The sequence below is a fragment of the Schistocerca serialis genome, chromosome 9, assembly GCF_023864345.2.
Source record: "Schistocerca serialis cubense isolate TAMUIC-IGC-003099 chromosome 9, iqSchSeri2.2, whole genome shotgun sequence".
Classification (NCBI taxonomy): domain Eukaryota; kingdom Metazoa; phylum Arthropoda; class Insecta; order Orthoptera; family Acrididae; genus Schistocerca; species Schistocerca serialis.
In genome coordinates this window covers 501,778,259-502,931,691 of record NC_064646.1, presented here as the reverse complement: position 1 = coordinate 502,931,691, position 1,153,433 = coordinate 501,778,259, and the positions used below count along the sequence as shown (strand labels likewise).

The 1,153,433-nt window shown below is 43.2% G+C and overlaps 5 protein-coding genes across 11 annotated transcripts; 3 read left to right on the top strand and 2 right to left on the bottom strand.

Moving 5' to 3' along the window:
- Positions 1 to 269,940: 269,940 nt before the first annotated feature.
- On the top strand, positions 269,941 to 879,173 carry LOC126419906 (tau-tubulin kinase homolog Asator). Of its 4 annotated transcripts, XM_050087186.1 has the most exons (21): positions 627,059 to 627,157; positions 627,237 to 627,361; positions 750,215 to 750,338; positions 763,596 to 763,743; positions 770,954 to 771,168; positions 772,365 to 772,535; positions 776,941 to 777,039; positions 780,324 to 780,443; positions 784,911 to 785,165; positions 793,479 to 793,662; positions 795,949 to 796,380; positions 799,151 to 799,357; positions 809,975 to 810,096; positions 811,335 to 811,577; positions 823,697 to 823,944; positions 835,988 to 836,141; positions 841,252 to 841,833; positions 842,747 to 842,922; positions 859,596 to 859,838; positions 868,858 to 869,064; positions 876,408 to 879,173. In XM_050087186.1, exons 3-21 carry the CDS (start codon positions 750,282 to 750,284, stop codon positions 876,457 to 876,459), a joined length of 3,915 nt encoding a protein of 1,304 aa, XP_049943143.1. In that variant the 5' UTR covers positions 627,059 to 627,157; positions 627,237 to 627,361; positions 750,215 to 750,281; the 3' UTR covers positions 876,460 to 879,173. The 4 variants fall into 4 exon arrangements, with proteins under 4 accessions (XP_049943144.1, XP_049943142.1, XP_049943145.1 ...); XM_050087185.1 differs by lacking the exons at positions 627,059 to 627,157; positions 627,237 to 627,361 and adding an exon at positions 269,944 to 270,195; XM_050087187.1 differs by lacking the exons at positions 627,059 to 627,157; positions 627,237 to 627,361; positions 868,858 to 869,064 and adding an exon at positions 269,941 to 270,195.
- Positions 879,174 to 925,057: 45,884 nt separating this feature from the next.
- Positions 925,058 to 1,010,742, bottom strand: LOC126418780 (alanine--tRNA ligase, mitochondrial). 2 transcript variants are annotated; one of them, XM_050085711.1, is made up of 13 exons: positions 1,010,271 to 1,010,740; positions 1,005,249 to 1,005,422; positions 1,005,019 to 1,005,164; positions 998,672 to 998,866; positions 992,719 to 992,863; positions 992,468 to 992,604; positions 985,002 to 985,149; positions 984,175 to 984,907; positions 971,434 to 971,824; positions 960,439 to 960,625; positions 947,411 to 947,559; positions 937,166 to 937,379; positions 925,058 to 925,402 (listed from the first exon to the last, which is right to left on the bottom strand). In XM_050085711.1, exons 1-13 carry the CDS (start codon positions 1,010,436 to 1,010,438, stop codon positions 925,172 to 925,174), a joined length of 3,018 nt encoding a protein of 1,005 aa, XP_049941668.1. In that variant the 5' UTR covers positions 1,010,439 to 1,010,740; the 3' UTR covers positions 925,058 to 925,171. The 2 variants fall into 2 exon arrangements, with proteins under 2 accessions (XP_049941668.1, XP_049941669.1); XM_050085712.1 differs by lacking the exons at positions 925,058 to 925,402; positions 947,411 to 947,559 and having other exon boundaries at positions 937,196 to 937,379; positions 1,010,271 to 1,010,742.
- A 90,929-nt stretch (positions 1,010,743 to 1,101,671) lies between these two features.
- Positions 1,101,672 to 1,142,101, bottom strand: LOC126418514 (ubiquitin-fold modifier-conjugating enzyme 1). Its single transcript, XM_050085315.1, has 4 exons — positions 1,141,928 to 1,142,101; positions 1,141,703 to 1,141,834; positions 1,141,458 to 1,141,625; positions 1,101,672 to 1,102,055 (listed from the first exon to the last, which is right to left on the bottom strand). The coding sequence occupies exons 1-4, from the start codon at positions 1,142,048 to 1,142,050 to the stop codon at positions 1,101,975 to 1,101,977; spliced, it is 504 nt and encodes a 167-aa protein (XP_049941272.1). The 5' UTR covers positions 1,142,051 to 1,142,101; the 3' UTR covers positions 1,101,672 to 1,101,974.
- A 204-nt stretch (positions 1,142,102 to 1,142,305) lies between these two features.
- On the top strand, positions 1,142,306 to 1,152,326 carry LOC126418513 (sphingolipid delta(4)-desaturase DES1). Of its 3 annotated transcripts, none has more exons than XM_050085312.1 (6): positions 1,142,306 to 1,142,517; positions 1,144,348 to 1,144,524; positions 1,146,360 to 1,146,499; positions 1,146,782 to 1,146,995; positions 1,147,234 to 1,147,445; positions 1,151,019 to 1,152,326. In XM_050085312.1, exons 1-6 carry the CDS (start codon positions 1,142,436 to 1,142,438, stop codon positions 1,151,157 to 1,151,159), a joined length of 966 nt encoding a protein of 321 aa, XP_049941269.1. In that variant the 5' UTR covers positions 1,142,306 to 1,142,435; the 3' UTR covers positions 1,151,160 to 1,152,326. The 3 variants fall into 3 exon arrangements, with proteins under 3 accessions (XP_049941269.1, XP_049941271.1, XP_049941270.1); XM_050085314.1 differs by lacking the exon at positions 1,142,306 to 1,142,517 and adding an exon at positions 1,142,604 to 1,142,877; XM_050085313.1 differs by lacking the exon at positions 1,142,306 to 1,142,517 and adding an exon at positions 1,143,817 to 1,143,968.
- Positions 1,143,072 to 1,143,914, top strand: LOC126418515 (autophagy-related protein 101-like). Its single transcript, XM_050085316.1, has one exon. The coding sequence runs from the start codon at positions 1,143,114 to 1,143,116 to the stop codon at positions 1,143,768 to 1,143,770; it is 657 nt and encodes a 218-aa protein (XP_049941273.1). The 5' UTR covers positions 1,143,072 to 1,143,113; the 3' UTR covers positions 1,143,771 to 1,143,914.
- Positions 1,152,327 to 1,153,433: the final 1,107 nt, after the last annotated feature.

Here is a 1,153,433-nt window from a genome sequence, read left to right as displayed (position 1 = left end):
AGCTACACCAAATCGGCAACAGGTGAACAAAAACACGTCTTATTCGACCCGACGTCGTGTTCGATACAGCCCGCCCAACGGGAATCATAATGGCGGATCCTGTCACTGAACTGCAGACAACTGATGAACCCCGAAAATGACTAATTATGGTGTAACACCATAGCCACACCTCTCTTTGTTCTGCAGATGTTATATGAGATGTGCCAGACTTAAAGCTACACTCCTAGTGGCGAAAGGACATGCAAAATACCTGATGATGTTGTTCTGGAGAGCAGTTTAATTTTATCTACACAGGTTATGGTATTCTCCCTACTTTTATACTACTTCATTAAATACTTTACTCATTATTAGTGTGTGGTAGAGACCCATTCTTATCATCTACACACGGCCGATCGAAGTGATCGCCAGTTAATGAATATTGATCCCAAGAAAATTAGCGTAATTTCACACGCCGCAGGTGCATCCCAATAGAGAGATGTACCCCCTTCTTACAGACTACACACGTGTTGGTAGTAGAGCACTGCTCATATACATTCCATTTTAGATTATATTTATGAAAATATGCTATAAATTAACACACGCTTTCCTAACGCGTTAATTAGTACTGAAACTTAAGAAACACATCGCTGTGAACTAGCTCCAAAGTAAGATCACAACCGACGTATCTTCATGGTCAGTCGATAACGAAGTACGTGCATAAGGCCCTTCGAAATTTACTTAAAATAAACCAACGAATGACATTCAACACTATTACGTGGATAAAATCACCGATCCCATTATTCGCGATGTAGTCTAGGTACTCAAGATCCCTCTGTGAAGTGATTTTTCACAAGTGCAGCATACGACACTCAGCTTGAGCACCGTGTCCGCCGTTACTCCCCCGCCACGCTTCCCGATGGGGAGGGGAGGAAATCCGTACCGGTTACCAACGCTGATCTTCACCATCTGCTTCTGCGATGTCGCAGATTCCTCCTGCTGTAGTGAAGCTAGTAAGTTGGTAGCTCAACCCAACACCTTTCTGTCTGTGAGACTTTAACAATTACACAGGATCTACCACAAGATAAGGAAAGGGGACGGATCTGCATTATAATTAAATAAATAACACCCCATTTACGTTCTCCCTTACCCGAGGCTCTGAGTATTGAGTGAAAAAAATGGATGGAAACCCAATTTGTTGACACTCAACAAAGCTACGATCCCCCTTGAAAATATCCTCCGCAGATGGGGACGAAACGTCGGATTATGAAGTGAAATCCCTTAGACCAAGGAATAATAGCCTGGAAACCCAATTATGAAAGGTACTGGACGCCACTCACGGCTATACATTACTTTATTTAAACAAGATGTGAGGCGTGGCTAGCCTTACTGCCTCTGGATCACGAGGCCCCGAGTTCGATTCCCGGCCGGGTTGGGGATTTTCTCCGCCCGGGGACTGTGTGTTCGTGTTGTCCTCATCATTTCATCACCATTTGTGAAGGTGGCGGGATTGGACTGAGTAAAGAATGGGAATTTGTACGGGCGCTGATAACCGTGGAGTTGAGCGCCCCAACAAACGAAACACCATCGAGATGCGAGGCGTTAAAACCTACAATTGAGCGAAAATATGTCCACAGAGATACAGCCGAGAAGGAAAACACAAGAAACAATAAGAGAAGAGTGACACAAAAATGACCAAAAATTCTAATTCCTAATTTATTAGTCATGGCGATACGAATTAAATCAGCGAGACTGCGATTCGAGCCCGCATCTCGTGGTCGTGCGGTAGCGTTCTCGCTTCCCACGCCCGGGTTCCCGGGTTCGATTCCCGGCGGGGTCAGGGATTTTCTCTACCTCGTGATGGCTGGGTGTTGTGTGCTGTCCTTAGGTTAGTTAGGTTTAAGTAGTTCTAAGTTCTAGGGGACTTATGACCACAGCAGTTGAGTCCCATAGTGCTCAGAGCCATTTGAGGGACATGTTCCCGCATGCTGGCGCGAGTCTATCGTTGTCCCGATTCCTAAGCCGGGGAAGGACAAGCACTTGCCTTCCAGTTATCGACCTATCTCGCTTACCAGCTGTGTCTGTAAAGTGATGGAGCGAATGGTTAACTCTCGATTGGTTTGGCTGCTCGAATCTCGACGCCTACTTACCAATGTACAATGTGGATTTCGTAGGCGCCGCTCTGCTGTTGACCATCTGGTTACCTTGTCGACCTTCATTATGAATAACTTCTTGCGGAAGCGCCCGACCGCGGCTGTGTTCTTTGATTTGGAGAAGGCTTATGACACCTGTTGGAGGGCGGGCATTCTCCGCACCATGCATACATGGGGCCTTCGCGGTCGCCTCCCTCTTTTTATTCGTTCCTTTTTACTGGATCGACAGTTTCGGGTACGTGTGGGATCTGTCCTGTCCGACACCTTTCGCCAGGAGAATGGGGTGCCACAGGGCTCAGTTTTGAGCGTCGCTCTCTTCGCCATCGCGATCAATCCAATAATGGATTGCCTCCCAGCTGATGTATCAGGCTCCCTTTTCGTGGACGATTTTACCATCTACTGCAGCGCGCAGTGTACACGTGTCCTGGAGCGCTGTCTTCAGCGTTCTCTTGACCGTCTTTACTCCTGGAGTGTCGCCAATGGCTTCCGTTTTTCTGCCGAGAAGACGGTCTGTATTAACTTCTGGCGCTACAAAGAGTTTCTCCCACCGTCCTTAAGACTCGGTCCCGTTGCTCTCCCAATCGTGGAGACAATCAAATTTTTAGGCCTTACCTTTGACAGGAAACTTAGCTGGTCTCCACATGTGTCATATTTGGCCGCCCGTTGTACCCGTTCTTTAAATGTCCTCCGTGTTCTCAGTGGTATGTCGTGGGGAGCGGATCGAACCGTCCTACTTCGTCTATATCGGTCGATCGTCCGCTCCAAGCTGGATTATGGGAGCTTCGTATACTCCTCTGCACGGCCATCCATCTTACGCCGCCTCAACTCCATACAACATCGGGGTTTACGACTTGCGATCGGAGCATTTTATACCAGTCCCGTAGAGAGTCTTCATGCTGACGCTGGCGAATTGCCACTCACCTACCGGCGCGATATACTGCTTTGTCGGTATGCCTGTCGGCTACTGTCAATGCCCGACCATCCGTCTTATCGTTCCTTTTTTGACGACTCTCTTGACCTTCAATACGGGTTGTATGTCTCTGCCTTGCTACCCCCTGGAGTTCGCTTTCGTCGCCTCCTTCAACACCTTCATTTTTCACTCCCTGCAACCTTTCGAGTGGGCGAGAGCCGCACGCCACCTTGGCTCCAGGCTCAGGTCCGCGTTCACCTCGACCTCAGCTCGCTCCCAAAAGAGGTCACCCCCGGTTCGGTCTACCACTCCCGTTTTTTGGAACTTCGTTCGAAGTTCATCGACATGACTTTCATTTATACAGATGGCTCTAAGACCAATGACGGGGTCGGGTGTTCCTTTATTGTTGGGGCACAAAGTTTCCAATACCGGCTCCATGGCCATTGTTCGGTCTTCACAGCTGAGCTCTTTGCCCTCTACCAGGCTGTTCTTTACATCTGCCGCCACCGACATTCATCTGCTCAGATTCCCTGAGCGCCATCCAGAGCCTCAGTGATCCGTACCCGGTTCACCCTTTCGTACACCGGATCCAACGCTCTCTTCAGCAGCTGGTGGACGTCGGTACGCCGGTTAGCTTTATGTGGGTTCCTGGCCATGTCGGTATCCCTGGGAACGAAGCTGCAGATGCCGCGGCCAAGGCTGCGGTCCTCCAGCCTCGGACAGCTTCTTGTTGTGTCCCTTCGTCCGATTTTAGCAGGGTCATTTGTCGGCGCGTTGTGTCGCTGTGGCATGCCGATTGGGCTGCACTTACCGACAACAAGCTTCGGGCCTTAAAACCTCTTCCCGTGGCTTGGACGTCCTCCTCACGCCCTTCTCGGCGGGAGGAGGTCGTTTTAGCAAGGTTACGAATTGGACACTGCCGGTTCAGCCATCGCCATCTGCTGACGGCTGCGCCGGCGCCGTTCTGCCCATGTGGGCACTTGCTGACGGTTAGACACATTTTAATGTCCTGTCCAGATCTTAACACACTGCGCCTCGATCTTAACCTGCCTAATACTTTAGATGCCATTTTAGCGGATGACCCACGAGCAGCTGCTCGTGTTCTTTGTTTTATCAATTTGACAAACCTCGCTAAGGACATTTGATGATGTTTTTTAGTCCTATGCCTGTCAGTCTGTCTTTTATTGTGTTTTCCCTTTTAGTTGTTGTTGTCAACTTGTGCCTCGCGGTGCATTCTTAGAGTAGTCAGGGCGCTAATGACCGCTGAAGTTGTGCGCCCGAAAACCACAAAAAAAAAGAAAAAAAAAGAGCCATTTGAACCATTTTTTGAACTGCGATTCGAGTCCAAAGACTATGCGAGTCCTTTTCTCGTGATAACAGGGTTATTTCCCATTCAATAAAACCTCACTGTCTTTTCAAATTAAGTTTTGGAGGCTCAGAAAGAAGAGAAACACCTCACCGAAACTTTGCAGCAGCTCGTGTTTAGACCAGAGATTCCTCGCAGTGTTGCTGGCACTCGGCTAACGCTACGAGGCGAAGCTGCTGCGCAGCACTCTGGCAGTACGGGGCGATTATCAGATTAGGCGGCCGCCTGGCAGCCTCTTGTGTTTACTCACAAAACTCGAGTCTCCCCGCTGCATACGGAGCGTTTCTATTTCGAAGCCGCCCTAACTCAGCGACACCCGCCCGGAAGCTGGCGGCGGCCCTGCCGTCGCGTCCATCAGACACGTTATCGCCGCCAAACAGCTGGACCTATCCGCGTGGGCGCTCACTTTCTGCGCAGACTGACTGGTGTACGCTGGCGCTGCAGGCGCGGCGTGTCTGGCTGGCTAAATGCGCTGCGGTCCGCGCGGGTCGCAGCGGAGCTTCGCCTCCCAGCTGCGCCTGCCTGCCGGCTCGTCCTCGTCTCCTCCTCCCGTCTCTTTTAGTGTCTCGTCAAGTTAATCGGTAGCATCATTGTTACCGTCTGTTCGACAGCGTGTCGGTCAATTTGCATCACAGCAAAACAGCGATCAAACGAGACATAGAAACGACGAACCCTCGGTAAGTTTCCGGAGGTGTGAGGCGCTGGGCGTCACGCAATTCCCGTAAATTACACGCCTGTATGAGATTTTCACTCTGCAGCGGAGATTAAAACTGTGTGCCGGACTCGGGATCTTTGCCTTTCGCGGGGAAGTGCTCTACCAACTGAGCTACCCATGCACGACTCACGCCCCGCCCTCACAGCTTCACTTCTGCCAATACCTCGTCTCCTACCTAAACAGAAGCTCTCCTGCGAACCTTGCAGAGCTTGCACTCCTGAAAGAAAGGATATTGCGGAGACATGGCTTAGCCACAGCCTGGGGATGTTTCCAGAATGCGATTTTTCACTCTGCAGCGGAATGTGTACTGATATGAAACTTTCTGGCAGATTAAAACTGTGTGCGGGACCGAGACTTGAACTCGGGACCTTTACCTTTCAGGGGTGCCAGTTCTGCAAGGTTCGCAGGACAGCTTCTGCTAAGTTTGGAAGGTAGGAGACGAGGTACTGGCAGAAGTGAAGGTGTGAGGGCGGGGCGTGAGTCGAGCTTGGGTAGCTCAGTTGGTAGAGCACATGCCCGCGAAAGGCAAAGGTCTCGAGTTCGAGTCCCGGTCCGGCACACAGTTTTAATTTGGCAGGAAGTTTTACAGGCCTGTAGTTTGTGGATGCGGAGTTGGCGCCGAATAGCGTCACACGTGCGTCCGATCGAGGACACTGTCACACCTCTCCAACCACTGGAGCTCGATTATGCCCTTGTAACACAAACAGTTAAGCTGCTCAAAGATACCGTTGCTGTCGGGGAGACATCAACCTTGAAGAGATGCAAGTGGTCGGCAGTAATGTTCGCGTAGTTTGCAGCTGTCATGGTGTCTGATTAAAAAAAAATATCCTTATTGCGCATACAATACAATACTCATACATCATAGCCCACTACCTAAGCTAATTAGTGGGTCTTATAATTACTACATTAACAATTGGAGCTACATACTTTCTTAAGAGGCTTTTCCTATGGACAAGGTTAGTAATTAACTATTCTACTATTCTACTAATCTACTCTAAAAGTACACAAAAAGCTGTAATCACTGCAGAGTTACAGGTGTGCCAGAACCTACGGTTACTGGACTGCCCGCCGAGCCAATCCCACTGGGAGTGCCCCTGGCACTGGGTAGGCCCAAATTACTTTAACTCGCAGCAGTCCCTACCATGTTAATGGTTGCTAATTGATATCTACATTCTGTTCTAAAAGTAACAGATCCTAATAACTATTAAGTAAGTGCCTGTTGTCACTTCAGGGTTGGTGACTCACCTGCCTCCCTTGTCCAGGAGCGTGGCGAATCTCGACCCTTATGGCGATCGGCAATTTCGCTCCCGGCCGTGCTGGGCAGGTATACCTCAGTCTCGGTCAGTTTTTATCATTCAGCGACCATTGTGGTCCCTTAAAAACGCCCTCGGCTTGTTTTGTGATACCTCGTTTTCCAATGTGTTAATTATCTGAGTCCTCATCGCGTCTTAGTAGAGAAAAGGTCCGATGATTGGGTAGATGTCGCCTTAGTTCGCTTGCCACATCACCCTATGTTGGGCACTCGCAGATCACGTGATCAGGCGTGCCTTCCTCAGCGCCACAGTCACACGCGGGTGCAGCCTGCTTCCCTAAACGACATAAATATGTCGGACTTAACATATGATGTCACCAGTACCCTAGAGCCTAGAAGTACTTAAACCTAACTAACCTAGGGACATCACACACATCCATGCCCGAGGCAGGATTCGAACCTGCGACCGCAGCGGTCGCGCGCTTCTAGACTGAAGCTCTTACAACCGCTCGGCCACTCCGGCCGGCGATTGGTCCATGTCCTGTAAGGAAGCGCAGCAGACCCCTACTCAGCTTGAAGTACCCCAACTGTAATCCTTCTCTAAACTCAGCCAACAGTTGCAAAGCCCTCCGCCCCTTTCCCCCATTTTCCCGTGTCTCTTGAAGATGCTCCTCCCCTCTTCTTCTCATTGCAAATTTGTCTCCCACTCGCGCCCCATAATCTCCATGTTATTTCAATTTTTCCCTTCGTTACCCAATATCATGCTGCCCGTTCACGGATTCTAATGTCTAAAGGACGCAGCCCCATCAGTACCAGCGAAGCGCCCCCTCTCCCCCCCCCCCCCCTCCCCGAGTTATTCCGTACGCTCCAACAGAGCGTAATACCGTATTCCGCTGCACCGTCCTCACAGCCATAGCATCCATCACCCTCGTGAGCCTATGCGCCCAGACTCCCGCTTCGTATCCTACTATTGAGGCTACTATGCTACTGTGGTAAGTCGGGTGGCAAATGGAATCCTTTGAGCCCGATGTTAATTAGATTATTTACGGCTTCTGAAGATCGTTGGGCTACGGCATCTATATGGGCTGTCATTAGTACTGCTAGGAAGCCTGGGTCAACCTCCCTTTCCCCCTCCCCCTCCCCCCTCCCGCCACCCGCCCATAGCGTACTAGTGCGCCCACCGACCTGCACCCGTGGCACGGCCAAGTTCTGAGCCGCCATTCGTCTAGATTGTAAGTATCTGGACGCTACGATCGATGTGGTGTAGTAACCCATCTAGTGACGGACTCCGAAAGCTCCATCTCACACCCTCGATGATCCCGTGTGCCCTGCAATCCTAACTGATCAAGTCACTGCTTGAAAGTTGAAAAACGTAGGGGGCGTCTGTATTTGGTTTTCGATGTCAACAGTGCGCGGTGGACGGTGTGCTCGGAAACACTGCTGGTGCCTGCACCGGGCATTGCTCAGAATCATCACGTCTGTTTTGATTTACAGAGCGGGCAGTCCTCCGACGTTGAGGATCTGCGATGAGGAGTGGACGTCCATCACCTTGGCGCCTGCTCGTACTGTCACCGTCCTTCACCCAGTTTCCGTAGATGCTCACGGCAGTAGCCAGGGAACAGCCGAGCAACCTCGCCGTAGCTCGCAGGGCCGGAATCAGAACAATCTTCGCTTCTGTCAGTGTTGCTTACGTCATTGTATTCACCAGCCGTACCATTGCTAGAACTATCCCCCATCAGGTCTGAGCCTCTTACACGATTTAATTGCTTCGTCACGTGCCCTCCACACTACGAGGCAACATTCAGTCTCGCTATGGGGATTATTACTTCCCTCCGAAAATAATGAACACGCACAACAGCAACTAGTGACACACACGAACTGAGCCGCGCTGGTCCCGGCTTATGCGCTGGTTTCAACCTTGAGTGTTACTCTGCGTTGGGTTTCCCGCGGTTATTGCGGTTATGGTGCGGTTCTTCCTCTTTCTACGTGTGACAGCAGCGGTGTGAATCGATATTCGCACCTTGTACTATCTTTGGTCTGGAGCTTATAGCTTTTTTTTAAATGTCTTTATTCAATCCAATAATATCATACATAATAACCCACCACCTTATACATTAGTGGGTCTTAATATTTACAATTAAATGATGTTAGCAGCATTTTCTAATTCTAGTTTTAGTCTACTTACATGCTACAGGAAATGATGCGTCAGTTACTTAATGGGTAAGATCTAGTCTCCAATCTAACTATTCTAAAAGCTACTACCTGCAGCGTTACAGGCGTGCCAGTTGTTGTGTAAACCTACTGTGCGGCCGCGCCCACCGAGCTAACCCCAATGGGCATGCCCCTGGCTCCGAGCTGGCCCTTAGAAAATCGCTGCAGGTTCTGTTTGGAGATGTCCTTTCTACTTCCTACTGAGTATTATCTATCTACTAGGTCGCCATCGGTGTGCAATTGTCAAGTTCGGGTGTTAGCGCACCTTCCCCCTGTTCCAGGACGTGGCGGATTCCTACGTCGCAGCGATTGGCCAATCCGCGCCCTGGCGGAATGGGATAGGTCGCATTGAGTCATGTCGTGATCAATAGTTCATGTGTTTCCCCTACGATATTCTCGCAGGACTCTTGCCGATACCTCGCTGGCAAGGCGGTTTATGATGTCAAATGTGGTCGGGTTTCTGATTAAGTTATAGGTGTCATTGTTTGGTAGCTGGTTTCTTAGGTCGCTGGCTACGTCACCGAAGGTAGGGCACTCGTAGATTACGTTATCCGGAGTACCATGTTCGGCTCCGCAGTCACACGAGAGGGTAGCCCTTTTCCCGAACCGGCAAAGAAATGCCGGATACGGTCCGTGACCTGTGAGGAAGTGCGGCAGTCCCTTACTTGGTTGGAAATGCGAGAGTCGGAGACGTTCTTTGATGTTTTGGAGCAATTGGTAAGTCATTCTGCCTGTTTCCTCTCTGTCCCAGAGTTCTTGCCATAGCTCTTCTCCTCTTATTTTAATTGCAAACTTATCCCCCACTCGCATCCCCAAAATGCTTTCGGTTTTTTCTATATCTCCCCTTTTTACGCAATACCAGGCCGCCTGTTCCCGAATTTTGATGTCCAGGGGACACACCCCAGTGAGTATTAGTAGTGCCCCTCCCAGAGATGTTCTGTATGCTCCGATAGAACGTAGACGCATGTTGCGCTGCACACTCCTCACGGCCATAGCGGGCACGACCCTCGTGAGCCTGTGTGCCCAGACTTCGGATGCGTAACCCACGATGGAACCAAGAATGGTGTTATGGTATAGCTTTATTAGTTCTGGTGGAAGGTGAAATCTGCTGTGTCCTATCATGATGAGGCTGTTCAGAGCTTCTAGTGATCTTTGAGTTGCCGTTTCAATGTGCTTGGCAAAACTCCATCTTTCATCAATTATCACTCCCAGATACCGGGCCTCGCGACACCGAATTACTGGTGAGCCCTCGATCCTCACTGTTGGATTTTAGGCCGATTGGCCTTTCAGTAGTAGGTATGTCGACTTGTTAGGCGATATGGTCATTTTCGTTTTGTGGCACCATTGTGTGAGAATAGTTAATGCCCTGTTGATCCTGGGTTCGAGGTCTTCACGACTCCGGGCGCCAACCAGCAGAAGGAGGTCGTCCGTGTAGGCAATCGCCTCTAGCTCATCCGCACTGTTCTCCAAGCTCTCCAGGAGAGGCTCCATGTTTATATCCCAGAAGAGCGGTCCCAGGACAGACCCCTGTAGACACTCCTTCGTAGTTTTCTTGCCAATTCGCCCGCTAGGTGACGATAGCCAGACCTCTCTTTCCACACAATAGCTCCTAAGACAGCCATATAGCGGCCCTGGACACTCCTTCTCCCGCAAGCAGGAGAAGAGCGAAGGCCACCACAGGTTGTCGAAGGCGCCACTGATATCCACCATGATGCCAACTATGTGCTTGTGAGGAGACGACCTGCAGACCTCGGCCGCCAGCGCAATTGCGTCAGACACAGATCGCCCCTGCCGAAAACCGAATTGCCTGTCGCTCATCCCGCACAGCACTCGGTGTGCTGTCAGTCTGTCAGCTAGTAAACTCTCCAACAATTTGCCTAACAGGTCCAGCAGACAGATTGGTCTATAGGACGTCGGATCTTTGTCCTGCCCTTTTTTGATGATTACTACATTGGCCTGTTTCCAGATAGTGGGAAACGTTCCGAGGCGCAGGGCCTCATTGTAAATTCTTGTTAAAGGTGTTACTAGTTGAGGAGCGAGGTATTGCACCACTTCCGCGACGATGCCGTCTGGTCCTGGGGCCTTTCCTTTCTTTTATGATTTTATGTGCGTCGCCACTTCCTCTTCTGACAATGGGTATACCATGGTATTATTCCTGTATTCTTCCTGCATAGCCTGCATAATTAGGCGTTGCTCTTCAGTGTCTTCTTCAGTTCTGTCATCAGGGATGAGGACCTCAGCAGTTTCATGCCAAGACCCAGTCATTCGGTTTCCATCCCTGACTGTGGAGAGCACCATTGGCGACCTGATTTTTCTCCCTTACTATTTTGTAAGGAGTGCCCCAAGGATCCATAGCCAATTGGCTGTGCACGTATTTTTCCCAGCTTTGCTGCCTGACTGCTCGTAGTTCCTTCTGGAACTGCTCTTTGGCTTCTCTGTATGTTTGTAGCCATCTTTGTTTTTCCTCCCAGACGACACTTCGCTGGTAATACCTCCTCGCCCTCCTGACAAACTGACGCATCAGCCCAAGTTCTGCAGACCATGGTGATGGAGAGGCCGCTACGGCTCTCCTCCTGGTTGGTGCGCCAACTAGCCCTTCGGCGTGTTTGTTGACATCTTCGTCACCATCTGGCCATGTCGGGGCGCCAAACTCTCTTGCAAGGCGCTCCCAGTTAGTCTTGTTGTAATTTAATTGTACTTCCCACCCTATGTCCCAGTGGCACTCCCGATCTGAAATTGTGAATGTGATTAGGTTATGATCGCTGGTTGTGTTTCTGTCTGTAACTACCCAGTTTTTTTACATTGGCAGCGATGTTGGCTGTCATCATCGTAATATCAGTGTTGGTTCCCTCGCCTCCCCCGCCCGTATAGGTGGGGGAGGGGGGGGGGGGGGGGAAGGTTTCCTGGTCTATTGGCAATGAGAAGCTCTAGAGACATAATAGTCTCTTCCAGCTTGCCACCTCTCTCATCTCGAGTGCCACTGTGCCACAGGGGGGATTTGGCATTCACATCCGCCACCACAACAACCTTTCTTCCTCTCAGCACCGCTGCCAGCTGCGTAAGTTGGTCTAGGTACACTTCAATATCTGTGCCGTACTGAAAATACATATTTACTAGGTATATGATGCCGATTGGTGGCTGAAGTTCTATGACGTTACAGTGATCGTCAGAGAAGTGTGAGAGCACTGTCAACTGCAGTGCCCTACTGGTTACTATGATGGTGTCTTTCGGGTCGTCTCCGAAACTCATGGCAGCAAAAGTTATGTTCCCCGCAAGAGAGTATGGTTCCTGCAAGCAGAGCACATCAAGGCTCCTCTCCTCCACCACTCTCCGAAGCTCCTGCATGACCAGCCTGCTGTTGTGTGCATTTAGCTGCCCTATCTGCATTTCTGTAGTCATGGGAAGTATGTGTGTACATAAGATTCCGGAAAGGCCTTCGTCCAATCATAGGCTATTCTCCCATTGGATAGGACAGACTGATTGTATATTTCGTTTAAGTTGAAAGTTTCGTTTCTTCTTTCGAATACCTTCTTCACTAGGTCACGCAGGGCGCCGAAGTCGGTGGGAAGATTCATAGTATTTAATGTACCCTGTCAACAGACTCCGTGGCCGAGAAGGTGACCTTACGCCCATATTTATGTCCCACCCGCACTAAGTGTCGCAGTGCGGTGGTCAGGACAGCCGGCTCCTCCAGGCGGGATAGTTGCAGGGAATGTTCTAGATTTGGATATATTCTGACACGATCAACCGCTGTTCTTCCGGCTGTTGGTTGTCTCGAGTCAGTGCTGACATTTGTATTACTGATTGTATCTGCGTTTGAACTGCCAATTGTGTTGGCTTGCACTGGCGGTTCCAGTACAGGGCTCCCTTGAGTGAATGTTGGTCGGCTCACTCTACAGGACGCCTGTCTCGAGTTGCCTGATTTCCTGGCGCTCGCGGTCCCCAGCAATAGGGAGAGGGGGCGGCCACTTGTTCCTGTGGCTCCGTTTGGACGCACACATCCTTCATTTCCCTTCTTCCATTTCTTCCTTCTGCAAGTACTGCGAGGAACTGTTTGAACTGAGCTGCTCTCACCGTATCCCTTCGCCTCTTACATGGGGACTTCTTTTTACGCATTCTGGGTGCTGGAGTGGACTCAGCCATAGTCAGTTCTTGATATTCATGGTTCAAATGGCTCTGAGCACTATGGGACTTAGCTGCTGTGGTCATCAGTCCCCTAGAACTTAGAACTACTTAAACCTAACTAACCTAAGGATATCACAAACATCCATGCCCGAGGCAGGATTCGAACCTGCGACCGCAGCGGTCGCGCGGTTCCAGACTGTAGCGCCTAGAACCGCACAGCCACTCCGACCGGCTATCTTATTTTTATCGTCGTCTGTTGCTACATCGACTATTACTACGTTCTTTGTAGCTTTTACTTTGTTCACTTTTATTTTGTCTTTTACAGGATTGATCATTGTAGTAAATATCTCTTGTACCTACTTGGTATCTTGACTGGGCAATGGTCTCAGAAAGACGGCCGTGTCCGGTCTTTACGATACTTTGACTGTAGTGTTTCTTGTTGTTTGGCTCTTAGGTGTAGTTTGAGCTACTACGCCAGCCCATGATATTGTTGGATGCTTGCGAAGCCTTTCATTTTCCTTTTGGAGTTCTTCAACCCGCCCCTCGATGGACCAGGGGGCGAGTTCGTTTTCCAAAGTCAGGGTCGCAGCCTGGCTTATCTTGCCGTTTTGACGATAGCTTCCAGGTATTGTGTGATCCTGGCATGCTCCTCACTAATGATTTTCTCAGTCTGTCCCGAGCCCCCTTGTGGGGAGGGAACAGTAATCCAAGAAGCCCTCGAAGGCGCACATGTATCGCTTGTCTATGTATCAGCCATATTGTCGACAAGTGAAAAAGAATTGGGAGCCCGTCTCTTGCCCCGGACTGGCCCCTCTGGCGTTGGGGCAGCTCGCCCACCAGCCTCGCCCCAAGGCCAAGGGCACTCTCCAACTACAGGGTTCAGCGCGCCGTCGCCAGCGCACTGGTCCCCCTCAGTGGCCCCGCCATCGACGATTTCACCGGACGCTCCACGGCAAGTGCACCCCGCACTCCGGAGAGGCGGATGCACCTCTCATCCTTCGCCGCTTACTAGCCCGAGCTTCCACCTCTCGGCCGAGGACCCACTCCTACTCAGGTGGTGGGCCGGTCACCCAGTCGTTCAGCGGTCTGTACCCAGCTAACCTGGCCCAGGCGATGTCACCACCTCCTGGGTTTGGCAGAACACGCCCCGGTTACCCAGGGGCGCGGCGAACCACCCTTGTCGACTCGCGCCGCTATCCCACGCCGACAAACGAGATCGCCGGCATGCAGAGCACCTGCTGGTCTGTGCCCTGCGAAAAGAGAGAGGGGCAAAACGTCGGTCCCTCAGACACAGCTCCCCCTGTGCCACGCACCCTTCACTTTCGCATCGGGTTGGGAAGCAGCTCTCCCTTCTGTCGCAAGGCAGTGTTCCGGCGAACCTTAAAAATGCCGAGCTTAACATCTGGCACCACGGGAAGGCGGAAAGAGCCACTTGGGAAGGAGAGGCTATAAGAGACGCATCACTTCCCCTGTGAGGACTGCCGCGGCACGCCCGATTAGAAGCGATACGCCCCAGTGCGAGCCTCCGTGCCTTAGGGCGCGCCGGCAGCGGGCAGGGCCGTGCCAAACGCGCCGTCAAGCGACCGACCTCACGCCAGACGAGCTTATAGTTTCCGGCTAGCCGGTGTGCGGCAGTCGGTCGGTTGGTGTCGATCAGCTAGAAAATCACCGTGCAGGGCAGTGGGCTGGGAACGCTGGCGGCCTCTACACTGTGTTGTGTGGGAGCTGTGGTGATTTAATTACCGAAGCCAGTCTGTTCACATTGTGCCGTTGGTTTTCATGGTTGGCTGTTGGGGGTATTCCCGTGAGCAACAGCGAGTGTCCGAGTTGGCGTAAGTTTGGCCGCCATCCGGTGGAGTTTAGCTGTATTTTGGTTATTTGAAGTCCAAGTGCACCAGTGGAATTTTCTGCCTTGTGGTCGTTAACGTTCAGGTTACCTGCTCTGGCCTCTGACGTGAAAATCAGGCAGTGTCCTTTCCTCAATATGCTGTCGCTGTCCAACACGTGTGTGTAGTTTTGACAGCTTATGCATACTTGATTGTGGGCGGCTACGCCTTTTACGTTGCTTTGGAATTCCTTGTGTACTGGTCGGGTGGAAAGCAAGTCGTCTTGTTGGTGGGTCCGTTGACTGTCTCTTGGTTGGGTTGCCGGCGGATCGGATGTAGTTGGGCCGACTACCTGTCCCCCCTAAGCGGAGGTTAATATTTCAAGTGCAGACCGACCCCCGGAAACTTCTGAGCGCCGCTCGCTGTACTGCCTTTTTCTTATTGGTGTTTTATTGTGTATTTTAATGGCTCATAACCGATGTTTGAATTTGTATGCTTTTAGTTTGGTTTTAAATAATGGGCCTTCAGATGTTTTAACATTGAAAGTTCCTTACTTGTCAAGTCTTGCATTGTGTGCGCCTTGAGGCTCATTTAAAAATTATTTATTTTAATAAAGCTTTGGGCCTTCTGCATTTTGAAAATTTATTGTTGTTCTGTTTTTCAATCATGGGCCTTCAGCCGTCTAAAAATTAAAATTCCTTACTTGCTAGGTCTTACATTGTTTGGTCCTTCAGCCTCATTTAATTTTTTTTATAAAGTTTTGGGCGTTCTGCCTTTTGAAAATTTATTGTAGTTGTGTTTTTCAATCATGAGCCTTCAGTCGTCTTAAAATATAAATTCCTTCCTTGTTAAATCTTGCATTGTTTGGGCCTTCAGCCACATTAAAAATAGTATTTAAGGATAAAGCCTTGTGCTTTCTGCCTCGTAAAAATTCATTGTAGTTGTGTTTTGAATCACAGGCCTTCAGCCGTTTTAAAATTAAAGAGGTTGTGCCCTTAAGCCATAAGATTGTGTGAAATATTCAGTCGATAGTTAAGCTCGGAAATTTGCGCTGTAGTGTTTGGGCAACTAAATAAAGTTATATGTGTTCGAGTGTAACTCATTTTTGGCCCCTTTCCACAATTCCAACTACCTGTTCTGTCCTGCGGATTTAAGCAGGCGTTTGACGATAAAAAAGAGTTGTTCCAATTACGATCTTAGCACATCACAGAATTGCACCTCGCTGAAACCAAACATTAATGAATGGTGTTCAGAAGCACGTACGATCCTACACAACTCTTGAAAGGGCAACCACGTCTGTTTTGTTATGTGCTTACTGGTTCGTTGTTATATAGTGACAGACGTACTCCGTGTCTTGCGGGGTGTTATGTTACATCATCAATAGCTCGACTTTGAATTGCTTCTATGGAAAGACCAATAATCTTGCTAGTACACGGACCAGCGTAATCCTATAAAATTACCTAAGAGCGCAACGGAGAACGCAAGAATGGCAAGGTGCCATGCAAGACTACGTTCAGCAGATGGACCAACTACCACCTCCTTTTATAATCATCAGTTAATTCTTTTACTTCCCTACAGTCTTTGATCTCATTGTTAAAAAGCAACTAATATGGGGGTGAATTAATCTCTCAGGATTAATATTTTGTGTGAAGGTGGCAGTGACGCAGCAAGTAATTTATAAAATTAATATTTATTTTGTCTCAAACAATTAGAATAGATTAACATTTAGCTGACAGGTTGAATGTTCAAATCCACAGCATCATTGGTAATTACTTGTACGAAATTAAATTTGGTTTCCTACCGAAAAAGAGTCACGGTCACACGAGGTTTAGAAACGGGGTCTGGTCACTAGTCATCAGCACAACAAGCATACCATCTCAGAGTCACTAGCATGCGATTCGTGCGACAGTGAACAGATACCCAGCAAACTGAGCAAGATTATGGCCTCCAAGCACCTGTAGGAGACTCACGAAACAAACTTAGAATAACAGCTTTGGTGGCCACAGCCTCTGACGACCCACATGCAAAGAGTGGACATCGCTGACGTTAAATCATATTCTTCCTATTAACTAGCCACAGTATGGAGAAACACAGCTAATTCTTGAACAGATGGTAGCGTGAATGACGCTACTGTGCCTGGAAGGGTTGATCTGAACAATGACAAACTACGTAAAATTATCATGCGATGTGGTATTAATTTGGTCCTACGTCACTTACCAAGAAAACACCCTAAGCTGAAAAAAATTCTTATATGAAACGGGGCAGCTTCACATATAATCATTGAATTGAGCTCTCAGCACAGGGAAACTCAAATAATTCATTTGTACTACGCAAATCTTCCATACGGAAAATGGCGGAGAAATCACACAGAAAAGCAATAAAATTCCCAGATAAAATTGTTATAGTCTCACTCATAGTGATTTAAGGAAACTTGCAATGTAAGTAAGATCACACGCAAACATAATGTAGGTGGAGTTAATATAATACAAGACTAATGGCAGGCACATGTGGGTGGACACTACCTGCATAGAAACTACAGACAAAAAATTGTTACAATCTCACTGATATTCAGTTGACAGACTTTCACCGTAAAAAAACTACGCGAAAATACAATTTAGACATAGTCAACAGTATTCAGCGAATGGTGGGGATACGTGGTTGAACACTAGAAAACATTATAAATGCAGTAAAATCCCCAAACAAAATTGGTGTACCCCACTCACATACACTTGATTAAACTTGTGATGTAAGAAAAACCACCCGAAAATGTAATTTGGTCTCAGACTCGACTAATGGCGGGAACACGTGGCAAGTCCCACACACAAATAAATGTCTTTAATTTTCAGTGTAAATAATCTAAAAATCCGAAAAACATCTTGAGATTTTGCATTTGATACGAAACTTCGCAGCCATACTGCAAATGTAATAAGAGCGCAAACTCATGGTTGACACTCGACCTGGATGGTCACAACTAAACCTCTTTCTACCGTCTAATCCATCAAAATAATAATAATTAACACATTTCTCAAGGCCTCTGTGGCTACAGTGGTCCTGAAAGGTGCTTTCTGTGAATGAACAGCACAGTCCAGTAGCTTCCTTTTTGCCCTTAAGAGAGGAGCCCTGACTGGACGTCCGCACCCGGCGCATACAGCTGGACAACCCCTGCAGTGTGGCGGAGCCGGAGGGCAACTGCTTTCCGTTCAGACTCAGCGGAGGGGAAACGTTTCTCATTCGCTGTAACTTGCTAACTCAGTTTACCTTTACTGCTAACTACACATTGCTGAATTCGCGACACAGGATAAGACGGTAAAACCTTCATTCCACTCCCACTTTTTATGGTTAGCCCTAAACTTCCAACTTTTCATCTCATCCTCACTCTCCCATGCGCACAGACACTCAGATACGGAAAGTAAGGGAAGGAAGAGGAGTGTGTCGTATAAAATGAACACTGATGGGTCCATTTTTCTATACAGAAGGCGTAGTATGTCAGTAACTTATAAGGAGAAAATCGTCATTCATATACGAGGGTCGCACCAAAATAAATTTTTGTAAAAATACAGTTTTCATTCTGCATGTGTCAAAGTTTTACATTGTGTAGATACATTCTTCCCGCTTGTTTTCAAACTTTGTTCAACCTGTTCCCGTGAGTGGCGCCGTCACAACATGTCTTCAAGATGGCTGCTACACTTGATGTTCGTCAGAAGCAACGTGCTGTCATAGAATTCCTCTGCTGTGAAAACGACACAGTGGGAAACATCCACAAGAGGTTGAAAAAGGTGTATGGAGATGCTGCTGTCGATCGCAGTATAGTTAGTCGGTGGGCAAGCAGGTTACGCGATGAAAGTGTGCACGGGAATATTGAGGATTGTCCTCTCAGCAGCAGGCCTCGTACTGCACACACTCCAGACTCTTGCTTGTGGACATAATGCCAAGTGGAACCACAATAAATTCTGATGCATATGTGACGACGCTGAAGAAACTTCAAGCTCGACTGAGTCGTGTTCGACCACATCGGCAAAAGCAAGATGTTTTGCTGTTGCACGACAATGCACGGTCACATGTCAGTCAAAAAACCATGGAAGCGATCACAAAACTCGGATGGACAACACTGAAACACCCGCCTTACAGTCCTGACCTGGATCCATGTGACTATCATCTCTTTGGGAAACTGAAAGACTCTCTTTGTGGAACAAGGTTTGAAGATGATGACTCCCTTGTGCACGCTGCTAAACAGTGGCTTCAACAGGTTGGTCCAGAATTTTACCGTGTGGATATACAGGCGCTGGTTTCAAGATGGCGTAAGGCAGTTGAGAGGGATGGAAATTATGTGGGGAAATGAAACTATTGTTCCTAAAGGATGCATCTACACACTGTAAAGCTTTCAAACATGTAGAATTAAAGATGGATTTTTTTAAAAAAAAAAAATAGTCTGCATTTCTTTTGGAGTGACCCTCGTACCATTCAACTATACAAAGTTAGTATCGTGTAAAGATAGCGACTGGAGCGGAACTAACAGTGCTGCTTCAGTTTCAAAATGTAACAGGACTAGTATTAAGCTCCTAAGCTAGAGGCGAAAGTCTCAGAGCTGTTCCAACGTACAGCACTCTCTACTGCTGTCTTAAAAAAGGCCCACAGGTATGAAGCAGATCTTCATAGTTTCCCGAAATAGTGCAAATATATCGTAAGAAATGTGAAAATGTGCATTTCACTAAACGTAAAAAAAGTAGCACCCTATTATTACATACTAACACAACTAGCCAACTCAAATACTTGGTCAAAACAGTTTGTAGTTATATTAGATCGAACCATCACAAAAGTTCGGTCGTACGCAAAGTAGGTTGGGGAAGATGCAGCCAGTCTGCAGGCCAGACAGGGGGACACTGCTTACAGCAGCCACAGAGACACTGGATCAGGCAGGGACTCTTCTCCCGGCCCTTGCCCAAAAGAAAGTGGACGAACACAAATTCGTGGCACAATGAGAAGTACCCTCCGCCATGCACCTCACAGAATGTGTACGTATACTACATGCTTCTCTAAAGTCAACAAATATGTATCCTAATTTTGTGATGTTACGAATCTGAAAGACTCTTCCTGTAAAAAGTGCGCGTATGATTTGATTTACTAGCGTACGCGACAGAGACAGTTGTAGCGTGTTGCATTCACACGGTGGACCACGTGTACCAAAATTATGTCGTCCCGTGTCAATGAGTCACTGTGCATCGGACACATGCGACGTTCTCGTGTTGCGGAAACCTAAATTAGACTTCTCCGTCACGAAGAATGGTCGACTCTCGCGGAGTCTTCTACAAGAACACGAGGAGGGATTACAGCAAATCATCAGCTAACAACCAAAACAAAGGCTGACGCAGAGCACAAACAGTGTTCAAGAACGAAGAAAGTCGCCACATTCCGCTGCCACGGGTTGCGTAAGGAGCGCAGACGCCAGCTGGCATCGCCGCCGCCCGCGAATCTGCCTGTCCGCGGCTGCTGCACGGGTCGGCTCGTGTCATCCGCGAAATTATAGTAACAGCTAGGGCCCGAGGAGGCACCGGGAAGTTAAGAATAGACAGGCGAATCTTAAATGGCTGCAGAGCAAAGCGGTAATAACTCTCGAGGTTACTGTTTCGATTGGGCGAATAATCGCTGCGTAACTGTTAGCGTATCAGTTGATGAGTTTAACTGTATGGGATGACCGAAAAGTCCCTGTATGATTCTGAAAATAAATAGACTGAAGCGCAAAAGAAACTGATATAGCCATGCGTATCCAAATACGGAGATATGTAAACAGGCAGAATACGGCACTACGGTCGCCAACGCGTATATAAGACAACAAGCGTCTGGCGCAGTTATGACATCGGTTACTGCTGCTACAACGGCAGGTTATCAAGATTTAATTGAGTTAGAAAGTGGTGTTATAGTCGGCGCACGAGCTATGGGACACAGCATCTCCGAGGTAGCGACGAAATGGGTATTTTCCGTACGACCATTTCACGAGTGTACTGCGTATATCAGGAATCCAGTAAAACATCAGATCTTCGACATCGCTGCGGCTGGGAAGAGATCCAGCAAGAACGGAAACAACGACGACTGAAGAGAGTCGTTCAACGTGACCGAAGTTCAACCCTTCTGCAGATTGCTTCAGCTTTCAATGCTGGTTCATCGACAAGTGTCAGCGAGCGAACCATTCAACAAAACATCATCGGTATGGGCCGAAGGAGAACTCGTGTGCTCTTGATGACTGCACGACACAAAGATTTACGCCTCGCCTGGGCCCGTCACAAATGACATTGGACTGTTGACGACTGGAAACATGTTGCCTGGTTGGACGAGTCTCGTTTCAAATTGTATCCAGCGTATGTACGTGTACGGGTATGGAGACAACCTCATGAATCCGTGAACCCTGCATGTCAGCAGGGGACTGTTCAAGCCGGTGGAGGCTCTGTAATGTTGTGGGGCGTGTGCAGTTGGAGTGATATGGGACCCCCGATACGACTCTGACAGGTGACACGTACGTAATCATCCTGTCTGATCACCTGCATCTATTCATGTCCATTGTGCATTCCGACGGGCAATTCCACCAGGACAATGCGACACCCTACAAGTCCATAATTGCTACAGAGTGGCTCCAGAAACGCTCTTCTGAGCTTAAATAGTTCTGCTGGCCACCAAACTCCCCAGAACTGAACGTTATTGAGCATACCTGGGATTCCTTGGAACGTGTTGTTCAGAAGAGTTCTCAAGCCCCTCGCACTCTTACGGATTTATGGACAGCCTTCCAGGATTCATGTTGTCAATTCGCTCCAGCACTACAGATATTAGTCCACGCCACGTCGTGTTGTGGCACTTCTGCTTGCTCGCTGGGGGCCATACACGATGCAAGTGTACCAGTTTATTTGGCTATTCACTGTAGTTGATTTATTGGTATCGCTTACTTTGCAGCTGACGCGCACAACCATCCTTGACCGCATTCAAAAAGACCTGAAATCGGAAATACGTTTGACCGACGTTTGCGAATGTATTATGTGATTACGATAAGGAGCAGCGAATTGCAGTCTGCCATGCCTAGCTGTCGTAATTTCAAAGTACCGTGCCTCGCTCAAGAGTATTAATTTCTGACGAATGTACCAGTGTCGAAATGATCAATCCCCCAATTATTACAGCTGTTAGAATATACAGAACGAGTCACGTAAGACGTAACACACCTTTTATTTCGTAAACGGTTCCACATATCCAAATGTGGTTTTAGGTAAATGTTAGAGCGTCGAGTGGCACATATTATTTTTTTCTTTTGCGTAATACAACTGAGATATTAAAGCAAGTACGTTTTTTAAAAGTAACGATATACTTTTTATAAATGCATAGCTTTTGAGAAGACAATTACAGTGTTATAGCGTTCGTTAGTGTTAACGTTGAACCCAGTCGTATAAAAAAATCGAGAAATGTCCTGGAATTTGAGAGCATGGTGGCTAGAATCGGCATTACGGGTGTAGACACGGCCAAGCAAGGCTCTCCTGTCACGCTATGTCAGAATGCCAACACATCTGCCTGTTTACTTGTCTGCACTGCAGACCTCTCATTTCTGCTTCTTCATTCGTTGCGTGTAGACATGTGCGCCAATGAGGAGAAGTTGGATGTATTACTTTTGTGAATGTAAAAGAAATGCCGTAAAAACTATCTGGATCGCCAGTGTTCGACGCGCCAGGCAATTGCACTACTGGCCATTAAAATTGCTACACCAAGAAGAAATGCAGATGATAAACGGGTATTCATTGCGCAAATATATTATATTAGAACTGACATATGATTACATTTTCACGCAATTTGGGTGCATAGATCCTGAGAAATCAGTACCCAGAACAACCACCTCTAGCCCTAATAACAGGCTTGAAACGCCTGGCCATTGAGTCAAACAGAGCTTGGATGGCGTGTACAGGTACAGCTGCCCACGCAGCTTCAACACGATACCACAGTTCATGAACAGTAGTGACTGGCGTATTGTGACGAACCAGTTGCTCGGCCACCATTGACCAGACGCTTTCAATTGGTGAGAGATCTGGAGAATGTGCTGGCCAGGGCAGCAGTCGAACATTTTCTGTACCCAGAAAGGCCCTTACAGGACCTGCAATATGCAGTCGTGCATTATCCTGATGAAATGTAGAGTTTCGCAGGGATCGAATGAACGGTAGAGCCACGGGTCGTAACACATCTGGAATGCCCTCTAAGTGCTGTCAATGCGAACAAGAGGTGACCGAGACGTGTAACCAATGTCACCCCATACCATCACGCAGGGTGATACGCCAGTATGGCGATGACGAATACACGCTTCCAATGTGCGTTCACCGCGATGTCGCCAAACACGGATGCGACCATCATGAGGCTGTAAACAGAACCTGGATTCATTCGAAAAAATGACGTTTTGCCATTCGTGCACCCAGGTCTGTCGTTGAGTACACCATCCCAGGCGCTCCTGTCTGTGATGCAGCGTCAAGGGTAACCGCAGCCACGGTCTCCGAGCTGATAGTCCATGGTGCTGCAAACGTCGTCGAACTGTTCGTACAGATGGTTGTTGTCTTGCAAACGTCTCCATCTGTTGACTCAGGGATCGAGACGTGGCTCCACGATCCGTTACAGTCATGCGGATAAGATGCCTCTCATTTCGACTGCTAGTGATAGGAGGCCGTTGGGATCCAGCACGGCGTTCCGTATTACCCTCCTGAACCCACCGATTCCATATTCTGTTAACAGTCATTGGATCTCGACCAACGCGAGCAGCAGTGTCGCGATACGATAAATCGCAATCGCGATAGGCTATAATCCGACCTTTATCAAAGTCGGAAACGTGATGGTACGCGTTTCTTCTCGTTACACGTGGCATCACAACAACGTTTCACCATGGAACGCCGGTCAACTGCTGTTTGTGTATGAGAAATCGGTTGTAAATTTTCCTCATGTCAGCACGTTGTAGGTGTCGCCACCGGCGCCAACCTTGTGTGAATGCTCTGAAAAGCTGATCATTTGCATATCACAGCATCTTCTTCCTGTCGGTTAAATGTCGCGTCTGTAGCACGTCATCTTCGTGGTGTAGCAATTTTAATGGCCATTAGTGTATTAAGACGCTAGTGCGGAGAGGCGGCTTCAAAAGAGGACAAGAACGAAGAAGCTGTTCTGGCTACGACGCTAATGAATCCGTACAGTGGTACGAGACATACTGCCAGGAATGTGGAATCAGCCAGACGAGCATCATTCGCATCCAGCATCGACAGAATTTCCGTCCCTATCGTCTGTCACTACATCACGCACTCCACGACCGTGATTTCTGATATCTTACAGCATTGACCTTCAGAAACTGGGAGTCGACCCTACGTTTTCCCATTGTGCTTTTTACCGGTGTGGCTGTCTTTACTAACCACGTTAATGTAAAGTGACATAACATGACCTGCTGGGAAGCCGAAAATCCACACTGGCTTCAACATTAACGGCCGTGGAGCGTAAACATATTGTGTGCCATTATAGGAAATTGCGTTGTAGGACCCTACTACACCTCAGGCGTTCTAAATTGACATTCGTACGCACACTTTCTGACGAACATTCTGCCTGTTCTTCTAGAAGAGGTGCCACTGGATAATCGATAGTGTATGTCGCTGCAACACGGCGGTTGTCCTGCCTTCCCGTCCTGTGTTGAAACGCAAATACTGAATGACAACTTTCCCGGACACTGGATAGGACGAAATTCTGTTGTCAAATGGCGTGCGATGTCACCCGATTTGACTCCTCTTAATTTCTTTCTTTGGGGAGCACTCAAAGATGCAGTCTATGAGAAGCCCCAAATACGCCAGACGATATGTGTCGTTGATTTGCCAGTGCCTGTTCTACCATATCATTCACTGTAATTACATCTGTTCATCGTTCTTTTGAACGGTGATTGTAAATGTGCCTTTCAGTTCATGGTAAATAGTTTGAAGACATCCTAAAATAAAGGATAAACTTATTTTTTTAGAAGACAATATGTATGTTATATGATTTGGATGGTTACAAAATCGTTGTTAGCAAATTGATTATTTCATTTACCTGAGGACGAAATAGCATTGAAATATTAAATGAGTCAACAGCGTGTATTGCACGTGGCTGATAACATTGTTCAAAAATGGTTCAAATGGCTCTGAGCACAATGGGACTCTGAGGTCATCAGTCCCCTAGAACTTAGAACTACTTAAACCTACTAAATGCATCACACACATCCATACCTGAGGCAGGATTCGAACCTGCGACCGTAGCAGTCGTGCGGTTCCAGACTGAAGCGCCTAGAACCGCTCGGCCACACCGGCCGGCGATAACATTGTCATTATGGGCTTACATTCAGCATGAAACGACATTTCATTAAGAAGAAGATTTATTTATCGGTGTACAGGTGGTCACCAAAGTATTTATAATAAAATGTTTAGTTCAACGAATGTATACCACATGATATAACTCAGAGCAGTATAGGTAGAGACAGTTGTCTGACAGCAAGCATTTTACCTCTTGAGAAGCACACAGGAAAAGAAAGGTCAAATCTTCCAACATTTAAATATTCAACGCAGAGTTGCTTTCTGCGGAGTATAAGACCTCTTTATTTTTGAAGACTGAACAGCTGAATTCTCTGTTCGTACGTAAACCTGCATTTTACATGCGTGAAATACCGACACAGATCAGCATGTATCCAGTTATTTAGTACGAGAGTTGCCCAGAAAGTAATGCATCACCTTTTTTTCTCAGTCGAAAACAATGCTACGAATGCAAAACGTTACGTACGCGTTATTTGAAGTCTCCTGGGTGGGCGCGCCAAGTTTCCGTCACTTCTGACAATAGCGCAGCTGCAGGATAGTTTGAAAATGGCGTCTGTAGGTGATGTACCTGGAGGATGACCATTGAATAGGGTGACCAAACGTCCCGGAAAACCGGGATTGTCCCGGTTTTCATCCCTGTGTTCCGGTGTCCCGAAAATTTGTTTCGAGACGCTCAAAAGTCCCGGATTTCAATTTTTAAATGCATTTCGTGAAACTTTCCCAAATTTTTGGGATTTCGCTATATTAAAGGAAATACAACACAAGAAATTAATATATTTTAGCTTATTTGTCTAAAACCTCCATTGTCACATACTAGTAATCACAGTATCAGTATTAATACACTCAGGCAATAATTTACTTTGAGCGGTACTTTGCCCAACAAGTAGTAAGTTGTATTATTGTAACAGAGCTATGAAACCGTCCGATTGTCGCGCCACTTACTCACACACTCATTGTCAGAACAGTGTAGTAGTTGATGTTTTGTCAGACAAACTGCAATAGTTTTTTTTCTCATATTAGTGGTACTATTGCTGCAGCACTGTGAAACGCAATGCCGAAACGTGCCTGCAAGTTCAGTGATTGTTATTCCAAGGAATGGAATTTCATCAAGAAAGGTCGTTTTGATTACGAAGTAGAGTGTTCCGTATGTAACTGTTTTATTAGTATAAGTCATGGTGGACGTTCCGACATAGTTGATCACATCAGGTCAAAGAAACACATTAACAGATACAGTGCACCGAGCTGCAGAAAAACTCTACAAAATTATTTTGTGAAACATCAGTCAAGTGAAGAGACGAAAGTTCGAGCAGCCGAGCTTACACTAGCCTACCACACGGTAAAACATCACCAAACTTATAGATCTAGTGATTGTACTAACAAGCTTAACAGCATTATGTTTGATGATTCTTCCTTTGCAAAAAAGTTTAGTTCAGCAAGAACTAAAGTGTCATCCTTAGTGATAGGAGTTATTGCTCCCCAGAGTGTAAAGGAAAGCCTTGAATACATCAAAAAGTCTTCTTTCTATGGGACATCCACTGATGCCAGCAATCATAAGGCCACTAAAATATTTCCAATTGTTGTTCAGTTTTTCGATAATACTCACGGAATTCAGACCAAACTTTTGAAGGTGAGTTTCGTACCTAATGAAACATCTGACGAAATTTCAAGATTTTGTATGAATACTATCGAAATATTTGATCTTGAGAAAAATAAATGTGTGGCATTTTGTGGAGACAACACCAACACAAACTTTGGTGGTTTAAAAAGACAAGGCAAATGCAACGTATTTACCAAATTAAAGGCAACATTGCATGAAAACAATGAAGGCATAGGGTGCTCTGCATATGTTTTACACAATAGCGTGCAGACATCTGCTGACAGTTTAAGCTGTGATGTTGAAACTATCGTCAAGAAGGTATACTCACACTTTTGCATATATACTGTTAGAACAGAGAGGCTCAAGGAGTTCTGTGATTATGTGGGAACTGAATATATGAATGTAATGTGTCACTCGAAAACTCGCTGGTTATCACTGTTTCCAACAGTTGAAAGAGTAATCCGCCTGTTTGAACCGTTAAAAGATTTTTTCCTAAATGAAGACAAAGCCCTCAAAATATTGGTTCAGTTTTTCAGTAACCTTTTTAGTGAAACTTACTTATGGTTCATTCACGGTCAGCTTAGCACTTTGCAGCATGGGATAAAGGAAATTGAGGGAAGCACGAAAAGTGTAATAGAGATAAATGATGTTTTGAAAAATACTCTGGAAACTGTTACTAAGAGGAGAGAACAGCAGTTCCTTTCTTTTAATGTTAAATCTGTCCTTAAAAGAGCAGAAGTATCAGAAGCAGCGGAAAGGAGTTTTAGAGAAGAAGTTAACAAGTTTTATGACACTTGTGTAAAATATCTCAGCAAGTGGAGCGCCTCATATTTACCCTCATCGCCAGTGTTTGATTGGATGTTACTGAAGAGAGTGCCAAAATGGGAAAGTGTTGAAGAGACAGTTTCTTATTTGAAGAGTAAAGAGATTGAAATCGATGATTCCATTCTCTTTGATCAGTTCGGCATACTGACAAATTTTGTTCAAGAATGTCTTCACAAGTGGAATGATGAAAAAAAAACACCATTGGAATGTCATGAGAAGTGGGTGAGTTTTTTTAAAAGCTGTGACTGTCTTCAGCATTACTCTGAGCTGGTAATAATTGCAAGGTACTTATTTGCAATCCCAGCCCATAATGCCAATGTGGAAAGAATACTTTCGTTCATGAATATCCAGTGGACTGATGAAAGAAACAGAATGGAGGTGGTATCTCTTGAAGCAATCCTGCAGATCCTTTACAACTACAAAATGGATTGTGCCGAGTTTTATCACTGTGTCTCAAAGAGCAACGACATGATCAAGAAGGCTGGAGGCAGTGAAAAATACCCTTTTCTCCAAGGACAGTCAATTCCAGCTACAAGTGCTCAGTAATATTAAAGCTCATGTTAATATTAATTGATTAAAAGTTGAATGGCTGTAAAATTTTGTAAAATCGAAATACATTTCTTTTTTACTGTATACGTTTATTAAATGTCATTAATTATACAGATAATCTAGATTATATCAATCTTTTGTATCCTCTTACTAGTTACAATAATCGGGTTAACAAAATGTATCAACAAAACATTAATGTTTAAAATTAAGGAACCTGGGTACATGTGGAATAAGGTGTCCATTGGCACCCGGGTGAATGTATCCCGGTTTTCACCGAAAATAATTTGGTCACCCTAAAAGAACGTAGTTCTTATATAGAAAAAAGTTATGCGATCAAGACTGCTTCCAGTTTATTTCAATAAAAATTGTTGAAGAAAAAAAAATGTGGTGCATTACTTTCTGGGAAGCACTCGTACGTTCGAGGGCATTCCTCATCATTATTTTGTAACATCCAGAGTAAGTAAAAAGCTATGAACAATCTGCATCCAAACTTTAACCACTCCTCGTACGTGCATCACATGTACAAGCGATGCTTCTCCAGTGGTCTGCAGTTGGCTGGATCCTGTGGCTGTGTCTTTGGGGGGGGGGGGGGGGCGGCTCTTAAGAATGGACTGCAGAGAAACAATGTTTTCCATGAGCGAGGCATTTGACTTATTGTTGGTGGACTAGCGCAGACGTAAGTAAGCTCTTTGTTTCTTATTTGGTGGCCCCACATGTAAAAGCGAGGCTTCTCCGGTGGTCTGTAGTTGGTGGGTGGGATCCTGTGGACATGTCTGTGTGGACATCCCCTCATCTCAGCCCCTATCCCCCCCCACACACACACATACAAGATGCGTCTGCGGTCTGTAAACCCTCCACTTACATACATATTTTTGTAAGGGACTCAGTCCCCTACGCTTATATACATATTTTCAGCACTAAAGGAAATTCACCACAGAAACACTGCATTTAGATTCCTACACTTGTAGGTAAGCAGACTACATCGCTGGTGAATTATGCGATTTCCGCTGTTGATCAACACTATTCCCAATGCTTCTGTAAATTACAGGCATTCTGATAGAGCGAATTTAATGGTTATGGAGCGCTCGTCAATTACAAGTAGCTCTCACGCTAAGTAGGAGTGATTACACCAGCCCCTAACCGCAGATATTCGTTCTACATATTAGCAGCGCGATCGCGCGCTTCTCTTTTCATCGACTTCAATGTATGCATTATCTATTAGTATTATCCAGGTTTGGTGAATAAGGTCTGTTGTACAGCTGCAGGACACTATTCAGACGTATTCCGGCAGACCAGTCACCACCACCTGCAAGCAGTTGGGTGATACTAGGACAGCTCGTCCAGTAGAGATGTATTCGACCGACTCCCACCAACAGGCCATCCATTCCTCTGTCTCTCGTCAACAGTCACCACGGGTCAGTCAGTGATCTGCGCCATCACTGAACTTAACATGAGCCCTAGGATTCGCTGTAAGTACCTCTTTCTCCTTAATTATTATCAGTTCCGTGTGTTTATTCATCCACATACATATACAGTCCGAAAGAGTGTGATTGTGATTCTTTCATTTTGTTCCAGCCCAATTCGAAGAAGATGTGAGACCCATCGACACGTTTATGTGGATGGTGTAGCAGATGATGATGTCGATACATTCACCACAGCAAATTCTGTGGAATTCAATGGAGGTTAGTAACCTAGTTGCGGAATCTTCAGTCAGCTGATATATAATTGCAAATAAATAATGTGAAGTAGTGTAACTTTTCGCTCTTTTGTAAGTTGTTATTCGTAGGGGACCTCCTACACCAGGCAGGAGATGAAGGAGTGGAAAAGGAGGGAGACATCCTTGATCGTGACCGTTCTTTTTTTTTTTTTTTTTTTTGAGTCTTCGGTCTTCTGTCTGGTTTGATGTGGCCACGAATCGTTCTCCTGTCTCATCCTCTTCATCTCAGGGTATCATTTGCAACCTATGTCCTCAGTTATTTGCTGTGTGTATTCCAATCTTCGTCTCCCTCTACAGTTTTTGCCCTCTATAGCTCCCAGTAGTACCCTGGAAGTCACTAACTGATGGCTTAGCAGATGTCCTATCACACTCTCATTGTCGGTGTTTTCCACATATTCCTTTCCTATCCGATTCTGCGCAGAACCTGATCATTCCTTACCTTATCAGTCCACCTAATTTTCACCATTCGTCTGTAACACCACATTTCAGATACTTTGATTCTCTTCTATTCAGATTTTCCCGCAACCATGTTTCACTACCATACGATACTGTATTCCATACGTACATTCTCACAAATTTATTCCTCAATTTAGGACCTATGTATGATACTAGTAGACTTCTCTTGGCCAGGAATGCACTTTTTACCAGTGCTAGTCTGCTTTTGATGTCCTCCTTGCTCCATCCCTCATTGGTTATTTTGCTCCCTAGGTCGTAGAATTCCGTAACTTCGTCTAGTTTGTGATCATCGATCCTGATGTTAAGTTTCTCGCTGTTCTCATTTCTGCTTCTTCACATTGCTTTCGTCTTTCTTCATTTTACTTCCAGCGCATATTCTGTGTTTCTTCTATTGTCCATTTCATTCAGCAGGTTCATGTAATTCGTCCTCACCCTGAGTCAGGATAGGAACGTCATCAGCAAGTCGCATCACTGATCTCTTTTCACCTTGAATTTTAATTCCTTCCGTGAACCTCTCTTTTATTTCTATCATTGCATCTTCGAAGCATAGATTGAACAGTAGGAGCGAAAGGCTACATACCTTATACCCTTTTTAATCCGAGCACTTCGTCCATGCTCGTCCACTTTTATTATTCCCTCTTTGCTCTTGTACATATTGTACATTACCCATCTCATGCTATAGCTTACCCCTATTTTTCTCAAAATTTCGAGCCTCTTGAACCATTTTACATTGTCGAATGCATTTTTCAGGTCGAAAAATCGTATGAAAGTGTCTTGATTTTTCTTTGCTCTTGTTTACATTAACAACTGCAACGTCAGAGTTGCCTCTCTGGAGCTTTTACCTTTCCTAAAGCCAAACTGATCGTCATCTAACATATCCTCAGTTTTTCTCCGTTCTTCTGTATATTATTCTTGCCAGCAAATTGGACCAGCTGCCCAGCTTATTGTGCGATAATTTTCGCACTTGTCAGCTCCTGCAGTCTTCGGAATTTCAGGGAAGATATTTTTCCGAAAGTTAGATGGTATGTCTAGAGACTCAGATATTCTACACACCAACATGATTAGTCGATTTGGTGCCTATTCCCCCAATGATTTTAGAAATTCTGGTGTAATGTTATCTATCTTTTCTATCCAACTGGATCTTAAGTCCACCAAAATTCTCTTAAATTCTGGTTCTAACACTGGATCCCCTAACACTTCTAAATCGACTCCTGTTTCTTCTTCTATCACATCAGACAAATCTTCACCCTCATACTGGTCTTCAGTGTACTCTTTCCAACTATCCACTCTCTCCTCTGCATTTCACAATGGAATCCCCATTGCACTCTTAATGTTACCACTACAGTTGAGCCGTGGCTGGTTCTTGTTATGCGTTGAAAAATGGCTCTGAGCACTATGGGACTTAACATCTTAGGTCATCAGTCCCCTAGAACTTAGAACTACTTAAACCTAACTAACCTAAGGACATCACACAACACCCAGCCATCACGAGGCAGAGAAAATCCCTGACCCCGCCGGGAATCGAACCCGGGAACCCGGGCGTGGGAAGCGAGAACGCTACCGCACGACCACGAGATGCGGGCGTTATGCGTTGAATTGAACCTTGATTGCTATTCTGTGTTTAGTCTCCCGCGGTTATCGCGATTATGCTATTATCCTGTCTCTCCACGAGTGGCAGCAGCGGTGTGTATCGATATTCGCTCTTGTACTGTCTTTGGCTTGGTGCTTATAGTGCTGTGTGCGAGCAGTTGGTCGGTTGGCGTGGAGCAGCGAGGAAATCTCCGCGGCACGTAGTTTGGCCGAGGCCGCTGGGGGGTCCACGCGCGCTCGGAGTGTGTGCTGCTGTTCCCATTGCTACGAGGTCCGCGGCTCACCGATCCTGGACACGACAGTTGAGTTTTGACTTAATCTACCAAGAAGTCACGACTGTTCACATTGTGTCGTTTGGATTTCGTTGTCAGCTGTTGGGACATTTCCGCGAGCAACAACATGTGTTTTCAAGTTGGCAAATTTTAGCCACCCTCCAGTGGAGTTTATCTATACTTGGTTATTTTGAATTTAAGTGCACCAGCGAAATCATCTGCCTTGTGGCCATTAACTTTCTGATTACCTGCACTGGCCCTTGACATGAATTCAGGCAATGTCTTTTCCTCATGGTGTTGTCGCTGTCTAGCACAGTGTGTAGTTTCACAGCTCAATGTATAATTGGTTGTGGGCGCCAATACCTTCTATGTTGTTCCATTGAACTCCCTGTTGTGTGCTGGTCGGGTGGAGCGGAAGCTATCTTGTCGGTGGGTCCGTTGACTGTCTGTCGGTTGGGTTGTCGTCGGATCGAGAGCGGTTGGGCCGACTGCCTGTCTCACCTAAGCGAGCGTTAGTGTTTGAATTACAGGCTGACCCTCGGAAACTTCTGAGCGCCGTTGTGTGTACTGTATTTTCTTGTTTGTTATTGTTGTTTGTATGTGTATGGCTTCTAGCCGAGTTTTACGCCCTCAAGGCGTAAGATTTTTTGGGCCTTCAGCCTAGTTAAAAAACTGTTTTAAGGTAAGGCCTTTTGCCTTTCAAAAATTTAAATTTGGTTTGAGTCTTACGAGATGGGTCTTCAGCCGGTTTTTTTTTTTTAATTAAAGTTGTTTTGCTCTTAAGGTGTGAGAATGTTTGGGCCTTCAGTTTGACTGAAAGAACTGGTTTATGATAATGCCTTCTGCTTTTTAAATCTCCGATTTTGGTTTGAGTCTTTGCTTTCAGCCAATTTTAAGTTAAAGTGGTCTTGCCCTTAAGGCACGAGATTATATGGCGGATTCAGCCGATAAATTAATCCTGTGTTGTTTTTTTTATTTTCTTGGCTCTTGTAATGTTTGGTCAAATAAATAAAGTTGTCTGTTCGAGTGTAACTGACAGCCGCTTATTTTGGCCCCTGTCCACAATTTAAACTACCTGTCCTGTCCTTCGGGTTTAGCAGGACGTCTCACTGGTGGCAGAGCGTGGTTGCGCTTGTGCTTTCCATTCTAGTTTCTGTCAGTTTCACTCTTGTTTCGTTTGTCTTCTGTGGCACCATATAGTTTTGGCTGTTACTTGTTTCAGGTGCTTATCGTAATGGCAGTCCGGGGATCGGCCCGCTCAGAAAGGACCCCCTTGTTTACGAGTTGGCAATAAGTCGCCAAACGATTGACGGCAGTGGGTGAGACAGGAGCGGCAACTGAATTTTTATTTGAGGCTATTAAAGGCCTTGAGGACACTTGTCTTTTGGAGGAAATCCAACCTAGTGACAGTCAGCCGCATAGGGTGCGGGGACAGTTAATGCATTTAACTAATCGGATAGCGGATTGACGCACTTTAGATTTGGAAGATCATCGCAAAAAATTAACCGTTGAGTTGGGAACTTTGGTGAGCGCATTACAGTTTAAGGTTACGCGTTTGGTGTTGGATGGGAGGAAGGTTGAAAATAGGGCCTTGCGCTGTCAGGGAGAGGGTGAGAGCCAGCCCGGGAGTGGTACTGTTACATCCTCCGTCAAGTTAGATGCTGTGTTTGCCAAGTTGCCTAATCCTCTGGCCTATTTCTTCCGAGATATTACTGAATTGGTGGTGGAGTGACTTGATCAGATAGAAAAGATTTGTGGTTATTGGTTCGCCTTGAACAACACGCAGCCGCCTTTCGCGTTTCGCACAAAGTAATTTTGTCGTTGTTGTACCCATTAGCTAGAGGCTTCCATGGCGGAAGGGTTTCCTTTGCAGCAATTAAGGGAGCTCGTAAATAGGCGAAGGTTGACCACCGGGGCTCGTAAACAGCTAGAGTGTCGTTACATTTGGGATGTGCAGGGCGTGAGGAACAGTTACATCAGTATGCCGATAGAGTTCAGACAGCTTCTTTGGCCTTGCTAATTGATTTACCTGAACAGGAATTGGTCTCTATCGTTCTTATGGGTATGCGTGCGGCGGATAAGTCGCATTTTGTCTTCCGTAAGCAGCCTTCAACCTGGGAAGAGCTACGTGACGTGGTCGTAGAAGCATCCGCGTTACCACTTGAGCACCATGTACGTACGAGGTTAAGGGGCGGGACGTCGACGCTGATTCCGAAGTACCTACATCCGCTGAACTTATCAAAAGGGAACCCCGGCGTTGTTTCAGGTGCGGCAGTACGGCTCATTTGGTGCGCTCTTGTGTTCAGCCTCGTGCACCCAGAACCAATACATGACGCCGTGTTGCGCCGCGAAATCGGGTTCGAGCTTTCAGACCTTGGCGTACTCGTGTGGTCGCTCCCTCATCACCCTCCTCGCTTTACGTTTGTTCTCGGGTAGGTGGCGAGCCGGTTTGTGCTCCAAAAACCGTCTTGAGCAGCTAAATCGACAGTCAACGCGTAATGGAAATATTTTAGATCTGGTAGCCACGAACAGACCAGACCTCATCGACGGTGTCAGTGTTGCGACAGGGATTAATGATCATGATGTCATTACGACTATGGTTACGAAAGTTAAAAAGTCGGTCAAGAAGGCTAGGAGAGTATTCTTACTAGAAAGAGCAGATAAGCAGTTGTTAGCATCCCACTTAGTAAATGAATCGACTTCATTTACTTCCGGTACGATGGACGTGGAAGAATTATGGTCAAATTTTAAACGCATTTTAAATCACGCATTGGACAAGTATGTGCCGAAAAAGTGGGTTACGGACGGAAAAGACCCACCGTGGTTTAACAGCGCAATTCGGAGAATGCTCAGGAAGCAAAGACAGTTCCACCCGCGGTACAAGAAAGATCGGGAGAATGAGGACTGGCAAAAGTGAGTAGAGATTCGTGCTGCTGTAAAAAGGGCGATGCGCGAAGCATACAACCACTACCACCGTCATACCTTAGCAAAAGATCTTGCTGAAAACCCAAGGAAATTCTGGTCTTACGTAAAATCGGTAAGCGGGTCGAAGGCTTCCATCGAGTCACTCACTGATCAGTCTGGCCTGGCAACGGAAGACAGAAAAACGAAAGCTGAAATTTTAAATTTAGCATTTGAGAAATCTTTCACGCAGGAGGATCGTACAAACATACCGCCGTTTGAGTCTCGTACAGATTCCCGTATGGAGGACACAGTGATAGACATGCCTGTGGTTGTAAAGCAGCTGAATGGGTTGAAAATAAATAAATCGCCAGGTCCTTGCATTTATCGCGAATCTCTAGCCCAACGTAAAGTCCCGAGCGACTGGAAAAAAGCGCAGGTGACACCTGTATATAAGAAGGGTAGAAGGACGGAGCCTCAAAATTACAGACCAATATCCTTAACATCGATTTGTTGCAGGATTCTCGAATATATTCTCAGTTATAATATAATGAATTTCCTTGAGACAGAGAAGTTGTTGTCCATGGACCAGCACGGCTTTAGAAAGCATCGCTCCAGCGAAAAGCAACTCGCCCTTTTTTCACATGATATCTTGCGAACCATGGATGAAGGGTATCAGACGGATGCCATATTCCTTGAGTTCCGGAAAGCGTTTGGCTCGGTGGCGCACTTCATACTCCTAACTAAGGTTCGAGGGTATGGGATTGGTTCCCAAATATGTGGCTTGAAGACTTCTTAAGTAACAGAACCCATTACGTTGTCCTCGATGCTGTGTGTTCATCGGAGCTGAGGGTATCATCTGGAGTGCCCCAGGGAAGTGTGGTAGGTCCGCTGTTGTTTTCTATCTACATAAATGATCTTTTGGATAGGGTGGATAGCAATGTGCGGCTGTTTGCTCATGATGCTGTGGTGTACGGGAAGGTGTCGTTGAGTGGCTGTAGGAGGATACAAGATGACTCGGACAGGATTTGTGATTGGTGTAAAGAATGGCAGCTAACTCTAAATATAGATAAATGTAAATTAATGCAGATGAATAGGAAAAAGAATCCCGTAATGTTTGAATACTCCATTAGTAGTGTAGCGCTTGACACAGTCACTTCGATTAAGTATGTGGGCGTAACATTGCAGAGCGATATGAAGTGGGACAAGCATGTAATGGCAATTGTGGGGAAGGCGGATAGTCGTCTTCGGTTCATTGGTAGAATTTTGGGAAGATGTGGTTCATCTGTAAAGGAGACCGGTTATAAAACACTAATACGACCTATTCTTGAGTACTGCTCGAGGGTTTGGGATACCTATCAGGTCTGAGGGAGGACATAGAAGCAATTCAGGGGCGGGCTGCTGGGTTTGTTACTGGTAGGTTTGATCATCACGCGAGTGTTACGGAAATGCTTCAGGAACTCGGGTGGGAGTCTCTGGAGGAAGGGAGACTTTCTTTTTGTGAATCGCTAGTGAGGAAATTTAGAAAACCAGCATTTGAGGCTGACTGCAGTACAATTTTACTGCCGTCAACTTATATTTCGCGGAAAGACCACAAAGATAAGAGATTAGTGCTCGTACAGAGGCATATAGGCAGTCATTTTTCCCTCGTTCTGTTTGGGAATGGAACAGGGAGAGAAGACGCTAGTTGTGGTACGAGGTACCCTCCGCCACGCAACATATGGTGGATTGCAGAGTATGTAGATGTAGATGTAGATGTATATGATAGTTCTTTTTCATTATTGAGCTTCGAGTGGTTTTTGGAATTTGGGCATCTTACGAAACTTCGGTCGGTCCCTTCGCTGTTGCAGAGATGTCGGATGGCCAATGGCATGGTTGGGTCCAGGGGAGTATATTGGTCGGCGATTTTTCCTGGCCTATGTCTTTAGCCTTGGTTAAGGAACTGCCCATTAATCTAATTTTGGGGTGTGATTTCATCAATAAAACCGGGTTGGTCTTGGATTATTCCCGACACACCTGAAACGTCCCCTTATAACAATTGTACAGGACTGTGCTTAACCTGACACACAATATTTTTAGCGCAACGCAATCTGACTTTCAAAAATCCCTAAAAAAATGGCCCTGACTAACATTAACCTATGCGTTTCACAAATCGCTTACCTCACAAAAATCTTGGTTACTCGAACTACTGCAATACAGCAAGCGCCACTACTGCCAGCTAAATAAAAGATTCAAACTATGGAAGGTACTAACTACTGATAGGGATAGTTAGCAAATGAATGATATTAATAGAGAACAAACAATGTATTTACCTTAATATCATCATATATAGCAGCTCATGACAAATTTCAAAACTCCGCCATCTCTCTCCCCACATCCACCACTGCTGGCGGCTCACCTCCAACTGCGCAACGCTACGCGCTGTTCACATCCAGCTGCCGCTGCCCAACACTACAATGGCAGACAACAATGCAAACCAGCCACAGACTGCACACAGCACAGCCAGTGATTCTCACACAGACCGCTATGTAACGTTGCCAATAAGAAAACATAAACAGCCTACTTACACACCTTTTCCGTTAAGTTCGCTCCTGAAGAGAAGTTGGGCCTTTGCGAATCCGCTAAACCTATTGTGCATCGAACTGTCGGGGCGTTGGTCGTTGAGGCCGTAGCTAACGAGTTTGATCTGGCCCATCTCTTGCCCCATCAGGCTTCTCAGTTACGCGATTTGTTGCACAGTTTTTCGCAGCTCCTTAGTGATAACCTGGGTGTTACTGACGTTCTTGATTATCATATCCGTCTGTCCGACAATATTCCTGTTAGGCAGATCCTATACCACCTCTCACCCACTATGGTGAAGATACTCAAGGCTAAAGTATCTCAGATGTTCCAACAAGGAGGGATTAGCCCATCTACAACTGTTTATGCTTCCCTGATATTTCTTGTACCTAAAGATTAGGGGCGCGATTTCAAACATGTGGTTGACTATCGTCGTTTAAACGCTAAGGTTGTCCTTGAATGGATACCACTACCTGATCTGCATAATTCTTTTACTTGGTTTGCCGGCGCTAATTCGTTTACGGTCCTTGATTTGGATCAGGCCTATTATCAGTTACATTGGCTGAAGAATGTAAACATGTTACAGCATTTTGTACTGATTGGAACTTCTTTGAGTTTAACAGAGTTCCTTTTGGGCTAGCAACTGGAGCGGCTATGCTTACTCGTTTGTTGGACAATATCCTTGGCGACTTGAAGTTAGTCTGTGTGTATATTTATTTGGATGACTTGGTTATCTACAGTCGTTCGTTTGAGGATCATTTGGAGCATATCCAGCAAGTTCTTCTGAGATGGCAGGGAGCCGGGCTGACCGTTAAGCTTAGTAAGATGACGCTAGCCAAGCAGCAGGTATCTTTCTTAGGTCATATAGTGTCGGGTCAGAGTATTCGCATTGACCATGAGCGAACTAAAGCCTTACGGGCTTTGTCTCCGCCTACTGATAAGAGGGGAATTGTTAAATTCATAGGCATGGCAAATTACTTTCGCACCCAATTTTGCTTAGTTGGCGGCACCCTTAAATCAGTTACGCCGGAAGGGCGCGCTCTTTGAATGGGGACCCGCCCAGGAGGTTGTCTTTGAGCACATTAAGGCAGCAATAGAAAATACTCCGGTTCTTGGGGTAACCGATTTTATTGAAAGGTTTGTTGTTCAAACTGACGCTTCTAATGCAGGTATTTCAGCTGTTCTCCTCCAGGAGTTTGAGAGGCAGAGACAGCGTCTCGTCGGCTAACTGATGCCGGACTCCTCTGTTTACGAGTGCGAGGCTTTGGCAGTTTTATTTGGAAAAACAGACATAATGTCTTATGGGATAACAGCAATCAGTGATTTTATAATGTTACTTAAAATCCGTCTTTATTGCAAAATTTCTTTTTTATTCATGTGACCGGTTTCGGTTCATTCAGAACCATCTTCAGATCTGTAAAAATAATGATACTAATTTACTATTTCACGGAAGCAAATCTTTTTCATCCTATCTAATCAACATCAAATGTACCAGAACGTATCTGATATTTCAGTTACAGGAGTAACCCGTCCAAATCCAGCAACTTTCACATGCTACGTCACATAAAATTGGTTGGCAGAGTGCACGTCATTTATATTAATTATAACACTACTACCGACAGGTGGCGTTTGGTACATTTGTTACATTCCATGTACCAGACGCCACCTGTCGATAATAGTGTTATAATTGATATAAATGACGTGCACTCTGCCAACCAATTGCTCCAAAACATCCACCCCTTCCACCGCTCACACACTCTTTCCCAAATCGCCCTCGCTGCCCGTTCCATCTTCCATCTTACCACCTATGCCACATACTCCCACAACCAGGCCCACTTCACCTTCACCCCTCTCACCACCCTCGTCTAACTCTCCCCTCCCATGGTACAACAACCCTACCGTATCCTGTGCCACAATATTCGCTCCCTGCCCACCCACAAACTCCTCTTCCTCCACACCCTCCGTCAGCACCATGTGGATGCCTTCGTCCTAAATGAAACCTTCCTTCAACCCCGTATCTCTGTGTCCATGGCTCCTTACACCCTACACTGCACCGGTAATCCGTACCCTCTGGTGCGTGGCGGAGTTGCTACAGGCCACCTCAACCACCTCCCTGTCCGGCCCCAACCTCTCCTTAACAATCCTGCTGAGCATCTCACCCTCAGCCTCTTCTTCCCCACCCTTACCATCACCTGTGCCACCATTTATATCCGCCCTCACACCCCCATCCCATACGATTTCCTGGCCCACATTGACCGCACCTTCTCCACCTACGTGATTGCCGCTGACCTCAATATCCACAGCTGTGATCCTGCCGACCTCCAGCGGTGGCATCAGTTTCTCACCACTCTCCAGGGAGACCTGGTTCCCCTGCCTCAGCACACCCGACCTGAATCCAACACCACTCCTGATGTGGTCCTTGCCTCTCCCAACCTCCTTGGGCGCATCACCGCAGATGTCCTTGACCTCATTGGCAGTGACCATGCTCCTGTTCTCCTCGCCCTGACGTCCCTCCTAAACTTGTCCATGATTACTCCCGTGCCAACTGGGATGCCTACCGGGACTCCATTCACACCCAGGTTGACGGCCACGACCTTACCCTCCAATCTCCTGATGACATCTCTCGCACTGCTGCCTTCCTGCACCAGACGTTGTTTGACGCCGTCGCCACCCATATCCCCACTAAAGCCATCCACCCTCACCTCCCCGCCCTGCCTCCACAGGCCGTCCTTCTCCTTCGAGAGTCCCACCGCCTCTACCGCTCTTTTCTCCGCACTCGTGACCGGGATACCCTTACCCCCCACCGGCAATTACAACGACACATCCGCAACCTGCTTACTGCGAAGAAACGCCGTGCCTGGCGCCAGACATGTACACAACTCAACACCATGCTCCCCATAAACTCTTCCAAGTATTGGTCTGCTTTCCACCGCCTTACTGGGAACCGCCCCACCTCCCAGTACCCTCTCCTCCTTAATGACCGTCCCTTTCCCGACAACCTCAGTAAGGCCAACCACTTTGCCTCCCACCTCTCTGATTTTTTTCCATCCCAGATGATCCACACTTTGATTATTCCCTCTTTCCTGATGTCATGGACTGTACGAATACCTCTGTTCCTCCCCTTGCTCCTAGCTTCCAATACTTGGGCCACACCCCACTATCTGCACTTAACACTCCCATCACTACACAGGACATCAGCCACACACTCCGCATTAAACGCAACACTGCTCCTGGCCACAATTGCGTTACCTACCGCCACCTCAAACACTGCCCTCCCTCCTTCCTTTCAATCCTTGCCACCCTCTACAATGTCATCCTTGCCACTGGCCTCTATTCCGACCTGTGGAAAACCTCCTGTCTCCTGATGTTCTCAAAACCCAACAAGCCTCCATCTGATGCCTCTTCCTATCGTCCTATCTGTCTCACATCGGTGTTCAGCAAGCTCTTGGAATCCATCCTTTCCCGGCGCATCCATCACCACCTCCACCAAAACCACCTCCTCCCAAACACCCAATGTGGCTTTCGACCTTCCTTCTCTGCTGATGACCAACTCCTCCGCCTCACTCATCTCCTCTCCCTCCAGCTTAACTCCCGTCGCTCCACCATTTTTGTCTCCCTTGACCTCGAAAAGGCCTACGACCGTGTCTGGCATCCAGGTCTCCTGTTTAAACTCCAAACCTACGTCCTTCCTATCAACTACATCCGTCTGATGGCCTCCTTCCTCTCCCACCGCCCCTCCTATGTTACCATCCATAATGCTAATTCCCATACCTTCTACCCCTCTGCAGGTGTGCCCCAGGGCTCTGTCCTCTCCCCTCTCCTCTACCTCCTGTACACGGCAGATATGCCCCAACCCCCCCCCCCCTCCAGTACACCTATTGCAATATGCTGATGACACCGCATTCCTCACCCTCGCTCCTACCCTACACCGGTCCCAACGCCTTCTCCAGAATCACCTTGACCTTTTTGCTGCATGGTGTAACCAGTGGCTCCTGAAACTCAACCCTTCCAAGACCCAGGCCATCATCGTAGGTCATACCACTCACTCCTTCCGGCTCCTGGATTTCTCCCTTACTGTCTGCACCCGTCCTGTCCGCCTTACCCCCACCCTCACCTACCTTGGCCTCACCATTGACCGTCACCTCACCTGGATCCCTCATCTCCGCTCCATCCAATCCAAAGCCCACAACCGCCTCTGACTCCTCAAACTCCTCTCTGGCCGGACATGGGGGTTGCACCCCTCTACCATCCTCCACACCTACAAATCCTTAATCCGTCCCATCCTATGTTATGCCAGTCCTGCCTGGATCTCTGCCCCCCCCCCCCCAAATTCTGTAAGTCCCTCCAGATCCTTGAGCGTCATGCACTCCGCCTCGCCTTCCGTATTCGCCTCCCGTCCCCCACGCGGATCCTCTATGATCTCATTCCTTTCCCCCATCTGCTCCTATTTCTTGAACATGTCCGCATCCTCTACACCTCCCGCCATCTTGAACCCCCTCACCCCCTGGTTGCTCCTCTCCTCTCTGATCCCCGCCCCCTGCCACGTCTTCACCATTGTGTCCCCCCTACCCTCCATCTCTACACCCTGCATCTCCTTTACAAAGGTGGCTTCCATTAACTCCCCCTCCCGAATGATGCCCTCTCTTCCTCCATTTATCCCTCATATCAACTCTGATCCTCACTCCCCCTCCTTTCCTCTGTCCTTTTCCCGGGCTCCATCTCCCCCCTTCCATCCTCTTTCTTCCCCATCTCCCCTCTCTTTGCCCCCTTCTCTCCCCCGAGTCCTTTTACATTTCCCTCCTCTGCCTCCTCTCATTCCGTCTCGTGTCTGCCCTTCTCCCCCTTTATTAGTCCTCTCCCTCCTTGGTTCCCCCCCCCCCTTTTCGTTTTTTCCTCTCCTCCCTCCTTGTTTTTCCCCGTACTCCAGGGTCCCCCCCCCCCCCATCTGCCTTGGATCGGGAGTGCCATCTTTGTGCCGCCTTTTTCGTGCAGTGTTTTACAGTGTGTTTTTCCAGTGCGTGCTCCGTGTTGCGTCTTTTGGGAAGTGTAGTGAACAGCCATCGTACTGTCGCTGGGTGTGCTTCTTATCACTTGCGAACAGAATCCAGACTGTCGCCATGTTTTTTAATTGTGTGTCTACTATGTTACTTGTCTGATTCCTGTGTATTTTATCAACATTGCCGTCCTCTTTTGCTTTCTGTTTTAACTTTCCGCATTTTTACGGCCATTTTCCACTTTAAATCACCATTTTATCGCCTGTTTTTTTTGTTTCTTTCTTCTTCCTTTTTTTTAAAAAAAAGTCTGTAGGCTGTAGAGCAGCGTAGTAAGCTGCTGCCAGCCCGCCCCCTTCGGGGGGAATTGAAAATCAATAAAGAAAAAAAAAACCAACCAATTTTATGTGACGTAGCATGTGAAAGTTGCTGGATTTGGACGGGTTACTCCTGTAACTGAAATATGAGGTACGTTCTGGTACATTTGATGTTGATTAGATAGGATGAAAAAGATTTGCTTCCGTGAAATAGTAAATTAGTATCATTATTTTTACAGATCTGAAGATGGTTCTGAATGAACCGAAACCAGTCATATGAATAAAAAAAAAATTGCAATCAAGACTGATTTTAAGTAACAGTTTTATTTGCATTAGAGAACTACCGCTTCTACCTTGAACATCGGGTTTTCCAATTAGAAACCGACCATCAGGCTTTGAGCTGGGTGTTGGCTAGGCTGCGTAACACCGGTCGTATTTCCAGGTGGGCAGTGCGCATTTCGGCATTTCAGTTTGAAGTCAAACATGTGAACGGCTCTGAAAATATCTTTGCGGGTGTCCTCAGCCGGATGTTCGCCGAAACTACACCTAGTGAGAGAAACTAGCAGGCAGAGGAAGACAGTCTTAATTGCATGGTGTTGTTTGAAGATGTTGCTCAGCATCAGGATCAGGACCCTGTTTGTGCTTCGATTAAGCAATGTGTGTTGGCAGGAGAGATGTTGGATGAGTGTGTTGTTAAGAGCAGTATTCTCTGTAAGAGGGTGGGCGATGCTAAGCAGTGCAACATCTGTTTGCTTGTAACCTTAGTGCGCCCAGTTTTTCGTTATTTTCATGATTTGTTGGTGGGTGGCCATTTAGGCACTCATGAGACTCTCAAAAAAATCAAGACATTTAACTTAGCCCTCCATGGACAGGGATATGAGATGATATCGCAATGCCGCTTGTGTAATATAGCCAAACCCATGAATGCTCTTCAACACGGTTTGTTGAGTTCTTAACGAGAGTCCTGTCCTATGCACAATCTCTTTATCGATTATTTAAGTCCTTTACCTCGTACTAAGAAGAGTCATCGATATGTACTAGTTATTATCGATGCATTCTCCAGGTTTACTTGGCTGCTCCCGAGCCGTTTGTCATTTAACTAACGTCTTCAGTGTTTCCGGCCAACCCTAGCAGCTTGTTAGCGATAATGCTCCTGCTTTTCTTTCGGCTCCTTTCAAGGCCTTCTGTTTTCGGAACGGTGGAAAGCATATTACGACCACCCCCTATTATCCCCAGTGTCCTTTACAGAGAGAGTTAACCGAAATTTTAAGCCCGTGTTATTTATCATCAGAAAACCTCTAGTAAATAGGACTCCAGTCTTCCCTGGCTTAGTTTTGCCTTTAATACCGCCAGTCACGAAGCCTTGCGAACCGCCCACATCCTATTCGGTTAATTCCCGTCTTTCTAACTTGTGGGGAATTCAAGATTTTATTCCAGCCGATATTAGTCCTCGTGTTATCAAGGAAAAATGGAAACGGGCCAGACGTAATATACTCAGAGCCCATAATAAACAAGCTCAGCATTACAATCGTAATCGAGAAACCTTTAAGGGCAAGCCAGGGGATCAAGTTTATGTCAGCAATTTCCCGGGGAGGCAGGCGCGTGGCGGGAATCTTAGTAAATTTACTCCTCGTTTTCTGGGGCCTTGTGGCCGTTAACGTTCCGGTTACCTGCCCTGGCCGTTGACGTAAATTCAGGCAGTGTATTTTCCTCATCGTGTTGTCGCTGTCCAGCACGGTGGGTAGTTTGACAGCTCAAGGTATAATTGGTTGTGGGCGCCAATACCTTCTATGTTGTTGCATTGAACTCCCTGTTGTGTGCTGGTCGGGTGGAGCGGAAGTTATCTTGTCGGTGGATCCGTTGACTGTCTGTCGGTTGGGTTGTCGTTGGATCGAGAAGGGTTGGGCGTTAGTGTTTGAGTTCCAGGCTGACCCTCGGAAACTTCTGAGCGCCGTTGTGTGTACTGCTTTTTCTTATTTGTTATTGTTGTTTGTATTTGCATGGCTTCTAGCCGATTTTTAAATTAAGGTTGTTTCGCCCTTACGGCGTAAGATTGTTTGGGCCTTCAGCCTAATTTAAAGAACTGTTTTAAGGTAACTCCTTGAGCTTTTAAAAATTTATTTTGATTTGAGTCTTAAGTGATGGGCCTTCAGCCGATTTTCAAATTAAAGTTGTTTTGCTCTTAAGGCGTCAGATTGTTTGGGCCTTCAGCTTAATTGAAAGAACTGATTTAAGATAGGGCCTTCTGCCTTTTAAATTTCTGATTTTGGTTTGAGCTTTAAGTTATTGGCTTTCAGCAGATTTTAAATTAAAGTGGTCTTGCCCTTAATGCATGAGACTGTATGGCGCATTCATCCAGTAAATTAATGCTGTGTTTTTAAAAAATTTCTTGCCTCTTGTAATTTTTGATCAAATAAAGTTGTATGTTCGAGTGTAACTGACAGCCGGTTACTTTGGCCCCTTTCCACAATTTAAACTGCCTATCCTGCCCTGCGGGTTTAGCAGGGCGTCTCAACAGTGTTTAATAGAAAAGATTTTGATCCCACATGCTTTCCCTGCAGTTGAAAATGCTGCTAGCCATTTCGAATCATGCAAGCGTTTCAGTAACTAAATATACGTCTTTTTCGATGTTATCCACAGATGAGGTGCTCTCGGCTGAGATAATTGAAGAGCTTGAGATGGAAGAGGAGGAGGGGATGGTGATAGAATCGGCCGATGATAATTGCATTGCTGTGTTTATAAGTGGAGGGGCTTGAGCCGGGGACGGATCTTAATGAAGAATCAGGTCGATACAGAAAATGAGTGTGTGATCGGTCCAGTCGACGTTAGTAAACAGCGAAACCAGATGGCAGTTATAAGAGTCAAGGGGCATGAAAGGGAAGCAGTGGTTGGGAAGGAAGTGAGACAGGGTTGTAGACTCTCCCCGATGTTATTCAATCCGTATATTGAGCAAGCAGTGAAGGAAACAAAAGAAAAATTTGGAGTAGGTATTAAAATCCAGGGAGAAGAAATAAAAACTTTGATGTTAGCCGATGACATTGTAATTCTGTCAGAGACCGCAAAGGTCTTGGAAGAGCAGTTGAACGGAATGGACAGCGTCTTGAAAGGGGAATGTAAGATGAACATCAACAAAAGCAAAACGAGGATAATGGAATGTAGTCGAATTAAGTCGGGTGATGCTGAGGGAATTAGATTAGGAAATGAGACACTTAAAGTAGTAAAGGAGTTTTGCTATCTGGGGAGCAAAATAACTGATGATGGTCGAAGTAGAGAGGATATCAAATGTAGATTGGCAATGGCAAGGAAAACGTTTCTGAAGAAGAGAAATTTGTTAACATCGAGTATAGATTTGTGTCCGGAAGTCGTTTCTGAACGTATTTGTACGGAATGTAGCCACGTATGGAAGTGAAACATGGACAATAAATAGTTTGGACAAGAAGAGAATAGAAGCTTTTGAAATGAGGTGCTACAGAAGAATGTTGAAGATTAGGTGATTAGATCACGTAACTAATGAGGAGGTATTGAATAGGATTGGGGAGAAGAGGAGCTTGTGGCACAACTTGACTACAAGAAGGGATCGGTTGGTAGGACATGTCCTGAGGCATCAGGGGATCACAAATTTAGCATTGGAGGGCAGTGTGGAGGGTAAAAATCGTAGAGGGAGACCAAGAGATAAATACACTAAGCAGATTCAGAAGGATGTAGGTTGCAGTAGGTACTGGGAGATGAAGAAGCTTGCACAGGATAGATTAGCATGGAGAGCTGCATCAAACCAGTCTCAGGACTGAAGACCACAACAACAACAACAACAGCATGTCTCAGTGCATTTTACATCCCAATCAACACACACACACACACACACACACACACACACACACACACACACACACACACAGGAACACTAATCATCACCCATGCAACTGACAGCCCGCAGTGTTAGTATGAAGTTCATGTGTAAAATCTTCCCTTTCCTCCACCAGCGCGATTGACAACTGATGATGCTGCACATACCTCCAACTACCGCCATCAGCACTCTAGTCTATTTGTGAAGTGATCCCAGTCCCTATGCTCTTGACCACTTCACAAGCTGCTTAGGGAATGTTCTATGATAGTGGAGGACCGTAGTTCATTACAAGCGCTAGTTATCGAGTACCCTGATGCAGACGAATGTAGATTAATGCGTTAAACGATCTTCATTAAAAACTGACGAACCAGTAATGCTGAAAACGAGAAAATCATTTTCTTATCATTCTCTGTCCAATAGAATTGTCAGCATCCGCAGCACAAAATGTTACCCAGCTGCTGTCGGCTCTCTATTGATTCGATTTCTATCAGACTGTGATGAAAGGTCCAAAGAGATTTCGAGGACGAAACACCGAGCTACACATTTTCTAAGGGCTGGTTTAAATTCAATCAAATGATTCAATGGACCTGATTTCGACACATTAACTTTCCCTTATGACAGTGCCGTAACTTAGGATTCGAAATTATGTGCATTACAGAATCTGCACTGTAAATTCACCCGACCACAGTTATAACCCACAAAATGTTTGGAATTACGTGAGGTCATCATTAAATTTATCTTTCATTACAACAGAATTATTATTATCAATATGCACATAATTCCTGTTACTTCGTTCACACAAAAACTGTGCACCTTTAGGTTTTCGTATTTCAGCCCTACCCGTTAATCATCTTCTTCCAGGCACACCATAAAACAACATAGTTTTCGTATAACAGGAAAATTCGTGGTTATTCAAAGTAAAGGAACTGAAAATTGGGAACTTACTTCAAATTTTGTGGTAAGGGAGGTAAATGAACGCAAAGTTACTCCTACAGAAAAGTAAGTGAAAAATGGCTCTAATAAACAATACGTTTGCTGCTCGGGACGCGTTCGTTACTGTGATATTTTCATTTCCATCGACCTAACAGATCATGCGCTGTACCTGCCCGGCATGCATGTGCTACTGCACATGAATCAAGTAAATACGAACGTCCCTAGGTTTCGATTTCACAGATTGTTGCTACTTTCGTGTGTCATTTCAGTCACAGTGCCTGATCGGTGTCGGTAGCAATATTAGCAGAGTGCGAGGCAGGGGGATTTCCGATTTTCACCTATTAGTGATAAAGAAGGTTCTATTGGAGTTATGGATATGAATGAATCTATTTCCTTTTACGACTCTTAACAGCTATATATACATATTTTGTTTTTCTTTGCAGGTGTCTATGGCAACGCGTGGTTAGGATTCTACAAGTTCAATGGCCTCTTTCCATAATTAGTACTAAATATCTGTACTTCAATTTTCCGGTTCATGTATTTGTATCATGATAGACGTCTAATGGCTTACAAAGCCGTGATTCGATCTTTTAAATGTGCTTGAACGGTTGAACTGATTCTATCATTCTTTTCCCTACAGCTTACTGACAGCAAATTTTAATCAAGTTATACATTATCCTCGTTTTCCATTTATGTCGGCAATAGTTGATTCCTAAAGGAACCTAACGGTCACGTTAGTTCACTAGCGGCTGGGGGCAATACTTTGCAGTTGAGAACAACACCGTCAACGAGGGAAAAAAATTACATCGCTGCTGGACCTATTTTATAAATCTTTTATGTATATCGATAACCTTACCTGCAGTATTATGCTTACTAGTGACATACGCAAGTTACTTTGATTTAGGTTGAACATGCGATGTCATGTATCAAGTTTCTGGCTCAATACTGTACTTCCTGCCTCTCAGGTATGTGTAAATCCCTCTCGCTGCTCGTTAAGATCTGTGTCGTGTTTCACGCAATCGATGTGTCTAGATTCTGCGTGCCCCTTGCTTTATACCGCTTATATGGAGTATTGGTTAGAACCAGTGCTGCCAACAGTTAAAGTGAGCTCCCCACCAGTTTCAAGTGCAAATACACTACAAAACCACTAACAACAATGCCTCTACTCTCATAATCGCTAAAATTTCCACTAAACATTTTTTAATTATTATGAAAGAAAATACTATTAGGTCTACAACTTTGCTTCCACCGTTTTGCAGTAGACGGCAGTAGCGGCAAGTAGGGTTCGGGTGGTTGGTCATAGGTGTAATACAATTAGCTTAGGCATCTGTAAACATAATGCCATAAAAATGTTAGTCGATTTGTGATTGCATCATAATGTTATTCTCGATTAAGTACGTCAACTTACGTACTTTCTCGCCATTTGCGGGGTTTTATTTTTCTGCTCTAACACGAAGAAATCTGCGGCTGTGGCTTTTAAAATGCTGGGTAAGACCAATGGTGAGGGAGCTGTTAGCGGAAGAACGTGCAGAGAATGTTTTCAACGCCTTAATAATGGTGATTTTGTTGTTGAAGACCGGCATGGCGGGGGTAGACAGAACGTTATCGTAGCTATTGAAACAGACGAAGACAGTCACAGGACATTATTAACGAAAGCAACTGATGCGTTCGAGCCCAGCACTGAAACACAAACAGCCACAATAGAGCGATAGACACGTAAAGGTAGTTTTGCAGCAGGTAAGAGCTCGTTCCCATGTTTCAAAACCCGTCAAAATACACATGGAAACTTTGAAATTAGAAGTCGTATCCCTTCCACCGTATTCTCCATACGTTGCTCTCTCTGACTACCACCTTTTCCATCAGTGGCATACAGTCTAGCTGACCAGCACTTCCGATCGTATGAACAGGTGCAAAATTGAATCATTTCATGGATCCCCACAAAAGACGCTCAGTTCTCCCGCCAGGGGATTCGTATACTATCCGAAAGATGGGAGAATATAGTCGCCAGCGATGGGTAATTTCATGACTCATAATTATTTTTGTAAGTTTTTCACAATAAAGCCCCGAACGTCGAGAAAAAACGGTGGAGGCAAAGTTGTAGACCCAGTAAGTATATTCGTAATTAGTTTCCTTTATTATTAAGTAATAAAATTTACACAATCGTTAAATGAACACACAATAAATAAATCAGCAAGTCAAAGTCAAGAACTTACAAAAAGTTCTATAACAACAGCTAATTATTTAAATGAATTCGTCTTCTTCAGATGAATCATTTTTGTCTACATCATCATCACCGTCAATTTCACATTCGTTGCAGCACTTTCCTTTCAACCGCAAGCCATAGCGTGTTCTTAATGTAGCCGTTAAAATATTTAACTTCATTGTATTCCTTTGCTTGTTGTTCATTACATTCATACTGCTAAATAGTCTCTCAACATCAACATTGAAATGAGGCAGTACAAGGAGAGCAATCGCAAAATAAGCTAATTCCTCAAATTTGGATTCACCTTGAGCATCTTTGAAATCCAATACTTCATTCCAAAATTTTTTTCTATCTTTGATCTCGTTCCAGTTCAACAAATGAATTTGCTGCCACTGATCATCCAGTCTTACTATAAATTCTACACTTTTATTGAACAGAACCATTATATCAATTAGACTTTCTTTGTTGTGATTAAGTGCTTGTTCAACACTTATTCTGGAAATTTTTTCATCAACGTCAAATTTTCTGGTAACCTGTTTTTTTTATTTCTTCAATCAGACTTACTATAAATGTTACCGACCGATTACGTAACATTTCTTCGTCTTCCCGCGGTAATCCTGTTTCTCTCATTTCAAGCAACTGCTTTTCAAAGCAGAATTCCAGACAACATCTTCGAACGAAGAAATCACGAATGTTTTGATTAAAAATATTAACTTTGTTTGCAGGTAACGTAACTTTGCTGACAAGCATGTCTATCAGGTTAATCAACTCATCAAAGAGTTTGGTGTGATCTATACCTTTCGATTCGAACATTTTATTGATTCTGTTTATTTCAATTAATATTGCATATAAAAATTAAATATACGAGTAATTAATCTTGTTCGCATACACAGCGTGCAATAACTCTGCCATGTGGCACCTTTCGTGCACTTTATCTACGTAAAAATGTGTTTATACCTCTGACCATTGCGTGTATATTCTTGATACAGCGGATTCCATTGATAACCACCTTGTCTGGCAATCTTGAATTATTTTTAATAGTTTCTGTTTTGTATAGCTCCTTATAAAGAGGTTTTCTGGAGGAGGAGCGACTAAACCAATCATGTGTCTCTTTAATTAAAAGCTCCAAATTTCTCGGTAAAAATTCTTTTTCAGCAGCTGAAACAGTCAGTTGTAAGGAAAGTCACAAGCAACGTAATGAAATCAGTTGTGGTACCTCTTCTTTCAATTTCGTAAATACTCTGTTATTTACTCCAACCATGACAGAGGCATTATCTGTGCCAATGCCCATTAAATTTTCAAATTGCAAATCGAATCGTTGAAGTGTCTTCTTTATAGCAGAGACAAGCTTCAACATTACACTCGTGCAGTTCAACAAGGCCAAGGAAGGTAAATACTATTTTTTGGTGTAATGTACTGTAATAAACTATAATCAAACCAAAGTATTCATGTACAGAAATATCAGTAGATTCATAAATTAATAAGCACGTTTTTTATAACTGAGGTGCAATTGCTTCCGTGCAGCTGAACTTCTTCGAAAACTTTTCCATGACTACGATTAATTATCTCTCCATAATGGTCGACTACACGTATACTAGTATGCAAGGATCTGAATAATGCAAGTCTTGCTCCTTCCTTTTTTTTATTCCCAAAGGGCTCTGATTGAAAAGCCATTTTAGGCTGCGTAGTTACAACCTGCAACAATTTACTTTGTCGAAGAGTGGTCAAAGATGTAAAACCGATCAATGAATGACCAATCAATTAAGAAAAAGGTGAATTACCTTTTTCTTTTGTAGATTCTTCTTTGACGTCCCATGACACTTCAAATGCCCATAGTGACTCCTTAAAACTATATCACAAAATTTGCACTTCGCTATCTGACCCGTAGTACTTTCGATAACTTGAAACCAATCTTTTAAATGTGGGTCTTGAAGGTAAGAATCGCAAACTTTTGCGTGTATTGTGGTTTCGGCATAGTTATACACGTATGAAGTCGTGAAATAATACCATACACTGAGAATCAGAATTGTGTAGTGCAGACCACAAACTTTACTTTTTCTGCTCGTCTGACGTGACGCACCCTGCATGAGCCAACAAGCACTCAGTGGTTATTCGAAACTACAATGCAATACGTAAGTGAGCTCCCATTGTTTGAAACCGGCTGCTGCACTCCCTGCACCTGCGCGAGCCACCTTCGCTAGTGTAATGAACTATAACTAGGTGCTACTAAGTACTGTTCATTCTACAGGGAATCGTCGCATGTAGTCTATCGAGTGTGATGGTTCGTTTGATGTCACATTGTAATGCATCAATGTTGTCTTCGCAGTAAAAGTTAAATACTCCTGAAATCAAATAAAGTAGAAATAACATATTTCGAAACACATAAATAGTTTAGTGGTTAAGAAATCACATTTTCAGTAACTGGAACAGAATTCTGCTGAACCACTATAAAATCCGCCAGCAATAGAAACCACAAGTTTTAGTGGAAAATCCACTAAGTCGGCAACACAATTAGTGCTCTTTACAAGTACCGACAACTATCTGACAGATTAATTATAAAAGTGATATTGTATGACTCGTTATGACCAGGTATCAGCGGCAAGGTTTGCTAGTACACATAAAATTCTTGATGGATTTCAGCACATAACTGCGTGTGTGCGTGTGTGCGTGTGTGCGTGTGTGCGTGTGTGCGTGTGTGCGTGTGTGCGTGGGTGGGTAGGTGTGTGATCCCTAGATCTAATTCCATTTATATTATTATAAAGAAGTGTTACTGGATAGCCCAGCATTGCCGTCACTATCACCGCCACAGGAACAACCACCAAGGTGGTACTTAAGACCTGAGGAGGAGGAGGAGGTCGAGGAGAAGGATAGTAGTGTAGAATTATTCTATGAAGTAATAAAAGTAGATTAAATTGACTATACTTTTTACAGAAAAATATCTGTTTTTTGCTGTAACCTCTGCCTGACGCAATTTTTTCGAGACCATTCCCTCACAACAAAGTACACCACTATGGCGCGTGTGTTTGATGCTTTAGAGATATTTCACGTAATGCCTCTCACGCTGTTAATTTTACCATAGCAAGCACAGTGAGTAAATGCTGCAGTAACGCTCCTGCTGCCGAAGAAGAGAATGTTGAAACAGAATGTGTCATACTTAGCCATCCACTGCCTTAGATATTTATGTCACTTTGCCTCACAGCTACCCTCAATCTACACTCCTGGAAATGGAAAAAAGAACACATTGACACCGGTGTGTCAGACCCACCATACTTGCTCCGGACACTGCGAGAGGGCTGTACAAGCAATGATCACACGCACGGCACAGCGGACACACCAGGAATCGCGGTGTTGGCCGTCGAATGGCGCTAGCTGCGCAGCATTTCTGCACCGCCGCCATCAGTGTCAGCCAGTTTGCCGTGGCATACGGAGCTCCATCGCAGTCTTTAACAGTGGTAGCATGCCGCGACAGCGTGGACGTGAACCGTATGTGCAGTTGACGGACTTTGAGCGAGGGCGTATAGTGGGCATGCCGGAGGCCGGGTGGACGTACCGCCGAATTGCTCAACACGTGGGGCGTGAGGTCTCCACAGTACATCGATGTTGTCGCCAGTGGTCGGCGGAAGGTGCACGTGCCCGTCGACCTGGGACCGGACCGCAGCGACGCACGGATGCACGCCAAGACCGTAGGATCCTACGCAGTGCCGTAGGGGACCGCACCGCCACTTCCCAGCAAATTAGGGACACTGTTGCTCCTGGGGTATCGGCGAGGACCATTCGCAACCGTCTCCATGAAGCTGGGCTACGGTCCCGCACACCGTTAGGCCGTCTTCCGCTCACGCCCCAACATCGTGCAGCCCGCCTCCAGTGGTGTCGCGACAGGCGTGAATGGAGGGACGAATGGAGACGTGTCGTCTTCAGCGATGAGAGTCGCTTCTGCCTTGGTGCCAATGATGGTCGTATGCGTGTTTGGCGCCGTGCAGGTGAGCGCCACAATCAGGACTGCATACGACCGAGGCACACAGGGCCAACACCCGGCATCATGGTGTGGGGAGCGATCTCCTACACTGGCCGTACACCACTGGTGATCGTCGAGGGGACACTGAATAGTGCACGGTACATCCAAACCGTCATCGAACCCATCGTTCTACCATTCCTAGACCGGCAAGGGAACTTGCTGTTCCAACAGGACAATGCACGTCCGCATGTATCCCGTGCCACCCAACGTGCTCTAGAAGGTGTAAGTCAACTACCCTGGCCAGCAAGATCTCCGGATCTGTCCCCCATTGAGCATGTTTGGGACTGGATGAAGCGTCGCCTCACGCGGTCTGCACGTCCAGCACGAACGCTGGTCCAACTGAGGCGCCAGGTGGAAATGGCGTGGCAAGCCGTTCCACAGGACTACATCCAGCATCTCTACGATCGTCTCCATGGGAGAATAGCAGCCTGCATTGCTGCGAAAGGTGGATATACACTGTACTAGTGCCGACATTGTGCATGCTCTGTTGCCTGTGTCTATGTGCCTGTGGTTCTGTCATTGTGATCATATGATGTATCGGAGCCCAGGAATGTGTCAATAAAGTTTCCCCTTCTTGGGACAATGAATTCACGGTGTTCTTATTTCAATTTCCAGGAGTGTATTTGGATGATTCCCAACCTCGTACCTCGCTATACATTCTCAATTTACACTATAACTTTGATGTCACTATCAGCCGCTATACCAAAATTAACAAACGTATTTTCTATTTGGGATATAATAGAGTTTTTTACGGTGGGTGCAAGTGCAATTCACCAGCTGATCGGCGTTGTAATCAGAGAGAGAATTTAACCACATATTTACCCTCTAAAAGTATAGCAAGCGTTGCTTCTCGTTTCGGAAGACTCAACCGTCATTCAGTTCAAATGGTTCAAATGGCTCTGAGCACTATGGGACTTAACAGCTGTGGTCATCAGTCCCCTAGAACTTAGAACTACTTAAACCTAACTAACCTAAGGACATCACACACATCCATGCCAGAGGCAGGATTCGAACCTGCGACCGTAGCAGTCGCGCGGTTCCGGACTGCGCGCCTAGAACCGGGAGACCACCGCGGCCGGCGTCATTCAGTTTGGAGACGTTTGGTGCCTCTTCAGTTCGCTCCTCCTATTTCACTAGGAATGCAGCGCCATGTTGCTGTAATGAACAGAATCAGACTGGTATAGTAAATTTGTGTGCTCGTTCCAGTCGAAGTTAGTAGACAGTACTTTGCACTATTCGATACATCTTAGATATCCACCGATCCACCCGAACACATCAATCATTAATCATGTAATTGACTATCATTTGATGAACACTCCTTAGCTATCAAATTGATGTGATCTGAATGTCAGTTATGGTGCTCTGGTTTGGAGCTAATTTCTGTGGAATGGTACTTACAGCACTTGTCTAGGAACACAGCGCATGCCCATATCATGTAGTGCTGGACACTTGTGTTTTACCAGTTTCAGGGTAGTCTTGGTGTAACATTAGACATCCACTACCCTATCGCCGTGGAAGATGAGGTTCATTGTATAGGTCGACAACTGCAGACGCTCCACAATGCCGGAAACTGTTACAGTTTCCATATGTTGTGATGTCTTCCACATTTTTGTCAATAGGAAACATTGTATGTTTTATTTCTACACCGTGTGATGTTCAGCTTTTTGTGAGAGCCAATGGCTCAAAACATGTTAATGTTAGTTTAGCACCTGACATAGGCCTCAAAGTCATTGTAGAAAAACAAAATTTATTGTTGAGTTCAAAGCTGTAGTCATACACTGCTTAGGTGTGTTATAACTGAAAACTGATATGTTAAACTGCTTGGTATTTCTCCAGTACAGTCGACAGAACTTTACACAGGCCTGTGCAAGCGACTTCGACCACTGGCCACTTGCTCCAATGGGGCGATATATGTATATGTAATATGTTCGATAAAATGCAGATGGTATTTGTTTTTCGATGTATCGGAAAAGAGACACCTGGTAAAATTTTATAGGAGGTTCTATTATGAGGGGTGGTATTACTGGTTAAAGTTTGGATCCATGTAGTTCATAGCTGTTTCTTACTCTGGAAGTTACAAAACATACTAAATGACTGGACAGATGCTAATCTGTATCGGTATTTCATGCATCTGAAATGAATATAACGCCCTCATGCATAAAAATTTGTAATTTGAACATGCAGAATGCTCTCAAAATATACCGATTTTGCTCATAGAACTAATAGAAATTGGCTGTATCTACTTTTCTGGAATAATGATTGTATTAATATCGTCGCGATAGCGTGTATAAAAATAGGTGTTACCACAAGTATTGTGTTATGTCATACTTCATAATCTCTAATTATGAAATAGTTATCACTTAAATTATAGTTCATTGTGGAACCTAGAAATGATAGTGTTCTTCCAGACATGTGGACAGATTGCATTAAACATGCTGTTTTGTGATGAACTAATTGCTTACAAAACTAGAACACAAGAATCTTCTACTATTGTGATCAGTTGTCTGCTGAATGACAATGGTCGCTGGAGGCAAGTTACGGAGCAAGAAAAAATGTCAGATATCATCACTTATACGGTATTTATTTTTGATGTATTGGAGGAACCTTATACGGTTCTCTATTAGGTGATATTAGGATGTTCTGTTACAAGACTTGCTCTCACGATTTGTTTCGTAAATGCCAGTGTGATATAGCACCACATTGGTAAAACGGGACCTGCACAGTGTACAAAGCAGCAATGTCATCTTTAATTATAGCTTATTGTTGTGAAACATAAAACAATTGTGTTTTTTCCCGACACGTGAACAAATGGGATTAAAGACTGTATTTTGTAATGTAATTTCACATGTCTGAAATGTTTTAATACACACTTGCTTGACAATTTATTTATAGACACTGGTATGAATGCGAGGGACACTGGAATGTAATTTGTCCATCCAGCTGAAAGAAATTGCTTAACATAGATGGTTTTTTTTCTTTGCGGTTTAATTTCTCACTTTTTCTTTACTCCAATGATGGTTTTAAAATTAAGAGGGCATTCTGCAGTGATCAATAGTTTTCGCAGAAAAATAGTGGATGGCTTCTTTTGCGATTAAATTCAGTGTGGATATGTATGGGAAATATGTAGCCTGACCTCTGCAGTTTGGTCATCTGTAGCTAGCAGCGATGCTGGAGTTTTTTTCATTTTGTTGGACGTCTCTAATAGTGGGGAGAGAGAGAGAGAGAGAGAGAGAGAGAGAGATATGCAAATTGTATCCTGCAGTCAAACGTAAAAACTGTACAGATTTTGCTCATTAAACTAAAGGAAAAAGGACTGCACCTATTTTCGTGGAAACAGAACATTTATCACCATTTTGATTGCCCTCCCAGCTAGGCCTTGGTCAAACGCGCTGCTTCCCAAGCGGGAGGGCGTGCCGGTCTCCGGCACGAATCCGCCCGGTGGATCAATGCCGAGATCCGGTGTGCCAGCCAGCCTGTGGATGGTTGTTAAGGCAGTTTTCCATCTACCTCAGTGAATGTGGGCTGGTTCCCCTTACTCCACTACCACAGTTACACAATCTCACCGATTGCTACAGAAACAATGTCTCCACGTCACAAACACATGCACCATAATTACTCTACCATGCAAACGTTTGCAGTTACACTCGTCTGCTATGAGATGTTCCCAGGGGGTGAGGGTGTCCACTGGGGGCCGAACCGCCCAATAACCCTGGGTTTGGTGTGGGGCGGTGGTGGGGTGGGTGGACTGCTGTGGCCTGTTGTGGGGTTGTGAACCTCTGAGGGCTACGGCAGGACGAAGCCTCTCCGTTGTTACTAGGTCCCCAGTTTAATAGACGATACACACCCACCATTGTTATTGTGTTCTTTTTTTAATAAATACTCTCCTACAAGACGTGGGTTGACATTAAACGTAATTTTTACAGTGAAGTGTTTTCACACTCAATATGGTGGGTGCTTGTGGGGAGGGGGAGGCAGTGTGGGGGTAGGGGGTGGGTCCAAAGTGTGTGTGGTCAGGTAATGTCATGCAAGGCAAGGTAACCGTTCTGTCAGGGTGTGGTTACGTTTTAGCCTCATTTATCTCGCTTTGTTCTGCAGGCCGCCAGCGTTACGGCCGTTTGCGTTGGTGATGACTCGTTGCTGGGAGCACCCGGCCATGTGCTCCGCAGGATGCACCAACTGCAGCTGGCCTGAGGCTGTGGCTGGCAGAGATGGTGGCAGCTGGCAGTAGGTGGAATGAGGGAGCGTGAGGGAGGGATGAGGGGAGGTAAGAGTAGCTTTAATTTCGCTAATTTCTGACTGAACATCGAGGATTATGCACTTTCAGCTGCCGCCCATCTTACTTGGTGCAATCTTTTCAGATGATGATTTTCCCTAGTACGTGTCTTGCATTATGACCTATTGATTACAAGGGCTGTTTTTTTTTTTTTTTTTTTTTAACGGCAATTTCAAGAGTAATTACAACAGTGAAGCATTTTACATTATTTGTGGTAGTGTGTAGTGGTTTTGATTACCTGGGCTTCAGGGAGATAGTCGAGCAGTGCAGGTGGAGGTGTCCGTAGTGAACTCTGACTTCAAACAGCGATAGATACAGTCCTCAGCTGTATGCTCTCTGTCCAACACCAGCATCTCGTCAGTTGAACGCAATTCCCGCCAAAAAAAGATAGTACATTCCACTTCAACCTTTTTCCCGTCATCTTGTAGGTGAAGGGTAGAGTTTGAGTACGTTTGGCACTAGTTTCCAATGGTATTATGAAATTTTTCCCTGCATGATAACACAAGTTGTATGGCACTGTCAATTTTTGATGTGTATTGAGATTTCAGGCACTTCTTGTGTAGTGCTATGCCTATAGCTGTGTAATTAGCACTAATCATTATATTAATTGCGTAATTGGGACCGATCTCTACTTCAGTTCACCAACCAAAATAAATAAAGTACACTAACCTAACCTTCCTCACCTGCATCTGGACAGTTTTCATGTGTTGGGGGGTGCACTTAGGCTTTCTGTCCAGAAAAATCAGTGCCAGATCCCAGAAATGGCACTGCCATTTTTAATTTCCTGCCGATTCTAGGGTGGGGGTTGGGTGACACGTCAGCACAGCCCTGAGACAAAGAAATTCCCGCCAAATTCTAAATTCCCGCCAATATTCGAAATTCTCACCAACAGAGTAGTTGGGGGAGGGATGGGGAGGGCAGAGAATAGAGGCTCATGTACTGCTGAGGAAAACACACAATGTCATGTGGGAGTAGGGTTAGGGTGGGGAGCTGGTCCTGGTGGAGGTTCGAGTCCTCCCTTGGGTGTGTGTGTTTGTCCTTAGGATAATTTAGGTTAAGTAGTGTGTAAGCTTAGGGACTGATGACCTTAGCAGTTAAGTCCCATAACATTTCACACACATTTTTAGGGTGGGGGTGGTAATTAATTGATCAATTTAATTATCTTGTATATCAATTTGATATCAAAAGTGCGCCAATGCCGCTCTAACTCTACTACTGGTGGGTACGGTGTGAATCGTCTGACTGCAGTTACACTGGAAAAGTCGTCAGAAGGGTCCAGGCAGAAGAAGGGAGCATTATGGTCTGGGGAATGTTTTCGTGGCATTCCTTTGATGATATCGTCCTTTTTGATAGTGCAGGGGATCAACATAAGTATGCATTTATTCTTGGGTGCCTCATCCATTCCTCCATGTAGTTTGCTTTTGCTCGGCATGATGTCTACCAGCAGGACAATGCAACGTGTCACACAGCTTGTAGGTACCAGCCTGTGTTTACTGTACCCCACTGAGCACCAAACTCCTGAGGTTTAAACCCAGTCGAGAATCTGTGAGACCACACGTAGGTGGGGCTGTTTGCACCACGGGTCCTCAAGTGTAGGTCCTAGCGCAGTTGGCTGTGGCAATGGAACGGACAAGACTCCAAAAGGTGACAACTGGTCAAGTTAATGTGACTAAACAGTGTGTAAGAGATGTTACGTCAATTGTACTTCAAGTGAGGAAACTTGTAATTTGTTTGTATTAAGTGGTCTGTCAAAGTTCAGAGATAGTTGCGAACGCTCATAATTTCTGAGGAAATGTATTGTACAAACTTAAGTAATTCTTATCTGTGTTATAATAAAGTGGACGAATATTTCATATATTGTAGTATCATTCGGTTTCCTTCCAGAGCAAATTAAGGAACCCACCGTTGTACCATACTGTATTTTCGCCCGGCACAGTCAGTACATTTTCAGGTGCATCACCCAACAAAATATATGCTGACTACTAGTCACAGCTGTTAGCACATTCTGCCGCTTTTCTTAGACAATTTAACGTAACATCAACGAGGCCAATAACCCACTTCAAAATAACAATTACTAGACAAAGGAAATTCAAAGCATTGTGAGAATGAAAGTAATCGTGTCCAAGACTCAAAGTACGTTTTTATGCAGGTGAAGCCGCATTGTGCAGTTATTGTAGGACAGACTTACAAAATTGTGTGAAGGCACATCAATTAAACATTGACTGGAATAATTGTTCAACAACAAAACAGTCGCTTACAACGGTTGTATTGTCCTTTTTAGTACAAGCTTCCCATTGTGCCGACGGTATTGGTCTAATTTGCACTGATCCTGCAGCCCTTGTGGAGGTCGCAGTTGGATCTTAAATCATCAGAAAAGATCGCAGAATCCCGTAAATTGTTCTCACCTAGCGTCTGCACTGCGAGTACTCGGTCCCAACCCAGTGAAGGGCGAGGAGTCAGATTTTGATCCGGTACTGTTGGCTGGAACGAACTGCTACTGTACGCGACTCGGTAAATCAGGCTTCGGGAGACTATAAAGGTGTGTAGTCGAAATTTAAAAGGGGAAGCCACTGAGTTTATTGACGACATTAACGTTCATTAAATTAACAATACCACAGCTTCCACGAACTCGTGTGTATAGGCAATTTTAAAATTCACACGCGAAATACACTCAAGCTTTAAAGAAACTGGTATGGGCCTGCGTATTGAAATACAGAGATATGTGAGCAGTCAGAAAATGGCGCTGCGCTCGGCAACGCCTATATGTGGCAACAAATGTCTGCCGCAGTTGTTAGATCGGTTACTGATGCTACAATGGCAGGTTATCAAGATTTAAGTGACTCTGAACGTGGCACACAGCATCTCAGAGATAGCGATGAAGTGAGGATTTTCCCGAACGACGATATCACGAGTGTACCGTGAATATCAAACATCAAATCTCCCACATCCCTGCGGCCGGAAAAAGATCCTGCAAGAACGGGACCGACGACGTCTGAAGAGAATCGTTCAACGTGACAGAAGTGCAACCCTTCCGCAGATTTCAATGCTGGGACGTCAACAAGTGTCAGCGTGCGAACCACTCAACGAAACATCATCGGTATGGGCCTTCGGAGCCAAAGTCCCACTCGTGTACCTTGATGACTGCACGACACAAAACTTTACGCCTCGCCTGGGCTCGTCAACACCGATATTGGACTGTTGATGACTGGAAACATGTTGGCTGGTCGGACGAGTCTCGTTTCAAATTGTATCGAGCGGATGGACGCGTACGGGTACGGAGACAACTTGATGAATCGATGGGCCCGCATGTCAGCAGGCCCGCATGTCAGCAGGGCACTGTTAAAGCTGGTGGAGGCTCTATAACGATGTTGGGCGTGTGCAGTTGGAGTGATATGAGAGCCACGATACGTCTAGATACGGCTATAATGCCTAACGTAAGCATCCTGTCTGATCACCTGCTTGCATTCATGTGCACTGTGCATTCCGACAGTTCCAGCAGGACAATGCGTCACCCCCACACGTCCAGAATAGCTACAGAGTGGCTCCAGGAACACTCTTCTGAGTTTAAATACTTTTGCTGGGCACGAAATCCCCTAGATATGAGCATTATGGAGCATATCTGGGATGCCTTGCAACGTGTTGTTCAGAAGGGGTCTCCACCCCCTCGTACTCTTACGGATTTATGGACAGCCCTGCAGGATTCATGGTGTCAGTTCCCTCCAGCACTACTTCAGACATTAGTCAGATCCATGCCACGTCACGTTGCCACACTTCTGCGTGCTCGCGGGGGCCCTACACGATGTTAATGAGGTGTACCAGGTTATTTGGCTCTTCAGTGTAATAGACACGTGTGAATAATATACTTTTCATACACAAATTAACAACACATACTTTCATAATAAGTAGGTGATTGGTTCGCATTTATCGCAAGCTCGGTGCGCGAAATTACTGGCCCCCATCAAGATATTAACAGGCTATCCCAGTGGTTCTCAAACTATGGGGCCCGACCCCAATGGGGGTGGTGGTGGGAGGGGACCGGCGTGGAGGGGCAATGGGGTGCGAGAATGCCGCGGTATATTTAAAAAATATGTATATTAGTAGCAAAAAACTACGTTTATCTTTTCCTTCGAGCAAAGAAGATACCGTTGACCTGTATTGGATGTTGGACGACCTCAGTGTTGCGCCAGACGCGGTCGACGACGGTGAAAGTGCGATCGTATTTGTAGCACTGCTGGAAATGGTCGGGCGAGATGGGCGACGTCGGCCTTCGGTGGAGTCGCTCGTTGTCGGCTGCACTGCGGCTGTGACTGTGTACTTCAGCCACCACGCGCCGTGCAAGCTTTGGCTCGCGTATCTCGACGCCTCCTTAGTCTTTCAGACTTCGTGAGGAAGACTTGACGGCAGTATAAAGCGCTTCCTGTTACTGGCAGACCTGAAGACACCAGTGGTCCATCGACTGGCGGAGGGGAGGGAGATACTCCGAAGGCGAAACACGTCAAAGTATGATGAGAAATATTTATTGCTAGGCTCCACGAAAACTGCAGTCAGTGGAGAATAACTTCCGCAGTGTGTAAATTGTTTAAATATGTTAGTTGCTGACAGCGTGAAACCTAACGGATTAAAGAGGTACCTTGAAACCAAACAGCCTAAGTTAAAGGGAACAGAATTTTGTGTCAGAAAAGTAAATGCTTAACTGTATATCCAGAAGAGTTTGCTGAAACGACGAATATGACTTCAAACGCCCTTTCCAGTGTTCGCGTATGATTGATAAATGCAAGAAACCACACACGATTGCAGAGAAACTGATTTTACCAGCACCAATAACATCAACAAGTCTGGTGACTCATTTACTCGGCAGTGGAAAATAATTCTTATCTCTAATGATGCAGTGCGTAGAAGAATTTTAGACATTACTGACGATTTACTCGAGCATTTAATCAATAATTTACGTTGACAACCACTTTGCACTTCAAGTGGAAAAAATGGCTCATAACACTATGGCACTTAACATCTGAGGTCATGTCCCATAGAACATAGTATTTAAACCTAACTAATCTAAGGAAATCACACACATCCACGCCCGATGCAGGATTCGAAGCTGCGGTCGTAGCGGTCGCGCGGTGCGAGACTGAAGCGCCTAGAACCGCTCGGCCACTCCGGTCGGCGCACTTCAAGTGGAGGAAGCGACTGAGATTCACAGAGCGCTCATTTAATTGCTTATGTTCATTTCGTTGATGAGTTTAACATTCGAGAGGAATTCCTTTCCTGTGAGCCGACAGTGATAACAGGTACGGCTCTAAGCCTTTTTGACATGACGAATACCTTTTTTTAATCGAAACGGGATATCATAGAATAGGTGCACTGGAGTTTCCACAGACGGAACTTGCTCATTGTCTGGAACGCATTGTGGACAGCAAGCGAAAGTTAAAGCCGTAACTCCTGATGTAGCACGTACACTGAATGACATATTGCGAGGGTCTGGCCGCTAAGGAGCCCCTTCTGCAAACGGTTATAGAAACTATATTATAGGCTAAAATCTATAAATTCAAGGCTTTTTAAAGGGCTATGAGAGCTGAACACGCTCAGTTACTCCTTTTTTTCCCTTAGTAATCCCTGATGACTTTCAGGGGGTGAAGCACTAAAGAAAAAATGTCTGACTGGAAGAATGAGCTACTCTGTTTCTTAAAGGAGAAAAGTTATTCTGTCAGGCTGTTTCAGCAACGGATATTTTTTTTTTTAAGTAGCGTACCTCAATAGTATTTTTGAGCAATTAAATACTCAGTTCAAGGCAATCAGGCAACTGTACTATCTTGGAATGAAAAAGTGAAGGTGTTCATAAGGAAATCACACCTGTGTCAAAACCCAATGGAATGTGGAATACCGAACATGGTCCTTACTTTAATGTCACTATAAGAGGACACAGACATTCCGATACTCCCAGCAGAGATAAAAGCCTGCCTTCTTCATCATCTTGTAACGCTAAAAATACACGTCGAAAAGTATGATATTGATAAATTTAATGGGATTACAAACAAATGCTCCTGGTCCATAGTGTCCAGATATAAAGAACGAAAACAAAGTATCGATCTCACTTTTGATATTTCAGTGTAGGCTAAATTTAATAAAGTGTTTTTATTGGAAGTTTGGATGGATATTAACATGGATTTCCCAAGGCTGAGACAAAATGCAGTTAAGATCCTGATTCATTTTGCAACGACATATTTGTGCTAGATTGGCTTTCCAGCTTTGGCAGCTATAAAGTCGAACTACCGTTCAAAAGTAAATGCAAGCAAAGAACTTCGACCGGCCGCATCTGGTGTTACATCACATCTTGAGAAACTTTGTTCTCAAAAGCAAGCTCATCCATCACACTGAACACTGTAAATTAAATTTTTAAAGTTACTGTAATCCTTGTTTGCTGAGTTGTAAAAATTCTTCGTTTAATAGTTTCTTAATAAAGGAAAGCGTTACAAACAACTTGCTCCGTATTTTTTCTCTTGAAGGGAGCCACAGAGGAAAAAAGCTTGGGACCCACTGGTGTAGCCAGTGCGAATCATTTTCGTGGGGCATCGTTTGTCACAGTACCACAACACACAAGGTCATCACTAGTGTTCGTAACTTCTTCCATGTTACAAATCTTACTGTCATATTTATTTTCATTAGTACAGTAGCAATACTTCCATTGATGAGGGACCCTTGACACTAATGTAAAACCAACTAAGTCGTCTCTTGTTAGTTAACAAGTGATGGAGTTATACACTGAAGAGCCAAAGAAACTCGTCCCCTACCAAATATCGTGTAAGGCCACCACGAGCACGTAGAAGCGCCGCAACACGACGTGGCATGGACTCGACTAATGTCTGAAGTAGTGCTGGAGGGAACTGACACCATGAATCCTGCAGGACTGTCCATAAACCCATACGAGTACGAGGGTGTGGAGATTTCTTCTGACAGCACGTTGCAAGCCATCCCAGATATGGTCAATAAGGTTCATGTTTAGGGAGTCTGATGGCCAGCGGAAGTGTTTAAACTCAGAAGGGTGTTACTGGAGCCACTGTGTACCAATTCTGATGGATGTCGCATTGTCCTGCATGCACATTGGACATGAATGGATGCAGGTGATCAGACAGGATGCTTACGTACGTGTCAACTGTCAGATTCGTATCTAGACGTTTCAGGGTCCCCGTAACACACCAACTGCACACGCTCCACACCATTACAGAGCCTCCACCAGCTTTAACAGTCCACTGCTGATATGCAGGGTCCATGGATTCATGAGGTCGTCTCCATACACGTACACGTCCATCCGCTCGATACAGTTTGAAACGGGACTCGTTCGACGATGCAACATGTTTCCAGTCATCAACAGTCCAGTGTCGGTGTTGACGGGCCCAGTTGGGGCGTTGAGCTTCGTGTCATTGAGTTATCTAGGGTACAGGAATGGGCCTTCGCCTCCAAAACCCGTTGAATGGTTCGCTGGCTGACACTTGTTGATGGCCCAGCATTAAAATCTGCAGCAATTTGCGGAAGGGTTGCACTTCTGTCACGTTGAACGGTTCTCTTCAGTCGCCGCTGGTACCGTACCTGCAGGATCTTTTTGCGGCCGCTGCGGTGCCGGAGATATGATGTTTTAGCGAATTCCTGATATTCACGGTACGCTCGTGAAATGGTCGTACGGGAAAATCCGTACTTTAACGCTACCTCGGAGATTCTGTCTGCGTCTGCACGTGCTTAAATCCTGATAACCTGCCATTGTTGCATAAGTGACAGATGTAACAACTGCGTCAGACACTTGTTTTGTATAGGCGTTACCGACCACAGGGCGGTATTCTGCGTGTTTACGTATGTCAGTATTTGAATACGCATGCCTGCATCAGTGTATAAGTTTCGGAGCGCACGTAGCAGCCAGGGAGCCGGTCGCGGTCGCTGCATGGGATCCGAGAACACCATATCAACTGAATGTAATACCATCAGTGGTTCCTGTTGCGCGAGCTGTCTCCTGAAGTACCTACGTAAGATTTGTTAATTGATAATAAAGTAACCATGGCTTTAACAGAATGTTACAAACTTCCCCGGTAATGATTCGCCGCGAAATGCGAGAATCCATGTCTCATCTAAATAAATGGTTGCTAGATTGGAGGTATAAACATTTTCTTTTTACATCCGACATTGGAGCCATGTTCTGCCATTTGCATTTGGTTCCTGGTACATTTTGAAGCCATTAATGACAGATGGTCACAGACTGAATAGTTGACGCGTTACTTTTATTTTAACACTGAAATCCCGTTACGAGATGAGAACTACGAAATGCTCAGGGACTATTATTTTCTTACACTGTTAACACTTTTGAAGAAACAGATGTCTGACAGCACCTTGTCAGTAAGGAGAATATATACATATATTCTTCCACCTTGCATATGGCAATAGATCACCTCCGCATTACGTCTATCCTTCCGTGTTTTAAACTCATTCATCATACAGTATTTTTAACTGGTGGAAAACGTGACTGAACAGCACTAAAACTGGCACGATCTGTATTGTTCTGATCTTCAGTAAATTGTGACGGGATCGTTTAGTTGGCACGAGAACGTTACAGAGTTCCTGATCAAATTCCAGGGGCAGAAGAGACGTATTGCGCATCACGCAGATGATGAATACGGTTTTGAAATTCCGAGAGCGCAAACTCGAGGAAGATTACCTTCTGTAGTCTAAGTGTCGCAAAAAGGGCACTATGAGGAAGTCCGAGAAATTGGAGTCCATACAGAGACTTATCGACAGTCGCTCTTCGCAGCACTATTCGCAAATGAAACAGGAGAAAGTGTGTGGAGGAGGATCGAGGGGGGTGAAGAGTGGTAGTGGCAAATAAAAGCACCCATCGCTACATATTGAAAGGCAGTTTGTAGAGTACCAGAGTACACCTGGAGACGCAAACGAAAGCAGCTCTACGAGTAGTGGTCATCGATCTTTTTTTGTCACCACCTCGTAAAAATAACGCAACGAAGTTAATTTTTTGGCCTTTTTGCTTGTTACATGTGTGCTATCGTGGTAGACGTTGAAATCTCTGCGCGAGACAGTAACGTAGCACGCCGCTAGGGGAGCGGAAGCGACGCGGCGCAGCCGAGCCAGAGACCAGGCGCGTAGCGGGACGGAGCCGACCGAGGGCAGCGCAGCGTGCCGGGCGGCGGCTGGCTGCCACTGCACTCGCACCGTGGACCGCGTCCCGGCCGAGCCTCGTTGAGTTCCTCATCTGCCTGGCCTGCTCTGCCCTGTGCCTCGGTCTGCACTGTACCATTTGTATACGTGAGTCACAAAAGCCTGCGCTGTGCTGCCCTGCACTACCCTCCATCACCTGCGTCCCAGCATGCGATTGGCCAGAAAGTCTAGTGTCGCGAGGTATCTAGTTTACAGCATTTGAAGGGAAACGACGCTGGTACAATCGCCTAGCTGGTGGACGTTAAATCAGTAAGTGGCTCGAAACAGCATATCCAGACACTACGGGATGATGATGGCATTGAAACAGAGGATGACACGCGTAAAGCTGAAATACTAAACACCTTTTTCCAAAGCTGTTTCACAGAGGAAGACCGCACTGCAGTTCCTTCTCTAAATCCTCGCACAATCGAAAAGATGGCTGACATCGAAATAAGTATCCAAGGAATAGAAAAGCAACTGGAATCACTCAATAGAGGAAAGTCCACTGGACCTGACGGGATACCAATTCGATTCTACACAGAGTACGCGAAAGAACTTGCCCCCCTTCTAACAGCCGTGTACCGCAAGTCTCTAGAGGAACGGAGGGTTCCAAATGATTGGAAAAGAGCACAGATAGTCCCAGTCTTCAAGAAGGGTCGTCGAGCAGATGCGCAAAACTATAGACCTATATCTCTTACGTCGATCTCTTGTAGAATTTTAGAACATGTTTTTTGCTCGCGTATCATGTCATTTCTGGAAACCCAGAATCTACTATGTAGGAATCAACATGGATTCCGGAAACAGCGATCGTGTGAGACCCAACTCGCCTTATTTGTTCATGAGACCCAGAAAATATTAGATACAGGCTCCCAGGTAGATGCTATTTTTCTTGACTTCCGGAAGGCGTTCGATACAGTTCCGCACTGTCGCCTGATAAACAAAGTAAGAGCCTACGGAATATCAGACCAGCTGTGTGGCTGGATTGAAGAGTTTTTAGCAAACAGAACACAGCATGTTGTTATCAATGGAGAGACGTCTACAGACGTTAAAGTAACCTCTGGCGTGCCACAGGGGAGTGTTATGGGACCATTGCTTTTCACAATATATATAAATGACTTAGTAGATAGTGTCGGAAGTTCCATGCGGCTTTTCGCGGATGATGCTGTAGTATACAGAGAAGTTGCTGCATTAGAAAATTGTAGCGAAATACAGGAAGATCTGCAGCGGATAGGCACTTGGTGCAGGGAGTGGCAACTGACCCTTAACATAGACAAATGTAATGTATTGCGAATACATAGAAAGAAGGATCCTTTATTGTATGATTATATGATAGCGGAACAAACACTGGTAGCAGTTACTTCTGTAAAATATCTGGGAGTATGCGTACGGAACGATTTGAAGTGGAATGATCATATAAAACTAATTGTTGGTAAGGCGGGTATCAGGTTGAGATTCACTGGGAGAGTGCTTAGAAAATGTAGTCCATCAACAAAGGAGGTGGCTTACAAAACACTCGTTCGACCTATACTTGAGTATTGCTCATCAGTGTGGGATCCGTACCAGGTCGGGTTGACGGAGGAGATAGAGAAGATCCAAAGAAGAGCGGCGCGTTTCGTCACTGGGTTATTTGGTAACCGTGATAGCGTTACGGAGATGTTTAATAAACTCAAGTGGCAGACTCTGCAAGAGAGGCGCTCTGCATCGCGGTGTAGCTTGCTCGCCAGGTTTCGAGAGGGTGCGTTTCTGGATGAGGTATCGAATATATTGCTTCCCCCTACTTACACCTCCCGAGGAGATCACAAATGTAAAATTAGAGAGATTAGAGCGCGCACGGAGGCTTTCAGACAGTCGTTCTTCCCGCGAACCATACGCGACTGGAACAGGAAAGGGAGGTAATGACAGTGGCACGTAAAGTGCCCTCCGCCACACACCGTTGGGTGGCTTGCGGAGTATCAATGTAGATGTAGATGTAGATGTAGACGTGAAAGTGGAAAATGCATTGCCAACTAAGGCAGTGAGTGGTTGGCCAGCTTACATAGTTCCAGTGTCGCCAAACAATCCTGAGTGACGGCGAACCAAATTGCAGACCATCTCTGTGTGAAGAACAGCAATCCGCAAGAGAAGTGTAGTTATTGATGTTCAAAGACCTGGATACAGCAATTAAAGGCGATAGTGTAAATAGACGAACTCAGTCGCCCATTAGTTTCCGACGTCGATCTCTCATGTAGCGGTGTGGTCGTATGACTGTCGACATCACAGTGAGTGCTCAAAACCTGGAGTAGGCCGAACCGCCGGGACTTTCGGCGTGGAGGTTGCTGCTAATCAATTTGATCTAGACCACCTTCCGCCCAGTCGGGCGTCTCAGCTGCACGACTTGTTACACAGTTTTTCTCAACTCCTCAGCGATTACCTGGGGGGTTACCAGCGTTCTTGAATATCACATGCGTTTGTCCGACGGCACCCCCGTTAGCCAATCTCCTTATCGCCTCTCACTCCCGAAGGTTAAGATATCTCAGATGCTGGAAGAGGGAGTTATCAAACTCTCTACTTCCGCTTATCCCTCTTCAATCTTTCTGGTGCCTAAGGATCACGGGCTCGATTTCAGACCGGTTGTGGATTGCCGGCGTTTGAACGCCAAGATTGTACTCGAGTCAGTACCCTTGCCAGATTTGCATTATTCTTTTACTTGGTTTGCCGGGCCTAATTCGTTTACTGTTCTCGATTTGAATCAGGCCTATTACCAAATTCCTTTGGCTCAAAAATGTAAACATATCACCGCCATTTGCACGGATTGGAACTTGTTCGAGTTTAACAGAGTTCCCTTTTGGTTAGCCACCGGAGCGGCAGTACTTACTCGTTTATTGGACAACATTCTTGGGGACTTGAAGTTAGTTTGTGTCTACAATTATTTGGACCACTCGGTTATCTACAGTCTTACGTTCGAGAATAATTTGTAGCATATTCGGCAAGTTCTTTTGAGATTACAGGAAGCTTGTCTGACGGTCAAACCTAGTAAAATCAGGCTGGCTAAGCGGGAGATATCCTTCTTAGGGCATGTAGTCTCCGGTCATAGTATTCGTATTGATCAAGAGCGGACGAAATCCCTGCCGGCGTTGCCTCCTCCTGTTGACAAGCGGGAATCGCAAAATTCATAGGCATGGCAAATTACTTTAGGCGTTTTGTCCCCAATTTTGCTCAACTAGCGGCACCCTTAAATCAGTTACGCCGAAGAGCGTCCGTTTTGAGTGGGGACCTGCCCATGAGGCTGCCTTCGAGCATATTAAAATGCTAAACCGCCGGTTCTTGGGCTACCGGATTTTAGCAAAAGGTTTATTGTGCAGACTGATGCCTCTAATGCCGGCATTTCAGCTGTTCTTTTACAGGAATTTGAGGAACAGAGACAACCATTAGCTTACGCGTGTCGGCAGTTAACAGATGGCGAGCTTAAGTACTCGGTCTACGAGTGCGAGGCCTTAGCCGTTTTATTTGCGTTAGGAAAGTATCGATTCTACCTCGAACATCGGGTTTTCCAATTGGAAACCGGCAATTACGCTTTGAGCTGGGTATTGGCGAGGCCGCGTAAGACTGGACGTATTGCCAGGTTCAAAATGGTTCAAATGGCTCTGAGCACTATGGGACTTAACTGCTAAGGTCATCAGTCCCCTAGAACTTAGAACTACTTAAACCTAACTAACCTAAGGACATCACACACATCCATGCCCGAGGCAGGATTCGAACTGCGAGCGTAGAGGTCGCGCGGCTCCAGACTGTGGCGCCTAGAACCGCTCGGCCACACCGGCCGGCTATTGCCAGGTGGGCAGGGTGTATTTCAGCATTTCAGTTCGAAGTTAAGCGTGTTAATGGTTCCGAAAATGTCTTGGAGGATGTTCTCAGCAGGATGTTTACTGAAGAGGTGCCTAGTGCGGGAGGGAAGCAGCTGGGTTGTGACAATCTTAGTTGCAACGTATTAGGTCAATTTCCCCTTCTGTTTAAGGACATTGCACACCAATTGGATCAGGATCCTGTGTGGGCTGGCATTTAGCAGCGTGTGTTGGCAGGAGGGCTCGCTCAAGAATATGGGATTAAGAGGGGTATTCTGTGCAGGAAGGTCGGCGATGCTCGGCAGTCCAAAATCTTTTTGCCTGCTACCTTGGTCCGTCCGGCTTTCAGTTATTTTCATGATTCCTTGGTGGGTGGTCATTTGGGCACCTATAAGACGCTCCAAAAGATCAAGGAGCATTTAACTTGGCCCCCCATGGACCAAGATGTTAGACAGATGGTAGTTCAGTATCGCTTATGTAACGTAGCCAAACCTAACAACGCCCTTCAACAAGGCTCGTTGAGTCCCGAACGAGAGTCGTCTCCTGTGCGAGAGCTCTACATGGATTATTTGGGCCTTCGCCTCGCACTAAAAGGGCTCATCGACATGTATTCGTGGTAATTGATGCATTTTATAGGTTTACTTCGCTTATTCCTAGCCGAAACGTTACCGCTACCACCACGATTAATCACTTAACTAGTGTTTTTAGTGTTTTCGGGCCACCTAAGCAGCTGGTTAGTGATAACGCTCCTACCTTTCTTCCGAGTCCGTTTAAGACCTTCTGCTTCCAGAACGGTGTTAAACATATTACCACCATCCAGGAACGGGTTAATTACAATCTCAAATCAGCTTTGATTATTTATCATCAGAAAACACCCAGTAAATGGCTCAGTTTTGCTTTTATTACAGCCATTCATGAAGCCTCGCGAGTTAGTTTGCATCCTTGACTTTTTCCTACCCAGTTAATTCCCCTCTTTCCAACTTGTGGGGAATTCTGGATCTTATTCCATCCCAGGTTAATCCGCGGGTCATCAAGGAAAATTGGAACCGGGCCAGGCGTAATATACTGAGAGCTCATCATAGGCAAGCCAAACGCTACAATCGTAATAGCTAAACCTTTAAGGGTAGGGCCGGGGACCAAGTTTATGTCTGCAATTTCCATGGGAGGCAGGTGCACGGTGGCAACCTTTGTAAATTAACTCCTCGTTTTCGGGGTCCGTGCTCTAATATACGTGTATTAGGGCCGGTCAGTGTCCTGGTTAGGGAGAACAGCTCAGGCAAGCAGTTCGGATTCAGTCAAGTTAAATTCAAGCAGCTCAGGGTTTGGGTTAACCCCTTCCTGGGTTAAGTTTGAAAGGGGGAGGTTGAGCCGTGCATGGCTCGCGTCCCACTATTTGGTACTTTACACCCTGTTTTAACGTATTTCCATCTTACAACGTGGATTTAAATTACTGGCGTTACTGAGTTGCTGTTTTGCCTGAACATCATCGGCGCTAGTAGCGCGTGTCGATATATCCCCTCTGAAAGGATCTTTGCTCGGTTGCTATGACTTCCCGGTTGTCGTCTGTCTTGGAGTGAGTCGGAACGTGCGAGGAGGAGAGTTCACGACGGCAGTTGGGGTCGTGAGTTGGGCCCTGCCAGGGAGTCGCAACGCGTCTGGAGCGCAGGCCGGGCCAGCAGTCGCCGGCTCGCAGCAGCAGTGAGCCCTGCCTGGACATCGCCCGCCCCACCGTTGCCGCCACGCATCACTTAAGCCGGGCCTGACCTTTGGTGGATCGTTGGTCGGTCGGTTGGTCCGAGGACATCTCCGTGCGGCGTAGTCGAGTCGGCCGCTGGCGGTCTCTGCGCAGAGTCGGTCTGGAGCTGCCCGACCCAGGACGTGAAGGTTGAGTGGTTTTGAGCATTACGTTGCTGGTTCCGGCGTTGTTGTTGTGGAGGTTTTCCCGTCAGCAGCAACGAGTGAAGTGTTCGAGATAGCCGCCGTCAGATGGAATTGATTAAATTAATTTATCCGTGGTTAAGTACACCAGCGGAATTTTCTGCCTTGTGGCCGTTAGTGTTCTGATTACCTGCCCTGGCCGTTAACGTAAATTCAGGCAGTGTTCATTTTGGGTGAAATTAACGGTATTATCTTCTTTCGTAGTTAAGTGAACCAGTGGAATTTTTTTGCCTTGTGACCGTTAGTGTTCTGGTTATCTGCCCTGGTCGCTAACGTTGTTTTTAGGCAGTGTCTTTTCCTCACCCGTTGTTACTGCCCAATATGGTGTGTAGTTTTGGCAGCTCAGTTCACATACGCGTTTGGAGATAGTGATACTTGTAACCTTTTGGGGCCTTGAATTCTAGTGTACTCCATCGTGGCAAGCAAGCGGTTGGTCGGTCGGTCCGTGACTGTCACGTGGTTCGGTTCGCACGAATCAAGTGTAGTTGGACTCACCACCTGTCTCGCCTAAGTGGACGAGGGCAGAACGATCCAATGGAGACTCCTGACAAGGGAACCTCCCCATCGCACCCCCCTCAGATTTAATTATAAGTTGGCACAGTGGATAGGCCTTGAAAAACTGAACACAGATCAATCGAGAAAACAGGAAGAAGTTGTGTGGAACTATGAAAAAAATAAGCAAAATATACAAACTGAGTAGTCCATGGGCAAGATAAATAACTTTAAGGACAGCGTAGGCTTACGAGCGCTGTGGTCCTGCGGTTAGCGTGAGCAGCTGCGGAACGAGAGGTCCTTGGTTCAAGTCTTCCCTCGAGTGAAAAAGTTACTTCTATTTTTTCGCAAAGTTATGACCTGTCCGTTCGTTCATTGACGTCTCTGTTCACTGAAATAAGTTTAGTGCCTGTGTTTTGCGACCGCACCGCAAAACCGTGCGATTAGTAGACGAAAGGACGTGCCTCTCCAATGGGAACCGAAAACATTTGATAGCAAGGTCACAGGTCAACCGATTCCTCCACAGGAAAACACGTCTGATATATTCTACACGACACTGGTGACGGCATGTGCGTCACATAATTGTCTGAAAATAAAAAATTAAAATTTTCACTCAAGGGAAGGACCTTGCGTTCAGCAGTTGCTCACGCTAACCACGAGACCACGGCGCTCCTGCTCCCGTTGTCCTCGATGTTGCCTATCTTGCACATGGACTACCCAGTTTGTATATGTTGCTTATTTTTTTCATAGTTCCACACAACTTCTCCCTGTTTTCTCGATTGATCTGTGTTCAGTTTTCCAAGGCCTATTCACTGTGCCAACTTATAACTAAATCTGAGGGGGGTGCGATGGGGAGATTCCCTTGTGAGTGCCGTTCTCTTAATTATTCTTTTGCCAGTGTTAATGATGTTGTAATTTAACTGTATTTTATATTTTTAAATTGGCAAGGTTAGTTGTGGGCCTTCAGTCCTGGTAACATGTTCTCAGAGTTTCCTTCAAGTACAAAAATTATCGCCTTTTGCTCTTGAAAGGTTACTGTAATTTCCTCTGAAAGATTTTACAAGTTATTGTGGGCCTTCAGCCGTTGGTGTTGCAGAAAGAAAAATTTTAAACTTAATGTATTGTTTTACCGATTGTTGCAATATATGTTTCATTAATTTGCAGAATTTAACTTTGCGGCCTTCAGTAATTTTATTGCGTTTCTTTGTCTCTTTCTGTGCACCTTGTGGTCCATCAGCCCTGTTAGCATCTTAAAACATTGTGGCCTTCTACCTTCAGTAATCATCGTAGTATATTTGGAAGTTTGAAGATTTATTCCGGTAGCCTTCAGCCGCTCCGCATGCTGATCTCATCTATGTATACAAAAATGTTCAAATGTGTGTGAAATCTTATGCGACTTAACTGCTAAGGTCATCAGTCCCTAAGCTTACACACTACTTAACCTGACAATCACACACGCCCATGCCCGAGGGAAAACTCGAACCTCCACCGGGACCAGCTGCACAGCCCATGACTGCAGCGCCTGAGACCGCTCGGCTAATCCCGCGCGGCCATATGTATACTATTTATCTTATTTGTAAATTTAACTGTGTGTCACGTCTTTTCAAAATTGAACTTATTCTAAAACATCTGTTTGGAGGCCTTCAGCCGCGAAGCAAATTTAATTCTTTCAAAAGTGTGTTTCTGAACTAAATGATAATAAATTGCAATTATGAAATGAATCCGACCGCCACTCCCTTGGCCTTTTCCACAATCCTGATTACCTATTAACCCTGCGTGATTTAGCAGGCGTTACAAGTACCTTGAAACAGAAGATATCAAGCGAATGGAGTGGACTGCCTGTTCTCCAGACCTAAATCCCATCGATCACGTCTAGGGTGCTCTCGGTCGACGTATCGCTGCACGTCTTCAAACCCTACAACACTTCAGGAGCTCCGACAGGCACAGGTGCAAGAATGGGAGGCTATAGCCAGGAGCTGCTCGACCACCTGATCCATAGTATGCGAACCCGTTGTGCGGCCTGTGTACGTGTGCATGGTGATCACACCCTATATTGATGTCGGGCTGCATGCGCAGGAAATAGTGGCGATTTGTAGCACATGAGTTTCCGGTTTTCTCAACTTATCACCAATACCGTTGACTTACAGATCTGTGTCGTTTGTGTTCCCTATGTGCCCTTACTATTAACGCCAGTTTTGTTTAGTACCACGTTGTGTGGCACCACATTCTGTAATTATCCTTAATTTATGAGCATGAGTGTAGTTATCTAAATCAAATGAGAGGTGATCCTAACTTATGTGTCTCCTCATTGTCACTGTAGGCTTGTACCACGGGAAGCAAGGAGAGGATGTTGTTTGGTGGCCAGTATCCTGTTTCTATAACACAACTGCATGCATTTATTAACAGGGTTCCTTATTTATTCGAAGAATATTTATCTTTAAGCAAGTTGATGTGGTACAAGCTGTTCCATAATAGTCCACGTTAGCCTCACTGCTGGTGAAATACAGCTCCCACTGTGTACACAACTCTGATCGCTAAGTGCTGCCTGAGCTAGAGGCTGAGCTAACTGTGACTGCGACTCCCACTGGGCTGCGACTGAAGACTCCACTGGATGACTGACTGACTGACTGTAACTGACTGGCCATGTGACAGACAGGACCCTCCAGTCCGCGGCAGCGATCTAAATACTGGCGGCCGAGGGGCAGTTGACGGGGCGCTTCTTGCGAGTCCGTCTATCGATCTTCTCGCAACCTCTTTGCTGCCTGGTCTGCTGGCGACAGCTTACGCCAGCACACTAACTTTCAATAAATGTTACTTATCTTACATAGTTCCTGAAAGAAGAAACGAGAGCAAAAACTTGAATAGCACGATAAGAGCTGACAGAGTAAATACAGACCTTCTGATGAAAAGTGTCCAGACATGTGCTGGTGAACGTACCTTCGTGTGAGTGTGCAGAATACTTCAGTTCTGCTGGGGACACTTTCCATGAAGCGTCCGAATGAATATGGAGGCATTCCAGCCCACTCTTCCTCAAGAGCCGAAACCAGAGAATGTACTGATGTCGGATGTCGGATGTTGGTTGTTGGGGGTCAGGGACTAAGTCGATGTTCTACCACTTCCGAAAGGCGTTCCATTATGTTTAGGTCGGGATATGGGCAGGCCAGTTCAAAGTGGTTCAAATGGCTCTGAGCACTATAGGACTTAACTTCTGAGGTCATCAGTCCCCTAGAACTTATAACTACCTAAACCTAACTAGCCTAAGGACATCACAAACATCCATGGCCGAGGCAGGATTCGAACCTGCGACCGTAGTGGTCACGCGGTTCCAGACTGTAGCGCCTAGAACCGCTCGGTCACCTCGGCCGGCAGGCCAGTTCATTTCAGGAATGTTACCTGTCAGACGTTGCTTTAAGGCAGGGTGACATGATCAATCATCGTCTCCGAATTGTTCTACGATACGTGTTGTACGGTACGTGTTCGTATCCTTCCGTATTTAGCGTTTCGTTAAGCCCAATAAGGGGACCACATCCTAACTACACGAGAAACACACACATACTGTAATACCATCTGCTTGATGCTTCACTGTTGGCACTATATGTGATGTCACGTAACGTTCTCTAGGTGTTCAACAAAGCCAAACACTCCCATCAGACTGATACAGGGTGCAGCATGATTCATAACTCCAGGTCACTCGTTTCCAGTCATTCACTGTCCAGTGGCGTCGTGCTTTACTCCAGCTCAAGCGTGGCTCAGGATTAACTACAGAGACCTGTGAGTCACCAGGAGTCGCTCGATCACTGTACCCCGTTGTTCTTACCTCCCAAAGCACAATCGATGTCCTAACTAGACAGCTGGTAGCACTTTGGAACTCACGAGCAGTAGATTCTTTCGCTGATTTCGTGAGATTTTTTCAAGCAACCTCCACAGTACTCGACGGTCGCCTGATGTCTTCCTGGTCCTGGTTTAACTACGGTGGTTCCTTCAGATTTTAACTTCACAGTCACACCATCTCACATCATCAGTAGCAGATTCGGGCAGATTTAGAAGTACTGAAGGTCCTAATGGAACTGTTACTCAGGTGACATCCAGTGACTGGTTTATGTTAGAATTAACTCACCTCTACTGCACGTCCCATTCAGCTGCTACTGATTCTCTCCTGACAGCAAAATACTCTGCACCTTCTTTCATAGTGGAAGGTCTGCCTCTCGTGCCATCTAGTTGGCAATTGCGCATTACATAGCGGTGCCTGGATACTTTGGTTCAGGAAGTGTAAATAAAATGACTGCTTTGAAAAGAGGCGGATGGTTCCAATTAATTTTATGTGTAGCCGAAAATGTCCGTCATCGACCTTTCATTACTTGAAAATTTAGGTTATGGTGAAAATAGCGTTTCATCTGAAGCAGTCGATTAGATATATGCCGAGTGAACACAGTCTAACTGCGAAGAATTCAACAGAGTTACATCAAAAGTTCGTTGAAGAACAGAACCTACTGGATACTCTCAAAGAAGAAGCCAATTCAGAGGGGTCCAAAGTTAACTAGAATCTAGATCATAAGAAGGAAGCATCTGCAACATTCGATTACGAAAAAGATTAATTAGCAGTTACCTACATACAATGATGAACCAAACACTTAACAGTGTATATACGACAGTGCTAGGGCAGTGACTACCAGGATCACATTGCACTTAATCCGTCTACCGATGTGTGTGATACAAGCGTGATAAACATCCAAGATTACGCCCACTTTTCCTTGAGCATTGTTTGTGCTGGTGTGGCTTGCCTGTGAGAAGGGGCAAGGGCAATGACGTCATCAAACCACGCCCCCTCCCCTCCTCCAACCATCCCCACCCTTTCTCTATTCCTCTGATGCACCTCCGTCTACCCCCTTCCCTCTCCAGCCAATCACTGCCTAGTGCTAAAATAAAACAAACAATCAAAATCAAAATGGTGGAAGTAACCTAATTGCAATAGTGTTAAAATAAAAAAAGCGAGGAACACCCTCTCTCCTCACCTCCCTTTTCTGACCAGTAACCATGCAGTATTAAAATGATGTATGTAAATGACAATTTCATGCAAAGTGCCAAAGATATCTGCCTCTTACTTGTGTAAGCAACACCCACTCATCTACCAACCCACACAAACCACCCACCCTCTGGCCCACCGACCCACACATGCAGCCATCCCCACCCCCTACCCCACATACACACTGCATAAGGTTCCGTCTCCCTCTCCCGCTCTCCAATAAGTGACTGATGTTTTAGCCACCATCAAAATGAAAGAGCCAATTACAATGTCCATGTCACATTACCTGAATCACGCTACAGTTGGTTTGACAAGCACGATCATGAATCAATGCTCATGTGTTGGCCATCATGTTCACCTAATGGGAACATTATGGAACACATCTGGGACACTACTGGATGCCAGCTCAGTCCCAGAAATCATTAGTTTGTAGTTTCCAGTGGTTTTATGATCTGTGTAAAGACCTGTGGTACCAAATACCTCCATAGACCTACCAATTATATGTCAAAAACAGTAAGGGAATATACTAGCAGGATCACTTTGCACTTACATGAGGTAGTGATGTAGGAAATACCAGAGATGTAACAATACAATATGGCGTCCACTTGACCTCAAAGAGTGCAAGTGTTTGTGCCTACCCAAGGGATAGGGATAATGAAATCATCCAGCTATGGCCATCCCCTCCTCCACTTTCCACTCCTCTTCCCTCCCTTCCCCAATCCTTCCCCACTTTAACACTCTCTCTATCCAATGACAGGATATCATTAAAATGAAATAACCAATAATATCCAAGGTGGTGGATAACTGAACTGCGATAGCATAAAAATTAAAGAAACTAAGCAAGCCCCTATTCTCACCACTCCCTTCCAGACAACTCCAGTTTAGCATAACAAAGATGTGTAAAAATGACAGCTTCATGTGAAATGACAAAGATATTTGCCTCTAACTTGTATAATAATATATACTCGAGACACACAACACACACACACATATATATATATATATATATATATATATATATATATATATATATATATATATATCCTCTGACAAGTGCCCTGTATTTCAGCCACCATAAAAATGAAAGAGCCAATTAAAATGGAACCATATTATGACTGAATGCAAAAAGTATGACTTGCCTGACTTGCGTAAAGTGCTGAAAATTTTGTCAACTAAGTTTTCGTTACTGACTTCAAAAATTATTTATGGACTGGCTCACCAATCAGATCGGGACATTTCAATGGAAGCTATTTGTCAGTCGCTCTGTAATATTAGAGCTTATGGATAACGCACTCTCCATCAATAGTTAAAAAGCGTGTGTTTCACGAATTAGTGGTATGTAGTTGTTAAACTTGAGTTATTCTGTTAAATACCACGCCTTAAAACTTCAGACTGTGAAATAAAATCAGATGCTGCTTTTACAGTCTTGTTGCTTGTTTTCGTCAACAGACAGCCACACGAATAAACTTTGCAAAGTTTTATAGGTGTACCACAGTGCAAAACCTAGCATATCCTCAAAGTCATTATTTATCACATCCAAGATGCTTGTCAGATACCACAATATTCTTTCCATGTGTAAAAAAAGGCATCAACAACACAAAAGTACAATTTTTACATCTAACTGGTATCAAAGACATGATTATAAGTTATAAAGTGAGTACCCAACTGCTATTTTAATGACTAAACAAGTGACCTGCTCTCCACAAACATTAGAAAATCAAGATTTGCTTGTGTGATGTAACAATATAATATGTAGTTGAGAAACATGAGATTTCCTGTAAATACTGTTTCGAAAAACTTGAAAAACGCGAAGTAAAATCAATTACAGGCTTAGGCTTCTGTTGCTTGTAGTCATCAAGGGCTGGCGATATTCATAGTTCTGTCTGGGCACAATGCTTGGTCTAAGACACAACAGAGCTTCAAATGTATTATTTTCCATGGCTAAGACGCTTATCACGCGTCACAGTGCTCTTTCCAGGTCTGCAGTAATAATTCAGCAACGTAGACAGATTACAGTGTTTACATGAATAGTTGCAATGCTATTTTGCATCTACCCACATGTTCGTCAAATTAATTCCTAAAGCATGACCGTCAACTGTAAACTAATGCTGCTCCCCTGCCTAAATACTGACAGATAACGTGATAAACTAGTAGTACGCATTAGAATTTAGGCCAAAGAGATCATTATGGGAAGTACAGTCTCCAGACGTTTAGGGAGCCTCGGTACTACAGTTCCAGTTGGTAAATATTGCATCCTTTCCTGTAAATTGTTATTGTACGTAACTTCTAGTAGGACTGAGCCAACTGTAATAAAAACAATAACTGCCAGTCAGTTTCATCAGTCATATTTTTCTAGTGTGTAACATGATGCATTATCTTTATCCCTCCTAAAATGGAGCTTGAGAACAATTTAGATGGAGAAATATTTAATTTTAATGTGTATTGTGGCTTACAACAAGAATAGTATAATCGATTATAGTCTTCCTGTAAATCAGACTGCCTACTTGTTTGTGCACTTGACTGTTTAGTGCAGCATTTTAGCCAGTATGTATTTTCTGCTGTTACAAGCCAGGTCACATTAATTCTGAAATATTTATCTCTTAGACTTAACTTCGAATCAATTGATAATTTATCATGTTTTTTGTGACCATTTAGGCATGGCGGTAGCACTGCGGTACTTACTTTATTAGAGTTGAAATTCACATAATAACATTTGAGGCTTAGAATAAACATTGCAGTTTGTTTGCACTTTTTTTAGACATTTGAGACATGGAAAGTGCATTGTGACTACTGACAATCATCATAGACGTGAAAAATAAATAATTTGGTGTTCTGTTGTGTGTTAAACGAAGCATGTTACTCAGATCAAACTATGAACTTCGCCACTTCTTTTTTGTAACAAGCATCAGGAGATTAAACATACATTTGATTTTATCTCACTTTTTAAAATTTTTCAGAATAATATTTAAAGTAAACGTCTTGTTGACAAATACATATTATTTATTTGTTGATTACATTGCTGAAGCAAATGTTGAGTTTTAACTTTTGTTCTCATTTTGTATTGCATAAGGAAATGGTGATTCAGCTACTCATGAAGAGCATGTTTAAGACTCGTTCCCATATTCCATAAGACGTTTACCTACCTGTTTAGCGGCTAGGCATTAAAACAGCGTTGGGGTACTTACTTCAGACTCTGCAATCATGTTTTTGACACCAACTTAAACCAAACATTGCACTTTTTGTGTTGTTGATGCATTTTGGGCTACTTTGAAAGAATACTGTTACATTTGACAAGCATCATAGGTGTGATATATAATGAATTGAGACTCTCTTGTGTCTTACTCTATGGTACATATATTGAACTTCATATACTTTACCAGTGCAGCCATCTATTGACAAAGACAAGCAATAGTAGCATGAAAGCAGCAGCTGACTTTGCTTCACATTCTGAAGTTCCAGAGAACAGTATTTCATGTAAAACTCATGTTTGACAGCTATTTATTACAAATTCGTGAATTACATTGCATAAGTAAATGGTGGTTCTTCGCTGTTTATGGGGCATACTTTATATACAAGTTATAATATTATGTAGTGAATGATGTAGAGCTTCCAATTGAATTTAGAGATGCAACTGGTGAGCTAGTCGGTAAATAATTTTTGGAGTCAGTAATGAAACATTTCTGACAAAATTTCTATCATTTTACGGAGTTCAGATACTTTTTGAGTGCGACCCAGATGGGTATACGCTGTAACTGGTGCTTTCATTTTAATGAGGGGTTAAATACTAGCAACTTACTGGAGAGGGAGGTAGGTTGAGTAGTGTGAATGTGTGTGTGTGTGTGTGTGTGTGTGTGTGTGTGTGTGTGTGTGTGCGCGTGTGTGTGTGTGTGTGTGTGTGTGTGTGTGTGTGTGTGAGTGAGTGAGTGAGTGAGTGAGTATGTGTTTGTTTATGTAAGTCACAGGCAAATATATTTATCATTTTACGTGTCCTCGTCAATTTCATACTATTCTGTGACTGTCAGGAAGGGAAAGGTGAAGGTCAGCGGTATGCCCTTGTTTCTTTAACTTTCAAACTATGACAACTGAATTAGTTCCATTTTCATACTATGCTGCCATTGCCTGAGGCCCTGTTCTGTATCTTTCGACCGCTCTGCCGATAGGATCGATAGGCGGGTACAACGACCGGCGTTGTTTTCGAAGGAGAGCACCCACGTCATTTTGAAGCATTTCGGAAGCGATACCGAACGGTTCTAGAGAACCGAGACGGTGTTGTCCGGTCTCATCGCGCCAACCACTCAAAAGCACTGATTCGCACATGTGCACTGCTGCGTGCAAAGCGGCACGAACCGGAAGCGGCTAGCAGCCGCCACAGGCACGCTGTTCTTCACAGTACCGAAAGGTGTGTTTAGAGTACATAATACTGCTCAAATTTCGAGAACCTCTACTTCCATGGATGCATAATAACGATAGGATATTTCACTGCGTTCTGGAAACTGTCATAAATGTCATATTATGTCATTTTATTCTCATTCACACCGACGTCTTGTTTTGGATTTTAGTTTTCAGACTATGAGTTAGGAATGGGGTGCAGTACTAGATCCTACAAATACATCTATAAAAACACCCGAAAAATTCGTCATTTTTTTCTATTTTCCGTCATTCCTTAGTTACTTCAAAATTCATGTGAAGATGATTCACAAATAAAAGAAGAGAATCGCGTAAGGCAATAACCAAACTGCCCTCAATTAGTTATGTAGACGGAACATACCTCCATGATCCCGAAAAATTGTTTAAGAGAGTGTCAAAGAATAAGAAGTTGCATAGAATGTGGTTGCGACTCGCTTCTAGAGATCAAAATGTTCAAATGTGTGTGAAGTCTTATGCGACTTAACTGCTAAGGTCATCAGTCTCTAAGCTTACACACTACTTAACCTAAATTATACTACTGACAAACACACACACCCATGCCCGAGGGAGGACTCGAACCGCCTCCGGGACCAGCCGCACAGTCCACGACTGCAGCGCCTTAGACCGCTCGGCCCTAGAGATCCAGACGAAGTAGAAGCCCACTTCCCTAGGTGATACATCGACGACTGGGTTCTTAAAAACAAAATTTCAAAAAAGCTTTTTCAAAAGCCTATGGAGGTTGCAGCTATTGAATTTTGTCATAGTTTATAACGTGCATCTGGAGAATCAAAATGTTTTGTAAATGGTGGTATAGTCTAAAAATATTATGGCAGGGATCTCTCATCTCTGTCTGCTATTGTTAAGGAGTCGATCACAGATAAATACTTGTGAAAAACAAGAGTATAAAGATGATTGCTGCGTGTTTCATTCGCAGTAATTTAAGTTGTGCTCTTAGACTCCTGTTTGACCAAACACACGGAAGTCGCTATGTATTTAGAAAAAATGTTGAATTATTTGTGACGAAAAAAATATTAATGTCACTGTCAGTTGTTTCACGCACAGCAATTTCATCTTTCATTTCTTAAACATACGGAAGTCACGAAATTGAAGATACTCTTTACTGAGAAAGTGCGCTCTTACGTGCAATTAACAATGAATATTTCAGAAAAATACTTAATTCACGGATAACGAAGTCTCAGAATGTGTTACAGACACAAGGAGGAAAAAAAAGAACTCACGACTTTTAGGACTACAGCACGTTGTTTTAACTGCTTGGCTACTACAACTCACATCTACATAGCGCTGCATTGTAGGTAATTCCAGTCGAGAGAGACGCAGGCTGAATTCGTTGGCAAATGATGCGGTCGTAAGCCATATATGCATGAAATTTTGGAAGGTTTCCTCTATAACGCTTCACAAATTCCTTTCCATTGTTACTTAAAAGTTTTAAACGCCTTTCGATAATTATTAGTAAGTAAACCATTTTCGGGAAAAAGTATGCGAAGTCACTAGTAATTTCAGCTAACACTCATGTGATATACGTAAGCAGAGCCGACCTTTTGAAATTTAGTGATTTTTAAACTCTTAGTTAAGTAAAAATGACAGGTATTTTGTGAGAATGTAGATCGAAACTGTGTTTTTGATGCTATAATCATTCACATTATCGACAGTACAAACCATATTTCTAACAAAGGCAAACAGTCTGTTATGAACTCATTTTCCACTCTGATGCGTTCTGGTGATTCTTCAGAAAAACATGATCACTAAGTTCAAAACTAAAACCCCTGAATAATTCTAAAATGATAAATTCCATCTGCAAACAAATCACACCGAATCGGCGAATGACCATAGCGAGACCTGAGCACGTCGGAAAATCGGCGGCAGGACCGACCGGTAACACGTCTGAGGAGCTTACAGAATAGCAACATCGAATAAAGAATCGAAAATGACGTCACTACAGAGGCAAAACTATTGCCCCAATCGGTATGAACGATACAGAATAGGGCCCCTGGAGAGGTGTGGGGGTGGAGTGGAGCGAAGAGCGAGGAAGAGTGACGTAAATTGATGATGTCACTGCCCCTGTCCTGCAGGTAGGAAACCAGCACTAAAACTTTCCCTTTTTAAGATCAAGTGGGCACCATCTTGGATTGTGTGCATCAGTGCCTCATTTATGTGCGTGTTAATACTGGCAGTGTGTAGCCCTCCCGTTTTCGATAAGTCTTTAGTGGGTTTACGGAGGTATGTCAGACCAAATTTCGATGCACAGTCCACAGGATTACTGGAATCTCCGACTCAGTGATTTCTGGGGCTGAGCAGTTGCATCCCAAATGCGTTCTACAACGTTCAGACCAAATTAATTTCGTGATCAAGACATCAACGCGAATTCACGAACACACATCTTAAACCAATTACAGCACGATTCGTGTCACGTGGTATGCAGAGTTATCCTGCTGAAAGATGGCACCGCCATTGGAGAATGCGTCAAACATTAAGTGATGCAAGTGGTCCGCAATAATATTGATATAGAGCACACCTGTCACTATGTTTTCGATCACTGTGAGAGGGCCGCGTGGGATTTTCTGAGCGGTCTGAGGCGCTACAGTCATGGACTGTGCGGCTGGTCCCGGCGGAGGTTCGAGTCCTCCCTCGCGGATGGGCGTGTGTGTGTTTGTCCTTAGGATAATTTAGGTTAAGTAGGGTGTAAGCTCAGGGACTGATGACCTTAGCAGTTAAGTCCCATAAGATTTCACACACATTTTTGTACTGTCAGAGGTCTCCTGGAAGTAATTTCAAGAACAATACAGCAACTCAATACATTATACAGTCTGGGAGGGGTGGATTCCACAGTTCATTGATTGTTTTCCAGGGGTATCTATTACACAGTTCCTGTAAATTATAGCACAGTATTTTTTTGCGTGGGTATCTGGCGCCGTGTGGCTTCCCAGATGTACTCCATCATGTTCAGATCGGACGAATTTTGTGGCCAAGTTATTAACGTGAGTTAATACTGAGGCACAGTTCAAACAACTATCCAGTTGTCCTACTGGAGTAAGCTGTCACTGTCAGGGAAGACAACATTGTGAAGCGATGCGCGTGGTTCGGAATGATGTTCGCGCAGTCCACAGCTGTCAAAGTGCGTTGGTATTACTGCAACTCCCATCACAGCACGCTTGGATGCCACCCATATGATAATATTGTCCCCCCTGCATCCATATGCAGTGTTTGCCGCAAGCCTGGATGACGGCGAAGCTGGGCGCGACAGCCGACGTTGTTTAGCAACAAATCTGATTCACGCTAGCAGGCGACACCTTAACAATGATTCACGGCTCAGTCTCGATGATTACGATCCCACTAGAGTCGTAAGTGACGATATCGTTTCGTCAGTATGCGAATATACAGGTGTCGTCTGCTGCAGAGCTCCACGTTCAGCAATGTACCGTATCCCGAAGAGTGTCCTCTGATACACTTGCGCCAGCACAGCGTTGTTTCCCGTAATCGTACCTGCCTATTCTGGATTACAGAGTGGACAAGCAATCGACCGCATTCTCTAAAAAAAATGGTTCAAAAGGCTCTGAGCACTATTGGACTTAACTTCTAAGGTCATCAATCGCCTAGAACTTAGAACTACTTAAACCTAACTAAGCTAAGGACATCACACACATCCATGCCCGAGGCAGGATTCGAAACTGCGACCGTAGCGGTCGCGCGGTTTCAGACTAGCGCCTAGAACCGCTCAGCCACCCCGGCCGGCCCGCATTCTCTGATGAGGCGTCTGTCCAATGCGTTGTCGACTACTCGTGGCTGCAGGGCCTTTCCACGGATGCCGATCACCACAACTTGTGAGCTGTCAAACAGTTTCGTTAGTTCCCTGATGCTCGTTTCCAGACGCCGAGCTCTGTCAGTCTGAGCTTGTGTCAGTGGATTTTCCCATTTGCGGCCCGCATCGTCTGTTTCGACTGTATAGATTCCTCACCGCGTCATGTGACCGCAACGCCACCACTACGCATTCGATCTCGCGAAACCGTGCGGTCTCGGGCGCCTTGCCACGGTTCGCGCAGCTCCCCCCGTCGGAGATTCGAGTCCTCACTCGGGCACTGGTGTGTATGTTGTTCTTAGCGTAAGGTAGTTTAAGTTAGAGGATGTAGTGTGTAAGCCTCGGGACCAAAGACCTCAGCAGTTTGGTCCCATAGGAACTTACTACCATCTCGCGAAACACGCTGATCGTAATTTTTCGATTTATTACTGTATCTGACCGTTATGGTCACTTCCAGCCTCGAACAGAGGTGTTATGCAAATTTAAATACGGAGGGAGGAGAAAGGAAAAGTGAAGGACCTGCTTATATCAACTGCATCGAGAGTTAATGCTTACCGGGCAGGTGCGTTAGCCTCTGCTCCATCCGGACACGGTGTTCATCGCAGTTGCGCGGACTTTCTCGGCACGCTTGCTGGCCCCACATTCCCACCTAGCGCCGCCTATCCACAGTCCCCGTGCTCGCTGCTCTGAAATTCCTGCAGGAGCGCCAACGTAATTGTTCATCCGCGCTGATGGCGGTGGTTTCATTGCCCATCAAGGCGAATCAGTTACCTGAATGCGTGGTGCGTGTTCTTTCGGACACGTCCGTCAAAGCTTTCGGACATGTCCGGAAGGACAGACATCACGCTTTTATATCATCGAACTGGTAGCAGAGGGGACGGAAACCTAACGGCAGACAGCCGCTGTGCGTTCGTTGCGCCTCAGACAAAGGCAGCGACTGCTGCCGGATGTAACTGTAGTCCGAGAACTGCTCCCGCGGTAACAGAGCGAAACTGCTACAGATGATGACATCATCATCACTGCTTCCCTTAATGAGAACGGAAGTCGTTATTCTTTCCGCCGTTCCACTGCTTCTGCACAGGCGTAATGGCGCTCACAATTACTTGTTACTCGGAATATTTTATAATACCTGCTACTGACGAAGGTTAGATGACGTTCTTGAAAAGTAAAGTACGTTGACTTCAAATGTACGTTGTTATTGTTACGCCTTGCCCCTAAATTAAATCTGACGAGTTAGCACCCTTTGGATGGTTATTGTGCGTGACGAATTACACTCCTGGAAATTGAAATAAGAACACCGTGAATTCATTGTCCCAGGAAGGGGAAACTTTATTGACACATTCCTGGGGTCAGATACATCACATGATCACACTGACAGAACCACAGGCACATAGACACAGGCAACAGAGCATGCACAATGTCGGCACTAGTACAGTGTATATCCACCTTTCGCAGCAATGCAGGCTGCTATTCTCCCATGGAGACGATCGTAGAGATGCTGGATGTAGTCCTGTGGAACGGCTTGCCATGCCATTTCCACCTGGCGCCTCAGTTGGACCAGCGTTCGTGCTGGACGTGCAGACTGCGTGAGACGACGCTTCATCCAGTCCCAAACATGCTCAATGGGGGACAGATCCGGAGATCTTGCTGGCCAGGGTAGTTGACTTACACCTTCTAGAGTACGTTGGGTGGCACGGGATACATGCGGACGTGCATTGTCCTGTTGGAACAGCAAGTTCCCTTGCCGGTCTAGGAATGGTAGAACGATGAGTTCGATGACGGTTTGGATGTACCGTGCACTATTCAGTGTCCCCTCGACGATCACCAGTGGTGTACGGCCAGTGTAGGAGATCGCTCCCCACACCATGATGCCGGGTGTTGGCCCTGTGTGCCTCGGTCGTATGCAGTCCTGATTGTGGCGCTCACCTGCACGGCGCCAAACACGCATACGACCATCATTGGCACCAAGGCAGAAGCGACTCTCATCGCTGAAGACGACACGTCTCCATTCGTCCCTCCATTCACGCCTGTCGCGACACCACTGGAGGCGGGCTGCACGATGTTGGGGCGTGAGCGGAAGACGGCCTAACGGTGTGCGGGACCGTAGCCCAGCTTCATGGAGACGGTTGCGAATGGTCCTCGCCGATACCCCAGGAGCAACAGTGTCCCTAATTTGCTGGGAAGTGGCGGTGCGGTCCCCTACGGCACTGCGTAGGATCCTACGGTCTTGGCGTGCATCCGTGGGTCGCTGCGGCCCGGTCCCAGGTTGACGGGCACGTGCACCTTCCGCCGACCACTGGCGACAACATCGATGTACTGTGGAGACCTCACGCCCCACGTGTTGAGCAATTCGGCGGTACGTCCACCCGGCCTCCCGCATGCCCACTATACGCCCTCGCTCAAAGTCCGTCAACTGCACATACGGTTCACGTCCACGCTGTCGCGGCATGCTACCAGTGTTAAAGACTGCGATGGAGCTCCGTATGCCACGGCAAACTGGCTGACACTGACGGCGGCGGTGCACAAATGCTGCGCAGCTAGCGCCGTTCGACGGCCTACACCGCGGTTCCTGGTGTGTCCGCTGTGCCGTGCGTATGTTCATTGCTTGTACAGCCCTCTCGCAGTGTCCGGAGCAAGTATGGTGGGTCTGACGCACCGGTGTCAATGTGTTCTTTTTTCCATTTCCAGGAGTGTACGTAAAGGCAACATCACTGATCAGACTACAAGCTAGGTAACTATTCAAATTTAAGGCGGTAAGGTGAAGGCAGAAAGACGTAGCGTAAAATCAAAATTAGTATTACTTTTTGCCTGCCGTCTATCTGAGACACTAATACAGATTTGAGAATTGGAGATAAGCTACCTACACAAGGCCTTGGAGCCTAAATTAAGAAACCAGATAAGAGGCTTGGCAGCCTGGATGAAGAGACCCTCCCATGGGTGGTATTGCACCGCTATCGGCCGTGACCCTATGGCGATGGAGTTGATAGTTCGCGTTCCTCAACCGATATTGACAATGTCACGATGGATCAACGCAATACTGAGATATTACTTGTCAGCTTGAAAACAAAAACCGCTTGCAAAGTAACGCGCACAACGGGTTGCCGTAATATAGCTTGTTGCCGTAGTACATTCCCTGAAAGTTGTTCGTCATTCTCAAGTATTCTTAGCACTCATTGGAAAATAAACGTAATTTTCTTAATGCTTGAACACATGCTCTTTCCAACTGTGATTAGTTTGAAATCAGTTATGGAAAACAGATTTTCCAACAGCAAATTTAATGTGATCTATTTTTGTAATTTTTATGACAATCAAGTTTGAACTGATTTCGTAGAAATTCAGAAACCAGTACGTGAATGATATTTTGTACTAGAAAACCTTGTCTTACAAAGCTGATAAGTCCAGTTTCATGTTTATCGTGCCTTTAATCAATTTGATATAAGAACCGAGAGTCAAATCTTTATTTGCACCGCGATTTTTCCGATTAGTTTGCCTTAATCTATGTAGCATTGTTAGCCCACGCTCAAAATTTGCCCTCAGTTCTGGGGCTTAAAACACGTTGTTTCGAATGATACTCGTTTTGAAGCTTTAACGGAAAACTCTATTTGTAAAAGAAGTGACAAATGTGCACTATTTTGACCTTTTCACAAAAGGCATCTTCTTTTCGGAGAGTTTTCAGATTACTGGAAAATGGTAGGTGAATGAAATTTTGTATTTCCACATCCTTATGCTAAGAGCTATTGCGTATTATGTTTCATGTTCAGTATGCATTTACTCAACGAATATTTAAGAATCCAAATTTACATTTTTTTCGTGCTATGATTTTCGCGCCGGACTTCGATTCAAATTATCTACCATTGTTAGCCGCGTCGGATAATTACACTTTTTTGCCGTTAAAACCGTCGTCTTCCTAACGTCATCAGTTTTAAAAGTTTTAGACAACATAGTTTTCTTGGCAAAACCAAGTCAAAAATACCGCATTTTGGCACTTTTAAGAAATCTCCAACTTTGCACTAAATTCATTCAGTACAGGCAAGCACTGAATGAAACTTTACATTTTAGAACGGCGTGTTGTTAGGTTACTGCATGCCAAGTTTCAAGTTCGTCACACCCTTATTCCCTGAGATATAATAAACCAAATTTTGGGATTTCTTCGCGTGCAAATTTTTCGGGCGATTTTGTCTAAAATTTTCTGGTTGAATGTGAACAGTAAAATTCAATTCATTATTATTCTTAAGAGAACGCATACCGATGCATAAGATCGTCAAATTTCATTTCCTTCAACAGAGATACAACAGCTCAAATTCGCCACAAATTCACGCTCACTCTACGCAAAGTTATGCTTCGAGTTAAACAAGTAACTGTACCTCAGGTAGTATCGCTTCAACGAACGTTAAACTTTACCAGTGCGCGTCGGGGACATGTGCCAATGTTCACATAAAATTTCGTCGAAATCCTGTGTAGAACGTGAATACTGCCGCACGCTCTGGTTCAAATGGCTCTGAGCACTATGGGACTCAACATCTTAGGTCATAAGTCCCCTAGAACTTAGAACTACTTAAACCTAACTAACCTAAGGACATCACACACACCCATGCCCGAGGCAGGATTCGAACCTGCGACCGTAGCAGTCCCGCGGTTCCGGACTGCAGCGCCAGAACCGCTAGACCACCGCGGCCGGCCGCACGCTCTGCTGCAGAGTCACGTGCGGATTCAGTGGGCCGGGGGGGGGGGGGCGGGTGGCTGGTTAAGAGTGCATTTTTATTTTATTATTAATGTTGTAAACAAAGGAGGGGGTGATGGTAAGTCCACTTTGGGGGAGGGTAGAGAGGAGCACTAACAAAGTGACCGTCCGAATGTTCATTGGAGTATCGTGTAAATATTTATCGGTCAAGAATTTTTCGAGGTTTTTGTAACAACGTTTCCTCGTTAACACGAATCCGACATGACCGAAAAATCAAGACTTCGTGTCAAGTGGAAAACACAGGTTTCAATATGTCTATATGTGCAGTAATACAGTAATACGTAATATGCTGCAGTATCAGTCACTTAACATTGATGTAGACTTATATCACCATAAAGCGACTGGAAAAGTACAAGTACTCAGAAATTTCACTATTTTCTTGGAAAAAATTGAAGCATGGTTCGCTGACGTTCGCGGGAACGAGGGTCCGTAAACCCAGCAATGTCATCGGATGTTGAAACAAATCGTTCTAAACAGTCAAAGGTTATAAACATCTACTTAAGGGTAGATGGAATGGTATCTATATGCTCCAGTTCTCCAGCTTCTCACTTTCTTGTGATGACTCTTCTTGCACCTCCGTCACAGCTTTCGGCATATCAGATTGCAGAGAAGCACATATAGCTAAACCGTCGTCTCACATTAATGAGTTCCTCAAAAATTAATCCGGGGTTCGCAACGTCCATTCATCAGGTGAAGTGGTATCGTCCAACTCGTGGACATCTTCAGTGTTGCTGTGTCTCCAGGCATCGTTAAAGCAATTCTGTATACGATGTGGCAACACAGAGTTCCAAGCTGCTTCGATGGCTTTTATTGCGTCAAGCAATTCTAGTTTGGATAGAAGTATTGTTTTCTGCAGCACGAACTGTAGCTCTTACAAATCACTTGCGATGAGCTCTCTTCGTGCCAAAAAGTGATCTACATCAACATCTAAATGGTCAATTTGCAAATCACACTTAAGTGGCTGGCAGATGGTTCATCTAACCACCTTCACAATAATTATCTATTATTCCAATCTGGAACATCGTGCGGAAAAAATTGATATCTATATATTTCCGTGCGAACTCTGATTTCCCTTACCGTACCATGATGATCGTTTCTACTAATGTAGGTCGGCGTCAACAAAATATTTTCACACTCGGAGGACAAAGTTGGAGATTAACATTTCTTGAGAAAATTCCCCCGTAACGAAAAACGTCATTGTTAGAATGACGTCCACCCCAAATCCTGCGTTATGTCAAGGAAACTCTCTCCCCTATTTCTCGACAATACAAAGCGTGATTCTGCCCTTTGAACTTCCTGGATGTACTTCGTTAATCTTATCTAGCAAGGATCCCACACCGCGCACCAGTACTCCAACAGAGAACGACAAGCATAGTGTAGGTAGTCTCTTCAGTGGATGTGTTGCATCTTCTAAGTATTCTACCAATAAATAGGAGCCTTTGATTCGCCTTCCCCACAACATTTTCTATGTGTCCTTTCCAATTTAAAAACAAACACCGTCCGAACAGCTGTGCAGACCGGCCGCCGTGTCATCCTCCACCCTTAGGCGTCACCGGATGGGGATATATATGGAGGGGCACGTGGTCAGCACACCGCTCTCCAGGCCGTTGTCAGTTTTCCTGGCCGATGACGCTACTTCTCAGTCAAGGAGCTCCTCAATTGGCCTCACGAGGGCTGAGGGCACCCCGCTTGCCATAGGCACTCTGCAGACCCGGACCGTGACCCAGCCAACTGCAAACCAAGCTCGACGGTCTTCTGTGATCTCATGGGAACCGAGGTAGCCCCTGCGGCTTGGCCGTTGGCGTTCTTTCCAATTTAAGTTGATCGTAATTGTAATTCCTAGGTATGTAGCTGAATTTATAGCTTTTAGATTTTATTAGTTTATCGTGTAACCTAAGTTTAACGGATTCTTTTTAGTGCCAATGTGAATAACTCCACGCCTTTTATTCTTTATTGTCAACTGTCAATTTTCACACCATCTAGATATCTTTTCTAATTCGTTTTGCAATTCGTTTAGACCTTCTGATGACTTTACTAGTCGATAAACGGCAGTGTCATCTGCAAACAACCTAAGACGGCTCCTCGGATTGTCTCCCATATCGTTTACATAGATAAGGAACAGCAAAGGGCCTTTAACACTACCTTGCGAACGCCAGAAAGCACTTCTGATTTACTCGAAGATTTCTGTGAGTAACTACGAACTGTGACTTCTGTGACAGCAAATCACGAATCTAATTGCATAACTGAGACGATATTACATAAGGACGCAATTTCACTACAAGCCGCTGTATGGTACAGATTCAAAAGCCTCCTGGAAATGCACAAACACGGAATCAATTTGAAATCCCTTGTCGATAGCAGTAAACACTTCGCTTGAGCAAAGAGCTAGTTATATTTCACAAGAACGATGTCTTCTAAATCAGTGTTGACAGTGCGTCAATAAACCGTTCTCTTCGAAGTAATTCGTAGTCATCGAACACAATACATGTTCCAATATCCTGCTACATATTTACGTTAATGATATGGGTCTATAATTTTGTGTTATTACTATTACCTTTCTTGAATGTTGGTGTGAACTGCGCAGCTTTCCAATGTTTGGGCACCCATCTTTCGTCGAGGGAGTTGTTGCATATGATTGTTAAGTATGGAGCTATTGCATCAGCATACTCCGAAAGGAACCTAACTGATATACAACCTGGACCGAAATACTTTCTTTTATGAAGTCATTTAAGTTTGTTCCCTACTTCGAGGATATCTTCTTCTAAGTTACTCATGTTGGCAGCTGTTCTTGATTCAAATTCTGGAAAATTTACTTCGTCGTCTCTGGCGAAGGAATTTTGGAAGGTTGTTTTAGAACCTCTACTTTAGCATCATTGTCATCGATAGTATTTCCGTCGATATCACGCAGAGAAGGCATCTCTCTGGATTTTCTGCCAAATTTTGACACAAAGTGCGTTATGGTAACAATGATAATCATCTCGCATTGAAGTCCGCGCTAGATTTAGAGCTTCTGTAAAAGATCTCCAATCTTGATTTTGCGTTCGTTTGAACTTGGCATGCTTTTTTCGTTGTTTCTAAAAAAATGTTCTGACATGTTCTTTGTATCGTGGGGATCAGCACCGTCTTTTTTTTAATTTATTTGGTACAAATCTCTCAGTTCCTGTTGATAGTGTTTTTTTTTAATTTAAGCCACATCTGATCTACACTTACATTGTTAATTTGGAAACAGTGGAGATTGTCTCTCAGGAAGGCGTCAATTTAATTTTTACTGCTTTTTTGAATAGATAAATTTCTCTGTTATTTTTGGAGGATTTGGGAGCTGCCGTATTCAGTCTCACAACGACAATCTTGTGATCACTAATCCCTGTATCCGTTTTGGTGGTCGTTATTAGCTCAGGATTATTTTTTGCTAGAGTTCCAGTGTGTTTTCACACTATTTTTTCTATTCGAGTGGGCCATGAGCTATTTGCTCTAAATAATTTTCAGGCAATGCGTTTAGCAAGGGCTGAAGGCGGCCTGTCGAGTTTGGTGGAAAAAATCAAACCTCTGTGTTGGTTAACTTCGGATCCTGTACGTTATGGACAGTACGTCCGTCCAGTGTAAGAAGTACATGTCTGTTCTGAGTAACCATCCGACTGTTAAAACAAAGAAGCCACTTGCGAAATGATCTGCCGTCGACCCAAGCTTTCTTATGATGAAAAAAAGTGTCCATATTTATGTCATTAAACCAACGCGTTTTCTCGGACTTATCCTTAACCCAGGGACGAAACTTCTCACTGTCGTCCGCATTACATACAAGGACTGCGTGCTCTACCGTGACATTTACCACCATTTATCCCCATGGTGAGATTTGGAAAAAGTTTGTAGAAAAGTACAGTTTCGTTCATATTGAATACATTCACGAAGCATACTTTTACCTCAATCGGTTGAATTTATGTAACCAGCTGTTTGCACTTTGTTCATGAACTTTATTTGCTTCACTACAAATTTGTACAGAATGTCTATTTTGGAACCGATACAGCCAATCAACAGAACAACTGAAGCCTTCGATGTCCAGATTTTTTGCAATTTCATTTGCTTTTGACTGAACCATAGGGCCACTTAAATGTATGTTGGATGCGGCATACGACTAAACGATTCTAGCAGCAACGTCTCGATGTCTTCGTACTTAACGCCAAGATGTTGTTTGAGGTACCTGATGCAGCAGTATTAATGATTTTTTCGTCGATTCTTTATTATCGTAGATAAACTGCCATTGGAAACCGCATACTGCTCTGCAATTGCTGTTTTCTTTATATTACGGTCCACTTCATCAGGAATCTTAAGCTTTACCTGCACATTTAGAGCTGTCTGTTTCCTGTTAGCCATGTTTCGTGTGCTACCGTTTGTAGATTTTTATTCAGTATTCTAACTCGATTTATGCTATGACTAAAAGAACGCATGGCATCGAATACGTTTCTAAATGTTAATGCACACATTATTGAATTTATTTAAATGTACCGTACACGCTGGTTGTTTAGGCGACAATCGCGGCTGAGGACTACAATACGTTAGAAACTAGTCAACAGTGGGTAGTTAGCTTTGTAGTTACTTTTCTTGCATTCATTTCGGAAAAAAATTAACACTTAACAATTCTGTAACATCGAAACTTTGTGTTAGAATAAAATTTAATTACGCGAGGGACTGAAAAGGAGTTCGTAATTCAGCTTAACAGAAATTCGTGTTAAATGATAAAACGTTTGGAAAACGAATCGGAGCTGGCGCCCAGGCAAATTGGGAGACTCGCTTAATTGCTTACGCAAAGGATTTTAAATGGGCTGAAATCAACGCCAAGCTAGTGGCAATATTTCTATGTGCACCGTTCGGATTTTACGTGCAAACCTGGTCAGCCTCGTTCGGATTTTACACGTAAAAACAATCACTCTTAAATGTCTCTGGGCAGGAGCGAAACTAAGTTTGATCCATTGGTGTAAGATAAGTTTTAACCGTTTGATAAACTCTTGCTTCGTTTGGATGTTTTTCTGGTCGGTTTCTGGAGAACCCCCTTTTACACTTTTAACTTCTTCAATTTAGTTCAAACTTTGCAGGAGGGTCGATAAATGGATGAAATCAAAACTATTTTTTTTCATCGAATAGTTTTTATCTGTTGTTGAGATACTATGGTTTCAAGTCGGACTAAATGTAGCACGTAAAACTCGTTCTTACGTGACCGAATGCGCGGAAACGGCCGAAAGTGAGTCAAATAAATATCAAAATGCATACTTAAAATAAAATTGAAATCTCGCTTTTACAAATCTAGTTTCATTCGGATTTTAGTGGAGAAACACGTTTTTATGAGCTTATTTACACGAAACTGTTAAGGCTTTCGTGGCCACTTGTTGACAAAATGCCTATTGGCTTCTGTCTCGGGTTCTTCGGCCGACGTTCATCTAATGATTTTTCTGACGTTTCGCCAGCACGAGTGGCTGGCATTGTCAAAGCTTCACCCTCCATTGCCAGTGGTGAACTGGAGCCGAGCTGCTGCTGCTTTCATCTGTTACTTTCCCCTCTTTGGGGAAGTGTGAGGGGGAGTTTGTAGCCTTTTGGCTTTTACTCCCCTGTGTACATGTGTGTGTGATTTTTCTATATATTTTTGGTGTCTGTGATATGTGATGAATTGTTGTGAATGTGTCTGGTACTTGCCTGAGGTAGGCGAGATGATTGGTGATATATGGGAAGGAACTGGATGAGGGATTGGGTATTGGGATTTTCTCTTCGACTTAATCGTCGAAGATCGTCATAGGGCGCTTGTGTTCATCGCGGGGCGTGTCATACCGACCTAGGGAGTGGATGAGTGCATTTCCGGATCTGGAAGTACCTTCATAGAAGACCCTTGCCAGATCCTGGAAACGCTCTCTCAGGAGTGGGATTTCAGCTGCGGCGTGCAGGTCGTCTGTGGTAAATCCGAGAGGTAGATGCAGTGCCCTTCTGAGGGCGCGGTTTTGCAGCCTCTGGAGTTTGTCCAGGTGCTGCTTTGCCACGTATCCCCAGACAGGGCACGCATACTCCATTACCAGCCGGATCAGGGCCTGGTATACATTTACTGCTACTGGGCAGGGAAGGGAGCTGGTTGTGTTCAGGATAGGGTATAGGATGGACATTCTGGCGCAGACCTTCCTGTGGACCTCGTCTATGTAGGGTTTCCACGTAAGACGAGAGTCCAAGGTTACGCCAAGGTACTTGGCGGTTCTGCGCCAGGGGAGTTGGGTTCCATTTAGGTGGAGGTGGAGGGGGGGACGTTGAGGAGGTTCGCGCCTTCCGAGCCCGCGGGTAATCAGCATTGCCTGCGTCTTCTCCGAATTGATGGTGATGCGCCAGCGACGGGCCCAGGTTTCTGTGTCGTCTAAAACCCTTTGTAGTCTACGAATGACCAGGTCCTTGTTCGCATTTCTCGTGTAGAAGGCTGTGTCGACTGCGTACTGCGCGGTGTGCACCAGGGGGGCCGTTGGAGTGTCCGCAGTGTACAAGCTGTACAATACGGGCCCCAGGACCGATCCCTGTGGCACCCCGGCACGAATACGCCTTCTGGTGGAGGTGGCAGTTTCTACTTTGACGGAGAAAGTCCTATTAGTGAGGTAGCTCTTGATTAGCTGAACTATGCTCCCTGGAAACCCTTGTGAGTACAACTTGTAGAGTAGCCCCCTATGCCATACTGAATCAAAGGCTTTGGCTACGTCTAGTAACACTATCCCGCAGTAGCCTCTGTGGTTGAAGCCCTCTGTGGCTGCTTCACCATTCTCATGACCTGTTGTGGGGCAGAGTGGTTCTGCCGGAATCCAAATTGGAAATCCGGCAGAATTTGCCCTCTGGTAATATGTTCTTGTATGGGTTTTAGCAGGAGGCGCTCATAGATCTTGCTGAGTGTTGGCAAGAGGCTAATCGGCCTGTAGTGCTGCGGGAATAGAGGCTCTTTCCCTGGTTTGTGTATCGCGACCACTTCCGCATGTTTCCAGCAAGCTGGGAACTCGCGGGAACGAGTAATCTCGTTGAGGACGTTCGCGAGGTGTGTGATCGCTGTGGGTGGGAGTTTTTTGACTAACTGGTTTGTGACACTGTCGTGCCCTGGCGCCTTTTTTGTAGGGAGGGACCTGATTACTCTTGCCACGTCCTCGGGGGCAAAGAGTATGGGTTCGTCCTCTGGGTCCTCCTCAGCATTGAGGAAGACGGCCAGTTGACGACTGACTACCTCTTCATGCTCTTCATCCTGGGGTTCAGCCGTTTGAAACTGCTTCTCGAAGGAGTCGGCGAGGGCGTTGGCCTTCTCAGCATGGCTGTAGACCAGTCCCCGCTCGCCGTGCAGTGGCGGCATCCTAGCGCGTCTTTTTGTGAATTGTTTGGTTGCTTGCCAAAGTGTATGATCGTCTACTTTGAGAGCTGTGAGGCGGTTTTGCCATTGCTGGTTTCTGTGCTCATTGAGCGCTACCTTCAGTTCTCTCTGTAGACGATTGAGCAGCCTCCTGGTGGCCTGATTTCTGGTGATCTTCCACTCTTTTGCCACTCTGTTCTTGTGTCGGATTTGAGCTAGCAAGTGTTCCGGGAGCTGTATTTCCGGTGGAGGGCCATCCCTTTGTGGTGGGGTGGCCTCTTCCGCTGCCTGCAAGATGGTGCCTGTCAAGTCTAGTAGCGCTTGTTCTACTGTTTCGGCAGTAGGTGGCGGAGCGCGAGCGATATCAGAGCCGACAGTTTCTTGGTATCGCTCCCAGTCTGTGCGTTTGTAAGACGTCTGGTACCGTGGGAGTGCTACCCATTCTCTCACATCGGCTTCTAGAATCACTGGGTTGTGGTCGGAGGACATTCTGTTGATTGTCCTTGCGGTCACAAATCCTGCGATCCTCCTAGTGAGAGCTATGTCTAACGGAGCCGAGCTCGCGGCCGCAGACTATATGTACCTGGCGCGCCAACGTCCGAGGGCTTCTCCGCGGTCATTTCTGGTGCGGTTCTCCTCTTGCTACCTGCGACGGTCGTTCGCTGCAGTACGGGAAGCCAGGATCCGTTTACCTTAAGGCTTTCCTCTTTCTTGTTGAAACTGTTCGCGTGTTTTTTTATTTCTACAGCTGTGATAGTGCTTCTCTACAGCCAGAACTTCCGTGTCGGCGAATTTTATTACGTGGTCAGTCTCATTCAGTGCGTGCACTGCCACGGCTGATTTCTCCACCTGCCCCAACCTGCAATGTCGCTTATGCTCTTTGATCCTGGTGTTAATTGATCGTCCAGTCATTCCGACATAAACTTTTCCGCATGTGCAAGGTATACGGTATATTCCCGACATTGCAAGTGGGTCTCTTTTCTCCTTCGCCGATCTAAGACACTCTTTGATCTTACTTGTCGGTTTGAAAATCGTCTTTACGCCATGTTTGCGCAATATACGGCCGATTCTGTCCGTCACTCTGGGAATGTATGGCAGAAAGGCAGTACTCGACATTTCTTTTTCTGGTTCCTTACTTCGCCGAGTGTTTGGCTCTGTTACACTTCTAATGTAATTTGTGGAGTACCCATTGCTCCTCAGAACAGTTTCCAGTTGTTGCATTTCTCGTTTGAGGTGTTGCGGCTCACATATTCGTCCTGCTCTCGTTACGAGCGTACTAATCATGCCTCTTTTCTGGCTCGGGTGGTGGTTTGACAGTTTGTGCAGGTATCGGTCCGTGTGTGTCGGTTTTCGATACACGCTGTGTCCCAGGTTTTCGCCGTCCCTTGTGACCAGCACATCTAGAAATGGCAGTTTCTTGTCTTTTTCTACTTCCATGGTAAAATGTTGGCGTGGAGGCTGTTCAAGTGTCTTAGGAAGTCACCGAGCTGTTCTTCACCATGGCTCCACACCACGAAAGTATCATCGACGTACCTGTACCACACCTTAGGTTTGCAAGTCGCCGAGTCCAGTGCCCGTGCTTCGAATTGTTCCATGAAGAAGTTGGCCACCACTGGACTGAGAGGACTACCCATGGCGACGCCTTCCAGCTGTTCGTAGAAATCACCATTCCACGTGAAATAGCTCGTGGTGAGACATGCATGGAAGAGCTTTTTGATGTCTTGCGGGAACATGGAACCGATGTGCTCCAGAGCGTCACTGAGTGGCACTTTCGTAAATAACGAAACAACATCAAAGCTGACAAGAATGTCGTTTGGTGCAAGTTTCAGTTCCTTCAGCTTCTCAATGAAATGTCCTGAGTCCTTAATGTATGTGTCGGTCTTCCCCACGTGTGGCTGGAGCAGAGGGGCCAAGTGTTTTGCCAGTTTATACGTTGGTGAGCCAGGAGCGCTAACGATCGGTCTCAGTGGAACGTTGTTCTTATGGATCTTGGGTAATCCATACAGCCGAGGCGGTAGGGCTTCTGTGTTGCGCAGGTTTCTCTGTATGTCCGCCGGCAGAGAAGACGCCTTGATTAATCGATTCGTATTCCGAGTGATACGCTGCGTCGGATCTGCACTTAGTTTTCGGTACGTCGTCGAATCTAATAGGTCTCGGATCTTTTGCTCATAATCTTCGGTCTTCATTACGACGGTCGCATTCCCCTTATCGGCAGGCAGTACCAATATACTCTTGTCGGCGTTGAGATTCTTAATGGCTTGTACCTCTTCTTTCTTCAGGTTGCAAGCTGGTGGTTCTGCTCGGCGCAGTATCCTGGCTGTTTCAGTGCGTATTTCCTCTGCCCTTTCACAAGGAAGGGTCCGAATGGCTGCTTCGGTATTGGCAATGATGTCCTCCAGAGGCGTAGTTCTCGAGACGATAGCGAAATTCCCTCCTTTTTGAAGAACAGACACTTCCTCTTTGGCCAATTGTCGTTCAGTGAGGTTGACCACTGTGTGTGACATGTCGGGAATGGCCTTGTCGGTCTGCTTCCGGCATCTTTCAAACTTTTTCTTCTGCCGCTCGGTGCAGCGCTCGAGTTCGTTCTGCGTGCTCCTGTGAGTGATGCTGTCGATCTTGTCCCAGTCGTCTCGATGCATTCTGCTACTTAGTTGATAGAAAATGTCCAGAAGTTCCTGATCCGTTCTTGCCAAGTCTCTCCGTGTTGTATGTATTCGCTCACGAAGAAAAGCTCGTTCCATTCTGTCGTAGATACGATGTGCTTGGGCGGTGGTGAATAGGCGCTTACATCTCAAGAACTTCGGTGTAGCACATTCATCTCGGCACCGTGACAGAAAGGCGAGAGAGGATATCAGTCGCGCTTTCTTCTTCCGTCGTTGGTCAAGGTGTCGGTACAATCGGCAAATCTCCTCCCCTTAGAGGCGTAATACAAAATTGTTAAGGCTTTCGTGGCCACTTGTTGACAAACTGCCTATTGGCTTCTGTCTCGGGTTCTTCGGCCGACGTTCATCTAATGATTTTTCTGACGTTTCACCAGCACGAGTGGCTGGCATTGTCAAAGCTTCACCCTCCGTTGCCGGTGGTGAACTGGAGCCGAGCTCGCGGCCGCAGACTATATGTACCTGGCGCGCCAACGTCCGAGGGCTTCTCCGCGGTCTTCTCCGGTGCGGTTCTCCTCTTGCTACCTGTGACGGTCGTTCGCTGCAGTACGGGAAGCCAAAATCCGTTTACCTTAAGGCTTTCCTCTTTCTTGTTGAAACTGTTCGCGTGTTTTTTGTATTTCTACAGCTTCTCTAAACAAGCGCGTGTGATAGTGCTTCTCTACAGCCAGAACTTCCGTGTTGGCGAATTTTATTACGTGGTCGGTCTCATTCAGTGCGTGCTCTGCCACGGCCGATTTCTCCACCTGCCCCAACCTGCAATGTCGCTTAAACTTTACACGCACTACTACTCCAAATTTGTACGTATCGATTCAAATTTTAGGCAGACAAATACACGTAATTAATGGCCATCCTGATGTTTTGCGAACACTTAATTCGTTTTCATAATATGACGGACTAAACCGTTTGCAAAAATCTTTCGTCGTTCGGGTTTTACGTAATAAAAATCACGCTTTTGCACATGAAACTGAGTTTCGTAGATATGCGTTGCATTTAAGCACTGCATTCGGCGATAATTTTAAAAAAACTGGTAATTAGCGTTGATTATCATTTAGATATTTATTCGTTAAAGTGGCTTAAAAATCATCGAAAAAAATTGTTACGCGCAAAACAATGCACGTACCAAATCAGAATTATTCCCAGCCCTATAAAAATGATATAATGTTTGATCGAGCATTTATAGCATTATCGATGACGACACATAAAATTGAGAGAAGATAGGGCACCTTATTTCTAACGAATAGAAAATGTTTTTGCGTTTTCTTCAAAAACTGCTATGCATTCTTGCGGAAAATTTATTTTCGGGCAAAACAAGATTAAGATCGTCAATTTTCGTGCAGGACTGAAAAGTTGATAGTATTTCATCATGCGCACGTTGTTTCGTAGTCCTTCTGCTTATTTCATCCAATCATATTCATAATTATCCGGTCAGGCTGTTGCAACATTTTGCGATAAAATTATTCATGTGAGTGTTCGTAGTGTGGGTTTCTTAATTTTTAGTGTTTATTATTGCGTAGTTTAACTAAACAATGAGAAGAATTTTAAGACAGGAGATAATAAGATGTATGCTTTTCAATGGTTTGTTTTATGCTGCGTGAATCTTTCAGCTTGTGATATAGTAAGTTTTTAAGCAAGTGTATCTGTTGAATATGATCGTACAATAAGTTAATCTACATTATTTAAACGATATACATACATTATTATCATACACTTCGCACAATAATTTTTATTTAATTCGGTACTGTGTTTATGTTTACTGTTATTTTGTGCATTGCATTAAATATTTGTGGTTATTTGTCACAAGTTTGTGTATAGAGCGTATGCTTTGATGAATAAAATGTCTGTAACTGTTAAACAAAAAATGAAACAAAATTTAAGAAAAATTAAAAATATAAAACAAAATAAAATTAAAAATATGAAAACAAATTAAACAATCTGCAGACATGTGTCCTTGACGCGTTGGTGAGCCATGTGTGCTCTGAGGACACAGCAGGCCATACAGAAAGCGTTCAACCAAACTAGGCAGTTCACCGTAGAGCAGCGAGACTAACGATGTCCAATTCAAGCAACGTGATTCAAAAGACAATGACAGAAAGGGTATACTGGATCAGTCGTCAGTGTCAGAATTGCGGTGGAGTGAAAGTTGGAAATCAGAATGAAATATTTCTATTGCAACACAAAAACGATGAATATGTCCTGGACAGGGTTAGGGACGTAAAAGAAACGAACTAACTTTTCGATTTATTTGGCACCTTCAAGGACATTTGAATCAAAACCTCTTGACACATTAGCACTTTTTTACGAGTTAATCCTAGTTCCTCAGCGCAGTGAGCTCTCTTAGCTGCAAGATATTGGCACACCTGCAGCTTGTAATTTATAGGCTAAAGTCCCTGATCTTGTGCCCAAACTCCCGAAAATTCGCCAGGTGCACTAGACAGAGTATAATATCGTTCAGCTGAAGAGCATACTTGTAACAGCTGAAATAGTTGGTCAGGGGGATAAGATTTCTAGCGGTGGACTTGTTCCTGGGGTCCAATTTTTTGATTTCTGGGTGGAGGGAAAGTTAATTTTTTTCCCCGTCGGGAACCTTTCTCTGCCAAACCCCAAACACTCTGTTACATGTATGGTGACGGGTGTAAGAATAAACAGACGCAAATATATGTGCTTCTAGAGATTCATCTATAACAGGAAGTATTCTAGAGTGAAGGGGCACCTATAACAGGAAGTATCCCGTAGTGGATATGCATACTACAGAAATCTGAATGACACGTTGTGTCATATTACACGACATGAGAAATACCGCGTCGGATGAAATGATAGCATGGGTCACGTTAAGCGAAATGACGTCACGTGCCATGTTACTGTACTTGACACGGTGCCTTATATTGAATGACATGGGTTGAAACACCAAAAGTAAAAAAGTGCGTATATGTCAAGATGTTTTGATTTAAAAGTCTTTGAAGCAGCCAGGTAAGTCAAAAATCTAGTTCCCTTCTTTTATATCCCTAACTCTGCCCAGCACATATTCGCCTTTTTTGTGCTGTGATAAGAAAATTTTTCATTTTGGTTACGCCTATTTCGTCCTTCGTCTAAGAAGTTGCAGTTAAGAGAGAGATTCTGCCGATAGCTGTTTTGTCAGGCCGATGTCAGGATTGCATGCAACTGCTCAATTTTGAACTGCACCAATAACTTATCGCCGTCACCACAAGCCAGGCGTCTGCTCCTTGTTATAAAACAATAATATATTATTATTTTTAACTCGAGACGTGCGTCTTCCTTTAGTAGGAACCTTTATCTGTTCGTCTTTTCTTTTGTTATTTATTAAACCAGATCACTCGCTGGGCTAGGTACTTGTACTCTTAGAACTCACAATTTCGCACCGTAATCTGATCCCACTGTTACACTGTCCATTTGAAAAATTTCCCTCCTTTCGAAGACAGCAAGGCAGTTTCGCAAGGAACAGCTCCGAAATGTCCCGACACGGTGTCTGACGGAAGGAGTTGACGGCAGGCCGGGCGCAGCCTTGCCCTGTCCCCACTATAGGCGCTTTTGTCTCTGTCTCTCTCTCTCTCTCTCTCTCTCTATGTCTCTGCCTAGCAACGAGTCTGGCTTAGGCATATTTGCATGCTGAGCCTTTACTAGCAGGAAACGTAATAATAAGTAATGAATAAAGAAATAATTTGAGCCATAGATACAGTCCACAGCTGTATAAATATTATATGCAGTCGCTGGAAACATTTGACGAGTTTTGATCGTCAGATGACTCGAAGAGGTACCTTTTGTTTTCCAGGTCTTGTCCAGATCGGACGCATTTTGGCACACCGCCATTAATACTACATTATTTTACTAATATATTCACGAGTTGCAACCAAACGGCACTCGTAACTGCATAATGTGAGTGTCGTACTTTAAATTGTGTTTTTATTTCAGAACATACTGTTATTATTAACATATGTATGTTTTATTTTATATCTTTAGTCACTGAAAGATTGTTGGGTGACTTCACGTGGCAAAAGGTTCCGTACTTCAAAGCAAAAAGTCGTCCAGGTCGATTCACCGTCGTCTTCGGGTGCTGTCTGATAACGAAGTACGGTTTAACACAGAGAGAAGAAACACTGTTAAAAATATAAGAACGGACCTTTAACATAAAAACCCCTGTTCAAACGCCGAGAGTTTGTATGAAATTTTCGTATTCATTCCTATAATTCATTGTATTGTCGTGATCCAGGAACGAATGAGTCAAAAAGAAAAAAAAAATGAAATCAAAGCCTCACCCCGTTGTTATTATCATACTACATGCTGAGTGGACTTTGACTCCACGCCTTTGAATGCGACACTGTCATATAGCGCCCTGTGCACACTCCCTGTCTGCTTATATCTTATCTTCATTCTGACTACACGACGGGCCACGTTTCTGCATCTCTTCCCGGTGGTTTCTCTGGCCTTGCTCGAATACTTTGATTTTACTCTCACTTTATTAATAATTTTAATATAAAACTTGTCTTTTTCCTGTGGACACGACAACAGGACCTACACTGAAGAGCCAAAGAAACTGGTACACCTGCCTAATATAGTGTAGGACTCCCGCGAACACGCAGAAATGCCACAACGCGACGTGGCACGGACTCGACTAATGTCTGTAGTAGTGCTGGAGGGAACTGACGCAATGAATCCTGCAGGACTGTCCATAAGAGTACGAGGGGATGGAGATCTCTTCTGACAGTTGCAGGGAACCCCAGATACGCTCAATAATGTTCATGTCTGGAGAGTTTGGTGGCCGGCGGAAGTGCTTAAACTCAAAAGAGTGTCCCTGTAGCAATTATGGACACGTAGGGTGTCACATCATCCTGCTGGAACTGTCCAAGTCCATTCGAATGCACAATGGACATGAATGGATGCAGGTGATCAGACAAGATGCTTACGTACGTGTCACCTGATCACAGGTCCCATATCACTCCAACTGCCCATGCCCACACCATTACAGAGCCTCCACCAGCTTTAACAGCCCCCTGCTTACATGACGTTGTCTCCATACTCGTACACATTCATCCGCTCGATACAATTTGAAACTCGTCCGACAAGGCAACATGTTTCCAGTCAACAACAGTCCAATGTCGATGCCGGCGGGCACAGTGGAGGCATAAAGCTTTGTGTCGTGCAGTCAACAAAGGTACACGAGTGGGATTTCGACTCCGAAACCTCATATCGATGATGTTTCGTTGAATGGTTCGCACGCTGATATTTGTTGATGGGCCAGCATTGAAATCTGCAGCAATTTGCAGGACGGTTGCACTTCTGTCACGTCGAACGATCCTCTTCAGTCGTTGTTAGTCCCCGTCTTGCAGGATTTTATCCTGGCCGCAGTGATATCAGAGATCTGATGCTTTACCGGATTCCTGATACTCACGGTACACTCGTGAAATGGTCGTAGGAGGAAACCCCCATTTCATCGCTACCTCGGTGATGCTTTGTCCCATCGCTCGTGTGCTGAGTATAACACCACGTTCAACCTCATTTAAATCTTGACAACCTGTCACTGTAGCAGCAATAACCGACCTAACAACTGCGACACACACTTGTCTTGTATAAGCGTTGCCGACCGCAGTGCCGTATTCTGCCTGTTTACATGCCTCTGTGTTTGAATGCGCACGCCTATACCAGTTTCTTTGGCAGTCCAGTGTATATGAAAGTGTAAAACCGATTATCAAGCGCGATACAGAATAGATTCAGGTTAGCCGGGTACATCATACGATTGACGACAATACGTTCACCAAAAAGATATCTCTCTAGGTTAGTCATATGATTCAGGGTTGCAGGTATGGAAATTTCTTCCCGAGTCTCACATACGTTAATTATTGAGCTTCCAAAACAATGAATTAGAAATTACATGGCTATTAAGTAAGGCAGGACTCAAAATTAATTCGATTTATTCTGTTAAAGAAAATATTTGTCAAGCAGTGATAATGTTATTCAAGTAAAACTTTGGTACAGCTAGTAAAGAAGCTCTGGGTAAGAGACTATTAACTGAATAAATGAAACAGCTGCAATCGTGAAGTTGTATCATGAGTGTCACGACGTTAGTAGAAAATATAGATGGTATTACAAAATGGAAGCGTTGAACTTCTCAGTCAGACTTGAAAGAATGCTGGTTAGTGAATCTGAATGCAAATTTTTAAAGTTAAGCTTGTTGTTATAAAATTCTGTAAAACTGTTTTATGTCCCTATGCATCATCCTGAAATCACCGTACCAAATTGTGGATGGGGGCTGAAGTGGCAGCGCAGCGACAGCCCTCGCCAACGGCTAAGTGCAGATCAGCCCGAAGTCTCTCCTTGGTGAATTTGGACTGGGTGGGCAGTGGATCTTCCAAGTGCCAAAGGTTGAAAATGTTACTTAGAAAATGTTGTTCCCTCTCTCTGGGTTGTTCTTTAGGTGGTTAACCACTAATGGGTGTCCTACTATGAAAAGCAGACATCACTCTCGTTCCAGTTCTCTCTGTGACCAGTGACGTGGGTCCACTTTGGCAGAGTCGAGTTTCTGTAACTGACTTCTAGTTTATTCATATCAACCAAGCCAGGCGATTGTGTAAACATTTGACTTATTTGAAGGCAGCGTTCAGTTGCATATCACGCCTGTGAAGCACCCCAGACCAGTAGGTCCCCACTCCATTCTGGAGACAGTGTAAGATGGCAAGAACTATGACCCTTACATGAGTCATTAAAGATCACTAACTAAGTTGAGCGAAAAGTAGGGCTGATCAAAAATGACTGACAAGGCACAATGCATATTGTAAAGGGTATAGTATGCACGAATTGGAATAATTACTGTTGGGTTATGGTTTTAAAGTAATTCACATGACATGAAAACTTTGTGGAAATGTGTCGATTTACTGGAGGCTAGTTTATCCCAGGGAAGTATTCGAGTTGACCATGGCCGGCGGGAGCGGCGAAGGAAAGCGACAATAGGCAGCTTAGGGCAGCTCAAGCTCTGAGAAAGCGGTAATGGGGTGTGGCCTCCAGCTGCCTTAAGATGAGTGGCAGTGAGTGGGTGGTTGACCCCATGCTGGTGTACCGGAAAGCAGACGGAGAACTTGTATGCCTGTTGATAAATGTCCGGCGTCCTGTTTTCAGTGAAACATGCGAGAAAGCCATGCAAAGCTATGGTGGAGCGGACAACAGAGGCCAAAATATGTGTGTTCGTGACTATAGCAACTTCACGCTGAATTCATGGTCCACAGAGTCTGAAGTCAATCAGGTGAAGAGCGACAGAATGAAATACGCCGGCCTCCGACAGGAATGTAGGACCAAGAAATTTGAAGTCCTCTCCTGGGAGTCAGAATTACGAAAAAATTGGTGTTTTGTGCAGACACTAACCTTGATGGGTGGCCTGGGAGGAGCTAAATAGCAGAAGTTGAGAGGAAGGGAAATTTTGTGGGAATTTGTTCACTTCCCAGAGCAAGCATTGGTCGGTGCTGGGAGGCGACGCATAATTAACGCGACTTACGCTGCAATTGGCGTAAGTGATTTTGCTGGAGGGGAAACCGAGGCAAAGAGTGGACTGTGAGAAGTCTCCGTAGTGGTTTTCTGTTCCCAGCTTGCCTAGAGTGCAGACATGCCGTTCTTTACTCAGCTTGCCTGAGAAAGACTGAGCATCTCTGCAGTTCAGGACTTCGCAAATTGAACGATTGAGCTTGGAGATAGGAAGTTTTGGTTCAGCTATGTACTGAGCAAGATAGCTAGGAGTGAATAGACGAGCGCAGCCTTGCAGCATCACGAGGTCGGGCGACGTCCGCACAATGACGCTGCTCCGCCACACTGTATTCGGTGATATTGCGTCCGCTCCGGCCACTGATTAATTTGTTGGATCACGTCGGCAAAGTTTCCACGAGGGTTTCATGGGCCGTGCATTGTAGAATTCTTCTCACACTTCGCATTACGCCTGGGTCAGTCGATAGGAATTACTTTTGAGTTATCGCACTTTACTCCACGCAAACGTAATTTATTACCACTGCCTGGCAGGAGAGTCATGTAATGTGTTGATTGAAGGTTGTGAGTTAAAATAAATTTGTGCTAATCGACTGCATCTGTTTTCAATCAAGTAGTTGAAATCCCAAGTCATTTTCTTAAATAATTTTATGTTCAACATTTGCATCTTGTTTTCAATAGCTGAATATAACATCAATGTGCACCCCTTTTTAATTAAAAGTGATCATTCTGAATCAATTAATGTCAACACTGCCACCGCAGTTCAATCAGGAGTCACAGGGCCTTATTACTTTCTTTGCGTTATCCGATATTGTGGCAGTTTTGCACTTCATACTGATCTGTTAGTCAATTAGCTGGGCTGAACACACGCCAAAACCAGATAAGTGACAGGTGGGGTGCTACAACAGCATCTATAGCATCCTGCGCTTTCTGGAGAAAAAACAGTTTTCCACGTTTTGTGCATAATAGTGCCTTGCTGGACTTCGCTGAAAGCAGTGTTCTTCTTCTAGTTTGTAAAAATGGCCGCAGCTGGGGCAGTGCTTGGGCTACCCACCTGCACCAACACAAAGTACTGTCCAGTGCCCTGCAAGAAACTGATCTGCGCGCCTCCCGTCGCTCCCTATCGAAAATCACTCAAAGGCTGGCGGCCTAAGTGACTCCACGATCTTGTCGCATCGTCCCAAACTACTTTCAGCATCGTCTTACTTATGTAAGGATGCAAATGCGAACAAAAGAGTAAACGAATAGTACATTATATTAGTCAGCTACTTAGAAATACTAGTGCTGTTATTTATCACATTTTTCAATGTCGATTAATTATTCTGATCGAATGCGTTTTTGGATTATGATTTCAAACACATTATGGACCTGTTTCCGAAAACACAGTCACTTAACTTTACCCCCTCCTTCTGGTTTTTAAATTTATGCTGATTTAATTGAGCTCAAAATTTGTTAAAGTACAAATAAATCAAAGAAATTTTGGAGCCTATGTGATATCAGAATTACGTGCTCAATTGAGAACTTGTCCAGGATATGGATATTGCCAAGGTAACGTATTTGTATTTTATTCTTTAATTCCTTCTGAACCTACCAAGCCATCACACATTCATTCTTTTACTTTGCTGGTGAAAACTAAACCTCCTCTTTATACTCATTGTATACCATAGGCTTAAACTGACCCACGCTTCTTCAAAATTGAGTATCCAAATAACTCTTAGTTAATACATGTTCACTCTAAAAGACCTTATAAACAATGTGAAATTATAATGTTTGTTCAACCACACATCAATGGCTTGAACACATTTACCCATTCTGCCTTTCAAATATTTATCGCTTCTCATTTGTTCAAAACAATTTTTGAAATTTGTTCCATTCACGCACTCATAAAATACATAAAATCTAATTGCATAATAAAACCCTAAAATTTTACATGACATTATGAAACAGACCGTACAAGGAACACAATGGTCAAATCATACAAGGAACACAATGGTCAAAGCATACAAGGAACACAATGGTCAAAACACATATCAGCACAAAAACAATTTAAAATTCGAGAAGCTACAGTGACATAAGACTTGTACAAGGTGACATAAGTAGCATGACAAGCTCATAAAAACAATATTCATTCATACACTAAATCAAATTCATGTACCTATATTAAAAACACACTGTGTTACTGTGTGTGATTTAATATTCAAGTCAGTAAAAGAGATTACCGTTAGTATGTACAGTTTCCAGATATAGTCTGGTGGAGTTTAACATTTCTGCAAGGTCTCCAAAGAAAGTCATAATTACACAAAACAAACTATAACTGTTAACAATTCGTTTCCTTTAATTTACGTCTATGGTCACAAACCCTTTAACAGATTACCGGTTTCTGTCTATAATGACCATCATCTGATCTGTTTTCTAAAAACAAATTCTGACCATGGTCATTATAGACCGAAACCGGTAATCTGTTAACAAAATGTTTGTGATCATAGATGTAAATTCAAGGAAACTTATTGTATATACGGGTCACTGTTTTATTCTCGACAATGTCACAGCTTGTGAAGTTAACAATTCATTAAAAATGTTCATTTGTAAGACATACAGGTTAGCCTGTGTTCAACAAAATTCATACAACACTGCACAAAGTAAAATGCTTGATCTCTGAAAATTCATCACAAAAATAAGCTGATATCTGTTCAGGGCACAACGAGTACGTCAAATGAATATTATAGTGTCACACTCTAGGTACGAGATGCACATGATTAACGCCAGAGATCAATGTTCATGGGAGTATGTACATTTTACGATAGCCAATAAGTCCTAGTTTGATGTAAGGCAATCTGATTGCTGTGGAAGATCGTCCACATCGTAGTGGTTTTCCTTACACACACGGGACCGATGACCATCGCAGTCTGGTCCCTTTACTCCCACAAACCAACCAACCAACCAACCTTACACACGCAAACACACGAGTGTACAATATTCGAAATCCAATTGCTCACAGCATTGGTGACCTTAGTCTAGCTACGTAAATCCAAATCTATAATCACATCATGACTGGGCACACTAAAATTCAGGTGTTGGAATAAATTAAAGGAAATTTCTGGTAAAGTCTTATGGGACCAAACTGCTGAGGTCATCGGTCCCTAAGCTTACACACTATTTAATTTAACTTAAAGTAACTTGCGCTAAAGACGACACACACACCCATACCCCAAGGACGACTCGAACCTCCGACAGGGGGAGCCAAATAAATTAAAACAGTACCTCTTATATAGAGTGGTTCTTGTCTTCAACGTCGTGGGTTGTGGCTAGTGTTAATGTCAAGAAGTGGTCAGACATCTCTTCTCACAAAACAACAGTTTATAAGTTCCCATAGAGTCATGTTGTTTCTCCACCATGGAATACAGTCTCATATTACTGGGTAACATGCTGCAATTATTCGACAGATTACCTGAAGTTTTCTCATGGCGTTGGAATAGTGCGCATGCAAATGATTCTGCTGTCGCTCGCCTGTATGAGTTCGGCAAGGCTACAAGGCAGCCTGTAGTGACTGCTATGGTACCCCGGCAGCTCACGCTGGGTTCGCAGCCGGCGTTCCTAGCCTCACCTGTCCTCGTCGAGGGCTTTGCTCCCAGCATACGTCGCTCAACGGGTAGCAGTCCCAGGCTGTTCAGTCTGCTGATCCAGTTCTGTTGTGCTTCGTATGTGCAGCTGACGTGCACCCGTTGCTCCACACCCATCCTTCTTCGTATTCCATCTCCCGTCTGCATTTCTCTCATACCTCGTTTGTTTTTGTGGGTCACGCGACCTCCAAATAAGTTAATTAAATATTCGCTAGAAACAAAATATACAGAAACAAAATATACATAAACAGAAGTACAACCTGACTTTACAATCATTTCTCACTAACGTTTACATCTAATAACAGTATTGCTCTCAATAAATTTATGCCATTTACTGCCTTAATCTTACTGCGTCAAGACTACTTTTCATGAAGTTAACTGATCATTCAATCAAAATTTACTTATTTCTTTCTATTACTTGATTCTTTCACATAATAAAATTACATCCTCTTCATTGTAACTTCTAGCCGTTTTCAACGTTACAATTGTTCCATATTAATCATTTTCTCTTATACAGTTTTCAAAATAGTGTGCAAGATTATTTTACTGAGGAACTCAGGTGTGGGTATGTTAGTGACTACTTCTTCATGTGATTATCTCTCGATTTCATACACTACAGGCTATGCCAGGGAAGGTTACCAATACTGAACCGCTCTGTCTCAACTAACTTTGCATTGTCATATAGTATCCTTCACCCCAAAACTACTGTGACCACACTACAGTTTACTCCAAGTTTATTTCAACCCTTCATTATGCCACCCATCATCTTACTCCCTCCGCTACTCATTGTAGACTCCCTTTATTGGAGATCGCAAATCTATAACATAAAGATCACAGACATTAGTTTGACTCTCAGCACATTCGAAATTAACTCCACATCAGTTCACTTTATTTTCTACATCCTTAAATTATGGTATCCCTTTACTCAATTCTTTTCAGATTTACATGGTAGCTTCATCCACAATTTACCATTATTCATGGTCTGTCTCTCTATTTTTAGCAACAGATCCAGAAAATGTAAACATTGCTTCTTTCGACATGGACTGCAAACTCTTTTATCCTTTTATTTTAAATTATACAATGATATGGTTCATCAGTCTGCTATCTGTCCTGTCAGTAGCTCATAGACATACATAAAATCATCGCATCACACTCTCATCAAATCACTAAATACTCATCTAAATCAACATATCAAAATTTACATAATTCATTCACATAAATTCTCTCACATATGGCGGGGTTACCTACGTCTGCTAATAAATCTTTAAGCACCATGGCTCTCTGCTGTGTGTATATCGCATCTGGCATACCTGTACAAGTTAAACTTCAAATTAATACACTTGTCTTCATCAGGACAACCATGACCAGTGATCTAGTTAATATCCTCTTCTCCATATCTCCTGCACAATCTTTCTGACTCCTTCTGAAACTATTGCGTTTGCTCCACGCAAAAACTTCTCGTTTTGTACATCCCTCTTCTATTTCCAATTCTGCTGAGTTTCCCGCAGTCTCTCTTAAGAGTGTAGAGGTAACTGTCTTCCAGAGCAGTAACGGTGCTGAAATGATTACACTTCCCAGTTGGTGGCTGATGGATGGCAACTCTTCCACGTGACTGAGTAACACTGAATTTGAAAAAAAAAATTCCCTCATATTTTCTTACTAGTTTGTCACGTAACATTACCCTCCACTTTTATCAAATTCGTCCCCAATATTACACTTTTCTACTTCATGGTTAACTATCTTACGTGTCTACATTTACTTTGAACCTTTTGCACCTTTGATAACTAATAATCTTATACTAGCTCAGTATTATTTTTACAGTTTGCTTCTTTTTACTCTAGAATCCCTTACAAGTACAAATCCACTCCAAAGCAGTTTCATAGACGGTTGTTCCCTTTGCACGATTTACTCTCTTCCCGAGGCAAAAGTAGAGTGCACAAATAAAAGCTAGTAACCCTACAACACGGGTGGTTGAGCCAGTGATTGTCACAATATTTAGTTTGCGCTTCTCTTTGTATTTCCGAACGTGCTGTAACATTTGACTTACCGAAATTTGTCCTTTTCCTGCAGTGATTAATTCGTTTATTGTCTATAATAAATTGAAATCTAAAGTATTGTTTAGGAAGATTAAGTTCTTCGTGAGTAACACTCTAAAAGGTCTATCCTGCCAATAAAACATGTTTCGAATTCTTTCACTTATCGTGGTTCCTGTAATCGTAGCATGCATGTTCCAGCTGTGTCACGCTTGTTTCCATTTATTAGTAATCCACTTTATTTTAACTCTAATTTTGTCATCGCCATAAATGTCTTATTATTGTATCAATTTACTATGACTGCCCTGGTGAAAGCATAGAATATAACAAGTGATCACCACTCCTCTGAAAATGTGGCTGCGGCATTGATACTACGTTTTTACACTCTAATACTTCCATATTCACTAGAAATTAATGAATTCCAATGATCGTTTGTAAGTTCGTACTACCTGACCTTTACAAATGGTGCCAAACTCTTTGACACATATGCTCAGTTCTCCTATTGACTTACCAACACATGTATGTCTTTGTTCTGACACAAGCAGTAGTTGATTAGTTTTCACTTGTACCCAATTTTCAATGTGGCCGGATACGGATGGATCGTGAAAGACTGGTAGCGAGAATTTCAACTTGTAGCTGGTAACTCTATGTTAATATACACCTCAGATCGACATGAATAAAACTTAACTGTGGAAACGTGAAAAAAGAATGTTACATTATTTTTAATTACCAACTTCTCATCTGTATGACTCTTAAGTGTTTATTCAAAATTACCATTCTTCCTTGCCTTTGCTGTTGCAACTCGGTTGTTGTTCTCTGTAGTTTTCGTTGCGTTTAACACACCCCGATCCATATTTATAACTTGTGTAGTGTGCCATCTAACTGTCGTTTCTGTATTCCTTGTCTTTTGTGTGTCATACCGCTTAAATTTACGATGCCATCTTTATCTGCTGTCCCCAATATTGCTTTTAGTAATATCCCACCAGCATCTAACCAGCCTCTGTTCTTTCGTACTAACGTCTCTGCAGTTGTCGTATGCTGTAACTGAGCAAGAAGTCTCTCATAGGACAACTGCAATTCCTGATATTCCTTGTGTACATCTGCTAGCATTTCTTGTTTCTCCGCTTCCATACGTACATTTATGAATATATTCTGTAAACGTTGAATTTAATTTCATACCTCTCAGATATCAAAAGTGGGTTTTTACGACCACTTGTGGTTCGTGAGAAGCACGTCTAGCTGAGAACAAGATTCCATTTTCCCAAGGCTAGATTTACATCAGCTCTGCTTCACAATCCTGCAAGAACACAACACTCAGGTGACAAAGGGCATGCGATACCTCCTAATATCGCGTCGGACTTTCTTTTGCCCAGCGTAATGCGCAGTTCGATGTGGCATGCACTCGGCAAGTCTATGGAAGTCTGCTGCAGAAATACTGAGCCATAGCCTCTATAGCCGTCCATAATTGCGAAAGTGTTGCCGGTGTTTATGTCCTATAAATGTTCGGTTGGATTTATGTCAGGTGACCTGGGTAGCCAAACCATTTGCTCAAATTGTCCAGAACGTTTACGGCGGGGCAGGGTCGGTCGTCTTCTTTCCCTCTTTCACTCACCGAAAGTCCACCTACCTCGGTATTCAAGTCCACCTACCTCGATATTCCTTCCTTCCGACATCCCTTCACTCTGTAATAACAGATAAGTGCGAGGCGGTGTAAAGCAGCGTCGATGAAACCACTACCTAATACCCACCACGCAGAGGCCGCGTAATTCGAGTTGAAAGTCAGTTCTTGAAAGTTCATATTTTAAAAAAAATCGGGCGTTCGGAGGATGCAGTCTACTTGTAGAAAGCATTAAAAATTTAGATTGAATCTGCTTTTTATTCATACGCAAACACATGAAATGGCTATCAAGTCCGTACTTAATACGGTAAACTTTATCCTTCAAAGTTCACTGTCTGTACAATACATTTTCATTCGAAATGCAGCCAGAATTTTTGCAAGTCCGACCCGACTAATTTTTACGATCTAACAGTCACAGATCCACCACTCTTCGCGAGTTAAACATTCGGACGTTTCAGTGGTCTTCTTAGTAAGAAGTGCTCGCCAATGTATTCCGTACAGAGCACGAAATATGCCACACGGAATTTTTACTACGACCAGAAAGTTCACACGCTCATAAATCTCCAACTGTTTAATTTAGAAACATCGAACTTTCATTAAAATGTTCGTAACTCCAGTCCCTTCAGTCACGACTTGTTCTAACCGAAATGAACTGACTAGTTCTTCGTCTTACAGACTATTTTTACGGAGCTATCTAACATGGTGTTACCCGTAGGCCAGTTAGCATGCGACTACCTCGCACTCCTCTGCCCTCTGCCCACCTCACAGCTTAATTGTGATTGGCTGTTGGGTGTAAACGACCAATCAGAATGTTACTTCGAGATCATTCTCGCTGCAAAACTTGCCTTATCCAATCACTAATCTGATAGTAATTAATGTCATTGAAACTTCAGTTTCTAGTATATTGTTTTATAAATGGGCGTAGCGACTTGCATTGAATCTCTGACTGCGCTTTCTTTGTAAGAGACTCTTTGGCTGGTTGGACTCGTTGGAAGTTAATCGCCAGTAGTGTTGGGCAGTTGGAAGTTAGTGGCCTAAAGTGATGGAAGTACTGTTGGGCAGTTGGAGGTGAACAGCCAACAGTGATGGATGTTAAATGTGAAAAGTTAGCATTTATGGAGGACAGAGGTCTTAAATGTTAGCGTAGGCTAACGACCTGGAAGTATCCGACTTGGAGATTGAAAATTATTTATGATTATATATCTTTCTACTGGATGTCAATGACGATTTAGATTCGTGTCTGAACTGGATGTCACAATATTAAGGTTTTAGAAGAAAATCTTTCCTTTGCTAACCACATGCTTATTAGTAGTTAGTGGCTTTAGTAGTTAGAATCTTTTATTTAGCGGGCAGTATTGACGCTCGCTGTTTTGCAGTAGTTCGCGTAATGAAGATTTTTGTAAGGTAAGTGCTTAATGAAATGTATATGCTATTGTTAAGATTTCTTTTTAGTCAGGGTCATTATTTTGAATCAATTATTTGAATGGAGGTTATCTTTTTTTGAGCAGTCAGATTGCGTTGCACTAGAATATTGTGGGTCAGTGTTGAAACGATAAAAAATAGTGAAGAGAAAGTAGGTTCACTTGCATTCAATTTCACTCATAAAACATTTTAATAAAGAAGTTTCAGATTAATCAAAATTAACGAAGTGCAAAATATTCTCCAAAGTGCTAAAGAGACTTATTCCGCCTCTTTCATTCTGGGTGCCTTTATACAAAAGCAAGCTCACACCGACATACGTCATCTGACTCGTGGTTGCAGCTTAACTTTCCCATGGTTCGTTTGTACAATGTCTTACATAAAATGACATAATAAGTTTTAACGTATGTCCCACATACACTCTCTCAATCATTCTCTTGCAATCACACAGAAAAATTATAAGCAAATAATAATTTTGAGCGATTTTTGTATTAAGTAATGTGAAGAAAAGAAAATTCTAATTAATTGAGTTTGTGTACTGATAACTTTGTAATGGCTTCAGATGATAATGAAAGTCAATTTGTTATTGTCCCTAACTAGGTTTTAAAACATAAGCGTCGGTTTTAGAACTTTCAGGTAATTTGCATTATCTCAGGAACTATTAATAAATAAAAATCTGAAATTTTGACTGCATCATTCCATTAATAACAAAAGGCTGTGTACCAGATTTGAAAAAAATCGAATAATAACTAATATGGATTATTTAGATTCGTAGGGGGTATGAATTTTCGTACCGACTGAATGTTACTCTATGCATTTCTTACGGCAGGCAGAGTCAGCTGCGCTGTGAGCAAAGCGAAAAAGAAACGTAGCCATCCTACAGCCACCGTACCAAACGGCTGCGTGCCTTAGTGCAACGAATGTCATCCCGTAATAACTTGCTATGTTACACGTTCATCAAACCAATCGTGAACAATGGTGACCCGGCAACATGACACATTGTCATCCATAAGAATTCCATCGTTGTTTGGGAACATGAAGTCCGTGTATGGCTGCAAATGACCTCCAAGTAGTCGAACATAACCATTTCCAGTCAGTGATCAGTTCAGTTGGACCAGAGGACCCAGTTCACTCCATGCAAACACAGCCAAATTCTGAAACTTCCTGGCAAATTAAAACTGTGTGCCGGACCGAGACTCGAACTCGGGACCTTTGCCTTTCGCGGGCAAGTGCTCTACCAACTGAGCTACCCAAGCACGACTCACACCCCGTCCTCAAAGCTTTACTTCTGCCAGTATCTCGTCTTCTATCTTCTAAACTTCACAGAAGCTCTCCTGGGAACCTGCTAAATTCTATTTCCCATCATGTGGGCGGAAATCTCTTCACACGAATGACCTGAGTAGAAATGGTTGTTCCATCAATGCACCGTCATTTTATATCTCGTGTACGCGATACTACCGCCATCTGTATATGTGCATATCACTGCCTCATAACTCTTGCCATCGCAGTGTATACCCACGACAACATGCTGCCACGTCGTTTTCAATACCACCAAGGACAGGGTCGGGCACGGCGTAAAAAACTGCACGCGTGCGCCATGTGCAGGCCGCGAGTGAGCCAAAGCTCGCCGGCACGGTAACTCAGCGTGTTCGGTCAGAGGGTTAGCTGCCCTCTGTAATAAAAAAAACTGAGTTAATCGATCAACAACGAACTTAAACGGATGTCTTATGTCTTACGACGTCCGCCCCGAGCAGATGCAACGAACAAAAGCGAACAAAATTAGATTAAGAAAAAAAAAAGTCTGTCTGCTCTGGGTTTCCTCAGACCTTCGCAAAAGTACTCCTTTCGGCGGCACGACATTTCATGTAGAGAAGCGGCGCGCTACTGTCTCGTCTGGCTTATGGTGCGGTATTTTTCGAAGTGCCATCGCTGTGTATTCTTCGCTGGTTGCTTGTGGTTTAAGGGAAGTGTAAAATAACAGTTGTCTTTGCAGTGGCGCATGCACTTAAAAAGAGACAGTCTAGCGACATACAATCACGGCCATTTAAATATCAGTGATAGTCATAGTACGTTTTCGAAGACAATAATGAAAATTCTCGGTGTTTATTACGCAGTCGCATAATCGTCAGGCATCGCAGTTATGTTATAGAATGGTATTAGATAACAACGCAAAAGGAATTTAAAGACTTAGTTGGCGAGAAAAGAGAAAGCAAGTTGGCAGACCTAAAAACGTGCAGTGCTCCACAGCGAGCCGATCTCAGCGTGAAAATCATTGTTTTTGTGATTCGTGTATTCGTACGTACTTGCTTGTAGAAATCCAGTGTGTTTACAGGCTGCTCTATTGTTTCGTATTTTTAGACGGCAATTATTAAAAGCGATCTACAAAATAGTGCTCAGAATTACCAGATCTAATAAATCTTTCAGCGATGAGGAGTTCATTAAGGAACGCATTGTTCAGGCAGCGCAAATCGTGACGCCATTGGACATACAAAAGTTTTCCGAAATTATTTTTTCGCGACAAACAATAACACCACAAAGCTGTCTTGGCAGAGGGTGTCTACAGGCAATCAATTGAGAATGTCAGCAAGTTCATTGCATTCTCCATTGCTTCAGAGGTGTCACTCGATTTCGAAAACGGCACAACTAGACATTTATGCTCGTTGAGTTGACAGCAATTTCCACGTGACAGAAGAACCGTTAGATCTGGTGCCAATGGAAGACACAAACACACGACAAGGTGGTCTACTGGCGGAAAACTGTTGAAGAGGTAATTGAAGCAGCTGACCTGAATTGAAACACTTTGGTCTGAGTTATCATCGTTGGAGCGCCAGTGATGCGATGGGCACAAAATGGGCTCGTAGCATCGTTGCGCAAATAACTACAACGATCAGCAGACGATTTGTACACAATTCATTACTTCATACATCAAGAAGCATCTTGTGCTAAATTTTCAGTGATAGGGCACATCATGAAAGTGATGGTCCTAATAGTAAAAAGTAAATTATGCAAAGTCACATGGGTTATTGGTTCAAATGGCTCTGAGCACTATGGGACGTAACATCTGTGGTCATCAGTCCCCTAGAACTTAGAACTACTTAAACCTAACTAACCTAAGGACATCACACACATCCATGCCCGAGGCAGGATTCGAACCTGCGACCGTAGCGGTCACGCGGTTCCACACTGAAGCACCTAGAGCCGCACGGCCACAGCGGCCGGCTCACATGGGTTATTACATCGCCTGTTCAAATAGTTTCTGATAGAAATGCAAGAATAGCAGAGGACACTCTCAATAAGTCGATGCAATATGAGAAGCAATTAATATCTGATTTAACAACCAGTCTGCATCTGTTTTTGAGGCATTTCGAAGACCATTTGCCGTAGCAGTTGAAAGCACCCCTTTTCATTTGCAAATTGAACTGATAGATCTGCAGTATAATTTCCTGTTAAAAGATAAATTCTATTACGTTAAAATGTCCCAGAAGTTCTACGAAGATTTTACCCAGGAAGACTTTCCACGTCTGCATAACGACATTGCAAAAGAGATATCCATTTTTGGATCAACTTATGTGTATGAGGGATTCTTTTCTATAACGAAACTAAGTAACTTACAGTTACGTGACAGCCTGAGCGACGACAGTCTGATAAAGTGCTTGCGCCTCACGTTTGGCGACCATTTCTACCAGACGCCAATTTTATCGTCCTTCAGCGAATCAAAAGTGATTAAATAATGATGAAAGTTTTTTTCTGATATATATATATATATATATCGGGAATTGTAGTCATCGCTCTAAGGTAGGTAATACTTTTCCTTTCCTTTCACACGTACATATGATAACTTGTACCAGCCCTAACAGCCCGCTACAGGTACTACTTGTTTTTACATTTGTTGTTATACCCCAGCAGAAATGTAAGAATTTTACATGGAACTATGTGGCTCATACAATATTACTGACGTAATGCAGTTGCAAACTCAGCTTCATTTTAATTTTCTATATTTGTAGGCAGGTACACTTGTACCAACAATAACTCACAGTACAATACCGCTCTTCATGATGCATTGCTCAAGTTTTTCGAATTTCCTAATATGGCATAATACAACCCAGATGCAAGCAGTCCGCGTTCCATGCACGACTGTTTTGCAGCCTAAGCGGCGCGTTTGCAGTTCCCCTACCGTTCCCACTCGGACAGCAGAGCCGGATGGTGGGGGAAACGTGCACCGAGGCGAGAGACAGAGTGGCCCACGCGCCAAGCTTCTGGCCTCTCCGGACCCAGGAGAAAGCAATAAAATCCTTTCCCTCCTCAGGAAAAAAAAGCTTTTCTAAGAGAAAACTGCTGTCTCAGAATAAGGAAAAGTGCTAATCTCGGTAAACCAACAAAAACTCAAACACAATACACTGCTATTTTATCACTCATCCCTAGATCTAAGCGCATAAGGTACACCCTGTGTTACCCTCAATCCATGTGGTAATTTCTTTTTCTGTGGAAACCATGTATGTATTTGCAGTAATACATCGAGTGTACTTATAAAAGGTTTAACTCGACCAACATGTACAACTGATGGTTTTGTCAACAATTGCAGTTTGACATTTACTAGTGAAGTACACTACCTGGTACGGTTCTTGAAACTTCATAAAGAACTTCTTAGACTTCCTAGTAGATTCCATTCTCCTACTCTGTACTGAGATAATTTATTCATCCCCTGCCCAATCCCCTATTAACTCCCCAGTGCCGTTGTGTTTGCCTGTCTCCCTTGTTGCCAACTTCTTTTACCGTTTTCGCGAATTGGTTCACATGTGCGCCTTTGACTCCACTAAATCGAAAGGTAATGGCAGCTTTCGCCCACACACCACTTCATACTATGAGAGACTTGTCCCAGTGGATTTCTGAGTTGTGCACACTCAGCCGGCTAGAGTGGACGAACGGTTCTAGCCGCTACAGTCTGGAACCGCGTGACCTTCATGATCGCAGGTTCGAATCCTACCTCGGGCATGGATGTGTCTGATGTCCTTAGGTTAGTTAGGTTTAAGTAGTTCTAATTTCTAGGGGACTGATGACCTCAGAAGTTAAGTCCCACAGTGCTGAGAGCCATTTGAAATTTTTTTTTTTTTTTTTTTGTGCACACTCACCACTCACCACATGGTCTAAACAGACATCTCAGTCTTAATGTTAACCTAATATCTTCGCTATGGTCTCATTCTGCGTGAGCATTAGCTTGTGGTTATAATGGACTAATCCGCAATTTCTTTACTCTCAAGAGATGACACCAGATCAGACGCAGGATTATTTACTGATCTGTGACTAGAATTTCTGGTTCACTGAACTTAAGTAAACAGTTATTACCCACGGCTTGGGCTAAAAAGCTCGCTTTCTGATCGATTATTGTTGTCAATACAAGGTATCTTGAAAGTGGATAGTCACGATGAATATATACATACCACTGGCTAAAATCCTATCAAACGGTCCTAACATGTCAGTTACTGTCATCTGTAAAGGTTGGCTGATCTCGGTAATATCTAAAGTTCTATCTTTTGGTGACTCAAATCTTTCATTGAGCACATGAAATGCAATTTTTTAGGTATTGCTCCACATCACCACGTTGTGTTATCCACTAAAGTCTTCCTGATATCTATCTGTCAGTAGCTCTCCTACAAGTATGTTCTCATAGTACACAGCCACCAGCTCGTCATAACACTTCTGCTTGAAGTGCTCTAGGAATAACAACGTATGGTGCCATTTAGATGACCTACAGAGTACACTTTCTTCCTTAAGAAATTATGGTTTTTCACTGCACATTTCACTTTCTGTGCCCACTGCTTATGTCTTTTTCAAATATTCTAGTTTTAGTCCTGGTACTTGCAAGACTGCAATTTTCCTACTGAGCATATCTGCATTCCTGTGCTTGACGTTTAGCTTATGAACTACTCCATATCGAAACTCACTCAGTTACTGTGAACGTCTTCTTAATCGACTTGAAGGGTCTTTTAGCACTAATATCCATGTTGAGGATGCATGATCTACTTTAAATTCGTGGCTACATAAGTATCAATGAAAATATTAAATATTATATAAAAAAGATAACATCTTTTCTGTAGTGGAACAACTGTGCTCAGTCCTATACAGCTGGTGAGATGCATAATCTACCAGATGACACCCAGATGACACCCAAAACTGTACTGCCTGCATCATTCTTTAGTAAAATCAGTAAAAATGAATACAGACCTGTAGTCAGCATCTATCTCAAATTTTAAAATGCTGCTTGATATTTTGATGTCCAAGGAAATGTAACCCATTTTTTCAATGATGTCGTCAGTGGTTTGCACAATTTCTGCAAAGAATTTTCAGTAGTAATTGGCCAACACAAGAAATGATTGCAGCTGCCAATTAAAACATAAGATATGCTAGGAAAACGATGTTTATCAGTGCTTAATGTAAGATAATCTGTTTTCAGTCTTTCACATACTTCACTTAGGCGCTCTGCATGGGCATGTAGATCTTTTGAAAAAAAGTGATAATGGCATCAAAACAGATCACACATTGTTTTCGGTTTTCACCCATGAAGGACTCCACCTAACAAGTGCTGAAATGTGGCAGGTACGCTTTTCGCCCAAGAGGCATTTGGCAATACTGGTAGTTACCAGATGGTGTTATAAAAAGCTGTTTTCGGCCTATCAGCTGGACACATACCAATCTGGTGGTACCCACTCGTTAAATCTCCCACACTACCTCAGGTTGTCCAAAGTTTCAGTTACATTTGAATCAGATATGCACCAGATACTGTACTATGTTTGAAAACCAGTAGTCACAACAGAATCTGTATTTTCATACTCTCTCAAGTGACTTTTTGGGCACAATTCCTATATTTTCTGACCAAGTACTCACTGTGCACTATTATACATTCTTTAAGGTTATGACCTCGAACTGTTGTGTCAGTCACAGGAGATATTTTGCTGGTTTCAGCTACTTATGATGCACTGATGCATAACTATCCATTGCAATACAACGATGTGTTATGTGTGCTTGGTAAATAACCTTGTAAACTAAACAAATGGTTGTACTGAATTAACAATAATTCCATGACTGATACATCATTATCCTTTAAGTGATAAAGATTGTTACAGACATGCCAATGGTTTGCTTAACATTACTGAACTATCAGTGTCTTCAACATCAAATACTTGTAGTAGAGCTACTACCCGTCTCTTCAGAAGATTTACTTCATTCATTCCAAAACTATACAGGGTTACTGGTACTATAACCTGGCCATTTATTTCCCTGACATCTTCATATAAAACAGTGCTGTTCATCCAGCACATCACTATTTGACAGATATTCTGTTTAACAGAAAGCTTGTTGTGTAACATCGATATCTATCGTAATCCAAATTAGGTTTCCTGTACCTGATGTTGGTACTATGTCATGCGAAACAAGTTTAATGTGCTTGTACACAGTTTAGTTGTTACCATATTATAATGGGTATACCTTAATAGAAGGAAACTGTAGGTTCAGGCTCAATTTTTTAGAAGTAAACTCGAGTTTTAGCTTCAATTTGCTTTTAAAAAAATTTAGCCTGAACCTACAGTTTCATTCTACTCTCTCAAATTTTTAGCTCGCTTTTTTCATACAATAATTTAAAAAATATAAATCTTATAATAAAAACTATAAAAAGTAAGTTTCATCATAAGATTTGTATAAAATCAAGAGAATAGCAATGAGAAGGATTTTTTATATCATTCCATGTTTCAGAAGAAAAATAAAGAAAATAAGAGACATACATTCCATTTATTAGTATATTTTTATATGTTCTTTGACTTTTAGCAGACATAAGATTGTTATGAACTATTGTTCTTACTTAGTAAAAAGATACAGATATTATTACATTCATCTTCTTGATACTTGTCTTTATGAAGTTCTTGAATTTTTTTCTTTTTATTCAGACATTCACCCAGTTATCAACAGTATTCCCAGTAGACAGACTGCCAACCACATATTAACCGATTTCAAAAATTCAAAATGCTAACACAAACTGAATAAAAGGAACTATCCATAAAGATAACAATAAATAAAATTTTTCAGTTTTTAAATTCTCATTTAGTAACCTACACTAGGCATCATATACTAAATTCTTTTTCCCACACATAACTATGTGTGCAAGGGCATCTGCAGGAATTTTTCATTAAAAGTTGCAACTAATCTCACTGTTGTCTTCTGGCTTCAACCAAAATTTTTCTATCAATCATATTAATAACATAAATTGGATAAATTGTTATGAAATTATATGGTCTAAAATCTGCACCTTCATTCAATAATGAAACTCTTTTACAATCGAGAAGTGCATCATGTGCTTTCAAAAAATTATTTGGTGGTTTAATAATCCACATCTTCTGAGGGGAAATTTCGATTCTTCCATTTTTAAGATACATATACCGTAGCTTAATATGATAAAATAATGAAGAGCCAAGCGACTGATTACTTTTACAATTTGCCCGAAAAACAACAGACTCAGACTTTGCTGAATTAAAGTAATTTGTGCTTTTGAGCTTGAAATTTTTCTTCAGACTTAATTCCGCTCCTGCAACTGAAATACATAAAAACATATTTCGGAACTGTAGGATTCTTCAGTACATTTTCTCGTTCAAGATCATAAGTAGGTTAATATTTACATATAAGTACATGTACCACTAAACATTCTGCTACAATTTTGTCTTCATTTTGCAAAGTATCTTTTATTTCAATTCTAGAATCATCTAAGAACAGAATCTCCAGCACTTGAACTGCAATTAAAAAGTGCAGTAGCATTCCCAACTACATAATTTTCTTATAATCTTTGAAAAATGTAGCAGACATTCCAAGTCGATAAAGTACTTCAATTTTCTAACTGTTTATTTTTCCATTATTAAGTACATGTCCTATCATACTTATTCTATTAGGAATGTTGTTGTTGTTGTGGTCTTCAGTCCTGAGACTGGTTTGATGCAGCTCTCCATGCTACTACGTCCTGTGCAAGCCTCTTCATCTCCCAGTACTAACTGCAACCTACATCCTTCTGAATCTGTTTGGTGTATTCATCTCTTGGTCTACCTCTACGATTTTTGCCCTCCATGCTTTCCTCCAATAATAAATTGGTGATCCCTTGATGCCTCAGAACATGTCATACCAACTGATCACTTCTTCTAGTCAAGTTGTGCCACAAACTCCTCTTCTCCCCAATTCTATTCAGTACCTCCTCATTAGATATGTTATCTACCCATCTAATCTTCGGCATTCTTCTGTAGCACCACATTTCAAAAGCTTCTATTCTCTTCTTGTCCAAACTAGTTATCGTCCATGTTTCACTTCCATACATGGCTACACTCCATACAAATACTTTCAGAAACGATTTCCTGACATTTAAATCTATACTCGATGTTAACAAATTTCTCTTCTTCAGAAACGCTTTCCTTGCCATTGCCAGTCTACATTTTATATCCTCTCTACTTCGGCCGTCATCATTTATTTTGCTCCCCAAATAGCAAAACTCCTTTACTACTTTAAGCGTCTCATTTCCTAATCTAATTCCCTCAGCATAACCCGACTTAATTCGACTACATTCCGTTATCCTCGTTTTCCTTTTGTTAATGTTCATCTTATATCCTCCTTTCAAGACACTATCCATTCCGTTCAACTGATCTTCTAAGTCCTTTGCTGTCTCTGACAGAATTACTATGTCATCGGCGAACCTCAGCGTTTTTATTTCTTCTCCATGGATTTTAATACCTACTCCGAATTTTTCTTTACTTTCCATCACTGCTTGCTCAATATACAGATTTAATAGCATCGGGGAGAGGCTACAACCCTGCTTCACTCCCTTCCCAACCACTGCTTCCCTTTCATGCCCCTCGACTCTTATAACTGCCATCTGGTTTCTGTACAAATTGTAAATAGCCTTTCGCTCCCTGTATTTTACCCCCGCCATTTGAAAGAGAGTATTCGAGTCAACGTTGTCAAAAGCTTTCTCTAAGCCTACAAATGCTAGAAACGTAGGTTTGCCTTTCCTTAATCTAACTTCTAAGATAAGTCATAGGGTCAGTATTGCCTCACATTTTCCAATATTTCTACGGAATCCAAACTGATCTTCCCCGAGGTCGGCTTCTACCAGTTTTTCCATTCGTCTGTAAAGAATTCGCGTTATTATTTTGCATCCGTGACTTATTAAACTGACTGTTCTGTAATTTTCACAACTGTCAACACCTGCTTTCTTTGTCAGGACTGGCTCTCCCAAGGCCGTCAGTAGTTCTAATGGAATGCTGTCTACTCCCGGGGCCTTGTTTCGACTTAGGTCTTTCAGTGCTCTGTCAAATTCTTCACGCAGTATCATATCTCCCATTTCATCTTCATCTACAACCTCTTCCATTTCCATAATATTGTCCTCAAGTACATCACCCTTGTATAGGCCCTCTATATACTCCTTCCACCTTTCTCCTTTCTCTTCTTTGCTTAGAACTGGGTTTCCATCTCAGTTCTTGATAGTCATACAAGTGGTTCTCCTTTCTCCAAAGGTCTCTTTAATTTTCCTGTAGGCAGTATCTGTCTTACTCCTAGTGAGATAAGCCTCTACATCCTTACATTTGTCCTCTAGCCATCCCTGCTTAGCCATTTTGCACTTCCTGTCAATCTCATTTTTGAGACGTTTGTACTCCTTTTTGCCTGCTTCATTTACCGCATTGTTATATTTTCTCCCTTCATCAATTAAATTCAATATATTTTCTGTTACCCATAGATTTCTACTAGCCCTCGTCTTTTTACCTACTTGATGCTCTGCTACCTTCACTACTTCATCTCTCAAATCTACCCATTCTTCTTCTACTGTATTTCTTTCCCCCATTCCTGTCAACTGTTCCCTTACACTCTCCCTGAAACTCTGTACAACCTCTGGTTGTTTCAGTTTATCTAGGTCCCATGTCCTTAAATTCCCACCTTTTTGCAGTTTCTCCAGTTTTAATCTACAGTTCATAACTAGTAGATTGTGGTCAGAGTCCACATCTGCCCCTGGAAATGTCTTACAATTTAAAACCTGGTTCCTAAATCTCTGTCTTACCATTATATACTCTATCTGGAACCTTCTAGTATCTCCAGGCTTCTTCCATGTATACAACCTTCTTTTATGATTCTTGAACCAAGCGTTAGCTATGATTAAGTTGTGCTCTGTGCAAAATTCTACCAGGCGGCTTCCTTTTTCATTTCTTAGCCCCAATCCATATTCACCTACTACGTTTCCTTCTCTCCCTTTACCTACTCTCGAATTCCAGTCACCCATGACTATTAAATTTTCGTCTCCCTTCACTATCTGGATAATTTCTTTTATTTCATCATACATTTCTTCAATTAGTTCGTCATCTGCAGAGCTAGTTGGCATATAAATTTAGTAGGCGTGGGCTTTGTGTCTATCTTGGACACAATAATGCGTTCATTATGCTGTTTGTAGTAGCTTACCTTCACCCCTATTGTTTTATTCATTATTAAACCGATTCCTGCATTACCCCTATTTGATTTTGTATTTATAACCCTGTATTCGCCTGACCAAAAGTGTTCGAACTTTACTAATTCCTACTATATCTAATTTTAACCTATCCATTTCCCTTTTTAAATTTTCTAACCTACCTGCTCGATTAAGGGATGTGACATTCCATGCTCCGATCTGTAGAACGCCAGTTTTCTTTCTCCTGATACCGACGTCGCCCTGAGTAGTCCCCACCCAGAGATCCGAATGGGGGACTATTTTACCTCCAGAATATTTTACGCAAGAGGACGCCATCACCATTTAACCATACAGTAAAGCTGCATGCCCTCGGGAAAATTACAGCTGTAGTTTCCCCTTGCTTTCAGCCGTTCGCAGTACCATCACAGCAAGGCCGTTTTGGTTAGTGTTACAAGGCCAGATCAGTCAATCATCCAGACTGTTGCCCCTGCAACTACTGAAAAGGCTGCTGCCCCTCTTCAGGAACCACACGTTTGTCTGGCTTCTCAACAGATACCCCTCTGTTGTGGTTGCACCTACGGTATGGCTATCTGTATCGCTGAGGCATGCAAACCTCCCCACCAATGGCAAGGTCCATGGTTCTTGGAGGGCAATTAGGAATATGAAGTTAAATATAGCAAAGCTGGATGGAATATTATTTCCTTCCTTTATGTGTACAAAATCAACCAGCTTTGCCACACTGTAGTCAATTATTTCTCTTACTGGATTTTTCATCATATGGCGGGTAATCTAATCCATCAACAGTCCTAAAGCTCAAGTATTAATATGCACGATTACGATGAAGCCATCCATTTCCTACATTTATGTTGATTTCAGAATCCTTCTTAGGAACACTCATTCACAGGAGAAGAGTAAAACTGGTAGCTCCAAAAAGAACAGGAATTCGATCCATTAGCAGACTGTTTAGATTTAATAAAATAACAAATATTTCAAAATAGCTCCCTTTTATTCTGTTCTACTAGTTAAAATGGCAAAAATTATGTTTCATTACAAAATAGTTATCGTGTTATTTACAATAATATATATACTATGTCTATTAGAGCAACAACAACAGAAAAAGATACCAGAAATACAAATAAAAATTGAAAGAGGCTATAAAGAACAAAGAGGAAAATTGATTAAATTTATTTTATCTGTATATTTTTAAGTATTTGCTGACTAATTGTACAGAAATGTTTGAAGAGACAAATACGTAATTTCTGTGAAACAAAATTGTTTTATAAAACCTGGAGAAACATATTTTTCTAATTGTAATAGTTTATTTTCTACATTACCAAAAGATATAAATACCGAATAATTAAGATTAATAAAAACAAATAATATTATTTCGCTTGTGACTAGAAAAAGAGTACTAACAAACTCTGCCCACATAAAATTCAAGAAATTAACTAATAGGGTGTAGCTTCAATCTAGTAAAAAACGAGTACAAGAATTAGAAAGCTTCAGCATGCAGGGAAGAAAACTAAAATATTGGGATAATATTAACACAAGTACACAAAAATATTTTTGACCAGGAGGGAAAAATAAGAGAGATAGAAAAAGTAATAGAAAACTATTTTAAGCAAAAATAGGTAGTTTTTGCAAGAAGTGGAGTTTGTAAAGCTTTTGTGCTAAACCATATAAATAAGTTGATATATGTAGCTCCCTTGAGCAAATAAAATGGAAAAAAAACTGTATATATTGTTAAAGGCCCCAGTAAAAATAAGTTAATATAACTTACAAAAAATAGTAATATTTTTCAAAAGAAGGATTTATTTATATTTGTTGTAGTAGTTTTACATAAGAATTAGAAATTTTTTACGATCCTAAAGAAGAATCACATTTGGAAATAGAAGCAGAATGTTTTTCTGTTTTTAAAGGACACTTATTTCCTAGAATATTTTATTTAAAAACACAGTCAACATTCAAAAACAAAGTCAGTTTAATGCCTAAAGAAGAAGATAAAGAAACAACTGAGAATAAGAAAATCGGAGAAATACTAAGAAATATAAAAACAGAAGATTGTAAATGACTAGAAACGTTACAAGAAGGGTCGTATCTAACTACTTCCGACATATTTTATGTATATACTTTGATTCTTTAAAATTTTTCTGGAATAACTATATCATTCTCTTTAGAAAGTTAAGTATTAATTTTGGAAATTCTTTTTTAACTCCAAATAAACTTTCTTTATATTGATGAATACAATAACCTCCATCTTCTGCACAATAAATATGATAAACATTATATCCTAAATAACTAAATAATAAGTGAAACCATTCCTTTCTATAATTTTCTTCATTTAATTAACTGATACATGTGTCTCCCAAGGTGCAATATCTCCAATTTTTCTCTTGTGACTTGGTAATGCATTTTATTCTTGTAAAACAGATTTAAAATTTTAGTATTTTTATCTTCCTCAATTTATTACTACAATTGTATAGTATAAGTAATTTTAAACAAAATAAATGGATAAACTAATTACTCCCAGTGATATTGCATCTTGAGAGACAGATGTATTCGTTTATATAATGAAGTAAATTATAGAAAAGAAATGGTTTCTGTTTTATTTATTTATTTGGGATATAATATTTGCCATATTCATTGTGAAGAAAATGGAAATTCTATTCTACTTGTTATAGCTATTGAGGTTATCATAATCCTCAATACATAGAAAGTTTAGTTGGAATTAATAAAAAATGTTCACAATTAGCGTTAAATTTGTCATGTCAGCTATTGTGAGAGTCAATGCTGACACAAACAAGGAAGGAGAGAATTTGTGATGGACAGCAGCAGGAATCCAATATCATTCGTACATAACAGCTGTGAATTAATTGAACACTACTTAACTTCTTGTATCTGCTTCTGTTCCTGCTACAAGCAATTGCTGTTCACTATCACTACTCGCAGAATGCAGGCTAGGTAACGTCTTCCTAATAGTACTGATGCTCTTGAAGACTGTGATCAAACTCGGCTGACCAGTGACGGGTGGCTGGTTAAATCACTGTTGACAGGGAGTGCCTTCCTGATGTCATTTTGTGGCACTGCACTCATAGGTGTACATTCGAATGCTTTATGACTTTTCAAAGAGAATAATGTACTCAATAAACAAAAATTCGAAATAATTAAACTGGATACAAAAAAATTAAACAACAATTCCTAAATTTCCTTGTTCATCTTTGGAGTTCTTATACTTTTGTCAGCTTTAACTTTAATCTTATAATCTACATCTACTTTTTTAATTCGAATTTCTTCTTCCAACCAGTAACTAGAACAATAAAAATCTTGTGTATTTGCAAATTTAAAAAAATAACTTTCCTTTCCACGATAATTTTCGATACTATAGTAATGTTTCTGGTCATTTACAAGCTTTTATTTTTATATTTCCTAGTATTTCTCCCACTTCCATATTTTCGATTGTTTCTTTTTCTTCTTCTTTAGACACTAAACTGTCTTTGTTTTCGAAAATTGGTCATGTTTTAAATAAATTATTGTAGAAAATGAGTGTCCATTAAAAGTAAAAAAACCATCTACTTTTATTTCCAAAAATATTTTCTCTTCAAGATAGTACAAATTTCTAATTCCTGTCTAAGACTACTATATGGAATACAAATGAATCCTTTTTTAAAAGAATGTTGTTATTTTTATTTCTGTCTATAAATTTATTTTTATTGAGGCCTTTGACAATATACAGGGTGTATATAAATTCTGGGAACACTTTCAATTATTTATTGCACAGGAAGTAAACATTGTACAGATATACATATTGCAAATTGAAGAAAAGCTCTGAAAGGCTTCTTTACAAACATTCAACAAGTGACCCATGTGTGACCCAGCATTTGTCAATACAGTAATCAAATTCTGGCCATACCCATCCCAGCATAGCATCATCGACTGTGGCATTTGCTTACCATATTCGCTCCCGAGGTCTGCTACATCACGTGTTAGGGCGGTACATACACCAGACCTGTAATAGGTTCCCACAGAGCGAGATCTGGTGTTTTTGTCTGACACACAGAAAGCTCGCTCTGCACCTGAACTCACCATGTTTGCGACTAGCGCTGACTATCGACAAATTACCAAACAATGCAGTAGCGGTATACATGAAAATAAAACGTTCAGGGTTTCTCTTCAAAATGACTTATGTATGATATATGTACAGTGTTTGGTTCATGTGCAATAAATAATTGAAAGTGTCCCCACACTTCATGTATGCCCTGTATACAGATCTTTTTCCATTTCCTTCAATCAAAACAAATTCATATGTAAACTTATTTTTATTATTTGCAACAAAAACATACATTTCATAAATTCCACTTGTAAAATGTATCTATCGTAGCTTAAATCTACGTCTATATCTACGTGAATACTCTGCAAAACACAATAAAGTACCTGGCAGAGCACTTTCCAATAATTCTCTATTATTCCAGTCACAAAGAGTGCACGGAAAAAACGATCACTTATATCTTTCCATGCGAGCTCTGATTTCCTTTATTTTATTATGATGGTCGTTTCTTTCTATGTAGGTCGGTGTCAACAAAATATTTTCGCATTTGGAGGAGAAATTAGGTGAATGAAATTTCGTGAGAAAATTCCACTGCAACAAAAAACGCTTTTCTAAATTAATGATGCCCACCCCAAATCTTGTATCATATCAGTGGCACTGTCTTCCCTATTTCACTGCAACTCGAAACGTTGTGCTCTTCTTTGAACTTTATCGATGTATTCCGTTGATCCTACCTGGTAAGGATCCCACACTGTGCAGCAGTACTCCGAAAGAGGACAGACAAGCCTCATGTAGGCAGTCTCTTTAGTAGATCTGTTACTTTTCTAAGTGTCCTACCAACACAATATGGTCTTTGATTTGCCTTTTTCTAAAACTTTCTGTGTGTTCTTTCCAATTTAAGTTGTTTGTAATTGTAATTCCTAGGTATTTAGTTGAATTTACAGCCTTGAGATCTGACTGATTTATCATGTAATCGAAGTTTAACGGATTCCTATTAGCACACACTTGGATGATCTCACACTTTTCGTTATTTACGGTTAACTGCCAATGTTCTAACCATACAGATATCTTTTCTAAATCGTTTTGCAGTTTGTCTTGATCTTCTGGTGACTTTACTAGACGATAAATGACGGCATCATCTACAGACAACCTAAGACTGCTGCTCAGATTGTCTTATAAATCGTCTATATACACGAAGAGGACCAGAAGAGGACCTATAATGCTACCTTGTCGAACACCAGAAATCACTTCTGGTTTATTCGATCAGTTTCCATCAATTACTATGAACTGTGACCTCTGTGACAGGAAATCATGAATCCAGTCTATGATGATATTCCATAAGCACACAATTTCATTACAAACTGCTTGTGTGCTACAGTATCAGAAGACTTCAGGAAATCCATAAATATGGAATGAATTTGAAATCCCTTCTCAATAGCAACCAACACTTCATGCAAATAAAGAGCTAGTTCTGTTACACAAGAATGATGTTTTATAAATAGATATCGACTGTGTGTCAATGAACTGTTCTCTTTAAGGTAATTCATAATGTTTGAACACAATATATATTTGTTGCACATCAATGTTAATGATATTACCCGTAATTTAGCATCTGGTTTATCTCTTGATGCAATGTTAAAAATGACTGATCGACCATTTGAATTGTTACACAAATATGAAATGACTTTAGTGGTTGGAAAAGGTATAAAGAGGTGTTATATTCCAATGTTGGCAAAGATACGTTAAAGCAAGCAATAAATAGATGAGAGATAATGATGTGAAAAAGATATCGAATTATTTAGCATATTTAGATTAAAAGATTTGTATGGTTAAGCTATGAGTCATTATTTATCATATGGGGGATTTGAATGGGATGGAAGAAATATTTTCTGTTTTACAAAAATATGTTTGATTTTAAATACTTGTAAACTTGATGACATATTTAAAGTAGATCTAAAATATAAAAAAATTGATTTACATAAAGGTTACCACTTATTTCTGAAAATAAAATTGTACCAGGAACTAAAGAAAGTAAGTTATTAACTACTCTGGATGACATACGTAATTATGTAGTACACTATAGAAATCTTAAACACTATCTTTCTCTAGGAATAAAGATAACAAAAGTACATCGAGTATTATAGTTTCAACAATCTAATTGGTTAAATAAATGTGTAGATTTGAACACAGACATGACGATGAATTGAAGAATGATTTTATAAAAATGAGTTCTTTAAATTAACGAGTAAATCACTGTTTGATAAGACAATGAAAAACATAAGACATAGAGTAGATATAAAATTAGTTTCAGAGGGACATACACGTGATTGTAGTGTAGCCAAACTTAAGAATAGAAACGATATTTAATAAAAATAATGCTGCTATCCATGTAAATGAAACAAAAAATGTGTTTAATAATCCAATTTATATTGGAATGGGTATTGTTGATTTATCTGAGAACAGATGTATGATTTTCACTATAATATTATGAAATAAAGTATGGAGAAAATATTGAACTTTGCTATCAAGATACAGATAGCTCTGGGTATAATATACAGACTGAAGATATTTATGAAGATGTGATTTTGATGACTGATAAATTCGATATTAGTGAATACAGAAGAATTTTTTGGTTTGAGAGCAAAAATGTATGCCCACAAGGTTAGTGACAAAGTAGAGAAAAAATCTTAAGGAGTTAAGAAATGTGTTGTTAGAAATACAATATGTTTAGAAGATTATAGAGATGGTTTGTTTAACAATAGAGAACAAAACAGAACTATGAATTTAATATAAAGCATTAAACATAACATCTAATCATTTGAAGTAAATAAAAAGGCATATAACCCCTGTGACAATATGTTTTACGAAATAAAATATTTATATTGCCATATGGAATTGTCTGATCAAATAATGTGTAATTTATATTTTATTAACAACTATTTTTACTACATAAATGGAGGCTCTACTGAAGAAGCTCAATAACACTAAGAACTCTAACTTGATTACAAAAATTTGGTCTAGAAGTAATTGATCAGTATTATATTGCTGGCTTTGCATATTTGAATACTAGATATGGAGAAAAGTATTTGCATGTAGCTCAATAATATGTTTAAGATTATTTGATCAGACAGGTAACTGAAATTAGTCAATGGTCAGAATTTTCAATTTTTTGAAGATGGGAATATTAAGCTAAGATCTAAAGGAAAGAAAAAATTTAGAAATGCTGATAATGAATTTCATGACCTAGAATTTCTAGTTTGAAAAATTATTTTTCTCCTTAATAAAAATATTCACTAATTTCATAAAGGTAAGTATCAAATGATAAAAACAACAGTTAATAATAATCTTATATCTGCTAAAAATCATAGAACACATGAAAATACAATAAATCAAATCTATTTCTCTTATTTTCTAAACCTCAATTCTTTTCTGAAAAAGGGAATGTAAGAAATGAAGGGATCCTTCTCATTTCTTTTCTCTTAACTTTCTGTGTGCTGTATAATAAAACATTATTAATGACAATATTTATTATAAAATTTATATATTTTGTGTAGTTTTTATATGGAAAATGAAATTAAAATTTGGGATAAGAGTAAAAGAAAACTGTAGATTCATGCAAAGATTTTTAAATGTAACTTTTTTTTAAAAGTTGGCATGAACATACAATTTCCTTCTACTACCTTGTTGCAGATTTGGAACTGTTGCATCTATTGGAAATAAACCCCCATTAAGTTCAACTGTATGTTGCCAAAGTTTGATTTTAGCGTGGTCCACAATGAGAAAGTCTACCCCGAATACTGCAGAAAATCCCGGCCCCACAGTTGGCAGCACTTCCGTTTGAGTCTTAAACCATTTGTTTCTTACCCTAAACTTGACCTGTGTCGTCGCTTTCGAATCTAGTTTGTTACCTCCCACTGCATACAGTCTGTATCTTTGTGTTGCCTCTTGACCATGAGATCCAGACCCATACCTGATATGTGTGCTCAAGTATCTACTATAAAACTATATCTCTTCTTATTTATCTAATCTATCAAGCAACAATCCGCCTCTGCGTACGTTCTTACAATTGCGCGATTTACTGGGAACGCTTCCCGATGGAAGAAACATTTCCCTTGGCGTTTAAATGTTTCTTTTTCGCATTGCACTTGCTCTGATTTCGAGATTCACAACCCCAAGTCTTATGCCTGTACTGTTGGCAATTATAACATTGTGGTTGATGAAAATGTGTCTTTAAACGGCCATGCCGGCTGCAACGGCAACATTCTTTACCATACCTGAATATCTTAATTCAGTTCGCACTTTAGTGCCCGGCCAGATTCTCAGGAGAAATCTGGGTGGAGCCCTCTGTAATGCCTGTCCAACGCTCTATTTGCGCTTCTTTGAGCAAGACTGTGTCTGCATGTGGCTTGTGCAGCAGCTCATAAGTCTGTGCATTAATTTTGCGTATTCTATCAAAAAAAAATTACACTGGCTTAGTCATCTTGTGTGTCAAAATATTGTTTCTCCCAAAAAGGCGTGTGCTACTTTGTTTTCTACACATATGATCCAAAGCCTCTGTTAATTCACTGAATGGGGATACTATATTAAGGACTTCATAATACTGACAAGAAATCTTTACAGACGAATGGAAAAACTGGTAGAAGCTGATCTTGTGGAATATCAGTTTGGATTCCGTAGAACTGTTGGACAAGTGAAGCAATACTGACCCTACGACTTATCTTAGAAAATAGGTTAACGGGAGGCAAATCTACGTTTCTAGCTTTTATAGGCTTAGAGAAAGCTTTTGACAATGCTGGCTGGAATACTCTCTTTCAAATTTTGAAGGTGACAGGGGTCAAATACAGGGAGTGAAAGGCTATTTACAATTTGTACAGAAACCAGACAGCAGTAATAGGAGTTGAGGGGCATGAAAGGGAAGCAGTGGTTGAGAAGGGAGTGAGACAGGGTTGTAGCCTATCCCTGATGTTATTCAATCTGTATATTGAGCAAGCAGTAAAGCAAAGAAATGAAAAATTTGGAGTAGGAATTAAAATCCATGAAGAAGAAATAAAAGCTTTGAGGTTTGCTGATGACACTGAAATTCTGTCAGAAGCAGCAAATTACCTGGAAGAACAGTTGAACGGAGTGGACAATGTCTTGAAATAAGGATATAAGAAGACCAACAAAAGCAAGATAATGGAATGTAGTTGAATTAAATCAGGTGATGCTGAGGGAATTAGATTAGCAAATGAGACACTTAAAGTCGTAGATGAGTTTTGCTGTTGGGTGAACAAAGTAACTGATGATGGTCGAAGTAGAGGAGATACAATATGTAGACTGGCCGCGGCAAGGAAAACGTTTCTGAAGAAGAGAAATTTGTTAACATCGAGTATGGATGAAGTGTCTGGAAGCCTTTCCTGAAACTATTTGTATCGAGTGGAGCCATGTATGGAAGTGAAACGAGGATGATAAATAGTTTAGACAAGATGAGAATAGAGGCGTTCGAAATACGGTGCTACAGAAGTACGCTGAAGATTAGATGGCTAGATCATGTAACTAATGGGGAGGTACTGAATAGAATTGGGGAGAAGAGGAATTTGTGGCTCAACTTGACTAAAAGAAGGGGGCAGCAAGGGATCACCAGTTTAGTATCGGAGGGCAGCGCGTACGTTAAAAATCGTAGAGGGAGACGAAGAGATGAATACATGGAGCAGATTCAGAAGGATGTAGGTTGCAGTAGGTGCTTGATGCATTGATGAGGGGTTGAACTGGAAAAAACACACTGAAGATCGGTTGAAACGTTTGAGTTCAGTTACTTATGCTATTAGGGTCATTCCAAATATTGGTGATATACATCTCAGTAAATTAGCTTACCACGCCTATTTTCATTCTCTGCTTTCGTATGGAATCATATTCTGGGGTAACTCATCATTGAGTAAAAGAGAGTTCATTGTACAAAAGCGTGTAATCAGAATAATTGCTGGAGCTCATCCAAGATCATCCTGCAGACACTTATTTAAAAAGCTAGGGATCTTCACTGTAGCCTCACAATATATATATTCACTTACGAAATTTGTTATTAACAATCCGAACGAATTCAAAAGTAATAGAAATGTACATGGCTACAACACCAGGAGAAATGATGATCTTCACTACTCAAGGTTAAATCTAATTTTGGCTCAGAAGGGGGTAAATTATGCTGCCACAAAAGTCTTTGGTCACTTACCTAATAGCATCAAAAGTCTAACAGATAGCCATATAACATTTGAAAGGAAATTAAAAGAATTTCTTAATGGCAACTCCTTCTACTCATTAGATGAATTTTTGGATGTAGTAAGTGGGTAATTTCTCCAAGCCCCACAAAAAAAGTTAAGTGTCGTAATATTTTGTGTAGTGGAATATCTTGTATAGGCACCTTTTATTAACCTGACACGTTCCACATGATTACGAAGTGTCGAATTCATGATCTATGGGACAAGTACTCATCTACTCTAATCTCTAATCTACATGGAGATGAAGAAGCTTAAACAGGACAGAGTAGCATGGAGAGCTGCATCAAACTAGTCTCTGGACTGAAGACCACAACGAGATACAGATTTTTGCCTCGACCGTGATGTATAACTTGATCATCCGCAGCGATGTTTCATCTGACAAGCTACGTAAGGCGGCTGTGACTAATACATCGTCTATAAGCACACTAAAGCCTCTGTTGTTTTCCCAAAGAAAGGAGATATTACATTTGTCACTGAAGGATCAGTGCATGACAAAGGAACAATTACTATTGTTTTGGTCTCACATAAACCTGACTGAGGCTGTTGTTCCGCCAATAAAGATTGTACTTGTTGTATTAGGTGTTCGTCAAGTGTTTTCACTTGCGGTCCTTATCTTTCAACAGTTTAGTGACTTTATCCGTAGGAGCGTCTAAGGCTTCGTCGGTACTAGCTGCCTGTTTCTGAGCACTGTTTTTGCAATTTATCTCTCCATCTTTTACATGAATCAACTAGTATAACGACGATAACTCCATACCCACACTTACAAAAATAAAAGAATTACGTTTAATTACTACCCCTAATAATTAACCGAAGACGCACTGAACAATTGTCTGCCGTGTGACCATATATCTACAAGTAGTACATGTTGCTGTTACAAATCTGTGGTACGAATCACAATAAATCTGCCTGTTCTCTCGGTCTATACAAGGTCGCTTCAAAGTCTTGAAGTGCTAAACTAGACATACCAAAGAATAAAGTTTTTCTTTTGAGAACAAATGATAAAGTCTTCTCTTTGACTCTCCGTCTATGACTGTTGTGACTGTTGCTGATGGCGCTGAGGGCATTCAACTCTGATCTATGACTGTTGCTGATGGTGCTGAGGGAATCCAACTCTTACTGGTGATGGGCTGGAGCACTTCTGCGCACAAATTTGTTGGGACCTTCCTCGCCGGGCTTGAAACCCCCACTAATTCGCCGAGATGCTGACAGAGAACCTGTGCAACGTTGTTAGTCGCAATAAACCAGTATTGGAAATTATTCCATTTATTACTGAAAATGCAAGTCTTGCTGCTTCTTTTACGTCGAGAGGCGGCTATGTAATCCGGAGAGGAATCTGCTGAATCCAGTAGCGGACTCACGGCTGCCGAAGACGCTGTGTCAGCTCGGAGAGGAAGTCGATAACACCCTTCTCCTTGCTTTTCCTCACGCCTTGCTTAATGTACAGATTAAATTAAGTCAGTGGTAGGCTACAATGGCGTCTCACTCCCTTCTTAACTACTGCTTCCATTTCACGCTTTTCGACTCGTACAATTGGAGTCTGGTTTCTGGACAAGTTGCAGATAATCTTTTGCTAGGTCTTTTGTCACTGCTACCAATAAAATTTCAAACTGAGTAGTCTAGTCAACATCGTCACAAGGTTTCTCCATATTCAAAACAACGTATTTTGTAATAAACACGGTAAAGTTAGGCGTATCGTACGTTGTCAAAGAAATATCTTCAAGAAGACTAAACATACTATGAGCGCATAAAAAGTTTCGAAAATCGCAAATACTCTCTCTCATTTGCGACGTCGTTGGTGTGTGACAGGAAGCATGAGCGACTGAGCAAGCAGTGGGGGCGTGGGGGACGTTTTTACGTACGCAGCGCCGGCTGGGTGCCGACAGAGTGACGAAAATGGATGACGTGATCCGCCTGCCACAGCACGCCGGCTAAGTGGTTCTAATACATCACAGAGACGTAGGGAAAACACGTGACGATTGTAAAAAGGTTCCGTAGAAACCTCAAGTGCAGGCAGGTGATCGCCGCATGCTTCTTTTTCCCGTGGTTACATTGGAACAAAATCGTTGGATGGTGAGGATTTAACGTGCCGTCCACGACGAGATTGTTAAAAACGGAACACTAGCTATCATTGCGAGAAAGATGGGGAAGAAATCTGACCGTGTCATTTTCAAAGGAACCACCGCCGCATTTGCGTTAACAGGTTTAACGAAGCCACACAAAATGTAAATAGAGATGCTGGGGTGGGGATCGGGACTGTCATCCAACCAAATGCGAGTCCAGTGAGTCATCCTTGCCTGAGCCGCCTCGCTCGAGCACTGCAATCTCCAAAGCTCTACAGACTGAATACGTAGTACACAGTAGTAGGCCTGTGGGAATTCCAGTCCACTTTGTTAACAACTCTGACGCCACTTGTGCAAATCAGCAAGCAACCCATAATGTCACAACACTGCCGTCTTGGTATGACGTCATTACCATAATGCCACAATCCATGACCGCTTTCTATATTGTCAACATGCTCGTTCCTTCTCCTATCCTAAGTACACCAATCAGAGAGATGTTAAAAATCCTAAACCACACCACGTGGCCAATCGAGAGCTTTTAATAAAACACTTACATTTCCCAACATAGCCCAGTACTTCAGTGACCAATTACGTTTTTTCAACTTCTTTTTATGTCACACTATGTGATCAGATGGTGAGCTTCTAAGCCAAAACACACATCGCTTGCTCCCCTCCAATCTCAACCCCGTAGTTTATCTGCCCTTAACACAAAGCTGCCGACCAATGAACGATTTCAATTTCGGGTAAAATAGCACCATGTTAAAAAGTATCCAAACAATCTGAATTTTCTTCATTGTTTAAAAGTGTTCAAACAATCTGAATTACTACTAAAAAGTTGCAATTTACAGTATTTCCGCATCTGTATCATTTACCAAAATATGTAATCTTCATCTGAATTGTGCAAATTAGCATCTTGTTCAAAATTATGTGAATAATCTGAATTTTGCACCAGTATCCAAACGACTCGTATTAGTTATCAAATTTACGTGAAAGGAGTAACTTATGGAATTCCCATGTCAAATATACATGTATACACACACAAACACACACATTCACACACACACACACACACACACACACACACACACACACACACACATTCATAGAATTACACTTCACTAAAAAATATTTGTCAGATATGCACTTTCTCATCAGTAAATTTCATCTGTTGTGTTTTATACTTCAATCATATGGGGCAAAATTCAGATCATTCCGATGCTTTTGAAGATTATTAAGATGGCGGCTGGGTGCTGACTGCCTGTTTCGTTTATATGGCCAGTGAAATTCGGAGATGTAAATATATACGATAGAGATAGAGAGAGATGAAATCTACTGACAAGGCAGCGGTTTTGCTGACACAGCATCTCTCATCTTTCATGTACACAACCCACACAAGTGACTTCATATACTATACAGTGCTGTTCCTCGATTGTGCTGGCACGTGGATCAACATCGCTCAAAGTGGCCCAGCTATATTACTCAATACTGTCTTCTTAAAATCGATTGGTACGGTTTTTCTGAAAGACATTGTGATGGAAAACCATCAGAAGCTGCTCAGAATTCCTATTATTTTGCAAGAAGATTCGACCTTAAATACACTATCTCCCAGACTTTCTTAAAAATAAAATGTGGCTTGCATTGTATTTGTACAATTTAAAAATATACTGAATAGGTATTTAGCACCGTGAATCTAGGTGATCCTGGGGCATGGCATGACATCGTCAAATTCTAAACTGCCTGTTGTTGTGCTACACCACACAGCCAGCTGCATTCGGGGTGCTAAATACCCACATACATATTCAGTATATTTTAAAATTGTAAGCGTGTAGTACACAACATAATTCCCGGCGGGAGGGCCGAGAGGAGGTTGTCCAAGCCCCTGGGAGAGGTTTATTCCCATGAAGCGAGAACCACTGGCGATGCCAAAGGGACAGCACCTCCTGACAGACGGCAACACAGAGATCATCGGAGGGAATGTAGAAACGAGTGGGCTGAGGTGCGAGTACTGCAGCCTTGGCAGCAGTGTCAGCAGCTGCATATCGTGGCAGACCGACATGACCAGGAACCAACATAAACATCACATTTTACTGGAGCCGTTGCACTAAGGGATGGGCGGTGTACAGCACACAGAGACACAGAGACACTGAAGGACGCTGACAGAGTCTGAGCGGAGGACACAATTGAAAAGCCTGTGTCGCCGGATGTACTCCGTGGCCTGATACAGGGTGAAGAGCTCGGTTGTAAATACTCAGCAGTGTGCTGGAAGCCGATACCGATAAACGTCGGCGCCAATGATGAAGGCACACCCAACACCATGGTCAGCCCCAGAGCCATCCATGCGAAGGTCATGAAACTGAAGGCAATAGACATAGGCTGGAATAGTGTTCTTAGGAAGCGAATGAAGGCCAAGGTGAACACGGGCCGCTGCACAAAGCCACGGTGGTGAAGGGTTCACACCCACTGGGAAGGCTGCAGGTAGCGTGAAGTTAAGCTGCCTGAGCAAGAGCCGAAAGTGGACTCCAGGAGGTAACAGAGAAGAGGGCCGCGCCCCATACTGGCGACCAAAGGAATCATCGAAGATGGATGCATAGAATGGGTGGCCACGCATGGCAGAAAAACGGCATGCATAACTGCTGAGGGGAAAGTCTCGACGGTAGGACAGTGGTAGTTCACCAGCTTCAGAATACAGCCTCTCAACTGGGCTAGTGTAAAAACGGCCGGTGGCCAAACGGATGCGACAATGGTGGATAGTGTTGAGGTGGCGTAAGAGGGACGGACGTGCAGACACATAAACAGAGCATCCTTAGTTTAGTTTCGAACGGACAAGGGACCGGTACAAACGGAGGAGGGTGGTTCGATCTGCACCCCAGGAAGTACCATTGAGGACACGTAGGGCACTGTGGGACTTTGTACAGTGGGCTGCCAGGTAAGACACGCATGGGGTTACCAAGAGAGCAGTATGATCCTGTGGAGGATGCTCACCTGGGATTCCAAGAGACCTGTGCTATTAATCGATGGCACAGTTACTGTGGACTTCGCGAAGATCATTGCGGTACAAATGCATCACTTCCAGCTTTATGTCTCCCCCGATGGCGATGGCATATTCCAGTAGAATATCTGTCGCTGTCACCGCCCTAGAATCGTGCTGCAATTGTCTGAGGAACATTATGGTCGACTCACGTTAATGTCTCGCTCACCAAATTCATCTGACCTCAGCCTGACGGAACACAACTGGGCTGCGCGTGATTAGCCGAGCGGTCTGAGGAGCTGCAGTCACAGACTGTGCGGCTGCTCCTGGCGGGGGTTCAAGTCCTCCCTCGGGCATGGGTGTGTGTGTTTGTCCTTAGGATAATTTAGGTTAAGTAGTGTGTAAGCTTAGGGACTGGTGACCTTAGCAGTTAAGTCCCATAAGATTTCACACACATTTGTACATTTTTGAACACATCATAATTCACGGGAATTTCATGAACTACGTGTAGACATATGCTGCCACATACCTCTGGAAACCGACCAGCGATCTGCGGAATACACGCCATACGGAATCCCTGCTGCATTTCTCTCCTAAGATGGACCAACACTCTGTTAATCAGATGGTCACATAGTTTTCCCTCATCAGAGTGCAGTAAGTGTATACATGACACACTTTCTTCTTATTAATTTTTTATGTGGCAATTTCTTTGTCCTGTTTTCTCGTAAGTGTTGATACGAGGAGGAGAGCCATTCGCTGATTCAGATATTAGTTTGATGACTGGTGAACGGGAGAAATGCAGAGCCACACGTGCAGGTGCGCCAGGCTCATTACCACGTTCCGAGCACAGCCTTAGTCGTGCCAATTGCGACACACACTTTTTCCACGCTGCTGCCCTCCTGTGCCAGCAGCCTGCTGCAATTATTCCTGCCTGAAACAACAAGTAGTCACATTTACCGTGACACATGGTGCCACAAATCAGTTCATTAGCTGCACGGGTTCATTCAGTGGCCCTCTTCCTCAGCTACCTCTTTCACAGTCCAAGGCAATCTGGCCCCTTTCTAGCCTGTGTCCCAAATAGTTGCCTGTACATACTTTCAACACCATCTGTGACAAATTATTACTCCAGCACTTTTCATCTCTACGATTAACGTAGTATAATTAAGCATGTCTCTAAAGTATTGCATCTTCCGGTAACTTAATCTTCTATTTAACAACGTTATTTAACTCCACACTACTACTAGCAGGGCGACATCAGAATAAAATAGACAGTAATATGCAAGTTAGAGGATCAATACGAAGAAATAACTGAAAATATTCAGACACTGATGTCAGTCATTACTGCTAGAGACGTGCTTGCACGGAATTTGTTCTGTACATCGTATATTTTAATAAATATAAAATTATGTCAGAATGCTATGATTCCTTATGCTGCATTAAATTTAAAACAGAGGTTACATATCTCTACTAGTAGTGATGGAAATATATTTTCTTCTTTGCCAAGTCGGGATAAACCTGAACTGCGATTAAACCGGAAATTTTTCACTTTATCATTGAAACTACTGTACATAGAATGCATATTCTGGACCATATGGGCAATCTGAAGAATGTTCTCTCGGAGTCCGAGTAATACCTGCCACAAATTTGCGTTCAAGTTTTGGAAGGCTACACCCATTCTCGTCAGGTTTACAAAAACGGTATCCTCAAACTGGATGCAGAGAGTGATTATAATAACTGGAGTAGTTAATTTTCAGATGTCTACGCGCAGTTGACGCAGTAGTTGTAGGGAGTTCATCAGGGGTTCATTACAATTTGCTAGCGCACTTGAGCAGATGTAATTTCGATGGATTGCTCACGCGCTGCCTGCGATATGGAACTTCTATGCTACAATAGAATCGCAGGTCAGAGCAGTGTTGGCAGTAAGTCGAGTTTAGTAGCTCGCAGAGAACAGTCGTGTTTTGTACCTCGCACAGAGCACTTGAGTTCTGGAGTTCGGACAGGGCAGTCCAGCGGTTGAATTGTGTTGGGCCGGTCGTGCAGAACGATGGCAGTGCCTGAGTGATGTAGTGTAAGACAAAAAAAAAATATTGTTCTTTGTTGCCTCGCGCATATGTTAATTGCCACAACTGGTTTAACCACAATTGTAATATTCAAGTCCCATGTAATTCCTTGCAGATATGGTTCAATAATAACTTTTGTTCTGAAGAAAACTTTTGCCAATCATTTATCTGAGTTTAAAGATTTTACGAATTTTTCCTGTGCATACACATGTTGATTAAGCAAAAGAAAATCAGTTGTTTTCCTACAAATGAAAATCTAGGGGCCAGCATTCCACTGGGCGGAGCGAAAAATTTCTTATACGAGCAGATATATAGACGGCGTTGTCCGGCGACATCATTGTGAGATAAGAATTTTTCAGTTTATTCAGGATGATCTCACAGGGCCATGACGCAGCGCTGATTACGTCAAAACTTATTAATCTCGATATGCATTCTGTCTTTAATGGAAGGTCACATTGAAACGTGAAATTTTATTATTGGAAAGAATTTTTTTATTGGGAACTTAAACGAGATTTTTCTGTTGAGAGGTTACACTAAATGTGAATGTGGGAGGTCACAACGTAAATTACACGGCCTGTTCGGAAAGTATGGGATGATCTGTCACGAAATGGAAAACCACAGTGAAAATCCGGCGAACCCTTTGCTTACATGTGGTGAACAGCGTCTCTAGTACGCACATAACGTAACTGTTGTTCCGTTCCTTCTTGATGACAATTCTCAGCCGCATGCTGCAGGGGCAATAATGACGCCCCTACAGCGTTTTCAATGGGAAGTGTTTGATCAGCCACCATACAGCCTGGACTTGGCTCGCTCTTCTTAGTTCTGAGGGCCCAATGAGCGTGTAAGGATGCCTAGGAAATAGTGTCTCCCTCCAAGTACGGGTGCCTACCGAGAGATTTTGCCTGATTTCACGCAACCGCATATAACGTAACTCTTGTTCCGTTCCTTCTTGATGACAATTCTCAGCCGCACGCTGCAGGGGCAATAATGACGCCCCTACAGCGTTTTCAATGGGAAGTGTTTGATCAGCCACCATACAGCCTGGACTTGGCTCGCTCTTCTTAGTTCTGAGGGCCCAATGAGCGTGTAAGGATGCCTAGGAAATAGTGTCTCCCTCCAAGTACGGGTGCCTACCGAGAGATTTTGCCTGATTTCACGCAACCGCATATAACGTAACTCTTGTTCCGTTCCTTCTTGATGACAATTCTCAGCCGCACGCTGCAGGGGCAATAATGACGCCCCTACAGCGTTTTCAATGGGAAGTGTTTGATCAGCCACCATACAGCCTGGACTTGGCTCGCTCTTCTTAGTTCTGAGGGCCCAATGAGCGTTTAAGGATGCCTAGGAAATAGTGTCTCCCTCCAAGTACGGGTGCCTACCGAGAGATTTTGCCTGATTTCACGCAACCGCATATAACGTAACTCTTGTTCCGTTCCTTCTTGATGACAATTCTCAGCCGCACGCTGCAGGGGCAATAATGACGCCCCTACAGCGTTTTCAATGGGAAGTGTTTGATCAGCCACCATACAGCCTGGACTTGGCTCGCTCTTCTTAGTTCTGAGGGCCCAATGAGCGTGTAAGGATGCCTAGGAAATAGTGTCTCCCTCCAAGTACGGGTGGCTACCGAGAGATTTTGCCTGATTTCACGCAACCGCATATAACGTAACTCTTGTTCCGTTCCTTCTTGATGACAATTCTCAGCCGCACGCTGCAGGGGCAATAATGACGCCCCTACAGCGTTTTCAATGGGAAGTGTTTGATCAGCCACCATACAGCCTGGACTTGGCTCGCTCTTCTTAGTTCTGAGGGCCCAATGAGCGTTTAAGGATGCCTAGGAAATAGTGTCTCCCTCCAAGTACGGGTGCCTACCGAGAGATTTTGCCTGATTTCACGCAACCGCATATAACGTAACTCTTGTTCCGTTCCTTCTTGATGACAATTCTCAGCCGCACGCTGCAGGGGCAATAATGACGCCCCTACAGAGTTTTCAATGGGAAGTGTTTGATCAGCCACCATACAGCCTGGACTTGGCTCGCTCTTCTTAGTTCTGAGGGCCCAATGAGCGTGTAAGGATGCCTAGGAAATAGTGTCTCCCTCCAAGTACGGGTGCCTACCGAGAGATTTTGCCTGATTTCACGCAACCGCATATAACGTAACTCTTGTTCCGTTCCTTCTTGATGACAATTCTCAGCCGCACGCTGCAGGGGCAATAATGACGCCCCTACAGCGTTTTCAATGGGAAGTGTTTGATCAGCCACCATACAGCCTGGACTTGGCTCGCTCTTCTTAGTTCTGAGGGCCCAATGAGCGTTTAAGGATGCCTAGGAAATAGTGTCTCCCTCCAAGTACGGGTGCCTACCGAGAGATTTTGCCTGATTTCACGCAACCGCATATAACGTAACTCTTGTTCCGTTCCTTCTTGATGACAATTCTCAGCCGCACGCTGCAGGGGCAATAATGACGCCCCTACAGCGTTTTCAATGGGAAGTGTTTGATCAGCCACCATACAGCCTGGACTTGGCTCGCTCTTCTTAGTTCTGAGGGCCCAATGAGCGTTTAAGGATGCCTAGGAAATAGTGTCTCCCTCCAAGTACGGGTGCCTACCGAGAGATTTTGCCTGATTTCACGCAACCGCATATAACGTAACTCTTGTTCCGTTCCTTCTTGATGACAATTCTCAGCCGCACGCTGCAGGGGCAATAATGACGCCCCTACAGCGTTTTCAATGGGAAGTGTCTGATCAGCCACCATACAGCCTGGACTTGGCTCGCTCTTCTTAGTTCTGAGGGCCCAATGAGCGTGTAAGGATGCCTAGGAAATAGTGTCTCCCTCCAAGTACGGGTGCCTACCGAGAGATTTTGCCTGATTTCACGCAACCGCATATAACGTAACTCTTGTTCCGTTCCTTCTTGATGACAATTCTCAGCCGCACGCTGCAGGGGCAATAATGACGCCCCTACAGCGTTTTCAATGGGAAGTGTTTGATCAGCCACCATACAGCCTGGACTTGGCTCGCTCTTCTTAGTTCTGAGGGCACAATGAGCGTTTAAGGATGCCTAGGAAATAGTGTCTCCCTCCAAGTACGGGTGCCTACCGAGAGATTTTGCCTGATTTCACGCAACCGCATATAACGTAACTCTTGTTCCGTTCCTTCTTGATGACAATTCTCAGCCGCACGCTGCAGGGGCAATAATGACGCCCCTACAGCGTTTTCAATGGGAAGTGTTTGATCAGCCACCATACAGCCTGGACTTGGCTCGCTCTTCTTAGTTCTGAGGGCCCAATGAGCGTGTAAGGATGCCTAGGAAATAGTGTCTCCCTCCAAGTACGGGTGCCTACCGAGAGATTTTGCCTGATTTCACGCAACCGCATATAACGTAACTCTTGTTCCGTTCCTTCTTGATGACAATTCTCAGCCGCACGCTGCAGGGGCAATAATGACGCCCCTACAGCGTTTTCAATGGGAAGTGTTTGATCAGCCACCATACAGCCTGGACTTGGCTCGCTCTTCTTAGTTCTGAGGGCCCAATGAGCGTGTAAGGATGCCTAGGAAATAGTGTCTCCCTCCAAGTACGGGTGCCTACCGAGAGATTTTGCCTGATTTCACGCAACCGCATATAACGTAACTCTTGTTCCGTTCCTTCTTGATGACAATTCTCAGCCGCACGCTGCAGGGGCAATAATGACGCCCCTACAGCGTTTTCAATGGGAAGTGTTTGATCAGCCACCATACAGCCTGGACTTGGCTCGCTCTTCTTAGTTCTGAGGGCCCAATGAGCGTGTAAGGATGCCTAGGAAATAGTGTCTCCCTCCAAGTACGGGTGCCTACCGAGAGATTTTGCCTGATTTCACGCAACCGCATATAACGTAACTCTTGTTCCGTTCCTTCTTGATGACAATTCTCAGCCGCACGCTGCAGGGGCAATAATGACGCCCCTACAGCGTTTTCAATGGGAAGTGTTTGATCAGCCACCATACAGCCTGGACTTGGCTCGCTCTTCTTAGTTCTGAGGGCCCCATGAGCGTGTAAGGATGCCTAGGAAATAGTGTCTCCCTCCAAGTACGGGTGCCTACCGAGAGATTTTGCCTGATTTCACGCAACCGCATATAACGTAACTCTTGTTCCGTTCCTTCTTGATGACAATTCTCAGCCGCACGCTGCAGGGGCAATAATGACGCCCCTACAGCGTTTTCAATGGGAAGTGTTTGATCAGCCACCATACAGCCTGGACTTGGCTCGCTCTTCTTAGTTCTGAGGGCCCAATGAGCGTGTAAGGATGCCTAGGAAATAGTGTCTCCCTCCAAGTACGGGTGCCTACCGAGAGATTTTGCCTGATTTCACGCAACCGCATATAACGTAACTCTTGTTCCGTTCCTTCTTGATGACAATTCTCAGCCGCACGCTGCAGGGGCAATAATGACGCCCCTACAGCGTTTTCAATGGGAAGTGTTTGATCAGCCACCATACAGCCTGGACTTGGCTCGCTCTTCTTAGTTCTGAGGGCCCAATGAGCGTGTAAGGATGCCTAGGAAATAGTGTCTCCCTCCAAGTACGGGTGCCTACCGAGAGATTTTGCCTGATTTCACGCAACCGCATATAACGTAACTCTTGTTCCGTTCCTTCTTGATGACAATTCACAGCCGCACGCTGCAGGGGCAATAATGACGCCCCTACAGCGTTTTCAATGGGAAGTGTTTGATCAGCCACCATACAGCCTGGACTTGGCTCGCTCTTCTTAGTTCTGAGGGCCCAATGAGCGTGTAAGGATGCCTAGGAAATAGTGTCTCCCTCCAAGTACGGGTGCCTACCGAGAGATTTTGCCTGATTTCACGCAACCGCATATAACGTAACTCTTGTTCCGTTCCTTCTTGATGACAATTCTCAGCCGCACGCTGCAGGGGCAATAATGACGCCCCTACAGCGTTTTCAATGGGAAGTGTTTGATCAGCCACCATACAGCCTGGACTTGGCTCGCTCTTCTTAGTTCTGAGGGCCCAATGAGCGTGTAAGGATGCCTAGGAAATAGTGTCTCCCTCCAAGTACGGGTGCCTACCGAGAGATTTTGCCTGATTTCACGCAACCGCATATAACGTAACTCTTGTTCCGTTCCTTCTTGATGACAATTCTCAGCCGCACGCTGCAGGGGCAATAATGACGCCCCTACAGCGTTTTCAATGGGAAGTGTTTGATCAGCCACCATACAGCCTGGACTTGGCTCGCTCTTCTTAGTTCTGAGGGCCCAATGAGCGTGTAAGGATGCCTAGGAAATAGTGTCTCCCTCCAAGTACGGGTGCCTACCGAGAGATTTTGCCTGATTTCACGCAACCGCATATAACGTAACTCTTGTTCCGTTCCTTCTTGATGACAATTCTCAGCCGCACGCTGCAGGGGCAATAATGACGCCCCTACAGCGTTTTCAATGGGAAGTGTTTGATCAGCCACCATACAGCCTGGACTTGGCTCGCTCTTCTTAGTTCTGAGGGCCCAATGAGCGTGTAAGGATGCCTAGGAAATAGTGTCTCCCTCCAAGTACGGGTGCCTACCGAGAGATTTTGCCTGATTTCACGCAACCGCATATAACGTAACTCTTGTTCCGTTCCTTCTTGATGACAATTCTCAGCCGCACGCTGCAGGGGCAATAATGACGCCCCTACAGCGTTTTCAATGGGAAGTGTTTGATCAGCCACCATACAGCCTGGACTTGGCTCGCTCTTCTTAGTTCTGAGGGCCCAATGAGCGTGTAAGGATGCCTAGGAAATAGTGTCTCCCTCCAAGTACGGGTGCCTACCGAGAGATTTTGCCTGATTTCACGCAACCGCATATAACGTAACTCTTGTTCCGTTCCTTCTTGATGACAATTCTCAGCCGCACGCTGCAGGGGCAATAATGACGCCCCTACAGCGTTTTCAATGGGAAGTGTTTGATCAGCCACCATACAGCCTGGACTTGGCTCGCTCTTCTTAGTTCTGAGGGCCCAATGAGCGTTTAAGGATGCCTAGGAAATAGTGTCTCCCTCCAAGTACGGGTGCCTACCGAGAGATTTTGCCTGATTTCACGCAACCGCATATAACGTAACTCTTGTTCCGTTCCTTCTTGATGACAATTCTCAGCCGCACGCTGCAGGGGCAATAATGACGCCCCTACAGCGTTTTCAATGGGAAGTGTTTGATCAGCCACCATACAGCCTGGACTTGGCTCGCTCTTCTTAGTTCTGAGGGCCCAATGAGCGATTAAGGATGCCTAGGAAATAGTGTCTCCCTCCAAGTACGGGTGCCTACCGAGAGATTTTGCCTGATTTCACGCAACCGCATATAACGTAACTCTTGTTCCGTTCCTTCTTGATGACAATTCTCAGCCGCACGCTGCAGGGGCAATAATGACGCCCCTACAGCGTTTTCAATGGGAAGTGTTTGATCAGCCACCATACAGCCTGGACTTGGCTCGCTCTTCTTAGTTCTGAGGGCCCAATGAGCGTGTAAGGATGCCTAGGAAATAGTGTCTCCCTCCAAGTACGGGTGCCTACCGAGAGATTTTGCCTGATTTCACGCAACCGCATATAACGTAACTCTTGTTCCGTTCCTTCTTGATGACAATTCTCAGCCGCACGCTGCAGGGGCAATAATGACGCCCCTACAGCGTTTTCAATGGGAAGTGTTTGATCAGCCACCATACAGCCTGGACTTGGCTCGCTCTTCTTAGTTCTGAGGGCCCAATGAGCGTGTAAGGATGCCTAGGAAATAGTGTCTCCCTCCAAGTACGGGTGCCTACCGAGAGATTTTGCCTGATTTCACGCAACCGCATATAACGTAACTCTTGTTCCGTTCCTTCTTGATGACAATTCTCAGCCGCACGCTGCAGGGGCAATAATGACGCCCCTACAGCGTTTTCAATGGGAAGTGTTTGATCAGCCACCATACAGCCTGGACTTTGCTCGCTCTTCTTAGTTCTGAGGGCCCAATGAGCGTGTAAGGATGCCTAGGAAATAGTGTCTCCCTCCAAGTACGGGTGCCTACCGAGAGATTTTGCCTGATTTCACGCAACCGCATATAACGTAACTCTTGTTCCGTTCCTTCTTGATGACAATTCTCAGCCGCACGCTGCAGGGGCAATAATGACGCCCCTACAGCGTTTTCAATGGGAAGTGTTTGATCAGCCACCATACAGCCTGGACTTGGCTCGCTCTTCTTAGTTCTGAGGGCCCAATGAGCGTGTAAGGATGCCTAGGAAATAGTGTCTCCCTCCAAGTACGGGTGCCTACCGAGAGATTTTGCCTGATTTCACGCAACCGCATATAACGTAACTCTTGTTCCGTTCCTTCTTGATGACAATTCTCAGCCGCACGCTGCAGGGGCAATAATGACGCCCCTACAGCGTTTTCAATGGGAAGTGTTTGATCAGCCACCATACAGCTTGGACTTGGCTCGCTCTTCTTAGTTCTGAGGGCCCAATGAGCGTGTAAGGATGCCTAGGAAATAGTGTCTCCCTCCAAGTACGGGTGCCTACCGAGACATTTTGCCTGATTTCACGCAACCGCATATAACGTAACTCTTGTTCCGTTCCTTCTTGATGACAATTCTCAGCCGCACGCTGCAGGGGCAATAATGACGCCCCTACAGCGTTTTCAATGGGAAGTGTTTGATCAGCCACCATACAGCCTGGACTTGGCTCGCTCTTCTTAGTTCTGAGGGCCCAATGAGCGTGTAAGGATGCCTAGGAAATAGTGTCTCCCTCCAAGTATGGGTGCCTACCGAGAGATTTTGCCTGATTTCACGCAACCGCATATAACGTAACTCTTGTTCCGTTCCTTCTTGATGACAATTCTTAGCCGCACGCTGCAGGGGCAATAATGACGCCACTACAGCGTTTTCAATGGGAAGTGTTTGATCAGCCACCATACAGCCTGGACTTGGCTCGCTCTTCTTAGTTCTGAGGGCCCAATGAGCGTGTAAGGATGCCTAGGAAATAGTGTCTCCCTCCAAGTACGGGTGCCTACCGAGAGATTTTGCCTGATTTCACGCAACCGCATATAACGTAACTCTTGTTCCGTTCCTTCTTGATGACAATTCTCAGCCGCACGCTGCAGGGGCAATAATGACGCCCCTACAGCGTTTTCAATGGGAAGTGTTTGATCAGCCACCATACAGCCTGGACTTGGCTCGCTCTTCTTAGTTCTGAGGGCCCAATGAGCGATTAAGGATGCCTAGGAAATAGTGTCTCCCTCCAAGTACGGGTGCCTACCGAGAGATTTTGCCTGATTTCACGCAACCGCATATAACGTAACTCTTGCTCCATTCCTTCTTGATGACAATTCTCAGCCGCACGCTGCAGGGGCAATAATGACGCCCCTACAGCGTTTTCAATGGGAAGTGTTTGATCAGCCACCATACAGCCTGGACTTGGCTCGCTCTTCTTAGTTCTGAGGGCCCAATGAGCGTGTAAGGATGCCTAGGAAATAGTGTCTCCCTCCAAGTACGGGTGCCTACCGAGAGATTTTGCCTGATTTCACGCAACCGCATATAACGTAACTCTTGTTCCGTTCCTTCTTGATGACAATTCTCAGCCGCACGCTGCAGGGGCAATAATGACGCCCCTACAGCGTTTTCAATGGGAAGTGTTTGATCAGCCACCATACAGCCTGGACTTGGCTCGCTCTTCTTAGTTCTGAGGGCCCAATGAGCGTTTAAGGATGCCTAGGAAATAGTGTCTCCCTCCAAGTACGGGTGCCTACCGAGATATTTTGCCTGATTTCACGCAACCGCATATAACGTAACTCTTGTTCCGTTCCTTCTTGATGACAATTCTCAGCCGCACGCTGCAGGGGCAATAATGACGCCCCTACAGCGTTTTCAATGGGAAGTGTTTGATCAGCCACCATACAGCCTGGACTTGGCTCGCTCTTCTTAGTTCTGAGGGCCCAATGAGCGTGTAAGGATGCCTAGGAAATAGTGTCTCCCTCCAAGTACGGGTGCCTACCGAGAGATTTTGCCTGATTTCACGCAACCGCATATAACGTAACTCTTGTTCCGTTCCTTCTTGATGACAATTCTCAGCCGCACGCTGCAGGGGCAATAATGACGCCCCTACAGCGTTTTCAATGGGAAGTGTTTGATCAGCCACCATACAGCCTGGACTTGGCTCGCTCTTCTTAGTTCTGAGGGCCCAATGAGCGTTTAAGGATGCCTAGGAAATAGTGTCTCCCTCCAAGTACGGGTGCCTACCGAGAGATTTTGCCTGATTTCACGCAACCGCATATAACGTAACTCTTGTTCCGTTCCTTCTTGATGACAATTCTCAGCCGCACGCTGCAGGGGCAATAATGACGCCCCTACAGCGTTTTCAATGGGAAGTGTTTGATCAGCCACCATACAGCCTGGACTTGGCTCGCTCTTCTTAGTTCTGAGGGCCCAATGAGCGTGTAAGGATGCCTAGGAAATAGTGTCTCCCTCCAAGTACGGGTGCCTACCGAGAGATTTTGCCTGATTTCACGCAACCGCATATAACGTAACTCTTGTTCCGTTCCTTCTTGATGACAATTCTCAGCCGCACGCTGCAGGGGCAATAATGACGCCCCTACAGCGTTTTCAATGGGAAGTGTTTGATCAGCCACCATACAGCCTGGACTTGGCTCGCTCTTCTTAGTTCTGAGGGCCCAATGAGCGTGTAAGGATGCCTAGGAAATAGTGTCTCCCTCCAAGTACGGGTGCCTACCGAGAGATTTTGCCTGATTTCACGCAACCGCATATAACGTAACTCTTGTTCCGTTCCTTCTTGATGACAATTCTCAGCCGCACGCTGCAGGGGCAATAATGACGCCCCTACAGCGTTTTCAATGGGAAGTGTTTGATCAGCCACCATACAGCCTGGACTTGGCTCGCTCTTCTTAGTTCTGAGGGCCCAATGAGCGTGTAAGGATGCCTAGGAAATAGTGTCTCCCTCCAAGTACGGGTGCCTACCGAGAGATTTTGCCTGATTTCACGCAACCGCATATAACGTAACTCTTTTTCCGTTCCTTCTTGATGACAATTCTCAGCCGCACGCTGCAGGGGCAATAATGACGCCCCTACAGCGTTTTCAATGGGAAGTGTTTGATCAGCCACCATACAGCTTGGACTTGGCTCGCTCTTCTTAGTTCTGAGGGCCCAATGAGCGTGTAAGGATGCCTAGGAAATAGTGTCTCCCTCCAAGTACGGGTGCCTACCGAGAGATTTTGCCTGATTTCACGCAACCGCATATAACGTAACTCTTGTTCCGTTCCTTCTTGATGACAATTCTCAGCCGCACGCTGCAGGGGCAATAATGACGCCCCTACAGCGTTTTCAATGGGAAGTGTTTGATCAGCCACCATACAGCCTGGACTTGGCTCGCTCTTCTTAGTTCTGAGGGCCCAATGAGCGTGTAAGGATGCCTAGGAAATAGTGTCTCCCTCCAAGTATGGGTGCCTACCGAGAGATTTTGCCTGATTTCACGCAACCGCATATAACGTAACTCTTGTTCCGTTCCTTCTTGATGACAATTCTCAGCCGCACGCTGCAGGGGCAATAATGACGCCACTACAGCGTTTTCAATGGGAAGTGTTTGATCAGCCACCATACAGCCTGGACTTGGCTCGCTCTTCTTAGTTCTGAGGGCCCAATGAGCGTGTAAGGATGCCTAGGAAATAGTGTCTCCCTCCAAGTACGGGTGCCTACCGAGAGATTTTGCCTGATTTCACGCAACCGCATATAACGTAACTCTTGTTCCGTTCCTTCTTGATGACAATTCTCAGCCGCACGCTGCAGGGGCAATAATGACGCCCCTACAGCGTTTTCAATGGGAAGTGTTTGATCAGCCACCATACAGCCTGGACTTGGCTCGCTCTTCTTAGTTCTGAGGGCCCAATGAGCGTGTAAGGATGCCTAGGAAATAGTGTCTCCCTCCAAGTATGGGTGCCTACCGAGAGATTTTGCCTGATTTCACGCAACCGCATATAACGTAACTCTTGTTCCGTTCCTTCTTGATGACAATTCTCAGCCGCACGCTGCAGGGGCAATAATGACGCCCCTACAGCGTTTTCAATGGGAAGTGTTTGATCAGCCACCATACAGCCTGGACTTGGCTCGCTCTTCTTAGTTCTGAGGGCCCAATGAGCGTGTAAGGATGCCTAGGAAATAGTGTCTCCCTCCAAGTACGGGTGCCTACCGAGAGATTTTGCCTGATTTCACGCAACCGCATATAACGTAACTCTTGTTCCGTTCCTTCTTGATGACAATTCTCAGCCGCACGCTGCAGGGGCATTAATGACGCCCCTACAGCGTTTTCAATGGGTAGTGTTTGATCAGCCACCATACAGCCTGGACTTGGCTCGCTCATCCTAGTTCTGAGGGCCCAATGAGCGTGTTAGGATGCCTAGGAAATGGGGTCTCCCTCCAAGTACGGGTGCCTACCGAGAGATTTTGCCTGATTTCACGCAACCGCATATAACGTAACTCTTGTTCCGTTCCTTCTTGATGACAATTCTCAGCCGCACGCTGCAGGGGCAATAATGACGCACCTACAGCGTTTTCAATGGGAAGTGTTTGATCAGCCACCATACAGCCTGGACTTGGCTCGCTCTTCTTAGTTCTGAGGGCCCAATGAGCGTGTAAGGATGCCTAGGAAATAGTGTCTCCCTCCAAGTATGGGTCCCTACCGAGAGATTTTGCCTGATTTCACGCAACCGCATATAACGTAACTCTTGTTCCGTTCCTTCTTGATGACAATTCTCAGCCGCACGCTGCAGGGGCAATAATGACGCCCCTACAGCGTTTTCAATGGGAAGTGTTTGATCAGCCACCATACAGCCTGGACTTGGCTCGCTCTTCTTAGTTCTGAGGGCCCAATGAGCGTGTAAGGATGCCTAGGAAATAGTGTCTCCCTCCACGTACGGGTGCCTACCGAGAGATTTTGCCTGATTTCACGCAACCGCATATAACGTAACTCTTGTTCCGTTCCTTCTTGATGACAATTCTCAGCCGCACGCTGCAGGGGCAATAATGACGCCCCTACAGCGTTTTCAATGGGAAGTGTTTGATCAGCCACCATACAGCCTGGACTTGGCTCGCTCTTCTTAGTTCTGAGGGCCCAATGAGCGTGTAAGGATGCCTAGGAAATAGTGTCTCCCTCCAAGTACGGGTGCCTACCGAGAGATTTTGCCTGATTTCACGCAACCGCATATAACGTAACTCTTGTTCCGTTCCTTCTTGATGACAATTCTCAGCCGCACGCTGCAGGGGCAATAATGACGCCCCTACAGCGTTTTCAATGGGAAGTGTTTGATCAGCCACCATACAGCCTGGACTTGGCTCGCTCTTCTTAGTTCTGAGGGCCCAATGAGCGTTTAAGGATGCCTAGGAAATAGTGTCTCCCTCCAAGTACGGGTGCCTACCGAGAGATTTTGCCTGATTTCACGCAACCGCATATAACGTAACTCTTGCTCCATTCCTTCTTGATGACAATTCTCAGCCGCACGCTGCAGGGGCAATAATGACGCCCCTACAGCGTTTTCAATGGGAAGTGTTTGATCAGCCACCATACAGCCTGGACTTGGCTCGCTCTTCTTAGTTCTGAGGGCCCAATGAGCGTGTAAGGATGCCTAGGAAATAGTGTCTCCCTCCAAGTACGGGTGCCTACCGAGAGATTTTGCCTGATTTCACGCAACCGCATATAACGTAACTCTTGTTCCGTTCCTTCTTGATGACAATTCTCAGCCGCACGCTGCAGGGGCAATAATGACGCCCCTACAGCGTTTTCAATGGGAAGTGTTTGATCAGCCACCATACAGCCTGGACTTGGCTCGCTCTTCTTAGTTCTGAGGGCCCAATGAGCGTTTAAGGATGCCTAGGAAATAGTGTCTCCCTCCAAGTACGGGTGCCTACCGAGATATTTTGCCTGATTTCACGCAACCGCATATAACGTAACTCTTGTTCCGTTCCTTCTTGATGACAATTCTCAGCCGCACGCTGCAGGGGCAATAATGACGCCCCTACAGCGTTTTCAATGGGAAGTGTTTGATCAGCCACCATACAGCCTGGACTTGGCTCGCTCTTCTTAGTTCTGAGGGCCCAATGAGCGTGTAAGGATGCCTAGGAAATAGTGTCTCCCTCCAAGTACGGGTGCCTACCGAGAGATTTTGCCTGATTTCACGCAACCGCATATAACGTAACTCTTGTTCCGTTCCTTCTTGATGACAATTCTCAGCCGCACGCTGCAGGGGCAATAATGACGCCCCTACAGCGTTTTCAATGGGAAGTGTTTGATCAGCCACCATACAGCCTGGACTTGGCTCGCTCTTCTTAGTTCTGAGGGCCCAATGAGCGTTTAAGGATGCCTAGGAAATAGTGTCTCCCTCCAAGTACGGGTGCCTACCGAGAGATTTTGCCTGATTTCACGCAACCGCATATAACGTAACTCTTGTTCCGTTCCTTCTTGATGACAATTCTCAGCCGCACGCTGCAGGGGCAATAATGACGCCCCTACAGCGTTTTCAATGGGAAGTGTTTGATCAGCCACCATACAGCCTGGACTTGGCTCGCTCTTCTTAGTTCTGAGGGCCCAATGAGCGTGTAAGGATGCCTAGGAAATAGTGTCTCCCTCCAAGTACGGGTGCCTACCGAGAGATTTTGCCTGATTTCACGCAACCGCATATAACGTAACTCTTGTTCCGTTCCTTCTTGATGACAATTCTCAGCCGCACGCTGCAGGGGCAATAATGACGCCCCTACAGCGTTTTCAATGGGAAGTGTTTGATCAGCCACCATACAGCCTGGACTTGGCTCGCTCTTCTTAGTTCTGAGGGCCCAATGAGCGTGTAAGGATGCCTAGGAAATAGTGTCTCCCTCCAAGTACGGGTGCCTACCGAGAGATTTTGCCTGATTTCACGCAACCGCATATAACGTAACTCTTGTTCCGTTCCTTCTTGATGACAATTCTCAGCCGCACGCTGCAGGGGCAATAATGACGCCCCTACAGCGTTTTCAATGGGAAGTGTTTGATCAGCCACCATACAGCCTGGACTTGGCTCGCTCTTCTTAGTTCTGAGGGCCCAATGAGCGTGTAAGGATGCCTAGGAAATAGTGTCTCCCTCCAAGTACGGGTGCCTACCGAGAGATTTTGCCTGATTTCACGCAACCGCATATAACGTAACTCTTTTTCCGTTCCTTCTTGATGACAATTCTCAGCCGCACGCTGCAGGGGCAATAATGACGCCCCTACAGCGTTTTCAATGGGAAGTGTTTGATCAGCCACCATACAGCTTGGACTTGGCTCGCTCTTCTTAGTTCTGAGGGCCCAATGAGCGTGTAAGGATGCCTAGGAAATAGTGTCTCCCTCCAAGTACGGGTGCCTACCGAGAGATTTTGCCTGATTTCACGCAACCGCATATAACGTAACTCTTGTTCCGTTCCTTCTTGATGACAATTCTCAGCCGCACGCTGCAGGGGCAATAATGACGCCCCTACAGCGTTTTCAATGGGAAGTGTTTGATCAGCCACCATACAGCCTGGACTTGGCTCGCTCTTCTTAGTTCTGAGGGCCCAATGAGCGTGTAAGGATGCCTAGGAAATAGTGTCTCCCTCCAAGTATGGGTGCCTACCGAGAGATTTTGCCTGATTTCACGCAACCGCATATAACGTAACTCTTGTTCCGTTCCTTCTTGATGACAATTCTCAGCCGCACGCTGCAGGGGCAATAATGACGCCACTACAGCGTTTTCAATGGGAAGTGTTTGATCAGCCACCATACAGCCTGGACTTGGCTCGCTCTTCTTAGTTCTGAGGGCCCAATGAGCGTGTAAGGATGCCTAGGAAATAGTGTCTCCCTCCAAGTACGGGTGCCTACCGAGAGATTTTGCCTGATTTCACGCAACCGCATATAACGTAACTCTTGTTCCGTTCCTTCTTGATGACAATTCTCAGCCGCACGCTGCAGGGGCAATAATGACGCCCCTACAGCGTTTTCAATGGGAAGTGTTTGATCAGCCACCATACAGCCTGGACTTGGCTCGCTCTTCTTAGTTCTGAGGGCCCAATGAGCGTGTAAGGATGCCTAGGAAATAGTGTCTCCCTCCAAGTATGGGTGCCTACCGAGAGATTTTGCCTGATTTCACGCAACCGCATATAACGTAACTCTTGTTCCGTTCCTTCTTGATGACAATTCTCAGCCGCACGCTGCAGGGGCAATAATGACGCCCCTACAGCGTTTTCAATGGGAAGTGTTTGATCAGCCACCATACAGCCTGGACTTGGCTCGCTCTTCTTAGTTCTGAGGGCCCAATGAGCGTGTAAGGATGCCTAGGAAATAGTGTCTCCCTCCAAGTACGGGTGCCTACCGAGAGATTTTGCCTGATTTCACGCAACCGCATATAACGTAACTCTTGTTCCGTTCCTTCTTGATGACAATTCTCAGCCGCACGCTGCAGGGGCATTAATGACGCCCCTACAGCGTTTTCAATGGGTAGTGTTTGATCAGCCACCATACAGCCTGGACTTGGCTCGCTCATCCTAGTTCTGAGGGCCCAATGAGCGTGTTAGGATGCCTAGGAAATGGGGTCTCCCTCCAAGTACGGGTGCCTACCGAGAGATTTTGCCTGATTTCACGCAACCGCATATAACGTAACTCTTGTTCCGTTCCTTCTTGATGACAATTCTCAGCCGCACGCTGCAGGGGCATTAATGACGCCCCTACAGCGTTTTCAATGGGTAGTGTTTGATCAGCCACCATACAGCCTGGACTTGGCTCGCTCATCCTAGTTCTGAGGGCCCAATGAGCGTGTTAGGATGCCTAGGAAATGGGGTCTCCCTCCAAGTACGGGTGCCTACCGAGAGATTTTGCCTGATTTCACGCAACCGCATATAACGTAACTCTTGTTCCGTTCCTTCTTGATGACAATTCTCAGCCGCACGCTGCAGGGGCAATAATGACGCACCTACAGCGTTTTCAATGGGAAGTGTTTGATCAGCCACCATACAGCCTGGACTTGGCTCGCTCTTCTTAGTTCTGAGGGCCCAATGAGCGTGTAAGGATGCCTAGGAAATAGTGTCTCCCTCCAAGTATGGGTCCCTACCGAGAGATTTTGCCTGATTTCACGCAACCGCATATAACGTAACTCTTGTTCCGTTCCTTCTTGATGACAATTCTCAGCCGCACGCTGCAGGGGCAATAATGACGCCCCTACAGCGTTTTCAATGGGAAGTGTTTGATCAGCCACCATACAGCCTGGACTTGGCTCGCTCTTCTTAGTTCTGAGGGCCCAATGAGCGTGTAAGGATGCCTAGGAAATAGTGTCTCCCTCCACGTACGGGTGCCTACCGAGAGATTTTGCCTGATTTCACGCAACCGCATATAACGTAACTCTTGTTCCGTTCCTTCTTGATGACAATTCTCAGCCGCACGCTGCAGGGGCATTAATGACGCCCCTACAGCGTTTTCAATGGGAAGTGTTTGATCAGCCACCATACAGCCTGGACTTGGCTCGCTCTTCCTAGTTCTGAGGGCCCAATGAGCGTGTTAGGATGCCTAGGAAATGGGGTCTCCCTCCAAGTACGGGTGCCTACCGAGAGATTTTGCCTGATTTCACGCAACCGCATATAACGTAACTCTTGTTCCGTTCCTTCTTGATGACAATTCTCAGCCGCACGCTGCAGGGGCAATAATGACGCCCCTACAGCGTTTTCAATGGGAAGTGTTTGATCAGCCACCATACAGCCTGGACTTGGCTCGCTCTTCTTAGTTCTGAGGGCCCAATGAGCGTGTAAGGATGCCTAGGAAATAGTGTCTCCCTCCAAGTACGGGTGCCTACCGAGAGATTTTGCCTGATTTCACGCAACCGCATATAACGTAACTCTTGTTCCGTTCCTTCTTGATGACAATTCTCAGCCGCACGCTGCAGGGGCAATAATGACGCCCCTACAGCGTTTTCAATGGGAAGTGTTTGATCAGCCACCATACAGCCTGGACTTGGCTCGCTCTTCTTAGTTCTGAGGGCCCAATGAGCGTGTAAGGATGCCTAGGAAATAGTGTCTCCCTCCAAGTACGGGTGCCTACCGAGAGATTTTGCCTGATTTCACGCAACCGCATATAACGTAACTCTTGTTCCGTTCCTTCTTGATGACAATTCTCAGCCGCACGCTGCAGGGGCAATAATGACGCCCCTACAGCGTTTTCAATGGGAAGTGTTTGATCAGCCACCATACAGCCTGGACTTGGCTCGCTCTTCTTAGTTCTGAGGGCCCAATGAGCGTGTAAGGATGCCTAGGAAATAGTGTCTCCCTCCAAGTACGGGTGCCTACCGAGAGATTTTGCCTGATTTCACGCAACCGCATATAACGTAACTCTTTTTCCGTTCCTTCTTGATGACAATTCTCAGCCGCACGCTGCAGGGGCAATAATGACGCCCCTACAGCGTTTTCAATGGGAAGTGTTTGATCAGCCACCATACAGCTTGGACTTGGCTCGCTCTTCTTAGTTCTGAGGGCCCAATGAGCGTGTAAGGATGCCTAGGAAATAGTGTCTCCCTCCAAGTACGGGTGCCTACCGAGAGATTTTGCCTGATTTCACGCAACCGCATATAACGTAACTCTTGTTCCGTTCCTTCTTGATGACAATTCTCAGCCGCACGCTGCAGGGGCAATAATGACGCCCCTACAGCGTTTTCAATGGGAAGTGTTTGATCAGCCACCATACAGCCTGGACTTGGCTCGCTCTTCTTAGTTCTGAGGGCCCAATGAGCGTGTAAGGATGCCTAGGAAATAGTGTCTCCCTCCAAGTATGGGTGCCTACCGAGAGATTTTGCCTGATTTCACGCAACCGCATATAACGTAACTCTTGTTCCGTTCCTTCTTGATGACAATTCTCAGCCGCACGCTGCAGGGGCAATAATGACGCCACTACAGCGTTTTCAATGGGAAGTGTTTGATCAGCCACCATACAGCCTGGACTTGGCTCGCTCTTCTTAGTTCTGAGGGCCCAATGAGCGTGTAAGGATGCCTAGGAAATAGTGTCTCCCTCCAAGTACGGGTGCCTACCGAGAGATTTTGCCTGATTTCACGCAACCGCATATAACGTAACTCTTGTTCCGTTCCTTCTTGATGACAATTCTCAGCCGCACGCTGCAGGGGCAATAATGACGCCCCTACAGCGTTTTCAATGGGAAGTGTTTGATCAGCCACCATACAGCCTGGACTTGGCTCGCTCTTCTTAGTTCTGAGGGCCCAATGAGCGTGTAAGGATGCCTAGGAAATAGTGTCTCCCTCCAAGTATGGGTGCCTACCGAGAGATTTTGCCTGATTTCACGCAACCGCATATAACGTAACTCTTGTTCCGTTCCTTCTTGATGACAATTCTCAGCCGCACGCTGCAGGGGCAATAATGACGCCCCTACAGCGTTTTCAATGGGAAGTGTTTGATCAGCCACCATACAGCCTGGACTTGGCTCGCTCTTCTTAGTTCTGAGGGCCCAATGAGCGTGTAAGGATGCCTAGGAAATAGTGTCTCCCTCCAAGTACGGGTGCCTACCGAGAGATTTTGCCTGATTTCACGCAACCGCATATAACGTAACTCTTGTTCCGTTCCTTCTTGATGACAATTCTCAGCCGCACGCTGCAGGGGCATTAATGACGCCCCTACAGCGTTTTCAATGGGTAGTGTTTGATCAGCCACCATACAGCCTGGACTTGGCTCGCTCATCCTAGTTCTGAGGGCCCAATGAGCGTGTTAGGATGCCTAGGAAATAGTGTCTCCCTCCAAGTACGGGTGCCTACCGAGAGATTTTGCCTGATTTCACGCAACCGCATATAACGTAACTCTTGTTCCGTTCCTTCTTGATGACAATTCTCAGCCGCACGCTGCAGGGGCAATAATGACGCACCTACAGCGTTTTCAATGGGAAGTGTTTGATCAGCCACCATACAGCCTGGACTTGGCTCGCTCTTCTTAGTTCTGAGGGCCCAATGAGCGTGTAAGGATGCCTAGGAAATAGTGTCTCCCTCCAAGTATGGGTCCCTACCGAGAGATTTTGCCTGATTTCACGCAACCGCATATAACGTAACTCTTGTTCCGTTCCTTCTTGATGACAATTCTCAGCCGCACGCTGCAGGGGCAATAATGACGCCCCTACAGCGTTTTCAATGGGAAGTGTTTGATCAGCCACCATACAGCCTGGACTTGGCTCGCTCTTCTTAGTTCTGAGGGCCCAATGAGCGTGTAAGGATGCCTAGGAAATAGTGTCTCCCTCCACGTACGGGTGCCTACCGAGAGATTTTGCCTGATTTCACGCAACCGCATATAACGTAACTCTTGTTCCGTTCCTTCTTGATGACAATTCTCAGCCGCACGCTGCAGGGGCATTAATGACGCCCCTACAGCGTTTTCAATGGGAAGTGTTTGATCAGCCACCATACAGCCTGGACTTGGCTCGCTCTTCCTAGTTCTGAGGGCCCAATGAGCGTGTTAGGATGCCTAGGAAATGGGGTCTCCCTCCAAGTACGGGTGCCTACCGAGAGATTTTGCCTGATTTCACGCAACCGCATATAACGTAACTCTTGTTCCGTTCCTTCTTGATGACAATTCTCAGCCGCACGCTGCAGGGGCAATAATGACGCCCCTACAGCGTTTTCAATGGGAAGTGTTTGATCAGCCACCATACAGCCTGGACTTGGCTCGCTCTTCTTAGTTCTGAGGGCCCAATGAGCGTGTAAGGATGCCTAGGAAATAGTGTCTCCCTCCAAGTATGGGTGCCTACCGAGAGATTTTGCCTGATTTCACGCAACCGCATATAACGTAACTCTTGTTCCGTTCCTTCTTGATGACAATTCTCAGCCGCACGCTGCAGGGGCAATAATGACGCCCCTACAGCGTTTTCAATGGGAAGTGTTTGATCAGCCACCATACAGCCTGGACTTGGCTCGCTCTTCTTAGTTCTGATGGCCCAATGAGCGTGTAAGGATGCCTAGGAAATAGTGTCTCCCTCCAAGTACGGGTGCCTACCGAGAGATTTTGCCTGATTTCACGCAACCGCATATAACGTAACTCTTGTTCCGTTGCTTCTTGATGACAATTCTCAGCCGCACGCTGCAGGGGCATTAATGACGCCCCTACAGCGTTTTCAATGGGAAGTGTTTGATCAGCCACCATACAGCCTGGACTTGGCTCGCTCTTCCTAGTTCTGAGGGCCCAATGAGCGTGTAAGGATGCCTAGGAAATGGGGTCTCCCTCCAAGTACGGGTGCCTACCGAGAGATTTTGCCTAATTTCACGCAACCGCATATAACGTAACTCTTGTTCCGTTCCTTCTTGATGATAATTCTCAGCCGCACGCTGCAGGGGCAATAATGACGCCCCTACAGCGTTTTCAATGGGAAGTGTTTGATCAGCCACCATACAGCCTGGACTTGGCTCGCTCTTCTTAGTTCTGAGGGCCCAATGAGCGTGTAAGGATGCCTAGGAAATAGTGTCTCCCTCCAAGTACGGGTGCCTACCGAGAGATTTTGCCTCATTTCACGCAACGGCATATAACATAACTCTTGTTCCGTTCCTTCTTGATGACAATTCTCAGCCGCACGCTGCAGGGGCAATAATGACGCCCCTACAGCGTTTTCAGTGGGAAGTGTTTGATCAGCCACCATACAGCCTGGACTTGGCTCGCTCTTCCTAGTTCTGAGGGCCCAATGAGCGTGTTAGGATGCCTAGGAAATGGGGTCTCCCTCCAAGTACGGGTGCCTACCGAGAGATTTTGCCTGATTTCACGCAACCGCATATAACGTAACTCTTGTTCCGTTCCTTCTTGATGATAATTCTCAGCCGCACGCTGCAGGGGCAATAATGACGCCCCTACAGCGTTTTCAATGGGAAGTGTTTGATCAGCCACCATACAGCCTGGACTTGGCTCGCTCTTCTTAGTTCTGAGGGCCCAATGAGCGTGTAAGGATGCCTAGGAAATAGTGTCTCCCTCCAAGTACGGGTGCCTACCGAGAGATTTTGCCTGATTTCACGCAACCGCATATAACGTAACTCTTGTTCCGTTCCTTCTTGATGACAATTCTCAGCCGCACGCTGCAGGGGCAATAATGACGCCCCTACAGAGTTTTCAATGGGAAGTGTTTGATCAGCCACCATACAGCCTGGACTTGGCTCGCTCTTCTTAGTTCTGAGGGCCCAATGAGCGTGTAAGGATGCCTAGGAAATAGTGTCTCCCTCCAAGTACGGGTGCCTACCGAGAGATTTTGCCTGATTTCACGCAACCGCATATAACGTAACTCTTGTTCCGTTCCTTCTTGATGACAATTCTCAGCCGCACGCTGCAGGGGCAATAATGACGCCCCTACAGCGTTTTCAATGGGAAGTGTTTGATCAGCCACCATACAGCCTGGACTTGGCTCGCTCTTCTTAGTTCTGAGGGCCCAATGAGCGTGTAAGGATGCCTAGGAAATAGTGTCTCCCTCCAAGTACGGGTGCCTACCGAGAGATTTTGCCTGATTTCACGCAACCGCATATAACGTAACTCTTGTTCCGTTCCTTCTTGATGACAATTCTCAGCCGCACGCTGCAGGGGCAATAATGACGCCCCTACAGCGTTTTCAATGGGAAGTGTTTGATCAGCCACCATACAGCCTGGACTTGGCTCGCTCTTCTTAGTTCTGAGGGCCCAATGAGCGTGTAAGGATGCCTAGGAAATAGTGTCTCCCTCCAAGTACGGGTGCCTACCGAGAGATTTTGCCTGATTTCACGCAACCGCATATAACGTAACTCTTGTTCCGTTCCTTCTTGATGACAATTCTCAGCCGCACGCTGCAGGGGCAATACTGACGCCCCTACAGCGTTTTCAATGGGAAGTGTTTGATCAGCCACCATACAGCCTGGACTTGGCTCGCTCTTCTTAGTTCTGAGGGACCAATGAGCGTGTAAGGATGCCTAGGAAATAGTGTCTCCCTCCAGGTACGGGTGCCTACCGAGAGATTTTGCCTGATTTCACGCAACCGCATATAACGTAACACTTGTTCCGTTCCTTCTTGATGACAATTCTCAGCCGCACGCTGCAGGGGCAATAATGACGCCCCTACAGCGTTTTCAATGGGAAGTGTTTGATCAGCCACCATACAGCCTGGACTTGGCTCGCTCTTCTTAGTTCTGAGGGCCCAATGAGCGTGTAAGGATGCCTAGGAAATAGTGTCTCCCTCCAAGTACGGGTGCCTACCGAGAGATTTTGCCTGATTTCACGCAACCGCATATAACGTAACTCTTGTTCCGTTCCTTCTTGATGACAATTCTCAGCCGCACGCTGCAGGGGCAATAATGACGCCCCTACAGCGTTTTCAATGGGAAGTGTTTGATCAGCCACCATACAGCCTGGACTTGGCTCGCTCTTCTTAGTTCTGAGGGCCCAATGAGCGTGTAAGGATGCCTAGGAAATAGTGTCTCCCTCCAAGTACGGGTGCCTACCGAGAGATTTTGCCTGATTTCACGCAACCGCATATAACGTAACTCTTGTTCCGTTCCTTCTTGATGACAATTCTCAGCCGCACGCTGCAGGGGCAATAATGACGCCCCTACAGCGTTTTCAATGGGAAGTGTTTGATCAGCCACCATACAGCCTGGACTTGGCTCGCTCTTCTTAGTTCTGAGGGCCCAATGAGCGTGTAAGGATGCCTAGGAAATAGTGTCTCCCTCCAAGTACGGGTGCCTACCGAGAGATTTTGCCTGATTTCACGCAACCGCATATAACGTAACTCTTGTTCCGTTCCTTCTTGATGACAATTCTCAGCCGCACGCTGCACGGGCAATAATGACGCCCCTACAGCGTTTTCAATGGGAAGTGTTTGATCAGCCACCATACAGCCTGGACTTGGCTCGCTCTTCTTAGTTCTGAGGGCCCAATGAGCGTGTAAGGATGCCTAGGAAATAGTGTCTCCCTCCAAGTACGGGTGCCTACCGAGAGATTTTGCCTGATTTTACGCAACCGCATATAACGTAACTCTTGTTCCGTTCCTTCTTGATGACAATTCTCAGCCGCACGCTGCAGGGGCAATAATGACGCCCCTACAGCGTTTTCAATGGGAAGTGTTTGATCAGCCACCATACAGCCTGGACTTGGCTCGCTCTTCTTAGTTCTGAAGGCCCAATGAGCGTGTAAGGATGCCTAGGAAATAGTGTCTCCCTCCAAGTACGGGTGCCTACCGAGAGATTTTGCCTGATTTCACGCAACCGCATATAACGTAACTCTTGTTCCGTTCCTTCTTGACGACAATTCTCAGCCGCACGCTGCAGGGGCAATAATGACGCCCCTACAGCGTTTTCAATGGGAAGTGTTTGATCAGCCACCATACAGCCTGGACTTGGCTCGCTCTTCTTAGTTCTGAGGGCCCAATGAGCGTGTAAGGATGCCTAGGAAATAGTGTCTCCCTCCAAGTACGGGTGCCTACCGAGAGATTTTGCCTGATTTCACGCAACCGCATATAAAGTAACTCTTGTTCGGTTCCTCTTGATGACAATTCTCAGCCGAACGCTGCAGGGGCAATAATGACGCCCCTACAGCGTTTTCAATGGGAAGTGTTTGATCAGCCACCATACAGCCTGGACTTGGCTCGCTCTTCTTAGTTCTGAGGGCCCAATGAGCGTGTAAGGATGCCTAGGAAATAGTGTCTCCCTCCAAGTACGGGTGCCTACCGAGAGATTTTGCCTGATTTCACGCAACCGCATATAACGTAACTCTTGTTCCGTTCCTTCTTGATGACAATTCTCAGCCGCACGCTGCAGGGGCAATAATGACGCCCCTACAGCGTTTTCAATGGGAAGTGTTTGATCAGCCACCATACAGCCTGGACTTGGCTCGCTCTTCTTAGTTCTGAGGGCCCAATGAGCGTGTAAGGATGCCTAGGAAATCGTGTCTCACTCCAAGTACGGGTGCCTACCGAGAGATTTTTCCTGTTTTCACGCAACCGCATATAATGTAACACTTGTTCCGTTCCTTCTTGATGACAATTCTCAGCCGCACGCTGCAGGGGCAATAATGACGCCCCTACAGCGTTTTCAATGGGAAGTGTTTGATCAGCCACCATACAGCCTGGACTTGGCTCGCTCTTCTTAGTTCTGAGGGCCCAATGAGCGTGTAAGGATGCCTAGGAAATAGTGTCTCCCTCCAAGTACGGGTGCCTACCGAGAGATTTTGCCTGATTTCACGCAACCGCATATAACGTAACTCTTGTTCCGTTCCTTCTTGATGACAATTCTCAGCCGCACGCTGCAGGGGCAATAATGACGCCCCTACAGCGTTTTCAATGGGAAGTGTTTGATCAGCCACCATACAGCCTGGACTTGGCTCGCTCTTCTTAGTTCTGAGGGCCCAATGAGCGTGTAAGGATGCCTAGGAAATCGTGTCTCCCTCCAAGTACGGGTGCCTACCGAGAGATTTTGCCTGATTTCACGCAACCGCATATAACGTAACACTTGTTCCGTTCCTTCTTGATGACAATTCTCAGCCGCACGCTGCAGGGGCAATAATGACGCCCCTACAGCGTTTTCAATGGGAAGTGTTTGATCAGCCACCATACAGCCTGGACTTGGCTCGTTCTTCTTAGTTCTGAGGGCCCAATGAGCGTGTAAGGATGCCTAGGAAATCGTGTCTCCCTCCAAGTACGGGTGCCTACCGAGAGATTTTGCCTGATTTCACGCAACCGCATATAAAGTAACTCTTGTTCGGTTCCTCTTAATGACAATTCTCAGCCGCACGCTGCAGGGGCAATAATGACGCCCCTACAGCGTTTTCAATGGGAAGTGTTTGATCAGCCACCATACAGCCTGGACTTGGCTCGCTCTTCTTAGTTCTGAGGGCCCAATGAGCGTGTAAGGATGCCTAGGAAATAGTGTCTCCCTCCAAGTACGGGTGCCTACCGAGAGATTTTGCCTGATTTCACGCAACCGCATATAAAGCAACTCTTGTTCGGTTCCTCTTGATGACAATTCTCAGCCGCACGCTGCAGGGGCAATAATGACGCCCCTACAGCGTTTTCAATGGGAAGTGTTTGATCAGCCACCATACAGCCTGGACTTGGCTCGCTCTTCTTAGTTCTGAGGGCCCAATGAGCGTGTAAGGATGCCTAGGAAATAGTGTCTCCCTCCAAGTACGGGTGCCTACCGAGAGATTTTGCCTGATTTCACGCAACCGCATATAACGTAACTCTTGTTCCGTTCCTTCTTGATGACAATTCTCAGCCGCACGCTGCAGGGGCAATAATGACGCCCCTACAGCGTTTTCAATGGGAAGTGTTTGATCAGCCACCATACAGCCTGGACTTGGCTCGCTCTTCTTAGTTCTGAGGGCCCAATGAGCGTGTAAGGATGCCTAGGAAATCGTGACTCCCTCCAAGTACGGGTGCCTACCGAGAGATTTTGCCTGATTTCACGCAACCGCATATAATGTAACACTTGTTCCGTTCCTTCTTGATGACAATTCTCAGCCGCACGCTGCAGGGGCAATAATGACGCCCCTACAGCGTTTTCAATGGGAAGTGTTTGATCAGCCACCATACAGCCTGGACTTGGCTCGCTCTTCTTGGTTCTGAGGGCCCAATGAGCGTGTAAGGATGCCTAGGAAATAGCGTCTCCCTCCAAGTACGGGTGCCTACCAAGAGATTTTGCCTGATTTCACGCAACCGCATATAACGTAACTCTTGTTCCGTTCCTTCTTGACGACAATTCTCAGCCGCACGCTGCAGGGGCAATAATGACGCCCCTACAGCGTTTTCAATGGGAAGTGTTTGATCAGCCACCATACAGCCTGGACTTGGCTCGCTCTTCTTAGTTCTGAGGGCCCAATGAGCGTGTAAGGATGCCTAGGAAATAGTGTCTCCCTCCGAGTACGGGTGCCTACCGAGAGATTTTGCCTGATTTCACGCAACCGCATATAAAGTAACTCTTGTTCGGTTCCTCTTGATGACAATTCTCAGCCGCACGCTGCAGGGGCAATAATGACGCCCCTACAGCGTTTTCAATGGGAAGTGTTTGATCAGCCACCATACAGCCTGGACTTGGCTCGCTCTTCTTAGTTCTGAGGGCCCAATGAGCGTGTAAGGATGCCTAGGAAATAGTGTCTCCCTCCAAGTACGGGTGCCTACCGAGAGATTTTGCCTGATTTCACGCAACCGCATATAACGTAACTCTTGTTCCGTTCCTTCTTGATGACAATTCTCAGCCGCACGCTGCAGGGGCAATAATGACGCCCCTACAGCGTTTTCAATGGGAAGTGTTTGATCAGCCACCATACAGCCTGGACTTGGCTCGCTCTTCTTAGTTCTGAGGGCCCAATGAGCGTGTAAGGATGCCTAGGAAATAGTGTCTCCCTCCAAGTACGGGTGCCTACCGAGAGATTTTGCCTGATTTCACGCAACCGCATATAACGTAACTCTTGTTCCGTTCCTTCTTGATGACAATTCTCAGCCGCACGCTGCAGGGGCAATAATGACGCCCCTACAGCGTTTTCAATGGGAAGTGTTTGATCAGCCACCATACAGCCTGGACTTGGCTCGCTCTTCTTAGTTCTGAGGGCCCAATGAGCGTGTAAGGATGCCTAGGAAATAGTGTCTCCCTCCAAGTACGGGTGCCTACCGAGGGATTTTGCCTGATTTCACGCAACCGCATATAACGTAACTCTTGTTCCGTTCCTTCTTGATGACAATTCTCAGCCGCACGCTGCAGGGGCAATAATGACGCCCCTACAGCGTTTTCAATGGGAAGTGTTTGATCAGCCACCATACAGCCTGGACTTGGCTCGCTCTTCTTAGTTCTGAGGGCCCAATGAGCGTGTAAGGATGCCTAGGAAATAGTGTCTCCCTCCAAGTACGGGTGCCTACCGAGAGATTTTGCCTGATTTCACGCAACCGCATATAACGTAACTCTTGTTCAGTTCCTTCTTGATGACAATTCTCAGCCGCACGCTGCAGGGGCAATAATGACGCCCCTACAGCGTTTTCAATGGGAAGTGTTTGATCAGCCACCATACAGCCTGGACTTGGCTCGCTCTTCTTAGTTCTGAGGGCCCAATGAGCGTGGAAGGATGCCTAGGAAATAGTGTCTCCCTCCAAGTACGGGTGCCTACCGAGAGATTTTGCCTGATTTCACGCAACCGCATATAACGTAACTCTTGTTCCGTTCCTTCTTGATGACAATTCTCAGCCGCACGCTGCAGGGGCAATAATGACGCCCCTACAGCGTTTTCAATGGGAAGTGTTTGATCAGCCACCATACAGCCTGGACTTGGCTCGCTCTTCTTAGTTCTGAGGGCCCAATGAGCGTGTAAGGATGCCTAGGAAATAGTGTCTCCCTCCAAGTACGGGTGCCTACCGAGAGATTTTGCCTGATTTCACGCAACCGCATATAACGTAACTCTTGTTCCGTTCCTTCTTGATGACAATTCTCAGCCGCACGCTGCAGGGGCAATAATGACGCCCCTACAGCGTTTTCAATGGGAAGTGTTTGATCAGCCACCATACAGCCTGGACTTGGCTCGCTCTTCTTAGTTCTGAGGGCCCAATGAGCGTGTAAGGATGCCTAGGAAATAGTGTCTCCCTCCAAGTATGGGTGCCTACCGAGAGATTTTGCCTGATTTCACGCAACCGCATATAACGTAACTCTTGTTCCGTTCCTTCTTGATGACAATTCTCAGCCGCACGCTGCAGGGGCAATAATGACGCCCCTACAGCGTTTTCAATGGGAAGTGTTTGATCAGCCACCATACAGCCTGGACTTGGCTCGCTCTTCTTAGTTCTGAGGGCCCAATCAGCGTGTAAGGATGCCTAGGAAATAGTGTCTCCCTCCAAGTACGGGTGCCTACCGAGAGATTTTGCCTGATTTCACGCAACCGCATATAACGTAACTGTTGTTCCGTTCCTTCTTGATGACAATTCTCAGCCGCACGCTGCAGGGGCAATAATGACGCCCCTACAGCGTTTTCAATGGGAAGTGTTTGATCAGCCACCATACAGCCTGGACTTGGCTCGCTCTTCTTAGTTCTGAGGGCCCAATGAGCGTGTAAGGATGCCTAGGAAATAGTGTCACCCCCCAAGTACGGGTGCCTACCGAGAGATTTTGCCTGATTTCACGCAACCGCATATAATGTAACACTTGTTCCGTTCCTTCTTGATGACAATTCTCAGCCGCACGCTGCAGGGGCAATAATGACGCCCCTACAGCGTTTTCAATGGGAAGTGTTTGATCAGCCACCATACAGCCTGGACTTGGCTCGCTCTTCTTGGTTCTGAGGACCCAATGAGCGTGTAAGGATGCCTAGGAAATAGCGTCTCCCTCCAAGTACGGGTGCCTACCGAGAGATTTTGCCTGATTTCACGCAACCGCATATAACGTAACTCTTGTTCCGTTCCTTCTTGACGACAATTCTCAGCCGCACGCTGCAGGGGCAATAATGACGCCCCTACAGCGTTTTCAATGGGAAGTGTTTGATCAGCCACCATACAGCCTGGACTTGGCTCGCTCTTCTTAGTTCTGAGGGCCCAATGAGCGTGTAAGGATGCCTAGGAAATAGTGTCTCCCTCCAAGTACGGGTGCCTACCGAGAGATTTTGCCTGATTTCACGCAACCGCATATAAAGTAACTCTTGTTCGGTTCCTCTTGATGACAATTCTCAGCCGCACGCTGCAGGGGCAATAATGACGCCCCTACAGCGTTTTCAATGGGAAGTGTTTGATCAGCCACCATACAGCCTGGACTTGGCTCGCTCTTCTTAGTTCTGAGGGCCCAATGAGCGTGTAAGGATGCCTAGGAAATAGTGTCTCCCTCCAAGTACGGGTGCCTACCGAGAGATTTTGCCTGATTTCACGCAACCGCTAATAACGTAACTCTTGTTCCGTTCCTTCTTGATGACAATTCTCAGCCGCACGCTGCAGGGGCAATAATGACGCCCCTACAGCGTTTTCAATGGGAAGTGTTTGATCAGCCACCATACAGCCTGGACTTGGCTCGCTCTTCTTAGTTCTGAGGGCCCAATGAGCGTGTAAGGATGCCTAGGAAATAGTGTCTCCCTCCAAGTACGGGTGCCTACCGAGAGATTTTGCCTGATTTCACGCAACCGCATATAACGTAACTCTTGTTCCGTTCCTTCTTGATGACAATTCTCAGCCGCACGCTGCAGGGGCAATAATGACGCCCCTACAGCATTTTCAATGGGAAGTGTTTGATCAGCCACCATACAGCCTGGACTTGGCTCGCTCTTCTTAGTTCTGAGGGCCCAATGAGCGTGTAAGGATGCCTAGGAAATAGTGTCTCCCTCCAAGTACGGGTGCCTACCGAGAGATTTTGCCTGATTTCACGCAACCGCGTATAACGTAGCACTTGTTCCGTTCCTTCTTGATGACAATTCTCAGCCGCACGCTGCAGGGGCAATAATGACGCCCCTACAGCGTTTTCAATGGGAAGTGTTTGATCAGCCACCACACAGCCTGGACTTGGCTCGCTCTTCTTAGTTCTTAGGGCCCAATGAGCGTGTAAGGATGCCTAGGAAATAGTGTCTCCCTCCAGGTACGGGTGCCTACCGAGAGATTTTGCCTGATTTCACGCAACCGCATATAACGTAACTCTTGTTCCGTTCCTTCTTGATGACAATTCTCAGCCGCACGCTGCAGGGGCAATAATGACGCCCCTACAGCGTTTTCAATGGGAAGTGTTTGATCAGCCACCATACAGCCTGGACTTGGCTCGCTCTTCTTAGTTCTGAGGGCCCAATGAGCGTGTAAGGATGCCTAGGAAATAGTGTCTCCCTCCAAGTACGGGTGCCTACCGAGAGATTTTGCCTGATTTCACGCAACCGCATATAACGTAACTCTTGTTCCGTTCCTTCTTGATGACAATTCTCAGCCGCACGCTGCAGGGGCAATAATGACGCCCCTACAGCGTTTTCAATGGGAAGTGTTTGATCAGCCACCATACAGCCTGGACTTGGCTCGCTCTTCTTAGTTCTGAGGGCCCAATGAGCGTGTAAGGATGCCTAGGAAATAGTGTCTCCCTCCAAGTATGGGTGCCTACCGAGAGATTTTGCCTGATTTCACGCAACCGCATATAACGTAACTCTTGTTCCGTTCCTTCTTGATGACAATTCTCAGCCGCACGCTGCAGGGGCAATAATGACGCCCCTACAGCGTTTTCAATGGGAAGTGTTTGATCAGCCACCATACAGCCTGGACTTGGCTCGCTCTTCTTAGTTCTGAGGGCCCAATCAGCGTGTAAGGATGCCTAGGAAATAGTGTCTCCCTCCAAGTACGGGTGCCTACCGAGAGATTTTGCCTGATTTCACGCAACCGCATATAACGTAACTCTTGTTCCGTTCCTTCTTGATGACAATTCTCAGCCGCACGCTGCAGGGGCAATAATGACGCCCCTACAGCGTTTTCAATGGGAAGTGTTTGATCAGCCACCATACAGCCTGGACTTGGCTCGCTCTTCTTAGTTCTGAGGGCCCAATGAGCGTGTAAGGATGCCTAGGAAATAGTGTCTCTCTCCAAGTACGGGTGCCTACCGAGAGATTTTGCCTGATTTCACGCAACCGCATATAACGTAACTCTTGTTCCGTTCCTTCTTGATGACAATTCTCAGCCGCACGCTGCAGGGGCAATAATGACGCCCCTACAGCGTTTTCAATGGGAAGTGTTTGATCAGCCACCATACAGCCTGGACTTGGCTCGCTCTTCTTAGTTCTGCGGGCCCAATGAGCGTGTAAGGATGCCTAGGAAATAGTGTCTCCCTCCAAGTACGGGTGCCTACCGAGAGATTTTGCCTGATTTCACGCAACCGCATATAACGTAACACTTGTTCCGTTCCTTCTTGATGACAATTCTCAGCCGCACGCTGCAGGGGCAATAATGACGCCCCTACAGCGTTTTCAATGGGAAGTGTTTGATCAGCCACCATACAGCCTGGACTTGGCTCGCTCTTCTTAGTTCTGAGGGCCCAATGAGCGTGTAAGGATGCCTAGGAAATAGTGTCTCCCTCCAAGTACGGGTGCCTACCGAGAGATTTTGCCTGATTTCACGCAACCGCATATAACGTAACTCTTGTTCCGTTCCTTCTTGATGACAATTCTCAGCCGCACGCTGCAGGGGCAATAATGACGCCCCTACAGCGTTTTCAATGGGAGGTGTTTGATCAGCCACCATACAGCCTGGACCTGGCTCGCTCTTCTTAGTTCTGAGGGCCCAATGAGCGTGTAAGGATGCCAGGAAATAGTGTCTCCCTCCAAGTACGGGTGCCTACCGAGAGATTTTGCCTGATTTCACGCAACCGCATATAACGTAACTCTTGTTCCGTTCCTTCTTGATGACAATTCTCAGCCGCACGCTGCAGGGGCAATAATGACGCCCCTACAGCGTTTTCAATGGGAAGTGTTTGATCAGCCACCATACAGCCTGGACTTGGCTCGCTCTTCTTAGTTCTGAGGGCCCAATGAGCGTGTAAGGATGCCTAGGAAATAGTGTCTCCCTCCAAGTACGGGTGCCTACCGAGAGATTTTGCCTGATTTCACGCAACCGCATATAACGTAACTCTTGTTCCGTTCCTTCTTGATGACAATTCTCAGCCGCACGCTGCAGGGGCAATAATGACGCCCCTACAGCGTTTTCAATGGGAAGTGTTTGATCAGCCACCATACAGCCTGGACTTGGCTCGCTCTTCTTAGTTCTGAGGGCCCAATGAGCGTGTAAGGATGCCTAGGAAATAGTGTCTCCCTCCAAGTACGGGTGCCTACCGAGAGATTTTGCCTGATTTCACGCAACCGCATATAACGTAACTCTTGTTCCGTTCCTTCTTGATGACAATTCTCAGCCGCACGCTGCAGGGGCAATAATGACGCCCCTACAGCGTTTTCAATGGGAAGTGTTTGATCAGCCACCATACAGCCTGGACTTGGCTCGCTCTTCTTAGTTCTGAGGGCCCAATGAGCGTGTAAGGATGCCTAGGAAATAGTGTCTCCCTCCAAGTACGGGTGCCTACCGAGAGATTTTGCCTGATTTCACGCAACCGCGTATAACGTAACACTTGTTCCGTTCCTTCTTGATGACAATTCTCAGCCGCACGCTGCAGGGGCAATAATGACGCCCCTACAGCGTTTTCAATGGGAAGTGTTTGATCAGCCACCACACAGCCTGGACTTGGCTCGCTCTTCTTAGTTCTGAGGGCCCAATGAGCGTGTAAGGATGCCTAGGAAATAGTGTCTCCCTCCAGGTACGGGTGCCTACCGAGAGATTTTGCCTGATTTCACGCAACCGCATAAAACGTAACTGTTGTTCCGTTCCTTCTTGATGACAATTCTCAGCCGCACGCTGCAGGGGCAATAATGACGCCCCTACAGCGTTTTCAATGGGAAGTGTTTGATCAGCCACCATACAGCCTGGACTTGGCTCGCTCTTCTTAGTTCTGAGGGCCCAATGAGCGTGTAAGGATGCCTAGGAAATAGTGTCTCCCTCCAAGTACGGGTGCCTACCGAGAGATTTTGCCTGATTTCACGCAACCGCATATAACGTAACTCTTGTTCCGTTCCTTCTTGATGACAATTCTCAGCCGCACGCTGCAGGGGCAATAATGACGCCCCTACAGCGTTTTCAATGGCAAGTGTTTGATCAGCCACCATACAGCCTGGACTTGGCTCGCTCTTCTTAGTTCTGAGGGCCCAATGAGCGTGTAAGGATGCCTAGGAAATAGTGTCTCCCTCCAAGTATGGGTGCCTACCGAGAGATTTTGCCTGATTTCACGCAACCGCGTATAACGTAACTCTTGTTCCGTTCCTTCTTGATGACAATTCTCAGCCGCACGCTGCAGGGGCAATAATGACGCCCCTACAGCGTTTTCAATGGGAAGTGTTTGATCAGCCACCATACAGCCTGGACTTGGCTCGCTCTTCTTAGTTCTGAGGGCCCAATCAGCGTGTAAGGATGCCTAGGAAATAGTGTCTCCCTCCAAGTACGGGTGCCTACCGAGAGATTTTGCCTGATTTCACGCAACCGCATATAACGTAACTCTTGTTCCGTTCCTTCTTGATGACAATTCTCAGCCGCACGCTGCAGGGGCAATAATGACGCCCCTACAGCGTTTTCAATGGGAAGTGTTTGATCAGCCACCATACAGCCTGGACTTGGCTCGCTCTTCTTAGTTCTGAGGGCCCAAGGAGCGTGCAAGGATGCCTAGGAAATAGTGTCTCTCTCCAAGTACGGGTGCCTACCGAGAGATTTTGCCTGATTTCACGCAACCGCATATAACGTAACTCTTGTTCCGTTCCTTCTTGATGACAATTCTCAGCCGCACGCTGCAGGGGCAATAATGACGCCCCTACAGCGTTTTCAATGGGAAGTGTTTGATCAGCCACCATACAGCCTGGACTTGGCTCGCTCTTCTTAGTTCTGCGGGCCCAATGAGCGTGTAAGGATGCCTAGGAAATAGTGTCTCCCTCCAAGTACGGGTGCCTACCGAGAGATTTTGCCTGATTTCACGCAACCGCATATAACGTAACACTTGTTCCGTTCCTTCTTGATGACAATTCTCAGCCGCACGCTGCAGGGGCAATAATGACGCCCCTACAGCGTTTTCAATGGGAAGTGTTTGATCAGCCACCATACAACCTGGACTTGGCTCGCTCTTCTTAGTTCTGAGGGCCCAATGAGCGTCTAAGGATGCCTAGGAAATAGTGTCTCCCTCCAAGTACGGGTGCCTACCGAGAGATTTTGCCTGATTTCACGCAACCGCATATAATGTAACTCTTGTTCCGTTCCTTCTTGATGACAATTCTCAGCCGCACGCTGCAGGGGCAATAATGACGCCCCTACAGCGTTTTCAATGGGAGGTGTTTGATCAGCCACCATACAGCCTGGACCTGGCTCGCTCTTCTTAGTTCTGAGGGCCCAATGAGCGTGTAAGGATGCCAGGAAATAGTGTCTCCCTCCAAGTACGGGTGCCTACCGAGAGATTTTGCCTGATTTCACGCAACCGCATATAACGTAACTCTTGTTCCGTTCCTTCTTGATGACAATTCTCAGCCGCACGCTGCAGGGGCAATAATGACGCCCCTACAGCGTTTTCAATGGGAAGTGTTTGATCAGCCACCATACAGCCTGGACTTGGCTCGCTCTTCTTAGTTCTGAGGGCCCAATGAGCGTGTAAGGATGCCTAGGAAATAGTGTCTCCCTCCAAGTACGGGTGCCTACCGAGAGATTTTGCCTGATTTCACGCAACCGCATATAACGTAACTCTTGTTCCGTTCCTTCTTGATGACAATTCTCAGCCGCACGCTGCAGGGGCAATAATGACGCCCCTACAGCGTTTTCAATGGGAAGTGTTTGATCAGCCACCATACAGCCTGGACTTGGCTCGCCCTTCTTAGTTCTGAAGGCCCAATGAGCGTGTAAGGATGCCTAGGAAATAGTGTCTCCCTCCAAGTACGGGTGCCTACCGAGAGATTTTGCCTGATTTCACGCAACCGCATATAACGTAACTCTTGTTCCGTTCCTTCTTGATGACAATTCTCAGCCGCACACTGCAGGGGCAATAATGACGCCCCTACAGCGTTTTCAATGGGAAGTGTTTGATCAGCCACCATACAGCCTGGACTTGGCTCGCTCTTCTTAGTTCTGAGGGCCCAATGAGCGTGTAAGGATGCCTAGGAAATAGTGTCTCCCTCCAAGTACGGGTGCCTACCGAGAGATTTTGCCTGATTTCACGCAACCGCATATAACGTAACTCTTGTTCCGTTCCTTCTTGATGACAATTCTCAGCCGCACGCTGCAGGGGCAATAATGACGCCCCTACAGCGTTTTCAATGGGAAGTGTTTGATCAGCCACCATACAGCCTGGACTTGGCTCGCTCTTCTTAGTTCTGAGGGCCCAATGAGCGTGTAAGGATGCCTAGGAAATAGTCTCTCCCTCCAAGTACGGGTGCCTACCGAGAGATTTTGCCTGATTTCACGCAACCGCATATAACGTAACTCTTGTTCCGTTCCTTCTTGATGATAATTCTCAGCCGCACGCTGCAGGGGCAATAATGATGCCCCTACAGCGTTTTCAATGGGAAGTGTTTGATCAGCCACCATACAGCCTGGACTTGGCTCGCTCTTCTTAGTTCTGAGGGCCCAATGAGCGTGTAAGGATGCCTAGGAAATAGTGTCTCCCTCCAAGTACGGGTGCCTACCGAGAGATTTTGCCTGATTTCACGCAACCGCATATAACGTAACACTTGTTCCGTTCCTTCTTGATGACAATTCTCAGCCGCACGCTGCAGGGGCAATAATGACGCCCCTACAGCGATTTCAATGGGAAGTGTTTGATCAGCCACCATACAGCCTGGACTTGGCTCGCTCTTCTTAGTTCTGAGGGCCCAATGAGCGTGTAAGGATGCCTAGGAAATAGTGTCTCCCTCCAAGTACGGGTGCCTACCGAGAGATTTTGCCTGATTTCACGCAACTGCATATAACGTAACTCTTGTTCCGTTCCTTCTTGATGACAATTCTCAGCCGCACGCTGCAGGGGCAATAATGACGCCCCTACAGAGTCTTCAATGGGAAGTGTTTGATCAGCCACCATACAGCCTGGACTTGGCTCGCTCTTCTTAGTTCTGAGGGCCCAATGAGTGTGTAAGGATGCCTAGGAAATAGTGTCTCACTCCAAGTACGGGTGCCTACCGAGAGATTTTGCCTGATTTCACGCAACCGCATATAACGTAACTGTTGTTCCGTTCCTTCTTAATGACAATTCTCAGCCGCACGCTGCAGGGGCAATAATGACGCCCCTACAGCGTTTTCAATGGGAAGTGTTTGATCAGCCACCATACAGCCTGGACTTGGCTCGCTCTTCTTAGTTCTGAGGGCCCAATGAGCGTGTAAGGATGCCTAGGAAATAGTGTCTCCCTCCAAGTACGGGTGCCTACCGAGAGATTTTGCCTGATTTCACGCAACCGCATATAACGTAACTCTTGTTCCGTTCCTTCTTGATGACAATTCTCAGCTGCACGCTGCAGGGGCAATAATGACGCCCCTACAGCGTTTTCAATGGGAAGTGTTTGATCAGCCACCATACAGCCTGGACTTGGCTCGCTCTTCTTAGTTCTGAGGGCCCAATGAGCGTGTAAGGATGCCTAGGAAATAGTGTCTCCCTCCAAGTACGGGTGCCTACCGAGAGATTTTGCCTGATTTCACGCAACCGCATATAACGTAACACTTGTTCCGTTCCTTCTTGATGACAATTCTCAGCCGCACGCTGCAGGGGCAATAATGACGCCCCTACAGCGTTTTCAATGGGAAGTGTTTGATCAGCCACCAGACCGCCTGGACTTGGCTCGCTCTTCTTAGTTCTGAGGGCCCAATGAGCGTGTAAGGATGCCTAGGAAATAGTGTCTCCCTCCAAGTACGGGTGCCTACCGAGAGATTTTGCCTGATTTCACGCAACTGCATATAACGTAACTCTTGTTCCGTTCCTTCTTGATGACAATTCTCAGCCGCACGCTGCAGGGGCAATAATGATGCCCCTACAGCGTTTTCAATGGCAAGTGTTTGATCAGCCACCATACAACCTGGACTTGGCTCCCTCTTCTTAGTTCTGAGGGCCCAATGAGCGTGTAAGGATGCCTAGGAAATAGTGTCTCCCTCCAAGTACGGGTGCCTACCGAGAGATTTTGCCTGATTTCACGCAACCGCATATAACGTAACTCTTGTTCCGTTCCTTCTTGATGACAATTCTCAGCCGCACGCTGCAGGGGCAATAATGACGCCCCTACAGCGTTTTCAATGGGAAGTGTTTGATCAGCCACCATACAGCCTGGACTTGGCTCGCTCTTCTTAGTTCTGAGGGCCCAATGAGCGTGTAAGGATGCCTAGGAAATAGTGTCTCCCTCCAAGTACGGGTGCCTACCGAGAGATTTTGCCTGATTTCACGCAACCGCATATAACGTAACTCTTGTTCCGTTCCTTCTTGATGACAATTCTCAGCCGCACGCTGCAGGGGCAATAATGACGCCCCTACAGCGTTTTCAATGGGAAGTGTTTGATCAGCCACCATACAGCCTGGACTTGGCTCGCTCTTCTTAGTTCTGAGGGCCCAATGAGCGTGTAAGGATGCCTAGGAAATAGTGTCTCCCTCCAAGTACGGGTGCCTACCGAGAGATTTTGCCTGATTTCACGCAACCGCATATAACGTAACACTTGTTCCGTTCCTTCTTGATGACAATTCTCAGCCGCACGCTGCAGGGGCAATAATGACGCCCCTACAGCGTTTTCAATGGGAAGTGTTTGATCAGCCACCATACAGCCTGGACTTGGCTCGCTCTTCTTAGTTCTGAGGGCCCAATGAGCGTGTAAGGATGCCTAGGAAATAGTGTCACCCTCCAAGTACGGGTGCCTACCGAGAGATTTTCCCTGATTTCACGCAACCGCATATAACGTAACTCTTGTTCCGTTCTTTCTTGATGACAATTCTCAGCCGCACGCTGCAGGGGCAATAATGACGCCCCTACAGCGTTTTCAATGGGAAGTGTTTGATCAGCCACCATACAGCCTGGACTTGGCTCGCTCTTCTTAGTTCTGAGGGCCCAATGAGCGTGTAAGGATGCCTAGGAAATAGTGTCTCCCTCCAAGTACGGGTGCCTACCGAGAGATTTTGCCTGATTTCACGCAACCGCATATAACGTAACACTTGTTCCGTTCCTTCCTGATGACAATTCTCAGCTGCACGCTGCAGGGGCAATAATGACGCCCCTACAGCGTTTTCAATGGGAAGTGCTTGATCAGCCACCTTACAGCCTGGACTTGGCTCGCTCTTCTTAGTTCTGAGGGCCCAATGAGCGTGTAAGGATGCCTAGGAAATAGTGTCTCTCTCCAAGTACGGGTGCCTACCGAGAGATTTTGCCTGATTTCACGCAACCGCATATAACGTAACTCTTGTTCCGTTCCTTCTTGATGACAATTCTCAGCCGCACGCTGCAGGGGCAATAATGACGCCCCTACAGCGTTTTCAATGGGAAGTGTTTGATCATCCACCATACAGCCTGGACTTGGCTCGCTCTTCTTAGTTCTGAGGGCCCAATGAGCGTGTAAGGATGCCTAGGAAATAGTGTCACCCTCCAAGTACGGGTGCCTACCGAGAGATTTTGCCTGATTTCACGCAACCGCATATAACGTAACTCTTGTTCCGTTCTTTCTTGATGACAATTCTCAGCCGCACGCTGCAGGGGCAATAATGACGCCCCTACAGCGTATTCAATGGGAAGTGTTTGATCAGCCACCATACAGCCTGGACTTGGCTCGCTCTTCTTAGTTCTGAGGGCCCAATGAGCGTGTAAGGATGCCTAGGAAATAGTGTCTCCCTCCAAGTACGGGTGCCTACCGAGAGATTTTGCCTGATTTCACGCAACCGCATATAACGTAACACTTGTTACGTTCCTTCTTGACGACAATTCTCAGCTGCACGCTGCAGGGGCAATAATGACGCCCCTACAGCGTTTTCAATGGGAAGTGTTTGATCAGCCACCTTACAGCCTGGACTTGGCTCGCTCTTCTTAGTTCTGAGGGCCCAATGAGCGTGTAAGGATGCCTAGGAAATAGTGTCTCCCTCCAAGTACGGGTGCCTACCGAGAGATTTTGCCTGATTTCACGCAACCGCATATAACGTAACTCTTGTTCCGTTCCTTCTTGATGACAATTCTCAGCCGCACGCTGCAGGGGCAATAATGACGCCCCTACAGCGTTTTCAATGGGAAGTGTTTGATCAGCCACCATACAGCCTGGACTTGGCTCGCTCTTCTTAGTTCTGAGGGCCCAATGAGCGTGTAAGGATGCCTAGGAAATAGTGTCTCCCTCCAAGTACGGGTGCCTACCGAGAGATTTTGCCTGATTTCACGCAACCGCATATAACGTAACTGTTGTTCCGTTCCTTCTTGATGACAATTCTCAGCCGCACGCTGCAGGGGCAATAATGACGCCCCTACAGCGTTTTCAATGCTAAGTGTTTGATCAGCCACCAAACAGCCAGGACTTGGCTCGCTCTTCTTAGTTCTGAGGGCCCAATGAGCGTGAAGGATGCCTAGGAAATAGTGTCTACCTCCAAGTACGGGTGCCTACCGAGAGATTTTGCCTGATTTCACGCAACTGCATATAACGTAACTCTTGTTCCGTTCCTTCTTGATGACAATTCTCAGCCGCACACTGCAGGGGCAATAATGACGCCCCTACAGCGTTTTCAATGGGAAGTGTTTGATCAGCCACCATACAGCCTGGACTTGGCTCGCTCTTCTTAGTTCTGAGGGCCCAATGAGCGTGTAAGGATGCCTAGGAAATAGTGTCTCCCTCCAAGTACAGGTGCCTACCGAGAGATTTTGCCTGATTTCACGCAACCGCATATAACGTAACTCTTGTTCCGTTCCTTCTTGATGACAATTCTCAGCCGCACGCTGCAGGGGCAATAATGACGCCCCTACAGCGTTTTCAATGGGAAGTGTTTGATCAGCCACCATACAGCCTGGACTTGGCTCGCTCTTCTTAGTTCTGAGGGCCCAATGAGCGTGTAAGGATGCCTAGGAAATAGTGTCTCCCTCCAAGTACGGGTGCCTACCGAGAGATTTTGCCTGATTTCACGCAACCGCATAAAACGTAACTCTTGTTCCGTTCCTTCTTGATGACAATTCTCAGCCGCACGCTGCAGGGGCAATAATGACGCCCCTACAGCGTTTTCAATGGGAAGTGTTTGATCAGCCACCATACAGCCTGGACTTGGCTCGCTCTTCTTAGTTCTGAGGGCCCAATGAGCGTGTAAGGATGCCTAGGAAATAGTGTCTCCCTCCAAGTACGGGTGCCTACCGAGAGATTTTGCCTGATTTCACGCAACCGCATATAACGTAACTCTTGTTCCGTTCCTTCTTGATGACAATTCTCAGCCGCACGCTGCAATAATGACGCCCCTACAGCGTTTTCAATGGGAAGTGTTTGATCAGCCACCATACAGCCTGGACTTGGCTCGCTCTTCTTAGTTCTGAGGGCCCAATGAGCGTGTAAGGATGCCTAGGAAATAGTGTCTCCCTCCAAGTACGGGTGCCTACCGAGAGATTTTGCCTGATTTCACGCAACCGCATATAACGTAACTCTTGTTCCGTTCCTTCTTGATGACAATTCTCAGCCACACGCTGCAGGGGCAATAATGACGCCCCTACAGCGTTTTCAATGGGAAGTGTTTGATCAGCCACCATACAGCCTGGACTAGGCTCGCTCTTCTTAGTTCTGAGGGCCCAATGAGCGTTTAAGGATGCCTAGGAAATAGTGTCTCCCTCCAAGTACGGGTGCCTACCGAGAGATTTTGCCTGATTTCACGCAACCGCATATAACGTAACTCTTGTTCCGTTCCTTCTTGATGACAATTCTCAGCCGCACGCTGCAGGGGCAATAATGACGCCCCTACAGCGTTTTCAATGGGAAGTGTTTGATCAGCCACCATACAGCCTGGACTTGGCTCGCTCTTCTTAGTTCTGAGGGCCCAATGAGCGTGTAAGGATGCCTAGGAAATAGTGTCTCCCTCCAAGTACGGGTGCCTACCGAGAGATTTTGCCTGATTTCACGCAACCGCATATAACGTAACTCTTGTTCCGTTCCTTCTTGATGACAATTCTCAGCCGCACGCTGCAGGGGCAATAATGACGCCCCTACAGCGTTTTCAATGGGAAGTGTTTGATCAGCCACCATACAGCCTGGACTTGGCTCGCTCTTCTTAGTTCTGAGGGCCCAATGAGCGTGTAAGGATGCCTAGGAAATAGTGTCTCCCTCCAAGTACGGGTGCCTACCGAGATTTTGCCTGATTTCACGCAACCGCATATAACGTAACTCTTGTTCCATTCCTTCTTGATGACAATTCTCAGCCGCACGCTGCAGGGGCAATAATGACGCCCCTACAGCGTTTTCAATGGGAAGTGTTTGATCAGCCACCATACAGCCTGGACTTGGCTCGCTCTTCTTAGTTCTGAGGGCCCAATGAGCGTTTAAGGATGCCTAGGAAATAGTGTCTCCCTCCAAGTACGGGTGCCTACCGAGAGATTTTGCCTGATTTCACGCAACCGCATATAACGTAACACTTGTTCCGTTCCTTCTTGATGACAATTCTCAGCCGCACGCTGCAGGGGCAATAATGACGCCCCTAACGCGTTTTCAATGGGAAGTGTTTGATCAGCCACCATACAGCCTGGACTTGGCTCGCTCTTCTTAGTTCTGAGGGCCCAATGAGCGTGTAAGGATGCCTAGGAAATAGTGTCTCCCTCCAAGTACGGGTGCCTACCGAGAGACTTTGCCTGATTTCACGCAACCGCATATAACGTAACTCTTGTTCCGTTCCTTCTTGATGACAATTCTCAGCCGCACGCTGCAGGGGCAATAATGACGCCCCTACAGCGTTTTCAATGGGAAGTGTATGATCAGCCACCATACAGCCTGGACTTGGCTCGCTCTTCTTAGTTCTGAGGGCCCAATGAGCGTTTAAGGATGCATAGGAAATAGTGTCTCCCTCCAAGTACGGGTGCCTACCGAGAGATTTTGCCTGATTTCATGCAACCGCATATAACGTAACTCTTGTTCCATTCCTTCTTGATGACAATTCTCAGCCGCACGCTGCAGGGGCAATAATGACGCCCCTACAGCGTTTTCAATGGGAAGTGTTTGATCAGCCACCATACAGCCTGGACTTGGCTCGCTCTTCTTAGTTCTGAGGGCCCAATGACCGTGTAAGGATGCCTAGGAAATAGTGTCTCCCTCCAAGTACAGGTGCCCACCGAGAGATTTTGCCTGATTTCACGCAACCGCATATAACGTAACTCTTGTTCCGCTCCTTCTTGATGACAATTCTCAGCCGCACGCTGCAGGGGCAATAATGACGCCCCTAAAGCGTTTTCAATGGGAAGTGTTTGATCAGCCACCATACAGCCTGGACTTGGCTCGCTCTTCTTAGTTCTGAGGGCCCAATGAGCGTGTAAGGATGCCTAGGAAATAGTGTCTCCCTCCAAGTACAGGTGCCTACCGAGAGATTTTGCCTGATTTCACGCAACCGCATATAACGTAACTCTTGTTCCGTTCCTTCTTGATGAGAATTCTCAGCCGCACGCTGCAGGGGCAATAATGACGCCCCTACAGCGTTTTCAATGGGAAGTGTTTGATCAGCCACCATACAGCCTGGACTTGGCTCGCTCTTCTTAGTTCTGAGGGCCCAATGAGCGTGTAAGGATGCCTAGGAAATAGTGTCCCCTTCCAAGTACAGGTGCCTACCGAGAGATTTTGCCTGATTTCACGCAACCGCATATAACGTAACTCTTGTTCCGCTCCTTCTTGATGACAATTCTCAGCCGCACGCTGCAGGGGCAATAATGACGCCCCTACAGCGTTTTCAATGGGAAGTGTTTGATCAGCCACCATACAGCCTGGACTTGGCTCGCTCTTCTTAGTTCTGAGGGCCCAATGAGCGTGTAAGGATGCCTAGGAAATAGTGTCTCCCTCCAAGTACGGGTGCCTACCGAGAGATTTTGCCTGATTTCACGCAACCACATATAACGTAACTCTTGTTCCGTTCCTTCTTGATGACAATTCTCAGCCGCACGCTGCAGGGGCAATAATGACGCCCCTACAGCGTTTTCAATGGGAAGTGTTTGATCAGCCACCATACAGCCTGGACTTGGCTCGCTCTTCTTAGTTCTGAGGGCCCAATGAGCGTGTAAGGATGCCTAGGAAATAGTGATTCCCTCCACGTACGGGTGCCTACCGAGAGATTTTGCCTGATTTCACGCAACCGCATATAACGTAACTCTTGTTCCGTTCCTTCTTGATGACAATTCTCAGCCGCACGCTGCAGGGGCAATATTGACGCCCCTACAGCGTTTTCAATGGGAAGTGTTCGATCAGCCACCATACAGCCTGGACTTGGCTCGCTCTTCTTAGTTCTGAGGGCCCAAGGAGCGTGTAAGGATGCCTAGGAAATAGTGTCTCCCTCCAAGTACGGGTGCCTACCGAGAGATTTTGCCTGATTTCACGCAACCGCATATAACGTAACTCTTGTTCCGTTCCTTCTTGATGACAATTCTCAGCCGCACGCTGCAGGGGCAATAATGACGCCCCTACAGCGTTTTCAATGGGAAGTGTTTGATCAGCCACCATACAGCCTGGACTTGGCTCGCTCTTCTTAGTTCTGAGGGCCCAATGAGCGTGTAAGGATGCCTAGGAAATAGTGTCTCCCTCCAAGTACGGGTGCCTACCGAGAGATTTTGCCTGATTTCACGCAACCGCATATAACGTAACTCTTGTTCCGTTCCTTCTTGATGACAATTCTCAGCCGCACGCTGCAGGGGCAATAATGACGCCCCTACAGCGTTTTCAATGGGAAGTGTTTGATCAGCCACCATACAGCCTGGACTTGGCTCGCTCTTCTTAGTTCTGAGGGCCCAATGAGCGTGTAAGGATGCCTAGGAAATAGTGTCTCCCTCCAAGTACGGGTGCCTACCGAGAGATTTTGCCAGATTTCACGCAACCGCATATAACGTAACTATTGTTCCGTTCCTTCTTGATGACAATTCTCAGCCGCACGCTGCAGGGGCAATAATGACGCCCCTACAGCGTTTTCAATGGGAAGTGTTTGATCAGCCACCATACAGCCTGGACTTGGCTCGCTCTTCTTAGTTCTGAGGGCCCAAGGAGCGTGTAAGGACGCCTAGGAAGTAGTGTCTCCCTCCAAGTACGGGTGCCTACCGAGACATTTTGCCTGATTTCACGCAACCGCATATAACGTAACTCTTGTTCCGTTCCTTCTTGATGACAATTCTCAGCCGCACGCTGCAGGGGCAATAATGACGCCCCTACAGCGTTTTCAATGGGAAGTGTTTGATCAGCCACCATACAGCCTGGACTTGGCTCGCTCTTCTTAGTTCTGAGGGCCCAATGAGCGTGTAAGGATGCCTAGGAAATAGTGTCTCCCTCCAAGTACGGGTGCCTACCGAGAGATTTTGCCTGATTTCACGCAACCGCATATAACGTAACTCTTGTTCCGTTCCTTCTTGATGACAATTCTCAGCCGCACGCTGCAGGGGCAATAATGACGCCCCTACAGCGTTTTCAATGGGAAGTGTTTGATCAGCCACCATACAGCCTGGACTTGGCTCGCTCTTCTTAGTTCTGAGGGCCCAATGAGCGTGTAAGGATGCCTAGGAAATAGTGTCTCCCTCCAAGTACGGGTGCCTACCGAGAGATTTTGCCAGATTTCACGCAACCGCATATAACGTAACTATTGTTCCGTTCCTTCTTGATGACAATTCTCAGCCGCACGCTGCAGGGGCAATAATGACGCCCCTACAGCGTTTTCAATGGGAAGTGTTTGATCAGCCACCATACAGCCTGGACTTGGCTCGCTCTTCTTAGTTCTGAGGGCCCAATGAGCGTGTAAGGATGCCTAGGAAATAGTGTCTCCCTCCAAGTACGGGTGCCTACCGAGAGATTTTGCCTGATTTCACGCAACCGCATATAACGTAACACTTGTTCCGTTCCTTCTTGATGACAATTCTCAGCCGCACGCTGCAGGGGCAATAATGACGCCACTACAGCGTTTTCAATGGGAAGTGTTTGATCAGCCACCATACAGCCTGGACTTGGCTCGCTCTTCTTAGTTCTGAGGGCCCAATGAGCGTGTAAGGATGCCTAGGAAATAGTGTCTCCCTCCAAGTACGGGTGCCTACCGAGAGATTTTGCCAGATTTCACGCAACCGCATATAACATCACTATTGTTCCGTTCCTTCTTGATGACAATTCTCAGCCGCACGCTGCAGGGGCAATAATGACGCCCCTACAGCGTTTTCAATGGGAAGTGTTTGATCAGCCACCATACAGCCTGGACTTGGCTCGCTCTTCTTAGTTCTGAGGGCCCAATGAGCGTGTAAGGATGCCTAGGAAATAGTGTCTCCCTCCAAGTACGGGTGCCTACCGAGAGATTTTGCCTGATTTCACGCAACCGCATATAACGTAACTCTTGTTCCGTTCCTTCTTGATGACAATTCTCAGCCGCACGCTGCAGGGGCAATAATGACGCCCCTACAGCGTTTTCAATGGGAAGTGTTTGATCAGCCACCATACAGCCTGGACTTGGCTCGCTCTTCTTAGTTCTGAGGGCCCAATGAGCGTGTAAGGATGCCTAGGAAATAGTGTCTCCCTCCAAGTACGGGTGCCTACCGAGAGATTTTGCCAGATTTCACGCAACCGCATATAACGTAACTATTGTTCCGTTCCTTCTTGATGACAATTCTCAGCCGCACGCTGCAGGGGCAATAATGACGCCCCTACAGTGTTTTCAATGGGAAGTGTTTGATCAGCCACCATACAGCCTGGACTTGGCTCGCTCTTCTTAGTTCTGAGGGCCCAAGGAGCGTGTAAGGACGCCTAGGAAGTAGTGTCTCCCTCCAAGTACGGGTGCCTACCGAGACATTTTGCCTGATTTCACGCAACCGCATATAACGTAACTCTTGTTCCGTTCCTTCTTGATGACAATTCTCAGCCGCACGCTGCAGGGGCAATAATGACGCCCCTACAGCGTTTTCAATGGGAAGTGTTTGATCAGCCACCATACAGCCTGGACTTGGCTCGCTCTTCTTAGTTCTGAGGGCCCAAGGAGCGTGTAAGGACGCCTAGGAAGTAGTGTCTCCCTCCAAGTACGGGTGCCTACCGAGACATTTTGCCTGATTTCACGCAACCGCATATAACGTAACTCTTGTTCCGTTCCTTCTTGATGACAATTCTCAGCCGCACGCTGCAGGGGCAATAATGACGCCCCTACAGCGTTTTCAATGGGAAGTGTTTGATCAGCCACCATACAGCCTGGACTTGGCTCGCTCTTCTTAGTTCTGAGGGCCCAATGAGCGTGTAAGGATGCCTAGGAAATAGTGTCTCCCTCCAAGTACGGGTGCCTACCGAGAGATTTTGCCTGATTTCACGCAACCGCATATAACGTAACTATTGTTCCGTTCCTTCTTGATGACAATTCTCAGCCGCACGCTGCAGGGGCAATAATGACGCCCCTACAGCGTTTTCAATGGGAAGTGTTTGATCAGCCACCATACAGCCTGGACTTGGCTCGCTCTTCTTAGTTCTGAGGGCCCAAGGAGCGTGTAAGGACGCCTAGGAAGTAGTGTCTCCCTCCAAGTACGGGTGCCTACCGAGACATTTTGCCTGATTTCACGCAACCGCATATAACGTAACTCTTGTTCCGTTCCTTCTTGATGACAATTCTCAGCCGCACGCTGCAGGGGCAATAATGACGCCCCTACAGCGTTTTCAATGGGAAGTGTTTGATCAGCCACCATACAGCCTGGACTTGGCTCGCTCTTCTTAGTTCTGAGGGCCCAATGAGCGTGTAAGGATGCCTAGGAAATAGTGTCTCCCTCCAAGTACGGGTGCCTACCGAGAGATTTTGCCAGATTTCACGCAACCGCATATAACGTAACTATTGTTCCGTTCCTTCTTGATGACAATTCTCAGCCGCACGCTGCAGGGGCAATAATGACGCCCCTACAGTGTTTTCAATGGGAAGTGTTTGATCAGCCACCATACAGCCTGGACTTGGCTCGCTCTTCTTAGTTCTGAGGGCCCAAGGAGCGTGTAAGGACGCCTAGGAAGTAGTGTCTCCCTCCAAGTACGGGTGCCTACCGAGAGATTTTGCCTGATTTCACGCAACCGCATATAACGTAACTCTTGTTCCGTTCCTTCTTGATGACAATTCTCAGCCGCACGCTGCAGGGGCAATAATGACGCCCCTACAGCGTTTTCAATGGGAAGTGTTTGATCAGCCACCATACAGCCTGGACTTGGCTCGCTCTTCTTAGTTCTGAGGGCCCAAGGAGCGTGTAAGGACGCCTAGGAAGTAGTGTCTCCCTCCAAGTACGGGTGCCTACCGAGACATTTTGCCTGATTTCACGCAACCGCATATAACGTAACTCTTGTTCCGTTCCTTCTTGATGACAATTCTCAGCCGCACGCTGCAGGGGCAATAATGACGCCCCTACAGCGTTTTCAATGGGAAGTGTTTGATCAGCCACCATACAGCCTGGACTTGGCTCGCTCTTCTTAGTTCTGAGGGCCCAATGAGCGTGTAAGGATGCCTAGGAAATAGTGTCTCCCTCCAAGTACGGGTGCCTACCGAGAGATTTTGCCAGATTTCACGCAACCGCATATAACGTAACTATTGTTCCGTTCCTTCTTGATGACAATTCTCAGCCGCACGCTGCAGGGGCAATAATGACGCCCCTACAGCGTTTTCAATGGGAAGTGTTTGATCAGCCACCATACAGCCTGGACTTGGCTCGCTCTTCTTAGTTCTGAGGGCCCAAGGAGCGTGTAAGGACGCCTAGGAAGTAGTGTCTCCCTCCAAGTACGGGTGCCTACCGAGACATTTTGCCTGATTTCACGCAACCGCATATAACGTAACTCTTGTTCCGTTCCTTCTTGATGACAATTCTCAGCCGCACGCTGCAGGGGCAATAATGACGCCCCTACAGCGTTTTCAATGGGAAGTGTTTGATCAGCCACCATACAGCCTGGACTTGGCTCGCTCTTCTTAGTTCTGAGGGCCCAATGAGCGTGTAAGGATGCCTAGGAAATAGTGTCTCCCTCCAAGTACGGGTGCCTACCGAGAGATTTTGCCTGATTTCACGCAACCGCATATAACGTAACTCTTGTTCCGTTCCTTCTTGATGACAATTCTCAGCCGCACGCTGCAGGGGCAATAATGACGCCCCTACAGCGTTTTCAATGGGAAGTGTTTGATCAGCCACCATACAGCCTGGACTTGGCTCGCTCTTCTTAGTTCTGAGGGCCCAATGAGGGTGTAAGGATGCCTAGGAAATAGTGTCTCCCTCCAAGTACGGGTGCCTACCGAGAGATTTTGCCTGATTTCACGCAACCGCATATAACGTAACTCTTGTTCCGTTCCTTCTTGATGACAATTCTCAGCCGCACGCTGCAGGGGCAATAATGACGCCCCTACAGCGTTTTCAATGGGAAGTGTTTGATCAGCCACCATACAGCCTGGACTTGGCTCGCTCTTCTTAGTTCTGAGGGCCCAAGGAGCGTGTAAGGATGCCTAGGAAGTAGTGTCTCCCTCCAAGTACGGGTGCCTACCGAGAGATTTTGCCTGATTTCACGCAACCGCATATAACGTAACTCTTGTTCCGTTCCTTCTTGATGACAATTCTCAGCCGCACGCTGCAGGGGCAATAATGACGCCCCTACAGCGTTTTCAATGGGAATTGTTTGATCAGCCACCATACAGCCTGGACTTGGCTCGCTCTTCTTAGTTCTGAGGGCCCAATGAGCGTGTAAGGATGCCTAGGAAATAGTGTCTCCCTCCACGTACGGGTGCCTACCGAGAGATTTTGCCTGATTTCACGCAACCGCATATAACGTAACTCTTGTTCCGTTCCTTCTTGATGACAATTCTCAGCCGCACGCTGCAGGGGCAATAATGACGCCCCTACAGCGTTTTCAATGGGAAGTGTTTGATCAGCCACCATACAGCCTGGACTTGGCTCGCTCTTCTTAGTTCTGAGGGCCCAAGGAGCGTGTAAGGATGCCTAGGAAATAGTGTCTCCCTCCAAGTACGGGTGCCCACCGAGAGATTTTGCCTGATTTCACGCAACCGCATATAACGTAACTCTTGTTCCGTTCCTTCTTGATGACAATTCTCAGCCGCACGCTGCAGGGGCAATAATGACGCCCCTACAGCGTTTTCAATGGGAAGTGTTTGATCAGCCACCATACAGCCTGGACTTGGCTCGCTCTTCTTAGTTCTGAGGGCCCAATGAGCGTGTAAGGATGCCTAGGAAATAGTGTCTCCCTCCAAGTACGGGTGCCTACCGAGAGATTTTGCCTGATTTCACGCAACCGCATATAACGTAACTCTTGTTCCGTTCCTTCTTGATGTCAATTCTCAGCCGCACGCTGCAGGGGCAATAATGACGCCCCTACAGCGTTTTCAATGGGAAGTGTTTGATCAGCCACCATACAGCCTGGACTTGGCTCGCTCTTCTTAGTTCTGAGGGCCCAATGAGCGTGTAAGGATGCCTAGGAAATAGTGTCTCCCTCCAAGTACGGGTGCCTACCGAGAGATTTTGCCTGATTTCACGCTACCGCGTATAACGTAACTCTTGTTCCGTTCCTTCTTGATGACAATTCTCAGCCGCACGCTGCAGGTGCAATAATGACGCCCCTACAGCGTTTTCAATGGGAAGTGTTTGATCAGCCACCATACAGCCTGGACTTGGCTCGCTCTTCTTAGTTCTGAGGGCCCAATGAGCGTGTAAGGATGCCTAGGAAATAGTGTCTCCCTCCAAGTACGGGTGCCTACCGAGAGATTTTGCCTGATTTCACGCAACCGCATATAACGTAACTCTTGTTCCGTTCCTTCTTGATGACAATTCTCAGCCGCACGCTGCAGGGGCAATAATGACGCCCCTACAGCGTTTTCAATGGGAAGTGTTTGATCAGCCACCATACAGCCTGGAATTGGCTCGCTCTTCTTAGTTCTGAGGGCCCAATGAGCGTGCAAGGATGCCTAGGAAATAGTGTCTCCCTCCAAGTACGGGTGCCTACCGAGAGATTTTGCCTGATTTCACGCAACCGCATATAACGTAACTCTTGTTCCGCTCCTTCTTAATGACAATTCTCAGCCGCACGCTGCAGGGGCAATAATGACGCCCCTACAGCGTTTTCAATGGGAAGTGTTTGATCAGCCACCATACAGCCTGGACTTGGCTCGCTCTTCTTAGTTCTGAGGGCCCAATGAGCGTGTAAGGATGCCTAGGAAATAGTGTCTCCCTCCAAGTACGGGTGCCTACCGAGAGATTTTGCCTGATTTCACGCAACCGCATATAACGTAACTCTTGTTCCGTTCCTTCTTGATGACAATTCTCAGCCGCACGCTGCAGGGGCAATAATGACGCCCCTACAGCGTTTTCAATGGGAAGTGTTTGATCAGCCACCATACAGCCTGGACTTGGCTCGCTCTTCTTAGTTCTGAGGGCCCAATGAGCGTGTAAGGATGCCTAGGAAATAGTGTCTCCCTCCAAGTACGGGTGCCTACCGAGAGATTTTGCCTGATTTCACGCAACCGCATATAACGTAACACTTGTTCCGTTCCTTCTTGATGACAATTGTCAGCCGCACGCTACAGGGGCAATAATGACGCCCCTACAGCGTTTTCAATGGGAAGTGTTTGATCAGCCACCATACAGCCTGGACTTGGCTCGCTCTTCTTAGTTCTGAGGGCCCAATGAGCGTGTAAGGATGCCTAGGAAATAGTGTCTCCCTCCAAGTACGGGTGCCTACCGAGAGATTTTGCCTGATTTCACGCAACCGCATATAACGTAACTCTTGTTCCGTTCCTTCTTGATGACAATTCTCAGCCGCACGCTGCAGGGGCAATAATGACGCCCCTACAGCGTTTTCAATGGGAAGTGTTTGATCAGCCACCATACAGCCTGGACTTGGCTCGCTCTTCTTAGTTCTGAGGGCCCAATGAGCGTGTAAGGATGCCTAGGAAATAGTGTCTCCCTCCAAGTACGGGTGCCTACCGAGAGATTTTGCCTGATTTCACGCAACCGCATATAACGTAACTCTTGTTCCGTTCCTTCTTGATGACAATTCTCAGCCGCACGCTGCAGGGGCAATAACGACGCCCCTACAGCGTTTTCAATGGGAAGTGTTTGATCAGCCACCATACAGCCTGGACTTGGCTCGCTCTTCTTAGTTCTGAGGGCCCAATGAGCGTGTAAGGATGCCTAGGAAATAGTGTCTCCCTCCAAGTACGGGTGCCTACCGAGAGATTTTGCCTGATTTCACACAACCGCATATAACGTAACTCTTGTTCCATTCCTTCTTGATGACAATTCTCAGCCGCACGCTGCAGGGGCAATAATGACGCCCCTACAGCGTTTTCAATGGGAAGTGTTTGATCAGCCACCATACAGCCTGGACTTGGCTCGCTCTTCTTAGTTCTGAGGGCCCAATGAGCGTGTAAGGATGCCTAGGAAATAGTGTCTCCCTCCAAGTACGGGTGCCTACCGAGAGATTTTGCCTGATTTCACGCAACCGCATATAACCTAACTCTTGTTCAGTTCCTTCTTGATGACAATTCTCAGCCGCACGCTGCAGGGGCAATAATGACGCCCCTACAGCGTTTTCAATGGGAAGTGTTTGATCAGCCACCATACAGCCTGGACTTGGCTCGCTCTTCTTAGTTCTGAGGGCCCAATGAGGGTGTAAGGATGCCTAGGAAATAGTGTCTCCCTCCAAGTACGGGTGCCTACCGAGAGATTTTGCCTGATTTCACGCAACCGCATATAACGTAACTCTTGTTCCGTTCCTTCTTGATGACAATTCTCAGCCGCACGCTGCAGGGGCAATAATGACGCCCCTACAGCGTTTTCAATGGGAAGTGTTTGATCAGCCACCATACAGCCTGGACTTGGCTCGCTCTTCTTAGTTCTGAGGGCCCAATGAGCGTGTAAGGATGCCTAGGAAATAGTGTCTCCCTCCGAGTACGGGTGCCTACCGAGAGATTTCGCCTGATTTCACGCAACCGCATATAACGTAACTCTTGTTCCGTTCCTTCTTGATGACAATTCTCAGCCGCACGCTGCAGGGGCAATAATGACGCCCCTACAGCGTTTTCAATGGGATGTGTTTGATCAGCCACCATACAGCCTGGACTTGGCTCGCTCTTCTTAGTTCTGAGGGCCCAATAAGCGTGTAAGGATGCCTAGGAAATAGTGTCTCCATCCAAGTACAGGTGCCTACCGAGAGATTTTGCCTGATTTCACGCAACCGCATATAACGTAACTCTTGTTCCGATCTTTCTTGATGACAATTCTCAGCCGCACGCTGCAGGGGCAATAATGACGCCCCTACAGAGTTTTCAATGGGAAGTGTTTGATCAGCCACCATACAGCCTGGACTTGGCTCGCTCTTCTTAGTTCTGAGGGCCCAATGAGCGTTTAAGGATGCCTAGGAAATAGTGTCTCCCTCCAAGTACAGGTGCCTACCGAGAGATTTTGCCTGATTTCACGCAACCGCATATAACGTAACTCTTGTTCCATTCCTTCTTGATGACAATTCTCAGCCGCACGCTGCAGGGGCAATAATGACGCCCCTACAGCGTTTTCAATGGGAAGTGATCAGCCACCATACAGCCTGGACTTGGCTCGCTCTTCTTCGTTCTGAGGGCCCAATGAGCGTGTAAGGATGCCTAGGAAATAGTGTCTCCCTCCAAGTACGGGTGCCTACCGAGAGATTTTGCATGATTTCACGCAACCGCATATAACGTAACTCTTGTTCCGTTCCTTCTTGATGACAATTCTCAGCCGCACGCTGCAGGGGCAATAATGACCCCCCTACAGCGTTTTCAATGGGAAGTGTTTGATCAGCCACCATACAGCCTGGACTTGGCTCGCTCTTCTTAGTTCTGAGGGCCCAATGAGCGTGTAAGGATGCCTAGGAAATAGTGTCTCCCTCCAAGTACGGGTGCCTACCGAGAGATTTTGCCTGATTTCACGCAACCGCATATAACGTAACTCTTGTTCCGTTCCTTCTTGATGACAATTCTCAGCCACACGCTGCAGGGGCAATAATGACGCCCCTACAGCGTTTTCAATGGGAAGTGTTTGATCAGCCACCATACAGCCTGGACTTGGCTCGCTCTTCTTAGTTCTGAGGGCCCAATGAGCGTGTAAGGATGCCTAGGAAATAGTGTCTCCCTCCAAGTACGGGTGCCTACCGAGAGATTTTGCCTGATTTCACGCAACCGCATATAACGTAACTCTTGTTCCGTTCCTTCTTTATGACAATTCTCAGCCGCACGCTGCAGGGGCAATAATGACGCCCCTACAGCGTTTTCAATGGGAAGTGTTTGATCAGCCACCATACAGCCTGGACTTGGCTCGCTCTTCTTAGTTCTGAGGGCCCAATGAGCGTGTAAGGATGCCTAGGAAATAGTGTCTCCCTCCAAGTACGGGTGCCTACCGAGAGATTTTGCCTGATTTCACGCAACCGCATATAACGTAACTCTTGTTCCGTTCCTTCTTGATGACAATTCTCAGCCGAACGCTGCAGGGGCAATAATGACGCCCCTACAGCGTTTTCAATGGGAAGTGTTTGATCAGCCACCATACAGCCTGGACTTGGCTCGCTCTTCTTAGTTCTGAGGGCCCAATGAGCGTGTAAGGATGCCTAGGAAATAGTGTCTCCCTCCAAGTACGGGTGCCTACCGAGAGATTTTGCCTGATTTCACGCAACCGCATATAACGTAACACTTGTTCCGTTCCTTCTTGATGATAATTCTCAGCCGCACGCTGCAGGGGCAATAATGACGCCCCTACAGCGTTTTCAATGGGAAGTGTTTGATCAGCCACCATACAGCCTGGACTCGGCTCGCTCTTCTTAGTTCTGAGGGCCCAATGAGCGTGTAAGGATGCCTAGGAAATAGTGTCTCCCTCCAAGTACGGGTGCCTACCGAGAGATTTTGCCTGATTTCACGCAACCGCATATAACGTAACTCTTGTTCCGTTCCTTCTTGATGACAATTCTCAGCCGCACGCTGCAGGGGCAATAATGACGCCCCTACAGCGTTTTCAATGGGAAGTGTTTGATCAGCCACCATACAGCCTGGACTTGGCTCGCTCTTCTTAGTTCTGAGGGCCCAATGAGCGTGTAAGGATGCCTAGGAAATAGTGTCTCCCTCCAAGTACGGGTGCCTACCGAGAGATTTTGCCTGATTTCACGCAACCGCATATAACGTAACTCTTGTTCCGTTCCTTCTTGATGACAATTCTCAGCCGCACGCTGCAGGGGCAATAATGACGCCCCTACAGCGTTTTCAATGGGAAGTGTTTGATCAGCCACCATACAGCCTGGACTTGGCTCGCTCTTCTTAGTTCTGAGGGCCCAATGAGCGTGTAAGGATGCCTAGGAAATAGTGTCTCCCTCCAAGTACGGGTGCCTACCGAGAGATTTTGCCTGATTTCACGCAACCGCATATAACGTAACTCTTGTTCCGTTCCTTCTTGATGACAATTCTCAGCCGCACGCTGCAGGGGCAATAATGACGCCCCTACAGCGTTTTCAATGGGAAGTGTTTGATCAGCCACCATACAGCCTGGACTTGGCTCGCTCTTCTTAGTTCTGAGGGCCCAATGAGCGTGTAAGGATGCCTAGGAAATAGTGTCTCCCTCCAAGTACGGGTGCCTACCGAGAGATTTTGCCTGATTTCACGCAACCGCATATAACGTAACTCTTGTTCCGTTCCTTCTTGATGACAATTCTCAGCCGCACGCTGCAGGGGCAATAATGACGCCCCTACAGCGTTTTCAATGGGAAGTGTTTGATCAGCCACCATACAGCCTTGACTTGGCTCGCTCTTCTTAGTTCTGAGGGCCCAATGAGCGTGTAAGGATGCCTAGGAAATAGTGTCTCCCTCCAAGTACGGGTGCCTACCGAGAGATTTTGCCTGATTTCACGCAACCGCATATAACGTAACTCTTGTTCCGTTCCTTCTTGATGACAATTCTCAGCCGCACGCTGCAGGGGCAATAATGACGCCCCTACAGCGTTTTCAATGGGAAGTGTTTGATCAGCCACCATACAGCCTGGACTTGGCTCGCTCTTCTTAGTTCTGAGGGCCCAATGAGCGTGTAAGGATGCCTAGGAAATAGTGTCTCCCTCCACGTACGGGTGCCTACCGAGAGATTTTGCCTGATTTCACGCAACCGCATATAACGTAACTCTTGTTCCGTTCCTTCTTGATGACAATTCTCAGCCGCACGCTGCAGGGGCAATAATGACGCCCCTAACGCGTTTTCAATGGGAAGTGTTTGATCAGCCACCATACAGCCTGGACTTGGCTCGCTCTTCTTAGTTCTGAGGGCCCAATGAGCGTGTAAGGATGCCTAGGAAATAGTGTCTCCCTCCAAGTACGGGTGCCTACCGAGAGATTTTGCCTGATTTCACGCAACCGCATATAACGTAACTCTTGTTCCGTTCCTTCTTGATGACAATTCTCAGCCGCACGCTGCAGGGGCAATAATGACGCCCCTACAGCGTTTTCAATGGGAAGTGTTTGATCAGCCACCATACAGCCTGGACTTGGCTCGCTCTTCATAGTTCTGAGGGCCCAATGAGCGTGTAAGGATGCCTAGGAAATAGTGTCTCCCTCCAAGTACGGGTGCGTACCGAGAGATTTTGCCTGATTTCACGCAACATCATATAACGTAACTCTTGTTCCGTTCCTTCTTGATGACAATTCTCAGCCGCACGCTGCAGGGGCAATAATGACGCCCCTACAGCGTTTTCAATGGGAAGTGTTTGATCAGCCACCATACAGCCTGGACTTGGCTCGCTCTTCTTAGTTCTGAGGGCCCAATGAGCGTGTAAGGATGCCTAGGAAATAGTGTCTCCCTCCAAGTACGGGTGCCTACCGAGAGATTTTGCCTGATTTCACGCAACCGCATATAACGTAACTCTTGTTCCGTTCCTTCTTGATGACAATTCTCAGCCGCACGCTGCAGGGGCAATAATGACGCCCCTACAGCGTTTTCAATGGGAAGTGTTTGATCAGCCACCATACAGCCTGGACTTGGCTCGCTCTTCTTAGTTCTGAGGGCCCAATGAGCGTGTAAGGATGCCTAGGAAATAGTGTCTCCCTCCAAGTACGGGTGCCTACCGAGAGATTTTGCCTGATTTCACGCAACCGCATATAACGTAACTCTTGTTCCGTTCCTTCTTGATGACAATTCTCAGCCGCACGCTGCAGGGGCAATAATGACGCCCCTACAGCGTTTTCAATGGGAAGTGTTTGATCAGCCACCATACAGCCTGGACTTGGCTCGCTCTTCTTAGTTCTGAGGGCCCAATGAGCGTGTAAGGATGCCTAGGAAATAGTGTCTCCCTCCAAGTACGGGTGCCTACCGAGAGATTTTGCCTGATTTCACGCAACCGCATATAACGTAACTCTTGTTCCGTTCCTTCTTGATGACAATTCTCAGCCGCACGCTGCAGGGGCAATAATGACGCCCCTACAGCGTTTTCAATGGGAAGTGTTTGATCAGCCACCATACAGCCTGGACTTGGCTCGCTCTTCTTAGTTCTGAGGGCCCAAGGAGCGTGTAAGGATGCCTAGGAAATAGTGTCTCCCTCCAAGTACGGGTGCCTACCGAGAGATTTTGCCTGATTTCACGCAACCGCATATAACGTAACTCTTGTTCCGTTCCTTCTTGATGACAATTCTCAGCCGCACGCTGCAGGGGCAATAATGACGCCCCTACAGCGTTTTCAATGGGAAGTGTTTGATCAGCCACCATACAGCCTGGACTTGGCTCGCTCTTCTTAGTTCTGAGGGCCCAATGAGCGTGTAAGGATGCCTAGGAAATAGTGTCTCCCTCCAAGTACGGGTGCCTACCGAGAGATTTTGCCTGATTTCACGCAACCGCATATAACGTAACTCTTGTTCCGTTCCTTCTTGATGACAATTCTCAGCCGCACGCTGCAGGGGCAATAATGACGCCCCTACAGCGTTTTCAATGGGAAGTGTTTGATCAGCCACCATACAGCCTGGACTTGGCTCGCTCTTCTTAGTTCTGAGGGCCCAATGAGCGTGTAAGGATGCCTAGGAAATAGTGTCTCCCTCCAAGTACGGGTGCCTACCGAGAGATTTTGCCTGATTTCACGCAACCGCATATAACGTAACTCTTGTTCCGTTCCTTCTTGATGACAATTCTCAGCCGCACGCTGCAGGGGCAATAATGACGCCCCTACAGCGTTTTCAATGGGAAGTGTTTGATCAGCCACCATACAGCCTGGACTTGGCTCGCTCTTCTTAGTTCTGAGGGCCCAATGAGCGTGTAAGGATGCCTAGGAAATAGTGTCTCCCTCCAAGTACGGGTGCCTACCGAGAGATTTTGCCTGATTTCACGCAACCGCATATAACGTAACTCTTGTTCCGTTCCTTCTTGATGACAATTCTCAGCCGCACGCTGCAGGGGCAATAATGACGCCCCTACAGCGTTTTCAATGGGAAGTGTTTGATCAGCCACCATACAGCCTGGACTTGGCTCGCTCTTCTTAGTTCTGAGGGCCCAATGAGCGTGTAAGGATGCCTAGGAAATAGTGTCTCCCTCCAAGTACGGGTGCCTACCGAGAGATTTTGCCTGATTTCACGCAACCGCATATAACGTAACTCTTGTTCCGTTCCTTCTTGATGACAATACTCAGCCGCACGCTGCAGGGGCAATAATGACGCCCCTACAGCGTTTTCAATGGGAAGTGTTTGATCAGCCACCATACAGCCTGGACTTGGCTCGCTCTTCTTAGTTCTGAGGGCCCAATGAGCGTGTAAGGATGCCTAGGAAATAGTGTCTCCCTCCAAGTACGGGTGCCTACCGAGAGATTTTGCCTGATTTCACGCAACCGCATATAACGTAACTCTTGTTCCGTTCCTTCTTGATGACAATTCTCAGCCGCACGCTGCAGGGGCAATAATGACGCCCCTACAGCGTTTTCAATGGGAAGTGTTTGATCAGCCACCATACAGCCTGGACTTGGCTCGCTCTTCTTAGTTCTGAGGGCCCAATGAGCGTGTAAGGATGCCTAGGAAATAGTGTCTCCCTCCAAGTACGGGTGCCTACCGAGAGATTTTGCCTGATTTCACGCAACCGCATATAACGTAACTCTTGTTCCGTTCCTTCTTGATGACAATTCTCAGCCGCACGCTGCAGGGGCAATAATGACGCCCCTACAGCGTTTTCAATGGGAAGTGTTTGATCAGCCACCATACAGCCTGGACTTGGCTCGCTCTTCTTAGTTCTGAGGGCCCAATGAGCGTGTAAGGATGCCTAGGAAATAGTGTCTCCCTCCAAGTACGGGTGCCTACCGAGAGATTTTGCTTGATTTCACGCAACCGCATATAACGTAACTCTTGTTCCGTTCCTTCTTGATGACAATTCTCAGCCGCACGCTGCAGGGGCAATAATGACGCCCCTACAGCGTTTTCAATGGGAAGTGTTTGATCAGCCACCATACAGCCTGGACTTGGCTCGCTCTTCTTAGTTCTGAGGGCCCAATGAGCGTGTAAGGATGCCTAGGAAATAGTGTCTCCCTCCAAGTACGGGTGCCTACCGAGAGATTTTGCCTGATTTCACGCAACCGCATATAACGTAACACTTGTTCCGTTCCTTCTTGATGACAATTCTCAGCCGCACGCTGCAGGGGCAATAATGACGCCCCTACAGCGTTTTCAATGGGAAGTGTTTGATCAGCCACCATACAGCCTGGACTTGGCTCGCTCTTCTTAGTTCTGAGGGCCCAATGAGCGTGTAAGGATGCCTAGGAAATAGTGTCTCCCTCCAAGTACGGGTGCCTACCGAGAGATTTTGCCTGATTTCACGCAACCGCATATAACGTAACTCTTGTTTAGTTCCTTCTTGATGACAATTCTCAGCCGCACGCTGCAGGGGCAATAATGACGCCCCTACAGCGTTTTCAATGGGAAGTGTTTGATCAGCCACCATACAGCCTGGACTTGGCTCGCTCTTCTTAGTTCTGAGGGCCCAATGAGCGTGTAAGGATGCCTAGGAAATAGTGTCTCCCTCCAAGTACGGGTGCCTACCGAGAGATTTTGCCTGATTTCACGCAACCGCATATAACGTAACTCTTGTTCCGTTCCTTCTTGATGACAATTCTCAGCCGCACGCTGCAGGGGCAATAATGACGCCCCTACAGCGTTTTCAATGGGAAGTGTTTGATCAGCCACCATACAGCCTGGACTTGGCTCGCTCTTCTTAGTTCTGAGGGCCCAATGAGCGTGTAAGGATGCCTAGGAAATAGTGTCTCCCTCCAAGTACGGGTGCCTACCGAGAGATTTTGTCTGATTTCACGCAACCGCATATAACGTAACTCTTGTTCCGTTCCTTCTTGATGACAATTCTCAGCCGCACGCTGCAGGGGCAATAATGACGCCCCTACAGCGTTTTCAATGGGAAGTGTTTGATCAGCCACCATACAGCCTGGACTTGGCTCGCTCTTCTTAGTTCTGAGGGCCCAATGAGCGTGTAAGGATGCCTAGGAAATAGTGTCTCCCTCCAAGTACGGGTGCCTACCGAGAGATTTTGCCTGATTTCACGCAACTGCATATAACGTAACTCTTGTTCCGTTCCTTCTTGATGACAATTCTCAGCCGCACGCTGCAGGGGCAATAATGACGCCCCTACAGCGTTTTCAATGGGAAGTGTTTGATCAGCCACCATACAGCCTGGACTTGGCTCGCTCTTCTTCGTTCTGAGGGCCCAATGAGCGTGTAAGGATGCCTAGGAAATAGTGTCTCCCTCCAAGTACGGGTGCCTACCGAGAGATTTTGCCTGATTTCACGCAACCGCATATAACGTAACTCTTGTTCCGTTCCTTCTTGATGACAATTCTCAGCCGCACGCTGCAGGGGCAATAATGACGCCCCTACAGCGTTTTCAATGGGAAGTGTTTGATCAGCCACCATACAGCCTGGACTTGGCTCGCTCTTCATAGTTCTGAGGGCCCAATGAGCGTGTAAGGATGCCTAGGAAATAGTGTCTCCCTTCAAGTACGGGTGCCTACCGAGAGATTTTGCCTGATTTCACGCAACATCATATAACGTAACTCTTGTTCCCTTCCTTCTTGATGACAATTCTCAGCCGCACGCTGCAGGGGCAATAATGACGCCCCTACAGCGTTTTCAATGGGAAGTGTTTGATCAGCCACCATACAGCCTGGACTTGGCTCGCTCTTCTTAGTTCTGAGGGCCCAATGAGCGTGTAAGGATGCCTAGGAAATAGTGTCTCCCTCCAAGTACGGGTGCCTACCGAGAGATTTTGCCTGATTTCACGCAACCGCATATAACGTAACTCTTGTTCCGTTCCTTCTTGATGACAATTCTCAGCCGCACGCTGCAGGGGCAATAATGACGCCCCTACAGCGTTTTCAATGGGAAGTGTTTGATCAGCCACCATACAGCCTGGACTTGGCTCGCTCTTCTTAGTTCTGAGGGCCCAATGAGCGTGTAAGGATGCCTAGGAAATAGTGTCTCCCTCCAAGTACGGGTGCCTACCGAGAGATTTTGCCTGATTTCACGCAACCGCATATAACGTAACTCTTGTTCCGTTCCTTCTTGATGACAATTCTCAGCCGCACGCTGCAGGGGCAATAATGACGCCCCTACAGCGTTATCAATGGGAAGTGTTTGATCAGCCACCATACAGCCTGGACTTGGCTCGCTCTTCTTAGTTCTGAGGGCCCAATGAGCGTGTAAGGATGCCTAGGAAATAGTGTCTCCCTCCAAGTACGGGTGCCTACCGAGAGATTTTGCCTGATTTCACGCAACCGCATATAACGTAACTCTTGTTCCGTTCCTTCTTGATGACAATACTCAGCCGCACGCTGCAGGTGCAATAATGACGCCCCTACAGCGTTTTCAATGGGAAGTGTTTGATCAGCCACCATACAGCCTGGACTTGGCTCGCTCTTCTTAGTTCTGAGGGCCCAATGAGCGTGTAAGGATGCCTAGGAAATAGTGTCTCCCTCCAAGTACGGGTGCCTACCGAGAGATTTTGCCTGATTTCACGCAACCGCATATAACGTAACTCTTGTTCCGTTCCTTCTTGATGACAATTCTCAGCCGCACGCTGCAGGGGCAATAATGACGCCCCTACAGCGTTTTCAATGGGAAGTGTTTGATCAGCCACCATACAGCCTGGACTTGGCTCGCTCTTCTTAGTTCTGAGGGCCCAATGAGCGTGTAAGGATGCCTAGGAAATAGTGTCTCCCTCCAAGTACGGGTGCCTACCGAGAGATTTTGTCTGATTTCACGCAACCGCATATAACGTAACTCTTGTTCCGTTCCTTCTTGATGACAATTCTCAGCCGCACGCTGCAGGGGCAATAATGACGCCCCTACAGCGTTTTCAATGGGAAGTGTTTGATCAGCCACCATACAGCCTGGACTTGGCTCGCTCTTCTTAGTTCTGAGGGCCCAATGAGCGTGTAAGGATGCCTAGGAAATAGTGTCTCCCTCCAAGTACGGGTGCCTACCGAGAGATTTTGCCTGATTTCACGCAACTGCATATAACGTAACTCTTGTTCCGTTCCTTCTTGATGACAATTCTCAGCCGCACGCTGCAGGGGCAATAATGACGCCCCTACAGCGTTTTCAATGGGAAGTGTTTGATCAGCCACCATACAGCCTGGACTTGGCTCGCTCTTCTTAGTTCTGAGGGCCCAATGAGCGTGTAAGGATGCCTAGGAAATAGTGTCTCCCTCCAAGTACGGGTGCCTACCGAGGGATTTTGCCTGATTTCACGCAACCGCATATAACGTAACTCTTGTTCCGTTCCTTCTTGATGACAATTCTCAGCCGCACGCTGCAGGGGCAATAATGACGCCCCTACAGCGTTTTCAATGGGAAGTGTTTGATCAGCCACCATACAGCCTGGACTTGGCTCGCTCTTCTTAGTTCTGAGGGCCCAATGAGCGTGTAAGGATGCCTAGGAAATAGTGTCTCCCTCCAAGTACGGGTGCCTACCGAGAGATTTTGCCTGATTTCACGCAACTGCATATAACGTAACTCTTGTTCCGTTCCTTCTTGATGACAATTCTCAGCCGCACGCTGCAGGGGCAATAATGACGCCCCTACAGCGTTTTCAATGGGAAGTGTTTGATCAGCCACCATACAGCCTGGACTTGGCTCGCTCTTCTTAGTTCTGAGGGCCCAATGAGCGTGTAAGGATGCCTAGGAAATAGTGTCTCCCTCCAAGTACGGGTGCCTACCGAGAGATTTTGCCTGATTTCACGCAACCGCATATAACGTAACTCTTGTTCCGTTCCTTCTTGATGACAATTCTCAGCCGCACGCTGCAGGGGCAATAATGACGCCCCTACAGCGTTTTCAATGGGAAGTGTTTGATCAGCCACCATACAGCCTGGACTTGGCTCGCTCTTCTTAGTTCTGAGGGCCCAATGAGCGTGTAAGGATGCCTAGGAAATAGTGTCTCCCTCCAAGTACGTGTGCCTACCGAGAGATTTTGCCTGATTTCACGCAACCGCATATAACGTAACTCTTGTTCCGTTCCTTCTTGATGACAATTCTCAGCCGCACGCTGCAGGGGCAATAATGACGCCCCTACAGCGTTTTCAATGGGAAGTGTTTGATCAGCCACCATACAGCCTGGACTTGGCTCGCTCTTCTTAGTTCTGAGGGCCCAATGAGCGTGTAAGGATGCCTAGGAAATAGTGTCTCCCTCCAAGTACGGGTGCCTACCGAGAGATTTTGTCTGATTTCACGCAACCGCATATAACGTAACTCTTGTTCCGTTCCTTCTTGATGACAATTCTCAGCCGCACGCTGCAGGGGCAATAATGACGCCCCTACAGCGTTTTCAATGGGAAGTGTTTGATCAGCCACCATACAGCCTGGACTTGGCTCGCTCTTCTTAGTTCTGAGGGCCCAATGAGCGTGTAAGGATGCCTAGGAAATAGTGTCTCCCTCCAAGTACGGGTGCCTACCGAGAGATTTTGCCTGATTTCACGCAACCGCATATAATGTAACTCTTGTTCCGTTCCTTCTTGATGACAATTCTCAGCCGCACGCTGCAGGGGCAATAATGACGCCCCTACAGCGTTTTCAATGGGAAGTGTTTGATCAGCCACCATACAGCCTGGACTTGGCTCGCTCTTCTTAGTTCTGAGGGCCCAATGAGCGTGTAAGGATGCCTAGGAAATAGTGTCTCCCTCCAAGTACGGGTGCCTACCGAGAGATTTTGCCTGATTTCACGCAACCGCATATAACGTAACTCTTGTTCCGTTCCTTCTTGATGACAATTCTCAGCCGCACGCTGCAGGGGCAATAATGACGCCCCTACAGCGTTTTCAATGGGAAGTGTTTGATCAGCCACCATACAGCCTGGACTTGGCTCGCTCTTCTTAGTTCTGAGGGCCCAATGAGCGTGTAAGGATGCCTAGGAAATAGTGTCTCCCTCCAAGTACGGGTGCCTACCGAGAGATTTTGCCTGATTTCACGCAACCGCATATAACGTAACTCTTGTTCCGTTCCTTCTTGATGACAATTCTCAGCCGCACGCTGCAGGGGCAATAATGACGCCCCTACAGCGTTTTCAATGGGAAGTGTTTGATCAGCCACCATACAGCCTGGACTTGGCTCGCTCTTCTTAGTTCTGAGGGCCCAATGAGCGTGTAAGGATGCCTAGGAAATAGTGTCTCCCTCCAAGTACGGGTGCCTACCGAGAGATTTTGCCTGATTTCACGCAACCGCATATAACGTAACTCTTGTTCCGTTCCTTCTTGATGACAATTCTCAGCCGCACGCTGCAGGGGCAGTAATGACGCCCCTACAGCGTTTTCAATGGGAAGTGTTTGATCAGCCACCATACAGCCTGGACTTGGCTCGCTCTTCTTAGTTCTGAGGGCCCAATGAGCGTGTAAGGATGCCTAGGAAATAGTGTCTCCCTCCAAGTACGGGTGCCTACCGAGAGATTTTGCCTGATTTCACGCAACCGCATATAACGTAACACTTGTTCCGTTCCTTCTTGATGACAATTCTCAGCCGCACGCTGCAGGGGCAATAATGACGCCCCTACAGCGTTTTCAATGGGAAGTGTTTGATCAGCCACCATACAGCCTGGACTTGGCTCGCTCTTCTTAGTTCTGAGGGCCCAATGAGCGTGTAAGGATGCCTAGGAAATAGTGTCTCCCTCCAAGTACGGGTGCCTACCGAGAGATTTTGCCTGATTTCACGCAACCGCATATAACGTAACACTTGTTCCGTTCCTTCTTGATGACAATTCTCAGCCGCACGCTGCAGGGGCAATAATGACGCCCCTACAGCGTTTTCAATGGGAAGTGTTTGATCAGCCACCATACAGCCTGGACTTGGCTCGCTCTTCTTAGTTCTGAGGGCCCAATGAGCGTGTAAGGATGCCTAGGAAATAGTGTCTCCCTCCAAGTACGAGTGCCTACCGAGAGATTTTGCCTGATTTCACGCAACCGCATATAACGTAACACTTGTTCCGTTCCTTCTTGATGACAATTCTCAGCCGCACGCTGCAGGGGCAATAATGACGCCCCTACAGCGTTTTCAATGGGAAGTGTTTGATCAGCCACCATACAGCCTGGACTTGGCTCGCTCTTCTTAGTTCTGAGGGCCCAATGAGCGTGTAAGGATGCCTAGGAAATAGTGTCTCCCTCCAAGTACGGGTGCCTACCGAGAGATTTTGCCTGATTTCACGCAACCGCATATAACGTAACACTTGTTCCGTTCCTTCTTGATGACAATTCTCAGCCGCACGCTGCAGGGGCAATAATGACGCCCCTACAGCGTTTTCAATGGGAAGTGTTTGATCAGCCACCATACAGCCTGGACTTGGCTCGCTCTTCTTAGTTCTGAGGGCCCAATGAGCGTGTAAGGATGCCTAGGAAATAGTGTCTCCCTCCAAGTACGGGTGCCTACCGAGAGATTTTGCCTGATTTCACGCAACCGCATATAACGTAACACTTGTTCCGTTCCTTCTTGATGACAATTCTCAGCCGCACGCTGCAGGGGCAATAATGACGCCCCTACAGCGTTTTCAATGGGAAGTGTTTGATCAGCCACCATACAGCCTGGACTTGGCTCGCTCTTCTTAGTTCTGAGGGCCCAATGAGCGTGTAAGGATGCCTAGGAAATAGTGTCTCCCTCCAAGTACGGGTGCCTACCGAGAGATTTTGCCTGATTTCACGCAACCGCATATAACGTAACACTTGTTCCGTTCCTTCTTGATGACAATTCTCAGCCGCACGCTGCAGGGGCAATAATGACGCCCCTACAGCGTTTTCAATGGGAAGTGTTTGATCAGCCACCATACAGCCTGGACTTGGCTCGCTCTTCTTAGTTCTGAGGGCCCAATGAGCGTGTAAGGATGCCTAGGAAATAGTGTCTCCCTCCAAGTACGGGTGCCTACCGAGAGATTTTGCCTGATTTCACGCAACCGCATATAACGTAACACTTGTTCCGTTCCTTCTTGATGACAATTCTCAGCCGCACGCTGCAGGGGCAATAATGGCGCCCCTACAGCGTTTTCAATGGGAAGTGTTTGATCAGCCACCATACAGCCTGGACTTGGCTCGCTCTTCTTAGTTCTGAGGGCCCAATGAGCGTGTAAGGATGCCTAGGAAATAGTGTCTCCCTCCAAGTACGGGTGCCTACCGAGAGATTTTGCCTGATTTCACGCAACCGCATATAACGTAACACTTGTTCCGTTCCTTCTTGATGACAATTCTCAGCCGCACGCTGCAGGGGCAATAATGACGCCCCTACAGCGTTTTCAATGGGAAGTGTTTGATCAGCCACCATACAGCCTGGACTTGGCTCGCTCTTCTTAGTTCTGAGGGCCCAATGAGCGTGTAAGGATGCCTAGGAAATAGTGTCTCCCTCCAAGTACGGGTGCCTACCGAGAGATTTTGCCTGATTTCACGCAACCGCATATAACGTAACACTTGTTCCGTTCCTTCTTGATGACAATTCTCAGCCGCACGCTGCAGGGGCAATAATGACGCCCCTACAGCGTTTTCAATGGGAAGTGTTTGATCAGCCACCATACAGCCTGGACTTGGCTCGCTCTTCTTAGTTCTGAGGGCCCAATGAGCGTGTAAGGATGCCTAGGAAATAGTGTCTCCCTCCAAGTACGGGTGCCTACCGAGAGATTTTGCCTGATTTCACGCAACCGCATATAACGTAACACTTGTTCCGTTCCTTCTTGATGACAATTCTCAGCCGCACGCTGCAGGGGCAATAATGACGCCCCTACAGCGTTTTCAATGGGAAGTGTTTGATCAGCCACCATACAGCCTGGACTTGGCTCGCTCTTCTTAGTTCTGAGGGCCCAATGAGCGTGTAAGGATGCCTAGGAAATAGTGTCTCCCTCTAAGTACGGGTGCCTACCGAGAGATTTTGCCTGATTTCACGCAACCGCATATAACGTAACACTTGTTCCGTTCCTTCTTGATGACAATTCTCAGCCGCACGCTGCAGGGGCAATAATGACGCTCCTACAGCGTTTTCAATGGGAAGTGTTTGATCAGCCAACATACAGCCTGGACTTGGCTCGCTCTTCTTAGTTCTGAGGGCCCAATGAGCGTGTAAGGATGCCTAGGAAATAGTGTCTCCCTCCAAGTACGGGTGCCTACCGAGAGATTTTGCCTGATTTCACGCAACCGCATGTAACGTAACACTTGTTCCGTTCCTTCTTGATGACAATTCTCAGCCGCACGCTGCAGGGGCAATAATGACGCCCCTACAGCGTTTTCAATGGGAAGTGTTTGATCAGCCACCATACAGCCTGGACTTGGCTCGCTCTTCTTAGTTCTGAGGGCCCAATGAGCGTGTAAGGATGCCTAGGAAATAGTGTCTCCCTCCAAGTACGGGTGCCTACCGAGAGATTTTGCCTGATTTCACGCAACCGCATATAACGTAACTCTTGTTCCGTTCCTTCTTGATGACAATTCTCAGCCGCACGCTGCAGGGGCAATAATGACGCCCCTACAGCGTTTTCAATGGGAAGTGTTTGATCAGCCACCATACAGCCTGGACTTGGCTCGCTCTTCTTAGTTCTGAGGGCCCAATGAGCGTGTAAGGATGCCTAGGAAATAGTGTCTCCCTCCAAGTACGGGTGCCTACCGAGAGATTTTGCCTGATTTCACGCAACCGCATATAACGTAACACTTGTTCCGTTCCTTCTTGATGACAATTCTCAGCCGCACGCTGCAGGGGCAATAATGACGCCCCTACAGCGTTTTCAATGGGAATTGTTTGATCAGCCACCATACAGCCTGGACTTGGCTCGCTCTTCTTAGTTCTGAGGGCCCAATGAGCGTGTAAGGATGCCTAGGAAATAGTGTCTCCCTCCAAGTACGGGTGCCTACCGAGAGATTTTGCCTGATTTCACGCAACCGCATATAACGTAACACTTGTTCCGTTCCTTCTTGATGACAATTCTCAGCCGCACGCTGCAGGGGCAATAATGACGCCCCTACAGCGTTTTCAATGGGAAGTGTTTGATCAGCCACCATACAGCCTGGACTTGGCTCGCTCTTCTTAGTTCTGAGGGCCCAATGAGCGTGTAAGGATGCCTAGGAAATAGTGTCTCCCTCCAAGTACGGGTGCCTACCGAGAGATTTTGCCTGATTTCACGCAACCGCATATAACGTAACACTTGTTCCGTTCCTTCTTGATGACAATTCTCAGCCGCACGCTGCAGGGGCAATAATGACGCCCCTACAGCGTTTTCAATGGGAAGTGTTTGATCAGCCACCATACAGCCTGGACTTGGCTCGCTCTTCTTAGTTCTGAGGGCCCAATGAGCGTGTAAGGATGCCTAGGAAATAGTGTCTCCCTCCAAGTACGGGTGCCTACCGAGAGATTTTGCCTGATTTCACGCAACCGCATATAACGTAACACTTGTTCCGTTCCTTCTTGATGACAATTCTCAGCCGCACGCTGCAGGGGCAATAATGACGCCCCTACAGCGTTTTCAATGGGAAGTGTTTGATCAGCCACCATACAGCCTGGACTTGGCTCGCTCTTCTTAGTTCTGAGGGCCCAATGAGCGTGTAAGGATGCCTAGGAAATAGTGTCTCCCTCCAAGTACGGGTGCCTACCGAGAGATTTTGCCTGATTTCACGCAACCGCATATAACGTAACACTTGTTCCATTCCTTCTTGATGACAATTCTCAGCCGCACGCTGCAGGGGCAATAATGACGCCCCTACAGCGTTTTCAATGGGAAGTGTTTGATCAGCCACCATACAGCCTGGACTTGGCTCGCTCTTCTTAGTTCTGAGGGCCCAATGAGCGTGTAAGGATGCCTAGGAAATAGTGTCTCCCTCCAAGTACGGGTGCCTACCGAGAGATTTTGCCTGATTTCACGCAACCGCATGTAACGTAACACTTGTTCCGTTCCTTCTTGATGACAATTCTCAGCCGCACGCTGCAGGGGCAATAATGACGCCCCTACAGCGTTTTCAATGGGAAGTGTTTGATCAGCCACCATACAGCCTGGACTTGGCTCGCTCTTCTTAGTTCTGAGGGCCCAATGAGCGTGTAAGGATGCCTAGGAAATAGTGTCTCCCTCCAAGTACGGGTGCCTACCGAGAGATTTTGCCTGATTTCACGCAACCGCATATAACGTAACACTTGTTCCGTTCCTTCTTGATGACAATTCTCAGCCGCACGCTGCAGGGGCAATAATGACGCCCCTACAGCGTTTTCAATGGGAAGTGTTTGATCAGCCACCATACAGCCTGGACTTGGCTCGCTCTTCTTAGTTCTGAGGGCCCAATGAGCGTGTAAGGATGCCTAGGAAATAGTGTCTCCCTCCAAGTACGGGTGCCTACCGAGAGATTTTGCCTGATTTCACGCAACCGCATATAACGTAACACTTGTTCCGTTCCTTCTTGATGACAATTCTCAGCCGCACGCTGCAGGGGCAATAATGACGCCCCTACAGCGTTTTCAATGGGAATTGTTTGATCAGCCACCATACAGCCTGGACTTGGCTCGCTCTTCTTAGTTCTGAGGGCCCAATGAGCGTGTAAGGATGCCTAGGAAATAGTGTCTCCCTCCAAGTACGGGTGCCTACCGAGAGATTTTGCCTGATTTCACGCAACCGCATATAACGTAACACTTGTTCCGTTCCTTCTTGATGACAATTCTCAGCCGCACGCTGCAGGGGCAATAATGACGCCCCTACAGCGTTTTCAATGGGAAGTGTTTGATCAGCCACCATACAGCCTGGACTTGGCTCGCTCTTCTTAGTTCTGAGGGCCCAATGAGCGTGTAAGGATGCCTAGGAAATAGTGTCTCCCTCCAAGTACGGGTGCCTACCGAGAGATTTTGCCTGATTTCACGCAACCGCATATAACGTAACACTTGTTCCGTTCCTTCTTGATGACAATTCTCAGCCGCACGCTGCAGGGGCAATAATGACGCCCCTACAGCGTTTTCAATGGGAAGTGTTTGATCAGCCACCATACAGCCTGGACTTGGCTCGCTCTTCTTAGTTCTGAGGGCCCAATGAGCGTGTAAGGATGCCTAGGAAATAGTGTCTCCCTCCAAGTACGGGTGCCTACCGAGAGATTTTGCCTGATTTCACGCAACCGCATATAACGTAACTCTTGTTCCGTTCCTTCTTGATGACAATTCTCAGCCGCACGCTGCAGGGGCAATAATGACGCCCCTACAGCGTTTTCAATGGGAAGTGTTTGATCAGCCACCATACAGCCTGGACTTGGCTCGCTCTTCTTAGTTCTGAGGGCCCAATGAGCGTGTAAGGATGCCTAGGAAATAGTGTCTCCCTCCAAGTACGGGTGCCTACCGAGAGATTTTGCCTGATTTCACGCAACCGCATATAACGTAACACTTGTTCCGTTCCTTCTTGATGACAATTCTCAGCCACACGCTGCAGGGGCAATAATGACGCCCCTACAGCGTTTTCAATGGGAAGTGTTTGATCAGCCACCATACAGCCTGGACTTGGCTCGCTCTTCTTAGTTCTGAGGGCCCAATGAGCGTGTAAGGATGCCTAGGAAATAGTGTCTCCCTCCAAGTACGGGTGCCTACCGAGAGATTTTGCCTGATTTCACGCAACCGCATATAACGTAACACTTGTTCCGTTCCTTCTTGATGACAATTCTCAGCCGCACGCTGCAGGGGCAATAATGACGCCCCTACAGCGTTTTCAATGGGAAGTGTTTGATCAGCCACCATACAGCCTGGACTTGGCTCGCTCTTCTTAGTTCTGAGGGCCCAATGAGCGTGTAAGGATGCCTAGGAAATAGTGTCTCCCTCCAAGTACGGGTGCCTACCGAGAGATTTTGCCTGATTTCACGCAACCGCATGTAACGTAACACTTGTTCCGTTCCTTCTTGATGACAATTCTCAGCCGCACGCTGCAGGGGCAATAATGACGCCCCTACAGCGTTTTCAATGGGAAGTGTTTGATCAGCCACCATACAGCCTGGACTTGGCTCGCTCTTCTTAGTTCTGAGGGCCCAATGAGCGTGTAAGGATGCCTAGGAAATAGTGTCTCCCTCCAAGTACGGGTGCCTACCGAGAGATTTTGCCTGATTTCACGCAACCGCATATAACGTAACACTTGTTCCGTTCCTTCTTGATGACAATTCTCAGCCGCACGCTGCAGGGGCAATAATGACGCCCCTACAGCGTTTTCAATGGGAATTGTTTGATCAGCCACCATACAGCCTGGACTTGGCTCGCTCTTCTTAGTTCTGAGGGCCCAATGAGCGTGTAAGGATGCCTAGGAAATAGTGTCTCCCTCCAAGTACGGGTGCCTACCGAGAGATTTTGCCTGATTTCACGCAACCGCATGTAACGTAACACTTGTTCCGTTCCTTCTTGATGACAATTCTCAGCCGCACGCTGCAGGGGCAATAATGACGCCCCTACAGCGTTTTCAATGGGAAGTGTTTGATCAGCCACCATACAGCCTGGACTTGGCTCGCTCTTCTTAGTTCTGAGGGCCCAATGAGCGTGTAAGGATGCCTAGGAAATAGTGTCTCCCTCCAAGTACGGGTGCCTACCGAGAGATTTTGCCTGATTTCACGCAACCGCATATAACGTAACACTTGTTCCGTTCCTTCTTGATGACAATTCTCAGCCGCACGCTGCAGGGGCAATAATGACGCCCCTACAGCGTTTTCAATGGGAAGTGTTTGATCAGCCACCATACAGCCTGGACTTGGCTCGCTCTTCTTAGTTCTGAGGGCCCAATGAGCGTGTAAGGATGCCTAGGAAATAGTGTCTCCCTCCAAGTACGGGTGCCTACCGAGAGATTTTGCCTGATTTCACGCAACCGCATGTAACGTAACACTTGTTCCGTTCCTTCTTGATGACAATTCTCAGCCGCACGCTGCAGGGGCAATAATGACGCCCCTACAGCGTTTTCAATGGGAAGTGTTTGATCAGCCACCATACAGCCTGGACTTGGCTCGCTCTTCTTAGTTCTGAGGGCCCAATGAGCGTGTAAGGATGCCTAGGAAATAGTGTCTCCCTCCAAGTACGGGTGCCTACCGAGAGATTTTGCCTGATTTCACGCAACCGCATATAACGTAACACTTGTTCCGTTCCTTCTTGATGACAATTCTCAGCCGCACGCTGCAGGGGCAATAATGACGCCCCTACAGCGTTTTCAATGGGAATTGTTTGATCAGCCACCATACAGCCTGGACTTGGCTCGCTCTTCTTAGTTCTGAGGGCCCAATGAGCGTGTAAGGATGCCTAGGAAATAGTGTCTCCCTCCAAGTACGGGTGCCTACCGAGAGATTTTGCCTGATTTCACGCAACCGCATGTAACGTAACACTTGTTCCGTTCCTTCTTGATGACAATTCTCAGCCGCACGCTGCAGGGGCAATAATGACGCCCCTACAGCGTTTTCAATGGGAAGTGTTTGATCAGCCACCATACAGCCTGGACTTGGCTCGCTCTTCTTAGTTCTGAGGGCCCAATGAGCGTGTAAGGATGCCTAGGAAATAGTGTCTCCCTCCAAGTACGGGTGCCTACCGAGAGATTTTGCCTGATTTCACGCAACCGCATATAACGTAACACTTGTTCCGTTCCTTCTTGATGACAATTCTCAGCCGCACGCTGCAGGGGCAATAATGACGCCCCTACAGCGTTTTCAATGGGAAGTGTTTGATCAGCCACCATACAGCCTGGACTTGGCTCGCTCTTCTTAGTTCTGAGGGCCCAATGAGCGTATAAGGATGCCTAGGAAATAGTGTCTCCCTCCAAGTACGGGTGCCTACCGAGAGATTTTGCCTGATTTCACGCAACCGCATATAACGTAACACTTGTTCCGTTCCTTCTTGATGACAATTCTCAGCCGCACGCTGCAGGGGCAATAATGACGCCCCTACAGCGTTTTCAATGGGAAGTGTTTGATCAGCCACCATACAGCCTGGACTTGGCTCGCTCTTCTTAGTTCTGAGGGCCCAATGAGCGTGTAAGGATGCCTAGGAAATAGTGTCTCCCTCCAAGTACGGGTGCCTACCGAGAGATTTTGCCTGATTTCACGCAACCGCATATAACGTAACACTTGTTCCGTTCCTTCTTGATGACAATTCTCAGCCGCACGCTGCAGGGGCAGTAATGACGCCCCTACAGCGTTTTCAATGGGAAGTGTTTGATCAGCCACCATACAGCCTGGACTTGGCTCGCTCTTCTTAGTTCTGAGGGCCCAATGAGCGTGTAAGGATGCCTAGGAAATAGTGTCTCCCTCCAAGTACGGGTGCCTACCGAGAGATTTTGCCTGATTTCACGCAACCGCATATAACGTAACACTTGTTCCGTTCCTTCTTGATGACAATTCTCAGCCGCACGCTGCAGGGGCAATAATGACGCCCCTACAGCGTTTTCAATGGGAAGTGTTTGATCAGCCACCATACAGCCTGGACTTGGCTCGCTCTTCTTAGTTCTGAGGGCCCAATGAGCGTGTAAGGATGCCTAGGAAATAGTGTCTCCCTCCAAGTACGGGTGCCTACCGAGAGATTTTGCCTGATTTCACGCAACCGCATATAACGTAACACTTGTTCCGTTCCTTCTTGATGACAATTCTCAGCCGCACGCTGCAGGGGCAATAATGACGCCCCTACAGCGTTTTCAATGGGAAGTGTTTGATCAGCCACCATACAGCCTGGACTTGGCTCGCTCTTCTTAGTTCTGAGGGCCCAATGAGCGTGTAAGGATGCCTAGGAAATAGTGTCTCCCTCCAAGTACGGGTGCCTACCGAGAGATTTTGCCTGATTTCACGCAACCGCATATAACGTAACACTTGTTCCGTTCCTTCTTGATGACAATTCTCAGCCGCACGCTGCAGGGGCAATAATGACGCCCCTACAGCGTTTTCAATGGGAATTGTTTGATCAGCCACCATACAGCCTGGACTTGGCTCGCTCTTCTTAGTTCTGAGGGCCCAATGAGCGTGTAAGGATGCCTAGGAAATAGTGTCTCCCTCCAAGTACGGGTGCCTACCGAGAGATTTTGCCTGATTTCACGCAACCGCATGTAACGTAACACTTGTTCCGTTCCTTCTTGATGACAATTCTCAGCCGCACGCTGCAGGGGCAATAATGACGCCCCTACAGCGTTTTCAATGGGAAGTGTTTGATCAGCCACCATACAGCCTGGACTTGGCTCGCTCTTCTTAGTTCTGAGGGCCCAATGAGCGTGTAAGGATGCCTAGGAAATAGTGTCTCCCTCCAAGTACGGGTGCCTACCGAGAGATTTTGCCTGATTTCACGCAACCGCATATAACGTAACACTTGTTCCGTTCCTTCTTGATGACAATTCTCAGCCGCACGCTGCAGGGGCAATAATGACGCCCCTACAGCGTTTTCAATGGGAAGTGTTTGATCAGCCACCATACAGCCTGGACTTGGCTCGCTCTTCTTAGTTCTGAGGGCCCAATGAGCGTGTAAGGATGCCTAGGAAATAGTGTCTCCCTCCAAGTACGGGTGCCTACCGAGAGATTTTGCCTGATTTCACGCAACCGCATATAACGTAACACTTGTTCCGTTCCTTCTTGATGACAATTCTCAGCCGCACGCTGCAGGGGCAATAATGACGCCCCTACAGCGTTTTCAATGGGAAGTGTTTGATCAGCCACCATACAGCCTGGACTTGGCTCGCTCTTCTTAGTTCTGAGGGCCCAATGAGCGTGTAAGGATGCCTAGGAAATAGTGTCTCCCTCCAAGTACGGGTGCCTACCGAGAGATTTTGCCTGATTTCACGCAACCGCATATAACGTAACACTTGTTCCGTTCCTTCTTGATGACAATTCTCAGCCGCACGCTGCAGGGGCAATAATGACGCCCCTACAGCGTTTTCAATGGGAAGTGTTTGATCAGCCACCATACAGCCTGGACTTGGCTCCCTCTGATTTTCGTCTCTGCTCACATGATCGGCTGGCTATCAAGATGACATTTCGGCACAGATAACGAGGTGCTAAAAATTGTCGGAAAGGAAAGGAGGCTGCCTTCTATGACGAGAGTACTTGAAAGTTGGTACAACGCTACGAAAATGTCTAAGTCGGGGAGGCGACAATATACAGAAGTAGCTGCAAGATGTAGCTGGCTGTTTTCTGTGACACTGTTTTGATTTTCACTGTGATTCCCATTTCACGACCGCTTACTTTCCGAATAGCCCTCGTAGATTGCCGTGGATGTTGTATGGAGCCGCAGCCCATGCATGTTTATTCCATTGGCTTCAAATGAGGCGAATTCGGTGGACAAGACATTAACCTGAGTTTACAATCGCACTCCTCGTACAAGTGTACCGCGATTCTGGCCTTTCCACAGTCAGTTATACTGTTGGAAGCCGGCCGTTGTGGCCGAGCGGTTGTAGGCGCTTCAGTCCGGAACCGCGCTGCTGCTACGGTCGCAGGTTCGAATCCTGCCTCGGGCATGGATTTGTGTGATGTCCTTAGGTTAGTTAGGTTTAAGTCTAGGGGACTGATGACCTCAGACGTTAAGTCCCATAGCGCTCAGAGCCATTTGAACCATACTGTTGGAAGGTGCCACTGCCGTCTGCAGACATAAAACGTGTAAGGATGGATGTTGTTCACAATAATCTTCATGTAATCGACAGCTGTCACGCACGGTGCCTTCGACTGCGCGAAAGCGCCAAGCAAACTGGTATTGGCATCCGCACTCAAATACAGACATACGTAAACAGACAGAATACGGCGCTGCGGTCGACAACGCCTATCTAAGACAAGTTCTGGCGCAGTTGTTAGATCAGTTACTGCTGCTACAATGGCAAGTCATAAAGATTGACGTGAGTTTTAAAGTAGTGTTATAGTCGGCGCACGAGCGATGGGGCACAGCATCTCCGAGGTAGCGATGAAGTGGGGATTTTCCCGGACGAGCATTTCACTAGCGTACCGTAAATATCAGGACTCTGGTAAAGCATCAGATCTCCGACATCGCTGCGGCCGGAAAAAGATCCTCCAAGAACGAGACCAAAGGCAACTGAAGAGAATCTTCAACGTGACAGAAGTGCATCCCTTACGCAAATTTCTGCAGATTTCAATGCTGGCTGCCAGCAAGTGTCAGCGCCTGGGCCCGTCAACACCGATATTGGACTCCTGATGACTGTAAACATGTTGCCTGGTCGGACGAGTCTCACTTTCAGTTTGACAACCTTCGCATGGAACTTCGCGATAGTACGTTAGTGTACACTGGAGGCTCTCAGACTGACCTTGATGTCGGGTGTGCCTTCGTTATTGGCGCGAACGTTTTTCGGTACCGGCTTCCGGAACACAGCTCAGTATATACAGCAGAGCTCTTCGCCCTGTATCAGGCCCCGGAGACATCCGGTGATACAGGCTTTTCAATTGTGCCATCTGCTGCTACTCAGTTCCCTTCAAAGCCTCTGTGCGCTTTACATCGCCTATCCCTTAGTGCAACAGGTCCAGGAAAATGTCACTTGTTCACTCCTGATGGAGCTACAGTGATGTTTATGTGAATTCCTGGTTATGTTGGTCTGACAGGAAACGAGGCTGCTGACACTGCTGTCAAGGCTACAGTCCTCATACCTCAGCCCACTAGTTCTTACGTCCCCTCCAATGATCTCTGTGATCTATCGATCGGATGGACGTCTACGGGTATGGAGACAACCTCATGAATCGATGGACCCCGTATGTCAGCAGGCACTGTTCAAGCATGTGGAGACTCTATAATGGTGTGGAGAGTGTGCAGCTGGAGTGATATGGAATACCTGATAATTCTAGATACGATTCTGACAGGTGACACGTAGGTAAGCATCCTGTATGACACTTCCGATGGCCACCAAACTCCCCAGACATGAACATTATTGAGCATATCTGGGATGCCTTGCAACGCGCTGTTCAGAAGAGACTACTCCTCGTACTCTTACTGATTTGTGGACAGCCGTGCAGGATTCATGGTATCAATTCCCTCCAGCACTACTTGAGACATTAGTCGAGTCCATACCACGTCGTGTTGCGGCACTTCTGCGTGCTCGCGGGGGCCCTACACGATATTAGGCAGGTGTACCAGTTTCTTTGGCTCTTCAGTGTATCTCCACAGGACCCATGGAAGCGCAAGGTAGTGTCCCCCAGAGCATAATACTGCCCCGATTGACCTGCGTCCGTGGTGTGGTGCATGTTTCGAGCAGCCGTCTGCTTGGATCGTGGCGCAACCGGGCACAGGCGTAGGATCGGTTGTAACAAGAAGCGCGTTTCCAACGAGCGGGTGACACGTTTCCATTGATCCACAGTCTCGATGATAGCCGGCCGAAGTGGCCGTGCGGTTAAAGGCGCTGCAGTCTGGAACCGCAAGACCGCTACGGTCGCAGGTTCGAATCCTGCCTCGGGCATGGATGTTTGTGATGTCCTTAGGTTAGTTAGGTTTAACTAGTTCTAAGTTCTAGGGGACTAATGGCCTCAGCAGTTGAGTCCCATAGTGCTCAGAGCCATTTGAACCATCTCGATGATACCGTGCCTCCTGCAGTCTTCAACGGCGACGTCGTTACGTTAACAGGGGAAGAGTTAGAATTCGCTTGCTGTGGAGACCCACGTTCAACAATGTGCACTGAAAAAGTGTGCTCCTAAACAGTTACGCCTCTGTCGTCATATTGGCTACAGGTCGTCGCCTTGTCTGCTTTACAGAGCTGGCGAGCCTGCGACTTCCACGTTCTGTGACGAGGCGCGGAGATGTAACACCTAGTAGTCAACTAACGGCTTCACAGTCCTTCAACCACTGTCCATAGCACTCACTACAGCCAACCAGCTCCGCCGTTTCCTAGTAGATCGTTCCCAGGCAACGGGTCATAAAAATCCGCTCTTTGTCAGAGCCGCTTACGTCAGTGGGTTTTCCCATTTGTGGATCGTTGCTAGAATGGTTCCCCATTCGCTCATTTTCGGAGAATTGAATGTCACCAGCTGGCAATGAATCTTACGACGGCTCATGACTGTACGTTACAATTATGCAGCGTAGGCCAGAGTCTTCCGTCACATGTATTCCTCCGGTGATGCAATTTCGCCACCTCCTAACTAGGGGATTGCGCGTCCCCCTCATCACTGATTTTGTCCAAATTTACGCTCTGTGCAAGTCCTGCACAGAAGGTGAAAGTGGCAGTATTAGAAGCTCCAGAGGGCCAAGCGTTGAGAAAAACCAGCGGGTCAGGCAGCGGTTATCGCAGTGGAAAGGGTACAGAACGGTCATCTGAGGTTCGTGGGGCAGAGTACACGTTCGGAACTTTTTTATTTTCAAACAGAAATAAAGCTCAGTACATTGTATTTGTTAATACTTTGATAAAAGTCATGGAAAGGAAAGACAAAGAAAATTTGGAATTGCAAACAAATTCCCAGGAAAGGACTGTACTTATTGCGTCCCCTGAGAACTCTCCACATAGCTTCCCAAGAAGACATTGTAAGTAAAGTGTCTTAGCAAACGGGTAAGTCAAGAATTCTGATTTTTAATGTTATATGTCATAAAATATTTACATTGACATGTTCTCCTGCTGGCTTGCCAGTACCAATCAACTTATGACAGAGCACATGGCTACCGAGGGGCAAAATAATTCCTGTGAAACGAGGGAATATCCACGAAGTAACCCATCTGTATAAAGTGCAACATGGTGCAAACCTTTCTCGAAAATTATTGCCAATAATCTAGGTACGCCTGTACAAGAGAGTATGTACCGTAGGGTAAAAAAGGGCCCACTAGTACGTGACAAAATATAGGAATGTCGTCATTACTTCATCAGAATGTAGGAAACATAGAACAGCCTTATATAAAAATAATTTCGTTGGTCCAATGAAGCTCTAAATGGCAGGAGACCAAATTTCTTCTCTTAATTGACGCACGGGGAGGAGAAACAAATCGGCAGTTACGCGTCGCTTTTTGAAGATGAAGAAGAATTTCCATTATACAGCATTAAAGGTAAAGAATTTGATCAAAAAGTTTGAAAACTGCTTTCATCTCATCGTGATAGAAAAAGAAGTCGCATCCGGAGAAGGTTGCACCAAAATGCATTACGCTGTATACCACCAGCTATCCTCGCCAATATTTTGACACGCTACGCGTGGTTTGTTGCAAAATTTTTCCGAAAGAGAGAAACTTTTATTAATATAAATTACGTTTGCTTTCGTACAGAAACAAAACAACCAAGTAACTGTAAAAATTCAGCGTTTGTAACGTGTGTACGATGCCGAGAAAATTGCTGCGCTCCTGTTTTTACAATGAACTGTAAAACACTCTCATATACATGTTTATATATATGCTCAATTTATGAAGCTCTTTCTTTTGAACAAATTGTGTGTGTGTGTGTGTGTGTGTGTGTGTGTGTGTGTTGAAAAGAAAGAGCTTCATAAATTGAGCAAGTCCTTAACGCGTTGGTCCACCTCTCATGCATGTGCAAGCAGTTATTTCACTTGGTATTGATTGATAGAGTTGTTTGATAGACTCCTGACGGATGTCGAGCCAGATTCCCAAATTCTGTCCGACTGGCGCGTTATATCGTCAAAATCCCAACCTGGCTGGACGGCCATGCCCATAATGTTCCAAATGTTCTCAGCTGGGCAGAGATCCGGCGACCTTGCTGGGCAAAGCAAGCAATAGAAAGTGTTTCCTTGTGCATGCGAGCATCATGTTGCTGAAATGTAACCCCAGGATGGCTTCCCAGGAAGGGCAACAAAACGAGACGTAGAATGTCATCGACAGACCGCTGTGCTGTAAGGTGCAGCGAATGGTAACCAAAGGGGTCGCCTATGAAATGAAATGGCCCCACGGACCATCATCACTCCTGGTTGTTTGGCCGTACGACGGACGGCAGTCGTTTAGGTGTGCCACCGCTGTCTGCGGCGTCTCCAGAGACGTTCACCGCCTGGAATCTCACTGGAAAAGCATTATTTTCAGTCTCGCTTCGAATTGAGCAACCATGACCAGCGAAGACGTGCCTGGAGATGGCGCAGACAGCGGTGCTGTACCAACCTGAGTGTCGCCCTCCATGATGCCCGATAACGTGGAGTGACGTTTACTTCCATAGCAGGACCCCCCCCCCCCCCCCCCCATTTGTTGTCACGAGCGGTACCACTACAGCACAGTGGTACGTCGACGACATGTACGCCCCGATCTTTTGCCATTCATGGCGAGCCATTCTGGGCTTACATTTCAGCAAGATAATGCCCGCCCGCACAGACAGGGCTAGAATTTTTACTGCTTGTCTTCGCGCCTGCTAAACCTACTTTGACCTGAAAGGACAGCCCTATCTCTCCCCAGTTCAGAATGTTTGGACCGTTACGGACAGCGCACACCGACCAGCTCGGGATTTTGACGATCTGACACACCAACTGGACAGAATTTGGCACTATATCTTCCAGAAGGACATCCCAGAACTCTGTCAATATACGCCAAGCCGAAAAACTGCTCGCATAAAGGCCAAAGGTGGACCAACGCGTGCTGACTTGCTCCATTTGTGAAGCTGTCTTTCCCGATAAATCATCCATTTTTTTTCTGAAATTTGAACCATTTGTTTGTGAAACGCCCGCTAAACCCACTGGGCAGAACAGGTAATAGGATTGTGGAAAGAGCCAAGGGTTGAAGTCATTTTCTAATTCTAACTGTCATTTATTGTAATTTAGTAAGTCTTTCACGGCTGAAGGCCTCCAACAAGAAATCTGAACACGATTAAAATCCAATTAAGATAGCAATAAAATAATTTAAAAAAAGAACATACGCAAAGTGCAATACAAATGGCTGAGGGCCACAATTAAATTTCAGAACTTCAGAATATATTACCACAAACCTTTAAAGCCAAAAGGCCAGCATGTTTAAGATCATGAAATCTTAAACAACAAGATAAACATCCAATTAAGATAGCAATAAAATAATTTAAAGAAACAACATATGCAAGGTGCAATACCAAGACCTGAGGGCCACAATCAAACTTCAAAGTTTCAAAATATACTACGTTTCAAAATATATTACCATAATCTTTAAAGGCTGAAGGCCGCAGTGTTTAAACTTGATAGATACATTTAAAAATTAATATGCAAAATTTTGAGAAACAAACAATAACCATAAGCCAAAAATTTAAAAATCTGACAACAGATAATAAAACACCGGTGGAACTCAGAAGGCCTCTAGGGAGGTCGGTCTGCCCTCGTTCACTTAGGTCAGATAGGTGGTGGGGCCAACTATACTCGTCCGCAGCTCGTGGTCGTGCGGTAGCGTTCTCGCTTCCCACGCCCGGGTTCCCGGGTTCGATTCCCGGCGGGGTCAGGGTTTTTCTCTGCTTCGTGATGACTGGGTGTTGTGTGATGTCCTTAGATTAGTTAGGTGTAAGTAGTTCTAAGTTCTAGGGGACTGATGACCATAGCTGTTAAGTCCCATAGTGCTCAGAACCATTTCAACCCAACTATACTCGCTCCGTCGGAACCCAACCAGGGGGCAGCCACGGACCGACTGACACAACAACTTGCTTCCCGTCAATCAGTACATGATAACCCCAACCGGCAATGTTACAAACAGGATAATCCACAATGGAGTACGTATTAGCTGTCTAAATTACACACCATGTTGGACAGCGACAACAGGTGAGGAAAGGACACTGCCTGAAATTACTTAGTGGCCAGGGCAGGTAACTGGAACAGTAACGGCGACTAGGCAGAAAATTCCGCTGGTACACTTGAATTTGAAACACGGTAATAGTTAACTCGCTCAAAAGAACACTGCCTGAATTTACGTCAGTGCCCAGGGCTGGTAACCATAATACTAAAGGCCACAAGACAGAAAATTCCACTGGTGCACTCAAATCGTAGGCGACCAAAGTAATTGCACCGCATGGCGGCTAGATCTCGGCAGTAGAACAACTCGGTGTTGCTCACCGGAAAACCCCTCCCCATCAGCAAACCACCGAAGCGATCCACCACAACAAGAATAGACGTGGCTTTGGTAGCTGAAACCACTACTCAACTTTGACGTCCTGAGTCGGCGAACTACGAAGCTCGTAGCGATCGGGCAGCTCCACACATGCTCCGACACTGCGCAGGGGCTGCCAGCAGCCCCAGCCGACTGCACCGCGCGGAGATAACTTCCCAGGTCCGCAACAACTGACCGATTGCCCTCTGGTCCGTCCGCGACTGCTGCTCCGTCGCGACTGCACTGCTGGTGCGTCTCCCACTCACTTGCAGACACACGACGGCGGAAATACTGGCTCTGACCCAACCATGCAGAGGAAACACGCCCACTGCCTAAACGACATCCCTGCACCAGGAAAGGACCGACCCGAGTTCCACAAGATAATTGAAGGGGCCCAGAAGTGCTAAGAGAACCAGTTACACGTCACCGGATGAGACGACCGACCTCTCAAAGCCAGTACGCCGACAGCATTTAAAATAACTTGTCAAAGGAAATCACTCCAACTACACACGCAGGCTGACAAACACTGCACGAAGAACTGAACGATACTCAACAGTCACTAAGCACACACGAGAACAAATCGGGGGACGATGCACACACACACACACACACACACACACACACACACACACACACAGAGCCGACTCACGAACGATCAGCGAGCCAAAACGCGTCGTCCGGCTGGACGACCGACCGACGATCCATCAAGACCGCGGCCCGGCTCAAGCGATGCGTGGCGGCAATGGTCGGGCGAGGCATGTCGACGCAGACCTCACTGCTGCTCCAACCCGACTGCACCAGTGCCGCATTGCAACTCCCCGACTAGCAAGTCCGGACTGCGCTCCAGACACGTCCCAACTGATTGGCAGACCCGAACTGCCGACGAACTCGCAGCCCGAACTGCTTACGACAGACAACGATCGGGAAGTAATAGCAGTCAAGCAAAGTACCACGAAAGGGGATATATCGACACGCGCAGCTAACGCCGCTCAGGGTCAGGCAAAGCAGCAGCTCAGTGACAGTAGTAATATAATTAACGTAGTGAACAGGGTGTAAAACATAGTGTAAAATAAGTAATGGCGGGAACAAGGGCCACGCACGGCTCAGGGGAATTCCTCGGTGGTGCGTCTTTTTTGTCTTACACTGTATCCAAAGAACCTGCTTTTATATTTACACGTGCGTTCTCAAGTAACACGTTGAAACAGCAGACAACATAAAAGTTTTGATCGAAGCCCGGAGGTGGCGTCACACAGCATAAAGGTTAAGTCAGCTCCTGACAGTACACACGAAATTCAAGTTCGAATCGCAGTACAATAGGAATCCTTATAAACTTTTCCAGCGTCAGTCTAGACGTCTACAGTCAACACCTTGCTGACAAAATCGGAACGCTGTGGGCACAGCTGGTCGGTAGGCTAATATAGGACAGTGCGGTCGGCAGAGATGAGTGTAAGCGGTGCATTGTTTAGCGGGGGAAAGGGGAGCGCCGTGCGGCGAGGCAGAGCGGGACCAGGAAGAGGCCGCCCGTCGTGAGCGACGCGAGTTATTTCTGCGCGCCTCTCGCTTCCTGCGCCGCTGCGCCCCACTTGGCTGGGAATAGAGTGGAGCGGCCACTCAAAGCGCGCCGACGTCTGACTGACCACCGGCACCTGACGTGCCGGCCCTCCTTCTGGGAGGTAAAGTCAGCCGTTTCCGTCCGAGGGGCAGCGTCTTCTGGCTGTTTTGGCCGTGTGATACTCCCCTTCGAGCTTCGTCTCTGCAAGTCGACGTTTCGAATTCCCCATCTGGTATTTCCGGAGGATCGTTGTGACGTCCCCAAAACGCTCGCGATATTTGAAAACCACTGCGTCACGTTCGCTAACGAAACAATGGCTGTATTAGTGGGCCATGGTCGTTCGGCGTATGGTCAAGACACTTTTTTGTGTCGTTGGTAGTCTGACTGAAATGTCAGTAAGTCGTGGTCTTGTGGTTGGCATTGCCGATTCTCGATCACGGCGCCCTGGGTTCCACTTCTGGCGATTTTATGCACTCGGGGATGGATGTGTGTGATGACCTAGTGTATTGTCCTCATCATCACTTCATCGTCATCGACGCGCAGGGCGCCGATGTGGAGTCAAATACAAAGATTTGCACCGAGCGGCCGACCTCTGCAGACGGGGGATTGCCAGCCAAAAATGCCACACGCACATGACTGCACCGATGCGGTCCATCACGAACTGATCTTCATCTCAGAGTAGCACTTGCAACCAGTCTCTTCAATCATTTGTTGGGTTTATTCCAATGACCATCAGTTCTTAATATTCTACAGCTTCCTCTAGTGGCGCAGAAGTTCCTTATCGATGTATTAATATACGTCCTATCATCCTGTCCCTTCTTCTTGTCAGTGTTTTCCATACTATTCTTTCCCCACTGATTCTGCGGAATAAGTTCTCATGTCTTATATTATTAGTCTTCCTAATTTTCACCATCTCTCTGTAGCGCTACATCCGAAACAATTCGATTCTCTTCTTTCCACGAATTTTACGTAGACCATGATATACGTCCTTATAATGATGTGCTAAAAACGTATATTCTAAGAAATTTCTTCCTCACATTAACGCCTCTCTATGATACTCTTAGACTTTTTTTGGTCAGGAATGGCCTCTATAACTGTGCCAGTCTGCTTCTTTGTTCTTTGTGTTCCGTCCATCGTGTGTTATGTTGGTTTAACATAGTAAAACTCCTTCACTTAAAAACGAATTAAGAAACACTAACAAATCTCTAGAGAACAATGCCAACACAATCTATTTTTTATGGCAGTTATACTTGGACATTAACAGCTAGAAATGAATAAGAATACGAGCTGCAGAAATGAGTGTAAAAGAAAAGGGAGAGAGAAACTGGCTACAGAATATCTGACATAATATTGACTACGAGGAATGTATGGTTCAAATGCCTCTGAGGACTATGGGACTTAACATCTGAGGTCATCAGTCCCCTAGAACGTAGAACTACTTAAACCTAACTAACCTAAGGACATCACACACATCCATGCCCGAGGCAGGATTCGAACCTGCGACCGTAGCGGTCGCGCGGTTCCAGACTGAAGCGCCTACAAGGAATATACAAGAACAATGATGTAAAAGAATAAATGGCAGATCAACTAGTACAGAAGTAAACGGAGAGATAACATCACAAGAAATAATGTCCCATAGAATGAGGAAAATAATAATAAATTATTGAATAATCTTATTAATTTTGGCTTTCTATTTTCATTCGTTCTCGTGAATTAATGAACAATGAACAGCTCATAGTCCAGTGCTCAAAGTCGCTGCCTTTAGCTGGGGGGGATCCTGGGTTAGATTCTAGGTAACGTCGTAGATTTTCTTCACCTGAGGCTGGGTGATTGTTTTGTCCTAATCATCAAAGCGAAAGTTGCTAGTTTGGCGTCAAATACAAAGACTGGTACAAAGTGGTCGAACCCCAGATGGGGTTCCCAGCCAACGATATATCATCATTTCACGTTAGCCAGTAGGTGAAAGGTAAATAGTTAGCACGAGAAAGGGTTGGGTAGATCAAACAGTAACACAGAAAACAGAGGCCCTGCACGACAAGACGTAACAGGCTTGTGCCTAACACCTGAAGAAAGAAGAAGAAGAAGAACAACAAGAAGCCACATTGTGCCACAAGTCAAACATGTCGTCCCTTGAAGTTTGTCCGCATCCAACTGCAACATAAGTCTCATATGCTCTCCCTCCAAAAGAAACAGCGAGGGGAGGTGCCGAATACTCCCAGTACGAAGGGACAAAGTCTGCTAATTAAGAAACTTACACTGTTACGAGACTGTGACCTATTTAAAATCATAATACAAAGATCCGATCGATCAGAATAATTAATCGACAGCGAAAAATGAGAGATGTAACAGTACTAGTAATTGTCCGTAGCGGACTAATGTTATTCACTCTACATTTGCTCTATTATTCGAGTATGCGTGCCTTATAAATGAGTGGGCGTTGAAAGCAGATTAGCGTGAGTCCACAGCCGGGTGTAGTCCGCGGTGCACCACCCACAGAGCGGTCGGCAGAAGGGGGGAGCCGGGAGGCGCGCGGGTCAGTCGCGGGTGGACAGCATTCTGTAGCGGCGCTGACGGCTGCCCGAAGCACCAAAGGCAGACGAAGGTAAGCTCTCCTGTCGCGCAAGGCCCCCAAGTCCCCAGCCCTCACCATTATTATGACTCAGCAGTTTTATGTGGAGTTATACCACTTTTAGCGGAGTCTAAGAAAGCACTGTTGTGCACAAACCATAGAAAAACAACGTTAACAGGAAAGTGCCGGATGCTCGGATTCTACACTGAAGAGCCAAAGAAACTGGTGCACATGCCTAATATCGTGTAGTGTGCCGCAACACAATATGGCATGGACAGAACTAATGTCTCAAGGCAGGCTGGAGGGAACTGACACCATTAATCCTGCAAGGCTGTCCATAAATCCGCAAGAGTATGAGAGGTAGAGATCTGTCCTGAACAGCGCACTGAAAGGCATACCAGATATGCTCAATAATGTTCATGTCTGGGGAGTCTGATGGCTGGAGGAAGAGTTTAATCTCGGAAGAGCCACTCTGTAGCAATTCTGGACGTGTGGGGTGTCCCATTGCCTTGCTGGAATTGCTCAACTCTGTCGGAATCCACGATGGACATGAATGGGTGCAGGTAATCAGACAGGATTCTTACGTACGTGTGACCTGTCACAGTCGTAACTCCAACTTCACACGCCCCACACCATTAGAGAGCGTCTACCAGCTTGAATAGTCCCCTACTGACATGCAGAGTCCATGGATTCATGAGATTGTCTCCATATCTGTACACGTCCATACGCTCGATACAATGTGAAACGAGACTCGGTCCAACCAGGCAACATGTTTACAGTCATCAACAGTCCAATGTCGGTGTTGACGGGCCCAGGCGAGGCATAAAGCTTTGTGTCATGCAGTCATCAAGGGTACACGAGTGGGCCTTCGGCTCCGAAAGCCCATATCGATGATGTTTCGTTGACCGGTTCGCACGCTGACACTCGTTGATGGTCCAGTACTGAAATATGGAGCAACTTGGGGAAGGGTTGCGCTACTGTCACGTTGAACAAGTCTCTTCAGCTCTTGCAGGATCTTTCTCCGGCCGCAGCAGTGATATTATCTTTTACCAGATTCCTGATATTCACGGTACACTCGTGAAATGATTGTATAGGATAATCCCCAAATGGTTCAAATGGCTTTGAGCACTATGGGACTCAACGTCTGAGGTCATCTGTCCCCTAGAACTGAGAACTACTTAAACCTAACTAACCTAAGGACATCACACACATCCATGCCCGAGGCAGGATTCGAACCTGCGACCGTAGCGGTCTCGCGGTTCCGCACTGTAGCGCCTAGAGCCGCATGGCCACTCCGGCCAGCGGATAATTCCCACCTCATCGCTATCTTGGAGATGCTGTGTCCCACCGCTCGTGCTCCGACTATAACACCACGTTCAAACTCACTTAAATCTTGATAACCTGTCACTATAGCAGCAGTAACTTGTTCAAATAGTTCAAATGGCTCTGAGCACTATGCGACTTAACTTCTGAGGTCATCAGTCGCCTAGAACTTAGAACTAATTAAACCTAACTAACCTAAGGACATCACACACATCCATTCCCGAGGCAGGATTCGAGCCTGCGACCGTAGCGGTCGCTCGGCTCCAGACTATAGCGCCTAGAACCGCACGGCCACTCCGGCCGGCTGTAACTTGTCTAACAACTGCGCCAGACACTTGTTCTCTTACGTAGACGTTGCCGATCCCAGCGGCGTATTCTGCCTGTTTACATATCTCTACATTAGAATACACATGCCTATACGAGTTTCTTTGGCGCTTCAGTGTACTTCGTAAATGGAGTGGGGACCCTCAGTGCTGGGGCGCTTTGAAGGCGCGAGATGCTGCTGAATATTGACATCACAAAAACCAAATGTTTATACAACATAAGAACTGCCAGGATTGGAAAATGAGAGTAAACTTGATGTTAAACAGAGGAATCCGACTGATCCAAGGTGGACCCACCTCACTGGCCACAGCGACTGATGGTAAGAAAGTAGAGAAGCCTGTTTTCGGTGCTAAATAGTGGGATGCGCGTTGCTTACTAACCGGCTAACGAATAGCCCAGGGAAACGGAGCAGCGTTTTCTAAGGAACATTTTTACTGGTGGCACTCGGAAATCCAGTTAGTCTGGATAAAGAGCGAAACTCGGAAATACGAATTTTCCCTCCAGTGAACACTCGATACAAAATAATTTATCCCTAAGAAGCCTTTGGTGCTTCACTTTGATCTCAGATATCCGGGATTCAGTGCCGCCAGAGGATATATCGAGGTACAAACAAACATTTAGGACTGATTCGCACTTATCTGTTGGCGTGAATCGTTGGCGTGCTGCAAATGACTGATTTACTACGGTGAAATCGAGGTGCAAACGACAGACAACGTGTAGGGGCACTTTATAGAATTTCATAACCTGGGGCTTCACTTTGAAGGCCTGCATTCAGATTAGATGGGCAGCTTGCTTTCAACTCCGGTGACAGATTCAATGCATTTCCTTCTGCAGCAATGCCTGTCTTTACTACTAATATCACGATAATCACGGTACAACTTCGCGATTGCAATTGTTTCGTTTCACAGTTATTAGACTTTTACCGCACACCCTTTTAACAGATGTGCCAAGGTTTTGCTAGAATAATACTGTCATTACTTGTCGAATGTTTTCTTTAACGAAATAAACCGAATTAATTGTGATTCTTTTTTGTTTAATAGTTTTGTTTTACAGCGCCAAAAACAATTGGGTCATACGAGTCGTTTAGTAGTCACTTAATTCCTTATTTACTATTTTGGAGGGCATTTAGTTAACATGTGTGAAATATAGGCCCCAATTTTCACACCTCCGACTTCAGTCACACAACTGTAACCTAGTAACACCAGCAGCTGCTCTCTCATTGGCGGCCAAATAAATCCGTCACATTCTTCTTCCACTCCGAGGATTTGAACCGGCTCAGCCACAGCGAGGACGCGAGTTAGCGGTGTAAGCAGCGGAGACGTGTCAGAAGACAAAGTCGGACGAGCATGAGCGAACGAGAATTCTGGGTGGTGTAGACGGTAGTCCAGCGCGCGCGATCTGGATTCGGTCACATTCGGTGGGCATTCGTTACTGTTCCCCCATGTTCCGCTGATTATTGGCAAACCGTCAGGGGAAGTTCGCGTGCCCTCCGCATCGGCGACCAAAGCTGTCGCCTGCCGTCTTCTCTGCTGCTGACGTAGACACGTGTTGCACGAGCGATAGAGTCGTAGGAACAGAATGTAATGTTGGTGCTAGAACAGCACAGACATCGTAAGTGCTTCTGGCATCCGAGAGATCCACAGCACATAAGCCAGAGGTAAAGAAATGCGACTGCTTAAAAATTGCTGAAGCATTCAAACGTTCTATTGGCAACGTGGAGAAAAGAAACGATAAATTCTTTAGATGCTCCCGGCAGCAGAAAACGGAATGAATAATCGCAAGATTCGTAATTACTATTATTAAATAGAAAATACACAATAAATTTTCTTGACAGTGCGGATATGTATCTACTGCTCTGATTAAAATTATGGATATACGAAAGACCTGATTATTCTCGTTCCTTACGTTCATGATAACTGTAATTACGGTCTCGTCAGAGACTTTTGGTGACAAACGAAAACGGTTTAACCGGAACTATGTTCTTAACAAACTATACAGCAGACGTATGTTTGTTTCACATTTCATTAATCGTATTTTATTGACGTTACACTGATGTGACAACCATCATGGGATACCTCCTAATGTCGCTCGTACCTCCTTTTGTCCAGACTCGACAAGTCGTTGAAGGGGCAGCATTTTGTACACGAACTGACCTCTCCATTATGTTCCATAACTGTCGATGGGATTCATGATGGCCTATTTGGGTGGCCAAATAATTCTCTCGAATTGTCCAGAATGCTCTTCAAACCAATCGCGAACGATTGTGGTCCGATGACATGACATTGTTTCTGGGAACATGAAGTCCATGAAAGGCTGCAAATGGTCGCCAATTAGACGAACAAAACAATGTCCATAATAGAGTGTTGCTTCAGAGAGCCCTCTGCACAGCCCACACAGCTATGGAGCCAGCACCATCTCGCAGAGTGCCTCGTTGACAACTTGCGTCCACGGTTTCGTGACCGAGCGAGGTGGCGCAGTGGTTAGCACACTGGACTCGCATTCGGGAGGACGACGGTTCAATCCCGTCTCCGGCCATCCTGATTTAGGTTTTCCGTGATTTCCCTAAATCGTTTAAGGCAAATGCCGAGATGGTTCCTTTGAAAAGGGCACGGCCGATTTCCTTCCCAATCCTTCCCCAACCCGAGCTTGCGCTCCGTCTCTAATGACCTCGTTGTCGACGGGACGTTAAACACTAACCACCACCACCACCACCACGGTTTCGTGGGCTCTGCGCCACACTCTAACCGACAGTTCTTACCATCTGAAATCGGGACCCATCTGACCAGGCCACGGTTTCCACTCGTCTAGGGCGTAACTGATATGACCACGAGGCCAATTAGACGGTGTCGTGTTGTTAGCAAAGACATTCGAGTCGGTCGTCTGCAATCAGAGCCCATTAACACAAAATTTCACCGCATTGTCCGAACGAGTAAGTTTGCCATACATCCCACATTCTGCTGTTATTTCATGTGGTGTTGGTTGTCTATATTATGAAAGGGATAATTGCTACTCACCATATAGCGGAAATGCTGATTGATTTCCGGGGTGATTTCACGTGGTGTTGGTTGTCTCTATTGTGAAAAGGATAGGTGCTACTCACCATATAGCGGAGTTGCTGATTGATTTCTGCGGCGGTTTCACGTGGTGTTGGTTGTCTATATTGTGAAAATGATAGGTGCTATTCACCATATAACGAAGAAGCTGATTGATTTCTGCGGTGATTTCACGTGGTGTTGGTTGTCTATATTGTGAAAAGGATAGGTGCTATTCACCATATAGCGGATATGCTGATTGATTTCTGTGGTTATTTCACGTGGTGTTGGTTGTCTATATTGTGAAAAGGATAGGTGCTATTCAAGATATAGCGGAGATGCTGATTGATTTCTGCGGTGATTTCACGTGGTGTTGGTTGTGTATATTGTGAAAAGGATAGGTGCTACTCACCATATAGCGGAGATGATGATTGATTTCTGCGGTTATTTCACGTGCTGTTGGTTGTCTATATTGTGAAAAGGATGGGTGCTACTCACCATACAGCGGAGATGCTGATTGAATTCTGCGGTGATTTCACGTGGTGTTGGTAGCCTATATTGCGAAAAGGATAGGTGCTACTCACCATATAGCGGATATGCTGATTGATTTCTGCGCTTATTTCACGTGGTGTTGGTTGTCTATATTGTGAAAAGGATACGTGCTATTCACCATACAGTGGAGATGCTGCTTGATTTCTGCGGTTATTTCACATGGTGTTGGTTGTGTATATTGTGAAAAGGATAGGTGCTACTCACCATATAGCGCAGATGCTGATTGATTTCTGCGGTTATTTCACGTGGTGTTGGTTGTCTATATTGTGAAAATGATAGGTGCTATTCACCATATAGCGGAGAAGCTGATTGATTTCTGCGGTGATTTCACGTGGTGTTGGTTGTCTATATTCTGAAAAGGATAGGTGCTACTCACCATATAGCGGAGATGCTGATTGATTTCTTCGGTTATTTCACGTGGCGTTAGTTGTCTATATTGTGAAAAGGATAGGTGCTACTGCTGATTGATTTCTTCGGTTATTTCATGTGGTGTTGGTTGTCTATATTGTGAAAAGAATAGGTGCTACTCACCATATAGCGGAGGTGCTGATTGATTTCTGCGGTTATTTCACGTGGCGTTGGTTGTCTATATTGTGAAAAGGATAGGTGCTACTGCTGATTGATTTCTGCGGTTATTTCACGTGGTGTTGGTTGTCTATCTTGTGAAAAGGATAGGTGCTACTCACCATATAGCGGAGATGCTGATTGATTTCTGCGGTTATTTCGCGTGGTGTTGGGTGTCTATATTGTGAAAAGGATCGGTGCTACCTACCATATAGCGGAGATGCTGATTGATTTCTGCGGTTATTTCACGTGGCGTTGGTTGTCTATATTGTGAAAAGGATAGGTGCTACTGCTGATTGATTTCTGCGGTTATTTCACTTGGGGTTGGTTGTCTATATTGTGAAAAGGATAGGTGCTACTCACCATATAGTGGAGATGCTGATTGATTTCGGCGGTTATTTCACGTGGTGTTGGTTGTCTATATTGTGAAAACGATACGTGCTACTCACCATATAGCGGAGATGCTCATTGAATTTCTGCGGTTATTTCACGTGGTGTTGGTTGTCTATATTGTGAAAATGATAGGTGCTACTCACCATATAGCGGAGATGCTGATTGAATTCTGCGTTTATTTAACGTGGTGTTGGTTGTCTATATTGTGAAAAGGATAGGTGCTATTCACCATATAGTGGAGATTCTGATTGATTTCTGCGGAGATTTCTCGTGGTGTTGGTTGTGTATATTGTGAAAAGGATAGGTGCTACTCACCATATAGCGGAGATGCTGATTGATTTCTGCGGTTATTTCACGTAGTGTTGGTTGTGTATATTGTGAAAAGGATAGGTGCTACTCACCATATAGCGGAGATGCTGATTGATTTCTTCGGTGATTTCACGTGGTGTTCGTTGTCTCTATTGTGAAAAGGATAGGTGCTACTCGCTATTTAGCGGAGATGCTGATTGATTTCTGCAGTTATTTCACGTGGTGTTGGTTGTCTATATTGTGAAAAGGATAGGTGCTACTCACCATATAGCGGAGATGCTGATTGATTTCTGCGGTTATTTCACGTGGTGTTGGTTGTGTATATTGTGAGAAGGATAGGTGCTACTCACCATATAGCGGAGATGCTGATTGATTTCTGCGGTTATTTCAGGTGGTGTTGGTTGTCTATATTGTGAAAAGGATAGGTGTTACTCACCATATAACGGAGACGCTGATTGATTTCTGCGGTTATTTCACGTTGTGTTGGTTGGCTATATTATGAAAAGGATAAGTGCTACTCACCATATGGCGGAGATGCTGAGATGCAGACAGGTGTATCAGCGACTCAGTCCCTCCGCTGTGAGTAGCAAGTATCCTGTAGCAACTATCCTATTCATAATATTGTCATTATTTCCATATCGGATTTCCCATTGTTTGGTGTTGGTTGTCCGTTAGCACTGAAGACTCTACACAAACGCCGCTGGTCTCGGTTCGTAACTGCATTGTCTGTGGTGAGAGATAATGCTTGAAATTTGGTATTCTCGGCGCACACTTGTCACTGTAGATCTCCGAATACTGAATTCCGTAACGATTTCAGGAATCATATGTCCCAGGCGTGTATCTTCAACTACCGTTCCGCGTTGAAAGTCTATCATATCGCGGCGATAATCACCTCGGAAACTGTTTCGCATGAATGACCTGAGTACAAATGATAGCTCCGGCAGTAATCTGGCACTTTATACCTTGTTTACGCAATACTATTTCCATCTCAATAAATGCGTGTCGCTATCCCGTGACTTTTGTCACCTTAGTGGACAATGAGAGGCTAGAAGATTGCCAGGCCCGAATAAATCAAAGAGTCCAAGAACGGAGCACTGCGCATACCCAAGTTCAGAAGTTCCAGTGTTCGCAACTCTGCGGGGATTCAGTTTGGTGTTTTCATCGTCAAATACACTACTGGCCATTATAATTGCTACACCACGACGATGACGGGCTACAGACGCGCAATTTAGCCGATAGGAAGATGATGCTGTGATATGCAAATGATTAGCTTTTCAGAGCATTCACACAAGGTTGGCGCCGGTGGCGACACCTACAACGTGCTGACATAATGAAAGTTTCCAACCGATTCCTCATAAACAAACAGCAGTTGACCGGCGTTGCCTGCTGAAACGTTGTTGTGATGCCTCGTGTAAAGAGGAGAAATGCGTACCATCACGTTTCCGACTTTGATAATGGTCGGATTGTAGCCTGTCGCGATTGCGGTTTATCGTATCGCGACATTGCTGCTCGCGTTGGTCGAGATCCAATGACTGTTAGCAGAAAATAGAACCGATGGGTTCAGGGGGGTAATACGGAACGCCGTGCTGGATCCCAACGGCTTCGTATCACTAGCAGTGGAGATGACAGGCATCTTATCCGCATGGCTGTAACGGATCGTGCAGCCACGTCTCGATCTCTGAGTCAACAGACGGGGACGCTTGCAAGACAAAAACCATCTGCACGAACACTTCGACGACGTTTCCAGCAGCATGGGCTATCAGCTCGGAGACCATGGCTGCGGTTACCCTTGACGCTGCATCACAGACAGGAGCGCCTGCGATGGTGTACTCAACGACGAACCTGGGTGCACGAATGGCAAAACGCCAATTTTCCGGATGAATCCAGGTTCTGTTTACAGCATCGATGATCGCATTCGTGTTTGGCGACATCGCGGTGAATGCACATTGGAAGCGTGTATTCGACATCGCCATACTGACGTATCACCCGGCGTGTTGCTATGGGGTGCCATTGGTTACACGTCTCGGTCACTTCTTGTTCGCACTGACGGCACTGTGAACAGTGGACGTTACATTTCAGATACGACCCGTGGCTCTACCCTTCATTCGATCCCTGCGAAACCCTAAATTTCAGCAGGATAATGCACGACCGCATGTTGAAGGTCCTGTAAGGGCCTTTCTGGATACAGAATATGTTCGACTGCTGCCCTGGTCAGCACATTCTCCAGACTTCTCAACAATTGAAAACTTCTGGTCAATGGTTGCCGAGCAACTGGCTCGTCACAATACGCTAGTCACTACTCTTGATGAACTGTGGTATCGTGTTTAAGCTGCAAGAGCAGCTGTACCTGTACACGCCAACCAAGCTCTGTTTGACTCAATGCCCAGGCGTATCTAGGCCGTTATTACGGCCTGAGGTGGTTATTCTGGGTACTGATTTCTCAGAATCTATGCACCCAAATTGCGTGAAAATGTAATCACATGCCAGTTCTAGTATAATATATTTGTCAAAATGGCACTGAGCACTATGGGACTTAACATCTTAGGTCATCAGTCCCCTAGAACTTAGAACTACTTAAACCTAACTAACCTAAGGACATCACACAACACCCAGCCATCACGAGGCAGAGAAAATCCCTGACCCCGCCGGGAATCGAACCCGGGAACCCGGGCGTGGGAAGCGAGAACGCTACCGCACGACAACGAGATGCGGGCTATATTTGTCAAATGAATACCCGTTTATCATCTGCATTTCTTCCTGGTGTAGCAATTTTAATGGCCAGTAGTGTAGAAGCAATATAATAGTTAAGATACAGTATGCGTTGAGATTAATTGCAATTTAACTCATCGTGTAATTTCTTTTGAAAATCATTATTCGAGCACGTAGAAACGGTTGAAATATAAGAATTCCCTGTCGGTAGAATTATTACAGCGACGAGCGTCTCAGCTCTGTTTCAAAGGTTGAGTGGATAGGTTGACGGTTTGCGAATATAAAGGACAAGTGTTCGAATCTAACACGAGTAAACTGTCCTTTTTCTTATTTAGACCTGTGCAGGTAATATTTAAAATCTTAATTCGCTACAAATTTTGCGGTTCTAAGCTTCTCTAAATTCCACATTCACTTAAAAGATTCCATTTTATAACAGTCTAATCTTTAAACAAACAGACAAATGGTCATAGTAAAAATACTGAAAACAGACGTTTTTATCTGTAATTACTTCGACCGCCACCTGGTGTCCCAGAAGGACGTCTCACTTACCAACATGATAATCATCCACCACACACTACTCTTAGGATTCAGAGCTGCTTTCAAAGGAGAGAGAATATTATTCAGTGCCGTCCGTCGCCTCCAGTCACCTGTTCTCAATCCCATACAGCACGGATGACCTCAAATTAAGGACAGTCTGAGGGACAATTGGCCAAACCCTCCTCGGGGAACTGTGAATGCCTTATAGGGTTTGGTTCATACTTCATGGGAGAGAATTGCCATGGATGAGGACTTTATCCTTAGACATGTCAATTCTATGTCTCGAAGGGTCTAAGCTATTCTTGATGCCAAAGGCATTTGGACAAAATACTGAAGCTATATTCAGCCTACCCTTAATTTTATTTTATTTCATTTTTCTGTAAAAGGCCTAAGTTGTTATTAGGAAAACAATATTTATTTCAAAATAAAAACTTGCTGCTACTACAGTATTTGTATTTTTATGGGATGTCAGATGAATATCACACCCAAAGGACGATTATTTGTATTTTTATGGGTTGTCAGGTGAATGTCACACCCCCTGGGATCATTATTTTTCTTGTTATTGAAGGTCTGATAAATGTTACCTTCCAAGGATGATTATTTTTAGACATTAAATTCAAAAAACCATAATTAGTTATTCACTGAAGAGAATACTGAAAAAATTAATACAGAAAGAAAGTAACCTGACACGCTACCAACGAGCTACCGATCTCTTCTTATTTGAATAACGGTCGAACAGACTACCGTAGTTGAAGAACGAATATTCAACTGGAAACAACAGATACTGGAAGGCACATCCGCTCTCGAGTAAACCGCGCGTAAGGGTGTAGAAAAATATTCCAACCATCTGAAACCTTTCTCCTAGCTGAAAGCTATAGAGACACCAAGTCGTGGTCGAAGTATTTGCAAATAAATACATCTGTTTTCAATATTTTTACTATGACCATTTCTGTGTTTGTTTAAAGATTAGACTATCGGAAAATGGAATCTTTTGAAAGAATGTGTACCCTAGAGAAGAGTACAACTGCACAGTTTGTAACGAATTAACGTTCAAAATATTACCTGCACAGGTCCAAATAAAAAACAAAAAACTGACTCCAGTAGGATTCGAACCCTCGTTGCTTACGTTCGTAAACCGTCAGCCTATCCACTCACCCATTTTTTTCGTTGCATTTGTCCAGGGGGGTAAGTCCCATGACACCCCTTTCAGTTCATCGCTGGTTCATTCACTCAATATTTTCATTAAGAGGGTAACTCACCCTCTGATGGAACACACTGAGCTACCGTGCCGGCAACCATTGAAACACATGTGAATCGCTCGTCGTTGTAATAGTTCCACCGAGGTGGCATTCTTATACTGCAACCATTCCTACGTGCTCGAATAATTATTTTTAAAGGAAATGATACGATGAGTTAAATTGTTATGAATCTTCTCTTTGTTTCTTGGTTTGTGTGGTTATATGCTTTGCACGAGACTATAATCGCACATCCGTGTTAGTGGAATGCATATTTCATATTCTTATAGAAAGTAAACTGACTTTTATAAGTAATAAAAATTAGTCGATCACATAACTTCTGCGCGTTTATGTAACCGGAGTAATTAATTTTGATGCACGTACAGTTTACATGCACAAATATAATATATAACTTTTGTGCATGGAAACTGCACATATACATAAAAATCATTGTTGTCGTTTTGTTCTCAATAGAACGTTCTTCATCATAATCAAAGACAAGAGTTTCCTGGTATTATTGATAAAGGTGAAATTTGTTTATGAATAACAGAACTATGTTTTATGTAAGTTCAACTAAGTGTTGAAGAAATGTTTGATTTATTTTTGCTGCGGTTTTTTTAATTTTATCTTTTTGTTGAGGAAATTGCGGTTTCTAGCGCATATGGTGAATGGGTATATTTTATTTTTACTACAACATCCTTCTGTTTCACATCACATATCAACGATTTTCAAATAAAATCTGAATTAAACATTGAAAATTTCAATTTTGCTACAAATACTGTTTGCATGAAAGTAACAGGAGGATAACTATGTAGAACAAAAATCTGTGAATTACATTGCCCTTTATATACCTCTCTGTAGTCAGTTAACCGCTTCCAGTTTTTAGAGGAATCTAGTAAGATAGTGTTCATAGACGTAAAGAAAGAAATCGTTTGAGGTACAGCCGGATAGGTATGCAACACACCTAACGTACAGGTAACGCTGGTACGACTTTAACTGAGGAAAGCTACTAGGAGACTAACATAGTCTACACTTCCTTGTCATGGTCTAGCTGTTATTGTTAAAACGCAAATTAAGTAAATACTGATGTAATTTTGTTCAATACACTGTCGTCAGTCACCAATGAAAATATGTGCACTTATAGCTCTAAAGCTCTGTATAGTTTTTTTATCCTATGTGCCCATTATCAACGCCAGAAAACAATAACACAGCCTTCGTGGTAATGTTCGTTATCTCGTGTTCTCTTTTCGGTTCCCTCTAGTGTAAACGCTTGTTCACGTATAGACTGCAGCACCAAAGAAACTGGTATAGGCATGCGTATTCAAATACAGAGAGATGTAAACAGGCAGAATACGGCGCTGCGGTCGGCAACGCCTGTATAAGAAGACAAGTGTCTGGCGCACTTGTTAGATCGGTTACTGCTGTTACAATGGCAGGTTATCGAGATTTAAGTGAGTTTGAACGTGGTGTTATAGCCGGCGCAGGAGCGATGGTAGCGATGAAGTGACGATTTTGCCGTATGACCATTTCAAGAGTGTACCGTGAATATCAGGAATCCGGTAAAACATCAAATCTCCGACAACGTTGCGGCTAAATATCCTGCAAGAACGGGACCAACAACAACTGAAGAGAATCGTTCAACGTGACAGAAGTGCAACCCTTCCGAAAATTGCTGCAGACTTCAATGCTGGGCCATTAAACAATTCTCAGCGAGCGAACCATTCAACGAAACATCATCGATATGGGCTTTCGGAGGCGAAGGCGCACTCCTGTACCGTTGATAACTCAATGACACAAAGGTCTACGCCTCACCTGGGCCCGTCAACACCGACACTGAACTGTTGATGACTGGAAACACGTTGCCTGGTCGGACGAGTCTCCTTTCAAACAGTATCGAACGGATGGAAGTGTACGGGTATGGAGACAGCCTCACGAATCGATGGACCCTGCATGTGAGCAGGGGACCGTGTAGATACGACTCTAACCGGAGACACGTACGTAAGAATCCCGTCTGATCACCTGCATTCATTCATGTCCATTGCGCATTCCGACGGGCTTGAGCAATTCTAGCAGCACAGTGCGATACCGTACACGTCCAGAATTGCTACAGAGTGGCTCCAGGAACACTCCTCCGAGTTTAAACACTTCCGCTGGCCACCAAACTCCACAGACATGAACATTATTGAGCATATGTAGCATGCCTTGCAACGTGGTGTTCAGAAGAGATCTCCCTCCTATTCTTATGTCCGCAGCTCGTGGTCTCGCGGTCACGTTCTCCCTTCCAAAGCACGGGGTCCCGGGTTCGATTCCCGGCGGGCTCAGGGATGGTCACCTGCCTCGATGTGCCCTCATCATTTCATAATCATTCGTGAAAGTGACGAGAATGGACTGAGCAAAGGTTGGGAATTTGTACGGGCGCTGATAAAAGCACAGTTGAGCGCCGCATAAACCAAACATCATCATCATCATTATCGCATTCTTACCGATTTATGGACAGCCCTGCAGGATTCATGGTGTCAGTTCCCTCCAGTAAATTTTTTTTGTTTATTTATAGACACAATCACATGTTTATGACACAGTCGTAACCGGTTACGGCCATACGATGACCATAATGAGATTCTAAAGGCGGTATACACTGAACACAGGTTCATGCGTTGAATGACGAAGCTTGAACCTGTGTTCAGTGTATGCCGCCTTTACAATCTGAAGATGGTCATTGTATGGCCGAAACCGGTTATGGCTGTGTCATAAACATGTGATTGCGTCTATAAATAAACAAAAAACATTTTCAAAAGAATCAATCATGCACTCCATAGACAAAATGTCGTTTTTTCCAAAATTCCCTTCAGCACTACTAGAGTCCACACCATGTCGTGTTTCGCCACTTCTGCGTGCTCGTGGGGTCATACACGATAAACAGGCAGGTGTACCAGTTTCTTTGACTCTTCAGTGTAGAGTCGAACGTGGTGAATACTGGCGAATCGTCTGCGAGTGTTCGTTCGCTGGTGTTGGCTTCCATTCCCTTCAGTGCCCTTTAGAGATGGGTAGTTCGCGAACGAACGGGTCCAAAGGAACGGTTCACCAAGATGAACGAAAGGACCGAGGAACTAATTCCGAGGAACTGTCTTTCATAGTTCACTTCGGTCGCGACGGTCTAGTTCCTGGGAACGAAGAACGATCGGTTCATAGTTCACTAGCTCACTTCGGTCGCGGCGGTCACTTGGGCAGTTCTCGTTCCAGCCTCGGTCCTGTGCTCCTCTCAGCCTCGGTCTCCCTCGGCCGCACTCGTCGTTCTTCGCATGACCACCTGTCTCAGTTCCACTGCCGACTACTCCTAGCTAGTTCAGTATCCAGTTGTTCGATTCGTTCACTGCGCTCGCCCATTTTACATGTGTTCCAAACTGTTCTTGCACTTGGTTCTGGCTATAAGGCGTCCACGACCGGTAATTAAAAAGTATTTTATAGTTACGTAAATTACATAAAAATTACGTTGTATGTAATAGGTGCCTCTTTTCAGGTAACAAAAGGGCATATCAGCTCACTTCAGTTCCCGCACAGTATGGCAGTTTGATGCCCAGAGAATATGATGTAGACACCAGCAAATTTCAAATGAAAACTATTAATGTTGGCTTGGTGATGCGAGTAATTCCCTTGTGAATGTGAATTATTTTACGTAAACGAACAGAAAACAAAGACGTTGCACTTCTACGATCTTCCCTCGAAAAGAAAAGGCGACTGTGTTCTGGGGTGGCCGTGCTGGATAGTAAACACGCTTTATTTCCGTAAATCTTTACTTCCGATCGCGCTGAGCCTGCCGGCCTATCTGTTAGTCTTTACCTGACCATGTGGCCTACCGAGTAGCATCTCTGTCTGCTTGTAGATGAGCGGCTATTTTCCGTCTTTCTTTGATCCAAGGTAAAACGGCATGTTCATCGCTATGGAAGGCAGACCGACTTACAACCGAATGAAGCCTGCGCTCCATAATCGAGTGTCTGCTGTCAAATTTTGCGAAGAAAATGTGATAACTTCTAGAATATTATTTCAGTGATACAGGCTGGCATACGAAAAATCGACCCCGACCACGAGATTGCCCATTGTTCCCCAACAATCGTCATCGATTGTTTCGCAGTTGTTGCTTATTTGTTATTTCTTCACTGCCTAATTATTACATGTTTGGCTGTTTGTTGCATCTGCTCGTAACGGGCAACAAATCGTGCGTAATTGGCGAGCAGTCTGTACTCGGGGCCGGTTTTCCGTGCGCCACCATATATTATTTCCCTGCGATCAACTACACAAGGCTACAGTTGGCTAAACGAGAGGTTCTGCAGAATCGCAGAAACTACTTCTAAAAGTGTGTGAGAATCCTGTAATGAATAAAAACTTTATACCCCAGAGGGGAGGCAAGTACCCCTCTTGGTGCCCTCCATCCTTCAGTCACCTACACTACTAGCTTTCAGTTTTTCATAAGAAACATATACCAAGCACAAATGAACGGTGAACGAGTAAAAATGAACGGTTCCCAAAGAAGAACTAGTTCCCAAGGATGAACGAGTCTGCCCATCTCTAGTGCACACCAGGCTTCTGCGGGGTGGGCGGGGTTAGCAGAGGAAGGCGTCCGCGGCGAGAGGCCAGGGAGCGGCGCTGGACACGCCGGCGCGCGGCGGAAGGCGCGGCCGCTATTTGTGGCGGAGAATTAGTCCGGCCGCTCCCACGTGCTCGCAGTCAGCGTCTAGTCTGCTCTCCGCCGTTCTTCCCTTCCGCCAGGCGGCTGTTAAAAGCCTCATGTTTGCCCACGCGAGAATCCGCGACGAGCAAGACAGTAGCAAAAGTTTCCCCGAAAACAGCTGCGGAAGCTGTAAGTACAATGAGTGCGACACGTGTGACCTACATACTCTGCTTCTTTCCCTGGCGCGTGTATAAAGCAGTCGAGCGTCGTGAAGTGTTAACAGCGGTGGTACGTCGGAGCTACCGGCAATGGCCGACAGTTACTGCGTCCGGCTCAACCACACGTCTAATATTTACGTGTTGAATACCGCGCATACATCTGCAGCCAGATCACATTCTTTGCCTCGATCCGCACTTCCCTCTGGCCGTTGCTAAGCTCCAAAGAATAATAAATGATAAAACGTGCCCGGAAGAGCAGTTAAACGGAGTGGGTAGCGTCTTGAAAGTAGGATATACACTACTCGCCATTAAAATTGCTACACCACGAAGATGACGCACTACAGACGCGAAATTTAAACGACAGGAAGAAGATGCTGCGATATGCAAATGATTAGCTTTTCAGAGCATTCACACAAGGTTGGCACCGGTGGCGACACCTACAACGCGCTGACACGAGGAAAGTTTCCAACCTATACACAAACAGCAGTTGACCGGCGTTGCCTGGTGAAACTTTGGTGTCATGCCTCGTGTAAGAACGAGAAATGCGTTTCCGACTTTGATAAAGGTCGGATTGTAGCCAATCGCGATTGCGGTATATCGTATCGCGACATTGCTGCTCGCGTTGGTCCAGACACAGTGACTGTTAGCAGAATATGGAATCTGTGGCTTCAGGAGGGTAATACGGAACGCCGTGCTGGATCCCAACGGCCTCGTATCACTAGCAGTCGAGATGACAGGCATCTTATCCCTATGGCTGTAACGGATCATGCAGCCACGTCTCGATCCCTGAGTCTACAGATGGGAACGTTTGCAAGACAACAACCATCTGCACGGTCAGTTCGACGACGTTTACAGCAGCATGGACTATCAGCTCAGAGACCACGACTGCGGTTACCCTTGACACTGCATCACAGACACGAGCGCCTGCGATTGTGTACTCAACGACGAACCTGGGAGCACGAATGGCAAAACTCCATTTTTTCGGATGAATCCAATTTCTGTTTACAGCATCATGATGGTCGCATCCGTGTTTGGCGACATCGCGGTAAACGCACATTGGAAGCGTGTATTCGTCTTCGCCATACTGGCGTATCACCCGGCGTGATGGTATGGGGTGCCATTCGTTACACGTCTCGGTCACCACTTTGAACAGTGGACGTTACATTTCAGATGTGTTACCAACCGTGGCTCTACCCTTCATTAAATCCCTGCGAAACCCTACATTTCAGCAGGCTAATGCACGACCGCATGTTGCAGGTCCTGTACGGGCCTTTCTGGATACAGAAAATGATTGACTGCTGCCCTGGCCAGCACATTCTCCAGATCTCTCACCAACTGAAAACGTCTGGTCAATGGTGGCCAAGCAACTGGCTCGTCACAATACGCCAGTTACTACTCTTCATGAACTGTAGTATCGTGTTGAAGGTGCATGGGCAGCTGTAACTGTACACGCCATCCAAGCTCTGTTTGACTCAATGCCCAGGCGTATCAAGGCCGTTATTACGGCCAGAGGTGGTTGCTCTGGCTACTGATTTCTGAGGGTCTATGCACCCAAATTGCATGAAAATGTAATCATATGTCAGTTCTAGTATAATATATTTGTCCAATGAATACTAATTTATCATCTGCATTTCTTCTTGGTGTAGCAATTTTAATGCCCAGTAGTGCAACATGTACATCATGAAAAGTAACACTAGAGTAAGGAAAGTCACAGAATTAAATCAGTAAGTTCTGAGAGAATTGAAAGGGCGTCCGTAAAAGTAATGCCTCGAAATTCGTGTTTCTGTTCTCCATACCGGTTGAGGTATAACGTGTCATGCGTATTACTTGGTCGAACTGCTCGCTAAGGTGCAAGTTGTAGCCCCTGCTGCTAGCGGGCTACGAGTTGCAGCGTATAACACGGAAGTTCTAAACATACTGCGTGGTGTCTGTTTGTATTCTTTTCGTGTCTCCCTACCACTTTCGCGCAACGACGCTCTGAGCGTGTTTTTTTAGGGAATTGACTAGTTTGAACCTGGGACCTGTTGCTGGTAAGGAGACGTCAGACCACACATGACATGTAGAATTCAGAAGAGTTCAGTGAGACTAGCGATGATATAACCAAATACTTAATGATTTCAGCCTCAGCTCTACTGCACTCCCTGCAAAGGAATCTTAATACTAACTAAATTTAGTGGAAGGGGTTCAAGGCTTTCCTATTTTTAGTTAGCTGGTAAAATAACGTCGAAAAGCAGTTAAGTTTACCATTGGAAATTTTATTCTACTCACAAAACATTGTTTATAAATTGCACCATTGGTAAAAGGAAATATTTTAATACAGGATGGTAAAAACCAACTGCGTTCAACAAAAATGTGAACGAATATTCCCTGAATGGGTTCCCAAGTTCTACAATGGATCGAAGGATGACCTGTGCCATATCACATCTACAATCTAGGTTAAAAATAGGTTTCACAAGAGAGAAAACTATCAAAATGGTCTACAGTGACCCTCAATTATCTTTAATTACTTATCTAACTTGTCGTAAATTACAGTGGCTGATGTGGCTTCTCAATAACTATATAACAGAAAAATCATCGAGTTTCAGATTTTTACTTCAAGTGGCAAATGTGAACACCATGAGCTTTAATTGACGATCGACATTAGTGTTACGTAAAGGGGATGTAACAGATGAGTCTTCTGCAGTTCTGAGTGAAGCCTTATGCGCTCAAAAATGCGACATCGTTCGTTACCTTGTCGGTGTTCGTCAGGGGGCGGCGGCCGGCGAAGCTCCGCCCAGCTCGCCGTCTCCGAAGCAACTCTCTCGTAACTTCTCCTAACTACAATTTACCGAAGTTGGTTTAAAAAAAAACTATCTGGCTGTGTTTTCATCTGACCAATCAGGATCTCAATGTTAACCTTAAGCTCCGCCTACAGAAATTCTGTCTATCCAATGAGAAACGTTATGCTTTTCGTGGTGAGGCAATGTTTTTAAAGTTTGCAACGTAACAGAGACGCGAAAAAGTCTCACGCTAAAACTTGCAGCTGGTGTGGTCCTTTTAGCGTTATCGTAAGATCTATACTGTTCTTCTGGAGGGCTCTAGCTTTTAACATTGGCTGGGGGTGGTTTTGACACGAAAAAGTCTCACGCTGAAACTTGCGGGTGGTGTGGCCCTTTTTTGTGTTATCGTAAGATCTATACTGTTCTTCTGGAGGGCTCTAGCTTTTAACATGGGCTGGGGGGGTGGTCTTGACGTAACGGAGACGCGAAAAGTCTCACGCTAAAACTTGCGTCTGGGGTGGTCCTAGCGGTTAGCTGGCGACGTGGGTGTCCGTCCCTTATCGTAGGGCCTTCTCGCTTAACACGGTTCTGCTCTCGGCTTCGGTTCTCGTTTCTCCCCTCGGAACTGCGTCTGTCTCACGGTGGGAAGGTATGACATAGATTTAGGCATTCTTGTGTTAGTCTGTGGTATTCCATTTGCTCACTCGTTACTCGTATTACTTTGGTTAATGTAATGTCACAATTTATTCGGAGCTATGTGACATACTACTGGATTTGCTTATCATGTCAGGGTTTTCATGGAAGGTGTTGGATGTGCCTGACACCTTACAATGTGTGTAACTTAACTTGCTCGGTGCATGAAAAACAGCATGATGTAATTGAGTTTAGAATCTGACAAGTCCGTTCGTACATGGATCATGTGGTGTCACCGCCAGACACCGCACTTGCTAGGTGGTAGCTTTAAATCGGCCGCGGTCCATTAGTACATGTCGGACCCGCGCGTCGCCACTGTGTGATCGCAGACCGAGCGCCACCACAAGGCAGGTCTCGAGATACGGAATAGGACTCGCCCCAGTTGTACGACGACTTTGCTAGCGACTACATGGACGAAGCATTGCTCATTAGCCGAGCCGATAGTTAGAATAGCCTTCAGCTAAGTCAATGGCTACGACCTAGCAAGGCGCCATTAGTAACATTGCATGTATCTAAAGAGTCTCACTTGTATCGCCACAATCTCCAGATGTACCAAAAGGATGGATTAAAGTTAAGTATTCAAGAAGCTACGTACTTTTCTTTATAGCATTCATTACGTATCCTGTTTCAGACCTCACGCCCATCTACGCGAGCGTAGCGCGTGCCTTTCGGCTTCCTCGCATTGTGTCTAGGCTGTCTTGCCTAGACACAACAGAGCATCCTCTCCTTCGGCACGAAAATGCCAGACCACAGACGAGCGCTCGCTGCTAAACCTGCAACAGTTTCGCGCGCTGGGTTCATTGTCATCGATCATCCCCCACACAGCCTCGACTTCGCCGCATCCGATTTTCGTTTCTTCGTGGGCCTCTCTTTGATATGGAACGGTGCAAGCAGAGGAGAGGTTGTAGCTCCGTTAACAAAGGCACACAGTCTGCCTGACATCAACAAAGTACTCTCCCATTGGGACAAATGCGTTCGTCGAAAGGGCGATTAGGTTTAGAAGCAAATGTACACATGAAGAATATTTCAGCTTTCAACTAACTGTACTGCACTGAATGAGTGTTTGAGGAGACCAAACAGAGAAGCTCATCAGCCTCGCATTCACCCTCACGGACAGAACAGTGCACCCAGTCACTTTGCACGTAGGCTGAATTCCGTGTGCAAGAGTTACGGAGTGTTCTGACTGTTTGCGTCGCGGTTATCGAAGGCTATACATGGGGACTAGCCCGGTATTCACCTATTGGGTTGTAGGAAACCACCTAAAAACCACATCCAGACGGTCGACAGACCGACACCCTGTTCTTAATCCACTGAGCGGATTCGATCCGGGGTCGACGATCGTGTGAAACCCAGCTCGCACTATTCCTCCACGAGACTCAGAGGGCCATAGACTCGGGTTCCCAGGTAGATGCCGTGTTTCTTGACTTTCGCGAGGCGTTTGATACAGTTCCCCACAGCCGTTTAATGAACAAAGTAAGAGCATATGGGCTATCAGACCAATTGTGTGATTGGATTGAAGAATTCCTAGGCAACTCAGCATGTCATTCTCAATGGAGAGTAGTCATCCGAAGTAAGACTGATTTCAGGTGTGCCGCAGGTAGTGTCGTAGGACCGTTGCTATTCACAATATACATAAATAACCTTGTCGATAACATCGGAAGTTCACTGAGACTTTTTGCGGATGACGCTGTAGTATATCGAGAGCTTGTAGCAAGGGAAAATAGTACTGAAATGCAGGAGCATGTGCCACGAATTGGCGCGTGGTGCAGGGAATGGCAATTGAATCTCAATGTAGACAAGTGTAATGTACTGCGAATACATAGAAAGAAAGATCCTTTATCTTTTAATATAGCAGGTCAGCAACTGGAAGCAGTTAATTCCATAAATTATCTGGGAGTAGGCATAAGGAGTGATTTGAAATGGAATGACCACATAAAATTAATCGTCGGTAAATCAGATGCCAGATTGAGATTCATTGGAAGAATCCTAAGGAAATGTAATCCGAAAACAAAGGAAGTAGGTTACAGTGCACTTGTTCGCCCACTGCTTGAATACTGCTCACCGGTGTGGGATCCGTACCAGATAGGGTTGATAGAAGAGATAGAGAAGATCCAACGGAGAGCAGCGCGCTTCGTTACAGGATCATTTAGTAAGCGCGAAACTGTTACAGAGATGATAGATAAATTCCAGTGGAAGACTCTGCAAGAGAGACGCTCAGTAGCTCGGCACGGGATTTTGTTGAAGTTTCGAGAACATGCCTTCACCGAGGAGTCAAGCAGTATATCGTATGTCTCGCGAAGAGACCATGAGGATAAAATCAGAGAGATTAGAGCCCACACAGAAGCATATCGACAATCTTTCTTTCCAGAGACAGTACGAGACTGGAATAGAAGGGAGAACCGATAGAGGTACTCAAAGTACCCCCCGCCACGCACCGTCAGGTGGCTTGCGGAGTATGGATGTAGACGTAGATGTAGACCACATTACCGTGTGTGGCTACCCGAGCGCGTAGTCAACCAACTGACGATAGCCGGTGTACAGAGGAAATAAAACATAGACTGGCAATGGCGAGAGAAATAAGAGGTACTTGTTAACATCGAACTTAAATTTAAGTGTTAACAATTATCAAATGGATCTATATGATTCCAGTCCGCAGCTCGTGGTCTCGCGGTCGCGTTCCCGCTTCCCAAGTACGGGGTCTCGGGTTCGATTCCCGGCAGGGGCTGAGAAAAGTTTGGGAATTTGTACGGGCCCTGATAATCGTGCAGTTGAGCGCCCACAATCCAAACAGTATCAGCATCGTAATATATGATTCCAGAGACCTTTTCAAGATTCAAACGTCTATGATGTATGTATGCAGACTGAAGCGACGAATGAAAATGTGTACCAATGCTGGAATTCGAACGCAGGATGCACTGACCGCTACACTAGACTGGTACAGTGGCTCTGTAACACTGCAAGGACAGTGCTAGCGCAGCTCGCTCCTCAGTCCAAATTCCTCTCTCCGCATTCTCTCTAAAGAACCCGTGATAGATTAGTCCGAGCACTTGTTCAGAGCCTTGGCCAGCGTGGCTCAGTGGCTGGAGTATTTGCCCGGTAGGCCGCCGACCCAGGTTCGAATCCCAGCCGTGGTACAAATTTCCATTTCTCGCTTCAGTCAGTATATATACATCGTTAACAAGTTTTTTTTCGTGGCATCCGTTTGAAGTGTAGCTCTTACACGGAAGTGAGACGTGAGCGATAAGCACTTCAGACGAGGAATGAAGACAAGCTTTTGAAACGTGGTGCGGCACAACAGTGGTGAAGATTACGTGGGTAGATCGCGTAACTAATGGAAAGGTACTGTATGGAATTGGTGACAAAACGAATGTATGTCACAATTTTCTATAAGAAGGACTCCAATGATAGGAGACATCGTGCTACATCAAAGAATCATCCGTTTATTATTGGAGGGGAGTTCAGCGAGTAAAAATTGCAGAGAAAGAGTAAGAGATGAACACAGTAGGTGGCTTCAAATGAATATACATTGAAGAAGTTATTCGGAGATTCAAAAGCTAGCAAAGTATGTAGCAGTGTGGAGAGCCGCATCAAACCAGTCGTCAGAGTGAAGAACGAAACAACACCAAAACTTCTAATAAATCTCTCTGCCTCACGCAGGAATTGGAGATAAAACTTCACAACAAAGAAATCTTCGTTTTGCTTCATTTCGTTCTCTGAAGAAAACGACGAACTGGTGAGAAGAAATAGGATATATTCTTGCAACAATATTACTGACACTCCACCTCGTAAAATTAAATTTCCTAGTAGTCTTTTATTTATTTATTTATTCGAATGTCCCATTTGGAGGGTACGATAAATCAACTTTAGTTTTTCTTCTTTATATTCAGTTTTCGTTGCTCCTTCATCCTTCGAGATTTTCGTTCCTTTCCTTCCTGGATCCACTTTCTTCTTTTTGCAGACCGCTTTCTTTCCTGAAATCCTGCCTTTTGTGTTGCACCTCTAAAAATTATTCTATTATCTACTATGTCCAATTTTAATTCCTGTGCTTTTCATATTTTTGTCAGTTTTGGTGGAGCGTCTGGGTTTGAATTTGTTGGTGTTTTGTTAGTTGAAGAGTTGCTTGGTTAATTTGTTATCATCCATGCGGTATAAGTGGCCATTAAACTGTAGTCTTCTTTTCTTCTTTGCATCAGTTAGCTTTTCCAGTTTCAAATAGAGCTCTCCGATCTCAATTTCTATTCAACAGTACTATTATGTCTAAGTCCTACCAGTTTCCTTAGAATTCTACTCTCAACTTTTTCCAACTTTTCAAGATCCCGAAATATTGTTAGTTTGTTTCTGCTATACACATTGTTTATGGCCTCACCACTGTTTGATTGTCTCTTAGCATTGTGTTCCAGGTCAATTTTTATATGTTTCTTGTCATTTGGAATGCCCTTTCCATTTTACGTTCTCTATTTTCTACGGCTACCTTTTCTTTTGAGTTGCTTTTTATCGATTCTCCTAAGTATTTAAAACACTCTGTTTTAAATATTGTGTTGTTGTGACTTTTAAGATTTGGACGGGCGTCACTCATGTTTGTCATGAAGAGTGTTTTTTCAAATGATATTTTTAGTCCTACTTTGTCTGCTTGTTTCTGTATTTCTTTGATTCTTTCTTTGCACTATTCAGTGAGTCAGTAATTAATACAATGTCATCTGAAAACTTAACAGTCTACGGCGATTTTATATGGTTTCCATCGTAGTTGAACGCCTTGAGGATTGATGGATTTTCTCCATTCTCTCACTACCTTTGCCGTGTCCGTAATGTCGCGTAACATGTTCAAAACACATCTAAGACTCGTTTACGTTTTTTCCCACGGTAGCCGAGGTTGCCATACGCCGGTGTTAAAGGACCGAGGCACCCCCATCCCTGGCAACACCCGTTTCTTCATACAGATATTACGCACGGTGCAGTGACCGCCACCTTTCTTCAACGTCAGTATGCAATGACCACTTACAGACGTCAGGTGGTAGCACTAGCTGTGCCGGGGGACGCGGAAAACAGTGCTGTCGTTGTCTTTGTCTTAATTCGGACGTCCAAAAGGAAATTATCATGAGCTTTTGAGCCAAATGTAGAAGCGTTTTCGAAATGGCTACGTTTGTGAACTGTTGGAGTGTCGCCCTGGTTGAAGTATACCGCGAATTTCACAAGGTGCGACATCGTCGCGAAAAAACACAGTGACCCGTACATTTAATAAATTTCTTTAATTTACCCCTATGGTCACAATCTTTTTTGTTTAACAGATTACCGGTTTCGGCCTTTAATGACCATCATCAGATCTGTTTCATAAAAACAAAGTCCTGATGATGGTCATTAAAGACCTAAACCGGTAATCTGTTAAACAAAAAAGATTGTGACCATAGGCGTAAATTAAAGAAACTTATACCGCGAATGGCAAAACGGGGCTATCCAAAACCAGCGCCGAGGTAACTGCGTTGCGCCACCGGCTACAGATGACACGGGTGAACGACGGCTGCGGAGCTGTCTGCGGGCGAACAGGCGTTCAACTGTGGAGCGACTGACCGCCCAGGTGAACCAAGGGCTACCGACACTGTCTTCTCAACTGCAGCAGGCGCCCCGTCCACGCACCCAAGCTGATGGCTGTTCATCAGCGACGAAGGCCGGAATTGGATTTCCACTGGCCTTTTCAGATCAATAACGTACCGTACTGCATCGCACGGATGGCAATTGCCGTGTACGGCCCCGCAGTAGTAGTCGGAAAGGCCTACGCTACTTGCAGCTTTTCTTTTTTTTTTTTTTCTTTCATTCTCGGCACGATGACGTGAACCGTCAATAAAACTCAACGTGTCACACACCTCGTAGTGTAGGTGCGTGGTTCGAAGAGCACCAGAATCAGTTTACCGTACTCCTCTGGCCAATAAGCTCCCCAGATTTAAACCAATCGAGAATGCGTTGGACCACCCCGATCGGGCTGTTCGCATCATGCATTCTGAATCGAGCATCCTAACGCAGCTGCCCACGACTCCGGAGTCGGCATCGATACACATTCCTGTCGGAGCCTTCCAGAACTTCACTGATCCTGCACGTCCGCGCAGCAGAAGATGGTTACTCAGGCTTCTGAGAGGCGGTCACATCAATGAGACTGGACGTTACGGACTGCCTACCGCATAGTGCTTTGTCATTCTGACTTGTTTGACCTTACTGGAGGCGTCTACACTGCCTAACTGCTGTGCTGTATGATGGTGCACTGGTACTGTACAGCGCTACCAACCAAACATACATTTTGTAGCACAATACGAGTTACCACACAGGACTCCGTTTTATCCACGGGCTGCCCTGTTTTGCTTCATCTTTTCTAGCGCCATGCTTTGGTACTGTAACGCGTCGATTTCAGTGAATACGAAGACTGCAGACACGTCTCTACAGACCAAAAAACTTAATTATCTAACTTTGTTTTCTGATGTTGGTGATTAAAACGCGCTACAGTGGAAGTAATAATCACATTCTCGACTATGAAAGTACGACATAAAAAGGTAGACTAGGACAAGCAAAAAACGCATTTCTGACCTAAAGGAGTCTTCTAGTATCTAACACCAGCCTTAATTTGAGGAAGAAACCTAAAAATGTACGGTCGGAGTTCGGCGTTGCATGGGAGTGAATCATACACCGTGAAAAAAAAAAAACGGAATAGGAAAGGCTTGAAGCGTTGGAGATGTTCAGAGATAAGTGGACCGATGACGTAAGGTTCTCGGCAGAGTCAGTGAGGAGAGCAACTTGTGGAAAACATTAAGCAGAAGAAGGAACAGGGGCATTAGGTAATCTAGCAAAGACACTGGTAGAGATGTACAGGGCAAAAGCTGTACGGTGAGACAGAGACTGGAATATATCGCCGGCCGAAGTGGCCGTGCGGTTAAAGGCGCTGCAGTCTGGAACCGCAAGACCGCTACGGTCGCAGGTTCGAATCCTGCCTCGGGCATGGATGTTTGTGATGTCCTTAGGTTAGTTAGGTTTAACTAGTTCTAAGTTCTAGGGGACTAATGACCTCAGCAGTTGAGTCCCATAGTGCTCAGAGCCATTTGAACCATTTGGAATATATCCTGCAAATAATTGACGATGTAGGATGCAATTGCTACGCTCAGATGAGGAGGATAAGATAGGATGGAAATTCCTGGTGAGTGCAACAAACCAGTCAGCAGGCTGACGAACTACAACAAAAACTTTGAAGTTGCGCTCTTACACTATGCACGTCACCTCATCACAAATTGCAAATCCTATCTATGGCAGAAAGTACCGTATAATGTACAAAATCATTGCGGCAATTGCCAGAGTTGAAGTCCCGACTCACAGCGATCAGGGAAAATCGCGAGTGTACGCAGACAGGAAAAAAAATCAGCCAAGGGGACAGTCAAATGAAAACGAATCAGGTGGAAAAAATGTAAGTAAATTATTTATTATTTATAAAGTAATCGCCATAACTGTTAATTCATTTATCCCAGTGTGAGACAAGGCGGTCAACAGTCCGCAACTCGTGGTCTCGCGGTCGCGATCTCGCTTCCCGAGCTCTTGGTCCCGGGTTGGATTCCCGGCGGGGACAATGATTTTCACCTTCCTCGAAATGACTGTGTTGTCCTCATCATTTCCTCATCATTCATGAAAGTGGCGAGATTGGACTGAGCAACCATCAACTTTCCTTGACCTTTGGACTTGATAATGCGTTTCAGTTTTTTCAAAGTGTCCACGTACCGCTGTCAATGCTTCCCGAGCGGGAAGGCGTGCCGGTCGCCAGCACGAATCCGCGCAGCAGATATCGAAGTCCGGTGTGCCGGGCAGCCTGTGGATGGTTTTTAAGGCGGGTTTCCATCTACCTCGGCGAATGCGGGCTGGTTCCCCTTATTCCGCCTCAGTTACACTGTGTTGGCGAATGATGCGCAAACAGTTTTCACGTACGCATACACCATAATTACTCTACGACGCAGACTGATAAGAGACGTTCCCAGGGAGGGGCGGGGGGGGGGGGGGGCAGTCCACTGGGGGCCGAACCCACAATAACCCAGGGCTCGTTGTGGGGCAGCGGTGGGGTGGGTGGACTGCTGTGGGGTTGTGAACCACTGAGGGCTACGGCGGGACGAAGCCTCTGCGTCGTTTCTAGGTCTCAGTTTAATATACAATACACACACCGCTATCAGTTAACTGTGGTGCCGTGTTCTAGAAGGCAGATGTTCGGCGGACCCTTGCATTCAAAGAAAAAGGTGGCCGTGATTTTGCCGAAGCTGATGAGTCTGTTGTTCCGACTGCGCTGCGGAAGTTTCACTGGGAAGCTGTTGCACATCCTCAGTAGAGTTCCCGTTTCTCCCCGCGCCATTTCCATACTTTTGGCCGTCAATTTGTTCCGAACGGAGGTGTGCACGCCCAGCTACAGTCACGGTTCCGCAGGCAGCCGCCAACATTTTCTCATGAAGGCACTGACCGTCTTGTCTCATAGAGCGATAAATCTGTTAACAGTTATGCCCATTACTTTTGATATAATACATAGTTTACTTACTTTTTTTCTATCTGACTCGTTTACATTTGACTGCGTTGGACAAACGTTGCAAAACGTAGCCACACACTGTGAAGAACATTTACATTGTTAAGTTTGCTTGTTTAATTACCTTTTTGCTTATGTAATTAGATATTTTGATACTTTTTTATAATTTCAAATCGATTAGGTCTATATAAATTTGGAGGACACCAGCAGAAGAGCAGTTCATTTTCTATAAGACTAGAGTGAGCCTTATAAGCGCGTATGCATCAAATATACACTACTGGCCATTAAAATTGCTGCACCACGAAGATGACGTGCTACAGAGCGAAATTTAACCGACAGGAAGAAGATGCTGTGATATGCAAATGATGAACATTCACACAAGGTTGGCACCGGTGGCGACAGCTACAACGTGCTGACATGAGGAAACTTTCCATCCGATTTCTCACACACAAACAGCAGTCGACCGGCGTTCCCTGGGGAAACGTTGTTGTGATGCCTCGTGTAAGGAGGAGAAATGCGTACCATCACGTTTCCAACTTTAATCAGGTCGGATTGTAGCCTATCGCGATTGCGGTTTATCGTATCGCGACATTGCTGCTCGCGTTGGTCGAGATCCAATGACTGTTAGCAGAATATGGAATCGGTGGGTTCAGGAGGGTAATACGGAACGCCGTGCTGGATCCCACCGGCCTCGTATCACTAGCAGTCGAGATGACAGGCATCTTGTCAGCATGGCTCTAACGGATCGTGCAGCCACGTCTCGATCCCTGAGTCAACAGATGGGGACGTTTGCAAGACATAAACGATCTGCACGAACAGTTCTAGGACGTTTGCAGCAGCATGGACTATCAGCTCGTAGACCATGGCTGCGGTTACCCTTGACACTGCATCACAGATAGGCGCCCTTGTGATGGTGTACTCAACGACGAGCTTGGGTGCACGAATGGCAAAAAGTCATTTTTTCGGATGAATCCAGGTTCTGTTTACAGCATCATGATGGTCGCACCCGTGTTCGCGACATCGCGGTGAACGCACATTGGAAGCGTGTATTCGTCATCGCCATAGTGGCGTATCACCCCGCGTGATGGTATGGGGTGCCATCGGTTACACATCTCGGTCACTTCTTGCTCGTATTTGATGGCACTTTGAACAGTGGACGTTACATTTGAGATGTGTTACGACCCGTGGCTCTGCCCTTCATTCGATCCCTGCGAAACCCTACATTTCAGCAGGATAATGCACTACCGCATGTTGCAGGTCCTGTACGGGCCTTTCTGGATACAGAAAATGTTCGACTGCTGCCCTGGACAGCACATTCACCAGATCTCTCACCAACTGAAAACGTCTGGTCAATGGTGGCCGAGCAACTGACAAGTCACAATACGCCAGTCACTACTCTTGATGAACTGTGGTAACGTGTTGAAGCTGCGTGGGCAGCTGTACCTGTACACGCCATCCAAGCTATATTTGACTCAATGCCCAGGTGTATTACAGCCAGAGGTGGTTGTTCTGGGTACTGATTTCTCAGGATATGTGCACCCAAATTACGTGAAAATGTGATCACATGTCAGTTTTAGTATAATATATTTGTCCAATGAATACCAGTTTATCATCTTCTTTTTTTCTTGGTGTAGAAATTTTAACGGCCAGTAGTGTAATTAATGTCCTTCAGTATAACGATTGCAATACAAATAATACAGAGGGTGCTTCTATCCAGGTCGTTGGTCTTGACGCTTTTGTAGAACTGCATCGTGAGCAGTGGGGAGCGGCGGTTATGTTCTCTCGCCAGAGGCCGCTGCTGTCGCGTTGTCGTCCTACAGAAGGTCAGTCAGAGTGCTATTGGCTGACTTCTTCGAGCCGTCTCCGCTCTATCATTTCCGACTGGTGTGCCGGCACTTGACTTTACACCGCAACAAAAAGTGCGCGCGTAGCAGTCGCAACAGTTACGGCTAGAAAATACTGCGGCTGCTGCTACTGGCCGATGCGTGCCTCGGCCGGGGGGCCTGGCGCGGCGGATAGCCTAGCCCCACATAGGCCTGCTTACTGGCCTCAGCCTCAGGGGGCACCCGATAAAGACTGCGAGCTACGAGGTCGAAATACCGTGCAAGTACAAAGGCGATTACCCGCAGAGAACCCGATTTTCCAAGATGTCAGCGCCTAGCTGGAAAAGCCTGCAGACCTAGTAGCCGTGTTGGAACGTTTGTATAGGAATAGCACACCATTCTTCCGTAAGAGCTAGAACCAGAGAAGGCAGTGATCGGCATTGGCGTTTGGAGCGAAGCCGATGTTCTGACTCACCCCAAAGGTGTTCCACTATATTCAAATGCAGAATCTGGGCAGGCCAGGCGACTTCAGGAATGTAACTCCGCAAAACGTGCTTTATGAGGTGATGCAACTGTCATGCTGATACACACTGTCACCATCTCTGAACTATTCCTTTACAGTATGCAGAGCAGAATGGCGTTAAATGTGTTCATATCCTTCCACATTTAGCAGTTCCAGAAATACAGGAAGGAGGCCACAGCTTCACCACATTAAAAACAACCCATACTACAACACCATCTCCTCCGCTCTTCAGTGAAGGCAGGTAACGTACAGCGCTGCAAATCACTCGTTTCCAGCCATTCACTGCTCAGAAGCAACGCTTTTCACACTATCTCAACCGTTGCTTAGCACTGACTACAAAAATGTTTCATATATGAGGAGCTGCTTGAAAGTTGCACCGAATTCTTTTTAGCTCACTATGTAGAGTCGTAACATTTTGCAACTCACGAATGAATCTTGCTCCTGAGCTGATGCTATTCTTTACCAGTAAGCTTCCCAATGCTCGACAGTCCCTGTCCTTTGGTGCAGTAAGGCGGCTTGGACCTGTTTCAGCTTCCTCTTCACAGTCACATTACCAATAGTCGAGCAATTTTAGAGAGTTGAAATATCCCTGATGGATTTGTTACTCAGGTGGCATCCAACGACTTGCCAACGTTCCAAGCCACTCAGCTCTGTTGACGGGCCCACATCCTGCATCTGATTTTACATTGACGGATCCGCCACCCGTGACATCTGGTTATGAACTCTACATTACATAGGGGTGTTCGAAAACTTTTGGCCTGAGAGGGTGTGTAGGAGGAGCATGCATACCCAGTAGAAATAATATGTGCATAGAGTATGACGTAAGCGTCGAAAGCGGATTAATCCATAAGCAATAGCCTCTGACGCCAAACTGGAATTTAGTGGAAGAGTTCAGCTTTAAATCATTCAGGTGTGCACTCTACCTTCCGGGCTAGTTTTGCGTACTCTCCCTCAGCCTGTAACCCTTAGCAAGCTGAAACAACGGCAGATGTAGTAAAAATTCAAAACAAATCTCTCCGAATCGTCACGAAATTTTCGATAAATTACAGTGGCCAACGCTGCAACGATTGGACCTCCGTATCAGGATAATACCTATTCTTACAATTCCGAGAGCACACATTCTAAGCCCTAACAAGAAATATATTTTTCCTTCCAGATTCGCTTCTATTGGGAACCGTCATGGTACAGTCTGAGATCATACTGAACAACACTCGTTTTTCCCACGCACCATGCAAGAATGGAACAGACGAGGAGAGGGTGAGGGTTCGTGACACGACAGACAGCGAAGCGAGCTGCCGGGTGAATTGTTCTGGTCTGAACGCTCTGCCGGTGGCCTGCGTGCCGCTCTGACGTTCAACGGGAGCCTGGGGTGGTGACTGCGGCGGGGGCGGGGGCGGGGGTGGGGGCCTGCCGCCGGAGCGTGGCTGCCGAGACAAACCACACGTACTTCTGTCAGATTTCCCAAAACCCGCATTGGTAATAACAATGAAAGCAACTTTCACACAATTCGAAGTATATTTTAGTGAGCTGTAACAGGTACACTACTGGCCATTAAAATTGCTACACCAGGAAGAAATGCAGATGATAAACGGGTATTCATTGGACAAATACATTATACTAGAACTGACATGTGATTACATTTTCACGCAATTTGGGTGCACAGATCCTGAGAAATCAGCAGCAAGAACAACCACCTCTTGCCGTAATAACGGCCTTGACACGCCTGGGCATTGAGTCAAACAGAGCTTGGATGGCGTGTACAGGTACAGCTGCCCACGCAGCTTCAACACCATACTACAGTTCATCAAGAGTAGTGCCTGGCGTATTGTGACGAGCCAGTTGCTCGGCCACCATTGACCAGACGTTTTCAATTGGTCAGAGATCTGGAGAATGTGCTGTCCAGGGCAGCAGTCGAACATTTTCTGTATGCAGAAAGGCCCGTACAGGATCTGCAACATGCGGTAGTGCATTATCCTGCTGAAATGTAGGGTTTCGCAGGGATCGAATGAAGAGTAGAGCCACTGGTCGTAACGCATCTCAAATGTAACGTCCATTGTTCAAAGTGGTGATCGAGACGTGTAACCGATAGCACCCCGTACCATCACGCCGGGTGGTACGCCAGTATGGCGATGACGAATACACGCTTCCAATGTGCGCTCACCTTGATGTCGCCAAACACGGATGCGACCATCATGATGCCGTAAACAGAACCTGGATTCATCCGAAAAAATGACATTTTGCCATTCGTGCACCCAGGTTCGTCGTTGAGTACACCATCGCAGGCGCTCGTGTCTGTGATGCAGTGTCAAGGGTAACCGCAGTCGTGGTCTCTGAGCTGATAGTCCATGCTGCTGCAAACGTCGTCGAACTGTCCGTGCAGATGCTTCTTGTCTTGCAAACGTCCCCATCTGTTGACTCAGGAATCCAGACGTGGCTGCACGATCCGTTACAGCCATGCGGATAAGATGCCTGTCATCTCGACTGCTAGTGATACGAGGCCGTTGGAATCCAGCACGGCGTTCCGTATTACCCTCCTGAACCCACCGATTCCATATTCTGCTAACAGTCATTGGGTCTCGACCAGCGCGAGCAGCAATGGCGCGATACGATAAACCGCAATCGCGATAGGCTACAATCCGACCTGATTAAAGTTGGAAACGTGATGGTACGCATTTCTCCTCCTTACACGAGGCATCACAACAACGTTTCCCCAGGGAACGCCGGTCGACTGCTGTTTGTATGTGAGAAATCGGATGGAAAGTTTCCTCATGTCAGCACGTTGTAGGTGTCGCCACCGTCGCCAAACTTGTCTGAATGCTCATCATTTTCATATCACAGCATCTTCTTCCTGTCTGTTAAAGGGGAAAGGACGAGACAGACCATGTGAGAATGGACTAAAGAAGTATGCATCATATGTGACATACAAGTGCACAGGTAAAGCCATGAAAAAAGGCTACCATATACACATAACAGAATGTATGTAAAGATGTCCAGCATCTCATCCTAAACCACAAGAGCGATTTCAACCAAATATGGCATACATATTGGTTGCTACATGAGAATGAGCATGGTGAGGGTTAGAACCTTGTAGCTCTCATATGAGCCAAGATATGGGCAGAAATTATTTTTTCAATCTCTGACCTATAGGCTGCCCTTAGGACATGCATGGTTTGCAGGTAGTAACAGCATGTCCTGTAGGGACTTCATGTATGAATGGGTAGAGAGAGGGGTATGGAGGGTAGGGTGGGCTGAAAAGGGGGTGCAGAGATGGATGGAGAAGAGGGTTGGGGAAGACAGCGATGGGGATAGAGGGAGAGCTGTACGGAAGTAGGGGGAGGAGAACATTTACAGACTGACAGGAAGGAAGAGATATTCAGAGAGACGTGTAGAGGAAGAGTGGACAGAGGAGATGGCGAGGAGATGAACTGAGAGTGAGATAGAGTAACAGATGGGCAGGCAGAGGGGGAGGAGAGGTGGCCTGAGAGAGAGATGTGTGCAATATTTGTCTAATGTGTACACAGGTGAAGCCGTGGGGCAAAGCTTAGTTAGTATACATGTGTGTATATACTTGAATGTAACTATATACAGGTACGTAAATGAATGTGTGTATATTATCTGTGTGCACATTCTACATCTCCTGCTGAACCACTGGATCGTTTTCAATCAAATTTGGTATACATATGAATTGCTGTCAATCAGCACTTTGTGGATTAGAATTTGCTAGCTCCGATACAACTGGAGATATGTGTAAAAAGGTTTTTGGAAACTCTGTTGAAATTTCGTTGAATGGTTTTGAATGGTCCCTAGGGGTCCCATCCTATATACCAAAGCAAAACTTGTAGCCACACTACATTCCAAAGGAATGAGATCACGTTCAGTGGGGTTGTAACACTGTAATCTTCTTAGAAAAGCGTCGATTCCCCTGGATGGTGTTAGCAGTAGCACAATATTTTGTCGTGAACGTCGTCCTGTTGGACATCGCACTGCAAACTGTCGTTTTCTAGCGCGAAACGTGTGAAAATGAACGCCTCTAGGGAAGAGGCGGTTTCATTGATGCCTTTTATGCCACTGCCTGAGGCCTTTTCAGTCGACTCCGACCACTGGTACTTTTGAAATGTTTTCCTCTGACACACATAAGAAAACCGCCCGGTTTCAGTCACGCACGTTGATGTTCTGACCTCCACCACAGAGGCGTCAAACGGTGGTAGGGGACAGTTGTGAAATGTGGATAAGAGGGAATGTGAGGATCTTCCCATAGTGCGCCACGTCCACAGTGGCGTTATTTATTTATTTAACCTGATCAGATTAGGGCCATCAGGCCCTCTCTTACATCGGACCAGTGTTCCACACATGCAGCATTTCACACATCAGAGTTACATCATGACAATAGTTTAAATAAGAAAATTAGATTACTGTAGTGACAATATGAATAAAGAGTAGTGACTAAGACCTAATAAAGTAAATGCTGGCAGTATTGTTACAACAGGTGCTATACATATGAATTATGATAAAATCAATAATAATAACAGTAGAAAAAACTCAAATAATAATGATAGACATGAGAAAAATTGGCAATAGTGATGAAGATTTGTGCAGATGTACATTAATATCTTGGTGTGTAAAGTAGATGTTTACTAGTATAGCGAGTTTTGGGGAAGGGAGATTTCAAGACGGGGAAAGAGGGAAGCAATGAGGTGAAGTGCATTCATGTACAGAGGAAGGCGTTACTGTTGCTTAAGCAGATACGTCATTGACTGTTTTTTTTTAAAGCCGGACATGTTTTTAAGTTCTCAAACATAACGAGGAAGGTTATTGGTTCAAATGGCTCTGAACGCTATGGGACTTAGCTTCTGAGATCATCAGTCCCCTAGAACTTAGAACTACTTAAACATAACTAAGGACATCACACACATCCATGCCCGAGGCAGGATTCGAACCTGCGCCGTAGCGGTTGCGCGGTTCCAGACTGTAGCGCCTAGAACCGCTCGGCCACTCTGGCCGGCGAGAAAGGTTATCCCAGAGTCGGGTTCCCGCTACTGTAAAGGACTCTGAGAAGGTGGCTGAGCGATGCAGTGGAACAGAGAGGATTTTATTATGATGGGAAAGTGTGTTTCTGTCATGTTGTTCCGACATAAGCGTTAGGGACGAGGAGAGATATGAGGGACAGTGTACATTTATAAGGCAGTAGATGAGACGGAGTGTATGGAAATCTCTGCTTTTGTCTGCACGCAGCCAGGACAGTTTTGCATATGCTGGTGAAATGTGATCAAAAAGTCGAATGTCACAGATATATCGGACGCAGGCATTCGTGACCAGTTGCAGACGTCGCGAAATTTCCTGCGAGAGGCCTTGTAGGATAATATCGCTGTAGTTAATGATTGAGAGCATAAGCGTTTGTACTAATTTCCTTTTCAGATCGAAAGGGAAGAGTTTTTTATATTTTTGTGGGACATGAAGGGATGCTGATGCTTTTTTGCACACTGCAGTTACGTGCTCGTTAGTCAGAATTGTGATTGTTGTGTACATACTTCCGCGTAGTCAGCGCTTACGCAACTTTCCCACTAGAGCGCGCCCCGCTAAGCGCAACAGCGCAGGCGCAGCGCTCGTCCGTCTCCGCACTACGAGATGTGGCTGTCTTAGAGGCGGACCAAATTCTGCTTCCGCCGATCCGCGTTTTAACATGTAACGCAGCCAATGAGATTGCTGCTAACGTAGAACCTTTTCTCCTCGCGGATCACACTCGCGCAGTGATACATCAACGCGCGAGATATTATAACGAGTGTACAGACCTCCGATTACTCAGTCTGCATTTGTCTGCTGCAGAGTGTACCAGTCTACATTAGTCTGGTACCAGTCTATAGTCAAGTTTCAGTCTGCGCCTAATACGATTATCATATTCCCGTACATAGCCATGACCAAAGACCAAAGGAACTTCAGATTGTCAATTGTAAACAGCATCCAGAATCAAGTTACGTGATGTCTATGCTTTTTATTATTTTAATAAATGTGTGTGAAAATTAATCAAGTTCTGTTTAAAGTTGGTCGCCGTCAATCTGCTACTCTAATCGTGCAAGTGGCTTTTCTATCGTCTGACCTAACGGCAGAAGATAAACACGCCACGATAAGACCACGAGACATATTGCTGACACTCGCCTACTTCGTTAGAGCGACAAGTCAAATAATCTGATGGCGTGTGTACCGAAGGTCTTACAGTACGCACACCACAGTCTGCAAGAAGCCAGTACAATTTTGCATATGCTGGTGAAATGTGATGAAAAAGTCGAACGTCACAGATATATCGGACGCAGGCATTCGTGACCAGTTCCAGAGGTCGCGAATGGGTAGTAAGAGCAGTAGTGGCTTACTAGCTGCGATAGTTCATGCAAGGTTGGATTTGTTAGTATGGGTGTCATGCATCATTACCGTGGCAAGCGATGGCGATGTATCCCAGTTGCTGCAGCCGCTACATTCCTGGAACAATCAAGATCGTTATACAGTAGTGGGAGATCGGCCATAAATCATCTCACTGTGTGTGTGTGGGGGGGGGGGGGTGGAGCTTGTCTGCATGCAGTGTACGGTACGGCTTCCCTGCGTGGTGCCAGTTATTCGGCAGTGTATTCCAGCTGGATATCCAGTAATGGCGTCTGATTAACAGGGGCTCACCTGTACCGTTATGTTTGCGTATGCTTGGCCATAGATGTTAGGTCCTTACAAGTATGTCTTTTGGTCTTTTATGTTTCCATCTATGGGTGTGGTCGTAGTTCCCGAGATTCAGAGTAAACGGGTTCTGTGAATGTCTGGAGTTTCTGTATAGTCTCGTGATGAGTTTGTGGATTACCTCCGTGAGAGTCTCAAGTCGGTATACCCGGCGAAGGTCCTCGATGTGTGCGTATCGTGGAGTATTGCTTATGATTTTGAGTACTTTGTTTTGTATGAGCTGCAGACGGCGCAGGCGAGTAGGCACAACGTATCCCCAGACAGGAGCTGCGTACGTCATCAGGGGTCGGATAAGTGTCATGTACTTGGACCTCAACACCCTTCTGTTCAGTGTGCTATGCCTGTTGAACATAGGGTAGAGCTGTTTGAGCCTTGCGCTAGCTCGGTTGGTCACGTGTTGTATGTGGTCCCCCCAGAGTAATTCCCGGTTCAGCCAGACACCGAGGTATTTGACTTTCTCACGGGTCTCATGGTCCTGCATGTAGAGTTATTGGTCTGCAGTATCGCTGTTTGCGCAGTTGCTTCGGTCTTCTAGTGAACAGAACGGCTTGGCACTTGTCGACGTTTACTCTAACACGCCATTTCTCCAACCAAGGCTCAGCCACTCTGAGTGCAGTCTGTAGGCGTGACGTAATGTTTGACGGTTTCCAATCTTGCGCGTAGATTGCCATCGTCGTGCTGTGTGTGGTTGGGAGATCGTTTATGTAGAGGTTAAACAGCAGGGGCCCTAGGATGCTTCCCTGGGGTACTCCCGCGTGTATACCGTGTCGTGTTGATTTTTTTTCCTGCACGTCAGTGTTGAAACTCCTGTCTGTGAAGTATGAGTGTGTCAGACGCACCAGTCCGTCGGGGAATCCCGCGTCGCTTAGTTTGCGAATTAGGCCGTTGTGCCATAGACGGTCGAAAGCCTTTTCGATGTCCAGGAACACCGCCCCTGTAGCTGTGTTTATGTTGAAGCCATATGTTATATGTTCAACGACCCGTAAGAGTTGTTGTGTTGTGGAGTGGTGATTCCTGAAGCCGAATTGCTCCGGTCTCGGGATGTCATTTGTTATGCAGTGCCTAGTGATGCGTTTGAGAATCACCTTCTCAACAATCTTATTGAGCCAGCTCAGAAGGCTGATGGGTCGGTAATTTTGTGGGAGGCTGTGGTCTTTCCCCGGCTTCCTGAACATCAGGACCTCGGCCGTCTTTCAAAAGGCGGGGAAGTGTTGGTGTTTTAGTATGGCATTCGTTATGTGTGTTAGGTACTCAGTTGTTTTATCCGTGAACTCCTGGAGGCGTTGTGCAGTGTAGCGCCGCAGGTAAGACCGCGGTGGCCGCGCAGTGGCTGGACGGGGAGCGCGTTGGCCGGCGCGCCAGCTCGCGTGCTCCCCCCGCGCCCCTCCCCACCACCACCTCCCTCCATCCCTGCGCCTCCGGCCGGCGGCGGCGGCAGCGCAGCGCCAGTCGCTCGGCGACCTCCCCACGTTCCGGCTGCGCCTCCACTGTGCACGCCCACAGCTCGCTGTCACGTACTCCGCCGACCGCTCAACTCTGACCGCTGCCTCTGTGGTCCACCTAGGCCCGCGCCTTCCGTGCCGAAGCCCGTCCCGTGATAAGGCAGCTAGCTGTCCGCGAGTGCTTCAGCGCAGCGGCGGAGCAGGTGTGCCTTCTGGTGGTGACGTCACAGCGCCGCCGACACGACGCGAATCAGCGCGCTGCAGCCGCCGGCGTCTCCGGACGCCTCGTCTGGCGGAGACCGCTGCCCCGAGATGAAGTGGTGAGTAGGCCGGTCACTCGCATCGAGCGTGGCTGCTGCGAGTGCGCGATTATCTTCTTTACAACACAGCCCGCACATTCAGTGTTTTTGTCTGTAACGTGCAAAATAATGAGTTAATGGAACATTTACTTTCCTAAATAGGTAAGAAAAATTACTGTTTCTGCATGTTCTAACAACCCTACCACAACAAAGGTCAAACTTTTACAATGATTGTGATGTTGCTCACGCTGATAAATAATGCATTTTCGGGCAACAACAAAGTTATTATGTGGCAGGTGTCATTAGAGCACAATAAAGTCATTTCATGTAATAGTGAATAAACTAGGCACTCATCTTTTCGTGTTTCCCACGCTGGTCTCGTTGTAAAATCGTGGCTCAATCGTCGAAAATTTAGGTGGTGGTGATTCCAAGCTCGGATGCAATAAGGCCTAGGTTTTATTCTGCTATATTCAAAAGTTTTGTAGATGCGCTTCACAAACCATTCTTGAACATTAAACGTTTCAAAGTTAGCACAATGGTGATGTGAAAAACCATTCTTGAAGTTTAAACCTTTCAAAGTTAGCACAACGGTGACGTAAAAAAATAATCAGCACCCCGAATTTAAGTTAAACTTCCTTTTAATTGCTTTTATTGCAATATCACGTAACACACAAAACATCACTTCACAATACAAAACATACTTGAAAACATCTTCCTCACTGGTAAGTTCACATTTCATAAGCTGACTACAATATACGTCTTTCCAGCATGACGTCCGAGACTTGACTTTTTCAAGGTTCGACTCTCTAACAACTAATAATCGCTTACTCGCCCAAAAATCAGAATTACAAGTACGACAAAGATCATAGTGGCAAAAGAAAGAATACACGTAAGAATAATATCATTGCAATATAAACATATCGATGTATCACAAATGAAATCAAATCTCAATGTTATCTCAGAAATATGTTAATTACTTCTACAAAAACACAGTAGAATATTACTGGTATCGAGAGGTTCAGGTGAGGTGCCGCAATGGTTGCGTAATTCGAGTACCATTACAATGTGTATGAACTTACCTTTTTAACCATTTTCAAAAAATTTATAATTTTTGAAATAGAACAATATATATTTTTTTTCTGTCATGTACCTGATGTATTTAAATCAACCGGGTACAGATAAATTTAAATTGAATTTCCGTCAGTTTTAGTTCCGAGTCAGAAACGTTCAAAGATTTAGGTGTGGACGCTACGTGCTCTACGTAATCGGCTGTGATTGGATGTATTTTCTCGAATCGTGATGTTCATTTATGTGAGGTGTTCAGAGGCCTCATAAAAGATCTGTGGGTGAGATGTAAGAGTCGCTGGTGTCACAGGGCGAAAACGTTTCTCAGTGCGCTGTCTGAAGTCATGTTCTGTTAGTCTCCAGGGTGCATCCTCACAGAGGGCAGGTCGGAATGCACAGAGAAAACACCTCCAGTCCACCACGGATAGTGACGAAATACAAAAAAAGGAGCCAGATGACTTTCAAACAGCGCATCGACGAGCGCAGCCACTTCCTCGCACCAGCAACTTCACAGCTCGTGTCTCGGTCGTTTAGCCGGCCGGTGTGGCCGTGCGGTTCTAGGCGCTTCAGTCGCAGGTTCGAATCCTGCCTCGGGCATGGATGTGTGAGATGTCCTTAACTTAGTTAGGTTTAAGTAGTTCTAAGTTCTAGGGGACTGATGACCTCAGATGTTAAGCCCCACAGTGCTCAGAGCCATTTCGGTCGTCTACGAAGCACACTGCATTATGCGTTCAGGAAAATTGACACTCATTTGAGCATCTCTCTTAGACGACTATTCCGCGATATTACCACACTCAGTTAGGTAGAACATTTTTCATCCGTCCCCAAAATTTTGAATCCCTTACTATAATCGATGTAAATTAGATTTAAACTGGTCTGTACACAGTTAGTTTAACTACATCAGCTACATGGCAGTATGTGCATTAATCTGCAGAAAGAACAATTTTTCTTCCGTTTACGTATCTGAATAAATATTCCTTTCACTCATTGTTTTGTAAGTTACAGAGAAAAACACATGCTGTATACGCTATATGTAGTCTTTCAAATGAGATCAGCGTCCGCGGCACGAGTTACGGATAGATCGTCATCCTTTGCTGCTCCATCTTTTGCGTAAGGATCTTCCTCTATTCATCCCGACACAAGTGCGTTTCTTCAGCCACTTGCTTCTCCGCTCCGTTCATTCCCTTTCCGCTGTCACTGTCGTCGAAATCTTGAAAATTAAAGGAATATTAAAGAACGTAATCGTCTCCATCAGTCTCCTACGTCAAATGAGTCCTTTGTTAAGCATTTCCAATTGATTTACAGCTCGTGTGGATAAATCATCCTCGTAGGCTGTAACAGAAATCACCTGCCATGCACAGTCATCAATGAAAACGACATCGGAACAACACCTTTTTCTTAGAATTTTATGTATATATGCTGACCAGCTATTAAGCGAGTCACACTGTTAATCAATATATTTACCACTGCATACCTCCTTTCTTCTGTCAATAGTGATTTCTCAATGTATCAGTACTGAATTGCATATTATCACTCCAAATACGACAAACATCTCAAATTTCTTTATTCTTATGCTGAGAGCATATTTCACTTTACGAAGATTTATGAGGTTCTTCCTTGAGAATTAAACTAAACGGGAAAGAGATGAACGCTGGACACAAATAACCAACTACAAATGAACGCAGACCGTTTCTTCTTCTTCATCATCTGGCATCCGTTACTGGCGTGCACCTGTGGAGTCAACCACGCACTGCCTGCCGCTGCTGCGGCTGGCGCACTTTACGTCTTGTAATTTAGAGATCGGTATCTGCCTCTTGAAAGTACACTGCGATGTGAGAATAGAATTTTGGCTGGCGGGCAAGGTCCAGGACATTTGTGGGTGGGGCAATTCCTCGTTTGACGGTTGCCTCATGAAGTTTGGCCTGCGACCGGGAAATAAGTATCCATAAATTAAGCACACACGACTGATTGCAGTTCAGGTACATGTTGGCATGGCGGAAATCACGTCTTTCATTAAATTTATAGAGAATGTGGTGCCCATTCAGAAGAAAATAAAATAATGGATAATTAACAGTTGCTCTATATTTATTTGGACACGTTTCACAGCGTACAAACCGAACAAGATTTTGAAACGTGCGTCTATAAGAATCCATTGTCATGTAAAAGAAGCGACATAAAACGTCGAAGCGAATCACTCTAGATAAAACCATCGTGATCACGTGATATTGGAGAACAAGTTACCTTTTACAGTGGTCCGAGATGCAACCATATTTTAGATAGAATGGTCTGTTCGTGTAGCAAGAGTCCGGCAACTTTCGGAATACGATTTTAGTGATGATCAGTGTACACGGTTCGAGTCCACGCTTTCACTGTTTGCTCCCAGATGAGACTGATTTGGTTTGTGTAGGAACTGTTACCACATAGTCATCACACCTCCTCTATCCTTCATCGGTTATCCAATTAACTTGCAAGATTTCGTAACGAAACCTTCGCATTCTTTATCAGTGTGTAAGATTAGGCTTCCAATCAGAATGAAAGCTATTCCCTGTAGTATGAAGCACAGAAACAAATTATAATCCTTTCTGCAAAGTCAAACTTCTTTCTTCTATGAACGTGCAACAGTAAAATTCTGTTACGTTCAAGTGAGATTAACATTAGCAGGTTTCTTATCAATTCTGAAATAACTTGGTGAAGTACAGAACTGGAAAGTTTTCAGTCATCAAAAATGTGTGGGTGAATTAAAGTTACAGCTCTAAGTTGAACACTCAATCAGTAACAGTTACTTAAAAGGTATTCTCTTCTTTCATCTGTACATAGCTTTCGAGAGTACTGCCTTGCTAGTAATCAGATACAGGCGTGGCAGGAAAGCTCTTGGATGTGCCTTTTGCCATATGTTTTCGTTGCTTTGTGTCGCAAAGCCCGGTCATCCGAAATGCGACGTACGCAAGGAAACTGAAATGTTCCTTGCTGCGCATTATAAAGCCAAAGTCGTACTTCCTATAAGTGTAGTCAAGACCTGCTGACTTGTAAGATCGCTCCACGCATAAAAAGAGAATTTGTTTCAAGTGGCAGTGTGAATTTAAAATCATGTTCAGATGTCTACGTTGATCTGGTATTTATGGATGGGACTGGAAATTTACCTCTACTCCTCTTACCTCATACATATTTAACCCATCATAAAATAAACAAATCACCACTTATTTTATAAAATGGAGTATCTACGTGCGACGCTAGAACAGATGACAGTTATTAGAGGTTTAAGTGTATCACAGGCACTACGACGAATTCCCTCCCCGACTGTCATGAGATGATTGTAATTCTGCAAACGCAAGCGATGAAGACAACTGGATGCTTGCAATATTATTGAGGGCATTTTTCTTTGCGATATTAATAGCTGTTGCTAAAGTACATCATGTTATTCTCGTTGGTTGTCGTCACTGCCCATATTTTCTGTCACTAGGCGTCACAGGATGAGGTTTACTCAAGCAGTTATTCCTCTGGATATCCTCTTCAAAAACGTAAAAAAAGACTTTTTGGAACTCCCAGCATTCTTCAGTGTGAGTAACACGTTTCGGAGAGCGGACTGTGTGTGAAGATTTCATGCATTGATAGCTGCGCCAGTCGTCTTCTTTGAGCTATGTTATATTTAAAGTCATTTAAGGACTGGAATTCTGCAACAATATTTTAAAGATTACGTAACGAGGGCGAACAAAAGCGTCTTGGATTTGGTTGCGTATTTAGAGGTCCCTACACGGTGTGACATGCAGTGTAACCAGCAGAACCGTTCAAAATACCGGTTCTGTACATTAGCTAACCGTCATCTTCCTTCCAGAGGTTTCCCATTATTGATTTTTTTCTATCTCTCCTTCGCGTTTATGTCGTGGCCTGTTAGGATCCTAGCACCGAACTACAGAATCAGTTGTATGTCTGTTGTCATGTCTGTTTAGTAAGGACTCGAAACAATGGCACAGTACCACATAATAGATCGCATTTGCACCATGGTCCGGTTTCCTTTACAGATGCACCGCTCTTTTACCAGAACACTACCAACAAATCAATGGTCTCCCATTTGTCGTCCCTATAATTGATTTTAGGCGTGCGTCGTAACGATGTGACAGCCCGCAGAAGTTTACGGTCGCTGTTGTATCAAAGCCTTTTGTTTTTTTATCCTTTTTTGACGGCACCATGTTACATTTACCCACTCATGAAGAGAGTTGCTGTGTAGTAAACCTAGTGGAAATCCTTTGTCGTTATGATATTCGTTACGTTTGTGCGGTGACAGCGCTTTCCAGTAGACAAAACCACAGACACCTAAATCTCTGTAGTGCTGCTGGCGTAATGGTAACGTATACGGGTTACAGCGCGCGCACTTGTGTTTGTGTGTGTACGCCTTACCCCGCGCACGCTTGTGTGTGTGCATGTGTGTATGTGTGTGTGAGTGTGTACTGTGGGAAAGGGGGGGGGGCTAGAAAGATTGGGCGGATGGAATACATTTTATCCACGGAAACTGCCACTGTAGACGTTGAAAGCATTAGAACGTCTCTTTGTCTATTTGCCACAGTGTGAAAAGTCTTCGGTAACACGATTTGCGTTGTAACAATGGATAAAATAGGGCAGCGCTTTATTACTTTCGTGTAAAGACAACGTCAGGAAGAAACTATATCAACGACAATGGTTCAGATGAACTGCAGCTAACGCATATCATTGATATTTGAGCATTTGTGTAGACGCAGGTCATCGTGTTCGTTACGTTTCTTCGTGTGTTCCCTCTCTCCGACATTTCGTTTATGCAATTACCAGTCTTATTCATATGTTTAGCAGACTTATAGTTAGATTGCCTAGGAGTGTTTCTAACTCAATTTATGTTACCCGACGTAGAAAGATCGTCTCTTTCTAGGAAAGCTAACTGCGAATACCCAAAGTTCCATTATCAAACGAGACACGAAGTTACATTGTCGTAGGTGACAAGAATTATCCAAATCAGTGCAACAACATGAAGGTATAGAGTCCCTACACTTCGAAACTGAGTACGTAAGACGCTCTATAAAAATGTTTGTTCAGTGGCTTTTCATGGCATTTTCACAGTAAAATTGGAAACGTTGTGTGTTATGGATGAAGTTATCCATAGACAAAATTCAGCAGTGGCCTGCAGTTTCCTCAGTATTTGCAAGCTGGTAGCATTAAGAAATGTATTTTATCCATAATCGAACTCCATGACTGTCGCTTTACAGGGTGCAGAATAATAACCGCTACCAATGAGAAGGTGATTTTATTTAACACACCTTCGGTTTCGGGCCTGTGCACATTTTCAGGTGGTTTACATTCATGTACATTTTTCCATACTGAGTGTTAGAGAACATTGTTTAAGTCAAAAACATCATCATCATCACCACCACATTATTTGTCTTTGGTTTAAACAGTGATGTGGAAACATGTACGTGAGTGTAAACCACTTGAAGATGGGCACAGGCCCGAAACCGGTCGTGCGTGAAACAAAATCACCTTCTGTCGCAACTAGCAGCGGTTATTATTCTACACAAAAACAGTCCGTGGCCCGTGATTTGGTGGCTAGCGTTGCTGCCTCTGGATCACGGGGTCCTGGGTTCGATTCGCGGCCGGGTAGGGGATTTTCTCTGCACGGGGTCTGGGTGTTCGTGTTGTCCTTATCATTTCATCATCATCATCATTCGTGTGAGTGGCTAGAATGGAATGAGTAAAAAATTGGACTGTGTAAAAATTGGGACTTTGTACGGGCGCTGATGACAGTGCAGTTGAGCGCCCTAGAAACCAAACAACAAAAGGAAATAACGTACATAAAACTAGAAATGTAGTGTTAATGTGAGGGTAAACAGTCTATCGAGCACATCAAAGATCTCTCCTCGGTGCAACGTAGCGATGTTCGCATACAGGCAGCTGTCGGACCGCAGGCCTTACAGAAGCGCCGAAGTTTCCTAGCAGTGCGCGATGACAGGATCAACGCAGAGGCGCTGAGCTGCGAAACTACGAATACACAGAGCTCATAACCTGACCTCCCGTAGCAGGAGAGCAGCGGGACCTTTAAAACCCCCAGTTCTGCTCACCCTCTGAACCTAACTTCACCAGATGTTTTCGTGTTTATGTTCTTTATCGAAACATAAGCTCTTTTCCTCTTTAGTCTTTTTGCTTCGTGGGCTTACTACTGTCCGCGTCATTCTTCAGGCCAGTAAAGCAGGGTTCTCTAGGCTTTTTCCTATTCTCTTTACTCGCATACGCGTACTGTCTGCACCTATTCTTCCAAATCGCGATTTTTACTATCCTATTTAGTCGGTCCGTCTACTCCTACCTTCCATGACATGAAATGCAACTTAGCAAATATTTTTAACGGTGTTCACCAGCCTGCCCCATCTTGGCAAATTCTGCCTAAGCACTCTTATTCGCACTTCAATAAACTCCTGTCCCATTTCAAGTGTCTAGCAAACCTCTTTTCTGCGTTATTTTTCTTCACAGTCTGTTTTCACGTAACAGCTATGAGACAATAATTTCAACACACAAAGTACTCCATCGTGACGTGGTGATACAGCAACTTGTAGCGACTAATATTAAAAACAGTCGTAGGCTGTACACAACTCACGTAAAAATTTTAAAAGTGACTGCCTAGAGGCACGCGTCAATTATAAGTACGATACCAAATGGAATAAACCGATAAAAATACCATAAAAACTTTTATCCTACTGCACTGGCGTCTATGAGCTTCTGTGTTTACGCCTCCAAACATAGTTTGCGATCTTACACATTCTGAACTACATCCACTTTCATTTTATTCTGATGCCGTTTGCATTTGTTTGTTATTACGTACCTTATTATTTTACGGCTCACTGCGCCGCCTAATGGTTGTCATTCCTACTAGTCCAGGACAATGCCACGTGCCCTCTTCATACACGTGTCTACTTTGTGTGCCCCCGGCGCCGTTTTCGTCTGGGGCCATATTGACAGCTTGTGCCTGTGGTCTTGTTCTGTGCTGCTGTGATTGTCATCATCAACGCTCGTGAGATAACTCCGCTATGTTGTTTCCTACTTCTGTTCTCTACCGGTCCCTGCTCCCGGTGTCTTACGTGAAGCTGTTTTTAAGATCTAGTTTTCAGTTTGTTCCATTTGATATCGTATCTCTATTCCACGCGAGCCTCTTGGGAATCACTTTAAAGTTTTACGTGAGATATCATACACGAGTGTATGTTGCTATGTCGCTTCAATCTATTTTCTCATCATCAGTTTGCTGTTACAGTGGTCCAAGATAGGAACACGTCGAGTTAGCTGTAACGTTGCCCTCGCTTTATTTCTCAGATAACGCGTTGATGCCTTACCCGGGCCAAACGCATAGTTCCTGAGTTAATAAAGAACACTGTGCAACCTACGGCTGTCTTTAATATTAAGCGTTTCAACGACTCGTACCATTCCTGTGTCTTTGCATCTGATCAGAAATCATCTGGACTCCCAGAAATCCGACGCTTACGCAGGGAGGTTACAGTTATACGTGCTAAAATTTGAGTGACATTACATTGGTAAGTTAATATATGTAGGCTTCATTTCTTTTCTTTTTCGGAAGCAGTTTTTGGTAGTAACAAAATGAGATTTATTTAGTGCATATAGTACGCTTCTAATGCAGAAAGTGTGGGTTCTGCATTATAAATGAGCGATACGGAAGGGCGACAGAGACAGGTCGCGCTATGTTCACGTCGAAGCAAATAAAGAGGTGTTGCCTTTCCAACAAGAGAAACTGAGCCAACCTCAAAACGCAGTTCTGCAGTAGCCCTAGAACCCTAAACCGGGGAAAATGTTACATTGCTACTAAACTATCGTATAGGATCAAAGGAAGTCATAATTTATACGCTGTGTATTAGTTAGTAACATTATAAGAGATCCATTGGTATGTTACAGATAAAATTAAGTACAAAATGTCCTGTTTTATACCCAATCTCAATTCTAAATTTTATGAGGGTTTAGTAATCTAGGTTTGACGAGATCAATATTGCATGCCACATGTCTGCATTTGTACGTATTTGTTTCATTAAATTCGAGGATATTTTGCAAAAACGCGGTCGTTCAAGTAGCTACAGGCCGTTACTTTAAGAGGAAAGAATAGAATTACACGAAAATGCCTTTACTAATTCGTATCTGTACTTTTCTGATGGAATGATGGAAAGGACTCATTGTGTTCGGTCGTGCCCACTACCGTACCGACAGTGGGGTTTCCCGGTTTGTTGCCGTTACCAGCGCGTATTCTGCATCTTGTCTACGGTGAAGGCTGTGCTACTCGCAGTCCTGTAACGCGACATAAAAGTAGTGGTCGTAAAAAATGTACAAACCCAAAAACACCAGAGACGAGCGTAACGCCTTGTCAGCGACAATTGAGTTCAAGAGTGGCAAGAATCACTGCCATGGGTGAGTGGAGGTCCATCTCAGACAGTTTCCGAGCGAACTTTACGAAGGCAGCTGCCCTGTCTCACTCCCTTTCATCCCCTCAGTTCTTACAACTGCCTTCTAATTTCTCCACAAGTTGTAAATAGCCTTTATCTTCCTGTATTTTATTCCTTTCACCTTCAGAAATACAAGGAGAGTATTCCAGTCAGCACTGTCAAAAACCTATAAATGCTATAAAAGTAGATCTGCCATTCCTATCCCGAACGTTATTCCAAAAATGGTTCAAATGGCTCTAAGCACTATGCGACTTAACATCTGAGGTCATCAGTCCCCTAGACCTAATTAACCTAAGGACATCACACACATCCATGCCCGAGGCAGGATTCGAACCTGCGACCACAGCAGGAGCGAAGTTCCGGACTGAAGCGCCTGTAGCCGCTCGGCCACAGCGGAACGTTATTCAATCTGTACATTGAGCACACAGTAATGCAAACGAAGAAATATTTGGAATAAGAATTAAAGTTCAGGGAGAAAAAATAAAAATTTCGAGATTCGATGATGACATTGTAATTCTGTCGGAGACAGCAAATTGAAGTGCAGTTGAACGGAATGGACAGTGTCTTGAAAGGAGGATATAAGATGAACATCAACAAAAGCAAAAAAAGCATAATGGAGTGTAATCGAGTTAAATCAGTTAATGCTGTGAAAGGAGACACTTAAAGGAGTAGATGGGATTTGCTAACTGGGCAGCAAAATAACTGATGATGGCCGAAGCAGAGAGTATATGAAAGGTAAGTATCACTGGCAAGAGAAGCGTTTCTGAAGAAGATAAATTTGTTAAGATCGAATACAAAGTATTTGGATGTCTTTTATGGAGGCATTCGTTCAGACTGTAGCCATGTATGGAAGTGAAACATGGAAATATACAGTTTAGACAAGAAGAGAATAGAAGCTTTCGAAATGTAGTGCCACATAAGGATGCTGAAAATCAAATGGGGTTGATCACGTAACTAATCTGGAGGAATGAATAGAATTGGGGAGAAAAGAAATTTGTGGCACAAGTTGACTAAAAGAAGGGATCGGTTGATACGACACATTCTGAGTAATCAACTGATCGCGAGTTTGGTTTTGGAGGAAAGTGGGGGCGAGGTGGGGGGAATGGCATGATAAAAATCGTAGAGGGAGACCAAGAGGTGAATAAAGTAAGCAGATTCAGAAGGATGTAGGCTGCAGTAGGTACTGGGAGATGAAGAGGCTTCAGCAGGATAAAGTGCATGGAGAGTTGCATCAAACCAGTTTTCGGACTGAAGACCACGACAACATCTGCATTTAGAGGCTAAAATTTACAATAGCACAAGTTAAAATTCACATTCACAGTTTATGTTCGCATGAAAGACATCTTTAAGTGAAATAGTTCCTTAACAATTCTACCAGGTAACGTTTATCGTCGAGAGACTGCTAAAAGAAGAGCCAACATCGACGCAAATTTCAGCAAAAATTTTCAAAATTTCTAGAAGGAATAGCAACGGATGGCCGCTATTGACGGTTATTGAGAACTCCAAGAATTGACGATGGCAATTAGTGCTGAGTGTTATCAAGCAAATGGCAGCAATGGCAACCTACCCGATTTGACCTTCATACGTGACTTTCTTACTGTTTTCCCCTACAAGAATAAGTAGAAATATCGGCAAGAAAGGTTTTAAATATGAGTACTAGTAACAGTAAGCAATCTATATGTAGACCAGAATGAAATTTTCACTCTACAGCGGAGTGTGCGCTGATATGAAACTTCCTGGAAGATTAAAACTGTGTGCCGGACCGAGACTCGAACTCGGGACCTTTGCCTTTCGCGGGCAAGTGCTCTACCAACTGAGCTACCCAAGCACGACTTACGCCCCGTCCTCACAGCTTACAGCACTTGTCCGCGAAAGGCAAAGGTCCCGAGTTCGAGTCTCGGTCCGGCACACAGTTTTAATCTGCCAGGAAGTTTCATATTAGCGCACACTCCGCTGTAGAGTGAAAATTTTATTATAGAAACATCCCCCAGGCTCTGGCTAAGCCATGTCTCCGCAATATCCTTTTGTTCAGGAGTGATAGTTCTGCAAGGTCCGCAGGAGTGCTTCTTTGAAGTTTGGAAGGTAGGAGACGAGGTAGTGGCAGAAGTAAAGCTGTGAGGACGGGGCGTGAGTCGTGCTTGGGTAGCTGAGCTGGTAGAGCACTTGCCCGCGAAAGGCAAAGGTCCCGAGTTCGAGTCTCGGTCCAGCACACAGTTTTACTCTGCCAGGGTGTTTTATATGTAGACTGATTACATTTCCTTAGTGTTCTACCAATGAAATAAAGTCTATCCGCTGCTTTGCCTACTATTGAGAGTATGTGGTCGCTCCATTTCATATCGGTATACCGAGTTATTTGTATGGGTTGACCGATTATGAGTGTGACTCTTTGATATAGTAGTCATAGGATATTAAGTTTCTTTCGTTTCGTCAATTGCACAGTTCTACACTTCTAAACATTGAAAGCAAGTTTCAAGTCTTTCCACCACTTTGAAATCTCGTCAATATCGAACTGAATATTTGTGCAGCAGTTTTCCAAACAGTACTTCATTAAAGATAAATGCATAATCTGCGAATAGCCCGAAGTTGCTATGAATATTGTGTGACAGGTCATTAACATACAAAAGTTCGCAACGAGGGTCTCAACACACTCCCCTGCGAACCAGTCCTAAGTTTCGCTTGTACATTCTGGGCGTTCTAAGGAAGAGAAAAAAATAAAAGAAACGACGCACCACGAAGCCGTTATTTGAATGGGACGGAAATTGGTGGATATGATGTACATGCACAGACAAACAAATGATCACCATTTCAGAAAATTGGTTGATTGATTCAAGAGAAAGAGCTTCACAAACTGAGGTAGTCGGTAACGCGTTTATCCACCTCTAGCCCTTATGCAAGCAGTCATACAGCTTGGCACTGATTGAGAGAGTTGATGTATGTCCGCGTGAGGGATATCGTGCCAAATTCTATGCGATTCGCGCTTCATATCATCAAAACGCCGAGCTGGTTTGAAGGCCCTCACCATAATGCTCTAACTGATCTCAATTGCAGAGAGATGCGGAGCCCTTGCTGCTGGCTGAGGTAGAATTTGGTAAGCACGAGCACAAGCAATAGAAACTCTCTTCTTGTATGGTATATATATGAATGATTGTGTGTGTGGGGGGGGGGGGGCGGGTTGGGGGCGTTGATGTTACGTCGGCCGATGAACGTAAGCCCAGGATGGCTTGCCAGAACGGCAGCAGGACAAGGAGTGGAATATAACGGTGTCACGAATGACAGAGAGCTCCTGTTATGAAATGGAATGGCACCGCAGACCGTAATTCCTGGCTATCGGGCCGTATTACGAGTGACAACAGTCAGGGTGGTACCCCACCGCTGCCCAGGGCTCTCCAGGCACGTCTTCGTTTGTCATCGAGGCTCATCTCGAAGAGGGAGTCATCAGTGAAGACAACCCAAGCCCAGTCAATGACATTCCAGACCGAATGTGTGCGACACCACAGCAAATGAACTTGTTGGCGTGAATAGGTCAATGGTAGCAGGCGCAGTGGACGCCATGATCTCAGTCCCCTTTCTGTGAGCCGCCTAGTGGTCATTGAAGCATGAATTTCCCGTCAGACCGATAACAATGACGAATCCGAGGTCTCAGTGCCTCTCGTTCTGTTGTGTGTGTAGGTCTCCGTTTCTCTCTTGACGCTGTGCTCTGCCAAGGTTCACCCATTCCTGCCAACATAGTCGAATAGTGGCATCGTCGCTATTCAAAAGTCCAACGGTTCGCCGATTACTCCAGCCGGCTCCTCTGAGTCCAACTGCACGTCCTCTCTCAGCTTCTGACATCTGCGTATATTGTTCACGCGTGTGGCTGCGAGGTATGGTTACTCTCGAACTGAGTGTACGCAATGAAATTCACAAAGACTTTATTTCCCTGTATCGACAGGTCCCCTGTTTATTATCCTTGACAGCTGCGCGATGAAACTGCGCTGCAGCGTCACAAATTCATGCATCGGTCACCAAAGTTAACAAATTTGCCTTTCTGGTCGATACCTGTACGGATACTAGCCAGTTTGCATAACTCCTTGGTGGTGCGTCTTCTTCTTCTTATCCTTTTTAAAAAAAAAATTAGCTAATTGATCAGTAGATAATACACTACTGGCCATTAAACTTGCTATACCACGAAGATGACGTGCTACAGACGCGAAATTTAGCCGACAGGAACAAGATGCTGTAATATGCAAATGATTAGCTTTTCAGACCATTCCACACAAGGTTGGCGCCGGTGGCGACACCTACAACGTGCTGACATGAGGAAAGTTTCCAACCGATTTCTTATACACAAACAGCAGTTGACCGGCGTTGCCCGGTGAAACGTTGTTGTGATGCCTCGTGTAAGGAGGAGAAATGCGTACCATCACGTTTTCGACTTTGATAAAGGTCGGATTGTAGCCTATCGCGATTGCGGTTTATCGTATCGCGACATTGCTGCTCGCGTTGGTCGACAATAAATGACTGTTAGCGGAATATGGAATCGGTGGCTTCAGGAGGGTAATACGGAACGCCGTGCTGGATCCCAACGGCCTCGTATCACTAGCAGTCGAGATGACAGACATCTTATCCGCATGGCTGTAACGGATCGTGCTGCCACGTATCGATCCCTGAGTCAACAGATGGGGACGTTTGCAAGACAACAACCATCTGCACGAACAGTTCGACGACGTTTGCAGCAGCATGGACTACCAGCTCGGAGACCGTGGCTGCGGTTACCCTTGACGCTGCATCACAGACAGGAGCGCCTGCGATGGTGTACTCAACGACGAAACTGGGTGCACGAATGGAAAAACGTCATTTTTTGGGATGAATCCAGGTTCTGTTTACAACATCATGATGGTCGCATCCGTGTTTGGCGACATCGCGGTGAACGCACATTGGAAGCGTGTATTCGTCATCGCCATACTGGTGTATCACCCGGCGCGATGGTATGGGGTGCCATTTGTTGCACGTCTCAGTCACCTCTTGTTCGCATTGACGGCTTTTTGAACAGTGGACATTACATTTCAGTTATGTTACGACCCGTGGCTCTACCCTTCATTCGATCCCTGCGAAACCCTACATTTCAGCAGGATAATGCACGACCGCATGTTGCATGTCCTGTAAGGACGTTTCTGGATACAGAAAATGTTCGACTGCTGCCCTGGCCAGAACATTCTCCAGATCTCTCACCAATTGAAAACGTCTGGTCAATGGTGGTAGAGCAAGTGGCTCGTCACAATACGCCAGTCACTACTCTTGATGAACTGTGGTATCGTATTGAAGCTGGGTGGGCAGCTGTACCTGTACACACCATCCAAGCTCTGTTCGACTCAATGCCCTGGCGTATCAGGGCCGTTATTACGGCCAGAGGTGGCTGTTCTGGGTACTGATTTCTCAGGACCTATGCACTTAAACTGCGTGCAAATGTAAACACATGTGAATTCTAGTATAATATATTTGTCCAATGAATACCCGTTTATCATCTGCATTTCTTCTTGGTGCAGCAATTTTAATGGCCAGTAGTGTAAGAGTAGGTGTGGTGCTGTGTCGAATGCTTTTTGTAAATCAAGAAATATTACGTCTGCCTGACTGCCTTGGTCCATGGGTTTGAGGATGCGATACACAGGTATGCGCAAGCTGGGTTTCAAACGTTAGATGTTCTCGGAATGAATGTTATGAAGGAGATCCTATTACACATAACTTCTGCCATAACTCAGCAGTCGTTTAATACTGACTGTATTCCGTTTTCAGGTTCAAATTAATAGTCGAAGTGGAGGGAGAATAGGAACGTATTTAACTGCGCCTGACGTACGCGCGACACGGAATGAAGAAGGGCGAAAGGCGCGAGGCGGCCTTCGCGCAGGCGCACTCTTCTGCACGGCCAGACGAGATATGAGGGAAGAGGTTTCGGCCATAGCAGTAACTCACACGCAGGCGGCGGCTTGGCTCGCGTTCAACCCGCAGCTGCGTGTGGGGCTCAGCTCTTCCGCTCCGCCCTGGACAAGCCTAGCCTAGCCCAGTCCGTCCGTCGCACCTCGGGACCTCTCAAGAGCGCGGCCGCAGTTTCATCTCCCAGGGGACTTCCAGTACTAGCCGTAGGCTAGGTGGTCGGTTCGTTGATTTGGGGGTTGGGAGTGGGTGGGAGGGGGAAATAACCGTGAAAGGAGAGGGTTGCTGTGTGAAAGATTGCTTCTGTACCGGATTCCAGGAGAGATAAATGGGAGAAAAGTATCCTACAGAGTCAGTTATCCGAAATATTCCTGGTGTATCAGAAGTCGCTTACGTTGCCGGGAGAACAATCTAGATCATCAGTACACTCTGCTTTTCTTGGTTGGGTCGCCAGCTACAAGATAAAAAATGATATCAAGCAGTCACCTTAATTTATCCGACTCCTTTTTTAGAAACGAACTATTGGCCAAGTCACCGCTCGCATTGGCTAGTTAATTTTAAAAAATGCAGATCATCTTTTTCATTTAAAATTAATAAAGGAGGCATAACTTCACGTCTAATTCCATCAGTGGGGTTTTTCATCTTATTCCTTCATGACTACGTTAAGATCGGGGAATGGGACTGCGATGCTGAACTCCTGATTCACATCCATCTAAAAGATTTATGAGACAACTAGATGAGTGAGTACCCAGCGTCACCGTGGTATGTATTTCTCTCATCTTCTATTAGTTCACCTTATACTCCCCCTCACCGTTCACCTCCCACTTTTTCCTTTCTTTATCCATCCGTTCTCCTCCCCTCTATTTCTTCATCTCCTCTTCTTCCCTCCCTCACTAGCTCTCTCTCTCTCTCTCTCTCTCTCTCTCTCTCTCTCTCTCTCTCTCTCTCTCTCTCACTCTCTCTCTCTCTCTTTCTCTCTCACTTCCCACATCCCCTCTTTCGCTTCATTTCCTCCTCCTCCCCTCTCTCTGCCTCTCTTCCTTCTTCTGTCTCTGTCCATCTCTTCTTCTTCTGTTTCTCTGTCCATCTCCCCCTCCCAGCGATTTATATGTCCTCCTCTTTCCCCCTCGCTGTCCGTCCATCTCCTCCTCTCCTTTTCTCTCTCCATGTAATCACGCTCACCCCAATAGGACCCTGATTGTTCTTAGCCGTACAGAATTTCATTCCAGATCGTAAGTGACATGCGTTGCAAATTTGGTTGATATCCTTCCAGTGGTTTACGATGAGCTTTCTACTCGTACCTTTCCCAACGTACGCACATCTCAAATACATTGCACATACATTTAACTTATTTTACACGTATTTGTACTCTTATTTCACCTGTATCTCTAGCGAATTTCGCCATGCAGTTTCATTTTCGCACATGTTAATGTTTATGACGTCGTGTCTTCTCAACTGTGTGTTGTATAACGATACAATTTTGCGGGTGCACCCAGCGGTATGTACGGCTGCTGGTTGCGAAATTTGTTGTGAATAGAGTTGGTAGTAAATAAGTGATAAATTAAAACATCCTGCAAGATGCGGCAGTTTTTGAGGCATCTCAGTGTTCATTACGTCATATCTCCTGACCTATGTGTCGTACAATGATATATTTTTGTAGATATATACAGAGGCTGATATGCGTCTGCGAGAAGTGTTACGAATAGAGTTAGAAACAATTAAACAATAAATTTGAAGGTCTTCCACACTGCTGTAGTTTTTCGCGCATCTGAGTGTTTGCGACATCACATCTACTGAACTGTGTGTGGTCGCTGGTATAGTTTTGCTGCTACATTCGGTGGTATACGTGAATACTGTCTGCAAAATGGGCTGGTTCACATATTTTGTGCGCCCTTTCTATTAATGTTTTAATCACCCCTCTTGTATGTCTTAGGTGGGGTTAGAATCTTTCTGCAGATAACGATCAGTGTGTGTGTGTGTCTTTTCTGAAAACCTTATGACCCAATGATCCGTCCTCTCGTTTGATTACAGTCACATCTAAGAAGTTCAGGCGACCATCGATTTCCTTTTCCATAGTGAACTGAATTCTTGGATTAATACTATTCAGATGTAACAGGAAGGCATCCAGTTCCTCTTACCCATGGTTCCATATAACAAATGTATCGTCTACATAACGATACCATCTGGCTGCTCTTTTTATAGCTGTTTGCAGAGCCCGTTGTTCAAAGTTGTCCATGAACAAGTTAGCCACAGCTGGACTAAGAGGACTTCCCATCACTTAGACGATGAGATTGAACACCTTAGAGCGACCTTCAAGAAGAATGGGTGTTCCAACAGAGAGACAGATCCTGCACTACGCCCTAGACTGACAACCAGGACGGACGAGGATAGACACCGGCCCAAGGGGAAAGTGTCTTACCATTCATCAGTAAGGTCACTGATCGCATTGGTAAAATTTTTAAGCAAGTTCGATGTGGGAACTGTTCTCAGACCCACCACGAAAATAAAAGAATGTTTAAGATCCGTAAAAGATCAACGACATCGTCTAGCTACACCAGGTGTCTAGAAAATTCCGTGCAGTTGTGAAAAGGTCTATATAGGCACAACAAAAAGAAGCGTCAACACCCGTCTGGGTGAATATAAAAGGAACTGCCGCCTCGGACATGTTGATATATCGGCTGTAGCGGAACATGTGTTTCAGGTAGGTGATCATGAAATAAAGTTTAGTGAGACGACCGTCATAGCAAAGACGTCGCATTATTATGCGCGAATGTACAGAGAGGCCACTGAGATTGCCAAACACCGCAATAATTTTAACAAAAAAGATGAAGGCATTAATCTGGATAAGACATGAATGTCAACATTGCGGCAACAGCGTGACATTCGATTATTTTCAATTCAGAAAGTTGGCAATATCTGAGATCATAGCACAGCCGACGTCACGTGATTGACAGCGGCGCCCTCTGCATGGCTTATATATACGGCGATCACTCGCGCTCTCGTTGTAGTTCGCCCGTTTTTCTCGGAGGATGCCTTCCGCAGTCGAAGGCGAAACGTCAGGGGAGAGTTTTATGTATGGACCACGGCATCTCAGCTCATAAGTGTTAAGTGATGACAACACCTCCCGTGAAAACCTTCATTCTATGATCAACGTACTTTAGTGATAACCTTGGCCCGCCACAGATATAGCACTGAGGTTGTTATTGAAATAAGGCTGCAGGCCGCGGTGGCCGTGCGGTTCTAGGCACTTCAGTCCGGAACCGCGTGACTGCTACGGTCGCAGGTTCGAATCCTGCCTCGGGCATGGATGTGTGTAATGTCCTTAGGTTAGTTAGGTTTAAGAAGTTGTAAGTTCTAGGGGACTGATGACCTCAGATGTTGAGTCCCATAGTGCTCAGAGCCATTTGAACCATTTTTGAAATAAGGCTGTAACCAACAAGGCTTCGTGGTATGAAAAAATCTGTCAGATTTCAGTTCTGACTGCCAAATTTCCTTTAATTCTTTTTTTTTTTCTTTTGTATCACAAGAAGAACTTCGGACACAAAGCATCAAACTGCACACTTTATATTTTACAGACTTACATAGTCCGTATTACAAACGATAACCAGTCTTGAATTTTAAGTACATGTGAGAAATTATATTGAGAAAAATCAGTTACTCTGATACTCTGTTCTTCTCTGCTTTGCACGCAGAGTCGCGATTACTTAATATAATTTTATAGGGCGTGGAACTCAGATTTTAATCGTACTTCTTGCAACGCGAACTGGACCGTAGGGACCCTGGTATCAGACAGAAGTGGTCTGACAGTTAGCACGAATCACTTCGCTAGGCGCGCACTTTTGGCGGAAGCTGAAGATGCACCAAGTGCTTGGTCTGCATATCGTTATTCCAATCCTAACGAAAATTATTACAAAAAATGAGATCGGAAATGAGTGGATGATAGCTAACTTCTTAGTATTCGGAGGTTAGTTGCCATCGCTGATAATTAACTCTAAACTATACTTTATAAGAGCTGCAACAAACGAGTCTCAGGACTGAAGACAACAACAACAACAACAACAACATACTTTATAAAATGCTAGTAAATGAACTTAGGAGATTTGGAGCGCTGGTTTCTTTGCCGGCAGCTAATTAGATTACCCTCCTAGTGAACTAGCGCAATTTCTCCCGTGACTTGTACTCAATGTACGATCTGTTGTCTGCATCTCACACCACTTCTGACGTCATACTTCGTCTAACGGAATGTCAGTCAACCTATGAAGTGAAACTTGGGAGAGAATCTCATGGCTCCAAAGCCAGAAATGTCATCAGTGTTAATACCGTCTCAGCTCATCAGCGTACTTAAATAGAATTCCAAGTTTTGTTTTTCGTGGTGTATTAGCTACACACAAATCGAACTGTCATTTTTATTACTCCTACCACTACTACTACTGCTACTATTATTATTGGTATTTTTTCTTTCCTTTCTCAGACGTTATGTCTGGTTAAAAATGGAAAGTGACGCGGACCTTGATCAAGCGTGACTTCCTTTTAACTGTACGGTATATGTTACATTGCATTTAGAAACTTTCGGGTAATTGAACATGTATCAATAATTACAGATTTCTGTACTTGTATATATACGTTTGGATGTAGCTGTATTGCGTTGATTTACTAGTGGATATTGTGTGGTATGAATCCTGTAGTTGATAGTATAATCGGTATAATGTCAACTTTATCCTGATGCCACATGTCCTTGACTTCCTCAGCCAGTTGGATGTATTTTTCAATTTTTTTTCCTGTTACCTTCAGTATATTTGTTGTCTTGGGTATGGATATTTCCATTAGTTGTGTTAATTTCTTCTTTTTATTGGTGAGTATGATGTCAGGTTTGTTATGTGGTGTTGTTTTATCTGTTATAATGGTTCTGTTCCAGTATAATTTGTATTCATCATTCTCCAGTACATTTTGTGGTGCATACTTGTATGTGGGAACGTGTTGTTTTATTAGTTTATGTTGTATGGCGAGTTGTTGATGTATTATTTATGCTACATTGTCATGTCTTCTGGTGTATTCTGTATTTGCTAGTATTGTACATCCATTTTTGATGTGATCTACTGTTTATTATTATTATTATTTATCTGAGGTGTCTTTTCGGCATTCCGGCTTCTGCCTTTCTGCATAGATACGAAACGGTGCTGTAAGACAAACCGTACTCCTGTAAGAGCTTCGTCGTCTCACTGGGACAAAATCCTTTTCGCGGTCATTACGGCTGCAATAAAACGCCATCCGCGCCTTTGCTAGCTTTCGCCGAGTTTCCGTTGCTCTCTGAGTGTGGTCGATGGTCCCTGTGAGTTACGTCCAATTACGGTCGCTCTGGCGAAAGTATGCTTCTGGGTTTTGTGTTTCTCTGTTGAGAACTAGGTCCAGTGCTGGGAAATATCATCAGAAACACGTTTAAGTGACGAGAATAGAATGCATCTGCATACAAGTGTTTCCCCAATTCTCGCAAACAAACAGTTACTGTTACGTTAGTAATTTTCGTATCCATCGGATTCTCGTATTCTGTTTTGAAGCCGGCCGATGTGGCCTAGCGGCTCTAGGCGCTTCAGTCCGGAACCGCGCGACTGCTACGGTCGCAGGTTCGAATCCTGCCTCGGGCATGGGTGTGTGTGATGTCCTTAGGTTCGTTAGGTTTAAGTAGTTCTAAGTTCTAGGGGACTGATGACCTCAGATGTTAAGTCCCATAGTGCTCAGAGCCATTTGAACCATTTTCTGTTTTGAAATACACTACTGGAAATTAAAAATACAGCACCATGAAGCCCGTAGCTGACAAAGGTCATACTGGCATGAAATGTTTTACTTGTCTGCATGTCCAAATGTTTGGCATTTTAGCAGAGCCACAGAACATAGAAATGAGTAACGCCTCCTACATTCCATATACAAGGAAAGATTAGATAGTGCGTTTCTCATTCAGAAATTGCGTGTGACTGTTTTTTGTTTGTGAGTAAATCGTGATACACCTCGTGTGAGAAGGAGAAACACCTCCCGCTGTGCGAGAACAGACGAGTCTGCTCAGTTCTCTGGCTTCCCCCACCACTGCCCTGTCCCTAGCAGACGTGAGAGTGACGTATACCGAAGGCTGCAGGCGCCTAATAGCAAACTGTGATCGTTATAAATTTATACACATTTTAATTACAGAATGTGTAGTATTTCTGCAACAGTGATACAGTCAAACACGTTGATTCCTCCGATTAAAATCTGTTAAACCCGAACGCTGGTGGGACTTCATCAACTGTACCACATGTTCAACCAAACATCGAGATAACTTCAGCGGCTTGTCTATGCAGTCGAGGATATTGCTTGCAGCGTGACGTTTTATAGAAATCTAGAAAATTCCTTTTACATTGTACGTCTATCAGCGCAAGATGGAAGTCATGAGATACATCAGTAGCCAAAAGTGAAAATGGTCTGTCAAATAAATCGGAATCAGTCTTCAGTCGTGCAATATCGTGGAGTCTCTTTGCGAACTCGTGATGAAATGTTTGTTACTGAAACGTAGTCGGTCTTCTTTTGTCCGCAGACAACTTCCTTAAGTTTTGGGAAGTGTTCCCTGTCATTAACCTGAAAATGATTTCTCTTTAGGATTAATTTATGTTTGATAACATTAATCTTGTGCGCCAATCTGTAACCGAATGACTCTCCAGTTGCGTTAAGAGAATGAAATCGAGTAATTCGTGATGTTGACCATTTTGCCACTGCTCTACTTATCCTTAACTCTTCTTATTTCCTAATGCCTGCCTTCAGTTCAGTCAGCACTCGCGGTCATTCGTCAGAAGAAAAGCGCATCGTACAGCTTTTGTGGCTCGTGTTATTGATGTTCCATGGCGTATTTTCTCCAACTCTTAAAAGTGCGATGGCATATTAAGCACTTTGCATGGCCTTCAAATGATGCGAAAAAGAAAGCAGTTCCAATTCTGAAAGGAATGTTGTGGCTTCTCCACTTTTCATTTTCTTGGACAAGTACATGGATGGCAAAGTATTCCTAATGACGAACGTAAATCTGATTGAACGCAAGCAGTATTGCTAGCAAACCAGACGACTGTCCAGCTTTTGCGGCGTCAATTGCAGCCTTCGCTTTTCTGAATGAGATTTTCACTCTGCAACGGAGTGTATGCTGATATGAAACCTCCTGGCAGATTAAAACTGTGTGCCGGACCGAGACTCGAACTCGGGACCTTTGCCTTTCGCGGGCAAGTGCTCTACCAACTGAGCTACCCAAACACGACTCACGCACCGTCCTCACAGCTTTACTTCTGCCAGTACCTCGACTCCTACCTTCCAAACTTTACAGAAGCTCTCCTGCGAACCTTGCAGAACTAGGTCATGGACTGGCGAGAGACTGGGACACCAACACTCGTCCCCCGATGCAGCTGATGAGAACCGAAATACGGTTGAAGCAGCTGGCAGTAACGTGGCTATGTCCGGTATCCAAGCTCAGTTCGACTTGATGCACAGAGAAGTCAGTGCCATTGCTGCTGCAGCTCTGTCCACTAAATTTCAAACTGAATCGTGGTATCTTCCTACCACAGTGTAGAGAGATAATAGACCAACTTCTTTATTCCCGATCGTTGTTGGTGTTGGAATTATATTGTTAGCACTTTAAACAGCGTTATTCAGTCGCTCACTACGAGGAAACTATTAGTCCTACAGAAAAAATGAACAGCATCTTCTGGTAGGAAATCTAATATAGATAAATTTTGTATTGTAATACTTTTTGCTGGAGGCCAAGGTTTTCAAGTTGTTCAAGAAACACGTGTTTGAAGGTCACATTTGCACATTTTTCTTGAATAATTCGTAAACTATGGTTTCTGGCGAAAGTATATTCCAGTATGAAATTTAACTACAGTAAATTACCTGCAAAAAAAGTCCTGTTCGTTTCTTCTGTGGGACTATCAGTTTGTGCGTAGTAAGCAAGAGGATACCAAAATCTTGTGCATATCATTTGAAGACATTGTGGGTTGCATAAAACCCATTGGTAGGGGCAGTTGAATCATCCTTGTGCTCATCAGCTGCCGTATTACAGTATTGAGGATTCGGTGCTCTGATATATTTTCACGATATCGTTTTCATTCGTTGTGGTACCTGTATTCACCATGTACCATCAAATATTACTGCAGAGTGGTGAGCGTTACTTACAGCGGGTTAATTTTAACTGTTGTGCATATACTTCAGAGACAGAAGTCATTGATGGGCACTCATTATTATAAGCTTAACAAGCCAGGTTCTTATAACACACAGAAGTACACTGTGGTCTGCCACTTCTTCACTGAAAGAACGTAATCACGACGCCCAAAAAAAGGTTTCTACACAAAAGCTAAGGACTCACGTGCCCTATCTCTCTGTTTGGGATTCTATTTCCGGGACCGCTCAGTGTTGCTCAGAGAATTGCACTCGCAAAATCGCGTGAAGAGGTGACAGTCGGAGGCGAAAAGAGTGGGCAAAGTAGTGTTTAGCTATCCTGCTCCATTACAGGCTCGTTAATGGAAACGTAAAAGAAAGAAAAGACAAAGAAAATGACAATTTGAAAAGGACTTTTTATTTCCTGTTATTGAAGGTTCTGGTATTATAAATCCATGCAGCGTCTTCGAAAACACAGGCTTGCGTGGAATGATTCTAATACTTCACCATTTCAATAATGAATCTTCTGAAGAAAGAACATTGTTTCATCCGAGGAGAGTGCCTTCGCTATCAAGTTGAGTGTTTTGACTTCAGTTCACAGGTAACGAAAATCCTCTGTCTGTTTTCATGACGGTACTACGACGTTTCCCTCCGATCTTCTACAACCAAACATGGGCTAAGTAAAAGCCTGCGACTGGCTGTAAATGTTGGACGGTCCCGCACCAGTCTGTAGGGTAGCCACATATCTGACGGGGTAGCCCTGTATCCTCTTCTGTTGGCAAATTAATTAAGCTGCGGGCAGAATATGCATGACGGAAAATAGCAGCCCTCGACAAAGTGCGGTTATAATTTACTAAAAACAACGCTTATTCCCCACACTTGAATGATGTGGTAGTGTGATTTGTGTATCGGATTATAAACGGTTGAACAGTCAGAATTCAAGTCGTGCTACTCAGTAAAATAAATCGAAGTTGTGAGCTCTCGTGGTTCACCACAAAGCAATCACAAGTCTGAACCAGAAATCAATGGAGCAAATTCAAGTTGTGTTAAACACACTGCGCAAAACACTTTGAGGCCACAAACACACGCGAAAAGTGTCTAGGTTCTGAATGCGAACATCATTCCAATGAATTTGTACGTTTCCCGTGCAACACGCAAGATCTACTGCATAAATACTAACGCGTCCACTGACTCAGGGTCACCCACAAACTTTGCAGACGGCGAGTGCTGCGTCGCTAGCTGCTGTGACCGCCACAGTTGCTGCCGCTCCGGCTGCATCCCTTTCATAGTCCTCAGTGTGTAGTCGGCAAAATTACGAAAGTTCCTTCAGTGTCCAGACGGACTATTAGTCCTGTGTAGATGCTAGTCGGTTGTATAGAATCAGCGCAGTAATCCAGGTCGATGTGGACCAATCAGAGGATGCCAGAAATGAGCTACCACGGTCGGTCACATCTGTGTTCTGTATCAGCGAGGCCTGTGCAACGTACCAGGAATGGTACAGTATAACAGTCGCAGCCACCTAACACGAGCGTGGACTCAAACGAGTCCTGCCTTGAAGGCACCACCAGCGACTGAGCATGAACTCTAGGGACGCAAAGTCGCAACACGTATCTCCTTTCCGTGTCTCAGATCTCGGTCCTCATGTTTCAGATCTCGAACAAATTTTTCTGCGGTCAGCTAGAATGCCTCCTTAGCTGCTCGTCCGTCGCTGGTGGGTTGGTTCACTTCTTTGTAACACATCATAACGTTACGACGCAGCTGGAAGAGGTTATAAAAGAAAGAAATGGCAGAAATATACCGCGGAGAATTCCTTAGTAATGCTAGCAGTCTTCTCTCCTTTCTGTCAGTCCTCATTCAGTTCAAGATCCTACTTTAAAAATAAGATAGTTAAATTATCGTTTCAGAGAAGTATTTCGTCAGAGGCAGGACGATCGTTTTTAGTTTCCGTGCCTCAGTAAAGAAGAAATTGACGAATTTAATATGCCATGTTTTGACGTACGTCGTAAAAACACTATAATACTACAACAATATGGAATTAACACCAAAATAGCAGTATAAATTATTAATGAAGTTTGTTACTATTATATTTCTTAAAGCTGCTGCACACACATTTTGTGAAGAGCTCTGTCCAAGTGAAGCATTTCTCTGAATTTAATTTTTTTTTTTTTTTTAATTTTGTGTAGCGACGTACTAAAAGCACTGAGGGACATAAATTATTGCATTAAAACATTTTATGTACTTTTTTTATTGTTATAATTACAGCTCTAGGCATCAGTGGCACGTCAAAATTTGTGGTAAGGCAAGTTATATTTTGTGCCTTGAGAATGGCATTTTTATATTTGTTTTATATTTTTTTAAATGCTGCTTGGACTCCGGCTCTGTCTCTCATCAAAAGACAGAGGGACAGAATTAGTGCTACCTCACCTGTTGATTAATAGTCACTATCGACATTTATGATGTCGGTTTTCTTTGGTTGTGTGTCTTCTCTGCCGTTACTTGTTCTGTGTGTGGTATCTTCCTTGTGTCTCCTCTGTGAACCGAGATATTAAATTCCCTCGCACATTGCTTCCTCCTTGCATTTGTGCCTTGAGAATGGCAGGATGTGCTCCTGTCGAAATATCGGCGGTGGTCGACGACGTCACCCGTCAGCAAACCCGTAAGTTATTTGAAAATTATATTTCGTTTGCAAGGGGGAGGGGAAGTCAGAAACTCAGGACATGGATAGTCTACAGCAGAAGAAGCTATACGGACAACTCCGCCGATGGTTTTAGGAACCACTCTCAACGCAACCCGTCCCCACTGCCTCGAAGTTGAAACCCTCTCGAGAAACAGGACTGCTCCAGTAGTCGCCTTCCAGTCATTTATAAGTAAACAATAAGATACGGCCTAGGAGACTTTAATTAACCCTCAGTATCCGTCCATGAGTATTTGTAGAACAGTATATTACACTACGTAAGTGACATGAAGGACTACCATATCAGTTTACGTTGATAAAAATGTAATATCGTAAAGTTATATTGCCTACACGAAAAAATTTTGGAGTATAAACTGCAGAACGTTGCCGTAGTGTTGGAGTAAATGTTTTCGAGTGGCCGCCTGCTAACATTCCGACACAAAAGGAGACAGGCCTTTCGCCCGGACGACACATAAGGAGCGGCCGGGAAGCGGAGCGACGCGGCGTCTGTATCGATCTTATCTGAGCCGCGGCTGGGAGGAATAAAACATTTGTGAATGGGGCGCCGAACACGGGCTGCCGACCCTTTGTTCGGCTTTTTGTGATTTTCCCATTGACTGAGAGTTATGGCCGCTTCATTTGCCGTGGCCATTTGCCACTCAGAGGAGAGTTCTTTATGTTGTACGTTTTGTGTCGTGCGGGTGTACGGTGAATACCTGCTTGGCCTAGGCTCCAGTCTAAAGAAACAAGTCGGCTTTCATTTGCTGTCGTGCCTCGCCTGGCTGGCTATGCCCCCAGCGCGCCACGCGGTCCAATGTGTCGCGGGCCGGCAGCACTAGCAGGCGTAGAGGCAGTAGTTCGACTGTCAGATGAATTATACTTGCATAACAATAACTATGTGACTGACGATGCAGCGAGGCGGATAGTAGGGATCAGCCAGCAGACAACTACAGTTTCTTTTCGAGTGCCACGTGTTATGTGCTGTGCTGCATGTTTTGTACCTCTTGGAACGTCGCAGCCTTGTCAGGCACCTTGCCACGGTTCGCGCGGCTGCCCCCGTGGAGGTTCAAGTCCTCCCTCGAGTTTGGGTGTGTGTGTGTTGTCCTTGGCTTAAGTTAGTTTAAGTTAGATTAAGTAGTGTGTAAGCCTAGGGACCGATGACCTCAGCAGTTTGGTTCCCTACAAACTTACTACCACCACTTGTCAGGAGTGGCTGGCAGCATGGCGAAAAAACATCTCCTCCACCACTGCAATCTATCATTCACCCTGTTACTTTATTCGAGCTATAGATTCACTAAACTAAATAATGAATAGGTGGTGTTGAAATCAATGAGGATGCAGTGACATGAAACAGTATCAGCGGCCGCGCGGGATTAGCTGAGCGGTCTTAGGCGCTGCAGTCATAGACTGTGCGGCTGGTCCCGGCGGAGGTTCGAGTCCTCCCTCGGGCATGGGTGTGTGTGTTTGTGCTTAGGATATTTTAGGTTAAGTAGTGTGTAAGCTTAGGGACTGATGACCTTAGCAGTTAAGTCCCATAAGATTTCACACACATTTGAACATTTTGAACAATATCAGCGAACGCCAGCAGAAATGCTTAACTCGTAATGTATGTACATGGTGAGGCATGAAATATTGGCAGAGCAGGACCCGAACTAGGATAAATCCATAGAAGTCGGTTACCGCTTGAGGCATGGTAAGTCACGGACCTCCACGAAATCTTTTTCCCAGAGGTGTTGTTGGCACATACCAGTATGTTTCTAAATTCTTGTTTTAATTTTTCTTCATTGCTCTTACAGGAATTTTGTTGTAGCTTGCTGTTTTCTTAGCTAGATTATCAGCTCGTGTATGACCTACTGTTCATCCGAAAGCTACCTGTCAGTTGTATTTCTGCAACGTTCTGATTCAGAATCGTATTTTTTCAATGCATAAGTTGTGATTCATCGGATTTTCGAAACGAATCCAATGTTACCCTCCTGCCAATGTGGGCTGCTCTCCCAGTATTCGTTACACTGTGTTTTAGAATGTTGGATATTGTTGTTTTAAATAATTACCGTTTAACTATTAAAGTACTAGTATCATGGAACATAACAGCCTTGTTAACGGGTCGGGGAAAACTGAAAGCCTATTACAAACGCTTCAAAATAATTGCACATGTATTGGATGGAACCAAACTGCCTTTAGCCTGCAGTAATTTAGCGATACAGAGGGACAATCAAAAGAAACAAATTACTGAAAAAGAACGAAAACGGCGAGTCAGTACATCAGACTTCATAGCAACAGAACTTTACATCTTTTGTAATTCACTAAGGTACTCGGTTCTAAGGTTCTCAGTTAGTTTTACAACTGAGTTGGTCTTCCGACCACATGTTTCATTTTTTTGTAGGCTCAGGCGACTAAAGCCGCCGGCCGCTGTGGCCGAGTGCTTCTAGGTGCTTCAGTCCGGAACCGCGCGCACGGTCGCAGGTTCCAGTCCTGCCTCGGACATGGATGTGTGTTATGTCCTTAGGTTAGTTATGTTTAAGTAGTTCTAAGTTCTAGGGGACTGATGACCTCAGATGTTAACTCCCACAGTGCTTAGACTCATTTGAACCTCTGTTATAGTTACCTAATTCGCGTGTCTTCCAATATCACTTGAATTATCTACCTCTCTGAAGATTTTATTCGGTAGACAGGATAAAGATTCTGACAGCGATAAAAAACCAGCGGGAGAAATAAAGTTGAGCTCTGACAACACACCCATACTCATGCAGTAATTGAATTAGCTAATAGGCGCGCCCCAACGCCCACTAACTTTCCTGGGCAGCCTGATCGGATTCCGCACATACTGTGACTTTTAATATTCTGCTTCATACTAAGAGGTTTATCTTCCCATTATGAATTGGTCACCGGGAGTAAGCACACGCGGAATTTATTAGTGAATTGGAGATTAAGTAGTAACACTCACTAATGGGGAATCTGAGAACACGTGTATTGTCCAACCAAACAAAGCTGTTTTTGAGTTCCAACAGAGGAATTATCATTGCATTTAACTAAATTTGCTCGAAAATTACGTTGACACTAGCTATGATTAATACATAACCCCTGAGAACGAAAGTCTATTGGGGACCTACTACTAATTTCAAGACTTGCACAAACGGCGGTCAGCTAACTTCACTTACCTTCGTAAATTACAGAAAAATAAAAAAAAATTACCGAGCCTTGCAACTCTCCACTTGCATTTACAAACCTGAAAGAAACACAGGCTGGTGGGTTATACCGCTAAGTTCCAAATTCTGATGACGCGCCGATGGCGCGCTAGCTGCTTTGTCCTGCCCCCTGACGCCGCCCTCGTTCGAATCGGAACATCGTAAAATGCTGAATACGTTAGCAACCGCAACCGTCTAGAGTCGTAAAAGGCGAAAGACGCGGATAATAAATCCACTGTATAGAACGACCGAAATGCAAGTTAAATAACGTTCGTCTTGTTTAGTAGGTCAACCTCGCTACGAAGACAACTCGCGCCCCTACAGTTCCCACCACCGTGCCCAGTTATCAATTTCTGTATTGTCTGTCGACGCGACGTGTCAGTCGTAAAAGTCCCAAGCACCACTGCCATTGTGTTGTAACAGTAACCGGTTCTTCACAGCATCGACATACATACTCTGCAAAACAACTAAGAAGTGCGAAGAAGGGGCTACGTAGCACGGTACCGTATGTTGCTGTTTATTCCTGTTCGAATCGGATATGGAGCTCAGACAGAAAGACTTCTTAATTGCCTCTGTGTGCACTAAAATTATTTTGGCCTTCTCTTACGATCCCTGTACAACAGCTATACATTCTTCACTAAGAGTCATACCCGAAATTTTTTAAGTACGTTTCTGCTGTATAATTCGAGTCTAATTTCTAGAGCCTATCAACTAAGACTCTTAAGTTTTCAATGAAACTCTCCTAGGGGCCAAAGAAATCCGTGACAATTCGTGCTGCCCTACTCTGTATTTGTTCAGTACCCGACACAGCGCGCCTATGCATTAAGCAAACAGAATATGCAGGGTGTCCCATAAATGTTGTGACAAAGTTCGAGTGGTTGTAGAGCTCGTCTTGAGTAACAAATCTAGGACAGGAAACCGTTTCCGGAAACGTTATCTAACGACGTTACAGATGATAGAAGTTATATGTCCCGGCGCCTGTCACTAGGCAACCCCTGCGGCGGTAACGGGACTTTGCTCTCTGGCGGACAAGCCAGAACGTCCGGCAATGTTGTTTATTATTCGGCGACTGGCTGCCACGATCACCAGTGGAAAAGATGGGGCTAGCTACTGTGTAGACAGGCCTTCTCTCCTATAAACGCGCCTTGCTGAATGACCTTGCTGAATGACGGTTTCAGACACGGATTTTTTGTGTGCAGTTCTAATTACGCAGCAGCTAGCTCCACCCTCTCCACGTGCGAACATGCCGAACAGTCGCGATCACTGAATAACAAACGACATTCCGAGACGTTCCACCTACGAATCGTAAGCGTGCAAAGTCACGTTTCCTGTCGCAGGGGTGACCGAGCGGCAAAAGGCGGCGCCTCTTAACTCTGACGCACTGCAGCCTCGTTGGAAGACGTCCACGGACACGAGTTCCTACCCGCGATTTGTTCCTCATCACACCTTCTACAATGCCTCAGAGTTTCTGGCAACACTTCTGGAACACCCTGTGTACAGGGTGATTCTTATCAACGTTTAAAAACCCCAGAAGCGACGCAGACGACGCTGAGACAAGTAATTTGATGTAAGACACCTGGGGCCGCAAATGTCAGGAAATACGTCGAAAGAGGATGGCAGATCTTAAGCATATGGCATTAGAGATGACGTATGTCGCCGCACGTGCAGCAGGTGGGCCTGTCGATCTTACCCTCGCTGGCAGGGGGCAGTGCTTCCCATGACTGCGGTAAGAGCTGTTTTCGTTCCTGCCTTCACCGGCGTGATACGATAGTGCTCGAGATAGTAGTTACGCAGGACTACGATGAATCGGTTTACATTTAACGAGCTTGCAGACCCGCATCTGTGTTTCCCTGCCAATTCTAATGCGCTTGCGGCAACAACACAGAACATTTTTTTTAATCTATACTCCGCAAGCCACCTGACAGTGTGTGGCGGAGGGTACCTTGAGTATCTCTATCGGTTCTCCCTTCTATTCCAGTCTCGTACTGTTCGTGCAAAGAAAGATTGTCGGTATGCCTCTGTGTGAGCTCTAATCTCTCTGATTTTATCCTCATGGTCTCTTCGCGAGATATACGTAGGAGGGAGCAATATACTGCTTGACTCCTCGGTGAAGGTATGTTCTCGAAACTTCAACAAAAGCCTGTACCGAGCTACTGAGCGTCTCTCTTGCAGAGTCTTCGTCTATCATCTCCGTAACACTCTAGTGATTGCTAAATGACCCTGTAACGAAGCGCGCTGCTCTCCGTTGGATCTTCTCTATCTCTTCTGTCAACCCTATCTGGTACGGATCCCATACCGGTGAGCAGCATTCAAGCAGTGGGCGAACAAGTTTACTGTAACCTACTTCCTTTGTTTTCGGACTGCATTTCTTTAGGATTCTTCCAATGAATCTCAGTCTGGCATCTGCTATACCGACGATTAATTTTATATGGTCATTCCATTTTAGATCACTCCTAATGCCTACTCCCAGATAATTTATGGAATTAACTGCTTCCAGTTGCTGACTTTCTATATTGTAGCTAAATGATAAAAAATCTTTCTCTCTATGCATTCGCAGCACATTACACTTGTCTACATTGAGATTCAGTTACCATTTTCTGCACCATGCGTCAAATCGTTGCAGATCCTCCTACATTTCAGTACAATTTTCCATTGTTACAACATCTTGATATACTACAGCATCATCCGCAAAAAGCCTCAGTAAACTTCCGATATTATCCACAAGGTCATTTATATATATTGTGAATTGCAACGGTCCTACGACACTCCCCTGCGGCACACCTGAAATCACTCTTACTTCGGAAGACTTATCTCCATTGAGAATGACATGTTGCGCTCTGTTATCTAGGAACTCTTCAATCAAATCACACACTTGGTCTGATAGTCCAAATGCTCTTACTTTGTTCATTAAACGACTGTGGGGAACTGTATCAAACGCCTTGCGAAAGTCAACAAACACGGCATCTACCTGGGAACCCGTGTCTATGGCCCTCTGAGTCTCGTGGACGAATAGCGCGAGCTGGGTTTCACACGATCGTCTTTTTCGAAACCCATGCTGATTCCTACAGAGTAGATTTCTTGTCTCCAGAAAAGTCATTATACTCGAACATAATACGTGTTCCAAAATTCTACAACTGAGCCATTCTACAACTGATCACACATAGTCTTTTACCTTCTCACGTATCGTTTCCTACTGTGTACCGTTGAATGCGTGAAACACGGATCATGCGCGCTAGTGAACACTGAAGGCAAAACATTTATTGAAGGAAGGTAGCACAGTGGTCAGTCATGATTTTCTCTTAATATAAGGTTAATTATCAGAGAAGATGTAACGCATGAAATAATTTGTACTTTGTTGGTATTTGCGAGCACTACGTAGCACCTCGGATAATGGAAGAACGAAAGCAGAGTAGCCTATCGGAGCGAAGTGTGGCACTGCTACCTACCTGTGAAGGTGCGATCGACAGGCCCAACCGCTTTACGTGTGTGATCTGCTCACGTGACATGTTCCATATTTTTTGCCCTCATTCAGGGTATTTCCCGACATTTGCGGCCTCGTATGTCTTACATTACTTGTCACAGCGTCATCTACGTCGCCTCGTGGATTTTTTATCGTTTATAAAAATCACCCTGTACAGTGATATACCCTATTCGTCCTATCTAGTGTAGTGAATTTTGATTCAAGTTTCTATAAGTGCAAATGAAACTGATGTTAGAGTTATTCTGTGAATCAGACACGTTACGGAAATGTTTGTTGTAATGTCGCTAAATAAAATAACATTTATTGATTGAGGAATGTTAGCTACCACCACATAGGATACTAGGCACACCACACTGTAAATACGAAATATTCCATCAAGTGAATGCTCAAAATTTGACCTTATCAGAAACTTCATTAAATATTTCATAAAACAGGATTTAAATACTGATTATGATAACACACATCTCCTCAGAAGTTAGTACTCAGAAGAACAAGAAAGAAAGATACTTATCCTCAAACATCAATGGTTTTATGCTTTATAACTTTGTAATGACCAGCGACTCGAGGATAGCACGGAAGCCTGACAGTGCACAGTTACAGACACCTTGGATACATATATTGTGAGCAAATTTATACATCTGGCGCAAAGAGGGCAATCGTCAAAGTGACATTAGACCCTGTTAGTCCTACCTGGTATGTATCTCACATACTTGAACGATATTCTAAGCTGCGTCATGTAAATCGAACATATAGGGCACGAAAATTAGTGCGCAGAGCTGAGCCACATCTTGCAGCAGCAATAGCTGCACCTCGGCTGAGTATCGAGTCGAATTTAGCTGTGACGACACACACGTCAATCGGTGTCGCTTCGACTCTATGCATTCGGTACGGAGGCAAGTGGCGGCGTTCCCGTGTGCCAGCAGCCCGCGGGAACACGTTCGCAGTGGTTGTGAGATCAGGAGAAGGTGCAGCCCGGGACAGCAGCCGAATGTCCTCTATGTTGAACTGGGTCAGGGCAGCACAGACAAAAGGTGGTCTCGCGTTGTCTTCTTGAAACTTAACGCCACAGATACCTCGAAGGAGGGGTTCTACCCCTGGCCTTTACACGTGAAACTGCAACGGCTGCTGTCCGTACCTGATGGCAACGCACACTACCTGTATAAGAACGAGCAGTGCAATCTGGCAGCGTTCGTTCCCCTCGGAGCCCCCACTCACGGATTCTGCACGCAGTGCTGCCACCCCTGTGTCCAACGTTGTCGTTGGTTCTCCACTGTTGGCGGGCGCGAACCCCCTCCCCTATCTCACCCCCCCCCCCCTCTCGCTCTCTCACTCTCTCTCTCTCTCGATCTCTTCCGCTGCCGCGTCAAGGGAAGCCGCAACAGTGGCCACCTCTGTGACGGCCTGAGAATAATCGTTTAGAACAAAATCCTACACGTCTCGCCGTTTCCGAATTATTCAGCATAAAAAGCAGCCAGTCGGGTCGTCGTGTGCGCATATTCGAGCAGCCTGCCAGAGACGATTTCGCCATACGTGTTCTTCGTTTGGTCACCTCAAATCTGACAACCATAGCTTCTGCTTTGATTTGTGATTTCCGGAAAAGGCGCATTTTAACAGGCAATGAGCACTTGAACAAGTGGAGACTAACGTGCACAGAGTTGTCTGGGAATTACAGCATTTTTAGCGCGTGCGCAAGTGCTTGAATTTGCAGGCACAACGACCTGAGCGGCTAACTTCGATGCTAAATAGCTCGGAAGCGGCGCAACGTATCGGATTTCCTTTTTAACAAATGCTTCTCAGCACAACCTCCCCTGCAACACCGTTACAGGTTTTTCAGACTGTTTATGACTAACGTGTATACTTGCTCTCAAGCGCTAGTTTAATGGGACCGCTGAGATCCTGCATGGCCGTCCTGAACGTATCGATTCTGTAATCAGATGCCAGTCGTTGGATCTGAGCCACCGCCAGCAGTTGTATCGCAGAACTGCAAGCTGCAGCCTGGTGCTATTTGTTTCTTTTTCTTATTGGAGGCGTAAAATGATGCTCTCACAAACGACCACGATGTAAATGTTATTTCCGAACGATAAAGTCACTCGTAATCTTTCAATATACACAGAGTGTAGACGGCGTCAGTCCTACTTACTGTGTGTGGTTAAGCTGAAGTGATAAGAATGCGCTCGCCAAGGCACATGGTACAGTTAGTGGCAGTTTGGCACCTGACACACCGTCCATGGTGTTGTCATTTTAATGACGAGCAGGCTGTGTATTGCGCCGGGGGAAGATTCAGTACCTTTTGCTTCGCCTATATTCTGAGGTTTTCAAAACGAGATTAATCAGACCTATTTGGCAAGGTTTCTCCAAACCGAAACCGATGTATATGACAAATCATAACGTTTACGTAGCTTTTTTTTTTTTTTTTTTTTCAAGTTGAATTACTAGGCATCTCACCTCAAAGATCGGGGTAACACGGCAAAATAAATTGTACACCATCAACAGCCTTTTTATATATATTTTTTGCCAAGTATTACAAAGTAAAAGCCGTTCTATTGTTGCCATTCACTGATTTACTGCGTAGTCGTTTCAGATGTCCGATGTGGAACCCCAAGCTCTAAAACAGTTCATCCCAGCACTTTGATGTTCTCCACTGCACTGGGCCCTACTTGTGGTTCTTCCATAATTTCCAGGCATCGCCTGCAAATAAATAAATGTAAAAAAGAATTTATTACCAGTTTCCATCTTGGCCCAAAATAAGCTATGGAGTCTTTCCAAGGTGTCGGAGTGAGATGCAAGCTGAAATGCGTGCTCCAGTACGGCAGGAAGTTGGAAGCAACTGGAGGCACACATATTTCAAGACGTAGAGTGCACGATAAACATACTGTCAGAACTGCTAAAAATGTCTGGAAATCACTATTATTGTTTTCAAATACATATGCGGTTATTTTGCTCCCAAAGACAAAAAAAAATCCGTTGCAACTGCGCTTGGAGGCAAGGAAGCAGTGAACCACCGAGTGCTGCCCTCTCTTGACACTGTCAATAACACGAGTAAATACCACGATTAAGTTCTTATAGGTTTCTCGTCAAGAAAGGAAATTTAAAAGCCGCTTTCATTAGTGGTCTGAATGCATTTAAATTACGTGAGGCAGCGGTACGGTAGCCCACGGGCACCAGTCCTGTTGTAGTCTGCGTGCTGCGAAGTGTAACGTGCGTGCAGTTGGCAGGCGACGATCAGCAGGCGGGCAGTAGGCGCCTCCATTCCGCGGGCTGTCCGTGGCCCAGCTGGCAGCGCACCTACGCCGGCACACTGGTCGCACTTGGCACCTGCGGCAATCAGCGCTCTCGTTCGCAAACCCGGCAGCCCGCACCGCGGCACAGCCGCACCGGCCGCGCCTGCTGGAGACCATCCGCACATCTGCACATCCACATGGAACCCAGCCGAGCGCCAATAGCTCCCCCGTCGCTGGGCGGTCGTCTCCTACTCCACGGACACACACCAGACCACCGTTATACAGCGTCGCTCCGGGGTGGGAAAGAGCGAGCTTGCGTCCCAAGTTGGCCTGTATCCGACGGGATCCACGACTTCACCACGCCGGTACTCGAGGCTGAACACGATCTCAGCCAACCACGTGACTAGCGCCTGAGAGGGCAGTCATATTTTTTCCTCGGCTATCGCACGGCCACGTCAGGAAACGAGCCTGTTTTGCATCGAGACAAGTATCCACATAGACAGTGCGGCGGCGTTTGGCTCATAATGACCGTTGCTGGCGCCACAAAATGTCATGTGTGTGAGACTACCAATAACGTTGGACGCTTCTTGCAGTTTATATTCTTTATGAATATAGCTTTTACTGCGCTGCCACCGTTAACTTTGTCCCTTCGTCTTATTAATAATGGTCGGTAGAATTTGGAAGTCATCGTTGATGGAACAGCTGTCTGTTAAAAAATGTTCAAAACATCTTCGTTTTTCTACTCATTGAGTAACTGAATTAAAACATCCTCCATATATAGTAAAGCGCCAGAGAAACTTGTGTAGGCATGCGTATTCAAAAAATGGTTCAAATGGCTCTGAGCACTATGGGACTTAACTTCTGAGACCTCAGGACTTAAACCTAACTAACCTAAGGACATCACACACATCCATGCCCGAGATACGATTCGAACCAACGACCGGAGTGGTCGCGTGGTTCCAGACTATAACGTCTAGAACCGCTCGGCCACTCCGGCCGGCTCATGCGTACTCAAATACAGAGATATGTAAATAGGCGGAATATCGCGCTGCAGTCTGCAGTGCCTATATAAAAGTGTCTGGCGCAGTTGATAGATCGGTTACTACTGCTACAATGGCAGGTAATCAAGATTTAAGAGAGTTTGAACGTGGTTTTATAGTCGGCGTACGAGCGGTGGGACATAACATCTCCGAGGTAGCGATGAGGTGGGGATTTTCCCGTACGACCATTTCACGAGTGTACCGTGAATATCAGGAATCTAGTACAACGTCAAATCTCCGACATCGCTGCGGCCGGAAAAAGATACTGCAAGAACGGGAACAAGGACCACTGAATAGAAACGTTCAACGTGACAAAAGTGCAACTCTTCTGAAAATTGCTGCAGATTTCAGTGTTGGGCCATGAACAAGTGTCAGCGAGCGAACTGTTCAACGAAACAACACCGATATGGGCTTTCGGAGCCGAAGGCCCACTCGCGTACCCTTGATGACTGCAAGTCACAAAGCTTCACACCTCGCCTGGGCCCGTCAGCACCGACATCGGACTGTTGATGACTGGAAACATGGTGCCAGGTCGGACAAGACTCGTTTCAAATTGTATCGAGCGGATGGACGTGTACGGGTATGCAGACAACCTCGTGAAACCGTGGGCCCTGCATGGCAGCAGGGAACTGCTCATGTTTGTGGAAGCTCTGTAATGGTGAGGGGCGTGTGCAGTTGCAGTGATATTGGACTCCTAATACTTCTAGATACGACTCTGACAGGTGACACGTACGTAAGCAATCTGTCTGATCACCTGTATCGATTCATATCCACTGTACATTGTGATGGACTTGGGCAATTGGAGCAGGACAAAGGGACACACAACACGTCCAGAATTGCTACGCAGTGGAGCCAGCAACATTGTTCTAAGTTTGACCACTTCGGCTGGCCACCAAAGTCCCCAGACATCAACATTATTGAGCACATCTGGGATACCTTGGAACGTGCTGTTCAGAAGAGATCTCCACGCCCCCGTACTCTTACAGTTTTATGGACTGTCTTGCAGGATTAATGATGTCAGTTCCCTCCACGACTACTTCAGACATCAGTCGAGTCCATGCCACGTCGTGTTGCGGCACTTCTGTGTGCTCGCGGGGGTCCTAAACGGCATTACGCGGGTGTACCAGTTTCTTTGGCTCTTCAGTGTAATTATTTGATAATCATTACTACAAATAAGCACCAAATTTCAACTCGCACGTCTATGTAATTAACTTTGACGTAACCCAGCTAAACTGTCTTGTTACAGTCTGTCGTCGACACAGAATGAAGATGGCAGAAAGTCGTTTCATCACACCTCCAACCCACTCAGCATTTGCAATCGGTTTGGTCCTCTTTTCTGTGTCACACTGCAAAGCGTTAGTTATCACGGCACCACAGTACTGTCGACAACCTTCTGATACATTTTATATCAATATAATACAAATACATCAGTAAAGTACTTCTTATATATATGTATAATAAGTACGTCTAAATTCTGGACGAAGAAACTAAAGTGTGGAAGTAACACGAAATTCGCGAGTAACGTCATGTTGTTTCATCTATTAAAATTAGTAAAATTCCCTGTATTCGCATAGCCAAGTTAAGCTTCTATGCTCTACTTGTGATAGATACTTCTCAGAGTGTCGGCTAATAAACTCGCCTAAGCTAAAATCGATTAATGCCGGAGTGGCAATAATAATGTTTTTATCACATTTTATTTCTCTTTCGTACATTCAGAAGGATGCGCAGCAGAGGTGTATGTTTGTTATGTTAATTTTTCGGTTGATTCATACGTGCCAGACAACGAGCTCGAGATCATCGCGCAGAAGTTGTGGAAAGCGCAGGCGGCTGGCATTGGCTGACGAAGGCGTTCGAAATTCACCACCTCGCTACGACAAATGGTTAGATCGGAACGGCGACTATGAAGAAGTGTTGCAAATGACACTTCTTTTTATTTTACTGTGGTTTCCATTTCTCGACCTATCGGTGGTTGGAAAAGAAAGCCCTCTCGCACTTTTTTAGATAAAAACCTTCGGATTTAGCAAACATAACATTAAGTACATAATTAGCGGCTTTCCGTCGCTGACTAAAGTGTCATTTCGTTGTACAGTGCCTGGGCGATTGGTTATGACACGTACTTGTATAATATGTCGGCGAAAAATGCCAAAGACACCAAAGAGGAGTGTCTCAATGTCATATGCCACCATGCCATGATCGTATTGCTTGGAACAAATAAATACGGAAACATACAATTTTAAGTAATTGAAACATCTTCCATTTAATAACAACAATTTGTTTACATCAGCTAAATCGTCGTGAGGCCCTCTGAAGATGAGCCTACCGGTTCGAAACCGGTTACGACGCTGTTTATGTAAATAAATGGCTAGTTTCTACAGCGACAGACTTTTTCTAGCAACTACCTGCGGTCCTGAGCTTTTCATGGATGCCGGTTCAGAGGACACACTTTAAGGTAGGGGTGGCTGCCTAAACTCCGGGCTGGTTGCTGTAATCTTCTGTATAAGAGTCACTGTATTTTGTATACAGTCACGGACGCAATACGTCAGTTTCTGACAAAACGGCAAATATAGGTTCGCACCGTGAAATAGTTTAACCCTACACTCGGGCAAGTTCAGCTGAAAGCAATGTGAAAGGATCCCTACGCATTCAAGTAAGTCTTAGCCCTATTGCACACATGAGAATCTTTTTTCAGGTGGGAAGCGACTCACTAGCCCGCAGTCCGGAGTTTAGTCAGCCAGCAGTACCTTCAAGTGTGTCCTCTGAACCGGCATCCACGAAAAGCTCAGGACCGCACATAGTTTCTAGAAAAAGTCTGTCGCTATAAAAACTAGTGGTGTAAGCTATGATGAATTAGGCAGTCAGTTGCATTTCTAGAGGTGTTAGTTACAGCGTACGACGATATCATTACTTATATTGGTGATCTGTTGAAAATGCGCACGCGCCGGTTTGCCAGCGCTCAGGTAGCGCTGGAAAGCAGATACTGCGGGGCGCGTATGGTGCCAGACCGCTCACATATGCCAAACGTAGACTGGGGCTGCAGAGCGCGTGTTCTGGGAGTAATTACTGGCACAGAGCACGCCGTTTAATGCCGGCTTCATGTTAGCTGTCGCAGTTGCAGGTTCAAACTGGATGCGTAACTGGATTTCGGAATTCTTGTTTCAAGCTCGTGAATAATCCTCTTATCTATAAAATCGTGACATGTTATGTTGCTCATTTTTAGGTTACGACCGTTTACACCCAGCTGAAAGGCATCATAGTTGCCTGAAATGTTTACGTATTTATTTGTATCTCATTTTGCTTAACATACTAAGACGCTGAAGTTTTCCACAGCCCCAAGCTTCATAGTTGCAATAGGCACTTGCTATGCGGAACGGACAGGATTCCACTCTACAAGAGAAATTATTAAAATTGTCTGCGTAGAATCACACAAATAGCTACGAACAATGGGTATGACACGCATATACGAGGGCAAGTTCCGATCGGTCGTGAAACGGAAATCAGTGTGAAAAAAATCTTTTATTTCCAGTAGTTAACTATACCTTACAACCACTTCTCTACATAGTCGACCTCCGACTTAGACACCTATCGTAGCATTGTACCAACTTTCCAATACCCTCGTCATATAGGGCAGCCGTCTGTGCTTTCCGCCAATTCTCTTCGCTGATCTACAGCTCGTTGTTTGTGTCAAAATGTTCATAGCCACCACTTCTTGATAGTAGAGGTGAAACTCAGGACGAGCTAGTTACGGACTGTGTTGTAGGTGATTAAACACTTCCCATCCGAAACGCTGCAGGAGCATCTTTATTGTCCCTGCAGATTGCGGACGAGAATTATCATGAAGAAAGAAATGCGTGACAGTTATGTTACGCGGGCTGCATGACGTCAAGTGAAATCTGTCACCTGGCCCTCATATTTAGCAGGAGACACTACTTTTCAGGCATCTTTACGTCTTCACTGTGCGCTCAGAATTGAAGAGAGCGTTCAGCGATCGACGGTCGTACTAGAGACACTACCCAAAATGCTATCCTTCCTCGGACTTTCACAGTGGTTTCCATTTTACGACCGGTCAAACTTACTTTCCGAATAGCCCTCGTAGTATACAGGCACAATCAAACAATTAAAACACAGCTATAAACCAAACACAAGATGTACAGAATACAGGAAAAACTCACAAGCTCCCGACCCACAAATACGCACAACACACAAACACAAGGACGAAACCACACAGAAACAATGGACATGGTACATTATAACTTACATACATACACTAACACACATGATGCAAACGTAACAAAGAAACAGGATCTCTATACAGCACAAAAAACTAGGGAAACTCTCCCAACTAAGACCAAAAACAGTCATGAGGAACAAATTCCAAGGAGAGCGAGTACATAAACTTTAATGTCCAAGTTCTCACGCAGTATACAAAGAATGACATACAGAAATTTTGAAGCACGTTGCAAAGAACATATGAGATGTTGGAAGCATGAAACAAATTATTTCACATTCATAGAGTATTTAAAAAGAAACATCCAACCAACAAAACACGAAAATCATCAGTATAAATAACAACAAATGCCTTATCCGACTGCAGGAAAACTGCCACACCCAGAAAGCAATTGCAGCGAACAAACAGCTGATAAACAACCGAAACACCAACTCTCTGCTAAACCTGATAAAACTAATGATATAGTTTATATAACAATAATTACAGGGATACATATATACACGTAACTGTGCATAGCCATCTACCAGTTCACAAAAATACAAACACAAACACACACGCAGGAGGAAAACAGACGCGCACATATACCACAGGTATCACATACACATTCGATATTTCACAGCAACATTCAGTAAGCCAGCTACTGAACGTTCTTGCCAAAAAATACTATGCCAGTGAAAACCCTAAAGAGTGGAAAGTGGAGGTTCAGCTTTAAAATGAGAACATAATATGTACATATTTCGGGCAACAGACAATGCCATTCAAAAAATGAAAGCGTACACTTATGGCGTGATAAAATTGTAAATACAATATGGCACGCAACTGGTAACAAAAGGACAGCAAAAGTTAAAGATATTCGCGTCATTATGTTCATACAGCCCTTTATATTTCGCAGCAGGGACTATCCGTTATTTTAATAACCGAAACAAGTTGAAACTTGCACGCGCCAGTTTCAAGCAATTTTCGACAAACTTCTGTGCAAGCCTCTTTCTTGACGACAATAGCGTGCATACGAAGAAAATAACCACCGCCCTAAACAGCTCAGCTCTTAGTGCGAGGACTGACTTGTATTACACGCTTTCGAAGTTTCCTACCGGCGTGGCCATTCGTCACAAACCTCTCGACTAACCGCATTGCTTCACGTTGTCGATATATCGCCTACTTTCCGAGCAATTGCTATTTGAGAGAAGGCTGGTACAACATTGCTTACCAGTATTTTTAATTATTTATTACGAAAACGAGTACGCAACGTGGAATTTTGTATCGCAGGGACAAAACATTTACAGAGACTTTCGAACTTTTCAAGCAGCCTAACAGAGATGATGTTTATGTGGAACGAAATGGTACAAATGGTGGTATCAATTTCAAATTGTCCATCATTTGACTGTAGGTGACCTTCGCCGACGAAGGGCTTCAACTGGTGACCCTTACTTTCAGAAATTCAGTGATCCACCATTCGCAAGCCGTGATTGGCCAGAAAATGTACATAAGATAGCTGGAATATCATTCGATTCCTTTCATATGGTCTAAATTATAAAATTTATCATGTACGTTCTTGTAGCAAAGTGTCTTCCCGAGTTAACAGGCAAATAACAGAAGGAGCGTTGAGTGAAATTTTACAATTAGCCATTTGCAAAAAATCAGATGACAGTCAACGCTGAAAGTCGTTGACTCAGTTAATGAGATTAACATGTCTGCTCTGATTCCTTGAGAATACAGTCCCAATTACGTGCTGCAGACGATATCAACAATTACCTAGGTCTGCTCATATTATGTCATGTTCATTTTTAGGATCAGACTGCAAATCCATGTATGGTATAATAGTCGTGTTACTATGTTTACGAAATTCGTCTAGTAAAAGATTCGTAGTTAATTAGTCGTAATCTAGTAAAGGTGTAATAGCGAAGGGGAAATACAAATGGAGCTGTATTTTGAGGATGCTTGTGGCAGAGATCTCCTTGGAAAGCTGTTCGGCAAGCCTTAGTTTCCGTGTCTCTGGGATGACTCTTGCGCTGAGGATACGATTGAAGATATCCATTTTTTGATCAGTATTGTGTAAATAACATACACTCCTGGAAATTGAAATAAGAACACCGTGAATTCATTGTCCCAGGAAGGGGAAACTTTATTGACACATTCCTGGGGTCAGATACATCACATGATCACACTGACAGAACCACAGGCCCATAGACACAGGCAACAGAGCATGCACAATGTCGGCACTAGTACAGTGTATATCCACCTTTCGCAGCAATGCAGGCTGCTATTCTCCCAAGGAGACGATCGTAGAGATCCTGGATGTAGTCCTGTGGAACGGCTTGCCATGCCATTTCCACCTGGCGCCTCAGTTGGACCAGCGTTCGTGCTGGACGTGCAGACCGCGTGAGACGACGCTTCATCCAGTCCCAAACATGCTCAATGGGGGACAGATCCGGAGATCTTGCTGGCCAGGGTAGTTGACTTACACCTTCTAGAGCACGTTGGGTGGCACGGGATACATGCGGACGTGCATTGTCCTGTTGGAACAGCAAGTTCCCTTGCCGGTCTAGGAATGGTAGAACGATGGGTTCGATGACGGTTTGGATGTACCGTGCACTATTCAGTGTCCCCTCGACGATCACCAGTGGTTTACGGCCAGTGTAGGAGATCGCTCCCCACACCATGATGCCGGGTGTTGGCCCTGTGTGCCTCGGTCGTATGCAGTCCTGATTGTGGCGCTCACCTGCACGGCGCCAAACGCGCATACGACCATCATTGGCACCAAGGCAGAAGCGACTCTCATCGCTGAAGACGACACGTCTCCATTCGTCCCTCCATTCACGCCTGTCGCGACACCACTGGAGGCGGGCTGCACGATGTTGGGGCGTGAGCGGAAGACGGCCTAACGGTGTGCGGGACCGTAGCCCAGCTTCATGGAGACGGTTGCGAATGGTCCTCGCCGATACCCCAGGAACAACAGTGTCCCTAATTTGCTGGGAAGTGGCGGTGCGGTCCCCTACGGCACTGCGTAGGATCCTACGGTCTTGGCGTGCATCCGTGCGTCGCTGCGGTCCGGTCCCAGGTCGACGGGCACGTGCACCTTCCGCCGACCACTGGCGACAACATCGATGTACTGTGGAGACCTCACGCCCCACGTGTTGAGCAATTCGGCGGTACGTCCACCCGGCCTCCCGCATGCCCACTATACGCCCTCGCTCAAAGTCCGTCAACTGCACATACGGTTCACGTCCACGCTGTCGCGGCATGGTACCAGTGTTAAAGATTGCGATGGAGATCCGTATGCCACGGCAAACTGGCTGACACTGACGGCAGCGGTGCACAAATGCTGCGCAGCTAGCGCCATTCGACGGCCAACACCGCGGTTCCTGGTGTGTCCGCTGTGCCGTGCGTGTGATCATTGCTTGAACAGCCCTCTCGCAGTGTCCGGAGCAAGTATGGTGGGTCTGACACACCGGTGTCAATGTGTTCTTTTTTCCATTTCCAGGAGTGTACTTTGTCATATGGACTGTAACCCAATCGTGCCCAATAGTACCCGATTTAATACGTGTGGTGAATTTATTACCAATATCGACATGCTGATAAAATAATTTTTAGTAGAAACCATCATTGGTCCCTGCTAGATAAATGGGCGTTGTGGCCACTGACCGAAGGTTGAACTCTACCCATCCTTTCAGCTTTCACCACTCTCAGCCAAACACTCATGACAGACATTCCTCCAATCAGCTGCACTCGAACCGGGTACTGCCAAGTGTTAGTGACCTCTGAGGTAGAGGAGGATATAGTGCAGAAATAGAACTTACTTTCCAAGGTGACAATGGCGCAGATATCCTTCGCTAGCTTTGTTCAGTCTGCCTCACTGACTACACGTGGTCATACCGACTTGAACATGACGGAGCACCGTCGGTCACTTTCGTGGCAGGAGATACATTGTGGATTTACTGTTCTCACAGACTTAAGAATTATACTGAACAGTTTCCCTGAGTAAGTAGAGGATAGGAGACATGCGGGTATACGACTATGAGATGTTTTCTTTTTCAAAGAAATATGTGACTTTCACATGTGCTTTTGTCCCTGCGTACAGGTAAATCAACTAACTCTTCCATACTGTCCAACCAGTGTGGAAAGCATTTACCTGTAGATTTTTGCGTTATGTCACTCACAAATTTAAGATTCACTGCTTGTTGCTGTCTCGTATTTCTGCCACTCACCACCGTCAGTAACACGCAGTTGTGGGAAGCTCACACGGAAAATAAGGACTTAGAGTTTACAATGATTTTAATATACAGGGTGTCCGAAAAGTCTTTCCCTGATTACATAAATTGATAACTCAGGCTAGAAGTAAGATAGAAATTTGAAACTGGTGTCTAATTGTTTACAAACTATCAAAGTGTTCTTCACACATCAGTAAACTTCCACAACGTTCAGCCCTTGTTGACCAATGACAGTACACGTCGATACGACTTTGCGGTCGCAAAGCTATCACGTATCGAGGACGATGATGGTTATCTCAGACGAATTGCCTTTTCTGACGAAGCGACCTTTTTTGTCATTGGAGTACTGAATCGCCATAATGTGCGCATTTGGGGTTCACAACCCCCTGGCCAGGTCATGGAGTGCACCAGAGGTAGTCCAAAGGTGAATGTTTGGTGCGCGCTATTGCACGATCGAATTATCTGGCCATTCTTCTTCGCTGAGACTACCATCACATCTGCAGTGTATCTGGACATGTTGCAACTGCATGCTGTTCCTCAGCTGCTTCAGTACACCGCGACGTCTTGTTTCAGCAAGACGGTGCACCGCCTCATTGGGGTTTGGACGTCGGTGCCTATCTCGATATGACCTTTCCTGGGCGATGGATTGGTCGTGATGGGCCAACGGTTTGGCCTCCACGCTCTCCTAACATAACTCCATTAGACTTCTTTTTATGAGGTTATGTCAAGGACGAGGTCTACGGAACATGTGATCTTGAAACCCTGCAGCAACGGATAACCACAGTCGTTGAATCGATCCCTCCAGTGATGTTGGCTCATGTGTGGACGGAAATTGAATATCGCCTAGATGTGCTACGTGCTACCAAGGGTGCACATGTGGAAGTTGTGTGAAAAAACTTCGATAGTTTATAAACAATTAGACACCAGTTTTATATTTGTATCTGACTTCTAGCCTGAGTTATCAATTTATGTAATCAGGGAAAGACTTTTCGGACATCCTGTATATCATCGTTGTTACTGGATTCGTCTGGCTGCGCTGTTCACTTAAACATGACAAAGGATAGGCAGCCTTTGGTATCCAACTGTGATCTGGATTCCCCGCCCAACCTGTGAATCTCTGCCTACGCAGAGTAACAAAGGATAATTCCATACAGATTCCTTGTACCAAACGTGGACAGGAAGTTCCTCGTCCTGCTCCCTTGCCCAGTCACTCACCGCTTGCCTTATCACAATCACATTGACCAAAGAAGTTGTTCTTGCAAGTTCTCCGCTCACTGGAGATGGACAGTATCGTTGAAGGATGCTTACAACTGATTCAACGTAATATAATATTTAATATGATGATGTCAGAAAAAATGGAATGGGGTAAAGGGGAAACAATACGTAGTAGCATACAAAAATCTAATTTCTTCGCTTGTAGTAAACTAGTCTGTTGAGGCTCTTAAAAGGATGTAGTGATTTATTCGAGTTCACGGGACCCGCCGCTGAGCTGTAGATTGCTTTCCCGTCAACTCTGGAGACTGGAGCAAGTTCCCCGTCGCTGCACGTTGTAGCTGCTACCTCCTGCTTCCACGGGAACCCCGTCCAGGCCGCACAGCAGTTACTGGGGTTGGGTGACGGCGGCCAGATGGGTGTGGACGCCTGTGATGTCTCGCTGCGGCTTCTGGACTTCAGCCAATAACAATCTGGCTGTTCCGCGACACTCCATTCAGCTTCTGGATTGATCTTTTCGTACGAACAGGCGATGCCTGCACGTCGTCTCTTAGTAAATGCTAAACGGTTTAAAACGATACAGATCAAAGCCGATGTTCAGGAGGGTGAAGCTCCGGAAAAGATACAGGACGTCAGGAAAATAAGTGTCCCGCCCAGCTGTGAGTAAGATTGCGAAGAGGTTGCAGCCGTTCCGTATCAGCCGTTCGACGTGCTCTGACCGACCTACAACTCCGGGCACAAGAAGATTGGCCACTCGCCGTTTTTGCACCGTCCGCCCTTACCGGCGTCATAGGTGGGTCTAAAGTGTCCACTCATACTTTCCTGAAAGCAGTAAAACCGCGCAACGAAGAGAATGCGGGTGGTTGACGTCAGTATTACACACACAGAGTTGAAGATACCATGGCAATATGCAAATCAATTACTCTGGCCTTGTCTGCGTTGCTGCACTGTATGGCGTGGCGCCGGCCGCGGTGGTCTAGCGGTTCTAGGCGCTCAGTTCGGAACCGCGCGACTGCTACGGTCGCAGGTTCGAATCCTGCCTCGGGCATGGATGTGTGTGATGTCCTTAGGTTGGTTAGGTTTAAGTAGTTCTAAGTTCTAGGGGACTGATGACCACAGATGTTAAGTCCCGTAGTGCTCAGAGCCATTTGAACCATTTATGCCGTGGCACTGAACGATAGGAAAAGAAAAAAACGGCCAATTAAGGGCGAAAAAATTGAAGAGCAAAGGGAACATGAGGAAAAGCTCGACATTTCTTCGAAAACAGATTAAGGACAAATGGTTGTTTCGAATTTAACTGAAGATGAGCGAAGATAATTATCGATTCATACTGGACACTGTGCAACAGAAATTAATGGAGGAGGACGATGGGATGAGGAGATCAATCACATATTACGACGATATATGGCTTCTTTAAGTTCCAGGCCACTGGCGTACGGCGGTTTGTCAAAAAATATACTTTTGTTACGTAAACCTCCTCACCGCTTTTTTCTTCGACGTCGCGATGACACGTGTCTGTACACAGTACTGTGAACGCAGTTTTTGTTGTCTTCTTAATATGCCCCACTGTTGTCTCTTTTAACGTAAAACATGTTTCGTTTAATGCAGTATCGCTTTTCCTCCCGTTGTGATAATTATACTTCTGTCGTCAAAACGACATGGCTTCGGTTCATGTTGTTCAATTAAAAGATTCACGTTTTTTTTACACCAAGATGCCATGTTCTATCTTCTGGAAACCACTTTCTCAACACACCGCGGGACTTGTGCACTGCTACTGAAGTCTACCCTGCTTCAAAGAACATATGTGATTGAACGCTTCGGGTTCTATCGGCATTCGTGCATCGTCGTATACGCTTTTAGTCTCCAACTAGACTTCCCTTCGATTTCGTGCAGCATGCACCAGCAACTCCGCTGACTTTTGCTGTGTAAATGGGTACAAAGAGCCGGTGGACTTACTGCGCTGACAGTGCCAGAGTGAGATAAAATGAGAATATGTCGCCCATCAGGGGAGACTTTTAGAGAACTACAGGAGGTACACAGGAATTGAACTTTTAATCCTGACCGGTCGGTGTGGCCGAGCGGTTCTTGGCGCTTCAGTCTGGAACCGCGCGACCGCTACGGTCGCAGGTTCGAATCCTGCCTCGGGCATGGATGTGTGTGAAGTCCTTCGGTTACTTAGGTTTAAGTAGTTGTAAGTTCTAGGGGACTGATGATCTCAGATGTTTCACAAACCATACGTACGTTGAGCAGGATTAAATGGTTCAAATGGCTCTGAGCACTATTTAATCCTGCTCAACGTACGTATGGTTTGTGAAACTCTGTGCCAGTACCACATATCGTAAACCTGGCGGTATCTGTATTGAACTAAGGTGCAGTTAAGGCGCGACCGCGATCTTAACTTGTAGTTTGTGGGTGGTTGGCACATGGATCCAGCTTGTGTGACGGCATGCTCCTTCCCTGATCAGAGGCCTGGAACGGTGTGCACTTAGCCTGTTGATGTCAACCGAGCAGCATCAGCTCCGAGGTCTGGGAAACTGACAGCTGCTGGGGGAGCCGCGTGCAGACGCAGGCCTTGCAGCTCCCCGGCTGGCATCAACAGACCGAGTGCACCTCGTTCCAGGCCTCTGACCAGCGAAAGAGCCCTTGCAGTACCGGCAATTGAGCGGTTGTCTCCTTACCGAGCACTCAGCTACTGACAGGCGGTTCTGTTGCCGCCTGAAAGCTTGAAAGAAAAAGTTTTCGTCTTTGTGTGATAGATGTGGTGCGGCAGCAGGATGTTGAAAATTTATTTATCGTATCACATACGTTACGAATTCTTGTATTCCAAGAATAGCTACACACATGGAAAGATCAACCAAAGTACCACATATCGACATTTAAACACATCTCTCCAGCACAATACAACGCCAGTGACAAAAGCTAAAAGTGGGTATAAAGGTCTTTTATGTAGTTTATCACACCGCTTGTTACAATTATGAGATCTAAAAGACAACTTTAGGTACGTGCGAGACATCCGCGCCACACTCACGAGCCGGTGACGAAGATTTTCCACAGTTGTGGAGAGGGTTTGCACGTCTTTCGTGGCCCGTCCTGACGTGGTTGAGGGTAGCCCAAACTGCCCTAGGCTGCTCGAGCCGAGGCAACTTCTCAGGGATGCGGGGTTGTTTCAGGCATTCCACACCTACATCTTCATGACTTCTCTGCAAATCGAAACTAACTGCCTGCAAAGGGCTCATCGAACCAGCGTTAAGGTGCTTCTCCACCGTTCCACTCTCGAACAGCGCCCAGCATAAATGAATAGTTAATATTTCCATCCGAATTGTGATTTTTTTGTGTTTTTATGATGATCATTTCTCACTGTTAGGAGAAAGTTGGTGATTGAAATTTTACGAGAAGATTCTGTTGCAGCGAAATACACCTTTGTCTTAACGACTGCCACTCCAGTTCGTGTTTCATGTCCGTGGTACTCTCTTCCTTATGTCGCAATAATACACAACGGGCTGCCCTTCTTTGAACTTTTCGATGTCCTCGGCCAATCCTATTTCATGCGGATCCCACGCCGCAGAGCTGTTCTCCAGAATAGGGCGGGCCCAGCGTAGTGCAAGCAGGCTCTTTACTATACCTGTTACCTTCTGTAAGCGTTGTGCCAATAAATCGTAATGTTTGGTTTGCTTTTCCCAAAACATTATTTAAGTGATCGTTCCAATTTACGTTATACGTAATTGTAATCGGTAAGTATTTAGTTTACAGCCTTTAGGTTTGTGTGATTTATCGTGTAACTAAAATTTAGCGGATTCCTTTTAGTGCTCCTATGGGTGACTTCACTCTCTTCTTGATTTTGAGTCAATTGCCACTTTTTTCATGACACAGATAGCTTGTCTCAATCATTTTGCAATTTTTCTTGATCATGTGATGATTTTATATGACGGTAAATGACAGTATCATTTGCAAACAATCTGAGAGCGCTGCTCAGATTGTCCCCTATGTTGTTTTGGTACATGAGAAACAACAGAGGACCTATAATACTTTCTTGGGGAACGCTAGATATTACTTCTGTTTTGCTCGATGGCTTTCCATCAAATATTACTATTTCTGACCTCCCCTACAGAAAGTCACGAGCCAGTCACACAACTGTAACGATTACAGGCACGCAGTTTGGCCAGAAAACGACGGTGTTAAATCCTTTCTGGAAATGTAAAAATGTGGAATCAGTTTGATGTTCCCTGTCGATAGCACTCATTACTTCGTGCACTGTCGAGGACAGTGTTATTGTCAGCAGCGACTCCATTCATCTACGGCACTGACATTATTTTCATTAAGATTCCTGGCTGTGACGCTAGTGGGACTCCTTCATCTTAATTTTTCAGCTACACAGGCGATATGTCGTTCAATATTCGAAGGTCGCGGTTATCAACAATCTTTTCTTATTCTCGTAGTAACACACTCTTACGTCGGATCTCAGGAGGTGGAATGTGACTCAAAACAGGTAACCAGCACGTAGGAGCAGATCGTATTGACCCACTACTAATCCACGTGGCTTTCTTAAGTTGTACATCTATCTTTTTCGCATATGGACTATTAAGCCAGACAGACGCGCAATATCTGCTGTCGAACATACTAATGTGCTTGCAGGTACTCGAAGAGTGTCGGCTGACGATCTCCAGCCAGCTGGTGCCACAGAGCTTATGGAGAACACGATTTCTGCTCTTGACTGCCCGTGTCAGACAGAAGATGATCCGACGGTCCAACCTTTGTATACGTGTCAATGAAGGCACTCTACTGTAATTGAAATTGTGTTAATGTGTTGCCTCTAGGTCATAAAAAAATGAAAAAGTGTTTGTTGGTTTAATTAATTTGCCGCCACAGAAATCTTCCTCTACCGGTTTAAATACTCCTCATAGGAAAAAAAGACATTATGGAAAAATATTTGTTTTGATATCCCCTACAACCTCCCAGAGTTTGTCGGATAAAATACTTTTCACCCTGTATCCAAGAAAGGAGAGAGGGTGTTGGACAGAAGTGCTACTCTGATGTGGAGACAGGACCTCTTCTGTGTGGCTGGCCAGATGAAAAAAAGCGGAAAACTGATGATCCAAAAGAGTGTAGCAAGTGTACTAGTGTACACCCCAATGCGTTCAGTGTCCAGCATTTACCGTGTCGTGTGCATTCGCAGTAAAAGTGTGGAGGAGTGCGGAAAGCTGAGCAGATGCAAAAACTTCCCAGGCCCCAGTGTGGGTTCCCACCGGAACACAAGCGACCGCCTCCGCTGGTGGGGTCGCGCGTGTGCTTGACGAAGACAGACGAGGTGGGCGCGTCCCCTGCCGGAATCGATGCGCGGCCCATCAGCTCCGGCGTCTGCCCGATGAAGCGGCGCCAGTCGGCGGGTCGGCACTGTGCAGCGCCGCAGTCCGCGACCCAAGCTCCCTGAGTGGAGGGCTGCGTAGGTCGCAACACCTCCAACCGAGAACACGCGCGCGCGCGCCTGTGTCCAGGCTAGGCAAAAATTGAGCCGCGTACAGCACGTGTGGCGCGGCGGAGCGCAGCGCGCGTTTTTGTAACTCGACGGGTTCGACTGCGACCGCTCAAACTGGGACCCGGCGCCGTGGCGACGGCGACGTGGTTGCGGCTCAGTTACTCGCGCCGCTCACAACACTACGGGAGGGATGAGGCGGGGAGCGAGAAAGCGGACCCGTATGCTCTCTCAGGCTACCCGCATATGGCCAGTGGTAGTGTTGGTCGTCCCAAAAATATTGCCTTATTACTGAACTTTATCGTCATTGAGTAGTGTTTCGTTTTTCGCCACTTAAGCTCTCGATCGTTTTTCGTTAGGTCATTATACTCTTAAGAGTCACAGAAACTGATACATCTGCCTAATACCGTGTAGGTCCCCCGCGAGCACGCAGAAGCGCCGCAACACGACGTGGCATGGACACGACTAATGTCTGAAGTAGCGCTGGTGGGAACTGACACCATTAAACCTGCAGGGCTGTCCACAATCTGTAAGAATGCGAAATCTCTTCTGAACAGCACGTTGCAAGGCATCCCAGATATGCTCAGTAATGTTAATGTCTGGGGAGTTTGGTGGCCGGCGGAAGCCTTTAAACTCAGAAGAGTGTTTCTGGCGCCACTCTGTAGCAGTTCTGTGCGTGTGGGGTGTCGCATTGTCCATCGCAATGTACAATGGACATGAATGTATGCAGGTAATCAGAAAGCATGCTTACGTACGTGTCACCTGTCAGAGTCGTATCTGGCAGTATCAGAAGTCCCATAACACTGCAACTGCACACGCCCCTCACCATTACAGAGCCTCCACCAGCTTGAACACTCCCCTGCCGACATGCAGGGCCCACGGTTTCACGAGGTTGTCTGCATACCCGTACACGTCCATCCGCTCGACACAATTTGAAACGCGACTCGTCTGACCTGGCAACATGTTTTCAGTCATCAACAATCCAATTTCGGTGCTGACGGGCCCAGGCGAGGTGTAAAGCTTTTTGTCGTGCAGTCATCAAAGGTACGCGAGTGGGCCTTCGGCTCCGAAAGCCCGTATCGATGATCTTTCGTTGAATGGTTCGCACGCTGACACTTGTTGATGACCCAGCACAGAAATCTGCAGCAATTTGCAGAAGAATTGAACTTTTGTCACGCTGAACGATTCTCTTCAGTCGTCGTTGTTCCCGTTCTTGCAGGATCTTTTTCCGGCCGCAGCGATGTCGGTTATTTGATGTTTTACCGGATTCCTGATATTGACGGTACACTCGTGAAATGGTGGTAGGGGAAAATCCCCACCTCATCGCTACCTCGCAGATAACATGTCCCATCGCTCTTACCCCGTCTGTAAAACCACGTTCAAACTCACTCAAATCTTGATAACCTGCCATTGTAGCAGCAGTAACCGATCTAGCAACTGCGCCAGACACTTTTATATAGGCGTTGCCACGTCATTTAATGTGTGAATTGGCTGATGATGAGGATGATGATGATGATGATGTTATTGGACTAACATAAGAAGACTCAATACTTGCCTACCGTAGGTACTGGATTTGTTATTTGCTTCTAGCTTCTACCTATTCATCAGATTACAGTCGCCAGTAACCCGCATACCTCTATGTGAAGACCACGTACAATGTTCGCTTGTTAGCTTAAGGATCAATTTTCCTCAGTCAGCTTATGAGATAACTGACTTTTACTATATTTTTAAAATTATGAAGCAAACAAATGTAAATTTTTTTGCATATCATTTGCTGATTCTTGGAAAATGTTATCTTACTCTTTTTAGAAATTCAGTCATCATTAAGCCCACCTAATCCGAGGAGTTAAAGTTGTTCTCTCCAAAATGAGGGCTGTCCACGACGGAAGTGTTGCAGTTGCAAAGCTTTTCTGAAATCAAAAATCAAACAATTTTCTTAATCTATAGGATATTTTACGCGGAGTAATAGCACATCATTTTGAAATTTGAAACAAAATAATTGAATGGTGTGTGTTTGAAACAAAGAAGTTGTTTTTTCGCGTGTTTTTGGTCAGGGGTTTTGCAATACCTAATGAATAAATTAAAATACACTGTATCTCAATTTAGTGGTACAATAATATATATCTTTCTGAAATTTGGCTCATTTAGTCCTCCAACACGTCCGCAAGCACTAACAGCCTAATTTTTCAATTCATTCATCCGTTATTGCAATAAATATGACGAAAAACAGTTCTTTGATTTTTTTAAATAAGATATGCATACTGCAGGACATCCGTCACGGACGCACCCCATTTTGGACAGAGCAACTTAGGTCCCCGGACGCGGGGGGAGGGGGGGGGAAATTTCTTTAAAAACTCAGAAACCGTTGTCCAAGAATCAATAAATAATATGCAAAAATATATTCGTCGATTTTTCTTTAGTTTTTTTCAAAAAAACGTAAAATTTTCTTTTTTTTTTGTAGGCCTGCAGGAGAATGTTGGACCCTTAAGATGTAAAAGCGAAATCTCCTGGACCGCATGAGATGAGCTGTGGTCCAGGAAGGGTCTGTAGTCAGGCTTATTTTTGGACATATCAGCCATTCTCAGGGCAATAACTATCTGGGAAAATGTCAACTAACTGGTTGAAAATTATTTAAAGGCACAACGTTTTCAAACATACATCATGAAAAAGGTCTGCACTAATTTGTGTCGGGTGCCTATCTCCTTGATGCTAGAATGAATATTAAGCTGAAGGACTCCACGCTGATGTTCTTTATAGCCGTGTTGCACAGATGTTCGGGTTTTCCAGTCTCTTAGCGTTAAAGGATCTGTATACACAGTGCTCCTTCCAGATACATACGCCCTTAAGTTTGAGCCGCTCTCTCGTTTGTTTGGTTCCCAGCTCGCCACTAAATGGTCCAGTAAGTGGGTGGCACGACGAAATAAAACAGGACACGCAGATATCGATCTAGCTGGCTGTGCGCCTAGCAAAATATTTGTGTCGGATTGAGTGCCACGCATATATCCGTGGCCCGTTTCGTTTACGCTGTGCAGAACATATGCGCAGCGGGCAGCAGGGATTCGTCCCCCTTTGCTACCAACAGTGACGGGGCCAGATCGCCAAGGGAGGGATGAAACAGCATATCCAGACACTACGGGATGATGATGGCATTGAAACAGAGGATGACACGCGTAAAGCTGAAATACTAAACACCTTTTTCCAAAGCTGTTTCACAGAGGAAGACCGCACTGCAGTTCCTTCTCTAAATCCTCGCACAAACGAAAAAATGGCTGACATCGAAATAAGTGTCCAAGGAATAGAAAAGCAACTGGAATCACTCAATAGAGGAAAGTCCACTGGACCTGACGGGATACCAATTCGATTCTACACAGAGTACGCGAAAGAACTTGCCCCCCTTCTAACAGCCGTGTACCGCAAGTCTCTAGAGGAACGGAGGGTTCCAAATGATTGGAAAAGAGCACAGATAGTCCCAGTCTTCAAGAAGGGTCGTCGAGCAGATGCGCAAAACTATAGACCTATATCTCTTACGTCGATCTCTTGTAGAATTTTAGAACATGTTTTTTGCTCGCGTATCATGTCATTTCTGGAAACCCAGAATCTACTATGTAGGAATCAACATGGATTCCGGAAACAGCGATCGTGTGAGACCCAACTCGCCTTATTTGTTCATGAGACCCAGAAAATATTAGATACAGGCTCCCAGGTAGATGCTATTTTTCTTGACTTCCGGAAGGCGTTCGATACAGTTCCGCACTGTCGCCTGATAAACAAAGTAAGAGCCTACGGAATATCAGACCAGCTGTGTGGCTGGATTGAAGAGTTTTTAGCAAACAGAACACAGCATGTTGTTATCAATGGAGAGACGTCTACAGACTTAAAGTAACCTCTGGCGTGCCACAGGGGAGTGTTATGGGACCATTGCTTTTCACAATATATATAAATGACTTAGTAGATAGTGTCGGAAGTTCCATGCGGCTTTTCGCGGATGATGCTGTAGTATACAGAGAAGTTGCTGCATTAGAAAATTGTAGCGAAATACAGGAAGATCTGCAGCGGATAGGCACTTGGTGCAGGGAGTGGCAACTGACCCTTAACATAGACAAATGTAATGTATTGCGAATACATAGAAAGAAGGATCCTTTATTGTATGATTATATGATAGCGGGACAAACACTGGTAGCAGTTACTTCTGTAAAATATCTGGGAGTATGCGTACGGAACGATTTGAAGTGGAATGATCATATAAAATTAATTGTTGGTAAGGCGGGTACCAGGTTGAGATTCATTGGGAGAGTGCTTAGAAAATGTAGTCCATCAACAAAGGAGGTGGCTTACAAAACACTCGTTCGACCTATACTTGAGTATTGCTCATCAGTGTGGGATCCGTACCAGGTCGGGTTGACGGAGGAGATAGAAAAGATTCAAAGAAGAGCGGCGCGTTTCGTCACCGGGTTATTTGGTAACCGTGATAGCGTTACGGAGATGTTTAATAAACTCAAGTGGCAGACTCTGCAAGAGAGGCGCTCTGCATCGCGGTGTAGCTTGCTGTCCAGGTTTCGAGAGGGTGCGTTTCTGGATGAGGTATCGAATATATTGCTTCCCCCTACTTATACCTCCCGAGGAGATCACGAATGTAAAATTAGAGAGATTAGAGCGCGCACGGAGGCTTTCAGACAGTCGTTCTTCCCGCGAACCATACGCGACTGGAACAGGAAAGGGAGGTAATGACAGTGGCACGTAAAGTGCCCTCCGCCACACACCGTTGGGTGGCTTGCGGAGTATCAATGTAGATGTAGATGTAGATGACAATGAAGTACCACCAGTATATCACAGAGAGCAGAGATTCCGCAAAATACGTGCACTGCTCTTACACTGTGTACCTGATTTACAACAAAGGCCACAGAAGCCAGTGGCCCTCTTAAAAACGTACCTAATTATACTGGCGTAAATAGGATCTATTATGCCAAGCAGCACCAGTCCGATGTTGATCAAACTCTGTGTAGACGTTTTGTCGTGTAACTGATATAAAACGCTTAAATTTTCATTCCATTCATAACTGATGTCGGTCATCAACATCACCTGTGAGGAGTGACCGCCAGGGGCACATACACACTCTCCGAATGTCGTCCTGAGGAACTTCTTGCCATTCCTGCACCTGCTGTGTCAGTTCATGAAGGTTTATGGCTGGAGTTTGGTACGAAAGAATGTGTATTCCCATGGCATCGCAGACAGGTTCTTTGAGTGACAGCAGGTCGGTGAAGCTGTACACTCCTGAAGGCGTTTGTGATGTGTAGTGTGTGGTGTCAGCGCCAGACACCACACTTGCTAGGTGGTAGCCTTTAAATCGGCCGCGGTCCGTTAGTATACGTCGGACCCGCGTGTCGTTACTGTCAGTGATTGCAGACCGAGCGCCGCCACACGGTAGGTCTAGAGAGACTTCCTAGCACTCGCCCCAGTTGTACAGCCGACTTTGCTAGCGATGGTCCACTGAAAAATTACGCTCTCATTTGCCGAGACGATAGTTAGCATAGCCTTCAGCTACGTCATTTGCTACGACCTAGCAAGGCGCCATTATCAATTGCTATTTATCTTGTGATGCATGTACCGTCAGACCGATGTTCACCAATTATGGATTAAAGTTAAGTATTCCAACAGCAACGTACTTTATTTGCTAGACTCAAATCCTTTAACTGTTCCAGACCTCACGCCAGCCTGCGTGAGCCTTTCGGCTTCACCTCCTAGTGGCTTGGCTGTCTTGCCAAATCACAACATAGTGCAGCGCAGGGTCTTGCGTTACCCTGTTGGAAAATGCTATTTAGTACTACGGTCAGGAATGGTATGGCAACATTGTTTGCCATTCTTGCCACATATTGGCAAACGTCCATCCACCCCGTCCGCACCTCGTGGTCTATTGGCTAGCGTTGCTGCCTCTGAATCACAGTGTCCCAGGTTCGATTCCTGGCCGGGTTAGGGATTTTCTCTGACCGGGGGCTGGATGTTTGTGTTGTCCTCATTATTTCATCATCATCATCATTTGTGACAGTGACTGGATTGGATTGTGAATAAAAAATGGAGTGCGTAAAAATTAGGAATTTGTACGGGCGCTGATGACCGCGCAGTTGGGCGCCCTACAAGCCGAACCTAATCATCATCGTCCATCCACCCTTTCTTCAAGAATTGCCAAACCAGTTCAGTTGTCATCTCCAGTAACTCCACACAGCACGATTCCAGCAGATAGAGAGAGATAATGAGCCTGGAGAACCTAATTCCCGTTAACTTAAACCACCAGATCGTGTACAAACACGACGGCATCGCTCTTAAACGGAAGCTAGATCACTTCGTTGAACACCACAGAGTGCCAATCAGTGTCACACTATGGGTGTCACCAGTACCCGGATTCAACTGCTGACGTCCGTCCATTCGTCAGAGCCACTCCAACAACTCGTCATTTAGCTTTCCTACAAGGAGGCGTGAGTAGCGTCCATTCTGTCTAGGAACTGTGGCCGTTTAGCGTTTCACAGCTGTCACGTAGACGCACGACGATCTATGTTCTGAGACCCACATCAACTTTGATGTCATAGATATTCCTCAATGCACGTTATTTGATATGGGCATGCACGATAAATTGCTGCGCAAAAAGGAAGGACGAAAGTAACCTTCACATGATGTGTCACAGTAAGTTAACATTGTTCGATGAGAACTGGGACCATACACCGAGAAAATCGCTGCAGCATAATATAGACGATAAATAATAGAAATTACTATGAGACGAACAGAAATGACACTTTTGTACAAAGACAACACTTCCACTGAAGTCAACGCGATTTATGATGGTCCTCTGGACGTTAAAAAAGGTGGGTCACGGTTGTTACTAGTGTTTGTGACCACCTAGGGTGATAGTGTATGTTCTGCGACGTGCCACAAAGTTGGTAAGGCGTTCTGTGGCAGGATGTTGCCTTCCTCCACCGGCACGGTTGCCAACTGCTCGATGGTAATCGCTGCTTGTGAAAGGACTGCAATACGTCTTCCATCCGCATCCCACATCTGCTCGATGGCAATCCTGTTCTACAACCGTTGACGTATCCTCACATGGAGAGAGCTGAGAACTCCTAATACGACAAGCAGCGTTGTCGAACTTGATCGCTTCGGTTCTCCAGGCGCCACGATGTGGGGTGGCATAATGTTACATCGGCGTTTTCCTTTTTTTGAGCTATGAGTCTTCTGACTCGTTTGATGCGACATGCGACTCGCCACAAATTCCCCTCCTGTGCCGTCCTCTTCATCTCAGAATAGCACTTACGTTCTCAATTATTTGCTGGATGTATTCCGCTCTCTGCAGCTTTTGCCCTCTACTCCTCTCTCTAGTACCAAAGAAGTCACTCCCTGACGCTTTAATAGGTGTCCTGTCATCCTGTCCTCCTTGTCAGTATTTCCACATATTCCTTTCCTCTCTAATTCTGCGAAGAACCTCATCATTCCTTACTTTATCAGTCCACCAAATTTTCAACGTTCGTCTATTCCGGTTTTCCTACAGTCCATGTTTCACTATCATAAAATGCTGTGCTCCAAACGTACATTCTCAATAATTTCTTCCTCAAATTAACTCCTATGTTAGACGCTAGTAGACTTCTCTTGACCAGGAATGCCCTATTTGTCATTGCTAGTGTGCTTTTTATGTCCTCCTTACTCCGTCCTTCATTGGTTATTTTGCTACCTAGGTAGCAGAATTCCTTATTTCATCTACTTCGTAACCATCAATCCTGATGCTAAGTTTCTCGCTGTCCTCATTTCTGCTACTTGTCATTACTTTCGTCTTTCTTCGATTTATCCTCAATCCACATTCTGTACTCATTAGACTGTCCATTCAGTTCGGCACATCATGTAATTCTTCTCCACTTTCACTCAGGATAGCAGTGTCATAAGAGGATCTGATCGTTGATATCCTCTGACCTTGAATTTTAATTCCACTCCTGAGCCTGCTTTTATTTCCATCATTGCTTCTTCGATTTACAAACTGAACAGTGGGGAGAAAGACTACTTCCCTGTTTTACATCCTTTATAATCCGAGCAACTCTTTCCTCGTCGTCCACTCTCATTATTCCCTCTTGACTCTTGTACTCTATAGTTTACCTCTATTTTTTCATAATTTATACATCTTACACCATTTTACATTGTCGAATGCGTATTCCAGGTCGACAAAGCCTATGAACGTTTCTTGATTTTTCTTTAGTCTTGCTACCATTATCAATCGCAACGTCAGAATTGCCTCTCTGGTGCCTTTACCTTTCCTGAACTCAAACTGATCGTCATCTAACACACGCTCGATTTTCTTTTCCATTCTTCTGTATCTTATTCTTGTCACCTACTTGGATGCATGAGCTGTTAAATTGATTGTGCGGTAATTTTCACACTTGTCAGCTCTTGCAGTCTTCGGAATTGTGTGGATGATATTTTTCGAAAGTCAGACACCATGCCACCAGACTCATACATTCTACACCCCAATGTGAATAGTCGTTTCGTTACCACTACCCCCAATGATTTTAGAAATTCTGATGGAATGTTGTCTATCCCTTCTGCCTTATTCGGTCTTAAGTCCTCCAAAGCTCTCTTAAATTCTGATTCTAATACTGGATGCCTGTTTCTTCCTCTATCACATCAGAGGTCTTCAATGTACTATTTCCACCTATCCGCTGTCTCCTCTGCATTTAATAGTGGAATTCCCGTTGCATTCTTAATGTTACCACACTTGCTTTTAATTTCACCAAAGGTCGTTTTGACTTTCCTATATGCTGAGTCAGTTCTTCTGACAATCATTTCTTGTTCGATATCTTCACATTTTTCACGCAGCCATGCAGTCTTAGCTTCCCTGCACTTCCTATTCATTTCATTCTTCAGCGACTTGTATTTCTGTATTGCTCAATTTCCCTGGTCATTTTTTACTTACTTCCTTCCTTCATCTATCAGCTAAAGTATCTCTTCTGTACCCACGGTTTCTTCGCAGTTACTTTCTTTGTACCTATGTTCTCCTTCCCAACTTCTGTGACTATCCTTTATAGAGATGTCCATTCCTCTTCAACTGCATTGCCTACTGAGCTATTCCTCACTGCTGTATCAACAAACTTAGAGAACTTCAAGCGTGTCTCTCTGTCCCTTAGTACATCCGTGTCCCACTTCTTTCTGTTTTGATTCTTCGTGACTAATGTCTTAGAGTTCAACCTACTCTTCATCACTACTAAATTGTGATCTGAGTCTATATCTGATCCTGGGTAAGCCTTACAATCCAGTATCTGATTTCGAAATCTCTGCCTGACCATGAGGTAATCTTACTGAAATCTTCCCGTATCACTCTTGTGATTCTTGATGAGCGTATTCGGTATTACTAGCTGAAATTTATTACAGAAAATTAGCCTTTCTCCTCCCTCATTCCTTATCCCAATCCAATATTCTCCTGTAACCTTTTCTTCTACTGCTTTCCGTACAACTGCATTCCAATCCCCCACGACTATTATATTTTCATCTCCCCTTACCCTTTCAGTATTCTCATATACTTTATCTCTTCATCTTCAGCTTGCGGCGTCGACATGTATACCTGCACTAATGTTGCGGATGTCGGTTTGCTGTCGATTCTGATCAGAACAACCCTGATAGTGAACTGTTCACAGTAAGTCAATCTCTGCCCTTCCTTCCTATTCATAACGAGTCCTACTTCCGTTATACCACTTCCTGCAGCTGTTGATGTTACCCTATACTCGTCCGACCAGAATTCCTCGTCTTCTTTCCATTTTACTTCACTGACCGCTACTATATCTAGATTGAGCATTTGCATTTTCCAATTCAGGTTTTCTAGCTTCCCTACCGCGTTCAGGCTTTTGACATTCCACATCCCCACTAGCAGAACGTTATTCTTTCTTTGATTATTCAATCTTTTTCTCGATGTCACCTCCCCCTTGGCAATCCCCACCCGGGGATCCTAATGGGGAACTATTACAGAATGTTTTGCCAATGGAGAGATCACGATTACACTTTTTTCAATTACAGGCCCATGTCCTGTGGATACACGTTATGTGTCTTTAATGCTGTGATTTCCATTGCCTTATGCATCGTTGATCATTGCCGATTCTTCCGCCTTTAGTGGCAATTTCCCACCCCCAAGGGCAAGAGTGTGCCCTGAATCTCTGTCAGCTACTCCGCCCTCTTTGACACGGCCGTTGGCAGAATGAGGGTGACTTCTTATGCCAGAAGAGTTCGGCCCCCAATGCTGATTACTAATCAAAATTATACGGTGGTGGGTTTCGAACTCGGAACCGATGACATTTTGATTACTACTCAAAGACGCTACCCATAGACCACGTGAGCATGGCGTGGTACTCACGTGGAGTACTCACCGGCCGACACTTCTCAATGTGCGTCATTTCAGTGGTGCAGTCCATCCTGACTTCATTTTTATGGATGATAATGTAGGACCGCATCGAACTGCGTAGAAACACGAGCTCTTGCAATGAGAGGATATTCGGCGAATGGACTGGGCCACCCATTTCCCCGACTTGAACCCCACCGAGGAGGTGTGGAATGCGTTGAGGCTCCCGTTCGCACCGACGACCACCTAGTACATGTGAGGCGCACTCGTGGAGGAATGGACGCGCTACCTCGAGAACTCCTCACCACGTGTGGACAACGTGGTGCACGTCGCAGAGAATGCGCTGCCGTCCGTGGACATCACAAACTAAGAAGAACCCGGTCCCGCCTTCTCTAATATCCAGGGGACCACGATGAGTCGCGCTGTCTTCAGTGTAACTATCTACTTTGAACAAAAGTATCATTTCTGTTCGTCTCATTGCGTATTTCTTTCAGTTATCTTATTTACTATATCGTAGCGCTTTTTTTATGTGTATGGCCCCAGTTTCATCGTCTACGTTACTTGGCAGTGACACTCCACGCGAAAGTTACCTTCGTCCTGAAGTTGTGCACACCAGTGAATATCCCTTTGACCGTGCGTACTAGCCTGTCAATTACATATTTTACATGCAGCCTGTGGTTTACAGCAAGCTGTCTTCTGGCAAACTACCTATTGGCTTCTGTCTCGGGTTCTTCGGCCGACGTTCATCTAATGATTTTACTGACGTTTCGCCAGCACGAGTGGCTGGCATTGTCAAAGCTTCACCCTCCATTGCCGGTGGTGCACTGCAGCCGAGCTCGCGGGCGCAGACTATATGTACCTGGCGCGCCAACGTCCGAGGGCTTCTCCGCGGTCATTTCCGGTGCGGTTCCCCTCTTGCTACCTGCGACGGTCGTTCGCTGCAAGTCGGGAAGCCAGGATTCGTTTACCTTAAGGCTTTCCTCTTTCTTGTTGAAGCTGTTCGCGTGTTTTTGTATCTCTACAGCCTCTCTAAACAAGCGCGTGTCGGCGAATTTTATTACGTCGTTGGTCTCACTGAGTGCGTGCTCCGATTTCTCCACCTGCCCCAACCTGCAATGTCGCTTATGTTCTTTCATCCTGGTGTTGATTGACCGTCCAGTCATTCCGACATAAACTTTTCCGCATGTGCATGGTATGTGGCATATTCCCGACATTGGAAGTGGGTCCCTTTTCTCCTTTGCCGATCTTTGATCTTCCTTGTCGGTTTGAAAATCGTCTTTACGCCATGTTTGCGCAATATACGGCGATTCTGTTCTCCACTCTGGGAATGTATGGCAGAAGGGCCATACCAGACATATCTTTTTCTGATTCCTTACTTTGCCGAGTGTTTGGCTGTGTTACACTTCTAGTATAATTTGTGGAGTACCCATTGCTCCTCAGACCACTTTCCAGGTGTTGCATTTCGCGTCTGAGGTGCTGCGGCTCACATATTAGTCCTGCTCTCGTTACGAGCGTGTTAATCATGCCTCTTTTCTGGCTCGGGTGGTGGTTTGACGGTTTGTGCAGATATCGTTCCGTGTGTGTCGGTTTTCGATACACGCTTTGTCCCAGGTTTTCGCCATCCCTTGTGACGAGCACATCTAGAAATGGCAGTTTTTCGTCCTCTTCTACTTCCATGGTAAATTTTATGTTGGCATGGAGGCTGTTCAAGTGTCTTAGGAAGTCACCGAGCTGTTCTTCACCATGGCTTCACGCAAAAGTGTCATCGACGTATCTGCACCACAACTTAGGTTTGCAAGTCGCCATGTCCAGTGTCTTTTACCAGTTTGTTCAATAGGAACTCAAAGACAAAAAAACCTCTCCTCACCGGCCTGTCCAAATTCTTGGGACGAAAATTCCTTCCAGCGGCACAATTAAAAACACGAACGCAACTCATTTGGACGTGTTTCTGGCTTCAGCTCGAAAGACGAGTATAGGTAACTACTACATGACAGTGAGCATCGTGTGAAAGTTATTATGTGGCAGTCCAGATGCTGACGGAGGAAAAGGATTGTCAGACGTCCCAGTGAAGCAAATAAACGCCGTCTGGTGTTAGCGGGGCGTCTGCTTGATCCGGTATGCGACCATCACTCGACAGCCTCCATTCTGAACTGGTGGCCACGAAGAGCTCGACACCGACAGATCGAAGACGGCGCCAGCACGTCTTTTCAAAGCGTCCCACAGGCGCTCAGGTTTAACGAGATCTCTTGGCGCTGAAAGAGGAGGAGGCGCTAATGAACGGCCGTACCGGGAGCAGCGAAACTCCGGACAGGTGAACGGATCGGCGCTCAGTTGGAGTTCTCTCCAAATCCGGCTGCAGCCTTGTTAAGGAAAATTCCGTTTACGAAAGGAAGCGCGAGCAAACCAGGACTATTTTACAATCTATTCGACACTTTTATCAGGCCAAATTTGTATTCGTATTTCCAAAAATTTTCCACTGATACGCACAAAAGACGTCGATAGAATTTTGGTGCCTGCACGCACGTAACTGACACTACACATGAGAATTCCGCTTCTAATGAAGACGACGTCGACAGGTCGTTGAACTGTTACGTTCGATCACTGTGCTGCTATGAACATTCGTGCCAGTTATACGACGAGTAGCATATTTGGAGTATTGAGCACAACTGTTAGCCACGGGCCTCCTGCTTTTAATAGCGTCATTCCTGCCCCAGTTTTAATGGCTTTATTCATTTGTCTAATATGAGAATCACAACAACGCAGTAGTAATTTTGCTAAATGGATACGATTCAGGAAACGATTCCTGAGCGGATAAAGAGCAAAAATGGTCAGAAGGGCATATGAACGTAAATGCGTTTTAAGGAAACTACACCCACTTAAAGGTGGAGATAAAGGATCTTTGAAGGTGTATGATACAATGATCGAAAGCACACATCAGAACAGAGTAATGAAGTGGGAATTTTCTGCGTGTGTTAGTGTTTTAGCTGCACACTCAAGTCGTGAACCGAGGTGGAGCATCATACCATCGCATAGGAACTAGATTACCCTCCGTACACCCAAAGGCAAGTGTTCCAGCACGGGACGTAGGCTAACCCATAGGCAATGCAGATCGCTATCGCCTTCGTGGGGCTGCGCAAGGATGTCGGATCTGACGAGGCAGTCGCCAGTAATCCCCGCCCACACACTGAGGCAGAACCGATGCTGGTACCTCGCTGCCACGCCGCCGCGACCTGTGCGACGAACCAGTGACAGAGCTGTGTGCGTTGCAAGTGATACGGACAGTGGGCGTCGGCGTGCAGAACGCTCCGCACGGTCGTCTGGCTTACCACATGTTGGAGGACCACATGCCGGGTCCACTGTCACAGACCTCAACCTTCAACCTTTTTCGGAACCCATTTCCAACCGCATTACCTTTTCTGACACTCTGTCGTCACTGGGATCCTTGCCTATAGTTCGCCCCTTGCAGCAAAATCATCCCGTGTCGAAAGCAAGAGTACACAGGACGATCGAAGCAAAGAAGATAGACGTAGATCAGCACAAGCGAAGGAAATCTTCTTCAACAGAAAACTTCTGCTCGGGTCGTAAATATGTCAATGTGGAAATAAGTAGAAGGTGCGGAGAGCATGCTGCTGGAAGAAGAATGAAAGAATTGGTGTGAGAATCCAACGCTGGTTTTCAATATTTATTGAAATAAAACACTCTTGTTGGCAACTATGTTATAGTTGTATGCACACAACTAGTTTCGACTCAGTCACGAGGCGTTATTGAATGCATTGTTTATCTTTCGTACAGCATGGTCATTTAATGAAACGTTTACTTTTAGAAGACATGCGTTGTTCTCAGCTAGAGTTAAAATTTGCTACCACCCAAAGAGTGTATGGTGAATGCTATTTCCGTTTCAGGGTTTATAACTCACCGCTAGCCGCCAGGAGACTGAGTATTAGTACTTCTTTCCAAAAGGAGAAACTACGAATTGTACTCGGAAAATTAGAAACCGTCTGCTTATATTAGCAGCTCAGAACAAATTTTCACGAATGCATCGCCATCTATCGATCGTTTACGAATCGAGAGGAGGCATTGTTTTGATTCAGCAGTCATTCGACTGAGTGTTAAAGAAGACAACGGCGGCTTCGAAAATCGTTGCCCCCGCCAGTTTGGAAGTGCGTGCTGTAATTCGATTTTTCTATGCTCAAGATGCATACCTGTTCAAATTCGTTTACGGGGCTACATTAATGAGAGGAAGAAACGCTAGACAATCCGGATCAGGCTTCAAAAGTGACGGCATAAATATATTCGATGGAGAGTGGTGTTGCTGGCCGATTAAGTCGTGCAACAAGTGGACCGAAAACTGTCATCTGGTCTAGAGTGGAGATTAGTATTCAGGTCAATCAATTTCCTCATGTTAAAAGGTATATCGGCTCACCCACTTGTTTTGTTTTACACTATAAACAAGTGGTTGAGCCGATAAATTTTTTAACATTGACATTCACAACCACGACCTCTGATCCAGTATGGATAAAATCAATTTCCTCATGTTGGACGCACTAACTGTTGTGACGGGAAAGCTCAGACATAGCAGACTGAGACCGAAGACGCGCAGTCTTACTCCACCGCCCGCAGCGTGGCTAGGATCCAACATTTCCGATGGAGTCTTTTTGACCACGCGCCATACACTGGCGGCTTCGCACGCAGCCGCTGCGTCCTTTCCTTGCATTTGAAACAAGGGGTCGTTGGACGGCGGGTTGAAGACGACGTGGAACTGAAGACTTCTGCTGTCAGCTGGTTCAATTGTCAGGTGGAGAAATTCCGCATACAGTGGTTCAAGAAGCTGCTGCAACGTTACGAAAACTGATTAGGAGTACACGTCGATTATTCGAGGAAAAGTAAAGTATGTCTGCTGGCAAAGGATTTTTCTGGCGAGTACATTTTTTCACGCACGGAAGGTCCTTACTTTTTTAACACGCATCGCACTCGCGTTCCTCAGCTGCTAGGTGTAGAGTCCACGTGTGACTTACTTCCAGTTTAGCTGTCTTCCCTCAGCTCCAGGTCACGGAAAAAGAAGCTCCGTAGTAAAAAATTTCGACCTCCCGTTTGGTCTCTGACCTTTTGTGAGCCAATAGTGGTCTGCACTAACACTCGGTTGACCTTTAGCTCTCCCAGGCAACGATAATGCCGGTGTATTTATTTTTACTTCCAGGAAGTGGAGCTGGGAGGGCAAGTGAGTGTCATTGGTACACAGTGCGATTGAGAATATATACATACACAACAAAATCAAAGAACAAAAAGGAAGAAGGTTTGAGAAAACCATCTCTCAGGGACTGAGAGAAAGTTGTTTAATATACATAGACGAAGTCATAAAAGTATGGCAGAATAAAGTATTGCACCACTATTAGCTTAATAATGAAGCTGAAAGTACACTCCTGTTTGAAGACGATCAAATAAACTTAGCTGAATTGGAAGTTAAAATACAAACACTACTTTGGTCTCTGCATAATGTCATTCAACGGTAGCACTTGCTGCGTCTCTAGTGTAACAAGCATATGTTGATAGACTAGGGACATAATGTTGTGTTGGCAGAAGAGCCAACATCGTGTTACGAGAGGAGGCCGAAATGCACGCGTTTAGCTCACGCAGGCTGGCGTGAGGAGGCAGTACTATACTGACGTCAGGTCTGGAACATGACAAGGAATTAGAATTGAGAAAGCGGACGTAATTAGTTTGATACTTAACTTTAATCCATTAATGATGAACGTCGCTCTTGACGGTACGTGATTCACAATATTATCTGTTCAGAAGACATAGTAACTGAATATGGCGCCTTGCTAGGTCGTAGCAAATGACGTAGCTGAAGGCTATGCTAAACTGTCGTCTCTGCAAATGAGAGCGTATTTTGTCAGTGAACCATCGCTAGCAAAGTCCGCTGTACAACTGGGCGAGTGCTATGGAGTCTCTGGACTAGACCTGCCGTGTGGCGGCGCTCGGTCTGCAATCACTAAATAAAATGGAAATGTCGTGTGGCTAGGGCCTCCCGTCGGGTAGACCGATAGTGGCGACACGCGGGTCCGATGTATACTAACAGACCGCGGCCTATTTAAAGGCTACACCTAGCAAGTGTGGTGTCTGGCGGTGACACCACATATAATTTCCTTTCTCTTAAAGCTTTTCCTTGGCCTTTGAAATGTGGGAAGTGTGAAAGAGAAAGTCTGTATTGTGCAGGAGACATTGCACCATCTCAGACATATTGTCTCCTCTGGCTTGTGAAAAAATCGAGCCGTGCCGCTGTGGAGCCCTCCGGTGGCAACACTCTGCACTACCCGATCAGAAGCCCGCCCACACACGGTGAGAATTTCTTCTGCTTATCTTAGTGCTCGCCAAATCTTACCTTGGTCAGCCAGGTAGCCGGTTCACTCCCGAACTGAGAACTTTCGAAGCACTATGGCAGGGCTCTCCAACCAGGTCGGGATTTTTACGAGCTAACGCGCCAATTGTACAGAATTTGGCACGATATCTCTGACGAAGAAATCCGTCAATTTTTTCAATCAATGACAAGCGTAAAGGTGAACCAATGCGTCATTGATTTGTTAAATTTGTGAAGCTCGATCTCTTGAAAAAAAAAATCCAACTTTTCTCACAATGAAGTCATTTGTTTGACTAGCACATGTAGATCGTCCCATTCGGAGAATTCCTTCATTGTGGATCGTTCTTTTTTTTTTTTTTTTTTTTTTTTTTTTTTTTTTTTTTTTTTTTTTTTTTTTTTGTCTTAGAGTGTGAGTCAGATGCTTTTATTAAGTCAAGAAATACTACACCTACCTGACTGCCTTTATCCATTTCTTTCTGTATGTCAAGTGAGAAAAGTGTAAGTTGCGTTTTGCATGACCAATGTTCTCGGAATCCGTGGTTGTTGCCGGCCTGAGTGGCCAAGCGGTTCTAGGCGCTACAGTCTGGAACCGCGCGACCGCTACGGTCGTAGGTTCGAATCCTGCCTCGGGCATGGATGTGTGTGATGTCCTTAGGTTAGTTATGTTTAAGTAGTTCTAAGTTCTAGGGGACTGATGACCTGAGAAGTTAAGTCCCATAGTGCTCAGAGCCATTTGAACCATTTGAACCGTGGTTGTTGGAACCGAGTAGGTAATACTGTGGACATACCTGAAGCGCCTGAAAGTGCAGTTTTCGGCATTTGTGTGACGCACAGCCGTGAATCGAACACTCCTGGGACAATTCGTGCTGCGCTTCTTTTCACATGTTGAGTATCTGCTGTTTGTCGAAATCGGTATGGGACCCACAGCGTCGAGCAATATTATTAGTGGTGAGCGTTTCGAACACGATGTTTCTTCCTCAGCATCGGGCTTGAATCCCTGCCGCGGCGGCAGGGCGTCCCGGTACGTGCCGCCTGCCGAAGGCGGCGGATCGTGCGCGCTAAATAATGCAGAGGGCAGCCGCCGCCCACAGGCCTCGCCGACACACAGAGCGCCGGCCACGGGCCCTGCTCCCGGCGCCGCCCACTTTGCGTAACCATCGACGAAAGCTCAGTGGTTTCGACAGTGCGGGAATTACTGACAAACCTTGTCAACTGGAGGCTGCTGCACTTTGGAGAAACGTCACATTTAAACGCCCAAGACCTGATGATCAGAAAACTTTATACTAGCTTTCAGCCCACTCCTCTTCCACGTGCCCGTATGTGATTTATATTTCACATACAAACCCTCATACGTAAACTATATACCGCGTGTCTCTCCTGAGAGTTATCAGGTGCGTTTTGTCTGGTGTTTCAGCAAACTCTACAGTTTCGCTTTTGTGGTGAGTAGCTGGAGTCAGCCCAAACAATCACCGCTCATCACATGTTTCATGCAACGTCCGCTGTCGACTACACTGCACTGGTTCTGCGCCTACTGTTGCCGCCATCCACAAGCGCTGCTCAGTCGTTGCTGTAGTAGTGGTTATCCTTCCTGTTTTAGTATTACTGTCACCACATCACCACACAACGATAAAAAGAGTGTCGCGCTATACTAATTTGGGATCGCTCTGTCCAAAGGGCACGTAAAACCAGTAAATCGGTTCGTTTGTAACGGGAAACAAACCGACGATTTCCGTCGACACTAAGCGTCACATGAGACACTTGATGAGCAGTACTGTTTGGACTGTTCTCGGGCTGAAGTGTTTCGTCGACCAGTTGGCCCACAGGGACCTAGGCGCGCCAAGTACGTCAGCCTACGGAGGCACCACACGAATATAGGACTTTTATAATTATCCCCATAATATTTTAACTATCTCAAGATAGTAATCGAGCTGTAAATCAGTAATTTGTCTGACTGTTCAGAAATTGCCGAAGACTAACTTGGATATTACGAATCTTGAGTAAAATCTCAACTTTGTAAGAGCAACTCACTGACACACAATAACTATTATGTCATTGTAACAATATATTCACAATCCTCTGTCCAAGACTAGCTCTGACAATCCAACCTTCCAGTTCAATCACATGAAGGGCTTATTTCAATAGTGGTACACGCCCATTTTTCTTCATTCTGAGATACAGAGTCCTTAAGTTAAATGAGCGCTGAAAAATCTGCAGTTGAGATACCAGAAATATTCAAGTATATATACGTAACTTTTTCTTGTATCTTAAATGCAAAGCCGGTCGTTGTGGCCGAGCGGTTCTAGGCGCTCCAGTCTGGAACCGCGCGACCGCTACGGTCGCAGGTTCGAATCCTGCCTTGGGCATGGATGTGTGTGATGTCCTTAGGGTAGCTAGGTTTCAGTAGTTCTAAGTTCTAGGGGACTGATGACCTCAGATGTTAAGTTCCATAGTGCTCTGAGTCATTTTCAAATGCAGATTTTGAAGCGCTCATTTAAATTTGGGACTCTCTATCTCAGAATGAACAATAATGGATTTGTACCACTATTGAAAGAAGCCCTTCATGTAGTATCGCTATAGTTAAGCAAAGCATACCATCAAGAGTCAAACTACAAAATCACTTCCAATACAAGCTAAAATCCATCCCACTGTGTTTTCTCATAATGTGTACAGTGAAGTGACACTTGAAATCTCTAAATATCCATTACAGTCATTACATTAAATCTCTAAATATCCTGTACAGTCATTACATTAAAAAATAGCAGTATATCCTGCCTGCTGCGGCACAGGTCATTACAAAGTCACTTACAGAAGGGAACACGACAGAACATTTTTTTGGCATTTTTCATAATCTTCTTGTGCCCCGGCGGGTTCTTTGGTGGTACCTTCATTCTCTGCCAGCTGCTATTTACCAGCATCTTCGTTGAGTGTTCGTTGACCAGCAGCGGTCACCTGTAACTTACACTAGGCTATCGACAGTGATTTTCAGGTTCTATTAATAACATGAAAACACCTCTTATTCGGACAGTAACTGCCCCTCAAAGCTGTCTGTGCAACTTCCCATTCTGACATGCCTACACGGTGTGATCTCTGGGTATATCACGAGCACCGTTGAATAAGTACTGTAACAGTTACTTTTTTATGAAAGCAGGTTGGTTTTATTCTGACTTCCAGTACAGCGTATTATTCCGCACTTTTATAGCTACAAAACCGTATTTTTCAACACAATCTCCGCTGAATGCGGCGGCTTCGCGCCACTTCGGTGGGAGGACCTCTGTTCCCTCGTGGAAGCTCTCTACTGGACGACGTCGGAGCCACAGTCTGGCTACTTGAATAACCCCTCCTTTATCGACAACTGCTTCCCGCGGAGTGCAAATTCAAGCCGGAAGGTGCGAAACCCGGGCTGTACTGTGCATGAGGAGGAACAGCCCAATACATTTCTGTGAGCTCCAATCGGGTGTGCAGACTTGTGTGGCGCCTTCCTTCGTTCGGAGTTCGTATGCACTTTTTTGACGACGAACATACTGAAGTCGTTTCTTCAACTTCCTAGGAGGGTGTGCGACAGGCCGTATGACGAGAGATCGGACAGGTTCGCGCCCCGCCCAACGACTCACCGTGCTTGTGTTCACTGCAGGTCTCTGTACAGATTCCGCAAGCGCCTACGAATGTCTGCAATGCTCGGGTTTTCGGGAAAAAAAAGGTAGCTCTTTGCTTGCAACGCACCTCAGTTTGAGACGCCATTTTGGAGGTTAGTGCCGTCACATATCGCAACTACATGAAACTATAGAGGCTGAAGCGGGAATATTCCACCATGTGCCGCAACAAACTGAGCATTTTTTTCGAGCGAAACTGGCCGAAAAAAGAAAATATGTTGCATTACTTATTTAACGCCTCTCGTAATTTAAAACGGTCCATATAAGTGGGCAGTGACAACACTGAAACAGGAAATTACAAATATCTGCTGAAATAACAGCAGTTTCATCTGAATCCAAAGAAACGTTGTAATTTTGTCTGAGTAAGAGGTATGCGAAAAGTCGTGGTGTGAACATGGAACAAATACTTTTCACAACTGTAATACACCTACACCTACTTACATACTTCACGAGGCACCATGCTGAGCATGATGGAGGCTACCTCTAATTACTTCTTGTGGTAGCGGTCTATAATTTCTCAATAACAAATTATGCACCACAGCGCGAAATTTTGTTAGAGACAATTTTGTACTTTTATTGTACGAGGGTCGTTCGAAAAGTATGGTCCGATCGGATGTGAAAAGAAAACCACAATGAAAATCCTATGAATCTTTGTACAGCTGTGTTGAGCATATCTCTAGTATGCCCTTCGATGGCGTCAAGTCGCTCTTTTCATTTGTGAGCGCACATTGAGCACAAAAAGATGCCCAGAAGATAGTGGCTCCTGCCAAGTATGAGCGCCTGGTGAGGTATTTCGCCTGATGCCCTGCAGCCCACATAGCATTACTGTCATGCGCTTCGTTCTTCGTAGCAATTGTCAGCCGCACTCTGCAGGAGCAATGAAGATGCTCCTGCAGCGTTTTCGATGGGAAGTGTTTGATAACCCACAATATAGCCTGTAATTGGTTCACCTCGAGTTTCATTTCTAATCACATGAACCGCTGGCTATTAAGACAACGGTTTCGTACAGATAAGGAGCTGTAGACCAGCGTAGAGAATAGACGGAAAGCATAGGCGGCAACCTTATACACTACTGGCCATTAAAATTGCTACACCACGAAGATGAGGTGCTACAGACGCGAAATTTAACCGACAGGCAGAAGATGCTGTGATATGCAAATGATTAGCTTCTCAGAGCCCTCACACAAGATTGGCGCCGGTGGTGACACCTACAAAGTGCTGACATGAGGAAAGTTTCCAACCGATTTCTCATACACAAACAGCAGTTAACAGGCGTTGCTTGGTGAAACGTTGTTGTGATGCCTCGTGTAAGGAGGAGAAATGCGTGCCATCACGTTTCCAACTTTGATTAAGGTCGGATTGTAGCCTGTCGCGATTGCGGTTTATCGTATCGCGACATTGCTGCTCGCGTTGGTCGAGATCCAATGGCTGTTAGCTGAATATGGAATCGGTGGCTTCAGGAGGGTAATACGGACCGCCGTGCTGGATCCCAAGGGCCTCGAATCACTACCAGTCAAGATGACAGGCATGTTATCCGCATGGCTGTAACGGATCGTGCAGCCACGTCTCGATCTCTGAGTCAACAGATGGGGACATTTGCAAGACAACAACCATCTGCACGAACAGTTCGACGACGTTTCCAGCAGCATGGGCTATCAGCTCGGAGACCATGGCTGCGGTTACCGTTGACGCTGCATCACAGACAGGAGCGACTGCGATGGTGTACTCAACGACAAACCTGGGTGCACGAATGGCAAAACGTCATTTTTTCGGATGAATCCAGATTCTGTTTACAGCTTCATGATGGTCGCATCCGTGTTTGGCGACGTCGCGGTGAAGCCACATTGGAAGCGTGTATTCGTCATCGCCATACTGGCGTATCACCCGGCGTGATGGTATGCGGTGCCATCGGTTACACGTCTCGGTCACCATTTGTTCGCATTGACGGCACTTTGAACAGTGGACGTTACATTTGAGATGTGTTACGATCCGTGGTTCTACCCTTCATTCGATCCCTACGAAACCCTACATTTCAGCAGGATAATGCACGACCGCATGTTGCAGGTCCTGTACGGGCCTTTCTGGATACAGAAAATGTTCGACTGCTGCCCTGGCCAGCGCATTCTCCAGATCTCTCACCAATTGAAAACGTCTTGTCAATGGTGGCCGAGCAACTGGCTCGTCACAATGCGCCAGTCACTACTCTTGATGGACTGTGGTATCGTGTTGAAGCTGCATGGGCAGGTATACCTGTACACGCCATCCAAGCTCTGTTTGACTCAATGCCCAGGTGTATCAAGGCCTTAACTTAACAGTGAAATCCTACACGGGGGGCAAGTTCAGCTGTTATCTTAGAAAGCTGCATGCGAACCTTACTTTACGAATAGACTGCGTAGTATAGCTCTGTGACGTCTGAGTGGACAAACTCTTTTTCACCGCGCATGCTTGTGGCACCTTCAGACGTCAGGTAGTGTGACCGACAGGCGGCGGGGCGGGGGGGCGGCTTCTCTCCCGAGCACACGTGGTGTCCGCGTGTTGCCCGCTCGTTGAAGCGTGCGAGGCGGCACGCGTGCCGCTGCTAGCGCCGACACGGCGGTCCACTACGGCGGCCGGGTACCGTGTACCACCTGCCAGCTGCCACCTGCCACCTGCCACCGTAGCGGCAGCGCTGGCCTCGGGTGGACCTGCAGGCATGCGGGCACACAGCCAGGCACCAGTGACACAGCTGATCGCCAGTGACACAGCTGACCGCCAGCGAGGGGTCGCGGGTCGATGCCCGGCTGGCCGCCTGCCCCGCTGCGCCGGCGAGTGAGTGCTCGTCAATTAGTCACGCTTACACGCTTCCCGTCCCCAGTAGATACGGCTCGAGCCTCGTACGACGGGGCGCGTCCAATAATTTGCTAACGGCTCACCGTATCGAAACGAAGATTTCAACAAACGACAGTAAACCTTGGAGTAACTAACTGGCTATATTAATATCACTCATACCTGTTTTATCCACCCAGATATCGAAGAAGGAAATGTTAAGAGTTGGAGACGTGTAGTTTGAAAAAGTGAACACATTTAAGTGTCTAGGCGTGGACATGACTTCGAGAAATGAGATTGAATCCGAACTGAAGAAGAGATTACGGGCGGGAAATGCGTGCTACTTCTCACTGAATAGATTACTTTCATCACGGATATTAGATTAGAATATACAGAACTGTTATTCTACCAGTTATGCTGTATGGGTGTGAGACATGGTCTCTCACTGTGCAAAATAAAAAGCCGTTTAGAGTATTTGAAAACAAAATTTTGAGGAAAATTTTCGGAGCAAAAAGGGATGACATTAGCGAAGAGTGGCGAAAACTGCATAACGAAGAGGTTCACAAACTCTATTGAAGCCCTGACATAATCAGTATTATTAAATCACGTAGGCTGCGATGGGCGGGTCACGTAGCTCGAATGGATGAGGGCAGGGCAGCGCGCAGAGTACTGGTAGGGCACCTAGAAGGAAAACGTCCTGTGGGGAGACCGAGGCGTGGGTGGGAGGACAATGTGAAGGCTGATTTGAGGAGTCTGCGTATTGAAGGGGAATGGAAGGAAATAGCCCAAGGCAGGGAAAGGTGGCGAAAATACGTTGCTGCGGTAAAGGCCTCTCGAGTCCGGTATGACCAGTGAGTGAGTGACATTGAAGCAACTGTTAGTTTTTTAATGTAAGGATATCCCTTTTTTCTGACATTCCAAACCTCTAGGAAAGGAGAGTTGTACCTCTAAACCTACACCCGTACTCTGGAAATCACTGTGAAGTGCTTGGCAGAGAGCACTTCCTGTTGACCACGTTTTAGGGCTTCTTCCCGACCCAACCGCTTCTGGAACCCTGCACGAATGACTGTTTAAACGTGTCTGTGCGTTCTCTAATCTGGTCTTCGCTATGCTTAGTGCGCTTACCGCAGTCGTGAATTTCTCACTTTACAGAAGTTCCCCTTTCCGGCCCTAACCGGCCCGATCGGACCCGACGACCGCCGTGTCATCCTCTGACAATGACGTCACAGGGTACGGTATGGAAACGGGCGCTGTCAGTACACCGTTCTCCAGGCCGTTGTCGGATCCTCTGCCCGTGGAACCGCCGCCGAGCGGTCGAGCAGCTCCTCATCTGCCCTCACGAGGCTGAGTGCAGCCCGTACCAGTCCTCCCGCCGAGAGGAGAAATCCCTGGCAGTACCGGGAACCGAACCCGGGTCCTCCGCACGGCAGTCACCTACGGAGGCGGACTTCTCACGTGAAGGTGGTCCTTTAAACTTTGCATGTAACGTACCGCGGGGTACTCCACGTCCAACTCCAAGCGCCTGCCAGTACCACTTCCTCAGTACCGCCGTCACTCTCTTCTGAGGGTCAAGCAAGCCTGGCAACAGCCGTGCTGTCCTTCTTGCGTACATTTGTTGCTCACAGTAAGTCCTATTTGCTAGCGGCCTCAGAAATTTGAGCAAAATTATTGCCTGAGACGCAGCAGTCTCTTGTAAGGAATCCCCTTTGTAGAGTGACTCCATTTTCTCAGTATCTTACCAGTGAATCAAAGTTCGTCACCTGCTTTATCCGCGACTGAGCCTATATGGTAGTTCCATTTCACGTCGGAAATGTTGCATTCAGGTATTTCTATGATTGATTCCAGTGATGACTCGGTAATTTTTTGCTTGTTCGACACTACGTTTCTTTCGTTTTGTGAATAGCAAAATTTTATATTTCTGAACATTCGAAGCAAATTGCGAGCCTTTGCACCATTTGAAATCTTAACAAGATTTGGCTGAATTTTTATTCAGGTATTTTCAGGTAATACATGATTATAGATAACATGATCATCTGCGAAAACTCTGAACTTACTATTAATATTGTTTCTCATGGCCCGCCCGGTTGGCCGTGCGGTCTAACGCACGGCTTTCCGGGCGGGAAGGAGCGCCTGGTCAAAAAAAAAAAATGGTTCAGATGGCTCTGAGCACTATGGGACTTAACAGCTATGGTCATCAGTCCCCTAGAACTTAGAACTACTTAAACCTAACGAACCTAGGGACAGTACACAACACCCAGCCATCACGAGGCAGAGAAAATCCCTGACTCTGCCAGGAATCGAACCCGGGGACCCGGGCGTGGGAAGCGAGAACGCTACCGCACGATCACGAGATGCGGGCAAGAGGGCCTGGTCCCCGGCACGAATACGCCCTGCGGATATGTGTCGAGGTCCCGTGAACCGGCCAGTCTGTGGATTGTTTTTAGGCGGTTTTCCATCTGCCTCGGCGAATGCAGGCTGGTTCCCCTTATTCCGCCTCAGTTACGCTATGTCGGCGATTGCTACGCAAACAAGTTCTCCACGTAAGCGTACACCACCATTACTCTACCACGCAAACATAGGGGTTACACTCGTCTGGTGTGAGACGTTCCCTGGGGGGTCCACCGGGGCCCGAAACGCACAATTACCCTGGGTTCGGTGTGGGGCGGCGGAGGGGTGAAGTAGACTGCGGTAGTCGTCGAAGGGCTGTGGACCACTGCGGCTGCGGTGAGGACGGAGCCTGTCCGTCGTTTCTAGGTCCCCGGTTAACATACAATACAATATACATACAATTGTTTCTCAGCTCATTAATACACGGCATGAGCAGCAACGCTCTCAACACACTTGCGTATGTTACGGAGGATTTTCCTCCTACATCTGCTGAAGATTCTCCATCCAAGGTAAGGTGCCTACTCCCCCCCTTTTCAGTAGTCCTCAACGCAGTCACAAATTTCTTCGAGATCCCACGCGATCGCACTTTCGTTAATATGTGTTGGTGTTGCACTGCGTCCAAAGCTTTGCAGAAGTGAGGAAGTATCGCATATCCCTGATTGCCTTGGTACGTAGATTTCACGACGTAGTGTGGCGAAAGCACAGCTGATTTATTATTTGCGAACTTAAATGTCTGGAATAAAAACTTGGCTATTTTCTAAATACGTATGCCAAGGCAGGCGACATAACCGAGCCTCGCTGCAGCCACGGCCTGTTGCTGACGAGTGGCAGTTGCTTGCCAGTTAGTTTGGGGCTTGTATTTAGAAAACTGGTGTAGCTTCTTTGTGAAATTTTCTCTGCAGTCTTTAACAAACTTTACATCACTAAAATATTGCGAAGACGTTTGGAATGCAGCTGCAGTAAGTAAATCTATCATTAAAAAAAACGTAGTTGCTTCATTGTATGAGAGAAATTGTTGTTACCTTACACATTTTTCTACATATAGTTTCCACCCAACTGTCCTCATATGGCGGAATACGACAGCTAGAAGTTGCGTTGTAGCCGTCTCCATAATTACAGCGTACAGCAAGTATACAGGGAGAAACGTACATGCTTTGAGTGGCGATAGTATTGGTGATTTTTAACAAAAACAAATGAACGAATGCCGTCATCTTAACCGTACCCGACATACAGCAGTCTGAAAAACATGGGTGTTAGTAGGATGTCCTTATTCACCACTAATACAACCAAAGCGACATTACGGTGCGTTATGTTGTCTTAATTGATCATTTCAACGCATATTTCACTTCTGATGCGGTATTATTGATGACCAACTCATCGGCTTAGTTGCTTTGCCTAACTGTCTTAAAGAAGTATGTTATCTTGATTTCCTTCAAAATGAGGGACCCGAATACTTGCATGATATCTCATTGGCGCCAAGATGTCGAACGTACTTCCAGCACGACGGAGCTCCTCCACATTCCGTACAGAGGTTGACGCAGTAACTCATTGAAACGTATCCTGGGCGTTGGACCGGTCGTCGTGGACTTTCGGCCACCGAGGTCATACGATATTGCTGGATAAAATTAGTGCCCATGGGGTTGGCTTAAGAGGAAACTCTGCAAGCTCATTCAGTGGACACAGAGGAGTAAGGTCTCGCTGGTATGGTCTCGCTCGTGTCTTCGACGCGTGTGCTCAACTAAACGACCGTACGAAATAACTAAGATCACGAACACAGCGGCTGTCTGCAGGAAATGCAATAAGAACTGAAGTTGTCGGCGGACTTTTAGAACACCTTATGTGAGGAAATGCAGACAGTTTATCGAAACAGTAGACCACATTGTTTCATTTACTATCACCTGCTTGTGCCCTTTTCCCCACTGTTTTCTTTAGTTTCCTCGGAAACTGTTAAGAATAGGACGTATCCTCATGTTACGTTTTCTGTTCATAATAGCCAATACTATCAACCCTTAAAGCATCTACCTTTCCTCCTGACTCACCCTCAATGCAGTGTGGCCAAAGTAAAAGTAGCCCAGAAACTGCTTCATGCGTCATCTTAACCGTACCCGGCATACAGCTGTCTGAAAAACATGAGCGTCAGTCGAATGTCCTTATTCACCACTAATACAACCAAAGCGACATTATGGTGCGTTGTGTTATCACCTTGTATCTGGGGCGGAAGATGTAAGCTGTGTTGCAAATCTTAACGTACAAGAAATAGGTTTGCGCCACTGTGTACAGGACTATCACAAAAGAAAATTCATAGAAACGAGACGGTGCAACTTATTCACTTGAGACCTTATCTTATTAATAGTGGGTTACCGGAAGTTTTATATACAAGTCACAGGAACTCGATATTTGTTCATTTGTTCGTCAAGTCCCACGAAACACACTATATTCGTAAGTAGTAGCGAGATGGTGGCATGAGGACACATTTGATATCAAAATGATATCCAAATTAATTAAATTAATCACTGAATTACCGGAATCTCTCCCTACTCCCCCCCCCCCCCCCCCCCCCGAGATTCTTCCCAAAACTAAGGTTACATGTCGGTGTTGACGGACTCCCCCCAGCTGCAGTTAGTCCAGGCAGGCGCTCCTGCTTGTCTCCAATGAACACTCGCTATCGTGGACAACGTACTGGGTTGTATTATCCAAGTAGACTTTGAGACATTTACATACCTGTTCGCCTAATTAGTATGCTCGTACCCTCGTTAACAGTTTGAGGTGAGGCAACATGTCAAAGTTTTCTTGGAAATCTAGAAAATGGAATCTGCCTGTTGCTCTTCATTCATGGTTCACAGCATATCATATGAGAAAAGGTCAAGCTGAGCAATGCTTTCTAAAACTGTTCTGATTTGTGGACAAAATCTTTTCTATCCTAACGAAATTTATTATATTTCAACTGTAAATATGCTCAAGAACTCTGTAACAAACCGATGTTAAGCATAGTGGACATAATTTTGCTGTGCAATTCTCTTACCCTTCTCCCATACAGGAGGCACCTCCGCTGTTGCCGGCCGGAGTGGCCATGCGGTTCTAGGCGCTACTCTACGTCAAAGATGCCTGTTACCGAGTCCTCCACAGGGGAAGGTGTTCGGCGGGTACGTTTGTACGATCCTCCTGCGACAACGATTTCTTGAACGCGAAACTTAAAACTTCAGCTTTCTTTTGCTGCTTTCTGCTGCCATACCAGACTGGTTAACGAGTGACTGGACAGAAGATTCCTACTCGCTTAGCGATTTTACGTGGGAGCAGAGTATTCTCAGGTTCTCAGCAAGACCTTTTGCTAAGGTATGGCGGTAGTAGCTGTATGAAGATAACGGCGAGAAAAGAAATTTGTTGCACAGTTTGAGTAAATGAAAGGATCGGTTGATAGGACATACCCTGAGGCATCCAGAAATTGTCTGTTTGGTAATGGAAGGTGCGTGTTCACATTTTAAAGGCAGACCAAGGCTTCAGGTTCAAATGGATGAATACTGCAGTGGTGACGCACGCACGCTTACCTTTTTCTTTTTAGTATGTTTCATACTTTGAACCCAAAGAGAGAAATAGGCGCCATTGTAGAGTGCCAGTTCTTTTCAGCCAAATACCTGAAGGAGGCTGACGAATGTTGTGCGTTTCTTAGCCATTGTGTCCTCGGGAAATCCCCGGCACTACGCAGTCGGCAGGCGTGCTAAAAGTGCGCTGTTATTTTGAACAGCCGCCCTGATAGGAAAGCGGAATGGTTTGTGGATGGTGGAAGGGGTGAAGGGGGAGGGGTGGGAGGAACGACAGGTGTTGAGACTGGTCAGGTTCAGCACAGAAATAAAGCTCACACAACCCGGAAGGCGACGCTGTTTAGCCGGTGATCCGCATCGCCCACCTGCGTGGTGACGCAGCGGTGTCTTATCCCACGTGAGATCGACTGTGATTGCAACTCAACTGTATGTACATCAGACTTTCTGTAGATTCCTCATGTCATTAACAGGCATGTTAAGTCTGCTACCAACCAGGAATCTGCACACTGCTCTATCGGCTTTTTTTAAAAAAAATTATTTTACTTTCTCACTAATGTTCTCCCACTACTTACCTTGTTTCGGAGACAAAATTGCATTCACAACGCATGCACAAATTTCATGCAAATTCACAAGACTGGGCACCTGTAAACGTTACTAAATTCGATAGTATCTGCTAAATAAAATTCTAGTACTGCATGTCTTTACTTTATTACTGGTTCCAAAACATTTTATCTTTTAACGTAACCGTTATTTACAAGGTGTCGTACAAGTTTTGAGTTGTGTTTGCTTGAAAACAACCACATAAACATATGACCCTTACTAAGGTTGAAGCTGACTTTTTTCTCTGTGTTTTCCGACAGATAAATTTGTTTTTGGACAAGCACAAGCTTTTTTCTTCTTTCTTATCCAGATATGTCACGTTCTCATTACAACACCTTCAGTGGCTTTTTCTTGTTTATTTTCTGCCTGTGCATATGGAATTTCAGTGTTTAAGTAAAGTATTCACCAAATTGAATTAGAATTTTTTTCATTTCTTCTTAACACAGACTGTGGTTTCTGTAGTTTAATGTCTTTCGCAGTACAACTTTTACAGTTAGTCATCTATGTAAACAAATTTTCTACGTTCAGTTCTGTCTGTTGATTCGCCGTCATTATAATCAGTAGGAGGTGGTACGACTCCTTTAGGCTCAAATTTTTGGCCCATCTGGAAGTCCATAGAAGCTGTACTCCACAGAAGCTCCCTCTTCCCCCCCCCCCCTCCCAAACCTCTACTAGACGGACCAAACTGGCATTTCGAGGCACGTTTATTTACTACCTGTTTGAAAAATATAATTAAATATTAACAGTTCTAAAGATGTTGAGTGCTATTATTTAAACCGCTCTGGAAAATATTCGAAATGATTCTCCATAATTTAAATTCTTGAATACGTTGTGCACGGTAGTGATTCATATTTGCCACCAATTTGGGATAACATTTTTAGAGTGTACTGGGTACATTTGCTAGTAGGGAGGCTTGCATTTTTCTCACTTGGGAGGTGTTCTCCCAATGTGGTCTCTGGGTCCTCTTTACAGAAGGATGTGGTCAGTGAATCTCATTAGGAAACCCTGCGTAGAGGACTGCCATCCCCACATCAGTCTACTCGGACATCAAAAGAAAATACACGTAGACGCTGTCCGACCAGCATGGAAAGGTCCGTTGCTTTCGCTCCCAAACTTAAATCAAATTACGTCGACTCGTCACTGTGCTTGTCAGAAGAAGCTGACCAATCCATGGGACACTGCTCCCAGCACCAACTTCTGATTTGTTGAGGTGCATTAAAACTGTGTGTCGGACCGAGACTCGAACTCGGGACCTTGCCTTTCGTGGGCAAGTGCTCTACCATCTTTTCTTTATTTTTTATATTTTCTTAAATTTTTCCTTTATTTTTGTTGCTATTTGTTTTCTGAAAAGAAAACTCGAGAGAAAAAAATTCCGCAATTCCTGGACTCAAAAGGAAACAAAGTTTTTCTCTAGGAAGAACACAATGAGAGAACGCTCCAGAGTAGATAGAACAAAAAAAAAGCTATCCAGATTCCTTCACGGTTAAAGACAAGGTGCTATATATTTGCAAATAAAACACGATGACATGGAAGCCTCTGCCACTTCCAATGAGCATTCACCAAGCTGGCGAAAAACTAGACGGTCGGGATCGTTGCCAAATCTGATACAGTGTCCGAGGAGCCATACCATTGACTTAGTCCTGCTCCGATAGAAAATGGAAAAGCTTGGACACAGAAGAAGTTCAACCGAGAAAGCAGCTTCAGCTGATCTGGTAAGAAAAGCCAGTTGTCGGCGTATTCAGTGCCAGTGTTCTCGTGCAAAACAGACAAACCTGTGTGGTAATGTATCAGGTTGACGACGAGTGTCGCAAAGACCAGTCGGACTAAGACCAATGCGATGGAGGATATTGAGAAGTCTGAACCCTCCAAGGCGATGAGGCCCTCCAACCACTTCATGCCGAAGTCGAAAAATACGTATTTTTTTCCAAAGGAACGACCGGACATTTACATCTATTTGCGCGCCATCATCGAGGGGAGCGTGAATAGCGTGCAACGTAATACACTTTGCTGAAAATGTAGGAATCTAAGACCCGCACTTTGTGAAGAAGACTAAGGGAACGGCTTTCGTGTTTACGAATTGTCCCTTGAATTCGTTTCGTCACCTCCCGTCCATCTGGGCTACGTAAACACAACACCCGTTCTTCACAGCTCCATGAGCTGTGAGGGGGGGTGGGGGTGGGGGCGTGAGTCGTGCTGGGGTAGCTCAGATAGTAGAGCACTTGCCCGCGAAAGGCAAAGATCCCGAGTTCGAGTCTTGGTCCGGCACACAGTTTTAATCTGCCAGCGAGTTTTATGTCAGCGCACACTCCGCTGCAGAGTGAAAATTTCATTCTGTTAAGCTTCATTTTGTACGCCAAGAGTGGGAAGTTTCTACAGTGTTCCCCCATTTTTTCGTGAAATAAGGTATATTCTCGTCCGTCGAATTGGCAACAATTTTCTTGAAAGTTGAGAGCTATGAAGTGTCATCTCCTGATAATGATGGGAGCACAGTTTGCACGTTTCGGTTTAATTTAAGAACCGCAATTCTAACATTCTGCGTGGTGTCTGTTTGTTCTATATCGTGTCTCCCTGCCACCTTCACGCAACGACGCTCTGAGCGTGTTTTTTTGGGAATTGACTAGTTTGAACCTGGGACCTGTTGCTGGTAAGGAGACGCCAGACCACACATGACATGTAGAATTCAGAAGAGTTCAGTGAGACTAGCGATGATATAACCAAATACCTAATGATTTAAGCGTCAGCTCCACTGCACTTCCTGTAAAAGAATCTTAATACTAACTAAATTTAGTGGAAGGGATTCAAGGCTTTCCTATTTTTAGTTAGCTGGTAAAATAACGTCGAGAAAGCAGTTAAGTCTACCATTGGAAATTTTATTCTACTCACAAAACATTGTTTATAAATTGCACTATTGATAAAAGGAAATATTTTAATACAGGATGATAGAAACCAACTGCGTTCAACAAAAATGTGAACGAATATCCCCTGAGTGGGTTTCCAAGTTCTACAATGGATCGAAGTATGACCTATGCCATATCACATCTATAATCTAGGTTTAAATTAAGTTTCACAAGACAGAAAATTATCAAAATGGTCTACAGTCACACTCCATTATCTTTAATTACTTATCTAACTTGTCGTAAATTACAGTGGCTGATGTGGCTTCTCAATAACTATATAACAGAAAAATCAGCGCGTTTCAGATTTTTACTTCAAGTGGCAAATGTGAACACCATAAGCTTTAGTTGGCTATCGACACTAGTATTACGCAAAAAGAGGGTGTAACAGATGAGACTTCTGCAGTTCTGAGTGAAGCTTTATGCGCTGTTATGCGGCATCGCGTGCGTTCATTACCTTGTCGGTGTTCGCCAGGGGGCGGCGCGCAGCACCGCTCCGCTCACCTCGCCGTCTCCGAAGCAACTCTCTCGTAACTTATCTTTACTACAATTTACCGAAGTTGATTTTAAAAAAACCATCTGGCTGTGTTTTCATCTGACCAATCAGGGTCTCAATGTTAACCTTAAACTCCGCCTACAAAAATTCTGTCTATCCAATGAGAAACGTTATACTTTTCGTGGTGGGGCAATGTTTTTTAAAGTTTGCAACGTAACAGAGACACGAAAAAGTCTCACGCTAAAACTTGCAGCTGGTGTGGTCCTTTTAGCGTTATCGTAAGATCTATACTGTTCTTCTGGAGGGCTCTATCTTTTAACATTGGCTGGGGGGTGGTCCTGACGTAACAGAGACGCGAAAAAGTCTCACGCTAAAACTTGCAGTGGTTAGCTGGCGACGTTGGTGTCCAGTCCGTCCCTTATCGTAGGGCCTTCTAGCTTAACACGGTTCTGCTCTCGGCTTCTGTTCTCGTTTCTCCCCTCGGAACTGAGTCTGTCTCACGGTGGGAAGGTATGACATGCATTTAGGCGTTCTTGTGTTAGTCTGTGGTATTCCATTTGCTCACTCGTTAATTTAATGTCACGATTTATTGGGAGCTATGTGACATACTACTGGATTTGCTTATCATGTCAGGGTTTTCATGGAAGGTGTTGGACTTGCCTGACACCTTACATATCACCACCCTTCGAACTTAATTTTTGTACTGAAGTTAGGCAATGATTGAATCTTTGTCTAAGCCAGTCAAAAATTATTCCGTTATCTAAATTTTGTTGCCTACTGTTCAGCCACGTTATTCTGGTTCTATGATAGTTTGTATTACTAATTTATATTTTTATATTCTTCACATTATTCTCAAAAATGACAAGAGAAGAATATTTTATATGCTATTATTAATTTTTAATTACTTTCTTTCTTTATTTCAGTGTGAAGTTTGTTTTTTAAGAAGTTTGTTATCGAAAGTGAGGAGTCTTTCACATCGATTTTCTTAGAAATATATTTTTTTATAAATGTAGTAATTAAGTAAAATCTATTCCTAACACATTTTCTAAATATCATGTACAAGTAAAATGTTTTTGTTTCTAGACACTCATTTCAACATTGTTACACTAACAAATAAGAACTATTTCCAAGAATTGCTTTGACAAAGAAATATACATACACAAGTATTGAGATATTATCCTAACAAATGGTACAAATGTTAAAAAAAAGGGAAAACATCCAACAAGGTAATTTTTTATTCTTTGTTTTTATAAGAAGAAAATAAGTAAAATATAGGTATCCTTTCATTTTTATGAGGAGAAAATAAGTGGCATACAGTTTTAGTGTTTATTATGCCTTACTTTTGTTCTTTATATACTGTCCATTTCAGAACTAATGACTTATTTTTATCGATAGTCTACTTTTTACTTAAGTCCATAGTCAATGACTGTTATTTTGTAGTTTATTAGCTGTCTGGTGTGCTTAACTTATTTAGTTTTTCACACGTTTCTTATGCACATTCCTACATCACATAATTTGATTTCACACATTCACACAATCCTATGAATGTTTAAGCATGAGGTTGGCGAATGTTTTTGCACGAAGGTGATGGACTTGAGCAAGATGGATGTGGGCAAGTATTTGATGTACAGCTTCGTTTGTCGTTCCTTGTTGGTTTTGCAAGTGTGTGTTGCTGTTGTGGAGGTCCCATAATCGAATGGAGCAGTGAGTGCAGAATCTCGTGGCTTACTGGCTTTGTATGCGTGAAAGTCATCGTTATGTGTCGCTGAAAGCGGTCGTTTTTCGTTGTAATACTTCACAGACGACTAGTTTACAATAGGATAGGGATTTGGGAAGGTATGTCGTCTATTCTTCACCCATTTTCTTTCTTGGTCTCAATCTTGCAAATCTTCAACTTCTGTTCTTCCTGCTTTTTCTCTGCTTCTTACTTGCTTCTTGGTTCTTCTCTGGGCAGGATATGGAAATATTTATTGATAACTAGTTGCTTTGAAGTTCTCCTCTTAGTAACAGTTTGATAAATTGTTTGGGAGTGTCATTTTTACTTTGTGGAAGTTTTCTTCAGTTTCGTGCATCAGCGTGCTGTTTAATAGCAGTAGTGTGACTTTTACACATATTTTTTGCCAGTGGTGGCTTGCCCAAGCGGTCTTCTCGCCGGGCCGTTTTTTGCTCGCTCCGTTCATTCAGGGCGCTCCGAGACCCTTCCGGCGTTCGGCATCACATCGCGTCTCTGCAGGGCTCAGCCACTGTGCGGATCTATGTTCCGTGCCAGCAGGGTTCCGCCTAGCAGGCCAATTTATTGCCCACTTTCGATACCATCTGTTGGTCTCGCTGTCCTTTCCTTTCTCTTGACGCTTCTGCCTTGTAGGAAATGTGTCTTGCTAATTACATCCTTTTCTTTCTTGATACTTCTCTCGTTGCAACTAGTGAGTCATTGCATCTTGTCCTTGCTGGAGTTTTTACAATGGTTCTTACAAAAAGTTTTACTTATAATCATCTAACATATGTCTAGTACCTACATTGTTTTACGCCTTCTTAAAAAGCTTTACAAATTTTGGCGCCCATTCCATGTTACAATTCTAAGATATTTTGAGTCTTAACTTCTACAAAAATCCTCAAACTCGTTTTTTTTAATTTTTTGTGTAGTGTCGTGGTGTATAGCATTTTAGTATTTCATGCTGTTAGACTATCTATGCTTTATCCCTTCACCTTAATCTATGGTACTATTGGTGTTATTTTTGTTTTTGTTTTTATTGAAACTACTTTCTTTTTCCCACCTTCCTCTCTCTTCATTCTTCTTTCTCCTGACGATCTTATCTGCAACATAATCTTGAAATATTGTGCTGATTATTTATCAGTAATAAAATTAATCTTCAAACTTTTTGATATGGCTCACATGGTGAAGTCCTAACGTTTTGCCTGTTTTTGAGTTCATTAGTTCCACAGCATTATCATGAGCAATTCGGCTAATTATGACAGGTCCTTTGTATGCAGCATAAAACTTATGTATTTTGTGTTTCTGTTTGCTGGAGAGATGGTGTGTTTTTACAAATACTTTCTGGCCTAGTTAGGCATGTGGTCGACCTTCAATCATGGTATTTTACCATCCTGGCCGGGTCGCCATTTTCTAACATTCTGTGTGGTGTCTGTTTGTTCTATATCGAGTCTCCCTACCACTTTCGCGCAATGACGCTCTGAGCATGTTTTTTAGGGAATTGACTAGTTTGAACCTGGGACCTGTTGCTGGTAAGGAGACGCCAGACCACACATGACATGTAGAATTCAGAAGAGTTCAGTGAGACTAGCGATGATATAACCAAATACTTAATGATTTCAGCGTCAGCTCCACTGCACTCCCTGTAAAGGAATCTTAATACTAACTAAATTTAGTGGAAGGGGTTCAAGGCTTTCCTATTTTTAGTTAGCTGGTAAAATAACGTAGAAAAAGCAGTTAAGTTTACCATTGCAAATTTTATTCTACTCACAAAACATTGTTTATAAATTGCACTATTGATAAAAGAAAATATTTTAACACAGGATGATAAAAACCAACTGCATTCAACAAAAATGTGAACGATTATTCCCTGAGTGGGTTTCCATGTTCTACAATGGATCGAAGTATGACCTATGCCAAATCACATCTATAATCTAGGTTTAAATTAAATTTCACATGAGAGAAAACTATCAAAATGGACTACAGTGACCCTCAATTATCTGTAATTACTTATCTAACTTGTCGTAAATTACAGTGGCTGATGTGGCTTCTCAATAACTATATAACAGAAAAATCAGCGCGTTTCAGATTTTTACTTCAAGTGGCAAATGTGAACACCATGAGCTTTAATTGACGATCGACACTAGTATTACGCAAAAAGAGGGTGTAACAGATGAGACTTCTGCAGTTCTGAGTGAAGCTTTATGCGCTGTTTTGCGGCATCGCATGCGTTCATTACCCTGTAGGTGTTCGTCAGGGGGCGGCGCGCAGCACCGCTCCGCTCACCTCGCTGTCTCCGAAGCAACTCTCTCGTAACTTCTCCTTACTACAATTTACCGAAGTTGATTTAAAAAAAAACTATCTGGCTGTGTTTCCATCTGACCAATCAGGGTCTCAATGTTAACCTTAAGCTCTGCCTACAAAAATTCTGTCTATCCAATGAGAAACGTTATACTTTTCGTGGTGGGGCAATGTTTTCTAATGTTTTCAATGTAACAGAGACGCGAAAAAGTCTCACGCTAAAACTTGCAGCTGGTGTGGTACTTTTAGCGTTATCGTAAGATCTATACTGTTCTTCTGGAGAGCTCTATCTTTTAACATGGGCTGAGGGGGGGGGGTCCTGACATAACAGAGATGCGAGAAAGTGTCACGCTAAAACTTGCGGGTGGTGTAGCCCTTTCTGTGTTATCGTAAGATCTATACTGTTCTTCTGGAGGGCTCTAGCTTTTAACATTGGCTGGGGGGTGGTCCTGACGTAACAGAGACGCGGAAAAGTCTCACGCTAAAACTTGCAGCTGGGGTGGTCCTAGTGGTTAGCTGGCGACGTGGGTGTCCAGTCCGTCCCTTATCGTAGGGCCTACTAGCTTAACACGGTTCTGCTCTCGGCTACTGTTCTCATTTCTCCCCTGGGAACTGCGTCTGTCTCACGGTGGGAAGGTATGACATGCATTTAGGCATTCTTGTGTTAGTCTGTGGTATTCCATTTGGTCACTCGTTACTCGTATTACTTTGGTTAATTTAATGTCACGATTTATTCGGGGCTATGTGACATACTACTGGATTTGCTTATCATGTCAGGGTTTTCATTTAAGGTGTTAGATTTGCCTGACACCTTACACAATTGCGGTATCATCATCCGTATTCTGAGCAGCTCGCTACTTGCTTACTTTGCCGTGCAACTTGTGTTTCTTAATTTGGTTATAATTTGTCATTACTTGTTGTATCGTTAACTTCCATTTCACAACCTGTTCAGACCTGTTGCACTTCCTCCACACTGTCTTCCGTACTTTTTGGTACCTCCACACGGTATCAGCTTCCTTTTGTAATTTGATTTGATATTTAGAGAACTTCAATTTTTATTGTGATTTTTCAGTCATTAGAACATGTAAATATTTATTACACTCTGTCTTGGCATAGATTCCAAGATCCTTTATATGGTTCTGCAACTTTTCCTTGCCTACGCGACTCACTAACAATAAATATAAGCTGGTGCACACCCAAACTTGTTGTGGTCACTGTCTTGGCGTTATCATGCACTGTGGCCAAACTCAAGGAACAGTTATAGTGAGAATTCGGAGAAAATAACGAGCATTGCACTCGCTTATGTTGTACGATCCAAGATTTGTTTTATACGAGCATTTCATTTTCGCTTCTCGACTCTGATCCAATTTGGTGTCCCAACTTTAAACTTTACTGAAAAATGTGTGTTAACACGTTACGTGAGGCTCTCTGTCAGACTGCACATGGTTACGACTTTTGTTACGTACTCGAACGAATGAGTGAGTGTTTTGGGCGAACAAGAATCTGATTTTCCAGAATATGATGCTCCTAAATGGAATTTCAAGTTCTCCGATAAGCACTAAAGATCGTTTCTGGCACCGTGTTCCACGGAGGCAGCCAGCGCTGAAATTGTTATTGGTGTAACACGACCCACTCTGGACAGGAAATGCCGGAAGCTGTGCTACACGGCAGCTGGACTGTTCTTCTGGGTCTCCCACCCCTCCCTGCCCCTCCCTACCTGCGGCGAGGCCGCCCACTGCACTGCCGGATGGACGCTCGGCCATGTCCCTCGTGCTGCTCCTGGGCCGGCATTAATTGTGGACGCTGATCGATGCACGGGACAGGGCGCGCTCCAGAGGGTCGCCATGCTGATGAGGTAGCTGCATTCCGGCCGCGTGGCCGAAATTTATAAACCAATAATGGGCAATACCTCGCCGTCCGAAAAGGCGCCCGCCACACCGCGCCGTCTGCAGTAACACTGCACTCATATCTTAGACAAGATATCAGGTTCAAATTCATCTTATTACTTTTCGTCTCATGTAAATCTTGTCCACATGCTTTCGATTTGGCTTTGCAATTTATCACTTTAGTGTACTCATATTTCCTTGTAGTCAATATTTACACTCGACCATCACTGCGAATCAGTATTTTAGCCAATATTATTTTTTTTTACTGGAGAAAGGGAAGCATATCTTGTTAGTTTTTAGAAACAACCCGCTTGCACCGGCTATCCTTCCGGCGTGTTGTCGCTGTTGTGGTTGTAACTCCGAATACTGCTCTCCAATTTACTGTAAGCCATTTTATCTCTGCATAACTACTGCAACCTACATCCGTTGGACCCTGCTTACCACCTTGAATGCTTGGTCTCACTGTACAGTTTTTGCCCTCCACACTCGCCTCTATTACTACATTGACGATACCTCAAGAAGTATGCTATTAATCGATCCTTTCTTTAAATCAAGTTGTGCGATAAATATTTTTTTCCAGTTTAATGCATCACTCCTACCTTCTCATTAGTTATTCGACCTATGCACGTAATCCTCGGCATAATTCTGTAACTCTAAATTTCCAAAATTTCTATTCTTTTCTTGTCCAACTGCTTCTCGTCCGCGACTCGCTTCTATAGAAGACTACAGTTTTGTCAAATACCTCTAAGGAAGATTACCAGACGGTTAAATTTATATTTGACCTTAACAAATTTCTGCTTTTGAGAGCAGTTGCTGTTGTCAGTACGCATTCAATATCCTCTCGACCTCCGGCATCTGCTGAAAGTGTTGAAGGACGGTGAAACCACGAGTAGGCAACAAAGTGTTTGATTTCTACGCCCCGTCACAGAACGTGGAAGACGGAGGCTTAGCCGCTCTTTGAAGAAGAATAGGTGGAGATCCACAGCATGCCTCACGACAGGCTGGGGCGGGCGCAAGTGATTCGGAACAAACCGTCGAGCGCACACTGTCGAACACAATGCTTCGCAGCGTACAACTGCCTCCGCGATCCCATGTTGACACAACGACACCGGCAATGTCGACCAGAGTGGACGTGGAATCATCGAGATTGGACCGTGAATCATTGTAAACGTGTCTCCCGGTCGGATGAAAATTGTATCTATTGATACACGCGGTCCACGATCGTGTCCGCATATGCAGTCATCCAGGACAACGGATGCTCGAAGGATGCATCGTGCCACCTACGGAAGACGGAGGGGGTGGTATTATGCTATGAAGCACATTCACCTGGGCATCCGTGGGACCTAATGGGAGGCACCATGACCACTGCCGGACGTTTGCGCCGATCACCCGCATCCGCTCATGGCCGATGTCTTCCCCGATGGCGATGGCCTCTTCGAACTGCACAACAGTCCGTGCCACAAGGCCAGAATTGTGTTCCCTGGTTTGAGGAGCACGATGGTGAACAAAGTTCGCATGATCGCAGTCCAACCCAACACATCGGGAACGCTATCGGACTCCAGCTCTGCACCCAAAAAACACCAGCCCGTAATTAACTGGGATTGCGTAACCTGTGCGTAGACAGGATACCTACCAAGCACTTGTCGAATCCATACCAAACAGGACCACAGCCTCGTTGCTTTCCAAAGTAGCAACAAGCAACGAGGGTCACTGCAACAAAAATGCACACTATTTTTGTAAAAATACATTTTTCATTCGCATGTGTGAAAGTCTTACAGAGTCTAGATACATCCTTCCCGCTTCTTTTCAGACTTAGTTCAACCTGTTCCCGTGAGTGGCGCCGTCACAGCATGTCTTCAAGATGTCTGCTACACTTGACGTTCGTCAGAAACAACGTACTGTCATAGAATTCCTGTGCTGAGAAAACGAGACAGTGGGAAACATCCACAAGAGGTTGAAAAAGGTGTATGGAGACGCTGCTGTCGATCGCAGTACAGTTAGTCGGTGGGCAAGCAGGTTACGTGATGAAAGAGGGCACGGCAATATTGAGGATTGTCCTCGCAGCGGCAGGCCTCGTACTGCACACACTCCAGACAATGTGCAGAGAGTTAGCGAATTGGCGACTGCTGACAGACGCATCACAGTGAACGAATTGTCACGCTACGTTGGGATAGAGGAAGGAAGTGTTTGCAGAATACTAAAAGTGTTGGCGTTAAGAAAGGTTTGTGCCAGGTAGGTCCCCAGGATGTTGACAGTGGCTCACAAAGAAACAAGAAAAACAGTATGCAGCGAAGTATTGGAACAGTACGAGAATGGTGGAGATGAATTTCTTGGGAGAATTGTGACAGGTGATGAAACATGGCTCCATCATGTTTCACCAGAGACGAAGAGGCAATCAATGGAGTGGCATTATGCAAATTCACACAAGAAAAAAAAATTCAAAACCACACCTTCTGCTGGAAAAGTCATAGCTAGGGTGTTTTTCGATTCCGAAGGACCCTTGCTTGTGGAACCACTATAAATTCTGATGCATATGTGACGACACTGAAGAAACTTCAAGCTCGACTGAGTCGTGTTCGACCACATTGGCAAAAGCAGGATGTTTTGCTGTTGCACGACAATGCAGGGCCACATGTCAGTCAAAAAACCATGGAAGCGATCACAAAACTCGGATGGACAACACTGAAACACACGCCTTACAGTCCCGACCCGGCTCCATGTGACTATCATCTTTTTGGGAAACTAAAAGACTCTCTTCGTGGAACAAGGTTTGAAGATGATGACTCCCTTGTGCACGCTGCCAAACAGTGGCTCCAACAGGTTGGTCCAGAATTTTACCGTGCGGGTATACAGGCGCTGGTTCCAAAATGGCGTAAGGCAGTTGAGAGAGATGGAAATTATGTGCAGAAATGAAAATACTGTTCCTAAAGGATGTATCTACACACTGTAAAACTTTCAAACATGTAGAATAAAAGATGGATTTTAAAAAAATAGTGTGCATTTCTTTTGGAGTGGCTCTCGTATTAAGCAAGTGGCGAAGACGCTTTGGTTCATGAGTGTGTGCTCAGATAGGTATGGAAAAGGCATGTACGTGGTACATCGTCTGAAGAAAAATGCACGGACACTAAATCCCAACTTTCATATTCTCTAAAAATAAATTACGATCATTGAATGTCCAGACCATAATGAATAACAGTATATCACATGAATTATTCGAAGTATATTCGTGTGTGATAGAAATACTTAAAAACAGAAAAATTAGAAAACGAAAAAATTTTTTATGTGATGACTTAGCAGCGTTATCTTTCCGCTTGTTAATCCCTTGTATTCCACATGCGGTTCAGAACCGTGGCGGTTTCCTTCAGAAAGATCAGCTTCGTCTGTTAACCCGAGCAAAGAGCGCGGAACACGCCGACCGGCTGCCTACAAAGACGAGAAAATCATTCCGGAGATTTCTGCGCGCTTAAGTATTCAGCAGGGCGCCCGTTCCCTCCCGGGGCTGCTTCTTTGTGTCAAGGCCTCTGGACTCCGTAAAGTCCCCTCCCCTACCCCCCCCCCCCCCTCCACGCCACTCCAGCCGAGCCCTCTCGCAGTAGCAGCTTTTTCTTTCTCTCTCAGTATAAAAGAACGAGGTCGCGAACGCTAGTGGAACACCACAGACGTTTCCGCACCATCAGTATGTTTTCTTCGGCATGTATAATCGTAAAACATACACACACACACTTTAAATTTTGGTCTAGGGCAAAGCGCAGTGTTGTTCCTGAAATATATTAAAAATAATTTCATTTCTAAGATTCAAAACAAATGTTCAAATGTGTGTGAAATCTTATGGGACTTAACTGCTAAGGTCATCAGTCCCTAAGCTCACTCAGTCCTTAACCTAAATTATCCTAAGGACAAACACACACACCCATGCCCGAGGGAGGACTCGAACCTCCGCCGGGATCAGCCGCACAATCTATGACTGCAGCGCCCAAGGCCGCTCGGCTAATCCCGCGCGGCAATTCAAAACATGGATTATGCGAGATTTCTCTTCATTATCAGCTAAAGAGGGAAATTCAAATCCCCAGGTAAATATTCCCAGTTGGGAGTTGCTTTGTCCCACACCCAGCCTACTGGAATATTTGACTCAAGTGAACAAAGTCCAATGTTTTTTAATCCACTCTTTGATCACAATATCAGTTCTTTTGACGATGACCGGTTTCAGTCAGTAATGACCATCCACAGATCTGGTCATCACCGGTTTCAGTCAGTAATGACCATCCTCAGATCTGGTCATCCTCAAAAGAATTGATATTGTGATCAGAGACTGGAATAAAAAACATTAGACAGTATTCGATCACTGTTTATATACGCGGCTATGTCGCAGCTGGTGAACGAAGTCTTGCAGCAACTCGCCGCAGGGAATGAACATAGTATAAAAATTTTGTTTGTAGCAGATTTTCTCCTGTTGAGTGGTTACAGCAATATTTAACTGGCTACGTTGAATGTGCAAAACATACATCTGCTTCACAAGCAGATTTTTGAGTTTTTTTGGCGAATGTTCTCTATTTAATAATTTTGAAATGTACGATTAATAAAACTATCAGAAGTCGAATGTCACGATAGCTTCGGGTAACGTCTGCTACGCGGTCTGTTTCCCGTATAAGTCTAACGTCTTTTTGCGGAAATACTTGAAACAACTGACGTTTTCAGAATGTCTAGTGGGGAACATAATGTATTTGCTTCCTCGTGCGGCAGTGCGATTGATCAACAGATCACACAACGCAAAATGATTCAGATTATTCAGTTTAACAAATAATTCAAAAACGTACACGCCAACTGCAACTGCATGAAGTTGGGAGAACACTAGCGAAAGTGAAATCACAGTGAAATGTAAATAACAAGATTTTAAACATGGCTGAAACAGCAACTGCTGAAATTCTTCACGGTAAATGATGATAACCAAAACAGTTGCAGGATAAAAATTTATTAAAATTCTTATATATAAATATACATTCTTCAGAAGTAAAATACCTAAAATTACATCCTGCAATTGTGCCAAAGTGCGTCGTCATCTCCATTTTAACTACTGACGACGCCTTTGCCACAATTGTTTTATTAATCTTCATTGCAGGATGTAATTTTAGGTATTTTACTTCTGATGAAGGTATATTTATATATACCTAAACCATGGTCAAGAATTTTAATAAATTTTTATCCTGCAACTGTTTTGGCTATCATCATGTACCGTGTAGAAATGTAAATGAGTCGAAAATATAGCTAGAAACTTCCGTGAAGTAGTAACCAGCCGTTGAGCAGAAAGTTGCTACGGATATCCCAGTAAAATGAAAACGTATTAAAAAGTTGCAGCTAAAAAAGTGTACCGGGAAATAACTGAATGCGTTTGTAAGGCATTTGTGGAGAACAGGTGTCGAAGCGACAGGAATTTAGATATATTGTAAACTGAACAGCTTCGTGCAGGAAGTGTACCTTCGTAAGAAGAAACACAGTTTATTCAACAGGGTACTGACCCACACTGGAGCGCAGTTTACTTAAGAGGAGGGCAACTGCCGAAACTTTCGCTTCCAACGACCAGCTACAGACGACCTCAAGTCTACCAAAACACGTTATCGCAGCCAGAAAGCAGGAACCGTGCTACGAAAATTGGTGATGTTAAGCATTGTGTACCTAGAACGATTGGAAAAGTCATAGGCACCCACACACAAAATGTGCCCACATGCTATGATATGTTGTTGTTGTTGTTGTTGTGGTCTTCAGTCCTGAGACTGGTTTGATGCAGCTCAATATAACCTGAATTCGCACAAATTATCTTTGCGCAGGTGAAATGGACTGTAAAACTAAATTCGCACGTGGCTATGGCGCGTTTAACGTAAATATGCTCAAAAATTCAGATAGAAGGCAACTCCCGTGCGTTCTAAACGCACTGAGCCATTAGCATGAAATAAAATTATAAATGAATCAAAAGAGGTGTTTTCCTGTTATGTGAACCAGGAAATGTCATTATACCGGCTGTCTCGATGTGCAATATGCCTACATAATACGCTCCTTCTGTAATCGTTTAGCGAGTTAATTTCAACTCATTCAACGCTCCTGAATACATGCATGAAAACTAGAATGTTCGTAACAGCGAAAAAAAGAGAAGTGGAAATCTCTGTTGCCCACTCAAATATACACTGAAGACCCAAATAAACTGGTACACCTGCCTAATATCGTGTAGGGCCCCCGCGAACAACACGGTGAAGTGCCGCAACACGACGTGGCATGGGCTCGGCTATTGTCTGAAGTAGTGCTGGAGGAAACTGACACCATGAATCCTGCAGGGCTGTCCGTAAATCCGTAAGGGTAGGAGGGGGTGGAGATCTCTTCTGAACAGAACATTGCAAGCCACGCCAGATTTGGTGGCCAGCGAAAGTGTTTAAACTCATAAGAGTGTTCCTGGAGACACTCTGTAGCTATTCTGGACGAGTGGAGTATCGCATCGTACTGCTGCAATTGCCCAAGTCAATCACAATGTACAATGGATATGAATGGATGCAGGTGATCAGACAGGATTTTTACGCACGTGTCTCCTCTCAGAGTAGTATCTAGACGTATCAGTCCAACTGCACACGCCTCACAGCATTACGGAGCCTCCACCAGCTTGAACAGTCCCCTGCCGACATGCAGGGTTCATGAATTCATGAGATCGTACACGTCCATCCGCTCGACACAATTTGAAACGAGACTCGTCCGACCAGGCAACATGTTTCCAGTCATCAACAGACCAATGTCGGTGTTTATGGGTCCAGACGAGGCGTGAAGCTTTTGTGTCGTGCAGTCGTCAGGGGTACACGAGAGGGCCTTCGGCTCCGGAAACCCATCTCCATGATGTTTCGTTGAATGGTTCGCTCGCTGATATTTGTTCACGGTTCAGCATTGAAATCTGCAGATATCTGCGAAAGGGTTGAACTTCTGTCACGTCTGAAACGATTCTCTTCAGTCGTCGATGGTCCCGTTATTCCAGGATCTGTTTTCCTCCGGCCGCAGCGATGTCGGAGATTTGATGTTTTACGGGATTCCTGATATTCACGGTTCACTCGTGAAGTAGGATACAGTACGCTTATTCGCCCACTGCTTGAATACTGCTCAGCAGTGTGGGATCCGTACCAGATAGGGTTGATAAAAGAGATAGAGAAGATCCAACGGAGAGCAGCGCGCTTCGTTACAGGTTCATTTAGTAATCGCGAAAGCGTTATGGAGATGACAGATAAACTCCAGTGGAAGACTCTGCAGGAGAGACGCTCAGTAGCTCGGTACGAGCTTTTGTTGAAGTTTCGAGAACATACCTTCACCGAGGAGTCAAGCAGTATATTGCTCCCTCCTACGTATACCTCGCGAAGAGACCATGAGGGTGCGGTTAAAGGCGCTGCAGTCTGGAACCGCAAGACCGCTACGGTCGCAGGTTCGAATCCTGCCTCAGGCATGGATGTTTGTGATGTCCTTAGGTTAGTTAGGTTTAACTAGTTCTAAGTTCTAGGGGACTAATGACCTCAGCAGTTGAGTCCCATAGTGCTCAGAGCCAAAGACCATGAGGATAAAATCAGAGAGATTAGAGCCCACACAGAGGCATACTGACAATCCTTCTTTCCACGAACAATACGAGACTGGAATAGAAGGGAGAACCGATAGAGGTACTCAATGTACCGTCCACCACACACCGTCAGGTGGCTTGCGGAGTATGGATGTAGATGTAGATGTAGATGTAGAAATGATCGTACGGGAAAATCACCACTTCATCGCTACCTCGGAGATACTGTGTCCCATCTCTCGTGCGCCGACTATAGCACCACGTTCAGACTCACTGAAATCTCGATAACCTGGCACTGAAGCAGCAGTTACCGATCTAACAACTGCGACAGACCCTCCTTGATGTCGTACATAGGCGTTGTCGACCGTAGCGCAGTATTCTGGTTATTTACATATCTCTGTATTTGAATACGCATACCTATACCAGTGTCTTTGACGCTTCAGTGCAGATTGCAGTGTGGGAATATAGAGTTTCGAGACTCATATCCGTAAAACATACAGTATTTGCTTCTTCTGTTCGTATAGGACGCTGTATGTCGTGAAAGTAGGACCGCACCTTCTTTGTTTGCACCCTGCATGTGCAGGTAATTGTGTACGCCGTCGTCACTGACTCCTCATATGTCTGGCATGACATGTGGGTGAGTCGCCAACCCGCCTCCCCTTTGTTTATTCTCGACGTCCGCGAACTAGCGCAGAATGCCCGGCGCCGTGCCGCTCGAGGTATCGCTAACGGCTGATCTGACCTGCCAAGGGAAGCTAAATCGATTCTCGACCTCGACCGTTTCGACCGGTTAGTTGTCGCGTTCTATTTCAGAAAAAGACGGACAATGCGTGTGCAGCAATTGCAGCCGCAGGTAGGTGGGTGAGAGGAAGAGGGGGGGGGGGGGGGGGAGGCGTGGCCAGGGTGTCTGCCAGCCACACACAGAGTGCGTCTCGAGTCTGAGCAGACTGCCCAGTAGCCACAGAGGCCTGTAAAATGGGGCGGTCACGGCTGCTATTTTAGTTCCGCTTCCATTTCACTTTGTCCCCAGGCAGTGATTTAGCGGTGTGTACTCTCTGAGCACTCGTCCCATTAATTACCAGCTGTCTGCTCTCTTCTTCTGCCGCGTACAAGTATGTCACACATATTGTTCGCATCTACGTTCTTCACTCATATTTAAAGACATTTCGCAAATATTTTTGCATATTTTTCATTCGTATCGGTAGTACTACTCTCACTACACTTTCGTCTGAATCCTAAGGAAATTTGTAATTCACCCTGCGTAAGACGTATAAAGAAGTTATGAATAATGTTGCAACAATTTAGCTATCAAAATGGAACATACACGTTTTACATTTGCAATTGGGTAAATACAGCTATTTCATTTCATATCTTCACATTCACTCACAATCCCTTCTTTTTTAAATTTTGAGACGTATTGACAATGGCAATAGGTTTTAGTTTCGAGAGAAAGGCTGCAACTGAATTCTCCTCTGTTTTGCACTGTGCACCTCCAGAGCGGACGTTAAATGTATCCGTGGCAATATCCTCGGACCGAAAGCTCGCTGACACAACCACTGGTTAGGTGCGGTACTCCCTCACAACTGCTGACGCACTGTACAACACAAATAGGAGACAGGTTGTGCCTCGTACTTTCACAGTATTGTAAGTCTACTACATACAACTACACATACCCACAGTTCGTATTCGAACATTTATGCATGTTTCTTCTTATAATCACCTCCCCTACCACTTGGCGTTGTAGGGATACTACAGTGTGTTACAAAAACGTACGGCCAAACTTTCAGGAAACATTCCTCACACACAAATAAAGAAAAGATGTTATGTGGACATGTGTCCGGAAACGCTTAATTTCCATGTTACAGCTCATTTTAATTTCGTCAGTATGTACTGTACTTTCTGGATTCACCGCCAGTTGGCCCAATTAAAGAAAGGTAATGTTGACTTCGGTGCTTGTGTTGACATGCGACTCATTGCTCTACAGTACTAGCATCAAGCACATCAGTACGTAGCATCAACAGGCTAGTGTTCATCACGAACGTGGTTTTGCAATCAGTGCAATGTTTACAAATGCGGAGTTGGCAGATGCCCATTTGATGTATGGATTACCACGGGGCAATAGCCGTGGCGCGGTACGTTTGTATCGAGACAGATTTCCAGAACGAAGGTGTCCCGACAGGAAGACGTTCGAAGCAATTGATCGGCGTCTTAGGGAGCATGGAACATTCCAGCCTATGACTCGCGACTGGGGAAGACCTAGAACGACGAGGACACCTGCAATGGACGAGGCAATTCTTCGTGCAGTTGACGATAACCCTAATGTCAGCGTCAGAGAAGTTGCTGCTGTACAAGGTAAAGTTGACTACGTCACTGTATGGAGAGTGCTACTGGAGAACCAGTTGTTTCCGTACCATGTACAGTGTATGCAGGCACTATCAGCAGCTGATTGGCCTCCACGGGTACACTTCTGCGAATGGTTCATCCGACAATGTGCCAATCCTCATTTCAGTGCAAATGTTCTCCTTACGGATGAGGCTTCATTCCGACGTGATCAAATTGTCGATTTTCACAATCAACATATGTGGGCTGACGAGAATCCGCACGCAATTGTGCAATCACGTCATCAACACAGATTTTCTGTGAACGTTTGGGCAGGCATTGTTGGTGATGTCTTGATTGGGCCCCATGTTCTTCCACCTACGCTCAATGGAGCACGTTATCATGATTTCATACGGGATACTCTACCTGTGCTGCTAGAACATGTGCCTTTACAAGTACGACACCAGATGTTGTTCATGCACGATGGAGCTCCTGCACATTTCAGTCGAAGTGTTCGTACGCTTCTCAACAACAGATTCGGTGACCGATGGATTGGTAGAGGCGGACCAATTTTATGGCCTCCACGCTCTCCTCACCTCAACCCTCTTGACTTTCATTTATTGGGGCATTTGAAAGCTCTTGTCTACGCAACCCCGGTACCAAATGTAGATACTCTTCGTGCTCGTATTGTGGACGGCTGTGATACAATACGCCATTCTCCAGGGCTGCATCAGCGCATCAGGAATTCCATGGGACGGAGGGTGGATGCATGTATCCTCGCTAACGGAGGACATTTTGAACATTTCCTGTAACAAAGTGTTTGAAGTCACGCTATTACCTTCTGTTGCTGTGTGTTTCCACTCCACGATTAATGTGATTTGAAGAGAAGTAATAAAATGAGCTCTAACATGGAAAGTAAGCGTTTCCGGACACATGTCCACATAACATATTTTCTTTCTTTGTGTGTGAGGAATGTTTCCTGAAAGTTTGGCCGTACCTTTTTGTAACACCCTGTATAATGTGGCACGTACTTGCAAGCAGAAATAAACCCAGTTATGTCTGTTTGTCATCTGGCGGATTGGCGGAATAAAAATAATTGTGCCAGTTCTGATAGAAACCGTTTCAGCCACGACGGAGGCTTGCAGACATACCGCTGTCTTTGCAACTCCCTCTCCACCCTTTGCCTCATCTGGATTTTCATCGGCCTAAGGACCTCAGAAACTATGGATTAGACACCCATAACGGTCGTTGTCGAATATCTTCACATCTCTCGGCTTCTCACCTCCACCGTGAACCATACGATGGTAGGGGTATGTTATCCCCCGCAGTATTTTGAGGAAAATTATGTCATCGTTCGCTAGTCATGCTTCTATGCGACCCGCTCTTCACCTCCACCCCTAAGCGAGGCAGGTCGTTCTCATCCCCACAGCGCTTCTTTGAACATAATGACCGATATGTACACCAAGTTTGGGGTGAAATCTATGTAGTGATTTATGAGAAGCATGAAGAACCTGCATACATGCGTAAATACGTGCATACATTACTCAATGATTTTTATAAACGCATAGATAGGATAAATAGCCATCCTGTTCCGTTTCATTATTGTTTTCATGAAGGTTCGCTCCTTCACGGCATCTCGTTATGCGGTAATGGGCTTAGGATAGACCTCTCATACATCAGGGGGTTTGGAAAGTGACCCATTCTATACTAATTGCCCCATTCCATTAGTGCGCTACGCTAATCACGAATCCTTTGAATATAACGCGAGATTTGATCGATGTAGGACATTCTGAAAGTACTCAGCTAGCGGCCCTGCTTCGGTTTAAAACAGAGGGCGTTATTGCCACGACACTGAGCTCCGATTACTGACATAAACCCACCTGAGTCACTCAGCTATCGTATATTGTCAGATTTGCTTCTCCATTTTTATTTTTATTCATTATACTGACATAGCAGCCTGTTGCTTAATAACCGAAATACTCGACATTTTATTGCTATCAGGTTTATTCGAGCTGTTCTGTGAGAACACCTTCGTTAAACGTCCGTTTAACTCAGTCCGTAAGAAATTTACTTTGGCATTTTGGACAACTCGTATTATTGGCCTTATTGTTTAGTAACTGCCTTCAAAATTTCATAACGCTGCGGTGAGATCTGCATTTGTTAGGTAATACATGCTTGACGGACTTCGTTCCTTCATAGTTTGAAACGTCAGACATCTCAGTTTCCTGTAATATAATGAAGGTGGTAGCTACAGGCAGTTCCGAGTTACGAAAAAGCTCTCGTTAAGATCTGTTAACCCTAATGCCGTTTTCTTTATTGTAGTTTAAGAGTTATAGAAAATATTGATGCGAAACGACACAGAGGAAAACAAAATGTCTTATTGTATTATAGGACTGAAAAACGATAAAATCTTTCCCGACGTCTTGAGAAACTCTTTTATCATTTCACGAGCAAATCCGGGTGTCTGATCTAGGACATTGGATACTGCTTTTCTTCTTCGATTATTCAAAATGATCGAATCATGATCACATGCACTGGTAAATGGAAATGAGCGTTTGGCGTCATTGGCCGGGAGGCCCCTCGCGGGGCAGGTCCGGCCGCCATATCGCAGGTCTTATTACATTCGGCGCCACATTGGGCGACCTGCACGCCGGATGGGGATGAAATGATGATGAACACAACACAACACCCAGTCCCTGAGCGGAGAAAATCTCCGACCCAGCCGGGAATCGAACCCGGGCCCAGAGGACGGCAAGCCGTCACGCTGACCACTCAGCTACTGGGGCGGACACATGCACTGGTAAATCAAAGGTAAAATTTATAGTCCTTCAAAACTAAGTAAATTTCACGGCAGGAGAGAGAGAGAGAGAGAGAGAGAGAAGTGATAATATGTACGTGCGTATGATAAATCCCTTCCCTCAAAAAGGCCGGCCGAAGTGGCCGTGCGGTTCTGGGCGCTACAGTCTGGAGCCGGGTGACCGCTACGGTCGCAGGTTCGAATCCTGCCTCGGGCATGGATGTGTGTGATGTCCTTAGGTTAGTTAGGTTTAATTAGTTCTAAGTTCTAGGCGACTGATGACCTCAGAAGTTAAGTCGCATAGTGCTCAGAGCCATTTTAACCATTTGAATTCCCTCAACAATATTTCTCTCTTCATACCTCCTCTGTGTCACAACCGATGACGTGTCACTGATCTCATTTTTACTAAGACTGTAGAACACGCCAGGTACCTACTAGCTTCACCGTGCTCAGTGGAATGCATAAGTTCTAACAAATGTTCATCAACATGCAGTCTTCCACACTTGTTGTCCCCTGCGCAAAAAAACAGCTCGTAGGTCGCGATTCCGTAATCTTGAGGCTGTAAGAATCTCTTTGCGAGGAACCGTTATTTTAGAAATGATTAAATTTCCCATCAGCTTGTTATACGGGGTGTCACTCGCTTATTTATTATCAGAACACGAGAAACTGCACACTTACATTCCATTTTAGATTCACAAATGATTTCTATTCTTCAACCAATTAATCAACTGTATATTTCCGTAAATTAGTATCTCACTGTTCTCAACTATATGTGCAAATAACGATACATTGCTAGTAAAGTCTTTACTGATACCGCGGCGGACAACCAGTCCGTCCCCCGAGACTGCCAAAGCAGCTCTGACATTTACAAACCATAGATTACTGATAAAGTCTTAAGTGAGATGTACCGCGGCAGACAATATGTCCGTCCTCCGACACTGTCGAACCAGCACTCATCTGAGCCACTTCGCCAAGTTAGGCGCGATCCGAAGATCACAGAAGTGCTTCGTCTGCATTTGCGTTTAGCAGTTGTTTATTATTCAACCGGTTATTAATACTTGTGAAATAATGGAATGATAGCGCGCTATTGACAGATGCTTTAAATATGAAATACACGTAAACACGCTGTTTAGTTTGTCTAATATAAATTATAGAAGATTGTCGTTTTGGCGCGCATCTTCCGAATGCAGCAGCCAATCGCGGAGAAGGACCATAATTTAGGCGGTATTTCTCACGATAGCCGTACCTAACAAATCATGTGTCATCGGTACCTCGCAACACATACATCTCGCAACTGCTGCCTCAAAAAAATGGTTCAAATGGCTCTGAGCACTATGGGACTCAACTGCTGAGGTCATTAGTCCCCTAGAACTTAGAACTAGTTAAACCTAACTAACCTAAGGACTACACAAACATCCATGCCCGAGGCAGGATTCGAACCTGCGACCGTAGCGGTCTTGCGGTTCCGGACTGCAGCGCCTTTAACCGCACGGCCACTTCGGCCGGCCACTGCTGCCTCCTCAACTGCTCTAAGAAGAGCTTCATGTAGCCGAATGTGAAGCCTATAAAGCCAGAAATATTACAGTTTCTTCCACAACATGAACCTAAGGACGATCAACAAAATTACGCTGGAAGAACTGTCTTCAGTGTTCATCACAATTATTCGCGACACAAATGCACATAATGACGGCGCCACTGAGACCGTACCCTTTTCGAAATTTTAACTCCAATTATTCTTCCATAATATCTGTCTCTCCGTTTGTTTGAACGTAGGCGTGAGTTTAGGTAACTGATCCTAGTTTGGCGGAGACTGGCTATCTGTTGTCTGTATGCAGGACGTGTATACTGGAAGTAATTGTTACAAACCTGGCAAATCATGTACAGGCGAAGAGTGATGATGGGAGGTACGCTACAGCAGTCACGGTAACCTGTCGCCGCATAGATTTTTCAACAAAAATAAAACGTGACGAGATCAGTAGAGACAACACGACTCAAATGTCTCCAGAGCCGAATCAAACCTCGAGCAACAATTGTGGCAGCGATGTTGTCCGGACTGTAACCCGCGCTGGCTGGGGCGCCGTGACTCACCCCTCAGCTGTTTCCAACAACGGGTCGGATTTATGTGTGGCGGCCGGCCAAGGCTGTTTGGCGCCAGACTGACAGCTTCATACCTGTGGTACGTCGCTCCATTCACCGTGCTGCAATTCTAAACTCCTAACGAGAAGCATTATATCTGCTGTTCGAGTAATACATTCAGTCCTTTACTGGAGAGGATGTTCGCCAGCAGGCCAGCTCCTGTTTAATTACACGGTCGTTCAATGCACATATAAGGGAAATTTGGATAAAGTGGGTACTATGAGGGAAAAATCGCTTTTCTCTCACATCACGTGTTAAGCAAGCATACCAAATGGTTCAAAAATGGTTCAAATGGCTCTGAGCACTATGGGACTCAACTGCTGAGGTCATAAGTCCCCTAGAACTTAGAACTACTTAAACCTAAGTAACCTAAGGACAGCACACACATCCATGCCCGAGGCAGGATTCGAACCTGCGACCGTAGCGGTCGCGCGGTTCCAGACTGTAGCGCCAGAACCGCTCGGCCACCATACCAAATGTACCTGCATAAACTGTATACGTTCTGTAACTAGGAAGAAGTTATATTATTTTTCAAGTCCTCCTTTTGCAGTGGAAATGCGAGCTTAAGTGAAAGTCTGTAAAATGCCCACCTTGCCTGGCAGGTAGGGAAAAGTGACCAGCGTCAGAGGAAAGGAAAGATCAGAAGAAGGTGAAGTGGAATCTGGTTTTCTCAGCTTTATGTTTGGATGTCTCTTCTCTTCCTAAACTGTATCGCGCCCAATCCTTACCTGCTATCTTTTCCTGTTTGTTGAATGGGTCTGGTAGATTATTCCGCTCAGCCAGCTGCGATGCCAATTACTGATGTGCTATCATATCTTCGTTCCATGTCAAAAATATGGTTAAGGACTTCTCTCTCGGTTGAATTCACATAAGGAATTCCCAAGAATCTTCTTGTATTCAGTAACATGACGTTTTCTATGGACTCCCTTTTTCAGCGTGTTTCGTGAGACGCTGAATAGTTTGGTTACTGCAGCAAATGGCATCTATTCTCTTCTAGAGGCTGCAGTGCCCGTTTCATAGCTTGGAAATCCCGCGATTGATGTAATTTCTTAAATAATTTGATGTCATCTTAACACAAACTGTAATAAGAGAACATAACTTTTCACCAAGTTGTAAGTGCAATAATGCTTTAGTACACTTATTTGAAGAAACACTCTTATTTATTGTTAATCCGTTGTGCTGAAACACGATAAATACATCACAAAATATATTTTGGTGCAAAAGTGGCCAAAGTTGTATGAATATGAAACTACATAATGTCCGTAGTTCGTAAATATGTAGTTTCGATGGCTAAACTATAACGTTATAATAGCACTGTAGCAGTTAATTGTCGCAATATCTTATTTTTAGCACATGCAAATGAATTTGTTACATGTCTTACCACATACGTAGAGGAAATAGGAAATATATCGCTGCAGAAGAGTGCAAGCACCTATCGCCACGAAACTGACAAAAACAAGGAAGCATCCTGGAATAGTTTCAAATCTCCGCCATTAAGCTGCAGCCACATCGAACTAAATAAATCGAAGTGGCCACTTTATCCACCCTGACCACTATAATAGCCCTTACCCTGAGGGAAAACGTTCTTAAGTGTTCCGAATTTGATGTTTCGTCTAATGGTGTGAGAAATTTCCAACAATTCCATCATGTGTTAGAACCGGAGTGAACCACCAAAATGATGTCTACGCAAAACGTTAGTTGCGGACAATGCTATCCGGCGACAATGCGACCACATGAATTGCAGATATATCGGCGACTACATTAATAGTCACCGCTGCCCAGCAATGTTTTCGGCATTGCATTTCCGGGCCATAAGTTTTCCAAAGGGCACTATTGCCACAAAACAGACGAACGCGAGCTAGTGTGAGTGAGTGCGGCTCTACTGCTTTTACATGGTACCAAAAGTATGCAATGCTTCAGAGGAAGAAATGAAAGGTTTCTTTAAGGAGATCTGAAAACAGAATACAGTTTTTATTTTTATTTTATTTTTGTTCTCCAGTACGCACCACGGGTTACACTATTAATTCCTGTTTCAGATAAGTCAGTGTGGAACTGAGGGCCTCAAATGACAACCGTGTTGGCAAACGACCTACCACCTGCGCTGCCATTCTCCCTCCCTATGCAACTTTTTGCCTCGCGTTTGACACAGATTCGAACAGTCCGGAATTTTTTGAATACTTCATGAAGCGTGAGTCTGAGCTCATCGAAAGCAACTTGCCAACAATTTTCTTTTTTCCGCTGACGATCCCTGTATACATTATCTTTGACGTCCCATAGCTCTACGCGTGGTTCCATCGGCTTCATAAAATTCACAGTTCTCACGTCCGTCCATTTCTCCAATGCGACTGCCGTCCGGAGTGGCCGTGCGGTTCTAGGCGCTACAAAATGGTTCAAATGGCTCTGAGCACTATGGGACTTCACATCTTAGGTCATCAGTCTCTCTAGGCGCTACAGTCTGGAGCCGAGCGACCGCTACGGTCGCAGGATCGAATACTGCCTCGGGCGTGGATGTGTGTGATGTCCTTAGGTTAGTTAGGTTTAAGTAGTTCTAAGTTCTAGGAGACTGATGACCTCAGAAGTTAAGTCGCATAGTGCTCAGAGCCATTTGAACCATTCCAATGAGACTTACTTTCCGTGTATGAGCGAGAACATAAAAACTCTGCAGCTTCAACAGCCTTGTCCCTGCATAAAAATAGATCTTACGCTGCGCAAACTCCGTCGTTGGGCCCACGATAAAACGTTCGATCGTCTGTATTTCTCGGAATTTACACTCTACATCTTCAGAGTAGCCCCATTTAACCGTGTTTTCTTCACATTTGACGGCTCGTGCTGTTAGTCGCATGCTGTACCGCAGTTCCTGAGAGTGTGTAGTTTTGTCTTTGGCGTGCAGAGTGTCGAGCCATAAAGACACGCGGTGGGTCTCAGGCCGGGCTCCTAGCGGGGCAACCCTCTGGGTAAAGTTCTTCCTTCACTTACGACGAAGTGGAACTGTTCGGCAGGTACACAGTAAGTGCCACGGCTGAGCTTGCTGCTTTTCGTCTATATTTCGTGGCTACTTTGCGTCTCATATCATATGGCCACAAGGGGTAAATTTCGGGGTCAGATGTGGAGCTCATACAGCTGGTAGCAATCCCGAGGGTGTAATTTAAAGCGACATCTCTCTCCATTTCTGTGCACAACAAACACACGACAGGATACAAAGACAAAACATGTGGATGTATGTGCTCGCGCAAACTTTCGAAAAAAAAGAAAGCGAAACGATTTTGTTTTCACTGAAACGCGTGAGTGCAGCACAGTCGGTGAGAGAAGTCGGAAATAAAGAAGAGAGTGAGGTGGGACCATTTACAGATGAGGGCAGAGACAGACATTTCCTGCAGTATGAGATATTCTTCACCTTTGGTGGACAATAACGCGAGTGACCTTGTCGCAGTGGTAACGGCGTTTCCTGTCAGCTGAAGGAAGTTAAGCGCTGCCGGGCCCGGCCAGCAGTGACAGGCCGGGTTTACCGAGCACCGTTGGCGAGAAGGCTGCACTCAGCCCTAGTGAAGAAAAGAGCTACCGGACTAAGAAGTAGCGGCTCCGTTCACGAAAACTGAAAACGGCCGGGCGAGCAGCGTGCTGACCATGTGCCCCTACATATCCGCATCCAGTGGAGCTTGAGGGTGACACGGCGGCCGGTCGGTACTCCTGGACTTTCCGAGAACTGTTCGGACTATAGTTAGGAGGACAATACCGGCAACCGCGCGACAGTACTTCGGCAGATACCTGCAATAGCCTGCAAGCACACCAGTATTTCCTGGCCGTACTGTAAAACTGCCATCTATTGCGAAAATCTTGACAGGACCGTAGAAGTTGCTGTTGTGGTGGTCTTCAGTCCTGAGACTGGTTTGATGCAGCTCTTCATGCTACTCTATCCTGTGCGAGCTTCTTCATCTCCCAGTACCTACTGCAACCTACATCCCTCTGAATTCTCTTAGTGTACTCATCTCTTGGTCTTCCTCTACGATTTTTACCCTCCACGCTGCCCTCCAATACTAAATTGGTGATCCCTTGATGCCTCAGAACATGTCCTACCAACTGATCCCTTCTTCTAGTCGTGCCACAAACTCCTCTTCTCCCCAATTCTATTCAATACCTCCTCATTAGTTATGTGATCTACCCATCTAATCTTCAGCATTCTTCTGTGGCACCACATTTCGAGAGCTTCTATTCTCTTCTTGTCTAAACTATTTATCGTCCATGTTTCACTTTCATACATGGCTACACTCCATACAAATACTTTCAGAAACGACTTCCTGACACTTACATCTATACTCGATGTTAACAAATTTCTCTTCTTCAGAAACGCTTTCCTTGCCATTGCCAGTCTACATTTTATATCCTCTCTACCTCGAACATCATCAGTTATTTTGCTCCCCAAATAACAAAACTCGTTTACTACTTAAGCGGCTCATTTCCTAATCTAATTCCCTCAGCATCACCCGACTTAATTCGACTACATTCCATTATCCTCGTTTTGCTTTTGTTGACGATCAACTTGTATCCTCCTTTCAAGATTCTGTCCATTCCGTTCAACTGCTCTTCCAAGTCCTTTGCTGTCTCTGATAGAATTACAATGTCATCGGCGAATCTCAAAGTTTTTGTTTCTTCTCCATGGATTTTAATACCTGCTCCGAATTTTTCTTTTGTTTCCTTTACTGCTTGCTTAATATACAGATTGAATAGCATCGGGGAGAGGCTACAACCCTGTTTCCCTCCCTTCCCAACCACTGCTTCCCTTTAATGCCCCACGACTCTTATAACTGCCATCTGGTTTCTGTACAAATTGTAAATAGCCTTTCGCTCCCCAGCAACGCTAATGGGCCCAAATTCTGCTGTAAAATAAGGCCGATCTAAACGCAAGTTTACGCGCGGCCCGCAGCTCGTGCCACGCCTCGCAGAATGTGTTTGGCGACGCACGACGCCGTCGTATAACCAGGTGCAGCTGACGTGCGTGGGTGCAACAGGTGTGTGTGCGCCCGCAGCAGAGGGCAGGCACGCAGTCGGAGGTCGGGCGGGACTCTGGTGGCGTGGCTGCTGGTGCAAGCCAGCCCGGACTGTGGCTACCCGGCGCGGCATGCGCTGCCAGCCAGCAAGCGCTCGCTGTCGTCTTTTTACCGGCGGCTTTGAACAACAAGCTGTGCCGGCCACTGCCAGGACTTGAAAGTGGGTCGCACAGGTGAGCTAAGGGACACGCACACACACACACACACACACACACACACTCACAGCATTGGCATCGCTGTCACGAGGGACCGCAGAAAAAAATAACACTGCAGTCCGACGGCGGCCTCTCTTTCTGGGCCAGGTGACGCTTCCGACACGAATTAAAAGCCGTGGGATCATACAGTGAGTGAAGCGGAAATATTGTGCCTCGGATGATAGAAGTATGACATTTCACGCCATTCCGGTATCAGCTTCTGCTGTGACGCCACGGTCGGTGACTATACAACTGGATCTTGTAATACTGGAATGCTGCCACGCAGATATTAAAACACTTCCAATCCATATGTGGCATAGACCAAACCAGAGCGTAACAGTATTGGTTACAAGCAGTCTTGGTTGCAATTTTAGTTGTTAATTTTTCAACGACGCGTTTCGCCTTATTTAGGCATCTTCAGGTTACCTTGTCAAGATGGACGCGAGAGACACCAAGATCTGCATAACGCGTTCGCGTTCACAGGAGCTCGTGGCGACTTTTACTTGTCTCCAATGCTTGGCAGACTGAAGAAGTGGTTTGCCGTGGCGGTAATTGGTAGCGGCGTCGAATTTCGTCTCTGCTCTCGAAACTTGAGAGACACATCTATGTTGACTGTCTAAATTCCCACTTCGACAAACTCGTTCGGTCTCTTTGTTTCATTAGCGTCACGCGTGTCTGCTTAGACAAGAATAGAGGCAGAAGTTCGAAACGCCCAAACGAGAGTGACAGCAGCGCTTTTTGCACGACATGCCGAGCCGTGGCGAGTGGACTAGACTGATACTACGAGTGGCCCACAGCCAGCGATTTGAAGTAGCAGCAGTTTTCGCGTGGAACGCAGCAGATGACAGCTAGCGTTCCGCAACATTTGGCCCGTGTAGCGAAGCACGCCCCCTAATTCAACTCCCCCAACACACACACGGCTAGTCCTAGCTGCTGCTCTGTGGTACGGCACGTGGCGCATTTGCGCTGTCTGTGTCCCGCTTGCCTTCTTTCGTTGCGTTAGCGGTGGCAGTTTCCACATGTATTGTTAGGTGGAGTAGACCTACTAATTCGTTTGCTCCATTCTTTGCTTTATGTTCTTTGACGTTTTTAGAATTTATGCTAAGATTTCAAATAAAATATGGCGTTTCAGTCTTCGATTGCTATTCTTTATTTTCAGTTACCGGTTTCGGGCTAGCTGCCCATCTTCAGATCATATATTGCAGCTACAGAGTAACTTGTCCGTACAGAACAATCGGTTCGATGGCAGCGAACCGATTGTTCTGTACGGACAAGTTACTCTGTAGCTGCAATATATGATCTGAAGAGGGGCAGCTAGCCCGAAACCGGTAATTGAAAATAAAGAATAGTGATCGAAGACTGAAACGCCATATTTTATTTAATGAACGATCGCGGAATTCCCATTAAGACAATCATGTCTAGTTTCAATAAAGATTTCAAATGTTTACATCTTTCAAACGATGTCACGTTTGTGTGTACGTCGTGGCTGAAGTGTGGATTCTCCCGAAGCTTATACGTGATCCGACAGATAACACTGGTCGCTCCATGAGGCTGTTTGTGGGCAACAGTCCTGTGTACAGGAAACTGTAGAGAAATGCAGGAACACTTGCGCTAGACAGACGCTTGGCGCAGACACTTTTGTGTTAATTTACTCTTCTCCACTTTCTTGATGACAGCAATGGACCGTTACGTACAAAAATAAATTTACGTGAATCATTATAATAATCTATTTTTTCTTTTCTTCTGTTCTGAATGTTGAACTATGTTTATAGTGTCTATTCGTCTCAAGTGCTATTTAGATGGCTACTTGAACGCTACACCCTACATGTCGTATATTTTTTCCCGCTCTTAGTCGGGTGTTTCGCTACTGTCTCGCAAAAGAGCCATAGGTTTTCGTTACTTCAACGAATTTTGATCAATTTTACATCTGTCTTTATCATCTACTAATCTTTTACACGAGCATATACTAGTGATACTACTATAACTAACAACACAACTATTAGAAGAATAAAAGGCTATCATCTTGACTTTTCTACAACAATTATCACTAATGAAACTTACGTTACTGACAGTAACACTAATAATTCTACTACGAACTGCAAAAAGGTGTGAATTTGAGGACATGGGACCTGGATAAACTGAAAGAACCAGAGGTTGTAGAGAGTTTCAGGGAGAGCATTAGGGAACATTGACAAGAATGGGGGGAATAAACACAGTAGAAGAAGACTGGGTACCTTTGAGAGATGAAACAGTGAAGGCAGCAGAAGATCTCGTAGGTAAAAAGGCGAGGTCTAGTAGAAATCCTTGGGTTCCAGAAGAGATATTGAATTTAATTGATGAAAGGAGGAAATACAAAAATGCAGTAAATGAAGCAGGCAAAAAGGAATACAAACGTCTCAAAAATGAGATCGACAGGAAGTGCAAAATGGCTAAGCAGAGATGGCTGGAAGACAAATGTAAGGATGTAGAGGCGAATATCACTAGGGGTGAGATAGATACTGCCTACAAGAAAAATTAAAGAGATATTTGGAGAAAAGAGAAACGCATTAGTATCAAGAGCTCAGATGGAAACCCAATTCTACTCGTAGAAGGGAAAGCAGAAAGGTGGAAGGAGTGTATAGAGGGTCTATACAAGGGTAATGTTCTTGATGATAATATTATGGAAATCGACGAGGATGTAGATGAAGATGAAATGGTAGACATGATACTGTGTGAAGACAGAGCACTGAAAGACCTAAGTCGAAACAAGGCCGCGAGAGTGGACAACATTCCATTACAACTACTGACAGCCTTGGGAGAGCCAGGCCTAATAAAATATCTACCATCTAGTGAACACGTTGTATGAGACGGGCGAAATGCCCTCAGACTTCAAGAAGAATACAATAATTCCAATCCCAAACAAAGCAGGTGTTGAAAGATGTGAAAATTACCGAACAATCAGTTTAATAAGTCACGGATGCAAAATACTAACGCAAATTCTTTACAGATGAATTGAAAAACTGGTAGAAGCCGACCTTGGGGAATATCAGTTTGGATTCCGCAGAAATGTTGGAACACGTGGGGCAATACTGACCTTACAACGTATCTTAGAAAATAGATTAAGGTGAGGCAAACCTACGTTTCTACAATTTGTAGACTTAGAGAAAGCTTTTGACGATGTTGACTGGAATACTCTCTTTCAAATTCTGAAGGTGGCAGTAGTCAAATACAGGGAGCGAAAGGCTATTTGCAATTTGTACAGAAACCAGATGGCAGTTATAAGAGTCGAGGAACATGAAAGGGAAGCAGTGGTTGGGCAGGGAGTGAGACAGGGTTGTAGCCTGTCCCCGATGTTATTCAATCTGTATATTGAGCAAGCAGTAAAGGAAACAAAAGAAAAATTCGGAGTAGGTATTAAAATCCATGGAGAAAAAACAAAAACTTTGAGGTTCGCCGATGACATTGTAATTCTGTCAGAGACAGCAAAGGACCTGGGAGAGTAGTTGAACGGAATGGACAGTGTCTTGAAAGGAGCAAAACGAGGATAATGGAATGTAGTCGAATTAAGTCGGGTGATGCTGAGGGAATTAGATTAGGAAATGAGACACTTAAAGTAGTAAAGGAGTTTTGTTATTTGGGGAGCAAAATAACCGATGATGGTCGAAGTAGAGAGGATATAAAATGTAGACTGGCAATGACATGAAAACCGTTTCTGAAGAAGAAAAAGTTGTTAACATCGAGTATAGATTTAAGTGTCATGAAGTCGTTTCTGAAAGTATATGTATGGAGTGTACTATGGAAGTGAAACGTGGACGATAAATAGTTTAGACAAGAAGAGAGTAGAAGCTTTCGAAATGTGGTGCTACAGAAGAATGCTGAAGATTAGATGGGTAGATCACATAACTAATGAGGAGGTATTGAATAGAATGGGAGAGAAGAGAAATTTGTGGCACAACTTGACTAGAAGAAGGGATCGGTTGGTAGGGCATATTCTGAGCCATCAAGGGATCACCAATTCGGCATTGGAGGGCAGCGTGGAGGGTAAAAATCGTAGAGGGAGACCATGAGATGAATACACCAAACAGATTCAGAAGGATATAGGTTGCAGTGGGTACTGGGAGATGAAGCAGCTTGCACAGGATAGAGTAGCATGGAGAGCTGCATCAAACTAGTCTCTGGACTGAAGACCACAACAACAACAACAACAATTAGTTATGACCATGAGAAGGTCCTAACGCTCAGAGAAAATTTAACTGGTATATCATATTGTGTAACTTCACAATTCTTCTTCCATGGAGAGAAACACACGCATAGTTTACTGTTATAGCAATGTATCTGCAGTACCTGTACGTTACGTGTCAGATCTGCCATGCCCTCGTGTCCATCAATATCTTACTGCCTCCAGACCGGATGGAGACGAATCATAGAATATCGCTCATACTTCACTCTTTCCTGTTAGGTGTACTTCAGTCCTCAGTTACTGGGCAAACCAATCGTACAGCTATCGGACTCGGTTCTAGTTCCCTAGGCCAGACACCTCTACAAGCGTTATTCCTCCATGCTGTGGCTATAGTTACGCCGTCGTTTTTGTAAGACGGCGTCAGCTAGAAGATTTGTAGTGAAGTCTTCCGTTGCTACAATTATGATGCAAACAGTTTAACATCTTAAAGCCTGGCTGGCAGTCCACGCAGTACCTACAACTAGGGGACATACCCATCGGACATGAGCCGATAGCCGCGCGGTGTGGCCGCGCGGTTTCAGGCACCATGTCACGGATTGCACGGCCCCTAACGCCGAGTCCTCCATCGGGAATGGGTGTGTGTGTTGTTCTTAGCAGAAGTTGGTTTAAGTAGTGTGTAAGTCTAGGGACCGATGACCCCAGCAGTTTGATCCCTTAGGGAGTCACACACGTTTCAACATTTTATAATATGAGCCGATAAGCCTACCAGTTCTGTTCGGGATATCTCCTATGTTTTGAACAGATCGGTCCTCTACTTGTCTCAAAATGTCTATCTGAAGCCTTTCATTTGCATCAGAAAGAAACTGAAACGCTCTCCTTCCTGCATCTAAAGCACACACCACTGCTTCCAATCTGGAAATATCAAGTCCTTTGTCTGTAACGAATATGTTGCTGGTTCCCAAAAAAATTTAATCTACAAGGTGAGCACAATAAAAATGGCGTGTAAAATATTTGAGGCAACTCATCAGCCCCTAGAGCAAGTGACGTAAGTTGGGTTGCCTATCTGGCGCTGTACGAAATATTTTACAGCCCAGTTTTCTTTCACCCACTCAGTATTTTTTCGTGTTACTTTTCTTCAGCCGATATATGACTGCTGTTTTCCTTATTTGTAGGTCCAGGCGACATGCGCTCATTAACGTAGTTATGACGGCAGTAGTTGTGGTGCTGAAGGCTAGCAGTTTTCTCGGCGCAGCAGCCGGTGTGAATAGCCGTCACCTGTGCGTCGAAACACAGCAGAGCCTGGCAGCTGATCGTTGCCGTCAATAAGGGTGACGCACTACTCATTAACAGGCGCCGAGACCCATCAGTCACTGAAACCAGTCACAGCCGGAGCTGCTTCAAGTAGAGCGATCGTACAAAACAACAACGGTGGCCATTAAAATTGCTACACCGAGAAGGCGGTATGCAATGAACAGCGATTCGACACGAAGCGTGTAAGATCGCTGGGTATCCAAATGATTAGCTTTTCAGAGAAGCAGCTCAAAGCAGGTACGAGTAAGGCCACCCACACGCTGCAACAGGTCTCTCATTCACAAATCGCGTTTGAATGTTGGTTGATTGTGAGAAAATCGTTATATGGCTCGTGTACAAAGGAGAAACTTCTACAACTACATGTCGGAGTTAGACGGCAGTTTTTGTTGTTATTGTTCTTGTCAGCAACTGTTGTCCAACTTCTTCCACCCGTACCCGGCCCGTGCTGTTTTCGATCACGTTAGTATTGTATGTGATCTCACGCCATCGTTTTCTTTCTGTTTTCGTTAATTGTTTTCACTTCTAGGGGCAGCCTTTCTGTTACTGATTTACCTTATCTAACATTAGTTTATCTGATGCGGTGACGTGTCCTCGCTCATTTCGAGACTACTGAAGAACGGGATAGAATGCGTCGGGTTTGATCAGTGACGTCAGAATTTGCCAGAGATGATTTATTACACAGATTTAACAGCAAGCAGATAGTAGACATATATCACGTGCATTAATATTTCGAACATAACGTTAAGGATATCGCTTGTTTGAATCCTATTACTTGTGTAAAAAATAAAGAAAAAAAGGGATAGAAGAAGCGTTAGCATGGAATACCTCAGTTGACATATACGAGGGTCACTCCAAAAGAAATGCACACCATTTTTTTAAAATCCATCTTTCATTCTACATGTTTGAAAGTTTTACAGTGTGTAGATACATCGTTTAGGAACAATATTTTCATTTCTCCACATAATTTCCATTCCTCTCAACTGCCTTATGCCATCTTGGAACCAGCGCCTGTATACCCGCACGGTAAAATTCTGGACCAACCTGTTGGAGCCACTGTTTGGCAGCGTGCACAAGGGATTCATCATCTTCAAACATGGAGCCAGGTCAGCACTGTAAGGCGGGTGTTTCAGTGTTGTCCATCCGAGTTTTGTGACGCTTCCATGGTTTTTTGACTGGCATGTGGCCGTGCATTGTCGTGCAACAGCAAAACATCTTGCTTTTGCCGATGTGGTCGAACACGACTCAGTCGAGCTTGAGGTTTCTGCAGTGTCGTCACATATGCATCAGAATTTATGGTGGTTCCACTTGGCATGATGTCCACAAGCAAGAGTCTTTCGGAATCGAGAAACACTGTAGCCACAACTTTTTCATCAGAAGGTGTGGTTTTGAATTTTGTTTCTTGGGTGAATTTGCATGATGCCACTCATTGTTTTCCTCTTCGTCTCTGGGGAAAAATGATGGAGCCATGTTTCATCACCTGTCACAATTCTTCCAAGAAATTCATCTCCACCATTCCCGTACTGTTCCAAAAGTTCGCTGCATACCGTTTTTCTTGTTTCTCTGTGAGCCACTGTCAACATCCTGGGAACAGACCTGGCACAAACCTTTTTTAACGCCAACACTTTCAGTATTCTGCAAACACTTCCTTCCCATGTCCCAACGTAGCGTGACAATTCGTTCACTGTGATGCGTCTGTCAGCAGTCACCAATTCGTTAACTCTCTGCACATTGTCTGGAGTGTGTGCAGTACGAGGCATGCTGCTGCGAGGACAATCCTCAAGATTGCCGTGCCCGCCTTCATCACGTAACCTGCTTGCCCACCGACTAACTGTACTGCGATCGACAGCAGCGTCTCCATACACCTTTTTCAACCTCTTGTGGATGTTTCCCACTGCCTCGTTTACACAGCACAGGAATTCGATGACAGCGCGTTGCTTCTGACGAACGTCAAGTGTAGCAGACGTCTTGAAGACATGCTGTGACGGCGCCACTCACGGGAACAGGAGAACTAAGTTTGAAAACAAGCGGGAAGGATGCATCTACACACTGTAAAACTTTCACACATGCAGAATGAAAACCGTATTTTTACAAAAATAGTGTGCATCTCTTTTGGAATGACCCTGGTATATGTGTTGTATCTCGAACTTCAGTCGATCTGTATAGGTTAGGTGCAGTACGGGATACAAGTTTAACGTACGTCGATTTCTTCGTTTTCGTTAGCATTAGTATCCTATTCTTCAGTTGTCCTATATAGCTAAATGATAGCAATTTACATATGTCGCGTTATTCGTCTAGCTAGCACCTGAACCCTGTACTTCAGTTGACCTGTATACATCGACTGAAGTGTGGGATGCGAATTTTACGTACGTCGCTCTTTTCGTTTTCAGTAGTGCTAGTATAGACTCGAAAAAATCGTGGTGATACTAATACCAGGAAAGGAAAAAAGAGCAACGGCGGCAAAATTTGTATTCCGTACTGCAGCTGACAAACCCATACTTAAGGCAGAACAATATAATACAACAACAAAGAAATAGACTAATTCAGTACAACATAAAAATAAAAGACTAAACTTACCATACGCGAACTCCGCAAAAATTAAGCTCGCCTTGAAAGACGCCAATAAAAATAACATAACGACATACAAAACATCACAAGGAACACACATACATACAAATATATAACCCCCGAAGTTCACGTCAACGAAATGAGGTATAATAACTTAAAAATATTCACAGAAGAAAATTACCTAACATAAGAAAATGAAGACTTGTCGACCAATCCCAAAAAATCCAAATCAATATTTTAACCATCCCGACCAAACCCAATCTTTTCCTTAATTATCAGTAACCCACACCTCCCACCCCATCTCAACCTGAAATTAACTAACAAATTTTGGAGGATACATTTGCCCAACACGCTTAAGGAAACACTTAAATGGGCAATATGTATCGGGTGCTCTACGCCTTCATGAATATTCATTTTAATGGCTCTGTAGTGTCGAAATGCGTCGTTTCCCCATCCCTACAACAGATTTTATGGCTGAACAATAACCTTCTATACTACTGGTACAATACCCAGTTGATAAAGATCTGAATTCAATTATGATTAACGACAAGATACTGAAACCCCTATTCCCCAAATCCGTATATGAAGAAAAACATCGGAAATAACTACAGAACCCTCTGCAACATGATCATCCATTAATTTCACCAACACTTTCCTCGTTCGATTGGGAACAACTTCAAAAGCTACATCATCACATTTTGGGCCTGATATTACAGCCCACCAAACCGATATCCCACAACATGTTCCTCCCTGTTGTACTTGGTTTTGCCAAAATGAAACTCATCGATTTCGACTATAACACCCCCTTGCCCCCCCACCCCCTCCTCCCCAAGGTCCGCTGTACTTTATATATTCCCTACAAACTCCTCTACGAAACGAATACCAGTCTAAAACGGTACGCTCACTCACACGACATTCATGCACACATAACCACACAGGATACCTCAAACACCAACAGTATGTAATTTTTATTATATGCCTGAAGGCCAGCTTCGATTTCTCAAACGATGTTCTTCGTCTAACTGAGCGTCATAGTCGATTCTTGCTAGACGTCCATAAGAATAAGCCGTGAGTAGGACGAACAGACAAGCTTATCATGCTCGTATGTTCGCCGCACTCACGATACCGAACGTAATCGGCAAGAAGACCAGCCATTTGCACATATCGAATGGTTACCATCATGTCTACGCACAAAGCCCACAAACGAAAATAAAAAACGAATAATTCTTCTAAACGACAAACTATTCTCTCAAATTTTAATAGAGCCGCTTATCCACAGCAGACAACCGATTTATTATCTATGGCTCTAAAGTAAAGACATCAATATCTATGAGTGACCTACGACGTCATTGGTCAAAGCCGACGGGTTGTATCCCGTTCCTCAGTTGTCCCGTCATTTCAGGGTTCTTACTGTTGTTTTCATTCTTAAGTATTTATTTCTATGGATCTGAGCACTATGCGACTTAACGTCTGGGGTCATCAGTCGCCTAGAACTTAGAACTAATTACACCTAACTAACCTAAGGACATCACACACATCCATGCCCGAGGCAGGATTCGAACCTGCGACCGTAGTGGTCGCTCGGTTCCAGACTGTAGCACCTAGAACCGCACGGCCACCTTTATTTCTAACCCAGCCTGTTCCCGTTACATCTAACACCTTTCCTTAATGAATCGAACTCACTTGTGTAAAACAACTTCCAACGTCTGATTAGAAGAAAATATTTATGACGTGATATCTCCTGAAATTTTTGGATATTTGTGGCAAGTTACTATGGGACCAAACTGCTGAGGTCATCGGTCCCTAGGCTTACACACTACTTTAAAAAAAAAAAATCTTTATTTTCTTTAAACTTCATGATACATGTTAACCCACCACGTAATACATTAGTGGGTCCTAATATACATACTTGTTTACAATACTGCAGCTCATCTTGATTAGTAACTAGGAAAATTTGTTGTTTCTATTTCCACTATGGGCATTTCTAAGTTCTACATATTTCTTTTATTGCTACGTTCTTGGAGTTGATGTTACACACTACCTAAACTATCTTCCGCTCAGGACAACACACACACCCACGCCCGACGGAGGACTCGAACCTCCGACGGGGCAGCCGCGGGAACCGCAGCAAGACGCTGTAGACCACGAGCCTACCCCGGGCGGCATTTCTCCTGAACTACACCTTGTACAGTGGAATAAACCTGCAGGTATAAGGGGAAGTCAGATGAAAACGAGACAGATTATACACGTTCGAGTCAAGTTAACGTAAATAAGGCCTATGTTCTACGTTACCGTCCTACGTTTTCTCGTTTATTTTTGGTACGCAATGAGAGTAATGTGAGCCCTCTTTCGACGTATCGTACTTCTTATCTGCACACTGGATATTTCTCGAACAGAAGTCTTGAATAGTCGATACGGTACGACACAGAGGTTGTGTGACCCCCGACTGCCGGCAGCACTGCTGCTGCCGATGCTGCGTGCAGTGAGGAGCAAGTGGGAGAGCCGGGTGTCGGCCGCGCTTCTGAGGAGACAACAGAGGCGCAAACGAGGAGTGTGTTGCTTTCTGGAAATACGATTTCGCTGCATTGCTTTCTGGTGCGTAATTTATAACCAGTTCGAGAAAAGCAAATACAGTATTCAGCACGACTTTTTCTTTATTGGTTATGATCAGTTAATTTGACTGACTAGACTGATTAAATAAAGTTATCTGCTCACATAGCTTGGGCTCAGAGTTGTAGATCGATCACTCCTTTAACATTTCATTAACTTATTTCACGGCAGAGTCAAATTTTTTTACAAGAAGTAAATTTGTAAAGATTGTTGTAACTGTTAAGGAATGAGTATCATAATTCACAATAGAGTTTTTGAATGCTACATTCTTCTACATCGTGCATGAGATAAGATGTTGAAGTGTGGACAGTTGTTCAAAGGTGGGAAATTACCTTCATACCGACTGCTACAACGCATGTTCTACGTGTTGCCCATCCCATGCAATGCACAACTGTAGTCTCCGCAATCACATTAATAACTGCTAAACTGTACAAAATAGACAAAAACGAGCTACACCACTCAATTCCAGAGCTCCAACGAGTGTTATTTGATGTGTCATACACCCCACTTCCCATTTAAAAATAATCACTTGAATCCAAAATGGCGGATTTCGAGATGGCGGCCATTAATAACATTCACTCCAAAAGTTGCGGCCCCAGGTCAAACCTATGTTCCCATCATCAGATTTCAATTTTCCCTTTAATCTTCCAACTTATGAAGGTGTCCGAGGACTTTTGACTTGCCCTGTATACGCGCTGCCGACCTCAGCCCCGTATTCTGCCTGTTTACATATGTCTGCATTTGATTACGGATGCCTGTACCAGTTTCTTCGGCGCTTCAGTGTATTTTTCATGTACCTACGTCAATTCGGACTTCTGCTTTCTCTTTTCGATCACATGTCACCACTTTTGGGCTTGCTTATATTCATATTACGTTCATTGTGTTTGTCCAACGTAACTTGAATTAACACGGGAAAGGAAGAATTTGCGTGTGTTTATGTGTGGGGAAGGGGAGAAGGGAGGAGGGAGATAAAAGGACGTGAAACACGGTGAAACGCAAATACATAGTAGTTGGCTCCGTGCCGTTTCCGTCCACGCTGCACGCTGTTTCCTCCAGATGCACATTGCCGTCAGGAGTCATTTCTGAGCTACTGCTTTACTGTTAGAAGCAGAAATCATCCTTAATGCTGATCTGCCAGAATCAATAAGTTTAGCTTTTCTTTGAATAAGGTGCTAAGCTTACGTCTCAAGGTGACTCCGAATGTTTCGAAAGGCAGTAGCTGATCTCTAGATACTCGTAATGCATTTGCGACTCTTGTCCAGGAAGCGACAACGTAGCTAGAAACAGGAAGGAAGATTACGGCTTAATGTGCCGTTGACAGAGTGGTCGTTATGGAGGGAGCTCAAGCTCGGAGGGTTCAAAGATGTCCTTTCAAAGGAGCCATCGCGGCGTTTGGGGGCGCGATTTAGGGAAATTACGTAGTACCTTAATCTACATGGCCGGATGCGGATTTGAAACATCGTCCTCCAGAATGCGAGTCCGTGTACTGACCACTGCGACGCATCGCTCAGAATTAACGCTCGTCCAGAGCTCTTCCAGAGACGTGATAATGTGCTTAGAGTTGCCGACTCCGTCCCTCTGCCAGCTTTCCGGGCTGCCCCTCCAGCTACTGCGGCGGCTGCCGCCGGCTGCTAGCTGCTGCAACATTCACCTGCCCCACAAAGGCTTCCATCCCCGCTGCCTGCGGCGCCACACACACACACACACACACACACGCACACACACACAGCGGACTGCCTCAGACGTCTAGCCGCCGACAGCTCGCCACGATGACTATCCTCATAACAGACTCAAAGGAAGACGGAAATGTGCGGCGTGCGCAACTGAGACAAATGATATTATAAATTAAAATTGTGCTAGGGCTCAAGAGGACCGTTACACGGAAAAGAGGTCTGGAATTTTACAGAGATGTAATACAAATGGGAAAAAAATAGAAAATCTCCTAAAATGACTTAAGAAAATTCAAGGCGTGTACATAGTTTTCGTCGACATGGAAAAAACGTCCGACAATATAAAGTAGGGCAAGATGTTCGAAATTCTGATAAAAACAGGAGAAAGCTGTAGGGAAAGACGGCTAATATACGGTACAAAGAAACATTAGGGAAGAATAAGAATCGAACACCAAGAACAGAGTGCTCGCATTAAAAAGGGTGTAAGTCAGGAACGCAACGCTTCGTCGCTGCTGTTCAGTCTAAACATCGATGAAGTAATGACCGAAATAAACGAAAAGGTCAGTAGTGGGATCAAAATTTAGGCTGAAAGGATATGAACAATAAGACTCGCCAATGACAGTGCTGCCCTCAGTGGAAGTCCAAGAGAATTAAGAGACCTACTGAATGGAATGAACAGTCTAATGAGCATACACCAAACCGAAGAAAGACGAGAGTCATGAGCAGTGGCAGAAAAGAGATTAGCAATTAATATTCACGGTAAATGATGAAAGCCAAAACAGTTGCAGGATAAAGATTTATTAAAATTCTTGACCACGGTTTCGGTATATCAAAATATACCTTCATCAGAAGTAAAATACCTAAAATTACATTCTGCAATGGAGATTAATAAAACAATTGTGCCAAAGGCGTCGTCAGTAGTTAAAACATCTCCATTTATACAACATGATTATGGACAGAGGGTCGATGCGCACACAGCTCAGCATCAGAACTTCGCCTAGGAGTTCACAAGCGAAGTACGGTTGCTTAACATCCAAGTTGTTGACCATGAAGTAGATGTGAAGGAATTCTGCTACGTTGGAAGCAAAATAACACGAGTGACGAAGCAAGGATGACATAAGAAAGCAGATTTCCACAGGAGAAATGGGTATGCCTGGTCAAAAGAAGTCTACTAGTATTAAACATCGACATTAATGTTAGGAAGAAAGTTTTGAGAATGTACATTTGAAGGACAGCACTGTATTGTACTAATTCACGTGTTGTGGGAAAACCGGAAAGGAAGAGAATTGAGATCTTTGAGATGTAATGCTACACGAGCATGTTGAAAATTACTTGGACTGGTAAAATAATACATGAAAAGGTGCTCCGAGGAATGGGCGAAGAAACGAAACAAAACTGATTGCTTTCAGCTTGTGATTTCCTAATGTAATTTCCTCAGTATCGCCTGATTCGATTCGACTACATTCCATTACCATTTTTTCTCCTTTTGTTGCTGTTCACAATATAATCTTTTTCCAAAACATCGATCATTCTGTTCAGCTGTTCTTCCTAGATCTTTTCCATCTCTGGCAGAATTAGAACGTCGACACTCCATATCTCAAAGTTTTTATTTCCTTTTCAAATTTATTCTTGAGTTCTTTTACAGCCTGCTCAACGCGTGTATTCTCAAGTACTTCTTTCCTTTTACGTCCCTCCATTCTTATAACTGCATTCTGTTTGCAGTACAAGTTGTATACAATTTTTCGCTTCTTGTACTTTATCCTTGCTACATTGCAATTAAAGTCGAAAAAAAAGATGAAACTGTGTAGGACGTATGGTGCCTACATGATATCAGAGAATTTGACAGAGTAGGGAGACACAGGAAGAAGGAAATGGGGGAGGGGGAAGAGCGGCTAGTGGAAGAAAATTGGGGAGGAAGAGGGGATGGGGAGAAGCGAGGGAAGACCGAAAGGGAAAGACGAAGAGTGACCGGAGGAGAAAATCTTGAGAGAGTAAGAGGATATGGAGAAAGGGTAGCGAGGGGGGGATGGGGGATGAGGGGGGGAGAGAGAGAGAGGGCCAGGGAGGGAGAGAGAGAGAGAGAGAGAGAGAGAGAGGAAGACGTGTACAGGAGGACGAGGTAGATCTGAAAGGAAGGAAGTAAGAGTCCAGTATTGCATATTTCGGACATTAAGTCATCGCTGTTACGTCAGCGGTAAGGGACTGCTTCGTTCCCGCTGCAGTTCCGCGAGTGCCGCTGCGGTCGCTTTATACACGTAGACTCATTCTCTCTCACTGAAGCTTGCGGGAGTTTAAGATTTTTCGTGAGTTATGGTTAGTACAGAATATGAGTACGCGATGTTGCTGCTGTAAGGTAGCACTAACAAGGCGGAATGACCGATGACCTTTCACGAAGCTATGTTTTGTGAGACTGTGTTGGGCGTAAGACGAAAATTACAAGCAGTAAAGGGGGCAGCAGTCAGTTGCAAATGATGTTTATTGAATATCTAGATTTCGGTCACACTGTGGCCATCTTCAGTGCAGTAAATGCAAGTTAAAACATTAAAAACACTTCCGTACACACATAGTCCTAACCGCACTATTCATACCAGAGGCGGACTCAATCTCTGACTTGAACAGTCCAATTGGGACCATGTGCACATACAAGTGTTTTTAATGTTTTAACTTGCATTTGCCGCACTGGAGATGGCCACACAGTGACTCAAATCTAGATTTGCTGTACCCTTTACTACCTGAGATGAAGATAGTCACTGGGCACAACTGGTTCCTCACGGAATCGAACCTGACGAAATTTAACTGATAAAAAGTACACAATTGGAACTGTGTTCTACTAGAGGGTAAATGACAGCCGAAACAAATTTCGCGTTATGGTCCACGCTTGAGACGAAACGCGTACAAATTTCGTCCAATGCAAACAAAATTGTTTTATTCTTGTTTATTCCACCTCCACCATGTGAGAACATAGCCGCAACGTAGAACGCAAATTGAGCATAGAGTCAAGTTACAGCTATATTCCTGCGACAAAAAATCGCACTATTTCTGTATTCATTTGGTGCTGGAATCTTACGTCTGTGGGCCAACAGCGAGTGGTGTAGCTTACAATTCATTTCTGTGATTTATTTTAACAACTAATCACCATTTAGAAATTGCACTTCATCCTCATGTCAGGTTTACTGGTACTATTCTTACAGCATCCGGAACGCCTGAAAACCGCATCTACGTTAACGTAATACTGTTAAACAGTCATTGAATAGATATTAAATAGTAAAATAAATTTACAGCAGACCTGGAAAAAATTTTATTGTATAAACGTATGTATAAAGAGAACAATATTCATTGCTAACCGATCAGTCGTTAGCCGGTCGGAGTGGCCGTGTGGTTCTACGCGCTACAGTCTGGAGCCGAGCGACCGCTACGGTCGCAGGTTCGAATCCTGCCTCGGGCATGGATGTGTGTGATGTCCTTAGGTTAGTTAGGTTTAATTAGTTCTAAGTTCTAGGCGACTGATGACCTTAGAAGTTAAGTCGCATACTGCTCAGAGCCATTTGAACCACTTTTGATCAGTCGTTCTATTGATATATAACTTGCTTCTGTCATTTAGGCAGGTCTGCCTTGCTGTGACATTTCATCTTGCACTTGAGAATGGCTGTAAAGCCGAAATCGTGATTGTGTGAAATGAATGAGCAGTAATTTCTTTCAAAACGTTTATGTGTGTAGCGAGAAAAAAAAAAACACTGCGAGTCCGCCGCTATACTTGCGAACTCGTGTAGTGCTCGCCCTCCTTCCTGAGCGAGTCGAGTCCATTTATAGTCGACACCAGACTCACATGGCGAGCGGGGCCACGAGAAAGACAGGCCGCGGTGCCACACTGGTGGTCTTACGAGCGCCAGCAGCCCTCTACGGCGGGAACAGAGTAATTGTTTCAGACGAGTTCAATGATTCTTGGCTGCGCCTTTAAATGCATGCAAGTTCTCTACAGCACACGATAGAATCGAGACCTTTAGTGGGAACTTGTTAGACTGCAAATGATGTCTCGTGGGCCCTGCACGGAACGGAGCGTTGGCGGAGTGTGGTGGACAAGGCGACTAGTGTGACGTCACTAGTTCGTTGCAGGGTCCGTATATCTCGTCGGCCCCGCGAGTTCGGAGAAGACGTCACTTTAGTCACTGGCGAGCTTAAAGCGTGTATACGGGGCTACTTCTGATCCCTAGCGTACAGTAGCACTGGTGATCTCCTGGTCCAGACATAACACTTGGGGCACGACGTCTTCTTCGAATTGGACGCCGAGTAACTTCGTCCGCGAATGCAGTGGACGCTCCTGCAGCCTGGCAGCGGTCTGGACTGTACGGCGTCGCCTTCCCGGCCGGCGCTCCGCTTTAAGACCGACGGGCGCCATTGGATAGCCCCGTCTGGCGCCGCGCTCTGCCCACCACGTCACACGGGCTGGGGTGGGGGTGGAGAGGAAGCGGGCGCTGCGTAGCACGGGGAGGCGACGCGGGGGCTCGCTTCTGGGGGCGGGGCGGTTTGTTGTTCTCTCTCTCTCTCTCTCACCCTCCCGCACCCACATATAATCTGCTTTCACCCCCACTGTTCAACATGACACAGCTGCCTACGACTTCAGATAACATGTTTAATACCACATTAGCAATAAATTGTTTAGTTATAATAATGTTAATACGACAATAATAATTTCAATCGTCACTGCTTGGAGCAGGGATTTCAAAACGGTGTACTGTAGAGCACCGGCGTTCTGCGGGAAATGAATAAGTGGTCCGCGGAAAACTATTAATAACATAGCAATTTTTTCCGAGATTTTGATGACGCTAATTATTTTTTAAAATGTTATTGAAGTAAATACCGAATAAAACAAGTTTTTCTCATTTTTCTTGAATTTTATTAACCTTCGAAATAAACAAGGTGTTCCCTCGAGGTACCAGGATTCTCAAAGTGTCCCGTCAGCGGAAAAGTTTGAGATCCCCTGGCTTAGAGAAATAACGCATTTGAAAATCATTCGCCATAAATTTGAGAAGTACATGGGTCATACACCTGTAGTAAAAAATACTCACAGCTTGAAAAGTAATTTACAAAACTGGAGTACCTACCCACCGTTATCCGTACGTACAAAATACTGTGACAGGACAAGTAATTATTACTAAATGATGCAGTACATTTACAAGTGACACAGGTTCGTTATACTGTTTATCAACATATTCACCAAGTTGCGCTACCACACCCAACTGACTGCCACAGCTCTCTTACCAATGGTTCAAATGGGTTCAAATGGCTCTGAGCTCTATGGGACTTAGCTTCTGAGGTCATCAGTCCCCTAGAACTTAGAACTACTTAAACCTAACTAACCTAAGGTCATCACACAGAGCCGCGTGGGATTAGCCGAGCGGTCTGGAGCGCTGCAGTCATGGACTGTGCGGCTGGTCCCGGCGGAGGTTCGAGTCCTCCCTCGGGCATGGGTGTGTGTGTTTGTCCTTAGGATAATTTAGGTTAAGTAGTGTGTAAGCTTAGGGACTGATGACCTTAGCAGCTAAGTCCTTTAAGATTTCACACACACTTGAACATCACACACATCCATGCCCGAGGCAGGATTCGAACCTGCGGCCATAGCGGCCGCGCGGTTCCAGACTGTAGCGCCTAGAACCGCTCGGCCACCCTGGCCGGCGCTCTCGTATCCCAGGTGGCCTAAATGAAGAGAGCTCGCTCCAGCTAGCGGGACAGATAATGACAGGTCGGCGGGATCTCATATTAATATTCAGACCGTGAGGAAAACAAGGACTAAGACCCTACTTGCAGGGAGCTACTAATTTGACTGGATTCTGGGTAAAGGTGGCATTAATCGCAACCCTGATAAATAAAACATTTAAAATTTTGAAAATAAACAAACAAACATATTGTGAAATTAGTACAGAACGAGGCACTCCTAACCGAGGGCAGCCTCCAATGACACACACACACAAATCCAGAAGGATATATAACTACACAAATCTAACTTGAGGACATTTCGAATCCTGTTATTATTGATAAAATCGAATGTTGTTTAGGAATAACAGAAGCATGTCTTATATAAGTTCGACGTAGTGCTGAAGCGATATTTGACACATTTTTTTTATGGCTTTGCGTCATTTTATCTTTTTGTTGAGGAAATTGTGTTTTCCAGCGCTACATGATAAATCTGTATTGTTTGTCTTTATTTTCAATACAACATCTCTCTGTTTCAAATCACAAATCAACAATTTTCGAGGAAAACATGAATTAAACATTGACTCTCTCAATTTTGGTACAGACACTGTTTCCTTACTTCTAGGTTAACAGACAGGAAGATAGCTATGTAGAACAAAAATGTTCCGTAGGTTACCTGGCTCTCCACATATCCTCATTAACTTCCTAGATGGTTCACCACTCGTGGTTTTTAGGAGAATGTACTAAGACACTGATCGCATATGTAAAGAAACCGATCGTTGCGAGACGACGCCCGATAGTTATGCAGCCCACCTAACGTACAATTAACGCAGGTAGGAGCTTAGTTGACCATAGCTGCTAGCAAAACCACTCTGGTCTATGCTAGCTTATGGTAATCTGCGACAGCCTACGGTAGTTTTGCAACTTTAGCTGGGATATTCCCTGACTAACTTCGGTTCAGAATTGATTGCCTGGAATATTAAGAGAGAGCCTTGCCTGGCGCATAATACAGCGAATACGTCAGTCGAATATGAATGAATACAAACACAATACTGGCGACATGTTACTTCAGATTGTATTTTGTGTGCAGTAGCGATGGCGCAACCACATTCTCTGGCTGCAGGCTGTCGCTGCGAGCACACGCGGATGCCAGCTACTTTCATCTGCAGCAGCACCTACGGATACTGCGAGGCTCGGCACAAATACCTAACTTCTGCAACATATTTCTGCCATCTTTAGCACAAGTATATTTCCCCCTTACAGTTTCACCGAGCTGCTCAGAAATATTATGTGAACAATCTGCAATATTTATACTGCACTAGCGGATAAAAAAATACCGTACTGGAGGTCATCATAGGCGAACCCTTGCACATTTAGAGCAAATTAAATTTGCTCAAATAGCTATGTGATCGTGTCCTATTGGAATATAAGAGCGTGTGCAGAGTTGAACAGAAAAAGTAATCGCACGTACGCACTTTTAGATCTTCAACATTTTCTGTTTTTCAGAAGGTCGGAGAGCGGAGGGGTGTACTGTCGTGTATTTACGAGGACGTTCAATAACTATTGCAGCACTTTTTTGTCCTAGAAGCAGGACGATTTTAATCAGGATTCCAATACAGCGTATTATTCCCCGCTCTGGCTACAAAACCCTATTTTTCATCATAATCTCCGTCCGTACTGAGGAGAGCGACAATGGAACGGCGCCCCTCCACACCAGACGTGAAGGGGTATATCTTTCGGTCTCTTCCATTACTCCTTCAGCTCAAGGCGTCAGAAATATCGTCTGCCAATCAGCACTGCTCTTCTAAAGCGGGAGAATGACGTTTCGTTTAAGGCAACGAATCCAGAGACCTGTAGCATTGGCCTTTGGCGTTTGCTGTCTCCCTGTGAAAATCTCTGAAACTGCGTGCCATGTGTAAAGAATGCTGAGGCTGGCGACTCCCACACAATGTAGCGGAATTTGCTTTCAAGCCGAACACGGGGTCGTTCCCCCTTTTCACTCGGGCGGTCAGCAGCCGACATAGGCTGGGTCGTCCTCTGAAGGGACCGGCCTCCCGGTGTGTGGTCTACCTCTCCCAAACTGAAAGCTCCTGTGACCATCGTGTCTGGAATGTATGTGTGTACGCCAGCCTCGAGTGTTTCAACCACGGTGCGCTTACTTGTTATTTGCATATCGTTTACGTGAATTCAAACAACATTTACTTTATCTTATCGAGTTTGGGTTCGAATGAAGCGTCTTGATGTGCGGAATATGATTATGAGGGCGGAATATGTAAGCAATGAAGGACAGGAGACCATTACGTCTTACAGTGTCACACAACAAATTTGGCATTTTTTTCAACCGAAATTGGCAGAGAAAAAGAATGTGTTGCTTTACGTATTGAACGCCGCTCATGTATTCGATATCAGTGAAAATACACCCTTGTGAATCCAGCTAGTGATCTGGAAAGACTAGGTAGATTGCGGTCGCCTTTCCGCGGAATGAGGGGCATAGAGAGAGAGAGAGAGAGAGCCGCGCATTCGCAGCGCTGTTGACGCGACACGCAGCAGACAGTTTCGATTAGAGGCCTCTGAATATGGGATGCGCGCCATTAATCTTGGAGCGGCCGGCAGGTTCTCATCAGCCGACCGCGGCAGATAAGCGCCTAACCTGCCAGGGGCGGCGGCTGGAGGAGGCGGATGTAGCAGCCAGCCCAGTAGTGTGCGCGGAGTGGAGTCCACCGCAAATCAGTCGCTCCGTGAAAACCTCAGAGGGCACATCCGCGATCGACTGTACAGTGCGTGACCGATGGGACATCGTACCAATACTATCTGTTTTCTTTCCTATTCCGTCCTCGTACTGATCGAGGGGCAAATGGCTGTCTTTGTACCTCTGTATGCGTCCTACAATGCACATACATATACGTAGATGGCGATAGTATCGCGTACACGAGGTCTAGAAGGGCAGTGCACTAACAGAGCTGTCATTTGTACTCAGCTGATTCAAGTACAGGGTTTTCCGACGTCATTACTGCCGCACTTCAGGAACTGACAGACTTTAAACACGGAATTGTGGTTGTAGCTAGACGCATGGGACATTCCACTTCGGAAATCGTTACGGAATTCAATATCTCGGGATCCGCAGAGTCAAGAGTGTGCCGAGAAGACCACATTTAAGGCACAACTCAGCGACTGACGGCCTTCACTTAACGACCGAAGGCAGCAGCGTTTGCGTAGAGTTGTCAGTGCTAACACACAAGCGACGCTGTGTGAAATAACGGACGTGTCCGTTAGTAGTGTGTGGCGAAATTTGGAGTTAATGGACTATGGTAGCAGACGACCGAAGCGAGTACGTTTGTCCACAGCACGACATCGCCTGCAGCAGCTCTCCTGGGCTGGACCCTAGACGACTGGAAAACCGTGGCCTGGCCAGATCACTCGCGATTTCAGTTGGTAGGAGCTGATAGCAGACCCCACGAAACCGTGGGCGAAAGTTGTCAGCCAGGTACTGTGCAAGCTGATGGTGGCTCCATAATGGTGTGGGTTTTTACATGGAAGAGACTGGGTTCTCTGTCGAACTGAACCGATCATTAATTGGAAATAGTTATGTTCGGCTATTTAGAGACCATTTACAGCAATTCGTGGACTTCATGTCCCCAAACAACGGTGGACTTTTCATGGGTGACATTACGCCCTGTCACCAGGGCACAGTCGTTCGCGATTGCTTTGACGAACATTCTGGACAATTCGAGCAAATGATTTCGTCACCAACTCGCATGAGATGAATCCCATCGAACATCTATGAGACTTAATCGAGGGGTCATCCCGTGCGCAAAATCCCGCACCGGCAACAATTTCGCAATTGTGGACGGTTATAGAGGCAGCGTGACTCAATATCTCTGCAGAAGACTTCCAACGATTTGTTGAGTCCATGCCACGTCGAGTTGCCGCACTCTGGTGGGGTAAAAGGAGATTCGACACGATATTAGGAGCCGTCCCATGACTTTTGTCACCTTAGTGTATACTCTCTCACCGCATTCTCCTGGCTCCTACACGAGATATAAGCTGATTGTAGGTGCAGTGATAAAGAAAACGACCGAAGACTTTGCAACCGATTATCATTAACAGTCAGACTCCAGTGCCACATGACCTCTGCGTATTCAATCCCTTCTCTGCGTTCCCATTTCTACTGGGAATGCGGGATGTATGATAGCTCAATTTGCACTCTGACACATCAAGATAGAACACCGAGATTCCGTAATTTTCTACAGATGTCCTTGCCTCTGCGCGGACGTAGCACTTAGGTCGCGAGTCCGTTGTTCTCGACGCCTCGCCTTGAAATTTGCTAGTAAGTTTGCTAAGGCTCGCTATGTTTCTAAGTAATTATCCAAAGTTAACTGTTTTGTTAGTGGATTTTTGTTTATTTATAACACACAGAGTAGCTAAAGCCATAAACTTCTATCAACATATTTCAGAAACGAGCACTAACAAAGTCACACATAACACAGATGATGTATGTAACACTTACAGTCCGAGTGCATTAAATACACTGTAGAAATTACCGTCTTGTCTGCGCTGCTCGCAGAGGATCGATTTCTCAAGGCCAGTATATACGGCGTGCTTCTCGGGTCTTAATCGTGCGGCCGCTAGACTGAGCTGTACCACGACTGAACTGGTCAGAGCGAATCACTTCGCTCGTTTTGCATTTTATGCTGGGAGCCGATGACGCACGAAGAGCTTCGTCTGCGTATCGTTGGTCTAATGTTGCTAAATGTGGTTCTTAAAGTTTAATCTGAAGTGAATGCAATATTACTTACGACTGAGGTTGCAGATAGTATGATTGTCAATAAATTGTGAGTTATAATTTTTTTAAATGTTAATGAAACTAAATTAGTGATCTAGCTCGCTGAGCCAAGAGTAATGCCTACATCTCCTGTTGTGCCAGGGAATCGCATTAACCGACTATTAAATTAGCGCAGTTTTCTGCACCCCACTCTACTTTCTATGTCTCTCATCAGATAATGCAATCTCAACTAAAACACAAAGTGAAAACTGAGGTTAGATATTGCCCTCCTAAAGCCAGAAATGTTACATGGGTCGTAAGGTCTTCTTCGAATACAGCAGCTCTAAATTTGCTCAACAGAGTTTCGTGACAACTACGTAACATTTCATACAAGGATTCCACATTTAAGTTACCCGTGCATTTCTGTCGCACTTTCGTACTGGCCATACCGACCTCTTGCGGACCTAGCAGCGCGATTATGAAATCCTTGCACATATGCTGTCATACCTGCTCGAGAAGGACTCCAAACACCGGAAAAGGACTCGAGAGCCGGTCGTCGTAGTTTCTTCTACGCAGTTTCCTTCACAGAATGTACTCCAGTTTCCCACAACCTTTCCAACAAATCCAAGTTTCCCATTTGACTTTCATAACAACGATTTCATGTTATTATCCCATTTTATACCACTTCTTAGTATTATCTCTATATATTTCTACGAAGTCAGGTGCTCAAGACGATCACCACTACTCATGTAATCAGTTATTATCGGATTGTTTCTCGTCGATAGAAGCATAATCTTACATCCACTACACTTAAAAAAGAGGTGCAATCCGTTACATCAAGTGGAAATTTTGATCAAGTCATTTTGCAGTTGCTTACGATATTGGCCCCCAAGAGAAGGAAACAAAGGAAAGTCGAGTGTATCGTCCAGTAAACGAAAATACGTGATGAAATATCAAAAGAGTTTAGAGGCCTTAAGAGCCTATGTAGAATACTATTATTATGACCCACTACTACAGATCTTCCACTATGAAGATAACAGTGAGAATCTTCTTTTTCAGATTTCAGTCTTTGTATACAGGGTGTTCCAGGACGAGTGGTCAGTATTCAGGGATATCAATTGAACGATCTTTCGAAGTAGGGAAGTGTAGTAACCATGGGCTCTCAAACGCATACCTTAAGACCTATGAGAACTTGTTCGTCACCCCTAACGCGAAACACATCTCTTCTAGTGAACAACTGCCCATAGTCCTCAACGTATGCATTTTAGGCCCCATGTTTGCTTGACAAATATGTCGTCCCAAAATATGGAAAACAAAAAGCTTGCAGTGAAAGACATTTGTTTCATTTGAAGATGAAGTGCTCCAAGTCTTAAGATTCGTATTTTCAAGCCCATATTTTTGCTAAAATTTTTTGCGTCGAATGATCGTTCCTGTTATACATCTGAATATATATACACTGAAGCGCTAAAGAACTGATATAGGCATGCGTATTGAAATACAGAGATATGTAAACACGCGGAATACGGCGTTGGCAACGCCTATCTAAGACAACAAGTGCCAAGCGCAGTTATTAGATCGGTTACTGCTGCTACAATGGCAGGTTGTCAAGATTTAAGTGAGTTTGAACGTGCTGTTATGGTCGGTGCACGAGCTATGGGACACAGCATCCCCGAGGTAGCGATGAAGAGGAGATTTTCCCGTACGACCATGTCACGAGTGTACCGTGAATATCCGGAATCCGGTAAAACATCAAATAACCGACATCGCTGCGGCTGGAAAAAGATCCTGCAGGAACGGGACCAACGACGACTGAAGAGATTGTTCAGCGTGACAGAAATGCAACACTTCCACAAATTGCCGCAGATTTCAATGCTGGGCCATCAACAAGTTTCAGCGTGCGATCCATTCAACGAAACATCATCGATACGGGGTTCTGGAGCCGAAGGCCCACTCGTGTGCCTTAACATTAACCGGTCATAGCGCAATATTGCCGCGTATCGCTGCCGCTTTTCTGCAGTGTTGAAGGCAATACCATTGTGGCCACAGATGGCCGTAAAATGTGCCCCGCGTAAAAACACGTTAACAGCTGGCCACACAGGAGCGGATTTCAGGAAGGAGGGGAGGAAAATGGGGCTTAACGTCCCGTCGACATTGAGGTGATCAGAGACGGAGCACAAGCTCGGATTGTGTCATGGATGGCGAAGGAAATCGGCCGTGCCCCTTCAAAGGAACCATTCCGGCATTACCCTGGAGCAATTTAGGAAAGTCACGGAAAAGCTAAATCTGGATGGCTACATCCACGACCGTCGTCCTCCCGAGTGCGAGACCACTTTAGCGGGTTTCAGCGACGGGCCAGTAGCGCGGATAATTTTGTGCACATTCTGCTTGGATTCGTTTGCTCTACTCGTATTGTGGTCGTGGCGTTCTCTACATCTACATCATACTCCGTAAGCCACCTAATGGTGTGTGACGGAGAGCACTTTCGGTACCACTACCTGATCCCTCCAACCCTGGTTCATTTGCGAATAGTGCGTGGGAAGAATAATTGTCGGTAAGTCTCTGTATTGACTCTAATTTCTCGAATTTTCTCCTCGTGGTCAATACGCGAGATGTAGGGGGGCGAGGGGGGGGGGGGGGGGGGAGGTACTAGTATGTTGTCCGACTCCTCCTTAAAATTGCTGTCCCGAAATTTCTATAGTAAATGTCTCCGTGATGAACAATACCTCTCTTGTAAAGTCTGCCAGTGCAGTTTGTTTAGCATCTCCGTAACGTTCTCTCGTCAGCTAAACGATCCCGTGACGAAACGCGCCGCTCTTCTTTGGATCGTCTCTGCTCAATGAGTCCTACGTTATAGGGATCCCATATAGATGAACAATACTCAAGTCGGGCGAACAAGAGCCTTATAAGCCACTTCTTTCGTGGATGAGTCTGGTATCTTACTTTTCCCACTATCTGTTTGATGTGGTCATTCCACTTAAGGTCGCTGTGGATAGTTTTGCCTAGATATTTCACGGCAGAATCTGTCTCCAGCTGTTTGTCATCAAAAGTGTAGCTGTACAGTAGTGGATTTGGTTTCCTATGTATGCGCAATATGTTACACTTATTTATGTTCAGGGCCAACAGCCAGAGCCTGCATCATTGATCAGTTCTCTGCAAGTCGTTCTGCAAATTCTTACTATCTTGTGGCGTTGCTACTTTGCAATAGACAACTGCATCATCTGCGAATAGCCGTAAAGAGCATCCGACGCTTTCTACTAGATCATTTATATTTATTGTAAGGAGCAACGCTCCTATCAGAGTTCCCTGTGCTACTCCGGATATTATGTTCGTCGATTTTGTTCCATTAAGAGCGACGCGTTGAGTTCTACGTGCAAGGAATTCTTCAGTCCAATCGCAAGTCTGCCCTGATACTCTGTAAGCTCATTGTTTTTTCACTAAACGGCAATGTGGAACGGTGTGAAATGTCTTACTGAAATCAAGGAACACGGCATCAACCTGAGCGACGTTTTCCACTGCGCTGTGGATCTCATGGGGCAACAAAGCAAGGTGAATTTCGCAGGATCTCTGTTTGCGAAATCCATGTCGATTTTTATAGAGGAGATGTTCATCTTCCAAAAACGTCATAATTCTTGAGCATAAAACGTGTTTCATAATTCAACAAATCGACGACAATGATATTGGTCTGTAATTGTGTGGATCTGTCTTACGGCCTTTCTTAAGAACGGGAATGACCTGCGCTTTTTTCCAGTCGTTAGGTACCTTTCGTTGCTCAAGCGATCTGTGATAAACTACAGCTAGAAAGGGAGCAAGTTGTAACGCATAATCTTTACAGAATATTATAGGTATCTCATCATGTCCTGAAACCTTTTCCACTACTGATTGTAGCTGCTTTTCAATTCCACGATCGGTTATTTCAGTATCTGCCGTTTCGACGTTCGCACAACGATTGAAAGAAGGGACAGTGTTACGATCTTCTGCGGTGAAACAACTTCGGAAGACCGAATTCAGTATTTCGGCCTTTTCTCTGTTATCTTCCGTTTCGGTGACGGTGCGGTCTATGAGAGAACGAATTGGTCGTGTGTTAGCTTCTTTCGGTCTGCGAAAAAAAAAAACATAGGGCACAAAGAGTATCACTGATTGGTTGGCGTATCTCCATATTCCTCCTTTTACTTATTCCTCGCGCTTACGTCATTAGCTTGGAACGGGTCTTACTTGTGCGTCCTCTGCTTCGAAGCTAAAAAGCTTAACAAAAGCCTGAGACAGACCGGATGTGTGTATGTACGGTCGGAAGCGATAGGAAAAATCCAGACTCGTCCAGATGACATGTAGGCAGCAGGAAACGTCGTGCTACGTGATTTTTTCGCAGCATAGTTTTATTACTCTTTTTGGGTGTGGTCAGAGGTCTGTTCCTTTGCACTTGCAGCGACTAAACCTTGCTGACAACTGACAAACACAGGAGAACTCACTGAGCGGCCCGCCGCAGAATTTCGCGCCCTTGTGTCCAGCCGGGGAGGGGCGATCGCCGGCTGCGACCACGGCCTGTCGGTCGCGATCTGGGTTCTGCAGAGTCCGCCGGGAGAACCAGCCACCCGTCCACTGAGATCCCGCAAAGCAGGCCCCCCTGGCTGGAGACGCGGCTATGCCGGTAGTGTGGCACGCGCCGCGACGCCTGGCAGCGCCGGGATGAGACGGCGGTCCCAGGAGCGTCGCCTGCACCTGGCGGACCGCTCTCGTCGGCCGGTCTCGGTGGAGCGCTCGCTGCGGTTAGTGACCCCCGCCACCGGGCTCGCCGTCCGAGGCCGCTCGCGCGCCGTATAAATAGAACGCGAGCCGGGCCGGGCCGGGCCGTCTCGGTGCGCCCCATCGCACCCGCCGCCGCTTCCACCTGCCTCCACGCTCGCGGCATCGGTTGTCGGCTTCCCTGACCACCGCCGCAGCACACGACATGTCGGCGAGGGCTCACCAGCGCCTCTACCCGAATTCTTCGACTCGCTCTCACCTTCCCGGAAGGTCGCTTAAAGTTCCCTACAGTCTCACTAAATGGTTCAAATGGCCCCAGCACTATGGTACTTAACATCTGAGGTCATCAGTCCCCTAGAACTTAGAACTACTTGAACCTAACTAACCTAAGGACATCACACTCATCCTTGCCCGAGGCAGGATTCGAACCTGCGACCGTAGCGGTCGCGCGGTTCCAGACTGAAGCGCCTAGAATCCCTTGGCCACACCAGTCTCACTAAGTCACTTTCCCACCCAGCAATGGAGTAGCCTGTCGATTTGCTTTTATTGCTTTCATAGTACGAAATTACTTGTTAATTTTTGCCTTCCATATATTCTCGATACACTTAGTGAAAAATAAACACTCGCACACATATCTTCACCCTTTGTAGCCACCGATTTTAAAGGAGCGCCGCGGTAGGGTCGTTATAACGTTTTCGAACAGGCTGCACGCTCTCCTAGTTACCTAGCTGCTAGTAGCCCCGTGAACGAAGACCACATACGGTGGAATAGGGAAAAAAGAAAATATTGTTTAGTCACAATTTTTTAATTTTTTTGACGGTAGGAGGAAGTTCAAAAAAATGTTCAAAAAATGTCTGTGAAATCTTATGGGACTTAACTGCTAAGGTCACCAGTCCCTAAGCTTACACACTACTTAACCTAAATTCTAAGGACAAACACACACACTCATGTCCGAGGGAGGACTCGAGCCTCCCCCGGGACCGGCCGCACAGTCCACGGCTGTAGCGCCTTAGACCGCTCGGCTAATCAGGCGCGGCGTAGGAGGAAGTGGCACGCAGTGTGAGCACGGGTGTGTCTTTGTATGAGGGGGGGGGGGGGGGGGGGGGAGAGGAGCAGGGCAGATTAAATGACAGTTTATTAAGTTTTTTAAAATATCTCCAAAACTGTGACCTACATTTCCTACAAAAACGGTCCTACACATTCTTTTCTCTTGCTTGCGCGACGCAGTGTACTGAAAAAACGCAAATAATTCGAAATGCGTTTTAATGGTATAAAATTATCGTTTATTTTTAAATGAGCTGGCTTAAGAGCGGATATTAAATGGATGTACCACGTGTAACTGCAGCAGATTCGTATTGAGAGGTAAATGATGTTGTGAGGGTGTAACGGGGAGTACGGGGAGGGTGTGTGTGGGGGTGTGTGTGGAGGGGGGGGGGGCTTTGGAGAGCGCTGGAGGGGTCGCAGAATTGAAGCGTCAGGCACAGTACGTCACGGGACTGCGCGGCTACGCACTGCCCTCTTCCACAGGTATGCTAACTGAAGAGCAGATAAGTTTACTGCCTCCCTCTCCATTCCTCTACTTTCTCTCTCTCTCTCTCTCTCTCTCTGTCTTAGCCACTGGGTAACACGCTGTGACTCGAGGCTCACGAGGAAGACAAATCGCGGCGCGTACGTCACGAATATAGGCCTGAGCTCGCTCGTTCGCTTAACTCAGCAGACAAACTGCGTTTCTACATCTGTTAACTCGTAACTAGGTGTGTACGTACTAACGAGAATTGCAATTCCCGTTTGTGCATACACACCTAGTTACGACTTAACAGGTGCACAAACGCAGTTTCTCTCCTGAGTTGACCGAGCGAGGTGGCGCAGTGGTTAGCACACTGGACTCGCATTCGGGAGGACGACGGTTCAATCCCGTCTCCGGCCATCCTGATTTAGGTTTTCCGTGATTTTCCTAAATCACTTCAGGCAAATGCCGGGATGGTTCCTTTGAAAGGGCCCGGCCGATTTCCTTCCCCATCCTTCCCTTACCCGAGCTTGCGCTCCGTCTCTAATGACCTCGTTGTCGACGGGACGTTAAACACTAATCTCCTGCTCCTCCTCTCCTGAGTTGAGCGAGCTCGGCCTCCATTCGTGACGCACGCGCCGCGACGTGTCTTTCTGTGGGCCTCGCTGTGACTGCGCGGAATGTCACAGAGCTACAGTGACCCTTTGTAGCGAAGTTAATGTATCACTGCCGAAGCAGTGCGAAGACATCCCTGGGGTGCGTTTCATTTCCCATACTATGTGTTATAAAGATAAAAGTTATTAATAATCCTAACGCTTGCGGACAGAATCTACGTAAATAACTGCACACTGCTCTGACCTGCTTGGCGAGAGATTTATTGTCAGTTATCCTGTGCGAGAATTGTTGCTATCTTCCAGGAAAGGCAACTACCCCACAACGAGTGCTGCTGACTATTCACTTCACACACGGAGCGTACTGCCCCAGGTTTTACTGGCTACTTTTCTGGCGCGAACAGACAAAATAACTCCACTTAGCTCGTGTTTATGTAGTTGACTTGTTTATAGTTTATTTAATTCACTACTTATTTGCAGTTATTGAGTGAGCTGTTTTGTAAAATGCATTACTATAAACAATTTGTGTGTGGGCTGGAATGGATCGACGGTCACAATATTGCTGTTCAGTCCTGCAAGTAGGACCAAACTGGCGCCCTTCGATTCGGAGGATTTGCGTTAGTACTACTTCTATAAGTTTGGGATGTGCATCTGTTCAACGAATCGCCGAATGGCATAAATCTGACGACTACCTTTTATTCATTTATTTCAAGTAGTCAAGCAGCTACAGCTATTGATAGTAATCAGTCAGCCACGACGCTATTAACTAATCTCAAGCAGTAACCGAGCAAGGGGTAAGGGGGGGGGGGCGGTAAGATGCCACAAATCGTGTTAGAGAGGGGTGTAAGTTCAAATTCATGTCTCGTCGTCCTGATTTAAGTGGCCGTGGGATTCCTGAATCGATTAAGGTGAATTCCGGGATGGTTCTTTTGAAGAGGTCGTGGTTGCATACTAAAACTACAAAGTAGTTAGTCGAAGTAGTTTTGGAAGATCTAAAATGAATAGGGGATGGTGGTAGCCGGGAGGGGTCACCTGACCTAAAATTTCTTGAAAGGAAGCAAGAAGAAAAGATGAAGAAGAGGAAGTGGGGTATCAGTTATGAATTTCATGTTGGTGTCGTAGTGGTCCGCAGCTCGTGGTCGTGCGGTAGCGTTCTCGCTTCCCGCGCCCCGGTTCCCGGGTTCGATTCCCGGCGGGGTCAGGGATTTTCTCTGCCTCGTGATGACTGGGTGTTGTGTGCTGTCCTTAGGTTAGTTAGGTTTAAGTAGTTCTAAGTTCTAGGGGACTGATGACCATAAAGTCCCATAGTGCTCAGAGCAATTTGAACCTTTTTTTTGTGGTCTTCAGTCAGAAAGAATACTTAGCTGCATTCCTATGTATTTGAAAATTGCCGCTTTCTCCCTGCTTCTTGTGGAATGAATCGTCACATACGTAGCATTCTACTGACACCGAAAGAACTTGCCCCCCTTCTAACAGCCGTGTACCGCAAGTCTCTGGAGGAACGGAAGGTTCAAAATGATTGGAAAAGAGCACAGGTAGTTCGAGTTTTGAAGAATGGTCGTCGAGCAGATGCGCAAAACTATGGGCCTATATCTCTGACGTCGGTCTGTTGTATAATTTTAGAACATGTTTTTTGCTCGCGTATCATGTCATTTTTGGAAACCCAGAATCTACTCTGTAGGAATCAACACGGATTCCGGAAACAGCGATCGTGTGAGACCCATCTCGCTTTATTTGTTCATGAGACCCAGAAAATATTAGATACAGGCTCCCAGGTAGATGCCATTTGGCTTGACTTCCGGAATCCGGTCGATACAGTTCCGCACTGTCGCCTGAGCCTACGGAATATCAGACCAGCTGCGTGGCTGGATTGAAGAGTTTTTAGCAAACAGAACACAGCATGTTGCTCTCAATGGAGAGACGTCTACAGACGCTAAAGTAACCTCTGGCGTGCCACAGGGGAGTGTTATGGGACCGTTGCTTTTCACAATGTATATAAATGACCTAGTAGACAGTGTCGGAAGTTCCATGCGGCTTTTCGGGGATGATGCTGTAGTATACAGAGAAGTTGCAGCATTAGAAAATTGCAGTGAAATGCACGAAGATCTGCAGCGGATAGGCACTTGGTGCAGGGAGTGGCAACTGACCCTTAACATAGACAAATGTAATGTATTGCGAATACATAGAAAGACGGATCCTTTATTGTATGATTATATGATAGCGGAACAAACACTGGTAGCAGTTACTTCTGTAAAATATCTGGGAGTATGCGTGCGGAACGATTTGAAGTGGAATGATCATATAAAATTAATTGTTGGCAAGGCGGGTGCCAGGTTGAGATTCATTGGGAGAGTCCTTAGAAAATGTAGTCCATCAACAAAGTAAGTGGCTTACAAAACACTCGTCCGACCTATAGTTGAGTATTGCTCATCAGTGTGGGATCCGTACCAGGTCGGGTTGACAGAGGAGATAGAGAAGATCCAAAGAAGAGCGGCGCGTTTCGTCACAGGGTTATTTGGTAAGCGTGATAGCGTTACGGAGCAAGAGAGGCGCTCTGCATCGCGGTGTAGCTTGCTCGTCAGGTTTCGAGAGGGTGCGTTTCTGGATGAGGTATCGAATATATTGCTTCCCCCTACACCTCCCGAGGAGATGACGAATGTAAAATTAGAGAGATTCGAGCGCGCACGGAGGCTTTCCGGCAGTCGTTCTTCCCGCGAACCATACGCTACTGGAACAGGAAAGGGAGGTAATGACAATGGCACGTAAAGTGCCCTTCGCCACACACCGTTGCGGAGTATAAATGTAGATGTAGATGTAGACAGCATTGCTGAAGCGTTTGAAAAGAAAAAAGTGTGTTACATTATTGGCTGCAGTGAAGCAGTACGTTGAGTTTTAATTTTCCCCGTGACTGAGTCTTCGCGTGGGACGTCCCAGTCACACGGCTCGTCACAGACGAGTGCCGGAGAGCAAACAGGCCGTAAAACGGACCGCCAAATGAGCCGGCCGTGGCTGCTCGCTCGAGGAGGCGTAGAGGCGAGCGCGTGCCGTTCAGCGGCCAAGGGCGCGTGGGCGGCGAGCGATCGCCGGGACGTCGGCACGTCAGTCTAAACCGTAGCCCAGAAGTATTCTGTGAAAAGGGAAGAAATCAGTTGCTGTAGTATCTGATACTAAACATGTAGTTTGTAGTAACTTACTCGTATTTACTTGTAAGAGCTGATGAAGAAGCTAAGGTTAAACCTTAAGACAGTTTGAAAGATTTTGTAAGTAGCTAATTCATTAGGAAAAGAGATCTGTGTTCTTAGAGACACAGCAGCAGATAAACTGAGATGTAACATCGGAGTTAAAACATCTACATCCATACTCCGCAAGCCACCTGACGGTGTGTGGCGGAGGGTGCCTTGAGTACCTCTATCGGTTCTCCCTTCTATTCCAGTCTCGTATTGTTCGTGGAAAGAACGATTGTCTGTAGGCCTCTGTGTGGGATCTAATCTCTCTGATTTTATCCTCATGGTCTCTTCGCGAGATATACGTAGCAGGGAGCAATATACTGCTTGACTCCTCGGTTAAGGTATGTTCTCGAAACTTCAACAAAAGCCCGTACCAAGCTACTGAGCGTCTCTCCTGCAGAGTCTTCCACTAGAGTTTATCTATCACCTCCGTAACTCTTTCGCGATTACTAAATGATCCAGTAACGAAGCGCGCTACTCTCCGTTGGATCCTCTCTATGTCTTCTATCAACCCCATCTGGTATGGATCCCACACCGGTGAGCAGTATTCAAGCAGTGGCCGATCAAGTGTACTGTAACCTACTTCCATAGTTTTCGGACTGCATTTCCTTAGGATTCTTCCGATGAATCTGTCTGGCATCTGCTTTACCGACGATTAATTTTATATGGTCATTCCATTTTAAATCACTCCTAATCCCTACTCCCTGATAATTTATGGAATTAACTGTTTCCAGTTGCTGACCTGCTATATTGTAGCTAAATGATAAAGGATCTTTCTTTCTATGTATTCGCAGCACATTACACTTGTCTACATTGAGGTTCAATTGCCATTCCCTGCACCATGCGTCAATTCGCTGCAGATCCTCCTGCATTTCAGTACAATTTTCCATTGTTACAACCTCTCGATATACCACAGCATCATCCGCAAAAAGCCTCAGTGAACTTCCGATGTTATCCACGAGGTCATTTACGTATATTGTGAATAGCAACGGTCCTACGACACTCCCCTGCGGCACACCTGAAATCACTCTGACTTCGGAAGACTTCTCTCCATTGAGAATGACATGCTGCGTTCTGTTATCTAGAAACTCTTCAATCCAATCACACAATTGGTCTGATAGTCCATATGCTCTTACTTTGTTCATTAAAAGACTGTGGGGAACTGTATCAAACGCCTTGCGGAAGTCAAAAAACACGGCATCTACCTGGGAACCCTCTGAGTGTCGTCGACGAATAGCGCGAGCTGGGTTTCACACGATCGTCTTTTTCGAAACCCATGCTGATTCCTACAGAGTAGATTTCTAGTCTCCAGAAAAATCATTATACTCGAACATAATACGTGTTCAAAAATTCTACAACTGATCGACGTTAGAGATATAGGTCTATAGTTCTGCACATGTTTGACGTCCCTTCTTGAAAACGGGGATGACCCTTTTCCATGCCTTCATATTCGAAGGCTGTCACTTAAAAATTCTGCTTGTACATTCTGACTTCCACTTTCTGTCGGTACCCTGGAAGAAAGTTGAGGGGTCAACATTGCGTCTACGACGGCGTCATTAGAGACGACTGCAAGTTCGGAAGACGGCCGTCTTACCACAAAAGTGAGATGAGCCACGACAGCCGGGACGGGGGCGCTCCCGTCAGGGAGGTACGCCGCCTGGAATGCTGGTGGCGGAAAATTTTGTCGCTGCTGTAGCTCAGCGTGTTCGGTCAGGGGGGTGGCTACCCTCTATAGTAATAACTGAGTGAAGTTGTCATCGAATGAATTTGAAAGATTTCTCGCCGCATCAGCACAGAATCACTGACTACAAACTACGAAGCGCCAGATGTGGGTAAAAGAATGGTGACTGGCGTTGCCTTCGGGGCGGAAGGACCCGTGTTCGTGTCCCTGTATCACTTAAGATATTTTTCTGATGTAGGGGGATGTGGAACGGAGTCCAGTCGGATTTTTTAGGCCAAATAAGCAGCGGAGTGTAGCCATGTATGGACGATAAATAGTTTGGACAAGAAGAGAATAGATGCTTTCGAAATGTGGTGCTACAGAAGGATGCTGTAGATAAGATGGGTAGATCATATAACTAATGAGGAGGTATTGAATAGAATTGGGGAGAAGAGGAGTTTGTGGCACAACTTGACTAGAAGAAGGGATCGATTGGCAGGACATTTTCTGAGGCATCAAGGGATCACCAATTTAGCATTGGAGGGCAGCGTGGAGGGTAAAAATCGTAGAGGGAGACCAAGAGATGAATACACCAAGCAGATTCAGAAGGATGTAGGTTGCAGTAGGTACTGGGAGATGAAGAAGCTTGCACAGGATAGAGTAGCATGGAGAGCTGCATCAAACCAGTCTCAGGACTGAAGACCACAACAACAACAAGCAGCGGCTCGGATGCGACATCATTAGGGTTGATCCGGTGGCAGTAACGGCTGGAGGCACTGGCGAACGCTCATCAACTGGCACGTGGGCGCAGACCTCTGCTCGCGCTGCTTCGCGGGCTGCAGTCGGCAAGTCGGAACGTTTCACAAAGTCGAATTGGGACAAGATGGGGAAGGTAATCGGCCGGCTCTTCTTTAAAGCAACCATTCCCGCATTTCCCATAAGCGATTAGAGACACAACGGAACATCTGAATCTGGATGGCGCGATGGTGATTGTGATCTGACCTCAGCCCTAGGCGGACAGCGGGATTATTACTCGAAACATTCTTTCCGTGGTCCTTATCTATCTGTGACGGCAAAGACTGCAGTATGGATAGAAGATTAATCCCTACAAGAAAGCTGACATCAGCGTAACAGAGAATAGCAACACCAACAAGGTGAGCTGTTACACGTCTTGCCTTTCATTATGCATGCAGCGGATGTTTTCAAAACATGTACACTATGTGATCAAAAGTATCCGGACACCTCCAAAGACATACGTTTTTCATGTTAGGTGCACTGTGCTGCCACCTACTGCCAGGTACTCCATATCAGCGGCCTCAGTAGTCATCAGACATCCTGAGAGACCAGCATGGGGCGCTCCGTGGAACTCACGGACTTCGAACGTGGTTAGGTGATTGGGTGTCATTTTTGTCATACGTCTGTACGCGAGATTTCCCCACTCTTAAACATACCTAGATACACTGTTTCCGATGTGATAGTGAAGTGGAAAAGAGAAGGGACACGTACAGCACGAAAGCTTACAAGCTGTTCAAATGGCTCTGAGCACTATGCGACTTAACTTCTGAGGTCATCAGTCGCCTAACCTAAGGACGTCACATACATCCATGCCCGGGGCAGGATTCGAACCTGTGACCGTAGCTGTCGTACGTTTCCAGATTGAAGCGTCTAGAACCGCTCGGCCACATCGGCAGGCTCTCTTTTTCAGAAATGCTTTTCTTCCTGTTGCCTGTCTGCGCTTATTTACTTCGGCCATCGTTATCTATTTTTCTGCTCGAATAGTAAAACTCATGTACTAGTTCAGGGTCTTGGATCAAATTGGTCTAAGCACAGGTCCCCTAGACTTAGAACTAATAAAAGCTAACTAACCTAAGGCAGGATTCGAACCTGCGACCGTAGCGGTCGCTCGGCTCCAGACTGTAGCGCCTAGAACCGCACGGCCACTCCGGCCGTCCTTACAAACTGATGACTGACAGGGACCGCCGACGGTTGGAGGGGGTCGTAATGTGTTTTAGGCAGACATGTATCCAGACCATCACACAGGAATTCCAAACTGCATCAGGATCCACTGCAAGTACTATATCAGTTAGACGGAAGGCGCGATAACTTGGATTTCGTGGTCGAGCGGCTGCTCATAAGCCACACATCACGTCAGTAAATGCCAAACGACGCCTCGCTTGGTGTAAGGAGCGTAAACATTGGAAGATTGAACAGTGGAAAAACGTTGTGTGGAGTGACGAATCACGGTACACAATGTGCCGATCCGATAGCAGGGTGTGGGTACGGCGAATGCCCGGTGAACGTCATCTGCCAGCGTATCTCGTGCCAACAGGTGGTGGTGTTATGGTGTGGTCATGTTTTTCATGGAGGGGGCTTGGACCCCTTGTTGTTTTGCGTGGCACTATCACAGCACAGGCCTGCGCAGATGTTTTATGTATCTTCTTGCTTACCACTGTTGAAGGGCTATTCGGGGCTTGCGACTGCATCTTCCAACACGACATGGCACCTGTTCATAATGCACGTCCTGTGGCGGAGTGGTTACACGACAATAACGTCCCTATAATGGACTGGCCTGCACAATGTCCTGACCTGAATCCTATTAAGAGGTGTTCAAAAAGGAACGAGCCGGAGGCATAATTACAGAAACCAGTACCTGTATGTTAGAAGTACTGACCCTGGCTGTTGAGACACTTGTCCCACTGTGATACAAGACGGTGAATGGCTGTCTCAATAAATTCCCGTGGCTGCGAAGTTAACCAGTTCGGCACATACAGCTGGACGTCGCCGTCCGAGGTGAATCGTTTAGCCTCAGGAGAGGTTATGCTGACGTTCTTCTTTGACCAACATGGCTCCCTTTAGATACACTTCCTGCAGCACGGGACAACAGCGGACGGCCAGCGTTACTCGCAGATCTTGACCATCCTTCGCCAAGCGATCAAATCAAAACGACCAGGCAATCCCACCCGTGGGGTCATTCTGATTCACAATGCAAAGCCTCATATGGCTAACAAAGTCGCGGCACTCCTGCATAAATAGAATTGGGAGGTTCTCGGCCAGCCTCCATACAGTCCAGATCTCGCTCCCTGTGATTAGGCCATTTTTGGTCCCCTTAAAAAGTCTCTGAGGGGCAAACGATTCACCTCGTACGACGACGTCCAGCTGTACATCCATGACTCACAGCGCAGCAGGGTCAGTCAGTTCAAAGATCGCAGGAAGGCAACAGTACACACTTTCAACAGGACCACGGCTAGTATAGCACTGTGATCTTCAGAACAATCTTGTGCTTGACGATAAATTTAATCTTGCTGAAGCGAGAGCGGCGAAGGAGGGGTTGGGGAGGGGTTGGGTAGGGGGGGGGGGGGTGGCTGTGGCAGCGCTGCCGCGAAAAATGGCCCTGTATGTCGCTTTCCGCTTTTTCAATGTGTTTACATTTTCTGGTAACTCAAAACACTGAAAAGTAACACTGTTTTGACTATATAAAAATGACTGAGAATGAATGCAAAATTTAGCTTACTAACAACGTTTATTTTCCCAAAACAAAGACAGACATAAATTATGCAAAACAAATTTCTATTATATTACGTAAACAACTAACAGTTGGTTTAAAACTACAGTGGACAAAGATCCTGGGTGGCAGAAGTGAGTTAAGTACTCTGGCACTGAAAATGTCGCTTCAGTCTGGAACCGCGCTGCTGTTACAGTTGCAGGTTCGAATCCTGCCTCGGGCATGGATGTGTGTGATGTCCTTAGGTAATTTAGGTTTAAATAGTTCTGAGTCTAGGGGACTGATGAGCTCAGATGTTAAGTCCCATAGTGTTCAGAGCCATTTGAACCTAAAAATGACGATAACCCAATCTGAATTGATATGACGCTGAGCAGACTTTGATTGTTCAAACCTACAGAAGTTCCTCTATGCAGGTGCAGCTGAGAGCAAGTAGCGATTGAGATCTGTATGCCCTGACAATGCCAGAGCGGCAGTACGTTATCCTGTTTGCCTCGTGCAGCGATGTAACTTGCAGCTGGCGAGATGTGTGCGGCGGAGGCCTGTGAATCGATCGCGGCCACGAAAGAAATGAAAAAATCTCACGGTCTAGCAATCAGGCAGATAGATCGCAATTTGCTCTCTACCTGAGCCCTGAAATCACAGTATATTTCAGCGTGTGACACACCCGTTCGCTGGTCATACCAAGGACCAATTTGGGTCACTTATACGACAGAGCGCACAAGGATACCAAACCTCAAGACTGGTAAACCAAAAACGAATAAGTGTGCCCTCGGCAAACGACTAGTTCGAGACGTTTGAAATCACACTGTCGGTACAGCAAGGACTTCACCACAGCCTCCCCAGTCTAAACTACTTGCAAGTGAAGTCAGTCTCAGTACAGGTCCCACACATGCCAGAGCATCGACCAGAAGTCCCCCCTTCCCAGACCGAAGTCCAGCAGCCCAGCGCCTCGCCCCTCTTCAGAAAAAAAAAATCCGTTTTCCCGCAAAGTGCACGAATGACACTGCCTCTCGTCGTCTTGAGCCAATCGTAGGGCTCTAGAGGCGCTAAATCTCCACTCCCACACGACAGCACAAACTCCTGTCGAACCAGGGCAAGAGTTAACATCCGTCTCTGGAAAAATAAGAAACCGCCAATTACTGCCATTTTTTTTCACAGAGGGGGAAGATGTTTTTCTCCGAAGTCGCGTCGCTTCCTGCGGCAAGAAGTGAATAGATACAATCTTAAAGATCTTTGTCTAAATCGCTTGTGCCTTGGAACTTGTTAGTCCTATCTATGAGATGTAATAAAGATCTCTAAACGTTTCTCAGACACTAGAGTTTCTTACACAATCGAGGCGGCTGATCGACGTGGGTCACACGTCTATTTGCAGTATCGCGACCACGAAAACTTGTGAATTTTTGTTACGCATGGCTCTGCACACAATGCCCAGTTTACGATTCCACAGTGTAGACACGTCCCTTCAGTCTGTCGCCCCCAGCCCAGCCTTCAGCTGGCGCCAATGGCGGTATAGCAGCATTGTTCTGCTGGAGACCTGTCTCGACAAGGAGCTGATCTGTCTGCACTGTACGGCTGTGGGCCTGTCGGCAAGATTTACTGAGGAATGGGTTCGCCGCCAATTGCTTCCAGCTCCCAACATGCCATTTCTACGAGCTAAGAACCATAAAAACACCTCATGCTTTTAGCGCCCTACCAGGCTCCATTAACGTCTGCTCAGGCCGTTAACTTTCTAGAGTCTCGCTCAAGGTGCATCAGGTTGTAATAAAACCTTTAATGTATACGAAAAATAAGTGAGAGTAACTTGTAATTTCTCAGCATCACATTTAATTTTCATTCATAATCTGTCAATAAATTTTCCTTAATATTACATCCTATAATTAATGGGTGAATATCTTACATACATGTGTCTGGTGGCCTCCATTCTCTCTTGCTTCCTACTGGCTCCCATTCCATGATCTGTCATGGCAGTTCTCCTTCGTCAACCTTTCCGTACGTCCATACCTTAAGAGTTATTCTTCTTCCACAAAATGAATAATCGAACCTGTGACATCCATCATCTTTCTGATGTCTTCATTCCCGACCATTTCCCGACTGAATATCCCTGCAGACCATCTCCAAAAGTCCACCTTGCCATCAACCTTTCATCAGTTGAAGTTTAGCAGTCCGTACATGTCACGCAAGCGTCAAAGCATCACAATGCTTATAATAATTTTATTTTGGTTCTTATCTGTTGATCCTGTAAAATACCGTTTAAGATGCCAGTAATCAACTTTCCAGCTCTTCATCTGAAATTAATTTTAAAAAAAATGGTTCAAATGGCTCTGAGCACTATGGGACTTGAAACTTCCTGGCAGATTAAAACTGTGTGCCCGACCGAGACTCGAACTCGGGACCATTGCCTTTCGCGGGCAAGTGCTCTACCAACTGAGCTACCGAAACACGACTCACGCCCGGTACTCACAGCTTTACTTCTGCCAGTACCTCGTCTCCTACCTTCCAAACTTTACAGAAGCTCTCCTGCGAACCTCCTCCCGAGTTCGAGTCTCGGTCGGGCACACAGTTTTAATCTGCCAGGAAGTTTCATATCAGCGCACACTCCGCTGCAGAGTGAAAATCTCATTCTGGAAACTATGGGACTTAACATCTATGGTCATCAGTCCCCTAGAACATAGAACTACTTAAACCTAACTAACCTAAGGACAGCACACAACACCCAGTCACCACGAAGCAGAGAAAATCCCTGACCCCGCCGGGAATCGAACCCGGGAACCCGGGCGCGGGAAGCGTGCGCAAACAGTTTCACTAACAGCGCACGATCTCTTCTCGATAGCCGTACTGTTACGTTACGGCTTGTGGAACCAGTGTACAGCGCCAAATTTGCACCTGTTGACCAAAATTGGAACTAATTGTTTTCCAGGGTAACTCTGTTCCGCAATAACACATTAGCATATATACCAAGTTTCGTTGCCATACGATAATTACATCGCATACTCGTCCTCAGCGGATAGCTACACTTTCATTATAACCACCCGTTATTTGTATGTTTAGTATGTGTAATCTTTCCCTCCCCGTCTTCGAGTGTCAGATCTTGATTCGTTCCTCGTATCACCATGCATTTTGTTTTATTCGTGCAGATAGTTGCTTAATTAGCTTGTAATCTACGAAAACGTACAGTTACGTCTTTCAAGAAATTTGAAATGAATGAAACCACAGCTGAAAAGGCTAAACTTGCTCTTTGCGGCTCATAAAAGCATGTGCTACCTCGCTACGAGGATTAGTCATCTTCGCTTGTTAGTGGCTGAATGTCTAGTTTCCTTCTTACTTCCTACAGACGACAGCTGCAAGTATACGACATATTAGTAGCAGTAAAATTCTACTTTTATATCATCGTCAATCGGTTCAGAGAAGCACAGAGTGGCTCGTGAGGCACCGCTGAATCCTCGCACACAGTTTCTTCCCACTTAGTCGGCGCTTCGCCGTGGGGACCTGCGATATCGTCGGCAGACAGGTGCGCAGCTGCTCGCTTCTGTCACCAGACGGCGGCTGTGTGCGGGCGTAACGGGGACAGGAACCGGCAGCGGGAGCCGTGTCGCCGGTCACGGTCTGTCGAGGTCAGTGTCATCGAGACCAGGGAGCGGCCCGCCTGCCTCCAATAAGCGGGGCGTTTGCGTATGCGTCGCCACGGCCCGGCCCCTTTGGCCCGAGAGTGACTTCGTCAGTAGACATAACGACATTTTGGGCGCCTCCAGTTCTCTAACAGCAGAGTAATACCACCTCCCGACTTTGTAACCACAGTATGAAAGGGAACCTGCGCTGTCTGCGGTGTAAGCTTACGTCTCTGGAAAAAATAAAAGGTAGCGAAACAGTTTATCGTATGCGCAAAGTTAGAGAAAACGTCTGGCTACGCTGACTGGACTGAAGTCTGAAATCCTGAAAGTAGCAGGCAAACGCGTGAAATACAGGGAGCCGCGGGTTATTTGCGAATTGTACATAAATCAGGCTACAGTTATACGTGTCGAAGGACGCGAAAGAAAAGCAAAAGTTGCGAAGCGAGTGACTCAGTGTTGTAGCATATCGCCAATGAACATTGAGCAAACTGTGAAGGAAAGGAAGAAAAAATTTGAAAGCGTAATTAATGTTTAGGGAGAAGAAATAAAAATCTTTTGAGTTTAGAAGATGACTTGTTATTCCCACTGAGGCAGCATAGGGCTCGAGCTTGCGAAGAGTGCCGGCCGGAGTGGCCGTGCAGTTCTAGGCGCTGCAGTCTAGAGCCGAGCGACTGCTACGGTCGCAGGTTCGAATCCTGCCTCGGGCATGGATGTGTGTGATGTCCTTAGGTTAGTTAGGTTTAATTAGTTCTAAGTTCTAGGCGACTGATGACGTCAGAAGTTAAGTCGCATAGTGCTCAGAGCCATTTGAACCATTTGAGAAGAGTAATGTAAAATGATAATCAACAAACGAGGGGAACAGAATGTAGTGGAATTAAATCAGGCGATGCGCAGGGAATTAGATTAGGGAAATAAGCCCCTGAACGCCGGCCGCTGTGGCCGAGCGGTTCTAGGCGCTTCAGTCCGGGACCGCGCTGCTGCTGCGGTCGCAGGTTCTAATCCTGCCTCGGGCATAGATGTGTGAAATGTCCTTAGGTTAGTTACGTTTAAGTAGTTCTAAGTCTAGGGGACCTATTACCTCAGATGTTAAGTCCCATAGTGCTTAGACCCATTTAAACCAAGACCCAAAACTAGTACATGAGTTTTACTGTTCGAGCAGAAAAATAGATAACGATGGCTGAAGTAAATAAGTGGTGTGGCCGAGCGGTTCTAGACGCTTCAATCTGGAACCGCGCGACCGCTACGGTCGCAGGTTCGAATCCTGCCTCGGGCATGGGTGGCAGAAGTGAGTTCTCTGCTCCTAAAAATGTCGCTTCAGTCCGGAACCGCGCTGCTGCTACGGGCGCAGGTTCGAATCCTGCCTCGGGCGTGGATGTATGTATGTCCTTAGGTTAGTTAGGTTTAAGCAGTTCTAAGTCTAGGGGACTGATGACCTCAGATGTTAAGTCCCTTAGTGCTCAGAGTCATTTGAACCATTTGAAAAAGAGACGTGATGATCTTCATTCTATACATCTGGCATACAGTTTAAACAACATGGGGTGACGTACCCATGTCTGTCATCCACGCTCAGCTGAGACTGAACCACTTTTGGTGCCAGAGGTGGCAACTCTATGTATTAAATCTCGCGCTCCGTGTACCCCTAAATGCACTAAAATTTTAATAATTTTTGTTTAAGTTGTAATGAAGTCACACAATATGTTAAGTTTCGTTATTCGATATCAAAAATGGTTCAAATGGCTCTGAGCACTATGGGGCTTGACATCTGAAGTCATCAGTCCCCTAACAAACCTAAGGACATCATACACATCCAAGCCTGAGGCAGGATTCGAACCTGCGACCGTAGCGGTCGCGCGGTTCCGGGCTGAAGCGCCTAGAACTTCTCGGCCACCACGGCCGGCTATTTGATATCCTTTCTGGTCTAGAAATTTTGATCTCCAGGAACGTATTTCGACCGATTACGCACAAAAGTCGTCCAGGGATTGTTAATTGACGTCGCCAAAAGTGTACTGAAGCGACTGGCTGTTACTCTGAAGGAGAGCAAAGGCATTTCGTACGCATGTCGTACCGAAGACTAGCAGGACGTGAGCTGGCAGCTGGCAGCCAGCGCAGGTAGAGTGGAGGTGTCCAAAGACGGGCGGCGGCCTCGGCAGAGGTTCTGGAGCACAGCCGGCGCGGGCACGCGGCCAGGCGCTGCGTTCCAATTCCAGCCGCGTGTGACATGGGGCAGCGGGCAGGGGGGCAGGGGGGCAGCGTCCTTGTGGAGGACAGCCGGGCCGCGCCGCGCCGCGCCGCGCAGTCTGGACGCCAGCAGTCAGCCAGCCTGATGGGAGCGGCCGGTCAGCTGCGAGCAGCGGGCAGCGGGCAGCGGGCAGCGGGCTGATGGCCGGCCGAGTTAAGAGCCCACTGCATCTGACACAGCAGCCGTGCCGAGGACTCCCTGCACTGCATCCCTGGCACAAGCTCTAAGGCTGCGAGCTGCGCCCTACCCCCCCCCCCCCCCCTCCTCATTCAACTCTAAACTGCCTTCCTGCGTTCTTTTCTATGCAGATTTCATAATTCTGTACCGTTCGTAGGTTTAATAAAAATGAAGCATTATCCGACAACTAATACTGAAATGAACTACTGGGGTAGTGATATGAAATATTTCCCACAACACATTAAATCTTGTATAAGTTGTATAAGAGACTGGCATACTTAGCCTATGCAGACGACATCTGTTTACTCTCTAGGTCGGAAGAGGAGTTGGAGCAAATGACCAAAGTACTAAAGGAGGCTGCCAGCAAATTTGGGCTAAACATAAACGAAGCCAAGACAGAGTACCTCGTTATGACGCGTGGTCATGGTCAGACTGCAGGTTGGGGACCAGTCCTACAAGGGAGTGCAAGAATTCAAATACCTAGGGGCCCTTTTCACTGAGAGCTCGTCATGTGAAGCAGAGATCAATGCCAGAATACAAGCAGGAAACCGGTCTTACCACAGCCTATCACAACTGCTTCGGTCCAGATACCTCTCGAGACAGCTCAAGATTCGACCGTACAAAACCCTGATCCAGCCTGTTGTTCTATTTGGCTGTGAGACATGGAGTATCCGGAAACAGCCATAAGCTCCTTGTTTTTGAGAGGAAAGTGCTTCGGAAGATCGTCTGTCCGATTCTGGATGCAGATACAGGGGAATGGAGGATTAGATACAACCGAGAGCTTGAGGAACTATATCAGCAGTCCAGCATAGCAAGAACTGTCAAAGCCAAACGAATGCAGTGGGCTGGCCTTGTGGCCCGGATGGAAGGTCACAGATGGCCTCGGAAGCTCCTGGATTTCTCACCTACAGGAAAGAGACCGCCAGGGAGGCCCAAGAAGCGCTGGAGGGATGGACTCCATGAAGATTTAAACCAAGTGTCAATAGATGTGAACAGATGGCGGATAGCAGCAATGGACAGAATACAGTGGAGGAGGAAACTTGTGTAGATGCGTGCGGTCCACTGGGCCTGATCACAGTAGTAGTAGTAGTAGTAGTATAAGTTGTATAAATCTTCTAACATAATAGAAACTTTAAAAAAATCTGCTGTGATTTGTCTTTAGAATCATCTTTAATAACGAACAAATTTCACTTGTTTCTCATGAATTATTAATAGTGCGTAAATTAATTACTAGGAGTGAAGGGGAAAGCACTGCGCTGATCAGGTGAGAAAATATCACTTTCCGTAATTTGTTGTTGTTGCTGCTGTAATACACTGAAGCGCCAAAGAAACTGATATAGGCATACATACTCACACTTGCGCAAGCGAGCGCGGTAGAGGAGTGGTTGGAGGAGAAGGGGGGGGGGGGGGGCGGGGGGCAAGAGGGGCGCGGCAGTGGCAGCGCTGCCGCGAAAATCGCCCTGTATGTGGCTTTACGCTTTTACAATGTGTTTACATTTTCCGGTAACCCAAGAGTAAACATCAAATTTAGTTTTCATTCATAATCTGTCCATAAATTTTCCTTAATATTACGTTCTGTAGTTAATGAGTCATTATCTTACATCCATGTGGCCGGTGGTCTCCATTCTCTCTTGCTCCCTGCTGGCTTCATGATCTGTCACGGCAATCTCTCCTTTCTCAACCTGTCCGTATCTCCATACCTTACGAGTTATTTGTCTTCCACAAAATCAATAATCGAACCTGTGACATCCATTTCTTTTCAGATGTCTTCATTTCTGACCCTTTCCCGACTGAATATCGATGTATACCGTCACCAAAAATCCACCTCAGTCGCCATTAACCTTTCATCAGTTGTAGTTTAGCAGTCCGTACTAGTGACGCAATGCTTATAATAATTTTTTTTGTTCCTTTCTAATCTGTTGATACCGTAAAAATAAAAAATAAAAAATAAAAATAAAAAAATTAAGATTCCAAGATTCGAGTGATCAACTTTCCAGCTTTTCTTCTCGCATTAATTTCCTTGTTTCGTTTACCGTCTTGTCTGATTTGTAGTCATTTATACTGGGTGGTGCAGCTACTACGGAGGTCCAGTGTGGGCAGAATTCGGCGCTGCCGTTGGCAACACCTATATAAGACAAATGTCTGGCGTGGTTGTTAGGTTACTGCTGCCGCAATGGCAGGTTATCAAGATGTAAGTCTGTTTGAACGTGATGTTACAGTCGGCGCACGAGCGATTGTACACAGCATCTCCGACGCAGCGAAAAAGTAGGGATTTTACCGTACGTCCATTTCATGAGTCTACCGTGAATAGCAGGAACCCAGTAAAACATCAAATCTCTGACATCGCTACGGCAGGAAAAAGATCCTGCAAGAACGGGACCAACGACGACTGAAGAGAATCGTTCAACGTGACAGAAGTGCAACTCTTCCAAAAATTGCTGCAGATTTCACTGCCGGGCCATGACAAACTATCAGCGTGCGAACCATTCAACGAAACTTCATCAATATGGGCTTTTGGAGCCGAAGGCCCACTGTTGTACCCTTGATGACTGCACGGCACAAAGCTTTACGCCTCGCCTGGGCCCATCACCACCGACATTGGACTGTTGATGACTGGAAACACGTTGCCTGGTCAGACGAGTCTCGTTTCAAATTGTATCGAGTGGATGAAGACAACCGCACGAATAAATGTCAGCAGGAGACTTTTCAAGTTTGTGGAGCCTCTATAATGGTGTGGGGCGTGTGCAGTTGGAGTGATATGGGAGTCCTGATACGTCTAGAGACGACTCTGACAGGTGACACGTACGTAAACATCCTGTATGATCAGCTGCATCCATTCATGTCCACTGTGCATTCCGACGGACTTGGATAATTTCAGCAGGACAATGCGACACCCCGCACGTCCAGAATTGCTGCAGAGTGGCTCCATGAACACTCTTCTGAGTTTAAACACTTCTGCTGGCCACCAAACCCTCGAGACATGAACATTATTGAGCTTATCTGGGATGTCGTGCAGCGTGCTGTTCAGAAGAGATATCCACGTCCTCGTACTCTTGTTGATTTATGGACAGCCGTGTAGGATTCATGATGTCAGTTCCCTCCAGCACCACTTCAGAGACTACTCGTGTCCATGCCACGTCGTGTTCCGCCACTTGTGCGTGCTCGCCGGTGCCCTACACGATGTTAGGCAGGTATCCGAGTTTCTTTGGCGCTTCAGTGTTATTTTACTTTCCATTTCCTTGATTTTCATTTGCTTAATTTCAGCGAAACAGCTTCATTGGTGAAGCCACCAGTTTATCACCTGCGTCGTATTCTGTCAACAAGACAGAAACATTTGATAGTTTGTTTACCGCAATAGTTTGATGAAACAGCGTTCGTAAGCTGTTGCAGTCACTGACAGGGTCATAAATGCAGTCAACGCTATTCCGATGTTTTGATCATCTCTAATCCTATACTTTAAAGAAAACTGCCAAAATATACGAAGTGGCATCGATGCTCTTCGTGAGTACTTTAATCTGGAACTTGACTGACTAGTTGCGCTGTTATCAAGATCTCTGCTATATTTGCCGCCAGATTCAACTGTATTTTGTTTTTGTTTTGTTTTTTTAAGATAAGATACGGAGCTGTCACTTAGGACCTAGCCTGACTCGAAATTAAAATAAAATGGTGTAATCGATATGAGATCTGTTTTTCATTTCGCTTATTTATAAATACACTCCTGGAAATTGAAATAAGAACACCGTGAATTCATTGTCCCAGGAAGGGGAAACTTTATTGACACATTCCTGGGGTCAGATACATCACATGATCACACTGACAGAACCACAGGCACATAGACACAGGCAACAGAGCATGCACAATGTCGGCACTAGTACAGTGTATATCCACCTTTCGCAGCAATGCAGGCTGCTATTCTCCCATGGAGACGATCGTAGAGATGCTGGATGTAGTCCTGTGGAACGGCTTGCCATGCCATTTCCACCTGGCGCCTCAGTTGGACCAGCGTTCGTGCTGGACGTGCAGACCGCGTGAGACGACGCTTCATCCAGTCCCAAACATGCTCAATGGGGGACAGATCCGGAGATCTTGCTGGCCAGGGTAGTTGACTTACACCTTCTAGAGCACGTTGGGTGGCACGGGATACATGCGGACGTGCATTGTCCTGTTGGAACAGCAAGTTCCCTTGCCGGTCTAGGAATGGTAGAACGATGGGTTCGATGACGGTTTGGATGTACCGTGCACTATTCAGTGTCCCCTCGACGATCACCAGTGGTGTACGGCCAGTGTAGGAAATCGCTCCCCACACCATGATGCCGGGTGTTGGCCCTGTGTGCCTCGGTCGTATGCAGTCCTGATTGTGGCGCTCACCTGCACGGCGCCAAACACGCATACGACCATCATTGGCACCAAGGCAGAAGCGACTCTCATCGCTGAAGACGACACGTCTCCATTCGTCCCTCCATTCACGCCTGTCGCGGGCTGCACGATGTTGGGGCGTGAGCGGAAGACGGCCTAACGGTGTGCGGGACCGTAGCCCAGCTTCATGGAGACGGTTGCGAATGGTCCTCGCCGATACCCCAGGAGCAACAGTGTCCCTAATTTGCTGGGAAGTGGCGGTGCGGTCCCCTACGGCACTGCGTAGGATCCTACGGTCTTGGCGTGCATCCGTGCGTCGCTGCGGTCCGGTCCCAGGTCGACGGGCACGTGCACCTTCCGCCGACCACTGGCGACAACATCGATGTACTGTGGAGACCTCACGCCCCACGTGTTGAGCAATTCGGCGGTACGTCCACCCGGCCTCCCGCATGCCCACTATACGCCCTCGCTCAAAGTCCGTCAACTGCACATACGGTTCACGTCCACGCTGTCGCGGCATGCTACCAGTGTTAAAGACTGCGATGGAGCTCCGTATGCCACGGCAAACTGGCTGACACTGACGGCGGCGGTGCACAAATGCTGCGCAGCTAGCGCCATTCGACGGCCAACACCGCGGTTCCTGGTGTGTCCGCTGTGCCGTGCGTGTGATCATTGCTTGTACAGCCCTCTCGCAGTGTCCGGAGCAAGTATGGTGGGTCTGACACACCGGTGTCAATGTGTTCTTTTTTCCATTTCCAGGAGTGTATTTTGAAAGTGTCTAGGTCTTACAGCGTCGCTCCAGCCCTCACTCGGCGGAATCAGCAGTATATATGCTTCAGCACCGGTTCGTCGACTTCCTAGAACACCACAGCAAAGTAGCAGCAAGAACTCCACTGTTGATCTCGAGCTAGCTGTCTGGGCTGCAGCTGCGTGAACCGAGTGCAGTGTTTCCACACAAACGCCTGTTCGACAGTAGTCATTACCTTAGTTTTCTCACCCCTGTGCGCTTGTGCGCCCCGCCATGCCCTTGCTACGGCCCTAATCCCTCTGAACGTTAGCGAACGGCTCCACAGAACTATGCACAATGCCCCGATAAATGTTGCTCGACTTTTTTCTTTTTTTTTTTTTTTTTGCCGCGTCAGATTGCTTTGTTTACTCAAGCCGTCGATGAATTCCTCTGTCGGCATCGCCACGAGTTCATTGCCATCGTAATACACAGCACGCGTCGTGAGGACTGTAGGCAGCTAGAACCAAGAATCAGTGCGTGTCGCATCTGCAACGTCCATCTGTCTGAAAAAAAATCGTTGAATATCGCGCTGTAAAGTTCAACAAAAATTCGAGTTATTATAGTTCATTTCGCAAGATCCAACGCTGTAGCGACCAAAAATTAAAATCCTTTGGAAAATTTAAGTTACCACCTTAAGAACCACAACTTCGGGCCCTTGGATTCGTACTGACTGGTTTCAGTGCCGTACCGCTGCTCCGGAGTCCGATAGTTACCGAAGAGAGCTAAATGAGACGAGCAAATAATAAAAAGATCTGCACACTCTACGAAATTACTTGTAACAAAATTAGAAAGTTTACAGTTCAGTTTATTCAGTAAAGGAAATGCCGGACTGCTGTGAATCATATAGAGTCGAGTCTTCAAATAACATTACAAGCACTGCAACTCGAAGAATTAAACTTCCTTACAGCGTTTTAGAATAGGAATGTTTCTGCGACAGGTCGAGATGCTGCTAACTACAAACAGGTCAGTCCAAAATGGATACAATGCAAAGACTGACTGGTACAGTTATAAAATTATCCTGTTTTGGTGCAACGAGAGCGGACTCTCGGTTCCCAATCTTCGGTCCACTGTTCCTCCACTGCATGGACACCAGTGTATCCGGTGCTGCATTGTCGGAAACTCAAAGTTAGCTGGCGAGTCACACAGTCTTTACCGATTACGTCAACTAAATTTTTCCAAAAGCTATTAATAAAGGGATATTTCTGTCCACACTTCTCCTCTCCATCGACGACAGTATCTTTCCTAGTCTTATATTTTAAATTAATATTTTAGAGGAAAGTAAAAAGAAAGTACGTAACTGGATCGTTATACTCGGCATTTTACATCACTACCACATCGTGTGTTTACTTCATCAGCACCTCACTGCGCATGAACCCCAACATCTTGCATCAGAGTTTAAACAAATATCGGGTATTTTAAGATAATTGAAGCACAATGTCCCATTTATCTACTACTCAAGCTGTGCCTATCCATGAAACAGGAACATTCTGAAACACCTTCTCTACTGCTACCATCCGCCTTTGCAGCAATCTACATACAATTCAGTGCCCTATAGCTTTTGAAAATAATAATGTTTGTTGCCACAAAATTAACGTATACATTCAGTTTTCTCCTGTGTCGAACAGTATCGCCCAAGGTTTTGCCCATTTTTGCATTTGACACATATATTGAACACACATCCTGCTCCCCCTCTCTGTGTCCAATCCGTCCTTCCATCTCTATCTGTCTCCTCATCTCGTCCTTCCCCTCCCTTTGTCCACTTCCTCCACCCTCCTTCCTCTGATCATATCTTCCTCCCTATCCCTTTGACTATATCTTCCTCCTCCTCTCTTTCCATATCTGCTTACCCTTCTTCCTTTTCCACCTGTCCACCACTCCTTTAAACCTTCCAATTGCTTCATACATCTCCCCCTCCTCCCTCCTCACTGTCTGCCTGTCCCCTCCTCTTTTCAACTCGAGCTGTCGCCAGCCATGCTGATTGGCGTGTGTGGCCCCTGCAGTACAGTTCAATAAAGCAGCTTGATACTACTCCCACTTGCCTGTCATGCAGGGCAAGTCATATGTCGCAGCCTGAAAAACCGTTTCCTCCCACTGACATGTAGACTGCCCTGCAAAGCAGGTCGATTTGGCAGGCCAGTACTAGTCCTGTACCACATACCTGTCGTGCAGTGCAGCCTTTTCAGCAGGGGATGGAAAGAACACTTTTTGCCAATATCTCCACCCCTATTGGAGTGAGGAGATTCAGTCAGTGCTGTTACTACTGAGGCCTACTGTTCCTGTGGTAAATTTGGTTGACTAGATGCAGGAGTTTCGGAGAAGATCCCACACATACCCTCTGCTTTGTATATTATATAACAGATGGTGTAAGGGACTATAAAATGCCATACATTTTTACTGGATGATGCTGTTGTAAACAAAGAAGCCAGAACATTGGAAGAGTGCAGTGAAGTTCAGGAATACCTGCGAAGGATTGATGCATACGTATACAGGAAGACTGTTTGTTGTGTGATTGCATCATTGTGGCCACACCCATAAAATTTCTAGGATTATGCATACGCGGTGACTTCAGATGGAATAACCTCGTCCACAGCTCGTGGTCGTGCGGTAGTGTTCTCGCTTCCCACGCCCAGGTTACCGGGTTCGATTCCCGGCGGGGTCAGGGATTTTCTCTGCCTCGTGATGACTGGGTGTTGTGTGGTGTCCTTAGGTTAGTTAGGTTTAAGTAGTTCTGTTCTAGGGGACTGATAACGATAGTGCTCAGAGCCATTTGAACCATTTGAAAAACCATACAAAACTAATCACAATCAGGAAGGTGCTAGACACTGATTTATTGGAAGAATCCACGGCAAGTGTAATCCAAGTGTGAGGGAGCCAAGTTATAGGTTACAAAAGCCTAGTGCGAACAATACTCGAATATTGTTGATCAGATTGGCATCTGTACCAGATAGAATTGATAGTGGAAATAGGCGAGTTCCAAACGAGAGCAATTTGTTTCGTTGCAGGTTCGTTTACCAAGTGAGAAAGCGTGACGGAGATGTTCAGCCACCTACAGTGGCAGATGGTGCACGAGATGCATTCTGGAACACAGCGTGCTTTACTGCTTAAAGCTACGAGAATGTGAATTCCTAGAAGGGTTAATCAGCATATTGTTTCCTCCTACGTACGTCTCGTGAAAAGGCGACGAAGGTAATATTACAGGAATTGAAACTCACATGGATCCTTACCAATAGTCGTTCTTCTTACGCAGCAGTCGTGACTGAAACTAGGAGGAGGGAAGCGGCAGTAGTGCACCTTTCGCCACATAGTATAAGGTGGTTGGCGGAGCACAGAAGTAGATTTAGAACAACTATAAATTACTGAAATGTTTTAGAATTTTTGTTTCACAATATCTGTAATTATTATTGCGGTGCGCTAAATGCAGGATGTTTCACAATGTTTCGACGACATCAGATCTGAATAACGCACGCTAAAAACGAGATGCGGTGGCAGTGGCGCAGTCTGTTGACTGCGCCGAGCCACTCACACAGGTCGGTCAGCAGTCGCGTCCTGCTGGTCGAAGCAACGTCGCGCGTTTGCGGTGGAGTCCTGTTTCCTCTACGGCGAATCTGTCGCGCGCGTGCAACGTGTCTTTCGTAAGCATTTCAAGATACAACCGCGATATCCAACTTCTGCTCGCGGAACGATATTGAACTGGGGAAGAAACTTCTGCGCAACTGCCAGTGCATCGAATCGAAAGTCGTCCGGCCCTCGGAAAACTACCCGAACTCTCGAGAACATCGAACGTGTGTGTAGCAGGGTACAGGCGACCCTTCGTCGTCCATTACGAAAAATTGGTGCCGACAAGACGGCGCCACGTGCTATAAATCCGACAAGAATTTTGGAAATTTGTGGTAAAGTTCTATGGGACCAAACTGCTGAGGGCATCGGTCCCTAGGCTTACACACTAATTACACTAACTTTAACTTACGCTAAGGATAACACATATTCCAATGCCCGAGGGAGGACTGGAACCTCCTACGAGGGAAACCGCTCGGTCCGTGACAAGCCGCCTAGACCGCGCGGCTAACCCGCACGGCAATCCGACAACGCCTTTCAAGTGCTCCGTTTCAGTGTTTGGTAACGGTGTAGTTTCCAAACGCGCCTGTGTCGAATGACCGCCTCGTTCGCCTGGTTTAATACTCCGATGCTGGCGCCCCTAAACACTCACGGATCTGTGAGATCAAAAATGGCTCAAATGGCTCTGAGCTCTATGGGACTTAACATCTGAGGTCATCAGTCCCCTAGAATGAAAGTCTCTTCGGGTTTGCTGCCGGATCCTAAAATCAACTTGACTCGATATTTCGGCGATCCAACTGGTCGCCATCTTCAGGAAAATGCTGCTTCTGCTGATGAGTCCCGCTGAGAACTGACGCCAGGTTGCAAATCGACGTCCTATATAGGCCACCGTTCAGTACACGGCGCATGCGCCGCCCATCACGGTTTCTGGCTTCCAAAACAGGGAGGTGGCGCCGCCCTTAGTGAAACACTGCTGGCAACGATACATCGCAATCAAGGCCGCACCGAAGAACGTTCAGTTTTGTTGCGAGATAATACAGGATTCCACTTGATGCTAAGAGGAAACCCATTGTCTCTGTTGATTAAATTATCAGCCAACCTAATTTCAATCGCCTCTTTATAGACACTGTTCCAAAAACCGGAAATGTTGGCAACCACAACAGTTTCCTCAAATTTCATTTTGTGTCCCTCATTTAGGCAGTGTTCTGCTACCGCCGATTTTTCCGGCTGTTGTAGCCTCGTATGACGGCGATGTTCCACACACCTGTCATGCACTGTGCGAATAGAACGGCCAACGTAAGCTTTACCACATTGACACGGAATTTTATACACACCGGGTTTCCTAAGCCCCAAATCATCCTTCACAGAGCCGAGCAGAGCCCTAATCATAGAAGGTGGACGGAACACACTCTTAATGTTAAAATTCTTTAAAATTCGTCCAATCTTAAACGATAAGCCTGCAGCATAAGGAAGAAAGGCCACAGATCTATGTTCCTCTTCGTTCACCTCCGGAGATGGTCCAAACTCCATAGCCCGACGAATCTGCTTCTCGGTGTATCCATTTTCCTTAAAAACAGTCATCAAATGCTCAAGTTCTTGGGTTAAGCTGTCTGCGTCGGAAATGGCATATGCTCTCCGTCTCAAAGTCCTAAGGACGCCACTACGTTGGTGTCGTGGATGACAACTCTTAGGATGCAGATACCAATCTGTGTGTATGTCGACTTTCGGTGAACACTGTGTCCCAAAGTTCCATCTGGTCTTTTATAAACCATTACGTCTAAAAATGGAAGCATCCCATCATTTTCAACCTCCATAGTAAATTTGATACGGGGATGAAAGTTGAAGTGGTCCAAAAATCTGTTAAGAGCATCACGTCAATGCGGCCAGACGAGGAAGGTATCGTCCACGTATCTCCAGAAGCACGTTGATTGCAAAGCTGAAGTCCTCAGTGCCATGTCCTCGAAGTCCTCCATAAATAAATTGGCGACTATGGGTGACAAAGGACTACCCATAGCCACTCCGTCATTCTGTTCAAAAATGTTACCTAGAACTTAGAACTACTTGAACCTAACTAACCTAAGGACATCACACACATCCATGCCCAAAGCAGGATTCCAACCTGCGACCGTCGCGGTCGCGCGGTCCCAGACTGTAGCGCCTAGAACCGCTCGGACACTCCGGCCGGCTCTGTGAGATCCATTCACTCAAGTTAACAATACATTAAAAATGTCACGTATGTGTGAGCTCCATGGTCGTGTAAGGTACTATGTTTATTTTTAATAATTTTATTAAAGAATTATTTCATAAACATACAACATGGTAGTAAGGAACTACGCTTGGAAAAATAAAATGTTCAGGAAATGTTTTACATGGTACGTACAACATTCAACGTACGACATTCAAATTTACCCGTGGTCTAGGGGTAGCGTCTTTGATTCATAATCAAAACGTCTTTGGTCCCGGGTTCGATCCCCGCCACTGCCTAAATTTTGATAAGTAATCAGCATTGGCAGCCGAAGACTTCCGGCATAAGATGTCAGCCTTATTCTGCCAACGGCCTTGTCAAAGAGGGCGGAGGAGCGGATAGAGGTTCAGGGCACTCTCTTGTCGTAGGGGTGGGAAATTGCCCCTAAAGGCGGAAGAATCAGCAATGATCAACGACATGAGGATGCAGAAGGCAATGGAAACCACTGCATTAAAGACACGTAACGTGTATCCACAGGACATGTGGCCTGTATTTGAAGAAGTGTCATGATGATCTCTCCATTGGCAAAAGATTCCGGAATAGTCCCCCATTCGGATCTCCGGGAGGGGACTGCCAAAGGGGAGGTTACCATGAGAAAAAGATTGAATAATCAACGAAAGGATAACGTTCTACGAGTCGGGGCGTGGAATGTCAGAAGCTTGAACGTGGTAGGGAAACTAGAAAATCTGAAAAGGGAAATGCAAAGACTAAATCTAGATATCGTAGGGGTCAGTGAAGTGAAGTGGAAGGAAGACAAGGATTTCTGGTCAGATGAGTATCGGGTAATATCAACAGCAGCAGAAAATGGTATAACAGGTGTAGGATTCGTTATGAATAGGAAGGTAGGTCAGAGGGTGTGTTACTGTGAACAGTTCAGTGACCGGGTTGTTCTAATCAGAATCGACAGCAGACCAACACCGACAACGATAGTTCAGGTATACATGCCGACGTCGCAAGCTGAAGATGAACAGATAGAGAAAGTGTATGAGGATATTGAAAGGATAATGCAGTATGTAAAGGGGGACGAAAATCTAATAGTCATGGGCGACTGGAATGCAGTTGTAGGGGAAGGAGTAGAAGAAAAGGTAACAGGAGAATTTGAGCATGGGACAAGGAATGAAAGAGGAGAAAGACTAATTGAGTTCTGTAACAAGTTTCAGCTAGTAATAGCGAATACCCTGTTCAAGAATCGCAAGAGGAGGAGGTATACTTGGAAAAGGCCGGGAGATACGGGAAGATTTCAATTAGATTACATCATGGTCAGACAGAGATTCCGAAATCAGATACTGGACTGTAAGGCGTACCCAGGAGCAGATATAGACTCAGATCACAATATAGTAGTGATGAAGAGTAGGCTGAAGTTCAAGACATTAGTCAGGAAGAATCAATACGCAAAGAAGTGGGATACGGATGTACTAAGGAATGACGAGATACGTTTGAAGTTCTCTAACGCTATAGATACAGCAATAAGGAATAGCGCAGTAGGCAGTACAGTTGAAGATGAATGGACATCTCTAAAAAGGGCCATCACAGAAGTTGGGAAGGAAAACATAGGTACAAAGAAGGTAGCTGCGAAGAAACCATTGGTAACAGAAGAAATACTTCAGTTGATTGATGAAATGAGGAAGTACAAACATGTTCCGGGAAAATCAGGAATACAGAAATACAAGTCGCTGAGGAATGAAATAAATAGGTAGTGCAGGGAAGCTAAGATGAAATGGGTGCAGGAAAAATGTGAAGACATCGAAAAAGAAATAATTGTCGGAAGGACAGACTCTGCATACACGAAAGTCAAAACAACCTTTGGTGACATTAAAAGCAACGGTGGTAACATTAAGAGTGCAACGGGAAATCCACTGTTAAATGCAGAGGAGAGAGCAGATAGGTGGCAAGAATACATTGAAAGCCTCTATGAGGGTGAAGATTTGTCTGATGTGATAGAAGAAGAAACAGGAGTCGATTTAGAAGAGATAGGGGATCCAGTATTAGAATCGGAATTTAAAAGAGCTTTGGAGGACTTACGGTCAGATATGGCAGAAGGGATAGATAACACTCCATCAGAATTTCTAAAATCATTGGGGGAAGTGGCAACAAAACGACTATTCACGTTGGCGTGTAGAATATATGAGTCTGGCGATATACCATGTGACTTTCGGAAAAGCATCATCCACACAATTCCGAAGACGGCAAGAGCTGACAAGTGCGAGAATTATCGCACAATCAGCTTAACAGCTCATGCATCGAAGCTGCTTACAACAATAATATACAGAAGAATGGAAAAGAAAATTGAGAACGCGCTCTCGTGGTCGTGCGGTAGCCTTCTCGCTTCCCACGCCCGGGTTCGATTCCCGGCGGGGTCAGGGATTTTCTCTACCTCGTGATGGCTGGGTGTTGTGTGCTGTCCTCAGGTTAGTTAGGTTTAAGCAGTTCTAAGTTCTAGGGGACTTATGACCACAGCAGTTGAGTCCCATAGTGCTCAGAGCCATTTTTTTTTTTTATTGAGAATGCGCAAGGTGACGATCAGTTTGGCTTTAGGAAAAGTAAAGGGACGAGAGAGGCAATTCTGACGTTACAGCTAATAATGGAAGCAAGGCTAAAGAAAAATCAGGACACTTTCATAGGATTTGTTGACCTGGACAAAGCGTTCGACAATATAAAATGGTGCAAGCTGTTCGAGATTCTGAAAAAACTAGGGGTAAGCTATAGGGGGAGACGGGTCATATACAATATGTACAACAACAGAGGGAGTAATAAGAGTGGACGATCAAGAACTAAGTGCTCGTATTAAGACGGGTGCAAGACAAGGCTGTAGCCTTTCGCCCCTACTCTTCAATCTGTACATCGAGGAAACAATGATGGAAATAAAAGAAAGGTTCAGGAGTGGAATTAAAATACAAGGTGAAAGGATATCAATGATACGATTCGCTGATGACATTGCTATCCTGAGGGAAAGTGAAGAAGAATTAAATGATCTGCTGAACGGAATGAACTGTCTAACGAGTACACAGTATGGTTTGAGAGTAAATCGGAGAAAGACGAAGGTAATGAGAAGTAGTAGAAATGAGAACAGCGAGAACAGCGAGAAACTGAACATCAGGATTGATGGTCACGAAGTCAATGAAGTTAAGGAATTCTGCTACCTAGGCAGTAAAATAACCAATGACGGACGGAGCAAGGAGGACATCAAAAGCAGACTCGCTATGGCAAAAAAGGCATTTCTGGCCAAGAAAAGTCTACTAATATCAAATACCGGCCTTAATTTGAGGAAGAAATTTCTGAGGATGTACGTCTGGAGTACAGCATTGTATGGTAGTGAAACATGGACTGTGGGAAAACCGGAACAGAAGCATTTGAGATGTGGTGCTATAGGCGAATGTTGAAAATTAGGTGGACTGGCTGGTTCAAATGGCTCTGAGCACTATGGGACTCAACTGCTGAGGTCATTAGTCCCCTAGAACTTAGAACTAGTTAAACCTAACTAACCTAGGGACATCACAAACATCCATGCCCGAGGCAGGATTCGAACCTGCGACCGTAGCGGTCTTGCGGTTAGGTGGGCTGATAAGGTAAGGAATGAGGAGGTTCAACGCAGAATCGGAGAGGAAAGGAATATGTGGAAAACACTGATAAGGAGAAGGGACAGGATGATAGGACATCTGCTAAGACATGAGGGAATGACTTCCATGGTACTAGAGGGAGCTGTAGAGGACAAAAACTGTAGAGGAAGACAGAGATTGGAATACGTCAAGCAAACAATTGAGGACGTAGGTTGCAAGTGCTACTCTGAGATGAAGAGGTTAGCACAGGAAAGGAATTCGTGGCGGGCCGCATCAAACCAGTCAGTAGACTGATGACCATAAAAAAGAAAAAACGACATTCAAAGTCCTGAAAAGTAAGTTACAGCTAAAAATACAACAAATAAGGGACGTTTTCATGTTTATTTTGGAGGGGCACGCAATTCATATCCTTTACGGCAAACAAAATCACAGCGTTGAAGACAAAGGCATTGTCCGCACGATTTACACGAGTATTTCGTCAGTCCTGTTGTACTAGTTGTGAGGCAGTGTTTGCAACGCTTCCTTCTTACTTGATTGGTGTCGGTATTGTCGGATCTCTCACCAACAAGATCTCAAGGGCGGCGATTTTGCGGCAGAATTTCAATAACGCGCGTAGTCAGGGTCCGAGGCAGACTGGAAAGCAGGCTTCGTTTTATCAGTTGATCTTACAAGAGTTCCCACCCGAGCTGACGAAGAAATTATCTGGGAATTTATACCAGCAACATCCAGTATCGAATAACATACGACCATGGGCCATCGTCGTGATCCCCTCTGAACGTTGTAGGCAGAGCACAATTCGTCAACTATATCAACTCCAATTTTGTGTGTGTTATAATAAGTTATGATAATAGGATTCCTTTTATATCCTGTGTTTTCATCAATACCAGTGTCATAATGCACTTGAGATCAGTAAAACATTTTGTTGTTGTTTTTGTTTAGTTCGACGTACGAAATGATCCTACCTTCTTTTCAGTAAGCAAATAAGCTAGAATTTGCAGCCTTGGTTTTCACATCCTTCATTTCTTTCGGGATCTGCCATTTATTTTTTTCACGGTTCCAACATATGACAGCCGGTGCTTCTATGACAAATCACGGAGCCGATTAACGCCGCTGAACCAGTTCTCATTACAGATGTTGCGTCCTAAATTAGTGAGAGGAGCCACCAAACTTTCAACCACGTCATGTTGCAAGTGTAAAACAGTTTGGAATCATCTGTAGCAAATATTTTTATTCCATATTTTGACGGCTTCGACGGTATATACCGGATAAAAGAGCAGCGTCCTCTGAAGGCTTCCAGTTTCTTGTCAATGGTGACGTTTTGGCCTACAACGTAACAAGATTGGCAGCTCTTCACGAACTTCTAAAATAAATCTCGAACTGGCGCCAGGCGCTCCACTGCTCTGCGTTCACTACGTGATTGTCGATCATCAAATCGCGAAGCTTGTAACAGAAAACGAAACCTGTACTCACTCATGGTCTACCGAAATATCTCGATTCCGAACCCCTTGGAATCCCACAAATCTTGCAGACTTTTCCCTCCCGCCTTGTGCATTCCAGCTGTGTACAGAAGTCCAATGTAGGCTTTTATCTCGACTATGTCCGTTGGGTGAGCGTTTCGTTCTCGCTGATAATTGTTTCGGATAATTTCAATGTATTGGTTCGTGTACTTCACAATCATTTCCAGAATTTCCTGGTCAAATAAGCATTCCCATGTTTTTGAAATTTCTCCAATATTTTTTGCTTTTCCATTGACATCAGGAATTATTATGCGGAGAATATTGTGTTGTTGGATTTTCCTGCGGTTTGTGTTTGGTGTCTTTTTCCAATCGAATGATACGATTATTTTCTTTCCTCCCTTCCTACAACACATCGCCATATTCCTCGCCTCCTCCCTGCTTTCTGCGGCATTAGTATCGATCTCTTCGTCTCCCTGCGTGCAGCTCGTCCGCCCTCGTCATCACTGTCATCAAACAAAGTTTGTTGAAAATCTGCAACTTCTGGATTGTGTTTATGCCGAATTTCATTTGAGCCCATTTCCAGACAGACAACAGATCTGTAAACAATGTTAACATTCTCTAGTTCCAAAACAAAATAAAAATAAAAAGAGTACTTGATACCATTGTAAAGGAGCGAGGAAGACTAGAACGTAAATGCTGGCGGTGGATCGAAAAGATCTAGTACCAATTTCTATTATGTAATAATTACATAACAATAATTTCTACTTCACATACAGAATGCTTGAATGTAAAACACAAGTAGACATTACATTGAGGAAAATTCAATGACTCAAGAATACTTACGGGGATGCTGGCGTGGTATCCGTGCGATCCATCGCCCCTGTGTAGCGGAGGTGTTGCTCTTGAGGAAGTAAACACACTATTGCCTGTTGAGAATGCCCGAGTCAGGGGGATAGACGAGAGGGGGTAAACAACACCGCATGCGTTGAGACGTAGGCACAGAAACACTACCTAGTGGATCTGTGCGATCCAGCGCCAGCGTCGGAGTGTTAATCGTGCCAGACTCATTTTACCTGTGGAGTTATTTGAAGGCGAGGGTGTATTCCGACCGGACGAGAAGCTCGCAAGTGTTAGAAGACGGAATTCACGATGGAATTTCCAGAATTCGTCCAGTTCGTGAGAAAGAAGCTGGACGGTTACCTTCCCCGTTGTTATGTTTCTTCCCTCTCTCTGCCAATCTATGTTAGAGCGTACCGGTTGCGTGCGTGCCAAGGCATCTCATACACACGCTATTTAACCGCTTGATTCAATGCTCGGAAGGATTCATTGAAAGGCGACCGGCCCGAAGTTAGTATTTGATTGACGAGATGACTATCATATTAAGATTTCGCAACGGATAACGCGGGGGAGTGCTCAAGCAACCAAGTGGGCAAGTAACTAAGATGATCTGTGTTCTCTATCCTTGTTAACTTTCATTCCCGCCAGATTATCATGACTTCAATTTAGTACTAACAGTATTCTCTACACAAGATGGAGGTGTTATGATCAGTCACTGAATCCACGAAATTAAATTTTATTATTTACCCAGAAACTTTACAAATGTTATAATACGCAAGCATCCTCACCTTAACTATTTTCAAGAACAAACTGGTAGCTCGCTGGAGGTGCAATTCGACACCACGTGGGTGATCCACACCAGCGGCTAATTTTTATTGTACACAGCTCACTATTCATTCTTGCTTTCAATCTATACAATTATTCACACCAACATCCTATTATTCACCAGTTAACTACGACGTGGAGCCTCGCCTATGTTGCTGGTTGCAAATGGGGTAGTAATGAATCAAAATATCCGTGCACAAAATTTATGGGTTTGCCAAAAAATTGCGTCACATTCTTAGGGCCTTAAGTAACTCACACAGAACACGCCTGTCCTAGCAGGTTTCACACAGAATCATCATCCAAATTTCTCATAAGCAGTTACAACCACGTGTTAAGCTAACTAGGGTGGATGAAGCCCCATGTTACTTTAACAAGACCAGTAAGAAATTTAAAACTGCAAAACGCTAGTGCTAAAAGTGGAACTGTATGATTTTTGATACTTTTGCTGCTATCGTGTGCTGAAGGCACTAATTGATTGCATTACTACAAATTGATAACGTGACCCCCCATGCTCACCTCTGGAAAGAAACCCTAACCGAAAATTTTAAATTTTCATGCAAAATTCCTCAAAAAAAATTAATGGTCGTAACGACATGCTAACTACTTCCATCCTGAAAAGAGCGCATTAATAACAATAAAGTAAACTATATACCTCATCCCACAAAGAATTTGGCGTCAAAGACGGAGATCGCCCACGACTCCGTCAGCTCAATTCAACAGCTTCCCCCAGAGCGACCCCGTCATGGCGACCCTCACAGGTCGTTCTCCTCCGCCCTGGAGGGGAGGGGAACCTGTTACCAACACCCAACTACCACTGGCAAACAGGTGTATCATCGCTGCCTTCGCCCCAAATTTATGTTGGCACTAACCAATCTACAGAGTGACCACAAACTCAAAGTTAATTAACCCACGGCAATGTAGAGGGATTAAGGAAAGGAAGTGCATTTATGTAATTATGAATTAAATAAACAGGTAGTCCATTCCTTCAGTCGAGTTATAACATTTCTTAAATTTGGAAAAATGATGAAAATATCTCAAACACCTATATTATTCAATATAATGCGACGGAAGAAGATAATTATAATGTGATGGAACAAGCTGTTCACTCTAAGAGTGTTCAAAAACTGCGTGAGAGGCCTCGAATGGTCCTCATTTATCCGCTGTAGTAATTCATAAGTAAATTTGAATAAATGTAGTATCTTGCGTGAAATGTTCAACTTCGTTTCGCGGTTAGATTGTGTATTATTCAAATTTGAAACTGTCCAAACATTGTGAAATACCATGTAATTCCATGTAATTGTTGCTGTCTGCAACCGCTATATTGGTTTTGAGTTACCTAGTATAACGTAGAAACGTAACTAGACGACCACTATGTTTGTGTGAGGCAGTACGCCCGGTGTCTGTGGACGAACCCCAAGCAAAGTGCATGAGCGCGTATCCAAAGGTCTCAGGTTCCATTTCCAGTCAGTCGCGGGATTTTATCTGTAACTTACGAGTTGTATCACGTGTGAAAATGATCCTCAATGTGAAAAATGCCGACTTGCACCGTAGTTCGTAAACGCACGTTCGACTGCAGATCCCCCTTTATCCGGCGTGGTAATTCAGTTGAAGAGTCGGAAGAATGAGAGGGTATACTTCTACCACCTCCAACGGACGATTCTTAAGAAGAACACTTTCGTAAAGGAGTCCTACTGGTGACTGGTAGGCAAAGCACCTTCTACCACACACCGTAAGAGCGCACGTCACACAACCAGCCAGATAACGCGTCTTCTCGCAGTCGGCATGTGGCCTGTACATGTACGAGCACGCCTTATTTGATGGTGCAGGTGGCCACGCCGGTGCAGTAGATAATAATTTCATCCTGTTGACCACCAGACTTCATGTTTGACGGAAATCTGTAACAGTAAACAGTTCGCCGCGCGGGATTAGCCGAGCGGTCTGGGGCGCTGTAATCATGGACTGTGCGGCTGGTCCCGGCGGAGGTTCAAGTCCTCCCTCGGGCATGGGTGTGTGTGTTTGTCCTTAGGATACTTTAGCTTCAGTAGTGTGTAAGCTTAGGGACTGACGTCCTTAGCAGTTAAGTCCCATAAGATTTCACACACATTTTGTAGTAAACAGTTCAGGATGTGATGTTCAAATGGTTCAAATGGCTCTGAGCACTATGAGACTTAACTTCTGAGGTCATCAGTCCCGTAAAACTTAGAACTACTTAAACCTAACTAACCTAAGATCACACACACCCATGCCCGAGGCAGGATTCGAACCTGCAACCGTAGCGGTCACGCGGTTCCAGACTGAAGCGCCTAGAACCGCTCGGCCACCCGATCGGTCGGGATGCGACGTGACCAGCTGCATCTCGCGAAGGTAAATCCCACAGTTTTCGGGAAACGCGTTGCTACCTGTACTCGTCTTCTCCATAGTCGAAGCAACTTTGCGTCAAGACTGGCTTTCGCTTTATTCTGGCCTCGTAGGCCCCGCGGTTAGTAGCATCATATACACCGCGTCTGCTGTATTCCTACTCGGGGAAATCGTAATCGCGTTAAATGTCCAGCTGTGTCGCAGTTCGACCTCGCTTTTTATTTTCTTTCATTACAAATACGATCAAAGGTTTTTACCTCACCCATAACTTCTCAGGTTGTTGCACACATCGTTTCGTTTTAACCACGTTCTACACAAATTTCTTTATTTATTGTAATTTTCCGAATTTCTCGTGACATATAGAAATCTGCGTTTTAAACGCTATAAAATAACAGGATTTAACTGGAAACTAATTCTCGTCACAACGATAGTTCTAGTTAGTTCCATCGTCCAAATATTTGCTCCTCCACATTTCTAGTTTTCTTTCGTTACAAGCTTTGTATATTGGTATTTGTCCTGTGATGCAATTTTAATTAGTCAAAAGCTATTAATGCTAAGCAATGGCAACGGTCTTGCAGCAGTGCATACACCGAAGTTATGTGCCGTCGGGCGTGGCCGGCACTTGGATGGGTGACCAGCCGGGCCGCCATGTGCTGTTGCCATTTTTCGGGGTGCACTTAGCTTCGTGTTGTCGCTTGAGGAGCTACTCGACTGAATAGTAGCGGCTCCGGTCAGAGAAAACCATCATAACGACCGGGAGAGCGGTGTGCTGACCACACGCATCTCCTTTCCGCATGCTCGTCTGACGATGACACGGCGGTCGGATGGTCCCGGTGGGCCACTTGTGGCTTGAAGACGGAGTGCCATATGGAGGGCAATAACTGGTGCAATAATATTTCGCGGACAGAACATTAAATTGCTCCATTTTGAGATAGCAAAATCATCAGTTCCAGAGCATAGCTAGATCCTAAATTGGTTTCATAGCACATTTAGATAACGCAATCTACAACTGACCCTCGTAAGTATCACTGGCAGTAGTTAACGCTAGTCGCGTAAGCACACCAGACGGTTGTCCTGCGGACACCGTAGCTGCACAATGTCGTCGGAGCGTCTGCAAACAAACTGTCAAGGGTATTTAGATCTGTTGCCGTTAATTGCCAAGTGACAGGGTCTCGTGTATAAGTCCATCAACTAGCGTGACGGTTTGTTAGGGACTCGTGTTCTCCAACCTAAACACAATGGACACGATGCGATATATAAATAAACAATACATTTAAGTGTTACAGTGTCTTTTCTGAAGTTGTTGTTTGGAGTGCAGACTTGTACGAAAGTGAAAGAAATTTATAACATACTTTGACAGAAACAAGGGATCAGTTGTTAGGACACGTCCTCTCGTGAGCCTGGTGTTGGTGATCAGCGTTACACGTAAACACTATAGAGGGAAGCCGAGGCTTGACTTCATAAACAGGTGCGAGTGTACGTGGGGTGCAGTACTTGGACAGAGGTGAAGAGGCGTCCGACTGGTCTGATGGGCTCCACCTCCACTTTCTCCCCTGTGCCAACCTCCTCATGACAGAGTAGCTCTTGCACACAACGTCCTGAATCTTGCGTTGGATATATTGCAATCTCTGTCTTCCTGTGCAGTTTTTACCTTGCACTGCTCCTTCTTGTATAACGAAACTCATTCCTTGATGATTTAACTCATTTCGTATCATCCTGACCCTTCTACTTGTCAATGTTTCGCACGTGTTCCTCTCCTCGCCGATTTTGCAGACACTTTCATCGTCTCTTGTCTTCCCAGTCCACCTGATTTTCGATATCCTTCTGTAGCACCACGTCTGAAACACTTCACTTCCCTGCTTCTCTGGCTTCCCCACGAAACATTATTTAACATAATAGTGTGCTCCAAACGTACATTCTTAGAAATTTGTTCTTCAAATTAAGACCGATGTTTGACACTGGTAGACTTATTTTTGGCTAGTAATTCTCTTTGTACCTGAGCTCGTCTGCTTATTATGTCCTCCATGCTTCGTCCATCATTCGTCAGCCTGCTCCCAATGTAGGAGACTTCGTTCACTTTCTCTGCTTCGTGGTAAGCAATTTTGATGTTAAGTTTATGGCGAACCTCATTTCTGCTACACCGCATTTGTTTCGGCTTCCTCTTGTTTAGTCTCAACTCATAGCATTTGCTCCATTCAACATATCCTGGAATTCTTCCTCAATTTCACTGAGGATTGCAAAATAATCAGCGCATCTTATCATTTATATCTCATCATTCAAAATTTTAATCTTTTTCACTACCTTCATACCCTTTATATGGTGGGTGTTCCGGGCACAAGCGCAGACACTGAGATCATTGCTACCTTAATGTGTACCCTGTTCAGTATGTTAGTCATTTTTTATTTGCGTCTAACAGTGTTCCAAGAAACACATCACATAATTTACTACCTATTGTTTTCTCCATGCACGTAACTGCCCCACTAAGTGGATTACGCCTGTCGGTAAAGTCTAATCGTTTTGCGTCCACGTATCCACACTTGGACACCCGACCTGCTGCCCAGGGAAAAATAAACGTACATACTTCCTCTTGTCACATGTACTTGAAGGTACCAATCAACCTAAAAACATACGACTTCTAATAGCTAAATTATTAGTCTACAAATGTAGTAAATACTGATGTAATGTTGTTCTGTACACGGTCCTCGGTCAGCAGTAAAAGTACCGGTTGGTTATAATTAAGTCTCAACTACTCGCGGAGATCCAGTATTGGACGTGATTATCGTATGGCAGCGAGACTTATTAGATGTGCTAATGCATTTATGCGGAACCCATGTATGTTGGGAAAAAAGTAGTTCTAATTTTGGGCTCTGGACGCATATCTGGCGCTGTACACCAAGTCGTGAACGTCTACAGCTCTTACTGAGCAAATTGCGTAACCGGGAGTTAATACAATAAAATCAACATTACTCCTTTCTCATTTGTTTGACGTTTTCTGCCTATGCCCTATCCATTACACACTGGAAACGTTTCTAGTACATCTTCCTGCGTACCCGCCGGCCAAAATTTTCCATCGTAAATTGATTTCGCATTAAAGTATGAAAGTGTCTAGCAAGTTTCGCTATAATACAATAATTAAAGTACACACTGGACCTGTGCGAGTAGCTGTCCTTTAATTATAGCAGCTTGCTGTCTGTACTTCTACCGTAAGACCCTGTCTACACTGACGATAAGGGGCGAAAGACTAGGTCGCAGTCTTACATCCTCCTTCATATAAACATTTCTTTGTTGCTCCCTCTTGGTCTTGGCTCTTGTGCATATCACTCGTTACTCTTTCTCTCCCTATTCATTCTACTGAGAATTTTAAATGTCTTGCACCATTTTTTTCTAGGTCACAAACGCTACGAATTTTCTTAAGTCCCTTATCAAGCGCAATATCGGAACAGCTTCTATGATAAGTTCATCTTTCGTAAAGCCAATCTGGCCGTCATCTGACACACCCTCATTTTTTTTTCCCGTGCTTCTCTGTATTATTCTCTTCAGAAAGTTGGACGTATGAGCCAATAAGCTGACTGTGCAGTATTTCTCATATCTGTCTACCTTTGCCGTTTTCGCGGTTATGCGATTGTGTGAATAGTGTAGCGAGGAGATTCTGCAACAAAGCAGTCTTCGAACTGAATAAGATGACAAAAGCCGGCCGGAGTGGCCTAGTGATTCTAGACGCTACAGTCTGGAACCGCGCGACCGCTACGGTCGCCGGTTCGAATCCTGCCTCGGGCATGGATGTATGTGATGTTCTTAGGTTAGTTAGGTTTACGTAGTCGTAATTTCTAGGCGACTGACGACCTCAGAAGTTAAGTCCCATATTGCTCAGAGCCATTTGAACCATTTGAAGATGACAATTACAAGAACGACGACAACAACGACGACGTCACGCACGAAATGGGTCCTGGCAGTTCCGCAGTACGCTTTTGTCACGGCCGGCACGCTTCGACGGCCTGTGTGTTGGTCGGGAAGGGGTCGGCGAGGCGCGGCTGGCTGCCAAGTAGGTGGCAACGCGATAGCGCGCGTGCTGTGCAGCCGCGGCCCTCCGGCAACAGGCTCCGCGGCGAGTAGCGTAAACCGCGGCCGCCGTTTCCGCGGTGGCCCGGATTCTGGGAGTCAACACTGGAGGCAGCCACACCGGCTGGTCCCTGTCAGCGGGGCTCACCGGCCCAAACAAAGGCCGGGGAACGGGGTCAGCGGGAAAACACGCGTAACGTCGGAACAGCGGCGACACTATTCCTCCGCTAAATCCACTCTCTGCACAGTTCCTATTGCTTCTCCATTTGGCTCGTTACGGCACACAAGGAAATTAGGAGGAATATTTTTCTTTTTTTTTCGTGACCTCCAATTGGTTGCGGAAATGAAACTACAGTGAAAATCTGAATCTCATGAAATCAAAGTGTCGATTGGAGAATCTTTTTAATTTACGGGAAATGGTGCGCTTTACCCTTTTTGGCCATCATCAGATTGACCTAAGGATGAAAATGACGAAAGTGAGGCATATGGAAACCGGCTATGGCAAAGAAAGCGTTTCTGAAGAAGAGAAATTTGTTAACGTCGAGTATAGAAGTATTTTCTGAAAGTATTGATATGTAGTGTAGCCATGCATAGAAGTGAAACATGGACAATAAACATTTTAGACAAGAATAGAAGCTTCCAAAATGTGGCGCTTGCAGAAGAATGCTGAAGGTTATATGGGTAGATCATGTAACTAATGAGGAGGTATTGAACAGACTTGGGGAGAAGAGGAATTTGTCGGACAACTTGACTAGAAGAAGGGATCGGTTGGTATGACACGTTCTGAGGCATCAACAGATTGCCAATTTAGTACTGTAGCGGAGCGTGGAGGATAAAAATCGTAGAGGGAGACCAAGAGATGAATATACTGACCCAATTAAGAAGGATGTAGTATGCAGTAGTTAGTCGGAGATGATGAAGCTTGCACAGGATAGAGTAGCGTCGAGAGCTGCATCAAACCAGTCTGTGGAGTGAAGACCACGACAACAACCACAACCACAACAACAACAATATGGAGGTTAGATTGGAAAACAGAGTTAATATAAAAAACACAAAAGGGGCAACGTTTCAGGCTGTGCAGCCGTCTCTACAGCTTATAACAACGTGAACTTAACTAAAAATTAATGTGGAAAACCAACATTCGTCCATTAATGCCTACGTATGGCACTACTATAAAATTTTATAAGGAACCATCGTCCTGTCGTCATGGGATGTATAAAAGCACTATGGAACCTGGAACCGGGAATACGATGTCAGATATGAGTACAGTGTCTGCTGGATAGAGAAAGTATGACAAGCCAAGAAAAATTAAGAAATATTATGTAGCCTACATCTGCCCTCCAAGCCGGTCACACAAAAGTAGAGGCGAAGAGGCAAGATTACGACCATAGTACTAGACATTAAAGGGAGATGGCGTTTATTAACCAACGTGCTTACGAAAAGCGACTGCATTACTAAATTACATTTGCGGAAGACAAAGAAAAACAGTGAATTCTTAAAATTGTATTTAGTGCAATGATATTAATGAAATAGGCCAAAACACAAGAAGTACCGGTAAAAAGAAATCTACAATGCGTAAAATTTAAATTTGTTTGTAACGTTTCGCTACACCTTCCAGCTACTGCTCTACATAGCTTCTGCTCCAACTTAGACATATTTTCTTGCACCAACTTTCCAATCCCTTCATCATAGTCTGTGATTTCCGCCAATTCCTTACGCTGGTCTGCAGTTCTTTGTCTGTGCGAAATTTCTGTCCTCATAACGAGCGGTTCGTGTAAGCGACGAGACGAAAATCAGAGACAGCCAGGTCCGCGCTGTACGGTGGGTGGAAGCGTCTTCATTGCTCCATTACACTTCACAGTTGCAGCAACACACGCCAGGACAGAATGTATCTCAGATATATGTGAGCAATCCACATTGCTAACGGCTCGTACTTTTTTCGAACTACTGCAGTACATTTAATCACAAAGCTACCGGATGTTTCGGAGAGAAACAACTTATAAACAGATTGCACCCGGCAAAATGATAAAACCGTACGCCTACTGCCTGCGACGTGCCGGTAACTAACTGTCACACAAAGTTAATGACTAGTGATGGAAAGCATCCTCTGCGACAAAACGCGATGTCCGTTGACCTCGTTCATTAAGCTTCAAACAACAGAACACGTCTGTGTCCTTGTCATTCACACTGATACGACTCAAAAAGATCGTTTATTCAAGAGTTCGTTCATGTTGGTGTAAAACGAATCAGACTATAATAAGCTATAATATATCTTACATTCTGCGTGGTGTCTGTTTGTTCTGTCGTGTCTCCCTACCACTTTCGCGCAACGACGCTCTGAGCGTGTTTTTTTAGGGAATTGACTAGTTGGAACCTGGGACCTGTTGCTAGTAAGGAGACGCCAGAACACACATGACATGTAGAGTTCAGAAGATTTCAGTGAGAATAGCGATGATATAAACAAATGATTTCAGCGTCAGCTCCACTGCATTCCCTGTAAAAGAATCTTAATACTAACTAAATTTAGTGGAAGGGGTTCAAAGCTTTCCTATTTTCAGTTAGCTGGTAAAAATAAAGTCGAAAAAGCAGTTAAGTTTACCATTGGAATTTTTGTTCTACTCACAAAACATTGTTTATAAATTGCGCTATTGATGAAAAGAAATATTTTAATACAGGATGATAAAAACCAACTACGTTCAACAAAATGTGGACGAATATTGCCTGAATGGGTTTCCAAGTTCTATAATGGAACGAAGGATAACCTATGTCATATCACATATATAATCTAGGTTTAAATTAAGTTTCATAAAGGAGAAAACTATCAAAAATGGTCTACAGTGACCCTTAATTATCTTTAATTACTTATTTAACTTGTCGTAAATTACAGTGGCTGATGTGGCTTCTCGGTAATTATATAACAGATCGCGTTTCAGATTTTAACTTCTCGTAGCAAATGTGAACACCATGAGATTTAATTGACGATCGACACTAGTATTACGCAAAAAGGGGGTGTAACAGATGAGACTTGTGCAGTTCTGAGTGAAGCCTTATGCGCTCTCATGCAGCATGGCGTGCGTTCATTACCTTGTCGGTGTTTAGGCAGCGTCAGGGTGCTGTGGCCGGCGCAGCTCCACACACCTCACCGTCTCGGTGGCAACTCCCTAACTTCTCTTTACTACAATTCACTGAAGTGGGTTTAAGAAAAAGGTATCTGGCTGTGTTTCCAACTGACCAATCAAGGTCTCAATGTTAACCTTAAGCTCCGCCTACAAAAATTCTGCCTATCCAATGAGAAACATTATGCTTTTCGTGGTGGGGCAATGTTTTAATGTTTGCTACGCAACAGAGACGCGTATAGTCTCACGCTAAAACTTGCAGCTGATGTGGCCCTTTTATCGTAAGATCTATACTGTTCTTCTGGAGGGCTCTATCTTTTTACATGGGCTGGGGGGTGGTCTTGGCGGTCGGCCGGCGATGTCGGTGTCCGTCCCTTATCGTACGGCCTTCTAGGCTACACGGCTTTACTCTCGGCTTCTCGTTTCTCAAACGGAACTGCGTCTGTTTCACGGTGGGAAGGTATGACATGCATTTAGGCGTTCTTGCGTTAGCCTATGGTATTCCATTTGCTCACTCGTTGATCGTATTACTTCGGTTAATTTAATGTCAGGATTTATTTGGAGCTATGTGACATACTGCCGGATTTGCTATCATGTCAGGCTTTTCATGGAAGGTGTTGGATTTGCCTGACACCTTACATATATTATGTTGATCCATAAGTTCGTAGCGTTTTTGTTTTGCATGTTGATATTCCGCTTGCTATGGGTTTATATATTGATCGTCGTTTTTTATTTGTAGTTCACTATTACTATTTTAGTTTACAAGTTGTCATTTAGAGATAGCAAGTGGAGCTACGAACAACTGTGACATGTAGTGTCGAGTGAAGAAGTCGAAACATTTCCGACATATTCTTCTGTTTATGTTCGACAGAGGGGTGACAGCAGCAGAGGCAACCAGAAACATTTGTACCGTTTTGGACAGAGTACAGTAAGAAAATAGTTTTCTCGTTTTCAAAATGGCTCAAATGGCTTTGAGCACTGTGGAACTTAACATCTGAGGTCATCAGTCCCCTAGAACTTAGAACTACTTAAACCTAATTAACCTAAGGACATCACACACATCCATGCCCGAGGCAGGATTCGAACCTACGACTGCAGCAGTCGCACGGTTCCGGACTGAAGCAGCTAGAACCGCTCGACCACAACGGCCGGCTTTTCGTTTTTAGGAGGATCATTTTGACATTACTGAGGTTCAAGAAGGCCTTCGGTGAGCGATGAAGATGGTTTAAATTCATTAATCCACAATGATTCCACTTCAGTGTACTCGAAGTGGCAAATGTGATGGACTGTAATCATTCCATCATTGTGCGAAGTCTTCATGAAATGGGGAAGGTTAAAACATCGGGCGTATGGGTACCGCATGCTCTGAGCCAAAATAACGAAAATCAGGAGTTGCCCATATGTGCATCTCTGCTTGTTCGTCATCAACTGGCTCGTGAATAACACCAACCGTCGTTCTCCTGTGTCGTTACTGGTGACAAGAAATGTTGTCATTATCCTAACATAAGGAATAGTTGAGCCTATACAAAGCAGCAACTACCAGTACCTGCGCGCAAGCCGGCCTTTATGGCCGAGCGGTTGAGGCGCTTCAGTCCGGAACCGCGCGACTGCTACGGTCGCAGGTTCGAATCCTGCCGCGGGCATCGATGTGTGTATTGTCCTTAGGTTAGTTAGGTTTAAGTAGTTCTAAGTTCTAGGGGACTGATGGCCACAGAAGTTAAGTCCCATAGTGCTCAGAGCCATTTGAACCTCCGCGCAACTGTAAAAAGCTAATGTTACGCATCTGGTGGAACAGCGACGGAATGGTGTACTGCGAACTGCTGCTCCGAGGCGCAACTATCAATGCTGGCATCTGTTGTCAGTAACTGAGACGCCCTACAGACACAATACAACAACAACGAGCAGGAAGACTGCGTGAAGCGACAGCACTCCACGCTGACGTCCGCCTGCATTCTGCTAGACTGACAAAAACTCTTTACAGGAGTTTGGTTGGGAAGTCGTTCCTCACCCACCATGTTAACCTGCTCTTGAGCCCTCAGATTTTAAGCTTTTCTGCTCTCTGTCAAACCGACTTCAAGGAACTTCCTTTCCGGGAAAAAGTGCCCTGCAAACATGGCTCGACGAGTTATTCGCCACAAAACCATATAATTTCTACAGTCGCTGCATCGAAAAGTTAAACCAGCGTTCGCGGGCTGTCGTAAATAGTGAAGGAGAATATATCACTGATGACAAAGTCTTTGTTATGTGTATCTATTGTGTTTATTAAAGTTGTGGAAAACTCCTGCGGACTAATGCAGCAACCAGCCAACCAATTTATTCCCTGCTCCTCTTCACACTAGCAACAGGTATTTATAGGCACCGCGTAACTTGATAACTGGTCCTGTAAATTTACTTATGCGCAACGGGGAAGATTCTTCAATTCAACCTTCTGACTAACGTTTATACGGGGTGTTTACTATACGTACAGACGAAGGAACGGGTAGAGCAGAATGAAAGAGGCAAATGATCCTAATAAACATATGGCTAGGAGCCAATGCTTATCACGATCCAGCGTAAGAACAAGTGCAATGATGCTAATGTTGCAACAGTGCTAACGTGTAAATCTACGTTTTTTCGTAACTTACAAAGTGTTGAACTGCTCTCCTTTAATTTTATCATCATACCTAAGTACTGGTTAATAGCATTTTGACGACAAGTGTATCTGACGCGGCTCGCCGATGCCACGGCTTCCCAGGTCCCTAGCTCGAATCCGTTTGATTTTTTTTTATTGTGGACATTTAAAAGCTATGGTGTATTCCACCCATGTTGATAGTGTCGATATATTCTGCTAACGGCCGGCCGGAGTGGCCGAGCGGTTAACGGCGCTACAGTCTGGAACCGCACGACCGCTACGGTCGCAGGTTCGAATCCTGCCCCGGGCATGGATGTGTGTGATGTCCTTAGGTTAGCTAGGTTTAAGTAGTTCTAAGTTCTCGGGGACTTATGACCACAGCAGTTGAGTCCCATAGTGCTCAGAGCCATTTGAACCATTTTATTCTGCTAAGGCATTGTGAATTGTTTTCACTGCCTCGGAACATGCATGGACTTTTTTACATGTATCGGCATCGATGAAGGTGAAGGGACGTGGTGAAGCCTTTCTTCACATGAACGGTGACCATGTGTAACACTTGCTATAATATGTTCGTCTTCAACTGCCCATATGCATTTTGCATCCCCAGTGTTTTCATGTACTCAGTCTTAATACGTCGTGTCAGGGAAAACATTGCTTCCATCCTCTATGTTCATTAGGATTATTTGCTTGCTTCATTGTCCTCTAGTCACCTCATAATAGCCAGACACGTTGGATATCAAATAATACACCGATTGATACAACAGATGTCATGCATCCCACCCCATGTTTGACCTGTCCATCTGCCGACGACTCCATCCCATTATGTTAGCCGTCTTCCACTCTGTATACTAAAAGGTAATTCTCACCGGCTAGCGCTTGCTAAGCCATAGAGTACAAGCATCAAACAAACTGTGCTCTAACATGGAACTTCTTAACTGTGTCTCGTAGCTCTACTTCATGTCATAAGCACGATTGACCCTTTAACAATTGTTCGGCTGATGGAAACATCAGCTGCGGTGACGTTCCACATGACGCTGTGAAGAAGTCCGGCCGGTAGTTACGCGAGGCGCTGCTCACTGCAGAATCACAGGTGCGGCAGTGCCAGTGGGTAACAGAGCGCTCAGCTTAAAATTGTGGCCTCTCCTGCTGACGTCACGCCTGCAGCCTTGGAACTCGGTGTCAAGTGCCGTGCGCACCAGGCCGAGGAAAAGATAACTGGCGCCAACTAGCTCTGCTCTTACAGGTGGTAACACGTCTCAACTACTGGCTGGAGGATGTGGCACACGATTCAAGAAAGACCTTCTTAGATCTTAACGAGAAGCCCTTCTGAATCATATGTTATATCTAATCTGCCCACTGCACTCACAGCTTGTGTGTACAGTCTACAGTAACACCTAGTAAATTTTATCTGTATTTGATACTACACCTACACGTCATCTTAATGGGGCTACTTATAACACTTTGAGTACTGAGCCAATCAAAATCGTTGCTCTGCCTTCTAATGCAGATGTTTTAAACTGAAACTACACTTTAAAATAAGACCTCGTAAGCGACAGGCACAGAAGGAATTAGATGCATAATAAATGAAAACGATAATAACATATTTACAGGAACAAAAACTTAATAAAAAGAAACATCCAGAAAAATAACTAAATAATTTACAATGTGGCTTCTGTCACAAAAACAGACAAGGGTAACATCATGATTGTAATAAAACAGGAGGAATACAAAATTAAAACCGTGAAATTTCTAGAAGACAACAGCATGGTAAAGCTACCCAGTGACCAAACACAACTAAACCAGAAAAACAGGAACCTGTTAAATTCATTTCACACATATTCACAAAACAGAAAGTGAAACGGCTAAAATAAAAGAAACCCAAGGCACCTACTCTGATCAGCCCAGTAAAACTCCATACGCAGGATATACTGATACACGCAGTTGTAAAAGTCAGAAATGGACCCACCTATCACCTAGACAGAATAATAGACACGTTCTTACAGAAATATTCGCCGCGCAGGTTTAGCAGAGCCGTCCAAGGCGCTGCAATCATGGACTGTGCGGCTGGTCCTGGCGGAGGTGCGATACCTCCTTTGGGCATGGGTGTGTGTCTTTGTCCGTAGGATGATTTAGGTTAAATAGTGTGTAAGCTTAGGGGCTGATGACGTTAGCAGTTAAGTCCCATAAGATTTCACACACATTTGAACATCTGAACAGAAATATTATGTGCAATACAAGTGTACCCCACACATAACACTGAAGCGCTGATATAAAAAATCGGTCGCATGAAGATAGGCCACACTCACACCAATCGACACCGCATTCATGTTCGCCAACGTCCTGACCACAGAAACAATCAGAATCATAAAACAGCAATTATAACAACAGCAAGACATTCTCTGAACCCCCACATTAAGAGAGATAAGAAGCAATCTACAACTAATCACAAAGAAAACTATATTTCATTTGACAAACAGCTCTAATCACAAGAAGATGGGCTTCCTGTGGGGTCACCAGGCAGTGGATTCCTAGCCAACATCTTTCTCTATCACATTCAGAACAAAATATTTGAAACCATAGTAAGACGCAAACAATACGGAGTAGTATATTGATATCACTCTGCAGATGATATACCTTCTAGCTTCAGCAAACAACTCTACAATGACATAACAGAAGTTCACCCAAAAACAAAACCAACAATTTTTTTTTTTTTTTTTTTTTTTTTTTTTTTTTTTTTTTTTTTTTTTGTCATCAGTCTACTGACTGGTTTGATGCGGCCCGCCACGAATTCCTTTCCTGTGCTAACCTCTTCATCGCAGAGTAGCACTTGCAACCTAGGTCCTCAATTATTTGCTTGACGTATTCCAATCTCTGTCTTCCTCTACAGTTTTTGCCCTCTACAGCTCCCTCTAGTACCATGGAAGTCATTCCCTCATGTCTTAGCAGATGTCCTATCATCCTGTCCCTTCTCCTTATCAGTGTTTTCCACATATTCCTTTCCTCTCCGATTCTGCGTGGAACCTCCTCATTCCTTACCTTATCAGTCCACCTAATTTTCAACATTCGCCTATAGCACCACATCTCAAATGCTTCGATTCTCTTCTGTTACGGTTTTCCCACAGTCCATGTTTCACTACCATACAATGCTGTACTCCAGACGTACATCCTCAGAAATTTCTTCCTCAAATTGAAGCCGGTATTTGATATTAGTAGACTTCTCTTGGCCAGAAATGCCTTTTTTGCCATAGCGAGTCTGCTTTTGATGTCCTCCTTGCTCCGTCCGTCATTGGTTATTTTACTGCCTAGGTAGCAGAATTCCTTAACTTCATTGACTTCGTGACCATCAATCCTGATGTTCAGTTTCTCGCTGTTCTCATTTCTACTACTTCTCATTACCTTCGTCTCTCTCTGATTTACTCTCAAACCATACTGTGTACCCATTAGACTGTTCATTCCGTTCAGCAGATCATTTAATTCTTCTTCACTTTCCCTCAGGATAGCAATGTCATCAGCGAATCGTATCATTGATATCCTTTCACCTTGTATTTTAATTCCACTCCTGAACCTTTCTTTTATTTCCATCATTGCTTCCTCGATGTACAGATTGAAGAGTAGGGGCGAAAGGCTACAGCCTTGTCTTACACCCGTCTTAATACCAGCACTTCGTTCTTGATCGTCCACTCTTATTATTCCCTCTTGGTTGTTGTACATATTGTATATGACCCGTCTCTCCCTATAGCTTACCCCTCCCTTTTTCAGATTCTCGAACAGCTTGCACCATTTTATATTGTCGAACGCTTTTTCCAGGTCGACAAATCCTATGAAAGTGTCTTGATTTTTCTTTAGCCTTGCTTCCATTACTAGCCGTAGCGTCAGAATTGCCTCTCTCGTCCCTTTACTTTTCCTGAAGCCAAACTGATCGTCACCTAGCGCATTCTCAATTTTCTTTTCCATTCTTCTGTATATTATTCTTGTAAGCAGCTTCGATGCATGAGCTGTTAAGCTGATTGTGCGATAATTCTCGCACTTGTCAGCTCTTGCCGTCTTCGGAATTGTGTGGATGATGCTTTTCCGAAAGTCAGATGGTATATCGCCAGACTCATATATTCTACACACCAACGTGAATAGTCGTTTTGTTGCCACTTCCCCCAATGATTTTAGAAATTCTGATGGAATGTTATCTATCCCTTCTGCCTTATTTGACCGTAAGTCCTCCAAAGCTCTTCTAAATTCCGATTCTAATACTGGATCCCCTATCTCTTCTAAATCGACTCCTGTTTCTTCTTCTATCACATCAGACAAATCTTCCTCCTCATAGAGGCTTTCAATGTATTCTTTCCACCTATCTGCTCTCTCCTCTGCATTTAACAGTGGAATTCCCGTTGCACTCTTAATGATACCACCGTCGCTTTTAATGTCACCAAAGGTTGTTTTGATTTTCCTGTATGCTGAGTCTGTCCTTCCGACAATCATATCTTTTTCGATGTCTTCACATTTTTCCTGCACCCATTTCGTCTTAGCTTCCCTGCACTTCCTATTTATTTCATTCCTCAGCGACTTGTATTTCTGTATTCCTGATTTTCCCGGAACATGTTTGTACTTCCTCCTTTCATCAATCAACTGAAGTATTTCTTCTGTTACCCATGGTTTCTTCGCAGCTACCTTCTTTGCACCTATGTTTTCCTTCCCAACTTCTGTGATGGCCCTTGTTAGAGATGTCCATTCCTCTTCAACTGTACTGCCTACTGCGCTACTCCTTATTTCTGTATCTATAGCGTTAGAGAACCTCAAACGTATCTCGTCATTCCTTAGTACATCCGTATCCCACTTCTTTGCGTATTGATTCTTCCTGACTAATGTCTTGAACTTCAGCCTACTCTTCATCACTACTATATTGTGATCTGAGTCTATATCTGCTCCTGGGTACGCCTTACAGTCCAGTATCTGATTTCGGAATCTCTGTCTGACCATGATGTAATCTAATTGAAATCTTCGCGTATCTCCCGGCCTTTTCCAGGTATACCTCCTTCTCTTGCAATTCTTGAACAGGGTATTCGCTATTACTAGCCGAAACTTGTTACAGAACTCAGTTAGTCTTTCTCCTCTTTCATTCCTTGTCCCAAGCCCATATTCTCCTGTATCTTTTTCTTATACTCCTTCCCCTACAACTGCATTCCAGTCGCCCATGACTATTACATTCTCGTCCCCCTTTACATACTGCATTACCCTTTCAATATCCTCATACACTTTCTCTATCTGTTCATCTTCAGCTTGCGACGTCGGCATGTATACCTGAACTATCGTTGTCGGTGTTGGTCTGCTGTCGATTCTGATTAGAACAACCCGGTCACTGAACTGTTCACAGTAACACACCCTCTGCCCTACCTTCCTATTCATAACGAATCCTACACCTGTTATTCCATTTTCTGCTGCTGTTGATATTACCCGATACTCATCTGACCAGAAATCCTTGTCTCCCTTCCACTTCACTTCACTGACTGCTACTATATCTAGATTTTGCCTTTGCATTTCCCTTTTCAGATTTTCTAGTTTCCCTACCACGTTCAAGCTCCTGACATTCCACGCCCCGACTCGTAGAACGCTATCCTTTCGTTGATTATTCAATCTTTTTCTCATGGTAACCTCCCCTTTGGCAGTCCCCTCCCGGAGATCCGAATGGGGGACTATTCCGGAATCTTTTGCCAATAGAGAAATCATCATGACACTTCTTCAATTACAGGCCACATGTCCTGTGGATACACGTTACGTACAGTGGTTTCCATTGCCTTCTGCATCCTCATGTCGTTGATCATTGCTGATTCTTCCGCCTGTAGGGGCAATTTCCCACCCCTAGGACAAGAGAGTGCCCTGAACCTCTATCCGCTCCTCCACCCTCTTTGACAAGGCCGTTGGCAGAATGAGGCTGACTTCTTATGCCGGAAGTCTTCGGCCGCCAATGCTGATTATTTATCAAAATTTAGGCAGTGGCGGGGATCGAACCCGGGACCGAAGACGTTTTGATTATGAATCAAAGACGCTACCCCCCCCCCCTTTTTTTTTTTTTTTTATCGTTGTGTTTGGTCGTTGCGGACGTCGCAGGACATCCTGCTGAAGTTCGGTGGTTGATCCTTCCACTCAGTTTTTTATTACAGAGGCCAATCGGCTCTCTGACCGAACACGCTGAGCATATATATATATATATATATATATATATATATATATATATATATATATATATATATATATGTGTGTGTGTGTGTGTATGTGTGTGTGTGTGTGTGTGTGTGTGTGTGTTTATATATATATATATAGGCTAATGATAACGTTCCCAGTGGTAAAATTTCGAGGCAAATAACTTTTATACATTAAGTTCTGTATGTTAGCAAATGAAAATCTGTGAAAGGAAAACAATTGCAATGCAAAATATAAAAAACCCGGAAAACTACAGCATGTGGTAACAACGTACACATATAAAACTTCGTTTTTCAAATTTATAAATACTTTTTGACAAACTTGAATTTATGTGTGAACAAGCAGTAAAAGCGTTTTTCCTGTTGTTAATAGAAAGAAAATAAAATCCCACTCATGGCGCTGACACTTCAGCAAAACCTGTCTGGTAAATACAAAAATATTGTATTTTCTTAATATTCTGCTTTTATTTATCTCATAGTCACATTTTTATTCATCCCTTTGTTGACTTTGTTAGGAATACAAGTTCATTTGTTGAATAAATAGTTTGCAGTAATAAAATTATTACAGCAACAGTGGAAAATGCCATCTTATTTTAAATGTTATGTACTTGCCTTTCCATTGAATTCCTCAAGGGAAGGCAGTACATGCTTCAACTTCCAACCGCGCTGTCAGCACGTGCTTCATATATCAGCGACACTGAAAAAACTAGTATTTTCTAATGTTACTGATGCCCGCCTGAGCTACGGAGACCTTGCTTTCATGAACTCTACGTTCTGCTTGAACATTTAAGAAATATTGTTTTGCTCTCTCTATTCTGCAGTCTCTCTATTGCGTCTTTCACCCCTCCCTCTCCCTTCCCCCGTATCTCTCTCTCTCTCTCTCTCTCTCTCTCTCTCTCTCTCTCTCTCCCTCTCCCTCTCTCTCTCTTCCCTACTTCTTCCCAATCGTACAGATTTACTTACAATAGCCATGTTTTTTACTGCCTCATCTGGCCTACGAATATCACTTATAAATCATAGTTGCCATGGACGACGTACGGAATCACCTCACTATGTGAGCCATTAACATTAAAATTTAATCGTAAAAGGCTTCGTTGCTGATATGCCCTCTGTTAACGGGACCTACCTCTCGACATAAATGTTACTTGAGAAATATACGTTGCACCACATGCACAGAAACCTACAAAAGTTCGAAGTGTAGCATCACTATGCGAATCTAAACACTTCGGTCGAGAACGCAGAGTTAACGTTGTGTCTAAAGAAATCACTCATAATGCCAAAAATTAGTCATTTTCATTCCTACAAAGAGTTGGACTTTCAGGCAGTGAATTGAGGAACAAAGGCTGGCGATATCCACAAGTAGAGGAAAGGAAACATTTTCGCTATTAGTTTTCTAATCAGGTCCTTTCAGCGCACTTCCCTGAAACTATAGGGGACAGGGCCTAGTGACTAATTTTAGAATCACATCAAGGAATGCACACTAGGGACCGTCATAAGTAGCTTCCACCATTTTCTGTAGTTCTTGTTGTTGTTAGACATAAGGTGTTTTGTGCAGCATGTGTTAACTTTTCGAGGTTTAAACAACTAAGTGTTCTATAAAATATTAAAGCTATTTGGAACATATCGTTAATTATTCAGTTACAAATTGTTATGACAACTAATATTTTACATATTTTTGAAACTAGTTATATAACATGAGAGCAGTTGAGCAATACTTCGTCGGTCGTTCACCGTCTTGTACCTTGAAACAGAAGAAGGTCTTTTACCATGGATCATGTGATATTAAAAATTAACTGAATTTCATTGAAGTCTGTCTTGATGATGAAATTTGTATTATTTTCAGTAGCTTCTAGTTCAAAATGTTTTTAACTCGTAACAGATTTTTATAATATTTCTACTTAATTTGATTTCATCTGCCGATTATTAATGTGTAGAGCAGTTACAATGTAAGACGGATAGATACAGAAGTGACAAGATTTTGGCAATTACAATGCATTTAAATTTCAATTGAATATTTATTACTAGGCACATGACCATCTTGTCTCGTGGAATATTTCTGCATATGTGTAAAAATCTTAATTTTCCACAGTAATTTTTGCAACCCAAAAAAAAGACCGAAGCATTTAAAAGGACAACGGTGTCATTTCAAAAAAGGGGTAACAAGATACAGGCCACCCCAAAAATGTTGCGACATATTTCGAAGGGTTGTAGAAAGTGTTTCGGGGAACAAATCGAGGATAGGAGCCCGTGTCTGAAAACGCCATCCAACGGCGCCACAGAGCCTCGGAGCTATAGGCGCTGGCTCCTGCCGTTAGGCAGCAAACGTGACTCTGTAGGCCGATCAACCGTAGGCACAACGTCTCGCAATGTCACCGTTTTGAACACGGCTGTTATTCAGCAACTGTATACTAACTGCCACGATCAACAGTGGTGAAGAGGGAGCTACCTGCTGCGCAGGATGGCCTTGTCTCCTATGAATGCGGTGCTCTCTTGCTTCAGTGAATGGCGGTTCCGACACTAGTTTCGATCTGTAGTTTAATTTTCTGCTGGAATCCCTCCAAAATCTCCATTGTTTCTCGGTATACAGGAGGGATGTCAACTGCAGATCGAATCCATCTCTGAAACTGCCATCCACCGAGACAACAGGGCATTGTCCTAATAGAAGACAAGACCTGTCTACGCAGCAGCTAACTCCATTTTCTCCAGTGGCGATCGTGGCAGTCAGTCGCCTTCACTGAACAACAGACAGCACAGGGAGACGTTCCGCCTACAGTCTCAGCATATAGAGTCACGATTGCTGCCGGCACATATAACTTCGATTCACTGTAGCATCGTTGGATGACGTTTCTGGACAAGGGTTCCTGTCCTCGATTTGTTCTTCAGGATGCACTCTGCAACCCCTCAAAGTTTGTTGCAACATTTCTGGAACACACTGTATATTAAACTTCTGTTACAGTACTGGATAGATGCGATCGTCTGAAAAATGTAGTAAACTATAACATTCTCCCCTAAATGGCTGCAGTGTGCGAGGAGCAGTCATAAAGTGTTGAGTCATCACCTCCAAAAAATCAAACTATTACCATGGAACTTGGTGAGTGCGTTGCTCCTTCTCAGTACATTTGGTCTTCGATGCGGCACATTTTCTCACTGATGGTTGAGCTTCTGGAGATCTCGGCTGTAAAAGACTGCTTGTGCCTGTTGAGGAGAGGTATCGTCTAGAAAATGAACTGTCATCATTCTAGAAATGGCTACCACAAAACATTTTATTTACCCGAGGAGAGAGGAAGAAGTCACAGCATGTCATATCAGGAGAACATGGCAGAGTGAGGCAAAATGTGACAGCGATGTGGAAGGTTAAGGTCTTAGAAGAGATTGCACAGTAATTTGAAATGACGCTGGGAAAATGTATTTAGGGGAGGAAACGTTATGCTTTGTATGCAGCTAGAGGTTGTGGGTCTTAGTATAAACGAAGTAACTCTGGCGATAATGGCAGATGACGAGGTGGTTGGCAATAAATGGGAGTGGGAGACTGGAACATTGTCAGGGCGATAACATGAAGAGGAAAGGAATAGGGAAATGTGGTGGCTGTAGGAGGAATCCCGAAGAGGTGCAGGCTAGGAGCGAAACACGAAGTATAGTTACACTGGTGGGCCAAACACTGTGATTACCTGCTTCATAGTGTCTCGGTTCATGTACAACAGTGACTCTGCTTGCCATGGATTCGGCAGTTCCGTGGTAAGTTTCAGTAGGTATATGTCACCTGATGTCTAATCACAGAACAAGCAATCCTCGAAAATTTGTGAGTGCAGAGCTGGCGTCCGATAGCATTATCCTGCTGAAAAATCTCATTGCCACCAGGAAAGGCATCGAGCATGAATGGATGCAGTTGGGCCACAATAATATGCAAGTGGTCCATAGATGTCACCGACCCCATATCGTGCATGGTGCAGCGCATGGTCCGAGCAGTCGCCCGCCTGGATGGCGGCGCATCCGGGCACCACCATCGGCCTGTTGTAGCAGGGAACGTGATTCACCCGTCCAGGTCACATGTTTCCATTGATCCACAGTCCCCTGTCGATGAAACTATGCCCATTGCAATCATAATTGACGATGTCACTGGGTGAACGTGGAACACGTATCGGTCGTCTGCTGTGTAGCTCCATGTTGGACCATCTGCGCTGAAACGTGTGCTCGAAAACATTTGTGCCTGCGGCAGACCTACCACAGACCACTGGATATCTTGCTTTAAAGGGCGGGCAAACGCCCGACGTCCATGTTCTGTGACGAGGCATGCACGCGAATACTTCCGTACTCGTTTGTGGTTTTAAATGTCGGTTGACCACTTTCTATAGATGCTCACGACAGCAGCACGCGAACAGCCTACCAGTTTCGTTATTTCCCAGATGGTCGCTTCCAGGCGAGTGCCACAACAATTTGCACTTTGTCAGAGTCACTTACGCCAGTTCATTTCCCCATTTGCAGCCAGTATCGCAGCTAAAATGATTCGTCATTCGTCTCTGCTGCGATTACAGACGCTGTCCTAGGTGAGCGAACTGCTCCCTATGCGGCGTGACGCCGCGACCGCACGGAAATGTCAAACAGTGGACTGCAGTAGTACTCTGCTACGCGGACGGACGCGCTCGGAGCATGACGGGGTGCGAAATGCGACGAACCGGACGCCATCATTTGGTTTGATACTTTAGGGCGAAGTGGACGCCGTTTATCGAGATGTACATGTAGATGTAATCAAAATTTCTGATACACCTTGTCTAGACCTATGCCATGAGAACCATTGTGAATTGCGGATACGATCTGTTCATTCCGTTATTAGGACTCTCCCCTTTCCACTCACTTACTTTGTGTATGACAGCTTTTTCCACTGACTGCAAACATCACGCAGCCACACACAGACTGCTCAAAGGATATGCTAATTTCATGTGAAATTATTTGAAATTATTTTCTGTCTTAGGAATGCCTGTTTATAAAAAGTATATACTGTATTTTGACAGTCAAATAGCGAATCTAGCGTCGACCTTTGCAATTAAAGTGGACACATTAAAGCTAATTATGGCTCCACGTAACTACTTATCAGTCCGTGACCTGTGGGAACACTGGTACAATACGCTATATTGTTCTACAAATCGTGTGAATTCTGAAGGCAGGGATGCACAATTATATCTGGTACTTGGCGTCACAGGATAAAAGAGTCTGAAATAGAGTAACAAACGCCTCCATATAAACACCATTTCAATAATGTTGCTGGAGAGACAAGTTGTTACGCAGATATAAAGCATTCTAAAGGACGTAAACAAAAAATGGTCTTGATGGCAACTCAAATGATTAAAGCATATAGTTACTTAGCGATTACATATTGTGATGTAGCGACAAACGGATTTCCATTACAGCTAAGTAGGCCAACACAGAACACCATAACTTTTAACATGCGCAATGCTACACTATTCTTCTTTGAAGAGATATTAAATTCTGTTAAGAAAAGTTGTGCGTTCCATCGAAAAAGAAAAGCTATAGATCCTTCCATGTCTCTGTAGATAAAGATGTGCACGACGGCGGCGCGAATAGTCGTCAATGCGGACGAATTTCTCACCAATTGGCTGCCGATATGGTTGCACTATCTGTCGGAGGATGGCATTCACGTATCGTACAGCCGTTACGGCACCTTATATGACCACCAGCGGCGTACGTCGACCGCACATAATGCTACCCCAAAATAGCAGGGAACTTCCACCTTGCTCTGCACTCGCTGGACAGTGTGTCTAAGGCATTTAGCCTGACCGGGTTGCCTCCAAACACGTCTCCGACGATTGTGTGGTTGAAGGCATATGCGACACTCATCGGTGAAAAGAACGTGATGCCAATCCTGAGCGGTGTATTCGGCATGTTGTTGGACCCATCTGTACCGCGCTGCATGGTGTCGTGGTTGCAAAGGTGGACCTTGCCATGGACGTCGGGAGTGAAGTTGCGCATTAAGCAGTCTATTGCGCACAGTTTGTGTTGTGTTGGCAGAAGAGCCAACACCGTGTTACTAGTGGAAGCCGAAATGTACGCGTTATAGCTCACGCAGGCTGGCGTGAGGAGGGAAGAACTATACTGACGTGAGGTCTGGAACATGACAAGGAATTAGAATTCAAAAAGCGGACGTAATTACTTTGATACTTAACTTTAATCCATTAATGATGAACGTCGCTCTTGACGGTAGATGCTTCACAATATTGTCTGACCAGAATTCATTCTAATTACTGAATATGGCGCCTTGCTAGGTCGTAGCAAATGACGTAGCTGAAGGCTATGCTAAACTATCGTCTTTGGAAATGAGAGCGTATGTAGGCAGTGAATCATCGCTAGAAAAGTCGGCTGTACAACTGGGGCGAGTGCTAGGGAGTCTCTCTAGACTAGACCTACCGTGTGGCGGCGCTCGGTCTGCAATCACTGATAGTGGCGACACGCGGGTCCGACGTATACTAACGGACCGCGGCCGATTTAAAGGCTACCACCTAGCAAGTATGGTGTCTGGCGGTGACACCACAGTTTGAGTCGTAACAGCTCGGCATGTGCCTGGACGAAAAGCATTATTCAACATGGTGGCGTTGCTATCAGCCTTCCTCCGAGCAATAATCCGTAGGTAGCGGTCATCGACTGCAATAGTAGCCCTTGGGCGGTCTGAGCGAGGCATGTTTTCCACAGTTCCTGTCTCTCTGTCTCTCTGTATCTCCTCTACGTCCGAAGAACATCGCATTGGTTCACTCCGAGACGCCTGGACACTTCCCTTTTTGAGAGCCCTTCCTGGCAGAAAGTAACAATGCGGACGCGATCGAAACGCGGTATTGACCGTCTAGGTTGAACTACAGACAACACGAGCTGTGTACCTCCTTCCTGATGGAATGACTGCAACCAATCGGCTGTCGGAACCCCTCCGTCTAATAGGCTGTGTTCGTACATGTTGGTTTACATCTTTGAGCGGGTTTAGTGACATCTCTGAACTGCCAGAGGGACTGTCACTGTGACTATGATACAGTGTCAACATCTATCTTCAGGAGTTCTGGGAACCAGGCTGATGCAAAACATTTTTGATGTGTGTATAATTAATGTCTTTCAGTATAACGATTCCAGTACAAGTGAAGTACTACAGTGGATGCTTCTACGCAGGTCGCTGGCCTTTTCTGTAGGAGAACTGGGCCGCGACCAGTCGGCGCGCCGCTTATGTTCTTCTCGAGGAGAGGGCTCTGCCGTCGCGTTGTCGTCCTGGAGAGAGGTCGGCCAGCGTGCGATTGGCTGACGTCTTCTTCCCAGCCCTCTCTGCTCCAACATCCCCGACTGGCGTGCCGGCGCTTGACTATACGCCGGAGCAGCTACAGTGTCTGGGAGAGGGAGTAGGTTGCTGGAGGATATGTATAGGTGCACGGTTAGTGGCACGTGTCGGCGTAGCCGCGGCTGCAGATCTGGATTGGCATCTGGGAGTCGAGTTTACGGATAGTGTAGGATATATAGAGGTCTGAAATGTGAGTGAGGAGAGGTAGGAATTTGGTCAGGCGGTAAACGAACCGCATGGTGGAGGTAATTCAGAAGGTAAGGCATTTGTAAACTTAGAGAAAGCTTTTGACAATGTTCACTGGAATACTCTCTTTCAAATTCTGAAGGTGGCAGGGGTAAAATACAGGGAGCGAACGGCTATTTACAATTTGTACAGAAACCAGATGGCAGTTATGAGGGTCGAGGGACATGAAAGGGAAGCAGTGGTTGGGAAGGGAGTGAGACAGGGTTGTAGCTCTCCCCGATGTTGTTCAATCTGTATATATTTAGCAAGCCGTAAAGGAAACAAAAGAAAAGTTCGGAGTAGGTATTAAAATCCATAGAGAAGAAATAAAAACTTTGAGGTTCGCCGATGACATTGTAATTCTGTCAGAGACAGCAAAGGACTTGCAATAGCAGTTGAACGGAATGGACAGTTTCTTGAAAGGAGGGTATCAGATGAACATCGACAAAAGCAAAACGAGGATAATGGAATGTAGTCGAATTAAGTCGGGTGATGCTGAGGGAATTAGATTGTAAAATGAGACACTTAAAGTAGTAAAGGAGTTTTGTTATTTGGGGAGCATAATAACTGATGATGGTCGGAGTAGAGAGGATATAAAATGTAGTCTGGCAATGGCAAGGAAAGGGTTTCTGAAGAAGAGGAATTTGTTAACATCGAGTATAGATTTAAGTGTCAGGAAGTCGTTTCTGAAGGCATTTGTCTGGAGAGTAGCCACGTATGGAAGTGAAATGTGGACGATAAATAGTTTAGACAAAAAGACAATAGAAGCTTTCGAAATGTGGTGCTACAGAAGAATGCTAAAGGTTAGATGGGTAGATCACATAACTAGTGAGGAGGTATTGAATAGAATTGGGGAGAAGAGGAGTTTGTGACACAACTTGACAAGAAGAAGGGACCTGTCGGTAGGACATATTTTGAGGCATCAAGGGATCACCAATTTAGTATTGGAGGGCAGCGTGGAGGGTAAGATTCGTAGAGGAAGACCAAGAGATGAAGACACTAAGCAGATTCATAAGGACGTAGGTTGCAGTACTTACTGGGAGATGAAGAAGCTTGCACAGGATAGAGTAGCATGGAGAGCTGCATCAAACCAGTCTCAGGCTGGCTCTGAGCACTATGCGACTTAACGTCTGAGGTCGCCTAGAACTTAGAACTAAGTAAACCTAAGTAAACTAAGGACATCTCACACATCCATGCCCGAGGCAGGATTCGAACCTGCGACCGTAGTGGTCGCTCGGCTCCAGACTGTAGCGCCCAGAACCGCACGGCCACTCCGGCCGGCCCAGTCTCAAGACTGAAGACCACAACAACAACAACAACAACAACAGGGAGGATGCGAGACGTCGATGTATGTACAGCAAGTGGCTGAACCCTGGGGCCGGCGGATACCAGGGAGGCAGTGGGGCAGCAGCGGACGCCGGCAGTGCCCGCTGGACGGGGCAGGCGGCAGGCTGAGCCTCGCGCGTCGTGTCTGCAGGCGGCGGCGGCGGACCGACGGGAAAGGCGCCTGCTGCGGCGCCGCCATTGTGCTACGCGGCGTCCGCTGCTGTTCGTCCTCCTCCCCACTTCACTGGACTCACTGCGGCGCCACCTGGGGGCTGCCCAGTGAGGGCGCCATTAAACGCCGCCTCGTCGCAGCCGTCGCGCCAGTCCGGCTTCTCTTTCATTGCTCCGTGCAACTCAACCCCTTGCTGCTCCTGCTCTTCCTTCTTTCCGTTTTCCTGGCAGCAGCGACTCGGCGCCGTCCGTCCACTTGTCGGTGACAAAGGAGTTAAGGCGTCTTCCGCCAGAGCGCAGTGCGCGGGGCGCAACCGCTTTAAGTCCAGCGTGACAGACCAGCTGGTTCTGGACAAGTCTAATACGGGAAGAAAAGCAATAATGAGAATCTCTTCTGATGCGATAGGCAATGACAGTCTCAGTATAACCATGATCAAGAATTTTGCCGATATCTTAGTATCTGTCTTAGTACTGACATATTCAATTTTTCCCTCGTGAACGGAATATACCCCACTGCATGGAAAAGAAGCGTAATTCGACCCGTCCCTAAGATCGAAAACCCGCAACTGCCTACTGACTACCGACCAATTAGCATACCGCCTGCTGTTTCCAAAGCACTTGAATATATTGTTCGTGATCAAATCGCTGAGCACCTTCATGAATTCAACCTATATCACAAATTTCAATCCGGTTTCCGTAAACACTACAGCACAAACACTGCTATAATTAAAATAACCGATGACCAATGTGCCATCGACAGCCGAAAGGCAACAATATTGACGCTCCTACACTTTAGCAAAGCTTATGCCACTGATTACTTCTACTTATTGCTCAGAAAAATGCGACAGCTTAATTTCTCAGATACTGCAATCAGATGGTTTGCAAGCTACTTAAAAGACAGACAGCAATGTGTTGCCTGTGCGAATGAAAAATCTTCCTCGAAACATGTATACTCACGAGTGCCACAAGGGTCAGTCTTAAGACCACTTTTGTTTTCCTTATATGTCAACGATATTTCGTCGGTTCTGTCCTCCTGTAAATATCATTTCCATGCCGACGACCTCCAGCTTCACCTAAGCGTCAGAACTGAAGATATAAACACTGCAATCGCTCAGATGAATAACGATCTGCCTTCAGTGGCAACATGGGCGAAAACCTGGGGCTTAAACTAAATGAAAAAAAGACACAAATAATGTTAATAGCTCATCAGAAATTAATGTTCCGATTTCCGCGAACGGCTGCCTCCTATTCTGCTCGACGGTATTCCAATACCATATCAGAAAACAATTAAGAACTTGGGTGTAACAATGGATGAGCATCTCAACTGGGCGGAGAATACAGTCGCAGTGTGCCGGAAGACGTCCGCTTGTCTCTACACTCTCAAAAAGATTCGGAACGTCGCCAGCTCGTGCAAGCACTCGTTCTATCGAACCTCCACTATTGTGATGCAATTCAACAAGTGACGAGTAGTGAAAACAAAAGACGGTTAGAACTAACCACGAGTGCGAGTTACACCTGCAGAATTCGCCGGTACGATCATGTTAGTGCTTCATACTCCCAGCTAGGGTGCTGGCCCCGGTCAAATTGCGTGACTACCACACTCTGTGTCTACTTCACCGGCACCCCAGTACCTTGCTTCAGAGATTAAACACCTTTCATCCCATCATAATCGAAACACGAGGTCACTGTTACTTGGTATCCTAACGGTGCCCACTCACAAAACAAAACCATTTGCAAACACCTTCTCTGTTGCCGCTGCCCGCCTCTGGAACAAACGCCCCTTTATTAGTGGAAAATTCAATCCCCTGCTGCTTTTAAGAAGAAGTTAGACATTTCCCACTATCATCCTCATAACGTTTTCCACAAAATTAATGTACAAGGCCAGTCCTTCCCTCTATCAAATAGCAACGCCAGTGTCTCCTATCTTGTTCCTTTCCCTTCTTCCTCTTCTCCTATCTTCATTATCCACACAATCTTCTTTTCCCTTATATTTCCTCAAATGTCTTTCATCATGTCCCCATTCTTCCCCCCCCCCCCCCCCCCTTCACCATCAGTTTCCCTCATACCCCCTGCTGCTAGCACTCCTGTCTAAAATATGTCTCTATCGTCTAATTGTAGCAGTACTTATCATCTACGAATATAAACTTTATGTGCATTTATTTTTCCAAGTGTACCTTTGTAATTCTTTATTTCACTTTTTTTACTATATACAGATGGCTACTAAAACATATGAAAGCAAAACAAGTAGAGTGCCTGTTGAGGTATAAGAGAGGGTCTGATGGCCCTAATCTCGCCAGGTTAAATAAATAAATAAATAAATAAAATAGAGAATAATGCGTTGTACTTTGCGGTATAGTGGATGAGCGCCGGAGGTCACTGCAGAACGGAGACAAAAGAAGAAACAGGTATCGTAGGGCTTGTCGCAAAAAAGAAGACAGCCAGCTACTGGGACAGGCCGAGATTTCTAGAATGTGTGCGATATGAAAGAAACACGTTCCCAAATGTTACGTCGCATACTGAAGATATGAAAAACAGCCCCAAGTTGTCGGCGGCCTCTCCATCAACGTTGACAATAACTGTCCAGAAACAATTGAATGTGAACCACTTTCCCCCGAATTTCACATGATATTCTGCGAACTGTGGATGAAGGGCAGCAGGCAGATACCATATTCCTGAAAAGCATTTGGTACGGTGTCCCATTTGAGACTATTAACGAAGGTTCGAGGATGTGGAATAGATTCCCAGATATGTGAGAGAGTCGAAGCCATCTTAAGTAATCGAACCCAGTATGCTGTCCTCGACAGCGAGTGTTCATCACAGACAAGTGTATCGTCAGGAGTGCGCCAGGGCAGTGTTCTAGGACCATTGTTATATTCTATATGCATAAATGATCTGGCGGATAGGGTAAGCAGCAATTTGCGGCTACTTGCTGATGATGCTGTGGTGAACGGGAAGGTGTCGAAGTTGAGTGACTGTAGGACGCTACAAGATGATTTAGACACAATTCCTAGTTGGTGTGACGAACTGCAGCTTGCTCTAAATGTAGAAAAATATAAGTCAGTGCAGATCAGTAGGAAAGACAAGTGTTAGAGTGGAGCATTGGTAGTGTGCTCCTTGACACAGTAGCGTCGATTAAATATCTGGGCGTAACGTTGCAAAGCAGTGTGAAATGGAATGAGCGTGTAAGGATTGTAGTAGGGAAGGGGAATGGTCGATTTCGGTTTATTGGAGAATTTTAAGTAAGTTTCGCTCATCTGTAAAGTAAACCGCATGTAGGACACTACCGCGAACCGTTATCGAGTACTGATGGAGTGTTTTGGATCCGCACCACGTCGGATTAAAGGAAGACATCGAAGCAGTTCAGAGGCGGGCCCTTAGATTTATTAGCGGTAGGTTCGAACAACCCCGCAAGTGTTACAGAGATGCTTCGGGAACTCACACGGGAATTCAGAGCGCGGTGGCGCAGACGTTAGCACACTGAACTCGCATTCGAGAGGCCAACGGTTCGAAACCGCGTCCGGGCATCCCGCTTTAGGTTTCCTGTCATGTCCACAAATCGCTTCAGTCGACTGCCGGAATGGCTCTTTTGAAAGGGCACGGCCGATTTCCTTCCCCACCCTTTCCCTAATCCGAGCTTGTGCTCCGTCTCTAATAACCTCGTTGTCGACGGGACGTTAAACGCTAATCTCCTCCTCCTCCTCCTCCTCCTCCTCCCATATGGAAATCCCTGGAGGCAAGGCGGCGTTCTTTTAGAGGAGTACTACTGAGAAAGTTTAGAGAACCACCATTAGAGGCTGTCTGCAGAGCGACTCTACCGCCCCCAACGTACTCTTCGCGTAGGGACGATGAAAATAAGATTAGAGAGATTAGGGCTTGTACGGATGCATGGAGACAGTCGCTTTTCCCTCGCTCTGTTTGCGAGTGGAACAGGAAAGGGAATGACTCGTAGTGGTACAAGGTACCCTCTGCCATGCACCATACGGCGGCTTGCGGAGTATCGATGTTGATGTAGAATTTCATCAAACATCGAACCCCCCCCTTTTCGTCCCAAGTGCCAATGTCGTTTGGCCAAAAAGAGGATGGAAAGTGATGCCTTCCGAAATACAGGGTGATTCAAAAAGAATACCACAACTTTAAAAATGTGTATTTAATGAAAGAAACATAATATAACCTTCTGTTATACATCATTACAAAGAGTATTTAAAAAGGTTTTTTTTTAACTCAAAAACAAGTTCAGAGCTGGTTAATATGGCCCCCTACAGACACACGAGCAATATCAACCCGATACTCCAACTCGTTCCACACTCTCTGTAGCATATCAGGCGTAACAGTTTGGATAGCTGCTGTTATTTCTCGTTTCAAATTATCAATGGTGGCTGGGAGAGGTGGCCGAAACACCATATCCTTAACATACCCCCACAAGAAAAAATCGCAGGGGGTAAGATCAGGGCTTCTTGGAGGCCACTGATGACGTGCTCTGTCACGGGCTGCCTGGCGGCCGATCCATCGCCTCGGGTAGTTGACGTTCAGGTAGTTACGGACAGATAAGTGCCAATGTGGTGGCGCTCCATCCTGCTGAAATATGAATTGTTGTGCTTCTTGTTCGAGCTGAGGGAACAGCCAATTCTCTAACATCTCCAGATACTGTAGTTCAGTTACAGTAGCACCTTCGAAGAAAAAGGGACCAAAAACTTTATTGGCTGAAATGGCGAACAAATGTACAACTAAATGAAACTTTATAGCTCCCTTAATTCGCCGACAGATAGTGTTTAGCTCTGCCTTTTGTCGTTGCAGAGTTTTAAATTCCTAAAGTTGTGGTATTCTTTTTGAATCACCCTGTATATAAGTAAAAACAAAGAAGACTGAATTCTCTTTAGAAACTGTTTAAAAGAGCTATCGATGTCTTCTTCGAAACCCGGCTGAGGCAGTGTAAAAATTTGGTCCCGACCCCCCTTGCACCGACCAGATTGGAGCTGTCCTAACGTCGCAGAGATGGAGGTGCGGAACCAGCAGCGTGACTGAGTCTCTGGTTGAGCAACCGTGGATAACAGTGGAGGTCGTTCGCCCTCGCGGTACTCGAAGGCAGTGCAGCCCAGGTCCACCACCGACACGCCCGTGACGTCCCTTACTGAAGTTACTCGGACAAGTGATGTTCTTCACTAAATGTCCTTAACTGATGATCAGTACTAATACAACAAGTAATACAGAACAACACAATGTTCCGTGTAATGTTCCACACTTTATTTCCTACATAAAACACATTGGAATCTATGAAAATGGTTTTGTTCTGCGTTAATAGAGTTGTAAAATGTTTATTTGTTCATTGAATTTCTTTCAGATAATAAAAAATTGTTCATAACACCGATACCTAAAATTGCTTGCACACAATGCAGTTCGCGAACGTCACGTGTGTGCTGAATAGTACATGCGCTTGCAGTTTCATTTTCTGGGAAAATACAAATGCGCTACCTATGCCGACGGAAAACGCACTGTCATATTCCCGCGGTGCAAAATTCCTGCTCCCAGGAAAACCCAGGCTTGACGGCTGAAGCCACATATCTCGCAGTATGTATGCAAAGTCAAGTAAAAGTAATTCTGACATCAGTCTCTTGCTGCGTTTCACTGTATTGTACAGTAAGCAATTAACCAATGACTAACGCAGTGATGTACGTTAGGCACCTTAATGCACTAACAGAAATGGAAACTGTTGCCGAAGACTATTTGAAAGAAATAAACAAATGACAGACGACTACGCGACTTTACACGCCACAGATATTAAAATGCAAATCTGCCCCTGCTAAATACCAAACTACACAATGATTTGACGGAGTTAATTAAACAAGTGCGCTAAGAACACTGAAACAAATTTTCATCTTGACTACTACACTTATATGAACGCTAAATAAGCCACTTGCTGCTCCTTGCGCACTGCTGACACACTGCTCGGCGGCAGAGGAGGATAACATACGCTGTCAACTGACTCTTTCCACATCCTTTTGATAAAAGAATCGTTCAGATCATCTATGGTACGTGTGACCAACTAACTAACTAATTAACTAAACATCTGACCGACCACCGCTGTGTATTTGACGCGAGGGAGCGCAGTGTTTGAGAGATAATTCACATCAGGTGTCCACTCTAAAATTCAGCCGACTAAATTCATGCAATATTATTATGCCTATTGTTTTTACGATTGTATGACAGCTCGCACCGCAGTACTGAAACAGATGCATGTTTTTAGTAGTGGCGTGGACCACCTGCTGCCGCAGCCTACCCTCATTCTGCACCTCAGACGCCGAGTCTGGGATCCGCAGAGGAAGCGGCGGCGTCCCTGGGGGCCCCGGGCCCCAGCTTCACACACTGGCCGCCTGCGGCGCCACTGCATCGACCGCAAAAGTTTTTATCGGGGTCGCCATGACGTCCGCCAACTTTTACTCGGGACTCGCATTCCTAAAATCTTTCTTTCTGTTTCCTCCTTCGTCTTCGTAAGATCACATTTCCTTCCATAGCAATTTTAGAAAGCTCCATGTGATCCAGTTTGGGAGACGCCGCGTCTTGGGAACAGTCATCTATTTGCATCTGGAAGGCCTCTTACAAGAACAGAGAATTTGAGTCATCCTGCCAGCCACATATACATTTTTTAACTAAACGCAATATTCGAAATACTTATTCGCTCATATAAAACAAAAAACTGTGAGCCATTTAATGCAAATTGTGTCCGGTTATTTGCATAGGACCATTACTTGAGAAACAGCAGAGATGTTCAACGACATCCTGACATGGAGATGGATAGATGCTGCGCTACACGTTTAATGTAGGGCTAGTCTCACCAGTGAGTGTCCACTACCATTGCAGCGGCAAAGTCTCTTCCGTAAACAATAGTACAGAAACTATCTTGGCTACATCTGCATCTACATCTACATTTATACTCCGCAAGCCACCCAACGGTGTGTGGCGGAGGACACTTTACGTGCCACTGTCATTACCTCCCTTTTCTGTTCCAGTCGCGTATGGTTCGCGGGAAGAACGACTGCAGGAAAGCCTCCGTGCGCGCTCGAATCTCTCAAATTTTACATTCGTGATCTCCTCGGGAGGTACAAGTAGGGGGAAGCAATATATTCGATACCTCATCCAGAAGCGCACGAAACCTGGACACCAAGCTACACCGCGATGCAGAGCGCCTCTCTTCCAGAGTCTGCCACTTGAGTTTGCTAAACATCTCCGTAACGCTATCACGCTTACCAAATAACCCTGTGACGAAACGCGCCGCTCTTCTTTGGATCTTCTCTATCTCTTCTGTCAACCCGACCTGGTACGGATCCCACACTGATGAGCAATACTCAAGTATAGGTCGGACGAGCGTTTTGTAAGCCACTTAATTTGTTGATGGACTACATTTGCTAAGGACTCTCCCAATGAATCTCAACCTGGTACCCGCCTTACCAACAATTAATTCCACTTCAAATCGTTCCGCACGCATACTCCCAGATATTTTACTGAAGTAACTGCTACCAGTGTTTGTTCCGCTATCATATAATCATACAATAAAGGATCCTTCTTTCTATGTATTCGCAATACGTTACATTTGTCTATGTTAAGCGTCAGTTGCAACTCCCTGCACCAAGTGCCTATCCGCTGCAGATCTTCCTGCATTTCGCTACAATTTTCTAATACTACAACTTCTCTAGGGTTTTGTTGCACGTATTCCACCGACTAAGCTACCGGACGTATTCCACTGACAGCAATCCTAGCACGACTCACGACCTGCCCTCACAGTTTTACTTGCGCCCGTGCCTCTTCTCTCGCCGTCCAAACTTCACACAACTCCGGAACACGGTTTTAATCTGCCAGGTGTTATGTCTTCTTTTGCACGCTGTTTGTTTCTTTAGAGGATACAGGAGCGAGGAACAAATGCGGTTCAAGAACAGAGAATTCAGATATTAGTTCATTCTAGATCTGATATCAAATGGTAAAAGTAATACATAACTTTGTTGCTGTAGTTGCAGTCATTTGCTAGTAGTAGCTTTTAATCCAGAATGAGATTTTCACTCTCAGCGGAGTGTGCGCTGATATGAAGCTTCCTGGCAGATTAAAACTGTGTGCCGGACCGAGACTCGAACTCCGGGCCTTTCCATTTCGCGGGCAAGTGCTCTGCCATCTTTTTTTTTTTTTTTAATTCTTTGTTGATCTCATTTTGTTCTATTTTGTTCGTTTTTTTATGTGTTCGGGGCCGACGTCTCATGACACCCGTTCAGGTTGTTCGTTAGTCCGTTCACTCAGTTTTTTTTATTACAGAGGGTAGATAACCCTCTCACCGAACACGCTGAGCTACCATGCCGGCTACCATCTCAGCTACCCAAGCACGGCTCACGGCCTGTCCTCACATCTTTACTTCTGCCAGTACCTCGTCTCCTACCTTCCATTCCTGGCCACTATGAAAGTCTGTAAATGTTATTCAAGTACCAGACAGACAAAATGGGATGCATGAATGTTCGAACTTAACTACACCCGCCTCTGGAGCTCCGGAGAGGGGATGCTTGCGTCTCATTGGCAGCGGCGTAATCGTCCGTTGCAGGCAGCGCCGCCGTGGAGCGGTGCCGGCTGTAGGAAACGCGGAGGGGTTAACTGGCGGAGCGCTTATTTGAAAGTGCGTCCGGGAACCTCACCAGGAAGTGTTAAATCTGCGCGCGCATTGCTGCAGAGTGATTATTCTTTCTGGAAACAATTGAAGGCATTGGTACAATAACCATTCATGTCCGCTTTCGGCCGAAAATAAAAAAAATTGCTACCATTGCATAGTTTGAAAACTTGTCCATCATATGGTGTAAGAATAACACCAGTCCAAGGGACCAGTTCATAATAATGTAGAAAATGGTCCTTTCGACGACGAATGTTTGTGGCCAGAAGCAATCATATCGAGGACTTGCGTCGTCATTCTACAAACACGGTAGTCAGAGTATGGCATGTGAAACGCATCCAAGAAGTTCGCTGTGACTGATTTTACACAAGATCTTTTACAGACTTCTCGTCCCACTTAAAAAAACTGTTTGGATCTAACATTTTCATCTCCCTTAATGATATAAAAAGACAGGTTCTTTGAATGCTCCAGTGAATACTAGAACGCAGTTCGCTGTAGTCCATCATTACCACAACTTATTAATTATGATTTCGTTACACTGACTTTTCCCGACGAAAGTTTTTATAAAGTGCCCTTGCCAGTTAGTTTGAGAAATGCGAAGATGTCACGAAGCTTGCCCCGAATTTTGAGCCAGTCTCAGACATGGAATTTTGTAATAAGTTGATCCGTGATAGAGCTGTGCGAATACTACACTCAGTTGATGACGAGGAGATAAACAATAAACTTCTTATTGCGCCACCGCATCCATCGGGTTTATTAGGATAGACATTTTTTTAAAATTATGAGACTCCTCATAACATTCAGTAACCTGCAAAGTCCCAATACGAGTAGGTGCGAGCCAAGTGGCGCAGTGGTTAGCACACTGGATTCGCATTTGAGAGGACGACGGTTCAAACCCGCGTCCGGCCATCCTGATTTAGGTTTTCAATGATTTCCGCAAATATCTTCAGGCAAACGCCGGTGCGGTTCCTCCGAAAGGGCAAGGTCGACTTTCTTCCCCATCCTTTCGCAATCCGCCGGCCGGAGTGGCCGAGCGGTTCTGGGCGCTACAGTCTGGAACCGCGCGACCGCTACGGTCGCAGGTTCGAATCCTGACACTGGCATGGATGTGTGTGATGTCTTTATGTTAGTTAGGTTTAAGTAGTTCTAAGTTCTAGGGGACTGATGACCTCAGAAGTTACGTCCCATAGTGCTCAGAGCCATTTGAACCTTCCGTAATCTGATGTATCCGATGACCTCAGTGTTTGGTCCCCTCCCCCAAGTCAACCAACCAGTAGGTCCTGTTTCTTTAGTTACTTATTATGTTTATTTCACATAGTATTCGAAAAACAAAGTTGTTTGGTGCAAGAGCAACACAAGTCCAATTTTAAAAATAAAGCTTACAATAAATCTTTGTTTTGTTGCGTAAAAAACTCTTATCGTGTGTTGTTGGCCTAAATATAGTTTGGGAAAAGACAAGAGCGATTAATGAAGTTTTCCAATATCTGGACAGTTTTTTGCATTTAGTTCGAATGTACGTAAAGATTATTGATTTGAGTATTGCATCAGTACCTTCAATTTCCCATGCTGTGGCTAAGCCATTCCTCCAAAATATTCCTTGTTCCAGGGCCGTTTGAGGGGGCATTTCGAAACAATTTCGCCGCTACCATTGTTCACCTTGTTGCTGAAAATGCCATATCGGTCTTCGTACTCAAGACTTCTAGTTCAGTAGCGCTGTACCCTCAGTTCGTGATGTTTTTCCTCGTGTTACCAGCTAGTGTGAAAAACTGCTAAAAATATGAATGGAGGAAATATTCTCGTGATTCTAAATCTCTCCTACCTAGTAGAAAAGTGGTGGATAACAAATGAATCCTTTGCAAACTTTACTCTCTCACTCGATAAAACCATTCCTGGTATTTACATGTGTATATTCTGAAAATTAAACGTGTTATGCTGGTAGTAGGTACCTATTTTCCATGATACTAGTGGGAGATGTACAGGGTAAAAACTGTAGCGAAAGATACAGATTTGAATACATCCAAGCAATAATTTAACAGAAATGGTTCAAGTGGTATACTTTGAGACAACGAGGTAGGCACTGTAGAATAGCTAGTGGCGGCCCCATCAGACCAGTCAGAAGACAGATGACTTTAAAAAATTCGTAAGGCAGTGGCATTAATATTTTAATCATTAATAAAACGCGTTTCCTATAGTTTTGAATATCATGTTTCAATAAATTGAGCTTCGTTTCCTTCATCCCTCCCCCTTCTACGAAACTAAATATTTGAGCTTCCCCGGTCCCGTCACGCCAATTCCTTGGCCTAGTTCGTGCGTAAGCTCTTAGATATCCACCACTCCGTCTTCAGGCCGCAAGTGGCCCATCGGTACCATACGACCGCCGTATCATCCTCAGTTGAGGATGTGGATAGGAGGGGCGCGTGGTCAGCACACCGCTCTCCCGTGCGTTATGATGGTTTTCTTTGACCGGAGCCGCTACTATTCGTTCGAATAGCTCCTCAATTGGCATCACGAGGCTGAGTGCACCCCGAAAAATGGCAACAGCGCATGGCGGCTGGATGGTCACCCATCCAATGCCGACCACGCCCGACAGCGCTTAACTTCGGTTGGCTGGTTCAAATGGCTCTGAGCACTATGGGACTCAACTGCTGAGGTCATTAGTCCCCTAGAACTTAGAACTAGTTAAACCTAACTGACCTAAGGATATCACAAACATCCATGCCCGGGGCAGGATTCGAACCTGCGACCGTAGCGGTCTTGCGGTTCCAGACTGCAGCGCCTTTAACCGCACGGCCACTGCGGCCGGCGCTTAACTCCGGTGACCTCACGGGAACCGGTGTATCCACTGTGGCAAGGCCGTTGCCTCTTAGATGAAATTACAGGAAATTAAAAAGTGTGCTCTAGTGATCTCGTCAACTGACAGAATTTCCAACCAAACCAGACTAGAAATGTAATATGCATTCCACGTGACTTCTTTCTTAATACAATGCGATTGTACTATATGTACAGCTCATAAATCTGTAGGTTAGTTCTAATCATCTGAAAATAGTAAAGTAAAATTTATAAACAAACTGGAAATACGTATTTGTGAATAATAAATACTTTTAGTAATTTGAAGACTTGTGAGTCTTATTACTTATAACGCATTTTTCGCTTTGCATGCTGTAATCAACAAACGGCCAGCATGTGGTTGACTTATTCAGTCATTACTATAGGTCCTGAAAAAGATCAGTCGAGTATTTAACAAGTAGCTCTCAGAATAGAGTTAAGGACAGACTGCTGACAGGCTTTGATCTACTTCACAGTCTGTTTCCCTCTCGGTATTTCCCCCTAGCGAATGACAGCAACAGTGTCACATAAAACCGTCTACGAAATAGTTTGGTCGATGTGTCAACAAGCGAGACAACGGCAACACGCTGGAATCTTCGGAGCGCGGGGCCGCCGTCGACAGCGTAGTGCCGCCGTCGGCCGCCAGGTGGCAGCAGCTGCTGCGCTCCAGCGCCCACGTGGTCCCAGTGGGAGGCACTGCAGACGACGAGGCGGCCTCGCTCGTTACTGCAGGTGTCCTGTCAAGTCATGCACCCCAGAAAGGCCACTGCCGTAAAAAGAGCGCCCCGTCCACTGGGAACGAAAGCGAGAAACGTCACGTCGACGATCTGGTCATTAGCGATATAGCCGAGTCAGAAATGGACAAGAGCGGGAAAGGAGCCAGCCCTGGATTCGACTGAGTCTGGCTGTGAAATTGTGAAGTATGGGAGTGCAATAGTCAGTTATGGTAGATGATGAAGGCATTTCCCTCCAGAAAAAAAGAGATTCGGTAATAATTAGAGAAGAAGGGCTGCGAAATGTAAATAAGGTTCCCACGAAGGAAGTAAAAATTTAGCAGGAGAAAGGCATGGATCCAGAGGGAGGGGCTCTATGGGGGGAGGGTGATGTCGTGAGTCTCACAACCCCCTTTCCCAACGCGCTTCACTCACGGCATGTTCATGTACTCGTAGCTTCACGGTCGCTGCGAATTTTGCTGCGTATTCTGTTTTTACTTTTCAGATAAACACTTTATTTCATGCTTCAGCTATCAGCTAATTTCGCCACCTTGGGTGTTTTCAGGCTACTTCAGTCCATTTCAATTTAAGACGTTGATCTCGTCATTTGCATTTTAACTTGAACCTTCAGACTAACGTATTTTAATTTGTTGTAAGCTGACACAAACACACGGACAACGGTCCTATTTTTCTCTTCTTTGCATATGAGATTCGCGTTTGTGATAATTGCACATCTAACCACAGTGATCGTGAGAAACCTTTACTAAAGACACCATATCAGATGTTACTTCATCCACGCAGATGTGTCGAATGTAATATGAGACACGATTCCCGTTTATCACTACAAAGCAAGTAACACAGATAACTTGAAGACCGTGGGGTGGGAGAAACTACCTGGAAGCTATTTAAAAAATGGAAACAGCCTACGCAAGAAAACAAATTATTGATCATTATATTAAAAGATTAGTATTTATTGTTACTGGTATTAGTGTCCTCTACATCTCTGGCACGTTAAATGTGAGTAAGACGGTATGTCTTATTGGGGAGTGGGGGAGGGGAGGGGGAGGCACAGACATTAAAAGCTGTGACTTGTGCAACCTGCCTCACACCTCCCCCCCCCCCTTTCCCACAGTTATGAGTCGAAGAACATAAGAGAACGAAGTGAGACAAGGTTGTAGCGTATCATGTGTACACTGAGCGAGCTGTGAAGGAATTAAGGGGAACTTCGGAAAAGAGAATTAAAGTTAAGGGAGAAGATATAAAAACTATGAAGTTTGGTGGTGACGCTGTAACTCTGTCAGAGGTAGCAGAGGACTTGGAAGAACACATCAACGGAATGGATAGTGTGCAAAAAAAAAAAAAATGTTCAAATGTGTGTGAAATCTTATGGGACTTAACTGCTAAGGTCATCAGTCCCTAAGCTTACACATTACTTAACCTAAATTATCCTAAGGACAAACACACACACCCATGTCCGAGGGAGGACTCGAACCTCCGCCGGGACCAGCCGCACAGTCCATGACTGCAGCGCCTTAGACCGCTCGGAATGGATAGTGTCTTGAAACGAGGTAATGAGATGGGCACCAACAAAGATAGAACAAGGGTAGTGAAACGTAGCCGAATTAAATCAGCCGATGCTGAGGAAAGTGGAATAAGAAATATGGAAATAGAATCTGTAGTTGAGTTTTATCATTTGCGTGGGAAAATAACTGATGATTGACGAAGTAGAGGGATACGAAATGCAGACTGACAATAGCGAGGCAAGCCTTTGTGACAGAATCGAATTTTATTAACATCTTATATACATTTAAACGTAAGCAAGTTGTTACTGAAGGTATTTAAATGGAGTGGAGTGTTGTATGGAAGGAAAACATGGATGATAAGCAGTTCAGACAAGAAAAGAATAGAAGCTTTAGAAATGTGTACCTACAGATTCATGCCGAAAATTCGATGGGCAGATCGGGTAACTGACGAGGAAGAGTTTAATCGCATTGGGAACAAAAAGAAATGTGTGGCAGAACTTGATTAAAAGAATGGTTGATTGATGGACCCATACTGAGGCATAAAGCGACTGTTAGTTTGGTTATGCGTGTGTGTGGGAAGGGGGGGGGGGGCGGTAAAAATTGTAGAGAGTGAACAAGGATGGAATAGAGCAAGCAGGCTCAAATGGATGTAGGAGCCATGCGGAGATGATTAGACTTGGAAAGGGGATATTAGCGTGGAAAGCAGCGTCACCACAACATCAACACGTGTTTGTACCAGTTAAAATGTTCAACCGCTCAAAATAAGAGAAAGTAAGAAGAGTGTTGTTTCTGCGTGAACCCCTGTATCCGTGGCTCGAGCAGCACTGAGACTCAGTCGGATTGCTTTTCCGCGTTGGAAGTTTGTAAATTAGTCCCGAGGATCCCGATTTCGCCAACAGCTGCTGTCAGCGCACACGGCGCACGTATGCATTGTCGGCTGTTTAGTGGCCGCGTACACAGACCGCATCCAACACAAGCAACGGGCTCTGGGCGCTCGCCAGAGCGTGCCCGCAACGGGCTACTTGCAGTTTCTCGCAGCGTGTAAACAGGGCGGGCGCGCTGAACCCTGTCCGCCCGCGAGTTGCACGAGCTCTTCACGAGGAAGTTTGGAGACCTCGGTTACGAAAGTTCCGCCTACCACTAGGTGACGTAGATACTAGGGGATGTTTTCATTCCACAATTCCAACCATCTGGCACTGAGGCCGTAGCGCTCACCAACGAGCTATTGACCAAGAGACGAGTATGGGATATCTCTGGTGGATGGGCAGTTCGGGACTGTTCGTGAATTTCTTGTATTTATTTATGTGTGCTTCCTGCCTATTGAATGTTGGAATCCAGTACAGTGTCGTAGAGTAAATAACAAGCAGTAAATATCTCAATTGCCGTATGCAATTTGACGTCTGTCGTTTTGGAGTGAGCTCTGTTCAGCCATACTGGTACACAGTATTCGCCGACTTACATCCACATGTACATCTGTACCCAGCAATCCTCGTTGTGGTGTGTGGTGGAGGGTAGTTCCACCTATTCTCGTCACAGTCTTCAGAGGTTCGCGGGGAGAACGACTGCGCTGATAGGCCTCGGTGTGGGCCCGAGTCTCACTGATTCTCGCTTCTTCTTCTTCGTCCTCTCGTGAGATACACGTAGAAGGAAGCAAAATGTTTGTTGACTGTTCTAGGAATGTACTTTGATTATATGACTTGAGGATTCTCCCAATAAACCACAGTCTGGTTGTGCCTTGCTCACTATTAATTTTATGTGGCCGCTCCTCTTCAGATCGCTCCGTATGCATACTCCTATATATTTTATGTAAGTAACTTATTCCTGTGATTATTCAGCTGTCCTGTAATCATGCTACGCTGGGGTTTCCTATCGATGTGTACGCAATATGTGATACTCGTAGTTGTTTGTATTAGGAATCAGCTGTCAGTTCCCGCCAGTTCTTGCGCCAAGCGTAGATTCTCCGCAAGTCTTCCCGCGCTTCGCTGCAGTTATGCAGCACTGCGACTTTCAGCCTCATCCGCGAAAATCCTGACTAAACTTGCGACGTATGTGACAGGACGGTACTGACTGACATTACAAAAAATGGTTCAAATGGCTCTGAGCACTATGGGACTTAACATCTGTGGTCATCAGTCCCCTAGAACTTAGAACTACTTAAACCTAACTAACCTAAGTACATCACACACATCCATGCCCGAGGCAGGATTCGAACCTGCGACCGTAGCGGTCACACGGTTCCAGACTGTAGCGCCTAGAACTGCACGGCCACACCGGCCGGCTGACATTACATCAGTATATATTTCATTCGCAGATTAATAATTATAGCCATTAGGAGTAGTATGCTTCTAGGTTGGTTAGTACCTCCAACTACCTTATTTTCCCGTGGGCAGCACGTCAGGTGTTGAAATGAGGACGAGTGGACGCAAAACGGCTAGTCTATACTGACAAGCGTAGTCCACTAGTGGTGTAGTTACGATTCTGCAGAAAACATCAGGTAGTAAATCATGCGACGTATTTGAGGGAAGACTCTTAGGTTCAAATGGCTCTGAGCACTATGCGACTCAACTTCTGCGGTCATCAGTCGCCTAGAACTTAGAACTAATTAAACCTAACTAACCTAAGGACATCACACACATCCAAGCCCGAGACAGGATTCGAACCTGCGACCGTAGCGGTCGCTCGGCTCCAGACTGTAGCGCCTAGAACCGCACGGGCACTCCGGCCGGCCGGAAGACTCTTAGGCACAGAGAAAAATCACTCATGTATGTACATATTCTACATCTACATCTACGTGATTACTCTGCTATTCACAATAAAGTGCTTGGCAGAGGGTTCAGTGAACCACCTTCAAGCTGTCTCTCTACCGTTCCACGCTCGAACGGCACGCGGGAAAAACGAGCACTTAAATTTTTCTGTGCCAGCCCTGATTTCTCTGATTTTATCGTGATGATCATTTCTCTCTTTGTAGGTGGGTGCCAACGGAATGTTTTCGCAATAGGAGGAGAAAACTGGTGATTGAAATTTCATGAGAAGATCCCGTGGCAACGAAAAACGCCTTTGTTTTAATGATTGCCACTCCCGTTCACGTATCATGTCTGTGACACTATCTCCCCTATTTCGCGATAATACAAAACGAGCTGCCCTTCTTTGTACTTTTTCGATGTCATCTGTAGTCCCACCTGATGCGGATCCCACACCCCACAGCAATACTCCAGAATAGGGCGGACAAGCGTGGTGTAAGCAGTCTCTTTAGTAGACCTGTTACCATGCAACATTCACTAAAACATGTTTTCAGTTTAAAAATTGTGTCCTCTCGAAGAATCTTCGAAATTCTGGAGGTAATAAGGGTGAAATACAGGCAGTGGAAGCTTTTCTACAACTTGCAGCTTGTACAGAAACCAAATCACAGTTATAAGGACGGGCACGATTTCCCCATTACGTCCAAAGCCCGGGTGCTATTCCAATTCCAGAGACCCTTGGCGATTCAAGAAGGGGAAAATAAGCTGAAGACGTGAAGTTTGTGTTAGGGAGGGCATTCGACTAGGGCAGTCCACGCAGCTACGTTACCCACACTGCCACAGTAGTGTAATGGCCGGCACACAAGGAAACTGGGGCTCAAGTCCACGCTGGGGCACAGTTATTAATTCATTTCTTTAGCTTCAGTGATAATCACAAATACAGTTATAAGAGTAGAGCGGCATGAAACGGAAGCAGTGGTTAAGAAGGGAGTGAGACGGGGTTGCAGCCTATCTCCGATGTTATTCTGTTTTTTGAGCGTGTAGTAAAGGAAGAAGATAATTTGGAGAAGGAATTAAAGTTCAAGGAAGAGAAATGTAAACTTCGATGTTTGCTGATGACTTTGCAAATTCCGTCAGAGACAGCAAGGGAGTCGGAAGACCAGTTGAACGGAATGGACAGTGTCTTGAAAGGAGGACATAAGACGATCATCAACAAAAGCAGAACGAGGATAATGGAATATAGTCAAACTAAATAGGGTGATGTTGAGAGAATTAGATGAGGAAACGAGACACTTAAAGTAGTAGATGAGGTATGCCATTGGATGATGATGATGATGATGATGATGATGATGATGTTTGGTTTGTGGGGCGCTCTACTGCTCGGTTATCAGCGCCCATACAATTTCCCAACCATTGCTCAGCCAAATTTTGCCACTTTCCTGGATGATGATGAAATGAGGAGGACAACACAAACATCCAGTCATCTCGAGGCAGGTGAAAATCCCTGACCCCGCCGGGAATCGAACCCGGAACCCCGTGTTTTGCTATTGGGGCAGCAGTCTCACTGATGATGGCTGAAGTAGAGAAGATAAAAAATGTAGACTCGCAATGGCAAGAAAAACGTTTCTGAAGAAGAGAAATTTGTTAACCTCGAATGTAGACTTAAGTGTAAAGAAGTCTTTCCTGGAGGTATTTGTCGGGAGCGTAGCCTTATACAGAAGTGAAACGTGGGTTATAAGCGTTTCATATAAGAATCTGAAATGTAATGCCAAAGGAGAATGCTGAAGATTGTATGGGCAGGTCATGTAACCAGGGAGGAGGTAGGAATATAAACACAGAAAGGAAATTTGTGGTATAAGTTGACAAAAAGAAGTGATCGGTTGATAGGACACATCCTGAGGCATAGAGCGATCACCAGTTTAGTAATGGAGGGAAGTGCAGGGGGTGAAAATTGTAGAGGCGAGACCGACACATGAGCACAGTAAGCGGATTCAGAAGGATGCAGATTGCAGATGAAGAGGCTTGCACAGGATACGACAGCGTGGAGAGCTGCTTCAAGCCGGTCTTCGGACTGAAGACCACAACAACATCTTCACGAACAGCAAATTGACTTGCGCGACCCGCACGTAGAGCGCATCGCAGTACAGCGCTACCCGAGCACTCCGAGGCCGGGTGAGGTCTGCAGAAGCGACCAGAAGGCTGGTGGCAGCCCCTGCGTCCACGCATCCCGCCCACCACAGCGCCCGTCTACTCGCTCTCCACGCCACCCTACCTTCCAGAGGCCGCTGCCTCGGCGACTTCCCGCGGTCCCTAACTCGTGCGGCGCAGCGACGTAACTGCACTTGAACTGAACGCCACCTGAGTAATAGGCCGGGACCTCCACGATGAAACAATATCGCCTGCCCAAACAAGTCCCTCACCGCTTCTTTTTTGGAAAGATGGTTGCATCATTTCTTTGACTGGGCCATAAATACATCTCAGCTACACATTTTGTTCATCCTGTTGAAGATATACTGGAAAATTCGCAACCCTGCTTGGGATGTAGCCATTCGTGATGGAGAATGGTGCCCGTCAGGTGATCAGCCCTCAGATACACGCACTGTCCATCATGCAGGCCGCGCATAAACTTGAGGTGGAGAATATCAGCTGCACCCTCCCTTGGTTTTGCGACTTCCCTTTGCGCAATCATCACCGGAGTTATAAACCTGTAGTAACAGGTTCCCCCTCAGTTTGTACCCACCCTTACTGAACCTGCTAAGGCCGGCCGGAGTGGCCGAGCGGTTCTAGGCGCTAGTCTGGAACCGCGAGACCGCTACGGTCGCAGGTTCGAATCCTGCCTCGGGCATGGATGTGTGTGATGTCCTTAGGTTAGTTAGGTTTAAGTAGTTCTAAGTTCTAGGGGAGTGATGACCTCAGAAGTTAAGTCCCATAGTGCTCAGAGCCATTTTAACCATTTTTTGAACCTGCTAAAATCTCTCACATAAGCTCGATCCCCTATCTTGAGTCTGTTAGGGTGTCATCCCTTAGTCTTTCTGCCTATTGGCTTCCTGAATTATTGGAAGTTGATTGCTACATTTCTTCAATTATCTGATCCTCACATTTCAATTATTTCACCCACTCGTCTTGACAGGGCTACTGAAAACATATTCTGTTCCTGGTATCGACTGCGGAGCAGACTGTGAGATTTACAGGACGAATGCTTCCGGGCGCACGGATGGATCACATCACTACGCGCTGCACTAGGAATGCCGGGCTCGAGGCTTCGACAGACTGCTCTCGCGCTACGCTGTGTACAGAAAGCGATGTTTTTACTGACGAATGCTGCACGTTACAGGGCGCTGGTCAGTGAGGCTACGAGATGTTGCTAGACTGGGCGCAGAATACACACACTTGCTGTATGAGTTCGTTGATTATCACGTTAACTATTTTCTTGATTCTCTTCGCGAAGTTGCCGTATCTTTCATGTCCTGGGTACGCGTCCCACACTTAGATGTCAGTTCCTTGTGTCTCTGTGACGCGACTTCATTTCGAGGTCCTTTATAGAACCTGCTTCTTGTTTATTCGTTCCAATGTAATGTACTCAATTTAGTCACTCTCTCTATTAGTGAATGTTTCTAAATGCTTTGCGATCTATATTGGGTCATACTTGTTCAGTTTTCTTGCAGTTCGGCTATCTGTAATGCCACGTATTCTTCAGGCACAAGTATTGTATCATAGTAACCTATCCACTTCGCTGATACCAGTTGTATAAATTTACATTTAAATATTGCTTACAATGATTTTCCCTGTCATGCGTTTTCCTATTTAAACAAAAGTTGTTATATTATCACTTCACGGCGGTACGTGTTGCATGACTACCTACGGTTCACGATTTTCCGTTTGCAGTTTACATTAACAACAGTCGAAATCACTGCAAATACCGGTCTATACGTTTCTGTGCAACCTTCCAGCAAACAAGGTAGATTTCAGATCTGATGCGGAAAGCACTTGTTCTAGAAGAAGTATATTTATCTGATGGCTTTTGTTTTGTGTATCACTGCAGCGATCTGGGAGAACGTTCCCACTGCGCTGCAAATGCCTATAAACCACATTCCTTAAGCTCTTTGATGATTCTGAGATATCGCATACGGTTGTTCATGCCTACTAACAGTCACTCTCTCTCTGCTATGACCAGATTGCCCTCTCAAATACTGATTCATGGGTCAAAATTTCGTAAACCATATGCCACTTTTCCTGAAATTCTCCTTTCTTTACAGCAGATCGTCCAGTTAATCACGGCTGAATTAGCCTGAAAATCATATATGAGCTTCATTTGAGTATCCATACGTGCCTCATGTTCGGCAATGTTTAAGAGGGGTAGGACATCAAACGGGCCGACTTGGAGCAGGAGAGGCACCACAGGACATTTTAGTTTCCACTGTCTATGCTTTTACAAATAAGTTCGTAAAACTTTGTGAGCATGACCAGGAAGGATTCAGGATTCTAGGTACACTTTTCTTCATAAATAAGTTTCTTCGATGAATTTTGCACAGCACACAAACCATACTCTTGAATTTATTTAATTTATGAAAAAATGAATCAGCTGTTACATTTTAAACTTCATGTTTAGAAAAATCTCAAATTTTATAGTTAATTATCTCAGTTTTTACCACTGTTCTTAATAGATTTGGAAAATTCTAGAGTTTTGCATTAAGGAGTTTGTGCTTAACAAGCATATCAAGTTTGAAGGTAATAGGATATTAATTTCGTATGTTACATGTACCTAGATACAGACATTTGTGTTTTGCGGAAAATGGCCTTAAATTTTCTGCTTGTTTTGGCACTCTTTTAGAATTGTCGAGCACCATAAGCAGGTTCTTTTTCATTTTATAGATAAGTTTTCTTCCTTTTCACACTCTTATCACGCACTCTTCTTGATTCTATCACCTCCAAAAATGATTTATCTGCTTTCACTACACGCTCTCTGTCTATCGCATACAAAGCTTTGATGCAGCTCACTCCGGGCTTAATTCCCATTTTCTGTAAAACATACTTCCTGTTTTGCACACCATCATTGAAACATGAAACTGTGTCATAAACACCAACAGCAAGTGCATTTCTTCACACAAAAATAGTTGTCGGCAATCTTTCCCTTACACATTGGTTAAAACTATTTGAGTTTTGGGTACCACCATGTAGATATTTCCTCAATAAGTTTTCATTTGGAAGGCGCCTGAATATAGGTTTGATGGCTTCCATGAAAGTAGTTGGTAGAGAATTCCCATGATGATATTTTTCACCACCAACAATTGACCTTTTGTAGCCACACCATGATTCACTTCCTTTTGGGCACAAGTTGTGGATAGGTGGATATTGTCTGTGAACACTTTGCGGAAGCATAAGGTCCAAATGGCTGGCTTCATATTTTTCAAGTTCCCTGTGTTCCTTCTTATTGCCAAGTTATAATATGTCTGAAGCTTGTCAATTTCTGCATCCGTCAGTCGCCCTGTCTCTTTTATTCCCTTACCATCAGATAATTTTTTTCCTGACACATCTTGTCTCAGCCTTCTAAGTCTAGTGCCAAGTCTTTTCTGTACATGCCCCACACATTCTAAGTTCTTGTTTCACGTATGACAGTCTCTGGCACAAGTATAAACATTCCAATTCTACAGAGCGAATTGCACTTACGTATGACAGAAGAGTGGTGTCCAAAGGGGTGTGGCGCTGCATCTTGGTACATTTAAGACCAAATAATCTCTCCAACATACATGTTTTATACACCAAGCTATTCAGGAAGATTTTCGCTACAAAACTGGCATAGTTTGGAAAAATGGAATTATTTAAATTTTTGACGTCCTACCCCCACTTTAGGCATACATCAAACACCCCCATGTCTCACTGCACAGAGTACGATCTCGGTGGTGGTGATGGTGATGGTAGTGGTGGTTTGCGGAAGGTTCCGCCAATTGATGCTCTCGGCGAAGGAGGGATTTTTGTATCCCCACGGCAACGCTGATATCTGCGAGAGGTGGAACAAACTTGTTGAGAGTTTCCGTTTAGTGGATGCTTGTTCCTCAAAGCAATGTGCCACTAGTGTAGTTGCAGCTCTTAGCTGTGTATACACTTCGCTGGGTGCAATTTGGCGATGCGCGTCGGCAGTAGTTGCAAGAGCAAATTGCCCGGCGAAGCTCCGCGAAGGACTGCGGCGTGCGTCAGGGCCGGCCTGTGTGACGGCAGGCGAGGCGTGCGTCGTTGGTGGTTTACGGTGCGTTCAGAGGCAGTCAGAGCCGGCCACTCGTCTCCATTGTCTCCACACACACACACACACACACACACACACACACACACACACACACACACCACACAGTCAAGGCAAGTCTGCGCTGCTGTGATACTGCGTTCGTCTGCCAGGTGTTTACACTGGCGGGGCCCTCGCTCTGAACTGCCAACTGGCACCATCAACTCCACGAACTGAATTATCTCAAGCACTATGCAGTTACTGTCAGATCCGTGACATGAAAACAATTTTGCAGGGTCTCCCACTCTTCACGGGTCTCGGGAAAAGTGCTGTAAAATCTTAATAAAACAGGATATGAAACAAATTTTGTACAGGACGTACCTTCATGGCTGAGAAATGATGGTACCGTACAGGAGGTGCTGGAATATTCCCGTGCAATTCTTTTCTTGATACTACTGTTGCCAGTGAAGTGTGGCTGATAATGTTTCATGAATTTGTGAACATGTTGGCTGCCGAGGAACTGACACTTGTACCAGAAAGATGGGGCAACATACAAAAGGCCTAAAGCGAATAGGGCAGCGGTGGAATCATGTTTCCGTTGTCGACAGGTCCCCCCCCCCTCCCCCTCCATGACTTTTTTCTGGGCGAATCACCTTAACAGTAATGTGTACAAGAGCGAACCCTGCACCATCGATGAGTTACGCGACTACACCCGCCATGTAATCAAGGCAATCACGTTCCATACTCTGGCAGCTGCAATCGAGCTGTGTGTACAGGCGGGGAAGCTCACTTCCAGCATCTCTTGTAAAGTACCTCCATTTCCCAACCATAAAGGTACATCTTGTACAGAGTTGGTTTCGTATCTTCCTTCACTTAGTTTTTGTAACACTTTGTCTGAGACTCCTAACCAGTGGAATACCCGTTATGTAGCTTCGAACGTAGTAACTGGAGTACACTGCTGGCCATTACATATGGAACGTGAGGAAACCGATACGCAAATTATTACAGTTTCAGCGCAACTGCACAAAGTGAGTAGGACTAGTTCCCTCTACATTCTGTATACGAGAAAAACTTGTGCAGCGCGCTATTCATCTGAATGTTGGATGTTTGTGAGAAGCTAGTGCTATGCGTCGTGTCAGAACGAGAAATGCCTGCTGTCAGCACGTGTCGGAATCCCACACTGGCGGGATCGTGGGCTGCCGGCGGCACTGCAGTTCATTGTTCCGCCACAATGCTGCTCACGTCAGTCGCGATCCCACAACTGTGACGCGAGTATGGAAGACGCAGCGGCATACAGGATGTCTTCGCACTGCCGTCGACTGTACTTTGAAAGCTGCGTTTTGCTTTGTAATTTACAGCTCCTTATTCCGCCTTCATATGTAGGGCACAATAGCTTTAAGATTAACGCATTACTCGTCCACGTGGCCGAAGCATTGCTGCATCGGTGCATCAGTGTTAAAGTGTTTGTGCAGTGCATACAAAAACAGCGTAACGAGCTGTTAATTACTAAGGAAAAGGCAGCTGCAGCTTTCAAAATGCAGTCGATGGAAACACTAAACTGACGAATATATAAGCGTCTTACGACAACTGAACAAGGATGCAGTACCGAAACGCGCCTTGAAGTAAATTAAACTAAAAAAGAGTTACTACTTGCTATACTTCTATAAGTAATTTCATCCAGAGTAATGGAGCTAGGCCACTATTAAATTGGATGAATTAATATTGTTTTAATGTGCAGTCTAAACTATGGAACATGAGTTAACTAACAGAGTGTTGAAATGAATACAGCCTTAGTAGGTCCAACAATAGTATTTAATAAGTATTCAACCGTGTTTTAAGATTCACGCCATCGGTATTTCTTTATCCATGCGGTTTCTCTGCGTTCCTTTTATCGCGGAAATGACGGAAGCTATTATAGAAAATATGACACGACAGTAACGTACTGCTGGAGCCATTTGCTGGGAACTTGTAACTCAGGGAAGTTTCTACAGTGCATGTAGAGCAGATCCTTCCATCTTACCTCATACCGCTCTCATTTTAATAATTAATTTCGATTTTCTGTTGAATACGAGTATATAAGGATATTCTTCGACAGTGGAATGTGTAAGACTTGACTGCAGCAACAAAATATTTAACTCGCCATGTACTACAGTTGCGAAAACATTGAATGTGCCGACATACACTCTGCTTTGCAGAGCGATCACAGCGACTGCAGACAACAGAAAAACTGATAAGTAGGCGCAAACGCAGACAAAAACACGGATGATTAGTGGGAAGCGGAACAGGAATCGGTTGTACCTAAGTGGTTACACGGCTGATGAAAGCTCAGAAACGCAGAGACTCATTCTCGAAGGACACCCTCCAAAAACTTTACACCCTTCTCATCTGGTCACTACAAAGGAGTTCAAACTTAATGAGCGTGTAAGTTTCAAGTGAGTGTCGAGCTCACTCCCACTCAAGAGGGAGCTCTCATTTGTGCATGTGAATATAATTTCAGAATGTAATAGCTGTTCTTTGTTTAACCAACAACTGAAATAACTTAAAGCACATAGCTAAAATTAGGGTTCTGATTTTTTAAAATATTATAAATTGCAATAAAATCGTCTTTTTTCCCAATAGATGCAAACTAGCCAGTGAAAAGCAACTAGCGAAGTTTCAAGAACGGTCTGTAAATGAGGAATCTAAGAGTATTCAACGACCCCACACGCATCGATCCCGTAGGTATCGCAAAGACATGATTAGACGAATTACAGGGTGCACGGAGGCGTTTAAACAATCGTTCTAACTGTGGTCCGTACGTGACTGCAACGAGAAGAAGCGCTAATTATTGGTACAGTGGAATGTACTCTCTGCCATGCACTTCGCAGTGGTTTGCAGATTTTAGACGCAGTTGTAGAGTTCTCGATGATTATTGTAAGTTGCTCCGTTGTTTTCCTATACAAGGTGATTCAGCTGCCCGTACAGCTGGGTTTCAAGTAGCCGTCAGATACCACACACAACGTAATCGTATTCTCTCACTCGTTTCGTGCACGCTATTAGTTCTACAGGAAAACTGAACAGGCCCTCTTTGTAAGAAATTTGATTTTGTTAAACCTTGTACTGGGACACGTTTTCGCTGGAGGCAACGGTTTACGATTTATAAAAAAAAAAAACCATTTGAGGGTCACTTTTGTACGTTTACCTTGAATAATTCGAAAATTATAGTATCTAGCGAAAATGCTTCCCAGTACAAAATTTAGCTGCATTAAATTTCCAACAGAAAGGCCCCGTTGATTTTTTTTATGTACCATTAACAGTTCGTGTATAGCAACCGAGCGAATATGAAAATCTTCCACCTGGTATTTGAAGACATTGCAGGTTGCGTAAAACCCAGAGGTACAGGCAGCTGCGTATGTCTTCGTATGAGAAACCAAATGCTATATTTATGCGTCGAAAATCTTCAATGGTATCAGAGCAGGAGACCAAAAAATGCAACTGAAACCGTCATCTCCACTGACGTAGATTCCCAAGCTATTAATGACTGCGTCAACAAGATAGAACGCACTAAATTGCAATCAATCGTATTAGCGCATCAGTGAGCCAATCAGAATGCATGTTGTTTTAAATAACACAGGAATCCCTTTTAGTTCCTCACGACAGGAGTCTTGGCTTGATGCTGGACAAGCTCTTAAACTGAAGTGAAAATACTGTATCTGTAAAACGGAAGGTATATGGCTCCCTCTATATAGAAATACTGGTAACCGTAACCGTAACCGTAACCGAAATTCCACCTCCGGCATAATTTCCGAGGTTTAATCCTCTGTCTTTAGGCATCGGCCCGACACAGTTGCGTATTTGCACAGCCGTCATAAAATATTTCAAATTAATTAAAATAAATACTGTAGCAGTGAAACCGTTTCTTTAGAAATACGACCTATTTTAAAGTAGACAATTACACACGCACAGCGAAGGGGAAACAACCAGATTTCAATTTCATTTCGGCCACAACAGCAGTTAAGAATAATTAAACGTCATTTAATTCTAAGAGTGAGTGTCCTCGGCTACAGGGATAGCTATAACATTACTAACGTTTTCACAAAAATGAATATTTGTGGATCTATCACTACTTTCCCGTATCTTATAAACAACAAATCGTAAGAATGTAAAATTAGTTTGTATGTAATACTGTAAAGATTTCATGGAGCAGCTTCGTCCGTGTTCTGGCCTTGGGCGGTTTCCTATCGTTCCTATAAACAAAGAGTGACAATAATTAATATATGAGGCATTGACTAAGCAACAAATTAAATAGGAATTTTCGACGGAATATTATCTAAGCTCACCCGCCAAAATCTTAGCACCCCTTATAAAATACACTACTGGCCATTAAAATTACTACACCACGAAGATGAGGTGCTACAGACGCGAAATTTAACCGACAGGAAGAAGATGCTGTGATATGCAAATGATTAGCTTTTCAGAGCATTCACACAAGGTTGGCGCCGGTGGCGACACATACAACATGTTGACATTAGGAAAGTTTCCAACCGATGTCTCATACACAAACAACAGTTGACCGGCGTTGCCTGGTGAAACGTTGTTGTAATGCCTCGTCTAATGAGGAGAAATGCGTACCATCACGTTTCCGACTTTGGTAAAGGTCGGATTGTAGCCTATCGCGATTGCGGTTTACCGTATCGCGACATTGCTGCTCGCGTTGGTCGAGATACAATGACTGTTAGCAGAATATGGAATAGGTGGGTTCAGGAGGGTAATACAGAACGCCGTGCTGGATCCCAAAGGCCTCGTATCACTAGCAGTCGAGATGACAGGCATCTTATCCGCATGGCTGTAATGGATCGTGCAGCCACGTCTCGATCCCTTACTCAACAGATGGGGACGTTTGCAAGATAAGAACAATTCGACGACGTTCGCAGCAGCATGGACTATCAGCTTGGAGACCATGGCTGCGGTTACCCTTGACGCTGCATCACAGACAGGAGCTCCTGCGATGGTGTACTCAACGACGAACCTTGGTGCACGAATGGCAAAACGTCATTTTCTCGGATGAATCCAGTTTCTGTTTACAGCATCATGATGGTCGGATCTGTTTTTGGCGACATCGCGGTGACCGCACATTGGAAGCGTGTGTTCGTCATCGCCATACTGGCGTATCACACGGCGTGATGGTATGGGTGCCATTGGTTACACGTCTCGGTCACCTCTTGTTCCCACTGACGGCACTGTGAACAGTGGACGTTACACTTCAAATGTGTTACGATCCGTGGCTCTACCCTTCATTCGATCCCTGCAAAACCCTACATTTCAGCAGGATAATGCACGATCGCATGTTGCAGCTTCTGTACGGGCCTTTCTGGACACAAAAAATGTTAGACTGCTGCCCTGGCCAGCACATTCTCCAGATCTCTCACCAATTGAAAACGTCTGGTCAATGGCGGCGTAGCAACTGGCTCGTCGCAATACGCCAGTCACTACTCTTGATGAACTGTGGTATCGTGTTGAAGCTGCATGGGCAGATATACCTGTACACTCTATCCAAGCTCTGTTTGACCCAATGCCCAGGCTTATCATGGTCGTTAACACGGCCAGAGTTGGTTGTTCGGGGTACTGATTTCTCAGGATCTATGCACCCAAATTGCGTGAAAATGTAATCACATGTCGCTTCTAGTATAATATATTTGTCCAATGAATACCCGTTTATCATCTGCCTTTCTTCTTGGTGTAGCAATTTTCATGGCCAGTAGTGTATACTGAGCGCTCTGGAGCATTACGGGCGGGGCAGAACTGCCACCAGGCGCTCATGCGACCCTCCACTGCTGAGGAACGTTTCGGTAGTGAAGCTGTGTGAGTGTGTCGCTCTTGTACGGAATTAGCAGAGCAATATGAGTCGACGTGGTCTCACGACAGACTGGCAGGAACGAGGAGCTATTGTGTTTGGACATGCCGGTGACGATGTCGCGAAAGTTGTAGAGCTTGTTAGTGTACCAGCACGGACACTCGAACGCCTCTGGACGGAATCACTCGCAACCACGTGACACGGCGTCAGAACAGTGGTCGTAAAAAGAGCCTAACCGACACGATCAGAGACCAATGAGCTCCGGTATCAAACCCGACGGTAGCTGCTGCTGTCGGTAAATGGTGGCCCATCTGAACCACTTTCCGAGCCAGCACTGCGAAGGGATGTGCGTGCAACGGACGCGTGGAGTACGGTACCTGACGAGCAGCCATCGTTCTCCGTGGCACTCAGTGCTGTTCGTTTTCAGCGGGGCCAGACAACACAGGAACTGAACGTTAGCTGACAGGAGGCGCATATTGTGGTCGCGATTTTGTGTCTTCTCATATGATGCGAGGCGCCTACTTCACCTGCTACACAATGAGTCGTTTACCCTGCGGTGTGTGAAGGGTATAGTTAAGGATGGAAGTGGTTATGCGATGCTTTGGGAGTGCTCTTCGTGCCGTGAATAGGAGTTAGTCATTCAAGCTGTCCGCCCCCGGTAGCTGAGTGGGCGTCCGGCCATCCTGATTTAGGTTTTCCGTGATTTCCCTAAATCGCTTCAGGCAAATGCCGGGATGGTGCCTTCGAAAGGGTACGGCCGACTTCCTTCCCCATCCTGCCCTAACCCGATGGGACCGATAACCTCGCAGTTTGGTCTCTTCCCCCAAATAACCCAACCACCAGCAGCCACAGATTGTCTCTGCCGGCACGGTAGCTCAGCGTGTTCGGTCAGAGTGTTTAGCTACCCTCCGCAAGAAAAAAAACTGAGTGAACGGATCAACGATCAACCTGAACGGATGTCATCGGACGTCCGCCACGAACAAATTCAACGAACAATCTAGAACAAAATGATATTTTGAAAAAAAGTGGGCATCGCGACAGAATGTCAATCCTAAGATCCCGGGTTCGATCCCCGGCTGGGTCGGCGATTTTCTCCGCTCAGGGACTGGGTGTTGTGTTGTCCTAATCATCATCATTTCATGCCCATCGACGCGCAAGTCGCCGAAGTAGCGCCAAGCCGAAAGACTGGCCCGGCGAACGGTCTACCCGACAGGAGGCCCTAGTCACACGACAACTAGGTTGTTTATTTCAACAGTCTCGATAACTAAAAGTCGACCTTTTCTCTACACTCTACACTCCCGTCTCGCAAGATGACAGTAGCCGTCTTCACGGGGTTGCACGAAGACGTCGAAAGGCACATCAACAGGCCCGCTAAATCGCCGATGAAATGTAGTAATCAGTATCCCTGGAATTCGGTAGCACTGTGCGTTGTTCTCTTTTCGTGGCCTCATAGGGATATGGCACAGTATTAAGAAAGCTGCGCGGGGTAGCCGCGTGGTCTCGGGCGCTTTGTCACGGTTCGTGCGGCTGCCCCCGTCGGAGGTTGGAGCTCTCCCTCAGGCATGGTTGGTTGTTTTGGGGGGAGGACAACAGACAGCGAGGTCATCGGTCTCATCGGATTAGGAAAGGACGAGGAAGGAAGTCGGCCGTGTCCTTTCAAAGGAACCATCCCGGCATTTGCCTAGAGCGATTTAGGGAAACCACGGAAAACCTAAATCAGGATGGCCGGGACGACGACGGTTCAATCCCGCGTCCGGCCATCCTGATTTAGGTTTACCGTGATTTCCCTAAATTGCTCCAGGCAAATGCCGGGATGGTTCCTTTGAAAGGGCACGGCCGACTTCCTTCCCCGTCCTTCCCTAATCCGATGAGACAGATGACCTCGCTAATTGATCTCTTCCCCCAAACAACCAAACCCAGGATGGCCGGACGCGGGGTTGAACCGTCGTCCTCCCGAATGCGAGTCCAGTGTGCTAACCACTGCGCCACCTCTCTCGGTCCCTCAGGCACGGGTGTGTGTGTTGTCCTTGGCGTAAGTTAGTTTAAGGTTCAAATGGCTCTGAGCACTATGGGACAACTTCTGAGGTCATCAGTCCCCTAGAACTTAGGACTACTTAAACCTAACTAAACTAAGGACGTCACACACATCCATGCCCAAGGCAGGATTCGAACCTGCGACCGCAGCGGTCGCGCGGTTCCAGACTGTAGCGCCTAGAACCCCTCGGCCACCCCGGCCGGCAGTTAGTTTAAGCCTAGGGACCGATGACCTCAGCAGTTTGGTCCCATAGGAACTTACCAGCACAAATATTAACAAACTTGTGTAGTCTCTTCCTCTCTCAACTAAGGCCCTTGGCTCTGCTAGACGAACTGATCGTGATGTCTTCTAAGCATCACAGATTACTTGAGCACTGTGCTTGTAGTTCCTGCAGGCGACGTTTCCGTGGCAGCTCGTGTAGCATACTGTGTATTCGTGTGCTACATGTGCTTGCGAATACTACCCCGTCCCTCTGGAAGTCCTGGTTGTAGTGGTCGAGAAGCAACACACCACACTGCCACGTAGGTTAGCGGCGGTGCCGCGCAACTTGCACTGTACCATCCACTACAATGTGATCAGCTGGATCCCGAGACGCCCCCTACTGCAGGAGCACAGCAGGGAGGGTCCAGCCAGACGCGCGGTCGCTCCCGGCTGTTCCCGGGAGTCCAGATTTAGGAGCGCGCCGCGCCGCCTCGCCCTGTTTACTCACCTCTGGGCCTGACTTAATGCGGGCCCCTCGGCTGCGCCGAGGCCTGTAAACACCGCCAGATGGGCCGCGCGCGCTCCAACCACCGTCACCACCCACGCGCCCTTCCTGCCCCAGTCGGCGCCCACAGTGAGTAGCGACCGCTCACGCATCGCTCGGATGACCGGTCCTTGGCTTTTTATGCTACATTCGAGCAGCCTTCCTTCCGCAGTCTTAAAACTGGCCCTGAGAAGCTCCCGGGATCCACCCTCCGTGAAGTGGCGACGTGCTACGTCTCAGTTACGCCCAGAGGCGAAGTGCATACGATGAGCAGCACGAGATATTGAGCCAGTGATTCAACAAGAAAACGTTTACCGGCGGACCATCGTCCATTCTCGCCACAACTTTCTCTGCATAGAGCGGTCTGTGTGACTAACAAGTCATTGCGAAATGAGGGACGTTTTAGCCAAATACAGGGCGATCTGGCAGTGGAGCAGACGGTGCAGCAGTTTGCAATATTTGGGAGCGGATTCACAGTTCCGACATCTGCCTCACAGTCAAGGCAAATCTGCCGAAAACCTTGGCGGAAACAGGGGGCATGCGAATAGTTATCTGAATTCTGGGACAACATGTCTAAGACAAACGTTTGAAAGCCTCGTGTATTCGAAAGTACACGCGTTCATGTGTATACAGAATATAGTCAATGACTTGGCCAATACCAGTAGTGTATCTACGTCGTGTACTAAGAGTCCCCAGGCTCCCTATCATCTGCGAGGCAGGTTTAAAGTATCCATTACTAGAATGAGATTTTCACTCTGCAGCGGAGTGTGCGCTGACATAAAACTCGCTGGCAGATTAAAACTGTGTGCCGGACCGAGACTCGAACTCGGGACCTTTGCCATTCGCGGGCAAGTGCTCTACCAAATCCTCACAGCTTGCCCGCGAGATGCAAAGGTCCCGAGTTCGAGTCTCGGTCCGGCACACAGTTTTAATCTGCCAGGATGTTTCATATCCATTGCTACATTACCAATAATGGTCGTCGTGTACCCGTGTAATTATGTTTGGAGAGATTCCAAAATCCGATCACTCTACCGGAAAACACTGCTAGCAGCTGCTGCGCCGTCTCCGTTGTATTGACAATTCCTGCTCTTGGAATCAACAAACACTGAGGAGCCAAAGACAGGTACACCTGCCTAATACCGTGTAGGGTCCCCGCGAGCACGCAATAGTACCGCAACACGACATGGCATGGTTCAAATGGCTCTGAGCGCTATGGGACTTAACTTCTGAGGTCATCCGTCCCCTAGAACTTAGAACTATATAAACCTAACTAACCTAAGGACATCACACACATCCATGCCCGAGGCAGGATTCGAACCTGCGACCGGAGCGGTCTCGCGGTTCCAGACTGAAGCGCCTAGACCGCACGGCCACACCGGCCGGCGACATGGCATGGGCTCGACTAATGTTTGAAGTAGTGCTGGAGGGAAATGACACCATGAATCCTGCAGGGGTGTATATAAATCTGTAAGAGTACGAGGGGGTGGAGATCTCTTCTGAACAGCACGTTGCAAGGCGTCCGAGGTACACTCAATAATGCTCATGTCTGGGGAGTCTGATGGCCAGCGGAATTGTTTAAACTTCGAAGACGGTACCTGAAACCGCTCTGTAACAATTCTGGACGTGTGGGGTGTCGCATTGTTCTGCTGGATTTGCCCAAGTCCGTCGGAATGGACGATGGACACGAACAGATGCAGCTGATCGTGTCACCCAACATAGTCGTGTCTAGACGTACCAGGGGTCTCATATCAATCCGGCTGCACACGCGCCACACCAATACAGAGCCTCCACCAGCTTGAACATTCCCCTGCTGACAAGCAGGGTGCATGGATTGGTGGGATTGTCTGCATAACCGTACACGTCCATCCGCTCGATACAATATGAAACGAGACTCGTCCGACCAGGCAACGTGTTTCCAGTCATCAACAGTCCAATGTCGGTGTTGACGGGCCCAGGCGAGGCGTAAAGCTTTGTGTCGTGCAGTCATCAAGGGCACACGAATGGGCCTTCGGCTCCGAAAGCCCATGTCGATGACGTTTCGTTGAATGGTTCACAAGCTGACACTTTTTGATTGCCCAACAATGAAATCTGCAGCAATTTGACTGTCTTCAGTCGTCGGGGAGTTCTTGCAGGATCTTTTTCCGGCCGCAGCGATGTCGGAGATTTGACGCTTTACCGGATTCCTGATATCCCTGGTACACTCGTCGTACGGGAAAATCCCCACTTCATCGCTCCCTCGGAGATGCTGTGTCCCATCAATCGAGTGCCACCTATGACAACGGGTTCAAACTCACTTAAATCTTGATCTGCCATTGTAGGAGCAGTAACCGATCAAACAACTGCGCCAGACTCTTTTTGTCTTATATAGGCGTTGCCGACTGCAGCGCCGCATTCTGTCTGTTTACATATACCTGAATTTGATTGTACATCCGTACCAGTTTCTTTAGCGCTTCAGTGTATAAACCAGCTGCTGTTACTGAGGCGGCCTGCTTGCACACAACAGCTCGTCACTGGGCCAAGTAGGGTTAGGCGACACTATGGCAAAATGATGACAACTCCGATTAGCAACACTTTACAATAATTTATTAACAGAAAAGTTATAAGGATAGGGCGCGATACCAGTGCATTGTTCAGCTGCGTAAATCTGTCTTTGTCTCCTGGTCCATGGCCAAATCCAGTCAACGATGAATGACATCACTTGTAGAATGTCCAGTCTGGCTCTCCCAGAAGGCGACTGTAAACCAGATCCTCACGCTGTTTTGAGGTGCCGATATTGTCTTGCCTTCTATCCTCGTTTGGCAGATGAATGTAACTCTAGGACTATTCGCGTCAGGTAAGGCGGAAGCAAAAATTACTGCTCGCCTTGTGTGCGCCTTTTGGAGGCTAGCCTTAACTCCGCTGCATCTGACTACAAGGCTGCTCGCCACACTTCCATGCAGACTGTGATCCCAGTCTCCAAATGATCCGCCACGTCCTGAGAAATCCACACAAAAACAAAGCGCGGTAGCCGTTAACAGATACATAGGTTGATAATTACATGACAAACGAAGCGTTTTAAGTGTTTGCATCCAAATGCAGTTTATTAAATTAAACCTTTCCAAGTCGGGCACTTCAGTACGACCTCCAGATAGTTAATAGTAACACAAATATGAGGCCGTATCTTAATAACCAGGATAGACGGTAGGAACTCAGTATAAAGGCAGTCGGCTCTGTGTGGTGTTAGTTGGTGTGTGTGTTCCTTTATAACTGGTAGGAAACAGACACCGATAGCGTCAGTGCGTGTTGCGTACATTAAGCAAGATTGTGACGATGCCACGCGGAAAATAGTTGACGTGAGACGAAAAAGCAAAAATCGGTGCGTACAAGGAAATGGGACTCACTAACCGTAAAATCACCAAGAAGTTGAACTGTTCAAATACATCGATTGATAATTTCATTAGACTGAGCGCACGATATGGCCAGAACGAAAAATATGGACTAAGTAGAAAATTATTTGAGTCATCGAAACAATTTCTTTTGAGCAAAGCAAGGGCCACAAACCGTAATTCTTCTCATCTTGTTGCTAATTTACAGTTGTCGGTAACGACAAATTTTGCAAATGGCAGAAATTTTGGATTCAAGAAATGACTGCAGAGATCTTCTCTAATACCCAAACATAAACAGGCTGAATTGGGTTGGTTCAAATGGCTCTGAGCACTATGGGACTGAACATCTATGGTCATCAGTCCCCTAGAACTTAGAACTACTTAAACGTAACTAACCTAAGGACATCACACAACACCCAGTCATCACGAGGCAGAGAAAATCCCTGACCCCGCCGGGTATCGAACCCGGGAACCCGGGCGTGGGAAGCGAGAACGCTAACGCACGACCACGAGCTGCGGACGCTGAATTGGGGATTGCTGTAAAACTTATATCATGGACTTTCAGAATGGGGTAAAGCAATCTTCAGTGATGGTAATAAGTTTAATTTCGATGTGACGGACGGATTTCAGTGTTATTGGCATGAACTGGGAACAGAGTGGCAGGTAAGAATGAGCAGAAATTTTGGTGATGGAAGTGTTACGATTACGGAGCCTTCTGCGCTGGAGGTAAATCCCGCATTGTTTCGTTGGTCACTACAATAAACTGTGACGTATACACTGAGATGCTAGAGACAGAGTTAATCAGAATGTACAGGGTGTTTAAAAAATCACCGGTATATTTGAAACGGCAATAAAAACTAAACGAGCAGCGATAGAAATACACCGTTTGTTGCAATATGCTTGGGACAACAGTACATTTTCAGGCGGACAAACTTTCGAAATTACAGTAGTTACAATTTTCAACAACAGATGGCGCTGCAAGTGATGTGAAAGATATAGAAGACAACGCAGTCTGTGGGTGCGCCATTCTGTACGTCGTCTTTCTGCTGAAAGCGTGTGCTGTTCACAACGTGCAAGTGTGCTGTAGACAACATGGTTTATTCCTTAGAACAGAGGATTTTTCTGGTGTTGGAATTCCACCGCCTAGAACACAGTGTTGTTGTAACAAGACGAAGTTTTCAACGGAGGTTTAATGTAACCAAAGGACCGAAAAGCGATACAATAAAGGATCTGTTTGAAAAATTTCAACGGACTGGGAACGTGACGGATGAACGTGCTGGAAAGGTAGGGCGACCACGTACGGCAACCACAGAGGGCAACGCGCAGCTAGTGCAGCAGGTGATCCAACAGCGGCCTCGGGTTTCCGTTCGCCGTGTTACAGCTGCGGTCCAAATGACGCCAACGTCCACGTATCGTCTCATGCGCCAGAGTTTACACCTCTATCCATACAAAATTCAAACGCGGCAACCCCTCAGCGCCGCTACCATTGCTGCACGAGAGACATTCGCTAACGATATAGTGCACAGGATTGATGACGGCGATATGCATGTGGACAGCATTTGGTTTACTGACGAAGCTTATTTTTACCTGGACGGCTTCGTCAATAAACAGAACTGACGCATATGGGGAACTGAAAAGCCCCATGTTGCAGTCCCATCGTCCCTGCATCCTCAAAAAGTACTGGTCTGGGCCGCCATTTCTTCCAAAGGAATCATTGGCCCATTTTTCAGATCCGAAACGATTACTGCATCACGCTATCTGGACATTCTTCGTGAATTTGTGGCGGTACAAACTGCCTTAGACGACACTGCGAACACCTCGTGGTTTATGCAAGATGGTGCCCGGCCATATCGCACGGCCGACGTCTTTAATTTCCTGAATGAATATTTCGATGATCGTGTGATTGCTTTGGGCTATCCGAAACATACAGGAGGCGGCGTGGATTGGCCTCCCTATTCGCCAGACATGAACCCCTGTGACTTCTTTCTGTGGGGACACTTGAAAGACCAGGTGTACCGCCAGAATCCAGAAACAATTGAACAGCTGAAGCAGTACATCTCATCTGCATGTGAAGCCATTCCGCCAGACACGTTGTCAAAGGTTTCGGGTAATTTCATTCAGAGACTACGCCATATTATTGCTACGCATGGTGGATATGTGGAAATTGTCGTACTATAGAGTTTCCCAGACCGCAGCGCCATCTGTTGTTGAAAATTGTAACTACTGTAATTTCGAAAGTTTGTCTGCCTGAAAATGTACTGTTGTCCCAAGCATATTGCAACAAACGGTGTATTTCTATCGCTGCTTGTTTAGTTTTTATTGCCGTTTCAAATATACCGGTCATTTTTGAATCACCCTGTATGAGGATCTACGAGACGAATGTCTGACCAAGATAATGCACTTACGCATGTTCCTGCTATAACCAAAAAGTGGTTTGAAGATAAAGATTTTGATCTCTTGCCCTGGCTTGCTTGAAGCCCGGATATTAACCTTGGAAAAACCTTTAAGGACACTTGCAAGGCCTGTTTATCGCAATGCAAGGCAGTTTGAGACCGTGTGTGAGCTGAAAAGTGCAATACGAAAAGAGTGGGCGACAATTTCACTGCAAGAAGTACAACCCTGAGAAAATCGGTGCTGAAGAGAATTTTTGAGGTAATTAGGAAGAATGCAGGTTGGACAAAGTACTAACAATTCAATAACATAACAGAACAGTGAGTGCCTTTATACCATTTTCAATGTAGGAAACGCAGATGCCTTAGTTTGTTATCTGTCTTATGAAAGAAACTATGTAATTTCGTCAGGATTTTTATGTCTTCTATGTGTCAACTATCTTCACAATAGATTCGCTACAGTGTGCTACAGACAGTGTACTACTACCTTAGTAGGACCCTGCCTTTATAATGATTTCCACTATTATATATACCCTGCCAGGGCTGATAAAATAACTCTAAACCCGAAGAACAGTAATGACCACTGGTGAACGTTCTATGGTGGAAGCTGTACACAACCTTTCCGTCCCTGTGCTTTATCCCTGTTACCTTCATAATTTCAAAGATTTTGTACTAGTCAACACTCTCAAAAGGTTACTTTGAATGCTGTTGTTGTTGTTGTTGTTGTTGTTGTGGTCTTCAGTCCAGAGATTGGTTTGATGCAGTTCTCCATTCTACTCTATCCTGTGCAAGCTTCAAGTACCTACTGCCCTGTAGTAGACAGTTTACAAATGATATAGTGTTCGTATGCCTTCCTCTAACGTATCTTCTAAGATTAGATGCAAGGTCAGTATTACCTAGCGTGTTCCTAAACTTTTCCGCTACTCAAACTCATCTTCACCAGGATCGGCTTGTATCAATTTTTCCATCCATCTGTGAACAGTTCGTTTTAGTATATAACACCCATGAGTTGTTAAACTGATGGTTCATTGTATTTGTACCTGTCATCAATCCATTAATTTAAAATTGGAATTGTTATGTTGTTCTTGAAGTCTGAGCGTATTTTGGCTGTCTCATACATCTAGCTCACTAGATGGAACAGTTTTGTCATGCTGGCTCTGTCAAGCATCTCAACAATTCTGAAGGAATGTCGTGTGCCCCAGGGGCCTCGTTTCGACTTAGTCTTTCGGTGCTCTGTCAAATTTTTCTCGCAGTATCATATCTCTTATCTCAATCGACTTCATCTTCCCTGTCTATAATTTGTCCTGGAGGGTCCATGGTTCCTGGTGATGACCAAAATACCTATCCTGTAAAAGAAAAATAAACGTTTCAACATAAGAAAGTTGCAGCTATTTAGCTCCATAGAAAATAGTGGCCCCTTACTGCAATTTTCTGTTAGTAACCGATTCGATGTCTTTTTTCACAAAGTACTATTTTCGATGTTACCTCTTTTATCAGTCATCATCCATTCTGTTCACTGCCATTGGCTCCGAATATTTTGCAAGTATACGAAGATCAGGAAACGACAATCGCAGAGAGAGTATAGGTGGTTGTTGAAGCAAAGAAAAGAAACTGTACACTTTAATTTGATTTTCATTCAGATTTAAATGAATGTTTTGAACAACTAAAGGAGCAGAAGGTGTAAACAGGTTTCATCAACCAGTACAGATTGTTGCGAACGAGAATAACCTACATGTCGCTCGTTTTGTACAAATGTTATCAGAATGTAGATTTGGTCTGTTACTTTGTGTTCTTCTTTTTTTTGTAATCTGTGTACATATAACTATGATTATTATGTAGTAATGTAGATATGTATTTTGTAGCATGCTTCCGACACGAGTATATAAAAAATTAATTCGCGCATCACTACTGTTCCCTCTTAAACGCCTTCTTTCACATCCTAAGGCTTCAATTGGAATCTCTCGCACATCACCTACCCAAATCCCTAAACCAAACGTCCACCAACGTAAAACTCATTCTACGCAACACCCAAAAGACCGCAAATACCGCAATATCCTTACCCCTGAAGTCAAAACAATCTCGTCATTTCTTTCATCTGTGTAAATGTTTTAAATTGTCAACGGATCAACCTTTTATCTTTTAACAAACGGAACGCACAACCTGTGCTTTATTTTGTAAAAACATGCACTTCTTTAACGCTATGTAAAATACTTTGAACATTTCAAAAAAATTTTAATTCGTTTGGCTGAAGAGCGGCGAATTTTAACCAATCAGTCTACCACCGCCCGTGTGGTGCGGAGGGATGAAATAACAATAATAGTATCAGTACTGAAATTGAGTAACGAGTAACGGATACTATGTAACGTCTACAAATGCCGAGAAAACCGATACAAAATTTAGTCGTTACTTTTGAAGGCATATTCTCAGTGGTATTCAATACATTGTGTTTACTTATGTTCAGACTCAACTGCCGATACTCCCACCAAAAATTTCAATCAATCACTTTCAAGAATAGCAGATATTGGGTGACTGTAAGAGATGGTCAGAGAGGCGGCGATGAGGTATTGGAAAGAGACCGGGGCGAGATTACTGAGTGCCGCAGCCAGTAGGAGGAGAGATAACTCACAGCGTCCCGCCCAAGCGCCTCGAGTATTTTTTCTGCTTTTTTTCTCTCTCGCCCGCCTCTGGGAAGCCGGCTGCACTTTATCTCGTCGGCCCATCTGTCAGTGGGGTTAATCCGGCTGACGTCACGCTATTAATACGCTTGCGACAGTCACTTCTTCCTCCGCGGCTCGCGGCTCCTGCCCTGCCGCGCCTGGCAGTATTATTTTGAGACAGTCGCCCAGAGGTCTGCGCTGCGGCCTCCCTCGCCAACAGCCTTCTCCCAGACCTTGCCTTGGGTGACCGCGGCCTTACCCCCCTATGCTATGTTATGTCTGGCAGGACTCCATTTTTGCCAGGAATCTGGCCGCAGGCGGGGATTATTTCGATACGCGCGAAGTGTCTTCCTGAAAACCCGGCCAGGGTCCAGCTTAAAGTCGCCGCAGACATCATGCCGATCTCTCCCTCTCTCCTCAAAATGCCACTCTAGCTTTACTTGTGTGGACTCGACTTTTCTACACGAACGCTAGTACGGTCGAACCCACAGACTCATGACTGACTGAAATTTTTCGTGGGAGAATCGGCAGTTGAGTCTGAACATAAGTAAACATATAGTATTGAATACCACTGAGAATATGGCTTCAAAAGTAACGATTAAATTTGGTATCGGTTTTCTCGACATATGTAGACATTACATAGTATCCGTTACTCGTTACTGAATGTCAGTACTGATATTATTATTCTTATTTCATCCCTTCACACCACACGGACGGTGGTAGACTGATCGCTTAAAATTCGCCGCTCTTGAACCAAACGAATTAAAAACGAATTAAAAATTTTTGAAATGTACGGACTATTTCACATGGCGTTAAAAAAGTGTGTGTTTTCACAAAATACAGGTTGTGCGTTCCGTTTGTTAAAAGATAAAAGGTTGATCTGTTGACAATTTAAAACATTTACATAGATGAAAGAAACGACGAGATTATTTTGACTTCAGGGGTAAGGATATTGTAGTATTTACGGGCGCCGGCCGTAGTGGCCGAGCGGTTCTAGGCGCTACAGTCTGGAGCCGCGCTGCTGCTGCGGTCGCAGGTTCGAGTCCTGTCTCGGGCATGGATGTGTGTGATGTCCTTGGGTTAGTTAGGTTTAAGTAGTTCTAAGTTCTAGGGGACTGATGACCTCAGAAGTTAAGTCCCATAGTGCTCAGAGCCATTTTAATCATTTTTATTTACGGGCTTTTGGGTGTTGTGTAGAGTGAGTTTTATGTCGGTGGACGTTTGGTTGAGGGAGTTGGGTAGGAGATGTGGGAGATATTCCAATTCAATGTGAAAGAAGGCGTTTGGGAGGAGGGAACAGTACTGATGCGCACGTTAATTTTTTGTTTACTCGTGTCGGAAGCATGCTACAGATACACAAGTAAATATCTACATTACTACATAGTAATCATAGTTATATGTACCCATGTTACAAAAAAAAGAACAACACAAAGGAACAGACCAAATCTACATTCTGATAACATTTGTCCAAAACGAGCCACATGTAGGTCATTGTCACTGGAAAGCAACAGATCTTGTTCTGATTACGAGAATGGAGACGGAGGGCTGTTCTTACCCTCACTCGCACTTGCTGTCCTCTGAAGTGAAGCCGACATCAGCTCTTATTCAGTTAAGGAACCTCCAAACGCCCAGTCCTCGTTTTAGCCAATCGGAAAATGTTCACGTGGTTCCATACTGGCGCTTAGATTGCCACAACGGAAGTCTTGCCCTACTGATTACACACAATATTGTTTTGCTAACCAGTGAAGTTGTGGGTATAAGCCTGCTCGTGAATGCTAGCCATTCCAGAACTTATTTAAAAGTGTGTTTGCTTACTTTATCTGATGGGATTCTGTTTCAACAGGATTTAAGGTGTTAGAGTTGCTATAGCTCCTAATTGTCAATGTACGACGACTATTCAGAAACTAAGTCCTGATCGGTCGCGACATGAAAGCCACTGTGGAAATCCGATGAAGTTTTGCACAGGTGTGTTGGGCCGTGTCTGCAGTATGCCCACCAATCGCGGCATGTTGCTCTTTCCAATTCTGAGCGCACAGTGAAGAAGTAAAGATGCCTGCCGCTAAGTATGAGGGCCTGGTGAGAGATTTCGCCTGAGGTCGTGCAGCCCACATAACATAACTGCCGTGCGTTTCGTTCTTCATGACAGTTTTCGGCCGCATTCTCCGAGGCGATGAAACTGCTCCTGCAGCGTTTACGATGGCAACCCATCGATCACTCACAATACAGCCCGTAATTAGCTCGTCCTGTCTTTTATCTCTGCTCACATGAGCTGCTGGCTATGAAGACAACATTTCGGCTCAGGCAACGAGCTTAGACTAGAGTAGAGAATTGGCGGAAAGCACAGGCAGCTGCCTCCTATGATGAGGGTATTGGAAAGTTGGTACAACTCTACGACAAATGTCTAAGTCGGGGTGGTGACCATGTAGAGGAGCAGCTGTAAGGTGTAGCTTACTATCGCAAATAAATATTTTCGATTTTTACAGAGGTTTCCATTTCGCTGTCAATCGGAACTTTCTTTCCGAATTGCCCTCGTCTTTCGAAGAATTTATGATATTCTTGGCGACAAGTTCAGAACGGACAGCTTATTCTTAATCTTACAGAGCCGCTTGTCATCCAGGAAATAGACCTTTACGTTAGCTGGCGACTCATTCCACAGGTCGTTCGAGGAAAGATTCTCCGCCGATTTCCGCGAGACCTACGACCTGTTGCTCCTTCCCGGGGGCGACCGATTAACTTTTAGGGCCTCTCTATCAGCCTGCCTGCACGGGCCCTTAGTCCTCCACGGCGCCCTACCGAAGGGCGCACTTTTGAACTCGCTTCTCCGAACCTGCTACTGCGCAGCCGTGCGTGCAGCCACATCCGATGTTTCTCGAACCGCTGCCGACAGAAGTCGAAGACTTAACTGAGTCGCGTACTTTCTAGTGAGAAAGGCGGCCCATTTGCAACTGTAGAACTGTACAGTCCGCCGGCAGAATCACTTCGATACTGAAAAAGGCAGAATATCAGGATTCGGTGTAAAGAACGTCAAAGTGTTGCACCATATGTACTGAAGCAATGTTTCTTTTGACAAAACAGGTACGGAATTTCACACCAGGAACAAGCGTGATACTTCGTTAAACGAAATAAGCTCTTTATTAAAAGACTGCATGCTACAGTGGTGAAATTAAAAAGAAAACGTATTCTGCAATAGCAGTACTGCCGAGAAACACACACCGTTGCGTCTTACAGAGAAGTGGTGTGGCAGTGTGCATGGCATACTGGTATGAAATTTTGTGGTTGCCTGATGAAATGAATACGTGTAATTATTATCATTATTCGTATTGTTCCCTGACACGGCACAGAACGCAGATGCCGCGGAACGAAGGACAAAATTGCTGATCTACTGTCGTCGCTTGCTCTGTGTTCCTAACTTTCCCAGGTCGCTTTGGCTATTAATGGACACTGAGCCGCAATTCCGGTTGCACGTTGTCGATGCATCTCTGTTTAGCGCTGCAGGTTTTGCTCCCCTCCGAATTATTCGAGAGGAATACGCTGTATATCGGAGCGGTGTTCCACCCTAGCCGTTCGACGAACAGCCCTATCAAGGCACCGCAGACTCATCTACAGGAAACACACACACACACACACACTAAAGAGGGCACACTCAATGACAGGCATCAATGTGCGCAAAACGGAGGTTTAATATTTTCAGATTACAAAAGCCGCTAGACTTCCACAGCTAAGGGTGTCGTAAGGATATCTACATTTTTCTTCCTGCGTGATCTCGTACACCGAGCCTGCGCACTTGGGAGTATTCGCACTCTAAAACCGATCAAAAATGAGAATCTCCAAGTTACTTAAAAATCCTTTCAAATGTGTTAATCTTCAAAGTTTTTAACCTACGCTCACATCAACTGTCGCAAAGTCAGTCGCAAATAGTTGGAAATACGTGTGAAGTCCTTGCGGTATTGTTGGTGATATTTTTTTCTCTCCATTTTGTGGTTAACTTTAGATAAAAACATATACTGTATGTAAATGAAAGGTATGTACTTTATCTTACATGATACCTTAACTGTTTTGTTGTTTAAATTATACGTTTATAGATAGTATTTCTACGGGTACTTCTGTTACCTCAAAATTTTGAGATTTCAAATTTTTACTTGCCTGTCACGTTTTGTCGAGATAAATTTCTTTTACGGACATGTAATTTACATCGATGACAAATGTTTAACATTGTAGTATTGCCCGCCCTCTTCCAACGTTATGTTAAGTATTTAAACTATTGCAACACAGCAGTTTTTCATTTATTTTGTTGTAGCGTCTTTAGGAACAGTCAATATATTTACAAGAAGAGCTTTGTGCGATATTTGGAAGCGCTTTAAAGGGAAGAAAATGGATGTGACGTTTTCGTTCATAGAAGAGAAACTTGTAAAAACATTAACATGTCCAACTGATCAAATAGCCGTTCTCAGTCGCGCTTCGAGCTATTTCAAAAGGAACTTCATGCATGAGGGCATACAAATGACGCCAACATCACAACCAGAAGACTTTTTGCCGACCCAGGATGCTGTACTCTAATCATTGGCCTCATTGCCGATTTAATTAAAAGATTCAAAGTAATCCTGGAAGTAATTTCGAGTGGCGACAGCACTGATACTGAGAAATTTGATGCCTTTGTTCGTGGAACTGCAAAAATGTACGCAGGTTTGTATGTTTGGTATCCTTTCTCAAAGCTTTAATGCATGGTGCCAAAGTCATATCTAAAGCAATTCTACCTGTAGGCCAGTTGTTAGAGGAATCGAATGAGGCCTGAAACAAGAACGTATAGCAATACGGAATGAAATTTGCTCGTAAATTTTCGCGTGTAGGTCGTAACAGAGAAGTACCGCACAGGTTGTTACTAAGTTCAGACCCACACTTACCTCGTAGCAGACCAAGCCATCACAAGAAAGTGTTCCATTTTCGCAAGAGGTAAGCAGTCTAATTGTCGCAAGCTAACCGTCTTTACCTGTAGATGAAAATGATGGCGTCGAAACTACAGAGCCGGCCGGAGTGGCCGAGCGGTTCTAGACGCTTCAGTCTGGAACCGCGCGACCGCTACGGTCGCAGGTTCGAATCCTGCCTCGGGCATGGGTGTGTGTGATGTCCTTAGGTTAGTTAGGTTTAAGTAGTTCTAAGTTCTGGGGGACTGATGACCTCAGATGTTAAGTCCCATAATGCTCAGAGCCATTTTAACCATTTTTTTGAAACTACAGAAGGCAAAGATGATGAAGAGGACGATGACCAACAGTTTGTACTAAATAAAGATATATTGTAATAATCTGCATGTCAAGTTTGTGCATTTTATAAATAGACATATTTTATAAATAGACATATATTGTAATTAAAGTCAAATAACGAATTTCATTTTATACCACTGCAAAAAAAACGTGAAATAATTTTGACCAGTTTTGAATGCGAAATTCCTACGTGCTACAGCTAAGCTTTCGTTTTTGCTAGGACTGACCAGCAGTTCCAGCGTAAGTTCCCCACAGTCTCCCTGGATTAACGCAGATCAGCATGACAACAGCAAGTTTCTTAAGTGGGTTTTTTCACGAAGGGTGGTTTTTCTACCACTGGTTTTGCCATTCTCGTTACACGTTAACTGACAGCCTCCAACCAGCCTGACTGTCTCCAAAAGTTCACCTTGTTCCTTGTACAGTGACACTACAGGCATCTAGAAAGCAAGACACCGGACTCATATTCGGGAGTACAGAACTTTAGATCCCAGTCTGGCCATTCAGATTTAGTTCTGCAGTGAGCTGCATCAACCAGTTACTTCGAGTGCCTCCCAAAGGACATGGCCGATCTTCTTCAATGTGTTTTAGCACGTAACTGTCGCGGGATAGAATCCAGGCCGGACCACGGAAATTTTAAGTCTGCACCGTCAACGAAGTGAGAAGTCATTAGAAACGACTCCATGTTAAAGTGAGCTCCCCTTTCACCGGTTGGATAATTTGTGTGGGAGACGTACACCCAGGTCGCCGAAGTGGCGTCAAATTGAAAGACTTGCACCTGGAAACTGAGCCATACGCAGATATTCGTTACGTACAAGACTTCACCAGACAAATATCTTCAGAAATGACTTCCACGCAGTTAAATTTATATTTTATGTTAGCATATATATGCGTTTCAGAAATGCTTTTCCTGCTATTGCCACCGTGCGTTTTATATCACCTGTAATTCAGCTATTATCAGTTTCCTTGTACGCAAATTGTTGTGACTTGGCAAGACAGCCAAGCCACTAGGGGATAGCCGAAAGGCACGCGTTTAAGCTCACGCAGGCTGGCGTGAGGTCTGGAACAGTTAAAGGAATTGAGTCTAGCAAAAAAGGTACATAGCTGCTGGAATACTTAACTTTAATCCATAATTGGTGAACATCGGTCTGACGGTACATGCATCACAAGATAAACAGCAAATGCTAATGGCGCCTTGCTAGGTCGTAGCGATTGACGTAGCTGAAGGCTATGCTAACTATCGTCTCGGCAAATGAGAGCGTAATTTGTCACTGAACCATCGCTAGCAAAGTCGGCTGTACAACTGGGGCGAGTGCTAGGAAGTCTCCCTAGACCTGCCGTGTGGCGGCGCTCGGTCTGCAATCACTGATAGTGGCGACACGCGGGTCCGACGTATACTGCCGGACCGCGGCCGATTTAAAGGCTACCACCTAGCAAGTGTGGTGTCTGGCGGTGACACCACACAAATAGCAAAGCTTATTTTCTGCATTTACTGTCTCACTTCCTAATCTAATTAACTAGGCAGCAGCTGATTTAATTATACTACATTCTCTTACATTCGTTTCACTTTTGCTGATGTTCATCTTTATATGAAGGGCTTATATCAATAGTGGTATAAGTCTATTTTTGTTCATTCTTAGATACAGTTAAAATGAGCGCTGAAAAATCTGCAGTTGAGATACCAGAAATATTGAAGTATATATACTATTTCTGGTATCTCAGCTGCAGATTTTTCAGCGCTCGTTTAACTTTAGGACTCTGTATCTCAGAATGAACAAACATTGACTTGTACCACTATTGAAATAAGCCCTTCATATCGTCTTCTGAAGACTAGATCGGTTCTGTTCAACCGCTTTTGCAAGTCTTTTGCCGTCTCTGACAGAATGATAATGTCATAGGTAAACCTAAAACTTTTTATTTCTTCTCTTTGAACTTTATTTGCCTTCTAAATTTACCCTCGTTTCTCTTGATAGCCTGTTCAACGTACAGACTGAATGCATAAAACATTCTCGGAATTCTTGCTGCTTCAGTTCGGGGTAAAACCTCGAGTTTTCGACGATTACCTCCACCGGCTTCGTCAGGAGCAACTGACCGTCGGAACTGCTGCTGTAGCGCATAGACGGGTACTGATTAGTCGGTAATTACGTAACGCTAACCGCAGATGGTTAGCAGCAACGTGTGCTCTGTTGCCCTAACCTCTCCCGTAGTACGAGCAGTGAAAACATTGCAGCGAATTTCTGCGCATCGGCCTTTTTCAAAAACAGTTGCTGAATGTGATGAGCAAAAATCGAAATGGCGAGATTGGTGTTTGTGTTGAGTGGAGACTTGTGAGGGGTAATTCTGACGTAATCGGCGCTTGCTGGAACCAACAGGAACTATAACGCTTAGGTTCACCACGCAATTTTGACGCTATAACTTTTAGTTCGCTGGCGTTGGCAGAAATGAAAAAACCAGGAAAGTCGACATAAATTGACACGGACGAGCCTGATATGAGACGAAACCGGACCCATCGGAATCCTTTTATTATGCCACTTACACGGAGTTACCATCGTTATCCAAGTGGCTATCGCCAAGCGTGAATGGGAATCATTTTCGTTTCAATTCTAGGCAGGCTGCTAGCTTGTTGATTTACAGAATATGTAAATATCAATAACGCGGATTCCCAATATTTTTAAAAGTATCAACAGTCCTAGTGTTGATCACATGGCTTTCCATATCCAAATACAGCAACACCTATCAGCTGAAGATGATAAGGTGGTAGGTACCACTCGGTCTCTCGAGTTCTGTTTGGACATAGTTTAGTTATGGTTTAGTTTAATCCTCTCGTAACAGAGGGGCGTTGTGTATTTAGCAAAAAGTGTCGTGCAACAGATTACTTCGTGGCACACACATGTCTCGTGAAATGACGCCGATGTGAAAGTCAGAGAAATTGGAGCTCATTCTTGGGCTTTCGTTTTTCCGGCGCTCCTCTCGCTAATGGAATGGTGGAAGAGGAAAAGAATAGTCGTGTATGATGCAGTCACTGCCGCACGCCGTGAACAGGTTTGTTGAAAATACACACAGAAGACTTTTTGAGTGATGGAGAACAGATCCCCGTGCGTTATTACAAAACGAAAATTTACTGCTTCAGTGTCACGGTGAGTTAAAGAGTTCCATCATTAACTGTTCAGAAAAGTGACTCAGAGCGCTGCTATTCTCTGAAGGCTCTTTTCCGATATTTCGAATGGTTTGCCACCGATCGACTGTGACTCTGTTACGTGCCACACACTACAAGTTTATCAGCTCAACGACCTTCACATTCCTCCTACACTGCTCTACAAACTCCTATTCTAAATGCGGAAGAATGCAAGTTAATGCAGACGAATAGAAAAAACAATGATGTCATGTTTGAATACATTACTGTATTAGTGATGTGGTGCTTTACACACTCACCACGGTAGAATATGTAAGTGTAGCGCTGCAAAGCGACACGGAACGGACCGAGCACGTAAGGTCGGTTAAAGGGAAGGCGAATGGTCGACTTGGGTTTATTGTGAGAATTCTAGGAAAGCGTAGGTAATCTATAAAGCAGATCGCTTGTGGAATCCGGGTACTGTTCGGCAACAGCACACACTGAAGAGAGAAATTGATCCACTTCAGAGGCGTGTTGCTAGATTTGTTAGTGGTAGATTCGATCGACACCCGAGTAACACGGGAATGGTCAGTGAAGTCAAATGGGAATCCGTGTGAGGAAGCCGGTGTTGTTTTAGAGAGACGCTAGTGACAAAATTTGGAGACAGGGCTTATGCGACAGACTGCAACACGATTTTACGTACCCTTCGCGTAACGACTGCGAAGACGAAGTTAAAAAAAAAATCTGAGCTCGTAGAGAAGCTTATAGACATTCCTCTTTTCTTCGTTCCATTTGTGAGTGGAAGAGGAGAGGGAACGAATGGTGTTGGTACAAAGTACGCTCTGCCTTCACGCGGCAGACGAAGCCCGCGCAGGGCGAGAGCTTTGGCACGCACAACGCATTGTTTTTGGTGCGTGGGTATCGGAATGTCTCAAGATCAATAACTTCCTTCACGTCGACGTAATCTGGATTTTTTTCGATCTATAACAGCCAGCTTTCGACACGGATACGAAGACACCGAGGCGATATTTCCGCATGCTAACCTATGAATGAGGGTGTCCAACTGCCCAGAAATCTCGCATGCAGATGTGGGGCAAACACTAATTTTCTAATGATGGCAGAATTGGCTTTTCCGATGAGTCTATTCGACACGAATTCTTTTATTTACTTTAGTCAACAGTTCCAGTAGTTTAGACTTGTTTAATGATTCTAAGAAGTTTTGCGTGCGTAGCTTACTTCAGTTTTCGTAGTTTTTTAGTGAAGAATTCGGTACGAATCGCGCGCATATCATAGGAGGACCGGGTCGAATGTTTGAGCCAGCGGTGACGCGAACCCAGTGGTGTGTGAACGTTACTGCGGATGAAAACAGTTTTAGACGGTCGCGCATGGCAGACAGGCTACATGCATAAATAAAAAGAGGAAGCTAATGGGAAACCTTGGAATACAAATAAAAGACTCGTTCAGACGTCCGTCATCTGAGCTGCGTTAGACGCGTCCGCGGGCGGGAGTGCGCAAATTTCCTGGAAACGCAGCGAGCGGCGGTAGCGCAAGCACACGCCCGCCGCTGTTTGGACCACTTTCACCAGAAATGTTTGTTTGTGCTGGCGGCGGGAAAAGTCGGAGACCGCGGAAGGCTGGCCCGTGAACTTCCCCAGGCAGCCGGGAAACTGCGCACCTCAGAAGTCAGCGGGCTCTTGGACAACACACAGCTGGCTGGCACCTGTTCACTCCTGTCAATGGACGCCACATCCGTTATGCCCTAACAGCTACTGTAACCTCACAGTAGACACTTCCTGGCGCCTGTCAAGGTTACAGGTCTCGTCTATTACTCCTTAATCCACTACCTGCCACTGGCACTAATTTCATTGTCCTCCACTGGCCGACAGGCGGAACAATAGAACACTCTATACGATTACATAATGCAAGTACCTTTCGATGTGCTATTCTGATGTTGCCACATTATACTGTTCTTACCACTTACTGTGCAGCGTCTGACTCTATCGTACCAAATACATAACATATTTTTGTGGACAACTCTTTCATTCTCCATCGCATCCAGTGTTCATGGCAGTTCACTATCAAAGATAAGTCGCAAAACACATAATCATTGTCATTCCACTGCTAAAACCACTTACAACATTCTCTGCCTGACTTTACATACACATTGCCTAAAGTTGAACAAACCTATACATTACATCCAGCTCCTACGTAGGCCCCTGCTCGACTCTTAACATCAGTACCGTCATGACTCTGAATTGCTCTTTGTACATCTTCGCAATCTTTTGTGGATGATCGCGTTGCATAGTTATTCCCACTTACTACAGCAAAATTTCAAAGGGTATTAGGGAGGTACAAATGCAGCTAATGTGGCCATCGCTACCTTAATTTATACCCGCCTCTGAGTGTTAGTTGTTTTTTCTCTCACCGTCTTCCCGCAAACACGTCACATAATTCACTGCTTGATTTTTCCTTCTGTACGGTCACAACTGCACCACCAATTGGACTACGTTTACCAGTACAGAAACACGGTTTTGCTTCCACTTGTCCAAACGTCTACATCTAACCTGCTGCCCAGGCTTTGCTCTTGTCACATGTACTTGAAAGTACCAATCAACCTAAAAACATATTACTTCTAACGGACAGTCTGGAACCGCGTGACCGCTACGGTCGCAGGTTCGAATACTGCCTTGGGCATGGATGTGTGTGATGTCCTTAGGTTAGTTAGGTTTAAGAAGTTCTAAGTTCTAGAGGACTGATGACCTCAGAAGTTAAGTCCCATAGTGCTCAGAGCCATTGGAACCATTTGAACTAACAGCTATAACTATTAGTCTGCAAATGACGTAAATACTGACGTAATGTTGTTCGGTACACTGTCCTTACACGCTGTGTATGCAAGGTGTCCCAGGAGGAAGCGTCAGTATTCAGGGATATGACGAGAAGGACCATTCGCAGCAAAAAACACGGGCTCTAAAATGCGTACCTTACGAGGTATGAGCACTTCTTCGTCTTCGATACTATGATCAAATCTCTTGTACTGCAAACTGTTTGCTTTCCGCAGTTTTGAAGGACGCAGTATGAACAAAACCGAGAAAAAAACAGTCTAATAAACAAGAGCTCTACACTGCACATTTCAAGAGCTATGAGAACTTGCTCAGTAGAAAGGACGTGTTTCACTAGTGCTCGTAATTCTAAAAGTATGCAATTTAGAGCACATATTTACTGGACATTTTCTTCTTGTTTTAATCCATACTGCCACCTCTCAGGTATGGAAATCGAAGAGCTTGCAACAGAAGATGTTTGTTTCATATTATCGAATAATTCACATTTCTTAATGTATGCATTTTAGAACCGATGCTAAGCAGACAGTTTTTCCTTCGAGTGATCGTTTCCTTCACATCCCTGAATAGAGACCATTCCTCCGGGGATATCCTTCATTGATGTTTCCAATTGCACTGCTGCGTTTTTAATTAATATTAAGACTTCCCTGATGTGACTGATCCTTTCTCAACTGCGAACTGCATTTAGCATAATGGTATTAATGGAAATTTGAACCAGTAACTAGTGGCCATCGTTCATGGAGAGTTGCTTCCAATTAATTTCGTATTGTGATTCACACGAATAACTACCATTGTACCGGTGCCGAAAAATCCAAGAGAAGACTCCATTATTTAAGAAGTCAGTTACGCCCAACAGCAAGTGGTACTAAGCCTGTTTGAGGAAAGTACTGTGATAAATGCTGGTGCGGATAAGAAATTCCCGTCCGATTTAACATAACCCTTAAACGATAATTCACTTATACGTTACCCAAATTAATCTCGCACGGTTTTCGACTTATGTAGTTCCTTTATTTCTCTTTTAGTCGTCTATAGAGCATTTGCCCATAGGCTGACCAACTTGGCAATATCCTGTAATGTCATAGGACGATATTCAATTAGATGTTATGCTACCTAGCAACCGTCACCAGTATTGAGTACATATTCACTCTAACGACTCAGTTCGCAAATTTGTAAAGGATGACACGTCACTGACAGTTCCTTTACCTTATTTTTGTGTCATGCCTGTCGCAGACAATGTTGGGATGAACTGTACCCGGAATAGTTATAAAATATTCGAACAGTAATAAAATTATAAACAGCCGACCAGTTGCAATGGATAAAGAAATTCTTTATCTAGGTTTCGACAAATAAAAATTTGTCTTCTTCAGAAGGTAGCAATTTTACATTAGTAAGGACTAATGTACCATCGCCGTTTTTACAATTGTCGGCATAGATCCATGTGTTAAAAATAAAATATAGCCTTAGAATTAGGGTTTGTCACGAGTGAAAAGTGAGACCATTTCAAAACTCTCGAGTGTGTTTGATCGCGTTATGTGGGCTGGTGACTCCGAGGGTCAATGTGAACGTCGCTTGTGAGGAATAAGGTAAAGAGCAGGGGCTGTTGAGAGAGACGGCGTGAGGGTCGCTTGCAATGAATGAACGACTGGCCACGACTTTTCGTATACTCGTACTTCTTAGCAGGCAGAACTAGAAGATACAGATGAAACTGCAAGATGAAATTCGCTACATATAAAGATGAAGTGATGTAAAATGTGTTGCTAATGTTAAATACATCTGAAAGATGTACAGGTGTGTAAAATATCTGACATCCGGGAGCGGGCAAAGGTATGGGCAAAAAGTTGGTACATTTTTAAAATCCACAATCATGTCACATCGCGCTCAGGGGCGCTAAATATCCGATGTAAGGGAATCGCAGTCGATCATTGTTAGAAGTGCGCGAGAGTTTTGTAATGAATATAAGGTCTGTAGCCCAGACTCCAGGAGGGTGCAAGTGGCCATCTTGCCCCCTCCCCCATGCCACCCCCCTGTGGGGAATGGAAGTAGTTTACAAATTGGGATGATAGCAGAAGAATTCAGAGCACTTTTTCTTATGCTCTCTGTATGGCTGGAGTCGCCTCAAATACACACCAAGCCAGTATTTAAGATCTGTTGACCCTTAGGCTGAACCTGTGACAATTTTAGTGATAACTAACCAGTAAAAAAACATTTCTTAGCAATTTTCGATGAAAAAGAATACAGTGAGTAACATGAGGGTTGAGAAGTGAATGTGGACACAATATCTAATCAACTGTGCACTGAAAAATTGAGCCTAATAAGCCCACATGATCTAATTACGTCTGTGCCCTTTATTTTAATAAGGCTCGCGGATTGGCATTAGAACGAACACAGTTTTAACGCACAAAGATGACTGCAGACAAAATGTCTTGTTATGCCCTTGGAGTTCTGTTATCAATGTCTAACAGCCAGTGTCTTTTATTACACACTATTCACGCTATACTCGGTACTTCGGTATGGAATTCTTTTCTGGGGGAAAATGTGCAATACGTCAACACAGCTTTCAAACTGCAGAAAAGTGCCATAAGGATAACAATTAACAATAGTAGTCGAACTGGTTGTAAAGGTGTGTTGAAAACACTGGGAATTCTAAAACCATGTGTAAATACGTTTAGCAATCAATTATGGGAGTCAAGAATATCACTGATAATTACTGCACAAACAGGTTTGTCCAAGAGCGTACAATAAGATGCAGACTAAACTTACATTTACCAGGAATGAGTAAAGATAAAACTCAAAACAGCATTTTCTGCCAAAGAATAAAATTATATAATAAATTGTCCAAAGAGGGAAAAGTGTTACTAAATCTAATTCATGAAAAAAGGCAGTTAGAACGTACATGTTACTCAATTTATGCTGTACACTGGAAAGATTACTTAGGTATCATAGAGTTGGGGTTTGGTAAAAAAATGTAATACAGCTAAATAACAATTATGACGAAAATAAAACATCTATCCTTTCACATGACACTTTCACAGTGAACTCTTTTTCCTTTTTTTGTAATCCTTACTCGTGAAGCTCTGCAATGTACAACACTTAATCTTGTTCTGAGCCTTTTTGAGATCATTACGCTTCACTGCAATCGGGCAATCGAATATTAGGTCCCGTCCCCCCCCCTCCCCCCTCTACCATCATCCTAAGTAAACTTCAGATTGAAAAAGAATTTCTTCCGATGATATCAATTTTTAATATGAAGAAAGGTAAGTGATACTTAGTTTTTGTAAGTGTTTTATTAACCCGCGAACTAACGAATCAATGAGCACTTGATATTATTCTAACAACCTTTGCTTATAGAATGAAAAAGTAATTATCAGCGTATCGCCAGCGGTGCTCTCAGAGGAGAAAGCTGGCTATCCACATTGAGGACAGACACTTGCCTCCTCTGCTCCACTGTTTCCCTAGCTCCACCAAGGCCTTAACCAAATTAAATGTGTACATTGTACTAGAGTCTAGTGTTTGTAAATTACTTGACTGCTAGGCTCCTCACTACTGAACTGGCAGAAATTAGAAGGCCTCAAGCTACCAACATAGTGTGTTCCTTACAGCAATGTGATACCCCTTACATAGTTACCGTCGTGTTGTGCTCTTAGATAGTTTGTTTATTGTTGCGAAGTGAATAATGAAGCAGACTGTGGTATATTTGAGGGAACTGTCTAGAACTCGGAGAAGGCATCTTCATGAGATATTTAAGTTTATACGATGCATCTGTCTCAGTTTTACTGTCATAGATGTATGGTACAAACTAAGTGTATAGTCATTGGATTACGTGATTGATTTCACAAGCTGTAACCTTCACCACAATGTGTCACGCGTTAAAGCTAGTATCTGAAATAAATGTAATTATTGCTAACTTATCGCTATTACAAGGAAGGAAGGGGAGAGGTTCAAAATGGTTCAAATGGCGCTGAGCACTATGGGACTCAACTGCTGAGGTCATTAGTCCCCTAGAACTTAGAACTAGTTAAACCTAACTAATCTAAGGACATCACAAACATCCATGCCCGAGTCAGGATTCGAACCTGCGACCGTAGCGGTCTTGCGGTTCGAGACTGCAGCGCCTTTAACCGCACGGCCACTTCGGCCGGCGAAGGGGAGAGGAGTAGAGTTTGACATCCTGTCAACAGTGAGGTCATTAGAGACGGAGCATAAGTTCGGAATACGAAAGTCTGGGGAAGGACATCGGCCGTGCCCTTTTCGAAGGATGATGATGATAATAATGATGATGATGATGTTTGGTTTGCGAGGCGCTCAACTGCGCGGTCATCAGCGTCCGCTTTTCAAAGGAACGATCCCAGCATTCGCCTGGAGCGATTTAGGGAAATTACGGAAAATCGAAATCTGGATAGCCGCATGGGGATTTGAACTGTTGTCGTCCCGAATGCGAGTCCATTGCTGACCATTGCGCCACTAGGGCGGTATTAGTATTACCATTCTAGTCGTACGAATGATCTTTTAAAAATAATTTAGTTTCGTCAGTGAAACACAATTCAAGCTTTTAGTTTCTAGTCCTCATACACTTACATTTCACTATTCAGGGCGTAAATACTCGGAGATTGGGGGCCACTGTTATAGGGGTACTGGCTCTGTTTTTCAACCTAGTAAATGCGAAGTTACGATACACAAAATGTAATTCAAACACCGTAGCTATGGTCCTGATGTTAGCTGGTAGGAAACATTAGGAAACAATGTGTGTGTTTAGCGTGCAGTGACAGGGAGCCAGGAATGAAAGAGCAGCGTAGAACTAGTCTCGTACATTACTATATGATTTCCTTAATAAACTATATTGCACACTAGGTTAAACCAAATGAGTTAGCTCAGTTTTAAACGAACTGGTATTCGGGAATGTGAAGACTCTAGTCTTGGTCAGGGCATCGTGATTTATGTTTATCACGGTGTCCCTAAATCACTTGAGGGCAAATGCTGGGATGGTTCCCGCTTCAAGGCTAGAGCCTACTACCTGCCCCATCCTTGACACACTAGACCTGCAAGCACGTAAATGGCGGTATGTATGAATTTTAGCTTTGTTTGTTTGCTCTCAAACGGTAATACTACGACATCTCCGGTATCTTCTAAAAATATCCACATACGAATGAAACTACAACGAGGCAGCAGTCTAGGTAGCGACAGCCTGCTCACAAATGCACGCCAGACAGACTGGCACCCCTCCGACTGCCGAGTGGGGGGTAAGATTCGGTTAGTGGACGAGGTCAGTGGCGCCGGTTCGATGACCGACGGCGGCAAATCCATACGGCGGCGGCGACCGCGCCCACCGCGGCACCCCCTGCCACCTGGCGGCCGGTCGCCCAACCTCCCTCCCCGGCAGTCGATCGCATGCGCTCCCCCGCTGCACGCGAGTGCAGCCCGACACAGTCGCATAACGCGGCCCAATTTCTCACATCAAGCACTGTCCGAAGTGAAGCCGCCACTTACACCTCTTCACATGTACAGCTGAAATCGAGCACTGATTTTTAACCATTGGATGGCTTGTTGTATTAAACATGCACATGTAGTAGTACAGTTAACCTAATTTCGCCTAAATTCCCTATACTAATAAAAAAAGATGCGTCGGTAGTCGTTTTTACGTTTGCTCACGTGGAAGGGTGAAAAACAGCCTGAAACATTATTTATTTCTTTTTCGAGCGACAGAATCAGGTTTCTTCAATGAATTCCTATTTTCGTTGTACTGGAGTCACATAGTTCACCGCTTCCACAGTAACAGAACAGAAAATATCAGTTTGACAGGAACTATTTACCTTTCTCACCATTCGTCGACAGCATGTTTGATGAGTTATTGTGCGCTTTATTAAGAAATGAATCCGATTCTGTCCGTTGAAGATAATCTGAGTTTGTAAGTGGTTTGAGTTCAGAAATAAAAACGAGTGAACAAGACCCACTCGCCATCACATTTACCAGCTTTGCACATTATTACACCTGTAAAACTACATCAGGCTACTGTAGACCATCATAAGTGAGCGCACCAGTTTTCCCAGTAGCCTTGGTCACTTAAGATGGTAGCCGCGCTGTCTGCACGTCAGGTTTGTTGCCTACCTACTGGTCGTTACCTCGTTTCGATCGCTTTGTTTCCGTATGCGATCAGCGTCTTGCTAGATTCCCGTAAAAACCGGAAGCGGTGGAACCGAGTGAGGATATACAAATGGCCGCGAAGGCTATGGAACATTTTTATTCTACGAAGTTTTCCTCCTGGTTGTTATTTAAAAATATAAAGTATTTGTAATAAAATTGAAATTGTAAATTTTTAATTCTTGTTTTATTCAAAAATTGTTGATATTTAAGGTGAAACAGAGGGAAGTTGTAGTAAAAACGAGTAAAACAGTACAGATTTACCACATAGCGCTAGGAAACGCAATTTCCTCGAAAAAAGAGGTAAATTGAAAACGCAAAACAAAAACATATCGGACTGGTTCAATACTTTCTTGAGCTTACAATATTTTTCTGTTTTTCATAAACAACTTTCCAACTTATCAGTAGTAACAGAAAACTGTTGCCTTTGATCAAGATGAAGAACGTTCTATTGAGTACAAAATCACAACAATAATTACGTACATTTTTATGTTTGTGCATGCAAACTGTACTTGCATGGAAAGTAAATGCTTTGCTTGCATAAAAGCGCAGGAGTTATGCTATCTACTAATTTTTACTACTTAAAAATCGATTTATATTCTGTATGGATATAGAATATACAATGAACTAATACTGACGACGTGCAGTTCTAATTATGGGCAAAACAAGCAGCCATACAAACCAAAAAACAAAGAGAAATCGTCTGCTCCCAGTTCCTCTCTCACACATTCATTTATGTTTCTTTCCCTACTAATGCTACCAATCGTAATCCTACCATTTACTACGTCATTTATGTTCTGTACCAAAACTACCGAAGTGTAATTTTCGTAGAGAGCGGCTATATACCGTATGCAACATTCCACTGGTAATTTGGCTATTGCACACGACGAAAACATCTTCACACTGAAACAACAGCTTAGTGTAACCGCGATTGTATTTGACAGATAAGGGTCTCCTAATCATGGGAGAAGTCGTAGGAACTACGTTTCTTAAATGGAAGTCCATTTCGCAATTACGAAAGTTTTATTCAAACTTAAGAATATAATATGGAATCTTACTGTAATGTTACTCTTGAAAAATAAATACATAGACAACTAACATGAAATATTGAAGTTATATTTTATATGAAGAGTTATTTATATAACTTCAATATTTCATGTTAGTTGCCTGTGTATTTATTTTTGAAGAGTAACATTGCAGTAAGACATTGTCAGCAACAGTGAGAGAAGAACTAAAATGAACGTTCCTCATCTGTACATAACCAAACTGCGACTAACTTAAATTGGAACTATTGCGTAGAAAATGTACGGAGAAATCAAACCAAAGACGGCGATTCACTGGCAGAACACGTGGAAAATGGAACAGGCCTAGTAAAGGGAATGCGTACACAAAGCTTGTTCGCCCCCTTGTGTGGTACTGGTGTCTGTGTGGAATCCACATCACATAGGACTGACGGAGGAGATCGGAAGAGTTCAAAAATAGGAAGCTCGTTTTGTGTTATCGCGAAACTGGAGAGAGAATGCCACGGCTTTGAGGCGTAAACTGGGCTGGCAGTCATAAAGCCAAAGGCGTTTCTCAATGCGGCACGACTTTCTCATAAAATTACAATCACCAACATTCACCTCTAAGTTGTAGAAACAAGCACATTATAAGCTGTTCAGAGTATGGACTGATGAATATGAAACTAACACCTCCTACTATTAGCAAAAAGAGACGCTTACATCTTCAAACTACACTGTCAGCAAGCGAAGACAGACAGGGAGTGAATGAAGAGAATTAAAACTTCTCTATTCTCAGCCCTGACTCTGCTGGATGAGAGAAAACATGCATGCAAGCAACGTGACGATAGAGAAAGCGCCTTAAAACTTGAAAGAGAGGAGAACACTGGAAAAGTTTTCCTGACATGGCATCCAAATACGTATAAAAATTTGTACAGACGGTGCACAGTCTGAGCGATCTTTTAGTACTGACTGACGTGGCACACATGGCGTCCAATAGGGGAGACAGTTCACCGGATTGGATAGACAGAAATTCTGTTCAGAAGGTGCGAAAATTCTCACGTCTCATGCGGTATCGAAAAGGCGGAATACTTGTTCAGATTCATACAAAGTGCGTATCTGTCACACCTCAAATGTGCGCTAAGGCACCCATGCCAGGAAACCCCTGTTTTAGAACATAGTGAGCGAGCATCTCCCAAGATTGCCACCCCAGATTCGAGAAAAGCTTTTCTGTAGCAACTCGACATTAAACACGGGATGTCCACGGATAAAATTCATTACGTGAGAACTTTTCAACGACCTTTCAACAGCGTGAACTACCTGCACTTATTTACGAAATAATTGTAACTGAACTGACACTGAGTCGTAAAGTTGTCTGTACCAATCATATTGCATTACCTTTTCGTCCTTTCAAAAAAAAAAAAAAAAAAAAAAGATAATCTATTTTATTCGCTGTTGTCGTTATTCACCTGCTTTGGGCATTGTCTGAAAATCAGCTGATATCACAGTAACAAGAGAAAAGGGAACTTAACAGTCTTTCTACTCCAACGTTATAGTGGGTAGTTTTGTAGCTTGCAATATATTTTGGACTATCATCTCTAGCCATCCCTGTAGTTGTAGTACAGTTTATTATTCCGTTTTTAAACTGTAGCATTGACCTTCTGTGGGCTACATTTTTTTCTGAAATTACAAAACGGCTGCAGCGTAGCAACGATGTTATTCAGTCTGTACAACGAATAAGCAATAAATGAAATCCAAGGAGAAATATGAAAAAAGAAGAACTTAAAACTGTGCGGTTTGCCGACGACACTGTAATGCTGTCAAATACGGCAAAGGACTCTGAAGAGCGCTTTGACGGGGCAGGTAGTACTCGAAAACATTAAGGAAAGTAGACACTAATGAATGGAATATAGTGGAACTAAATCAGGCGATGCTTGAAGGAATTAGATTAGGAAATTAGACACTAAGAGTAGCAGATGAGTTCTGTCATTTGTGTAGCAAAATAAGCGACTTAGGTGGAAGCAGAGAGGATATAAAGCGCAGACTGGTAATACTAAGAGGTTCAGATTTCTTGAAATGTGGTGCTGCGAAAGAATGCTAAAGATTAGACGGGTAGATTGGTTTTATAATGGGGAGATAGACAATCGAAATAAATTATACTCATGTCACACCTCAACTAAATGAAAGGCTCGGTTGATAGGACATATACTAACGTATAAAGAGCTCTTCAGTTTGATAATGAAAGAAGCTGTGGGGACATGCAGGTTTAGCTTTACGTATGCAGAGTCGGGGAGGCTAGCAAATAGTGTGGTGTGGAGAACTGGGTCTGGCGAGTATACGGAGTGAAGACAGCACCGACAGCGACTCAGTGTCGCCGACAGCTCGCGAGACAACGGCTGCTGGTTCTCCGAGGGAGCGACGTGCGGCGCTAACAGCGCTTAATGAGCGGACTGCGGGATCCGGCGGACGTGGCTGTACGGCGCCTGGGCGGCTGTCCGAGGGCAGGGTGTCGGGATCGATACCCAGACAAGGGGTTTCCCACGGCACGTCTGGCCCGCCGCCACCGAAGGCTCTTGTTTCCGAGGCACCCGTCTGGCTTCCTTGACGTACGGAATCAAATATGCATGTGAAGTGCAGAGCCGTTATGCAAGTAATTCGCTCACTGAACTGGAAATCGAATGTTGCATCCGCAGAAACTGGTAAGAGGATCGCGAGAGACATAAATACAATTTTATGACTATGAACAGGCCATAACAGTGGTAGTCACAAAGTTTTAGTTACACTACTGGCCGTTAAAATTGCTACACCACGAAGACGACGTGCTAGAGACGCAAAATTTAACCGACAGGAGGAAGATGCTACGATATGCAAATGATTAGCTTTTCAGAGCATTCACACAAGGTTGGCGCCGGTGGCGACACCTACAACGTGCTGACATGATGAAAGTTTCCAATCGATTTCTCATACACAAACAGGAGTTGACCGGCGTTGCCTAGTGAAACGTTGTTGTGATGCCTCGTGTAAGGAGGAGAAATGCGTACCATCACGTTTCCGACTTCGATAAAGGTCGGATTGTAGCCTATTGGGATTGCGGTTTATCGTATCGCGACGTTGCTGCTCGCGTTGGTTGAGATCCAACGACTGTTAGCAGAATATGGAATCGATGGGTTCAGGAGGGTTACACGGAACGCCGTGCTGGATCCCAATGGCCTCGTATAACTAGCAGTCGAGATGACAGGCATATCCGCATGGCTGTAACGGATAGTGCAGCCACGTCTCGATCCCTGAGTCAACAGATGGGGACGTTTGCAAGACAACAACCACATGCACGAACAGTTCGACGACGTCCGCAGCAGCATGGACTATCAGCTCGGAAACCATGGCTGCGGTTACCCTTGACGCTGCATCACAGACAGGAGCGCCTCCGATTGTTTACTCAACGACGAATCTGGGTGCACGAATGTCAAAACGTCATTTTTATTAATGAATCCAGGTTCTGTTTACAGCATCATGATGGTCGCATCCGTGTTTGGTGACATCGCGGTGAACGTACTTTGGAAGCGTGTATTCGTCATCGCCATACTGGCGTATCACCCGCCGTGGTGCTATGGGGTGCCACTGGTTACACACCTCGGTCACCTCTTGTTCGCATTGACGACACTTTGAACAGTGGACGTTACAGTTCAGATGTGTTACGACCCGTGGCTCTACCCTTCATTCGATCCCTACGAAACCCTACATTTCAGCAGGATAATGCACGACCGCATGTTGCAGGTCCTGTACGGGCCTTTCTGGACACAAAAAATGTTCGACTGCTGTCCTGGCCAGCACATTCTCCAGATCTCTCACCAATTGAAAACGTCTGGTCAATGCTGGCCGAGCAACTGGCTCGTCACAATACGCCAGTCACTACTCTTGATGAACTGTGGTATCGTGTTGAAGTGCATGGGCAGCTGTACCTGTACACGCCATCCAAGCTCTGTTTCACTCAATGCCCAGGCGCATCAAGCCCGTTATTACGGCCAGAGGTGGTTGTTCTGGGTACTGATTTCTCAGGATCTATGCACCCAAATTGCTTTAAAATGTAATCACATGTCAGTTCTAGTAGAATATATTTGTCCAATGAATACCCGTTTATAATCTGCATTTCTTCTTGGTGTAGCAATTTTAATGGCCAGTAGTGTAACATCTAGAAGAAAAAACCGGCGTGAAAGTGCGTTTTTTCAGGGGTCATCTACCCGGTTCTATTGATCGAGAGCTAAGTGATCAAGTGTTTTGGATAACACATGGCCAAGCGATCATTTGTATAACTATCGGAAGAACGGGCATACCGTGGCTATCCTGCAGTGCAGCGTCAAAATTGACACGTTACACACTTCCTCCAGCCCAGGCAAGTTGAGAAAACCAATTGGTGCTTTCGCATTATATGTGTTCGACGGTAGGCATAAGGTGGATTATAAAAGCACCATTTGTTCATGGGCGGTTCCTGAAAAAACGAAGAAAGACAGTGATTTTTGGGTACCAAAAGTTCCAATTTTGTGCACGGCCACTTCTATAATTTCAATTCGTGGAAATTATCGAAAGTTTATCATATCTTGTTAAGATAATGATCGCGGGAAGCTTCGAAAATCTTTTCGATATCATTATCCGTTACCGAGATCGAGACGTCCGAAGTTATCGTACATAGAAACGTAAAATATGCACGTAATATCCGGTTTTAGTCGTAAATGTAGTTTTAAATGTCGTAGTGAACACATGGCAACGGTATTAAGATCATCGCATGGGTCCTGAGGTTACTAAGCTCCGCTTTTAGTCAGCATCTTTGACGAATAAAACTTAATGACTCTCTGTCTCGGTATAATCGACACGTCACTCCTATACAGGATGTCTTAACCTGGAAATTATTCGATGGTGCCACGTGGCGGTATAAGCACTTTACAAAAAATCATTTTATGTACGACATTCTTTGTAGTTTTAAGTCAGGCACCGCATTTTTGTAATACCGTAAGTGTACCCTAAAATGTTGTGCATTTTTATGAAGTGTAAAGTGAATTTACGTTGAGTAGGTGACTGAACCGTGGATTTAATTTCAAACAATATTCTTAAAAATTTATTTCATTTACTAGCGATCCATCAAGAACATTAACACATTTAACCACACTATAAGAGCGTGGAAGTAGTTGCCAGGGAGTAACTGATGAAATCAAAATCAAATTGCTTTTAACAAATGGGAATTTTATTCCTAAAAGCTTTTTTTTTAGAAACAGATTTAAAGTTGTAAGCAGAAAGCACCCTCTAATTATCAAGTTAAAATTTATTCAGAGGCAGAAAGAAACAAATTTCTAAGTGTATGAGCTTTCGGGCTGAGAACCTAGCCGCTCCCTTTTGACACTGCCGTAGTCACGACCGCTCACAACAACCTCTGAAAGACAAAACTGGTGCAAATCTGCAACACACCAGATTACCTTAAAGTAAAAGTTTTAACAATTCACACAAGCACACAAACAATGCACCTCGTAGGAGGGATGGAAATGGTACAAAACACTAACATCAAAAGATTAACTTGCCACCGAAGGTGCAACTTGATTTTAACTTCTAAGAAAAGTTTTACGGTGGAAGGATGGCAACTTTATATACTAAAATGACCATTTAAATAAAAGCCCATGAAATGCAATCTTATATAAAATTATACGCAGACGTGCCGCAACACGACGGGGGATGAACTCAACTAGTGTCTGAAATAGTGCTGCAGGGAACTGACACCATGAATCCTGCAGGGCTGCCCGTAAGTCCGTAAGAGTACGAGGTGGCGGAGATCTCTTCTGAACAGCACGTTGCAAGGCATCCCAGGTAAGCTCAACAATGCACATGTCAGGGGAGTCTGATGGCCAGCGGAAGTGTTTAAACTTAGAAGACTGTACCTGAGTTAAGTGCCGGTGGATTGGTGGTTCGGCCGAGGAATGGAGGAATGGTGGACCGCCACGACTCTTTAAAACCCATGTTTTTGTATTCGGAGGGAGTTCTCAGCCAGATCGCTGCGGCGCCGACTCCGTGTCGTTCGTGGCCGGCCTCGGCAGCCTCCGACATGTCTGTTTTCCCCACTTGTAGTGCTGCTCTCAAGTTTGTACTGAACGTGCTGCTAGTCTTCGCTACTTCTGTTAGCACCCGCCCCCGTGGCTTCAGACACTCACTTCTGTTGTACAACCAGATGCCTCCTTTGCTTTTGCTAATGTTTAGAATTAGCTTTCAGTGTATAGTTAGTCTGATCGCAAATAAACGGTGTTAACCAGATACCTGAATTCCATGAGTCTCTGTTGCAAGCACCCTGTCGAGTTCCAAAATCCGCATCTGTCGCAGACGCCCTGATCCAAGTCATCAGCCTGCCTTCACCGGGAATTTGTCTTTCTGCATTTGCTCCTCGCCGCTCGTAAACTGCCATAAATAGAAGTTTCCAGGTTTTTGTACAGTGATGGCAAACAATAAAAGAAAACAGCACATTGTTATGTATACAACTATTTTTCACAATTATGTACAACGGCAAATAATATGCATGAACGAAACAATTTGTCTAATGGTTAACACGAACTGTTATCGTAGTTAGTAACTGACTGCGTGAACGAAAATGAATCCCGCATATTTTCACAGCACAGTGCAGCATTTTGTTCCTGACAATAGGTTTCAACGGAAAACTAGCACGCTATTGGATTTTTGTCAATACCGTTTCCTCATTACACGTTATATACATATTCATACACCACGTATATCACGAAATATGGAAGCATTTCTGTTCAAACGTTTGTCAAAGTATCGTGTAAAAATTTCAAGTTAATTGATCAACAGCTTTCCGATATTTTGCTAACAAATTTCTCCTTTATACATTATATATATTTATATATTACACGTATAAAATATATTGCGTATGTCCATCCGAATGATTATTTTTGCTAACATTTCTCCTTTATACATTATATATATTTATATATTATACATACAGGGCATTACTAAAAGGTACGGCCAAAGTTTCAGGAAACATTCCTCACACACAAATAAAGAAAAGATGTTATGTGGACATGTGTCCGGAAACGCTTAATTTCCATGTTAGAGCTCATTTTAGTTTGGGCCCCATGTTCTTCCACCTACGCTCAATGGAGCACGTTATCATGATTTCATACGGGGTACTCTACCTGTGCTGCTAGAACATGTGCCTTTACAAGTACGACACAACATGTGGTTCATGCACGATGGAGCTCCTGCACATTTCAGTCGAAGTGTCCGTACGCTTCTCAACAACAGATTCGGTGACCGATGGATTGGTAGAGGCGGACCAATTCCATGGCCTCCACGCTCTCCTGACCTCAACCCTCTTGACTTTCATTTATGGGGGCATTTGAAAGCTCTTGTCTGCGCAACCCCGGTACCAAATGCAGAGACTCTTCGCGCTCGTATTGTGGACGGCTGTGATACAATACGCCATTCTCCAGGGCTGCATCAGCGCATCAGGGATTCCATGCGACGGAGGGTGGATGCATGTATCCTCGCTAACGGAGGACATTTTGAACATTTCCTGTAACAAAGTGTTTGAAGTCACGCTGGTACCTTCTGTTGCTGTGTGTTTCCACTCCACGATTAATGTGATTTGAAGAGAAGTAATAAAATGAGCTCTAACATGGAAAGTAAGCGTTTCCAGACACATGTCCACATAACATATTTTCTTTCTTTGTGTGTGAGGAATGTTTCCTGAAAGTTTGGCCGTACCTTTTTGCAACACCCTGTATATTAAGCATGTCCATACAAATATTTATTTGAGCATTGTGTTAAAATTTGGAGAAAATCAGCCAAGAAAAAACTTTTTGAGATTTTTGGTAACAATGTTCAATAACAGCTTGTGTCTTTGTATAATAGTATTGATAAAGCTCGTCCATCTAACCTTCATCATTTTTCTGTGCCTACGACGACAACACGAGCTTTTATTCTCTGATTGTCTAAATCATTTAGTACCTACAGTTCACTTCTTTACAAAGCTATACTCCACACAAGTACCACCAAAAAACAATTCCTAACACAAATAAATTTATATTCAGTGTTAACAAATACCTCTTTTTCAGCAATGTTTTACTCGCCTTCCTCCTGCATCCTAATTCGTCCATCACTTATTTTGCTACCCAAAAGCAAAACTGGTCTACTGCCTTTAGTGTTTCATTTCCTAACATAATTCTCTCAACATCGCCACATTCCATTGCCCTTTTCTCATTTCTCAAGACACTTCCATTCCATTCAACAGCTTTACAGGTCCTTTGCCGCCTCTGACAGAACTGAAATATCGCCAGAGAAGGGAAGCGTTTGACCTCAAACGCTGACAATCATAGGAAAATGCGCCTAGAATATAAATCGCTCATCCAAAAAAACAGTGGTGTGAGACATTAACATGAAAAACTGCATGTCTTGCCACAAGAGCCGCGAGAGGCATTTGAATGATGCCCTACTTAAGGTCTAAGAGAGGAACTTTGCTAAAGATCGTATTCTGCCAGATGAAAGTTTTCTGAACAAGCGTCTCATCTACATCTACATGATTACTCTGGAATTCACATTTAAGTGCTTGGCAGAGGGTTCATCGAACCACAATCATACCATCTCTCTACCATTCCACTCCCGAACAGCGCTCGAAAAACGAACACCTAAACCTTACTGTTCGAGCTCTGATTTCTCTTATTTTATTTTGATGATCATTACTACCTATTTAGGTTGGGCTCAACAAAATATTTTCGCATTCGGAAGAGAAAGTTGGTGACTGAAATTTCGTAAATAGATCTCGCAGCGACGAAAAACGTCTTTGCTTTAATGACTTCCATCCCAACTCGCGTATCATATCTGCCACACTCTCTCCCCTATTACGTGATAATACAAAACGAGCTGCCCTTTTTTGCACCCTTTCGATGTCCTCCGTCAATCCCACCTGGTAAGGATCCCACACCACGCAGCAATATTCTAACAGAGGACGAACGAGTGTAGTGTAAGCTGTCTCTTTAGTGGACTTGTTGCATCTTTTAAGTGTCCTGCCAATGAAACGCAACCTTTGGCTCGCCTTCCCCACAATATTATCTATGTGGTCTTCCCAACTGAAGTTGTTCGCAATTTTAACACCCAGGTACTTAGTTGAATTGACAGTCTTGAGAATTGTACTATTTATCGAGTAATCGAATTCCAACAGATTTCTTTTGGAACTCATGTGGATCACCTCACACTTTTCGTTATTGGCGTCAACTGCCACCTGCCACACCATACAGCAATCTTTTCTAAATCGCTTTGCAACTGATACTGGTCTTCGCATGACCTTACTAGACGGTAAATTACAGGATCATCTGCGAACAACCTAAGAGAACTGCTCAGATTGTCACCCAGGTCATTTATATAGATCAGGAACAGCAGAGGTCCCAGGGCGCTTCCCTGGGGAACGCCTGATATCACTTCAGTTTTACTCGATGATTTGCCGTGTATTACTACGAACTGCGACCTTCCTGACAGGAAATTACAAATCCAGTCGCACAACTGAGACGATACTCCATAGGGCCGCAGCTTGATTAGAAGTCGCTTGTGAGGAACGGTGTCAAAAGCTTTCCGGAAATCTAGAAATACGGAATCAACTTGAGATCCCCTGTCGATAGCGGTCATTACTTCGTGCGAATAAAGAGCACCTGCGTTGCACAAGAACGATGTTTTCTGAAACCGTGCTGATTACGTATCAATAGCTCGTTCCCTTCGAGGTCTCACACTCAAGGATTTGTCACCGAAGAGAACAAAATACTGCAACCTTTTGATGGGTAGTTCTTTCAGAAATAATGAGCTTCAGATGAAAAGGATCTCATACTCGTGAGAAATGTTCAGGATGGCATTGTCTCCAATTTTCGTAAAAGGAAAATGATGAAAGAGGAGAAGACTCTGTTTCAGGTTCTTGGGGCAAATGTCAAACATCAAGGAAAAATTTTATGAAATACTTGAATCGGGTGGTCCTGACAAGCATTTTCTTCTGCCGTTATTAAATGATTTGAAATGTGTTGTGCATTTTTTTGTAGATGGATGCTGGACTTCGCATGACCTTACTAGACGGTAAATTACAGGATCATCTGCGAGCAACCTAAGAGAAGGAAGTACAACAGGTCTTAAAGTTCACCACAGAACAATAAATTTCGATATATATGGCTCTAAGCAGTATGGGAATATGTGAGGTCATCAGTCCCCTATAACTCAGAACTACTTAAACCAAACTAACCTAAGGACATCACACACATCCATGCCCGAGGCAGGATTCGAACCTGCGACGGTAGCGGCAGCGCGATTCCGGACTGAAGCGCCTAGAACCGCTCGGCCACAACGGCCGGCTTTTCGATACACTTCGCGCGTACCAGTACCCGTGCATTCATAACCATCCGACGCAAGCCGAAGTGCATCAAATCGGAATGCTATAGTTTCACCTATTTCATCTGATTCATCAGTGGTTGCTGGTTTATTCTCTGAGTACCTTAAATTTTAAAGTATTGGCTCATCATATTTGAATATTACAAACGTGAACAAATTACTGTTAGTAAAACTATCTTGAAAATAAATGTATACGTAAAATAACGATTTTGTTACCTCAAACTAATCATTAGTGTTTCCTGTCGTGATATAATGTACTATTCCACATTTGCATATTTTTCTTTGTTAGGTTAGTCCTCAGCTCCACATATGAGTCATCAAAAGACGTAAGAGACATTCTGAACTAGTTAAAAAAAATTTGGAGAGTTTTCTTTCTCGTTTCCTGACAAACTGGAAAAAAATGTCGGTGTTTTTCTCGGGGTGTTAGCATAGGATGAACGCAGTAGTTTCGTTGACGTCGGTGGCGTCTGTACGTTTCGTTTGATTACCAAAGCGAAAGGCAACGCCTCCTCGTAAGAAAGCATTTCATGCCGCGCGCACGAGCACGCCGGCATCTCACGCTACAGAGCTCCAGCCGCGCCGTGGAATCGCGCGGCCGGCGACTTCTTGGCGGGACTCAACAGCGCCGCAGTCGCGAGTCGCGTGTTGCAGCGACTCGGCCGCGACCAGGTGAGCCACCGCCAGTGCTGAAGCCGCCCCACTTGGTGTACGGGCCCGCAGTGTGAGCGCTGCCTGGCCCTCGGGAACGCCGGCGGCCGGCGGCCGGCGTAGCTGGCGCACACCTCACCGGGCAGTTTGCGTTCTTCACGGGCTAATTCAGGACGCGCCAGGGTCGCGCCGCCGGAGCGGACTCGCGTTTCGCCAGTCACCGGGCTGCCCGCCAGTTCAAACGAGACCAAGACGAATGTATCGCTGCCCGCTTCCTTCCAGCGTAGCACCATTCACGACGAACACGCTGTCTAACCGTGACTGGGGGTAGCCTCGTGGTGGACGGGGTTGGAACACTGGCACGGAGTGACGACCCTTGCACGGAGTCTGACCTCGCCAACCGCCTTGTCGCAGTCGCAGGCACTTACAAGTCCAGCAGTTCCGCACAGCTGCCCGTGCGAGCTGGGTCTCGCTGACACCACAGCAGTCACCGACCACGTGTCGCTCCAGCGTGGCTCATTGACGCGTTTCGTGGCGAACTTATTTCCAGGACACTTGTTTTAATGAGAAGTAACAATGAAATTCAACATAATGAGAACTGACAGTGAATTTCAACATCTATTTTAGTAAAACAGTAATATCAGAAATTGGGTCCGCGTCCATGCAAAATACCTTGTTATTCGTTTATTTCTTTATTATCCCAAACTAGTTTCGGCGACAAATATCACAATCATCAGTTGGGTTTTTTAATCTAACACATCCTCTTCAGTTCATTCAAAAAACTCCAAAAGAATAGGCATTGGCTTACAATAAAATATCCCTATCATTGCATCTCCTCAAGAAGGCTGTAAGAGATTTTTAATCAGAAAATTAAAGAAAAAATCTACACTGAACTTCAGATTACAACAAGAAGCCTCATATGAGCAGGAAGCGAAAACGTTACGGTGCCGGTGAATTTTAAGGGGTACATGTCTTGTAGTAACATTCACTTTTTGACAAAATGTTTAAATCGATTTTACGGTAATTTTGTTTTTCTAAGTTCAGTGCCAGCATTTTCTATCATAAATGTTAACCAATCTGAATGAATTTTTTACAGGAAGTACTCTTGATATGTTTGCACTTTGTGCATTAATAATATTGTAAATGTAATTTTTTATTTTGTTATCATATTTGTTACCTATAATTAAACAAAATTTATTGCTGAAATTTTAAATAAACACTCTAAATAAATTATTAATATTTCCCATAAAATGAATGCACAGGACCGTTGACCAATGTCTTGTTAATGTGTCTACAAAACCTGGCATGCGAAAATCGTGGTGTGAGTAACTGTTGGTTCTGAAGAACACCATTAAAATCATATTAAAAATTCAAAACCCGAAAACCAATGAAGTTATTGGCTTCAGGACTTGAGTATTGCTACTTATTTATGTAATAGACACGGTTTTAAAATTTGGTTGCTATCGGCAAAGTAGAAGAAAAGTTAAATTTTGGGGTGAGGTCTTCCGTTAACCAGTTTTACATAACCTCGGTTCCGAGAGTTCCGGAACCTGTACAGAAAATTGTAATAGAGATCAACACAAACATCATTTCCACCCTTTTATTGCTCATGTTTCAAATGGCTCTGAGCACTATGGGACTCAACATCTGAGGTCATCAGTCCCCTAGAACTTAGAACTGCTTAAACCTAACTAACCTAAGGACATCACAAACATCCATGCCCGAAGCAGGATCCTAACCTGCGACCGTAGAGGTCGCGCGGTTCCAGACTGTAGCGCCTAGAACCGCTCTCCCACCTCGGCCGGCCCACACATTTCATGTTGTACTACCATACAGCGAGACCTTCCGAGGTGGTGGTCCAGATTGCTGTACACCCCGATACCTTTAATAATCAGTAGTGCGTCCTCTTGCATTGATGCATGCTTGTATTCGTCGTGGCATTGTATCCACAAGTTCATCAAGGCACTGTTGATCCAGATTGTCCCACTCCTCAACGGTGATTCGGCGTAGGTCCCTCAGAGTTGTTGGTGAGTCACGTCGCCCATAAACAGCCCTTTTTGATCTATCCCAGGCATGTTCAATAGGATTCATGTCTGGAGAACATGCTGGCCACTCTAGTCGAGCGATGTCGTTATCCTGAAGGAAATCATTCACAAGATGTGCAGGATGAGGGAACAAATTGTCGTCCACGAAGACGAAAGCCTCCCAATATGCTGCCGACACGGTTGCACTATTGGTAGGACGATGGCATCCACGTATCGTACAGCCGTTACGGTGCCTTCCGTGGACACCAGCGGCGTACGTCGGCCACACGTAATGCCACCCCAAAACAGCAGGAAACCTCCACCTTGCTGCACTCGCTGGACTGTGTGTCTAAGGCGTTCAGCCTGACCGGCTTGCCTCCAAACACGTCTCCGACGATTGCTTTGTTGAAGGCACATGGGACACTCATCGGTGAAGAGAACGTGATGCCAATCCTTAGCGGTCCATTCGGCCTGTTGCTGGCCACTCTGTACCGCGCTGCAGAGTGTCGTGGCTGCAAAGATGGACCCCGCTAAGGACGTCGGTAGTGAAGTTGTGCATCATGCAATCTACTGCGCACAGTTTGAGTAGTAACACGACGTCCTGTGGCTGCACTAAAAGCATTATTCAACATGGTGGCGTTGCCGTCAGGGTTCCTCCGAGCCATAAACCGTAGGTAGCGGTCATCCACTGCAGTAGTAGCCCTTGAGCGGTCTGAGCGTGGCATGTCATCGACAGTTCCCGTGTCTCTGCATCTCCTCCACGTCCGGATAACATCGCTTTGGTTCACTCTGAGACGCCTGGACACTTCCCTTGTTGATAGCCTTTCCTGACACAAAGTGAATGCAGACGCGATCGAATTGCGGTACTGACCGTCTAGGCATGGTTGAGCTACAGACAACACGAGCCGTGTACCTGGTGGAATGACTGGAACTGATCGGCTGTCGGACCCCCTCCGACTAATAGGCGCTGCTCATGCATGGTTGTTCACATCTTTCGGCGGGTTGAGCGACATCTTCGAACACTCAAAGGGACTGTGTCTGTGATACAATATCCACACTGAACGTCTGTCTTGAGGAGTTCTGGGAACCTGGGTGATGTAAAACTTTTTTTGATGTATGTAGTATGTTCGTATCAACGACTACGCCGAACCTAATTATGGTCATTCCTCCGAAGGCATCGAGTGAACCTTTGATGTTAACATGTTTATTCTTCGGCTCCGTCCTTTTGAGATGTTATTAGTGCAGTGGCGTCTTCCACTGCAGTGCCACATGTCTCTTGGCATATGTTCGTTATCGAGCCACTGGTCCACAAAATAGTCATAAAAGTTCTTAAGCTTTCGATTTTCAGGCGTGCTCTCCTGAATACCCAGTCAACAATCATCATCCAGCATTTCCAGGGGAAATGTGCTGCAGTGGTTCTTACGTGATAGCAGATTTCCTCATTTTCCTTATAGGTTAGAACGAGGCCGCATTACTGAACTTGTTTCCACAAATATTGATTAAAGTGATAATTGCAACCAGTAATCTGTATTCCACGAAACAAACTAATAGCTGCTTGGACGATGGCAATTTCGAAGTCCATTATCAGAGTTGCAGGGTTCCATCCAGGCGTGTTAGTATTAATAGCTATAAAAAAGGTTCATATGTTTCTCGCTTTTTGTTTGGCAGCAAAGTGTAAACAACTGAAATGGTGTTTGTTTCCTCCCAAGAACTGTTAAGGTCGGCTTCGAGTATAAACAACTGTCCAAACTGCTTGCTCGAACTCTTGAACGTTCCATTCACAAGGAATGATTCGCAGTTTGATAAACACGGTCTTCCCTTTTCTCTGGAAAACACCTGTTAATCGGTCCCCTGTTATTATTTGCAAGTAAGAAATTGCTGCCATCAATCATCAGTAGATTATTTTCTTGCAAGAATTTCCTCCAGTATGGGTTGTATTGTGTGTAGTTCCCATCTATTTTCCCCTAATGCGATGTAACGATTGTTCCGCACGTCTGTGTGGTGGTAACGACATTACTAAATCGTAGCCTCGATTGAAGAGCTGCCCTACTTTTTCAGCGCAAACTGTTGAAGCTGTTCCGTCTCTTTCTTTTGCTCGCTTCTTTGCTCTGACAAAATGTTTTCACACTTCGTTTGCTGCTCCATCTGGAATACAAAAAGGGCTACCCTTCCACCTTCACTTTTTTTGTGGGTAGTCTTTCTGTGCATTCACTCTTTTTCAAATTTGCACTAAGGTAGTAAGTCACTCTTTGTTTGTTTGTGTAGTCCACTATATACTAATGCCGGTTGTAAGTCAGTAACGACGTCTCTATGGCAGTCTCGATGAACTTCAATATCTCAGAACTAAAACACAGAACACTATTTGCCAGTCAGAGGTCGACAGTGCGTACACAACTAACTGATGTGGGCACAGGGAACTTTGTGCAGAGATGGGCTTCGCCTCTGCCCAGAATACGCCGCAGATACTGGAGGACAGGCCAGTGTGTCCTACACCCTGTCCACTACCTGGCTCCGTGCAAATGTCAACACATCCCCCTCCGTAGAAATGTCACTCCGTGCGGGTGTCACGAACCCTGGTTAAGCAGAGCTCTTTACTATCCGCATCAGGTCAGCGGTGTTCGCTTTTCGACTTTTCAGTTATTAATGAATGGGAGATTCAGATGTACTTGGCGCTTCCGGAGAGCTGAATGACTTGATACACGCAGAGCAGTACGGGTTCCGAAAATATCGACCGTGCGAAGTTCAGGTTGCGCTTTTTTCCAATGACATCCTCCCAGCCTTGGATGAAGGTAATCAGATGGATGTAGTATTTCTTGATTTTTGAAAAGCACTTGACTCAGTACCACACTTACGCTTATTGTAACAAGTACGATAGTATGGGGCATCTAGTGATATTTTGAGGGTTTGTTGGTACAGAGGAAACAGCACATTCTGTCGGATGGTGAGTCGAGACAGATGCAGAAGTAACGTCAGGCGTGCCAGAGGGATGTGTCTTGGGGCACTTGTTGTTCATGCTGTACGTTAATGTTTTTATATGAAGGCAAGAAACACCACTCTGGCTGTAGAAAATTTATTAAAAAACTTTGGTAGTTTGTGGTAAGGTCTTATGGGACCAACCTGCTGAGGTCATCGGTCCCTAACCCCAGACACTAATTAATCTAATTTAAACTAACTTACGCCATGGACAACACACACACTCATGCCCAAAGGGAGGACTCGAACCTCCGACGGGGGGGAGCCGCACGGACCGTAACATTGCGCCTTTGACCGCGCAGCTAACCACCGCGGAAAAAATTTATTAAAACCACGGCCAGTTAAACGCCAATCTACGCGTATACTCGTATGATATAAATTGTGTCTACAACATCATTTTACTCTTTCTTTCTTAATTTATCAGTAACGTGAGGGATGGGGAGAGGATTCAAGAAACGTAAAATAATCTTGTAGGCACAATTTATATAATCTGAGGATGCGCCTAAACTGGCGAGAAACCGGTCGTAGTTTAAGTAAACTTTCTACAGCCAGAGCGGTGTTTCTTATCATCAAATAAAAATGTAAACATTTCGCTACGGCCGGCCGGAGTGGCCGAGCGGTTCTAGGCGCTACAGTCTGGAACCGCGCGACCGCTACCGTCGCAGGTTCGAATCCTGCCTCGGGCATGGATGTGTGTGATGTCCTTAGGTTAGTTAGGTTTAAGTAGTTCTAAGTTCTAGGGGACTGATGACCTCAGCAGTCCCATAGTGCTCAGAGCCATTTGAACAATTTCGCTACGGTTGCCCGCGATTCAAGATAATATGTACATGAACGACCTTGCAGACAACACTAACAGTAACCTCAACTGGCATGTGGTAGCATGACAGGTAGCCTGTGTCAATCACGTCGCGGCGGTCTGCGGAACATCGACATAGATGTGCAACATTCTGCACCAAACCGTAAATATCAATTTGGCTTGCTTAGGAGGTGCCATCGATTCGAATATGGAGCTTTTAACTTACTTCCCTTACGCAGTTCATTCACTTTCTGCCACATGATAGAAGCAAAGCAAGCTTCATTGTATTCTCAAAAATGGTTCAAATGGCTCTGAGCACTATGGGACTTAACATCTGAGGTCATCAGTCACCTAGAACTTAGAACTACTTAAACCTAATTAACCTAAGGACATCACACACATCCATGCCAGAGGCCGGATACGAATCTGCGACCGTAGCGGTCGCACGGTTCCAGACTGAAGCGCCTAAAACCGCTCGGCCACAAAGGCCGGAATTGTATTCTAATCGCTCCAGGGAAAACCTGGTGTGTTTGACTGTGATTGTCTTGATGTGAAATACTGTAAAAAACTACGTCTGAAAAGGCTCCGGGAGGCTCAAGGGTACCGACCTGCCGCCCTGTCATCCTGAGCTCACAGGCGTCACTGCATGCGGATACGGAGGGGCATGTGGTCAGCACACCGCTGTCCCGGTTGTATCTCAGTTTACGAGACCGGATCCGCTACTTCTCAATCAAGTAGCTCCTCAATTTGCCTCACAGGGGCTGAGTGCACCCCGCTTGCCAACAGCGCTCGGCAGACCTGATGGTCACCAATCCAAGTGCTACCCCAGCCCGACAGTGATCTGAGGGGAGCTGGTGTTACCACTGTGGCAAATACCGTAGCTTGTCATAAATTCCTCATAGGCATGCAGTAGCCACTGCTTTCTGTGGCGATTGCTGTACAGTGACCAACGTGCCTTTTGCTCAGACTGATTAATAGTGAGAACTGTGTTGTAAGTCGCAGGGAACACGGCCGCCGATCGGACACTGTGTGAGTCCTCTTAGGCGCTAGTCGCGTGGCATCGTTATGATCCTGATTGGCGCGGGGTACGGCGCCCCTGAACCCGCGCATTCCGTATTCGCACGACAGTCGTCCGCTCCCGACCAACGCGAGGAGCGATATCGCCGAACGGACTCCACAGTGCCGAATGTCGACGCTCGCTGATGGAGGTTTCTCCTTCTTACGTTACACATTCTTGCTACGAATAAACAACATTCGAATGCGTTTTCTGCATGAGATATCCGCCCTGTAATATTTCCTTAAGTACACAATGAAAATGGCTTCACTAATACCTGCTTCGTGTGCTCGCTTACAACTGTTAATCATTTCCATATCTACGCATCTAGTACCACATTTAACGACCATCGGGGAATACTTCTAGATTTCTCACTGCATATTCGGTCTTGAAGACTGTCTAAGCTGGAATTTCCCGAAATCCAATTTAACTTCTGTAAAAAGAGGAAACTCCTTTTACAAGTTATTCGTGAATTGACGACTTCGTTTTAAAACAGTCGACGGCGTTGCTAAGTAAAACAAGCAGATCGGTTCACGGACCTCGCCGAAGCATGCAAACACAAATCAACAGTGTCGAGTCTCTGCGCGGACTAATTTACAACCTAAAAAATCGCCCGTTGAACTTTTGCGTGGAACCTATTGTTTTTCCAGATCGCTGCCAACTTTAGAGAACTAAGAGTGGTCACCCTGGGTTAAGAGCAAGTGGTGTTTCACCCAGTCATACTATATATTTATTTCTTTTTTATATACGATAGACAACGAAAGGTACTGCACAAAATGACACTCATAAATCCAAAGTTCATATCCTGATTCGTAGAGATTGCGATAGTGGGAATAATCTGCAGTTGGTGGAACGTGAAAATTACCGAAATGCGGGACATGCGGGACAAATTAGGCATTTTTCGGGAGATTTTTATTTTTGTGATGTTTCTGGCTGTGGCCGCCAATGTTTTATCTTGCTAGAAGCTCGTCATATGCAGCTTGGTACACGTGAAGTAGCATATGGTACAAAATTGGAGTTAGGTACAAGCAGCAGATGGTACAGTACGTACCATTCCCGTGGGAGAGTCCGTCAATTGTACTGAACTTGTTTCTGATTGGTCAGCATATTCGGGTGTTAGGCGCCAAAATGCCTGACTTCTCTTATTAATTATTTATGTACTCTTCATTGTATTTAACCCAGTTTTTACCCAGTTACCCTACGAGCCTACCGTTTTTGTTCATTAAATTTCACTAGTTTTGAAGAACATAAGAGTAACGGTATTGCAACCGAAGTGCTTCAGACATCTTCGTGTTGTTTTGGCGTGCCTGGGAGACGAAGTACTTCGGCTGCGATAGTCACTCTGTTTCGGATGTTCTTCAGAGTCGGACGTGTATCTCTATTTCGGATGGACATATCGTACTCTATATCGTAAGTTGTCGGTAGTATTAAGAAATCTGTGTCGAGTGTTGTAGAAGACAGTGTAAAAATTGATATTTTAAAATATAAACAAAGAGGATACATTAATGAGAAGTGTAGCCTACCATCAGATCTTGCCCTCTGTAGATACAGAGACTAACCTGGGCAAGTGGCATTCCACAATAAAAGCACAAACACAGGTTAAAGTTCGAGACGACAGCATAGCAACCTCCGCCAAAGAAGATCCCACGACAGACGAGCTGTATTCTGCGCTGGGGACACAACTTTAGAAGACGACAGGTTGGTGGAAAGAGCGGTTAGGGACTCTTATTCAATCTCTACAGATCTCTCCAGCTTTCAGATCTCACTTCCAACATGACAACGTATAATTTTAAATCTTCCAATGCGGGACGGCCCCGCAGAATCCGGGACGGTTGGCCGCCATAGCTTAGGTCCGCACAATACATTCACAGCTACACACATAACACTATTCCGACCACGATTGTCTTGCGACGTATTGAGGACGTTTCCAGGTGGCGTTCCGGGCCGTATACAACATTCCAAGCTACGGCGTCGGAAGCATCTGCATTTATGTTCAAGTTCTCTCGATGTTTGCATATTTTTATCCGACAACTGTATAATTGGAGACGTTTCCTCACCTGTGGGCATTTGTTTGTGTTGCAGGTAAGCTGCGCTGATGCCGCTGCCGCTGCCGCAGCTCGCCTGCGCTGCTGACATTTGCGACAAATCTGCAAGAGCAGGCCTCTCCTATAACACTGTGAGTACAGCTGGTTAAAAGCATGCGTGGATGGTGTCCACAAAAGTGCCTTCGTAAACCACTCTCAACAGAACGTGGTGTAAGAAGCTCAGCCTAGCCCAGGATGAAACAAGATCTTGGTCTTCTGAACGCAATGCTCACATCTTCATTCCAACATTCCCCCCATTTAAGGATGTTTAGTAGTCGTCTGCGTTGTTATTTTATTAGTGTCAAAATCTTGCAGACATTCTGCGTAGATAGTATTCCAACCAAAACCCGTTCCTCGCGGGGAGCGTAAATGAAGGCAAGTGTTTCTGTAGTACGTTGTAGCCTAACGTTACGTAAAAATTTACAGTGAATAAATAACGCAGTTTTTTCCCACTAGAGACTAAATGTACAGTACGTGCTTATAGAAGCAGTGCATTACTGCATCTTTCCCAGTGCTTAGCAGAGTTCCCAGCCTGTGAAGGCGGGCCTGCTGGTGTCTAGAAAACATCAGAAATGTCCCAGCACGGAGGCAGCACGTGTGTCTTCAGACTGGTGCTTCTGATGGGCTGTATGCTATTGCTTCTATCGTATACAAATAATGTTGTCGGTACCTTGCAGGCATCTAAGTTACTTTTATAATGAATATACAGAGTGGTCCATTGATCGTGACCGGGCCAAATATCTCACGAAATAAGCGTCAAACGAAAAAACTACAAAGAACGACACTTGCCTATCTTGAAGGGGGAAACCAGATGGCGCTATGGTTGACCCGCTAGATGGCGCTCAACGGATATCAACTGCGTTTTTTGTTTTTTTTTTAAATAGGAACCCCAATTTTTATTACATATTTGTGTAGTACGTAAAGAAATATGAATGTTTTAGTTGTACCACTTTTTTCGCTTTCTGATAGATGGCGCTGTAATAGTCACAAACATATCGCTCACAATTTTAGACGAACAGTTGGTAACAAGTAGGTTTTTTAAATTAAAATACAGAATGTAGATACGTTTAACATTTTATTTCGGTTGTTCCAATGTGATACATGTACCTTTGTGAACTTATCATTTCTGAGAACGCATGCTGTTACAGCGTGATTACCTGTAAATACCACATTAATTCAATAAATGCTCAAAATTATGTCCGTCAACGTCATTGCATTTGGCAATACGTGTAACGACATTCCTCTCAACAGCGTGTAGTTCACCTTCCGTAATGTTCGCACATGCATTGACAATGCGCTGACGCATGTTGTCGGGCGTTGTCGATCGATCACGATAGCAAATATCCTTCAACTTTCCCCACAGAAAGTGCGGGGCATGGTATGGTGCTTCGACAACCAATCCACCTGTCATGAAATATGCTATTCAGTACCGCTTCAACCGCACGCGAACTATGTGCCGGTCATCCATCATGTTGGAAGTACATCGCCATTCTGTCATGCAGTGAAACATCTTGTAGTAACATCGGTAGAACATTACGTAGCAAATCCGCATACATTGCACCATTTAGACTGCCATCGATAAAATGGCGGCCAATTATCTTTGCTCCCATGATGCCGCACCATACATTAACCCGCCAAGGTCATTGATGTTCCACTTGTCGCAGCCATCCTGGATTTTCTGTTGCCCAATAGTGCATATTATGCCGGTTTACGTTACCCCTGTTGGTGAATAACGCTTCGTCCCTAAATAGAACGCGTGCAGAACTGTACACAACGTTCAAAGTCGTCGCCATGCAATTCCTGGTGCATAGAAATATGGTACGGGTGCAATCGGTGTGGATGCAGTATTCTTAACACCGACGTTTTTGAGATTCCCGATTCTCGCGCAATTTGTCTGCTATTGATGTGCGGATTAGCTGAGATAGCCAATAAAACACCTACTTGGGCATCATCATTTGTTGCAGGTCGTTGTTGACGTTTCACATGTGGCTGAACACTTCCTGTTGCCTTAAATAACGTAACTATCCGGCGAACGGTCCGAACACTTCGATGATGTCGTCCAGGATACCGAGCAGCATACATAGCACACGCCCGTTGGGCATTTTGATCACAATAGCCATACATCAACACGATATCGACCTTTTCCGCACTTGGTAAACGGTCCATTTTAACACGCGTAATGTATCACGAAGCAAATACCGTCCGCACTGGCGGAATGTTAGGTGATACCACATACTTACAAGTTAGTGGCTATTACAGCGCCATCTATCACAAAGCGAAAAAATTGGTCCAACTGAAACATTCATATTTATTTACGTACTACACGAATATGTAATAAAAAATGGGAGTTCATATTTTTTTTAAAAACGCAGTTGATATCCATTGAGCGCCATCTAGCGGGCCAACCATAACGCCATCTGGTTTCCCCTTTCAAGCTAGACGAGTTTCGTTCTTTTTAGTTTTTCGTTTGATGCTTATTTCGTGAGATATTTGGCCCGGTCACTATCAATGGACCACCCTGTATACCATGTGAGAAAATAGCGAACTGACTGCTAAAATGTTGCGTAATCGTGTGTACGCCTCTCAGGTTTACAGAATGAATCATATGCCAGTCCCATTAATCAAAATTTAGTCAAATGGTTCAAATGGCTCTGAGCACTATGGGACTCAACTGCTGAGGTCATTAGTCCCCTAGAACTTAGAACTAGTTAAACCTAACTAACCTAAGGACATCACAAACATCCATGCCCGAGGCAGGATTCGAACCTGCGACCGTAGCGGTCTTGCGGTTCCAGACTGCAGCGCCTTTAACCGCACGGCCACTTCGGCCGGCTCAAAATTTAGTCCTTTACTTGTTTCTAACTGAAAATGATATGACTGAAGAAACAGTTTTTGTTGTAGGGATGTATTTATTGTTTTTTTTAACAATGAACGTTTCGCCTGCTTCAGACATCTTGAGATTGGCTAAATATTACACGGTATTAGATACATGGAGTACCGAACATACAGAAAGTCTCATCAAATAACTGCCCTCGTCAAAAATGTTATTGAGGCATTCCAATGAATACAAAACAGGGTTAGGCCTACATAGATCTGTCACTGTGCAAATGTCGGAGGCATAGTAGCTCATGTCAGGGCTATGTACAGAGTACTGGGTACAGGTACCTCAACAGTTATGAGCATTTGTTCATCTTTCTTACTGTTAAGCACATCTCTTCTTCTGAATAAACGCCCAGAACTCTCAAGCTATGTATCTTAGAGACCGTGGTTGCTAGACATTTTTGTTTCGAATGATCGTTCCTTCAATATTGACCGTTCTTCCTGGGACACCCTGAATATCGGAATTTATGGTAGGTCAGTCTGTATCACGTACACCTAAAGAAATCACTTGAGCGGCGCGGAGCGGCCGCGTGGATCGAGGCGTCATGTCATGGAATGCACGGCCCCTCCCGCCGGAGGTTGGAGTCCTCCCTCGGACATGGGTGTGTGTTTTGTTCTTGGCATAAGTTAGTTTAACCCTTTGTTTCCTGACGTAAGAAAAAATTTACTTTTTAACATTTTCTTTGCAGAATTTATGCTATTGTGGCCTCAAATGACGGTAGAATTTTTTGTAAATTTTTATTTTATTTTTCACACCTTTTTTCTCTCCTGGTACTCAGAGGTACCGTCAGACTCCATAGACAGAATCACAACATGCGCAGAAAAATGCTCCAATTTTTATAACTTGTACTTTATTCCACATAAATATTAAATATTTTTACATTAGAAAATTAATTAAGAGAAATACGATATTTCTGATTTTTTTTTAATTTCGCATAAATTTATTCTAGAGCAACTTCACAATACATAGTAACTTAGCTATAAATTTTTGACAGTATATACATATCACGTATTTAGTGATACCTCATGAAATTGTAGGAAACAGTTCTTTTTCTCATTGCAGCACAAATACACTTTACATGTACTACATTGTGAATGTGGTCTCGACTGAATTTTATTTTTCGCACACATTTCGCATCGTCCTCTTTTACAACTGAACACTACAAAATGGTTTCCTCGGTTGCCAAGATGTACATCCTTCAGAACAGAAAAGTTATCCTTCCTTTTCTTTGGGAGAGTTATTTCATCTTTACCAGAGTTTCTCTTTTTGAGATTTGGCACTTGCTGTTCATTCATTAGCCCTAGTGCCACAGCACGCCTGAATTCCAGCAGTGGCAGTGCCCCATGTAGTTCACTGAAAATGACGTAAGCATTGACAAAAGCAATTTCTATTGCACCCCAGAAGAGACGGTGCCACCATTTCTTTGATCGCTTGTCAAGACCATAAGTTGTACGTAATCTGTCTGCATGATCCACACCACCCATGTTTTTATTGTAATCACATACAATAACTGGTCATGGTGTAGTCATACTAGTTCCATCTTTCTGTTTTTTTTGTCACTACTCTCTGTTCAGTGCCATGAAAGTTTGACGCAAAATACACTACTTTATTTTCCTTCCATTGAAATACTGTTAGGTCTAAAGATGACTCTCTGTGATTTGATTTAGACATTTTTCTTTAGGTAAATTCCCTGGCAAACCTTTCCTGTTTCTTCTAATTGTTCCACAGGCAAATGTATTTACGGATTTCTGTGTGAGAAAAAGTGGACAGAACAACTAGTGAGAGGTAACGCATTCTTGCTACAATAAAGTGTTCGCACAACCCGACGGTACTAATAAGTCCGCCTTATATTTTCCACTTTATCTCATTCACTTGTAACGTAATGCTTCAAACTGTTATAAAAAAAACAAAGAAGGTAAGTACGTACAATGGAATACTCAACGGAAGTTTCAATAAACTGCGCACAAATTCAGGCAATACCATGGAAACAAGGACATACAATCTTCTGTTTTCACAGCAGCGCGCGAAAAACAATTTCAAGCTCTGACCGCCAGTGAGATCTATGTATTGCACAATAACATCTATGAAACAGTAGAGCAGAGTTACTGTTACGTACCGACAGGCTCTCAGATTACGAAACTGCACCACAAGAAAATGAGAGTCAAAACTTACTGGTACTTGTAAGTACCGTCAGGCAACACAGGGTTAAGTCCAGGGACTTACACTCAGCCGGCCGAAGTGGCCGTGCGGTTAAAGGCGCTGCAGTCTGGAACCGCAAGACCGCTACGGTCGCAGGTTCGAATCCTGCCTCGGGCATGGATGTTTGTGATGTCCTTAGGTTAGTTAGGTTTAACTAGTTCTAAGTTCTAGGGGACTAATGACCTTAGCAGTTGAGTCCCATAGTGCTCAGAGCCAGCCACTTACACTCAAGTCCAGGGACCGATGACCTCAGCAGTTTGGTCCCTTAGGAATTCAAACACATTTGAACATTTGAAATCACGTGGCGCTAAACCATCCTTCTTCTCGTCGGTATTCGAAACCCGCACTGCCTATTCCTGAGCGGATGTTTGGTGGGTGACAGCAGGAAATCATTCGCAGCATCTTAGCGATCATCCGCTGCTGAGAGCGTGCTGCCTGTATCAGGGAGTAACGAGCGCTTGTTGCAACTCCTGCGCCTGTAGGACCTGACCGCTAGACGCTGCCCCTTGCGTTTGCAACTGACAGGGGGATACTGCCAGGCGTACGTAAACGATTCTGATCAAGCTTGGCAGGTATGCAGAGTGGTCAAAACGACGCTATACGTATTTTTTCGTTTTTGCCCAGTTTTACTTTCAAGGGGTAAAAACACCCCAAATGGTGATCTCGAATTTTGGTTTAGAGGTAATATCTTCGAAACCGTGATACATGCAATTAAATATCTTGAAAAGTATGTAATCAGCTTCTGTAATAATTTGAAATTTTGCAAAATAAATCATAACCATTAATTTTTAAAAATGAAAATTTTTGTTTCAACTTGCATTACAGAAGCTTTCGCGCCACATTCATCGACGTGCAATCAAACTGGTTTCTCAAATACCATTTTTGGAAAATGAGCTGTACACAGCGTGCTGTCAAAGTATTTTCAACATACCAAATTAAAATATCTAAGAATTAGAAATTATTCTAATTATTTGTTTCGCTTTTTTCTTTTAAGTTTTAATCCGTAATTTTACGTTTTAATTTTTTTCTTTTTTTGCTTTTTAGTTTGCTATTTGACATTTGTATATTTTTAATTAAAAGTATTAAGTAACTCATTATTGATAGAAAATCATCACAATAATGATAATTTGTAAATAAATGCTTGAAACATTGCGTTCTCGGGGAAGACAGTTCGGATTGAAGAGAAATGTAGGAATGCGCAACTCTATACTGACCCTACGACTTCTTTCAGAAAGTAAGTTAAGGAAAAACAAACCTACGTTTCTAGCATTTGTAGACTTAGAGAAAGCTTTTGAGAATGCTGCCTGAAATACTCTCTTTGGTATTTTGAAGGTATTAGGGATAAAATACACTGAGCGCAAGGTTACTGGCAACTTGTACAGAAGCTAGACGGCAGTTATAAGAGTCAAGGAAAATGAAAGGCAAGCAGTAGTTGACAAGGGAGTAAGACATTGTTGTAGCCTATCGCGGATGTTTTTCAATCTGTACATTGAGCAAGCAGTAAAGGAAATCAAAGAAAAATCTGGAGTAGGAATTAAAGTCCTGGAAGAAGAAATAAAAACTCTGAGGTTTGCCGATGACATTGTAATTCTGTCAGAGACACCAAGGACTTGGACGAGTAGTCGAACAGAATGGACAGTGTCTTGAAAGGATAATGGAATGTAGTCAAATTAAATCAGGTGATGCTGAAAGAAGTAGATTAGGCAACAAAGTATTTGAAGTAATAGATGAGTTTTGTTATATGGGCAGCAAAATAACTTGTGGTGACCGAAGTAGAGAGGATATAAAATGTAGACTGCCAATATCCAGAAAAGCGTCTCTGAAGAATTGCAATGGCTTTAAAGAAGCATCAAACTGGGAACTTAAAATCATTTCTGTCTTGTGTGGCCTGCGCACAGAAGTTACAATGACGAACAAAAATTCAGAATCATTGAAAAATTTGTAAATACTTAAAAGTAGTATAATTTAATCACTGACAATCTTATTAATACTGTAAATAAATTTTATGGTGGACTGAAAGAGACTACTTCAACGTGCTGTTCCCTGGAAACAACACAAAGGCGGCTAATTGTCTGCTGAAATTTGTAAAATATTCGCCAATGAAGGCTGGCAACAGGTCCTTTCTAGAGAATATTCGCAGCATTCCCCTTGAGAGGTTCTTAGAATCAAAATCTACACCGAATACAAAATCTTTGCAGCGAAAACGCAAGCAAATGACATGCAATTAAATGCATACTTTCTCCCACCGTCAGAAGATGCACAAACCAGCATGAAACTACTAAAGGCAAAATAAACTATTATAAAAACGTGACTGGTCGCCGTTTTGCAACAATTCAACATCTGTTAAAATAATTTTTAGTAACAAATGACTACAGCAAGAGAAGTGCAAGCAGTCAGCTGCCTTCAGAGGAATGACGGGGATTAGTTTCGGCATAGCCTTATATATGAACATGTAGTATATACGGCGCAATGCTTAAGGAAAGACTCCACCCAAGAATTTAACTTTTCTTTTACATTACGGATAGCAACCAAATTTTAAAATCGTGTCTGTTACGTAAAAATGTGGCAAGTTTTAAAATCAATAACTCCTTTGGTTTACTAGTTTTTAACTTTTAGTATGATTTTAATGGTATCCTTGAGAACCAAATTGTGGTACTCACTCCACAATTTTCGCATGCCAGATTTTGTAAATACATTCCCACGACACACTACAATGGTCCTGTGCATTCATTTCTTGATAAGTATTAACAATTTGTTTAGAGTGTTTGTTTAAAATTTCAACCTTAAATTTTCTTTAATTATTGGTACAAAAATGTGATTTTAAAATAAACAAATTACATTTTCGATAATATTAATGCATAGAAGTATGCAAACATATCAAGATTACTTCCTGTAAAAATTTCATTCAGGTTGGTTAATAGTTATGATAGAAAATGCTGGTAATGAAGTTAGAAAAACAAACTTTCGGTAAAATGAATTTTAACATTTTATCAAAAAATGAACGTCACTAAAAGAGAGATATCCATTAAAATTCACCAGCACCATAACGTTTTCCCTTCGTGTTTATATGAGGCTTCTTGTCGTAATTTCAAGATCGGGCAGCCTTTTTCTTGAATTATCTCAATAAAAATCTCTCTTCTTGAGGAGATGCACTGGTAGGGAATATTTAACTGTAAGGCAGTGCCTATTTCCATGGAGGTTGCTGATTGTAATGAAGAGGATTCCAGTGTATTCCCTAGATTTATATCTACACAGCCAAAAGGAAAAGTGATTTCCAACAACTGGCTGCCACTTGTTTCGCTTTAGTTTTCGTGGAAACCATGCAACGTGTTTTTCCCAGTTTGAGTTTATGCCAAGTTTGCGGTGAAGATGGCTTTGTTTGATGGTGACAGAAATGAAAAATTATCTTTGGCATCTTTCAGTGTGTCGCAGACCCTTACGCAGTCCGTGTTTCTAATATTTCTTAGAGGTACTCGTAATTCGAATACAGAGAAATCGTTCTGGGATCTGAGAGTGAACATCCCAATAACGTGAAATAGCCACTAATTTTTGAAATTGAAGTTTTAGTGTGGTGTCTTCCCTTATAATGGAGAGTAGCTGTTTTTAAGAGGATGAAAAGTAGCGTGATGGTCGGGTTAGGCACTTCAAAGCAGTCAGAGACAACAGTATCGCCGGCCGGAGTGGCCGAGCGGTTCTAGGCGCTACAGTCTGGATCCGCGCGATCGCTACTGTCGCAGGTTCGAATCCTGCCTCGGGCATGGATGTGTGTGATGTCCTTAGGTTTAAGTAGTTCTAAGTTCTAGGGGACTGATGAACTCAGTGCCATTTGAACCATTTGAACAGCTTCATAGTTTGATATTTATTTTACGGACTCACGAAAATGAAGTTTTTTCGATAGCGATACTTCACTACAGACACAGTTCACTTTTGTTTTCTTTCCCAGCAAAAAAATAGTTCAAATGGCTCTGAGCACTTCGGACTTAACATCTGAGGTCATCAGTCCCCTAGAACTTAGAACTACTTAAACCTAACTAACCTAACGACATCACACACATCCATGGCCGAGGCAGGATTCGAACCTGCGACCGTACCAGTCACGCGGTTCCAGACTGAAGCGCCTAGAACGCTCGGCCACCCTGGCCGGCTCTTTCCTAACATAAAATTGGCAAAATGAATACCCGGACAACACCGGGTTCGTCAGCTGGTTAGCCGCACGGGATTAGGCGAGCGGTCTAGGGCGCTGCAGTCGTGGACTGTGCGGCTGGTCCCGGTGGAGGTTCGAGTCCTCCCTCGGGCATGGGTGTGTGTGTTTGTCCATAGGATAATTTAGGTTAAGTGGTGTGTAAGCTTAGGGACTGATGACCTTAGCAGTTGAGTCCCATAAGATTTCACACACATTTGAACATTTTCGTCAGCTGGTTACAAATATTTAAACTGACAGCTTTACACAGCGCTGTTGTTGTTCAGAGACGGTAATTCATCAGCCCCTGAGTCCGACGAAAAAATTGTGCAGCCTCCGATTAGGACCTGCACTCCGATGAAATCATTACGGCTGTGATCGCTCTTCGACATGACGCAACTGCGCGCCCAGCAAGTGAGCGCCGGCCCACTGTGGGCTCTGTCGCCGGCCGTGGCGCAGCACTTGGCGGCGGCCAGACCGCATTGCGGCCGCGCCCGGCAGGGGTTGCAGGCGCCGCGCCTGGCTGGCATTTCTCTCGCTGGCTGCCTGGCTGCGCAGACTGGCGCCTCCCTTCTATCTCGGCCAGGCCTCAGTCCGCCTGCCGGCTCACCACCGGCTCGCTCGTCAGGTCTCCGACCGCTAACCTGGCGCTGCTGGCGATCCTGGTTTAGCCTCCACAGCCTGGTATATGAACACCAGGCACAGATAGCGGCCCTGTGTCTGTAGACCGCACGTGTACGGGCAATTCGCCCATTGCTCAGCTGCAGAACGGTCGCCTGCTTACGCGGTCGCAGCTGATGGTTGTCCACGTAACAGCTTCCAGGGCCAAATAAATATTTGATCACCAGTATTTGGTATGAATATTGTCCCACCAGGGTAGCCGAGAGCGCTAACGCGCTGCTTCCTGGACTCGGGTAGGCGCGCCGGCTCCGGATCGAAACCGCCCGGCGGATTAACGACGAGGGCCGGTGTGCCGGCTAGCCTGGATGTGGTTTTTAGGCGCTTTTCCACATCGCGCTAGGTGAATACCGGGCTGATCCCCACGTTTCGCCTCAGTTACACGCGTCGCAGACATTTTCAACACGTCCGCACGATTTACACTAGACGCAGACCGTTGGGGTACACTGATTCCGTCCTGGGGGGTACGGGGTGGCGGCAGGAAGGACATCCGGCCATCCCTACACACTAACATTGCTAAATCCGTTGTAACCACACCGACCCTGCGATCGCTGCGGGACTATGGCGTAAGCGGAAGAAAGAAAGAAAGAAATTTCCTATGATTATTGTCGGACTTTAAAAATTTAAATTGCTTTCGTAATCTGCTCATTAAGAGGTAAATGGTCGTTAAACTAAACTTTCGCTACTTGAGCCAGTAAGACGGGAAACTATTTACCGTATTACACTATGAAACGTCCCCTTTCAACAATTATACTGACTGTCCTTAAACTGACACACAATATTTTTAGCGCAACGCAATCTCACTTTCAAAAATCCCTACAAAAAATGGCCCTGTTAACACTAACCTATACCTTTCACAAATCACTTACCTCACAAAAGTCTTCGTTACTCGAACTACTGCAATACAGCGAGCGCCACTACTGCCAGCTAAATAAAAGATTCAAACTACGGAAGGCACTAACTACCGATAGGCATAGTTAGCAAATGAAAGATTTTAATAGAGAACAAACAATGTATTTACCTTAATAGTGTTGAAAAATCATAATATACATAGCAGTTCATGACATCCAGCCTTACAAATCTCAAAACTCCGCCATTTCTCCCCCCACATCCACCACTGCTGGCGGCTCACCTCCAACTGCGCAACGCTACGCGCTGTTAACAGCCAACTGCCCAACGTTACAACGGCAGACAACAATGCAAACTGGCCACAGACTGCACACAGCACATCCAGTGATTTTCATACAGAGCGCTACATGGCGTTACCAATAAGAAAACCTAAACAGCCTACTTACAAAACTGAAGACCCAAAGAAACTGTTGCATCTGCCTAACATCGTGAGGCGCCCGCGACCACGCAGAACTGCCGCAACAAGACGTGCCATGGAATCGACTAATGTCTGAATAGTGCTGCAGCAACTGACACCACAAATCCTTCAGGACTATCCGCAAATCCATTACAGTGCGCGGGAGTGCAGATCTCTTCTGAACAACACGTTGCAAGGCATACCAGATATACTCAATGATGTTCATGTATGGGGAGTTTGCTGGCCAGCGGAAGTGTTCAAACTCAGAATGTTGCTGCAGCAACTCTGTAGCAATTCTGGACGTCTGGGGTGTCGCATTGTCCTGCTGGAATTCCCCAAGTCCGTCGGAATGCGCAGTGGACATGAGTGGATGCAGGTGATCAGCCAGGAAGCTTGCGTTCGCATCACCTGTCAGAGCCGTATCTAGACGTATCAGGCGTCCCACATCACTCCAACTGCACACGCCCCACAACATTACAGAGCTTCCAGCTGCTTCAACAGTCCCTTACTGACATGCAGGGTCCATGGATTCACAAGACTGTCTCCATACCCGTACACGTCCCTCCGCTCGATACGATTTGAAACGAGTTCGTCCGACCAGGCAACGTGTTTCCAGTCATCAACAGTCCGATGTCGGTGTTGACGGGCCCAGGCGAGGCGTAAAGCTTTGTGTCGTGCAGCCATCGAGGGTACTCGAGTGGGCCTTCGGCCCCGAAAGCCCATATCGATGATGTTTCGTTGAACGGTTCGTACGCTGACACTTCTTGATGGCCCCGCATTGAAATCTGCAGCAGTTCGTGAAAGGGTTGCAGTTCTGGCACTTTGAATGACTCTCTTGAGTCGTCGTTGGTCCCGTTCTTGCAGAATCTTTTTCCGGCAGCAGCGATGTCGGAGATTTGACGTTTTTCCGTATTCTGATATTCACGGTACACCCGTAAAATGGTCGTAAGGGAAAATCCGCACTTCATCGCTACCTCGCAGATACTATAACACCACCTTCAAACTCACTTAAATCTTCATGACCTGCCACTGTGGCAGCGTAACCGGTCAAAAAACTGCGCCAGACACTTGTTGTCTTGTATAAAGGCATTTCCGACCGCTGCGCCGTATTCTGCCTGTTTATATATCACTGTATTTGAATATGCATAGCTATACCAGTTTTTTGCCGCCTCGGTGTATATTTGAAGGAAATTGTAGAGATATGTTTTCAAGGGAACAACGGTATGTCTATCGGTGGAAAAAGTATAGAATGTATGCGGTGATAACGTGGTGCCACATGGCTGATGACGAACTGACAGTCAATGGCAGAACATCTTATTATGCCAAGAATATGAGAACATGTTTATTACTGTGAAACTCGAGAGTATAGTGACAAGTACAGCTGAAAAGCAGACAATCATAAGTTTAGGACAGGACACAATTGAATAAGTAACACATTGCAAATACATAGGCACGTTAATGACATGCACCTAAGAACTAAAAATCAGAACTGCAATGCCTACGCAGGCATTCAGCAGGAAGAACAAAATACGTGGAAAACTGAACAAACAACTGAGGAAAAGGGTGGGTGAATGTTTTGTGTGGTGTGTGATTTTGTATAACGCAGAAACGTGCCCTCTAAACATGACAGATCACAGAGGAGATTGAAGGCCTTTGAGGCTTGGATTGGAGGAGGATGAAGCAGATTCGCTGGCATAAAGATTTAAGAATGGAGAAGTTTAAGTATCGTAGACGATAAAACACAAAATATTACAGGAGATTGTAAGAGAAAAAAAGAACTTGTTAGGGCACTGATTGAGAAGTCAATGCTTGGTTACAGATGCTTTAGAGGGAATGGTGAAAGGTAAAAGAAACAGAGGAAGGGAAAGATATTAGGTGACAGATAAGGCGACAGTGCAAAACAGTTATGTAATGATAAAATGAATTGCAGGAGTCAGAGAAAAAGGTAGAGCCAATGTTATATAAAGAGCTGTCTGCTTGCCAGAATATTTGTCTCCTCAGTCTTGAGCTTAGATGAATGAGAAATTGATACTGGTGTACTGTCAGTTTGCCTGTAACAAAATAAGACTTAATTATTTAATTCAAAAAATTGGAACGATTCATGAAAATTTTCGGCATGTAGCATATTTGCTCCATCATGTTTCAGTCACATTTTCTATCCTTGTAATGAATAACCAGCGCAAGAAAATTGTTATAATAAAATGTTTTCAGGGTTTATTTTGATGGAATTTATTTATAAACTGACAAGTGAGGTATATACCGTGGAATATTATTTTATTATTATATGTGAAAATACAATCTTAAAATATTTCGTAATTCTGCTAATCATTACAGAATAACAAAACAGCTCCTTTTTCCTGTGAAACAGCTATGTTTCATATTTAGTACAGTGCAGAAATGTGAACACCTTACATACAGACAATCAAAACCTGAAATGACTTTTTTGTGTTTTATTCATCTCTCCGGTAGATACGTGGAATGAAACCGCCTTGCTGTCGGCGACGGCACAGGCATTGCTGCTCTGGAGCTGGAGAGATTCCGCGGAAACTGCACCATCTTTACCGTCACCATCCTCCTCTTCTACTTCACTCTCTCCTTCCTCTCGAATTTGCTGTTGCGAATGTGAAAGAATAAATCGTTGTCGAAGGTAGACCAACGTCTACTCTGGCAAAAATGTTCCGGTGTATTGTTAAATGAAATAAACAACCACTCATTCGATAATGAAGTGTATATTATCAACTTACAACATATTCTAATCACACTCCAGTTAAAAATTACTGGAAACAAACAGCAAATACGTTTATGTGCCGAATCCAGGCTGCCACTGTGACAAATAGATCTTCTGAAACCCGCCTGTGAAACCGCGCGTGTTGTCGCGACTGCTTCCGGGACGGGAAGGTACGCCGGCCCCATGTCAAATGCGCGAGGCGCATTAACGTTGAAGAGTCGGTGTGCCAGCCAGGCAAGGCGAATACCAGACTGGTTCCCATGTTCTGCCTGAACACGCACCATAAAAACTTTCTCACCTTTGCTCCCAGACTTTACTGTACAGGCAGACAGGCTGGGTGGGTACACTGCTTCTGTCCTGGTAACTGAATAGGAGCCGGCCGGAGTGGCAGTGCGGTTCTAGGCGCTGCAGTCTGGAACCGAGCGACCGCTACGGTCGCAGGTTCGAATCCTGCCTCGGGCATGGATGTGTGTGATGTCCTTAGGTTAGTTAGGTTTAATTAGTTCTAAGTTCTAGGCGACTGATGACCTCAGAAGTTAAGTCGCATAGTGCTCAGAGCCATTTGAACTGAATAGGAGACTGGTGAGCTTCGCTGTTTGGTCTCCTCAGTTAACCAGTACAGAACAGCAGCGTCCTTCGAGCAAACGGTGCCATCCAGTGGGAGCTTGCAGAAAAGAAATCAAGTGTGTCAGAGGAAGAACATGGTGTAAAGTACAGGGTGATCAAAAAGTCAGTATAAATTTGAAAACTTAATAAACCACGGAATAATGTTGAGAGGCACCCACATGCCTTGCTCATACTGTGGCATCAAGTAGTCAGGCCTGCAAGATGAGTGGTCTGCCAAGCGAGTGGATTCATTCTTATTTATCGAGCAACATGAACTCTCGTACTCACAATTAAGTTACAAATTATCCTTCTGTATGAATAATACGCAACGGAAGCGCACATCTGACTATCAGTGATTTACAGGACTCTGACTGTTCACTATGCACTGGCAATACCACATTTTCTTTTTGTCTTTTATTTAACGGCTTTTATCAACACGTGGCCACCGCACTGAATATGAATGGCGCACACATTATAAATTCGGGGCATCATGACAACATACAATTCGAAGGAGAAGTCCACCAATCTTTTTCTTTTCACTATCATATTTATTCCGATAAATTCTCTAACCTAAACACACAAATTCTATAACCTACAACAATAACACATGAGAAATTCCGCCCAGTGGGCATGGCTTTACATTGGTGAATCTCTATATTAGGGTCACGTAATTCTTTAACGCTACAGTGCACTTTCTGGATAGGATGGTGGATCTTTTATTATACCTCACACTTCGACTCTCACAATCATCATCACGAAACTTTCCTCCAGACCGAGCGGTACCGAAGGAACAAGCATAACTCACTAATATTTTGAAACTACCTTGCTACTCTCCCATGCAAACCACACATACCCAAATTACATGACATACATCACACTACAATATGAAATACAAAACACTAAATAGTCACAACACTATCACTTTCAGCTTTCCCACTTCAATTAATATTTATCCCAGTTTCACACAACACTGCCCCACTTCGTAATTCTACTTTCCTACTATGAGCTCTGGAGATATATGCACGTCTTTCAGTGCAATGCAAGCCAAGTGGCGTTGCTGGATAGACGGCCGACTCACCTTGCTTCTCTCTCAGAGTTTGAATCTAGCGTCACACGGAATCATATCACGCAAAGTAATATTAAGAACGTATTCTTCACACATGCGAGTCCTCAACTGATACCATGGATGAGTACTTCTCTTTATCTTTTGTCTCATACACAGTTTGAGACTCACACAGTACTCACCACGTGGAAGTACTTGTCTCTAATTTCAAATCCTGCGCACGCCATTTCTTAAATATTTCAACTTATGGTACACACGCTAGTAATTCAACTTAACTTAAGCACATGGAAGTATTTCAACTTATTGCTACACGTGGTTTCATTGTGACCGTTGGTCACTTCCGAAAAAGTTCCTGAAATAGAGAAATTATTATTTCAACCTACTCTTAAATATTCCACATGCATACCATGTCTCCACTCTTTTGTCTTTACAGAGCACAACTAAAACAGGTCTTAACAGCACAAGATCCAGCAGCAGAGTGCTGAAACATGGCCGTTCTCCAGGTCCTCTCACACCTTTGTCGAAGTGGGGGAGCACCTTGCTACCGTATTGGTCAGCCACATTTCAGGCCCTCAAAGCTCAGGTAAATTTCATCTCTTTGGTCCCACCAAAGGTGGCCAAAGGATCGTCTCAAAGATGATCATATATTCACATTCACTATCTGCGGTTAGCAGACGACCATACATTCATTCATTTCACAGATCTCACCAAACTGGATGTAGGGATTTACTTTGTGGGAGTGCACATGTGATCAATTAAATAAATAAATTGTCATTCTTTCCCACACTGGTATCCGGCTTCGCTGTATTAATTGAAATTGAGTTATTTTACGAAAAAAATATGTGTTGTTCTGACAAAAATAATGAAGTATGTTGTACCTATTTTAAATGTCGGGCGGTACTGTACCCTTTCACCACCGGCTACCCATGCAGAAAAAAATGGCACGGTACTATCCTTGCAATGCGGGGGTAGTTCCGAACATTTTTTTTAAAGAAAACTGTATTAGAACAAACGTAGCAAGTCATCAAAATAACCAGGAGGAGACCTTAGCCCCTGGTGACCTCAAATTGACGACCAAATGTTGTTACTTTACCAAATTATTGACACAGTGGTTGCATTATTGTACTCTCCACAATCCGGAGTAACGTACACATACATATTTACAACAATCCAAATGACAAATAAAACATCACATCACACAAATAAAAAATAATGGTGAGATAAAAAATTGGCTTAGTTACCGGGATCTCCGTTATTTTTAGGAGTACTCCACACTTCAATAATTCTAAAACAAATAAAAAATACTAATTGTACTCATGAAATTTTAAATAGCTCACCGTCCAAACACAGAGCAAGTAATCTGACATTCATAAATTGCGGGGTAAAACCCTTTACACAGCAAAGTCTAAATACAAAACAAAATCAACAAAAGAAAAAAAATTTCGTACACTAGTTACATGTAGAATTCAGGCTCCATATCAATACACGCAATAAATAGTTAGCAATAAGTGCTTGAATCCACCAGTAGCTCTCGTATCTTACTCCATGCGGCTTTTCACGGATGATGCTGTAGTATACAGAGAAGCTGCAGCATTAGAAAATTGTAGCGAAATGCAGGAAGATCTGCAGCGGATAGGCACTTGGTGCAGGGAGTGGCAACTGTCCCTTAACATAGACAAATGTAATGTATTGCGAATACATATAAAGAAGGATCCTTTATTGTATGATTATATGATAGCAGAACAAACACTGGTAGCAGTTACTTCTGTAAAATATCTGGGAGTATGCATGCAGAACGATTTGAAGTGGAATGAGCATATAAAATTAATTGTTGTTAAGGCGGGTACCAGGTTGAGATTCATTGGGAGAGTGCTTAGAAAATGTAGTCCATCAACAAAGGAGGTGGATAACAAAACACTCGTTCGACCTATACTTGAGTATTGCTCATCAGTGTGGGATCCGTACCAGATCGGTTTGACGGAGGAGATAGAGAAGATCCAAAGAAGAGCGGCACGTTTCGTCACAGGGTTATTTGGTAACCGTGATAGCGTTACGGAGATGTTTAATAAACTCAAGTGGCAGACTCTGCAAGAGAGGCGCTCTGCATCGCGGTGTAGCTTGCTCGCCAGGTTTCGAGAGGGTGCGTTTCTGGATGAGGTATCGAATATATTGCTTCCCCCTACTTATACCTCCTGAGGAGATCACGAATGTAAAATTAGAGAGATTAGAGCGCGCACGGAGGCTTTCAGACAGTCGTTCTTCCCGCGAACCATACGCGACTGGAACAGGAAAGGGAGGTAATGACAGTGGCACGTAAAGTGCCCTCCGCCACACACCGTTGGGTGGCTTGCGGAGTATAAATGTAGATGTAGATGCAGATGTACTGCTCATTTCTCTGTTGTTACACATTTGGACGACAAGAACTTGGATTTTGACTATCCTTCATTACACTTCAATGTGAAATATCACCACTGTGATAATGCAAATAAGTGGCTTCAGTCAACACACCAACAAGATTATTACTGTCCACGACATCAAAATACATCAGTTAATTCCGATATTTGTTGTGCAATGCAAACTCTTGTCCCCTGTGACAACCTTACTGACCAATGCAACAAGAGCCGCTACGTTAGTATTACGCCACTGGCTAATAATTAAAGCATTTCTAATAAACATGCTACGTGAACTTGATAACCCAGAACAAACAAAAAACAAACACTAACTATTCTAAACACAAATGTTAATGAAATACAATTACACTTGCTGTCCCTTCAGGAATGAAACATATAAAAAAACATTTACACAATTACAAATACATTATTCCCTATCTTGCGAGTCACACGGAAACATTTCATTCTGTGATTTTCTTGGGGTCAAAAAGTTGCTGATAGTTTTCCTAGAAACACTGTCTCGGTGTCAAAGCTCTCCCATGGTTACCCGGACGAAAGTCTTTAAGTCACTCAAATCGGCATTTTGAACACGCACTGAACAGTAAACTGTATCTCGCATTAAACACAAATGTCATAGTCACTCTCACAGTACCATCCACACGAATCTGGTCATCCAGAAATGGCCCTACAACTACTATTACCCTCGGTTCTGTCCTTTCAGTTCATGATGTAATTAAAAGTCATAAGTTCCAACAAACAGCACTTATTCTCGCGCCAATTAAAGAAAAGTCTCCTACTACAAATGCAAATGTCAATGTCCCACTTTTAGTTTCTTGCGTTCATACAATAATTAGTCACCAAACGACAACTGTCCTCTTCAAGAATACCAAGCGTCCCACATGCAATTCACAAAGCACACTTAACAAGTCACTGCCAAAAGTTTATGGATCCCACCGTTCAGTGGTCAAGACAAAACAAAACAATCGTCCTGTCTGCTAAAGACAAAATCTTTTTCACCGCTCATAACGCGGAAATACCAGGCCTTCACTTTCCACCTTATGGAGACATACGAGCAATCATCTTGTTTCACGGCTCCACAGTCCACTACTAGTTAATAGTTGCTGTTACAAAATGCCCGCCGGACTCTGCCGCGCGTCGTTCATTCTGCCGTTGCGCCGCCGCGCGCGCCGTTGAGCAGAAGAAACCACCCGCTGTTGCCTCCGTGGGATACTTTCCCCAGTCGTAAAGGTGGCGGAACTTGTGAATGGCCAGTGGTACGTGCGTGTCGCCTCAGGCCGTTGACCTGCTGTAGCGGGCGCGTGGAGTGCACCCCGACCGGCAGTGGAGTGGGGAGTGCCGCGGCTCTGTCGCCCGTCGCAATGGCGACGTCAGCTCGGCCCCGCTAGCGGTATGGGCGCATTCTGTGTAGCATCTCAGCGCTACGACACCCAATCAGTCAGACCCTTCCGTGCATCTCGCAACATTACAGACAAAAGGATATTCTTACAGTATTTAAATACTCATTGATTACATGTATGATCTATTAGATACATTGGTAATAAAAGAATCTTTGTTCTAAAAAACATAAAATTATACACCCTAGATTTCTACACATACCACATCAACATTTATCTCTTTTCTATATACAGCCCACACTTGTGCTATTGATTGTACCTGTCGTCCCTCATACAAAACACGAAAGTGTAAAAAAAACAAAAGGAATAATAAGCAATCTATACAGCTCATAATTACAATATCAAATAGTAGACTACTCTAAGATCCTATCACAGTGAAAATATTAGAAACTGTTTATTCTAAAACTACAATATACAGTGAACCTTTGTGCTTGTGACAGACTGAAATTAATACCCCTTGAAAGTGTTCTAACAAAAAAATAAGGAATTATCTACACAGCTCACAATTACCTACCACATGTTATTAAATAGTAAACTACTTTAACATCCTAACACAATAAACATTTTAGAAACTGGTGACCCTAAATCTACAACATACAATGCACCTTTGTGCTTGTGACAGACTGAAATTAGTATCTCTTTATATATTTTACCTTTTTTATTATATATAACAACATTTCTAGGACACATATGTACCATCCACATGTCAGATCCTGACCTGCCATCGAGGTTCATCCCAATCAAACAACAAAGCACAATAATGTTTTAGTTATGGATCGGTAGCATCCCCTTTACAGGAGTGTGCGCATTGATCACACTACTCTACGACTCTCACTCACCAGACATCACATTTTCCTTCTCATTCAATCCATTAATACACTAACAGGATAGGTCTAGAAGTCAGCTAACCTTAACACCACCACACTCACGACAACATACCATACCTTTGCTCCCTTATACTCAACCACATAACACATGAAGCTGTTTCGGAGATAGCTTTCCAGTCTCCGAATTCGTCCTTTCACTCTGGCACCTCTCTCCATCGGCTTACCTCCGCATTCAATTTACCGATTATTCATTCTGCTAAATATCAACTTAGAGTTGCGACATGTCATCTAAGAACAAAAAATACACAAATTATTCATCCTGCAAAATAACTGTACACATTCTTAGTACCGTTTTCTTTAGTTATACTGGTACCAGGCTTCAACAACAACAACAACAAATTATTTTTTTCATATAGCAACTGTTATGGTAAGAATTAGATTTACACTTATATTACATCTTACGTCAGTATTCCACAAAGTTCACCATCTGGATCTCATACTCCCTTTATGCCCTTTCACGTTGTGCAGTTGTCCTCATCTCTTCATTCGTATTTCGGCTCTCCGTCCGTCCATTACTCCATCATTTCCTGGTCTTCCTTCGCCATTCGCATCAATCTCGATTGCAGCATACACAGGCCTCTCTGTAACATACATCTAAGACATCTCCACATTATTCAATTCTACTCACCTTTATTTACCACTGTTTCATCACGCCGAATCTCTCTTTATTAATCACACTGCTTCACGTCGCTTCTCTCCTTAAATATCACCTTTATCCACTACTATTTATCACGTCGCTTCTCTCACTATCTACCATCTTTATCCTCTCATTACTCATCACGTCGTTTCTGCTTGATCCTTATTCATATGACAAAAAATACGTACATACACCACTCTGTCGACTCCTGTTCATGACTCATTCGACCAGTCTATTCCGTCATACTTCCTGACATCCCGCCTGAAAATTCTTATGTTCGATTTGCCCCTGCACAACGTTACACACCACAAATAAATACACTGACTATCTACCATAACTTGCCTACTTTCGATCTATCCTTAACTTTTCCATAATTTGATGTTAGAAATGTGATGAAGCCCACGAGATTGTTTTCCCTTGATCGTCTCAATCAGTACAGCATTTTCATGGACAATCCGCCTCACTCTGAATGGTCCACTATACACCGTAAAGAATTTGCTAGTTAGGAATCTGTGCTTCCTTGATAATCGATGAGTTTTAATTAGAACCTTGTCTCCTACAGCCAATTCGATCTTACGGATCTTTCCTTTCTGCTTCTCCTGCCTATCCTTAGCTGCTTTCTTAATACGCTCTATCGCAACCTTGACAATTTCTGTGCGCCTCTGCTTTCCTGATCGCGGAAAATCTACCAGCTCCCTGACTCGATCTGGTGGTGGTTCATTCTTTAGTACCGTAATTGGTGATAAACCAGTTGCTCCATGTGGTAGCTCATTGAGGATGTCCTGAAAAACTTTGAGAAAAATACTCCAACTTCTATGTTGCCTATGGCAATAGATCTTACACAACTTTCCCAGTTCTTTTACCACTCTTTCACCGGGGTTACTTGCAGCATGGTATCGGGATATGAACACCGGTTTTATCCTTCTCTTCAGTGTGGTTAGCCATTGTCTGGGTCTATATTGTGGTCCATTGTCAGCTATGAACTTTTCTACAGTTCCTACTTCTAGCAAAAAGTTTTTAACGATCGCTGCTGCCACTGTCCTTCCCGTCGCACGTTTCAATGCGGTAAAAGTCACATACTTTGACACCAATTCCACTGCTACTAAAACATATCTATATCCCTGTACTGACTTAGGTAGCGGGCCGAACAAATCTGTTGCTCTGAATTCCCTCAATCTACCTGGCACTATCGGAAAAAGCGGTGCTTTGCATGAGATAGTTAACGATTTTGCCTTCTGGCACAATTTGCAACTACCAAGAACGTTCTTGATCCTCCTCTCCATACTAATGAAATAAACTGATTCCCTTAACTTCTTACAGCATTTCCTTGCCCCGTAATGCCCGTAACTTAGGTGCGTGTACCAGATCAACTTGTTGACTATTTCATTTGGTATACACAACACCCAGTCCTGTGTGTTCGGATTTCTACGGTAGAAAAGGACCCCGTTCCGAATTGTATAAAAGCGCGCTATATTGGCTTCTAAGTTCGCTCTAACTCTGTCCTTCACCATTCTCCATGACGCGTCTTTATCCTGCTCTTTCGCGATATTTGTGAGTACCGCCCCTATGTATTTCTCGAACGGCACGCCCTGCATATACAATATGTCATATCTGTTCTCGTTTACCTCCTCATCAAAGCATTGACCATGACCTATTGGGTTCCTTGACAACGCATCTGCCATTATATTCTGTGGCCCAGGAATATACCTGACCGAAAACTGAAACTCCTGTAAATAGAGTGCCCACCTAGCGAGTCGTCTATGGTTAAGTTTGGCCGACATCAGAAACTGTAGTGACTTGTGGTCAGTATAGATTTTAGTATGCCTCCCATACAAATAGTATCTAAACTTACTAAAACCCCATACTATTGCCAAAGCTTCAAGCTCAGCTACCGTGTAATTTCTCTCAGCTTTGCTAAGCACTCGGCTCGCAAATGCAATAGGTTGTTGTATTACTTCTCCTCCTTGCTCTTGCTCTTGGAACAATGTTACCCCAAGTCCACTACGGGAACTGTCCGTGGCCATACAAAACTCTTTCCCTAGGTCTGGATGCCCGAGAAGAGGTGCCGATAGCAGTGCCTTCTTTAACGCCTCATACTCTTCCTGTGCGACAGGGTCCCAATTCCATACCGTTTTCTTTCCAGTCAGCTGACATAGTGTGGGTGTCGCTGCACCCCCAATCTTAATGAACCTCCTGTAAAAATTGATTAATCCTAAATAACCCCGTAGCTGACGTTTTGTTCTTGGCACCGGAAAATCTCTGATTGCTTCGAGTTTGTCTGGATTTGGTCTTATTCCCTCTGGTGTCACAATGTGACCTAGAAACTCGATTTCTTTTCGTCCAAATTCTGACTTTCCCAAATTCACGGTTACCCCATGTCTCTCCAATGCACCGAGCAATATGCTTAACGTTCTATTGTGGTCTTCCCAGTTTCTTTCGGCTATCAGGACATCATCCACGTACTGTGTTACCTTATCTTTTATTTCATTAGGTATGACAGTATTTAGAGCTCTGATAAATGCCGCGGATGATACATTTAACCCAAATGGTAGTTTCCGGAATTGATACGATTTCCCGTAGCACAAGAAAGCAGTGTATTTTCTACACCCCCTATCTAACTCCACCTGCCAGAAACTCATTCTCAAATCAACTGAGCTGAGAACTCTGATCCCATGGAACTTTTGTAGCAATTCGTCAAGTGTCAGCGGCCGATCTGTCTCTGGCTCTATTATCTTATTAATCCTTCTTGCGTCCAAAACTAATCTAATTGACCCATCCTTTTTTTCAACACAAACTAAAGGGCTGTTGTACGGACTGGATGCTGGTTCGATAATCCTTGTTATAGCATGCTTTCGATCTCAGCTTCCACTCTTTCTTTGTACACAACGGGTATCGGGTACACTTGGGCCCTAAACTGTTTATGTGGCTTGACCTTGAATCTATACACAAAATTTCTTATTGTACCCGCAGCATGTTTAAATACCTTTCTATTCTCGTATAAAATTTTCTGCAATTCCCCGTAGACCGTGGTCCCTCGTAAATGCTAGATTTTCTCCCTGATCTCCTCCTCCAAACATTTATGAATTTCCTTCTTCTCTTGTTTGAACCTCGTATCCTGTGCCTGTTTACCGGACTTTACCGCCAGACATAATGCTAAGTGTGCGTTATCTTTAGCATATAAGCAATCGTCGAATCTCAATGTAATTTCCTCCGAATCTCGTTTCAACTCCATCGAAGGATTTCTCATGTTAACGACTGCTTTATATTGGTTCAAAAAATTAACGCCTAATATCCCTTCAACAGTTAGGGATGACACAATCATGAACACTGTACTAAACCTCTTCGCCTGGCACACAAAGTTTACCTGCGCTTGTAACTTCACCTCAATTCCCTTTCCTGTAATTGCCCCTCTCACTGTTGTCCTTTGCAATGGCAACGTTGGCCATGGTTTTGTAAGACTACAACACTTAAACACATCTTCCCTCAAAACACTCATTACACTGCCTGTGTCGATGATACAAGGTACGATTATATTATTTATTTCTACGCTAATTATTGGGTGGACTTCACTCCCCACATCTCCTACGTCCTCCAACAGATTCTCCCTTAGTTTTCCGTAATCGATATACCTAATATTTACATCATTAATAGTCCTGGCTTGTACCCGTCTCTCATGTAGTCACCTTCTTGTCCCTCCGTCATTGTGACAGTGATTGTCCTGTCGTGAACCCACTGACTGCCTATCCTCTCTTCGCCCATCATTTTGATTTTCCCTTCTTCTTCCATCTCTGTCCCATCTTCTATTTTCCCGGTTTGATGGTCGATATCCCCATGAATTCTGCCCCCTATTTCCTCGCCATCTTCCATTTCCGTCATTCCTCTGATTCCATGCTCTCCTGTCATTCTGATAGTTTCTGCTGTTCCTGTCCTCGACTCTGTGTGATCTATGAGTCGTGTCTCCGTTCACAATGTTGCTCTCATTACCCAGTTCCTGTAACAAGTGTCGAAGTGACGCGGAATCGTCTAACCCTCTGCCTGCTATCACTATATCTCTTCGCAATCTCACTGGCAACTTCGTTATACAGATCCTAATGAGCTCCCCAGTTTCGTATGGCACATCCAAATATCTATTTAGTCTCAGCATTTCCTGATAGCACGCCACTGGATCTCTAATTCTACCTGCGTTACAATTTGGCATCATCAATATGCTTTGCTTAACCTGATCCTGCTTACTTTTCGGCCAGAAGTCATTTAAAAACTTGTCACAAAATATCTTGTAGCTACTACAGTCGTTAATAACTTCCTGCATTTTCGCTCTAACCTCGTCCCTCCAATGGTTGCACACAAACTTCATATTGAGGAGCGGTCCCCACGATGCAGGTAATGAATCTTGAAATTGAGACAGCCACAGGCATGGATGTTGGTAATTATCAGGATCCGGAAAACAAGTGAACTTTTGTACCGACACGAAGTGCCTCCTACATTCTTCTTCCGCATTTATGTTTTCCGACCTTGGGCTATACCCAGTTGGATTTGCCACCTGTTTTATCCGACACAACCGTTCTTCTAACTCTCTGAGTTCGTCTTCCTCTTTCTGCCTATTTTCTTTTTTTGAATTTATCTCCCTCTCCCTCTGCAATCTACCTGGTAGTGTGTCACCTCCGCTACTGCATGTTAATTGCAACTGTGCTAGCTCTTCCCTATGTTTCCTATTTATTTCTAATTGCGCCTCTTTAAACTGTAATAGTGATTGTATCTCTTCCTGTTCGGCATAAACCTCTTGCTGCGTACTGTCAGAGCCTGTCTCGCCTCTTACACTCACCTTTTCTACATCTGCACTAATTGTATTCATTCTGACCACTACCTCCGCAACTTCATCCCTGTATTTATTTAGCGCCACTTCCTGCTGGGTGACTTGAGCTTCCATGCTGTCTAATGCCCCTTGTTTATCTGCAAGTAAGTCCTCCACTACCTCTTTGATTCGCTCATCTGGCAACACGTCCCTACGTTCTGTGATATCCCTCTCTATTGCAATTATTCGTACCTCCAAATTATTGGTTTTTTCTTTCACAGCGTCACATAATTGCTTCAACGCACCCAGATTCTTCTCCCCCTCATCTAACCGATTATTAACTGCGGACAGACGCTCATCGATAACTGAGAGTAGCTTCCTCATTGCCTCTTTATTTCCCTTATCCATTGCTTCCAATCTTTCCTTATTTGCCTCAAATCTTTCCTTATTTGCTTCCAATCTTTCCTTAGTCTCCCTATTTCTCTCCTTATTATCTCTATCCATCGCTTCCAATCTTTCCTTATTTTCCCTATCCATCGCTTCCAATCTTTCCTTATTTTCCCTATCTCTCTCCTTATTATCTCTATTCATCGCTTCTAATCTTTCCTTATTATCTTTATCCATCTTCTGTAAAAACTGCAGTAGCACACTGTCATTTGCTACTTTCGGTACGCTCACCTCGTTCGCCTGAGAAACTGTAGCTTCGCTAAGGATAGCTGCACTTTCACTGCATACCTGACCTAGTCCCGGCTGGCCCGCGTCGTCGGGAAAAGCCCCCGATTGTGAACAAAGCCCGCCGCTCAAAGGATCACCTAGCAGCAGTCCACTGAACAATTCAGCCCCTTCCGAGTGTTTGCCGTTCCCGCTCATTAGCCCATGGTCGACACCTACTTCCTGCTGCACTGCTACGTTCACCCCAGAATCGCTATTCTCCATGGTGACTACACTTTTCGACTGCGACTTAGTTACTACGGACATTACGCAAAAAAAATTATACAACGATCTTCCAGCCTTGGACGATATAGCAATTAATTACATAAAAAAATAAAAGATCCTCACCAACCCAGAGAGAATTTGCAAACAAAAAAAAATTTTACTTCATAGCGCTATCACAATATATTCCATCAAAAAAAATCTTAACAGCAATAAGCCTAACAGCAAAATATCCTGGAAGGGTCGAAATTATGAGAGGCACCCACATGCCTTGCTCATACTGTGGCATCAAGCAGTCAGGCCTGCAAGATGAGTGGTCTGCCAAGCTAGTGGATTCATTCTTATTTATCGAGCAACATGAACTCTCGTACTCACAATTAAGTTACAAATTATCCTCCTGTATGAATAATACGCAACGGAAGCGCACATCTGACAATCAGTGATTTACAGGACTCTGACTGTTCACTATGCACTGGCAATACCACATTTTCTTTTTGTCTTTTATTTAACGGCTTTTATCAACACATGGCCACCGCACTGAATATGAATGGCGCACACATTATAAATTCGGGACATCATGACAACATACAATTCGAAGGAGAAGTCCACCAATCTTTTTCTTTTCACTATCATATTTATTCCGATAAATTCTCTAACCTAAACACACAAATTCTATAACCTACAACAATAACACATGAGAAATTCCGCCCAGTGGGCATGGCTTTACATTGGTGAATCTCTATATTAGGGTCTCGTAATTCTTTAACGCTACAGTGCACTTTCTGGATAGGATGGTGGATCTTTTATTATACCTCACACTTCAACTCTCACAATCATCACGAAACTTTCCTCCAGACCGAGCGGTACCGAAGGAACAAGCATAACTCACTAATATTTTGAAACTACCTTGCTACTCTCCCATGCAAACCACACATACCCAAATTACATGACATACATCACACTACAATATGAAATACAAAACACTAAATAGTCACAACACTATCACTTTCAGCTTTCCCACTTCAATTAATATTTATCCCAGTTTCACACAACACTGCCCCACTTCGTAATTCTACTTTCCTACTATGAGCTCTGGAGGTATATGCACATCTTCCAGTGCAATGCAAGCCAAGTGGCGTTGCTGGATAGTCGGCCGACTCACCTTGCTTCTCTCTCAGAGTTTGAATCTAGCGTCATACGGAATCATATCACGCAAAGTAATATTAAGAACGTATTCTTCACACATGCGAGTCCTCAACTGATACCATGGATGAGTACTTCTCTTTATCTTTTGTCTCATACACAGTTTGAGACTCACACAGTACTCACCACGTGGAAGTACTTGTCTCTAATTTCAAATCCTGCGCACGCCATTTCTTAAATATTTCAACTTATGGTACACACGCTAGTAATTCAACATAAGCACATGGAAGTATTTCAACTTATTGCTACACGTGGTTTCATTGTGACCGTTGGCCACTTCTGAAGATTACTACGATCCCATTAATATTACCTGCCTGACATTTAATTCTCCCCAGAAAAGTTCCTGAAATAGAGAAATTATTATTTCAACCTACTCTTAAATATTCCACATGCATACCATGTCTCCACTCTTTTGTCTTTACAGAGCACAACTAAAACAGGTCTTAACAGCACAAGATCCAGCAGCAGAGTGCTGAAACATGGCCGTTCTCCAGGTCCTCTCACACCTCTGTCGAAGTGGGGGAGCACCTTGCTACCGTATTGGTCAGCCACATTTCAGGCCCTCAAAGCTCAGGTAAAATTCATCTCTTTGGTCCCACCAAAGGTGGCCAAAGGATCGTCTCAAAGATGATCATATATTCACATTCACTATCTGCGGTTAGCAGACGACCATACATTCATTCATTTCACAGATCTCACCAAACTGGATGTAGGGATTTACTTTGTGGGAGTGCACATGTGATCAATTAAATCAATAAATTGTCATTCTTTCCCACACTGGTATCCGGCTTCACTGTATTAATTGAAATTGAGTTATTTTACAAAAAAAAAATGTGTTGTTCTGACAAAAATAATGAAGTATGTTGTACCTATTTTAAATGTCGGGCGGTACTGTACCCTTTCAATGTAGATAGGTAAAAATTGACACACATGCTTGGAATGACATGGCGATTTATTAGAACCAAAAAAAAACCAAGTTCACAAAATGACCGACAAATGGCGCTTGAAAGATCTCTTCCACGCGTCGTTTGGTGACGATCGTGTGCTCAGACGCCACTTTTGTCATGCTTCGCCTCCCAGGTCCCCAGACCTCTGTCCGTGCGATTATTGGCTTTGGGGTTACATGAAGTCGCAAGTGTATCGTGATCGACTGACATCTCTAGGGATCTCTATGCCTCACCATAATTCTGGACATGCTTTACAGTGCTGTTCACAACATTATTCCTCGACTACAGCTATTGTTGAGGAATGATGGTGCACTTATTGAGCATTTCCTGTAAAGAACATCATCTTTGCTTTGTCTTAGTTATGCTAATTATTGCTATTCTGATCAGATGAAGCACCATCTGTCGGACGTTTTTTGAACTTTTGTATTTTTTTTTTTTTTTTGTAGTAAAACCCCATGTCATTCCAAGCATGTGTGTCAATTTGTACCTCTCTATCTACATTATTCGGTGATTTATTCAGTTTTCAAATTTATACTGACGTTTTGATCACCCGGTATATGCTACAATAGCCCGCCCGGTTGGCCGTGCGGTCTAACGCACGGCTTTCCGGGCGGGAAGGAGCGCCTGGTCCCTGGCACGAATCCGCCCGGCGGATTTGTGACGAGGTCCGGTGAACCGGCCAGTCTGTGGATGGTTTTTAGGCGGTTTTCCATCTGTCTCGGCGAATGAGACCTGGTTCCCCTTATTCCGCCTCAGTTACACTATGTCGGCGATTGCTGCGCAAACAAGTTCTCCATGTATGCGTACACCACCATTACTCTATCACGCAAACATAAGGGTTGCACTCGTCTGGTGTGAGATGTTCCCTGTGGGGCGGGGGGGTGGGGGGGGGGAGCAGGGGGGTCAAACCGCACAATAACCCTGGGTTCGGTGTGGGGTGGCGGAGGGGTGAAGTTGGTTCAAATGGCTCTGAGCACTATGGGACTTAGCATCTGACGTAATCAGTCCCCTAGAACTTAGAACTACTTAAACCTAACTAACCTAAGGACATCACACACATCCATGCCCAAGGCAGGATTCGAACCTGCGACCGTAGCGGTCGCGCGGTTTCAGACTGTAGCGTCTAGAACCGCTCGGCCACAATGGTCTGCATGGGGGGGGCGGGGGGGTGAAGCGGACTGACGTAGTCGTTGTGGACCACTGCGGCTCCTGCAGGGACGGAGCCTCTCCGTCGTTTCTAGGTCCCCGGTTGACATACAACATATACATACGATATTCTACAATCAGGCAGAACAAGCTTATCTAATACTGTGAGCTACAAAAAATAAAATAAAAGTTGGTTTTAGCATAAATTATACAGAAGGTATAGAAAGATGCTACAAGGACGGCGGAGGTTACGGAAAAGAAAAAAAAACTGTCCGCACGTGTTGAGTAGGTAGAAAATGGTAAGCCATCCACACAAATGAAAGACTGAGTTGCGGATCAAATAAAACAGGCGCTAGTACGGAGCCCTGAGGTAGCCCATTCCGGTGCGACTGCTGTGACAGTGCCGCAGAGTCGCGGGAAGTGCTGGAGAGTCCAGTGCGCCCCTGCCCCCCTCCCCTCAGGTCGTGTGCTTTTTGGCGCCGCCTCCCCCCGCCCCTGGCACCCGCGCCAAGGCCCCTGCGCTCCCACGGCTGCTGCCTGCCGCCCACGCCGCAGCCCAGCGGCGCGCCGCCCTGTATAATTAGCGGCGGCCCTGCTATTTGCAGGCTGGCCCGCCACACGATACTCGCGCCAGAGCGCGCTTCGTCAGGACCGGCGCCACCGACGCCACCTCTCTGTCGATGGAATGAACTACCTGTGTCTGTCATCTTAGCTCCCTTGGACTCGAGTTCCAACGGCGTTGTTGCCAGAAGTGAGATGTCTGCGTAAATACACCGACAAAAAGAAATCGCAACACCGAGAAAGAGTTATCCGACGTAAACAAAAATTTGTAGGAGTGCTTCTACATCTGAAACATCATGTCTATTCAAATTTCGCACCTGACGCATGTGTGGGGCGCAAGAAGCGCCGCTATGAGGGCGCCAATCAGGTTTAGTTTTAAATACACGCTGTAACGGTCGGGAGCGTTAGTTACCTTTGAGACTGATCGTGGTGAGTCGATGTTAGTGAATAATGTCTTTAAGGCGACAAACACGCCACTGTCAGCACCTCACTAACTTTGAATGACGTCTTGAATAGGGCTGTTCCTTCTGAGCTAGTGAAGAAAGACTTGTGAGGAATGTAGCCACTGTACATAACTGTTGGCAGCAGAGGCACGAGAATGTAGGGTCGCAACGGCACCGGTCTCCGGACGGGCACGTGCCACAGTCGACAGGGAAGACCAGCGTTTTCGGCGTTTGGCTCTGGCGCATCGTAGTGCGTTTGTAGCAGCACTTTGAGTAGCAGTTGGCACCACAGTGACTGACAAATCGGTTACTTAAAGTACAGCTCCGACCCTGGAACCTTGTGGCGTGTACTCCACTGGTCCCAAACCACCGCCGTTTGGTGTCAAGCGAGAGCTCATTTGAGGACTGGATGGAGGTCTGTCGTGTCTTCTGATAAAACATGGTTCTGCCTCGGTACCAAAATGAGTTTGTGAGAAGGCCAGTTGAGGCTCTGTAACCAACATGTCTGTGTGCTAGACACACTGTACCTACACCTGGAGTTATGGTCTGGGCTGTGATTTAGTATGACAGCAGAAACGCTCTTGTGGTTATCTCACGCACTCTACCTTGTTAGTCAATCTCGCGATTAGATCTGTTGTGCTGCCATTCGTGAACAGCATTCCAGAGGGTGTTTCCCAACAGAATAACACTCGCACATGTGACACTGTTGTGACCCAGCATACTTTGCGGAGAGTCGACATGTTGCCAGCGTCATCCACAAACAGCGTTAGTCGTCGCTGTATGACCGGCCAAGTGCAACAGGTGTGCAGTTCCATCCCACAAGCTGACGTCGTCCACCTTCACAACACACTGTACGCACGTTTGCACGCTTGCATTTAACATTCTGCCGGTGACATCGCTTATTAATGTACCAGCATTTCACATTTGTAATGGCTTATCTCGAGTTTACATTAACCAGTGATCTTGCAATGTTAAACACTTAAATATGTTACCTAGAGAAATGTATACACGAAATTTCATTACTCTACATTCATTATTTTTTGGTGTTGCGATTTTTTTTCCCGTCAGTGTGAAATCGACGTGGAAGATATTGCTTGCAACTTAAGACAGGTAACAAAACGTACACGACCCACACCAGGGGCGAATGATGTAAGTTTGTTTGCCTGAAATATCTTCCACGGCCGTTTTATTTTGCCCACACTGTAAAAGGAAGGCTTAGGTGTGACGTGCCCTCGGCGGGGAGGTCATTGGATTCGGAACACAAAGTCAGAGCCGGCCGTGTGGCCGAGCGGTTCTACGCGCTTTAGTCTGGAACCGCGTGACCGCTACGGTCACAGATTCGAATCCTGCCTCGGGCATGGATGTGTGTGATGTGCTTAGGTTAGTTAGGTTTAAGTAGTTCTAAGTTCTAGGGGACTGATGACCTCAGATGTTAAGTCCCACAGTACTCAGAGCCATTTGAACCACAAGCTCACAACTGGGAAAGTTGCGGAAGGAAATCGGTCGGATCCTTGTCAAGGGATCCATCCCAGCATTTGACTTAAGCAGTTTAGGGGAAGCCACAGAAACCCTTTACCTGCCTAGCAGGACGGAGATCTACATTTACATCTGGAGATTGATCAGCGTCTCCGTGAAACTTTCGTGCTCATTTAATGTACCTGCGATGAAATGATCTGCATTCCTTTAGATCTTCCCTGCTCCTGTGTCAAACCTTACTGGTAAGCGTTTTCAAAATAACGAGGAGTGCTAAAATGTCACTCGAAGAAGGGTATCGTAAGCTACGTCTTTTGTTGGTGGAATACACTTCCTGCGTGTTGGTCCAGTAATGAATCTCAGTCTCTCGCCTCTGGCGAAAACAACGCGGTTGCAACGAGTCTGATTCAGCTGGGGTGACGGATACGGGTATTTAGTCACATTCTGTTTCCACTCTGCGCCAGAGTTCACTCGCCGTAATGACTGGTGGGTGATGCGTGCGGCCATTCTCTCAGCGGCCTCTGAACAGCATTTTCCAGCGGGTGACAGACCTGGAGGAGGTGCTAGCCAGGGAAACAGTGGAACACGCTCCGTACCGAGGAAGGTCAGGCCAGCGCAGGCAACACGCGCTCCTGCGTTACGTTCAGACCTCGAAGATAGGGTACAGCCACCAGAGTTACCACGTAAAAAATGTAACACCTGCTCTTCAGATTACCGGGTATGCGACCCAGGGGTATATCTAACGCAGCGCCAGCACTGTGGCATAAATCAGCAAGTGACATTTATAAGAGGTTTCCAGACTCGCTGCTGTGTGGTCGTAACTTTTATTTCTTCCTATTCACTACAGATCTGTTTCGGCTAAAATGCATACGTTCGTAGGCTACTACGAACATACAGCAACCATAAACAAACGCGCAGCCAAACATTGCATATACCATCTGTATGACCAGTGTTATACTTTGTAAATATATGACGGCGCACCTGCAAAACTGTCAAATAACTATCCTAATAAAATAATTAACACCATAATTCAGCAAACATATAACAACAGTAAAAATGTAGTAGCCAACGATGTTACACACTACTGGCCACTAAAATTGCTACACCACGAAGGTGTGCTACAGACGCGCGGTTCCAGACTTAGCGCCTAGAACAGTTTTTTTTTTTTTTTTTTTTTTTTTTTTACCGCTCGGCCACCACGACCTGCCAAATTCAGCACAATTGCCCAAATTTTTCAACAGAAGTTGTAGAGAATTTAATTTTGAAAAAATTATGGTAATAACGTTAAGTGAAGCTGTATCAATGTGTCAGATAATGTGCTTTTCTTAATACCATAGCAGATGTGAATTCATGTTAAACCGGAGAAAACAAAGTTCAGTGTTAAGGAAGTTGTACAGTCTGGGACATGTTTTATTAGATTCACCAGACCAATAACAAAAAAATTAATGGAAATCGTGCTTTACGTTAACCTCATACAGTTCTGAGATGGATTCATACTAGCGAAGTTGCTAAATTTCAGGCAAAATCTAAACATTTGTGGACGGATGTTGATATGAACTTTTTTCTTTAGTTTTACTTGCAGGATAAGATATTAAAATATTTGCATATCTTCGTGAAACACCCTGTATTTCTTTCTTTGTCTGTTCTTATTATGACTGGCACTTTGCTTGACAGTTAACAACTTTGTATGCAGTCTCATTCTGTATTGAACCACACGCAGTTAAAAGGATCTATGGTATGAAAGGGAAACCATCTCAGCTGAAATTTGAACAAGAAATGACTTTAATATTATTGATGATCACACGAATATTTTTGTAAATATGTTATTTCTGTTCAAAAGTGAGTATATTGAAGATCCTTGCTGTATCTGCCTCAAATGTCGGAACAATTGTGTATTTAGTTTCTTTAGTGTGAGGAACCAGTTTCATTGCTTTTGACGTTCTGTTATCACACATTTTTGGCTTCCCCCTTCCGGTGGCTTACTTTCTTTGTTAAATAATGTAGTTATTGGATTCCATACATGTTTCTTACGTTCCACATTGACTGATTTAACTGGAAATATACTGGAGAATGCTTCACGTAAATTTGCACGTCTTTCTGCGAAAGGTCAGGTTCAAATGGTTCAAATGGCTCTGAGCACTATGGGACTTAACATCTGTGGTCATCAGTCCCCAAGAACTTAGAACTACTTAAACCTAACTAACCTAAGGACACCACACACATCCATGCCCGAGGCAGGATTCGAACCTGCGACCGTAGCAGTCGCGCAGTTCCGGACTGAGCGCCTAGAACCGCGAGACCACCGCGGTCGGCGAAAGGTCAGGTTTTTACCTGTTTTTCTGCTTTTTTTTATGATAAAGACGCTCTTCGTTAAATGTCCGCATGTTAGAAGAGTAACCGATTCGTATCTCCCAGAGTCCTTAGGAAACTAAATAAAGACGAATGGCCGGCCGAGGTGGCCGAGCGGTTCTAGGCGCTACAGTCTGGAACCGCGCGACCGCTATGGTCGCAGGTTCGAATCCTGCCTCGGGCATGGTTAGTTAGGTTTAAGTAGTTCTAAGTTCTAGGGGAATGATGACCTTAAAAGTTAAGTCCCATATGCTCAGAGCCATTTGAACCATTTGAAAGAGGAATGTAGCTTAATTTTCTAGCTATTGCCGATTCTACGCATGCGCCCTATTATAAGAATTATGTCAGAAATGAATAGAAACGATAATGTTCACAGTCATCGGAGACCGCATTCAGAAGTGCGGCTTTGTGTCCTGTTCGAGTGCTGCCGTCGCAGATTGTAACAAAGATGAGGGGGAGTGTGACGAGTATACCGGGACTGGTGTGGCCTCCCCTGCATCACAGTGCTGTCGTTTGGTTCAGCGTCATGTTTCTTGCGATATGTTTTACCTGGATGTCAACCGACATTCCCCTCCCCCCCCCCCCCCCGCCGCCACTCCCCCCATCCGGATGAACTGCCATACCACAGAGCCGTGTAGCTCCGTGTGCTTAGTAGGATGAATGATGAGCCACAGTCTGGACACGTTGACGACTCGCAAAGTGGCGGAAGGCAGTAACTGGCGGCTGTCGAGTGGCGGGTGTAGGTCGGTTGTCTGCACGGGTGACTCACTCACTCATTCCGCGGAGCACGGCTGCAGTCTCGGAGTCGCGTCGCCGTGCTCTGGACTGGTGATTCATCGCGCGGCGCCAGTGAAGCCTTACAGCAGGCTGCAGGCTGCAGGCTGCAGGCTGGCCTCGCGCGACGGAGGAATGTGTCCGGCACGTGCCTAGCACGTGGCCAACTGCTGGCTGTCGGCGCTTTTACACCGCCCTGCGATAGGACAACACTGCGGATGCTGGCCCTGTCAGCGCGCGCGCACACACACACACACACACACACACACACACCGATCAGCCAGACCACTGACCACCGATAGGCTGAATGCGGGCGCGACACAGTGATCAACGCACATACACAACTGGCCATTAAAACTGCTACAACACGAAGCCGACGTCTAACAGACGCGAAATTTAACCGACACGAAGAAGATGCTGTGATATGCAAATGATTAGCTTTTCAGAGCATTCACACAAGGTTGGCGCCGGTGGCGACACCTACAACGTGCTGACATGAGGAAAGTTTACAGCCGATTTCTCATACACAAACACCAGTTGACCGGCGTTGTCTGGTGAAACGTTGTTGTGGTGCCTCGTGTAAGGAGGAGAAATGCGTACTATCACGTTTCCGACTTTGATAAAGGTCGGATTGTAGCCTGTCGCGATTGCGGTTTATCGTATCGCGAAATTGCTGCTCACGTTGTTCGAGATCCAATGACTGTTAGCAGAATATGGAATCGGTGGGTTCAGAAGAGCAATACGGAACGCCGTGCTGGATCCCAGCGGCCTCGTATCACTAGCAGTCGAGATGACAGGCATCTTATCCGCATGGCTGTAACGGATCGTGCATCCACGTCTCGATCCCTCAGTCAACAGATGGGGACGTTTGCAAGACAACAACCATCTGCACGAACAGTTCGACGACGTTTGCAACAGCATGGGCTATCAGCTCGGAGACCATGGCTGCGGTTACCCTTGACGCTGCATCACAGACAGGAGCGCCTGCTATGGTGTACTCGACGACGAACCTGGGTGCACGAATGGCAAAATTTCATTTTTTCGGATGAATCTATGTCTGTTTACAGCATCATGATGGTCGCAGCCGTGTTTGGCGACATCGCGGTGAACGCGCATTGGAAGCGTGTATTCGCAATCACCATACTGGCGTATCACCCGGATTGATGGTATTGTGTGCCATTGGTTACACGTCTCGGTCACCTCTTGTTCGCATTGACGTCACTTTGAACAGTGGACGTTACATTTCAGATGTGTTACGACCCGTGGCTCTACCCTTCATTCGATCCCTGCGAAACCCTACATTTCAGCAGGATAATGCACGACCGCATGTTGCAGGTCCTGTACGGGCCTTTCTGGATACAGAAAATGTTCGACTGCTGCCATGGCCATCACATTCTCCAGATCTGTCACGAAGTGAAAGCGCCTGGTCAATGGTGGCCGAGAAACTGGCTCGTCACAATACGCCAGTCACTACTCTTGATGAACAGTGGTATCGTGTTGAAGCTGCATGGGCAGCTGTACCTGTACACGCCATCCGAGCTCTGTTTGACTCAATGACCAGGCATATGAAGGCCATTATTACGGCCAGAGGTGGTTGTTCTGGGTACTGATTTCTCAGGATCTATACACCCAAATTGCGTGAAAATGAACTCACATGTCAGTTCTAGTATAATATATTTGTCAAATGAATACCCGTTTATCATCTGCATTCCCTCTTGGTGTAGCAATTTTAAAAAATGGTTCAAATGGCTCTGAGCACTATGGGACTTAACATCTGTGGTCATCAGTCCCCTAGAACTTAGAACTACTTAAACCTAACTAACCTAAGGACATCACACACATCCATGCCCGAGGCAGGATTCGAACCTGCGACCGTAGCGGTCGCGCGGTTCCAGACTGAAGCGCCTAGAACCGCTCGGCCACACCGGCCGGCCGTAGCAATTTTAATGGCCAGTAGAGAAAGTCGAGCGCTGACGAGTAGGGAGTCATTCTATCGACGATCGTGGGCCGCGAATGGGAATATCCACTGACTTTAACATACAGGAGGCGCCTGGGAACGCGAATCTCGGAAACGGCGAAGCTGTTTGTCTGTTTTCATGCTACTGTCGTGAGCATTTGTCGAAGGTTGAAGGACAGTGGAACGACGAGTAGGTGACAGGAACTGGCCCCCCGTGGCTCAGCACAGAAGCACGGCGGCGGGGGCTTATCCGCAGTAGACGCGGCGCTGCGTAGCATAGCTGATGACGGAGTGCGGTGCTGACGCCGGCACAAGTGTTTCACACCGCTCCACTCGGCGTACAATGTTGAAGTGGCCAAGCCAGCGCTGGATCTCACAACACTTCACTTGTCTGTTCTTCCTGATCCGTCCCACATCCCGATCTCGCACCTTCCCACTTCCATCCGTTTGGCCCAATGAATTATGCATTTCGCGGAAACAGTACGTGGATGGTGCGCAGGTTCTTCATGTACCAAGACGTTGGCTTCGACGGCGGCCAGTATAGTGCTACTATGCTGGCGTACAGGCCTTCCCAGTAAGGCGCCGTACGGCTATCGCATTGATGGGAGACTGCGTTGAAACGTAGGGTTTCGTAGCCAAAAAGAGTGGAGAATAGTGTGCTGCATTGGAATCTTGGCCCAACCGACTTTCACAAAAAAAGTGTTGCGTTGCTTATTGAACTTCCATCGTATATATATAGATATACATGGAGGAGGAAAACAAACTTGATAATAAGGTGAGAGCAGGGTAGGGGACGTCGATTCTATCTAAATTTTCCATTTAAAGGCATGTCGAAACTGGACATTTCCGGAGGTACGGCCGTAAAACGATACGGAATCAGCGACGAGTGTGCGGAAGGTGCACACTTGAACCCTCCACGCCGCTCTCCAGTGCTAAATTTGTGATCCCTTGATGCCTCAGAACATGTCCTACCAACCGGTCTCTTCTTCTTGTCAAGTTGTGCCACAAACTTCTCTTCTCCCCAATTCTATTCAATACCTCCTCATTAGTTATGTGATCTACCCATCTAATCTTCAACATTCTTCTGTAGCACCACATTTCAAAAGCTTCTATTCTCTTCTTGTCCAAACTAGTTATCGTCCATGTTTCACTTCCATACATGGCTACACTCCACACAAGTACTTTCAGAAACGACTTCCTGAAACTTAAATCTATACTCGATGTTAACAAATTTCTCTTCTTCAGAAACGCTTTCCTTGCCATTGCCAGTCTACATTTTATATCCTCTCTACTTCGACCATCATCAGTTATTTTGCTCCCCAAATAGCAAAACTCCTTTACTTCTTTAAGTGTCTCATTTCCTAATCTAATTCCCTCAGCATCACTTGATTTAATTCGACTACATTCCATTATCCTCGTTTTGCTTTTGTTGATGTTCATCTTATATCCTCCTTTCAAGACACTGTCCATTCCGTTCAACTGCTCTTCCTTTGTTGTCTCTGACAGAATTATAATGTCATCGGCGAACCCCAAAGTTTTTATTTCTTCTACTCCGAATATTTCTTTTGTTTCCTTTACTGCTTGCTCAATATACAGATTGAATAACATCGGGGAGAGTCTACAACCCTGTCTCACTCCCTTCCCAACCGCTGCTTCCCTTTCATGTCCCTCGACTCTTATAACTGCCTTCTGGTTTCTGTACAAATTGTAAATAGCCTTTCGCTCCCTGTATTTTATCCCTGCCACCTTTAGAATTTGAAAGAGAGTATTCCAGTCAACATTGTCAAAAGCTTTCTCTAAGCCTACAAATTCTAGAAACGTAGGTTTGCTTTTCCTTAATCTTTCTTCTAAGATGAGTCGTAGGGTCAGTATTGCCTCACGTGTTCCAATATTTCTACGGAATCCAAACTGATCTTCCCCGAGGTCGGCTTCTACAGTTTTTCCATTCGTCTGTAAAGAATTCGCGTTAGTATTTTGCAGCTGTGACTTATTAAACTGATAGTTCGATAATTTTCACATCTGTCAACACCTGCTTTCTTTGGGATTGGAATTATTATATTCTTCTTGAAGTCTGGGGGTATTTCGCCTGTCTCATACATCTTGCTCCCCAGATGGTAGAGTTTTGTTAGGACTGGCTCTCCCAAGGCCGTCAGTAGTTCTAATGGAATGTTGTCTACTGCCGGGGCCTTGTTTCGGCTCAGGTCTTTCAGAGCTCTGTCAAACTCTTCACGCAGTACCGTATCTCCCATTTCATCTTCATCTACATTCTCTTCCATTTCCATAATATTGTCTTCAAGTACATCGCCCTTGTATAGACCCTCTATATACCCCTTCCACCTTTCTGCTTTCCCTTCTTTGCTTAGAACTGGGTTTCCATCTGAGCTCTTGATATTCATACAAGTGGCTCTCATTTCTCCAAAGGTCTCTTTAATTTTCCTGTAGGCAGTATCTATCTTGCCCCTAGTGAAATAAGCCTATACATCCTTACATTTGTCCTCTGGCCATCCCTGCTTAGCCATTTTGCACTTCCTGTCGATCTCATTTTTGAGACGTTTGTATTCCTTTTTGTCTGCTTCATTTACTGCATTTTTATATGTTCTCCTTTCATCAATTAAATTCAATATTTCTTCTGTTACCCAAGGATTTCTACTAGCGCTCATCTTTTTACGTACTTGGTCCTCTGCTGCCTTCACTACTTCATCCCTCAGAGCTACCCATTCTTCTTCTAGTGTATTTCTTTCCCCCATTCCTGTCAATTGTTCCCTTACGCTCTCCCTGAAACTCTGTACAACCTCTGGTTTAGTCAGTTTATCCGGGTCCCATATCCTTAAATTCCCACCTTTTTGCAGTTTCTTCAGTTTTAATCTACAGTTCATAACCAATAGATTGTGGTCAGAGTCCACATCTGCCCCTGGAAATATCTTACAATTTAAAACCTGGTTCCTAAATCTCTGTCTTACCATTATATAATCCAACGCTAGGCAAACTTTAAACTCCTAATTTTTTACGTCAGAGGCGACTTATATATACTAACTGCAGCTTCACTATTAAATCAGTCACGTTGAAAGTACGGTAATGTCATTAATTTTTAAAATAATAAGCTGTAATGTAGACACCGCACTCCACTACGACAGTCGACAAGCGGTAGTGGGAAGTACAATTGTCTGGTAAAATTCTCTCGATCTACAAGCCGTGGTTTAAAACCCACGAGCTTTCGGCCGACTATTCCTCGGCCATTGTCAAGTGGTAACTGTCTTTTGGTTGCTGCTGCCGTCCTTATATAGCCGCGCTGCCCCCTGTGACATCACTGGTGCCCGCTCGTGCTTGCTCTAGAGCCGTACAAGGCAATGTTTTCGTTGCACGCCCGCCTTACCCGCTCCAGACTTCCGATGAGCGGATCCAAGCCGACGCCTTTATTGGGGGTGTTGTCACGAAGCTAAGTACGGCTTGGGACCCACTCATCGGAAGTTTGGAGCGGATAAGGCGGACGTGCAACGATAACATTACCATATGCGACTCTCGAGCGAGCACCAGCGATGTCGTAGAAGGCTGCGAGGCTAGATAAGGTCGGCGGTAGCAACCAAAAAACAGTTACCACTTGACAGTGGCCGAGGAACACTCAACCGAAAGCTCGTGGATTTTATCCCACTTGACGCGGCACGTAGCTCTAGAGAATTTTATCAGCCAATTTCGCCGCGAAACCATGAATTCGTGTGTAAAATACAATAACACGAACTAAATTTGAAACACCCTTTTTTCTCAAATCACGTTTTTACAGCAAATCCTCGAAATTTCTGTCTTCAAAATCGCTGAAAAATTGACATCAGTCACAACATTACACAGCAGCAGCAGCTTAGTTGGACAAAACCCCTCTGTTAGACACACCTAAGACAGGTTCGCTTATCCGACAAATTTACCTTCGCTTTTTTCTTATTGGCTAACGTTTTACAGCCGTAGTTTCGCAAGGATGCATTTCCTACCAAAGCTTATTGAGAAAATTTTATTTGGAGGGCACCTTGTGATGACAGACTGATCTGTAGCGAAGCCTGAGCAATAAGTTAGATTGGGACTTGGCAGCAGCTGACAGTGAGTTGACGAACCTCCTTTGAGACTGGGAAACGTTTCGTGCGGAGGGTTGAGAAGTCACGGTTGGTGTGTAACACCAAATTTAGCGACCGAAAGACGATGCACCACCGATAATAAAGAGAAAATGATCCAACATGAGATATTTAGGGAGCTAGGTACATTGCCGGTACTGGCTAGGCCCACAATAAAATCTGACTCACCTGAGCATTGTGGTGGCGGTGATCTGTGATGACAGCGTTAGACTGCGTGGGCCATTCGGTTGGTTGGTTGATTTGGGGGAGTGGACCAAATAGTGAGGTCATCGATCCCAATGGAGTAGGGAAAGATGGGGAAGGAAGTCTGCCGTACCCTTTAAAAGGAACCATCCCCGCATTTGCCTGAAGCTATTTAGGGAAATCACGGGGAACCTAAATCAGGATGGCCGGACGCGGGTTTCACCCATCCTCCTCCCGAAAGCGAGTCCAGTGTGTTAACCTTTGTGCCAGCTCGCTCGGTGGGCTATTCGTAAAGTAAGGACCGATCAGTCGCGAAATGGAAACAGCAGTGAAAATCAAAAATCTGTTATTCGCAACACTTTGCTACACCTTCCGACTTTGATATTCATAGCTTTGTACCAACTTTCGAATAACCTCGTCACTGAAAGTAGCCGCATATACTCTCCGCCACTTCTGTACGCTGTTCTGCAGTTTGTTGTCTGTGTCAAAATGGTGTCTTCATAGCTATCGGTTCATTTGAGATGAAAATCACAGGAAGCCAAGTCCGGCTGTATGGTGCGTGATCAAACACGGATTTTCTCTGCCTCGTGATGACTGGGTGTTGTGTGCTGTCCTTAGGTTAGTTAGGTTTAAGTATTTCTACGTTCTAGGGGACTGATGACCATAAATGTTAAGTCCCATAGTGCTCAGAGCCATTTATTGTAGACAAACATCGTTCAGGTGTGCATTGAACGATTGCTAAGCTGTTGAAGAGGAAACGGATGCTAGGTGGTAGCCTTTAAATCGGCCGCGGCCCGTTAGTATACGTCGGACCCGCGTGTCGCCACTATCAGTGATTGCAGACCGAGCGCCGCCACACGGCAGGTCTAGTCTAGAGAGACTCCCTAGCACTCGACCCAGTTGTACAGCCGACTTTGCTAGCGATGGTTCACTGTCTACATACGCTCTCATTTGCAGAGACGACAGTTTAGCATAGCCTTGAGCTAAGTCATTTGCTAAGACCTAGCAAGGCGCCATATTGTTCAAGAATGTATTCTGAACTGATAATATTGTGAATCATGTACCGACAAGAGCGGCGTTCATCATTAATGGATTAAAGTTAAGTATCAAACTAATTACGTCCGCTTTCTGAATTCTAATTCCTTGTCATGTTCCAGACCTCAGGTCAGCATAGTTCTTTCCTCCTCACGCCAGCCTGCGTGAGCTAAAACGCGTGCATTTCGGCCTCCATTCGTAACACAGTGTTGGCTCTTCTGCAACACAATAGATACCATTCGACAATTTTCTCCAAAGATCACGGAAATCTGCCGAGAAAAGGAAGAGAGGGAAGAAAAAGTGGGTAAAGCTGTGTTAAGCAGGTACTGACAAACCGCGAACGAATCTGTTGCCACATATCTCACCACCGTACATGAGCGTTACAGCTAAACTAGTGATCCAGCTGTTACGTGTGTTACTTCTTCTCTCCCTCTGTATACCCCCGCTCCGGAACTTACACGTGCTTGGCAGCGCAGAGCCTGTGTTCCATCTAGCAGCGCGAGGGCCCTAGTAGCCACACGGAGTAGGTCGGGTTTCCACAGGTGTGTGTGCGTCCCGGCGCTAGAACGGCGCCCCGTCTGCGCCACAGAACGGCGTTCTGACGGCGTTACGACGTCCGCCCCGACCTCCAGAAATACCTGCCAGCTGACGAGTGCGGCTGGCTGCTAGACAAAGACACCGCGCCGCTCAGCTTATGAAGAAAGCCCGCCTCCCCCCCCCCCCCCGCCCCCCCCCCTGCACTCACCACCCCTCCCCTACATCACACCTTGCGTCTTCCTTTACACATAATGAAGTACCGAACTGTAATACGACCTTCGATTCCATGGTAAGGGCAGCAGAGATGCATGACCTGGGGGCCACTATACGTAGGTGGACCAGAGCCAAGCTTAGTGGAAGGAAGGTAGAGCCTGTCATGATGAGTGAAAAGATGGTAATTAAGACCACTAGAGGCTGCCCACAAGGAGTTTTGTCTCCTCTATTGTGGGATCTAGTGGTGAACGAACTCATTGAGGAACTAAATTCCAGACAATGCTTCTGCCAAGGATACGCAGATGACCTTGTCATAGTAATACTCGGCAAATTCACTGACACAGTAAGGAATATGGCACAAGGAGGGTGGGACATTGTGCAAAAATGGTGCATTAAACAGGATCTGAGTGTTAATCCTAAGAAGACTGATGTGGTGCCATTTACGAAGAGACATATTCAGCATGCAAGTTGGAATCTAAAGCTCTTCGATGAAACTCTACCTGTGAAAAATATCTAGGGGTAACCTTGGATGAGAAGCTAACTTGGACCCCTCACATTAAGAGCATCTGCTCCAAGGCAAAAAGTACTTTAGTGAGTACTAGGAGGGCTTGTAGCAAAAACTGGGTCCTAAGCCCCAGGGGTGTGCACTGGATATACACCACAGTGGTTAGACCTAGGACTTTCTATGGGACCATAGTGGGGTGGAAGAAGGTAGAACAGCGGGTTGCTGCTAAAGAGCTTGCTAAGGTGCAGAGATTGGCCTGCTTAGCCACAACGGGCGGAATTAGCAGCACACCAACCGCTGGAATGGAAGCCATGCTGGATATGCCTCCACTACACCTTTGGGTTAAGATGGAGGCAGCGGCTGGGGCATACAGACTTAAAGCTGGCCAAAACTGGGTCTCATTCAGATACCCAGAATCACATACTAACATAGTGAGTGAGGTCAATATAGGTATGGCTGGGGAAATGCCTGCCGACTATATAATAACTCCAACTTCTTCGACAAGCCTTACAACATAATAATTGGAAGTAGGTACCAGTGGGAGAAAACAGTTCGACACCATACGGGGGACATCGTTTGGTTCACTGATGGGTCGAAAACAGATCAAGGCGTCGGAGCAGGGTTGTACGGGTTTCAGCCAAGACTGGAGAGCAGCATCTCTCTAGGGAAACTGGCCTCTGTATTCCAAGCCTAAATTACTACAATCAGGGCATGTGTGGAGGAGAATATGACAAGGTGCAACAATGACCGTAGTATCTACATCTACTCAGACAGCCAAGCAGCCCTGAGATCATTGCATCAAGGTCTAAGATTGTTGTAGATTGCCACAGGGCTCTGGTGGAGCTAGGGGGAAGCAATAGGGTGTACCTAGCGTGGGTCCCTGGCCACTCGGGGATCTGTGGCAATGAACAAGCCGATAGATTGGCCTAGAATGGGGGCAACAACTCCATTTATTAGACCGGAACCTGTCTTGACAATCACCAAGGCTATGATCAAATTACAACCATGGAACTGGCTTAGGAAACAGCACGTAGCATATTGGACCAAGGTCCATAAACAAAAACATGGTAAGGTAATGATGCCCAAGCCATGTTTTAAAAGAAGCTCTGTAAGCCTGGAATTGATCAGGAAAGAGATCAAACTCATGACTGGACTGATGACCGCCCATCGGAACTTCAAAAAACACTTACACACAATGGTTATAATGGAAGGGGACCCTAAATGTAGGATCTGTGATGAGGGTGAAGAAACTGCATCACACCTAATCTTTGAATGCATGGTAGTGGAGAGTAAAAGATACAGAATCTTCGGGGCAATTAGACCTGAAGAAATTGTGTTTGGCAAAAAACTGGTAGAGGGACTTCTTGCACTATTTAAGGGCATTGGTTGGCTTTACTAGATATACAGGCAGCGATACCGCACAATAAACCTAGTTTCGGTGCGGTCAGTGGCTGGTCAGACCTAAGCTGTTTTAGGTCTCCTGTTAAAATCAATCAATCAATCAAAACCGAACTGTAACAATAAATGTGACGAACTGTCAATTGTGTGTCTAGTGCCGGCAGAAGAACCAATGGACACACGGAAACAAAATCTGGCCAATAGCGAGTAGGACTCGCGGCCTCTCTGTTTATGTGGGTACTTCATCCATCCCGGGAATCGAGAACCTCGACTGTCCTTACCTGTTATCGATATCGATACGAGCGAGATATCGGACCCGGGATTTCCCAGTGTTTCGAGAATGTTTTAATGATAAGTTTTTAGTTTCAATTTTTTCCGTAATTTCGGATTTGGTATGGTAATTCCTGAGAAAAAGGGGTTTTAACAGACGGACAGGGCATTTGGATAACAAATGATAAAAACTTTCCTTTTCGCGTGATATGATTACAAATTAGCAGTTTTCATATTTTCTGCCTTTACTTGTGCTTTGGTTCTTGTCAACTTCCATGATTCCAGGTCAAAGAGAAGTGCTTTATTGTTTTTGCTGAGTGAGTTTGCGAGCCTCAGAGTGTGTGACGTTAACGCCCGTATCTTTTCACTGTACAGACTCAAAAGCCCCAAAGTTTTACACCGCCAAGTGATAAAGACTCGTAGTATGTGACATAAACTTCACCGATATACTTCTACCCGTTCCTGATAAAAAGTGGTTTTAAAAGTCGGACAGGCAGACAGACAAACGAACAACAAAGTGATCCTATAAAGTTTCCGTTTTTACCGATTCATGTACGAACCTAAAATTGACACCAGAAAAGTGTAATTTGAAATAGTTTCGTAATTTAAATGTACTGTTGGGAAACACCACAGATGTACGAGGGTGACCTGAAAGTAATGCACCTCATTTTTTTTTCTTCAACAATTCTTTATTGAACATAGTGAGAATTACACGCACGAAAGAACTGTGTTTTATCTAAACCCCCCTATTTTTCCACGTAATCTCCATCCCGCTCTATGACCTTCCTCCAGCGCGAAACAACGGCGTGTATGCCCTGTCGGTACCAATCCTTGTCCTGGTGGCGGAGCCAGTGCTTCACTGTGTGAATCACCTCCTCATCGTTCTCAAAGTGTCTTCCACGAATGGCATCCTTTAATGGACCAAACAAGTGGATGTCCGAGGGGGCTAGGTCAGCGCTGTGGGGTGGATGGCGTAGCACTGTCCAGCCCTGTTTTGTGATCTGTCCAGCAGTCCTCAGACTTGTGTGGGGCCCAGCGTTATCGTGTTGCAGCAAAACATCATGGGTTGCTGCGGCGCCGAAGTCACCGGAAGTGTGTCTTGAGTTTTGTTAATGTGTCGGTGCATGTTTCTGAATTAATGGTACCGCCTCTTGGCATCACATCAATGAGAATAATACCTTCACACTCCCAGAACATAGTGATCATCACCTTATCGAGGCAGTTGCTTTGAATTTTTTCTTCTGTGACGAGTGGGAATGGCGCTATTCTATCGACTGTCGTTTTGTTTCGGGCTCAAACCCAGGTTTCATCACCTGTCACAATCAGGGACAAGAGGGCTTCCCACTCAGCTTCAAAACGTTGCAGCAAATAAAGACAAATGTTTTTTGTGCGATTTGTGATCCACCGTTAGACACCGCGCGACCCACCCTGCACACTCTTTTGAATAACCTAGAGTGCGTATAATTGCGTCCACACTTCCTTTGCTGATTGACAGATGCACCGCCAACTGCCGAGTCGTAATGCGCCTGTCCTCGCGAATGACGTCATCAGCTCGCTGCAACTTGTCAGCTGCTACAGCCGTGGATGGCCACCCAGACTGCTGCACAAATCGCTGAGCTCCGCCGAACCGCCTTCTCATGACCTCACCTTCCGTGCCCAGCGACTAACTGTACTTCTGTCGGCAGCAGATGCTCCATAGATTTTGCACAAACGTTTGTGAATATTACCCACAGATTCTTTCTCTGCAGTGAGAAATTCAGTGACTGCACGTTGCTTATAACGTACATCACCTACAGACGCCATTTTGAAACTGTCCTGCAGCTACGCTATCTGTCGGAAGTGACGGAAACTTGGCGCGCTCACTCAGAACACTTCAAATATTACACACGTGACGTTTCGCAATCGTAGCATTCTTTTCGGCTGAGAAAGGAAATACAGTGCACTACTTTCTGGGCAACCATCGCGTAATTAGATAATTTTCTCTATATTATAAACCACTGATGATGCCTGTAATTAATACATGAAATATCTTTGTCGGAAAACATTTACTTCCGTGGACAAGTCAAAATCATCAGGGAGGTTGGCGTTAAGCAAAATTAGTAAACATTATTCGTGAAACTCTAACAAAAACTATGCGTAAAGTGAAATTGATGCGAAAAATATTTCAACCATTTAAAATAAAAACCGCCGTTAGAAATGAGTACTGCTTATTGCCTTTTCTGCTCAAATTAGTTCCACAAAACATTGTAAGGATTTGGAATTTGGAGGTAAAAAAATCACAAAATTGAACCAATAGTTCTAGAAAGGAAATGAAATAGAATGAAGGTAAACTGCCTCGCCTCTTCAGATCATTTTGTAATATACAGGGTGTTACAAAAAGGTACGGCCAAACTTTCAGGAAACATTCCTCACACACAAAGAGAGAAAATATGTTATGTAGACATGTGTCCGGAAACGCTTACTTTCCATATTAGAGCTCATTTTATAACTTCTTTTCAAATCACATTAATCGGGGAATGGAAACACATAGCAACAGAACGTACCAGCGTGACGTCAAACACTTTGTTACAGGAAATGTTCAAAATGTCCTCCGTTAGCGAGGATACATGCATCCACCCTCCGTCGCATGGAATCCTTGATGCGCTGATGCAGCCCTGGAGAATGGCGTATTGTATCACAGCTGTCCACGATACGAGCACGAAGAGTCTCTACATTTGGTACCGTGGTTGCGTAGACAAGAGCTTTCAAATGCCCCATAAATGAAATTCAAGAGGGTTGAGGTCAGGAGAGCGTGGAGGCCATTGAATTGGTCCGCCTCTACCAATCAATCGGTCACCGAATCTGTTGTTGAGAAGCGTACGAACACTTCGACTGAAATGTGCAGGAGCTCCATCGTGCATGAACTACATGTTGTGTCGTAGTTGTAAAGGCACATGTTCTAGCAGCACAGGTAGAGTATCCCGTATGAAATCATGATAACGTGCTCCATTGAGCGTAGGTGGAAGAACATGGGGCCCAATCAAGACATCACCAACAATGCCTGCCCAAACGTTCATAGAAAATCTGTGTTGATGACGTGACTGCACAATTGCGCGCGGATTCTCGTCAGCCCACACATGTTGATTGTGAAAATTTACAATTTGATCACATTGGAATGAAGCCTCATCCGTAAAGAGATTATTTGCACTGAAATGAGGATTGACACATTGTAGGGTGAACCATTCGCAGAAGTGTACCCGTGGGGCCAATCAGCTGCTGATAGTGCCTGCACACGCTGTACATGGTACGGGAACAACTGGTTCTCCCGTAGCACTCTCCATGCAGTGACGTGGTCAACGTTACCTTGTACAGCAGCAACTTCTCTGACGCTGACATTAGGGTTATCGTCAACTGCACAAAGAATTGCCTCGTCCACTGCATGTGTCCTCGTCGTTCTAGGTCTTCCCCAGTCGCGAGTCATAGGCTGGAATGTTCCGTGCTCCCTAAGACGCCGATCAATTGCTTCGAACGTCTTCCTGTCGGGACACCTTCGTTATGGAAATCTGTCTCGATACAAACGTACCGCGCCACGGCTATTGCACCGTGCTAATCCATACATCAAATGGGCATCTGCCAACTCCGTATTTGTAAACATTGCACTGACTGCAAAACCACGTTCGTGATGAACACTAACCTGTTGATGCTACGTACTGGTGTGCTTGATGCTAGTACTGTAGAGCAATGAGTCGCATGTCAACACAAGCACCGAAGTCAACATTACCTTCCTTCAATTGGGCCAACTGGCGGTGAATCGAGGAAGTACAGTACATACTGACGAAACTAAAATGAGCTCTAACATGGAAATTAAGCGTTTCCGGACACATGTCCACATAACATCTTTTCTTTGTTTGTGTGTGTAGAATGTTTCCTGAAAGTGTGGCCGTACCTTTTTGTAACACCCTGTATACAGGGTGTCCCACGAAGAACGGTCAGTATTCGTAACTATTCCAGGAATGATCATTTGAAGCAAAACACATCGTATGTACACATTCCCCATTCCAAATGGATCCTGAGCTAGAACATATTTAAGGTACACTGTTATTTTGGATACTATTCAATGAACTGTCAGGTTTACACATACACAGCGGTTTCCCTCACACGTCTAGTAAAACTAGAAGGAAAAAGCGTCGTGCTGGCAGCACATCGCAGTCCGCATGGACAAAGAAAACGGTGTTCAACAAACGAATTTTCAAAAAACCGCGAGTAACTCCGTCCTGTCATTCGCTCTTCTAGTATGACATGACGTATTAACATGTTATCGATGATACCGCACCAAACACTGATCGAAGAACAAACATGGAAATTGATATGCACTGTATCGTCTGGACTTCCCTGCGACCATCGATGATTACTAAGTGTGTTAGTGATTCCATGGCTTCATCAATGACTAGTTTTAATGGAAGCCAAATGACGACTGTCACTTATAGTAACCAGTGACAAAATTGAAGTCGTGTGGCATTGTCGCCCTTGTTAAGATTCTGGAAACGATGTATGTGAAATAGATGCAAGTTTTCCCCTTGTAATGTTCGCAATTCCCGCGTCCGTGGGACACTAACGCACACAGAGAGTCGTCGTGACAATTATCGAACTATACGAAAAGAAACGAAAATTAGTTACAAACTACGACGTGTACACATTTCATTCAACATGTAAACGTCACTACAGATATTCGGATTTAGGTTATGAAATGTTCGACATGTCTGCCATCACTGGAGATGATGTGGTGCAGACGAATAGCGAAATTGTGCATGACCCATTGAAGTGTCCGAACATCGATGTTGTCGATGAGCTACCGAATGACTGTTTTCAGCTCAGCAATGGTTTTGGGATTATTGCTGTACACTTTGTCTTTAATACAGCCCCAAAAAAAGAGTCACATGTTTTCAGATCCGGAGAATATCGCGCCCAATCGAGACCCATGCAGTGGTCTCCGGGTACCCCAGAGCCAGAATGCGGTCCCCAAAGTGCTTATCCAGAAGATCAAACGCTCTCTTCCTTCCATGGAGTCGAGCTCCGTCTTGCATGAACACATCTTCTCGAAATCAGGGTCACTTTGTATAATGGGGATAAAATCATCTTCCAAAATCTTCACGAACCGTTCAGAAGTCACCGTGCCATCAAGGAATATAGCACCAGTTATTCCGTGACTAGACACTGCACATGACACAGTCTTCTGTTGAGTGTGAGGAGACTTGCCGATTGCGATATGCGGACTCACAGTCCCCCAAATGCAACAATTCTGCTTACTGACGAACCCATCCAAATGAAAGTGGGCTTCGTCGCTAAACCAAAGCATAACGTACGTACTACACGGAAGCGCCAGAGAAACTGGTATAGGCATGCATATTCAAATACACACATATGTAAGCAGGTATAATACGACGCTGCCGTCGGCAACGCCTATATAAGACAACAAGTGTCTGGCGCAGTTGTTAGATCAGTTTCTGCTGCTGCAATGGCAGTTTGTCAAGATTTAAGTGAGTTTGAACGTGCAGCTATAGTCGGAGCACGAGCGATGGGACACAGCATCTCCGAGGTAGCAATGAAGTGGGGATTTTCCCGTACGAGCATTTCACGACTGTACCATGAATTCCGTAAAATATCAAATCTCTGCGGCCGGAAAAAGATGCTGCAAGAATGAGACCAACGAAGGCTGATAAGAATCTTTCAGTGTGACAGAAGTGCAATCCTTTCGCAAATTGCTACAAATTTCAAAGCTTGGCCATCAAGAAGTGTCAGCGTGCGAACCATTCAACGGAACATCATCGATATGGGCTTTCGGAGCCGATGACCCACTCGTGTACCCTTGATGACTGCACGACACAGAGCTTTACGCCTCACCTGGGCCCGTCAACACCGACCTTCGACTGTTGATAACTGGAAACAAGTTGCCTTGTCGGACGAGTCTCGTTTCAAATTTGATCGAGCGGATGGACATGTACTGGAGACAACCTCATGAATCCATGGATTTTGCATGTCAGCAGGGGACCGTTCAAGCTGGTGGAGGCTCTTTAGTGGTATGGGGCGTGTGCAGGCCCCTGATACGTCTAGATACGACCCTGACAGATGACATGTACGTAAGCATCCTGTCTGATCACCTGCATCTATTCATGTCTATTGCGCATTCCGATGGACTTGAGTAATGGCTGCAGGACAAAGGGACACCCCCACACGTTCAAAATTGGTACAGGGTGGCTCCAGGAACACTCTTCTGAGTTTAAACACTTGCGCTGGCCACCAAACTCCCCAAACATGAACATTATTGAGCCTGTTTGGGAAGCCTTGCAACATGCTGCTCAGGCGCATTTATGGAGGGCCCTGCAGGATTCATGTGTCAGACCTCTCCAGCACTACTTGAGACATTAGTCGAGTCCATACCACGTCGTGTTGCGGCACTTCTGTGTGCTCACGGGGCCCCTACGCAATATTAGGCACGTGCGACTCTTTTTTTGGCTCTTCAGTGTAATTTCCATCACGCCCGGTGGCAAACCGTGCAGTTTGAACGTCCTAACGCAAGCCGTTCATTAGTTATAACGCTTTTGTTTCATATAGTTCAATAATTCTCACCCTGTACGTACATCACGACTGCACACTGCAGCCAGGTTGGCTGACAGCTCAGTCTCTGCGACTACACGGCGTTCCGGCTCCGCCATTTGCAGCTCTACCTGCAGAGGGCCTTCGCCTACACCGGAACAAAGCGCAGAGGGCGCGTAAATGAGCAAAAGGGGTCGCTCCTGCCACGAGCCTTTGCTGTACCCGCCAGTGTCACGTGACTTGTTCCTCGGTCGTGCTGGTCTTTAGAATCGCGCCCGCGCCACTTCACGGCAGTTACGACACGGTCAGCAAAGAAAAGTAGGGTACCCCCGATCATGTGATCTACGAGTGCCCCCTTTTCAATGATGTTGCTTCTACATTACGTGACCAATTACCTGACCGTGACACTTACCAACTAATAAGACAAGAAGACATTTTTCAAACTCTCAATAAACTAGCAGATGAGGTATCACGAAAAGTGTTAAAGGAATACCTGAGGGACATAAATTAACGTAAAAATTGAGACATACTAAATATTGAATACGCGCCCTACTCCTATACCGCCTGCACGTGGATAGGCCGACTTTTCTCGTAGTCTGTAATCCGCCATGTACAGAACTAGGGGGAGTGGGGAATAATATCACCAATACTAGACAAAGCACCGCACTTAGGTTAGAACTAGTTAGTAGGACTTAGGTTAGGAAATTAGTTATTAGGAACCTGCAGCGAATAACATCTTGGCCTGCCCAGTGGCAGGGGAACGCCCATCGGGATTATCTCGATGGGCAAGGCAATAAAGTAGGTTTATATAGATCTCTGATACAACTGTGACGCTGCAGGCAGTAGAGTTTTAGTTAAGAGATTATGCACTAAATACTAATAATAGTAATAGTAGAAATTTAGCTGCCCATTGTCATTAGTTATACCTGTAGCTCACAAATTAATTAAACCTATAATTAGCTGCATTTGATGTTTTGATCAAATTAGGACCCACTAATCATAAAAGGAAGTGGGTTATGTTGTATAATTATTATTGAAATAAAGAATTTTTTATTTTTTTAAAGAAAAACAAAAAAAGATAAGTCTGCTCTGGATCCAGCGCCGCCTCGACCGCACGCCGCCTTCGCCGCCAAGGGACCTCGTGGACCTATTGGTATTCTGTCAGACTCATTTGTCAACTGTAGAAACTGTGAACTCGTAACTTACGTGTTAGTCTGCCCCAATGTGTTCCGCTCAAGGAGAGCGAGGTCTCAAACATTGGGTAGTCAAACTAGTGGAGAACGAACTCGGACTGTAGAAGCTTTCGCTGTGTTGTTTCTTCAACCAAAACTTGCATTCCAAGTACTTACGTTTAGTTGTGAACGCATTTTCCTGTTAGGAACTAGTTACAAAGTTTGTTACTTGTTTGTGGCGATCAACGAAGACCACTTGCGCTCAACTCATGGCGTTCTTAAATACAGATTTACAAGTCCAGAACACATCAACTGGATATACCTGTAAAATTATATCACTCTACAACACATAGTCCGACGCATATGGCGCTGTAAACATAATGAAGAATCTGCTATAGGCAGTCAAAAAGTAAAACGGCCCCAAGCTTATTCGAACGAAGAGGACACAAAATTCCTTCTGGGAAACAAGCCTTGAAACACTCACGAACAAAATAAACTTTTCTGCTTTAAACTCAAAACACTTCTTCAGGCAGAAGGCCTGGTAATTGAATACACTAATTACTAAACTCTAAAATCTTTGGCACATCGCGTGTAGAAAAAAGTTCTTGCCACACATCGTGTGTCCAATTAAAAGTTCTTGCCACACTTGGCGCAGAAACAAACTCTTGAAGGGACAAGTTAGAGTCAAAGCTCAGAACGAGAAAAATGTCTAAGTCTGGTAAAGCCAAATTAAAGACAAACTCTGGCCGGTCACTACATCGGCGTTGCATCTTCTTCTGGATGACCACGTTGCTGGATTCACGAGGAGAAGACTGGCTCGATTGGCAGTGACAGCATAGCGACAGCCGCGGAGTGAGCTTCCGACTGAAGAAATACATAAGCATTGGGCTCCGGGCCCGTGTGCCGGCCTAAGTGCAGCCCTCGGTACAGTCGCTTTTGCGGCGTAGGGAAGAGGTTTGTGGGCAGCGCTCTTCTGCTGGCGCACTGGTCGCGTGACAGTAGCAGGCTGCCCGCGTAACCCGCGTGTAATGTGGGTTGCAGGGAGATTAGGCGCAAGCGCACGACACTGCACATATCAGACGTTCCAGGTGTTTCGTACATGGGAGTTCGATTCTTTATTGGATAGGATGGTGGAGGAGGAGCGTTAAAAGTACTTCTAGAAATTCTGACACAAGCAGTTGCTCAAATAAATCTTCTTGAAAAATCCAATGAAACTGATCTTAAAATTCCAGCTGAAAAGAAAAACACGTGACAAATATAAAAAAGTGCACTAAAATGCCTAGGAACACAAACGGATAAAATAAAGCAAATAAGTAAATTTAAATATCTTGGTGCAGGCATACAATAAAATTAACTAGAGCACCTGCAAAATATTCGCTTGGTGCATAAGTTAGTAGCGTTTCTCCACAAGTTTTATAAACGCAGCAGATACACATAATAGAGAGATTAGCCGACAATAATATATTCTCCTGCACTATTAACAACAGTCTGCCAATCCTGTTGTAATTTTTCGATTCCGCGACCGTATAAATCACGTTTTGAGGCGAAGAATTCGTCGAGCCATTTTCGGAGCGCATTTTTATCTGGAAAGGAAGTTCCTTAAAGGTTGTTCGACAGACAGCGGAAAATGTGAAAATTTGAGGGCGCAAAATCATGTGAATGAGGTGGGTGTGGAATAACATCCCGGCCCAACTACGGTATATTGTTTTTTGTCAGTCTAGTAGAATGTAGGCGGGCATTGTCGTAGAGTAGCTTCACCTCACGCAGTCTTCCTTCTCGTTGTTTTTGGATTGCGTCTGCAAGACGTCTCGGATTTCCCCACTTCGCACTCCATTTTCTAGCGCCCACAGCTCCACTTATTATCTCCAGATGACAAAATGACAATATGTAAATTCATATAGCAACAGTTAGCTAGAAATAAAAAATAAAAGTCGATAAAGACGACCACAACAACCGGTATACCAACATGCAAAACAAGAAAGCTACGCACTTATGTACCAATCTAAAACGTAAGAGTTAATGAAACTGAAAAAGCATAAGGTTTGACTAAACATATTTACGACAAGAAATACATATCTAGAAATACAAAACTAAGACACGGCGCCCCAGTGGTAAACTCATAATATTTATGTGCATGTGCAATCTTGAAGATGAATTGTAGACTGGACTCGATAGTGATAGTTGAAAGACAGAAAAAGAATGGGCACAAAACAAATAACAGATGTTTGAAAGATGAGAAGTAATGAGCAGATCAAGCAAGATATACATAAAATATCAAAAGTAATAGCAATGTGAAATTTTATCTCCTTTGGACATCTCCACCGAATGAACGAGAACTAGCTAATGAAACAAATATTCCTGCAGGCCTATAAAAATAAGTGGACAGTAGCATGGATTACCGAAATAAGGAAATAACTAGAAACAAACAACATTGAAAGAAACGAAAATAACAGAGATTAATTTTTAAGAACGAATTCGAAATTTAAGAGACTTTCAAGGTAGAGGAAATAAGAAATCATGCACAACATGGATAGAAGAAAGGAAAAGATAACATTGGCAGAAGACGAAGAAAGGCTGGAAAAACAGGAAACAACAAAGAAACAAGAGGAATTGCAGCTGTTATGTGATTCTGGTTGATCCACACGAAGTTAGATAATAATATACTGCACGTAACATTCATGATTTCCCGAACCATGGGTAGAAATTATGTTGACAGAATACGATCTTCAACTGAGTATTTGGAGATGAAAAGCCAATGCCCGTAAATTAACTTTTGTAACCGTAGGGTGGTGGTGAGATCGGACAAACAAAACAGGGTTATCTAAAGTGTGTCGAATGTGGAGTTCAGCGCTGTTTGCACTCCACGGCTAGTTGCCAAAAAAAGAGGAACTCGACGACGTGCATCTAACATATGGCGCAGGTGGTGTGTAGAGAGTGAAAAGAATGTACAGGGAAGATTTTACTGCTTACAACGTATGACTGTAAATACAGACTGCAGGTTGAAACGTTTTTAGGAGGTTCGGCAGTCCGTGTTTCTTTGGGTATCGGCCTCTTCAGTTGTCGTCGCGAAGCGTATCGATCAGTTCATTTTGTGAATTTGTATATAGAGTTCTCTTGAATCGTTATAGGTTCCATTTCTAAGTAACAGCCTGTATTCCTGTCACATTCAAATTAGCGATGTACTAAATTATAACGTTTGGTTTTATCACATTGTGGAAACATGGTATTCTAAAAGATTTTTTATTTGATTTCTGTAAACTCAAATATTGCAACAAGTAAAAAAAACTTAAAACGCAAATAAGTTTATTTCAGTTCACATGTATCTCTGCACTTTATTATCTTTGTATATTAATTAGGTATTTCAACAGCGCTGTTGTGTCAATACAAGTCGTAATATGGAGTTGAAAAATTTACAAGCCAGAGTTTGACTAACCCGGTAGCTATGTGACCGAAGATAGAAAATGGAAATAGACTAATTAGCTTATTGAAAGGGGAAGATGAAGTTAATTCATAAAAACAATCAGCACCTTCAGTTCCACCTGCAACATAAAAAAATTGGAAAGTATACAGGATGAAAACGTAATGTGTTCAATGACTGTCGATATTAACGATCCAAAAGATAAGTAAGAGAAACATTGCACTTTCTGTTATGAAATGCCAATTAAAACGTTCAGCATAGCCTTTCTTTTGGCGTAAGTGAAAGTGGAAGTGCATTGTCAAGGAAACAAGAATTCACAGGCATGCACCTGACGTCTGACGCAGTAAGGAACAGATTTACAGAGAAAGTCTTACCGCTTACGACGTTGCACAATTTTAAACAAAATGTTAAACAGTAACCGAATTTCCGCATGACATGTTTTCTCTGAAGTTATTGCTCCGTATTTTACACTGCTTACTTTATCGTCATCGGTAATTGAGTTCAAAAACGACGCTTTAGGAGCTCATTTGGGTGTCCTAATTCTGTATTCATGGACTATATCTTTTGGCTGCTAATTGATAGCATCAAGGAAGTGGGCTGCAGCGTTTAACAGAAAAGCAACTTCACATAATTTTACAATGACTATGATAGTAACGATGATTAATTTTAGGACTGTCACACTTTGTCCAGCTTGTAAATAACAAACCTGAGAGTACGTCTCTAAATTTACATTTAATACATACATACATTAAATCACTGAAAAATGCGCGAAACTCATTCATTTGTTTTCTGATTTGGGAAGGCTCAGTAGAGCAAGCAATGAAAATTGTTCGCACAGGCACTGCACACCAAAACTGGTATACGCTGCTCCCGTTCGGATTCATGCACAAATAAGATTCGGAGAATGCGGAGCTTCATCAACATGGACAGTGTTAAGGCTTACAAACGATGTTGATCAGACATTATGCAATCTAGCACTTCTTACACCAATAATTATTAAATCCTAGGAAGTAGTTAAAGAATATAAAACTACTGAAGTTGTACCTTCGATCCATTCTATATTTCTTTAGAATACAAAACTGGTTCCACTCGGCAAACACAGCAGCTCGTGAAGAACTTCAGGAGTATAACTGGGTGGAGTTATTTGTGGAGCGGAAGATGTCTAGAGGTGGCAACAACCATTCATGGCACACCCGTCTACCAGTGGCACTATTCTTTTTAGTTAGGTACGGAAAAGGTTAAGAAAAATACAACAAGACAGAAAAGAAAATTTCTATTTCACAACTATCCAGAACAGGGCTATTTTGTGAACAATATCAGGGTATTGTTTGAAATGTAACAGCTCCTGTCTCTACCACTACAAATACCACTGTCCTATATGTATATGGAAGACTAAAAGAATATTTTCAAGACTTGAAAACTAATCAGCCCATTGTGGATTAGTGCATTGGTGTGAGGAATGTTAAACATTCTAAAAGACAATTTCATAAGATCCAACTGTTGTCATCTGTTTATAAGTGATTAATTTAGCCTGTGGTTCAGTGATGGAAATGGAACAGTTTACTACGAGGAAAGGAATGTTTTATTTAAAGTACTGTTTGAACATAAAACTTTCGGACACAGTGCAAAAATAATTCTAGTGAATCCTGTACTTAATTCTTATAAAGTGTATTTGCATTCAACGCATATTTGTGAGTTCAAATATAAAGAAAAGTTTCATATAAAGTAAACTTAAGGTGCAGTTTGCACATTTAACTATTCAATACAGTACAAAAATATTTCCTTTGTGTTCTAGCACTTATTTCTCTTAAAATGTTAATTGTGTTTGTATTCAGTGCTTATTTATGTATGTATGTCTTAAAATGTTCATCTGTAATAAATAAAAAAACAGTTAAAGGCAGATCAAAAGGTGGGTACATCAGTAACTGAGCAGAACAGCTAGCCATCTGGCATTCCGTAGAGAAACCTGATGAACTAAGACAAATGCGTATGCAAAAGGTAATTGTAATACGTTTGGATAATGACGGTACACTGCACTCGTTAAAAAATTCCGAGAATCGTATTTGATAGATGAACTCAGAAACAAAGTTAGGAATTGCGTCAGAGGAAATGGTGCCTCTACTTCGAACGGACAGAAGGCCATGGAGAAAATCCTCGTAGTGAACTAGCTGGCAAGTTCTGCAAACGGGCAGCGCGAGAAAACGCAACTGAAAGCTGCAACAGGATCTCTTCTGTGTGATAAAAATAAAATGACGACGCAATGTGAAGGAAAAATGGGAAAGGGAGTGGGTTTAAACTACAAAAGGGCCGTTAGCAAAAGCTTCGACATTGGCTTTCCGCAAAGTTACCACCGTCATGAAATCTTACATCTCGTTAGCCGGGCACAGTAAACTGATGTCTTACTACCATCGGTGCAGACTAGTCCCCAACGCTGTTAGCAGTTGCACAGAGGGGGGCCAAACAGTAGACCTTCTTTTATGGATGTGTCGAGAAGTTAACAACAAGAGATACGCACTGAGGAAGCGTATAACAGAAAAGGGAACCATTTTGCCAGTAGACGAATCAGCTTTAATAAAACTATACGTGAGAGATTTTCACAGATTTTGTAACGTAATGAACTTTCCCAACATGTAAATGGTTGTATTAATTGCCTAAGTAAGAAAAAAACATTGCTCTACCTGAAAACCCTGTATTTTCTGTATTATTGTGAAACATCCCATCAAAAAATGTGAAACGTACTGAAATTTACTGTTATAAAAATAGTTAACTGTACACTTTCAAACGCACAGTTGTAATTCGTTATATTCAGCCATATTCATCACGTACCTCCAGTGTAAATTAGACCCAGACATACGTTGCGGATATTGTAACGGAGCAGGCCGCAAAAAGAATTAAATAAATAAAAATAAAACGGCCGCTCTGCCTCCACTAGCCGCGTGCGGTGTGTTGAAAGCGCAAGTGCGGCATGCAGAATGCGTTATCGACCCGTCGACCTCGGTTACACAACGATTGTACAGAGTCCGATAAGTCGTAGAGGAAAGTGATGGTAGTGGAGTAGGGAGCGGGAGACGTTGGGAGGGGGAGGGAGGGAAGGTTAGTTCTTAAGCAGTGCATTTTTGTAGGATGCTTCTCAAGTCCGTAGGCGGCTCTGGGAACGCGAGTGACGAAGTAAATGACAACTTAGGAGCGAAAACAATATCTCACTAGTCTTGACCAAGATTCACAGAGAATTGTTGCTCTGCAGCGTTGTGAAAGAATCATTTAAGGTTGCAGCCACCCTATTTGCTTCATGTTTATTAGCCAAGGAGAGCCACCATGGTGCTTATGCCACATTTCATACGCAGCTGCTTCCGTTGGTCGACTGAGAATTCCAGCAGGCTACCGCGCTCATGAAATTTCGTACTAAAGCGCTCCATGTTTATCGCCTGCGTCTTCTGATTCCACACGACGCGGAACATTCGAAGTAATGTAGTGGTAATACGGAACGTAACTCTTATTTCTATATAGACCTCGAATGTTGTTTACCTTTCTGTTTACTAAAACGTTGCTGGTTTTGTTAATTTGTCGGCACGTTCGTGGCAGTCCTGTGCCACATCAACTGCAGAGTTTCGTCACCCAGATCCAAGTAGCTCCGCCTTCCGCAAGTGCGATCGAACAGCTGTTAATACGAGAGGCGTTGAATATCTACATCTACATCTACATCGATACTCTGCAAATCACAGTTAAGTGTCTGGCAGAGGGTTCATCGAACCACCTTCACAATTACCTATTATTCCAATCTCCTATAGCACGCGGAAAGAATGAACACCTATATCTCTCCGTACGAGCTCTGATTTCCCTTATTTTATCGTGGTGATCCTTCCGCCCTAAGTAGGTCGGTGTCAACAAAATATTTTCGCATTCGGAGGAGAAAGTTGGTGACTGGAATTTCGTGAGAAGATTCCGTCACAACGAAAAACGCCTTTCTTTTAATGATTTCCAACCCAAATCCTGTGTCATTTCTGTGACACTCTCTCCCATATTTCGCGATAATACAAAATTTTCTGCATTTCTTTGAACTTTTTCGATATACTCCGTCAGTCCTACCTTTTAAGGATCCCACACCGCGCAGCAGTATTCTAAAAGAGGACGGATAAGCGTTGTGTAGGCAGTCTCCTTAGTAGGTCTGTTACATTTTCTATGTGTCCTGCCAATAAAACGCAGCCTTTGGTTAGCCTTCCCCACAACATTTTCGATGTATTCTTTCCAATTTAAGTTGTTCGTAAGAAAACGCCCAGTCCACGCCACACAGCCCCTGCTACCCGTGTAGCCGCCTCCTACGTATAGTGGACGCCTGACCTATTCAGCGGAACCCGAAACCCAACCACCCTTTGGCGCAAGTCGAGGAATCTGCAGCCTACACGGTCGCAGAACCGTCTGAGCCTCTGATTCAGACCCTCCACTCGGCTCTGTACCAGAGGTCCGCAATCGGTCCTGTCGACTATGCTGCAAATGGTCAGCTCTGCTTTCATCTTGCAAGTAAGACTGGCAGCCTTTACCACTTCTGTTAGCCGCACGAAACCAGAGAGATTCTCTTCTGTTCCAAAGTGACGCATTTTTTTATGAAAGCAGGTTGGTTTCATTCAGGATTGCAACCCCTATTTTGCAACATAACCTCGGTTCAGTGAGATCTCTCTACGCCATCTCACTGGGACGGCCTGTATGCCAGCATGGTACCACACTGCTGACAGATGATGGAGCCAACGTCTTATTGCATCAATAATCTCTCCCTCAGCCACGTACTGCTTCCTGCAGAGTACATCCTTCATTGGGCCAACCACATGGAAGTGCGAGATACGGGCTGTAGAACTGACGAGAAGAACAGTCCAATGAAGGTTTGTGAGCTCCTCCCGGGTGTGCAGAATTCTGGGAGACCTCGCGTTGCCATAGAGTAGGAGAAGTTCACTTGCATTTTTGTAGCTACGAACACGCTGATGTCGAAGTTAGCAAAATATACTTCCGAGCTGATTGTTGCACCGCGAGGGAGGACACGAAACAGAATAGCACATTCAGAGTTCCAGGAGAGTGTCACCATAACTTTACCGGCTCAGGGTGCGGCTTTGAACTTTTTCTTTGAAGGAGAGGCGATGTAGTATCACTCGATGGATTGCCTTTTTGTTTCCGGCTCGAAGTGATGAACCCATGTTTCATGGCCTGTGACGGTGTTGACAGAAAACTGTCACGACCAACCCCGTAAGGCGCAAGCAATTCCGCTCAGATGCTCCTTCGTTGCTCTGTACGATCTTCTGTTAGGCAGCTAGGAACCCAGTTGACACAAACCATTTACCCCCTGGTGGACGAATGTGTCAGCAATACCAACAGTGAGGGCCTACCTTGGTAAAGTAAATACGTGTTATAAGGCTCGAAGTGTAGTTGGCCAGCTTCGCCAGTAAAACTTTACTCGATGATTACCATTGCCCACCAAGCGTGTCTTCGTTACGTTCTTATTTTATTTATTTTTATATTTTACAGATATATTTGTGTATGAAGCTATAACGCTTGTGTTTTTGGTATAATAGTAATATAGTTTGTCATTATTCCTCATTCGGTGAGGCCCATGGACGAAACGAGTGCCATGCCGATGGGAGCGAACGTATAGTCACTGTGCATCTAGGTCCGTATACAATTTTCCCCCCTGTTCTTGTGCCCTTCGGTTTGCTTCTGACCTGGGATCCCCTAATTCCATGTGCCTGTGCAGGTTTTCGTAGTTGATTCGTACCTTGCTCATAAAGAATGTATAGATGGTGAGAGACTTTATAGCAAGTGAATATGCTTACAATACCTAAGATCATACTGCCTAGAAAGGTTAAGCCCAGCATACAGGTTTTAATCGCTCGTCACATTGTACCTAAGTCGTGTTATGAACAGCTTTCTGTGTGCATATTCCTGACGTCCTTATATGAATAAAGGTAAATTATAATATGTAGTTTTGTAAGGCGCTAATGGATAATGTCTGTGGCTCAGATGCTTTTACTTTGTAATTGATGTACTTTATAGTGATTGTAGTATGTGCAGGAAATGTATGCGCAAATGTGGGCTTTGCATGGGTATGTGACAAGCAGTTATAGTTAAGTTGTGTTTTAGTAGTAATGAGTGGTTATACCGTGGGACTCTCTCTGCCCTGCTTGGACAGCGCTATCTGGTGGCCGGTTGTGAACCGCTAGAATCACAGCAGGTAAGCCTGCGCGGAATAGGGCAGTGATGATGCCGACCGGTGTTGGGAGAGCAGTGGTAGTTTCATCTGGTGACTTCAGTTTTATATTTTATGGAAAGAACGACCATGAGAGCAGTTTTTTATTATTTTTTATTAGTTGTGACAATGATTTTTATCAGATGGTCTGCCTCATATGCCATGATGTCCATATGGTTTTAATCTACGTTTCAGGTATGTGGTTCTGTAATAATTGTAATTATATAGTTAACTCATGTAAGCCCTCCCTCAAGCCTGTTATGTTATACCTTCACAGATCTGATGATGACACCTTCAGAGTGCTGAAACCGGTCATCTAACAAACGATTGAAGCGATCGTGGCTTTTCAATTATTTTAAAAACAGAGTGATCGCCTCACGACACACTGCAAAATACCAACAGTGATGCCCAGTTGAGCAGCGAAGTGTTGATTACGATCCGCCGATCATCTCGAATGCGAGTGTCCGCACATTCCAACATCGCAGGAGTTACAGCTGTGTGCGGCCGGCCGGCACGAGCGAGATCGGGCAGATCTGCGCTACCTTGTTCCGATGATGACAGTCGAGGCGCCCAACGACTCTCCGTGCTTTTGTTCAGTGCCAGGCAGACATTCTGCAAGCGCCTATGAATATCTGCAATGCTATGGGTTTCCGTTAAAAGAAACTCAGTGACAGTTCTGCGCTTGGAACGCACCTTCGTTGCAGATGTCGTTTTGAAGGCTACTGATAGCGTCGCCACCTGTCGAAACTTCATGATGCTGGAGGGCTGAAGCGGGATTATTCCACGATGTCCCACAATAATTTCAGCATTTTTTCAACGGAAACTGGCCCAAAAAACTGTGTTGCATTACTTATTGATCGCCCCTCGTAGTCGAGCGAGTTCATGACCTCAGTTGCGCAGCTCTTGGGAGGAAGGGACACACGAGAGCCAGACAAGGTCCTAGTGAAGGCCCCTAGGCTGTACACGTGCAGCGTCTGTGAACTCCATCCCGGTCTCATAAAATCCCTATTACTCTAAACACTGATATCGCTTCTAATGGCATACAGCTAACGTTTTACTCTAAAAGGTTCCCTTCATCTTTTGTCGAGATGGTTTATTGTACAAGACTGACCCTGGTGCCCTGTTACAGGATTACCACTCTTCTTCAACTAAGCTAGTGTTCCGTATCTGATGACCTCCAAGTCGACAGGATATTAAGATCTAAATTTCGTTACTTTCGTAGCAAATCATAGTCTAATGCGTTGACTATTGTATCATCTCCTTGGCGTGCACGCAACGCCACATACTGAGATATTACGGCGAAGAGGCGGTACACAATTAGCAACGGTTACATTTATCCTCTATTATCAGTCATTTGGCGTGGCACAAAGAACACAACTAACAACACATCAGTATTGTTTGCTCATCACTAAAGAGCGACATATTATTTACATCAAAGTACTGTCAGGATCCCGAAACACATTAATAATCCCCTCCCCGGCCCTACTTCTCTTCGTAAAATATTTATATATCTGTCACTGTCTTACGAATCTGTGAAAAAGAACGTACCCTTTGCTTAAAAAGCTGGTGATGTGAAGACATTGGAACACTGGAGCACGGTGTAGTATACTGAGGTGACGAAGGTCACGGGATGTCTCCTATTATCGTGTCGGTCCTCCTTTTGCTTGGTTCAGTGCAGCAGCTCATCGTAGCGTGAACTCAACAAGTTGTTGGAAGTCTCCTGCAGAAATATTGAGCCATGGTGCCTCTGTAGCCGTCCACAATTGCGTGAATGTCACCAGTGCAGGTAGGTGCATGTGCACGGAGTTACCTCTCGATTATGTCCCGTAAACGTTCGATGGTATTGATGCTGAGGGGTCCTGATGGCCAAATTATTCATTCGAATTGTCCGGAATGTTCTTCAAACCAATTACGAACAGTTATGGCCTAGTGACATGGAGGATCGTTGTTGGGAACATGAAGTGGATGAATGGCTCCAAGTAGCCGAACATAACCATTTCCAATCAAGGATCGGTTCAGTTGGACCAGAGGACCAAGTCCATTCCTTGTAAACACAACTCACACCCTTATGGAGTAACCACCAGCTTCCACACTGCTTTATTGACATCTTTCGACCTTTAATTTGTGAGCTCTGTGGCACTCGAACCCTACCATCAGCTCTTACAGCTGAAATCGGGACTCATCTGACCTGGCCACGGTTTTCCAGTCGTCTACGGTCCAACCAGTACCATGCCCAGCTCAGGAGAGGCGCTGCAGGCGATGTCGTGCTCTTAGCTAAGCCACTCGTGTCGGTCTTCTGCTGCCATGGGCCATTAATGCCAAATTTTGCCGCAATGTTCTAACAGCTACGTTCCTCGTCCGTCCCACATTGATTTCTGCGATTATTTCACCCAGTGTTTTTTGTCTGTTAGCACTGGCAACTCTGCGCAAACGCTGCTGCCTTTTGTCGTTAAGTGAAGGCCGTCGGCCATTGCGTGGTTAGAGGTAATGCCTTAAATTTGGTATTCTCGGCACGCTCGAGGCACTGTGGATCACGTAGTGTTGAATTCCCTCTAAAGATTTCCGAAATGGAATGTTCCATGCGTGTAGCTTCAACTACCATTCCGCATTCAAAGTATGTGAATTCCCATCCTGCGGCTATAACCACGTTGGTAGCCTGTTCTATGAATCAGCTTAGTGTAATGACAGCTGCACCAGTGCTCTGCCCTTTTATAGCTTGTGTACCCGATACTACCGCTATCTGTATATTTGCATATCGCTATTCCATTACCTTAGTTACCTCAGTGTACTTCATAAGAAACTGCTGCTCATCGTATGATTCAATCTTGTCGTGACTATGAATTCGTACAAGTCGTCGTGGCGGTGGAAAACTGGAAACGAAAAACAAAGTTAAATTAAAACGAGCTGCCGATTATCCAGGTTAAAGCGGAACAGGGACTGCACTTATAACCGCGAAACACGGGCACTTCAAAGCACACAAGCCTTTCTCCTGAATCTGGTGTTTACTGTGTTTACAAAACTCGTTACAAGTCACATCTGGAACCCTACTGCATAACTTACGCGCCGCTCTCCGGAAATTATCAACGTCTTTGCTAAAGTGCACTAAAAACTTCTTGCAAATCTTTCATTTACTTTTAGTTTTCTATCTGGAAAAAAATGGCTCTGAGCACTATGGGACTTAACTTCTTAGGTCATCAGTCCCCTAGAACTTAGAACTACTTAAATTTAACCAACCTAAGAACATCACACACATCCATACCCGAGGCAGGATTCGAACCTGCGACCGTAGCGGTCGCGCGGTTCCAGACTGTAGCGCCTAGAACCGCTCGGCCACCCCGGCTGGCTATCTCGAAATAATCTATCCATAGCATCGAAATTTCTCTACGTTGTTGGAAAAACACGGTCGCGTTTAACTGTCAACTTCCTAATTCATACAACCCGGCTCTAACTTAACAACGTCAAGAACTGTGAAACAGGAGAGTCATTGTCCGTTATCCATTTCAAAAGCGACAGTATTACTGAGATCTGTCGCCGACTGTAGAAGGACAATCAGCGCATTCCTACCGGCGGTGTTTAACAATAGGTTACACTAGTCTCTTGCTTTCAGTCTATTTGTTAGCTGGAATGAAAATACAGTCTAACGCAGTGGTCGTCACACTGCGGCCCGGATAAGGTATTCGTGCAGCCCGCAGTCCTCTGTCGCATTTTATACAAATGTGCGTCTGACGACGAACAACCGACTTGAAAGGCATCAACAGAAGTTAGAGTGTAATATTGTTGCTCGGTAGCAAAAAAAATTTCTTACAGAGACAGTAATATTTTAAGTTGTGCTTAATTTTAATTGACGTTGGTGAACTAGGCTGTGACCGAAGTAAAGTCGACCGCGCACCTCAGTGGCAGAGGGGTAAGTAGCGAGGCTACTGCGGGGCCACAGGGTACGAAAGGGGCAACGCTTCATTGTTTGCCTTCCAGTCCTGACGGCTCACGGCCTTTGCCTCACGCCAATCTGTTGGTAAGGTGTACGTTTCAAACGGAAGTAATATGTACTCATAGATGCACATCTTCAAATGCGTTGAGTATTTGCGTCAACGAATATGAAATTAAATTAAGGCTGCTGTAATACAACGCAATGAGTAGAGAGAAATGAGGTTCAAAATATTTAGTAAACACATCTGATTGTGTCTTATACTCTATAATACATTTAAATATAAGTATAATTAGACCCCAAAAGTCCTCAGTGTAGATCTCTGATCTCAGAGCACGGAGCTTCGATATTCCATCAGATTCTTGTCATCTCCATAGTTTGCCGTGTTGTAATTAGGTAAAAAAGTTCCCATCGGTCTGTAAGTCATAAATAATTCTTTACTTATTTCTGGTTTTGAATTTTATATCAGTATTCTATATAACAGGCAGATGTGGAAGCAGTACCGAAATTTATTTTCATTTTGCTTGCTCGAGACATTTCGTGGCAGCCACGTTGTAATTAGGCAACAAATGGAATACGAGCATCTTTGGCCGATTCGTTCAGATGGCTGCAGTTCGACTCTCAGATAGTACAGAGACCACTGCCGCCCCCCCCCCCCCCTTAGTTCTCATACAGGGATTTCCGGTAACACGAACTTGGTTCGTTGCTAGCTTATCAATTCGTCTTATTGTTGGGTGATTTAATGTCTTCTATATTTATTTTAGTTTCGTCCAAAGCAGAAGCTGATTTCATTGCGGTGTGTTTTCGACTACGGTTGCTTTTGTGTACTGCACTCTTTGAATTACATTGTAAATATGTTGTTCGTATTCTGATTTTTGCTCGCATCTGTAAAAATGGGGCTAAACAATCCTACTTTTGTTTTTCTTTCATATAAAACAGAAGCTGGTTTCGTCCTATAGTGTTCTGTGGATTTATGTATATTTCTTACCGCTAACGCGTCCAGTTGTATGTACTGCCAGATTTAAATGCAATGCAAGTATTTTGCTTTTATTGTACTTTACTTTTGTGTGTAACTGTTTTGCGTCCTTTCTCTCATTTAATGGAGCACTCTAGGTTAGCAGCGTTTCACAGAATTGGTATTCAGCTTAATTACATCTTGTCACAGAATGAATATGTCATTCTGCTTTGAATGGTATTGCTTCTTGACAATGAAAGCAATGCATTTCACATTGCTTTGCAGAGCATGAATGGATGTACTTTGCAGTCGTATGACTACAGCACGTTCCCTTCTAAATGTTAAAAATGCAGCAGTAGTTACGCAAACGTGTTCACAGGTTGTTAACAGGTACAGCAAACAACACTTTTTAGCGGAAATGAGTTTACTAGAATCAGCCTCTCCATTGTCCATTAAACATGAGAGAAAAGGAAAAACGGCTGTGAACAAAAATAATGTTGAATACGATCAATATATACCTACAGTACACTTAAATGGAGCAGTTCGCAGCCGGATTCGTAAGTAATAATAAATAGGCGTTAAGTCCACAGAACACTGTGCGACGACTTCGGCTTCTGTTTCATATGAAGCAAAAATAAATATGTAATCATTTACTTCAGTATTACGGATAGCAGAATACGAACAACGTATTTACAATGCGGTTCATAGAGTGCAGTTGACATAAGAAGGTCGTATACAGAAACCCAGTGCTATGAAATGTGATATCAGGTGATTCCTGGTTTTGAAGTCCCTAAAGCGCAATCATTTCCACATGGTCGAAACTGCAACACTGGGTTTTACAAATAAATAATGTTACAGTCAAAAGGCGACCGCCATGTCATCTACAAAGTTTACATGACTGTGAATCCCAACTACATCATGTTCATCTTTAGTTTTTTTTATTGGAATTTCTCTGTACGCAGTCTGCCAGCAGACTATCAACATTATCATCGAATACTCATATTTCGCAAAGCAGGAATTCAGGAGAGAGGAGGCCCACTGGACTCGCATTCGGGAGGACGACGGTTCAAACCCGCGTCCGGCCATCGTGATTTACGTTTTCCGTGATTTCCCTAAATCGTTTCAGGCAAATGCCGGGATGATTTGTTTGAAAGGGCACAGCCGACTTCCTTCCCCAACCTTCCGTAATCCTGATGGACCGATGACCTCGCTGTTTGGTCTCCTCCCCCAAATCAACAAACCAACCGGGTATCTGTGTTGTCCTTAGCGTAAGTTAGATTAAGTAGTGTGTAAGCCTAGGGACCGATAACCTCAGCAGTTTGGTCCCTTAGAAATTCACACACACACACACTTTTCCTGTTTCAATGAACGTTTGTCCTAAATTTGCTGATGGTCTCAAGTCCTTTCTCAAGTCCTTAGAACAAATCTCCATACACTTGTCAGCCAATAGTAAATCTTTGTCCTGCCTCAAAATATTTATGGAGTGAGAAAACTGCTGATCAAATTTACAAAAATGTCGTAACGTACTCGAGGTTCCAGAATGAGTGTTCAGCAAGTTTTTACACAATTTGCGCTGCGAGACACCTACCGATTTATTTTAAGCTGCCTCAGAAACACAGGACAACTTTTTTCCTGCTGGACTTGGTACCGATGACGTAACAGTTTGGTCCTCTCCTTCGAATCACCCAACCACTCCCCACTGCCTCCCTGCTGGACTTGGTCCGTCTTTCGTGACTGGTATATATTCCCCAATTGTTGAGTTCTCCTCAACCTTCGTTAAGTTCGGTTTGTTCATTTTATGATGAATGAGGTGCAGCGAAACTACCTTCATGAAAACACACCTGGCTATTCTGTAGTGACGATGGGTTGATAGCGCAACCTGTTGTGAGGCGCAGCAGGCTGGACGGGTCCCGTGGACCTTGCCATGTTTGCTGAAACCCAAGTTGCCTTGCTTTAACCACAGTGTTTCAGTACAGATGTACTCTTGTGTCTGCGTTGCAGCAGGCTGAGCTGCGTTAATGGTTGCGGCGAAGATACGGGCAGACAGGCTGGAGGGAGAATTTGTACACCTCTGCTCTATTCAGTTCTTACACTGATTCAGTCAGATCAGATCAGGGCAGGTCAGGTCAGTGCAATACGCTGCTCGCTCTCGCGGCGTAGCGCATTTGTTGTTTACTGTTGCACGATGTGCCTGTTCGCTGCAAGCCTATCCACACACCGGCTTTCTCAACGATTTGGTGACTGTGACTGTCTAATAACTCCCGGCTAGCTCCTTCGTGCCCATAGATGCGGAAAATCCATTCTAGCAGTTATCTGTTTTAGAAGGGGCATTCATAAAAATTTATTTATCTTTTCAAGCTTCCGGTTTTACATTTGACGAGTGCGGTTGCGCTCCAGTCAATGTTTACTTCTTGACTCTTACGATTTACGCTGTCTAAGACCTTTTTACAAGTTGCTTAAATCAATAGTTATTTAGCACGGGTTGCATAGCCTCGTGATCGCAACATTATGTAATAGGTACGTTATTGTTGTTACAGAAATTCTGAAGATGCACTACTAGCGCGAAACGCATCAAATTAAAGACAAATACCTGCGACAGAGACTGCCTTTTTATTTGAAAATTGGATTACTGTTGCTGAACCAGGCTGGAAACGGAGCGGAGAAACGGATTCAGAAACGCCGGTGATTACAATACCCTAAATAAAGATACCAGAAACGTTGTTATATTATTCGAAGGATGATTTCTCCCAATGAAAAATTACGGACCAGTACGAAAAGCCAAACCAACTGTTAACTGCAATACTTGCATATAAGAAAAAGATTGCCAAGCCGATGTGTTAGTTCAAATGGTTGGTTCAAATGGCTCTGAGCACTATGGGACTTAACATATGAGAACTACTTAAACCTAACTAACCTAAGGACTTCACACACATCCATGCCTGCGGCGGGATTCGAACCTGCGACCGTAGCGGTCGCGCGGTTCCAGACTGAAGCGCCTAGGACCGCTCGGCCACAACGGCCGGCAGCCGATGTGTCTCTGGATAAATTGGTGGGATCATTTTCTTAAATTTCAACTAAATGAAAATGCTATAAATATGTTTTCTTAGAAAATGTTACACCCCTTTTAAATTTTGTGAAAAACGTAGTCGTCCTGGAGACCGAAACTGCTGATGCAGCTGATATGTAAAATTTTTTTGCCTTTCAGTATGCTCAACTTTCCCGTTTAGAAATTATTGAAATCATTCGTAACGGAATCGTTTATTGAAAACTTAATGCTCATTGAAACTGACGCCCTGGGTCGTCATCTAATTGCTTTCGCCGATATTGCAGGACCATAGAAGTATACCTACACCTAATACAATTCCTACATCGAACAGTCAATCGAACAACAGGCTTCGTCCCTAACATCTCCCATTGCTCACACAATACTATACTACATGTTTCCGATCGTATTTATAATGGAAAGCAATATGTACCACAGTTTATTAAGCTGTGGTACATATTGCTTTCCATTGTAGACAGGGAGGAATTTCTGCTTTCAAAAGCCGTGTACTCAACACATTGTATTGAATCTGAACGAAGGAAATAGGCGTTGGGGCTATATGTGATACACCAAAGCTAATGAGTAGACGGTGTTAATAATAAGTAATTATTCACTACTGTCGAATTAAATCAGGCGATGCTGAGGGAATTAAATTAGCAAATGATACACTAAAAGTAGCTGAGTTCTGCTGTTTGGGCAGCATAATAACGGATAACGGTTGAAGTAGAGAGGATACAAAATGAAGATTGGCTACAATACAACATTTCTGAAAAAGGGGGATTTGTTAACATAAATATCTGGAAGTCTTTACTGAGCCTATTTCTCTGGAGTGTCGCCTTGAACGGAATAGAGGCGTGGAGTATAAACAGTTCAGAGGAAAAGAGAATAGAAGCTCCTGAAATGTGGTGCTACAGAAGAATACTGAAGGTTAGATGAGCAGATCAGATAACGATTGAAGAGATACTGAATCGAATTATGCAAAAAAAGGAATCTACATATACATCTAGGATCTACATATACATCTACATTTATACTCCGCAAGCCACCCAACGGTGTGTGGCGGAGGGCACTTTACGTGCCACTGCCATTACCTCCCTTTCCTGCTCCAGTCGCGTATGGTTGGCGGGAAGAACGACTGCCGGAAAGCCTCCATGCACGCTCGAATCTCGAATGTTGAGGGATCAAGGGATCGTCAATTTGGTAATTGGAGGAGGTGTAGAAGTTAAAAATCGTTGAGGGAGACCAAGAGATGGATACAGAAAGTAGGTTTAGAAATATTTAAGTTGAAGTAGTTATTCGGAGATGGAGACCCTTGCACAGGGTACAGTAGCTTGGAGAGCTGCATTAAATAAGTCTTCGGACTGAAGACCACAACATCATCAACAGCAACAACAACATGACAACTGATACACTTAGAAGCGATACTACTAGAACAGTTGGTGAAGGTAATTTTTGCCCGCATCTCGTGGTCGTGCGGTAGCGTTCTCGCTTCCCACGCCCGGGTTCCCGGGTTCGATTCCCGGCGGGGTCAGGGATTTTCTCTGCCTTGTGATGGCTGGGTGTTGTGTGCTGTCCTTAGGTTAGTTAGGTTTAAGTAGTTCTAAGTTCTAGGGGACTGATGACCATAGATGTTAAGTCCCATAGTGCTCAGAGCCATTTGAACCATTTTTTTTGAAGGTAATTTACAATGATCGTTTTTTGTGTTACGCAGCTGCCAAAGAGTAAACTTGAGAGCTGATGATGACGTATAAATGTTGATGTAGTCTGCATATCGTCCTGTAGTATTTCTCGACTCGTACAGATTCCTGTTTTACGCCACACAATAGTATCATATTTTCTTGTAGAAACTTTAAGTTGTTCGATTATTTTATAATATCATTTACGTATGGAGTCTTTTGGATGACGTGGTGCTTTTAGATTCGTTTTCCTGATCTCCGATACGGCTCTCATTCTGTCTCAGTTCCGTCCACTTGATTCAGTTTACCTTCTGAATGGACAAATTCCTGGCTACTGTTGTCACTGCTTCTCGTATTTGGGCTTTCTCGGCCCCTTAGTTTGTGGGACTCATGGCTTTTTATTTTTTTTTTCCTTTCGTTCTCCGATATATCTCCTAATCTCCCCTTACCTCTTTACAATAAAAGTTTCGCTTGCATAGAGACCTTCAGGTTTGATCGCTGTGTCGTTTCGCCTGGACTTTGTGTGTGTGAACGTGTACTTCTTGTTGCGGATGTCGTGTATTCCCCGTACGTTCTCTTGAGTTCCTGTAATCGAACCCCCTGTCCTGCTCTAACCCTGGTGGTTGTGTGATCTCAAGTTGAAGTGTCTAATCCTCTTTTTTTGCCTGTATTTCGTGTTCAGTTTCTAAATTTTAAATTTAGTGCAGATGAATTCAGCTTTTTTCCCAAAAGAGATCTGTTGAAGAGCTTTTCAATGCATTCTTTGCGTTCTCTTATTTCTTTGATTGCTGTGATTTGACGGTCTGCTAGAATCGTTAAATCGTCTGCATAAGTTAAGAAAGCTACACTGAAGCGCCAAAGAAACTGGTATAGGCATGCATATTCAAATACAGAGATATGTATACAGGCAGAATACGGCGCGGCGGTCGACAACGCCTATATAAGACAACAAGTGTCTGGCGCAGTTGTGAGATCTGTTACTGGTGCTACGATGGCAAGTTATCAACATTTAAGTAAGTCTGAACGGCGCACCAGCGGTAGGACACAACATCTCCGAGGTAGCGATGAAGTGGGGATTTTCCCGTACGACCATTTCACGAGTGTTCCGTGAATATCAGGAATCCGGTAAAACATCAAATCTCCGACATCGCTGCGGCCGGAAAAAGATCCTGCAAGAACGAACTAAAGACGACTGAAGAGAATCGTAAAAAAGTGACAGAAATGCAATCCTTACACGAAGTGCTGCAAAATCAGTGCTGGGCCATCAACATGTCTCAGTGTGCGAAACATTCAACGAAACACCATCGGTATGGGGTCTCGGAGCAGAAGGCCGACTCGCGCATCCTTAATGACTGCACGACACAAAGCGTTACGCGTCGCTTGTGCCCGTCAACACTGACATTGGACTGTTGATGATTGGAAACACGGTGCCCGCTCGGACGAGTCTCGTTTCAAATTGTATCAAGCGGGTGGACGAGTACGGGTGAACCTCATGTATCCATGGACCCTGCATATCAGCAGAGGACTATTCAAGCTGGTGGAGGCTCTGGAATGGTGTGGGGCGTGTGCAGTTGGAGTGATATGGGACACCTGATAATTGTAGATACGACTCTGACAGGTGACACGTACGTAAGCACCCTGTCTGATTACCTGCATCCATTCATGTCCATTGGGCAATTCCACCAGGACAATGCGACACCCCACGCGTCCAGAATTGCCACAGAGTGGCTCTAGGAACGCTCATCTGAGTTTTAAACACTTCCGATGGCCACCATTATTGGGCATGTCTGGGATGCCTTGCATCGTGCTGTTCAGAAGAGATCTCCACCGCCTCGTACTCTTACGGATTTATGGGCAGCTCTGCAGGATTCATGGTGTCAGTACTACTTCAGACAGTCGAGTCCTTGCCACGTCGCGTTGTGGTACTTCTGCGTGCTCGCCGGGACCCTACACGGTATTACGCAGATGTACCAGTTTCTTCGGCTCTTCGGTATATCTTAATGTCATCTTTTGTATATCCTCCAACTGGATCTGGAGTCGACGGAAAAACTTCTTTCTTCTTTTATATGAAACAAAGGAAGTTCCCTAGAGCCCTACGCGCTTTATATTCTTTTGTGTAGGTGCATGTAAGATCGCCATGTTTGTAGCTTTCAGTTACTTTTGAGTAATAATCTCTTCTATTGAGCTACAATGACTTAAGATTTATTCAGTATGTATCTTATACATCACCGATTATCTGCAAGCTTATTACATGTTTCAGCAGTTTAATTCCACAGAGAAGCGAAAGTTTGTATCTGTGACGATTACGCGTCACCAGAGTGATATCATACACCGATTTCCATCCTTTCTTTTAGAAACTGCAACCTAACGCGTCTGTTATACGAAGTCCTATCAATCGTGTTGTGCACTGTGACACATTTCGTCGGACTGTGCTGCATTTTACCACGGTCTGCCATCGCACAACCTACCGCTCTCCTGCTGCCCTCTCTGCACCTGGTTTCATCACAAAGGGAAAAACAATCGTAACAGCGAGAGGAAGCAGCTTCAGCGGTAGTTTTAATGAAATCGTGTCTCAGCTGCAAACTGCACGTGATCGTCTCCACTCCCGCTGCAGCCTTTGTGATTTACACCACCTCATATCAATTAGTATTCTGAGGCACTGTGCAGTTTAGGATTCCAGCTTTATTTTGATGAGAGTTAAGGAATCAGAATCACAAGTGTCTGTACGTCAAAACACTGAAACCACCATCACATCAACAGCTGTGCCACGATTTTCATATTGAAACGCGATGTCGAAGAACGATTAAGCGTTGCTTGGTGTTTTATTGACTACGGCTGTATGAAAAAGAACAACAAAATAAAAAGAATAGATACATGAATGGTTGATAAAAAATAACAACATACCCATATAAATCTGTTCACTAGCGAATCCGGCAATGTTTCTCAGTTGTTAAATATGTATTGCGACAGGACACCCGTCCTAAACTGCTTCCCTTCCGTCATCTCCTCGCCCTGTCTCTGTCCATCTCTTCTTGCCTCCCTCTCTCATTATTTCCTTCTCCCCCGCCCCCTTCCTCTCTCTCTCTCTCTCTCTCTCTCTGTCCACCTCGTCCTTCCCCCTCTTTCTGACCTTGAATCTTGTTTGTTGTCATTCCAAACAAAATCACACACTGTACGATGACTTGAGAAGTACAGTGAACCTCGTTTATCCTGACAAGGTGAGACCGTTAAGTCATACGGAGAATCGAAAATCAGCATAATAGGAAATCAGAAAAATATAGTGCTATGGATTATATATTGTAAACAAACACCTTATATTTTTTCTCAAATAAATACACGAATTATACATTACTCATACATAAACGTTAGGCAAATATTTCTTTTGAGAGAGATTCGTACATCGTATAGGTGCAACATGATCACGCAGGCGTTTCGCAACAGGAACACTGTGTGTCGAAATATCCACAGACCGAGCGCCAGTTTCGTCATCTGATCCATCATCATTATCGTCTCTGTCTGCAAACAAACAAATGGCTGTAGCTTCGTCATCAGAAATCATTGGCATTTCGCAGCCAGTCATTCACGTCTGTAACACCTACGTCCTAAAATATTTGGAAATGCTTCAACACCAAATTCAGCAGTGATTTTTCCTCGACGATTCTCCTTTATCCAACATTTTGTCCATGGATACTACAAACTTCTTTCTCTTTAATGCCAATACTGTGCTGCGCACCTGTATGTTGACTTGTCAGGCGCCACCTTGCCAGGATATGTTTGTAAGGGTTGGGCGAATTTAATTATACTCATCGTAGATTGTTGCCGCCATTACTTCTGGAGTATCAAATACTGTATCGCTATTGCACTGAAAAATAAATAAAAATATCCCGATGCACCGGACGTATGGATTAATGCAGGTCAGATAAACGAGTTTCCACCGTGCCGCTGTAGATGTAACAATAAAAGCGAACCTAACGCTATTTTACAAAGAGCACATTTCGAAATGTTTGATAAAGCGCTTGTGATCGTAGCAAGCAAGCAACCCCAGAGAACTGTGTAGGACAGGCTATTCGTCCGCTAAAGGGACTGCCTATAAAACACTAGAGCAGTATTCAATGGACCTCTACCGAAGTGTGAAACCCAAATAATGTTTCATTAATAAGGCCTTAGAGCTCTACAGAGCTGATTTTGTGTTTACCAATTGACGATACCACTATGGCTCCTGTATATTAGAACAAGTTATTTTATAAAACAGATCTGAAGGTGGTCATTATAGACTGAAACCGGTAGTATGATTTCAAAAAATCTGTGACCATAGACGTGTAGTAAATGAAATTTATTCCATAAAGAGTATTTGGTGTGCATTGGCTAGCAAGTCAGTCAACTAACAACTCGCGAAGACCTACTCAGAAAAAGTCAAACAAACCGATCGTTCACAGTACGAAATTTACAAGTATTTTTAGCCACATCTGATGGGAATGAAAAAATAAAATATGAGTGAGTGACAATAGCTCCTATATATGCATCTAATCACGTGCCCTGCGCGAATTAGAATGATAAGACACTCGATACGTACTAGTCGAGAAACTGCACTCCGCCATGCACTTCAGGGTAGTTCACGTAATTACGTATTTGAATCATTTTCAAACTGCTGACCACAAGACGTACTGTGACCAAGTGGATGATACATATTTCATATGATTACCACGTATTTGAAGCTGTAGCAGATTGGCCTCGAAGCTCGCCGAAGTATCCAAGCGCAGTGTGATTATTAAATATAAACCTACAGTCTAATTTATATGGGCCTATATGGAATGTGTTTCCAATCAAAAACTTGATTTTTGGAAAAGGTTGAACGTCCAAACATTGTAGATAGCCGTAGGCTTGTACGAAAATGGTTCAAATCGCTCTGAGCACTATGGGACTTAACTTCTTAGGTCATCAGTCCCCTAGAACTTAGAACTAATTAAACCTAACTAACCTAAGGACATCACACACATCCATGCCCGAGGCAGGATTCGAACCTGCGACCTTAGCGGCCACGCGGATCCAGACTGAAGCGCCTTTAACCGCACGGCCACTAGGCTTGTACGGTTCTCGAGCATGAGACGTACAGAAATTGCGTTCTGTAACTTCATTTTTTTAAGGTTTTAAGTACCGTAGTAGTCTTATTTAGCTTAATACTGAAAAATGTCCACACGCTGTGCAATGTGTATACCTAATAGCAACGGAAATTAATTGACCCCTGTACGTTGGAACTTCACATCTAACCCAAACTGCTTTAATTCAGCTAAATCAAAACATAAGTACTCTGTAGATATTGTGGGCAGTTTAACGTTTCTTTTTTTCTAGGGGATTATCACGACATGTTTCTCTGAAAATCATTATTATTGGTTGTTATTGTGTGCACGCACTAATTTATTACAGCTGGATACTGCATCTGATTGCGACCACAGAAATCCTTACAATTAAGCCCTACAACAAAACAAAACAGGGACAAACTGTCCACATTTAATTCTGCAGCTGAGGAATTTGCCGGTTTAACTCCGAACAAGCCGCTATCGTTCCACGCTGAAGTGTACACATCTCCCCCTAGTGACAAAACTCTGAACAAAGCACTAGCAAAAACAGCTGGCTTCGTTGCCAGCAGAGTCGCTGCGCGCAATTCCTAACTCCACGAAGTTGCGGCTCAGGCCGCCAGATGGCGAATTCGTAGCCCGTCCTACAGTGCGCTCTAGTGTCGGAAAATGTCGTGCTTGCAGTAGTGAGTGCAGCCAGCGATACGAGGTGCTGTGCAGTGAATTAATTAATTATAAACTTATTCGGAAATGAATTGCAGTTAAGGAGATTTTGTTTTGCTTGATAGCCATGACGGTTGCTCCTGTCGTCCGCGTATCGACTCTGCTGACAATGCGATAAGTTCCGAGATGCCGTGGTCTTTGCAGTCGGCTCTCAAAATGGCAGCCTTATCGACCCATTTCGCTGTATATGGTAAGTTTTTGCTTCAATTCTTGTTGTTGCACTGATTTTGGGGACGCGTATTGGGAGGTACAATGACTATATTCAACCACTAATACACCGTTGGACATTTTACTTTGATATGTAAGCGCGTTACATAAAAAAATTACGTGCAATGTGCAGTAGCATCACGGAGAGGTCTAGCAGACGACACTAGTTTTTAGTGGTGATTTTTACTGTATGCTAACACTGCCGACATTCAACGGCAACTAAAAATAAAATTTCAGTTCAGTACCCTTCCTCTTTCTAGTTTTTAAGTGTCTTATTTGTGCAAGCACGGAAACTAAGGCGGTGTCGCAATGTAGCTTACGTTAGCCGTATGCACCACACAGACGATGCAGACACTGAGGTAGCCGAAGATTATTGAGCGTCAGCTGGCCGTAATCTTTGTGGGCGTGGTTACACGATAATACTATTTTTAACAATTCTTCCTGTTCACTCATGAAAGTGTTGTTTTTTCTTAGACTTTGTCTTCCGAAATAGTCTCATATTAGTATGAAAGCTATTGGATGTGTAAATTAACACCTTGAAGATTCCTGTTTTGATTTTTTTTTCATACGGAATTAAAGTTTAAAGGAAAACAGGGATCATGACACATGAAGTCTTCCATGGACCTTGTATATGCCATGAACAGTCCAGTAATGATTGTTCCTACGTAAGAAATTCAGGCGTAGGATGATACAACAATAGGTACCCGAAGGTAGACTTCTGACACACTGTTAATGGTTTCGAAAAATTGGACGAATGATAAGTACCTGTTAGTAATCTGGAAGTTGTGTAGACCAGGCACATAAAGGTTACTGTAATTAAAGTTTAACGTGTTCTTTAAATTCTTGAATGACATGTTTTATAACTCTCTCTCTCTCTCTCTCTCTTTCTCTTTCTCTTTCCGTGTCGCAGAGATGGCAGCGTGTATACTTGCCATTTGAAACGGATTATCAAAGCGTATTTTGCAGTTTCCAAGTGAGTAACTTTTAATGTTGAATGGCGGAAATAATTGTTGTACACGGAAATCTAGACCAACAGACGTTAAGGAGCTGTGTGTGCCAGAAGCGTGATTCTCTATTTTTAACTTCGTTGATTCTGAACTAAAATGTCGGTCAGCACCTTTTAATCCGGCGAGCAATAAAGTAGTGTGTAAGTATGAGATGGACTAGTTACGTCGGCACGCGGAATACTTGATCGGGAGCCAGGCAGCGTTGTTCAATAAACGTCTTTACGGGCGCGGCGTCTGCTATGCCTCGACGACCGAATACAGGGGGCGCGCTTCGAGCGGTCAGAAAAAAAAGACCCACACAAAATACACGACGCTGCCGCAAGTTCCTCTCTGAAGGCATATTCCGGTGCGGTGGCTTCTTCGAGCTTTTGATATTTGTTTTTCGTCTTGCTGCGACACTCGTGGGAGGCGTTGCGTTAGAGATCGGCGTGACATGCCGTGTAACGTGCTGTTACCATGTTTGTCAGGCGCCCGGACCACGCAGAACTCGACCTTACCTTTCGTGAAGACGCCTCGCTTTGCGTCACCGTCCTTGCACATTCGAAACGCGCCGCGAACAATGACAAGCTCCCGGCGTGCGCATTTCTGAGACTCGGCAGCTCAAGTTTTACGTGAGCGAAATTCGCGTTGGGGGCGTCGTGTTGACACGGCACGCGCTTCATTTGCGAACGCGGAGATAAAAGGACAGGGCTGTGTTGATGATCTGAAGAACCCTGTGCTGTACCTGTGTCATTTTTGTGATAACTAACACGCAAAATGTTGACTGGACTGCCCTCCTGAGGTTGTGAAGGTAGCAAGGATAAAATACAGTACGTACATCTTATGCAGGAATCAGATCGGAGCTATAAAGACACGCAGGGTATGCAAGGGAAGCAACAATGAGACAAGTTTGTGACCTGTTACCAGTGTTATTCAATCTTTACATTTAGCAGCAAAGGAAATAAAGAGAAATTTAGCGAGGAAAAAAAAGTAAGTTTAAGCTTTGCAGGTGACATTGTAATTTTATCTGAGGGGAAAGGACTAGAAAGAGCAGTTGAAAATACACCAAGCCAAGCGGGTTCAAATGGGTGTAGGTCGTGGTAGTTGTACACAGATGATGTGGCTTGCACCACAACATACATCGCTTAAAATAGTATTTTAGAGCAAATTCCCAATTTAATGGCTACAACGCAGCATTTAAGATTTATTATTCAGTTGGGTAAAATTTTACTGTAAAATTTGTAATTAATGAATTACATAATAGCTAGTAAAATGATTATAAAGTTTCATTTTATGGCTCATTGTTCGGGAAAGTATAGATTTTAATTAAACAGGAATAAAATCGACTAGGGATGTTAGATTCTTTGTTATTTTGCATTGCCGGCCGAATTGGCCGTGCGGTTCCAGGCGCTGCAGTCTGGAACCGCGAGACCACTACGGTCGCAGGTTCGAATCCTGCCTCGGGCATGGATGTGTGCGATGTCCTTAGGTTAGTTAGGTTCAACTAGTTCTAAGTCCTAGGGGACTAATGACCTCAGAAGTTGAGTCCCATAGTGCTCAGTGCCATTTGAACCATTTATTTTGCATTTGCCTAAATAATATGTTTGTGTACAGATCGATATGTTATTTTTAAATTCAATTAATGAGTATTGCATAGACATGAACTTCAACTGTTTCTTTTCAACTAGTTTTTCATAGTGATGTAAATAAATCTTGTCGAATAGCTCGAAGATATCAATTTTTTTCTTCTCTGTATTTCACAAATTCATTAATTCAAAATAGGCATAAACTGCATAAATGCTGTCTTGAGAGAGAGAGAGAGAGAGAGAGAGAGAGAGAGAGAGAACGAACAGTGTATAGGGATGGATAAGGACGGTGTGTGTAGGAGTGGCGTTAACAGGACAGGCTCAAATGTCCTCGCTTGTTTTTGTCGTTCCCTCATTACAGCTTGTTAAGGGTAAGGTATAACTTAGTAACGCGTGAGTGGCCATTGCAGGCCTCGTACACTGGAGAAACTCGTCATTGAGGGAAATGTTTGTAGTTCAAAAGCGTGTAATGCGTGCTGTGTAATGGCATGTTGCGGATGCTTGAGAGCAAGCAACCTCACAGTACATTTACTCTCTTACGGAGTTCACTGTCAAGACATAGTCACAGTTTGGAAACAACAGGAACATTCGTGAATGCTCTAGGAAGTCCAAGTGTGGCACCGAAAGGCATTCGACCAGAAAAGTCTCGATATAAAGGATTTAATGCTTAGTAACATAATCTTCAAATACAAACTATAATCATATCTGCCTGGCTGCTCCTTGTACTGCATAAAAGAATTTCTGAAAATGCAGTAGTATAGTCTCTCTCTCTGTGCGTGCGTGCGTTTAAATGAAAACCACAAGGTAATAAATCATGTAAATGGTCAAACTTGCCATACTTCTCGCTGAGATGATGTATTATAATTGTAAAACTGACTAGTTTCCTATCATAGCGAAAGGTCGCAGTCACGATACACGGGACATTCAGATTGCTAGCTAGCGGTGTGCCAGGGAAGTGACAGCTCTTTAGGTTGTGCAATCTGGTCTGTCAAATAACATAGTTTATCATAACATTTCTGTCAATAATTTCGGTACAGATGCGCTAATTTGAGTTCTTACGACAGCTGTGCTGACGGCGTGGTTTCGTATACAGTCGATGAAGACTGAACTGGGTCACACAGAGACCGGTTTTCGTTTTAGAACCGTCGCGAAACGGTTTTTAGGTGGGTGCGAGAGAGCACTGGTAAACGCCACTTGTCGATGCAAAGAAGAGTCGAAGGGAATGTCTTCCATATTTTCTCTTTCAAATTGTGCGCTGCAGAATTAGTTTTGAGTGTTAGTCACGGCATACTCTGATAATTTTTAAGCTTTATGTATATGTAAAATAAGCCATCTTTTAGGGTCGCTCTGTACGGTGTGCAGTTAAACATAATACGAAAAAATTAAGTCTATTAGTTTTACGCATATATAAATAAGAATGACATTTAGGTCCATCGCGGTAGTCTCTGGGCTAACTGAACTGGATTTTAACAAAAAATGTCTATTGATACACATTATTAAATTTGGTAACTTGCTTCAAAATCATCCAAGAAATGGTGCAGAAAAATTGTAACGGGAGTACCACTGGGATGGATCATTGGCCCACTGGAGTTCTTGCTTTGTTAATGATCTGCCGTTTTATTTTAATTATAAGGCACATCAAGCCGAGTAAATAATCAACAGAGAAAGTAGTATACGATGTTTGTGTGGAAGTCACTGACTGGTTTTGCACTAATCCGCAGTCTTTAAACTCGAAGAAAACAACGCAGCTCGTCCAGCTTTGTACTGTCAAGAGAATCAGACCTCCTATTATCGTGGTCCACCAAAAAGAAATAGAAACAGCGTAGGAAGTTAAAATTTCTTAGGTGTGCATATTCACGAAAACTAAACCATACAGTAGACCTACCAAGGAGCTACAAATATTAAATACAACCTAACAGTACATTTATTCACCTATGAAATTTATCAGTAACTCATCTGAGTGAAGCGTAACGGAGATACAAATATCACGAAAGATGGAAATGTGATCTGTGTTACCATTTAATGGATCTAAGTTTAGCGCAGAAGGCGGTGAAATTGCCGCTACAAAAGTGTTTGACAATCTACGCAGGGAAATAAAATATCTGACAGATAGACGTATTTTCAAATGTAGATTAGTTTCTCCTTTAAAGTTTCTATACCATAAAGAAATACTCGAATGAAAATACAGGTAATTTGTCATTTTTACAGAACAAACCGCAAATTGTCAGCATTTATCGATATAAATATTACGTCTTTTTCTAATGCATATAACATTAACACGTTCCTCTTCATAACATTTATCGTGGATATGATTGATGGAACAAGCAACTAATTGAGGAGCACCATGACATAGCTGTTGAGTATATGCCCCCGAGTTTGTCTCCGTGCATCCTGAGCTCTATCGTGAATGCGTTTAGAAATGATTTAAGCAGAAGTCGAGAATGTGATGTTTACTCTCCCTCGTCGTACAAGATGCGGAGTGTTGTCGAGGTCACGATTAAGTGTTAGACGCCAGGTCTGAGCAAGTTTTCCCTGTCTGCTCGAAACAAAAAACGACCACGAGTGCGTTCTACGTAATTTTAAGTGAAGAAAAAAGATGGCGCTGTAAGGGGCAGAACCGCCTACGCACTGCTTGGTAGGACACCAGTTTAAGCATGTGGTGTTTAGCATTCACAGGCGTGCATGTGCTCAGTAAATGGACTGCGCGTTTATTTTGGGTGCGCTGTTCGCGGCCGTGTGCTGTAGTGTTGCCAATCACTCGGTGATATTTTTATCTCTGCCAGGTTTCTGGGAACTTTCTCCTGGTGAAGTGATATCTGTTGCGTGCTGCGAAATGCTGGGTAATCAGTGTGTCGTCATTGTAAATATCAGTCGCTTAAGAGCTTTGTGTCGGTAGGGGGCTGGTACCAGCGCAGAAGAGCTCTCGGGCACTTGTGCAACACGCTCGGTTAGAATATGACAACAGACTGCCGGCCTTGACGGCAATTAGTGGCTGCACTGCTTTTACTGCGTACCCTGCCCAAGTAACGTTTTGCTCCCTAAAGTAATCCAAGTGAAGTTGCTATTCATTAGTGTGAAGTGTTTTATAAATACTTTTCGAGGTGACTACAATTAATTTCAAATAAATCAGACTCAAGAGGAAAAAAAAATGGTTCAAGTGGCTCTGAGCACTATGGGACTTAACACCTGAGGCCATCAGTCCCTTAGAACTTAGAACTACTTAAACCTAACTAATCTAAGGACATCATACACATCCATGCCCGAGGCAGGGTTCGAACCTGCGACCGTAGCGGTCGCGCGGTTCCAGACTGAAGCGCCTAGAACTGCTCGGCCAAACTTGCCGGTCTCAAGAGAAAACTTTCCCATCTACTCACCGTTTCTTGTAACAACGTAAAACACAGCGATTACATAAAAATATCAGGCAGCTGCTGGATTAGTTTGAACACTGAACTTAGTTCCATGAGCCTGTAAGTATCCATCAACTGGGTCACGGTTGGGAACTAGCAGCGTTCTTTCTGTGAAAAGTAAGTCATTAGTGATGCAACTATCGATTCCAAATCTGGCGTGCGTGTCCTCGCAAGGAAACACTGAGCGATTTAGTGTAGTTGTCAACACAATCGACTGCTGCTAATTCAAACCTCGATAAATCTAATTTCTTTAGAAACAGAACTTGTTGTCAAGTCCCTTGTACAAGGAATTTAAGAGTTGAAGTAAATCGTTATGTTTCCACTTTTCTTAATTGTATTTCCATTCCGGAAATAGTGGAAGTTAATTTAACGATATACGTATACTATATTGTCCAGTGCGATAGGCGTGAAGGAATAACTGTTCTTACAATATGTTACCTTGATGATAAACACAGGCTGTGATGAAAGTCAGTGTCATTACGTAAATAACTCAAACTAAAGTCTTTAAAACATAAGATATTGGCGACGCTGAAGAGAGCCAGACCTATGTTGACTCTCTGCAGGGGCAATGTATAAAATGGCTCTGAGCACTATGGGACTTAACATCTGAGGTCATCGGTCCCCGAGAACGTAGAACTACTTAAACCTAACTAACCTATGGACATCATACACATCCATGCCCGAGGCAGGACTCGAACCTGCGACCGTAGCGGTCGCGCGGCTCCAGACTGTAGCGCCTAGAACTGCTCGGCCACCACAGCCCGCGGCAACGTATATTTGCATACTAAAATGTTAAAAGTCTACATACAAAATGAAGGTGTGCATACACAGCTTGCCCGGGAGAATAGTGAGTAATCAAGGGTATGACAGAAGCGATCGTTCGAAGAAGAGAAGTCTAGTGAACATAGCCAACAAAATTCATACCGTAAAAGGTATGAGCACTTCATCTTCGATATTGTTAAACAAATATCTTGTACTGAACAAGTGCTAATATCTAGTAAGGTACACATTTTGGAGCCCATGTTTACTAGACAAGTTTTTTTTTTAATTTGATTGGCACTACCTACTCTCAAAATGTGGAAAGTAGTGAGCTTGCAGAAGAAGATATTTGTTTCACACTTCTGAAGAAGTGCTCTTAAGGTATGCATTTTAGAACTTTCTTGCTTCGAGTGATGGTTCCTTAAATGTTTCTGAATATTCACTATTTCTCCTCGGACACCCTGTATATGCCGTTTCAGTGTGAACACTAGGTGCAAGTATGCTCATCTTTGCACTATTTCTGAAAGTTGCAGACATTTGAAAAAATGCCGCAGTCACTGGCATTGACGTAAATATCTCCAAAGCTAATTCGCTATCTTTGAAATAACCCTCAGAATATCCAAATGGGGTTGTCTCTATCAATTCTTTCACCTGCACCTATTTCGTTAACTAGCTCTATGTATCAACATCTCTGCAACATTTGGCATCAAAAACAGTTATAGATTTTCCAAGAACTTTCATTTTCAGAGCTTTCCTGACAGGAAACTAAAGAAGCAGATATCTGAGATCTGGTTACCATTTCACTTACTATTCTTTCAAACTGAAGTACTCTGGTTCGCTCTTGCTCCAGTCCGTAAATAGTAGAAGTCGGCAAAAATCAGGAGCCTTCGTCCAGATAACATATTTGCTACAACGACCTCTCGCGGACCTTTCAGATCGTATAATGGCGCACCGAACTAGTACCAACAATTCCTTAACTGAAGATGAGAGAGTCGTGTAGGTGTCATCTGTGTGAGCCGAGCACAGTTTCAGCGTGAGTGGCGTTCGTCTCTCTATATAGTGAATCTCTAAAAATAGCACTATGGCAACAGTATTCGTTTACAGACGCGTGGGGAAGGAAAGGTTTCTTCTCGCAGACCGATGAGAGGAACACTACGCACAGCAGATTTCACGTACCTTTACATGTCTTCGACCGTCTTTCGTTTTTAGGGTTCCGTACATGGATCGGTAAAAATGGGATCCTTGTAGAATCACTTCGTTGCCTCTCTCTGTCGTGCTGTTTAGGTCTTTTTTTCTCATGAACAGGCAGAGGTATCAGGTACACATTTACGTCGCATACTGAGGCACACAGTCGGTTGGCGGTGTAAAAAATTTAGCCTTCTAAGGCTATGCAGTCAAAAGATACGGCCATATGTCACACATTTTGACACAGGCAAACTTGACTCTTTAAAACATACATGATGAGCCCGATGGTAAGCCGCGTCCCTGGAAACCGAGAGGTCGCGGGGTCGAATCACGGGCGGACCACGAAAATTTCAGTCTTCTTTTTAACCTAGCCCTCAGTAATCGTACAATGAAGGCTTTCACGACCGGATGGTACTGTTGTTGATAATTCTTCCGGGTTATATGGCCGTGGTCCATGGAATTCTTCTATTCCTAACGTTTCGTCCAATACTACGTTGGACATCCTCAGAGGTATGGCTGGTCCTGCTGACTGACGAGTCGGGCGTCGGAGAGCGGCCTAAATGCCGAGGAAAGTGGGCGAGGTCTAGCTCGCACGTAGTAGCAGAGAGAAAACTAGTCAAAGGTAAAATGTAACTATCGATAATAGTCCGTCATAGATAAAAATCACTTATCGATTCTGTAACGCCACTGCCCATATCTCGCTTAATTTCAAGGCCTCTTCTATTAAATTATCTTCATGTTTATAAATTTCAATAGCCTCCCTATACAGTCGTGGATAATAGTTCGTGGAAGCACTTAAAACTGTAGTTTCAGAAAACTTAACTACATGGTCACCTGACTGAAGTGCATGTTCCGCAGCGGCCGATTTATCTGTTTTTCCCAGTCGGCAAAGACTTCTATGCTCCTTTATCCTCGTATTCACACTTCTTTTCGTAGTACCAATTGGTCTATATTGGAATTATCAACAACACTAGCCCTCACTTCTCAACAACATGAGGAATTGACAGAAATACGCGGTTCAGATTCCCGTTCGTTAGCGTCACGCTAGTCGCCCGAGTGGCCTCCACTGGGAGCAGTTGCAATAGGCCATTGAGTCTCGCGAAATTTTTATTATTATTATCATCACCATCCATACACATAATTAAATTTCTACGGAACCCTCAGCGTGCGAACCGCACTCGGACTTTTACGATTTTCTCGTCTCTCCCAGTCAGTTTTTGCGTCCCAACAGCCCTATTCGACGTTGTACCATATCGTTAACTGCCAAGGAAGATACGATCACAGAGAGTACCGTCGGAAATATTTGAGTGACAGATCGAATATTAGATTAATAGAATCTACTAGTTTATGTTCGACGGTGAATGTTGAACAGAAAGGAAAGGGCGGTCGGGTGCGCCCCAAGGAAGCGTAATACACAAAGTGTTTATAAATGAATATCAGGGTTTTAACGTTTTATAATATTACTGTTATAAATGATATGTCAAATGAAAGAGCAACTCAAACAGTTTTACCAAGTACCTTATACACGTTCAATGTGAGCACCATTTGTCTATAGCCGAGTTCTTCCCAAACGTTGATAAGTCTGTTTTCAGTGATTGTAGCAACAGCTGCTTCAATCCGGTTTCTTAATTCAGGGTGTCTGCTGGTGGCAGACGCACGTACACACGATCCTTGATGAAGCCCCAAAGGAAAAAATCGCGTAGCATTAGGTCGGGTGAACGTGGAGGCCACGCAAAACAGGCCCTGTGATTGGACCCCTTACAGCCTATCCACCGCTCGGCTATAGACTTGATGTGTGCAGTGTGACAAATGGTGCTCACATTGAACATTTATAAGGTTCTTGGTAAAACTGTTTGAGTTGCTCTTTCATTTGACATATCATTTATAACTGTAAGTTTAATGTAACAAATATTATAAGGCGTTAAAACCCCGATATTCATTTATATAAACATCCTGTACAGTTTCTAAAGTAGTCAGTGTACATATGCGACGTATCAGATACGAACATCAACACTGCGAGACTATTTGTTGCCGACGTTGTTGTTTACATGGAACTATCCTCGTTAAACGATCGTAAGGATATCCAGAAACTCTAACAAAAATTTCCGCTTCGTGCAATAAAGAGCAAATGTCTTTAAAAATGGATACATGCAATATGATACCTCTAACAAAGAACGGTACAGTATCCATTTACAAGAATAGTCGTGACAAGTATGCATGACAGCAAGCATCGTAAAATAGTATCGTTAACAGTTTGGCGCAGCCCATACGAAAAAGTAGCAGAAATTCTGCGTCTACTGTGTCGTCTCCGTCCATGGATTAAAGCCTAGATATATTATTTAGAATATCGTGAAATCTTATGAAATTCAGTTGTTACCAATAATTATTACGATTTTTTTGCGTAGAAATGAGATAACGAAGCGAGAAGGTAGTCTCTCTCTCTCTCTCTCTCTCTCTCTCTCTCTCATATTTAATCCTCCAGTAAGAAATTGATAGTAAAATATTGCCGTTACTTCATTTTAGATACAACAAATTAGCCTCTTCCAAAACAATACTCGCCTTTATTACAATTTTGTCAGTAATCACTACAGTAAATATTGTGAAATATTATGTTTGTTCTTCGACAAGACATGTCGTTACCTTTCAACGCCTTGATACAAAGTAAGAAAACGAAATTTTGTATACACACGGCGGGCGAGGACAGCCGCGATTTGAGATTGCCTTTTATCTCGTTGGCCTAGCAAGCGTACGCTAATTTATCGAAGATCTATTTTTTTCTGTTAATACGCGTCATATATTAAACTTATTCTCATATGTGGGCACGTACGAAGACGCGTAGAGAACCATTGTGTCCCTCGCTCGACTCGCAGATCGAACAGAAAATAGTACCTAGTGCTACGAGGTACCCTCCGCCATGCACTGCGGAGCGTAGATCAGAAGAGCGCCGCGGGGTGGCATTAAGGTGAGTGGACGCTCGGCGCCCGTAGGGCGCAGTGCCGGGTGCCGCAGGCGGGGATCGATGCCCGGGCCTCGACGCCGGTCCTCCGCCGGCTTTGCCGCATTTCTGCCCGTTGCGGCACTCCAGACGCCGCGCCGGGCACCACGTGGCCTGCGCCCTTCAGCCCTGCAGGTAAACGCAGTCGTCGCCCTGGTCTCCGTACACACTGCGAGTGCTTTTTTTACAAAAAGGTTATACGAGGGCGCGCTGAAAAGTAATGCCACCGAATTTTCGTATACCGTTCTCAATGTCGGCCGAGGTGAGGTGTCACGTGTCGTGCATATTACTCGGTTGACTTTTCGCTTCGCTGTGGCAAGTTGCATCCCTTTGCCACTAAAGGGCTCCGAATTGTATCGTGTAACACGGCAGTTTGCGTACGCAGCTGTGTCGTTGCGTCAGAAACAACGTGCTGTAATGGAGTTTCCGACAGCAGTAAAGTTCGTCCATACATGGAGCACCCTCGTTTTCAGCATGACAATGCCGGACCACGCACGAACGCTGCGACATCTGCAACAATCCGACGCCTTCGATTCACTGTCATCGATCCTCCTTCAGACGGTACCGACTTTACCCCATCCAATTTTCATCTGCTTCCAAAACTTCAAGAACACCTTCGAGGACGTCAGTTTGGTAGTGATGACACGGTGTAAGCAGAGGCGGATTGTGGCTCCATCAACAAAGATTCTGCAGTGATGGTATCTACAAACTACGCTCTCCTTGGGAGAAATGTGTTCGTCGCCTGTTTGACGATTTTCTGAAATAAATATGTAGACATGAACGATAATGCTGTAGAATGTTCATAAAGCTTGTTTTATTTAAAAAGCTTGAACAATTTTCACGTAAATTCGGAGCCATTACTTTTCAGCACGCCCTTGTATGTTAGAGAACATCATCACGGAAATGTCTATTTACTCACGGACGTACAGTTTCGGTCGAGCCTCACTGAGGAAGGGACTGATCTTACATCAAATGAAACTACGTCAATATCCTCATGGATGGCCGACCAGCCCAGGCTCTTGTGGACTCTGGAGCATCATATTCAGTCATTTTGGAGAAGTACCATTGCCAGCTGCAGAAGACTGTATTCGTCTACAACAAAACATCTCTGCTGAAGGTGGTTAATGGGAAATATGTAAAACCTACCATTCGTGTGGGTATAAGTGGCCATACACAGCCTGTAGAAATCATTGCCTTAAAAGAGTGTAGTCATGACGTCATTCTCAGATGGGACATTTTGAAAGCTTCTCAGGCAATTATAGATTGTGATCACTCGAAGATTATGCTAGTCGAGATGAGATACTGTGGACAGGAAGACACGCATCTGAGTGTGTGGAGACTGTGTGCTGGATAAAGTGATTATTCCTGCAGTCAGCGACAGAAAGGTAACTGTCACGTGTCATTCCATGCATCAACCCATGGATCTTGTAGTGGAATGTAAGAGAAGCATACCACTGAAGAATAACTTGGTCATCCCAGCCTCTGTCGTCTCGTTTAAGAACGGATTCGGTGAATTGTGGATACTTAACTGTCGCCGAGAACAGCAGATCCTTCCAAGTCGCGTGTGTGTAGCAAACGCTGAGACGTTATTTGAAGAACAGCTGAGAGTCATAGAAACCTCCCATGCCGAGTCTGTAGGCGAAATTAGCGCTACCACTACGAGACAAGATCTTCTAGCTCGACTATTACCATATCTCACTAAGGAACAAGAGAAGAAGCTACTTGACATTCTTCAAGAGTTCTCTAAATGTTTCAATCCACAGGTGAAGAGCAAATTAGACAAATCGTCGGTGAAACACCGGATTAGCACTGGAGACCATCAACCAATAAGCCGGAGAGCAACTGAACGTCGAATAATTCGTGACGAGGTAGAGAAAATGATGAAGAATGACATCATTGAGCCTTCCTGTAACACGAATTGACGATACACTAGATTGTCTGAAGGGATCTAAGTTTTTCTCAACCATGGACATGTACTTGGGATACTGGCAAATCGAAGTAGATGAGGCTGATCGTGAGAAAACTGCATTCATCACCCGTGAGGGCCTGTATGAGTTTAAGGTAATGCCGTTTGGTTTGTGTAATGCACCAGCAACATTTGACCGGATGATGGATAATCTTCTCACCCGAAGAGAACGATGTGTCTTAGTTATTTAGATGAAATTATAGTGTTCTCAGAGACATTTGATGAATATATATATATATATATATATATATAAAAAGACTGAGGGCCATTCTTAAGTATCTCCAACAAGGAGGACTGAAACTTAATCCAAGAAAGTATCTCTTTGGAGCAAAAGAAATAAGAATACTTGGACACCTTGTGTCAAACGAAGGTGTGCGGCCAGACCCAGAAAAGGTGAGATCCATAACGGAATTTCCTATTCCTCAAAGTATTAGAGATGTGAGATGCTTCCTCGGATTATTGTATTATTACCGTCGTTTTATCAAATACTTTTGTATCAAAGCCAGGCCATTCCAAGAGTTGTTAAAAGCCGATGCTAAATTTATCTGGGGTGGTGCTCAACAAGATTCTTTCGATGTGCTGCGAAAAGCTGACTGACCCTGTACTTGGTCTGTATGATGAGAGAGCACCTACAGAACTACACACAGATCCCAGTGGATATGGGATAGTTGCTGTTATGGCGCAAATTTCGGATGGAAAAGAGGTTATAGCCTATGCTTCTAGGACACTTACAAAAGCCGAGAGAAACTACTCAACTACAGAAAGAGAATGTCTTGCTGTGATCCGGGCCATGTGCAGATTTCGACAGTATCTCTATGGAAGGCCATTCACAGTTGTTACACACCATCATCCACTTTGTTGGTTGACATTTCTTAAGGATCCAACAGGATGACTCGCCAGGTGGGCACTACATCTTCAAGAGTATGACATTACCATAGTGTACAAAAGTAGAAGAAAACACCAGGATGCCGAGTGTCTCTCAAGAAACCCTGTGTAATACCGTCAAGACTTTGATGAAGATAGTGACTGTCTCACGCCACTCCAGGAGCTCTGTGCTGAGCTGAGGAAGGACGCCAAGATATCTCAAATTGATCAGAGGATGTGAAAGGACAATTTAAGGTAGTTGATGGATTACTTTGCAAGAAAAACTTTGATCCTTTTAGAAAGAAGTGGTTACCAGTGGTTCCTAAACACACGTACTTAGATGTTCCACAGAAATTCTATGACACACCTGAGGCCGGACATTTAGGATTTATTAAGACGTATGATAGTATCTGCAAGAGATTTTTCTGGCCAGTTTTATTTAGGAGTGTCTGTCACCATGTGTCACACTGTCAAGAGTGCCAGAGCAGAAAGGCAGTTCTTCAGAAACCAACTGGCCGACTCATACCAATTCCACCAGCCGAAACGCCTTTCCAGCGTGTTGGGATTGACCTCCTCGGACGATTTCCAATGTCTGCTAGTGGCAATAGGTGGATTATTGTTTGCACTGATGACCTGACACGCTATGCCATTACGAAAGCCGTGAAAACAGCCGAAGCATCCGAGGTAGCCAAAGTCACCGTGGAAGACATTGTATTAAAAAACTGTGCCCCAAGGTCGTTAATTATGGATAGAGGGAAAGTTTTTCAATCCGATCTCGTGACAGAGATAAACCGTTGGTGCAACATTACTCATCACATGACGACTGCCTACCATCCGCAGACTGCTGGGCTTACTGAACGCCTTAACAAGACCTCGGCCGACATGCTATCAATGTTCGTCAATGTTGAGCAGAGCAAGTGGGATGAGGTTTTACCTTTTGTGACGTTTGCCTACAACATCGCCAAACAAGACACAACTGTGTTTCCGTTACGTCATGGTGACGTGGATGACGTCTACATCGGACAGGTGTTAACCAGAGCTGAGGAAGCTCAGCAATTACCTCGTCTCCGCACGCTGCAGGCTCAAAACGATCGCCGAAGGTATGACGCAAGCCACCGCCCTGTTGTCTACCAGCCTGGTGACCTCGTCTGGACCTTCACTCCTGTTCGGAAGGTTGGTCTCTCTGAGAAGCTCTTCAGGCGCTACTTTGGACCTTATAAGGTTGTAACATAGTTGTCTGATGTTACTTATGAAGCTGAAGATTTCGACCCCGACACAAGACGACGAAAGATCAGAGATACGGTCCACATCCTTCGAATGAAGCCCTATAAGGATCCTGCAACCCAGGGTAAATTCGAAGCTCCAGCGACAGGCAGCTAGAGGAAAGGTGACAAAGAGCGTAGCGGCAATAGAAGATCACTGCCAGGGCGAGAATCTGTCATCGGGAGTCGGAGTATGCAGGACCAGACTAGGAGGATGTAACATCGAGATGCTGTTCTCTTAAGGAGGGAGCAATGTCGCAGAAGAAGCTGAGTACCACCGTGGTGTAGTGGTTATGATACTAAACTGTTGCATGGAGCGTCGTGAGTTCAAACTCACCTGGATTATACAATTTTAATTTCTATAGTCTGTTCGAGTACATTCTAGAATTATCCACAAATATCAAGAATCATTGTACTGGAATGTCCTGTAGCTGTACATATACTGTATGTGTTCTGGCTGGAGGCAATTCACTCCACGCTCTTGAGTGTGCAAGTGATGAATAAACCTTCGTTACGTGAAGTTAGTGTTCGTCATCCATCCAATTACACCTTCTTGTATGTGACAATATGATCGCTACACATGTAGCTCGGGGTGCCATCCCAAAATGTCAGTAATGGTTATTGAACAAAAAAGTTTGACTGTCACTGCTGTAAGGATACCTTATCTTTGTTTCTTGCCTATGATGAAAGAACATTAGAATAGGTTTTATTCTACCTCTCCTGTAATTATTTCTCGCCTCTGCCATGATGTTGCTGTCAAGGCCTCGATTTTATGACTCCTACATGCTTCACAATTCGATCAGATTTCTGGCTGATGTCACTAACACCAGCTGGACTATCCAGTGAATGAGACAACCAACCAGGGTCTGGCGTTTCGTCAGCAAAGGCAGGTGTCTCCGTATCAGCACGTAGTACGCGAGCGTATTTGGTTAAAGTTTGTGCCGCTCCACAGACGTACACAGGTACGTTGAGTACGGTGACCGAGCGAGGTGGCGCAGTGGATAGCACACTGGACTCGCATTCGGGAGGACGACGGTTCAATCCCGTCTCCGACCATCCTGATTTAGGTTTTCCGTGATTTCCCTAAATCGTTTCAGGCGAATGCCGAGATGGTTCCTTTGAAAGGGCACGGCCGATTTCCTTCCCAATCCTTCCCTAACCCGAGCTTGCGCTCCGTCTCTAATGACCCCGTTGTCGACGGGACGTTAAACACTAACCACCACCACCACGTTGAGTACGGTGGCCATATGGTAATTATTCCTTTCCTTTCATTCCACACTCGTCAACATAAACAACGCTATCCTAAAGGACACATTACAGTAATTCATGCGTTACAAGAGGAAAATCGGTCTTCGCACTTCATTCACAAGTGAAATGAAGTTGGAAAAAACGATGTTGAACAATCCCCGCGAAAGATTGCGAAAAAAATGCAATGTGCTTCACCCAGTATTTACCATAGGCCCCCCTAAGAAAGAGAACGGGTACCCATACTACAGGCAGAAACCGGATAAACTCCTCGCTCTGCCAGTTGTTTCACCGGGGTTGCATCAGCCGACGTTGACTCACTGTATCGCGTTGTGGCAGGCAGGTGTCTTCCCCGTGCAGGTCTGCCCGCCCACGCGATCCTCCAGATTCACTGCGTGGCTCATCGGACACAAGTGTCACACACTCCACCGACCAACGCACAAAAACCAGTCGTAGGTAGACGAAATTTACGCGTTTCGCATAAACATTGTAGTTTAGGTAGTTAATGCTAAGGCTCGTTTGCTACCAATCTTCGTGCCGGTCGATTGCCGAATATCCTTTTCACTTCGACACAACTGCCCGTGCTGCATCACGCTTGATTGACAATCTGCCTAAAGCCGTCCTCACAATGGGCGTGAATGAGAACGCGACTTGAAATCCCACGTCGCGGGGCCTTCCCAAGCGTCAGAGGCAGAATCAGACGCGAAAGATTTTTGCTTGTCGGAGAAGAACGAGGCCAATGAGATGCAAGACCCGTTTTGCGTCACAAACAAAACTTAGAAGACGCCATGTTGGATTACGTCGTTTGTAGTTGAAGGCGATATTTGATAATTTTTATACCTTGTTAATAAATGAATTATCCAAATGGGACGGAAAGAAATGGGTGGATGTGATGGACATGTACAGACAAACAAATGATTACAATTTCAGAAAAATTAGATGATTTATTCAAGAGAAAGAGCATCGCAAACTCAGCAAGTGAATAACGCGTTAGTACACCTGTGGCCCTTACGTAAGCAGCTGTTCGGCTTAACATTGCTTGACAGAGTTGTTGGATGTCCTCCTGAGGAATATTGGGCCGTATTCTGTCAAACTGGCGCGCGAGATCGTCAAATTCCCCAACTGGTTTGGGGAACCTGCCGACCTGGATTTGGCAAGCTCGAAGACAAGCAGTAGAAAAACTCGCCGTGTGCGAGCGGGCGTTGTTTTGCTGAAATATTAGTCCAGGATGACTTGCCATGGAATACAACAAAACGTGGCGTAGAATCTCGTCGACGAACAGGTATGCTGTATGGGTGCTGCTATGCGAAGAAAAGTCGCAACAGACCATTATTCCTGGTTGCGAGTGACAGTTTGGTATCCCACCGCCGTATGGGGCGTCTTAAGACACGTCTTCGATGGTCATCAGGGCTCAGGTGGAGGTGGGACTCGTCACAGAAGACAATTCTACTGCACCTAATGACATTCGAGGCCGGAGACGCCCCGGACAGCGGTGGGATACTAACCTAAATGTCACCCGCCCTATGGCCCGACAACCAGGAGTGATAGTCTGTTATGACATTTCCCCTTTGTTTGTCATCTGCGGAACCCAGAAGACAGTGGTATTTCGGCGATATTGTACGCCCCGCTTTAATGCCCTTCATGATAAGCCATCCTGGGCTTACATTTCAGAACGTTCACCCGCACACGGCTTGTCTTCGTCCTTGACAGACCCGACATTGGCCAGCAAGTTCGCTGGATCTCTCCCTAGTTTCGAACGTTTGAAGGATAATTGACTTCTGAAGTAATAGAACCCAGTACGTTGTCCTCGATTGTGAGTGTTCATCGGAGGTGAGGGTATCATCTGGAGTGCCCCAGGGAAGTGTGGTAGGTCCGCTGTTGTTTTCTATCTACATAAATGATCTTTTGGATAGGGTGGATAGCAATGTGCGGCTGTCTGATGCGAGTGGTGTACAGGAAGGTGTCGTCGTTGAGTGACTGTGGGAGGATACAAGATGACTTGGACAGGATTTGTGATTGGTGTAAAGAATGGCAGCTAACTCTAAATATAGATAAATGTAAATTAATGCAGATGAATAGGAAAAAGAATCCCGTAATGTTTGAATACTCCATTAGTAGTGTAACGCTTGACACAGTCACGTCGATTATATATTTGGGCGTTACGTAGCAGAGCGATATGAATTGGGAGAGGCATGTAATGGCAGTTGTGGGGAAGGCGGATAGTCGTCTTCGGTTCATTGGTAGAATTTTGGGAAGATGTGGTTCTTCTGTAAAGGAGACCGCTTATAAAACACTAATACGACCTATTCTTGAGTACTGCTCGAGCGTTTGGGATCCCTAGCAGGTCGGATTGAGGGAGGACATAGAAGCAATTCAGAGGCGGGCTGCTAGATTTGTTACTGGTAGGTTTGGTCATCACGCGAGTGTTACGGAAATGCTTCAGGAACTCGGGTGGGAGTCTCTGGAGGAAAGGAGGCTTTCTTTTCGTGGATCGGTACTGAGGAAATTTAGAGAACCAGCGTTTGAGGTTGACTGCAGTACAATTTTACCGCCGCCAACATATTTCACGGAAAGACCACATAGATAAGAGAGATTAGGGCTCGTACAGAGGCATACAGGCAGTCATTTTTCCCTCGTTCTGTTTGGGAATGGAACAGGGAGAGAAGATGCTAGTTGTGGTTCGAGGTACCCTCCGCCACGCACCGTATGGTGGATTGCGGAGTATGTGTGTAGATGTAGAATGGGCAGCGCCCTCGAACCCACTCGGGATTTGACTATCTAACACGTCAACTGGACGAATTTGGCACAATATCGCTGAGGGCATGCAACAGCTGTATCAATGCCTACTAGGCCGAGTAACTGCTTGCATAAGGGCCAGAGATGCATCAACGGGGTTTTGATTTACTGAAATTGTGAAGCTCTTTCTCCTACATCGTTACATTTCTGTACGTCCCACTGCCGACGCATCGCACCCATTTGCGCGAAACATAGGTTTCCACAAATCAGTTCTGGTCTCAAGTTTTGTAGGTAACTCAGTTAGACTAATTTGAACTTACTTATCTGTGGAGAGACGACACACCTCAGGCTATCGATGTAACTGCGGAAAATGCGAGTCCCTACAGTTCTGGTCGGACGAACTGTTTAGGAAGTTGTTGACAGTAAGGATGTGCAAAAGGACGACGCCGCAGCTACGGCGGTGGCCTTGCCGGAGTCACGAACTGTCGCGAACGCGCGCACCGTCCCCGAAGTTTGTTTCCGTTCAATTCCTCTTCCGCGCGAATTACAGACTGGAGTATTACCGCTGCAATGCGGAACATTTATTTTGGATGGATTTTAATTGAAATATCTTCTCTGCTCCAAAATGTGATTTATACAAGAGTTTCCCGTACAAAACAGTGATTAAGAGCGTCAGGAAAGATAGGACTTTGACGCGACGGCATTCCATAGAAAAATTCCCGCTTGCTTTTTTTCTGGTCAAAAATACTATTTAATTATTTGTAATAAGCTTAGCGCGGTAAAACCTATGATATACTCAGTTTGTTTGTACTTCCTGAACTTTAATTCCCTTTCGCAATTTTCTTAGTTTTCCTTTATTACTTACTGTAGAACATATTCTATAACATTTGGGATAATTTACAACCCTGTCACTCTCTTCTCTACTACTACTATTTGCCTTTTATGTTCTTTGTGATAGGCATGTGAACCACATACTGCAACCTTTTATGAAAGAACAAAAACTGAAGAAAAACCTACGGTTATTGCGCGGTGGACAATACGGGAGCACACACCGCCAGTGCGTCCACGACACTGTTACGAGGTGTACTGTATGATAGGGAAGATCCTCGCCTGATGCCGCAGACAGCACTTGCGTCGCACTCGTGATGAGTGGTGTCCCACTTTGTTACACCGTCCGCTTTTTTTGTCAGATTCCATCACATTCAGCATTCACGTCCTGACATGGTAGCTATACGGCAACGTCATGGAGTTAAGTTACTTCGCTGCCCACTATTTAATAGGAAAACCTTGACAAGAGGACAGCCTGGAAAATGGACCGAAGCGAGAGACAAGCAGGACAGCGCAGAATGTACGACAAGTTGGAGTTACCAGACGTATGACATTGACTAGTAGTAGCTTCAACAATGCGACAGTTTATTTCAGTGATAAGCAAAACCTGCCGTCAGCCAAAATAAGAATCCTGTATATACTGACGTACAGCATAAATTCAATTGCTGGCTAGGACTGTGGATCCCGTAGAACATGTACATCTCTAAGTGAATTTTCTTGCATGCAAGGGGGGGGGGGGGGGGGCGGCGAGCAGAGCAGAGCAGAAACCATACCTCGCCTCCACTCCCTCACCGCCCAGAGTATGAAGTTGGGGAGTGCAACCCCCACCCTCCTACCCCCTGTACCCCCTGCCGGTTGATTTGCTGTTGAGCTCGGCGACGGACTGTTGACCGATGGAATAATATGATCAATACTGAAGAACCGGGACGATTGTCCGATAGGCTTGTCTGCACCTGATGATTGACCTCTAGTTACAGACATAGGTTGTATTTGCAACGAGATTTCAGTAAGCTTGTCTGTATGTTTTTCATGGCACGGGTTTAGTTGCTTCGTTAAAGTCCAAGGTTACCACGCACAAGCAGAGTGTTTACTGTAGTACCGCTCTGACGAAAAGTCGGAGACGTCGAATTTCCTGTTCGTCATAAGAAAGTTCCCAATCAAAACGAGAATATAGACAAACAGACGAACGTCAGTGAACGATATCTAGCAGCAGGCCCAGGAGTCTAGGTTTCACCCACAGTGCTCGGAGAGTTGGCGAATGCTCGAGGCACCGAGGTTGCACTCACAAGCGACATACCACAGATCGAAAGTGTAAAACCGAATACAAACAGTCTTTACAATACTGAAGGTTGTCTCTGCCACTTACCTGTAAAGCTGTGCATTTGTGGACAATCGATATTTGTCAGTAGTTGACGAGTGTGAAGACTGCAGAAACACTAATTTTGTACGGACAGTCTACGTCTACATCTGCAGGATGTCCCAGGAGGAGTTGACAGTACTCAGGGATACGACAGCAACGATCGTTTCAAGCAAGAAAGTCTAGTAAATATCGGCTGTACAAGTAAAATATATACCTTAAGAGCTATGAGCAGTTGTTCGGAGCAGATATTTGTTTCACAGTATCGATGTTAGGTAGTGTAGCTCTTAAGGGATGCATTTCAGGGCCAGTGTTTTCCATCTCCTATCCTTTCCCCTCTCACTCACCCCCCACCCCCCTCCTGCTTCTCCCTATTCATTTAAATTCACATTTTGGTCCATCCTAGTAGTTGACAGTTCATTCAAATAATTATTTCCTACGTCATCACTAGTTCGTCTAGTTTTAAAATTTTTAATAGTATTCTATTTTTTATCTGCCGTGGGGTAGCTTTCACTTTATTTTAATTCTTTTTTACCGTCAAGTTCCGTTCTGACACCAGTAGACTGTGGGGCTTATTCACTTCAACATATACGTACTGTGATACATCGCTGTGGTCGCTACGTGCCTTCGCTTCCGCGTACTGCCACGATTTTCTTTTCTTCTAATTCTGCGCTTACGCAGGTTTAATTTGTTTTTAATGTTGTAACTTTACACCTTTAACTTGCAGGCTTTTCTATGTCCATATTCGACGGTCGTGGTTTTCGCTTTAACGCCATCATGTCAGTGGCTACTAAATATGAGAAATGCGGACTCTGCTGATCAAGCAAATGAGTCAATTTACGTCTCACATTTAGCTTAGCTATACTATTGAATGTTGCTCGATAGGTTCGCGAATAAACCAGTTACGCAATAAGAATATTTTTACTAATTGCAGATAATATAAAGATTCGCTAACCGCGCGAAACGCGTAATAATTAAACAAATGCGACAGACTCTTTTCTGTTTTTGAAACAGTAAACACCGTGTCTGCATAGACCAAAAGGAAATGGACTACTGTGTACCATGTTCATTAGGCTTTCTTGCTTGGAATGATCGTTCCTGCCATACGGCTGAATATTGACCATTCCTCCTGGGTCATCCTGTGTTGTCGGTGTGTGGTGGAACTACCTCAAATCGTTTCTCTGGTGTGTAACTCGGAGCGCTACCTGAAGCCGCGGCCTGAATCTACGCACGGTTGGCGATGTGCGGCGCGCGAGACAAATTACGGAACTTAATTGGAAACGTTTATTGGCGGATCCGGATTAACTGTCTGCTCTGTCACACTGTCACATCAGTCTAAATAAGGATCGTCAGCCTGATATTGACCCGCGAGGCATGGTTAAACTTCTCCAAAGTCAAAACGTTCAGAGATGCGACTCTTGCACTGGAATAAGTTCACTACTGACTGTTCACTGCAGAACTTTCAGCTGGCTACTAGCAGCTACCGCCGATAATCACAACAACAACAACAACAAAAAATAGGTATACATTTCAACAGGGAAGAGAGTCACACAGTAATGTCATAGATTATCACAGTGCAAATGAAATTTATTTGTATCAGATTCACTAAACCTCAGGACTCGCCGGAAAAAAAAAAAAAAAAACTGGCAAGTGCCTAGGCGGAATTACAAGCCCACACGCAGGATCGCACTTATGAATGCTTTGTAGGCTTTCCGTACCGGAAAAGTAATGTCGTTGATCACGTAGGATCTCAGACTCCAGACCTCCGAAGTGATAACCGCTTTAAGACATAGCCTGCCCCACCATCCCACCATCCCCAGGGTGCTCACATCTCTTTTGAGAGTACGTGCTTGGCTACCACAGGACCCCAGCCTTTGCAGCCCTACTTTCCTTTCTGTGCTACAAGCCTCCTTTTGTCTTTCCATTATATCGTCTAACTGCTGTAGATTCTGCTTCGACCTGGCACATGATTTAGGACCCTTATTTCCCATTTCACTTCTGGCACTCTCTACACCTTCTTGTTAATAAATGCATGGTCCCCATTGATGGTCTTGACCTGCCATCACTTTTCCAAATTTTTCTGAAGTGCAGATCCTGCAGGGAATGTCGCCCTACCTGGTGTCTGTTCCGCCTTTGCGCCTTTCCAACCTTAACACCCTTGCTTTCCGGTAACGTAGTATGCCCAGAACCCAGCACGGTGGCCATCTGATTGTGGGGGCAGGTATTCAAGAACATGCACAGTAGTATCCCCTGACTACACAGGAATCGCACTGTTGGTGCCTGTACCTTGTATGTGCCTGTCATGACTGGGGCATGGGGACTCTGAGCAACCAATTACTGGCCAGGTAGCAATTGCTAAGGCTAGGAAGCATCCATGGCGTTAGCCGCCATTTGGAGCAGGTGACACTGTGTGAGATGACTTGCATGTAAAGCAGATCAAGCTTTTTCCCACTGATGGTCGCATGGCCCCAGTAGTGTCTTCCAAAGGAAAGAACTCGTTCATCGCAGAGAGATACGCCCCCAAAATGTTTTCTTCCCTGGCTACGCCATGGGGGGGAACGCCAGCTAAGCAACAGGCAGAGAGAAACTCTCCCCGATAACTGGTTTGTACGAGGACAGATGTCGACTCTTTTTTGGCCACAAAACCTTTGCTCTTGACAGAGACTATAGAGGACAAATTCGGTGAAGTTGCAGCCACCTGCTAAAAGAGTGGGTCGGATTAAAACAGCATCCAGTGCCCAGCCACGAGCGTTGCTTGCTTGCTTGTGGCAAGTTGGGTAACATTCCGGTGACTACCACTGCACATAGTCTAACCATTGTTCAAGGCGTCATTTTCCATCGTGACATCCTCTTGCAGTCTCATAATGGGCTACGCGCTAAGTTGGAGCGATGGGGTGTAAACTTTGTCCGTGATGTCCATAGTGTGCCGAAGTGCAATAGGGTTGTGTATGGACCTTCATCTTGGAAGGCTATTTGTTGCCTTAAAAGTTCAAGGTGATGATATACCAATGAAGTGTGAAACCGTATGTTCCCCTCGTATGCGGTGCTTCAGATGCATGATATTCGGACACATGTCTTCACGCTGTGACACCCGCCCAGTCTGTATGGATTGTGGACGACCATTGCACGTGAATATTCCTTGTGTACCATTCTCCCTGCTTACCAGACTGCACTATTTTCCAGAGAGAGGAAAAAAGTACAAGAATATAAGACTTTGGACAGAATGACATACCAAGAGGACAAGAAAAAGTATGAGCATCTAAATCCTGCACGTATAACAATGTTTAATAATTTTTTCATAATGTGGGACCACAGTCATAATATATTTCTTTAAAGTCAGTACCGCCATTAGACTTGTTTATTTGGAGTGTTACATTTACTCTTACACAATCATGATTTCGGCTTCAAAGTGTCATTATCAAGTGTTTCAAGTGTTATACAGTGCCTAAGATGGCATACTGTCGTATTTAAAATACACTATTAGACACATTGTCTAAGGGTCGATATTTCTGGTAAAGCCTGCTGCTTTGTTTCATCACGTTCCCTAGGTTCTTGCCTGGATAGTTAACTTCAAAACATTGTTGCATATCAACAGTTTCTAGGTGTGACAAAGTGTGCTAGTAAAGTAAAGTAGAAACCTTATAGCAACGACTAATTCAGAGAGCAAATTATCTCTCAATAAATGGTTTTACATGTGAAATGTGGTGTAATCCTTTACTCTTCCTTGTACGCAGAGTTTCAACTTCAACGCAATTATCATGTGGTATACGTCGGATTCTGTAAGGTCCATTGTAAGTCAGAAAGAATTTGTGACTCAAGTGTTTCTTCTTATGTGACAATGAATGAGCTTTAATGAGAACTTTCTGACCAGTATACAGTTTCTTTGCATTTGCTTTACCGTGTAGTTTTCTCCTTTTGTCTGCAGCAGACTTTATATTTTTAATAGCCAAATCAACTATGTATTTGTGTCCAAGTTTACGTGTATTCGGAAAAGGTACAAGCTCTCTGATTCTGTTTGGTGGTTCTTCTATCTTCAGTACAAGAATAGAAGCAGTGGAGTCATGAGGCATTTCATTCAGCACGTTTTGAAATAAGTGTAGATATCTGTCCCAATACTGATGCTTTCTGTGACAATAAAGTCTGCGAAGCTTATTGATTTCTTTCATAATCCGTTTAGACGGGTTACAATGTGGTGAGTACTTCAGTGCCCATAACCCACTGTGCAGTGGAACCACAACCACTGGCCACAGTAAGGACGTCAGAAAGATACTGGCAGGTCTCAACGTCTGCCTCTTGAATGTTGGTGCCTCCACACACTTCAGTGTTGCACATGGAACTTACACAGCTATTGAGCTTTGTATTTGCAGCCCTGGTCTTCTCTTATCCATCCACTGGAGGGCCCACAATGTGGTAGCGATCAGTTCCCAATCTTCCTGGCCCTCTTTCAAGGTCACTTGGGTGTACTTAGTATTTCTTTGAATGGTGCTGTTTTCATTGACCCAGACATTGTAGTCAAACATTTCAATCAGCCTTTTGTGTCGTTGAATAGTGGATTGAGCAATTGCACTTACCTTTCACTGCACATCTCCGGAAGCCCTATAGTGCTCCATTGAGTGATAATTCTTCAGTGCCATAGTCCTTTGCCCTGATCCAGCCCCAGGACCAAACCACATCCACAAACAAATGCTCACTTATCAGTGAAATGTCAGTGTCACCTCCTTACCATCCTTAACCATGTCTGGAGTGAGGATATCTGAGTGGCTGGAGAGCATCATCGTCCAGGTTCTGAAACCAGGTAAGCATCCCCCTGAGATGCTCAGCTAAGTCACATAGCGAACGAAAGTGTGTGTCGAGTGATTGTGACACATGGTCATCGAAGAGGATTGTGACGAAAACAACGGGACGGAAACTGCAAAAGTCACTGCAAAACTGAATGTCGCACTCGTTAAGTGTGTCAGCACCAACTCGAAGGGAGCTCCATGAGAAGGGGTTTTCAGGACGATCTGGAATTGCAGAACCATCATCAGTGATGCAGGGAGACGTGTTGCAGAAACCACAACTATGGAACAATGGACGATAGTCACTTGATCGGTTGAGTCTTGTTTCACACTGTTTCCAACTTCAGTGATGATTTGGGCTGCCATGTCGTGATATTCCGTGGGCCCCAATGGATACTCTGCAAAACTGCATTGCTACCTACGATGATGTGACCATTCTGACTATCATGTCCATCCCCTGCTACAATGCTCGTTCCCAAGTGCTGGTGGTTTGTTACAAAATGACAGGCTCCCTCTCCATACAGCTCGCGTCGTCCAGGACTGGTTTTATGAGCACAAGGATGAATTGTCGTGTCTCCCTTGGCCGGAACAGTCACCGGACCTCAATATTATCGAACCTTTGTGGTCTGCTTTGGAGAGAAGGGTGCGAGATCGCTGTTTGCCTCCATCTTCGTTAACTGAACTTGTCATTATTTCGTAGGAAGAATGATAAAAGATTCCCTTTAAAACCATACAGGACCTCTATTTATCCATTCCGAGACGACTAGGTCTTGAAAGCAGCCTGGTTTACTACAGCGTATTAGGCGTGGCAGTGTGATGTGTTTTTGGTGTTTCCATATTTTCGGCCAGAGACGTAGCTGTAGGAACCTGCACGACAGGGCGAACAGTGTCCGTCCTCTCAGGCGCTAGCCACGTGTGGCCGTTGAGAATGGCCCTCCTGGATCCATGGAGTCCGTATTCGCTTGATAGTCATCCGAAGCTGTAGTATCACTGAACGATAAACCACGTTCTGAAACCGTGCGAGGTCGTGCACTGGTTAGCACACTGGACTTGCATTCGGCAGGACGACGGTTCGAACCCGCGTCCAGCCATCCCGATTTAGGTTTCCCGTGATTTCCCTAAATCGCTTCAGGTGAGTGCCGAGATGTTTCCTTTGAAAGGGCACGGCCTACTTTCTTCCCCACCCTTCCCTAAGCCAATAGGACTGATGACCAATAGGACTGATCACCTCGCTGTTTGGTACCCTCGCCCGGACCAACCAACCAATCACATTTTGAATAGGCTTCCCATGCGTACTGAAAGACGTTTAATCTTCGTGCGAGAGATATAAGATGATACACAAACAATGAACATTAAAGAGAGATTTCTGAATGAGAAAACCGCTGCGTAATCGTTCCTTGTAGACAGAAAGTACATCGCGTTACCCCTACCTGCTTCGTGCGGTTGCGCTGAAATACTGATCACTTGCATATTGAAGAATTTAGTGCCGTTCCCACCAATTTCAGATTTGTTGCATACCGTCTTCATAATGCTGGAACTTTCGGGAATATGAAGGTAGGACGCTGCGATTGCTACGAGGAAGGGCGTGGTAAGTGCCACCATAGCGACTACAGATCAGCAATTTTCCGACGCTGAGCAGTTATTGACGTCAGAGCAATGTGTGTCGTCGAGTGGTACAAGGCTTGCGTGCTCCAAATGGCTGTATCGTGCAGACCGCTGCTAATGCTGCTCCTAGGTCATAGACAGCTGCAGTCGCAAGCGCGGTATGGAGCATTATTCAAAACTGTTCATACGGTCCCGCCTTTGTTCCTCAAAAATTGTGCTTATTTTCGTTGGGGCATTGCCAATCTTCTGCAAGAAGTAAAGCAAGAAATACGAGTAAAATACGTGAAATTCACTTTTCGAGTGGCAGTCTCTTCTTGTGTAGCACGCCGTTCTGTTCGTTTTCTGGTAGTCAGGTCTCTGTTTGCTTTGGCATATTAACTGCAAATTAGCACACCGACCAAAACATTAGATGCCCTACAAGAAACAACATTAATATGGTCACTAGCCGAGATAATGGGCCGGCCAGAGTGGCTTAGCGGTTCTAGGCGCTACAGTCTGGAACCGCGCGACTGCTACGGTCGCAGGTTCGAATGCTGCCTCGGGCATGGATGTGTGTGATGTCCTTAGGTTAGTTAGGTTTAAGTAGTTCTAAGTTCTAGGGGACTGATGACCTCAGAAGTTAAGTCCCATAGTGCTCAGAGCCATTTGAACCATTTTCGAGATAATGGCCCTACTGTGGTAGCCTTCTTTGAACGCACAGAAAAATAGGTGATTTTTGTGATTTTTTTTTTCTAGTAAAAAAAAAGTAATGCTATGTCTGATTATAAGGTTTCATTCCTTACACATTTGTCTTTAAGAAATAATTTTTATCGTTGCACCAGATGAAAGTGGTACGTTAATCATCCGCGGGAATTTCGGAAACCTCTTCGACCTTAATAAAATAATTTTGTATACGTCACTCTGAATAGATTTTCTATCAGCATACGTAGGATAATTGAAAAATATTAAGTTCTACCAAAATGGTGACGTGTTGAAACAATTGAGGCAAAATCGTGCACCGAAAGTAGACTTTCGAAGATATCGCAAAACGGGCATGTATCATCATCATCAGCCAATTCACACATTAAATGATGTGGCCTCTTCAAGTCGTGGATTCAGGTAGGCTTTCAGCAGTCTTCTCCAAGTGGGACGGCCTTGGGCAGTTCTCTGCCAGGTGTTACCAGCGATCTTCTTGATGTCTTTGTCCCATCTGTCTGGTGGTCTTCCTCTAGGCCTAAGGTGCTCTCTCGGACTCCACTCCAGTACTTGCTTCGTCCATCTGTTGTTTTTTCCTCTTGCGACGTGGCCAGCCCACCGCCATTTCAAGGAACCTACTGTCTCTAAGATGTCGTTAACCTTCGTCACAGACCGGATGTCATCTGCCCTTTTCCTGTCCTTTCTTGTATAGCCCAGCATTGATCTCTCCATGGCTCTCTGTGCTGTCCTAAGTTTCCCTTTTGTAAATGAGTTCAGTGTCCATGTCTTGCAGCCATACGTCATCACAGGAAGAATGCATTGATCAAATACTGCTTTCTTCAGATTTACTGGCATTTTTGATCTGAATACTGTTGAATTCTTCCCAAATGCTTGCCAGCCAAGCTTGATGCGTCGATAGATTTCTAGCCTTATGTCTCCCTTCATATTTATAATCTGGCCAAGGTAGACATATTCACTGACTTCTTCTAATAGACTGTCCTTGACTTTCAGATCCCCAGCTGGGACCCATTTGTTGAACATTACTTTTGTTGTCGAAAGGTTCACGTTCAAGCCAACCACCTGACATTCCGATGCAAGATCTGTAACTAAGTTTTGGAGCTCTGCGAAGTCTTTGGCCAGTAAGGCAATATCATCAGCAAATCTCAAGTTGATAAGCCTTCTTCCATTAATTCTAATTCCCTTAACTTCTCAGCTCAACTTTGACATAGCCATTTCCAATACAGCAGAGAACAGTTTTGGGGAGATGGGATCGCCTTGCTTGACACCCCTCATGATGCGGATTCTTGAGTTGATTCGCCGATGTTAACATAAGCTGAAGAATTCTCGTAGATTTTCCTGAGCACTTGAATGTATGCTGCTCCCACACCTTGCTCACTCAAAGCTTGGAGGACAGCTACATGGCTAACGGAGTCAAAGGCCTTTTCAAAGTCAACAAAGGCAATGCAGAGAGGCAGTTGGTATTCATTCGCTCTGCTTATCACTTCACTAACGGTCAAAATGTGGTCAATAGTGCTAAAATTGCTTCTGATTCCTGCTTGTTCTATAGGTTGGGCTGAGTCTAGGGTGGAATTAATTCGGTTTAACAAGATCTTTGTGAAAATTTTGTACAAAATTGAGAGCAAGCTGATAGGACGGTATGCTGATAGAAAATTCAAATTCCAATCAAAATTGTATGAGCATGCTGAAATTATTTTTCCATCCAATTTAAGATATACGGTTTCGAGAAAAATACTTTTAAAGTTTCGGGTTACGTTAATTGTACTTAAGCTAAATTTACATCTGGTCACCGATCCCCGTACGATGCAGCAGACCTTCCAGATCCAAAAGCAGTTCCTCCTCCATCTTCTTCGTTGCGATGGTAGTCCGGCAGCTCCTCTCATTATCTGCTCCGCTCGCTCGATACGCCTTTATTCCCGTTTCGTGCACAAGTACTAACAGGCCGGTCCGATCTCAAGTTCGAGCACGGCCATAGTTTCCGTAATACCAGCTAGGCCGTCGGTGAAATTACATGTCGACTATTTTTTTTTTCTCGCGGTGAATGGTTTTCGGAGATACTTTTTCACAAATCGCCTTGTATCTCGGTAAGGGAACGAGCACTAGGTTAAACTCGACATTCCAGAGAAAATTTTACGCCAGAAACAAATAAATATTTTTTTAATATCCAAAGAGCTACCACCAGCTTAATGGCCGGGGAAGATTGATGCCGTATCCTGTTGAATCGACCGGCTGATGATCGGCACAGAGCTGCCACATCCTGGAGACGTTGATTTCTACGTTTCAGCCGCTGCCGAAAGCACAGCTAGGCATTGTCTGTGCGGCGAAAATCATGTCGTTTACCGAACCAATCGAGGAGCGATACGGTGCCTGGATGTTCGTCAGTTCAGCGACATATTCGTTCAGCGCTGTGAATGCTGATGTATCTTGGAAGATTGTTGTGCCAACTGCATTCTCATGAACATAAGAAAAAGAACGATAACACCGGGGCTCCGAGATTGTTTAAACAAACAGTCTGGTTTATGTTGGCTGTAACCTCAATGGATGGGCCCAGGTCATTAGACGACGAAAACAGTGAAGGTGGCCACGCTCGTAACTGCGTTGTTGGTTGGTTGGTTTGGGGAAGGAGACCAGACAGCGTGGTCATCGGTCTCATCGGATTAGGGAAGGATGGGGAAGGAAGTCGGCCGTGCCCTTTCAGAGGAACCATCCCGGCATTTGCCTGAGTGATTTAGGGAAATCACGGAAAACCTAAATCAGGATGGCCGGACGCGGGATTGAACCGTCGTCCTTCCGAATGCGAGTCCAGTGTGTAACCACTGCGCCACCTCGCTCGGTAACTGCGTTGTTGACGAGAATGTGTGCGCAAGCGTGTTTACCCAAACATGCTTGAACGTGTGCAGTATACATCTGCACAGAGTCAGCACTTTACAAGCAGCTTGAAGCTTGATCGAATTTCTATTATATGTGCTTGTGGAAGCGTTCAAGCGTATGCATGCTTAACGTGTGTACCAAAAATAGGGAACCTTGTACAAACAATCGTTAGTAATTTAATATCGCCGATTTTTATTTGGGCCCATTAAATTGCATTCTCTAAAAAGGTTTTACTGTAGTCTAGGATAAGTGAAAGAATCTAATATACATATCTAAAAGAGAAGAAAATATCAGTACTGTGAGACAGGTTCGGTAACGTGTCTGTCGCGAGTAGTTAATATGGGGAAAATTTTTTCGTGTCTTTAACGACTCTTTACTTTGTATATCACATTTACTCATTTATTTTTCTACTAATGTCGGCCAGGAATCCCCTTTTTGCCATTCCTAGTCTGATTCTGATATCCTCCTTGCACCGTCCGTCACTCGTTATTTTACTGCCTACGTAGCAGAATTCCTCGACTTCATCTACTTCCTGACCATCGGTCCTGATATTAAGTTTCTCGCTGTTCTCATTTCTGCTACTTCTAATTACTTTCGTCTTTCCTCAGTTTAATTTCAAGCCATATTCTGTAGCGATTAGACTGTTCATTCTATTCAGGAGGTCATGTAATTCTTCTTCACTTTGTCAGGACAGCAAAGTCATCAGCGAATCCAGTCATTGATATCCTTTCACCTTGAATTTTAATTCCACTCCTGAAGCTTTCTTTTATTTCCATCATTGCTTCCTCGTACAGATTGAACAGTAGGGGGCGAAAGACTACATCCTTGTCTTGCACCCTTTTTAATACGAGCGCTCCGTTTTTGGTCGTCCACTCTTATTATTCCCTCTTGGTTGTTGTACATACTGTACATGACCCGTCTCTCCATACAGCTTACTACTATTTTTCTCATAATTTCGAACATCTTGCACCATTTTACATTGTTCAACCTTGTTTTCCAGGTCGACAAATCATATGAAAGTATCTTCATTTCTCTTTAGTCTTCGTTCCATTATTAACCGCAACGTCAGAATTGCCTCTCTTGTGCCTTTACCTTTCCTAAAGACAAACTGACCGTCATCTAGCGCATCCTCAATTTTCTCTTCCATTCTTCCGTATATTATTCTTTCAGCAACTTGGATGCATGAGCTGTTAAGCTGATTGTGCGATAATTCTCGCACTTGTCAGCTCTTGCCGTTTTCGGAATTGTGTGGATGATGCTTTTCCGAAAATCAGATGGTGTGTCGCCAGACGCATACATTCTACACACCAACATGAATAGGTCCCCCCCCCCCCCCCCCCCCAGCTATTTTAGAAATTCTGATGAAATGTTATCTACCCCTTCTGCCTATTTTGATCTTAGGTCCTCCAAAGCTCTTTTAAATTATGGTTCTAATACCGGGTCCCATATCTCTTCTAAATCGACTCCTGTTTCTTCCTCTATCACATCAGACAAATCTTCCTCCTCATAGAGGCTTTCAATGCATTCTTTCCACCTATCCACGCTCTCGTCTGCATTTAACAGTGGAATTCCCGTTGCACTCTTTAATGTTATCACCCTTGATTTTGATATCACGGGAGGTTGTTTTGACTTTCCTGTATGATGAGTCAGTCTTACCGACAATCATTTCTTTTTCAATTTCTTCACATTTTTCATGCAGCGATTTCGTCCCTGCACTTCCTATTTATTTCATTCCTCAGTGACTTGTATTTCTGTATTCCTGAGTCTCCCGGAACATTTTTGTACGTCCTCCTTTTTATCGATCAGTTGAAGTATTTCTTCTGTTACCCATGGTTTTCTTGGGTTACCTTCTTTGTATATGTTTTCCTTCCCAACTTCTGTGATGGCCCTTTCTAGGGATGTCCATTCCTCTTCAACTGTACTGCCTACTGAGCTATTCCTCATTGCTGTATCTATAGCGTTAGAGAACTTCAAACGTATCTCATCATTCCTTAGTACTTCCGTATCCCACTTCTTTGCGTATTGATTCTTGCTGACTAATGTCTTGAACTTCAGCCTACTCTTCATCACTACTATATTGTGATCTGAGTCTATATCTGATCCTGGGTACGCCTTACAATCCAGTATCTGATTTCGGAATCTCTGTCTGACCATGATGCAATCTAATTGAAATCTTCCCGTATCACCCGGCCTTTTCCATGTATACCTCCTACTCTTGTGATTCCTGAACATCCACTATTACTAGCTGAAATTTATTACATAACTCAATTAGTCTTTCTCCTCTCTCATTCCTTATTCTAAGCCCGTATTCTCCTGTAACCGTTTCTTCTACTCTTTCTCCTACAACTGCATTCTAGTCCCCCATGACTATTAGATTTTCATCTCCCTTTACATGCTGTATTACCCTTTCAATATCCTCACACACTTTCTCTATCTCTTCATCTTCAGCTTGCGACGTCAGCATGTATACCTGAACTATCGTTGTTTGTGTTGGTTTGCTGTCGATTCTGATAAGAATAACTCTTCCACTGATCTGTTCACGGCAACACACTCTCTGCCCTACCTTCCTGTTCATAGCGAATCCTACTCCCGTTATACCATTTTGGTTGATTTGTGGGGTTGAAGGGACCAGACTGCAAAGGTCATCGGTCCCTATACCATTTTCAATTTTCTGCTGCTGTTAATATTATCCTATACTCATCTGACCAGAAATCCTTGTCTTCTTCTTTCCACTTCATTTCACTGACCCCTACTTTATCTAGATTGAGTCTTAGAATTTCCCTTTTCAGATTTTCTAGTTTCCCCTACCCGTTCAAGCTTCTGACAGTGCACGCCCCGATTCGTAGAACGTTATTATTTCGTTGATTGTATCGGCTGTACTTTCTCGAATTTTCTCCTCGTGGTCAATATGAGAGATGTATGCGGGGAGAAGTAATGTGTTTTCCGACTCTTCCTGAAAAGTGCTGTCCCGAAAAGTTAATCGTAAGTCTCTACCTGATGTACAACGCCTCTCTTGTAACGTCTGCCAGTGGAGTTTGTTTAGCATCTGCGTAACGCGCTCTCGCCATCTAAAGGATCCCCTGACGAAATGCGCTGCTCTTCGTTGAATCTTCTCTATCAGTCCTACTTGATAGGGGTCCCAGATAGATGAACAATACTCAAGAATCGGACAAACAAGCGCCTTGTAAGCACTTTTCTCGTGGATGAGTTAGATTTCCTTGACATTCTTGCGATGAATCTAAGTCAGGTGTCTGCTTTTCCCACTATCTATTTTAAGTGGTCGTTCCAGTTAAGGTCGCTCTGGATACTTACGCCTAGATATTTTACAGCAGACGCTGTCTGCAGCTGTTTGTCGTCAATAGTGTAGTTTTACACTAGTGGATTTCTTTTCTTATGTATGCGCAATATGTTGTATTTATTTACGTTCAGGGTCAACTGCCAGAGCCTGCACCATTCATCAATTCTGTGCAGGTCGTTCTGCAAATTTTTACTATCTTCTGGCGTTGCTACTTTGGTATAGGCAACTGCATAATTTGCAAATAGCCTTAAAGAGCACCCGACGCTTTCTACTAGATCATTTATATATACTGTAAACAGCATCGGTTCTCTTATACTTCCCTGTGGTACTCTGGATACCTTTACATCTGTCGATTTAGTTCCGTTAAGAGCGACGTGTTCTATCTGCAAGAAAGTCGTGAATCCAATCGCAAGTCTGCTCCGATACTCTGTAATCTCGTATTTTCGTGTTTTTTCATTAAACGTCAATGCGGAACGGTGTCAAATGCCTGACTGAAATCAAGGAGCGCGGCATCAACCTGAGCGCCGTTGTCCACTGTGCTGTGGATCTCATGGAGGAACAGAGCGAGCTGAGTCTGGCAGGATCTCTGTTTGCGGAATCCATGTTGATTTTTGTAGAGGAGATGTTCATTTTCCAAAAACGTAATAATTATTGAGCATAAAACATGTTCCATGATTCTACAACAGACGGACGTCAACGATATAGGTCTATAATTGTGTGGATCTGTCTTACGGCCTTTCTTAAAAACGGGAATGTCCTGCGCTTTTTTCCAGTCTTTAGGTACCTTGCTTTGCTGGCTTCCTCACTTTCGTCAGCTTAAGTGGAAGTGCTGGCAGCACCTCAGTGCCCTCCGCTGACTGAGCAACACCAACTGGGGTGCAGATCGCTCTACGCTGCTGCAGCTCTACGGAGCCCTTGTTCAATCCCGCCTTGACTATGGGAGTGTGGTGTACGGTTCGGCGGCGCCCTCAGGGTTGCGTTTACTCGACCCAGTGCACCACTGTGGCGTTCGCCTAGCGACAGGAGCTTTTGGGACGAGTCCGGTGACCGGCGTCCTTGTGGAAGCCGGAATGCCTCCATTGCAGGTTAGGCGTGCACAACTGCTGGCCAGTTACATCACACACGTTCGTAGTTCTCCTGCGCATCCGAATCACCGTCTCCTTTTCCCACCCACGCCAGTTCGTCCCCCGCATCGGCGGCCCAGTTCAGGGCTTACAATTGCAGTTCGCGTCCGATCCCTTCTATCTGAACTGGAGTCCTTGCCTTTACCACCTATGCTGGAGGTCCATTCACGTACACCTCCATGGTGTACACCTAGGCCGCAGCTTCGCCTGGACCTTTCATATGACCCTAAGGACTCAGTTAACCCTGCGGCTCTCCGCTGCCACTTCCTATCGATTCTTGGCAAGTACCGAGGCCACGAAATGCTTTAAACCGACGGCTCGATGGCTGATGCTCACTTCGGACTTGCGTATGTCCATGGAGGACATATTGAACAGCATTCCTTGCCCGATGGCTGCAGTGTGTTTTCACTGTCCAGCTGGTGGCTATATGTCTTGCTCTTGAGCACATCCGTTCATGGCCCGAGGAACCCTCCGGTGGTGTCCATCCAGGAGTCCATCTGTCCCCTGGACCGGTCCAGTCGTTCAGTGGTGTTTGTGTGGACCCCAGGACACGCCGGCATCCCATGCTGGCCAGACAGGCTACGCGGAAACCGCTTCTGGAGAGGGCATCTCTGAACTTGACCTGCGTTCTGACTTACGCACAACAAACTGCGTGTGGAAGTCTTCCATGCGGGCCCCTCGCAAGGAATCCGTTGCCCACTGCCGCGCCCGCATTGGCCACGCTTGGGCGAGCCGCAGTTACCTCCTGCGCCGTGAAGGCCCGCCTCAGTGTCGGTACGACGCCCGGTTAACAGTGGCCCATATTCTGGTGCACCGTCCCACTTTACGGCCAGGCGACGAAATCTTGGGTTACCGGACTCGTTGCCGCTAATTTTATCTGACAACGCCTCATTGGCTGATAAAGTTTTACGTTTTATTCGTGAGGGTGGGTTGTATCATTTGATCCAAGTTTTAGCGCATGTCCTTTATCCCTGTGTGTCCTCCACCGTAGTTCATTTAGGGTGGAGGTTTTAATGAGTTGCAGATTGGCTGGCTTTTCCTTTTTATTCTCGTGGTCGGCCAGCCACTGTAATCTGCTTTCTTGTTTTACTCTCTTCAGTTTCTAGCGTCTCTCTGTATTCTTGCCCTCTTTTGTTCGTTTTAGTGTTCCTTGCGTTTCCTTCTTCTTGTGGTTTTTCCTTTCTTTCCGTATTGTGTTATATGTCTCGTGTGTTTTATTGTAACACTTGTGGCATTGTGTTATTAGGAGTAGTTTGGTCCCTTCCCCTCCCTCCCCCGGACACTCTTTTAAACCAACCAACCTTTCGTTGCTCAGGCGATCTCCGATTAATTTTTCATGTTTTGTTTACCGAACATGGCCCTGATTTTTTGCCAACATCAACGAACACCATCGCTAGTGTATTAATACAGTGTCTTCTGCTATCCATATTAACAAAAATGTCACCTAGAATTACGACGTCCTTAGTAGTCCGCTGACATAATATGCCAGAATTGGCCAATCGTATGGATACATTGCCTAGAACTGTGCTGATAAACAAACACTTGTGATGGAAGCAAAGATTAACGTGTAATAAAATGTCAGCTCTGGTGAAGTAAATAATCACCTTACTAAAAATAAGTAGTTCTGGTTGATGGTGTGTTTTCTGACTTCTGTAAGGCCTTAGATACCAGTTGCGCGCGGTCGACAAATGAGCGAAATACAGGCGTACGCAATATCGCACCAGCTTTGTGACTGAATTCGTTTCTAGCGAACGGAATACTGCATGTCGTTCTTAACGAAAATAAATCTTCAGACGTAAAAGAAACTTCAGGCGATTCTCAAGAGAGTGTTATTGGCCCATTACTGTTCACAGTGCGTAGATTAATCATGAAGTCCATGAAACATGGTGAAAAAACTGTATGGATGAATAGCTAAAGATAACGTAACAAATGATGCAATACGCGAAAGACAAACTGTGAATATATCTTTTTATTTTTCTCAAAGTGTTGCCGGTAAGTTAGTTTGGAAAACCGCCGATGGTGGTATCACCAATAGTATTTGCTAAAAATGGCGAGGAACCAAACAGAGGAAACTTTTTGTGTGCTAGAATTTGCCGGTTGCTATTAGGTAGTGAGTGTGCGAAGAGCTTTCCGTGGCAAGGTTCACAAGACATGCCCATCAGATGACAATAGTATAGTGAAGTGGCACAAGAAATTGGAGCAAGACGGTTGTTCGTGCGACGCAAAACGTTCGGTCTGACCGCACTTGCCAGAATAGTAGACCGCGTGAGATACGTCATCTTGCAAAATCTCTCAGTGCCTACCTGTCGAGCTAGTGGACAACTGAACATCCCTCAGCCAACAGTGTAGGATATTCTTCGCAGGCGAGTAAAAGTGGAGCCCTGCAAATTGCAGCCCCTGCAATCTCCGATATAGTTAACGTGATTTGTGCCGTGCAAGACAAGACAGTCTCTGGACCGTTCCTCGACCCTGAGAGAACTTACCTCGACATTCTGTGCCTGTAGCTCGTGCCACAACTTGGAACTGATAGCAGGGATTTCACCTTTCTAAGAGATTCCGCCCACTTGCACGTTTGCACAGTTGTGTGCGAGGCTACCTGAGTGGGCGTGGCATCGCCACGTACTGCGGCCGCTGGTCTGACGCTGACACGATCGCCCCACTGGACGCCTTGCGATTTTTTTCTTGTGGTCTTAGGTCAAGGGTAGCGTTTGTTGCATCTCTATCACAGAATCAACATGGCTTGCGACATCGCATCTCAACAGCTGTGCTTGTAGGCACTCCTGATACGCTGGGTCGTGTATGGGCAGAATTTCACTATCAATCAGATGCGTGCATTCTGACGAAAGAAGTAAACTTAGAACATTTATAAACGTTGAAAAAAAACCTTAGAGTGTTTGTCACGTATGGTTTCGTTTATCTTAGCTTTTGGCCATTTGTCTATACTGATACTTTGAAATCTTACACGGAATTTAAAATTACCTTGTATATAAATGACCTAAGGAATAGTGTCTGAAGCGAAATTTAGGAAGGTCTGCAGACGATCGACGCACGGTGCGGTTATTATAAGTTGATCCTCAGCAAAAACAAGTATAACGTGTTCCGCCTAAAGACGCAGATGTATCCGTTCCTACTTGATTATACATTGAAGCGCCAAAGCAACTGGTATAGGCATGAATATTCAAATATAGAGATGTGTAAACAGGCAGAATAAGGCGCTGCGGTCGGCAACGCCTATATGACAAATGTCTGGCGCAGTTGTTAGATCAGTTACTACTGCTATAATGGCAGGTATTTGAACCTGGTGTTATAGTCTGCGCAAGAGCGATGGAACACAGCATCTCCGAGGTAGACATGAAGTGAAGGTTTTTCCGTACGACCATTTCACTAGTGTACAGTGAATATCAGGAATCCGGTACAACATAAAATCTCAGAGATCGCTGCAGCCGGAAACAGATCCTTCAAGAAAAGTACCAACGACGAATGAAGAGAATCGTGCAGTAAGACAGAAGTGCAAACCTTCCCCAGACTTCAATGGTAGGCCTTCAGCCAGTGTCAGCGTGCGAACCATTCAACGAAACAATACCAATATGGGCTTTCGGAACCGAAGGCCCATTTGTCTACCCTTGATAACCAGGGTCGCTTACTTCAAATTGATAGAGCAAGCCTCCTCCGTCATCTCTGAAAGTCTTTAACATTATCACGGAGTCACGCTACATCTGTTGACTCCTCTTCCCGTATTTCAACAGCTGACCACGGCGTGCTGTAGAGCGCCTCTCTTACAGCGTCCACCCTGGTCACCTTCGTGACGCTTTCGCGCTTAGTAAATAAACCTGTAACGAAAGACACTGCTCTTCTTTCCTTCCTGTCTAATATCTCTGAGTCCAATCTGGCCGAAGAAGGATTTTGTAAGTAACTTTCTTTGTGTGTGGACTAATTCCTGAGGTTTCATCCAGTGAATTGTTGTCTCGCACTTGCCTACCTACGATTAGTTCTATATAATCGTTCCGCTCTAAACTGCTCCGTGCGCACGCTAATTATCTGGTATTTAATGAATGTGACTGCTTGTAATGGTTGTACAGCAATCATACACTGAAGAGCCAAAGAAACTGGTAGATCTACCTAATATCGTATAGGTTCACCGAGAGCACGCAGAAGTTCCGCAACGCAACGTGGCATGGACTCGACTAATGTCTGAAGTAGTGCTGGAGGGAACTGACACCATGAATCCTGCAGGGCTGTCCATAAATCCGTAAGAGTACGAGGGGGTGGAGATCTTTTCTTAACGCCGGCCGTAGTGGCCGAGCGGTTCTAGGCGCTACAGTCTGGAGCCGAGCGACCGCTCGCAGGTTCGAATCCTGCCTCGGGCATGGATGTGTGTGATGTCCTTAGGTTAGTTAGGTTTAAGTAGTTCTAAGTTCTAGGGGACTGATGACCTTAGAAGTTAAGTCCCATAGTGCTCAGAGCGATTCGAACCATTCTTTTCTTAACAGCAAGTTGCAAGGCAGTCCAGATATACTCAATAATGTTCATGTCTGGGGAGCTTGGTGCGCAGCAGAAGTGTTTAAACGCAGAAAAGTGTTCCTGGAGCCATTCTGTAGTAATTTTGGACGTGTGGTGTGTCGCATTATCCTCCTGGAATTGCCCCGTCGAAATGCACAATGGACATGTACGGATGCAGGTGATCAGGCAGGACGCTTACGTACGGGTTACCTATCAATCGTATCTTGATGTATCAGGGTTCCCATATCGTTCCAACTGCACACGCCACACACCATTAGAGAGCCTCGACCAGCTTGAATAGTCTTCTACTTACATGCAGATTTCATGGATACGTGAGGTTGTCTCCACGCCCGTACACGTCCATCCGCTCGATACAATTTGAAAAGAGACTCTTCCGACAAGGCAACATGTTTCTAGTCAACAGTCCGATGTCGATGTTGACGGGCCCTCGCGAGCGTAAGGCTTTGTGTCGTGCCGTCGTCAATGGTACAGGAGTGGGCCTTCGGCTCCGAAAGCCCATATCGCTGTTGTTTCTTTGAATGTTAAGCACGCTGACACTTGTTGATGGCTTAGCAATTTGCGGAATGGTTGCACTTCTGTAACTTTGAGCGTTGGTCCCGTTGTTGCAGTGTTTTTTTTTCCGACCGCATCGATGTCGGAGATTTGAGGTTTTACCGGATTCCTGATATTCACCGTACACTCGTGAAATGGTCGTAGGGGAAAATCCCCACTTCATCGCTTCCTCGTAGGTGCAGTGTGCCATCGCTCAAGCGCCGACTATAGCACCACGTTCAAACTCACTTAAATCTTGATAACCTGCTATTGTAGCAGCATTAACCGATCTAACAGCTGCGCCAGACACTTGTCTTATATAGGCGTTGCCGACCGCAGCGCCTATTCTACCTGTTTACACATCTCCGCAATTGAATATGCGTGCCTATACCAGTTTCTTTGACGCTTCAGTGTACATCTACATGGATAAATAGTAAATAAAGTTAATCTAAACAGCGGTGTACGAATACTTTCTTCCACGATTGTATGTCTGGCGAAACGATGATCACGAAGTTAAAAATTAGAGAGATTTGAGCCGTTCTTCCTGAGGACTATTCGCACTGTAACAGAAAAGTAGAGAAATGACGGTGGTACACAAGCCAGCCTCCGCCACACGTGGTAGGCTTGTTTGAGGTGTGTAGGTGTAGAATGTGTCGTGAGAGGCCGTTACGCTCTGCATAGTGCACCGTTTTGCAGCCGGCAGTAGCTCGCGCGACGCACGTGGAGAGCGCCGCCCAGCAAGTTTACGCCGGTCAGAGCGAGCAGCGCCGGCAGGTCGGGGCGACCAGCTGACGCAGAAGGCGAGAACGTGCGCGCCGGCCTCGTGGCCGTTGTGGGCCGCGCGTTGCGCAAGCGTCGCCTGCATAAGGTGACCCAGGCAGCCGGGCAGCCGGGCAGCCAGCCTCGGGAACAGCTGTTGCCGCCGAGACCTGTTCGCACGCCTCCCCCTCCCCTCTCCCCCCCCCCCCTTGGTCCTTCGGAAAGTTTCAATCCCAGCCATTCGTTATTAAACCCACGCTGGGGTGCAGGATTCCGCAGAAATTCCAACAGGAGACTAGTTACTCCTCTTTTCTCTTCAGAGAAGTGACATCAGTAACGAGTTTTGATTCTCTCGTTACCGTGTTAAAATCTGCTGCTTTTGCCAAAACACAGCAGAGTTTACAAAAATTCGTCTTACAATGTTTCTAAAGCAGTGGAAATTACGGCGTAATCGTGAAACAATAGTTATTAAACTCACAACTGAGGGCAAGAAAGGTCAGTAGTTCGTGAAATAGTCCGTTCTCGGTATAAAAATAAACGTGTAACTTCTCCATAACTCTTGTTGAAAAACGAGCAATAATTCGCCTCTTACCTGGTATCGACTATCCTTTAAAATTACATTATTACGCTGAAAAAGTATACATATCATAGTAGATAACGAAGTTTCTCATATTAACCGTGGGGCAAAATACTCTCACCTTTGCGTGCTATAATTCGCCAGAAGCTCGTTTCGATAGCTCAAACTGTTTATGAGAAACAAGATGTTAGAAATATTTAATTCTCAATTTATCATTTGTGTATTCGTATCAAAATGAGTGTGGTACACACAATCCATTTTTTACCGATTGTAGATGTACCGGGTGATCAAAAAGTCAGTATAAATTTGAAAACTGAATAAATCACGGAATAATGTAGATAGAGAGGTAGAAATTGACACACATGCTTGGAATGATATGGGGTTTTATTACATGTAAAAAATACAAAAGTTCAAAAAATGTTCTACAGATGGCGCTTCATCTGATGAGAATAGCAATAATTAGCATAACAAAGTAAGACAAAGCAAAGATGATGTTCTTTACAGGAAATGCTCAATTGTCCACCATCATTCCTCAACAATAGCTGTAGTCGAGGAATAATGTTGTGTACAGCACTGAAAGCATGTCCGGAGTTATGTTGAGGCATTGGCGTCCGATGTTGTCTTTCAGCATCCCTAGAGATGTCGGTCGATCACGATACACTTGCGACTTCAGGTAACCCCAAAGCCAATAATCGCACGGACTGCGGTCTGGCGACCTGGGAGGCCAAGCATGACGAAAGTGGCCGCTGAGCACACGATCATCACCAAACGACGCGCGCAAGAGCTCTTTCACGCGTTTAGCAATATGGGGTGGAGCGCCATCCTGCATAAACATCGTACGTTCCAGGAGGTGTTTATCAGCCAGGCTGGGATGATGCGATTCTGTAACATATCGGCGTACCTCTCATCCGTCACGGTAGCAGTTACAAAACCAGAATCACGCATTTCCTCGAAGAAGAAAGGCCCGATAACGGTAGATATGGTAAATCCAACCCATACCGTGACTTTCTCGTCGTGCAATGGAGTTTCCATGACAGTTCTACGATTTTCGGTAGCCCGAATTCTGCAATTGTGGGCGTTGACAGACCCTCGGAGCGTGAAATGAGCTTAATCGGTCCACAACACGATACTCAACCAATCGTCATCTTCCGCCATCTTTTGAAACGCCCACACCCCAAATGCCTTACGCCTTGTGCTCGGTCGGCTACTAAGGGGTCTATCGTCTAAACAACCCGTGGCTTCGAACTTCGAAATCATTCTCGACACAGCTGCATTTGTCAACGGACCTCTACCCGTTCGAATCCCCTTCCTATGGCGATAGCATCGTAACGCTGAACTAGCACATTCCCCATTCTGATAATACAGCTTCACTAAAAGCGCCTTTTCAGGTAACGTCAACATGCTGCAACTGCTGGCGCATCTGATTCTCTCTCTCATTACAGCTCCTTTTATACACGATTGTCATGCGCAGTCACTGACGTTTTGCTGTCCAGTGCCATCTGTCGGACATTTTGCGAACTTTTTGTTCTAATGAAACCCCATGTCATTCCAAGCATGAGTGTCAATTTTTGCCTCTCTATCTACATTATTCCAGGCGAACGGCCTACCCGACGGGAGGCCCTCGTCACACGACATTTCATTTCATTTCCGTGGTTTATTAAGTTTTCAAATTTATACTGACTTTTTGATCGCCCGGTAGATATCGTGCCAAGCCTATAGAAAAATTCGACGCCTTAGCTGCTTTTTGCGCACAATAGTGTGTGACGTAACACGCACCAAACACAAACTTGCAGCGAACCCTATCGTTTGTTGCAACCCGTCTCAGTTTAGTGCAATAGGTTACTTAATACCGAAATATCACATTAACTATATCCCTTAACGAAAGGGTGTTCAGTTCATGACGAAGCTGACGCACGAGGCTATGAGATACGAGACAACCAATCTTTTTACCGAACAGTGTCTTTAAAATCGTTTCGGAAAGGTTGCAGAGTACCTGGCAGGCGCGTGAAATTCTGTCTGGCGGGTTAACCAGTGAAATGAAATGACCGTACGGCATTGTTGGCCGGGAGACCCCACGCGGGGTGTCTGGCCGCCGAAAGTGCAAGTCCATTTTAGCTGACGCCACTTCGGCGACTTGCGAGTCAATGATGATGAAAGACACACAACACCCAGTCATCTCGAGGCAGAGAAAATGCCTGACCCCGCCGGGAATCGAATCCGGGACCCCGAGCGCGGGAAGCGAGAACGCTACCGCAGGACCACGAGCTGCAGACGGGTTAGCCAGTGTCCTCTGTGAAAACCTGGCTAGCAGGCTGAGGCGTCGTACGCCAACAGGAGTCTGGACTGGGCAGCGCAGGTAGCATTCGGAGGTGCCTCCAAAGGAAATGGCACCGTGGATATCACGGAAACCGTGCGAAGCTCTCTTCGGGGTAGACGGCTGGCACTCGACGGAGCACCGTGCGAGCCAGCACATACAGTAAGCCGGCGACGAATCTCTCACTCCGTGCGGGCAGGCGCGAGTCGCCGCCCACAGACCTGTGGCCGCGGGAAAACGGTGTAAGTGCAAGTATGCTCTCGTTAGCACACGACAAAGCTAAGACCTTTAGTGAGAACCTTTTGATTGACTCACCGATTTCTCGTGGGCGCTGTGCGTTCGCAAGGTATGGTGCACAAGGCGGCCAGTCTGAGTTGCAGGGCCTGTATTTCTCATGGGTCCCGAGTAGAGATGGGCAAAACTGTTCTTTTCAGAGATCGGATCAGAACTGTTCACTCCCTGAAATGAACTAGGTCTTTTTCATGACTCACCACTCATTCACAATAGAAAATAAATGGAAGGCACATTGCCCTTTAAACTTGGTTTATTCCAGTACTATACCTGTATTTTGATCTTATTTGATCCTGTTTTGAAGTAACACAGATAATGAGTAAGAATTTTGTATTGTTTATTGAAATTTCCACGATATGACAAAGTTTTTGATTATCGATTTATTTTGCACGTGGTTTTTTGGGTGATCGGAAAATGTTGTAACTTGAGATTTACATTAACAATGTATTTGGCTGTAATGTATCAAAATTTCATTAACCTCGTACAAATACATCCCAAGCCGTATATTTTTAAAGTGAACGTTTCCTTCCGAAGACGCCCAAAATCGCAAAATCCGTACTATAATTAGAAAAAAATATAAATTGGACTGTAAGACCAAAGTGCTGCATATAGCCTTATGCAGAATAAAACAAGGAAAATGTTGGTGTATCACATTTTGTGATACGTTTATTTGTTCGCTCGTAATTAAAGTGTAAATTCGAGTGTCCATAATAAAAAATCCTATAGTAAGAGGAGTCGTCAGGAACCTCATCTGATCAGTTTAAACAAATAAAAATAAAATAAAAACAAATGATGTATACATAACATATTATGTAATATACATATCGGTGTTAGTACGAAGAACAATATCCAGTATAGACGAACTCCGATGCAGAGGCGCTGAGTCAAGCTGGTCGAGCTGCGAGCTGTATTGCTGCATGATCTAAGACCGCAGAGACCAGAGTGACACCTGAGTTGCTTTGCTCAACGCTCTGGCTAGAGTCGAGAATGGTGGGGTGAGCGTTGAGCGGCCGAGTTCCGAGGGTGGGGGGAGCGGTGAGCGGCCACCAGTTACCCGCTCCGAGACAAATCGTCCGTTCTCTTGCGAGCAGGTTGTTGCAAGTAGTTCTTATGTTCTCCGCTACGAGGCTCTCTGTCCTGTTGCTCGCATCAACCATGAAACTTAGTGATATTTGGACAGTGGCACAACAGAATTGCTAGACAGTTTTATCCGTGACGAGATTACGATCGATAGTTAAGTTTTATCTCTGACAAAGATTATCTCTGCATATCACGTGTAACTCTGGTCACGCCCACTTTCTACGATATATAAGTCGCTCTCAGACGTCCGACCCGTCAGTTGGCAAGACTCTCCGGAGGAGAAACACCCCTCTGAAGATGTCCAGCGCAGCTCTGGACGAAACGTTAGGAGCTGAAGAGTTTCATGGGCCACAACCTTACATCCCGGAAGGTTTACCAGAAGATACTACAGATTTTATTTTCAACTTTCCGTTGTTCGGGCTTTGTTATCTTGTCACGATGTGATTAAGTTACCATATGTTGTCAGCCTTCATTGGCGCGAATGCTTGTGATATACGATTACTATTTTCCAATACTAATAGATGTGTATCTCTCCATTTGAAAATTACTTGGCGCCCTGGAATTACACGTGTTGATTGGATAAGGCATGAACAGTGCTTAAGTATGTGAAGTGATTTGTCTAAATTCGCCCTTAAGATCAGTGACTGCCGTTTGCAGTTGCGGCATTATCCGGGATACAGGTAACTACATCACTATATCAAGTAGCAACTCCTATGACAGTCCGAGAAACCATTGTCTACAGTAACTATACACTTCGGGTAACACATTACGGTGTGCCGCGAAGGGCACATCCAGCACGACATTCATCCCCCCCACGTCCTGCTTATGTTCCAACGATGAAAGGCACTTGGGAAGAACGACAGAAGGTAAGCTGCCGTTCGAGTCTCCCGCCCTGCAGCGTCCGTCGCTGAACACTACTGGAACGCTCTCGCGGTTTCTAAACGAACCCGAGACGAACCGCTTCCTCATTTTTTTTCCCTTCTATTAACGCTGTTTCTTAAGGGTTTCATCCAGCGAGCAATATTCAAGAACCAGTAACCCAAGAATCGAGTTCCCATATATAAAACAGCTTCAAATGTCTGTTTACTGTACAAGTGAGTTAATGGGCGCTCATTATCATTCACTGGACGAGTATAGTCTGGGTGATGTACACTCCACGATAGGTAAAGCTAGTTTTTCACGCATCTAAATGTTCATGACATATCCAGAATCATGTGTCGTGCAATGATGTAATTTTGTATGTAGTCCCTACATCGTGATGTAAGTAGGGACGATCTGCAAAATGTGTTGCGAATAGAGTTAACAGTAAAGAAGTAATAAATTGAAACGTCATGTCTGATGCTTTTACTGCATGAATAGCGAAAATGTAGTAACCGATAAACATGTTCTTTCTTTTGCTTGTACCTTTTACCCACAATGACGCAGGGCCGGCATGGTTAATCGGATTTGACAAGGTTAATTGTAACGGGTGGCCGGATGCCCTTCCTGCCGCCACTCCATAACCCCCCCCCCCCCCCTCGAAAAATATGAAGATCGCTTGGGGAGAGATGGAGGCTGTGCAGAGTGTGTGTAAGGGCTTCCCAGCGGAACTTTTCCAGCGCACTCGGAACAACATTGGCAACTTGTAGATGGGCACATAAATGAAGAGAGACATTCGTGGCAGTCGATTTGCGTAGGACGAAGAGGTGCGAGCCTTTCTATAAAGGCAATATCTGCCTTGTCTCACTGTGAGATAAATGTACTAACAGTTACGGTGATTACTTTTGTAATAATAAACACTTTCCTTACTTGATTACATCTGTCTCGTTTTCATTTTAATGCCCCTATACACAGGTTGAGAGATTTCTATTGGTGACTGGGGACGGTGTACTGAACAACTTTACATCAGTATTTACGTCGTTTGAAGACTAATAATTATATTCGTTACAAATTCTGTTTTTCCAGGTTGGTTGGTACCTCCAAGTACATGCGGCTGGAACAAGCCATTAATGTATATTTTCCCTGGGGAGAACGTCAGGTGTTGAAGTGTGGACGCAAAACGTTTGTCTATACTGACAGGCGTAGTCCACTTAGATCGTACAGAAGACATCAGGCTGTAAATTTTATGACTTGTTTAAGGAAAGACTGTTCGATGCAGAGAAAACACACACACACACACACAAAAATATCAATTACTGTATGTTAAATCTTTTAAGTAAGGTTATAATTTATAATTCGTAACGAGTAGATTATGGTTTATGACAGCATTTTAAACTCGACTAAAATCAAATTTTTGATTGGCCTGGAAGGCGTTAGATAGGCAACTTGCTACTGGACTGGCTACGTTTTGGGTGGTCAGTAACATAGATCGCGCGAACAGCGTCGTAACACCAGGCACCAAACGTCTATCCTTGTTAGCTGTACTGTCAAATTATCGGAGACGGGTTTCCCGGTAATGAGCAACACTCTGTATCTCGCAGTCCATTTTCCAGCAGACTGTTACTGATGGTTCCACCGGAAGCTCTGGGATTGAGGTTGAAACCAATTTGTGGTGCGGCCGCGGTGCGGTCGGCAGTGGCTGCTGGTCTGACGCGGAGCTGCAGGCGTGAACTGTTGCTTCTGGCGCCAGGGAGCACAACGCGATTCAGTGTCACGTGCGTCATTTTGCGGTGTACACTCAATATCAGACGCAAAGGCAACACAATGTCGCCATAGTTTACCATGTTTTGCTAGCCAAAAACGTATTAAGTTTCTATATTTCCCGCATCTCCACCTGAAATATGAAAGCGACTGACTCAGTGTCATGATTGTAGTAATTAACCGTAGACTTTTAATTCGCGTCAGGTGCGATATTTGCTAAGTGAAACGCTTAGCGTTATTTTTGTACGAAACTGCCTGACGGATTACTTTTTTTTCCGGAGATTCGAAGCCCGAACCTTGCGTTCCGTGGCAGTGCTCTCATTGACCGAGTAACTGGGCACATATCACAACCCACTCTCACGTCTTTAATTCGTCCAGGATCTCTCCCAAAATATACAGACTTCACTAAATCAGTGATGATGGATGGATAGGGTTGGATGGGCGCACGACGGCAAGGTCTTTGCGTCTTGGGGTAGTCAGCCTTTTTTTAAATGCGCTACTATTCACTGCTGAGTTAAAATCTCGTTTCTTCATTCATCGTCGGATTTAATAACGAAACGTTCCTATGTGTCAATGAAATCAAAGCAGGGGACGCTTAGACCCCAAACAGCGTGAGTCAGGATAACGTAAGAGTGTTTAATTGGAGGAGTCCAGCACTATTAAGGGGAAGGGGGGGGGGGAGGGGTAGGACATCAAACGGGCCGACTTTGAGCAAGAGAGGCACGACAGGGCATTTTAATTTCCACTGTCTATATATTTCCTAAAAAATTCGTAATACTTTGTCAGAATCATCAGAAATGATTCAGGATTCACTCTCATAGCAGTGGAAGCTCAAAAACGTAACAAAATATTTTTTTTAGATGTGAAATTTCATCATTTTCTCACTTATTATTGCCCGCACTTGTTGCTGTAGGTACACTTTTCTTCATAAGTAAGAGAGGTTCTTCGATAAATTTTACACTGCTTACTAAACACAAACTCCTTAATTAAAACTCTGGGATTTTCCAAATCTATTAATAACTGTGGTAAAAATTGAGATAAGTAACTAGAAAATTGTAGTTTTTTCTAAACATGATGTTTAAGCTCATTCATTTCTTCATAAATTAAATAAATTCTAAAGTTTCGTACTCCTGTAAGTATGGTTTGTATCCTGTGCAAAATTCATCGAAGAATCTCTCTTACTTATGAAGAAAAGTGTACCTTTAGCAACTAATGCAGCCAATAGCAAGCGAAAAAACATTTCACCTGTAAAAAAATTTTTTTTTTATGTTTTTGAACTTCTACTGCTAATGGTGTGAATCCAGAATCCTTCCTGATCATGCTCACGAAGTTTCATGAATTTATTAGTAAAATTATAGACAGTGGAAATTCAAATGTCCTGTTATGCCTCTCCTGCTCCAACTCGGCCCGTTTGAGGTCCTAACCACCTTAATATAAAAATTACGTTTGAATGTAAACAGAGTAATGTGTTCGTATGCAGTGAGATTTACGTACCTGTGGACGGTGTTTGGCTCCTGGTGGATTATTTGTTTAAAAGTTTTTACACTTAGGTCGTCGTTCCAGAAGGTGATGACATCGAGGTGGAGGACAAGAGGCAGTAGAGCAATAGATGAACGGCCTAGGGGTCGAAAATAATTTTCGGAGGTCAGATCGTAGGAGGAAATATATTGCCGCACGTTCTAGTCACGGTTGATAATATAATCAGACATTCAGTAACGCGTTATACTTCTCGCACCAGTTGTGAAGTGGAAAAAATGTATCCTCTTAAGATATACTAGTGGCCACGAGAAACAAACAACGAAGTTTTTTCCTTGTTTGCAGGTAAATGACGTAAGATGGTGCAGTGTCCCAGCTGTACCGTCTTAAGTTCGGCAAACTATAGAGAATGAGGCAGACACGTAAATAATAATAATAATAATAATATACAAGGTGCATAATAATTGTAGCTAGAATTGACACAGGTAAAAGTACACGATTAGGGAAGCGTTCTGTGGAAACAAGCCTTTTGCGAGATGATATGGACGTGCAGGAGCGAGCCAGCACTGACTCGAGTACGGACTTCTGTCCCGTTTACTGGCAAATGTATACTTTTTCCCGAGTATGTCGGCCTGTAATGGGCTCCAACTTACAGCCGTGTGCCACGGCCATGAACGTTGGGCCACCGGCACTACCGACATGGGACGACGCGTGACGCGCCAGTGCCGTCGAGCACGGACAGGCCGAGCATGCCGTGGCCTCCGTGATGACTTGATGTCCTGCTTGTGGAACTTCCTGTGTGCATTAGGTCATCTAAGAAGCGCAATTCTAAAAAAGAAATAGTGCAGCTACTGATCATAATATTAGAATAAAAAACTTCCTGGCAGATTAAAACTGTGTGCCCGACCGAGACTCGCAGTTTCAATTCCGCCAGTACCTCGCCTCCTACGTTCCAAACTTCACAGAAGCTCTCCTGCGAACCTTGCAGAACTAGCACTCCTGAAAGAAAGCATATTGCGGAGACATGGCTTAGCCCGAGTTCGAGTCTCGGTCGGGCACACAGTTTTAATCTGCCAGGAAGTTTCATATCAGCGCACACTCCGCTGCAGAGTGAAAATCTCATTCTGGAAACATCCCCCAGGCTGTGGCTAAGCCATGTCTCCGCAGTATCCTTTCTTTCAGGAGTGCTAGTTCTGCAAGGTTCGCAGGAGAGCTTCTGTGAAGTTTGGAAGGTAGGAGACGAGATACTGGCAGAAGTAGAGCTGTGAGGACGGGGCGTGAGTCGTGCTTGGGTAGCTCAGTTGGTAGAGCACTTGCCCGCGAAAGACAAAGGTCCCGAGTTCGAGTCTCGGTCCGGCACACAGTTTTAATCTTTCAGGAAGTTTCATATCAGCGCACACTCCGCTGCAGAGTGAAAATCTCATTCTGGAATATTAGAATAAATAGTAGCTAAACTTATTTGTTTGAATGTAAGAATGTTTTGCGTGAACGCTGTAAGAATCAAAATACTCGTGCTATCTGACTTATTAGGAATGGAGAAAAGCGATCTTGTAGATTCTTTCGAAAATTTGTTTAGGATCAGCCTTTTGTCATGTTGGTAAAATTTATTGAAGTTGGCTCTTACATGAGCATGGTGTGTTTTCTATATTTACTATGTCTCTTTTTTGTAGTATGTAATCTCAGATTATGATTCCCGTCAATCTGGTAGATGCCTTCTTCTCTCAAGTAGCGCCGGTTGTTCGGGCGATGCCCTCCCTCCGTAAATGCAGGAGGAACTGCAACGAATTGACGCATGGTGCAGGGAATGGCAATTGAATCTCAATGTAGACAAGTGTAATGTGCTGCGAATACATAGAAAGATAGATCCCTTATCATTTAGCTACAAAATAGCAGGTCAGCAACTGGAAGCAGTTAATTCCATAAATTATCTGGGAGTACGCATTAGGAGTGATTTAAAATGGAATGATCATATAAAGTTGATCGTCGGTAAAGCAGATGCCAGACTGGGATTCATTGGAAGAATCCAGCCGGCCGGTGTGGCCGTGCGGTTCTAAGCGCTTCAGTTTGGAACCGCGTGACCGCTACGGTCGCAGGTTCGAATCCTGCCTCGGGCATGGATGTGTGTGATGTCCTTAGGTTAGTTCGGTTTAAGTAGTTCTAAGTTCTTGGGGACTGATGACCTCAGCAGTTAAGTCCCATAGTGCTCAGAGCCATTTTTTTGGAAGAACCCTAAGGAAATGCAGTCCGAAAAGAAAGGAAGTAGGTTACAGTACACTTGTTCGCCCTCTGCTTGAATACTGCTCACCAGTGTGGGATCCGTACCAGATAGGGTTGATAGGAGAGAGAGAGAGAGAGAGAGAGAGAGAGAGAGAGAGAGAGAGAGAGAGAGAGATATCCAACGGAGAGCAGCGCGCTTCGTTACAGGATCGTTTAGTAATCGCGAAAGCGTTACGGAGATGATAGATAAACTCCAGTGGAAGACTCTGCAGGAGAAACGCTCAGTAGCTCGGTACGGGCTTTTGTTGAAGATTCGAGAACATACCTTCACCGAGGAGTCAAGCAGTATATTGCTCCCTCCTACGTATATCTCGCGAAGAGGCCATTAGGATAAAATGAGAGAGATTAGAACCCACACAGAGGCATACCGACAATCTTTCTTTCCACGAACAATACGAGACTGGAATAGAAGGGAGAACCGATAGGGGCTCAGAATGTCAGTTTTCGACAAAATAGCAAAATCAGATAGCTGAAGGTCATGTAATAAAAAAAAAGCTTTTCTGGGGATGGATTTGTTTCTGGGGGATGACATCACGTATACGTTTACTTTACGTGACATGATCCATAACTCGTATATTGCATGACATGGGCACTGATACTAACAAGTAAAAAAAAAAAAAACGCGAATGAGTTAAAATGTTTTGATTTAAATGTCTTTGACGCTGGCAAATAAGTCGAAAAGCTAGTTCCCTTCTTTTACGTCCCTAATTCTGCCCAGGACATATTCGCCTTTTCTTTGGTATATAACAGGAGCATTTTCCATTGTGGTACTCACATTATTTGATGTGATTAGTAACAGATACAAACGAATTGATTCTATGCATCATTGGAGGAGGAGGCGTTGGTCACTAATAAACCCTTTAGGCTCCTCTTTGGCAGACACTTCGGCACTCTGTTGCACGCCGACTGACCCAGTAAGTGGACCGATCATAATTCCATAGAAAACGTTAGTGGCTATTTGGAACCGCGAACGGATTGTAGCTATCTACATCCCTGCAGCTTACGAGAATATTACTAATCCGTGATTGACCTCAACGGGATAGGGCACAGCTTGGGGAACATGTGGACATCAGGTCTGCTGGCCGGCGTCGCTACACGGTGTGAGCGAGATTCTCGGCAAGTTCCGTGAGTAGAAGTTTTAGGTTTCGAAAAGATTTCATAGTGCAACATAAAGAACCGTAGCATATGTCTTTACTGATCAGCTTGTCGGAGTCACAAAAGTACTTACGCGCACTGAATAATGTACTGGTTAAAGGAATTCCCTAGATGTCTACATCCTATTGTTGGTTCTATTCAAGTGCAGTTACACATTTATACGATGTGACTGTCAAACTTTCCTTATCTTGACAGAAAGGAGTGACAAGAAACAGAGTCGTCATAATGTTATCTTGCGCAGAACACGGTTCGCGTTTTGAATTCTTATCTTGCTAACGTGACTTTTGTTGCGCAGCAGCAAATTTGTGACTTTTTTTGCGCAACAGCAAAGTGGGGTCATTGTATTGCTTCTGGAGAACTTTCGAACCAATTATATCGACTAAACAGTAGCGTATGCATTTATAGTGCTACAACGATGAAAAATAATATTACGACGATGTCAAACCTTATTTTCATGATATAAAGAAGAATTGACGACATTAAAAATGTAATTATAATTTTATTATTTTAATTTTTGTGCTCAGTGAATCAAAGACTTTCTAGTGCACGGAATAAACTAGCATTGTTTGTACTACGAAACTATATATGATAAGTGAGAACTGATTCTATGTAAGACATTTTGTCTGGGCGGATGTTTTTCTCGTACTGGTCGGTAGAGAAAGAAAAGTTTGTTAATCGATGTATGTAATGTGAATGTATAAAGGCTATAAAAAGGAGAGAGAGAGAGAGAGAGAGAGAGAGAGAGAGAGAGAGAGAGAGAGAGAGAGAATCTTTGCGTACAATCACCATATTGTATAAGAAAAGGTAAATACAAGTTATTCGAAACATATATCTCTAAAGTGTATCGTCTTGTGATTTCTAAAGACTGAAAATTGCGGTGTTTAATCTAAACATGTCCCGAAAAACTGCGAAGAATATTCATGTCATCATATATTTTCTTCGTTTGACCACGGTTGTGATTCGCACGTTACTTTTTTTTACGCGACGTGTTACGAATATTTTCGTTATACGCGCAAAAGTGCACGCAGCTTTAATCGAACCTGCATCTTTCGGAAACGATAACTCTTAATCAGTACAATTACGCGAATACCGTCTAAATCGCAACCGTGATCACAAAAGTTTTTCCTGGACCTGATTTTTATAAATGTGTAGACTTGAAAGCGAACAGCATTGCACCATCGCTGGCTCGCAACAATTGAAAGAAAACAAAACAGGGACTGAACAACTTTAAACTATAACGCCGTCAGCGTTACGAAATCTGAACGACGTAAGTTAATTAATTAAGAGAATTATTCAATTTTAAAGATTAAATCATAGCAAAAATTTAAAGCATTTTAGCATCATTACGTTTCCTTGCATTAGTACTTGAGTATCAGATACCATCATATCTATTTAAAAGACAGTGCGTAAATAAAATTGCCACCTTTTATAATTATTATTATAGCAATTCACATTGCTCATTTATGTGTGACAGACCTGGAATCGAACCTGGAGCTCTGCCTACTGCAGGAAACGACGTGTTAGTTACGCGTCGCAACACGCTTCCCGTCCAGATCTAAAGTTTCAACTTGGTCTGATTCCTGTGAATACTTAACGAAAACTCGAGGGAAATTAATGTTACTTGAGTTGCTAGCCGTAATGCATTACCCGCCCCCTCTTGGAATACATAAATACACTGAAGAACCAAAGCATTGTGAACGCGACCCACAGCGAGATCGTACGGCACCTGGCTCGTGACGTTGTAAGGAAAGGCCTGGCGACGACGGGAAATCCAGTGACACGGGCACCTTTTCACAGACGTTTGTGGCGCGGCGCCGGTAACCAGCAACCCGGAAACGGGGAAGCTCTTGGACTGTTGGCGTGCCAGTGTGGCGAACACTTACGGGAAGTGGTAAGAGGACGGTGAAACCATGTGCGCCTCATCACAGAACGCCGAGGCCGGAGGCTTGTGCGCTCCGTGTGGCAAGAGGGGCAGTGACTTGTGGCAGGCATGACGACAGAGCTGCGTTATTCACTCCGCAGGAGACGATCACCGTGTGTTCCTCTGCTGACCCATCGACATCGTCCATTGCGATTGCTGTGGGCACGGGATCATCGAGATTAGACCTAGTAGCAATGCCGGCTGGTCGGGTGACTCGCGTTTTTTATTACCCTAGGTCGACAGTCACGTTCGGATGCGCCATCGTCCAGGCTATCGGCTTCTCAAACAGTACACCGAACCACGGACACAGGCCGATGGGGGCGGTATTATGCTGTGCGGGACTCACCGGGGGTTCCACGGGACGCGTGGCACTAATCGAAGCTTCCGTGACGGCTGTGGGTTGCGTGAACCTTACTGCGGACCACCTGCAACTGCTTTATGACTTAACCGACAGCGATGGCATCTTCCATTACAATAACAGCCCGTGTTAGAAACAGAGTGTTATAGTGGCTCGAGATGCACGATAGTGGGCCTATGTTGGCATCTTGTCCACCAAATTCGCCTGCTCGGAACCCGATGGCACACATCTTGGACGGTATCGGTTACGAGCTCCGTGCCCACAGATCACCGGCCCCACTTTCGTCCGGAAATCTGCTACAGAGAGGTTCACAAACCAGTCTTCAGTGGGCGTACAGTGCAGTCGCGTTCTTTGGGATAGCAAAAAATGCTAGCTGGATTTCTTTTATTAGTTCTGTTAACTGTTCCACCCCCTCTTCTGGTATGTGGCCAACTTCGACGGCTCTCTGGGACCGAGGTCCATTCCCGAACTTCCAGCCTGACCGTAGCAGATGTCATTGCGCATTGTTATCTCCAATACCTTGGGCCGCCATTCTGGGGAGATTTTGAGCTCTCCCACTATCACCCTGCCTTCCTCCATTCCTCCATCGGAAACGAGCGGAGGAGGCTGGGGCAATACTCTTCTCTTCGCTAAATTGTGAGTGCACCTTTACTATGAGGGAGCTTCATCTACTCTGCGTGGAAAACAGTAATATAAGTGTGTAATATCTCAGCCGCAAGCACAAATAGTTCAGTATCATTTTAACAGTAGCCTCATATTAATATTATGTAGCTATTTACACGCACACACACACACACACACACACACACACACACACACACACACACACACCTGAAAAGCTAGTGACTGCGGAATTATTGTGAAATGAAGTTATTGATTTTCTGTTTACAGTTTAATCATGCCAAACACATTGTGGAATAGCGCATCTCCTGTACTTCATTTCAGCAGTTTATAATGTAAAGAAAATAACGCACTTTAATAATTAAATAGCGCTACGCTAATTCTTTAATGACGCACTCACTCCATTCACTGATTTCACGGAATTTGTGAATCGCAACGTAAAATTGTTAAAAGCAAAGAGATCTATGGCACCAGTTATGGGTTAGAAACCGTGCACTTCGACGCAGTGAACAAAGCATGTTACGAATATCGAAGCAGTATTCACAAACCTCTCTCTCACTTCACTGTACAGTACTTCGCGCCGGGGCATAAGGCGGCTGCAGTGGGCCGGAGCGAGTGACAAACTTCCGGTGCTCGCGAGAATTTAAAAGCTGTACTTTCAGGAGATTATAACTGAGTACTGTCAGAATTAAGACCCGAATTTTTGTGCGGGATAGAGTACTGGAGCTAATATTGCAAGTGCGCCTTTTATCCTCAAAATGCGACGCTAAGTTGAGGTTTCCTTGTGCGATGAAGAGATTGGGATAGGAGGAGAAGTCGTGCCGGGCCACTTGAAAGCAGCCTGAAGACCGATGACTGAAAGAAAAAGAAATGTGGTCGCGAGATTTGGGACGCGTATAGGCGGCCAGCAGCCTTGCTGGTAGTCACACCACGTATACTGTCTGCGGGTTGCTTCGTCGGAAAGTACCGCTTATGCTATTGGACAGGCGGTGATAATATGTCTGTCGAGTGCGTGCAGTCGAGAAAGGGGACGCAGGCGACTTGGAACGTGTGGCTCCTAGAACTGTTGACGGCGGGGCATATAGCCACAGCGCAGCGGCACGTGTCGAGTGAGGAATCGCAGCGATCCGTCGCGTGGGCGCGCGATCAGTACGTAGATGGCACGTGCGCGGGTGGGTCGCCCGCAATTCCTATGTCAGTAAGTGATACACATGTAGAACCATTGACAGCCCGAGGTTTTGCAGTTGTTAGCATTTGGAAGATTGTGGTGCAGAATTTAGGAAGTGTTTACACAGGAATGCGTCTAGTGATTTAGAGTCATATCTCCTGAACCATGTTCGGTACAGTGTTATAATTTTGCACGAACAGTCAGCGGCATATGTCGATACTAAGAGCAGTGAACGCACATTGGAATCCTGTATGCGTCATCACCATGCTGGCGTATCACCCGGCGTGATGGTATGGGGTACCATTGGTTACACGTCTCGGTCACCTCTTGTTCACATTGACGGCACTTTGAACAGTGGACATTATATTTCAGATGTGTTACGACCCGTGGCTCTACCCTTCATTCGATCCCTGCGAAACCCTACATTTGAGCAGGATAATGCACGACCGCATGTTGCAGGTCCTGTATGGGCCTTTCTGGATACAGAAAATGTTCGACTTCTGCCCTGCCCAGCACATTCTCCAGATCTCTCACCAATTGAAAACGTCTGGTCAATGGCGGCCGAGCAACTGGCTCGTCACAATATGCTAGAGGAGGAGGAGGAGATTACTGTTTAACGTCCCGTCGACAACGAGGAATACGCTAGACACTACTCTTGATGAACTGTGGTATCGTGTTGAAGCTGCATGGGCAGCTGCATCTGTACACGCCATCCAAGCTCTGTTTGACTCAATGTCCAGGGTACTGATTTCTCAGGATCTATGCACCCAAATTGCGTGAAAATGTAATCACATGTCAGTTCTAGTATAATATATTTGTCCAATGAATACCCGTTTATCGTCTGCATTTCTTCTTGGCGTAGCAATTTTAATGGCCAGTAGTGTAGCATTCGATACTAGGGGGTACGGGAAGTTGTCGCCCACTCTGTGTATACTGTGAAGTTCCAGAGAAAAGCTGTTGGATAAAGGTTTAATAAATTACAGTTTCGCTATTTTTTTTTTTTTTTTGCAAGTATTCGTGTAGATGCTAAAATTGGCAGTTGGTGGTGCGGAGCAAAACTCGTCGACATAGCGGCGTTGGGAATGCTGGTCGAAGAAAATGGTCGCTGCGGCGACGTGTCTGCAGCGATCCGCCGGCGTTAATGGGTGCAGCGTGTCGCCGCCTGCTTGTGCGGCCGGCCTGCCGTGGCGTGGCGTATATTTATTTGGCCGATCAATACGGCCGGCAGCGGCGCAGACAATGGGCCGGCCACGGCGCGGGGGGAGCCTGCGTGTCTGGGTCTGTCTGTCCGGTCTGGCAGTGACGCGACGCGGCCGCTGAGGAGAGCTCCAGCCAGCCAGCCAGCCAGCCAGCCAGGGCGACCGCCTTCCGTCCGCGCGTCGCCGGCGAGCAGGCGTCAGCCCGGCAGCGGGAGCCGGCGAGCGCTCGCCATTCGCTTGCATCTGTGAACAGAAGGGAGGGAACACGAGATAACGAGCTTACACAGTGAACGCTGCTTTATTGGTTTTGGCGCCAATAACCGGCACAGGGGATGTAACATTATACAGGGCGAGTCAGCTGCCCCTACCTAGGGGTTTTATCCAACCCGCAACGCTTTCAAAAACCACGCCCGAGTTTTGATATTCTCTCACTCGCTACGTGCAGAGAAAAGAAAGAGAGCAGGACCTTTTTGTGTGAAATTTGATGTAGTTAAACTTTGTACCGGAACACGTTTTCGCTCGAGGCGACAGTTTTCGAGTTATTCGAGAAAAACGCGTTTCAGAGTCACTTTTGTACGATTTTATTGAATAATCCGAAAACTACCGCGTCTAACGAGAACGTATCCCTGTACAAAATTCAAATACGTTGATACAGACGTAGTGCCGATTGCATAAAACGAGTTAGTAGGGGCAGCTGAACCACCCTGAATAGCAGATCTTATGTAGCAGCTCGAATGTGTGTTTTCACATTTCATTGACCGTATTTTCTTGAAAGTATCTTTCTTATAGTGCTTTTATAAACTCTTGGAAGTGCTTCGCAAATGTCACTGCAGACATCAGAAACTATCCGAGACACAGAAGCTATTGAGACGTAAATGTCTGCAGGTGCTAATAACCAGCATGTTAATGCTGCTTTTCTTCAGGTTATGTTGGTACCCTGTAATCAGCGTTCAGATCTTAAATTTCGCTCTCAGTTGTAATGAGAAGCCAGTGAAAAGCCTCAATCGACTTAAGTGCAAAGCTTTGAAATGATTCTAAGGAAAGCTGGAGGCCGGCCGGCGTGGCCGGGCGGTTCTAGGCGCTTCAGTCGAGAACCGCGCGACCGCTACGGTCGCAGGTTCTGCCTCGGGCATGGATGTGTGTGATGTCCTTATGTTAGTTACGTTTAAGTAGTTCTTAGTTCTAGGGCACTGGTGACCTCAGATGTTAAGTCCCATAGTGCTCAGAGCCATTTGAACCATTTTGAAAGCTGGAGTTGCAGCTCCTTAACTGCATGCAACTTGAAACACACAAACTCTTCTTTTCCTACGCCATACCGCTTACTACGTCAAAAGCAGTTAGGTCACCGTGCGCGATAATCGTGGATGAATATAAAAGTTTTGCGTCCTGCCTCTAACTACATACTTTTATATGCTTTGTGCCGATTATTAGCACGAAAATACAATAACGCAGCGCCTATTGGGTAAGGTGCTTACATCATGTTCTCTCTCTTTTCCTCTAGGTTAAACGCTTGTCTACAGATACAAGCGAATGGCGCCGAACGCTAGCGAATCGTCTGCCTTCGGGCATTCGATCGCCTTCGCTTCGTTTCGCTGCGATGCGAAGGCTGCTTGAGACAGCGGAACCACTGCCGCCGTGCTGACCCGTCGTAGCGTCTTTCCACAGTTTTCCTCACTCACACAGAACGATGTCAGCGTCGAGTCTGAGCGCACTCACTTGTCCTTTACTGACATTCTCACAGAAGGTTGTAGGAAAAAATACTTGTTGAGCTACTGGCCGCTTTACTAATTAACAACTGTCAGTGTTCTCTTGTGCGGGGCGTCTTTCCGTAGACGGCCATCGCTCACTTCCTATTGGCCGCGTCTGACTCTGCACTTGGTCGTCTCACTGCGACGCTGCCGCTGCCAGAGACGGCTCTCTCATACATCAGCCTATCGTTCTGAGTGTGTGCTAGCACCAGAACAAGACTAGAGATTCACGGGAACAGTGAAATTAAGCCCTATTATTCCTCGCAGTGAATGGCAGACATGCTGATTTGGTGATCCGCTTTACCAGTCGACTTGCACCATTTGGCTGAGGGTCGTCTAGCGACGTGCTACGGTTCTGTACCGCGAAGAATTTCAGACAAATGAGAAATTAATTGTGTAATCCTACTTTTTCAGATGGTAAAATTTTGACTGCCCCTCGTATGTAACGTTCCTAAACCACAGCGCACACATTTGTGTGAAGACATTGACATCAATCTGTATAGCCGTCAGATGAACGAATCGTCAAGGAGGCATTACACCCCACAAAGGGCAGAATAGTGATACATATGGATTCTATGAAAGAGTCCATTACCGGAAGTGGCCTACCTTGTTCCCTTAGGTAGTGCCACAGGCAGTTGTTCATTAGCAAACATACGCAAACTAGTAGACCTCCGATTCTTTAAAGAATCGAAATACCCTAAATAAATCCCTTTCAAAGTCTGATAACTTTGGAAAGAGTTACTGTGTTAATCATTTAACTGTAAGCGTCTTATATTTAATGTTGGTTGGACGTTGCGCTGTGTGAATATGGTCTCGGTAATTTACTCTCTGTTTTAAGCATACTACAATTTGAGCGCATCTCAACGTTTATGACGCGATATACATTTCTCAGCTACATGTCGAGAGCTGTTTACAAAATATCTATAATGAATGTTCCAATGAACTCTATTCATGTGTTCTGTGCTAGGAGCGTCATGAGGACGTCAGTCTTGCCTCAATTGGATGGACCTACAATAATAGCTCGTACATTATCAGGAAGGAATATTCCAGTCTTCTTCTTCTTATTCAGTTCTTCTTTTCCATCGTCTCAGGACCAGTCATCAACTATAACATTCTTGTGACGAGGATCTTTCACCCACCCTGCCATAATACCCACTACGTCAGCTACTGACAAGTAGGCGGCATATATAGACACACTTGTAAGGTTGGTAATAATGTGTGTAGCCACTGTAGCTCCGTCAGTTAACCAACCGAGCCATATTGGCTACACAGAGAATTCAGCTCTCCCCCTCCTCCTCCCCCCTCCCCCCCCCCCCCCCCCCACCATGAAAAGTGACTTCATCATTCATTTTGACAGCGAGTGGTGAGGAAATGTTTGAGGCAATTGTATGCTGATTATAGGTGTAGCATCAAACACAATCATAGTTTGAGATTAATATACACATTATTTATTTAAGTGTCATACATCAGACGCAGTATTTTAAAAAAATTATCAGACTTGTTTACCTTTTTCACTCTGTACTAATTTCCGAAACAAAGCTTTTTGATATACAATAAATTCCGTGTGTATTTCCTACACAGGGCATCTCACGACATTCTGGTTTTCCATTTGCACATTTAACCTGTTTCTCTTTCGGCTCTGTGTTCATACGCAAAAAAAAAAAAAAAAAAAAAAAAAAAAAAAAAAAGGTACTGCTCCACACCATGAACATTGTACGCTCTGCACGCACAGAGAGTTTACATCATTGTATGCGGGGTCTGTGCTTGGCAACCAGCTACTCCATCTCTCCGATGCAAGGCGTAGTGTAGTATCTACATCATACAAGTTCATAACTGAGGCATGCCGTAGATACACACACTTGTCACCCGATTTCACACTCAGTACAGAGTCATCATACACTATTGCAGTAGATAGTGTCACACCAGCAAGGCGAATGTCTGGGGATTGGGGGGGGGGGGGAGGGGGGGAGGGTACGAGTTGAATAATACTCTGTGGTCATCTGCTGATTGATATATAGCATTCTGCATGACTTATTTCGTTCCAGTCAAACTCACAAATACGCACTTTAACACCGTTCGATGCATTTTCAGTTTGTATCCTCACGTGCAAGCCTCAGTCATGTTGTGGTTTTGTTCCCACAGTTAGACCTTTCATTCCACTAGGAGTTAAGAACTGAAAAACAGGATGACACTTGATACCTTCTGAACCACAGACTCTGCACTGTGTCCGTGTACTACCACAGGGATGTTCTGATGGGATGGGCCATATGTCGGTGTCCAGCTCCCAGACAGACCAGTGTCCTTATCACCCAAATCGATGCGTGGGATAGACAATAATAGCTTCTTGTCCTTCTCCAGCAAGTGGACTATATGCGCTACAGGATCCCACGTGGTTGCTGCAGGTTCGGACATGCTGGAGGTTGTTGCTGCTGCAGGTCGAGAGGCCACTGCAGGTCTCGACGAGATACTGGCTGAGATTGCTGCGGATCCGGACGCTACAAAAGTCGACATGTTGGTGCTCGCCCGCCCCCCCCCCCCCCCCCCCCCCCCCCACGCCCCTGCAGACATCGACATGTCGAAGGCTATTGCTGGAGGAGGAGGAGGAGGAAGAGAAAGCGTTACATGGAAACCAAGACACGAAAATATAGCTCCCGTGTGGTTAATGTAGATGGGGTAACGCACTAATGTGAATAACGCCCCTCTCCCGATGCGCCTCACCAACAACCTGTCACTCGAAACTTTCGTTTTGTAGGGACGTTCACGTTTATCTCATCATCAGATATTTATGTTTATTTATGTGCCATTATCTTTTATGCTTACGTTTTACAGTAGCTGTCCTAAAAATTTTCATTGCAAAATTCTGCATAGACGTTAGTAAAGAAACTATGTTCACGGCAGGTAAGTAAATGTAAACATCTGAAGATGGGGGTCGAAGTATCTTGTAACGTCATCATGGAAAAATAAACCCCTACAGAAGCAACTGGTTGCAGCTAATTTATTATAAATTACCTCAGTTTTGTCAGTTAAGATCTGATAATATGTCCACAATGAACAATAATTATTTACTAACGTTAATACGAGAAAAAATAGAAAAACAAAATATGTCAATGAGACAGACAGTCCCAGTGAATAAGCAATTAATTCTCTGCGAGTTTTGGCCACACGCAGGTAGGTCATTGGAATTTGTAAATTGCGAACAACAGAATAGTGAATATCCGAAAATGCGGCACGGGTGGAGTACAATGCAAGCGCCCCCCCCCCCCCTCTCTCTCTCTCTCTCTCTCTCTCTCTCTCTCTCTCTCTCTCTCTCTCTCTCCCTCCCTCCCTCCCTCCCTCCCTCCCTCCCTCCCTCCCTCCCTCCATCCCACGTATTGCTCCTGCGATCGGATTAAAGCGAATCGAGGGTCGGATCGGGGCCGCGGGCCACCGTTCGCGTAACCGTGGTTTATACTACCAGGGGCGATCAATAAGTAATGCAACACAGTTTTTTCCTCGGCCAATTTCGGTGAAAAAATGCGGAATTTGTTGCGTGACATCGTGGAATATATCTCCTTCAGACCCCAGTAGTTTCATGAAGTTCCGATCTGTGGCGACTCTGGACGTAGTGGACGGAGGTGCGTTCGTACACATCACCTCTCCTCCGAAGAAAAAGTTGAAATCTCCATCCTTAATTGGTAAAGTCATGGCGACGGGCCTCTGGGACCCTGAAGCATTGTGGAACGCTCATCTCGGAACTGTATTGTGTTATCCTTGGGAAACTGAGGCAACGACTTCAGCGTGTGCATCGCCACGAAAATACAAACGAACGTCTCCTTCTCCGTGACAAGACAAGTCTGCACGCCAGAGAGGAGCTCACAAAACTTCATTGTTGTTCCTCACCCACCCCACAGCCCGGGTCTCGCACCTCCTGTCTTCCATCTGTTTGGCCCAATGAAGGACGCACTGCGCTGGGAGCAGTGCCTGGATGATGGGGAGGTGACTGTTGCAGCGAGACGTTGTCTCCCGGCGGAGCGGTACCATACAGGCCCTGCCCGTAAGGTGGCCTACGGCCATCGCATTCAAGGGAAATTGTATTGAAAAATATGGTTCTGTAGCCGGATGAGTGGGGAATAATACGCTGTATTGGAATCCTGAATAAAACAACCTCCTTTTAGAAAAAAAAATATGGTGTTGCACTACTTATTGAGCACCCCTTGTATATATGGAGCGTAAAAGGTAACTGTTTACAACGTATCACGGTGGGGTAGGCGAAGTTACGACGAATGAACTGGTATAGGAACATGTGGGCAATCAAACTGGTAAACAGCGTCAAATTGGCCTGCAAGATCCACCTAACAAAGCATGTGAGCCGCACGAGATTTTGGCAAAAATCGTCTTTGCATATTAATAACCCTCGTTCTTGCTCTTAAAACAGTAAAATAGATTTTTGAGTAAATTTTACTTCTAAAGAATTTGAATTTTAATAGGATATAATTAACGCTTATATCGTTTTGTTCGCCTGGCATTCTTACTTCGAAACTGCAGCCCTTGTAGATGTTAATTTTAGATCGAATTGTAAATGTAATTTTCTTTTGCATAACGCTTACAGAAGTACTTCTTCTTTCACTACATTCACGGGAAAGTTTAAAACAATAATGTTAAGCAGGTAGTGTAAGAGAGGGAGAGGACATTGAAAATCTCGCGTGGCGAGTGTGAGCTGTGGTTTTTATAGGCCAATTTGAGGTTGTTTGCCGGCCGGTGTGCCGAGCGGTTCTAGGCCCTTCAGTCTGGAACCGCGCGACCGGTGCGGTCGCCGGTTCGAATCCTGCCTCGGCCATGGATGTGTGTAATGTCCTTAGGTTAGTTAGGTTTAAGTAGTCCTAAGTTCTAGGGGACTGATGACCTCAGATGTTAAGTCCCATAGTGCTCAGAGCCATTTGAACCATTTGCGGTTGTTTCCCAGCTTGATAGTCATCAAATGTCCTTTCCCAAAATATTGTTCGACGTCCTCTACTCCATTCTAGTACGCTGTAAAGTTACCCATTACATTCTGTGTGAATGATCTACTGCATGACCCAAGGAGTAACCATCAAGAGCAGCGGTATTTTATACCAAGTGTTGGAAAAATAAATGCCAGGCTGAGATTCGTTGGAAGAACCTTCAAGAAATGTAATTCTTCCACGAAATAAGATACGTGAGTACTGCTCGTTAGTGTGGGATCCTCACCAGGTTGTATTAAGAGGAGGGAGGGGGGAGAGAGAGAGAGAGAGAGAGAGAGAGTGAGAGAGAGCGGCGCGTTTCGTCACTGGAACATTTATGTGGTGCGAGAGTGTTACGAAGATGCCGAGCAAATTCCAGTGGCCGAAGCCATAAGAGAGGGGCTGTGCATCGCGGAGGAGTTTACTGTAAAAATTCCGAGAAAGTACTTCCTTCCACATTCTCAACGAGAAAACCAAAGAAACGTAGTTCATGCAGGTGATTGCCAACTATCATTTGCCCCACGTGCCATTCACGAATGGAACAGGGAAATACAATGGTAGCCTACTGAAAGAGCCCACCGCCAACACTATAAGGTGTATTGTGGACTACTGAGGTAGATGTAGGTCAGGTTGTTGATCATTTAATACGAGGCAAATGGGTGAGCGACAAGCGGCCTCAAGAAGCGTCGTCACTAAAAAGTACAAGACCTCGCGAACTCGAATACGGTGTCACCCCTCTACCGCCCACATCCGACGCTCCCCAAATCTCGCAGTGAAACTTGTTATGTCTCACAGTACCTGTAACCGGGCCGTTGATAATGTTCCACGGGCGTTGTGTTGGAAAGTAATGCGTATTCCTCCCCTTCACAAATGCCAGTTTCTTTGTGCGACAGCTCTCCTACAGTGTTCTGCCTATGTCCTTTACGTAAGAGAATTTCGGAAGGTATACTCCAGTCGAAACTAACTCGAATAGCGGAAATTTTCTGTATGTCCTTGACTCGGTAACACCTCGTGGAAGCCAAGCTGGGTTTGCGCGTTGACTCCGGGCGTGTCAGGAAACGGAAACGGCCTTGCTAACCGGCTCGTCCCTGTAACCCGGCTAGGACTCCAAGCGTTCGGTTGTCAGTGAAGAGTTCAACACAGTACAGAAACGTGCGTCAGAAGTGATGCTTGTATTTCAGAGGATGCCTCTGAAATGCAGAAAGGATTAGTGTTCCCAGTTAACGTCTAAAATATACATTGGGACTTCAAGTAGTTTGTAGGTATATAAAAGTCTTTCGACGATGCTACAATACGTTCTTTGATATTGTGAAACTATCATGGATGAAATAGAGGGATCGAAACGTTATCTACAACTTGTATAACAACCAAACTGCGACGATTGGAGCCTAGGAAAATGTTATAGCCTTACTCGTCCCCCCCGCCCCCCTCCACACACACACACATGTTAATTTGGCGTTAAGTTGGCGCTGAAGGAAACAAGAAGGAAATTTGAAGACAGAGAATTCGGGGGTAAGAAATAAAGACCGAGATTTGCCGATGACAGTATAATATTGTCAGAAACGGTAAAGGACGACCAGTTGATCTGAATGAATAGTGTGTCGATAACAAGTTCTGAGATAGACCTCGATAAAACTACAACATAGGTAATGGAGAATACTCGAATTACATTTGGAAATGACACTGGAAGTAGTTTTGTTTTTTGCAAGCAAAATATATGTTGATTGTAGGAGTAAAGAGCATATGAAATGCAGATTGGCGACAGCAAGAAAAGCATCGATGAGAGAGGGAAATTTATTAATACCGGATGAAAATTTAAGTGAAACGAAGTCGTTTCTGAAAATATTTGTCTCGAATATAGCTTTATGTGTAGACGGTAAACGGTACAGAAAAGAATGGGATGGACGGGTCAGGAATGTTGTTTCAGAGGAATTCTGGAGATAAGGTGGGTACATCGCCTAACTGATGAAGAGAGATGGAATCGGATCGAGGGATAAGAAATTAATGGATCAAATTATAGAAAAGAAGGGATTGGTTGATAGGGCATGTTCCGAGGCAATAAATAAGTACTTAATTCTGAAGGCGGCACTAAAATGGAATGCAATGTTCACGTCCAGATGGACGTAGGTTTTAGTAGTTATGCAATGACTGCTGTATACAGTATCAGATGGGTCGAACATGTTAATGACATTGTCACAAGTGTATCACAGGTCCGAATTGTACAATTGTAGATAGTGCGGTGAAAGGTTAGCGAATTTGTCACTAAAGACTGTCCAAATGTGCGAAAGCAGTGTTTTGCAATACTAAAATAGGAGGCGTTTTTTTGTGTGTCAGCTTAAACAACATTCAAAATACAGTTTTGCCGGCCGCGGTGGTCTCGCGGTTCTAGGCGCGCAGCCCGGAACCGCGCGACTGCTACGGTCGCAGGTTCGAATCCTGCCTCGGGCATGGATGTGTGTGATGTCCTTAGGTTAGTTAGGTTTAAGTAGTTCTAAGTTCTAGGGGAGTGATGACCACAGCTGTTAAGTCCCATAGTGCTCAGAGCCATTTGAGCCAATTTAGTTTTGTTGATATTCCAGGCTGGAGTCTCCAGTGTTTGAATATTTAAAATACGATACTTTACGAGGAGGTAAATTATGTCTGTGGCCTAGCGGTGTGTGTTTGCTACACTAGAGAGGCAACACGGGTAATTTAAATCTCTACATCGCATGTTGTTTTGCGTGCTGACTTCGGTATCGTAGAAAAAGCCGGAAAGTATCGTTGTGTCTCGAGACATTCACCCGTCTCACTATGATGCTGCACGGGCGCTGAAGACCTTGCTGTCGTGCGCCCCCAAACACCTCTCCTACTACTACTGCTCGAGACATTCGCACAGCAAGACGCGAATACTTGTTACGCGCGGTTACTGTACTGAGGTTAAAGAGAAAAAAAAAATGATCTTGCGTATTCTGGCAAACACTGCAAACAGCACCGATTTTATTACGTCCCTTGACATTTGCTGATAATGGAAATCTGTGCTACAGTGTAATTTTTTTATTGGTTTCAATGAAGGCGGAGACCAGATGCGTAAAGAAAGAACTACATTCCGATTTGCTATCTCTTTTTAAATAAATCGTAATCATTATCAACAGACTTTTAATAGCTTTAATTTCTTTAAGTATTACCATTTATTTTCCCTATTACTTTGTCAAAGTTCGCGGTTCCAATTCGTGACGGATTTAGTCAATAGTCTCATATAGAGTTAGCATCATCAGAGCTTGTCAGAAATTTCCTGTGTTCAGTTATTCCGTTGCAGCTGGAATAGAGGCGCGTACTCGCGCAACGTACAGAGCGCCTTGGTGTCGTATCGCTGGCACAGACTGCCATAGGCAGGCAATCGCTGCTGGCGTTCGTAAGGGTCTCCTGGGGCGACCGCATTTGGCCGTGTGTTGTGCGCGGCCCTGCGGTTGGCAGTTACTGCTACGACCGTCTCATGTAGTCGCGCCACCTTTCAACTGATGCACGACAAGCAGTGTTCGACAGGCCTAATGGCGTGTCGTGTGCGGTACTGACCAACTACCGAATGGAACTTACCAAATAAGGGCTATTCCATTTCAAACCGGACAAAAAGTTGGAAAATTCACCCCGCATTTCTTTAAGATCATTAATAATTTCTACATGTTTGAGTTACTGTAAAAGAAAACAACTTTCACTAACTCATCTCTTAAAATTTTACTACTGTTCGAATTAAAATTCGGTAAAGTTTGGGGAACGCAGCGATTTGTATCACGTGCGACTCGAGAACTTAAAATATTTCAGTGAACTAGGATTCATTTTGAAGGTGAAGATCAGTTGTTGATTGAAGTGTGTAACAGTAACATACCTGTAACAATATTAATAAAATTTTTGAAATTTTCGTGGAGATGCATAGGCTTGAACCTCTTTTTATTATACATTGATTTCAGTTTTAACTTTTATGAGCTCGTTGTGTGAAACGTGGAAAAAATAATTAAATAATAAATATTTAAAGTTGGCGCCGTACGTAGGGTGCGACGGGCTGCCGTGAAATGTAAGCAGCAGGCGAACGACAACGTCCTCGTCGTGGTTACTGGGTATTGCTGCTGTTTCTATTTCCTTGCCACTTTTTCTACAGCTGTCCACTGAAGATACCCTAAGCAGGAGTATTAACAATGTTTCTAAACCAGACGCTGAACAATATGGCGTAATCTTTATTTAATTTGAATTTGTCTTTCAGAAAAAAATTTCAAATATAATGAAACTTACATTAAATTTAAGTTCCAAAAAATACAGCATAAACACCACCTGAAACTATACAGTATTATTTTCGTTTTGAATTATACTTCAGAATGTTACTTTGCACAGTTTCACAATCGCGTGGTTTTATTAGATTACTCTAACTTTGACCTTAAAAAAAATCTGGAGACTCTTGTTGATAACGACTGCGATTTTGCAAAAGATATTAACTTAATGTCTACTTTAGAGGACAGAAAATTAAAGCACCACAAAAATGCAAGGTTTCCTACTCTTAGAAATAAAATGGAACAGTCTGTAAGACTGAAGGTTTCTCCCAATGCCTTTCCATGTAACTTACAAACCAAACGTAGATGCGTGAAGTATCAGAAACATTGTATTGCATAGCACATGTTGGAGCAAAAAAAATGTACAGGTAGATATACTGTATCTGATAAGAAATGTCCGGATACGCCTATGTTATGCGGCATTCACCATTGATGTGACAGGATTCGGAGCCGTCTGTATGACGTGTGTAGGAGGAGTACTGCGTTGTCAGTGGAGCAGCAGTAGGCCTCACAGCAGAATGGGTCGGCCAGCAGACCCCGGTGACTTCGAACGTGGACTAGTCACTGGATGTCACATGGATAAAAAATCCATCAGTGATAGTCAACCTGTGTAAAGCTGCCCAAGTTGTTGTTGATGTGATTGTGACGTGGAAATGTGAAGGAAGAACCACAGCCAAACTCAGACCAATCAGACAAGTAGTTCTAAGTTCTAGGGGACTGATGACCAGAGCCATTTTTTGTACTGACGAACAAGCACCGTCAAGCATCCCGGAAGGCGGCTGTAAAAAATAGCATGAAATCAGCGGAAGGAATCACCCGTTCGTTCCAAAGTACTGTCGCCAGTCCAACTAGCACAGTGACCACGTAAGAAGTCAACAGCAATGGGATAAAATAGTCGAGCACCTGCTCATAACCTGTAGTCAGTGGTAGGCGACGCTTGAGATGGTGAAGAGTGTCACTCCGCTCTACAGCGAATGACTGGAAACTGGTGATGTAAAGCCATGAATCGCACTGTACCCTGGAGAACGTCAGCTGCCCTCATGTGTAGTGCCAACACTGAAGCACCGAGTAGATAGTGTTACAGAATGGGCGTGTTTTCGTGTTAGGGTGTGGTCACCTAAGAAAACGCGGAAGCATATGAATGAACACACTTTACAGCATTGTACGGTAGAGGAACAGTTTGGATACGATAATTCTTCCAGCATGACAATGCACCTATTCATAAAGGAGCATACGTGAGGCAGTGGTTTGTGGACAACAGCATTCTTGAAATGGGCTTTCCTGCCCAGATTCCCGACTGGACTCAATGGAGCGCATTTGAGATGAAGTGCAACGTCGCACTTCGCTCCGCACCCCAGCGCCCAACATCAGTGTCACTTCAGCTCTGGAATTTTCAAGAGGCTTGTGCTACCATTTCTCCACAGACATTCAGAAACCTCACAGAAAGTGTCCCCAGGAGAAAGTGATTCTATTGAAGTTTGTCATCAAATTCCCTTGTTTATACTTTCCAGGTTATTATATTCTGAAAAAGTTATGCACTAAACAAGATTCTAGAATGTATGCAAGGCGCTGTTTAATGTAATAAGGTGAAAAATAATTCGTTTAGTAAATTGCTACTATTACGTTGATCATTGATCTCTTGAAACGCTTGACTAGCGCACCTTACTCGAGTAGCATGTGCTAGCCGTAAGATGCGAAAGATGACATAAATTGGTGATTCGCTAGGTGTATGCTTCCCCGGTTAGAGCAAGAGGAAGGAGACATTCGTCTTGTGGCTGAAGCTCACTTTTTGTTCAAATGGCTCCAAGCACTAACAGACTTAACTGCTGAGGTCATCAGTCCCCTAGAACATAGAACTACTTAAACCTAACTAAGGACATCACACACATCGATGCCCGCAGCAGGATTCGAACCTGCGACCGTAGCAGCCGCGTGGTTCCGGACTGAAGCGCCTAGAACGGCTCGGCCACAGCGGCCGGCTCACTTTTTGACCGTCTTTGCTTTCGGATATGTACTTGTCAGTATTACTGAACGTTTTGCAAGTTGCCTAGCTAATGGCTGCCAGAGGCACCTAAAATTTGATTTTCAGCATTTCATTAATTATTGACCGAAAATAAAATACTGTCACAATTTCCTCATTAAGAGGTATAATCTTACGTTACTATACGACGCATAGTTCAGTAGATTTGACGTCATAAATACTGACTCGCGTGAAAAATTAGCTTTTCTTAGAACGGAGCTCCAGAGGAAGTCTGTGATACTATAACAAGAGCGGTTAGCGATATATTTAACGCATTAATTTGTTTCTAATCAGACGTTTGACGATATTATCTGTATGACAGTTCGATTGTTCAAAAAATCGGTGGTGCTGAATGAAGGTTATTGGTGGAAATATAAGCAGTGGCCTAGTGCAAGTAACGACAAGAAGTACGTACAAACAATTTACATACCCATCACGCAAAACAGACACAATTTACAAAGCACATCACAAGTAACAGGTCGTCACGTTTGGAGAAACGCTGGATTGTCCTGAAATTCCGGCTTATAGAAAACGAAATAGTTGACATACGGTAACACACACAACAAAGTTTACATGATTTACAAATAGATGGTAAACATGTCTTGCCTCCTTTATGTTACGCTGACGACTTTGGCGTCAAAAGAGTCTTCCGGCCTTAAAGTTAATTTAAAAAAAAAAGAAAAAACTTTCCAAATCCTGAAAAAGCTGAGCCAAGCAGACGGACTAAACAATGGGGAAAAGAAGAAAGAAGATTAAATTAAGCTAGCAAATTGTAGTTGAAGGGTAATTAACATATCCGTGTTGACAGCAGAATGTAACGTAAGTATTTGCAGTAATATGACGTCAACAAAACGCAATAAAAAAAGGCACTTTCATATTCGGCCTAACGTCTTATTATATAGAGTGTGTCTCTCCTAAAAGTCGTCAGTCGCATTTTATTTTGTGCTTCGGCACGTACGTGTGAAATTTAGTTTTTTATATTTGTAGTGGGAGTCAGCCCATACAAATTCCGTTCATCGTATGTTGCATACGACACCTAGTGTTAACGAAAGATGCCGATTTGTTTCTCGTTACAAACAAAACTTTTTTTAAAGGAGCATTTGGTGATGCCCATTTGATAAAGTGATCGCAAATAAGTCTTGCTCAATATTAGGATTAACGGCGTCTGTTAACAGCGACAGCAAAAACACTAACAACATTCGGGCCAGCGTGCACTGTCTGCTAGGCGCCAGTCGCCGCTGTGCTGGGGTAGTGCCGCTGCTACTGTCTGTTTGGCTGTCCCTGTTAAAATTAGACTAATGTGAGATTGCTGTAGCGAATGAGCTCATAATACTCAAAATTCAAAAAGACATTTGTTGGTCGCGAGAAACAAACTGACGTTTTTCGTTGATAATGGATATAGCATTCTTTGTGCTGACTCGACTTACACATTGGGAAAACATAAATTGGAAACATCAGGCAAAATAACAAATAAAATATTTCTGATGACTGTTAGGAGAAACACTCGATATACGTGATATACTGTAGAGAAATCCTCATTAGTAGCAGCGGTTGAGAAACTGTAACAAAATGTCTGGCGTACTGCAGAACACGAGTGTGTGAGGTTAAGGTATATGTTCTGTTCACAGTGCCATAATCCACGAACTGTACATATTACTTTTTTATCCTACTCTGCGTAGGTGGAGCAACGGCGTTACCGCAGTGGATACACCGGTTCCCGTGAAATCACAGAAGTTAAGCGCTGTCGGACGTGGCCGGCACTTGGATGGGTGACCATCCAGCCGCCATGCCACTTTTCGGGGTGCACTCAGCCTCTTGATGCCAATTGAGGAGCTACTCGACCAAATAGTAGCGTCTCCGGTCAAAGAAAACGATCATAACGACCGGGAGAGCGGTGTGCTGACCACACGCCCCTCCTATCTGCATCGTCAACTGAGAATGACACGGCGGTCGGATGGTCCCGATGGGCCACTTGTGGCCCGAAGACGGAGTGCTGCGTAGGTGGAAAACAGTTTATGACGTTTCGCACTGGCGGTAACTCAGGAACCAGCAGAACGAAACAGGACTTTCGTGGAGTCATTGATAGAGGAGGTGACGAAGTAGGCGGATAACTAAGTCCAGAATGTAGCAGAGTCCAGGGAGCAGTCTAAATCGGAAACGTAAATCAAGCAAGAGGAAGACTTTGCCGTTCGATGACGCGTAACTGAGTGTTGGAGTGAATAGGTAGAGACTGACATGCCGCGCTGTCTGGCGGGTAACACTCGTCAGAGGGCCCGAATCTCTCTGGCGTGTTCTCCCCTCCGGTACTCTGGATAGGCGGGGAATCCGAATCACCGTCGGGTACTAAAAATAACGTGGAAAAAGTCTGCATCTCCTTCGGCAGAAAGGAAAATGACTCTACTGAGAGGTGAAACTCCACCGAAACATGTATGGGTGTTTTAAAGAAGAAAAACTTGCTCCTTAAAGACAGAACCATATTTAGTTAACTCTTTGTAGAGACGAGATGTGCGGCTGCAGTGGCAGACTGGACTGGCGACGGCGTCAGTCATTGAGGCAGCGAGGAGGAGGACACGGCGGGCGCTTCTTGCTGCAGCGGCGAGCGGCGAGCGGCGAGCAGCGCCCGCTGGTGGCTTTATACGGGCACTCCGTGCACCGGCCGGGGCACGCTTTTTGCTCGCTGCCGCGCACGCCTGCTTATTTGGCCGAGCGCAGCGCAGGTAGCTGAATCTCAGTGCTCTGCTGTCTCAGCAGCCGACTTGCCAGAGAGAGAGAGAGAGAGAGAGAGAGAGAGAGATAGAGAGAGAGAGAGAGAGAGAGAGGGGGGGGGGAGGATGGGGGGGTGATGCCTGAGAGAGAGAGAGAGAGAGAGAGAGAGAGAGAGAGAGAGGGGAGGGGAGGGGTGACGAGCGGTTCGAGAACATTTCCACACCAGCTGCGACTTAGCGTTTGGCGTCCCTCCGCCCTTTCCCTTGTACGCTTCCATCCGTGTACGTTATCGCCACTACAGCCTCCGACACGAAAACAGGCACCTCAAGATCATCTCACCATCCTAAAGCATTGCACCTACTACAAAATTGCAATAAAGTCATTAGGAATTTCTGGTTTTGCTCTAGAATATGATGGAATACTTTCGAAATGAGAATTCTTGCCAGCTGCTATGAAAAAAGGATAAATAAATAAAAACATTATATGAATTTTTGAAAAAAATGTTTTTACTTCAATCTGCGGAAAAACGGAATCGGTGAACTATTTGGACTGAAAATAATAGCTCTAGCGAAAAGTGGGGCACGTTGAGACACAAAAATTAAAAGGGCTGTACATTTGTTAGTAACCCCTGTGTAGTTTTACTATCATTATCTTTTTAGAGTGTAATTATTGTAAATACAATGATTTATAGAATTAGATGTAAATTTTGCCTGATTTTCGAAAATTCTTTCAAAATATGAGACATGCACAATGTCTCAGGCTGCCCTACTGGTGGGGTACGTTGAGACACTGTACGGGGAAGATTGAGACAATATGGGGAAGAATGAGACACTTTACAATTAGATTAGAAATATTGATTTTGTTCCTATTTTTTTTAATTATTTGGGGGTAGTATTTTAAATTAACTTACAAGATAAAATATCTCTGAAGAAAATAACGCTTTATTGGTTGAAAAAGGCACAAACAGTTGCAATAGTGAAACTTTTCATATGCGATAAAACATGAACAGAATGGTAATAGAATTAGAAAGAAAATGTTATGAACCACCTCAAAAAAAAAAAAAAAAAAAAAAAAAAAAAAACTAGTTTAACGAATGTTATAAACAGGGAAAGAAAGCAGCGATTGCCGGCGCTTCGTTCTTCCATGTTCTTGAGGTTCAGGTAACACCATAATTATACCACACATATGGACATTAGAAATATCTTCAACTACAGGATAGAAAAAATTATTTTCAGTGTTCTGCGACTTTCTCAGGAAACAAACTTCAAAGGCCCCAACATCACATTTCTTCCAAACCTTCTCTATATACTGGACTACACTTTTCTTGCTGATAAACCTAACGAGACCGTAATGTCCGATGTCATGGTTTTGTGGAACTGTAACTTCATCTTCACTTAATTGAGCAATATCATCTTTCAAGTCCGATGTTCCATCAATGTGGTGCATTTCGTCTTCATTCTCAGACCTAGTTTTCTGTTTTTAGAAAGACTTGCCTTTTACACTTGTAACCTGTAGGCCTACTTTTGTGGACTTCAGGAATTTTACTTTCTGTTTTTCTTTCAGAATTAGCTTTTCTGGCCTATCAGTGATTATTTTCCTTCTCCTCTTTTCTCTAGGTTTCGTAGTCCTGTTGTTTCTTTCTGCTTTTAGATAGCCACGGAACTGTTCAGGGCTGATGTAACTTGAAGGTGGAGGAGAATGGATGTCTGTGTGATTTGAACTTTGTGGTCTTTCCGGTTGTTTTGAAAAATCTGCCTTCCTTCTAGGATCACCACTTTGCCCCGGTTGCTGCCCGCAGTGGGGCTGAGTCCTCGCCTATGGTTGATTGGGAGGTCGTTCCAAGGCGTGGCAGGCAGCGAAAGACGTCCCCGGAGGCTGATCAGAAAGCCTCCCAGGTGCGTCTGACAAACAGGTTTCAGGCACTGTCTCTGGCTGAGCCAGATGCAGCTGCCTGCCCTGTTTCCGAGGATGATTCCTCAGCCTTCAAGGTCCGAGCAATTGCAGAGGGTGGGCTTATTGGTAATTGGGAGCTCCAATGTTAGGCGCGTAATGGGGCCCCTTAGGGATATGGCGGCTAACGAGGGGAAGAAATCCAGTGTGCACTCCGTGTGCATTCCGGGTGGAGTCATTCCTGATGTGGAAAGGGTCCTTCCGGATGCCATGAAGAGCACAGGGTGCAGCCAGCTGCAGGTGGTGGCACATGTCGGCAATAATGACGTGTGTCGCTTTGGATCTGAGGAAATTCTCTCTGGATTCCAGCGGCTGTCTGATTTGGTGAAGGCTGCCGGTCTTGCTTATGAGATGAAGGCAGAGCTCACCATCTGCAGCATCGTTGACAGAACCGACTGCGGACCTTTGGTGCAGAGCCGGGTGGAGGGTCTGAATCAGAGGCTCAGACGGTTTTGCGACCGTGTTGGCTGCAGATTCGTTGACTTGCGCCATAGGGTGGTGGGGTTTCGGGTTCCGCTGAATAAGTCAGGAGTTCACTACACTCAGCTGGCGGCTACACGGGTAGCGGAGGCTATGTGGCGTGGACTGGGCGGTTTTTTAGGTTAGAAGGCCTCGGGAAAGTACGGGGTGGGCTGCAATCTCAAAGGGTGCATGGCAAATACAGGACGTGCTTGGATCAAGGAACAGCCGGAATTGTAGTTGTAAATTGTTGTAGTTGTGCTGGGAAAGTCCCTGAGCTTCAAGCGCTAATAGAAAGCACAGAAGCTGAAATCGTTATAGGTACAGAAAGCTGGCTAAAGCCTGAAATAAGTTGTGCAGAAATTTTTACGAAGTCTCAGACGGTGTTCAGGAAAGATAGATTAGGCAGAATTGGTGGTGGAGTGTTTGTGTCTGTCGGTAGTGGTTTATCTTGTAGTGAAGTCGAAGTAGATACTCCGTGCTAATTGGTATGGGTGGAGGTTATACTTAACAGCCGAACTACGTTAATAATTGGCTCCTTCTACCGACCCCCAGACTCCGATGATATAGTTGCGGAACAGTTCAGAGAGAATTTGAGTCTCGTAAAAAATAAATACCCCACTCGTACGGTTATAGTTGGTGGGGACTTCAACCTTCCCTCGATATGTTGGCAAAAATACTTGTTCAAAACCGGTGGTAGGCAGAAAACATCTACTGAGTTTGTCCTAAATGCTTTCTCCGAAAATTATTTCGAGCAGTTAGTCCACGAACCCACGCGAATTGTAAATGGTTGCGAAAACGCACTTGACCTCTTAGCCACAAACAATCCAGAGCTGATAGAGAGCATCATGACTGATACAGGGATTAGTGATCACAAGGTAGTTGTAGCTAGGCTCAATACCGTTTCTTCCAAATCCACCAGAAACAAACGCAAAATAATTTTATTTAAAAAGGCGGATAAAGTGTCACTAGAAGCCTTCTTAAGAGACAATCTCCATTCCTTCCGAACCGACTATGCAAATGTAGACGAGATGTGGCTCAAATTCAAAGATATAGTAGCAACAGCAATTGAGATACACCTCATAAATTGGTAAGAGATGGAACTGATCGCCCATGGTACACAAAACAGGTCCGAACGCTGTTGCAGAGGCAACGGAAAAAGCACGCGAAGTTCAGAAGAACGCGAAATCCTGAAGATAGGCTAAAATTTACAGACGCGCGAAATTTGGCATGGACTTCAATGCGAGATGCCTTTAATAGGTTCCACAACGAAACACTGTCTCGAAATTTGGTAGAAAATCCGAAGAAATTCTGGTCGTATGTAAAGTACACAAGCGGCAAGACGCAGTCATTACCTTCGCTGCGCAGTGCCGATGGTACTGTTACCGACGACTGTGACGCTAAAGCGGAGTTATTGAACGCAGTTTTCCGAAATTCCTTCACCAGGGAAGACGAATGGAATATTCCAGAATTTGAAACACGAACAGCTGCGAGCATGAGTTTCTTAAAAGTAGATACCTTAGGGGTTGCGAAGCAACTCAAATCGCTTGATACGGGCAAGTCTTCAGGTCCAGATTGTATACCGATTAGGTTCCTTTCAGATTACGCTGATACAATAGCTCCCTCCTTAGCAATCATATACAACCGCTCGCTCACCGATAGATCTGTACCTACAGATTGGAAAATTGCGCAGGTCGCACCAGTGTTTAAGAAGGGTAGTAGGAGTAATCCATCGAACTACAGACCTATATCATTGACGTCGGTTTGCAATAGGGTTTTGGAGCATATATTGTATTCAAACATTATGAATCACGTCGAAGGAACGATCTATTGATACGTAATCAGCACGGTTTCAGAAAACATCGTTCTTGTGCAACGCAGCTAGCTCTCTATTCGCGCGAACTAATGGCCGCTATCGACAGGGGATCTCAAGTTGATTCCGTATTTCTAGATTTCCGGAAAGCTTTTGACACTGTTCCTCTCAAGCGACTTCGAATCAAGCTGCGGGCCTATGGGGTATCGTCTCAGTTGTGCGACTGGATTCGTGATTTCCTGTCAGGAAGGTCGCAGTTTGTAGTAATAGACGGCAAATCATCGAGTAAAACTGAAGTGATATCAAGTGTTCCCCAGGGAAGCGTCCTGGGACCTTTGCTGTTCCTGATCTATATAAATGATCTGGGTGACAATCTGAGCAGTTCTCTTAGGTTGTTCGCAGAGTATGCTGTAATTTACCGTCTAGTAAGGTCATCCGAAGACCAGTATCAGTTGCAAAGCGATTTAGAAAAGATTGCTGTATGGTGTGGCAGGTGGCAGTTGACGCTAAATAACGAAAAATGTGAGGTGATCCACATGAGTTCCAAAAGAAATCCGTTGGAATTCGATTACTCGATAAATAGTACAATTCTCAAGGCTGTCAATTCAACTAAGTACCTGGGTGTTAAAATTACGAACAACTTCAGTTGTAAAGACCACATAGATAATATTGTGGGGAAGGTGAGCCAAAGGTTGCGTTCCATTGGCAGGACACTTAGAAGATGCAACAAGTCCACTAAAGAGACAGCTTACACTACACGCGTTCGTCCTCTGTTAGAATATTGCTGCGCAGTGTGGGATCCTTACCAGGACATCGAAAGGATGCAAAAAAGGGCAGCTTGTTTTGTATTATCAATCCGAAAATATTTTGTTGAGCCCAACCTACATAGGTCGGAATGATCATCAAAATAAAATAAGAGAGATCAGAGCTCGAACAGAAAGATTTAGGTGTTCGTTTTTCCAGCGCGCTGTTCGGGAGTGGAATGGTTGCGAGATAGTATTATTGTGGTTCGATGAACCCTCTGCCAAGCACTTAAATGTGAATTGCAGAGTAATCATGTAGATGTAGATGGTAGATCGCATTCGAGTGGTCTCTGGTCACTGTTCTGTCCCTCAGTTGCAGGGTTCTTGCTTGTTTCTCCATGTTTATCTGGGGGATGGAGGTTGTCAGTGACCATACTTGGCAGAAACATATCATCTGTGTAAACATGCCAGTCAACAGGAAAAATGCCAGTTTTTTGAATAAATTGATTATATTTTCTGGAGTCATTGCATACCTACACAAGCTGCAACGTTATAGATGGTGAATGACTGTCCTGGATGTTCACTCATCCACGGGTCTACAGCAGCATTATAATAAGCTTGAAATGGCTTCATAATGCCAACGTCCAGTGGCTGCATTGTATGGGTTGAAAGTGGAGGAACAGATGTGCACTACGTTAGCTTTTGCCATATTAATGGCTTCAGTGGACATGTGACTGCCGTGGTTGTCACAAATTAGCAGTGTTTGTCGAGTCATAGAACTCCGAAAATATTTAATAAAATGTTGCATGACGCGGACAGAGTTAACTGAAGTCATCCAACCTGAGGAATGAGCCAGTCCAAGTGTTCCTTTAGGTGCACCATAAAGCATGAACTCTTTAAAATGAACTCGTGGGAAAACCATGACGGGTGGCATGGTGTTCCCCGCAGCATTGGTCACAAGCAGTGTTGTTACTAAACTCCCCTTCTCTCTGCTGATAACTTTGGACACTTGTTTGATTCCTTTCTGTGCTATTACCTTTGAAGGCTGCTGGGTGGTTTCGGTTTTTGTCTCATCTAGGTTGTAGATGCGAGATGGGTCACAGGGCTCTGTATGTTTCTTAAGTAATGTCTCTAAATTATCGCAGAACATACCCACATTGAAGCAAGTGGCTCTCGCTAGACTGCACCCTTCATTCAGTTCGAAGGGACAGTTGAAGATGGCGCTTGAGAAAACCATAGAGCCAGTCTTTGCCGGCCATACAATGTTTGTTCTCTGTTTCAGGACATTTTGTTTTATTGATTTTTGCTGTCTCATACGCTAACTTACGTGTTTCTAAAATTGCGAGACCATAGAACATCTTGCATTAGCTATTAAAAATTTAAGAAAGTCCTCATCTGAGAAAACTCTGCGAACATCACAGCGAGCTTTCATATCCATAGCATTGCCAGGATTAGTTCTTAATTTCTTTACGTATCTAGCAAGAGTCTGAGACTTTAGATTCATATTTTTAGCAGCATTCCTGATAGATACTCCCTGTAGAACAAGTTTAACACCTGCCTTCATTATATCTGCATTAAAAGTAACCTTAACCTTAGGCTTTTTTCGTTCTCGCACCATTTTGAACCTTCAACAATCAATCTGAAAGCAAAAAGTATTTATTAAAACTAAGTATATCCGTTTCTTTACCACTTAAAGTGAGTATTTACACTGTAAATGATGTCCCAACCTGGCCCTTCTGTGCTTTGTCTCAACGTGTCCCATCATAACCTCCCACAGTAAAATCGTAGTCCTAACCTCCATAAGCCTGCCGGAGTGGCCGAGCGGTTCTAGGCGCTTTAGTCTGGAACCGCGCGACCGCTACGGTCGCAGGTTCGAATCCTGCCTCGGGTATGGATGTGTGTGATGTCCTTAGGTTAGTTAGGTTTAAGTAGTTCTAAGTTCTAGGGGACTGATGACCTCCGATGTTAAGTCCCATAGTGCTCAGAGCCATTATTTTAACCTCCATAAAAATTTCTAAGTAATTTGAACAATTTCAGTTAAGCACTAATGCATATGCAGTAACCTGATGTAAATTGCACAAAAACTAATTCCATAACAAATTAAATATATCAAGTTACCTGAGTGTAGAAAAATGTACGTCACTAGCGAGCATTCAGTCTTTCCAGTATTTCTCAGATGCTATAGAATTGTGCCAAAACAAATGAAGTTCTTTCGCAGTCTCCATGGCAGAGGTATACAGTTTTGTCAGAATAGCCAAGCTAAAGCACTAAACTTGATTCAAAATGATGTTTTCTGAAGGTGCCCTGTTTCTCAACGTGCCCTACTTTCCCCTACATTCTCAAAGCGTGTGATACATATATTATCGTGAAAACATAAAAGTATTCAGAGATAAAAAGTAAAATACCGTAAGACGACTGAAACTGATCCACCTAAGTAACGAAAAATGTCGTCGCTGACGAACTTGTGTTCTGTTAGAGCTTGCAGAACCTCCCAGCGAGAAAGTTCTTAAGCAAACCATAGCGTTAATTTTAGTAGCATGTGAGACATCACTGTTGTATCACGTCACCTGTGAACGGTGAACGAAGCACGCTGCGTGACAGAAGTGAAGCACCCAGAAGATGCGGTCGTATGTCAATGTAAACTGGTACACCCAAGTACCATCGCCAGGTGTTTAAATCATTAGAGGTGCTCTTCCCTGTGGCAGGGAGAGCTGATTCGCTGTAACATTTTGTGTCATCTCGCGTCACTGGTGGGAAACTAGCAGCAGCCGGGCTGGGAAATTAACCGCCCCCTCGCGTGGGCTAACGTTAACACCACACCACACACACACGGCTGCGTGAGCGCTGAGCAGGGAAGCGGCGTGGGGCAGCACGGGACGTCGGCGACTACAGCGGCCGCCTGGCGAGAGGATGTTTCGGAAAAGCACATCGGGTACGACTTCTGGTCGCGGCTGGTAATGATTGACGGAATTGTGACGGCAAAACGGTACGTCGCGGACATCCAGCGTACTCGTGTGTTACCTCTCGTGCGGCAGCGCCGTGGCGCCATTTCCAATAGGACAGTGTTCTTCCACACACGGCCCGTGTCTCTACGATTTGTCATTACACCGCTACCTGTGGTCTATCTCGTGTGTCGTCTAAGGATATATGTTATAGATGAACGTACATGGCAATGCTGATTCCTTGAGATGTAAGATAACAAATTTTTGTTCTGCAGCCTGTCAACAGCGTCCTTCTGTATCCTGTCCTGGACAACAAAGATTTTCATTCCATTTTGTTAGCACCCGAAAGCGTTACGGACATGTATCGTCCAGCTAAAGACAGCCTTGTCTCACTGTACCCTGTGAACACAGTAGCAGTCACAGTCTCTACGCTCGGTTTCAGAACGCTCCACATAAGACTGGCGCCACATTAAATTATAAATCTGCTGTTGCCTCACGAACAAGCGGAAGCAGCGCAGCTACTAATCTTCCCCCATCCCATGACCTGTGGCGACATATGCAAGTCCCGTCGTAGTTTCGTGACGTCTCCGTGACATAGTCCGCCCCGATAGCTGACTGGTCAGCCTGACGGATTGCCGTCCTACGGGCCCGGGTCCGATTCCTGGCTGGATCGGAGATTTTCTCCGCTCATGAATTGGGTGTTGTGTTGTCATCATCATTATTTCATCCCCATCCGGCGCGCAGGTCGCTCATTGTGGCGTCGAACGTAATGAGACCTGCACCAAGGCGGCTGGACCTACCCCGCAAGGGGCCTCCCGGGCAATGACGAGAAACACTCATTTCCACTTATTTCCGTGACATAATTCAGCCAACTACCACACGGCTCGCAGCTAACTCCAGACTCTGAGGACAGAGGAAGTCGTCGAGAGCTCGACATTACATAGGAATCTGACGCGACAACACCACGTGGTAACTAACGTTTATCCGAGAATTCCGCGTCGCCCAGCTGCGTTCTCTGCTTGTTCTGTTCGTCCCTGAGGCGCACAGCGTAGCGCCTTTGGATTTTGAGCGCAGGTCGATGCCATGTTCCACGACTTCAGGGAGCATTCGATACAGTTCCGCACTGCCGTATAGTGAACAAAACAGCAGCGTACCGAGTATCGAACCAGATCTCCGGTTACAACTCAACACGTCGCTCTTAACGGGACAAAATTGAGTAACATAAAAGAAATATGGCCACTAAACCTTGTACACTTTTTATTTCGTGACTATTCAGATCATAGTATCGAATTTTTCGGGATGTTGTACTGGCAGAGGGGCTCTCCAAAACGACTGCATATGCCACACTGGTCAACCAGTTAATTTCCGTTTACACAGACAATCAGTGTCCCTAAATTTTGGAGCCTACGGGTGCTCAACGCCGAGTTTATCAGCGCCTAATTGATACCAGCGCGCAGTGCTCTGTTTATATGGCGCTTCTCTTCCATCATTGCTTCTGAATCCACACTGCTCTGTTGTAACAGATAAACATCTCGCATATTGCAACATACAAAAACACTCTTCTCATTTTGTATTTTGTCGCCATTTTGTCAAGGTACAGCACTCGTAATGCCAGTTCACGGGCACAACGCAGCGCCGTGCATCGATCATAATTGTACGAGTAATATTTTGGAAAATATAGAACTGTGAAAACCAATTAATCATTTAGAGTACGAACGTTAGCCCTTTGGAAGTGCTCATTACAGCTGGAAATAACATTGAACAGTCATGCTTCCTGTGGTTACATTGAAACGCCAAAGAAACTGGTATATGCATGCGTATTCAAGTGCGGCGTTGCGGACAACAAGCGTCTGGCCGCAGTTGTTAGATCGGTTACTGCTGCTACGACTGTAGGTTATCAAGATTTAAGTGAGTTTCAACGTGGTGTTATAGTTGGCGCACGAGCGATGGGACACAGTATCTCCGAGGCAGCGATGAAGTGGGGATTTTCCCATACGACCATTTCACGAGTGTACCGTGTATATCGGAATCCGGGAAAACATCAAATCTCCGACATCGCTGCGGCCGGAAAAAGGCTCCTGCGAGAACGGGACCGGCGACAACTGAAGAGAATCTTTCAATGTGACATATGTGCAACGCTTCCGCAGATTGCTGCAGATTTGATTGCTGGCCCATCAACAAGTGTCAGCGTGCGAACAATTCAACGAAGCATAATCGGTATGGGCTTTCAGAGCCGAAGGCCCAGTCGTGTACCCTTGATGACTGCACGACACAAAGCTTTAGCCTCGCCTAGGCCCGTCAACACCGACAGTGGATTGTTGATGACTGGAAACATGTTGCCTGGTCGGACGAGTCTCGTTTCAAATAGTATAGAGCGGATGGACGTGTACGGGTATGGAGACAACCTCATGAGTCCATGGACTCTGCATGTCACCAGGGAACTGTTCGAGCTGATGGAGGCTCTGTAATGGTGTGGGGCGTGTGCAGTTGGAATGATATGGGTCCCCTAATTCGCCTAGATACGACTCTGACAGATGACACGTATGTAAACATCCTGTCTGATCACCTGCATCCATTCATGTTCAATCTGTATTCCGTCGGGGTTGCGCAATTCCAGCAGGACAATGCGACACCCCATACGTCCAGAATTGCTACAGAGTGGCTCCAGCATCACTCTTCTGAGTCTAAACACTTCCCCTTCTAACAACCCTACCACAACAAAGGTCAGCATTTAATAACGATTGTGGTGTTGCTCACGCTGCTAAATACTGCATTTTCGGGCAACGACAGTCATATTATGTGGCAGGTGTCAGTAGAGCACATTTAATAAAGTCATTTCATGTAATAATCAAAAAACTAGGCACTCATCCTTTTGTGTTTCCCACGCTGGTCTCGTCGTAAAATCATGGCTCAATCGTTGAAAATCTAGGAGGTTATGATTCCAAGCTCGGATGCAAAGAGGCCTAGGTTTTATCCTGCTGTATTCAAAAGTTTTGTAGATGCGCTTCACAAAACATTCTTCAAGATTAAACCTTTCAAAGTTAGCACAATGGTGATGTAAAACAATAATCGGGACTCCGAATTTAAGTTACACTTCCTTTTAATTGCTTTTATTGTAATATCACGTAAACACAAAACATCACTTCACGATACAAAACACACTTGAAAACATCTCTCTCACAGTCACTGTTAAAGTTCCCATTTTATAAGCGGACTACTATACGCGTCTTTCCAACATGACGTCCAAGACTTGACCTTTTCAAGGTCCGACTCTCTAACAATTCAACAACTAACTAATAATCGCTTACGCGTTCAAAAATCAGAGTTACAAGTACGCCAAAGATCATAGTGACAAAAGAAAGAATACACATAAGAATAATATCATTGCAATATAAACATATCGATGTATCAAAAGTGAAATCAAATCTGAATGTTGTCTCAGAAATATGTTAAGTAGTTAACAGAAATACAGTAGAATAATACTGGTATCGAGAGGTTCAGATGAGGTACCATAATGGTTACGTAATTCAAGTATCATTACACCCTCGCTACCAAATTCCCTAGACATGAACATTATTGAGCAAATGTGGATGCCTTGCAACGTACTGTTCAGAAGAGACGTCCACCTCCTCGTACTCTTGCGGATTTATGGTTAGCCGTGCATGATTAGTGGTGTCGATTCCATCAAGCACTACTTCAGACAAGTCGAGTCCATGGTATGTCGTGTTGCGGCACTTCTGCGGGGCCCTACAATATATTAGGCAGGTGTACCAGTTTCTTTGGCTTATCGGTGTATTAATACAATCCGTAGTTAAGACTCATATATCTATTCACTAGATATTTACGAAGCACTTTTTAAATATTCGTATCATTTAGATTAGCACCTATTAAGCATCTTTCTGTACTAGACTGCAGTTACGAGACTCTACGGACATGAAGGAAAGCAGTATTGAGATGACAGTGAGGCAGGATTGTAGTATGTCAGGGTTTGTTTTCTGTCTGTACATTGAGCAAGCGGTAAAGGAAACCAATAAGAAATTTGGGACGAAATTAAAAGTTTAGGCAGAAGAAATAAATACTTGGTTTATTGATGCTACTGTAATTCTGTCATAAATGGCAAAGTGCTCAGATTAGGAGTTTAACGGAGCGGTTAGCGTCTCGAAAATAGATTCCAAGATCAACGTCAAACTGAAGTAAAGCAAGGGTAATTGAATGTAGTAAATTAAACCGGCGATGCTAGAGGAGGTGTGCTATTTGAGATCAAAATGACTGATGATGGTCGAAGCAGGAAAGATATGAAATGCAGACTGGCAATAGTGTTTCTGAAAAAGAGAAATTTGTAAACATCGAATACTCTAGCTCTTTGCAGAAGACCTTCTTTGAAGTTTGGAAGATAGGAGACGAGGTACTGGCATAATTGAAGCTGTGAGGACGGGTCGTGAGTCGTGCTTGGGTAGCTCAGATGGTAGAGCACTTGCCCGCGAAAGACAAAGATCCCGAGTTCGAGTCTCGGTCCAGCACCCAGTTTTTATCTGCCAGGAATTTTTATCGAATATTCTCGTAAATTTAAGTTTCAGTAAGTCTTTCCTGAAAGTATTTGTCGGGAGTCTAGATTTGCACAATAGAGAGAGAGGGACGATAAGCAGTACAGAAAATAATATAGGAAAGCTTTGAAATGTAATGCTATAGAAAATTGCTAAAGATTAGGTGAGGGGATCGAGTAAGTAATCAGGAGGTACTGAATCTAATCGGAGGAAAATAAATTTATGGCACAACTTGACTAAAAGGAGGGATAGGTGTATGGGATGCATCGTGAGATGTCAAAGAGTTGTTTGCTTGGTGATGCAGGGTAGCGTGTGGAGTCAAAATTGTAGGGTGGAAAGCAGCACCTGTGCAGAGATGAAGGAACTTGCAAATAACGGACGAGCTCGTAGAGCTGCATCGAATCAGTCTCCGGTCGGAGTAACAGAACAACAATAAAATCGAGTGTATTACCGAATCATATCTTTCTGCTGCGAATCAAATGTCGCATAAACAATCGTTTTTACTGTCAAAGGGTGCTAAGTTTTTTGTCTGAAACAGTTATGAATGGATTCTTCGTTTTTTGTGAGATCAACATACATATCTGTTACACCATGTTGACCTGTGTGCTGTATAGAATTCATCCCGGGTCCACGAGAGCTTCCACTAGCTCATTCTTGAGAGATGCACGGTTGTTTATGTGGGTTTCTGGTGACGTCGGTCAGGCGGCAGACGAGGCTGCTGACGCTGTTGGCAAGGCTGCAGCCCTCCTACCTCTTCCATTCCTTCCGGTGAGTCCGCAGCTCTTGGTCGTGCGGTAGCGTTCTCGCTTCCCGCGCCCGGGTTCCGGGGTTCGATTCCCCGCGGGGTCAGGGATTTTCTCTGCCTCGTGATGACTGGGAGTTGTGTGATGTCCTTACGTTAGTTAGGTTTAAGTAGTTCTAAGTTCTAGGGGACTGATGACCATAGCTGTTAAGTCCCATAGTGCTCAGAGCCATTTGACCCATTTGAACCTTCCGGTGATCTCCGTGTTACCGTCTGCCAGCAGGTGGTATCACTTTGGCATCAACAGTGGTCTTCCCTTCATGAAAACAGCTCTGGGGAATTAAACCTGTCCCAGCGGCTTGGCCGACCACCTCTCGGCTCTCTCGCCTCGAGGAAATCATTATATCTGGGTTCTATATTGGGCACTGTCGTTTTAGCCTTATCTCCCACCACTTTGTTCTCATTGTCATCAACCTTTGACGGGTCATCATTTCCTGACCAAAGGACCTTTCTCTTAACCCCTTACGTTCTAATGTAGGCCTATGCTTGCCGTCTGATTTAGCGGCCGTTGTAGCGAACGACCACGTTTTACTTTTTAGCAATGTGGCGAAGGAGAATTAACCTTTAGTTCGGGACCTCCCTTGTCTCTGTTTTGTGGAGCTTTCTCCGAGAGGAAGTCCTTGATCGTAGCTCTCTGTCTCCATCCATCGATTGGGCTTAGCGTGTAGGCGCTTTTTTAACTCCCTTTTCGTTTTATTGTTGTAAGATTCTGCCATGGACGCGTATGACCTTAGTTGCTTTTGCGCCCTAAAACAAAACAAAAAAAAGATGTTGATAATTATTCAGTGGTCCCTGCTTTTCACAAAACAGAATTCAGCACACGTATTTTTTCTTTAAATAAATTATCTACAGTCTTCAACCATTAATCCATGTGAACTCTAACTGCAGGTTGTGTATTTCTGTTGATGGATGTTGCACCAACGTATTTTTTAAAAGAAAATGTTTCATGTATTTTTTTTACATATACCACATCCGTGAAGTCCATTTCACCTAGGAGCTGTTTTTTAAGGAAGATTGTTGTTGTTGTTTTTGTTCTCGTTGTTGTGGTCTTCAGTCCTGAGACTGGTTTGATGCAGCTCTCCATGCTACTCTATCCTGTGCAAGCTTCTTCATCTCCCAGTACCTACTGCAACCTACATCCTTCTGAATCTGTTTAGTGTATTCATCTCTTGGTCTCCCTCTTACGATTTTTACCCTCCACGCTGCCCTCCAACACTAAATTGGTGATCCCTTGATGCCTCAGAATATGTCCTACCAACCGACCCCTTCTTCTAGTTAAGTTGTGCCACAACCTTCTCTTCCCCCCAACCCTATTCAATACCTCCTCATTAGTTATATGATCTACCCATCTAATCTTCAGCATTCTTCTGTAGCACCACATTTCGAAAGCTTCTATTCTCTTCTTGTCCAAACTATTTATCGTCCATGTTTCACTTCCATACATGGCTACACTCCATCCAAATTCTTTCAGAAACGACTTCCTGACACTTACATCAATACTCGATGTTAACAAATTTCTCTTCTTCAGAAACGCTTTCTTTGCCATTGCCAGTCTACATTTGATATCCTCTCTACTTCGACCATCATCAGTTATTTTACTCCCCAAATAGCAAAACTCCGTTACTACTTTAAGTGTCTCGTTTCCTAATCTAATTCCCTCAGCATCACCCGACTTAATTCGACTACGTTCCATTATCCTCGTTTTGCTTTTGTTGATGTTCATCTTATACCCTCCTTTCAAGACACTGTCCATTCCGTTCAACTGCTCTTCCAAGTCCTTTGCTGTCTCTGACAGAATTACAATGTCATCGGCGAATCTCAGTTTTTATTTCTTCTCCATGGATTTTAATACCTACTCCGAATTTTTCTTTTGTTTCCTTCACTGCTTGCTCAATATACAGATTTATTAGCGTATATTATTTTCTAAATATGTATTATTGCTCAGTGACACGTTCTACATCGGGGATTTCCTGGGATTTTCTCCTCTCGTGGACCGGGTGCTTGTGTTGTGCTCATCATCATTCGGGAATATGGTGGGACTAGATTGTGTAAGGATTGGGAATTGGCTGGCTCTAAGCACCATGGGACTTAACATCTGAGGTCATCAGTCCCCTGGAACTTAGAACTACTTTAACCCAACTAACCTAAGGACATCACACACACCCATGCCCGAGGCAGGATTCGAACCTGCGACCGTAGTGGTCTCGCGGTTCCAGACTGAAGCGCCTAGAACCGCTCGGCCACTCGGGCCGGTGATTGGGAATTCGTGCTGGCGCTGACAACCACGTCGTTGAGCGCCCCACAAACCAAAATCATCGTCATCATCATCATCATCATCATGACGTTCTGTATTCCCAATGATATCCTCACTAAGGCTCTACGGAAGAAAAACGATACGCTATCTACATTAGTAAACGGATAAAACTGTCAGCCAGTCACGCGCACTCAGTTGTAGGTGGCTTACCTGACACCTTCAACGGGCGACAAAAATTTGATCTGTACTATTTCACTTTATTGTTGACCGAATACAAAAACACTGTCATAATCAGCTCATTAGGAGCTACAATCTTATGTTAATGATTAAACACAATAAGGCAATTATTAAAACTAGAAACTGTATATATGTTTTGACGCCAAAGACCTTGTAAAAAATAACTAGACTCACTGATGGCGCTGCAGTCACGGGATAATTTGAACCTTCGGCTGGACGCCATTATAGTGGTTGTAGTCTGATACCGGCACGGTAACTCAGCATGTTCGGTCAGAGGGTTAGCTGCCCTCTGTAATAAAAAAAAACTGAGTTAATGGATCATCAACGAACTGAAACGGGTGTCTTTCGACGTCCGCCCCGAACAAATACAACGAACGAAAACGAACAAAATGAGATTAAAAAAAAAGATGGGTTGTGTAGTATTGTTGTTTATGAAGACCCTGATTCAACGTTGTATATTTGTTCGGGCGTACATACAGTATTTGTTACTCGTAATTCTACTGTCTGTACGTTCCAATCAAAAGAAGTACAATGGTGAAGAGTCGTGCAGCGACTAATTATACAAATAAATTCGAGAAAGGAACGAATATTACATTTCACAGGTAAGTGAATATTTTAAATTGTTTTGTATGTCAGTGCACTTGCTTAATAAATGTTTTTGTAACACAGTATTAGCATAATGTCTGTGCATCTATTTGCAGGTTTCCTTTCTCAAAACCACAGCTGTTACAAAAATGGTTACACGCTGTCAGGGGGCAAGATTTCCGATCGACAGAATACCATTTTATACGTTCTGATCATTTTGAAGAAAGTTGGCTGATCGGTAGTGTTCTCATGGTCTAGGTTAGGTCGAAACTTGATAATTTGGTCGTGAGTTGCCAAAGCACTATGCCATATGAAACTCACTTCTCGTCATAAAATCTAAAGCAAGGTAGAGTCAGAAAGTATCTATTGATACAGTGGGCAAATCTTCGAGTATTTTGATGCATTTTGCGTACAGCTATCGTAAATGAACTACGAAAAATGCTAGGGGTCCAGTACATAACTTTTAGCTACGGCAGATTCCATGTAGTACGTAAGATAAATTCATAAACAGTGACTAGTTGCCGTTCGTTCATAAATTAAGAAGTATATTGTAGTAACGTATTTAAATGAGGCATTATGTTTGTAACCTAACTCAAGGGAAGGCATTTTATAACCAAAAGCGATGTATAAACATTCGAACACCGCGCGTCAGTTTACCACTCTAATGGCCGCCGCCCAGCTATTCAATTTGTCCGCTCTTCACAGTCGACCACTCGTGCGGTTGTGGGGGCCTGTTTGACGCAGTGAAACTCACGGCGCGCAAATCACCCACACTATATTCATCCAGTATTTGAGAATGAGAGCACCTTGAGACTTCCAACAAGCTACACCCGACATGTCGAACCTTTTAGATACTTTTCCTACCCGATACCGCCCACAAAATAATGAAAGGAAAAGAGTTCATTGCTTGCTACATTTTTCGCTGTTCATATAGTAAAATAGGATTGGGGAGAAGAGAAGTTTGTGGCACAACTTGACCAGAAGAAGGGATCGGTTGGTAGGACATGTTCTGAGACATCAAGGGATCACCAATTTAGTATTGGAGGGCAGCGTGGAGGGTAAAAATCGTAGAGGGAGACCAAGAGATGAATACACTAAGCAGATTCAGAAGGATGTAGGTTGCAGTAGGTACTGGGAGATGAAAAAGCTTGCACAGGATAGAGTAGCATGGAGAGCTGCATCAAACCAGTCTCAGGACTGAAGACCACAACAACAACAACAACATAGTAAAATTTCAGCATCCGGCATGACGTATTAATAGTTTACTACTTACTCTATTCGAAGCACATTTTGTAGACAGGTATCCGCATACACATCTGGACGGACCTACAAAGTTATATCATTGTACGACATGTAATTCAGGAGCTGACATCTTTAAAGAATCGCGAGTGCAGGAGGGTTACTTCTATAATCTAACCCAACAGAAAACGTAATCCGTCACCCCGTCCACGAAAGTTCGCCAAGTTGGAGGAGGCCTGAGGTCGTGCCGTTCTCATTGTAATGGAATTCCAGATCGTCCACTTCTTGTGCAAACTGTAATAGAGTTGTTGTACACCGAGCGAGGTGGCGCAGTGGTTAGCACACTGGACTCGCATTTAGGAAGACGACGGTTCAATCCCGCGTCCGGCCATCCTGATTTAGGTTTTCCGTGCTTTCCCTAATTCGCTCGAGGCAAATGCCGGGATTGTTGCTTTGAAAGGGCACGGCCGACTACCTTCCCCATCCTTCCCTAATCCGACGGGACCGATGACCTCACTGTTTGGTTCCTTCCCCCCAAATCAACCAATTCCTATACCTTCCGCTGTTGTATTTGGTTGGGTCTCCCACAGCAACTACACTGGACTCGCATTCGGGAGGACGACGGTTCAATCCCGCGTCCGGCCATCCTGATTTAGGTTTTCCGTGCTTTCCCTAATTCGCTCGAGGCAAATGCCGGGATTGTTGCTTTGAAAGGGCACGGCCGACTACCTTCCCCATCCTTCCCTAATCCGACGGGACCGATGACCTCGCTGTTTGGTTCCTTCCCCCCAAATCAACCAATTCCTATACCTTCCGCTGTTGTATTTGGTTGGGTCTCCCACAGCAACTACACTGGACTCGCATTCGGGAGGACGACGGTTCAATCCCGCGTCCGGCCATCCTGATTTAGGTTTTCCGTGCTTTCCCTAATTCGCTCGAGGCAAATGCCGGGATTGTTGCTTTGAAAGGGCACGGCCGACTACCTTCCCCATCCTTCCCTAATCCGACGGGACCGATGACCTCGCTGTTTGGTTCCTTCCCCCCAAATCAACCAATTCCTATACCTTCCGCTGTTGTATTTGGTTGGGTCTCCCACAGCAACTACACTGGACTCGCATTCGGGAGGACGACGGTTCAATCCCGCGTCCGGCCATCCTGATTTAGGTTTTCCGTGCTTTCCCTAATTCGCTCGAGGCAAATGCCGGGATTGTTGCTTTGAAAGGGCACGGCCGACTACCTTCCCCATCCTTCCCTAATCCGACGGGACCGATGACCTCGCTGTTTGGTTCCTTCCCCCCAAATCAACCAATTCCTATACCTTCCGCTGTTGTATTTGGTTGGGTCTCCCACAGCAACTACACTGGACTCGCATTCGGGAGGACGACGGTTCAATCCCGCGTCCGGCCATCCTGATTTAGGTTTTCCGTGCTTTCCCTAATTCGCTCGAGGCAAATGCCGGGATTGTTGCTTTGAAAGGGCACGGCCGACTACCTTCCCCATCCTTCCCTAATCCGACGGGACCGATGACCTCGCTGTTTGGTTCCTTCCCCCCAAATCAACCAATTCCTATACCTTCCGCTGTTGTATTTGGTTGGGTCTCCCACAGCAACTACACTGGACTCGCATTCGGGAGGACGACGGTTCAATCCCGCGTCCGGCCATCCTGATTTAGGTTTTCCGTGGTTTCCCTAAATCGCTCCAGGCAAATGCCGGGATGGTTCCTTTGAAAGAGCACGGCCGACTTCCTTCCCCGTCCTTCCCTAATCCGATGAGACCGATAACCTCGCAGTTTGGTCTCTTCCCCCAAACAACCCAACCAACCACAGCAACTTCTCCGTCCCATTGGCTCTCACGCAACGATCGCATTTAATGCAGAAAGTTAGGTGTTCACGGCGAAGCAACGTCAACCAGAGTATGAGTTTTAATCCTGGCGTTAGAGCGCACTCTGACATTAACGTAGATCCATAAAGTAACCGTTAGGGGGGAAACAGCAAAGAGATAAGACGGCAACCGCATGCTCTGCAACGGGAATCCAGGTGTGTTGCGTATGCGCCAGTAGGCATTTATATCTGCATCTGCACGCGGTAAGCCACGTATCATCACCTCACCTCTTCCTTTTCCTGTCGTTCAGGAATGGTGCGTGGTAATGAGCTCCAATTTCAGTCATTTGCAAGACGTTTAGGAGTGTTGGAGGAGAGCGTAGGCCAGGGCTTCCCAACGTGTGGTCCGCGGGCCCCTTACGGATCCGCCGGCTCTTTGTAGGGGGTCCGCGGCCACCTTTCACCAAATCCTGTAAAATAATGAGCAAAATTATTGAATAAAAATGTGAAAATCATTTATTTCGTGTGAAAAACATGTGTACTTTTACTTCAGGTCGTATTCCCAAGCAGCCTTTGCGGTTCCTTAAGTGAGAACGCATACACCGTTTAGTGCCGGAGAATGCGGCTTCTCTGATCGACTGTTTCGCAACAATACGGGGGTCGTTTGTGCGCCGGCTCACGGCGCTAGATGCGCTGAAACGTTTTACGCATGCGCAGAGCGAGCTTTGTCGACCAATCACAGCGCTCGCTGGCACGTATGCGACCCCAGGCATCGTTAAATGTTAAACTTGCTTTGTCAGTGCACTACCTATTTCAGAAGTCGATTTTTGACCTTCAAGTTGTTTTCATTCATCTCTAAACCAAGGACTATTGATACTTCGGGGGGAGGGGGGGGGGGTTGTTCAAATGGTTCAAATGGCTCTGAGCACTATGGGACTTAACTGCTAAGGTCATCAGTCGCCTAGAACTTAGAACTAATTAAACCTAACTAACCTAAGGACGTCACACACATTCATGCCTGAGGCAGGATTCGAACCTGTGACCGCAGCGGTCGCTTGGTTCCAGACTGTAGCGCCTAGAACAGCACGGCCACCCTGGCCGGCAGGGGAGGGGGGGGGAAGTGGGGGGGGTCATTGGGAACATGGAACTTGCATTAAGAAGCTTTCAGTTCCCATGGGTTTCGCTCTGAAATTTAAAGTTACTGTGCTCTTGACTGACTAGGGGTCCGCCATGGATTTTCGACTGAAGAAGGAGTCCGCCAGCTGAAAAAGGTTGGGAAGGCCTGACGTAGGCTATCTCCAATCAGAAAGATTCCTAACAATTACTAATAAAATGATATTTATTTATTATGAAGAAATACTTAAGTTAAATGAATGTTCTTGTTGTGAAATGTCCTCTAAAGTATTGGAGTCCTGTCGCTGTGCCTCTGAGTGATGTCTACAGAGCCTGCGTCTCGGAGACGACGGACGAACTCCGCTGCATGTAGATTCGGCTCAGTACCTCGGTATTTAAGGAGGCATCGACCAATCGCTTTAGGCACACGTGATGCCCGTGTGTTGGCAGCTGCGGCCCTTGGCTAACCTCGGTACAGTTCGAACTGCCAACCCAGACAGCTGCTGCGCTACGGGTGTTTCGAGCGAGGCTCATTGATTGCTGTGCGGTGCGGTGCTCTGTAGAGTCGTGAGTTCCGTCACAACGGAAGTAAGTCGTTGATCGAAACTTCCTGCGATGCGCCTTCTCAAAATTTTAACAATAAATAAAAAAATTGAAAAAGGATAAGTGTTTTGTGAACGATTTGTCTAAAAGCAAGAAATTCAACAGAGTAGAGAAACTTTGGACACGTCTTTGGTGACGCTCGAAATCACATGCAGCAGCTGAGATGCGCATACGTTAGTGACGTAAGGAGACCACCGAGGGAAATTTCACCAGACAAGTATCCTCCGATAATCTGTAAAATTCTGACATGGTGAGTCAAACATTGCACTTTTAATTCTCAGTCGGCACCTCATTTGGTGAGCATGATTTCGAGCATCATTCAAAGACGAATCAAATGTTTCTCCAATTTGCTTTATTTTCTACTTATAGGTAAATTATACTAAACAAAATTTGAACTTTTTTTTTTTATTTTCAAGTTTTGTTCAGAGGTCATGAAATATGTTTAAATATCGATCGGTATGCTATTTTTTAAACTTCGTTTACATAGCTATCCGGGTGATTACCCTGGTTACTTTCAAACACTTACATCTTTTCTTACGAAACCAGACATTGCGCTGGGCAATTTGATACCCTATTTGTCCATTTCGCACTCTTCATTTGGCTTTAAAAATTCGGACGAAAACCTAGTGTGTAGTTTCTACGGTGTCTTTTTCTCGCTCCGCTCACATACTTGACAAAGAAATTGGGTATTATTTATGAATTGAATGTCGTACGCTAAAGCGAAAGGCGACCGGACAGTTGCTACGAGGGATGTTTAATAAGTAATGCAACACATTTTATTCTGAAAGCAGGCTGGTTGTATTCATAATTCCAGTACATTATATTATTCCCCACTCTCTTCGCTACACAACCCTATTTTTCAATGTAATCTCCGTTCAATGCGACGGCCTTGCACCACCTCACGGTGAGGGCCTGTATGGTCGCATGGTACCACTCTACTGATCGACGGCGGAGCTGACGTCTTTCTGTCTTAATAACCTCCCCATCATCCACATTCTACTTCCTACGGAGTGTATCTTTCATTGTGCCACTGGGTGTTGTGTGACGTCCTTAGGTTAGTTAGGTGTAAGTAGTTCTAAGTTCTAGGGGACTGATGACCATAGATGTTAAGTCCCATAGTGCTCAGAGCCAAACAGACGGAAGTCGGAAGGTACGAGATCCGCGCTGTATGGTAGTTGAGGAAGAACACTACAATGATGTTTTCTGAGCTCCTCTCGGGTTCGCAGACTTGTGAGAGACTTCGCGTTGTCTTGGAGAAGGAGAAGTTCGTTTGAACTTTAGGGGCGTCGCACACACTGAAGTCGTGTCTTCAATTCCCAGAGAGTAGCACAATACACTTCAGGGTTGATCATTGCACTGTGAGGCACATCAAACAAAATTGTTCTCTGAGTCCCAAAAGAGCGTCATCACGACTTTACCGGCTGAGGGTGCGGCATTGTACTTTTTACCAACTGTGACGTGCAGCTGTGTATCGAGGTGTTTGATTATGATCCGTCGACCACTTCGAATGAGACTGTCCACACGTTCCATCTTGCAGGAGTCACAGCTCTGTGCGACCGGCCGGCATGCGGGAGACCGGACAGGTTTGTGCGACCTTGTGGTGGTGGTGGTGGTGGTGGTGGTGGTGGCGGTGGTAACAGACGCCACGCCCAACGGCTCACCGTGCTTTTATTCATTACCGGGTCCTGTAGGGGCTAGAGCGGGGATGTCGCATGATGTCACGCAACTATTTTTGCTACCGAAACTGGCCTAGAAAAAAGTGTTGCGTTACATATTCAGCACCCCTCCTACACCCATTCTCCGCAAGCTGCCTTGCGGTGTGCGGCGGATACTTCTGGTAGCATAGTTCATCTTTCCTCTTTCTCCCTGTTCCATTCGCGAGTGGCTCGTTGGAAGAATAAATGACCCTCGATAGCTTCTCTGATTTTCTCGTTGTGCTAATTTCGCGAGACGTACGTGGAAGGAAGTAACAAGTTGTGCAATTCTTCCCGGAACGTACGCGCTTGGAATTTGAACAGTAAACTCTTCACACTGCACAACAGCCTCGCTTGTAACATATGCTGTCGGCCTTTTTTGAGCATCTCTGTGGCGCTCCCGCGTCGACTAAACGATGCCGTCCTCTCTCTCTTCTATTAATCCATCCAGGTAACAGTCTCAGACTAACGAGAACCCTCAAAAATCACTTTAAGTTGTTTTCTAATCCATTACTTCCGTGGATGAATTTCGTTTCCTTAAGATTCTTGCATTGAGTTTCAGCCTGACATCGCTTTTTCCTAGAGTTTGTTTTATATAGTCATTCCGCTTTCGGTCGGTTTGGATGGTTACTGTTTCTAGTACTTTGTCGCCAGTAGTGCAATCGTATAGTAGTGGATTTCTTCGGCTATTTATGGGCAGTCGTTTTCACTGACTTTGTGCAGGCTCAACTACCAGTCTCTGCAGCAAACATCGATACTCTGCAGGTCTTCCTGGAATTCGCTAAAGTCTTGTGGCGTTGCTAACTTCTTACAAACAGCATTGTCTACGAACAGCTTCATCCCTAATGCTGGAGCTTCCGACATTATCCAGTAAATCGTATGCGTACACCTTTGTAACATTCTTAACAGCATTCTAAAGCTGCTTATAATACGAGTGCAGTTACATAACACGGTTCACGTTGACAGTGAAACTTTTCGCAAACATGCCTCAGAAAAGTGCTACACTTGGAAGGATACAACGATCTGAACACCGTGAAATGGGCCTCTGATTCAAGGCTCCGCCGTTGTATCAACTCTCTAGACTGTCACTTGCTTCAGGTTTTAGGTTGACATAAGAGTTAAGTCATATGTAGGAACTAAAATCACCGGTCTACGGAGCCCACGAACTTGGAATTCCGCATTGTGTGCAAGATATTGCGCCGACGGTTGCATTTCAAGCCGTACGGTATGCAGCTCGTGCAACAGTTAAAAGCGGATGATCGCCTCCTTAAATTTTACATCACAGTGCAGGCAGCACTTGAAGATGAACATTTCGGCTCCAAGCTGATAATCAGCGACGATGCAGCTTTCTGTTTATCTAGAGAGGATAATAGACATAATGGGAAGTGTGGGGCACAGAACATTCTCATGAAATTGTGCCGTATGAACGAGATTCGCCGAAGATTAATTTTTTTCCCTGCAATATCACAGAAGCAGCTTACGGGTCGTTTTTGTTGTGTGTGAAAACTGTGACTGGTATCTCTTACCTAGATGTGTTACAGTTGTGGTTGTTTCCACAACTGAATGCTGATTCCGAGAATTTCACCTTCCAGCAAGATGAGACATCCCTCATTGCAGTCCGCAGCTCGTGGTCGTGCGGTAGCGTTCTCGCTTCCCGCGCCCGGGTTCCCGGGTTCGATTCCCGGCGGGGTCAGGGATTTTCTCTGCCTCGTGATGACTGGGTGTTGTGTGATGTCCTTAGGTTAGTTAGGTTTAAGTAGTTCTAAGTTCTAGGGGACTGATGACCATAGATGTTAAGTCCCATAGTGCTCAGAGCCATTTGAACCTCATTGCAGCATCGATTTTCTTCGGTACCTAACTAACGAACTTTCGCATCGCTGGATTGGACGTAGCAGTGATAATGCTCGCCTAGAGCTCTGGAACAGCGCAAAGTGTGATGACGAGCCACACGATTGCACGAACTTTACTACCGCATGGACGAGTGTCTTGAGGAGCACTCATAGAACAGTTGTACAGTGCGAAATGCAAACTTGGTGAGTTTCCGTTCTATTCATGTATAATAATATTTGTACATGTAATATTTTGGAAAATATAGAGCTTTGACAACGAATGAATCCTGCATAATATAGTTCGTTGCTTACGACATCCAGCTCGAACCATACGAAAACATATATCTATTGGCCCAGTATAAGCAGCATCTGTAATTTTGAGAGAATTTAAAGAGAGAAAATCACTGGAGGAAAATTTGTCATTTTATTCACTTACAGAACCTGTTCACAGTATAGTCACTCCTGATCACATTTTCTATGTTTAATGTAGATGAATTATTCGGAAATGCCAGCCGTCTACAGTCCATACTGATGTTACTTTTAACTTCTCTAGCAGTATTTAGTTGGTCTCTGTCATTATTTTCGTCACTGCCATCGAGGGCGTTGGAGACACAGCACTTCCTGAACGTTTCGTTCTTTTTGATAATCTGGTGATACTGTGCACCATGAAGGAAGAATCCACTCACGCGTATGGCTGACTGATAAGTTTTTAAATCTTACCATATTCTAAAACGTGTCAAAGTAGCATTTTCAAAGACGAACGTTCAGTGGCTTCATTTGATATCGAGGAATTACAGTTTTGAAATAATACCTCCAGGTATACGGGTAGGTGTCTCTTCAATGCAGCAACTATACGCTTTACTTGAGATTAGCCGGTCGCTGTGGCCGAGCGGTTCTAGGCGCTTCAGTCCGGAACCGCGCTGCTGCTACGGTCGCAGATTCGAATCCTGCCTCGGGCATGGATGTGTGTGATGTCCTTAGGTTAGTTAGGTTTAAGCAGTTCTAAGTCTAGGGGACTGATGACCTCTGATGTTAAGTCCCATAGTGCTTAGAGCCATTTGAACCATTTGAACTTTACTTGAGATTCTAAGAAACCTTTAAAGGCACCTAACGCTAACATAGCTCTCTTACTGAGTATCGCATCTTCTCTTCTCTTTACACCAACCGTGTAACCCCTTAGGAAAATTTTTCGTTGGACAGTTTTTTACGTTTCGAGATAATATCCTAGGGCAGCCCCCCCCCCCCCCTCCCCAATTGAGTAGTTTGTAGCATCACAGTAACTCTTTGTTTTTCGTTGCCAGTGGGTTCTTAAATGAGATACTTAAAATCTTCTGGCAGCCACTCTGCTAGTGAAATACTTCGTCGGAGACAGAGCTCACTTACACTTATTAACCTCAAGTACCAGAAGATGCTCTCACGGAATTCTGTCTATGCTATGTTTAAGATCTTCGCAATTTCCAAGGCCTATAACTGTATATACGAGGGATGTATATATATAATTTTCAACCTCTTGTCGGTAACGAAAGGGAAACCATAACGAAAATAAGAAATGCTTTACTTCCAACATTTGGGTACACCTTCAAGTAACTTCTCTACATTTTCCCCTCTCCGACTTGGACATTTGTCGCAGCCCCGTACTAACTTTCCAATACCACACGCCTGAGATTTCCGCCAGTTGCCTACGCTGGCCTGCAGCTCGTTGTCTGTACCAAAATGCTGTCGTAGTCAGCTGTTCACGTGGGTAAAGAGAGAAAAATCAGAGGGAACCAAGTTCGGGCTGTATAGTGGGTGACCAAATACTTCCCATCGAAAACGCTGCAGGAGTTTCTTCGTTGCACCTGCAGTGTTTAGCCGAGAATTGTCATGAAGAAGGAGACGCACGATGATTACGTAATGTGGGCTGCATGAAATCTGGCGGAACTCCTCGATAGTCACTTCACACTTGACGAGAGACACTGCTGTTGTAGCCATCTTTAAGTCCCCACTCTGTGCTCCGAATTAAAAAAAACGTCACATTACGTGACGTGATAAGTCGGGCATGCTAGAGACACTGCACAACACGCCTGCGCAAAGCTGCACCGGATTTTTCACTGTGGTTCTAATTTCGCGATGATCGGATGTTGAAAAGGGGCTAGCCGTCGGAGTTACCCAGTCTTTTAGCCCTCTGTATGACTTCGATGATGAAACGGCAGTTCGCGACTGATTCTCAAGTGCGATCCAACGCCGCACATTAGATTAACCCAAACCACACTATGTGCCAGCATAACAAATAATTGCTAATTTGAAACTGGAATCATAACTGCACGTAATTCCGAAATGTGCTGGTGATTTTCTTTCAACGTTACCACGCATTGGTGAAGGCTAGATTTTCTCTTTCGTCGGAGAAAAACTGTGCCTCTCCTGTTTGTAAAATAACGAAACTGTGTGCACGATAGTAACCGTTACCTAAATGAAACGTTAACAGTCTTCCGCAACGTGGAACGTTTAAGTTCCATAGACTAGCGATAGTGTTGCTCCATTTCCAACTAAAGCGGGCCGTAGACAGTATTATTGCTCAATAAGCCGGGACCTGCGGTAGTACTGAACGTAGGTGGGTTAGGTTAGGAGATTGTGCAGTAATACTCACTCTCTAAAGAGCCGCTTTAGTTGGGATTGGAACTGCTGTATCGCTAGTCTAGGGAAGCTGCTCTGAGATAACTGTGCTGTGCGTACTGTGGGCAGTATTGAAATATCTTTCCCAGTCGCTCATCTTTCCGGGCTCCTTTGTTAACTACTAAAATCAGTTCAAAACAAGAAGGTCGTATTAAATAGGGAAAACTAAGAATGGGTTGTTGCTCAGTGAATACGGAAAGCGGTAAACCCCTACAGTTACGAGACTTCTATTCTCTCTAATTTATTTCGTTAAGAACAAAATTCAGTAATAATTGACCTTCACTCTGCGTTCATCTTTCTTTTTTCTTCTCGTTGCGCAACCACCACGGCAGCAGCATCTTACCGGTGCGGCATTTCAAACCAGATTAAATACTGCACAGTCTAAGTGCACGCTTCTGCTAATCATTCTGCAGAGTACACCAGTATTGTGGCACAGTGTAACAGAACAGTGATGCTGTCTGTCTACGGACCACTTCAGTTAAGTCGCGCAGATAAATCGCGCCCTAGTTTTTCGTGGTCAAATTTCGGGGATAAATTGTGTGACTAGTTCTCTGACCAACACGGTATTACATTTATTGTCAACGTGAATATTCCCACAAACATAGCTTCCAAGAAACTCATTCACAAATGAGTGTTTAGTTAAAGTTTATCTTTCCGCGAGCCCATAAATTTAGCACTAGGTTCTATTCCCGGTCCCGAGAGACACGCTTTGTGACTCGGTTAAAACCCAACGGCTGCCTACGGGTGGGCCAACCTGTCTCTGCTTTCTTGGCGGTTTTCCATTCTCATCTAGGCGAATGTTGGGCCAGCTTCCAATTTCCGCGTCACCCGAACTACTCACAACACACGTGTACCACTAAACGGGAGACAAGAGTTCACGTACTGCACCGGTACTTGCTTGCTACCTACAGCTAATCCAGATGACACCAGTTTTAATTTGACTCGGGTTATCTCGTCATCGACTGCGTTTTAAAACTCTAGTTTTGTCTCCTTTTCCATTCCTAAACTAATTACTGTGATGTCACTTAAATGAAACTGTACACAGTCGTTAAAATGGGACCACTATGTGACGCAAGGCAAATTGCTTGATTGTAAGCGGGGTCAGGGATTTTCTCTGCCTCGAGATGACTGGGTGTTGTGTACTGTCCTTAGGTTAGTTACGTTTAGTGCTCAGAGCCTTGATTGTAAGCACGCGCCAGGGTAATCGCGCGTGTTAACGCGACCGCTTCCGAGACGGGGAGGTGTGCCGACCAGGGATCGGTGTGCTTGCCAGCCTTGGTGTGATTTTTAGGCGTTTTCCCACATCCCATTAAGTGAATATCTAGCTGGTTCCCGTTCAGAAAATTTTCACTTACTTACACATAGAATTTAATACAATGAATGCATTGATTGCATCTGTCCTCGAGGGTGAATAGGACACTGATGACCTTTGCTGCTTGTTCTCCTTAAACGCTTACTCAGTATCAACGTCTTGATAAAGAACGTGTAAACTAGAGACAAACCGGACATTCTCTCAGACTGTGCGAATTTTGTCTGTGTTAATTTTTGTAATTGTATTTATTCACCTAGCAGCTACCAAAACAATCTATTTCAATATCGATTGAGGTTCGCTAAACCTCCATTTTAACTGCAACAGTTCGTTTAACTGGTCTAGTGTTGTACAAACGCTGTGTCAGAAGACTGGCCGTCGAAAATGAAAGGGATCACACGCGCCCTAGAAAATTGGCGCATGTTGATAAAAGCACATCCAAGACTGCCAAAAAAAAAAAAAAAAAAAAAAAAAAAATACTGACGTGATGTCTAGTTTCAGAATATGCCAGTTTTCACTTGATCGTGAACTCTCATTGCTGGCGATCAATGCTCAGACTTTCCGTTACGACAACCTAAATTAATGAAACGAATTGTTACATTGCGACTCGGGTTATAACATGCCGAAACAGGCATGGAAATAAATAAACTTTCATATTTGCTTGGTGAAGAAACAAAAATTCCCTTATTCGAGTACAGTGAAGAACGCAGCTGCGGATCCAACACACTCCACTGCAGTGTGGAAAACCGGAAAATTTTGTAATGTCCCTGACCTCTTCTTTCAAACCCGCCAATTATTTGTTAACTAGCATCCCCTTTGTTCGAAATTCGACCGATTGAGTCGGCATCATAGAAATACTGTTGTGCATAGCGTGGTGAACGACAATACGTTAAGTCGTCAGATCTGACCTGTGATGAAAAAAAAGTCGTAAAGTGATACAATCCACGTGAAACTGTGTCTAAAATGTTAGCGTCAGAACTGACGGTAGCAAATGCTGAATTGTAGCTATGAAAGTTATTGAAATAATTCTTCGATTTCTCTTTACTTGTTGGATCTTTTGAAGTGACACTCACGTACAGTGCGTTAAAAAATGAATTTTGTTTTAACGGCTGCAAATTAATTTTTGCCGTACCACAACACAATATGAATGCCGTTGTATCACGCAATGTAATGTTAGATGAGAAACGTTTTACATTATAAAATTTGCACTGTAGATTCATCAAACCGCGGTTATAACTCTCAAAATTATTTAGAAATACATTCAGTGCACATTTAAATGATTTTCAAAACAACAATGGAATTATCATTATCAATTTCTACATCATTCCTACTACTTTGTCTGCTCTTCCCCCCCCCCCCCTCCATCTGTCAGTCAGACCCATCAAGTGCTCGTCTTCGAGACAAATATAAATTCCGTATAATAAAGTAAGTCGTAACAATTCGAAGAGAAGAAATCGAACATTCGGAACTTGCTTCAAATTTTGCGGTAACGGCGGCAAATGAACACAAAGTTACTGTCGTTTACGCGTTGAATATCCCACAAATCTGTATATTGCAGGATTCGAGCAGCTGGTTAAGAGACGACTCACCGTGATGCCACTTTCAAACACTGACAGGTGCTGATAACGCTGTCTCACCCGAGTACACGGCATCTCTACGTCCTTCCAGGTGGTCATTCAACATCTGACGGCGTTCACGAACTCTTAAATGTCGTACCAGGTCCGGTAGAGGTGGCTGTTCCATCACAGATAATTGCAACTCAGATTAGTTACACAGCCACTAATGGCGCGCGCGCGTCTCTGTGTGTGTGTGTGTGTGTGTGTGTGTGTGTGTGTGTGTGTGTGTGTGTGTGTGTGTACACGTAGTTACATTCTGAGGCAAAAAAAAAGACGCAACACAAAGGAATTGTCCGAATTAGAAGGAAATTCAGCAAAATTGGATAATGTATTAAAGAGAAACAGCTTCACAAATTGAGAAAGTCAATAACGCGTTAGTCCACATGTGGCCCCAATGCTAGTAGTTATTCGGCTTGGCATTGATTGATGGAGTTAGAGGGTGTCCTCCTGAGGTATATCGTGCCAAATTCTGGCCAATAAGCAAAAAAAAAAAAAAAAAAAAAAAAAAAAAGACAAAAGACGCCAATAACATCAAATACTCTTCTTCGTTACCACCATGTTTTATTTTCCATTGCCGACATCATCCACGACCTAGCAGTTGTGACATTGTAGCTGCTCGGTATGAGCGTGTTACTGCAAATCAACCATCTGTAACATTGTAACATGGTCGTCCCTATAATGCGGTTTCACGAAACGTTATTTTGGTGTGTCATTTCTACCGTAGCGCCTGATCGATATGCGGTGTAAAACTTGGTAATCGTGTGAGACACATAGGAAAACTTTTCTCAGATGTGTATGTCTGTTTTCTTTTATCTCCCTTAATGGTTGTGTACACACATGTCTTTTTACGCGCATCTACGACAAAGTACCTTTCGAATTATATATATCTTATTGGTTTCACTGTGTAATTAATATTTACAATCGGTAGTTCAATTTACGATGTTCACTTACAAATATTGTGATGTGGAAAACAGCAATTGATATCGGTGTCGAGAGCTCACATTAAGTCTTAGGTATCTCTGTAAGAGACCAAGTAAGTCTGAGCAAACCATGAAGGCTGGGCACGGCGTGCCTAGTAAAGGATTGTGATGCTGAAACCGATGGAAGATAGCTTTAGTTCCCATTACAGTTGGAATACCGTGAAGACGGCATGGAACAAACGTCTAAGTGGCAGTAAGGAGTAGGCCGTACGGCAGTGGGATTTTTATAATTTTTTTTTTATATTTGTGGTACTTGAAGTTCATAACACAAATATCAGTTATCCAAAGCATGTCCGTGCAACCCTCAAAAATTCTCGAGAACATCGTCTTTAAAATTTTCCGAGCGTCTTTAATACATTAAAATTAAATCAATTTTTCGGTGGGTTGCGTGGCTCTTTGCTTGCATTCTTGGATAGCATATATTTGATGAATTTTATATTTAAATAACTTAGGCATTCCAAGGTAAGGCAGTCATCTGTCGGAAGATTGTTTCGAACATTAAGTGATTCACTAGGCACGGTGTTGTAGGTGGTATGTAGTTGTCTGTGAATTAACTCACCCATCCGGTTACAGGGTGACCTAGAGTTTAACGTAGTCCGAACCACCGTGCAAGTCGGGATTTTTCGCATCAGCAAAGAAAGAAGTAGTAAGCGACGGATAAAAATCCTAGGATTGAGTGGGGTTTGAATCTGAGGCCTTTACATTTGTAGTCTGGCACTTTGTCACTGAGCCATCGAGCCACATATATTTTGTAATAAAACGTAAGGGGGGAAAACGATAGTGAAACTACCTGGTAGATTAAAACTGTGTGCTGGACTGAGACTCGAACTCGGGACCTTTGTCTTTCGCGGGCAAGTGCTCTACAGACTGAAGTACCCAAGCACACGACTCACGAGCCGCCCTCGCATCTTCAGTTCTGCCAGTACCTCGTCTCCTACCCTCCAAACTTCATAAAAACTCATCTGCGAACCTTGCAGAGCTTCCTGGAAGAAAGGATATTGTGGAGATATGGCTAAGCGACAGCGTGGGGGATATTTCCAGAATGATATTTTCACTCTGCAGCGGAGTGTGCGCTGATATGAAGTTTGGAAGGTAGGAGACGAGGTACTGGCAGAATTGAAGCTGCGAGAGCGGGTCGTTAGTCGTGCTTGGGTAGCACAGTCAGTAGAGCACTTGCCCGCGAAAGGCAAAGGTCCCGAGTTCGAGTCTCGGTCCGGCACACAGTTTTAATCTGTCAGGAAGTTTCATGTCAGTGCACACTCCTGCAGAGTGAAAATCTGATTGTAAAAATAATAATGAACAAGGCTCCAATCAGCGATTACTAGCCTCGAACGCAGGCAGATTTTTCTTTTTTTCGTGTTTGTGTTTTACGCCTAACGGAAATGCTCGTATAATATGCGCCTTTGTTTAAAAACTTAAAATCTTCCAGAAATAGGACGCAGCCGCCCACTTCGCAAGCAAGCATTCTTTCACAGATACGCGCCATCCATCAAAAAATTGCCTTAGATTCAGTGAATTAGTCACTCGAAAAATTTCACAATTGATTTTCTCGAGAGCTTTTTAGAGTTGCATCGAACTACTTTGGGGAACTGATATTTCAGCGGTGAAATTTACGTACCGTAGAGGTAAAAATTACAGAAATCCGACTGGGGCGTGGCCTCGTAAATGCGCTACAAGATTGAAATATGGAAATGGTTTGCATTTTAGAACAGCCGAGCAAGCTCGAAAGGAGCCAGTTTATAGTCGATGGGTTCGCGAGGGCCATACTAGACGCCATAGAGGATGTCAGCGGCCATATCGGGAGTGCTCGTTCCGCCGCCAGTTCGATAAACGGCGAAAGAAAAATAAGTGATAAACTAATTTTATACGTTCAGTGTTGGAGGAGGAAGGATTGACGCGTGTAATCCTGTTAGGAAGATTGTTTAGCATAGATGAAGGGTTGAGGGGGAGGAGGGATCGAGATACGGTTTTGAGAAATAGCAAGGTTGGGGTCATGACCGTGAAGAGAGTGGGTACCTGTTCCAAGCCTGAGGAAATAGTCCTGGCGCCTTCCCAGCCCGCTCCCAGCTCTGTCCTCGTCAACACTCTCGTCTCGTTAGCTAAAACAACGTTAAAAGTCACACTGTGAACTGTAACCTTACAGAAGAAAGTGCCACGATTTAGCTTCATTTCGAAGGTACAGAGCAACTACTGCTTTCTCAATGTTTGCTGCCTTTGTAGGCCCTGCGTGAAAAGGGAAGTAATATATGAAATTTAAACAGTTTTTGTGAATATTAGTGAAAATGTTTAGAGTATCAAAAGCACGACAGAACAACATTTTTTTCCACTTAAAGATATGTCCACCGATACCTCATCCCTTCTGCGCAATCACAGACGCACGGGAATAAAATGGCACGCACAAAAATATGTGGAAATAACGCACGTACGCGCTGGCTGCCTCATGGACTCCCTTCATTTCTTCAGAGCTACTGCTGTGTTTATTGTACTGAAAAGGCGACTGATAAAGGAAACGCAGAAGCGACTGGAGGTAGAGACTGACGTGCGAGAGTATAAAGTGACGACAACGCTTTGTTTGCACATTTCAATCAGCCACAGCGAGGTTCTAGATTTTGTACTTGGGAAACTGCAGCGATAAGGCTGGCGATAACATTTCATTAGCTGGTAGTCGGCGATTTATATGCCGATACCAATCTGACGTAGTTGTTTTGTATTTTGGAACAAAGCATTTCAATGATTATACCTGAAATTGAGATATATCTAAGTGAGGTCTTGCCGTTATGCGAAGGTTAATTAACTTTCAATGCATCATATCTATTGTATTTTTTTTAAAATAGTTGTTTACACAACTTTAATTACGAAGGATTATATGTAGTTTAACATCTTCGGTTTCAACAAATTTGGGAATTTCATAAACGACGAAAAGCACTAGAACGGAGGTTGTGTTTCCCAATTTTGTATTTTCTGCATCATTCCTGTATCAATTAGTTTGTTGAAGAGCTTCACATGTCCCATAATTTCTTTTGTTCAGCCGTCAGGCTCTTCGATTATTGTACTATTAAGTCGCCACAGCACGAATATTCCTCCTCAGCTGTCATGTACAGGTAGCCCATAACTAAAGTTGCAGTTTCAAAACGCTGTAGAAATGGAAACACTCCTGAGAATGACATCAGATTTGAAAAGCATAAGCCGGCCGTTGTAGCCTAGAGGTTCTAGGCGCTTCAGTCCGGAACCGCGCTGCTGCTACGGCCGCAGGTTCGAATCCTGCCTCGGGCATGGATGTGTGTGATGTCCTTAGGTTGGCTAGGTTTAAGTAGTTCTAAGTCTAGGGGACTGATGACCTCAGATGTTAAGTCCCAAAAGTTCTTAGAGCCATTTTTTCAAAAGCCTGTTATTGACACGGGGAAATGTCATGAAACAAAAAGAAATTTAACGAGAATTTTACCACTAGATGGCGCTGTAAGCGTCTTAATATAAATGCGGTCGGCTACAAATTACAGATGAATCGCAAGACGACGGCTATGGTTTGAGTTGCACATTACACCAGCCGTTGCACGTTATACCAGCCGTACTGTTCAGTGTGCATGACGGCACCAGTTCGGCAGTCAACAGTTGTAGTACTGTTAGGTAAGCCCATCCACTACGGCGAGGTCGTACCGCAACAGATGGGGAAAATGGGTTTTTAATTGTCCTGAGGCCAAAATCGCAGAAAAGGCAAAATGCCATCGTTTTGTTGTCTCGGAGCCAAAAATCGCATAAAAAACAAAATGACATCAGTTTCTAATTGTTTTTGTTCAATATGCTGTACACTGTTTCCTGCCACTAGTTGAAATCGAGAAACAGCATGTTCCACGACAGAACGCAGTGACACGGGGATGACATAGAGAATGCGTTGCGGAATGTGGGCCTTCAATTCAGCTACGTTCGTAACTGGAGCACTGAACACAACATTTTCAGATAACCCCACAGCTAGAGGTCACACGGACTAAGATCAGGTGGGAAGGGCGACCAGGATGTAGGCTGGTAATGCTAGCATTTTCGGAATGCCTCTACAGCTGCTGTGCACTGGCTGTGCAAAGCGCGAATGAACACCTGTCTTGCATAAAGCTGATCATACCCATCCATCCACGCTGTTGAAGGGCGGGAATGACGTTGGTGCGCAAAAGACCCTCATAGCGTTTACCAGTGACGGCACAGGTAACAGGGCTCGCTGGACTCATTTTCTCGAGAAAATACGGCCCTACGATAAAACATGTCGTCCACCCGCACAACACATTTCCTGACGTCAAAACTTACGGTATCTTATTCTTTACAGTAATATGATCAGCTTAGGGCATCACACCTAAAATTTTTATTCAATCTTTAGAAGCGGCATTCCCTACGACTTTTCGTTGTCTGTAACCATCTCTAAATTTTAGCGCGCTTCCTTTGTAGTCACCAGACGTTGTTGCACATAAATCGCTTCATGTCATAACCTCAACACACAACACAATGAAACACATTTGGGCAGCAACTCCCTGTCGTCCGCGGAAAACCGCAAAGATTTCCACCGTAGCCGGGAAGCAATGGACGCACGCACGGCCACCATTTCTAGAAAATTACACATGCACAAATGCACCATGTGTAGTTGCGGTGTTGGAAATTTATGCGCTTGCGCAAAGCTGAACAGAAAAAAGGCATCGTGTGCAGGACATGTCACACTGGCTTCCCACGCAGACTGCTGACGTCATTAAAAACAAGAGAAGCGAGAATGGGAGGCGAGAACACTACACGTGCATTGTTGATGCAAGCAAATTCTCAGATCCCTGCGCTAAGATAAATAGTATACAGTTGCTTAGTAGCTATTCTTCTTGATGGTTGTTTTGTATTACTATCAGCAAAATCAGAAATCATTGTGCTTTTTACTGAATGCAAAAATTTTTCATATAAAACTGCGGATGTCGCCTACCATCGATTTCCTAAAGATAAGAGAACTGCAGCGCAAATAGGTGTCACGCTGTAAAAAAAAAAAGATAAAAAATAAAAAAATAAACCGATTCTGTTAATATGAAGAGGATTTGAAGATTATGAGCGGGACTTAAAAATGAGCTTTTGGGGTTTTCTTTGAAAAGAAAATTATAGGGTAACTCTTTACCATCACAAATTCCAAATTGGCCTGGAGATGCATCTAAGGTTGTCGCAAGCACCAGCGAGTACAACGTACGTATCACTGCCAGGTATTCATCCTCGTTAGAAACATGTTTCTGTGTATTCATCTACATCGGTACTCCCCGAGCCACAGTACGGTGCATGGCGGATGGTTCCCTGTACCACCAGTAGTCATTTCCTTTCCTGTTCCACTCGCAAATAGAGCAAGGGAAAGCGACCGTCTATATGCCACCGTCTGAGCCCTAATTCCTTGTATCTTATCTTCGTGGTTCTTACGCGCAATGTATGTTGGCGGCAGTAGAATCGTTTGGCATTCAGCTTCAAAAGCCGGTTCTCTACATTTTCTCAATATTGTTTCTCGAAAAGAATGTCGCCTTTCCTCCAAGGATTCTCAAAATGGTTCAAACGGCTCTGAGCACTATGGAACTTAATTTCTGAGGTCATCAGTCCCCTAGACTTAGAACTACTTAAACCTAACTAACCTAAGGAAATCACACACATCCTTGCCCGAGGCAGGATTCGAACCTGCGACCGTAGCGGTCGCGCAGCTCCGGACTGAAACGCCTAGAACCGCTCGGCCACCCGGCCGGCCAAGGATTCTCATTTGAGTTCCCGAAGCATCTCCATAACATTTGTGTTGTTCGAACCTACCACTAACAAATCTAACAGTCCGCCGCCTCTCAGTTGCTTTATGTCTTCTTTCGCTCCGACCTGGTACGGATACCAAATACTCGAGCAGTACTCAAGAATAGATCCCACGAGCGTCCTACATGTATTATCGGCTTTGAAATTATTCGTGCATTATTTTTTTTTAGCACAGATGTAGCTGTTGGTCTAGATGTTGGTAACAGATTAAAAATTAAGATACAATTGTTAAGAAACCTACGGTTTGAAAAGAAGTAACAGGGTCCTGCAAGCCAAGTCTTAAATATATGTGGAAGTAAAAAGATGGACTTCTTCTACATCCACACTACTACTCTGCATTTCGCGATTAAGTGCCCGGTAGAGGGTTCATCGGACCACTTTCAAGCATTTCTCTACCATTCCACTCTCAAACAGCGCACGGGAATAGCGAATATTTAAATCTTTCCGTGCGATCTCAGTTTCCTCTGATTTTATTACGATCATCATTTTCCGTATGTAGGGGGCGCCAAAAAAATATTATAGCATTCGGAGGACAAAGATGGTGATGGAAATTTCATAAGAAGATCCTACCGCAACGAAAAACGGCTTTGTTTTAATGATTGCCACCCTATTCGCGTATCATACTCGTGGCACTGTATTTCGCGATAATACAGAACGATATGTCCTCCTTTGAGCTTTTGCGATGTCCAATCCTGATGAGGATCACACACTATATAGCAATACTGCAGAAGAGGGAGTGTAAGCAGTCTCTTTATTAGACCTGATGCATTTTCTAAGTGTTTAGTCAATAAACCGCAGTCTGTGGTTCGTTTTCTCCACAACATCGTTATGTAATCGTTGTAATTGAAGTTAGTCGTAACTGTGACCCTTAAGTATTTAGCTGAATTTAGATATGTTTGATTTGTCGTGTAACCGAAATTAAGCGGCTTACATTTAGTAATCATGTTGTTGAATTGACACTTTTCATTATTTAGAGTCAACTGCCAGTTTTCTTCTGCAATAAAAAAAAAAAACAGATTAGAGGAGTGTTTCACACCAGGCCAGATTTCATGTTACATTGACAGTTGCTTAGGTTCAGTCCAAAAGAAACTTCTTTTGGATTCAGATTGAAATCGAATGTCGTGTGACGAGGGCCTCCCGTCGGGTAGACCGTTCGCCTGGTGCAAGTCTTTCGATTTGGCGCCACTTCGGCGACTTGCGCGTCGATGGGGATGAAATGATGATGATTAGGACAACACAACACCCAGTCCCTGAGCGGAGAAAATCTCCGACCCAGCCGGGAATCGAACCCGGGCCCTTTGGTTCAAATGGCTCTGAGCACTATGGGACTTAACATCTATGGTCATCAGTCCCCTAGAACTTAGAACTACTTAAACCTAACTAACCTAAGGACAGCACACAACACCCAGCCATCACGAGGCAGAGAAAATCCCTGACCCCGCCGGGAATCGAACCCGGGAACCCGGGCGTGGGAAGCGAGAACGCTACCGCACGACCACGAGATGCGGGGCCCTTTGGATTGACAGTGTGTCGCGCTGACCACTCAGCTACCGGGGGCGGACTGGATTCAGATTACATCACTGGTAATGATGGGTTCTCCGTAGTTTCCAGAGGTGGACTCTCTCCTCCTTCAATTGACTGATTCAATGAAATTAACGAGTCTAAAGTCACATTTTGCAGTTCTCAGGGGCGACATGTTGCTAAGTGTGATTTTTTGGAGCGATGCAAAAGGTAATTTCTACAATAACATCAAAGTTCCCGAAATGCATCACCTAGTGATTTCTCTGTATTCAACAATGGAAAATCCAGGATGGAATGTAATAATATTATGAAAAGGATAGTTGCTACTCACCATATAGTGGAGAACTGAGTCGCAGATAGGCACAACAAAAAGACCGTCAGGAAATGAGCTTTCGGCCAGCAAGCGAGAACGCAACTCGCAAGCACATTACCGCAGTCTTCGGCTACTGAGAGGCCACAGTAGCCAGAGTGTGCGGTAATGTGCTTGCGAGTTGCGTTCTCGCTTGCTGGCCGAAAGCTCATTTCCTGACGGTCTTTTTGTTGTGCCTATCTGCGACTCAGCTCTCCACTATATGGTGAGTAGCAACTATCTTTTCACAACATTGTATAATTTCTCTTTTTTTTCTTTTAGACAAAGAACCTTCTTTAGAATAAGGCATCTGCACATGCAAGCTAAAACGGAAAACATAAAAAAAAACTAGCCGCGAAGAATGTTTGTATGATGCTACGTGATCTTTCTGAGCTACAGTGAGTATTTATGGATGTTCTAGCACTTAACTCTTTAAAGATGGCTATTATTACAGATAGATAGATACACTATGTGATCAAAAGTATCTGGACACCCCCAAAAACATACGTTTTTAATATAAGGTGCTCTGTGCTGCCACCTACTGCCAGGTACTCCATATCAGCGACCTCAGTGGTCATTAGACATCCAGAGAGAGCGGAACTTACGGTCTTCGAACGTGGCCAGGTGATTGGGTGTCAGTCATACGTCTGTACGCGAGATTTCCACACTTCTAAACATCCCTAGGTTCATTGTTTCCGATGTGATAGTGAAGTGGAAACGTGAAGGGACACGTACAGCACAAAAGCGTACAGGCCGAACTCGTCTGTTGACTGACAGAGACCTCCGACAGTTGAAGAGGGTCGTAATATGTTATAGGCAAACATCTATCCAGACCATCACACAGGAATTACAAACTGCATCAGGATCCACTGCAAGTACTATGACAGTGTGATGTTTATTTTCCACCACCGCGTCGTTGTCGATTTCACAGTCCAGCTGATCCATCTCTGCGTTGCAAATGTTTTGAGTGAAATGCCCATTCGATGCGCTGCTGTTTTCACGTCAATTTTACGAACATTGAGAGTTATTTAGTTCTCGGGGTTTTGTAAAATTCCTGAATTCATGCCTCGTCGCTGTGCAGCCTAAGAAAGGATTGCGGTAGACTCCCTAATAAATTCCAAAGAACAGTGCAGTTTTAATACCATTATATTTCCAGGACTCTGGTGTCCGAGCCTGGTGAACTGTACCGGTTACATCACATGTACACAAAAGTTGACATCAAACGACACAGAGTTCACGCCACAACAGTCAACAAACGAGTGAGCCTACAATACATGTGCTCGCAACCCTAGCCAAAAAACGAGTCCTCCAAGGCGCCTGCGCGACCTCTTTTTATACTTTTGTCAACAATTACATACAATGAAAATTACGGTTTTACGTAAAATCACAATTAGAAGTTAAACAGACTATAGGATACGCATTGCTAAATATTTACAATCTCAGTGCTGAACAAGGTGAACCTATTTTCAACTTAGTTACGAGTTAATATAACATTTTCTGACCAATTATTTTACAGGTAACAACTACATTTCTAAATTTGTTTCTAACAAATCAACTAGTGCCTGAATTTTAGTGCTAACATATATCGGAGACTCAATTAACGTGCTTTATTTATACACTCCTGGAAATTGAAATAAGAACACCGTGAATTCATTGTCCCAGGAAGGGGAAACTTTATTGACACATTCCTGGGGTCAGATACATCACATGATCACACTGACAGAACCACAGGCACATAGACACAGGCAACAGAGCATGCACAATGTCGGCACTAGTACAGTGTATATCCACCTTTCGCAGCAATGCAGGCTGCTATTCTCCCATGGAGACGATCGTAGAGATGCTGGATGTAGTCCTGTGGAACGGCTTGCCATGCCATTTCCACCTGGCGCCTCAGTTGGACCAGCGTTCGTGCTGGACGTGCAGACCGCGTGAGACGACGCTTCATCCAGTCCCAAACATGCTCAATGGGGGACAGATCCGGAGATCTTTCTGGCCAGGGTAGTTGACTTACACCTTCTAGAGCACGTTGGGTGGCACGGGATACATGCGGACGTGCATTGTCCTGTTGGAACAGCAAGTTCCCTTGCCGGTCTAGGAATGGTAGAACGATGGGTTCGATGACGGTTTGGATGTACCGTGCACTATTCAGTGTCCCCTCGACGATCACCAGTGGTGTACGGCCAGTGTAGGAGATCGCTCCCCACACCATGATGCCGGGTGTTGGCCCTGTGTGCCTGGGTCGTATGCAGTCCTGATTGTGGCGCTCACCGCAGAAGCGACTCTCATCGCTGAAGACGACACGTCTCCATTCGTCCCTCCATTCACGCCTGTCGCGACACCACTGGAGGCGGGCTGCACGATGTTGGGGCGTGAGCGGAAGACGGCCTAACGGTGTGCGGGACCGTAGCCCAGCTTCATGGAGACGGTTGCGAATGGTCCTCGCCGACACCCCAGGAGCAACAGTGTCCATAATTTGCTGGGAAGTGGCGGTGCGGTCCCCTACGGCACTGCGTAGGATCCTACGGTCTTGGCGTGCATCCGTGCGTCGCTGCGGTCCGGTCCCAGGTCGACGGGCACGTGCACCTTCCGCCGACCACTGGCGACAACATCGATGTACTGTGGAGACCTCACGCCCCACGTGTTGAGCAATTCGGCGGTACGTCCACCCGGCCTCCCGCATGCCCACTATACGCCCTCGCTCAAAGTCCGTCAACTGCACATACGGTTCACGTCCACGCTGTCGCGGCATGCTACCAGTGTTAAAGACTGCGATGGAGCTCCGTATGCCACGGCAAACTGGCTGACACTGACGGCGGCGGTGCACAAATGCTGCGCAGCTAGCGCCATTCGACGGCCAACACCGCGGTTCCTGGTGTGTCCGCTGTGCCGTGCGTGTGATCATTGCTTGTACAGCACTCTCGCAGTGTCCGGAGCAAGTATGGTGGGTCTGACACACCGGTGTCAATGTGTTCTTTTTTCCATTTCCAGGAGTGTATGTTCTATTTAATTTGCTGTAATAATTTTATGATGATAGGCTTACTGGTACATCCTGATCATGTGCTCGATTTCTTTCGATTAGTTACAGTATTAATTTTACATTTATATTGTGTTTCTCGCATAAGAACAATGTTAAATGCTTTTGGCACATTCAAAATACACACATATGGTTTCAGCAAAGCATGGTTTTCGAATTATATGTATACTGAAATAGAATGCTGTATCTGGCCAATTCTACCTTCTACAAATGCTATATTACACATTAAACATTTACATTTATCATGACAGCGTTGTTTTATATATCACAGTGGTTATTTTTGTATGTAATTTGGAAACAGGTCACTTTACATTTTGTTCTTTATGACTGCATTTGAAACAGTTATTTAGTTATTCATATAGGACAATTAGGACTGGGGTTTATCTTTTAATGCTCTCCGAGGGATTCTGATAGGTAGCAATGAGATACAGCAATATTTCAACAGTTAGGCGGAGGGTGAGAAAACTTGGATTTCATGGTCGAGCGGCTGCTAACAAGCCACACATCTCGCCGATAAATGCCAAACGACGCCTCGCTTGATGTAAGGAGCGTAAACATTGGACGACTGAACAGTTGAAATACGTTGTGTGGAGTGGCGAATCACGGTACACAATGTGGCGATCCGATGGCAGGGTGTGGATATGGCGAGTGCCCGCTGAACGTCATCTGCCAGCGTGTGTAGTGCCATCAGTAAAATTCGGAGGCGGTGGTGTCATGGTGTGGTCGTGTTTTTCATGGAGGGGGCTTGAACCCCTTGTTGTTTTGCGTGGCACTATCACAGCACAGGCCTACATTGATGTTTTAAAAACCTTCTTTCATCCAACTATTGAAGAGCAATTCGGGGATGGCGATTGCATCTTTCAACACGATCGAGCACCTGTTCGTAATGCATGGCTTGTGACGGAGTGGTTACACGACAATAACATCCCTGTAATGAACTATCCTGCACAGAGTCCTGACCTGAATCCTACAGAACGCCTTTGGGATCTTTTGGAAAGCCGACTTCGTGCCAGGCCTCACAGACCGACATTGATACCTCGTCTCAGTGCAGCACTCCGTGAAGAATGGGTTGCCATTCCGCAAGAAACCTTCTAGCACCTGATTTGAACGTATTCATGCGAGAGTAGAAGCTGTCATCAAAGCTAGGGGTGGGCGAACACTATATTGAATTCCGGCATTACCGATGGAGGGCACCACGAACTTGTAAGTCATTTTCAGCCAGGTGTTCGGATACTTTTGATCACATCGTAAATGTTACAGATTTAAGCGATGCTTAATAATATGCATCAGCACTTTACAACACACAGTTCATGAGGCTGGTTTCAAGACCCTCGCGGATAGCGAAGACAGTATTCCGAGGCCCACGAGTAGGAGCGTCGAACAATATTATATTCCCACTGATGTGATAAGCTTTAGCCAATAGTAGCACGATCCCATGGAATGGCCTACCTCATTGTTTCTAATTACCTTGAATCCCTTGATCGTATGGACGCACCTTCACAAATAAAGCTGTGATGCACCCCACCTTCGCACGATTGGGCTCTCCGTATCTACGACCGAACAACATAGCGGTAATTTTATTTACGGACTACTGAACAGAGTTTGATTAAAGTTAAGAAAACGACTTTAGGCTAAATAATAACATCACTTTCACGTAACTTTAACTAGTGAGTGCCAGCAAAATTGTCAGGATGCATGAATATTTTGAACAATACAAGTGCATGAATTTCGGCACTACACCACTGCATTGGCAGAAGTGAGTGTGCGGCAGAACTGCATGGACCTTTTGTAGCACATGTATTGAGACTGAGACTGGCAGTCATCGCTTTGAATAATTACTAATGAGCTATGTTGGCATCGTGCGGTGTACGCTATGTATATCCACAACGCAATTTAAAAAAATACTGATAACTTGAATACGCAGTAATAATGTTCCTCAAAAATATGTATTTAATAGTTCGTTATGAACTGGTTTTCGGCTTCTTAGGCCGTCGTCAGATGACTTAATACAAAACACACAAATTCAGCAAGAACTCATAGCTAACAAAGATTGCTGTACAAACATATGTGACATTTTACGACTATATCGATACAAAACACAAGCATATTGTAATACCTAAAGAGACTTTGAACAAATAAATCTTGTACTATAGTATATTCAGATTTTAAAACCACATGAATGCATAGGTCAGAAATGTTGTCCAAGTGGGCAATGACGCAGGCCGCTATATCACACGGACAAACTGGCGAACAGACCGTGCCGGGGGGGGAGGGGGGGGGGGAAGAAAGAAGCCTATGGAATTTGGGTGTGGAACAGTTCTAACAAAGCATGAAAGAAGCCTATGGAATTTGGGTGTGGAACAGTTCTAACAAAGCATATGCATATTATCTAAGAGCGACAGAAATAAGAAATAATAACCGGCTGTTGCTACTTTAATAAGTGTGACGGGACTATGTTTGGTCATTAAGGACTAGGTCAGGATTCTTTGATAGGTGTTTTGTTAAGCGCCAAATGTTATTTTTCTGGTCAGAATTCTTTGATTGGTGTTTTGTTAACCGCCAGATTTTCAAGTAATGTTAGTTTTCTGCCTTTTGTCCCTTTACAGATCACACCACAATTCACGACACATGAACGACATTGACTTTATTTCATCATATTTTATCCATTTTTTACGACATATTTATAAATTGTATATGTACACCTTCCTGCTAATTCAGCGTTTAATTCCACGTATTAATGGTTTACACGGCACGTATTTTCCGTATGGGACTTTTTATCAAACACTTCTTTCCGACGACATTTTTAAGTGCGTGGTAAGTTATAGCCTAATGAAAGCAAACTAGTTTCGTTGTAAGGAAATTTATACATATTGGAGTTTTGTTGAATGGCACATTGAAATGTCAAAACGGATGTTTATAGTAGGTAAGAACTACCGGTGTTCCTATTGCCTATGTTTCACCGTGAAAATCATGGATTCGAGGCTGACATGGTACCAGTGATGTTATGCTACCTGCGAGGGACATTTATATCTTCATCATTTTGTGTAAAAACCCGATCGCATTATATAGCGTGGTGTGTGGGGCAGATGAACCATTGTAAAACAAAAAACAAATGGATATCGATATACTTAATATCAATTTGTGTGTGGTGGGAAAGGGGAGGAAAACTGATAAGGTTTTGTTACCGCTTTATTTATTCTCGGGTTATGTCGCATTTTGTAAAGAACAAGGCAAGTGCCGGCGGTAACACACAAAGGCTAAAAGATTCATCAGGGACTTTGACCACCTTGTGTAAATTCCACGCGATTACGACCGTCAGCGATCTGTTCGCGGAAGTGTGCAAGTTCTCATCGTTGATATAAAGTTGACGGATTTCTGTGAGATGCTGATTGTTGATGTTTGCGATCGCATTTTGGTACATTTGTTGGTTAAAGTACACAAGGAATGGGCGAAGCGAATGACAACCCCCTTACAACGTGCTGGGCAAACATTAAATTAAACGACGTAAGGGGTGGCGACATTAAGGGCGTCCTGCAACCCTCTGCCACGCCAGATAAACGTGCCGACCCCGTCAACGGGATATGGCCATTAAAAAGAATAATAGTGGAATTTACTTGAAATGAAGTTAACGAAATATTTAGACCGTTAACTTGGTTCAAATGGCTCTGAGCACTATGAGACTTAACATCTATGGTCATCAGTCCCCTAGAACTTAGAACTACTTAAACCTAACTAACCTAAGGACATCACACAACACCCAGTCATCACGAGGCAGAGAAAATCCCTGACCCCGCCGGGAATCGAACCGGGGCGCAGGAACCGACAACGCTACCGCACAGACCGTTAACTATTGCACACCATATTACTCTACCTGAAGCAGTTAACTAGAAAAGTTTACATCAGGATTTACGATTGTACAGTTGAAAATAATAGTGAAAGTAATTTACTTGAGTGATCAAAGCACTGTCTAGTGTACGATGATTATTTACTTACTTTAAAATTTATTATGCAAGTAATAACAATTAAAAAGCAACAATTCGTATCTGATGATGAAGACAAAAATGAAGAAGAGCAAAAGGTTATCGACAGTCCTGTGGTGACGCAACAGCCAAAAGAACCTGACAAACGATTGTATGGGAAAGAGCGAAAACTGTTGATTCAAAGCTAATATACATCTTACATACTGCTTGTCAGCCTGAGGCCCTTGTCATTTACCGTTTAGAAGTAAAAGATAGGATAGAAGTGATCCGTAGAAGAGCAGTGCTTTTCATTGTGGGATTATTTTCTAAGCACGAGAGTGCCACAGAGATGGTCTTCCAATTACAGTTGCAAACGCTACATGACAGATGATGTGCATCGTGAGATGGTTTACTTCGAGAATTGCAAGAGTTTACATTCCAACGCGAGTCAAGGAACTTATTACTTACTCAGGCAAAAATTCAACAATGGAAAATCCAGGATGGAATGTGACAATGGAAAGGAAAGTTGCCACTAACCATATAGCAGAGATGCGTGTGGTTTCAATTGCCTCAGACTGCAGTCGTGTGTGTGTGTGTGTGTGTGTGTGTGTGTGTTGACAAAGGCCTTGCTGGCCAAAGGGTCTATTTGTTGTGCCTATCTGCAACTCAGCATCTTCGCTATATGTTGAGTGGCAACTTTCCTTTTCATAATGGTATTACTTCATCACACGTACACCTGGCAGACTGGCCGTGATGATAAAATCGAAGAAATTGAAGCTTGGGTGGCTGCTTATCCAGAATTGTTCATCCTGTGCACCACTAACGAATGCAACAGGAAAGATGGAAAATGACTGTACACGAAGTACTCGCCTCATACTTTTTAGGGGAGCTCATGTGGTACTGACGTCGAGTGAGAGTAGTTCCGTACTCGAGAATGAGTGTGAGGGAGTAGATGCGAGATACTACGCTGCAATTTTAGATGAGGTATTAGTGGTGGTGGTGTGCCATTGCCTTCTTCTGAACTGTGACAGCATGCCAAGTGTGTACCTGTGTCGTGTCTGTAGCTGTGACCTGTGCACGTACAGTGTAGTGAAGTGGGTGAAGGCAGGGAGAGATCGAAACCCCGTGCCGGCACACTCTCTACCCCTCTCGAATGGCATCGAGGGAACCGAGGAGCTTAACGCCCCTGTCCAACAGACAGATCACTGTTACATGCCCCCACTTCGTGAGACACTGTGAACAGATTTGGAATTTAATCAGGGACGTTCGTGTGCAGCCTGGTGATATAGAACTTAATTGCGCAGCCACTCCTCCCTGAGCTGGCCAAGTACTGGCAGTGAAAATTTCACACAACACTGGAGTTCAAACTGGCGTTCTTCAGTGTCGAGTGTCAGTGCGTAACTGTGCATTTAGCAACATCTGCTACAGAGGTGGGTGACGTTTCTAACAGTCGACGATATTTGTTTGATTGAGAATCCTTTGGCCCAAAGACCTTCCTCTGTATTTTGAGGTTAATTTGTTCACCTGATATGGTTCTTTTCTATTTAAGAAAAATGTCGTGACATCCGTCAAAATTTAAAAGTGTTAATGTGTGACATGCTTACAGATTATACAACAAAGTAATGAGTTTTCCATGTTTCTCTGTGTATGAAACGGGTTGTATCCCCTGCTACACTAGTCCCAAACTGTCTGCTGGTCTTAGTAAGCACTGAAGATACTAAATACTGATTACTGGTATATTTAGTATTGTCCATTATGAACTTCAGAGCTGTCTGCAAAAGTAGATACTAGAAGGAATAAGATCAGTTCGAGCTAGCACTGAAGATACTAAATACTGATTACTGGTATATGTAGTATTGTCCATTATGAACTTCAGAGCTGTCTGCAAAAGTAGATACTAGAAGGAATGAGATCAGTTCCAGCTGCAATTAAGTGTTTCACAGTTTAGCACAAAGAATGGGCTTGACCGCTGGTTGCATGTGGCTGGGATGTGCTTGTTCTGCTAAACGGAGAAAAAGTCAAGTAATTGATTGTACGAATTGGTCTTAAGTTCCATCATGTGTGGAAGGTCTATCTTGAAAATTTAAATAAATGTAATTAAGTGAGGGACATGACATTCATTTCGTCTGTACTCCATTAGTGGTGGGTTACAAAGAAAAAGGTGAATATGCATTTACAAAGTCTGATTGCAGGTGAACATAAATTAATATAGGTGCAGAATTTCTAGGTCATTACTTCCTTTCTGATGACATGCAGATATGTAGTAGTGCAGAGTATACATTGTTACAGTTTAGTCTGTGCTTCTATACTTATTACTGAAGCAAGAAACCTCTTCTCCTCCTTAGAGCAAGATATACATGACCAGTTCAAATATTGATACTTCTATGACAAGAAATAATGAATACATTTGGACTATTGTCTGTTGCCACAAAAGTTTTGTTATGTGTGTATGTTGAATCTGTCAGTGAACAAATACAAAAATAAGTAATATGTGTTGGTATCGGAGAGCTTAAAGGGCCATAAATCCAGTTACTGCAGTTTGATTTGAGACCATATTTGGAATACTGTCACACTCTTTCATTTGTGGAAAAAAATAGCAGTTCTGCATGAACCCGTGACTGATTTAGGCAGTGTGTGGGCGTTACAGACATGGTCTTAAAGCAAAATTGTTGTGGTTATTATGCTATTTGCATTGATTTTTGCCGTATGAAATTTTTATTAAGTTTATTCACATTCCTTAAAGATTAAATTTTTGTTAGCAGAGTTGTATCAAGTGTGCATCCCATTTTTACAACTACATTTGTTTTTTTTTGCATTTTCATCTTTTCTTATACCACACTTCATTTTCTTACAGGAAGCCAGAAACAACACCATTTCATCATGTAGGAGATGAATCCACAGACCAAAACAACAATATCACAATGACAAGTGAAGATCTACTGCAGCCAGGCCATGTGGTCAAGGAGCGCTGGAAAGTGGTGAGTACTCAGTGTGTACTGAGCCCTACTTGTTCGAACCATGATTTTGAGTCCTTTGCAGTCTTTGTTCTGTACGAGGTTCCTGGTTCACTGCTTCATTTGGTTACTCAAGTGACATTGAGGAGTTTATTACCCAGCACAAAATGAAAACATGTATCTACTCCTCTTATAGGCCCATCCTTAGTGTTGCCATCATACTAATTATCAGAATCGAATATACACAGTGTCCTCTGGAGCTGGCAAACCAAACCACTAATTATTGCTTGCATCACTTTGCCAGCAACAGCCAATAAAATAAAATAAAACAAAATTTTAAAAAAACTGTGCACCACCAACTGAGGCAGCTACTACTATAATGGTGGAATGCAGTGTCTTCTTGATCAACCAAGACACATGTCAGAATTACACAATGTCCTTTGACTCAAATTGCCATTTGCACTGTTGTAAATTATTTTGAGGCCAATTTTATACACAAGATGTGCAAGACACTGGCATACTGGTGAATACTAGACATCTTTTAGATCAGCTGGATGGGAAAAATACCTAAGAAGACAGAAATGCAAAAGAAAGTACATAGTGGAAAGTTTTCATCTATGGTATATTTACAATGAAATGAACACCCTTAGCTGCTTACAGGCGTTGACATATGTAAATGGGCGGGGGTGCTACGAATGTAGTGCGTGACAATACGTTGAGAATGTGGGTTTCGCGGGAGGCGTGCCAGAGATAAATCCCTGCAGTCGCGCTATACTCTGTGTCCTCGGTGGCTCAGATGGATAGAGCGTCTGCCATGTAAGCAGGCGATCCTGGGTTCGAGACCCGGTCGGGGCTCACATTTTCATCTGTCCCCGTTGACGTATGTCAGCACGTGTAAACAGCTAAGGGTGTTCATTTCGTTGTAATTTCATTCTAACGAGCTGCTTGGTCACTGATGGTATCTGATACTATCTTAGTAAATATATGGTATATTTGCCCTATAGACTGAATCCAGAAGCATTATAGGTCATTCCTGTCTACCCTATGTCATTTTTTTCTGCTTTGGAAGGTTGAAGCAGTAAACAGATTTGACACAAAGTTGTAATTACTTGAATTTTTCCAGACTAAAGTGCACACCACTATCTTTAACTGTCTACCTTCTAACCTCATAGAAGAGGAGTTGAACAGCAGGCAGCTACATTTAAAATGCTTAAAAGTGGACCAAGCTATCAGTGAAAGTCCTTCTTCAGAACAAAGTCCTTCTTCAGAGGTAGAAAAAGTGTGCACTTGCGCCCCCCCCCCCCCCCCACCCACACACACACACACACACACTTGAGGAAGAATGTAGCAATTCCAGTTCCAAAGAAGGCAGGTGCGAACATTACAGAACTGTCATTTTAATAAGTTGTGGTTGCAAAATACCGACACACATTGTTTACACAAGAATGCAAAGACCTGCAGAAGGTAGCCTCAGGGAGCTCAGTTTGGGTTCCAGAGAAATGTAGGAACACACGAGACAAGACTAACTGTACAACTTATCTTAGAAGATAGATTGAAGCAATGCAAATCTTCATTTATAGCCCGTGTAGATTTAGAGACAGCTGTTGACTGTTGAAAGAAATACAGTCTTCAAAAATTTTGAAGGTGTTATGGATGAAAAACAGTGAGTGAAAAGTTATCTACAGCTTGTACAGAAACAGTAGTTAAGAAGGGAGTGAGACAGGTTTGTGGTATCCTCTTGATGTTATGTGATTAGTACACTTAGCAAGCGTTAAAGGGACCAAGGAGAAATTTGGAAGAGAAGTTAAAGATCAGTGAGAAGAAATAGAAACTTAGAGGTCTGTCAATGGCAGTGCAATTCTCTCTGAAATGGCAAAGGACTGGGGTTATCAGTTGAATGGAATGGATAATGTATTGAAAACAGGTTACAAGACGAATATCGACAAAAGTAAAACCTGGGTAGTGGAGTGAAGTTGAATTAAATCTAATAATATTGAAGGAATTAGGTAAGGAACTGAGACACTAAAGTAGTAAATGAGTTTTGTTAATTGCATAGCAAAGCAAGATGGATATAAGACACATACTGGCAATAACTTTTGAAGTGTTTATTGAAAAGAGAAGTTTGTTAACACAAAATATAAATTTGTTATGAAGTCTCTTTTGAGGGTATTTGTCTGGTGTGTAATGTTGTATAGAAGTGAAGTGAAATGTGGATGATAAGCAGTTCAGACAGGAAGAAAATAGAAGCTTTTTGAAGTGTGGTACTACAGAAGAATGCTGCAGATTGAGTAGGTTTACTGGGTAACTACTGAATCCAACTGGGCATGAAGTTTGTTATCAGCTTGGCTAAAAGAAGGAATCAGGTGATGGGACACATTGTAAGGCATCAAGGAATAGTCAATCTGTTGATGGAGGGAAGTGTGGGGGGGGAAAATTGTAGAGGTAGATCAAAGCTTCAATCCAGTTAGCAGATTCAGAAGGATGGTGGTTACCATAGGTATTCAGAGATGAAAAGACTTTCACATGCACAGGGAGCTGCACGATACCAGTCTGTGGACTTCAGACGACAACAACAACAAAAGTGCAGCCACCCACAGTGCCACATTGTAACTAGGTACTATGTTCTCACCGAATGAACCTCTGGCTTTAAATACCATTTATGTTTCATTTACTGCCAACTGCCTGCAGGCTACCACCCTACATCAATGAATGTAGAATTTCTGTCATTGGCTCTACATTGGTCCTGTGTGTTTATCACATGGCATTCTGCGTGTTATTAATCGTACCAGTTCCATCTATAGCAGTGGTCATCAGACTGTGGTCCACAGGCTTGAAGCATCCCAAATCAAATATTTGTGCAGCCTGTAGTTCTCAGCCACATGTGTAATAATATGCATCTAGCAAGTAACAGCTAAATACAAAAAACATCAATTAAAGTCGAGAGCTTCTTAAGAGCATAATATTCCTTCTCAGTAATAAACAAAATATTTACAGAGACAGTTATAGTTTAAGATAGGCTTAATTTTAATTAATGTTTGTGAATTCAGCTTTAAGCTAAGTAAAGTTGGCCACTTACCTCAGGGGCAGAGGGCTAAAGTGTGGCCACTGTGGGTTTAGAGAGTGTAAAAGGGAGAACCTTTTCTTGTTTGTCTTCCAGTACCAACTACTCACAGGCATGTCATCAGCTGGTAAGGCATAAATTTGAAACGAAAGTAACATGGAGTCCTGAGTGTGCATTACAGAGACTGTCACCTTCTAATGCAGTACATCTTTGAGTCAGTGAGGATGGCAGCACCTCAAAGCGGAGAACAGTCGACTTGAAGCATTCCCAAAGGTGCCAACTTTTAATGATTGGTACTTAGGGCCAGTATCCAATTTATCATGCCATTACCATAGTGGTCTATTGGGGACTCATAACATATTCGTTTATGTAGGTTACAAATTAACAATAAGATGGGCATATATGCTGTCAGAGATGCCACTCCACAATGTCAGTATTGGCTCTTGAGCAAAAAAGTTTGATGGCTGCTGATCTATAGCGTCTCTCCCAATGTCCATTATCGTACACAACTGAACACTTGCCTTTCCGAAACTTGCAACTTCAAACCTCTTTACAACCTTATTCCTGGTATCCACAATTAACTGTACCTTCTTATTTAAGTACTTCTCTATTTAAAGTATCACCTAAAAAAATAAAAAATAAAAAATTGAAACCGCTGTGATCGACACTCAGATGGTGTCGTCTTTTGCCAAGTTGTTGTTGAGCCATCCCAGCAAAAATCATTAAAAATATTCATCTGATAAGATCCATCAAGGGCATCTTTATCATCTGAACTCCAGTGGAGGACATCCTATCCACAACCTCCAACTCTCAACCTTTTTTTTTTTCACCCATTTGTTCCACATGGTCTTTCTTGGCATAGTGAGGCATTGTCCCTGGATGCCAGACTTCTCTTCGCTGGTGGCTCTGTAACATCAGACTTACAAGTCACTGACAATACCGCTGCTTAGATAGCTCCCACCCATTTCACAGAAAAAGTACCTCCTCCATGGCTTGGCCACTATAGTTGATACATTAGCAGTGACAGTCAGTCTCTCTCTCTCTCTCTCTCTCTCTCTCTCTCTCTCTCTCTCTCTCGTGTGTGTGTGTGTGTGTGTGTGTGTGTGTGTGTGTGTGTGTGTGTGTGTGTTTGTTTGTTTGTTTGTTTTTGCACCATAAATAAACGACACTGATGAAATTGACATTTTGACCGTGGTTAATTCCCTTCTTCTGGATCTGTTGGTGTACTTTATGTCCAGTGTCACAACTGTTTTACTGAGAATTATATCACAAATTAAGAAAAAAACAGTATTTGTTATTGGCCTCTTGTGGTGGAAGAGGTGAGAGATAATATTGTAATTGGTTTCCTGTGGTTGAAGGGCTGGATATCCCATCATCTATTGCCTCTTACATTGTGTGCCATGAGTCATTGGTTAATGGGGTGTGGACTCCCGTTTTGCTCATGCTGGACACAGGTCACATGGTGGCAGTTCTGGCCAGTAACATTGGCATCTCCGGTTGTTTGTGTGGCCTGTTGTTGGGCTCTGGTGGCTGGCAATCATGATTTTGCAAATCTTAGTTTTCTACCGTATTTTGCGTAGGTAGAGGAACAAACGAGCAGTTCCTGTGGTCAATGATGGGATTCACAAAGTGAACGGATAGCGAGAAACAGACTCTAAAACATAGCAAAGTTGTTGTAAATGTGCACAAACAGTCCAGTAAGCACTCTAAACTGAAACATATGACGGGCAAGGAAGGTCACTCTACTAATCGAGTATTTACCGGCACTCTAGAGTTGGTGGGTGGCCCACTGGATATGCCTGTGGCTGCAGCGGTGCCCTCACGGGAGCAAGCTGTGGCTGGATTATGCAGCTTGAGTATCTGTGATCTGTCTTCCTTACTGATACTCGGGCATGGCAGCAAGTGCAAAACACTGTCGGATACTAAACTCAGGCCATCCGTTCTCTACATGTTGTTGGAATATTTCATTGGCCTCTCTGATCTCGCATTTCATTGTCTGTGGCTGCTCGGCGAGTACACAGCTTTTCCTGAATTTTCTTTTCCTGTCAGAGTCTTACTTCAGATTTCTTGTACTGCCCAAGTTGAATCTCTGTCAGGGCTTTGATTACCTCTTACTGTGGCTTACAATGACGAATACCCTCCACACTGGCTTCCCACACCTCCTGAAATGGTACACCACTGCCTAACCCACATGATGGAGTATCCCCCTGTGGGTCCGAGGGTTAGAATAGGCCCGAGGCATTCCTGGCTGTCGTACGAGGCGACTAAAAGGAGTTTCACATGTTTCGTCCTTTATGTGATGGTCCCCTATACAGTTTGACCTCCATTCTTCAAAATTTTCCCAAAGAGTGAGCCAATTGGGGAAGGACACCTTACAAAGTGCATTGTGCCCATCGTGCATTGAGATCTTTAGCCCACTTTCTCGTTGTCACATTGTAGTCCTGCCCATTCTCCATCTCTTGAGTGAGGACACCTTCCTGGGTGCATTTTCCACCAGGCACTATGCAATGTCGATTTGTGTGTCGACGATGACCATGGACTTCTTTGAACCTGATAACCAGCATGATAGCCACTCCGTTGTGGTGGGGACGCCATGTACCCTGTTGGTTGTAGCCCCCCTGACCACACAGGGATCGCTCTGCTGATGCCTGCACCATTAACTCCCCACGTATGCCAAGGGGTAGATGCCCATTCCCCTGGGGCATCAGGACTCCCAGCAATGGCCATCCTGCCAGGTGGCCTTTGCTGCGGCTGGGTGACACCCGCGGGGAGGGCTCCTGGTCGGAGAGGGTGGCATCAGGGCAGATAACACGCGATGAAGCATAGTCCATCATCATCTCTTGCTGGTACTCCCAGAAGTATGACCCCATATCGTTCCCCTTCCTGGCCACACCATGGGAGGAACGTCAGGCTGGCAGCAGATCTTATTCACTCCGGTACCTTGTACGTTCGAGATCTGATGGAGAATCTTTCATGACGATGAAGCCTCAGTTTTTTGTTGAGCATTTAGAAGGCATGTTCGAGGAGGTGGAGGGCTTGTCCAAAATGAGATCTGGGTCAGTCTTGATCAAAACAGCATCCTCTGCTCAGTCACAGGAGTTACTCGCTTGTAACAAACTGGGGAATGTTTATATAACCATCATACCTCATAAGAGCTAAACTATGGTCCAGGGTGTTATATTTCACTGAGACCTGCTTTAGCAGTCCGACGATGAGGTGTGCGCCAATTTAGAGTGGCAAGGCATACATTTCGTCTGGCGTGTCCACCAGGGTCCGAAGGATAATCAGGTTGCCACCTGTGCCTTCATCTTGGCCTTTGAGGGTGATACATTGCCTGAGAAGGTCAAGGTAATGGTCTACCAGTGTGATGTAATACCATATATCCCTCCCCCAATGCATTGCTACAAGTGCTGGAAGTTAGGCCATATGTCTTCCCGCTGTACTTCCAGTGCCACATGCCGGGATTGCGGACGCCCATCACATCACAATACTCCATGTGCCCCACTTCCCTTTGTGTAAAATGCGGAGAGCACCATTTGCCTCACTCACCTGACTGCAGGATTCTCCAGAAAGAAAGGAAAATCATGGAGTACAAGTCCCTGGACAGGCTGACCTACACCGAGGCTAAGAGAAAATTTGAATGCCTGCATCCTGTGCTTATGACATCGTCTTACGCCGCCGCTACAACAGTTCTGGCACCATCAGCTCCGCCAACCCAGGTCACCTCTCAGAGCCGGATGCCCCCTTGATGGTGGAAGGCATTTCCCTCCCTGTTGCTCCTGCACCACCTACTTCAGGAGCAACACCCCCCCCCCCCCACCCACCCACCCATCCACCCCCCAACCATCAGGGACATCCGTCCCCACTTCTAAGCTGGAGAAACGTAAGTCTTCTTCGGCTTCTTTAGCTAGAGAGGTGTCCCTTGGGTCACTCCCTTCCCAGGTTTCTTCTAGTTGGAAAGATGACACCCACCAGTGGCTGAAGAGCCCAAAAGCAGCTGGTTGTAGGGCTTCACGCTCATCCTCGGTCATGGATACTGAGCCAGTGAAGTCCTTCCAGCCAGGAAAACCCAAGGAGCAGCGAGATATATCCAAAAAGAAAACCCCTAAGACCAAGGAAATTTCGGTGGCACTCACACCACCGCTACCTACAAGCTCTGCGGCTGAGGATGTGGTGGAGATTTTGGCATCCACTGAGGACCTAGATCTCGCCAGACCCTCGGACACAATGGAAATAGACTGCTCAGGCAAATCGGTGGCAGCAGGTGACTCAGAGGCGTAAACCTCATTGAATGTTCCAGGCCTTCCCAGTCACACGATGTCATCCTCCAGTGGAATTGCAGTGGTTATTTCCACCACCTGGCAGCTACGGCAACTGTTAAGCTTTACACCTGTTATCTGCATTGCCCTCCAGGAAACCTGGTTCCCAGCAATGCCGACCTCTGCCCTCCACGGCTATATGGGATATTACTGGAACCTTAGCGACTATAATCGAGTGTCAGGGGGAGTTGGCGTTTGTGTCCTAAACTCGGTCTGTAGTGAACATGTGCCACTTCAAACCCCTCTTGAGGCTGTGGCTGTCAGAATAAGGACAACACAGGAAATAAATGTCTGCAACATATATCTCCCTCCAGATGGTGCAGTACCCCTGAATGTATTAGCTGCACTGATTGATCAACTCCCTAAACCTTTCCAACTTCTGGGTGATTTTAATGCCCATAACCCCTTGTGGGGTGGTACCATGCTTACTGGCCGAGGCGGAGATGTCAAAACTTTACTGTCGCAATTCGACCTCTGCATCTTAAATACTGGGGCCACGACACATTTTAGTGTGGCTCACGGTAGTTACTCGGCCATTGATTTATCAATTCGAAGCCCAGGACTTCTCCCGTCTATCCACATGATGACATCACATGATGACCTGTGTTGTGGTGACTACTTCTCCATCTTCATGTCACTGCCCTAGCATCAGGCACACAGACGCCTGCCCAGATGGGCTTTGAACAAGGTGGACTGGGGAAATTTCACCTCTGCTGTCACCACTGGAATCTCCCCCACACGGTAACATTGATGTGACGGGTGAGCAGATAGATGACTAGCACAACTGTTTCTGCGGCAGAAAATGCGATCTGTCACTCTTTAGGGTGCCCGAGGCATAAGGCAGTCCCTTGGTGGTCGCCGGAAGTCGCTGAAGCAATTAAGGAGTGTCCGCAAGCTCTACAGTGGTATAAGCAGCACCCTTCCCTGGAGCACTTCATAGCCTTTAAACAGCTCTGTGCCCGTGTTCGCTACCTGATCAAACAATGGAAGAAGGAGTGTTGGGATAGATACGTCTCCACCATTGGGTGCCATATGTCACCTTCCCAAGTCGGGGCAAAGATCAAACGTCTTTTCGGGTACCAGACCCTGGTGTTACCATAAATGGCGAGTTATGTACTGACGCAAATGCAATTGCCGAGCACTTTGCTCAAGCCTCTTTATCGGAGAATTACCCCTCAGCCTTTCGCACACTCAAATGGTGGCCGGAAGGGAACATCCTCTCATTCACTACACACTCCAGTGAATCCTATAACGCCACATTTACAGTGTGGGAGCTCCTCAGTGCCCTTGCACATTGCCCCGACACAGCTCCTGGGCCTGATTCCATCCACAGCCAGATGATTAAACATCTCTCATCTGACTACAACCAACATCTTCTCATCTTCAACCGGATCTGGTGCAATGGTGTCTTTCCATCGCAGTGGCGGGAGAGCACCATCATTCCAGTGCTCAAACCTGGTAAAAACCTGCTTGATGTGGATAGCTATCAGCCCATCAACCTCACCAACATTCTTTGTAAGCTGCTGGAACTTATGGTATGTCGGCGGTTGGGTTAGGTTCTGGAGTCATGTGGCTTGCTGGCTCCATGTCAGGGTGGCTTCTGCCAGGGTCACTCTACCACTGGTAATCTTGTGTCCATCAAGTCTGCCATCTGAACAGCCATTTCCATATGGCAACACATGATTGCCGTCTTTTTTGACTTCCGTAAAGCATACGACATTACTTGGCAACGTCATATCCTTGCCACATTGTATGAGTGGGGTCTCCAGGGACCACTCCCGATTTTTATCCAAAACTTCCTGTCGCTCTGTACTTTCTGTGTCGTACAAGTTGGCAACTCCCATAGTTCCATCCACATCCAGGAGAATTAGTGTCTCGCAGGTCTCTGTATTGAGCGTCTCTCTATTTCTAGTGGCCATTAACGGTGTAGCAGCACCTGTCTGGCCCTCCGTCTCACCTCCTCCATATGTAGATGAATTCTGCATTTCGTACTGCTGATCCAGTACTGTTGTTGCTGAGTGGCGCCTCCAGAGAGCCATCCACAAGGTGCAGTCATGGGCTCTAGCCCATGGCTTCCAGTTTTCATCCGCAAAGTCGTGTGTCATGCACTTCTGTCGGCGTCGTACCGCTCATCCGGAGCCCACACTTTACCTTAATGACAACCCACTCACTGTAGTAGAGACATATGAATTCCTAGGACTGGTTTTTGATGCTTGACTGACTTGGCTCCCTTATCTTCGTCAGCTTAAGCAGAAGTGCTGGCAGCACTTCAATGCCCTCTGTTGCCAGAGCAACACCAATTGGGGTGCAAATCGCTGTACGCTGCTGCAGCTCTACAGAGCCCTTGTCCAATCCCGTTTTGACTGTGGGAGTGTGGTTATGGTTCAGCGCCTTCAGCATTGCATTTACTCAACACTGTGCACCACTGTGGGGTTCGATTAGCGACAGGAGCTTTTAGGACAAGTCTGATGACCAGCGCACTGGTGGAGGGTGGTGTCCCTCCACTGCAGATCAGACGTGCGCAACTGCTCGCCAGCTACACAGCACACATTCATAGTTCCCCTGAGCATCCGTACTGCCGTCTCCTTTTCCTGCCCGCGACAGTCCATCTCCCGCATCATCGGCCCAGATCGGTGCTAACGATTGTGGTTCGCGAGCAGCCCCTTCTCTCCGAACTGGAGTCCTTCCCTTTACCATCTCTACTTGCGGTCCGTTCACATGTGCCTGCATGGTGTACACCTTGGCCGCAGCTTTGTCTGGACCTTTTGCATGGCCCTAAGGACTCCGTTAACCCTGTCACTCTCCGCTGCCACTTCATCTCGATTCTTGATGTGTTACGAAGCTCTGAAGTGGTTTACACCAATGGATGAATGGCTGATGGTCATGTAGGCTTCACTTATGTTCATGGAGGACATATTGAGCAGCGCTCCTTGCCAGTTGGCTGCAGTGTTTTCACTGCAGAGCTGGTGACCATATGCTCTTGAGTACATCCACTCATGACCTGGTGAGTCATTTCTCCTGTGTACTGACTCATTGAGCAGCCTACAAGCTATCGACAAGTGCTACCCTCGCCACCCTCTGGTAGCATCCAATCAGGAGTCCATCTATGCCCTGGAACAGTCCCGCCATTCCGGGGTGTTTGTGTGGACCCCAGGACACGTCAGAATCCCCGGCAACGAACTTGCTGACAGGCTGGCCAAACAGGCGATGCGGAAACCGCTTCTGGAGATAGGCATCTCTGAAGCTGACCTGCGTTCTGTCTTACACTGCAGGGTTTACCGGCTTTGGGAGATGGAATGGCATAACAGCACTCACAACAAACTGCTTGTCATTAAGGAGACTATGAATGTGTGGAAGTCTTCCATGCGGGCCTCTCTCAGGGAATCAGTTGTCTTCTGCCGGCTCCGCATTGGCTATATGTGGGTAACACATGGTTACCTACTCCATCACGAGGACCCAACTCAGTGTCGCTGTGGCTCCCAAATGACAGTTGTCCACCTTTTGTTGGATTGCCCACTTTTAGCCACTCTGCGGCAAACTTTTAACTTTCCCAGCACCCTGCCTTCGTTGTTGGGCGACAATGCCTCCAGCGTTTTATCCATGAGAGTGGGTTTTGTACTCCTATGTAGGTCTTAGCGCATGTCCTTTGTCCCTCTGTGTCCTCCACCCTAGTGCTTTTAGGGTAGAGGTTTTAATGTGTTGCAGAGTGCTGGCTTTCCCTTTTTATTCTCGTGGTTGGCCAACCCCTGTAATCTGCTTTCATGTTTTACTCTCTTCTGTTTCTAGGGTCTGTCTGTTGTTTTCTTGTCCTCTTTTGTTCCTTTTAGTGTTCGTTGTCTTCCCTTCATTCCTGTGGCTTTTCCTTTCTTTCTGTTTTGCGTTATATGTTTTGTCCATTTTATTCTCACACTTGTGGCATTGTTTTGTTAGGAACAAGGGACCGATGACCTCATAGTTTGGTCCCTTCTCCCACCTTTAAACCAACCAACCAACCAACCAACCGTGATGGAGTACCTGTTCTTGTTGCTGTATGCCTCTCTTCTTCCAATCCCCTCGCCCCTGCTCTCCAAGTGTAACAGTTTGCTGGGATATGAAATGGTACAATCACATAGTATGAATTGTAGGTTGTAGGTAAGGTGGCTGGCAGTTGTCTGTTCATTTGCAACATACTGGGAAAATGCAGTCAGTTTACAAAGGCGACTGCTTACAAATCACTTTTACATCCAATCTTAGAGTATTATTCAAGTGTGGGGGTCCCATAACAAATAGGACTAATGGGGATATTGAATTTGTACAAAGAAGGGCAGCACAGATGGTCACAAGTTTGTTTGGTTTGGGGGAGCACCACACACACATCAAAAAACCTGAATTGACACACACTTGAAGACAGACATTGGTTATCCCCACAAAATCCTCCTTACAAAATTTTGTGAACTAGTATTATGTGAGGAATTTACAGATGTTCTTTGTTCCCTTTTCATATGTGTCCCATAGAGACTACAGGGACAAGATTAGAATAATTGCAGTGCTTGCATAGGCATTTAAGTAGTCATTCTTCCCAGACTCTAGACACTCTTGGAGTGGGGATAACCCTAACATGTGGTACCCTCTGTCACACATTTCACAGTGGTTTGCAGTGTGTGCAGGTGAAGATTTTACACAGTGTGTTTTATTTAATGCATATCTACTTATGGAGCTATGAGGGAGAAAGTCTTGTAGCACTTGTACTGTATGAAATTTGCAAGCCAGTTTTTATGCACTTCTTATACACTGGCAGGAACAAAATGTGACACCCTGAAGAATGAGGTGACCGGTAGTTTATCATTCCAGGAGTATATGATAATAAATCCAGACCAAATGAAACATACATCACAGTAAAGGTGCTCAGACAGTCACATCAATACCACCCTCCCCTGCCCCCTTCCCCCCCCCCCCCCCCAAATCACCCTGGCAGCGACACAGGCATGTGTCCTTACATGCAAATCCTCATAAAGGTGCCGAATGACATCTTGCGATAGATTATTGTGGGCAGCTTGTGCCTTTTGATGTAGTTCAGCAATGGTTCTTGCAGGCTGCAGAGAACCAGTAATTTCCCACTTCATCTTGTCCCATGTGTGCTCAATTGCCAAGAGATTTGGTTATCTCGCTGGACAGCACAATTGTTGTCTACCATAAAGAGCATACTGTGTTGCAGCAGCCGTATGTGGAGCCTGTCCACATGTTATGGGAGGAGGTGTAGCAGGTGGGGGAGGGGCTATGATGTAGTGTCACTGATTTCATTGTCTTCCTTCCGTAAATTTAGGTTGTCATCATCCGTAAAAAGAAACACTGCACTACAATCAGCTCATGCTTATACATTGTAATTTTATGCGTGAAACATAAATACTCTCTTTGGAAGGAGCAAGCTGATCAGTATATGGTTGCACTCTTCATGTCTGGTAAACACTTACAGTGGCATGATAAAACACAAAGACTTTTATGTTTGGTTTGGCAAAAAAATTTTAAATCTAATTTCTACATAGTTGTGCTAATGCACGTTAAGGATCTTTCGTCCAATAATTCAGTGCTTAGAGTAACTTTTCTCTTCATCACCTCTTTCTTCACCTTCAATAATTACTACTTGCCTTTCACTCCTGATAAATGAACTTGTTTTGAAATTCATGTATCTATTAGTCATTCTGCAGTTGTATTTATTTCAGCAGTTTGTGAGCAGGTGTACTCCTTTAATTCACATTACCTCATGATTTATTACTGTATTTTTTGTTAATTAGCATAAAATTTGTTGCTTGCCACAGATGTTTAACCGTGTATAATTTGAATCAGTCTTACCACTGGCAGCGCAGTATTGCGCTCTGGTTTCTGACATTGATGATTTTTTTTCTTTTTTCACTTTCTGAATAGGTTCGCAAGATCGGTGGGGGTGGCTTTGGAGAGATTTATGAGGGACTTGATCTAGTTACCAAAGAACAAGTTGCCCTCAAGGTGGAATCTGCCAGGCAACCAAAACAAGTACTAAAAATGGAAGTTGCCGTACTGAAGAAGCTGCAAGGTTTGTATGGAAGTCATAGCAATGGCACTGAGTTTAATGTCTTGTGGAGGACTTAATGATCGTTTAAAGAATTAAAAAAAAGCTGCACATACACAACAATCTCCATCAGTAGTACTTTGTTTTACACTTTCAATGGAGCACTATAGCTGGCCGCTGTGGCTGAGCGGTTCTAAGCGTTTCAGTCCGGAACTGCGCTGCTGCTATGGTCACAGGTTTGAATCCTGCCTCAGGCATGGATGTGTGTGATGTCCTTAGGTTAGTTAGGTTTAAGTAGCTCTAAGTCTAGAGGACTGATGACCTGAGATTTTAAGTCCCATAGTGCTTAGAGCCATTTCAAGCACTTGTTTCGCTCCTTATGCACTTGAGTGAGATTTGTCTTTTCGGCTTCCCCTTCTACTCCCAAAACTTTTTCATTCTTCCTGACCTACCTACCTGTTCTTCATCAGTTATGGTGTGTTGTTTCCATTTGAATGTTCTTTTTTAGTTGTCGTGTCACTGTTACTCAGAAATGTCTTTTCTTCTCTGATTTAAATCCTTTCTTTTTCAATTTGTTGCACTGTTATAATTAACTCTTCCCAATCAACCTGGAGTTCTTTGAACCCTGGTGTTATTTTTCCAAAAGTGGGTGGTGAGCTGTTTCACTAGCCTAGTTTTTGGCTGTCTTGATGTGTGGCAGAAAAAGGCAACATTGATTTATCACATTGTATGTATCAGTGATTCACTTTGCCACTACACCACTTCATCTGGCAGCAATCTTCATTGCTCACTATGCGGATCTACTTTTGAGTGATTCTTCTGTCTACCTTCTGCTGTTTTTCTGTTGTTGATTTGGTGTTCAACTTTAATAGTGCTTTGCCTGCATATATTGCTTAAAGTTTAATAGAGTAATAGTGTTTGGAGCATTTACTATGATATGTTTAACCTAATTTGGAGGAAAAAATGGTATAGAATAGTGTGTTGTATTAGCATTGGTAGTGAAATTAATGTGTGTATTACATTTACCTACATTGTTTCTTCATCCACAGTTGATGCTCTGGGTAAACCACTTTCAGTTTCAGTATACAATAAACGTAATCAGTTAGTATTGTAACACAGCACTCTTCTAAATATATTGGGTGTAACAAAAGAGTACTGACAGACTATGGAGGGTTTCAGACGGTGTCTCGAAGAACAAATCGAGAACTGGAAACCGCGTTCAGAAACATCAGCCAAAGACACTACAGTGTCAGATCTGCACGGTCCAGCACGCTCAGGTAGGCCATCCTTTTGGTAGAGATCTCGAGTTTGTACACTGATAGATCCCGTGCAGAACTTTTCACAATAAACCTGACATCATTATGCGTGTAAGATGTTATTGAGGAAATTGACACGTGTCATGACGACACTGCAGAGTCCACTAAGTGTTACAACCACAGACACGTCAGCTGTTGCAGGGATGGCCCATCTGAAGGTGTTGGAGCTTGCAAGATTGTCATCAGATGACATTTCCAGGCATGGCTTCCTGTCATCAATTTGCCCCTCAAAACACTTTCTGTGTTCCCTTGAAGTTTGCCTGTTTTGTTTTGTTACACCCTGTATTATCAGTATAAGGAAGTACTGTAACTCGTGCAATTTTTTATTTATTTATTTTAAGGAACAATTTATACTACACCAGTAAATAAGCTTAAATTAAGGGAAGACGTTATCGTGATCATTTACTAAAATTTGTAGATTTTGCGTAGTATGCCATTATTTAAGTTTGCAATTAAAGTTGGAAAGCAACAAAAGTGAATGGCTGTGTAGGTGATACACACTAACAGACAGTAGTCCAAGAGCATAATCATAATTTTAGATAAATCAACTTGTATCACGTGCACAGTCGCATGTTGAGTGTTTCAGTTAATGTGTCACGGAAGTTATTTGATATGTCACAGTGCATTAGAAAGGACTGCTATCTTTGATTGCAAATCATTATTAAGTGCTGAACAATGTTTCCTACACACACACACACACACACACACACACACACACACACACACACACACACACACACATGAATATGTTGTGAATTTATTTTGTTCTTTCAAATAAACATAACCAATTATTTACTGTTGCATGTGTATGAGTGTTATTAGAACTCGTGGCTTGAACATGTCCTACTAACATGTTTTTGATTGTAACAGAATTCTTTGTGTATTCATCTCTCTTATGCCACAGTGTACTAGAACTCTGTTGTTAGTATATTGCGTAATCAGTGTATAGTATATTCCAATGGTTCCCAAACTTTTTTATAATGCAACCCACTATTTTTCTGGAAACATTTTCGTGACCCAGTATATACATATGTGTACTGTACCACTGCAGTCACTACGCAGTAGTTAATAGTAATATAAAAATTATATATAATATGAAACTGAACTTAGTATTGTATGAAAAAATGTTTTGCTGAGTAATAATTTTGAAAATGGTGAAGGGAACATAATTAATGAAAAGAAACAATATTTTGGTCCATAAGAACTTTATTTCATGCAGATTAAATGGTGAAATTAATACTATTTGTGGTATTGTTTAGTCTTGGTGTATTGACACTTTCTATATCTGGATTGAAGCTTGTTACTTTGTCATAAATCGTTTTCTGTGCAAAGTTTGTTTCTATATTTGTTTTTTAAAAAATCCAAGCTAGAAAAAGCACATTCACATAAGTAAGTAGTTGTGAATCCCATTAGTTCCTTCAAAGCTGTGTTCGCAAACACTTGACACTCTCCCTTTAATTTGATTCAAAATAGGATTGGGCTTAATTCTTGAATAAAATTTTCAAAGAAGAATCACATGATAGTTCTATCAGGGAGTCTTCCGCAGATGGTGACAGTTTTAACTTTTTAAGATTGTCCTCTTCAAACAGATTTCTTATCCATAGCAGTTCATCAGGAAGTCTTGGAAAGTAATAACTACAACAAGAAATCAATATTAATAACACTCTTGAATAAGCAAACAACTATCAGTGGAATTAACATGAAATTTTGAGTTTGCTTTGTGGGAACAGCCTAACTATCATTTTGAAAGTGGAGGTGGTTGAACTTAATTGTTACTTTTCTGTATTGGGATAAAAACAATTACGTGAAAATTATGAACATGTTTAATAAGGAATACTTTGAATGTAAGTAATTACTAGTAAAATTATTTCAGAATAAGTATCTGAAACTAGAGGCAAATTCTTCAAGGTGTTGCTTGATGGCAGCTGCTGTTTCCTCGTTAACTTTGATTCCATGTGTTTCTAAAGAATCATTGTGGATTGGGAATGCATCAAAACAGCTCTCTTTCACTTTAGTGGATCATCTTTCAAGTTTTTAAATAGTTGCTTCTATTTTATGTTGACCATAGAACTTCTGGACATCCTTCCCTTGCAGCAATATTGAGGCTATTAAGAGCACTGAATCTGCCACCCAAGTATGAAAGATGTATTAGCCAGTTTTCATCATTTAACATGTCCAAGAAACTGCTCACAGGTTTTGCATTACTTTTGTGCTCCAAGAGGAGATTCTCAGCGCATCTCGAAGCTTAAATACTCTAGATAGCACTTTCTCTCTTGACAACCAACATCCTTCACAGTGCAGGGGAAGTGTTTTGTGCTTGCTGCTCATCTCATCGCACAGTGTGGCAAAGAATCTTGAATTTTTAGGTCTAGATTTAATGAAATTCATGATTTTCACTGCATCATCAATGATTTTCTTTAGGCTTTCAGACAGACCTTTACATACAAGGGCCTCTTGATGCAGGCTACAGTGAGACCATTGAACAGAAGGGGCAACTGCCCTAACTTTGCCAATCAAACCTGAATAAATGCCAGACATAGTATGGGCTTCAGTGATCACTGCAACACATTGTGTCCACCCTATTTCATTTTCTACCATAAAGCCATCAAGACATTTAAAAATTTCTTCCCCTGTTGTTGTCATGGTAAACATTTACAAAAGAGCGTTTCTTCTTCTATTCACATCAACTTCAAACCTAACAAAAGCTAAAAGAATAGCCTCGCCAGCTGTATCTGTGCTTTCATCAAACTGAAATGAAAAGTAGTCTCTTTGCTTGAAAACTGCGATCATGGACTGTTTTACAAACTCTGTTATTTCATCAATCCTTCTCGTTACCATTGTGTTTGATAGGGATATTTTGTCAATTAGTCTTGTGTGCTTTTCACTAAATAAAGCATCAGATACTATTTTGGCCACTGGTAAAATAATATCCTCTTGGACGGTGTGACCTGCCCCCTTTTTGGCTGTTGGTAATGGCAGTCGATTGCACTTGCTTATTTTGTTCCCCAGAAGTCGATTTTCTCATCACTGATTTCAGCTTTAAAAATATTCATTTTTTGTTGTGGAAAAAATTTATTGACTTATTTACATATTCTGGATGTATCTTTGATAAATGTCTTTTCAGTTTTGAGCAAGTACTTCAAAGCTCACAACGCACTGAGATAGTGGCTCTTGATCTGTGCCAGAAAACACACACACATATTTCAAATAATCACCATTGTATATGCGAAAACAAAATTTTGCCTCCTTCCAGAGGCAAAACCTTTAGGTGTATTACATGATGCAATGGCACCGGATGTGGAAGGTTCATCGTAATTACATGAAATCTGTCTTTTACAGCACAATCCTGTTTTAAACCACACATTCATAGTGAAATAAAATTAAACAAGCTGCCACAATAAATACGCATGCACACACTATACCAACAAACAAACAAAGTACTCTCACAGTCATTAGTCACATTGTCGCAAATGGAAGGGCAAGCGGTGTTGCATTATCGCAATTATCAATCAGTCCTGCACCTGCGCTGTTCTTGTTTCACTCAGAGCATGTTATTAGGCCACAATAGTTTCTTGCATAGAATAATTTTGTATATAACTGTTCAGATTATGAAACTTACGTCTTGAAATAAGATTTCATATTTTCAGTCAGTAAGATATTTTACTTAGTTATTTTAAAAAGTCCAGTGACCCACTGGTGGGTCGCTACCCACAGTTTAGGAAGCACTGGTATATTCTCATCAGTGACAAGAGGATTCATTTCTCCCCAAGTAAACCCAAATATGCTTTAAGCTTTTTGCTGTTGAGAGAATTTGTGCCTCACAGCTGCAGCCAAATAATAATAATAATAATCCCAATACCACAACAGATAAGTGCAGACTTTGCAAACAACAAATAGAAACAGTAGATCACATCACAAGAGGATGTACAATACTAGCAAATGCAGAATACCCCAGAAGACATGACAATGTAGCAAAAATAATACATCAACAACTCGCCATACAACATAAACTAATAAAACAACATGTTCCCACATACAAGTATGCACCACAAAATGTACTGGAGAATGATGAATACAAATTATACTGGAACAGAACCATTATAACAGATAAAACAACACCACATAACAAATCTGACATCATACTCACCAATAAAAAGAAAAAATTAACACAACTAATCGAAATATCCGTACCAAATACAACAAATATACAGAAGAAAACAGGAGAAAAAATTGAAAAATACATCCAACTGGCTGAGGAAGTCAAGGACATGTGGCATCAGGATAAAGTTGACATTATACCAATTATACTATCAACTACAGGAGTCATACCACACAATATCCACCAGTACATCAATGCAATACAGCCACATCCAAACTTATATATACAGCTACAGAAATCTGTAATTATTGATACATGTTCAATTACCCGAAAGTTCCTAAATGCAATGTAACATATACCGTACATTTAAAAGGAAGTCACGCTTGATCAAGGTCCGTGTCACTTTCCATTTTTAACCAGACATAACGTCTGAGAACGGAAAGAGTAATAATAATAATCCTCTTCTCTTTCTTGTGCTCTGTCCCGCACCTGTACATTGTGTACACAGTATTAATGCATTTAGCATGGTTAATTTAACTATGTGGTGCAATAGTCCAATGCTGTGGACAGCTGTTAATGTCACTCCTTTGACATTTTTAATCAGTCCTGAGTGTGAAAATACCAGCAGGGCACAGCATCAACAGGGAGCATCCACTGTAGGCAACTGTGTGGATTTGCAGCATCAGGACGGACTAAAAATGCCAAAGGAAGGACATTAACAGTTTTCAACTGCAGTGGACAACTGCACCACAGGATTAAGGGGTGCTCAGATACCCTTCCTGTTGCTACCCCTTTAGTCCCCCATGACAGAATGTGTGTACCTGAACTGTCTGCATGTAGTGTTATTCGTGTGAAAACCTGTTCAAATTTTCTATATATTTGTAAATCATGCAACTGAGATGGGACTTTGGTACCAGCCTAGTATTCACGTAGTAGAATGTGGGAAACTGCTTAAAAACCACATTCAGGCCGGCCAGCGCACCAATACTCTGGGCTGGTACGATCCAGGACTGGTGCATCTCTCCATTCTGGACGCAGTGCTTTAACTTGCTTGGATATCTGGGCAGATGATGACAACAGCAACAGCAGCAGGATAGGCACAACTACTCTTCTGATTCTTGTCGACGTGGCGCCAAAATACAGCAAAAAGGCCAAAGTGGTGGGTGTCTTTGTATCTTCACTCTGCTCCATAGATTGAACTCCCCTAGGCCTGAATGCATTACGTATCTGTCTCTCAGTATAACCATTTTGTCAGAACACTGTCTTCAAATGTTGTATTTCACTCGACAGGCTCTCAGGGTCAGATACCACATGTGCTCTGTGAACTAACATACATAATGCGCTACCGCATTGTGCAGGATGATGGCAGCTTGTGGCATGCAGATGTAGATCTGTATGCGTTGGCTTGCGGTAGACACTGTGTCCCGAGGTTCCATCTGCTTTTCTTCCTACCAAGACATCAAGAAAACCTGTGAAGACTATTTACAACACATCCACCGGGAAAGCTTGAAGAGTCTCAGCATTCTTGTTGTCAGTTATCTCAGCTATTACAAACTGTGAAACTCTTGACAACAGACATAATACTTACCTACCATTCAGCAAATGTTCTATTTTCAGCAGTTCTCTATAGATAATGTGCTGCTCAGTGTTCAGACATTTTTCACAACAATAAAGGCATTATTTTTTCTCTGACCAGTCCATCTTCCGGACATCAGGCGTTGAACATTTGTAGTCACTGACCCAACACTCTTAGAGACTGGAAGCAGAATTACACTTAGAGAAGCAATAGAACTAAAGACAACATTTGTTTATATTTCAGGAAAAGAACACGTGTGTCGATTTATTGGGTGTGGACGCAATGATCGTTTCAATTATGTAGTGATGCAGCTGCAGGGTAAAAACTTGGCAGAGTTACGGCGTGCTCAGCCACGAGGGGCATTCTCCCTCTCCACCACATTGCGCCTTGGTTTGCAGATTTTGAAGGCTATTGACAGCATCCACCAGGTCGGATTCCTCCATCGGGACATCAAGCCTGTGAGTAGTTGAACACTGTCATTCAAATAAAGTAATTTTTTATAAGTAATAAGTTGTTATTAGCTATATTTACGCAAAAAATGATCAAATATGATGGTAAAACTACCACATTATATTTTGTGCATCCAGCTGTAACTGCACGAATGTCAAGAATTTTCATGTGGTATTGAACAGAACTAATGGTGAATAGAAAACTCTACAATGGTTTCTCAAATCCTGTGATTTTATTTATATCCTGTACAAAGCTGAAAAATGAAGTAAGTTCAGAGCACTAGGGAGAGAAGTTGTGTTCAGTATAGCTTCAAAGAAAGTCACAGCGAGTAATTCACATACACTAGTAACAAGTGTATCCAGAACCATTTCATCATTCACTGATAATCAGGCACATGTTAATATAGACCAAGAAATAAACAATTAAAGAAAATATTAATGAAGTACTTCAATTGGGATGTTGCGCAGTATAGCACCAAAATATGCTCACTATGGTGGAGGGAGAAGAAATGCTGGGAGGCTTTTGAGATGGGAATCTGGAGAAGAATGAAAAGTGTGGAAAGGACATAAAATTCGAAATAAAGTTGAGTGACAAAGACTGAACATGAAAAGACAAATAGAGAAAACAGGAGGAGGAAAATAAATTTACTAGGATGCTGGATGAAAATGGGCTGTGTAAAAAATGATGCACTAGAGAGAATGGTGATTGAGAAGAACACTAGAATAGAAGAAGGTACCAGCCGATTGACAATCTCAAAATAAATGTGTTACATGCAGCTATGTAAAGACTGGTGGAAAACAAGGAGAACTGGAGAATGTTGAACTTGTAGTGATAGACCTGACCAGGGGTGGGACACATCGTCATCTAGTACTTGTTTGTGCTCCTGTTGTCAGCAGAACTTTTCTCAATTAACTTGTAAAATGAACTGTGTAAATCAGATACTGCTGTCATTGAAGAAAATAAACCTATAACAGGGAGGACTCTTGCACACATTCTGGACCAGCCATCCACATTTAATTCCTCATGGTCATTAATTCTGTTTCTGAGTCTACCTCATAAGATTTTTGCCATGCATTTTGTGTCTGACATTTAAATACTTTGTTACAATAGGAGGGTAGATTACACGAAATAATATATACATGGTGATAGTTTCCTAAGAGCATGTAAAATCTCTTCGTGTCATCTGTTTTTGGTTTTGTTTCAGTCTAATTTTTCGGTGGGTCGCCTTCCATACACTTGCCGAAGAGTGTATATGTTAGATTTTGGTCTGGCACGTCAATACACTACAGCTACTGGGGAGGTCAGAGCTCCACGAGCAGCTGCTGGTTTCCGTGGTACCGTACGCTATGCATCCATCAATGCTCATAAGAATAAAGTAAGTATGTGTTATGTCATGCTGTGTACACTGTTTCAGTTTAACTTGTTGTGACAATGGGAAGTCCTGTGTGGACTGCAAGCTTTAAGAATGAGAAAAGGGACAACACACTGTACAGTGTAAATGTCAAGTAGTCAATAGGCACGTTGAAATGGAAGCTGCACTTTGCTGTTCGGCATCCTATCTTGTCCACACACCCACATGCAAAGGTACAATCATCTAAACACAAGTTTGAGAGTTGAACTGTGATGTCCAACTCTTCAACTTTTTTTTTCATACCTGGTAGCTGTTCAGTGTCTCCACTATATAGTTTACTCATTCCATTATCAGCTTAGTTCAGACAGTTTTCAGTTAAGATTCATGTCCATTTTGTATGATACACCATTTTAAAAAATGAAATTTTCATCTTATAAGTTATTGTGTTCACACCAGTATCTTAAATTTTGAATTTTTAGTTTAGTATAAAGTTTCCTCAATCATTCAACCATCTGATCTCTGGTGTTTCTCGGATGACAGCAAAAAATAATGTTCTCAGTTCTCTGTGCATTATTTGTACATATTTAGCTGTCATTGCCGTCTACTATTCTCCCCTCGCACTTGCAAATAAAACCATGATTTCAAAACTATACAGTGACTATTCCCACTTTTTGAAGTAATTGGCAATGGTAGAAATTGTTACAATAGAGAATGCATTGTGTCTTCTTACAAATGAGAAAGTAGGAGAATGATTCAGTGAGGTTAAGGATTTTGAAGTAGATGGCAATGATGGCTGAAATTTCAAGGTGTTCTGTCTAAACGTATTCATTATGTTAATTTTATTTTCATTTAGTTGTCACTTTTTCCTTTTCCATTGATTGGCTGCCTGTATGTTCTCCAGTCAGAATTTACCACAGGCAAACAATGTCCACCTCATGGTTTGTGTTATGCTGTCTTGATCCGGCAATACTTCCCTTTGAAGTACTGCTTCATATTCTTCCTAGTCATTGTTATGGAACAGTTCCTTACTTACATTTTTACAAGTTTTTGTGCCTTGTGCTCCAGTTGTGACACACCTTCAGGCAGTATGTATTCCTGTGGCCTGAATTTGATCCCGCACACGTCTCTGTAGTCCTGGTTCCCAGTCATTTTTCCTCAGTTTTCTGACTTTAAATGTTCCTGTGATGAATGTGTTGTCACAAATGAAAGCTAGTGCCGTAATATCCTTCATATCGCAAGCTGTCCAAATGTCAGGCTGAGTGATCAGTTATCCAGGCCAGACTCAAGTTTTCATTTTCACTGACATTCCGTCTTATTAATTTCCAAGTCTACAGAAAATTTGACTCATTTCTGGAGGTATGCTCAGTAGGACTAAATGGTTAATGTGGCTGTGCACCATATGTAGAAAATATGTATCTGAAGTTGACTTTGCACAAATTTGGATTTGGCATGATATCTGGGAGCTGACACATCAAAACCAATGATGGTACTGGTTTCTCACGTAACAGCAAAAATAGTATTCTCAGTAACATATCTGTTTGTAAATATTTGTCTATGGCTACACATTACTACTCCCTCCCCTCACATTTGCAAATAGAAGAGTCATTGCATAATTTTAAAAATGCTATTTCTTCAACACACTTGCAAATAACAAATCATTATGAACCATTTATTGCGGTTCTCATGTACCTATTGTGTTTGAAGCTCCTTGATGTGTAGAGAATTTTCAGGCTTTTAGAACAAAGTTATTAATCCTGGACACTTTTCTGATCTTTTATTTGTGATTCAATTTTGTTTTTACATATTGTTATGGAGTGAACTGGTGCAGTTGTCAGCACACTGGACTTCCATTCAGGAGGACAATGGTTCAAATCCACATCCTGACATACAGATTTATGCTTTCCATGATTTCCCTAAATCGCTCCAGGCAAATGGCAGGACGTTGTTTTTGAAAGGGCACCGTCGATTGCCTTCTCAGTGCTTACAATATTGCAAGCTTGTGCTCTGTGTCTAATGGCCTATATGTGGATGGGAGATTAAACACTAATTTTCCTTCCTTCATATCTTGTTATTTTCTAGTTGCCATGAAATTTTTTGTACATGGTCAGTGACATTTGTAATGTGGTAATATGAACTGTACCCTGTGCTTCTAAATTTGTATTTGTTTTTCTGGTTCTTCCTGAAGGCCTGCTTAGTTTTCTAATCAAATTGGTGCTAAAATTTTGTCATAAAGATTCCTATTTTGGAGTATGTACATTTTCTGACACTTTTTAAGCACTTCTCCATTTCCTCATTGATGTAATTTTGATGTTGTTCTAGGATAATTTCAATTTTCCATGTCATTAACTTTTGATGGATGACTTTGTAATTATGGATTCTAATGCAGTCAGTGGCAGTGAAACTTGTAGACACAGTTTACTCCCCTTTGAAGCATATCTTTATTCAGGGTGTATACGCCCCGGGACAACCAGGAGATCCAGGAAAAACACGGGAATTTTTTAAAACTCAGGGAATTTTTCAGAGTTTTAGTTTTTCAGTTAAATTTTTGTAATTTTGATTGCTAAAAACTGATAGTCTGACAAAGAATATTACTCTACGTCGCTACTGCAGAATTATATTACAGCAATAAAACATAAATGGGAGGAAAAAATTAAGTAAAACTTAAGTTGCAAAGGAAATACGCCATTTACAAGAAAACAAACTGCACACACAAACGTCTGTCAACAACAAAACGTGTTAAATGCATTAGGACGAAAGACAATGCTATACTTCATAACAGCAAACTGCTTGCGATGATCGTGACGTCACAATTGTTTACGTTAGCTTCGTTAGAGAAGATGCCAGTCGCGTATGAACAGAACATTCTCCCACATCTGGCTACTTGGAAGAGTGGTTGTAGCAAGCAGCCAGGTGCTACCCGGAAAAGTTTTCTGGGACGTAGTGTTTACATTTAATTATTTTGCTGTTTCCTCTTCGTTTACAGATCTCACGTCAAATGAAAACAAAACGGATTTCTGTGGCCGGGAGCCATCAATTCATAGATTTCATAGACTCGTAGATAAAATAAATCACATAATTATGGAAGACTAAAATATGTTATTCGTTTCAGTTTTCTGGTTTTATTTCAATTCCAGGTTTATAACAGTCAAGCATTAATCGCCTTGCAGAATGGTGAAGTTATTTTTGTCGGTTTTCTAAAGAAATTTATTTGTTGTTAATCTTTTCCGCTGAGGCAGTCAATTTATTTGAAACTAAGTGTTTCGTCCCATCCCATACTAGTTTCAACTGTTTGCTGGATTACAAGTGCACATTTTCTTCTTCTGGCATGTATGGCACTATCGATAAAATGAAATGAGCGTATGGCATCGTTGGCTGGGAGGCCCCTATTCGGGGAAGTTCGGCTCCCAGGTGCAAGTCTTTATTTCATTCAGCGCCACGATAATAAAGAACCAAACATGAGATAGTGCAGTATTGATACTCCAATAAAATTTACATCCCGAAAACCACACTGAAAAGCTTAATTTCAGGTTGGGACCTACTTCATTGTGAATCTGGACATACGAATGTACACTTTAAGCGGAATTGGGTATTTTAGTGTGGTTTACGAATTTCCGATGCTCTTGGATTATAACACTCGTAGAAAAAAACCGATTTATATGTGAAACCTTAGCTTTTCTGGTGGCTAATTGATCTTAGAGACCAGTATTATATGTGAAAGCGTAGCTTCCCTTGCAGCCACACTTATATATTAATTTAAACTATTAACTTTTCGTACTCGTGTGTTCGTGCTATTTAACAGTGATGTTGCTGTTGACTGACTACATCACATGTTATAAGCTGTGAATACCTGCCTTCATTGGCTGTAGAGATCACGTGGCATTATGATTGACGTACAAAAGCGCATCACAAACTCGATTTCAATGCTTCGGAAAGTAACTTGCCGAGTTTGGTGGAATTCGAATCTGTACTTTAGTAATATGAAAATATGCAGCATACTTGTGGCTGCACATAATTTTTTTTCCCCGCTCGCGGTCGTTTACTTATGTGCCGGGAATTTCAAGCCGTTGCATGAAACCTTAACCCTTCAAAGGACTGATAAATTTTACAGCTCCGAGGGAAAGTATTCTGTCATTTATCAGGGAAAAAGTGTATTTTCGTCCGGGAGAAAGTGTATTTTTAGCCGGGAAATCCGGGAATTTTTTTTCCTTGTCCGCGTATACACCCTGTTTATTGCATTTAGTGAGTGATGTCATCACAGTCTTCATTCATGCTCCCTGCCTCACTTCAATCCCTCCCCTACCCTTCTCTTCCCTCTCTTTTCTCCAAGATCATTTTCTTCTGTAATTGCACCCAGTGTTTGAAGTTTTCTTGAATGTAATATTAGTAATAAAATAATAAAACGCACTACACAATTTTTTATTGGTTTTAGGAAATGGGAAGGCATGATGACTTGTGGTCGTTATTTTACATGCTGGTGGAATTTGTCAATGGGCAGCTCCCATGGCGAAAGATAAAGGACAAAGAACAGGTACGGTAACTAAAATGTTGATAACACCCCAGATGCATACTTGTCTGTTATGTATCCTCGCGTATGTGAGACAATGTTATGTACAGTTGAGACTAAGTTTAATTGTATGCGTAATGATGTACATTATTTCATATCTTTAATGTTCTGTAATGATGAGTCAATTTTTTTGTCATCAGTCAACAAGAAGATGATATAATAATGGGACATAATGACTGAAAAGACAGACCATAATTCATCCACCTTTGACAAAATGATGATGGGCACATTTGCACATAAAACACTAGGAGTTTAGTCTCTGATTCTGCTTCAGAGCAGAAAGTTTACTTCTGATACTGTGGGGAGAATGGGTCCTTGGTATAATGTTTTTAAAATATTTTACTTATACTTCATCTAATGCTGCTAATGAACATTCTGTGATGCCAAAATTTCTGCTTTCTGCACAGTTATTTGTGTCTCAGCTACACAGATCACCATTAACATAAAGTTAGCATTGTATTATTTGTGTGAACCAGTGGGAATGTGAACTCATGGGTCCATGTCTCTCAGCTGAATTATGGCTGTAATTGTGTATCCATTATTTATTGCTACAAGTTACAAGTCTTACAGCACTGAGAATATAAGCAATCCGAATGACAAAAATATGTTGTCCTATTGGCTCCCGACAGCCGAATCGGCAGAAATTGTATGACTTCATATTAACACTGTAATCAATCTGGAAAATTGGCAGTTCTATAGAGCAGTGACAGCTTTAGCATCATTGGCATTTGTTGTCCTCTGTTCCAAGTATTCTGTGCAAATATATTTTTGTTAGCATTAATTTGTGTCCTGGGCTGAAGTGTAGATTGGGGTCACTTCCAGTCACAGCAGCTTGTGTCTAATGATCACAGAACACCAATGTGTCAGTTGTGTGTAGCCAGTGGGATGATAGTTTCACCTAGTGAATTTCACATCTATATTGACCTCAGAATGTAACAGTATCCTTTAGAATAAATCTGCATGTGACCTCGACTGCCAAAACTTCATCTGGGAGTGTAAACAACCCCTGTATTAACGTATTACATGGCATAAAAATGTCAACCTGAGCAGCATTAGTGTAATTGGTGAATATAAGGCAACTTTTTTTTTTTTTGCATTATGAACTTGAGAAAATATCTCTTCTTATAATTGTGTAAATATAGTATTACTAATTTACTCTGTAGTTGCTATGCTAATTTAAGAGCAATTTCTACAATGACATCAGCGTTTTACACATGGATGCAAATGTAGTTGTGTTCTTGCTACATTGTTTTGTAAATGTCTGTTGCAAAGTATAGTGGAGCTTAAGAGTGAGTTAAGAAATGTTGTGTGGGACACATTTTCGTTTCATTGAAGAATATTTTCACAGGGACTCTTTAAATTGATGTATAATTCATTATGAAATTACAGTGATGGACCAGTACCTGCCTCTAGCATGTGAAATTCCAGTACTGCCAATACTCGCTTACTCCATCAATCCAAAAAGTTTAGAGGCTGGATTAATAAAAAATTGAGAAAAGTTAAGGTAGTGGTTTTAATGCTTCAGGTGTTCTATGTAGTCCTCCCCACTGGATTATAGCATATAGCATGTTCATACCACCATATGAATCTATCAGAAAACTCCTTATTTGAGAATTTGTTCAACTCGTGTTGCATTCACTCGAATGCTGATTATGGAATTAAAGCGTTGACCCTTTGCATGAATTTTTATTTCTGGGGATTAAAAAGAAAAAAAAAACAACTCACTCGGCACCAAATAGGGTGAATGTGGAGGGCAGTTGAGAACTGATACCTTTGGGTCCCCCCCCCCCCCCCCCCCCCCCTCCACACACACACACACACACACACACACACACACACACACTAGGAACTGCACAACAGCTGCAGCCGTGTAAGTGGCTCATTGTCATGCAACGTAAAGAAATCCCTCCCTATCAATTGTTGCAAATGAAGCATTTGATTCCTTTTGCACAACTAATCTGTGACACCTAAATAACACTGGGAATTAACAGTGGTGCCACTGGGAACAAACTCCCCGGGTATAATGTTATGAGCATGCAAATAGTGAGAGACCCATTCTGCACTCTTGTCATTTTGTGGTACATTTGTATTAAGAACAGCAAGGCTTCTCAACTGTGATTAATTTTTTCCAGAAAAGAATGGTCCACATTCTTAGTATCCGTCGAGCTATGGCAGGCACCCACATGTCATCATTTTTGTTCAGGAGTCTCCATTAGGAGATGACATGTTGAGTTGCAGACAGGCACAATGAAAAGACTGTTTTCGTTGTGCCTGTCTGCAACTCAATGTGTCTATGGTCAGTAGCAATCTGTCTCTTCCGTAATTGTTGATGTTCCAATCTTGACCCTCCGTTGTATGATTTTTCCATCAGGAGAACTTGAGGTGTGACACCCTGACCTATCATTGTCCTTGAGTGGCACTTGTCCTTCTTTAAACATTTAAACCACTCAAATACTTGTGCACAACTTAAACAATTATTCCCGTAAGCCTTTTTCGTGGACTCAAAAGTCTCTATAGCCATTTTACCAAGAAAATGTGAAATTGAATTATAGGTCATTTCTTCATTGTAATTAGTCACATAAAGTATTGACAAACCACGTGTCCACTGCTTGCTCTCAGCTGGCTGGTCGAATGCACATCTGTTGTGTTTATAGTTATTAGTTTAAGCTGCCGTGGTGGTTACTGTGCTGACGACACTTGTATACTAGTAATAAAATCAGTCTTGAAACTTTTTGGATAAATGATGTATTAGTGAATTGTCATGCTGTTGGGGACTAGTAGTTTCTTTCTCAGGAAGGTGAGAGGGGTACACTATAAAGAAAGGGTGGGTCACTCAGACCTCAGGCTGAGAAAGGATTAGGGCAGGCAATTTGTTTCATATAATTAATTAAGCTTTCATTACAATGCTTTGATTATAATTGGTACTAATGGTTTTATATTATAACAACTGATAATTTTAATCCATTTTCTCGTACTAAATGTATATACGTTCCGTATTTTCTCCAGAGGATCTAAGCTAGGTGGTTGATGTAATGTAGTGTATTACTTATTTTGTACAGCAATGTTTATTGATACAGGTATATACCCACCCTCTGTTGTTGTTATTACTATTATTTCATCTATAATAACTGCTATTTTTGTTGGAAGAAGTAGATTCAGCTCTTTGTCCTGAATATTTTGTCTATGCTATTACTGTTATTTGTTGTTCTCTGCAATGAAAATTGAACAATGTCTGTTTTGTGCTGTAGGTCGGCCTCATGAAGGAGAAGTATGACCACCGTTTGTTGCTGAAGCACCTTCCCTCTGATTTGAGGCAGTTCCTCGACCACATACAATCTCTGACATATGAAGACAAGCCTGACTACCAGGTAACAAGAAGTTAAAACCTCAGTTTTGTAAGCTTTGCTGCCGACTGTAATCACCTACTTCTTTCCTGCTTTTCCATAACATTAACTATATTCTTTATTTCTCATTATTAGCAATTTGGTTCTGAACCCTGAACCCTGAAAAAGTAAAATTAATCTCTACCACTCTTTCCTTTACTAAAAGCTACTGGTAGCATACCTTCTTTGCCACATTTTTATTATCTTTGAGCTCACATCACAAATAATCACCATTGCTCTGCACTCCTCTCGTTGCACCTTTAGGTGTGCCCACTGCCCAACCTCTGCACCCACAGACCCTACTTGTAAAACACGGATTTCATTCCTTCCATAAGTGACAGCATGATATCTAACTGAGACTTTGTGGCATACACTCTTCCTGCAGTGCTATCTAGAATACAATGAGGTGACAAAATCCGTGGGATAGTCGAACACATACATATACAGATGGTGGTAGTATTGTGTATACAAGATATAAAAGGATTGTGCATTGGCAGAGCTGTCATTTGTATTCATATAATTTATGTTAAATGGTTTCCAATGCTATTATGGCCACGTGATGGGAATTAACAGACCATAGATCCAGAATGGTAGTTGAGCTAATCCGCCTGGGACATTCCATTTCGGAAATTGATAGGGAACTCGGTAATCCATAATCCACAGTGTCAAGAGTGTACTGAGAATACCAAATTTGAGGTGTTACCTCTCACTGTGGACAACGCAGTGGCTGTGATGGCCTTCACTTAATGACCGCATTTGTGTAGAGTTGTCAGTCCTAAGAGACAAGCAATACTGCATGAAATAGCTACAGAAATCAATGTGGGATGTACGACAAATGTCTCCATTAGGACAGTACGGCAAAATTTGGCATTAATGGTCTATGGCAACAGAAGAACGACGCAAGTGCCTTTGCTAACAGCACATCACCTGCAGTACCTCTCCTGGGCTTGTGACATTATCAGCTGGACCCTAGCCAATTGGAAAACTGTGGCCTGGTTGGATGAATCTCAATTTCAGTTGGTGAGAGCTGATGGTAAGGTTCAAGTGTGGTGCACACACTCCATGAAGCCATTGGCTCAGGTTGTCAACAAGGTATTGTGTAAGCTGTTGGTGGCTCCATAAAGGTGTGGGCTGTGTTTACATAATGGACTGGGTCATTGAGTATAAATTGTTATGTTTGGCTACTTGGAGACTGCAGCCGTTCATGGACTTCATGTTCCCAAACAATGATGGAATTTTTATGGATAACAATGTGGCATGTCACCAGGCCACAATTCTTCAGGATTTGTTTGAAAAACATTCTGGACAGTGTGAATGAATGATTTGGGAGCCCAGATTGCCTGACATAAATCCCGTGAAATATTTATGGCATATAAAAGAGAGGTTATTTCATGCAGGCAACATTTTCACAATTATGGACGGCTATAGAGGCAGCATGGCTCAGTATTTCTGTGAGACACTTCCAACGACGTGTTGAGTTGCTGCACTATGCTGGGCAAAAGGTGGTCTGACATGATATAAGGAGATATCCTGTGACATTTGTCATATCAGTGTGTATGGCTTCCACTTACCTCCCCAGTTGCCTGTATACCAAAATCCACTTCTCTAGCTGTATATCAAAATCCACTTCCCTAGCTGCAGCCTTTATGTTCTCAAAGATATCCAGCTATTAATTTTCCACCAGTCCAGTAATCATTGCTACTCGAACCTTGCATATCCAGATCTCCCAGGCTTCTGTTCCAGAATCGTCTGCTCGTGATCCGAGTAAAAGTGTGCAGTCAGTACCAAAAGCGTCAGTGACCGTGTGAGGTCTGTATGTGTTTACTCTCTGATGGAGGACATCATCCGAGACCTCAGTTTGTAATTGTCCTATTCTGTATGTGTCCACCTCCTGCTAAACATTTGCTTCATTGATATGGTAATGGAAAGTCCTGGCAGAAAGTAAATAATTTAGGGGTAAAGGTAACTACTCATCAAATAGTAAAGGCATTTCAAAATTGTCCCTCGCCGACTGTTGACTGCTTTTTCCCAGATTGGTAATAAACTAAAAAATCGTGTAGAATACCACCAATGAATAGAATACTTACTAATAGTAATAGCTGAGAGAGACCCCCACATATCACATCTAAAGTTTCTAATCTGGGGGCCGTTCAGTAATTTGAGTCCGTTATTTTGAAATAGTCTTCCTGAGCAGTAAGGGAAGGTCAGTAATTTTCAGAATTGGTAGTGATGACTACCACTCTTATCTTGTGGCGAGCCACACTTAAATACTTACAGTAATTGAATACTATGTAATTCAGAGCTTTATTCACTGATTTAGTTCAAGTTTTTGAGAAAGGTTAAAACTGTGATAAACTGTAAGAAACCTGTAAGAAGAAAACTGCCAGTTCTGAAGTGATTATCCTGAAATTATATTGGGCAAAGTAGTAGTTAACACATTCTTCATGTGGACACCTGTAGTTTCTGTCCTCCAATGTTATTTATAATCCGTTTTGATTGCAAAAAATGTTTATTCAAATGACCAGTTTCAGTTCCTCTAGAACCATCTTCAGATCTGCAATCTTGGTTACAGGAGTAACCTGTCCATAGACAGCAACCTACACATGCTGCGTCATGTTCAGCCATAATGTAGTGTAAGTCCCATCGTAAAAGAGAAGTTGTCATGAACGTGGAACAAATAAGTATATCTAAAAACAAAGATGATGTGACTTACCAAATGAAAGTGCTGGCAGGTCGACAGACACACAAACAAACACAAACATACACACAAAATTCAAGCTTTCGCAACAAACTGTTGCCTCATCAGGAAAGAGGGAAGGAGAGGGAAAGACGAAAGGATGTGGGTTTTAAGGGAGAGGGTAAGGAGTCATTCCAATCCCGGGAGCAGAAAGACTTACCTTAGGGGGAAAAAAGGATGTGTATACACTCGCGCACACACACACATATCCATCCACACATATACAGACACAAGCAGACGTCTGCTTGTATCTGTATATGTGTGGATGGATATGTGTGTGTGTGCGAGTGTATACCCGTCCTTTTTTCCCCCTAAGGTAAGTCTTTCTGCTCCCGGGATTGGAATGACTCCTTACCCTCTCCCTTAAAACCCACATCCTTTCGTCTTTCCCTCTCCTTCCCTCTTTCCTGATGAGGCAACAGTTTGTTGCGAAAGCTTGAATTTTGTGTGTATGTTTGTGTTTGTTTGTGTGTCTGTCGACCTGCCAGCACTTTCATTTGGTAAGTCACATCATCTTTGTTTTTAGATATATTTTTCCTACGTGGAATGTTTCCCTCTATTAGAACAAATAAGTATAACATACAGGCAGCTGTTAGAAATGAAAATTATGTATTCTCATTAAACAATGAAAAATCCAGGATGAAATGTAACAATATGAAAAGGATAGTTTCTATTACCCATATAGCGGAGATACTGAGTTGCAGATAGGTGCAACAAAAAAGAGTGTCAGAAAGTGAGCTTTCGGCCAGCAAGGCCTTTGTCAGAAATAGACAACTCTCTCTCTCTCTCTCTCTCTCTCTCTCTCTCTCCACTGAAGCAAATGCATCACGTGTGTGTGTGTGTGTGTGTGTGTGTGTGTGTGTGTGTGTGTGTGTGTGTGTGTGAGAGAGAGAGAGAGAGAGAGAGAGAGAGAGAGAGAGAGAATTGTCTATTTCTGACAAAGTCCTTCTTGGCCGAAAGCTCACTTCCTGACAATCTTTTTGTTGCGCCTATTGTGACTCAGCATCTCTGCTATATGGTGAGTACATTCTCATTACATTGATACAAACTATCCCAATTTCTTGCATTATGTCTGATGGATGCTAGAAAACTTTCTTGCACCAGACTGTAGAACCATAATTGTGGCCCTATATGAGGAGACAAAGTCTTCATGAAAATTGTTTTTGTTTCTTGTATTGTAGTTGTAAGATATGTGGTTAGATTGAAATTGATTTTTATACTTTATCAACAAACAAAAAAAAAGTACAGTGACTGAGCATATGTTTTGGAAAGTAAGTGCACACACTTACATTCCAAACTGTTTGAAGACACTTCGGCAAGATATGCTTTTATCAAAATAGGCTTATTTTCTGTCTTTCGACACTGTGTTTGTATTGTTTTAAACTGAGTGGTTTTGGGCAATTTCACCCATCTTCGTATCATTTTTTCATAGTTAGAGAGTAATCAGTCTTGAAAGAACTTTGATTTCAACTGGACCTCATGATGTTTTTGTCCTGTGTTAATGAATACCCTGACTAATTTCACATCTCTGAATGTTTCCTATTTGATGGGATCTGCAGAACATGATGAATGAATGAATAAATGAGTGAATGAATGAAAGCTGAATGAGATGAATACTTGAAGTAATGAAGCAATTCAAAGTTGAAATACTATTGATAACTCTATTCTGTACTAGTTTGTTTTTGAATTTTTTGTGTACATTGTTTATTTTTCAGATGCTGATTGGCCTGTTCGAACGGTGTATGAAGCGTCGTGGAGTGAAGGAAACGGATCCTTATGACTGGGAGAAGGTGCCAGTGCCAGACACAATCCCGCCACAGATATCCAACACGCCGGCAATCGTGTCACGGCCCCAGACGACCGGCCAGACTGCTCCCCGCATTACTGACAACATGCTGGAGGATAACCTCATCACCAGCCTCGACAATAATCAGGAGAACATTGAGCCGGACAACAGGAGGGAGCTTGAGGTGAACATACACCCTTGTGGCCAGCAACTGTGCTCCTACTATTACAGTTTGATCAGTTTAGAGGAGTAGCTAGACCTGTGATATGCTTACGGTTCCTGCTGTGATGACCTTACCTGTAGTTGTGAGGCGTCTTGTGTACTTCCATCTCTGTTTTGAATTTTCCAGTGTTGTTATGTAGCCTATAAATAAATATGAGGGCCTTTCAAATGTGTTTTCCCAGCTTTAGTAGTTGCTTTAATGACTTCTGTTCTTGTGCTTGCAAAATTTGCAAAACTGTAGATCCTGTAGCTATAGTGATGTATATCCATTTCTGGTTGTTTTCTTTTTATAACATGAGTAGTGTTTTCCACCTATGATTATCTGTCTGCAAAACAGTATAGTTATGTCACTGTCACTGTATTATTACTTTCATAACATGTGCACAACCCTTTAACACTTTTTCTCTACTGTCAGATCAGTATACTTTTATTTTTCATCTTAGATCTTTGAAAATGACTTTTTACTGTGCCTGTTTAATGCCATTAGCATTATGTATAGTTTTTTTCCTCCCGTGTTTTTAGGGTTTTAATTACTTTTTGTACCTCCTCTTTTCTTGAAATTCCAGATATCTTTGAGAGCAATTAACTGTCTTCCATCCATTTATTTCTTGTTTCAGTTCTTGTACGCAGAGGGCATTTCTATTCTACTATTATTGAATACACTCTGCTGTATATAAATAACATTGTCCCCATTTATTTTGCATTTCGTTTATTAACCTGCATTTTAAATTGCAGAAGTAGCTAAGATATTAGATTTATTTATTTTTGAGACTGTTTCTACCTTATGTGAATATTTAACTTGCCTAGTCTGCCAAAGATGACCATCCTGAAAGATGTTTTTCAAATATTGTGGTAAGTGTTGTGCACATAAGGAAAGTAAGTTTTCTCACTTGCAAAGAAAAATGTTCAGATTATGAACATGTCTTTTTGTTATCACTTGCTTTGTTCTCATTTGCATTGTTCTCATAAGGCTAGCACGTCACCTACAATATTTTTGATAACTGACCTTTCTTATTTAGGAATTTTGTAACAGCTGTTATATGTGTGTGGAATTCCTGTAATGTGACTGACATCAGAAAGTTATTAGTTGTCTTTCTGCTTTTCAGTGTATTGTTTGTTTACTGTATTACTGGGAAAGAAAGGAGTTGCGTAATGTGATGCTGTAAATGGTTAATGCTTTTGGCTCTTTGTAATGGATGCGCTTTTGGCTCTTTGTAATGGATGTTGTGAAACATGCAGAATGTAGTAGTTAGGAATCATACCGATGCAACGAAAAGCACACCATGCTTTTCAGTTAGCCATTAATTTGTAATTGCTTCTTTGAGGTATAGCATAAATGCTGAAATTTTGGTAGAACATAAAAAGCCGAAGACATACTGCTATCACAGTTTGGGACAATATTGTTTAGTGCTCTTTACATCATCTGGTTTTATTATTATTATTATTATTATTATCATCATCAAGAGCACATAATGCCTTCAAAGCTGTTTCCATTGTTATGGTAATTTGTTGGTTTTTGTTACTCTCCGAGTTAATGTCAAGTGTCTTTCAAGATGCATATTGGATATTATCATGGCTGAAGAAGAGTAATTGTATGTAATGTAAGTAAATTTGGCATATTTTGTTGATTCAATAAGTGTGTGTCATGCTGCAAGCCTCAAATACTCCATTACTTTCAGTGTGTACAGCTGTGTTATATATTTTCCATAAGACATATTTGAAGAAAAGTTCAGAGAAAGACAGTTGATAATGCATAAAAATCTCATGCTATTCTGAAACAAATTATGAGTTAAATATTGTAAAAAGAAGTTACCATTTTTATCTCCTTGTGAGCAATTACAAGTATGCATATATCCAGGAAATCTTTTGTTTTTGCGCACCTACTTATCAGTTTCGATGTGATAAATGACATATCTGCAGACAGATAAAAGTATATCAGATAATGTAACAATACAAAAGAAGGAAAGTTGCTACTCACCATATAGTGGAGATGCTGAGTTGCGATAGGCAAAATAAAAAGATTCACACAATCATAGCTTTCGGCCATTAAGGCCTTTGTCAGCGGTACACACACACACACACACACACACACACACACACACACACACACACACACGCAAACGCACACAACTTGCACACACATCTGCAGTCTCAGAGACCTGAAACCACACTGTGAGCAGCAGCATGATGGGAGTGGCAACTGGGTGGGGGTAAGGAGGAGGCTGGGGCAGGGAGGGGGAGGGATAGTATGTTGGGAGTGGCGGACAGTGAAATGTTGACTGCAGACGTGTGTGCAAGTTGCGTTTGCGTGCGTGCGTGCGTGTGTGTGTGTGTGTGTGTGTCTACTGCTGACAAAGGCCTTAATGGCCGAAAGCTATAATTGTGTGTGAATCTTTTTGTTGTGCCTATCGCGACTCAGCATCTCCGCTATATGGTGAGTAGCAACTTTCCTTCTCTAGTATTGTTACATTCCATTCTGGATTTTCCATTGTTTGATATATCAGATAATGTTGAGAGGGGGAGGAGAAGAAAGAACTAAACCAGCCAAAAATAGGCTTGCATATGAGACTTTACTGATAAACTGTGAAAACTACATGTATATCAGAGTTCTTAGTTTTTCATAATTTTCAGGAAGGATTCTAGCAGATCTTGTACATTAACAGAAAAATAAATTTCAGAACAGAAGTTTGGTGATGGTCACTGTGGCATGCGTACAGATAAGCTGTGAAACACACTCCAAAAGCCATATTATTTTGATATGTCTAGATAGTTTTTAGTTCACATTACATTTCAGTGATGAAAGTAGGATATTTGAATGAAGGATTAAAATTGGGAGCAGTGTTGGTCATTTGAAATAAGTGTGTAAATCTCATATATGAGACAGTCAGGCAGAGAAGAGTAAAAAGAGTTAGTAAGAATTACGTAAACAAGTGCAAACAGACAGATACTTTAATATAATTGCTATATAACACAGAAATACTTATTAAAAAGTAAAAGAATGATACATGATGTATGTTCTGCTAGCCAGTTACACACCAGATATGTTGGTAATGGAGAAAATAATTAATTGAAAGATACAGGAGAGCAATTTGGAACTGATAACAGACTGATTACAAAATGGAGTAACAAATTGTGTACAACAGATACAGTGAAAAGTTTGGATGAGTATATGCCAGAATTGGAAAAATAAAAAAGAAAAAAAAAAAAACGTGGAAAGAGGGAGACAAAAAATAAGATAAACATTAAGTTGAGGCAAGTTCATTCAGGTACTGAAATGTCGTAGGGGATAGTGGTGACAATGTTTGTCACATAACTTAATAAAGAAAAAATTCACATTGTAACTTAGAAAAAATTTCTTTTAAAACAGTTATGTGCCGATAGGATGATCATATAGAACATGAAAACATGCTCAAACTATAATTACTGTAATTTTAACAGGTAGAAATGTTTCCATAAAAAAAGTCTTTCACCCTAAGAAAGAAAACAGAAAAATAATTAGGAAATTGCTAGGAAGAATTAATGCAAAACAACCTAGGAATCATTACGAACACCAGGGTGGTGCTGTAATATATTTGGTAAAACAAGAATAATATGAGTAAATCAAATAGAGTTACAGCAAACGGTATAATTGGTGGGGACTATTTTGTGCCATTAATTCTCAAAAATACATCATATAAATGTGCTGTGATTACAAACAGCGAGAACTTTAGTACACTATGTAAATATTATACTCTCTATGAGTTTTTCCAAAAGACTATGCAATCACAGTTTCACTTTGTAAATGATTAAACTGTCCAGACTTTATTTGTTGGTGGTTTCGAGAAACTATGCACTTTGAGGTAATTGTGAATTATTGAGAGAATGATATGCCTCCAGGAATTATACTGACAAAATTTATCTTTAAAACAAGACACATTGATGCGTATAACATGTGACTACATTCATAACCATATCAACCTCTAAAAGACATGTTCTCATTTACAGTACATTAGAAGCAAACTCAGTAAGAAAGCATTAACGTATGCCACACTGTTGATTTGTTCACTATCTCAATAATATCAGAAAATGATAAATTTTATTTTGCAATGACATTCATTAAGCATGATGAAGAGCATAAATTTCCAACACAGACATTCAGACATTGATCCTCTGTAACTAGTTTCCCTTTCTCGGTTGTGTCTCTTAGATTATGTACTCTCACATTTACAATTTTGATACTGTCTTTCTCTTCTCTGGTTTTGCGACATGAAAAATTACTCACTTATATTCTTTATTAGGCATCTGTGCTCCCACCCTCAATTTGCACCAGGGAAAAAAAGCAAGTGCACTCTTGAGGGATATCTTCCCCTGAGTTTTAGTCCATGGGACTGTGCCCCCAGCATACCTGCAATGTCTTATGATTTGACTACTTGCATACAATTGCCTTCAATCTCACACTGCTAGGAAATAATACAAAAAGCATATCTAATAAATTATGCGACAGAAATCCTGGCCAGTGCTTACCATCAGTAGGCGAAGTGTGTAATACTGCTGATACAGACACCTAAAATCAAAAGTGACACACTACATAGCTTTCGGAACTAATAATTCTTTTCTCAGGTGGGAGAGAGGTGTAGGTTACTACAGGTTGTAAAGGATGTGCAGATCATTGAGATGCGAGGATGAGAAGAATCCGTCTGCAGTGAGATTAGTGTAGACAGAGATGTAGGAGAGAAGATTGGCCTTCCCTTTCTTTGTAGCCTACAGTAACCTATCCTATTCTGCTACCCAAGGAAGGAACTACTAGATCCAAAAGCAGGACGACGGTGTGCTTCTCTCACTTACTTTTACATGTCTGTCAGTAGTGCTGCACATTTCAGCAATTCTGTCTAATGATTTCTTAAAATACAGTGTGCCCGAGAAGTTCCTAACAGTTTCTTTGAAAGAGCACTTGAATTCGAATGAAGTGTTTACAATATGGATGTAATGTGGAAGGAAACACTATAATTTGATGTAATCACTGCCGTTTAACACAATTGCTCTCTATATCTGAGCAGAATAGGAATTAAACTCCAGGGAGAGGAAATAAACTTTAAAGTTTGAGGTTTGCCGATGACATTTTAATACTGTCAAAGACAGCAAAGGACTTGGAAGAGCAGGTGAACAGAATGGACAGCGTCTTGAAAGGAGGATATAAGATGAACATCAACAAAAGCAAAATGAGGATAATGGAATGTAGTCGAAATTAAGTCTGGTTATGCTTAATAAATTAGATTAGGAAATGAGACACTTCAAGTAGTAGATGAGTTTTGCTATTTGGGAAGCAAAATAACTGATGATGGGCGAAGTAGGGAGGATATAAAATATAGACTGGCAATAGCAAGAAAAATGTTCCTGAAGAAGAGAAATTTGTAAACATAGAGTATAGATTTAAGTGTCATGAGGTCCTTCCCAAAAATATTTGTAAGGAGTGTAGCCATGTGTGGAGGTGAAACATGGATGATAAACATTGTAGACAAGAAGAGAATAGAAGCTTTTGAGATGTGGTGCTACAAAAGAATGCTGAAGATTAGGTGGGTAGATCACGTAACTAATGAGGAGGTACTAAATAGATACAGTTGGGGAGAAAAGAAATTTTTGGTACAACCCGATGACAAGAAGGGATCGGTTAGTAGGATACATTCTGAGGCATAAAGTGATCATTGATTTAGTACTGCAGGGAAGTGTGTATGTGTGTGTGTGTGTGTGTGTGGGGGGGGGGGGGGGGGGGCGGGCGGGGGGGGGGGGGGGGGAGGGGGGTTAAAATCATAGAGAGAGACAAAGAGATGAATACTGTAAGCAGATTCAGAAGGATGCAGGGTGCAGTAGTTACTTGGAGATGAATAGGCTTGCACAGGATAGAGTAGCATGGAGAGCTGCATCAAACCAGTCTTTGTACTGAAGAGGACGACAACAACAACAACATCTGAGCAGACTTCCTTTCTCTCCTCGGTACACCCAAAAAATACCGATTTCTGGGGTAGTTGTAAACATCACTGCCAAAATGCATTCATGGGGGTGCTGCAAATCCCTAATCTTCACCATTTACACCTGACTCTTAATGTGACACCTTTTGAAGAAGTCCAAGGATGTGACATCGAGCGAGCGTGCTGCCTGTAACCGTGGCAATCCTTGTCAGATCTGGTATCCTGGAAATGTCTCATCGAAGTAAATATGCACAATGTGTAAGGAGTTTAGTAGGGTTCAGTTCTATTGAAACACCACCAAATCTAGAATGTTGTCAGCAAACCATTTGGACTACGGTAACTGCACGAGCACATCCAGGTGCAATGTTGATGTGACTGTTGCTTTGGCAAAGAAAAATGGATCCTAAACACAGTGTCAGGTGAGGCCCAGCCATACATTTACCTTTCGAGTGTTACATTCCAGTTCTGTGGTGATGTGTGGTTCTGTTGGCCTGTATCCTGCTGTTGTGGTGATTGACGAGGCCGTGGGTGCGAAAGATAGCCCCAGCACTGAACAAACACTCATTGTTTACTATCTCAATTTAGTCGTGGCATGTGGGCATGCATGCCACACAGTGCTTAGGTTTATTTGTGACAAGCCTTTTTGTACTGTATGGTGTGGAAGTTTTGCTAGACAATAGTTTTTGGGATGCCACATTCTCAGCTGAGACACCGTGTCATCGCTTTGGTCTCTGCTCGATAGCCTGTTGTATGGTCGCTACAGTTCCCAGTGACACTGCACCACACAGTACATTTATCATCACAAACATTTTCAGTTTGCTGGAACTTACTGACCGAACACTAACGGTTGTTCATGGTCAGGCTTCTGTGTAGAAATATCGATGAAACCTTCTTGAAGCTGAATATAGGACAGTCCAATGAGTTGCCAAGTATGATGGTGATTCATTATGTGGTCCACAGCTTTTTTAGATTACTTGCAATAAAGAGACAAAAACATAGTGTTGTCCCAGTAGCCCTGTATGTGTATACGTGAATGAAAAACAACATTAATTTTCCAATTTCAGGTGTAAGCTCTAAACTACAAAGTATGTGCTGACTGGCAACTGTTTTGAGAGGTGCTTAGTCTGTAATGATATTATCCAGAATTATTTGATAGGTGTGTGTTTACTGATAGAAGAGCTAAATCTTTTTGCCTTACCTCCAGTATTTTTCTCAATTTTTAATAACACAGAACATACTATATCAGTTGCGGAAACAGGTTTCCAGAAATTACACAATTAATAATCCACCATGTATACTAAATTACTCAATAAATTTCATACTGCCCATTTGATGACTTATTTATTATGAATACCCAACTGTCAGGTGTTCCCTATAACATGATAAGAATTTTAATATCCTCCTCTCCAAATGTGAAACATTTCACAATGCGCATATGACTTACTGTACCTGTAGGCTATAATATCACTCCATTACTGACATGTGGTACCATGTATATTACAGCTAAACAGTGATGACTAAAATTCTTTGCCAGCTAAAGGAATGAAAATGTATTTATGGAATATTTATAGAATTTGACTCTGCTCAGCTGTGGCTTGTTGTTGTTTAGCATGAGCTTACTGTATCCTCTGTAACACCTATTAATATATTACTTACATTACTTGAAATATGAAAATGATTTTGTGTGCCAGATTGAAGTTATGTGTATTAAATGGACTAAATTATTGTTATAGTTGTCATGACTGTTGAAGCCTTCCAGTGTTAAAACTTTTTCAGTCTAGGACCTTCCTACATAACATACTTCAAAATTTCTTTAAATGTAAAAAAGGTATATATGTTTTCACTTTCAGATGAACATAATTGAATATTTCAGTTTTAAAATCACGTAAGGGAAATGAGTGGGAGAGAAGCTATTGTGTACGGTTTTCTGTAGCTCTGTGGATTTCCCTCTCACATCTTTCAATCTCCTTTGGTTCCTACAATTCGTAAAAATCAGATCTAGTGCAAGATATGGCTTATATAGCTTCTTTAGTGGAGAACAAGGTCTCTTGGCCCTAATTACACTCTATTGTCTGCCCATGTGCATTTTGAAGTGTAAATTTCACTTCAAAATCTTTAAGACCTCATAATTTGAGACAAGGAACACCTAGACATATTATAAGGAGGCACACAGTGTGAGCCCATGTCCTAACTTGAATGACTGGTTAATTTTAGTAGTTATGGAAAGTAACTAACTGCATGAAGTAAACTATATATTTGTCTGAATGTTTAATGAACAGCTTACATCAATGAACAAGTATAATAATTTTATTTCTGTCTTTGTTAAACAGGCACAGCTCGATTATGAAGGTGTATGTCGTCGAAGGCGTCACTTGCACGGAGAGCAGACATCTCCTCTAGTAACGGAGACAAATAGAGAGCGTGATAAGTTGGTAATAGACAAGAACTGTAATGCAACATTGGCTGCTAATCAGGCAATGAACCAAGGTGCTGACACAAATATGGCAGTACAAGGTGCGTGACTAATTTGTGCTGAGATATACATTACTGGCCATTAAAATTGCTACACCTAGAAGAAGTGCAGATGATAAATGGGTATTCATTGGACAAATATATTGTACTAGAACTGACATGTGATTACATTTTCACGCAATTTGGGTGCATAGATCCTGAGAAATCAGTACCCAGAACAACCACCTCTGGCCGTAATAATGGCCTTGATACGCCTGGGCATTGAGTCAAACAGAGTTTGGATGGCGTGTACAGGTACTACTGCCCAAGCAGCTTCAACACGATACCACTGTTCATCAAGAGTAGTGACTGGTGTATTGTGACGAGCCAGTTGCTCAGCCACCATTGACCAGACGATTTCAATTGGTGAGAGATCTGGAGAATGTGTTGGCCATGGCAGCAGTCGAACATTTTCTGTATCCAGAAAGGCCCATACAGGACCTGCAACATACGGTCGTACATTATCCTGCTGAAATGTAGGGTTTTGCAGGGATTGAATGAAGGGTAGAGCCACGAGTCGTAACACATCTGAAATGTAATGTCCACTGTTCAAAGTGCCGTCAATGTGAACAAGAAGTGACTGAGATGTGTAACCAATGGTACCCCATACCATCACTCCGGGTGATACACCAGTATGGTGGTGATGCATACAGGATTCCAATGTGCGTTAACTGCAATGACACCAAACACGGATGTGACGATCATGATGCTGTAAACAGAACCTGGATTCATCCAAAAAAAATGACGTTTTGCCATTCGTGCATCCAGGTTTGTAGTTGAGTACACCATTGCAGGTGCTCCTGTCTGTGATGCAGTGTCAAGGGTAACCGCAGCCATGGTCTCCGAGCTGATAGTCCATGCCGCTGCAAACGTCGTCGAAATGTTCGTGCAGATGGTTGTTGTCTTGCAAACGTCCCCATCTGTTGACTCAGGGATCGAGATGTGGCTGCACGATCCAATACAGCCATGCGGATAAGATGCCTGTCATCTCGACTGCTAGTGATACGAGGCCGTTGGGATCCAGCACGGCGTTCCGTATTACCCTCCTGAACCCTCCTATTCCATTGGATCTCGACCAATGCGAGCAGCAATGTCATGATACGATAAACCGCAACTGCAATCGCGATAGGCTACAATCCGACCTTTATCAAAGTTGGAAACGTGATAGTACCCATTTCTCCTCCTTACACGAGGCATCACAACAACATTTCACCAGGCAACGTTGGTCAACTGCTGTTTGTGTATGAGGAATCGGTTAGAAACTTTCCACATGTCAGTACGTTGTAGGTGCCGCCACCGGCGCCAACCTCGTGTGAATGCTCTGAAGAGCTAATCATTTGCATATCGCAGCATTTTCTTCCTGTCGGTTAAATTACACATCTGTAGCACATATTCGTGGGGTAGGAATTTTAATGGCCAGTAGTGTGTTACTAAGATGCTGAATGTAATAGTTCTGTGCTCAGTTTTATGTCAAAAAACATTGCAATTTAAGAGGAATTTTCCAGGCAGCTGGGCTCTTCTCATTGTAAAATATGATAGTAAGCAGAACAGGCTATGGTTTGTGTATGTCCTTTCTGAAAGAAGTTTCCTCCGGCTCTGGCTCTGTGTGCACAGATGTACTGGACTATCATAAAAGTCCTTCCATTCAACTCAAATAATTTTCCAAACTATTTCCTTCTTCCTCTGCTCACTTCTATTTCCTCAGTTCATAAGTTGCAATGTGGTACAGAGAGAGACATCAATGTTTGAGTTTAATATGGACACATGAACAGAGTTAATGATACTCAGATTGGCCACAGGTGATATTTATAGATTACCCATTGTGTAAACTTAGCCATTTACATTTTCTCAATAATATTTCCTAGCCCATTCAAGAACTTACTCATATATGGGAGGACGATGGCTCAAATCTGCATCTGGCCATCCATATTTAGGTTTTCTGTGATTTGTCTATGTGGCTCCAGGCAAGTGCCCGGATGGATCCTTTAAAAGGGCACAGCCAATTTCGTACCCCATCATTGAAACAGTCTGAGCTTGTGCTCTGCCTCTTATGACCTCAATGTTGAGGTCATTAGACTTTCCTTTAAGATGACAATGGCCAAAAACCTAATGCAAATCATAAGTTATTGGCTCGCACTCTCTATATCTTTCAAAAAAACACTAGATGAGATTGTTTTTGATGAATAGCAGCTAAATTTCCTTTCAGACTTTTATGGTAAGAATATTCATATGCATTTTTGGGGGAAATGAGTCAACACCTCGTATAATGTTTTTAAATTGCATTCACAGCATCTCCAAAGAAGCAGCAACAGAGACGCGCTGTTTCTGTGGCTGCAGCTGATGAGAAGGAGAGGAGGAAGCATCAACAGGAACAGCTCAAACCACAGCAGGACCACGGGCAGCAGCCGGATGCCGCAGAGCACGCGGTTGACTACGAGGGAGATGCCGTCATGGCATCTGCTCGTAGCAACTCTGACACTCAGAAACAGCAGAAACAGGCAGTCACGGTTCCTTCTGGTTCCGCCTCACCTGCAGGCTCAGGTCCACGCACGAGTGGCGGCAGAGTCCGTGTCGTGACTGCTCCTGCCACCTGCGTGCAGGACCTGCCTCCACCGCCGCCTCCACTCGTCCAGACTGCACCCGAGCTGCCCAGCCCCCGCATATCCGCGCACCCGACTACTGAGCCTGATGGATCTTATTATGCGTACGACTCGGCTAAAGGTTTGTGTCTACTGCTGTGTTGAAATCTTGCCACCAGTGGAATGTTTAAACATAAACAGATTTTCTCACCAAACTTCTTTCAGCTGTTATGATCAAAGATGTAAACTGACAGAAAATTTGTAATGGAATATACAGGTAAGTATGCCTGTGAGGGTAAAACATTACTCACTAAATAGAAACAGCACTGAGCTTGCAGTTGGTATGTACTAAAAGACTAACTAGCAGAGCTTTATGCAGAGTTTATTTTGATAGTATCTATCTAATACTTCTAAATAATTTTAACTTTGCACAGACCCCTATCTCCTGTTTATATACTGGATATACTGGGAAAGTTGGGATATATCTACATGGAAGAATTCTACAATGTATTTACAAAAAAATGATGGTACAAAATGTATATCATTTTTCAACGTATTCTCCTTCCTTTCAAAGCACTGGGTACAGTGGTCCTAAGCTTGTGTATTCTTGTCAAGTAGTAGTTTTTTGGTTGGTCACATAGCCACTTTGCCCTGCTTTCTTCTTCTCCAGACCCGAGGAAACTCGGTGACTTCGAAAGTGCAAAGCATTGGAAACTCGATGACCTCGGAAAACAGCCTCAAGTGACTCAAACAAATTGAAGTTGGGGGGGCAGTGAAACTTGGGCTGTATGGAGGGTGTTCCAGCAACTCGCAACCCAATTTCGTGATGGTTTAAATATTCCTGTGAGCCATGTGTGGGTGCACATTGTGACGTTACCACAAAATAGAAAGGTCATTTGAAAAGTAAAGGATGTTTTGTTTTGACATGTGACCACATTCCCACCTCCCCACCACCACCACCACCACCACCACCACCACTACTGCTGACTAACCACTGACCTTGGTACTCATCCAATTCAGTTTGGCAGGAGCTATGATCTGATATGGTTGATTACTGCTTAGCTTTGCAATTTTAAAATGTGTAACAAAATTGATGATCCTGCCAAGTGTGAGGTACATAGTGCTATAAGCTTTTAAAATGCACATAAAGTCCAACCCATTGAAATTTATAAATATATAGCTGAGGTTTATGGTAAAGCGATGAACAAAGTGTCAGTTCAGAATTTGTGTTTTGTGTTTAACAGTGAGTGGAACAATCTTCGTGACAAATATCACTTGGGCTGGCCCTCGGTGGTGACTGACAGACTCAAAGCGAGAACTGAAACAAAAGTCCAAGAAGATAGGGGTTTCACAATTAGGGGACTGCAGTGGCCTACTTTAGATGCTTCAATAACATTGCAGCACCATTAGAAATAAGTGACACAGAACTCTGACCGTGGGGTCGTCCTTCTTCACAATAATGCACGTCCATGTGCAGCAGGAGTCATACAGGATTTGATTCAGGAGTTTCAATGGGAAGTGATTCAACATCTACCACACAGAAGGGATGTAGTCCCAAGTGATTTTCGCTTATTCTCCAAATTGAAAGTTTTACAACAAGTTACAATGATCAGATATGATGTTGCTCATTTTGAGTGCAACATGGTAGTTCGGTTGTCATTCAGAGTTGGCTGGTCGGTAGTGTAAAGGTACTGTAATATGTGTTTGGTTTCACACTTGAATAATGTTTAGCATTAGCACAAGTGTAGGTAATGTCGCCCAAGAACGAATCATTTGAGAATGCGAGGTGTTATTAAAATCTGGTGACACAATTTTGTTACTTTGATTTCAAAACTGTTGTCTACAAAGGCATTAAATAAGCGGTTCCATCTTAGTCTTATTTACTTTCTGTACTTTATCCACCAGCAATTAAATGTTATTAATTACTCAACAAGTTGTTATAAAAAAAGGAGGGGGTGTGTTATCAATTGAGTGAGGCAAAGAAAAGCATGGGGACGGTTCTCACAATGTTGTCATGCAACACTTTCTTTATCAACAGACCTCATTGTTTGCTGTGAATTACTGGCTTTAGGATGTTTCCCAACAATTTGTCGCAAGACTCTTTGTTGATGGTAGTTCCTTTTGTCACAGAGTCTTCCAATACAGAAAATGAGAGCCATAACTTTTCCTGCTGACATTAGATACTTGCATTTTTTCCCTCTTTTTTTTTCCCCTTTGTGGATCCAGAGTATTGCCACTCTATATTCTGGCATTTTGATTATGGGTCATATTTGTAGTGGAAAGCACATACAGTGACCACTACCGTGTGATGGGAACTGTCTTCCCATCAGTCAGGAGGTACTCGAATCCTGACTGGGGTGTCCTGGCTTCAGTTGATAGGGAGACTAGAGGATATTGTGAGGGGCTGCAGCATCATTGAACATAACAGTTCTTTATTATTCTGAGAGACTCGGTGCAGAAGCGAGCACATGGCAGAGGATTGCTGTGCTGGCGAGTCACCGACCGTAGCTGCCGGTACTCTAGATACAGCACTGTCACTGACTGTGGTGTATGCCATTACCTTTTGGTGAACCCACATTTCATCACCAGTTTCGGCAGATGTCAGCAAATTTTATTTCACGTTGTTCAATAAACTGTCTTGTTACTCGTGGCCCAGAAACTTTATGGAAGCCAAATTCATAGTTGATGATTCAGTAGCCAGAATCGTGACTGATGCGTGACCTGTGATGCTCCCATATGGAAAGTAATTCACCTATTTACGACAACCCGTTTATAGTGATGCTTTTACACGCTTAAGGAGAGCACCCATTATAAATATACAAATAATCTTAGTCATCATTGAGTGAGTAGTCTTAAGATAAACTAAAGCATAATACGTCTGAGAGTTATACGCACGGTGCTTTTATTTACAGGTATACTGGGTTCGTCTCCGTCGACAGACCGCGAGCCTTTGCGTGAGCGTGTCAAGGAGCACCGGTCTCGGCGTTTCCACTCTGGCGGCCCCACGAGTCGCCCCCCTAGCTGTCGCATCAACAATCGTGATGCCTCCATCACACAGTTTGCAGTAATTGATGATGACAATGTGTCAGCTTTACAACAGGTCACCCGAGGGGGCGGTGGTGAGTTCCATTTTGTGCTTGATGATCCAATAATACTATTGCAAAATATTAAGAATATGGACATTTATAAAGGAATAGCATTGCTGCAGTATACACTGGCTCTGATTTGGGCTTTTAGAATCAGTCTGACAGTTTAGAATCCTATTTAACTGTTGCTGTCCCTCTGAGCTGACATTATTAATTTTAAAACTAGTACTTTATTCATCCAGGGTTGAAAACTTGTCTGTTCTGTTGTGAATTTTGCTAACAAACTTAAAAATAAATTATTGTATGTGCCTTGATGGTCATTGCTGACATCTTCAGTGCAGATGCACACTATGTTCAAACTCGTACAGCAGTTGGGTAAAGCTGTGAGCAATGAGGATAATGGATAGTGGATAGTGGACTACGTACATAGTCTGCAACAAGTTGAAAATTTAGGCTGGACAGAAAACGTGCTTGGATAGCCAAAGCATTTAAGGCGACCACGCATGTAAAGCAAGAAATTTGGGTTCGAGCCCCGGTCCATCACTAATTTTCACTTGTTGCCACTGAATTTATTTCTGTGCCCAATTTAAGCTGGTGTCTGTCTTTCTCTTAAGTTAAATGTTTCCTTTAGGTACATTAGGAAAGGAAATGATTTATCTTCATAAAATCCCAAAGTATTTTCTAAGTTATATTTCAGTGTATCCATTGAATCACTTTTTCCTCCATCTACCTCCCACCCTCACATTATAAAGAAAAATGAATTTGTACAGAGGTCATTCAGCAAATTTTCTGTTGTGAAAATATAAAATTTTTAGCAAATACAGAGGTATATTTTTATCACATCATATTTTTAACACTCCCATAGATTTAGTGACATTCATTTTGTTCTTACCCATTTTTTTTATTCAAGTTCATGTACAGATGTATACTTTTATATGTGTTTATAAGTGTCTATAGCCGGTTGTTATAAATTTCACTCCTAAAAGATGAGCACCGTCTAGCAGTTCGGCTTCATATTTTATTAATTTTATCGATTGAATTTTACTTTGATGCTATTAGTTTGTGGCAGTTTTACTCAGTTTTTACAAATTCTCTGTAGGATCATATAACTTCAGTAACTAGATCATCAACATTACGGTGTATCTCTGTGTATCCTGGGTGGAAAGTCAAGCACAATCTGACCCCCATTTTGCATGTTGAGAAGCTGGATGGTACTCAAATATAGAGAGCAAGTCTATAAACAGCTGATGTGTTTCAAGTGCCAAAATTGTTTTTTCGAATAGCACAGTAATTAAGAGACACGACAGAAACTTTGGTTACTTCATAGATGTAAGCCCTCAATGACATAAAAGAAGTAATTGAGTATATGAAAGGACAAACGGTTCACTGATGGCACAAAAATATGTTAATGATGAACACACAAAAAAAACACTATAAAATGTTTCTTTCCCTGCTATTATTTATTAACACCAGCTTCCAACTTTGGGGTTAATATTAACGAAAACATGGGACATTCGTGCATTACAGAAAAAGTCTATGCAGTGAAGGAAGGTCGGACTTCCAATGTTTCATTATAGTCCGGTCTTTAATTACAAAGCACCATATTATATCACAGCCTGGTCAGAGTATAATGATTATGATTATGGACTATGGTGACAGTTACTGAACTACAATTATCTTACGTAATACAAAGGGAGAGGATTTATGATTTCAAATGAGAATAATTTCATAGCTAAATTTTTATCACAAGAGAGAAGCATTTAACAATTTTGTGGTCGTCTTAAAGATACAGCATTCTTTTGGGAAAATATTTTTCTGGTACACGAACATCTTCAGTACTGTGATGTTGATAATATCTAGCTATTTAAACTGTTTAACACTACAAAAAAATTTGTGAAATATAAGCAAAATTGTCACAAACAAACGGTATCAAAAGAAATACAAGTGAGAAAACTGATAAAGTATCAAAATTATTTGCCAATATTTACCTTCATGTGGTGAAATGTGTAGTACCCAAATTTATTTATTTATTTATTTATTTATTGAGTCATCAGTCTTCTGACTGGTTTGATGTGGCTCACCACAAATTCCTCTCCTCTTCATCTCAGACCTATGTCCTCAATTATTTGCTAGATGTACTCCAATCTCTGCCTTCCTCTGCAGTTTTTGCCCTCTACAGCTCCGTCTAGTACTGTGGAAGTCATTCCCTGATATCTTAACAGATTTCCTATCATCCTGTCCCTTCTCCTTGACAGTGTTTCCTACATATTCCGTTCCTCTTGAATTCTGTGCAGGACCACCTCATTCCTTACCTTATTACTCGACCTAATTTTCAACATTCTTCTCGCCAAATCTCAAATGCTTTGATTCTCTTCCGTTCCAATTTCCCACAGACCATGTTTCAGTACCATACACTGCTGTTCTCCAAACATACATTCTCAAAAATTTCTTCCTCAAATTATGGCCTATGTTTGATACTAATAGACTTCTCTTGACCAGGAGTGCCCTTTCTGCCAATGCTAGTCTGCTTTGGATCTCCTCCTTGCTCTGTCCATCATCGGTTTTATTTAACCACCTACGGAGCAGAATTCTTTAACTTCTTCTACTTCATGACCATCAATCCTGTTAAGTTTCTCACTGTTCCTTTCTCTGCTACTTTTCATTACCTTTGCCTTTCTTTGATTTACTCTCGTTCATATTTTGTACTCATTAGTCTGTTCATTCCGCTCAGTGGATCATGTAATTATTCTTCACTTTCACTCAGGATAGCAATGTCATCAGCAGATCATATCATTGACAACCTTTCACCTTAAATTCTAATTTCATTCCTGAACCTTTCTTTTATTTCTGTTATTGCTGCTTTGATGTACAGATTGAACAGTAGTAATGCATCCCTGTTACACCCTTTTTAATCTGAGCATTTCCACTCTTATTATTCCCTTTTGGCTCTTGTACATATTGTATATTACCCATCTTTCCCCATAGATTACCTCTATTTTTGTCAGAATTTCAAACCTCTTGCACCAGTTCGCATTGTTGAATGCTTTTCCCAGGTCGACAAATCCTATGAACATGTCTTTATTTATTATAATAGAAGGAAACATTCCACGTGGGAAAAATTATATATAAAAACAAAGATGAGGTGACTTACCGAACGAAAGCGCGGGCAGGTCGATAGACACACAAACAAACACAAACATACACACAAAATTCAAGCTTTCGCAACAAACTGTTGCCTCATCAGGAAAGAGGGAAGGAGAGGGGAAGACGAAAGGAAGTGGGTTTTAAGGGACAGGGTAAAGAGTCATTCCAATCCCGGGAGCGGAAAGACTTACCTTAGGGGGAAAAAAGGACAGGTATACACTCGCACACACCCACATATCCATCCACACATACAGACACAAGCTGCTTGTGTCTGTATGTGTAGATGTATATGTACGTGTGTGCGAGTGTATACGTGTCCTTTTTTCCCCCTAAGGTAAGTCTTTCCGCTCCCGGGATTGGAATGACTCCTTACCCTCTCCCTTAAAACCCACTTCCTTTCGTCTTCCCCTCTCCTTCCCTCTTTCCTGATGAGGCAACAGTTTGTTGCGAAAGCTTGAATTTTGTGTGTATGTTTGTGTTTGTTTGTGTGTCTATCGACCTGCCAGCGCTTTCGTTCAGTAAGTCACCTCATCTTTGTTTTTATATATAATTTGTCTTTATTTATTTTTAGTTTTGCTTCCATTGTTGTTGTTGTTGTTGTTGTTGTGGTCTTCAGTCCTGAGACTGGTTTGATGCAGCTCTCCATGCTACTCTATCCTGTGCAAGCTTCTTCATCTTCCAGTAACTACTGCAACCTACATCCTTCTGAATCTGCTTAGCGTATTTGTCTCTTGGTCTCCCTCTACGATGTTTACCCTCCATGCTGCCCTCCAATACTAAATTGGTGATCCCTTGATGCCTCAGAACATGTCCTACCAACCGATCCCTTCTTCTAGTCAAGTTGTGCCACAAGCCTCTCTTCTCCCCTATCCTATTCAATACCTGCTCATTAGCTATGTGATCTACCCATGTAATCTTCAGCATTCTTTTGTAGCACCACATTTCAAAAGCATCTATTCTCTTCTTGTCCAAACTATTTATCGTCCATGTTTCACTTCCATACATGGCTACACTCCATACAAATACTTTCAGAAACGACTTCCTGACACTTAAATCTATACTCAATGTTAACAAATTTCTCTTCTTCAGAAACACTTTCCTTTCCATTGCCAGTCTACATTTGATATCCTCTCTACTTCGACCATCATCAGTTATTTTGCTCCCCAAATAGCAAAACTCCTTTACTACTTTAAGTGTCTCATTTCCTAATCTAATTCCCTCAGCATCACCCAATTGGACTTCATTCCATTATCCTCATTTTGCTTTTGTTGATGTTCATCTTATATCTTCCTTTCAAGACACTATCCATTCCGTTCAACTGCTCTTCCAAGTCCTTTGCTGTCTCGGGTCGAATTACAATGTCATCGGCGAACCTCAGCGTTTTTATTTCTTCTCCATGGATTTTAATACCTACTCCAAATTTTTCTTTTGTTTCCTTCCCTGCTTGCTCAATATACAGATTGAATAACATCAGGGAGAGGCTACAACCCTGTCTCACTCCCTTCCCAACCACTGCTTCCCTTTCGCATCCCTCGACTCTTGTAACTGCCATCTGGTTTCTGTACAAATTGTAAATAGCCTTTCGCTCCCTGTATTTTACCCCTGCCACCTTCAGAATTTGAAAGAGAGTATTCCAGTCAACATTGTCAAAAGCTTTCTCTAAATCTACAAATGCTAGAAACGTAGGTTTGCCTTTCCTTAATCTAGCTTCTAAGATAAGTCGTAGGGTCAGTATTGCCTCACGTGTTCCATTATTTCTACGGAATCCAAACTGATCCTCCCCAAGGTTGGCTTCTACTAGTTTTTCCATTCACCTGTAAATAATTCACGTTAGTATTTTGCAGCTGTGACTCATTAAACTGATAGTTTGGTAATTTTAGCATCTGTCAACACCTGCTTTCTTTGGGATTGGAATTATTATATTCTTCTTGAAGTCTGAGGGTATTTTGCCTGTCTCATATATCTTGCTCGCCAGATGGTATTGTTTTGTCAGGACTGGCTCTCCTAAGGCCGTCAGTAGTTCTAATGGAATGTTGTCTACTCCCGGGGCCTTGTTTCGGCTCAGGTCTTTCAGTGCTCTGTCAAACTCTTCACGCAGTATCGTATCTCCCATTTCATCTTCATCTACATTCTCTTCCATTTCCATAATATTGTCCTCAAGTACATCGCCCTTGTATAGGCCCTCTATATACTCCTTCCACCTTTCTGCTTTCCCTTCGTTGCTTAGAACTGGGTTTCCATCTGAGCTCTTGATATTCATACAAGTGGTTCTCTTTTCTCCAAAGGTCTCTTTAATTTTCCTGTAGGCAGTATCTATCTTACCCCTAGTGGGATAAGCCTCTACATCCTTACATTTATCCTCTAGCCATCCCTGCTTAGCCATTTTGCACTTCCTGTCGATTTTATTTTTGAGACGTTTGTATTCCTTTTTGACTGCTTCGTTTACTGCATTTTTATATTTTCTCCTTTCATCAATTAAGTTCAATATTTCTTCTGTTACCCAAGGATTTCTATTAGCCCTCGTCTTTTTACCTACTTTATCCCCTGCTGCCTTCACTACTTCATCCCTCAAAGCTACCCATTCTTCTTCTACTGTATTTCTTCCCCCATTCCTGTTTACCTACTTTATCCCCTGCTGCCTTCACTACTTCATCCCTCAAAGCTACCCATTCTTCTTCTACTGTATTTCTTTCCCCCATTCCTGTCAATTGTTCCCTTATGCTCTCCCTGAAACTCTTGTCAGTTTATCCAGCTCCTTAAATTCCCACCTTTTTGCAGTTTCTTCAGTTTTAATCTACAGTTCATAACCAACAGATTGTGGTCAGAGTTCACATCTGCCCCTGGAAATGTCTTAAAATTTAAAACCTGGTTCCTAAATCTCTGTCTTACCATTATATAATCTATCTGAAACCTGTCAGTATCTCCAGGCTTCTTCCATGTATACAGCCTTCTTTTATGATTCTTGAACCAAGTGTTAGCTATGATTAAGTTGTGCTCTGTGCAAAATTCTACCAGGTGGCTTCCTCTTTCATTTCTTCCCCCCAATCCATATTCACCTATTACGTTTCCTTCTCTCCCTTTTCCTACTGCCAAATTCCCATCACCCATGACTATTAAATTTTCGTCTCCCTTCACTACCTGAATAATTTCTTTTATTTCATCATACATTTCTTCAATTTCTTCGTCATCTGCAGAGCTAGTTGGAATATAAACTTGTACTACTGTAGTAGGCGTGGGCTTCGTGTCTGTCTTGCTCACAATAATGCATTCACTATGCTGTTTGTAGTAGCTTACCCGCACTCGTATTTTTTTATTCATTATTAAACCTACTCCTGCATTACCACTATTTGATTTTGTATTTATAACCCTGTATTCACCTGACCAAAAGTCTTGTTCCTCCTGCCACCGAACTTCACTAATTCTCGCTATATCTAACTTTAACCTATCCATTTCCCTTTTTAAATTTTCTAACCTACCTGCCTGATTAAGGGATCTGAGATTCCATGCTCCGATCCGTAGAACGCCAGTTTTTTTTCTCCTGAATTATTCCATTATCAATGGCAATGTCAGAATTGTCACTCTGGTGCCTTTACCTTTCCTAAAGTCAAACTGATCGTCATCTAACACATCCTCAATTTTATTTTCCATTCTTCTGTATATTATTTTTGTAGGCACATGGATGCATGCGCTGTTAAGCTGATTGTGCGATAATTCTTGCACTTGTCAGCTCTTGCCGTTTTCGGAATTGTGTGGACAATGTTTTTCCGAATGTCAGAGGGTGTGTAGCCAGACTAATACATTCTACACACCAACATGAATAGCCTTTTTTTGCCACTCCCCCCCCCTCCCCCCCCAGCAATTTTAGAAATTCTGATGGAATGTTATCTATCCCTTCTGCCTTATTTGATCTTAAGTTCTCCAAAACTCTTCTAAATTCTGGTTCTAGTACTGGATCCCCTATCTCCTCTAAACTGTCTTCCTGTTTCTTCTTCTATCACATCAGGCAAATCTTACTCCTCATAGAGGCACCAACATGCTTTATCCACCTATCGATTCTCTCCTCTGCATTTATCAGTGGAATTCCTGTTGCACTCTTAGTGTTACCACATTGCTTTAAATTTTAATGAAGGTTCTTTTGACTTTACTATATGCTGAGTCAGTCCTTCTGACAATCATTTCTTTTTTTGATTTCTTCACATTTTTCATGCAGCCATTTCGTAGTAGCTTCTCTGATCTTCCTATTTATTTAATTCCTAAGTGACTTGTATTTCTGTATTCCTGAATTTCCCTGAACATTTTTGTACTTCCTTCTTTCATCAACTGACTGCAGTATTTCTTCAGTTGCCCATGGTTTTTCACAATTACCTTCTTTGTACCTATGTTTTTCTTTCCAGCTTCTGTGATTGCTCTTTTTAGATATGTCCATTCCTCTTCAACTGTGCTGCCTACTGGGCTATTCCTTATTCCTGTATCTATAGCCTTAGAAAACTTAAAGTGTATCTTGTCATACCTTAATACTTCTGTATCCCATTTCTTTGCATATTGATTCTTCCTGATTAATCTCTTAAACTTCAGCCTAATCTTTATCACTACTACATTGTGATCTGAGTCTATATCTGCTCCTGGTTATGCCTTACAATCCAGTATCTGATTTCAGAATCTCTGTCTGACAATGATGTAATCTAACTGAAATCTTCCCATATAACCCGGCCTTTTCCAAGCATACGTCCTCCTCTTGTGATTCTTGAACAGAATATTCACTATTACTAACTGAAATTTATTACAGAACTCAATTAGTATTTCTTTTCTCTCATTCAGCATCCCAAGCCTGTATTCTCCTGTAACCATTTCTTCTATTCTTTCTCCTACAACTGCATTCCAGTCCCCCATGAGCATCAGATTTTCATCTTCCTTTATGTACGATATTACCCTTTCAGTATCCTCTTATACTCTCTCTCTCTCTCTCTCTCTCTCTCTCTCTCTCTCTCTCCCTCCACCTTCACCTTGCAATGTCAGCATGTATACCTGAACTATCATTGTCAGTGTTGGCTCTCTGTTGATTCCGATAAGAACAACCCTTTCACTGAACTGTTCACAATAACATACTCTCTGCCCTACCTTTCTATTCATAATGAATCCTACTCCCATTGTACCATTTTCTGCTACTGTCGATATTACCATATACTCATAGGACCAGAAGTCCGTGTCTTCTTTCCATTTCACTTCACTGACCCCTGCTATATCTATATTGAGCCTTTGCATTTCCCTTTTCGTATTTTCTAGCTTCCCTATTATGTTCAAGCTTCTGACATTCCACACCTCAACCCATAGAACGTTATCCTTTCGCTGGTTATTCAATCTTTTTCTCATGGTCACCACACCGAGGCAGTCCCCTCCTGGAGATCCGAATGGGGGACTATTCCAGAATATTTTGCCAATGGAGAGGTCACCATGACACTTTTCCAATTGCAGGCCACACATTATGTGTCTTTAATGCAGTGGTTTCCTTCTGCATCCTCATGGCATTGATAATTGCTGATTATTCCACCTTTAGGGGCAGTTTCCCACCCCAAGGACAAGAGTGTGCCATGAATCTCTGTCCACTCCTCTGTCCTCCTTAATAAGGCAGTTGGCACAACGAGTGTGACTTCCAGCATAAGAAGTCTTTGGCTGGCAATGCTTGATTACTAATCAAAATTAAGGTGGTGGCGGGCTTTGCACCTGAGACTGAGGACATTTTGATTACTAATCAGACATGCTACCACTAGACCACTGGTGCCCAATAGGCACATATAAAAGTGAACACTATCGAGCTGTCGGAACTATGTAGTTCCTTCTTCAGAGATGATAGAGGGATATCTGGGGAAGGACAGTTCACTCGGACCCCACAAAGACAGTGAGTCAGCTGCGACAAGGACGAGGGTAGACAAAGATGGAAGGGGAGGTATCAGAGGGAGTTGGTCAGAAGTGGCACATTGGTAAACATTCTGTGAATGTAACGTCTGTGACATACATTCTCTGACACCCCTATTACAATCTAACACATACAGTTGTGACACTGCTGTGAAAATTGTTATGTGTGACAGTAGGTACAATACTAGCACCTCTAGAGGCAAAGAAGCCAGCCATTAGATTTATGTTTGTTTTTAATTATTTTTCTACTTAATTGATGAAGCAGTTATATTTTTGCATTCCAGGCTTTAGTAAATTACCAAGAGACTGGATAATTCTGAAGCCCAGTGACATAAGGAACAACTTATTTATGAAGAAATACTTCTGACTGTGTGTATAATTGCAGGTCACTCCACTAAAAGGAGAATAGATACACCTGCTTCATGCATGAGAAATGTACATTTCTGTTGTTGTCTTTTCTTATTATGATAGGCACTTTTCTCGACACTTAATAATTTTGTATGGAGTCTAATAATTCAAACATTCTTGCACTTCACTTGATTTTCTTATACACAGATATTTTTGTAGATGTACTTGCTTTTGCTTCAAAAGTAAATTTGCTCAAGATTCTTGCCATTTATGGCTAGGATGTAATTGTAATTGTGGGATTGGTTTCTTCTGTGGTGGGGACACTGTTTTATTGGTTTTGACATTTTATTATCATGTCTGTGTAATTTTCCCTTCAGCTACAGTTTGAGGGGCTTATTTCATACCTTAAATAATCAGGGTATTGCATTGCATATGTGTTTCCTACATTCGATACTGACTGATTCAATTGAAAGTGTAGTAAAGAAAGCTTCACCTTTTCGAGTAAATATACATCACCTTCCTGCAGTCAGTCAGATCTTCTGCTATTTACTAGAAGAAAATGACATTGTTTGGCAAATATCTGGTTAGAAGAGAATCATAATAATCGATCAATCAATCAGTCAATCAAACCTGTCCTGTAACATTTCATTTCATACTTCCCAGCATCCTTAGGATACTAAATAAAGACAAATGTGGTGTGATTTTTAGTGAGTGTCAATTTTTATGGCACTGCATATGGTTCCTATCGTAAAAATTGTGTTACAAATCAATTAAATGATACTGTTTTTCTCCACATGGTATCGTATTGAGAAACATAGCTTTCTGTCTGCTCAGAGTACTGCTGTCGCAGTGTATAACAAAAACGAGAGGGATCGTCGTGAGTGTATGTGTCGGACTGTGCCTCTAGATTTGTCCTCACAGCACCTGGGCCTCTGTCATCGTGGGCCTGAGTGACTTGCTCTTCATTTTGACACTTCTGCAATCTATTCTGTATCCTGTTCGATGAAGGAACTATTAGTTCTGAAAACTTGGCAGCATTGACTTTTACTTTTATACCCATGTATCGGTGGTACTATACATTTTGCTTGCTGAAGGCAATTAGCCCAGTTTGCCCATCAGTTCTGCCTTATACTTCACAAACTAATAGTAGCTCATTTAGCCTGATATGCCAGTTTGACATTTAGCTTACTATTTTTTTTTATAAAATTTATGTTTGTAACATTTGTGTGTTTCTTTGCTTTTCAGGTCTAACTTTGGCATCTCAGTGGAAGTCTCAGTTTGACGACTCTGAGGAGACAGATAATGAATGGCGCGGGGAGAACCTACAAAGCCCAGAACACAGGCACCAGGCACAGCTGGCCTCGCAGGTGCGCCAACACCTCTGCGTCTAGTGTGCACTGCTCTGCTTGTGGTTCTGTTGTTGGCACAAACATTCCTTTACTTTTCTTAGACTCCATTTTGATAAGCATTTTGCATTTTCCTTTTCCCCCGTACTGTATGCTTTCGAGATGTATCGGCAGCTTTTCTGCGTTATCAAGTTGTATCCTTTTCCACTGAGGATAGTTCCATTTGGCTGCAATTTTTATCATTCGGCAGTATGCTGAGCCGTAACCTTCATTTTTCGTCATTATTTTTGTCGATTAGCTCGATTTGAAGACAGCTCCCAGTTCCCGGTGACTGTGCACCTCTTGCAACAACATTTGTTTCTTGCCTGTGGTGCTGTTTCACAATCTTAAACATTTGAATCCATATTTTTATATCTTCTGTTTCTTTATTAGTGCAGACTGCTTCATGGACATATGGGTATTCACATAGATGATCCCTTAACATCCTGCTGCATTTTGTTGTTACTATATTGTAATAAGAGAGCCCCCTCTATCTCTGAAAGGTAGATGGTTGTTAAAACCAGCATCATCCACATGCACTTGCTGTTAATAAGCTTTTTTAAGTAGCAATGGATTTCTGTTCTTTTTTGTGTAGTCATTTGTTTCCTCTGATTACATTAACTGATTAAAAATTTCACAATTATATTGCAGCCTGCATGTATGTCGTGTCTTCTTTTTTCTAAGTGCACAATACTGTATAACAAGAATAGGGACTGTGCAAATAATTTTTCTTCTCAGATTTCAGTGTCGTGAATTTTAATTTTAGCACTGACTGCTATGAAGCTGTAATTTGTCATGAGAATCCCTGGGCAGTAATGCAGGGACAATGGGTTGGCTAACTTCTCCAAACATTTCCAAAGTAGTTTATTTACCATACCTTTCTAAAAGCTGCTGTGGACAAGAACGTGACTGAAATAGGAATTTTGCATACTTAAGTTGAGGTACATTTATAAACTTGTTGTATATTTTTGATGGAGATACTTGAGAGATTTTTGTAGGATTATATTATCAAAACCTAAAAAGATCTGAAACATACAGATCACAGTGAAGTTCAAACGATTCATTTCCCTCAAATTAACACGCATAATCGAAGAAAAAAGTCAGTCGGTTCAATGATCGAGAGCAAACACGTGCTAGACATTCGAGGAACAGAATTACGATAGGAGGGAACAATTTCGACCCAGAGGAAGCTGCGAGGTACTATTTTTACAATGTGGCAGCACCACCCCGCATTCCCACCGAGTGCGGACGGCGCGAGCCCGCAGCTGCAGGGCGGGAGCCCAGCCGCGGGCACGGGATCCCCACTGCCGTCGCAGGTGGCGGGGGCTGCGACGCCTCCTCACCCTCACCAGCAAATGGCGCCCCCGCAGCAGCACCAGCCTCAGCCTCAGGGCCTGGTGGCCGAGGCGCCCCAGCTGTCCCGCATCAGTGAGGACTCTCGCCAAGAGAAGAACTCGCCTCAGGTAACTCGTAATAGATGGGCAAGCTCGTAACGATAGTAACTGAATCGTGTGTACTGCTTGTAATCACTAGTGACATTGATTCATTTTGCTAGCTTGTTGACTTGGGTTAGGCAATGTCTAATGTCCCCTGTCATTGCTATTATAGAAAAACAAACTGCCAATGAGATATCCTCTACGGTTGTATTCAGACATTATTAAGAAGTCAGTTTCGTGGAAATGAAGTCTAACATTAAAGTGTACCTGTGCAAAGTCACAACTGAGCGATAAACAAATACGAGGTGGGCAAAAAGTGAAAAAGTTGCATAAGGGGCTATAACTGTGGACAACTTTTTTATTTATTCTTTCCTCCTAACTTTTTTCATTCTTTTCTCCACACCTTCCTGAGATTATGTAAGGGTAAACAATTACCAGTCCTTTGTCTTTTAGGTCCGTGAAATATCAGTGATAAGTAATGATAAATAAAAAAATATTCACAGCTATAATCCCACCCTGTATGTGAGGTTTGAGATCAAGTAGAGGAATGCAAGATGATTTTAAACCAGTAAGCCCATTCTCAAGAATAAATTTAAAAAAATAGAGAATGAGAGAAAGTTGGTGAAGAACTATGACCTATATAGTAAGTTGGTTGGATTTAGAGAAATGTTAATCGAGAGCATGATGCTGGCTATCTGTTGCTTGGTATACAGGACTCACTCCTAATGTTTCCCAGATAGATTTTCTGAGGAACTTCAATAAATATTTGTTATTTTGTTTCTGTGATGTACAGTTCGAATTCATTCAAACAAAGGCTGCTTGTAAGGTACTTCATGTGATGCTCATTGTCAAAAGAAAATGTACGTTCTGCTCTCATTAAAATGTCATTTGAAGAGTAGTTGTTTGTGCCCAGTAGACAGAGAAATTTAAAATTAATGTGGTACTGTATTCATTCCTAGGAAATTGAGAATGACAGCAAAACATAAGGAAAGGTCAATAATTGCAACAGCATCTCAGCAAGGTTTACGCTGTCTTCACGATAGACAGGGGAACCACTTCAAGCGAAAAAAAATAAAATAAAATAAAGTAATAATAATAATAATAATAATAATAAATTTGTTCTCTGTAGCCGTGGTATACATTAAAATCCCTATATTACAGTACTGTAGCTCGCTGCTAGAGAAATCGCACAAAGTGGCTCAGGCCTCAGTTATGTGGAGTAGGTATGGTAATTAGTTTTCTGGTGGATATTTTCACTGTGGCCAAACAAATACAAAGAACGGAGTGGCGTACTATCAGTCAGTGAAGAGTGATGGATCACAAAAGAAATGGGGATCCCAGTGCTCGTAGTGTAACACAATTTACAAGATAGTGGAAAAAGTTCGTCAATGTTTTTTGGCATCTGGCACGACATTTCGAACTCTATCGAGGTCATCAGCCACGAGGGTTAGGACTGTTCACATGCATTCAGAAAGTCTGTCAAACAGATGCAGCAGCTGTGTCAGAACAGTGCAGAGGACTGCTTTAGGTGTCTAATCTCCAGGGATGATTTGAAGAAGCAAATTAGTGGAAACTTGTGGATTCACCTCCACCAGAGAAGGCTAAGAACTGCTGATAATCAGACACTGTTATACTGAGAGTTTTTGAGATTGACATTGTATAGTGCTAACAGATGATGCTCATAAAAAGCAAACTGTCATAAGAGTATATTACTGGAATTCCCTGATAAGATTACAGGAGGAGTCAAGATGAAGTGCCAGGAGAATCTGTCGAAAGGAGTGGCAGCTATACTCCAACTCACTCTGCACGAGACACAGTTATATGTACTGCTTCTTTAGGCTATGAAATTTTGCCTCAGTCCCATACTCTCCTGACACAGTGCCCAGTGACTCCTTTCTCTTTTGTCAGAGGAAGAAATCGTTGCACGAGTGGCATTTTCAGAATGCTGACGAGGTGATTTTTTGAGGTGGTACATTTCTCAAACAGCTAAGTTGCAGACTTCTGCTGCTGAGGTCTCTCCACTGCATCAGCCATTGTTGGGAAGGATGTGTTGCATTGGAGGGCTGATATGTAGAGAAGGAGCAAGTTTCACAATTCGAGCTCAGTTTTGTCTTGGGGATAATTAAAACTTTACGACTACCTGTTGTATTATAGCACACAAATCATGCCATCATAGTTGGAAATGGTTATTGTAGTGTCTTGTTCCGCAAGGGAGAGGATGTTGTTAAAGGTGGGTGGACGGTATCCTCTTTCTACAACACAAATTCACATGTACATCAATACGGTTCTTTTTTTACACGAAGCTGCTACTTAACAGGAATAGAGCCCACATTCGTGGTACGAGCTCATCAGTAATAACCCTGTTGCAGACTATACCGATAATCTTGCTATTACAAACTTTAGACTCATTGCTGGTGCCACTATGGTCACTAATCTGGTCACTAAGTGCTGTCGTAACCTGCAATTTGATTTGAGCCCGCTCTGCGAGTGAATGACAGACGACAAACTGGAAGAGTGAATCAGTCAGACCCTCTGGATAGTAGCGGCACCCCAAATACTTGCTGTTGAGAGGGCGTTGGTGGCATGTTGCTTGTCAGTGTGTCTCTGGCCTCACTCATGATAGGCACTTGATCCGGTGCCTACTATCAATCTTCGTGCTACGTCTTTGCCCATTGGTGTGCTGGCGACAGGTTAACCCGGCGCAGTTATTATTCTTAATGATGTTGAGTAAGTATACTTGGATTGAATATCACATCAGACTACTGTAGGGCTGCTGTACCAAAGTAGCTGAAAATATTAAACTTTAGAGAATTTTGTTAGGAATGAGAACAATGTGCCAATAGCAGCCTTTAAGTTGTTTGACTCCACATACACACCATAAAGATAAGATTGAAAATACCTTCAGGAACAGCAGAGATAAGGCACCAGGTACATTTCTTGTAAAATAAAAATATGTTAAATTTGTATTCCATCACCAACTCTCTTCATTCATTACTGCTGCTGAAGTACAGCTCCTCAATTTTGCAAGTTTAATGTTTGTTCCATTTTCTGTGCAGTGGTCACTGTTCGAGGTAATTATTTGTTTTGCTATTTTGTCAGAAACTGACATTTTGAGCCTGTGGCTGTGCGCAAAGTATAGGTTGACTCTTACACAGAAGATTACAGCAACCAGCCACTTTTTACAATGCTATTTATTTACTTAAACAACACCATTACCGGTTTCAAACCGATAGGTTCATCTTCAGATGGCTAGTTCATGCTTTACATTTATTTCGTGTTTTATATCCCCATGTAATGACAAAATAATATATAATGCAGAGAATAAAAGCAAAGTGGTCTGGGATGTTATAAAAAAGGAAACGGGGAGAGGCAAACAAATGCAGAATAATGTACTGCTAAGGGAGGCCAGTAAGGTAATAAATGATCCACAACACTTAGCAAACTATGTAAACGAGCATTTTTCAGGTACTGCAGAGAAGTTGCAGCAAAAATTCCCCAAAACAAATATAACACCTGTAAATAATGTTGCACTAAATACTATGATGTTACTTCCTACCACAGAGAATGAAGTCAATAAAACCGTTCAGAAACTAAAAAATAAAAAGTCAGTAGGCTTAGATGAAGTACCAATGTGTGTACTGAAACAATGCGTATGGATTATACAAGGCCCCTTAACAAATATAATAAATGAATCCTTCACATCAGGGACATTTCCAGAGCAGTTAAAACAGGCAAGAGTTGTACCTTTGCTTAAGAAAGGTAATGCAGAAGGCATAGAAAATTACTGGCCAATTTCCCTGCTGGCACCATTCTCAAAACTAATAGAAACAATCTTTTAAGCGAATCACAGTTTGGTGGCAAAAATACAGAGTAAGCCATAGTAGAATTCACAAAAGTTGTACTTGATGCTCTTGATACAGATGAGTGTATCACAGGCATATTTTTGGCTCGTTCTAAGGCGTTTGATACAGTTGACCACAAGATTCTTTTAAATAAATTTGAAGCATTGAGAATAAGAGGGGCAGGTAGCTAATTACTGGTTTCAATCATACTTATCAGATAGGGTACAAAGAGTAGAGATAACACATACTTTAAATAGATCTAAACATTCAGAAAAACACTTATCAGAACCAAAATACGTTAATGTAGGGTTTCCGCTAGGTAGCATATTAGGACCAATACTATTCCTCATACATCAATGACTTTCCCAGTAGTGTTACTCATGGTGAAAAAATTCTCTTCGCTGATGACAGCAATATTGTATTCACTGACAAAACAAGAGAACTCCCAGAACTCCCTGCTGAGAAAGCAAATGAAACTCTCAAGGAAGATTATGATTGGTCAATAAGCAATAAAGTGACATTTAATGAAAAAAAAAAAAGCCATGAATTTCAGTTTGAAGAGGAAAAATGACTATGTTAAATTAAATGTAGATGGCACTTCTACAGACTGTGTAACAAATGCAAAATTTCTAGGAATGAATATTGATTCTAAGTTGAAGCGGTGTGAACACACGAAGGTACTTGCAAACAGAATGCCATCAGCACGTTATGCCCTTAGAATCCTATCATCAGTGTGTAACATGCAGTGTCTTTTAGTTACATAATATTCATATATATACACTCAATTCTTAGCTATGGCATTCTTTTTTGGGGAACAAATGCACAAAATGTGAACACGATTTTCAAACTCCAGGAAAGAGCCATAAGAATAATAACCAAAAATACTAGTTGAGCTCATTGTGATGATCTGTTCAAAATGCTGGGGATTTTAACTGCTCCATGTGAACACATTTACCAGTCAGTTATACACATCAAAAATAACATTGGTAATTACTGCACAAACAGCTCTGTCCATGACCATGCAACAAGAGATAGACTCAACTTACATTTGTCAAGAAAAGATAAACATAAAACTCAAAACAGCATTTTCTACCAAGGAGTAAAACTGTACAATAAATTACCAAAAGAGATTAAAGAAATTTCAAAAATACACTTGTTTAAAATGGCAGCTAAAAAGTACCTGTTATGCAATACATTTTATAAATTGAAGGAAGAGAGAGGGGTTTGATAAAAAAAAATGTTATACAAATAAATAATAATAATAATAATAATAATAATTATAAAACATCCAACATTCCACATAACACCTTTAATTTATGTTTTTTACCTCCTTTTTTCCGTTCTAGAAATACTTACCCCCAAGCTATGCATAGCACAATACTAACACTTCTTCCTCTTTCTAAGCTCAACATCTTACTCATTGTGGAGGGATATGCTGACTCAGTTTTTCAGGATAGGAAATGGGAAGTTGCGGTACAGAAAATGGCCCAGGGATCATCTGTGTGTGTGTGTGTGTGTGTGTGTGTGTGTGTGTGTGTGTGTGTGTGTGTGTGGTGAGTGAAGTGTTATGAAACAATGTGTGTATAGTGTGTGCAGTGACTAATAGTGAGATATGAGTGAGCAGTGTGGCATTACATTATTTAATAAGTTATTTGTAAAAAAAGTATTGTAGGCGAGGAGTAAATTTAATAATTGTCTCTAACTAGAAGTCTATAAATATATGTGTATATCCATTAGCTTATTTTAAATTGGTCTAAACTTGTAAATACTTTGACATGTGCTATATCATTGTAAAAAAAGAGATCTATGGATGAATAAAGCTGCTGCTACTACTACTACTACTACTACTACTACCACCACCACCACCACCACCACCACCACCACTACACTCGATGAAACTTCCTTGGGGTGGTGATGCACTACAACCAAAACAAAATGTGAGACAATGTCTTTATAATTGTAATTGTGCCTCAAGATGATTTTAAGTGATGTAAACAAATTATTATTATTATTATTAAATGGAAGATATTTCAATTATTTACAATGAAGAATCTGTGCCTTTATGTTCCAGTGTGCGTTCTTCATTGTAAATAATTGAAACATCTTCCATATAATAATAATTATTTGTTTACATCACTTAAAATCATCGTGAGGCACAATGACAATTAAAAAGACGTTGTCTCACATTTTGTTTTGGCTGTAGGGCATCACCACCCCAAGGAAGTTTTGTCAGGTGGGGAAACAAAAAATGAAATCTAAAAGTCTGAAGATGAACCTATCAGTTCAAAAGTGGTAATGGTGCTGTTTAAGTAAATAAATAGCTTTGTAAAAAGTGGCTGGTTGCTTTAGTCTTCTGTGTAAGAGTCAACCTATATAAATATTTGTTTAATTTTTTATTATTTCTTGGTATTGAATAAGAATGACTGCATGATATATTATGGCATCCACAGTCATTGTAATCAATTCAGGCTTGAAATTATCTTAATTGGCTTAGAGTGGAGTACATGTACTTATAATTCTGCTAATAGCATAGCAACACTTTTTATTAAATTGTGTTTTGCTGTGCACTGTTAAGCAAATTTTTTGTATGCCTCTCATGTTTCAGATGCTAACAAAATTAGTATTTTAAGATTCCATTTCATCATTTGATTTGTCCTTTGTGAGCAATCATCTTTTTTTCTTACTTGTAACACAGTGCAGGAATGACATGCACTGAGACATGTGGAAGCTCTGATAGGTGTTTTTTTTTTTTTTTTAAGAAATGCTGTATCCTGTAGTTTGAGATTCCACTGCCTTCCAATCTACAGTTGCATTGTGCATTAATTTATGAGTTCTATGTAAAATTTGGCTGTTTTTAAGTCAATAATTATTTGAATTGCTGTTTTGTATTGTAGAAATTGTCTGCAATAGGTAATAGCATATCAGATTTTTATTCCAATTTGCCTGTTATTTCTCCTGTGTAATGTCTTCACCAATTGATAAATGTATATATTTTCCTGCAATTTAAATTTATTCAAGTGCATGATACATTAATGTTATTTAGGAAATAAGCATACCAAAATATTTTTGTTACACAAGACAGTTAGCCCAATAAATCTTTTATCACATGCCATCTTTCCTACTTTCAAAATAAGTTTTCATATAATAATAATAAAATAAGCAGCAGCAGCAACTGTATATAGTTTCATTCATTCTGCTTTACTTCCTAATGTTAATTATGTAGTCTAGTTGTGCACTCATGAGCCTTTGAAATGTGAATGTTGCCTTTGCTTGCATTTGTACCCTAACTTATACTTGTTGTTTTTATCTGTGCCTGTTATATGTTAAGCACTTTCAACCTGAGTTACTTGCTTGTGAAATGCTAGCAGTCCATCCCAATTACTAATATGCATCATTTCTGTTTCAGAATACTGTTTACTTTAGCAAAGCATTTCTGTATGTTTGTCTTCAGTTCAATGTGTTATTAGTTAATTATTTATGCTTATTTAAGAAAGTTATAGCTTAAACAACTGTAGGTGGTTTTGAGATTTTAATTAAGAAACAAAACTGCAGTACTATAGATATTTTCCCAATATTACATTAAGGATACTATTCTGGCTGCATTATCGCTGGTGAAGTATTTTATATTCTCTTTATTGAACATACCAATTACAACTTGGTAGTAGGGCTTGAGCACGTAAAGAAACTTACTCAAGAATTATAAGATTCTTACACTAAGGAAAATCAGCTTGATATGGCAACACTACTAGCAGGCTTCCATAAGCAGAGTGGTACTTGGTCTCTTAAGGTAATACTTATCTTTTTTTTTGGTCTCAGCTAAGGCAAAATTAAGAGTACTGTCATGTAAGCAATATTCCAAATCAGTCAGTTATCCACCTATTAGATTCTAATCAGTTCAAATATTAAGTTTTTTTTTCACTCATTTGCCTAAATTGCATAGACAGACACAGAGAGAGATTGTATGAGGGATGTTCGAGAAGTATTCAGCTGAAGACAAAGATGACATTAATGTAGCCAAACTACTGTGATTTTTTAAATGTAAAACTTTAGATGCCAACTGCAAAGTTTCACAGAGGTTCATTTAGCTGTTTGTTTGTAATGATCATGTAAATAATTATGTCAATACTTCTTTGAAAATGGATTACATTCAGTTATGATTTAAGGTAAAGTATCCTATTTTAAAATGTTTTGCCATAACTAATATACAGGATTGGACATTAAACAGTCCTTGCTACATAGTTTCTATAGTAAAGAAATGAGATGCCAAAATTTAAAAATTATTCTGTATCTAATGGAGATAATGAGGGCTCAGAACCTGTATGATCAAAGAGGTTCACTGAATGTCAGTCAAGGATATGCAGGCTTCCTGACACTGCAGTGATCTCAATTGTTCATGGCCATGCTTTACATGAAATCTTGGCCATGGCAAAGCTTTCTGCTCAATGGATGACTGTTGACCAAAGATAAAAAAGTACTATTGCTCAAGGATGTTTGGACTTAGTTAAACCTTATGCGATGGAGTTTCTCTGTTGTTTTACAGTAGATGAATCATAGTGGATGACAAAAGGTCCCACCGAAGAAATAGGGAATGATTCCATCTGCAGAAAAACTTCCAGCAACTTTTTCTGAGAGTGACCACAACAAGGTTGCACCATCACCATGGGAGCGTTAAGTTGACTGTTGGAAAAACTGAAGGATGATATTCAGACTAAATGGCCACATCTTGCAGAGAACAAAAGTTATTTTCCATTATCATAATGCACCTTCACACATCTCAGGTTTTTGCTGCGGAAGATCATGGCCTTCACTGTTGGATGGAGATAACACACACTCATATTTAATTGCTGGCTCATCTTATCCAAGTTTTTGGCATTTACATGTTACTTTTTCAGAGTGGTGAAATGGTTTGGTCAGGGAAGACAGAAAGGTACCAGCAGGACTCAGAGGGTGAGAAAATGAAGCTAAAGATAGGCACTGTGCCAACTTTGGTATAGAGATGACAGAAAGAATAAAGTGTGGAGTAAATATGAATTAAAGATGAAGGGAAAAAATGAATAAACAGGCTGGCAAGATGCAAAGATAAATTAGAGTTTGAGCTCCTATATGTGAAGATAAAAAATTTTGAGCTAATTTGTTCCTTGACAGAGTCATTATAGAGTTATCCCTTTAGGGTGAGCAGACTAAATGTGGCTGTTAAAATTGAAAATGTTAAGTAAAGACTTGAGAGAGAATGGAGGCACAATGCTGGATGTGAGGAACTTCTGAAATGCTGTTGAAGGATGTCTCTGAAGAAGGAATGAGAGAATCCATTGAGATAACCCATGAAACTCTTAACAGCATACGAGGTGTGGCTATAAAATAATGGGACTATTGCCGCAAAACATTTTATTTAAAAAAGATGTACATATTTAGTCATTGTCACCCTTAATATTCTCCCATGTTCTATCCCTACAATGCTCTACGCAAAGTTCCATTGATGGAAACAGTGCTGGAGGTCTTCTTCTATGAGCTCCTCAATCACACATGCCACTTTTTCTTTCACTGCTTCAATTGATTGAAATTCTGTTTCTTTTAATGCAGATTTGACCTTTGGAAATAGATAAGTGTTAGGTCAGGCAAGTAAGGTGGGTGGTCTAACACTCAGAAGCTGTACTTCCTAGAAACCTCTTAGCAGACAGTGCAGTGTGAGCACATAATTGAGCAAGAAGAGATAGTAATGTTGATTAATGATTTGACTTTCAGGAACCCAGTGAAGATACACAATTCCATTAATGTAAAAAAAAAAAAAAAAAAAAAATATTGTCGTCGCTTTGAACTTGATTTGCTCATTCGAGCTTTTTTCTCTCTCTGTCAATTGAGCTCTTCCAGTGCATGAAGTGGCACTTAATTTCTGGATCATAATAAGTGAAAAACCAAGATTCATCATATGTTAACACTGTTTATGATCATTTTCGATGGTATTCCAAGTCTCTCTAAAACATTTTCACAAGGTGCTTTTTGCTCAGTCATGAGAATCTTCAGCACCTGTTTCACACACACTTTTCTCATGTTATAATTGTTTTGTAAAATTTGCTTTAAGCTTTCCATGTCAATTCCTACAGTTTCGGCAATCGATCAGATACTCAAGCAGTGATCAGATTGAATCAGATTACCTGTTGTTGTTGTTGTTGTGGTCTTCAGTCCTGAGACTGGTTTGATGCAGCTCTCCATGCTACTCTATCCTGTGCAAGCTTCTTCATCTCCCAGTACCTACTGCAACCTACATCCTTCTGAATCTGCTTAGTGTATTGATCTCTTGGTCTCCCTCTACGATTTTTACCCTCCACGCTGCCCTCCAATGCTAAATTTGTGATCCCTTGATGCCTCAAAACATGACCTACCAACCGATCCCTTCTTCTACTCAAGTTGTGCCACAAACTTCTCTTCTCCCCAATCCTATTCAATACCTCCTCATTAGTTACGTGATCTACCCACCTTATCTTCAGCATTCTTCTGTAGCACCACATTTCGAAAGCTTCTATTCTCTTCTTGTCCAAACTGGTTATCGTCCATGTTTCACTTCCGTACATGGCTACACTCCATACAAATACTTTCAGAAACGACTTCCTGACACTTAAATCTATACTCGATGTTAACAAATTTCTCTTCTTCAGAAACGATTTACTTGCCATTGCCCCCTTTTTCTTTTTCTTTTCTTTTCTTTTTTTTTAAAAAAAAATTCATTTCTTTCTTGGTCAAATCCTACTACAGATTACCTACTGTTTTGATATTTTCATCTGTTTTTGATACTGAACAGCATCCCAGAGGTAAGTCATCTTCAACATGTTCTCAGCCATTTTGCACTTGATCAACTCAGAAACTTGCAGGAGTGGTAAACAGTCTTCTCTATAAACTTCTGTCAGTAAAAGATAGGTTTCACTAGCAGTTTTTCCAAGTTTGATGTGATACTTCATGACAATTTCTCGCTTTATTTTTACACTTACCATTTTTACAGCAAAGCAAAATAACAGCTGTTACATAAATGAAGTCCATGGCCACACCGGAGATGCTTCATCCCACTATGAAGGCTTCACACTTCACGGCTATCAGTCATTTGTCTTTGGTCCATGCGTACTTTGTGACAGCATCAGTCTCATCATTTTTTGTCCACACCTTGTATGATCTCATTCTATAACAAGCAGACTTTGTAACTGTCTGTCAAAGAATTACTTGGCTATTGTAATATGCCATTAATGAAAACTGGAGGAACACTAGCTGGCGGGAAGGCTGCTGAAATAAATCAGAGATTATGTACAGTATCCTTAATAATATATACTTAATATTGTTGGTTGTAGATTATAACAGATAAATCTCATATAAGACATATTGTCTGATGTATACTTGAGTAGCTTTGTGTTATAAAGGTATAAGGATTTGACCAAGAAAGAAATGAAATTAAAAAAAAAAAAAAAAAAAAAAAAAAGAAGAAAAGAAAAGAAAAAGAAAAGGGGGGAAAACATTGAGGCAGTTCACTTGGTACGGTTTATTAATCTTAAGCAGCCTGTGTATTTGGAATATTCAGATTTTCTTTAACTCTAGTGTCATAGTGGTGAATTTCTTCCCCGACAGCAAATTCTGTAATACTGATCGTGGCAAAGGATGTATAGAAACTAATGCACAGGTTCGTAATTGATGCATTCTTGAATCTAGTGAAGATAGAATAATAGTGCACCACATGACTAACATTTTACATAGTTTTTTAAATGGTAGTGATGTGAGGAAATTGTGTTAATAAACATATTCCATGTACATGACTGGAACATCCTCAAATTTATCATCATAAGATGATGACTATGAAATGAGTATCATAAAGCAAGATAGCAGGGCTAATGGTTCATAGCAAAAATAAGAAAGAGGGCCAGAAGACAGTACTTTCCAGAACATTAGCTCTTTTTGAAGAGTTGTATCCTATGTATATTGTCTTCTGTTATTCAAGTAAGCACCAAGTACTGGTAATGTAACACTATGCACATTTCCAAATTAAAGTTTTCTTGTAAATCTGAAAAAGGATGTGATTAAAGTATTTAGTTGGGCCATGTGAAATGAGAAACCATTCTTTTATTTTCAAAAGCATTAATATGTAACAATAATTTCCATTTTTTTATGGATTACTCCTTATCTCACCATTAGAACAGTTTCAAATTTAACGAACTCTGTAAGTGTGCATTTCTTCCATGTTGTTCAGCACTTCTGTAAATTTCTGTCAGTTCTATTGGCTGGTGACTGGCTTGAGAAACTGGTGTTACACTTTGTGATGTCATACAGGCACACGATGAGACCATCCATGCAGATAACAACACCAGCAATAATGGTGGTATGGGGGCTCATGTTCAGCAGCCTCCTGTAAGTGGTGGTGTCGATGTGAAGGCGGTACCGCCAGAATCCCCTGCTGTTCCTTCTTGTGGAACACCTCAGCCGCGCTGCCTTAATATTGCAGGAATAGAAAGTTTTGTTGATCTGCATGGTGGCCTCCCCCATGCTTGGAGTCTTCCCCAGCTCGGGCCACATGTGCGGTACGTATATGCATTGTATTCCAGTTAACAAGTTATTGTGTACTGTATTACACTGTGCATTATACTTCATAGTTACCAGTACCGTAATGTAGTTTCCTGGCATTCTGTGACATATATTAGATGACTGATTGTGAGGAGATTGAGAAAGATGTACACAGCTAACAGTTGTGTGTTTCTTTTTTTAACCACAGAGATGTCTTTTTTTTTTCTTTTTTAATGGCACTAGCGCATTCTCACTAAACATTTTCTGTAATGTTTGCTATGTAAATTGCTTTTTAATGGCTATAGTAATGTGATATAAATTCAGTGAAAATAAAGTAAGTGCACAGCAGTTATATGTTTACAGTTTTCCTTAAACCTCATCATTTTATGATTTACCTGTGGGAAATGACCATGCCAAAGAGAGACAATATAAAATATTTTATTGCTACTGAAATAAATATGTGATTAATATCTGTCTGAATATTCTCTCTCTCTCTCTCTCTCTCTCTGTGTGTGTGTGTGTGTGTGTGTGTGTGTGTGTGTGTGTGTGTGTGTGTGTGTTTTATTAAAGTGAAAGAAGAAATAAATATTGATGTATTCACCATAAAACATTTGGTCACTGATCCATCACATGGCACAAAAAAGTAGTAGAAAACGAACATTATTATTGAGAGGACTACAACCACAAACTTCAATTGATAAAAGATCGAATGTGGTTAGAGATAATACTGCTTGAGTTGATAAAGATGAAACTAGGCAAAGAAAGGCCTTATTCATGAACAGTAATATGATTTGAGAATGGTAGTCTAGATATACTTAAGGGCCGGCCGCGGTGGCCGTGCGGTTCTGGCGCTGCAGTCCGGAACCGCGGGACTGCTACAGTCGCAGGTTCGAATCCTGCCTCGGGCATGGGTATGTGTGATGTCCTTAGGTTAGTTAGGTTTAAGTAGTTCTAAGTTCTAGGGGAGTTAAGACCTACGATGTTGAGTCCCATAGTGCTCAGAGCCATTTTTTATACTTAAGGAGGAGACTGAAAGGTGGAAGGAATATATAAAATAGCTGTACGAAGGAAATGTACTGGAAGACAATATTATGAAAAGGAAGCGGTAGGGGTTGGACAGGGGCTCTGATACTGCGAGAATAATTTGAGAGAGTGCTGAAGAGGCCTAAGTTAAAAAAGGTGCCCCTAGGAGGTGACAGTGACTCTGAACCATGAAGATCCCTGGGAGAACCAACCACAACAAAGCTGTTTCACCTAGTATGTAGAATATATGAGACAGACCAAATATCCTCATGCTTAAAGAAGAATGTAATAATCACAGTACCAAATACAGCAATTGCTGGCAGCTGTGCATATTGTCAAACCATGAATTTAATATTATGTTTGCAGTATATTAACTCAAGTTGTCTACAAAAATATGGATTGACCAGTGTGGCTTCAGTAAAAATGAAGAAACTCACAAAGAAGTGCTAATTTTATGATTTATCTTTGATAAAAATGGAAGCTGAAGTAATGAATTATAATTTACTACACCACATTGTGGCTACCACAGTTGCAAGGACTACCCTAGTCCAGTGCCGTCCCTAACACAAACTTCAGTTCACACCTTTAGCCCATTTTCCCCCTCTTAAATCATCAGTATTGCCCGAACTGTCTGATATTGGAATAGCACACCCAGCTTTGTACTGGGAAATGCTACCTACACCTCATAGTAAGCAGGAGACCCGGGTTCAAGTCCCGACCAGGGCACAAATTTTAATTGATTGCTTCAGTTTCTATCCGATTAATCTTAAAAGGCAAATTACACTGCCCAACAACAAAAAATTTTTTTGAATGCTTCACAAGTAAGACCTTACTATTTTTGGTTTGAGAAAAATGAATATGACAAAGAAAAAATTTTATTAGTTTTCATTTCTGTGCTATACAGTTGGTGGAAGTCTTTTATTTCAACATATTGAAAGGGAATGATACAATTTAATTGCATAAGGCAACAACATTGGAAGTCCATTTCACATTTTTAATGGCATTTAAATTGTAAGGTTTCTGAATTGATGGAAGTATACCTGACAGCTGGATGTTCTGCAAGAATTGTATGGTGAAAATCAAACAATGGAAAATCCACTAAAGATCCACATTGGACAAATATAGTACACTAGAACTGACATTGATTACATTTTCACGCAATTTGGGTGCATAGATCCTGAGAAATCAGTACCTCTGGCAATAATAACAGCCTTAATACGCCTGGGCATTGAGTCAAACAGAGCTTGGACGGCATGTACAGGTACAGCTGCCCATGCAGCTTCAACACGATACCACAGTTCATCAAGAATAGTGACTGGCGTATTGTGACGAGCCAGTTGCTCAGCCACCATTGACCAGACATTTTCAATTAGTGAGAGATCTGGAGAATGTGCTGACCAGGGCAGTAGTCGAACATTTTCTATATCCCGAAAGGCCTCTACAGGGCCTGCAACATGCCATCGTGCATTATCCTGCTGAAATGTAGTGTTTCACAGGGATCAAATGAAGGGTGGAGCCACGGGTCGTAACCCATCTGAAATGTAATGTCCACTGTTCAAAGTGCCGTCAATGTGAACAAGAGGTGATGGAGATGTGTAACCAATGGCACCCCATACCATCACGCTGGGTGATATGCCAGTATGGCGATGAGGAATACACGCTTCCAATGTGCGTTCCCCGTGATGTCACCAAACACGGATGCGACAATCATGATGCTGTAAACAGAACATGGATTCATCCGAAAAAATGACGTTTTGCCGGGTTTGTCATTGAGTACACCATCGCAGGTGCTCCTGTCTGTGATGCAGCGTCAAGGGTAACCACAGCCATGGTCTCCGAGCTGATAGTCCATGCTGCTGCAAACGTAGTCGAACTGTTCGTGCAGATGGTTGTTGTCTTGCAAACGTCCCCATCTGTTGACTCAGGGATCGAGACGTGGCTGCACGATCTGTTACAACCATGCGGATAAGATGCTCTGTCATCTCGACTGCTAGTGATACGAGGCCGTTGGGATCCAGCACGGCGTGCCGTATTATCCTCCTGAACATATTCTGCTAACAGTCGTTGGATCTCAACCAACACGAGCAGCAATGCCGCGATACGATAAACCGCAGTTGCAATAGACTTCAATATGACCTTTATCAAAGTTGGAAACGTGATGGTACGTATTTCCCCTCCTTACACGAGGCATCACAACAACGTTTCACCAGGCAACGCCGATCAACTGCTGTTTGTGAATGAGAAATTGGTTGGAAACTTTCCTCATGTCAGCACATTGTAGGTGTCGCCACCGGCGCCAACCTTGTGTGAATGCTCTGAAAAGCTAATCATTTGCATATCACAGCGTCTTCTTCCTGTCAGTTAAATTTCGCACCTGTAGCACGTCATCTTCTTGGTGTAGCAATTTTAATGGCCAATAGTGTATTTTTAAGACTCTGGATAACACTTGTAGAAGTATGTATAGGTACTTTACAAGAGCAGAAACAATGTGACTGCCCACAGGATTTGGTGAGAGAATAACCTTTCTTATTAGCAGTAGGCTGACAGAATTTTAAGATCTGAGGAGGTGGGGGCATGGGGGGAGTGATGAAGAACCATTGTTTTCCTAGCAGTAATTACAAGGGTCATTTTTAAAGTAAGAACCGATTTGTAATGGAGTTGGAGAAATTTTATTTATGAACATAAATTGTACAACAAACATGCACATTTTTTTGCTTTTCAGCGTAGTCACCATGAAAATTTTAAACATTTGTTAAGTCTTGGTACCAGCTTTCGAATCCCAGCATCTAAGAAATCTGCTGCCTGGCTATTAAACCAGTTAGTAACAGTTTCTTTCAATATGTCATCATTTTCTAAGCACTTTCCACCAAGAAATTCCTTCAGTTTTGGAAACAGATGAAAGTCTGATGGGGCTATTTCAGGGCTGTGTGATGGATGATCCAGTAACTCCCAATGAAACTTATCCAGCTGCATTGTTGTTCTTGCCACAATGTGAGGCTGAGCATTTGAAGCAGAATGCCACTGCTAGAGAACAGTACCTGCCGGCAATTTTGAATTGTGTGCCTAAGCTTTATTAATGTTTCGTGGTACATCTCATCATTGATTGTCATTCCTTTTGACAAAAAGTCTACCTGAAGAATGCCTCTCCGGTCCCAAAAAATCATGGCCGTGATTTTCCATGTTGAATGTTCTTGTTGAAGTTTTATGGTTTCATCAGCGAGTTTGAATGACGCCCCTCACTGGACTGACGTGCATTCTCTAGAGTGTATTGTGCAATCCACGTTTCATCACCGGTCACGGTGCGACTTAGGAACTCGTCACCATCCTTGTGGTAGCACTCTAAAACTGACATGAATGCACCATTTGCTTTGTTTTGTGATCTTCTGTCAACATTTTCGGTACCCATCTCGCACACATTTTTTGTAGCAAATTTTGTCAGTAACAATATGATAAAATACTGATCTTGAAACCTGTGGAAATTTCTGATGCAGCTCGTCAATAATGAAGTGCCTGTTGTGGCTAATTGCCTCATCAACTTTTTATGTCAATTCTTCATTCGTGGCAGTAGGACATCCAGATCATCATGAACATTTGTCCTACTTTCATTAAACAGCCTACACCATTTATGCACATTTCCATCATTCATTACACCTGCACCGTAAACGTCAAGCTGCTGGTGAATTTCAGCAGGATGAATTTGTTTTGCATGTTGTTGTTGTTGTTGTGGTCTTCAGTCCTGAGACTGGTTTGATGCAGCTCTCCATGCTACTCTATCCTGTGCAAGCTTCTTCATCTCCCAGTACCTACTGCAACCAACATCCTTCTGAATCTGCTTAGTGTATTCATCTCTTGGTCTTCCTCTACGATTTTTATCCTCCACGCTGCCCTCCAATGCTAAATTTGTGATCCCTTGATGCCTCAAAACATGTCCTACCAACCGATCCCTTCTTCTAGTCAAGTTGTGCCACAAACTTCTCTTCTCCCCTATCCTATTCAATACCTCCTCATTAGTTACGTGATCTACCCACCTTATCTTCAGCATTCTTCTGTAGCACCACATTTCGAAAGCTTCTATTCTCTTCTTGTCCAAACTAGTTATCGTCCATGTTTCACTTCCATACATGGCTACACTCCATACAAATACTTTCAGAAACGACTTCCTGACACTTAAATCTATACTCGATGTTAACAAATTTCTCTTCTTGAGAAACGCTTTCCTTGCCATTGCCAGTCTACATTTTATATCCTCTCTACTTCGACCATCATCGGTTATTTTACTCCCTAAATAGCAAAAATCCTTTACTACTTTAAGTGTCTCATTTCCTAATCTAATACCCTCAGCATCACCCGACTTAATTTGACTACATTCCATTATCCTCGTTTTGCTTTTGTTGATGTTCATCTTATATCCTCCTTTCAAGACACTGTCCATTCCATTCAACTGCTCTTCCAAGTCCTTTGCTGTCTCTGACAGAATTACAATGTCATCGGCGAACCTCAGAGTTTTTACTTCTTCTCCATGAATTTTAATACCTACTCCGATTTTTTCTTTTGTTTCCTTTATTGCTTGCTCAATATACAGATTGAATAACATCGGGGAGAGGCTACAACCCTGTCTCACTCCTTTCCCAACCACTGCTTCCCTTTCATGCCCCTCGACTCTTATAACCGCCATCTGGTTTCTGTACAAATTGTAAATAGCCTTTCGCTCCCTGTATTTTACCCCTGCCACCTTCAGAATTTGAAAGAGAGTATTCCAGTTAACATTGTCAAAAGCTTTCTCTAAGTCTACAAATGCTAGAAACGTAGGTTTGCCTTTTCTTAATCTTTCTTCTAAGATAAGTCGTAAGGTCAGTATTGTCACACGTGTTCCAACATTTCTACGGAATCCAAACTGATCTTCCCCGAGGTCGGCTTCTACCAGTTTTTCCATTCGTCTGTAAAGAATTCGCGTTAGTATTTTGCAGCTGTGACTTATTAAACTGATAGTTCGGTAATTTTCACATCTGTCAACACCTGCTTTCTTTGGGATTGGAATTATTATATTCTTCTTGAAGTCTGAGGGTATTTCGCCAGTCTCATACATCGTGCTCACCAGATGGTAGAGTTTTGTCAGGACTGGCTCTCCCGAGGCCATCAGTAGTTCTAATGGAATGTTGTCTACTCCCGGGGCCTTGTTTCGACTCAGGTCTTTCAGTGCTCTGTCAAACTCTTCACGCAGTATCTTATCTCCCATTTCGTCTTCATCTACATCCTCTTCCATTTCCATAATATTGTCCTCAAGTACATCGCCCTTGTATAAACCCTCTATATACTCCTTCCACCTTTCTGCCTTCCCTTCTTTGCTTAGAACTGGGTTGCCATCTGAGCTCTTGATATTCATACAAGTGGTTCTCTTCTCTCCAAAGGTCTCTTTAATTTTCCTGTAGGCAGTATCTATCTTACCCCTAGTGAGACAAGCCTGTACATCCTTACATTTGTCCTCTAGCCATCCCTGCTTAGCCATTTTGCACTTCCTGTCGATCTCATTTTTGAGACGTTTGTATTCCTTTTTGCCTGCTTCATTTACTGCATTTTTATATTTTCTCCTTTCATCAATTAAATTCAATATTTCTTCTGTTACCCAAGGATATCTATTAGCCCTCGTCTTTTTACCTACTTGATCGTCTGCTGCCTTCACTACTTCATCCCTCAGAGCTGCCCATTCTTCTTCTACTGTATTTCTTTCCCCCATTCCTGTCAATTGTTCCCTTATGCTCTCCCTCAAACTCTCTACAACCTCTGGTTCTTTCAGTTTATCCAGGTACCATCTGCTTAACTTCCCACCTTTTTGCAGTTTCTTCAGTTTCAATCTGCAGTTCATAACCAATAGATTGTGGTCAGAATCCACATCTGCCCCAGGAAATGTCTTACAATTTAAAACCTGGTTCCTAAATCTCTGTCTTACCATTATATAATCTATCTGATACCTTTTAGTATCTCCAGGATTCTTCCAGGTATACAACCTTCTTTTATGATTCTTGAACCAAGTGTTAGCTATGATTAAGTTATGCTCTGTGCAAAATTCTACAAGGCGGCTTCCTCTTTCATTCCTTTCCCCCAATCCATATTCACCTACTATGTTTCCTTCTCTCCCTTTTCCTACTGACGAATTCCAGTCACCCATGACTATTAAATTTTCGTCTCCCTTCACAATCTGAATAATTTCTTTTATCTCGTCATACATTTCATCAATTTCTTCATCATCTGCAGAGCTAGTTGGCATATAAACTTGTACTACTGTAGTAGGCATGGGCTTTGTATCTATCTTGGCCACAATAATGCGTTCACTATGCTGTTTGTAGTAGCTAACCCGCACTCCTATTTTTTTATTCATTATTAAACCTACTCCTGCATTACCCCTATTTGATTTTGTATTTATAACCCTGTAATCACCTGACCAAAAGTCTTGTTCCTCCTGCCACCGAACTTCACTAATTCCCACTATATCTAACTTTAACCTATCCATTTCCATTTTTAAATTTTCTAACCTACCTGCCCGATTAAGGGATCTGACATTCCACGCTCCGATCCGTAGAACGCCAGTTTTCTTTCTCCTGATAACGACGTCCTCTTGAGTAGTCCCCGCCCGGAGATCCGAATGGGGGACTATTTTACCTCCGGAATATTTTACCCAAGAGGACGCCATCATCATTTAATCATACAGTAGAGCTGCATGTAAGGACCGTATAACAGAGCACACTGCACAGTCAGTGGGATTATTGATTAACATGGTGACAAATGCAGCAGTATAACCATTCAACAAACACATGCAGAGATGTGAAACTTAATGATGGTGTAGTGAGAGACTGGCCAGGAGTGGCCGACTGGGAACATATGTCACATGTCAGGATGCGTGGACATGATGTGCCATCAGTTCTTACTTTAAAAATGACCCTTGTAAAATGGGACACTGTATGAGAGTCAAGTTTCCTGTTCAAGAAAATTATGTTCTTCAATGGTTATTGCCTACACGTGATGCATGAACATGTTTTGTTAACTTTTGTATGCAATATTTATGTGTTTGCTGTGCTGACATTGGTTTCTGTCTATAAAACTGAATTACGTCTAATACCATCTCAATACTCTGTGTGCATTCTCACATGTTTGCTTCATTTACATGTCAAATCGTTGTATAGCTTAGTAGAAAAGGAAATCTGAAATTTATGAATCAAAGTAGAATTTAGTCTACATTTCTTTAAATAAGTATCCAGTCCTGTATGATAATTGGCTATAAAATGAACCTGCACTAATGTTTGTGAAAACTGCGACACCGATGAGGAGATTTACGATGGCAGTTAACTGTCCGCAGATCTGGTAAATGATACTGTATAACTGATTAGAGGCACAGAACTGTGCAAGAGCGTACGCAGAATATGAGATGCGGGAAGTGTGCAGGATCAGCTTATGTTAGTTTTGTGGAGGACAACAAAATAGTTATAAGATTTCATGATAAATGACTCTCGATACAGAGTCTTGTTATGAACTTCAGCCACAGTTCCTGTACATGCTCCTGCCCAAAGCAAAATGTTCAAAGTTCCTCATCAGCATATGATACTACTGCCTCTTTATCTAGTTCAACAAAAAAGTAGCTCTTCAACTTTTTATAGTTTCCCATTGTACTTTGGTAATCATGGATGCTTCAACCACCTCATGGTCACTGATATCATTTTCAGTGTTAATATCCTGAAACAGTCCTATTTTTAGCCATTAGGTTCAATTTATTTCTGTCACAAGTGGGGTAGAAATAAACAATACGTACTGTCAGACAACAGTCAACAGTTTTGTGCTTCTTTAAAAGCAGGACCAACTTTTAGGAAACGCCCACCTTTGAGAATATTTGCTTAGTAGGTACCAAAAAGCAACCTATTTTGACAGAAGCTGAATTTGGTCTGAAAGCATATGTAAATTATCACACAAATATTTGTCGTCATTTGTTATGTTTACTGTTGTTGTTGTTGTTGTTGTGGTCTTCAGTCTTGAGACTGGTTTGATGCAGCTCTCCATGCTACTCTATCCTGTGCAAGCTTCTTCATCTCCCAGTACCTACTGCAGCCTACATCCTTCTGAACCTGCTTAGTGTATTCATCTCTTGATTTCCCTTCACAATTTTTACCTTCCACACTGCCCTCCAGTACTAAATTGGTGATCCCTTGATGCCTCAGAACATATCCTACCAACCTATCCCTTCTTCTAGTCAAGGTGTGCCACAAACTCCTCTTCTCGCCAATTCTATTCAATACCTCCTCATTAGTTATGTGATCAACCCATCTAATATTCAGCATTCTTCTGTAGCACCACATTTCGAAAGCTTCTATTCTCTTCTTGTCCAAACTATTTATTGTCCATGTTTCACTTCCATACATGGCTACACTCCATACAAATACTTTCAGAAACGACTTCCTGACACTTAAATCTATACTCGATGTTAACAAATTTCTCTTCTTCAGAAACGCTTTCCTTGCCATTGCCAGTCTACATTTTATATCCTCTCTACTTCGACCATCATCAGTTATTTTGCTTCCCAAACAGCAAAACTCCGTTACTACTTTGAGTGTGTCATTTCCTAATCCAATTCCCTCAGCATTCACTATTTCTGAATATTTGGAAATGCACAATTTTCTAGAACTGAAATTCTTTATCATGCAAAGAAAGTGATTTACTGCGACATAAATATGACGAATATTATGAAATTATTGTGCTTTTCTGGGTGATGTTTCACTTTATATAAATATATTATCACCTCAGTTTTGCAGATGACTTTCTTAGTTTGTGCAATACCTTTTATACATGGTAACACTTTTCTTTAGTATTGTACAACAAAAGTAGAATCTCTCTTAAGTACCAAAATATGTTTGTGTTACACTAACTTGATGTATACACCTGGGCATGGTTAATTTTAAAATAAAATTGTGGCTAATGTATCTGTTGGTCTTTTAAATATGTTACATCTTCCTTAGTTTTGCCAGGAATAGAGAATACTATGCTTTCTTTCGTTGATAAGACTACTTATGATATCATGTATCGATAGCACTAATGCAGAAAGTATTACTTTTTTCCATTTTCGCTGTGACCTGTTTAATAACAGTAATTATCTTCAATAATGATTGAATGAATCTCTGCTGTGTTGTGCCGTACAACAATGCTGTACTCAGTTTCACTCCCTGTCTCTACCCTTCCGCTTTTATCTCCTCACCTCCCTCCCCCTGTCTCCCCCCTCCCACCGTCTCCCTCCCCCCCACCGTCTCTCTCCCCCCCGCCGTCTCCCCCCCCCACCGTCTCCCTCCCCCCCCACCGTCTCCCTCCCCCCCACCGTCAACCTCCCCCCCACCGTCTCCCTCCCCCCCACCGTCTCCCCCCCCACCGTCTCCCTCACCCCCCCACCGTCTCCCTCCCCCCCACCCCCACCGTCTCCCTCCCCCCCACCATCTCCCTCCCCCCCCACCGTCTCCCTCCCCCCCCACCGTCTCCCTCCCCCCCACCGTCTCCCTCCCCCCCCACCGTCTCCCTCCCCCCCACCGTCTCCTCCCCCACCGTCTCCCTCCCCCCCCACCGTCTCCCCCCCCACCGTCTCCCTCCCCCCCCCCCCCACCGTCTCCCCCCCACCCCCCACCGTCTCCCTCCCCCCCCCGTCTCCCTCCCCCCCACCGTCTCCCTCCCCCCCACCGTCTCCCTCCCCCCACCGTCTCCCTCCCCCCCACACTGTCTCCCTCCCCCCCACACCGTCTCCCTCCCTCCCCACACCGTCTCCCTCCCCCCCACACCGTCTCCCTCCCCCCCACACCGTCTCCCTCCCCCCTCCACCGTCTCCCTCCCCCCCACACCGTCTCCCTCCCCCCCACACCGTCTCCCTCCCCCCCACACCGTCTCCCTCCCCCCCACACCGTCTCCCTCCCCCCCACACCGTCTCCCTCCCCCCCCCCCCCCCACACCGTCTCCCTGCCCACCACACCGTCTCCCTCCACCCCCCTCCCCCACACCGTCTCCCTCCCCCCACACCGTCTCCCTCCCCCCCACACCGTCTCCCTCCCCCCCTACACCGTCTCCCTCCCCCCCACACCGTCTCCCCCCCCCCCCACACCGTCTCCCTCCCCCCCACACCGTCTCCCTCCCCCCCACACCGTCTCCCTCCCCCTCCTCCCGTCTCCCTCCCCCTCCTCCCGTCTCCCTCCCCCTCCCACCGTCTCCCTCCCCCTCCCACCGTCTCCCTCCCCCTCCCACCGTCTCCCTCCCCCTCCCACCGTCTCCCTCCCCCTCCCACCGTCTCCCTCCCCCTCCCACCGTCTCCCTCCCCCTCCCACCGTCTCCCTCCCCCTCCCACCGTCTCCCTCCCCCTCCCACCGTCTCCCTCCCCCTCCCACCGTCTCCCTCCCCCTCCCACCGTCTCCCTCCCCCTCCCACCGTCTCCCTCCCCCTCCCACCGTCTCCCTCCCCCTCCCACCGTCTCCCTCCCCCCCCCCCACCGTCTCCCTCCCCCCACCGTCTCCCTCCCCCTCCACCGTCTCCCCCCCCACCGTCTCCCTTTCCCAACTGTTCCTCCTATGTGTCCCTCTCCCTCTTTCCATCTCTGATCCTCTTTCCCTTTCCCTCTCCCTCTTTCCATCTCTGATCCTCTTTCCCTCTTTGATTCTTTCCTTCTTTACCTCCCTCTTACCTAACCCTTTCCCCCCTCTTCCCACTCTTTGACCTAATTCTCTCTCCTTCTCATATGACCTATTCTTCGCCCCCCAGTAATGGTTTACCCCTTCCACCTCCACTTTGATCTTTTCCTTTGCTCTTACCACCAGTTTACCTTTTCATCCCCCTCTGTGCTTTTCTCTCCTCATTGTTCCTCCTTTCGCCTTTCTCCTACTCTCCTCCCTATTTCTCATCATTTCTTAGTACACGCAATGAGTTTAATACTGTTTTGGAACAATTTATCAGTTTTCATACTGCTATAATTTATTTTATAGTCATATCTACAACTTTAAGTAACACAATCTTGTTCTCACCTGACAGACCTGAACTGGAGCCACCTTTGCTGCAGCAAGCTGCCTTTGATGATTTGGTGTATGAAGTGGACGTGATGCGCAATGTGGCTGTGCGCTTGACTCAGGAAGACAAAGAATTGGCCGATGCTGAAAGAGATCGTGCCCGAAGGCCAAGTCTGCCGGTGCGTGTGGGGGGCTTCTGTTGTGCTGCCTGCAACTTCGTCCACACAATGCATGTTTCCCATTACACTGCCTTATTCCAGCGTGCCTTCCCGTGTTGTGCTTTAGGGTGTCCATTGTTCAAACATGTAAAATGTGCTGTTGCAAAGTCTGGTGTTGTTACAAGGAATGAATATTGTGCATGATTCTATGTGCTAGGAATATGTGCACTGCAGTTTATAAATAAACAGAGATCATATACGTGAGATAAATAAACAGAGAGCTTGTATGAAAATTAAAATGAAAGATTCAGTTTTAACTTCATCAGTAGTGGAAAGTAAGGAACATAAGAAACAAAATATTTTCAGATTCATTTGGATGCTGTGAGGTCTCCTTTACATGAATAGGGCTCCCAAATTGCAAGAGTTGGAAAAAAGAAATACAAACACCATGGTATAAACACCTCTTTTCTGGATCTTGTTTTGACATATCTGTAACACATTTACATTGTCTCATGTGTTCCACCTGCATAATATTTGTGGAAGTATTCTGTATCATCATTACATCTGTGATCATTTTCGAATTACATTTAATAACTATAATGTTATACCTTCAGACCTCCAGTAAGAGCAAGTTGTTGTTGCCACGCAGTTGGTGAATTGTAAACAACAGATGCAGATTGACTGTGTGTATCCAGAGCTACTGTACTGAACTTGTGACACAAGCATACAGAGTTCATGGGAAACTTTCTACGCTAAACACAATAATGAAGAATTGACTAAACTTACTGATAAACATCATAATAGTGTATTGTTAATCTAATAAAAGTGACTGCCAAAATTAATAAGTGTCTAAAGATTTAGTGTCAACAAAAGCGTGTGACAAGAATGGCACAAACAATTTCTTAACTGTAGAGTAGCTATAGTCCAAACTAATGTGTATACCTATTTTTAAAAGGATTTGGAGGTGCATGATATGTGTACTACAAGCCAGTGGGGATATGGGTATAGTTTTGTAATATCTTGAGCAGCTGTATTATAGTTTTGATGTATCCTTTGATCAGACTGGAAGGAAACATGCTAGCATAAATAAGATAATTTCCCCACCCAGACAGATGGACACATCAAAGATTCATTTGAACAATTGTGGAAAGGATAGATCAATACTCACCATAAATATGTCACTTTGAGTTGCAGACTGGTGCAACAAAAAGACTGTTACACAGTGAGCTTTCAACTGAAGCCTTCTTCAGAAAAGAGAGGTAAATACACACACATTCACACGTGATCACTATCTCCGGCCACTCCAGCTTGACTGCAGGTGTGACTACTTTTGTGGATGTTTGTGTGTTTAGCTTTATTTTCTGAAGAAGGCTTTGGCTGAAAACTTTGTGTGTAACAGTCTTTCCGTTGTGCCTGTCTGCAAATCAGCATGATGCCATTTGATAAGGCTAGCAGAGGCAGGGAGAGTTTTCCACATAAAAAAGTGTACTTGTGTCAAACATAGGCATTAACATCAGGTAGGGACTTTTGAGAATTTACAGAGGTTGGACAAAAAAATGGAAACACAATGATAAATACATGCCTGAACATAAGTGCAGATGGTAGCCAGTCAGGCAGGTTGTGACGTTGTATTTGACCACAAATGACACATACGCAGTGTCCTCAATGTGTTGAAAGTGTCACTTGTGGTCAGGACAATGTTCTATGTAGTTGTGATTACATTATGACAGAGCTAAGTGAATTTGAACATGGACAAATAGTTGGTGCTCTAAGGTGGGTGCTTCTTTAACCGAGACAGCCAAAGTTTTTAGTGTTTCAAGAGGCGATGATCTATACAGCATACAGGGAAAGCAAAAAACATCATCCACTAAGTCATAACACAGATGAAATTGTGTGCTGAGTAATTGTGACAGATGGTCATTGAGGAGGACAGCTGCAAAAATTGTGGCAGAGCTGAATGTTAGTCACGTACCCATCTGCTTTAAAAAAACACAAAGGGAGCTCCATAAGGAGGAAATACAGGCTGAGCTGGTATTCTAAAATCACTCATCAGTGAGTCTGATGTCTGTAAAGGAAAAACATGATGCCTAAGTCATAAAAGGTGGACCATGAGAAAATTGAAGAATGTTATTTAGTCGGATGAGTCTTGTTTCGTACTGTTTCCAACTTCTGGCTGAGTTTACATTCCGAGATTGAAACGTGGTGGGAGATTGGTGATGATTTGGGCAACCGTATTGTGATATTCTGTGGGTGCTAAGGCTATTCTCTAGGGAGCATTACTGCCAGTGATTCCTTAACCATTTTTGCTGATCAGGTCCATCCCACAGTGCAATGTTGATTACCCTGTGGCGATGCTTTGTTGCGAGACAACCGGACACCTGTTGACACAGCTTGCATCATCTGGGACTAGTTTTGTAAGCATGAGAATGAATTGTTATATCTATCCTCGCCACCAAACCTGTTAAATCTCAGTATTATTGAGCCTTTGTGGCCTACTGTGGAGAGTGGGTTGCATGATCCCTATCCACTTCCATCATCAGTACATAAATTTGCAACTATACTGCAGGAGGAATGATATAAAATTCCCTTGAAAACCACACAGTTTCTATATTTATCCATTCTGAGATCACTGAAAGCTGTTTTGAATGCAACAGGATTCCTACATCTTATTAGGTATAGAAATGTGCTGTGTTTTTGGTGTTTTCAATTTTATGTTCACCCCCTGTATGTCTGGAGCACAACATTGCATGGTAGTTAATTATGGACTGCAGGAAAAGTGGAAAAGAGGGGGGAGAAGTGTATGAGAGTTGGTGTTGCAGAAGACTGCTGAAAATTAAGTCCACTGATAAAATCAACATATGAAGAGGTTCTTTGCAGAATCAGTGAGGAAAGGTATATTTGGAAAATACTAACTAGCTGATGGGACTGAATGATAGGATGTGTGTTAAAATGCTCTTTGGAATCAGAGGGAGCTGTACTGAGCAAAAATTGTAAGACAAGATAGGAACTGGAATATACACAACAACAACTGAAGGTGTTGAGTGTTAAGTGCTACTGTTAAATGATGACATTAGCACAGGAGATTAAATGGTGGAGGGCCACATAGAAGTAGTCAGAAGAATAGCGAAAAAAGAAAAAAAAGAGAGACCGACAGGAGGAAATAAATAATGGCTCTTACCTGACTTCTGTAATCATTTGATAGTGGCATGTGCTGGATACACAGCTAAGAGCCTATTAATCTTCTCCAGGATATTGCAAGGCACACTTTCATCATAAGAATGTGTATTAAATCTCATTGACCACAACTCAGAATTCATGTGCATTGAACTCTAGCAGAATCCAAAGGTGCTTCTGCTCCTTTTAATTGTGCCCATTCCTTGCAGATCACTGGTTTCATTGGGGGTACATTATATGGTAACTGGAATCACTTATAAACAGTTGTAAATTTATCCTAGGTATGTGGAAACCTAACTGAAACAATAATATGTTTTCAGTCATCTGTGAAGTTTTTCCTATACTGAATCTGTATGCAGCATCCAAGTCTGTTGCAAGTGCAAAATTTGCTAATTTGGCTATTTTCACATTTTCCATGCAATACTATGCATTATCTCTTACATCTCTCTGTTGTCTCCAGTGTTGTCAGAATGTCTCATTTGTATCCCTTTTGATGATGTTCTCTTTCTCTGGATTCACTCTTTCATCAGTTTTCTTTTATTGTAATTCACAGAACAAGCTCAATCCTCGAAAAGTGCAATAAGCCCATTTTTCAAGGCATATTCTTCATGTTCCAGTACTTGTTGCTGGTTGTGCGATTGTTACTGAAAACTGATGGAGAACCTGCCATTGCTGTTCCAACAATATGACAAAGGAATATTTTACCATGATGCGTAGTAATATTTTTTGTGATGTCCTCTCAATTGCCACACTTTGATTTTTTCCAAAGCGGAGTCTAAGGTGGTAACCATATCAGAAGCCAAGAAGCACAACTGAAACCATAGTTATGTGCTATACAGTATTATTACAGAGATAATTTGTTATCATATATCTGTTAGAATAAGTACTTTGTTCATAGAACAGGAATGTAAGAGAGGCACTGTCTCAAACCACCTTAAAATTAATGACTGACATACTCTAGCCATAGTTTCAGTTGTGCCATGGGAGATGAATTGCAACTTATCTGATGAAACATCACTTGACGTATAAGGGGAAAGTAGTTGCAGACACATTGAAAGTGGCAAATGAGGTAATGTACAGGACGGTAATGTACAGGACAAGAAAATTGTAATCTTCAAAAAGTTGAAAAGTTGTTTTAATTTGATGTTTATTCCGGAGTCCCCAGTGCCTTGTTTTATAGCTATCTAAATTATAAGTACAACACTGATAGCAGGGAACCTTTTTTCTGATAATTTTATTGCATCAGTTGCATTACTCTAGCATACAAAATGTTTCATATAACATGAAATCCCTTTATGTGCAGCTTTATTAAAAATAGATATAGATATACTACCAAAAATAGCATCATGCATTTTTATTGTCTTTATTCTGGCTAATATTCATTCTTATTTAGCTTGCTCCATTGTATTAGTTCATAATCACTTATTTATAGAATATTATTGTTATTATTATTATTATTATTATTAGTATTATTTGCTATCGCAATTTATTTCACTAGGAGCTTGTTTTGAGAATGAATGTAAATATTCATTAGAGTACATCTCTTATTATGTTGTTGATTATTTATATCAGAATCTGATAAGATGTCAAGCAAAGGCAACAAAAATGAAGGCTCATACTGTGTAATCTGATGCTCTTTCCATTGGTTATTTTGCAGACTGTAAGCTGAATCATAGGCTGTTAATCCAATTGAAAGAGATTACAGAATTTGTGTGTTTCATTAATCACATTAATTGGTGAGATGAAGCAACTATAAATGCAACAAATTTATAATACGCAGCATCAAAGTATAAGATACTATGTACTTAGTGTTTGATAGTTTCAAAATATGTATTGTATAGCTGAGAAACATAACCCTCTTCTCTTTATTTACAGCTTTAAATTTCTGTCTTTCCTATAATAATTGCACTTGTTGTACATCATTGTTTCTTACATTCTGTATTGTTTATCGTTACAGACAATAAAACTCAGTCCGTTTGGAACAAAAGAGAGGAGTCCTCCTCTAAAGTTGGAACAACCACCAACAAAGCAGCAGCAACCACCACCACCTTCAAGTGACATTCAGTATAGACAACAGTGTCAGAAGGGAAATAGTGAAGAAAAATTAGCACAAGCTATGGTGCAGCCAAAAGGTGTTGTGGTGGAGGCAAATGGAATTGCGGGCAGTGAAGAGGTAGAAGAAGAGGAGGTAGAAGAGGAAGAGGAGGAAGGAGAGATGGAGGCAGTGGCCGGGCGGCTGGAGATCAGAGTTGTGGACAAAGCTGGAGGCTCAGCAGTTGTGGAAACGGCAAATTCTCGAGCCAACACACATCTGCAACCTCTGACGAGAAAACCTTCCCCCACGACTAATGGCAGTGCTGCTGTCGGTGGGGACGGCAGCCCAGCAAGTCCCGGCGTTGGCCAGGAGGATCCTTCTGTGTACTTTGACGCTGCCGACGAAAACGTTCAAGCTGCAAATGGTGAACATCTGTCTCCTGTGCCGGGTGCCGTGCCCCCTAATGTTGTTCCAATTACTAATGGAGAAACCCAAGACAAACTGGTGAGTTAGGTTGAAACTCATTTATAAGTCTCCTTTGTGCTAAGTTTACAAACAGATGTGCGATAAGAATTCCTGGAAGAAAAGTAATCAGTTTTTCATCTGACACTGTAAAAGCTTACTTCGCAAATAGAGAGAGAGAGAGAGAGAGAGAGTGTGAGTGTGTGTGTGTGTGTGTGTGTGTGTGTGTGTGTAGTCATCTCTGAATTTTCCCACATTAAATGTGAAAGTGAATAGCTTACCTCAAACTGAGCCATAATTTATTTTTCACAATCAAAGACCTTTTTAGGTCTTGAGAATAAATTGTACTCTGCACAATCTGTGCTATAAAAACCATCTGAATATAACACATACAGACACAAGCAGACATATTGCTTGTGTCTGTATGTGTGGATGGATATGTGCGTGTGTGCGAGTGTATACCTGTCCTTTTTTCCCCCTAAGGTAAGTCTTTCCACTCCCGGGATTGGAATGACTCCTTACCCTCTCCCTTAAAACCCACTTCCTTTCGTCTTCCCCTCTCCTTCCCTCTTTCCTGATGAGGCAACAGTTTGTTGCGAAAGCTTGAATTTTGTGTGTATGTTTGTGTTTGTTTGTGTGTGTATCGACCTGCCAGCGCTTTCATTCGGTAAGTCACCTCATCTTTGTTTTTATATATAATTTTTCCCACGTGGAATGTTTCCCTCTATTATATATATATATATATATACAAATACAAAATTATATGAGAGTTATGGGACTGTGTATGACTTATTTTATGTGGAACTTGTAAAATTATTTGTTTCCCCCAGTGTCAAGAATTTCTATTCTTCCTCTCTCTTCAGAATGTAAATACATAGACAAGAAAAATTTCAGTGCATCAACGATTTGTATTATCTACCTTCATTGGCCTGTATCTTTTGATTTATTTTTATAGGAACGAAGACACTCTGTGTGCTCAGCATCTACTGTTGAGATGAAATCAACAGAGGATCGTTCCAGGAAAACCGTACCAGTGCAGGCACAGACACCATATGTCCCTGGAGTAAAAAGCAAGATACCAGTGCCCGTCAAGAGCCCGCGTTGCAGTTTCATTGAGCCTGACTCAAACAGGTAATTCATGTACATCTGTAGCGTACACATTGTAATCTTACCCTTCCATACATCACGATTCAGATTCTCTGTCTCTACACAAGTTTTGAAAGTTTCGTGAGGCATAAGATATATAAAAGAAACATTTTACTTATCTTCATTTTCTCTTGTTGTCGGCTCCCGTTTTTGCATCTAGGGGTACATACTTGGGGCTGAAATTTTGATTTAACTTTGTGGGTTCTTGATAACTAAATAACTGATGATTTGCATGTATTATTCTTGAATTTTATTCTTTGTCACATTTTTCGATATCACACCATCTTTACAATTTCCGCTTAATATTCCAAATTACATTGTTAGTGTTGATCATAAAAAAAATGTTTTTCTCCATCAGAGGCATGCCCACTACTACCTACATTCTGCAGTACTCACAATATTCCAAAGAGTTTACTAACTTTCTTGACAAAAGAAGAATCTTCCCTAAAATATATCATTATTTTGTAAATTCGTCCAGAAATAAATTTTATAATTTACATTAGACTGTGCAATTAATAATATGAATTTTGATTGTACCGTAATTTTCACATGTTACAAAATAGTGTCCCATTACAACATCCACACAGTGTTCTGTTCAAATATTTTGGAGATGTAGTTCTTCGTGTCCAGGCTATACGTATAGTACTGTGTTCCTGATGATGTACTGTAATTTACATGATAAAAAGCTTTTGTTAAATTAGAAAACGCACCCTGTGGTTACACTTTTGTTTTTCTATGCCTTCAACTTCTCATGCAAGAACAAATACATTTTGTGATTAATTGAAGAGTTGTTCCAAAAAACTAAACTCCAAATTTGTCAGTATGTTGTGTTCAGAGAAATAAGCAACTACTCTGTTGTACGTACATTGCCTACTAGATATGAAATAGAGCACAGATCTTTTAATCAGGTACTTACATTTTCTGAACACACAAATGTGAACAACAGAAAAAAATAAAGGAAAAAGGCAAATATCTAATTCATTGAACATTTTTCGGAGCTGATAAAGTCAGTGAAACTTGGGTGACAGTGTGAAGCACCAAGTTTTTTAAAAAAGCAATGAAACTGCGTTCATCAGAGAATTGAATATTTCAAAGAATTATTTTCTGGATGCCATTTTAGCTGAACAATAGTCATCTTTGAAAATATGGTATGTAAAGTTCTGGCAGACTGTATATAATTTGGGTGTATATAAATTAGGAGTAGAGGAAGCACCACATTGAATAATAGAAGTTCTCGGTCATCGAAAGGTGCACACAAAAAAGAATGAAAACTTCTCTAGCTTTTGGCTGTATCCTTTTATGAGCTAAAGTACATGTACACACGACTCCTCCTCCTCCTCCTGGGATGAGGGGTTTGTCAGGTGTGGTGGGTGAGAGGAGAAAAGATGTGAGGAGCAGGAGGGAGGGTTGGGGAAGAGTGACTGACAGCTCATAAGTCAGCAGCAGGGACACAGAATAGGAATGCAACATGTGGGCACCAGAACCAGGAAGTTTGTGCAATACATGATAACATTGATGTGCGTGAGTGGATTAAAGGACGCGACTCGAGAGGAAGGAGAGGGGTGGGTACAGGGAGTTAGCAGAGATTGAGGACAGGAGGATTACAGGAATGCCAAATATGTTGCAAGCATAACTCCTTGGTATAGAAAAGATGGTGCTAGTGGAAATGATCTGGAAGCACCTATTGAAGTGGCTTAGTAGTGTGTTCTGCCCCTGGATGGTCAACTCTACCGTCGGCCACAGTTTGGTGGCAGCCATTCTTTCTGACAGACAGTCGGTAGTCGTGCCCACATAAAATGCTGTGCAAAAATTGGTATATGACATGGCTTCTTTCACATGTTGTCCTGTCTTTGATGACTGGACCCCTGCTCCTGCTATCAGCATTAGTTCAGAAAAGTATCCCTGTTGTTATTGTTGTGGTCTTCAGTCTAAAGACTGGTTTGATGCAGCTCTCCATGCTGCTCTATCCTGTGCAATACTGTTCCTCTCCAAATAACTTCTGCAACTTACATCCTTCTGAATCTTCATACAACACTCATCTCTTGGTCTACCTCAGCAGTTTTTACCCTCCACACATCCCTCCAATACTAAACTGGTGATCCCTTTATGTATCAGACAAATTTCTTTGCTTCCCAAATCTATTCAGTATTTCCTCATTAGTTGTATGATCTACCCATCTAATCTTCAGCATTCTTCTGTAGCACCTCATTTCAAAAGCTCCACACAAATACTTTCAGAAAAGATTCCCTGATACTTAAATCTATATTTGGTGTTAACAGGTTTCTCTTCTTCAGAAATGTTTTTCTTGCTATTGCTAGTCTATATTTTATATTCTCTCTGCTCTAGCCATCATTTGTTATTTTACTATTCTAATAGCAAAACTCATCTGCTACTTTAAGCGCCCTCTTTCCTAATTTAATTCCCTCAGCTTCACCAGGTTTAATTTGACTACATTCCATTATCTTTGTTTTGATTTATTGATTTCCGTCTTACTTTTCATCTTACCTTTCAAGGTACTGTCGATTCAGTTTAACTACTCTTAAAAGTCCTTTGCTGTCTGTATCTGACAGAATTACAATGTCATCAATAAATCTCAAAGTTTTTATTTCTTCTCTCCGAACTTTAATTCCTTCCCCAAAGTTTTCTTTGGTTCTCTTTACTACTTGCTCAATGTACAGATCGAATAACATTGGTGATAGGCTACAGCCCTGTCTCACTCCCATCTTAACCACTGCTTCCCTTTCATAACCCTCGACTCCAGTAACTGCTGTTTGTTTTCTGTAAAAGTTGTAAATAGCCTTTCACTTCCTGTATTTTACCCATGCAACCTCCAGAATTTCAAAGAGAGTATTCCAGTCAACAATGTCAAAAGCTGTCTCTAAGTCTACAAATGCTATAAATGTAGGTTTGCCTTTCCTGAATCTATGTTCTAAGGTAAGTTGTAGTGTCAGTCTTGCCTCATGTGTGCTCACATTTCTCCAGGATCCAAACTGATCTTCCCCAAAGTTGGTGTCTACTAGTTTTTCCATTCTTCTGTAAAGAATTCTTGTTAGTATTTTGCAAGTATGACTTATTAAACCAATAATTGGGTAATATTCACACCTGTCAGCATCAGTGATCTTTGGAATTGGGCTGATATATTCTTCTTGAAGGCTGAGGGCATTTCATCTGTCTCATATATCTTGCACACCAAATGGAAGAGTTTTTTTCATGGCTGGCTCCTCCAAGGCTGTCCCTATGCCTAGCTAAAAGCTAATCCCATATCCTATTCCTTAAATACTGCCTGAGTTATGGACTGCCCCCACCTCCCCTTCTTCCCACCCTCCCTTTGGCCATTCCTGAGTTCATGTAGCTACACTAAAAAGGAGGGGGTAGCTGGAAACCTAATACTGTATTTTACGGACTATGGAACGCTATAGACTATAAACCACATCTTAATTTTTAAGCAATTTTTTTTAAATAACTTTTCACCATTTTTATTGTTTTATTGCAAAGTAAACTGAAATGATCTTTAAAATCACTGAAAATTGTCATCAGCACTTTCTTCTCCTTCCTCCTCCTCCTCTTCATTGTTGTCGTTGTCCTTCCTTTCAGTGTGAATTCATGTTGGGTTTCATCCATCATCCATTTGTTCCACTCTTCTCTCATATACACTTTAAATAGTTTTATTCATTGAGACATCAAGAGGTTTCAGTTGTGAATTAATTTCTCCTGGAATGACCGAAAGCTCTGTATTTCTCTGTCTCAATTTTTCTTTCACAGAATTTTTGAAATGACTACTAAACTGATTCAGCACAAGAAGAGAACTCTTCTTCAATAAAACACCTTTCATACCAGCCTCAGTTCTCCAACCCGTGTCATGTACGTGAAAAAACCTGGCAGTATTTCAGAGGATTTTGTAATTGTTTTTTTGCTTGAACATCTTCATTGGATTAGTTATGACATGTAAGGACAACAGTGTAAAACATTTTTTCATGTACACTTTTTTTATAGTTACAGTTTCAGCATCTTTCATGGTAACAGTTCTGTCACTCGACATATCAAATGTCAAAGGAGTTTTGTCCATATTTCTTATTTGGATTAGTTCCACACTGCTTTTATTTTAATGTTGAATAATAAAGTGATGGAAAGATAATACTTTATCTTCATACTCTTGTGGCGTTTTTTGAGATATTTTAGTTTTGATTCACATGCTAGGTCCATGATGCTTAGTATACCTGTAGCATCAACCAGTTCTACACTTAAGTCCATTAAGTTCCACTATGGTGCTAGCGTACAAGCTTGTTTTGAATTATTTTTATATTAATTCCAGTGCCATTTTGACAGTGTCCTTGAATCCTTTTCAAAACATCATCTTCTAGTTTTGGCCAATTTGCGTTCAGTCCTGTATTGGCACATTTAGTCTTCCTCATTTTTTTCAGTTCTTTACTAGTCTGCCAGTCGTGAATGGTTTTTTCTGTTGATGGAGGGTTGAAATTCTGCTCAGCTGCACTCTGTTTTATGTTGTTCTGCATATGCTATTACTTTCAATTTATATATATTTATATATATGAATATCTTTTATTTTTTTCTATTATGAAACAAACTACTAACAAAAATATTGTACTGTTACCAATAACACAAATCAGTTTCAATTCAAGTTAAGTGGCACTGTAGACTGCTATGACACATCATAGGATAGGCAGTGTTCTGCGTTTGTGATGGCAGAACGCGAGGGAAACAATGGTAGCAAGCATGTGACACGTGACTCCTGTGACTCCTGACAACTCGTGTTCATCGCATCTGTGAACTGCCACTTGAATTCAGTGTTGCCAGAGAGAGAGAGAGAGAGAGAGAGAGAGAGAGAGAGAGAGAGAGAGAGAGAGAGGGGGGGGGGGGGGGGGGAGGTTTCCCATGGCATCGAATATAAGGCCACAGCAAAGTGTATTGTATTATATTATGCACACAAAAGGAAAAAAAACACATCCGAGTCATAATAGTTGGTATAGTTTATTAGTTTTCAAGTGAACACAAAAATATATTGGTGAAAAAAATATTAGCACCAGAAGCCACAAACTTTAACTAAAAGTGTGTCACTACCTAGTGACATGGTGTGCAAGAGCAATTTACATCTGATCTGTAATTTAACACAACATGTATAAGGTACTTCGTAATATTAAATTTCACTCTGTCTTTAACATCGTTATCCTGAAATAAAATGTTCACCTCATCGCTGTCATAGGCCACCAGCATTAAGATTGCTCTGTGTGTGGGTGTGGGGTTCGTCACATGTAGCTGTTAGGTAAGTTTCCATCCTCACAGAAACAACTGTGCGCCCATAAATAAACTGTTTTTACTGGGTTATTTTAACATCTACATCAAGGGTTACTGTCAGAAGCTACACTTTGAGAATTTCTACTCTATTTCTACAGGAAAGCCTCTGGTTAACTTGCAAATGAATGTAGCAAAGCAGGTAGATTGCAGGTTTTCTGTATCATAATGTCAGACTTCTTTCTCCTGATAATGACGTCCTCCTGAGTAGTCCCCGCCCGGAGATCCGAATGGGGGACTATTTTACCTCCGGAATATTTTACCCGAGAGTATGCCATCATCATTAACCATACAGTAAAGCTGCATGCCCTCGGGAAAAATTACAGCTGTAGTTACCCCTTTCTTTCAACTGTTCGCAGTACCAGCACAGCGAGGCTGTTTTGGTTAGTGTTACAAGGCCAGATCAGTCAATCATCCAGACTGTTGCCCCTGCAACTACTGAAAAGGCTGCTGCCCCTCTTCAGGAACCACACGTTTGTCTGGCCTCTCAACAGATACCCCTCCGTTGTGGTTGCACCTACGGTACGGCTGTCTGTATTGCTGAGGCACGCAAGCCTCACCACCAACGGCAAGGTCAGTGGTTCATGGGGGGAGAAAGAAAACTGGCGTTCTACGGATCGCAGTGTGGAATGTCAGATCCCTTAATCGGGGAGGTAGGTTGGAAAATTTAAAAAGGGAAATGGATAGGTTAAAGTTAGATATAGTGGGAATTAGTGAGGTTCGGTGGCAGGAAGAACAAGACTTTTGGTCAGGCGAATACAGGGTTATAAATACAAATAGGGGTAATGCAGGAGTAGGTTTAATAAAGAATAAAAAAATAGGAATGCGGGTAAGCTACTACAAACAGCATAGTGAACACATTATTGTGGCCAAGATAGACACGAAGCCCACGCCTACTACAGTAGTACAAGTTTATATGCCAACTAGCTCTGCAGATAACGAAATAATTGAAGAAATGTATGAGAAATAAAAGAAATTATTCAGATAGTGAAGGGGGACAAAAATTTAATAGGCATGGGTGACTGGAATTCGGTAGTAGGAAAAGGGAGAGAAGGCTTCCTGGTAGAATTTTGCACAGAGTACAACTTAATCATACCTAACACTTGGTTCAAGAATCATAAAAGAAGGTTGTATACATGGAAGAAGCCTGGAGATACTGACAGATTTCAGATAGATTATATAATGGTAAGACAGAGATTTAGGAACCAGGTTTTAAATTGTAAGACATTTCCAGGGGCAGATGTGGACTCTGTCCACAATCTGTTGGTTATGAACTGTAGATTGAAACTGAAGAAACTGCAAAAGGTGGGAATTTAAGGAGATGGGACCTGGATAAACTGACTAAACCAGAGGTTTTACAGAGTTTCAGGGAGAGCGTAAGGGAACAAATGGCAGGAATGGGGGGAAAAGAAATACAGTAGTAGAAGAATGGGTAGCTTTGAGTGATGAAGTAGTGAAGGCAGCAGATGATCAGGTAGGTAAAAAGACGAGGGCTAGTAGAAATCCTTGGGTAACGGAAGAAATATTGAATTTAATTGATGAAATGAGAAAATATAAAAATGCAGTAAATGAACCAGGCAAAAAGGAATACAAACATCTCAAAAATGAAATCGACAGGAAGTGCAAAATGGCTAAGCAGGGATGGCTAGAGGATAAATGTAAGGATGTAGAGGCTTATCTCACTAGGGGTAAGATAGATACTGCCTACAGGAAAATTAAAGAGACCTTTGGAGAAAAGAGAACCACTTGCATGAATATCAAGAGCTCAGATGGAAACCCAGTTCTAAGCAAAGAAGGGAAAGCAGAAAGGTGGATGTTGTGACTTGGCAAGACAGCCAAGCCACTAGGAGATAGCCGAAAGGCACGCGTTTAAGCTCACACAGGCTGGCGTGAGGTCTGGAACAGTTAAGGGAATTTATAGTAGCAAAGAATGTAAGTAACTACTGGAATACTTAACTTTAATTCATAATTGGTGAACATCAGTCTGACAGTACATGTATCACAAGATAAATAGCAAATGATAATGGCGCCTTGCTAGGTCGTAGCAAATGACGTAGCTGAAGGCTATGCTAACTATCGTCTCAGCAAATGAGAGCGTAATTTGTCAGTGAACCATCGCTAGGAAAGTCGGCTGTACAACTGGGGCGAGTGCTAGTAAGTCTGTAACCTCCCCCCTCACTTATCGACCTTAAAGACAGTGAAAAATTAAACCGCGTGTACCTAATGGAAATTTGGGAAAAGCAATCGTCACCGAAGTTAACCTGTCGGTAAAGAGGGAGGAAAGGGTTACATCTAAATGAAAGGAAAAATGCAAATGAAACTGGTGGAAATTAATTTTGAAAAGGGATAAAGTTAATAAAGGAAGTAAATGTGCGGCCGTTACGTTAACAATTAACTAGCGGTAATTAGATATTTGAGATTTGGAGGAAATCACGGTCGCCAGTCCTAAGGACAATTACTATAGTTACTGAAAAAGTAAGGTTATTACACATATAATTAGCACTAGAAGCGTGGCAACTGAAGGTTGACACGTGTAGTGTGAAAACTGAAAGTTTGTCAGAAGTAATAAATTTCGCTACTCTCTGACTTAATTTAGCAGAAGAATTAATAAAACCAGAAAACTGAAAGTTAATTTAGTGACTGAAATTAATAAGAAGCTTTCTTTCTTAAGCACATCGAAATCCAGTAAAATACGGTTAGTCTTGGACTACCTCAACAATCATTTCAAAAGCAACTTGACTCTACGCAATTTAGAAACAAGAGATTTAACTTTGAACTTGAATTAAATGATTCTGAACAATTAACAATAGTAAAATTTAGTACGTACCAAGCTGAGCTGCAGTCACAGGTAAGCTAAAATATGCTAACAAAACTCGCACTCTTAATTTGTGCTCGTGTAACCTAAATATTGTAGCCAGCTGAACTTTGAAATTAAAGCAGTGAAATCGAATGATGCTGGCGTTTGAATTTCAACGACCCTCGGGCTCATTTCGGAAAAGGAAGGGACCCTGCTTGGCAATGCAATTGGGACAATGAGCAACAAAGGTTCATGCTAAGTTGCTGTAATTTTGCGAGGCAAATGGAACAATTTGAAAAGCTGAGGTCTGCCATACAGTTCTGAAACTTTACGTGCTTTTAGTCTTCCTTGTTGGTTGATTGAAGGTTTGAAGCCGTCGATCGAGGAGGTGGCGACAGTCACTCATTGTCGGCCGTCGCTGTTGCAGAAGCTGGATGTTGGCGCGCCTTCTTCTCGACACGGTCACCAGGCGAAACGGGCTCTTGATGTGCGCCAGCTAATGCTTCCCGTCCGCGACGCCATGTCAGAAACTATCATCGCGAGTCGAGCGCAATTACATGCTGCCAAACCCCGAAAGCGCGGCAACTCGCGGGAGCGTCACACAACACACCTGCTCCACTCACTACTCCCGCCAGACTCTCACTGCCCGCGCCCCACGCGGCAGAGTTAACACTACCAAAGATCCTACACACTTTGATTCTTCACACAACCTATCGATGTAATCGTTCGATAGCAGTTTTCCCTAGGCAAGACCCAGCATAAAAATACAAATAATCTTTACACAACAAATCAATTATACATCGACATAAATGCATAAATACATATATACAAATAGTAAAACAATTACAATATGTAAAGACACAGCAATGTCATATATTCAGGTAACAAAAATAAGGAAAACAAATTATAGTACAATAGGTGGAAATAGGAGGATATGCATTTCCGGCGTTACAAGTCTCTCTAGACCTGCCGTGTGGCGGCGCTCGGTCTGCAATCACTGACAGTGGCGACACGCGGGTCCGACGTATTCTAACGGACCGCGGCCGATTTAAAGGCTACCACCTAGCAAGTGTCGTGTCTGGCGGTGACACCACATTCCTCCCCCGCAAATCGGCGGACGGTTGTGGCATAAGGCTTCCGCCCGCCGTGGAGAGGACCCCATGTTGACGTATGCAACGAGGTGGGGAGCCTAACAACAGGCGAGGCTGTGCCACCCGCACCCTGCCATTTGGTCCGAGGGGAGCTAGGAAACGCCTGAAAACCTAGTCCAGGGTGCACGCCAACATGCGGTGTATGCGCCCGCAGAGAGACAGGAGGGTCCGAAGGGTCGACCTCCATCGGGTCGGGGCACCCGACGGGCGAAGACGACATATCGTCCGGAGCGGGCAGGAGTTCCGTGGCGGAGGACAACTGGTCACGGGGAGCGATCGGCGGCGTGTGACCCAGGGAGGCGCCCGGCGGTTGTAGCGATGCGTCCACTGCAGTCGTCACCGGCGGGGAGAACATGCGGCGACGGCGGCACGTCGCCATGGGGCAAAATGGAAGGCAGCGTCGGTAACACCTGGGGCTGAGGCGAGCCAGTAGATGGGTCTCCAGGGCACTGACCGGACGGCACCGTCGCTGAAAGCAGACGGGGAGTGGCAGATCCCGTGCGACGACAGAGGCGCAGCTGATTGAAATGCTGACGCACCTCACCAGAGGCCCCCAAACCAAGATACATAGCGTGGCCGAGGCAGCGAAGAATGCGCCCTGCGAGCCAACGCCGTGAACCTCGATAGTTGCGGTAGTAGACAAGATCGCCTGGGGCAAAAACAGGTGTCTGCCGCTGCACAGGAACCTGATGCAGCGGATTTAGCAAAGACATCAAGGTTCGATGAGGGCGACCGTGAAGCAACTCAGCCGGCAAGCGACCATCGCGGGGCTGAGAGCGATACGAGGACAAAAAGAGCAATAACGTGTCCTCCCGAGAATGCGACTCTTTCAACTTCAACATCTGTGACTTGAAAGTCCGGACCAAATGTTCAGCGGCACCGTTTGACTGTGGCGAAAACGGCGCGGACGTCAGATGTTGAATACCATTGGCCTTGCAGAATGACTGAAATTCTGCGGACATGAATTGTGGGCCATTGTCGGAAACAATAGTCTGTGGAAGACCTTCAATGCAAAAGATAGCAGATAACGCTTGGATGGTGGCAGATGACGTCGTAGAAGACATACGGACAAGAAAGGGAAAATTACTGAATGAATCGACCAGAACCAACCATCGAGCATTCCAGAAGGGACCAGCAAAATCGATGTGTAAGCGTTGCCAAGGGGAACTGGCTTTTGGCCATGCAAAGAATTTCCACGGTGGTGCGGATTGTTGTTCGGCACACGCCATGCAAGAAGAGCACATATGCGTAATCGCAGCATCGATTCCGAACCAAGTACAGTGCTGACGAGCAAGTTTTTTCGTTCTCACTATACCCCAATGTCCTGGGTGGAGAAGCCGTAAGACAGAGGACTGTAACGAACGTGGGACCACGACCCTGGACTGATCGTTATCAGAACGCAACAGCAAAACACCACGTCGTACAAAAAGTCTCTCCTTGTGAGCAAAAAATGGGCGAACCAACGGATCCCCGATCCGTGACTTTGACAAGGGCCATTGCGGAGCAACAAAATGCAGAACGGTAGCAAGGACAGGGTCTGCAGCTGTGGCTGTAGCTACACGACGAAAATCAATCGGAAACAATTCGACCACGTCATCGGTTTCCGAATCAATGAACATGCAATCAAGTTCGGAGGAACCGAATGCTCTATCCTTAGCAACAGGCATACGGGACAACGCATCGGCGGTTCCGTTCTGAGCAGTGGACCGATACCAGATATCGTAGTGGTACTGCGAGAGGAAAATAGATCAGCGAATGAATTTCTGCGCTGTACATGGAGGTACAGGCTTGTTCGGATGAAAAAGCGATGTCAAAGGTTTGTGGTCTGTGATGATGGTAAAGTGACAACCATACAAGAAATCATGAAACTTTGTAACACCAAATACGAGAGCCAAAGCTTCTTTCTCGATCTGTGAATAATTTCTTTGCGCAGACGAGAGCAATTTGGATGCAAAGGCAATAGGGCGATCGTGCGATCCATCTTTGTGCGCAAGCACAGCACCGATCCCGAAATCCGATGCATCCACCATCAACAAAAGGGGTTTCTGGGGATCGAATGGCGTAAGGCAAGTATTGGAAAGCAACGCCGATTTCAACTGGCAAAAGGCGCGTTCGCATTCCGTCGTCCAGACGAACGGAACACCTTTACGGCGTAAGCGATGAAACGGAGCTGAAATGGAAGAGGCGTGGCGCACATAGTTATGGTAGTAATTGATTTTTCCCAGCACACTCTGTAGCTGCTTCAAATTCTGCGGCGAAGGCAAGTCTTGTATGGCACGGAGGTGCTCTGGACTGGGATGTATGCCTTGGGCATTGAGTACATGGCCCAGGTAGGGTAAGTCCCGAGCAAAAAACACACATTTGTCCTTCCGCAAGCAAAGACCATTGTGTCGCAAGACCTGAAATAATGTTCTGAGATTGGCTAAATGTTCTTCTTCCGTCTTTCCGGAGATCACAATATCGTCCAGATAGTTTGCTGCAGTAGGGACCGACGCACAAACAATTTGTAGATATTGCTGAAACAATGCAGGAGCGGATGCACACCCGAATGGCAGTTGTTTGAATCGATACAAACCAAGATGCGTGTTAACCACCAAGACGCGCTGGGACTCTTCGTTCATTGGTATTTGCAAGTACGCATCTACTAGGTCCAACTTCGAAAAATATTTACCCGGGCACAGTTTGTCAAAAAGATCTTCCGGGCGGGGTAAAGGAAAAGTTGCAGTCACTAGCTGGGGATTCACTGTTGCCTTGAAGTCCACGCAAAGTCTCAAGTTTCCGGAAGGTTTTTGCAAAATTACTAAGGGTGAAGCCCAGAGAGAAGCCTGCACACATTCAATTACACCTTGTGATTCCAAATCGTGTAATGTTCTTGTGACCGCATCACGCAATGCGTGGGGAACATTGCGCGCTCTGAAAAATTTGGGTTAATGTCTGCAAACTCTTCACATAGACGAGAAACACTGTCTGAAGGCACAGTCTGGTTCACTGATAGGACCTGATTGACTATAGACAAGTTAAACAACCGAAATAAATCGAAACCAAACAAGTTCACTGCAGAAGAAGAACGAAGGACGTACAATGACACAAGATTTGTTTGTCCCTTGTATGTTGCAAGAAGGCTGCACTGTCCTAACACAGGGAGCCCGTGACCTGAATATGTAGTTAGCTTAACATTTGCGGCACGCAGCGGAGGTGTGCCCAGCTGTTTGTACGTGTCGTGATTGATCAATGAAACTGCAGCTCCGGTATCGAGCTGGAATGGTATGACATTGCCATTAATATCCAAGTCTACAAAAAGTTTATTGTCCTGCTGACGACAAGAGCGACTGTCTCGTGCAACGTGAACTGACACTGGTACAGAATCACTTGCGACTTGATGTGATTTCTGGCGATGTCGACACACACTATTAGTGGGACAAACACAGTCACTGTTAGAGAGAGTGGCACTGGGTGGAGTGGAATGAACTACATGAATTTCCATAGGCGAAGTGTCGCGAGCCTGAGTATCCTTGGTTCGATTCCGATTCCGGCGCGAAGCAAAGGGCCTGGAATGGATGTGTGTGTCCGATCGGAGCTTTTTCTGACAAACACTCTGAACATGGCCTATTTTATTAGAGAAAAATCAAATAGCAGTTCTCACGCGAATGTCTAGTAGCACACCGCAGGCATGATTTCACTGCATTTGCTTGCCGACGCGGGACACGTGGCGGAGAGCCAGGCAGCTTTGGTGCGGCCGGGCACGAGGACTGTTTACTGTTCCGTGCAGCTCGCCCGGCAGGCCGGTTAACCTGACACACGGGTGGCGAAGTTTCAAATGATTCCTGAGCAAAGTCAAGTGTGTTCTGCCGATCCAATATGTCCATCACTTGTTGAAGGGAGGGATTGACTAGTTTCAAAATCTGATCCCTTATACGAACATCAGAAACGTTCTGTGCAATTGCATCACGTACCATAGTATCTGAATAAGGGAGTCTACATTCACACTCAAAAGCACAATCCCTAGTAAGGCCTTGCAAGGTTGCAACCCACTCCCGATTAGTCTGTCCTGCCGTACGTTTGGTACGAAAGAAGGTATACCTTTTTGCAACTACATTGACTGATTCTTTGAAATATGCATCTAATGCAGACAAAATTTCTTCGTAGGACAGAGTTGCTACATCGCATCGGGGAAATAATTTCACTATCACACGGTACGTGGCCACTCCGACACACGATAATAATAAAGGCTGCCGCTCATTACCTTGAATTCTGTAGGCAGCGAGATGGAATCCAAATTGGCGTGACCACTCCGTCCAGCTTTCCAGTGCCACATCAAAAGGACGAAAAGGTGGTGCAACTGCGTGTTGTGGCTGCGGGAGCGGTGGAGCGGCGGCTGCCGCATCGGTTTGCATTGCACGTTGACCCTGAACGAGCTGTCCAAGGGCATCCAATAATGCCTGCGTCTGCTGATTCTGCAAGCGATAAAATTCGGACAGTACATCTGGAGATTGTGGCGAAGCCATTACACAAGTAAATCAGTCTGTATTGGTACAAACGCGAATTGGCTCGTCGCAAAACTGTTGTGACTTGGCAAGACAGCCAAGCCACTAGGAGATAGCCGAAAGGCACGCGTTTAAGCTCACGCAGGCTGGCGTGAGGTCTGGAACAGTTAAGGGAATTTATAGTAGCAAAGAATGTAAGTAACTACTGGAATACTTAACTTTAATGCATAATTGGTTAACATCGGTCTGACGGTACATGTATCACAAGATAAATAGCAAATGATAATGGCGCCTTGCTAGGTCGTAGCAAATGACGTAGCTGAAGGCTATGCTAACTATTGTCTCGGCAAATGAGAGCGTAATTTGTCAGTGAACCATTGCCAGCAAAGTCGGCTGTACAACTGGGGCGAGTGCTAGTAAGTCTCTCTAGACCTGCCGTGTGGCGGCGCTCGGTCTGCAATCACTGACAGTGGCGACACGCGGGTCCGACATATACTAACGGACCGCGGCCGATTTAAAGGCTACCACCTAGCAAGTGTGGTGTCTGGCGGTCACACCACAGTGGAAGGAGTATATAGAGGGTCTATACAAGGGCGATGTACTTGAGGACAATATTATGGAAATGGAAGAGGATGTAGATGAAGATGAAATGGGAGATATGATACTGCGTGAAGAGTTTGACAGAGCACTGAAAGACCTGAGTCGAAACAAGGCCCCGGGAGTAGACAACATTCCATTAGAACTACTGACGGCCTCGGGAGAGCCAGTCTTGACAAAACTCTACCATCTGGTGAGCAAGATGTATGAGACAGGCGAAATACCCTCAGACTTCAAGAAGAATATAATAATTCCAATCCCAAAGAAAGCAGGTTTAGACAGATGTGAAAATTACCGAACTATCAGTTTAATAAGTCACGGCTGCAAACTACTAACGCGAATTCTTTACAGCCGAATGGAAAAACTAGTAGAAGCTGACCTAGGGGAAGATCAGTTTGGATTCCGTAGAAATAATGGAACACGTGAGGCAATACTGACCCTACGACTTATCTTAGAAGCTGGATTAAGGAAAGACAAACCTACGTTTCTAGCATTTGTAGACTTGGAGAAAGCTTTTGACAATGTTGACTGAAATACTCTCTTTCAAATTCTGAAGGTGGCAGGGGTAAAATACAGGGAGCCAAAGGCTATTTACAATTTGTATAGAAACCAAATGGCAGTTAAAGAGTTGAGGGGCATGAAAGGGAAGCAGTGGTTGAGAAGGGAGTGAGACAGGGTTGTAGCCTCTCCCCGATGTTATTCAATCTGTATATTGAGCAAGCAGTGAAGGAAACAAAAGAAAAATTCGGAGTAGGTATTAAAATCCATGGAGAAGAAATAAAAACTTTGAGGTTCTCCGATTAAGTAATTCTGTCAGAGACAGCAAAGGACTTGGAAGAGCAGTTGAACGGAATGGATAGTGTCTTGAAAGGAGGATATAAGATGAACATCAACAAAAGCAAAACGAGGATAATGGAATGTAGTCGAATTAAGTCGGGTGATGCTGAGGGTATTAGATTAGGAAATGAGACACTTGAAGTAGTAAAGGAGTTTTGTTATTTGGGGAGCAAAATAACTGACGATGGCCAAAGTAGAGAGGATATAAAATGTAGACTGGCAGTGGGAAGGAAAGCGTTTATGAAGAAGAGAAATTTGTTAACATCGAGTATAGATTTAAGTGTCAGGAAGTCGTTTCTGAAAGTATTTGTATGGAGTGTAGCCATGTATGGAAGTGAAACATGGACGATAATTAGTTTAGACCATAAGAGAATAGAAGCTTTCGAATTGTGGTGCTACAGAAGAATTCTGAAGATTAGATGGGTAGATCACATAACTAATGAGGAGATGTTGAATAGGATTGGAGAGAAGAGAAGTTTGTGGCACAACTTGATTAGAGGACGGGATCGGTTGGTAGGACATGTTCTGAGACATCGAGGGGTCACCAATTTAGTATTGGAGGGCAGCTTAGTATTGGAGGGCAGCGTAGAGGGTAAAAATCGTGAGGGATACCAAGAGATGAATACACCAAACAGATTCAGAAGGATGTAGGTTGCAGTAGGTACTGGGAGATGAAGAAGCTTGCACAGGATAGAGTAGCATGGAGAGCTGCATCAAACCAGTCTCAGGACTGAAGACCACAACAACAACAACAACAACAACAACAACATTGTCAGACTAGTGACTTGCTTTTCTTTCCTGCATTTGCCGAGAGACTGTATTTCCACAGTACCATTCTTGAAGAAGTAACTATTTGAAAGCTAATAAATGAATAATTAGATCTTTACATTAATTGCAACATGATCTGTCATGTGAAACTATGTTTATCTAGTCATGTATTATCAGTCACTTCCTATTCCACAATTACTGTAGTTATTGACATCTGTGGAGTCACCCCTTTTATGAAGAGAACTATCAACAGTATATTTCAGTCATTGAGGGAGAATGCCATGATTTAACAATGCATTATATAACTAAGAATATTAAATGTTACAGGACCACAACTTTTTAATGTCTTATTGGGGATATTATCCACATCATATGAACTTCTACTTTTTAGGTCATGTTCATCTTTCTTATTTCAGATAGTTGTGTGTGGTTAATTTTTCATTCACTAAATGTCCTCATTGTTGCTTCTTCAGTGTACTGTTTCACTTTTTATTCAGAATCATTTGCACCAGTTTTCTCACCCACTGTTCAGAAAGGAATTATTAAAAATACCTGTCACACAGGAACTTTAAAAACAGTGCTTGCCCCCTTAGCATTGCACCTTTGATAATAGAATGGGATCTTGAATTTTGAAAGCTACAAGTTACCAAAACTATCATAATTACCCCCAGTTTTCTAATTATTTTGACATTTTGCTCACTGACACCCTTGCAGGAGTAACGAAGAACATGAAGAAGTTGGTGTAGCAATCCCATTACGCAGATGCCAGACTTTGCCAGATGCGCGTCCGAGTGACGAGGACTCCTCGGACGCACGCCTGGCAGCGTGCACGCCTGCACTGCGCAGACGTCGTGAGAGAGAGGCGAAGTATGTGACGGACCAGTCACAGCTGAACCTGCGCTTCCGCCGGCCAGGCCAACGTAGTCAGCAGCAGCAGTTGCAGCAGCAGCGTCAAAGGTAAGTTTGTCACTTGTTGTTTATCTACCTCTGCATGCCTCTACTCATGTTTGTGTGTCTCTGTACATGTTTTCTTTCTGTTGCCATCTGATACACAATTTTTTTTTTTCCGTCCTCCACGTTCTTTTGCTTGGATATTTGGCTCTTCCTGTCATACTTTGGTGTGTGCAGCATCATACATGTTGGAGTGCATGCACTGTCAACGATCGTACAGAAAGCAGAACCCAGCATATTACAGTGATATGTTAGTGTTTCTGTAACATTTATTCTATATGTACACTTCCTGTTTTAATTTCAGTTATCATGTCTCTTAATTCCAATGTTAACCACTATTTTATGCTGTACGTTCTTGAAACAATAGTGAACATCACTCACTGTTATCTAGTAAAACTAGAGTTGCATGTCATACATTGTGATTAGGAGGAGCTAGTTTTTGCAGACTAGTGACGCAGCGTCCCATGCGATTGTTTGGCTTACTTTGTTGCTAATCAGAATTAGTAATTAGACTTTCCTCTGCAGTATGGACTAAATTGTGAGCTGTTACTAATACTGCACAGTCCATTTAGTGGATTTAATTAAACAGCTTTATCAAAGAGGCTTGTAGCATAATTCCCACATTGCATGCCATTTCTGTGAATGCATCTGCTGTAACTTGCTCTGTAAAAGAACTTGTTATGTGTATACTTCTAATTGCTTTTTTAGGAGTCACTGAGGACTTTCTGCTATTAAAATGGCAATGACATATCCAGCAGACACATTAAAATAACACTGTTCTGTTTAACTTTGAAAACCACATTCCACCAGTTATGGAGTAACAATAAAACAGGCAAATGAACTTGAGACTTCTTGGCGGATTAAAACTGTGTGCCAGACTGGAACTCAAACCTGGAACTTCACCTCTTGGCATGAGTATCAAACTGAGCTGTCTATGCATGACTCGTAAACTGCCTTCACAGATTTAATGTACGTTTTGTACTTTGCAAACTTTTTACAACAATACATACACATGTAACAATAAAACAGGCAAATGAACTTGAGACTTCTTGGCGGATTAAAACTGTGTGCCAGACTGGAACTCAAACCTGGAACTTCACCTCTTGGCATGAGTATCAAACTGAGCTGTCTATGCATGACTCGTGAGCTGCCTTCACAGATTTAATGTACGTTTTGTACTTTGCAAACTTTTTACAACAATACATACACATCACTGCAGAATGAAAGAGTCATTCCCCAACTGAACTTATTTAAACAAATTCAGTTATGAACTAACTGAGTTCCAGAGGAAGGAAAATGTTGACATAAGACAAGGCAATTGCAATGGTTGCCTCCTGCCTTTTACACCTGTTTACCCATCCCTTGTCCTCTGCATTGTATCATCTTTGATTTATGGATGCTCATTAACAGAGCTCAAATCAGTCTTCATTTATGTAGCAGCCACACCTGGATATACATTTTGAAAAGATAAGTCTAGCTATAAGTCCTTTATTTATAGGCATGACTGATTTTGCAGCATTTTAGCTGCATCGCCAGGTGCAAGCTGTACAGACTGATAGACAAAGATTCATGTAAGGCAAGAAAAGTATATATGGGAAATGAGTAGTATATATGGGATGAACATACCCACAAAATCAAGTAAAGTTCCAGTCGAGAAAGGAGAATGGGATGACCCAACATACATAGTCAGCAATCTTGCATTGAGTATCAGATGTTTAACATAACATAACATAGAATGCTCCCATGATATCTAGAAAGGATGAACGCTAATAATAAGAAATTTTTATTAAGAGACCATCAAGTAGGAAAAATACTAATAAATTCCACTCACCATGAGTAACAGTATCTGCTGAGCTAACAGCGTCCTGATGTAATGAAATCATAATCAAAGTACAAACTGGTATGATCATATTCGGGATAACGTTAAATTTGAGCAGCTAACTGTCTCTCATTTACTTAAAATGGATTGAAAAATGTACTACTAAAGAAGCAGTTATTCAGTCTTAAATTGTAGTTAATCCTCCAAAAAAATTAACTGCAGTTTAGGATTGAATGAAAGTGTCTTTACTTGTGTGTTTTTAATGCATTTTAGATTGGTTGGTGTGGAGAGGAAAGGGACCAAACTGCAGCGTCATCAGTCCCTCCATTTTATGAGGGACTGTTAGCCTCTCAAATTTTACGTCGTCCTGTAGATGATCATATACAACCTGTGTTCTGATCACAATTTCATTATGTAGAGAATCCATTAGCTCACCAGATATTGTTACTCATGGTGAATGGAAATTTATGTATTTTACCTGGTGAATGGAAATTTATGTATTTTATCTACATGATGGTCTCTTGAAGGAATTTCTTCTTATTAATTTTTGTTCTTTCTAGCTATCATGGGAGCATTCTATGTTATTGTATGTGAGACATACAATATTTAGCTAAAAATTGCTGACTATGGCTGCTGGGTCATCCCATTCTCTTTCCTCAATCGGAACATGACTTGATTTTGTATGTTCATCCCATACGTACTTTCCATTTTAATTATGTTACATGAGTCTGTTTGTCAGTTTGTACTGCTTGCACCTGATGATGCAGCTAAAATGCTGCAAAATGGGCCATGCCTGTAAATAAAGGACAAAAGTTGTCTTATCTATACCACATAAAGACAAGTCATTGTTTAACATTGTTACCAAAAATTTGGAAAAGTTCATGACTAATTTTTTTCAGACTTTTACACAATACTGTAATAAAGGTAGTCATGGGCTACAAATTTTTAAAATGTTTATCGTATATAAATGTGTATGTACTATATAAAGGGGAAACAATGTTAGCAAAAATCTCAAAAAGTTCTTCACCAATTCACTTCAAATTTTTACATGAAATGCTAGTTAATGTTTGGACAGACATAGGCTACATATTTCTTTTAATATGTACGGTATATGAACATATATACGAGGGTTGCCCTGAAAGTAACGCACTGCATTTTTTTTTTTTCTTCTTCAACAATTCCTTATTGAACATAATGAGAATTACACACACAAAATAATGGTGTTTTATCTACATGCCCTATTTTTCCACGTAATCTCCATCCCATTCTGTGGCCTTCCTCCAGCATGAAACAGGGGCATGTATGCCCTGTCAATACAAATCCTCGTCCTGGTGGTGGAGCCAATGCTTCACTGTGTCATTCATCGTCCTCAAAATGTCTTCCGTGAATGAAATCCTGTAATGGCTCAAACATCAGACTTGCCGCAACATGTCAGCTGTGACAGCCGTGGATGGTCTCCCCAACAGTTGGAAATCATGGAGCTCTGCCAACCCGCCTTCCGATGACCTCACCCTCTGTGCCTTGTGACTGACTGTACTTCTGTTGACAGCAGGTGCTCCATAGACTTTGCACAAGCGTTTGTGAATATTCCTCAGCAGTGAGAAATTCAGTCATGGCATATTGCTTGTAACGTACATCACCTAAGAAAGCCATTTTGAAACTGTTCTGCAGCTACGCTATCTGTCGGAAGGGACGGAAACTTGGCACGCTCACTCAGGAGACTTCAAATAATACATGTGTAACATTTTGCATTCGTAGCACTGTTTTCAGCTGAGAAAAAAATGCAGTGCATTACTTCCTGAGTAACCCTTATATTTAAAGAGGTTGACAAAAATCTGGACGCATTCTTGACCAACTTACTCCAAATTTTTACACAGTAGTCTAATAAATGTTCAGACAGTTATATATTTTTTAAAAAAACAACAATGAACAGAAACTTCCTGGTACATTAAAACTGTGTGCTGGACTGAGACTCAAACTCGGGACCTTTTGCCTTTCACAGACAAGTGCTATACCAACTGAGCTGCCCAAGAACGACTCATGATAGATCCTCACAGCTTTAATTCTGCCAGTATCTTGACTCTTATCTTTCATTCTGGAAACAATGTACAGGTTTTGTGTTATCACACTCACTCTTCTTATGGTTTAAAAAATACATACACACCTATGTATTGTTTTATTTTCTTCCCTGCAATCCGTTTTAACAGAAACTATGCGAAATACTGACATTGAAACTACTATCCTCGCTGATCTATCAATGATTCAAACCAGTTACCCATTCATTTAAAATGACTTCAGTTCCCAGTCAAGGTTTCATTAGCAATAGCAGTAAGCAAGTGTACCTTTCCACATTCTCCAAACAACAATATGGATTTGGATAGATTGCTGCTCAACACATATCTGCAACAACTTACACACACTGTCCCTCTCCCTCTTGCTTTTCAGTTAATCTGTGCATGTTTTTGATTATTTGAGCAGCCTATGTTTTATGAAATGTAACCTTATGTAACAAATTTGGCCCATATACTCTCAGTAGCAGACTTAGATTACTTTGTCATCTAATAACCTTGTTGAAGATCACATATGGAATAATTCACCTGTTGAAGCATAAATTTTCCATCGGTTACCCTGTTCCATTTTCTAGTATTTAGAATATAGTTTTCGTGCCTTCTATTTTTTTAAAAATGTTTTTAGTTTAAAAATAGAAGTTATCCACTGAATGTTGTAATCATGACGAAAACTTTGGGTCAGCATTTAATACATGCTTAGTAAAATCCTTTTGTGTTTTAGATGAGAATATATCACAGTTCTGAATGTAATAGATGGAATGCTTTAGATGGTGATGTTACTAAAATACCTCATTATTGACTGAGCTTGGGCAAATAATTTGAAATTCAAGAAATTCACAGTTTTTTAAGAGTACATTTTACTTTCACAACTATTGTATAAGTTGTCGTTTGGTGTCCAGTAACAGTACATGTAATTCAGTTAGCACATTTTAGCAGTTTATAAATATTAAAGGCAGTAATAAACACTATTAACATTTGACAGTACCTTTTGAAACCACACAAATCTGCACTCATTGAATATACTATTTACTACTGAAAATAAATAAAATACAGTCATTTACGTGACTTTTCTGTGTGTTTGTATTAAAGTCAAGATAGATAAAAAATATATCTCCAGTAAGCTAAGACTAATGTAATCAGAATTTGCCATTGTGTCTAAACTTCTGCCTGAAGCGTGCAAATTAGGGGACACACAAATAAAAATCCAACTCATTTCAGACAAGATGTACAAAATTTGATTACCACCACCAAACTTACTATCTATAATTCAAAGTAATTTCTGTATATACTAATGGTGTTTGGTTTAATCATTTTAAGAGAGCAATATAAATGACAGCCAGTGTTAATATAGCTGAAGAATATGTATTCATTAGCAGAGAAAAGTATCTTCTTTAATTTAACAAAAACATTTGATTTTTAGGATCAGTACTTTGTATAAGTTCTAACATTACAAAATTTGAAGATAAATTGAACAGTGGTTCGAGATATAAATTCTTCTCAAATTAGGGCTTAAGACAGATACTATTAGAGTTCATCTAGTGACAAGTACTCTGTTTGTGCTAGTGTACTGGTTATGTGCTCTGTTCTTCGTCTGTCAGGTGTTTTTTTTTAAATTATTCGAAAGCAGAATAATTCCTTTACTACCTCACTATTTTCATATTTCTATGGTTTACTTTCAGTCCATAATGTTTGCTAACTATGCTGTTCATCCCATTCTTCAGGCCTTGTAATTCTTCCTTACTTTCTCTAAGGATAACAATGTCATCAGTAAATCTTAGTGGTGACAGCCTTTCACTCTGAACTATAATTCCACTCACAAATAATATAAATATATTTAATATATTTCCATCATTGTTTTTCGGTGTGCAGGTTGGACATTAGGAAAGAAGGAAAGAAAGATTGCACTGCCTTTTTTAATCTGGCATTTCTATCTTTATTGCTTGCTCATTATTCTTGTATATACAGGATATTATCTGCCTGCCCCTAGAGGTTTCAAACATCTTGCACAAGTTTATGTTGTCAAATGCTTTTTCTAGGTCAACAAATCCTGAGTGTCTTGATTTTTCTTACATCCTGCCTCCATTATCAAGCACAGTATTGTTACTGACTTTGTGGTGCCTTTACCTTTTCTAATACCAAACTGATTGTCACCCAAAAGTTCCCTAATGTTCTTCTCCATTCTTTTGTATATTACTTTTGTCAGCAACACGATACATGAGGTGTTAAATTTGCATTCCTCTGCTTTTGCTGTTTTTGAGACAGCGTGGTTAATATTCTCCTGAAAGTCAGATACTTAATTTTCACTTAAAATAAGGGAAATCGGAGCTTGTACGGAAAGATATAGGTGTTCATTCTTCCCGCCTGTTATACAAGATTGGAATAATAGAGAATTGTGAAGGTGGTTCGATGAACCCTCTGCCAGGCACTTAAATGTGATTTTTGCAGAGTATCCATGTAGATGTAGATACTGTTTGTATGAAAATAAACTAGAATTTGGTACACACATGTGAAATTCCTTATTCTTATAAAAAACCATGATTGCGCAAAACTTTTTTTAAATGAAGACAATTGATTTCAACAGTTATCTTCAGGTTTACATATGCTGCATACAGCATACTGCATACAGCATCGTCTTGTTAAATATTTTAGTGATGCCAAATGTTTATAATGTGCTGATTTCTACTCACTTGACATCATGTGCATGAGGTCAGCCTAAAATGAACATGTTTTACCACAAAAAAAAAGTAATGTTTAAGACCCGAAGATAACAGCTAAGACTGTTGAAACCAGCTGTCTCAAATAAAAAAAATATTTTTTTGTGATCACGGCTTTTTAATGGTTTTCAAACAATTAAAACAGATTGTCCTCCAATACTTTCATAATGAGAAAATTCAGTCCTTATGTATACCAATAATACCGTTCAATCTCCACAAATAAAATATGTACTTTATTTTCTGTTTCATGTATAATATTTTTGTACAAACTTTAGTTGTATTATAAATACTTCCATTTACATGATTCAATATTTGTTACTTGTTACTTGTCACTTGTGTTTGGAATTTAAATAACATTTTAAAATGTTGTAACTTATGAGGTTCAGACCACCAGCATTATGATTGTAAGACTTCTACACTGTGCAATCTGCTGTCGGCAACAATTTTCATAATCCAGAAACCTTTTGTACTTAAGAGTGCAAAGAATCCTTCTAATCTTAAAAGGCAAACTGATGCGATTCATGCAGTAATTTCACCTTAGCTTCCTTGCACTTCCTATTGATTTAATTTCTGAGTGTATCTTACTTTCATCTTTTGTTGTTCAACTGAACTATTCCTTTTGTTATCTTTGCAGTTATCTTTCTGCTATCTGTATTTCCCTGTCTCACTTCTGCAGTGGCCCTTGTTAAGTGGTTTCTGATTCTCTCTCTCTCTCTCCCTCTCCCTCCCTCCCTCCCTCCCTCCCCTCCCCTCCCCTCCCCTCCCCTCCTCTCCCTCCCTCCCCTCCTCTCCCTCCCTCCCTCCCTCCTGCTTCAGATGATGATATGTATAACTAGACTATTACTGTTGGTATATAACCAGCTCCACAAAAGATTTTTGAGAAAGGAAAGGCTTTCTCTCCTACTTATAAGTCAGTGATTCTAAGCTACCTCATGCAATTGTCTCAGCAAATGAGATCAACTATATCATAATGTAGTCTGATAAACTAAAACATTGTGACCACTATCCATCATGAGACCAAATGCTAGCCAGTGGCGTTGCAGGCACATGACCCAGTAAGAAATGTATACAACCAGAGCAGAGAAAATGGCGGGTAATTCTAGTGACAGTACAGACCAACAGTGGGCAATCCACTGGTAAGAGAAATTTTGACAAAGGGCAGATCATTATGGCCTGGTGCCATGCATGTTCATCTCAGAAACAGTGAAGGTTGTTGGTTGGTTGGTTGTGTGCTACTGTTGTGAGCGCTACAGGAAAAGATTAATGGATGGTGAAACCGAGAGAAGTTGAGCATTGTATGTCTCATCGCAGAATGTGGAAGTTGCTGGCTTGCCTGTTGTTAAAGCAAGATAGTCAGTCATCTATGGAAGATAGTAGCAAAGTACAGTGCTTGTGCATGGCATTAAACGTAAGGCTCTGCAGTAGATGACCCCTATAAGTTCCCATGTTGACCCAATATAACCACCAATTCCAGTTGCAATTGGAGTGGGCGTGGGATCCATGTGAAGGGACTACGGATCAATGGAAATGTCACCTGGTCAGATGAATCACTTTTCTTGTTACACCAGGCCAATGGTCATGTCTAGTAATTTTCTCACCTGGGCGAATGGCTGCTGAAAAGAGACACTGCACAACAGATGCAGTACAGTGGGGGCAGTATTATGCTATGGGACATTCACCTCGGCTACCACGGGACCAATGGTGGTAGTGGAAAGCTCCATGACGGCTGTGGACAATGTGAAAATTGTTGTGGACCATCATCATAGCTTCATCTTCGATGTCTTTCCCAATAGCAGTGGCATATTCCAGCTGGATAACTGTTTGAATCAGTGGCTTGAGGAACACAATAATGAACTCAAGTTGATGTTTTGGGAACCAAAACCCGATGGGACACTTCTGTGCCTGCATACCTCCAGGCTGGAATTTAAGGGAATTGTGTAGGTGTCTGGTGCTGCATCTTCAGAAATCTACCAAGAGCTTGTTGAATCTGTTGTTCTGTTACATTTCAGAGGTGGACCAAGACACTATTAAGAAGTGTGTGGTCAGCCCCCCCCCTTTTTTTACTGTAGTTCCACCCTGTATTTATGATAACTGAGAGCAAATATGATGAAAAACTATATGTATGCAGGTCCTTTTAATTAGTGTGTGGTGGTAAATAACATTTATTTTTAAGATACTGTTCTAGGTCTAAATTTTGAGTATGTTACATTGATGAAAGCTTCATTCTCTTCCAGAATTCTATATAAAATTGTCTGCGTGGTATCAGAGGTCATTTATATTGTTTTTACTGAATAACATGGGAGGCCCATGCTCCAAGCTCAGTCAGAAATGTGGTTTGTGTGAATGTATTTTGTGTTGTGCCACTTAGGGGCTACGAATACCCTACCTGGCACTTTGGTTGTTCTCACATGTGTTGCATGCAGGATGTCTGCCCCTGCATCCTCGTGTCAGCTGCGTGGTATCCCTAGCCACTTACTAGCGGCACCTCCAGGGACAGGAGGGGGGGAGGAGAGCAGTGAAGCGGACAGTGACTTGTCAGGAGGCGTCGTGGGTGGACCCGTGCTGCCCCCACACCCACCACCCATCAGCAGTCCAGCAGATCTGCGACTGATCGCCGAGAACAATGCGAGGTGAGGTAACACATGCACAAGTGTGACAGTGTGCTGCCTCTTTCTGGTTCTGCATATAATCCTGAACCATATTTTTAAATGTTGTGTTTCTAGTTGAAATGTCATCCTGTGAGTAAATAAATTACTTTTCGGTCATTCATATTCTATAAACAATTTATAATAATGTCCTGGGCTGTGAAAAATGCTGCCAGAAATGTCTGTCATTACTGAAATTAGCTCTAATGGGCCTAAACAAAATAAGTCCTATTCTAAGCATATCATAACATCAGTGGACCCAAGTGTACAAAGGCATTTCTTATCACTTATTTGTTGTGTGGATGTGTCTTAGTTTTTTTGGGAGTGGGGGCATTGAAGAAGTGAGGATAGGTAACATGTGATGCAAGATGAATCCTCAATGCTCTTATTATTATGGGGTATTATCCTCTAAAACACTCACAAGGATGTAGCTGAGGGAATCTTCGACACTTTCAGATGTTATTGTGAGCCACACTGTTGTCTGTTGACCCCCAAAATGATGATAAAAGAGTGTAATGAAAGTACAAATTTTACATTATTTACATACACCAGCATTAGTTACAAAAGTAAAAAGTACAGGGTGATTACAATTAAACTTCCATTACTTGAGCCAATGTTGATGGAAAACTATTTATCATATGTATGGGTACCCAACTTTACCGAAATGATGTTCATACCATGGCTAGTAGTGTTGGTACCGTGATTGCCTTTAGGCACCGGACCTAGTACGGCAGTGTAGAATTGAAAAACAAGCATCAGTGTGCATTAGAGTTGCAGACAGTCAACATGGGTCTGGAGAAATTGAGTGGTATTTTACCTGTAAAACTGTTTTATTGAAATAATGGCAATAGTGCAGCTGCTCTTCGCAGGTATTGACACATTAAAGGAATACGGAGTGGTCTTTTTTCTGCACTGGTGTTGAAGAACAAGATTCGGAAGTTCGAATTAACTGGCAATTTGAGAAGGTCATGGAAGAGCCCAACGGTCAGTTGTGCCACAGATTGTTGAAGAAGTTACTGTTGCCATGGTTGAGAATGCTGGAGAATGTGCAATCATCAAGCAGTGCATGAGCTGTAACTCAACAACTGAACATTCCGTGATTCACCATTCGACAAGTGCTGCAAACAATTTAGAAATGGTATCTCCAGTGTGGTTCCAGGCTGTCGATGCCAATGGTCACCGCATTGACCGACGTTTGTAACCTGGAACATAAACATCGTATGCAATTAAAAAATGTTAACCTCTCGTGTGGAAATTGAAATCTGTTTCTTTCAGTGATTTATTCATTGCTTCTCTTCCACATGTCCTTAGAAATGTTTCCACGAAATTCCACTTTCCTACAATCACACATTTTTATGGGAGCCCCTCTTAAGTAGCAAAAGTTTAATTATAACCACCACGTATGTCAGTATTAGCTAAAGGTAGAAATATTGCATTAATTTAGTTGTCAGGAAACTACTTAAAATGTGTAACTCATATATGGAGGAGATTGCCTTGGAAACTCTTCCAATGGTTATTTTCTGTTGTTCCTGTATGGTATCCATATGGGTAGAACTGACAAATATACTCAGTGAGCTTCAGTTAGAGGTGAAGAGTGTTACGGAATGCAGTACTTTTAAAGTTTTCAGAATCAACCTACCAATGATCCAAATCATAAAATTGAGAATCACCCTGTTTGTTGTGCTGAAAAAATTGTTATAAATATTTACCAGAATTAATGAAAATTGTCCTCAGAGTGCCAAAGGATGATACAGTTGAAGTAGGCCTAATATATGTATACACACACAGCCAGCAAGTTATTTGTGGAGGTTTTTGTCTGGAATGTGCTTCGTATGTATGACATGGATGATAAATGGTACAGAAAAGAACATAAGGTGGTACAGGATTGAACTGGGGTAAAAATAAATTTATGGCACACCTTGACTGAAAGATAGGATTTGGGAGGGGGGAATAAAATTCTAGAGACCTTGGCTTGAATACAGTCAGCAAGTTCCACTGGATGTAGGCTGCAGTTGTTACGCAGAGCTGAAGCAGTTTGCACAGGATAGAGTAGCATGGAGACCTGCATCAAACCAGTCTTCAGTCTGAAAACAACAACATTTTGAACTTCAAGGAAAATTAACATAAATCAAGTTATATGTGTGTGATGATGATGATGTTTGGTTTGGGGGACGCTCAACTGCACGGTCATCAGCACGTGTACGAAGTCTCCATTGTTACACAGTCCAATGTAGCCACTGTCACAAATGATGATGATGAAATGATAAGGACAATGCAAACACCCAGACTCCAGGCAGAGAAAATGCCCAACCCAACCGGGAATTGAAACCGGGACCCCGTGATCCAGAGGCAGCAATGCTAGACAGTAGTCCATGAGTTGTGAATGAGTTATTTGTGTGTGTAACTGTTTGCCTGGTATAGATGTGAATTAACTTCCTTTTCCAATGCTGGAAAGAAGCTGTTACTGAAATAAATTATATTCAGGTCTCGAGCAATGAGGATAGTCCATGAAGAAACTTTGAGCTTTTCCTGTTTGTAATTGTTTGTAATTGAAGAAAAAAGTAATGCAGTGGATAATGGAGAAAGAAAGGATCATTTAATGTTCCTTAATGTCAAACAGGCAGCAGAGGATCAAGTAGGTAAAAAGACGAGGGCTAGTAGAAATCCTTGGGTAACAGAAGAAATATTGAATTTAATTGATGAAAGGAGAAAATATAAAAATGCAGTAAGTGAAACAGGCAAAAAGGAATACAAACGTCTCAAAAATGAGATCGACAGGAAGTGCAAAATGGCTAAGCAGGGATGGCTAGAGGACAAATGTAAGGATGTAGAGGCCTATCTCACTAGGGGTAAGATAGATACCGCCTACAGGAAAATTAAGGAGACCTTTGGAGATAAGAGAACGACTTGTATGAATATCAAGAGCTCAGATGGAAACCCAGTTCTAAGCAAGGAATGGAAAGCAGAAAGGTGGAAGGAGTATATAGAGGGTCTATACAAGGGCGATGTACTTGAGGACAATATTATGGAAATGGAAGAGGATGTAAATGAAGATGAAATGGGAGATACGATACTGCGTGAAGAGTTTGACAGAGCACTGAAAGACCTGAGTCGAAACAAGGCCCCCGGAGTAGATAATATTCCATTGGAACTACTGACGGCCGTGGGAGAGCCAGTCCTGACAGAACTCTACCATCTGGTGAGCAAGATGTATGAAACAGGCGAAATACCCTCAGACTTCAAGAAGAATATAATAATTCCAATCCCAAAGAAAGCAGGTGTTGACAGATGTGAAAATTACCGAACTATCAGCTTAATAAGTCACAGCTGCAAAATACTAACACGAATTCTTTACAGACGAATGGAAAAACTAGTAGAAGCCAACCTCGGGGAAGATCAGTATGGATTCCGTAGAAACACTGGAACACGTGAGGCAATACTGACCTTACGACTTATCTTAGAAGAAAGATTAAGGAAAGGCAAACCTACGTTTCTAGCATTTGTAGACTTAGAGAAAGCTTTGACAATGTTGACTGGAATACTCTCTTTCAAATTCTAAAGGTGGCAGGGGTAAAATACAGGGAGCGAAAGGCTATTTACGATTTGTACAGAAACCAGATGGCAGTTATAAGAGTCGAGGGACATGAAAGGGAAGCAGTGGTTGGGAAGGGAGTAAGACAGGGTTGTAGCCTGTCCCCGATGTTGTTCAATCTGTATATTGAGCAAGCAATAAAGGAAACAAACGAAAAATTTGGAGTATGTATTAAAATTCATGGAGAAGAAATAAAAACTTTGAGGTTCGCCGATGACATTGTAATTCTGTCAGAGACAGCAAAGGACTTGGAAGAGCAGTTGAATGGAATGGACAGTGTCTTGAAAGGAGGATATAAGATGAACAGCAACAAAAGCAAAACAAGGATAATGGAATGAAGTCTAATTAAGTCGGGTGATGCTGAGGGAATTAGATTAGGAAATGAGGCACTTAAAGTAGTAAAGGAGTTTTGCTATTTGGGGAGCAAAATAACTGATGATGGTCGAAGTAGAGAGGATATAAAATGTAGGCTGGCAATGGCAAGGAAAGCGTTTCTGAAGAAGAGAAATTTGTTAACATCCAGTATTGATTTAAGTGTCAGGAAGTCATTTCTGAAAGTATTTGTATGGAGTGTAGCCATGTATGGAAGTGAAACATGGACGATAAATAGTTTGGACAAGAAGAGAATAGAAGCTTTCGAAATGTGGTGCTACAGAAGAATGCTGAAGATTAGATGGGTAGATCACAAAACTAATGAGGAAGTATTGAATAGGATTGGGGAGAAGAGAAGTTTGTGGCACAACTTGACCAGAAGAAGGGATCGGTTGGTAGGACATGTTCTGAGGCATCAAGGGATCACCAATTTAGTATTGGAGGGTAAAAATCGTAGGGGGAGACCAAGAGATGAATACACTAAGCAGATTCAGAAGGATGTAGGTTGCAGTAGGTACTGGGAGATGAAAAAGCTTGCACAGGATAGAGTAGCATGGAGAGCTGCATCAAACCAGTCTCAGGACTGAATACCACAACAACAACAACAACAATGTCAAACAGAACTATGAAATACAGGAAATAAATGAAACAAAGCACACATTACGTAAAAAATGTGACTGAAAGTAAGAGAAGATTATAATGCAATATAGAACAAAAATAATGGAGAGGCTAGACAAATACTGTTGCAACGAGAGAAAGTCTACAATAGCAGACAGGAGAACTGAAGCAAACTAATGACTCTGAAGCAAAATAATGACTGGGAACATATTATTTCACAACTCACTGCTGAAAACAGTTGTCGAAGGGATGGTGGAACTAAAAGAACCATAGGGATACACTTAGACATCAGTATATAAAGCAGATTGTTAATGAGTAATATGCAGCAGTTGGGCTGAAATAAAGTGGATAGGTGGTAGGAGAAAATACTAGACAGATTATGGAAGTATCAAATGATGGAAGCAACAACAGGTACAGGACCAGTAAGAAGCAGAGAAAATAGGGCAGTGAAGCAGAATAAAGGGAAAATGATACAAACTTCCTCAAATAAACATGCCTAGCAGTACCGTATAAGTTCACCAATATGAGTTAACATTTTTGTTTGTCTTCTTCTGACTTCTTGCCTTGTTTGTAGAAGAGGTGTACATCACTCATTTTCTACAGTATGTAATGGCGGTATCACCAAGAAACATAGACCATATTTTGAATTTCACATCTGCCAAATTGTATTGCTAAAGCTCAGAACCTAGTCTTCTGTATACATTTTCCATTGTAGGTGTTTTACTTTTGAAATAACCAATTTATTTCATGATTTAACTATTAGCTTATTTTGGCCTCTTGGGCATTTTCAAGTTACTTCTACTACTGGCATCATAATAAAAAATTGTAATCATATAGAATCTGATATTCCACACATCTGCTCTTTTTTATTGTTACACCAATGTGTTTGCACGTTGTACACTGGCAGAGTGACAAAATCCACATAAGGGTCAGATGTTTCTCTTCTCACAAACGGACTTTGTGCCTGTGGCAGCTATGCCTGTAACTACCACAGTTGTAAGAAACCGTTATCAACCCATTTCTTCCTAGTGTCATGTACACACAACACAATGTTTAACTTCACAAAAGCAGAATGAACTTATTATATAGCATGTATAAAAAAAAAGTCATAAAATTTTTTAAAATCATAATTATTATGTTATTTGAGATATGTGTATGAACAGTGTATTGTTTGAAAGATCAAACAAGGCTTATGTGGTTACCACTAGGTAACAGCAGTATGCACCCACTTCAGTTCTAGTAAAAATAGTGTCTGGACAACAAAAAGTGTTTTGTGTTATATGTTTTGCACAGTGAGGGTCAGCAATAACTGTTCAGCATGAGTTTCGTACTAGATATGATGTGGATCCTTCTACAGCACAGAGCTTTAGATGATGGCATGAACAATTATGAGAAACAGATTGTTTGCTGAAAGGAAAATTGGCAGGCAGTCCCTGAGTGTCGGACACAGACATCGAATGCATCGCCATAGCTTCACAAGGAGTCCGCAGAAATCCATTCACTGTGCAACTCTACAGCTCAACATGCCCCTGATGTCCATCTGGCATGAAACCATACAAAATTCAGCTAGTGCAAGTTCTTTGTGGAGCATTACTGGACAATGGATTGGTTGCACTGGAGCAAATGATTCAGCCTTACATTAATGGCCTCAAAGGCCACCGGACATGACTGTATGTGGTTATTTCTTGTGGGTTTTTATAAAAGACTCTATTTTTGTGCCTCCATTACCAACAACAATGAATGAACTGAGACATCGCATAACAGGAGATGTGGAAGCTGTAACTCAAAGGCATACTAGCTGCTGTGCGGGAACAATTTGAATATCACATTGACACATGCCTTGCATCTCAAGGGGGGCATACTGAACACCTATGGGGGGGGGGGACCTTTTTGCGTTTCCCGTTCATCAAAAAACATAATTCATTGTATATGTTTATTAGCTTCAGAAATATAGATGTACCACAACGGATGATTCTTTTTCATACACCCTGTATAATAACGTGTCATCATCATCATCATTATTATTATTTTAAAAGGATTCACAGGTTCTCTTGTCTTATGTTTTTTATATTTCACAATTAGACTAACAGTTTTTGAAAAACAATAAATTCCTGAAAACTTCACATTGTGTGTACATAACATTGGGAAGAAACAGGTTAAGAACACCATCAAATGTTGCTTCCTCTCTCAGATGTGTGGAATGTAAGATGCTGCATTATTACAATAACACTGATAGCTTGAAAATGATCAAAACGGCAGAATTAGGAATAAGTAAATTATTACACAGGAAAATGGCTTCCCTTAAAATTGAGAACCTAGGCTGAATGTATGTATTAGGTTTGAAATGACAGCTAGCAAGTGACATATTGGCTGATGATTTGTGATCAGTAAATTGTCTTCTTCCCAAAATCAAATAATCAGGAATTTTCCTTTCTTTTAACTGTTACTTACTTACGTGATGATCTGTTAATAATGCACAGCGCAGATCCTTTCATAAGTTGAGAGTAAATTTTTGAGGAATGGAAAAGAAGGGAGGGGTGATAAAAATTGTCAGCTTTAATTTATTAACTGTGACATCAAAGCAGCATGTGGTCCAGTGTAATATTATTTGTATCATCATATCATTTTATACTCCCTCGTGTAACTTATTCTTCTCCTCTCTCTCTGTGTAAGCTGTACTGCAAGTACGAGTAGCAGATGTATCTAATTCAAATTATGCTGACTTTGCAAAATTCTTGCCCATCAGGTGTCGGCGTTTCCATCCTGTGGCGTCAGACGGATCTGCTCGGGAGTCATGAAGACGGATGAGAGTGCAACACAACTTCTTTGCCCTTGTGCTAGTCTGAATTTTGTTCTAATGACAGCAGCCTCATCGAATTGCTGGTTGCCTCTGTCAGAAACATTAACATGGCTTCAAGCTGCTGGAGATTAGCTGAAAATAAGACTATGGTACAGGATACTGAAATTTTGATGACAAAATGATGACTGGTTACATCAAACTTATAGTTACCTGAATGAAGCATGCAGCCTTTTCAACTGCAGTTTTTGTTTAGGTAACATAGTTAGTGGCTAAGCATATTGTTCTGTCCTGTAATAGCATCTGTTGCAGTGGTCTTACCAGCTGAAACAGTAGCTCTGTCATAATTTTGAAGTACTTACGGCAACAGATTTTATTCCCTACACATATTCACTGATTTGTTTTCCTAGTGGAATTCCACAAGATATGAAAATTGAAACTTGCTGTTTATGGGATTGAGCTTTATTTTCTTATTATTTGAACAGAGTCTACTATTTTAACTGCTCTCAGATGAATGGCATTCAAATTCCTCTTTCTGCCAAAAGAAGAATTGAAAAACCGCATCAAATATTGAACAATTCTGAGTGTATTTTGTTACACTTTTCAGCGTGTCTGTCCAAAAATCGATGTCAGAATGTGACAGATTCCAAGATACTGCAGAAATTTTTTTCGCAGGTGTAAAATACTTGGTCAGTCACATTTACAACAGGAATGAAGACAACTTGCAAATAGTTTTGTCACAATTCTTTATCTGAATGTCAGTAAAGAATTGTGGAGTGCTTCAATAAAATGATGTGATTGGAGGTGTGAGAGTACTTTGAGAGAGTGGAATTTGGCTTGATGTCCTACCTACTTGCCCTCGTGTATGAGATTATGTATATATCCTCATGTGGAATTGGAAACAAAAGATCTCTCTTTGTTGTTGAATTATTAATATATTTATATTGTAATTTATTGAAAGTGATGTTAAGTTTATTTGCTCATTTATTCTTTTTTTACTAGTCATGTGATAATTTTATGCAGAAACTTTTGATCCGCCATAATTTATATGAGATTAAGTTGTGAAACCTAGTCACACTTTGTTTCATTAATAGAATGAAACAGATTAGTATAACGATCATGATATTAATGTCATTGTTCCTAATGAGGAAGAAATTCCTGGAGGGAATATGGGTGCTTTGTTGTTTAGAATGAAAGACATTATTTAAGTAATAATTTGCCCATAACTGATGTCCAGCATTAAGAATTTTCCTCTTAACTGGCTACATGGTTTCAGATTCAGAGTGAAGGCTCAGATATTTGACAAGACTTCAGAATAATGGTTACTAGTATGCTTTGTCCACTCTCAGTGAAAAACTGTGGAAGTAAAGTCCACTGCAGCAATAATATCCTCAGTTATTAACAACTTGCAGTTATAGCTTTGCTTTTAGTGACGAGGGGATAGAAACAACCCTGGACGAGATAATTGTTTTACATAAAAAATAGTGATTTCTTTCTGAAGTGACAATCTGCATCAAAATTCTTAGCCGGTTAGATGCAGATTAAGTGAGAACTATTTCCATATTCTCAATCACATTTCTTTATATAGTTAGTTACCATAGTTTTACTCATATTCATCAGTTGCTATTAAAATAATGCATTTCCAGATGTGCCATTCAGTACTCACGCACAGCTACTACTGAGAATCTTCTCAGCTGTGAGATTATGAAGTTAAATAGTTAAGAAAATTAATATTAGTTTTGGTGACTTCCTTTGCCATCAAAACTTTAAATATTGTACACACTGTTTCAGAGAAATAAGATAACTCTTTCAATAGCTGATAGCAACTGTGATGAGTCATCAGAATTTATTTAAGAAGTTACTTCTGTAATTGAAGATGATTTAAATTTTTGTCATTATTCAAATGACAGGAGAAAGTATTATCCTATAAATTCTGGAAAAGTCATAAGAGAGGAAGATGGATCTGTTTTGTAGATAGACTTCACTCTAAATGAATAAAAGTGGCCAAACTGTGTAATTGCTCATGTTTCCTTTGAACTCATACAGCCAATAGCTTGTTATCACCAGTGCTGAAATATGTATCTGTCTCTACCCTTCTTTGTTTATTTCTTTTTGTAATAAAACCATAAGTGCAAAGATAAAAACCTTCCATTAACTGTAAATACATTTACAAATAAGACTGAGCACAGCTTATGTGTGAGCAGCTGTAACCCAATGGCAACAGACTGTTTAACTTTGTATAATTGTTTTAAATTTCATTGGTATATAAATTTTTGCTTGCTCAGCAACTGTGGTGTGACATCATTTTTGGGCAGGTGGTACTTAAAACCATATACTGAGAGATTGAAAGGAGCACACATGTGCTCTAAAGCTGTGTCTTTCTAGAAAGGTGTGTCTGAAAATGTCTACACTATCAAAAGTGACTACATTTTCGAGTCAGGCATTGTAAATATTTCTGAAACATTGTATATTTTGTTTGTATTTCATTTTTAAGCCTTGAGATTAAAAGCTTGTAAACAGTATGAAGTAAATAAAATATGTACCCTTACAAATGAAATATCTGTGTGGCACCTTTTGTCTCGGATTTCGGTGATAATGTTAAAATAACACATTTATTGTGGATTCTAAAAATTATGCAGAGATGGGAACATTATTTAAAGACACCTGCAAGTGTTGTACTGTAAATAAGATGAATGAAATCTACTTTTTAAACCAGGCTTTCTTTCATTGGAAAATGTAACTGAAAAGAAACAAACCATAATGATAAAACTGGCATGTGACAGAAATAATTCATTCAGAATCTTGGTACATGCGAGAGTGGAAAAGAAATTTAATATTTCACTCTTCTTTTGCAATTTTTCTTGTGTTTTGCAGCATTTCTCACTATTTCATAAAGAAGGAACAATCTGTGTCAGCTTTTGCCTCTATTCTTACATAGTTGCCTACCTCCTAGACTTATTCTGATCCAGTTTTCAATCCAAATAGAGAATTTTAGGTACTATACCAATCAGAAACAGCTTTGTTTAAAAGTAAGTATTTCCTTGAGATTTCTGGGCTGTAATTCCAAATTTCACTGTATCTGAGATCAGGTGTCAGAGGAGTTGCTGCTGCATCACTTATTGAAAACGATATATATATGTGGATGGATATGTGCGTGTGTGCGAGTAAGGTAAGTCTTTCCGCTCCCGGGATTGGAATGACTCCTTACCCTCTCCCTTAAAACCCACTTCCTTTCGTCTTCCCCTCTCCTTCCCTCTTTCCTGATGAGGCAACAGTTTGTTGCGAAAGCTTGAATTTTGTTTGTATGTTTGTGTTTGTTTGTGTGTCTATCGACCTGCCAGCGCTTTTGTTCGGTAAGTCACCTCATCTTTGTTTTTATATATAATTTTTCCCACGTGGAATGTTTCCTTCCATTATATATATATATATATATATATATATATATATATATATATATATATATATATATATATATATATATATATGAATATAATAGAGGGAAACATTCCACGTGGGAAAAATATGTCTAAAAAGAAAGATGATGAAACTTACCAAACAAAAGCGCTGGCAGGTCGATAGACACACAAACAAACACAAACATACACACAAAATTCAAGCTTTCGCAACAAACTGTTGCCTCATCAGGAAAGAGGGAAGGAGAGGGAAAGACGAAAGGAAGTGGGTTTTAAGGGAGAGGGTAAGGAGTCATTCCAATCCCGGGAGCGGAAAGACTTACCTTAGGGGGAAAAAAGGACAGGTATACACTCGCACACACACACATATCCATCCACACATACACAGACACAAGCAGACATTTGTACTCTTTGCCTTTACAAATGTCTGCTTGTGTCTGTGTATGTGTGGATGGATATGTGTGTGTGTGCGAGTGTATACCTGTCCTTTTTTCCCCCTAAGGTAAGTCTTTCCGCTCCCGGGATTGGAATGACTCCTTACCCTCTCCCTTAAAACCCACTTCCTTTCGTCTTTCCCTCTCCTTCCCTCTTTCCTGATGAGGCAACAGTTTGTTGCGAAAGCTTGAATTTTGTGTGTATGTTTGTGTTTGTTTGTGTGTCTATCGACCTGCCAGCTATATATATATATATATATATATATATATATATAATAGAGGGAAACATTCCACGTAGGAAAAATATATGTAAAAACAAAGATGATGTGACTTACCAAATGAAAGTGCTGGCAGGTCGACAGACACACAAACAAACACAAACATACACACAACATTCAAGCTTTTGCAACAAACTGTTGCCTCATCAGGAAAGAGGGAAGGAGAGGGAAAGACGAAAGGATGTGGGTTTTAAGGGAGAGGGTAAGGAGTCATTCCAATCCCGGGAGTGGAAAGACTTACCTTAGGGGGAAAAAAAGGACGAGTACACACACACACACACACACACACACACACACACACACACACACACACATCCATCCACACATTGGTATATGTATATACAATTAAAGGGAACAGCCATGGGTACCAGGATGGCCACCTCGTATGCCAACCTATTCATGGATCGCTTAGAGGAAGCCTTCTTGGTTACCCAGGCCTGCCAACCCAAAGTTTGGTACAGATTTATTGATGACATCTTCATGATCTGGACTCACAGTGAAGAACAACTCCAGAATTTCCTCTCCAACCTCAACTCCTTTGGTTCCATCAGATTTACCTGGTCCTACTCCAAATCCCACGCCACTTTCCTTGACGTTGACCATCTGTCCAATGGCCAGCTTCACACGTCCGTCCACATCAAACCCACCAACAAGCAACAGTACCTCCATTATGACAGCTGGCACCCATTCCACATCAAACGGTCCCTTCCCTACAGCCTAGGTCTTCGTGGCAAACGAATCTGCTCCAGTCCGGAATCCCTGAACCATTACACCAACAACCTGACGACAGCTTTCGCATCCCGTAACTACCCTCCCGACCTGGTACAGAAGCAAATAACCAGAGCCACTTCCTCATCCCCTCAAACCCAGAACCTCCCACAGAAGAACCACAGAAGAACCACAAAAGTGCCCCACTTGTGACAGGATACTTTCCGGGACTGGACCAGACTCTGAATGTGGCTCTCCAGCAGGGATACGACTTCCTCAAATCCTGCCCTGAAATGAGATCCATCCTTCATGAAATCCTCCCCACTCCACCAAGAGTGTCTTTCCGCCGTCCACCTAACCTTCGTAACCTCTTAGTTCATCCCTATGAAATCCCCTAACCACCTTCCCTACCCTCTGGCTCCTATCCTTGTAACCGCCCCCGGTGTAAAACCTGTCCCATGCACCCTCCCACCACCACCTACTCCAGTCCTGTAACCCGGAAGGTGTACACGATCAAAGGCAGAGCCACATGTGAAAGCACCCACGTGATTTACCAACTGACCTGCCTAGACTGTGATGCATTCTATGTGGGAATGACCAGCAACAAACTGTCCATTCGCATGAATGGACACAGGCAGACAGTGTTTGTTGGTAATGAGGATCACCCTGTGGCTAAACATGCCTTGGTGCACGGCCAGCACATCTTGGCACAGTGTTACACCGTCCGGGTTATCTGGATACTTCCCACCAACACCAACCTATCCGAACTCCGGAGATGGGAACTTGCTCTTCAATATATCCTCTCTTCCCGTTACCCACCAGGCCTCAATCTCCGCTAATTTCAAGTTGCCGCCACTCATACCTCACCTGTCATTCAACATCATCTTTGCCTCTGCACTTCCGCCTCGACTGACATCTCTGCCCAAACTCTTTGTCTTTAAATATGTCTGCTTGTGTCTGTATATGTGTGGATGGATATGTGTGTGTGTGCGAGTGTATACCCGTCCTTTTTTCCCCCCTAAGGTAAGTCTTTCCGCTCCCGGGATTGGAATGACTCCTTACCCTCTCCCTTAAAACCCACTTCCTTTCGTCTTCCCCTCTCCTTCCCTCTTTCCTGATGAGGCAACAGTTTGTTGCGAAAGCTTGAATTTTTTGTGTGTATGTTTGTGTTTGTTTGTGTGTCTGTCGACCTGCCAGCACTTTCATTTGGTAAGTCACATCATCTTTGTTTTTAGATATATATTTCCTACGTGGAATGTTTCCCTCTATTATAACTATATATATATATATATATATATATATATATATATATATATATATATATATATATATATATATATATATATATATATATATATATATATATATATATATATATATATATATATATATATATATATATATATATATATATATATATATAAAACAAAGATGATGTGACTTACCAAATGAAAGCGCTGGCGGGTTGATAGACACACAAACACACACACACATATATGAAATTAATGATTTTGTTGTTGTTCAAGACATGATGTTCAATTAAAATACACAGTTACTAACAATAAATTTGATTTATTACAAATAAAACTGACAAAACTCATACTACACTGTATATACAAGGTGGCACATGTGAAACTGGTCCCAAGTACTAGACTGCTCATTTTCACATACCAGTTGTCATCTAGTGTTTCGAAGTTGTTGCAACTATGTTTTGTATTATCAGTCGGAAAGCTGTTGCAACTTCATTAACATGTGAAGTAAATATCTCGGAAGATCTAGCCTCTTCAAGAAACAATTGCTATACTCAAGGCATACATGTCTACTGATTCATTTAAGGAAACAGTGAACACTGCTTTGCTGTATATGTGAATGTTTGAGGAATTTTATGCATGGGTGCCAACCATGAACATACGTATGCTGTCTTTCAACAGGATGGGGTGACCTGTCACCCTTCATGTCAGTCAATTGTACGAATTCAAGAAAGATTCACAGAAGAAGGGACTGTCGACGAAGGACTGTGGTAGCCATGTTTGCCAGACCTAGCTATTTGTGGCTGTTATCTGCGGGGCATTCTAAAGGGAAAAGTGTATGCAAACAATCAAATAGTGTTAGGCACTTGGATAATATTCATAATTAGATTTTGAGAACTGATGTGGCAGAGTTGCACAAAATGTATATCACACAAAAGTGCATTGAAGCACAATGAGGTCATTATCAGCACCTAATGTAATGTAATGTAAAAGAAAAGGTGTATACAGTCAATATAGATCTTTGCATTAGCTTATTTGTTATTTCTTTATTATCTAGTGTGCAGAATATGAACACCATCTAATCATTACAGCATGGAAATGCTGTAGCAAATTATCTGAAAAGGCCATCTGCACAATCACAGTTTGGGGTCATCTTGGTGCTCAGTTCCTATTTGAGCTAGAAAAAAAACAAGGGATGAAAAGTTTTTTGTTTAGCCCATATCAGCAGCCATTTGTACAGCCATTTGAATATCTGCCTTACTGTAGATATGTTACAGTATATTAAGCAAGGTCTGAACAACAAACCAAAGCTGATGCCCAGGCAAATTGTGTGAAGTGATTAATTACTTTTGCAATTGGACTGAAATTAATGCTCAGCTAATGGCATTATTTGTATGTGCACAGTTCAGATGTTACATGCAAAAAAAAAAAGTTGTTCTGGAAGTCTTGAAGCACACCACTTCTGTAATTTAAGTTTGTACAAATCAGTTCACACTTTGCACAAAGGTAGATAAATAGACAAAGCCGATTTTTTTTTTTTTTTTTTTTTTTTTTTTTTTTTTTTTTCCCCCAGTAATTTTTAGCCATTGTTTAGATACGATGGTTTAAATTCGAGCTACATGTAGCATGTAAAATTCATTCTTGTGTAAGTTGCATGTTCAGAAACAGTTTAAAATGAACCAGATAAACTTAAATGCCCAGATTGTCAAGCTGCATACATAGGACAGACAGGCATGGCCTTTAAAACTGGATTTCAGGAGCACTTACTCACAATTAAAAATGGAGAGGTGTGAAATTGATCTACCTCTTCTGAACGTCGTAAAGCTAGTAGTCATTCATCCCCCTTGCTTGCTACCCTCAAGGTCCTACACTATGCTCCAGAGGAGAGGAGAGGAGAGAGGGGATACTGAAACTGCCAACACATGTACTTGAAAAAAGATAATTTACTCTGTGATCAAGTGTTTTATGATCAGATGTTGTCCATTTTTAATAAGTTTTAGTTTTTCCTCTTTCACTTCCTATTCTTTATGAGGTTACATGCCTACTTTTATGGTTATTAAGGTCACTTTTAAATGGTTATACTTCAAGTTGTAAAGATCAGACCCACATAGGTGCTTCTACACTCCATTTAAAATTTTTTTTATGCACTCATCAAAAAAAGTTTTTGCATCACCTCAGTTCCAAGAGTTCCAGAACCTGCATAGAAAATTAGAATAGAGATGAACATAAACATCATTTCCGCCCTTTTTGTTGCTCCTGAAAACCACACACTGCATGTTGTACCACCATACAGCCAGACCTTCAGAGGTGGTGGTCCAGATTGCTGTACACCCCAGTACCTCTAATACCCAGTAGCATGTCCTCTTGCGTTGATGCATGCCTGTATTCATCATGGCATACTATCCACAAATTCATCTAGGGACTATTGGTCCAGATTGTCCCACTCCTCAACGGCGATTCGGCATAAATCCGTTAGAGTGGTTGTTGGGTCATGTTGTCCATAAACAGCTCCTTTCAATCTATCCCAGCCATGTTCGATAGGGCTCATGTCTAGAGAACATGCTGGGCACTCAAGTCAAGCAATGTCGTTATCCTAAACGAAGCCATTCACAAGGTGTGCACGATGGGGGTGCAAATTGTCATCCATGAAGACAAATGCCTCGCCAATATGCTGCTGATATGGTTGCACCATTGGTCAGAGGATGGCATTCATATATCGTATGGCCATTACAATGCTTTCCATGACCACCAGCAGTGTATGTTGGCCCCACGTAATGCCACCCCAAAACAGCAGGCAACCTCCACCTTGCTACACTTGCTGGACAGTGTGTCTAAGGTCTCAAAACACGTCTCCGACGACTGTCTGGTTATAGGCATATGTGACACTCATCGGTGAAGAGAACGTGATGCCAGTCCTGAGCGGTTTATTTTGCATGTTGTTAGGCCCATGTGCACTGCGCTGCATGGTTGCAAAGATGGACCTCGCCACGGACGTCAGGAGTGAAGTTGCGCATCATGCAACCTACTGCACACAGTTTGAGTCATAACACGACATCCTGTGGCTGCACAAAAAGCATTATTCAACATGGTGGCATTGCTGTCAGCGTTCCTCCGAGCCATGATCCATAGGTAGCGGTCATCCACTGCAGTAGTAGCCTTTGTGGTAGCCTGAGCGAGGCATGTCATTGACAGTTCCTGTCTCTCTGTGTCTCCTCCATGTCCGAACAACATCGCTTTGGTTCACTCCGAGATGCCTGGACATTTCCCTTGTTGAGAGCACTTCCTGGCACAAAGTAACAGTGTGGAAACGATCGAACTGCGGTATTGACTGTCTAGGCATGGTAGAACTACTGACAACACAAGCCAAGTACCTCCTTCCTGGTGGAATGACTGGAACTGATCAGCTGTCGGACCCCCCTCTGTCTTAGGCACTGCTCATGCACGGTTGGTTATATCTTTGGACAGGTTCAGTGACATCTCTGAACAGTCAAAGGGACTGTGTCAGTGATACAATATCCACAGTCAACGTCTATCTACATGAGTTCTGGGAACCGGGGTGATGCAAAACTTTTTTTAATGTGTGTATATTTGGAACCTTGCACTTGTTCTCCTTTCTGAGTCTGGTTTTTACCATTGGCTAATCTCATTCTTTCGGTTACAGTTACATTTTTATTTTATTTATTTATTTTTTTACTTCTGCTCATCATATTTTAGCATTTTTGCCTCTAGTTTGACTTTAACTACACCCTCTCTCTCTAAGCCCAATATTAACCGTATTGTCCCATAATTAAAATTTATTTAGATTTAATAAATGGATGTATTTTATATATTTAGTATCCCCAGTTTTATGATATCTGGATTTACAGTAGTTTGACTCTGTTCTTTTCTTTTCTCTGTTCAAGCTTAATCACTAACTATGCTTAGCACATCACACTGTGCAGTTTCCTTCTGTGTTAAGTATATGTAGCTGCATTGGTTAGTAAGGTTTTTTTTTTTTTTTTTTTTTTTTTTTTTTTTTTTTTTTTTTTTTTTTTTTTTTTTTTTTTGCCAGCTATTGACCGCATACAACTTAAGACTTATGGTGTTTCTTTTTCTTCCGTTCTTCCCAGCACTTCTTCAATTTCTCGCCAACTGCTCATCTTTCCGCACTCTCTTGGGTCGAGGTTTTGGCTCATCTTCTTCATAGTTTTCGTTTTCTATCAGTAGCTTGAAGTGATTCCTGTCACGTATTATTTCTTCTGTATCACCTATTTTGGTGGTGTCTTTCTTTACTGCTTCTATCCATCCTACAGTTTTTTTCAGCTTACTAACGTAATTAAAAATTTTCTTTGTAATCCGTGTTTCTTCCATTCTTTTCAAATGTTCATAAAATTTTAGCCGTCTCTTCCGCATTGTATCTGTGATTTTTTTCTGTATAAGTCTTCATTTCTCCTTTTCATCCACCTATTTTCCTTATTTTTCTCAGGGCCTAGTATTTTCCTCTCTGTATTTTCTAGTTCTCTTAATTCGCCTTTCTTATTCAATGTTAGGTACTCTGATCCATACGTTGCTTGTGTCCTAATAACTGAATTATAATGTCTAATCTTCGCTTGTATGGATATTGATTTCTTATTGTAGTAGTTTTGTGTTAATTTATATGCAAATTCTAACTTTTTTATTCTTCTTCATTTGTTGTGTTATCCAGTCTGTTGGCTTGGATTCACTCGCCCAGGTATTTGAATCTATCAACTATCTTAATTTTTCCATACTTTGTTTTCATAAACTTTTCTGTATTATGTTTGTGTTCTATATACTTGGTTTTTTCATAGGACATTTTTAGCCCAGTCTTTTCAGCAGTCTCGTGTAACAGATCAAGCATAACTGTTGCGTCTGTTTGGTTTTCAGTTATCAATGCCATATCATCCGCAAAGGCTAAACATTTCACTTCAAATTTGTTCTTTCCTTGGCCCATGCGTATACTCTTTGTGCCTCTGTTTTTTAATGTGCTTTCTGATGATTTTACTATTTTATCTAAAACCAAGTTAAGAGAATTGGGTACAATTCGCTTATTTCAAATTTTGTCACTCTTCCAATAACACTTTGTGAAGATTTACTTATTTAAAATTTGTTAAACGTACAATATTTACATCTGCTGTAACTATCATAAATTTTTATTCATTTTAGGGATCCAGCTCAAACTATCACTTTGTCCTTCATGAAATCTTCCACAGAGTAGTAGCATCTTTCAATTAGAAAATCATGTAACTTGCTTTTTTAAAATATTTATCTTCTTATTCATTGTGTCACACCCTTTTATTTTGTTTTGAATTTTCATGGCTATATACTGAGAAGTCTGAGCACACAATTTTGAGTGATGTGAGGTGAGCATAAAGTTTTCTTTATGCCTTGTTTGTATGAGTACTAAAATGTTCTTTTTTGAATAGATCAGCTCTGCTGTGTAGGAAGAACCACCTCGAAGATGTGTAAAGAGGAAACAATTAATATTTTTAGGTCTTAAATAATAATGGTTGACATGATGTCCTCAGCTGTGCAGTGCACACGTTAAGAATGATTTTTTTTTTTTTTTTTTTTTTTTTTTTTTTTTTTTTTTTTTTTTTTGCAACTTTAAAATTCATGTAACATTTCCTGAGTTTCCCCAAAAAATACGCCATATCTAATTACAGATTCAAAGTAGCTATAGTATGCTATTTTCCTGGTGTCCGTATGAGTGCACAAACTAAAATTTCCATTGCAAATGCAAGGCTGTTTAATGTTTTTGCTATATATTCTGTATGAGAATTCCAACTCAGTTCTGTCTTAGTTTATTCCTAGGAATCTGACTGAGCCTTCTTCCATTTTCTGATTACTGTTACTGATACAAATTTCTTCAGTTTTTTACTGTTTGGTTTCAAAACTCATGTGGATTTTTAAGCCACTGAGATTGAACCATGTTTCCAAGTTACATAACGTGTTCATCATACTCTGTGGTATATTGCCAGAATTTTCATTTTCAATTAGGGCAGAAGTATCATCTGCAAACAAGGTTAAATGAGTATTTATATTGAGAGGAAAGTCATTTACATAGAACAGGAATAAAATTGATCCAAGGATTGAGCCTTGAGAAACACCTTGCGACACAGTTTTCCACTCTGAGAAGTAATCCAGTCCATTTGATGTGATTATTATCCTTTGTTTCCTCTCGATGAGGACATATACTATGGAATATGACCATGCCAGCTATTTATAACTCTGTCCTCCCTATGTACTTTCAAATTATCTTAAGAAACCCTACCTAGAAAAAAACGTGTAATAAATAAATAAATAATTACAAATCTGCACTGTATGACTGCTTTTACTGTTAAAAATATACATTATTAAAACAAAAAATCTAGCTTCATTCAGATTTTAAGTGCAAAAAACATTTTTGTCAGTTTCTTTTATTATTATTTTTTATCCCTGCCACATCCATCTTTCAAACTTGTGCAAATTGAATCAGGTTTTGTAAGAAGGTAGACAAATACATGTATCTACTGATTGCCCTGTTTTGTGAAAGCTTTATCCATTGTCACAGTATAAGGAACATGGCTCAAAAGACAATAAAAAAAAAAATCTGTTCCGGATCAATGGTAACCTGAGTCATCAAAAATCTACATTGGTTGCCAAGTTGTGACAGTCTAATGTCAAAATAATGATAGGAGCAATTTTCTTTCTGATTCCCAACTTTTGCTCTATCATAGCACAAAGAGGCAAATATGTCCTGGGCAGAGTTAGGGATGTAAATGAAGGGAACTAATTTTTTTACTTATCCAGCAACTTCAAAGATGTTTAAATCGAAACTTCTTGACATATTCACACTTTTTTTACAAGTTTTCCCTACTTCCCCAGAGCAGTGAGCTCTCTTATGTGCAAGGTGTTGGCATACCTGCATCTTGCAATTAATAAGCTAAAGTCTGTGATTAACTGTGCCCAAAATCCAGAAGATGTACCAGCCATAGTAAACAATATGTAATATCATATGACTGAAGAGTGCTCGTACGAGGGTTGTCCAGAAAGTAAGTTCCGATTGGTCACTAAACGGAAACTACAGTGAAAATCAGAAACATTTTTTTGAAAGAATTAGCTAGACTTTCCAGATACTTCTCTACATAGTCGCCGCTACAACTGAGACATTTATCAGAACGTTATACTGAATTTCCATCATCATCATCATCATCATCATAGAAGGCAGCCGCCTGTGCATTCCAATAATTCTCTACACTGGTCTATAGCATGCAGATTCAGTGTTCTCTTCGTATCCAGTGTTTCATGTGAATAGAGATGATAGGACGAGCCAATTAGGCCTGTGTTGTGGGTGATCGAACACTTCCCATCGAAAAGGCTGCAGGAGCCTCTTCACTGCCCCTGCAGAGTGCGGCTGAGAATTGCCATGAAGAAGGAAGTGCGTGGCAGTTGGTTAGGTGAGCTGCATTCATTAAGGCGTAGCCTCTTAGTGGGCTCTCCTACTTGGTGGGGACATCGTTGTTCTAGGCACTTTTACTCAATCACAGTGTGCCCACAACTGAAAAGAGTGTCTTGATGTGATCAACGGTCATACTAGAGACACTACCCAACACATCTGTGCAAAGCTTCATTGGCTTTTCACTGTGGTGTCCATTTCGCGATCGATCGGGACTTACTTTCTGGACAACCCTCATATAGCAGCTAAAAATTTTATCTGGGAGGGTAAAATTTCTGTGGGGAGAGTAAAACAATTTTTTTAAGTTCGTGCAGAGGAGAGGAGTTGATTTCTTTCCTGAGGGTGTCAATTCTCTCTCAAACCCATCCACTGTTACATGCACGGTGCGGGGTGTAAGAACAAATGTACACAAATTTATGTGCTTCTAGAGAGTGGGATGCATCTACAGTAGGAAGTATCAGTGAGTGGGGGTGCATCTATAACAGGAATTATCCCAGAGAGGGGATGCATGCATCCTATATTTTAATGATGTATCATATGGCATGACATGACAAATGCGTTGAGTGATGTGAAGGCATGAGCCATCTTATACTCCATGGCATCATGTATCACGTTAGTGTATTTGGTGTGACGCATTATATTGCATGACGTGAGTACTAATATTAAGAAGTAAAAAGGTGCGAACATGTCAAAATGTTTAGATTTAAATATCTCTGAGGCCGCCCCATAAATGGAAAAGCTAGTGCACTTCTTTCACATCCCTAACTCCACCCAGGATATATTAACTTTTTTTGTGTTATGATAGGAGCATTTTTCATTCAGGTTAACAGTAAATGAAAAATCAATACAGTAAATGGTTAAGTTGCTAGTCTCCTACCAAGCGGCTCCCCAGGTGGCGGATAGGGGCACGCACACCTGATATAGTGGGTGCCTGGGAAATAAAATACCCAGGGTAGACCAAAACTAGTACCAAGGGCACAACAGTTCCGTATGTCAGTGGCAGTACCCCAACAGCATCAGTTCCATGTGTTAGTGTAGTTGATTAATATCCCTTGTGGCTAACAAACATAGTTGTAACACAGAGCTTGCTCCACTCGAGGTTGATAGCCTTTGACAGTGAATCATGAAAACGTCTTCTAGAGAAAAACTTCCACCTTCCAGTAGGGAAGGAGAAGGTTACATCGGATTCGGTGGGTGACCAACTACAAAACTCAAATTAATTGGAGCGTTTGAAATCACCCAACTCTCACCATGCACGTAATGCCAAAATAAAATAGAAATACATTAACTACATTGCAACATGCAACAAACTCTTGGCTGAAAACTGGAAAGCTCAAAAACTTCACAAATGAAGTGGACAGACAAATCATACTAGCAGAACTCCAGTAAATGAGAAATACAACAGAATATCCATTTGAGTCTCAAAAGTTATAGAATTTACAATAGAAAACCAGGACAAGGAGTTATGAAACAGTGCCCACAATTTGCAACCAGATTTATAGTAAATTTGAAAATGATAGATTCAGTAACTGATTTTAATGCTATTTCTCCACGAATCGCAGCTTTAACTCTGAAAACCATAAACAAGATCCATACTATCATGAACACCCATGACCCTACCAATTAACAAAAACTACGGTAGAAGCAGAAAAATTCCGGGATCTTTTGAATTTGACAATAAATCAAGTCAATAAAAACAATGTAAATACCTTAACAGTGGATTTTAAAGCCCAACTGGGAAAGGAAAAGAAGTACAGAGACATAAATGGAAAATGAGCGCCACATAAACAAACTAACAGAAATGAACAAAGACTCATTGAAATTTGCAGAACACATGGGCTCATCTCTAAATCAATATCTTTTAAAAGAAAACCAAGCAAACTTATGACATAGAAACATCCTGGATGGACAAGAGGGGAGAGTCAGGTGGACCATGTCTGTATGGACAAATTTTTTCATAAATAAATTCAAAATGTTTATGTACTGAGAGGAACAGACACAGTTTCAGATCATTATTTGGTCAAAATCAAATCCACTCCATCAAGGAAAAAAGATAGAGAGCAACTGAAGATATAAGAAAATATTGCTCACATAAATTAATCAAAAATGACAAATATCAGAAAAACACACAAAATACAATAATAATGGATAATCTTCAGGAATTAATACAAATTTTAAAACAACATGCTTAAGCATTGCCACCAGTAAATCAATGTGAAAAATGTGCATGTTGCACTACAGGATGTGAAGAAATTCATGATGAAAGACATCAAACTTGACAAAATTTGAAACTCACAAAACAGAAGAAAATGCCGCTAACCTTAAAAACAAACAATTATGTAATTGCTGAGAGAAAAGATGGAAGAATAACCCATAATAATAAGAAAAATGCAGAAATCATGGCAGAAGACTTCAGCAAGCTCTTAAACTCTGATGAACCTGGAAAGCATTTGACAACAGACACAAGCACCCACGCAAAAACAGACCAGAAAATGTTTGTGAAATGAGGAAGAATGCTGGTAAAACAACTCAGGCATCTTTAAATATTATTTTATGAAAAATTTAGGCAACAGAAAAATTCCAAGAAGAATGTACACAATAATAATTAACCCACTTCATAAGAAAGGAGACAAAAGAGATCCAGACAGCTCTAGAGGAATCAGACTCTTTAATTGTAACAACAACTTTTTTTGAAGATTTTACATAATAGGATCAAAGAACAACTGGATAAGGAACTGGGGGAATATTAAGGGGCTTCATCCTTAGAGAAACTGTGATGAACAAATAATTACTCTGAAATTAATCATGGCTTCTTACCGCAAAGAAACAAGCCTCTCTCAATTACATTTATAGATATTAAGAAAGCATATGATTCTATCCATAGACCCTCATGGTTAAAAATTTTGAGGCACTTTGGAGTCCACCCAAAATTAATTAAGCTGACAGAACTTACCTTAACAAATACAAATTCGAAAATTAAATTGAGAGAGGAACTTTCTGAATCATTCTTGGTAAAAACTGGCTTAAGGCAGGGAGACAGCCTGTCACCACATCTTTTTAATTGTGCCCTTGAATACACAATGAGGGAATGGTACGTGGACAATCCAAAGAACATTTAGGCTAGAACATAAAAAGATGATAAAGTTGAACTATTTAGGATTTGCTGACCACCTCACTCTTCTCGCCAACAACATTCAAGAAACCAAACAACAAATGCACAATCATTGCAGGAAATAGCCCAGAGTATTGACCTTAAGATATCTTCTGAGAAAACAGTAATAGTGCTAACGAAACTGCCACTGGCAAACAAAATTAGAATTGGCTTATTAGAATAAACAAATTGATTAGAACACATCATGTTACCAGAAGACATACCATAATAAATGCCTCCCAATAGGCACAAAACATATGCTAGTGAAACTATATTTAAAACAGCCAACACCATAGCAATAGACAGATTATTCAAAGTAGGCAGTAGAATAGTCAAAACATGTAAAAATAAAAGTAACAAAAAGACAGAGTTTGGAGAATAGCTTAAAATGAAAGATTTTATAAAGAAATAGAAATAGAACCAGTGACAAGTACAATAAAAAAGAAACAGAACTCTTTCTTTGGACTTTAATGACAGCAACAGAAAATAGAATTAGTAGGCAAATAATTGAGAAGTTATGGAATAGTAAGAGGAGCATTAGATGGATCACAGAGATCAAGGAGGACATGATGAACTTACCGATAACGGTGGAGGATTTGAAAAGCAAGCACTCGAGATACATCAGGACAAACATATCACACTACCAATAAAAATTAGCAAACACAGAATGGGAAGGGTGATTTCAGATGAGCAGAGAAGGGCATGATCTAAAAGAATGAAAAAATACTAGGCCAAAAAAAAAAAAAACCTAATTCATAATATTGATTAAAGTGTTCCAATGTTGGCCATAAAATTATAATAATAATAATAAATGGTTAAACAATTGTAGAACAATATTCATAAGCTTCACTGCCTTGTGGCAGATGCTGTGAAGTCTTCAAAAGTACACATAGCAGATGATGTTATCACTTGCAGTGTCCCGAGGTGTACTCCGCCCTATATTCAGACACTACACTAAGGATCTGCCTTACACATTGTCACTGCAGACTAGATAACTGAAGCGGCAAAAATCTTTACAGTATACATAACATTTTGTGCATTCTGGAGAAAATAAACCGAAGGGTAGCACAAATTCAGCATTCATATGAGCTATCAAACACTATACACATTATACAATAAAGGACGTATTACAGAGCAAAAAATAAACATAATAGGATTGAAATAAGACCATAAAAACAAATAAATAAGTTACATGTATCTTTGCAAATAATTTAGGAGTAAAGGAGACCTTTGTTGGCAAAGGTACATGTGGCATGGGCAGGTGTGGAAAATCAAAACGCTAAAGTACAACTATCACAGGAAATAATATGGGGCATTAGTTGCTGCATCAATGATCCGTGCAGTCATGAGGTCTGTGTTGTGCATGGACAATCATTGATAAACAGTGGCTCAGAAATAGATACGGTTTGGAAGGCAGGGAATAAATTCAGAAAGGAAGGGAAAGAACAGATGCTGAGAAGAGTAATGCTGTGTTGTTGTTGTTGTTGTTGTTGTGGTCTTCAGTCCAGAGACTGGTTTGATGCAGCTCTCCATGCTACTCTATCCTGTGCAAGCTTCTTCATCTCCCAGTACTTACTGCAGCCTACATCCTTCTGAATCTGCTTAGTGTATTCAACTCTTGGTCTCCCTCTACGATTTTTACCATCCACGCTGCCCTCCAATACTAAATTGGTGATCCCTCGATGTCTCAGAACATGTCCTACCAACCGATCCCTTCTTCTAGTCAAGTTGTGCCACAAGCTCCTCTTCTCCCCAATACTATTCAATACCTCCTCATTAGTTATGTGATCTACCCATCTAATCTTCAGCATTCTTCTGTAGCACCACATTTTGAAAGCTTCTATTCTCTTCTTGTCTAAACTATTTATCGTCCATGTTTCACTTCCATACATGGCTACACTCCATACAAATACTTTCAGAAACGACTTCCTGACATTTAAATCTATACTCAATGTTAACAAATTTTTCTTCTTCAGAAACGCTTTCCTTGCCATTGCCAGTCTACATTTTATATCCTCTCTACTTTGACCATCATCAGTTATTTTGCTCCCCAAATAGCAAAACTCCTTTACTACTTTAAGTATCTCATTTCCTAATCTAATTCCCTCAGCATCACCCGACGTAATTCGACTACATTCCATTATCCTCGTTTTGCTTTTGTTGATGTTCATCTTATACTCTCCTTTCAAGACACTGTCCATTCCGTTCAACTGCTCTTCCAAGTCCTTTGCTGTCTCTGACACAATTACAATGTCATCGGCGAACCTCAAAGTTTTTATTTCTTCTCCATGGATTTTAATACGTACTCCGAACTTTTCTTTTGTTTCCTTTATTGCTTGTTCAATATACAAATTGAATAACATCGGGGACAGGCTACAACCCTGTCTCACTCCCTTCCCAAACACTGCTTCCCTTTCATACATCATCTGATTTTTGCCGAACAGCTTTCTTCCATTCTATAACCCTGTGATGTTTTCCTTCATTACTGTTGTCTATAGCATAGTAATGCATTAGACAACAGTAATGAAGGAAAACATCACAGGGTTATAGAATGGAAGAAAGCTGTTCAGCAAAAATCAGATGATGGATGAATGTAAAGAAGACATGTCAAGTTGCTGACAGGCACAATTAGACCTCAACATACAGCTTTTGGCCACAGCCTTCATCAGTAGCCTGTCTACCTGGGCATGGCATATTTGCAATGACAAAAACTCCCTTGCTCAGTGTGCTGAGGGTCTTACCAAGGCCTTCAGACAGGCATTATTCCCCAGACCTACTCAGCAAAAAGATCTCCCATGCCATTTACCCTCGCACCACCGATCCTCCCACCACGCACAACAACAGTCACAAAGGTGTGTCCTCTTCATTACCCCATACCGCCACGCTTTCAGCAACTGAGGCACATCCTTCGCCAGGACTTTGACCATCCATCATCGTGCCCTGAAATGAGGGACACCTTACCCGAGATACTTCCCACCCCTCCTAAAGGAGTGTTCTTTCGCATACACAACCTCCACAAAATCCTAGACCATCCTTATGCCACTCACAATACCAACCCCTTGCCACAAGAATCATATCCCTGTGGAAGACTGATGTGCAAACCCTGCCCAGTCTACTCCTGTCACAGGTTTATCCTACCCCGTCTGGGGGCCTGGCCACCTGTGAAAGTAGCCATATCATTTACCAACTCTGCTGCAATCATTGTGCAGCTTTTTATATTGGTATGACTGCCAACCAGCTGTCCACCAGGATGAACGGCCACTGTCAAACTGTGGCCAAGAGTGAAATAGACCACCCTGTGGCAGAACATGCAGCCAAAAATTACATGCTTTATTTCAATGGCTGCTTCACTACCCGAGCCATCTGGAGCTCTCCCTCTACCACCAGCTTCTCTCAACTGGGCAGATAGGAGTTATCCTTACAACACATTTTCCACTCCCCTAATTATCCTGGCCTCAACCTATGGTAACTTACTGTGCCCACGCCCTCCACCCAACAGTTCCCATCTCATCTGTCATATCATCTCCTCCCGTCTTTCCCCACTCCTCTCCTTCCCCTCCCCCCCCCCCCCCCCTCCCACTTCCCTGCCCCACAACCTCCTGACACTGTGACTGTTGGCAGTTTAGCCCCTACACACTCCACTAGACAGGGTTCATCTCTCTCCCCACCTATATGCTACTATCCCTTCCCATTCCCCTTCCCCATCCCCTCCAGATTGCTGCTTGCGACCGATGTGATGTTGCATTCAGGCCCGAGATGCTGGAGTGGGCAGTTTCTGTGGTGTGTGTGTGTGTGTGTGTGTGTGTGTGTGTGTGTGTGTGTGTGTGTGTGAGAGAGAGAGAGAGAGAGAGAGAGAGAGAGAGAGAATGGTGTGTGTGTGTGTGTGTGTGTGTGTGTGTGTGTGTCTCTACTGACACAAGCTGTTACCGAAAGCCGTATGTGGGTGTCTTTTAATTATGCCTGTCTGCAACTTGACATATCTTCTTTACCGTAAGCAGCAGTCTGTCTTTTTCTACATTGTTGATATTCCTACCTGAGTTTCCATTGTTTGATTTAATTTATAATTACAGTAGCCATTGAGTGGGGCTATGTGATCAACGCAGTCAAAGTAAATAACAATATAAAGTCACATAATACATAATTATATGTTGTTGCTATTGATGTGGTCTTCAGGCCAAAGACTGGTTTGATCCAGCTCCCCATGCTACTCCATCCTGTACAAGCCTCATCGTCTTCAGATAACAATTGCAGTGTACATAATACTAAATCTGCTTACTCTCCGTCTACAAGTTTTACACTCCACACTTTCCTCTAGTACTAAATTGGTGATACCTTGATGTCTCAGAATGCATCCTATTAACTGATCCCTTCTTCTAATCAGTTTGTGCCACAGATTATTTTTCTCCACAATTTTGCTCATTATCTCCTCATTAGTTATGTGATCTACCATCTCACCTTCAGCATTCTTCTGTAGCATCACATGTCTAAAACTTCTATTCTCTTTTTGTCTAAACTGTTTATCGTCCATGTTTCACTTCCTTACATGGCTACACTCCATACAAATAGTTTCAGAAAATATTTCCTGATGCTCAAATCAATATTTGATGCTAACAAATGTCTTTTCTTCAGAAATGCTTTTCTTGCTGTTGTCAGTCTACATTTTATATCCTTTCTACTTCAGCCATCATCAGTTATTTTGCTCCCAAAATAGCAAAACTCTTGTACTACTTTAAGTGTCTCCTTTCTCAGCATTATCTGATTTAATTCGACTACATTCCATTATCCTTGTTTTGCTTTTGTTGATGTTCATCTTATATCCTCTTTCAAGATACTGTCCATTCCATTCAACAGTTCTTCCAAGTCCTTTGCTGTCTCTGACAGAATTAAAATGTCATCAGCAAACCTCTAAATTTTTATTTCTTCTTCCTGGACTTCAGTTCCTACTCCAAATTTGTCTTTGGTTTCCTTTACTATTTGCTCATTTTACAGACTGAATAACATTGGGAATAAGCTACAACCCTGTCTCATTTCTTTTGTAATATTTCTGGCTTTGCATCCATCATATTCAGTTACTAGAAGGTCTTCTTAGAATAGTTGACAGGGCAACAGCGGCAAGATGATGTAATTTGGTGTGAGGTAATGATGACGACAGATGGTTTTCTCAGTACAGGTATTGTGAGAAAGACCGCTTAAATTGTGGTCCTCCTCCACGATTGGATGCTGCATTCAGAAGTAGTGCACCAAAATGATAAACTGCTGTTATTAATATTAGAAAAACTAAACAATGTATTTTCTTGCATTTCGTGTTGAGGCACCTCTCAATAGCAGGCTACGATTCCATTATTTCAAAAGTGTTAATAACCAGCAGAATAATACACAACTGCTAAAAGAAAAGGCAGACGAAGCACACCAGAGATCTTCGGATCGAGCCTAACTTGTACGGTACGTGAAGTGTTTCGGCTGTCAGATCAGAGCTGGTTCGGCAGTCTTGGAAGACAGACATGTTGTCTGTCTCAGCTGGCATCTGTAAAGGAATTATCATCAATCTCTTGTTATTTGGATGTGTAATTGAGAACAATTTGATGGTAACTACACAAGTACACAGTTCATTGTTTTGTTTATTTTTTATCAAAGTGTGAAAAATAGAAATTATTTGTGAGTCATAAAGCGGAATTTAATTGTGCAGTTTCTCATACTCTGCTAATGAAGAGAGAGTGGCATTGTGTATAAACAATGTAAGTGAAGATTTAATTATTTATACAATATCAGTTCCTCGCTAAGAGTTTATTACAGCCTCAAGGTAATGTATTCCACACCTATGTGCTGTTTTCTGCACAGGGGACAACTACTACGGAAGACTGCAGGTTGGTGAACATTAGTTAGAACTTATGCTCTCTACTCAGGGTGGTGGAAGCAAATACACACTTCATGTGTACTGCGGTCTTAGTACGAATGAGATCAGTGACACATCATCTGTGGTTACACAGAGAAGGTATGAAGCAGAGGTACCCCAAGAGCATACTTCATTTTCTTTTCTTGCTGTTAGTTCTTCCTCTCTTTTCATTCAGAACTATTATCTGTGTTCTTTAATATTCTCCACTATCACGGTTAATGTGAGAAAATTTCCTAACACTTCATGTGACAACAAAGAAACAAGCTATGACACAAAGTAACCCAGCAGAATAAACATCTGCATAGTACAGGTGAAAAACATTATGTGGAAGGCTCGAGTATTAGTAGAATAGGATTACAGATACACTGGAAGGAGAACACAGTATATAGTTACAACAAGACACCAGTGCCGTATTAATGCACATAACAAAAACCAAAATATGTAGTGGAACAATTTTTAAATATTTACAACAATGATAAACAAACCTTTATGTCTGAAAATAGTTTAAGAACAGGAAAACTACATGAGGGCTATTATATATAACACAGCTCAAATAGGCTGAAGACTGCAGAAGAAGAGGATGATGCTAAAGTTAGGTAAGTGAACATGACAATGTACAATAGAAGAAATTCTGATTGGAAAAATAACGGAAATAACTAAATGTTTTCTTGAGAAAATTTACAGATTGTGTCAAAATAGACATATCAATACTTCTTTTAGTATGAATTGATACACTATAATGATACAATGCTGGGCTAGGAATAGTCCTTCCAAAGAGGTTTATGGTAAATGGAGAGTTATGATTATTGGGCAACAGAAAAGTCTGCCAGTTATTTACACAACAGAAAAGTCTGCCAGTTATTTACACAACAGAAAAGTCTGCCAGTTATTTACAAGAGAGAAAAGAAGGTCAGTAGTAATAGATGGTGCAAGCAAGCACAAAGTTCTTAAAGAGTGTGAAGGATGATGAGTCGCAGATATTCACAATGAAAAGACTCTCACAATTATAGTTTTTGGTCGTTAAGGCCTTTGTCAACAACACACACACACACAAATGCAACTCTCATACATTTCTGAAAGCTATAATTGTGAGAGTCTATTTGTTGAGCCTATCTGCGGCTCAGCATCACCACTGGTATGGTGAGTGGCAACTTTCCTTCTCACAATATTGTCACATCCTGGATTTTCCATAATTTGATTTTCAACAGTATATTTACTTGCATATTACACCATCTCTCAATAGCAGACTATCATTTCATTATTTCAAAAGTGTTAATAACCAACAGAACAATAAACAACTGCTAAAAAACAAGGCAGATGAAGCATATCAGAGATCATCGATCGTGCCTAAGGCTACGGTCACAGTGATTACACTGATGGCCGGAGACGGCCGATTGTTTCAACGCCACTACATGTGAAGACATTATAGTCAATTTTATTGCCCAAATATACAGACGTCAGATGACAATTGGTGAAATTCAAATCAGTTTGTTTTCTTTGGGCAAATCGACCAACATTCTCGCGCACAAAATATGGAGCATGAGAAACAGGTAAGTACGAAAGAGTGAGTTTGTGGCATCCTGAGGATAAAAGTATCATAATTGGGATATAGAATCAATGGACTGAAATCACAGCTTTATTCAAAATCTCAAATAGGCAAAATCTTTATTGAAAATTTTAGGCATAGATTATAACCTCAAAAAATAATTTGTTCAAGTGTAAAGGGTGGTGTATCTTATATGCTTATAGCTACTGTACTGGATCTGTTTTGTGGTAGGTTGTCATTAGTCATATACAAATTATTATTGCTGCTTACTGGCATTTGATGCCAGTAGGTTAGTGGTTCTGTTAATATAATGATGTTTGCAAATGTGGTCTATGGTATGTATCTCCACTTGCAAGTATCTCCACTTGTAAGTTTTGTCTTTCACTCAAGGTCTAAATGACAGTCATCAAATGTTAACTGACATACGTCTGCACAGCTTTAAATAAATACAGCTAACCAGTGTTTCTAACTTGCTTTACAACATCAGCATGAATTCTCAAGTGTGTAACAGACTGTTTCTTCCATCATCTCATATATTTGTAAAACATGTCTGGTCATTCTGATAACTGAGGACAGAGTGTATAGTACTCACCATGTTCCTCATGAGACAAGAAAGCTCATTCACATGCATTCAGCGTGTTTCTAATTAGTGGAAGCCACTATGCAACACTCACACCCAAGCACAGAGGTGTTGTGGTATCCACCTCACCATATGAGTTTAAAATCTAACATACTTCATACATAGAATAGATTCTAACCTAGCCTAGCCTAATCTAAAGTTCTTGACTCTGCCAAAAACTGATGAAGGGGATTAGATGCACTATGACTATGCTGGTGGCCGATGTTATCGGGTGACCTCTGGTGATGGTGTTTGATGACCGTTGTCGGTGCCATTTTGACTGAAGCTTAACTTGCCAGTTCAGCAGTCTCAGAAGACAAACACGTCTGCCTTAGTCGGTATTGGTTAAGGAATTAATAGCAATTCCTGGTTATCTGAATGTGTAATTGAGAACAATTTGATGGTAACTATGCAAATATACAGTTCATTATTTTGTTTATTTTTATGAACATATGAAGAATGGAAATTATTTGTGATTCATAAAGAGGAATATAATTGTGCAGTGTCTCATATCCTGCTAATAAAAAGTGTGTGGCATCTCATATAAACAATCTAATTGCAGATTTAATTATTTATACGATATCAGTTCCTTGCTAAGAGTTTATTACAGTCTAAAAATAACGGATTCAGGACATATGTGCTGTTTCCTGCGCAGCGGCCAAAAACTATAGAAGACTGCAAGTTGGTGAACATTAGTTAGAACTTATGCATTACACTCGGGGCACTGGAGGCAAATACGCACCTCACATGTACTGCAGTCAGTACAAATGAGATCAGTGACACGTCATCTGTGGTAACGCAGAGAGAGAAATTTGCAAGAGAAGGAATTTACATGTTTGTATATGTCTCCCTCTTTCTTTTAACTTACCATACCTTCTCAATCATTGCTTCTCTTTCATGCTCCTCAACTGTTATCAGTGCCATCTCATTCTTATGCACATTGTAAACAGCCTTTTGCTCCCTGTATTTTACCCCAGCTACTTTCAGAATTTCAAAGATAGTATTCCAGTCAACATTGTCAAAACCTTTTTTTCTCGAAGTCTAAATGCTATGAACATAGGTTTACCTTTGCTTGACCTAACTTGTAAGGATCAGTATTAGAATGCTGCAACACACTATGTTTGACAGCTTACAGCTGACCTGTTGAAGTTGGAACCAAGGCACTTGTGTCCGGCCGCACATTTCTGCTTGGTCACATATTTGCGCAATGCTCGCTGCTCGCTCTCCACTCTCCAGACTCCGGATATGCGCAAATACATGGATAACTGAGCAAGACTGGTCTCGCTGACATGTCGCCTCGCTGCACTGCACGCTGCACAAAGCAATCAAACTTCTGATGGAGAAACTTAAAATTAGGTAGCCTATAGAAATATATTATTTCTAGCTTGACCATTTACCTCACTTTTTGGACTAGTGTCTGTGCAGAAAAGAAAAAAAAAACATCCTGATCATTTCCAGGTGTGGGATTCTTGATGTTTAGCTTTAATGTGGGATTCAGCCTTTCTTCTGCCAAGTTGTTTCAATTTTCCACTTTATTACAGTCCTTTTTCACCCATTTATCCATTTATGACTACCTTGTTACTGTATTTGTTGCTTTAAAATTCAGCTCAGCAGGAGTGATACTCTTTCTTGCTTTTTGGTTGTTTCTGCTCACATGCTGGTCCATAACTGTCTGTCTGTTCTTGTTTGCTACTTTCCCTTCAAGACAGTCATTCTTTAACTATCCTTTCACTTCAGGACAGTTGATTTTTAACCACTTGTCCATTTGTATGCTTCATTACTGTACTTGGTTTTTCTATTTTCGCCATATGTATGAAAGAGGGACTCATGTTTCAAATGTGAATCTTTCTTCAGTTGTTTAACTGCAGACCATGTTCTGCACATTCATTTCTTCGCAGTTATCTGAGTTCGAAATTCACTGACCGGCTCTTCCCATAAACATTTGTAGCAGTACTGATTTTTTTCCTGTCCTGAAGTGATGTCTCCTGGGCAGTCACATCCACTGATTTTAGTATCCTGGGCTCTATACTTTAGAAATCATATATACTAGATTAGAGAGGCAAAAAGCAATTAAAGAAGTCCTTTGTATTGATGTTCATCTCCTCACACTGTTTTTGTCGATTTATTTGGAACATTACTACTGCCGGCAACCTTCTGTTTAGTATTTGAACAGAGTTACTCGTAAGCCATGGTTCAGCTGTAGAGCTGTGGGGGGTATTCTGTCTCCCTTTTATAGGTGTAGAGATTGTATCTAGGATTGTCAACAACTTCTGTACTTGTTTTTGGTAATGATAATAGAGAGCATAAATGAAATTTTTAACTTCTACCAGGTAAATAAGCACCAATATAGATATCATCTGGAGATTACGATGCATTAGTTGTCCAGCTACATTATTTATTTAATTTAAAATTGCAATAAGTACACAAATTTGCACATCTGTCTCAATTACTTTGCATTGGATCTCAACCATAAAATTTGCTGCCAGAGCACAAGAAGGCATCTGTAATAAACTGCTTGTCCAGTGTCACAGTGTTGACTGATTTTTCGCAGTCAGTTCCACATTTTAACTAGCACAAAGAATTTTCAAATGTTCCCCTGCACAAAAGTAGGAATTTGAACTGCTTTTTCATGTGAGCCTCAACATTAAGCCTTCTGAATCATGTAGATGGAATTTATGTCAATAAACACCATCACATCATATCTGTTTTCTATTATACACTTATGTTAAAATACAGGGTGCTTTAAAAAGAATATACATATTACAAAGTATTATTTTGTCCAAACTATCGATCGCTGCGCCTCAGCTCGGCTATTGGAGGAACGAATACATAGTCTAGTTTATATTAACAGCCACTAGATGTCACTTGCCTTCTGTTTTGCTTGGTAACTGTTATATGTTTAAAATAGTTACTCCGCAGCAGAAATCATTTTGTGTTCTCGAGTTTGCAGAGTGCAATTCCATGATTACAGTGCAAAGACATTTCAGGTTGAGGTACCAAACTGATCCTCCGAATGGGTGGAACATTCACAGATGGTATCAACAGTTTCTAGATAGAGGACGTGTTTGTAAAGGAAAGAGTCCTGGCCACCTCCGTGTTCCTGAAGAAAATGTTGCACGAATTCAAACTGCTTTCCAACATAGTCCTTCAAAATCAACTCATCATGTCAGTTGGGAGTTACAGCTGCTAACAACAACAATTTGGCGTGTTTTGAGACGTCGATTGGTTATGAAGCCGTACAAGCTACAGCTGTTACAAGCTGTGTGTCCTGATGACAAACGCAAATGTGTGGCATTTTGTAACGAGATTCTTGATGCTATTGACAATGATAACACTTTCACACAAAGCATTGTGTTCAGTGATGAAGCAACTTTTCATGTTACTGGTCAGGTAAACACACAAAACGTTCAAATTTGGGGCCTACAGAACCCACATGCAGCCATTGAACATGTACGAGATTCAACCAAAGTCAAAGTGTTTTGTGCGATATCCTAATCATTTGTTTATGACCCATTCTTCTTTGATGGAAACACAGTTAATGGTCAGCAGTAGCTCACTACATTATGAAACTGGTTGTTTACGAGGCTGCATGAAGACAACTTCATTTTTCAACAAGACAGGGCGCCTCTCACTGAAGTCGCCAAGTGCGTGAATGTCTGAATGAAATTCTACCGAACCACTGGATTGGTTGTCAAGGAGCTGGCGACTTAGCATGTCTCAGCTGGGCTCCATGGTCACCGGATTTGACACCCTCTGACTTCTTCCTGTGGGGTTTCGTTAAAGACAATGTTTATGTACCACCATTCCCACAGAACCTGGAAGAGTTGAAGAACCGAATCCGTACTGCCATAACATCAGTGATGAAGGACACTCTTCCCCGAGTAGGGGAGGAATTTGAGTGTTGATGTGATATTGTTCGTGTCACTGATGGAGGACATATTCAACACGTGTAATCTGAACTTGATAAGTTTGTAAATATGTGTGTAAAGTTTCATATTCATATATCTTAAAGTTTAATAAATATATGCCTTTGAAATACTTATATTCTTTTTGAAACACCCTGTACTTGTCTTGTGTGTTGTATAATGTCATGTGTATATTTTCTCAACTTTTCATCATCTCTTCACCAGCTGTATACATATATCATGGGGATGACAAAATGTGAACAGTAGAAAGAGAGACTGTTATATAACTAAACTGACAAAGGAAACTGGCCAGCTGCTAATGCACAAATTACTTCAGACATTTGGGCATCCACATTTCCACAGAACCATTTCAAGCAACAACAAACCATCAAACTAACTCTATGAATTCCATTGGCTGTCAATCACTGTCATGCAAGATTACAGTAGTGTGTTGAACATCCTGATTTGGGCCAACTGTGCTCACTTACGCATTCCCGTTGATCAGTAACCACAGTGACAGATCATTTGTCCACTGGGAGCATAATGTTGGAATCATCAGTTTACCAGTGTGGTAGATGACCTACTGGAGTATGTAAGTGAGGGTCTATGCTCCTTTTCTCAATGTTGACCTCATCCCTCACTTCTGTTCAGCACTATGCCACAATTCTCACCTTAGCCTTCACTGGACATAATTACCCCACCAGCCTAGTTCAAAAGCAGAATTTCCAGGCCATCACATCCAATCCTAGTACTGATGATCCCTCCAAAAAACAATTCAGGAGTCCACCTCTTGTAACTCAGTACTACCCTGGTCTTGAATTAATTAATCAGCTATTTCGTCAGTGCTATGACAACCTAAAATCATGGCCTGAAATGAGTTATATTCTGTCTGACATTTTGCCCACTACACTTAGAACAATTTCCCATACCCCCCCCCCCCCCCCCCCCCCAAAATCTCTGCAGTATCGTTGTCAGACCTCCAAGTGTCGGGAATTCCGACCACCCTCTATCCTCTTGAAAGACTTGTAAAGTGGGCTGCAGACCAAGTAGGGGTCAGCTTTGTTGGTCTTACTGTATATGCAGTCTCTCATTGTCACCCACCAGCTGACCTCACCTGAACCACAAGAGGTCATTGTGTACAAGAACTAGAAATAGTCCGTGACATATCCTGAAGCAAGCATTCTATATAGCCCTGCGCTGAGGCTCAGGCAGGTGCACACAGAGTGAGCCCCCTGGTCCAGAATCTGAGAGCTTATACCTCTTCATCAATCGGGTGCTCATTCCCGTGTCATCATGACAGTCCACCATCAGCATACCACCGAGACGTCGACCCAGATACTCTTCACGTCCTCAGCCACCCATTAAGGTGGTGTGGTCTTTGATGCCACTCAGCAATAAGCGCCAGAGCAACTGTTTTGTTGTATAACAGGAACAATGGAGTTTTTTTCCCTCAGAATTGGACAGTGGATCAGTTACTTTGTATGTCACATGAGACGTTATGTTGGCAGTTTAGAGTTAATAAAATCCTTACAAATGACTTTGAACTTTTTATATCCATAGCCGCAGACACAGCAGACCCTTTGCTCATTCTGCACCCATTGACATAGCATACAGTTACTACCCCTGTGACTGTCCCCACTGCAGGACCTGCCCTACACACACCCTGTCAGCCCCGTACCAGTTAGCATGTAAGCTCTGTTCAGTCTTCTTGGTTAGTATGACTACCACCAAGTTATCTGTTAGGATGAATGGTCATAACAGAGGATATGTACTTGCAACACACAATATTCTGTTCCAGAGCATGCTCTACAACATGACTGTTATGATCTCAGCGCGCGTTTCACCATGCGTCATCTGGGTTCTCCCTCGATACCAGTTTCTCAGAACTCCACAGGCTGGAACTGTCGTTACAACATATCCTTGATCCTCATCATTCACCTGGCCTAAATTTACATGAATTTCTTCAGTCTCAGCATTTATTTTCAGTAAGTATTCCTTTTCGTCACTCCCTTTTAGTTTTACACACCTTTTATTTTCTGATCTGACTGTTTTTCACTCCCCCCAACCTTTCTAACATGAATAATGCACTTAGCCTTCTGTTCTTATTAACTCTTACATAATGTTTTTTCAGTAATCTCCATCTTCCTCATTATCCTGTCAAACCTTTAAGCTCATAGGTTTTCAAATCTCATCCAGTGCAGTCCCCAACAATTAGTATTTCCTTCTATCCCATCTGGTGAGACTCCCCTGACCCAGGGTTTTGGGCAAATTTCCACAAATCCTCCTATTTCCTAAACCTCATCAATCCTCTTCCTTCATACCTCATTCTTTCCCTTCAACCCTTCTTCCACAAGAAGGAGCCACTTACTCCAAAATCATGAACATTTTCATAACTTTTAATATATGCTTTCTCCTGCTGTCGCTTGGTGAGCCTATTTTTTACCTATCCAGTTACATTTTCAAACACTGATTATTTTCACTGATATATCAGTTCCTATAGTAGGCTTGAAAAAAAAATGGAAATGAAGTCCCATGCTTCTTTACAGAGCGTAGGGGAACGATGCGGGAGACCCGCACCGCCTTACTAGGCAAGGTCCTAATGGAGGTGGTTTGCCGTTGCCTTCCTCCGACCGTAATGGGGATGAATGATGATGATGAAGACGACACAACAACACCCAGTCATCTCGAGGCAGGAAAAATCCCTGACCCCGCCGGGAATCGAACCCGGGACCCCGTGCTCGAGAAGTCAGAACGCTACCGCGAGACCACGAGGGGCGGACATAGTATGCTTAGTTGCATTTAAATGTTCATCTGATACCACGCTGTTAGAACTTGGGTTAAAATGTTCTTTATAGCATACATAAAACAATCTTCCTCTCCGGCTGATATACGTCCTTTCCTTGATAACTGATTTTGTGTATTCTTGAGTTACTGTATTCATCCCTCAGTAAATTCTCTGTGTTTCAAGTCATGTCTGAGAAAATTATTAATCCAATATGTGACTTGTAAAATTTCGCAGAAAGTAAAGTTTCAGTGGAAGTAACTGATGAGAGTTCTCGGAAAGCAGATTAATTACTCATACAAGAAGAATACAAACAAAATATAACTGACTTCAAATTTGTTGTGAGATTATTAACTAAGAAGTGTTCTAAATGATACAAAAACATTGCTGTATTTGGAACATTTACTGCCCTGTGATTCTAACACAAAAAAGATTACTCAAAAACTTACAGAATCTGTAAGTATGAAGATGCTACTGTAAAAGATGCTACTGTAAAAAGATTACTCAAAAACTTACAGAATCTGTAAGTATGAAGATGCTACTGTAAAAGTTTTGGAGTTGTATTCAGATGGGAAATATAAGAATAACATACTTCGTCACAAAGAAATAATCCAACCAGCCTTTTTCATAACAGAAATAATGTGGATTAAGAATATCTACTATCAGAAAGTCTTTTTAATTTGACAATTTAGAATTATCTAATGCTATACACCAATGGTCGGCAACACATCAGTCGCAATCTACTAGTAGATCGTGAGTGCTTATTTGGTAGATCGCATGGGTACTGAGAGTGCAAAAGAAAAATTGTTGAATAATATCATCAATTGTGCATACTCGACACAAGTTGTTTTGTTTGTTAATAACAGTGTAGAAGTGGTACCAACATCTACCTTGAACCTCTAAAATTTTTTGCCACATTAGTTAAATCAGCCACCATCTGCACGCCACTCATTGCTGCACTGTTTCATTCACCTTTGTGAAATGTGTTAGATACGTGTCAGGAGAAGGCGGCGAGTTTCGTGCTGCGTACCACCAATTTCTGCGGTGTAACAGAGTGTGGAAAGGACATAGGTAGAACTTTTTTGTGCCGTCAGTACTCATCACTGAGCATGCATATTTGCATACCTTGTTGACACTTTTTGAGAACGTATGAGTAGTGCAGCGACTTCACGCATAACGAGTTGTGTATCAAAAAAACATAAAATTTATCATTTTCATTCCGAATGGGAACACAAATTTTTTGTAACAGAAAGAAATGGCACATGCATTTGTTTATTGTGCGGTGCTAAGATTGCATTTGTGAAAAAGACAACGTCAAGAGACATTTCAAAACTGTGCATCCACATGTTAACACCGAGTTTCCTGTAAACTCCTAACTGAGAAAAGAGAAAATCAAGAAAGCACAGATGGAGCCCCAACCTTGAGAGGTTCTAAAAGTGGTTTTATTGCTCTGTGCCAAAGAGATGAAAGTTTTCCAGCATTTTTAACTTATCACTGTATTTTACATCAGCAGTCTCTGTGTGGAAAGTTTTTAAATCAATTAAGTTTTCAACAAAGCATGTTCACAAAACCAGTAGACAAAAGTGTTGCTGCCACCATTGCTTCTTATCATGTTTCGAATGTAATGGCGAAAAGGAAGAAACCCTTCAAAGATGGTGAATTCATAGAAGAAGCATTTCGAGAAGCTGCTGACGAGTTGTTTCATAATTTCAAGAACAAGTCTGAAACAGTTGCTGCCATCGAATTCATTCAACTTTCATCAAGAACGGTCACAAGGAGAGTTGAAAAAATGTCTAATGAGGTTTTCTTTCAACTAAAAACAGATTTGGATGAGTGCTGTTATTCTTCAATGCAATTAGATGAGTCCACTGATGCAACAGGTACTGCTCAGTGGCCAGTTTTTGTAAGGATGGTTTTTAATAACTTTACTGTCAAGGAAGAACTTTTGAAAGTAATTTCTTTGAAAGGCCATACAAGAGGAGAAGATATATTTTTTGCCATGGAGCAACTCATTCTATCAAAGAAAATACCTATCCACGAGCTTGTAAGCATTAGCACAGATGGAGCCCCAGCCTTGAGAGGGTCTAAAAGTGGTTTTATTGCTCTGTGCCAAAGAGATGAAAGTTTTCCAGCATTTTTAACTTATCACTGTATTTTACATCAGCAGTCTCTATGTGGAAAGTTTTTAAATTTGAATGAACTTATGAATACTGTTGTAAAGATAGTCGACAAAATTAGTTCTCATTGTCTTCAAAGAAGCAAACAATGGAAAATCCAGGATGGATGTAACAATACCAGAGATGTAAAGCTGCTACTCACCATATAGCGGAGATGCTGAGTCGCAATAGGCACAATAAAAAGATTCGCGCACACACACTCATGCAGTTGCATTTGCGTGAGTGTGTGTGTGTGTGTGTGTGTGTGTGTGTGCGCGTGTATGTATGTGTGTCTAACGCTGACAAAGGCTTAATGGCCGAAAGCTATGAGTGTGTGAATCTTTTATTGTGCCTATCGCAACTCAGCATCTCCGCTATATGGCGAGTAGCAACTCTACATCTCTTCAAACAAGAGTTTTCAAAGATTTGGCAACTTAACTAGAACTACAGTATGGAGATTTACAGCTCAGCAAGGGAAAAGTGCTGCAACATTTACACAAGCTTTTACCGGCTATCAAATTGGTTTTGCAAGAACAAGATTAGAATAGTCTGTCAGCTTCTATTGAATATCCTCTCTGGCTTATGAATTTTGTTGTCTTAATTGACCTAACAGAAAAGCTTAATGAAGTGATTTTGAAATTTCAAGGCAATGACAAAGATATTGCTGATATGATATCTGAAGTAAATTCTTTTACTGAAAAATTGTTTTTGTGGGAATGCTGCCTTAAGAGAAGTGAATTAAGACATTTTCCAACACTGAAGACACAAATAGAAGGAAGTGAGATACCTTACAATAGTGAATGTCATGCGATAGTGATCTTCAATTTGAGGGAAGATTTCACTGATCGGTTTTCAGACTTCAATACGATTTCAGTGGTAACCCAGTTTGTATCTTTCCCTTGGGCTAACATTGAACTATTGAATATATCGTCTTCCATTGCAAAAATTTTTTTCATAGGTAGGGCAGCTCTTGAACTTGAAATAATATCATTAAAAATGATTTGTTTCTCAAAAGTGTTGCAGAACCCTAAACCTGTTGGCCTCTAATTGCAGAGGAGAAATACCCTATCTTAGTTAATGTTGCTGTGTGAATCACTGTTTTCAAATATGACCTTTATTAAAAATAAACACAGAACAAGGTTGACTGATGAACATCTGGACTCATGTATTTGACTAAGTGCACAAGTTATACACCAAATGTCAAGTACATTGTTGACAAAACAGCTTCTCAGATATCACATCAAATGTAAAATAATTCTTGTGTTATTAATGTAAGAATAAACTTGAGAATATTATGAAATAAAATTATTATGTTTCGAATAAATAGTGAAGATTTAAAACTTTTGTTTTAAATAGTTGTTTTACAGTAACGGTATCCAAAAATTAAAAATGTAGCAATCGAATTTTTAAAAGTAGATAACTTTGATATGATGGTACGAAATAGTAGAACGTGAAGGCTTTGTGGTTGCCTACCCCTGCTATGCACTATGCGGAGAAATTATAGCTTGTTTACAGGTCTATGTAAATTCTCATGATTTAAAAATGGCAACTGCAAAGGAATTCATTACATTTTATAAATAAGACTACCTAGTAGTCAAACACAGTGAGAACTCTGGTAATGGACAACACTGAAGAATTTGACGCAGGCACACACAAGTTAAGGAAAAAAGAAATAAACAAAAACATTATGGAAAGATCAAACAATGGAAAATCCAGGATGTAATGTAACAATATTATGAAAAGGATAGTTTCTACTCGCCATATAGTGGAGATCCTGAGTCACAGATAGGCACAACAAAAAGACTGTTATAAAATAAGCTTTTGGCCAACACGGCACTTGTCAAAAATAGACGACACACACACGCACACACACACGAGTGCAACTCACACACATGACCACAGTCTGTGGCAGCTGAAGCCACACTACGAGCAGCAGCAGCAACAGCAGCATCAGGAGTGTGTGTAATGGGAGAGACAACTGGCTGGGAATAAGGAAGAGGCTCAGGTGGGGAGGGGGAGGGATAGCGGGGCAGGTGTGGGGGATGGTGAGTGCTACTGGGGAGTGTGCAGGGATGAGATGGAGAGAGGGTAGGGCAGCTAAGTGCAGTTGGGAGCTTGGACAGGACATACATCCTCCCACCACCACCACCACCACCTACTCCAGTTGTCACAAACATCACCCACCCACCAAAGCCAGGGCTACCTTTGAAACCAGTCATGTGATCTACAAGCTAAGCTGCAACCACTGTGCTCATTCTATGTGGGCATGATAACCAACAAGTTGTCTGTCTGCATGGATGACCAGCAACAAACTGTGGACAAGAAATAACTGGACCACTCTGTAGCTGAGTACACCGCCAAACATGACATTCTTCATTTCAATAACTGCTTCACAGCCTGTGCCATATGGATCCTTCCCACCAATGCCAGCTTTTCTGAATTCTGCAGGTGGGATCTCTCCTGCAGTATATCCTACATTTCTGTAACCCCCCTGGCCTCAAACTTCGTTAGTCATTGTCCTCACCCATCAGCCCCTTCCCTGTTCCCATTCCAGCATGACACATCCCTCTATTCCACCCACACACTTTTTGCTTCTCTCCTTTTCCACTATATCCCAACCCTCCCCCACCCTCTGTCTAAACTCCTGATTGCAACTAACTGCCCTACCCTCTTTGCACCTCGTCTCTGCACACTCCACAACAGCACCCACAGTCCCCCCCCCCCCCCCACTCCTACCCTGCTATTACTCCCCCTTCCTGCCCCAGCCTCCTCCTTACCGCCACCTGCTTACCTCTCGCATCCTGCACTGCTGTTGTTTGCAGTGGAGCCTCAGTTGCCACAGACTGTGGTCATGTGTGTGTGAGTTGCGCTTGTGTGTGTGTGTGTGTGTGTGTGTGTGTGTGTGTGTGTGTGTGTGTGTGCGTGTGTGTGTGCCATCTCTTTTTGACATAAGACTTGTTGGCCGAGAGCTTATTTTGTGACAGTGTTTTTGTTGTGCCAATCTGTGACCCAGCATCTCCGCTATTTTTGGAGTAGGAACTATTCTTTTTCACAATAACAACATTATGAAAAGGATAAAGTGCTACTCACCATAAAGATGACACATTCAGTTGCATACAGGTGCAACAAAAAAAAAAAAAAAAAAATGTTACACATTGAGCTTTTGTCTGAAGCTTTCTTCATAAAGGAAACACACATACACAGGCAACACACACACACACACACACACACACACACACACACACACACACAAAGCACCCATACCTCAAATACACCTGATTTATCTCTGGCCAGGATGCAACCGTGTCGAATGGAAGCACCAATGTGTGTGGAGGGCTTTGGGCTCTTTGGGCTTGGGCTTGGGCCTTGGGCCTTGGGCCTGGGGCATGGGGCATGGGGCATGGGGCATGGGGCTTGGTTGGGGGCGAGGGCGAGGGCGAGGGCGGGGGCGAGGGCGGGGGCGGGGGCGGGGGCGAGGGCGAGGGCGGGGGCGAGGGCGGGGGCGAGGGCGGGGGCGAGGGCGGGGGCGGGGGCGAGGCCGATGGCGAGGCCGGGGGCGAGGCCGGGGGCGAGGCCGGGGGCGGGGGCGGGGGCGGGGGCGAGGGTAGCCAGGTAGGGCTGTAAAAGGGATGGGGATGATGGGAGTCTCCTAGCACTGCACTGGAGAAGACTGGCAGAAAGCTCAATGTCCAGTCTTTTCATTGTACTTCACTCAATGTGTCACCTTCATAGTAAGCAGCAGTCTATCCTTTTCATAAAAGAAAGAAAAGTGGATCTGCGAAGATAGTGGGCAGCTTTGAAATACCATGGAAGTAAATATAGGAGATACTGAAAAGTAACAAATTAACAGGAAGAGATCTGGAAATGGTTTGTTTAAACTATGAAAAAGGGACAGGAGCAAAATACCAAGAGGTGGTGACAACTCTGAGCCATAAACACGAATGTGACGAGTGTTATAATTTTGAAACACCTCTGACTGAAATACTGTAATTCACTACTCAATGATTTGATGCAAGTTGCTGTCGTGGTTTTCAGTCAAAAGACTGGTTTGTTGCAGCTCTCTACACTACTCTGTCCTAGGAAAGCCTCTTCATCTCCAAATAATTGCTGCAACCTACTTCTATTCCTTCCAATATTAAACTGATAATTGTTTGATGTCTCAGAATGTGTCATATCAACTGATCCCTTCTTTTGGTCAAATTATGCCGCAGATTTTGTTTTTCATCAGTTCTATTCAGCGCCTTCTCATTAGTTATGTGGTCTACCCATCTAACCTTCAGCATTTTCTGTAGCACCACATTTCAAAAGTTTCTGTTCTCTTCTTGTCTGAACTGCTTATCACCCACTTTCCACTTGCACACCAGGCTACAAATACCTTCGAAAAAGACTTCTTAACACTTAAAATTTTGTTCAATGTTAACAAATTCCTCTTCTTCAGAAATCGTTTTTCTTGCCAGCCAGTTTACACTTTACATTCACTCTGTTTTGGCCATCATAAATTATTGTGCTGCACAAACAGCAAAACTCATCTCTAGTTTTAGTGTTTCATTTCCAAAATTACTATCAGCTGATTTAATTTGGTTACATTACATTACCCTTGTTTTGCTTCCTTTCAAGACACTGTCCATTACGTTCAACTGCTCTTCCAAGTCCCTTGCCATCTCTGACAGAATTGCAATGTCATCGGCAAACCTCAAAGTTTTATTTTTTCTCCCTGGACTTTAATTCCTACTCTAAATTCTGTTTTGTTTCCTTTACTGCTTGCTCAATATACAGATTGAATAACATTGCGGATAGGTTGTAATCCTGTCTCACTCCTTCTCAACAATTGCTTCCCTTTCATGCACTTCAACTCTTATAACTGCCATCCGGTGTCTGTACAAGTTGTAAGTAGCCTTTTGCTGCCTTTATTTTACCCCCGTTACCTCCACAATTCCAAAGAAAGTAAGCCAGTCAACACTGTCAAAAGCTTTCTCTAAATCCACAAATGCTGCAATCATAGCTTTGCCTGTCTTTATAACCTCAGCCGTACGGATAGTATTGCCTCGTATGATCATACAGTTCTCCAGAACCCATACTTATCTTTCCTTAAGGTCAGCTCCTACCACTTTTCCATTCGTCTGTAAATAGCTCCTGTGGTATTTTGCAACCAAAACTTATTGAACTGATAGTTCAGTAATAATCACATTTGTTTTCTTTGTAATTGGAATTATTACTCTTACTGTTAACCTTGAAATCCGAGGATATTTACCCTGTCTCATACATCTAGCACACCAGGTGGAATAATTTAGTCATGGCTGGTTCTCCCGAGGGTATCATCAATTCTGAGGTTATGTCATTTATTCCAACAGCCTAGTTTCAGCTTAGATCTATCAGTGTTTTTCCGAATTCTCACAGTATCGTATCTCCCATCTCTTCTTCACGTGCAAGGGGGCAATAATATGAAAACAGAACAGATGGAAAACTGGTAAAACAAACTTTTCACTTTTTAGAATAAAATTCAGTTGTCTGTTGCAAATATATTTTTATTACACCTTACCAGTTTCAACAAATTAATTTGTCATCTTCAGGAGCCTAGGAACTTAGTCATATTATAAATCTTTATATCTCAGCTATACATTTATGCGAAGTATAAGATGCATATTACAGAAACTTACTTAGTAATGTGTAATAGAAATATATTTGCAACTGACAACTGAATTGTATCCTGAAAAATATATACTACACTTACTGAAAATTACTGCCGTAACTGTTACTACATTTATCCCACTGTGAGAAAAGACAATCAATGCCTTCATGAAAAAAATGTTTGCGGTTTCTGATGGGACCATGTTTGTACCCACACATGCAGCTCTTAGTCCGATGACTATACTGTAGAAGTTTCACTAGGAAGACCTTACACATCCTCCACACAGTTCTGATCTTTCCCTTTGCGATTTCCATATTTCTGGAGCCCTCAAAAAATACATCCGTGGCTGTGATTTACTTTGATGAAGAGGTGCACACATGGGTACAATCGTGGCTCAGTAGGCAACCACAAACTTTTTCCATGAAGGCCTTGACCATCATGTCTCATAGTGGGATAAATTTATTAACAACTATTGTGATTAGTTTTGAAATAATAAACAGTTTACTTAATTTCTTTCCAATTGTCTGTCCCTTCTACTCTCTCTTCTCATTCTATTATTTTGCCTTCAGTTTCACTCCCCTCATATATAATCCTTCCACCTTTCAGCTTTCCCTTCTTTGCTTAGTACTGGTTTTTCACCTGAGCTCTTGATATTCATACAGATGTCTCCCTTTTCTCCAAAGGTCTCTCTCATTTTCCTTTAGGTGATATTTATCTTTCAGAAAGTTATACATGCTTCCGTAGACTTGTACTTTTCCTGTAGACATTTCATACTTTTTATCCCTTTCACTTTTTAGATATCTGTATTCCCTTTTGCATGCTTCATTTCCTGCATTTTGATATTTTATCATTTTATAAATTAAATTCAATGTCTGATAAGGATAGAAGCTGAAGCAATTAATTAAAATTTGTGTGTCACCCTGGACTTGAATCCGGGTCTCCTGTTTACTAGGCAGATGTGCTAGCCACTACACCATTGTGGCTGCCACAGCTGCATAGACTATCTAAGTCCAATGCCCTCCCTAACACAAACCAATTCAAACCTTCAGCCCATTTTCCCCTTCTCACATCATCACTATTGGCGAGGCTCTCCAACACATTTCATTAGTACCTCCCTGCCCTGCCTGTTTGTATGTAATGGGGAAACTCTACCTGTAACTCAGGCATAGGTGATCTGTTGGAATAAGATTTTTCCAGAGAAATATGAGTTCAAGTCCCAGCCATGGCACAAATTTTTATTCAGTGTTCCAGCTTCTTCTATCCTTATCGAAGATAAAGTTGAGACTAATATGTCTCTGGAAAACTGTTATTCCAACACATCAATAAATTTGATGTCTTGTGTGACAGGCCTTGTGTTTTTAACTAAATGATCCTCTGGTACTGTCATTATTTAACATCTTAAACCTATCCATTCGTTCTCTACAGTATTGTCTTCCCCATTTCAGTCAATCATTGCCCAATACTCCCTTCGAAAGTCTCAAAACCTCTGGTTCTTTCGACTTATATAGGTCCCATCTGCTTAATTTCCTACCTTCTTGCAATTTCTTCAGTTTTAATCTACGGTTCATACTCAATAAATTATGATCAGAGTCCACATCTCACCCTGGAAGTGTCTTACAGTATAAAATCTGGTTCTGAAATCTTTGTCTCACCGTTACGTAATCAGTCTCAAACCTTCCTGTGTCTCTAGGTCTCTTCCATGTATACAACCTTCTTTCATAATTCTTAGACCAAGTGTTAGCAATGATGACTGTATGTTCTATGCAAAATTCTATCAGGTGGCTGCTTGTTTCATTCCTACCTCAGTACACATTCTCCTACTATTTTTCCTTCTCTTCCTTTTCCTACAACCGAATTCCAGTTACCCATCATAATTAAATTTTTCTCTTCCATAACTATATGAATAATTCGTTTTATCTCATCATACATTCTTTCGATTTGTTCTTCATTTGTAAAGCTAGCTGACATATAAATTTATACTTGCACTACTGTAGTGAGTGCTGGTTTCATGACTATCTTGGCTATGACAATATGTTTACTATGCTGTCCGTAGTAGCTTCCCTGCATTCCTAGTCTATTATTCACGATTAGACATACTCATGCATTACTTGCATTTGATTCTGTATTTATAACACTGTACTCATCTAACCAGAAGTCCTGCACATCCTGCCAACAAACTTCACTGGTTTCTACTTTATCTACTTCATCCTATCCATTTAAATTTTCTAACTTACCTACCCAATTAAGGGATCTAACATTCCACACTCCTGTCTGTAGAATGCCACCTTCTTTTTCCCTGATGATGTCTTCCTTGTGGGTAATTCCCACCTGGAGATCTGAATGAAGGACTACTTTACTTCTAAAATGTTTTCTCCAAAAGGAAGCCATCATCAATTAGCCATACAGTAGAGCTGTATACCCTCGCAAAAAGTAATAGCTGTAGTTTCCCTTGTTTTCAACTATTCTCAGTACTGGCACAGAAAGACCATATTGGTTGATACTACAAGGCCAGGTCAGACAATCATCTAAATATCCTGCAACTACTGGAAAAGCTGCTGGCCCCCTTCAGGAACCACATGTTTGTTTGGGCCACCACAGGTACTCCTCAATTGTGGTTGCACCTATGGTACAGTTATCTGTAATGTTGAAGCAGACAAGGCACCACAACTTGGCAAGGTTTGTGCAGACAGTATGATTTTCAGTTGTTCAAACAATGAAAATCCAGGATGGAATAAAGACAATATTATGAAAAAGATAAGACTGCTACTTACCATAGAGATGAAATGTTGAGTTGTAGACAGGCACAACAAAAAAATTCCTATACGTGTGAGCTTTCAGCCAATGGCCTCCTTCTAATGCAGAAAACACACTCATACTCACACAAGCAGAACTCCCACACATGACCACTATCTCTGGACTGTGAGCAACTGTGCCTGATAAGAGAAGCAGTCAGAGTGATGGGGGTAAGGAGGAGTCTGGGACAGGGAGGGGGAAGGATAGCAGGGTGCTGTTAGGTGCAGTCAGGTGGTTCTAGTGAAGGCTGAAGCCAGAGGTTATGAGAACACATGATACCTTGCAGGGAGCGTTCTCATCTGTGCAATTCAGAAAAGCTGGAAGGATCCTGATGGAACAGGCTTTGAAGCCGTCGTTGAAGTAAAGTACATTGTGTTGGGCAGCATATTCACCAACTGGGTGGTGCAACTGTCTCCTGGTCACAGTTTGTTGTGCCTATTCATAGGAACAGCCAATTTGTTGGTTGTTACACCCATGTAGAATACAGCACAGAAGTTGTAAGGGATAGTGGATAGGATGTTTCTTACTTAAGGTTTCTACGAGAGATGGTCAAAACCCTGGTGGAGATTGTGATTCAGTACCACCCAGGACTGGAGTAACTGAGTCACCCTAGTTTGTGGCCGGATGGTGGGAATGTTGGAGGAGGCAGCTGAATAGTGAGTAAGGCACACGAGACATGTTTCTGCACAAGGATGGGAGGTTAATACAGTCTGTGAAGGCATCAGATCCTTGATATATCTGGAAAAAGGGACTGCTCATTACTACAGATACAAGTATTATTCTAAAAACCTTTTCTCAGTCTGTGAACTCTTTGCATCCAGTAGCCACCTCCTGAGTCCACTGAAAGGCATCGCCCCTTAAGTGACCCACTACATATGAAATTCGCTCTTGTTCAGTCCAGTGCACAAGGCCAGGATCTTGTATTACCGGATGCCATGGAATTCAGTCCTTTCTTACACTTGATACCCCACATAAAAATAAGCAAGATCATAACCAATTGGTCACAAAGATCATTGGCAGTTAGCAAAAACAGAATTTGCAACAGCAGGACCGAGCACAGCAGCTGACTCACCGTGTTCGATGACTGTCATGTTGTTGTGTGTACTAAGGTTTGCTCAATTAACTATTTGTTTCTACAACTCAGTAATTGTCACATATTAAGATAAACATTCATTCACAGTCAAAATAACTTCACCACCTACGCAAACATTACTTTGTCATGGTCTTATGCAGATTTAGCCTAAAAGCAAAGCTTAGTTGGTAATCTTGTGGGAGCGAAACTGCCGGCCATCTGTACTGCTCCCCGGTCTAACTGCTAGTCCTCAACAATGCCACGATGTGTGCTCCTTCTCCCCCATTAAACCGCTTGTGACATCAGCCACCGTCTCTGCCCTTAAAAAAGACAAATTTTACCTTATACTTTCCCTGTTGCTTTCTGCGCAATTACACTTTTGATTTACACTCTTCTGCAAATTTTACTCTGCCCCTCTGGTCTACTTTAAAGTTTTTTCAAACAAACTACTTTTTTACCCTTCAGCAGCCTCTGGTAGGACCAGTGCACCTTTCCGCCCACAAGGGGTGTCCGCCTGTGGATGCTGTGTCGTATTTCTAAGCTGCCCCTGGCTTTTCTGTGTCCTTCTGCCTTCACATTCTTGCAAGTCACTGTGCTGGTCTACCGCCCCTGACTTGGCTCTTATCGTAACCCTTTGGCACGCTACCTCCACTCTGGCCGTTCATCTGTCTGCCATCCCACAGCATACTAATCAGTTCTTGCTTAATTAAAAAGGCTAGAACTTTAGTTTTATTGCTCATACAACAACCGGGTTTCTTTCTGAAGATACCTCATATTCTTACGTATCATATGAAGTTCTTAGAGCTATTGCTTGTCTGAAGCATGGCCAGTTGTGCACACCACATTGCCACATTTCAACTCATTGAGAAAGGTAGTGTTCAATAATGACAAGGCCATGAGCATGAGGGATGTTAGTATAGAGGGAGCTGGCATCAACAGTAACGAGCAGCGTACTTTGTAGTAAAGAAACAGGAACTGTGGAGAGTCAGTGGAGGAAATAGTCGATGTGTTTGATGTAGGACGGTAGATTATGGGTAGTAGGCTGAAGGTGTTGGTCTATGAGAGCAGAGATTCTCTCAATGGGGGCACTGTAACAGTCATAATGAGGCATCCTGGGTGGTTGGGTCTGTGGATTTAGGAATCGTGTAGAAGGTAGGAGTATGGAGAGTGATAGGGGTTAGAGAGAGAGAGAGAGAGAGAGAGAGAGAGAGAGACTCAGGTGAGAGGATGTAGGACGGTCCTAAAGATTTGAGGAGTGACTGTAGAACATGTTGTATTTCTGTAATGGGGTCAACTGTGGCAGGGTTTGTAGGTGGACAGTTCTGACAGCTGGCAGAGTACTTATGCAAGGTAATCCCTGCAGTTCAAAACTATAGTGGTCGAGCCTTTGTTGGCAAGTATGATTGTAAGGTCGGGATCAGTTGTTAGGCGGCAGATTGTAGTTCTTTGTTAAGATGTGAAGTTAGTTTCCATGTTGAGGGGGGTTTGGAGAATGAAGGTGAGGCATGGTTTCAGGTTAAGAAATGCTGAAATGTTAATAAAGGGTGATTTGGGGGCGATGGGGGTGGATCACTGTGGATGGTGGTGTGATCTGAGTCACTCAGGGTTAAACATTGGCTTTGGATTGAGTGTGATTCATAGGGTTGGTGGCAGAAAAGTGTGAAGGCAAGAAGGTCTTTAGCAAGTACAGCATGATTGAATTTGGGAGTGTCCCATCCTTGTTAATGACTTTCTCTCCCTCGGCAGGTCCATACAGTGGAAACACTTTTTTGACACAACTCTATAAATCAAAGTCAACCAAAAGCCATTGTTCAATCCTGACTGACTCAGTTCATTCCACCATCCACAGTGATCCATCCCCACTGCCCCCAAACCAGTTACCTGAAACCTTGCATCACCGTCATTCCCCAAATTACTCAGCATGGGAGATAGCCTTACATGTGAAGAAAGAACCACAATCCTTGACCTAAAAACTGATCCCAACCATATAATCCTACCTGCCCACAAAGGTTTTGAACCACAGGGATTATCTGGCAGAAGGACTCCGCCAGCTGTCAGATCTGTTCACCTCCAAACCATGCCACAGTGACCCCATTCCAGAGATACAGCTTGATCTACAGTCCCTCCTTAAATCTTTAGGCCCATTTCAGAGCCTCTTCTGTGAGTCATGCTTTCTCCTCACCCCTACCACGTCCCACACTCCTACCTTCTACACACTTTCTAAAGACTATAAACCCAACCATCAATGACGCCCCATTATGGTCAGTTACCGTGCCCCGAGACTCTCTGGTGTCATGGATGAACACCTTCAACCTATTACCCATAACCTACCCTCCTATATCAAAGACACCAACCATTTATCCACCAACTCTCTACAGCTCCTCTTCCTTTATCATACGACACCCTGTTCATCACTGTTGATGCCAGTTCCCTCTGCACTACAATTTCCATTGACCATGGCATTACTGCTATTGAACACTACCTTTCCCAAAGCATGACTGATTCCATACCTACAACCTGCTTGCTGGTCACCATGACCACATACATCCTCACCCACAATTGCTTCATCTTTGAAGGCATTACTTACTAACAAATCTGTGGTACAGCAGTGGGTACCCGCAGGGCACAATCCTATGCCAACCTATTTATGGACCATCTAGAGCAGTGGTTCCCAACCTTTCTTAGACCATTACCCCTGAGTGCAATCAGACATTAACTAGTACCCCTGCCGCCCCCCCCCCCCCCCCCCCTGCCATCTGTTGCCTGCCACCCGCTCCACATTATCACTAACTTTAGCCCCTAAATAAACTAGGATGAAAGATGTTTCTTGGAACACTTTTATTTTTAAAATAGTGAAAGATGAATGATGTTTCATTTGTGTGGTGTGTGTGTGTGTGTGTGTGTGTGTGTGTGTGTGTGTGTGTGTGTGTGTGTGTGTGTGTGAGTGTGTGAGAGAGAGAGAGAGAGAGAGAGAGAGAGAGAGAGAGAGAGAGAGAGAGAGAGAGAGAGAGAGAGAGACGAAGGAATTCGTGGTGCATTGCAAGTGCTACCCACAACCTCTTCCCGGAAAAGAAAGCTAACTATCCAGAGTGAGGTTACACACTTGTTACAAAACATGCTTCCTCTGCATTACTGTCTTCGTTGCTGCACTTGCTGGACATGCACACTGCAACCCCATTTAAAATCAAACAAGTTCAAATCAAGTTCAAAAATGTGTGCACTCTACTGGATGGTTATGATTAAATTTTCCCTGTTTAACACATTATAACACGGAAACTAATTACCGTATGAGTACCAAACTTGGTAGCATTAATATCCAGAATATGATTTCCATGCATCACAATGCCAATGTATAGTTCGAACTATGGCTACCAGGTGCCATGATCAATCATCGTGATTCATAGTCTCACACACCTGAGCAGCCACTGTGCAGTTGTGTCAGCATGAGCTTGGACAAAAGGAGCAGGGCATTATTGGTGAAGCTCTGTTATCAGAACAACAGAAATGCTGCAGCTGGGCTTCCAGAATATTGCTGGCCGACAGGATTTTGGAAGTGTCCTCTTTCTCCACCTGCTGTTCAAATCAACTGGACAACTGGGTATCGCTCTTGGAAGAGGCTGACAACCGGTTTCCCACAGGTGTTTGATGAAATTGCTGTTGCTATGGCAGACAACACTGCACACAATTCCTGATCGTCAAGCAGTACGCATGCTGTATCATGACAGTTGAACATTCCGTGGCCCACTGCACGGAAGGTACATCGAGCCATTCTCAAATGGTATCTGTACAAGATCCATATCATACAGCAGCTTGCACCATACGATGCACAATGATGTGTTGACTTTGCTCTTCACTTTCTTGCAAGGATTGAAGTCGATGAGGGCTAGCCCTGGACCATCCTATGGACAGATGAAGCTCATTATTCACTGATGGATGAGATGAACACACACAATTGTCGAGTGTGGGGATATTCACCTCCAGTCACTGCACATGAAGTTCCTCTGTATGGTGAACATATCACCATAGGCTGTGACTTCACAGCTACGTTCATCATTGGCCCATTCTTTTCTGAACAGTTTGGCACTCGAAGACTAATGACGTACAGTGTGACTGTCCAGCATTACTGCGATATGCTTTGCCTGCATGTCATACCCACCTTACAGGAGAGAGACGCACTGAACTCAACAGTTTTCATACAAGTTGGGGCCCCATTGCACGTCTTTCGTGAATTTCACCTGCTTCTCTGAAACACATTTGGAAACGATCGAATTATCCACCTATTGTTTCCAAATGCTTGGCTGTCGTGATCACCTTCTCACACCCTGTGATTGCTGATTGTGGGGCTACCTGAAGGACAGGGTTTACCAGGGGAACATTCCCACATTTGCTGATCTGAAGCACAGCATATAAAGAGAGGTAGCCAACATACCTATGGAAATGCTTTGTTCTGCTGTGTAGGATGCAATCCTGTGCTTTCAGACTCTTCTGGACACTAATGGGCACCATATTGAGCCCCTTCTGCAGCAGTAGTGGTACTGGTATGTAATGGTATGATGCACCATAGCAGCACATTAAAAGGGTTTCAATTTAATTGATTCTGCATTATTTCTCTTCCCCATGTCCTTGACATTAATGCTGCCAAGTTTGGTACTCGTACAGTAATTAGTTTCCATGTTGTAATGTGTTAAATAGGGAAAGTTTAATTACAACTACCCGGTACTTCATTGCTCCATTCCTTTCTTGTGAATTGGCAGAAGTTTGACAACTTAAGGCTGTTAATGATATGTGTCCAACCATACTAATAATAATAATAATAATCATAATAATAATAATAATAATTAAACTGGGTAAAACACTATAGTAGCCCTTATGTAGGTACTGCTGTGTCATGCTGTCAATTAATTCATTTATCTGTTTCAAAGCGAGTAATGAATCAATTTTTGAACTACTGCAGGTACTATCTACAACTTGGAAAAAACATTTTTGTGAGATATTTAGCATTTATTACCTATCTGTCTCACTTTTATCATCAGTGATGTACAGGACAAAGCACAACATATGTGGGTAATGGGTGGACTACTGTTGGGAACCACTGATTTAGAGGAATCCTTCCTAACCACCCAGAATCCCAAATCCCACAACTGGTTCAGATTCACTGATAATGTCTTTGTGATCTGTGGATATCCCCCAGAACCTGAACACCGTCTCTTGCATTTGCTTCACCTGATCCTTCTCAACCCAACAAACTGCTTTCCTCTTCTCAACCCAACAAACTGCTTTCCTCAATCACCTGTATGTGATGAGTAACAAATCTATTCTTTTCATGATACATTCAATTGTTCCTCCTTTGTGGTGCTATCAACATGTGGATGATGCAGTCTTCTTCATCTGCCTGCCAATAAATAATAAGGTTTAAGACAGCTCTTTCTTTCCTTTATCTGTTCCATATGGGTCAGTGTAACTGTGTAGTAACCACACTCATTAGTATTGAGAACAGTCTAAAATATGATTTTTACTGTGAAATAACAACTGTAGTCCAAATATACAGTAAGTTTTATTTAGTCTGCAACAAACATACAAATAAATAAATAAGAATGTACATGACATTTATATAAGATGTTCTTCAGTGGTCAGTGGCTGTATCTTGTATCACATTCTTTTACGATAGCTTACACTGCTGAGGGCATTTTCTGCAAATTCAGTTGCCACCTGCATAGCTATATTGATTGCAGCATCCTGTTTGTTGAGAGGAATACTTTTTCCTTTCATATTGTATACATTACTTGGATTTTGTCCACGGGGGACAAAGCCTTGACCTTTCAAAGTAGCCATAACGGGTTGCATCCACAGCTGAGCATTGAATTTTTCACTTGCCACACCCTGAGGAAGAAAAAGAAGGACCAATAATGATTTTGAATTAAAACTTTTTTAGTAGTCTCTACAGCGAATGTCTTACAAGAGTATTAAGTCGTCATCATCATCATCATCATCATTATTAACTTACGGTTCTATTGCTATAGTTGAGAATTGCTATTATTTGAATGCTACAAATGTCTGGGAAGTTTGTGTGTCAATGATGCATGAAATCCCATCACATGAATAACATCATTGTATAATGATTTGAATACCTGAAAGAGGCTTCATAGAAAATTATTGTCCTTTCAGTTAAGTCTTCATACATGGATGCAATGCAGGCACAAGAGCAAGATTAAGGTAGGGAGGACGGTGCTCAAGAACTTTGTACACTGCCATACCTGTCCACAATAAACCTACTAATGAACAACAGTACTTACATTTTGACAGATGCTGCCCTTTCCATGTCAAACATTCCCTCCCATACAGGCTTGGTATTCAAGGGCAAACATATAGGTTCGGATGCAGATTATTTACAACAATACACCACAATTTGGAATATTATTACAAGGGAGACAGGGCAACCAAGAGTACAGGATGATGGCATCACCATCAAAGCGAATGGAAACTTGATAAACAACAAGCCGGAAGTCGAAAACATTTTGAATAATCATTTTTCAAATGTTATAGAGAAAATAGGATCTAAATGTTCATTAGAAGAAGCAAGGCAGGTAATGGAAGAGGCCTTACCCACACCATTTGATACAATTGAAATTCCACCCACCTATCCTGCTGAAATTAAGAAGATAATAAACTCTCTCAAGAATTAAAGCTCACATGGAACTGATAGCATTTCCAGCAGGATAATAAAAGCTTGTGCCCAAGAAATAAGTGGGATTCTTAGCCACATATGTAATAGCTCTCTGAAGCAGGGTATGTTGCCAGATAGACTGAAGTATGTCACTGTTAAACCACTGCATAAAAAAGGGGATATGTCTGATGTCAACAACTACCGCCCAATCTCTCTTCTGACTGCCTTATCCAAAATTTTTGAAAAAGTAAGGTATTGTAGAGTAGCTTCACACCTTTGTAAAAGTAAAGTTTTAACAAAATGTCAGTTTGGTTTCCAAAAGGGTTTTTCAATGGAAAATGCTATATATACTTTCACTAATGAAATATTAAATGCCCTAAGTAACCGGAAGTCACCCGTTGGGATTTTTTGTGATCTATCAAAGGCTTTTGATAGTGTAAATCATAGAATACTTCTAGATAAGCTCCAGTACCGTGGTATGAATGGGACAATGCTCCAATAGTTTAAATCATACCTAACTGGAAGAGTGCAGAAACTTGAAATAAGCAGTTCACATAATATGCAAAAAACTGGTGATTTCTCAAACTGGGGAATAATCAAGAATGGGGTGCCACAAGGTTCGGTCTTGGGTCCTCTGCTGTTCTTAATATATATTAATGACTTGCCATTCTATATTCACGAAGATGCAAAGCTGGTACTTTTTGCTGATGATACAAGTATAGCTATCACACCCAACAGACAAGAATTAAATGGTGAAATTGTAAACGATGTTTTTCAGAAAATCATTAAGTGGTTCTCTGCAAATGGGCTCTCATTAAACTTTGAAAAAACACAGTATATACCGTTCCACACAGTAAATGGAATGTAACCATTGATAAGTATAGACTTCGATCAGAAATCGGTAGCTAAGGTAGAATATTCAAAATTTCTAGGTGTATGCATTGATGAGGGGTTGAACTGGAAAAAACACATTGAGGATCTGCTGAAATGTTTGAGTTCAGCTACTTATGCTATTAGGGTCATTGCAAATTTTGGCGATATACGTCTGAGTAAATTAGCTTACCATGACTATTTTCATTCTCTGCTTTCCTATGGCATCATATTCTGGGGTAACTCATCATTGAGTAAAAGAGTGTTCATTGCACAAAAGCGTGTAATCAGAATAATTGCTGGAGCTCATCCAAGATCATCCTGCAGACACTTATTTAAACAGCTAGAGATCTTCACAATATATATATTCACTTACGAAATTTGTTATTAACAATCCGAACGAACTCAAAAGTAATAGCAGTGTACATGGCTACAACACTAGGAGGAAGGATGATCTTCACTACTAAAGGTTAAATCTAACTTTGGCTCAGAAGGGTGTAAATTATGCTGCCACAAAAGTCTTTGGTCACTTACCTAATAGCATCAAAAGTCTGACAGATAGCCATATGGCATTTAAAAGGAAATTAAAAGAATTTCTTAATGGCAAGTCCTTCTACTCATTAGATGCATTTTTGGATATAATAAGTGGGTAATTTCCTCAACCCCCAAAAAAATATTAAGTGTTGTGTAATATTTTGTGTAATGTATTATCTTGTATAGACACCTTTTATGAACCTGACACGCTCCACATCATTACGAAGTGTCGTATTCATGATCTATGGAACAGGTACTAATCTAATCTAATCTTCTCACCTCAGCCTTCACTGTATGTAGTTACCCCACCAGCCTAGTACAAAAGCAGATTTCTGGGTCATTACAACCAATCCTGATACTGCTGATCCCTCCAAAAACCAACTTCAGAGTACACCACTTGTCAATCACTATTATCTGGGTCTTGAATGTATTAATCAGCTATTTTGACATGGCCATGCCTTCCTAAAATCATACTCTGAAATGAGATACATTCTGTCTTGAGGTTTTGCTGACCACACCTAGAATAGCTATCAGTTGCCCTCCTAATCTCTGCAATATCATTGTCAGATCCTATGTTCCTTCTGAGCCCATCTCCCTATCCTATGGCTTCTACTCCTGTGACCACCCCTGCTGCAAGACTTGCCTTATGAACCCTCCTGACATCACCTATAACAGCCCTATAACTGACAAAAATACACTCCTGGAAATTGAAATAAGAACACCGTGAATTCATTGTCCCCGGAAGGGGAAACTTTATTGACACATTCCTGGGGTCAGATACATCACATGATCACACTGACAGAACCACAGGCACATAGACACAGGCAACAGAGCATGCACAATGTCGGCACTAGTACAGTGTATATCCACCTTTCGCAGCAATGCAGGCTGCTATTCTCCCATGGAGACGATCGTAGAGATGCTGGATGTAGTCCTGTGGAACGGCTTGCCATGCCATTTCCACCTGGCGCCTCAGTTGGACCAGCGTTCGTGCTGGACGTGCAGACCGCGTGAGACGACGCTTCATCCAGTCCCAAACATGCTCAATGGGGGACAGATCCGGAGATCTTGCTGGCCAGGGTAGTTGACTTACACCTTCTAGAGCACGTTGGGTGGCACGGGATACATGCGGACGTGCATTGTCCTGTTGGAACAGCAAGTTCCCTTGCCGGTCTAGGAATGGTAGAACGATGGGTTCGATGACGGTTTGGATGTACCGTGCACTATTCAGTGTCCCCTCGACGATCACCAGTGGTGTACGGCCAGTGTAGGAGATCGCTCCCCACACCATGATGCCGGGTGTTGGCCCTGTGTGCCTCGGCCGTCTGCAGTCCTGATTGTGGCGCTCACCTGCACGGCGCCAAACACGCATACGACCATCATTGGCACCAAGGCAGAAGCGACTCTCATCGCTGAAGACGACATGTCTCCATTCGTCCCTCCATTCATGCCTGTCGCGACACCACTGGAGGCGGGCTGCACGATGTTGGGGCGTGAGCGGAAGATGGCCTAACGGTGCGTGGGACCGTAGCCCAGCTTCATGGAGACGGTTGCGAATGGTCCTCGCCGATACCCCAGGAGCAACAGTGTCCCTAATTTGCTGGGAAGTGGAGGTGCGGTCCCCTACGGCACTGCGTAGGATCCTACGGTCTTGGTGTGCATCCGTGCGTCGCTGCGGTCCGGTCGTCCCAGGTCGACGGGCACGTGCACCTTCCGCCGACCACTGGCGACACATCGATGTACTGTGGAGACCTCATGCCCCACGTGTTGAGCAATTTGGCGGTACGTCCACCCGGCCTCCCGCATGCCCACTATACGCCCTCGCTCAAAGTCCGTCAACTGCACATACGGTTCACGTCCACGCTGTCGCGGCATGCTACCAGTGTTAAAGACTGCGATGGAGCTCCGTATGCCACGGCAAACTGGCTGACACTGACGGCGGCGGTGCACAAATGCTGCGCAGCTAGCGCCATTCGACGGCCAACACCGCGGTTCCTGGTGTGTCCGCTGTGCCGTGCGTGTGATCATTGCTTGTACAGCCCTCTCGCAGTGTCCGGAGCAAGTATGGTGGGTCTGACACACCGGTGTCAATGTGTTCTTTTTTCCATTTCCAGGAGTGTATATTATCAAAGGAAGAGCCACCTGTGAAATGACACATCATAAACCAGCTGTTATGCAAAAACTGTTTGGCCTTTTACATCGGCATGATTATCACACAGTTATCAGTTAGGATAAATGGCCCAGAGCCTGTACACTAGCAACACACAATATCCTGTCACAGAGCATGCTCTGCAGCATGACAGTCGTGACCTCAGTCCCTCCTTCACCACACACACCGTCTGGATTCTTCCCCCAGACACCAGTTTTTCTGTACTCTGCGGGCGGGAACAAGCGCTACAACATGTCCTTGGTTCTCACCAGCCACCTGGCCTTCATTTACGTTAATTCCTTCCATCTCGGCATTTCTTCACAGTAGCTACTCCTTCCTTCACTCCATTTTAGTTTTCTACATCTTTCACTTTCTGACCTACCTATTTTTTGCTGTCCCCCCTCTCACCTCTGTTACGTACAACATGCTTAGCTTTTCACTCTTATTAACTAGAACACAATTTTTTTAACAGTAATCTCTGTCTTGCATATTACCCTGTCTTCCACCTTTAAGCTCACGTTTTCAAATCTTGTCCCGAGCAGTCCCCCAAAAATCAGTCTTCCCTTCTCATCCCATACAGTAAGTCTCCCCTGACATGGGGTTCAGGGTGACTTTTGCGAACTGTGCCCCTTTGCCCAAAACTCTCCAGTCCTTTTCCTTCACCCCTCTCCCTTTCCCTTCAACTCTTCTGCCGGAATGGAGGAGCCACTGGCTCCGAAAGCTTGCGTAAGTTAAACCTCTTTGTGTGTGTTTTCTCCTGCCGCCGCTTTGTGTGTAGATTTTATTATCTATCCAATCACATAAAATAAATGATGTGCTATATACTCATATATAAAGGCATGTCACACCCTCAAATAACACAGCTTTGTTACTTTAATTATGTAAGTTGCAAATGACTGCAGGTCTAAGAATCCTTTTATATCATGGTACAACACACGTCAGTCATGATTCATCCCTGAAGCACATAATATGGCAAGGCAATGTGGAGGGTCTCTTTCAAAGATTGGAGGCATTTACTTTCAGAGAAAGTGTATTGCAGAACTACTCATTTTTCTTCTTTATTTCACTGAAATGTCTTGTGTTCACTGAACAACAGCCATGAAGAAACTAGTTGGGGCAGCTCAAGTGAACTACACATATGGGCAGATCTAGGAAAGAACACTGCAAAGTGTAGTTAGCCCACCAAAGCTTCAAATGCAGTAAAATTCCTTCCATCCTGTGAATTTTACTCCATAATGCTGAATTGGTGCAAGCTGCTTACACTGCAGTGTCAGTACTGTCCTTTAATAGGACCATCTAATAGTACCATCTACTGAATGTCATTGAAATGACATGCATGAAAATGCTCCTCAGAAAATGTTCAGATCTCCACAATATAACAAAATCTGGTCCAATTTATTTTCAATCACATTAGTTTCCCACTTTCTCCAATTGAAAGGCAGTTACTTAAACCAGAGACTTTTTAAATAACTGTTGCAAATAGTTATTTAAAGTCAATATAAATTATAGGTTTGGTAATTGCTTTAGTTGTCCTATGAACTGTTTTGGAGATCTGCAATTATCAATAAAATAGATGCATAATATTGGCCATGTCTAATATGGGAGTTGACAATAGAGAAGTATGTTATTAGTACGGGAACTCCAGTGGCAACATTAATTTTTATTAAACACATTCAGTTTTAATCATTTATTATGTCTAACAGCTGGAAAATACAGTCTTTCAGAATTTGATCCCTCAGTTTCTGGACACTTTGTCATGTGATGCCAGTTCACGGTCAACCAGAGCGGTTGCTGTCCTCACCATCATCATCAGTTGATGATTGTCCATTTCTGAAATGCTTATACCAGTCATGTTTGTGTCTGGCCTACAGCTAGGTCTTCAAACGCTTGCTGCAGCATTTGGTGCTTTTCTCAAGTTTACAACAAAACTTTGTGAAGACACACTGCTATTTCAGGTCAGTCACTGAAAGCCCACAAACTCACGGAAAGACATGAATGGAAATATACTCACTAACAACTAATCAAACTGTCTGGCTTGCAGTCAGTGGCGAAAAGGATTCAAGAACGATATATGGGGAGACTCACTGCATTACTTCAATGTGCCCATAACCATTTGCATGCAAAATTCCGGTTTTGGGAACTTTTGGAAATCAGCTCATATATAACAGCTGTTAGGACTACTTAATTAACTACTTCCATAAATATATATACTCATGAGTAAATGAATTAAAAGTAGCTACACGTGCAATATGTCTTAAGACCTGCTGTTGGGCAGCATACTGTGTTGTAGTTGCGAGCTAAGACATGAAAGTGTCTCCACGCTTCATTGGCTTATCTCAGCATGGGCTTGTATGGTAGTACTGCTTTTCCTGGTTTCTGCTAGAAAGGAAAAGACAGACTCCAATGGGGCTGACAGCAGACTTGAATAAATTAATGGCATCCTTTAAAAGAATTTATGTACTCATTACAGGAAAAGTAGACCTACACATTTCTCATTCCAGTGCCAAATCATAAACAGAAACTCAACTGTGTGTGGTCTTCTGTTAGGGGGACATCACCTATAGAAGATACAAAGTGAGCAATTAGAATTCTGGTCACATGTACCTGATGCAACTCTCATGTTGTTAAAGTAGAAGTGTGGCAACAGGACACTCCATGTCTGAGACTGTGCAAGCACTGGGTTTTACATGTGCTGTAAGGTGTACCATAACTGTATTTGGGCAAAATGCAACTGCAGGCAATTACTTCCATGTATACTAACAAGCTGAAAGCAATCTGCTATCCACTGCGGAAAGACTGTGGCCAGTGCAGGAAATCACATACCAACTAAATTCTAACAAACAACTGGCAAGCAATTAATAGTTCAAGCCAACTCCGCCCTATCTGCTGAAAAAGCGACTGTGTCACTCGTGTACCTCTGCTCACTACATGTCAGCACAGGGCAAAGGGATAAGCCCCAGCCGAGAACATCACTATCTGACACTTGACTTATCAAAAATGTCACATAGACTGATAGGACACACTGGTACATGCCAAATATGTGAAAAACCACAAAGGGTGGTGCAGCTTGCTTACTGACAGGCACTGTTCTGCAAAGTGATGGAGGTATTCTCACAAGCAAGGTGTAAACACACAAAAAGTTGGTCCCTGTTACATCTGCAGAGAACTTCATTTCTGAACACATGCATATATTTTTTAGTTGGATGACTTAAATAAAACAGTGCACCACTCCCATCACTCCTGAGTTGAATCTGAATGGTTTGAAGAAAAAAACACCCGACATACAAGAATGCTCTTGTGGTGCCCCCTGCCCCCTTTCACACAGGCTGCTCATTTTAGTTCAGTGCTATTGAGCACATTTGGGACACCAATGAGTGACACACACACACACACACACACACACACACACACACACACACACACACACACACACACCTTCACCTTTGACCCACATTCAATCAACCTCTTGGACGCACTTTCAACTAATCTCCACAAGTTCTAAAGAACAGTTCAACACTTTTGATGTCTCGTGGAGACTATCACATACACATCACCATCACCATCATGTCATCATCATGATGACAGGTTTTGCTACAAGCCATTATGTAGGTGTTCTGCACACGACCATTTGAAACGTGGCAGTGGTATGTCTGTCCACCATGCATGCTCTTCTCCCTCCTCATCAACAAATTAATAAAATAATCAGGTATAAAAACTCATACAGGGCACAGTGAGTGTGGGCCACCATTGTCAAGTAGCAGGGCAGTGTTGAGCAGAAAAATGCAAGTTACATTTGACATGTGCTCAGTCCTTGCTGTCACGAATTTTCGAAAGTTGGTAGAGTTATACTAACTGTACGTTAAGGAAAAAACATGTTGTTTGCCCAAGTGGAGGCAGTGTAAAATGACAGAAGCAAAGCAGTGCATGACACAGTTATGAATTGTTATCATTAGGGAACTGGAGAAATTCTGCCAGATACAGGTCAGAGTGTGTCTCCCATGGAGCAATCAATGCAATTTATTAGAATATTACCCGTATTAACAATTCTTGAAGTCGGCGGTGTGACATCACTGAAGCCCAGGAGGAGCAGCAGTTAAGGAAGAACGCAACTGAGAGTTGGAGCAGTCAGACACCTACACAGTTGTGGCATAATAAGCTTTGTTTTTGAGCATATTACGTCAATATCTCAGCAAGTTATGTTGTGAATTTGCTTTGTGTTGCCAAAGTACCTTTTGATTTGTGACAACTTATGTAGACTTAGATGATATCCAACAACGCACGAAGCTTATGCCAGGCGTAATGCCATCACTACAAGTCATGTCGGTAAGTTGGATGCTTCCACTATTCTAGTGTTTATGGCCTCAGTGTTGTGATTTTATTCGTGGTGTTGACCACTTGGCTGTGACAGGGAGATTATTTTATAATTTTTGTTTTGGGAGAATATCGGATTCTTAAATGCCATCAATTCCTATACTATCCCGTCATTAGAAGTCCAATGTGGGAGGTAGCAAATGCTATATGCTGCAAATCACAGTAGAGTTGTGGCACGTTAATGGTGTAAATTCATGCACAGATAACTCTCTCTCTAGAGTATCAGTACTGTCAGGTCGAGAGTACAAAGTTACAGCTGCATGAACTCTACGAATTCTGATCAAAGCATTTGTAACTTTGTGCAATTGCTGTAGCTCATGTACACCTACAAAACTGGATGACACCAAGCCTTGACAACACACACTGAAACTTTGATTTTACGAGTACATTAACGGATTTTATTTTTTTCATGATTCTACATCATAAACTTGTAGCCCTCGTTGAAAACTCACAACATCAATGCTAAGAGTTCTCCAATTCTACATTTCTTACTAGTAACACTTAGTTCAATTCTAAGTTCTTACTCAATGTCCTGCTTAACTTCATCCCATTTTCTTCCTATTGATATTTGATGTCACTGAAGAAGTTATATGAGGCTCAAAAGATGGTTTGCACCACAGGTGTTGGCAGAATTAACAGAATATTTTAGGCTGTAGTGGAGAGGGGAGACAAGCAAGAAGAAATGCTGATGTAATCCACGATCAGTGTTGCCAACACAACTTGCAACATTTAGCTTCACTGCGTGTTGCGGGAGCACCGCAGGCTGCAGGTAAAATCAGATGAGTTTAACAGGTCAAGGATGCACGATTGGACTTCTACGATGCAGAAACAACGGGTAGGTCTGCTATTCAGTAAAGCCATGCATTCCAGTTAGACTTCTGGCACATGTTACAGGCAGTTTCTTTAAGGAGCATTGTTGGTTAGGGTTTGGACATCAGTTATTTTCTCTCATGATCAACTGATGTATTTTGTTTCGTTTGACACTAAAAAATAAATAAATAAATAAAAACAAGTCAAATTAACACAAAATGGAAAAGGGACTAGCAGAGAATGTTTCACATCGACCTGGCATAATAAGTCAACACATTTCCATACACCCTCAGTCCAATTTTGAAGATCCCAAGCCCCCTGAAATTGTAATTTAAATTGTCTTTATGTCAATAAGGGGAATAATCAGGGGTCATCTGCTCCAAATTCTCACATTCAAGCCTGTTTATGAATGTTGTGCTCCAAATCCCTTGTGCCTGCTCCAGCATTGTGCTTTGTCATTAGATTTGCTACAGATTACTGCCCATCCTCCTCAGCAGAGCAGAGTGGACAAGACTCAAACTTTTATGTTCTGTGACGAGGTGAAGACATCCAACATCTTTTTGCCTACTTGTGGTTTCACACTCTTCAACATCTTTCCATAAATGCTCATGTCAGAGGCACACAATCAGCCAACCAGCTACGCCATTTCTGAGATGCTCAATTCGCATGTCATGTTGTTGTTAGACTGACTCCTCATTCACCTCTGCTCTGCTTATATATGAGGTGACTAGAAGTCCATTGACATTAGAAAATCACTACTTCACAGAGTAATGTAGGTAGAGAGGTAAAAAATTGACACACATGCTTACAGCGACATGACATTTTACTGAAACCAAAAAAGGGCACAAAATGACGAACAGCACTATACAGCATATCAGTAGGTATGGTGAGAAATTACCATTGGATGTTGTCTTCTAGGATCTCTAATCAGGTCGAACGATCATGGTAGACTTGCTACTTCAGGTAACCCCATAGGAGACTTGCGACTTCAGGTAACCCCACAACCAATCACATGGACTGAGGTCTGGGGAACAGAGGCCAAGCACAATGGAAGTGGCAGCTCAGCACATGATCCTCACCAAATGATGTGCACAAGATATCTTTCACATTTGTAGCAAAAGGGTCCAATCACAAGTGATGTGATACATACACACCACACAGCAACTTTCTCATCATATAATGGTGTTTCCACAACAGTTCTGGGATTTCCAGCAGACCAGATTCTGTACTGTGGTGTTGACAGACCTCAGAGCGTCAAATGGGCTTTGTCGGTCCACAATATGTTAGACAACCAGTTGTCATCTTCTCCCATTTTCTGAAGTGCTCAAACTGCAAACGCTCTGCACGTCACACATTCATGACGACCCTGGATTTCATGCAGATAGTGTTGGAGGGTATACCTTAGTGCTCTCCAAACGGTAGTGCTAGGAATTACAGGGCGACATGTGACTTCGCGAGTGATGACTTCACCGTACAGAGATGAACATGCTTATGTCTACATTTTGGTCTGAACTGAATGAGCAGCAATATAAATTGTGTCTGTTCGCCCACTATGGGGCCGATCATCTAAACAACCCTTGGCTTCCATTTTGTGATCATTTTCTTCATAGTAGCTCTTGTCACAGGACCTTTACCAACTCAAATCTCCTTCTTACAGTGAAAGGACTGTACGATTCCTGTAGTGGATTCTCTGGTCTGGTAGTGAAGGTTAACTAACAGTGCGTTTTCTGGTAAAGTCAACATGCCGTAACTGCTGGTGCATCTGCCACTCTGTCTCACTACAGCTCATAATATACAAGGTTCTCGTGTGGCATCATTGATGTGTTGCTGTTCAGTGCCATCTGTTGACCAATTTTTGCACTCGTTTTCAGTTCCAATAAAACCTCAACTCATATCAGACATATGTGTCAATTTTCATCTCTCTACCTGTATTATTCTGTGAATTAGTGCCTCTTCAAATGCTAATGGACTTTTGGATCACCCTGTCCTTTCCTTAGCTCGTCAGGAGGCTGCAGTCAAACGTACAATGGAGAGTGGTCACAATGTTTAGCCTCGTCATTGTATATCTGACAAGCAGACAAAAGCTCAATAATGTTAAAAGATGTATTCTGCTTAAAACAAGGTAACACATGTCAAAGTGCATTGTTCATCAACTATGTGATGAATAATGAATTGCTAAGGTATGCCATCCATATTCCACCATTATCTCCACCGATGCCACAAATGTGAAAAAGAGTACACTGACCTCAGGAACACAACACCTGGCTTTAATCATGCCCTCACTTCTTGCGAGCAGGAGCACTGGAATGCTGCTGCACAGCTTCGTTGCCTTCTGGAGAGGAATGTCCTCTTGAAATGAAGAGCACTGCAGAAAATGCACTATGAAAGGAACGGCTGTTCTGCCAGGACTGCTGTTAAGTTTTCTGAGGACATCTTGCATTTCGGTTCTCATCTGTTCCCTGTAATGGAAAATAAAGTTTCACTGAATAAAACATCGAAATAACAAAAAACATACATACAAAACTGTTATATAGTTCCCAAACCACAATTTCATATAAAAATTTAGTCACAACTTTAATTTCAGGAATTCCTCAAAACTTTGTGAAACAAACATTATTTACAAATGCTCATTTTGTCAAACAACACTAGCAATCTTTTCATGAAGAGATATTTGTATGACCATAATTTTGCTTTCATTTCATTCTGAAATGGCTTTCTCTTACCTTTAATGTGATCACGCAATGGGGAAAAAAATGATATTTCAGTTGAAGCTTCCTAGCACATTAAAACTGTGTGCAAGATTGGAATTCCAATCGGTTTTCTTTCTGGAAACAATCCCCTCAGTTATGGCTAAGCCGTCTCTATTAAGTTTGTACAAGATAATGATGAACTGACAGCAATTAATAGAGACATTTATAATTACAATACATGAACCAGATGTCATCATCATCGGGTACTGATGACTAATACAGGAGCTAGAAATCTCAATCCACTTGAAGCTGGAAGACAATTCTACAACAGGTTGCCAAATAATATAATGCAAATTCAGGGAAATCTTTTTTAAGGCAAAATGAAGCAGCTGTTAAATGAAAAACGTTTACATTCACTCGATTCTAATTTTTTATACCTCATTATATTAATGGGGGTAAATGTTAATATAATAGTATATAATGTGCTACTTGTTGTCTGTATTCATTATATGTATGGGTAGATATTTTTGTAAATTTACACAAACTGACAATGTTCAAGACTGTAAAGTTATTATGGACAAATAAAGATTAAAATATCTTACCTCGAGGAGTGCTAATCTTCCACGGTATGCAGGAGAAATTCTATGAAATCTGGAACATTGGCGGAAGTGGAGCTGTGAGAACCAGTTGTGTCACACTTGGATAGCTCAGTTGGAAGGGCACTTGCCCATGAAAGGAAAAAGTCCCTGGTTTGAAGCCCAGACCAACACACTGTTTTAATATAGCAGGAAGTTTCAAATCAGCTCACCTCTGCTGCAGAATGAAATTTCATTCTGGATATTTCTGGTAGTAACAAGGGCAAAGGAGACCGCAATTATATGACTGTATGTAAACAACACTTCATCCTGCCAGACTAGAAAGAATTATATGAGTGATTTGAAAGGAAGAGCAGAAACAAACCCTATTCAGTCACGAGATTGTAAGGTAACTACAAGATGACCATTAACGGAACTGCTTTTGCAACCACAGGCACAGACTCCATAGGGCCTGTGGTGGCCCGAGCTCCTCAGAGGACTTGGAAGAGCAGTTGAACAGAATGGACAGTGTCCTCAAAGTAGGGTATAAAATGAACATCAACAAAAGCAAAACAAGGATAATGGAATGTAGTCGAATTAAGTCGAGTGATGCTGAGGGAATTAGATTAGGAAATGAGACATTTAAAGTAGTAAAGGAGTTTTGCAATTTGGGGAGCAAAATAACTGATGATCGTCGAAGTAGAGAGGATATAAAATGTAGACTGGCAATGGCAAGGAAAGCGTTTCTGAAGAAGAAAAATTTGTTAACATCGAGTATAGATTTAAATGTCAGGAAGTCGTTTCTGAAAGTATTTGTATGGAGTGTAGCCACGTATGGAAGTGAAACGAGGACGATAAATAGTTTAGACAAGAAGCTTTCGAAATGTGGTGCTACAGAAGAATGCTGAAGATTATATGGGTAGGTCACATAACTAATGAGGAGGTATTGAATAGAATTGGGGAGAAGAGGAGCTTGTGGCACAACTTGACTGGAAGAAGGGATCGGTTGGTAGGACATATTCTGAGACATCAAGGGATCACCAATTTAGTATTGGAGGGCAGCGTGAAGGGTAAAAATCGTAGAGGGAGACCAAGAAATGAATACACTAAGCAGATTTAGAAGGATGTAGGCTGCAGTAGGTACTGGGAGATGATGAAGCTTGCACAGGATAGAGTAGCATGGAGAGCTGCATCAAACCAGTTTCAGGACTGAAGACCACAACAACAACAACAACAACAACAACAACCGAAGTGTGGCTTCCCAATTGAATAAACAGTGATATGAAAAAGGCTGTTTAGCTATTGAGACAATTTTTACTACCGTGCAACTTCTATGTCGACATGGACTAGCAATTAGAGAGCACGAATATGTAAACTCAAATTTTTTTCAATTGTTGGAACTTCGAAAGAATGGCACACCTGAGTTTAAAGATTGGTTAGGGCGTTCGGGGTATAAGTGGATGTCCCATGATATTCAATATGAGATCATTGATCTACTAGGAAAGTCTTTGTTGAGAAAGGTATTGGTTTCAATGAAGAAGACTGAATATTTTTCTATTATGGTTGATGAAACAAGTGATTCTAAGATTCACGAATAAGTGTCATTTTGCATTCATACTGTCGTTGACGCCATAATCATCAACAAAGACTTTATTGGCTTATACGAGACCCCCAACACTGAATCACAAACTCTGTTTAGTATTTTAAAAGAAGTTTTTACTCATCTTAATTTGTCAATGGATAACTTAAGAGGACAGTGCTCTGATGGTGCCTCGAATATGAGAGGTAATTTCAAAGGAGTAAAAAAGTTAGTTTTGGATATACAAGCAAAAGCACGTTATGTGCACAGCACTGCTCACAGTTTAGACTTGGCAGTTGTAGACAGTCTCTGCCATCTTACGTTTATGAGAGGACTCAATAAACACCGTAAGGGAATCCAACAAAAGGATGGAACTTTTCAGAAGCATACGCTGTGAGAGCGCCAGCAACAAAGCTGGTCTTCCACCCCTTTGCCCGACTCTATGGACTATGCGAGCTTCTAGTATCTTGAGAATATTGAAAAACTTTGAAGATCTTCTAGTGTGTTTCGAAACATTTTCTGTGGAGGACAAAACAGAGGCACGTCACAAATGTGCAGGCTACCTTAAGTCAATGTTACAATTCAAGACTTATTTCTTTTTACATCTTTATTGCCATGCAATGAACCCAGCAGAGGATGTCAATGAAAAAATTCAATGTCCTCATCTAAGTGTTGCTGATCTGGAAAAAATACATGAGGACTTGATTTGTATATCGAATGGAAGGTGTGATAGTTTTTAACACTTCTGGGAATTGTGTTTGAGCTGTGGTAAAAATTGCTGTTTTGAAGAGCACGCCGCAGCGCGTAGTGTGAAGCAGTCACCCTCCGTTTCTGGCGGTGGCACCGCTGTGGCAGTCGCAGCTTTGGTGTCTCCCTCTGGTGGGAAAGGGGAAAGGTTGACTGTTGACGTGCATTTAAGGGGCGCTATGGACTCGCCGGTTGGTCAGTCTTGTCCCCAGCCTGCTAGTCTGTTTCTCGTCTGCATTTGTTAGGCAGTTAGTGTCTGTCTGTCGTTCGGAGTGCTAGTATGTCTGTTCCTGCATCTGAGTCTGTGCGTTAGGCCGCCAGTCTGCTCGAGTTTGTTCAGCCAATGCTCATTGGCGGTTGGATCAATCAGTTGGTCGGTCGTGCACTGAGACACAAGATGACTTGTCCATCTTGAGTGTCGACGCATGTGAGGCCGCCATGTGAGTCCAGTGGACTGCGGCGTATAGCGAGGGGTAGTGACTTCGCGGTCGACACAAGAGCAACAGGAGACAACCCGTATCATCAGTCGGGCCAGTGTGAGCTGTGACGCCACGACACGGGAGATCGGTGTGCCTTCCTGCGTCTGTTGAAGTGGCTGGCAGTGGACGGTTCAGGAGAGCGACTTGGGGGTGCTGTGCCAGGTCTTCTCAAGCAATCGCAGTTTATGAGAAGTTAAGAGATTGGTGATATCTTGCTTTATTTACTCTTGTTAAATTCTACTTGTTTTCTTGGTGAGGTCACCAGCCGTTTTGCTTTGGGGTCATCCCACCATTCTTCTCTGTTTGCCCACCCGTGGGAAGGTAGTAGTTTATAAATTGGGTGGTCTGTTTTTCCCTTGTGGAGTAGGGTGCGGGTTAGAGCAACCTGTGGTTCGGGTTGTTCGGTAATCTCCCTATCAATCTACCGTACGTTAGTAGCTGCCTCTGTCATATTTGTCAGATTTGGTACATTAACGAATTTATTGCTTGGAGTGTAGTGGCCTAACACCTGAAATATGTTTTGCTCTTTGGAAACTTTGATATTATTGCCTATGATCTTGAGAGGCGGTATCTGTGTACTGTAGAGCATCTTAACTATTGTTTGGCCAACCTTGTAGAATTTTACATAAGATTGCATTTCATGGGCTTTTACTTAAATGATCATTTTAGTATATAAAGTTGCCATCCTTTCACCGTAAGACTTTTCTTAGAAGTTAAAATCAAGTTGCACCTTCGGTGGCAAGGTTACGGAATCTAGGTGCTGATTATCTTTCATATTCAAGTTAATCCACGTATGATATTAACAGTTCTAATTCACAGTCAGGTTTTATATAAAGTTAAACACATTACTGCACAAGTAAATTACGACTGTTTTGACTGACACAGGTTTCACATTTGAAACCTTGGAACAGACTGACTTGAAATGGCTTCAGGTCCAGTGCTTAAATAGTTTTGCAAAAATGGCTAATAAAGTTTCACATTGTTAAATACATAATTTTGATAATTCACAATTAGAATTTTACACCTCAAATTAATTGAATAGTGCAGAAAAATTAGTTCTGGTCTGAACTTTATGTTACAATAAGTGTTTTGACTGAAATAAGCCTCCTTGATGACAAAACAGCTGAATAAGCAATACCATACAGGAAAGTGTTAATTACCTATAAAATAATTAGGTGCTGACTGTCCTACCATGTTTTGGAAATTAGCTACATGAATACTTTAAGGATTTCTATGGATCATTTTCCTAACTTCATCAGTAATATAGTAATTACATCTGTTTACATGACAACAATGTGACTGGAAGAGGGAATAATTACTGTTGGCTAACTGAACTGAGCTTCAGCAAAACTAGTTGCTTGAAACAGTTCAAATTAATGTAATTTAGCGAAGTTGGGCACAGACTTATACTCGGAATTACAGAATGACAGCTTTATCTTATGGCATGTGTCTCATTAACACTAATGATAATTAAGAAAGCAAGAAAAATATCATTTAAGGAGACAAATAATAGAACAAAATGGGAATGTGTCCCAGCTTGCTTTGCTACAAAATGTCATTTTGTACACACCAAATGGCAGTAATTCAGATTTTCACAAACTCATCTGCACCCATTTGCAGGTGGTCGCTCATGTCAGCACCAATGAAGTGTGTCTCTATGGATCGGAGGAAATCCTCTCTGGCTTCCGGCGGCTATCTGATTTGGTGAAGACTGCCAGTCTCGCTAGCGGGATGAAAGCAGAGCTCACCATCTGCAGCATCGTCGACAGGACTGACTGCAGACCTTTGGTACAGAGCCGAGTGGAGGGTCTGAATCAGAGGCTGAGACGGTTCTGCGACCGTGTGGGCTGCATATTCCTCGACTTGCGCCATAGGGTGGTGGGGTTTCGGGTTCTGCTGGATAGGTCAGGAGTCCACTACACGCAGCAAGCGGCTACATGGGTAGCAGGGGTTGTGTGGCGTGGACTGGGCAGTTTTTTTAGGTTAGATGGCCTCGAGCAAGTACAGAAAGGGCAACAGCCTCAAAGGGTGCGGGCCAAGTCAGGACATGCAGGGACCAAGCAGCAATCGGTATTGTAATTGTAAACTGTCGAAGCTGCATTGGTAAAGTACCGGAACTTCAAGCGCTGATAGAAAGCGCCGAAGATGAAATCATTATAGGTACAGAAAGCTGGCTGAAGCCAGAGATAAATTCAGCCGAAATTTTTACAAAGGCACAGACAGTGTTTAGAAAGGATAGATTGCATGCAACCAGTGGTGGCGTGTTTGTCGCTGTTAGTAGTAGTTTATCCTGTAATGAAGCGGCATTAGTGGCAGAACAACTGAGAGAAAATTTGGAATACATTTCCTGTGAATTATTATGGGTGGAGGTTACACTCAACAACCGAGCTAGGTTAATAATTGGCTCCTTTTACCGACCTCCCGACTCAGCGGCATTAGTGGCAGAACAACTGAGAGAAAATTTGGAATACATTTCACATAAATTTTCTCAGCATGTTATAGTCTTGGGTGGGGATTTCAATTTACCAGATATAGACTGGGACACTCAGATGTTTAGGACAGGTGGTAGGGACAGAGCATCGAGTGACATTATACTGCGTGCACTATCCGAAAATTACCTCGAGCAATTAAACAGAGAACCGACTCGTGGAGATAAAATCTTGGACCTACTGATAACAAACAGACCCGAACTTTTCGACTCTGTAAGTGCAGAACAGTGAATCAGTGATCATAAGGCCATTACATCATCTCTGAATATGGAAGTTAATAGGAATATAAAAAAGGGAGGAAGGTTTATCTGTTTGGCAAGAGTAACAGAAGGCAGATTTCAGACTACCTAACAGATCAAAACGAAAATTTCTGTTCCGACACTGACAATGTTGAATGTTTATGGGAAAAGTTTAAGGCAATTGTAAAATGCGTTTTAGACAGGTACGTGCCGAGTAAAACTGTGAGGGACGGGAAAAACCCACCATGGTTCAACAACAGAGTTAGGAAACTACTGTGAAAGCAAAGAGAGCTTCACTCCAAGTTTAAATGCAGCCAAAACCTCTCAGACAAACAGAACCTAAACGATGTCAAAGTTAGTGTAAGGAGGGCTATGCGTGAAGCATTCAGTGAATTCGAAAGTAAAATTCTATGTACCGACTTGACAGAAAATCCTAGGAAGTTCTGGTCTTACGTTAAATCAGTAAGTGGCTCGAAACAGCAGATCCAGACACTCCGGGATGATGATGGCATTGAAACAGAGGATGACACACGTAAAGCTGAAATACTAAACACCTTTTTCCAAAGCTGTTTCACAGAGGAAGACCGCACTGCAGTTCCTTCTCTAAATCCTCGCACAAACGAAAAAATTGCTGACATTGAAATAAGTGTCCAAGGAATAGAAAAGCAACTGGAATCACTCAACAGAGGAAAGTCCACTGGACCTGACGGGATACCAATTTGTTTCTACACAGAGTACGCGAAAGAACTTGCCCCCCTTCTAACAGCCGTGTACCGCAAGTCTCTAGAGGAACAGAAGGTTCCAAATGACTGGAAAAGAGCACAGGTAGTCCCAGTCTTCAAGAAGGGTCGTCGAGCAGATGCTCAAAACTATAGACCTATATCTCTGACGTCGATCTGTTGTAGAATTTTAGAACATGTTTTTTGCTCGAGTATCATGTCGTTTTTGGAAACCCAGAATCTACTATGTAGGGATCAACATGGATTCCGGAAACAGCGATTGTGTGAGACCCAACTAGCTTTATTTGTTCATGAGACCCAGAAAATATTAGATACAGGCTCCCAGGTAGAAGCTATTTTCCTTGACTTCCGGAAGGCGTTCAGTATAGTTCCGCACTGTCGCCTGATAAACAAAGTAAGAGCCTATGGAATATCAGACCAGCTGTGTGGCTGGATTGAAGAGTTTTTAGTAAACAGAACACAGCATGTTGTTATCAAAGGAGAGACATCTACAGACGTTAAAGTAACCTCTGGCATGCCACAGGGGAGTGTTATGGGACCATTGCTTTTCACAATATATATAAATGACCTAGTAGATGGTGTCGGAAGTTCCATGCGGCTTTTCGCGGATGATGCTGTAGCATACAGAGAAGTTGCAGCATTAGAAAATTGTAGCGAAATGCAGGAAGATCTGCAGCGGATAGGCACTTGGTGCAGGGAGTGGCAACTGACCCTTAACATAGACAAATGTAATGTATTGCGAATACATAGAAAGAAGGATCCTTTATTGTATGATTATATGATAGCAGAACAAACACTGATAGCAGTTACTTCTGTAAAATATCTGGGAGTATGCATGCGGAACGATTTGAAGTGGAATGATCATATAAAATTAATTGTTGGTAAGGCAGGTACCAGGTTGAGATTCATTGGGAGAGTCCTTCGAAAATGTAGTCCATCAACAAAGGAGGTGGCTTACAAAACACTCGTTTGACCTATACTTGAGTATTGCTCGTCAGTGTGGGATTCGTACCAGATCGGGTTGACGGAGGAGATAGAGAAGATCCAAAGAAGAGCGGCGCGTTTCATCACAGGGTTATTTGGTAACCGTGATAGCGTTACGGAGATGTTTAGCAAACTCAAGTGGCAGACTCTGCAAGAGAGGCGCTCTGCATCGCGGTGTAGCTTGCACGCCAGGTTTTGAGAGGGTGCGTTTCTGGATGAGGTATCGAATATATGCTTCCCCCTACTTATACCTCCTGAGGAGATCACGAATGTAAAATTAGAGAGATTCGAGTGCGCACAGAGGCTTTCAGACAGTCGTTCTTCCCGCGAACCACATGCGACTGGAAGAGAAAAGGGAGGTAATGACAGTGGCATGTAAAGTGCCCTCCGCCACACACTGTTGGGTGGCTTGCGGAGTATAAATGTAGATGTAGATGTAATAGCTGCTTGTTGACTACTCACAAAATTTCATTCTATTGTAGCCTAGCAACAGCACAAAGCATGGTGTAAGTTACAACACCAACAAAGAGACATATGATTACAATGAAGTTTATGTCACTGATTAGGGATGGGGTAATACATATGAATTACAGAACTGTACATATACTCGAGTCAGAATTCAGTACTGTGTAAAGTTGCCACTTGCTGCAATCAGATCCTCTAAATGTCGTAGCATGGAATTGAAGAGGGCCTGGATATGCTGCTGGGGAACACCTTAGCATGTGGTCTGTAGGTGCTTCCATGAAGAATTGAGAGCAGTTGCAGGAACAGGTTACCAAAATACCATATCCCAAACATGTTCAACAGATGACCCATCAGGTAAATGTGCAGGCCAGGAAAGCAGGCATAAACATTATTTTTCGAAGAAGACTTGCAAATTCTTTGCCCTGTGTGGCCAGGCTTAGTCATTTTGAATGGTGGCATGTGGAGCTGCCTGCAACAGGCATAGTGTCTTAGGCTCTAAAACTTCCCTGATGTAGTGAATGCTATTCAGACTGCCCTCAGTATGTAGAAGGCAAGACTGCACGTTATAGCTAACAGTCACATTTGGCATTTTTCCCCTACGTCACTCTCAACAATGAAATGTGGTCCACTGCATTCACTATGGCAGCATGTAACATGTACATGGCAATCGCAGTAGGACGAGTTCAAGTGGGACTCTTCCACAAATGCTGCATTCTGCCACTCAGCATGTCAGTGACAGTGATCCCATGCCCGTTAGTCTGAGGTGCTAGTGGTTCCTGGTCAGTGTAGCTGACACAATGGCTCATGTGACACCAGTCCAGCCCTCAGCAGACAGCATTGTTTCATCAGTGCAGACATGCCTATACATGTGCAGTAATCCAACATCGAGCTGGCACTGTCAACAGAGCTGTTACATCAGTTAAGGCAGTGCGGATGTGATTAGTAGTCATTCTGTTCTGTGATCACACTGTGTACCAATTGGCACTTGTCGACAGTTAGCGCGTTCTCAGGGTATGCCACCTAAATTTTCCTCACAGTGCAGATAACTATCTTCAAAGAGAGAAAACTTGAGCTGTTCCTTCCTCTATTTTCTTATGATACAATCACAAAAGTGTTTCACAATGCTGTAAATAATTTCAATCAGCCAGTGATCACCATCAGACTAAAAGCTCATACTGCAAATGGTGGTGTGACATTCCTATTACGTTGTCAACATAAGTTTATTTGATATAGTATGCTGATAATGCTATGGAAACATTAAGTTACCATTTGCAGTATAATATTTTAGTTTGATACTGATTACTGACTAGCTGAAACCATTTACAGCACTGAGAAACACTTTTGTGATTTCATCATAAGAAATTAAAAGAAAAAAAAAATCAACTGATCACTTAATCTACACCTACAATGCGTCACCATTTTCCATTTTGTTCATCTTCTGTTCCTTACAGCATTATCCCTCATTTTTTATGCTCTGTACTAATAATTATTTCGAAGACTTACGTTAATAGTTGCCTCGATTGTTGTTTCATTCTCGTTTTCAGGGTCTCTAAAATTTCTGAACATTTAACATGTGTAATATACGGCATACACCTGTTAGCTTCATTTCTAAGCTTGTGTATAATAACTTGCAAACTAGAACTGAGGCTTTCCTGAAAATAAAAACAATAATCACAATATTTATGCAAAACATACAGCATTTACATTAGTGACAGCAATATGTGAAAGGCAAAGGAAAAAAAGAAAAAATAATTGATATACAATGTCAAACTGTCCCTCTGAGCTTTTTCCCTTGTTCTCATCTTTCCTAAAACCAATAAAATGTTCAACTTAGTTGGGATACACACAGTGCTTACAAACTTATCAACACACAATTAAATCCTTTCCTTTTATTCAAGCATCTGAAATATGCACCCCATTAAGTAGTAAACAAACCAATAAAACTTTTTTTTTTTTTTTGGCAAATTTTGAGTCATATTACAAGGATTTTAAAGCATTATGTCTCTAATTATAATTTCTTCGGTTTTGATATCACATACAATTGGTTCAAGTTCTGCAGATATAATAGACAATTTGTTACTTATATGCAATCAAATTCATGGATAATACTAAAAATTTTTGTACAATAAATTTAATTAATTAGATTAAAAAAAATGAAAAGTCCAGGCTGGAATAATGGTACGGAAAGCAATGGTCACGACCCACATACAGAAAAGGCATTGAGTCACAGACAGGCACAGTGAAACAGACTGCTAGAATATAAAAGTCCTCCCTCCTGCACTGGAAAATGACTGTCTCTGAATGGGCAGCAGTCTGGTGGGATGGGTGGTGGGGCTAATGAGGAAGCACGAGGTGTGGAGCTGGGGGAACAGAGGGAGGAGATGCTGGCACTGCCTGGAAGATCCTGCAGGGCTCGGTGGGGCTGATGGAGGGGCAGCGTTTCTTCTAGAAAGAGCAGACAAGTGGTCATTAGCATCTCACTTAGGCAATGGATTAACATCAGTACAATGGACGTAGAGGAATTAAGAGCAAAGTTTAAACAGATTGTAAATTGTTGTCTCGAGATATATGTGCCTGGTAAGTGTTTGAAGAAAGAGAAAGACATGCTTAAAAACTAAACTCAGGAAACATTTGAGGAAGCAAAGGCTGCTGCACTCTCAGTTCAGAAGAGAACGCATAAATGATGACGGGCAAAGCTTATTAGAGATTTGATTGTCTGTGAAAAAATCTATGTGCGAAGTGTATGACAACTACCACCATCACACCTCAGCAAAAGATCTGGCTGAGAACCTGAGAAAATTCTGGTCTTGTGTAAAATCATAAAGTGGCTCTAATACTTCCATCCAGTCACTCGTCAATCAGTCTGGTGCGGCAGCTGATGATACCAAAACTAAAGCCACATTAGGAAATCGTTCATGCAGGACAATCATACAAATATAACATCATTTGACTGCTGAATAGACTCCTGTGTGGATGCCATAGTAATAAACACCCCTGGTGTAGAGAAACAACTGAAAGAGTTGAAAACAAGCAAGTCTCCATGTCTGGATGGAACCCCAATTTGATTTTACAAAAAGTACTCAACAGTGTTGGCCTGGCGCCTTACTTAGATTGCATTTGTCACAAATCTCTCGCCCACAACACAGTCCCAAGTGACGGGGAAAAAGCAGAGGCGACTCCTGTATATAAGGTTGCAAAATTACAGACCAACATCCCTAACAACAGTTTGCTGTAGGATTCTTGAACATATTCTCAGTTTGAACATAATAAATTTACTTGACGAGGAATGACTTATGCCCACAAATCAGCTTGGTTTTAGAAAGCATTGTTCACGTGAAACTCAAGTTTGTCCCTTTCTCACATGATATACTGTGAACTACAGATTAAGGGCAACAGGCATATTACACATTTATAGATTTACAAAAAGCATTTGACAATGTACCCCACTGCAGACTGTCGACAAAGATCTGAGCTTATGGAACAGTTTCCAATATATGAGTGGCTCAAAGACTTTTTAAGTAACAGAATCAGTCTGTTGTCTTTGATGGTAAGTGTTCATCAGAGACTGAGGTATCGTTACGGGGTGCCCTATGGAATTGTGATAGGAGCACTATTACTTTCTATAGACATAAATGATTTGGTAGACAGGGTAGGCAGCAATCTGCAGTTGTTTGGTGACAATGCTGTAGTGTACAGGAAGTTGTTGAAGTTTAGTGACTGTGGGAGAATACAAGATGACTTGGACAAAATTTTCAGTTGGTGTGATGCATGAAAGTTAGCTCTAAATAATAGTAAAATGTAAGTTAATGCGAATGAGTAGGAAAAATAAATGTGTAATGTTCAGACAGAGCAATAGCAGTGCCCTGCTTGGCACAGTAACATCATTAAAATACCTGGGCACAATATTGCAAAGCAATACAAAATTTAACAAATATGTGAGGAACACGGTAGGGAAGGAGAATGATCGACTCTGGTTTACTGGAAGAATTTTAGGAAAGTGTGGTTTATCTGTGAAGGAGACCACATAAAGGCAACTAGCACAATCTTTTCTTGAGTACTGCTCGAGAGTTTGGGATCCACACCAGGTCAGACTTAAGGAAGACTTCGAGGCAATTCAGAGGTGGGCTGCTAGGTTTGTTACCAGTACGTTCAAACAACATGCACGAATTAGAGAGATGCTTTGGGAACGCAAATGGGAATCCTGGGAGGCAAAGCAACATTCTTTTTGAGGAACACTACAGAGAAATTTTAGAGAAATAACATTTGAAGCTGACTGCAGAATGCTTCTACTGTCGTCAACAAACATTTCGCCTAAGGACTACAAATGTAAGGTACATGAAATTAGGGCTCATACAGAAGCATATAGACAGTTGTTTTTCCTTTGCTCTATTTGCGAGTGGAACAGGAAAGGAAATGACAATCAGTGGTACGGGGCACCCTCCACCACTCATCCTATGGTGACTTGCGGAGTATGCACTCAGATGCAGATGTAGAAAAGGGAGAGAAGAGAAATAGGGAAGGGGAAAGTACTTGTAGGTGCATTGGCAGGAAAGACGGCATGTTTAGTACTGGAGTGGTAGCAAGGAAGGCAATAAGTAGGTAGGAGACAGGAACAAGAGAAGGTCTGGCTGGGAGGGGGAAAAAGTTCATAAAATCTGATGATGATAGGAAGAATCCAGATGACAAGGGCTGTGAAACGATCATTACAGTAAAGCACATCATGCTGGGCAACACGTTCAGCAAATAGGTCTCTAGGCCACAGTTTGGCGATGACCATTAATGTGAATAGAGAGCTTGTTAACTGTTAAAAGTGACATAGTGGTTGCCGCTTAGTTGGTAGATCACATGGTTGCTTTCACAGGTGGACTTGCCTTTGATGGTGCAGGAGATGCCAGTGATCACTGGAGTAGGTGGCAGTCAAAGGATCTATGGGACAGGTCTTGCATTGGATCTATTGCAGGGATGCGAGAAATGAGGCAAGGGGTTGGGAGCAGGGCTAGAGTAGGGAAAGGTAAGCATATTGTGTAGGTTTGGTGGGTGGCAGAATACCACTGTGGAAAGGGTGGGAAAGATGGTGGGTAGGACATTCTTAATTTCTGGGCACGATGATAGGTAGTTGAAACCATGGTGGAGAATGTGATTCAGTTGGATCAGTCTTGGGTGGTACTGAGTCACGAAAGGAGTGCTCCTTTGGGGCTGGACAGTGGCCTTTGTGTTACTTACTGTAGAAAAAGAACTTTGCCTAAAAGCTTTAATACTTGAGCAGTCTTTTTTGTAGTACCTTTCTGTGACTGTGTGCCTGCTCTACGTGGTGACTAGCAATCTACACTTTCCATATTGTTGTAGTTAATCAGATTTCTTTTTCATAAATAATTTAGGGGACACACACACACACACACACACACACACACACACACACACAGTGTGCACCTATGCACCTATATTGTGTTGGCTTGACACACAATGAGCACTGTGTACCCAATCAGGACAATATACGAGGGTGGTTTGAAAAGTTCTCAGAATTACCACGAGAGGTCAGTGCTGGCGCAACGAGTTGTTCACGTGATATTCATTGGCCTGTTGCCTGTAAACACGTGCCATGTCAGTGCTCTTCGAAGAGAGCTGTGATGGTGACGTCGCTCTGTTGTTATTCCTGCATAGTTATTTGCGAAGATGGAGAAAATTGAGATCTGAGCAGTGATTAAGTACTTCGTAAAGAAAGGTATGAAAGCAAAGAAATTCATGCTGATTTTCCAGAATACACTGGGGGCTCTGCTCCTTCATATTCAACTGTTGCCAAGTGGACAAATGAATTCAAATTTGGTCGGGATAGCTCAGATGATGATCCATGCAGCGGTCGGCCAAGATGTGTTACTACTCCAGAAATCATAGCAAAAGTGCACAAAATGGTCATGAAGGATCGCCGACAAAGTGCGTGAAATTGCTCACGCTTGCCAGATGTCATCTGAAAGGGTGTATCACATTTTAACTGAAGAATTAGAAATGAAAAATTATCTGTAAGATGGGTGCCATGATTCTTGTCGCTGGATCAGAAACGCATGAGAATGGGTATATCAGAACAATGTTTGGCCCATTTTAGGAGAAACGGACAAGATTTTTTGCGCCAGTTTGCAACCACAGATGAAACTTGGGTTCACTACTATACCCCAGAGACAAAACAAGTCAAATCAGTGGAAACCTGCTAATTCCCTGGCACCAAATAAACCAAAGACAATTCCTTCGTTGGGAAAGGTCATGACATCACTGTTCTGGGATGCGAAGGGGATTCTGTTTGTAGATTATCTCCCCACTGGGCAGACAATTACTGGAGAATACTATGCTAACTTTCTGGATAAATTGCAACAAAAGATATGCAAAAAAGGTCAAGTTTAGCAAGAAAGAAAGTCATCTTCCATCAAGGCAATGCACTCCCAGCCACATGTGCCGCCACCATGGCAAAATCACATGAACTAAGGTGTTCACCGGATATTGCTCCATCAGACTTACATCTCTTCCCAAAACTGAACATTTTTCTTGGAGGACGAAAATTCACTTCAAACAAAGAACTGATAGCTGGAGTTGACAACTATTTTGTAGGCCTGGAGGAAACTCATTTTCTAGATGGAATCAGGGCACTGGAACATCACTAGACAAAGTGCATTAATCTACAAGGAGACTACACTGAAAATTAAAAAGTTTCAGTGATGTAAGTACTTTTTTTCTATTCCATTCTGAGAACTTTTCAAACCAACCTCATATGTGTTTTTGTGTGTTTATTTGTACTCTAGCTTTTCAAAGAATTTTTTTCCAAAAGCTAGAAAAGATTTCATTCTTTTTCGTGTGTGTAGTTGAGAACTAAATGCTTCTGCTATTGGGTGAGTGGTAAGTACAACATTACTTACTTTCAACTAAAACCTTCCTTACAGATTTCTTTTTCACTGTTTTCAAATGACAATCTATGTAATAATGGCCAGAGTGACCAATATAACTTCAGTAAAAAACATTCAGGGACAGCTAATAACTACACAACAAATAGTTGTGACATACCAAGAGACAGTGTTACTTGGTAGCAACAATGTTTAGACTGTTAAAATGAGACATTCTGAAGTATATACACAGTCAGATAGCCTAATATTTTATTTTACTTTACTTAAGTTTTATTCAAGATTGCTTCTGTGCCACAACACAAGATAATATAATACAACTGAGAAATTTTAAAGAGGAAAGAAAAAAAAAGAGTAACAACAAAATGTTGAATTATGATGTTTCAGAATTAAAATAAAAATAATAACAATATTTAGCATACAAATTTATTTCAGTTTACAAATCTTAATAATGAGCGAGGAAAGGGGGAGGTAATGGCCATGGGTTATTAGTAGGAATCGAATAATATCACTTGACAAAAATGACTTGGGAACTGTAACTATAAACCATTGACTGGATAGTAAAAAAAAAAAAAACGGGGAAGATGCTTCTCTGTTAAAATCAACTTTTGTTCTGTAACAGTCACACACGAATGATATGAAACAGAATACAAAGAGACATGAAGTTCCCAGATGACTATTTTCATCAATAAACAAAAGCCATAAATTACTGACTGAACATTGCACTTATTAGTTTTCAAGAGTCTTGATGTAAAGGACACTTTGTGGAGTAATGTGACCACACGTCGAACAACAGATATAAACAAATTATTACACAATATGGAACATAAGTCTCAGATTTTTGAACTGATGCCTTCCTTGGGTGAAATGCTATTTAAGGATATGAAGACTGCTGTTACAATAAAAGTTCTTATACAGGTTCTCAATTTCTGGTAAAATTATCCTCTTTCTCTTCCTCAAACTGACATTAAATCAAGTTACAACATAATCATTCACAATTTAGGAGACAGGTGTGGTTTGACTTGGGTTTTTACAGTCAGCAGTGGATATGAAGGATGAATTCACGAATACTTCCTTAGTCAATGCACAGCACGTAAATAAATACACGCTATAACTACAGTAATAATATACTTTCTGAAAGATTTTATTGTGTTGAATCTCCAGCAGCAATGGCAACAATTTGGAATGCCAAAGTGCCACAATACTGATGACTAAAGAATGAGGGGGTATACTAAAACACAAGAAGTGTGCAGGATATAGGATCTGCATGACTGGAGACTGAAACACAGTCATGGTAGTAATTATGTTCACATTGGTTGAGAAATGGGAAAGAGAACGATGGTCTGACAACAGTATACTGCAGGAGACTGCCGTCAGGTTGTCGTATTGTGTGTTCTGTGATGGATAGATGGTTGCCCTTCATTTGCGCAATTCGGCCATTTGTGCATTGTTAAGATTCTGGGAGCGATGCCTCCCTGCTAGATTACACCTGGTACAAGTGTTATAAGCAGTTAGCCCACTTGCTGGAATTGAAGGTAATTAAGTGTACTATGCTGCTGATGCTCACTAATCAACCCCTCAAGACTGTTGGCCAGGCTCAGTTTGGGAGTAGCATACAGGATTTTTCTTGGCCAAATGTGCGTATAGTTGTTAAAAATCTAGCTGTAAGGTGTATTCTGGGCTGTGATTTTTTGCAGTTGAGCCAATGCTTACTGGATTATGCCTGTGGTCACTTCAGTTTTCAATTTAGCCAGAGGAAAGCTTTCAGTTCCGTGTTCATGGTGTTGGGGCGAAAGTCTGTAGGGGCAGCGTGCCACAGACGAGTGTCAATGTTAGACACCTGTTGGCAGATCAAGCTATGCACATTGAACGAGGTGATAGGTAACGTTCCTGAAGTATTAACCAACAAGTTTGGCGTAAATAATAAAACCGAATATCACATCCAGCTCATTAATCAGCAGGCAGTGAGTCAAACCCCTCATCAATTATATCCACCTAAAATGCAAGAACTACATGAAATAATTGACAAATTACTTGTTGATGGTGCAATTCGCCCTTCTATCTTGCCTTATACAGCACCCATTTTCCTGGTACCTAAGCTGGACTTGAACCAGGCTCATTATCAAATTCCCTCAGCCAAGGGTTCAAAGTCAGTGACAGGATTCTGTACTGGCTATAATCTTTTTTAATTTAATAGAGTACCTTTTGGGCTAGCTACGAGTGCAGTTGTTTAGTCATGTCTGTTGGATTCGGTTCTGGGGGCTTTTAAGTCAAAGTTCATCTATAATTACAATTACCTTGATGATGTAGTCATATAAAGTGCCAGTTTTCAGGAGCGCCTTGATCATCTCCATCATGTGTTTGGACATCTGAGGGAAGCTAGTTTGACTGTATAACCCTCCAAAGTATCCATGGCTCAGAGCAATATATGTTTTTTAGGACACATTTTGTCTCTTAAAGGCATAGCCACTGACCACAGTCAAACCCAGTCCATTCATTCATTTCCAGTCCCCAGAGAGACGAAAACCATTGCTCTTTTTATTGGAATGGTTAATTTTTTTCACAAATTCATTCCCAATTTTGCCCAGATGGCTGTTCCTATCAACCAACTCCTTAGGGCAAGAGTGAAATTTATGTGGGGTGAATCGCAGCAAGCCACCTTTGATGCTGGCTGTAAGTCCGGCTCTGGTGTTGGGAATTCCTGATTTTAATGCTCCATTCATTGTTCAAACAGATGCCTCCAATGTTGGGGTGGCTGTGGGCCTGTTACAAGAACAGGATAGGGAGAGGAGGTGCCTCGTATATTCCTCAAGGGTGTTGTCACCAGCTGAGAGTAAGTAGTCGGTGTACGAATTAGAAGCATTGGCCATCATGTTCGCCTTAGAAAAATACAAGTTTTACCTAGAGCATCGTCGGTTCCATCTCGAAAAAGACAATCAGGCCTTGAGCTGAGTGCTGGCTTGACCTCGCAAGACAGAGTATATAGCACAGGGGGCTCTAAGGATTTCTGCATTTCAATTTGATGTTTGTCTTATCAGACAGCAACAGAATCAGACAGCTGACGCATTGAGTCAAATATTTCAGGTTGATGATGTGAGTGAAGAGCCGGAGGCCAATGCACAGCTTGTGTGACACAAAGGTGTTTTGACAGATTCCGTACTTGTTCGCCAACTTGAAAACAGAGCAACAGCAAGACCCCGAAGTGCAGCCGATATATGATAAATTGAATGTAGGAAAAATAGTTCTGGGATAGAGAAGGATTTCTTGTGTTTCTGCCCAAATAGGAGTGGGGGGCCAAGTTATGCATCCCACGGAGCTTAATTCCTGGAGTCTAAAGATTTTCATTATGTGGAGGTCACCTGGGGTACCATAAGATGTGACTTAAGATCAAAGAGAAGTTTACTTGGAGAGGGCTGGACCAGGACATTCGAAAGTTGGTCAGAGTGTGATTGGTGCAAAGCAGCTATGGCCAATACAGCTCCCAGGAAAGGGTTTTTCCAATAGACTCGCGAATTTCAACCAATGGACCAACCTCTTATTGATTATCTAGATCCATTGCCCAAGACCAAGAGGGGAAATCATTTTGTCTTCATTCTAGTTGATGCTTTCACCAGGTTTGTCTGGTTAATTCTTGGAACTGGTGTTCCAAGTGCCACAATTATTCAACATCTTGAGAAGATATTCACCACTTTTTGCCCCCCCTAAAACCATGGTGAGTGATAATGCACCTGCATTAAAAGTCCAAAGACTTTAGGCAATTCTGCTTTGACCACAGAATAATGCATGTTACTACAATGCCTTATTATCCGCAATCATATTTCACAGAAAGGATAAACTGGAACCTGAAGTCCACCCGCATCACTTACCATTCAGAATCAGAGAAGCAATGGGATTTGCCCCTAAATTGGCTGCCCTTTGCCTTTAATACCACCCACCATGAAACTCTTATAACCACTCCTATCAAAATAATGTTGTTGTTCTGATTGAACTCTCCGTTAGCCAATTTATGGTCACTGAATGATATGTTGCCAGCGCGAAGATGCGAAGGGGATAAAGATAAAATGGGAGATGCAGCTAGGAACAACATCAAGCTGGTACATCATTGGGAGAAAGCCAGATATAACAAGGGTAGGCGAGCAGATCTATTAAGGTACAACGTGAAGTGTTCTTCAAAAACTTTTGTTTTGGGTGCCAAGTCAAGGAAGTCAAGGCATCACAGAAAAATTGTTACCATGTTTTGTAGATCTTGTGTGGTGGTTAAGGGGCTTTGGCCGGTGAACTTCCTGCTGAGAGGCAGGGCGAAGAACTAGAGCGCAACTGAGCAAGGTGAAGGGTCGAGCAGGTACACCTCGATTCTAGAGCCTTAAGCAAGGGAGATTCCGAGAAGTTACGGCTCAGCCTCCCCCCCACCCCCCGTTCTGCTTTAACAGAGGGGGGGGGGGGGGGGGGGGGAGGCTGAGCCGTAACTTCTCTCTGGAGTGGTTAGTGTCTCAGCTCTTTCTTGTGCCCATGCTCTGCCATGGTGCGAGTGGTTGTGATCACCTTTTGGGATGTGTGCAAAACGATTCAAAGGAAGTCAGCATAGCAGCAAGATGCAGTGGAAGTTACACTGGTTAGGGAGAGAGGGCAGTGACCCAGTCAGTCAATCGGTCAGTCAGTCATAGTCATTGCAGTAGTGGTCGCGGCCTGGTCAGTGGTGGGTCATGCGAGCCCAGAGTTTTGTTTTGGCTATGTATGGAAGCAATGCTTGTGAGTGGACAACCTAGCATGAGACTTCACGCTAATAGTAGAACTGGGGCCTTGCTATATCTGGAGGACAGTGTGGCCATGAAAAGGCCTGAATACAACCATCTACATCCTACACCATACCAAGACTTCTGTCAGCTGCTGCCATCTTCAGCTGTGTTAATTCTGGTGGGTAAGCTATTTTCTCATCCAGGATCATTCTTGCACGATTAACTGTTGGGTGGCCCTTATGACTTTCACACTGAGCTGCGGTACCTCAAATGTGCTGTTGCATTTGTGTATGGGAGCTCCTCGCCCTGTAGGTGCCATTGTGGTTACAAGCACTATCTGTGTCTATTGTGTAATTTACTGGGTGTTACAAAAGCTGTGCAAATTGTTCAAATTGTAAAGAGCTTGATCTCAGAGAAATTTTGTTGGAGTAATATCTGTTTGTTTAAAGCCCAATGCCTGGTAAGTTCTATAAGTGTGACAGTGGCAAACTGTTATGTTGTTTGAAGTACATTGTATTGAATAGCACCTTGAGTAGTCTTAATTGTGAGTCAGTCAAATTAATGATAATTGTTGCTCTGGCAGTACTGGTTACAGCTCCTCAACTATGTGCACAAGCAGCTCAAATTAAGCAATGCCATTTTAGTTGTAATTTTAAAGGTGTAATTTTATCTTAACCCTATAATGAGATGTGCTTTTATTGCTTTGCACACTGCTAGAGTATTTCAATAAGCCTCCTACTGAAATCATTTGATGGTTGAAGTTGCAATGAAAGTGTTTTACACGCTTTAAAGTATTGCAATTTGCTTTAAGAAGTTCAGACTTATTGACTATTTGCAAGATTAATATCAGATTTAACATCTTGCATGCAAAAGATTGGCTGGCATCACAGTTGGCATAAAACGAGCCATGTTCTAATAGTTGTTTGTTGTGTTATAGAAGGAACGTCTTGTTTTATAAGCTGACTGTGATGTGACTCACGTGTTGCTGCATGACCAGTACAGCTAAAGGGTCTACGATCATGGAAGGCTGCTAAGTTTGAGCAGCACTGTAATTGATGTATATATTCTACCTTTAAGATATTGTTTTCCGATTTAAAACTGAAGCTTGTAAATGATTTTTTTGGTGTTTTAAACTATTCAAAACATTACAAACCCTTTTGGAGCCACAAGGCACAAGCCTTGTTAGTCCTCCGTCAAATAATGTTGTCGAAAGTATTTGCATTGAACAAGTAAAATATCGGTAAAGTCTTTTCTTAAATCATCTTGTTCTTGCTTTAAAAAAAAAAAAAAAAAAAAAAAAAGAGGTAAACCTATATTTTGCAACTAAATTTTGTCACAAGCAAAGAAGTAAGTTCCAAGTATCTAAAAAAAAACAAGAAAAAGAAAGAAAGGTCTTTCACTGAAAGAAGTTACTGCATTTGTCTTAAATTAACATATGTATTCTTAAGCAATAGGCCTCTTGCAAGAGTTTTCTGAATTTTTGACTTTATGCATTATTTGAACAAGTTGTAAGTTATAATATTTGTGTGTGTGTGTGTGTGTGTGTGTGTGTGTGTGTGTGTGTGTGTGTGTGTGTGTGTGCGCGGGCGCGCGCGCGAGCGCACAGTGTTGGTTGTTTCAATACCTAGTGAATAAAGTTTTTTGTTGGGAATCCTCTACGCAGTTGGTGCTTTCAACTCCCTGCAGCCTTGAGACCTGCTAGTAACATACCACATGGTTTGAGTCTCAGCACTGAATTCATTAAAATCTTGCATCACCTGATCCAGCAGAGTCAAAAACATTGGTGTAACACGAATTTCAGAGAATGCAAAATGAGAATAGAAAACAATCAAATGCAAAATAAAACATGACCAGTACCAGGAATTGAGGTCACATATAAATAGTAACACAAATGCCAATAACACTCACAGATTCGGTCAGAGGTGAATAGGACAACAATAGAAATTTTGTGAGGAAAAATATGTAACTAGGGACAGAAAAATTTTGCAGGAATGATAAAACGAAAAATAACACAAAATTATCAATTGTTAGTGAAATAATGCAGAATTGGTATTTTTACAAGATACTGGAGAAATAAACACCTGAATATGGCAAAATAAACAACACCAAATTACATAAAAAAGACACTGAATCTGGCAAAAAATGACACTGAAATTGGAAAAAAAGACACCAAAGCAAGGGAAAAAATTACAACGTAACTGGAAAAAAATTACACAAGTTTTGTCACCAAATTTGGCAAAAAACATGACACCAAATTTGGTGAAATGCTGATTCCAAATCTGGCAAAAGCATGACACCAAATTAAGCAAGCCAAATATGGAAAAAAATAACATTGAATTTCGCAACAAGTAATTTCAAAAGTGGCACACAATAACACTGAATTTATCCAAAAAAATTCTATACTTGACAAAAACAACATCTATCTTAACAGAAAATGATATCAAGTGTGGCAAAAAATACACAGAATTTGGCAAAAGTACAGCGAATTTGGCATATAAATAATAACAAATCTGGCAAAAATAATAATGATTTTCAGCAAATAATAACACAGATTTTGGCACTACAATAAAATTACGTTTTCCTTTTCCTATATATAACCATTTTACACTGCACCTCCATAGGGTCTCATTCTGGCCAATTACTCACCGAAAAGATAGTACAGGGAAACTATATTTAATTTAATGTAATTCAAACCTTGCAAACTGACATGGCAGTTCTCTATTAAGTTTTACATAAAATAAGCACAAAACAAAAAAGAAGAACTGAAGAAATGAATGACACGAGGTGTTCAGATTGGACCTTCAAAATGGAAGGACAGCTTGGGCAAGGCTGGTCAAGATATACTGTCTGCCAAGCTAGTGAGAAATTTCTGCATTAAAGTAGTACTATGAATAAGATCCATGGCACTTACCCCAGAAAGTCCATCCAGACTACGGACTTCCTTCTCCAATTCCAGACCATTTTCCAAAATGGATAATGCTGTGGGACCAGTCACTGCACGCAAGCAACGAGACCCTGATCCGGATGATTGGAGTGAAACTACAGAAATGGCTTCTAAATCAGCTGTATTCAGGACATGTGTCCCACAGCATGGTTCCCTGGAGTGATGTAAGAGCACATGTACTAAACACAAAATTATTTACATGAAGTTGCAAAGTGATGATGTGTGTGTGTTGGGTAAAGTGATGATGATATAAAGATAACCGCAATATACATGCAAGGTAAGGAGTATTTTCAAACCTTTTTCTCTTTTTTTCCTTTTTCCTGGATCAAAACTTATGTGAAAATAAGTCTCGATTGGTTTACCATGACTGAAGATTACAGTATAGTCATGTCTTTATGTATGTGCAATAATCAAATCCTGACAACTATTGATCTCATAACATTAATTAATTTGGGACACATTTCAAGCTACTAGTGGCTAATCTCCAGTCATCAAGGCAAATAAATCACTTAAACACAGGATGAGGATTCATCATGTTTTGACATCTTATAGTGGCAAATGTATACTGCAAAACAATTTGTAATGATATTCAATGAAAAGAGCACATTTAAAAGTTTTGTTTACTTCATTGCAGGTTTCATTATGATTAAACATATGGCAGGACAGCATACAACCATCAACCCAGCAAAACATTCTGCGATGGTACCAACATTTGAAAAACACAGGTCACCTCTGTAAAGGAAAAAGCTCTGGACAACCAGGTACTGCAGTTGAAACAGTGGAGAGTATTCATGGGACACTCCTTCATAGTCCAATGAAACCTACATGTTGTGCAAGTCACAAACAAGACATTGCACAGCCAACTGCGCAGAAGATTCTGTGCAACCAATTACAACAGAAACCATATCATATACAGCTACCGCAACGTTTGCAGCCAAGTGACTGCATCATCAGATGTGAAATTTTGTCCAGGAAGTAATGAAATGTGTTGAATTTGCCATCTGATTCGTGTTTAGCGATTTGAGGTGGTGATCCACATAATTGGTCAAATGAATTGTTGCAATGCCCACATGTGGGGCATGGCAAATGCCATTGTGACAGTGGAGGCTGCAGAGATTCTCAAAAGTAAATGTCTTCTGTGGTGTTACATGTACCAAAGTGTATGAGCCCTACTTTTTCCCTGAGAAAATTGTGATGTACAAGTCTGGTTGTTTCCTAAACTGATATCTAATATCCTAAACCTCATATTCCAAGAGCTCCCTCTCATTGGTATACAGTATCTTTTTGCAATCCGAATGAGGAACTTCCAAACTAGCAGACTATGAGTGCATTCAGTGAAATTTGGCACTCTTCAGGTGGCCCCCAAGGTCTCATAACCTTACTGTTTGTCATTTGTTTTCCTTTGGAAACAGGCGAAAGACAATGTTCACCACCTCTCTTTGGCAACAACAATAACTCAACTCCATGATCGCATCACTGCTACGTTGGTGAACACTGACAGGTAATGCTCGAAAATACATGGTGGATGCAAAACAGTTTGTCTATATTGACAGTAGTAGTCAACATAGTGGTGCAGTTAGGGTCATGCACAAAACATCAGGTCATACAGTTTCTAACTGTTTGCGGAAAGACTTTTTGATGCAGAGAAAAAATAACCAACACGCTGACATGTGTACATATTAAGGTATTAACTGTTACACCCTGTATCCTGGTCAAACTTGAGTAATTCACAGATGTTTGTCATGTATCATTTGAAATGTGTAAGAAACTCAAAAATTGCTTTTTCATACACTGTACCTTTTATGTCCTACTTTTTGAAATACAATCATCCAAAACACAATGAATCTTCTGTAATGATCCTTTATATTTTATGTTAAATAAAATATTAACTGAATTATCTCTAGTTTGATGAGTCTAGGTCTTTATCAGATCTGGATCGCATGCCTCTTGCACGTACATCCACTGGTGAGTCTGGGGATCAAGTATCTATCCTCACTCTGTACAAGTTTTCTGTGCTGTTTTTAGTCATGCTTCACTATGGACCATCTTTATAACCTGAAGCCTCTATGCCACAATGTACTCTTAATAACATCTCAGCATATATGTATAACTTAGGAAGCTTAATTCATCAGACTCACTCAAACCATCACAGCACAACACAAACCAACTCTTACAATACTTGGGACTCGTTTCATAAGTTTGGTTAAAAGGAACAGCAGCAGCCACTTAGCGTAAAGAAGAACAATTATGTTGCAAGCACTCTCTGAAAAAGTGTTGAGCACTCTGCAAAATACATTATCAACAATCTTGCACAAGAGTTGAACGTTATTGGTGATAGAAAGTAGGCTTCCAAACACAGGTTACATGTTTTTCCTAGCATATTATTAGCCCTGAGGAATATGTTACATCCACTCCATTGTATTACTGATATGTAATTATTGTAATGAATGGAAATTAAGAGCGCCGCCCCCCCCCCCCCCTCACGCACGCGCACACACACACACACACACACACACACACACACACACACACACACACAGAGACAGAGAGAGAGAGAGAAAGAGTATGTTGTCCCAGCTAACTGCACTGTGTCAGAACTGCAGCTCAACTACGGTGAGAGGCTGTGTCAGGTGGATCGGTTGAAGATAGAGACAAGGTAATGACCACGAGGGAGGGTTGGTGAATGGTGGCTGACAGGTGGGAGCGAGAGGCAGCAGGTGCACTGGAGAGGAATGCTGTTGGTTCACAATTTTAACATGATTTTAAGTAGCATGTTACTTCATTTTACCTCCAAATCTATCCAACACTCTTTCACACACTGCTCCTGTAAAACACACACACACACACACACACACACACACACACACACACCTCTGACCGCCGCCTCCGCAAAGTAGCATTCTGGTAATCACACAGTACCATCCCAGACTGGAACAAATGAATCATATCCATTGACAAAATTTCGACTGATTGTTGTTTCAGGTGAAAGCATCTCACCATATACCAGCTCTGCTGCAATTTTTGTACAGCATTTTAAGTGGTTACAACCATCACCCAGCTGTCCCCTCGAACAACTGGGCAGCGCCAAACTGTGGCCGAGAGCAGAGTTGACCATCCAGTGTCAGAATGTGCTGCTATGTACATGTATATGTACGTCTATACCTACATCTACATCTATTCTCCACAATCGCTGTGAAGTGCTTGGTGAGAATACATCTCTAGTACCAGTTACTACAGCTTTTTCTCATTCCATTCATGAATGGAACACATGAAAACTGTTTGTGCCAGCTGTGATTAATCTAATCTTATCCCCAAGATTCCTATGGGAGGAATATGTAGAGTCATAATTTAACCCTTTAGCTGCTCCGGACGCGTTAACGCGCACGTCTTTGTATCTGACCCTACGTGCTTCGAATGTTGTTACGTGCGCCAACAGTCCTTCTACCTGGTACTCCAAACGTGCATAAACACGTTCAGAGCACACAGGTACAAAGGCGTGTGCCTTAACAAGTCCAGAACAGTTAAAGGGTTAAGGTTGCTGTTGAAACACTATTATTACACTTTCTTGGTATAGTTTCCGTCTATCTTCAAGAGTCTGCAAGTTCAGATTTCAACAGCTCCTTGACACTCTCCTGTGGGTCAAACAAACCCGTGACCATTCGTGCTGCCCTTCTCTGTATACGTTCAATATCCCCTGCCATTCCTATTTGGTATAGTCCCACACACTTCAGCAATATTCTAGGATGGGTTGCATGAGTAATTTGTATGCAATTCTTCTTTGTAGACTGATTACATTTCCTTAGTATACTACCAATAAACCAAAGCAGGCTACATGCTTTGCCTATGACTGAGCCTACGTGATCATTCGCGTTCGTGTCCCTACAAAGTGTTATACCCAAGTATTTGTATGAGTGTAATGATTCAACTATGACTCACTAATATTATATTCAGTAGATACTATGTTTTAATTGTTTTGTGAAGTACACAGTTTCACATTTTTTAACATTTAAAGCAAGCTGCCAATAATTGCACCATTTTGAAATCTTATCAAGGTCGGACTGAATATATGCATAGCTTTGTTCACACTGTATTTCACTGTAAATAACAGCATTATCTGTGAAAACTCTGAGGTTTTATTAATATTGTCCACAAGTTAATTAATATAGAAAATAAACAGCAAAGGACCCAGCACACTTCCCTGGGGTACACCTGATGTTACATCTACATCCGTCGATTGCTCTCCATCCAAGATATTACGCTAAATCTTCCCTACCGAGAAATTCTCAATCCAGTCACATATTCTTTCTGATACCTCATATGATCATATTTCTGACAATCAACAGATGCAGTACCAAGTCAAATGCTTTTCATTAATTGAGAAATACTGTATCTCCAGATTGCCTTGATCTGTGGCTTTCAGGATGTCATGCAAGAAAAGTGAATGATGGGTTTCACATGATGTGCTTTCACAATCCATGCTGGTTGGCATGGAGAGTCATTCTGCTCCAGATACCTCAGCATGTTTGTGCTCACAACATATTCTAAGATTCTACAACAAATGGATGTAAAGGACACTGAACAGTAATTTTCTGTATAACTTCTGCTACCCTTCTTGTAGATAGGTGCAACCTGTGCTTTCTTCCAACTAATGGGCACTTTTTTTGTTTGAGGGATCTGCAATAGACAGTTAAGAGGGGACTAATGCATCTGGGTATAGAATCTAATAAGGATTCCTTTTGCCCTTGGGCTTTATTTGATTTTGATGATTTTATCTGTTACTCAACACCACTGATACTAATATCTACTTCACTCATCTTTCCAGTGGTACGAGAATTAAGTTGTGGCAATACTCTTGCATTTTCCTTTGTAAAGGAACATTTGAAAACCGAGATTTCTGCTTTTGCTTTGTTACTCTCAACTTCAGTTCCGGTCTCATCCAAGTGACTAGGCGCTAACTTTGGTGCCACTAACAGCCTTTGTATATGGCCAGAATTTCTTTGGATTTTGTGAAAGATCATTTAATAATATTCTGCTACAGTAATTACTGAAGGCTTCACACATTGTTCTCTTGACTGCCAAACACATTTCATTATGCTTTGTTTTATACCTATTATGCAATAGTCTGTTTCTTTAGAATTTTCTTTACAGTAACTGTAGACCAAAGAGGATCTCTCCCATGATGAACTGTCTTACTAGATACATATCTATCCTGTGCATGGTCAATTATTCCTTTAAAGTTGAGCCATAGTTCCTCTACATGCACTTGTCCTGAGCTAAAAGTTTCAAGTTCCTCACTGAGGTCTGATACTATTACTTCTCTGTCTAGTTTGTTGAATATATAAATCTCTCTGCTTTTTTTTAGTTGCCCTTCGTATTTTGATATTCATTGTTGCTATAGCTCCCTCATGGTCACTAATACCGGTTTTAATGTGGACTTCCCGAAAAAGGTTAGGTCTGTTTGTTGCCTTAGACCTCGTATATTTCAGTCATGGGTGGGGTTCTGAACTATCTGTTCTAGTAGTTTTCAAGAGAAGGCATTTAATGTTTCACAGGACATCTTGTTGTACCCATCATTAACAAAACTATAATGATGCGAGTTGATTGTTGTATGATTGAAGTCTCCTCCAATGCTTATGGTATCATTAGGGAACTCATGTGTAAGTGAACTACAGTTTTTAGTTACATCAAGAGGAGAATCTGGAGGTCAATAAAAGGGCCCTATTACCATTTTTTGCCCACCATTGATACTGAGTCTTGTCCAAATACTCTCACATGCTGCTTCAATTTCCATCTCAGTGGATTTGAATTTCTTGTCTATTGCAACAAATACATCACCTCCAGTTCCCCTTTGCCTATCCTTTCGATATTTACTTAAAATTTCCCCAAACATCTCAGTCCTGTCAATTTCAGGTTTTAACCGGTTTTCCATAACTAGAACCATGTGAGGTTCACTGCTCTTCAGGAGCCCTTCAAATTCTGACACACTGTTGCAAATGCTTTGGCACTTAACCACTAGGATTTTAATACCCTCGCCTGTTGGAGGCATTTCTTTCAATCTTGGACTGATACTCCTGGGTTTCCTACAGCTGTTATCTGGATTTGGAGGAGAGTTGCCTACACTAAAACACCTTTTGTGCACTCCACACAGTCAGCTACCTCAGTAGCAGCCTCTGAAGCAGGGGGATCCCACAGTTCTCAACCTTATCATGTGCGTCCAGGAAGTCGCAGTCTACCTTGTCACAGAAACCTGGGAGTGTCTTGTTCAAATGAAAAGCAGGGGGCCACAATCTGTTCTGGGAACAATGCTGAAGATTGTGAGCTTCGTTGAAACTCCATGAGCAGGGCTGGTTTTCTCAACTCTCTCTGCTGGTTGCTGGAATGATCCAAATTCGACCTCACAGCCCAGATGACAGGCACTGTTTGTCCCAACATGCATCACAATCTGTAGTTGGTTGAACCCTGTTCCCTCAATAGCTGCCAGAATAGTCTCATCAACATGCTGAATGAGTCCACATGCATACACACTGAGTGTATCTGGTGCTGCTTCCCACCCCCTGATTCGATTTCCCTAAGCAGTACCATTATTCACTTTACATCTGAACTGTCGACAATTAATTAACCACTACCCTTTTTTCGTTTGCCTCCTTTTGACATGTGACAAAGCAGGTTTCTCCAAAGCAGGTGAAGTTTCACTGAAATACAGCACCTCAAACTTGCCTGTTACAGGAATCGGTACAACACCCTGAGTCCTCCTTGGTCCCTGTCTAGCCAGTATGGGTCATCACAGTCAAGTGGATGGGTAGCAAAGTGGCTTGTATTTCCTGCAGATAAGACAGTATCCACAGAAGAGGGAAGTACTTTAGGTATCTTTGGTACCCCTGATACACAACTCTTGTTAGCCCTCCCAACTCACCCATTTGTGGCAGCTTCCAATAACTTAACAGTCGACAGGGCAATGTCCAGCTGCTTACAAATAGTAACCATTTCATCCCCTACCTGAGAACAGCAAACGCAGTGGGGCTGCATTATGCCTGGTACACTATTTTACAGAACAGCAAACAATTTATGGCTGGTGCAGTATTTTATGCTAAGCTTCTTGATACTCTTTTAATTTATGAGTTTCACAAGCTATAAAAATTATCAGCAGTCTTTTGGAATTTAAGTAATTTATAGCTAAAAATGAAGTCTATTATGACAACAGGAACCTCGAGATAAGTCTTGCTAATTCTCTGAAGTGTTTTTCAGGTTATAGTTACTAAGAAAGTTTGACAGAACCATTTTTTATGATAAATGTAGGCAATATATACTCCTACAAAAAGAGAGAACTAATATGACACGATACGTTACTTATTGACAGTGACTGTAAATCGCAACACTGATTTATTACAAAATAAGTTATACAAAATACTTGTAAATCGCAAAAATCTTTGCAAGCATTTGAAATTTCACAAATTACACTTTTCTCACATAAACATACAACAAAATTTGGGAACAATTATTTGTGAATGAGCACAGTTAACCTTACAGCTGACAAATTAATGCTATATAATATAATATCTTCCTGAAGATCATAGGTTACATTTACAATTGATGATTCAATACTACACAATATATCTCGACACCTGCACAAGTTTTGATAAAATCAGCAAGCAAACACATTTAAATTTTACACCAGGTTTTTGTATCTAAGTTTTTGAAGTGAATTTATGTAATGCACGTGATTTTACTCTAAGACAAAGGAAATGCTGGTAGTTGGCTTACATACATAACTGTAGGCAAATAAATGTGCGAACTGCATAGATTTTGCCACTAAGCTTACGTTGCACCCCATTTCACACTAGTGTGCCAACTTCAGTATATCTTACAAAAACAATGTGAAATGTCACAGCACAACAGACACACATATGCTCAGGGTGGCTATAACTGGCTCGATTTCAACAGCTGATTCACGCACGTACCATCTTGATCCTTCCACCTAACACCAGTTTCTCTGAATTACTTAGACAGAAATAGCCCTTAAGACACATTCACTGATCTTGTAAGCACTCCCAGCACCAGCCCCTGCTCTCCCTTGCCCACGCCCACATCCACCCCTGCACCATGACCCTAATTTCACTCATCCTGCACCCACCTCATCTTCGCTACAGTCTTTCTCTAGCCCTGCTCCATTACCATCTGTCAACTAACTCCTCAACGTCTTCATGCACGAAGCAGAACAAGCTCACTGCATTCCTATCCTGTGTAACTCCTGCTTCTCACTCCCAGTTGTGAGCCACCCTTCCCCAATCCTCCCTCTTCCTCCCTTCTCTTCTCTCCCTTTTCTTTCTCCACCTGACACAACCTATCAGTCCATTCAATTTACAGTGTCAGATGTGCGCGCACGTGCGTGTGCGTGCGCACACACATGGGTGGGGGGGAGAGAAAGACAGACTGACAGAGAGAGAGAGAGAGAGAGAGAGAGAGAGAGAGAGAGAGAGAGAGAGAGAGAGATTGTGTAAATGTCAGCAAAGTTCCAAGTCTTGATTATCGACAACTAATTGTCTCAAGTGTTAAGTGAATTTTTGCCCTTGCCGCTTGAATGGATAAAAGTGAAAACTGTTTATGTTGAGATGGTTCATTCCTTCGTTCTCCCAAAATATTCCAAGCAAATTCTAGAATGGTGCTTACTGAGTGGAGTCATAGCGGCTGCTCTGTTCGCAACCACCATCTACCATTGTGGTGTGAGGTCTGAAGATGGTCTAAATCAGACCAAAACTAACAACCTCATAAAAAAAAGAAGTTTCTTGCAGTTGTGATGGTTCATGTTCATTTCTAAGTAACATAAAAAATAATAAAATAAAAAACGTTGCACTCAGAGAGAAATGTTCTCAAAAATTAAAGTATCGAGATGCGAGTATTAGCCTTTCTTTGTGCAAGACCCCATTACAAACTTAATGAAAATGATAGGATCTAAAGTAATACCTGCAAACAACTTATTTGATGAGATGGAGCAGTGTGTTGCAGTCTGCTGTGCTTTGTTGAGACAGTTTCCAAATGTAGTGTCTCCCTTGAGAGAGTTATTTTCCGACAAATGTGCGATATAGTTCAGATCACAAAAGAGGAATGTGGATTTTTGGCCTACAGAAAATTCTCCTTATTTGCGAGAGCTGCAAAGGAACCTGTTTCATGTTACGATATGAACCAAGGTGTCGTCATGAGTCCTGCCCAGACCTTACCATGACAGACTACTCATTTTGGGGAATGTCATAGTCCTCTGTGGCTCACTGTCATTATGGGACTTCTGAGGGAATATGCAAAAGTGTTGAGGAAGCCTTTCAAAGCGTGACTCCTGAGATGTGCCACAAGGATGACACAAAGGCACACAGATGTCTTTGTAAGGCGAGATCGTGCACATACTTATCTGGCAGATGCATTGTTGTTATATGTCAATACTTCAATGTACAACACGGAGGTTACCTAGGCTATGGGGAGCGTTTTGAACATGCTGTACTTAAAAATGCCAACAGTGAAGAAGATGGTAAAGGTAAAGGTAAAAGTGAACGTAAAGGTGCAGTCTGCAGTGCAAGCCTGTCACTGGGCTATTGGCCTGTTGGCCTGGCTGCTGGTAGAGTAAAACCCTTTCTTCGTCACAGCACTTGGAATAGGAGGTTGCCAGGTCCATCGGCCTCTCACCTCCAGGAAAGATTACTGGTTCCTTTGCTAGTAGGCAGAGTGGATGTGAGGCCATCCTGGAGGGACTGGAACAATGAAAAATATCCACCCCTACCCAAAACTGGACCTAGGACATTAAGCATCAGACCCTAGTGCTCTACCTGCTGGACCACTACAGTCACAATATGGAAGATAATTCACAAGTAAATGTACTGTATTTCATAGAAACCACAATTGGTGCACAAACTTCAACTTAATGCTTCTATAGAGTGGCATGCATTTCATGAGAATTCTATGGTCATTACCAAACAGGCTAAAGAACAGGAACAGTGCCAACTGCGGTATTTTTTCTGTGGTATAAAGTTTGGCAACGTGTCTATTTACCACAGTGAACTGGAGGGTAGTTTAAGGGAACCAGTGACGCAAGAAATGAGATTATGTAATTTGAGTGCAAAACTGAAATCATTCAGTATTTTTCATAGATTATTTATAGTTACTTTGGGCCAGGAAAGTTTGCTTTAAATTGCTTCTGTCACAGATTTCATAATTTTTTGCTATTGTCTTGGGGTGAGGGTTGTGATGATCTACAGCAAAGTTGATCTACAGCACAGCCTTAGATTTACATTAGGCTGAAAGGTGATTGTTCGTTTATGAACAGGCCCACACCACAAATATTTAAAATAAAGGTTTTCATTTCAATACTGTGATGTGGGACAACTTAACAATATTTTTCCCTCTTAGGGCCCACAGCACAGATATAGCCTCAGGGTGTATAGGTATAAAATGCAACCTTGCCAGTAGTGATTATTAAATTGTCAAATAATTTGTAAAGACTGGGCACACGGATGATAGTAAACACTTTTCATATCTACTATGACAGAACAATGTTCTATATGGTATTAGGAGAAAAATTCATTACATAAAATTCTGACAATACCTAAGGCAAATAATACTTGACACAAGTATTAACAATGTAAGGAAAAATATAGATTGCTGCTCACCATGAAGATGACATGTCGAGTAGCAGAGAGGCACAATGAAAAGACATTCATACAAGCAAGCTCACCTCACGCACACGGTCGCCACCTCCGGCAGCTCAGAACGGAAGCATTCCAGTCCGAGCTGCCAGAGATGGTAGTCATGTGTGCACTAAATGTGCTTGCTTGAGTGAAGCCAAAAGTGAAATTGTAACAGAATTTGCATTGTGCCTATCTACAACTCGATGTGTCATCTTTGTGGTGAGTAGTAATCTATTTCTTTATACTTTTGATATTCCAGTCTGGAGTTGCCATTATCTGACATTAGTATTACCTGGACACAATTCCATCTTCTGATTCCACCTCTATGAGATAGATGCCCTGTTCTGGATAAACTTCTCCAGGCACACACGTAACATTTCCAAGCATCAGAAGCTCATTTTCAGAAACAGACCTACGCTTCACCGGTAATTTACTGCTGATAAGCTCTCTAAGTGCTTTCTCCAGGATCTTCACTTGTTGTGTTCCAAATTGCTCTCCATAAACTGAGAAATCAAAAAATAGGTCCTTGCTGGTCACACGGCTTGAGTTCTGACATGTCACTGTCAAAATTCTTCTTAGAGCAGCATTTATTAGGTGAGTCGCAGTGTGATTTCGCATGTTAGCAAGTCTTTTGTCACAATCAATGCACAAGGTAATTTCATCACCGACAGAGACAGACATATCTGTAAAATATGAGCAAACAGATAGACAGTTATGCACCATTCTCCCCTATAAAAGCAATGAAAAGTGCACAGCATACTATGACTATCTTGCACTCAATTGTGAAAAATTGACAAATAACAAACAGAAAAACATATCTGCCATTAGCTAGCACATGTGTAGGATGAAGAAAAAACTAAATAGAAGTTTTCCACTTCACTGTCTAAAAATTTGCTGTTATGAAACCTTTCATTAATACTTTGAGCAGAATGAATCGCCATGTCATACACGCTATATTTAATAAAATTTATTCACTCAAAGTCTTATGTGAAGGAAAACTACTTTTATTTCTCTGCATTGTTGATCACAATGTGTGTCATATTGTTTTTATTTTGCTGTTTATTAATAAACACATTAGTTGCCATTTTAAGTCAGAAGAAAATTATAAATTATACCTACATAATTTAGTAAAGTGGTTATTTTCTAAACAAGGCTTGTGACATGTGAATCAATTTATGAGAATGGCGACAGAAACGAAACTTCATTTATTCAGTACACAGTGTTATGCAGACATCATTACGGAGAACTCACAGGAAGTTAATACGATAAACTGCTTCTTAATGCTCCATAAGTAACTTTTTGTCATTAATAATAAGTAGCTTCAGATGTTTATCAAGGACACACACACACACACACACACACACACACACACACACACACACACACACACCACACAAATTATTTAGATTTAAAAAGACTGAAAATTACAATTTTACATAATACACAGAGAATGTGCTACTTTGCAAAAGACCTCAGGTTTCTACAGTTACACTATTCAGTTGGTGTCCATCTGTTACCACAGACTTAATGATTACACGAGTACATCTGCGGAGCAACAGTTGTTCCATGTCTAAAATGAACTGGTTCTTTTTCCCAAATGTCTGAATAATGTTAGTGTGTCGATACAGTTCACTGTGGAGGAGGTGCATATTAAGCTTTCTTTGTAAGCTGTTCTTCAAGAAAGAAAATGGTAGCATTGGTCAAAGAGTTTAAAACTTTTAGCATAAAATAATAATAATGTCGTGTGACAAGGGCCTCTCGTCGTGTAGACCGTTCGCCTGGTGCAAGTCTTTCGATTTGACGCCACTTCGGCGACTTGCGGGTTGATGGGGATGAAATGATGATGATTAGGACAACACAACACCCAGTCCCTGAGCAGAGAAAATCTCCGACCCAGTCGGGAATCGAACCCGGGCCCTTAGGATTAACATTCCGTCACGCTGACCACTCAGCTACCAGGGGCGGACTACTTTTAGCAGAAAGAGCAAGAAAAATCTGGATCAGGGTTGCTCTGAGAAGAGCTGGAGTATCTCAGTAACACTTCTGTAAAGAGCATATACTCGTCCTCTGACACAGGAAGTTACACAGTCATGACTATATTGATGTATAGGCAGTGGAATCCATGATCTTTATACTCTTCATGAAAAAGTCCACATAGGAAACATCGCGGAAAAACAGAATATCTGTGTACTCTATAGACACTCATGTCCAAGGGTGACAACATGTTCCCCAACTACTAGGAAGAGCAGAATGTATGGAAAACTGAGTAGTTAGGAAATGGTGCACTTCGGTCATATTAAGAAAACAATGGAGCAAACTTGTTAATGGCCTCTCAGTTTGGCTTTTTAGGGGATTATCCATAAAGGAAGTCATACTAGATCTCACAAATGAAGCCCTGGCAGAGCTTAACAAGAAAAATTATTACATTGGTGTATTTTGTAACCTTTCCAAAGCCTTTGATTGTATGCATCACAACATCAATTGATTCCTCTTGCACAGAACGAGCCTTACCTTCCTAACAGAAAGCAGAGGGTCTCTCAGACAGACTGTTGCAGGTAAGAAGCTAACCACACATTTGAAGGACATAATATGGGTCCCACAAGGATTGACATTGAGAAAACTCTTGTTAATGTACATGAAAGATCTTCCATGGACTTCAAAGGCTGATTAAAAAACTTCAATGTTCTCTTACCATAAATGCAGCCTAAACGCAGGGTCTGAATTCGATCTTACCAGACACAGCTCAAATGAAAGCTGAATAGGCCTACAATTATTGGTTTACAGCTAAAAGTTTAAGCACTCATCTCACAAAGGCTAATGTTATGAAATAGATGTAATCCTTAACTGTGGTCCTGAAAAGGGCTCAGATGTAGCATCCCGTCAAGAAAGTCTCCCCTGACCCGGGACCCTGGTCGAATTTTCCAAACCCTCCCAATTTCCTAAACTTCACCAGTTCTTTTCCTTCCCACGTCTTCCTTCCCCTTCAACCCTTATCACAGAAGGTGGAACCACTAGCTCTGAAAGCTTGCAAATTTAAATACCATTATATATATGTCTTCTTGCCACCGCTTGGTTAGTAGATTTTTTTATCAATCCAATTACATTATATGAATATAATAGAGGGAAACATTCCACGTGGGAAAAATATATCTAAAAACAAAGATCCTGTAACTTACCAAACGAAAGCATTGGTACGTTGATAGAGACAATAACAAACGCAAACACACACACAAATTTCAAGCTTTCACAACCCACGGTTGCTTCATCAGGAAAGAGGGAAGGAAAGGTAAAGACGAAAGGATGTGGGTTTTAAGGGAGAGGGTAAGGAGTCATTCCAATCCCGGGAGCGGAAAGACTTACCTTGGGGGGAAAAAGGGACAGGTATACATTCGCGCGCGCACACACACACACACACACACACACACACACACACACACACACACACACACACACATCCATCCACACATATACAGACACAAGCAGATATATATATTCCGTCAACCCTCGACGCTCGTGTAACTGCTCACGAGCATCAAGGGTCGACGGAACTCATCTAGCAGTGTTCATCCACCACTCTGGAGTCTGAAGATGACTCTTTCATAGAGTCGAAACCAGTCACCCACTCCAATAAAAAAATATTTTAACAAGATTGCGATCAAGACTGTTTTAAATTTTAATTTTAATAAATATAGTATGGTAGGGAAAATGAAGAAATGAAGGATGGAAGTTGTAATGGAAAAATGATTAAAGACAAAGATGCATTCAAGTACCTAAGAAGTAAATTAAACAAGAAAAGAAACATCAAGGGTGAAATTTTGGACAGAATACAAAATTGTTCAAAATTTTATTATCACCTGTCAGAGATAATTAGAAACTGGAAAATATCTACCAAAGCAAAGAGCATAATATACAAGTCATATTATCTGCCAATTTTGACCTACAGATCAAAATGTTGAACTGGAACGAAGAAAGACCTGAGCAGAATACAAGCAAAAGAGATGCATTTTCTATGAGGGATTCCAGAAGAATGAGTAGGGACAGGATAAGAAACAAAACAATACAAAACACCCTGTAGGTCAAGCCCATCGAAGAAACTATGGAGAGGAACGAGCTTAAAATGGTTTGGCCATATTAAAAGAATGGGGCCAGAAACAACTACAAGAAGAGCCCTAGAACGGGCAGAATCTGGACGAAGACCAACTGGAAGACCACGGATAAGATGGACAGACCAGGTGAAGGATGATGTGGACCCAAGAGGACTGGAATGGGAGGAGATGCTGAATGATAAGACTATGGGAGGAAACAGAAGCTTAGAATAGGCTCTGTGAACAACCTGCATTAAGCAGAAATGTTTCAGGAAGAAGAAGAAGATGAAGAATGCATATCTTGTTTGATATAATTCAACATATTCTAAAGCAGGTGGACATAGCTCTCAGTGAAGCCTTCAAGGTTGCTCAAAGAGAAATAGCTGGGAATGAACAAATAAAGACAGTGTAGCAGGAGAGAAGCCATCCTCCGTATGGGCACGAATCACAACCGCAACATCTGAAATCGAGGAGGCCTTTTCTCAGAACATTGAAGGTACTTAGAAATGCTGCTGAAAAAGCTAGGCTGTAACTGAGGAGGGCTTTTGACCTACCATCCCTGGCTATAAGAGTGTTTCTGCAACTTTACCTCCCAACTACGGTGAGAAATGGATGACTCCAAAGTCTCAGAGTACACTGAGATGTGAGCTGGCAGATCAAAGGTTTACATGAATACAAAATGAAGGAAAGGAGACAAAAGGGGAAGGACGGGTGGGAAATTATGACGACTAGCTCCACAGGGCGCTGTCGTGGTGCAATGGTAAAAGCTTAAAATTTGTGCTACACTGAGACCGGAACCGGATATAGGGCTTCTAATGAGCAGTCTCTTAACACTTCAGCTACTAAATATGTCGGCCAAAAGTCATGTGTGCAGACTGACTTTGCATATTTTCACTCCTTGCTGCCTTACAGAATTACCTTCTGAAGCAGTGCACCTGAAGTAAACACAGTGTTTATTCAGCAGTATGATTAGTGTATGTTTAGGAAATAACCATAACTCTAGAAGAAGTATCTCTAAGGATCTAAGAATGTTCACACTCACTTCAAATTTACTTTCTCCTTAACAGAAGTGGGAGGACTGCCCACTCCATAAAGCAGGTACGTAGCAATCTCTGGTAGAATTCGTGGCAAGAGTACAAGGCTGGCATGGGTACGAGTGTTTTGGAGTACATCATTCGGCACATTTTATCGAACACGAGAGCCCACAGCAGACAATTCCTTTTATATTCCCACATTGACCCCAAGACGACATCAATTGTTGATGCAGTGGACATTGGATCACTGAGATTGGATTGTGGATTTATGAACATATGATGGCTGGTTGGATGAAGCAGGTTTCTTTGTTAACCCAGGTCAACTGATGTGTCAGGATACACAATCACCAAGTGAACAGCTGCCCTGCCTCACATATACAGGTCACAGTGGCAGTATTATGTTATGGGGGACATTCACCTGAGCTTCTGTGGGACTTGTGGCAGCAATCTAAGGCACCGTAACACCTGTGGACTGTGAACATTGTGTGCACCACACACATCCCTGCACAGGTGACAGTATCTTGTGGCAGGGTAACTGTCTGTGTCGTAAGACCAGTATCGTGCTACAGTGGTTTGATGAGCACAATACTGAATTCACATTGATGTTATTTTCATCAAATTCATCTGATCTGATCCCTATGGAACACATCTGGGTTGCTATATGTGATCTATTTAACACACCTGCAATGTGAAATATAAATTTAAGCTTTTATACAAATATTTTGCCACCTTTCTGACGTGTGGAACAGCAGATAAATTCATAGCACAACATGCAACTGCTCTAACACAGCATTTCACAGCTCTGTATTATATAGTGTGTCACAACATCTGACAATGCTTGAAAATGACCATATGTCTGAATTGCTACTGCAATATATAATGTTTTAAGAGCCAAAAGCAAAATTATTTCATTTAAAATTTTCATGGGTATCGTGGACCCAGTTGTCATTGAACTTCTCAATGAAAAAATATTAGATTTTTCGAGAAAAATTTATCTTTTACTTCATGCCGAACTAACTTTGCGATCTGCTTATCAACCTGTTGATTTCATTAGAATCTGCTCTCCATCTAGGTACAAAAGAAATTTTGTGTACTAAGTGACCAACGACAACTATGGATGGACCATGAATGTTTCTGCTATTAATATGAAATGACGTGAACGTAATTTCTGTTGGTCAAAATCAGGAGTAGGCCATGGGATGGGATGCCATTTTTAATTTTTATACAATTCAGGAAAGAGTAAGTAGCTTACACAGTGTTTCTCACTGAAACCAGCAAACAGCATATACAGCTGTGAAAGGTTTTATACAAAGGAAGATTAATTTTACATATTACAATGATTTGTAACTAAAGAATTATACTATAGCAACACTTATAGTTTCCTGTGGTTTATGTCCGTGATTCTAAATAACCTTTCCTTCAAATCAGCACATGTACATGTTAATCTTTTGTTTTTCCTAACTCCTATCTGTCTAATTAAGAAGGAAATTTTAAAATCAATTTTACTAAAAGTTTGAGTCATTCTTATTCTGTTTCAATGGCTCCTTTGCTTCCTCACTTTCTATAACACACTAGTATAATTGACAAAACAAAATTTCAGAAAATAATTTCTTCTTCTATTATCTCAATGAAAATGTTCCAAGACTGACAACTGATATGTCGAACCAGTTTATTTTTCTTGGATGACCCGCAACCATTTTCCATGTACAGCAACGGAAAAAAAAGTGGTTACCAGTACTAAACGATCACATGATGGTTCTTTGCAGTACTAGTACTTCAGAAGGAGGATGGCTTTTAAAAGACTATGTTACACTCCCACACCATTTTCAAAGATGTTACAGACATCAGGGATCTTGAAAGAGACTGCTACCTGTACTACAGTACAGTTGGGAATGTTGTCATGCAACAGACAGCATTGGCTTTCCCTTTACTCAGTTGGTTACGTGTTATCAGCTTCAGAGAAGGGTGGGTAGGTGGGTGGGTGGGTGGGTGGGGGGGTGGGGGGGAGGGGCGGGGGGAGAGAGAGAGAGAGAGAGAGAGAGAGAGAGAGAGAGTCTTTTGTCTATCAGAGTTAACATTTTACTGCCTAAACTGACCTACTGCAATGCTTAGGTAAGTTTGTAGACTTCCACAGCCAATGCCAGTTTGAGTAAACTAATTTTAGGTATTAGGCTGCCTCATTATGAAACACTAAAACAACTAAAATTCTGACAATTCAACCAACTTTGCAGCTGTCCTCTTCACGGTGACTAACTTGCTCTGGAGAGGATTGCTGCAAAGTCAGTCAAAACATGGGCATTTCAGTTGTTTTAGTGTTTCATAATGACACGGCCTAATAAGTAAAATTATTCTTTTCTGATTAATCCTCGATGTGGAACACATTGTATTATATTTGTGTTACACACTCTACAGCACAATAACACTATTAAGGAGCATAAATAACCAGAGTTTTGCATCTGCTTTCAAGTCTAATGGATACAAATTGAACGAAGATGTTTGCTCTTGGATTAGATAAGGTGCACTTTTTGTTTCATAGATCCATATTGAGGAGATGCTCAAGAATTTAGAACATGTCATAAAACAAAAATGCACGATACATATTTACAATGAAAAACAGATATGCTAATGTATCTTTCACAGATCCCAAGCAAAATGGTCCTCATGGATACAGAGTTAGTCAAATAATACACTCACATGCACATGATAATTCTTAGGTTATTGTAGTAACACATCATCAGAGATAAAACTCAGTTTACAAGATATACAAATGACAGATTTTATGTAAAACTCACATAGTTTGATATTACTAATAATATATATGCATCAGTTGGTTCTACTGAGAAATTTGTCAATGAAGTAGGAGGAGTTGGCCACCAATAAATCCTTTATGCTCCTCTTAAACTGAACTTTATTAGTTTTCGTGGCTGCTGGCAAGTTATTGGAAATGTGTTCCTGAATAAGGGATACATTTCTGACCCAAAGTGACTGACTTTAAATATTTGTGTAGTACTGATTTCATGAACTGAGATGTCAGTTTGGAAAAAGTAGATATATTATTTATGACAAATTTTTATTCCGGAATAAATATACTGAGAAGCAGCAGTTAGTATTCTCAGTCCTAAAGCAGACTTCTGCTAAACATTCTTGAGTACAAGAATAACTCATCCACATGTTTTAGGCCCTGAAAACTTTACCTTGGCTTCATGAGTTTCCAAAAAATTCCATTATGAGCCTCCACGAAGAGGAGGTTGGGACACGTTTTGTAGGCATATACAGCCAAAAGGAGGGACTCAAAAAGATGTCAACAAACGCACCCTCCCCTCCCCCAGCACCACCACTGTTAGAAAAAGAGTTAAATGTATGTCAAAAAGAACACATACAAGGGGGTGAATTCAGAATACCTTAAGAAATGTTTGAATTTGGGGCACCACATGATGGAATAACACCCCATGCAAATACATTCACAGAAACTTCTCTTATATTAAGTTGTAAACTATGAGAAGACATACACCTCTATATTACCTTGGGGTTGCCACCCAATTTTATTTAAATACAATTCTGAAATGGCTCCAACCACAGCACAAGTGACAAACGCCCTCTGCCATCCACTTCGCAAAGGTTTGTAGAATATCATGTAGATGCAGGAATACAGTGAAACACCTATTTTACGTTTTCGTGCAGACCAGACTTACAAAACACAAAATTGAGGAAACCTGCTGAATTGAGGGAAATGTTAAAATTCCCCAAAATATGAGCAAAAACACAGGTACGTGGCATTTATGATTAAAAATTGCAGTCCTCTCCAATACTTTGTACAGAATCTGTTTAAGTGAAGGAAATTAATTGTAAAATACAATCTTTACACAATAATTCGTGGTAAAGAATTTCATCAGTTCTTAAAAAATCACAAATGTGTAACAGCAAGTAAAATGTCATCAAAAATTGAAACTGGAATCTGGGTACAAGGTAATCGAGCTATTTTCCTACATGCTATGACCACAAATAGTATGTTCAAAACACAAGTTTTCAGAATTCTTTGTGCTCACCCAGAAAAAGGCAAAAATTATGAACACGTTGAATTAAACTGAAAACATCACAGCAACTAGGTGGTTAAACCGTAAGCATAAACGCGGACATCTGCTTAATGACAAACTTTGTCACCACTTTTGTTATTGTTTAATGCACTTCATATGCTCACCATTGTTAAAGTGTTATTTTAGGCTTGATGTGAGAAACAGACTCTTGAAAAAATGAATTTATTTCCCCTATTGAAGTCAGAGGCTTATTAGAAGTCAGCTGAGTGAATTTCCGTACGCTGTGTAAAATGTAAATTTGAAAGAAAGTTCAGTTGCTATAGTTTTGCTTCATGACTTCTATCACTGCTTCCAACCTGTACGATCTATAGTGTGTGGTGCAAAGCACATACATGAGTAGTGTATGCAGTTGTAGCAATTGTATCGTGTCAGATTTGAAGTTGAAAGACTTTAAAAACTATTGCAAAACCCTTGTTTTATTTCTGTGTGACATCTCTGTCATAGCACATCTGCACGAAAAATATATTTTCAGCATTTCACAAAATGCTTTCACGCCTACCTGCACTCCTGCCATTGAGGGACTACTCCCCCTTTCCACTCATACAGTAGGCAAGTTTATGCTACATGTTTTAGCGTGGTGTGGTGGCTGCCCTGGCTATTGGGTGATTAACGAGTCGCCAGCCAATAAGAGTTCATTAGCCGGAAATGAGTGATGTTTCCTCGATTATGACTGAGCATATTCTTCAAGACCCAGTGTTGAATTTAAAAGGTCGATGATTGATACTGTTGCTGAATACAGTACATTGGAAATACGTGCAAAAAGATGAGACTGTGTTATAAGTGGCGCAAGAAAAGTTGGTGGCTGAGCCCCATTGTCACATATTGGCTCGGTCCGTAACACTTCACATCGATTATCTTGTTTTTTCCATTACCTCTGCAACCTAGCAGTGGTTGTAACATAATTGCACAGTTAAGCTAAATGTTACAAGTGATGTTGACAACACTGATCGTGGATTATGTCAGCATTTCCTCCCTCACTTCTGCCCTCTACACAACGACCTAAAATATTCCCTTAATTCTACCACCACCTGTGGTGTGAACCATCTGTCTTTTGTGCCACTCATAACACATTCAGTCACATCAAATGTCAATAGGAAGAAAATAGTATGAAAATGAGTGAGACATCGAGTAAGAACTTAGAACTGAGGTAAACCTTATAAAATTGGAGAATTTTTAGTACTGATCTTATGGGTTTTTCAAAGAGGCTACAAATTTATGGTGTAGAATTGTGAAAAATGTAAAATCGGAGAATGTAAAATCAAACTTTCACTGTATCTTCTATTTGCAGAAACCCTTTTCGATCTTCTTAGAAGATGATCACAGAAAGAAACTGGATATATCAACAGCTTTGTCTATGTCAAATTGGTACGGCCATGTTTTGTAACCAGTTGCATTAAATACTTATTCTGAACAGGTGCAGTTAAACCTAACAAGCATCCACTGATGTAATTCCAAAGACAGAGCATTCTATTCCAAGGCTACATGGTGAAGTATCAACAGATTGTAAATTATACTTATAAAAACACTCTTACAAAACATCTTTATAATAACTGCTGATCCACTCTCAAGAGGAAATGACAGGAAGTACTGACAGATGCAACAGGTGCAACCATTCTTCAAACCACAATGCATTTTTTTCTGCACTGGAAGTTTATAAGCGAAATGAGCTGTCCGTGGTGTGCACATTGTTCGACAATCCAGAAATGTCTAAAACCTAGTTGCCTGTGCAATGCTGTTTCTGTGTTTCTCTGTAATGTTTTATCTAGCTATGCAAGGGAACTAACTATGGTAGGAGGAAACAGTTAATCACAAACCACTAAGTATTATTTAAAAAAAGAAAGAAAGAAAGAAAACAAACACACGTTTACCATTATTTAAAAGCCCTATAAATTAAATAAAAGTCATGCAATAGTTTCAAAGGATATCTGGAGCGACATATAAACAGGAAGTATACATGGACAAGAAAAAAAAGTTCCCGGATTTCCCGTTTGAAAATACACTTTCTCCTGGGTGAAAATACACTTTTTCCTCGGCGCTGTAAAACTTATCAATCCCTAGTATGTTTATGGTTTTCTACACAGGCGTGGAATTTTCCGACACTTTAGAAACGAAACCCAGGGGGTGAGGGGGTGGGGGAAACAGGTTTTGGAAACATCTTTGATGTGCAGCAACATGTACGCTACATTTTTTCGTGTTACGGAGGTATAAATTCAAATTCCACCAAACACCGCATTTTACTTTCCAAAGCAATGAATTCGAGACTGCGACGCACTTTTGTAAGCCAGTCATAGCTCACGTCACGTGATCTCGCCAGCTGATGACAGCACAGGACACGTGATGTCGTCAACCGATAGCAAGATTACTCTTAAGTAGCGTGAACGCACAAAAAAGAAAAGTTAATGGTTTAAATTAATATACATAGTGTTGCTACAAGAAAGACAAAGCTTTCACAAATAATATTGGTCTCGAAGATTAATAAGCTGCAAGAGAAGCTAAGCTTCCACATATAATGTTGATCTTTTTGCGCGTGTTACACTTTAAGATACATCACACAAACGTACCAGTAAAATTTTTAATAATTACGTAAATGTCTGATCTGGGCTCGAAATTCTTCTAGATGGTCGTCCTCAAAGAGTTGATTTTTAAATGAGAGTCAAACGCTCTGTGATTTAAGATATCAATTGTAGATTCTCACACACTGTTCAACTTGTGTCAAACGAAATTTACTTTGAAAGTAACACTTTTCAAACAACATTCGCAATATTTTCCCATGACCTGTTAGAAATTGATTCGTTGCAGCAGTTGCCAGAGAGCCCCAGGTAACAGGCGTCGTGAACCATACTAAAAAGCATAATTCGGCATAAAGTGCACAATCCTATGTCCAGATTCGGATGTAAATTTTCTTGAGTACCAGCACTGTATATCATGTTTGGTTCTTTATTATGGCACTGTTGTTGTTGTTGTGGCATTCAGTCTGAAGACCAATTAGATGCAAGTCTCAATCCTAGTCTATCCTGTGCAAGCCTCTTCATCTCCGCACACCTACAGTAACCAACATCCTTTTGAATCTGCTTACTGTATTGGTGCCTCAGTCCCACATTACCAAACTGACTATACATTTATGCCTCTTTTAGTCAAGTTGTCCCACTAGTTTCTTTCCTCCCAAAATCAAATTAGTAAATCCACATTAGTTAGTGATGATGTCAACTTAGCGAATCATAGCAGACTGACAAAGATATGCAGACGCCGTTGAAGTCATTAGCGTTTGGAACAACAGTCACAGAATGAAACACGAAAGCATTGACAGAAATGGGTATTAACAATGAATAGGCAGGAAAATCGTAGTTCCTATTTCTTCTGTTGACCAAAGAGATCCATATTTGTTGAAGATGTCGAATATAGACATCGACAGTCTGCTGTTGCAAAGTAAGGAGACATTCTGGTGGTCTGTTTTAGTTCAGTTTTAGGCTGTTCAGTTGATAAAATTACTTAAATAAAAGTAACAGTATTTTTGTGAACTACATCATCATGTGAATTTAAAAATATATTTCCATAGAAATTACTGAAAAATTAACAGGTACTTTTAGAAGTTGTCAACTTTAGTTTGGCTACATCTGCAAGAGAACATGATAGAACTGATACTTTCAGTAACTAACATTTTTACTGCAGACTTTACACAAAAACACTACTGTACCAAGAGTTTCAAAGAACAGTGGTAACATACATGAAACAATGATAAAGTCTCCTTTGTTTTGTCAGATAAACTGCAGAAGTAAGATAATGAGTCACATATGAAACAGTGAAGTAAAACACAACTTACCACTGTTTGTATCCATTACAATTTTGTGCAGAATGTAGCCTTGGCAGTTTGTTACACTGTTAACAGCTACTTTCAAACCATTTTGCAGTTCCATATAGCCACTATCACTTTCCTGGCCACCAGCTTCATGATAAAAGTTAGACTTGTTTAAAATTATCTTGGATTCTATTCCTGGCTGTGTTCTTTCTACACACTTCCCATCTACTACAATTGCTTGCACACTGCACTTCAAATAAGGAAACATATACACACCATTTTCTTTAGAATACATATATTTATATTGATCTTCTGTAGCATAAATTCCATTCTCCCTTAACTGAAGTATGGTGTCATAATTCAATTCATTTTCTGTTGCAACAGTGAAACCTTTTTTAGTCCTTAACTTAGCATTGTCAAGTTGCACATGAAAACCTTCCATATCTACACTGATTCCTTCTGCATCTGCTAATTCTCTGATATGTTTCTCATCTAGACCATATGTGTCATACAATTTAAAGACAACACTGCCTGGTAAAACAGGCTTTTTTCGTATCCCAGCTTCCTCCTCTAAATCTTTCATCAGGTTTTCTGCAGCAGTTTGGAGCTCTTGGTACCCTAACACCAGCCCTGGCATTTCAGTAATGTCCAAAGAACTCAAGTGTGGCTTAGCATTAACAATCTTTTTCCATTCCACTGCAGCATTGTTTTCCAAATCAACAAGAAGCTGTTCTTCATGCCCAATGATTAACTGCACCTGCAGTTAAATATAAGAAAGCAAACGAAAAATTTCATTTACACTGGTAATCATTACAAATAATGATGATTACATTCATTTATATTAGCAATACCTGTTTCAGATTACTTGGGATTTCTGGATAAGCATCAGCAAGTGTCTCTGCAACATAATTACTCAGTTCACTCAATAAGGATTTTCTTGCATGAAAGTATCTTTCACCCACATGTATAGCTTTCCTGATGACACGCCTTAACTTCAGGCTGTGAACAACAACATTAATTATTCAATAATACCATTCTCTGTGAAAAATGTATGCAACAACAATACCTAAAAGTCACTGAACATTTTAATTGTAAACCAGTTGCTTAAATCTGCTACATTACAGTCTTTTTATAAAGAGAGAGACATTTATTCCAAGACATCCAGAAAAACCTACATAATCAGCTCTGTTTGCATAAGTACAAATTACTCATCTACTGTTAACTATTTTTTAAATCACCTTATATATTTGATTTATACAGTTGCTCACATAAGGTACTATGAAACTGTGTAGACATAGTACTGCAACAGGTTGTATGTCACAGGTTGTTTTTCCCAAAATATAGTTCAGTGAAAACATTGTGACTACGAAAATGACTGAAAACAAATGTCAGGTATGATGGCCACATGGTCCTGATGAAAGATGGATTTGTCCAAAGAAATATCTAAGAATTCAGACTATTAATGTTATATCCTTAGAAAAGGAGTCAAGAATCCATTAAATAATAAGAGAGGAACATACCAATGATGGGACTAAGCGAGATATGAAGGAAAGGATATAAGATATGGCACATACGAAATAAGAAATGGTGTTGCAATAACAGTAGCTAAAGAACTGATGCACAATATTATGAGAAGGAAAGTTGCTACTCACCATATAGCGGATATGCTGAGTCGCAGATAGGCACAACAAAAAGATTTTCACACCAACACCAACAATGGACACGCATAAGCGCGCACATACACACTTACGCAAATGCAACTCACAGACACATCGTGGATTTTCCATTGTTTGAATTGATGAACAAAGCACTTAAGGTGGAAAATGTATGTAACAGATGATAATGGAAGGAATAATAGGATGATTCACAATGAATGGGACAAAATGAAAATATTCCTCTGATTACGGTAATGACCTCAGTTCAGAAATACAAATATAGACTGAAAGGTTAACTCCCACTGTTGCTATGGACATTCACAGACATTCAATGTGGGCTCCATTTGTGACACAGCAGACGTCTATCCAGTACTGCTTTTCTGACGTAGCCCGAAGAATGGAGTTAATAGTGCTAACTGTTTGATACCTTACTGCTGTGAGTCCCGCAGAAATAGGGTGGCTGTGGTGTCGCTTTACCAAACTGCGTTAAAAACTAAAACTATCTTTTAACACTTGTTATTGATTTTTTTGTGTTTTCTGCAACACAATACACCTTTTCTATCAGGGATCTCACAGCATTGAATGACAATGGTGACTTTCCATTGTTTCATTGTTGCCAACCTAAACTGTGAGAGTTAACCTTTCAGTCTACATGTGTATTTCTGAAATAAAGTAGTTACCGTAGCCACAGAAATACTTTCCTTTTGTCCCATTCATTTTGAATCACACTGTATTCTTTCTATGACTCAGGATTATGCTCCTCAAACAGGATGCAAAACAGATGAACAGGATGAGTTTGTCACTAAACTGTAGGGTACTGTAACATATATAAAGACTGTGATTATAAAAGACCTTAATGCTACAGCTGGGAATAATAGAAGAGGATATTAAACAGCCATAGAAAGCCACAGAATACCACAGAAATGAGGAAGGGGACGCATTACAACGAACATTTCTGAGAAATAAGTGCACAATTGAAACTTCCTGGCAGATTAAAACTGTGTACCCGACCAAGACTCGAACTCGGGACCTTTGCCTTTCGCGGGCAAGTGCTCTGGTAGAGCACTTGCCCGCGAAAGGCAAAGGTCCCGAGTTCGAGTCTTGGTCGGGCACACAGTTTTAATCTGCCAGGAAGTTTCATATCAGCGCACACTCCGCTGCAGAGTGAAAATCTCATTCTAAAACATCCCCCAGGCTGTGGCTAAGCCATGTCTCCGCAGTAACCTTTCTTTCAGGAGTGCTAGTTCTGCAAGGTTCGCAGGAGAGCTTCTGTAAAGTTTGGAAGGTAGGAGACGAGATACTGGCAGAAGTAAAGCTGTGAGGACCGGGCGTGAGTCGTGCTTCGGTAGCTCAGATGGTAGAGCACTTGCCCGCGAAAGGCAAAGGTCCCGAGTTCGAGTCTCGGTCGGGCACACAGTTTTAATCTGCCAGGAAGTTTCATATCAGCGCACACTCCGTTGCAGAGTGAAAATCTCATTCTGGAAACATCCCCCAGGCTGTGGCTAAGCCATGTCTCCGCAGTATCCTTTCTTTCAGGAGTGCTAGTTCTGCAAGGTTCGCAGGAGAGCTTCTGTAAAGTTTGGAAAGAAGGAGACGAGATACTGGCAGAAGTAAAGCTGTGAGGACCGGGCGTGAGTCGTGCTTCGGTAGCTCAGATGGTAGAGCACTTGCCCGCGAAAGGCAAAGGTCCCGAGTTCGAGTCTCGGTCGGGCACACAGTTTTAATCTGCCAGGAAGTTTCATATCAGCGCACACTCCGCTGCAGAGTGAAAATCTCATTCTGGAAACATCCCCCAGGCTGTGGCTAAGCCATGTCTCCGCAGTATCCTTTCTTTCAGGAGTGCTAGTTCTGCAAGGTTCGCAGGAGAGCTTCTGTAAAGTTTGGAAGGTAGGAGACGAGATACTGGCAGAAGTAAAGCTGTGAGGACCGGGCATGAGTCGTGCTTCGGTAGCTCAGATGGTAGAGCACTTGCCCGCGAAAGGCAAAGGTCCCGAGTTTCATATCAGCGCACACTTCGCTGCAGAGTGAAAATCTCATTCTGGAAGTGCACAATTGGTATAGGATACAAGAAGAAAAAAGATAGTCACACGTTTAACAGATATAGTTGGAATTTGAAACAGAAATCGATAACAGACTGTATAATGATAACTGAAGAAACCAGAAGATGCCTCACAGAAGAGAAAGTGACTTTCTTATATCCATCTCCTATACAAAATGGGATGATGATTGGTCAGTATGTTCTCTTTTAATACATTTTATGTTTGCTCCCCACAGCCTTTCTATCATTAGCAATGATATTATGAAAAGCATCTATTGCTACTCACTTTATAAAGAAGACACCGAGTCACAGACAAGCACAACAAAAAGACTGTTGTACGTATAAGTTTTCTTCAGAAATAGAAAACACACACGTTCACACAACTCACACACATATGACCACCGTCTCCGGCTGCTACAGCTATTATTAGTCCATTTTTAAGTTAGGTCATTAATCCACCAAACTGAAAAGTAATCGTAATTGTTCCAGAGACTTGTATGATCATGCAAGGTAATACTGACTCTATGACTTAGAAGATTAAGGAAAGGTAAACCTAGGTTTATATCATTTGTAGACTGAGAGAAAAAAACTTTTAACAGACGGAGCATCAGGAGGTTGTGGGACAGGGTGGTGGGGGAAAAAAGGAACAAAAAAGCAGAGGACGAGGAAAGAAAGGAGGATACATTTGCAGAGGGCTGCAAATAAACAGGGTAAGACAAGAATGTGGAGGAGATGATAGGACAGAAGGGATCAAAACTGTTGAGTGAAGGATGTGGGGACAGCAACTGTTACTGTAGGTTGAAGCCGGGATAATTACAGGAGCGGAGGTAGCTCCCATCTGCGCAATTCACAAAAGCTGGTGGAGGAGGGAAGGTTCCAGTGAATTTCATGTGGACAGAGATGCGGATGGAGCCATCAAAGAGGAGGTGGTCAACATCTGGGAAGGTGACGCGATGAGTTGAGGAGGACTACATGAAGGGGATGGGAGAGAAGGTGTTGAGGTTGTCAAGGAACAAAGACAGGGTGTCTTGGCCCTGGGTCCAGATCATGAAGATGTGATCAATGAACTTGAACCAGACTAGAGGTTTGGTGTTTTGAGAGGTTGGAAAGGTCTCCTCTAGATGGCCCATAAAAAGATTGGTATAGAAGGGTGCCATGCAGATGCCCATGGCTGTGCCGCAGATTTGTTTATGTACTTTTCCTTCAAATGAGAAGTAGTTGCAGGTTAGGATAAAGTTAGTAAGGTGTACGAAGAATGAGGTAATGGGTATGGAGTCTGAAGGACATTGGGAGAGGTAGTGTTCAATGGTGGTAAGATCACGGGCACAAGGGATCGAGGGATGTTGGTGTATGGGGAGGTGGCGTCAGCAATGACAAGCAAGGATCCAGAAGGTAAAGGGGTGCGGATGGCACAGACTCGGTGGAGGAAGTGGTTGGTGTCTCTGACGTGGGAGGCGAGATTACAGGCAACTGATTGGAGGTATTGGTCACCGAGTGCCAAAATTATTTCTGTGGGGCACAATAACCAGCCTCAATGGGGCATCCAGGATTGCTTGTTTGTGGACATAGGGGAGCATGTAGAAGGTAGGTGTGCGGGATATCATTGGAGTGAGGAGGGAAATGAATTCAGAGGAGATGTTCTGGAAAGGGCCTAAGGCTTGAAGTAGGGATTGGAGTTTGTGTTGCACTTTTGGGATGGGATCACTCTGGGAAACTTTATATATGGAGGAGTCAGACAATTGGCAGAGGCCTTCTGGCAGGCAGTCACTGTGATTCATGACAACAGTGGTGGAACCTTTGTCTGCAGGTAGGATGATTAGGTCAGGACTTGTTTTGAGGTTGTGTATTATTGTTCTTTCTTCTACTGAGAGGTTGGTGTTCTGAGGAAGGGACCTGGGGAAGAATGGTAAGGCTAAGTTGGAGGTGAGGACTTCCTGAAAGATGACTATCAGGTGATTAGGTGGGAGGGGTGGGAAGATTACGGTTGGATGGTGGCACAAACTGGAAGAGGCAGGGTTCGGCACTGTAATTAGGACGGTATTGATTGGATGGATTGGTGGCAAAGAAGTGCTTCCATTGCAGAGATTGCAGAGAAGGAGAGTAAGTCTTTGACAAGTCCAGCATGATTACAGGGTGTACATGTGGACAAGGGAAAAAATTCCTGGATTTTTTCTGGATTTCCCGGTTAAAAATATGCTATTTCCCAGGTGAAAATCCAATTTTCCTGTGTTGACAGTATATTTTCCCTCGGAACTGTAAAACTTATCAATCCTTTGAATGGTTATGGTTTTATACACGGCCGTAGAATTTCCTGGCACTTTGGAAAATGAAACTCAGGAAAAAAAAATACATTTGGAAAGATCACTGAGGTGCAGAAACATGTACACTGCATATTTTCATATTAAGAAAGTATAAATTTGAATTTCACCAAACACCGCATCTTACTTTCGGAAGCATTGAAATCGAGATTGTGATGCGATTTTGTAAGCCAGTTATAGCTCATGTCAAGTGATCTCGCCAGCCAATGACAGTGGATATTCAGAGCGTAGGACACGTGATGTAGTCAGCCAATAGCAACATCACTGTTAAGTAGCACGAACACACAAACAGGAAAAGTTAATGGTTTAAATTCAAATACAAAGTGTTGTTACAAGAAAAGCAAAGCTTTCACATATGATATTGGTGTCTATGGTTAATACGCTAACCTTTCACATATGATGCCAATATTTTTTGTGCATATTAGACTTTTAAGATATATCACACACAAACATGACAGTAAAATTTTTAATAATGACATAAATGTCTGATCTTCTGGGCTTGAAATTCTTCTAAATGGCTTGTCATCAAAGAATTGATTTTTAAATAAGAGTCAAACACTTTGTGATTTAAGAAACCAATTGTAGATTCTCACCCATTGTTCAACTTGCGTAAAAGGAAGTTTACTTTGAAATTAATGCTTTTCCAACCACCATTTGCAATATTTCCCCATAACCTGTTAGAGATGGCTCATTTCAGCTGTTGCCAGAAAGTGCCAGATAACACGTGCCAATGCGCTTGCACAGCTAGAATAAGGGAGGGAGGGAGGGAACACAGCCACATATCTGACATTATTTCCTCCTTTATATAACTTCACAATCCTGCCAAGGTTCTTCAGTTTTTGCCTTTATTTGTATTTTATTTTGTTATTTATAAGTTAATAAATTTAAGAAGTCATGGCTGGAAAATAGTGACACAAACTGTTTACCATTAGCATGGAAAAACTGGTAGAAACAGATCTCAAGGAAGATTAGTTTGGGTTTCAGACAAATATAGGAACATGTGGGGCAATACTGCACCTACAAGTCAGAAGATACAGTAAAGAAAGCACAAACCTAATTTTAAAGCATTTGAAGATTTAGAAAAAGCTTTTGGCAATAATGACTGGAACATACTTTTTGAAGAAATGAAGGTAGCAGGGGAAAAATTCAGGGATCAGAAAGTTGTATAAATCGCACAAAAACTGGACTGCAGTTATACGAGTTGAATGACATAAAAGGGCAGCAGTGTCAAGAAGGGAGTGAGACTGGATTGTAATCTGTCCCTGATGTAATTCAGTCTCTCCACTGAGCAAGCATCAAAAGAAGTCAGAGAAATATATGAGAAGAGAATAGAAGTTCAGGGACAATAAGTAAAAACTTTCATGTTTACCAATAACTGTAATTCTGTCGGAGATAGCAAAATACTAGGAAGAGCAGTTAAAATGAATGTTTAGTATCTTGAAAAGAACTCATGAGATGAACATCAACAAAAGTAAAACTATGGTGGCAGAATGAAGCTGAATTAAATCAGACAATTTTGAGGGAATTAAATTAGTAAATCAGACACTAACAGTAGCAAGTCAGTTTTCCTATTTGAACAGTACAACAACTTACGATGGTCAAAGTAGAAAAGTATATAAAATTCAGACTGGAAACGGCAAGAAAATCACGACTGAAAAAGAGAAAATTGTTAACATCTAATATTTAATTGTTAACAAGTCTTATTTTACAGTATTCATCTGCATGGAAGTGAAATGTGGTCATACAGCAGTTCACACAGGAATAAAGTAGAAGTTTTTGAAATGTAGTGTTACAGAAGATGCATCAAGAATGCTGAAGACCTGATGAGTAGATCAAGTAATTAATAAAAAGGTACTGAACTGAATTAGGGAAAAAAGAAATTTATGGCACAATGTGATTAAAAGAAATGATTGGTTAATAGGGCACAAACTGAGACAGCATGGAATCATCATGCCAATAAAACAGATAGAAGTGTGAGGCATAAAAATTGTAGAGAGGGACCAACAGATGAATACTGTAAACAGGTTCAAATTGATGTAGGCTGTAGTAGATATTCTGAGACGAAGAAGCTTACTCAGGACAGGCTAGCATGGAGAGATGCATCAAACCAGTCACTGGACTGACCACCACCAACAGCAACAACAACAAACAAACAGCGGCAGCAGGAGCAGCAGCAACAATAACATCAATGACATTTATAGAAAGAATTACTTTACCTGAATGACAACATGAAAAATCCTTACTTTTGTTATTCAATAATAAATGTGGAATACATCAAATCAAGTAATATCTACATTATGCCTTACTTGTGATGAGGAAACACACCATCTGCAATGGCAACTGTCGCCATTCGACAGTGATCAGCGATGATACGATATGCAGTATCAATACCAGAAATGTCATCTACACCGAACAAGCCACGGTATGCGGGTGCTCCAGTTATCTGCAAAGACACACTATCTTGAAAACCAATAGAGTCTGTCTCAGATTACAGTCATTTGGTATCTAGGAAAATATAATTTATTTATATAAAACTATGGTTTCAGATTTTTTTTACCTTCTGGATAGCAGAAAATAGAGGCAGAAATATATCAGTATCATAGTTTGAACTTTTATTCTGAAGTACTGCAACAAGCCGTTCAAAACCCATACCAGTGTCCACATGGTGTGTAGGTAACTTTTCTAACGTACCATCTGATTTCCTGCAGAAGAAAGGTTACTGAAATAATTTCAATGTAAAATTTTCTGTCACATCATAATCAAATTATTATCTGAGGTTGTAAATGTGCAATTTTTTTTAGGGTTTCATACCTCAACACAGGTAAAAATGGTACCCTTACAGCAGCGCTTCCCAACCTTTTCAGCTGGCGGACCCCTTCTACAGTCGAAAATACATGGCAGACCCCTAGTCAGTCAAGAGCATAGTAACTTTAAATTTCAGAGCGAAACCCATGGGAACTGAACTGAAAGCTTCTTAATGCAAGTGCCACGTTTCCAATGACCCCCCCCCCCCCCCAAAGTATCAATAGTCTTTGGAACTTCTTGTGATTGTTCTTCCTGTGGTCATCCTCCCTCCTCATTCATTTCAACTGGAAACTTCCCTTGTTGTGAAGACGATGGAGAAACCGCACCCTTCTTCAATGATCCCGACTTCAGCCACGGATCCATGTTAGAAGTAATAAACTGGTCAAAAATCGACTTATAAAATAGGTAGTGCACTGGCAAAGCAAGTTTAACATTTAACAATGCCTGGGGCTGCATACGTGCCAGCGAGCGCTATGATTGGTCTACAAAGCTCGCTCCGCGCATGCGTAAAAGGTTTCAGCGCATCTAGCGTCGTGAGCTGGGGCACAAACGACCCCCATATTGCTGCGAAACAGTCTATCAGAGAAGCCGCATTCTCTGGCACTAAACTGTGTAAGCGTTCTCACTTAGGAACCGCAAAGGCTGCTGGGGAATACGACCTGAAGTAAAAGTGCACATTTTTCACACGAAAAAAAAGTGATGAATTTGATTTTCACATCTTTATTCAATAAGTTTAACCATTATTTTACACGATTTTTGAAAGGTGGCCGTGGACCCCCTAGAAAGAGCCGGCGGACCCCTAAGGGGTCCGTGGACCACAAAGTTGGGAAGCCCTGCCTTACAGGATCACTTTATTGCCTGTTCATATCTGTTTGTCTATCCGTCCGACTGTTCAAAATCATCTTTCTCAGGAACAGAGAGACATATCAAATTCAAATGTATGTCACATATTAAAATCTACAATCCCCTGACGATGTAAAAAAACTGAAGCTTCTTAGTCAATGCAATCAAAAGATGTGGCGATTTATTCCACACATTTCGATATTCTCAAATACGTTCATCAAAACCTAAAGGATACTTACCATTGGTGTAAGAATCATGAAATCTGGCAAGAAGGTTTCGCAGTATAAGTGGAGGGAAAAATCAAAAAATTGTTAATCTGTAATTATATTAAATGGAAAAATATTTCTTTTGTCATTTGTTATACTGTGCAAAAACTCTCACCTTGTGTCATGCAAATTAAAGAAATCATAATCATCTCAAAGAATACTGACTGCAGCAACTTCAGTTTTCAAAGCATGTCATATAGGGCCATTATTATATAGTACTGTGAGAGCAAAAAATCTGTAATGGTACCAAATTTTCTAGAAACAAATTCTCTATTTTTTATGAGAAAGAGTAAAGTTGTTAATTGATAGGGACCAGACAGAAGTACCTCTTAATAGGCTATTTTCCTCTGTTAAAAAAAATATGGTTCATATTGTTGTTATCTGGGTGTTTATAACATTCAAATCGCATTAATAGCCAATATTCTCATAAAATATACCTTATTTTTATGTAATTACAGATTAAAAATCATTAAATTTCAAGATACGGTCACATGATCAAAAATGCTCTGTGATTGGCTGAAGCTTTGGTGATGTCACAGATTAGGAGTAACACTAGGCTGTACGTGTGTTAAGGACTGTTAGCCAAAGTTACTAGGATTTTACATACTTTTTCTGCAAATAGTTTAGCTATTTAGTGATGGAAAACACATTTACAACTTTTAAGTAACAATAGAAAGGAATTTTGTGAATGCTGACAATGGAAAGCTTACAAAAATTGATGCATTTATGCTCCACTCATTTAGAGTGGCAATATGTGCAACAACAGACATTGTTTTCCAGGAATTGTGGAACTTTTGCAAGTGGGTCTGTATCTTATACCTAGATCGTCAATTATCAGTCATGAAATATGACACAAGGCACAATACAGTTGTTCTTGTGGCAAAGCTTAGGGCTGACCTCCAGTATACAAGGTATACAGCAGAGATACCCCCAAGCAGCAAGCACTCTGTGGCCAAAGTTGCCACAAGTTTCCCTGATTTCCAGACAAGTTTTAGTATTTTTCCCTGACAAATTCTGAGATCTAAAAAATATGCAAGGTCTTCTGTATTTTTTCCCCCATGTGAGCAAGAATTTTAAGTACTAATATCAACATCTTTCGTAATGAACTCTTTTTCGATGGAGAAAACATGCCAAATGGTACATGTGTTTCATTAAGACCACTGTTGTTTTATTTCAATCAAATGAAACACATTTGGTGACAGAAACAAACCTTTCCCTGGAGTCACAATACAGATTTAAAATACCTTCACCATTTTCAGAAATAACCTCAGAAAAAAGTAGGTCTCTTGAAAGAAGTGTATAAGGCAGGGAAGAGGTGCAGAAATCAACACCACAGATGAATGCCATTAAAATATTGGTTCTACCAAGTTCATTATTACCCACTGTGTTATGTCTCTTATTTACAGATATTGTGTGATTTTTCTTTCGAGAAGTATACGAGTACATAGCATACAAACTATCAGCAACTGCCAAAATTTTCTTCTTCTTGTCGTCCATACTTTCTAAAACTCATATAAACTATAACGAAGAGGCACAGAAACTGGTACATCTGCCTAATATCATGTAGGGCCACCACGAGCACGCAGAAGTGTCACAATGCAACACGACTCAACTAGTGTCTGAAATAGTGCTGGAGGGAACTGACACCATGAATCCTGCAGAGCTGTCCAGAAATCCATACGAGCATGAGGGGCTGGAGATTTCTGACCAGCAAGTTGCAAAGCATCCCAGATATGCTCAATACTGTTCATGTCTCGGGAGTTTGGTGGCCAGTGGAAGTGTTGAAACTCAGAAGAGTGTTCCTGGAGCAACTCTGTAGCAATTCTGGACGTGTGGGGTATTGCATTGTCCTGCTAGAATTGCCCAAGTCCATTGTAACACACAATGGACCCAAGTGGATGCAGATGATCAGACAGGATGCTTACATACATGTCATCTATCAGAGTCGTATCTAGACTTTGAGGGTCCAATATCACTCCAACAGCACACACCTCACACCATTACAGAGCCTCCACCATCTTGAACAGCAGTCCCCCTGCTGACATGCAGAGTCCATGGATTCATGAGATTGTCATTGTCAGAGTCGTATCTAGGCGTATTAGGGATCCCATATCACTCCAACTGCACACTCCCCACACTATTGCAGAGCCTCCATCAGCTCGAACAGTGTTCTGCATACATGCAGGATCCACGAACTCATGAGGTTGTCTCCATACCCGTACATGTCCATCTGCTCGATATAATTTCACACGAGACTTGTCTGACCAGGCAACAAGTTTCCAGTCATCAACAGTCCAATGTCGGTGTTGACGGGCCTAGGCAAGGCGTAAAGCTTCTTTGTGTTGTACACGAGTGGGCCTTCGGTTCCGAAAGCCCATACCGATGACGGTTTGTTGAATTGTTCACACGCCGACACTTGTTGATGGCCCAGCAATGAAATCTGCAGCAACCTGCAGAAGGTTTGCACTTCTGCCGCATTGAACGATTCTCTTCAGTCGTCATTGGTCCCATTCTTGCAGGATCTATTTCCATCCTCAGTGAAGTCAGGGATTTGATGTTTTACCAGATTCCTGATATTCACGGTACACTCATGAAATGTTTGTACGGGACAATCCCCACTTCATCGCTAACTCGGAAATGCTGTGTCCCATCGCTCATGCACAGACTATAACACCACATTCAAATTCACTTACATCTTGATAACCTGCCACAGTAGCAGCAGTAACCGATCTAACAACTGTGCCAGACATTTATTGTCTTACATAGGCATTGCTGACTGCAGCACTGTATTCTGCCAGTTTACATAACTCTGTATTTGAATACACATCCCTATACCTGTTTCTTCAACCTCTGAAAATCAGATCCAACCAAATCACTCCTCACGCCTACCTGCCTCTCGTCAGCAGCTGCTAGGCTAGCGGCAAGCAGTGACAGCACTGACTACAAGCTGAGGGGAGTGGTAGGAAGGGGAGAAGCAGTAGGAATGAGGGAGTAGGGAAGTGGTGCACATAATCAGCTGTGCCCAGCCAGTGACAATGCATGACATCTCGGTAACAAACCATTTCATCTATTATACTTTTTTTTTTGTCCCTCTGATTTCCCTGACACTTTTGAAAATCCCTGATTTCCAGAACTGGTGGTGCAATGGATAGCATACGTGACTACGGACGAGAAGAATACAGACACGAATCTTGGAGGGATCGTAAATTTTACACAAAATATGAAAATAGCATTAGTGAAATCTCATTGTAGCAGTTCTTTCGATGGACATAACTTCACATTATTCTTAGTCGAGAAATGGACAACTGAGGATAAATGCATCTACTCTGCTTACAAACAATTACCTTTTCTGGAAAGCACTGCCAATAGTGAAGATATCACCATATTCCCACAGTACAATGAAGTATAGAACAATGAGGACAGATACAAAGCATGTACAACATGCAGGCAACACAAATGTGAGGACTGTGCTGTTAGTGTGTGTAAACTAACATCATGTCTGAAGCAGACTTTAACTTCATTTTATGTAAGATGGATCTTAGCTGGGCAGGGAAAAAAAAAAAAAAAAAAAGGCATTGTTTCTGATAAAGTAAAAAGTGTGTGGTCACATTAACTAGAAAATATCTTTTTGAATGTGACGTGTGAACAGCTATGTAAGCACATGTAAACACCAAGAAAAACACAATAATAGTCTGTTTGTAATCGGTGTGGTGAAGTTTTGTAACTGCGATTTGGTTTTCGTGTGAAAGGCCTGTTGATCTGTTCTGTAAATAAGTGAGAATACTGTTGTAGGCTAGATTTGAACCAGCAACCTATGGATATAATCTTTTTAGATTCAACAATCCACCACTTTACCAACTGAGCTACCAATGGTGTGTAAGGAAGCAGCTATAATGATAATTTTTACTCAGAGTTTAATTTCGTCGACTAACGCTATCCTTCTTTGTAACAGTGGGAAAGCATATCTCGGGGGTAAATTAATGTTAATTCCAAAGTTTAATACATTTTTAATTGAGTAAGTGAACTTTGGCATCAAAGTGGTGGCAATTTGCCGGCACAGTGCAACCAATTCTTACACACCTCCTCATTCTCTTAAACATACAAAAACAATTTTTAATAGTTTTTATGGGTGTATTTGTACAATGTGGTACTACACATCATTTGCAATCCATTTTCCAAAATGTAAACTCCGAAACAAGACATCACTGTGCATTAGATTTATGATACTAGTAGTAGCAAGCTTGCCAGTGACGTCTCAGGCATCACAAGACTCGTATGGAGTGTTTTAGTGGGCTTTCAAATTATTTGAATTTAACTTCCATTTTTATAAAAGAATATTGAAATTCAAGAGGGGAAAAAAGTGCGTTATGAGCATAAAATGAGATAATTAATGGTTTAAGAAGATTTCCAGAAAACAGCCAAACACCCCATTTCACATAAATGAGAGTATCTCAATATCTGCATTAAACATAGCAAAATAAATGGAAAAAGGTCTACTTAGGATCAATTTTTAATGCCACTTTTGTATTCTGTCAGGAACAAAACTGAGTTTCCTTATAATTACCTTGCAGAAGACAGTGATAAAGCTCGTCTCACCTATTGTATTGTATAAACACCAAATTCCATAACTCTGTCACATCAGAAAAGCCTTTATTAACACGGTTTTGCACGTCTTTTCTGCCATTTACATGATCAATATGAATCTCAGTGCATGGACCACATGGTCCAACTGAGCCCATCTCCCAAAAATTATCTGTTGTCCCAAATGGTAAAATTCGATTTGCAGGTATTCTGAAACAATAAAGGACATTTGCATTACATATAAACATATACTATCAAGAGCATATGGCCTTAACATAAATGTCACTCATAAAAAAAACTGACAATTAAGTTTCAAAATTATTACCATCTGATCTACATATTACTATAACAGTAACGCTATGTAGGGTTTAAAATGAACTTGTAATAAACTAAATTTCTTGAAAGCAGGCTGCAAAATGTTGGAGATTCATTGATAAAACTAGATGTAACTTCACATGTGATCCAGAGAAGTTTGTTGGAACCCTTTTTGCTCGTGTGGTATGTTAATGAATACATTATCATGACAGTGATCTTACATATGGTATAATGTAAATTTATGACTAAACTGGGCATTTCTTCATAAAGAGGATGTAGCATGTTATTTCAGACGGAGAGTCACTGATAGATGTACATATAGCTTCAGGCGTCTCCTAGAAAGAAGTTTGTTGGCACCCTTGTACATGGCAGACAACTTTAACAGTAATCTCAGACTTTCTGCAGATGGGATACTACCTGAAAAAAGCTACAAAACATCCCATCAGAATTTGATACAATTTCAAAGCCATACAAAGATTGGCAATTTGGTGGAATGCAAAACTATGCACCTCACAAACCACAGGGTAGTAATACCTTATGACAAAACATCAATGAGCCAAAATTGGAATCAACCAACTCAAACAAATACAAAGGATGAAACAATTTTTATGGATATGAAATGGAACGATCACATAGGCTCAATAGGCTGTTACTCAGGTAGACGGGTGTGTGTGGACTGCACACAATCCAAGCCAGGTAATGACAGCTGTAGGAAACCCAGAAGTATCAGTGTAAGATCAAAAGGAATGCCTCCTACAGGTGAAAGCATTAAAATCCTAATGGTCAACTGCTGACACATTCGCAACAAAGCGCCAGAGTTTGAAGTACTCATGAAAAGCAGTGAAGTTCACATAATACTAGATACAGAAAGCTGGTTGAAATCTGAAATTGATAGCAGTGAGATTTTCGGAGAAAATCTAAGTAAGTATAGAAGGGATAGGCAAAGGGGAAATGGAGGTGGTGGATTTGTCGCAGTAGACAAAAAACTCAAATCCACCGAGATATAGAAACTGATGCCGCATGTGAGACTGACTGGGCAAGACTCAGTATCAAGGGCAAGCAAAAAATTATAATAGGGCTCTTTCACTGACCGCCAGATTTTCCTCCTGATGTAACTGAAAACTTTAGAGAAAACTGTAGTTTGCTTGTACGTTAGTTCCCTAATTATACGTTGACATTGGAGGACGCTTGAATCATCCAACAACCAACTGGCATAATCATAGTTCTGTTTCTGACAGGCATGATAAGACGGCCTGTGAAACATGATTAAACGCCTTCTCTGAAGACTACTAGAACAGATAGTTCAGAACCCCACCCATGATTGGATCCTTCTATCGCCCACAAGACTCGCCTCCTGATGTAACCAAAAACTGTAGAGAAAACTTCAGTTCACTTGTAAGTTCCTCAATCATAATGTAACACTGGTGGAGTTTTTAATAATCCAACAATTAATTGGGAAAATTACAATTTTGTTAGTGGTGGCTGTGATAAGACATTCTTCGAAACAGTAAATGCCTTCTCTGAAAATTACCTAGACTAGAAGGTTAGGTACTTCACTCATGATGGAAACACACTGGATCTAATGGCAAGATGCAGATCTTATCTATTTGAGGATGTTCACATCAAAATTGGTATCTGTGGCCATGACGTGGCTGTGGCAACAATGATTACCAAAGTACAAAAGACAACTAAACTAAGCAGAAGATATGTATGTTGATTAAACTAGATAAAAAGTGAGTAGCGTCATCTCAGTGAGGAACTTGAAACTTTCACCATAGGGCAGGAGCATGTAGAGGAACTTGGGCTCAAGTTTAAAAGAACAGTTAACCATGCACTGGCTAGATATGTACCATGTAGAACGGTCCATAATGGGAGGGAACCTCCATGGTATACAGCATTGTAAAGAACCTTCTAAAGAAACAGAAATTACTGCGTAATAGGTGTAAAACAAAGCGTAGGGCATAGATAGAAAGATGCTGTGTGAAACGTGTTTGGATGTCAAGAGAGCAATAGACGATGCCTTCAATGACCATTGCAGTAGAATATTGTCAAACGATCTTGAACAGAAGTCAATGAAATTCTGACCATATGTAAAGGCTGTTAGTGGGACCAAAGTTAGGATCCAGCCCCTAGCGAGTGTGACAGGAACTGAAAATGAGTGTAACAAATTTCAATTTGAAAGGCTTAACTCCATTTTCAAAGTTTCCTTTACAAAGGAAATCCAGGAGAACTGCCCCAATTTAATGCTTGTACCAAAGAAAAGATAAATGAAATAATTAAACAATGGGAAATCCAGGCTGAAATGTACCAATATCGTGAAAAGGAAAGTTGCTACTACCCATACAGCAAAAATGCTGAGTTGCAGATAGGCACAACAAAAAGACTGTCACAAATATAGCTTTAGCCCAGTGGGGCCTTTGTCAAAATTAGACACACACACACACACACACACACACACACACACACACACGCGACTGCTGTCTCAGGCAACTGAGGCCACACTGCAGTGCATTGAAACACTGCAAAAAAGGGGAGGGAAATTATTAAAAACAATACAAAAAGAATGTAGAGTAGCATTACCTTAATTAGGAGTATAAGAATAAAAAAATCTCAAGTTAACCAGTGGACTCCCCTATTCATGGAAGTGTGACAATAACTTCACCAGGTATTGCAATGTTCTCATAATTACATAAACTGAATCAGTTAGTACATCAATCAGTATATGCACTGTAGAGGGATTGTTGGTAAAACTTGTAGTACCAATATGCAGTACTACCACAAGAAGCAAAAGAATTGTTCTCCTCTACTATATACACTGTGTCCCATTTATCTTGACCACCACAAAACTTATCCAGAAGCAAAGCAAAAAACATATCAGGCAAATGTCATTTAAGTAGCACCCTGTATTTTTTAATTGGTGATCTACTTCCTCTTCTCCTCAAGACCTGCTCAATAATGTAAACATGACGCTATTACAAAAGTAACACAAAACTAACTTCGACTCTCCTGTACTTGCACACAGTACTGGTAGCCCTGGCAATTAACTCGCCCACTTGCTGGAGTTGTAAACGAGTAAACAAATGAAAATGCAAGCAAAATGCACATGGGTCATTCAGCCAACTGTCTTCGGCTGATGGTTTGTGTGAGAATAATGTACATCAACAAGAAGAAGATAGAAATCATTATACATTCTTTAAAAGTCGTATGGTACAGTACTACACGTATTTATTCTAAATAAGAAAACATTAGAGCAATTATTGTTCTGCTAACGTATATTCTCCATAGATGTATAACAGTTCCACCTTGTCTTTGTTGGTGAACACTGTACGCATAAATCTTCAACTGAAGACCCTTGACTGAATGACTAATTTATATTTTGCTTGTGTTGACTTGACTTGTAAGAAGTTGAAATATCTATGCAGTATTAGCAAAGACCCACAGACATGACAATTTTGATGAATACAAAAAGACTTACGGTAAGATTGGTCCCCCCCCCCCCCCCCCCCTCCCCCATGAAAACATTATTGCTCAGTTATCAAATGAAATCAGGAGAAGATAATAAATGAAGAAGCAGGAAAATCATCAAATAATAAGTTTAAAGTAAATAGTAGAGTAATATGAGGTCCTGTTAACATTACTTTCAACAAATATTTGACTGGCGTATGCCAGAGGTTTACACGAAATAACGTGACCTTCTGCAAGCTCAGCAGCTGCTTAAAAGTAAGCAAGACTCCACCATTAACTTGTGTTATTTGTAGCCTACAACACAAGAGACAGTAAAAGTAATAAAAGAAATATAATAATAAAAACTCCACTGGCATAAATGGGTGTTCAAATAAAATTTTAAAGTTAACAACAAATGAAATGGCCAAATCACTCTGCCATTTAGTTACTTCATGTCTGACAGAAGGTAGTTTTCTAGGTAGCACAAACATAGCCAAGAGTTTTACATGTGTACAAAAACTGGAGATCCAATGTGCTCTGCCAACTACAGACCAGTTAGCCTACTCCAAACCTCCAAAAAAGTTTTCAAAAAAATAATACACATTCCATTCATTTCATATTTTGAAAGAAATAGCATAAAAAGCCAAATGTGTAACAGTCTTTTTGTTGTGCCCGTCTGCAACTCAACATATCACCTTTACAGTGAGTAGCAATCTATCCTTTTCCTGATATTAGTAAGTAAGCTGTTTAGTATTTCAAAAGCAATTGCCATAGCTGTTAATACATTTATTCCACTATGAAATAAGATGGTCAGTGCCTTCATGAAAAAATGTTTACAGCTGCCAATGAATGAATAAGTAAATAAATAAACTCCAGCAAGTAGTTAACTTATACTACTCCAAGTAGTGTGTAAGTACAACAGAATCAAAGTAAATTTTGTATCATGTTTTTAATAATGACGTGCCAATTTTAGTCTAGTACAAAATGGGGTACACTACTCGAGCACAAAGGTGTTTAATGCACTGCCATTGGATTTAAGAAATCTTACCAATGTAATGCCGTAATTTCAGAATAAACTCGAGGATTATCTTCTGCAAAACTCTTTTTATTCTGTTGATGAATTCTTTAATGTAAACATTTCTACACTGTAACTTAGATATGAACATTGTACTTGTAATATTTGCTACTACGACTTTGTCACAGAATACAACAACCTGTCAGCATGGAAACTTTTGTTCAGGCTAAAGTTGTACTTCAACTCAAGCAAATTTATATCTTGTGATGTGGAATTGTAGTTTAATTGTTTTACACCTCTTTTCACTGTAGGAAATGGCTAAGCTCATAATTATTAGCATATTTTGTACCTATACACATATTACAATTTGTATCCATTAGCATCTTGAAGTACTGTCCTCTTGTGTAATTATGACTCTTTCCATACTCCTGCAATTCTCTCTAATACTAGATCAATGGAACACAAATAAATAAATAATGTGGATTCATTCCCAAGTGAAGAGTACTCAGAGATGATCTGAGTAAGATAGCTGCAAAACAACCAAATTTATTTTTTACTTATAGCAAACTGTTATAACACATGGTATACAACTCTGTTTCAGCAAGGACTGCTAAGGGGGTCTGGATTAGGATATCAACTCACAGTATCTGCAATCATAGTCACCACACCCACAGTCACACAAGTGTGCCCCATTAACAATACATTAGGCCCCAAGTATAAAAGATAGAACAACACTGCAGGTATTCCTAATGAAATAGTGTTTGTACTCCAACAAGTTGAGATTTAGAGTCACTTCCAACAATTGAAAAATTGGCATATGGAGAGATGTAGTTAACTCCATATTTGTGCATGAAATATTATATTACAGTGGTGGACAGAAGGTGTGGGCAAAAATCAGGACAGGCAGGCACAAAATAATTCTTCAATGGCTCGAAAGGTACGACATTGAGTTCCTCAACCTTCTGCACTATTATTATCAGTTTTTTTTTCTTTTCTTTTTTTTCCACTGATGACAACACCCGCTTCCATATACCTCACACCACACTGCCGGTGACATGTTACAAGGTGACGATGCAATTAAAACTCTGGGACTAGTAAGTGCTCTATGGCTGAATACTATTGCACATATGACTTAAAAAGGCATAACATGTTTCGTGTGGTTCCTTCTGTGATTGTTCTAAGCACGAAGAGTGCTGCTCTTATTGAATTGCACATTGTCCACAACTTATCTATATCATCAATGGATCCAGTCCATTGGAATGCTGATTTTTTGTAGTATACCGGTATTGCAGATTATCTGAAAGTATACACTCCTATGAACATCAGGATGAATCAAAAGTTTAACTTTACGTAATGTGCTAGATGTTTGGACCTGTGTACAAAATCGTACTGAGTACAGTCGTTCGCAAAACATTTAATACTAGGCTTATTTTCATGAATATAAGATGAAATTTTTAGAAAAGAAAATCCGCCTTAAGCAGCTAGGTTGTTTTGTTGCTCAGAAGCAAACATGGTCCAAAAAATGTTTGCCCAGATATATTACACACAGCTAACTTAAAAACTATGTATTCTACATATTGAGCCATACCCCAATTTCCTCCATATTTCATAACTTTCTGTATCAGCACTCAGCCCCAATTCCTCACTTCCACCGAAGTAAGTAACATACAACTGGTCACGACTTATGCCATAAGGGCCAGTCAGAAGCTTCCACGCTAGTTCGCATGCTGTTTCCTGGGATACAGAAGGAGTTACAATTAATTAAACTGCAGCATACAAATAATGTTATAATTACAATATTTTACATGTAAGAGGTACCTTGAAATAATCACCAAATGACCAGTTTCCAAGCATTTCAAAAAAAGTATGATGATGTCCATCAGCACCAACTGCATGCAAATCATTGTGTTTTCCACCAACACGTATACACTTTTGACTATTAGCTGCCCTTAAGCAAGGAGGTGCAATCTGGCCCAAGAATATTCCTTTGAACTATAAAGGAAAGAGGAACATGAATATTGCATTGTGGTGTTCATTTGGTGAATGGGGTAGAAAAAAGTGTTACTAGTAAATGCAATTAGGTTTGGGAGCTCAAGGAATGTTCTGTTTAGTTGGACAATGAACCATATCTTACACTTCAACAGTAGATTTAGATGTTTATGAATAATTTAAGCTCGCTGCTACAGTAGGTAAATGAATTGCTCCCACATACATTCATATTTGTCCAAAGTAAGTCCGAGAGAGAGAACAAAATTTTTAGACTCATACAATGAATAATGTATCACTTAAATTATGACAATGTGGTGAAGTGTGGAAATATGCACTGTTGAAATTCAATCATGGTTTCTTACTGTAGTGAAAGGAGTTACACGAACCATTTAAAAGGATGAAATTGAAGAGACCAGCCACACACGATTATTAACATTTTGTTTTTAAATACAGTATCATTGTGGGTTTGCAATGCTATTTTCCTGCACTATGACTGTCGTCTAAAATAGTGACCAGAGTTGGTATACGGTACACATTTATCTTAAGAATTTTCCACAATGAGGTTTGACAGAAATGGGATGTATTCAGACCCAGAATGAGATCAGGTTGTTACAGTACAGTTTGCTGGTTCAAATGGCTCTGAGCACTATGGGACTTAACTTCTTTGGTCATCAGTCCCCTAGGACTTAGAACTACTTAAACCTAACTAACCTAAGGACATCACACACATCCATGCCGGACGCAGGATTCGAACCTGCGACCGTTGCGGTCACGCGGTTCCAAACTGAAGCGCCTAGAACCGCACGCCCACAATGGCCGGCTACAGTTTGTTGGAATTAACATATCTAAGACTATTTATGTTTAACTGCATTAATGAAGTGTGTGCTACTGGTCATCAGCTTAGACTCATGATGAAAAGATTTCATGGAACGTGACACCATATATGGACAGTGTATTTGAGTTTTGGTGTACTACTTTGAGGATTTTGGAGTAAGCATGTTGCTTGAGATCCACCCTGTTGTGGTGAATATCGATAACAGAAGAGTCTGTTATTTATAAAAGGTCACTGCATGTATTGGTTGTGCAACGGATCCAATAGTGAAGTTTTTACAGTCACCACTGATGAAGGAGATGCATGGCATTCTGAGCATAACAACTTTTCTTCAGAAGTATGTGTTGGTGGAATGTGCTAAAACTGAAGAAAGTGGAAAGCCCTATGAAAATGGCTGCAGCACAGCAGTGATAATTTCATCAAATTCTGTAGAGATGACAGGTTATGACAACTGATTCGACAGGGAATCTGGTCCAATAAATCTCAGCAGGCGATTTCTGATATAATTCATTTCATCTCTTATTTTTGTTATCGCTCACCTGTGTTGATTAGTGCCCCGGAAACGGGTGTCAGTGACTGTTCTGTTAGTGACTGATTGGGAGAGAGAGGGTAAGAAGTATTACATTCTTAAACATTTTTCTGTTTGTTATGGTTTATATCTAGGAGCAGATGTTTTGGAGACAGTAGGAGGGATAGCTATTTTGTTTGGTTGTATTCATTTTTTGTGTAGTTTGACTCTTATAACGAATGGTGTTTCAATTTTTGCTTTTTGTTTTTCACTAATCTAGATGTTTCAAAAAGATAACCAAGTCAGGTGAACTGATGTCAGCAGAAGTCTGTGGGCTCTTAACGACTTTTTCAATAGAAGAAATATGTGACTAATTTCAAGGATAACTACTTGAAATTTCAGTATTGCTATTTCGTAAGACAAAAATCCGAAATAAAAGACGTTCTAAAACATGTTCTTTAACTTACAGAGACACTGAACCATCGAAATGACAATTGTGGAGAATTCTGTAGCAGGAAATTTAGGATACACTGTATGTAACAGTTGTTACTCAGAGGCTAATAGCAACCTACAGAGGAAAACAGACTGAGCGAGTTGGTGCAGTGGTTAGCACATTGGACTCGCATTCGGGACGACAATGGTTTAAACCCGCTCCGGCCATCTTGACTTAAGTTTTCTGTGATTTTCCCAAAATCACTCGAGGCACATGCCAGGATGGTTCCTTTGAAAGGGCACGGCCAACTTCCTTCCCCGTCCTTTCCTAATCCCATGAGATCGACGCCCTCACTGGTCCCTTCCCCCAAATCAACCAACCAACCAAAACAGAATGGTGAAAATGTTAGTGAGATGTGAACTATAGTGGAAATGGCAATAACTTGCAAGTTCTCAAATAAAAAAGCTTATGTTGTTGTGACTATGGGGGCAGAATCGTTTGGGGTGTCATTGTATATCCTAAATCCAACTGAAAAAATATCTGTGGACGGAAGTAATCATTTTGAGTTGTGGTTGAGTAAGAACAAAACATTTTTGAGAATGGGATCCATATGCAATACCCGCATCCCAGTTCAAAGAACACAGAAAATGGATAAGAAAGCTATAAAGTTATATCTTGTGGGATATGATGATGATGAGAGTTACAGAATCACAATAGAAGAAAACAAAGTTATTTTGACCAGAGATATAATCTTTTGCGAAAGGCCAGGAAGCTGTGTCAAGAACAAGTCAAATTACCATTGTGAGATGTTAAGTAAAATAACCACGGAAAGTAAGCATCTCAAGAAGTTAGAGATGAGATGAACTCAGGCAAAGAAAAGTTCGATAAATCTGAGACTGAAGACGACAGTGCTGGTAACACAAAAGAGCAACTGTTTATTCACCCTAACAACTGTGAAATCTTTCCACATTAATGAAGTCTTCATTACTTTATAATAGTTGTGTTGGGTTGTTTGGGGGAAGGAGACCAGACAGCGAGGTCATCGATCTCATCAGATTAGGGAAGGACGGGGAAGAAAGTCGGCCGTGCCCTTTGAAAGGAACTATCCCAGCATTTGCCTGGAACGATTTAGGGAAATCACAGAAAACCTAAATCAGGATGGCCGGATGTGGGACTGAACCATCATCCTCCCGAAAGCGAGTCCAGTGTCTAACCACTACGCCACCTCGCTCAGTTTTGTAATAGTTAACCGAATGGCACTGGTAATGTAATGGGTAACAGAACAAAATGAAATCTTGAGTTATATGAAAAAAGCTGTCCATAATACATGAAGTATTTATTGGAAGCAAGCTATGGCAAATGAAATGAAGTCACTACAATAATATAAGACATGGAAATTAATTTGCTACCAAAATGAGTAAGAGACATACCATCCCAGTAAGTATTTTGTGTAAGGATTAATCCTGATGGGAATGCTGAAAGAAGACTTTTCATTAAGGGGTTTAATCAACACTGTGGTGTATACTCTTTCAGTCCAGTAGTTAAGATGAGCACAATGTGTTCAATATTAAGTGTTTCTGCAACTGAGAAGATGCATCTGATATAAACTGATGTGTCTGATGATTTCTTGTGTGGAAAGTATAAAGTAATCTATATACAACAACCAGGAGGTTAAGATGATGCCACCTGGAGAATTTGCAAATTAGGTGAATTTGTATGGACATAGGGAAGCACCAAGATGGTGGAATACACGTTTTGGAACATCTCTATCACCAACAGGTTTCAGGGCAAATGATACGGATCCATACCTACATTTTAAGGAAGAAAGCGACACAGCACCATTGATCATTTTTTATGCAGATAGTACATTGGTTATGGTAAGTGATCACCGAGATGGCTGAGAGTTCAATGAAGAGCTGAAAACAGAATTCAAGATCATCATGTATCCTGTGTCGTATTTCCTCGGATTTGAGACTAAACACTTTGATGCTTGAGCAGTCAAGATAAATCCACAAGCTTATGCAAGCAATGTTCTAGAGAGTTTGAATTCTCACGAATCTGTTTCAACACCTATTGAAACCAGAAAAAAACAAAATAATAACTTTCCCTATGGAACAGTAGTTGGAGATCAATGTGCCTGATGATTGGAACGAGAACCAATTTCACTCCCAGTGTGTTTCCCATCTCTAGCACTTGACTTAATATGAATGGAAAATGTAGCAAGACTACAACGAATATTCTCCCATGTCGCTGTTATATGTGAGCTGGATATAATCTGTCATCCAGATCTGGGTTGTAGTATACTAGATAGCTACATTTATGTGAACTTTGGAGGATGTGCAACAAAACTGGTCGCTCAACATCTATACATGAAGGTGAAGCTATATTCTGGCTCACCCAAAAGCAGTTAATGATGCCATATCTTCAACTGATGAGTTTGTAACTGCAACTGAAGCTCCTAACAAAATAATTTATCTACCTAGACTGTCTAGATGAATGAGAAATCTGACAAATTCCAGTCCTCAAGGTTGATAATACAGCAATAGTGAGACTTACACAGAATCCTGAATTCCAACAGCGCACAAAACATAATGTGTATTTTCGTTTTTTTTCCCTTTTTTTTATCCGAGGAAAAAATTAGACATTCAGCATATTTCAACTGAAGCTCAGCTAGCAGCTATACTGACGAAGCACCTGACAACACCACGACTGTGTATTACACATCTTCAAGTATGGTCTTCTACTGTTTTAAAACAATGAATGATAAACTTCAGTGCAAAATAATCTGCAAGTACAACTTACTCTGAAAAAAATAATTTATTCAAAATACAAGTTAAATTAAAAAATATATATAATTTTACAATTACCACATCGTCCAGGTATAGTACAAGAAAATACCAAAATGATTATTTCATTTTCTTGACATGCAAAGTGTTCCAGTTGCAAGAAAAGAAGCTGTTCAATAAGGTCACAGAAATAGTGCATTTAATTGTATTCAGTCGTAGGATAAGGATGCTAAATTCATGACAAGGGCAACAAAAAGAGCAATTATAGGAAGAGCAGAGTAAACTACGCTACCTGATTCATGCCTGCGTTCACAAATGGAACAGTTGGATCACAAAAAGGTACAACAGGACTAGACCTTATGTGCTTATGATCATGACCCCTGACAAAGTAGTTTATAAACATTTCTCTCGCAGTCTTGCAGCTGGGCAAGCTGCTGTAACAGCGACTGTGTGAAATCATTGCACGAAATGTCTGGGAAAACTTTCAAGTAGACTCGCGAGATAGACTATCAAAATTATTTCGAACACTTTGCGTCTTTAGTGATATTATCCGGAATCCCTCATCTTGAATGTGAGGCATCAGCATTCTCTGTGCAATAGTTTACTACTGTTAACATCTAAGATCATTTCTTCTGCAAATCCATTACAAAACTACATCTGGCGCCTACGTTCCTTTCTACTTCTCTAGATCCCTACGAACAACTTTAAAAACACCAACAAGAAACAAACAATAATACACCAAAGTACTTAACTACCAACAAAACCAGCGATCATTGAGCAACGCCAACAGCGGGAAAAGAGACAAAACAAGTTACTGCATCCACAAACTGTTGTCACACGTACAGAAACATTCCTCGCGCATCCACAAGCTCATGCATGCTTCTCCAAGCATCAGTTTCTTTATACCACAGGATGTCGAACTCAGGCGACGACGTGGTGACTGGCAGCCTTTTGCCTCTATTTTATGGAAAGCAGAAGAGGAAACATGATACGTGGAGTAAAGAGTGGTTAAAAAAACGAAAATAGTATTTGCCATACTAAATGAGGTGTAACCTCGTGACTGGGTTGATTATCTAAGGATAAATGAAGAAACGTATTTGAATCTTCTGTCACTCGTTACTGCTTTGATTAAGAAGTAAGATACAGTCATAAAAGAGGCTGTAATATCACATGAAAGACTAAAGGCAGGTCCACACACGCAACAAAAGTGTCGCCACAGCTAGTGGCATACTGCAGTTGCAAGTGCGAACGTCCAGTTTTTAGTGACGCAACTTTTGTCACACCACAAGAAGTTCAGCTTGGTTGTACTTCGTTGCGCCACTTTCCTACAACCACTGCTCCCTGGTGGCAGTATTTCGAAACACGATCATTCTGTTGCAGCTATGATGGTGTAATTGCTGCCGAATAACATTCGATTTCAGAGCTCTTTTTATTTCATTTCTGAAATGAGTGAAAAGAAGGTTGGGCAGGTGCACTTTCGCATCTACTAGAACTACAAGGCTAGCAACGTATGTTTCATTTATGCAGCACTGTGTGTGCGTGTGTGTGTGTGTGTGTGTGTGTGTGTGTGTGTGATGTATCCTACAACCTTAAAAGATTATTGAATAAATAAAGAAACGTAATATATTTAGCTAAAAAAGCGAGTCGTATATCCTTCGTAATTTTTGAGACCAAGCATTATATAAATTGTGGGTTAAACGCAGGAAATAGTTAAAGATTATGATGTGGCAGCTGTTATATTAAAAATAAGTATTCGAAACGCCTGTTTCAACGAATATAATGAGATTCTAAAATCTTGGAAGAATGACGTTTCTGTCGATGATATTTACATTCCATTATATGCCAGTTGTTCGTTGATTTTCCACTGCTGACAGCATTTTCGTCTCTGAGTGTTATTTCTTTTATAAATGTGTTTGTTTCCCCTGATTTATCCATGTGCGAAGTCTATTGCAGGATGCAGAACTTGGGTCTCGTCTGCCTCGTATTTAACTCTTGTCACAGCTCTAGGGTCATAACTTGCACTATAACATTTATAACAGCCCATTTGATTTCAATTGACACCATATTGAAAGCTGTGCAACTACATAGAATTTATGGGGTCCTGCCTGAACGGTAGCCACGATGCCACTATAGCAAGCCACAAGCTGTAGCACCACATTAGATCCCTGTGTGAACTTGGCTTAACGACAGGTTCACACGTGCAACACAAGTATCGCCACAGGTAATGGCATACAGCAATTGCAATGCAGTTGTAAGAGGTCCGAGCAGATGTAATTTCGATGTATTGCTCATGCGCTGCCTGTGATATGCAAGGTCTCTGACCAGAGAGCAGTGTTGACTGCAGTAGGAACTGTGTAGCTGTAGCAGTAAGTTGTTGCTAGTCTGGAGTCTGCTCTGGTCTGGTATGGTGTATCGTGCTGGCTGGCCCGTTCGCGGTGCAGCGACGTCGGAGTCTGAGTATTATTGTATAAGGTAAAAAGCAGCCTCACGCATATGTAGTAATGTTATCTCAAGTCGCATGTAAATGTGTTAAAACTCTCGTAATTATAATCTTCCTCATAAAAAGTAACTTTTAACAACCATTCATTTCAATATAAAGAATTTACTAATTTCTCCCATCCATGAACATCCCGATTATTGCAATAGAAAAATCGGTTGCTTCCTTTCATAAATGACAGATAGGTCGGCCGGCATTGCACAGAGCTGTGCCGGAAAAATTTATTGTAAGAGCAGATATATCCGGTGACTTCATTGAGGTAAGAATTTTTCCTTTTTTTATTCAGAATGATCTTTCAGGGCCATGATGCAGCACTGCTGTCGTCCAAAATTTACAAGGTTATATTCACAGTGAATTATTGAAAAATCATAAGTGAGCGACAATTTAATTGAGAGGTTAGTTACATTGTTTTATTACCAGGTCACTGAATTTATTTTTTATTGGGACATTACACTGAATGTGAACGACATAATTATAATTTTTACTGTTGAGAGGTTTAGGAATTTTTCTGTTTTGAGGTTACGCTAAATGTGAATGAATTTCGAGCTTAGATTAAATCAGAAAGAATTTTGTGTGGAGGTTAATGTGAAAAGAATTTTGTGTGGAGGTTAATGTGAAAAGAATTTTGTGTGGAGGTTAATGTGAAAAGAATTTTGTGTGGAGGTTAATGTGAAAAGAATTTTGTGGGGAGTTTACACTAAATTAAAATCATTATTCATATTATTTATTTTATTTTTGTGGGGAGGTTACACAGTTACATATGTGAACTCCCAGTTTTAGTGGCTCAACTTAAGAGCAGCAACTTTTGTCATGCGAAGAAAAGTGCAGCTTGGATTTACTTTGTTGTGGCAGTTTCTTACCACCATTGCGCCCAGGACTGTATTTCGAAAAACGACCATTCTGTCGCAGTTATCAGGAGCAATTCTTGCTGTGTTCTAAACTATTTCAACGTGTTCTCATTTTATTACTGAAAAAAAATGAAAGCCGTGGTCGGCAGGTACATTTTTGCAGCTTCTGTAACAACAAGAACAGAATAGCAAACTCTGTTTAATTTTCTGCAATAGTGTGCGCATGCAGGGGGGGGGGGGGAGGGGGGCAATATTTGCAAATCAATAACAAATCCCAAACCTTGCAAGGTTTTTGGATGAATAAATAAATAAACTTAATATATGTAACAAAAAAAGCAACTCGCATAATTTGTGATATTAGGCATTGTATAAATTGTGGATTATGTGCAAGAAATAGCTCTCGCAGTTGTTGAACTAAAAATTAGGTATTCGAAATGCCTGTGCCAAAGAATACAATAAGATTCTACAGTCTTGGAAGAGTGACATGTCTGCAGATGATATTTACAGATCAGCTGTTGATTAGTTTGTCATTGCACACATCGTTTCCATCTCTTGGTGTTATTTCTTACATGAATGTTTTTGTGGAATCTGATTTATGCCTGTGCGAAATCTACTATCTGAACCAACATTTCAGTTCTGTCTTCCTTGTATTTAACTCTCGTTACAACTCCAATGCCATAACCTGCACTCTAATCTTCACACCTGCCCATATGATTTCCATTCTGCTATGGGAGTTCTACAGTGATGCAGAGAAAGTTTTCAGTTAATAGCGAGTAAATACCCAGATCATGTGATACTAGTTGAAGGCGATTTCAACCTATCGACTAAGACTGGGATGTCTGCGGATTCACTGGGGGGGGGGGGGGAAGACTGGCAGTCATGTGAAATACCTTTCAACACAAGGTCTATGTTTATGAAAATTCAGGTGCAGAGAGGATATTTTTTTTAATTTTCAGATTTAAAACCAAGATATTTGTTTTTTGTTTCGCCTATTTGAAAATTTACATCTCCAAACGAAATTTTCATTTAAATAAAAAATTAAAAAATACAAAAAATCTAACATTATTCAACTTCAATAACATTCATTTTGTTTTACACCTTGATAAACTAATTTTAGTCCAGTAATTTTCTATAATTTATCAATGTCTTCTGAAAAGATTTTAATATAACGATTGGCAGGAGTAATTTTATATTTATCACCTAAGAGTACTAAAACTTTTTCACCATATTTAGTTACTAAAATATTTCACCTTTTGAAGTACTATAAAATATTTTTTTCTAAGTTCTGAGAATGTGGTGAACACTTCTGCACAACCATTACTACCACTGTGATGTCCACTTTCTTCATCGTTTTCTTTTGCTTTTATACATAAAAAATTAGGTTAACGAAAATTAAAACGTTTATCAAACGTTTTTGAAAATCTAAAATTATTCACTTTTTATATTCACGATCTTTCTGAAAATATTTCAAAAGGAATGTAAAAACAGGGATAACACTTTTATATCGTCTTAAATTTCTTGTTTATTCATGTAATTAAAAAATTTCAGTTAAAATTCTATGTTGTGAGTCATAATTTAAATTCTTTTTACCATACATAATTACATACACAATTGTATCATTTGGTATATTTTTATTAAAAATGCACATAATTTCGTCCGCAGCTCGTGGTCGTGCGGCAGCGTTCTCGCTTCCTGCGCCCAGGTTCCCAGGCTCGATTCCCAGTGGGGTCAGTGATTTTCTCTGCCTCGTAATGACTAGGTATTGTGTGATGTCCTTAGGTTAGTTAGGTTTAAGTAGTTCTAGGGGACTAATGACCATAGATGTGAAGTCCCATAGTGCTCAGAGCCATTTGAACCTTTTTTGAACCACTTGCACATAATTTCACTGTTGTTTTTTGAATAGATGAGATACTTATTAATGTAGTCATACTCATGACATACATAAGCTAATTTTGAAAAAAATTGAATGGATTTACATTTACATTGTTATTTGATTGTGTTAGTCTTTTAAAACTTCTAAGAGCATCATAAGCCTTAAAAAGATATTCAGTGAATCAAGATTCCATAGTTCTTGAAGAAATACTTCATTTCCTCCATTTTTCACATAGGTATTTTGCAATTTAACATGATGGAATAAATAATAATTTAATTGATTATTTTTTCGATTAGTTTGGAAAACAGTGAAATTAATGTAAGGCTTACCAAATTTAGTAGAATTACAATAATTAGTATTATCGATTGAAAAATTTCTTTCTCCATTTAATCCAGCAAATTCAGTTGTTTGTAATTCGAAGAAAGATATTGGAGTTTTTGGATTTTTCAGACTTCCTTGGCCTACTTCAAACGAGTATTCTGCTTCATCTTTAACATCAGGAACACGAATTTCTAAACTTTATACAACAGTTTTTCCTTCTTTTCGAAGTGTACTATTATCACTATTACTAGTCCATCGAAGAATAGAAGCTTGTTGATCTTTTCTATTCCAAGTCAAAACTATTGTTGAGATTATTATAATGGGCAAAGTACTTCATTTTGTTTGTTTTTAATTTTATAATTTTTAAGAAAATGTCCTTCCATAGTTATTTCATTTGATAGAGATGAGTTGATGTTCTATTCTAGATAAAGTATTGTTTCCTTTTTTAATTGTAAGAACATCAAACAATTTTAACTCATAATTATCAATTAGTTTGATATTCGATTTACCATCACATGCTGAAAAATCGGTTCCATCTTTACGAGTAACATCAATGTCCATGCCTGCTGAAGTGGCTGTGCGGTTCTAGTTGCTGAAGTCTGGAACCGTGAGACCGCTATGGTCGCAGGTTCGAAACCTGCTTCGGGTATGGATGTGTGTGATGTCCTTAGGTTAGTTAGGTTTAACTAGTTCTAAGTTCTAGGGGACTAATTACCTCAGAAGTTGAGTTCTATAGTGCTCAGAGCCATTTGAACCACCAATGTCACATAAAGTTATAAACACTTAGGATGTATCCATCCATCACCAATATTAATATTTATTACTGTTTCTTTGTTACGAAAATGTAAATTATCTTTTGCTTTCTCATCATCAGGAAATGAGTAAAATTGATAATTCTCGATTTTGTTTGTGATTTTTTAAGGAAAAGATGTACTAATTTATCTCTAAAATTACTGTTACAAAGCACCATTGAAGTCAAACAAATTAACATTTTCATGTGTGACAGCAATATTTAATTTTGAACAGAATCAAAAATTGGAATATTTATAGGATAATTTCATTCATAAATTAATGATACTCGAAATAAAGTGTTTGCTTTAAATGAAGCAATAATATTAGTTAAATAGGACTATAATTAAAATTTCATCTTCTTTAAGTGTACAGTAGGTTTTTGCGATTGAATATATTTTTATAAATTTTCCAAACTATATTAACCAACAGGAATTTCTGTCATTCCTTCATTAGTGTATAATTTATTATTAGTTGATGAAATATTTATAATTAAAAACGTTGAATAAAATGTAACTAATGAAACATTTTTATAAGATTCTTTTATTGGAATAGTTAAACTTTTTTCAGAAGAGATGAATTATAGCACAATTGAAATAACCTACTCATTTATATTAATAAAAATTATGTAAATAAATGAAAGTTTAGCAACAAAAGTAAAATTTAGAGAAAAAATTAAAAAATAAGCATGGTAAACCATTAAGAAATTCTATTCAATGTTCAATAATAGGACCAAGTAGTTGTGGAAAAATAACATTATTTACTTATAATGTTAAATATGGAGAAAGGTTAGGAATTTTGTAAACATTACATGTTAAACATTAAAATGTTGAACATCAAAACGTTAAACATACTGTAACGACAACTGTACATATAATAATTTTTTTCTTTATGAATTTAGATAAATTAATGTAAACAATGTTTTGAACTTTTTTTTGGTTCGTATTGTTAGGTTAAAGAGACTGTGAGCAACTTTTGAAATTAATATTATTATTTATGTTAGATTTCAAATAATGTGGTAATCAAAGGAAAGTGTATTTAATGTTAAAACTATTGTAAGATGTGAAAATTGTAATTTATACACTTGGTCCATACGTAGGTAATGCATTAGGATATGTGTAGTAGAAAACCTGTGGTGAATACCCTACCTGTAGGGGGAGCGGGAAAAGGTGGAGGCAGGCGAGGCGGGAAAACGCACACTGGCGTGGTTCGGCACAACGGGCACAGTATAACAGTCGGAGGCGAGCAACAGTCGGAAGTACACGTACTGTACCGAGGAGGCTACCCAGGAAAAGTGGATCCCATTGAGCCACGGATGAACCGATTCCGACAACTACTTGGCACGGCTATATTCTGAGGCACAAAATTGGAAAGATTACGACGCTAAGAAGATGGAAAGTGCCGATGTTGTGTGAGCCTTAGCCGTGCTCGTATGTGTGCCGTGCTGCCCGCTATCTCGCTGCCCGCCATCCGCCGCACCAACTTGCACAGGTCAAACATTTATTTCATCTTTAGAAGTGTATCTGTGTGGACCAGTGTCGAAACTGTTTCTAACTGTTCAATAATAACGTGACTTTTACCAGAATTGCCTTAGCCATTACTGATCCTGATCACTGTCCTAGACAGTGTCCTTACCTCGTATTGTGCAACCCGAGTATCCTGAACTGAAAGTTTAATGTTAGTGTTAATGAAAATTATCAGCAGATTAATCTATGCCATAAAGGAATCTAAAGTGCTGTGTGTTATTGCAAATGTTGGTAAAGAACAAAAGCATGACTAAATTGGAAGAGAGTTTTTTTGAATTGAGTTAGCGATGTTATTTAATTAATTTGAGACAGAAATAATGACAGTTAAATTATTCAGAAGTAAGACAAAAGAGTAGTTATCCATAGATTGCTAAATTTGAGTGTAAATTTGCCTTCAGTACTTAATAGTTTCAGTATAACGAACATAACAGTTTCAGGCCCCCCCCCCTTCTCTTGTCCATTCTTTCAAACCTTGAAATGTGTTGATCAGATTTGACCAGTAAAGCAAAGTTCTATATTAATCCTAAGTGTATTAGTGTTTTTCCATCATTAATAGTGATCTTGTGTGTGTACTTTCAAGATTGTCGATGCTAGGGCAATCTATGCCCGATTTCGGTCTGATCAATATACAAAATGCAGTTCGTAGTAATCATTACTTTGTGGTGTTGTGTAAATTTAGTTCATCCAAATTAGTACAAAGGGAGAAAACTTTAGTTCAGTGGATTTTTCCGGTTTCAAACTTTGCCATATAACGCAACATTACTACGTGTACTATGCTTGTACATGCACCCACTTGTACAAGGAAAAACTCTCTCATTGCCTAAGTAGGCTGGCGACCGAATTATTAATTATAGGTGACATCTACTGTGTGTACTTCTCGTCCATGCGAACGAGTAGTTATACTTTACATTTGCTTGATGCACCACTGTAGTTATTGACTGAATATAAGTCCGATCTTGCTTCTATTAGGTACACGCGGTCAACTAATGTACTAAAATCCTTGTTTATAAGGTGAAGCCCGTGAACTTATTGCAGTACAGGCTTTATAGAGCTAACGTACGTCCGAGTAGGGCGGTAGCGTTACAATACAAATGTTAAACATAAACGTTGAATGTAAAATAAAAATGATTATTGTACTTTTTATCCTTAGCAATAGTTTTTAAAAATACGAAACAGAAGTTATAATAAAAGCGAAGCGAAATAGAAACATGAAAGAAGAATTAAAAGAAGAGTTTAAAAGATGGAAAAAAAACAGATTATGAAAAATTTAAAAAAGAAGACCAACCAATCATTGATGCAACTGAACAAGTTAAACAAGGAATCGAATGCTTAAGTCACAATATTTAAAAGCTACTGAAGAACATAGAGTAGCAGAAAGTTGAAGTGAATATTCGGATGGCTGTCGACATGGAAGGATGACCGGGATATCCCTATGATTGTTTGCGTGTAGTGTTATCGTAATGAGTCTGTGGCTACAATGCGATGTAGAAATCCCTTCCGTTTTTGCATCTGAATCAACTGTTCACAAACACACAAACGCCGTTCAATGTCTCTTGGTTTCAGCTCACAAGGGACATGAGTTCCTTCTTTGTCAATCAGCCCATAGTCTTGAGACGTTTTGAAATGGCTTGCTGTGTCATTCCCACTAATTGTGCCAATTCTTCTTGAGTTTGACGTGAGTCTTCACTCAGCAATGTCTCCAATTCTGCATCTTCGAAAACATTCTCTCTTCCACTACTATGCTGGTCTAGGACGTTAAAATCATAGTTATTGAAGCTTTGAAACTACTCACGACACGTTCTTTCACTAATAGCATCCTTACCATACGTACTTGAGAGCATTTGATGAGACCCAGCTGCTGTTTTCTTCATACTGAAACAAAACAGTAACACCTACCGCAAATCACAAGAATTAGGCTTGTAAACTGACATTTTCAATCAAGAACAACGTTATGATGCAGCCACAAATCGACTAATGTTTGAATGAGGTTATGTTGACCAAGGTCCAAGTTAACTGCCTGACGTCTGCAATTTGTTTCTTTCGACCGAAACTTACCGTTGTCGGCACCTATAGGCTAACACCTGAAGCAACGTTGTACACCTTGTATTATGTTTGAATTATACGTACACTAATGGTTTTAATTTAAAGAATGGACATTTTTGGAAATAAGTTATATACTAAATTCAATAACGATTTAGAATAAAGTAATTTCAGTCATTAGAACCAAAAATTAATAATGAATTAAATTCAAATTTGAAGATTTTACATCAAGAAAAAAAATTGTCAATCAAAAATTAGAAATATTCCACAAACAATACATCAAAAAATTCAGGAAAACTAGTATCAATATTAAAAATATAAAACCATCATTACAATTGTTAGAAACAAACTATAAAGATATTCAATCATCTGTAGACACAAAAATTGATAATTTAACTAAACAGTTTCAGAATTAAATGTCTCCTTTACAGTAACTAGATGAAACGTTACTTTTAAAGTTAGAAAAACTGTGATGATAAATGATCCAAATGACATAAAAGAAGACGTAAACAAACAATATTTAGTTAATGAATTAAAGATTCTTGTTACTAAACCAGAATATATGAGTAATTCAATACAGTTGAATCATTATGTCAGTCAAACAGATTTTAATCAACTTAATAAAACTAATCCAACTAATTACTTTACATAAAGAAAATAGTTAAAATTTTCAGACTATTTCTCAAAAACAATTTTAACTCCGTATTTAAAGGATAAAGTGTTTGATAAACCAATAACTGAATTTGCTTTTCTGACTTGGATGAACAAAAATTCACAATTTCAATGACTATCATTTTATTCTAAAAAATTGTTGTTGGCAAACATGTTAAAAGAAATTTAACAACTACTGATTCGATCTTTTGATGAATGTTTTTGACAAACTTTTGGAAGTAACTAATTCTGTCCATACAATAAAAATAGTGTGTAAATAAAAATTTCTAACTGTAAATTTAAAAGATTCAGTTAAAACTGTTCCTGTCGATATAAAGATAATTATTTTGGTTAAAAGATACTAATTATTTTTTATTTTTTATAAATACAGAATCATAATTTTGACCAGCGGCTATCCAATCTCTCTACAGACGCCACTGCCTTCAGATCAGACCATTCCTGACATATTTTGTCAATTGTGGGAACTCTCCGATCTGAAGGCAGAGGCGTCCGTCCACAGACTGGATAGCCACCAGGATCGATGCCTGTCCACGCCGCAGCCCATCTCACCACCACCGACGTGGTACCCCCTTCTGGAGGAACGTGATCGGCCGGACTACAGTAGCGGATGACGGCCAACTAGTTTTATAGATATGCAGAACACAGCATCCCGACTCTTCACCAGAAGATAATGGATACGAATTTCTTTGAAACATTGTGATAAGACGACGCCACCATTCGGCTGATAACCCGAGAAGAATTCATCAGTGGAATACGCTGAAAAAGACTGAAATTGCATACATAGATTGTTATTTTCGTCAATAATTATGAAAACCTATTTATCGTCATATGTAAGTTTGTTATTTTCGGTTCAAAATATGACTCCATTTTTACGTAACAGAATGTATTAACATGCTGTAGCAGAGGCAATGGAAAAAGCATGCGAAGTTCAGAAGAACGCGAAATTCCGAAGATTGGCTAAATTTTACAGACGCGCGAAATTTGGCATGGACTTCAATGTGAGATGCCTCTAATAGGTTCCACAACGAAACATTGTCTCGAAATTTGGTAGAAAATCCGAAGAAATTCTGGTCATAGGTAAAGTACACAAGTGGCAAGACGCAGTCAATACCTTCGCTGCACAGTGCCGATGGTACTGTTACCAACGACTGTGCTGCTAAAGCGGAATTATTGAACAGTTTTCCGAAATTCCTTCACCAGGGAAGACGAATGGAATATTCCAGAATTTGAAACACGAACAGCTGCTAGCATGAGTTTCTTAGAAGTAGATACCTTCGAGGTTGCAAAGCAAGTCAAATCGCTTGATACGGGCAAGTCTTCAAGTCCAGATTGTATACCGATTAGGTTCCTTTCAGATTATGCTGATACAATAGCTCCCTACTTAGCAATCATATACAATCGCTCGCTCATCGATAGATCTGAACCTACAGGTTGGAAAATTGCGCAGATCGCACCAGTGTTTAAGAGGGGTAGTAGGAGTAATACATCGAACTACGGACCTACATCATTGACGTCGGTTTTCAGTAGGGTTTTTGGAGCATATACTGTATTCAAACATTATGAATCACCTCGAAGGGAACGATCTTTTGATACGTAATCGGCATGGTTTCAGAAAACATCGTTCTTGTGCAACGCAGCTAGCTCTTTACTCGCACGAAGCAATGGCCGCTATCGACAGGGGATCTCAAGTTGATTCTGTATTTCTAGATTTCCGGAAAGCTTTTGACACCGTTCCTCACAAGCCATTTCTAATCAAGCTGCGGGCCTATGGGGTATCGTCTCAGTTGTACGACTGGATTCGTGATTTCCTATCAGGAAGGTCGCAGTTCGTAGTAATAGATGGCAAATCATCGAGTAAAACTCAAGTGATATCAGGTGTTCCCCAGGGAAGCGTCCTGGGACCTCTGCTGTTCCTGATCTATATAAAAGACCTGGGTGACAATCTGAGCAGTTCTCTTAGGTTGTTCGCAGATGATGCTGTAATTTACCATCTAGTAAGGGCATCCGAAGACCAGTATCAGTTGCAAAGCGATTTAGAAAAGATTGCTGTATGGTGTGGCAGGTGGCAGTTGACACTAAATAACGAAAAGTGTGAGCTGATCCACACGAGTTCCAAAAGACATCCGTTGGAATTCGATTACTCGATAAATAGTCAATCTCAAGGCTGTCAATTCAACTAAGTACCTGGGTGTTAAAATTACGAACAACTTCAGTTGGAAAGACCACATAGATAATATTGTGGAGAAGGCGAGCCAAAGGTTGCGTTTCATTGGTAGGACACTTAGAAGACACAAGAAGTCCACTAAAGAGACAGCTAACACTACACTCGTTCATCCTCTGTTAGAATATTGCCACACGGTGTGGGATCCTTACCAGGTGGGATTGACGGAAGACATCGAAAGGGTGCAAAAAATGGCAGCTCGTTTTGTATTATCACGTAATAGGGGAGAGAGTGTGGCAGATATGATACGCGAGGTGGGATGGAAGTCATTAAAGCAAAGACGTTTTTCGTCGTGGCGAGATCTATTTACCAAATTTCAGTCACCAACTTTCTCTTCCGAATGCAAAAATATTTTGTTGAGCCCAACCTACATAGGTAGGAATGATCATCAAAATAAAATAAGAGAAATCAGAGCTCGAACAGAAAGGTTTAGGTGTTCGTTTTCCCGCGAGCTGTTCGGGAGTGGAATGGTAGAGAGATAGTATGATTGTGGTTCGATGAACCCTCTGCCAAGCACTTAAATGTGATTTGCAGAATAGTCATGTAGATGTAGATGTAGATGCATGAACATATAAAAAAATTTGTTAATGGGGGTTGGTGTGCCCTATATCGACAATGTTAAATTTAGTGATTTGGCTGCCATGTATTTCAGGAACCACTGGAGCCATTGACACGAAACTTTTGCAGGACATTAAGCTGTAAGTTCTGAGTCTACTGAACTACAATAATTGCACTTCAGCCACTGCTTTGGGAAATACAATTTTTTGATTACATGGATAAAATTTTGTGTACATTTTTTATGTTATCCTCAACAATATTAATTAAACATAACATTATGTTTTTAGTTCAGTAGACTCAGGATATGTATGTTATTACTCCCTGAAAATTTGAATACAGTACACGAAGTGGTTTCTGAGATTTAGGGAAAAATGCAACAGAAAAAGTAAATTTTGAGAAACAGCTGTAATTCACTTAATATATGCTTAATTTATTATTTTCAGTCACCCAGAAGCACACTGTACCATACTACATGTCATCCTCTTGATCATTTTCCAAGTTTTTTCTTCTTTCTGAACTCCTTAGTGACCAGCTGTGCTGCATACTTTGTTTTATCAATTCGAACCTTGTCTATCCATTCCAGTTCTCTAATGCAGTTTGCTCTAAATTAACTCCTATATGCTGAAGCACTTTCACCCTACCAATGTTGCCAACATTAAAAACAATAACAGCATCAGTGATTCCACACTTTAATGTCTTCATTCCAACAAACACATTTTTTGGTAAGAAAGTCTATATAAGATTATTAAACTACACATTGGAATTTCGAGTCTGATCGTGCAGACACTTCTCATTAATTCAGAATTTGCTAGGTCTCTGTAAACAGGTTTTTATGATATCCATGGCTGCTGCTGGGATGGAATGTTTACAGCTGTATGTGTACTGGTCATTGCAGTGAATGCACCATGAATCAGGTGCAGGACGGCAAAGGTGGTGTACTGGTGTTTCATCAGTTGACAGTCTGTGGAAGAATGAAGCCCATATGGCCTGCTTCATTTTCAACAAATTCTCAGTATTATTTCTAATGGCCGTCCCATAATACTGCTGTAGTTCATCAATCATTTTGTCTGTCAGCCTTCCTCTTAAGGTTCGACATGCAATGCTTGTTTATACTATGAAGTGATACGATACTGTTTCTGACAGTGCTACCAATACAAACACGTAATTTTGCCTTTATAACACAGCAAACCACAGCCTTCTATGTAAAAAATTAGCCATTATATTAGACCTTGAAGTAATGCAAGTAAAAAGTTTAACATTTTCAACTGGTGTAAATTATATTCAAAAAGTAAAATAAAATACTTCACATGTTAGTTTGTAAGTGATATATATATCATATTATTTTGAAAATTGCAAATTTTATAACGAAACAAAAATCCGAAAATGTGAAAACAAATTTCCAGTCTAACTTCCATCAATAACTGGAAGAAAAACATTAACTTAGGAGAATTGTAAAAAAGGAATAAAACTTTTTTACATATAGTTATATCTGTAACGAACCAGAAATATAAAGAAAGGTATAATCAAACAGATGAATGTTTTGTGGAGAATTTCCTTGAAAAGGATATATGAAAACATATAAAAAATTACTGTATCATGAAAAACATAAAAAACTTATTAATTTTTTATTTTATTATTTATTTTGGATTAATCATGTATGCCTTGCTTAATTCCTGCAATAATCAATGTTATAATTTCATTTCAGTCGAATTTATAATGTTCATTTGGTGAATTGTTAATTCCATCTTGTAATATAATACATCTATCATCACTACTTAAAACAGTATTATAGCATTCTACTGTATAGAATTTCTTTTTAAATGATCTATTTAAATTCATTACTCTATACTGTTTCATTTTGTTACCTAAACAATTTTTGTAATCATAAAGAGTGATTTCATTTTTTTACAGATTTTTTAATTCCATTAGAGTTTCTGTCTTTTATTTACTTATGGAGTTCCATAAATATCATCTTTTGAATAATCATTTGTATCAAATTCGTTTATCATCAATCTCATACTTTACAAAAATATTCAGTTCTTATGTCTTAAATAAAAGAAAGAGTGCCTATGTAATATAAATCAATGTTTTCACCATCTTTTGGTTTTATAATATTATGTTGAAAACCATACATTTTAATTTTTTATATAACTGGAAAACTCATTTCCATATGAATTGGTTTATTAAATGTTACTATTGTTTTTTATGTGAACTGCAACTACAATTTCTGAAAATACAGTAGTATGTTCATAATTTGGCTTTGAAACATATCTCATATAGTTGTCTGGATCTGTTATTATTTTCATATTTTGTCTATTTCTAATATTTTCCAACGTTTTTATGAGCGCTAAATTCTTCATTAACCTACAGAAATTTTTTTCAGTATTATTTTTGGCTTCAGTTCTCAATTTGATATTAAAATCAATGTGTTTTTTAACCAATCTAATTTTTGAAATGGTAAGATTCTATGAATTTGCATTAATTTTAAACAAAGATCTAAACATGGGGTATGATGTCTATTATGGAAAACATTTTTGTCTTTAGTATTCAATGTTGCTTAAAATTTATTCCATGCTTCTGGTGCTAATGTTTAAATTTTTATGTAACTTGTGTATTTTTTAGACATTCTGTATATAACAATATTTATTTTTATAATATATTTTAAGCATTTTTCAGATTTAGTAGATTTTGGATTTAACCAACTGAAATCGCTGAATGGTAAAAGTTGATACATTGCCCAACCATATAAATTATTACATGTAAATGTGATATACAATTTGATTGTTTTTCTGGCTCAAAATTGTTCCTATATATATTATCTGATTTGCATATCTTTTATATTTTCAGAAGTTCCTTATTTCGGAAATAAAATCAAATCATCGATCAATCTAATCTAATTTAATTTTTGTCACTTTTAACATAGAACCCCTGCTAATCCAGGAGCTGTAAAATACCAAAATGGTTGGATTTCATAACATTTAATACATATGTCTCTTAAAGTTTTGAAAATATGACGCTAAAATTGAAACAGATTCATTATATAATCTTGTAAATTCATTTAAATTATTAATGTCAGATTTTTTTGCACAATTATAATCTGCAGCAAACATATTTTCTTTATTAAGTCTCGAATCAGAAAACTTTCATTTTAGGCAGTTTTGTTGTTTTGTAGTTTCCCTTCAGAATCCATATATTTGTAAGGATAAACTCCATTCCTAATTGTTGAGTCTAATTACTCACCTTTAAAATATTTTGGTGTTTATCAATACTTGAAGCCATAAATTTAATTCTATCCAAATATCGCAATGTTAATGCACCTACAGACTCTTTACCAAGAGATATATATATTTTTCCAATATTTTGAATGGTATTAATATCTTCTCGAAACATTGCTACTTATTTAGTAAACAAATGAACTTCATAATTTAATAAATTATTCATATAAACCAGACTAAATTTAGTATTTTGATAATTAAGGTTGCAATCTTCATGAGCACTGTCTCGATAATATGTTGTTAAATGACAGTGATCTTCTACTTTATTCTGCACAAATAAAACTAATTTTTGAAATTTAAAAATTTATATTATCTTCATATTTCATTATCACTGACACATTTGGATCTTAAACTTTACCAATATCTCTAGGTTCTTTTTTTAAGAGTTCAACGAATTTTTTACTACATCTTAACCAATATATTAACAAAATTTTTGTAATTGCTGCTAGAATATTTAAAATAACAACTAAATAAATCTGTAATTATTTTTTATATTAATTAATATAAGCTTTTCCAGGTCTTTGTTGACTCATATTAGCATCTTTTCAAATGACATTCGAAATATGCATAAATACAAAATAAAATGATAGAGATTTATTAAGATCTTTAAGTTTAGTTTTTTACCTTCTACAGCCAGATCTATTTTTACTTTCTTATGTTCTGTGCAACCGCTCTTGTGGTGTTTTAATTATTCTTGTGAATGAAAGTATCTTTATCCAACAATAATGTGAATAATTTTAAATCTCAAATTAAAAGATTAACGTGTTTTTCTTGTTTTCATATATATGCCTGGATATATATGGATATGCAACAAATTTGTCATCACAAATGAAAACATCATTTGTAATATTTAACTTCTTCACAAATTTTGGAATTTGTATTAATTGAACAGGTAAGATTATTTTCTGTTTTTCACAAATTTCACTCAATTCACTTATAATATTTTTATGTTTGCTTAGTCTTTCTCAGTCATGAACTACTGGATATGCAGCTGATTTTGTTGAATAAAGAACACTTGTTTGATTTGTGTTTTTTACATTAGTTTCAGCTTTTTATCTTTCATTTTTTTTGTAAATCGATATAACAAGAACCAACTATCAATATTTAGTTCTAAATTATTTATATGAAATAAAGACCAAACAGATATTTTCCTTTGCATTCCTTCCATTTCATTTCATCGTTTACTTACTGCTTTTTATGACAGTCTTCTAAATTAGTTGTTCTAAATTAACTTCCTTACTTTTTTTAAAATTAGGATCTTGTATTTTGTACTGCCTTTTAAAATTAGTAGACAATGTCATATTAGCTTTTTTGTATTAAAATAAACTTAAATTTAGTGATTACTTATTCTTTAATTAGATTAGTAAATTCTTGTACTCCAACAATATTATCACACTATTAATTTCAAAGATATTATTCTCAATTTAAAAGCAGCACCTTTTCTAGTCGTTAGCTTAGGTGATTTTAAAAATTTGTCATCATCTAAGAAATTGTAACCTGATAAACGTTTTAGAGGTTTTTATTTACTTTCCTGATATTTATTTGCAAGAGGCCTTTGAAAATAATTCTGACTATTGATATTATTAATATTATCCACAGATCTATTGATAAGATCGATTAATTGTTGAATATGTAATTTAAAATAATTTTTCAAATTTCTCCTGATTTCAAATTTGATGAAGTTCTGTTAACGATATTTTATTCAAATTTTCATCATTATAATTAATATTGTTCTCAGATTTTTTCAAGACACCAATTAATTTGTTTTTCTTAAGTTGTAAGTCATTGTTGAAATTTTCTTCTTGTAGATTTTATGAAGTTCTTTTAAAAAATTTTTATTCAATCCGTTCTTGTTATTATTAATATTGTCAATAGTATTCAGAATACGTTTGATTAATTTAACTTTATTAAGTTTACTATTATTGTATAAATTTATCATTTTCCAAATTGGTCGAAGTTCTTTTATATTTTTATACCTTAGTTCTCTCTTCTGCATCACTTTCATGTCAAAAAAATGAATGAATTCTTCTAGCTCTTGGTTAGTTACATCCGAATAACCATTTTCTTTATAATATGTTTGTAAATTAGCATAACTTATTCACATTTTTCCTTACAAAAATAGCTCAGCTTTGTTGTTTTTCTTTTAGTTATATAGAAAAATTTATATTTTTAAAAATTGAAAAGTTAATAGTTGAATTGAACTTTGAATTTTTTAAATTAAAATGTCAATCGATGGTATAGATAGACGATGTTTGACAGAGCTTATTTAGAAAAAGAAAATATTATTAGATTTTTATTTTTTAAATAAATGTACATTTGGTTCATGGATATAGAGAAACACGATCTTGGAGGGCCTATTTATAAAGAAAAAATGTATTTGATTTTTATTTTTTAAAGAAATGAAAATATCGCTCATAGATATAAATAAACACAATCTCAGAGAACTTATTTATAAAGAAAAAGTGTATCAGTTTGTATTTTTTAATTAAATGAAAATTTCATTCATGGATGTAGATAAATTTTTAAATGGAGGAAATAGCAAACAAAAATCTTAATTTTAAATCAGAGAATTTAAAAAAATATATGCTCTTTGCACCAGAACTCACATAAATATACTACCAACAGGTTTTATGAAATCTGTCATGAGCAGCTAGTTTGGCATCCAACAAGCAATGAAAGTATCTCAGTCCTTGTAACTACAGATAGGCTGGACCTTATCAACAATGTAAGTATACAAATGTGGATTACTGATCATGATGTCATTATAGCAACTATGATTATGAAAGATATCAAATTAGTCAAGAACACTAGGAATGTGTTTCTGCTAGATAGAGCAGATAAGCAGTTATTAGCATCTCACTAAAGCAGTGAATTGACATCATTTAGTTCCCATAAGATGGATGAAGAGGAATTATGGGCATAGTTTAAGTAGACTGTAAATCATGGTCTGGAGAGTTATGTGCCTAGTAAGTGGAAAAGGATGTAAAAGACCCACCATGTTTTAATAACGAAATTCAGAGAATGCTGAGGAAGTAGAGGCTGTTCCACTCTCAGTTCAAAAGGGAATGTACAACTGGTGACAAGCAAAGCTTAGTATGGATTCGTGCAACTGTGAAAAGAGCTATGCACGAAGTACACAACAGTTATCACTGTCACATTTTAGTAAAAGATCCGGCAGAGAAACTGTGAAAATTCTGGTCCTATCTCAAATTCCTAAGCGGGCTTATACCTTACGTATAGTCACTTGTTACCCAGTCTGGTGTGGCAGCTGTAGATAGCAAAATGAAAGTCCTAGCTTTAAATTTCATGTTCAATAATTCGTTCACAAAGGAGAATCGAGCAAACATACCTTCCTTTGACCATCAGACAGGCTCCAATATGTCTGACATAGTAGTAATCATCCCTTGCATAGAGAAACAACTAAAAGACTTGAAATCAAATAATCACCAGCTCTGGATGGAACCACAGCTCGATTTTACAAAGAGTGTTCTATGGCATTGGCCCCTTGCCTAACTGAATTTATCACAAATCTCTCGCCCAGCAGAAAGTCCCAGGTGACTAGAAAAAAGTGCATGTGACTCCAGTATATAAGAAGGGTAAAACACAGGCCCGCAAAATTACAAACCAATATCCCTAACCTCAGATTTCTGCAGAATCCTTTCTTATGGTCTCACTTCGAATACAATAGACTTCCTTTTGAGACTGAGAAGCTTATATCCATGAATGAGTGTGGTTTTAGAAAGCACCAATTGTGCGAAACTCAGCTTGCCCTTTTCTTGCACGATATGCTGTGAACTATAGGTGAAGGGAAACAGGCAGATTTCATATTTCTAGATTTCTAGACGGTATTTGGCATGGTACCCCCTATAGGCTGTTAATGAAAGTACAAGCATATGTAATAAGTTCACAGATATGTGAATGGCTCAAAGACTTCTTAAATAATACAACAAAGTACGTTGTACTCAACAAGGCGTCGGGAGTGCCACACAGAAGTGTGATAAGAGCGCAATTGTTCTCTATATACATAAATAATATGGCAGACAGGGTGGGCAGCAGTCTGCAGTTGTTTGCTAATGGTGTCGTGGTGTACGGTAAAGATATCGAAAATCAGATACAAGACGACTTAAACAAAAACGTTTCAAGTTGAAGTCATGAATGGCAGCTAGCTCTAATTGTGGAAAAATGTAAATTAATGCTGATGAATAGGGAGATCAAACATGTAAAATTTGAATAGAGTAGTACTAGTGTCCTGCTTGACACAGTCAAGTCATTTAAATATATGGGCATAACATTGCAAATATGAGATGGAACGAGCATGTGAGAACTGTGGTAGGAGAGGAGAATGGTCGACTTTGGTTTACTGGGAGAATTTTAGGAAAGTGTGGTTCACCTGTAAAGGAGACCACATATAGAACACTGATGCGACCTATTCTTGAGTACTGCTTGAGTGTTTTGGGATCCATACATCATCAGATTGAAGGAAGACGTCAAAACAATTAAGAGGCGGGCTGGTAGATTCGTTACCAATAAGTTTCGACAACACACAAGTGTTAAGGAGATGCTGCAGGAACTCAACTTTTCGAGAAACACTATTGAGGAAATTAGAGAATCGGCATTTGAAGCTCATTGCCTGCGAGTCTACTCCCGCTAACATACATTGTGAATGAGGACCACGAGGATAAGAGAAGAGAAATTGTGGATCATATGAAGGCATGTAGATAAACTTTCTCCTTCATTCTACTTGTGAGTGGTACAGGAAAGGAATCTTCTAATAGTGGTACAGGGTACTGTCTGCCATGCACTGTACAGTGTATCTATATAGATGTAGAATTGATGCCATATTGAAAGCCGTGCAGCTACATAGAATTTGTGGCGATCTGTGTGAATGCTAGCTCACGATGCCACTACGGAAAGCCACAAGTTACGGTGCCATATTAGTTGCATGTGTAAACCTGGCTTAACTTCTTAAAGGTAAGCCAATGCATTTTTCACATTATTAAATTGTTCTCTGGTAGAAAAAAAGACAATAGCCGTATTTTTTGTTTTAATTAATTTAATAATACTCTACTGAGCACTTAGTATTTAAAGACCCGAAACTCTGTATGTACTTAAGTACTTATGCATGCTAAACAGAATGTCCACATGTATGAATGGGAGGGCTAAGTTGGAAGATAGCATCTGAATTTCCTCTTAGTCCTGAAAGTACAGCAAATGTGCACTTATATGAAACTAGAAACAGGAACTTGTTGCACATTCCTCAGACTCGATTAGGTGAAGTAAGAAATTACATTTTACATAGTGACAAATTATTTTTCAATAGTATATAGTCAGGATAACTTTTTACCAGTCAGGGCAACATTTTACAAATCAGGATATCTTATACCACTTACTACATTTGCTCGCTGCAATGTCTTGTATTCCATGTAATTGTATTTCTTCCCAAAAATAACAGTTTATTGCATCTGTGATGTCTATCTTGTACTTCTTATGAACAACTGAGTTCCTTTTTGCAAAGTCCAGAGTTAACCCAAATGACAGTATAACTTTGTAACAGTGTAAAAATTGAAATTTTGCACTAATGGGACATAATTAGCATGCATTTTCACTCTCCCTGGGACTCATAAAGTATATATGTAAATTGTTATATTGTATGTTGCGTGTGTAATTTGTTTTGTGTCCAGTATTTTCCAAAAAAATGAAGAGACGTGATACAGAATTACCCAAATTGATTATACCATGTGACACAAGGGCACTGCATGAAAATGAATGAGGTTGGGTATGTCACAACTGACGTGTTATGAAGTGCTGATTATTGAATGTCATTGTTGCCACACAAATCTAACTGCCACAGTCGCTGGAGGTAAGGGAGAAGAGGCAAGATGCAGAGTTAAGTAAATTGTGGCACCAGTGTCAGAGGGAGACACAGGTGTGCAAAGGTGGCCAGTATATGTCACACTATTGCGCTGTCAGCAAGTTTATGAGTTATACAGTTATTTATAGCATTCTTCGATTTATTTTTAGATTTTATATTTCTCAAGATGTCTTATGAAGAAAATTAATGTCAGCTACAAGAACTACTAGAAGAAGTTTAAGAAATTACAGTGTCACTGCAGAGGTTTTACTTTCTCTAAAATTGTTGATTCGAATATAACAACCGGGATGAAAGAAAAAAGACTGACAATCTGGCTGCAATAAGAAATATTTTTCATAATTTTGTTGAAAATATTCAACAACACTATATGCTGTCTTTTTTGAGGGAGGTGTCCTTTCCATATATACATGCCAAACAAACCATCCAAATACAGCACAAAAATATATGCTCTTGTAGATGCGGAGACATTCTATATCCTCATATTGGAAGTATATTCTGGAAAACAACCACCAGGACCTTACCAGCTTAGTAATAAACCATATGATATAGTAAATCTTTTAGTGGAGCCAATAACAAAAACACATAGGAATCTGACGTTCGATAATTGGCTTACTAGTTACCCTCTTATGATCCACCTCTTGAGAGAACATTCATTGACTACTGTTGGCACAGTCTGTAAAAACAAGGCAAGTGTACCTGGGATTTTCAAAAAAGGAACAGAAATGTATAGTTCTCGATTTGGGTTCCAGAATGACATTACATTGGTGTCCTACATACCTAAAAAATTAAGTTGTGCTGAGTGTCACTTATGATGTTGCCCACAACAGCAAACGTTGGGCTATGACAATTTTTATGGAATACTCAATATGGCTGCCATAAATGCCACCACAGTCTAGAGAGGAAACAATAAAAATGACAAATCATGCATGAAGCAATAAGATTTCATTTGTAACTTAGGTCTTCTCATTAGACAAGAAAATGTACATCCTCCAAGGGAAATTCGAAAGAGGATTGCTGATTAACTGGTGAAACTTCATTGCCAGTTTCAAACAAAATGACAGGTGTGGCGACTGTACTGAAAAAAAAGACAGGAAAAAGAAACATTGTTATTCAATGTGTAAGAAACCAATATGTATGGAGCAAGCGTTTTTTTTGTGTGGAGAATGTGCTGATTTGTAGGTGTAATGTTGGTGATGAGCTAATTGATCTCATAAGAACTTTAATTTTCTTTTCGTGTTTTATAATTAGAAGATAATATCATCATGTTAATTTATTAAAGAAACTGTAATTTTTTCGAATTTAATATCAAAAAATGTTAAATTTCTGAAACTTGCACGTTTTCTCAGAAGATATAGAAACTTCATTATTTCACCCCCACCCCAAAAAAAGGTTTTATATCTTAAACATAGTATTTTACTTAATCATCTTGTTTAATAGACACCATTATTAATATCCCAGGTTCAAAAATACTTAATATACAATTATAGTCTCAAAAATTCGTCATCAGATTTTAGGGTAAGTCATACCCAACACATAGTTGCTCACCTAATTCAAGCCGGGTCAAAACAGTGGTGGACATGTTACTGAAAGAAAAAGCATTCAATAACACAAATGAATTTATATTTAATGAAAAAATGATGACCACAAACAAAATTGTTACTTACGACATGTAACCCAAATTGTAGTGACGTTAGTTTACAGGCCAAAAACTTCAATTCAATTCCTGATTAAATGCATACTAATATTCACTAAAATTTGACACAAATAATGAATGTGACTCATATGAGTTCCTGCTGCCCACAGGTTCAACAGCTTGTAGTAATCACTGTACGGCACACTAGATGCTGCTCTTACATCACATACAATGTGTGTGGGCCTTAAGTGACCCATTTCTGCTATGAAAAAAGTATCATTTATTATTTTCTTTGCCACCAGTCTTTGCTTGAGGTCAGAAATATCCCTCATTTTGGTAGCAACAGATATTCCAAAAACTTCACAGCTGTCTTCTTCTTTCTTCTGTTTGCCTTTTTTTAATGGTCACAGATAATTCTAGCACTGACACTGTCAGTGTGCTTATTTTTGTACTGTATCTTCTTTTGTTTGTTTTCATTATTATTATTTCTGGACACTCCTGTACTTGAACCTTGTACATTGGAAACCTTGCATGTCTGCAACAGTGTATCAAATTCCAGACTAACCTCGAACTCTTTTCTTCAGACTGTTAAACAGCTACGCTCACTTTGGCAACTTCATTCTGCAAATAAGATTGAACACTCCTGAATACTGAGAATGCAAACAAGTATGTAATATAAAATAATCTCTTTCTAAAACAGTCTAAAACAGTCAAAAAGAATTAAAATTACAATGTGAATATTAAAAAATAGACGCCATGAAGTATGCAGTACTATACAGTTGGGTTTGAAACATAGCAAGGGTCTTACAAAAATAATTACGAGTTAGTTAGCATTGAAGTTAGCTAATCAGGTTGTTGTGTGCGGAAAATTCAAGTGTTCCAACAGAGATGTCGCCAAATGTGTTCTACGGTTGGTTTCGTAGGACTGAACAAGAAAGCAATACAAAAATTGGATATGGAACGTTAGTAAGGATCAATCATGAGCCAAAGGCTGAGCAGTCTTGTGTGCTAGCATCTATCCTATGAGAACAACTGATACTAATCTGAATTTGCACACACAATGGCATGGTTTACTTCAGTGCCGATTAACTCGGAAATGCACAGGGTACCAATTTTTTTGTTAACAATTATTTCTCTATACAACCTACCCTGCAGCACCCTTACAAGTTCTTCAGACTTTTTCTGTCCAGCTTGTATATTTAGCATATATTATAGATAAATATTTTACATATGAGGAGGACATTGATATGTTGTGTAAAAATATAAACACACCGATTTTCCTCATTTTCAAAACAGCAAAGCAGAAGTTGTGGAACATATAATTCTCAAAAATAAGGACTATGGCACACATCCACATAGATATGTAATACCTGTGATGGTAACATACTATTCTCTCCATAATCATGTTCATACGTAATTTTTAGGTAACATGTTTAACATTACGATTATTCATTTTACAGGTTCCTCAAACGGAACATAGGTGGTCCAGTATTGCCAATTATTTTGAAAAGAAGTCGAATTTTTCACACTGTCTTGGGATTGTTGATGGAAAAATAGTAATGAGCATGGCTCTAGGTGGAAGTGGATCATTGTATTTTAACTATGGACAGTGTGATTCTACTTGGCACAGCTGATGCAAATTACAGTTTTATTCTGTTCGATTTTGGCATAAGTGGCAAAATATTGGATGGAAGTGTTCCTCAGAATACTGAATATTTTAGGTGGCTACAAAGTAATTCGCTGATCGTTTCAAAAAAATCAAAAGTAGCAAACAGTTTATGAAAACTGTCCTATTGTTTATAGGGTACTACACATTTCCATTGCGGGTGGATATCCTGAATCCATTCTGATGGAGTGTCTTGTAATGCATGGAAAAATAGGCTGTTGTATTTATTATATGGTTAAAGGAGCAGTTGCCTACTTAATTTCGTAATGTCCACTAAGGGTCAAACCAATGCTCCATGTGATTCTCTCGATTGTGAGGACATGACTGTGGCCATAAGTCAACTTGTAAATCCAAGTCTTCTTCCTCAGGCTGGTACTTTGGTAACTTCATTCTGCAAATAATATTTAACAACAATTCAGACAAGTATGAACTATAACATAATTATTTTATAAAACAGTCAAAAAATCAAAAAGAATTAAAATTATTATGTAAATGTTAATATAAATAGTGTCAATGAAATATGCAGCACCATAGATTTAGGAACTACTGTAGATAAACTTTTTACATGTGGGGAGTGCATAGATATGCAGTGTAAAAATATAAACAGACAGATTTTCCTCATTTGAAAAACAGCAAAAATTATAGAACATAAAATTTTCAGGATACTGTACTATGGACTGTCATTTTCACATATATGTAACAGATGTAAAAATTTTATACTGTACTTTTCATAATCATGTCGATAAGTTATTTTTATGTATTATACTCACCATTATGATTATTCACTTTTCATATTCCTAGAACAGAGCATAAATGGTCCAGTATTGTCAGTGATTTTGAAAAGAGGTGGAATTTTCCACACTGTCTTGGATGCATTGATGGCAACATGTAGAGAGTATGCATCCAGCTAGAAGTGGGCAGAGTGCCCCATTTTCCATAGCTGATGCAGGTTACAGAATCAACATTTGTATTTTTTCTTGTGATGTATTGCTTTTGTTGATGAAACTATTATTTTGTGTATGTACAAAGCTGGAAAACTCAATATTTGTAGATTACTGAAAACAGTTTTGTATGAGTATATTTGTTTATTTATTCAAAACAGTCGTAATGGCCTTTCTCTGCAGCACAAAAATTATGTTTGTATTATTGCTGCTGGAAATTTCCCAAACAGTAATTCCATACTGTAAGTATGGTTCAGGTAGAGTATCGTAGACTACACACAGAAGTTTTTTGTTAGCCTAATGTGCAAGCCATTTCATAATAAATATTGTGGCGTTTAATATGCAACAGACATTGTCTATATTTTGTCTCCATTGGAGCTTATTGCCAACTTTAATTCCCCAAAATTTTATAGGGTTAACTTCTTCCTGTCTTGTTTCATCTATGAATAGATCTATGTAATCTTCCTTTTCTCTATTTGTGAACACTATGAACATCGTTTTTTCTATATTTATAATTATGTCTTTCTATATGAGCCATTGCATTGCTTCAATGTTTCCAAACTTTCTTCTAGATTCACTAATGTCTTGTCATTAGCATACAATATTTCTGTATCTCTCTCACTGGCTTCAATATTGTTTAGAAATATGTTGAACGAAAGCAGGCCAAGTTCAGATCCTGGAGGTGCACCTTATCTAATATCCAACATTTCAGATTTGCATCCAGATTCTGTAGTTACATACGGCTTTCTGTTACTGACAGCCAATTTTAGTCCTTTCACTGCGTGGACTGCATGCCATGTGTGGGAACATTAGTGTCACTGGCCAGAGAAAACGAATTGCGGTCTTATATCTGATGGCTGACTGTGGCAGTTCAATTTGCTCTGTGACTCGAGTGTGGTATATCATGTATTATTGTATGCACCGAGTTTCTATAAAATAAAGCGTGCTGTGTACTCTGTAACACTGTCTTGTGTATCATTCGCTATCGGTACATACCAGAATTCTAATTGGTGACCCCAACTACCAGGTCACACAATATTTTCTCGCTTTACTACCGAGACTGTTACCGTGCAATGACAATGTAACACTCCGCCGCTACGTATTTCTTGTGAATTAACATTAATTTTCCTGCATATTTGTTTCATGTGCCACACTACGACATAGAATTTCATGCGAAATGCCTCAACTTGTGTTCCGATCTAAAACATCGATGCAACTGTCAGGTGTAGCGTCTGCCCACTGCATCTATAATGTTCCACCTTCCACCAGTAGGCAAGAGATGGCTCATTTGTTCATAGATTATATGAACGACATGTTTGGTGCTAAACAATGACGTATCCAATAGTCTCCAAGAGACTTAAATGCAAATACGAAGTGTCATTACAGAGCTGGACAACAAAAGGCATTTCAACTAGCTAGGCAACATGCTCCTATCGATACTACTGATTCGACTGTGCCGCGTTTGGACGTTTTCACGATTCTGACTTTCCAACACTTGAAGAGTGCTTGGACGTTATTTTTCGCCCTACTATTTTGTGCAATCGAAAATGTGTAGATGACAACAATGGCAGCCATCTTGCCTCGCCGGAACCTCCACCTGGACTCGCACGAATTCAACCGAATATCACCAAGCACGACACCAACGACCCATGTCATCTCAGCTGGCTAAGGCCGCTTTCACACTATACAGTTTTGACTGTGCGGCAAAATGCCGGACGAGTTTTAGCTGTGACTGTGGTGCTTACACATTACACGGTTTTTTGACGTAACCAGTTGTTGGTGTCTATTCAGTTTGCTTAATGTGTTTGTGAAGATGAACCGTAAACGAATTGTTGCTTTGTGGTTGCTTCATCGTCGCAAAAGAAAACGTCGCCTTTTGTAGGTACTTCCCATTAACCATAGAAGAGAGGAAGTGGGTTTATTTCATACACTATTTGAAGATTTGAGGAAAGACGGAAATAAATTCTTTAACTATTTCCGAATGCCTATTACCTATATTGACAAATTACATAGAAAACGTAAGGATGTGTTACAACGACAAAACACACAATTCCGCAATTGCAGCCAACCTGTTCAAATGCTGGCTATCACGTTAAGGTAAGTTAATACATAAAAACTAGTTCTGTTTATTTACTTATTTATTTGTGTCTTACGTTTTGATTACGCTCAGATTATGAGGTAGAAAAGTCCATATCATAATCAGCATTTGAAACCAAAGAGTTTGTAGCAGGACTTACTGTACTGACAGTTTGTGGCGACAGGCTCTCTGCGAAAAGGTTGTAGAACTGCGTTATTGTGGTGGGCCTTTATGGCTATTAGTGGAATGTGAAGGGTATGGTGACGGCCCTTTATTTCTTTGTTGATAAGGACTGCAACCTTGAGAAGTCTGTAATGGTTGATCCAGAAAAGACGTTGGGTTAGGTGCAGCTGGAGGAGGACGAATCTGATGCGCATGGTAAGAGGATATTGGAGCAGAATTTTGAAAGTATTTGTGTGGAGTGTAACCATGTATGGAAGTGAAACGTGGACGATAAAGAGTTTAGACAAGAAGAGAATAGAAGCTTTCGAAATGTGATGCTACAGAAGAATGCTGAAGGTTAAATGGGTAGATCACATAACTAATGAGGCAGTACTGAAAATAATTGTAGAGAAGAGAAATTTGTGGCACAACTTGACCTAGAAGAAGGGATCGGTTGGTAGGGCATATTCTGAGGTATCAAGGGATCACCCATTTAGTATTGGAGGGCAGCGTAGAGGGTAAAAATCGTAGAGGGAGACCAAGAGATGAATACACTAAGCAGATTCAGAAGGATGTAGGCTGCAGTAGGTACTGGGAGATGAAGAATCTTGCACAGGATAGAGTAGCATGGAGAGCTGCATAAAACCAGTCTCTGGACTGAAGACCACAACAACATTTCCATAGGTGAATAAGAATAAGCTTGAAATCGATTATTGTAGGGCATGGAAGGTGTATGATGGGTAAATGGAGGAGGTTGAGCTGTCAATATATTCCTCCTTTCATATATATTTTCTATAACTTTGAATACTCCCATCTGAAACTGAAGATAATCCTGTTCATCAAATTTTTCCAGGTGAGGCTTCAGACTAAGTAAAAATGACATTTTGCTGCAAGGTTTGTCTTCTTCCAGAGCTCTTAATATTTTCATTTCGATTGCATCAGGTTTTCTTTGTTTTCTGTTTGTATGGTGCTCGCTTTTGGATGTTTGTTGTGTGGGTGGTGTATCAAATTGCTCAGAAACATCCTCAGTATTTCTGACGGAGCCTTGCATTTCTATATCTCCTTCCAGTCTGGCAGTGCATTTCGATTGAAAACTGTCCTCCGTCTCTCGAGCAACACGCAGTTTTTTTTTAAAAACTACAGCTGATCAGAATATATATACTTTTTCACTTTCTTTGCTGCTGAGCCACTTTTTTTCGTAGCTTGAATTTTTACGTTTGATTTCACAAAGGAGTCACACAGATTGGTCTGCCTCCGTATTACTTCTTTATCTACATCAAAAGAAAACAAAACTGTAAGAAAACATTTTAATTTTCTATAGAAAAAAGCAAAAGTGTAGCAAAAATGTCCACTGCAAACGAAATGTCACTGTTTTTTTTTTTGTTTTGGCCGCTTTCACACTATACGGTTTTGACCGAGCAGCAAAAAGCCGTATGCCTGTAGGTGTGATGAAATGTATGGTACTTTTCACATTATATGACGACGGTAAAATGCCGCTGCCATGCCGTACTGCAGCCGTGTCTTGCCGCTACAACTGACGGTCGCCGTATGGCAAGTTCGACACAGTGGCCTACGTGACTAAGTGCGTGCTTTCACATTGGACAGTTTTGAGTCGTACGGCGTCGACTAGTTCGTTGTAGTGTCGTGTTATTCATTTGTGTTTATTCTTGTTTCTGAAAAGTATAGAAAAATGGATGAAATTGATACTGTAGTTTTGATAACCTTAGTGGAAGTAAGACCTGTTCTGTGGGACAAAACTCTAGATGCGTATGAAGATCATATTGCTACAGAGAATGCTTGAGGGGAAGTTTGCGTAGCACTGAAGCAAGATTTTGATGAGATGAAAGACAAAGATAAAAATGCGTTTGGTAAGTATTTATTTAATATCAAATTTTATACGTTTTAAACAGCATTTATTTAACGCTATAAATTTTATTCTGAAAGTAAAAGGTTTGTTTATAAATAAATTAATGCTACCAGTCATGCTTTTTCTCTACGTTGTCATCATGTGTGGTGTCTTTTTATGTGTCAGGTCTTGCATTCTGTTTTCTTTACTGTAATATATAAGAGAAACACGCGCAAGACCTCACACATGAAAAAAACACCACACATAATGACAACTTAGAGAAAAAACGCACTTGAAGGTGGGAATTATTTCCCGAAAAGAGTCGTGCAAAATATAAACAAAACGACTAAAAACGTGAGTGGCAGCAGTAATTTATTTATAAACAAAACTATTGATTACACAGTCGAAAGGCTTTAACAAACCATCTACAAAAAGTAAAAGGCTTGGTAATTTATATTTTTGACATCTCCCATGACACGCTTCCAGCATTTGTCATAAAATATTTACAAAGAGTGTTCCTTATAGCATTGGCTGTCAGTCCTCCTCTTATGATAGCATCTTGGGGCAAGTCTTTCAAACCAGTGATGGATGTGGTATCTTCAATTATAAATCCATCTCTCTGATGTACAAAATTGTGTAAAAGAATGCAAGCTTTAACGATTTTTACTGCAAAATCTGGATGAACATTTAAAGGTCGGTGAAACACCCGCCACTTGCTGGTGAGGATGCCCAAAGCTCATTCCACATACCTCCCTGCTCTGCACAAACGGTAATGAAATACACGTTTCTCAACTGTCAAGTTTGTTCCTCCAAAAGGCCGGAGCAAATGTGTGTGTAGGCCAAATGCTGCGTCTCCCACGAAAAAGTAGGGTACTTTTGGACCTTCCATACCAGGCAGATATTTGATGTCTGGAAATTCCAGGGAATTACTTTCTATTGACTTCCATAAACTGGATTGTCTGAACACTGAAGAGTCACAATCGTTTCCATAACTTCCTACGTCGACATAAATAAACCTGTAGTTGGAATCTGCTACAGCCGTCAGAACCACAGAAAAGTATTCTTTATAATTGAAGTACATTGATCCGTTATTAAATGGGGCAGGAAGACGGTTTTGTTTTCCATCCACCGCTCCTAAGCTGTGGGGAAATTAGAAGTACGTTCAAATCCAGCCACTATTGATTCCCATACCTCTTTGGTCGGTCTTTGTATACATTCTTCCTGTAGTGAGGCCCAAATTGCTGTGCATACATCATTAACCACTTTACTTGCTGTAGAAATCCCAATTCTGTACGAGAAATGTAAGTCAGTGAAGGCATAACCGCTTGCGAGATACCTGAACAAAAAAAAAAAAAAAAAAAAAAAAAAAAAAAAAAAAAAAAAAAAAAAAAAAAGAACAGTGACATTTAGTTTGCAGTGGACATTTTTTGTTACTCTTTTGCTTTTTTCTATAGAAAATTAAAATGTTTTTGTGCAGTTTGGTTTTCTTTTGATGTAGGTAAAGAAGTAATAAGAAGGCGGACCAATCTACGAGACTCCTTTGTGAAATCAAACGTAAAAATTCAAGCTACGAAAAAAAGTGGCTCAGCAAAGAAAGTGAAAAAGTATATATATTCTGATCAGCTGTAGTTTTTAAAAAAACTGTGTTATGCTCGAGAGACGGAAGACAGTTTTCAATCGGAACGCACTGCCAGACTGGAAGGAGATATAGAAACGCAGGGCTCCGTCGATTATACTGAGAATGTTTCTGCGCAATTTGATACACCACCCACACAACAAACATCCAAAAGCGAGCGCCATACAAACAGAAAACAAAGAAAACCTGATGCAATCGAAATGAAAATATTAAGAGCTCTGGAAGAAGACAAACTTTGCAGCAAAATGTCATTTTTATTTAGTCTGAAGCCTCACCTGGAAAAATTTGATGAACAGGATTATCTTCAGTTTCAGATGGGAGTACTCAAAGTTACTGTATCTTGTGCAAGATTCTTCATCTCCCAGTACCTATTGCAGCCTACATCCCTCTGAATCAGCTTAGTGTATCCATCTCTTGGTCTCCCTCTACGATTTTTACCCTCCACACTGCCTTCCAATACTAAATTGGTGATCCCTTGATGCCTCAGAACATGTCATACCAACCGATCCCTTCTTCTAATCAAGTTGTGCCACAAATTTCTCTTCTCTCCAATTCTATTCAATACCTCCTCATTAGTTATGTGATCTACCCATCTAATCTTCAGCATTCTTCTGTAGCATCACATTTCGAAAGCTTCTATTCTTTTCTTGTCTCAACTATTTATCGTCCATGTTTCACTTCCATACATGGCTACTTTCAAAATGCTGCTCCAATATCCTCTTACCATGGGCATAAAATTCGTCCTCCTCCAGCTGCACCAAACCCAACGTCTTTTCTGGATAAACCATTACAGACTTTTCAAGGTCGCAGTTCTTATCAACAAAAAAATAAAGGGTCGTCACCATACCCTTCGCCTTCCACTAGTAGCCATGAAGGCCCACCACAACAGCGCAGTTCTACAACCTTTTCGCAGAGAGCCTGTCGCCACAAACTGACAGTACAGTTAAGTCCTGCTACAAACTCTTTGGTTTCAACTGCTTGAACCAGTGAGTATGGAGATTACTGGCTTGAACCGTATCATCTTCATCTTTGCCTAGGTGTGGTGTGTCGTCTTCCGCAGCCTTGGCTTTGCTCTGTCGCGATTGGTTCGATTGCTTCTAAATATCAGAGGGCGCTGCATTCTAGAGAGGGCCTGGCTGACGACGAGAATATCGAGTGCTGTTGCTGGAGTGAGACGGGGAGTTTAGTTTGCGGTTGTGTGGCAGCGCAATGTTGCGGGAAAGGTGGTATAACTTCCTGTGAACGAATGTGATTGCTACGAGCGTGTGTACTTGGGACAGCGGCAGTCGTTCTGGACGGGCTCTGTTATAAGGAAGCTCAGTGTGGCTGTTGACACGGCTTGTCCGCGTTGCTATGACGGAACTGGGGCGATTGACATAACTCGAGTTGGTGCTGGTTGCAACCTGTCGCCGAATGCTTGTCTGCCTTCTGGACTAACAGTGAGATTATCTTGACCTGATGTGTCTCACTCAATTTCTGCCCGTGTGTTATGCTCTAAGGTCGTGCGCCATGGTGTTTTGCAATTTTAGTAGGCTCAAGCGTGCCAGAAATCCCAATTCAATGATCTGCTGTTATACTGTCAAGTGTAACTATCACTAGAAATGAGTGTTAACTCTCTGCGCCTTAATAACTGAACCTAAAATGTTATCTGTGATTGAAAATTTATTCTGACACAAGTGCGATAACGATCTTGTATTTTACAATATGTTGAGCGGTATTATTATTTAGTACTGGCCGTCACATTTACTAAGTCGAAGATTTACGAAGGCCAGTGGGTGTCATTAACAGTTCCTGCCTAGGCAGGCGTTATACTTTGAAGCATGTGTTTCAATGTTTAGTAATTTTTATTTTATGTGTTATAGAGAGTTGCTGTCATGCCCTATGTGGACGATTCGCCATGTTGGTGAAGTTCGTAGTTGTTCTGCTAGTCTGCACCATATTGCTAAAGCAGGCAGTCTTAGCACAGCTAATTGTAAATTTTTCCTAGTGGTGAGGAGCACAGGCTGGTTTTAAGTGCTAACTCAATAACTTCAACCATTCTCAAATATTTATTACTTCTGATATTCAGGCCCTTCAGGCCGAGTGGCGACGTCACTACCCCTTTTTGGTTATTAATTTTATCTTGTTAGCTTGTTACATTAAAAAAACCTTTGGTATATGAATCTGTCTTTTGGTCTATACTGCTCCTTTGGACGAAGTTAATTGACTGTTGGCTTTGCATTCTTGTAACATTATCAAAACAGCATTTGTGGTTATATTTGATTGCCCCTTCTGGCCGAATGATTAAAGTCATTCCTTTCAGTAACTTACTGTATTGGTCAATAATTAATCAAAGGTTCTGGGTCCTTCAGACCGTGATTATCTCCTTATGTTGAATCTTAAGGTTGTCATTCTGATATTACAGTTGTGAATGTTCAGTGGCCCTTCAGGCCTGGAGCTTAAAAAATTTTATTGTGTTTTGTGATATATATATATATTTGTACCAGTGAACAAGTGTTTTTTTTAATGTTTAATAAAATTAAATTTTGTTTGAAACTGAAACCTCATTTGGGTCTACGCTTTCACTCCCTGCAGCCTTTGAGCTCTGCTTACCTTTCGTTTTGGTTAAGTTTTCCCATACCATGACGTGTCACTGCTGATTATGATATTGACTTTTCTACCTCATAATCTGAGTGTAATCAAAATGTAAAACACAAATAAATAAGTAAATAAACAGAACTAGTTTTCTATGTATAGCCAGCATTTGAACAGGTTGGATGCAATTGCGGAATTGTGTGTTTTGTCATTGTACACATCCTTAAGTTTTCTATGTAATTCGTCAAAAGAGATAATAGACTTTCGGAAATAGTTAAAGAATTTATTTCCGTCTTTCCTCAAATATTCAAAGAGTGTATGAAATAAACCCACTTCCTCTCTTCTCTAGTTAATGGGAAGTACCCATAAAAGGCGACGTTTTCTTTTGCGGCGATGAAGCAACCACAAAGCAACAATTCGTTTACGGTTCATCTTCACACACACAATAAGCAAACTGAATAGACACCAACAACTGGTCACGTCAAAAAACCGTGTAATGTGGAAGCAACACAGTCATGGCTAAAACTCCTACGGCTTTTTGCCGCACAGTCAAAACCGTATAGTGTGAAAGCGGCCTAAGGCATCACGATTTTGCCCGACCGTCGCTGGGGACGCCATTGTCCCCTCCCTGCAACAGTAGTCAGTAGTTACGTCACGCCTCCTTTCGAACGACACCGAGACGACGTGACTCAGTCCGCGAGTGGACATATCTCTCTACAGCGGCTGCTGTACAATAAAAATAAACTTGTCGAGCGGCGGACGCCAATCTCCGTCCAAGCGCCAGACGTCTCCGACGTTTGTTCAAAATGTTTCAGAATATTCGTAATTTCGCGCCAATGGTGTGTTGGTGCGAAATGTGGTTAGCATTCCTGCAAACGCCAGCGTTTAAAGAGTATCTGCCGGAAGTTTCATTGTTGTACGTCTGCTGTATTGAGTAGAACGTTGTGTCTCACAGGTTGCGAATTTCAGGTTGGCAGAGTTAGAAGAGCAACGCGTCTGTATTAAATTTCGCTTGAAACTCAAGAAAACCTTTACAGACACATCAAATATGCAGGAAGCCTGTGGTAATGAGTGCTCAAGCCGTACTCGGTGTTACGAATGGTTCACACGGTTTAAAAATGGCTGGACGGAAGTTAAAGATGAACCTCATTCCGGACGCCCTTCGACGTCTACCGGAAACGTTCATATCAGGAAGGTCAACGAAATTATGTGTGCCAATCAAAGACAAACTGTCTGAGAGACTGCAGAAAAGTGTAACATTTCTTTTGGATCATGTCATGAAATCCTGACACAGCATCTTGGAATGCATCATGGTGCCACCAAGTTCGTCCCATGGCTGATGAGTCAAGATCAGAAAGACCTTCGCCTCACAATCTGTGAAGAGCTTTTGAATCGCACAAATGATATTGAGAGAATCTTAACTGGTGATGAGAAGTGGGTCTGTAGTTATGTTGCTGAGACCAAGGCTCAATCTTCACAATGGTGCAGGAAAGCTTCTCCAAGACCAAAAGAAGCACATCAGATCAGATCAAATGTCGAAGCCATGCTGATAATTTTGCTTGACTTTCAAGGATTAGTTCGTTAATTCGTGCCACAGGGACAAACGTTTGTACTATCAGAACGTGTTGCGACACCAGCAAGAAAATGTGATAAGGAAACGCCTGAAATGCAGCGAGACAATTCATGGACCCTGCATCACGATGACGGAATAGCACATTCATCTCAGTTGGTGCGTGAATATTGCACAAAAAACAAAATCCCTGTGCTGTCTCATCTGTATTCTCCAGACCTGCTCCGGTGGATATGTTTTTATTTCCAAAGTTGAAACGACGAAGATTTGCAACGATATACGAGATAAAAGAACACTGGCAGACGGTGCTTTGCACGATCCAACAAGAGGCATACCAAGACTGCTTCCAGAAGTGGAAACGGCGTTGGGAGTAGTGTATCAATTGTGGAGGAGAGTATTTCGAAGGAGATCATGCACAATAAGTAAAAGTTAAACGTAGAAAAAATTTGTAGACAAAGTTCGGAATTTATTGAACAGACCTTGTATACTGGCTTCACTGGCGTTTCAGCTCTTCCGCACACAAGTGTCAATTGCCATGCACACTTCCCCACACTGTGCATGCTGAATCACAGGTGCCACCCAAGGCGACTATCTACTGGAAAAGACGACGTCCTCAACGACATCATACTGCAGCGTTGCGCCGCCAGGAGAACAACGTTCCTGCACTGAACAAAACATTTGCACAACATCTGTTCCTTCCTGAATGTCTGCTGCTTCCGCCCAGAGGATTTAGCCTCATGGTTATAGACAATGAACTGGTAGTCGCAGGGACCCATGATGACTGCACGGTATCACCTGAGTCCCTGGTACACCATTTCTGGGAAGTTCTCATGTTTCCTGATAATGTAGACACCGCATTTCTGCACGCACATTTCACCAATGACAGCTGCCTGGCCATCTCCACTACTCGCTCACACCCTCGTGTCCTCCAGACAGAGAGTTCCTCATGGACTCACCTGACACACACATACCAGGGGTACATCTTCTGAATCTGCTCCTCCCAAGTATAGTGGTGTGGACTGTAGCATCCGAGCTCCCATCCATTTCTATGACTAGCACCTCTACACCCTACAAGAGACCACCCTCGCCGGCACATCCGTCCCACCGCCCTTGGTAGCCTCCACACCATGCTCTACACTACAGTGGGGGGATAGGAAGGTTATATTAGCACTGCTGGCCAGAGAAAAAGACTCATGACCTTATCTCCGACTGTTAATGGTGGCAGTTCAGTCTACTCTGTGACTTGAGTGTATCTTTGTATGTACTGAGTTTCTACCACTCTTCCACTGTGTCATCTATCATTCACTATGCCATATCCTTCAAGTTCTTCAGTTAGTGCTGCATGGGTGATTGTACAAAAGATTTAGACAATCCTGAAACAAAGCAGATATAGAGTTTCTTTTGTCTACTACACCTCTAACAGACTGTGTTAGGCTTGAGATACAAGTTCCTGTAGATTACCCTTTTTGGAAACTACGCTGTGCTGGAACCAGAACCCTAGGCTTCTCTAGGAATTTGGTCACCCTAGTATACAAGAGTTTCTGTAGTATTTTTGAGAAACAAGAGAGTAAAGTTCCCGGTCTATAGTTGGGTCATCTTTGTCTTCTTTCTTACGTACTGCTTGGATTACATTTTTCCTGAAATTACTTCTTCTGTGTATGAGCAGCTTGCTAGACTCAAAAGATGTTCGATTATTAATTCATTCACATACTTGACTAGATGAGTCTCCTGCAGACTTCATGGATTTTAGCTTCCGAAGGAGGTTTGTGAGTTGTGTATTCCTTACTGGTTCCAGGAAAATTGAGTGAGATTGTTGCCCAAGTGTTTTAGGACACTTTGAATCCTGATGATTCCTTCACCCCTTTAAATTCTGTACAGCATCTATAAAATTGTTGTTGAGTATACCATCAGTTTTTTGTATGTAACTTTGCTGTTGTCACTTTCCATTGACATAATCAGATTTATGTTCTTTACACTTTTTTGGCTACATCCTTCAGTGTTGATTACATCCCGTGATGTTTTACTTTTGATTTGAATCTGCTAAGCCTCCGTTTATTGAATTGGCTTTTCTCTTATTGATAGCCTGTACTACCTTTGATGTTCTCTGCTTGAATTCCTTCCCTCTGTATCATCGCTGGTTAAGAGCAAGCGAATTACAAATTAACCACCATAAAACTGTAAATATTCTTTGCTGTCTGTGGAACAATAACAAATGTAGTGCCTCAGTTAATCTTCTTGGCATTCATCTTGATTCAAAATTAACTTGCAAAACTTACACTAATTATGTATGTAAAAAGTTTGCCCGAGTCACCTATCTGCTAACTGAACTTAGGACTTGCGTGAAGGACAAGCTACTGCTGCTGATCTCATGTTATGCCTTATTCAGGCGAGATTTACGAGACAACTTTAAAAGATGCGAGGTCAAAGTCAGCAGAGCTAGGAAAGTGAAAAGATATCCCCATAAACTATAGTATTGATAGAACTTGGCATCTCTGCAAGATGGGTAGGGTATTTTATTAACAGATATGTAGCCAAATATGATAATAATAATAAAGCACTGTCGCCATTCAATTTTTTAAAATGTTTTTAAATGTTATTATTAGATTGCTAAGTTCTGTTTCATTTAGCCCATCCTGACTGAGGCAAAATACATGTGGTTATGTTTCACTGGATGCACTTCTAGTTTTTCATTGCCTAGGTACTGAATATTTTAGTGCAGGACTTTAATATTAAGTTCCTTTTCATGATTACTCAGTTGTTGAAATCTGTTGTAGTTGGAGACTGACAAGTGACCACATTGTATTCATTCTTATTTATCATGCCCCTTTTCTCTTTCGTTGACTGTGGAATGAAAAATTCTTTTGCTATGTGGTGGGGACCTGCTTCTTCTCTTGGAAAGTACTCATTGATTTCCTTTCTATTTGTGCAACTTTTGAAGTTGCTGATTGTTACGTTTTTGTACTTTGATTATTTTCTATTCTTTTTGTGGTGTTTTGTACCTTTTGACACATTGTGATCCACCAGTTTATTTGCATCCTGATGGTTCCAACACTACAACACTACACTCAATGCTGAATCTTCTTCTTGTGCCGTTGGATCACTGTCGCCTTCCTCATTTTTGGAGTGTGGTGATCCAGTTGTGACATCTTTCTGTTTTTTTTTATTTTGTAGGGGATATTTATTTGTGTTACTGAAAGTAAATATTTATGAGAACATATCTCAATTACCTCTGATCCTTCTAGATTACTTGAAGAACATCTGGCAGTCTCCTGCTCATTTAAGAAGTGGAACAACACGAAATACCACAAACCAGTTTTATTGACATTGTCAGCACTAGCCCCTGATTTGAAATTGCTCTCTAGTTTCTTCTTCTTTCTCCTGCAGTTTGCTCTTAAAGAATTAATCTGCTTTATAACAGATTCTTTTGTTGCTGACATATCTAATTCTTTGTACTTGTCAAGAAGTACCTCATATTTGGCGTCCCTCATTCTTTTTTTATAATACTGGAGTTATTACTTTTTACGTTCCATGAACATGGATGTCTTTCACAAAGCTGAATAGCTTCCTCCAACAGTTTGCAATTAATTTGTCTGAGCTCAAACAGAGTGGTCATGAAACGAAAACAAACAAGATACGACACTCACACTATGCACATTGCTCAGAACTGATGAACGTTTGTGCAAGACTTCGCAATCTTGGTACGCAGACTCAGCCATGCATACCAGCTGTAGAAGTATGAAACCAGAATTTCCCTATAGATTGTGCTAACCGTCTAGGGCCCATGAGACCGCGTCTGCTGCGCCATCTGCTTCCTGTAATGGCTGACGACAAATGTCAGCACACAAAAACCCAAGTTCCATACATCGGTATCTGTTTCAAACCATTAAACATGAAACCACCGAAAAAGTTCGAAGACAACGAATTGCAGGCCTTATTGGATGAAAATCTTACTCAAACTCAACAGGAACTCGAGGAACAATTGAATTTGACGCAGAAAGCCGTTTCTCTTCGGTTCAAAGCTGTGAGAAAGGCGAAGAAAGTGGAAAAATGGGTTCCGCATAAACTGAATGAAAGACAGCAAGCAGCTCGAAGGACCACTTGTCAAATGTTGATCGCCAGATACAAAAGAAAGTTGTTTCTCCATCGAATACGGAATGAAAAAGGGATATGTTTTGAGAATCCTAAGCGTCGTAAATCATGAGTGAATCCAGGCAACCCATCGACATCCACTGCAAGACGAAATCGTTTTGCGAAGAAAACACTGCTCTGTGTTTGGTGGTATCAGAAAGGTGTCACCTATTATGAGCAGCTAAAACCTGGCGAAATCGTTAACACTGGTCGCTACCAACAGCAAATGATCGATTTAAATCGAGCATTTCGTGAGAAACGACAGGAATACGGAAAAAGGCGACTCAAAGTCATATTGCTCCATGATAACACTCCATCACGCAGCGAAACAGATCAGGGAAACGATCGAGGCGTTCTGTTGGAAAATACGAGGGCATGCAGCTTATTCTCCAGATTTGGCTCCATCCGATTATCATCCATTTGCATCATTGGGACACGCTCTCACTGAACAACGCTTCAATTCGTATGAAAATGTACGAAAAGAACTGTGTTTTTGGCGTGCCATTCATGGCCTGCCAGAGAGGTGGGAGAAATGTATAAACAGCAATGGAGACTGTTTTGAATAAAATATTGTTTATCATTTTCAAACAACAGACGTGTAATTAACGCAACCAAAGTCCAGTTTCATACTCCTACACCTGGTACATATGAACGACTGCAGAAGCACGCAGAGTCCAAATTCCATCAAGGTTAAAGGTGGTTGTACAGTCCTGATGCTTGTGCAGTTATACTATGCATGCTTGCTTAGGCGGGCACACTTGCATAGGAGTGCTTCTCAAGGATGGAATAACGCGTGAATTAAAGTAGCTCTGCGTGATAGGGTGGTGGGGTTTCGGGTTCCGCTGGATAGGTCAGGAGTCCACTACACGCAACAAGCGGCTACACGGGTAGCAGGGGTTGTGTGGCGTGGGCTGGGCGGTTTTTTAGGTTAGATGGCCTTGGGCAAGTACAGAAAGGGCAACGGCCTCAACGGGTGCGGGGCAAAGTCAGGACATGCGGGGACCAAGCAGCAATCGGTATTGTAATTGTCAACTGTCGAAGCTACGTTGGTAAAGTACCAGAACTTCAAGCGCTGATAGAAAGCACCGAAGCTGAAATCGTTATAGGTACAGAAAGCTGGCTTAAGCCAGAGATAAATTCTGCCGAAATTTTTACAAAGGTACAGACGGTGTTTAGAAAGGATAGATTGTATGCAACCGGTGGTGGAGTGTTCATCGCTGTTAGTAGTAGTTTATCCTGTAGTGAAGTAGAAGTGGATAGTTCCTGTGAATTATTATGGGTGGAGGTTACACTCAACAACCGAGCTAGATTAATAATTGGCTCCTTTTACCGACCTCCCGACTCAGCAGCATTAGTGGCAGAACAACTGAGAGAAAATTTGGAATACATTTCACATAAATTTTCTCAGGATGTTACAGTCTTAGGTGGAGATTTCAATTTACCAGATATAGACTGGGACACTCAGATGTTTAGGACAGGTGGTAGGGACAGAGCATCGAGTGACATTATACTGCGTGCACTATCCGAAAATTACCTAGAGCAATTAAACAGAGAACCGACTCGTGGAGATAACATCTTGGACCTACTGATAACAAACAGACCCGAACTTTTCGACTCTGTATGTACAGAACAGGGAATCAGTGATCATAAGGCCGTTGCAGCATCCCTGAATATGGAAGGTAATAGGAATATAAAAAAAGGGAGGAAGGTTTATCTGTTTAGCAAGAGTAATAGAAGGCAGATTTCAGACTACCTAACAGAACAAAACGAAAATTTCTGTTCCGACACTGACAATGTTGAGTGTTCATGGAAAAAGTTCAAGGCAATCGTAAAATGCGTTTTAGACAGGTGCATGCCGAGTAAAACTGTGAGGAACGGGAAAAACGCACCGTGGTACAACAACAAAGTTAGGAAACTACTGCGAAAGCAAAGAGAGCTTCACTCCAAGTTTAAACGCAGCCAAAACCTCTCAGACAAACAGAAGCTAAACGATGTCAAAGTTAGCGTAAGGAGGGCTATGCGTGAAGCGTTCAGTGAATTCGAAAGTAAAACTCTATGTACCGACTTGACAGAAAATCCTAGGAAGTTCTGGTCTTAAGTTAAATCAGTAAGTGGCTCGAAACAACATATCCAGACACTCCGGGATGATGATGGCATTGAAACAGAGGATGACACGTGTAAAGCTGGAATACTAAACACCTTTTTCCAAAGCTGTTTCACAGAGGAAGACTGCACTGCAGTTCCTTCTCTAAATCCTCGCACAAACGAAAAAATGGCTGACATCGAAATAAGTGTCCAAGGAATAGAAAACCAACTGGAATCACTCAATAGAGGAAAGTCCACTGGACCTGACGGGATACCAATTCGATTCTACACAGAGTACGCGAAAGAACTTGGCCCCCTTCTAACAGCCGTGTACCGCAAGTCTCTAGAGGAATGGAGGGTTCCAAATGATTGGAAAAGAGCACAGGTAGCCCCAGTCTTCAAGAAGGGTCGTCCAGCAGATGCGCAAAACTATAGACCTATATCTCTGACGTCGATCTGTTGTAGAATTTTAGAACATGTTTTTTGCTCGAGTATCATGTCGTTTTTGGAAACCCAGAATCTACTATGTAGGAATCAACATGGATTCCGGAAACAGCGATCGTGTGAGAACCAACTCGCTTTATTTGTTCATGAGACCCAGAAAATATTAGATACAGGCTCCCAGGTAGATGCTATTTTTCTTGACTTCCGGAAGGCGTTCGATACAGTTCTGCACTGTCGCCTGATAAACAAAGTAAGAGCCTACGGAATATCAGACCAGCTGTGTGGCTGGATTGAAGAGTTTTTAGCAAACAGAACACAGCATGTTGTTATCAATGGAGAGACATCTACAGACGTTAAAGTAACCTCTGGCGTGCCACAGGGGAGTGTTATGGGAGCATTGCTTTTCACAATATATATAAATGACCTAGTAGATAGTGTCGGAAGTTCCATGCGGCTTTTCGCGGATGATGCTGTAGTATACAGAGAAGTTGCAGCATTAGAAAATTGTAGCGAAATGCAGGAAGATCTGCAGCAGATAGGCACTTAGTGCAGGGAGTGGCAACTGTCCCTTAACATAGACAAATGTAATGTATTGCGAATACATAGAAAGAAGGATCCTTTATTGTATGATTATATGATAGCAGAACAAACACTGGTAGCAGTTACTTCTGTAAAATATCTGGGAGTATGCGTGCGGAGCGATTTGAAGTGGAATGATCATATAAAATTAATTGTTGGTAAGGTGGGTACCAGGTTGAGGTTCATTGAGAGAGTGCTTAGAAAATGTGGTCCATCAACAAAGGAGGTGGCTTACAAAACACTCGTTCGACCTACACTTGAGTATTGCTCATCAGTGTGGGATCCGTACCAGATCAGTTTGACAGAGGAGATAGAGAAGATCCAAAGAAGAGCGGCGCGTTTCGTCACAGGGTTATTTGGTAACCGTGATAGCGTTACGGAGATGTTTAATAAACTCAAGTGGCAGACTCTGCAAGAGAGGCGCTCTGCATCGCGGTGTAGATTGCTCGCCAGGTTTCGAGAGGGTGCGTTTCTGGATGAGGTATCGAATATATTGCTTTCCCCTACTTATACCTCCCGAGGAGATCACGAATGTAAAATTAGAGAGATTAGAGCGCGCACGGAGGCTTTCAGACAGTCGTTCTTCCCGTGAACCATACGCGACTGGAACAGGAAAGGGAGGTAATGACAGTGGCACGTAAAGTGCCCTCCGCCACACACCGTTGGGTGGCTTGCGGAGTATAAATGTAGATGTAAATGTAGATGATCTTCAGCTGCCTCCTGGTATGGATGAGTTGTTAAAAAAGAAAACCATGAACAAAGGTTTTTCAGATCAAGAAGTTCAGGTGTTAACGAGATGTACGAGCTGAAAGAAATAGAAAATTGAAGGAAAAGAAGACGAAAGCAACATAAAAAAAGCAAATGACTTTAATATCAGGAAATTATGAAGACAGAAATGAAACTGAAGATAATGACCCAGTATCAATGAAAATTCTTTAAGTTAATGCAGCTGATGGGGATGGGTACAATACGACTTACAATGGCAGGAAGGGAAACATATCTAGCACCCCTAAAAAGTAGGTCAATGAGAGGTAAAAATGTCAGGAGCTTTCGATAAGCGGAGATTCAAAAGCGTTTCGCCAATAAGGATAAAGAGGAGATTGATTGTGTAGCAGTCTTGATTGTTTTAATCACTGGCGACGCGGGTTCCAAGGGCACACTTTAAACTAATAAAAGGTTTTTATTGTCACATAAAATAAATGTAATTACATTACTTTTGTTGTATTCCACGGATCCCATGGAGAGCGATCTCTTGGACATGGAAAGATGTCAAGGATGTATATTTAATTTAACTTAGAGCAAAAAATGAAACGTCATTACGAAACCATATCACAGTGCTACCAGAATATTATTTTACACTATCCAAAAACATTGAATTAAGGATTTCAGTGAAGATACTCTTCTGTGGAGTAGAAGGGGTTGCCAAATAGAAAGTTCTTTAATTCAGTCTTAAATTTCATTACATTGTCTAAAATGAGATTTAACTTGTATTCGTAGATTGTGGAATACATGCATACTTATGTATCTGACTATTTTCTGTTCTAATCTTAACCCCCTGAGGTCTTTGTAGATAATGCTTTTGCCCCGTTCATGCATTTTACTACTTTCTGAAAAGAGACACGTTGGGAATGACAGAGGACATCAATGAACACACTGACTGATCAAAACTATTCGGACACCCTTATTTAACGTGGAATTGTTACTTGATGTCACAAGTGGTGCAACTCTCAGTATGAAAACACGAAAAAGAGTATTGTGTTGTCAGTAGAGAAACGGTAACAGCAGAATCGGTCTGTCAGAAAGCTCAGCTACTTCAAGTGGGATCTATAGTCTGCTCATCGTAAGAACAATCCTGATGTAAACATTATGCTGCGTGTTCTTCAGCTGTGTATAATAGGGTACAATAATAAACTTCTGTTTTATGGGGTGGTGCAGCTCGCCCACACTACTCAGTGAAGATAACTCAATGCACTACGCTTTCCTGGTGCAGTTAAACAGGGAAGCCAGTCCATCAAACCATAGTGATGTAAACGGCTGCAGATAATGATGTGGAAGCTTATTTGTTTCCGTTCCACATTCCACAACAATTTTAATGTTAATGAAGTATGCTAACCTCTTTCCAGTAGTTTTATTTTGACATTTTTCACAGCTGGGTATTTAGAAAATGGTGGAACACTGAAATCATTTGCATCAAAAGTATTAAAATAAGACATTCAGAAGTAGATTAGACCAAACATTACACCTGCAGATAATTAACAAAATAGACAAACAATAAAACTTGAAATGCCAGTTAAATTTTAAGAGTAATAAATTAATATACACTAATACTCTAGTAATACACATCTTAAGGCTAGTTGTACAATCTCATTATAAATCCAGGGATAGTTAAATGAGAAATAGACGAACTGTGGCTTAATTTGGGGTGCGCGTTGTACAACGCCATTTTATTCCCCATTGAGTTATTCCCTGAATAGCGTTCCTGTCCAGTTAAGTTGGCAATAAATGATGAGCAGGTTGGATATTTTCATGTACATCATTTAATATTTAATATTTGTACAAACTAAGTTGACAGTTGTCGCAGTAGCTGATGGGAAATGCCTTTGCAGTCACTACCATCAGCCACCGTGCCTCCTGTCGACAGAGATTGCGCCTATAGTAGTTTGTTGTCGTCTGCAAAAATAGGGTGTCTAACATGAGTGATAAACGTTCCAGGTCGCGAAAGTATTCGCTTGAGGATACTTTGAGGCTGATTTGATAGTGATACAGTAAATGAGTTCAAGGATGTATCAGAAAACACAAAAACTGCTACGGTTTCGTTCAGTGAAAATATTAGATCAAAACATTTAACTAAGTTTGTTGGGTACTTATATTTGTAACAATATATTTTGAAATTAGTTAAAGGATCAGGTATTAGTTGTTTGACCAGTAAGAGATCTTTCTAGATTTCTGAATAGAGTATGGGAAAAAATACACAAAACTTTCCATTCACAAACAACTTCATATAGATGGACAGAGCAGCTACAGCAGATGTACAATTTGTTCCACCAGAAAAGGTAGGAGAGGCTACAGACTGGTAGTGCATCACATGTTGAATGTAAATTCCAAGTTGCGTAGAATTACTTATACAACTTGGTAAAGTAAAGTCAGTCCAATTCAAGCTACAACATTTCTAGAAACGATGGTACTCCCTCAAGTGTAGCTGTGTGCTAGACCGAGAATTGTAAGTAGGCACATAATATAGAATCTCCTGTGAAATGCAGTCTGCTTTGTGAAACAGTTGATCTTTTCAGAGACTGCAACAAATTGCGACATCAAGGAGATTGATTTTAATGAAAATTATGAGAGGTATTACTGGCAAGCTTGTTGTAGAATGGTTAATTCATTACAGCAGCAATGGTCATTTTACAGAAAGAACCTTTGCTGAATTTTTGAACAATATTTGTGGACCCACATTTGCCATTTCTTAATAACCACATTGAGTGTATATATGTAGAATAAGACGCCAACATTTTTGTGGACAACCATCAATTTTAATGCCTTTACAGTCGCTCCCAGCAGCCACCATGCCGCATGTCAACTTACTTTGCAGTTTTAGCACCTAAATGTTTGAGGAACAGTAACTACTTAATAGTTAATTTTGGCTTGTGCAATCATCTCTTGCAGCTGTATGTAAACTGGGTGGAAAGGGGAAGTAGTTGGGGATGTGGCACCTTCACTCTGTTCTTCCTTCTGTTCTGCAGTCATCTCAACTTAAAATTGTCAGTTTTATTTCCAGACTAAAAATACTGTTCTCAAGTGTGAAAGATTTAGCAGAGTTGCAGATAGTGCTGCATCAAAAGTAGCAAGGAAAGAGCCAGAGAAGGGCAAAAGAACTGTGCTGGTTAAAAAAAAAAAGACCACGAAGCTCAAAATTAGGATGAGAAAATAAAAATTAAAAGAAATTATTTCAGAATGAAAATATATTAATCCATATAAATTGTTTATTTTATTTTCAGTTAATTACATCAGAGAACTGAAAAAATTAACAAAACTCTCACTTGTGCATGTTGTCTAACGTCATACGCGTCCTTTTAATAATCCTGTTGGCTGGCCACTTGCCAATACCAATGAAGTCTCCATTAATAGACTGAGGAAAATCAACAGAGGTAAAATACTTGAGTTTCAGTGGTAGCTAGTTCATTTGTGGAACAAAGTCATTTCTGAAAGAAAGAAAAGAATAACATTATACAATTTGTGTGACAATTCAAGAGCCATTTAAAAGCATAACTTTCCAGCCACTCCTTCCACTGTTATAATTATGTCGATTCAATGACTAAAGACTCCTGTTAGCTGAATGAGAAATCCCTATGTTCTTACAACATGGATAACAATAGCTTTATGATAAATGTGGATGTGGTTATGCAGATAACATGACCAACTGAGAAACACAACAGTTATATTCTATAGCTTTTTTTAATGACTTTCCTGTTGATCTTATAATGTTAAACTTAACTTGAGTAAGCTCAAATAGTTCATAGGCTTCAGTGAATAATGGTAGGTGGGAGACAATGTTGTTGCTCTGGAGTATTAATGTGCCTATGATCATTATGTTTTCACTAAAAGGCGTAAAGTTGTTCTGACACTATGGTGTTTATAAAAAGATCACTCCAAAAAGAAGACAGAATGGAACAATACTTTCTGCTGTTGATGTAATGTGGCTGAGTGAAACTGGAACACAACTATTTTATCAAAATGTTTTGCTACATGATATGTCATAACATTCTTTCTGGAACTGGAAAAGCAGTTAATACAAATAGTACTCATAACAGGTGTGGCTTTTTCATTTGGTTGAGTGTATTACGGTGTGGCGGCCGCATCGTTCAAACACGCGAAGGGCTGAACTACGGCACAGTCGACACAAGTAAGCGACGACCGGCATTCACGAGTGCAGCTATACCGCTACGCCAAATTTTGGGAATGGTGCGTCGCACACCGGACGCACGGAACAAAGCAAGTGGACTAGAGGTGGGCCAAACGGTTATTCTGGAGTAACCGTTATCACAGTTCCAGTTATTCTTTGATAACCGTTATCGTTAACGGTTATTAATAACTGCCAAGTTATTTTTCGCTAGCGAATACCGAATACTCCGACAGTTAAATAACGACATAGTTGGAATACATCAGTTTAGTTATCAGTATAACTGCGAGCAGTGTGAAATAGCAGGAATGTCGTATGAGTCGTGTCATAACCTTAGCTTATTAACTCCGGGTACATTTTAGTTGATATTAGAACGATTATTAGTGTTTCATATTATATGTTTGTAGGTTATCGGTCGCTATTAGAAATATTATCTTCGCAGCTGCGACAGAAAGTACGCGGAACTTCGCCAAAGCACTGTTTAAGTAAAATGTTAACAATGTGCGTTTTTAAGTATGAAGTAATATGTAAACTGAGTACTGTAGGTCAAATTCGAAGCTTAATTTCTTGTGCTGCTCACATAATAGAATAAAGTGTACAGCCTTGTAATACAACAAAAAATATACGTAATGTGACAGATTCGTTTACTCCTGTGCTGTAAAAGCTAGTCCTATTGGGGAAAGTGTGAGTACGCTAATCCAAGTTTTATGTCAGATTTGGAAACTGCTCGATTTCTCCAGCTACATCATGTTTATAACATATGAAGACATGCAGATCGAAAAGGTTGACAGTGTTACATTTCTGGGGCTACAACTCGATGATAAATGCAGTTGGGAAGGGCATACCACATTTTTTCATTCTATTATTTCATAAGGGAGCATATTCTGTGGTAACTTATCACACTAGCAAAAGTTTTTTGTATGTAAAAGCGTGTAATAAAAATCGTTTGTGGTATCAATTCAAGAACATCATGTAGGAACCTGTTTAAGGAACTTTGTATTCTAACCACTGCTTCCTAGTACATTTATTCCTTAATGAAATTTGTTACAAGTATTTCCAACCAGTCGCTTAATACATAATATCAGTACTAGAAATGGGAACAGCAATCTACATAAAGACCTAAAATCACTTACGTTGGTCCAAAAGGGGTCCAATATTCAGGAACATGTATTTTCAATAAACTGCCAGCAAGTCAGCAACCATTAAAAACTTGGTTTCAGATAAAGCACGGTTTACAGTGTGTTTTAAAGACTATTTGATACAGAAGTGTCTGATTCCACCCATCATCAATATGCCGGAAATGGCTATTTTAAGTGTGTGTATGACGTCACTACATACACATGGCAACAAACTCGAAGATACATATAAATAACACAATAACATTTCCCACCAAAAATACAATCAAACCAACGGGACAACTGCGGGAAGTTGGGGGTTTTAGGGTGAGGACAAGCTAGTAAAAAAAACACACCATGATCCCAAAACACAAAATGAAGAACAAAAAGAAAAAAAAATACAGCATTCTGCTACACCAACAAAAATCTGCAGGAATCGGGCACTTCCCTTGAACAATATAGGTCAACTATAGGTGACCATACCAAAACACCAATACCCACAACTAAAAGTACGAAAATTGGAATCAGACATTTCCCTTGACCTACATAGGTCAATCTCAGATGACGATACTAAAACATCAACACACACAACTATGAAAATGGGAATCGGTCATTTCCGGTGACCTATATAGGTCCACCACAGCTACTGATGCCAAAAAACCAACACCTACAACTGCGAAAAATAAAACCACAATCCCAAAAGTCCACAAATCAATCATCCCTACATAAATTAAATCACATTCAATACTTCATAAATACACAAAACATCACAGCTAGAAAAAAAAAAAGAATTACCACCAGCAAATTCCGGCACTGCAACCTAGATCGACAGCCCCCCCCCCCCTCACACACACACAAAAACCAACTCATAAACACCGTGTCGTAATGACATTCACACACCACAACACCTTTACGTCGAAGCAGACGGGTGGAATCAGACGCTTCCATTGACCCCTCCTTCTACTCTGTAGATGAATATCGTGACAGAGACTGATAGACCAGCTTAGGTAAAAATTCTGCTATATTTCAGTTTTGACAGCTCTTGGTTGCAACAGTCAAGATCGGGTATTCTGTGTACGATAAATTTATTAAAAGTACGTAACTGTGTTTTATTCTGTCAGTGTACCAATACTGTAAATATTAGCAGTTACTGTGATATATTCACATATTTTGACAATCTCCTGACAAATGATGAGGATAATAATTATTATATTCCACTGTATTATGTTATACTTTCTGACATGTTATTTGTCATTCGCGATGGCCAGCGGCTATTTCCGAAGAAGTACGTAAATATTTGTTCACTCCAGTAACTATCGTCTCTATAATATCACCGGGATCTAAGACTGGAGTCACTGTATCAGGAACACAGACACACAGTTATTCCGTTACCCACTTCCAGGTTACTTGTAATGGTAGTCCGATAACTGCCAGAGAGCGAGAACTGTGAGCCAATAACGATAACTGCCAGAGGAAAATACCGATCTCTGACAGTTATTTCCATAGTCGCTCGAATTCCTTATGGTACCTCTCTTTATACAACCCCTCCAAGCTAAATTGACATATGAGGCGGTGGCTTAAGGGAACGACCGTAGTTGTTAATGCCTGTACTGCAGCTCCTGTCAGCCACCGCTCGGACATTAACCTTATCTAATTGTTTGTGCTAAAAGCAACGAAGGCGCACGATATAGTACACAGTTCTTATCAACAGATGGCGCGCAGTCTCACAGTTATTCCCATGGCCTATAGAACGCCCTCCAAATGGTCTACCCTCTCCCTAGTTCCTAGCCAGATCTCCGATGAGTTGACGGGAAAGCGTAGTACGATCTTCGGTCAACAGATGGCGGGAGGCACTGTTGACATTAGACAGTTATTGAAATAACTGCCTGTATCAGAGGAACGGTTATCACAGTAACCGTTACTTTTCAGTAACCAGTTATATCTATCAGTTACGTTATTTTTTGCCAGCTCTAAAGTGGACAGTGTGAGCTGGTCAACGAAAGGCGACACACGTCTCCGCACCACCGACTTCGCCTTCGCGGACCACGTGCGTCCAGTCAACGCGACTCCCCCGTGAACGCGTATGCACAGTCTGAAACGCAGTCGCTCGTTTCGCGGAGTGCACCCTTCCGTCTGACAGTGCCTTCCACCCTTCCGCGGACATCGCGGCGCTTCCGCTCCCACCAGGGGCTGGACACTGGGCGACGCGGCCTTTATCTCGCTCGGTCCACGTGGCCGCGCCACAGCTCATCACTAGAGTGTACATCCTCTGGGATCTGGCAACACGCCTGCACGGACCAAGGTCAATGGTGCATTGCATTTGTACCGTAGTGTAAGTCTTCCAAAGAATAAATGTGCCACGACAAAACTGCTGTAGTCATTCCGTCACCATGCCTCTCCCTTGAACATAGTGCGTGGGCACGGCAATAAAGTCGGTTCACCGCACGTTAACGACTGTAAGCGGTGATACCACACGTCCCCGCTTCAATGGCACTGTATGCTAATTAAACAAAACAGTCGTGTCCACTAAGGTAGCAATTGCAACACACACGAGGTAAAGAAGACTATTTTTGCATTAATTTACGTAAATACCACGATTGAATTCACTACGTACTGAAATGAAATGTATATTACGACAAATAAACAGTATTATTTTGGAAAATAGAGAAATAGTCTCACCTGTTCCCACACAACAAAAACTCCTCAAAATTACAAAGAGAGTTTATTAAACCGTTAAGGAACATGCACATAATGTCAGAAATCAGTACTTCCGACAACAGACAACAACTGTATGGAATGTAGTGAAATGAGAGACAGGATAGCCAGCCACAGAACAAGACAACATAACTATTGAACTAAATGGAAGAGATATAAATGAGGAGTCATAGGTAGTAAACGCATTTAATAATCGTTTCTTAAATATAGTAGAAGGCATAGTGACAAACAGTTCAAGAGAAAAATCACAGCAGTACGTTGGAAATGTAACATTCACAAAATTGAATCATATGAATGTATCACCAACTTCTCCTTCTGAAATTAAGAAAATTACACATTCTCTCAAAAATAAAAGCTTACCTGATTTTGATGGTGTTTCCAATAGAGCACTAAAGATTTGTTCCCATGTAATAAGCCCAGTGTTTTCCGAAATATGTAATGCATCACTGACTCGAGGCATTTTTGCAGAGAGATTGAAACATGCCACTGTTAAACCCCTGACAAGAGAAATGTCAATAATTATTGACCTGTTTCACTGCTGCCATCACTCTCCAAAATTTTTGAGAAGACATATTCTAGAATAGTAACTCGCATTAGCAACAACAGCATCCTTAGCAAATCACATTTTGTGTTTCAGAAGTATTGCTCTACTGAGAATGCCATTTACACATTCACTCACTATGTTTTACAAGCATTAGATAATAAAATAGCGCCAACTGCTGTTCTGCAAACTCTCTAAGACATTTGACTCTGTCAATCACAATATTCTCCTAGATAATAGGGAATTTTATGGGATTGATAGTGTAGTCAAGTAATAGATAATGTCATATCTAATGAAAAGAATGTGGAAAGTTGCACTTAGTAATCCAAGCAATACAGTCCAGGGCCATAATTCTGACTGGGGAGAAATCATGGAAGGGGTTCCCAAGGTTCAATCATAGGTCTCCTACTGTTCCTCATACATGTAAACGAACTTCCATCTAGTAAACAACAAGCAGAATTAGTTCTTTTTGCAGATGACCCTATGACACTAGCACTGTAATCAATCCAAGTGTAAATACAGAAACAGAAGTAATGAAAAACGGAGTTCTTACATGTATTATTGACTGGTATACTTTGAATTGTCTCACCCACTATTTTAAAAAGACACAACATATTCAGTTCTGCACATTGATTTATTGATCAATTTTCATCTACAGCTGCACAATGTGGAAGAGATATTTGGATTTTTATGTTAATATTAACAGTTTTACATATAATATACCTTTGTACATAATAACACACATTAATATATCAATTAATGATGAATTCTTAAATAAATGTTGTTACGCTATATACAGAGAGATAAAATGCAAATGTTCTTCTGAATGAGACTACATTGGGTTAACATAGAAAAATTTAGTTTTGTAGATATTCATTTACTATGTAAAAGAAGTGATCAACCAAGTAGGATTTCAATTTAGATTTGAAGTGACCAATGTTTTGTATGTGTTTAATGGTATCTGGTAAGGCTTTGTACAGTTTGATACTAGGATGGATAAGGCTGTTTTGAAATAACTTTGTGTTGGCACTTTGAACGCGTACATCCAATTTTTGTCTTGTATCATAGCATCTAGAGATGCTACACATATGTTAAGCATAACAAATGGCGAGGAAATAATACATAGGGTGGAAAATTCAAAATTCTTAGGGGTCCACAACGAGGTAAATTTAATTCTGAAAAAAAAGGAACACATTTTTGAATTCCCAAAACACTTTAGTTCAGCCAAATTTGTGCTTTGAATCATTGTAAATCTTGGGGAGAGACAATTTTGCACATTTTCATTCACTAATGTCATATGGAATAATGTTTTGGGGTAGCTCATCTTTAAGAAAGAAAGTCCTTATTGCGCAAAAGCCAGCTGTAAGAATGATATGTGGTTCTCACCCACCATCTGTTTAAGGAGATGGCTTGGGTTGTTTTGGGGGAAGAGACCAAACTGCGAGGTCATCGGTCTCATCGGTTTAGGGATGGACGGGGAAGGAGGTCGGCCGTGCCCTTTCAAAGGAACCATCCTGGCATTTACCTGGAGCGATTTAGGGAAATCACGGAAAACCTAAATCAGGATGGCCGGACGCGGGATTAAACCGTCGTCCTCCCGAATGCGAGTCCAGTGTGCTAACCACTGTGCCACCTCGCTCGGTTTTAAGGAGTGGACAGTCTGACAAATGCTGCACAGTATATTTATTCCCTCATGAAGTCTGTTGTAAATAATCCACTACAGTTCAAAAGGGACAATGAGGTACACAATTACAATACCAGAAGGAAAAATGACATTCATTACTCCACATTAAGGTTGTTTTTAGCACATAATGGGCGTGCACTATGCTGGAGCAAAAAATTTTGATCACTTATCCAGTGATGCAAAGTGTCTGACAGATGACAAGACAAAGATGGCGGCTAGAACAAAAGTTAAGCACGTGTCCTTCCAGAAAAACGTAAACTTTGCAGTAAAAAAGTTATCGTAAGAAAATTATAATGACGAAATTACGAAATTGAATGAACGCATAACTAGCTTACAGCTCATAATTGGTATTCTGAAAACGGATATTTCGAAAATACAACAATGAAATAGTCAGTTGGACACGCTAAAACTTGTGCGAGATAGTTCGTCCATTACGGAAAAGTGGTCAAATGTGAAGTGCTATAACAGCAAGACCAAAGTGCTTTGTGCACGAAAACTCATTTCAAGTGCTTTCAACCTCCGATAGTGAAAATGCAACATATACAGTTAAAATGCAACAAATAAGGGGTGTTCAAGAAGTCTTTCCGCAGTGCCGTATGATTGTTAGCCGCGCGTGCCGTATGATTGTTCGCCTGCCTTGGTTACTTCCCTTCCGGAGGACTCTCCCAACATTCCACTGTTTCGTTTATCTCAGCCAGCGTCAGTAGTATCGTTGGTGTGTGTCGTTACGTGTTGACCTGAAAGTTTAGGTCCTTTGTTCGTTTGTTTCGTTTTTGTCACTGTTAAAATGCTAACCATCGAAGAACGTGTGTTTGAGGCGAACAAGTGTTCAAAACTGGCGGTAAATAATTTAATTCAGTTTTCCCGGAGACAACACTCCCACATCGCGATACTGTGTGAGATTTGATTATTAAATTTCAAAGTTCGGGTTCAGTGACAGATGCACCGAGAAGTGGTCGTCCTAGCGTTTTGTCTGAGGATAAACTACTCGATATTTCCTATAAAATGTCCATGAGTCCGAATAAGTCAGTAAGAAAACTCGCCAAGGAAATCGATGTTAGTGTCGAAACGGCGCACACAGCTGTAAGGTAAAAAATTAGAACTTGTTCCATACAAAGTGCCAGTCGTGCGAGAACTGAAAAATACTGATCATGGCAAGAGACTGCATTATTGTCAATGCTTCAAAAATTTCATTCAACAAAATGGAAGGAAACTTATTTCACTGATGAGGCGTGGTTTCATTTATCCGGCTACATGAACTCGCAAAATTCTCGTATGTGGACTATTGCATATCCATTGTGTATTCATGAGGAACCACTTCATTCTGTGAAAATAGGAGTTTGGATTGCAATTTCTAGACGTCGAATTGTGGGTCCCATATTTTTCAGCGAAACAATAAACGCACAACGATACTGCAGTGATATTCTGTGCCCATTCATAGGAGAACGTATGTGTTAAGTGAAATACTGAACGGTATTTTCAACAAGATGTGCAACCGCGCATACAGCTCGCGTTTCCATGTCAGTGTTTGCTGATGTTTTTGGTGATAGCATAATTTCACAGGGACTTAAGTCTCCACGATCACCTGACCTAACACCACCTGACTTTTTCTTCTGGGGTGCAGCGAAAGCAACTGTCTATAAGAACCGTCCAAAATCATCGATGAATTGAAAACTGCAATATCCACTTGTTACAGCTTGTGTTTGGAAACATGATTAGACGAATTTAATTGTGTATTCAACAACAGGGGGGACACTTTCAACATTTAATGTGGAAATTTGTAAGTAAAAATGAATATTCAATAAATTAATAACTAGTATTTCACTGAATTTTCTGTATATTCACTGCGACATACGGCACGCGCGGCTAACAATCATACGGCACTGCGGAGAGACATTTTGAACACCCCGTAGTTCGCATGACGATGAGAAAAGCAAAAAGGCACTGTGAATAAGGTAGGAGAAGAAAATTTACTGACTCAAACAAGCGTGAACGAGGTCAATGTAAGTGTGCCGACCAAAAATTGTGCCGAAATGTTTAGTAAAAAAATACAAAACGATTCCCACATTGTGAACTCCAATAACCAAACTGTTTGTGCTTTCAGACGGCCATGGTCGTGGACTTGTGAGTAAGCTAAAAGAAACAACTAAAACGTATTCGTGTGGTATAGTGAAACCGGGAGCCCCACATAGCGAAATTTAAAAAAAAAATTACAGCATCTTCAGAGGTAAAAAATCTGCACCGATGAAGACTGTTGTACTTCTGGGAGGCGCAAACAGCGTCTACAAAAATGAAACAGCGAGTGCTATGCGCGATCTTAAAACAGTGTCTGAGAAAATCTCACTCAGTCATAGATATGTAGTAATGGTCAATATTCCGTATCTCTTTGACCTTGTAAGATGGTCATGTGTTCATTCGGAAATAAAAAGTGCCAACAGTCAGTTTGCAAAAATTCGCAGACATTTTAAAAACATGAAATGTGTTGCTATAAGCAACATTGGGAGTAAATTCTACACACAACAAGGACTTCACCTGAATGGCTTGGGAAAAGAATATCTGACAAACCTGATAACCAAGGGAAGAAAAACTATCAAAATAAATTCAAAACCAAAATGATAATTGGATCACTATCGCCAGACTCCACAATGAAAGCACATGAAAAAGAGGTAAAAGCATTAGAACCATCATCAACACAAGACTGAAAATCCACAAGAAAGCACAGCAGTAGTGGCAAAACAAACATTTGAAGTGTCAGAAACAGCAACAACAACAGAAATGACAATATTAAGCACATTGGCAGCAGCACCAATAATAGCAAAAAGCAACTCGCCACAGCCCAATGGACAGGTACGATCTGAGAGGTGCAGGAAACCTGTCCTTCTCAATGATTTTTGGTATCTCAAAAAAAAATGGCTCTGAGCACTATGGGACTCAACTGCTGAGGTCATTAGTCCCCTAGAACTTAGACCTAGTTAAACCTAACTAACCTAAGGACATCACAAACATCCATGCCCGAGGCAGGATTCGAACCTGCGTCCGTAGCGGTCTTGCGGTTCCAGACTGCAGCGCCTTTAACTGCACGGCCACTTCGGCCGGCTGGTATCTCACCAGGACACAGGAACGAATATGACAACACAAAATGTGAATAAAACTGTAACCAGTTCTCATCCTAGTCATCTGCAGATTTTAACCCTAAATATTCAGTGCCTTAGAAATAAATCGCGAAAACCGGAGGTAGCAATGATTGGTGCAAACACTGACTGCATGCGCATCATGGGGTATTGGTGCAGACGTTTCGAACTAAGTAGCATTTATATTCACCCATATAATTCGGCAAGTCAGTATTGTACAACAAATGCCAAAAACAGAGGTGTATGTATCTTTACTAAATCAAGTATCAGGTACAAAAAAGGTGTGAAGCTGAATCATTGAGTGTGGGAAATCATTTTGAAGCAGCAGCTATGCAGTTGTATAAAATACAGGGATAAGTCACAGTCATAGCAATATACAGACCACCTACTGGGGTTACAGACATACTCATTAATCAATTAAAAACACTTACTGAAATCTTATGAATGAAAGTAGACCAAAAATCAATTCCTAAATTTGTTATGTAGTTTCAATTTGTTTCCACACATACACAAACCCACAAGAATAACATATAATATAGTCTTATAGATAATACATTTTCAGTTGTACGATCAACAGAAGTAGAAGTAACAAATACTGATTTGGGATTACCAAACCGTAATGCTCTTATCCTCAAAATTCCTTCAGTGCAACTGCAAGGAAAAAAAAGAGTACTTCAAGTATAAAAGAAGATTTTCCACTGACTACTGTGTAGAATTTACAAATATCCTAACTACTGAGTCCTGGGCACAAGTGCTGCCCCTAACAAATACGAACGATGCACACTTTTTTGTCAGTCTACAAGGTATGCTTTGAAATGTGCTTTCTAAAGAAGCTGTCAAGAATCACATCACAATACAAAGCCAAGTTCTTAATATGTTAAGAATTACAAAAGGGTACATTGAAAAGTAATTGCCAAGAAAAATAAATGGGGAATGACAACTCAATAAGACAGTCTGATAACAAATCAAAAGCCATATGGGGTATTACTTCCAAGGTATTCTTCAACTGAGTAGTATGCTTTATTTTTGAGCCATGTGTCTAATACCTCCTTAAATTTAAAACAGGGTGAGTGTTTTCACGGTATATTCTAGGCTGTCACTGAGACACAACAGTCACAAAGACCTATGTCTCGAGTTATATAATAATCTGGCACAATCCATCAAAACACTCACCTTCTTTTAAATTTAAGGAGGCATTAGACACGGGACTCAAAAATAAAGCATACTACTCAATTGAAGAATGTTTTTTTTACCCTCCACGCTGCCCTCCAGTACTAAATTGGTGATCCCTTGATGCCTCAGAATATGCCCTATCAACCAATCCTTTCTTCTAGTCAAGTTGTGCCACAAACCCCTCTTCTCCCCAATTCTATTCAATACCTCCTCATTAGTTATGTGATCTACCCATCTAATCTTCAGAATTCTTCTGTAGCACCGCATTTCAAAAGATTCTATTCTCTTCTTGTCTAAACTATTTATCATCCATGTTTAACTTCCATATATGGCTACACTCCATACAAATACTTTCAGAAACGACTTCCTGTCCCTCAAATCTATACTCAATGTTAACAAATTTCTCTTCTTCAGAAACACTTTCCTTGCCATTGCCAGTCTACATTTTATATCTTCTCTACTTCGACCATCATCAGTTATTTTGCTCCCCAAATAGCAAAACTCATTTACTACTTTAAGCATCTCATTTCCTAATCTAATTCCCACAGCATCACCCAATTTAATTCGACTACATTCCACTATCCTCGTTTTGCTTCTGTTGATGTTCATATTATGACCTCCTTTCAAGACACTGTTCATTCCGTTCAGTGCTCTTCTAGATCCTTTGCTGTCTCTGACAGAATTACTATGTCATTGGCGAACCTCAAAGTTTTTATTTCTTCTCCATGGATTTTAATTCCTACTCCGAATTTTTCTTTTGTTTCATTTACTGCTTGCTCAATATACAGATTGAATAACATCGGGGATAGGCTACAACCCTGTCTCACTCCCTTCCCAACCACTGCTTCCCTTTCATGCCCCTCACTCTTATAACTGTCATCTGGTTTCTGTACAAATTGTTAATAGCCTTTCGCTCCCTGTATTTTACCCCTGCCACCTTCAGAAATTGAAAGAGAGTATTCCAGTCAACATTGTCAAAAGCTTTCTCTAAGTCTACAAATGCTAAAAACATAGGTTTGCCTTTCCTTAAGCTATTTTCTAAGATAAGTTGTAGGGTCAGTATTTCCTCATGTGTTCCAACATTTCTACGGAATCCAAACTGATCTTCCCTGAGGTCGGCTTCTACCAGTTTTTCCATTCATCTGTAAAGAATTCGTGTTAGTATTTTGCAGCCATGGCTAATTAAACTGATAGTTCGGTAATTTTCACATCTGTCAACACCTGCTTTCTTTGGGATTGGAATTATTGTATTCTTCTTGAAGTCTGAGGGTATTTCGCCTGTCTCATACATCTTGCTCACTAGATGGTAGAGTTTTGTTAGGCCTGGCAGTTGTTTTGACTTAGGTCTTTCAGTGCTCTGTCAAACTGTTTACACAGTATCATATCTCCTGTTTCATGTTCATCTACATTCTCTTCCATTTCCATAATATTGTCCTCAAGAACATCGCTCTTGTATAGCCCCTGTATATACACCTTCCACCTTTCTGCTTTCCCTTCTTTGCTTAGAACTGGGTTTCCATCTGAGCTCTTGATATTCATACAAGTGGTTCTCTTTTCTCCAAAGGTCTCTTTAATTTTCCTGTAGGCAGTATCTATCTTACCCCTTCTGAGATAAGCCTCTACATCCTTACAATTGTCCTCTAGCCATCCCTGCGTAGCCATTTTGCACTTCCTGTCGATCTCATTTTTGAGACGGTTGTATTCCTTTTTGCCTGCTTCATTTACTGCATTTTTATATTTTCTCCTTTCATCAATAATTCAATATTTCTTCTGTTACCCAAGGATTTCCATTAGCCCTCGTCTTTTTACCTACTTGATCCTCTGCTACCTTCACTATTTCGTCTCTCAAAGCTACCCATTCTTCCTCTACTGTATTTCTTTCCCCCATTCATGTCAATTGTTCTCTTATGCTCTCCCTGAAACTCTGTACAACCTCTGGTTTAGTCAGTTTGTTTGTCCAGGTCCCATCTCCTCAGATTCCCACCTTTTTGCAGTTTCTTCAGTTTTAATATATAGTTCATAACCAATAGATTGTGGTCAGAGTCGACATCTGCCCCTGGAAATGTCTTACAATTTAAAACCTGGTTCCTGAATCTCCGTCTTATTATTATATAATCTATCTGATACCTTCTAGTATCTCCAGGGTTCTTCCATGTATACAACCTTCTTTCATGATTCTTGAACCAAGTGTTAGCTATGATTAAGCTATGCTCTGTGCAAAATTCTACCAGACGGCTTCCTCTTTCATTTCTTAGCCCCAATCCATATTCACCTATTATTTTTCCTTCTCTCCCTTTTCCTACACTCGAATTCCAGTCACCCACGACTATTAAATTTTCGCCTCCCTTCACTATTCTTTTATCTCATCATACATTTCACCAATATCTTCTTCATCTGCGGAGCTAGTTGCCATATAAAGTTGTACTACTGTGGTAGGCGTGGGCTTCGTATCTATCTTGGCCACAATAATGCCTTCATTATGCTGTTTGTAGTAGCTTACCCGCATTCCTATCTTCCTATTCATTATTAAACCTACTCATGCATTACCCCTATTTCATTTCATATTTATAACCCTGTAGTCACCTGACCAGACGTCTTGTTCCTCCTGCCACCGAACTTCACTAATTCCCACTATATCTAACTTTAACCTATCCATTTCCATTTTTAAATTTTCTAACCTATCTGCCCGATTAAGGGATCTGACATTCCACGCTCCGATCCGTAGAACGCCAGGTTCCTCTCTCCTGATAACAACGTCCTACTGAGTAGTCCCCATCCGGAGATCCAAATGGGGTACTATTTTACCTCCGGAATATTTTGGTCAAGAGGACGCCATCATCGTTTAACCATACAGTAAAGCTGCATGCCCTTGGGAAAAATTACGGCTGTAGTTTCCCCTTGCTTTCAGCCGTTTGCAGTACCAGCACAGCAAGGCTGTTTTGGTTATTGTTACAAGGCCAGATCAGTCAATCATCCAGACTGTTGTCCCTGCAACTACTGAAAAGGCTGCTGCCCCTCTTCAGGAACCACACGTTTGTCTGGGCTCTCAACAGATACCCCTCCGTTGTGGTTGCACCTATGGTACGGGTATCTGTATTGCTGAGGCACGCAAGCCTCCCCACCCCAACAGCTAGGTCCATGGTTCATGGGGGGGGGGGGGGGGGTGAAGAATATCTTGGAAGTAATTTGGAAGGAATGTATAAACAATGAAGTAATGTAACTATCATTAAGTAAATGTGTAAAACCATAAAATTAATTCTTGAATGTAAACTGTATAATGGTTATTGCTGAAACTGTCTGATTAGTAAGAAGTTTATGTATTAATATGTACTTATGTATATGTAAATGATGATGTGAGTAAAATGGACAAATTACCAACTACTAAAAAGATGTGTGTGTATATGTATGCATAATGTATAATGTAAAAAGTACCAACAACTATATTTTTGTGAAATATGTAAAATGTATTTTGACGAAGCCAATTGCATGGTAAACATGCTCAATGGCCAATAAATGCACATATGAAACATATGTGAAGACTGAAATAGGAAAGAGATGCGAAGACCAGGATATCATTCCAGAAACACAGAAAATGTCAATATTAAAAACAACATTTGCCAAATTACATCAACAATTACTTCATAAATGCAACATCTTCATTAAGGTCAGAATTTACAAACCAAGGAAAACCAGAATTTCCAAAAGCTGCTTGTAGCATGAGTATAGATCCAACAGATGAATATGAAGTGTTCAAAGCAATAAAAAGCTCGAAACCTAAAATGTCAGCAGGAGTAGATGAGGTGCCTACGTGTTTATATCATAACAATGGCAGCTGCACAAATCACAAGGCCTATGGTATACATAGCCAACTTATCATTTAGTGAAGGATGAAAATGTCAAAAGTGAAGCCATTATTCAAAGACAGTGACAAGCATAAGGTAGAAAACTATTGACCAGTATCCCTCCTTCCGGCATTTTCCAAAATAATAGTAAAATTAATGAAGCACAGAATCAACAAATACCTAAACGACCATAAGTTACTAAATAGAAATCAGCATGGCTTCCAGGCAGGTAAAAATACAGAAACAGCACTAATGTGCTACACTGTACAAATAATCAAAAATCTAGAAAAAGACAATAGCGTGGTAAGAATAAATTTAGATATCTCCAATAAACTATTTCATATTATAAATTATGTTTTGCATTATTATAACCAGTAGTACATTGTAGGAAGAGTATAAATACTCGGCCTCGAGTATTGTTAGGGCAGATGAGTGTTAGACTCACTAAAGGACAAATCTGTGCGGACAGTTGAGATAAGTTCTTGGTGCATGATTCAGGTTTGGATTTACAATAGAGCAACTCATGTGTTGGACATTGTCTATAACAGCATATTAGAACAGTGCAGAGACAGATTTTTTTGGAGTGTTAACCAGTTTCACTTAATATCGCAAAAGGCAGAATGATATGTGACTTTATATTCGTACTTTGTTGAATATTAGTGTTCAACAATGCAATGGACCTCACATACGCATTTCTATCAAATTTCTGCATCTGGACTATTTAATATCGCCTTTGTAGTATGTGCTACCATTTGTTAGCTGTAGCAGTAACAACGAGTCTTATTACACTGAAGATTGATCATAAGCTCTTAAGATACAGGTTTTGAAGTGAATAAATCTACATACTAACTTCACTTCAGTTGTGGCCTACATCATTGTAGTGAAATCCATTATGGTATCCTGTATTTATTTAACAAGCATATTTTAGCTCATGTATGCATTCGTGTGTGGTTCCTGATGAGGGGCAGCAGCCTTTTCAGTAGTTGCAGGGGCAACAGTCTGGATGATTGACTGATCTGGCCTTGTAACAATAACCAAAACGGCCTTGCTGTGCTGGTACTGCGAATGGCTGAAAGCAAGGGGGAAACTACAGCCGTAATTTTTCCCGAGGGCATGCAGCTTTACTGTATGGTTAAATGATGATGGCGTCCTCTTGGGTAAAATATTCCGGAGGTAAAATAGTCCCCCATTCGGATCTCCGGGCAGGGACTACTCAGTAGGACGTCGTTATCAGGAGAAAGAAAACTGGCGTTCTACGGATCGGAGCGTGGAATGTCAGATCCCTTAATCGAGCAGGCAGGTTAGAAAATTTAAAAAGGGAAATGGATAGGTTAAAGTTAGATATAGTGGGAATTAGTGAAGTTCGGTGGCAGGAGGAACAAGACTTTTGGTCAGGTGAGTACAGGGTTATAAATACAAAATCAAATAGGGGTAATGCAGGAGTAGGTTTAATAATGAATAAAAAAATAGGCGTGTGGATAAGCTACTACAAACAGCATAGTGAACGCATTATTGTGGCCAAGATAGACACAAAGCCCACGCCTACCACAGTAGTACAAGTTTATATGCCAACTAGCTCTGCAGATGATGAAGAAATTGATGAAATGTATGATGAGATAAAAGAAATTATTCAGATAGTGAAGGGAGACGAAAATTTAATAGTCGTGGGTGACTGGAATTCGAGTGTAGGAAAAGGGAGAGAAGGAAAAATAATAGGTGAATATGGATTGGGGCTAAGAAATGAAAGAGGAAGCCGTCTGGTAGAATTTTGCACAGAGCATAGCTTAATCATAGCTAACACTTGGTTCAAGAATCATAATAGAAAGTTGTATACATGGAAGAATCCCGGAGATACTAAAAGGTATGGTAAGACAGAGATTTAGGAACCAGGTTTTAAATTGTAAGACATTTCCAGGGGCAGATGTGGACTCTGACCACAATCTATTGGTTATGAACTGCAGATTAAAATTGAAGAAACTGAAAAAAGGTGCGAATTTAAGGAGATGGGACCTGGATAAACTGACTACACCAGAGGTAGTACAGAGTTTCAGGGAGAGTATAAGGGAACAATTGACAGCAGTGAGGGAAAGAAGTACAGTAGAAGAAGAATGGGTAGCTCTGAGGGATGAAGTGGTGAAGGCAGCAGAGGATAAAGTAGGTAAAAAGACGAGGGCTAGTAGAAATCCTTGGGTAACAGAAGAAATATTGAATTTAATTGATGAAAGGAGAAAATATAAAAGTGCAGTAAATGAAGCAGGCAAAAAGGAATACAAATGTCTCAAAAATGAGATCGACAGGAACTGCAAAATGGCTAAGCAGGGATGGCTAGAGGACAAATGTAAGGATGTAGAGGCTTATCTCACTAGGGGTAAGATAGATACTGCTTACAAGAAAATTAAAGAGACCTTTGGAGAAAAGAGAACCACTTGTATGAATATCAAGAGGTCAGATGGAAACCCAGTTCTAAGCAAAGAAGGGAAAGCAGAAAGGTGGAAGGAGTATATACAGGGGCTATACAAGAGCGATGTTCTTGAGGACAATATTATAGAAATGGAAGAGAATGTAGATGAACATGAAACAGGAGATATGATATTGTGTAAACAGTTTGACAGAGCACTGAAAGACCTTGTAGTGGTTAATAAAAAAAGAAAATAGAGAAGAAAAGAAAAAGAAAAAGGTTGAAAATGTGGGAAGAAATCGTAAGTGAAAATGGGTTTTTTAAAATTGTTAATGACTGTGAAAAAAAGGGAAAGAATGAAAAGCAAATCGGACTTTGTATTACAGAAAAGCTATCGGACTTTGTTATTTGGAAAAGCTATTGTTGGGGTGGTCCTTGCGGCGTTTTTGAGCAAAAGTTAAACCAATTTCCACTACAATAATTTTTGAAAAAGAATAGAGAATAACAAAATGTAACTGACAGGGGGAAATGGCGTAGCTTTGAGTTCATTCTTTACCAGGTTAACATGTCTTCTTTCGTGCGGGGTCCAGGTCTTCAAAAATCTCCTTCAATTCTGCGTGAAAAGTCTGCTCCGAAATCTTGCAATCGTCCAGGAATCACTAATTTATACCAATTAAAATCATCTTGATACTGTATGCAATTTAATTTACTTTGCTACTTCCATCCTCCGAATTTCTTAACAACTTCCACAATATGTCTACACATTAAAATCAGATCAAGACTAGCTAATAAGTTTTTTTTAACGTCTTCATCAGGTCACGTCTGCCTTAAGCTTCGGCTATCAAGAGACAAACAAGAAACGAATAGAAAAAACAAAAAAGAGTTACAAATTTAGTATTTTCTCTGCCGTCGAGCGCTCATACCGCTGCGACGGCACAATTCATGTCTGAGGGAACGAGTACAGCGCAGTGAAATTCAAAGTCCCGCTACAACCTGAGCCGAAACAAGGCCCTGGGAGTAGACAACATTCCATTAGAACTACTGACGGCCTTGGGAAAGCCAGTCCTGACAAAACTCTACCATCTGGTGAGGAAGATGTATGAGACAGGCGAAGTACCCTCAGACTTCAAGAAGAATATAATAATTCCAATCCCAAAGAAAGCAGGTGTTGACAGATGTGAAAATGACCGAACTATCATTTTAATAAGTCACAGCTGCAAAATACTAACGCAAATTCTTTACAGACGAATGGAAAAACTAGTAGAAGCCGACCTCGGGGAAGATCAGTTTGGATTCCGTAGAAATATTGGAACACATGAGGCAATACTGACCCTACAACTTATCTTAGAAGCTAGATTAAGGAAAGGCAAACCTACGTTTCTAGCATTTGTAGACTTAGAGAAAGCTTTTGACAATGTTGACTGGAATACTCTCTTTCAAATTATGAAGGTGGCAGGGGTAAAATACAGGGAGCGAAAGGCTATTAACAATTTGTACAGAAACCAGATGACAGTTATAAGAGTGAGGGGCATGAAGGGGAAGCAGTGGTTGGGAAGGGAGTGAGACAGGGTTGTAGCCTATCCCCGATGTTATTCAATCTGTATATTTAGCAAGCAATGAAGGAAACAAAAGAAAAATTCGGAGTAGGTATTAAGATCCATGGAGAAGATAAAAATGCTGAGGTTCGCCGATGACATTGTAATTCTGTCAGAGACAGCAAGGGACTTGGAAGAGCAGTTGAATGGAATGAACAGTGTCTTGAAAGGGGGATATAAGATGAACATCTACAAAAGCAAAACGAGGATAATGGAATGTAGTCAAATTAAGTCGGGTGATGCTGAGGGAATTAGATTAGGAAATGAGACACTTAAAGTAGTAAAGGATTTTTGCTATATGGGGAGCAAAATAATTGATGATGGTCGAAGTAGAGAAGATATAAAATGTAGACTGGCAATGACAAGGAAAGCGTTTCTGAAGAAGATAAATTTGTCAACATCGAGTATAGATTTAAGTGTCAGGAAGTCGTTTCTGAAAGTATTTGTATGGAGTGTAGCCATGTATGAGAGTGAAACATGGACGATTCATAGTTTGGACAGGAAGAGAATAGAAGCTTTCGAAATGTGGTGCTACAGAAGAATGCTGAAGATTAGATAGGTAGATCACATAAATAATGAGGAGGTATTGAATAGAATTGGGGAAAAGAGGAGTTTGTGGCACAACTTCACGAGAAGAAGGGACCGGTTGGTAGGACATGTTCTGAGGCATCAAGGGATCACAAATTTAGCATTGGAGGGCAGCATGGAGGGTAAAAATTGTAGAGGGAGACCAAGAGATGACTACATTAAGCAGATTCAGAAGGATGTAGGTTGCAGTAGGTACTGGGAGATGATGAAACTTGCACAGGATAGGGTAGCATGGAGAGCTGCATCAAACCAGTCTCAGGAATGAAGACCACAACAACAACAATGCATTCGTTGAGGGACACCGAAGGCAAAATATACACAGGTATTTCAACCATTTTTAACTACTCACTAACCGGTGGCACATTACAAACTGAACTATTCCAAGCACAACTCGTGACCCACTCTCACTGCTTTTGTAGCTTTTCACAAGAGGTACTGGCAATTAAAGCTGTGGGGGCAGGTTCTGTGTCATCCTTGGATAGCTCAGCTGCCAGAGCACTTGCCCATGAAAAGCAAAGGTGCCAAGTTCTAGTTCCAGTCCAACACACAGTTTTAATGTACCAGCAACTCTCACTGGTAAAGTTTTTCTTATTTCAGTAACTCTTATAGGGTCGATGTTTTTGTTCCTAATAGTGATCATATGGACAGAAATTTTAAGATATTATAGACAGGGAAGAGGACATTAATGAGAATGAGATGGCAGATGCGATACTACAAGAAGAATTTACTAAACATTGAAAGAGCTAAGTCAAAACAAGGCCCCTGTGGTATATGGCATTCCCTCAGTATTATTGAGATTCTTGGGAGACCTACCTATGACAAAACTATTTCATTTGGTGTGCAAGATGTATGAGACATGTGAAATACCCTCGGATTTCAAGAGAAATATAATAATTTCACATAAAAAAAGGAGGTTGTGACAGGTGTGAATATTACTGAACTACCAGTTTAGTAAGTCATGGTTGCAAAATACTGACACAAATTATTTACAGAAGTGTGGAAAAATTGCTAGATACTAACACCATGGAAAATCAGTTTGCATTTTAGAGGAATGTAGAAACACGCAAGGCAGTACTGATCCTATGAATTTTCTTAGAAGACAGGTTAAAGAAAGGTAAACTTCAGATTACAGCATTTGCAGATTTAGCAGGGATAAAATACAGGGAGTGAAAGGTCATTTCACCATTTGTGTAGCAACCAGACTGGAGCGACAAGAGTCTACACACCGGAAGCAGCTACTAGGGTAGCAGAGTACGTGTGGCGTGCACACGGGGGTTTTTTAGGTTAGAGGGACCCCCCCTTGGGCGAAACGATAAAATACCTGACGGCTTACCAGAGAGGACATTATCATCGTTGATAAAGAATGTCCGTCCTCAGAGACCAAAAACAGGAAAAGTTAACGTAATATTGGTAAACTGCAGGAGTATCCAGGGCAAGGTTCCTGAATTAGTATCTCTTATTGAAGGAAATAGTGCGCATATAGTATTAGGAACGGAAAGTTGGTTAAAACCGGAAGTGAACAGTAACGAAATCCTAGACACAGAATGGAATATATACCGCAAGGATAGGATAAACGCCAATGGTGGAGGAGTATTTATAGCAGTAAAGAATTCAATAATATCCAGTGAAGTTATTAGCGAATGCGAATGTGAAATAATCTGGGTTAAGTTAAGTATCAAAGGTGGGTCAGATATGATAGTCGGATGCTTCTATAGACCACCTGCATCAGCAACCGTAGTAGTTGAGCGCCTCAGAGAGAACCTGCAGAACGTCGTGAAGAAGTTTCGTGATCATACTATTGTAATAGGGGGAGACTTCAATCTACCAGGTATAGAATGGGATAGTCACACAATCAGAACTGGAGCCAGGGACAGAGACTCTTGTGACATTATCCTGACTGCCTTGTCCGAGAATTACTTCGAGCAGATAGTTAGAGAACCAACTCGTGAAGCTAACGTTTTAGACCTCATAGCAACAAATAGACCGGAACTTTTCGACTCCGTGAATGTAGAAGAGGGTATCAGTGATCATAAGTCAGTGGTTGCATCAATGACTACAAGTGTAATAAGAAATGCCAAGAAAGGAAGGAAAATATATTTGCTTAACAAGAGTGATAGGGCACAAATCGCAGAATATCTGAGTGACCACCATCAAACGTTCATTTCTGAGGAAGAGGATGTGGAACAAAAATGGAAAAAATTCAGAAACATCGTCCAGTACGCCTTAGATAAGTTCGTACCGACTAAGGTCCAAAGTGAGGGGAAAGATCCACCGTGGTATAACAATCATGTACGAAAGGTACTACGGAAACAAAGAAAGCTTCATCATAGGTTTAAGAGTAGTCGAATCATAGCTGATAAGGAAAAGCTGAACGAAGCGAAAAAGAGCGTAAAGAGAGCAATGAGAGAAGCATTCAACGAATTCGAACATAAAACATTGGCAAACAATCTAAACAAGAACCCTAAAAAGTTTTGGTCATATGTAAAATCGGTAAGCGGATCTAAATCCCCTATTCAGTCACTCGTTGACCACGATGGAACCGAAACAGAGGACGACCGAAGAAAGGCAGAAATACTGAATTCAGTGTTCCGAAACTGTTTCACTGCGGAAAATCGTAACACGGTCCCTGACTTCAGCCGTCGCACGGACGCCAAAATGGAAAATATTGAAATAAACGATATCGGAATTGAAAAACAACTGCTATCACTTAGTAGCGGAAAAGCATCCGGACCAGACGAGATACCCTTAAGATTCTACAGTGATTATGCTAAAGAACTTGCCCCCTTTCTATCAGCAATTTATCGTAGATCGCTGGAAGAACGTAAAGTACCTAGCGACTGGAAGAAAGCGCAGGTCGTTCCCATTTTCAAGAAGGGTCATAAATCAGATGCGAATAATTATAGGCCTATTTCGCTTACGTCAATCTGTTGTAGAATAATGGAACATGTTTTATGTTCTCGTATTATGACGTTCTTAGATAATACAAATCTCCTTCATCATAACCAACATGGATTCCGCAAACAGAGATCATGTGAAACTCAGCTCGCCCTATTTGCCCAAGAAATTCACAGTGCCGTAGACACTGGCGAGCAGATTGATGCCGTATTCCTGGACTTCAGGAAGGCATTTGATACGGTTCCGCATTTACGTTTAGTGAAAAAAATACGAGCTTACGGAATATCGGACCAGGTTTGTGATTGGATTCAGGATTTCCTAGAAGAAAGAACACAACATGTCATTCTTAACGGTTCAAAATCTGCAGATGTAGAGGTAATTTCGGGAGTACCGCAGGGAAGCGTGATAGGACCTTTATTGTTTACAATATACATAAATGACTTAGTTGACAACATCGGTAGCTCCGTGAGGCTATTTGCAGATGACACGGTTGTCTACAAGAAAGTAGCAACATCAGAAGACTCGTACGTACTCCAGGAGGACCTGCAGAGGATTAATGCATGGTGCGACAGCTGGCAGCTTTCCCTAAACGTAGATAAATGTAATATAATGCGCATACATAGGGGCAGAAATCCATTCCAGTACGATTATGCCATAGGTGGTAAATCATTGGAAGCGGTAACGACCGTAAAATACTTAGGAGTTACTATCCGGAGCGATCTGAAGTGGAATGATCACATAAAACAAATAGTGGGAAAAGCAGGCGCCAGGTTGAGATTCATAGGAAGAATTCTAAGAAAATGTGACTCATCGACGAAAGAAGTAGCTTACAAAACGCTTGTTCGTCCGATTCTTGAGTATTGCTCATCAGTATGGGACCCTTACCAGGTTGGATTAATAGAAGAGATAGACATGATCCAGCGAAAAGCAGCGCGATTCGTCATGGGGACATTTAGTCAGCGCGAGAGCGTTACGGAGATGCTGAACAAGCTCCAGTGGCGGACACTTCAAGAAAGGCGTTACGCAATACGGAGAGGTTTATTATCGAAATTACGAGAGAGCACATTCCGGGAAGAGATGGGCAACATATTACTACCGCCCACATATATCTCGCGTAATGATCACAACGAAAAGATCCGAGAAATTAGAGCAAATACGGAGACTTACAAGCAGTCGTTCTTCCCACGCACAATTCGTGAATGGAACAGGGAAGGGGGGATCAGATAGTGGTACAATAAGTACCCTCCGCCACACACCGTAAGGTGGCTCGCGGAGTATAGATGTAGATGTAGATGTAAAGACCATGAAAGGGTAACAATAGTTGAGAAGGGAGTAAGACACGATTGTGGCCCATCCATGTGTTATTCAGTTTGTGTACTAAGTAAATTTGAAATCCTGCCAGAACATAAGATGTGAAGAAAAAACAGTCCACTGAGTGGAAAATAAAATGTTCTTCTTAACTTACTTGTCATGAAATAGAACCTAGGAAAAGTGGGTCAGCGGGTAATGAAGAATGTACCACACTTAGGTACATGATTTATAATCAGACACAAGATACTGGATGCAGTGATTGACTTTGCCCCCCCCCCCCCCCCCCCCAAGCAGTCATGTATCCATCCTATCCCTCAAATGTGCTAACAAGGGCTACAATGTTATCAATGTTCATGCCCCAACCAACCAGGACAACGGACACAATCCAGACAGAACTGACAAATTCTGGGAAGACTTAGAAGATATTCTCTCTGAAGTTCCAGAGACACACACCATCATACTGCTTGGTGACTTCAATGCTTAACTGGGAAGAGAGAAAAAGTACAGAAATATAGTGGGCAACTACCCGACACATTCAAGAACCAACTGCAATGGGGAACGATTGGTGGATCTGTGTAGGACTTTTGGGTTGGTCATGAAGTCTACAGCCTTCAAACACCTGCCAAGGAAGTAGAAGACTTGGGTTTCACCTAACACCAACTTGGGTGAATTCCAGATAGATCATGTGGCAATTTCAAGAAAATCTCAAAAGGAAATACAGGCAGTGCCAATCTGGACTAAGACCACTATCTCTCAAAGATCAAAATGAGACTCTAGTCTAGAAACACTAGAGTACACAGAACCTCCAAGGTGGTAAGATTTGATGTACAGCGACTTAAGAACAGACAAGAAGTAAGCCAGAGACTGAACAGTACAGATTTCAACAGCTGGGACCAAGTGAAGGAGACTCTTGTGAAGACGGCCAATGAACTCAGCCCCCCTCATGAGAAGAAGGAAGCATCTTTGACGGAATGAAGACTGTGACAATGCAATAGCCCAAAGACAGACACTCTGGGGGAAGTGGAATTGTAATAAAACCAATAAAATTTAGGAGAACTCTTTGGAACAAAGAAGGCTTACAGGTAAGATAATTTGAGGAACCAAACGGGCCTTCACATGAAACCAAATAACCCGAATCGAAGGGAGCTTTGCTAAGAATAACTCCAGAGATTTCTACAGAACCTTCAAGCAGACACTCAGAAAATTCAATCTGCCAAGCCTCCACTTTAGAGACTTGGAGGGCAAACTCGTTTTTAACAACAAGGACAACTGCCACCTATTAGCTCAGTGATTTAAAAACCCATTCAACTGTGATCCACCCATCGAACACTTCGACTACAAACAAATCACACCAAACCCAGACTCACTGCCTCTGTCATTGGCAGAAGTTGGACAAACCATTCAACCTCTAAAGAATAATAAGGCAGCTGGAGAGGACTCTATCATTGCTGAACTCTGGAAATGTGCTGGAAGCAATGCTATAGGCAAGTTGACTGAGATCATCCAGGACATCTGGAAAACAGAGAAATTACCACCTGATTGGAACATGGCTCTGATCCATCCGCTTCACAAAAAGGGAGATTTTACAGATCTGAACAACTATTGTGGAATTTCTGTTGTCCCAGTAACATACAAGATTCTCTCCAAGCCTTTACTAACAAGGACAGAAGATCAACTGGGAGAATATCAGTGAGGTTTCAGGAAGACCAGATCCTGTACTGAACAGATCCTCAACCTTAAAACTGCACTGGCATACTTCAAGATGAGAAACCACAAGGTGGTCGTCACCTTTGTTGATTTCTGGAAGGCCTACGACTCTGTTGACAGAGAAAGGCTTAACAAAATACTCCAGGAGTTACGACTCGACAACAAAACCTGCAGACTCATTCTAGAAACCTTGACCAACACCCATGCCAAGGTCAAATTTAGAGGTGAGATCTCGGAAAGCTTCGAGATAAAAACTGGAGTGAAACAAGGGGATGGACTCTCCCCACTTCTCTTCAACTGTGTCCTTGAAAAGGTTGTGAGAGAATGGTGCAAGGAACTGGCCAATTTGGGTGTTCAGAGTGGCGTCTACCTGGGCCGTAAGAAAGAAGGACTGATTGTAGATTGCCTGGCTTTTGCAGATGACATGGCACTTATTGCTGATTGGCTTGAAATGGCGACAATGCACGTAAACTGCCTCAGAAAACAGGCAGCCAAAGTGGGTCTTCAAGTGTTGCTGGAGAAAACAGAGTTCTTCACCAACATCAAAGATGCTAACAGAGATGTTACTAGACCAGGGAAACATCAAAAGGACTGAGAAGTTTCAGTATCTTGGCGAATGTATTGAACTCAACTTATCAGAAAAAACGTCGTAATCCATGAGAGTCAACAACATGGGGAATTCAGAAGGTGACATAACTCGGAGCTTTACAAACATATCGAGCGGCTCTCTGACTGTGCAAGAAAATGAAGGGTAGCTTTCTATAGTCCAGACAGATTGACCAACCGTCTCTTCACCTTCTGGCAAAACAAGAAGGTTCACACAACTTGGCTGACAGAAACTGAAAAGGACATTAAGGAACTGGGAATAACTGATCTTCAGAAGAGACAGTCTGTGAGACGTACCCGGACAGAAGCCCGAGTATTTCAGGAAAAGCCCCGAAGGAAACGAGTTACATCGGCAGCAGATGCAACAGTACTGGGCAAAGATCAAAGCTAAACAGTTCAACAAGCATAGTCCAAAATAGGCCCATTCAAAACGAAAAGAACAACAACCTAGGTTAACACATTCACTGCAAATGGCACTTGTATACCTGTCTGTGAACTAAGAGCTTGGGTGGAAGATGCTTACAAGCAGGACTGACCACAGGTCTACTGTTCAGTCTAATTTTGGAACTGTATGTGTGTTCATATGAGCATCAAAGCTTCACAGTACATTTTCCTGGCTATAGTTTTGCTTTCTTCTTCTTGGTTGTTTTGTGTGCACTTTCTGGAATGACAGCTCATTAACCAATACTTGGGTCTTTTAGGTGAAAAAGAATAGTAAGTGAAAAATTTTGTTAGTGTTATTTACTGAACATATTAGCATATCGTGATTATGTGCTCAGAGATAACCAGCCGGAGGAGGATACTTAGTATTTTGAGATTTCAGGAGCCTCGTATAATGATGATATTGTGAATAAAACTGGACATTGTCTCACATTTGTTTTGATGAAGAATACGCTCCACCCAGTCAGATTTTAGTCTCTTGTTACTAGCAAGTTATTCCCCCCCCCCACCAGAGTTTTTGGGGAGCTTGACCCCATGCAAAAGCAGATCCTTGCAGAGATGAGGGGGATGCATACTCACTCTTGGGTCATCAGATTCATAAAATGTGCAATAGATGGAACAAAGATGATGAAACAAAAGCACTCAGGCAACCCAAGGTGTGATGAGATCCATGCCAATGGATATGTCAGGATTACCAGGCAACCCCCCTAATTAAATTATTCTTACCCAAGTGTGACACTCCTCTGGTGGAGACATATACCCCCAATGCTCATGGGATCAAGAAAATAAAACAATCTGAGGAACTTCGTGTACAAGATACATCAAACACTTAGACATCAGGTGTTGGAGCAATGGAAGCATTTGTGCAAATGGATTGGGGGATGGATCAGTCCTAGAAGTGGACAATGTTACTGAAAAGTTGGACCAGAGCCTTATTTGAGGCACACTGTGGGAAACTTCTCAGCGAACAAAGAAAAAAGAAATGTAAAGAATGACTTTCTAAGAACAAATGAATGGAAATATCTCCAAGAAAAGACTTGTTCAAATTGAAGGGGCGAGGGGCTCTGTAAACAAACCCCTTTTGCTTCTAAGACGGATAATAAGGGAATGAGGGAGGAGTCCAGTACTCCCAATTCGCAGGAGTAACAATTCCAGAGAAAGCCGAGGCAGGAAACAAGAGTATCAGATCTATGTTATTGCAGTCTAAGGTTTGAGGGTGGCAGTAATCCAACAAGGACATCCTCTCGTTAGCACCACCCAGCAGGAAACGGAGATAGTCAGATAGTTCTCTGTGGAAAAATTGGGGAGGCTGAAAGTCGACACCCCAAATTCAGGAGGGTCTATCTGGTTAAAGATGGTCTAATCTTATTGTGTCAGCTTGGTGTTCCTGAACAGGGTCTTCTTCCCATAGGTTATCTTTCCAACATGTTGTAGTTTCTGCAGCTGTCAGCACCTGTCTGTATGCTTTTGTTGGTCTATAACTTGCCAGTTCTGCTTTCTGTAATCGAATTTAATCAAAGTGTTGAATTCAAAATTATTTTTTGTTCATAAGATTACAAATTACTCTGGAGTCAACTAGTATTTATGCCATCTGGGCATATAATTTTATGCCAAATATTAATTTATACAGACAAAACTAATATGTTAATTATGGTTGGTGACCAAACAGCAAGGTCATTGGTCCCATCGGATTAGAGGAGGATGGGGAAGAAATTCGGCTGTGCCCTTTCAAAGGAACTAGACCGCCATTTGCCTGAAGCGCTTTAGGTAAATCACATAAAACCTAAATCAGGAGGGCCAGATGCAGGCTTGAACAGTCGTCCTCCCGAATGCAAGTCCAGTGTGTTGATTAATAATGATATGTATTTTACATTAGGCCTAAAAAATACTTGTGTTATCAGATACTCAATGACTTCAGTGTCGTCTCTGAAGACTCACCATATACAATTCTTTTGTTCAAGCTGATTTTGGTTATGTTACTAACATAGTGCCTGTTTACTAATGGAGATGGAAACAACAACAACAAATATTCACAGAAGGAGTGAGTGAAGAAGTATTAGTTTTATTACAGTATGTTGATAATTTTTACTTATGGACTGAAACACGATTTTCATGCCATATGCATTTTGGCTTTATTATTTGCAAGATATCTTCAGTGGCACGTTCTGTGTATGTTGTGTCTTTGTTCAATTTTTGACACTGTTGTTCATCTTATTAACTGCCATTTGAAATTTTGTTTTTAAGACTTCACAGCTCTAGGAACTGAATACTTAGTTTGATAATGAGATAAACCACTGATTACTGGTTTAATGGAATGAACTGTCAATGGCTGCTGCACTATATCCTTCGATCGTGGTAACAATTTTACAGTGACAAGTAATCCAAAGCAGAACACAAGCAACTCTAGCTCAAATTAAATCTGCATAATCTTATTAAAACTGTTTCTAGCTGCTTCATGATGAAGCACAAGATACTTCTTGCAAGTGGCTTGTAGACTGTCAGCACTACAAGTTTGTTTGTTTCCTGATACACTATTGTGATAAGCTTTCAAAAAGCTGCCCCAACACATTATTCAGTAGCCTGAAGAGGCTGGGACTTAAATCTACCTTTTGCACTTATCTACTTTGCCTTTCTTGTTTCTGGTTCTACAGCAGTGTGACATTGCATGCATCAAGATGGATCAACAAAGCTCATCCCATTTATTAATGAGGTTTATGATGACAAGTGATTTAGGGTAATTGACAGCATGGTCAACCTTACCACATATCAACATACACATTTTATGGTTCCAATGACATCTGTTCACACAAGTGAAATTGCTGGGACGAATATCCAGGAAAACACATTGGCAGATTTCTTGAGATTGATTGACTGATGGAGAGGGGGAGAGGAGGGGGTTATGAGACCAAACAGTGTGGTCATCAGTCCCGCGATGACAAAGTTACTTGCGGAAGAGAGAGAGTCTGCTATAAGTGGACGGATCCAGTCAAAAGGGTTGAACTATAAAAATGAGGAAGTTAAAACACAAACAGTAGAAGACATGACAGGGTGGACCAAATTTAAAAACTGAAAAAAAATAGAGAGATAAAAGAGCGGTCTTTGAATGGAGGACTAGTCCATGAAGAGAGGCCTCAACCACAACCACCATACCCCTGCTCCAGGAATAAAGCAAAATCTTATATCTGAAAATAAAAACCACTTTCACATAAAAAACTGAGGACAGTTCAAATGCCAGCTAACATTAAAGCACTTAGTGCAAAGGGCAAAAAGAAGGGGACATCCCACTAACGTATGAGATACCTTCAGTCTGACTCCACAGCCACATTTTTGGGGGGGGGACTTGTTACATAAGAGAAAACAATCGGTAACGGTAAGCCTAGTATGGCCAATGCACATACAACATGAGACAGTTGACTCCTTCCAAGAGGAGCAAAAGGAAAAGTACCAAACTGTAGTAGTCTCTTTGATTGTACGGAGTTTATTACTGGGAGCAGTAACAAACCAAATGTCATTTCACTTTTGGGCAAAGAGAGATTTGATGTGGATCCACATATCTGCACTTGAAGTGGGGCATGCATATCTGCCTCTCTAGCCAAACGACCAACAAGTTCATTCCCTGGGATCCCCATATGACTTGGGGCTCACAGAAAGACAACTGTGCAGGTGGTACGACCTACGACCAAGGGCAGAGAGGATGTTATGGATAGCAGAGACCAAAGGTGATGAGAGTAGCATTGGTCTATAGCCTGCACGCTGCTCATTGAATTGGTACATACAAACACTGTGGAAGGAGATTGGAGTAACAAAACGGAGGGCCCTGATGATGGCTAGCAGCTCTGCTATGAACACACTACACGATCCCGGCAGTAAAAGGCATTCCATGCCAGTGGAGAAGTAAAAGCATATCCCGCCTTATCTATCATTTTAGAACCATCAGTGTAGAAGATGGTAGCACCCTGCAAGGGTGGACGTACAAGACGCCGAAGACTATGGGGTCTCAAGAGGGAGACATCCATAATTTTCGAAGAGGACAAGGTACACAGGATGGTCAGGAATCGTCAAATGGCAATTGCATAAGTAACCAGGAGTTGGCTCCATCATATTTGTAGAGGGGGAATTACCATTTCCTGCGAGACTGTTGGCAGGACTAGTGCAAAAGGCACCAATAGCCAGATGTACCCCACAATGATGAATAGGGTCAAGTGGTTTCTGAGTAGGAGGAGGTGCCGAGCAATAAACCTGACTACCACAGTAGAAACTGGACAAAACCAGAGCATGATAAAGATGCAGAAGAGTAGCACTCCAAGACGTGTGGGCCAGGAGGCAGAGAGCATTAAGCTTCTGCATGCATGGAGTCTTCAGGTGGCGAATATGGGTCAGCCATGTCAGCTTTTTATAAAAAATAAGGCCCAAAGTAACGGGACTGTGCTATATCTATGTACTGGTCGTCTAAATAAAGTTCTGGATTGGGGTGAACTAATGCAAAACCCGCATTTTAGAGGGAGAAAACTGGAAGGCATGGGGGAGGGCCTACGCAGAGGTATGTCGAATGGCACCTTGGAGCTGTTTAGCAGATGCTACCGAGTGGGAGCTACAGAAGATGCACAGATCATTGACATACAATGCCGGTTAAATAGAGGCCCAACAGAGATTACAAGTCAATTGATGTGTATAAGGAAGAGTGTGACACTCAACATAGAACCCTGTGAGATACCATCTTCTTGAATCCGAGGTGTGCTGAGTGAAGTGCCAACTTAAGTTCCATGGCTTAGCCATGTCTCCGCAATATCCTTTCTTTCAGGAGTGCTAGTTCTGCAAGGTTTGCAGGAGAGCCTCTGTAAAGTTTGGAAGGTAGGAGACGAGATACTGGCAGAAGTAAAGCTGTGAGGATGGGGCGTGAGCCATGCTTGGGTAGCTCAGGTGGTAGAGCACTTGCCCGCAAAAGGCAAAGGTCCTGAGTTCAAGTCTCGGTCCGGCACACAGTTTTAATCTGCCAGGAAGTTTCATATCAGCGCACACTCCGCTGCAGAGTGAAAATCTCATTCTGAGAACAGCGCATGTGTATCAAATTCTGTGCAAATCTCGGGAAAAGTGCTACAGAGATCCTTGCAATGATTTGCCAAGTGTTTGAGGGACAGAGCATGAGCCGTACGCGTGTGTTTGAGTGGCATGCTTGGTTCAGGGGCGGACATACAGACGTTGAAGATGATGCTCACACTGGAAGGCCGTTAGCTGCACAATGCCAGACATTGTTGCCAAACTTCAACAATTGGCTCGTGCAGGTCGATTTCAAACCATTCAAGACCTTGCAGAAGAAGTGGGTTTTGGTTATGGGACATGTCAACGAATGTTGACTGATGAATTGGGCATGCTTTGTGTCAGTGCAAAATTTGTGCCAAGGATCTTGACTGCCGATCAGAAGACACAACTTGTTGAAGTGTGCATGGACCTTCGTCAGATTGCATCTGATGATCCAACCTTCTTGTTATGGGTTATCACCGGCAACGAGAGCTAGATTTATGGTTATGATCCAGAAACAAAGCAACAATCGTCCCAGTTGAAGAGCCCGGGCTCTCCAAGACCCAAAAATGCAAGACAGTTGAAGAGCAAAGTGAAGAGGATGATCATTGTTTTCTTTGATACCAAGGGAATTGTACACAAAGAATTCATCCCAACCAACCAAACAGGGAATTTCGTGTACTACTGTGACGTTTTGCGACGGTTCCATGAAAACGTGTAGCGATGACGTCCCGAACTTTGGCATCAAGGGAAGTGGCTGCTGCATCATGACAATGCGCCCTGTCACAAGTCTTTGGTCACCAGGACCTTTCTAGCAAAAAAACAACAAGGTGGTTGTACCCCACCCACCATACTTGCGAGATTTGGCACCTTGCGACTTCGTGCTATTCCCAAAACTGAAATTCAAGTTGAAAGGCCGTTGGTCTGACACTCTAGAGAGGATTCAAGAAGCATCACTGGCAGTGATAAACACCCTCAAAGAACAGGACTTCCAGAAAACATTTGACCAGTGGCAGAAGTGCTGGGACTGGTGTGTACGTGCGGATGGGAACTACTTTGAGGGTGATGGTGAACATTAGTCCAAAGGTAAGGTTTTCAACAGATGGCAGCACCAGTCCCGAAAATTTTGGATAGCACCTCGTAGATATGTGGTTCGTATGTATTAAAATCCTTCAGTTTTCTGGAGAAATATCTTAATGACGCACAGCATGTGATAAGGATGGCTGATTACCTAAACAAAAAACACAGGTTTTAGAGCTAATTGGCTTCCCATCCACAGCATATTTGGTGGGAGACCTGACACTTCACTTCACAGAAGTTTATAATGCATTTACACAGTTGCAATTGTCTGATAGTATGGTGGTCATGACTCCACACAAGCAGAGGTTTGTCCTTATGGCAGCATATGAAACACTTCATTAAAATATGTTGTACTGAAAAGTGGTACCACACAGATTTCACATGATGGTGAACCATTCCTTTGGAAAGAGACACTGCATTTATGGTGTGTGTTGTATTCTTAATCCTTCCATTGCTGTTGTCAGCACAAGGTTTGCCAAGTGTTGGTGGCTGATCAGGCTGACCACAGTTCATTGTTTATCAACCACCACCACTCACCTTCCCACTGACCTGCTCCTTCTGTCCAATAACAAGACTATAGTGTGCAAGGATAAGGAAAACAACCACAGTGCCTCCTTTATATGATTCTTTGGCTGTTTTGTTCCCCTATATCCCAACATGTCCCGGTACTGAGCAGAATATCATCTTGTTTTTCGGATCTGCTTGGGGCAGCATGAATCTTTTTTTTTTTCTCCTGAATTAATTTGTTGCATTGATTACAAGGCACTGAGAGAGCCAGCTCAGATGAGAAACTTCCTGCTAAGTTACAATGGCATCTCCAGTCCCTTTAGGACTTTGAGTACTTTGGCATCATAATCTGTTATTTGTTCTGGAAGGCGAACTATCAGAGTAGGCAAATGAACAACCAAGTGTGTTCTCCTACTTTTAGGTGGATCTGTATATCTCATGGTAAAACTCTTTATGCCCTTTAAAAGTGAATAAAACAAACTTCAGAAAATAAATCTGCTGGACATTATTTCATGCACTCTTTCGAGCTTTAAATAACTTTAGTATTTGAATATGCCAAAGCAGCAGTTTGTTCCATTACAGTCTCCTTATCCTGAGGTTTGATAACTCCAGATCCACGAGACATTGTCCAGCTTTGACCAAGAACAGCTTGGTCACAGGTCATCCATAGTTTGTATGGCCCACTACTCTAAATGTCAATGACTGAGCCAGTGTTAATATTTGCTGGGTCTCTCTTCCCACAAGGAGGCACATCATATTCTTAGTGATGGTTCATCAGCCTCTGCATAGAAACTAAAAACTGGGCTGGTCTAATAAGAGTCTGTTAATAGCATGCTACTGCATTTTCTTTAATAGCCATGATTTTTGATAACACGGTTGGAAATCAGTGTTCTAAATTCAGTTTTAATAAAGTAATTAGTCTTGATCGTAAAATATTTTATTCATGGTAGTCAGTTTCAAACTCTGAAGATCATCTTCAGATCATCAAGTGTCTCCTTTGGTGACCTGCAGAGACAATGAGAGGAGCAAAACATATATCAAAAGGCACATTCGTCAACAAATGCAGATCCCTAAAGGAGACATTTAATGGTCTGAAGATGGTCTAAAAAGATTGAAACCAGTTATCAAGGATAAAATGATCTGCGATCCAAGACTGATTTTGTCCAAGCTGCGATATTTTATTCTACTAGTACTTGATTCAACTGTAACTTGTATTTATTCTGTAGCTCTTTATTCTGTGTGAATGTACCCTAATAAAAGATCAAGGGGAAACATTGGGAATCACTGGAATAGTGTGGAAACCTAATCAGACTGGATGCTTCTGGCAATTATTCATGCAGTAGTGTCTTATCAGAAGCTTTCTGAAGTACACTGCTCTGTTGTTTTCTTAGAACAGGTGGATATTTTGGACAAAGTTAGGTCAATTACTGTTTCAGGGCTAAGGTGCACAGTGGAAGTGAGACATGGCAAAAGTTTGAACAGAAAATCCTTGGAAAATAAAAGTTACATTTGCTACCTGGAGAAGCTGGAATCTAAAGAATGAAAATGCAAATGTCTGAATTACAAAGCATGGTAATATCTGTGAGGAACTGAATATTTCTAATAATGAGCTTGTCAGTTGGTAACCAAACAGTAAACGGACTGCGCTCTGGATGGGAGGCAGCAGCCAACTGTGTAACATCAGGGATTGTAAGATATCAGGGTAAGTATTCACTTAGAGAAGAGTTTATTGGAGGAAGGGAGATAGTGAATGGGTAAAGGTTATGTTTGTTTCTAAGGATGAAATAAGAGTTAACCCTCAAAAATGCTCTGATTGTCTTCCTTAGAACAACTGTATCTCCTTATTTAGCTTCAGACCAGCAGAATGAATACAATCATCAACATGTATAACAAACAAACAAAACACTACCAAATCTTAACATTGCACTTTGGCAGCAATAAAAATGTGTAGGAGTTACTGCAAATTATGCAAAGGAAGAAAGAATAGAATTTTACATTTCATTGACGAATAGGTCAGTAGGGATGGAACACAACCTCAAGCAGGGCAAGGCTGGTAAGGAAATCTATGGCGTCTTTTCTAGCCCACGTGCCCCCATCCACACACACACACACACACACACACACACACACACACACACACACTCTCTCTCTCTCTCTCTCTCTCTCTCTCTACCAGTGGATAGACAGTGCTGGGACTGCATTTTGGCAGTTGGACTTGGGTGGGGTGGGATTGAGCCCATCACCCACCCAACCTACACAACATCCTACTGCAGCCTTACACTACTTCCACTCCCTGGCCACAAGGGTCATATCCCTGTAGAAGATACAGGTGCAAGACTTGCCCAATCTGCCCACCGAGCACTTCCTACCACAGTCCTGTCATAGGGTTATCCTATCCCATCAGAGGTAGGGTCACCTATGAAAGCAGCCATGACATCTACAAACTGTGCTGCAATCACCACCAAGCTATTTATGTTGGTGTGACAACCAACCAGTTGTCCACAATAATGAATGGTCACTGCCAAAATGAGACCAATAACAAAGTTGACCAAAAAGTGGCACAACATAGACATGAGCACAAAATGGTCAATTTCAATGGCTGCTGCACAAACCAAACCATCTGTATTCTTTCCTCTGCCGTTACAATTTCTGAATTACACAGATGGAAGTTACCCTTGCAACACATCCTTCACTCCCCTAACCCTCCTGGCCTCAAGTTCCAACAACCCATTGTCCCCGCACTGTCCACCCAACAGTTTACACCTTTCACTGCCTTGTCACCCCCTCCCAATCCACACTATCATGTCACCTTGATCGTGCGCAGCACCTCACCAACTTCCCATACCTGTGCATCATATGCACACCTGCCACCCCTCCCTCCCACATTCCTGGCCAGCAAATCTGTCACTTCCTTCTGAACTGCTAGCAACCCATCCCCAACCATTCTTCCCACCTCCTCCGTCTTGTGTGTGTGTGTGTGTGTGTGTGTGTGTGTGTGTGTCAAAACTATGGAAATTCAGTATCAGCACAGTCTTTTTGTTGTAGTTTATATAACTTGTTAAGATAAATGACTTGCAGGCAACAAGAATTTACTTTTTAAATCACTGCCTTCACATTCAGTTGTACTATATACTTTTTTTTCCCACACTGAACATTTTTTTAGATGTGTGTCCATTTTCAGTATTCCTAAGAGATTTTACATGAAGACTGTCGTATGGACAATAGAAGCACATAGAGCAGCTGAAATTTTTAAGATAGTGTACATATTGAGGGTGTATACGCGGACAAGGAAAAAAAAATTCCCGTATATTCCGGTTTAAGATACACTTTCTCCTGGGCGAAAATACACTTTTTCCGTGTTAAGTGACAGTATATTTTCCCTCAGAACTACAAAACTTATCAATCCTTTGAATGGTTATGGTTTTACACACGGGCGTAGAATATCCCGGCACTTTAGAAAACGAAACTTGGGAAAAAAGACACATTTTGGAAATATCTTTGATGTGCAGCAACATGTAAGCTGCGTATTTTCGTATGACAAAAAGTATACATTTGAATTCCACCAAACACCGCATGTTACTTTCCGAATTATTGAAATCAAGATTGCGATGCACTTTTGTAAGCCAGTCATAGCTCTTGTCACTTGATCTCACCAGCCGACGACAGCAGATATGGACACGTGATGCAACATCACTGTTACGTAGCATGAACACACAAACAGAGAAAGTAAATAATTAAATTAATATACATAGTGTTGCTACAAGAGAAGCTAAGTTTTCGCATATAATGTTGATTTTTTTTTGCATGCATTACACTTTTTTAAGATATATCATGCAAATGTCGCAGTAAAATTTTTAATAATGACATAAATGTCTGATCTTCAGGGTTCTAAATTATTCTAAATGGCTAATCATCAAAGAGTTGATTTTTAAATGAGAGTCAAACGCTCTGTGATTTAAGAAATTCGTGGTACATTCTCATACATAGTTCAACTTACATAAAAGGATATTTACTTTGAAAGTAACGCTTTTCAAACCACCATTCACAATATTTTCCTGCAACCTGTTAGAAATAGGCTCGTTTCAGCAGTTGCCAGAGAGCGCAGATAACAGGTGACACTGCGCTTATGCAGCTACCATGAGTAGGAAGCCCATATGTACGTATGTGTAAAACATTAAAAGATCATACATTATGCCATACAAGAAACAAGATATCAGAGGATACCCCAAGAGCATCGGAATTTCATGAACCATACTAAAATGTGCACATTTAAAGTATATACTTAAAGTGCACATTTATATGTCTAGATTCCCAATGAAGTAGACCTCGACCTGATATTAGGCTTTCCAGTGTGTTTTTCAGGATGTAAATTTTTTTGAAGCACCAGTACTGTACTATATCATGTTTAGTTCTTTATTATGACATAATGCCATACATGCTAGAAGTTGAAAACGTGTGCTATAAATTGAAAAAAAAAATGCACTTGAAATGCAGCAAGCAGTTGAAACTAGCCAGTACTGTGGAATTAAACATTTAGTTTCAAATACATTGACTGCCTCTGCGGAAAGGGTTAATAAAAGTCAAATTTCTATAGGAAACAGACAAAAACAACTTCATTGTTCTGCAAGGCGATTAATTCTTAACTGTCTGAAACTAATAACATATTTTAGCCTTCCGTTCTGTTTTCATTTGATACGAGAGTAAAATCGCTAAATGTAAACATGGGTCATGTGGAGTCTCCCCTTTATAATTCAGACTGCTCTGAGCATCAGACCCGGATCTATGGTATTTGCAAAAATAAAGAAAAAAAAATAATAATAATATCGAATTTTCAAAAATATGTTCATCTTGTAGCGCACATCTTTCTGAAGATGCTGAAACATAAATTATATGTGTTCGAGGTAATGTAAGACATGTTATTTGGTCTTAAAGTTACGTTGTGCAAGACGCTACAGTTGGCTGCGACTGCGACGCTGCCCCCTCCTCTTTTCCCACCCTGGCAGACGGCGACACGGCCGCAACACGACTGGAGTCGTCGCTGTTTCCCAAGCTCCGGTCGGCGGCGGCGGATTCAAATACATAAGAAAAATAAGAATTCCGATTTTCTTGCTGCAAAAAATACTGTATGTTAATGCAACAAAGTTACATCGGCTCCCAGAGTTAGTTTTTGGAAACAGATTCTCCTTTTACTTTAAAAAATGGAAAAGTACCTCTTCCGGTTTTGCGTGTTTTTTTCGCTGTATATTACTTCTCTATCAATTGTGAGGAAAGTAAAAGGCACAAAAAATTGATGTTGCGTATCTTACAATTTCACATCACAGCTTGATAATGAGGTGTCTATTTTTACGATATTCGTCACAATTATTCCGATACTTAATTTACGAGTAACCTACTGCATAAAATTTGAATTGTGTACAGTGAAAAATGTGGTCGCTGGCTACTTTACGTATCGTTCACGTTAGGTCATACATCGTTGCCGATGGAAAGAAGCTAACATATCGAAATTATTTTTAAAGTTGAGATCAGAATGATGTCGATCTCCGTTTCCGAGATTTGGGCTCATATATTTCCGGGAGCGTCGCGACTAGCCGCCAGTCCTGTCGACGCGCAACGAGAATCGTGTGGTCATCACACGATAGAGAATGCATTTGTTTTGTTTCGCTGACACATTTGGACCTAATGAAACCATTTTATGTCATATATTTCTCCGGCATGAGTTACTAATATTTCTCCGGCATGAGTTACTAATATTTCTCCATATGCTCTTGACAATTTCATTTAAAATGCCACGAAATGTAGGTTTCTTAAAGCCAATTGATCAAGCAAAACCCATTTTCTTGGTTTTGCTGAGGTATCTGAACCTGTTCCAAGCTTTCTTTCTCGTTTATTTCTCTGATACGAGTCCCGAATATTCCTCCATCTGTTTTTGCACATTTCACCTAAAATTCCAATGAAAGATAAGTTTATTAACAATAAGCGCACGCTAGCGTCATTGCATTGTTTCGAGTTCTTGACAACAAGATAGGGTTACACCTTAAACATCTCTAGAATTTTCATTCTGAACGTCTACAGTATACACTGGCAGAAATGTGGAAGAAATAATGTCCGTGCTTGTTCACAAAATTTCCCCAAATTATACTTGTCAGTTTCTCCCATGCAGAAACTTTTGGAACAACCTAAGACAACTTTCATAGCCGACTGACTCTTTATTCCCATCCAAATGAACTTCCATATTCTTATATTCTGACAGCATACATCGTTATGGATGACATGAACATTTAATCTTGCCAAGCTGCACTCAAAAGATGACTCCAGGATTTACAAAAGACGAATTTCAATTGTGAACTGTGTCAGAAGGGCCTTGTAAAACAGTAGTGCACTTTTGGCACAAGTTTTTTGAGCACCATCTTCTACCAATGAATTGAAGTGAATGTGACAAATTACTTATTGCAGCATACTGTTTGCACAATCTGTTGTGAAACGCCTTCCTCAAAAACGAACATCTATTGATTACAGAAAGCTGTACAACAATCTGGTGCTGGTTTTTCACAACTAGAAGGTATCATCAAGACACCAATCTACCTTTTACTTTCAAAGTGAAGGTATTGTAAAATGTAACTTTCTCGTTGTACTTTAGATTGTTCATTTTATAATGTACTTGCCGTTTTCAATTTTTATCGTCACAGAAAAGAGTAATGCGAAAATTGACCTTCAAATTCATTTTCATCATTCTAATTCTACATCTGCATGGATTGTACTGATTTTCATAACAGGCCTGAAAAATTTGCATTTATGGGAAAATATATATTTCACTCACCTGCCAGTGTCAACTGTGCACCAATTTCTTCCCAAATTCTGTCTCTGAACATAGTGTCTCTATATTTAGGGTTCTTCAAATCGTAAAGGCAAGGATGTTGCGAGACCAGCTCATAGAGCATCACATCCTGTGAGTGGCTCATTTCAGTTTTCCTTGACTGGCTCGACATCTTTCTGGCAGCCGTACGTCTTTGTGTCGTCCGACTTCCGTCGCAACACTGCTCACTGGTGCAGTGCTGCGGCAGCTGCCGCAACAGTCGCGCGTCGCATCCCAAACTCGAACTGCGCACGCGCCAGCAGGCAACTTCTGACGTCACGTAGCGACCCCGTCGCAGTCGCTAGCGTGCGTCGCGTCTTGGACAACGTACCAAAGTGCAGTGCCACGCCTCTTCATACAGCATTCTTCTATAGCTTATCACTGTATTTTATTCTGTGGAATTGAAACATGTATACTTTGTAATGGATGCCACCAAACCTACACAGGGCAGTGGAAATTGAAATGTCCTGTGGTGCCTCTCCTGCTCGCAGTCGGCCTGTTTGACAGCCTGCCCCTCTTCAGAAAATTTGCACTCTTTATTGCCTATTAGCTAATAACTTGCTGTTATGTGTGACATAAAATTAAATATAGGATACATAAAACCAATAAAGACAAGAGACAAGCAAGGAAGTACACAATTATTCAATCCTTAGCTCCTAGCATTTTTTCTCTCTAATCTTGCTACAGCTTTACATGGCGTGCTTTCCTTTCTGCGAAAGACTATTACCTCATCAAAATTCGTCAAACGTTTTGCTACATGAAAAATGGAAATGTCATTATCTAATACTGAAAAAGCTGTTAATACAAATAATACCCAAGACTGGTGTGGTTTCTCGATCTGATTACATCTATTTTTTCACTGTCTGCTAGATAAAACGAAATAGACCTTTCTAATATTGCAGCACTTTTGTAACACACACGAAATAAAAGAGACTGTTTTGGAAGAAATGGTCATTTTTATAACACGACAGAATATAATTCATGAAGTACCAATATCAAATGCCTCTTAGGCCTACTACAAGCAAAAAGCTTTATGTCAGGAAACAGTTTCACATTTCATTCATACGTACCAGTTTCTCAAGCATGTGACTGAAAAGTAGTATTATGAAATTTTTATATAAATTTGGAATCGTCTTATTCTTCCATAATTTGTGTGATGTCCCTGTTTCTTCTCCTTCCTCGTTCTAACAAACAATCCTGTCAACAATTCTGTAGCTGTTCCTGCCATTGTCAAAATTTGTTCGCCGATTAACTTCACTAACCCTGCCGGAATCACAGGTTTAGTTATCCCGCAACTATTCTCCTGTTAGGTGTTGTTACATGTTTGTACAACACGTTTTCCGCGTTACTTCCAGAATAGAACTTAAGTGGCTGCAAGCCGGGGACTGTACAACTGGTCCTTACTAGTGTAGCGATCTGGCCAAACATTTTCGGTCAAAATTTCAATTTTTTGGGTACTCTGAGAAGATAATACATAATCTTTCTCACCTGTCATTCATGTTAGTGGTTTATTTCCATTCTGGTAGTCTGAATCTATGGATTTCACTAGAAATTATAACAATGCTGGTCATTCACAAACCCAATCAACTACATAATCAGACAGCGATTGGCATTCATCCGTTCGGCTTTACTCCACTCAGCTCCTATAGCCCCGTCGCCTTTTGTCTGCGGAAAGTTTATTTCTAAGTGCGATGAGGATTCTCCTGACAGAGACATCACGTACACTATGCATGCATTCAAAAATCAACTTAAAATTTGTTCAAAAACCTACAGGGATGTGTTTCAAAATCATATGAATAATCGATAGACTAACGTGCGCTGGATGCTAGGCGCTTTGTGAAACAAGTTTGTTTGCCTCAAGAATATGAATTTGGCGTCCGCTTTTCCTAATAGCATCTAGCTGCTTGCTGCAACTGCTTGCACAGCCAACAGCCACATTCTTGTAGCCAGAAGTGGGAGAATCTACTACTCAAATGTGACTCAACTGTGTATGCCCATGAGCCTTCACATAACTGCTAAAACGAATCTAATGTAAACAGTTGTGACTTCATGCTCATTGGAGGCAATTTGTTGTTATGAAGCATTGCATAGTCTTCCTAAAGGCTATGACACATTTTGCTGTTGGCAGATGCTTGCATGAGCACTGTGTGTCGTCGTCGTATATGGCGCATTTCCTTTGCAATTTAAGTTATTTTCTTTTTTTTTCTCTCGTTTATGTTTTATTGTTGAAGTATAATTCTGCAGTACCGGGATACAGTAATATCCTTTGGTAGAGTATCGGTTCTTACCAGTCAAAATTAAAAAAAAAAAATAAATAAATAAATTAACAGAAAACTAAGACAATGAAAAATTCCCGGGTTTTTCCTGGTTTTCTCCCAGATGAAAAAATTCCTGGGTTTTCCCGGATCTCCCAGTTGTCCTTGGTCGTATACACCCTGATATTGCAACACCAAGGAGGAGATGTGTGATTACAATGAAATTTATTCCAAATATTAGGGATATGACAATCCACAAATGATTAGAATTACAGAACTGTACATGCACTTTGATTGTGAAATGTGGCAGTTGTACTAAATTCTAAGTCAGAGTCTCTAGATATTGAGGCACGGAATCAAAGAGGGCCTGGATACGCTGCTAGGAAACACATTGTAACACTGTTTGTAGCTGTGTCTACAAAGCACTGACAGTGCTTGCAGGAAGATCAGAACAAACAAGATGCTGACCACCCATATCTCAGACATGCTTAACAGGGCATGTCAGGTGAACATGCAGCCAAGGGAAGCAGTGGTACCTCTTGTTTTTTGAAGTAGGCTTGCACATCCCTCACCATGTGTTTCCAAAAAACTGCTGAAACATGACATGCATGAGGGGGCAGTTCCTTCAGCTCTAAAACCTGCATGCTGTAGCATTTGCTTTTCATACTGTGCAGCGTATCCAGCACATTGTAGCCAATGATACCCCAAACTATCGCTCTTGGCATTTGCTGCTCAACAATGCAGTCTCCCCAACTGTGTTCACCACAGTACTGTGAAACACATTATGTGATCATTGGTGTACGTCAAGTTGAAGGGGGACTCATCCAGGAACAGCATATTTCACAACTCAACACAACAGTGACAAGAGTTCACAGGCCCACTGCAGTCTGCAGTGTATGGTGAACAGAAGTTAATGGGATGGCACATGTGCCACCAGTTCAGCCCTGAGTAGATGGCACAAGCTGCATACACATATATCTTCACACCCATTTTAGTACTCCTTTTATCCAGCCAACACTGTGGATGAATCCATTCTATCACTTACTACTATACAGACAAGGTGGTGGTCATTCTGCATTCTGGTCACATTATGTGATCCAGTATTCACTTGTAGTTGTATATGAACCTCTGGTTCCACACATGCATCACTCTAGTAGCAACATACTCTGTATGAGCCACAATGTCACTGTGTGATAAACATGTTTCTGTAAACTAATCATTCCACCCTGCTCGAACTCTCTCATTCGCTGATATTGCACCCCTTGGCATCAACAAGGCATACCGGCGCTTGCTTGCATGTTTCCACTTCATTTGACAACTGTCTACCGACAGAGTGGCATAACACTGACCTGTCTATTCACACAAAAGAGGGCTTTGATGGGCATATGTGCATGTAATCTCTCTGCAATCCTAATCACATATTATGGTTCCATTGTTCTACACTTCCTCTGGTTTTTGGAACGATTCAGACTCTGGGTGTTGCAATTTTGAGAAACAGTAGTATATATCCATGATACACAATGTTTAATACTATATTCTTTCAAAACAACACATTATGTTTCTTTATAGCCAGCATAAGGACACTATATTCTTTCAAAAAACAAAATGTACAAGATAGAAACAGACATTACATTAAATCACAAATATCTCTGTATGTTCACAAATATCTCTGTGTGTCAACTTTTCATACATGTGCACGCAAAAGTACAATAGAAATTATGGTCAAGGAATGACATTCACAGCCAGTTAATTTCTGGATGTCATTTGTTGTCGACACCAAATCTCATTTGTCCTATTCTCTTCATATGGGTCATCCCTCTGATTTTTCCTTGTACGAAATGACTCCTTTCTCAATCATATCTGGAATCTCCACTGCCAACCATGGTCCCAACTGCAACAATAATGTCATATATGCTTACTTTTTCTGTAAACAGATGTTATTTCCAAAACATGGCAGCATATTTGTTTCTTTTAAGGTCCAATTTTGCAAGTAATTTAATGAGACAGGTGAGAACATATTATTTCATAACAATGAACAATACATAAGGTAAAGCTATTTTCAATCTGAAAGTTGGTTTGAACATCATAGTGTCATACTAGGCATGGTCCTGTTAGAGGTCACAAATATGTGCGAATCAGTTACCAAACAATAAATGGATAAATAAAATTCACTAGGTTTTCCTGAAAAAAACAGGCAGTTACATTTAAACAACTCCATCTTTCAGCTATTTCCTCTACCACTGGAATAATATAGAGCAGTATGAGGTGTGATCAACAAGTAATAGGTATTTTGTAATTACACAGACTTTATACGTATAATTTTCAGTTTATTTTCTAACTTGTTGCTACACATGTTCCTGATGTATGCTTCCATTTTGAGCCGTTTTGAATATTTAGTTTATTGCTAACAATTGAAAAGGTTATATGTCAAAATATCCACGGGTGTGCTGCCGGTCTACAGTGTCCAACGGGCACAATATTTCGGCGATCTAACTTGGGCCCGTTGGACACTGTAGACCGGCAGCACACCCGTGGATATTTTGACTATCAAATACGCCGGGAGAAACTCAAGAATCACAAGGTTATACGTGTTTTCAAGTGCTCTGTGAATTTTTACTTTCAAAAAAGATGGATCAAAGAATATGCATTCAATTTTAATTGAAAAATGGAATAAAGTTAAGCACTGAATTCAAAATCTTGACTGTGGATTTTGGTGTGAGTAAGACAAAGAGTTTACGAGTTTCAAAGAGGGTGGAGAAGACGTTGAAGACAATGACCACCCTGGATGCCCTAGACATCAAGTACTGATGACAATGTGGAAGAAGTAAAGAAAATGGATTTGGGGAAAAAAAGAGGAGAAAATCACCAAATCACCAACAGAGAGGCTGCTGCTGATGTCGGCATATTCTTTGGCTCATACCAAGCAATTTTTTTGGGTGGTTTTGGGTATGAAACATGTAGCAGTAAAGTTTGTTCCGAAATATTGAATTTCAACCAAAAACAATGTCTCTTAGACATTGCTCAGGAATTACCAAATGAAGTCTACAATGATCCAGAAATTCTAGGGAAGGTTATAACAGATGATGAAACATGGGTATATGGGTATGACATCAAAACCAAGTCCTATTTGTCCCAATGAAAACTGCCTGAAGAGCCAAGACTGAAAAAATTGGAGGTACTTCTCACTGCTTTCTTTGATTAAAATGGGACACTGGATCATGAGTTCCTGTCTTGGAGTCATAATATTGTCAATAAGGAATACTACCTGGAAGTTATGTGCCATCTGCGTGAAACAATCCAAAGAAAACAACCAGAATTGTGGCAAAACCAATCTTTGAAATTGCATCACACTAATGCTTCTGCTAACTTCTCAATACTTGTTCATGATTTTCTGGCAAAAAACGAAACAATTATGTTGCCTCAGCCCCCACATTGAAAAGCAAGTCCCCTAAGTCCTCCTGCGATTGGAAAAAGCACTGGCCCAAGTGTATTAGTACTTTGAAGGGGACAAAGCTAATGTCAATGAATAGATAAAGATTATTTAAGAAAAACAGAAATTCCTATTACCTTTTGATCATACCTCATATTGTGTGATGTCACCATACCACTGTCTGCTGACTGTCGCATGTAAAATATCACCTATAGTATTACTTATGAGTCACTTCTTGACAATGATGACGGATGAGTCATCAAAAACTTTTTTTAAAGAAAAATCCTTTGCAAAAGGACTTTTCAATATATCAGCAAATTCCAGATATCTGTGGTTAACAAATGAAATGTGACAATACAACTACTATACACGTGTGCACACGCATGCGCTCTCTCTCTCTCTCTCTCTCTCTCTCTCTCTCTCACACACACACACACACACACACACACACACACACACACGGAAAACACATGGGAACACCCCCACCCCATTGTGCCTACACTTTCCATTCTTGTTCCAAAATAAAAATTCAGAATTTAATTATGTATGATACTGCAATAGAACTTGGCATGTAGCAGGAAATGCAGAACATGTGAAAGTGTACCATGTGAGTCTCACAATCTATGACCAATATAATTATACTGTATTTTGTATCACTGATAGCACTCTACAGTGTAACCCAAGCAGAAAAATATTTATACTTGGTAAAGTGAAGAAGTAACTTAATTCAGCATCAAACGGTACAGTTTGTGAACTTTCCTTGAGAGCTAACCAAATATTAATGATTTGCCCAAGACCAACAACATCACGTGTTGTGGGCCAAATCGCTAAACATGGCACATACAAAGAAGCATGTCACGAAAACTGCTTCAGTATAGTGATGCGTTTCTCAGACATGTTTCACATTCACAAGAGATCACACATTATAAGGAACTAAAAGACATTGTGCTGATATTGTACTTTTGAGCATAATTGAGGGAGTTACACCTTACTGACAAGAAAATCTGCTCCATGTCACTCCTATGATTTGGACTTATGGTGGTGCAGTGGAGCCAAGGATACAACAACAATAGTAAAATACAGTGACTGCTGAGTTCGGTGGAGTAGTCTGCAGACTGTCAAATAACTGCACAACAGCAGGATTCATTTCAGACCCTTCTTTCAGTGATTATTTTTGTTTTATTTTGTTAATTTGTATCACCTGTAGGAAACATTAAATCAATTTTTGGGAAGAAAAAGCTTCAAGAGACATCACAACCAGCCAGGACATCGTGTGTTCAAATCACCACAATCACGTTTTTATTTTTCCACCTGAGTAATTAAATATATTTAATAAAACTGAAGATTAACTTTACTACCGCAATAATTACAGAATAACATAATATAGACAAGATCAAACAATGGAAAATCCAGGATGGAATAATGACAATATTATGAAAAGGACATATCGGTATTCGCCATATAGCGGAGTGTTGAGTTGCAGACAGGTACAATAAAAGATTTACTGGACACGTAAGCTTTTGGCCAGAAGGCTGCCTCCTGAAATAGACATTCACTGGAACACAGCTGACACACACATGACCACTGTCTCTGACTGTCGAGGCCAGACCAGCAGTTTTTTTGCTGTGACTGACTGTGACGCACCATCTCCGCTATACGGTTAGTAGCAATCTATCTTTTTCATAATATTTTTTATAATACAGGGCAGAATAATAGAATATGGCACATCAGATAATCACAGCACATTTTGTTTGTATCATTACTCACACAGTATCTTACCATTAACTGGACACACAGATACATTTCATAAATATAATCGAAGTTTCTTTTCCAATTACTATTAGACCAAAGAAATGTGCATGTCTCAGTGTCTTTTATTCAACATGCATGGTGCAGAAGAAGTGTATTTTGAAAGGTTTTATGAGATTTATCATGACATATTGTTAAGGTGAACTTTGGGAAGGGACTGCCAGAACAATAATATTAAATGATGTGTGTTATGATTACATACTTTTTCAAAAAGGAAGGTGTAGTGAACTGAATCATCTTTACAAGATTTACTGTTGATTGGGCCCTATTTGGGGTGTGAAAGCACACCAAAATAAGTAGGTAAGTTAGTGCAGCCTCCCCTTGCCACAATTCAGCAATATGATCATAAGAACATCTATGTTTTGTGCTGGTGTTGTATACGCTGAATAATCACTTTTTATCGTACTTGCCACCAGAAGTGACCCTAATTGACCAAGTCTAAAAACTGTTACATCTACTGTGGAAAATTAATTGCACATCACTGGAATAGAGGGATATTTTCCAGATGGTACGTAAATCTTAATACAAAAAACCTGTTGCAACCTAACATGAAATTAAATCTCTGCCTTCGTAGAAAGCCTACAGGTTGGCCATTCAGTTACAGTGATACCCAGCAAAAATTTTCCTGTTAAGGGTCCATGTAGAGTAACTTTACATAATAACTGAGAATTTTATTTACAAAAAATTTTTTGTGCCTTCTTGGAATAGGTCAAGAAACAGACAGGGCCATTTTTACATAATATTTCAAGTAGTAATTTCTCTACAGTGTGCTCCCAACAAAATCCAGAAAATGGTGTATTAGACTGACTGACTATGGTCTTCAACGACCACTTTTGTGCTGACAAGTGTATGTAATTTTTCCCAGCATGTTCGCAGAGATACTGGTCAATGATTACAGTCTTATTGTCTTTGTTTGTAAAGGCATACTAATGTTCAGTACAGGTTTTACGGATCAGACTACACAACAAATTTATTGACTAAAAGGCTATATCCAGCTTTTAAAATAACCTGCAAGACTATTTTTAGAAGTTACAGTGAACAAAATGACTAGAGAAACATGGGAGGAAGTTCATGAAAAGACACACCAATGGAATTGGCAATGCACTTTTAAATATCTTCTGCTATTAATTTGAATTGTATTTCCGTACTACAATACTGGAACTTAAGGCACAGAAGCTGGAAAAGGTGCAATGACTCAAGTTAATGGAGTTTTTCTGCACTGTTACACTAACATGTGGTGCCTGTTGACTTTATCTCATAATTTTTATTTAAAGGTTTCTGTGTGACCTATTATGCTGATCAGAAACACCATTGTGTTCTCAAGGTTATTTTAAAAGGAACAAGGAAATTCTAAGTGAAGAAATTCTAAGTAATGTCCAAAACATTAACAATTACATAAAATAATTCCCAAACAAATTTACTGTAAGAAAATAGATATGAAGCAAAGAAAAATTACAGTATAATCTTTAAAAAAAAATCACACAAAATTGCAGAGTTCAATACCAGTATCTAAGTAGCAGCTAAAACCCGCAAAGTGCATTCAACAAGTACTTGGAGAATCCAAGCAAGAAATAGTGTGAACAAACGACCATTCAACTTTTGCATCCAAAAACTGAAACTCAAACATTGACTAAAAATAAACTAAAACAATCTAAGACTAGGACAAAAGATTTCATCTGGCAAAAAAAAAAAAGTGTTCTAAAATGTGCAACAAAAATAGAATAAATGTGTTTTGTTGATGTTTGTAGGTCTTCGCCATATACTTATATATCCCGAAAAACAATGTGGCAAGAGTAAATCCCTGCATCAAGGGGGGCGGGGGGATACTGCACGTTTTGCTTCCAGTGCTGAAAAACATCACCAATGACTGGCAGAATTTAACAGAGCAAATTTAAAAGTAGGCTTAAAATCAATTACAATGAGATTAAAATAATATGTAACCAACACACAAAAAGTACGGATTGACAACGTAGTCACAAAACCAGTAGACTGTTTTTTTTGTATTAACATCAGTTGGATATAACAACACAGTAAAGGAAATAATTGTATAAGTAGGCTAAATAGTGTTTTCAAAACAGAGTACTCAACATGTCCCTGCAAAGTTTACAATCATTGTTCATTGCCTATTTTGACTTATGGCAGCAAGACAGATTTCTAATCTCAAAACCATTCACAAATGACGATTTATCAGGGAAGAATTGAGAGATGCATGCTGCCCATGGGGAGGGGGGGGAATGGACTGGGGGGAACAGACTAGCGCAGATGACTTAATATGACTTTAATGCAAATGACATGAGGATGGGCAGAGCCTGCAGTCAGGTAAATGGATTTTTGAAGTATCTCTGGTGGATTCCAAAAGGTACGAAAACTCTGAAATGATGCACTAATGGAAGTGGGTATGTGGCATTATAAAATGTGTGAAACATAAATGAACACACAGAAAGCCCCGGAGGTGGCACTACCTGTAGACTTCATATGATTGATTAATCCCCTGCACACATTGCCAGTCATAGTCTTTTTTTTTTTTCATTAGCTTGTTAATGACAATTCTGATTATACCAATAACACCAGCAATTCAGCTACATCAATAACTCAAAATACTGTGACCACCTGCTTAGTGGTTTGTTGGTTAAACCTGTCGATTGCAATATAACATTGATTACACTACTCAACAACTGTTTTGCATCTGGGTTGTGATACATCAATTAATATGTAGTTTGGTCTGTAGAATCTGAATCTACTTTTCAAAGTGTTCTAGCAAGTAAGATTTCTGAGTTTTTAAGTTATTTTTTTACTATTGGGCCTTCAATAATTTGATAGAAAAGATTCCTAAATTGAGTGAAACAAAGCTGCAGGAAGGTATATTTGTTGGATGACATTAAAAAAAATGGATGAAAAGTCCAACCTTTGACATTGAATTAGATGCTCATCTCCTTTAAAGTAATTGTGATGGGGTTTTTGGGCAACAGAAGAGATGATGACCATGTTTCCATTATGAACTATCTGTTTGACACATGCAAGAACATGAGGTGCAGAATGTCATTAAAAATTCACTTTTTATACTCCTACCTGGATATCTTTCCGGAAAATTTTGGAGTCATAAGCAACTAACAAGGTGAGCACTTTCACTGAGAAATTTGTATGATGAAATGCTATTATCAAGGTCATTGGAACCCTCTGATGATGAGCAACCACTGTTGGGGTCTTGTTACTGAGAGTGAAAAAATGGCAGACAAAAGAAGAGCATTTTTCAAACAGCACAGAAAGTTAAAAGTTGAAAATATGTTGTGAATTAATTTAGATCTCTTATTGTTGTCAGGTACATACATAAATATTTAACTGTATTGAGTTTTAAAGTTCTGAATGAATATTTCTTGTTTGTTTGTTTGTTTGTTTCTGTTTTTATTCTGCTGCCTATCAAGGAAATGTGATGTGATAGAGAAAAACTGATTTTACCAGTAGAATTCAGCACCCTAAAATTATGTTAATTCATCCATTCACAAACAAGGTGCAGAAAAAAAGTTTAAACTTGTTGACCTGTTAACAGGTGGTGTGCATTCAACAAGTACTTATTAGGCTTCCCGAGATATGTGCCACTAGTTGTCTGCGCAGATCACGCAAGTCCTGTACATGTGAAACCCAACTCACACCTTTCTCATGTGACATCTGAAATGCTATCGAGACACTCACGTGGCCTTCCAAAAGGTATTTCACTCAGTACCACTCATAAGCTTGATACTGAAAGTACAACAGTATGGTGTACCAACCAATGATTGAGCAACTCTTGCTGGGGAGAACACAGCACGTTATACTGAATGGAGAGTCATAGACATGTGTCTTCAAGTGTTTCACATGGAGGTGTGTTGGAATCTTACCTTTTCATATTGTATATTAATGACTTTTCAGACAATATTAATAGTAAACTCAGACTTTTTGTAGGTTATGCAATTATAGATAAAGTAGTATCTTTTTTAATTTTTATTCAGTGAACTTATAGGATTTCAAAGTAGTAAAAAGATTGGTAATTTGCTTTAAATGTCTAGAAATGTATTGGTAGTTAATAAAATGCAGAATTGAAGTACACTATGGCTAAAATGTCTGTCACAACTGGAATCTGTCTACTCATACAGATACCAGGCTGTAATAATCTATAGGGACACGAAAAGGCACTACCACGTAGGCTCAGCCACACAATTAAAGCAGATGGCAAACTTTGGTTTATCAGTGGTGTACTACAATGAAGATTGCTTACAAGTCACTCGTGACAGTGAGCCATCCTAGAAAATTACTCAAGTGTGTAGGGATCCACACAAAATGAGACTTACAGGAGGTAATGCACATATAAACGAAAGGGACAGTCACAGAGATGCTGAAAGAACAGAACTGGCAAATGTTAAATGACAGAAGCAAATTGTTCTATGGTAAGGTCTTATGGGACCAAAATAATTGTTCTATGAAAGCCTGTTTAGTTTCAAGAAGCAAATTTAAGTGATAAATCTAGGACCGTAGGGACCATGAAGACAATGTTAGACTATTTACAATGCACACAGGTGATTAAGAAATTATTCTTCCTGCACTCCACAAGTGAATGAGGTAAAATTGCCCAATAACTAGTAAATGGGAGGTAGCCTCAGCCACACACTTCACAGTGATTTGCAGAGTATGGTCGATCGCCTTAGCTGAGTGGTCAGCACATTTCACTGCCATGCAGCAATCCCAGGTTTGATTCACGACCGGGTTGAAATCTCTGCTCAGGGATGGATGTCGTATCGTCCTGGTCGTCATTTCGTCACCATCGACACGCAAATTGCCTGACACAGCATCAACTGGAAAGACTTGCAACTCGGTGGCAGAACTTCCCCAGGTTGGGACTCCAGCCGTTGATGCTGTACAATCGTTTCATATTTTCAAGAGTATGGATGTATATGTAGATCAATTACAGACCATATAGCGGAGATGCACAACAAAGAGACTGTCACAAATATAGCTTTTGGCCAGTAAGGCCTTCGTCAGTGCCCTGCTCGTCACTATTGATACTACCTCCCTTTACACTAACATCTCTAATGCCCATGGCCTTACCGCTATTGAACACTACCTTTCCCAACGTCCGACATATTCCAAACCGACAACCACAATTACTTCTCATTTGAAGGTATTACCTACAAAATGACAAAGACCTTACTGGTCGAAAGCTATATTTGTGACCGTCTTTTTGTTGTGCCTATCTGCGACTCAGTATCTCTGCTATATGGAGAGTAGCAATTTTCCTTTTCACAATATTGTTACATTCCATCCTGGATTTTCCACTGTTCAATTACACACCAGTGGCTTGTGATTTCATAGCTGGTGCCTGATGTGTCCCACCAGTTTCCAATCAGGATCATTTGGTGGTCAAGATGTAAACATTAGTTCCATAATTATAATTTTTATTTTGGGGAGCCACAGCCATGGTAAATGTTTCAAACGATGCTGCTGCTATTTGACTGTAAAAAGTGTTATTGTTTTGTTTTTAGGCCATTTTCAAGTACAAAAACTTAAATAAGTCATAAGACATCATACTGGCATGAAATACAAGTCCTTGTTAAAAAAAGTACTTCTAGTCATATTGGCCAGATATGTCATTAGTAAAAGTGAAGATATCTTTAAAACAATTAAACTTTACGAACGACAAATCTGGCCTGTATGACCAGATACGCTTTTTCAAAAAGGACTTTTATTTTATACCAGTCTTATGATTTTTGACATATAAATGTGTTTCTGTACTTGAAAATGGTCTAAGGCCGAAACAATAACAATAAAATAAAAATCATTTCAGTCAAATGGTGAGAGCATCATTCACAAAATTAGTTCCCTGCTCTCCAAAAACCACTGTGGTACTGTCCTGGCCTTGTGAATCTGAAAGTTATCCTTCTGGAAGATACCACTGCTGTTGCAGAAGACATCAAGAATGAAGGGTCTATGATAATGTTCATAAAGTTGGTAACAGTGCCTTCAACTACTATCACAAGCCCTATCAATGCACAAGTGAAGGCCTCCATAGCATAATGCAGCTCCCACAGGCCTGTGTCCACAGCACGGTGCACTTTTTGAGCAGATATTTGTCTGTATGATGCAATTTTTAGACACAATTGTCAACCTGTTGTAACAACAAAAACAGCTCATCCAACAAGGCGACACATTTATGTTCACTTATGGTCAGATCTCAATGATTCTGTGTCCACTGCAATATTGTGGGACCAAGAAGAAAATATGTAGAGGTCATATGCTGTGGGTTCCCATGTTTAAAAACATGCTCAAAATGGTCTGCTCTGAAACATTTGTGTCTGCACCAGCACTGCAGTTTGCCATCAGATTACAGCTCAGCCTGGTTTACAGAGCAGGCAGACATTCTCTGATGAGGTGTGGACTTTCAACACCTTATCACCTTCTCATGGATTCACCATCTAACTACTTTACATAGAAGCTCATGACGACAGGACACAAACAGCTCGCCATCTTCTCTGCTTCAGTGCTGTTCGATTCCGGATGTTGGGCCATAACAACATGCCTTTTCTGAAAATCAATTGTGTCAGGGAATTTCCCCATCCGTGGCCCACACAGTCACTACGAAGATTACCTAGTTTGTCTCTGCTCTGGTTGTACACTTTACTTATCACATTACATGCTCGCACCTTCACCAGGAGGCATTCAGTCTTATGGTGGGCAGAGCTCATAAGGTTTTGTTCATCAGTGTATATTACTCTTGCACCTCATTCTTTGTTGTGGCAAATAGCAGCTTCCTCTGTGATAATCAATGAATGCTATCTTTGTAATAAGAAGACTGAGTTCAGTTTTATTATGATATGGTCTGTTTGGATTATTCTACTATATCTTTGTGCACTTTTATGCTCAAGAGTTCAGTCATGTAAAGTTGTGTTTTTCTCTGATCTCTTAATTCTGCCTTTCTGTATTTTCTTTTCTGTTTTTCCCTCAGTGGCAGGACATGTACTCAGTTTCTACCAACAACAGTGTTAGCAAGAACAATACTACCAAGACTTTCGTGGTTTGGCAATGGCATGTTCTCATCAAGGAGGGAGATTGTCATCAAGGAACCTTGCTTTTATCACCACCTGATTATTCTTTTAATTGACTTCTTTATTACACAAAATTAATGGATTACTTTCTGGTAACAATTATAACTACTGTCATACTGCAATATATCACAAACTGAACTGAGCCCTGAATGTATTGTAGGACCTCCAATACCCCTTCAGATAACAGCTGAGTAGAGATTAGAAACCTGTCCACATCTGACCTAGCTTTCGCAAGTCTTCACATTGTAGTGGGGAACAACCATTCAGGCTTTGGTGGCAAGCTAATGTTAAGCACAAAAGTTAAGGATGAAATATGGTAGGAATACTTAGCTGGGTCATACAAATGAAACTGACTTTAAGAGAATATTACGGAACAGAAAGAGGAAGTAGATGGAGATGAGATAGGAGATGTGATACGGTGGAGAAAAAATAAATAAATAAATAAATAAATTCAAAGCACTGGAGAAAAAATTGCAGAGGCACCAGGAGTAGATGGCAGTGCCCCAGAATTATTCAGATCCTGGGGAGATGAACTGATGAAACTATTCCACCTGATGTGGAAGATATAAGAGACAGGCAAAATATCCTCAGACTTCATGAGGCATATAATAATTCTAGTTCCGAAGGCGGCAGGGGTGAATACAGAACCATCAGTTAAAGAAGACAGTTGCAAAATACTGACATGAATTGTTTGCAGAAGAGTAGAAAGGTTGGTTGAAGCCAAATTTGGGAAATTTTTTTTTTTTGAGTCTGGAGAAACGCGAGAATATGTAAAGACTGAAGCCTGACAAATCTGTGTGTACTGTGTTTTTAGATTTAGAGAAAGTTTTGACAGTGTTCACTTGAATATTCTGAAGGCAGCAAGGACAAAATACAGGGAGTGAAAGGTTATCTGCAACATTTACAGGAATCAGACTAGCCATAAAAGTCACAAGACACAAAAGGAAGAGCTGAGAATGGAGTGAGGCAGGAACTATTTCCAATATATTTAAATATACACAGTGAACAAGCAGTGAAGCAAACTGGGAAGAAATTTAAGAAGTTGGCAAGAAGAAATTAAAGTCTTAAATTTTTTGCGAACATTGTAATTCTGTCAGCGACTGCAAAGGACTTGGAAATGTAACTGAATGAAAAGACACTGTCCTGAAAAAGAGTTTCAAGATGAATATCAACAAGGGTAATGGAATATACTCAATTTAAATCAGATAATACTTAGTGAGTTAGATAAGACAATTAAGTATTAAAAGTTTCTACTGTCTGGACAGAAAATAACTAACACCAGCCGAAGTAGAAAATGTGGACTAGAAAAAAAGAATGTGTCACAAAAAAGTGGAATATGTTAAAATCAAATACAAATTTATGTGTGAGAAAGTACTTTCTCAAGCTATTTGCTGAGGTGTATCCTTGTAATGGCCGACAAACAGTTCAGACAAGAAGAGAATTTTAGCTTTTCAAATGCAATGCTAAAGAAGAAACCTGAAGATTAATATAACAAGATACTTGTGGAAGAACCCAAAAACCATAAACCCAACAAACCTGGACATCCCTCAGTAATAAATTATCATGCTCCAACCAAAACAATTTCCACTCTTGTTGACCAACAACTCCAATCAGTTGCATAAAACCTAGCTTCTCACATCCAAGATACTTCTTTCAGCGACTCTCCATCATCTCAACCCCTTTACCTCTTGGATCCCTACTAGTCACTGTTGATGCCACCTACCTATACACCAACATTTCTCATGCCCTTCACACTCCAAACCCACCGCCTCATTCCTCATACACCCTAGCAACTATATCCTGACACACAACTATTACTTCTTTGAAGGCAAGTATACAATTAAAACTGTGGCACGGCCAAGGGCACCTGCATGGCACCCTCTTATTCCAATCAATTTATGGGACATCTAGAGGAATCGGGTTCGATTCCCGGTTGGGTTGGGGATTTTCTCTGCCGTGCAACAGGGTGTTCGTGTTGTCCTTATCATTTCATCATCATCATGATCATCATTCGTGACAGTGGCTAGATTGGACTGAGTAAAAATTGGGAGTGTACAAAAAATTGGGACTTTTTATGGGTGCCGATGACCGCGCAGCTGAATGCCCCACAAACCAATCATCATCATCTAGAGGAATCCTTTCTAGCCTCACAAAACCCCAAACCCCTTCTCTGGCTCAGGTCTTCATTATTTGGTCTAAGGACCAAGACATCCTACCCTCATTCCTCCATAGCCTCAACACCTTTCTCCCATCTGCCCCATCTGCTCTCCTTCAACCCAAACTTCCTGGACACTGACCTCCACCTCTCTGATGGCTCCATCTACACTTCTGTCCATATTAAACCTATTAATCTTCTGCAGTGCCTGCATTTTGACAGCTGTCATCCCTTCCACGCCAAAAAGTGCCTCCCATACAGCCTTATCACCTGTTGTGGTTGTGTTTTGCTGCAAGGTGCAGAAAACGACTGGGCTCATACGCACCCAAGTCAAAACAATAAAACACGAAGATGGAGAGGAGTTAAGAATTGACTATATGTCAATCCCAATTGACATAAGAGAAGGCAGCTAAAAAAGGGATGGGGAGAAAGGGTTACAAAAGACACCATACAGAAATGGAGGGTGCCTTCGCCATATTGCTTTGATGGATAAAAAGGAAAACATGGTCAACAGCCCGTGTGTCATTTGCTAAAACATCTGATAACTAAAATGGCAAACCCAAGTGGGAACGTAAACAGTCCATCAGGAGGTGGACAGTTAAAACTTGGGCGCAATGTGTACAAAGTGGTGGGGGAGCACCACTTATCAAATTACGATGACTAAAAAGGCAGTGCACAATATGTAGCCTAGTTAAAATGACCTCCTCCTAGTGGGAGGGTTCAAATGACTCTGAGCTCTAAGGGACTTAACATCTGAGGTCATCAGCCCGTAGAACTTAGAACATCACACAATCTATGCCTGAGGCAGGATTCGAACCTGCGACCATAGCGGTCGCATGGTTCTGGAGTGAAGCACCTATAACCGCTCGGATACAGCGGCCAGCACTGGTGGGAGGGCTGAGAGGTTGGTAGGTTTCAAAGGGGGAGAAGCAAGGTCGTTGGTCCCTTGTTCCCAGTAGAAAAATTACCCAAGGGAAAGAAGAAAACAAAGAAGATGTACAGCACAATAACAGGAGAAAGGAAGAACCAGATGAATGACACAAGGACAACAAACACTACAATGGACAAAACAGGACAAGAAAAACACAGAGAGATGCAAGAAACAGGGAGAGGCGATTAAAAACAAGAAAGCAGATTACCATGGCTGGGTGACCATGAGAATAAAAAAGGAGAAGCCAGCCACTCTGCACCACATTAAAAACTCCACCCTAAAAGCCCTAGGGTGCAGGACAAGAGGGACAAAGGACATGTGCTAAAACTCAGATCAAACGATAAAACCCCTCCTTCACGAATAAAATGTAAAACTAAAGCTGCTGTTGAGGCATTGTCACCCAACACAGAAGGTAGGGTGCTGGGAAAGTTAAGTCAATCGCAGAGTGGCTAAATGTGGTCAGTCCAGCAAGAGGTGGACGACCATCATTCGTGAGCCTCAGCAACACTGATGTGGGTCCTCGTGATGTAGGAGGTAACCATGCGTTAGCCATGTATGGCCAATGTGGAGCCGGCAGAGGACAACTGATTCCATGCTAGAGGACTGCATGGAAGACTTCCACACATTTGCAGTCTACTTAATGACACACAGTTTATTCCGCATACTATTACGCCATTCTCCTGAATATGGGGGGGGGGGGGGGGGGGGCACTATGACAAGGATATGATGCCGCCAGACCGGGTCATATGCTTTACGTAAGTAAAAAAGACGGCAACCACAAGTTGGCATCTGGAAAAGGCTGTTCGGATGGCAGACTCGGCAGACACAAGATTATGTTGGTAAGGCGGGTACCAGGTTGAGATTCATTGGGAGAGTGCTTAGAAAATGTAGTCCATCATCAAAGGAGGTGGCTTACAAAACACTCGTTCGACCTATACTTGAGTATTGCTCATCAGTGTGGGATCCGTACCAGGTCGGGTTGACGGAGGAGATAGAGAAGATCCAAAGAAGAGCGGCGCGTTTCGTCACTGGGTTATTTGGTAACCGTGATAGCGTTACGGAGATGTTTAATAAACTCAAGTGGCAGACTCTGCAAGAGAGGCGCTCTGCATCGCGGTGTAGCTTGCTCGCCAGGTTTCGAGAGGGTGCGTTTCTGGATGAGGTATTGAATATATTGCTTCCCCCTACTTATACTTCCCGAGGAGATCACGAATGTAAAATTAGAGAGATTAGAGCGCGCACGGAGGCTTTCAGACAGTCGTTCTTCCCGCGAACCATACGCGACTGGAACAGGAAAGGGAGGTAATGACAGTGGCACGTAAAGTGCCCTCCGCCACACACCGTTGGGTGGCTTGCGGAGTATCAATGTAGATGTAGATGTAGATCAGCGGTAGAACGACCCTGGCGGAAGCCACCTTGACCTGGAGCCAGTAGGTCACGTGACTCCAGAACCAAACACAACCACCGACACACCATACGTTCCAGCAGCTTACAGAGAATATTGGTGAGGCTGATGGGATGATAGCTATCCACATCAAGCAGATTTTTACCGGAATGATGGTGCTCTCCTGCCATTGTGATGGAAGGATGCCATCACACCAGATCCAATTGAAGATGACAAGGAGATATTACTTGTAGTCAGACGAGATATGTTTCATCATCTGACTGTGGATCCGATCCGGCCCAGGAGCTGTGTCAGGACAATGTGCAAGGGCGCTGAGGAGCTCCTACTCTGTAAATGTGGTGTTATAGGGTTCACTGTGCCATGTAGTGAACGTGAGGACTTCCCATTCCATCCGCCATTTGAGGGTGTGAAAGGTTGGGGGGTAGATCTCCGACGCAGACGCTCGAGCATAGTGCTCGGCAATTGCATTTGCTTCGGTAGAGCGCCCGCCATTGATGTCAATGCCAGGGACACCTGTTGGGGCCTGGTACCCAAAAAGACATCTGATCTTTGTCCAGACTTGGGAAGGTGATGTATGGCACCCAACGGTCAACACGTAACTCTCCAAACACTACTGTTTCCGGATTTTATAAGCAGGCAAATGCGTGCACAGAGCCGCTTAAAGGCTATTAGGTGCTCTAGGGAAGGGTGCCGCTTATGTTTGTGCAGAGCTCGCCGACACTCTTAATTGCCTCAGTGACTTCCAGTGACCACCAAGGGATAGTCTTTCGCCAGGGGCGCCCTTGAGAACGAGGGATCGCATTTTTCGCCACAGAAATTATTGTTGTAGTGACCTGCTCAATCACAACATCAATGACACCATGTGGGGGAGATTCAACGGCGACAGCAGAGGTGAAGGCTACCCAGTGTGCCTTGTTTGAAGCCCATCTGGGTAGGCATCCATAGGCATGACGCCGGGGGATCGACAAGAGATAGGAGGAGTTCTGGGTTGCAAATTGACAAATCAATGGCCGAGTAACTACCATGACCCACACTGAAATGTGTGGCATCCCCAGTACTTAAGAGGCTGAGGTCGAGTTCGGCCAGTAAATTGTCGACATCTCTGCCGCGGACAGTAAGCGTGGTGCTACCCCACAAGGGGTTATGGGTGTTAAAATCTCCCGAAAGTAGGAAAGGTTTAGGGAGTTGATCAATCAGTGCAGCCAATACATTCAGGGGTACAGCACCATCTGGAGGGAGATATATGTTGCAAACAGTTATTTCCCGCGCCATCCGTATCCTGACAACCAGCGCTTCCAGAGGAGTTTGAAAGGGCACAGGTTCACTAGAGTTCAGGACATAAACGCAAACTCCACCTGACACTATTATATTCACTACGGTTCTTGTAATATCTCCTGTAGCCGCGAAGAGCAGAGGTCTGCATTGCCGGGGACCAGGTTTCCTGGAGAGCAATGCAGAAAGCAGGTGTAAAACTTAACAGTTGCCGTAGCTCAGCCAGGTAGAGCGGGGGGGGGGGGGGAGGGGGGGGGGGGGGCAAAATCGCTGCAACTCCACTGGAGGATGACATGATTGTGAGACTGGGAAGGCATGAAACACTATGAGGTAGTCTATACCTCAGGGTCACCTGCTACCACCAACTTATTTTCTGAACAGGCTATATCCATTGCATCTGAGGGTCTGGCGAGGTCTAGGTCCTCAGCAGACGCCAGAATTTTCGCCTCATCCACAGACGCAGAGCTTGTAGGCAGCGGCCATGTGGGTGCCACTGCAATTCCCTCGGTCTTGGGGGTCTTCTTTCTGGATTTCTCTCACTGATCCTTGGGTTCCTCTGGCTGGGAGGGCTCCACTGATTCAGTCTCTGGGAATGAGGATGATTGTGGAGCCGTATGACCAGTTGCTTTCGGGCACTTCAGCCACTGGTGGGTGTCATCTTTCCCACTAGCAGAAACCTGGGAAGGGAGTGGCCCAAGGGACTTTTTCCTAGCGAGAGGAGCCAAAGAAGACTAACACTTCTCTGGCTGAGAAGTAGGTCTGGTGTCCCCGATGGTTAGTGGTGCGGGAGCAACAGGGAGGGAAGTGCCCCCCCACCACCAAAGGGGCAGGTGTAGTCTTCCAGCTCTGAGAGCCGACTGGAACTCGCGGAACTGATGGGGCTACAACTGTTCTCGTAGCGGTGGCATAAGAGGTCATAGCCACAGGATGTAGGCGCTCAAATTCCCTCTTGGCCTCAGTGTAGATCAGTTGGTCCACAGTTTTGTATTCGATGATTTTCCTTTCTTGCTGTAAAATCCTGCAGTCTGGAGAGCAAGGGGAATGATGCTCTCTGCAGATGACACAGATAGGAGGCAGGGCACATCAGCGGGAACATAGGAACTAGCGGGCTGAGGTTCAAGGACTGCAGCTTTGGCAGCAGCGTCAGCAGCTGCGTTTCCTGGCAGACTGACATGACCAGGAACCTGCAGGAACATCACACTGGCTCCACCAAGAGTGAGCAAGTGACAGTTTTCCTGGATCTGTTGCACTAAGGGATGGGTGGTGTACAACGCACATGGACTTTGAAGGGCGCTGAGTGAGTCTGAGCAGAGGACAACTGAAAAGTCTGTGTCGCCAGATGTACTCCATGGCCTGATACAAGGCAAAGAGCTCGGCTTCTTTGTTTTTATATATATATATATATATATATATATATATATATATATATATATAGACACACACACACCTAAAAACAAAGATGATGTGACTTACCAAACGAAAGCGCTGGCACGTCGATAGACACACAAACAAACACAAACATACACACAGTGTTACACCGTCCGGGTTGTGCACGGCCAGCACATCTTGGCACAGTGTTACACCATCCGGGTTATCTGGATACTTCCCACTAACACCAACCTATCCGAACTCCGGAGATGGGAACTTGCTCTTCAATATATCCTCTCTTCCCGTTATCCACCAGGCCTCAATCTCCGCTAATTTCAAGTTGCCGCCACTCATACCTCACCTGTCATTCAACAACATCTTTGCCTCTGCACTTCCACCTTGACTGACATCTCTGCCCAAACTCTTTGCCTTTACAAATGTCTGCTTGTGTCTGTGTATGTGCGGATGGATATGAGTGTGTGTGCGCGAGTGTATACCTGTCCTTTTTTCCCCCTAAGGTAAGTCTTTCTGCTCCCGGGATTGGAATGACTCCTTACCCTCTCCCTTAAAACCCACATCCTTTCGTCTTTCCCTCTCCTTCCCTCTTTCCTGATGAGGCAACAGTTTGTTGTGAAAGCTTGAATTTTGTGTGTATGTTTGTGTGTCTATCGACGTGCTTTCGTTTGGTAAGTCACATCATCTTTGTTTTTAGGTATATTTTTCCCATGTGGAATGTTTCCCTCTATTAATATATATATATAAAGGTGGGGGTGGGGGGTGGGGGAGACAGGCCATTATATGGTTAACGACGATAGAGGTGTCTGACAAGGCAGAACAACACACATCTTGAAAAGTCTGTCTTCTAAAAATTCCTGAAGGAAACAGGGCAGGCACCCACAGAAGCCCCACATGTAAAGTGTAAGGAGGATAACAGTTCTCCAGCAGGTGTTGTAGGCCTTCTCCAAATCGAAGAACATGACCACAGTCTGGGATTTCTGCAGAAAACCGTTCATGACAGTGGTGGACAAAATAACGAGATGGTCTACTGCAGAATGCCATGCTTGAAATCCACACTGCGCATTCGTTGGTTGGTTGGGATTGAATGGACCAAACAGCAAGGTAATCAGTCCCTTGTTTTAAAGTTGGTCCATTCGGATGGATTTACATCTCACAAGGGTCATAACAGGGGGGGGGGGGGGGCGGGGAACAGTAAAGGTGCAGTCATGTTGTCAATGGTGAAAACAAAAGGAGGGAAGTCAGCAAGTGGGCAATCTCAAGGCTATGCTAGAGGCAGGAAATATCCCACCCCTGATGCAGTACAGGCAAGACCACCTGCTATTTAAAAGCATTCAACAACTAGAATGTAAAAGTGCATATTGTAAAAGGAGACTAACCAAATCTAAAAAGTGATAAAAACAGAGTAAAAAGGAGAGAAAAGAGGATCTTGGCCAGGGAGTCAGGAATCTCCAAACACAGCTTACAGTGGGAGACACTCCAACCCTCACCGCCCTGCCTCTACTCCTCAGGGAGATTAAAAACCTGAAAACTGAAAATAAAAACAACTATGACGGAGGAAACTGAGAACCAGTTCCACTATCCAGGAATCGTCTGCCAATATTAAAGGTAAAGTGCGGGGAAGTCTGTACTTAGTATGCCGAGCCAAAAGATGGGAGCATTCCACCACAATATGGGCTACTGACTGGAAGGCCCCACAACCACAAAGTGAAGGTGGCTCATTAAACAAAAGAAAACCATGGGTCAGCCGGGTATGGCCGATGCAGAGATGACACAAGGTGGTCGAGTCCTTTCAGAAGAGGCAGAAGTAAGAACGCCATGGGACAGGTGTCACCTTAATTGCACGAAGTAAGTGACTGCTCCCCCAGCCAACGATCTGCAAGCTCATTACCTGGAATACCCACATGGCCAGGGACCCAAAGGAAGTCAACGGAGCAAGCAGCATGGTGAAGATCAGCAAGACGGTCATGGATGGCTGAGACCAAGGAATGGCGTGAAAAACACCAGTCAATAGCCTGAAGGCCACTCATTGAGTCCGTACATAACAAAACACGGTGGAGTTGGGACTGTTTAATACAGGTAAGGGCCTGGGAAATTGCCATCAATTCTGCAGTAAACACCCCACATGCAACTGGCAAGAGATGATTTTCCATGCCAACAGAGGACATGAAGGCATATCCCACATGATCAGCACATTTAGAGCCATCAGTGTAAGAAACCACAGCATCCCGAAACTCCCATAAAATTCGGCAGAAAAAACAACGGAGCACCATCAGAGGAACAGAATCTTTCGGACCTTGGCGGAGATCCATCCGAATCTGGGGCCGAGGAACTGGGGAGGGAACGTAGGAGACAGGACAAAGAAGGAAGCTGAAAATCACAGCGAAGAGACACGAGGCGGAGCCCAACCGGTAAACCCGCCCGAGGGTGAGAATCAGGTGGGTGACGTTCTTGGTCTGGGAACAGGATAGAATAGGAAGGATGAGTGGGAGAGGAATGGACACAGATTGCATAAGAAACCAGAAGCTGGGACCACCGAACAGAAGGGGGGGTGGGGATTCCAGCTTCAACCAGGAGACTATCAACAGGGCTAGTAGGGAAAGCACTGGTGGCCAAACGGATACCGCGATGGTGGACCGGATCCAGGAGGTGGAGTGAGGAACGGGCAGCCAAACCACAAACTTGACAACCATAGTCCAAATGAGACAGCACTAAAGCACGATAAAGGCGGAGAAGAGTGGAATGAACCGCACCCCAAGAGGTGTGGGCAAGGAAGCGAAGGACATTGAGTTTATGGAAGCATCCTATCTTCAGAAGTCTAATATGAGGCAGCCAAGTGAGCTTGTTGTCGAAACGAAGACACAAGAAACAAAACTGTGAGACCACAGATAATCATTGTGCATCGAGGTAAGCTCCGGATTGGGCTGGACCGTAGTACAGCGACAGAAGTGGACCACCTGCGATTTTAAATGAGAGAAGTGAAACCAGTCCATGCAGAGGCATGCCGTATAGCACCCAGGAGCTGCCACTCTGCAGAGGCCATTGAAGAGGAAGTAACCCAAATGCAGAAATCATGCACATACAGAGCAGGTTTGACCAAAGGACCGATGGAGCCCACAAGTCCACCTATAGTAATGAGGAAAAGAAGAGTACACTCAATATGGAACCCTGTGGGATGCCATTCTCCTGGGTATGTGGAGCACTAAAAACAGTACCAACCCGAACCCTAAACAACCGACGGAACAGGAACTGATGGATAAAAATTGGGAGTGGGGCACGAAGACCCCCACTCATGAAGCGTAAGAAAGATATGATGGTGCCAAGCTGTGTCACAGGACTTGCGAAGGTCCAAAAATACTGCAACCAAATGGTGGCGGTAGGAAAAAGCCTGCCAAACTACGGATTCCAAGCAAAGTAAATGATCGATCGGAGACTGTCCCTCTCAGAAGCCACATTGGTAAGGGAACAATAGATCCTGAGATTCGAGGACCCAATGGAGCTGACGGGCTACCATCCATTCAACTTGCAAACAATGTTTGTCAGACTAACTGGCTCGTAGCTTTTGACAAACAAGGGGTTCTTACCAGGCTTAAGGACAGGATCCATGATGCTATCCCTCCATTGAGAAGGGAAGTCACCCTGGAGCAAAATACAGTTAAACACCCGGAGAAGAAGTTGTCGTTGGGGAGCACTGGGATGTTGAAGTAATTGGTTATGAATGGAGTCTGGGCCAGAAGAAGAAAAGGCGGAATGAAGTTCCCATTCAGTAGAAGATTTGTTGGAAGATTCTGACTGTCAAGGGGTAAAATGTAAGGTGGGAGCTTCAGCCTGCTGTTTCTAGTGAAGGAAAGTAGCCGGATAGGAGGTTGATGCCGATGCTGTTACAAAATGGGGTGCAAGATGTTCCGCGAGAATCAACAGGTCCGTGCAAAGGCTTTCTGGGAGGGCAAGGTCTGGGAGGGTAGACTGCCGATGGCAACCTTGGAGAGACCGAAGTGTAGTCCATACCCATGACAAAGGGACAATAGAACCAAGGGAAGAAACAAAGCATTCCCAACACACCTGTTTGCTCTGTTTAGTTAAGTAATGGGCTTTGGCACGAAGGCGTTTAAAGGTAATAAGATTGACAGTGGATGGGTGCCTCTCAAGGTGTTGCAAAGCTCGAGGGTGATCACGGATGGCAATGGCTATGGCCGTACTCCACCACATCAACGTAAAATGACAGTATTCCCAAAACAAACAAAATTGTAACTAAATTGTGGATAATAATTGACTTACCCTCGTATATCAGGATATTTCAATAACTGCTTTCCACTGCAGATGCAGTGTCCATGAGTGACAAGGCTACAGAAGACTTTTCAGTGAGGAACAGGGACAGCTGTCAAACTGGAGGTACTATTGATGGTGCTGCACTTGATATGGACCAACATATCTATAGAGCCATCTTAGAGGTTGAGATCAATATCTAAGAGGGTGGCTTAATGAGTTGAGGAGGGCCAAATGAAGTACCACTACAAGTCATTTCCTTTCCTGTTCCACTTGCAAAAAGAGTGAGCAGAGAACAACTCTGTATGTGCTTCCATACAAGCTCTAATTTCTCTTATCCTATCTTAGGGGTGCTTGTGCAAATTCTCTCTGAGCTCCACACATTGGTCCACTAGAGCTGAGTTGTACCCTTTCCCTTACGTACTGCTCCACTCAGGAATTTCCATTATTGTCATACATAGTTGATTCAGTTCTCTTCCTTCCCATACCCTGTTACTGTCTCTCTTTAGTTAAGTAAACTCTTTCTCCATTCTTTATTGCTTAATATGTCTATACTTCCTTCTCCTCTACTGTATCAGCCTTCAAAACACACACCAGCCAACTTCTACCATTGCATTTTGAATATCTGCTACCATAATGGCCTACCATGCACAACGTGCCATGCTAGAATTCTCTGCTTTTGTTGCGACAGCCCCTTTTCGAACATATTATTCCAGTGAAGTTTTTAACATATTCTCCTCTAACAACTCATGCTGCCCAACTTGCCCATTAGCCGACTGAGCATGTTTATTTAAGATGTCATAGTACACTGGCATGTGTTTATTCATGCTTTCATCATACAATCTAGCATGTTTGTTTATGACCACGTGTGTTTTTACCGTAGCGTACGTCAGTTTGTGATTATTTACAACCACACCCACTACTTCCGGCTTCCTTAAATGTTTCCCTACTTTCCTTCTAATTTCCTACTAGCTGTCTATACTTCAAAAATCTTTGGTCGTAAGTTTTCAATTTATTTTTTCAGTTACTTCCTTTTGTCTCCCATCCAACTAAGCCTTCGATCATTCTACTTTCACTGATTATGAGAACTCTCTTTGCCCTCGCAAAACTAGAATCTCATACCCTCATCCTGCAATCTTCACTGGCAGATGGTGTCTTATCTAATCAGCTTACCTTTAAAATTGGCATCTCAGACTGTTACCCTTCCCACTGCAAGACCCCTCACCTTCTCCAATTCTATCAGTCCCTCATCCTCATCAATCCAGTCCTCCATAATCACACTATCTGAGCTCAAACCATAATTGACAGCCTCTACACCTTCCAGAAAATCTGTTTACTCTGTGCCCACTACTTCTGCCAGCACTGCAATAGAAACTCTAGCCTTTCAACAGCTGGAACAGCTTTTCCAGCCACATCTGAGGAAGCTGCCCCAACAACTCCTGTCCTGTGCCCACATGGGATTACCTATTGCCAAGAAAAAGTCCACCACTCTGATCCAACCTCCCCCGGTCAACTATTCATAGCTTCCTGACCATGTCTTGCTGAATTACTACATCTTCCACATTCCTAAAAAACTTCCTCCACTCTCCATGAAACACACTGCTCCTGAACACCCATCCTACAACTCTGTTATCAATCTTTTGTCAAAACTTTGACCCTTGCAGAAGTCCCAGCCCTTTACCCTCAAACCTAATTTCAACCATGCTGGACTTGTAAAGGACCTTATTTCCTTTACTTGTTCTTTCCTGTGGAAAGCTTTCTTCACCACTGACAACAGTCAACCAAAGCTTGTTTAAAAAGGTTCCAGCCCCTCTCCAACTATGATTCCCTTCCCCTTCCAACAAGTAATTCCTTGGCAATCTTTTAGGAATTCCTCAATTCTAACATGGCCTCGCCTTCTTTTGCTAAATGCTTCCCAGTTTGAGTCCTATGTAACACTCTGCAATCCATAACCAGAAAACCAATCCAACCTAATCCTTCCCACAGCCAAGGTTCCACCACAGTGGTCCAGAATCGTAGACTATGTGACTGATGGTCTCCGCTAACTTTTCAGCACCTACGCGTACGAACCTTACAACCATGATCCCATCCAGTAGGTCCAACATGACTTCAAGCAGCTCCTCAAGGTCTTTTAGGTCCATCCCAAAAACTGACAAGTGAACCTTTCTCCCTCCTCACACCAGCAGCTCGTCATACTCCTTTCGTTTACCTATTCGCAAATTCCTCAAAACCAACGCCACGTTTCCTTACAGGTTGTCCCATTGTATTTGGGTGCAATGCTCCCGGAGAACGAATCTCTGCCTTTATTCACTAACTTCTCCAAATTATAGCCTGCAATCAACTTTCCTACATTTAATGCACAGCTACTTCATTCATCTCCCCTCTATAGTTCCCCATTATGTTAACCCCAGACTCCTTGTCATAGTCACTGCGGATTGGGTCCTTGTACAACAACCCCAACCGCCTCCAGATACCAAACCCACTATCTCTTTCCTAATTCTCATAGTTAATCATACCCTGACACAGAATTTTTCACTTTCAAATACCAAATCTGTAAACAAATCTGTGATACTGCCATAGGTATCGTATTACCCTACGGCAACTCATTTATGGGCCATATGGAAGAATTCTTCCTATCCAGTCAACACCAGAAACCTCTTGTCAGGTTCAGATTTACTGATGGCATTTTCATGCTCTGGATTCATGGCAACGATAAGCTTTCTTCTTTCTTCCATAACCTCAACACCTCCCAAATCTGCCTCACTTGGCCCCTCTCAACTTAATGAGCCATCTTCCTAGCTGTCGATCTCCACCTCTCAGATGACTCCATTGATATATCTGTCCATATCAAGCACACCTCAACTCTGACAGCTGCCACCCTATTGACATCAAAAAGGCTTCCTTCTAGCCTCAACATCTGTGAACTGCATCTGCAGTGGAAAACAGGAGTTGTTGGAACATACTAACAGCCTTATTACAGCCTTTACTGACAGACAATATCCTAGTCAGCTCATCCATAAACAAATATCCCACGTCATCTGCTCCTCTGACACCAGTAAACCTGTAAACTACCCATTGACATGCACTTGTCTGATCACCTAGTATTACCCTGACCTTGAAAATTTCAACCACTATCTCCACCTGGACTTGAACTACATTTTTTATTGTGCCCTGGGATAGGGGATATACAGTATACCCTGGTCATCCCTATTCCAATCCTCCTCTCAATATTACACTCCATGGCTCATCCTGTTGTGGTTTACCCAGGTGCAAGACCTGTCCCACAAACCTGCTTCCTACCCAATAAAAGGCAATGTCACATGTGAAACACTGTTATATATCAGCTATGCTGCAATTACTGTACAGCATTCAACATGGGCATGACAAGTCACCAACTGCCTACTCGCATACATGGCAACCCGCAAACCGAAGGAAACAACAAACTTGACCATCCAGTGGCTGAAGACGCTGCATACCACACCACAAATTATCAGAACATTGTGTGGGCCATTTGGATACCCCCTCCCAGCACAAGTTTCCCTGAACTACACAGATGAGAATTATATCTCCAGCATATCCTGCATTCTCGCAATCCCCCTGGCCTAAACCCCTGCTCACCTGTTCCCACTGCCGCACCTTACCTTTTTCCTTCCCTCTTTGGTTCACACCATTCCTTCCTCATCCAGATTGTGCACTGCCTCCTCCCACTATCACTGTCATCCCCCCCTCTCCCATGCTGGCACACAAGATGCAATATCTGAGAATTTCATCGTAAAAATCAGAAAACGGTCTTACATCCTAATGTCCTCAGCCACTTTCAAAGTAGTCAACTTGGACATAAATGCAACACTCTCAGTCTTGTCCCCCTTTCTGGGAGCACTCGTGGATGTCTGCAGGGTGAAGGGTGTTCAAGACTCGATGCGATTCCACTTGGTTGTCTTCAGTCTAGTCAAACATTGCTTCTTCACCCCAATTTTTATCTTCGGGAACAGGTAGAAGTTTCAAGGGGTTAAGTCTGGAAAGTAGGGAGGGTAGGGAACTGTTGCTAACTTGTTTCCGGCCAGTAATTCCTTCATAATGAGTGAGGTGTGCACGGGAGCGTTGTCACGATGCACCAATCAGTCTTCCTTCTTCCACAGCTCTGGCTGTTTGCACCGACCATTTTGCCTTACTTGCCTCCAAACCCTGCAGTAAAACTGCCCACTGACAGTATGACCACGTGGGACAAACTCCTTATGCACTGTTCCCTGAGTGAAAAAATAAATAAATAAATAAATAAATAAATAAAAAACCAACTTGTAGAGCTTTTTTCGGCTTTGTAGAAAATGGCATTTTCCATTGTGACCATTGTTGCTTCATTTCAGTGTCATAATCGCTGATCCAAAATTAACCACCTGTTATGACACTGAATAAGAATTTTGAAACAATGGAAAATTCAGGATGGAATGTAACAATATTATGAGAAAAGGAAAGTTGCTACTCATCATATAGCAGAGATGCTGAGTTGCAGATAGGCACAACAAAAAGGCTATCACAAATAAAGCTTTCAGCCATTATGGCCATCATCAACAATAAAGAAAAACACACACACACACACACACACACACACACACACACACACAGACACGCGCGCGCAAGCGCGCGCACGCAATGTGACACACACGACTGGACTCTCAGGGAGTGTGGTTTCATTAGTCTGTGACTGCAGTCGTGTGTGTGTGTGTGTGTGTGTTGTTGACAAAGGCCATAATGGCGGAAGGCTTCATCTGTGACAGCCTTTTCTGCAACTCAGCATCTCCGCTATATGGCAAGTAGCAACTTCCCCTTTCATAATATTGAATCAGAATTCTGGATACATTCTAACTCTTTGTTGCAGCTCAGCGCACATCTGATTCCTGAGGTTTCATTGGTTGATGCTGAGAATGTGAGGGACAAACTTCACTGCAATTCATCTCACCATCAGTTCATCGGCTAGAATTTGTTGACATGTACCCTATCACAGCCCAAGTCTGTTACAAACATTGTGAATTGTCTGTCTTCAGTCTTCATGAATCATGTCAACACTTTCATGATCATTTCTGATGTTGTAACTGTTCACGGTATACTAGAATGTTTGTCATCTTCCACAGATTCTCAGCCTACCTCGAAGCACTTTGACCACTCAAATATTGTTGCTTGATTCAGTGCACTCTCATAAAATGCCTCTGTCAACATGTGGTGGGTTTCAGGTACAGGCTTTCTTCAACTCTCAACAGAATTTGATGTACACCTGTTGCTCCATCACACTGTCCTATTCACAATTCGTAGAACTACTGAAACACATCCTGACAAGCATCACTAGAACTCACAATTGCATGCATCAAAGATGATGCAACTTTGTGCTGCAGTAACTAAGACGTGTACCTTGAGAAATCTAGCAGCAGAAAGTCATACTGCTACTGGTTTGATCGGTACAATGAAATTCTCCGGTAGTTTTTACCCTTCTCCCTTCCCTGCCTTCTTCCATTTTCATTTTCACCTCGTTCTCTCTTTTCACTCTCTTCCCTCTGCCCCTCTCTCTTTCCACATCTTTTTCATTACTATCATCCATACTCCTTTCAAATTCTTGTGTGGCTGCAGAGCCATGTGTCCAGGGACCTACCTCTTTCTTGCTAACTCCTCCTTGTGTCCTTCCCTACTCCGTTCCAACCTCCACCAGCTCACACAACTACTCTCAATAATTGCGTATGAATAATCAGTCTTGCTGTGGCGTGTTGGGTCTTAGTGTTGTTTTGTGTGTAATTTTGCTAGAAAAAGAGCAAGAGCTCGAAAGCTAGTGTAAATGCTGTTTCTTTTTGGTGTCTCTGCACTCCACACACCAGTTCATTATAGGGCTTTTTCCGATGCCATTCACACCAGCAGTACGGGAAGAATGACTGTTTGAATGCTTGTGTGTAAGCTATAACTAGTCAACAACAAGAAGTTCGAGACTTAATAGCAGTTTGACAATGGGAAACTGTGGAAGATAATGAAATAGTAAACAGTATGATTATGCAAGAAAAATGTGTAAGCTTTTTAATTCCATATTCTTAAATCTGTAGTCAAGACTGACTCTCACTCTTTCAGTGAAAGGTAGCAGTAGGATAGTTAAACGTATTCAGTGTGATAACAAAATATGCCTTCTTAGGTGCATTACGTCTACATCTACACTCTGCAAACCACAGTTTACTACATGGCAGAGAGTATGTACCAGTTATAAGGGTTTCTTCAAATTCCTTTCACATACGGAGCATGGGAAGAATAATTATTTCCAATGCCTTTGTGAGTTCTGTAAGCATTCTCATCTTACCCTAAGAGAGTAATACATAGGGGGTTATAGTACATTCCAGAGTAATCATTTAAAGTCAGTTCTTGAAACTTTGTTAATAGATCTTCTCAGGGTAGTTTATGTCCATCTTCAAGTGCCTTGAAGTTCAGTTCCTTCAGTATCTCTGTGACTCTCGCACGGACCAAACAAACCTGCCTTTGGTTCAATAATCTCTGTTAGTCCTATATGGTACTGGTCCCACGCACCTGAGCAATAGTCTAGAACCTGTTGCACGAGTGATTTGTAAGCAGTCTCCTCTGTAGACTGGTTGCACTTCCTAGTATTCTACTAATAAACTGAAGTCTACCACTTGCTTTACCCACGGCTGAGCCTATGTGATAATTCCATTTCACATCTACATAGATACTCCACAAACCACCATATGGTGCACGGTGAGGGGTACTCTGGACCACTACTTGTCACCCCCCCCCCCCCCCCCCCGCCCCTTCTTTTCCACTCACAAATTGAGCAAGGAAAAAACAACTGTCTGTGGAATTTTGATGTGGACTTCCTCAAAGATGTCAGATCTCTTTGTCGCCATTAGATCTATTTAATTATATTTCCATCATGAATGGGTTCTGAACTATTTGTTCTTGGTAGTTTTCAGAGAAGACATTTAGTAATGTTTCTCATTATGTCTTATAATACTGACCACTAACAAAACTGTAATTTTCCCAATTGATTGTTGGATGAGTCTCCACTGATAATTACAGCATCTTTGGGGAACTTATGCACAATCTAACTGAAGTTTTCTCTAAACTTTTTGGTTACATTGGGAGATGGGTCTGGTGCATGACAGAAGGATCATTTTATATACACTCTTGATACTGCTTCTAGCCCAAACAATCCCACATGCAGTATCAATTTCTATCTCGGTGAATTTGAGTTTCCTTTCTACTGCGACAAATGCACAACCTCCATTTCCCCTTTGCCTATGCCTTCAATATATATTAAAATGTGTAGTGCATCCCTGGTCCATTTAGGGAGACTCTGCAGTTCTCAACCACATGGCGCAAGTCCAGAAAGTCACAGCCTAGCTTGTAACAGAACCTCTGAAGTCTCTGGTTCAGTCCTTCCACTCACCTCAGAAACAAAGAGTCGTGATCAGTTCTGAGGACATTGTTGCAAATTGTGAGCTTCTCAACCTTCCCTGCCAGTCGCTGAAATGACCCAAGTATGACCTCAGAGCCCAGATGAAAGGCATTTGTTCTAACGTACAACACAATTTGCAGTTAATTGCACTCTGTTCCCTCAATGGCTGCTGGAATAGCCTCTTCATCATGTTGAGTGCACCTGATGTCTTTCCCTGTCCCTTGCTGCCATTTCCTTAAGGTGTACCATCAGTCACCACATGTTGGAACTGCCAATGATTAATATACCCCTACCATTTAGTGTTTGCCTCCTCTTCACACTGATCAAAACAGGCTTCCCCAAAAAAGTGAAGAGAGCTTCAATGGCTATCCCTAACATGTTGGTTTGGGGGATTAGTACAACACCCTGAGTCCTCTCTGACCCCCATACACCCTGTACAGGACACCTCATAGCCAATTGGATAAGTAATGATGGATTCTGTACTTTCTGCACCGGGGACAGGATCCACAGGAGAGGATAGTACTTTTAAGTACCTCTGGTACAGGTATCACAGGTACACGGCTCTTGGGAGCTCTTCCAACATTCCGATTCACAGCTGCTGCTTCAACAGTAGTCAGCGAAATTTCCAGCTGCTTACGAAGGTTAACCAACTCGTCCTGTGTTCGAGAACAGCGTTCACAGTTGAACTGCATTTTGGCTGGCATAACGTATTACACACAGTGAAGAAATAACTTTAATTAAGTCTGCTGATTGTCTTTTAATCTGTTGAGCTCAAACTTTGCTAATTCCCTTTATGAACTGAAGCAAATACATAAGCCAATACAAAAACCTGTGGTAAAAATTACTATTTTTCTAAATCATTTTGAGGTTAATTATGGTTGTTAGCAAACTCAAAAACAGAGTTAATTTATGAAAATTGTAAAGAATACATAGGGCTGATCATCTTTAAGGGAAAACTAGAGGTAGCACAATATGTTAATTAGAATACATACTACAATAACTAAATCACAATTACTACAACTGAAAAACTAATATTATGAATGTGCTAAGTGCCATTTTTTTAAAAAATTTACTTTATTCACTCTAAAGGAGATACATCCATGCAAGTACATTATACTAGAAGCGCTTCATTATATGACAAAGGTAAGAAGTTGTAACTGTGACCAACAGATGGTATTGCTCTTAGCTCCACGGCCTTCTTCATTCGTCGATCACTGTTTAATTATATTACATCAGTTTTACACGCCTACTTAACGCTGCCATGTTGTTGTTGTGTTGTGGTCATATTTCTGCCATGGAAAAACAAAATGATGCTAGTAACGTCCCAAAACATTGCTTATCTGTGAAAGTTCAATGGCATGGAAAACAATTCCAGCAAAATACATAAAGAAAGCAGGTAGGTATTTGATTTATACACTGTCTTGTTCCATTTTTGTCAGAACTAGGTTTGACTAATGTGATGGGGAACAGTGTACAATGAATGCATGTAAGTACTCATTTTGTGAAACACCTGGAATGGAAATATACCTAGTGTAATCAGAACATGTTTTGAATATACTGAAACTTGAGTAAGTAATCTTTCCCTTTTCAGCTGAAATGTAAATGTAGCCATCATTTGAGTCTTCGTTGAACGAATTAAGAACAAATTTATTTCACAACTTCTATAAGCAAAATGAAACTGGCACAACCCTAATGGGTTTAATGAAAATACTACCAGTCTCCAGGTGGTACAGGGATGAATATGTCAAACCAAAGAACAGCCATCATCAATCAAGTGTAGTGTATAGGGTTCCCGATGGAAAAGATTGTCATTTCAGAGTCTGCTGTAAAACATTCAGGGATGTACTTTGTGTTTCAAAGAGGAGGATTGCGACATTAACCAATACACTGAAGATGGGCCAAGTGTTGCACCATGACAACAGAGGTGGTGCACACAACAGCAAATATACTAAGGATGATGCTCTACTGATAAAGCAACACATATTGTCAATTCCAAGAGAGGAAACTCATTATAGCTGAAGGAAGTCTTCTAAATACCTCAGCCGCGATCTTAATATTAGTCGCTTATGCAAAGCATTTAAAGTCAAATTTCCAGAGACCAAAGTTTATGAAATACAGTATAGGCAGATATTTCTTAAATACTTTCCAGATCTATCATTTGGAAGACTAGGGTCATATACTTGTGACTCGTTGCACCTTGACAGGAAAGGGTACTCACCAGAGAACACAAGAAAATCAGAAAGCACTAGAACTGCACCATAGAAAGGCAGAAAGTGCAATGACAAACATGAAGAATGATGCAAAGTCTTCAACTAAGCCTGGAGCTAACACTTTTACATTGGCAATCGATCTGTAGCAAGTATTGTTTGTTCCAACTCTTACACACTCACATATGTTCTACTTATGCCAGATTTTGTGTTATGACTTCTGTGTTCCTGTTCATGACAACAGTGAGGGAATAATGTGTTTGTGGCATGAAGGTGAAGGGACTCTGGGAGCTAACAACAAAGCATCCTGTCTGTTTCATGTCCTGAATTGCACTAAAAATACTGTCAGCATAACTGGTAACAAAACAAAACTTGTGATTTGGAGTGACAACTGCAAGGATTTTATTGACTTCAAGACTGCTGCTGGTAAAGTCATCAACACAACAATGCTACACATCAGCTCTGCCACACAAATTAAAATCACCTCACCTGAACAGGTGATTATAGAAGTATCCGATTCCACCCATCTGCTTTGACCCATAATGTCATCAATATGGTGGAAATGGCTATTCTAAGCTTCTCCAATATGGTGCCTATGATTCCCCCCCCCCCCCCCCCCCCCCCCCCACGCGCACACACACACACACACACACACACACACACACACACACACACACACACACACACACACACACACACAAAAAAGTACATATAAGTACGACAGTAATATCTCCCTCCAAAAATACAATCACACTAATGGGACAACCAAGGGAAATTGAGGGTTTTCTGGGTGGGGACAAGCTTTTTTTTTTTAACCTTACAACATGATCCCAAAACACACAAAGCGACAAAAAAATTACAAAATTCTGCTACACCAAAAAAAATCTACAGGAATCTGACACTTCCCTTGACCTATATAGATCAACCACACCTGACAATATCACAACACCAACACCTACCACTTAAACTACAAAAATTGGAATCGGTCACTTTTCTTGACTTATATAGGTCAACCATGATTATTGGTACAAAAAAAACCAACACCTACAACTACAAAAAATAGAACAAAAACCACAACACCTTAAAAGCCCAAGAATCTAACATCTCTACATAAATTAAAACACATTCAGTATACCATAAACACACAAAACTTTACAACTTGAATAGCTAAAAAACAGAAACAAACAATTACCTATCACCAACAAATTCCAGCGCTGTAAACTAGGTCCCCCCCCCCCCCCCACACACACACACACACACCAGACGACAGCCTCAAACACAACAAGACATCTATAAACACAAGCAACGCATGAACTCCGCACCATAATAAAGTCACACACCGCAACACCCTTACGTCTTGGTGAGAGCAGACAGGTGGAATCTGACACTTCCATTGACATTGGAGTAGTACTTTTTTTTTTTTAGGGTGCAAAACTGCTACGGTCATTAGCACTCTGTCTATGACTTAGGAAAAGGTAAAAAAAAGAAACTGGAAACCAACAGCAATGGGAGCGAAACTCAAAAAAGTGGGGAAACTAATACCAGAAGGAAAGCTTAAAAAACCACTATGGAAGGGGGGTTGTTTGTCCCCAAAAAGAGCTTTAAATGACTGACATCATCTCACTGGCACTAATAAACTTGAGAACGCGATCGGCTGAGCGCGTGTCATCTGCTAAAATGGAAGATATATATCAGGCGACAGCTGTAGACGGGCGCGTAACAGAGTAAAATAAAGGCACTCGAGTAAAAGGTGTCTGACCATCCACAGTTGAGAGCAGTAGGGACAGAGTGGGAGAGGATTGCCACTTAAAAGATGTCGATGGCTAAAAAGACAGTGCCCTATCCGGAGTCTAGTTAAAAATACCTCCTCCCGACGATGAGTTCGGGAGGAAGAAGTCCAAGCACAGGGAAGAGTTTTCACGTCCTGCAATTTATTATTGGGAAGTGTCGGCCAATGTGCGTGCCATAGAAGAGCAACACGACATAAAAAAACTCCACAGATTGGCGAAGGGAATCATGCGAATAGCAGGCTGAAGAAGAGAGACTGCAGCCTTGGCTGCTATATTGGCCACCTCATTTCCACAGATACCAACACGACCTGGGATCCAGAGGAATGCCACAGAGACGTCCCCCAAGTGGAGCAAGTGGAGGCAGTCCTGAATGCGGTCACTGGTCGGGAAGCCGAAATCGATTTGGGGTGTCGCCAACAATATAGGCACTCCCAACACCAAACAATGTTTTTGAGCCATCAGTGTAAATAAATGTGACATCCTTCATTTGTGCGCATAGAGCAGCAAATGCCCGACGATAAACAAGAGAAGGGGTACCTTCCTTGGGAAACTGACAAAGGTCACGGAGCAGGCAGGTCAGGGGCCGGAGTCAAGGTGGTGCTGTACCCCAAGTTGACGAGAAAGGCTTAGGAAAGTGGAAGGAAAGAGAATGTAGCAGTTGACGGAAGCGGACTCCAGGTGGTAGTAGGGAGGAAGGGCGGCCTGCATAACCTAAATCCAAGGAGGTGTCAAAAAAAATGTTACGGGCCGGATTAGCAGGCATGGAAGACAAATGGCTAGCATAAAGACTCAGAAGGACAGCTCACCAATTGGACAGCAGAGATTCAGCAGTCTCAGCATAAAGGCTTTCAGCAGGGCTGGTGTAAAAACCTCCAGACACTAAACGTAATCCACGGTGGTGGACAGAGTCGAGACGCCGAAGAATAGATGGCCGAGCAGAAGAGTAAACTATGCTTCCATAGTCCAATTTCGAGTACACTAAGGCGCGATAGAGGCAGAGAAGGACCACTCCGTCTGCTCCCCAGGAGGTACCATTCAGGACACGGAGGGTGTTAAGGGGGCGCAGACAGCGAGCCGAAAGATAGGAAACGTGGGAGGACCAGCACAGTTTTCTGTAAAACATAAGACCCAAGAACTTAGTGATGTCCGCGAACGGAAGGCTGACAGAGGCTAGATGTAAGGAAGGCGGAAGAAACTCGTACCATGCCAAAAATTGACACAAATGATCTTACTGGGAGACAAGCAGAAGCCGGTTTCGATGCTCCAAGAGTGGAGGCGATTGAGACATCCTTGAAGACGTCGTTCAAGAAGGCTGGTCCGTTGAGAGCTGTAGTAGATCGCAAAATCGTCCACAAAGAGGGAGCCTGAGACATCAGGAAGGAGACAACCCATAATTGGACTTATGGCAATGGCACACAGTAAAACACTCAGCACAGAGCCCTGGGGTACCTCGTTTTCTTGGGAGAAAGTACGGGAGAAGGTAGTGTTCACCCGCACTTTTAATGTGTGCTCTGCCATAAATGCACAAAGAAAAAGGGGCAGCCGACCTCGAAAGCCCCAAGAGAACAGCGTGCGGAGAATGCCTGTCCTCCAACAGGTAACGTATGCTCTCTCCAGATCAAAAAATATTGCTACTGTTTGGCGTTTCGTGAGAAAATTGTTCATGATATAAGTGGAGAGAGCAACAAGATGGTCAACGGAAGAACGATGCTTTCAGAAACCGCTTTGGGCAGGTGTTAAAAGACTTCAGGACTCCAGCCACCAGGCTAAACGGCAATTCACCATACGCTCCAAAATCTTACATACATTACTCTTGAGAGAAATGGGGCAATAGCTAGAGGGGAGATGTTTGTCCTTTCCAGGTTTCGGAACAGGAACGACGATAGCTTCCCGCCATCTTCTGGGAAAAGTACTGTCGGTCCAAATTCGATTATAAAGGCGAAGGAGGCAACGTAGACTATGGTACGATAAATGCAGCAACATTTGGATGTGGATACCATCTGATCCTGGGGCGGAAGAGTGAGAGGAAGAGAGTGCATGTTGGAGTTCCCGCATGGAGAAAACAGTACTATAGCTTTCGCGATTTTGAGAGGAGAAAGCAAGAGGTTGCACTTCCCCCGCACGTTTCTTCGGGAGAGAAGCTGGCGGGTAATTTGAAGAGCTCGAAATCTCAGCAAAGCGTTGACCCAATGAGTTAGAAATTGCGACGGGGTCCACTAATGTATCATGTGTGACAGTGAGCCCAGAGACCGGGGAGAAACTAGGCGCGCCTGATAACCATCGAATCCGACGCCAAACTTCCGAGGAGGGAGTGAAGGTGTTAAATGAGCTAGTAAAGAAGTCCCAGCTGGCCTTCTTGCTATCGCGGATGACACGACGGCATCGTGCACGGAACTGCTTATAGCGGATACAGTTGGCCAAAGTAGGATGGTGGCGGAAAACGCGAAGAGCACGTCGCCGCTCATGTATTACATCACAGCATGCCTCATTCCACCAAGGAACTGGGGGGGGTGCCGAGGCAATTCGGAGGTGCGTGGTATTGAACGTTCCACAGCCGTAAGAATAGCTTCTGTAATATGAGTGACCTCATCGTCGACGCTAGGAAAGTGACGGTCATCGAATGTCGCTAGAGACGAAAAAAGTGTCCAATCAGCTTGGGCAAACTTCCAGCGTCTCGGGCGCATATACGGCAGTTGTGGCTGCAATCTAAGGACGCATGGAAAGTGGTCACTCGAGTGTGAATCAGCAAGAGCGAACCATTCGAAGCGCCGAGCTAGCGGAACAGTACTGACCAAAAGGTCCAAATGAGAGAAATTTGCCGTAGAGGCAGACAAAAATGTAGGGTCCCCAGTGTTGAGGCAAACAAGATCCGCGTGGTGGAAGATGTCTATCAATAGTGAGCCCCGCGGACAAGGACGCGGAGATCCCCAAAGCGGGTGGTGGGCATTGAAGTCCCCAACCAGCAAATAGGGGGACAGAAGCTGAACAAGTAGATGAAGGAGATCAGCTCTTGCCATTGGTGTGGATGATGGAATGTATACAGTACAAAGAAAGAAGATGTATCCAGAAAGGGAAAGACGGACAGTGACAGCTTGGAAGGAACTGTTTAAGGGGATTGGGTGATAATGGAGAATATCATGGAGAAGAATCATGAGTCCTCCATGTGCTGGAGTGCCTTCAACTGAGGGGAGATCAAATCGGACTGATTGAAAATGGGGGTAAACAAAGCGATCGTGGGGACTCAGCTTTGTTTCCTGAAGACAGAAGATGACCGGCGAGTATGATCGTAAGAGGATCGACAATTCATCCCGATTGGCTCTAATGCCGCAGATATTCCAATGGATAATGGACATAGGGTGGACAGAAAAGGGAAGTGTGACCAAGGTTGCCCTCAACTCAACGATTGCTCAGAGCCGGCGACCGACAGCATGGAACAGCATTCTGCCGAAGGCAGAAGATCCTGATCCATAGGTTGTTCGGGAGCAGCTTCTGCCACCACCGATCGGCCGGTTGATCGGCCACCAGCAGTGTGCCTCGGTGACACAGAAGAGGCCGAGGGCGATTACCACCAGGTGGTGCTGTAGATGAGACACGCTGTGGCAGAGGAGAGGAACTGGGTTTCTTATTAGCCTTCTTGGAAACAGGACATTGAGAGGAAGGAGGAATCGATGGTTGCGAAGTCGGGGTACGTGAAAAATCTTCACGAGTAGGCTCTTTTTTGGAAGTCCGAGAGTGCAATTTTGGGGCTCGGGATTTAGCAGAACCCGATGAAGGGTGAGCCATAGAGGGAGGAGGTGAGAGTGGGGAGGTTGAACGGGCGATCTTTGCACTGGCTGATCTGACGATCGTGACACTAAAGGTGAGATCACACGTCTGTGTGGCTGCCTCCTTTGTTGGCCGAGGAGAGGCAAGGACAGTGCTGTATGTACCTCTGTGAGGCACAGTGGGCCTTCGACTGGCGAATAACTTTTGAGCAGCAAAGGTAGACACCTTTTCCTTCACTCTGATTTCCTGAATGAGCCGTTTGTCTTTAAAAATGGGGCAATCTCTAGAGGAAGCAGCGTGGACACCCATACAGTTGATGCAATGAGGGGATGGAGGTGGACAAGCACCCTCATGGCCATCCTTGCCACACGTAACGCATTTGGCCGGATTGGAACATGACTGGCTGGTATGATTGAACCGCTGACACCGATAGCAACGCGTAGGGTTTAGGGTGTAAGGGCGAACAGAAATTATCTCATAGCCCGCTTTTTTGGTCGATGGAAGTTGAAGTCTGTCAAATGTCAAGAAGACAGTACGGGTTGGAACGATGTTCTTGTCAACCCTTTTCATGACTCGATGAACAGCTGTTATGCTCTGGTCAGACAGGTAGTTTTGAATTTCCTCATCGGACAATCCATCGAGGGAGCGTGTGTAAATGACCCCACGTGATGAATTTAAAGTGCGGTGCGCTTCCACCCAGACAGGGAAGGTGTGTAGCAGTGAAGTACGCAGCAATTTTTGTGCCTGGAGGGCAGTGACTGTTTCTAACAACAAGGTGCCATTTCGTAATCAGGAACAAGACTTTACAGGACCTACAATTGCATCGACACCTTTCTGAATAATGAAGGGGTTGACTGTGGAGAAGTCTTGGCCTTTGTCCGACCGAGAAACAACAAGGAACTGTGGCAACAATGGAAGAATTGTCTGTGACTGAGACTCATTTAACTTCGCTTGTGAGCAGACATAGTAGAAAGGCGTGATTGTTCACACCTCACGTCACACCTTCCGAGAAACGGACGGAGGGACCAATCGGCACGTTCGGAAGGTATCAGCTCGGGTAATCACCCCTCCCTGGGCCTAGTCGTTACGAGGGGGTACGTACGTGTCCTACCTGTCTACCCGGGGTGGGGAATTATGCTTTACCCCGTCACCGGATATGCATGGGGATATGTGGGTCGGCCTTCAGACATGCACAGGGAGGAAAAAAAAAAGGGAGGAACAAAGAAAAGGGAAGGAAAGAAGAGAGGTCTCAAACACCGCAGCGGAGTACATGGTAAAGAGAAGAGGTAAGGAAAAGAGGACAAAGACTTGCCAGCAGAGAAAGAGAAGAAGAGAGACTGTTTTACAGTTTCGAGCGTCTGTCTGTGGACGTAGGCGCTAAACATACTCCCAGAGGGGGAGAAAGGGAAGGGAAGAGGCGGAGGTGAGGGAGGGGGGGGGATGGGGGATGGGGAAGGATGTAGAAAAGGAAGGTATGCAGCCCGGAAAGGAAGGAGGGCCACACTAGCTCGGGGTCCCGTATTCGCTACGCACGTATCCACAAAAGAGTTGTGGACCCCCTGGGGTGACCCTTTGAGTAGTGCACATCAAAAGGACATTCAGTGACATTCAACAATGGGAAAGTGTAAACATCCTAAAGAAAGGCAATTGCCTCAATTCCATGACTGTATACTGAAAAACGAAGTAGCAGCTTGCTATGGAACCTTTATACATTACCATTGGCAGTTTTTTACCGATTTGTGTAATGCACCTCACAGTGGTTTGCAGAGTATCGATACAGATAGATGATACTGCAAACCTAAGATATTTGTTGCATATCGTTTACATCTCTTGTATTTAGGCACATCTTGTCAGCCATTACAGCTTGATATCTCTATTGAACTTAGCCCATTTAGCTTGAATAAGGCAATGTGAAGGACACCTTCTGCTTTCAAGTTTTTAATTTTCTTTTTTTGGACAACTCAATGCAATTTTCTCTGGACTTGCATTATAGTTTATACTTTCTGGATATTAATGAATGTATTAATGCAATGGAATGTGTGTGTGCTAATTTTGTATGTCATACAATTCTGGTCTTGTTATACTTAAAAATATTAATTTTGGTTCCTAGCATGTTCAGAATGGTAGGTCTTCAATTATACACCATGTATTCTTTAATGAGGCTAATAGATTCCCTTATGACTAACAAACAGATATTCGTTCTTTAACTTACAAAAGCTGCAGAGACCGTTTCAAGATTCTGCCACTTCATTTACAAGGACTGTCCCACTTAAGGCCAGACTTGCCAGGAAATTAGTTGTCTGTCATCTAATATACGCATAGGAGCGGGTAGAGTGATTGAAAAGCAACTTTCAGAGGCATATACATACCCCTAAGGCCATCGCATGTGCAATTCCAAACTTCGGAACATTTCTGGCCCATAATGGTTTGAAATGATCTGTTAAACAAATTTTTCCACCTCTGTACATTTTTGCTGTCTTTCCATCAAGTTCTGGAAGAGCAATTTCCGGCGCCGTCGTCGGATAGGTAACTGGTATCTGCAAAATGCAAAACAGCAGTTAATTCTGTTTCTTTCTTTCTTTGGAGGCACATATTCATGATCATGAACACTTACATCGAACTCGACATCAAACTCGTATTTCAGAAGGTTATGGATATACCAGCACTTCCCAAACCATCTTGTCCCTTCTTTGTTAGATTCTAGTCGAAACCAATCGTTATCAGCAGCCTTATTATTTTGTACGTACTGAAATAGACAGAAACATAATTTGTTTTCTGCTGGTAAGGTTACGTTCCATATGGTGCACCCACATATATAGTAGCTTGCTATATTACATACCTTAATAAGGCACTGGTACTCTTCCTTTAATCTTTGTACCCATAATTCTTTCTCTCTTGGTCCTGCTTTAGTTTTAAGTAACGGAATACCGCTTAATGTAGATTTTGTAGCTTCGTCAACCATACTTCAAACTCATACGACAGTTTTTACATCGCTTATGTTGGGCACACTGCTTTTGATTTTGCATGGTTAATCTACACTACTTCTCACTAATAAGTTACGATATTTATGGATATACTCACTCTAAACCACGATCGTAAAAATGTTTATGTTTCTCAAATACTCGGCAAGGAGTAAATATTAGCCACTGGCACCACAGAATAAATTATTTAACTCCCATCAAGTTGAGTTCTTATGGCTCTCGATACTACTATCGATTTTCGTCTGACACGGAGAGGGGCGTGATTATATTGTTAAGCAGATGTCTCGTGCCTAAGCTATTCAGCCGGCTCTGTCCGTGAATCAGTTGTGTGGGAAGTAGGCGTTGATGTGAAACGAATTTGTGAGGATGGGAGCCCATGTTTCGCGGACAGATTTTGAATGGTCTTACACTGAAGAACCACATGCTAGTAGAAGAAAAGAAATTTTGGGTAAGCTGAACTGCATTTGTTATTTGATTTGCAAGAGTTGGCTATTTTAGTAGGTTCTCAATTTTCGAATGTTTTATGATTAAGTATGGACTCGGTTTAAGCGTGAAGACTTTAGGAAGTTGTTTTACAATCATTGAAAACGCGCATTATGTGTACATCGTCGGATTATACGCCTCCGTTCTTGTGACTCGCTGCTGCTCAAAGAGTATGGGTGTAACTAAATATGAGGTCACTCGCGTGTTACATCACGTACCTCGTAACTAGACTGTGTACAGGTCTTTGAGTCGAGATATCGTTTGTACACAGTTTTATACCAGCGGAACGGTTCTGTCGCAGTTTCTTCTGAAGACGCTTGCTACCGTATGTTCGTAGTGTTGGAAATGCCTTTTCTTGCTCGAATGCGTTAGTTCATTGGTTTGCCAATGTGTTCGCAATGGGTGACGGTGTGTTTTGCGTGTTTACATTGTGAAGGTGTACGTTCGTGTTCCTCGTCGTAAAGTTAACCGTATGTGACTAATAAAATTGCTGGAAGTGATATTTGAACTAATAAATTATTTCGCATAGTCCGACGCCATTCAGCTAACCAATCTGAAATTATGAACGCCAGGTCTCAGACACTAGAACTGACTGTAGAACCCAGGCAGGTAAAGGAAGCTGTAGCTAGTTTATTTCATACAGTTCTTTTTCACCGAACAGTGGGAAAGTTTGAATTCATTCCTGAAACACCACGCTATACAGTTGGAACTATTGGATTCTGTGATGTGGATTGTGATTTTATAGATCTTACCTATGTTTGTTGTGATTCCGAGGATTTAGATCGCAATTTGAAGAAAGAAATTTCGGCGTTTTCGGACTCACTACATAGGAGTGCACAGCAGACCACTGGGCAAATATCATTGGAATTTTTCCAGCGGAAGAAAAACAGGTGGCCATTTCCTATAGAAAGTACTTGGGAAGTGTGGACGGTACGTGTGGAAATTATTAGGTTGAACAGTGAATACGAAAGAGAACTATCAAGAGAGAAAGTTGGTGATATGTTGACCGAAAAAATACTCTATATTGTCGAAGTAATGAATAGAAACTCATATATTCCAGAATTTCCTGTTGAGGCAGAAGTGGATCTTGTTTTTGATACAACGTATGAGGGGATACAGCCATACTTATTTAAGTTATCACATACATTAGCAGGTCCCCCGAACAATACTGTTGGTTTAACAATGAAAAAACTGTGGAAAGAAACTCTTACCTATTGAATTTTTGTGTATTAGGTATTTTTATTCAGCTCGATTTTAGTAAACTTCTTTGGCAACTACTGAAATATCACTTTTGTATAAACACTGTTTTATTTATTACACGTTTAGTATGTTTGTATAAAACTCGTGGACTTTTTGCTGTTATGTCAAAGATTATACTTGTCAAAATTCCAGTGTTTAAAACTCTTGTTATATCAGGTAGGTGCAGTTAACAGTAAGTAATGAATAGTGAATTTCAAAATAGCTAAGTTTGTGTTTCTCTTTGTTTGTAAGCTTGTCTAAACATTAAACTACTTTCAAAAGTTGAATCAACACAGTAATGAGATGCTGCAGATCTACAGTATATGGTTTATTCAATGGAAGTTACATTGCAATAGATGTAAAGGACTCTGTATCATAAGTAGACCTAGAACAAGTAGATTTCTGTATTGGTTGTGGTAATTGGTGTAATGAAATATTTCAATTCAGTTCCACGTAAATTGGAACTCTGTTTTGGTAGAGTTGTCACATAAGGATTTGATTTGTTTGTATAAACCATAATGAAAGGATCAGTAAAGATTGACTTTTACTTTTTCAGCAAAATACCCACAGATAAAGAAGTTATTTGGTTATGATCCTAATTTCAAGTGGGTTGTAACAGGCATGGTACTTGTGCAGTTCATGATGTTATTTGTCATGAAAGATCAGTCATGGCCAATGATATTTTTGGTTGCATATGTTTTTGGTGGTGTGATAAACCATTCATTAATGCTTGGTGAGTAGGTTTCTCAGATATACTAACCTTATTGCCAAGTTATTGCTTGTCATTAGTTAGATAATGACATTGGAAAATCCTGTTATAATATAAATAATTTATGTACATAGGTGACAACTTGCAGGTGCATGTGTGCCACTGCCCCCCCCCCCCCCCCCCCTACCTGTGGACTCTCTCTCTCTCTCTCTCTCTCTCTCTCTCTCTCTCTCTCTTTCTTTCTGGTACCTCTTCCAAAAGCCAGTGATATTTGCAGTCATTTTTGTGCCTGTAAATGTCTCAGCAGCATAACTACTTCACAATTTGGTACCTTTACTGCTAATTTATTTACACAATGCCTAATATAATTTCTGGTTATGAAACGATGTTAACACACAGTGAACTATATTGCCATTTTGAGGTATGCTTATTCTTAAGTATGCAGATTCAGCCTTTTAATAATTGTTCACTACCTTTCTCGGCTAGGAGATTTTTTTGCGTTCTGTCAAAACGAAAGTTTGGAGGAAAAAATACCCTAAGACGAGGTGGAATGACTGATCATTACTTAGTTTCAGAAGACAAAATTCTAAGTATCCTAGCTGTAATAGGAATTGCTAGTGTCTTCCTCATGGAGGAAAGAGAAATATGATGGACAGGCAGATCACTTGGACCCAAGTATTAGAGGGAAACACGTGTAGATTGTCCTGTGCCTCTCTTCGAATGCTCCCCAGCCTATCCCTGCAATAGTTACGAAAGTTAATTGTTACATAATTAGTTGGTTGTTACTTAATGTTTGAGTTCCTTAATATGACTTTAGATTATAACTGTGTTGAATTGCTATTTTCGTCTTTAACTTGAAATACTTGTAAGCTGCCAGTCTATACTATTTAATTTTTACTTGAATATTACTTGCTATAGTCCGGCTGGTTGGAAAATTAGGAATTGGACATTCATAAACAGCCAGATTTTGACAGCAAACTGAACTTCCAAGGTTAGTGGTCCGACCACTAAAATTCTGACTGTGACACTACAACACATGCTTTAGCTGCTCTCCCATACTATTAGTCATTCCCTTTCAAAATATGGTGATGGTGGTGGTGTAAGAGGTTGGCGCATATTGTCACTTTGGTATCTTAGTTACAATTCATTTCACTTTATGTTAAAGAACCATGGCCGTACTTGTTTTGATTGCACTCAGACTCCAGTTAGTCACTCACTTATGATTAGCTTATTAGATTGCCATTGCCTTACTGTAGGATTGTCTTTCAATTATATAGAAAGCCCGCGATAGGAAAAGAATCCTGAGATTCATAATTATTATTTTAACCACAATTACTTTCCCCTCAAATATATGTCCTAATCATACGATGGCTCAGGTATGACTCACTCCTTCTCGCTAAATGGTCTCAAAGCTCCAGTCTGTACCTTCAAGAATGATTGGGCATCCCAGTCACCGATGCCACTGTGCTTTAGCAAAGGAGCATAAGGGTACATAGATTCATCAAGTACTGGATCGATATCTGTATCCTTACAGGCTCATTCATGTAGAAGAGATCATGCTAAATTCAATAAGACCTGTTGTCTTGTATGTAGGATGCCTAGGTATCGATAAAAAATTTAGGTATCGATAAAAATGAATTTTCTCTGTTATGAATTTCAGTAAACTGGAAAAATTGCATATTTGTAAAAAAAATTTTAGTGTTTTGCCACTTCCTGGAGAAAATGTTGGGATGGATTTTGAAGTTGGACGGGAGTGAGCGCATGTTTACTGTGATCTGTGTTGCGAGAAGTAACATTTTTTTGGGTTACTGTAATGCATTTAAAATAATTTACTTTTGTCCTTTTTGCTTCCTTTACAGCTATTCATGAAATTTCACATAATTTGGCTTTTGGACATGCACGACCATTAGCTAATAAAGCGTTTGGGATATTCACAAACTTGCCTATTGGTATACCATTTTCAATCAGTTTTAAGAAGTATCACCTGGAGCATCATAGGGTGAGTGTTTTTTATTTTTTAAAATGCATACTCAGTTGAAAGTTGTAGGATAATTAAATTACACTACCATTTTAGATTTTTATGATGGAAATAAGTGGTATAGGTAAGTAGGAGTAATGTTGTTAAATGATTTTTTCCCTCTCCATGTTTGCAATGCATTTTGGATAGTGTGCCAATTTTACAGGCGTTTGACATTAGTTTTGGTTTTAGTGAAGCTCTGACAGCTTTATTTTTACTTTTTATGTACAGCAGTTTGATTTTATTCATATCTTCTCTGCTCAGTACCAGGGTGATGAAATGAAGGACACTGACATACCAACCTACTTGGAGGCGAAGCTGTTCTGCAATACTTTTGGAAAATTTTGCTGGTTGTGTTTGCAACCATTTTTCTATGCTTTGAGGCCAGTTATTATTTACCCAAAGTCGCCAACAACTTTGGAAATAGTTAATGTCATTATCCAGCTAATCTTTGATGTCTTCGTTTATTACTATTTTGGTACGTAAAGTTTTGATATTCAGATTCATATTGAAAATGTAAACTGCTTTGATGGCTCATCTTTCCCATTTAGAGAAAATTTGAACTGTGTTGATTTCTAGGAAATGTAAGTTGTATTAAAAATAAGTGCAAGAATGCTATTTCTAATACAGTATTGTTGGCCTGTTTGTACACTTCTTAATTGAGGAATAATATTTATACTTCTGTAACTTGTTGCTAATGTTTTCTCTCTTTTTAGGGGGCAAAGTACTAGTGTACTTAATTGCTGGATCATTATTGGCAATGGGGCTGCATCCAGTTGCTGGGCATTTCATTTCCGAACATTACATGTTTCGAAAAGGTTACGAGACGTACTCGTATTATGGGTGTCTTAATTGGATAACATTCAATGTTGGCTATCACAATGAGCATCATGATTTTCCTGCAGTTCCTGGATCACGTCTTCCTGAGGTAAGGTTCTGTTAATTGTTAGAAAGAAGTAATTGATAACTTGTCAAATATGCAGGTAGTGATTGGTGAGGTGGGTGGAACAATGTTACAGCTTTTTTGCATGTAGGCATTGTGTCTGATGTGTTAATGGTGACATTATTGTTTTGTTAAGAAATATATCTGGTTCAACAATAATATCTACTGTGGAATACTTCGTCCATGGATTTCCACATACTCCAATATGTTAGTCTTTTGGAGTAACAATATCACCTAAAATACACCATAAAAATGGACAGTCATTCCCATGTTTTTGCAGTAAGAACTGTGATACTTGCATTGTTCTTGAAGTATGGTGGTCTTGGTAGCCATCAGAGGTCAGAAGATGGCACGTATCTCTAGATCAGGGATCCCCAAACTATTTTGGACAAGTGACCCCTTTTCCAAAATGAACTGTTACCTCAGACCCCCATGGCCAAATTACCTACTTTTATGATCAACCCCCTTATTCATAATGGCCCGCTAACTTAAAACAGCTGCTACAGAGTGTTATTTTTTCATTCTGACTTAGGTCAATAGAAGAAGACAGAGTGAGAATTAGCAATGCTTTAAGTTAGCAGACTATTATGAATAAGGGGGCCTATCTTGAAAGTTTTAAATAAGAACTTGTGTTAATTTAATAGGAGTCAATTTTTAGACCTCGTCGACCCCCAAAATCAGTTTTCGTTTATGTCAACCCCTAGGAAACAGATATCGACCACTATGGGAATCCCTGCTCTAGATCTTCATTGTTCTCTGTTGTGATTTAAAGAAAGTTACTATAAACTCAAATTGAGTTTGGAAGTATTCTGTTTAAATTAGGTTTCGGTTGTGGCCTTCTCTTTATTTGGTAAGCCGGGTGACTGATAGATCTCATCCTTTTTTAGTATTGGCGATCCGTCCCCCGGTGGAAATAACTTGTGCTGTTATCAGCTTGGCTACTGAGAATTTTACCTGCCTAACACAGTTATGTTTGTTCATTTGCTTTAAATTGAGGCCTTCAATTACCCTGCTCCCATTGAGTTGGTTTCTGTTTTCCGTAATTGTTAGGGGGTCACTCATGGTAATGTTTCATACTCCAGCTCTTGCAGCAACCAGCATTTTTCACTACTAAATGTGGTAGATGCTACATATTATCAGAATGGTCTCATAAGTAATTAAAGGTGATTAATGTTTGAAGTGTCTTCCTACCAAAATGCAGTTAGATGTAATATTTAAACTTTAAGATCACAGATTTTTGTGGGTAAGGAAGTTATTTTCTGTTGACTAAAGGCCTGTGTCCACTAGCAAGTCACTTCAGCAAGTAACTTCTGGATCCACTTGGTGAGATGTTTACATTGGAATGAAAACTTGCACAAGTTTACTTCCGCAATTCATTTGAACAAGTTAATTTCAGCAACTGTTGTTGTTGTTGTTTGTTGAAAAAGAAGAAAAATAGTGAGAAAAATAAAAATATCGAGGAAAGACAGAAATGTTTGGGTGAAGCAACGGATACAGAAACATACATATTTATAAAGAGACACTATTGAATGGATTTAAATAGGACTTTACTCAACTTAAAAACCTTGTGAATGTCAAATGTAGTTTTTAAAAATCTCTAATCTTTTACACAATAAAAAATATTGAAATACATGATACAAAGATACTGCAAGTTGTATTGCCAAGAGATCACCTTTTCAATATTCTTAGACTTTTGCAAACACTATTTATAACAAATGTAAGATGTTTGTTTTTAAAATGTTTGACACCCTAAACGGTCGTCAAGCCAGTCACTAAAACAATAACATTTTTAAAAGGTTGTATTTATAGATTTGATGCACTGAGTCGTCGTTTTCGTATTTAATCACAAACCTGGTAAACTGCATTAATAATTGCAACCACATTTCTGCCAAATATTACGAAAAAAATACTAAAACCAATAAACTGAAGCAAAGGGAGCAGAAACGTGTCTCAAGACGTCATGACCATTGCACACCTTAATGCAATGTACATGAAAACTGCATCTCGTTAGAAGGTACAAGGGTCATTTCTTTCCACCTGCTAATAGGCTATAAATAAGACAAGTTCATAGAAAACACTTATTTTATTACCAAAAGTTTTGTATACTTGTGACTTTTGTGGACATCCGTCAACATTTTTGGAACCCAATGAGCACCAAGCTTTCTGTAGCCGTAACGATAGAGAGTAATACTGATCTTGAAACTTCCGTAATTTCCATAGGCAGTGCAGTTATGAACTATGATTTTCGCTAACCATTCTGTCAACTCATTCAACAAAGTCGTCTGTAACAACAGATGGTAGCCATCATTGTGCAACACAGACTGATGCCTTGAGGTCGCCAATGATGGAGTGTGTAGTGAGAGAGTTGCGCAGTAGCCTACAGTGCGTGTCCACTTTCTACTGCTTGCGGAGCTTCTATACTAAGTGATCGGAGATTGAAAAAAAAAAGGACCCTCCTATTATATAATCTTGCATTACGTCTGGCAGTGATGCAGCGCTTGTTTTGGAACAAAGGCTCACACATCTGAAAATTAAAAAATATGTGCATTCAACTAACATCATGGCAAAAGTTGCCATGAGGCAAGCAGTTATTGCCTCACTGTAATCTTGTAATGTGCAGCAAGTCCAAAACTAGAACGAAGCATGCAATCATACTGTGTTCTGTTGACAAAATCGTACAAAGACGGCACACTCCCATTTGGGACTAACACAAGTCTGACATAACATCAGTTGCATGGTTGCACATCAAATCACTAGAGAGCATATGTGTAGCATACAGACACAAAAGACAAAAAAGGATCTAAATAGTTTCTAGTACCAAGCACTAGAAGGGGCCACTGTCAAAATTCTGCAAACATGTCTCGTGCTAAAATGTAAACACTAACAAAACATGTGGTGCATGGTAGAAATCATCTCAGTGACAAATTTAAAGTGTTCAGTGAGAACTATTTACATGTCAACAACAAGGATGCAGTGGGAATGCATTTACATCCGTTGGACGAATGTTATGAAAACACACTCAAACGATGTTTCACGACAATCTGTAAAAAAAAAAACAAAAAAACACCACATGTCATAAAGAAAGCGTGTAAACTGTCTGAGGATGAATCACAATGATTCAAAACCGGTAACTGTATCCTTTGAATAAAGGAACTGAAAGTAAATTTGTGGCTGGTTAACAAGTGATTCAGACTTGATATTTCTCTCTCTCTCTCTCTCTCTCTCTCTCTCTCTCTCTCTCTCTCTCTCTCTCTCTCTCTCTCTCTCTTTTTCTCTTTTATTCAAGATCCATGGAACAAATGTTAATGTAAAAGAATGCGTCACCTTAAGGATGGAAGACTGTTTGTAATTGCGCTTATTAAAGAAGTCTCCGTATGAATGATTTTGATAAAAGGACAACTTACTGTCATTAGGATTTTCCTCATTTAGAACATTATGAAAATGATCTGGGTTTTCATTTGCACATAATCAAATCTTTCTTAGAAATTGTGTGTAAAATATTTCTTAAAATATACAGTCAAAACATTTGTGCTTTATGCTTTTCATTTTATTTTGTAGGTGAAACGGATAGCAGCGGAATATTATGATAACCTACCACAGCACAATTCTTGGGTTAGTGTTTTGTATGACTTCGTCATGGACCCTGATATTGGACCTTATGCACGCATAAAAAGGAAAAACAGAGGCTTGAAATCATGAGTTGTATTACTTTGATGCTTTATTCTTGAATAAATATGTTATCAGTATTTTCAGCTGAAAAGTCATAGACTGTTGGAAATTTTTTTGATGAGATTAATTTGTTATTTCATATTGTGAAATGTGTGGTGAATGACCTGTGCGAATTGGAAAACTGTATTGACCTGGACTAAATGTTGATTATTACAGATACTGTGATGCACGTTACAATTATTGACGGGATCTGTTATGCTGTTCAACTAGGTCTTGCCAAAATCGTCTATGGTGTACAGTGCATGTTAGGCTTCATGTTCGTATGTGAAAATTTAGAACAAAATCACTGTTTTAAATAATAAAATATTGTATGGTAACTAACATTTTTTGCTGCTTTGGGAACTTATGTCAGCAAAAGTTATTTGTAACTTGCAGGGTTGATATCTTCAAATTTGTTTTAACAATAACTTGTTAAGATGTGTAAATACTGTATTTTTATGATCATACATCATTTTTGGGTTTTAATTTTTCCTTTCAATTTTTTAAACTGATCATTTGTAATATGCCAGTAATGTTTTCCACTGTTACCAAGTTATGCCTTGAAAAGCACAAATCTCTATTTTTTATTGTGTGTGTGTGTGTGTGTGTGTGTGTGTGTGTGTGTGTGTGTGTGTGTGTGTGTGTGTGTGTGTGTGTGTCTATATATATATAAAGCAGACAGAAATCTGTGAACTGACATTTTTCTAATGTAAGAGATAAATCCATTAGTTGCTCACTGTCAAAAATGTATTTATTGCTGGTTTACAATGTTAATTTCTAAGATTTGAATGTAAGTTAATTAGCCCTTACATGTAAGCTGAAAAGGCTGGTATCTTTTCTAGTCACATGTTGATCAGTGAGGGCAGGAAATGAATCTGAAGCATGAGCTGCATTTAGTATTGTCTTTGTCATAAATATTTGTTTGCATCAAAGTATATGAAATTGCGTCTATATAAAATTAGTTATGCTGTGGCTTATTCAAAGTTACATGTTTAGCTCAGTAGTAGTTGTACTCTTATTGTAACTTTCTTACAGGTATTTATATTCTGGTATGCATTTTAATTGGTATTTTGACCTGTTTAGAGCTTTAATTTTTGCTACTTATAGCCATGACTGCTGTATGTGAGCTATTTTTGACATTAAAAACGTACAAATAAATCTTTTTTTTTTAATTACTTACTGTAGTACACTGTAAACCTATTTGGTATACTGGAGCTGTAGGCCTGCCCAGAGCTTGAATTTTTGTCTCCTGTTAATGGACATTACAATTTACATTGCATAAAGTTATAACAGAGGCCAATCATGACAACACAATCTTAATATGTTGCGTGTTACAGCTTTCTGTTGTGATTACTGAAACAGATTTTGTGAATTTTTTTCCTCAACGTAAAGTTGTGTTGGCACATATTGCATACTTTTGTTAATAATATAATCCATTAATCAAATTTGTATTGCTTAACAGTAACATTGAATGTAAATTGCTTATAAATACAATTCAGAGAAGCGTTAGTAGATTTAATGACTTCATACTAAATGTTGGCATGTGATGCACAAACTGAAGTTCAGGTATGAAATGAAAATTTCAATGGCTGGAGTGACCTAGAAGAGTATTCATAGTGCCGTTTTAGGTTTTTCCTAATTACATAACTGGCCTATTAATTAAAACAAAACATTAACCAAGATGTAAGATGGCTACTGTTAGAATGATGTAGAATCTACATGTAATCCTGTGTAAAACTATGAAGATTGATAAGACACCACCTGTAGTCCTTGCAGATGTCAACAATGCAGCTAACATCTCACACTGCAAAACAAGTCTTTACCAAATAGCATTAAGTCTGACAGATAGCCAATCAACCAATATTTAAAAACAAATTAAGACTTTCTAAATGACGGCTCATATTCAGTAGATGAATTTTTAAGTATATAGTACAAGATGGTGCCCGATAGTCACCCGATTGAATTTTGATCTAAGTATACTATTGGGGCAATAGCTTTGAAATTGTGTGATCAACTTGGTGCAGTTCATGGCAATTATCCCAGGTGTCATTGAGAGTTAATTGCTTCCATGGTGAGTCCAAGGACGGTTGACTGCACAAAAGACGAAGATTGTGTTACTGTTCGCAGTGACGAACAGTGTTACATTGACACACAGTGTTCGTGCTCATTTCGGCACTCGGGTTTCCAGCTCAGACAATACACAGGTTACATAAAAAATTCGAAGCTACTGGATCTATTTTGGAGTATCAGCGGCTACATGCACGT

Coding starts and splice junctions, on each gene's coding strand:
- LOC126419906 (XM_050087185.1), top strand. Junction 763,744..770,953: donor CGTACTGAAGAAGCTGCAAG/GTTTGTATGGAA, acceptor TTTATATTTCAG/GAAAAGAACACGTGTGTCGA. Junction 780,444..784,910: donor AAGACAAGCCTGACTACCAG/GTAACAAGAAGT, acceptor TTTATTTTTCAG/ATGCTGATTGGCCTGTTCGA.
- LOC126418780 (XM_050085711.1), bottom strand. CDS start 1,010,438: ATGATTTCACACAGTCGCTGTTACAGCAGCTTGCCCAGCTGCAAGACT. Junction 985,150..992,467: donor GGTGTGTTTCCTCATCACAA/GTAAGGCATAAT, acceptor TGTTGTTCACAG/CCTGAAGTTAAGGCGTGTCA. Junction 925,403..937,165: donor CCAGGTGTTGTGTTCCTGAG/GTCAGTGTACTC, acceptor TTTCTTCCTCAG/GGTGTGGCAAGTGAAAAATT.
- LOC126418514 (XM_050085315.1), bottom strand. CDS start 1,142,050: ATGGTTGACGAAGCTACAAAATCTACATTAAGCGGTATTCCGTTACTT. Junction 1,141,835..1,141,927: donor AGTACCAGTGCCTTATTAAG/GTATGTAATATA, acceptor TGTCTATTTCAG/TACGTACAAAATAATAAGGC. Junction 1,141,626..1,141,702: donor AGTTTGATGTCGAGTTCGAT/GTAAGTGTTCAT, acceptor TGCATTTTGCAG/ATACCAGTTACCTATCCGAC.
- LOC126418513 (XM_050085312.1), top strand. CDS start 1,142,436: ATGGGAGCCCATGTTTCGCGGACAGATTTTGAATGGTCTTACACTGAA. Junction 1,142,518..1,144,347: donor TAGAAGAAAAGAAATTTTGG/GTAAGCTGAACT, acceptor TTACTTTTTCAG/CAAAATACCCACAGATAAAG. Junction 1,147,446..1,151,018: donor CTGGATCACGTCTTCCTGAG/GTAAGGTTCTGT, acceptor TTTATTTTGTAG/GTGAAACGGATAGCAGCGGA.
- LOC126418515 (XM_050085316.1), top strand. CDS start 1,143,114: ATGAACGCCAGGTCTCAGACACTAGAACTGACTGTAGAACCCAGGCAG.